Source organism: Pinus tabuliformis, chromosome 9 (genome assembly GCF_031772625.1).
Source record: "Pinus tabuliformis cultivar Carrire ecotype Pingquan chromosome 9, CPIR1, whole genome shotgun sequence".
NCBI classification, from domain to species: domain Eukaryota; kingdom Viridiplantae; phylum Streptophyta; class Pinopsida; order Pinales; family Pinaceae; genus Pinus; species Pinus tabuliformis.
The window spans coordinates 316,275,882-317,429,314 of NC_142307.1; the positions used below are offsets into that span (position 1 = coordinate 316,275,882).

Consider the following 1,153,433-nt stretch of genomic DNA (forward strand, 5'->3'; position numbering starts at 1 on the left):
ATCATTCTGAGACTTTTAACCTTGTGGTAGTTAACTATCTTACATATGATAAAAGATTGTATGCATTAGTTCAGAGTGTGAAAAAGTGGAAACATTACTTAATGGGCAGAGAAACAGTAATACATACTGATCATCGACCACTTCAATACCTACACTCCCAAGCTAGGTTGTAGCAATCAAGACATTATAGATGGATGGGTTCTCTACAACAATTTCATTTAGTCGTCAGATATAAGAAGGGAATACATAAGAAGGTTGCAGACATGTTATATAGACCCATTATAAATGCATCTACCATACTTAAGCATAATTTTGTGCTACATGAAAGCTACATAGAACAATATGCTCAAGATATGGACTTTAAAGATGTATATGCAACTTTGAGTCAAGGTAAAAGAGTAGGAGAATTGGATTATCATGTGAAGGACCGAGTCTTATACCATTGTGGGAAACTCTGCATTCCACAAACTAAGAGGGTGAAGATAATTAGGGAAGCACACACTTCTCTCATCTCAGTTCACTTTGGAGTAAGTAGAAAAGTTGCACAGCTGCAAAGGTTCTGCTATTGGCCGAAATGAATGAGATAGTTTCTAGATATGTAAGAGGGTGTGCCATGTGTACCAAAGGCAAGCCCAACAATAGAAAACTAGGGTTATACACTCCATTTCTAGTTCCTTCTCACCCTTGGGAAAGTGTTTCCATGGATTTTGTTGGAGGATTGCCCAAATCTAGGAAAGATCATGATTATCTATATGTTGTTGTGGATAGGTTCAACAAAATGTGTATTTTAATACCTTGTAGTAAACAGATTACAACTGAACAAACTGCAAAATTGTTCTTTGAACATGTATGGGTTCATTTTGTATTACCCACTTCCATTATATCTGATCGAGACACCCGATTTGTGCGGAAGTTTTGGTCGAGGCTGTGCGAACTGATGGACACCAAATTAAAGAAAAGCACATCTTTTCATCGACAAATAGATGGCCAGATAGAAGTAGTTAACAGGATAGTGATCCAGTTACTAAGAGGATATTGCAACAAACATCCTAAGCTTTGGGATGAACATTTGTGTTATGTGCAACATGCTTACAATAGAGCCAAACACTCTTCTACATAGAGATCTCCTTTTGGGACCTATTTCGGTTGCACACAAAGGTATCCTTTGGATTTTGTCTTTGGTAAAGATACCATGGTTGATGGACACAGTGATGTGGACAAGGTAACTAGGTTCATTGAAGAGATCCAGGAGATCAAACAGGCAATACAGGAACAACTGGAAGAGAGCCAGGCCAAGTGCAAGGCTAGGCATGATAAGCATCAGATGTAGCATAGTTTTCAAACTGGAGACCAAGTCTGGCTATATATCAGGAAGGACAGGATGCAAGGTGAAGGTAAAAAGCTAAAACATATTAGGTATGGACCCTTCCGGATACTTGAGAAGATTGGTGAAAATGCTTTTTGCCTTGATCTACCAGCTTACATGCACATCTACTCAGTCGTAAATGTAGATTGCTTGAGATTGCTTGAACCTTCAATGATTGAGGACCCTGAAGCATAGAGTTAATTGCCTTCTGTTGATGACCTGCTACCTGAATATCTTAATGAATTGCAAGAAGACATAGTGCTGGACAGGAAGGTAAGGACGACGCATAAGGGAGAACGTGGAATACCTCATGATTGGGCTTAGAGGTTCAAACCCGAGTAGTGCGAAGTGGATTGAGATTAGACAAGTGAGAAAGTAAGACCCTCACTTAGTCGATGCTTGAAAACCAACTTTTGGTGGTTCAAAAGCTTTTTCAGTGGGAAGGCTGTGATACGAATTGGATCCATAAAAGACTGTTAAAGAGCCATGGTTGTATCAGGTTGGGACAAATCTCTAAAGAATTTGAAAACAACGATAAAAAACACCCTTGAACTAGTGGCAATGGCAGCCAGTGTGGAGCAACGAGGACCTCTGTCAAAGCGCGCTGACCGAGGCCTATGGAGACTATGCAGGAGGTCAAAGTAGCCCCTCAGAGCCCCGAATCAGGAAAAGGAGGTTGATTTTGATGCGTGATTAGCGCTTAGCACTAATCATGCATCACTGGGAAAACATGGCCAAAATGGGGGAAGCCCGAGTGCATGGACGCATGGCGAACCAAAGGATTGCGGGCCGAAAAGGAAAAAGTGCTAATCGTACAAGGCGAGACCCGCACTCTAGAAAATTGGTGATATTGATCATGGTGCCCTTAAATGGTAAGAGGTTTTCGATGAGAGTGGAGCAATTCCATACACTGATCGATGCATGGCAGGTGGAGGTGAGAGGAAACTTTCGTTGATCACACACTATCGGTCGAGTAAGTCAATCGTAGGGGACATGCATATGACATCGGATCTGGGGGACAATGATCAAACGGATGATATCGCACACGATGGAGGGAGCAGAATCAACGAGGGAATACACCATATTTTAGAAGTGATTTACAATCCATCTGACCGCCATGGTGGAGGAAGAATGCACCCATGACGTAACAGAAGAAACAAACCAACAAGCAGGTTGGCGCTCTTCAAAGGAGGACATGTGGCCACTCCCTGAGCATTCATGCTGACACTGAACAAGTAACTCCAAGCGCAACTACAAAAGATGAATCAACAGAGGTTGAAGAGGAACCAAATAGGCATGGGGACGAATGGCTAAAAGCCATGAACAGAGATAGTTGAATCAGTGAAGTTAGACACAGAGAGAGTCGAGAGACGAAGAAGCGGAACAGTGAACCCTGAGAGGAGGACTGAACATAGAGAATAGTGAAGCAAAGCAGAAGAGACAGAGGGTCGAGCTGACCAGTAGTAGCATCGAGCACTAGAGGTTGAAGATTCAGGCCATCCCATAGAGGAATCTGTCCAGACTGAGCATCACATTTGGCTCTTTCCACTATAGACCAAAAGGTCACTGAGTTGGTAGGAAGAAGAAGAGTCTGTGCACTCTAGTGGCTTGGGGAATCGAAGGACCACCCTGCCAAGCAAAAACTGCTTCAGGTGGATTCACACTGAGTCCCTATATTGTAATTTCTCCACTTAGAGACAGAATAAAACAAGGCCACCACTGAAAGCTGGATCGGAGATGTAGCCCTCGAGAATAGGGTGAGCCCCTTATTAAAATTGCTTGTGTCTTTGTGTTACTTACTATATTTCTCTGATGTCTTTCCATTTTATTGACTGTGTATTGGAAATCTGATCGATCTATTACTTCAATAACATAGAACACACACCAGCACATGAGTCTATAATACCTTTGTTCAATAAATCTCCAAACTAATGTCACTCATAGGGTGATTATCAGATCACCTACCCAGAAGATAGTGTCTCGGCATCTTTAATGCATGTATAATAATTTCCAATTCAAGATCATGCATGGGGTAATTCTACTCGTTTTCATTTAGTTTTCACAACTCATAACACACCACCTACCCATCCTGCGTAAGGACACAACCAAGTCCTATTCTTGCAAGCATATTTCCATACCACAAATTCTTTATCTGGATCTGCGATCTAACACTAGTGCATGTGTGAATAACTGCTTAAGCTTATCAAAACTAGCCTCACACTCCTCTATCCATTTGAACTTCTTACCTTTCCTCTACAATGATGTCATAGGATAAGAAATATTTGAGAAATTCTTGATGAACCACCTATAATATCCTACCAACCCTATGAAAGATCTCACCTCATCCACATTCTTAGGAGTTACCAACTCCATGATGGCCCTTATCTTTTTTTTTATCTACTGTAATTTCCTCCTTGGAGACAAAATGCCCCAAGTAGTGTACCTCAAGTTGAAAGAAACTACACTTGATGAGCTTAGTGTACAATTGGTGCTCTCTCAAAAACCTCAACACTGATGTTAAATGCTCGTCATGCTTTTCCTCATTTTTAAAATATACCAATATATGATCAATGAACACAATAACAAATTTATCCAAGTATGGATGCAACACACTATTAATTAAGCACATAAATGTAGTAAGAGAATTAGTTAAGCCAAATGGAACTACAACAAACTCATAATGCCCGTATTTTGTCCAGAAAGTTGTTTTTTAAATGTCCTCCTTTTTTATCTATACTTGGTGATATCTGGCTCTCAAGTTGATCTTAGAGAACACTGTTGCTTCCTTCAAATGATAAAAAAAATCATCAATCCTTGGTAACAGATAATGTTTCTTGATGGTCACTGTGTTTAAATGTTTGTAGTCAATGCATAATATTGGAGTACTATCTTTCTTCTTCACAAACAATACCAATGCGCCCCATGGAAATACACTTGGCCTAATTACCCATTGTCCAACATTTCCTTCAAATATAGGTTCAATGCCACCAACTCAGGTGAGCTCATCATATAAGGTGCTTTTAATGTCGAAGCTACACCTAGCACAAACTCAATAAAAACGTCTACCTCCCTATGTGGTGGAAGCTCAGTAATTTCCTCGGGAAATACATCCTAAAACTGTTGTAGAACTGGGTACCTTCTTAACATAGTTGTAGCCTCACCTTCCTTACCTTTTTCAGTAGAAATGTTCACTACGAATATGACACACCCTTTCTTGTGGCTATGCTTTTCTTGCATAGTTGTCACCATCCTAACTGATGTGGCTTTCTTCTTTCCTTGCAAGACTCTCGGTTCCCCATTTTCACCCAAACACTCAATAGATTTGTCACAACAATCCACCTTGGCTCTATGAAGATACAACCAATCAATTCTAAATAACATATTGTATGATCACAATGGTAATACATTCAAGTGTGTTGTGGTAGGCATACAATTCAAATAAAATGCACAAGCTCTTACCTAATGTTGAACTCGCTTCTTTGTACCTATTGCCAATTGCACTAACCAATATTCTACATGCAATTCCTTACTCAAACCACACTTATCCACTAAGTTGGGACTAACATAACTGTAAATAGATTGAGGGTTAGTCAAAATAGAATTAGCTTGATCACAAATCTTACCATCCTCTCAATAATAGATGCCCAGTGCTCTACTTGTCCGTTGGCCACGGCCGCATAAATACGAGGAATAATCTGCCCCACATCCCCAATTGTATGCGCCTCCTTTGCACTATATATATTAGGCCTACAACACTGGTATCATAGAAAATCCCTCCTGTGATGATCTCTTCCACAAGTCCAACACCACACGGGCTCCTTATTTTGCTCCTCATATTGGTTTCCCTGTCCTCTATCTGATGCGTTAAACCTCCTAGGTTTTTCATAATTCTGTTTATTACATGAATCCTATGGTCTTACTCAATTCTTGTGCCATTTTCCCTTGTTCTTGGCATTACCTTTCCAATTTGGTTTAGTCTTATAATCGCGCTTTGATTGTTCATAGCAATGCTTTAGTTTTCGGACAGCCTCCTCCAACAATCTAGGCTCATCGAACTCAATCCTATCTTTGAATTCCATTACTAACCCACTAGTGAATATGTGAATCTTAGCCTTCTCCTCCTTGAGGTAAGTTACATACCTCAGTAGCTCTAAGAACTTGCTAGTGTATTCATCATATTTCATATACCCCATCTTTAGCTCATAGAATTATTTTCCCCTGTCATCAAAGTATCTCTTTGAAAAATACTTCTTCTTGAATAGCCGCTCAAACTCACTCCAAGTAAAATTTCCCTCATGTATGCCTCTGACATTCTTCATATCTTCCTACCAAATGTCTACTTTACCTTTGAGATTGAATTTAGCTACTATGGCTTTCATGTTCTCCAAATAATCATGCAACCTAAAGAACTTCTTCATTTCAAGCAACCATGCCTCTGCATCTTGCGATTTCTTCATATCTCCATGAAACGTATCTATATTTGCTAATATAAACTCATTTAGAAGTTATCCCTTATAAATCCTATTGTAAGGATGACAACAATATCGATCATCATGCATTTTAAAACTAGAAATATAATCGTACATGCTTGTATCCCTCCTCCTATCCAGAGTGTCCAAAAATATTCCATCTCTAACCGTGTCACCACCATTTGACCTTTGACCACCATGCAACCTACTACCATATGCCTCATTAGTTTTTTCCTCCCGCTCATGGTTGATCCAACATCATCCTTGTCGTTGCAAATCTGACAAACTCTAAAGTATTACTGCATTTACCTCTGCTAGTTTCTCTTATGCATGCATGATTCCATCATTGTATACCTTACAATTTATTTTCCAGATCGTAAGAGTTCCGAACACCATACTTCTCTTTCGATTCATTGGGAGAGTCTTTATCATCTATAATAAACCAACTTACCGTAGTATAGCTCGGGGAGATAACTTGTTGGAAATATCAAGAAAGCAGTGCGATAGATGTATAACATAATCATGGATGCATATAGAAACATAACACATAAGCATATACACATGAAACCATCATTCTATCTAGGTTACAGTCATCAATGCATTACCTTAACAACAACAAACAACATGATATCGTGCATGACAACAACAACTACATCCTTGTACTCGTGACCACATGCAACCATTAGCATGCATAATCAATTCGTAACCAACGACAAGCATGCACACACACACATGTAATCAAGCATAAACAAACAAGAATGTGACCAAACATACAAGAATGCAATCAAATATACAATACTTCAAGCAAACATACAAGTACCTAACCAAGTGATATATAATAACATGTAACTAGTCATACACTCATCACAATGCACTCCACCATAATAACCTCAAGTTTATCATGATGCCATCACTGCAACCATGATTCACATTATGCAAATGATACAAGAACATGGAATGCAAGTGTAAGAGACACACCTACAACTAACATGCATGCATGAACATGACAAAGCCCATCTATTCCAAGGGGTGAGCCATGCTCTGATACCACTCTGTAAATCCCTCCTTCCAAATTTAGCCAAGAAACCATCCTGATAGGCTAAACATGAGATAGGAGGCCACTATGAGATGATTCAACCTCCTAAGTCACATTAAGGAAGTGGAACTGATGGAAACACGCCATACAGATATTCATCATCAGCCTTAGCTCCCAACACCTTACGCAACTTGCCCTTTGGTCCCACTCAACTATTGGAGAACTTGACCTCTAGACGCTCTCATGATATGTGCGTGCCAGCGTCCAGGTACTTCTAGATGCTCTCACAGACCTGCAAGACAGTGTCGAGGGATTCTTTTTCTTAGTTTTGTGTTAGCTTCCCCGAGAACTAGGCCACATTTTCAGGCCCAGAGCCTAGGTCACTGCCTAGTATTGCTTGATACCTCTAGAAGAGTAAATTAACAAGGAAATAACACTGAAAAATCATTCATTTTAATGAGACCTTGACTGGACCCCTACTAGCCATGATAGGAATTTTTCCAAACATATTCGAAATATGTAATCTATAGGCGTAAACAATAGATTTGAGCATAGGGGTCTCGTACTTATCTGAGAATCACTAAGAAATATTGATGCCTCAACACATCAGCTACCATTCCATCCATTAGGTCATAGATACATTGATTATTCATTTACAAGTAAAAACATGATGAGAGGCATACATAGCTACTGTCATAAAACATATAAATAAACAACATAATAGCAGCAGAAATACTCATGAAATCACAACCATATAAACCATATATAATCTAGTATATTACTCATATAAATACAAGGAGAAATAACCTCATATTGATGATGAAAAATCCAAACCCATGATGGGACTTTTAGGTTCCATCCGACCATAGAATCGCTGAGCCAAATCTCTCTTAAACCATTCACCCCTATTCCATATTTTAAGTATGAATATCAGATCTCGTAAAACGCATCAATCCAAGAACATCCAGGGATTCTAGAAGCCATCAACCTCAACCCATCAAACAATGATTCCCCCTCAAGGTCAGCCATAGCAGAACTATCACGAGATTGGTTTCTATCCAATCCTTCCAGGTGTCGGGGACCGAAACTGGCTATCTTCTGTCCATTTTTATCATCCTTTTTTACTGTTTTTGTACTTATTTACCCATGTTGCTATGCTAAACTTATAAGCTAAATACCCCTGACTTGTCCAATTGGAATATTTTAATTAATGAAGTAAAGTCACAGAGTCTTATCTATTCGCAGCATTGAATTGAATGTTTGGCCGCAGCTTGGAGAATAGGAACCCTCGCTTCATCATTTTGCAATAGATCTGGTAATCGCTAGCCCTACGGAGGCTGCACGACTGGAGTCACGATTCCCTAGAACTATTATTGGGCCTTTTTGCTATCTTAATCATCTGGTGTTGGTGCCGTTCCATCTAATGTATATTTCTACATATCCGGTTACTATGTTTCAGGGAGATATGTTATTCTCCCGTGCTATGTATAAAAGAAAGAATGTTCTTCTAAATGGGGATTCCCCCATCACTATTATAATAACCTGTTACAGATTAATAAAATATCACATGTTTTGTTATTCTAATCTTTTCTGTGGCTAACGCAGCCCTGATCAGAGAGCTAGGCCCGCTCTTCTGATCAGGTGTTGCGTCTTTGTGTGTACATTATTTACTAGTTTATGTTTGTTGTTACAATTCTTTATTTCTTGTAATTGTTTCTGGAGTTCTGTAAATTATCTACTCTTACAGTCATGTTTTGAATCTTAGCCGTGAACCCTTTGTCGGAACTGATTATGTCCTCGCTCCTAGATATACCTTGCGCATTTCCTTGAAAGGATATGCACCCGGATTGATAAATTAATGTTGGAATACGGTGAATAAATCGTTCATACCTAGACATGAATATTTTGGTGTCGTTTCTGGGTAAGCTAACAAGGTGCAAATAATGATCCAGACCAACCATAGGGTCAATCTCTCGTCCTGGGGAGAGAACGAGTTTTCTCACTCTGCTTCAGGTGTTAAGCATAGGTGTTCTTTCTATTTGTCTATTTTTTCTCTTCTATCAATTTTGGGCCACCCTCTTCTCCTGGGGATGGAGGAGTCTTTTGATGCCCTACTCTAGGACCTGAGTTGGATTTACTTTCTTTTAACCCACTTTGTGTGATTTTTGGGAAACCCTATCTTTTACCCTAGGGAGGGAGGAGTCATTTTGGTGCCCTACTTTAGATCTGGAAGTATTAAGTCTTCTCGAGGTTTGTGTTCTTCTTGTCTCAGGAAGGGAGGAGTCCTTTGACACCTTGCTCCAGGCCTGGAACCATAGATTTTTGTTTCTCTTTTGTTGTCTTTCTTTTGTAAGTTCTTTTGTATTGGGGAAGGAATGGTCCTTTGACACCTTACTCCAAGATCGAAGCATTGTAAGTTCATACCAAGACCCTCCATCATACCAACTTTTGTATGAACAAAGAATCAAATAAGAGGGGCAGAGGGAGAGCCCCAAAGGGAGGACCAAATCTAGGAAGAAATACCTATATCTAGCAAATCATAGGGAAGGCTGAATCTAAAGCATCCTCTCACGCAGCTGTGAGACCAAGGACATGGGGAGTGAAGTCTGAGGGGAAATCAGTAGATCAACCAGTGCCTTCTACAACATTCTTTGGTGATTCAACACTACAGGTCCCTCTAACAGTTGAAGAAACAGTAAGCAGTAGACCTGACCAGGAGAATCTTACATTGGTGATAGCAGAAGAAGAGGTCGCAAGCAGAACATCAACAAGATTAGACTGCTCCAGCAAGGGAAAATAGGTTATAGTCGAGGGATTTAACCATCAGGATGAGGGAGAAGGAAATCAAGAGGTACTCACATCACCAAGGGACCGGGGAAGTGCCGCTAAAGCAACTCGAACTCCAATGGCAAGGAATCCTCAACCATCTTCAACGGAGCCTATGGAAATTCCCAGTACTTATTGGAAGATATTTATGGCTCCCACAACCACTACCATCGATTTTATGATTAGAGATCTGGGAGAGAGTGTGCCCACAAAGCCTATTCCATTGGCAGCTTTACTAACCTTTCATGGGCTTGTTTCGGAAGACCCTAACACATTTCTATTCGAGTTCAACATAGTGTGCTGGGGTTATGACTACACAACAGATGCCCAAAGGTTAAATATTTTCCCTTCTATATTAAAATGAATGGCTCTGCAATGGTTCATGGGCCTAGGAGGATATGGGAGGATATGTAGAAAGCTTTTCTGGAAAAATACCAGGATTAATGTAAATCCCAGAACATTAAGGAGGAGCTTTTTAAGTTCACAAAAAAAGAGGATGAGAGCCTGGAAGATTGTGTGGAAAGGTTTAATTACACCTTACAAAGGTTAGGTCACTCTGATTTGGATAAGGAAATTTTAAAAATTATCCTCCTACGGGCTTTTTCTGAGGACTCGATGGAACTGCTGAACATTGTAGGAAAGGTAGACATCTCTAAGGAAAGCTTCGAGACTATTTGTGAGTTATGCGTTCAATGCTCTATGGGGGCTTGCAAGAAACAGGTAAGGTATTCGTACAAGAAGGGGGTCTGGCGGGGACGTTATAAAGGTGGAAATTGGAAACCTACTAGACAACTTGAGGACAAATATCCTCAGCACTCTGTCGGCACAGATGGATACTCTACAAGTAAAGCAGAAGCAGCTAGAACTAGATAGGGCCATGGCAATATTCTGCCCAAAGTGCAGAAAGAAGAATCTAGAAAGGGAATGCTCACTAAACTCCATAGAGAATGTGTAATCTACAAGCTTAACCATGCAACAAGTTCATGCCCCTCCTTGCTAGGCCTGAAAGAAATATTTGAAGGGACGGGACAAACATGGAAAAATTGTACCTCATGGGGTCTAAGAAGCCATGGCAGCCTCGACCAGCGATGGGAAATCATTGTATGTATCTAGATCCATCTCAGTATTTGAATAATTTTAATATGAATCCTCAGACCATGCCTTATCCCCACATGTGGTGGAAATACCAGTTTCCACCTTGGTAGTAGTGGAATCCTCAACCCAATACGAGCTCTCCATGGGATCCAACCTAGCGAGGATCCTCTCCTAGAGAGTTTCCCCAGCAGATACGATAACAAAAACTTCAATTTCCCTCTAATGTGCCTCTTGGTAACCAGACTGCCCATCCTCAACTTCGAATGCAACCTAACCCTAACAAATAAGGGAGCTCATCAAGCTGACATTCTTAACATGCCTTCATATACTATCTCCACTGTAGAGTTGTATGAAATGAATCTACAATCAAGGTAGATAGTTAATGTCCAACCTCCTCCAATTGTCATTGAACAACTCGATGGTGAAGGTAAGGAGGCAGAGCCAATTAGTAAAGAGCCAAAACAAACTGATAGAAAGCATACGCCTCTTGTGAATCAGCATCAATCTGAACCACCTTACCTAGAGAGACTAATTAGGAGTAAACCAAGCCCTCAAGCTGATTTTGATTTATTAGGAAAATTGCAGAATTTATTTGTTAAAATTCCCTTGTTACAAGCTATGAAGGATGTACAAATATATGCAAAGACTCTTAGGGAATATTGTTCAAGGAAACCTGCAAATAAATCTAAAGACCCCCTCACTATTGATGTTATGGGAAAATTATCAGACTTCATTATGGGAAAATCAATGCCAGAGAAATTTGGATATCTAGGGAACCCGGTTTTGACAATAAAGATTAATGGGGTAGATATTCCAAATGTGTTGGTAGACCTAGGTTCTATCATCAATGTCATTACCACTTAAACTATGCATGCGCTAGGCCTTCAAAATTTGAAACATACACCTACAATATTAGAACTAGCAGACCGGTCTACAGTTAGACCTGTAGGGAAGTTGGAAGATGTAACAATTTTAGTGGATTCATGGCACTACCCCATATATTTCCTAGTATTAAATACGTAATCTTTAGTAGGTGGTCATCCTCTAATTTTGGGAAGACCATGGTTGGCTACTGCAGATGCTTACATTGGGTTTCATTCAGGGAACATGGTTATTTCTAATGGGCATAACACTAAGAATTTGATGTTATATCCATCAGCGGAACCAAATCCTTCCATTAAGTCAGCAAGTGGCAAGAAAAACTTAGCTAGGAAAGAACCTGAAATGGAAAATGAGGAAGTGAGACCAGTCCTTGCTATTAGACAGGCCCTTCAGTTGAAAATGGAATCAGAAGATGATGTAATCACTTCCTTCATGGATGATCATTGCTCCATTCTAGAGCCAAACCAGTAGATCCTAGATACAATAACAGCAGCTTCTGTTGCCCTCTAATGTGTCTCCTGGTAACCAGACTGCCGGTCCTCAACTTCCAATGCAACCTAACCCTAACCCTAACAAATAAGGGAGCTCATCAAGCTGACATTCTTAACATGCCTTCATATAGTATCTCCACTGTAGAGTTGTATGAAATGAATCTACAATCAAGGTAGATAGTTAATGTCCAACCTCCTCCAATTATCATTGAACAACTCGATGGTGAAGGTAAGGAGGCAGAACCAATTAGTAAAGAGACAAAACAAACTGATAGAAAGCATAAGCCTCTTGTGAATCAACATCAATCTGAATCGCCTTACCTAGAGAGACTAATTAGGAGTAAACCAAGCCCTCAAGCTGATTTTGATTTATTAGGAAAATTGCAGAATTTATTTGTTAAAATTCCCTTGTTACAAGCTATGAAGGATGTACGAATATATGTAAAGACTCTTAGGGAATATTGTTCAAGGAAACCTGCAAAGAAATCTAAAGACCCCCTCACTATTGATGTTATGGGAAAATTATAAGACTTCATTATGGGAAAATCAATGCGAGAGAAATTTGGAGATCTAGGGAACCCGGTTTTGACAGTAAAGATTAATGGGGTAGATATTCCAAATGTGCTGGTAGACCTAGGTTCTACCATCAATGTCATTACCACTGAAACTATGCATGCGCTAGGCCTTCACAATTTGAAACATACACCTACAATATTAGAACTGGCAGACCGGTCTACAGTTAAACCTATAGGGAAGTTGGAAGATGTAACAATTTTAGTGGATTCATGGCACTACCCCATATATTTCCTAGTATTAAATACGTAATCTTTAGTAGGTGGTCATCCTCTAATTTTGGGAAGACCATGGTTGGCTACTGCAGATGCTTACATTGGGTTTCATTCAGGGAACATGGTTATTTCTAATGGGCATAACACTAAGAATTTGATGTTATATCCATCAGCGGAACCAAATCCTTCCATTAAGTCAGCAAGTGGCAAGAAAAACTTAGCTAGGAAAGAACCTGAAATGGAAAATGAGGAAGTGAGACCAGTCCTTGCTATTAGACAGGCCCTTCAGTTGAAAATGGAATCAGAAGATGATGTAATCACTTCCTTCATGGATGATCATTGCTCCATTCTAGAGCCAAACCAGCAGATCCTAGAATCTATCCTAAGCTGTGAAACTCGGGAAATTATCGAAGCAGTGGGAGGACTAGAGGAACCACCTATTGATACACCTCATGAAAGCATTCAAGTAGAGATAGAACCAGGAAAAACCCTGAATATTAATCCGAATCTATTAGAATCCCAGAAGAAGCAACTGATAGATATTCTTCAGAATCATTAAGAAGCTTTCACCTAGGATTATTCAGATATGAAGGGGATACCTGCCAATCTATGTACCCATCACATATATATTAAGGAACATTTTCATCTTGTAAGACAACTACAGAGAATAATGAACCCTTCATTGAAAAATGTTGTCAAATAAGAGCTTCAGAAGCTACTGGACGTGGGTTTCATCAACCCTATCTTAGATAGCCAATGGGTCCCAACATTAGTAATGGTCCCCAAGAAAAATGGAAAATGGCAGATCTTCATAGATTATCACGAGTTAAATGAAGCAACGCAGAAGGACCATTTTCCTTTGCCATTTATTGATCAGGTTTTGGACACATTGGCTGGTAATAAGTTTTTCTCTTTTCTAGATGGGTTTAGCGGATATAACCAGATCCAGATAGCTCCAGAGGATCAGGATAAGACCACTTTCACATGCCCCTAGGGAACATTTGCATACTGGGTCCTTCTTTTTGGCCTATGTAATGCTCCTACAACGTTCCAGAGGGCAATTCTAGGAATCTTCTTTGACTTGATAGATGATAGTGTTGAAATTTATATGGATAGCTTTACTCCATATGGGGACTCATTTTTGGAAGGGCTGAAAAATTTGGAAAAAGTTCTTGAAAGATGTATAAAAGTGTGTGTCTCTCTGAATACAGTGAAATGTCATATGATGATGGAATAAGGAATCGTTATGGGGCATTTTCTCTCAGCAAAAGGAATCAGAATGGACCCAACAAACATAAAGGTAAATCTGCACTTCCCAACACCCAAAACACCCACACAGGTGCAATTTTATTAGTTGTACTGGTTATGATAGGCATTTCATAGAATTTTTTTCAAAAGTAGCACACCCACTGTTTCAATTACTAACAAAAGATTCAGAATTTGTGTGGTCAGGTGACTGTGATGTAGATTTTACAAGGATTAAAGATTGGTCTGCAGTGCCCCGATACTTAGGGGTCCAGACTGGGCATTAACTTTCCACATTCATACAGAAGCTTCTCAAACAGTAATTGGTGCAATATTGGGACAGCAAGAGGATAAAGTACCCTATGCAGTCTAATATGTTAGTAAGAATTTGGCTCCTGCTGAATTAAACTACACAGTAAATGAAGAAGAATTCCTTGCTATCATTTACACCATCAACAAATTCCAGCACTACATTACTGGGAATCCTACTTTTGTGCACATTGATCATGTAGATATGAGGTATTTAATGAACAAACCTGTTACCCCTGGTCACATTACAAGATGGTTGTTGCTACTACAGAAATTTGATATTACTATAGTAGACAAACCAGGGAAGGACAATGTGGTTGTATATTTTTTATCTAGGATAGAAAATGATGGTAAGAACACACCAATTGAGCATAATTTTCCAGATGAGCATCTTTTTGCAGTTCCTTCTAACACTTCATGGTATGTAGATATTGCTAACTATCTTGCTATAGGAAAGGTACCTTGTCATCTGTCGTATAAGGAGCAAAGGAAGATCATTCACTAGAGTACTCGATATTCGTGGATGGTAGGATATCTCCTCCATACAGGGCTTGATCAACCGATTCCGCGTTGTGTGGCAGAGGATGATATTTATGAGATCTTAAAGGCTGCAGATGATGGACCATGTGGAGGAAATTTTACAAACAAAGGAACAGGTCATAAAGTGCTGCAAATGGGATATTATTGGCCCTCTATCTTTCGTGATGCTCAGGATTATGTTTGAAGGTGTGATAGGTTTCAGCAGATTAGACAACCTGGGAAAGTAAATGAAATGCCTCTTCAACCCTAGATAGTCCTTGAGCCATTTTTGATATGGGCCATCAATTTTGTTGGAACCTTTAACCCACCTTCTCATCGGAAAGCTTACATCCTGGTCTGCACCAATTATGTAACTAAATCGGTGAAAGCCAGAACAGTCATGAGAGCAACAGAGCAAGTAGTGGAAGATATTATTTTTGAAGGAATATTTGCATGTTATGGTACTCCAAGGGAAATTGTATCAGATGGAGGATCCCAGTTCACATGTCATATGACAGGAAAGTTGATGCAAAAATATGGGGTCAAACATAGAGTGACAACTCCCTATCAGCCATAGGTGAATGAGCAAGTAGAGAGCACAAACAAGGTATTGGAAAATATCTTGACAAAGACAGTAGCAAGTCATTGCCGGGACTGGGACAAAAAATTTCAGAAGCTTTATGGGCATACAAAACAACATGGCAGAATACAATTGGGTTTTCTCCATTTGAATTAGTCTATGGGAAATCCCCCTTGTTTCTGGTGGAATTGGAAATCAGTACACTCAAAACAGCTCTAGAAGTAGGCCTAGATCTATCGGAGGCACAAAAACACTGACTGGAATAGCTGACTGAGTTAGACATGATTCGGTCAGTAGCTGTCAAGAAGACTACAGCTGTTTAACAATAGAGAATGAAATGGCTTGATAAATTTATCAAAACTAAGGTGTTTCATGTGGGAGATTGGGCATTACTGTATGACTATCGATTTAAGGATTTCAAAGGCAATCTTCATACTCATTGGATGGGACCATACCAAGTAGACGCAGTGTTCGACAATGGAACAGTCAGACTAATTACAATAGACGAGAATTAGACCTCGTTCGTAGTAAATGGGCACCACCTAAAACTATACCACCTTCCAGCCTCTAAAGATGCCTTTGTCAAATACCTTTCTAATTCATTTGATCTAATGGTTATTGGAATAGAGGACACTATCACTCTTCTAGAAATCTTAATATATATATATATATATGGTTATTAATTACTTGTTTGTATTTTGCAGGAATAATAAAGAAATATGGCTAGGAGAAAGGTAAAACTCAGTGTTGTTTCTCCACTAGTGCTGCTATAAAGATATTGTTGTCATTTCACTGATGGTGCAACTAAGTGCTCTTACTCCACTAATTTTTGTTACTCTTTAACTGTTGTTACTCCATAGTTGTTGTTACTTTGTAGCTATTGTTACTCTACAACTGTCGTTACACTGTAACTGCCATTACTCCAAAACTGCCATTACTCGATGTTGATGTTACTCACTATTGTTGTTACTCACAGTGCTGTTACTTGTTGCACTATTACTCATTGTTGTTGTTACTCCCTGTGCAGTTACTCCGTCAGATATTTTTGCTGCTACTCCACCGTAAGGTAGATTTGCAGGTACGTCTCCGTCAATTTTATAGATTTAATTAAATATTCCAAAAAGGACATTAAAATGTGCCGATGATAGCCATCATTTAGTTGGGGGAGGAAAATCGTCATAATGAATGATGACGTACCTCGAAAAAGTATTCATGGCACACGATTTTCACCTAACCGAATCTAATGATTTCGGTACTCCATAATCATATGTTTATGTGTTGGAATGCGTATTTATATGCGCATGTAGAAATTTTGAATAATTCAACACATATTCAACAGAGATTATCCTGATCATGTACTAATGCGGAATACATACACAATACATAAGCTCCTCTACGTTGATCATCAATATAGCAGCATCAATAACAATAAAACATCAAGAGCATTCAAACATTAACACAGTATGTAACCCGGGGAAAGCATCTCGCTAAAAACCCCTACTATCTGTATATTAATGATTGGGACCACGTCACATTACAAAGTACAATTCTTATCACAGGCAATCCAGTACCAGCTCCACCTGTTACACACAATACAGCTAAGATCTGATCTCCAAATCTATTCCACTGCTTGCTTGCCTCCACTGCTCAATACCTGCTCAAGAATGAATGAGAATGGTTTTACCAAACTCGTATTCACCTGCAAAGAATCACTCACACTTTATAAGACGTGAGCATAGGCTAAAATACTGCAAATACATGAGAAAACTCATTGACATACTCAATCCCTTGATTGTGCAATATCTGATGCACAACTATAGTCACAACTGATTGCAATATGATTCTCTAACACCTGTCCCTGCTGAACTGAACATGCACTGACATGCAACTGAGTTAACTGATGTATTCTATAGTTGTATTATGAGTTAATAATTAGTTTAGCAACTCATCATTAGTCTATTTGCAGTTATACTAACTACAACTAGTTTAACTAAGTCAAACTAAACACAACTCCATCAACTCCACAATCAACTCCACCAAACTCAACTGATTGAGTTCTAACTGAAGTCATGCATGCAACAACTCAACTGACCCATAAGAAAAGTGTACTTCCTTCTGACAGCTGCATGGGCCACATCTGTAGCTCAAACTGAAGTGCTCCAAGAGAATAAGATCAAGTTTATAGTCCAAATATTATTATGAGACAATAATATTTGACTTTTCTATTTTTGACAGCCAGTCTAAAAATAGACTTTGATCACTCACACTGTGGTCACCCACACTGTGGTCACCCACACTATGATCACTCACACTGTGATCACTCACACTGTGGTCACCCACACTGTGATCATCCCTGCTGGGATCAAAAATATAACTTGCACCATAATTTGCCTACAGGCCCACTTAGTGAAGGCGACTCTTTTCACTAAACTCCATCATCTTGTTGCAATCTCAACAACGCATAGTCATATCGGACACCCTCCCAACACACTACATTAAATTCTTGAAATATCTAATAGTACCACCATATTTTGTCATCATTTACGAGCGTACCAGTATTCTTTCATCCGTTGTCTCCAAAAGCGGCCATGAAGTTATTTAAGTTGCCAATGGTTTGGAGCCCTATCACTCTCCCCTGCCAGCCAATTGTAGTCGTTGTGTTGATTCCACCTCTGCAGCAATGGGTGGTCAATCTCTGTGTCATGAACCTGAGGATACAACGCGAGCTCAGAGTAATTGGGAGGTGTGGCAAGTTTTTGAGAACACGGGTTGGGATGTTTATTTCAACACGCTGAGAGGGTGGAATGAAGAAATTGCGGTGGAATTTACATTAAACTTGGGAGAAGGAGGCTCTCGAGTCCATGGAATTGAAATCCTTGTGACAGAGGAAATCACCGCGGAAGTTAGTGGGTTCCCTCAAGTCAGATAGCAATGGTTTTCGAGGAGGATTTCCCTTCAAGAATTCCCCAAGGCCTTCCTACAAGCAGGAGAAAGTATCACACAGAAGGTTCAGGGATATGACAGAACTTCGCTACCAAATCCATGGGGAGGAGTCACAGAGTTCACAAAAAATACATGACTTGTGAAGGAAGATACTCCAACATCTTCAAATACCATCTCCGCATACTAGCTCACCTGCGATTTCCACACGTAGAAGATTTTTCAATGAATGTTCCCCATTTTCTATTAAGGAGACTTCACTTAATCGTGCACTCAGCTCAGGGGTCACGATAGGTATTGGCGGTGATCACTCACCATGGATTGGTTCAGCTATTAGTAATGAATGCTATCAAAAGGATCCTGATTCCGTGGGAACTATTTTTGGACTCCACAAAGGAAGAAAGAGCGGCCGCTCTGGCTACCAGGGAAAATGAACCTGAAGCCATGGAGGAAGATGCAGAAGATGACAAGTATATTGACGAAGAGGAGCCAGAGGAGATGGAGATGGAAACTGAAGAATTTGAAGAAGAGACGGCTCCCCAAGAGTAAGACGGAATTGTGGAGTCAATGGAAGATACGAAGATTGACACAAAGATGTCCACTAGTACTACGACCGAGGTTGTCCCATAAGAGCCAGCCCCACCCATGGAACTAGCAGAGAAAATGGATAGCGTGATGACTATGGAGGCAGATGCACAACAGGCAAGAGTGGGCGAATTGGTCGATATTGTGACCGAAGGTACCCCACAAGGATCTCCTGTCACCATGGAGCCCATGGAGGAGGATAATCTGATTGGAGAAGAGGTCATGACCACTCCCACTAGAGAACCCATGGAAGCAGAGGAATGAGGACAAGAAAGGCCCAAAGCTAATGAAACCAGGGGACCCATGAAGGAAATGCTGGGAGAACTAGGGTGTGAGTTTGATGTTGACCCACAAGAACCAGCATCGACTTCGGGGCCAAATGTTCATGATTCATTCTAGTTCTCCTTCTTCTCCTCTATCCCAAGAGGAGCAAGGGTAACTTGTTCCCCTCGGTAGAAAGTAGAAGAAGATTTGGCCATTCATATGGCTTCGAATTTAGTACAGAGGCCAAAACTGTGTGGGGAGGATGTTACTTAGGTGACAGGCACTTTGGAACCTAAGAGGAGAGAAGAGACAGAGGTTCCTGAGGCTAGGGAACTAGAAGGAACTCCAATGAGCACATTTGCAAGAGAGTATCTCCGCAGGGCATCTTCGGTTGGGGAGAGTGAGCATGAAAAAGAAATAGCCATTGGAAAATAGGAGGGACCAAGCGAAGTGGTCCCAATGATTGAGCCACTGAGACCGCCAGGTGAGAAGGTGGTGAAGCATGAAATAATCGAAGAAGGGCAGGAAGTGGAGGAAATCTCGATAGTCGGCATTGTTAGCTACCTATACCAATAGGTTTCATATTTCATGATTGGCTATGAAAAGGTCCAAATATGCTCTGCTTTGATGATTCAAAGATCACATGTTTCCAAGAGAATCCAATCTGTGCTTATAGCTTGGTATGGACTTAAATTTTGATGGATGGTCTAGCAGTCTAATCTGGATCATGTCATGTTTTAAATTTTCAGTTGTAGAATAGAGAAAGGAGTCTGTCCAAACTGTTTAATCTTGGCAGACAAGTAGTTTAGGTAGAGAAAAAAGGCTCCCAACAGCTTAATCTGGGACCTTGGAAGAAATAAGGGTAGAAGTAGATAGAAAAAACAAAAGAAAAATCCAAATAAAAGAAAAGGCAAGTAAGGGTCTGCAAGTCCAAGTGCACCCTCCAAGAAGAAATAAAAAATGCTAGGCAAAGTAGCTGGGTAAGTAGATGGGGTTGCAGAAGTGGTATTCATTCCAGATTGAATCTTGCTGGTTTAAATAAGAAAAGCAAGGCAAAGGAGCATGTCTAATTCCCCAAATTCCCCTTCCACTCTTATTACTAACATCCCTTCATCCATGGAGATTGATGAGAAATTTCTAAGGTTTTATGATGGTTCTTGTTCATTTAAAAGCCACATTTCCTGTGTAAAATTATTTTCATTTTGATCTACTCCCTAAACTAAGTAAGTTTCAAATAAACTTAGTGATTTTCCCCTTCATTCTCATTTTCCCCCATACTAACTCTAACTCTACTATGTAAATCCCCTATATTACCTTTCCCCTACTAGTATTAACACCATGGTGTATAAACCCCAAATTTGGTATAAATATCCCTCCCCTTGGCATTATAGCCAATAAGTTCTCTATCAGGGATCAAATGGCATCTGGTCACTTTGATGAACCTAAATTTAACCCCCTCCCCTCTTTTGAGTTCATTTGGCCCCTACAAAGCTTCATTTTCCTAAGAAAATCTCATAAATGACCTTGTTTTACCTATACCCGCTTCATTTGCAAAATAACCCAAACACCCACTTTATTCGCTTATCCTAAGTATCGGGGCCGCATTATTGTGCATTAAAAAACCTTATAAAACCCCCTCCTACCCATAAACCCTTTCGAAATGGTGAAATAACCCAAAAGCCCACCTTTTGCCGCTTAAACCAATGTTCTGCCCGTGTTGTACCTTTCCGAAATACATTGAAAAAACATTTGGAAATACCCTATCCTAATGTTTTCCGCCTAGCGCTGATCCCGAAAATTATTATTAAATAATACTGCCCCCTTGTCATATGCGCCGATCATCCCATTAACCCGATAGCCGTCCGATCAAGCGCTCCAAATCCAACGGTCCTTATCCATATCGGACGGGCCCCGATGTCCGACAGATACCTTCCGATATCTGTCAGAAGGTGACGTCAGGCGCCCGCCACGCGCCTCCCCCACAATGCATCGGAGGCCTGACACATTCTGCCTCCGTACCTATAGCGGTGCGATATGAAACCGCTAACCGCGTATGGTTTTGGACAATCCGCCTGGCAAACGTCAGACCCACGTCATTGCCACCCTGCCGTCGCGTCAGCATCTTTGTCCGCCATTGCGCCAACGTGTCTGCCACCGCATCATCCCTGTGGACCAATCCTAGCTCGCCACGTCACCTGATGACGTCATGCTGACGTCATCCGGCCCTGACCCCACCTATGACGTCATCATAAAAATGCTCCAAATTTCCAAAAATCAATATTATAGCCAAAATTTCGCGTTTTTTGCACTTTTCTACAAAAAACGACTATTGCTCCTGCATGCAATTTCCACGTCCAACCGCGCGCCAACCTGCAGAACTCGACCTGGAGACCACCGGCGCACTATTCCCACCTGCATTCCTCTTCATTGCTCTCTGAAAACCAGGTATTTATCTTTGAGAATCCTTCCTTCACCTGGTTTGTCTGTGAATTGCCAAGAAAGCTTAAATCTGTGAAAACACATACAATTCACCGGTAATTCTACTGTGCCTGCTCTCCATCTACACCTAGAACGACGAAATTCACCAGCTAAGCCTCATTCTCACAAGAAACCACAAAAAAAAACCACACTCTGTGCGCGTAGTCGCGAACTGGTAATTCGATTTATGCCTTTTGACTGAGAGAAAGTTATTTAGGACAGATAGTTACCCTATTCACACTTCAAAGCAGTATTTCAATTGCTGTAGTTGTCTCACTCACTCTGTGCCATACAATTCACATTCCTTCCTCAAAGAAAACTTTTTGGGTTGCTCTGCATAGCAACTCCATCAATAAATCCTACAAGAAATCATGGACCCACCAGTGGCTCCCATAGCCCTTAATGTTGCCCCTTTGAACGCTCCCCACAAACAATTAGAGTGGCAGGCATTAGCGGACTTAGATTATAAAATCTCAGAAGAAATCCTAAGCCAGAGCAAGTTCCATATTCATCTGATAAATGAGTTAAAAATCAAACATGAGACTGGAACAGACATCTTGGGCATTTGGGATTCCTTCCTCCCAATTTTCAAGCTCCCTCAGGTGAATCAATTTCCTGACCTGATTCACTTATGTGCTGATAAGTATGATGCCACCCAGAGGGCTGTGCTTGACCCTTTAGGCACAGTTCTGTTCTACATTACCCCTGAGGCCATCAAAGAGATGTTGCAATTCAAAACAAACAAGAAATTGGTTCCTCTATCCCTGGTTGATTTGATAAGGCAGGGAGCCAGAATGACAGATGCCCAAATTACCAAACTCAACCAGTTGTTTGTTAATTCTGATACTGTGATATACCCTCCCATTAGTCATGTCTATCTCAACCAATTGGGCAGGGACCTTGTAGATATGATCAGTCCCATTCTGGGGTATGACTCAATTGAGTATATAGATGAAACTGTGCTGCTGTTGATGCTCATGTTCTCTCCTGGCAAAAATCCAGTCTGCTATGACTATGCCACTTAAATTTCAGAGAAAATGCATGAGTAGTTGATGAACCTGTCAAGGGAAAGGGTGTTCAAATATACCTCCTACATTTACCACTTAATCTTATACTATCAACATGAGAAATTCTCTTTTCCCATGAAAAGAGAGGATGCATAGGGCAACCTCAGATCAATAGTGTATTGGACCTTTGCTTTCCACTGCAGCTTCTATTCTCCATACACCTACTGTGAGTTCATAGATCTCTTCATCCATCCAGCCATGACTCTGCTGATGGGCTCACCTCCTCCAAGATTGACCGATGAGATGCAAAGACTCCTTCACTTGTCAAAAGCATACAGCATCGGGGATTGGTATTTTTACCAACATCACACAGTCATTAGAATTTATGGCTGTGAGCTACCCCCATACAGACTGCCCAGATATGTGCCCATGAGGCTCTTTGCCCTAGAATACTTCAGGCAGTTTGGCAATGTTGATGTGCTTCACTTTTCAGGAAAGGGCAAAAAGGCACAGTTGAAAGTCAGGAACCAACTTGGCCACCTGGTCTATAATATAAGGGAGGAAGGCTGGATAGAGGCAGATAGAATGTTACAAGACCTTGGTTTGAAGACCAGTTTCCTTTGGAAACCTTATGACCCCAACCACTTCATCTCTTTGAGGAGGCTTAAATATAAGCTATCTCGCTATGATCATCTCAAGATTCCTCACATTGAACAACATGCAAACCAAATTAAATGGAGGAGAGGAACCCTAGAAGAAGCTATTACACAAGAAGAGCTGAATGAAAGAGCACGTAGAAATCTTCTAAAGATGGCTGACTTGGAGCTTTCTGCACAGGTGCTCACTCTTCCAAACATCCAAGTGGGAACAGCTGCATCTTCCTCCACAGCAAATCAGCAAGTGGCCAGAGCTACTGAGCAAGCCTCTGCCAAAGGAAAGGAGAAAGAAATGCAATCAGAACAGCCACATCAGGAGGAGGTACAGCAACAGCAGTAGGCAGAGCAACAACAGCAACAGGGTACACAACAAAGAGAAGGGCAGCAGGAAAAGGAGCAGCCCACACAGCAAGAAGGGGCAGTTGAGGCCCAAAATCTCAGTGACCAGCAGGCTCAAAGCAAAGTGCCTCCTAGGCAAGAAGCTGCCAATGAAACCTCAGTCCTCCAAACTCCACAAAGGGAGGATGTTAACAGAAAAAGGGATAGAGAGACTCCCTTGACCACATCGGCAAGTCATGGGGAGAAGAGACAGAGAATAAATCCATTCTCTGAGGAAGAGATGCCTAGAGGGCAATCTTTGGGTATGGGCATGCCCAGTATGGAGGCATCTGCAAGTTCCTTCCAACAGGAACAAGAGAGAACAATGGGAGGGGAAGTCAGCTCCTCCGGCCAGCAGAGAGAGGGTGAACTGAGCATTAAGCAGTAGTTCATAGACATAAAGAGGAGAAGTGACCCCATTAAGATACAACTGTACAACCATTTATTGAAAATGGCTCCCTCCAACCAGCAGCGTCTAATGTCTGCCTTTGATGTAAGTGAAGGCAAGATGATCATGAGCCACTTTACACCAACCACTCTGCAGCCACAGTCCTCTTCAGATTACTTGAGGACTAATCTTGAAATCATGGCCAAGGACATCCACCCAATGGATAAGATTGAACTACACAAACAAACAGGTGAGATGGTCTATGCTTCATTAGCAGACAAGACCTTGGACAACTACAGGCTAGAGAATAGCCTAAACAATATAGCTTCTCAGCTTGAGTTGGAGAGGGCCTCCTCTCAAGCAAAGGACAACAGGATCAGGGCCCTAGAAGATATCATCATAGAGATTGGGCATGATCCCAAAGATATCAAGGGCATACAAGAGATATTAAAGCTGAGGGATGCAGATATGGCAGCTCTAAGGAGAAAGATCAAGCTCCCAGCCACAATTCACCCTCAGACAGATGAAGTGGCCCAACAACGACATGATAAAGATGCCACAGATCTGCTCATATCTCTCTACAAGCAGATCATCCAAACACAAGAACAGCTGGGAGAATCAGAGGCTGCACAGGCAGCATTACAAGCATCTCTAAAACAGAGAGAAAAAGGGCAGACCTCTCAGCCTCCTCCTCAAATCATAAACCTTGATGAAGCTGCCCCAACTACTGTTCCTCCCCCTCAACAGACTGATCAAGCTGCACCATCTACTTCAGCACCTCCACCAACAGAGCAGGCTCCTAGCTTGGACATGCAAAAGCTAAAAAATGAGATTCAAGCCCTGGAAGCTCAAATGGCAGAGCTGAATGAGACCAGGGATAAATTGGCCAAGGTGAATGATAGATATGATAAATCCAAGCAAGTTGTGGCAGAGAAGGGCAGGGAGGTGAAAGCCCTCAAAGACAGGATAAAAGAGCTAGAAAATGAGCTCAAATTAGATAAAGTTATAGCTGGGCTTAAGGCAATGCTATGGGCCAACATTGGCCAGTCTATTACTGACCAATGGCAGTATATAGAGACAATCCATGAGCAGCTAGAGCTCATCCCAAAAGCACAAGCTGAAATTCACAAGTCAAGGGCTGCTCTAGGCAACATTCCTGAAGTTGCCACCAGGATGATCAATGTGCTGAATAATAGAACAAGTACTCAGCTGGAAAACATGGGAATTGCCAATAGAACTGAGACCATTCAGTTGATCAAAAGGGTTCTCACATTGAGAAATTTGGTGCAGACATTGGAGAGAAGAACCGAGGACATGCAGACCGAGGTAAAAAGGTTTATGGATAAATTCCTGGTGCTGCAAAACAGAGGACTCCCTAGCTTACTGAACAGCGCATGGAGACTGCTCATTCATGAGTAGTATGCCAAAAGAGTGAATGCATTTGCCACAAGCGAAATCAATGCGAAGCCCAGCAGCTCAGAAGAAACAGGGCCAGCTACAGGACAGACTATCTACAACAAGGTAGAAAGTCTATTTTTTATAATGAATGAGATCAATCACCTGTTTGAGGTGGCTCCCAATTTTTACAAGTATACAGAGGTAGAGGAGACTATGGATGCAATTCTCAGGCATCAACTCCCTACACAAGACTGGTGGACATATGCAATACAGAAAATTTTATAGACAGTGAGCCATTCACCAAATTTTGTTTTTGAAAATATGAATTGTTATGCAAAGCACAGTTTAACAAAATCAGCATGCATTAAAGATTAAAGCTGAGCCAACTCAGCAAAAATTTCGCCCAACGAAGCAAAAGTAGGAAACCACAGCTGGCAGAGCCGAGAAGATACAGCGTAGCAAACTTAAAGGCACATTTTCCAGCATTAACGCAAAGCGGTTCAACCGACTCACTGACCTCCAAGGGTCAAAATATCCTCTGACAGACTTAAAGAGCAGTTATGCTGCATTCGAAGCTCTAATAACTTCTTTTCTACTTTCTGTACGAAGTAATGAAGATATTTCTCTCTCAGATGACTCAATGCCTGAGATATTTTGTATAAGCATTCCTATAAAGTCCCCTTCGCATGAGTTTGCAAAGGTTGTTGTTGATTTCTCCGGAAGAAGTTCTTATGCTGTAATCCTTTCAGAAGCTTAATAAAGAAAGTGATGGAATTTCTCGGATTTCTGAAGTGTTGAATGCGTTCTGGTGTCTGTTGAAAACTGCTGGATTCCTGTTTATTACACAATACAATAAGTCTCTGTAACTCTCTCTGTTATGTATTTTTGATTTGTTAAAATCCATATGTGTTTCTAATTTCTGAATATTTAGCAACAAGGAAAAAGAATAACTTTCAGGATTTATTCAAGAAATACCCTGAGTTCAATCTGTGTTGTTAATGAATGTTTTCTTCAGCTGTAATTTTGATAAGTGTAATTCTTAATTGCTGCACTTTCAGAATACATCTTTCACAGTGACCTTTGTCTCAGGAATTCAAGTTTGCTCCTGTGCAACGTGTTTCACTTTCACATCACCAGCTTAATAGAGAATTCTTAATTGCTTTCTGTTGGTTGACATGCCTCACCATTCAAGTTAAATTTGTTTGTCTGAGATACACAATCGGCCCTGCAGTTTGAACACCACCAATCCTGCATTTCAAAGCATTTCACAACTCCAGACTCCATTGCCCAATGATATATTACTCTCTAAACACTACATCTTAAGCCCTGAAAGAAATCCTTCAACCAAAACATAAACCAAAACCTGAGCATAATACCTAGCCTAAAACACCATCATAACAGAGACAAATCATAAAGAGAGAGCCCTCTCTGATTACAGTTTGGCTAGAAACTGTGATCCAAAGATTGGTTAGTGGTTACCCCGGCCGTATTCCCTTGGGAGTCATAGGGAACAAGCTGGGTGTTAACATAATTGGCGACTCCACTGGGGAATGCTTGAGATTTTTCAAATACTATATATCTTCCATAGCTACTATCAAGCCTGAAATCAGTCAAGAGGCCTTTAATCTATTTCTGTGTCACATTAACAACTTTAGGGAGGAGCTTTTTAGGGAATCTTCATCTTAGTTTTGAAATATATATAGCCATTCGAAAATCTTCATCCAGTCCTTGCAGATATAAAAACTTCCTGTAAAATCCTGAAAAACAGTTAGAAACTGGCTCCTAAGAAAAATCCACAGCACACTAGGGCAAATCCTGACCCTAATCCACCCATCATTGTTGATAATCCAAATACCATCCCAAGAAACATTAGGAGGCAGCAAAAGCAGGAGCAGCCTGCTGATTTAACCTCAGATTCAGATCATCCTAGCCTTATCTCTACCCCATGCAAGGTCCTTTTCCGGTCTACCCCTAATTCCCCTAGTTCACCATCCATATCTCAAATTCCTCTTCTCACATCTTCATCCACTGCAAATATCCCCTTGACCAACACTCTAGGTTCACCCCTACTTGTCACCCCTGTGGTACCCACTGTTCCTATTATCCCAGCTGCCCCTGTTAATCCTCTAAACCCTGTAAATATGGCTAACAGATATGCACCTTTGCAGATACCAGCTAATGCTGCAGCTCTACCCCAAGATTACCAAACCAAAATCTCATATTTTGACTCCAATGGTCCTCTGACAGCTGTCCAACATGCTAAGAGGATGCAAGACCATTTTGAGACCTATGAAATAGATGATGACAGTGTCAGAATGAGGATGTTTGTTCAAAGCCTAACTGGGGATGTAAGAACTTGGTTTAGATCCCTAAATGCAAATTCTATTACAACTCCTGATGAACTGTATCAAGCCTTTACTAGTAGATGGGAGAAGAAGAAAGATCCTCTGCACATACTTGGGGAATATGACACTATCAAAATAGGTCCCCAAGAGACTGTTTTGGAGTATTGTGCGAGATTTAACAATGTATATAATGCGATTCCACAAAATTTAAGACCTCCTCCTGATTTAGCCTTGTACAAATTCCCTGATGGTTTTGACCCTGACATGGCCTATCAGTGGAAGGAAAGAGATCCTCAATCCCTGGCAGAGGCCCAAAGGGTTGCTGTCACAGTGGAAGCCAACCTGATTGCCAAAAGAAACAGGGCAAGGTTGGAAAAGAGGACTGCTTTCAAAGAAGAACCCTCTGCCTTTGATCAGAAGCTGGATGCAATACTCAATGGAATGAAAAGATTAGGTGATAGAGTGGAATCGGTTGAAAGAAAGTCAGCATGGGAACCACCACAAAACAACCCTCCTAGGAATCCAAATTTTAGGAGAAATCAAAACCCAGGTATTGGCAAGCCCAGTGCTGACCAAGACATAAGACCCCCTTTCCAAGAAAATTATGCAGAAACTTCCACATCAATAGAGCCCAATGAAGATCCTGAGATTAATTTAATAGGTCTAGATGGTGAAAGTCAAGTTTTCTTAACACAAGAAGATCATGAGGATGATGAAATAAAACTGTTCCAAACTAAATCAGGTGAATCCTTTGACTTTAAACAAGGCTATGACACTGCTGTTTATGAAGTCCATAAACAATACAAGCTGAGGAGCAGAACTGTGAATGTAAACCAGCCTGAGAAGATAAAGGATAATCAGCAACCTGAAAGAGTCATAGTCACACAACCTAATGAAAAAAAAAATTCACCTACAGATGAAGTGATTATTGAAGAGATCACTGAACCCCTGTCCTTAAAACAGCAGCCTATGGCCACTTCACCTTCTCATCCTAATTTAAATGTTACTCCCCAAGAGATGAGTAAAAGAGGCAAGTCCCAAAGTCAAGACAAAAATCAAGAAGAAGATTTAATGAACAAGGAAAGGTCTGTCACCTATAACCCCAAGGCCCAATCTGAAAAACCCTTTGACTTAGAAACTGAAATTGGCAAAATAAAGATAGCTATTCCTCTCTTGGAACTAGCCAAGCATGACATCTATAAACTACAGATCAAGAAGTCCCTTCAACTCACTAGCAACAAAGATGATGTCAATGTGCTGGATGACACCCCAGAACTCCTGTTTGGCCCAGAAGTGGATGGAAAAACGGTAGTAACAGGGGTATTACCTTTCTATGTCAGCTTACATATTCATGATAAAATATTACATAATGCAATGTTTGACTCAGGTGCCTCTCACAATCTCATGCCAAAAGCAGTCATGGAAAGATTGAATTTAGACATAACAAGACCATACAAGGACCTGTTTTCCTTTGACTCTAGCCAAGTCAAGTGTCTAGGTCTCATAAAAGACTTATGTGTGTCCTTGGTTCAATACCCAAACAAGACAATCCTAATGGATGTGGTAGTTGTTGATATCCCACCTAAGTATGGGATGCTGTTATCAAGATCTTGGGGAGCTAAACTCCAAGGTTCCCTAAAATTACACATGTCATATGCCACCATCTCTGTTTTTGGGCAACCAAAAAGACTATACAGAGAAACACTCATGAAATATATGGTCAGCAGTGAAGAAAAGCCTCAAAACTTTCCCATATATGCTGTCCATTCAGACATAGACTCATACATTCTCTTCAATAGCACCACAACTCCTTTAAAAGGTAAGGTTGACACCAAGATACTCATACAAGAGGAAGACTCAAATGAAAGAATTGTCACCCATGAGACAACAGTCGAACAAATACTAGATACTGCTGTTGTTCTAAATATCAAGCATACACAATCAAATGATGAAACTGTCCTAGAAGACAAGCTAGATGAAAAACCACAACTGCTACTCACATTGCCAGCCCATGAACAGATCATTAAATCTCCTTCTCAATAGGATATTCTATGGTTCCTTGAATTTGATGGCTCAGTCAACAAATTAAGGGCAGGAGCTGGAGTTTGGGTACACAATAAAGAAAAAAGTCATGCAGAAGGCAGAGCCTACAGATTGAATTTCATATGTACTAACAACATGGCAGAATATGAAGCTCTTTTACTAGGCCTCAAGTTAGTAAAGTTCTTACAAGCTGCCAGGGTTTCAATCATGGGTGATTCAGATTTGGTTATTCAACAAGTGAAGGGAAACTTTGTCACCAATGACAAAAGACTAAGGACGTATAGATCTGCTGTTGCTGAGGTACTAAACTTTTTCTCTGAATTCCAAATCATTAAAATTCCTAGAACCCACAATCTGCATGCTCATAGTTTAGCCACCTTTGCAAGTACCTGCAAACTGCCTTTTGAGCCCCATCACTGTTTTACAGCTGAGGTAAAACACAGACCCTCCATTCCAAACAATGTTAATGATTGGCAAGTATTTGAGGATGACAAGCAAATAAACCATTTTTTAACTCTGCAGCAAGAATTTGCAGGATTAAATATTGACACTGATACAGCAAGTCAATCACAAATACTTGATACAGCAAGTCAATCACAAATACTTGATACAGCAAGTCCATCACAAATACAGTTTCAACAGATTAATCACCCAATGTCACCTAGAACAGAAAAACAAATGCTGAATCCAACTATTTTCAACAAGGAAAACATTCAGCAAATTCAATCAATCAATTGTGAGGAAGTGGCCAATGCGGAAACTGAAATCATAGAGCTGAAAGACAATTTTCTACCAACAGGCCTAACTCCACTAGAGGACATCTTTGATTCAAATGATATCCCCAAGAAACCAAAAATGCAGCCCTTAAATGCAGCCATTGAAGAATGTAACATAGGTACAATTGACAAACCCAAAATAATCAAATTATCTGCTTCTTTACCTCCTGACCAAAAGCCTAAATACATTGACCTCTTTAAAGAGTTCCAGGATGTTTTTGCATGGAGTTATGAGGACCTAAAATCCTATGACACCTCTGTTATCCAGCATACAATCCCTCTCAAACCTGATCAAAAGCCCTTTAAACAAAAATTGAGGAGAATCAATCCTATACTTCTCCCAGCAATGGAACAAGAGGTACAAAAAATGTTCAAGGCAGGCATCATAGCACCAATTAGATTCTCTGAATGGATCTCCAACTTAGTCCCTACAAGAAAGAAGACTGGTGAAATTAGGTTGTGTGTGGACTTAAGGAATCTGAATCAAGTGTCCCTCAAAGACAACTACCCCTTACCCAAGATGGACCACATTCTCCAAAGGGTGGTAGGGGCCTCAAGGATCTCATTACTGGATGGATTTTCAGGCTTCAATCAAATCCTGGTGCACCCTGATGATCAAGATAAAACAGCATTCACTACCCCATGGGGAACTTTTAAATATGTAAAGATGCCTTTTGGGTTAAAAAATGCAGGGGCAACTTTTCAAAGAGCCATGGATATTGCTTTTGCCCAGGAGATTCATGACTTTTTGGTCATTTACTTAGATGAACTTACACCTTTCTCAAAATCAGACCAGGAACATTTAAAACATTTGAGACAGATCTTCCTAAAATGCAGAAAATATGGAATTTCCTTGAATCCCAAGAAATCCCTGTTTGGTTTAGAGGAAGGTAAGTTGTTGGGCCACATCATTTCTAAAGATGGCATTAGAATTGACCCAGATAGGATACAAGTTATCCTACAAATGCCCCACCCAAGAAATATCAAAGAGTTGCAAGGATTTTTGGGAAAAATCAATTTCTTAAGACGGTTTATCCCAAACTTAGCAGAACTAATCAGATTACTAAATAACATGCTAAAAAAGGATTCAAAAGTGAAATGGACAGTTTAAGCAAACCAAGCCTTTGAAGGAATAAAACTGGCCCTCACTCAAACCCCTGTCCTAACAAATCCTAAATTTGATAGGGAGTTCATCATATTTTCTTTTGCTTCCCAGCACACAATTGCTGCTGTCCTGTTACAGAAAGATGACCAAGGAAATGAGAAGCCAATTGCTTTCTTTAGCAGAGCTCTTAGAGATGCACCTTTAAAATATCAAATCATGGAAAAACAAGCTTATGCTTTGGTCAAAGCCATTAAAGACTTTAGGATTTACATCCTTTATTCACATGTAATAGCTTATGTACCAAGCCCTATTGTGAAGGACATACTCACTCAAGAAAACTTAGAGGGCAGAAGAGGAAAGTGGATTGCCAACATCTTGGAATTTGACATTGAGATAAAACCTACAAAACTAATAAAAGGGCAGGGCTTGGCCAAATTAATGACAGAAGCAAATTTCCAAGCCTTAGACATTAACCAGCTGGACAGTGAACCGGAGCTGGCGACTCCAAAGATCAATGTAGCCTTTGAACAATCCCCTTGGTACTCTGATATATGTTATGTATTGCAAAACCTGTGTGCTCCCCCAGGATTGTCCAGAACTAAATGTAGGTTCCTAAAAATGAAAGCTTCTAAATTTTGTGTTATGGATGGGAATTTACTGTGGAAAAACCATGAAGGAATATTGCTAAACTGCCTAATTGAGAAAGAAACTGACAATGTCATAAAGGAATTTCATGCAGGTGACTGTGGTGGACACTTGTACTGGAAGTCCACTGTGGATAAAATACTAAGGGCTGGGTATTACTGGCCCACCATGTTCTCTGATGTCAAGAAATTCACCACCTCATGTCATAAATGTCAAGTGTTTGAGGGAAAGAGACAGTTGCTGCCACTTCCCTTGAGGCCTATTGCAACAGAGAGACCTTTTCAACAATGGGGCTTGGATTTCATTGGGGAAATTCATCCCTCATCTTCAGGCCAACATAGATGGATCTTAACAGCCACAGACTACTTCACCAAGTGGATTGAAGCTGTTCCATGCAGACAAGCAAATGATTCCACGATCATTCAGTTCTTGGAGAACAACATATTGGCTAGATTTGGCTGTCCTGACAAAATAATAACAGACAATGCTGCTGCTTTCAGATCCAAGAAAATGGTGAACTTCTGCCATAAATTTCACATCACCTTGGGCCATTCTACTGCATACTATCCCCAAGGAAATGGCCTTGCTGAATCATCAAACAAAAGCCTGGTAAACATCATAAAGAAGGTACTGGAAGAAAACAAGAAGAATTGGCACAAGAAGCTGGTCAATGCCTTATGGGCAGATAGACTAACAACCAAGAGATCAATTGGAACCAGCCCATATGAGTTGGTTTATGGACTAGAAGCCAAGTTTCCTTCATCACTAGGGGTGCCTGTAATGAAACTTCTTCAAGAAAGCCAAGAAGAACCAAATGATATGCAAAGAAGGATCAATCAAATAATTTGTTTACAGCAAACCAGGGACCAAGTTTTCAGCAGAGTCCAAGTTTTACAAGAGAAATTAAAGAAGGCCTTTGACAGAAGGACCAAGGCAGAAGACTTCAACATTGGTGACAAAGTCCTCAGGTGGGATTCAAGAAGAGAGGATAAGGGAAAACATGGAAGATTTGATTCCCTTTGGAGAGGACCATTTGCTATCCAAGCAGTGCAAGGAAACAATACCTATTTCCTTAAAAGTCTAACTGAAACTGACTTGGATGAAGGTCCTGTGAATGGTAGGATGCTAAAACACTATTTTGACTACCACCCATAAGTAGAGCATGAGCTTCCATTGTACATACCCAAATGTATATATTACTTTCTGGTAACATGTAAATATGAAATCTCTCAAAGTTTTCTTAAAACTGCCAGCAAAAGGTAAATAGAATCAGAGGTCCACCAAGAAGAGAAGCACACAATTTTGGCATTTCAAAGCAGCAAACTTCAAGATTGGAAAGAGCAATCAAGGAGCAAGGCAATCTGACCTGCTGTTCTTGGTCTTTCAAATGAAACACCATCCCCATGTGGAGCCACTGTTAGCTACCTATACCAATAGGTTTCATATTTCATGATTGGCTATGAAAAGGTCCAAATATGCTCTGCTTTGATGATTCAAAGATCACATATTTCCAAGAGAATCCAATCTGTGCTTATAGCTTGGTATGGACTTAAATTTTGATGGATGGTCCAGCAGTCTAATCTGGATCATGTCATGTTTTAAATTTTCAGTTGTAGAATAGAGAAAGGAGTCTGTCCAAACTGTTTAATCTTGGCAGACAAGTAGTTTAGGTAGAGAAAAAAGGCTCCCAACAGCTTAATCTGGGACCTTGGAAGAAATAAGGGTAGAAGTAGATAGAAAAAACAAAAGAAAATGCCAAATAAAAGAAAAGGCAAGTAAGGGTCTGCAAGTCCAAGTGCACCCTCCAAGAAGAAATAAAAAATGCTAGGCAAAGTAGCTGGGTAAGTAGATGGGGTTGCAGAAGTGGTATTCATTCCAGATTGAATCTTGCTGATTTAAATAAGAAAAGCAAGGCAAAGGAGCATGTCTAATTCCCCAAATTCCCCTTCCACTCTTATTACTAACATCCCATCATCCATGGAGATTGATGAGAAATTTCTAAGGTTTTATGATGGTTCTTGTTCATTTAAAAGCCACATTTCCTGTGTAAAATTCTTTTCATTTTGATCTACTCCCTAAACTAAGTAAGTTTGAAATAAACTTAGTGATTTTCCCCTTCATTCTCATTTTCCCCCATACTAACTCTAACTCTACTATGTAAATCCCCTATGTTATCTTTCCCCTACAAGTATTAACACCATGGTGTATAAACCCCAAATTTGGTATAAATATCCCTCCCCTTGGCATTATAGCCAATAAATTCTCTATCAGGGATCAAATGGCATCCGGTCACTTTGATGAACCTAAATTTAACCCCGTCCCCTCTTCTGAGTTCATTTGGCCCCTACAAAGCTTCATTTGCCTAAGAAAGTCTCATAAATGACCTTGTTTTACCTATACCCGCTTCATTTGCAAAATAACCCAAACACCCACTTTATTCGCTTATCCTAAGTATCGGGGCCGCATTATTGTGCATTGAAAAACCTTATAAAACCCCCTCCTACCCATAAACCCTTTCGAAATGGTGAAATAACCCAAAAGCGCACCTTTTGCCGCTTAAACCAATGTTCAGCCCGTGTTGTACCTTTCCGAAATACATTGAAAAAACATTTGGAAATACCCTATCCTAATGTTTTCCGCCTAGCGCTGATCCCGAAAATAATTATTAAATAATACTGCCCCCTTGTCATATCCGCCGATCATCTCATTAACCCGATAGCCGTCCGATCAAGCGCTCCAAATCCAACGGTCCTTATCCATATCGGACGGGCCCCGACGTCCGACAGATACCTTCCGATATCTGTCAGAAGGTGACGTCAGGCGCCCGCCACGCGCCTCCCCCACAATGCATCGGAGGTACGCCTGACACATTCCGCCTCCGTACCTATAGCGGTGCGATATGAAACCGCTAACCGCGTATGGTTTTGGACAATCCGCCCGACAAACGTCAGACCCACGTCATTGCCACCCTGCCGTCGCGTCAGCATCTTTGTCCGCCATTGCGCCAACGTGTCTGCCACCGCATCAAATATGTGGACCAATCCTAGCTCGCCACGTCACCTGATGACGTCATGCTGACGTCATCCGGCCTGACCCACCTATGACGTCATGCTGATGTCATCATAAAAACGCGCCAAATTTCCAAAAATCAATATTATAGCCAAAATTTCGCGTTTTTTGCACTTTTCTACAAAAAACGACTGTTGCTCCTGCATGCAATTTCCACGTCCAACCGCGCACCAACCTGCAGAACTCGACCTGGAGACCACCGGCGCACTATTCCCACCTGCATTCCTCTTCATTGCTCTTTGAAAACCAGGTATTTATCTTTGAGAATCCTTCCTTCACCTGGTTTGTCTGTGAATTGCCAAGAAAGCTTAAATCTGTGAAAACACATACAATTCACCGGTAATTCTACTGTGCCTGCTCTCCATCTACACCTAGAACGACGAAATTCACCAGCTAAGCCTCATTCTCCAAAGAAACCACAAAAAAACCGCACTCTGTGCGCATAGTCGCGAACTGGTAATTCGATTTATACCTTTTGACTGAGAGAAAGTTATTTAGGACAGATAGTTACCCTATTCACACTTCAAAGCAGTATTTCAATTGCTGCAGTTGTCTCACTCACTCTGTGCCATACAATTCACATTCCTTCCTCAAAGAAAACTTTTTGGGTTGCTCTGCATAGCAACTCCATTAATAAATCCTACAAGAAATCATGGACCCACCAGTGGCTCCCATAGCCCTTAATGTTGCCCCTTTGAACGCTCCCCACAGACAATTAGAGTGGCAGGCATTAGCGGACTTAGATTATAAAATCTCAGAAGAAATGCTAAGCCAGAGCAAGTTCCATATTCATCTGTTAAATGAGTTAAAAATCAAACATGAGACTGGAACAGACATCTTGGGCATTTGGGATTCCTTCCTCCCAATTTTCAAGCTCCCTCAGGTGAATCAATTTCCTGACCTGATTCACTTATGTGCTGATAAGTATGATGCCACCCAGAGGGCTGTGCTTGACCCTTCAGGCACAGTTCTGTTCTACATTACCCCTGAGGCCATCAAAGAGATGTTGCAATTCAAAACAAACAAGAAATTGGTTCCTCTATCCTTGGTTGATTTGATAAGGCAGGGAGCCAGAATGACAGATGCCCAAATTACCAAACTCAACCAGTTGTTTGTTAATTCTGATACTGTGATATACCCTCCCATTAGTCATGTCTATCTCAACCAATTGGGCAGGGACCTTGTAGATATGATCAGTCCCATTCTGGGGTATGACTCAATTGAGTATATAGATGAAACTGTGCTGCTGTTGATGCTCATGTTCTCTCCTGGCAAAAATCCAGTCTGCTATGACTATGCCACTTAAATTTCAGAGAAAATGCATGAGCAGTTGATGAACCTGTCAAGGGAAAGGGTGTTCAAATATACCTCCTACATTTACCACTTAATCTTATACTATGAACATGAGAAATTCTCTTTTCCCATGAAAAGAGAGGATGCACAGGGCAACCTCAGATCAATAGTGTATTGGACCTCTGCTTTCCACTGCAGCTTCTATTCTCCATACACCTACTGTGAGTTCATAGATCTCTTCATCCATCCAGCCATGACTCTGCTGATGGGCTCACCTCCTCCAAGATTGACCGATGAGATGCAAAGACTCCTTCACTTGTCAAAAGCATACAACATCGGGGATTGGTATTTTTACCAACATCACACAGTCATTAGAATTTATGGTTGTGAGCTACCCCCATACAGACTGCCCAGATATGTGCCCATGAGGCTCTTTGCCCTAGAATACTTCAGGCAGTTTGGCAATGTTGATGTGCTTCACTTTTCAGGAAAGGGCAAAAAGGCACAGTTGAAAGTCAGGAACCAACTTGGCCACCTGGTCTATAATATAAGGAAGGAAGGCTGGATAGAGGCAGATAGAATGTTACAAGACCTTGGTTTGAAGACCAGTTTCCTCTGGAAACCTTATGACCCCAACCACTTCATCTCTTTGAGGAGGCTTAAATATAAGCTATCTCGCTATGATCATCTCAAGATTCCTCACATTGAACAACATGCAAACCAAATTAAATGGAGGAGAGGAACCCTAGAAGAAGCTATTACACAAGAAGAGCTGAATGAAAGAGCACGTAGAAATCTTCTAAAGATGGCTGACTTGGAGCTTTCTGCACAGGTGCTCACTCTTCCAAACATCCAAGTGGGAACAGCTGCATCTTCCTCCACAGCAAATCAGCAAGTGGCCAGAGCTACTGAGCAAGCCTCTGCCAAAGGAAAGGAGAAAGAAATGCAATCAGAACAGCCACATCAGGAGGAGGTACAGCAACAGCAGCAGGAAGAGCAACAACAGCAACATGGTACACACCAAAGAGAAGGGCAACAAGAAAAGGAGCATCCCACACAGCAAGAAAGGGCAGTTGAGGCCCAAAATCTCAGTGACCAACAGGCTCAAAGCAAAGTGCCTCCAAGGCAAGAAGCTGCCAATGAAACCTCAGTCCTCCAAACTCCACAAAGGGAGGATGTGAACAGAAAAAGGGATAGAGAGACTCCCTTGACCACATCGGCAAGTCATGGGGAGAAGAGACAGAGAATAAATCCATTCTCTGAGGAAGAGATGCCTAGAGGGCAATCTTTGGGTATGGGCATGCCCAGTATGGAGGCATCTACAAGTTCCTTCCAACAGGAACAAGAGAGAACAATGGGAGGGGAAGTCAGCTCCTCCAGCCAGCAGAGAGAGGGTGAACTGAGCATTAAGCAGCAGTTGATAGACATAAAGAGGAGAAGTGACCCCATTAAGATACAACTGTACAACCATTTATTGAAAATGGCTCCCTCCAACCAGCAGCGTCTAATGTCTGCCTTTGATGTAAGTGAAGGCAATATGATCATGAGCCACTTTACACCAACCACTCTGCAGCCACAGTCCTCTTCAGATTACTTGAGGACTAATCTTGAAATCATGGCCAAGGACATCCACCCAATGGATAAGATTGAACTACACAAACAAACAGGTGAGATGGTCTATGCTTCATTAGCAGAAAAGACCTTGGACAACTACAGGCTAGAGAATAGCCTAAATAATACAGCTTCTCAGCTTGAGTTGGAGAGGGCCTCCTCTCAAGCAAAGGACAACAGGATCAGGGCCCTAGAAGATATCATCATAGAGATTGGGCATGATCCCAAAGATATCAAGGGCATACAAGAGATATTGAAGCTGAGGGATGCAGATATGGCAGCTCTAAGGAGAAAGATCAAGCTCCCAGCCACAATTCACCCTCAGACAGATGAAGTGGCCCAACAACGGCATGATAAAGATGCCACAGATCTGCTCATATCTCTCTACAAGCAGCTCATCCAAACGCAAGAACAGCTGGGAGAATCAGAGGCTGCACAGGCAGCATTACAAGCATCTATGAAACAGAGAGAAAAAGGGCAGACCTCTCAGCCTCCTCCTCAAATCATAAACCTTGATGAAGCTACCCCAACTACTGTTCCTCCCCCTCAACAGACTGATCAAGCTGCACCATCTACTTCAGCACCTCCACCAACAGAGCAGGCCCGTAGCTTGGACATGCAAAAGCTAAAAAATGAGATTCAAACCTTGGAAGCTCAAATGGCAGAGCTGAATGAGACCAGGGATAAATTGGCCAAGGTGAATGACAGATATGATAAATCCAAGCAAGCTGTGGCAGAGAAGGGCAGGGAGGTGAAAGCCCTCAAAGGCAGGATAAAAGAGCTAGAAAATGAGCTCAAATTAGATAAAGTTATAGCTGGGCTTAAGGCAATGCTATGGGCCAACATTGACCAGTCTATTACTGACCAATGGTAGTATATAGAGACAATCCATGAGCAGCTAGAGCTCATCCCAAAAGCACAAGCTGAAATTCACAAGTCAAGGGCTGCTCTAGGCAACATGCCTGAAGTTGCCACCAGGATGATCAATGTGCTGAATAATAGAACAAGTACTCAGCTGGCAAACATGGGAATTGCCAATAGAACTGAGACCATTCAGTTGATCAAAAGGGTTCTCACATTGAGAAATTTGGTGCAGACATTGGAGAGAAGAACCCAGGACATGCAGACCGAGGTAAAAAGGTTTATGGATAAATTCCTGGTGCTGCAAAACAGAGGACTCCCTAGCTTACTGAACAGCGCAGGGAGACTGCTCATTCATGAGCAGTATGCCAAAAGAGTGAATGCATTTGCCACAAGCGAAATCAATGCGAAGCCCAGCAGCTCAGAAGAAACAGGGCCAGCTACAGGACAGACTATCTACAACAAGGTAGAAAGTCTATTTTTTATAATGAATGAGATCAATCACCTGTTTGAGGTGGCTCCCAATTTTTACAAGTATACAGAGGCAGAGGAGACTATGGATGCAATTCTCAGGCATCAACTCCCTACACAAGACTGGTGGACAGATGCAATACAGAAAATTTTATAGACAGTGAGCCATTCACCAAATTTTGTTTTTGAAAATATGAATTGTTATGCAAAGCACAGTTTAACAAAATCAGCATGCATTAAAGATTAAAGCTGAGCCAACTCAGCAAAAATTTCGGCCAACGAAGCAAAAGTAGGAAACCACAGCTGGCAGAGCCGAGAAGATACAGCGCAGCAAACTTAAAGGCACATTTTCCAGCATTAAAGCAAAGCGGTTCAACCGACTCACTGACCTCCAAGGGTCAAAATATCCTCTGACAGACTTAAAGAGCAGTTATGCTACATTCAAAGCTGTAATAACTTCTTTTCTACTTTCTGTACGAAGTAATGAAGATATTTATCTCTCAGATGACTCAATGCCTGAGATATTTTGTATAAGCATTCCTATAAAGTCCCCTTCGCATGAGTTTGCAAAGGTTGTTGTTGATTTCTCCGGAAGAAGTTCTTATGCTGTAATCCTTTCAGAAGCTTAATAAAGAAAGTGATGGAATTTCTCGGATTTCTGAAGTGTTGAATGCGTTCTGGTGTCTGTTGAAAACTGCTGGATTCATGTGTATTACACAATACAATAAGTCTCTGTAACTCTCTCTGTTATGTATTTTTGATTTGTTAAAATCCATATGTGTTTCTAATTTCTGAATATTTAGCAACAAGGAAAAAGAATAACTTTCAGGATTTATTGAAGAAATACCTTGAGTTCAATCTGTGTTGTTAATGAATGTTTTCTTCAGCTGTAATTTTGATAAGTGTAATTCTTAATTGCTGCACTTTCAGAATACATCTTTCACAGTGACCTTTGGCTCAGGAATTCAAGTTTGCTCCTGTGAAACGTGTTTCACTTTCACATCACCAGCTTAATAGAGAATTCTTAATTGCTTTCTGTTGGCTGACATGCCTCACCATTCAAGTTAAATTTGTTTGTCTGAGATACACAATCGGCCCTGCAGTTTGAACACCACCAATCCTGCATTTCAAAGCATTTCACAACTCTAGACTCCATTGCCCAATGATATATTACTCTCTAAACACTACATCTTAAGCCCTGAAAGAAATCCTTCAACCAAAACATAAACCAAAACCTGAGCATAATACCTAGCCTAAAACACCATCATAACAGAGACAAATCATAAAGAGAGAGCCCTCTCTGATTACAGTTTGGCTAGAAACTGTGATCCAAAGATTGGTTAGTGGTTACCCCGGCCGTACTCCCTTGGGAGTCATAGGGAACAACCTGGGTTTTAACAGGCATAATGGAAGATGTCCCAAGGGATTTCCCTCCAGCTGCCGGAACAGAGGAAATATAGGTGAAGCAGGAATGGATAGAGTTGTGTGAACAATGAAGATTCCCAGTCAAAAAAATATATAGCGACAGTTTAAGGAGACAATGTGGCTCAAAATCAAAGTCAGGAAATTGAGGAAACAGGTGCACAGAAGGCAGAAACGGATAAAGAAATACAGGCGAGAAGCTAAGAAGCCCAAGGCCATAGGGGTTGAAACAAGAACTCAGGTGGACTAGATAGTCACAATCTCGGCTACCACTCAAACAGACCTGGTCGAGAGATTCTTTGAAGGTCGGGAGTATGCCTTAGCGACCGAAGTATAGAATTGGAAATCTACTGCGGCCCAGTATAAAAATGAGATCAGGAGAACTCAGGAAAGAGCCTCCACAGCTATCTTTGGATATGTGGAGTGCATAGATTTCATGAGATTAGGGCATGCGAAGTAGCAGCTCAAGATGGAGCAGTTGGATAAGCAAGTGGCATAATTAAAGGCCAATAAGGAGCAGATGTTCAATCTGGTGCAAGAGGTGATGGCATGTCATCACCCTTCTTCTTGTTATTCTCTATTCTTGCACAAACATTTTATTTTATTTTGCATGGAAAACATCAAAAACGAGATTAGTTATGAGATAGAATATGGTGCACAATTCCTCTCGATAATTAGGAGTCATGACATGCCAACTCAACACTTGATGTGTGAGTTTTACCTGGATGGGTATCTACTGTGTTTGGACAGATATTTCAACCCGGTTCTGTATGTAGGGGACATTCATTTAAGGGCCCTCACCTCTTACACTTTCAATCAGATCCATTGGCAGAAGGATTTCAACACTTTTGAATCCAATCATGTTACCAAGCCATTTATAGTAAGAGGAGAGCATGAGAGGTCAATCAAAATGTTCACTAAGAACAACACCTTTTTGGGAATCAAGGGGAACAGATATAGGATGCTGAGGACACAAAGATGGTGCCTTGATCTTTGTGTCAATCAGTTAACTGCTTTTCAAAAAGAGGCCCTTGATTTCTGTCTCAAAAGGTGGATGATGTCACCGATAGCTGTCCAGAATAGGGAATCTTTTGGGGCACCAAATTTTGCATGAGTGCTGACCAGAGCACCCAAATATGTGGCATGTGTCCAAACATGTGGGGTCTAGTGGATGGGGATCCAGTTTCAGTTTCCTATTATTTGGTTTCCTACAGAAATTTACACTCCATCGTATGATATTCCAACATATTGGTGGAAGGAAGTTCTCCTTTCGGATGGGTTTAAAGTTCCAAGAACAGAGATGGCCTTAGAATATGATCTAGCCCAGCTTCATGAAACCTACAATCTATAGAATCCAGACTTGCGAAGGCGTTGGACTACATGAGGACATACAGAAGGCTAGTTTTGGGGAGATGTTGGGCACTGAATCTGGCTATCTTTCTGTCCATTTGTATCATCCTTTTTGACTCTTTTTGTACTTATTTACCAATGTTGCTATGATAAACTTACAAGGTACATACCGCTAACTTTTCCAATTGGAATATTTTAATTAATGAAGTAAAGTCACAGAGTCTTATCTATTCGCAACACTGAATTGAATGTTTGACCGCAACTTGGAGAACAGGAACCCTCACTTTAGCATTTCGCAATAGATTAGGTAATGGCCAGCCCTAAGGAGGCCTCACAGCTGGAGTCACGATTCCTTGGAACTATTCTTGGGCCTTTTTGATATCTCTGTCATTTGGTGTTGGTGCCATTCCAACTGATGTATATTTATGCATATGCGATTACCATGTTTCAGGGAGATATGTTATTCTCTTGTGCTGTGTATAAAGGAAAGAATGTTCCTGTAAATGGGGATTCCCCCGTTTCTATTGTCACCCGTTTTTCTGTTATAATCTTTTATGTGGCTAACACAACCTTGATCAGAGAGTTGGGCCTGCTCTTCTGATCAGGTGCTGTGTCTTTGTGTGTACATTATTTACTAGTTTATGTTTGTTGTTACAGTTCTTTATTTCTTGTAATTGTTTCTGGAGTTCTATAATTTATTTACTCTTACAGTCATTTTTTGAATCTTAGCTGTGAACCCTTGGTCGGAACAGATTGTGTCCTTTACCCTGCATATACCTTGCGTGTTTCCTTGAAAGGATACGCACCTGGATTGATAAATTAATGTCAAAATAAGGTGAATAAATCATTCATACCTCGACACCAACACAAGCCTCCATAGCATTTGTCTAACCAAGAATCTAGGACTAGTAACTCAACCCACCAAGGGCTCCGAAGTGTTTGTCGAACGAATGGTACAAGGCTAGTAGCTCATCCCTAACTGTTACAGGGCTCCAGAGAATGTGTCCAACCAAGGCTCCAGGATTTATAACTCAACCCATGCTAAGGAAACATGAGAACCAACCAAAAAAACAATGAAAATAAAATATCCATGGATATCTAGGAAATGGAAAGGCTAGGAAATCCACTCTCAATCCAAACCATCCTCCATGCCCATGACAAATCACAATTAACAAAGAAGATACTTATGCCATGCACGCCCAAAATAGTAAGGAAAACAAACATGCATCTCAGTACCTGTAAGAAAAATACGATGTAGCTACTAAACCTGATGTACTCCTATGCTTTCCTACTATTCCTTTGCCTTCTTGCTCCAAAAATCCAAGCATGCCACACCCTCGAAGAGTTCTCCAGAAAAACTCTAAGTCTATGGGGATATTGGAGAGAGAGAATAATTAGAGAGCTCCAAAACTGAGTTGACAAAAGGTTACCAACCAATCTTCAGAAACATTTTTATGAATGAGGCATCTATTTTCTTCATTTTCCATTATTTTCATTCAGTTTCCTTCTCACATGCAAATAGTGACATTTCACCTCCCTTTTATCCTAATTTCCATTATTTTCATATATAATTGTGCCAAAAATCCCATTTTCCTTTCCAAATCCTTATCCATTTCCTCTGCCAATTCTATTAGACATTAATCAATCACAAGTGATCCCCATGACTAGTATTTTATCTCAATATTCACCTTGGAATAAGTGTGCCATCAACGTGGTTATTATTTTTCCTTTATTAACTTTTATTACATGGAATTTTCACCAAGGTTTCTACAATGTATTTGGGGGAGTATAAGATAGCAGTGCATCCAAGTGTTGTTGGCGATGGAAGTTTCTCACTCTCCTGTAAAATATGTTGTTTTTCAGAAGATTCAACTAGAACTCCCATTTGTGATATGAGTGAGGAAGCCTTTCATATGACATGTTGTACTAGAATAAGATCAGTATTGTTCAAGATGAATGGCATTCACAACATTAAAAAAATAAGAAGAAGAGAATAGAAAACAATTGCCTTATTGTAAGAAAGAATTCTCAAAGTAATTTTTATGAAAGCGATTCAAAATCAGAGTAATATGTTAAAGATAAAGTTGAACTCTTTTGGCATATGTTGGAAGATAATCAGCCTTACACAACTCAGGTTTGATTTGGCAAGGCACTTCAGGGAGATGTTCGAGTTGACAATGAACTTCAGGTACTGGGAAGGTTCAAGATGATTCAAAAAGATTGTTTATGGGAGAGCCCCTTGAAATGGAGCATGAGAAACAAAACTTGATGAACCAAGTATGGTCCAATGGTTGGAAAAGTATTCATTCATGTTTTCCTTTCTTAATAGAAAACAAGTCCTCACTGGTGCGAAATCTACTGGTCAACATTGGTCCCGACTGGTACTAGTAATCTACTCTCGGCACTAGCGTTGATCTTGTGGTGGTAGGTGTTGTGCACTATATACTGTTGTCACTAATATGAAATTAGTTAGATAAAAATATTTCCACTCAAAAAATTTCTAATGGAACTGATGGTATCAATTTGTTGAATTTGGTTCATTTTCTAGTGCTTGTCATAAAATATAACTTTCCAAGTGTTGCATCATCCCAAATGAGTATGGAGTCGAATCATTTTTATTTGAATGATATTATTCCCAATGTTTGATTTGTTTCATTTTCTGTAGAGTACTCTTCCCAAATATCTACATGAAGAGCAAGTTGGGAGATTGCGGGCTTGGAGTTTGAACTTTTAGCTATGCCGAGAGATCTAAATTTTCCAATGTGAGTTTTTGTTATTTGTTTACCTGTGGAATACTAATGAAAGTTTCATTTAATAGAATTTTCTTATATAAAAATTCACAAGGTATAGATGTTAGTACTAACTGGGTTCATGGACTGTAGTTTACATTTGGGTTGTGCCCTGCGTGATTTTCAAGGCTCGTCAAGGTTGAGGCAGTAAAGTAGAGTTGTACTAAGTATAGGTCAACTTTTTGCATTTTCATTTCAGGTATTTGTAAACTTTCGTAAGTGTGTATAAATCTCTAAGTATAAGTCTCCTTTGTGCATATTTATTTGAGCTATTTGCATTATTTTATAAGTGTGTACAAAGCCTTCTTTAAGGTAGGTTTGCACAAACCTCTAAAGTTGAGGTCAGGTTGGTGTGGCCCTCTGAATCATGGAGAAGTGGGTACTTAAAATAAACAAAGTTACAAATGGGGAATGGTGGATTGCTCAATCTAACATCAAAATTGTTCCAGAAGTTCTTACAAAATCATAAAGAGGGTTTGAGTTTTATCTACGAGTTATATTAATGTTGTGGTTGCAAATTCTGAATTGAGTGACTGTTTGTTGACTTAAATTTCAACTTGGCATTGCTGTTTGTAGTTTTTTAGTAGAAATACCTAGGTCAGTGGGAATTGTGATTTTATCAGGAGCAACGAAGGTTACGATGTGGTCCACTAGTAATGCATAGATTCGTTTCAAACTCACATTTATTTTTTTATTTTTATCATGGGTTGTGAAACTACACTCGTTAATTATTAGGGACTTTTATGAGCATAGTGAAGTCACAACACTGGTCAAGTGTTACTTGAATTTATCCTCATGAGTAGTGAAGGTGAAGGGTACATTGGTCATGTGCTTTTTTCTCTCATTTTCATTTTAAACTTGGATAAATTATAGGGTTTTATCATAAGTAGCGAAGGGTACAGCGGTGTCCACTGGTCATGTATAACTTCATTTCAAATTTGACTATACATAAACTTCATGAAATTATTTTCTCTATCCAAAGTACTATGTTTCTTTAAGTTCACTGCAATGAGTAGCCCATCTGTAAATGGCTATATTTTCCTAATCTAATCAACGTAATCCTTAGAAGCTTCTAATCCTACCAAGGTTTGCGGAATTTTATGAAAACCTGACCATATATTTTCCAACCCAATTGTAAGATAGATCATTACTCTTTCATTCTAGAGTTGTGCATGATTGATACCAAATCTCTCTAAATTTAAATCTCACAGAGAATTAGTCAATGGAAAATGTTGTATATAGTTGATAAAATTTACAATTCCTACAAATAGTCATTTTCGAAATTTTCATTGTTCAAAGGATATATGGAAAATTACAGTTAGTGATGAAACATGAATTAGTGTTATCTTCAATTTTAAATGTTTGAATCAATATTATCTTCCATTTTTAAGATATTTTTAAAAACATTGTTAATGCATATCATGAATGGTTTTTTGCAAATGGATTTTAGTAAATAATTTTTTAATAAAAATACTTATCCCTTTAAATATTCTTTCGATATTTGGTGCACAATATTATTTCCATTTTTCTATCTATAAACAAATAAGATCATTAAAACTTTGCTTTAAATATAAATATAATAAGATTTAAATAATAATTTGATGAATAATTGAAGAGTAATGATATGGTTATGGATACAAGGCTAGAACTTTCCAAATGTTGGTTTTAATATTCAACCAGCATAGATGCATTTTAAGCATGGATCTAACATGAGCCCAGAGGGATTAAAGCAATGTGTAGGTTTTCATTGTTTAAATTGTATTTTTGAATGCTATAGATATTATATTTTGTTATTAATATATTTTTAAGTATTCTTCAATATTAATTTATATTAAAATATTTATTCATAACCCACATTGGATATATTATTATATACAACATTAAAATATTTTCTTTTAACACTTTTTTTTTTATAGAAATATGTATGAATTTTCAAATACCATGAGAAAATAGCATCGGTTGTTAAAACGTAAACCCAAAAAACCACAAACCGTAAAAATCATATATATCTATATATAGAAAATTTGTTGAAAGGAAATATTTTAATTTTTATATAATATATATCCAATCTTGTTATGAATTAATAACAAAAAAAAAACCATTTTATTGTGTCTCGGCCTATGTTGGTTATAGCTTAAGAATATTTTAAAATACACATTTTGCTATAGAATGAGCCCCTCGGCTCAATTACAAAGAAATGCACATTTATAATTTCGACTAAAGAAATTTCCAAAGAGGAAATTATATTAAATAAATATTGTAGTTTTATCATACAATTGATCCCTTTATATAAGTTTAGGTGATCATAGTCAGTAAGTCAAAATTGGATATTTAATTTAACCATATCCATAAATATCTACTTGATAACTTTATCAATTTGTCCACATATCTTTATCCCTAAATTTTTCCATTTTTCCTCTTTTTTATTTTTCACAATATTATATTAAATAATTATTGTGTGCTCTCTTATTTTATAATTGGTCCCTTTATGTAACTTTAGGTTACATAAAAAACATGTCATAATTGGATAATTAATTCAAATATCTCCACAATATCTTAATAATTCTCTCAAGAAATAGTTATCCCAAAGTTTTCTCATTTTTCTTCATCTCTAATTCTTACATAAAATTATAGAATTACTATACAACATTACAAATTTATCATATTAATATATTATGCATCACAGTAGGAGTTTATCTTTCATACACCTCCTTAACATGTTCTTCTGAACATGTTTCTCTTTATTTTTCATTGGTCCCATTTTTATCCTCATATTCTATTCTCTTTGTGTTCAATTGCTTTTGGCTTATACGTAACCATATCTTCGGTTTTCCCTCCTTTACCTTAGACCATTACACATATGGGTTTTTATGGATGACCCTCAACCATCACACCTCCATTTTTATGCAACTTGCCCTCAATTGTCACATCTCTAGGCTTTGTGGATGACACTTACCCATTACATCTCAAATTTTTCACATCATCACACATTTAACCATTACATTCTATAGGTGGTTTTAATTTATCCCAAACATTGCACCAATAGTTTTTTCATGAGCATGAAACATAAACATCAATGGGTATAGAGTAACATGAACAATCCTTTGTCATAACAAGTGGTTTTGGCTTACCATAATCCTTGCACTAGAAAATAGTGTTTACATCACCACAAACTTTTAAATGGGGGATACTTTCCTTTTAGGTTTACATCAATATCATTTGACTTAGCTACATAAAATTCCAAAATATGAGGTTAATCTAGCCTTTTATACAAACACTCAATTAACACCATTTCTTTTCCATGTGAAAAGTATTGTTAAATTGTTGAAGGATGTGTTTCATGGATTCATCACATTTGCATCTCAAATTGAACACATGATATTATTATTCTTACCTTGCTTTGTGTCCTTCCTTTTGTCTATTTCTTCATCTTCCTTTTTCTTCTTCTTTCGCTTCTATCATATTTCTATTTCACTACTATGTTCTATTTTCTTTCTTTTATTAAGTCTAGGGGTCCACGTTTCATCTTCCTTTTTCTTTTTAAACTTGACTTCTTCCCATCTTCATTTGCTTTTGTCATCTTGCATATTTTATCCTTTGAATCTTCCATTGTCCCTACATAAATCATCTCTGGTAAGAGGGAAGTCTCCATCCAACAAGACATCCATGACACCAATTGGAAAACTTACTTGATGTAGTAATGCCATGATTTTAAATATCTTCAACATTATTTTTTTTTTAATTTTACCTTCACTTTTTTTTGGTGCATGAATTTGTATTGGTATTACTTCGAAAAATCAAGACAAAACTAACATATATCTATTGTTTTTACTCAATTCAACATAGGCAATCTCAATTTTCCACAAGGAAAACCAAATATATTGATCACCTATGGATGGGAAAGTCTAACCAAAATAAAAACAATTGTTGTAAATAATAAACCATCTGAATTTTTGACCGGAGAACCCACAGTAATGGAATTTTTACACCAACGTTTCGAATCCCAAATGGGATCCATCATCAGGGTAAGAGAAAGATGATAGAAGATGATAAAAGAAGAGCCCAGATGGAAGAAATAAATACTGATGAGGGAATAATAAAGGAACAGCACAGGTCGGCCAGAGAGACTTTTTAAAAAGAAACCTAAAATTGATTTTAATAATTATGAATTAATATTAATTATTTTTATTTATATAAATTAATATCAATTATCTAATCTTTATAAATAGATATCAAATATTTAAAATCTATAAAACAAAGACATTAAACTAAACCAATATTAAAATTAATATCTAAAAGTCTAACATATATATTAATATTAATATCATAAATCTAAATATAACCTAAACTCTATATTAAAATTAAAATCAAAAACTAAAAAACTAAAAACTAGAGAATATGCTAGGTCAAAAATCATAAAATCTATGAAACAATAATACTTATTAAACTTAATAATAAGAAACCAGATCCCACTATAAAACCTTTAATATTAATAAACCTAGATTCTATATAACCTGATATATATAATAGAATTAATAACAAAAAGACCTAAAATTAAATCAAAAACTCAAAAACTCAAAAAACTAAAATGTATATATAATATTAATATTACCTTCTCAAAACTAATAAATATTTTATAATAATAAAATATCATAAAACCTAAAACTTAAATAACATTAATATTTAAATAATCTAATGTCTAAGAAACTAAATAATTTATAAGAAATAAGATCACTATAAAGCTTAATAATAATCTAACCTAGAGACTATCTAACATATTATATATAAAAGAATTTATCTCAATAAAGCCTATTCAATACTAAAATCTAAATAAATTAGAATTAAGATAACAACACAAATTCTTTATTAAAATCTATATTTTAAATTTTTTAAACTATATTAAAAACATACATAAGGGATTATATTAAAAACATGCTAGAGATTATATTAAAACGAGTTTTAATAGAATCAATAACACAATTAATATTAAGATCAAAACTATGCTACTATCTATAATAAAAATTTTATTTTCATAGGTCGACTTCTATAGATATATATATTAATCATCTTACCTATTTGACAACTTACCTGGGGCCTGGCAGACGCTTCTTGATTTCCCTGATCAGTGGGAGCCAGCTTCCGCTAATTTCCAACCCGCTGTCTCTGTTCAGATTACAAGGATGCTTCAGGATTTCGAGGGCTTCTCTGATTTTCCGTCTCTGATGCTGCTCTTCTCTTGCGATAATTGATGCGTTTTCTAAGCAGATGTGGTGCTTAGTCTTCGAGGAGTGCTCTGCCAAGGCAGAGGTACGAGATCTTCCATTTCTGATGTCAGCGCCATGTTCTTTCAGTCTTGTCTGGAGGGAGCGACCAGTTTCACCTATGTAGCTTTTACCACATGAACAGTCTATTTTATAAACTCCTTTAAGCTGCTGCTTGTCAATATCATCCTTAACAGATTTTAGACTTTGTCTGATGGTACCGGGAGCTGAGAATTGAGTTATAATATTCTTCTTTCTTAGGATCTTTGCTATTTTATCTGTGACCCCATGGATATAAGGAAGAAAAACTTTACCGTCCTGAGGTTTATTCTACTAGATTGCAAATATAAGTGCTACTCTAATAAATAATAGAAATTCATGGGTTTGAGGAAAATCACTGGAGTAGGATCATTGGCGTTAGTCCCTGAAGGCACTGGAGGCTTTACATCACACTAGAGATGGCTCTCAAAATGGGCTCCCATAGCATCTAGGCTCTCTGGGCATGGACTTTGGTAAAACTAGGCACACATTGTATCATTCACGGAAAAGATAATATCATTCCACTCCTCATGTTTCTCATCAACATTGACATGAAATAGAAGTAATCCCAAACCTCCCCTTCAGTTCCAAGGTACTAGACAAAAACCTCATAGACATAGTTGAAATTAATATAACCAAAATCATCAAAAAGCAACCTCCAATACCTTCATGTGAAGGGCGCATACCCAAATTGACGTGGCTTTTGTTGCATTGGTCCTTTTGTCGAGAAGATAAGCATTGGACATGAGAAATATGATGACATTTATAATCATCATTTCGAATGTCAAGAATGGCACCAACCTCCCCCGTGCAATCTCTACCTAGTCACATTTTTTTCTAGATCTTTGAAGTTGTCCTCTGAGTTGTATTGACCTGATTAATGAATGCAAAGCTTTGAAAAAAGAAAAATCTCATATTGTCTTGACAAGTTTCTTGGTCTTCACAAATATTCTATTCCTTCGGTGTGACTTTGCACCTTTAGGGGAAATTTCTAGTTTACATGGCTTCAAGACTAGCCTGCCAATGATATTAACAATCTTGTACTGCAACTGTAAATTGTGTGAACATGGAAAGTGTTGAGAAATGGAAATAAGAAATTCTAGTTTAATTTTTCCTTCAATTAAACTAAGAATTAAAATCAAATTATATTCTCATAACAACTTGTAAATTAAGTAAGTTTAATTCACTTAATTTTCTGAGGATTTTCAAGTTGGAAGTCTTTCTAAAGTCATGTATATGTTCTCCCTAATTTTTAGGGGTCCAGTATCATGTTAAATTGAGTTGTAAATTAGATAACTCAATTTACTGAGTTATGCTCATTTAAATTAGTTCCAAATTGTGTGAGGAACTAATAGAGAATTAAAATTCAGTTGGTGCACTAGTGCATCCACAAGTGCCACTCTAGTTAATAGGAGATTCCCTCATTAGAAACTCATGCATGTCGATTTTGAGAAAGACCGAGTTGAGACTAGAGTGCAGGGATAGTGTACGCATGATTTACTGATTTGTAAATATCATGCATGCAATCAGGGAAGGACCTATGTTTGGATTCCATAGTTTTGGAAGTATGAATTCCCTTTAAATACAAGCTATTAATCTTAGGCATTATGCATGGAAATAGGGGCTTGGCAAGCTGCATAATTGGCTAAGTGTTGGTCAAGAGCTAGCATGTCAGCGGAAAGAGTTGAGCATACTTGTGTGGAATCTTTCTAGTGAGAACAATATTTCTATATTCGCTCATATTTCTAATTAAGGTAATATAGATAGTAGGGGTTTTGATCTATCACTTTCCCCAGACACATCTTGTTTTATGTGTCATTGATTTACCTTCTTCTTGTTCAAATTGTTTCCACCGATCTATTGGCTTTCGTTGGTTGAAATTAGAATTAGATTCTTGTCTTGTGATTTAGTAGATTTCATGAGATTGTGAATCTACAGGAAATTATACATGGTATTGGAGCTGAAGATAATACACTAGAGGAGATTTCAAAGTTTTGAGTTTTGGTTTACATGTTAAATTCGAATTGTCAATACATACTTGAGGATCAGCAAATGATGTTCTACGATTTGTGTCTTTAGTATACCTTGGAGCGAAACTCTAATTTTATAGCCTGGAGGGATAAAATGGAGGTCACGCTAGAAAATAATGGCTTGAAAGAATTCATTGATAAATCATTTCCTATGAAGGCAGCATCGGGTGCACAAAATTTGGTCGAATGGAATAAGTGTGTTGCGAAGGCGAGGCGGATATTACTTGATGGAGTTCGAGACCACATTTTCTCAAATATCCATGGCAAGGAAACATTGTATGCTATGTGGAAAAAATTGAGGGACTTGTATTAGAATAACAGTGACCAAAGGAAATTGGCACAAAAGGACAAACTTCAAAAAATAAAAATGGAGAAAGGTGAGACGATTCCAAAATACTTTGCAAAGTTCACTCAATATCGTGATGAACTTGGAATTATTGGAATCATGATTGTCAAGGATGATATGGTGGTTCTTTCTCTTCTAAGACTCCAAAAGAGTTGGCATAGTTATCACGACTCTATCAATGTGGGGAGAAGCTGTCGGATTAGGAATGACTATGGTCAGATTTGATGTAGGAGGAGATCAGGAGGAGCACCAGGGATGGCTCTTCATCAAAGACTGATGATGAAGATAATTGCACCTTAGTGATTAAGGTGAAGAAGGGGAAAGGGAAATATTCCCATTACAAAACAAATTATTATCATGGAGGTAAGAAGAAATACATGATGAAAGCTAACTTCTTTCATTATCATGAGCTAGGCCATTTTGCTACAAATTTTCCACTCAATAAATCCTTGAAGAAGTCCATAGGAGGAGTGGCGGGTGAGGCTTTGGCATCTCAATTCAAAATGGCCTTTTCCCTCATTGCATGCATGGTATCATCAATGATGGGAACTGTATGGTACTTAGACATTGGAGCTTCATTCCACATCACTAGAGACAAAGAGTTATTCAGTGACCTAGAGGAGAAATCTCTGCACATGCATATCGATATGGGTGATGAAAGGAAGTATAATGTTACTAGATTCAATACAATTACTTTTTAGAGGGAGAATGGCGCTCCATAGATCTTGAATAATGTTATGTATGTTACCGGGTTGAATAACAACTTGGTATCTATTTCCATGCTTGAGGATAGAGGCTATGGTGTGATCTTCTCTTATTTGACACATAGACACGAGTCAAGTAAAGAAGATAAGGATTAGGCTGAAGAATCTCTATAAGGTAGAGGTGGAAGAGTGTGCTTCTTTGAGAAAAAAAGTAGAAAGGGTGCAGAGCTGAGAATTTGGCGAGATGTGGCATAGGCGATTGGGCCACTTCCATCATGGGGCTTTGAAGACATTATAGTAGATCTCTACTGGTATTCCAAAAGGTATGCTTGAGCAAGCTGATGCATGCAATGAGCGTACTTTGGAAAAATACACCAAGTATTCCTTTCATGACAGAGATAGTCGAGCAGAGACTATTCTAGAGTGAGTCCATTCATATGTCTGTGGACCATTCTCGACATCATCCATGGCCAAACACAAGTATTATGTTATCTTTGTTGATGACTTTCCTGGAAAATTCCTGATTATTTTTCATGTACAAAGGATCAAACCTTCACAAAGTTTTGTGAGTTTAAATAATTGGTGGAGAAAGAGTGAGGGAAGAAGGTTAAATCTCTACAGAGTGATAACAATGGTGAGTATATCTCAAATGAGTTTAAGAACTTCTATGTAGCAGAAGGGATTAAACGAAGTTGACAACACCCAATAACCCTTAGCAAAATGGGGTGGCCGAGAGGAAGAACATAATCATAGTAGGGCCAACAAGGGTGATGTTGCATGATCAGGGCCTACCACTACACTTGTGGGCTGAGGCATGCAACACAACAGTTTGTGTTCAGAATCGTAGCTCACATCAGATACTTGAGATGAAGACACCAGGGGAGGCTTATTCTGGTAAGAGGCCACATGTTGGTCACTTCAAGATTTTTGGGTCATCATTAATTGCCATGTGACCAAAGATGTGTGGAAGAAGCATGAGCCAATAACGAAGTTTGGGATTTTCATGGGGTACACTGATACACCTCACGACTATTGGGTGTACTTGTCAACCAGTAGGATGAAAGTAGTTCGTAGGGATGTCAGATTCAATGAGTCGAAGGCAATGTAAATTTCCCTTGAGAGGGAGCTTGAGCTATATGCGGATGGGGAGCTTTTTGCTCCTAAAGTTCAGGAGCCTTAGATTGGTGTTAAACATCCACACGCAAAGGATATGGCAGTGGAGACCTCCACTCAGGAAAATTCTTACAAAGAGGGAAGAAAGTGCACCAGAGAGGCTGACATATTGTTGGATTATGCATGGGAGAATGTCGGAGGACTCATTTCTCAGCACAGGCAGAGGATGTCATGTGATAGGTACACTGGACACATGGCTCTTATGGGTGAATGTGTTATGATAGAGCCATATTCCTTGAAGGAGTGAAACAACTAGTTTGGGTTGATGACATGGTGGAGGAGTGTATGACTCCATATTTCATAACAGTGTTTGTGATTTTGTCCCAATACTAGAGGACAAGTCAATGGTGAGCTCCCATTGGATTTACAAGATAAAGAAAACTGCAGATGGTAGTATGGAGAAGCATAAGGCTATATTTATGGCCCGTCAATTTTCATAGGTAAAGAGTATTGACTATGATGAGACCTTTGCTCCTACTGTAATGTGCTCGTCAATCAGATCTATATTGGCACTATAAGAACATATGCCTTAGAAGATACACAAGATGGATGCAAAGGCAACCTCCCTTAATGGAATGATTGAGGAAGAGGTGTTCATAGAGCATCCTAATGGTTTTGAGACCTTTTACCATGAGTCGCATGTGTCTCGGCTGAAGGGAGCATTGTTTGGGCTGAAACAGGCACCCCCCTGGTTGGTACACCAAGATAGGTAGCTACTTCACCGGGTTGGGATTCATGAAAATTGAAGCAAATACAAGCCTGTACCACATAGTGGTGGAAGTTAATTTTTTTATCATTTTAGTTTATGTTGATGATCTCATACTCACAAGTAATGATAAACTAATCAAGTCTTCCAAGGATGGCCTTGCAAGAGAGTTTGAGATGAAGGACATGGGGCTCATGCATTACATTCTTGCAATGCAGGTATGACAGATAGATGGGGAGTTGTTTGTGTCTTAGGAAAAGTATGCCAACGAGATACATGGCTGAGGCTAAGGCTGAGGCTGAGTCCATAGCTACGTGTTAGGCAGCATGTGAGGCCATATAGATGAGTAAGATCCTAGTTGGTTTGTTTAGTTAGTAGATGGATATAACTATGATTTACTGCAATAATAAAAGTTGTATCAAACTCTTTGAAAATCCAGTTTTTCACGATAGTTCCAAGCACATTGATATCTGATATCATGATCTCAGATATTGTGTGCTAAGGTGGATTATATTGTTATAGTACATTCCCACAGAGGAGCAATATGCTGATATTTTGACAAATGCATTGCCAAGATGTAAATTTGAGTTTCATATAGACAAGATCGGGGTAGCCGATAATCCATTTCTTGTTGAGAGGGAGTATTGAGAAATGGCAACAATTAATTTCAGTTTAATTTGTCCTTGAGTTAAACTGGTAATTAAAATTGAATTATATTCTCATAACAACTTGTAAATAGTAAATTAAGTTTAATTAACTTAATTATCTTAGGAATTTTGACTTCGACGCCGTTCTGAAGGCATGTATATGTTAACCCTAAGTTTTAGGGGTCCAATATGAGTTTAAATTGAGTTTTAAATTAGATAACTCAGTTTACTGAGTTATGTTCACTTAAATTAGTTCCAAATTGTTTCAGGAACTAGCAGAAAGCTAATAGTCAGTTGGTGCACTAGTGCATCCATAAGTGTCACTCTCGTTAACTGAAGATTCTCTCATCAGAAAACCATGCATGTCGATTATGAGAAAGACCAATTTTAGAATATAGTGCAGGGGAAATGTATTATCAGTTGTGTGATTTACTTTGTAAATATCATGCATGAAATCAGAGCAAGACCTCTGTTTGGCTTGTGTAGTTTTGGAAGCACGAATTCCATCTAAATATGGGCTATTCATCTAAGGAATGTTGGAAATAATACTGAGAGGGGGGGGGTGAATCAGTATTACCAGATCAGATAAAACTTTTCAATTTCATACTCGGATTCATACACGCAGCTTCAGTTAAGGATATCGGCTTATATACACGACTTCGTTAAGGGCAACTAGCGTACATGCAGTAATCTTATGATTCAGTTAGCTTATCTTCAGTAAATGCATCAGAACATTATTAACCATATTAACAGTAAACAGGTGCAGTATAACAGAACAGATCATCACACATAAGGCACACGCATGAACACCATGATATAAGGTGGAAACCCAATGTGGGTGAAAACCACCTGCTGCAATTTGTTTCTATCTTCCTTTAATAAGAAACTTCTTTTACAATATACTGGTGCAATCCTTTACCAACACGCAGGCTACAACCTGCAGAGGGCTACAACCCTCTTAGCTCTTTTACTAGCCAATCCATTTACTAGTACATAGGTGCCTGCCTACAGAATGCTCCAACCTTTACTCGTTCTCCAGCTGCTCCTGGAAGGGAGCTACAACCCCCTGGCTCTTGTACTGGCTGAAATTTTTACCAGTACGTAGGCGCCAGCCTACTGAACTCTACGATCTTCCCGGGACCACGTTTCATATATTTTCATACTGGATCCATAAAACAACCTGCATCATCAATCTCTGAATCACCCAATACTGAACCAATGAAACCCTGTCAACAGCATAGACAACATAACAATAACCAGATCCAACTTCATCTTCAAATATCATACTTCACATTGTATACGCTATTTGGACAAACACAACCTGCGTGTATACGCTCTTTTGCCAAAGACAACATGCGTACAGATCTGCAAATCCTAACTTATAATTCTGCAGCTATATCAGACATCAAAACATACCAAGATCATAACAATAAACATGTGTCAATAGATCTAGTCTGTCCACAGTCAAACCATATGAAGAATAATCATTCCAAGCCTTGAGATCCTGTTCCATAGTTCATCATCCTCCCCATGGGTGAAACCATGGTTTAGATCACCAACCCATAACTGGCATTTGCATCTCACACTTCATCAGATATTCATTACTCACTCACTCACTTTGGCCTAATGATCTTCTCCTTATATAGGTTTAGGCCTTTCATAATACCACGGTCCAAAACCATAGTAACACAATACCATCAACTTCAAAACTAGGGATCAACACGTCTGTCGAGATACCTTGGTCAAAATCATAGGCTCAAGTACTGAGGACTAACTACCACGGACCAAAAGTAAGCTTTCCGACACGTACGCTCTTTTCCGTTCATGAACTTGCGTGTATACCCTACTTGGTATATAGCGAACCTGCGTATACGCGACTTGGTATATAGCGAACCAGCGTGTATATGCGACTTGGGCTTAATGAACCTGTGTATATGAATTTTCTCTTCTTCTTATAGTATGATCATCAATTCCTTGCTACTGACCTTCTACACTATGATTTGTCATCAGTGTGGTTTGCCATCAAGGACAACACTTGTCTCATAAAGCCAACAATCTCCCCCTTTGGACTTGATGGCAAAGCTAACTTGTCACACTTAGAACTTGATCTTCTTATTCCTTTGAGCTGTCATGCATCCCATGCATTTAGTCACATCTGTAGATTGATCTAGTTATATGTAAGTGAGTTGTTCTTCTATGAGAGGGTTTCCATCAAGTAAAACACATGCATCATAATGCCAACAATCTCCCCCTTTGGACTTGATGGCAACAACACAAAATCACTCTCCCCCTTTGACATCAAGGGCAAAGGGTGGACCAAAATATTTTCTTTCCTTGATAAACATTCTGCTGTCCATACTCCCCCTGAGTACCTGCTGAAATCTCCAAATTTGCTCCCCCTTTGTATATGCCAAAGTCTTCCAATCTGTCCATGCCAAGTCTCTGTACTGCTAAAGTGTGTTATTCATGCTCTTCCTGACTGAAGGCAAGATCTGCAAAAAGGTGTTCTACAAGAAAGAACACAACTCTATACATCATAAGTGACCTTCCTAGCACCAAAGACTCATACATACATCCTTCACCCAACCCAGTGGGGATCAACCTCCCAACTAAGTGGGGATACATCAGAATTTTACATATGAAAACCAATTACATTACATCTTCATCCCAGGCATAGTGGGGAAACCAATATAGGCCGTTACATGACCTTGACACCATGAAAGAGATACCACATAAAAGAGATATATAACATAGAGATGAAATGTCAAGACTATGCAAATCATCAATAACTACTATCAACAACATCTGTCAATCACTGTATATATCAGCAATCATGTTCTCCTTCGGCTCTCCATCTACCTCTGTTCCACCTGAAACTAGCAACAACTGCGAACTAGAACCAAAAGCCAACAATGCATTATTAGATGTTAATCTGCTCCCCCTGAACCTTTGCCAGATGGTCTCTGTTAGACCCATATCAGAATCTTCTCATTCTGAGTTTGACCCACTGATTTCCTTCAAATTATCATATACGCGACTGTATCTACATAAACAGGCGTATATACGCGGATAGTCCTTATCCAACTCGCGTACACAAATTTCCATATCAGCAACCTGTAAATGTCCAGTAGAGAATAAGTCATCAACCTATAACAAGGTATGTCTGCATCAATTCATCCCTTTGACCAGAATTCAGAGTCATTCACATTATATCATGTGTGAAACCACCATAGCCATTTCATCAAGCTCTACATGATCCAAGTATCATTACTTGGGAAACATCTGCATCAACCAACGTATGTAAGTATCAACCTATCATCATATAGATATGAACTCATCATCATGTCTCCAACAAAGTGACTTTGAGGAGTCATCCATGTATCAGCACTATGTATCTTGAGCTCAAAACTTCTTGATATCATCAACAACAACAACCCTTATCCCCATGAGTGCCTGCATCATAACTGTATGATCTTTATGCATATGATGACAACAACATATGAGTGACTCATCATCAAGTGAGGAAGATGTGTATTCAAGCTTTGTACTTTTCCTTATCCTTATGAAGATCACCATGTAAGCACCATAAATGCATCATCAATGAGTCAACCATAAATCTGATCTGGACATCAACTATGAAACCCCAAGAATCATATGAGATTTTATCATGGACTACTCACAACCACATCATAGCAAGATATATCATTTAGCCATATAAGTAACATCATCAAGGACTATTAATCCATAATGCCAACAATGCAATATTAAAGGCATATTCTCCCCCTCAACCTGTGCCATCTGTTTTCTGTTAGATCTGAACATGCATACATCAGTAGTAAGCATCAAGACATCATCATCATCAAGTTAGGATTAAAACACTTCTACAATCTTACAAGTATCAAGTCATTTCTAGACATTCTCAGCAGACTGTAACTGTTAACCAATAGAGCAGATACTAGATTGAATCATATCAGACCCCTTTTCTGAGCCTGTCCCCACTGCTTTTCCACAGACTGACATATACGTGACTTTGCAGTGTATAACTCGCGTATATACGCGACTTCAATTTATGAAACTTGCGTATGAGTTTCAGGACACTGAAGTTTTACACCTTCAGCTCCCTCTGAGTTTATTATGTCTGTGTTGTGCTGAACCTGAGTATTTTGTGTTGTGCCACATCTTTCTGGCTGAACTTCCTTCTTCTTCCATATCTTCAAGTGTGATGATGTTTTCTCCTTTTGGTGTGATGTCCGTCCTTTGTTCCTGCATTCCTTTGCTATATGTCCAAGATTGTTACATGCATAACATCTTACATGTTTCATATTCCTCCTGTAGCAATCAGCAGCTTTGTGACCAAACTTATTGCAAGCAAAGCAATATCCATTAAAGTACCTTGAATGTGATGATCTTTCTGCAAGATGGTCTTGAACTCTTCTTCTTCCACATCTGGCTGCAACATGTCCAAGATTATGACATACATAACATTCAACATTATTCATAGGAGAGGTAAAAGATTTTCTTTGAAGAATCTCTTTCCTTGGTTGATGATGAGATGGATCTTTCATTTCTTCATTGATCACTTTATATTTCTCTTTAGAGTTCCTTGCCTTACCTTGTGAACTAGATTCACCTTCAATAGATTCATGGAAACCAAGACCAGTATTTATAGCAGGAGATCTTTGACTACTAAGAATATCATCCAAGACTTTAGAGCTATCTTGAAATCGTAAAAGCTTATCCTTTTCTTCTATTTTACCTTTCAAGATATTTACCTCATCCTGAAGATGTTCTTCCTTTTCAAGAGATTGCTTTTTCAAATATTCTTCAGCTTTTCTTCCTTCTTCCATTTGTTCCCTTAGTTTAAGAATCTCCTTTTCTTGTTCTTCATTCAGATCCTGCTGCATTTGACGAACTTGGAAGGCACATTCCAGCTGGGATTTTAAGCTGATGACTTCATTGCCTTGTTTTTCAATTGCTTGATGCAGATCTTCATTCTTCTTCCTTGATTCTTCAAGATCTCCCTTTAGTGAGAGGATTGTAGCTTCAAGATTTTCATAGTAGCTGGATCTATCTTTGATTTTCTTGATGGTTGTGCTTCTTTCGTTGACTTCTTTTCTTAATGATGTCACTTCATGCTGCAATTTTTGACATTGGGCTTCCTTGTCCTTGAGTAGTTTTCTTACCTTGTTTCCTTCTTCAAGTTGGGCCTTTAGTTTGGTAGCTTCTTCTTTGAAGTCACATTCCCTTTTGTTCAAAAGATCCTGTTGATCTCTAATTTTGTCTGTCAGCCTTTTAAATTCTGCCTCTATTTGATATCTTTCTTGTTCACCCATAAGAGAAAGTTCAGTAGTTTCACTATGACTTCCATCTCTTTCACAAGGAAATATAGCTGGAACATCAGAGGATAACACATTCATACCTGATAATGATTCTGAATCTGATTCTGGATCTGAAGAGCTTCTTATACCTAATCCCCAATCAATTCTCCCACTGTCATAGTCCTTCTGAGATGTTTTCTTCTTCTTATGAGCTTTCTTCTTAAGCTTCTTTCCCATTGTTCCATGGATCTCCTTCATGCGATCAAGCTTCTATCAAAGGACCTGCTCTGATACGAATTGTTGGAAATAATACTGAGAGGGCGGGGGGATGAATCAATATTATTAGATCAGATAAAACTTTTCAATTTCATACTCAGATTCATACACGCAGATTCAGTTAAGGATATCGGCGTATATACGCGACTTTGTTAAGGGCAACTAGCGTACATGCAGTAATCTTATCATTCAGTTAGCTTATCTTTAGTAAATGCATCAGAACATTATTAACCATATTAACAGTAAACAGGTGCAGTATAACAGAACAGATCATCACACATAAGGCACACACATGAACACCATGATATAAGGTGGAAACCCAATGTGGGTGAAAACCACCTGCTGCAATTTGTTTCTATCTTCCTTTAATAAGAAATTTCTTTTACAATATACTGGTGCAATCCTTTACCAGCACGCATGCTACAACCTGCAGAGGGCTACAACCCTCTTAGCTCTTGTACTAGCCGATCCATTTACTAGTATGGAGGTGCCTGCCTACAAAATGCTCCAACCTTTACTCGTTCTCCAGCTGCTCCTGGAAGGGAGCTACAACCCCCTGGCTCTTGTACTGGCTGATATGTTTACCAGTACGTAGGCGCCATCCTACTGAACTCTACGATCTTCCCAGGACCACGTTTCATACATTTTCATACTGGATCCATAAAACAACCTGCATCATCAATCTCGGAATCACCCAATACTGAATCACTGAAACCCTGTCAATAGCATAGACAACATAACAATAACCAGATCCATCTTCATCTTCAAATATCATACTTCACATTGTATACGCTATTTGGACAAACCCAACCTACGTGTATACGCTCTTTTGCCAAAGACAACCTGCGTACAGATCTGCAAATCCTAACTTATAATTCCGCAGCTATATCAGACATCAAAACATACCCAGATCATAACAATAAACATGCGTCAATAAATCTAGTCTGTCCACAGTCAAACCATATGAAGAATAATCATTCCAAGCCTTGAGATCCCGTTCCATAGTTCATCATCCTCCACATGGGTGAAACGATGGTTTATATCACCAACCCATAACTAGCATTTGGATCTCACACTTCATCAGATATTCATTACTCACTCACTCACTTTGGCCTAATGATCTTCTCCTTATATAGGTTTAGGCCTTTCATAATACCACGGTCCAAAACCATAGTAACACAATACCATCAACTTCAAAACTAGGGATCAACACGTCTGTCGAGATACCTTGGTCAAAATCATAGGCTCAAGTACCGAGGACTAACTACCACGGACCAAAAGTAAGCTTTCCGACACGTACGCTCTTTTCTGTTCATGAACCTGCGTGTATACCCTACTTGGTATATAGCAAACCTGCGTATACGCGACTTGGTATATAGCGAACCAGCGTGTATACGCGACTTGGGCTTAATGAACCTGCGTATATGAATTTTCTCTTCTTCTTATAGTATGATCATCAATTCCTTGCTGCTGACCTTCTGCACTATGATTTGTCATCAGTGTGGTTTTCCATCAAGGACAACACTTGTCTCATAAAGCGAACAATCTCCCCCTTTGGACTTGATGGCAAAGCTAACCTGTCACACTTAGAACTTGATCTTCTTATTCCTTTGAGCTGTCCTGCATCCCATGCATTTAGTCACATCTGTAGATTGATCTAGTTATATGTAAGTGAGTTGTTCTTCTATGAGAGGGTTGCCATCAAGTACAACACATGCATCATAATGCAACAAGGAATTATTCAGGGAAATAGGCGATTGGAGAGCTTCAGAATTGGCTAAGTGTTGGTCAAGAGCTAGCTTGTGAGCTGAGAGAGTTGAGCATAATTGTGTAGAATTTTTCTAGTGAGAACAATCTTTGTATCTTCACTCTTATTACTGACTAATGCAATATAGATAGTAGGGGTTATGATTTATGGTTTTCCATGCACACATCTTGTGTTATTCTCCATTGGTTTCTCTTCTTCTTGTTCATATTGTTTTCATCGATCTATTGGGTTTAGTTGGTTGAAAGTAGAAGTAGATTCTTGTCGTGTGCTTTAGTACATTGCATTGGCTTGTGAATCTACTAGAAATTCTACAAAAAGATGAGGCAGAGGAGTTTCTTCAAGACAAGAGTTGCATAGATTAAATCATAATTAACATTATTTATGGTGATTTATATGGCTTAGGACCAACCCACCAATGATGTTAACGGTCTTGAACTACAATTGTATAATGTGTAAACACTAAAAGTTGAGGCACAGGAGTTTCCTCAAGATATTAGTTGTAGATATTAAACTAGAGTTTGGCTTCAGAAACTAAGACAGGGTTAAAAAATCTAAAAAATTACGCACAACAAATCTTTGGATGATAATTTTGAATGCATGAAATATATTCATATCGAAGTTATTGCGCCTTCACTAAGTAAAAACCAAGATTTTTTTCCAAATTTTTACGACCCACTAACTGTTCAGTAGTAATAGACTTTAAAACCCAGTGATTGTTTGTTTTCAAGCACCCACCATAAATTGCTCCACAATTTTCTCACCTTTACCTCTGAGACTTACATCCACCACATAACAAAAGGATTTATGCTTAGCGCCCACCAAAAGTTTCTCCACAATTTTCTCACCTTGACCGCTCAGAGTTACATCCACCACATAACAAAAGGATTTATGCTTAGTTGCATATACAAACATACAAACACATTAATTTAGGATAGGTCAAGGTATTAGAACAGCATGGGTGCTTGTATAAAAACTAGTTTTCTGAGCCTACACTTGTTGCAGAATACAAATAACAGTTGTGGAATAAAAGTCTAACCATACATTTTTACCAACCCTGGATTAAATTCACATTCTTCTTAATTACTTGATGTGTTGCGGAATGGGAAGTTTTTACTCAAGCTCAGGATGTTATTTAATTCATGTCCTTTAGCTTGCAAATAAAATCTTCTCCGTGCAAGGCAAAATGGTCTTCGAATTTTTGTTGTTATCAATATCATAACTATGGTCGTTGGGATTAATTTTCAACACTCGCCCTTAGTCACAATTGACACCATTGAGAATTCCCAAATAGTTTGTTAAATAGATAAAATTTTCATGTGTTAGTGCCCTTGTGTTGATGTCTACAAAATGTTCCTACCACCTGCAATGCTACAACATAATTTCACCATTGTTAATAAATTCTCTAATAAAATTATATTTAGTGTCATTGTGCTTGCTCCTCTTGTGAAAAATATAATTCTATGAGAGAGAAATTGGAGAATTATTTTCGCAAAAAATAGTTGTTGTTCTCGCTTGTTCATGGAATAAATCCCTCATCATTATTTTCATACTACCTTCTTCACATGTTGTTGTTTTTGCAGCAACATATTTAACTTCTACAATTGACAATAATATTATCAGTTTCTTCTTTGAGGCCCATGAAATGACTCCCGAAACTAAATGAAAAACATATCCTCATGTGCTCTCTCTCTCATCAACGCTTCCTACCCAGTTACTATCAATGTAACCAACTAACCTAAAATCATTTATTGTGGTGTATAAAATACCATACTCCTTTGTCCCATTGACATACCCTAAAATCATTTTCGCTACTTGCCAATTTGTCTCCTTGGATATGTCCATGAACCTTGACACCAGACTTACTACATACATTATATCTAGCCTAGTTTCTATCAAATACATCAAAATTCGCACCATGCCTTTCTATAATGTCAGATTGACATCGTTGTTGCAATATTATTTGCTTGACTTCAACCCCATGGCAGTTGGAGTTGGTGTGGGCTTCTTGTTTTGCATATTAAACCTCTCCAAAATCTCTACTACATACTTTGCTTCTGAAATAAAAATACCATTTTCTATTTTCTTCACTTCTATGCCACAAAAAATACCTTAACAACCCCAAGTCATTCATTTCAAACTCACTTTTCATGACTTCTTTGACATCATCAATGAGGAAATCATCACTCCCTGTAAAATTCAAATCATCTACATATAAAAAAATAATAAGAATCTTACCATTACTCTATTTGATGTAGAGAGTAGGTTGATAATCACATTTTTCAAAGCCTTTGTCCATCATGTAAATATCTATTATGATATACCATGCACGTGGTGCTCGCTTCAACCCATAAATAGCATTTTTCAACTTATACACCTTGTATTATTGGCCTTCTATATCATAACTAGGCAGTTGGGCAACATATACTTCCTCTTTCAACACTCCATTCAATAATGTTTGTTTTAGGTCCATTTGATACACTTTCCATTTATGTTGCGCGACAACTTACAACACTATACACACTGTCTCCATCCTCCCAACTAGAGAAATGGTCTCCGCATACTCTCTTCCATGTTCCTTCTCGTATCTTTTGAAAACTAGCCTTGCTTTATGCCTTTCAATATTTCTTCAATGTTTCTCTTGGTCTTATATACCTATTATCCTCTACAATGTCACATGATGAGAGGAATTGACGGAGGTAACCATAGACCAAGCTTGCAGTTTAGTAGCTAGCCCTACCAAACCAGAGAGGGCTCTCTCTATGAGATCACAACTGAAGAATTAATTGGAATATAATAGGATTTTAGGCTAGATATGCTAGGCTCGGGTGCGTTTTGAAAATTTAAGGTTTTGATGGTGGAATATGGATGAAAACTAGGTAACTAGATCAAAGGATCAAAATGATAACAATAGCAAAGATATAAAGGAGCAAGGTAGCAATATTTGCGTGATGGCTTATGGTTTTTCAACGTAGTGTACTATAGTTTTTGGAAGAAACAAGAGGTCTTAATGAGGATGTACATCATGAATTGATTAAGCAAGAAATAAAATAACACATAATGATTTTCCCATGAAAAGAGATCTTTTTGCAAAGAATTATGCTTATAAAATTTAAGGAAAACCACTCAACAACTGATGAATATAAAGAGAATATGAATATCTTTCATATAAAACTATAACAGAGAAAACACAACATCACAAACTCAGTGCACGTGAATTCCTAGATAATAGCTGCAATTGCTCCTTTGATTACTGAAAATGTTCAAGCACAACCTACGAGAGTTCTCTCCTCAGATGTCAAACCCCTCTTTGACTAAGAAAATGATACATATACAACAAAATAAATAGTTTCCCCACCCTTAGGGGTTGAATCCATGAGTGGTGGAACAATTCCCAAGAATATCTCAACCAATAATTGAGTCTGAGAAGGTTGAATACAAACTTTTCATTTAGACTTTGACTTTAGTTTTTCCGCTTTAGTGAGGCCTAAGTTTACATAAAAACAAATTAACAAGACTAATTTCCCGTTATAACATCATACTTACATTAGGATTAATCAATTACATCATTTATGTAGGTAAAAATTCTTACTAGTTCAAATTGATGAAGAAAATCGGCATCTTAGAAAAAGCATAACGAATTTGGAAAAAGTGCAACGTGGTTGAGGAAAAGCATAGTGTGAGATTGTAGGCAACTTTTGGAGGCCTTCCGAAACTCTAGATTGTGCCCATGATAGTTCATTGCAAATTTCTATATGTCTAGTTATACATAGAGCCTTCAATCACTGAAAAGGATGAATTATAGCTCCTCAAAGGTGACTTCTCCTAGGACTGGTCAAAAAGTGAAATGTGGCCTCAAAAAACAGGGCAGAAAGGTGTTTTTAAGGTGGTTTTTGGCCATTTTTACCAGGTAAAAGTTGATGACTTGGGCTGCCATGTATCCAAATTTGATTTAGGGGTCAAAATATATCCAAGCATGTAGATTTTTTTCCATTTGGAGCTCTCCAAAAAAAGCGCAGCATGGCCCACGCTATACTTTTGGTAGGGTGACTGTGCCAAATATTGCCAAATTGGAGCAAAAACTTGTCAAAGTTTGTGTATAAGGTCCTAATATTTTGTACTACACTATTATAGATGCATCAACCAGAAAATCAAGCTTACCAAGGTTCTCTGTTTGAATGATTAGGCTTTTGCTTAGCCTTGCTTTCATTTGTTTGACATTTTCTCTCAAAATTAGGTTCCTTGTGTAATAATGGGAAGCCATGTGTTTTTGTATCCTCTTTTCCATATTTTCCCTCTTGAGAAGCTTATCCAAATGGTTATTGACCTTGTCAAGACAATATTTTTTGTCTCCACTGATTTCTTTGTCAGTGAGCTTTGATGTAGGGTTGGTAGAATTGGGCATCCAACTCTTGGGTATTAAAACATTTTTCACCCATGTTCAGTATCCTTATGGCTGCTGCTATGATTTCATATGGTATAGTGAATTTCAGACCTACAATTGTGACTTGATCTTTCTTAATATGCGTGGAAAACAAACTAGTCAACCTAGCATGCCATTTGACTTTTTCAACTTGCTCACAAGTCTCAAGACACCCTACATGCTGAAAACATTGCTTGGAGAGTGGTGAGGAAATAAACTCATGTGTATTGAGGGATTCATACCTTTCAATTTCCCACCCTTGTTGTAAGGCCTCCTTTCCTTCTACATTAAATTTTTCATTAAAGTGCTTTATGTGAAAGTTTCATTCTGCATTTTATGAAAAGAAGAACATCATTCTAGTTTAATTAAATGAAAGTATTGCGTTAGTAGCATCATTAAGAAGCTAGAATTTCACCATCATAAGCATTGGAAATGAGATGGAACTTCCTTTGTTGTTAAGGAAAGATTAAGTGCATTTAGTACATGCATTAGTGAAAGTTTTCTTTCTCTGATTGTTGCATTGATTGTGTGCTCTCTATCCGTCAATTAGTGTTAACTTTCATCGAAGACAAAGATCTCTTTTCTCATATAGATGCATGTAGGAGTTTTTTCATATGGAAATGGTAGGGCCTTGTAAATGAAATCTAATTCAATGTCAACCATTAAAATTTATCTAATTAACCTAAGGAAGCATTGAAACTTAAGGCTCACATTTAGTGGTCTAGGCTATAGACGTGTTCTGGCATCTTTAAACCTAGCAGTTGTCATTCGCTTTGGTGCTAGACAATGCTAGTACAGACTTATGCTCCATGTACCATCATGTGTATACAGGGAGACCCCAATGGGTTTGCAATCCTTTATCCATTGGAAGGCAGGTCTACCACCTTGTGAATGTGATACACTGAAGACAACATTCACGGAGATTGCTTGCCCGTACTTCTCAGTTCGCTGGAAGGTATTCTGCAATTCACGGTTACCTACTAATCCTTTCTACCTAGAGTACCCTGAGTATTCATTTTGATCTTTTTGACTCCCTAAATATAAAATATCACCCAAGCACTTGTCCTTTTGAGCTCGTTTCAAATAGAAAGTGATAGAGTCACCTTTCGCTCTTTTCTCGACTCTTAAAATATGAAAAGGAAAATTTTTGTTTAGCTGCCTTAAAACTAACTACCCACGAAATATTCCTGGTTAAAGTTATCTTTCTTAGTGTTTCTTTAGAAGTCGATTCCAATGGAAACATTCCCAAAGTCTACTAGTCAAGAGTTCCCATTTGATGGGAATCCTGGTCCTTTTCCTTCTTTTAGAAATGCTCGCGCTCCTTATATGGTAATGTTGTCCTTCCCTGGGTTGACCATTGGTTTACATGTCTAGTTTTTTTTTACCTTGGTGGTCCCGAGCATCCCGACTCATGTCCAAATGTCTACTTCATTTGAATCACGTCATGATGATTCTAAGGTTGACCCCTTTCCTTCTTCCCCTGTTTCTTCACCCTCCTCTTCTCTTCACTTGTTGAAAGTTTCAAGTCTAGTAACCTAGAGGCTAAGAAGAAGAAGAAGTCAAATAAACAAGAGGCTAACCGTGTAGCTATTACTCCCAATGCACCCCCAGTCAATAAACCTTCTCATCCTTCTCAAAAGGTTATATTCCCTTGCAAGCTATGTAAGGGTGACCATCTCCTTCGAGAATGTCCTCGCATTCCTAAACTCTTAGAGGTATGGTCTCAAAATATGGATCGACCAACCCCATCGACCTTTGGAGATCATGTCGATGTTGCTCCCTCAATTAGAGATGGTAAGAAGAAAGGGAATATTAGATTCCACTGTAGGTTGTGTGAATGAGAACATCTTCTTCACCTTTTTCCTCTTATGGATAAAGCTTCCAAAGTTTTGGCAAACCTTGCAGCTCTTCAACCCCAACTTCATGTTGGTTATCAGAGGCTTTCTTCTAACCCTCGCCTAGTTGGTAAAGAGATTGACTTGGATTCAACTCTTGCCCATCCTGCTCTTGCTGAGCATGACCCTCTTATATCTATTCCTGACAAACCATTGGCCAAAAAGAGTATCGACTTGGGTACACCTTTAGTCGATCACTCTATTCCTGAAGAGAGTGGTGATCATACTGCTCATGATATTCTCGTCTCGTCAGATTGTCATGAATCAAAGAGCGACCCTCCCATCCCAGTTATTCAAGAGAGTCCTTCTCCTATTCCTATACAGTATGGGGGTAATCATATGATACCCCAACCAAGTAGTTTTGTCATCTCTTTTGATTGGGGTCCATTGACTGCATTATGTCTTCCATCTTATGTGCCTTTCTAGATCACAGTACAAATCTATAATATGGTAGTACATGCCACTATATTAGACGAAGGAGCGTCAATTAGCATCATGTCTTCTACTACTTGCCAAGCTTTGGGGTCCCCACAACTTATGCCTATCACCAGAATCTGTTGGCTTTTAACAGAGGAACCAGTCAGCCCTTGGGGATCCTTCCGAAGTTCCTTATTACTTTGGGAGGAAATACCATCTATATAGATGTTATGGTAGTCCAAGGACCCTTAGATTTCAACCTTCTCCTTGGATGTCACTATGTTTATGTCATGGGAGCTCTTGTTTCTTCACTTTTTCGTGTGGTTTGTTTTCCACACGAACGGAGAATCGTGATTATTGATCAACTGTCATTCATTGGTCATCAGGCACCTCCTTTACAACCATCATCTCCTATCTGCTATTGTTATCAAGAAGTACCTTACCCGCCACAGGTCAATTATGTGTCTACCCATTCTGTATCCGCATCTGTAGATGATCACACAGATGGTATCATACATTATGTACTGGGAGAATTGGAACCCGATCTATCTTTGGTACCAAATGACATGTATTCCTCCTAGAGCTTGGTTATTACCTCTAATGAAGACCTCTTGGGAGCCATGTTCTCGTATGGTTCATGAATAGAGGGATGAGGAGAGTTCTTGGTCTTGTGTTAACTTCATTAAAAAATGAAACAAAGGTAATGAGCATAGTTCCTTATCTTGTGCCAAGCTCATTAAAAAATGAAAGAAGGGGTCGTAGTATGGTTCCTGGTCTTATGTCAATCTCCTTAACAAATGAAACAAGGAGTCATGTGGATAGCTCTTTTACTGTATCAACCTCATTAAAAAATGAAACAACTCCCTTTTCCAACTCGAGTCTTTGATTAAGATCTCGTAAAATCCTAGTTGAGTCTTTCCTAGACCTCAAAAGTGAACTTTCATTCTATCCACCTAGTTGAATGAAATGAAGCTTGGGGGACATGTACCTTGATTTGAGTCTTTAAGTTGGGGGCATCCGACTTATAGCAAGCATATTTTTTCGTTTCAAGCTTTTGAAAACATGAAATCGAATCCAAGTAGAGTTTTCTATGGTTCAAGCTTGTGTAAAAATGAACCCACACCCGACTTACATCTCGTGATTTCCCTTTTTATCAGCTAATTTCTGATGAACCTTGGTTGTTTCGTTTCTTTGGCCAATCATATGCTTTCACTTGGTTGTTTTTCCTTTCTTGCGGGACCGCAATGATCAGTGGTTTTATTAGCTAGCCTCTTAACTAGTACATGTTTTGAGCAGTTCCTGCATTGTTGGAACCAGTTGCTACCCTTTATGCCAGTCATTCCTTCAAGATGAGTCACCTTTAATCTCTTTTCTGACTCGTAAAAAAATGAAAAGATTGTCGACTATTTTTCCCTTTTGACTCATAAAGAAGAATAAAATGGGGGGTCCTCTTTCAGCTCTTTTCTAACCCTTTAAACATGAAAACATAGTCAAGCCCTTATCATTTCGAACTTGTTAACATATGCAAAATTTTATGTGCCCAGTATAAGTTTACCCCTTTTTCGGGCTGGGAGGCACTATTTACGAAAAAGGTACTTCTTAACTGAAATGATCAAGCGGTTCTCTCAAGTATTATTTTCTACCTATTCGTGCTCAAGAGACACAAATGTATGAAGAGGGACCACGTGGAGTTTTCTTTTACGTGCCTTTTTCAAACTCTCTAAACATGAAAAAGATACTGACTTACACCTTTTTCAAACTCGTTAAACTATTAAACTACATCAGATTCATCACCATGACAAACGTGAGCTTCTACTTCCTAGGGCTCATTAAACTTACTAGGTCGAATTCATTCGAAGGGGGAACCTACAGTGAAAGCATATGCTATTCCCTTCCAGCTTGAAATTAAAAAATAATTGGGGTACTTGCCAGAAATGGTGGCGGAAATTTGGAAATCTATGAGTCGTGTCGGCAGCTCACTCTTGAACATGACACTCTTTGCTTCGTGTCAGGTTGGGACATCCTCCCTTGCATTTTTGACCTTCCTGGGTTTGGGCCATTCATTTTCTGCTTCCATTTGATCTCTGCCACATCATCATGATCACTGATCCCATGGATCCAAAGGTTTCCAAACTTCTAGTTGTGTCACAAATATGCTCAAGAGTTGTCCTTCTACAGATACACTTACATGTGATTCTTTGTATCGTCCAAAATCATTTTTACATCCTCTCGTCTCACATTGATGATGTGGGATTCACTATGGCCCTCCTTCGACATGGTCACTTTCCGTCAACTTCAACTCATTATCCTGGAAGTTGATTAAGAGATTCCCTTCCTGTAGCTTATAGCTTGCATGCCCTAATGGCAAGTTATTCGCACTCGACGACAAGTTCACATCATTGGCTTTTGATTGAGTGATTTCACTGTTGTTCAACTTCAGCTCCTCTATTCACATTCTATGGATTGTCTTGATATTACCTTGAGGACCATTGTCGTTATTGGTGGTATCTCTCGTGCTTGTTAACAGTTTACATCATTGACTGGTAATCAAGTGAATTTCTAGCATGTTCGACATCAACACATCTATTCGCATGCTAGAATCTGTACTTGGATCGGGTCATGTTGGAGCGCAAGACCATGGGCTCAGATCACAGAAGTCCAGGTTGCGAAGTGATGTGACATGGTTATGATGATATGTATGTCTCTTTCAGATGGTTGGCTACGACCATACCTTCGTTTCACTATGATCCTCTTTGAGGGATGGCTGCGCCCATACTTGGATCCATTTACATGATCATTCTCTGGATGGTTGTTTCCATGCCACAATTCATGTATCATTTGATAGAGGTCTTAGTCTATGTATATGTATCTGTACTTGCTTGCAGGTTTTCCGATGGCAGACTGGTTCCCCACACTGATTTATAAAGCATTTCATCACTTGCTCCAGCTCAGCCTTCATGCTTTAGGGGGCATCTGTTACACAGGATTTTTTCATTGTCCTTGTACTCCCCGTTCCTTGATCCTGTAGGACCTCTATATTGAACCCTGCATGTTTTTCCTTCGTGAAGAAACTCCCATTGTGTACCTCTTCATGAGCAGATAAATTCCCTTTTGCACCATTTCCCCTGAAACTTTTGTTTTTCCCAGTTTACAAGACCAGCGCTAATGTCCTTTGTCTCCCCTATGTCTATACACAGACATTATCACTACTCTTCACACCAACTGGAGCGGCTGAGTTGTTTTTCAGTCACTTCGGTCCTGTTATGGGAAGTTTTTTAAATTAGACGAGAAGCTTCCAACTCTAGAAGCTCTGTAACAGAAGTTTAGTAAATAGTTTGGCCTGATGGGATCGAGGATGACAGTTTGGGCTCCTTTCCCCTATAATGATGGAACTACCTCAAGGGATAATTCCTTCTCCCATGAGAAGAGGATCCATCTCCCATCCATATTTCCTATATAAACCTTCATTCTTTCCGAGCACAAACTAGTTGCAGAGTTTTTGGTTGAGTGTTGATGGTATTTTGGTTTGGAGTAGACAAGCAAGCTATTACTAGTTGTAGCTATCTAGTTGTGTGAGGGAGAAGTGTGTTTTGGTTTGCAGTGAGGTCTAAAGGGAAGAGCCTTAAAACTATTGTTGATTGAGGCCATCATGGAATGTTAGCAAAAGTGTGTGGGAACTTGGTCTTGTCAGAGGAAGACTGCAACATCAAGATGAATGGTTGTAATCTATCTTTGATATTAATATATGCAACTATTGGTTGATTTCCTACATGTTTTGTAATATTACATATTCATGGCTTAATGTTTCTTTACTTGTTAACTAGGTTGAACTACAATTTGTCTATTATTATGTTTGTTGTTTGTTGTTGTTTACTTGTTTCAGGAGATTTAAGAAGGAAGTGAGAGGTAGTTGGAGCAAGCAAGCAAGGGCATCATCAAACATGATAAGTGACCAAGGGGTAGGCCCTCTTGACTGATTTTAACCTAAGGAAATCTTCCATAGAATGTATCTTTTGTGGCTAGACCCATTATTGGGATAGAGGAATCCGTTCGTGTCTGCAAATATAATTTTACTTCACCACATGGTGACATGAATGAGATGATGATGATGATTTGTTAAATGATGGCACATCCAACTGAGTGATGGCAGTGAATGAAACATTAAAATCTTGAACGATCAGCAGTGGATCGAGACGCACTAGCTAGTGACCAAATTTTATTCTAAAAACCTAGTGACATGATAAAATTTGACTTGAGACCCCTAACAAAATTTGGTAAAAGAATATTTGATCACTGGTGACAGGAAGAATTGACTGGCACTAACATTGGCTCAAGTTGGGGATGGCTTCTCCTTGGAGATGTCAAGAACACTATAGACCAAGTAGCCTTATTCATTGGGCATGAAATCAAAATGAAAAGACTAAAATCAAACTGAAAATTGACTGACTAGCTGACTTTGACAAATAAAAAATAGACTGACTAAACTTACTTATGGTAGCATACCATCGGGATTTTAAGGCCTTCAACTTGGGCTTCAAATCCTGATGATAATTTCCCACCTGCTGAAGATACATATACAATCATGCGAAATTATCCCTCGAATGTAACCAATCCAACATATGGCAACTTATTTGAATTATGCTCGTACTTTCCTTGAGAAGTTAGAACAAACAAAATCTAGGCAACTCCCAATTTCATATGTATCCAACACCTGTATTAAGAATCTTGGAAAATTATTCCTCTATTGATGACTGCAATAAACGCACTAGAAGATCATGGAAACCATATAACATAAGATCTTTTGGATGATTAAAAGCAGTAAAACAAACCTTATTCTCAATTGCTGATTTGTTTATGTGCTGAAACTTATCACCTTCATCATTGAATGCTACAACATTGACGTTCATTACTGGATATAACGAATTTTCCACAGGATCTTAAAAATCATGAAAAGGTGGCTCTTGTTGATTTAAAGGAATTAAGAAACATACTTCTATTGCAGCTAGTCACTCTTCATGATGAATTTTGCAAGAGTTTTCTCTTGGTCTTTAAAAAATTCTAAACGTATAGATGGACAAGTTTCGTCTTCAAAAAAATTCAAGAAATAAAGTATTTGAAGAGAAATATGACTGACACTCCTCATCAATGTCTTGGTCTCCTAAACAATGTTGAATACCTTCATATAATTCAAGAGAATGAATGTGATTTTCATCATTTGATTTTTGATTAATATTATCTTGAGTCAAAGAAGACATTGTTTGCTGGAAATTTTCCTGAATACAATTTTCTTCTGCAAGACGCTTTAGGAAAAACTCTTATCTTTCACTTCTCGTTTCTTAATCATTGACAATCTGATCAGTTTCATTTTCAGCTACATAAATTGTTGTCTGTTGGATATTTCTTATGGATCATAAGACTGCTACAAATCAACAGATGATTCTTCAACAATATGCTCAATTAATTTTACCTTATGATTGGAAAGAGGACATTGTTTGACAACCATAGTGCTAATGTTTACACCCACATGGTATAAAATAACATGTTCTTTTCCATTATTCTCCTATTCGTGATTAGTTTTAGGCTGTTGAATTTCTTGCTTAACCTCTAGCTGATCAGTGCGTTGTGTTGTTGCTAGAATTGTTTCCTATGGGGAATCTTTATGATAATCTAGAAAATATTCATCATTCTTTTCTTCATCAATGAAAGAGGAAGCTACTGTGTGCTAAGTATGACCTTGTGTATCAAAGTGATTACCTTCTTTAGATTGTTGTTGGAAGGAAAAACCGTAGAAGGCTCCAATGATCTCTTCATCATCCATACATTTGATATCATTAATAATTTTAAGATATGAAATAAAACCTTCATAATAATCACAACAGATTTGTAAAAGAGACTTCCCATAATGCTTAGAGAACACTCTATGGAAATCTTTAAGAGAATATAAGCTACTTGGGTTTAACCCTTCATACCACGATCTTGCTTTTCCTTCTAGGGTAGCCATAAACATTTTCATCAAACAATCATCATGAAACCTAATCCCAAGGTTTTGTATATGCCAATGAAATTTTATTAGATGCATAATAGCTTCATCCTTGTTTCCATCTATGAATTTGGGCAAATTAGTTTGCCAATCTATGCAAGGAATTCAACTTGGAAAACAAGGAATGTGAGAATGATTCATAGGACCATACCTTCGAGAAGTTGAATCCATTTTGAAAATATTTTAGTCGGCAAGAAGTACTTCAAAATAGTGGTTTTGAACAATGGAGTCACCATGAAAATTATAAACCTTTGGATTCTTTGACACTGGATTCGCTAGGTGAAAGATGCACAACCTTTCTTGTGTATGACCATTGTTCACCATCAACAATCAGATCTGATCCTTGTCGTTCTTTGTAGGGGAATATATGATCTTACGTTCCCCAGCAACGACGACAAAATGTTATTCTCCACAATTTCCCACGTTGAGAGGAATCAATGGAGGTAACCACATACCAAGCTTTCAGTTTAGTAGCTAGCCCTACCAAACTAGAGAGGGCTCTCTCTATGAGATCAAAGCCAAAGAATTGAGTGGAATATAAAAGCATTTTACACTATATATTCTAGGCTCAAGTAGGCATTGAAAATTTAAGGTTTTGATGCTGGATAGGGGATGAAAACAAGGTAACTAAGTTAAAGGATCAAAAGGGTAACGACAACAAAGATTTAAAGGAGCAAGGTAGTAACAGTTTTGTGATGGCTTAGGGTTTGTCATTTTAGTTTATTGTAGTGTTTAGAAGAGACAATAGGTATTAATGAACATGTACATCATGAATTCATTAAGAAAGAAAGAAAATAACACATAATGATATTCACATCAAAACAAAGCTTTGTGCAAAGAATTCCAGTTATAAAAGTTAAGGAAAACCACTGAAGAATTGATGAATGGAATGAGAAGATGAATATCTTTCATATAAAAATATGACAGGGAAAATACAACATCACAAACTCACTGCACATGAATTCCTAGATAATATCTACAACTGCTACTTTGATTTCCTGAAAATGCTCAAGCACAATCTATAAGAGTTCTCTCCTTAGATTTCCAGCCCCTCTCTACCTGAGAAAATGATACATGTAGACCAAAATAAACAATTTCCCCACCCTCATGGGTCAAATCCATGAGTAGTGGGACAATTCCCAAGAATATCTCAACGAATAACTGAGACTAAGACTTAACAAGACTCATTACCCACTATAAAACCATATTTAGATTAGGATTAATCAATTACATTATTTATGTAGATAAAAAGTCAAACTAGGTCAAACTGATGAATAAAATCAACATCCTGGAAAAAGCGTAGCGAATCTCGAAAAAGCGCAGCATGGTTGAGGAAAAGAATAGCATGAGATTGCAGGCCATGTCTGGAGGCAGTCCTGAACTCCAAATTGAGCTCATGATAGCTCATTGGAAATCTCTTTCTACTTAGTTATCCATATAGCCTTCACAAACTAAAAATGATGACGTATAGAATCTCAAAAGTGGCTTCTCCCAAGACTGGTTGAAAAGCATAGAGTGGCCTCCAAAAACAGGGCAGAAAGGCGTTTTTTAGTTGGCTTTGGCCATTTTCACTCTGTAAAAGTTGATTTCCTGGGCTACAAGGTGTCCAAAGCTGATGTATGGGTCAAAATCTATCCAACCATGTAGAGTTTTTTCCATTTGGATCTCTCCAGAAAAAGCGCAGCGTGGCCCACGCTACACTTTTGGTAGGGTGATTATGCCAAAAATTGTAAAATTTGACTAAAAATTTTCAAATGACCAAAATGTTCACCAAAGCTTCTCAAAATTGGTTTATAAGGTCCTATGATTCTATAATACACTATGCCTGATGCATCAACTAGCAAATCAAGCTTACCTTCTACTTTTGAGTAATTAGGGTTTTGCTTATCCTTACTTTCATTTGCTTGCCCTTTGCTCTCAAAATTAGGTTCCTTGTGTAATAATGTGTAGACATGTTTTTTTATAGCGTCTTGTCCCTGTTTTCCCTCTTGAGAAGCTTTTCTAAATGGTCATTGACCATGTCAAGCCAATATTCTTTATCTCCATTGATTTCTTTGTCAACGATCTTTGATGTAGGGTTGGTAGAATTGGGCATCCAATTGTTGCGTCTTAAACCATTTTCACCCATGTTGAGTATCCCTATGGTTGCTACTATGATATCAGCTGATATATTGAATGTCACCCCTGCAATTGTGACTTGATATTTCTTAATATGTGTGGCAAACAAACTTCTCAACCTATCATGATATTTGACTTTTTTCAACTTGCTCACAAAATTCAAGACACCCTACATGATGAAAAATTTTCTTAGAGAGTGCTGAGGACATCAAATCGCATGTATTTAGGGGTTCATACCTTTCCATTTTGCCACCCTTGTTGTAAGACCTCGTTTCCTTCTCCATATTAAACTTGTGAGTGAAAACCCTAGAGGAAAAAACAAAGGAAGGGAATGAGGGAATAAGATGAAGGGTTTAGGGAGTAAGAATGGGTCTATGAAAAATTTATGGAATGGGGAGGGATGTTAGGGAATTTAGGGAAGTTGAGGGAACTGAAAATAGTGAGGGAATAGAGCTAGGGAATTTATACACAGTCCCAATTATGTCTTTTTCACTTTTTCTTTCGAAACTATATAGCTTTAGGAATATTCAATGCAGTTTTGGAATATTAGAGCTTTTTACATCATATTTGAAACAATTTTCCCTTAGAAACAAAACTTTTTGATCAAACCCTACCACTACTCCTTCATTTCTCGGTTTGTTGAATGAAATGACAATTTTGATGATTCTAACCCTAATTGCATAATGGAGACATTGAGCTGAATGAAGACCATGGTGACATGACTGGGATGATGGTGATGATTTGTTTAATGTTGGCACATCCAATTGAGTGATGGCAGTGACCCAAACATGAAAATAATGTAGTAATAGACCTAGACACACAAGCTAGTGACCAAATTTTATTCTAAAAGCTTAGTGACATGATAAAATTTGACTTGAGACCCTTAACAAAACTTGGTAAAAGCATATTTGATCACTAGTGATAGGAAAAACTAACTGACACTAACAAGACCCACTTCACTCCAATTACTTATTTACCTTACAGAAAGTCCACTAACTCCCATGTATCATTCTTTTCTATTTCCTCTATTTCTTCATCCATTGCTATGATCCATTTTTCCTCTTTGACTACATCCTCAAAATGGATTGGGTTATCTAGATGATAAAATAATGAAAATAAGGAATTGAGAACAACACCACTATGAACTTCATTTTTCTCATAAATTTCACTTAAATTTATGAATTTTTGTCTTTTTATGCTTGCGAAAGATGGGCCTGACATGTCACTTGATGTTGTGCTTGAGGTAGATGATGTTGTGAGTCTTTGTGGTGTGCTTGGAGTAGTACGTACTTGATTGCATAACCCTTTCCTATTATTTGTTGATGTTGTCTCTTGGTGACTACTTTTTCGAGCTTGAATAGGAGTAGGAGGAGTCATCATTCAGGAATTACTTGTTGCGATCAATTCCTCTTTGTCTTCATGTGGTTTGCATTTTTTCACATTGATTGTCTTGTCCAAAATTCCATCCCATGTTTCATCTTCTATGAACTGCACATATTTTCTAATTATGACCTTATTTGTATGCCTTGGATTCATCACTATATCCAACAAATATGCATTTCTCCCCCTTGTTGTCCAAATTCTTCCTTAATTCATCAAGGAAATGTGCATAATTCACACATCTTAGTGCTCTCATGTGAGTGACACTATGCTTTCTTCCATTCCATGCATCTTCGGGAACCATATTATTGACACTTTTTGTCGAACATCTATTAATGATATATGTTGTGCAAATGACCACTTCAGCCCAATATTCATTTTGCAAATGCTTTGCCTTCAACATACTCATTGACATTTCCATAATAGTCCTATTCTTCCTTTCCATGGCACCATTTTTCTAAGATGTATACCTTGTTCTAAATTTCTTGTGAATTCCATGCTCCCTTCAAAAATGAAGGAAGTCATTTGAGATGTATTCACCTCCTCTATCAGTCCTTAAAACTTTGATGTAGTGTATAGTTGGATTCTCAATAAGAGATTTGTATTGGCGGAAGTGTTCAAACACTTCACTTTTCTGTCTTAAGATGTAGACCCATGTCTTCCTTGTATAATCATCTATGAAAGTAAAAAAATAATACCACCTACCAATTGATGGTGTCTGCATTGGTCCACATAAGTCTGAATGGACAATATCCAAGGGTGCCTTTGCCCTTATTGACTTTCCTACTAGAAATGTCTCTCTATGTTGTTTTCCCAAGATGCATCCTTCACATAGGTTGCCCCATTTTTCTATGATTAGAAATCCCTTCACCATGCCTTCCCTATGTAGAAAATTCAAACCTCCAAAATTGAGATGACCAAATCTCAAATGCCATAACCAATTTTCATCTTTGACCTATACTTGAAAGTTTACTTTTGTGACAGCTACAACTTTTCTTTCATCCTCTTGTGAATTCATTGACATTTGTGCTTGCGTACCTTCTTCCTTGAAATCTCATTTTATCTTTAGGGGAAACATTATATTTCTTGTCATTTGAACTTTTGCAATAAATTGTATGGTTGGAGATTACCCAAAAATGTGCACTCACCATTTTTGAAAGAGACAATATAGCCCTTTTGCATGAGATCTCCAATTATTATGAGGTTAAGCTTCAAACTAGGGACAAAATAAAAATCTAAAATGTACTTCTTCTCCCCTTTGTTTGTTAGAATGTTGACTCTTCCTTTTCCCATGAACGAGACTTTGTTATCAGTGCCTAATGTCACTTCAAATTTAACACTTTCATCTAGATTGGTAAACATTTCTACGTTCCTTGTCATGTGATTGTTGCACCATAAATCTACAAACAATAACTCACCATTTTTTTTTCTTGTGATACATTACAAGACAAAAACATGTTATCTTGGTTCTAATTTTATTTTGTGAAATTTTCACTTGGTTTGTTACTTATATTGTATTGCTTCTTTCTACATTCACTTTCATAATGACCGTAGTTCTTACAATAATGACATTGAACTTGAAATGTATCATACCTTTGACCTTGTGCTTGATTCTAGCCCGAGCCTTGGCTTGAATTTTGAGTGTTTCCTCTTCAACATGAGTTTTAAGGGTTTCCTCTTCCACCTCTGTGTCACCTTCTTCCTATTCCTCTGGCATTTGATCTTCCTCTACCTCTACCTTGACCAAATGAAACTTATTTCTTGAAGGCATGCTCAAATGAGGATTTTTTTGCTTTGTTCAATCTATTTTCATGAGAAACCAATGATGCATGAAGCTCATCCACTGAAAACTATGAGATATCCTTTGCTTCTTGTATGGCCACAACAATGGCATCAAATCTTGCTAGAAGACTTCTCAAAATTTTCTCAAATTTTCTCCTTTCTTCAAGTGCCTCACCATGAGACCCGATTTTCCTAACTAGTCCAATTACTTGTGTAAAAATTTATTCTACATTCTTAGACTCTTTCATACAAATTGTTTCAAAATATCTTCTTAGCATTTGTAGCATTTTTTTATTTAGTTTTGGCATGCCTTGGTAGGCTATTTGGAGGGTATTCCATGTTTGTTTGGACTTTGTTGCTACTACCGTCCTTGGGAAAATAATTTCATAAACTGCTTGAAATATGTAGGAGGGATTTCAAATCCTTCTTCCTGTTGTCGTTCAACAAATAATTTTATTCTTGTGTCAAAGCATTATATGATGCTACATAAGTTGGTTCTTGGAACCCATTCTCCACCAAATCCCAAATATCTTGAGCAAAAAACAAAACCTTCATTGTGATAGCCCAATAGTCATAATTGTTTCCATTAAATTGAGGTATTTTAGGATTATTCAAGCTTGTTCTTGATGTTTCCATTTTAACTATTAAAGAAAAATTTCTCCCGCTAGTAAATATGCTCCAAAAATAATGCCTTCACAACAATTTTTTAACTCCTAGTAAAAGCACTTGCACTTAAACTAATAAAATTTTACACTTGCTTTGATGCCAAGTGAAATATGAGTTAGAGGAGTTTCCTCAAGATAATAATTAAAATATGCACAACAAAACATAGTAAATTGGAGAAATACAATAAAAATTTGAATTATAATTTAGAATACATGAATTACATTCATATGGAGGTTGTGGCTCCTTCACTAAGTAAAAACAAAATTTATTACGGAGATTTACACTCCACTACTTTTTGCATAGTAAGAAACTGTAAAACTTAGTAATAGTTTGTTTTCACATGCCCACAAAACATTGCTCAATAATTTTCTCACCTTGAATGCTCAAACTTACATCTGCCACATAACAAAAGGCCTTTTTCTTACTTGTATATTCAAAAATTCATTTTAGCACATTAATTCATGATAGGTCAAAGTATTAAACCATAGCATGGATTCTTATACAAAAAAAATTGTTTTATGATCTTACACATGTTGCGGAATACAAATAATAGTTGTAGAGTAAAATTTTGACCATAAGTTTTTACCAAAGCTACAGTAAATGGCCATTTCTTCTTAATTACTTGTTGTTTTGCGGAATGGGAAGTTTTTACTCCCCTCGTAATTTCATTTAATTCACGTACTTTACCATGCAAACAAAATCTTCTCGGTGCAACGAAAAATGTTCTATGATTTGTTGTTGTACGTTTAGAGAATGGTTTTCATCAGTATCATAACTACAGTGGTTAGGATTAATTTTTGAACAAACAACTAAATCAAAGTGATAATGGAGACATCCTACATATGGTATTAATTTTCATAAAAATGTTCTAACAATGTTTCTTTCTGGAAAGAGTAAATTGGATATGATTGCATCACACTATGGAGGTGATGATGATCTGAGAGGTGATAGGACCTCCCTTTAAGTATTCAATGAAGGGCAAGGCAATGATGTGAATCATAGAAAAAATTCCATTCGACAACTCTGCTGTAGTCAACATTATTGCTTGTCATTTTCTCTTTGTGGAAACTCCCATAAACATGGGTATCACCAAAGCAAGTGTTAATTGAACCGCGCTTCCAAAAAAAATGGAACTCCTCCACTGGCCAACTAAGAAAAGAGGTCCTTCCCACTAGCAATGTCCACCCCTGGAGTTGAGACAAATCCGAGCATGGAGAGTCTCCCATTTATCGTCTCCGGCACTGGCCCACTAAACACAAACACGTCCCTAAACTTTGTGCTAACCTGTATTAATGTGGTGGTTTTATATTCTTCTTTTCATATGAAATACTTATTGCTTATTGTTTTGAAATTGGGCACTAACTTTCTTATTTTTAAGGGTTGGGTTGGGTTGGGATGGGAGGAGGAGGTGGTAGAGGAGTCTTTTGGCTATGTATCTCCTACAGGTTAAAATTCATATAGTCATGTTTGAAGATATAATTAAATTAATAAATAATTCATATGGCCATTAATGAATAGAAAAAAAAACAACAATATTGGGTATAATGATAGTAATGAAAATAATATATTCATGAGGGGAATTACATATACTTACCTTTGCCACGCACTGCAATCGAAGGCCCCTGGAAGTTTGCAAAACATTATTTCTTAATATCACCCAACGTTGTACTAGACCTCTCTGCTGACCTCCATTGTTGGAGGGATGACCCTTTCATGGTCATTAATGATGCATTCGCAATGACCATTGCAATATAATAGTGAATATAGGGTGTGAGAACAAACCCAAATTATATGGAAAGAAGGAAGAGATGAGCAATGGTTATTGATTTGCTTAATTTGGAACTCTCTGGGTTCCATAAGGTTATATATAATGTGGTGTCATTTATCAGTGAATTTTTAGTACCAAGTCGAGGTTTTTCTTTCTAGCAATATGTTTCTATGATGTTGGATTAAAACCAATATAGATCCATCTTAAGTTCAGATCTAACATGAGCTGAGAGCCATTAAATTTCTTCACGTGCAAACTATTTTAGAGTGCAAAATACAATGTGTTATTTTTCATTGTTTAAACTATGTTTTTAATGCTAAGTAGATTATATATAGGACCAAATAAAATTTTTAACCCTGAAAACTTAATTTTTTTTTCTATATATAGATATATATAAAGTTGATATCGACATAAATTAATTAACATATAAAGTTGATATCGACATAAATTAATTAACATATAAAGTTGATATCGACATAAATTAATTAACATAAATCTTCATATAGTTTAATTAAATACCTTTTTGAAATATTTTTGAAAAATATAAGATTTAAACTATGATTCACACATTTTTTTTTATTTCTAATTATTTTAAAGCATACTTATTTTTTTAATTAGAACCGACATTATTTTTCTATTTTGAACATAATTTTTAATTTTATTTTAAAAAGGTATATTTTTTTTACAAAGCATACTTTTTTTTAATTATAACAGACATTATTTTTCTATTTAAAATTTAATGTTTAATTTTATTTTAAAAGGGCACTTACATATGAACAGGATTACACATCACTCATATTTGAGTGTAAAATGGACCTCTCAACCAAATGAAAAAATAAATACTCAAATAAATATGTGTATTTATTTACATGGTTTTTGGTTAAAGATAACTAGGTGTCTGTGTACGCCTGCGTATATTTTCAAGTCTGGTTTTATATTGTGCGTTGTTATAAAGATCACTAAAAATTTATCTTTCCCTTATCTATTTTAAAAATCCAATGGGAAAACAAATTTTTGGAATGAATATATTTACGAGTTTTGAAATTCGTGGCTTAAACTAAACCTTTTCATGTAAATGAAATACTTATTAATATTGTTCAAAGTGATTAGCACATGGATGATAGATTTTTATTTAAATACTTCATATTATTATAAATAATGTTTCAATTTTCTATTAAGAGTTTTTTAGATTTTTGTTTGAAATTTATAAAAGCCATTATAACTTTAATTTCGAGAAAGATATACCATTTTTTTAATTGTAAATGGTATTATGTGATATAACAAAAGAAATTATTCAAATAGATGAGTTCCTCAAAAATATATAACAAATTTAGGAGCTAAAAAAAATAGTATAATTAATTTAATAAAAAATAATTATGTATAGAAAAAAAATTTAAGTAAATTTATTAATTTTTATTTTATTTTTAATAAACTCGTATAATTTATTTGTTAAGTTTTATTAGTACAATTGGTTGAGGATGGGTCTCACTAGGATCGAATCTCAAGATGTTGTTGCACCCGTGATAGGGGAGGAAACACACTAGAAATCAGTCAACCTAGTGCTAGTGTGACCAGGCAAAGTGCAATCGCCAAGTGATTTGATAGCTTAGATGTCGATTGGTGTGGCCCAAGCTGGGTGTGATCACCAGGTGATTTTAATATCTTAGATGCCCCTAGGTCCAAGTTTCTACAAATCACTTCAAAAGAAAATATTGTATAATCTATATTAAAATAATATAAAAAATAAAATTACAAAATATTCCTATCTTAAACTATTAATAAGTAAATCACTTCTCAAAAAAACTAAAGTTTAAAGTAAATTCGTCACTTTAGTAATACATACATACATAAATAATTTGATATTTTCTTATATATTTGTAAATATTTTTTCTCAAATAATTAATGAAGTATTATTTTATTATTTAAGAAAATGTTATTTATTATATAAAGTGAGAATAAAGTGTTAAATAAAAATATATATAATTTTAAAAATTAAATAAATTAAAATTATATAAATAAACTATTTTTATATATGACCAATTTATATGAAAAAATGATGATGATGTGATGATGATTAATGTCCACTAAGAAAAATGTGGTCTATCAGACCTCACAAAAAGAAAATGAACGTAATTGTTGTTTGGTGTGGAGCTTCATTATCTTCTTTATTGAGAGGTATTGCCTCATTGGACCCTAGTTTGTAATGTGGCGGCAACGCTGCCCATAAAATGTACGTCGCCGAGGGGTCCAAGGGGGAGACGATGATTATTTAGAGTCCACCCCTGGCGGGGGATTGGGGGCAGTGCCCTCAAAGATAAAGATACATGTAAAATTGCTTGGTAAAATGTTATAATTTCGTAGTCAATCCAGGCCGCTCATTACGCGGAGATCTGATGGTAGAAGCTATGTTTAATTTAAGGTATTTTTCCCTAGAAGGCAACCCATCGCTATATATGAGGGACTGTATTGCATCTATGTAGCTCTATATTCTGAGTGAGAAAGAAAGAAGAGATTGAAAGTGAAAAGGGAATTATAGCAGATCTATTGTAGGTTGTATCTCTTCATGTTGGTGGATAATATAAAAGGAAGCACTCGTTGTTTCTCCATGGACGTAACCCAAATTGGGTGAACCATGTATACCCATGTCTCTCTTGCTTTTATGCGTATTTTGTATTTATATTTCTGCAATATATCTTATGTGTTCCATTGCTCTGTAATATATAATTTTCTAACAATTGTGATTCTTCAAAATCTTGTTTCTATGATCAAAAGGAAGAGAAAGAAGCACTCCAAGATTGCTATGGTTCGGTTGGCTTAATAATTCAAGAAGATTGGAAGTGTAGTAGATGTTATTGAATTGAGAGTGGATGTGAATAAGAGTTGGTTAGTATAAAAGGAATCGTTTTTCATCTCCCACCTTCTTAGTATCGCAAATCTAATAGATTTTATCATCCCAGGGAGACTTGGGAGTAGACCACCACCTTGTTTCACTCGAAGCTCATGAGAATTGGTTCTTATCCTAGTGATGTTAGTTTTTTTTCTTAGTGTTGGTCAACACAGATAGGTAATTATGGTTATCAAGGGTGGGGTTGATCACCTCCTTATAGTATCTTAGCTTCCTTTTACCCTCCAACTCCTTATCATCCCACAACCTGTCCTTAAAATTGAAGCTAATAGTATCCTTGACATTATCCTTTCTTGCCATGATGATCTCCTCCTTACTTCCCTAATGGTTAAGCCAAGACTCAGCATCCGTATGCCACCCGCACTTGAGGTGGATGTCGGGGTTTTGACTAAAGTTGGAAAAAAAAATTGGGAGCCTCTTGGGTTCCATGTTGTAAAGTTTCTTCTTATACGTTATATATCTAAACATAATTCTAATTTCAATGGGGGACATGCCAAATTTGATCAGGAGGATAGGATATGGATTATTTTCCTTGATCTTTAGGTTGTAGGTTATTAATTTCTATTGAATCACCTCAATCTTTTTCAACAAATCTTTGGATATACTAAAACCCTAAATGGCACATCTGTATAAGACAAAAGGGGTGACGAGAGTCTCAAAGAGGAATATTTTTTACTCCAAATGAAAATGTCAACTCACTTACAATTGTTTTCAAGCTCGTAATAAGATTTCCATCCTCCAATAATCCTTTTCTCAATGCTATAATTCGAGTTGAGCTGATGAGTAATGTCAATACCCAAATATTTGTAAGAAGAAACTTTCTTTAAACAATTGTTATCATAGATGAAACTACCATGGGTAGTCTTTGTTGATTTAATGATCATGTCATTAGTCTTCTTGGTATTAATTGTCATTCTCATCTTGGAGCAGCAGACATTAAGAGTCTTGAGCTGCTTATCTGGGTCATCATGGATTTTTGCAAGGGCATCGATCATCATAAAGGAGAAGAGTAGTGATTATACCACCAAGATCAATTCCCTTGCAACTTGCAGTTTCTAGGCACTCCTCAAGCTCATTGACGTACATGCCAAAAATGGTAGGGGATAGGGGACACCCTTTCTTAACCCCGATATTTCATTTAGTATCTTTAGACTGCACTTCGTTGGTATTAAGCTTGGAAATCATAGTCTCGTAGAGTCAGATCACAATAGTCATTGGTTCAGGAGGAACCATGATCTCTTCAAGTCTCTCCTAGAGCTTATCCCTAGGAACAATGTCGAAAACTTTTCTAAAGTCCACAAAACAACAAAAGAGATCAACTTTACTATTGCCATATTCCTCTACAATGATCCTGGGAATGACAAGATGGTGGATAGTCGAGTGATGTCTCCTAACACCAGCTTTCCCTTTAGCTCTTTTACCATGGTTTTCAAGCCAAAGGCTAAGATTCTTTTCCAAAATGAGCCCATATATCTTGGTTAGGATGTGGCTAATCATAATGGTCATGTAGTTAGAGATAACACTCTTGTCCCCATTTGTAAAGATAGGCACAATAAGGTTTTGTGTCCAAGGCTTAGGGAAGCCATGTTGTGTAGCCAAATTGAGAATCTTGTGGAGATGAGGAATGATGATAGATCTTCCCATTTTAAAGATCTCGGCTTGGTATCCTCCAATATATTTAACTTTCCCATTTGCGAGCTTATTAATCCCAGACTCAACGTCTTCTCGGGAAAATGCATCCTCCTCAATAGGAGTGTTTAATATGATGCTCATGGTGTTCAGAGAGTCATACAACTTCTTAAGATATTTGTTCGACACCTAATCCTCTATGGGTTAGGGTGGAAGCTGAATAGACTAAGGAAGTCCAAGAGACCTTGGGATGTGGAACCCAACAGTAAAACCATGTAATATAAATGTATATCATTTGTTAATAAAAAATGTACTCTCATGTTTTATCTCTCATACTCTTTCTGCCATGTGTGTGTTTAACATGGTATCAGAGTTGCAGGGGAATTTCTACCCTGCTCAAATTTGAGCCACTAGTTGTGACCGCTCTGTGCATGTCAGTTCTTCATTCCTACGGATAGAACTATCATTATTGTGTGCATGTTGCAAATAGTCTATCTGACCTCTCTCAGATAAATTTTTGCTGGGTTCTCTATCCAATGTCTCAAATAGAAAAAAAATGCAACTGCACTCTTGCCTATTCTACCTATTCTTCCCATGTTTTGCATTTCTACAACCTGACACATCAGCCTTCTGCGAGCACAAATTCATGACTCTGAACAATGGTGATTCTCTACACATGAATGAATGGCTCCTTCAGTGTTCGGTTATATACCATTGTTCATTGTCTAAACGCTTGTGAAGGCCGCTCTTACGCTTATTTTTAAACGCCCCTTTTCTCTCCATCCATGCACCCCTCAGAACTTGGCATTGAAGTGTTTTGCTTCGCCCATCCATCAACCAAAACAAATGTAACCATAGTTCCATAAGTTTCCTCCTTCCTTTGGAATTCCTTGTCAGTTTTAACAAATCCTAGTACTAATGTCGGAGGCAACACCTGCAACCACTCTTCTCTACGAAGAGCCAGCATAATCACACTCATTACATGACTGAGGAATTTATTCCTGGAATATATGCCTGCGACTCTTCCATTGTTCCCATTGAACTTGGGATCTGAGGTTCCCGATTCATAATTTTGTGCATATGGGTTTCATAGTTTATATTAAGGTTGCTAGATTCTTTCCACAAATGTGTATAGCTATGGTTGATGCTAGTTGATTCAATGAAAATTTCTCCTCCGCACCGAATTTGCAGCCTACTACAACTAATTCTTGGTGATGTATTACTTGCAACCTTGTTTTGGGAGACTTGAATATTTCTTACTGTCTCTTGCTGCTCAACCCTCGGCCCTCCACACTGCGTTGCTGCTCCAATTGATATGTTGTGGGGAACCATTAAAGATCTATGCAAGACCAAATGTTACATCCTTTGCTGCAATTAGATTTTTCGAGCATCAAAATTCTATCTAAGGAGTGGAAAGATGCATTTGAAGGATGCGTGAAAAGGTTGTCCAGGATTGACACAATGTGGCTCAAGCACTGAATCGACTCGTTTTATTCAAAATCTAGTTTTGCTGGTAAAAAAAATTGTTTTGTGCTAAACATTTTGAGATTTCTTGCTATATACAATATTTGGAATGGTATATATTAAGTTGAAGATTGAGAATTAAAAGTGGCATTGATTCATCTTCATTTGACTCAACTACTCTTCCAATTGAATTTTATATGTGCATTGAAACAAGTGTAATATTGGGCGTTGAATGGAGTATGTTTTTGAAACAATGAGTTCAATCTTTATGATGGCTAGAGGGTTGATATAGCATCCCAAATGCTACACAATGAGCAACCAATTTTTGTGTTTCAAATCTTATTGCGTAAAGATTTTGGTTGTGCATACACAGTCCAGTAAATAGACAAATATCAACATATTTTCTGTTGATTTTTTGAGACTTGTCTCTAAGGGCTCTGTGTTAAGATGTTGAAGAGAAGTGAGGATCTACACTGCCGTTTTAAGATTTTATGCATTCAAAACATGTGGAATTGTGTTGAATGTCCACTGCGAGAACTGGTTTTTGAGGCATTGAAAAGACTGTGCATTGAGTATACGATGGAAATCTTAACCATGTTGTGACTCTTGGTGCTTTGAGCTTGAAATGGTTGGAGTGTATGGGTCATATGTGATGGAGGGAACAACATCTTGTTTGTGTATTACTACTCTGCATCAAGCATTGAAAAGACATTAATTCTAGTCATATTTCTACTACGTTGAGGCGTACATTGCAATATGGTGCATTGAAAAGTTTGAATCAGTTGAAGAATCGACGTAGAGACCTATGAATTAAATTCCTAAGTATGCATTAGTCTTGTCATCCTATATGTTAAACTAATGGTATACTATTCTATTTATATATGTTGTGCTTTTCCTATGGTCATAAATTTAATCACTATGGATTAAAAAAAGAAAAAGAAAAGGAAGACCGTGAATACTTACAAAGACATTTGTCATTAGCCATCATCGTGAAGGCCAAGCATAGAAGATAAAGGAGGCATTTTGGGATAGATGTCTCCCCCATAATCGCCAGAAATTTGTTTCATTCCTTTTCACCTTCCCATATTTTAATTGCAAAGACATTTGTCACTAGCTGCTCCCAGTGCATACCAACATTGTTGTTAGCGAATGAAATACCGGATTGGGCTTTAGCAGATTGATGTACTGGAAGTTATTAGAGAATGTTATATCGACTTTTCATCATCTTAGATATGGTTGGTTTCTTCAATACTTTATCCAATGCTCATCAATTCAACATATATATCTCAATATTTGGAGAGTGGAGACTATTAAAAGCTTCTTTGTTTTAACATGGTATTTCTAGTGTGACATCTCTTTCTCTATATTAGTACTCCCACAATTGCAGCTGTTCCACATGCTATCATCAATTGTTACAAGAATGTATTAGCAGTCGCTATTGAACTTGTCTATTTTTTTCCACTGGCTGAGAAAGTGAAGGAGTATTTGAAGGATCCAAGCAAGTTTACAGTTGCTGCTGCCCCAGTTGTGTCATTGTATTTAAAACTCATTATGGTTTTTGTGTTCAGTGTTGAATTTCCCATAGAGTATTAAAGTATATAGAAGTTATCCCCTTATTCCAAAATTTGTATGATTTCACCATTCAGCCGAAACCTGGTGCAAACCAAAATTGGAGAAACTTCTAATATCTTTGAAAAAAAGTTAAAATAATTGTATTTAATAGAGTTTTGTTTGTTGATAAAATGGGAAGAATTTATGGAGTATTAGAGTTATTGAATACACTAATACATTCTAGTGTCTAAAACATTGTCAAAATCAACAAAGACTCTCTCTTTGAAATTCAGACATGTCTACAATATGCACAATAACAGATTGTTTTTTTGCAGCTTGAATCTCAACTACAACAAGCAGAATTACAACAATGGAGTCATCATTCTGAACCTGTTTCTATTCGGAGCAATGGAACAGGCTCGCATAAACAGCAAGACAATAATGTTATAATTGATTCATATCTAGTGCCCAATAAAGCAACAGTTGTACATGCAGATGCAAAAATTCAGTTTGCACTTCCCAAATCGGTCATCAATCCTTGGGAAGAGCTTGTCCACAACAAGCGCAGAACTGGTCTTGGATATGACAAGGACGTGTCCTTTCATATTCCAGACTACTCCAAACCAATCCAATTTCAAAGTGTTGGATTTCTTTAGGACAGTTCCTCTTCACCTGCTCCTCATGACAGTTCACCTCCAGTTGTTCCAGATTCTTCCCCTCTTCCATAGCAATAGCAACCACAATAAATTGTGAAATTCTAGGACTATGACCAAGTTGGCCATCTAAAAGATCACTATTTTGATCTTCATCCATGGAAGCACTATCATAAAACAAGTCGTTCTTCAAATAGATGCTTTAAAAACAAACCTCTTGCAAGAACAAAGATTCATCTTGGATGGATCGCTTCTTGGCAATGGGCATCAACATCCAAGAAGATATTCCAGTCACATGTCAGAACTTGCTCTAGAGTATTGAACAATCTTGCAGTTGATTTTTCTCCATCATCTCACCTTGTAGCTAACAGGGGGGGAAATGATGGTCATCTATAAGCTTCAAAGCCACATCAAGCGAGCTTGAGCCACAACCTGCCATACAAGATTCAGAGTTGTAGCTAGAGACAAAGATGCCCCTGAGCATGCCTTCAGTTGGTAATTTGGGACACTTCCTATAGCAAAAGACTTCATCTTCTTGCTAGTTTCATAAGAGCTCCAAGAATAGAATTGGGGACACTTCCTCTAAAAGAAGACTTCAACTTCTTTCCATTTTCGGAAGAGTTCCAGAAATTGCATTAAGCATTTCAGAGTTGTTGGTCATCCTTAAACCATCACAGGTTGAGACATCCCTTTTCAGGTTGAAGTTCTCCTTTTATGCGAGGTGAGACCTCCCTTTATTGGTTGAATTTTTCCCTCTTCAAAACATCAGGAGCACTTCCTCTAGCAGAAGACTTCAGCTTCTTTCCAGTTTTGGAAGAGTTCTAGGAATTGCACTAAGCATTTCAGTGTTGTTGTTCATCCTTAAACCACTGCCCTTTATACCAACATTTCAGAGAGCACATTCAGCCTAGTGCTGCCATGCATTTTTTGCATGTATTGTATTACATCTCTCTTCTTGGACTCATACATAACCCTTCAGATTAAAGGGGGGAATGTTGGACACCTAATCCTCTATGGGTTAGTGTGGAAGCCAAATAGACTAAGGAAGTCCAAGAGACCTTGGGATGTGGAAGCCAACAGTCAAACCATGTACTATAAATGTATATCATTTGTTAATAAAAAATGTACTCTCATGTTTTATCTTTCGTACTCTTTTTGCCATGTGTGTGTTTAACAATATTTGTCCCAGTTTTCTATGGGGATAGAGTGATTATCTTTAGTTTTATGAACAAGCACATTCTGCCAAAACTTTCCAGGTGCAAGTTTAGAAATGTGAACAAAATGCTCTTGTTTCTTATTAATATATGACCCTTTCTTCCTCTTCATGATATATTTGTATATACTTATATTCCAAAGCTTAATGATTTCATTAGGAGCACCTTTTATTTCTTTCCTAGCAATTTTACAGTCTTTGTCATACCAAGTATTGGAAGTTATATTTCTATGCTTATACGAAATCTCATAAGAGAACTTTCTAATGGTAGTGGAAAGGGTAGTGGTAAAATTGTAATAAATTTGATTAATGTTCTTATTATAAGTTCGGAGCCTAAATCCCTTTTTAAATCCTTTAAGAAAAGGTTGACATTACTTCTATCAAAGCGAATACATGTTTTTCTTTCACTCGCCTCCTACATGTGGGTGGTGTGAATAATAAGATTGAGGGATAAATATAGAGATTTTTGGTTAGAGTTAGGCTCATACGCATTAAGTAGCTCAAAGTTTGTAACATGGTTGAGGACATGGGTGTTATAAATCACATAATGCAGGACACTACTGCCCAACCCATGGAAACAGGTCATCTCACCAAAGAGAGGCCACTTGTTAATACCACTACAAATAATTAGGTCTTGGGATCTACAAGTTTTGAGGAGATCAATGTCGAATAAGTTCTCGATTATGTCTTCAGAGTTTCTCTTGAAACTATTGGATAAGTTACTATCTTTATCAAGCCACAAGGGGTTCGGGTTAGAGTTCTTACTTAACATAATATATTGGTTAGTAGTAGTTCTAGCATTAAATTCCCTAGCCAAAAGCATATTACCTTCATTCCTTAGGTTTTAGATTTATGTTTCTAGGGTATTGAAATGATAGTTCTTACCTAGGTTGTTTTTCTTAGAGGATGTAGAATTGATAGAATTGAAATAGCAGATTGTAAGAAAGATCCTATTAGTTGTAGAATCAAAGATTTCGATCCAAATGTACTGATTCAAAGGGTTGATTTTATGAATTTGGATGTGAGAGGAAACAATGTTCCTTATACAGCAAGCTATACCACAAAAACTGTCTGAGAGGATTTCTTATTCCAAGTTAATCAAAGACTAAATCTATCAAGGTGGGGGACCCTAGATTCGTCTTGTTCCCAAGTTTCAACTAAAAGAATAAGATCAATATCACTTGGGATCCAACTTTACATAGGAATTTACACCATGGAAAATGACAACAATTCTAGAAGAGGATCAAGAGTGAGGCAAGTCCCTATTTATCACTTGTGTTTGGGAATCTGTCTCTAATAATATCTTTCATATTCCTAATGATTGTCCATTTCCCTTCTTTTCTTTCTTCCTTGACCTTATGGACTTCTTTCCTAAGCTCGACTTGTCTTCTAGAATAAGATTTTCATTTATAAAGATTCCTATTCCTTTTCGGCATGGGGATTTCCTGAGTATATTCAATTTATGGTCATTACTTATGACCTTGACATGGATTAGTCTTTGTTTATGCACAAGTATCTTTCCTACCCTTATTTCTTTTGTGGGATAAGTTGTTTGAATTTGAGATTTTTGTTTTAATTGTTATTTAACTATTTCTAATGTGTCTTCATTCTTTTGTTCTTATATACCAGCAATTATAAGGTGTAAGTCTCTTTTTTGGCACTCATTGTTGAGTATAATTAGTTTATTAATTTCCCCTTGTATGAGTTTAATATTTAATAATTTCTCTATGTTATTTAGTGCTCAGTTATTGTGTAGTCGTACTTTTAGATTTTCAATCTTTCTTTTCAAGATCTCATTTTCTTTAACCATTGCTTGTTTGCTATGTTTTATCTCTTCAAATTTACCTTTCATTCCTTGGATCTCAATCTCGAGTTTGATTATATTATATTCTGATGATTTATGGTCATTGTCAATCATTGTAGTTAATTCTATTTTAAAATGGTTTTCTCCTTCTTCTCTTCAACTCTCTAAAGATTCACTATACTCATAAATACTCCCTAGGGTAATTTTACTTGGTCTCCCTTTGCTAGAGGGGCACTTAGAAATATGACTGGAAGTACTCATAGTGTAAATAAGAAAAACTTAATAAGATGAGGGTAAGTGGGAACGTATGCACTTGTCAGAGTTGTATTGACTGTCGCACAACCAATGCGAGGCTACTTTGCTGCTGAAGAGAGATACTACCATGGGTTTTCCACAGAAGGAAGTAAGTTTGGATTATGCCTTAAAATGATTTTGTTTGGTTAAGAGCCTGTTTTCTTTAAACTTAAGGAAATACACCAACCATCAAAGACCTAGAGGCATATAGCATGAGTGAAAACATGCCCCATTTCAGAGCACTAACACATAGTTCTAAGTGGCACTGTTTTCCTTCAATAACAATAATGGGTCAACTCACATTCACGAATAACAACCAATAATAAGTTTCCTCTCTACCAATTTTACGACTAAATTATAATAATAATTCCCACTATTTAAAAAAAACATATAAAAATATTTAATATTTAATATTAAAATAGAAATATAATAGATTTTAATTATTTTAATATTTAATGAATTTTTTCATTAAAAAATATATATAGTTGGAAATTTTAAATCTATTTAATAATATATTTGGGTTAATAGAATTCATGTTCATGAATTGTAAATATTTTATAACGTGGAATTGTCATCTAATCATCATGAATACTTAATCGTGGCATACCATGTGGTTTAGATGAATTAGACATTTAGCCATTAACATGGATTATAGTGTGTTCATGTTATATATTATGGTTTATTTTCAAAATATACATTTTTTATATTTTTAAGTCGTACTATATTATTAATTAAAAATTTATTTATTTTTAAAAATAATTACATATATTTTTAATAGTTTTTTTAAATTTATATTTTTTATATTATAATTTTGTTATATATATATATATATATATATATATATATATATATCTTTGATGTAAAATTTATATTTGAATATACATAAATATATAATCTATTATATCTTATTTTAAAAGTATATATATATATATATATATATATATAGATATATATATCATATTTTAAAAAGACCATACTATAAATAAATAAAAGAAAAAATAAATAAAAATATAATAAAACTATATATAATAACAAAAACCGTCATTTTATTTATTAGAACACATTTTATAAAACTAACATCTAATCATACCAATTTAAATTCAATATAATATTACATTAATAAAAATATTATTGTCTACTAGCCAAATAAAAACATAAAATAACGAGGTTCTAAATGAGCAAGGCTCAGTGTAAATCTTTATGAAATTGCAATATTGACATTCTTAGCTTTTTACGTTGTCAAAATTACATTGAGCTAAAGGCTTCTCTCCAAGCTTTTTGAGCATAGTAATAAAATCTTAAATCAAACTAGATAATTTCTTTCTTTAGGTTGGATAAATCAAACTTTTTGAGCATAATAATAAAATCTTAAATCAAAATAAATAATTCCATTTTTAGGTTGGATAAACCAAATTTTCGATTTCGCAGAGGAATAAAATCTTATTATGAGGAAGAGAAACCTCCACTTGGATCAGGGGGGCTGCCGTTCAATGAATAACAATATACCATTATATATCACAACAAACAGCCGGAAATATTCTATGTGTGCTTATTAGTTCTTTTGTTGAAATGCTAATTTCCCCTGCCTCGTTATCGTTTCAGAAAACCGCCATGGGTTCCCCGCACCGCCTTTCACCGAGCGGTGGTTTTTCTCAAACGGCAGTGATCACATTCACCATCTGACATGTGTCCACAGGAGATTTCCAAAACAGTTTTTTCCCCGGAGAATAAAGGTCGGTAAGTAGACCCGTGCGATATTGTCTGTCAGCCGTCGGATTAGATCAACGGTTGTGTATAGGCCTGCACCATATGGACTTGACATGAAGTAAAAGTTTCATTTTGACCGCCAGTTTTTCCTCACTAATGTAATTAATGAAATTTACAATCGTTGGTAGAACGTGGGTAAAGTTTTTAATTTTATTGTTTTTTTTCTCAGGGGAGTATAGCACAAGAAAATGCATTTGTAATGTTTTATTGTTCATTGAATATGTAATATGTGCAACAGCGCGAGGGTGATGGTTTTGTTGAGAGAACGAATTTGAAAGGTAATACGCAGCACGCAGCATCGTGAATGCAAGGAGAGTAAAATGATTTTTACACACAACAATGTAAAAATATATACAACAGAGTTTTTGTTTTGTAATGCAGCAGCGTGAATGAAAAATTTACAGCTGAGACAAAGTATTTTTTTTTGGAGAGACAGTGAAGGTTTTTGGAACTGCATCAGAAACAGTTTCTAGTTGTAATCCCTATGTTAGAGGAAGAATCTTGTAACCACAGTTTTATTAATGAATACAAAGTTTTTTTTTGTGCATATGTGAGACTTTGTTCTTCAACAAAAAAATTTCAGTTTCCTGGGTTAAAACAGAGCATCTTTCCTCTGTTCATTTTGTTTGGAATCATCAGAAATTCCCAACATGGTATTGGAGCTTGTCCAGGCTCTTTGCAGGTGTCAAAGAAGCTGAAGGAAGGATTTCTTGATGCAGCAGCTTCTCCAGCAGAGTGAACACCGAGTCAAGAAAGAAGCCAAGGTATTTCTCAAGTTAGTTTTTGTGTTACTGGTGAGGACAATCAGTTATTTTAATACACAGCCAAGTATTTTGAAGCATAGTTAAGAGTACAAGAATGGCTGGAGCCAACACCAGCATGGGTATCTGTAATACCGAGCTCTCACAATTTAATGGGAAAAACTATGATTATTGGGCAATAAACTATGAGATCTTTGCTTGCTTCCCAATACTTATGGGAATTTTTTGAGGATGGTTTTGAAGAACCAACAGATGAAAATGAGTTTAATAATTTAACTCAGGCATAGAAAGATCTGTTGAAGAGCAATAAGAAGAAGGATTCTAAAGCCCTCTAGTTTTCGTATCAAACAGTGCATGAGAGTGTGTTTCCAAGGATAGCAGCAGCTAAGACATCCAAAGAAGCGTGGGAAACTCTCAAGATAGCCTGTCAAGGCGTGGAGAAAGTGAAGACAGCAAAACTACAGTTGCTGAGGAGAGATTTTGAGAATCTTTGCATGAAGGAGTCAAATAATATTGACTCGTTCTTCACACATGTGATTGGTCTGGTCACACAGATAACGTCTCATGGAGAGATTCTTGAAGAAAGGAGGATTGTGGAAAAACTATTGAGGATCCTACCCTCAAGGTTCGATGTGATTGTCACCACCATAGAAGAGACAAAGGATCTCACAAACTTTTCAGTTGATGAACTACATGCATCACTAATAACACATGAGCAGAGATTGAGTAGGAATGAAAACTCATCTCTAGAACATGCCTTTAAGACCCAAATGTTCTTTGGAAGAAGAAGAGGTCAATGCAAAGGAAACAACAGAGGAAGAGGTAGAAGCCAAAACAGAGGTGGAAGAAACAGTCCAGCAAATGCTCAAGGAAGAGACAGCAATCCAAATCAGAACCAAGGCCGAGGGAGCAACCAACAAAGTGGACAACATCATGCTCAAGGACAAAGGTATGATGAAGCCAATGTCCAATGTCATTATTGTAAAAAATATGGGCATTATGCAAATGAATGTAGGAAGAAGTAGCATGATATGAATAATAGAAGTAGTGCAAATTTCACTAGAGAAAATATCAACTAAAATAATTTGTTTTTAGCTTGTAATATGCCTGAAGAAAAGAGTGAAGATGTATGGTTTCTAGACTCTGGTTGTAGTAACCATATGACAGGAAAGATAGCCCCATTTTCTATGTTAGATCAGACTGTGAAGTCACAAGTCGCACTAGGGACTGATAATAAAGTTTTTTTTATGGGAAAAGGAGAGGTAAATGTCTTAACAAAGAAAGGCGAAAAGAAAGTCATAGCAAATGTTTATTATGTTCCTAGAATGAAATGTAACCTCTTAAGTATTGGGCAGCCTACTCAAAAGGGGTACAATGTTTTCTTTGTGAATGATGTATGCACCATCATGGATAAAACACCCAACAAACGATGTACTGCTGAAGTGAAGATGACAAGGAACAGGATGTTCCCTCTCAGAATGAAAGAAGATTTAAAAAATGGAGAAGAAATAGAAGCAGTGACAGAAGAGGCTTTCCAAAACGAACCAAAAGATGAAAATTGGTTGTGGCACTTGAGATTTGGACATCTCAACTTTGAAGGTCTTAACTTGTTGAATATAAAAGGAATGGTAAGAGGATTACCATTGATAGAGAAACCAAATAGCCTTTGTGAAGGTTGTATCTTGGGGAAACAACACAGAGAAAGTTTTCCATCTCGGAAAAGCATAAGGGAAAAAGCACCCTTGGAGATTGTCCACTCATATTTATGTGGACCGATGCAACCTCTATCACTTGCAGGCAGCTACTATATACTAACATTTGTTGATGATTTTACTAGAAAAACTTGGGTTTATTTCTTGAAAAAGAAAAGTGAAGTGTTTGGAAGATTTTGCAATTTCAAAGCACTTGTAGAAAACCAAAGTGGGTTGCATATCAAAGTTCTAAGAACTGATAGAGGAGGTGAGTATATCTCCAAGGAATTTCTATGTTTTTGTAGAGAAAATGGAATTCATAAGCAGTTTACCACTAGGTACACTCCGTAACAAAATGGAGTTGCCGAAAGGAAGAATAGGACAATCATGGATATGTCGAGGAGTATGTTAAAGGCAAAGCATTTGCCAAATGATTATTGGGCTGAAGCTATACACTGTGCAACGTACATTTTGAATAGATGCCCTACAAAAGCAGTCATGAACAGAGTGCCAGAGGAAGCATGGAGTGGGACAAAGCAAGGACTCACCCACATGAAAGTTTTTGGATGTGTGGCTTTTGCAGACATTCCATATCAACTAAGGAAGAAGTTGGATAGCAAAAGGGAGAAATGCATTTTCATTGGATATAGTGAGGAATCCAAATCTTACAGGGTATATAACCCATCCACCAAGAAGCTTATTATGAGTAGAGATGTTCAGTTCATTGAGGAAGAAGCTTGGGATGGAATCATAGAGAACGCAATGAATGTTAAAAACTCTTTGTCACATGATGAAGATGATGAGGAGATGGCTGAAATACATCCCCAAACAGCAGCACCAACACAAGGGCAGGAAGAGACACCATTGAGGGGAAATGAAAGTGCTTCTCCAAGCACATCACAAGGAGGAAATTCAAGTGATTCTTCAAGCACTTGTACACAAAATGAAAGAGATAAGAAGTTCAGAAAGTTAAGTGACATTTATGAATAAGAGGCAACAAATGAAGGTATGAATTCTTTGTTTGCTTTATATTGTCATGTTGATGACCCTGTTCATTTTGAAGAAGCAATTAAGGATAGGAAATGGATAGAAGCTATGGACGAGGAAATCAATGCCATAGAAAGAAACAAGACATGAGATTTAGTTGAACTACCAAAAGGAAAGGAAGTCATTGGAGTTAAATGGATTTACAAGACAAAGACTAATGCTGAAGGCAAGATAGAAAGACACAAGGCAAGACTGGTTGTCAAAGGATATAAGCAGCAGTATGGGAGGGACTATGAGGAAACTTTTGCACTGGTTGCTAGAATGGAAACAGTGAGAGTAGTGTTGTCCATAGCAGCACAAAACAAGTGGAAAGGTTACCAAATGGACGTGAAGTCAACATTCATAAATAGAGTGTTAATTAAATAGGTTTATATTGAACAACCTTTAGGCTATGAAAAGAAAGGCCAAGAGCACAAAGTGTGCAGATTGGAGAAAGCTCTTTATGGGCTAAAGCAAGCACCAAGAGCGTGGTACAGTAGGATAGATTCCTATCTACTGGAAAATGGATTTGAAAAGTGTGAGGGAGAATCCACTCTCTACATAAAAAAAAAACGATGGTAAAATACTAATTGTTGTGTTATATGTTGATGATGTTATTTTCACAGGTAATGATGATTATCTTATTGAAAATTTCAAAATAGTGATGAAAGAAGAATTCGAAATGACTCACATGGGTTTGTTGAGATACTTCTTAGGAATAGAAGTAGAACAAAATGGAAATGGAATTCTTATCTCACAGGAAAAATATGATATTGAAGTGTTGGAAAGATCTGATATGCAAGAGAGCAAAGCAGCAATCACTCCCATAGTAATGGGATTAAAACTCAACAAAGAGGACAACATCGAGGATTTTGATCCTAGTTTGTATAAGAGCATAGTTGGCAGCCTCATGTGTTTGTCTGCAACTAGGCCGGATATAATGTATACTATTAGTCTGATTTCCAGATTCATAGAGAGGCCAAAAGAAGCACATTGGCAGGCAACAAAAATGATTCTGAGGTATGTTAAAGGTCCTAAAAGGTTTGGCATTTTATATACTATTTCAAAATGTTCATTATTAATTGGATACACTGATAGTGATTGGGCTAGAAGTGTAGATGATCAGAAAAGCACATCCGGTTATGTTTTTCACATGGGTTCAAGAGCCATTTCATGGGCTTCTAAAAAACAACCTATTGTAGCGTTGTCTACAGCAGAGGCAGAATATGTGGCAGCTATAGCAGCAGCGTGTCAAGAAATTTGGATGAGAAGGATGTTAAGGAGCTTATGCCAAGAGAAAGCTAAAGTAACTGTGATTTTTTGTGACAATAGCTTAGCTATTAAATTATCCAAGAATTCTGTGTTTTATAAGAGAATGAAACACATTGACACAAAGTTTCATTACATCAGGGAATTGGTAAACAATGGAGAAATTGTTTTACAACACTGCAGAACTCAGGAGCAAGTTGTTGACATTCTGGCCAAACCATTGGGGCATAAAAGTTTTAAGTTTTTGACGAAATGTCTGGGTATGACTGATAACCAAGTGGTTGAAATTACAGGGGAGTGTTGAAATGCTAATTTCCCTACCGTGTTATCATTTCAGAAAACCGCCATGGGTTCCCCACACCGCATTTCACGGAGCGGTGGTTTTTCTCAAATGGCAGCGATCACATTCACCATCTGACACATGTCCACAACAGATTTCCAAAACAGTTTTTTCCCTCGAGCATAAAGGTCGGTAGGTAGAGTCGTGCGATATTGTCTTTGAGCCATCGGATTAGATCAACAGTTGTGTAAGGCCTGCCCCAATGGACTTGACGTGAAGTAAAAGTTTCATTTTGACCGCCAGTTTTTCCTCAATAATGTAATTAATGAAAGTTACGATGATTGGTATAAAGTAGGTAAAGTTTTTAATTTTAATTTTTTTTTTTCTCAGTGCATTATGGCACAAGAAAATGTATTTGTCATGTTTTGTTTTTCATTGAATATGTAATATGCGTAGCAGCACGAGGGTAATGGTTTTGTTGAGAGAACGAATTTGAAAGGTAATACGCAGCAGCGTGAAATGCAAGGGGAGTAAAAATATTTTTACACATAGGAGTGTAAAAATATATACAATAGAGTTTTTCTTTTGTAGTGCAGTAGCGTGAATGAAAAATTTGCAGGTCACACAGAGTATTTTTTTTTTGAGAGACACTCAAGGTTTTTGGAACTTCATGAGAAACAGTTTCTCATTGTAATCCCTTTGTGAATCTCGTAACCACAGTTTTATTAATAAATGCAAAGTTTTTTTTGTGCATATGTGAAACTTTGTTCTTCTGCAAACAAATTTTAGTTTCCTGGATTAAAATAGACCATCTTTCCTCTGTTCATTTTGTTTGGAATCATCAGAAATTCCCAACATCTTCTCTTCATTATCTCGTTGTTCCTACGTGCATATAAATTGGATTTGTTCCATTAGAAGGATTCATTTAATTGGATTTGGTCTCATACATAGTATTCATTATTATTATTATATCACAATGGCAGCTGTAAATGTATCATTGATGGCTGCGAATGGAACATCCCTCCTCCAACAGAAGCAAACAGAGAGAAGTCATCAGGGTTCAGTAAAATCAGTAATTGCATTGCCTGTGTCTAGTGACCTTCGACTGAAGTGTATGGCAGAGGTAACTATAAGTAATTTATTTTCCGGTATTAATACTATTTGTTTAATTACTGACCATTACCCAATATTGTTTTGTTTATATATATATATATATATATATATATATATATATATATATATATATATATATATATATATATATATATATATATAACCCTATGCTGAAGTTTGAACAACAACTCCGTAGGTTGTGGAATTGACAATATCACCTCTATTCTTCAATTTAAATATGCAAGTAAATCCGCAGACAAAAGACTCCGTCACACCCTCCACTGGGTCTACAACCCCTATTTCTCCTCCGCTCCTCCCCCACCTAACAATGTAAGCTAGTTGGTGCTCAATTTTACATCAAATAAACCACCTAGTAGTATTCATATGATCATGCACTGAAGTAAAATAACTAAATTAGTAAAATTATTTTACGACTAAAAAATAATCATGTATTATGTAATTTCTTTTAATGGTTCATTAGAACATTTAAACACATTTAAATGAGATTTGAATTTAGGTGAAAAGACGTTAAATTTTTGGAAAATTACAGTGACACTAAGGAGCATGAAAGTAATTTGAACATAGATAAATTCATTTAATTTTTAGAAAGACTAATTCGGAAATATCACATTAGATGATGGCAATTTGTTGGTTAGATGCAGTAAAGAAAATCATTTCTTGGCCAATGCTATCAAAAGTTGAATTCTTGTTTATAACACAGTTTTTCTTAAATATGATATCGATGGATATGGGTGGAAAATATTAAATCGTCTTTTGCATAGAACGATACTTGTATTTACCGTGGCCCATGAGGGTAACGATCGATTTGGAAAACGAATCAACGCATTTTATGGTAATTTATATTGCTTCAGGACCAGCCAACCAATGATGTAAGCAGCCTTGTACTGCAATTGTATATTGGGTAATTACCTGAATAAAAGTGATAACAGAGAGACATCCTAGATATGATATTAATTGCCAGAAAAGAGTTGTAAGAGTGTTTCTCTCTGGCAATCAGAGTAAGTACAATTTGGATATGATTACATCACACTATGCGGTAGGCATGAGGTGATGATATTCAAGAGATAAAGGACCTCACTTTAAGTATTCAGTTAAGGCCAAAGCAATAAGGCCAATCATTCAGTTATGGCCAAACCAATAAGGCGAATCATGGCAGAACGCCCATTCCACATCTCTGCTCCAGTAGACATTATTGCTTGTGATTTGCTCTCTATGGACACTCCCTTGAACATGGGTATCAGAGAAGCAACTGACAGAAGAATCGCACTTCCAAGAAAAGTGGAACTCCTCCGCTGGCCAGCAGAGAAAAGAGGTCCTTCCCACTATGAATCTCCACCCCTAGAGCTGAAATGAATCCGATCATGGCGAGTCTTCCATTTATGGTCTCTGGAGCTTGCCCACTGAAGACAAACACGTCCCCAAACTTTGTGCTAACCTGAATTAATGCAGTAGTTTTATATTCTTCTTTTCATATGAAATACTTATTGCCTACTGTTGTGAAAATGGGCACTAACTTGCTTACCTTTTTAGGGCCAGGAGGAGGAAAAATGGGCGTTATAGGCTGGCTGACTGGAGGGCACGGAAGAGTCCTTTGGCCGTGTATCTCCCTGTAGGTTGAAAAGCATAGGCCATGTTCAACATAGAATTAAAATAATGAATAGAAAGAAACAACAACAATATTGGTTATTATTGTTGGGGATTTTTCTGTCAAAATCCCAAAAACAAAATATAAAATCACAGAACAAAGAACAATACTCTGTTCTTCACACACAGGATCTTTAACACGGCGGAAGTTTAAAAGATTGTTTCTGAGAACAGAGTATAACATGCATAAACAGGGATCTGTATTCATTAAAAAAAAATGAAAAGCCTGATACGATATTCTTCCTCTTCTGCGCAGAGGGATTCACCAAAAGAAAACACACACACTACATTACAGTCTACGCTGCTGCGTAAAACATTCACTTGCGCTGCTGGACTACACCTGTGTCACACACTATCACAACTAAAAAATATAATGCACACACCTAACTTACATACAAAATCTGAATAGTTTTAATGAACAAAAATGGAGTCCCATACTGGGAACTATTCGAGGATGTCCTTCTCGTCCTAGGCTGAATTGAGCATTAACTGTGGTCGCTGGAAATTCAATGTGCAGGAGCTTGAACGCAACCTGCTTCCTTCTCAGCCATGCTGTAAATTGAAAGCTTCTGCCTGCTATGCTGTACTGTTCCATGCTCACTTTAACTGCCTCCGCGCCAATTCTCTGTTTCTCCATATATTTGAAAACATACATAAAATACATTGAAAATGCTCTGAGCGCGGACTTGTAAGTTTATCAAAGACTATTTGTAATGTTGTCGGGTCCGCTCCATCGCATCGCAACATTACTCATGTTAAAAACCCCGACCCTATGACATTGCCGATAGCGAAATCGACGATCGCTCATCGCAAACACAAAAGCTTCTTTATATGTCGTCCACCGCGACTTCGCCGATGCGATATCGGCGATCGCTCGTTGGCGATATTTCATATCGCTGCCGCTGCCTGCCTCCGATGCTCCAACCCGCCGATATGTCGACTTCCCGATACGCCGACGCGATTTGGACCGCTGATCGGCCAGATCCAACGGTTGAGATTTAAAGCGGATCTTTAAGCCTGCAAATTTATTTTTGAAGTGATTTTTTTTCGATCCTTGGTGATACGCACGGTTTATTGTCCTCATGCTGCCGCATGGCTCAACTGTTGCACAGTTGAAATTATATTTTTAACACTCCCCTTTAATTTCAACTTTTGGGCATTCAATCATACCCAAACACTTCCTCAAAAATTCGAAGCTTTTTTTATCCAAAGGCTTTGTTAAAATATCTGCTACCTGTTCCTGAGTCCTGCAATGTTGCAAATTAATTTCTCCATTGCTTACCAATTCTCTGATATAATGAAACCTTGTATCAATGTGTTTCGTTCGTTTGTGAAACACAAAATTCTTGGACAGAGCAATAGCAGAGCTATTGTCACATTAAATCACTGTTGCTTCTCCCTGCTCTTGGCCTAAGCTCCTCAACATTCTTCTCATCCACACTGCTTGACATGCTGCTGTAGCTGCCACATATTCTGCTTCTGCTATAGACAATGCCACAATTGGCTGTTTCTTGGAAGCCCATGAAATGGCTCCTGAACCCATGTGAAAAAGATAATCAGATGTGCTTTTCCGATCATCCACACTTCCAGCCCAATCGCTATCAGTGTACCCAACTAAATCTGAGCTTTCTGAAAAAGTATATAAGATGCCAAATCTTTTTGTACCTTTGACATACCTTAGAATTCTCTTTGCTACCTGCCAATGTGCCTCCTTTGGCCTCTCCATGAATCTAGAAATTAAACTAACATCAAACATTATATCAGGCCTAGTTGCAGTTAAATACATAAAACTGCCAATTATGCTCTTATATAAGCTAGGATCAAAATCCTTGCTGTTGTCCTCTCTGTTGAGTTTTAATCCCATTACTGTGGGAGTGATTGCTGCTTTGCATTCTTGCATGTGGAATCTTTCCAATACTTCATTTACATATCTAACTTGTGAGATAAAAATTCATTTTCCATTTCGATCTACTTCTATTCCTAAGAAGTATCTCAACAGGCCCATGTCAGTCATCTCAAATTCTTCTTTCATGACTGATTTAAAATTTTTAATGAGGTAGCCATCATTACCTGTAAAAATTACATCATTAACATACAAGACAACTATTAAAATCTTACCATCCTTTTCTTTGATGTAGACGGTGGGTTCTCCTTCACACTTGTCGAATTCATTATCCAATAGATATGAATCTATCCTACTGTACCATGCTCTTGGCGCTTGCTTCAGCCCATAAAGAGATTTCTTCAATTTGCAAACCTTGTGTTCTTGGCCTTTCTTCTCATAGCCTAGAGGTTGCTCAATATATACCTCCTCCTTTAACACTCCGTTTAGGAATGCTGACTTCACGTCCATTTGGTAGACTTTTCATTTGTTTTGTGCTGCTATAGACAGCACTGCTCTCACGGTTTCCATTCTTGCAACCGGTGTGAAAGTATCCGCATAATCTCTCCCATACTACTGCTTGTATCCTTTGACAACCAACCTTGCCTTGTGTCTTTCAATTTTGCCTTCAGCATTGCACTTGGTCTTATAGACCCATTTGACTCCAATGACTTCTTTACCTTTTGGTAGCTCAACCAAATCCCATGTCCTGTTTCTTTCTATGGCATTAATCTCTTCATCCATAGCTTCTATCCATTTCTTATCTTTAATTGCATCTTCGAAATGAATAGGATCATCAACATGACAATACAAGGCAAATAAGGAGTTCATTCCTTCATTATAAATGTCACTTAGATTCCTAAACTTCTTACCTCTTTCACTTGGTGTGCAAGTGCTTGAAGATGCACTTGAATCTCCTCCTTGTGGTGTACTTGGAGAAGTACTTTCATTTATCCTCAAGGGTGTTCATTGCTGTCCTTTTGTTGGCGCTGTTGTTTGGGAATGTATTTCAGCCATCTCCTCCTCATCTTCATCATGAGACAAACAGTTTTTAACGTTCACTGTTTTCTCTATGCTTCCATCCCAAGCTTCCTCCTCAATGAACTGAACATCTTAGCTCACAAAGAACTTCTTGGTAGATGGGATATATAACCTGTAAGCTTTGGATTCCTCACTGTATCCAATGAAGATACATTCTCCCCTTTGCTGTCCAACTTCTTCCTTAGCTGATCTGGAATGTGTGCATAAGCCACACATCCAAAAACTCTCATGTGGGTGACTCCTTGCTTTCTTCCACTCCATGCTTCTTCCGGCACTTTGTTCAACACTGCTTTTGTAGGACACCTGTTCAAAATATACACTGCACAATTTACAGCTTCAGCCCAATAATCATTTGGCAAATGCTTTGCCTTCAACATGCTCCTCGCCATATCCATGATGGTCCTGTTCTTCCTTTCAGCAACTCCATTTTGATGTGGGGTGTACCTTGCTGTAAACTGTTTATGTATATCATTTTCTCTACAAAATCTTAGGAATTCCTTGGAGATATACTCACCTCCTCTGTCAGTTCTCAAAACTTTTATATGCAGCCCGCTTTGGTTCTCCACAAATGCCTTGAAATTTTAGAATTTCTCAAACACTTCACTTTTGTTTTTAAAGAAGTATACCCAAGTTTTTCTTGTAAAATCATCAATGAATGTTAGGAAATATTGGCTGCCTGCTAATGATGGATTTTGCATTGGTCCACATAAATCTGAGTGGATGATTTCTAAGGGTGCCTTTGCCCTTATGCTCTTCCCTGATGGAAAACTTTCTCTGTGTTGTTTTCCCAAAATGCAACCTTCACAAAGGCTGTCCGGTTTCTCTATCAATGGTAATCCTCTTACCATTCCTTTTCTACTCAACAAGTTAAGACCTCCAAAGTTGAGATGTCCAAATCTCAAGTGCCACAACCAATTTTCTTCCTTTGGCACACTTTGGAAAACCTCTTGTGTGACTGCTGCAATTTCATTTTTGTTTTTCAAATCTGCCTGATCCTGAGAGGGAACATCCTGTTTCTTGTCATCTTCACTTCAGCAATGCATCTTTTGCTGGGTGCTATATCCATGATGGTGCACACATCATTTTTAAAGAAAAAATTGTACCCCTTATGGACAAGCTGTCCGATACTCAAGAGGTTACATCTCATTCCGGGGACATAGTAGACATATGCTATGGTTTTCCTTTCTCCTTGCTTTGTAAATATTTTTACCTCCCATTTTCCCATAACAGAGATTTTGTTATCAGTTCCAAGTGTAACTTCTGATTTCACATTCTGATCTAGAGCAGAAAAGAAGGCTATGTTTCCTGTCATATGGTTGCTGCAACCTGAGTCTAAAAACCATATGTCTTCACTGTTTGTTTCAGCCATGTTGCAGGCTAACAACACATTATTTTGGCTGATGTTTTCTCTAGTGACATTTGCATTTTGTCTATTGCTCATATCATGCTGCTTCTTCCTACATTCACTGGCATAATGCCCATATTTTTTACAATAATAGCATTGGACATTGGATTTTTCATACCTTTGTCCTTGAGCATAATGTTGTCCTCCTTGTTGGCTGCTGCCTTGGCCTTGGTTCTGATTTGGATTGCTGCCTCTTCCTTGTGCATTTGCTGGGCTATTTCTTCCACCTCTGTTCTGGCTTCTGCCTCTTCCTCTTTTGTTTCCTCTGCCTTGACCTCTTCCTCTTCCAAAGGACATCTAGATCTTGAAGGCTTGCTCTAGAGATGAGTTTTCATTTCTACTCAACCTCTGCTCATGTGTGATCAGTGATGCATGAAGCTCATCAACTGAAAAGTTTGAGAGATCCTTTGTCTCTTCTATGGTGGTGACAATCACATGGAACCTTGAGGGTAGACACCTCAATAGTTTCTCCACAATCCTCCTTTCTTCAAGTATCTCTCCATGAGATCTTATTTGTGTGACGAGGCCAATTACTTGAGTGAAGAATGAGTCGATATTGTCTGACTCCTTCATGCACAGGTTCTCAAAATCTTTCCTCAGCAACTGTAGTTTTGTTGTCTTCACTCTCTCCATGCCTTGATAGGCTGTTTTAAGAGTTTTCCATGCATCTTTGGATGTCTTAGCTGCTGCTTACCTTGGAAACACGCTTCCATGCACTGCTTGATACAAGAAGAAGAGGGCTTTTGAGCCCTTCTTCTTGTGGCTCTTTAACAGATCCTTCTCTCCCTGAGTTAATGCATTAAACTCATTTTCATCTGCTGGTTGTTCAAAACCGTCTTCAACTATTTCCCATAAATCTTGAGAAGCAAACAAGGCTTTCATTGTTATTGCCCAATAGTCATAGTTTTTACCATCAAATAATGGGAGTTGCATACCCATGCTATTACTGGTGCTTGTGCCAACCATTCTTGCACTACTTGACTATGCTTCAAATACTTTACTTGGATTCTTTTGCTTGAGACTTCGCTCTGCTGGAGAAGTTGCTGCAGTAGGAATCCTTCCTTCACCTTCTTTGAACCCTTCAAAGAGCCAGAACTAGCTCTGATACCACTGTTGGGGATTTTTCTGTCAAAATCCCAAAAACACAATATAAAATCACAGAACAGAGAACAATACTCTGTTCTTCACACACAGGATCTTTAACACAGCGGAAGTTTAAAAGATTGTTTCTGAGAACAGAGTATAACATGCATAAACACGGATGTGTATTCATTAAAAAAAAAATGAAAAGCCTGATACGATATTCTTCCTCTTCTGCTCAGAGGGATTTACCAAAAGAAAACACACACTCTACGTTACAGTCTACGCTGCTGCGTAAAACATTCACTTGCGCTGCTGGACTACACCTGTGTCACACACTGTCACAACTAAAAACTATAATGCACACACCTAACTTACATACAAAATCTGAATAGTTTTTAATGAACAAAAATGGAGTTCTATACTCGGAACTATTCGAGGCTGTCCTTCTCGTCCTCGGCTGAATTGAGCATTAACTGTGGTCGTTGGAAATTCAATGTGCAGGAGCTTGAACGCAACCTGCTTCCTTCTCAGCCATGCTGTAAATTGAAAGCTTATGCCTGTACTGTTCCATGCTCACTTTAAATGCCTCCGCGCCAATTCTCTGTTTCTCCATATATTTGAAAACATACATAAAATACATTGGAAATGCTCTGAGCGCGAACTTGTAAGTTTGTCAAAGACTATTTGTAATGTTGTGGGGTCCGCTCCGTCGCATCGCAACATTACTCATGTTAAAAACCCCGACCCTATGACATTGCCGATAGCGATGTGCCGATAGCGAAATCGGGGATCGCTCATCGCTTCTTTATATGTCCTCCACCGCGACTTCGCCGATGCGATATCGGCGATCGCTCGTCCGCGATATTTCATATGCTCCAACCCGCCGATATGCCGACTTGCCGATACGCCGACGCGATCTGGACCGCTGATTGCCCAGATCCAACGGTTGAGATTTAAAGCGGATCTTTAAGCCTGCAAATTTATTTTTGAAGCGATTTTTTTTTCGATCCTTGATGATACCCACGGTTTATTGTCCTCATGTTGCCTCATGGCTCAACTCTTGCACAGTTGAAATTATATTTTTAACAATTATGTTAGGAATGGATAATATTATATTCATGATGGGAATTCCATATAGTTACCTCTGCCATGTACTTCACCCGACGGCCGCGCAACGATATCACCCGATGCTGTACTACCTTTCTGGTAACCTCCATTGTTGGAGGGATGACACTTTCATGGCCATTAATGATGCATTCACAGCAGCCATTGCAATATAATAATGAATACTACGTATGAGAACAGACCTAAATTAGATGGAAAGAAAGAAGAGATCGGCAGAGGCTATTGATCTGCTTTGAAACTCTCGGGGTTCCATAGGGTTATATATAACTGTGTGCAGGCTATAGGGAAAATTCTAGTGCCAAGTCGAGGTTTCTCTTCCTAGCAATAAGTTTCCACGTGGTTGGATTAAAATGATGTCGTAGATACTCAAATGAGTGTGCTCGCATGTTTTTTTGGTTAAGGATAACGAAGTGTCTTTGCAGCCATGCATATATTTTCATGTTTTGATTTATATTTTTCGTTGTTATGAAAATCAGTAAGGATTTATCTTATTTTGTGTCTATTAAAAAATCGTATCTATTTAAAAATCCAATGGGAAGTCGAAAATTCTGGAATGAATATATTTACGAGTTTTGAAATTCGTGGCTTAAACTAAACCTGTTCATGTAAATGTAAACACTTATTCATATTGATTAAGGCTATTAATACATAAATGATAGAATTTTATCGAAATAATTCATATTATTATAAAAACTATTTGGTGTGTGCAGGGTTATGGCCGAATTAATAGAAGTGTTCCGCTATATTAAACTATGTGTTTTACAATTTGGTATCAGAGCTTCACGCAAGGGTTGAGTTTGTCGTGTGTTTAATCGTTGTTGTTAGAGGGGCTTCAATTTGATTAATCGTGGATCTGATGTGGAGGAGTTGCTCTATGTCGTCGTTGGAGCATGTCTTTATCGTTTCGTGGATCAATTTTTTCTTCGAACATGTGATTGAATTTTTTGGATAGATCGATCCTATCGTTGATCGATCGTTCGTTTAACTTTGTGGTGATCTACCCAGCACAGTCGGACCTTGATCAAAATTTGAGACGACGAGTTGGGTGACGGGACGGGAAGCCAATTGTTGGAGTTGTGCGCTATGCAAGGCAGATTTGTTGGTGTGCTATGTTTTTTGGTATATTGAATAGTTTCTTGTGGAAAATTGCATAGCAGTGGAGCTTGGAATTGTTGTGTGGGTAGAAATTGCATTTGGTAACACTTTGTTGCCATAATCACATAGTGCGATGGCTCACAAGGATAGGCTCAATCAATTAGCTTTGTGATTGTTGTTGCCTTTGATTGGAGGTGCCAAAGAAGTTATCAGACCGATTGAAACGTGAAGTTCTTGTGGGGTATTAAATAATGTGTTGAGTATTGTGTGCGGTCAACAGAGAGACACGACCTTGTTTATTCTAGTTGGAGTGTGGAGTTGTGCGTAGTTGCTTGTGTTGTTGTTGAAGACTACCTTTCTTAAGTCATCTTTGAGTTGATTGATGTGTGTGCTGGGTGAAATCTGTTGGTGAGGCAACTCTGTTAGATCATGAAGTGTCTGCGACTATTTTGAATCATCTCTTGTCTGTGCTAGGTGAAAGAGCTTGAGGTGGAAGATTCAGGATTACTCGTTTGTTTACATTGAGTGTTCGTGGAGTTTGTCCTACAGGTGGAGCTGCAACACCCATGAGTTGAGACTGGCGCCCGCTATTGAGAAGGTCATCATCGAATTGAGACCAAGTCCTAGCAGTCAATTGAGACTGCAAGCTTCCCACCAATGTCGGCTCAAGCGGATTGGTGTAGTGAGGTGAAATTCAGTGCAAGAGTGTGCCACTTGCAGGAAAGAAATGATTAGTGAGTTGTGCATGAATTGGTAGTTGATTTTGGGGAATGAAATTGTAAAAGAGAAAAGGAGAATGCATATGAGTCAGGGTTGGCCAACGATATTTAAGCAATTCCAGAGAGAACTGATACAGTTGAGAAGAAAGAATCAATTCCGGAGAGAACTAATACAGTTGAGTATGGAATGTTTCTGGCAGAAGAACTCATACATAAATAATGGAGAACTAAACTAGATAAATGAAGAATTTGAAAAAATAAATGAAGTATTAAAACAATTAATACCAGCTCTGCCATGTTTTCCGGGTATAAATTATGAATCTTAGGCAAATGAAATGGTAAAATTACTTTGTTAAGCTAATCTATTGCATTATGTTCAAGACTACTTTGTTATCCTCCATGACTAAGGAAACGAGCAATAACATTATACGATGAAAATATTATTTTTATCATTTTGCATGAATTTGGTAAAGTAAAAATTGAAAAAGTATTTTGGCATATTCTAGAGATGAAGTATGTTGTGAGAGAGAAACATGTCTAAAGAGTCACTAAAAGAAATTATAAAGAAGGTTATAGAAAAGGAGAGGGAAGGAATTGTAGAACTTAAAGTGAAATACATTAATGAACAACTTTCAAGAGAAAGTTGGTTCCAAATGTTGCACTAAAATAAGCTCTTAGATATGTTGCTAAATGAAGGAGTATCCTAGGTTGAACATCAAATAGATGAAACTGAGCATAAAGATTTGGTAGAAGAAGATAAAGTTGTAAAGAACCAAAATTATGATGGTGTATATTTTTGCTTGTAGATTCAACAACTTATGTGATATGCTAAAACAAAAGACAAGAATCTACTCTACTCTTCAACGCAAACCAAAATTGATGGATGAAAACAATAAGTAGAAAGAAAGAATATTAATCATAGACAAAACAATATTTCTCTCCCAAAGAAACTATTAAAAACCCTCACTATCTATATTGCATTAACAAGAATATCTAAGAAGAAAATAAAATGCTTGTTCAAGGCCAACAATTCCTTAGCTAGTACAATCTAACTATGTCTCACAAGCCATCTCAAGCAAACCCTTTTCAATTCTGGTGCATTCCAAGGCCCTACTTACTTGCCCAATTACTTAAAGAATTAGCCCCGTACATTATACAACTTATAGTACATTGTTGCTGAAGTGTAATCTCCACTCTCTATTGAACTATAATCTCAACTCTGTGGACTAACATGCAAGATTTATTTATGAGTGAATCTTCAGTGAACTCGTGTGGTACTTAGGATGCACTCGTGACCCTCCCCACTCCTAAACCTCCTACTAGTTCCTCCGAAAGTTACAACTATTAGATTAGCCACGCAATACCTGAAAACATGAGAGAAAACCTACCCCTTTCAACCACAATATTAATTTTTAAAAATAATTACATATTTTCCATACTATTTCTTTTACCTAATACTTTTTTTTTTCCAGTGGAAAAATCTGTAACCTTTTATTTAAAAAATGAAAAGTTACATTTGCAGATGCGTGAAGCATTTCCGTAAGCTGCCCATTGGGCTCGAGTGCTTTCGCACCCTTCACAACGTTACATAACTAACGTGCAAAAAGATGAGAAAGAAAGAGAGAGAGATAGGGAAGAAGGGAGAAGGCAAGAAAAACTGAATTACATATGTGAGTAAAACTCATGCTTCAGGTTTTTCTTCCTTTTTTCTTTTCGACCTTGCGCCACTCTCCTTGAGTGGGCTCGATTGAAGCTATGACTAACTGTGTTTCTGCTTTCTCCGATCCTAATTCCTTGTCTGAATCTGATGTGTCTGATTGGTGATGTCGTTTGATCCCTCCCATGTTCTGGTCATTGTTTGTCTTCTCTGCCTGATTTGGATGAAGCTGTGAAGCCTTGTTGTCTGATGTGGTTTCCTTCTGATTCCACGTTTCTTGGGAAACCTCAGCATTCTCTGTGGTGGTATCATCCTCTTCTGCTTCTGATTCTTCATCCTCTGAGTTAGGAGGGGGGAATTGCCATCCTTTCCTCTGCTTCCCTTTCTGCTTTCTTTTACTGTTTACTTTATTGGCTTCTCGACATGTGCTTTGCAAGTGTCCTGTTTGTCTGTAAAGCCTGTATCTGAAGGTAGTATTTTCATAATCTAGTGCTTGCAACCAATTTTGTTGTTTATAGATCAGCCTTATGTTGTCAGGCAACCCTTTACTTAGATCCACTTCCACACAAATGCGTGCAAAAGTGAAGACCCTTTCATCAATCCTTTCCAGATCTGTTTTGATGTATTTCCCTATGCTGTTCCCGATTCCTTCCAAGACTCGTTCACTCCAGAAGTGAAGGGGAAGGTTATATAGACGTACCCAGACTGGCACTTTGGATACTGTCATTTTGTTTGGGTCGAAGTCTGTAAACCATGGAGTCATGAACAGCCCGGCCGTTCCCTAGAACCAAGGCCCAGCGCTGATGATTGTATCTCTAACTTCCTTGGATGCAAATCTAACTATGAAGAACCCTTTGGAGCATAAATGTATGTCGCATTCGATGGTTCAAGTGGTGAAAATCCAATGAAATAGATCCATTGGTTTTGGCCAGAAACTGTTGAAACAACATATTAGGGCCTGCATTTCATAGGACTTAACATAATCTTCCAGCCATGTGGAATTTAAGTTAAGGGCTGGAGTTTGCCCTAGCTGGTCTACTATGTATGGCCTGGGTGTAATCCACCTTGATCTGGAGAGGGCCCTAAATCTCTGTTACCTTGGAGAATGTTTTTGTAGGAGGAAACTCCCTTGGGTTTATGCTGAGGTGCTGTCTATTTCCCTTTGTCTCCTCCTGAGCTGCTTGGTTGTCCCTGAGGTAGGGCCCCTCCTCTTAGTCTGAGGTTCAAAACAATGGTTTCTCCTGGGCTAATCTCATAGCTTCCCACGGTTCTGTTTTCCTGGAGAGACCACCTGCCACTGACTAAATGTTGGATCTGACCAGGATATCCGGTCAATGCCCAAATTTGCTGCTTCAGCTGCAAAATAGTACTTTCTGCATGTACCCATACTAAAAAAGATTTCCTCTCTGGGGTTTTAATGAAAATCTGAAATCGAGTTTTTGTTACCTGATGTCTGCGTTTTGGCTGAGTTCCTGCTCTGCCTGAATCGGTGTCGTTGCTGATTGCCATGTGATCTGGCTGTAAGCAGTCTTCCAGATCTGAGCTCCTATTGGGACGTTCTTCCATTTGCATGTCGCGGTCTGTGAACCCTCTGCTCAATCGATGCATATTTCCACCGATCTGCTGCCTGGGTTCTGGGTAATCTTGAAAATTGCTCATATCAGATAGATCCGGCCTGGATCTGCAGGGTTTGGGCCATGCAATTGTGTGATGGGGCAGATCTGCTCCATGCAGTCCCTCATCTTTGCATGCAGGAGGCGGCTGTAGAGGGATAAGCCTGACGATCATCAGACTGGCGAATCCTGTATAAATCAAGCCAAACCCTGACGATTTTCCGCCCCCGAATTGGGTTCTGAACCCAAAGACGAATATTGTCTGCGGATCTCTGGCCTCGTGCAGCTTTGCGGGCTTCTCCTTCAGATCGGCCTTTGCTATATTTGGCCCATCAAGCAATAGGTGATTTGAACGAAAGGTGACTGTTGTGCCAAGAGCGTCCAGTGCTTTCCAGACGTTGGGCCACATGACCAAGGCTGTATCGGTAGCTTGAGGAGGGTCGGAGCGCTCCAGCGCCACGCTCTTAAGGTCGATCCTGTGGGGAGCAGTGACTGTGGCCGTCCCTGCCACGCCGCCTCCGACGACCGCAATGTCGAGGGTTTCATTTCCAGCGCAGAAGAAGCTCTCAGCGATGGCCATCTCTCCTCCTGGTTCTTTTTCTTTACCTAATACTTTTATTATTGAAAAAAAAAATCAATAATAATTTATAATAAAAAAATATTAGGTCAAAAAATAATTATTATCTTTTTTGGCCTAATAATAATATATTATTAATATGTTAAACATAAACATTTTAGGTAATATGAATTCAAATAAACATATAATTTAGTATATTTTAATTTAAAATAATATATTTGGTATTTTATATATATATATATATATATATATATATATATATATATATGTTTTCAAAAAATATATTTATGTAAGGTGTAAAATAAAGGGTAGTGTGTATTGTGTGTTAAGATATTTTGTGATATAAAAGTAATGAGTTAGAAATTTTGTGAAAAAAAATAGATAACTCACATCAGGGAACAAACCAAAAATAATTAATAAATTAAAAGATATTAATTGCATAAAGTCCATCTCATTTAAAACTGATTGACTTTATATTTTGAGTTAGCTTAAACTAAAATTTTCAAAGAAAATATTTACTACCTTTTCCCTTTTGCATGTGATAATCTGTGTTAAAACCCACTGCCCCTTTAATGCTTGCTTCCCCACAATCTACTTAATAATCTGTAATGGTTAATACTTCTCTTAGCAATCTAATCAATAATCTGTAATGCATCCACCAAGTGTCGTTATGTGAGGATCTACGTCTCTATAGTTTATCCAACCACGTGGAAACATATAACGAATCTAATCAGTAATCTGTAATGCATCCACAAAGTGCGGTTGGGTGAGGATCTACGTCTATGGTTTTGTCCAACCACGTGGAAACATATAACGAGGAGGGGAAACCCAGAATTTTCCATAGAGCTGCACGCCAATATATCACGACGAACAGCCGGAAAATCACAATACAGAGCAATAGGAGCTATTATTCTATGTCATATATCTGTTCGTTATCTTTTTGTTCTTTAAGTGCATATAAATTGGATTCATTTAATTGGGTTTGTTCTCATACATGCTAGTATTCATTGTTACATCACGATGGCCGCTGTAAATGTATCATTAATGGCCATGAAGGGAACATCCCTCCTACAATGGAAGCCAACGGAGAGGTCAACAGGGTTCGGTAAAATCAGGAATAGCGTTATGCCAGTGTTGAGAGGCCTTCGAGTGAAGTGTATGGCAGAGGTAAATATAAGTAATTTCGTTTATTGGATGAATACTTTCATTTGTAATTACTGTCCTTGTAGCCAATATTGTTGTTGTGTCTGTGTATATAAGAATTGCTAGAGTTAAGATGCACAGCAAATTAAACATATACTCAGTAAATAAAAAACAAGCACAAGAGATACAATAATTTAACGTGGTTCACTCAACCAATCTGGGCTACGTCCACAAAACATAGGCATCGACAATCTTATTAATCACACACAAGATTACATAATTAATCAAATCCTCACAAACTCTCACACCACTCAAAACCATTAGTATGGATACTTGTTTTATAGCAACGAGAATCTAAATGCCTCATAAATCCTCTCAAATTTAGGATGCATTAACTCCCTCTCAACAACTTAGAGCTAATCTAGCAACAAATTCCTATTGTTGTCATCTACTGAGATTTTTGCCTATTTTTCATAAAACAGAAAATCTCAACAATCTCCACCTTGACAACAATTAGCCTGATGCCCTGTTTGTTTATTATTTTATCTTTTCTGCAAGCCAAGAGAAGCCAAACACCAGCGTAGCTTCTCCAACAAAACTAGTTTCGTGAACATGTCTGCACAGTTTTCCTTTGTATGCACCTTTCCAAGAGAGACTCCCCTTTCAGTGATAACCCGTCTTACAAAATGGTACTTAATTAGAATATGCTTTGATTTACTATGATAGGCCGGATTCTTAGCCAAATGTATTGCACTTTGACTATCACAAAGTAACCTGATGTTGTCCTGTAACCTACCAAATTCACCAAGCAAACCTTTCAACCAAGCCGCCTCTTTGCAAGCATGCGAAGCAGAAATGTATTCTGCTTCAATAGTGGATAAAGCAACAATGTTTTGTAGCTTTGACATCCAGCTAATAGCTCCACCTGCAAGAGTAAAGACATACCCTGAAGTTGACCTTCTCTTATCCAAATCACCTGCAAAATCAGAATCAACATATCTGCAAACAAATTCACTACTCTTATTGTAAGTGATACAATAACTACTTGTGCCTCTCAAATACCGAAGCACCCATTTCATTGCTGACCAGTGCTCTTTACCCAGATTTTCCATATACCTGCTGACAACCCCAACTGCATGTGAAATATCTGGTCGTGTAGACACCATCGCATACATTAAACACCCTACTACATTAGCATATGGAATTCGAGACATAAATTCCTTTTCTTCATCTGAATTAGGACATAAACTCGAAGAAAGCTTGAAATGGGAAGCGAGAGGGACTGACACAGGCTTCACGTTATTCATACCAAACCTCAAAAGTATTTTCTCAATATACTTTTGTTGTGATAGCCATAGCTTACCATTGCTTTTGTCTCTGAAAATCTCCATGCCCAAAATCTATCTTGCTGCTCCTAGATCTTTCATATCAAATGTCCTTGCCATATGAGCCTTCAACCTGTGGATTTCTTCTATGCTTTTGCTTGCTAAAAGCATATCATCAACATACAATACCAAGATAATGAATACGCCATTATTTAACTGTTTAAAATAAACACAATGATCATATTCACTTCTAACATATTTCTGACTCAACATGAAAGAATCAAACTTCTTATACCACTGTCGAGGCGACTGTTTCAGGCCATATAATGACTTCTTGAGCCTGCAGACAAATTTCTCATTGCGATGTTGAACAAACCCTTCCGGTTGTTCCATATATATTTCCTCATCTAAGTCTCCATGTAGAAATGTAGTCTTAACATCTAATTGCTGCAACTCTAAATCAAGCAAAGCCACTAATGCTAACACAATTCTAATTGAAACAATTTTAACCACTGGTGAAAAAATCTCATGAAAGTCAATGCCGGCTTTCTAAGAAAACCCTTTTGCAACCAGCCTTGCTTTGTACCTGTCTTCCGTATCATTCACACCCTGTTTCAACTTGAAAACCCATTTACAGCCCACAGTTTTCCTGTCTTTCGGAAGCTCAACCAGATCCCATGTGCCGTTCTTACCCAAGGCCATCATTTCGTCCTTCATGGCTGCTTTCCACTTGTCACTTTTTGAACCTTCTATTGCTTCCTGATAGCACAAAGGTTCATCGTCATTAGTAGTAAATGCAACTGAAGTAACATAATCATCATACCTTCTCGGTGGCCATTTGATTCTTGTCGACCTCCTTAAGGATGTTTCTGGCGCTTCCTCGATTCGCTGACTACCATCTGTAGGAACTTCTTGACGATAAGTATCTAAGACCTGTTCATGATCTATACTTGAACCCTGTTCATGTTCTGATTCTGAAGCCTGTTCATGACTAGTATCTGAACTATGGTCATCATGACTATCATTAGAAATGCTATCAAACTGAATGTGCTGAAAGTCAGATACATCATCCTGTTTCAATCTACTATCTACATCTAACTATACAAGAGAGGATTCATTAAACTTTACATCTCTGTTGATGATGATTTTGCGGGTAGTAGGATCCCACAATCTATATCCCTTTGTTCCAGCACCATACCCAACAAAGATATACCTTTTAGAGTTTGGATCTAATTTAGTTCGTTGATGTTTAGGCACTAGAGCATATGCATCACAACCAAACACTCTGAGTTTAGAATAGTCATGAGGGTGTCCTTTTCATACCTCTTGCGGAATCTTGTAGCCTATCGCCCTCGATGGAGATCGATTTATCACATAACAAGCTGTTGTAACCGGTTCCGTCCACAACTCCTTTTGCAAACCGACGTTACTCAGCATACTCCTTGCTCTCTCTAGAAGAGTCTTGTTCATGCGTTCAACAACTCCATTTTGCTGAGGAGTATAAACCGTGGTCTTATGTCTCTCGATCCCTCCATTCTTGCAATAGCTGTCAAACTCCTTGGAAGTAAACTCACCACCATTGTCAGTTCTTAAATATTTTATTGTTCTACTAGTGTTGTTTTCTACCAATGCTCTAAACTGCTTAAAAACTGAAAAAACATCAGACTTCCTTTTCAACATGTAGACCCACACTTTCCTAGAAAAGTCATCAATGAATGATACAAAATAAGACGAGCCACCATATGAGGTTGTAGGGTCTGGTCCCCAAACATCTCAATGGATATAATTAAGTATGCCTTGACTAGTATGTTTGCCTGTTTTAAATTTTTGCTTACTTTGTTTTCCAAACAGACAATTCTTACTGAAATCTAGCTTTCCAGTCTTTAGATTTGGAAGTAATTTACGATCAGCCAAAATTTTTAACCCTCTTTCACTCATATGCCCCAATCTTTGATGCCATAAGTGAATGGAACTACTGTCATGTTCAGACACTGTAGACACATAATCTGACCCTGTACTTCCTTCTAACTGAAATAGATTTCCTACCTTCTTAACTTTCATAACTAGTAAAATACCTTTGTAAATTTTCATTACTCCACCTTGAATTACAATTTTATATCCATTTGAATCAAGTACTCCTAATGAAATCAAATTTTTCCTTAAATCTGGTACATGCCTCACATCAATTAATATTTTTGTTGTCCCATCAAACATTTGCAGTTGTATACTCCCAATTCCCACAATATTACATGTTACATCATTACCCATGTACACAACACCATCATCAATTGATTTATATGTCGTAAACCAGTCTCTATGAAGACACATGTGGTTTGATGCACCAGAATCTAACAACCAGTGTTTACCATGATTTGACACATTAACTGATAATACTTCATCACTCATACCTGAACTAGATGTCGAACCTGTATCTGTCGTATTTGCCTCCTTCTTCTCTGTCGAAGAATCTGCTTTTGAAGTTTGCTGCTGTCGCTTCCAACAATCCTTCTTTAAAAGCCCTGATTTGCCACGAAACCAACACTTTAGCTTACTCTTCTTGCCTTTCCACTTTGAACGTGAGTCGCTTGGCCTCCTGGGGTGTCTTTCTTTCGAACGACCTCTAACCATCATAGCTTCTGATGTAGAGGTTTCTGAATGCGACCTTCTCCTTGTTTCTTCCGATAATAAGGATGCAACTACATCATCAAACTCAATAGTTTCTGACGAACTAAGACTTATAGAAGTAACCAAATGATCCCATGATTCGGGCAACGAGCACAATAAAGTAATAGCTTTATCCTCGGATTGAATATTTATTTCTATACTTTGTAATTGCACAAGAAGAGTAGTAAGAGCATTTAAATGATCAACAATCGATGTACCTTCCTTCATTCGCAAACTGTACAACTGTTGCTTCAGGAGAATCCTATTGGTTAAGGATTTGATCATGTACAGTTTCTCCAGTTTTTTCCACAAACCAGCAGCTGTTGTCTCCGATACGATATTAAAAAAGACATCATCAACTAGACACAGTCAAATAGCACTGATTATTCGTTCATCCATCTCGGCCCACTCATTATCTGTGATGTTGTAAGGCTGTTTGGATTTTCCTAACAACGCCTTTGCCACACCATGTTGGACAAGCAAATCCTACATCTTCACCTTCCAGATCTCAAAAAAAATTTTGCCATTAAACTTCTCAATTTCAAACCAGGCACTCTGAGTTTTCGCCATTTTGTATCAACCAAAAAAAACAATAATCTCCAATAATCCAAAAAATAGTTAATCTGAAAACACTGCCTATGCCTTACTCCCTTTGTTTTTTTTATTTAAAAAAAAAAAGTTTTGAATGGTAAGTGCCTTCTTAATGGTCCATATGCTTAATGGTCAAAGCCAAATTTTAACCAAAAAAAAACGACTTTCTTTACTTAGCATAAGTCCATCATTTTATTTTCCTCACTAAAAGACAATCGAATTCTTTTATGTGAAAAACAATCGAATACTTTTATGTGAAAATGGTCCACATTTAACTTTTAAAATGGTCAGTTCTTGGAATTTAGGCATCAAAATTTTTATGAGAAGGACAACTCCATACAGCCAACACTTCATGCATGGTTGAGGCGCACCACAAAACTGAAAACTCAATCAAAATAATGCTAGTCTGATACCAAATCTAACACAATTTTAATTGAAACGGGATTACCAATTATTTGTATCCACGCATCAGCACTAGTGGAATACCACGCACCAGCAATGATCCATGCAAGCATTAACATGCAGGACAACCAGCGGTCCATGCAGAATTAACACGCAGAACAGCCAGCGCTCCACGTATGATGAAAACCTCCACGCAGCACCAGGAAATCAACTCCACGCAGATTGAAAAATACGCACAACAAAACCAATCAATATGCATCAGTGATCAATACGCACCAGCATCAATTGAAAGCTTCAACAATCATATACGCACCAATTCCATTTCTTCACAACTTACGGACTCTAGTTCTACGCACAAAACAACCTCCTTCCGTCGTGCTAAGATGCAGAGCAGATTAAACACCGTTTCAACGCCATTCTAGTAACACTGTTTGCAATTCAGTTATGCACCAACAGCACCCTGGAATCCACGCAGCAATCCATGATCCATGCTCCAGCAATCAACTGTAATCCACGCCGCAATCCACGATCCATGCTCCAGCAATCAACTGTAATCCACACAGCAATCATATATGCACCAATTCAACTGCACCAACACCAATTGAAGGCTCCAGCAATCATACAGCAATGAATCGTAATATGCAGGTTTATAATATCCACGCAGGCTCAATCATGCACCAGCAGTTGGTCCACGCCCAACGCATCAACAGCAGTGCACACCAACGCTCTAGCAACACCTGCGCTCCAGCACACTGCCTGATCCAATGCACCACCAACAATCAACTGTGCTCCACCTCCAACAAAGCTCTGATACCAATTGTTAGAGCTAAAATGCACAACAAATTAAACATATACTCAGCAAATAAAAAACAAGCACAATAGACACAGCAATTTAACGTGGTTCACCCAACCAATCTGGGCTACATCCACCAAACATAGGCATCAACAATCTTATTAATCAAACAGGAGATTACATAATTAATCAGATCCTCACAAACTCTCACACCACTTAAAACCATTCGTATGGATACCTGTTTTATAGCAAGGAGAATCTAACTGCCTCATAAATTGTTGTGGGGAAAAATGCCTATGCAGGACGATCCTATCCACCTAAGGTGTGACAGTGCCTTAGCAACAAACAGAGACAGCTATTCTGGTTTCTTCCTTTATGAAATGTGAAAGAAGAGAGATCAATAGACTTACCGGTGTCTTCCATTTGTCCGTCGATCCGGTCTCTCTTCTCTTTGGGAGTTCACAGCTACTTGCCTTCTCACTCGCCCAGCTTCAACGGGTTCCTGCAAGATCACAAGAGAACAGCTACTTGCGACAAGAGAACAGCTACTTGCGACAAGAGAAGAACACTACACAAAGACAGATATTCACATTCATAACTAGTTTAGGATTAGAAATAAACTAAACATATTAATACATTGATACATCAAAAATACATCAGCATATAGGAGAAACCAAGATAGCTTTATTGATGAATAACAAGGTTCAGGAAGAGATATAACCCAGAGGGCTCCAATCTAGCATCTCCTTCCCAGCAAATGGTATTCCTATCTTCACCCCCTTCAAAGCATTAAGCACCCAATGATTCCAATCTCAAACCAACAGCAATTCTTTGCAATAACAAAATTCCAGCCCCTAGATCTCATGGAGGAGAGATCCATATATAGATGTTTGGAGAGAGGATGAGTCAGCTTGAGATCTGACTAGTGTCCTCTCCCTCTATCAGTTCTTGAGTCCACTTGAAGGTTCTTGCTTCCACTTGAAGATTTGGAACCTCTTACTCATCACCAGTCGAATTCCCTGAGGCAAGTGTCATTTTGGAAGCTTCCTGGGTTTTGACACCTTGAGAAATGAGCCTGCCACATGTCCACTCTCGTTCAGCACAGGTAGCCAGTGTTCCATTTGACATTCAACACAGGTAGCCAGTGTTGGCTTTGAAATTCAGCGCAAACAGCTAGTGTAGCCACTGAAATGATCCTGAATTGACTTGTTTTTGAGCAGTTTCTGGTGGAGAACTTCTGTGAATTGCTATGGTTTGTTAGCCTTGTTCCTCTAGGGGTAGGAACAACATGTTTAGGGACTTTGGATCCCTTAGATTATGGACATTTCATGATCAATGCTGTAAGGCACAAAAATGTCTATAACAGTTGCCCCCTAAAGTATGAGGCTGTTTATCGGGTGAAATGCTTTATCAGGGGGATCCGAAGTTCATCCAATGCTAAGAGGAGACCTGTAATAAGATACAATACAATACATTATTTTTTCATTCTGCTTTCATGATCTAGCTGAGGCGGGCATTCCCATGCTCAGCTTTATAAATTCATTTTTTTGTACATAGAACAGACAATCGTCTGATGGTAGACTGATAATTTTGATGAAATTATCATCCTTTGAGTAGGATGATTATCTGTTGTAATGATGTACATGTCAATTTATTTATCTTTCCTGAATATATATTGCAGCCCGGATGGATGAAACTAGATCCGGGGTCTTCAAACTCGTTCGATCTGCACTCTAAGTACAAGTCAATGCATGTGAGAAATGTTCTAAAGTCGAACATGGAAAGACATCGCTTGATTACCGGTCAATGATGTAAATAGTTAACAAGCGCGAGTGGAATCACCGATAATGATAATGACCCTCAAGGTACTGCAGTATAATTCACGTGGTTTGAATAAAGGACTTGGCGTCGAACACCACGCAAAATCTTTCGGTCGAAGGTCATTGATGTATACCTATCGCCGGAAGTGAGAAACTTGCCATTGAGGCATGGAAGCTTCAAAGTACTGAAGGGGTTATTCCTAGATCGACTTCTTGGATAATGAGCTGATGTCGACAAGAAGCGATCCGTCAAAGGAGGGCCTTAATGAATCCCACATCAGTGACACGGAACGGAGCTAATGATTTTAATGGAGGTGAAAACGATCTGTGACATATGATTCAGGGTGGCGGTCATGAAAGGATGAAGGATAATGTATGGCAGTGGATGGGACACGGTTGACTTTTCTGAACGACTTCTCTTGAACATATGGCGACACTGATACGATGGATCGGTAGCATTACCCCAAATATGGATGGTATGGCGAGACCATGGATGTGACCGGTGAATGAAACAACCCAACCCGATTGTGGTACGGAGGAAAAGTGTCATGTTCAAGAGCGACTTGCTACCATCAAAGTTTTCTTTAGTTTCTCCCAATTTTTCCCCAGTCATTGCTGACCAGTACCTCTTTATTTTTGTCAAGCTTGAGGAGGATAACATATGCTTGTTCTATAACCTGCCCTTCAGGCAATCCCATCGCTATGTTTTAACGAGCCTAGCGATAGTGAAACTCGTTCTCGTCTAAAGACAAGTTTGTCGCTATTTAATGATTTTAACGAGTCTAACGACAAGGATAACTTGGTCCTTTTCATTTTTAGAGAGTCTGAAAAGGTACATAAAGTTAACTCCAAAATTCCTTTTTCGTCATCTAATCCCTTAAGTCCGAAAAAGTATAAAACAATACAGAAGGGATGAGTTTTCGATAGTTTTAACGAGTCGAATAAAACAAGCGCTCGATCTTTTTGTGCAATAATCCCTCAGGTCCAAAAAGATTAAAATCTAGAGGAGGGATAGCTCTTCCTGTCCCTTTAATGAGCTGGAAGGCCGAGGACTCGGCAATCTTTTCATATTTTACGAGTCAGCTGAAAAGAGCTTAAAGAAGACTCGTCTTTTGAGGAAAGAGTGATAAACAGGGTTAGCAGTTGATTCCAGGTACAGGTTGGAATTTTCCAATCACGGCAGTGTCACAAGGATGGCTAGGTGAAATCACTCTTCGCAGCTATTCCTCAAAATGGGTAAACAAACATATGGAGGTGAACGATCGGCCAATGAAAAGTGGAGGTGACGGTGCAAACACGACCAAGGATTTAATGGCTGATGATATTACATTCACAGTGGCTATTTACCGGGAGAGTTCATTTTTTAACGAGCTTAAACGCGGGTGGAAACATTTGCTCAGTCTTATGTTTATTTTTTAACGAGCATGAACTATGTGCTAAAACTGCTCGGATCTTGCGTTTATTTTTTAACGAGCATGAACTTTGTGCTAAAACTGCTCGATTACCCAGTCATATGATAAGAGTGTCTCATTGAGATTCTATTTTTTTACAGAGCTCCATCTCACAAAGCTATGCCCCGCATCCTTTCTTTATGCAAGTTAGGAAACGGCTAACCCAAAAAACAGGTAAATAACCGCTCTTTGCTTGCACTCCAAAAGGTTTGCATGCCCCCAGGTATAAAGTACGATTTCAAGGTTACCTCTACTTCTTTTCCTTCAAAACAATTGTTTTGAAGAGAGAGGCTTACCTCTTTCAGGTTACCCAAAGATTGTCTCGTTAATCTTTTAAACAAAACACTTCCTCGGCAATGTCTACCGAAATAGACAAAGGTGAGCGAGGATGCTCGCCAACTCACATAACTTTAACAAAAGAATCTTATTCTAGAACAACCCCTCTTCCTCTACGGACGGGGTACGGACTAGTCATATTCTCCTGCGGAAACCTACCCTATACCCAAAGTTTTCCTGCCGAAGCAGACCAGGACGCATGCCCCCTAGGTTCCAGTCATATCCTCCCGGATTACTCGCGCTCATCAGGAGGACGGACCGTGGGTTGAGACACTTCTTGCGTGAATAGAGCATTTAGGGATCGTAAATGACTATTTGCGATGCGTGATTCGGGAAACGAAAGTTGGTCCACGAGCTTGACCATTCTTCCTTCATGCGGAAAACACATTACTCTAAAGAGTGAGGAGACTATAGCTCCCATGCCATATATATAGTCTCGTCCAAGGAGTAGGTTATAATGCAAGGGTCCTTGAACGACCATCACATTCATTTGAACAATCTTCCCTTTCAACGTTATGGGCACATTGGGGAGGATCCCTAAAGGTCGACTGGTTCCTTTATCAAAGCCTGATAGATTTCTCATTTCAGGCAAAAGTGCAGGCGAACCAAGCGCTTTCCAAGAAATAGAGGAAAGGATACTCACAGATGCCCCTTCATCAATAATAGTGCCAGCCATAACCATTCTGTATATTTGAATGATAATTCTGAATGGTATGCTTGCTGGCAACCGGGGTCTGCCTAGTTGGTTCCAGTCGAAGGACACAACCAGGTTGCTTGGTGGTGGGACCGAATAAACGACCGGATATCGCTCTGACGAACTTCCTTCCTGCGATAAAGGAATGGGGGCATTGCCCCCTTGTTCATCAGAGTCAATGTTGATGAAGAGAATTTGGACGGTGTCGTCTTTATTCTCCTCTGTGATGGTATCATTCGAAGATAGAGCCTCTGAAGGCAAAACTGGGTCAACTGCCGTCTCAACCTTTTGACTTTCGTCAGGCATGGATCCAGACGGTTCATCTTCAATGATAGGTGCTTCGGTTGACCACCTGGGCGGGCCAGCCGGGTTCTCAACTAGTGAAGGATTTGGCAGGAGTTTTTGATATCCAGGAGGAAGTTGCGCTCGTAAAATCAGGCAATATTCTAGAAGTCTTTTAGCCTCATCTAAGAAGGGACAACGGTGGATGGCATGATCGCCTTCACACATTTTGCAGGGAAATCTAGATTTCCCTCTTTGTCCTGGGACTTCACTTTCACTAGTTGACGGTGAGCAGTCAACATGGCTATCAGAGGTTGATGCTACCGAATTGTGCAAACGGGGAGACCAGTCCCTTAGTATTCGAGGGATGCAGGGACAATCTCTGTGGAAATGGTCTCCCTTGCATATGACACATGGCGATTTAGGCCTGGTCAGTGCTGTGTGTGGATTTTGGTCAGACGACACTTGTTTGCCCCCAGTCGCCTTTGGCTCCTTCTTCTTCTTCTCTTTCTTCTTCTTTTCCTTCTTCTCCTTAGGAACTTGGTTTTTTGTTTTACCAGTTCCATCAAGCGAAGAGGAAGGAGGAGAGGAAGAGTTAGATGAGATAGAAGGCTAGTTGGCAACTCTGGTCTGGTCTAACTGTTGACTCAACTGTTCAGGAATGGTGGTGTTCTGAACGACATTGGTTGAAAAGAGCCAGACTGGCAAGCGAATTGTCAGTCCTGGAAGCGACAATGTGGCCATATGGGGCGCACCAACATCTCCCCAAGAGGAGAAGGGACTAGGATTTCCACCAAGGGGAATTCCTTGGTTGGTGTGCTCCATTTTTTCAACCTAAAAATCAACGCAGGAATAAAGGGTGATTGTTCCGTTTAAAAATAAATTTTTAACGACACTTAGACACAACTTGTTTTTTCAGTTTTAAAGAGTCGAGAAAAAGCTAAAGATGACTCTAGTCTCCTTCGATGTTTTAACGAGCCCGAAGTGACAAATGCTCGGATGGACTTTTTCCGTTACAGAGTCTGAAAAAGGCCAAAAGGAACTGCTCTGGAGTTCTAGGCAGAGCAAGGATAATTTTAGGGGCGAATGTTCACGCTTTGGCGAAATTAAGGGGTTTTAAATTTTTAGTGGGCGAATATTTTGTATCATAGTACATTTTTACAAACCACCTCAAATAGCCCACCTTATTTTAAGGGAGAGGGTAAAAAAGGTAAATTTAGCCCTTGAAATTAGGACTTACAACCTTCCATTCGCCCATTTTCAAGAATAGGTTTTATTTAAGTGAATCCATTCGCCCATTTTCAAGAATAGGTTTTATTTAAGTGAATCCTATGGGCCAAATACCATATTTATAAAAGAGGTATGGTAAATTAATAAAAATATAAATAAATGAGAGGTATGGTAAATAAATAAAACATTTTTTATATTTACTCCATAAGTCACCTTATATACATGTAAGGGTGTAAACAAATAAAAATATAAGTAAAGTGGAGGTATGGTAAATAAATAAAACATTTTTTATATTTACTCCATAAGTCACCTTATATACATGTAAGGGTGTAAACAAATAAAAATATAAGTAAAGTGGAGGTATGGTAAATAAATAAAACGTCTTTTTATACTTACTCAAAAAGTATGGTAAATAAATAGAAACATAAATAAACTAGACGTATCGTAAATAAATAAAACCTCTTTTTATATTTAGTCCATAACCCTCGTTCTATTTATGAAGGCTCAAGAAAGAGGTTTTATTTAAGTGAATCCTATGGGCCAAATACCATATTTGTAAAAGAGGTATGGTAAATTAATAAAAATATAAATAAACTAGAGGTATGGTAAACAAATAAAACATTTTTTTATATTTACTCCATAAGTCACCTTATATTTACGAACACTCAAAAAATGGGTTATATTTAGGTGAAACCTATGGCCAAAATACTATGGGACAAATACCATGGACTAGATTGTTATTAATACCATGCAAAAAACCATTATTAACCCTAATATTAGAATTAATAAAAACAAAAATGGCACATGGTATTGACCCATGGTATTCACCAAAATGGCACATGGTATTGACCCATGGTATTCACCTGGAATGTAGCCTATTTAAATGGGGGAATTAAACCAGCATGTAGCCTATGCTAAGATTCACTAGGACTTTACAAAGTTTTATTATTTAGTGAAAGACTCGCCAAGATCTTACAAGATTTTATAATTGAGTAAAATATTCGCCATGCCTGGTGAGAGATTCGCCAAAAAATTATATATACATATTATATTATTGAAAAAATCGCCTTCCATTTTTCCTATATACCATGGAGATTCACCCATTTATTATATTTATAAATTTAGGGGGGGGTTCTTAAAATTTTCCCTGAGGCAGAGGGTGTGCCAAAGTTTTCACAAAACCACAGAATACTTTTTAGGGTACGGGCGGTCGATCTTCCTGAATGCTGTGTTCAGTGCATTGTGATCAGTAGGGCGGCCGACACGGCTTCCTAAGGATAAAGGTTTTATGCCTATAGGGGTCTCCCAATATATACGCGACGGTACGTGGGAGCACAATCTATACTGGCGCTATCATCCCTCAGGAGGAATCACCCACCATCCACGAGATCGACAGTCACCAGGCTTAACGACGCCAGAACACGTCTCTAGCCTAGACCTCTATGTTGTGCATTATGTTGCAAAGCGTTGTTAAGTTCATTCAATTTATTTTAGGTTGATCTTTTTAGAAGTTTCCCTTTCAAGGTTCACCACGAGATGTATGATACAATTCCTAAATGCAGTCTAAAGATGATAAGCAAGCTTTATATCTTTTCAACTTTGAAAATCCTAGCTACTAAGGGAAAAGAAAGACACCATCTTTTCTCAAAGAGCAATCAGCACACTCTGATGCACTTTTCCTAAATCAAACTTGCAAACTATCCAGATGCAAATGCACAATGCAGGTGTTTGTTTTCCGCTTTCTTAGTATTGATGCCTACAAAAGAAAGCTTTTTGTACAACTTTGAATTTGCTTTTAAATGACAAATACAAACAAGTTTAGTTTTTCGAAATCAGAGAGGGTAGAAGAGATTACAACACTTAACAATTTCTGAAATGAACACTTGTTTCGACACTTAAAAGAGACAAACTCAAACCAATAAGCAAGAGAAAATGTATAATCAACTGCAAACAGCCAATGAACTCTCTCCTAAGATCACAATCAACAGATCTGAATCAAGGGCTACAAGATGACTATTTCACTCATGCAAAGGAAAACTGTAAATGACGCCACAAACACATAAAAACAGTCACAGTCTTTTTGTACAAAAGGAGGCGGAATCTAAGCAGAGAAAAGGAGTTATCAGACTGGTACCTATGCTGGTTACAGGCTGCAAAAATCAAAGATCAAAACAAGGCAAAACAGAGCAGAGAACCCCAGCTGCACAAGGACAAACTGGTTCAGCGCAACCTCAACACAGGGGTTTTGACATTCAGTGCAGGTAGCCTTCACGGGAACTGCGTTGAAATGCAGAATCCCTTCACTGGGTCTGCGCTGAAGGAGAAACTCTCGTTTCCCACAGGTTCTGGGTCACAGATTTCTATTTAATTCACTTTTTAGGCCAAATAAAAGCAACAAACAAGGTGTAATCAAAGGGAAGCTTTGAGGGGGTACTAAGATCTATCACAAAGGATCATCAAATCATTTGTGAGTCCATTGTTCAGATCATAGACAAGTCCAACAATTGGATCAAAGCAGCAACTGTCTACTTTGCATCCAGGAAAAGCGGATGCAGTTCGATTGTTGCTGTCAACTCTATGAAACAAACAATGATAGAAACACAAATAAAATGACTAAACAGATCTCCCCAGCGGAGTCTCCAATTTGTTGTGGGGAAAAATGCCTATGCATGACGATCCTATCCACCTAAGGTGTGACAGTGCCTTAGCAACAAACAGAGACAGCTATTCTGGTTTCTTCCTTTATGAAATGTGAAAGAAGAGAGGTCAATAGACTTACCGGTGTCTTCCATTTGTCCCTCGATCCGGTCTCTCTTCTCTTTGGGAGTTCACAACTACTTGCCTTCTCACTCGCCCAGCTTCAACGGGTTCCTGCAAGATCACAACAGAACAGCTACTTTCGACAAGAGAGGAACACTACACAAAGACAGATATTCACATTCATAACTAGTTTAGGATTAGAAATAAACTAAACATACTAATACATTCATACATCAAAAATACATCAGCATATAGGAGAAACCAAGATAGCTTTATTGATGAATAACAAGGTTCAGGAAGAGATACAACCCAGAGGGCTCCAATCCAGCATCTCCTTCCCAGCAAATGGAATTCCTATCTTCACCCCCTTCAAAGCATTAAGCACCCAATAATTCCAATCTCAAACCAACAGCAATTCTTTGCAATAACAAAATTCCAGCCCCTAGATCTCATGGAGGAGAGATCCATATATAGATGTTTGGAGAGAGGATGAGTCAGCTTGAGATCTGACTAGTGTCCTCTCCCTCTGTCAGTTCTTGAGTCCACTTGGAGGTTCTTGCTTCCACTTGGAGATTTCTATCCTCTTACTCATCACCAGTCGAATTCCCTGAGGCAAGTGTCATTTTGGAAGCTTCCTGGGCTTTGACACCTTGAGAAATGAGCCTGCCACATGTCCACTCTCGTTCAGCGCAGGTAGCCAGTGTTCCATTTGACATTCAACGCAGGTAGCCAGTGTTGGCTTTGACATTCAACGCAAACAGCTAGTGTAGCCACTGAATGATCCTGAATTGACTTGTTTTTGAGCAGTTTCTGGTGGAGAACTTCTGTGAATTGCTGTGGTTTGTTAGCCTTGTTCCTCTAGGGGTAGGAACAACATGTTTAGGGACTTTGGATCCCTTAGATTATTGACATTTCATGCTCAATGCTGTAAGGCACAAAAATGTCTATAACATAAATCCTCTCAACTCAAATTGAGGATGCATTAACTCCCTCCCAACAACCTGGAGCTAATCTAGCAACAAATTCCTATTGTTGTCATCTAATGAGATTTTTGCCTATTTTTCATAAAACAGAAAATCTCAACATGAATTTAATCTTATTCTGAGAAACACGTCCATATCTTGTGGAATTGACAATATTGCCTGTGTTTTATCAATTTAATTTGCAGGCAAATTCGTATCTCGAAGTAAAATTGCTGCAATAGTCCAAGTTCGGGGACGTTTTTTCTTTCAGTGGACTAGCACCAAAGACCATAAATGGGAGACTCGCCATGCTCGGATTCGTATCAGCTCTTCGGGTGGAAATTGCTAGTGTGAGGGATCTCTTCTCTCAGCTTGCTGATGGAGGAGTTCCATTGTTTGCTGGAAGCTCATTTCTGCTAACCCTTGCTTCCGTGATACCCATGTTCAATGGAGTTTCGACAGAGAGCAAATCACAAACAATAATGTCTTCTGGACCAGAGATGTGGAATGTGCGTCTTGCCATGATTGGCCTCATTGCGTTGGCCTTAACTGAATACTTAAAAGGAGGTGCTCTTATCTCATGATCATCATCACCTCAGTGCAAGTCCATAGTATGATGTAATCATACCCAAATTGTATTTACTCGAGGTAAACAATTTATTTTTGGCAATTAATATCATATTTGAAATGCATTTGTCCCTTTGACTCGAATGTTTTACATAATAAACATAAACATTTTTATAAAAAGAATTTATTATCTTTCCTTCTTTTTGTATGGATGGCTATTGCATAAAGGTTTACATAAAGTTTGTGACTGAACCTCTTTGGAGTGTCTTAGTAAATCACTCTAATTAAAGGTCTCTCTTTAATAGTGCATGGGAAACTTTAACAAAGTGAATATAGGTAATGTAGGCTAGACATGATTTTATATGCCTATTCTCACAATCGGCATCATTCTATATCTAAATATAGGTCCACCACCTTAAGTTTGATCATGCCATAGTAATGCCAAGGAGAGGGAAGTAATGTTCCTTTGAGAAACCCATATATTGAGCAAAACCATCAAACTTCATCAAGTCCACCTCATGAGAACAATGTTATCTGTTATTACCCATTAGTCTATTAATGTGTAGACCTAAAGAGGGTTGTGAAAGGCTACATAGTCTGAGGTTAGAAGTTTCTTCATGGTGCTACTAAATGTGTTGGGTATTCCAATGTTCTTCTCCTAGTATGGATTGAGCTAGTATACTTGAGAACATGTCAATGAACATCTTGTGAATGTTTTGAGTCAACATCTTGTGGTTTTGCACATTGTGCTAATATAACTTCTTATCAATCTTCTTATCAAAATTTACCCCCACTTTCTTAACTTATATTTCCAAGCTATTCAACATATCTAAAGTGGAATAGTTGTTCATGATGCTTTAATATGTATTGGGCGGTTTATAGTGATTATTCTTCATGGATAAGTCCACTAGAAAAAATTACTAGGTCTCAAGGACAAGGGAGAGTGAAGTGTTGTAGATCTCTAACATACATGTAGATCCAATAATAGTACTTGGACCAATATCTCAGGGCACTAACTATAGAGGCTCGATATGCCATGAGGTCTTCACTTAGCGAATATATGACATGCCACATGTAATATTAAGGAATATCCCTAAATTCACGAGATATTGATCAATATTGCTCAAAATCTTTTGATTGAATCCTTGTCCCAATACATCTTTTCCAATAATGAAAAGCTCTTACCTTTAGAATATAATCCTTTTTATATCTCGAATAACTATAAACCCCCTCTTACCTCGACCTCCCCCCAATGCCTACAATATATTAACTTCATTTTTCATAATTTTAAAACCCCTTTTAAGAGTGAACATTATAAGGCATTGGTTAACAAGGTGAAGTTGACATGAACCATGCATACAGTCATGCTACTACACTACATGGGTGCTACAAAGTGGTTTGATGAATAGTTATTCTTGGTGTACTATAGAAATAAGACATCTTGTTAGCATATAGAAGCTAAATTTTAGGTATACCAAAGGAACTTCTTATAGACCTAAAGGTACATGGAAGTGAAATTCTATATATGGGGATTGTTTGTTGTACTAATATTCAAAGGGGTACCAACAAGAGTTCCCAACAAAGTAATTCCACTTGTATTTCACGTATTTATTCTTTCTCTATCATAATGTTATTCATTGAATGACATATCACCATTTTATTTAAAGACTCTATAACATGTCTCTAATAAGAAACAAAATGAACTTTCTATCCCTACAAAAATCTCTTAAAATAACTGAAAGGTAACATGTGCAAGGTAAAGCTTAAGGCTAAAAATATATGATGATCATTAATCCTACTATTCTTCTTATAATGGATATTATGATCACAATTATGAAATTAAATGACTTCTCTAGTTCTATTAACACTAATTTGATTGAAATCTATCCACTCTCTCACAATATAACCAATGTGAAATTAACAACCTCTCTAACATAAACCCTCAAATGAATGTTATTTTAATTCAATGATATCTCTACTCATTAAATAAATTTTGAGGTATAAAATAGGTCTCGTTAGGTCTATTACAGAATAATAATGGATATAATAAATTAGGATTAGATTAACTCATCAAGTTTTGAAGCGAAAAAGGAAAAAAATCCTTTTAAACTTGTATTTTCAACTTATCTCCCTACAATTTTACTCAAATTTCAAGTAGGACCACTTGTTGGATGTCAAATTTAATTTTTCATCCAAGGAGTACCCATGTTCCATACTTTCTATGGACCCTACTACTGGAAAACTATGAAATACATGAAAAAATGTGATAGTAATCACATTTTTTGTGTGTAAGGTCCATCAAACGTATGCAACATGGCTACTCCTTTTAAGAAAAAATAATTACCACATCAAACTAGTGCTATTTATCAAAATATGATTAAAATTGTTGGGAGATATGTTGAAAAAATGAGCTGAAAAAATAGTTTTTTTAATCTTTTTACCTTTTTACTCCAAAAATGTTGAAGCATCCCCCCCGTGGTTGACATCATCATACTAAATCCTATTAATTTTTATAAAGTTGATTTTTCTTGTACATTTTTGTAGGCTCATTTTTTACATCAAAATTTCTCTAATGTCACAAACTTTTCTTTGGAAGAATTTCGTTTTGAAATCAGGTAATTTGGAAGATGGATTTACTTCTTTGATTAAGTTTTCCAAATAATACATAGAGCGTTTCATAAATTGACCTAAATATTGATATCCACTTTCTTCTTAAAAAATCAACATAAGGAAACCAAATTATATATTTCCATTAAAATTTTGTTTGTGCCCAAGAAATATCTTTTATGTCACTAGTATTATAATAAAACCCAAAAATTAAAAGTATTCACATAAATGTAGTGCAAAACCCAATAAAAGAGATAATAGATACAAAACAAACATATCATTTTGATAATAAAAAATATAAATTTATGCTCACTTTCCTTTTTAAGTGGTCAGCCTCTAAGAGTAATTCTCCAAATACAATCCCAATTATTGAAAAAAAACTCTCTCTCTCGATATATATATATCTATATATATATATATATATACTCAAAAGAAATACTCTTGGAGGAACCCTTAGACACGTCCACACATTTCACCCATTGTGCTTAGTGTAAACATGTCAATGCTAACTATGACACCGAACCTAGTAGGCATATTAACTAAGACACAAGATAGAGGTAGTTAGTTTAGGGAGTTAACATTTAGAGCTCCCATATGAATATGAGAGAACTAAACCACTTAATCTAGCCCTCTCTCTCTCTCTCTCTCTCTCTCTCTCTCTCTCTCTATATATATATATATATATATATATATATATATATATATATATATATATATATATATATATAATGTAAAGGACTTATTAAAATATAAAGTGACCTAGAAAATAAGTATCTCATGAAGATAAAAGTTTCATATTAGTCCTTTTTTTTACAACAACATGTATATTCATCCCTCATGGATATAAAGATTGGTTTCTTCGGTCTTTCTCTCACACACACACATATAGCCTTGTATGTTAGCTTAATGAGATCAAACACTGTTATAAAGCAAAGTTTACTATGAAGTCTTACATCTTAGTTCAGTTGAGGTCTAAATTTAACTTGGTCTCATTATATTTATGACATCTATTGTATCTAAAGATTGACCCACCATCAATCGAAATATTCGGAAAAAGATATAAAATATCACAAGGTTTTAATACACCCTGAAAATAACACCGTCATATGCTTCAACGAAAAATAAGAACATTAATACCTTTCTGAATGCCATTCTCACAATAGATAAAATATCTTTTATAAAAATATCAAATCAAGGATTCTTAAATTAACATATATAATGGAAAACCCAAAATAGTTAAAAAAATAATAATATACAAAGTTATGTGATAACCTTTTCCATTAGGTTATAGAAAGTGATGCCACTAGACTATTGACATGGGTTTTGTGCACCCTAGTTAATAAGGGATAAACAACCCAGACCAGAGCTCTTTAAATAGCCCTAGTTATTTGGGGTTGTCATTATCAATGGGTTTTAAGGTTCCATTAAGCTTTGGATTCATCTTCTTGTGAAGAAAAACCCAAAGGAAAAAATAATCTTAATCTAAATACACTTAATCTAGAACTAATCTAAGACTAATATATGCTAACTTTTGTTACTGTACCTAAAACTACAATTTAAATAATAAAGTATAATCTACATGTTAAAAATTACTAAAAGTGTAATAAATCTAAACTATTAATTATACAAGAAAAATATGAGTTAAAGGAATAATGTACAAAAATAAAATAATTTCTATAAAAAAGAATACATTAAGATCAGTACAAATAATAACAAAATAATGATACAACAAAGTGAAGACCAAAACTGAAGGTAACTGGTACAAAAAAGAATTGAAATATAATTTTCTATAGAGACAATAAGAATATAATTCGTAATTTTACTTTATATGTGAAATTATAAGTTAAATTAAAACCAGAAAGTAATCCTTAATGTGAAATAAAATGACAAACAACTACTAAAATGTAAGTCTCTTACTTTCTGAACGAATGCAAGTCAAACTGTATATTCTCTTATAATTAGAATAAAGAATCAATGCAGAGGAGTGTGATTAATGCACTCTACTTTCTATTACTCGAGTAAGATATAAAGGGTTATTAGAACAATCTCATAGAAGAAGTAATAATCCAATTACTTGTTTGTGAATCAAGCCAATAAGAAAATAATTGAAATGAGCATATGAACTTTGAAGTCGCTACAACATAAACATTAATTCAATTTGTATGATAATGGTGACATTATATAAGTTCTAAATTTATAGAATAAAAGCACAGGAACCTAGACTAGATATATGCCCAAATCAACTATCAATCTGAGGACACAAGTCACTAGAGAGTGATACTTATCGAATATAAACATATATAAATTGAATCAATGTAAGACAGAAAAGAAATGTGGTGAAATTGCTAACTATTTATGGAGTAAAATCACACAAATAATAGGTTGGTGTTTCTTGTAGTGTGAGAAACCAAATTACACAAAATCCAGAAGATGATAAATATCAATGACTATGGAACAATTGAATGAACAATAAATAGTTGTATGAATAAAACCAAGTCTTAAAAATCATAGCATACTACAAAAATATTCCACATTCTCATAAATATTAAACAATATTACTTTTCTCCAACATTTCCCTCTATAGTACTACAAGTACCTACACCCATATACTATAGAAAATCCATATTTTATATACAAGTCCAAAGACCTCATTTTATTAAAAAAATAATCCTAAAAGGTCTCTAATTATCTGTTACAAAAATAATTCGATTGTTTACTTGACCGCTGAGATGAATTGAAAAAGGTAAAAGAAGAAGACAAATGATTCACGAGGTATACATGCACAACTTGGAATAAGTACACACCAATCAAGCATATCCTTCTTCGTACGATCAAAAGCCAGCATTCGACAAAAATGAAGGACCTTTTGCAACAAGAAAACCACTATTAAACATTGTATCGACAATGAGATATGGTTGCTACAGAATCGAAGATACACATACATCAAAAAATTCAAAAAAATCATGCATGGATAGCAATAAAATTAGTTCTTATTAGGAAGAGACCTTCCTTATCAAAAGATATGACTAGTTTGACCTTTGATTACTTGATTAGAATATGTGTGTCTTTAGCATGAGATTTATGTTGGAATCATGAGCTGGCATTAGTCTCCGCTACAATCACCAAATTTAGGGCACATAAGAGGCGGTTAGTCCATGTTGTGAAACAAATGGGGAAAATTGAACCCATTGTCAAACAATCTCCCCCCAACATGAGTTGGGTGAGTTTTAAACTCAAGACCTATCACTTTGATACCACTTGTTTGAATTAGGATTGTCGTTATACCCAAAGTGAGAGGACTTATTCTCTGCTACAATTGTCATAGCTAGGATCTCTAAGAAGTGGTTAGTCCATATTGCAAAACCAATTGGGTGCATTGAACCCAATGTACAACAATTCAATTTTGGTGTTAGGGGATTTTTTTTCTATGTTTTCTTCCATATATTGACATAATTATCTGAGTAATTCATTTTCTTTCATTAACCAATTAAAATGACTATTCAAGCATGGCATAGTAAATAGGAATTGTTGATGCTAGTATAGGTCCAACAAACCGGGGTCAGAATTAGAAGGATTGAGGAGAGCCTTTTCAGTATTGTTATTGACATTAGTCTTGAATTTACCATAGTCTACATAATATTAAACTTGGCTTTTGGTCTTCTTTGATAAAGACACGAGAAGAACCATCAAATCAACAAACACTTCCTTTGCAGGAGTGTTCAAATGCATGTTTTGACTTGCTTGACCAATTTTACTCTAAAATTTTGTAATTTAACCTTAAATTGAGGATTTTTTTCTCATTGATTAATCTCTTCTTCATGTGCAAGTATTGTACGTACAAGTTTAGCTTGCGGACTAACCCTGGAGGATTTCTTTTTTTTGTTACCCCTATATTCCAATTTTAATTCCATGTGATGGATAGTGATACCCTCGACCATGCTTCTAGGATAGGAGTGGGTCTCAGGGTTTCATATTTATTATTGTTTGAAACATATGGATATGGTTCTTGAAATTATTCTTCATTATCATTATGTAATGAAATATGAGATGGTAATGAAGAGGACTATGCGAATAAGGGTTACGTGCATAGATACTTGAGGAACATAGTCTTAGGGGAGTTGAGGTTTATCGAAACCATTTTGATCAAGGAAATGGTCACAATCAACCCATGCCTTTACCAATTGGTGCCTAACTATAATATAGATAAGATTTTGTTGAAAGAGTGATCTTTCTGAATTATTGCAGTGTGGCTGGTATGTACGAGACATGTTAGCTAGGATTTTATACAGATAAAAGGGAAAATTAAGTTTTTCTTTGAGAAATTCCATTAACAACCTTATATGATAGATAAAAATAGACTATATCACCTTCACAAGTAAGATACCAACACAGTAAAAGCACTAAATTCTAGAATTTCAATTTGAAAGAGGAAATAGGCATACATTTCACATGATATACATAATCTTTACTCGCAAGAATTTTCTTCCATGGAATGTCACATAATTCATAGTTTTTAGACCATGGGTAGCCTTTGCAATGAAATTAACATCTATCGAAATCACCAAACCACCCACTCAGGTTTTCTTCCAATCAAAAGTAGAGGCAAAAAGTCATGACAACCCCGTTACCATAACCCTGAAACTATTAAAGGAAATCCCGCCATCTGGCCTAGTGGAATAGGTATGCACATTCATCATAGGCCTCAACCATCTAAGATCCAACATCTTCCAACAAGATGAAGCATGCCATGAGAATAATAAAAGAGGGTTTCAACTGAGAATCAAGGTGAAATAGAATTGGAAGACAAAACAAGTGGGTGACCAAACCCTAGCTCACAGAGGATTCTCAAAAGTATGAGGGAAACAATGAAATGGAAAGAAGTTGGTACCCTCAAAATCCCAAGAGATTAACTCATACATCAACAGGCGGGAGGATAGTACAAAGATAATAACGGTTAAGAGTTACAAGTAAATGTGAGTGGTAGATTTGAGATAGTTAGCACAAGTCAGAATTAGTGTCCCTAATGAGAATTAAAATCACTCATAAACCTTTATACAAATCTAACAAAAATATACCTTAGTTCAAAAACCATCATTTCTCATGATTGCAATTTAAGAACTTTTGAAATAAATATCACCATATACATGAACACACGCTCCTAATCATAAGTTGGCCATCCAACCAATAACTTATTAAACCAAATGTGATATGTTAAAGTCATAGTATGTCGCATATGGAAAATAAACCATTTATAACAACAATCAAGCACATATTCAACACATAGTTTATGATCCACAAAATGATAACCGTGGATTAAGCTAAACCAAATGTAGATATTAAGGAATATATATAATTCAACCAAGCATATGAAATGGAGTTTTAGAAAGACATTATAATATACAAATTGAAATAATATAGGGCTCCTACAAAATCAAAGATTCGGTAGTGGCCCTCTTCACTTTAACATTTTGTTGATGTTGTGGGATGTCGACAACAAGGAAAGGGGTCTCCATAATGTGAAGTCCCAATTAGACTCCACACCATTTGGAGTAAGAGCCCCAAATGGAAATACAGTTTGTTTCCATAACGATGACCTTAAAGATGTACCTTGGCTGCAACAAACACATAAGAAGACATACACATATCTTTGGTGACAACAAGTGAATAAATTTTTTGTAATCAATTGTAATTCATAAGAGGTTCTTTCATGAAAAAGGAGAAGAGAGTGAGCCCCCAGAAGAAATGTAATAGTAATATCCTAAAATAGATGCACAAACATATGAAAGAATCATTAGTTAGCCTTGAAAGTGCTTCTGAAGATAATAATGATCATGAAAATACGTATAACACACATTCAACAAGTTACATACTAAAGTTAACAGAATCGTTCATTGATATTAGCATGAGTGAAATAACATATACCATAAAATTTTAAAGAATAGTCTTATAACATTCATGATACATGCATGAAAGTGTGTTCCCTCTGAGACCTTCTGATAATTAAGTTAAAGTTCTAATTACATAATATAATGATATGACACTAGCCCCAGTAGTGGAACATGAAGTTACCACTTACTTATCCAAATAATTATACCTACTCCTATGCTAGATTAGAGAAGCCAATGCTACCAATGTCAAGTTCCAAGCACCTCTCTTGAGTTATGATAGTTTATTTATAACAAATGAGATGACCTTTCCCCTCCACTTATGACCTTTGAGTTCCCTCATAACTCTTGAGCTTCTTTTGTCTTTATTCTATCTAATGAATCTTCATATTACCTATTTGACTCTTTGACTTCCACTTCCACTTACATTTATTAATATTTTCTAAATACAAAATCATGTAAGACAAAATGAGGCTAGATCCCAATTAGACAAAACATTATATATTATTCTTGAGATTTAGGGAACTCTTGCTCAACAATTTCTACTTGTAGTTTTGACAAAACTTATTGATCAAGCCTTTTCCTACACTATTATGTCCTCAAAATTAGATGGGAGATTTGGCTTATGTCTAACTCTTGCATCATGTTGTAGCTTTTTCTAGCACCTGTAGCACAAGTGCTTCATGGGATATAGAAGCTTCCTAGAGACAACCTCTTAGTTGATGATAGACCAGTGCCGAGGACATCTTAAGAAAGGAGTGCTTTTCACGTAGTTTGAAAAAGATAATGACGGGGGGCTTGATTCAATGGTCCTTCATCAAGGTAAACTCAAGCGAATACATGGATCTAAATACTCAGGGGGTAAATCAAGCTAATCTCAAAGAGAAATATTTGGTTCTGGTGTCCAACACACAAAAAAAGGTATTTGAATATTGGAGTTGTACTAAAAGTTAAGAGGACGAAATAGATGATGGAATTCGATGCATATGGCTTCAAACAAGACAAATCCTAGGAAACAATATTCTAGCAGAAGTACGACAAACTGAAGAGGTGTAATGGTAGAAATAGTGGAGCGCTAACTAAGGTCCCAAACTATACGCATCATGGATACACTTATCGCCAAACAAAAATTAGTAAATATGTGCACATTACAAGCATTGCAATCTATCAAATAACACAAGTACATTTGTAACCATGCAGGTACTTCACACTGCTTAGAAACAAACATACAAACATGAATAACAATGAAACCGACAACGTCATTACACTATTTCAGAGGGAGAAAGAACATAGATTAAGTGATATGTATAGGAGAAAAGCATACTCTACATTATTCTGATCGGAATCAGCAAAGAGTTTCATTAATCTCAGAAATGAGTACGATTCACCAATCCATTACATTTATCAATACATAGCTCAAGTCCCTCATGAGCATGCAAATAGAACCAAAAGTGGAATCACATAATCTGGACCCCTCGTGTGCATAATTCTGGAACCTCTATTAAGTGTTTCTCCCCACTATTTATAAGGAGACGGGGAGCTTTGAATTAATAGCTGCAAAATATCTCATCTAGAGCTCTAGCTGTCTCATGGACTAGCTATCTCAACGTGTGATAGCCCTACTACCCAAATGATTACAATCAACATTTGATTGCTTTTTTTAAAATGAAAGAAATACACATTGAAAAGAATAATGAAAGTTGAATGATGGTGACGAAAATATCTCTTGGTCATCCCTATAATCACCTTTGATCAAGCCACATCTCTACCACGATGATTTGGCCAATTCAATTTCTCTTTTCTCTTTAACCACTTGAATTCCCCACCCTCTGATGCTAAGAGTGATTAAATATGGTGGATTTAGTGGTGTCTTGAAATCATAGCTTCTAACTTGTCCATCCTCTTAACTTCTTCTATCATGCTATCAGAAACTAATATGCCTTGTATTGTTGCCACAGTGTGATATCAGAGAAGTCCCATGTTGTAAAATTCATAGTGGTGAAACATTCAAATATGTCCATTTCCAACCTTTGATATTACAAACCCCTTATTCTTAGCCCTTCCCACATTTTTCTTCATAAGATTGAGGATGGTGACTAGGTTCTTAACCTTAAGGTGCTAGGGCCTTTTGTTCCTCCTCAGGGGTTTCTTTTGCTTAGTAATGTGATCTACGACCTTGGTCCTTTGAGTTCCTCTTGACTATGGGGCAACCCTTATATTGGAGCCACCTTATCAGTGATTTCCAATTAGGGTTCTAACTTGGAGTGATGTGATATTTTGTTGATCATCAATCGATGTCTAGTCCATTATGTTCAACCTTAGCCCTTGGTTTTTTAACTCTTCACAACTACGTGCAAGTCCTCATAGCATAACCCCTCGATTGGAGGATTTTAATCAGAGGTTTTACTTTCATGCAACAACATGCCTCGACCTGGGAACACCGATTTGTGATCTGACACCATCCATTGCTACATGGAACCTCATGAGTGGTGACATGTGTCACCCTTTTTTAGCCTCTTATGACCCATAAAAATGTTGAATCTTCCTACCACATGTCAACTGTATTGTCAGGCCATGATGACGTGAGTCCTCTCATGCCATATCGGAACCAATATTTGTTCACCATGCATCCCTTATCAGAACCAATCTTACGTTGTCACGCGTCCCGTTAAAGGAGAGAGAAAAGGCCCAAACCTTCTCTAGTTTTTTTCTAAAATCCTTTGTTAATTCATCCTCGGTCTTTGCGAGGTCTCCAACACTAAAGGCACAATCCCAACAATTTAACAATATTGGCATTCGCTAATCGCAACTGTGTTAAGGTTGAAACTTTGAAAACATTGATCATTGATATGCATTATGGCCTGGACCCACTAATTACCGATACTGTGGGACCTTCGATATGAGGGACCTTTGATATGCTCTTCTCCTTCATCTCAAAGGCAATAAAACCCTTAAACTTAAACAGGCCATATCTTCTAATCTAGAAGTCCATTTTTGGACTTCAATATAGGTTGGAAATATTATTCTGAGAACTATCCAATGGAGGTGGTATGATTTAGACTTTGAGTCCTTATGTGTTTTGGAATATGAATGCAAACATTTCTTCTCTTTTGTACTTTGGGAAGCTAAAAACACATTTTAGAGTAGGTGACAACATTGGCTCCAACTGGGGACAGTTCCTTGCTGGCAAGGTGCTGATAACCTCTAGACCAATAGCCTTCACCATTGGGCATGGAGTAAAAAATATAATGAATCTATAAAGCTAGAAAATCTACATGGAACCTTATTTGTAGGGTGTCCTTTCCTCATCAAACTAAAATACACAAATATAAATTCTAACAACTAGAAATTAAATGCTCACCTAGTTAGCTTATTTATATACAAATCCTACTTATGGATAGGGCATTAATTCACCTAATTGAGGTCAACCATCCAATGGTACCATGTCAGAATTTGGGTGTTGGTCCTAATGCCTCCATTCTACTGAAATTTTAAAATTAAAAAAATCATGCTCCATGAAAAATCTTCAAACAAAAAACTTCATGCTGACTCCAGAAAAAACCTCTATAGCTTACCAAAGAATGTTGTCATGTATTCAACTACATGGTCATAGAGCCAAAGAGAAGGACTTGTAACTGCCTCATATTCTTGAAAAGTCTGCAGACCAACATCCTCTTTCTTAGGGAAGCCACAAATACTATTCAACTCTTCAACTTTAGGTCATTGGGCCAACCGTCATGGAAAGCTTCAATAGAATCTTCATTTTATGAACTGTAAGAATCATAGAATAGACAATCTTCTGAGGATTCCTAGTAGGAATCGTTCTCCAATAGGAAAACACATACACTGCTTGATCCTTCAACTTTTGACTCTTCCTTAAAAATTCGTTGTTCGAATACTTATCCCAACTTGCTTGTAAGTAGATCCCTTTGAAAATATGTAATAGTCTCATCCTCCTCTGAAGCATATGAATCATATATCAAAGAATATTCATCAACTTCGTTACTCACTTCTTGAACTTTTCTCCATTTTAAGGATGTGAACTGTGAACTCAAACCTCTTTGTTAACCTCCTGTTGGGCTTCCTCTTTTTGTGAAGCTTCCCATAAGTGAGGTTGTTGTGGTTCTTCATTACTCAACTCCCCATCAAAGTCATACGAATCCTAAGAAAGAGAATCATAAAATTTACTAGAGTAATACCTCTGAGGGTTTCTCTGTAGCTTGATGCAGTTGTCTCCTTCTTCGCTTTCTTGATCATTGGGAGATGCTTCTTGATGTGAGTAGATATCTTCTTGGAATGGAGTCTCACAAACATCTTCAGCAGGATCATTAATCGCGAAAATATTTTCATTGTTGAAATATGCACATCAATCTTCAAACAAAGCATCACGTGCATATAATATTTTGCAATAATGATTTAATGCTATGTGAAAGCTCTTTAAGCAATTCTATGCCAAACTCTAGCATCCCCATCTAAAGAATACATGAAAATTTTCATTTGCACATATTCAAGAAGAATAACATATTGCTACATGCATTTAAGAAAGTACTTGAGGTGTTGGTTTGACCTTCTATCTATGTTTGCACTAGGAAAATAGTTACTCCATTCATGAAATGAAGGGATATGATTGGGCTACCAAGTAATAGAGGAAAAATATAGTGGAGATTTTTTTTTGGCTAAGAATGCAGAAACGGCCATTTTGAAAACCCCTTTAATTAAGTGATCTCAAGTTCATATATTGGGGAAGTTATTTTTTGTTTAGCATCAGAGCGAGTATGAGGCTTCTTGAATGCTGAGATGATCAAATAAAGATATAGACAATGGAGTCACTAGGATATTTACCATAAGACTTAGAAATTAGAATAACCAGGGTGTTTATAATGAAATTCAGACAATGGAGTCACCAAGGTGAGAGATATTCCACCCACACTTCCCTTTCTCACATGACAGAGGGAATGTAAAAAAATTTCATACCCAGGGAATTTTTTTTTATTCATTCCCTGGAAATGGTGCTAGAATGATGTTATCATTTTTCCTAACACCTGTAGCACAAGTGCTTCAAGCGATATAGAATATTCTTAAAGAAAACCTCTGGGTTGATTGTAGACCAGTGCCTATGATATATTAAGAGAGGAGTTATTTTGAATATTATCAATGGGGCTTTCCGCTGCACTCCAATTTTCACAGAGTTTGAAAAAGATAATGACAAGGGACTTGGTTCAATTCTCCTTCATAGAGTTAAACTCAAGAAAATACATGGATCTAAATACTCAGGGGGTAAATTGGGATAATCTCAAAGAGAAATGTCTGCCTGTGGTGGCTCACACACAAAAATAAGCAGTTTAATATTGAAGTTTTAGTGAAAGTAAAGAGGAGGAAAGAGAGGAGGGAATATGATGCAAAGGGCTTTAAATAAGACAAAATCCTAAGAAACAATATTCTGACGGAACTATGGAAGACTGAAGAGGTGGAGTGGCAACAATAGTGGAGTGATAAAGTCCCAAACTATATGCATCATGGATAAATTTATAACCAAACAATGATTAGTAAATCTGTGTGCATTACAGGTACTGCAGGCTATCAAGTAACACAAGTAAATCTATAACTACATAGATACTTCTCACTACTTAGCGGAAAACATACAACCATGAATAAGAGTGAAACCAACAACTTAATTACACTATTTAAGAGAGATAAAGGACATACATTAAGTGATATACAAAGGAGAAAATCATACTGCACATAGCTCTCATTGGAATCAACAAAGGGTTTCATTAATCCTCAAAATGAGTCCAATTCACCAGTCCATTATATTTAGCAATACATAGCTCAAGTCCACCATTAATAGGAAAATAGAACCAAAAATGGAACCATAGAATTTGGAACCCTCGGGTGCAAAATTTTGGAACCTCTATTAAGTATTTCTTCCCCCTATTTATAAGGAGAGGGGTAGATTTTAACTAATAGCTACAAAATATCTCAGCTAGAGCTCCAGTTGTCTTATCGACTAGATGTCTTGACATGTGATAGCTCTACTACCCAAATGATTACAATCATGATTTGATTCCTTTCTTCAAAATGCAATAAATATAGAATAAACAAAAATAAGGAAAGTTGAATGATGGTGAGGAAAATATCTCCCAACCATCCTTGTAATCTCCTCAAATCAAGCCACGTCTATACCATGATGATTTGGTCAATTCACCTATCACTTTCCTCTTTAACTGCTTGAATTCCCCACTCTCTCGAGTTGGGAGTGATCAACTGTGGTGGCCTTGGTGGTGTTAAGGGATCATAGTTGTGGACTCATCCATAACCCTAGCTTCTTGTATCATGCTATTGCAGCCCAATATGCCTTGTAGTGTGACCAAAATGTAATATTGGAGAAGTCACATGTCGCAAAATTTATTGTGGCAAAACATTCAAGTTTATCGATTGCCAACTTTTGATATGACAAGCCCCTTCTGCTTAGCGCTTCCTGCATTTTTATTCATAGGACCGAGGGTAGTGACTAGGTTATTAGCCTTAATGTGTTAGGGCCTCTTTTTCCTATGCCAGGGCTACTTTTCCTTAGTAAAATGATTTACGCCACTGGTCCTTTGAGTTCATCTTGATCGTGGGCCAGCCCTTATATTTGAGCCCCTTTATCGGTGATTTCCAATCAGGGTTTTAATTTGGATTGATGCGATATTTTGCAAATCATTGATTGTTGATTAGCCCTCTGTGTTCATCCTTAGTGCTTGGTTTTTAAACTATTCATGATCGTGTGTCATCCCTCATATCGTAGCCCCTCAATTAGAGGATTTCAATCAGAGGCTTGACTTTGATGCAACAACATACCATAAGTTGTGAACACCAATTTGCAATCTGACATCATCTTTTGCTACGTGGAACTAGTGAATGGCAATATGTCTCACCCTTTTTTGGCCTCTTATGACCCCTAAAAATGACGAATCCACTTGCCATGTTTCCATTGTACTGTCATGTCACCATTACATTAGCTGCCACGTGGCATATCTGAACCAATCTCTGTTCACCACTTGTCCCTTATTGGAACCAATCTTATGTTGTCATGCATCCCATTAGAGGAGACAGAAAAGGATAGAACCTGCTCTATTTTTTTTTAAATCCTCTGTTAATTCGTCTTTGGTCTTTCCTAGCACTTTAACACTAAAGGCACAATACCGGTGATTTAACACTATCGGCATTCGCCAATCACAAATTTTTTAAGGTTGACATTTTGAAAATGTTGATTGCCGATATGTGGTATGGCCTGGACTGACCAATTTTCGATATTTTGGGGCCTCTAATTTACGGGACCTCCGATATTGCGAGACCTACACTTTGTGGGACCTCCAATAGTGCGGGACCTCTAATATGCGAGACCTCCGATATGTTGCTCTCCTTCATTTCAATGGAAACAAAACCCTTAAACTTCAACATGCCACCGCCTTTCATCTAGAACTCCATTTTTGGAGTTCCACATACCATTGGAAAGCTTATTCTGAGCACTATCCAATTTAGACTTTGATTGCTTAAATAAGTTACAAGATGACTACAGAGGTTTATTCTTTTTTTCACTTTGGGTAGCTAAAAAAACATGTCTAAGTAGGTGAAAAAACCTCCATTGCATTGCAATAGATTGTCCTAGAACATGTTTGAACATTATTTCATAGTGACAACAAATTCATAATCAACCTGGTAGGTCCATCCATAAATTGTTCAATATTTTTCCTATTGATTTCTAGATATTCGTTCTCAGCGACATGCTTTAGGTTGCTCAATAATTCTTCAGTTTCTTCTATGAAAACATTTCTTCTTCTTTTTTTCTACAAATACTCCAACAGAGGGAACCTTTTTCACTCTAAGAAAGGATTATGTTGAGGGCGTTGGAAACCTATCAACCAAGTGGGTCTCCTCAATATGAAGTCCCAATTACACCTCACATTGTTTTGAGTAGGAGCCCCAACTGGGAATACAATTGATTTTCATTGTCTTTAGGGATTTTCCTTGGTTTTCATTATTAACATAATAAGTTATACAAAATTTCTTTGAAACAAGAAAGTAAGTTCACACTGTGAGGCATACAATTGCGATGCATACAATGTACTTTCAAGGTAAGGAGAAAAATAGTGATCCTCTAGAACAAAATTAATATTGCCATTCCAAAAGAGACACATAAGAGCATAATGTTGGCATTATGATTTAAGTGTTGTCCTTGATGGCAACTCACTCAGAAGTTGGTACAGGTGATGGCAACTTAATCAGAAGACAGATCTCAGTACAGCATGCCAAGGAAGCTCATACACGCCGTTTCGTTAAGCCCAAGTCGCGTGTATGGCAACTCACTCAGAAGTTGGTACAGGTGATGGCAACTTAATCAGAAGACAGATCTCAGTACAGCATGCCAAGGAAGCTCATACACGCCGTTTCGTTAAGCCCAAGTCGCGTGTACACGCTAGTTCGATTCATAAAAAAGCGCGTGTATGTGGAAAGGTTCCTTTGGTCCATGGTGGTTAGTCCTTGGAAGTTGTGCCTATGATTTCGGACCATTATGTCTCGACGGGCGTGTCGATCCCTAGTTTTAAAGTTGATGGTATTGTGTTACTATGGTTTTGGCTCTTGGTATTGAGAAAGGCCTAAGGCTATATAAGGAGAAGAAGATCATTAGGCAAGATCATCTTTCGACAAGGCTTGAATATCTAAGAGAGAAAGAGATCTGATATGCAGGGTTCGGGTTGCTTGATATGAGCTAAGGAGAAATCACATCGGCGGATGGAAGACTAGATCTAAGGACAAATCGGGATCTAATGGTTTGAAATGCTCTATTATGATATGGTTGATTATGCGTATTTCTAGATCTGCATACTGTCGCAATATTATGTTCTAGATCTAACTGATGTCTGGTACAGCTGCAAGTTGAGAGAATCTATTTTTAGATCTGTACGCAGGTTGGCTTAAGTAAAAGCGCGTGTACACGCGGGTTTCGCTCATTGAAGTAGCGTATATCTCTTAAAGCTTATTTTTGGGTTTTGCAGTTGGATCTGACTGTTATTGCAGAGTTCTGTAGACTGCTCTGGGTTCTGGTATCTGGTGATTGACAGGGTTCAGTGGTTCAGTGATTCAAAGTTTGATAATTCTAGTATTGGTTGTTTTATGCTTCATGGATCTGTTATGAAAGTTGAATGAATTGGGTTCTACAGATTGAATGATGTGCTTCAGGAATATCCAGTCTGAAAATGTATGAAAAGTGATACCTGAAAGAAAGAAGATTGTAGGCCAGCACCTACGTACTAGTATCTTGGCTAGTACAAGAGCAAAGGGGGTTGGAGCTCCCTTCCAAGGAAGTTTGGAGAACGAGAGAAGGTTGTAGCCTTCTGCAGGTTGTAGCCTGCGTACTGGTACAAGGCTGCACCAGTACAAAATATTGTAAACTGAAGTTTCTTATTAAAGAAAGATAGAGACATCTTGCAGCAGGTGGTTTTCACCCACATTGGGTTTCCACCTTATATCTTGGTGTTCATGTGTGTGGTTTTTGATCTGTTCTGTTATACTGTACCTGCTTACTGTTAATGTGGTGAATAATGTCCTGATGAACTTAACTGAAGAATAAGCTAACTAAATTATGAGTTTTCTTCTTATACGCTGTTTTACTTAACCACAGTAGCGTGTACACGCTGGTTCACCTAACTGAAGTAGCGTATATGTTTCTGAGCATTGAAAAGTTTGATTGATCTGATAATACTGATTCACCCCCCCTCTCAGTATTATTTTCAACAATTGGTATCGGAGCAGGTCCTTCCGAGAAGCTTGATCGCTTGAAGGTAGATCATTCATCATGAGCAGCTACGAGAAAGAAGCATCAATCAGGCCACCGATTTTTGATGGGACAAATTTCAATTATTGGAAGGTAAGAGTTACTGCATATCTTCAATCTCTTGGTACAGAAGTTTGGAACATTGTAGAAACAGGCTATGCTTTTCCTTCAGCTACTCCTACAGATCCAGCTGAGAAAAAGAAGTATGAAACAAATGCAAAAGCAGTCAGTACTCTATTAGGAAGTATATCTCAAACAGAATTCATGAAGGTCATGCACTTCAAATCAGCAAAAGAAATATGGGACAAAATGATCACTAGCTATGAAGGAGATGAACAGGTAAAGCAAGCTAAACTTCAAACTCTCAGGATTCAATATGAGACTCTCAAGATGTATAATGATGAAAGTGTGGCTAATTATTTTCTTCGGGTAGATGAGATTGTTAATTGTATGAAAAATTTGGGTGAAGAAATAAGAGAAACTATAGTAGTTCAAAAGATTCTAAGATCATTATCCCCCAAGTTTGAATCTAAAGTATCTGCAATAGAAGAAAAAGAAAATCTCCGTGTTCTCACTATGTCTCAGCTACATGGAATTCTAACCGCTTATGAAATGAGAAAGGGAGGTCCATCTGATAGAAGGGAAGCTGCTTTTAAGGCATCAGGAAAAGAAGATTACTATGAAGCAAGCCATGTTCCAGAAGAAGAGGAAGAAGAATCAAATTTTGTCAGAAATCTTCAAAGGGGTTCTGGAAGGTTCAGAGGTAAGCTACCTTTCAAATGCTTTGCTTGTGGGAGAGTAGGTCATTATGCTGCAAAATGTCCTTATAAGGATAAAGGAAAAGAACCTGCTAGATGGAACAAGAAACAAAGTGCAAATAAGAAAAGCTACTACACCCATGAAGATAGTGATGGCTTATCAAACAGTGATGAAGATGAACAAGGTAATAAATATAAGCTGTTAATGGCATTTGAAGATGATGATTATGAGGATGTTGTAGATGTGGATAATCTCTATAATGAAATCACTAGACTCAAGAGAGGCATAGAAGAAAAAAATGTGATCATTGATACTTTGCAATTCCAGATTGATGAAAAGGAAAAACATCTTGAAAAACTAGAAGGTGAAATTGTTGGTCTCAGAAAAGAAATTGAGAAAACAAAAGCTATTAATCTTAAATTTGTCAAAGGATCTGAAACTTTGGATGAGATTATCAGTGTGCAGCGGTCTCCTCTAAACAAGACAGGTTTGGGCTATAATGGAGAAACCTCTCAAGCATCCACCTCAAAAAGTTATCTTGATGCAGCAAGAAGAAATGAGCGGAAGAACAATGAAGATAATCAGGTAAAGCAGGGACGAATTACAAACAGAAACTATCAGGGACAATCCTCCTTAAGGATGAACAAAAGCTACAACCAACCACAGGTAAAATCTTCTCAGTTTGGCTCAAGAATAGATGAAAATAGAAATTACAATCGGTTGGCTGGTAGATTCAATAACCGCAGAAGCTTCTTCAATGGACAATGCTTTTCTTGCCACAACTTTGGTCACAGAGCAGCTCAATGTGTTGCATATAAAACAATCATGACTAGGGAAGCTCAAAAACAAAGAAGTATGACAGGGATTACAAAAAGGACCTATAACAACTTTTCGGTTCTTGAAAATGAAGTTGAATGTTCTATTTGCAATAATTTTGGTCATAAAGACTCTGAATGCAGGAGCAGGTTTCAGGAGAAAAAGGAACAAGCCACAAGCACCAAAACATGGAGAATAAAGGAACCTCAAACAGAAAGATGTGGGATAACATTTTATGCAGAAGGACAGGAAAATCTATGGTACATTGACAGTGGATGTTCGAAACATATGACAGGTGATAAAGAAAAACTTGAATCTTATTCTACTTTAGAAAAGGGAAAGAAAGTTTCTTTTGGAAATGATACTCCTGCAACTATAAAAGGAAAAGGTATTGCTCCTTTGAAAGAAAAGGTCAAGGCTGGAAATGTTTTATATGTTGATGGATTGAAGCATAATCTTCTAAGTGTCAGCCAGATGTGTGATCAAAAAACCGAGGTTATTTTTAGATCGAATGGATGTCTTGTTCGTGATCTTGATACAGGAAAAACAGTTCTCAAGGGCAAAAGAACTCCAAATAATCTGTACATATTTGAAGAAGGACAACAACAATGCTATCTTAGCAAGGATGAAGAGCACTGGTTATGGCATCGAAGGTTGGGACATCTAAGTTTCTCACAAATAAGGAAAGCATGCAAATATCAGGTAATTCGCGATCTTCCAGATATCAAAATTCCAGACAACACCATATGCAAATCTTGTCAGTTTGGAAAGCAAACCAGAACTAACTTTCCAGAGAAGGAAGGATCAGCTAGCTTGCCTCTTGAGCTAGTCCATACAGATGTATGTGGTCCATTTAGGAAAAGGACACCTCGAGGAGAAGAATATCTGATATTATTCATTGATGATTTCTCAAGGTTTGTTTGGTTAGGGCTTATGAAGCACAAAGATGAAGCATTCGAAAAATTCAAATCCTTCAAAGCATTGGCTGAAAATGAATCAGGACAAAATTAAGTGCCTCAGATCTGACAGAGGTGGGGAGTTCACATCAAATGAATTTTTCGATTTCTGCGATGAACATGGGATAAGAAGAGAATTCTCTACAGCTAGAACTCCTCAGCAAAATGGGGTTGTGGAAAGAATGAACAGAACTATCCAACAAATGGCTCGTGCTATGCTCGATGAATCAGGTACTCCTGCAACCTTCTGGGGTGAAGCTGCACATGCTGCTGTTATTATTCTTAACAAAACAAATGTCCGAGTAAACAGCACTCAAACACCTCATGAGCTTTGGAGTGGTAAAACTCCTTCCGTGAAGCACTTCAAAATCTTTGGGAGCAAATGTTATATCAAGAATACTGATGAGCAACTTGGCAAACTTGAACCTAGAGCAGATGAGGGCATTCTTCTTGGTTATTCTCCACATAGCAAAGCATACAAGTGCTACAATAAAAGACTTGGCAGAATTGTTGACAGTATTGATATAGTGGTTGATGAGAAGGGATATATTCCTAGGCAAGTTCATCATGAAGACATTGAAGAAGATGAAGGTTACTCTCAAAGGCGAAATAATGAAGAAGAAGAACCTCAAGAAGAAGAAGAAACTCAAGAAGAACCAGAGGAGCAGACAAGAACGGAAGAGAAGACTCCATCCAGATATGTCCAAAAGAATCATCCAGAAACTCAGATTGTGGGGCAGAAAGAAGCAGGAGTACAAACAAGAAGGACACTTGCAGAAGCTTCAAGCTACTTGGCACTACTCTCCTCCATTGAACCACAAAATGTGAAAGAGGCATGCAAAGATGAATGTTGGGTCAAAGCAATGGATGAAGAACTTGAGCAAATCGAAAAGAACAACACTTGGGAATTAGTTCCTAGACCAAAAGATAAGAATGTAATAGGAACAAAATGGGTCTTCAAGAATAAATTAAATGAAAATGGAGAAGTAATTAGAAACAAGGCCAGACTTGTTTGTAAAGGGTATGCACAGCAAGAAGGAATAGATTTTGAAGAGACCTTTGCTCCTGTGGCAAGACTAGAGGCCATCCGAATGTTCCTTGCTCTCTCAAGCTTTCAAAATTTCAAGGTATTTCAAATGGACGTGAAATCAGCCTTCCTGAATGGAGACTTAGAAGAAGAAGTATATATTGAGCAGCCAGATGGTTTCATTCTTGGGAATGACCCAAACCTTGTATGTAGATTGAAAAAGGCACTCTACGGACTCAAACAAGCTCCAAGGGCTTGGTACTATCGGTTGGACAAATATCTTCACCAACAAGGCTTTTCAAAAGGATCAGCAGATAGCAATCTCTATATAAAAGTTGAAAATAACAAATTGCTAATTCTTGTTGTTTATGTAGATGATATTATTTTTGGCAGCAATGAAGAGACCATGAGTCAAAACTTTGCCTTGGTTATGCAAAAAGAATTCGAAAGGTCACTTCTTGGAGAACTGACATATTTTCTTGGATTGCAAATCCAACAAAATGAAGGAGGTATCTTCTTGTCTCAAACCAAATACCTCAAGCAGATCTTGAAGAAGTATGGCATGGAAGAATCAAAGCCAGTATGTACACCCATGGTTACAGGATGCAGCCTTAGTGCAAATGATGAATCAGCAGCAGTTCACCAACCCACTTATAGATCCATGATTGGGAGTTTGCTTTATTTGACAGGTACTCGACCAGATATTACACATGCAGTAGGAATGGTTGGAAGATTTCAAGCCAACCCAAAGGAAACTCATCTTCAGGCAGTCAAAAGAATCTTCAAATATCTTCAAGGGACCCAAAACTATGGCTTATGGTATCCTAGAAATACAGATCTCACTCTTCATGCTTACACAGATGCAGATTGGGCTGGAAGTGTGGATGATAGGAAAAGCACAAGTGGAGGTGCTTTCTTCATGGGTTCCAGATTAGTATCTTGGTTCAGCAAGAAACAAAGTTCGATTGCCTTATCTACAGCTGAAGCAGAATATGTGGCTGCAGCATCTTGTTGCACACAACTTCTTTGGATGATGCAGACCTTGCAGAACTTTCAAATCACTTGCACTCCACCTGTCTCTATCTTATGTGATAATACAAGTGCAATCAGCATTTCAAAGAATCCAGTCATGCACTCAAAGACCAAGCACATACCAATCAAGTACCATTTTCTTCGGGAACAAGTGCTTGAGCAGAAGGTCAAGTTGGAGTATGTTCCTTCTAAGGAGCAAGTTGCTGATATTCTCACAAAACCACTGCCCAGGGAAACTTTTGAATATCTCAGACAAAAGCTGGGAGTAGTTGATGCTTCATCCTGTTGTTGAAGTTTGTTTGTTCTACAGAAAAGTTGGTATACGCAGGTTACGGAAGGGATATGCGCGTATACACGCGGTTTCATGATGGGTAAGTCGCGTATATGTTGGACGCTTGTTGCAGAAAGTATATCCGCGTACATACGCTGTTTTATACAGGAAAAATCGCGTATATGAAGTTCTGAACAGCAAGGGAAAAACTCTGGAGTTTTGAACAGCAATGGGAATGTCAGAATTCTTCAGGCACAGTTTCAGGGAGTGCAACAGGCACAGGTTCAGGGGGAGCAGCTTAAAAGTCTCATAAAGCATTGTTGGCATTCAGATGTTTTGGTTGTTGGTTTCAGGAGAAGGAGCTCAGAAAGAAATCCTGGTTGCTGATCTAACAAGATGTTTATCAGATGCTGCTGGTGCCTTTCCTAAGTCTTGGTCTAGATCTGTTGTCTCTATGTCATGTATCTCTCTTGTCATATTTCTTTTATGGTGTCAAGGTCATGTAACGGCCTATGTTGGTTTCCCCACTATGCCTGGGATGAATGCTGTAATATAATTGGTTGTTTCTGATATGTCCCCTCTTGGTAGGGAGTATGGATGTATGTATTGAGTCTTTTGGTGATAGGACGGTCCCCTATGGTGTATAAGTCTTGGTTCTTGTTGAAGAACATCTTTTGCAGATCTGGCCTACTGTCAGGGGGAGCACGAGTCAGCACAGCCAAGTAGAGGTATCAGCATGTCCTCAGGGGGAGCACAGCCCTTTGCCCTTGATGTCAAAGGGGGAGAGTGACTTGGTGTGGCGGTTGCCATCAAGTCCAAAGGGGGAGATTGTTGGCATTATGATTTAAGTGTTGTCCTTGATGGCAACTCACTCAGAAGTTGGTACAGGTGATGGCAACTTAATCAGAAGACAGATCTCAGTACAGCATGCCAAGGAAGCTCATACACGCCGTTTCGTTAAGCCCAAGTCGCGTGTATGGCAACTCACTCAGAAGTTGGTATAGGTGATGGCAACTTAATCAGAAGACAGATCTCAGTACAGCATGCCAAGGCAGCTCATACACGCCGTTTCGTTAAGCCCAAGTCACGTGTACACGCTAGTTCGATTCATAAAAAAGAGCGTGTATGTGGAAAGGTTCCTTTGGTCCATGGTGGTTAGTCCTTGGAAGTTGTGCCTATGATTTCGGACCATTATGTCTCGACGGGCGTGTCGATCCCTAGTTTTAAAGTTGATGGTATTGTGTTACTATGGTTTTGGCTCTTGGTATTGAGAAAGGCCTAAGGCTATATAAGGAGAAGAAGATCATTAGGCAAGATCATCTTTCGACAAGGCTTGAATATCTAAGAGAGAAAGAGATCTGATATGCAGGGTTCGGGTTGCTTGATATGAGCTAAGGAGAAATCACATCGGCGGATGGAAGACTAGATCTAAGGACAAATCGGGATCTAATGGTTTGAAATGCTCTATTATGATATGGTTGATTATGCGTATTTCTAGATCTGCATACTGTCACAATATTATGTTCTGGATCTAACTGATGTCTGGTACAGCTGCAAGTTGAGAGAATCTATTTTTAGATCTGTACGCAGGTTGGCTTAAGTAAAAGCGCGTGTACACGCGGGTTTCGCTCATTGAAGTAGCGTATATCTCTTAAATCTTATTTTTGGGTTTTGCAGTTGGATCTGACTGTTATTGCAGAGTTCTGTAGACTGTTCTGGGTTCTGGTATCTGGTGATTGACAGGGTTCAGTGGTTCAGTGATTCAAAGTTTGATAATTCTAGTATTGGTTGTTTTATGCTTCATGGATCTGTTATGAAAGTTGAATGAATTGGGTTCTACAGATTGAATGATGTGCTTCAGGAATATCCAGTCTGAAAATGTATGAAAAGTGATACCTGAAAGAAAGAAGATTGTAGGCCAGCACCTACGTACTAGTATCTTGGCTAGTACAAGAGCAAAGGGGGTTGGAGCTCCCTTCCAAGGAAGTTTGGAGAACGAGAGAAGGTTGTAGCCTTCTGCAGGTTGTAGCCTGCGTACTGGTACAAGGCTGCACCAGTACAAAATATTGTAAACTGAAGTTTCTTATTAAAGAAAGATAGAGACATCTTGCAGCAGGTGGTTTTCACCCACATTGGGTTTCCACCTTATATCTTGGTGTTCATGTGTGTGGTTTTTGATCTGTTCTGTTATACTGTACCTGCTTACTGTTAATGTGGTGAATAATGTCCTGATGAACTTAACTGAAGAATAAGCTAACTAAATTATGAGTTTTCTTCTTATACGCTGTTTTACTTAACCACAGTAGCGTGTACACGCTGGTTCACCTAACTGAAGTAGCGTATATGTTTCTGAGCATTGAAAAGTTTGATTGATCTGATAATACTGATTCACCCCCCCTCTCAGTATTATTTTCAACACATAAGAGGATTACAGGATAGACTGGAAAGTAGTTGACAAGATAATCAATATCATAAAACCCAATACAAGACACTTTCAACAAGGTAAGTACCAAATCCACCAAAATAGTTCACATTCCTTAGTACATATGAAAAAAACATATACCACAAAGATCTAATGAATAGTCCTATGATATTCATGATACATGCATGAAAATGTATTGGCTCATCAAGCTTCATATATTAAGTGGAAGTGCTAATATATACAATCACAATGTTTCCATACTAGCCCCAATTGTGGAACATTAAGTCACCACTTTCTCCTCCAAAGAAATATCTTCTCTCCTACGACAAGCTAGATTCACCAAGGTGAAAGTTCAAGTCCCAAAAGTCCTTTTTCTTGAGTTAAGATGGTATATTTATAACAAATGACATGACTCGTCACCTCCCATGTGACTCTTCACCTCCCTCATGACACCTTCACTTCTACAATTACGTTTCAAATTCTTACATGGCCTTTGTTCACTTCTCTATGACTTTAGAACTCAATAGTGATTCTTCATATTCCATGTGATAACCCAGGTCTTCCACATATTTTTATATTTTCCTATTTTGGAAAATTACTTGATTACATTCTACAAATGATGTGGCAAGACATTATGACACATGTGAATCTTGAGATGGATGTAGACAACGATGACATGGAACTTCAAGATGATGTGGCATTGCTAAGCTAATCCTTTTACTTCTTTATTTGAATATTTGTGATGAACCTTGTATCTACTTTGTATTCATCCTACAAGGGGATTATTTATTTGGACTCGTCATGCAATCCTAACCTTTTATTGTTTTTCGGAAGTTAGTGTCTCTTCATTTTCTTTCTTCATAACTTGTTTGTGGTTCCAACTTCACAAGCATCTTTGAGAATAGTATCCTTCCTTTCCTCCAAACATTATCTTTTTAGATCAATATGTAGTACCCGCAAGTGAACTCCACTCATGACAAGATGAAATCAGTCCAAAAATCTCCTAGTCTAATTTGATTCCTAAAATCCATTGGTTTACCATGAATTGGGTACTACACTAGGAGGAAAGCTTAAGGATTAAACAATGCGTAGTTCCAAAGGCTAGGAGTGAGGGAGTAAGGCTTGAGATTTCTCAATGTGTAGTTCTCTAAGATTTGGCAGGCATACTACGTAGTTGGGGAGCTCAGCGAGGAAGTCTTGGGCCTTGAGACTTCAAAATGTGGAGTTTAGGGGGGAGGGAGAGAGAGAGAGAGAGAGAGAGAGAGAGAGAGAGGATTGCATAGTTGTGCCTCTCAAGAAGGAATGAAGAGAAATTGATTCTTGTAGCTACGCAATGAGAAAAAGGAGGCTGGATGGAGGGATAAAATGCATATTTAAGGAGATTAGGAGGCTATTCTTAAGAATTGTGATTATGAAATGCATAGTCCTTTAAGGGAGAAATTATGCATTGCATAGTTTCATGAGGAAAGGGATTGTATTTCAGCTTGTTACTACCCAATGCACAGTTCAAGGAGGCTTAGTGAGGTCAAGTTGGTCACGCAAGGGATCTTCCATAACTTGGCTACGTGTGGGATCAGTGAGGTAAATATAGTACTGAGATAGGACTTGAATATGATCGAAAACTTAGAAAAATAAGTGACGCAACATTGAACACTCAACACCTAGAAACAACATGATCCCTTTGATGTCATGACAACAAAACACTTTCCTCCAAGCATGACACTAAAGATAGAGTTTGTGACGATAATGACAACACTAGTGCAAATGCATAAAACTTTTGGAATGAGTCTAATACATGTCTATATGATATATAGGACCTATTGACACCAAAATTTTCACCTAAAATGAACCATAACTCTTCTTTCTACCATGTGATACTTCTCATGCCCACAAGATGACACTTGTTACAATAAGAGAAAAGTGAAAACAACACTTTCAAATGCAAATGACATTGAAAGTGACACATGCCAAAGTGAATATAACATGAAAATGACACTTATTAAAGTGAAAGGAAGAAAAAGTGATAGTCATAGTCATGAAAGAAATACTTGTGAACGAAAAGGAGTGTCAAGGAAACAGTTGGAAAAACTCACCGAAATAGAAGTACAATTGCAATCAAAAGTGAGATATTATCAACTAAAAGTGCACAAAAAATGTTCACATAGGTTGAGGATTGCACAAGAACTGTCTTGATGGACTATGTTATGATTGTCCAACTTTTCTTAAAGGAATGTGCTCATAAAATTATTACAGACTCAAAATGTGTGAGAAATTGACTTTGATACTTAGAAACCAACAAGAATACTTAAATATTAATCTTTCGCGAAGAAAATATAAAAAATGACAGATCGTTAGATCGTTTGTAGGGTTTAAAATTCATGTGTAGGAAAACATTTGGAGGTCGTTTATTGTAGCGAAAATACTTGGAGACACACTGGTATAACTCTAGCTTCCCTAATTAGGTTTTATCCTTAAGTGAAAGGTCTCAATATTTTAGGAAGTATTCATTCACCATGTGGATTTCCCTTACTTTTCCAATTATTGCAGCTAATGAAATAGTCTCTTCTATTCTTTTCATAGGTTTAAACACTTCAACATAAGACTAGTCATGCCTCAATGTTTTCAATATGGGAGAAGGATAATAATTTTACCAAGACTTTTAAGAACATTCCCTGGTGTTTCTCTACCACCAACAAACCTGGACAATACCCCGACAGAGTCACCTCCATGAAACACAAGCATATTTTCATTGCCATCACGCATGGATAGTACCACCATGAAGTTTCTTGCTTGACCCTCTACACAGGAAGCCTTTCTCTTCTTCATGATGTTGTTTTAACTTATTTTCTTTAAGATATGTTTAAATAATTTATTTAATATTTAAAACATAGGTCGAAGAGGGATCATGACTTATTGAGATAGAAGAGGTTTCTTCTTGTTTAATGGATTTGAAAGACAAAAGAAGTTATATGCTCATTTAATTTTTTTCTCGTTTCCCTTCTCTACTTGGTTGAGATGTCACATCAAAATAATTTTCAAATACAAGGCTCAGTTAGGAATGAAGATCCTAAAAATAATATGGCTTTGTAGTTTGGCCAAAAAAATTCCATCTAGAAAAAATTGCATTTTTTGTCCAAACATCATCGATTTTAAAGAAATGTAAACTAATACAAATAAGAGGATTACATATTATCCAGGTACTTCTCAGCATCACAATTCCCCTTTTAAATTTTTTTCACAACATCTTTTGTGCTAAAAGAGAGAAGTTTACATGCAAATTCTTATTGGAGAAACATGAAAGAAAAGAGAAAACAAAACTAGAAAACAAGACAAAAATAACAAAGCGGATGGAAAGCTAAACTAAAAACATGTGCAAAAAAAATACGAAAATAAAATGAATGTGGAAACTATATGGAGAGCCTTTATGAGATGAGTTTGCAAGTGAAACTGACATATAACTAGATCTACTCCTAACCTAAGTAGCTAGGAGTTCAAGGCTAAGTGAAATGGTATTTCTAGTGTAACCATCGTAGTTTCTCCCGACCTACAAACACAAAGATATGAATAATTAAAAGAAATATATAACATTTAGGGAGAGAAAATATAACAATTTGAAGAGCCAACACAATAAATTGAAGGTATTTCTTATTAGTAGACAGGTGTACCATAATAAATAGCCTTAGCTAGTCTCGACCTTTACCTTGTCGATTGAAATGATGATCATACAAACCTTTAAGGTTGTTCGTGAATGTACATCTGTTCATGTTTTCAATTTTTGCAAACATCAATAAAGATCAAAACTTATTATTTGCGATGAATCTTGCCAAGTATGATTTCTCTAACCATTTAGTGATTGGATCTTGATATTCCAAATAATTAATTAGAAAACCTTGAAATTCTCGAGGGAAAGAACATTCAATCAATCGATTAGAATCACAAAGTGGATCATGTAGGGGAGATCTGGTCTAATCCCATCCAAAAATATTTTCAATATGGCGGGGACCTAACATAACCATCATGTCATGCTAAAGTGCCTCAACTATCTGATAATCATCCGAATCACAAAATGATAAACCATGAAAAAACATTGAGTTCAACAAAATCAATCAATTTGAAACAACTATCATATAGGATGCTAATGAGAAAATGATTAAGTGTGATATAGTTGTTTGAACCAATATCATGATCATATTGGTGACTATAAGATCATAGGTTCTGCATTGGTTCCCTTGAAGATGATTAGACACCATTGAAAAAATATGAAGTCTTAAGGCATTTAAAATAATCATTGACATTGTAAAATTGCGAAACCAATCAAGATACTAGGTATTCATATCAAAACAAGGGTTTTTATTCATCCAATGACTCAAGCATTTACTATCACTCAAGAAGAGAGATTGTGAAAAAAATATGATGAAATCCATGACATGCACAAAAGTGATAGGAAAGTGATCAACTTTGGAAGCATTTGATACGGCGGTATCTTCCAACTGAAAATGACCTTTTTCCTAACAATGAGAATGACGATCTTTCAAGTTGTGTGTATCCGTAAAATATATGGTCTCCAATCCTGCGTCCAATGCAAGGGATTCACATGATAAGAAATTAGCCAGACAATATATTTTTATCTAATTTGAGGCTCTATCTTGAGAATTAAGAAAATTAGTTTGAAACATCCTACGTTGGTGTTTTTGTAGTAATAGGGTACGAAAAGACACCTTCTTAGTAGTTGGTTTTTCCTTGCAAAGAAACCACATATGGAATTGGTTGTTTTCAGTGGACAAATACGAGAGACAAAGAATTGCAAGTGGTGATAACAATGCATATACAAATATAAACTAAAAAAAAATGTATAAACAATGCGTAATGAAGAAAACAACTCAACAAAATAATGGAATAATGATCCCCCAACAAGGAGGTTCCTTTCTTCACTCTCTTTTCAATTGATCCAGGTGGATGTTGGTGGCCACCCACCTATCCCATTTGGACCCCCACAACTGTCTCTTTCAGTCTTTTCAGTTTCCTAAATTGTAGCACAGTTTACTACTTTTAGCAGTTTTTCGGGTCCTGAACTTCCGGAGCCGTTTTGAGGCCCTAAACGACGTTTTTTTGGGAATCTGGGGCAACATGGGTCCATTTTGCCTCCCAAAGTGGTAGTACTCAGATAGATCTTTCTAACGAGCTATCGTACGCGTCAAACGGAGATCGTATGCCAAAGTTACGACCCCAGGAAATTGATGTACCAATTTACCCAAACGGGGCCCACAATTTGGCGTTTCATCTTCTAGGGTTAGATTTCGGGATGTGAAGGGTTTTCCATTGTTTCTCAACAATAAATAGGCCTTCGAGCCTCATTGTAACACAGTTCGGAATAGTTTAGAGGCATGTAGCCGCCACATCTCTTCTCAGAGATAAGCTACCATCGCCCTAGCTGGTTTCTTTCCATTTCTGTTTGTAAGCACATTTCAGTATTTTACAGTAATGAAATGAAGTATTATCTCTGCTGCATCTCAATATTTATGGTTATCTCATCTCTGTATTCATGGTTATCTCTGTAATTTGTTGCGTTCCTGTTTAAATCTGGATAAGTGGTATCAGAGCGGTCTGCTTTTTCTCTGTTTTTCTTTGCATGTCCCCAACGAGGTTGGGATATAAGGAGTTAGGGCTTGAACTGGTCGAACCTTTACAAGACCAGCCTCGCAAATCTCGACGGCCTCCCATGGCGGATGAGAAGAAAGACGAGGGGGCAGGAGATCCTATCAAAATCTTGCTCGAAGAAGCACTCGAGCGGCAAAGGAACGCGATGATGGATAGCTTTGCACAGATCCTTCAGCGGCTACCCAGAGGCGACGCATCAGCTTCCAACAGCGACTCTGGAAATGCCACACCGTTTAAGGTACAAGTTAATTTTGAAATCCCCATCTTCGAGGGTCAAATAGACGCAGATGTCGTAGATAAATGGTTAAATCTGCTAGATGGGTATTTTTGTGTTCACGAATTTTCAAGTCGGGAAAAGATTGTTTTCGCTCTTCTCAAAGCAGCCCCCCACGTCAAGGACTGGTGGGAAACCTACTGTGAGCAGAAGGATGAAAGTACAGGGTCACTATTTTCAGGCACACCCACTTGGAATGACTTCCGGGATGCCATCAAGGAGCAGTACTACCCTGTCGGAAGCTATGAGGACAAATACATCAAATGGACCACACTGCGGCAAGGACGAGACCAAGATGTGCCGAAGTTCACAAACATTTTTCATACCCTTCGCACACAGTTGGGTATCAAAGATTCTGAGCTGCATCTGATACTCAAATACCGTGGTTGCCTGCACAAATACATCCAGGAAGAGATGGGGTTCTTGAACATCTCCTCACTCGGCACAGCATACCGATACGCTGTCAAAATCGAGCAAAAGTTCAAACAGAAGAAGCGAGACTTTGGATCTGCAAATCCGAAGCCCAAAGGACAAAGCCAAGGCGGGGCAGCCCAAGACAACCCACCGAAGTTGCAAGAAAAGAACAATACCACGAAGCCGAAGAAGGACACAGGAAAGTGGTGTGAGTTTCACAAGAGTCCCACTCATAACACAAGTGAGTGTCGGACCAAGCAGTCGCTGGTGGCCGAGTTGAAGGCTTCCGAATCAGATACATGTTCTGACCCTGAGCCAGAACCTGACAAGGGTAATGGAAAAGGGAAGCAGATCATTGATGCGGATCCCAGCGCCACTGTTGCCACCGCCAAGATCCAGAAAGATGAGCCCGAAAATCCAGAGGAAGGGGAGCGTCTTTTCCACTCACAGATGTGGGTGAAGGGTTCGCCGCTGCAATTCATTGTCGATAGTGGCAGCCAAAAGAACCTCATTTCAGCAGAGGTTGTGAAGCGGTTGGGCCTACCAACTACAACACACCCACAGCCGTATAGTATCGGGTGGCTTCATGAAGGACGAGATCTTAAAGTTCGCCAGCAGTGCCGCCTTCCCTACAGCATCAAAACCTTCACAGACGAGGTATTGTGTGATGTTACACCTCTGGATGTTTGTGATGTATTATTAGGCCAGCCATACTTGTGGAAGCGACATGCTGTGTATGAGTCCAGACCTCGTGCTGTCATTATTTCTTTGAATAATTCATTATATAGGATACCGGAGGTAGCCCCACCTACTGCCACATCTTTGATCACTACCAAGAAAGGCAACAAGCTCATATCACAGACCAGGAAATTCATTTGTCTGGTTCACTCCAAAAGTAAGGGGAAGATCGTTGCTACATCCATGACCCCTGCAAAAAGTTCCTCCATGCAGCAGCAGCAACAAAGGGATACGGTCATGACAAAACACAGGAACAACTTCTCCTCACCCACAGGGGTACCACACAAGTTTCAGGTGGGCAACAAAGTCTGGTTGCATCGACAGATAGAACGCCTTACCAGAACCCATCAGAAGCTCAGACGACTCCGACATGGTCCTTACAGCAGTACCAAGGCTGTGGGGAACAATGCTTTGGAGCACATCATTCCTCCATTCCTTTGCCTGCACCAAGTGTTCAATATGGACCATCGTCGACCATGCTTCCCACCATTACTGGACACATCAGAGATTGCAGGACAAGTTCAGCAGATGGGGGAACTCAACGCAATGGGGACCATTGCTTCCTAAGGGGGGAGGAATGATCCAGGTGGATGTTGGTGGCCACCCACCTATCCCATTTAGACCCCCACAACTGTCTCTTTCAGTCTTTTCAGTTTCCTAAATTGTAGCATAGTTTACTATTTTTAGCAGTTTTTCGGGTCCTGAACTTCTGGAGCCGTTTTGAGGCCCTAAACGACGTTTTTTTGGGAATCTGGGGCAACATGGGTCCACAGATCAATGTTGCCTCCCAAAGTGGTAGTACTTGGATAGATCTTTCTAACGAGCTATCATACGCGTCAAACGGAGATCGTATGCCAAAGTTACGACCCCGGGAAATTGATGTACCAATTTATCCAAATGGGGCCCACAATTTGGTGTTTCATCTTCTAGGGTTAGATTTCGGGATGTGAAGGGTTTTCCATTGTTTCTAAACAATAAATAGGCCTTCGAGCCTCATTGTAACACAGTTCGGAACAGTTCAGAGGCATGTAGCCGCCACATCTCTTCTCAGAGATAAGCTACCATCGCCCTAGCTGGTTTCTTTCCATTTCTGTTTGTAAGCACATTTCAGTATTTTACAGTAATGAAATGAAGTATTATTTCCGCTGCATCTCAATATTTATGGTTATCTCATCTCTGTATTCATGGTTATCTCTGTAATTTGTTGCGTTCCTGTTTAAATCCGGATCATCAATATTCTCCTCTCTCTCAAAGAAGTATCAAGGCTCCCTCAATGCTGAAATCCTCTCCACACTAGAGTCTTCGATTGTTGAGAAACAATTCTGCCAACACAATAATGTTGTACTTCTTCTCCCACAATGAATGTAGGATTGTCTATGAACATTTTTTCCAGCATAACTTTACCTTCCATTTGGTTCTCCAATGGCCTATTTATATAGAATATTTTGAATCCTTATTCTCTTTATTGGTTCATGTATGAAAATGACTCATGAGTAGGACAAGAAGATTCTTTTATGGGCAGCATATCTTTAGCGTGACCTGAATTCAACTGTAATTGATTGGAACATGTCAGGGAATCTCATCTTCCAAGTGTGGGAAGTGGTCCCAAATTACTGAGTTAGGCTTTTCTTGGACCGTATGAATTTCAATGAAAAAGTTGTGCAATTGTAATTTTGGGCTTTAAATAGGTTGTGCAACTCAATTTTTTATATAATAACTTGGAGAATTTAAAAACTTGATTTTTCATAATATCTTCAGCTGGAAAACCTTCAACTAAATGCTCTACTAGACAACTTTGGGTGTCTTCTAGATTGTAGAAATGTGTGTATAATTTTCCAATATTAACAGTTTTTCCTTGATGGATGAGGTTAGGAGAAAACATATAGCTGAAATACATCAGAATTTCATTTCTCACTGAGAACCTGATCAGCTTCTTAACAGAGAGAATAACTTGCTATGGAGATGAGTGAGGAAAATAATTTACTGAGGGTAATGATAACCATGCTCTAAGAAAAATTTCTATACAATGTAGGCATGTCCCATGCTCTTTATGATGAAAATTGACAAAATGTTAAAATCGTATAAGAAATATTCTTGTCAAGTTAGCGTTCAAGTGGCTAATATGCTGATTGATGATGATGATAATTGCTTACACCCTTGAAGGAAATTCTGAAACATAGATTGAATTAGGTGCCCCCATGCCTCGAGAAAAGGTGAAGTATGGTTGGTTGAGGTGCTTATGGATCCATGGGTCTTTGCCTACAAGTACCTCCAATGCATCAAAAGGTAAGCATTATAGAATGAGGTGCTAAGCGGTTTGTGGGTCTTCGATTAAATGAGAGAACTGAAAAGGTCATGAAGTATGATAACACCCTAACATGAAAGCTTATGTTGGTTTTGAATGTCATGGAGACCAATGAAATTCATTGGGAAGTAGTGGTTCGCATTGTGCCACCTGAGGATGTTCCTTAAGGGAGGGAGGCACCCAAGGTACTACCTCGATCCTTGAAAATGGTTTTTGAATTTGACATGAAAGAAGTATCAACCGCCCGATATGGTAAATTGGCGAATCATGATGATGAGATATGACTATAATATGGGGGTTCAATAAGTTATGATAATTAAATCTAATAATATGAATGGATACAATCAACTTCCCGAGGTTGCATCTATAATCCGAGTGGTGACAATTAAATGATTCTTCTTGGGGAAGATCCCTAGAGTCTGAAAACATGTAGGGTAGGTGTGAATGTGCTCTTACTGACATGGTGAATGGTCAATGGATGGGGTGGTGATCAACGAGCTCTAAACCAGGGGTGACAATGGACTATCTTCAAGTATGAGACATCAAAACATCAATGGGAGCATTCTTCCTAAAAAATATTTGTGCACTTGACAAAAAAAATGTAAAAGTGGTTCGGGATCTACAAACACAAAGATGGTGCCCCATAAAAATGGTGCCCTGCATGATGATGAAGGTAAAACGTTTTTTAAGGAGGGAAAGGGCCCCATTGGCTAGTGTAGGCGTGGGGCTGATGAGGTCGATCAAGTGCTATAAATATGTTATGTGAATGGAGGGATGATAGGCTAAATGTAGAAGACAGTAGTGCATTTGACTTAATATGTCACAAATGAATGAGGCGGCCCAAGACTAGGGTTGGTTAGCAATAATTGAAGAAAAGAGGAATGAGGCTAGTCTTCGAGGCATGTAGGTCAAATGGCTCCCTAGGCCCGATTAGATGGTCATGGACTCCAATAGAATGTGGGAATATAGAACATGAGGGAATCCATCAGAGGGGAGGTTATATAGATCGGAATGAATGTTTACCATGTCCAAGGGGAGATCATGGTAAACGTGGTCGAGATGATGGACCCTAAGGTTCATTTTAGAGAACATTTTCGACGAAGCCTATTATGTTGAGTGGCAAATGATACATGCTCTATCGATGACCATTGAGGTACTGATTCTAATGGAAAGTTGTCTATCTACCTACAACCTCAACAGCCAATAACCCAAGTGAAAGAATCTTACTTAAACATATATAAGTTGAAATTCTCTAAATAGATGAATCAAAGAATGTGAGAAGACACACTAGGAAGGGTACTTTGAGCATGCAATGGACCCAAAAATGAGTTTCGAGGGGGAATGGAACAGATGGTACCATGATGAAGATGATGTGATCCTGATCCTTGCATCTTTGATAGTTTTGAGAAAACAAGTCTCGAGCTCCTTTACCAAGCACTAGAATATGGCAACGAGGGTGATATATAGGGAAAAGTGGGCCATATCCCAACTCATTTTCACTTTATATTTTGAGAGATCAGAGAGGTTATAAGAGCTTTTTCTATCATTGCAGTAAACTTTTGCACCTAGGACATGTGCGAGGATAGACAAGTAAGAGCACATCATCCCCCTTTTGTGATTTTGGTAGCTTAGGTTAGGTAGGTCATACATGGTGACATGTAAGGCCTATTTTCTAGGGTAAAAAACATGATCATGCAGGTGACTATGATACATATGTCTGGCCTTCATTGATAACTTAGGGATATCCACAAAAGCTCTATGGGTTTAGGCCAGGAATCCACATTGACCGTGTGACTTAGGGTAAAAAGTCACACGGTAATTGGTTTGATGACCCCATGACTTTATGGACAAAATACATAGAGTATGCGCAACTGTCAATGGAACAGTTGCACACTCTGCGCTTTTACACAAAGAAAAGACGCATGAACTTGGGGTGAATGTCCTCATAGATTTCTAGATGACAAATGTGTAGAGTGCATGCTTGTTTGAGAAACATATGCTTAGACTGTGCACCTCTTGGGAAGACATGCGTGCATATGAGTAAAAGTGATATTCTTTAGCCTATGGGGATAATTTCTAACTTTTTCCTAGTTCAAAGGATGGGTATGTTGTGGAGAGAGTAGGACTAGGAGCTTCTTCGCACAACTATTGCTAGAGATGCTCTAGCGAGTGCTACTTTACCGTAGTGGGGTTTCTTGAAGTTCACTTAGAACCCCATATTGCGGTCACATGATGCATTTTTGTGCTTTTCCATACAATATTTGGATGTGAATCACGAGGTGTTCCATATCTGATTTACGGAATTGTCGATTATTGTGGCAGTTGTCATCTACTTTGTTATAGGGATAGTGCCTCATAGAAAGGCTTTATAGGTGCCACTATTAACTGGGGATGTGGATATTCATGCATGGGTGAGGGTTCATGATGTGCCACGTTGTACCTAAAATTTTCCATCTGGAAAGAAAAAAAGTCCCTTAAGCATAAACCAGGGAATGATAAAAAACAAAACCAAAAACCAATGTGTTTCTTTTCAATTTATATGTTTCCTTGCATGTAAGAATACGATTCTCATGGGAGCTTAACTTGTGGTGTGACAAAATTTGTTTTACTTAGGGAAGATGAATTTTTAAAGAACTTGGGTATTTCATCTGATAAATTTCCCTTTGTCTGTTTTAAAAACGAACTTTCAAAAAGTCATGATAAATCATGCATAATAGATTTTGTAAACAATGAGAAAGATGCATAAATTTTTGATAAGGCTATGAAGACAGAATATGGAGAAACCTACACAAAAATATCAAAGGACATTGAATCAAATAAAATTGGTACTCAAACAGTCATGGTTCTCAACTCTAGTATTGTTGTGAGGATAAATCCCTTCTCTATAAATAAATGATCTCTCTAGTCCTATGAGAAGATCTAGCAACAAACCGAACAAACTAGTTCAAAACTCTCCTATTTTATGTTGAAAATTTCCAAGTGAGGGAGATAAACCTACCTCACTGTGATGCTAAGTGCTCAATCTTTGATGATGATCTCAATCCCTTAGCTTCCAGGCTCGCTCCTCACTATTCCTTGCATCTGAATACCTACAAGAGAGGTCAAAAGACAAAAATATATACAAGAGCATACATAGTATAATTCAAACATAAACTACATGATAGGTCAAGGAGTATCATGCTAAATGAATAATATTTGGACATTTATGGAAAGTAAACACTAGATGTATATATTAATGAATCAAAAGGGAAGCATACAACCATTTCCTTGATGTTGGAGACCTCCTCTGTAGCGGATTTCCAATTCCAAGCCAAGGCCATTCAAGCACTCCTTCTCCTTAATCAGATGGGCAACATTTGGGCATAGTTTCAAAATATGAATGCAGGAAGTCAATGACCAACCATTTTGAGATGGAGCAGACTTGATTTTACGGAAGTGAGATGGTGTCAGGGATCCAAAAAAGAGGGAGGAAGTTCCACGCCTCAAGGGGAAGACCACTACAGGTACGATAAAGGGCTCAAAATGGGAGAGCTCTTCCATATCTCTATCCAACAACATCCAGCTCATTGTTCTCGAAAAGTCTAGAAATTCAATGCTTGTCCTCCACTTTAGGAAAGACCACTAGAAGAGGTTTAGTGTGTGTTTTCATATCAAAAGTCGTGTTGGCAGCGCTAGGTCAATATGGTGCAACATGACATTAGCACGGACGAGCAGTAGCGCAAAGCATGTTGGTCCTGAAAATTAGAGTTTCACGAAAACTTCTGCATAATTCTCTCAGGGAATATTTTATTCTATTCTTCAGGGATGATTCCGTATGTGCTTCTTAGTGAACACAGTAAAAACTCTTTCCACTTTGCGACAGCTTGGGCAAAGTTCGAAAGCTTAGGGTATGAGACAGGGAGTGCAACAAATTACTATATAACAGATGCCCCCTCAAGAATGAAGTTAGAACAGAAGGTGATGGTTGAAATGCTTTAAAATTCAAGACAAGGACCCAGAAAAACACTTTCAGGAGATCTAAAAATCAAACATGACACAATATACATATCTGACATCTCTCCTATAGGCATGCCTAATGATACATCTCTGTATAGGCATCTAAGAATACATGAATCCATGGCATGGCACAACGATCCGACTAGATAGGATCATGTGTATTGATACATGGCATGGAAAAAACCATCCGACTAAAAGGGATCATGTGTATGGATCCACGACATGGACGCGACCATTCGACTAAAAGAATCATGTACACAATCATGAATACTCAATAACTTCTCATAGCCTGGACTTTGACAAATAAGATCCAGGGTCTTCATATCTATCCCGATCTGATCAATGTACAAACTCTACCATGTGAATAGACATGTCAAGGTCGAGCATGATAGAAAACCACCTGGTTACTAGTCAATGTTTTAATCATTTAACAAGCACGAGAGAAACCACTAACAATGACAATTGTTCACAAGGTACATCAGCACAATCTACAAGCGTGAATAGGTGAGTTGAAGTTGAACACTTCCAGAATCATTCAATTGAAAGCCATTGATGTATGCTTGTCATTGAACAAAAAGAACTTTCCAGTGAGGCATGCAAGATCCAAGGTATTGAAAGGGAGTTTCTAGATCATCTTCCTGGATTATGTGCTGAAGTCAACAGGAAGTGATCCGGCAAAGCAAGGCCATAATGTTTATAACATCATCGACATGAAACATAGGGTATCTCAAAATGATAGAAGTGACTAAGGATTGTTTTGAGAGAGGGTCACATAGTTATAGGATGTTTTACTTTGCAAATAAGATTTCTCTTGAACATATCAGAGACATGACTCTAGGGTTTGGGAGCATTTGACTCAAAATGGGACGAAAGGTCATGGTGACAAATGGGGTGATCAAATTATAGGAAAACAAATTTCATAAACCCGGGAAGGAAAGTGGAAAAGAGAGCATATCCCAAACTCGACACGAGAAATAGATAAGTGTCATCTTCAAGAGTGAAATTATACCTTTACACAAAATATAATAGATGTTCACTTTAATTTTTCCCTCGCTATTTCTAGTGCATGGCTCTTTATTTTTACACAATATTGAAGAGGATAGCGTATGCTTGTCGTATAAGTTCATCCTTCAGACGAATCCATCCTAGTAAGTTTAACAAGTCTTAGGAAGGAAAAACTTGGTCTTGTCTTGGTGACAAGTACACCGTTTTTTAATTTTTACGAGTTCAGCGGAGGATTAGCTCGAATTCTTTTTCATGTTTAGAGAGTTTGAAAAAGAGGCGGAAAATAAAATTCCAAAGGTCCCTTTTCGTAGATAGTTCCTCAAATCTGAAAAGGTAGAAAATAATATTCTAGAGAATGTCTTAGCTATGTTCGACTAAGGTATTCCTTTCTCATAGCTAGTCCATCAGTGTCCAAAAAAGCGTTAAACTTATACTGAGTAGAAGCATTTTCATTTACTTTTATGAGTTCCAAAAGCCAAGTTCTTGATAATATTTTCATATGTTTGGAGTGTGAAAAGAGTTGAAAAAGGACTCCACCTAGAGGAATGGGTGGTATAAAAGGATAGAAACTCGTTCTGGTCATGATGGAATTTCTCAAAATATGGAAAGGTCAAGAGGTTGGCTAAGGAGACCACTCATTGAAAGTGTTCCTCAGGCAACGGTAAAACAACCAAGTGAAAGTGTATTATTGGCCAAAGAGTTTGTGGTCGTGGAATGATAAAAGCAAGGCTCATCTAGCAATGAAGGTTGATAGAAATTGCAATCACGAGAGGTAAAGTGAGAAGGTTTCATTTTTATTTAAGGTTGAAACATGGGAAACTATGCTTGAGAATAATTGAAGATAATTTTATTTTTTTCACAAGCTTGAAACATGAGAAAAATTGTGCTTGGATTTTGTTTCATTTTTACACAGGACTAAATGGAAATAATGTATGCTTGGATTTGGTTTCAATTTTACACAACCTTGAAAAGAAGATAAACTATGCTTGAGATAAGTTTGCATGCCCCCAACATAATGACTCAATTTTAGGCACATTCCCCACAAGCTTCATTTCATTCACCTAAGTAGACTACTAGTTACTAATAGGTGGATGGAATGAAGGTTCACTTACGAGATCAAGTGAAAGAATCGACTAGGAATTCACAAGCTCTAATCAAAGAATCCAATTGGAAGGGGATTTGTTTCATTTTTTAACAATCTTGACACAGGTAAAGAACCATGCTCATAGCACCTTGTTTCCTTTTTCACTGAGCTTGACACAAGTAAGGAATTCTTCTCATAGGGACATATTTCATTTTTTTAACAAGGTTGACATAGTAAAAAAACTATCCTCATGGGGACATATTTAATTTTTTAACAAGGTTTACATAGTAAAAGAACTATCATCATGGGGACCTATTTAATTTTTTAACGAGGTTGACATAGTAAAAGGACTATCCTCATGGGGACCTATTTCATTCTTTAACGAGGTTGACATAGTAAAAGAACTATCCTCATGGGGACCTATTTAATTTCTTAACAAGTTTGACATAGTAAAAGAACCAACCTCACACCTATTTACCTTTTTAACATGGTCGGAATAGTAAAAAAATTATCGTCATGCGGAACTATTTCATTTTTTAATGAGGTTGACATGGTAAAAGAACTATCCTCATTGGGACCTATCTCATTTTTTAATGAGGTTTACATAGTAAAATAAATATACTCATGGGGACCTAGATTACGATCGATAAGAGACCATTGATTCCAATAGGTTCTAATTATATGGGAGAGTGACACTCTGGAAGGGATACATGTCAAGGGATCTGATGGAAAGATCAGGTTCCAATGCCCCTACTACATGACACACTATATCACTGACTAGATCATTAGTAGATGCAAGCACAAAGTAGGTGGCCACATAATTAACCTATGGCGGAGGTGATATCACTTGCATAAAAGAACGATTCAGGGAAGATGGTTGATTGAGAGTGAAGTTAGGACCAATGAACGAAATTTGATTAATGGACACAATTCTTCCTTCCTGTGGGAAACATATGACATGAAAGAAACACGAGATAAGAATTCCCATGACATAAACATAATTACGTCTGATGAATAAATTAAAATCGCAAGATTCCTGGACAACGATCACATCGAGGTGGACAATTTTTCCTCCCAAAGTAATAGGCAACATAGGAAGGATCCCTAATGGTTGGTTAGTTCCTCTTTTAAAAGCTAATATATTTTGGGTAATGGGCACAAGCTATGGAGAACCTAAATTTTTCGAAGTAGTGGAAGACGAAATATTAACACATGCACCTTCATCTATAACTATGCTAGGTACAACCATATTATAAGCTTGCATTGTGATCTGGAAGGGCACATAGGAAGGAAGATGATATCCTGCTAGTCGACTCCAATCAGATAAAGTGACTAAACTACTTGCATAGGGTGCCATAAGAATGGGAGAATTACCCCCTTGCACTACAGGAATAGGAGGATTTCCCCCTAGATAGTGGGATCAGGAGGATCCTCCCCATGTACCGTGGGAATTGTTAGAGTCGGTCCTTACAGCCCTCCGTCAGAGATCTTTTCGCTTTTGTATATCATTTTTAGGTGTCTCGCTTGTTCCACTTCGTTGTATTTCGCTAGGGGCATGCCATTGACTGACGAGGGGATCTGGTTGTCTTGTCTTTCCTCATGTTTGTACCTGTAGGGTTAGTCCAAATTCCTAAAAAATTACCAAAGTTCATCATCATAAATAATTGGTTTCGGTAAAGAAGAGTCTTTAGTCCTAGAGTCTAGGGTTTTCAGTCCTTTGCATATATGTAATAGAAGCCTGCAGGTCATGAGGTTGGTTTCAAAGATTTTCATTTTATATTCTTACTCAAAAAGCATTTAAAGACATTTTTAGTCCAAAACTCTGTTTTGGAACTAAAAATTGTCAAACTTCATTTTTGTAATAATTGTATTTGTTTCATCACAAGAAGATCCAGATGCAAGCCTCTGATCTTTTCCAAAGCCAAATGCCAGATCCCTGCAAAAATCAACAAAAATGATCAGTCCAAACCTCAGAAAAGCATGAGAAAATCAAAAAGCAGTGTTGTATGGAAAGACCAAAAATGAAAAGTGCCAAACCTTACAAAGTGGTTTTTGAAATAAATTTAAATCAAAATAGATATTTTGTTTACTTATAAAAAGGGAAAACAAGTTCATTTGCATACAAATTCCCAAAGCAACATCGTGTCTAAGCATTTGAAGGCGAAAACCGTGTTTACAAACCCGTGAATAGTGTTACAGGTGTTCGCTGCGCATAGGAAGTGCGCGCTGCGCGTTGGGTGGTGCGCTGCACATTGGGCAGTTTGAGCCAGTGCAAAATTACACAGGTGTTGTGCATAGGAGCGTGCACTGCGCACTGGGGTTGCGCGCTGCGCGTTGAATCTCAGCCACAAGAAACATTTGTCTATGTGCCCAGAACTCAACCAAACTCACTCCTAGCTTGAAAATAGGTATGTTATTGCTGCCTAGTAATGTTAGGGTGTTGGATATATGTTTCAAAGATGGGATTTAATGTATTGGGTTTTGGGAAAATGAAACCCTAGGTTCATAACAAAGGCATCCCTTAAATTTCTTTAAAAATATGTGGGTGGTTTAGTAAGATGTCCCTCATCCTCTATTGATGACAAACCAACTCCTTACTCATTTGTGCACCCTAGTCTAACATTCCAAAGAGCACACTTTGTATTTTGGTCATTTGTCAAAAGGGGACTGTTTTTGTCAATTTATTGAAAACAGAGCATTGTTAATTATGGCATGGTTTGTTTGATGCTGTGGAAAAATTACTAAAGTTTTGAGTATACATTGAAAATTGACTCTTCACACGTATATCACTCTATATATCATAGACATCTTGACACCAAAGCCTTGTCAGACACGGAGTCAGAGTATGAGCAGCAGTATGACAGTGATTCTACAGCAGAAGGTAATGTGCCACGAAGGTCTCGCAGAGGTGGCAAAGGTGGTAAGCCTCTCAGGGAAGAGCCTATTTCTTTGGTTCAATTGCAGGCTTGCCCGCTTGCAATGGATTGTTTTCGTCGTCACTCATGCTATCACTATTGTCGGCTAATCTCACAAATTCAGTGTCATCGTGAATTATCTCGTTTGTTCATTCTACATTTACATGATGGCCATGTAAACCTCGCCGGAGTTGATTTCATTTTGTCACCAAAGACTATTGCAGAGGCCACTAGGATACAAAATGTTGGAGAGGAATGGAATAAACGTCAGCAGTTAGAGAAATCTTACTATCAGCCATACATCAAACCTGGGTATATGAGGCACTTGAGCAGTTTTTTTCCTTTCCAATACCTCAATGATCAGTTTGCACCCTTGATGAAACTCATCATTCGGTATTTCAGTTGTGAGGGAAGGTTATCCTGTCTGTATGCATACCATGTTCGTTTGTTGATGCGTTTTACAAGGGTACGTCTGATGAACATTCCATACTTCATGTTTTGCAACATAGAGAGGATGCTTGTTTTAGTACAGAGGAAGACCCTAGCACAACAGCACAGGAGTATTTATCATTATGCATTGATCAAGATCGTAGTGGTTCATCAGTTGGCACAACAGGGTATTACTTGGGAGGATTTCATTTCTCGCGGCTTTTTCACAGTGCCACAGCCACCTCCCGAGATTGTTCTTGATGAGGGAGGGCCTTCTCATCAGTTTGACATTCCTCAGACCGAGCATGCCAGCACTCCAGCATGTGTGACATATCAGCGAGGCCACAGGGCCTTATTTGCAGCTACACGACGAGTACTATCTCCACATGGTGTGGAAGGGTCTCGCCTTCTTCTTCAGTACAGGTACATGATCAGGACAGAAGCAAGGGGCCAATTTATGAGGAGGGCCATTCAGGTGGTCATGATATTGTTGTTGCATTGAGTGATGTGGATAGGAGCTCTCCTAGATCGAAACAAAAGACCGAGACTGATAGATTGAATGAGAAGTTGCTGAAGGCAGAATGTCGGATCAAATACTTGGAGCAGCGCAATAAACAGTTAGAGGACGAGCACACACTTATAGAGCTGCAACGAATCCGTGAAGACCGTAGGTTGGCCCATAAAAGACTGGGTGATTTGACACCCATTACGCGGCAATTTGTGCTTGAGACTGTCAACCGAAATTTGGAGGGGTTGTTGGTGAAGGCCAATAGAGACAAAGACTTGCTTCGTCACATGAAGAATCATTATTGGTCTTGCATTCATGTTCGCAAGGCAAAAATGAAGATTTTGCAAAGGAGGTTGAGCAAAGCACTAAAACGGCGAAAGAGGCTAGATCCACTTCGAGGTTTGGCCGAGGCTTCGCTGGCTGAACGTAATGCATGATGGAGGATCTTCACTCCGAAATTGAGTGAATTCAGAGAAATTTTTTGTCATTTTGAAATTTTTGGTCCTAAAAACAGTTTTTTCGGCTCAACGCGCAACGCACATGTGCGCTCACTTTTGATTGGGACACTTGCTGGAGAAAAACCTTATATTTTTGGGTTTGTCATGGTGAATTATGCATGCTCAGTTATTGCCGAAGCATTTCATCAAGTTCTAGACAGTCAAAAGACACAAAAACATCATGAAAACCACCTTGTTGCCACCTTTTGCAACAGCAGGAAGTAACTCTGGGAGAATGCAGTTTGGGGGGGGGGGGGGGGGGGGGGGGGGGGGGGGGGGGGGCAAATGAGCTCCGAATTGGGAAATTCCACTTGGGTTAGAAAGTAGACATCCAGGGCTTTCCAATGAGCTATCGTGAGATCAATTTGGATGTCGGGAAGTTCCTCAAAATCAGCTTGAAAAGTGCGCTACGCGTAGAGATCAGGGCGCTGCGCATTGAAGATTTTGGCCAATTTTTCACCTTCTAGCTCAGAATTTCGTCCAGTTATGACCAATTTTACCTTTTGATGTAATTTTTGGTTTTCCTTGATATAATTTGATGTATATGATGTAATTTTAGCACTATATTACCTATTCTAGATGATTCATTCACAAAATAGAAAAAATTTAATGAATGAATCAATTTCCTAGCATATAGGGGTTAGTTGTTTGACTACCTAGTTTTCAGTTCCTTGTTTAGAATTGGTTGAAATAGCTCCTAGAAGGAGGAGCTCGACCCCTAGAGGTTAGGGAATGAGGTTAGCTTGATCTATATATGTAAATTTTCATTCAGTAGCAAGGGTTGGACTCTTGGGAAGATTTTGGACATTATTGTACATATTTTTCATATTTTGGCTAAGGAAAGTGTTAGCTACCTATACCAATAGGTTTCATTTTTCATGATTGGCAGGGGAATTGCCAATATGATCTACTTTGGTGATGCAAAGATCTCATATTTTTGTGGAAAACACCTATTTACAGTTGGTTGAGGTTGTCCTACTTCTGAATGGGTGATCCAACAGTCTAAGCTGGGTCATGCCATGTTTCAATTTCTTGTTGTAGATTAGAGAAAGAAATCTGTCCAAACTGTTCAATCCTGGAAGATAAAGTAGTTAGGTAGAGAATGAAGGTTCCCAACTGTTTAATCTGGGGCCTTGGAAGTGATAAGGCTAGCTTTAGATAGAAAACCAAAAGAAAAAGCCAAAGGAAAAGAAAAGGCACATAAGGGTTTGCAAGTCCAAATGCACCCGCCTTGAAGTAACAAAAAATGCTAGGCAATAGAGTGGGTAGGTAGATGGGGTTGTAGAAGCATGATTTATGACTGTTCACTGGCCTAAGCAAAGGAAAAACATGGTGTCAGTGTAGCTCTTCCTTTTTCAGCAATATTGTAGCAACAAGATGAAGCATGTCTAACTTCCCAATCATCCCCCATTACATTCCTTTCTAACATCCCAACACCACCTCTGTTCATGAAAGAAGTCAAACTCTTTTGTTAATTCTTGTTGCATTAAGAGCCACATTTCTTGTGTAAAATTATTTTCATTTTGATCTACCTCCTAACTAAGTTTGTTTCCTTAAAACTTAGTATCTATCACTTCCCATTCTTATTCCCCTCCAATACTAACTACTAACTCTATCTACACTTAATTCCCTATGTTTCCCTTCCCCTACTACTATAACACCATGGTGTATAAAACCCCAACAATATATATATATTCCCTCCCCCTTGGCATTATAGCCATATGTCCAAATATTGGACAATCATGCAAAATTCAAGTCTGGTTCAAGATGCTTTGTGCAAAATCAGGGATTAAACTAACCCCACGTTGGTTTAATAACCTAAGTCCTACCCATTTTTCCCTTTACAACCCTTTGAAATCATTTTCCCACTTTACTTACAAAAAGGTCTGGTAAAAACCCACTATTACCCCTAACCCGCGCTATTTGCAATAAACACTAAAAACCCATTTTTCCGCCTATCCAAAGTTTTGGGTTAAAAAGCGCATTTTGCATAAAACATTGAAAAAACCCACAAATCCGCCAAAGTTTCCAAAGTCCCGCCTGGGCGCGCATTTCAAAAAATACAATAAAATATTCCCCGCCCCGCTACCGTATCGTCCTTCCATTTTATCAACCCGTCGACCGTCGGATCTGGGCTTTCCCATCCGACAGCCATATCAATATCGGGCCGCCCCCGATGACCGGACGTTACCTCCCAAAAAGTGTCATAGGGTGACGTCAAGCCAGAGACACGCGTTGCTCCCAAATCGTATCGGGAGGCCTCGTGCCAATACCGCCGCCGTACCATAAGCGGTCTGATGGAACCGCTTACCGCCCTTCGTATACTGCCTACCAACGTCACTTCCTCGTCTCGTCCACGTCATGCCAACTCATCATCGCATCGCCGCCCCGCCCGCCATGGATCCGAGCTGTCCGCCACCTCAGCAGTCCCCGTGGACCACTCACAGACCACCATGTCACACTTCCGTACTTGACCCCACCCGATGACGTCATGCTGACGTCATCCAGAAAAAGCGCGCCAAAGCCAAAATTGCCCATATTTGTCCGAAATTCAGCATTCTTTCGCACTTTTTTACAAAACAGCACTCTGCCTTCTGCATGTATTTTACGTCCATTGCTGCCGCCAACCTACTGAAAGTCACTCCACAAGTTACTGCCGCCTCCAAATTGACTTCAGCCGAGTGCTGCTGTCACTCCACGACCAGGTACTTACCATATTCTCTGCCTGCTGATTCTGTTTCATCCTGCATTTGCTAGAAACCTGTGAATTGTGATTTTCGCTGGAGAATTCGACCTGCAACGCCTTGTAAACAAGTCAATTACTCTTACACTGGCCAATTGTGCCCAATTTCACTTCAATTATCCTTAAAAAGACCGTAAACCGGCAAGTTTACCTAAAACTATTGCGCAGAACTGCATTTGCCCGAAGTTGGTCATAAATTGTATTAAAAACACATTCTGACCATGGAAACACCAGTGGCTTTGAATGTTGCCCCTTTAAATGCCCCGCACAGGGAGCTGGAATGGCAGGCCCTAGGTGATAGGGATTACCAGATGACAGAGACACTCTCAATGAACACCAAATATAATATCCATGTACTCAATGAGATGAAGGCCCAGCACCTCAGTGGAACTGATATTCTAGGGATTTGGGACTCTGATTTGCCCATTTATAACCTCCCTCAAGTCAATGTCCTTCCGGATTTAATTCACAGATGCAGTGCCAACTATGACCCATGTCAAAGAGCTGTCCTCAATACCTCAGGTGCAGTTTTGTTCCATATTACCCCTGAGGCTATAAATCAGATGTTGAACTTTCACTCTACAAATCCATTGACTCCTCTCTCCATGATGGACTTACTAAAGAAAGGAGGCAAGCTGTCTAGTGCCCAAATCTTAAAGATAAATCAGCTATTCATTGAATCAGGCTCTGAAACTCCGAGGACCCCTCCTATAGGAAATGTATATTTTAATGAGTTGGGCAGGTTGCTTGTGGATTTGATCAGTTATGTAGTGGGTTACAGATCAGTTGAGGATGCTGATGAAACCATTCTGGCAATGATGTTTATCTTCTCCCCTGGAATGCCTCCTACTGTGCACTATGATTATGCTGCATACATTGCTAATAAGATTCATGAACAATTGATGAATCTAGAGAGGGAAAAGGTGTTCAGATACACCTTATACATCTATCATTTGTTTCTATTTTATCAACCTGATGGCTTCCCTATTCCTCTCAAGAAGTTTGATGCTCAGGGAAACCCAAGGTCTGTGGTATTTTGGACTTCAGTCTTTCACCACACCTCTTACTCACCATACAGCTACTGTGAGTTCATAGACCTCTTTATCCATCCAGCTATGTCCTTACTATTGGGTACCCCTCCTCCAAGATTGAAAGATGAGATGCAAAGGATTCTCCAGCTCTCAAAGGCCTACAGCATTTGGGATTGGTACTTTTACCAAAACCATACAGTGATCAGAATATATGGCTGTGAGTTGGCCCCATATAGGCTGCCAAGATATGTCCCTATGAGACTCTTTGCCTTAGAGTATTTCAGGCAGTTTGGAAATGCAGACCAAGTCCATTTCCACAGCAAAAACAAGAAGGTACAGCTCAAAATCAGAAACCAGCTAGGCCCTTTTCTGTATAACAAAAGGGAAGAAGGATGGAAAGAAGCAGATAACATCCTAGAGGGCCTCCAATTGCAAACAAGTTTCCTCTGGTCACCCTATGACCCCAATCACTTCATTAGTCTTAGGAGGGTCAAATATAAGATGGCTAGTTATGATCATGTCAGGTTGCCTCATATTGAAAAATATGCAAACCTGTTAAGATGGAAAGAGGGCACTCTAGAAGAGGCAAGTACTAGAGAAGAAATAGCACAAAGAGAAGCAAAGAAACTTGAGAAAGAAGCTGACTTGGAAACTTTTCCTCTTCCTATCAAAGGCAACTTGGAGCAGCTGCCTCATCCTCTACAGCCTACCAGCAAGCAGCTAAAACTACTCATCAGGCAGCCATCAAGGGTAAAGAAAAGGAGATGGAGCAGGAGTAGCCACCCCCTACAGCAGAGCAGCAAAAAGAGCAGCCAAAACAACAAGAACAAGTGGCTGAAGCTCCCATTTCTACAGAGCAGCAGGCTCAACAAAGTGTGCCTCCAAGGCAGGAAACAGTAGTGGAGACCTCAGTGCTCCAAACACCAGTAAATGAAGAAAGAGGGAAGAAGAGGGACAGAGAGCAAGAGACTCCCCTCACCGCATCCACAAACCAAGGGGAGAAAAGGCAGAGATTAAATCCCCTCTCTGAAGAAGAAATGCCTATTGGGAAATCATTGGGTATGGGTCCACCAAGCATGGAGGCATCTGCTAGTTCCTTTCAGCAGGAACAAGAAAGAACCCTTGGAGGAGAGGTCAGCTCCTCAAGTCAGCAAAGGAGAGCTGAATCAGGCATTAAGCAACAATTCATTGACATCAAGAAGAGAAATGAGCCAGTCAGGCTCCAGCTCTATAATCACTTGCTTAAGATGGCCCCTAAAAACCAGCAGAGGCTTATGTCAGCATATGACATAATAGAGGGGAAAATGACAATGAGTCATTTCATGCCCACTATGCTGCAGCCACAGTCAGCTGCAGGCTATATAAGGACCAATCTTGAGGTCCTTGCAAAAGACATCCACCCTATGGACCAGATAGAGCTTCACAAGCAAACGGGTGAGATGGTCTATTCAACGCTAGCAGACAAAACCTTCCTGGAACATAAATTGCAAAACAATCTGCATAATACAGCTGCTCAACTTGAGCTGGAGAATGCATCCTCTCAGGCGAAAGACAACAGGATTAGATCTTTGGAGGATATTATCATAGAGCTTGGGCATGACCCCAAGGATCCCAAAGCTATACAAGCGCTGCTAAAGGAAAGAGATGCAGATATTGCAGCTTTAAAAAAGATGGTGAAGCTCCCAGCAACCCTTCACCCTCAAACAGAAGAGGTTCCCCAGCAAAGAAAGGACCAGGATGTAGCAGCCATGCTGCTAACACTGCACAAGCAACTGGTATAGACAGAGGGAAAATTGGTAGAGACAGAGGCTGCATTACAGGCAGACCTACAGCAGAAAGAAGGAGGCCAAACATCTCAGCCCGCTCAACAAGTAATCAACCTTGAGGAGCCCCCTCAAATTTTCACTCCTCCCATAGTGCAGACAGTTGAGACAGCTCCATCAACATCAGCACCAGCACCAACATCAGAGCAGGCTCCAAGCCTTGATATGAAGAAGTTGATGAATGAGATTCAAGTCCTAGAAGCCCAGATGGCAGAGCTGAATCAAGCCAAAGAGAAATTAGCTACCCTTAATGAAAAATATGACAAATCTAAGCAAAGTGTAGCTGAAAAAGGAAGAGAAGTGAAGGCTCTCAAGGAGAAGATAAAGGAGCTGGAGAAAGAGCTCACCCTTGACAAAGTGGTGGCTGAGATCAAGAAAGTTCTATGGGCCAATATTGGCCAATCAATAACAGATCAATGGCAGTACATAGAGACTATTCATGAGCACATGGAGCTCATAGGCAGGGCACACAAAGAAAGCCAAAGAGCAAGGGCATCTCTAGGCACTATGCCTGATATAGCCAATAGAATGATCAATGTTCTCAATAACCGCACAGGTCCTCAGCTAGCAGCAATAGGAATCCCCAATAGAACTGAAACCATCCTGATGATAAAGAGGGTCCTCACATTGAGAAATCTGGTGCAGACCTTGGATAGAAGGTGCCAGGATATGCAAACAGAAGTAAATAAGTTCACAGCATTACACAGCAGAGGCCTTCCCAGCTTACTGAACAGCGCAGGAAAGCTACTATCACATGAGAACTATGCAGAAAGGGTAAATACATTTGCCACTAATCAGATCACTGTAAGATCAAGCACCCTAGAAGAAGCAGGGCCTGCATCTGGGCAGAGCCTCTATGAGAAAATAGAAAATTTATTTTTTATCATGAATGAAATCAGGCATCTGTTTGAAGTGCCTCCTACTTACTTCAAATACACTGAGGCAGATGAGACATTAGGCACAATTTTGAGGCATCAATTGCCTACACAGGAGTGGTGGACCAACATGATACAGTTATTACTGTAAACAAGAGGCTTTCATCAAGTTTTTTCATCAAAATATAAGTCATCATGTTCAGAAAATTTGATGCATTCAGTATGACTGGAGAAGAATGGACTGAGCCAACTCAGCAAACCAATTCAGCCACTAAAGCAACACTGACAACTACAGATGACAGGGCCGAGAAAGCTACAACACGACAAAACCATAAAGACATATCATTCAGCATTAATGCAGAAACACTCAACCGACTCAGTGGCCTCCAAAGGTCAAAAAGACTTCTGACAGAACTAAAGATTATTTATTTTGTATTTAGAGCAGCAATAACTTCCTTATCTGCTATTCTGAAAGTTGGTAAACGTATTTATTAATCAAATGACTCAGCAGTTCAAATATTTTGTAAAACTGATTGTATATATTCCCCCTCGCATAAGCTAGCAGAGGTTGTTGATTTTCTCTTCAAGACATCCTATGCTATAAATGTTCAGAATTTAATACAAAGAGCTGATGGAATTTCGAAAGTTCTGTGTTGTTTGATGCATTATGGTGTGTTTGCTGAATGCTACAGGATTCCTGTATATTTCATGACACAATAAGTTTCTTTAACCTCTTCGTTATGTATTTCATTCTTTCATAATCCATTCATGTTCTATGTTTCACAGTTTGATAGCAAAGAAAAAGAATAGCTTCAGGATTTATTCATGGAATACCCTGAACTCAATCTATGCTGTTATGAATGTTTTCCTCAGTTATAGTTATGATAGTGTAATTCTTAATTGATGCACCTTCAGATTATAATTTTCACATTGATTATTGTTCAGGAATTCAAGCCTACTCCTGGGCAATATATCTCATTCTCACACCACCAGTTTAGTGGAAAACTCTTAATTGCCTTCCACTGGCTAATCATATTTCATCATCACAATTTCAAGTTTGTTTCATGGAATATCTAAATGGCCCTGCAGTTTAAACAATCCCACTCAACATTTCAAACAACCTACAGCCACAGACTCCATCGCCCAATGGACTAAACTGTCTAAAGACCTCATCTTAGGTATTGAAAGACATCACTCAACCAAAATTTTAAACCAAAACCTCACCACATAACTAGCCTAAGATCCTCAAGAACAAAGTTAAAAAATTTAAAGAGAGAGCCCTCTCTGATTACAGGTTGGCTAGAACCTGTAATCCATAGCTTGGTTAGTGGTTACCCTGGCCGTATTCCCTCAGGAGTCAAAGGGAACAACCTGGGTGTTAACGTAAATGGCGACTCCACTGGGGAGCTGAATAAACTTTATAACCCCCTGTCTGATCCTTAATACTATACATAAAGCTTGAATGACAGCTACACAACCTTAAAAAAAACCTCTGCTTTGCATTTGCAGAAGTATATGAAAGCTGCCTCACTCAATCTCTATCCAGTCTTAAGTTCCAGACAATTGTGCTGTACCTGATCAGTCCTTGTCAAATATCATTAGCTTCCTTGAATATTCTCCTAAAAGAAATTACAAAAACTGGCTCCTAAGAAGAAAACGCGCTATACAAGGTCAAACCCAGACGTTGATCCATCACCTGAATTTCAGAATCCAAACTTAATTTCAAGAATCCTTAAGAGACACAAATCAGAAGGGACTTTATCAGATTCTAGTTCAGAAGCAGGGCTCCCAACTGACATTCCAACCCCTGCTAAGGCTTCTCTACATCTTCATACCACTGGTCCACAATCCACTAGTTCTTCATCCACTTCACAAGGCATTCTTCCAACTCCTCCATCAACTACACATACCCCTGTCATTCCCTTTCCTCCACTTGTCCCATTCATCCCTGTTATCCCTGTTGTCCCTCCAAACATGGCTAATAGATATGCTCCACTACAGTTACCGGCCAATCCAGCTCCTATGCCTCAAGAGTACCAAAGAAAGATTTCATAGTTTGATGTTACTGGCTCTTATCCAGCCCTTCAACATACTAAGAAAATGCAGGACTACTTTGAAAATTACGAGATAGATGATGATGGGGTTAGAATGAAAATTTTTGTGCAAAACCTAACAGGAGATGTAAGAACATGGTTTAGGTCACTTCCAGTAAACTCTATAGCTGACCTTGAAGCCCTGTATCAAACATTTATCAACAGATGGGAGAAGAAAAAGGACCCAACTTCATATTTTATCTGAATACAATACAATCAAAAGAGGTCCACAAGAAACTGTCTTGGACTACTGTGCTCGGTTTAACAATGTCTACAATGTTATTCCCCAAAATCTTAGACCCCCACCGGATCTAGCCCTATATACCTTTCCTGATGGGTTTGATTCAGATATGGCATATCAATTAAGAGAAAGGGCTCCACGAACTTTAGCTGAGATGCAGGACATAGCAGTCAGTGTAGAAGCCAACCTGATAGCTAAGAGAAATAGGACAAGAACTGAGAGAAAGACTACCTTTAAAGAAGAGCCTTCAGGCTGGGATCAGAAGTTAGATGCAATAATCACGGGCATGCATAGGTTAGGTGACAGAGTAGAATCAGTTGAGAGGAAGTCATCATGGGAAGCACCACAGAATAATCCTATCAGGAATCCCAATTTTAGAAGAAACCAAAATCCTAATGTTGGTAAAGCAAGCCCTGAACCAGAAATTAGACCTCCATTCCAAGAAAACTATGCAGAAACATCTACTTCTAATGAGCAGGAAGATGATACCCACATCAATTTGATGGGCCTTGACAATGGTCAGCAAATCTTTCTGAGTCAAGAAGATCATGAAGATGAAGACATCAAGCAGTTCCAAACTAAGTTTGGTGAGTCATTTGACTTTAAACAAGGCTATGACACAGCTGTTTATGAAGTTCACAAGCAATACAAGCTAAGGAGCCGAACTATAAATGTGACACAGCCTGAGAAAACAAAGGATAGCCTGCAGCCTAAGAAAACCATTGTCACAGAGCCAATTGACAAAACTGATTCAATTACAAATGAAGTAACAGTTGAAGAAATAACTGAATCATCTCCCTCAAATCAACAACCAATGGCTACATCACCCTTGCAGTCTAATCCAAGCAATACTTCTCAAAAGATGAGTAAAAAGGACAAGCCTCAAGATGAAAATGAGAGTCAAGAAGAAAACTTAATTAACAAAGAAAAGGTTGTTAAGCAAGACACCAAGACCCAATCTGAAAGACCTTTTGATTTAGAAGCTGAGATTGGAAAATTGAAGATAGCCATTCCTCTTTCAGAGCTAGCTAAGCATAACATTTACAAACAACAAATCAAGAAGTCCCTTCAACTTACTCATAATAAAGATGATGTCAATGTGTTGGATGATACCCCAGAACTGCCTTTCGGTCCAGAGGTTGATGGAAAGACAGCAGTTACAGGGATCTTACCTTTTTATGTCAGCTTGCATGTTCATGATAAGATATTACACAATGCAATGTTTGACTTAGGTGCCTCTCATAACCTGATGCCTAAATCAGTCATGGAGAGGTTGAATCTAGATATTACAAGACCATATAAGGACCTATTTTCATTTGACTCCAGTCAAGTTAAGTGTTTAGGCTTGATAAAAGACTTATGTGTGTCCCTTGTTCAGTACCCAAATAAAACAATTCTAATGGATGTGGTAGTTGTTGATATCCCACCCAAGTATGGAATGCTGTTATCAAGATCATGGGGAGCTAAACTCCAAGGTTCCCTGCAATTCGACATGTCATATGCCACTATCTCTGTCTTTGGGCAACCCAAGAGGCTATACAGAGAGTCACTCATGAAATACATGGTGAGTAGTGAAGGAAAACCTCAGAATTTCCCTATTTATGCAGTCCATTCAAATATGGACTCCTTTATTCTGTTCAATCATGATGTAAGTCCAATGGGTGATAACAAATCTATCATGCTTGAACAAGATCTACACATGAGTGAGCCATCAAGTTCCCAAGAAATCAAGATTGAGAAGCCAATTGATGAGGCAATTCCAAAGGACAAACCAGATAATAAACAAGAACTCCAACTTATAATTCCAAGTCATGAACAAGATGTGGAAAATCCCCTAAGTCAAGAGATCCTATGGTTCCTTGAGTTTGATGGATCAGTCAACAAATTAGGGGCGGGAGCTGGAGTGTGGACTCATAATAAACAAATCAATCATGCACAAGGTCGAGCCTATAGATTGAATTTCAGATGTACTAACAATATGGCAGAATATGAGGCTCTTATGCTCGGCCTCAAAATGGTAAAATCATTGCAGGCCATGGAAGTTTCAATCATGGGAGATTCAGACCTTATTATCCAACAAGTGAAAGGCAATTTTGTCACCAATGACAAAAGACTAAGGTCATACAGGTCTGCTGCTCTTGAAATGCTTAAAACCTTTAGTGAATTTGAAATAATCAAAATAGCTAGAACCCACAACCTTCATGCACACAGTTTAGCTACATTCGCTAGTACATGCAAATTGCCCTTTGAACCCAATCATTGTTTCACAGCTGAGATAAAACACAGACCTTCTGTCCCAAACAATGTTAAAGACTGGCAAGTCTTTGAGGATGACACACAGATAAATAATTTCTTAACCTTGCAGCATGAATTTTCAGGCTTGAACATTGATGTTGATTCTGTGAAAGACACACAACCGTTGAGTGAACATGACCAAATAGCAATGTCACCCAAAACAACAAATCAAATACTCTGTCCAACAAACTTTGACAAGGAAAAAATACAAGAACTTGAACAACTGCATTTGGATGAAGTAGCTGGTACAGAGGCTGAAATCATAGAGCTAAAGGATAACTTTCTACCAACAGGCCTGACTCCATTGGAGGACATTTTTGATTCGAATGATGTTCCTAGAAAACCAAAAATGCAGCCCCTTAATGCTGCCATTGAGGAATGCAACATTGGAACTACTGAACAACCCAAAATAATAAAATTGTCTGCATTTTTACCTCCTGACCAGAAGCCTAAATACATTGACCTCTTTAAAGAGTTCCAAGATGTGTTTGCATGGAGTTATGAGGATTTAAAATCCTATGACACCTCGGTTATCCAACACACCATCCCTCTCAAGCCTAATCAAAAGCCATTCAAGTAGAAATTGAGAAGGATCAATCCTATGCTTCTCCCTTCAATTGAGAAAGAAGTGCAAAAAATGTTTAAAGTCAGTATCATAGCACCAATCAGGTTTTCAGACTGGATTTCAAATTTGGTGCCCACAAGAAAGAAAACTGGTGAGATTAGGCTTTGTGTTGATCTAAGGAATTTGAACCAAGTATCCCTCAAAGACAATTATGCCTTACCTAAAATGGATCATATTCTCCAAAGAGTGGTAGGGGATTCAAGGATCTCATTACTTGATGGGTTCTCAGGCTTTAATTAGATCCTAGTCCACCCTGATGATCAAGATAAAACAGCATTCACAACCCCATGGGGAACTTTCAAATATGTCAAAATGCCTTTTGGGCTGAAAAATGCAGGAGCTACATTTCAAAGAGCAATGGATATTGCTTTTGCTAAAGAGATTCATGACCTTCTTGTCATTTACTTAGATGACCTCACACCTTTCTCAAAATCTGACCAAGAACATCTGAAACACTTGAGACAAATATTCATAACATGTAGGAAGTATGGGATCTCCTTAAATCCTAAGAAGTCTGTATTTGGTTTGGAAGAAGGTAAGCTGTTGGGTCATATCATTTCAAAGGATGGCATTAGAATTGACCCAGATAGGATACAAGCCATCTTGCAAATGCCCCATCCAAGAAACATCAAAGAATTACAAGCCTTCCTGGGAAAGATCAACTTTTTAAGGAGGATTATCCCAAATTTAGCAGAATTGATCAGATTACTAAACAACATGCTAAAGAAGGATTCAAAAGTAAAATGGATAGTAGAAGCGAATCAAGCTTTTGAAGGTATAAAATTGGCCCTTACCCAAACCCCAGTCTTAACAAATCTTCAATTTGATAGAGAATTTATCATTTTCTCTTTTGCCTCCCAGCATACCATTGTTGTTGTCTTATTACAGAAAGACGACCAAGGAAATGAAAAACCTATTGCTTTCTTTAGTAGAGCCCTTAGAGAAGCACCTCTGAAATATCAGATCATGGAGAAGCAAGCTTATGCTTTAGTCAAAGCCATCAAAGACTTTAGGATCTACATCTTATACTCCCATGTTATAGCTTATGTACCAAGCCCCATTGTGAAAGACATACTCACTCAAGAAAACTTAGAGGGCAGAAGAGGAAAATGGATTGCCAACATTTTAGAATTTGACATTGAGATAAAACCTACAAAACTGATAAAAGGGCAAGGTTTGGCTAAATTAATGTCTGAAGCAAACTTTCAAGCCTTGGACATTAACCAACTGGACAATGAATCGGAGCTGGCGACTCCAAAGATCAATGTAGCCTTTGAACAATCCGTGTGGTATTTGACATCTGTTATATATTGCAAAACTTGTGTGCTCCCCCAGGATTGTCCAGAACCAAATCTAGATTTCTAAAAATGAAAGCTTCAAGATTTTGTGTTATAAATGGTAATTTACTATGGAAAAATCATGAAGGTATACTGCTGAACTGTTTGAATATGGATGAAGCTGACAATGTTATGAAAGAATTTCATGCAGGTGATTGTGGTGGACATTTGTACTGGAAGTCCACTGTGGATAAAATATTAAGAGCAGGTTACTACTGGCCTACTCTGTTCTCTGATGTTAAAAAATTTGCCACTACATGTCACAAATGTCAAGTGTTTGAGGGAAAAAGAAAGTTACTACGACTTCCCTTAAAGCCTGTTGCAACAGAAAGACCCTTTCAGCAATGGGGCTTGGACTTCATTGGGGAAATTCATCATTCATCCTCAGGCCAACATAGATGGATTCTAACAGCCACAGATTACTTTACTAAATGGATTGAGGCTGTTCCATGTAGACAAGCAAATGACTCTACCATTATTCAGTTCCTTGAGGCCAATATCCTTTCTAGATTTGGTTGTCCTGACAAGATTATAACAGACAATGCTGCTTCTTTTAGATCCAAGAAAATGGTGAACTTTTGCCACAAATTCCACATTACTTTGGGCCATTCTACTGCATACTATCCTCAAGGAAATGGGTTAGCTGAATCATGTAACAAAAGTCTTATCAACATCATTAAGAAGGTACTAGAAGAGAATAAGAAAAATTGGCACAAGAAACTTGTAAATGCCTTATGGGCAGATAGGCTAACAACCAAGAGATCTATAGGGGTAAGCCCATATGAATTGGTTTATGGAATGGAAGCCAAATTCCCTTCATCGTTGGGGGTCCCTGTCATGAAGCTACTTCAAGAAAGCTAAGCTGAACCAAATGACATGCAAAGAAGAATAAACCAAATTATATGTTTGCAGCAAACGAGAGATCAAGTGTATAACAGAGTTCAAATCCTACAAGAGAAGCTGAAGAAAGCCTTTGATAGAAGAACCAAGGCTGAAGATTTCTTCATTGGGGATAAAGTGCTTAAATGGGATTCAAGAAGAGAAGACAAGGGTAAGCACGGAAAATTTGATTCCCTTTGGAGAGGGCCTTTTGTTATTCAACCAGTACAAGGAAATAGCACTTATTTCTTGGAAAATCTAGATGGCACTGAAGCTGAAGAGGGCCCTGTAAATGGCCGGATGTTAAAGCACTACTTTGATTACTTTCCATATGTATAGCATGGCTTCTTCCCTGTACATAATCAGTTGTATATACTATTTTCTTTCAGCATGTAAATAGCTCAGTTTAAGAAGTGTTGTATATGAGAAGGAAAAGGCCTTTATTTCAGCAAGTTCCACAAGGGTGGAAGATTCCAGTTTTGAAGTCCAAAGAGGAAGTTTTCAAGTTTTGAGAAGAAGTCAAAAGCCAAGGCAGTCTGACCTGCTGTTCTTGGTCTTTCAATAAGAAAAACCATCCCCAAGTGGAGCCATTGTTAGCTACCTATACCAATAGGTTTCATTTTTCATGATTGGCAGGGGAAGTGCCAATATGATATACTTTGGTGATGCAAAGATCTCATATTTTTGTGGAAAACACCTATTTACAGTTGGTTGAGGCTGTCCTACTTCTGAATGGGTGATCCAACAGTCTAAGCTGGGTCATGCCATGTTTCAATTTCTTGTTGTAGATTAGAGAAAGAAATCTGTCCAAACTGTTCAATCTTGGCAGATAAAGTAGTTAGGTAGAGAATGAAGGTTCCCAATTGTTTAATCTGGGGCCTTGGAAGTGATAAGGCTAGCCTTAGATAGAAAACCAAAAGAAAAAGCCAAAGGAAAAGAAAAGGCACATAAGGGTTTGCAAGTCCAAATGCACCCTCCTTGAAGTAACAAAAAATGCTAGGCAATAGAGTGGGTAGGTAGATGGGGTTGCAGAAGCATGATTTATGACTGTTCACTGGCCTAAGCAAAGGAAAAACATGGTGTCAGTGCAGCTCTTCCTTTTTCAGCAATATTGTAGCAGCAAGATGAAGCATGTCTAACTTCCCAATCATCCCCCATTACATTCCTTGCTAACATCCCAACACCACCTCTGTTCATGAAAGAAGTCAAACTCTTTTGTTAATTCTTGTTGCATTAAGAGCCACATTTCTTGTGTAAAATTCTTTTCATTTTGATCAACTTCCTAACTAAGTTTGTTTCCTTAAAACTTAGTATCTATCACTTCCCATTCTTATTCCCCTCCAATACTAACTACTAACTCTATCTACACTTAATTCCCTATGTTTCCCTTTCCCTACTACTATAACACCATGGTGTATAAAACCCCAACAATATGTATATTCCCTCCCCCTTGGCATTATAGCCATATGTCCAGATATTGGACAATCATGCAAAATTCAAGTCTGGTTCAAGATGCTTTGTGCAAAATCAGGGATTAAACTAACCCCACGTTGGTTTAATAACCTAAGTCCTACCCCTTTTTCCCTTTACAACCCTTTGAAATCATTTTCCCACTTTACTTACAAAAAGGTCTAGTAAAAACCCACTATTACCCCTAACCCGCGCTATTTGAAATAAACACTAAAAACCCATTTTTCCGCCTATCCAAAGTTTTGGGTTAAAAAGCGCATTTTGCATAAAACATTGAAAAAACCCACAAATCCGGCAAAGTTTCCAAAGTCCCGCCTTTGCGCGCATTTCAAAAAATACAATAAAATGTTCCCCGCCTCGCTGCCGTATCGTCCTTCTATTTTATCGACCCGTCGACCGTCGGATCTGGGCTTTCCCATCCGACAACCCATATAAATATCGGGCCGCCCCTGATGACCGGACGTTACCTCCCGAAAAGTGTCAGAGGGTGACATCAGGCCAGAGCCACGCGTCGCTCCCAAATCGTATCGGGAGGTCGCCTGCCAATACCGCCACCGTACCATAAGCAGTCTGATGGAACCGCTTACCACCCTCCGTATACCGCCTACCAACGTCACTTCCACGTCACGTCCACGTCATTCCAACTCATCATCGCATCGCCGCCCCGCCTGCCATGGATTCGAGCTGTCCGCCACCTCAGCAGTCCCCGTGGACCACTCACAGACTGCCACATCACCCTTCGGTACTTGACCCTACCCGATGACGTCATGCTGACGTCATCCGGAAAGATCGTGCCAAAGCCAAAATTTCCCATATTTGGCAGAAATTCATCGTTTTTTCGCACTTTTTCACAAAACAACACTCTGCCTTCTGCATATATTTTACGTCCATTGCTGCCGCCAACCTACTGAAAGTCACTCCACAAGTTGCTGCCGCCTCCAAATCGACTTCAGCCGAGTGCTGCTGTCACTCCATGACCAGGTACTTACCATATTCTCTGCCTGCTAATTTTGTTCCATCCTGCATTTGTTAGAAACCTGTGAATTGCCATTTTCGCTGGAGAATTCGACCTGCAACGCCTTGTAAACAAGTCAATTACTCTTACACCGGCCAATTGTGCCCAATTTGACTTCAATTATCCTTAAAAAGACTGTAAACCGGCAAGTTTACCTAAAACTGTTGCGTAGAACTGCATTTGCCCGAAGATGGTCATAAATTGTATTAAAAACACATTTTGACCATGGAAACACCAGTGGCTTTGAATGTTGCCCCTTTAAATGCCCCGCACAGGGAGCTGGAATGGCAGGCCCCGGGTGATAGGGATTACCAGATGACAGAGACACTCTCAATGAACACCAAATATAATATCCATGTACTCAATGAGATGAAGGCCCAGCACCTCAGTGGAACTGATATTCTAGGGATTTGGGACTCCAATTTGCCCATTTATAACCTCCCTCAAGTCAATGTCCTTCCGGATTTAATTCACAGATGCAGTGCCAACTATGACCCATGTCAAAGAGCTGTCCTCAATACCTCAGGTGCAGTTTTGTTCCATATTACCCCTGAGGCTATAAATCAGATGCTGAACTTTCACTCTACAAAGCCATTGACTCCTCTCTCCATGATGGACTTACTAAAGAAAGGATGCAAGCTGTCTAGTGCCCAAATCTTAAAGATAAATCAGCTATTCATTGAATCAGGATCTGAAACTTTGAGGATCCCTCCTATAGGAAATGTATATTTCAATGAGTTGGGCAGGTTGCTTGTGGATTTGATCAGTTATGTCCTGGGTTACAGATCAGTTGAGGATGCTGATGAAACCATTCTGGCAATGATGTCTATCTTCTCCCCTGGAATGCCTCCTGCTGTAAACTATGATTATGCTGCATACATTGCTAATAAGATTCATGAACAATTGATGAATCTAGAGAGGGAAAAGGTGTTCAGATACACCTCATACATCTATCATTTGTTTCTATTTTATCAACCTGATGGCTTCCTTATTCCTCTCAAGAAGTTTGATGCTCAGGGAAACCCAAGGTCTGTGGTATTTTGGACTTCAGTCTTTCACCACACCTCTTACTCACAATACAGCTACTGTGAGTTCATAGACCTCTTTATCCATCCAGCTATGTACTTGCTATTGGGTACCCCTCCTCTAAGATTGATAGATGAGATGCAAAGGATTCTCCAGCTCCCAAAGGCCTACAGCATTGGGGATTGGTACTTTTACCAAAACCATACAGTGATCAGAATATATGGCTGTGAGTTGGCCGCATATAGGCTGCCAAGATATGTCCCTATGAGACTCTTTGCCTTAGAGTATTTCAGGCAGTTTGGAAATGCAGACCAAGTCCATTTCCACAACAAAAACAAGAAGGTACAGCTCAAAGTCAGAAACCAGCTAGACCCTTTTCTGTATAACAAAAGGGAAGAAGGATGGAAATAAGCAGATAGCATCCTAGAGGGCCTCCAATTTCAAACCAGTTTCCTCTGGTCACCCTCTGACCCCAATCACTTCATTAGTCTTAGGAGGGTCAAATATAAGATGGCTAGTTATGATCATGTCGGGTTGCCTCATATTGAAAAATATGCAAACCTGTTAAGATGGAAAGAGGGCACTCTAGAAGAGACAAGGACTAGAGAAGAAATAGCACAAAGAGAAGTAAAGAAACTTGAGAAAGAAGTTGACTTGGAAACTTGTGGGCAGGTTTCCTCTTCCTATTAAAGGAAACTTGGAGCAGCTGCCTCATCCTCTACAGCCTACCAGCAAGCAGCTAAAACTACTCATCAGGTAGCCAGCAAGGGTAAAGAAAAGGAGATGGAGCAGGAACAGCCACCCCCTACAGCAGAGCAGCAAAAAGAGCAGCCAAAACAGCAAGAACAAGTGGCTGAAGCTCCCATTTTTACAGAGCAGCAGCTCAACAAAGTGTGCCTCCAAGGCAGGAAACAGTAGTGGAGACCTCAGTGCTCCAAACGCCTGTAAATGAAGAAAGAGGCAAGAAGAGGGACAAAGAGCAAGAGACTCCCCTCACCGCATCCACAAACCAAGGGGAGAAAAGGCAGAGATTAAATCCCCTCTTTGAAGAAGAAATGCCTATTGAGCAATCATTGGGTATGGGTCCACCAAGCATGGAGGCATCTTCCAGTTCCTTTCAGCAGGAACAAGAAAGAACCCTTGGAGGAGAGGTCAGCTCCTCAAGTCAGCAAAGGAGAGTTGAATCAAGCATTAAGCAACAATTCATTGAAATCAAGAAGAGAAATGAGCCAGACAGGCTCCAGCTCTATAATCACTTGCTTAAGATGGCCCCTACAAACTAGCAGAGGCTTATGTCAGCATATGACATAACATAGGGGAAAATGACAATGAGTCATTTCATGCCCACTATGCTGCAGCCACAGTCAGCTGCAGACTATATAAGGACCAACCTTGAGGTCCTTGCAAAATACATCCACCCTATGGACCAGATAGAGCTTCACAAGCAAACGGGTGAGATGGTCTATTCAACGCTGGCACACAAAACCTTCCTGGCACATAAATTGCAAAACAGTTTGCACAATACAACTGCTCAACTTGAGCTGGAGAAGGCATCCTCTCAGGCCAAAGACAACAGGATCAGGTCTTTGGAGGATATTATCATAGAGCTTGGGCATGACCCCAAGGATCCCAAAGCTATACAAGCGCTGCTAAAGGAAAGAGATGCAAATATTGCAGCTTTAAAAAAGATGGTGAGGCTCCCAGCAACCCTTCACCCTCAAACAGAAGAGGTTGCCCAGCAAAGAAAGGACCAGGATGTAGTAGCCATGCTGCTAACACTGCACAAGCAACTGGTACAGACAGAGGGAAAATTGGTAGAGACAGAGGCTGTATTACAGGCAGCCCTACAGCAGAAAGAAAGAGGCCAAACATCTCAGCCCCCTCAACAAGTAATCAACCTTGAGGAGCCCCCTCAAATTGTCACTCCTCCCACAGTGCAGACAGTTGAGACAACTCCATCAACATCAGCACCAGCACCAACATCAGAGCAGGCTCCAAGCCTTGATATGTAGAAGTTGATGGATGAGATTCAACTCCTAGAAGCCTAGATGGTAGAGCTGAATCAAGCCAAAGAGAAATTAGCTACCCTTAATGAAAAATATGACAAATCTAAGCAAAGTGTAGCTGAAAAAGGAAGAGAAGTGAAGGCTCTCAAGGAGAAGATAAAGGAGCTGGAGAAAGAGCTCATCCTTGACAAAGTGGTGGCTGAGATCAAGAAAGTTCTATGGGCCAATATTGGCCAATCAATAACAGATCAATGGCAGTACATAGAGACTATTCATGAGCACATGGAGCTCATAGGCAGGGCACACAAAGAAAGCCAAAGAGTAAGGGCATCTCTAGGCACTATGCCTAAGATAGCCAATAGAATGATCAATGTTCTCAATAACTGCACAGGTCCTCAGCTAGCAGCAATAGGAATCCCCAAGAGAACTGAAACCATCCTGATGATAAAGAGGGTCCTCACATTGAGAAATCTGGTGCAGACCTTGGATAGAAGGTGCCAGGAGATGCAAACAGAAGTAAATAAGTTCACAGATAAATTCACAGCATTACACAGCAGAGGCCTTCCCAGCTTACTGAACAGTGCAGGAAGGCTACTATCACATGAGAACTATGCAAAAAGCGTAAATACATTTGCCACTAATCCGATCACTGTAGGATCAAGCACCCCAGAAGAAGCAGGTCCTGCATCTGGGCAAAGCCTCTATGAGAAAATAGAAAATTTATTTTTTATCATGAATGAAATCAGGCATCTGTTTGAAGTGCCTCCTACTTACTTCAAATACACTGAGGCAGATGAGACATTAGGCACAATTTTGAGGCATCAATTGCCTACACAGGACTGGTGGACCAGCATGATACGGTTATTAGTGTAAACAAGAGGCTTTCATCAAGTTTTTTCATCAAAATATAAGTCATCATGTTCAGAAAATTTGATGCATTCAGTATGACTGGAGAAGAATGGACTGAGCCAACTCAGCAAACCAATTCGGCCACTAAAGCAACACTGACAGCTACAGATGACAGGGCCGAGAAAGCTACAGCACGACAAAGCCATAAAGACATATCATTCAGCATTAATGCAGAAACGCTCAACCGACTCAGTGGCCTCCAAAGGTCAAAAAGACTTCTGATAAAACTAAAGAGTATTTATTTTGTATTTAGAGCAGCAATAACTTCCTTATTTGCTATTCTGAAAGTTGGTAAACGTATTTATCAATCAAATGACTCAGCGGTTCAGATATTTTGTAAAACTGATTGTATATATTCCCCCTCGCATAAGCTAGCAGGGGTTGTTGATTTTCTCTTCAAGACATCCTATGCTGTAAATGTTCAGAATTTAATACAAAGAGCTGATGGAATTTCGAAAGTTCTGTGTTGTTTGATGTGTTGTGGTGTGTTTGCTGAATGCTACAGGATTCCTGTATATTTCATGACACAATAAGTTTCTTTAACCTCTTCGTTATGTATTTCATTCTTTCATAATCCATTCATGTTCTATGTTTCACAGTTTGATAGCAAAGAAAAAGAATAGCTTCAGGATTTATTCATGGAATACCCTGAACTCAATCTATGTTGTTATGAATGTTTTCCTCAGTTATAGTTATGATAGTGTAATTCTTAATTGCTGCACCTTCAGACTATAATTTTCACATTGATTATTGTTCACGAATTCAAGCCTACTCCTGGGCAATATATCTCATTCTCACACCACCAGTTTGGTGGAAAACTCTTAATTGCCTTCCACTGGCTAATCATATTTCATCATCACAATTTCAAGTTTGTTTCATGGAATATCTAAATGGTCCTGCAGTTTAAACAATCCCACTCAACATTTCAAACAACCTACAGCCACAGACTCCATCGCCCAATGGACTAAACTGTCTAAAGACCTCATCTTAGGTATTGAAAGACATCACTCAACCAAAATTTTAAACCAAACCCTCACCACATAACTAGCCTAAGATCCTCAAGAACAAAGTTAAAAAATTTAAAGAGAGAGCCCTCTCTAATTACAGGTTGGCTAGAACCTGTAATCCAAAGCTTGGTTAGTGGTTACCCCGACCGTATTCCCTCAGGAGTCAAAGGGAACAACCTGGGTGTTAACAGAAAGATCAGAGATTTTGCAGCACCTGTTGGGATCATTGTGGCTTTGTGTGTTGATGGTGTTTTTCTTTCTGTAATTTTAAGTTGTTAATGTGTATCATTTTCCTTCTTTCATCTTCTGCAATTGAACAAATGATGTGTTAAGGTAGGATCCATAGATTGTTATGCTCTACCTTTAAGTTTTGTTTGATTTTCCATGTTTTCCTCAGTTTGAAGAGGATCCATATTCTCTTTTTCGCTCTTCAACTCCTTGTCAATCTAATCCTTCCATACACCTGATCAAAAGGCATCAAGACTATTGCCTACCTCACCCCAACTCGATCTCTGCAAAAAGCTGACCTCAATCCCCACACCCAAAATTGGTTTTCCCATTTCTCCAACAAAAACTCAAAAATCTAAAACAAAACCTTCCTATCCCTTTACTAGCCTAAAATCAGTATTAAATTTAAGTCATCTCAGCCCCTTTCAAAACCTTTTGTCGAGATAGACCCGGAGAGAGCCCTCTCCTGTCCTCGTAGGGCTAGCTACGAGGCTGAGCGTGGTTTGATGTGGCCTCGAGTTTTGCCTTCCTCAGCCTGAGGCAGATTCAAATGCTAACAGGAATAACAAGATTTTCCCCTAATTCTTTGGAATCTAAAGAAACTAGAAGAATTTGAGTGGTATGAACTTCACACTCTACAAGGTGGATATGATCGAATGAAACCAAAAATGGGTCAACAATTTTCATGACGAATGGTTGGTTAGGAATAAATTCATGGGATTTAGCTTTAGAGACAGTGGGATTGACACAAGATGAGTTTTGATCAATCACTTGATAAATTAATGGAGGGTCGAGGGAAATCCTCTGATAACCAGTGGGAAGACGAGCTTGAGAAGTAGTAAGGTTATCCAACACTTTGGAGGCTTCATCCATATAAGGAAAAAGTTGAATAGGATGTTACTTTCACATAAAATACACTGAAATTTAACTTTCCCCTTTTTCCCATGGGTTTTACTTTCATTAGTTGAAGGTTTATCTCCATCATGGTCTCCAGTGGATGATGAGAAAGCTCCATGGGAACCTATGGACCACACTTATAAGACCTTGGCAATACCACGTAATCTCTAAAAATGTGATTACCTTTACAAAGCATGCAAGGGAATTTCTCTTTTCTGGGTTGTTTAGAAGGTTTTTCAACATCAGCAACATCAGTAGAAATGACCGCTTGGTTGGCGCTTTGCTTATTTTTCTTGCTATTAATCATCCTCTTCTTCTTATTCTTATCCACCTGGTTACTAGCTTGTAGGCATTCACTAGACGAAGAAGAATAAGAGGTAGAAAACTGAATAGGCAAAGAAGTCAAAGAGTCAACTTTAGGATCAACCAAAGGTTCATATTTCTGAGGCGAAGGAGAGCTCGGTTGAGGAGAAGTTTGGAAATTTTGAACCATGGCGGTTGAAAATAACCAAACCAACAAACCAATGGTTAATCGAGGAAGTGACGACGTTTCCATATAAAGAGCACCAACATTTCCAAGAGAAGGAAAAGGACTAGGATTCTTGTCAGAGGGGTTTCCTTGGTTGCTGAACTCAGGAACTGTTGCCATTAGTCTCAACCTAAGGTATACTAAGGTGTATTTCCACAAGGAGGATGTTTTATTTGCAGTCAATTAAATGACTTTAGAACTTAACAAAAGTTAAACAAAAAGGGGTAATCTAGGCAAAGTGGCTTACCATGTATTCGTGAACCGCAATATACATGTTGGTAGAACCAAGGACTTAATGTATGGTGTCCAATATCCCCTAAAGTTGTGTTCAGTGTATCACATCGATAAGGTAGCTGACTCAGTTGCCTCTGGCTAAAGGATAACAACCTAGTGGGGTCTCCCAATATATATGCAATGGCATGGGGACCACAAGTCTGTGTTAGTTCTATCTAATGAATAATTGTTCGATGAGAGCGTTCCCATATACTTGCCACAGATGGAGCGCCTCCGACAAGGATAATTTTAGGGGCGAATGTTCTCCCTTTAGCGAAATTAAGGGGTTTTAAATTTTTAGTGGGCGAATATTTTGTATCATAGTACATTTTTACAAATCACCTCAAATAGCCCACCTTATTTTAAGGGAGAGGGTAAAAAAGGTAAATTTAGCCCTTGAAATTAGGACTTACAACCTTCCATTCACCCATTTTCAACAATAGGTTTTATTTAAGTGAATCCATTCGCCCATTAGGTTTTATTTAAGTGAATCCTATATAGTTCCCAAAAGTACTCGAGAACAATCCTATATATTTCCGTACATGGAATATGATATCAACCTCGAGATACAATGCTGTCAGATAACAACAACTGCTATTTTTATAGACATCAGAACACGTCTCTAGCCTACACCTCTAAATGTATTTTTCTAATGAACAATGCTCCTTAGTTTAATAGAGGTAAATTTTAATGTTTATCTTGAATTATGTTTTAGTTTTGGGGATCAAAATGATTTCACTTGAATGCCTAAGATGCAACTATATGATAAAAGAGAAACTTTCCGTTTCGATGAAAGCTAGACTAATCAAGGGAACAAGGTTCAATAAAAATGCATCAAGCGAAATGTGTTCTACTAAGTTTCACTTTCGTCTTCCAAATGGAATGCCAAAAAGTAAAAATGATTGTTCACTTTCCACTATCCTTAATGCAGCTTTTCAATAGCAAAATTATTTTCCCTTTTACTAATATTTACTTATATGAATTATGCTTTGCTTTTTGTTTTGAATGATTTAATGCACCTAATGCACTCTTTAGCTTTCAATCACTGAAAAATGTGATCTATTTTCAATGATGAATCTCAAAAAAATAACTTTTCAATGCAATTAATCTGATGCATTTTTACGAAAATTAAATTTTGAAAGACAAGCTAAAACAAATGAAAAATTATATTTTCAATGATCTCCACAAAAAACAACACTCCATCAATTAGGAAAACCAGCATGTCAATGGCACAAACAAGTAGCAAGCGATTATCAATTGACTAGAAACTATAGACCTCAATTATATTTCACTTCAAAGAAAATGAGACAAATATTGCAAATTAATCAAGATAATCAATCAAAAACACTGACAAATCCAAGCATATGCGAAAAGAAAATATCCGAGAGGTCAAGACAGAAAATCATGCTGGAAACACGAGTGTTCTAGGAAAAAATGCATTGGACGAGAAAGATTCAGAAAAATAAAAAGAATTTCAACAAGTAGTCCAGAATTAACACTCTAAATAAGTAATCACTCAAAGTGCATACCTATACAGAATCCAAATGACTGATAATTCGATGATTGGAAAACTAATAAAAATACCAAACAATAAAAGGAGGTTGAAAGGGTTATTGATTCCCTGAGGTAATCAAAATTTTGTTGTGAATATAAATCCCTTCGATGGATAGAAGAAATCTCTCTAGTCCTATGAGAGGAATCTAGCAACAAATGGGACCAGCCAGTGAAAGACTTTCCTAGTTTGTGTTGGAAAATGCAAAGTGAGAGAGAGAGAAACCTACCTGACTTTGATGCTAACCTCTCAACCTTTGATGATGATCTCGATCCCTTATCTTCCAAGCTCACTCCTTTCTATTCATTGCTTTTGAATACCTGCAAGAGAGATAAAAAGACAAGAAGAGATACAAGATCATACATAGTATAATTCAAACATAAACTACATGACAAATCAAGGAGTCTCATGCTAAATGAATAAATATTTAGACATTTATGGAAAGTAAACATGAGATGTATATATTAATTAATCAAAAGGGAAGCATATAACCATTGCCCTGATGTTTGAGACCTCCTTTAAACTGAATTTCCGTGTCTAAGACAATATAATTCAAGAATTCCTTCTCCCTGGTTAGATTGGCAGCATTTGGGCATAGTTGCAGCATAGGAATACAAGCAAGGAATGACCAACCATTCGGGGATGTAAGGGACTTGATTTATAGGAAGAGAGAAGGAGTTAGGGATCCACAAAAGAGGGAGGAAGGTCCAAATCTCAAGGGGAATATCCCTAAAGGTATGATTAAGGACTCAAAATGGGGGAGCTCGACCATATCTCTATCAAACAACATCCAACTCATTGTCTTGAATATTCTAGTAGGTGAAGCTTCTCCTCCACTTTAGGAAAGACTCCCAGAAGAGATTCATCACAAGTTTTCATATCAAAAGTTGCATTGGAAGTGTTAGGTCGATATTCTGCAACAGGCCATCAGCACTGGCCAATAGTAGTGCAAAGCACATTGGTCCTCAAAACTAGGGTTTTAGGCAAACTTCTCTAGAATCCCTCAGGGAAGATTTTCTTCTATTCATTATTGATCCTTCTTTATGTGCTTCATATGTGACCACACTAACATCTCTTGTCACTTTGCAACATTTTTAGAAAATTTTGACAGCACGGGGTATGAGACAGGGAGTTCGACAAATTATTGTATAATAGGTATTAATGAAAGTGATGCTTCTTATAAGTACACATTCAATATCGACCTTGAAGTGTACAGTAGAACTATTCATTTTCATAACTTTGCATATGTTCTGGCTGCAATTGTAATACCCAAATCCAAATATTTTGTTTTTCTTTCCAAGGAAAATTCTTTATGGTATGTGATGGTTTCTTTTGACAGCAACAGACTCTTGTTTCATTTTTAAAATTCTTTTTTTAGCTATTTTGATTGGTTTCTTTGCATATTCTCACTAGAAGAAATAATTACAAATAGATCGGACCTATCGAAGAGCAAAGAAATTTTTTCTTATGAGAACATGAGTTCTCATTTCCACTGTAAAGTGGAAGTGATTGATTTTGTGTTGATTCTACCAGTGGAAAAAATCTATAATGAGTTTATGGAACTTGGATTGCCACATTTATTCTTCACTCTTCTTCCACGTTGTACCATTCCATATAAAAGTGGAAATATAAATAATGAAAGTACACCTGCAGTTTATTTGAGTGCTTCTAAAATGGACTTCATTGATGTTGTTGGAAGACAATTGTCATTTTCATTTTCTTCAATGAGTAATGATGAACCAAAATTTCATGGAAAGGATTCATGCATGGCGAGTGAAAAATTTCCCTTAATGGAAAGATGAGATGTTGATCTGTCCCTAGGAATTCCATGGAGTGTGAAAGGATCATCTCACTATCCATTTATACCTACAAGCATTGTATTTAATTACCAGAGCTTTGAATCAAATGCCCCAAAAAAGTGTTTTCTCAGTGGAGCGTTAGCCATAGAGGATGTTGTGTTAATACTTTCTATAGTAAACAAAATATCGAAAACTATTTGTGTCAAGTGTATCTCAGTTCAGGGAATCCATAGTGGAGTTTAAACACTCTAAAACCATTAAATCAGAGTTTTCTTTGACATATTCTATGGATGTTGAGTTTTTCATGTCAAATGTTTTACCGAAGCTCCATAGGTCTAGAGAAGAAGTTGTCAACGTCTTAGAACTAATTGGCAAGGTAGATGCATGACAACTTAAAGTGTGAGGATTTTGCAAAACTAAATCTTTTGAGGATCCAACTTTTGAGATTATTAGGCTATATGAGACCTCATGCAAACATTCAGTAACTCTCTTGAATTTCATTCAAAAATACTCATCTCATTCATATATCAATGTTCATTTATGCACATTAGATACAGGTACCAGTGAAGCCTCAAATTTTGTGGCTTGTATTGATATATGGCTACACTTATCTTCTTGGAGTGAACTTGTTATTGTTTCTATTACCTATATCCAGTCACATTCAATAACAAAATATGTTTCTTTGGGATGTTCAAAAACAAAATTTACTGATACATGGGATTTCAATGATGTAGTTCAACCATGCAGTAGAATGTTAGATGGGTCTGACATAAGACCTGCGCATTTTTGCTTGAAGTATGCAACACTTAACATATGTATTCATATTCTAGACTATTCTAGTGAGGAATATGTTGGATTTTCTTCCAATGAATATGGTAATCGATAAAGTTATATCAACATGATTCTTCTGTAGATCTTGGTGACAAGGAAAAACATATCATATGTTCTGGAAGTCCATTTTACAATTATTGTCATTTTCTCTCTATATATCTTGATGAAGTAGTGGAGGATTTTAGGTAGGATGGGATTATTTAGGCACATCCTATTGAGGTGGAGGTGGGTCATGATCATAAAATTGATGATATTTTTCATAATAAAATCTACAAAAGGGAGCATCCAGTATCTGAATGCTCACAAATTACATAGGAACTTATGTCTTCTAGAAAGGCCTCAATGCTCACCTAAAGAGATATGATTGAAAGCTAGATGTTGGACAAGCATCATTTTATCATGTACGATATGATGATGAGCTTGTAAAAAGACTAAGGTTTGTGATAACAACATAACATTTGCACATATACATTAGGCGTTTCCTATAAGAAATCATTGTCGACTTTTCTTTCTCTGATGGAGGTTTACAGAAAAGAGTTTCACTATTCCAAGCTATCATGCTTAATCAATGTCACTTAAAACGTTTCTAGTGTGTTTGGTGATGATATCCCTCAATCAGTTTCTTATTCTAAATCATTCGCCAACAATTCTGTTTCTCAATTTCTAGCTGAGAAACATGGGGGCTTCACTCAATGAAACTCTGACATAGGATGTGAATTCGTGGCATACTAAAAGATACCCTTAATTTGAATACATATTGGAAAATACCTCTAAAAATAACTTTATTTAAACCCCTAACAATACAAACACAATACACCATACCAATTTAAAAATCCCCTACTTTTCAGCTACATAAATACTAGGTAGTTGAAACTTGAAAGTTCCAATAGAAAAGAGGAAAATATAAGTTGGTTGATTTACAAATATGTATTTTGGAAAATTTCAATGGAAAATAGATATATGTGAACTCAATTGCATCTATCTATTATTGAATATTGAAAAAGATACACTATATTAGTTCAAAACAAAACCTCAATAACCAACACAATAGTGCACCTTTATGCTCACTTATAGAATAGGAAAAGGAACAAAAGTATAATGAATATGGACACATGCAAAAGCCTATTTGTTTCGACTTCGTCAAATCATAGCCCTAAACTATTCGCTTAGTACACCATATTTTCATGGTATGAGTTCCAAGTGTGTCTCCATCAAAAGATGAACTACAACATGGAAGCATGCATCCCTTCCTTGATATTTGTGTCCTCTACCTAAGATAGGAATTTCCCCTACCTAAGTATTCTAATTGACTAGGGATATGTGCATTTTTTGTAAGATTAGATCATGCATGATAAAAATAACGAAAGAAAAGTTCTAATAATAGAAAAATTCTATCCAAAACTAAAATTGTTAAATTTGAAACATCTAAACTGGAAATAACTGAATGTGTGACCTTATCATGCATGCACCCTCTTCTGTGGCATGCATATTTCATTTACCAAGAAATATTTTTTATCATTGTCTCCTTCACTTTCGTTCAAATTTTTCATCACTGATGTAAGGAGAGGGTGAAGGTGCCATATTTATTGTCTTCTCTACTAACCCATCATTGGGGGGATCACTAGCTGAGAAATAGGTAGAAAGTATAAACACATGCATTAGAAATAAATCATAAATGTATTATTAATGTGATTCATGTTTTTTTGTAGCAAGGCTGCTTTGGAGTGGGAGCAAAAGTATGTAGCACAAGTGGAAACGAGAGAGGGGAGTGACATTTTCAAAAGCTCTCGAGCTGGGAACAATTTTGAGAGTGAATTTTATATAATATATTTTTGTATATTTTGATGTATATATGTCAACAAAAGCATGTAGAATGATCAATATGTGATTAAAAAACATAAAATGATGGAGTAAACAACGTAACATCATTCATCTAGTAGTTATAATCTTCATCGACCACAAGTCTAGAAATTACAATTTCTCCTTTATATAGCATGTAAGGGTGCAGATAACCAAAATAACACCAAGTGCAATCCATCTCTGAATTGAAAATACATAAAAAAAAATAGGCTCCGAATGGCCTCTAGCATCCAAAAAACTAATGCTACAACAAATACCTACATATCATCAAAATCATTTCCTATCTTGGGATATTTGTCATTAATATCACCCTCTAAGCATTATCATAAGATAGAAAAAACATAGCATGTCAAGTGAGGATTTTGTTTGAGTGATGGGTATTTTTTTAGTAGGTTCATTATAGAGGAGTTCGACAACGAATGTAACTAACATCAAGGTACATAGAGAGATGGGTTTTCTTGATTAAATAAGAGTTCCATAGCCTATTACATGACAAAATCCAATGGAAACATTACAATTCCCCCAATCCTAAAAAAATGATAATTTGTTGGATTTTGAGTGAGATAAAAAATTCTACTTTCTCCATATGAAATCTAATCAGGTCGGAACCACTCTCAAACATCCTAAGTCATTTCATGGTAACATTAAAAATTTAATTAAAATGATGAAAATGAAATATAGAGGAGAATGTCACTTTTACATTAATAATTTAACACTACCATGAATTGCATATTAATACTAGGTCCATAGCCTTCAATTTTAGGCTACTATGTACACAATATTGCTATAGTGTTTTCTTTCTCCCTCCTACTCTTGATACACCCACAATACTCTTGAACCTATATTTCTCTAGTCTGCTTGTTTCTTGACTCCGTGTGACCAATGTAGTGTATAAATGATACCTTATCATACACATATTGCTATACAACATATTAAAACCGTTAACCCCCAATTATATCCTCAATATATCTTTTCATTTTTCCTCATCTTTTATCCCCGATATGAATGCATGTGGTATGGTATTGCTTTGTTAGTGAATCCCACGTGCTGAGAAACTAGGCTCGGATTATATCCCGGGTTAAAGTGACTTAAACGCAATATTAATCAGTAGATATTGAAAGTCTTATCTCAGTTTGGGCATCACGAAAATAAATTATAATTGAGAAGATGTGTCCTTGTTTTCTTCAATGACAGAAGCTCAAAAATTATACCTGTTGACATTAGAAAGGTTGTATACATAGTTTTCATGACGAATGTCATGACCTTCGGTAAATTTTTCTATGAATTTTCATTGAAAATATAAATTATGTGAAAGTCTACAAAGAGTTCTATGTAAAGCTTGTAAAAGTTGATGTACATGGAAAAGACAAGGAAATATACTAAAACTAAGTTACTAGGATATCCATTACATGGGGAAGTTGTTGGTAAAAGTTGTCAGTGATGTCAATATGGCATTATCAAAAATGGTTTAACCTTGGAAGCCATAGCCCAATCGATCATTGCTTACTCTAGAAAAAAACCTTAAACTTGCTAAAATATTAAAATTTTGCCTCCTAATATCCTAACCCTAAAATCCCTAAAACCTAACCATACATTATCTTAAATTACAAACTACCAAACATTATTAAAATAAATATAATCCTTGGTTGAAAATATGTTTTGAAACAATATAAAAAAATTCCTTATTAACAAAAATGAAATAACTTTTCTTAATGGCATACAAACATGGTAGACATCACCATACATGGCATTAACTTTGATTGATGGCAGACAAATATGGAATACGTGACCATATATGGAAGACATAATGTAACAACATGGTGTAATACATCACTCATGGGATATAACACTCACATGGCAGACAAGGTCTTATGTGACACATCTTCCACATGGCAGACAAGATCTTATATGATGCATCTTCCACATGGCAGGCACATGTAATGAATGTGTGATACAACACATGGAAGACTAATATTTGACAAATCCTACAGGGCTTAAATATGTGTCGGCCTATCACTAAGAACAAAACGATAATCCTTTTATAAGGAAAAAAATAAAATCATTTGAAGTCATTTAATTAGCCCCCGCAAAAACAAAGTCATGTATTTTTATGGCCTATTAAGTCGGATCCATGGAAAATTGACTTGTCCTTTCGTCAAATTTCAAATCATATATAAATATAGGGTCAAATTCATCATTTTAGAGCATCATATTTAGTGAAGATTATTACATCAGCATAGAAGAGAAAATGAGTTCACATCTGATGAATTGAGAAGGCCAAGGAGTATTTCAAAGTTTATATTTTTGGGTTATTCTTCCTCAAGGTCATAAAACATACTTCAATTTATTATTGTATTGACTCCTATGGTAAGTGATAAGGAGCTCAAACTATTTTAAAGTTTGTAGGAGATATGCAAAAGCTCTGACCTTCCTATAGTCCTATAGAAGATCAAAATTCAAACTAGTGAATAGTTCTATAGAAGATCTGTGAGCTCGGACATTGTATAATAATTACTGTAACAAAAGACCTTCACAGTAACAGCCACCTGTGACAGTCATAACCTTGTATATGTAAGAAAATTATAGATTGGGTAAGAAACCAATGATAATACAACTCAGTTATGTGGTTAATATTTAGTAAGGAGGCTCAAAACAATAATCAAGTCATCTGTAATTTTTGTTTGGGTAATTTTGGTGATTAAAATATCTTTCAAGCTCGGATTTGTGAATATAAGCTCAGACTAGAGGGGAGTGACATTTGGAGGACTCAAACCATATTAAAGACCAATGAACAGTCACCTGGATAGCTCAGATCTACCCTTATAATTGTTATTATAACTCATGACTAGTGTCTTAGTCCTATACTGACACTGCTTGCAGGCCTATGGAGACTATTTACAATTCAGAAAAAAAATGTGAGCATAGACCTGAGAATGTATTTACCTATGATACTTGAATCAATGTTTTGACATCATAAAAAAAAGAAATTTTTGTGGAGCAGCCATTGAAAAATCTTTGGAAAGTAGAACTTGAAATAAATACTTGTGGCCCTATTGAAGAGGCATTAAAAATCTACTGAAGCGCAACAGAAGAACTTTTAAAAATATTTCAAAGTAATGTTGAGTATCTGCCTGAAGCTTATTAAGGATAGATTGAAATAGGATTAAGTAGTTTCATTGAGGATTTCTTGAGCAGACCATATTGAAGATTTGTTGAATGAACTGATTATTGAAGAATATATTGAAGTAGTGAAGAAAACTTATACTATCAAATATTGAATTTTATTTTGAATGCACCCTTGGAGATCACGATGCATTGTTGGAGTCATCATGAGGTGACCTTGAGGAATTTTTTTTGGGTAAAATGAGGAGTAGTGGTGACAGTTTCTAAGAAAACAAACTTGTCATTATTGATCTAAGTTCTTTGGAGATCATATGAGGGAAGTTCTGTAGGTGTAGATATTGTGAGGGCTCATTTCAAAATATATTTGGAGTCATGAAGAATCATTAAACTTATCTTGATCAACTGAAGCTATGGGTTAGATCTTTAGAGGATAGGAGTCCTCAAGAAGAGTAGGTTGGAGCCTGTACTAGAGATAGGCTTGGAGCCCTAGAGTTTGGTTCCTCAATGTGAGAAGGTTGGAGCCTTGGGAAGATAAGGTTGGATCCCTAAAGGTTGGGTCATCGTAAAGTCCAAGTCAGTGCTTGGAAAAATATAGGTTGGTTCGTGGTGGATTGAATATTGGTGTATTCATCTAGGGTTGAAACCCTAATTATTATTGTACTTGACTCATTGTAAAGGGGATTGGAGTCCTCATCATTGATTAATAAAATTAGTATTCTATCATTGTTCATTTTGTGTTCTAATTCTAAAGGATATTAGCTGGTAAAATTAACAATTGAAAATAAATATTGATTCATCCCCACTCCCAATATTTCCATCAGAAGGAAATCTAGAAACCCAAACCCATGCAACAGTTTTTATTCATGGAGATGCAGTTCAAACCATTGACATGAATCATGACAACTACATTTACAAAATTTTGAAAGCGTGTAACCTTTTCGAAGAATTTTATAGTTATCATGGTCTTCAACCTCCTACGATCCTTTGTGTTCGTGACCATGTTTTCACTGGAAGTGTGTCATCTTTAGCTTCCTTTATGTCTAATCAAGAAGCATGTTCTGGGATGATAGGTCATTGTGTTTGGAAAATCCTCTAAAGTTTCATATGCACTTTGGTCACCCATATGTTTTTGATATAATTTTTCACATCACTAAGCGGAGGCATAAGCAAAGAATCATGTATTATTAGTATAAGTGAAGATATTTATGCAGGGTTTAAATCCACATTATGGCAAGGAAATACCACTCAGCATGAATACATTCATGTGATAAAAGGTCAAGATGTTGGACTTAATAAGATTGTGATTTTTGAGGGCAAAGTTCCAGGTGGGAATGGGGAACAAGTTCTAAGAAGAGATGTTTATCGGCTTGGGCAGATGTTTGATTTATTTAGGATGTTATAGACTATCTCCAATGCATTCTAGACGAATATTGTCAAAATGTTAGCAACTCGAGATGAAAAAATGGCTTCATATGTCGATATTTCAAACAAAATGGATATGAATAGTTCCATTGAGAGGTATGTTACTGAATGTGAGTTTTCTATAGAAAACTTGGTAACCTCCATTCAAAAACGAGCTGTTAATATTTCAAAAGTTGTCAATACTATGCTTCTTCACAACAGTCAGGGAAAAATTGTGCAAGCTCAGATAAATATATGATATTAGGAGATGTGATAAGTTCTTATCATTGTGTTTTTGAAGAGTCTTTCACTGGGGGAAATATTCCATATGGTTGGTTTAATCAAACTAGTCCTTGCATAAGATTAAGCTTGAGATTGTTGGTGCACTCAAAGATTCAGAATTATGTTGTATTTTTCCTATGTGAGTGGGCAACATGTGATTTCAAACTTTTCCGAGTCTCTCTATCTGCCTGCAAAAAAGTTACTAGAAAAGGGGACTTCTCCAATGTTTTCATGATAAATAAATGGAAAGAACTATGAGAAGATATCAAAAAAAGGTTTGGAGCTGCTCTACAATCCTAATGGACAGGTAGCCATGAGCTAAACTGAACTGAGACCCCAAAAATCTAACGACATCCGCAAAGCTAAAAACTAGGAGGCCAGTACCTAGGTCAAAATAACAAATGAGGAAGGGGGGGAGATATCCCCTCCTACTAAGGCGCGGTGGCAAGGGATTCCCACTAGAATACAAGTAAATTGAAACTAGCAGGAGATCCCAACAAAATGTCAAGACCTGTCCTCGAGGCACGATGGCAAGAAGGCAGCAGAGGAAAATGTTTTCCATGTGCGATGGAGAAACCGAGATTCATCATTCTGATGAAGAAACTGGAGCGATACAAAAGTTACATGAAAGACCACACACTAATATGTAATTTCATCGGAGTCTGGCCGATAGAGAAGGACCTCACCGAATGGATACAACAAAAATGGCAGCCCGAAGGTCATATCGAGCTCAAGCTAGGAGCTAGAGGCTTCTTCACAGTAATATTTTTGAACCTGCAAGACAAAGAAAAAGTATTTGAAAATGGTCCTTAATTTCATTATAATGCTGGTTTATTTATGAGATACGAGGAAGAGTGCCGCAACCAAGACAAGGAAAAAATTTTGGTAGCCCTAGTTTGGGTCAGGTTATTCAGTCTCCCATTGGATTTCCGAGACCCATAAATACTAGAGGGCATTGAAAATATGATTGGAAGATTAGTCAAAATAGCAGAAATGACAAGAAAAGGAAGGTACACTTCATATGTGAGAATATGTGTATACTTGAACCTATACGAGACTCAGTGGAACTAGAATATCTTGAAGAGGTATGGCAGCAAACCCTAGACTATGAACACATCTCATTCAGATGATGTAGATTTCATGAGTATGGTCACCTAGTTAAGAAGTGTCCAATGAACCTATAGGAGGGAGAGAACATGAAAAAGAAGAAAAGGAAACATAAAGAATATAAGGAATGGTTTCAAGAATTGAAAATCAACAGAAGACAAGCGAAAGAAAACCCCAATGCAGGGAAAAGAGAATATCAATCTCTACCTACCGGAACAAATAGCTTTGAAGTGCTGCAGGGAGAATAAGAAGAAAATGAGACCCAAACTATGGACTATCAGGAAAAAGGAAAGGAGAGAAGTTTGTGTCAAGGCAAGCCAAACCCCAAGAGGAAAGCCCAAAGAGAGCTGGAAGAGAAAGAGGATAAGGGAGAAAGGGAGCAGATGGAAAACACCACAATGGAAATCGACCTGAGCAAGGGAGAGGAATTAAGCATGGAAAAATAGGTGCTGAAGAAACTGTTGAATGAATGGAGACACGTAGATGAAATACTTACACCAGAAGACCAAAAAAGACTATACAAAGAAACATTCCAATAGTATGTAGCTAAATAGGGATAGAGATAGGTGGAGATGGCAATAACAATTGGGGATGCATCAGGACAACTCTCAAGAATTCTCAAATAAATGAAAGGAGGAAAGAAAAGGGTCCGGAGGAACATACAGGAATCTATACAGATTATATGTGAAATTTTGGTGAACACAAGTAGGGTGGTACTGCTATCAGCGGTATACCAACAAATAAAAAAAGTATTCCAATGATAATTAAATCCTAGAACATAAGAGGCCTCAATAGAAGAGGAAAATAGAGAGATTTAACTGAGATACTAAGAAAATAAAAACCTCAATTGATGTTGCTACAAGAAACAGAGGTTACAGGAGGGAAAATGGAAGGTATATTAAGTAAAATAAAACCAAGGTATGAATGCATGACCATATATGTGAAAGGTAGAACGAGGGGAATAGCAATAGTGTGGAACCCATCAGAGATCATAGTGGACTACTAGATAGTTATGAAGAGAATCCTCACAGGGCAGTTTCGCCTGATAGCAAATAGAGAATGGTTCCTAGTCTCTGTAGTATATGGCCCTCACATTCAAGTGTAAAAGGAAAATTTCCTCTAGAAAATAAAGAGGTTTAGCCATTTTCACAAAGAAAAAATCTGGCTGGTAGTAGGGGACTTCAACTTAATAACAACAATAGAGGAGGAAAAAGGGGGACTGTGAAGAGAAGAGCTAGAAATGGAGAAATTTAGATATTTACAAGAATAACTAAAATTGGTGGATATCCCAACAATAAATGGAAAATATACATGGAATAATAGAAGGGGAGGGAGTAGACAAATAGCCTCTCGTCTCTACAAATTCTTGGCCACAAAACACTTCGTTAGTAAAGATGCTATGATGCATCAATTCTACCATGTATAGGGTCAGACCACTGGTATATTAAGCTCAAAGTAGAAATGAAACAAGGAAACCAAAATAGACCTTTTAGGTTTTAGGCATTTTGGCTAAGAGAACCGATCCTCATAGATAAAATGAAGGAGTGGTGGAATGAGAGCGGGATAGTAGGGAGAAACCTTATGCACACTTTTCAACTAAGACTTGAAGATCTAAAGGAAAAATAAGAAAATGGAAAAAGGATGAATTTGACAACATACAGAAGGAACAAGAGTTAAGCCAAACAAAGGTGAAGGAAGTACAATAGAAAATAATCAACGAAGGCAGAAGTGAAGGGCTAGTAGAGGAGGAAGGGTAGCTGATTAATAAAATGGAGGAAAGGAGACAACAAGAAGAAATACTATGGAAACATAGATCCAGAATTCAATAGTTAAAGGATGGAGAAAGAAACAGAAGATTTTTTCACAAAGCAATGATCTATCATAGGCAGTAGAACACGATTTTCTCCCTAGTTAATTAGTAAGGAAATCGTCTTACTCAAAAGGAAGACATGGAGAAACTGTTAGTGCAGCACTTCAAAGGGCTACTAATGGAACCAAACGTAAGAAGGGAGGGGAATATAAACAAAATCATACATCGCATCCCCAACCTGGTGAGCAGAGATCAGAACATGGCTCTACTAAGAGAAATATCTAAAACAGAGGTGTAAGAAGTCATTAGGAAAATGGCAAGAAATAAAGCACCAGGGCCAGATGGATTCACAATTGAATTCTTCCAGACGACATGGCTATTCATGGGCGAAGATAATGAAATTACTGGAGGATTCTAGGTGCACCAAAAGAATGCACCAGACCCTAAATTCCACATTTCTGGCCCTCATTCTAAAGGCAAATCATTCAGAAGAACTTCAAGGGTTCATACCAATATCTCTTTGTAATCTCATATACAAAATCATGGCTACGATTATGGTTAATCGCTTAAAACCTATCCCACCTTTGTTGATATCTTAGGAACAAACAATGTTTCTAAAAGGAAGACAAATAACAGATGGCATAGTGGTGGTACAAAAGGAAATTCATTCATGAAAAACAAAAAAAACAAATGAATGCTATTTAAAGTATATTTGGAAAAAGCCTATGATCGACTAAATTGGGATTACTTACAAGGAATATTGAAGGCATTCAACTTTGATAAAAGATGGATAAGCTAGATAATGTCGATGGCATCAACTCCAGTTCTCTAAACTCTACTCAACGGATCACCCACATAGGCGTTTAAAGCAACTAGAGAGCTCAGGCAAGGCAACCCACTTTTGCCTTTTATGTTCATCCTGGAAGTGGAAGGCCTCTGCAGGTACATAAAGGAGAAAGTTCGAAGTGAACAGCACAGTAGCCTTAGAATATGGGGGAATGATCTACCATTAACTCACCAGCAATTTGTAGATGACATAATGATGTATGGACAAACATTGCTCAAGGAAGCCAGGAAAATAATGGAAATTCTCACAGGATTCACTAGTGATTCAAGGACGAAGATAAACAAAGAGAAGTCTGATATATTTTTCTTCAACACAATAGCACCATCACAAGCTTTCTTACCAAGAGCAATGGGATTCAGAATAAGAAATTTCCCCTCAAAATACTTGGGAATCCAATTAAATGAACAACAAAATAGAGTGGAAAACTGGAAACCCCTATTGGGAAAAATCCAAAGAAAGATGCAGAACTCGACATTCAAGGCAATGAATATGCCAAGTCACATAATACTACTGAGATCAGCATTATAATCTATCCTGATTTACCAACTCACTAGTCAAGTGACTCATAAAACAATGTTCCAAAAGATGATAGACATCTTCAAAAGGTTTTTATGGCAAGGACCTAGAACGGAAAAAATGGGCTCTTATATCATGGAACAGGCTCAGAAAACCCTTGAAAGAAAGAGGATTAGGACTCTGAGATCCCTAAATACTAAATCAGATCATGGGGGAATGTTATGGTGGAGATGGATCCAGAGAGGGGTAGACCTATGGAAACAATTATGGGAGAGGAAGTATGACATGTCTATATCAATAGAAGGAAAGATTAGACTCCAAGATAGCAAGAAATGTTCAGAAATATGGAACCTAGCCTTAGATAACAGAGATCTGATCAGTAACCAGAGTTTCTGGGAAATCAGAGGAGGTGACAAAGCTAATTTCTAGGAAGAAGTGTCGCAACAGAGAGAAAAACTAGATAGTAAGCTTGAGCTTGAATAAGTCCACTAATATACCATCATCCATGGGTAAAAAATAGTTAAAAAGACCAGGAGCATCAAACCTGGAGAATAATGGAGAAAGTGGAAACAAAAACAGGATTGGCGAGATGCACCAGAAACATCCTAGTGGAAGTTATAAAAAAATGAAATGGCAACTCGAAAAATACCAAAAGTATAAGGGCTAGACATACTTTGATGGGGTTACATTATTAAAGGGATGTTCAGAATTAAAGAGGGTTATCAACTACAAGCAGAACATCTCAGGCATCAAGGGACAAATATTTGGGAAAGCATATGGAAATAAAAGACATGGCCGAAGGTCACCTTCTTCATATGGAGCATATGCCACAGGCATGCAATTACATGGGATCAACTGCAAAAAAGGGGCCGCAAGAACCCTCGATATGCAACTTATGTAAAGAACAAGAAGAAACAATGGAGCACATGACCAATACATGTAGATACAATGATAGCTTGTGGAAAAAACATAATCAACTCTTCGTAGTTAGTGATAGGAATCCGAACAACATGAAGACAACAATAGATAATTGGCAGAAAAAGCCTTACGAAAACACAATCCAGAACCGAGCTTGGAGAATTTCGTTAGGGTTTGTCTCACGAGAAATATTGAAGGAAAGAAATAACCCGATATTCAAAGAAGAAAGAAGAAATGAAGTAGAAAAATGGAATTAGATAATACAGAGCATAAGAGAGACAATACTGGCAGAGAAATGGTATGAGGAAGATTGGAAAAGAAATGCAAAAGAAGAAAGAATAATAAAAGGCCTAAACTTGAAATCTAGTATGTTAAACTCATCCTCATGGAAGCACCATACCCCCATTGGAGAGTATTCAAATTACTATAAATGGCCTCAAAAATAATTTCTCAAACTTAATTTTGATGGACCTGCAAAAACAAAACCTGGTGCAGCAGGGACAGGAGAATTATTCAAAGATGACAAGGGGAAAACGCTCAGAGTTTACGCCATGGATTGCGGCAATACAACCAACAATGAAGTAGAGCTTCATGCTCTAAAAAGAGGACTGGAAATTGCGATAAGAGAACAATTCCAAAGATTGCAGGTAGAAGGAGACTGAAAAATTGCGATAGAAATGGTGAAGAAGCTACAACAAGGAACACAGTGGGAAAGAATGAGCCAAAGTTGGAGGACTGTGTGGCTGGTCCAAGAGATCAGCAGGCTAATTCGATAGATAGGATACATTATCCCAAGACATGTCTGAAGGATGTGCAACGTGGCAGTTGACACTTTGGAAAACTGGGGATGTGGCCAGGTGGGTAGAAACCTTGATATAAAAGCAGAAGAGTTATTACAAATGCAGGAAATTAAGAAAGTAGTGGAAATACTAGAAAAACACAATGAGCATGAGGAGAAACCCCGATTGGGGTGTGGCAAAGAAGAGGAGGTGGCCAACAATGATGGGAAGTGGAGATATAGATATCATCCACACGAGCACAATTACAGAGATCTCTTCGGGATGTAGAGGAAGATTACAACAGGAAGGGCAGGTGGATGGATAGGGTAGGGAGGGAGCAAGCCCTGAGAGGAGGAAGGTAGAGCCAAGAAGGGAAGAAAGAGAGGAAGGCCTAGGAGCCAGTGAGAGAGTGGAAAGAATGATGGCAGCAAGTGGTAGGATAATGGAGAAGGACTCACGGTAGGAGCAGCCATAGGCATGTGTGAGTTAATGAGAGATAGAGTGGGAAGGGACGGAGGGCCATCTGTTGTTGGGAAAAGTATCTATTCAGAATGCCCCTATCCCACTCTAAGGTGTGACAGTGCCTTAGCAACAAACAAGGAAAACACTTGTGTATTCTTCTTTATGAAATGTAAACGAAGAGGAAGGATAAACTAACCTGTGTCTTGCGCTAGTTTGTTGATCCAATCGCTCTCCTCTTCAATAGCTTCCAGCTCCCTGCTCTCTTACCAACCCAGCTTCACCAAATTCCTGTAAGATCACAGAAGAGAGAAACTACACGAAGATATAGATTTACATTCATAAAAAGCTTAGGATCAGATTAAGCTAAACATGCAAATATAACAAAACATCACTGATACACAAGCATGTAGAAGAAACTCAAATAGTTTTATTGATGCAATAAGAAGATCCAGGAGGAGATACAACCAAGTGAGTCCCGATCCAGCATCTACCTCCCAGCAAAGGAATCCCTTCCTCACCTCCAACAAAGCATAAATCACCCAATACAATAATCTCAATCTCAAAACCAACAACAATTCTCTGCAAAGTACAAAATTCCAGCCTCTGGATCTCTGGGATGAGGGATCCATATATAGATGTAAGCAGAGAGGATGAGTCAGCTTATGTTTTGACTTGTGGCTTCTCTCTGTCAGTTCTTGCTTCCACTTGGAGACTAAGAGCCTCTTACTCATCACTGGTCGAATTCAGTGAGGCAGGTGTCATTGGAGAAGATTCTGGAACCTTCCATTGTCTCTCCACCTCGTTCAATGACTCCGCCACTTGTCATTTCCCACTCAACGCACCTGGGTAGTGCATTCAAGTGCGTTGCAACGCACCTAGCCAGTGTATTTGGGTGCTTTGCAACGCAGCCAGCTAGTGGATCTTCTGAATTGATCCTGATTTGACTAGTTTTGAGCAGTTTCTGGTGGAGAACTTCTGGGAGAAGCTGTCATTGGTTGACCTTGTTCCTTTAGGGGCAGGAACAACATTTTTAGGGACTTTGGATCCCTTGGATTATGGACATTTCATGCTTAGAGCTGCAAGGCACAAAAATGTCTATAACAGTTGCCCCCTAAAGTATGAGTCCGTTTATCGGGTGAAATGCTTTATTAGGAGGATCCGAAGTTCTTTCAATGCTGGGAGGAGACCTGTAATAAGATACAATACAATACATTATTTTCATACTTTTCTCATGATCTAGCTGAGGCGGGCATTCCCATGCTCAGCTTTATAAACTCATTTTTATGTACATAGGACAGACAATCGTCTGATGGTAGACTGATGATTCTAATGAAGTCATCATCCTTTTGGCAGGATGATCATCTGTGCTGTAATGCTGTACATGTCAATGTCTTTATTTTTCCTGAATATATATCGCAGATCGGATGGATGAAACTAGATCCGGGGTCTTCAATCTCGTCCGATCTTCACTCGAAGTACAAGTCGATCCATGTGAAAAATGTTTTGAAGTTGAACATGGAAAGACATCGCTTGATTACCAGTCAATAATGTAAACTGTTAACAAGCACGAGAGGAATCACCGATAAGGATGATGACCCTCGAGGTACTGCAGTACAATTCTCGTGGTGTGAATAAAGGACTTGGTGTCGAACACCACGCAAAATCTTTCGGTCGAAGGTAATTGATGTATACCTGTCGCCGGAAGTGAGAAACTTGCCATTGAGGCATGCAAGCTTCAAAGTTCTAAATGGGGTGTTCCTAGATCAACTTCTTGGATAATGAGTTGATGTCGACAAGAAGCGATCCGTCAAAGGAGGGCCTTGATGAATCCCACATCAGTGACATGGAACAGAGCAAATGATTTTGATGGAGGTGAAAACAATCTGATGATATATGGTTCAGGGTGGCGGTCATGAAAGAGCAAAGTATAACGTATGGCAGTGGATGGGACACGGTTGACTTCTGTGGATGACTTCTCTTGAACATGTCGGCGACACTTATGTGATGGATCGGTAGCATTTACCCCAAATTTGGATGGTATGGCGAGACCATGGTGATGTGACCGGTGAATGAAACAACACAACCCGACTCAGGCACGGAGTGGAAGTGTCATGTTCAAGAGCGACTTGCTACCAATAAAGATTCTTTGAGTTTCTTCCGAATTTTTCCCCAGTCATTGCTGACCAGTACCTCTTTATTTTTGTCAAGCTTGAGGAGGATAACATATGCTTGTTCTATAATTTTCCCTTTGGGCAAACCCATCGCTATGTTTTAACGAGCCTAGCGATAGTGAAACTCATTCTCGTCTAAAGACAAGTTTGTCTCTATTAATCTTTTTAACGAGTCTAATGACAAAGATAACTCGGTCCTTTTCATTTTTAGAGAGTCTGAAAAGCTACGTAAAGTTAACTCCGGAATTCCTTTTTCGTCATCCAATCCCTTAAGTCCGAAAAATTATAAAACAATACAGAAGGGATGAATTTTCGATAGTTTTAACGAGCCGAACAAAACAAGCGCTCGATCTTTTTGTGCAATAATCCCTCAGGTCCAAAAAGATTAAAATCTAGAGGAGGGATAACACTTCAGGTCGCTTTAACGAGCTGTAAGGCCAAAACTCGGCAATCTTTTCATATTTTATGAGTCAAATGAAAAGAGCTTAAAGAAGACTCATCTTCTGAGGAACGAGTGATAAAATGGGTAGCAGCTGATCCTAGGTAGTGGTTGGAATTTTCCAATCACGGCAGTGTCACTAGGATGGCTAGTGAAATCACTCTTCGCAGCTGTTCCTCAAAATGGGTAAACAATCAAATGGAGGTGAATGATCGGCCAATGGAAAAGTGGAGGTGACGGTGCAAACACGACCAAGGCTTTAATGGCTGAAATCTTCATTCACGGTGGTTATTTACTGGAGGATAGTTCATTTTTTAACGAGCTTAAACGCGGATTGAAACACTTGCTCGGTCTTATGTTTATTTTTTAACGAGCATGAACTATGTGCTAAAACTGCTCGATAATCCAGTCATATGATAAGAATGTCTCATATAAAACGGCAACATTTAGATTTTTGCCCCACTTCCTTTCTTTATGCAAGTTAGGAAATGACTAATCCAAAAAACAGATAAATAATCGCTCTTTACTTGCACTCCAAAAGGTTTGCATGCCCCCTGGTATAAAATAGAGTTTCAAGGTTACCTCTACTTCACTTCCGCCAAAAAAATTGTTTTACTGAGAGAGGCCTACCTCTTTCAGGTCACCCAAAGATTGTTCTATTAATCCTTCAAACAAAACATTTCTTCGGCGATGTCTACCGATATAAACAAAGGTGAGCGACGATGCCCGCCAACTCACATAACTTTGACAAAAGAATCTTATTCCAGAATAACCCCTATCTCAATCATGGATGGGGTACAGACTAGTCATATTCTCCTGCGCAAACCTACCCTATACCCGAAGTTTTCCTGCCGAAGTAGACCAGGATGCATGCCCCCTGGGTTCCAGTCATATCTCTCTGAATTACTCGCGCTCATCGGGGGGACGGACCGTGGGTTGAGACATTTCTTGCGTGAAGAGACCATTTAGGGATGGTATATGATTATTTGCAATGCGTGATCTAGGAAATGAAAGCTGGTCCACGAGCTTGACCACTCTTCCTTCGTGCGGAAAACACATTACTCTAAAGAGTGAGGAGACGATGGCTCCCATGCAATAAATATAGTCTCGTCCAAGGAGCAGGTTATAATCCAAGGTTCCTTGAACGACCATCACGTTCATTTGAACGGTCTTCCCTTTCAATGTTATGGGCACATTGGGGAGGATCCCTAAATCTCGACTGGTTCCTTTATCAAAGCCTGTCAGATTTCTCATCTCAGGCAAAAGCGATGGCGAACCAAGCGCTTTCCAAGCAGTGGAGGAAAGGATGCAGAAGCCCCCCATCTATGATGGTACTAGCCATGGCCATTCTATATATTTGGATGATAATTCTGAATGGTATGCTTGCTGGTAAATGGGGTCTGCCTAGTTGATTCCAGTCGAAGGAGACAACTAGGTTGCTTGGAGGTGGGACCGAGTAGACGGCCGGGTACGGCTCTGACGAACTTCCTTCCTGCGATAAAGGAATGGGTAGGTTGCCCCCGTGTTCGTCGGAGTCTATGTTGATGAAGAGAATTTGGACGGTGTCATCCTTGTTCTCTTCAGTCACTGTGTCATTCGAAGATAAAACTTCTGAAGGCAAGACCGGGTCAACTGCCGCCTCGACCTTTTGACTTTCGTCGGGTATGGATTCAGCTGGTTCATCTTCAATGACCGGCGCTTCAGCTGACCACTTGAGCGGGCTAGCTGGATTCTCAACTAACGAAGGACTCGGCAAGAGTTTTTCATATCTAGGAGGAAATCGAAATGGTGAAATCGGACGATCATCCAGAACTCTTTTAGCTTCGTCTAAGAAGGGACAACGGTGGATGGCATGATCGCCTTCGCACAGTTTACAGGGAGATCTAGCTCTCCCTTTTTGTCCTGGGACTTCACTTTCGCTAGTTGACGGTGTGCTTTCAACATGGCTATCAGAGGTTGATGCCACCAGATTGTGCAAACGGGGGGACCAGTCCCTTAGTATCCGAGGGACGCAAGGACAATCTTTGTGAAAGTGGTCTCCCTTGCAAATGACACATGGCGATTTAGGCCTGGTCAGTGCAGTGTGTGGATTTTCGTTAGATGACACTCATTTGCCCCCAGTTGCTTTTGCCTCCTTCTTTTTCTCTTTCTTCTTCTTTTCTTTCTTCTCCTTAGGAACTTGACTTTTGGCTTTTCCAGCCCCATCAAGCGAAGAGGAAGGAGGAGAGGAAGAATTAGAGGAAGTAGAAGGTTGGTGGGTAACTCTGGACTGGTCTAACTGCTGATTCGATTGTTCAGGAATAGTGGTGTTCTGAACGACATTGGTTGAGAAGAGCCGGACTGGCAAGCCAATTGTCAGTCCTGGAAGCGACAATGTGGCCATATGGGGTGCACCAACATCTCCCCAAGATGAGAAGGGACTGGGATTTCCACCAAGGGGAATTCCTTGGTTGGTAGACTCCATTTTCTCAACCTAAGATCAACGTAGGAAAAGGGGATGAATATTCCGTTTAAAATAAATTTTACGATGCTTGGACACAACTTGTTTTTTCAATTTTAAAGAGTTGAGAAAAAACAAAAGATGACTCTAGTCTCCTTCGATTTTTAATGAGCCTAAAGTGACAAGTTCTCAAATGGACCTTTTCCATTAAGGAGTCTGAAAAGGAATGAAAGGGACTGCTCCGGAGATCTAGGTAGAGGGTGTGCCAAACCAATCACAAAACTGCAGAATACTTTTTACGGTACGACAGTCAATCTTCCTGAATGCTGTGTTCGGTGCATTGCGATCAGTAGGGCGGCCGACACGGTTTCCTATGGATAAAAGGTTTTAAGCCTATAGGGGTCTCCCAATATATACTCGACGGTATGTGGGAGCACAATCCGTACTGGCACTTATCGTCTCATAGTGGAGGAATCACCGAACCATCAGTGAGGACAACAGTTACCAGGCTTTACGACGCTGGAACACATCTCTAGCCTAGACCTCTATGTTGTGTGTTAAGTTCCAATGCGTTGTTAGATTCATTCAATTTATTTTAAGTTGATATTTCTTAGAAGTTTGCCTTTTTGGATCACCACGAGATGTAGATGTAATTCCTAAATGCAATCTCAAGATGATAAGCAAGCATTTATCTCTTTTCAACAATGAAAATCCTAGCTACAAGGGGAAAATAAAGACACAATCTTTTCTCAAAGAGCAAAGAGCACACTGTAAATGCACTTTTCCTAAATCAAACCATACAAACTATCAATATGAAAATGCACAAATGCATGTATTTGTTTTCACTTTCTTAATATTGATGCCTAAAAAGAAAGTTGATGTACAAATTTGAATTTGCTTTCAAGTGAACAACACACACAAGCTTCTTTTTTGAAATCAAAAAGGGTAGAGAAGATTACGACATTTTATTATTTTGAAGTAAACACTCGTTTCGACACTAGAAAGAGACAAATTCAAACCAAAGCAAAAGTAAAAAGTATAATCAACTGTCAACAGCAAAGAAACTTTCTCCTAAGATCAAAATCGACACTTACGACAGATCTAAATCTAAGGACGTGTTGATGCCTCGAAAATCACTACAACAACAATGGGGAAACCACCCCATCCGGACCTTAATACAACTCCTTTTCCGTTTGGAATAGTGGCTCCGACTGGGGATAATGGGACCAGTTTCCCAAAATTTATAGGTAAACGAGATGGATGAATGACTTATAGAATATGTTGGCGATAAGCGAATAACTAAAACTATCAGCAAAATATAATAACTATGATCTATCCCGGGGACTTATTGATTTTCTAAAGCGTAGCGTTTGATGATCTGTGCTTTATGACAGGCATATAGATGACTCCATCTCTAAAACATAGATATTAAATCATTCAAAATTGCTGTGCATAAATAGTTACGCAAAGCGATAACAGCAAAATTACCACACTTTATCGTTTATATCATTGTTACATGCATGATTAAAGGAAAGGCATATCGTAAAACATCCAATAGTGGAATGAGATAGAGATTTGTTGTTACAGCACATACATGTATTCAACAATAGCAAAATAATTACACAACAATTCATATAAAAGGAATGAATACAGATGCAGATAAAAGTACCATATAAGCTGCTTAGCACTCCCATATATCAATCGCTATGTCGCAGTTCTTCCTTCGACTGAGAAAACATCCCCAACAAAAGACAGTAGTGCGCAATTGCATAAAGAAACTTCCTTGTCAAATTAAGAACGATTGGTCGAGTTTCATAAAGGAATATAGGCTGAAGCATAGTAGTGCAAACTTCAGTCTTTAAGTCTATTACAAAATTTTACGACCCTTTCCAAAACAATGAAAGGGCCTATAAATACTAAGCTAATCTAAATATCTAATAAACAGAAATCCTACACAATTGGCATCAATAAATATTGATCCTATTTCCTGGAGTGATCTGGCAATCGGCGGCAATGATTCATTAGGTAGGCTCTTTGCCTTTGAACCTGAGCTGACTTATCGCTAGCATTGGCTCTACTTCAGGCGGTTTGTTGAGGCGCGAACTGAGCTGAGCAGCGTATGTGGCATCTTGAATATCAGGAATTATACACCCCAGTGCATCAGTTAAACACTTGAGGGCAGACCTTTGTGTGTGTGGCTTGATCAGAAAGAGCCAATATGCATCGAAAGTCAAAGTGTTAACCCCAGCGATTAATCTCCCCTTCTCCTCTAAGTCAGGATAACTTGTTTGCTCAATCATATTTGTTGTTGTTATGCTTCCAGGTGTACACTGGGAGATCATGTTTGCCAGGTAGATGGTGTTGTTGATCAGATCAATCATATTGCTGGCAGTTAATTTACATCTTGAAGCCACCCTTTCTGCTTTCATCACTTGAGTGTGCCATTCTGTAAAGAGTATGTCCTTGTATGTTTCTTGGATTCTAGGCAAATTCGCTGCTTTTCCCACATCAGAATCTTGCCAATCAAGATATGCGATTATGGTTTCTTCAGCTTGGTCTAACTCATTCCTGGCCTTCTCTACCTGCTGACATACTGTTGTAGTTAGCTCGCACAATAGTTCTGCCTCAGTGAGTTGATTACATAGGAGCCTAATTTGTGATATTAAGGCACTGTTTATTTGCGATGCCTCTGCTCTGAAATCCTCCACTTTTTGGGTGCCTTTTATGACTTCGAGCCGTGATGAAAATTGAGATATTTGCTCGTCCTTTGTTTTCATCATCAGCTCATTTGCTGTTCTCAACTGTGCCAATGCCTCCGATAATTCTTTTTGTTTCTGGATCGCGCTTTGGTCGATCCTCTGCCTTTCTTCTTGCAATTGCTGGTTTAATTGATCATTCATTTGTTGTTGTACCAGCAACTGCTCCTCTACTTACGCTGCCTTCTGCTTTGTCTCGGTCAATTTTTCCTGTAGTGCAAAAATTTCTTGGTCCTTAGTCTTCAGTAGAAGACTTACCTCCGATGCCTTGTCGATAGTTGCTGCAGAATATGCACCTGCATACTGTGAAAGCTTTGTTAGGTCATCGGAGGGGTCAAATTCCTCCTTCCATACTACATTACCCGTGACTGTTTGCTCTGCAAAGATAGAAGGTTGATCAATCCTTCGTCTTTTCCTTGATCGCTTTACAACTGCTCTATGCCTTGGGCTGTAGAAAACATCCAAGGGAGGAATATCTTCCACCTGGAGAACGATTTGATCGGAAGGGTCTTTAGGAATTACCTCAACATCCTTAGAAATGGGTGGGCCGCTTGTTCCGCTTAGAACCTAAGGAGAAGTGATGTCCTGTGTGTCATTTGTTTTGGAGGTGTCCGTATCTTTGGAACATTCTATTCCACTGATAATAGAGTCAAATTGCTTCCACTGTTGGAGCAATTCGGGATCAATGGTGGTTTGTTTCTGCTTTTCGGCATGGGACTCGCTCCGCTCTTTTTCCTGCTCTTTCCTCTGCTGCTCCTCTTGCTCTCCCCTCTGTTTTTCTTCTTGTTCCCTTTTCTGCCTATCTGCCAGTTCTTTTTTCTGTTTCTCCTCTTGTTCTCTCTTTTGCTGTTCCTCTACCTCTTTCTTCTTTTTCTCTTCTTGTTCCATTTGTCCTCTCTGTTGTTTTTCTGCTTGTTCTCTTGTCTGCCTTTCTGCCTATTGCTTCTTTTGCCTTTCCTCCTGTTGCTTCTTCTGATCTTTTGTTATAACAGGAGGCTGGCTTGACTGTTGACGACCAGGCTCGCTTGAAGACGTCGTTGTGGTTGTTGCCAGTAAATCTAGAGGCAGAGTTTGCAACCTCTGCTCCCTAAGTTTATTGAACTCAGTTAACCCTTCATCATTATATTTCAATCGAGCAAGTTCTTTAGCTTGACCTATTTTTTCGATTGAAGCGAATAGGTCGTCAAACCAATCTTCTTGATGGTCAAATTTTGTTAATTTGGCCTGTTCCAATGCAGCATAGGCATTTTTCTTTGGATCATATAGCCTATTTGGGATAGTGGCCAGGGTTAAGGACTGAATCTTTGTGGCTTCCTTTTCTGCATGTTTGAGATCATGCAGAGTATAGACACCAATTCTCAAGGGAAAAGAGGGCCATCCCCTCTTCTTTTCTTTCTTGAGAGTTTGTGTAGTACTCTCTGCCATAATTTGATAGGCGATTTCTCTTGCTAGCAGTTTATCTGGAATATACAAAGGGAGAACATGCGGATTGGCTTGGCTGCCGAAAACCCTAATGTAGGTAAATCTCACTTCTCCAAACCAACTTGCTACCGCCGGTATATCAAAGGAATCTAGATAGGAGATTCTGGGAATGGGCTTATCAAAAATAGAATAATGAATGGGAACCATAAAGCCATTGCAGATTTGGTATAAATGGTGCTTGTAAGAAGATTTTCACAATTTCTGGTGGTATATATGAATGGGTGAGGGGTCTTGGGCAGTCCACCTCCAACCGAGGACGGGAAACTCAGAATTGAAACATAATGTATCTAAAATATATGCATTGTAATAAAACGGGGGAATTTTCCTTTCAGTGACAACAGAATTAGCTCTAAAATCACGAACAACTACGGCTAGCTTATCAGAGAGAATAGTGGCCCAATCCATAATTATGTTGTTTACTGCTGCTTCTATTAGAGGAACCATCTCTATGGTAAAGTTAGCAGAGTCATGTAATCCCCATAGCCTACACATCATTATCCCCGCATAGAAATAGGGAGAAGCGAAAGAATCAACTGAGTACTTACCGGAAGGCTCGTGCTTTTGTTTGGCTGGATTCTGTCTCCAATCCCGGATAGGTTCGGATTCGACTTCATTATCACTTGCAAATTTCTCCAAGAACGTCTTATTATACACTTTCTCTGGCTCAGGCAAATGATACATTTGCCTTAGATGCTCTAGCTCGAACGATCCGAAAATCCTCCCGTCTCTGGTGTTAAAAGTTCTGTCGAGGATTGGAATTTCCTCAATTGCCCATCGCACGACGTCTGTGTAAGGGAGAATCTGTTCTCTGGCCGTTATCCTGTGAAGGAAAGAGTCGGCTAAGTCTTTGAGAGTGCAATCAGACTTGCGAGTAGGATCCGCAGTAGCTTCCGTCACTGTGTTTTCTGGTTGTTCGGCTTCAATCAAATTATACGTGCCTTGCCATGTAGCTCTGGTGAGACCCGTGCATGTAGTATCTGATATTAAGCCCTTCTTTTTATCTGCGGCAGTTTGTCCTGCAGCTGAGGTAGCAGCGGAAACCGCGGTCTTCTTAGATTTCTTTCCCATCATGCTTAGGCTTCTCTTGAAAGATGAATTCTGTACAAAGGCAAGAAAAACCGTAACATAGAAATATAATAATGAGGACCTATGGTGGGAGAGATATATCAATTGAAGCGTGCCGAGAGATTAACTCTCAAAAATGGCTGCGGATCCAATCAATGAGAAGATATTACAGATATATTAAATGGCTGTTTAAGGCCTGCTACGCCTTAAATGCTTATTACACCGTTATCCGGTTGAATGACTCCCTTAAGCGTGCAATGGATATTTTGGCGGTTGAACGCAGGTGATCGTTAATCGAAGGGGAAAAACTTTAAATACGAATACATCACCTTATCCCTCCATTTAACGACTTTTTCGAAATCCGCGTTCTATCGATCGGATATCAATAATACTTTAGATCTTCAAGCTATGCCTTTTGAAATTCCGATCGCCGATAGCGATATCGCATCGCTTTAGGAGAATAAGTGTTATATAATCATAAGCATAGGATCCTCCCGAACGCCGATTGCGATGTCACATCGGATTAGTGTGAAGAAATTTAACAAGGTGCATTTGGAGTGAATTGCCGATTCCCCGATCGCCGATATCGCATCGCATCGGGGGTAAGACCTGGGCACCTTATTAATGTGCATCGGATGTTGCCGACTGCCGATTGCGCAATTGCATCGGATCAGAGTAAATGACTTAAGATGCTTTGACCGCATACGAAGTATCGCCGATAGCCGATCGCCGATATCGCGTCGCGTCGGAGCTTATGTTATGTGCGTTTTTAAGATGTGTATGGAGTATTGCCGATCGCCGATTGCGATATCGCATCGGGGGTAATCAATGTGCCGCTTATTTATATTTCTTATGTCATTGCGATATGCGATCTTGCGATCGCTTTATCGCAATGACAAAGATTTGCCTTATTTCTTTAAATGGTTTTTTTTTTTTTAAAAAGGGTTTTATAAAATGATTTCATTTGATTATCGGACCTCTTTTGAACAATAAAAGCATTGATACCAATTAAACTTTAAAGGGACCCATTTCATACGTTAATATTTATAAATAAAGATGATATGAAATGGGGGGTAGTTGTAGAGCACAACAATTGGCGATTCGCTGGAAGAACCAGTTATCTCTTTCAAAAATAGAAACATTTAAGCTTTTTCAAAAATAGAGTTTTAATCAATGGGGAAAATTCTAATATAACTAGATTTCTATGTATTCTGAGAAAAATGAAACTATTTTGTTGACTTCCTCTTTTTTAAGAAAATAAAAACATTCTAAGCTTTAAAATAGGCCTTTATTGGTTTATAATGATAAAATAGAATACCTTTCCAAATCAGCCTTTATAGTAAACTCATCTGTCATAGGTAGAGCCTCCGCTGCCAGCAAACATCTATAGTTTCGACAGGGATACCTTTTAACCATGTGATTGTCCATTGTCCCATCCAATTAAGAGTGTGATTAACAGAATGAATTCAAAATATTTTTTCATATTTTGTACTTCATTTCCTTTTTCTTCTTTGTTATTGATAAGATAAAAATCCATTGTCCTGGTTTGGTGGCCAGCTGTTGACAATGCCACTCACTGATAGTAGTCTAACTGAACAAGCTGGCTCGTGATGAGACCCCTTGTCTTGTAATTTCAAGCCATTACCCTGTTTTGGTTTGCAGTATTGGTAATGTCAGATAAACTTTTTCTCTATGAACATGGTAAGCAGGCTTGTAATAAGACCTCTTATCTTTAATACCTTATATTTTAGAATTACACTCTGAATAATCATAAACTTTAGTGAATGGGGTGAACAAGTTTATCCTTAAGAGTAATTGGATGACAGGGTAAGAGTTGAAGATGCTGAGATTGGATTGATTTCTATCTTGATATTGATAACCTTTTGAGACCAATTTGAAAACAGAAAATGATTTACAATATTTCTATGCTTTGAGAGGAGTCGACAAAACTTGAATTGTAATTTCAGAATATAATGATATCTAATTTCCTAGAAATTTATCCTTTTTGGTTAAAAGTTCTATCATTTTAAAAGAAAATGTTCATACTAGTTCTGTGGGACAACTTTTCAAACACAGCAAAAGGTCAATGGGAGACATCTCACAACCTTATTTCCTAAAAATCCTACAAACTATAAAATCCTACTGAAATGAAAGGAGAAGGGGTTACCTCCTCAGTTAAAAAATTTCTTCAAGACAAGGCCATTAACAGGGAGAGAGTCTCTCAAACCTGATAAATCTTGCAATATAAAGGTTGAATGGCCTATCTTCTCACAGATCTGAAATGGTCCAAGCCACAACTTCTGGAACTTGGAGTGTTTACCCTTGTCTTCATGGGCTTTGTCCCATTTCAGAACTAAATCACCGACTTGGAATTGTTTTGAACCGGATGAGACTGAATCAAAAGCTGCTTTGATGACTTGCTGATGTTTGGCATGGATAACCTTGGATTTTTCTCTTTCCTCCTCTAATTTTAGAATCTGGTCATGTCTAAACTGAATAGAAGAGGAAGGAGTTTCCTCAATAAACTGCACTAGGGCTAAAGAAGGAAAAACAAGATTTGTGGGTAGGATTGCTTCTTTTCCATATAAAAGATTAAATGGAGAAGTTCCAATAGAAGCTTTCTGTGTTATCCTATCAGCCCATAATGCAAACACTAAGGATTTGTGCCAATTTCTCTGATTTTGTTCGATAGTTCGCTTAATGATTTTACTCAGATTCTTATTAGTAGATTCCGCTAAACCATTTCCTTGGGGATAGTAATTAGCAGAATATTTTAACTTAAATCCTCTTTTAATAGCGAAATCAAACATAGCATTGCCTGAAAAGTAAGATGTATTATAAAAAACAAGAGCATTTGGGACACCAAACCTGGTAATAATGAATTGGTCTATGAATTCAATGATTGCTTCAGAATTTGTTGTCTTTAAAGGGATTGCCTCAACCCACTTAGTAAAATAATCGGTAGCAGTAAGGATATACTTATGCTGTTTGGAAGATGGTGGAGTAATCTCCCCAATGATGTCCAATCCCCATTGCTCAAATGGTTGTTCAATGTTGACTGGTTGCAGAGGGAAAGCTGGTTTACGTTGTCTTCCACTAGCAGTTTGACAATTGAGACATTTCCTTACATACTCATGGGCATCTTTAAACAGAGTAGGCCAATAGTAACCAGCATGAATAATTTTGTGAGCTGTTGTGTCAGCTCCGAAATGTCCTCCTGCTGGTCCATCATGTAATTCCTGCAAAACCTTTTGGGCTTCAGGTTTCTCAAGGCACCTTAACAAGATAGAATCATAATTCTGCCTAAAAAGCACGTCATCAATGAATGTAAAATTCTTCGCTTTTAATCTAATGGCCCTTTTGTTTTTGTAAGACAAATTCGGAGGTGCATAACCTTTCTTTAAATAAAAGATTAAATCTGCATATTGAGATCCAGAATCAGTAACACTTATCTGATTAATTTCTTGAGTTTGATCTGTATCGCTTGATTCTAGAATGTTGGATGCTCCCGCCAATATCCTGCAAAAACCTTGGCCCCTAAAAATCTTTGCTGGCCTAATTTCTAAGTCATACTCTTGAAGCGTTGTGACCCAATTTGCCCTTTTTTCACCCGGCTCTTTTAGGATTAATAGTTGCCTAACTGCCGGGAAAGGAACTATTACTTTTGTATGGGTTTTCAAAAGGAAGGGTCTATAATGTTTGACCGCTTTAAATAAAACAAAGGCTTGTTTTTCTACATCGGAGTAATTTAATTCGGCACCCTGAAGATTTAAGCTGAAGAATGATATGGGTGCTTCCAAATTGTGAGCATTTGGCTGCGTGAGAACTGCAACATAAGACACATCGGATGCAATTGTATACAATGTAAAATGATTAGAAAAATTTGGAGTATTCAAGGCTAGGGCATTGATTATTGATTGCTTGATTACATCAAAAGCTTGCTTTTCTGCTGATCCCCACTTGAAGACTGAATTCTTCTTGATCATTGTCTGAAGTGGTAATATAATTTGAGAAAAATCTGAAACAAATCGTTTAACAAAATTGATCTGGCCTAAAAATGACTGCATCGACTTTTTATTGTGTGGGAAAGGGATTTCAGAAATTTCCTTGATCCGATCAGGATCGATATAAATGCCATCTTTGGATACAATAAAGCCTAAGAGTTTTCCTTGATCAAGAGCAAAGAAAGACTTTTTTGGGTTCAGAGAAATACCATATCTTTTGCATCGCTGAAAGATTTGATTTAAATCATGCAAATGATTATACCTCTTCTTAGAAAATACAGTAATATCGTCCAAATAGACGACTACTGTTCGATTAATCAACCCTCTAAAGGCTATATCCATAGCTCTCTGGAATGTCGCTCCTGCATTTATAAGTCCGAAAGGCATTTTCTGATACGCATATGTTCCCCATTTTGTTCTGAATGTGGTTTTAAGTTGGTCATCAGGATGAACCAGAACTTGGTTATATCCTGAGAATCCATCAAGAAAGGACATCAATTCAGAGCCTGCTACTGATTGGAGTATTTGCTCCATAGTAGGTAATGGGAAGTTGTCTTTCAAGCTTGCTTTGTTTAAATTTCTGAAATCAATACAAATTCGAATGTCGCCATTTTTCTTTCTGACTGGCACCATATTAGAGACCCAGTTTGAGTGTCGGATAGGAAAAATAATCTTGGCTTTCAAAAGCTTGTTAAGTTCCGACTTTATCTAGCTCTCTAAATTTGGATGTATTTTTCTTAACTTCTGCTGAATCGGTTTCTGATCAGGAAGCATAGGAATGGTATGCTGGATAATAGATGTATCATATGTCTTCAAATCATCATACTTCCAAGCAAAGACCTGTTTGTTTTTTCTTAACAGTTTGATGAATGCCTCCTTCTCTTCCAAGGAAAGTCCTAATCCTAAATTGATGTTTTGAGGAGCATGGTCAGTACCTAGATTTATCAATTCAAACCTAAGGGTAGAACTTTGAAGCTTTGCATTAATTACAGGTTTAAACCTGTCTTTGATATCATAAAGATCTTCGAGCTTTACCACTGGTTTAGGAATTGAATTTTCCTGAGGTGTTTCTTTCATCTGTAGATCATGGTCATTTTCCTCAATAATTTGATTGTCATAGGACCTTTCGGAAGCTAGAAATTGCAAGATATCTTCGTCATGGTTAAATACTCTCCAATTAGTGACATTGTCTGGAATTGAAGGCCTAAAAAGCAATTCTACGGAAAATCTATCAAGGCTGTAGTCTTCAGAAGGTAGAATCTTGGAAGCTACATTGGCTAGTAGGTCGGCTGCCGAGTTTTGCGACCTAGGAATGGAGGAAATGTTAAATGTTGAAAAGTGTGAGGTAAGATCCTGTACTAGCGATTGATAATGCTTGAGGTGACTTGAAAGACAATGAATTGCATTCCTCACCTGTTTAACAATAATTTCCGAATCGCCGAATACTTTTAGATATTGCACTTTAAGGCTAATTGCTTTATATAATCCCTGGACTAAAGCTTCATATTCGGCTGTGTTGTTAGTGCATTCAAATTCTAACCTACAAGACAACATTGTCTTTTCTCCTTGTGGACTAACCAAAATGCAACCTGCTCCTGAGCCCTTGCTGGACTTAGAGCCATCAAAATATAAAGACCAAAATAAAGAAGTATTAACAAAAATATTTACATTTTCCTCAGCATCATTAAAACATCTAGACTTATCAGTTTGTGAAAAATTTTCAATCTGAGATGTAGAATGATTAACTGAAAAAGGAGATGGTAGGGCAACAAAGTTGCCAAAGAATGACTCTGACGAATAATTCCCCAAAATGTTGTTGTTGAACGCTACAGGTTGGTTTTCTTGCTCAAATTCAGTAACTGTGTGGGTCATGTGCTTCTCTCGATCGATCCTTATTTGATTTGGCTTCCCCTTGTAGGGAAGCCACATATGTGACCAATCTGTGGAAATATACCCATGCAATTTTTCGGACCAATCCCTACTCAAAATTAAACCGTAAAATTCAGGTATGTCAGCTATTAAGATGTCAATCCTCTGTACAATTCTGGGATCGGCAGACAACCTGATAGTTACGGAATTAATTTCTCCCACAACCTGCACTTTGGTCCTGTCCAACTGTACAATATGAATAGCGGATTTCTGGGGTTCAATGTTCAGTTTAGAACAAACTGAAGCTGGCATTATGTTAGATGATGCCCCTGAGTCAATTAAACAGTTGTGCAGGTTTCTGTTATAAATCTCATAGGTCAGCAGGAAGGGTGGAGTATGAGAATTCGATCTATCTCCAATTAGAACTGAATCGGTAGCTTCAACCATACCTGGAGGAGGTTGGCCTGAATCATTAGCAGCTTTTGCACTGGGAAGGGGTGTAGAGGGAACAACATTCAATTCTTTAAGAAGTAATTTTTGCTGATGCTTTAATTTACTAAGTTCAAACATTGTTATGTTTGCTTTAGTTTTCTTCATGTCATCAACAATGTTATTCCATTGAATCGGATACCACTAATGTTTTGGATGTTGAAGGAGAATTAGAAGTTGAAGGCTGGTTTTGGGGAACTATTACAGGCGATTTCTTTGGGGGAACTTTTTCCTTTGTTGTGGTAGCACCTGCACTCCTTTTCTTTGAAGTTGCCTGGGTAGGTTCAGAAGTACTTTTACTTCTTGTAGTAACCGGGAAGGCTTCTTCTTCGTTGTCGGTATCATAGTTGGGGAGTATAAAATCCCACATTCCGTGGCATTCAGCTACTTCTTCTTCATCATCAGTTTGTGAGGTTGTTTCCTCTTCCTCTTCTTCTTACTCTGAATCTGCGTTAGATATGACATTAGGTGGCTTTGTTTCAGTTTTCTTATAAGTCCTAAATGGTCTTTTGTTTGAGGTTTCGTCCACCTGTTTCTTTATTTCAACCATTTCGTTAGACAAAGTTTTCAGGACCTTTTGCAAACCCTCCATGTCGTATGGGTCTTTTGGGGTTTTCTTCTTGGAATCCTCTTTAAATGAGACTTTTTTAGCTTTTCTGTCTTCCAAAGCAGCTTTCTTCTCTAGAGCATTGATGCGCTTTTCCACAGCAAGTGCTTCTCTCATGTTTTCAGCTAAGGTAGGTTTCCTAGCCCTGTCCACAAAAATGGCTATGTTGGCAGGTAGGGTGGTAATATACCATTCGCTTCGAATTTTTTCACTTGGTTTGGAAGCTGTGGGGATTTTATTCAGGAGTTTATTAAATCTAGCGTTAAATTCCTTTATTGGTTCCCTATGCTCTATTCTCAGATTGGAGAGGTCGTTTATTAAAGTGGCTAAGGACCTATCATCTCCATATTTGGTAAGAAACTGCTCTTGGCAAGTGTTCCAACTGGTAATTGAACCAGAGGGTAAGGAAAAATACCAAGATCCTGCTGATCCTTGCAAGGTGTAAGGGAAGAGTCTTACAACAACATCTTGTTCTGTCACTCCTTTCAAGTTAACTGCTAACATAAAATTATTAATGTGTTCTTCAGCCTGGGTCCCGTCATCTGGGTTAAATTTAAGTAGCCATTTTTCAGGAGCATCTGGTAAAGGATGCAATGGTGCAGGCATGTTGACTGCACCTGGCCTAGTCCATGGGTCTGCCATTGTAATAGCAACAGTGGTTGATACTACTGTTGGAATTCCAGATGTATGGGAAGGAATTAATGATGAGGAGTGAACATGTTGGGATGTTGAGGCTTCTAATCCTTGGTGAACGACAATATGTAATGGGGAAGTGGGTGTTTGACTTTGCAGAGGGGAAGATGCAATGGAGGATGTGGATGAAAGCTCTTCACTATCAGATCCTTCAGTAATTTTCTTTGCCTTTTTCCTTTTGGGTAAAGGGAACTCAGTGGGTTCAATACCGAGTTTTTCGCTCTGAAGTCTGGTGAGAGGATGAGTTAAATTGAAATGCGAAGTCACACTGCTTTGTGATACCTCAGGTTTCTGTGGTGAAATCGTGAAGCTCTGAAGTTTATGGATTAGAGACTGGACTTCAGGTGATTCAAGACTTAATTGTTCTGGAGTATGATGGGTTTGAGCAGTGGTAGTTGATTCCCTTTCTCCTTGTTTGGATACCGGCGAACCAGTATGCAAATGGGAAGATCGAGGGGATTCAGAGGGAGAATTACTCTTAGAATGGCTTATAGGTTTTGACTTATGTGCCATTCACAGTTCATGGCCCTCCTTCTAGCGCCATTAATGTTGATGCCTCGAAAATCGCTGCAACAACATTGCGGAAACCACCCGGTCCGGACCTTAATACAACTCCTTTTCCGTTTGGAATAGTGGCTCCGACTGGGGATAATGGGACCAGTTTCCCAAAAATTATAGGTAAACGAGATGGATGAATGACTTATAGAATATGCTGGCGATAAGCGAATAACTAAAACTATCAGCAAAATATAATAACTATGATCTATCCCGGGGACTTATTGATTTTCTAAAGCGTAGCGTTTGATGATCTGTGCTTTAAGATAGGCATATAGATGACTCCATCTCTAAAACATAGATATTAAATCATTCAAAACTGCTGTGCATAAATAGTTACGCAAAGCGATAACAACGAAATTACCACACTTTATCATTTATATCATTGTTACATGCATGATTAAAGGAAAGGCATATCGCAAAACATCCGATAGTGGAATGAGATAGAGATTTGCTGTTACAGCACATACATGTATTCAACAATAGCAAGAATAATTACACAACAATTCATATAAAAGGAATGAATACAAATGCAGATAAAAGTACCATATAAGCTGCTTAGCACTCCCATATATCAATCGCTATGTCGCAGTTCTTCCTTCGACTCAGAAAACATCCCCAACAAAAGACAGTAGTGCGCAATTGCATAAAGAAACTTCCTTGTCAAATTAAGAACGATTGGTCGAGTTTCATAAAAGAATATAGGCTGAAGCAAAGTAGTGCAAACTTCAGTCTTTAAGTCTATTACAAAATTTTACGACCCTTTCCAAAACAATGAAAGGGTCTATAAATACTAAGCTAATCTAAATATCTAATAAACAGAAATCCTACATAATTGGCATCAATAGATATTGATCCTATTTCCTGGAGTGATCTGGCAATCGGCGGCAATGATTCATCAGGTAGGCTCTTTGCCTTTGAACCTGAGCTAACGTATCGCTAGCATTGGCTCTACTTCAGGCGGTTTGTTGAGGCGCGAACTGAGCTGAGCAGGGTATGTGGCATCTTGAATATCGGGAATTATACACCCGAGTGCATCAGTTAAACACTTGAGGGCAGACCTTTGTGTGTGTGGCTTGATCTGAAAGAGCCAATATGCATCGAAAGTCAAAGTGTTAACCCTAGCGATTAATCTCCCCTTCTCCTCTAAGTCAGGATAACTTGTTTGCTCAATCATATTTGCTGTTGTTATGCTTCCAGGTGTACACTGGGAGATCATGTTTGCCAGGTAGAGGGTGTTGTTGATCAGATCAATCATATTGTTGGCAGTTAATTTACATCTTGAAGCCACCCTTTCTACTTTCATCACTTGAGTGTGCCATTCTGTAAAGAGTATGTCCTTGTATGTTTCTTGGATTCTAGGCAAATTCGCTGCTTTTCCCACATCAGAATCTTGCCAATCAAGATATGCGATTATGGTTTCTTCAGCTTGGTCTAACTCATTCCTGGCCTTCTCTACCTGCTGACATACTAATGTAGTTAGCTCGCACAATGGTTCTGCCTCAGTGAGTTGATTACATAGGAGCCTAATCTGCGATATTAACGCACTGTTTATTTGCGATGCCTCTGCTCTGAAATCCTCCACTTTTTGGGTGCCTTTTATGACTTCGAGCCGTGATGACAATTGAGATATTTGCTCGTCCTTTGTTTTCATCATCAGCTCATTTGCTGTCCTCAACAGTGCCAATGCCTCCGATAATTCTTTTTGTATCTGGATCGCGCTTTGGTCGATCCTCTGCCTTTCTTCTTGCAATTGCTGGGTTAATTGATCATTCATTTGCTGTTGTACCAGCAACTGCTCCTCTGCTTGCGCTGCCTTCTGCTTTGTCTCGGTCAATTCTGCCTATAGTGCAAAAATTTCTTGGTCCTTAGTCTTCAGTAGAAGACTTACCTCCGATGCCTTGTCGATAGTTGCTGCAGAATATGCACCTGCATACTGTGACAGCTTTGTTAGGTCATCGGAGGGGTCCAATTCCTCCTTCCATACTACATTACCCGTGACTGTTTGCTCTGCAAAGATAGAAGGTTGATCAATCCTTCGTCTTTTCCTTGATCGCTTTACAACTGCTCTATGCCTTGGGCTGTAGAAAACATCCAAGGGTGGAATATCTTCCACCTGGAGAACGATTTCATCGGAAGGGTCTTTAGGAATTACCTCAACATCCTTAGAAATGGGTGGGCCGCTGGTTCTGCTTAGAACCTGAGGAGAAGTGATGTCCTGTGTGTCATTTGTTTTGGAGGTGTCCGTATCTTTGGAACATTCTATTCCACTGATAATAGAGTCAAATTGCTTCCACTGTTGGAGCAATTCGGGATCAATGGTGGTCTGTTTCTGCTTTTCTGCTTGGGACTCGCTCCGCTCTTTTTCCTGCTCTTTCCTCTGCTGCTCCTCTTGCTCTCCCCTCTGTTTTTCTTCTTGTTCCCTTTTCTGCCTATCTGCGAGTTCTTTTTTCTGTTTCTCCTCTTGTTCTCTACCTCTTTCTTCTTTTTCTCTTCTTGTTCCATTTGTGCTCTCTATTGTTTTTCTGCTTGTTCTCTTCTCTGCCTTTCTGCCTATTGCTTCTTTTGCCTTTCCTCCTGTTGCTTCTTCTGATCTTTTGTTATAACAGGAGGCTGGCTTGACTGTTGTCGACCAGGCTCGCTTGAAGACGTTGCTGGGGTTGTTGCCAGTAAATCTAGAGGCAGAGTTTGCAACCTTTGCTCCCTAAGTTTATTGAACTCAGTTAACCCTTCATCATTATATTTCAATCGAGCAAGTTCTTTAGCTTGACCTATTGTTTCGATTGAAACGAATAGGTCGTCAAACCAATCTTCTTGATGGTCAAATTTTGTTAATTTGGCCTGTTCCAATGCAGCATAGGCATTTTTCTTTGGATCATATAGCCTATTTGGGATAGTGGCCAGGGTTAAGGACTGAATCTTTGTGGCTTCCTTTTCTGCATGTTTGAGATCATGCAGAGTATAGACACCAATTCTCAAGGGAAAAGAGGGCCATCCCCTCTTCTTTTCTTTCTTGAGAGTCTGTGTAGTACTCTCTGCCATAATTTGATAGGCGATTTCTCTTGCTAGCAGTTTATCTGGAATATACAAAGGGAGAACATGCGGATTGGCTTGGCTGCCGAAAACCCTAATGTAGGTAAATCTCTCTTCTCCAAACCAACTTGCTACCGCCGGTATATCAAAGGAAGCTAGATAGGAGATTCTGGGAATGGGCTTATCAAAAATAGAATAATGAATGGGAACCATAAAGCCATTGCAGATTTGGTATAAATGGTGCTTGTAAGAAGATTTCCACAATTTCTGGTGGTATATATGAATGGGTGAGGGGTCTTGGGCAGTCCACCTCCAACCGAGGACAGGAAACTCAGAATTGAAACATAATGTATCTAAAATATATGCACTGTAATAAAACAGGGGAATTTTCCTTTCAGTGACAACAGAATTAGCTCTAAAATCACGAACAACTATGGCTAGCTTATCAGAGAGAATAGTGGCCCAATCCATAATTATGCTGTTTACTGCTGCTTCTATTAGAGGAACCATCTCTATGGTAAAGTTAGCAGAGTCATGTAATCCCCATAGCCTACACATCATTATCCCCACATAGAAATAGGGAGAAGCCAAAGAATCAACTGAGTACTTACCGGAAGGCTCGTGCTTGTGTTTGGCTGGATTTTGTCTCCAATCCCGGATAGGTTCGGATTCGACTTCATTATCACTTGCAAATTTCTCCAGGAACGTCTTATTATACACTTTCTCTGGCTCAGGCAAATGATACATTTGCCTTAGATGCTCTGGCTCGAACGATCCGAAAATCCTCCCATCTCTGGTATTAAAAGTTCTGTCGAGTATTGGAATTTCCTCAATTGCCCATCGCACGACGTCTGTGTAAGGGAGAATCTGTTCTCTGGCCGCTATCCTGTGAAGGAAAGAGTCGGCTAAGTCTTTGAGAGTGCAATCAGACTTGCGAGTAGGATCCGCAGTAGCTTCCGTCACTGTGTTTTCTGGTTGTTCGGCTTCAATCAAATTATACGTGCCTTGCCATGTAGCTCTGGTGAGACCCATGCATGTAGTATCTGATATTAAGCCCTTCTTTTTATCTGCGGCAGTTTGTCCTGCAACTGAGGTAGCAGCGGAACCCGCGGTCTTCTTAGATTTCTTTCCCATCATGCTTAGGCTTCTCTTGAAAGATGAATTCTGCACAAAGGCAAGAAAAACCATAACATAGAAATATAATAATGAGGACCTATGGTGGGAGAGATATATCAATTGAAGCGTGCCGAGAGATTAACTCTCAAAAATGGCTGCGGATCCAATCAATGAGAAGATATTACAGATATATTAAATGGTTGTTTAAGGCCTGCTACTCCTTAAATGCTTATTACACCTTTATCCGGTTGAATGACTCCCTTAAGCGTGCAATGGATATTTTGGCGGTTGAACGCAGGTGATCGTTAATCGAAGGGGCAAAACTTTAAATACGAATACATCACCTTATCCCTCCATTTAACGGCCTTTTCGAAATCCGCGTTCTATCGATCGGATATCAATAATACTTTAGATCTTCAAGCTATGCCTTTTGAAATTCCGATCGCCGATAGCGATATCGCATCGCTTTAGGAGAATAAGTGTTATATAATCATAAGCATAGGATCCTCCCGAACGCCGATTGCAACGTCACATCGGATTAGTGTGAAGAAATATAACAAGGTGCATTTGGAGTGAATTTCTGATTCCCCGATCGCCGATATCGCATCGCATCGGGGGTAAGACCTGGGCGCCTTATTAATGTGCATGGGATGTTGCCAACTTCCGATTGCGCAATTGCATCGAATCGGAGTAAATGACTTAAGATGCTTTGACCGCATACGAAGTATCGCCGATAGCCGATCGCCGATATCGCGTCGCGTCGGAGCTTATGTTATGTGCGTTTTTAAGATGTGTATGGAGTATTGCCGATCGCCGATTGCGATATCGGATCGGGGGTAATCAATGTGCCGCTTATTTATATTTCTTATGTCATTGCGATATGCGATCTTGCGATCGCTTTATCGCAATGACAAAGATTTGCCTTATTTCTTTAAATGTTTTTTTTTTTTTAAAGGGTTTTATAAAATGAATTCATTTGATTATCCGACCTCTTTTGAACAATAAAAGCATTGATACCAATTAAACTTTAAAGGGACCCATTTCATACGTTAATATTTATAAATAAAGATGATATGAAATGGGGGGTAGTTGTAGAGCACAACAGGACGACAGTATGATTATTCTACTTTTCAATGGAAAACTGTAAATGATGTAACAAACACACAAAGAACACCTACAGTCTTTTTGTACAAAGGAGGCTGAATGAAGGCAGAGAAAAGGTGTTTTCAGATAGGTACACACACTGATAACAGGCTGCAAAAAACAAAGATAAAAATGAACAAAATGAAGCAAAGAACCTCAGTTGCACAGGGCAAGGGCTGATCAGCGCACCTGTTGCACAGAGAAACTGAATTGCAGCGCAGGTAGCCCTCTCGGGACCTGCGTTGAAATGCAGAACCTCTTCACAGAGCCTGCGCTGGGGCAGAAACGAGACTTCTATCCGGGTTCTGGGTCACGGTTTGCAGTTTAATCTATGGATTTTGGCCGAGTAAAGCTATCAGTAAGGTACGATTAGAGGGATGATTTAAAGGAGGACTAAGGGCTATCACAAAGGGCAATTAGAGCATTTGTGGATCAGATGTTCAAATCATAAACAAATCCAATGGGTGGATTGAAGTAGCAGCTACTTTTCATTTGATAATGGCAAATGCAGTTCGATTGCTACTTCTGTGTTTATGAAGCAAACAACAAAAGAAACACAAACAAACTAACTAGACACGATCCCTAGTGGAGTTGCCATTTTGTTGTTGGGAAAAGTATCTATTCAGAACGCCCCTATCCCACTCTAAGGTGTGACAGTGCCTTAGCAACAAACAAGGAAAACTACTTGTGTATTCTTCTTTATGAAATGTAAACGAAGAGGAAGGATAAACTAACCTGTGTCTTGCGCTAGTTTGTTGATCCAAATGCTCTCCTCTTCAATAGCTTCCAGCTCCCTACTCTCTTACCGGCCCAGCTTCACCAAATTCCTGCAAGATCACAGAAGAGAGAAACTACACGAAGATATAGATTTACATTCATAAAAAGATTAGGATCAGATTAAGCTAAACATGCAAATATAACAAAACATCACTGATACATAAGCATGTAGAAGAAACTCAAATAGTTTTATTGATGCAATAAGAAGATCCAGGAGGAGATACAACCAAGTGAGTCCCGATCCAGAATCTACCTCCCAGCAAAGGAATCCCTTTCTCACCTCCAACAAAGCATAAGTCACCCAATACACTAATCTCAATCTCAAAACCAACAACAATTCTCCGCAAAGTACAAAATTCCAGCCTCTGGATCTCTGGGATGAGGGATCCATATATATATGTAAGCAGAGAGGATGAGTCAGCTTATGTTTTGACTTGTGGCTTCTCTCGGTCAGTTGTTGCTTCAACTTGGAGACTGAGAGCCTCTTACTCATCACTGGTCGAATTCAGTGAGGCAAGTGTCATTGGAGAAGATTCTGGAAGCTTCCATTGTCTCTCCACCTCGTTGAATGACTCTGCCACTTGTCATTTCCCGCTCAACGCACCTGGGTAGTGCATTCAAGTGCGTTGCAACGCACCTAGCCAGTGTATTTGGGTGCTTTGCAACGCAGCCAGCTAGTGGAGCTTCTGAATTGATCCTGATTTGACTAGCTTTGAGCAGTTTCTGGTGGAGAACTTCTGGGAGAAGCTGTCATTGGTTGACCTTGTTCCTTTAGGGGCAGGAACAACACTTTTAGGGACTTTGGATCCCTTGGATTATGGACATTTCATGCTTAGAGCTGTAAGGCACAAAAATGTCTATAACACCATCATTCTGAGGTGATGGAATGAGGAAAAGGGCAGCGAGTAAATTCGATGGACAAGTGGTAGGTACATCGAAAGGCAGAAGGGAAAGGGAGGTAAAACAAAAGGGCAGGGAGATAGAGGTTAGTTACACGCAGAAGGTGGGAGCGAGAGTAGTAGCAGAGAAAGGTGGTGGACACCGCATGATGACGCAGACCGGGGAAGAAAGTGGCACCAATTTTCGTAGACGGTTTAATGATAATCTACATCCAGTACAGTGTGAAGGCAAGAAAGAACACAGAGGAAAGCGAACGGGGAGAAAGCAATGGCAACTATTACAACAACAAAATGGGAAGAGATGGAAAAGAAATGACTAAGAAGGGAAATAGAGGTACAGGTAAATAGAGAGTCAGGGAGGTGGGAAGCTCTAGCAGAGAACAACACAAGAGAGGGAGAATGACGCGATGGGATCATATGAAGACCCTCATTGATGTTCCAATGGCAGGGAACCCACCTAAGATCAGAACCCAAATAGCGGGTTCGGAGCAATAATTAAACGATAGTATTACCAACCAAGACATTCCATCGAAGAATGGGAAGACATGGTTCAAGACCCCGACAACACTGGCAACCGACACACCTTCTCTAGACAAATGATCTAGAAATTTACTAGGTCATGAAGAATGTAGTGGTCTAGGCCATGACTCTCAAAAAAGAAAAGATAGAAAACAAAGGTCAGGAGGCACATGAGGACACCAAAGAGAAAGATCCCATTAGATCAGAGCTACTCACGGAGATAGCAGCAATCCAGATACAAACATATTGAAATGACCTGGCACTGGGAAGGATTGAACAAAATCTACAGGATATGAATAGAAGTGAGATGCCAAGTTCCAGTGCTAAAGCCCCAGCCCCCATGATTTCCTTGAATGAGGACTAAAACAGTGATCGAGATAAATTTTGTTTATGTTTCATGATGATTAGTTTTTATTTTCCAAAGTTGATTTGCAGTATAGATAAAGTAGACAATGTTGTTTTGTTGATAGGGAAAGACTTATACAAATTTTGATAGTTTTTAGTGCTAACAGGTGGCCAACCTGGTTTCCTACAGGCAGGTTGAGGCCACCTGGAACAAATGGAAAAACCTGATTTTGGCAAGTTAATAGAAATAGTGAAAGTAATACCAAGTTTACAAAAAAAACTATGAGAAGATATCCACAGTCTAGAGAATTCATCTCTAAGATCCACAAAGTTCTGACAACATAAATTGCATTAAAGTCACCATAATAAGTGCTACCGAGAGTGGTTTGGACCAAACATCCCATTAAGGAGATCAGTGCTTAATGTCGATCCCAACATCACAACTTGTACTTGCTAGAAACCACTATGCACACTCCACAATTTCAACAACACTATTAATTATTCAAGTAGAATCCATTACATTTTTTGTGTTATGTGAATTTTGTGATCACTTTCTATATTTCTTTTTGTGTCCTTAATTAACACGATACAAGACTACTTGCAATAGACAAGCCTATAGGATAAAAACAATCCATTGTCAAAAAGGATTGAACATTAGTATTTGCAAGATGCAATATATCAACAAAGGTAAATTTACTAGGCTTGATGTTGATACTAGATACCAATCATGGTCAAATATGTTTTGTAAAATCAATCATGGTCAACCATGCTCCAACATTGCATTTTGACAAGCATTTTCTCAATATGAAACCTAGCCATGCTCAACCATGCTTCAATCCCGCATTGTGGTAAATATTGTCTCATAAAACCAATCATGCTTAAGCATAGTCAAGCATGGTCCAACATTGCATTGTGACATTGATTGTCTCAATATGAAAATCAACCATTGCCAACCATGGTAAACCATGTTTATTTTAGGTTTTATAATATTTGGGGTTTATATACCTTGGGTTTATAATTTTAATCCTTTGTGTTTAATATTGCTCCCTTGGGTGCATAACCCCTTGCGGTTTTAGTATTAATCTCTTGGGCTTATTATTCTCGTAGGTTTATAATATAAAACACTTGGATTTATTAATCTAAGGTCTCAACCATGGTCAAACATGGTCCCATGTCGCATTGCGAGAAAGATTGTGTCAATATGAAAATCAAGCATGGTCAACCGAAGTCAATCATGGTCACTTGCGGTCAACCATGGTTAATAACGGTGAATATAAAAATCAACTATGGTTAATCATGGTCACATTGTGAGAAACATTGTCTCAATATGAAAATCAACCATGGTCCAACATCGCATGGTGACACATATTTTCTCAATATGAAAATCAATGATTCTCAAGCATGCTCAAACATGGTCCAATGTTGCATTGCGGCATTGATTGTATCAATATGAAAAACAACCACAATCAACCATGTTTATTTTAGGGTAAATCATGCTCAACCATGGTTGAACGTCGCATTTTGACAAAGATTATCTCAATATGAAAATCAACCTTGGTCAACCATGGTCCAGAGTCACATTGTGACAAAGATTATCTCGGTATGAAAATCAGTCACACTCAACCATGGTCCAACGTTGCATTGTGAAAAGGATATTCTCTATGAAAATTAACCATGGTCAACTATGCTCAACATTATTTATTTTAGGGCTTAATCCATTGGGGTTTTAGTATTAATCCCTTGGGTTGATTATTTCCTTGGGTTTATTAATGTACAGTTCCATATTCTCTTAGGTGTAATATTATTACCTTGGCTTCAATATTATTTCCTTGGATTTATAATCCCTTGGATTTTTCGTATTAATCCCTTAGTTTTATTAATGACTTGGTTTTATAATATTAGTCATGGTTAACTATGGTAAACCATGATTTGTAAAATCAATCATGGTCAACCATGGTCTGGCATTGCATTGTGACAAACATTGTCTCAATATTGAAACCAACCATGGTCAGTCCTAGATCAATGACACATTGTGACAAATATTGTCTCGATATGAAAAGCAAAGATGCTCAAGCATGTCCAAATATGGTCTAGTGTTGCATTGTCACATTGATTGCCTCAATATAAAAAACAACCAGTATTAACCATGTTTATTTTAGGGTCAATCATGGTCAACCATGGTGCAATGTCACATTCTCACAAAGATTGTCTCAATATGAAAATTAGCCTTGGTCAACAATGGTCCAACGTTACATTGTGACAAAGATTGTATCAACGTGAAAATGAATCACGGTCAAGCATGGTCCAATGTCACATCGTGACAAGGTTTTCCTCCATGAAAATCAACCATGGTCAACTATGGTAAACATTTTTTTTAGGGTTTATAATATTTATTTTAGGGTTTATATACCTTGGGTTTATAATACTAATCCCTTGGGTTTAATATTATTCCTATGGGTTCATAATCCATTGGGGTTTTAGTATTAATTCCTTGGGTTTATTAATTTAAGGTTCTAAATCCCTAAGGTTTAATATTATTCCATTGGGTTTAATATTATTTCCTTGAGTTTATAATCCATCGGGTTATTAGTATTAATCCCTTGGTTTATTAATCACTTGGGTTTATAATATCAATCATGGTCAACTATGGTCAACCAAGTTTTGTAAAATCAATCATTGTCAATCATGGCCACATTGTAATAGACATTGTCTCAATATGAAAATCAACCATGGTCAACGATGGTCCTACTTCGCATTGTGACAAAAATTGTCTCGATGTGAAAACCAATGATGCTCAAGCATGGTCAAACATTTTCCAATGTTGCATTGTGACATTGATTGTCTCAATATAAAAAAACAACCATGGTCAAACTATGTTTATTTTAGGGTCAATCATGGTCAACCATGGTGCAACGTCACATTGTGACAAAGATTGTCTCAATATGAAAATCGACCTTTGTCAACCATGGTCCAATGTCAAATTGTGACAAAAATTGTCTCAATATGAAAATCAAACATGGTCAACCATGGTACAGCGTCGCATTGTGACAATGATTATCTCTATGGAAATCAAACATGGTCAACTATCATTAACATTATTTATTTTTGGGCTTATAATATTTATTTTAGGGTTTATATACCTTGGGTTTATAACATTAACCCCTTAGGTTTAATATTATTCCCATGTGTTCATAATCTGTCGGGGTTTTAGTATTAATCCCTTGGGTTTATTAATGTAAGGGTCTATATTCCTAGGGTTTAATATTATTTCCTTACATTTAAAATCCCTTGGGTTTTTAGTATTAATCCCTTGGTTTTATTAATCACTTGGATTTATAACAACAATCGTGGTCAACCATGTTGTGTAAAGTCAAGCATGGTCAACCATGATCTGACGTTGCATTGTGAAAAAAATTGCCTCAATATGGAAACGAATGATGGTCAACTATGGTTCAATGTCACATTGTGAAAAATATCATCTCTATATGAAAATCAATCATGCTTAAGCATGGTCCAATGTTGCATTGTGACATTGATTTTCTCAATATGAAAATCATCTATGGTCAACGATGTTTATTTTAGGGTTTATAATATTTATCTTGGGGCTTATATACCTTGGGTTTATAATATTAATCCCTTGGGTTTAATATTATTCCCTTGGCTTCATAATCCCTTGTGGTTTTAGTATTAATACCTTGGGTTTATTATTCTCTTGGATTTATAATATCAAACACCTGGATTTATTAAGATAAGTTTTCAACCATGGTTGAGCATGGTCCAACATCATTTTGTAACAAAGATTATCTAAATATAAAAATCAGCCACGGTCAACCACGGTCAATCATGGTTATTTATGGTCAAGCATGTTCAATGACAGTCAATACGAAAATCAACCACGGTTGATCATGGTCAAATTGTAACAAACATTATCTCAATATGAAAATAAACCATGGTCAACTATAGGCCAATGTCACATTGTGACAAAGATTGTCTCAATATGAAAATTATCCATGGTCAACCATGCTTATTTTAGGGTTTATAATATTTACCTTGAGGATTATATACCTTGCATTTATAATATTATTCCCTTGGGTTCATAATCCCTTGTGGTTTTATTATTAATCCCATAAGTTTATTATTCTCTTGGGTTTATTATTATTAAAAATAAGGGCTTGATATTACAAACCCAAGGGTTAATACTAAAATCCCATGTTATTATAAACCCAAGGGAGTAATATTATTAAACCCAAGGGACTAATTTTATAAATGGAAGGTATATAAACACTTATATGATCATGATTTAAATTGAACCTAAAGGATTAACATTACAAACCTATGAATAATATTATACCCTCCGAATATGAATCTTAGATTAATATACACAAGGGATTGATATTACTATCCCTTGAGTTTATAATATTAAATAATAATTATTATTGATGATTAAAATTAATAATTGATCATAATAATTAATAATAATAATTAACCATTGATAATAATAATATTTTTAATGCAATAGTTTTTTTTGTATTATTATATATATTGTTACATATTTATCAATGGTAGATACAAATGAAGCCTTAAGCTATATCAACCACAATAATATTTTTAATGTGCTTGTGCTAGTTTTAAGATTTGGTCTAGTGTATGAACCTGGCTTTAAGTTAGTCGCTTTAAGTTATTTTAAGGATTTAATTTTTACTTGTGTCTAAGAATTTCAAAAGATTTATTTATATATATTCTAGTATAACAAAATTAGTACATGAATAAGACTAGTATGTGAATAAGTGAGTTACTAAAGAAATTAAGTTAAGGTGCATACGGGTATGTGGGAAACAAATGGGGTTTGGATATCCCTATGATACATAGTGAAAATGGGTATGTGGGGAATAAATTGCGTTAGTTATCTAATTTTCTCCCCATTTGAATATTTTTTTTGGTTATGTAAAGTTTATTTAATACTAATTTAATATATTAGTATTTTTTTTTTCTTCGCAAGTTTGGTGTATATAATCAAGAATGTTATCATAGAGGAATCCGCCTAATGGGTGATGCATGTGGGTTTATTTGATTTGGAATTAGTTTGAAAATTGTATTATTAATCGTATTCTAAATTCAAGTTCCTTATCCAATAGTAAAGGACATGGGTGTGGGATTTTTTGGCTAGAGTTGGGGTTATGTCTAGGTTATTTATGTTTGTTCTAAAATTTATCCTCTAGTGCAAGTGATAAATAAAGTATGGTGGTTTGGTGTTTACATGATAGTGAAGTGATGTTTAAAGGAGATAATAAAGGCATAATGCATTACGACGAATCTTACAAGTTATCGGGATAATTAGAAGCAATAGTTCAAAAAACATTTTAAAGATAAGCATTACACTAGGTGTCCTTATGTAATGGATATAGTGAAGCACATGTTGAAAAATTAGGAATGGAAAAAATAGGTTGAATAATTCATGGGGTTTTATTTCAAGACACACTTGGAGTTCAAAATATGGTTAAGGTGTTTGTCATAGGTGGTGAGAAAAATTATGATCCATTTTAGCCTACATCTAGAAGTCATTTCATCTACCCCTCCTATTGACTGAAGTCCATTTGAGGAACTAATATGGATTGTATCACTACATTATTTATCATCCATCTCAATGTATTTACAAAGGAAGAACTTACAAGGATTAGCTTTTAGGGTCATTTTCATCATACGTCCCAAATTGGAAAATTGTGGTTTGAAACCTTCGAGAGCCATTGTGAGGCATAAAAAAAAATTAGGGTTCAAAACATTTACCACTTACACCAATATCTTCTAACAGTAATCGATAAATAGTCATATGAGTAATTTTATAGAATGAGATAAAGTTCGTCTAAAATTGAATTACAAATCTAAAATGTTAAAAATAATTAGTATTAATATTTTTCTTACATATCTATAAATAATAATTAAAAATAAAAAATAATAATTCTAATTTTATAATAATCTAATATTATTATAATAAACAAGTGATGAACAATTAATTATTATTATTAATAATAAACTATATAAAAACTGATCTAAAAATGAAATATTAGCTAAAAAAACAGTAGATTATTCCCATCAATCCTTTTATTAAATATAGATTATTATTTATAATAATATAACTTTCATTGTAGACAATTAATATTTTAATATTCTTAATAGTTAATTCTTTGAAATAGCAATAATAATTATTGTATTGAGGCTTCTATGATCCATATCAAGTTTATTGAGAATTGTGTTTGGCGAAAATCACATCAAAATCCATTTGTCGATGTGTTTTGAACCAACAAGTGTGGTTCATCGTCATCGTGTCATGATAACGAACCACACTTTCTAGTTTGAAATGGGTCAAAAAATAAATTTTGATGTGATTTTCAGTGGAAACACATTTAACTAAAGCAATAATAATATTATTATAAATAATTACTTGATTAGTAATTAAGAAAATTAATTCATAAAATAAATACTTAAAAATATAATTATTATTGTTTATAAATTTAAGATAAATTAATTAATATTATTAATAAAGTAACTATAAAAATGAACTAATTAATAATTAATAATTTCAATTTATTTGAAAAATGAAATAATTAATTAATTCATTAATTAATAAATATTATAAATAACTAAATAAATATAAATAATTATTAATAATTATTATTATTATTTTCTGTATTGAAGATTCTATGATCCATAATCTTACCCCTAGAATCTATGGTCTGCCAAAGATTCATAAGGAAGGGGTTCTTCTGAGACCCATTGTCAACACGATAGGGTGGCCAACTTATCTTCTTGCTAAATATTTAGCCTAGAATCTTAAGCCCCTTGTTGACCATACAAAATCCTTCATCAAGGACTCGACATCATTTGTTAATGAGTTATAGAGTTTCAAGATTGATCCACATGACAAACTTGTGAGGTTTAATGTGGTCTCCCTCTACACTAATATCCCTCTCAATGAGGTCATCGATGTCATCAAGCACATCACAGATCCCAATATGACTTATTTAGTTCGTATTTGTCTTACTTCTATTTTCTTTTCATTTGATGGGGAATTATGTGAGAAAACTTGTTGTGTCGCCATGAGTTTCCCCCTCTCCCCTGTGGTAGCTAATATATTCATGGAGGATTTTGAATGAAAGGCCTTAGTTTCTTCTCGTCTTCTGCGTAAGAGGTGGAAGAGGCTTGTGGATGACAGTTGTGTCATCTCGTCACGTGGTAAAGAAAAGTTGGAATTATTTTTCCTCCATGTTAATAGTCAATCTCGTTCTATAAACTTCACCATGGAATTTGAATGTAATCGTAGTCTACCCTTCCATGATGTCCTCCTCTCCATGAATGATGATGCATCTTTTTCTCATCAGGTATTTCGTAAGAGAACTCATACAGAACAATATCTTCATGCTAATTCTCATCATTTCCAAGCTCAAAATCTTGGTGTTGTCAACACCTTAGTGACTCAAGCTTTAAGAGTTTCTAATGACAACCATATCAATGAAGAGAAAGCAAATCTCTTAAGTGTTTTCTTTAATAATGCGTATAGTACACTCCAATGTACTAAGGCTTTTCTTAGAGCTGAAAAGGTCCTAATGCTAAGAAAGATACCAAGGATCGATTTTTTTAGTGTTCATCCTCCCTCTATCTAGGGGAGCACTTACAAGACTATGAGGATCCTAAGGAAGCATAAGATGGCTTCAACCTTTAGGCCTTTAAATACCATCCAGAGCTCCCTTAGATCTGTAAAAGACTGAGTGGACCCCAAGAATATGAAGGGTTTTTACGTTATCCCATGCTATTGTGGGATTCCCTACATTGGTAAGATTGGTCACTTGATTAATCAAAGGATTTGTGAACATGTTGTTGACATCAGGCATGGCAGGACCTGCTCCTCTTCTTTGGCGGAGCATGCATATAAATCTAAGCATCATATGTGCATTGAGGAGGACCAAGTCATTGCTAGGGTTAGTCATTTCCATCATCGTAAATTGAGGGAGGCCTTAGAAATTGAAAAAAGATCCAATAATTTGAATAGAGATGATGGTTGAAATATTAGTAGAAGTTGGGTCCCTCTGGTGTCCTCATATTCTTTTAGGCTTCTTTTTGGGATTTATTTTGTTTGTTTGTTTACCTATGTAGGTATTGACGTCCTTTGTATAGTATTTTTTGTTGATTTATTCTTCATTGGATTTTATTTTCTTGATCTTTCGTTTTTTTGTGTATTTTATCATTGTATTCATTCTTAACTCTTTTTAGTATTTTTGTTATTTGTTTAATGGGCCTCAACCCCATATTTTATTGTTGACTCTATTTTATTTATTGACTACTTTTCTTTCGAAATATATATATATATATATATATATATATATATATATATATATATATACATATACATATACATATACATATACATATATATATATATACATATACATATATATATATATATATATATATATATATATATATATATATATAAATTTATTTATTTTTCCATTATTTATTTCATTTCCATTAATTAATATATTTATCAAACTATCTTGTCTCTATTAGGGATTAGGGTCTTGACTCGTTTTTGTAATTTTTGACTTCCCTCTTTTAGAGTTTGACTTTGATTATTTTTTAATAAACTAATTTAAATATTATTTTTCAAAAATTAGTAATATTTGGTTTTAATAAATTAATTTAAATATTATATTTCAAAAACTCTTAGTCTAGTATACAAGTTAATTAATAATATTTGTTTTTAATATTCTCTTTGCCATGGTCTCCCTCTTTATTTGCATCCTCATGATGAAGCACACTTCTTGGTTCCAAAAGGGTCGGCCAAAAAATTCTCTTATGTGAATCATTATTATTATATAATTTATTTATAATATAAGATTTAGATAGCTGAATTATAAATTCATATTTACATTGAATGACATTTTCTCCCCTTAATCATTCTCAAGTTAAAAATAAGCATAAAAGAAGCATGTCAAGTCTTGCAGTACCAGCATAAAAACTGGTAGCTAAATTGTGTGCCCATCTAACTAATATGTAAGACTTAACATTTTCCAAGAGTACAACAACTCCTAACAAACTAAAAAAAATTATACACAAATGCATAACCACTTGAGATTGGCAACTACACACTAAATCAACCAGTTATTACCCTTAACTAATAGAAGCAGATTTGTTAGTCCATGATTTTAAGCATATCTGATTTCGTTTTATTGTGTTTTATTTGTATTATTCTATTCTAGTTAAAAAAAATAATTTTTGGTAGGGGTAATTTAATGGCTTTTTTATTCCTTAAATTTTGCACACTATGCTTTTATCTTTTACTTTGGGTATTTTTTGAGTGGTGCATGAAATCTGTTTTTTCAATTGGCATTATATATGAAATTAAAAATCACAATTTATCATTTCTATATAAATTAAAATACATTGTAAATAGATTTTAATTATTTTTTAGAAAAAAATAGTATTAATTAATTTAGATACTGGATTTTATAATCCATTCATTTTAATTGAGTTTAAATGGTGGTTTCCAATATTGGTTATTCTATATTCTTTTATATATTGTCATAAGTATATCAATTTAAGTTACAGAAATAATACATATATATATATAAAACTTATTATGTATAATAAAGATCCATAAAGAAAAATATCATTTTTTATAATATATATTTTAATTTAAATAAGTCAATACATACAATATATGGCATACATATGTACTAATGAATTCCTCATACAATTTTTCCAATATAGAAAATTTGTTTTGAATAATCACTGGTATTTAGTTAGTTTGGAGTTTAGAAATTTACAACTAACAAATGAATAAACGTTTTTTTAGATATCTTTATCCTCGTTTTTATCCTTAAAAGTTACATCAATGGGTTAGCACTTGGTATAGTTCGTTTCAATTAAGATCCATTCAAGAGTTCCAGCCAAAGATATACTTAGACATATATAAATATATGGTTGATTCTGTAGATATTTTAATCAAAATGACATAGATGGCGGATGAACCTGTCAAATATAGCATAAACTGTCAAAACAATTTGTTACATTGTCCTTTGGTGTACATATATTTATATGGTTGATTCTGTAGATATTTTAATCAAAATGACATAGATGGCGGATGAACCTGTCAAATATAGCATAAACTGTCAAAACAATTTGTTACATTGTCCTTTGGTAGACATATATTTATATGGTTGATTCTGTAGATATTTTAATCAAAATGACACGGATGGTGGATGAACCTGTCAAATATAGCATAAACTGTCAAAACAATTTGTTACAATGTTCTTTAGTAGCAAAGTCCATATAAATTGGGTTGGATTACATCTTTCAATCTAAATAACTTTGTAAATTAAACAAGCTAAACTTATGACTCTTAAAAATCTCTTAAAAATTTGAAACAAAATTTAAAAGATTTGAAAAATCTCCTAAAATTTTGAGACAAAATTTAAAAGATTTGAAAAAAATCCAGTTTAACAACTCTATAGCTATCTTTATAGTTGTTTTTATCCTTCAAAGTTAGCTCTGCCTATTTTTATCCTTCAAAGTTAGCTCTGCCTACTAGAAACGTAGTATGGTTGGTGTCAATTAATATCTGTTCAAGATTAGCGTGCCAAATCGTAATCAGAGTTTCTGCCAAAGATGTACTGATCAGAAATATATTTATATGATTGATTGTGAATGAACTTGTCAAATATATCATAAACTGCGAAAACAATTTGTTACAGTGCCATCTCGTGATAGCAGAGTGAATACAAGTTGGGTTCGATTACAACCTACACTAAGAGGGGTATGAAGTTTGGTACAGAGCTGATGATGATCATGAGATGAGAGGACCTCCCTTGAGGTATTCAGTCAAGGCCAGCGCAACGAGGCCAATCATGGCAAAACGCCCATTCAACATCTCTGCCCCAGAAGACATTATTTCCTGTGATTTGCTCTCTTTGGACACTCCCTTGAACATGGGTATCACAGAAGCAAGCGTGATGAGAAGGGAACTTCCAATAAACAATGGAACTCCTCCGCTGGCCAGTTGAGAGATGAGGTCTCTCCCGCTCGCTATCTCCACCCCGACAGCTGAGACGAATCCTAGCATGGCCAGTCTCCCATTTATGGTCTCTGGGGCTGGCCCACTGAAAGCAAAGACGTCCTTAAAGTTTGTGCTCACCTGCAATATTATTTATGTCAATTCAATTTATTTCAGTGCATGGGCAGTGCAGGGCATGTCAACGCAGAAATTGGCGCTTGCATAATCGCTTACCGTCTCAGGAGGGTTAGAAGCTGATTGCCATGACTCCTTCGGCTGTGGATCCACATGAGTCAAATTAAGTTATAAATAGAATAGCATAAAACCTTCTCTTCGTGGATACGAAAACAGCGACAGAATTACTAACCCCTGCCATGCATTTTACTCGAAGCTGCCTGCTGGTTGTTGACCTCTCAGCTGGCCTCCGTTGCAGGAGCGACGCCCCATTCATCGCCATGAGTGATGCATTTACAGCGGCCATAATCGCAATATAATAATGAACACTATGTATGAGAACGAACAACAAGATAATGAACAGATGAAATAACTAAAGAAGAATAGTCACTATTGATCTGTTATGAGACTCCAGGGCTGGTTATTGTGATATATATAAGGGTGTGGAGGCCATATGGAAAAATCGAGGGGCATTCATCGAACGGTAAACGCTTAGCCAAGTCGAGGTTTCTCTTCCTCGGACTATGTTTCCACGTGGTTGGATAAAAATTGAGACGTAGATCCTCGAACAACCGCTCTTGTGTAACGCGTAGAGTTCATTCAACTTCGTCATTTTCAATCATCAAATAATAAGAGGGCATCACCATCACTATTGGAGGCGGTAGAGTTCATTCAAATAATAAGAGGGCATCACCATCACTATTGGAGGCGGTAGAGTTCATTCAACATCGTGCTGGAACTTATGAGTTGGTGTAAATCAAGTTCTGAATAATTTCCAGCCTCGTGTATCCTTTTCGCATAAGGGCTACGATAACGCGTGATAGGTGGGCTTATTTTCTATCTTTAAAGACTAAAGAAGGTTTTGAATGTCCATAGGGAGTGGGCATTTTAATTAGTTAATAAAGGTTTAAAAGGGCGTTGTCTAACCAGCCAAACATTTAAGGATTTCGTTTTTACATACGTCTAAGAATTTTAAAAGTTTATTTTTTATTTATTCTCTTATAACAAAATTAGTACGTGAATACGACTAGTAAGTGAATAAGTAATTTACCAAAGGAATTAGGTTGAGGTGCATATGGGTAGCTGGGAAACCAATGGGTTTTGGATATCCCTATGATACGTGGTGCAAATGAGTATTTGGGAATAAATTGAGTTATTTATCTAAGTTACTCCTCATTTGAATAGTTTTAGGTTATGTAGAGTTTATTTAATAGTAATTTAATATATTAGTATTTTTTTTGTTTTTTCTTCACATCTTTCATTTATATGATCAAGGTTGTTATGATAGAGGAATCATTAGCATAATGGGCATGGATAGAGGTTTGTTTGATTTGGAATTAGGATGAAAATTATATTATTAACCTTTTTCTAAATTCAAGTTTTTTATCCAATAGTAAATGACATGGGGTGTGATTCTTTAGCTAGAGTTGCGGTTATGTCTAGGATATTTATGTTTGTTCCAAACTTTAGCCTCTAGCACAAGTGATAAATAAGTTATCGTTGTTTGGTGTTTACTTGATAGTGAAGTGATGTTCAAAGGAGATAATAAAGGCACAATGTATCACCATGAATCTTAACATTTGTGGCGATAAGTCGAAGGAATACTTCAAAAAACATTTTAAAGATAAGGATTGAACTAGGTATCATTCTGTAATGGATATAGTGAAGCACATGTTGAAAATTTAGGAATGGAAAAAAGAGGGTGAAGAATTCATGGGGTTTTAGTGCAAGCACTTGGAGTTCAAAATATGTTTGACTGGTTTGTCATAGCTGGTTGGAAAAATGATGACCCATTTTAGCCTACCTTTAGAAGTCATTTCATCTACCCCTCCTATTGATTGAAGTCCATTTGAGGAACTAATATGGACTTTATCACTACATTATTCATCATCCATCTCAATGTATTTAGAGAGGAAGAACTTACAAGGATTAGCTTTTAGCGTCATTTTCATGATACGTCCCAAATTGAAAAATTGTGGTTTGAAACCTTCTAGATCCATTTTGAGGCATCAAATAAGATTTTTAGGGGTCAAAAAATTTACCACTTACACCAAGATCCTTTAACACTAATCAACCCTGAAACACCTTTCCATTGGTGCAAGAATCACATCAGTCAAAGCTCGTATGCAAAGGTTATTCCTTGCACATGTTGACCACCATGGTAAGAGATGATGTGATATTAGTACCATCACTCATGTATTTGGTGCTAGCTACATGTGGGATATCAATCACATTCAATAAGATCTAAAATGGTAACACTAATTAAGGGTTGAAGAGGTCAAACTCTTACCCCTACATGGCTATCATGCAATGTAGCATGACACTAGGAGAAGAAAGGGTTGCATTCTATGTTATTATATTTGTTCCATAAATGAGGAGAGAAACTGAGAGTGACAATTTAGTGATAAAAAATATGGGGTTAGGATTCTATAACAACCTTATAAGGCACATGTACTAGGTAACTCCACAGAGCATATATATTTCTTTGTATTTACATGTTTACATACTAGAAAATAGAGAACATAGTAGCCTCATCTTCTGGATTGATTTTCATGTAAGGATTTCCCAAGGTAAGATATTTTGTCTATTGGTCAATGGTATGTGTGTATTTATCTAGTTTATATTTCTCACATTTTAGATATTACATAGATTTAACCAAAAAAAAGTAACTAAAAGAATATGGGATCTAAAGGAGATTAAGATTCACAATAAATATTTGAGTACTTCCATCATATCTATTGTGACGAAATATTCTGGTGGATTATCCATAGTAGTTTACAAATCAGGAACCCTCCCTTTATAGCATATGTTTGACCTTGGAGGGTGATAAGGACATACGCCAACTCTTAAAATTTTGAACTGAGTGAAGTCATCGGTAAGTTCATTCTTATTTCCATATATGAGGAAGGCAATTTATAGTATCTTGTTATAGATATATGTTTCCATGTCCTCTCAAAAGAATGAAACCATAGTTATTTCATAGCTTTTCTAAAAAATAAAATGACTTGTTGTTGTTCATGAATGTAGCTACTATAAGAACCATTGTTATGCGATCAAGTATTGTGCTAAAACATTTTTCCCTTTATAGTACAATATATATTATTTCCATGCCATGACTTTTAGGTGGGTTGGGATCTATCTAAAGTTGTTTGATGAGCTACCTTAAAGTACTTTTTTCATAGCTATTTCCTATAGGATTCCTGGAGCCATACTAACCTTGGTAGTGATAAGGAAATAAGTGATGTATCCTCCTCAAATTTTCTAGATAAAGCATCAACCACATCATTGTCTTTACCCTTCTTATATATTATCTCGTTATCATACCCCAACATTTTATTGATACATTTATATTTTTATGCCGAATTTAATAATCGTTCAAAAAATACTTTAGAATATAATGCCCAATTATGATATGAAAAAAGCCCCTTGAGATATGGTCACGAAGTATCCACTGCATCAAGGATAACCATCATTTCCTCCTTGTATGTGAATTTTTCCAAATTTCAGTCACAAAATGGATTATTATCTAATAACAAGGGGAGCCCTTCTTGCATCAATGCTACTGTATTCCTCTACTTGAGGTCTTACATTCAAAGGAAAAAATTTATTTAAAGTTAAGCACTACAAATACTATAGTAGTCTACATGGCATCCTTTCAAGGAGTGAGTGCCTATCTCGCTTCTTCACTCGAGAAATATGAATCCTTTTTAAGGTTTGAGGTTATTGTTTTAATTACAACAAAACCCATATATGTTAGTAAAAATATGCATCATGAGAGTTAATAGATTCTCAGGAGGGTGTGAAGCACATGTCGTGAAACATACAAGGAGAACAGCTAAGACCAATAACACCCCCCTCACCACCTACCATGAGCTAGGGGTGTTTCGAACTCAAGACCCTTAGCTCCAATACCAATTATTGGGAATCATAAATTACTAAGTGGGGGCGAATTAATATTTAACAACTTTTCCTTTTTATTTTTTATGTTGATCACTTCAACATTTAATTGCATACAATCAAGAAACATATGAGATACCACCATTCGCATACATTTAAATAAAATGATTAACTTGTAAACCCCTCTAGGATAAAAACCACCAAATATTGTTTTGTATTATGATGATAATAAAGTAAACAACTTTGATTACATCATATGTTTGTGAGAACCTACTCACAAGAGCACCCAACCCGCATCATAACATCAACCCACAACTTTCCTAGAGGCTCCAAACTCTTATAATTGCAGGCCCCTATGTGCTTTAGTCAAGTGTTCTACTTTTGACACAATTTTCAAACTAAGAAAAATAACCTAGCTCAGTATTAGAAAATCAAATTTTGACATTGAATTTTTGCCTTTCTACAACTCCCTCTCATTTTATGTGCACACACATCTAGTGGTCCCTATGACAACTACTTCTACTCTCTTGAACTCTCAGTGCTTCACTAAGAATATATATAATTGGCGCACAACCATACAGATTATTTTGTGTAGATCACTTTGATGTTTCACTCTATTTCATCTCATCCATTTCTCACACACCTAGCAGACACACACCATACTTTCCTCACTATACAAAATTTTCACTATGACATTATACATAGGGTTTCCTCCGAGTCTCTCACATAGTTCGATAACCACATTAAATGAATTAGAGGTTCCAAGATAGTAAATACCCCAGCATGAAACAAAGATTGATAATCATATAGATAATTTTATTACATGGTACTATTGATTATTAATTTCTCAGTATGCGAACCAATGTCAATTGAATAACCATAATTCCTTATCAAAGTCTTTCAATAGAAAATACATTCTTAATATTAAATGTCTGAAATTTTTCCTATAATATCATCTATCCAAGGCTAGGGGAACATATTAGTGAAACAAATTTTCTAAATCAAAATTAGCATGTCTAAGAATTTTAAAAGTTTGATTTTTATATATTTTATTATTACAAAATTAGAACATGAATAAGACTAGTTAATGAATAAGTAACTTACTAAAGGAATTAGGTTGAGGTGCATATGGGTATGTGGGAAATGAATGGGTTTGGATATGCCTATGGTACATGGTGAAAATGAGTATTTGGGAAATAAATTGAGTTATTTATCTAATTTTCTCCTCATTTGAATATTTTTTAGGTTATGTAGAGTTTATTTAATAGTAATTTATTATATTAGTATTATTATTTTTTCTCTTCACATCTTGATTTATATGATCAAGAATGTTATGATAGATGAATTAGCTTAATGGGTGATGCATATGGGTTTATTTGATTTGGAATTAGGATGAAAAATTATATTATTAACCATATTCTAAATTCAAGTTTCTTATCCAATAGTAAAGGACATGGACATGTGATTCTTTTGCTAGAGTTGTGGTTATGTCTAGGATATTTATGTTTTCTCCAAACTTTAGCCTCTAGTGCATGTGATAAATAAATTATCCTGGTTTGGTGTTTACTTGATAGTGAAGTGATGTTCAAAGCAGATAATAAAGGCACAATGTATTGCCATGAATCTTACCATTTGTCGGGATAAGTGGAAGGAACAGTTCAAAAAACATTTTCAAGGTAGGCATTGCACTAGGTGTCATTATGTAATGGATATGGTGAAGCACATGTTGAAAATTTAGGAATGGAAAAAAGAGGTTGAAGAATTCATGGGGTTTTAGTGCAAGAAGCACTTGGAATTAAAAATATGGTTGAGTTGTTTGTCATAGCTGGTTGGAAAAATGATGACCCATTTTAGCCTACCTCTAGAAGTCATTTCATCTACCCCTCCTATTGATTGAAGTCCTTTTGAGGAACTAATATGGATTCTATCACTACATTATTTATCATCCATCTCAATGTATTTAGAGAGGAACAACTTAAACGGATTAGCTTTTAGTGTCATTTTCATGATACATCCCAAATTGAAAAATTGTGGTCTGAAACCTTCTAGAGCCATTGTGAGGCATCAAATAACCTCTTTAGGGGTCAAAAAATTTACCACTTACACCAAGATCCTCTAACACTAATCGACCCTCAAATACATTTCCATTGGTCCAAGAATCACATCACTCAAAGCTTGTATGCAAAGTTTATTCCTTCCACATGATAACCTATCATGTTGACCTCCATGATAATAGAGGATGTGATCTTAGTATCCATACTCATGTATATGGTGCTAGCTACATGTGGGATATCAAGACGATTCAGTAATATCTAAAATGGTAACACTAATTAAGGGTTGAAGAGGTCAAACTCCTACCCCTATATGACTATCAAGCGATGTAGGATGAGATTAGGAGAAGAAAGGGTTGCATTCTATGTTTTTATATTTGTTCCATACATGAGAAGAGCACTAAGAGTGAGAATTTAGAGATATAAGAAAATGGGGTTAGGATTCTATAACAACCTTATAATACACATGTAGTAGGTAACTCCATGGAGAGTGTATATTTCTTTGTATTTACGCATTTCCATACTAGAAAATAGAGAACATAGTAGCCTTATCTTCTAGTTTGGTTTTCATGTAAGGGTTTCCCAAGGTAAGACATTGTGTCTATTGGTCAATGATATGTGTGTATTTATCTCATTTATATCTTTCACATTTTGGCTATTACATAGATTTAACCACAAAATAGTAACTAAAAGAATATGGGATCTGAAGGAGATTAAGCTTCACAATAAATATTTGAGTACTTCCATCATATCTATTGTGATGAACAATTCCGGTGGAATATCCACAGTAGTTTACAGATTGGAACCCTCCCTTTGTAGCATATATTTGACCTTGAAGGGCGATAGGGACATATGCCAACTCTTAAAATTTGGAATTGAATGAAGTTATCGGTAAGTTCATTCTTATTTCCATATATGAGGAAGGGAATTTATAGTATGTTTTCATACATATATGTTTCATGTCCTCTCAAAAGAATGAAACCATAGTTATTTGATAGTTTTTCTAAAAATTAAAATGACTCGTTGTTGGTCATGTATGTAAGTCCTATAAGAACCATTTCTATGGGATCAAGTATTGTGCTAAAATAATGTTCGCTTTATACTAAAATATATATTGTTTGCATGCCATAAAATTTTGGTGTGTTTGGATCTATCTAAGGTTGATTGCTGATCTACCTTAAATTACTTTTTTCATGGCCATTTCCTATAGGATTCCTAGAGCCATACTAAGCTTGGGAATGCTAAGGAACGAAGTGACCTATCCTCCTCAAATTTCCTAGATAAAACATGAACCAAAACATTCTCTATACCCTTCTTATATATCATCTCATTATCATACCCCAAAATCTTATTGACCCATTTATATTTTGGTGGTGAAATTAAAAATCGTTCAAAAAAATGCTTTAGACTATGATGACGAATTATGATATGAAAACAACCCTTATGAGATATGGTCACCAAGTATTCATTGCATCAAGGATAGCCATCATTTCCTCAAATTTTTCCAAATTTTTTTCACAAAATGGATTATTATTGAATAACAAGGGGAACCCTTCTTCCATCAATGCTACCATATACCTCTACTTGAGGTATCACATTCAAAGACAAAAAATTATTTAAAGTTAAGCACTACTGATACTATAGTAGTATGCATGGCATCATTTAAAGGACTGAGTGCTTATCTTACTTCTTCACTCCAGAAGATGAATCCTTTTCGAGGATTGACGTTAGGGTTTTCATTACACAAAAACCCATATATGTTAGTAAAAATATGCATCATCAGAGTTATCAGATCCTCGAGAGGGTGTTAAGCACATGTCGTGAAACATACAAGGAGAACTGCTAATACCAGTAACCCCCTGTCGGTCCGGAAACATGAGCTAGGTTTGTTTCAAGCCCAAGACCCTTAGCTCTGATACCAATTATTAAGAATCATGAATTACTAAGGGGGGGGGGGGGTGAATCAATATTTAACAACCTTTCCTTTTTATTTTTTTATCTTGAACACTTAAACATTTAATTGCATACAATCAAGAAACATATGAGATACCACCATTCACATACATTTAAATAAAATAATTAACGTGCAAACCCCTCTCGGAGAAAAACGAGCAAATCATGTTTTGCATTATGATGATAATAAAGGAAACAACTTTGATTACATCATCTGTTTGTGAGAACCTACTCACGAGAGGTCCCAAGCCCCATCATAGCATCAACCCACAACTTGCCTAGAGGCTCCAAATTCTTATAATTGCAGGCCCCTACCTGCTACAGTCAAGTGTTCTACTTTTGATACAATTTTAAAAATAAGAAAAATAACCTACCTCAGTATTAGAAAATCAAATTTTGACTTTCAATTGTTGTCTTTCTACAACTCCCTCTCCTTCGATCTACACACACATCTAGTTGTCCCTGCCACAACTACTTCTACTCTCCTGCACTTTCAGTGCTTCACTAAGTATATATATAATTGGTGCACAACCATCGAGATTATTTTGTGTAACTCACGTTTATGTTTCACTCTATTTCATGTCATCCATTTCTCACACACCTAGCACGCACACACCATACTTTCCTCACTATACAAAATTTTCACTGTGACATTATACATAGGGTTGCCTTCCACTCTGTGACATAGTTCGATAACCACATTAAATGAATTAGAGGTTTGAAGAAAGTAAATACTGGAGCATGAAACAAATACTAATAATCATATAGAAAAAGTTATTACATGTTACTATTGATTATTAATTTATCAATATGCCTTCCTTTGTAAATTAAATTACCATAATAACTTATCAAAGTCTTTCAATAGAAACTACATTCCTAATATGCAATGTCTGAAAATTTTCCTGCAATATCATCCGTCCAAGTCTGCGTAACCTATTCGTGAAACAAATGTTCTACATCAATTGCATTAATTTTGATTTTCTAGCTTCAATATGTGTAGTTCAATTATGTGTTATGTTTTTTGTTATGGAATCGAATTATAATTAACCTACTTTGTTTAGAAATTTTGGTGTATAGATTGTTTCTAACAATGTATATAGCTATATATCCAAAATTGGCTACCTTCTAGATTCAACGAATGTTGCCAAACATGACATTGTGTGATCCTTAAAGATTTGGCATCATATACCGAAAGGGCTAGAACCAATGGCATGGTTGGAGAGTGCTTAAAACCTTAACTTGGGGGTGAGGAGATAGTTTAGTCGGAAGATAGATAGATTTCTAGATTTTCTATTGGCCAACTTAATACACATTTTGAGTCATTCCCCGACTAGTATGAATATTCGGACTATAGGCCTTTTCCTTTGATTTTGGGAGTGCTACTTGTTCAATGTCGAATTTCAAGAAAAATAAAATACAAATGAAAACTCAACAAAATGACCTCATAGCATGATCTTCAAGTTTTTTCCACATTATCATGTTGACATCGTCTATGGAACATGTCCCTTGTTCATAGTGCCTGTGTTACCTGAAACTAGGTCATTTTAGCACCTGAAAAATCCAAATTTGCATGCTTTGTGCCCCAAGTCTTTGGTACCATGTGAGACTATGTTGACATCATTTTTCTGCTGTAGTTTCACTTCATTAACTTTCTCATCATCACTGGTCAATGTAAGTGTACAATGTGTCATACCCTCATTGGTCCACACTGTCACATGTCATGTTCTAGTAGTTACCTCAGTAAGACTACCTCCTAACTAGGCCAAGGGCCTCATTGGCCTGACATTCTCATAAATCCTCCTATGTTAGAAACTTCTTTAACAAAAAAAATTCTTGCAGAACACAAGGTCTATGCAGAACCTTGACATCTAGAACTCTACAAAAAACTTCAACCAGTCATAAATCCATCATCCATTGGAGTTTTTTAGGTAGCCTTATACCATTGGAAAGGTCTCTCCAAGGTTTATCAATCTGAGTACATTGTAAAGGAAAATTAGTAGAACCCCTAAGAGAGGAGTTCCTTCCAATACTCTGCCACCCCACCATCATACTTATAACATTTTGAGCTTCCTCATTTATCGTGCTACTATGAAGGGTATCTACTAACCATTGCATCTACTAGAGGACTCAAACTCAACATAATTTCTTGAGGTAGGTTCCATGGAAACACCACTTTTGACATCATTGATAACATTTGGCCCAACAATCTCCCCCTTTGGTATTGATAGCAATACTGGAAAACATTATAATAACATTGATGGATCTAATAAATATTAATACTCCCCTAGACATTTTTCAGAGTCTTCTCCTTAAAAAACCACTCCCCCTAAACTATCATACTTTCATATGTACTTTAGCGATAGCTCACCCTTGGGTGTTGTCATGTGACAATGTTTGGGAAAATACCCCAAAACATTCATATGCCCCTTTGGCACCAATCATAAAGGGTAACATCATCTCCCCCTCAAGCCATGTCCATATTTAATTCCCATCTCCTACGACGCATTTATTAAATTAATCACTATCTATGTAGATACGTAGCATTTCATCAATTTTCCATGAAAGATACTACTTCAAGTTTTTTCTTGAAATATTCAAATGGTTTGTGTTGGCTCATGCAATAGGGCCTTTGTCAATATGTCTATAAGATACTCACCAGTGGCCACATAATCAAGACAGACAATTTTAGAAACCAACCTTTATCTCAAGAAATGATATTTAATCAAAATATGTTTTGTATTTGAATGCATACCATGTTTCTTGGAGATGTTTATAGAATTAGTGTTGTCACACAAGATTTGAATAGGTGCATTTAAGTCAAAATTGATGTTTTTGAGAGTCTACTTCATCTAGAGAATTTGAGTGCAATAAGTGGCTATAATTATGTCTTCATCTTCTACTATGGATAGACAGATTGAATCCTTATTTTTCTCACCCGTGATATAAGAAAGTTCCCTAATAAATATTCTTCTGTTGAGGTGCTTTTCACATCATCAATGCTACTAACCTAATGAGCAACAACAAAATATTTTAAATTGAAATATTTTCCTATAGTATACCACAGGCCATGGTCTACTGTGACTTGGAAATATTTTGAAATTCTCTTCATTTCATTGAAATGAATCTTTTTTGGAATTGCTTAAGATATGGATACCAAGTCCATTGCTTACATTATGTTTCGCCATGAAATAGTTCAATACAACAAGATTACAATCATTTATGTGTAAGAATTTTTATTCATAAGAGGATATTCATCCTCTTTACTTAGTTTATATCTAGTCACCATGGGGGTACAAACTGTCTTCCATTATTCCATCCGAAATTGCTTCAATATTTCATTTAGATAATTGTATTAAGAGATGAATATACCATTTTTAGATTGGGTAATTTTAAATCCAATGTAGAAGCACAAATCTCTATCGCTAAAAATTCAAATTCCTTTTGCATTACCTCAACAAAATATTATCACATTTGTTCCAAATCACTGCCAAAGCTAATATCATCTACATAAGCCACGATAATTAGTAATTAATAAATATTTCTATGAGCGGTTCGTCTTTTAAAACATTGTAGCTGGATATATTTATTTAATATGGAATATCATGATATTGGAGCTCATTTCATCCCATACATAACCTTTCTGAATTTACAAACATAATCGTCATCCTCGAGGACCCAGAAACCTTCTAGCTATTCTATATATACATCTTCTTATAAGTCTCCGTTTCACATCCATTTTATATAATTTTATGTTCTTATAACTATAAAATGCTAGAAACATTCTAATGTCTTTTAGTTTCACTATTGGTGCAATTTTTTCTTCAAATTATATTCCTTTTATGTCAACAAGAGAGAAGCATGTATATTCTTTTGCGAAAAGAAAGTAAGTGTGTTTGTGAATGTTCCGTTGAAGGTGTATCAAGGTTTTTCTACTTTGGAGGGAGGAAAGGCCCACCACTAAGAGAAAGGTAATAGTACTACCCTAGTAGACATAGACACAAGCAAAAAGATAATTGCTTAGCATCAAGTAGAAGAGTCCAAATAAATGTGGCTATTGTTACAACCATTACAACACGTTTCAATTCGATAGGCACTAAAATAACCGAAATGATGCAACTACTTTAGTACTTGTAGTTAGATGATCCAAAATAAATATTATCATAGGTTATAAAATTATAATAAAATAATTATTAATTTAAGATATTAAATTAATAATTATTAATCTATAATATTTAATTATTTAATGCATACATTTAGAATTAGTATATTGTTGTAAAAAAGGTATCCTATCTTGGAGAATTGTTAGTAAGTTGTTTGAATAACTTTTATTGTAAGTGGACACATGTTATGTTATTTTATAAGTGATCCATAATTAGACGTAGTTAGGACATTGAGCTTATAAATAGCTCATTGCAAGAGTGTTTTCTTGTTCCAGTGTAAACTCTTCCAAAATTCTAGATGTAATTGTTTTCTTGTTAACACACTTCTGCCATTATTGTACTATCAGAGCTCCAGTAATGCAGTTGATGTGAGGAGGAGATTCCAGCTGTACAAGTTTTTGGAAAACTCCATTGAATTGATCAGCAAATAATTGGTATTGTCTAGTTCTTTTTCAAAAGAAAAGAAATTTTATTATTTTATTGATTTTAGATTTTTAAATGTGAAAAACAATTTTTTGTATTATTATCAAAAATTGATGTGTCTTAAATTTCTATTATTTTCTCCAGTTCAACTTCTGTCAAACTTCTGCTATTCTTTGTTCAATCATGTTGGTATCTGATATGGATGTAGAAGGCCTGGCGTGTCATACAATTGTGCCTTGTCAAGCAAAATCCCTTCGATCCTAATAATCACCTGTAGTGCCTAGAACTGGAGCTTCGGTGAGTTGAGTAACCTTTCCTCCAACGTACTTCCCAATCACATTAATCAAAGTTGATTTGCCCACATTCTGCTCTCCAATTACCGACACATTTCCTCGGGGACTAGCCAGCTACTTGATATGCTCGACCAAGTTCTTAATTGCTGAGCTTTGGCCTTCTTTTTCTTTCTCGGAACTCTTTCTTCAGAAATGATCTATGGATAGAATCTACAGGCCTGTTCAGCTTCTTCGTCCTTGTTGTTGCAAGCACAACTCCCATATCATCCCATGAATGAATGAATTCAACTTTTGGTTATTTTTGTTTTTTGTTTGGAATGTTAGTATTGTTCAGGATCGCACTGGTATGCCGCAATTCCTATAGGTATTATGCGGTCAGATCAGACTATTGGTTTCTGCGCATCGTTGTGCAGTAAGATTTAATGGGGATGAAAGAATCAGCCAATTCACTCTAGAAAATGGAGAAAAACATGACTTCGACTTCATATCATTCAAGAGAACCTTGGCACTCCTTTTGTCGTTCTGTCTCATGAGGAAATCGTTGTTATTCTTCATGATCCCCCATAACAATTGCCCTGTTATCCAACATGAAGCCAGCTGATGCCAACAGAAGCCAGCGTGAAGCCAGCTAGGAAAAGCCAGTGTGAAGAGAACCAGAGGAGGATCTGGTTGAACTCACGTACCTTTGTGAAAAATGTTTTGTGAGGATAATCAGAGACAACCCTGATTTTTAGGACGGTTGAAATACAGATGCAATAAAAACTCCATTGTAGCGAATAGATCCAAGCCCAGGGTGACTGGTTCACATACTGAAAAGCCAAGCTCGTATAAGTCCCTTCAACATTTTCTGATTCCACTGAGGCCTGCGACATCATGTGTGATTTTTCGTTGCAGGAATGATTGAATTCATTTGTTTTTTCAGTATAATTCTCGTCAAATGCCAATAACATCTCATAATCGTTCTCATTAAAGTGCCATCAGATTCTAGCAAGATTCCCATTAGCTATATGGCCTTCAACAGCACGTTCCAACGCCTTCCAGCACTTCCAGGAAAGTTGTAATGCGGACGAAGAGAGTACAACTGAAAGAAAAAATGAATAAAAAATATTCACAGAACAATCTTGTAAATATTCATAATCCATGAATGGAAACGTGTCGGTCATTATGCTTCGACTATTAAGTAAAATCGCCAAGATTCATGAATACAACGAGCATCACTAACTTCAACCGTGGAGCATTAGAGCCATGAATTTCTTCCCAATAGTACTAATGTTTTTTCTTTGATCCCTTATGGGAGAAGCTACGGTGAAAATTCCTATACTCATACGATTAGAGTGTATATATAACCAATGGGGTGATGTTTCATCTCTCTTATGATTTTTTGACTACCCTCATGACTATTTGACTTCTTATGAGTTTTCAAATTTACATGAATATTCATATTCTATACATGTCCATGGAATTTCACTTTACAATACATTTTTGAATAAGAAATTACATAATCCATAAGAATAATGTGACATATGATGACTCATGACATGACATGATAGGACACCACTAACATGCAATCCTTGAGAACATGGCAATGTCAAACCATTCTTGCTACTCCTTGCTATGTGTCTTCTTGGGAATGTTCTTCTATCCACCTCCATATGGTTTAGAGTTAAGGATTCTTCAGTGTTATCAGGTCTTGAGCTGCGGTCACAAAATTGTGTCCCTTTTCTTTCTATTGATTGATTGGCTCTCATTTTCAACTACAAAGATGTCTTCCAGCAAGTTTCCCTTCTCCATATCCCTCATCATCATCCTCTCATGGTATTATGGAGTACTTTCATCTAAAATTCCCTCATGACAAGATGAAATCAGTCCAATAAACCCAAGTCTAAGATGTTGCATGTTGATGCACTGACTGAGTCAAAATTACTGAGCGAGAGGCTCAGTTACCTATTTTTGACCTTATCTTTTGCGGTATTATTATCCTTTTGCAGTCATAAGTTGAAAGCTTTTATTTTACAATGACATAATGACCCCAAGGTATGAAGTAACCGCCCGCATATCTATGTTTAATTGTTTATTTCATATTCATGAATATCTTTATACTTATCCTTGGAAACACTGACTAAATTGTCAAGTAATTGCCTTAAGCTTGCAGGAATTATAATGTATAGTTGTTGTAATACCAAAAACAACAACTACGCAGTTGCTGTAATACCAGAAACAGCAACTACGCAGTTGCTGCAATACCAGAAGCAGCAACTCCGTAGTTGCTACAGTGAGCAACAGCAATCACCTAAAGCAAGCTATTTTGTAACAGCGGCGAATAACAGATGGCAACTATTTAAAGAACCTTGACGTGGCATAATCAAGCGGAGATCTAAAGCAAGAAGAACACAGTCAGCATGGCCTAAATCAGGAACAGCATGGGGAAATGGCAAAGGAATATGAAGATCCCGAGAAGAAGGTCGAAGTCAGTTACCCGCTGTGTAACAGCTAGAACTCAAGAAAGAATGTATTATCATACTGTTGTAATAGCGTTCTGAATTGCTTATTTTTGATAAGATGGGTTAACTGAATGGGCTGTAATACTTTATTGTAATAGATGTCTCCTCTATAAAGAGGAGACATCTACATGAAAAAGGGATTAGTCAGTGTCTATGGTCAGTTTGTAAGAAGAGATTCTGAGAACATCAACAAGTCTGGACTCTATTGTATTTAATCTTTTTGGCAGATGAATATAAAACTATTTTGAGCACTTAATCCAGTCTTCGTTTTCCTGGGGAATCTTGTGAGAGGGACTGGGCCCACCTTCCTCACAAGATTCGCCCATTTACTTTCTTGTCAAGTGTGTAAGTGTGCAATAGTTTCTTTCTGGTACTCTGCTTGGATTTGATAGCATTACCTCTGGTATTCTTTGTTTTGCTAGTACTCTGTTTCATTAATCACTTGAGTTTGTTCCTCACCGGTGAATGAGAGTGCAGTGTGCATTAGTAAATCTGATTACAGGGGCAGGTGTTGAACGTCCCCACTTGGAGGATAGGGTCCTGATCCTCTGCCAACAGAGCGTCCATCATTCCGCTTTCCAGATTTGTAGTTTTAATTAATTGCTTTTACTTTAACAAGTACTGTAATGACATAGCGTAAGAATCACGTATACTACAGCTTTTCAATGCTTTTAGATTTCGAGTACATACAGTACACAGTAGCCTTTGGAATAAAAAGACTTTCCCTGGTTGACAATTAATGTGATACTTGAATGTTTAATTCATAAACAATTCAACTAGCCAACATTTTGGCGCCGTTGCCGGGGAAGGCAACTAAAGAATTCTAAAAGCATTAATGGTTTCTTTGTGAAAATAACAGGTGTATGAGAGGACGCAAGAAACCTAATTTTATAGGCGGCAAAGGAGGAAGGAAGACTTACATTGACGAAATCATCTCTAAGGCCGAAGCATCACAGAGGACGAGTTCCCGGAGACCCCAGATCCAATACTCCTCACAAACAGACCAACAGACGGAGGAAGTAATAGGACCTGAAAGGAAGCTGGAAGCACCAGAATACACTGAGGAACCGGTAGAAGAACCTGAAGAAACAGAAGACACAGAAGATAAAGCGAGTGATTCAGGGAAAAGACCGATGGAGGATAACAGAACAGAAGGGAGAGGGGAAAACTCGCTCTCTACCCTGGAGTTCCCTATTGGGGAGCTCCCGAGAGGAACAACCCCCATGAAAAATATTCCACTCTCGGCATTACCCAATTTTCATGGGTTATCCTCCGAAGATCCGGATGAATTCCTCTTTGAATTCGACATACTGTGTAGAAGCTATGATTACATAAGTCCTAATCAGAAGTTGAAATTGTTTCCAGCAACACTAAAAGGGAATGCATTGAGGTGGTTTATGAGCTTAGGAGCTCAGGCAATCACCACCTGGGACCAGATGAAAGAGGGATTTCTGGCTAAGTATCAAGACTACTGCCGGACAAGAGAAAGAAAGGAAGAATTGTTTAAAATGGTCCAGAAAGAGGACGAAAATTTGGAAGATTTCGTGGAAATATTACAATATAATCTGCAGCGGTCTGATCATCCTAATATGAGCAAAGACATTTTGAAGACCATACTGCTGAAAGGGGTAAGAGATGATTGCCTAGACATGCTGAACATGCTTAGAAAAGGGGACATTTCTAAAGAACCCTTTGACGAAATTATTAGGCTCTGTATGCGGTGTTCAAGGTGAGCGGCAGGCAGATCAAAAAGCAGAGATAATGTGTATTCAAGGGTTCAGAAGTCAGCCAGTGGAGGAGCAACAAGAGCTGAGATAGGTAACTTATTAGAAGAATTTAAGACTGAAATGCTAAGTTCCTTTGCTTCACAAATTGATGCTCTGCAGATCAATAAGAAACAGGCAGAAGCAGAAGCTGCTCTGGCAATTTTCTGTTCAAAATGCAGAGAAAAACATCCACTTAGAGAATGCCCACTGGATAGGATGCCTATATGCACAATCTGCGAGAAGGATCATGAAACACAGCAATGCCCCTCTCTGCCTGGAATCAAAGCAGCACTGCAGACAACTGAAGAAGAAGCTGAAGCAGTGTACCTAATGACACAGAAGAGGCAATGGCCGCAAAGACAAGGTACGAGCTCTAATACAACATTCAATCGTTGGAATAATGATTCTCCTTTTTACCCACCCATGAATCAAATGCAATACCCACCTTTCAACACAATGAACTTTCCACTTATGCAGCAACCAAATATTTCTTTTCCTGACCCTACTATGTGGAATCCTTGGGCTCCCCAGCAACCATACTTTAATCAATGGAACCCAAACTGGGCAGCTCAACAGATACCCTTCCCTCAACAACAACAATCTCTTTCCTTACCATCTAACAATCCTCCAAATAATCAGGCAATGAGACCACAACTGTCTGTACAACCTAACCCCAATCCAAATAATAATAAAGCCCTGCAAGTTATTGACATTCAAAATCAGCCTATCTCTCCCCTGCAATGTAATGATATTCACATTCGCTCAGGGAGAATAGTCGAACCTATTATAGATGATATTACGGACTCTGACAAAGAAGAGGCTAGAAAAGAGAAACCAGCTAACCATAGTGCTGAAACAGCAGAATCAACACCTAACAATAATGACCAAACAGTAGATCCACCATTCCCTGAAAGGTTGACTCTCACTAAAACACCTGAACAACCTACCTTCAATCTTTTAGGAGAGTTACAGAACTTGTATGTCAAAATCCCATTATTGCAAGCACTAAGGGATGTTCCTATATATGCTAGAACTATTAGAGACATTTGTGTAAAGAAACCTGGAAGGAAGGCTAAAGACCCCCTCACAGTTCATGTGATGGGGGAATTAACTGCCTTAATGATTGAAAAAGATTATCCTATGAAGTATGGTGACCCTGGTCACCCTACAGTAACAGTACAGGTCGGAAAAACCTTTATCTCTAAAGTCTTAGTAGACTTAGGAGCTGCAATAAATATCATGACACTCGAAACAGCTCAATTGCTCCAGCTAAAAAACTTTATCAGGGAAACTCCTACTATCTTAGAATTAGTTGACCGTTCTACGATCAAACCTGAAGGGGTCATTGAAGACCTTATAATCTCTGTAGAATCCTGGAACTACCCGGTTGACTTTGTGGTCTTACAAACTAAAACAAAGTTGGGGGGTCATCCGTTGATTCTAGGGAGACCTTGGTTGGCTACAGCAGATGCTTTCATCAGCTGTAGATCTGGATCAATGACCATCTCCAATGGACAAGAGACTAAACAGCTGACCCTCTATCCTCATGCCACTCCCACGATTAACAGTGACAATTCCATATGGGTAGACTATGAGGATGAGGAAACCCAACCGATATTAACTATTGGGCAAGCTTTGACTTTTAAAAACTCCATCGAAGATGAACTAATTAGCAGTTTTATTTCTGAACCCTCTTCGGTTAATCCAGAAACATTTAATCACTTCGCTGCAATCCTAGAACCTGAATCCCAGCAGAATATGAAAGATGAAAACTTATGCGAGACAGCATTAGGCAACTCTTCCAAGAGCACAACAGTTGAAATTGAACCTGGTAAAACGCTGAATATAAATCCTGATTTGACTGATGATGAAAAACAGAAATTAATAAAGTTACTCCAAGCAAACAAAGAGGCATTTGCATGGGACTACACAGACATGAAAGGGATCTCCCCTGAATTATGTACTCACAGTATATACATTAAGGAGGGATCCCGGCCAGTCTGTCAACCCCAGCGAAGAATGAACCCTAACCTCAGAGAAATTGTGAAGGAGGAACTCCAAAAACTTTTAAATGCAGGATTCATATATCCAATATCTGACAGTGAGTGGGTTTCTCCACTCGTAATTGTACCAAAGAAGAATGGGAAATGGCGAGTATGTGTAGACTATAGATCATTAAATAAAGCAACCCAGAAAGATCATTTCCCTTTACCTTTTATTGATCAAGTATTGGATAATTTAGCAAGTAAGAAATTCTTCTCATTCTTGGATGGGTTTAGTGGATGCAACCAAATCAGGATTGCACCCGAGGATCAGGACAAAACCACATTTACCAGCCCATGGGGAACCTTTGCCTATAGAGTACTTCCATTTGGGTTGTGTAATGCTCCAGCGACATTTCAGAGAGCGGTGATAGGAATCTTTTCTGATATGTTAAACGATTCATTAGAAATATTCATGGACGACTTTACTCCTTATGGAGTGACCTTTGAAAATGCTCTGCAAAACCTTGAAAAAGTGCTTAAGCGGTGCATAGAAGCACACCTCGCTTTAAGCACTGAAAAGTGCCACATGATGATGAATCAGGGCATTGTATTAGGTCATTTCATTTCATTTTTAGGAATCCAAGTCGACCCAGCTAAGATTCAGGTGATTCAGAACCTTCCTATCCCCAAAACACAAACGGAGGTGAGAAGTTTTTTAGGACATGCCGGATACTACAGAAGATTTATTAAGGATTTTTCTAAAATAGCTTCTCCTTTGTTTGTGTTATCAATGAAAAATGCTGAATTCAAGTGGACTGATGACTATGAGAATGCATTCAATAAACTTAAGCATAAGTTGTCCACAACTCCTATTTTGAGAGGACCTGATTGGGCATTACCCTTTCATATTTCCTCTGATGCCTCAGATACGACAATTGGAGCTGTCCTGGGACAGGAAGAAAACAATCTCCCCTATGCTATCTATTTCATTAGCAAAAACATGACACCAGCTGAGTTAAATTATACAGTAACTGAGAAAGAATTTTTAGCAGTTATTTATGCTATTAATAAATTTTGGCATTATATTACTGGCTATACTACCTTTGTGCATACTGACCACTCGGCCATCAAGTATTTAATGAACAAATCAATTACAAATGCTCGAGTCACCAGGTGGTTATTACTATTACAGGAATTTGATATCACAATTGTAGATAGGTCGGGAAAAGAAAATGTAGTTGCTGATTTTCTTTCTCGTTTAAAAACTGATGAAAATGTTCCAGTAGATGATTCTTTTCCTGATGAGTATCTATTTGCAGTATCTGCTCACTCACCTTGGTATGCAGACATTGCCAATTATCTATTTGCAGGAAAATTACCATCACACCTATCACATAGGGAAAGAAGGAAGATCATCCAGCAAAGTGCTAGGTACAGCTGGATAAGCGGGTGTCTGTTCCACACAGGAATAGATCAAGAAATCAGGAGATGCGTTGGGGAAGACGAGATTTATGACATACTGAAAGCTTGTCACGATGGTCCTTGTGGAGGACATTTTGCAGATAAAAGAACAACTCACAAGGTACTTAGAATGGGTTATTACTGGCCATCACTTTTTAAAGATGCTAGAAAATATGTGAAGGCTTGTGACAGCTGTCAGAGAATGGGCCAGCCCAACCATAGGGATGAAATGCTACTCAACCCCCAGGTAACTCTCGAACCCTTTGAGAAATGGGCATTAGATTTCGGAGGTCCCATTAATCCTCCATCTAATCAAAGAGTTTATATTTTAGTATGCACAGATTACATGACTAAATAGGTAGAGGCCAAAGCACTCATTAAAGCTAATGAAGAAGCAGTACTAACATTTTTATTTGAGGAAATCTTTGTTAGATTTGGACTACCCGGAGAATTAGTCACTGATGGAGGACCTCCTTTCAATTCTCACGGTTTCAAAGATACGCTTCAAAAATATCATATCAAGCATAAGATGACCACACCTTACCACCCCCAAGCAAATGGGCAGGTGGAAAGCACAAATAAGGTCATAGAAGCTATCTTAACAAAGACAATAAAGGAGAATAGAAGGGACTGGTTCCAACGCTTGCTCGAGGCTCTTTGGGCCTACAGAACCACTTGGAGAAACACAACAGGATTTTCACCCTATGAATTGGTTTTTCGAAAGAATGTTATTTTTCCTGTAGAGTTTGAAATTAAAACCTTAAGAACTGCCTTAGCTGTTAACCTTGATTTAACTGATGCACAGACAACCAGGTTGCAGCAGTTGCAGGAATTGGACGAGAAAAGACTGGATGTCGTCCATCAAACAACTATGATACAGCAACAAAAGAGCAGATGGCATGACAGAACCATTAAGCAAAAGCAGTTCTAGAAAGGTAACTGGGCTCTACTTTATGATTCACGTTTCGAGAACTTTCAAGGGAAGCTGAGAACAAGATGGCTAGGGCCGTACGAAGTGGATACTGTTTTCTCGAATGGAACGGTTAGACTATTAACAATTGATGGAAGCAGAACACCACTGTTAGTGAATGGCTACCGACTTCGGTTATATCAGCGGCCGGTTTCCAAAGAGGACTTTAAAGCCACTTGCATGGCAATAAAACAGTATTCTTTTCCTGGGGAACTTGTTGTCCCTCAAAACACTTGAATTTCTATTATTTATGTAATTTTTAGGATTAGACATTTTTTTTAGAAACTAATAAATCCTGCCAAGGATTGTGATATTACATTTCGGTATTTTGCAGATGTTAGCATGGGGAAGTAGCTGAGAACAAAAGTCTCGAAAGGAATTACTGTGTGGACTCTGAATTCTTGTTGCTGCAACACCATTCCCCGTTGCTGCAACACCATATCCCGTTGTCACAACACTATTCCTGTTGCTGTAACACTAGTTCCATTATTCCAGCACATTCCCCGTTTTCACAAACGTTTTCCCTTAATCCCTATTGCCCCAACGGTAATTTTCTGTTGCTGCAACACCAGTCCCGGTGCCACGATATTGCTTCCCGATCACGAAATATCATTCCCTCACAAAATATACCACCTCTCGCGATGATTACAGCACCTTACTGTCACTTCCCTTCATTATCATTACAAATCACCCATATTCCCGTGCTTTCAGATCCGCGGTAATCATTATAATTTGACAGCGGACGAGAAAAGACTTTTTGACGCAGCGATCAAAAAGGTAAAGTACGAAGGTACGCACGTTTATGAATGAGCATTAAATAATAGATAAGCGGAAAAAGGTTGATAGGTCCATCAAATGATTGCATTCCCAATCATATCATTTACACGTAGGAAGGGGGGGGATTACCGAAGCAATTCCCATAATGACAAACCACGCCAACCACTGCCACCCTTAATGCTCCCGGTTGTATGTAAAAACTATGGCATGTTACCATTTGTGATGTATACTCTGAGTTGAAATCGGTAGCTCGGCTCTAAATTCTGAAGATTTACCGAGACAACAGCCATGGGAGGAACCCTCATTACTCATGAACCAGGCACGACAGCAGTCCTGGAACTCTTTCCGGAAATTTACCAAATTTTCTTGCACGCTGGATGGATAGAGTATTTCAGGAGACTTCCGGACTTTGATGAGCAGCAAGTCCTGGAATTCACATGCAATTTGACAGAAGGATTCTCTGTCGTCCAAGGAATTCATGTTCCGGTCACGGAAGAAATCATAGCTGAAGTCACCGGACTCCCAGCCACTGGTACATGGTGGTTCAGCAGAAAGCACCTGATTCTGAATGCACAGCAAGACTTTCTCCGACCAGGCGAGGAAGTAGAAACCAAGAGCAGAGGTGTAGCATTGTGGTCGTTACCTCAACCATGGCCAAAAGTCGCTGAATTCGTCAAGCAATATCTGACATGCGAAGGTCGTTACCAGGTAATCTACCAGCACGACTTCGTCCTGTTAAATCATTTAAGAAATGGTCAATTATTGAACATGCCATATTATTTGCTGGGTTGTCTTAAAAATATGGCACGATATGCTATGAAAGCGAAGCATCCAGTTCTCTCCCTAAAACACCATCGCTTAATCCAATTGCTGATTAACAGAGCTCTTGCTCTAAACATCCCTCCACCCCCCATCAATCCCCATCCGGAGGAAAGAATTCCACAGCCTGTGCAGGAAAGTCCTCATCAAGAAGAGGAAACTTCTCGTCAAGCTGAGGACACACCTCAGCGAGACCAAGAGCCTCCTCAACAAACGGACGACATCCCCGAACAAACCCCTTTGGAAAACCCTCAGCAAACAGAGCATATTCCTGAACAACCCCAGCAAATACCCCTGCATGTTACAGAGAATGAACAAGCAGCAGCGGAATTAACCACGTCTCCCAAAAGAACCAATTCTCCCGCTCCCATACTCAGTATTTCTACTGATGATTCCGACGATAATATCCCAATTACGCAGCTTAAACGAAAAATGCAGCAGGCAAAGAAAACCCCAGCAAAAAGAAGAAGAACGAGGGTTTCAACCAAAGCACCTACCACCCCGACTACTGTTCCGACCTTAAGGGCTAGCAGGAAGAGAAAAACACCTCAATTCCCTGCCTCTCTACCAAAACGAAAATCGGCAGTAGTTGGATCCCCTAATTCCTCCAGCTCACCACCCATTGCTTTAAAAATCCGCACTCCAGCCACTCCTCGAAACCCCTCCCCCTCACCCACAGAGGCTGATATGCAGAGCATTCATAGCTTCGTGGCATCATATCTTAAGACAACTGATACACAAGAACCAGCTGCCGACACCCAGAATGATAGTGAGCAAGTGGCTGCAACACAAGAAACAGCCACTACCCCAAGTGACACACAAGAACCACCTGTGGGGAATATTGATCAAATTGACGTAGCAGAACCTCTGCCCCCACTGGAATCTACTGTCCCACAGGATCAGCCTACTATACCCGCCCTGCAAGAAGAAATTGATTTTCTGAAATCTCAGATTCAGGATTACCAGGAAGAGATAATAAGGGTCAAGGAAGCATATCAGAAAGAATTCAGCCTACATGTTTTAGCAAGAGTAGCGTCTGCAGCAGAGAAAAGCAAAGATAACGAATATATGTGTACAAATTGTGGTGAGATATATGCTCAGGCAGGATATAAGGTAGTACAAGAACCAATAAAGGAAGCCTCCGATGCTGAAAATGAAACAAGGGAGTCTGCTGATGCTGAAGTAGAAATCCCACAATTCTCTGCTGAAATAGAGAGACCTGTTGCTACACAAGAACCAACAGGATCTGCAGAAGAAATGCAGGCAGAAAGACCTGTTGCTACACAAGAACCAACAGGATCTTCAGAAAAAGTGCAGTCGGAAAGACCTGTTGATACACAAGAACCAACAGGATCTTCAGAAGAAGCGTAGTCAGTGAAACCTGTTGCTACACAAGAACCAACAGGTCATCCAGAGAACATGCAGGACCAAGATCAAGAACTTATTGACACACAAGAACCAGTAAGTTCATCTGAAACTGCACAAGATCAAGAACTTACTGACACACAAGAACCAGTAAGTTCATCTGAAACTGCACAAGACCAGGAGCTTACTGACACACAAGAACCAGTAAGTTCCTCAGAGACTGCATAGGAACAAACAGAGGAGCTTCCCGACACTATGCAGGAAGAAAAGAAAGAAGAAAATAAGGACTCACCTCGGCCTACCCAATCTGCTATGCAAGAAGAAGCTACACAAGAACCAGGAAATGAAGAAAGAAACACTGAAAGTGTTAGGGAACAAGAAAAAGATATAGAAGAAAATGAGGATAAAGGTACAGATTCACCTCGGCATACCCAGAACATTATGGAGGAGGAAGAAAAAGACACAGACTCATCACGGCCTGCCCAAACTATTATGGAGGAGGAAGAAAAAGACAAAGATTCATCACGGCCTGCCCAGACTATTATAGAAGAAGAGCAAATAGTTTCAGAAGGGAATACAGAAGAATTGAATTCGCCTAGCAAGAAGCAAGGAGCAGATGAAGAAAAAGAAACAGATTCACCCCGGTCCACCAAAACCAATTTGGAGCGAAATGGATTAGTCCAACAGGAGGAAGAAACTCTGGTCAGAAATGAAGAGAGAGATGCTGGATCATCCCAGCCCACTTCAACAGAGCAGATGACCATGATTGATGCCTGTATGCAAACAGAGCTCCCCACTGTTAGTGATGCATGTATAGAAACAGAAAGTTTTCAGGAATTAAAAGGTAGATGGTGGAGAGAATATCAGCAGTCTCAAGGCAAAGCATTTGAACAACAAAAGGGGACATGGTTTGATCATGCTTATAAGAACTGGGAAGCACTGGAACAGTGTAGGGCCCAGTATAAAGAAATCAAGGAACTGAAACACAGAATGTCCCAGATGTTTGAGTTATGTCAAAGAATGCTTGCCACAAGGAAACCCTCTTTTAACTATGCTACATTTTTAAGGGAAAGACTTGCATTCATTCAGCTGAAGGCTATCAAAGAGGGGAGGCCTCATCAAGTGGTCACAGCAGATCAGTTTATGCAGACCTTTGTAGAGGCACCCAAAAGCGACCAAAACCTGCTATGTGAATTGTACCTCCATAATGAGGCCATGTCTGAAGAAACGAACATGAATATGATACCTGTAGTTGGTGACATACAATTGAGAGCCTTCATCTCCTTTTTGGCTAATCAACTTACCTGGCAGAATGCCTATGTCTCAGGCCTCCAAAACGAACAGAATTGTCTTCTGTGGATTCGAGCTGAACCACAGAACGCTGCCACTTTCATTTCACAACACTTAAAAATGATAAGCAATTATGATATGAAGGATCATGTTATGAGACTGCAAACAGAGGTCCTAACAGACTATCAGCAGTATGTAAAGACCAAAGCATCCTTGGTTGTTAAAGCAAATAAACTGTTTTGGGATAACTGCCCCGCAGAAAGGAAGGAATATCACCCGTATAACCCATCAAATCTGCGGGTAGCACTTTCAAGGGTACCTCAGTATGTTGAATGCATGCAGCGTTGTGCTGAAAATTGGATGGGTTATAAATTTAAGTTCCCACTTTTATGGTTGTCTGGTGATCAGTATAAGGGCCAGTTTGGACTTTCTAACAGAGAAGAGGCAGCAGCATGGAAGCATATACGAACTGTTTGTGGTTTCAGAGACAAGTTTGATGTTACTCCCTACAGCTATTGTCTTAGTAATCTGCATTGTTCGTCCCAGTTCTCCGACTCAGACTCAGAGTAGCCATTGCATGGGGACATGCAATCTCTTCAGTTGGGGGGGATGTTGGGACTCACAATTGACCTATTTTTGACCTTATCTTTTGACGTATTATTATCCTTTTGCAGTCATAAGTTGAAAGCTTTTATTTTACAATGACATAATGACCCCAAGGTATGAAGTAACCGCCCACATATCTATGTTTAATTGTTTATTTCATATTCGTGAATATCTTTATACTTATCCTTGGAAACGCTGACTAAATTGTCAAGTAATTGCCTTAAGCTTGCAGGAATTATAATGTATAGTTGCTGTAACACCAAAAACAGCAACTACGCAGTTGCTGTAACACCAAAAACAACAACTACGCAGTTGCTGCAACACCAGAAGCAGCAACTCCGTAGTTGCTACAGTCAGCAACAGCAATCACCTAAAGCAAGCTATTTTGTAACAGCCGCGAATAACAGATGGCAACTATTTAAAGAACCTTGACGTGGCATAATCAAGCGGAGATCTAAAGCAAGAAGAACACAGTCAGCATGGCCTAAATCAGGAACAGCATGGGGAAATGGCAAAGGAATATGAAGATCCCGAGAAGACGGTCGAAGTCAGTTACCCGCTGTGTAACAGCTAGAACTCAAGAAAGAATGTATTATCATACTGTTGTAACAACGTTCTGAATTGCTTATTTTTTATAAGATGGGTTAACTGAATGGGTTGTAATACTTTATTGTAATAGATGTCTCCTCTATAAAGAGGAGACATCTACATGAAAAAGGGATTAGTCAGTGTCTATGGTCAGTTTGTAAGAAGAGATTCTGAGAACATCAGCAAGTCTGTACTCTATTGTATTTAATCTTTTTGGCAGATGAATATAAAACTGTTTTGAGCACTTAATCCAGTCTTCGTTTTCCTGGGGAATCTTGTGAGAGGGACTGGGCCCACCTTCCTCACAAGATTCGCCCATTTACTTTCTTGTCAAGTGTGTAAGTGTGCAATAGTTTCTTTCTGATACTCTGCTTGGATTTGATAGCATTACCTCTAGTATTCTTTGTTTTGCTAGTACTCTGTTTCATTAATCACTTGAGTTTGTTCCTCACCGGTGAATGAGAGTGCAGTGTGCATTAGTAAATCTGTTTACAGGGGTAGGTGCTAAACGTCCCCACTTGGAGGATAGGGTCCTGATCCTCTGCCAACAGAGCGTCCATCATTCCGCTTTCCAGATTTGTAGTTTTAATTAATTGCTTTTACTTTAACAAGTACTGTAATGACATAGCGTAAGAATCACGTATACTACAACTTTTCAATGCTTTTAGATTTCGAGTACATACAGTACGCAGTAGCCTTTGGAATAAAAAGACTTTCCCTGGTTGACAATTAATGTGGTACTTGAATGTTTAATTCATAAACAATTCAACTAGCCAACACTATGTAATGTGCATTTCAGGCTCGACTCAGGAAGAATATTGCACAATTTTGGAACTCAATGAGCGAGGATGAAGGGTTAAGCATTGATTCTACCTACTTCACAGTTATGGAACGTAGAGCAGGTTATGTGGTTTCATAATTTCACAGCTCAAGAGATCAAGGTCTAGGTTTGAGGTGAGAGACTATGGAATGTGTAGTTGAGTCTAGGTTGGAGGGTTGAATTGTGTGATTTTTGAGTTCAAGGTCCAGGCTTGAGCACTAAATCTACAGAGTGCGTAGTCTCAAGAGACAGGAAGTACACATTCCATAGTTTCAGGAGCCAGGGTTGCAACTAGAGGACTCAGACTATGCAATGCATAGTTTAGGATGGCTGGATGAGGTAAAGTTGTTGGAAAATTTTCTAAATTAAACTAAGTTTGGCATTGATAAAGAAGATGTGAATAGTGATATGACTTGACTATGATCATACACTTAGAACACTTGATGACATAACAAAATAGATCATCCAAGACACATGAACAACATATTTCCCTCTCTGTGGCAAGTTTACGATGACCTACGTACAAGTGCGACACCAAAAATACACTTTGCAACAACCGTGATGATACTGGTGAGGTTGTGCTAAAAACTTAGGAAATGAGTGTGATATATGTTTACATGGTAGGATCAACTCATTTGCACAAATATAACCCGTTGAAACTACCAAAAAAATCATATAGACATTGTGTGCCACTTAACATGTGAAAATATGATATTTGTCTTTTCTTGGAAAAGGGACCAAAGCACTTAGAGAAAACACATACAATGGATTTCGATGTTTGCGAGAAAAATATACGAGATCAAGGTAGGCTCCAAAATTTGGTGTAGGCCAAAATTTTGGAGAATATTGTAGCAACAAAAACACTTGGAAACACATTGATAGAATTACAACTTCTCTATCTTGGTTGACTCTTATGTGCACGGTCTCAGTTCCTAAGGGAGTATTGATTGATCATGCATATTACTCTATCTTCCCCACTTACCCCATGAATAAACATGCTTCCCTTTTTGCCTTCTTAGTTTAACATAATCACAACATTCAATAATATCACAATGTTTCAAATTGGAAAGGCTAGTGTAGTTTCCGAGCTTTATATTTTCAGAGGATAACTTTTTATCTCTGTTGTTTCTCCACTACCAACAAGCTTAGACAGTGCCCTCACAGAGTCACTATAGGAACAAAAACATATATCCATTATTAGCGAGCCCGAAAAATACCTCGGTGTAGTTGCTTTCTTAACCTCCCAACACTGGAAGCCTTTCTCTTCGTTCGCCTTTTATTATATATTTGAACAGGATTGTGCATAGGATCTTATTCATTTTATGGGAAGTAGAGGGATCCCAACTTATTGAGAGAAAAAGGGGTTGCTCCTTCAGAAAAGAATATAGAGACCTATGATTTAGGTTTGCTAACTTGAGTTTTTCTCCTTTTTCTCTTCTACTCATTAGATAAGCGTGAAAACACTGAAACATAAGGAACCACATGGGCATAAGGTTTCTAGAATAGACAAGTATCATGGTTCAAAAAAAAACTCTCCTTACGGATGAATTTTATTCCTTTCATAACATCATTAGCCAAAACATATAGCCAACACAAAGAAGGAGGACCCAAGATTAACCAAATGGTGTAGTTTCCCAAAGTTCTTTTCCATTTTTCCACATTGCCTTTTGAGTCGAAATGGGACACCATTCATGAAAATTCTCAATACAGGAAAAGAAAATAAAAAAATGACACAACTAGAAAAGTAAAACCAAAGAAGAAGCAAAAGGAAGCTAAATCAAGCATGATGCAAGATAGAAGTAGGATAGCGCAAGAAATATTAAGGAGAACATTGTAAGACGAGTGCAAGCAAGGGGAAATTAGAATGTAGCTAATCCTACTCCTCACCTTTAGAAGGTTAGGGTCATGTCTAATGAAATTTCTAGTGAATCACCTATTGTTGCTCATGACCTACATACACAAATGTGCAAGAAATTAAAACAAATACAAAATATTGTGCCATAGAATATATAATACCTTAAATAATTTGCACAAGAAATAGAAGGTATTTACTATCAGCGGAAAGATAGGCCATGGCCACTACTTCTAACAAGCTCACATTATTAACTCTTCAATGACCATTATAAGCAGACAAACCATTAAATATTCTTGTGAATGCACCTTCATCTATCTCATCCTTCTTAACAAGCATGAGAAAATACCGAAACTTACTATTATCTAAAGGGCAATCATAGATTGGATCATGAAATTTGAAATGTTCCTCTTGAAAACCCCACAGTCCTTGAAAAGATGATTTCCAATTAGAAGTAGAGGGTCTGGATGAGAATCTTATGAGAGACAATTCATCTCATCATATTCAGCCACTTTGTCAAGACAATGAGGACCCAACATGACCATAAACGAAGGTTGAAGTGGTTCAATTGTTTGGATAGTACTCAAAGGATGAGATGTTAAACCATGAAGATCAAATGATGTAAACAATTGTCATTGGATGTGTTGAGGGGGAAATCATAAGTTGAATGACAGTCATCGGAGACAAAATCATGATCAGAGGGACTGATTGAAGCATCAAATTTTCAGTTAGTAATTAACCAAGATAAATCAATTTGAATAGATCAGAGCTCTAAAGAATAGAATGAACTTCCTCACATGGTGAATGTGACAAACCATTTTTTGAATGGTGACAAATTGTACAAGCATTGAAATCGTCGAAAGAATTGGAAAGGAATGCTAGTATGGAAAATATGTGAAACTAGTACAATTTTAATTGGTGAAAAAGAGTAACTTGATTCAACAAATATCTCAAGCAATTGCTAACACCCAAGAGTGTTTCTGGTGACGTAAATACATTCACAAGAAAATGTAGGAGTTGATTATTCATAGTAGCACTCAACATATATGGAATTTTTGGCCAAAGGTGATCTCCAAATTGATTAGTTGTGTGATTCTGCACTTTTATGAAAGATATACATTCCAAACATGAATTCAATGCAATATATTTCATGAAAATGAATTTAATACAATAGTATGATCAAAACATTGATCTTGAGAAATAGTAAAATTATAATGAGAAATTCCAAAATCCATGAACGATGAGATTGCATCCAGTGAAACAATACAACTGAAACAATTGTGCATGAAATTATAGATCTGACATCATTCAATAATTTCACTAGGATTGCGAAAACCTGACATAACCATCAAAGATAGTTGAAGTTCCTCAACTTCCTCACAAGTTCCAGAACTTTGCAAAGAAAGACAAGAACATTTTATAAACTGAGCCATATCTAAAATTGCATGTGGACAACTGTTATCTATTAATTTAATGGGATCTTCGTTATCTAGATGGCAGTTATGTACACCATTGGTTTGATCATATTTTCCAACTTAAAAAAATAGATTACTCAAGCCATGATATTCCTATGATTGCAAAGTTGAGGATTTATGAATCATAAAAGTCTTGTGATCACATTGATTTGAAGATTTTCCCCCATACAAAACAAGAGATGATAAGGAATGTAAAGGATGCTCTATACTTTAATTGTGTTCTTCTTATTCATGGATATTCTCACCATCCTATGTCATTTCAACATTCAATTCATAAGATACAGAGAATCTCTATTCAGAATCTCCATTGTAAGTTGATGCGATGTAAATAGTAGAGAACAAAGGATAAGGAGGTGAAGATGTAGAATCACTCATAAGGGAATCTTCTCTGATTAAAACAAATTTAAGATCTACATCTTTCCAAACATAAGGTTCTTGAGAAACTAAAAGATAAAATGGTGGACTTGGGTATTTGTGATCACATAAATCAATAGAGTCATTATCATCACAATGATTATTACCCAAGGTTATGGATTGATTGGAAGAGTTGGTTGCATTTTATTCGCTGTCTATATTATCATATGAAAATCATCCAGGAATGGAAGTGCATCATCTTGACATGGGGGACTTTGAAAAAGGGAAGGAGGACAAGGAACAAAATGAGTAGTAGGTTCCTCCTTTGAAATTTGAGGCATCTCATGATTTAGAAGAGTCAGAGAGTTAAAACCATGAGGGGGCTCAGATTCATTATGAAAAGAGATATGAACCAAATTCTTAAACTTTTGTTTAAGGAAATCCCAATCCGTGTCTTCTCTAGGAAAACCATAACAAAGCTAAATTAATCGATTGGAAAAATCCTCAAATGATTCATTAGGCTTCATTTCTAGTTGATTAATTATTTTAAGAATGTTATGGTAATCATACTTCTCAAACGATTTATGAAGCTCTTTCGCAATATTCTTGAATGATTGGATACAAGCAACGGCTAATGTATGACACCATCGATTAACATGACCTTCAAATGTGAGGGCGAGTAATCTATCCATGAAATCCTTGCAATGCATTCCATTAGAAAACAAAAAATGGACAACTTGAAACATATGTTCACGGTGAGTTAATTCACCCTCGCCATCAAATTTAAATTAGGACAGGTTATGGACAAATTATGTAGGAATGGTAAGATTAAAATCTTTAGAAAAACATCCTGAGATTATGATTTTGGGAAGAGTCATCTTGAATAAGAGTGTTGAAGTAGAATCAATGTGCACAACCTATCATTTGGCCCTCGTTCTTGCACCATTTGTTGATGGTGTTGGAAATTCATCAACCAAGGCAGTCTCCCTAATGTGCAGTCCTAATTAGACCATACATCATTTGGAATAGTAGCCCCATCCAAAGTATCGACCTGATTTCCATGTATTCTTATATATTTTCCTTGGCATTAGATGTCGGAAAGAGAGAAAAGCGTGTATGTTCCTTTGCAAAAAGAAAGTAAGTTTTCTTGGTGAATGTTTAGTTGTTGGTGTATCAAGGTTCTTCTGCTATGGAGGGAGGAAAGGCAGGCCTCTAAGAGAAATAAAATAGTACCACCCTAGTAGGGGCACACAAAAGTGAAAAGATAACTGCCTAACATCAAGTAGAATAGTCCACATAGATGCAAATATTTGTATTGCCATTACAACACATTTTCAATTAGATAAGCACAAAAATAACTAAAATAGTACAACTACTTTAGTAAAGGTGATAGAAAACATGAATTACAAATAGTCGCAGAACAATATTACAAATATTCACAATCCATGCATGAGAATGTGTTGGCCAGTAGGCTTCAAGTATTAAGTAAAAGTCCCAATATACATGAATACAATGAGAATCACTAGCTGTAATAGTGTAGCATTGGAGCCATGACTTGCTCCCAAAAATTACTAACTCTATCTCTATGTTTCCTTATGGTAGAAGCCAAGGTAAGAAGTCCTCTACTCATACAAAGAGGGTGTCTATATAACTAATGGGGTGTTGCTTCACCTCGCTTATGACCCTTTGAATACCCTCATTATTTTTTTACTTTATATGAATTTTAAACTTTACATGATCTTTCATATCTTGTAAATATCCTTTGGACTTCCACTTTACAATACATTTTCGAATAAGAAATTACATAATCCACAAGAATGATGTGGCATAAGATGACTCATGACATTACATGACATGGCACCATTTACATGGACTTCTTAATGACATGGAAATGTCAATCCATTCTTCCTACACCTTGCTATGTGACTTCCTAGGAATTATCTTCTATCCAGCTCCATATGGCTTAGAGGTAACGAGTGTTTAGTGACATAGGGTGTTGAGTTGTGGTCACAAACTACTGTCCATTTTCTTTCTCTTGATTGATTAGCTTGCATAATGAGCTACAAATATGTCTTCCAACATGTTTTCCTTCTCCATATCCTTCTTCATCATCATGTCATGGTATGATGGAGTATGTAATTCAATTTAGTCATGACAAGATGACATGAGTCCAATAAATCCCTATCTAAGATGTTGCATATTGATCCACTAGATAAGTTGTAACTATGTGGAAGTCTACAAGAGAGGCCCAGTGACTCCACAATTTCACAACTCAAGTAGTCAAGAGTGAACCTTGAGACTTGAATACAACTATGTGGAAAGCTACAACAAAGGCTCAGTGACTCCACAATTTCACAAATGAAGTAGTCAAGAGTGAATCTTGAGCCTTGAAACTGCACAATGCATAGTTTAGGTTGGATCAAACAAGCATATTAAACAACTTTGGAGATGAGTGAGCCAAGCTAAAGTGTTGAGCACTAATTCTTCCTATTGTGTAGCTCTAGAAGGTAGAGCAGGCTGAGTGATTGCACAATTCCATAACTCAAGAGATCAAGGGCTGGGATTGAGGTCAAAGACTATGCAACGTGAAGTTGAGGTTAGGTTGGAGGGCTCAATTGCATATATGTGGAGGCAATGGTCTAGGCTTGAGCATTGAAAATTCGCAGTGCGCGGTCCTGGGAGGCAGGAACTATGCATTATGTAGTGTCAAGAATCAAGGTTGTAGCTAGAGGGATGAGACTATGCAATTCACAGTTTATGATGCCCATATAAGGCTAAGTTGTTGGATTCTTTTCTGAACTTGGCCAAGTGTGGGATCAATAAAGCAGATGTGAATAGTGATGTGACCTTACTGTGATCACACACTTAGAAAATTTGATTACACTACAACGTAGATCATCCAGGACACATGATCAACATATTTCTCTCAATATCACAAATTTACAATGACATATGACAAGTGCAACACCAAAGTGTTGTGGGGAAAAATTCCTATGCAGGACGATCCTATCCACCTAAGGTGTGACAGCGCCTTAGCAACAAACGAATACAACTATTATGATTTCTTCCTTTATGAAATGTGAAAGAGGGGAGATTGGTAGACTTACCGTTGTCTTCCGGTTGTCCCTCGATCTAGATCCTCTTTTCTTTGTGTGTCCACAGCTACTTGTCTCCTCGCTTGCTCAAGAGAACAGCTACCTGTGACAAGAGAACAGCTACTTGCGACAAGAGAAGAACACAATACAAAGGCAAATATACATATTCATAAATGATTCCAGATTAGAAGTAAATCAAATACACTAATGCAATCATACAAAATACACCAGCATATAGGAAAGAATCAAGATAGCTTTATTGATAAGTAATGGGGTCCAGGAAGAGATACAACCCATAGGGCTCCAATCAGCATCTCCTTCCTAGAAGAATGGAATTCCTTCTTCAGCTCCCTTCAAAGCATTAAGCACCCAATGTTTCCAGCCACAAACCAACAGCAATTCTTTGCAATCACAAAATTCCAGCCCCCTAGATCCCATGGAGGAGAGATCTATATATAGTTATTTTGGAGAGAGGATGAGTCAGCTTGAGATCTGACTAGTGTCCTCTCCCTCTCTCAGTTCTTGAGTCCACTTGGAGGTTCTTGCTTCCACTTGGAGATTTGGAACCTCTTACTCATCACTAGTCGAATTCCTTGATGCAAGTGTCACTTTGGAAGCTTCCTGGGCATTGACACCTTGAGGAATGACTCTACCACATGTCCAAACTCGCTCAGCGCAGGTAGCTAGTGTTGGAGTTGACATTCAACGCAGGTAGCCAATGTAGCAGTTGATATTCAGCGCAGATGCTCAGTGGAGCAGTTGACATGATCCAGAATTGGCTTGTTTTTGAGTGTTTTTCAGGTGGAGAACTTCTGTGAATTGTTGTGGTTAGTTTGCCTTGTTCCTCTAGGGGTAGGAACAACATGTTTAGGGACTTTGGATCCCTTAGTTTATGGACATTTCATGCTCAATGCTGTATGGCACAAAAATGTCTATAACAGTTGCCCCCTAAAGTATGAGGTCGTTTATCGGGTGAAATGCTTTATCCAGGAGGGTCCGAAGTTCATCCATCTGCTGGGAGGAGACCTGTAATAAAATACAATACAATACATTATGATTCATACTACTTTCATGATCTAGCTGAGGCGGGCATTCGCATGCTCAGCTTTATAAATTCATTTTTGTACATAGAACAGACGATCGTCTGATGGTAGACTGATAATTTTGGCGAAATTATCATCGTTTGAGTAGGATGATCATCTGCTGCAATGATGTACATGTCAAATGTCTTTATTTTTCCTGAATATATATCGCAGCCCGGATGGATGAAACTAGATCCAGGGTCTTCAAACTCGTTCGATCTTCACTCTAAGTACAAGTCGATCCATGTGAGAATTGCGCTGAAGTCGAACATGGAAAGACATCGCTTGATTACCGGTCAACGATGTAAACCGTTAACAAGCGCGAGAGGAACCACCGATAATGATAATGACCCTCAAGGTACTGCAGTACAATTCACGTGGTGTGAATAAAGGACTTGGCGTCGAACACCACGCAAAATCTTCTGGTCGAAGGTCATTGATATATACCTGTCGCCGGAAGTGAGAAACTTGCCATTGAGGCATGCAAGCTTCAAAGTACTGAAGGGGTTGTTCCTAGATCAACTTCTTGGATAATGAGCTGATGTCGACAAGAAGCGATCCATCAAAGGAGGGCCTTGATGAATCCCACATCAGTGACACGGAATGGAGCTAATGATTTTAATGGAGGTGAAAACGATCTGTGACATATGATTCAGGGTGGCGGTCATGAATGGATGAAGGATAATGTATGGCAGTGGATGGGACCCGGTTGACTCTTTCTGAACGACTTCTCTTGAACATATGGCGACACTGATGCGATGGATTGGTAGCATTACCCCAAATATGGATGGTATGGCGAGACCATGGTGATGTGACCGGTGAATGAAACAACCCAACCCGAATGTGGTATGGAGGAAAAGTGTCATGTTCAAGAGCGACCTGCTACCATCAAAGTTTTCTTGATTTTTCCCAATTTTTCCCCAGTCATTGCTGACCAGTACCTCTTTATTTTTGTCAAGATTGAGGAGGATAACATATGCTTGTTCTATAACCTACCCTTCGGGCAAGCCCATCGCTATGTTTTAACGAGCCTAGCGATAGTGAAACTCGTTCTCGTCTAAAGACAAGTTTGTCGCTATTTAATAATTTTAATGAGTCTAATGACAAGGATAACTCGGTCCTTTTCATTTTTAGAGAGTCTGAAAAGGTACATAAAGTTAACTCCAAAACTCCTTTTTCGTCATCTAATCCCTTAAGTCCGCAAAATTATAAAACAATACAGAAGGGATGAGTTTTCGATAGCTTTAACAAGCCGAACAAAACAAGCGCTCGATCTTTTTGTGCAATAATCCCTCAGGTCCAAAAAGATTAAAATCTAGAGGAGGGATAGCTCTTCCTGTCTTTTAATGAGCTGGAAGGCCAAAACTCGGCAATCTTTTCATATTTTACAAGTCAGTTGAAAAGAGCTTAAAGAAGACTCGTCTTTTGAGGAACGAGTGATAAACAGGGATAGCAGCTGATTCCAGGTACAGGTTGGAATTTTCCAATCACGGCAGTGTCACAAGGATGGCAAGGTGAAATCACTCTTCGCAGCTGTTCCTCAAAATGGGTAAACAATCATATGGAGGTGAACGATCGACCAAATGAAAAGTGGAGGTGGCAGGTGCAAACACGACCAAGGCTTTAATGGCTGATGATATTACATTCACAGTGGTTATTTACCAGGATAGTTCATTTTTTAATTAGCTTAAACGCGGGTGGAAACATTTGCTCAATCTTATGTTTATTTTTTAACGAGCATGAACTATGTGCTAAAACCGCTCGGATCTTGCGTTTATTTTTTAACGAGCATGAACTTTATGCTAAAACTGTTCGATATAAGTTTGCATGCCCCCAGCATAATAACGCAAATCGAGGTGCATGCCCCCCAAGCTTCATTTCATTCAACTTGGTGGTTGGAATGAAGGTTTACCTTTTAGATTTGGAAAGGGGATTGTTTTCATTTTCTAATGAGGTTGACACAATAAAAGAACTATCCTCATGACTCCTTGTTTCATTTTTTAACGAGGTCGACACAGGGTAAGAACCGTCCTCGGAGTCCAAATCCATTAGATGTAGAAGGTTTCATATTCCACTGTGGCCATTTCCGCCAAATTACTCGGAGGCGGTAAGGCAAAAGTACCCATTAAGGCAGGGTCTTTTAGGAGACCTACTCCGATATTTTGGAGCGAATGATTACTTCCATGGATGATCAGGGGCTCAGGACCAAGTGTCGTAAAATGGTCAAAAAGGAAAGTGCTCAGAACTGATTGGAACCTGAACGACTGGAAAGTGCTCATCCTTCCGATTCCGGTGCCGCAAACGGTTCGAAAAACGGTCGCCGTATGAGGAAGATACGGCCAAAACAAAATTTGCCCAATAACCCTTAGTTTTTGGGATTTTAAAAAAAAAAAATTAAAAAAAGAATATTCCACGGAATATTCCTTAGAATATTCTGGGGAATATTCCTTTTGGCTAGTGAATCAAAGACTGCCACGTGGCAGGCCCGGAGGGTGCCACGTGGCCCTGGGTGACGTCATCAAAGTTTGTTGGGCGCATGTTAAACGTTTGTTTGGTGGCGGAGAGGTTTGAACCCGCGACCTCCCGCGGAGCATGCCACCGTCTTACCAACGCAGCACAGGTTCAAGTGTTGTTTCATGGGCGGACAGAACTTTATTTAAAGGTTTAAATTTCATTGGCGGGAAAATTAAGGGGGCCAGCCCCTAAAGGCCAGCCCCCCACACCATACCATGTGACCAGCGCCGGGAACCAGGGGCTTAAGCCCTAACCGCCAGCACGGAATCCGATGCAAACAGCCAGCGGATTTTTTGGTCACATGCATTTATTAAACTGCAGTTACAGTTGGCGGATCAGTTGGCGGTGGCGCCAAATTTGGCGGCCGCTCCACATTTGGCGGGCCTATCTGGCCGTAACTAAAGTTAACTTGAGTTTTTTTAGGCCAAGCTGGCAGTTGGGAGTAAATGGCCATAACTTTGGCTAGGAAAGTCCGTTTTGGACGAATTTTTTTTTATTTTGGGTCTCTTCAACCTTCTGAAGCCATTGGCATAGGTTTCACAACCATCTGAGGTCATTTGCAGGTGTTTTAGCTTCGTGGAAGTTCCAGGAGCCACTAGGGCCAAATCAGTTTGGGAGTTGCATTGGGAATTGTGCAGCCATTGAATGTGGAACGAAGGTCATTCCTGAAGTTTTCCAGCCTTCTGAATCCATTTCTACAGCTCGTTTTTCCTTCTGAGGAATTCTTCTCACTATTTAGCTTCAGGGAAGCTTTCAGGGCCACGAGGGCCATTTCAGTGCATGAGCTGTTTGGGGGCTATTTTCATCCGTTTTTGGTGATTCAAAAGCCTAGGTCTGCTATTTTCGACCTTCTGAGTCTAATGGCAGAGGTTTCAGAACCAATTGAGGTCATCTTCACCTCGAAATTCTCCATTCAAGTGTAAAGAGCCATCAGGGCCAATTGGGGAAAGTATTGTATGAATGTACAATTTCACTGTTTAGTGTTTGGGAAAGAGCATGTTTAGCTAATTCCTATCTTCTGATTCTGTATTTACAGTCAGATCTGTCCTTTGAGACACCCATATTCTTGTATTAGCCTTTGTAGCAATTTTAATACAAGAGGACAAGCCTAGTTGGAGAGGCTTGGTCCAGCAGATGTAGCCCAGGAGGGGGTGAACTGCTTTATCATTTTGATGTCTTTATTTGCTGAAGACAATATGGTAAAGAAAACTGAAATAAAGTTTTAAACAGCAAATATACATAACTTACATACCCACATAAACACCTGTTCAGCTACAGAAAGTTAGTTGTCTTATTCCGCAAGGACATTAAACTTCAAGTTTTTGTATGTCAAAGACTTCTAAGTGTTTACTTGTTTATTTCTTTAGGCAGAGCCTGTAGAGGGCCACGTAGCCTCTGGAACTCATCCTCTTTTTAAAGGTGACATGTCCGGTGAATGTCCCTAGAGTCTATATCTGTATAAGAAATAAGAAGTTTATACATTTTTAGAGGTCATTTGGAGTGTCTAGCTCACAGTTGAAATTATTGGAAATGGATACCTTGCACCCTTAAACAAGTACATTCCATTTTCAGATCAGATGGTATCAGAGCACTAGGTTGCTTGACTGACATCACTAGCTTGATTGTGTAGCTTGAAAGGTGTCTTAAGCAGTGTTGAAGATTGACTGCTTTACTACTGGCTGTTTGAGTTGTTGAAGCTCTTTTGTTCATTTTTACAATGACAACTTCCCTAAGTGAGTTCTCAAAATCGTCCTCCTTCACAAGATCCTTTGATGCAGGCTTGAAGTAAGAATTTTTCATCATGATGAATATGGTGAAAGAAATGTATGAGGATGAAAGAAAGAGCTCTAGACTCCAAGAGCAGTTGAATTCCATGAGGGAAGAGAAGCAGTTGCTTTCTAACCAATTGCAGGAAATGGAAGGCCAACATCATATTGCAAACATGAAGCTGGAAAGGATGCATGAGTTGGAGACTCAACTCCTTGTTGCCAAAGAAGCCTTAGTCAAGTATCAGCTTGAAGAAGAGGTAAACAATTCTAGTTTGTCTTCAAATTCTGATAAGAATGTTTATGTTGGTTCTTTTGAGAAACATACCAGAGGCATAGGGTCCAAGTTGATGTCCAAAATGGGATATGAAGGACAAGGATTGGGCAAACATGCACAGGGTATAGTTGAGCCAATAATGGTTGAGGTAAGGCCTAAGAATTTGGGACTTGGTTATGGACAATCTTATGGAGAATGTTCCAAAGCAGCCATGAAGGCAATTGAAACTGTTCCTAGAAGGAGTTTCATTTCAAGTTCTTTATCTCAAGGTTGTAAAGGTTGTATTCTTGAGGAATGCAATAGTTTGAAACATGCTTTGCAAGAAGAATGTGTGCATAAGCATGCACTTGAACAAGGGAGTGGTGAAAGCTCTAAAACCATTGAAGGGCTTGATGGTGTTCCAAAAGGAGCTTCTTCTTCGTTTGATTCACCTCCTCATGAAGGTAATGAAGGTGAAAGACAAAGGTATAAATTTGATTTCAATCATATTTCCTTTGATCATGTAAAGCATGGAAAATTTCCACACAAGCATTGGAAAAGAATTGCATGTTCTTTTTGTGGTTTGTTTAACCATAGTGTTTCTAGATGTTGGAAAAGAATGGAAACATGCAGGAAACTTTTGAACGAAAGGAGGCAAGAAGCCAAAGTTCCAATGAACAATGCAAATCATGCTGTCAAGAAGATGAACATGTGTTGCACTTATTGCCATAAGCATGGACATACTGCTGAAAGGTGTTGGACTCTAAATCCAACAATGCTTCCATGAAAGTTAAAGAAATTGGAGCAAGAGTATGGCAAAAATGGGAAGGAAGTTTCCATCATTGATATGTGTCAGGATGATACACATGTTGATATCGATGTGCAGTTAAAGGAAGTGCCTTTGAAATGGATTGGTAAGAAATGGTTAGAATTCTTATCCAATTAAAGTTGCATGTCTTTTGATTGAATGCATTTCTTGGGTAAGGGAATGCAAGTTGCAGGATGGAAAGCTGAGTATGAGACTCACTCTATCACAGCGAAAGTTATATTCATTTCAGATTTGAAAGTACATGTACATGTGATCGAGGATCTTGTACTTATGATTGTACTTAAGAGAAAGTTGAAGGATAAACTGCATGCATGAGAATGATATGCATGTGCACAGGGATCATGATGATTTCCTTGTTTTTTTTAAACATGTATGTGTGATTAACTTGAAGGGTTGATTACTTTGTTTTTAACCATGCATGTAATGTAATCTTGACTTGGAAAAAGTTAATTTGATCTCCAAGATTGTAAAGAGGAGAAATGATGAAGTGTTTCATCTTTGTAAGAGCCTTCTCATTTGGGAGGCAGTTCTTCTTCTGGAGCAGAGGTGCCATGGATGGGCATCGTGACAGTGGCAAACCCACATGTTTAGAGAAAGATTTCAGCTCATATATCAGTAAGTTCATTGCTGGTTTATGTAAACTTTCAGCTTGTCTGGCGAACAAGCTTGGTCGAGATTCGACAAGAGTTTGGCTTATGCAGCGAAAATTTGCCATGACGACAGTTGATAAGGCAGGACATTTTGGCATCAGTATGCTCTTTTGGCTGAAAGGAAGAGGATATTTCTGTTCCTCAAGTGCTGTACAGTTCAGATCAAAGATTCAGTAAGCTTTTGGGGACCAAAAGCCTTCTCATTTGGGAGGTGTGATCAGGGGCTCAGGAACAAGTGTCGTAAAATGGTAAAAAATTAAAGTGCTCAGAACTGATTGGAACCTAAACGACTGGAAAGTGCTCTTCCTCCCGATTCCGGCGCCGCAAACGGTTCGAAAAACGGTCGGCGTATGAGGAAGATACGGCCAAAACAAAATTTGCCCAATAACCCTTAGTTTTTGGGATTTAAAAACAAAAAAATTAAAAAAAGAATATTCCACAGAATATTCCTTGGAATATTCCGGGGAATATTCCTTTCAGCTAGCGAATCAGAGACTGCCACGTGGCAGGCCCGGAGGGCGCCACGTGGCCCTGGGTGACGTCATCAAAGTTTGTTGGGCGCATGTTAAACGTTTGTTTGGTGGCGGAGAGGTTTGAACCCGCGACCTCCCACGGAGCATGCCACCGTCTTACCAACACACCACAGGGTCAAGTGTTGTTTCATGGGCGGACAAAACTTTATTTAAAGGTTTAAATTTCATTGGCGGGAAAATTAAGGGGGCCAGCCCCCCACACCATACCATGTGACCAGCGCCGGGAACCAGGGGCTTAAGCCCTAACCGCCAGCACGGAATCCGATGCAAACAGCCAGCGGATTTTTTGGTCACATGCATTTATTAAACTGCAGTTATAGTTGGCGGATCAGTTGGCGGTGGCGCCAAATTTGGCGGCCGCTCCACATTTGGCGGGCCTATCTGGCCGTAACTAAAGTTAACTTGAGTTTTTTTAGGCCAAGCTGGCAGTTGGGAGTAAATGGCCATAACTTTGGCTAGGAAAGTCCGTTTTGGACGAATTTGTTTTTGATTTTGGGTCTCTTCGACCTTATGAAGCCATTGGCATAGGTTTCACAGCAATCTGAGGTCACTTGCAGGTGTTTTAGCTTCGTGGAAGTTCCAGGAGCCACTAGGGCCAAATCAGTTTGGGAGCTGCATTGGGAATTGTGCAGCCATTGAATGTCGAACGAAGGTCATTCCTGAAGTTTTCCAGCCTTCTGAATCCATTTCTACAGCTGGTTTTTCCTTCTGAGGAATTCTTCTCACTGTTTAGCTTCAGGGAAGCTTTCAGGGCCACGAGGGCCATTTCAGTGCATGAGCTGTTTGGGGGCTATTTTCATCCGTTTTTGGTGATTCAAAAGCCTAGGTCTACTATTTTCGACCTTCTGAGTCTAATGGCAGAGGTTTCAGAACCAATTGAGGTCATCTTCACCTCAAAATTCTCCATTCAAGTGTAAAGAGCCATCAGGGCCAATTGGGGAAAGTATTGTATGAAGGTACAATTTCACTGTTTAGTGTTTGGGATAGAGCATGTTTAGCTAATTCCTATCTTCTGATTCTGTATTTACAGTTAGATCTGTCCTTTGAGACACCCATATTCTTGTATTAGCCTTTGTAGCAATTTTAATACAAGAGGACAAGCCTAGTTGGAGAGGCTTGGTCCAGCAGATGTAGCCCAGGAGGGGGTGAACTGCTTTATCATTTTGATGTCTTTATTTGCTGAAGACAATATGGTAAACAAAACTGAAATAAAGTTTTAAACAACAAATATACATAACTTACATACCCACATAAACACCTGTTTAGCTACAGAAAGTTAGTTGTCTTATTCCGCAAGGACATTAAACTTCAAGTTTGTGTATGTCAAAGACTTCTAAGTGTTTACTTGTTTATTTCTTTAGGCAGAGCCTGTAGAGGGCCAGGTAGCCTCTGGAACTCATCCTCCTTTTAGAGGTGACATGTCCGGTGAATGTCCCTAGAGTCTATCTCTGTATAAGAAATAAGAAGTTTATACATTTTTAGAGGTCATTTGGAGTGTCTAGCTCACAGTTGAAATTATTGGAAATGGATACCTTGCACCCTTAAACAAGTACATTCCATTTTCAGATCAATGGATCATTGGAATGCTTCCCGTAACTTGTGAACTGTTGGGGAGAAATGTTTGTTGGTCGACGATTGTAATTCCTCCTTGGAAGGGAAACACAATCTTCCTGAAGTAGGTCGACACAACTACGGCCATGGCATATATCCAGGGTCTTCCCAATAGGATGTTGTAATCAAGATTCCCATCGATGACTTCAACATCTATTTCTATTGTTTTCCCTCCTAGTTCAACTTTCAAGTTACTTAAGATACCATATGGGGTATATGTCCTTCCGTCGAATGCTTTTAATGTGGTCGAAGATCGCGACAAGGTTGGAGATCCTAAAGTTTTCCAGCAACTCATCAACATCATGCATGTAGATGCCCCCTCATCAATAATTGTTCGATGAACAGTTTTGTTGAGGGCTTTCACTTGAATAAGGAAAGCTAGTTGAGCTGGTAACTGAGGGTCATATCCTTTATGTTGTGGGGAAAAGTATACGACTCGGAATGACCCTATCCCTACTCTAAGGGTGATAGTTCCTTAGCAACAACTGAAAGTAAAGCTTTGATATTTTTCCTTTATGAAAGTACAGAGAAGGAAGAAAAGATTGACCAACCGATGTCTTTCGCTTTTGTCGATCTTGTCTTCTCTCTTTGCCTCTTGTTCCCAGCTCCTTGCTCCTTTTGCCGGCCCAGCTACACAAAGATCCTGCAAAAACAAGAGAGGGAAACTACAAGAAACATGTACTCATAACTGATGCATGGATTAGAATGAATCAAATATACAGATAAAAACAATACATCATTGCAATACAAGTATATAGGAGAACATCAAAGCTTTATTGATAGAAGAAAAAGGTTCTGAGAAGGTTACAACCATAAATGGCTCCAATCCAGCAGCACCTCCCCAGCAGCAAGAAATCTCCTCTTCCCCTCTACAAAAGCAATCACCCAATAGCTCTAACTGTAAACCAACAGCACTTCCTTGCTTTGCACAAAATTCCAGCCTCCTGAGCTCATAGGAGAGAGCTCAATATATAGATGAATTGAGAAAGGATGAGTCAGCTTGCAACTGATGTGTAGCTGCCTTGTGTCCTCTCTCTCTTCAGTTAATCTTTAGTTGATCTTCAGTTCTTGAGTCCACTTGGTGAACCTTGCTTCCACTTGGAGAAACAAAGCCTCTGACTCATCACAAGGCGAAATACCTGATCCAAGTGTCATTTTTGGAAGATTCCAAAGCAATGACTCACTGTGCCACTTGTCCTTTCTCGCTCAGCGCAGGTGGCCTTCATTGGTTTTGACTTTCAGCGCAGGTACAAGGAGGAGCAGTTGACATTCAGCGCAGATGCTCAGTGGAGCAGCTGACATGATCCAAAAATAGCCTGTTTTTGAGTGTTTTCAGGTGGAGAACTGATAGGAAGTGCTGTGGTTTGCTGACCTTGTTCCTCTAGGGGTAAGAACAACATGTTTAGGGACTTTGGATCCCTGTAATTATCGACATTTCATGCTTCATGCTGCGAGGCACAAAAATGTCTATAACAGTTGCCCCCTAAAGTATGAGGCCGTTTATCGGGTGAAATGCTTTATCCAGAGGATCCGAAGTTCATTCAAGTGCTGAGAGGTGCCCTGTAATACAATACAATACAATACATTATTTTTCATTCTGTTTTCATGATCTAGCTGAGGCGGGCATTCCCATGCTCAGCTTTATAAATACATTTTGGTACATAGAACAGACGATCGTCTGATGGTAGACTGATAATTCTCTGCTGAAATTATCATCCTTTGAGTAGGATGATCATCTGCTGCAATGATGTACATGACAAATGCTTTTATATTTCCTGAATATGTATCGCAGCCCGGATGGATGAAACTAGATCCGGGGTCTTCAAACTCGTTCGATCTTCACTCTAAGTACAAGTCGATCCATGTGAGAATTTCGCTGAAGTCGAACATGGAAAGACATCGCTTGATTACCGGTCAATGATGAAAACCGTTAACAAGCGCGAGAGGAATCACCGATAATGATAATGACCCTCAAGGTACTGCAGTACAATTCACGTGGCGTGAATAAAGGACTTGGCGTCGAACGCCACGCAAAATCTTCTGGTCGAAGGTCATTGATGTATACCTGTCGCCGGAAGTGAGAAACTTGCCATTGAGGCATGCAAGCTTCAAAGTACTGATGGGGTTGTTCCTAGATCAACTTCTTGGATAATGAGCTGAAGTCGACAAGAAGCGATCCGTCAAAGGAGGGCCTTAATGAATCCCACATCAATGACACGGAACGGAGCTAATGATTTTAGTGGAGGTGAAAACAAACTGTGACATATGATTCAGGGTGGCGATCATGAATGGATGAAGGATAATGTATGGCAGTGGATGGGACACGGTTGACACTTTCAGAATGACCTCTCTTGAACATATAACGGCACTGATGCGATGGATCGGTAGCATTACCCCAAAATGTGGATGGTTTGGCGAAGACCATGGTGATGAGACCGGTGAATGAAACAACCCAACCCGATGTGGTACGGAAGAAAAGTGTCATGTTCAAGAGCGACTTGCTACCATTAAGCTTTGATGTTCTCCCAATTTTTCCCCAGTCATTTCTGACCAGTACCTCTTTATTTTTGTCAAGCTTGAGGAGGATAACATATGCTTGTTCTATAACCTGCCCTTCGGGCAAGCCCATCGCTATGATTTAACGAGCTTAGCGATAGGGAAACTCGTTCTCGTCTAAAGACAAGTTTGTCGCTATTTAATCATTTTAACGAGTCTAACGACAAGGAAAACTCGGTCCTTTTCGTTTTTAGAGAGTCTGAAAAGATACAGAAAGTTAACTCCATAATTCCTTTTTCGTCATCTAATCCCTTAAGTCCGAAAAAGTATAAAACAATACAGAAGGGATGGGTGTTCGGTACTTTTAACGAGCCGAACAAGACAAGCGCTCGATCTTTTTGTGTAATAATCCCTCAGGTCCAAAAAGATTAAAGTCTAAAAGAGGGATAGCTCTTCCGGTCCCTTTAACGAGCTGGAAGGCCAGAACTCGGCAAACTTTTCATATTTTACGAGTCAGAAAAGAGCTCAAAGATGACTCGTCTTTTGAGGAACGAGTGATAAACAGGGATAGCAACTGATTCCAGGTACAAATTGGAATTTTCCAATCACGGTAGTGTCACAAGGATGGCTAGGTGAAATCACTCTTCGCAGCTGTTCCTCAAAATGGGTAAACAATCATATGGGGGTGAACGACCAGCCAAATGACGGTGGAGGTGATGGATGAAAACACGACCAAGGCTTTTAAGGCTGATAAATTTACGATCGCAATGGTTATTTACCGGGATAGGTTCATTTTCTAATGAGCTTGAACTCTGGTGGAAACTTTTGCTCACGCTTTTCTATTTTTTAACGAGCATAAATTCCGCGGTAAAACTGCTCGATTCATGGTCAAATTTGATTTTTTACTTTTACTAGCTTTTCTCTTTTCAAATGTAGTACTTCACCTTCAATTGCTGCAGCAAACTTTGTTAGAAATGGACAATATTTGCATGAAAATGAGATTATAACCCTAATATTTAACTTTAAACTGTGTAAAAAGTCATAAAAAGGTGTTTTTACCTCTCATTTACCATTTCATTTGCATTTTGCTTGTTGGAGCTCTGGAGGTGCCTCTTCTTCCTTGATTTTCACCAGCTGATTCCGGGAGATTCTGTGGACGATTTCCGGCGCCGTTTGGACCAGGTAGGAGCTAAACCTTAGCCCTTCACTTTCATGGTTTCCTTTTTCAGTTTCATGCACATTTTTCAGGGTTTCTGAGCCTCAGGGGTTTCATCAAGGCGCCCTGGCATCAGCGCAGGTTCTCCTTTCGAAACCTGCGCTGCATGTCAGGTTGTCTTAAGGCAGACTGCGCCTCAGCGCAAGGGAGAGACTCTCTGCCTGCGCTGGGCCTAGAAAAACTGATCCTGCATGTGATTTTCGATGATTTTTCGCCAGTTTTTCATCAAAATTAGGAACTTACTCCTTCTCTTGTTTGCTTGCAGGGAACTTTGAACAAAATGTCCCTTACATGGCGAGAATGAGAACATGAAGCAGAGGACATGGTTGCACTCCATGACCCGGTCACGGTGAACGCGCTTCGGAACTGTGGCCTACTGAAGTTCTTCCGTATCTCTAGCATGAGAGCACAGATTTCTTTACTGCAGTATATGCTTGATGCTTGGGATCCTGTTAACCAAGTATTCCAAATTAGGGGGAAAACCATCCCCTTGACCATAGAGGACATGTACTTCTTGACTGGGTTGTCAAGGCGGGGTGCCCCCATTTCTTTGTCAGGTACGGCTCGAGGGACTAATTCCACCAGAGACTATATCCGTCAGTATTGCCGGGAAGGTTCACAGCCGAGCAAAGACGGCAAGATCAATATCCGTGACATCACTGACAGGTCTCTTAGGTCCATTCTGTTTACCATTGGTAGGATGGCCGGTAGCGCAGCTTTACATGTTGCCAACAGATCTTACATGCAGCATGCCTTGGAGTGTCTCCAACCGAAAGTGTTTAACTGGTGTGATGCAGTACTTGTTCAGATGAAAAGTCAATTGACCAAGGTAAAGGACGGGAGGCTGAAGAACTTTGGATTTGGTTCTATTCTGACTGCCTTCGCCTTGGAGAAAATCCCATTGATGCAGCCTCAGTACATCATACTTGACTTGCCTTCTCCGACCGAGCCACGCATGCAGAGGTGGGTTGACCACATGTCCCGACATGCTGGTCAACCTCAGATTACTTTCACTGAGGCCTTCTTTAGGTGGTTCGAGCGTTAGGAGATGGTGTTTTCTGAGTATCCATATGTGGGTATGGACTACCGAGGTGATCCGGACTTGCTGCTACCGGATGGCGAGCAATGGGGTGCTATTGGTAAAATCTCTGACCATATCACTGTTTATTGTTTTTACTCATGATGTTACTGTGCAAAACTAATCAAACTCTTGGGTGCATGCAGATGTTGGTCCTGTTCGTCCAGCAGCCCGTCCACGATCGCCAGCTGCTGCCCCAGCAGCAGAGCCTGCTAGGAGAGTTGTTATTCGCGACCTTGGTGATACTGAGACACTTACAGCTGTGCAGGAGCAGGTTGAGAGCCTTACTCGTGGTCTTCCGGATGTACAGATTGACGAGTTACCTTTACAGTTGCAGTGGCACACTATTGGCGTGCCTAGACGATGGACTCGTCTCTTGCGCATGATTGCACAGACCGTGACGTACTATCATGAGCACCACTAGGCTAGGGTGCCCCCTAGCATCTTTTTGAGTTCTAGGTCATACGACCAATTTTGTTTTGATTACAGCACATCATGTACAAACTATAAACAGCTTTACATATTTTGATTTTCGGGGTTTATTCTGGTTTATTTGTGATCCACTTGCATTAGCACCGATGCATCTCTTTTTATATATGTCGTAAATGTCTATCTAATACATAGTTTGCTAATGAATCTGTTAATGTGTTCAAGTTTCTGGAAATATGTTGGTATTGAATTGAATCAAACTCTCTTTCCAAAATCTTAACCCTTAGAAACATTCGATAAATAGCTGGATTGCGGACTGAATATATACCAGTGAGTTGTAGTATCACAAGCTGTGAGTCTAGCCTAACAATTAGTCGGCGTATACCATGAGCGATGGTATCAGAGAGGAGTTCAATCAACGCGCTATACTCAGCGATGTTGTTCGTTGACTGCCCAATACACACACCTCTGAAACTCACTAACTCGCCGCTTGGATCAAAAATGGCCCAGGCTGCGGAGGACAAATTCCGCGTACTACGACTCGCTCCGTCGGCATATCCTACATATGTCTCAGAAAAATTCGACATCTGCAACAAACGAGAAGGGTGGATTACTAAACCGAAACAAACACTTTAGCGAAAACAAAACACAACAAAAGCACTCAGGTTACTATTCAGGCATAGTAACGCTTGAGGTACAACCCGTTGCGGGGTTGCGCCAGTGGTATCCCGTCATAATCCATTAACTCGTAGGCTCCTTTTGCTAACACCCTTTTAACAATATAGGGACCCATCCATAAGGACTTAAATTTTCCTGCTCCTAATTTGTCGGATTCTTGGTCGTAAAGCAAACCAAGTCACCCTCAGAGAAGATACGAGGTTTGACATTCTTGTCGAACTGTGCCTTGACTCGTTTCTTATGGGCTTCGTTCGCCAAAGCGGCGTCACGACGGTTTTCATCCAACTGGATCAATTCCAAGAAACGAGCCTCTTCTTCTGAGGTTCCGGGGAGGAGGTCAATTGCGAGTTTAAGAGACGAAATTTCGCACTGGATCGGTAAGACTGCCTCCAGGCCATACACCAATTGGAATGGTGTGAACCCAGTGGCGTTCTTTACCGAGGTTCGGTAAGCCCACAATGCTGAGTACAGGAGTAGGTGCCATCTTCTTTTGTGAACCCCGATCATCCTTTGCAACATACGCTTCAGGACCTTGTTGATTTCCTCAACTTGTCCGTTGGCTTGTGGATAATATGGGGTAGAGCTTTCGTGAGATAGCCCTAGTTTGGCAGCTAATTCAACCATCATGTGATTGCGAAAATGCGATCCATGATCTGTCACTATAGCCTGCGGAACGCCGAACCTGGCGACTACATGATTAAAAAAGAAAAGGGCAGTTGTTTCACCAGTGTTATCCAATGTAGGCATCGCCTCGGCCCATTTGGTAAAATAGTCAACAGCGACTATAATATACCCATGCCCCCCGGTCGAGGTGGGGTTACATTGCATGAAATCGATGCCCCACTTGGCGAAAGGCCCAACAGCAACTATAGGCTGCAAAGGTGCGGGCGGTCTCCTGGTTTTGCTATCAAAGATCTGACACGCATGGCAACTTCTGACAGCTATTATGCAATCTTTAAACATAGTTGGCCAGAAATATCCTGCTCGTAAGATTCTTTGTGCTGTTGCATATCCAGATTGATGCCCCCCGCACGCGCCTGAATGACAATCATTCAGGGCTTTCTCGGCCTCCTCATGGGTAAGGCACCTCCTCAGAACCGTATCGACACCACGACGGTAAAGTGTATCACCGACGATCATGTAGTCTTTAGATTGGTATCGTATACGCTTCTGTTCCGAGTGTGAGGTATTAGGCCTAAATTTTTGGGTTTGGAGATAAACAATGATGTCTCCATACCACTCATCGCTTACTGATATCAGAAACAAATTTTCATCCACGATTGACTCTTCTGATGTTTCATCATTGGACGACGATGGGAGATCGCATAATAATTCCGCGAAAACTAGAGCTTTCTTCGATTTGGATTTTACAAAATCCAAATCAAACTCTTGAAGGATCGCTATCCATTTTGAATATTTGCCCCCAAGCAACTGTCGCGACAGTATATATGTCATGGGGTTGCAATCTGACAGAATGGTAGTTTTCCTAAAGAGAACATAATGTCGAAACCTTTGAATCGCTTGAACAGCAGCAAGCGCTAGTTTTTCAACATAGGAATATTTACTTTCTGTGTCATTTAAGTTTTTACTTAAATAATAAATAGGATGTTCAATTCCATCGACTTCTTGCACTAAGACCATCGCAATGGTCGTATCTGCTGCAGCTAGATACAGGTTAAAATCTCTTTGATAGTCCGGGGCGTACATTAATGACGCTCTTACTAGGGAATCTTTCAGAGCGTCAAAGGAAGCTTGCGCAGTCTGGTCCCAGACAAAAGGTACATCTTTTTTCAAAAGACGAGTATAACCTTTGGCAAGTTCTGCGTAATTTGGAATGAACCTCCTCAGAAAGTTTGCTTTCCCTTGGAGTTTCTGAATCTGAAGCAAATTTGAAGGTGGAGGCAAATTAATGATTGCCTGAACCTTACAGGGGTCGAGACGAATCCCATCCTTAGAGACTACAAAGCCAAGTAAACGACCAGAACCGACGCAAAACACACACTTGTGCGGATTGAGTCTTATCTTGTAGTGTCGGCAACGTAGAAATATTGCTCTCAAATGCCGTGGATGATCAGTCCGCTTCCGCGAATGAGCCGGAAGATCGTCGAGGTAAAGTTGAACGATGTTCTTGATGTCATGGAAGGCATAATTCATTGCCCTCTGAAACGTCGCCCCTGCGTTCTTTAAACCAAAGGGTAATTTTCGATAAGCGAATGTGCCCCACGGACAAATAAATGCAGTCTTAGACTGGTCCTGTGGGAGGATATTTATTTGATTATACCCGGAAAATCCATCCATAAATGAAAAGATTTCACATCCGGCGCATTCATCAATTATCTGGTCGATGAAGGGTGTAGGGTAGTTGTCCTTTGGACAAGCTTGGTTTACATCCCTATAGTCGACGCACACTCTTATCGTCCCTTGTTTTTTCATAACAGGGACAATATTCGATACCCAATCGGTTAGAGGAACCGGGTAGATGAATCCAGCGTGGAGAAGTTTTTCAACCTCTGCCTTAATGGCAGCGGCTTTCTTGGGGTGCACCTGCCGAAGCCGTTGTCTTACTGGTTTGACATCAGGATACATTTTAATCTCATGTTCAACTATGCTCGAGTCAATGCCTGGCATTTCATCATATGACCATGCAAAGACATCTCTAAATTCGCGAAAGAGAGCACCATATATTTCCAGTTCTGAAGGGGAACAACTTTTGCCGACATGAATATTCTCTACAACATCAGGTTTTGTCGAGATGTTTATGGCTACGGTCTCTTCAATATTGGATAGGTTTCGCTCTGAATCCACCGTATTTACAGTATTTGTTAGGAATTCAAACACTGAAGGGTGATATAGGTCGTGTTGAGTTTCTTCTTCACACTCTGGAAGAAGGGAACGATGGTGGTGATCATTCCATGGTGCCCCCTCAATCATCATTGATTGTAAGATTCCTTCGTCAGTCCCATGAACTTTTGACCATGGATCTAATGGGGTACCATATTCTCCAGACCTATCTACCCAAACGCTTGACGAGCGTTGATTTGGGCTCACCTCCCATGCCTGAAACATTGATTGCTACAATATTTCTAAAGGGCTAGGTGGCAAAACCACTTGATAATCCATGACGACTTTGTCTCCTGTGACCTTCGAAGAAGATACCATGTTGCATGTTGCTACAAACGGGATATCCCCTACATGGAAAGGAGGTGGCAACGCGAAAGTTCCCATCATTGTGGGATCTTTTAGCAAGCCTACTCCGATATCTTGCACTGAACGGTCGCTCCCATGGATCATGGGAATGCTTCCAGTAACTTGTGAACCATTAGGGAGGAAATTCTGTTGGTCGACGATCGTAATCCTTCCTTCAAACGGGAATGCGATCTTCCTAAAATATGTCGACACTACCGCTGCCATGGCATATATCCTTGGTCTTCCCAGTAGGATGTTATAGTCAAGATTGCCATCAATGACTTCAACATCAATTTCCACTGTTTTTCCTCCTAGTTCAACCTTAAAGTTATTTAGGATACCGTACGGAGTGTACGTCCTACCGTCAAATGCTTTCAATGTCGTCGAAGATCGCGACAAGGTTGGAGATCCAAGAGTTTTCCAGCAACTCATCGACATGATACATGTCGATGCTCCCTCATCAATAATCGTTCTATGAACAGTCTTGTTGAGTGCTTTCACTTGAATAAGGAAAGCTAGTTGTGCTGGTAACTGAGGATCATATCCTCTGTGATCAAAGGATACAAGATTGGAATCTTTAGGATCCACTCCACCAATTGCTGATAACAATGCCTGCCTTTGGGATGGACAATTTTGCAGTACCTCAAGAGTCGACATAGCAGATGGCGATTGGGCCAAATCTTCCACTATGTTATAATGCTGCGCCGCTCTGGCGCGAGGATTAAATGTCGACTTGTGTACTACTCCCTTAGGTGGCTTTATTGTTAATTCATGCGTGAGGGGGGGTACAGCTTCTGCCGAAGTTGTTGTCGAACTACTGGGTTGATCTTTCCCTTTGTCGTTCGACACCGGCGGATTCCCATAATCTTTATTCCTGGTCGAGATCAAAGCATCATTTTGCTTAGAAACCGACAACATAAGCACTTGTGACGGGGAAGCATTTCCACTATCAACCATATTTTGACCTGGGGTGGAAAATGGATCAGTCAACACAGCTGAAGTTTGGGAACTTTTAAAGAACCTCTTTAACTCAGCTTTGAACGGACAGTTCTTTGTCGAATGATCCTTTTCATCGCATATCTGACATGGATAAATTTGTTTCCCTTGCCCAGGAGGGTTTGAAGGAGTTTTTTGAGGGGATGACTCGCCCTGTTTCTTCTTCTTCCCTTTGTTTTGTTTCTTCTTGCTTCCTGGTTGGTTGGAGTTTTTGCCTTTATCCGTAGATACAGCATTTACCTCCGAAGCAAGAATCTCTTGATTTGCTTTTTGATTCGAAGTCTTACGGGCTTTCTTATTTGAATCCTTTGTCGACTTAGCGTTTGCAGTTCCAATCACGCCATCACCGGCATGAGAGTCACTATTCGATCCGGGAGGAGGAGGGATTGAAAATTCCGGTCTGGGGGCGTCAGGTATCTTATCATAGAGCGTGCCCGACTGAGTATATATTAAGTCCAAATATTGAGCACGAGCAATAACCTGCTCCTCTGTTACGACGCCTCCCTTGGCCACATCTTCTGTTATAGCAGGAAGAAGCGACTTTATAAACCACTCAGCTAATAGCTGATCTGGAACATAGGTCTTTACCATTCTGCGACGACGACGCCACTCATGTATATGATCTGATATATGTGTGGCCGTTGTCTGCTTGAAATTGGTCAAGATCTCTGTTCCAGTTTCGTACCTTATAGGTAACTGAAAGTGTGTTAAGAAAGTCGTGGCTAGGGAACTAAAATTGTCGAAAGAGGCTCTAGGTAATTCAATATACCATTTAGCCGCCGGACCAGTCAATGTCCTCTGGAAAAGGCGAAGCCTTATCGAATCATCATTCAAGGTATTCGACGAACACCACAGATGGAATGTCATCACATGATTCGACGGGTCTTCGCCAGGATTTCCATTGAATTTAGGAATGTCCGAAGGAAGTTTGTGAGGAATCGCTGGCCACCAATGGGCATAGGCGATTGGATCGTTCGTCAATCGATGTAAATCTGGTAATTCTAGAGTTGCCACGAATGGCAACTGTTGATTCAGGTTTGGCGAGGCGTACCCAGGATACGATGGAATCGCCTGAGCAGTAGGCCTTTGCATACCAGCATAATGCAACTGATGTTGATATGACTGATATGGCTGGTGGGCTTGGCCACTGTAAAGTGGTTGATTTAACCCGTTCTGAATATAGGGTTGCCCACTATTCGCAAAGATCTGTTGTTCAGATCCCTGGTACACCTGTTGAAACTGAGGTTGTTGGTATTGCACCATCCATGGTTGCGAAGCCATGTTTTGCTGTGCGATACTAACCGACGGACCAAGATGCGGGGTTATGGTTCCCGTTTGTGTCTGTGTCGTCCCGGCAGTTGGCGATTGTGGTTGTGTTGCAGGTTCAATGGGCTGTTGCATTACAACTTGGGGTTGACATACAACAGGCATCGATTGAACTTGCGACACGGTTACAATTGCTGGCGTCGTCGGGATACTAGACATAGGTACACACTGTTGCATGGAATATACAACTCTTGGTTGTTGGGGTAACATAGGTACCCAACCACTCGTCGTTACTTCAGTCAAACCTGAATGTTGTTGAAAACTGCCGTATGGGTATCCCCCCGGAAGGGGAAGTGAAAGGGCATATTGCCCCCCATATGGTAACAATCCGGAACTCAAGGGTATAGATTGCCTTTGAGGACTGGATGGCCCAAACTGATTTCCAAAGGGATCAATTTGTCTAGTTTCAACATAAGAATTACCGGGTATTATACTGGAAGAACAAACTGGAACAGACCAAGTTGTCGTAATAGTCCCTAGGTGGACTCCTTCTAGCTGATGAGAGCTAGTCGGGACAGCTGGTATGCCGGCAAACATCGTTGGAGTGACAACAGGAGTTTCTGCTGTCGCTGTGTCATTTGGCACAGTCCTAGATGTCGACGGTTGCTCAGACATTTTAAGTCTATCCAATAAACTGCCTAACGATTCTACAGGAACTTCCAGTGGCGATGGACAAACTTCTGATGCAGAAGGAAAAAGAGTGGCGCCTACTCCAAAATGAGTTGGAGTATTTGCTTGCTGGTCCTCTACGATTTCCTCTATTGCAATCAGACTAGGAGGAAGAGGAAGACCGTCAGGTCCGTAAAAGATTTATGGTGCCGAAGAAGGGGTTGCTTCGATAGCGACAGTTGTTTGAGCAACAAGACTCTGTGGACCGGTTTCAGATGGAACTGGTTCAGTTATGCAAGTACTTGTCCTCAAACTAGGATCAGTACAACTGTCCCTCTGTTGCTGTTGAACTTCTTCAATAGAGGCAGGGATTCCAGAAATATTAGGAGTGACCAGAATCTCAGATGTTGTCGGAACTGTTGTTCTAACTTTAATGGGAGATTTTGACCCGGTCAAGCGAGTTCGCTTCGTCCGTACTACTCTCGATTCCGGAGACAAAGACGGTTGACTCGCGAGTCTCCTCGAACGACGGAGTTTTAATTGACTTTCCTCCACGGTTGCGGATTACTTGATCAACTAAAATACAAAAAGGGGAATTATGTTTCCGTATTGAATGAATTTTATTAGACGCTTTTAGACGCAACTTTTCTTTTTCATGTTTTAAGAGTCGAGAAAAAGCTAAAGATGACTCTAGTCGCCTTCGATGTATTAACGAGCCCGAAGTGACAAATGCTCGGTTGGACTTTTTCAGTTATAGAGTTTGAAAAAGGCCAAAAGAAACTGCTCTGGAGATCTAGGCAGAGGGTGTGCCAAACCTTTCGCGAAACCACAGAATACGTTTTACGGTACGGGTGGTCGATCTTCGTGAATGCTGTGTTCACTGCATCGCGATCAGTAGGGCGGCCGACACGGCTTCCTAAGGATAAAGGATAAATGCCTATAGGGGTCTCCCAATATACGCGACGGTACGCGGGAGCACAAGTCCGTATTAGTGCTATCGTCCCTCAGGAGGAATCACCCACCTTCGTAGAGATCGACAGTCACTACGTTTAACGACGCCGGAACACGTCTCTACCTAGACCTCTATTGTGAGCGTTATGTTACAAAGCGTTTTTAGATTCATTCAATATATTTTAAGTTGATCTTGTTTAGCAGTTTGTCTTTCAGGATCACCACGAGATGTATTGGTACAAATTCCTAAATGCAGCTAAAATGATAAGCAAGCTTTACAATCTTTTTAGCTTTGAAAATCCTAACTACTGAGGGGAGAGAAAAACATTATCTTTCCACACAGAGCACAAAGCACAAACTAATGCACTTTCCCCTAGATCAATCACGCAAACTTATCAAAAAATGCAAATGCAAGATGCATGTATTTCTTTTCTTTTCCCTTAATGTTGATGTAGACAAAAGGAAACTGTCGTATAATTTTCGAATTCAATTTGAAGCGTAAACAAACAAGTTTTGTCTAAAATCAAAAGACGCCTTACAGGTACTTGTTTCGACACTAAAAATGTATGAATTCAAACCATAAAATGAAAAACAAACAAACTCAAACAGCCATGAACAGTAATAAAACTAGCTCTTAAGATCACAAAGACACTTTTACAGTTCAGGATCTAAGAGGCCACAGCTATACTGGTTTGCTTTTCACAATGGGAAACTGTAACTGAAACAAGAAATACTGAAAGAACAATCACAGTTTCATCACACAACTGAGGCGGAATAATGTCAAGGAAAGTTGGTTTACAGCAAGTACAGATGACAATCAATCAGCAGCAAAATAACAGTGAAAACAGGGCCAAGACTCAGTGGGAAACCTCAGGAAGACATAGCCTAACTGGTTCAGCGCAGGCTCTGGTCTGTCAAACTGACTCTCAGCGCAGTTCCCGAAGGGAGTACCTGCGCTGAAATGCAGACTGCCTTTGGACAGCCTGCACTGAGACACGAGAGTTGCGTTTACAAGGGTTTCCGGGTCATAAAAAGCTCAAAAATTCACTGTTTTTGCTGAAATAAAAAGCTATAGGTCAAGTACAAGCTAAGGGATGATCAAGAGGATGAAAAGCTATCACAAAGATCACAAGAGTCCTTGTGGATCAGCTCTTCAAATCATAAACTTGCTCAGAAACTGAGCCAGAGCAGCTGCCCTCTACTTTGCAATTGAAGGACTCAATTGCAGTTCGATTTGGTGCTCTCCTTGTTTATGAGATGAATAGCAAGAAACACAATAAACCAACAAGATACTAGCTTCCCCAGCGGAGTCGCCAGTTTGTTGTGGGGAAAAGTATCCGACTCGGAATGACCCTATCCCTACTCTAAGGGTGATAGTTCCTTAGCAACAACTGAAAGTAAAGCTTTGATATTTTTCCTTTATGAAAGTACAGAGAAGGAAGAAAAGATTGACCAACCGATGTCTTTCGCTTTTGTCGATCCTGTCTTCTCTCTTTGCCTCTTGTTCCCAGCTCCTTGCTCCTTTTGCCGGCCCAGCTACACAAAGATCCTGCAAAAACAAGAGAGGGAAACTACAAGAAACATGTACTCATAACTGATGCATGGATTAGAATGAATCAAATATACAGATAAAAACAATACATCATTGCAATACAAGTATATAGGAGAACATCAAAGCTTTATTGATAGAAGAAAAAGGTTCTGAGAAGGTTACAACCATAAATGGCTCCAATCCAGCAGCACCTCCCCAGCAGCAAGAAATCTCCTCTTCCCCTCTACAAAAGCAATCACCCAATAGCTCTAACTGTAAACCAACAGCACTTCCTTGCTTTGCACAAAATTCCAGCCTCCTGAGCTCATAGGAGAGAGCTCAATATATAGATGAATTGAGAAAGGATGAGTCAGCTTGCAACTGATGTGTAGCTGCCTTGTGTCCTCTCTCTCTTCAGTTAATCTTTAGTTGATCTTCATTTCTTGAGTCCACTTGGTGAACCTTGCTTCCACTTGGAGAAACAAAGCCTCTGACTCATCACAGGGTGAAATACCTGATCCAAGTGTCATTTTTGGAAGATTCCAAAGCAATGACTCACTGTGCCACTTGTCCTTTCTCGCTCAGCGCAGGTGGCCTTCATTGGTTTTGACTTTTAGCGCAGGTACAAGGAGGAGCAGTTGACATTCAGCGCAGATGCTCAGTGGAGCAGCTGACATGATCCAAAAATAGCCTGTTTTTGAGTGTTTTCAGGTGGAGAACTGATAGGAAGTGCTGTGGTTTGCTGACCTTGTTCCTCTAGGGGTAAGAACAACATGTTTAGGGACTTTGGATCCCTGTAATTATCGACATTTCATGCTTCATGCTGCGAGGCACAAAAATGTCTATAACACTTTATGATCAAAGGCCACAAGATTGGAATCCATTGGGTCAATCCCACCTATTGCTGATAATAAAGATTCCTCTTGGGAGAAGCAATTTTATGGTACCTCAAGTGTCGACATAGCGGACGGCGAATGGGCCAGGTCCTTTATCTGTTCTATTTTCACACAAGGATTAAATGTCTATTTGTGTACTGCTCCCTTTTGCGACTTTATCATTGGCTCAGGAACGATGGGTGGCACAACTTTGGTCAAAGTTGTTGTCGAACTACTAGGTTTTTCATTAGCCTTGTTGTTCGACAGCTTTGGATTCCTGTAATATTTATTCCTCGTCAAAGCATTATTTTGTTGTTTTGATACAGACAAGATAAGCACTTGGGATCGGGAAGCATTTTGATTAGCAACCAGTTCGGTTCTCGAACTTGGAAACGGATCAGTCAACACAGCTGAGGTTTTCGAACTCTTAAAGAATCTTTTAAGCTCAGCTTTGTATGGACAATCTGTTGTCCAATGATCCTCATCGCATATATGACACCCCGTAGGGGGTTTCATTTTTCTCCCTTTATTTTTCTTCTTGCCCCCTGGTTGCTTCAGTTGTTTGCCCTTTTGAATTCATGACCGGAGAATCCACAGTTTTAACATTTTTGAACCAACGTTTCAAATCCCAAATGGGATCCATCATCAGGATATGAGAATGATGATGAACAGAAGAGAAACAAAGAATTGATAAATAGCATAGATAAAGGACCTGGCCCAATTTCCTTTTTCGTCTGACACGACACTTACTTCCGAGGCAAGAAGTTCCTCATTCGCATTTTGACTGGAAATCTTACGGGCCATTTTAGATATAGCCTTTGTCGATTTCATGTCTGTTGCGCCAATCATGCCATCGTCGGCATGAGAGTCATTGTTTGATTTAGGAGGAGGAGGAATTGCGAATTCCGGTCTAGGGGCATTAGGTATTTTGTCGTAGAGCGTGCCGGACTGAGTGTAAACCAAGTCCAGATATTGCGCACGAGCGATAACTTGCTCTTCCGTTACGACTGCCCCCTTTGCCACATCTTCCGTTATGGCAGGAAGTAATGACTTGATAAACCATTTAGCTAATAGTTGATCGGGAACGTACGTTTTTACCATCCTACGACGACGTCGCCACTCATGTATATGATCAGATATGTGAGTGGCCGTTGTCTGTTTGAAATTGGTTAGGAGTTCCGTTCTCGTTTCATACCTTATCGGTAATTGAAAATGGGTTAAGAAAGTCTTGGCTAAGGTACTGAAATTGTCGAACGAAGCTCTAGGAAATTCAATATACCATTTTTCCGCTGGACCCGTTAACGTCCTCTGAAAAAGGCGAAGTCTTGTCGAATCATCATTTAGGGTGTTTGATGAACACCACAGATGAAATGTCATCACATGATTCGATGGATCTTCACTCGGATTTTCATTAAATTTAGGAATATCTGACGGAAGTTTATGCGGAATCGCTGGCCACCAAGGGGCGTAAGCAATTGGATCGTTCGTCAGCCGGTTTAGATCTGGTAGTTCTAGAGTTGCTACAAAGGGCAACTGTTGATTCAGGTTAGGCGAAGCATACCCAGGATAAGATGGAATCGCCTGAGCAGTGGGTCTTTGCATACCAGCATAATGCTGGCAACTTTGACAAGGTTGATGGGCATAACCACTATAATATGGTTTCCCATTGCTTACAAAGACTTGTTGCTCAGGTCCTTGATATGATTGCTGGAATGGCGGTTGTTGAGATTGAACCAGCCCTAGTTGTTGGACCATTTGCTGTTGTCCAATACTGGATGATTGACCAAGATGAGGAGTCATATTACTTGTTTGACCCTGAGTCGCTCCAGATAAGGAGTCACTAACCTGAGGTTGTGATTGAGTCATTGAGACAAGAGACTGTTGTATTGCAACCTGAGAAACTTGGGGTTGACATACAATAGGTAGCGCTTGTACTTGCGACGCAATCACCATACCAGGTATAGTGGCAACATTCGACATAGGGTGGACTGGTTGCATTGAATATGCAACCCTTGGTTGCTGAGGCAGTATTGGTACCCATTCGCTTGATGTAATTCCAGTTTGACCTGAACTTTGTTGTAAACTCCCATATGGTTGTTCTCTGGGGGGGAACCATGAAAAAGCATACTGCCCTCCATATGGTGGCAATCCAGTACTTAAAGGGTATATTGGCCTTTGAAGACACATTGGATCAACTTGTTGAGTTTCAACATAAGAAATACCAGATGATAATCCGGATGAAGAAATAGGAACTAACCATGTCGTCGAAACAGTCTCTGATTGGACTCCAGCTTGTTGTTGACAATTTGCCGGGACAGATGGTATACCAGCGAACATCATTGGAGTAGCAGCAGGAGGCTCTGCCGCTGCTGTGTCAGATGACATATTCCTGGATGTCGACGGTTGTTCAGACATATTTAGTCTATCCAAAAGATTTCCTAGCGATTCTACAATAACTTGCGATGAAAAGAGACTAAATTCAAAGATCAACGAGGGAAAGGTGATGATTATTCCGTTTAAAATAAATTTTAACGACGCTTGGACACAACTTGCTTTTTCAATTTTAAAGAGTCGAGAAAAAGCTAAAGATGACTCTAGTCTCCTTCGATGTTTTAACGAGCCCGAAGTGACAAATGCTCGGATGGACTTTTTCTGTTATAGAGTCTGAAAAAGGCCAAAAGAAACTGCTCTGGAGTTCTAGGCAGAGGGTGTGCCAAACTTTTCGCAAAACCGTAGAATACGTTTTAGGGTACGGGCGGTCAATCTTCCTGAATGCTGTGTTCAGTGCATTGCAATTAGTAGGGCGGCCGACACGGCTTCCTAAGGATAAAGGTTTTATGCCTATAGGGGTCTCCCAATATATACGCGACGGTACGTGGGAGCACAATCCGTACTGGCGCTATCGTCCCTCAGGAGGAATCACCCACCATCAACGAGATCGACAGTCACCAGGCTTTACGACGCCGGAACACGTCTCTAGCCTAGACCTCTATGTTGTGCGTTATGTTGCAAAGCGTTGTTAAGTTCATTCAATTTATTTTAGGTTGATCTTTTTAGAAGTTTGCCTTTTGAGGTTCACCACGAGATGTATGATACAAATTCCTAAATGCAGTCTAAAGATGATAAGCAAGCTTTATATCTTTTCAACTTTGAAAATCCTAGCTACTAAGGGAAAAGAAAGACACCATCTTTTCTCAAAGAGCAATCAGCACACTCTAATGCACTTTTCCTAAATCAAGCATGCAAACTATCAAATGCAAAATGCACAATGCAGGTGTTTGTTTTTCGCTTTCTTAGTTTTGATGCCTACAAAGAAAGCTTTTTGTACAACTTTGAATTTGCTTTTAAATGATCAATACAAACAAGTTTACTTTTTCGAAATCAGAGAAGATAGAAGAGATTACAACACTTAACGATTTTCGAAATAAAGATTTGTTTTGACACTTAAAAGAGACAAATTCAAACCAATAAGCAAAATTAAATGTATAATCAATCTGCAAACAGCCAATGAACTCTCTTCTAATATCACAATCAATCAGATCTGAATCAAACACTACAGGATGACTATTTTACTCATGCAAAGGAAAACTGTAAATGACGCCACAAACACATAAAAACACTCATAGTCTTTTTGTACAAAAAGAGGCGGAATCTAAGCAAAGAAAATAAGTTATCTGACTGGTACCCATGTTGGTTAAAGGCTGCAAAAAACAGAGATCAAAACAGGGCAATAGACAGCAGAGAACCCCAGCTGCACAAGGCTAAACTGGTTCAGTGCAAGTCTAACACTGTGGAGTTGACATTCAGCGCAGGTAGCCTTCACGGGACTTGCGTTGAAATGCAGACTGCCTTCACAGTGCCTGCGTTGAAGGAGAAACTCTCGTTTCCCTTGGGTTCTGGGTCATAAAATGCTCAAAAATCAATTGTTTCAGGCCAAATCAGAAACACAAGCAAGGTATAAATAGAGGGATGCTTTGATAGGGTACTAAAGACTATCACAAGGATCATCAAATCATTTGTGGATCTAGTTTAGATCATAGACAAGTCCAATAACTGGATCAAAGCAGTAACTTTCTACTTTGCATCTGGGAAAGATGCAGTTCAATAGTTGCTGTCAAGTCTATGAAGTAAACAAATGACGGAAACACAAACGAAATGAATAAACAAATTCTTCCCCAGCGGAGTCGCTAATTTGTTGTGGGGAAAAATGCCTATGCAGGACGATCCTATCCACCTAAGGTGTGACAACGCCTTAGCAACAAACGAATACAGCTATTATGATTTCTTCCTTTATGAAATGTGAAAGAGGGGAGATTGACAGACTTACCGTTGTCTTCCGGTTGTCCCTCGATCTAGATCCTCTTCTCTTTGTGTGTCCACAGCTACTTGTCTCCTCGCTTGCTCAAGAGAACAGCTACTTGAATCCCACGAGATCACAAGGGAACAGCTACCTGTGACAAGAGAACAGCTACTTGCGACAAGAGAAGAACACAATACAAAGGCAAATATACATATTCATAAATGATTCCAGATTAGAAGTAAATCAAATACACTAATGCAATCATACAAAATACACCAACATATAGGAAAGAATCAAGATAGCTTTATTGATAAGTAACGGGGTTCAGGAAGAGATACAACCCATAGGGCTCCAATCTACCATCTCCTTCCCAGCAGAATGGAATTCCTTCTTCAGCTCCCTTCAAAGCATTAAGCACCCAATGTTTCCAGCCACAAACCAACAGTAATTCTTTGCAATCACAAAATTCTAGCCCACTAGATCCCATGGAGGAGAGATCTATATATAGTTATTTTGGAGAGAGGATGAGTCAGCTTGAGATCTGACTAGTGTCCTCTCCCTCTCTCAGTTCTTGAGTCCACTTGGAGGTTCTTGCTTCCACTTGGAGATTTGGAACCTCTTACTCATCACCAGTCGAATTCCTTGATGCAAGTGTCATTTTGGAAGCTTCCTGGGCATTGACACCTTGAGGAATGACTCTGCCACATGTCCAAACTCGCTCAGCGCAGGTAGCTAGTGTTGGAGTTGACATTCAATGCACGTAGCCAGTGTAGCAGTTGACATTCAGCGCAGATGCTCAGTGGAGCAGTTGACATGATCTAGAATTGGCTTGTTTTTGAGTGTTTTTCAGGTGGAGAACTTCTGTGAATTGCTGTGGTTAGTTTGCCTTGTTCCTCTAGGGGTAGGAACAACATGTTTAGGGACTTTGGATCCCTTAGTTTATGGACATTTCATGCTCAATGTTGTAAGGCACAAAAATGTCTATAACACAAAGATACACTTGGTGATGGTTGTGATGACACTTGTGTGATAGTGCTCAAAATTGTGGAATGAGTACGAAAAATGTTTAAATGGTAGGCTAAAATGATTAGCACAAAGGCAACCCCTTGAAATGACCAAAACAATCTTATACACATCGTCTGATACTTAACACGCAAAAATATGAAATTTTTATTTTCTTGCAAAAGGGACCAAAACACTTAGAGAAAACACATACAATGGATTTCAACGTTTGCGATGACAATATACAAGACCAAGATAGGCTCTGAAATTTAGTGTAGGAAAAAATTTTCGACGGTGTTGTAGCAATGACTACAGAAGGTGAATGGTCACAGGTTAAATTTGAGGAGGAAACTGAAGGAAAATAATGGAAAATAAAGAAAATAGAGGCCTCAATGATAAAAAGGCTTCTACGGACCAGTTTGTGCCTCCTTTTTCAGTTCAACCTTTTATTAGTGTTAGCTTCAAGCTCTCTCTTTTATTCTCTCTCTCTCTCTAATAATCTTGGACACTTAGAGTTTTCTTGGAGCACTCTTGGAGGAGAATGGAATACTTGGGCTTTGTAACAAGGAGGAAAATAAAAAAGGAGGAATGCATAAGAATATAGTGGGATTAGTGGCTACAATGATTTTTTCTTGCAGGTACCAAATTTCATGTACGATTTCCTTACTAGTTTTGGCATACATGGCACATGCATGAGGTTTCTTGGTAATGGTTTTTCATTGGCATGGAGGATGTATTTTATTTATAGTGGCTTTTCCTATCCTTTCCATTTCCTATATAGCCATAATGTTGTGGGTTTTATCTTTTTTCCTTTGGTTGTGGGTTGAGTAAGTAGTTCCTAAAGCCTTGGTTGGACAAACGATCTGGAATACATGGTAACAACTTGGGTTGAGTTACTAGTCGTGGAAGACCTTGTTAGACAAACACTCTAGATCTCGACAATGGATGTGGGTCGAGTTACTAGTCCTTGAAGCCTTGGTTTGAACACATGGTCTAGAGGCTTGAGAAACTTGGGTAGAGACCGATATGGTTATGGTTAGTGATATCTAACCATGAGATGGAATCATTGGTTTATGGTTGAGGTGTTTTATCGTCTAGAAGCACTAGTTTGGTGTTCTTTGTTTATCATGTGATAGAACTAGCAGGCGTAATTGGTTGAAAAAGAGATTTGGTTCAACCCAATCTATGGTCAAGTGGTACCTGGAAGTCCTAACTTGGTTGTACTTGTATATTTTAATAACAGCTCTTTCCCCTTTGGTATTTCATGAGTAAATGTGCTTGTCATTATGTTGCTTTAATGGTTGTTTCATCATTGACATATCTATGGCTCTTTGCTGGTTATACGTATGTTTCATTACAATCTTGATGAATGGCTCTCATCATTTTTTGGCTGGTAGATAAAATATTAATGAATGAATTACCTAATAGTTAACAATGCAACTATTGGGAGGAGACATCAGTCCCCCTTGACAATTCTCAGATAAGTATGATATCCCTATGTTCAGATCTATTTTTATGACATGTAGATTAGATGTTTATAATATGTTTTAGGAAATGTCTGTCATGGATACTAGGGTCTTGGTTAATTCCTTCCTCAAGTGCTTTCATTAGTACCCTTATTGCATTGTTATTTATCAATTATGGAAGGTTCATGAAGTTTTAGGTAGAATCCTTATTGCTATCCCTAAAAATGTGGCTTAGAATTCACGGTTGTTAGAAGAGAATTTCGTGAAAGAGGACACAGTCGCATGGATGCCTCGTTTTGAGAGTGAATCAAGGGTCTCACTTGCATGGAGGGCTTTTCATGGGGGTGATAGGGGGTTTAATTCAACAAAACATCAAGTTGTAATAGGGGTTGGGTAACTGCAAGGGTTGGTTATCGTCTGAAGGTTCTATATCTCCTGAGGAAGTTCATATTGGTCTTGTCTTGTCAGTTACACTTCCTTAACTGTACGTGGGGAGTTGTATCATATCATAGTAACTCTTTGTCACATGTTTACCATAGTTTCCTAGTTAACTTGGGCAAATGTGGGAGGAGGGTGTTACACAATGGTCCAAAGTTTCCTAGTTAACTTGGGCAAATGTGGGAGGAGGGTGTTACACAATGGTCCAAACACATTGTTGGCACTTTTGAATATGGGTTGATAAATTTTTTCTTGATTCTTAGCATGAGAGCTCAATTACAATTACTAGAACATTTAGTAAGGATGTGGGATGCATATGAAAAACTATTTCAATTTGATGACCATACTCTTACCATTGATGTGGAAGATATATAATTTTTGATTGGGCTCTCAAGACGAGGAGCTTGAGTTTCAATAGTCTATTCAAGGGGAGGAAATGAATGCACTAAAGAGTATGCCATCTGATACTCTTATTCAAAGACAAGAGAAATAGAAAAAATATTCTAATTAAGAATGTAATGGATATTCCATTGAGAATGTTTTATTCACTATCATCCATATAACAGGAGATGTACCTCCACATTTGGCTACCAAAGCATAAATTAAATATGCCTTAGAGTGCATGGAGCCTAGTATTTTCAACTTGTGTGAAGGGATAACAATAAAAATGAAATATCAATTGACTAAGTGCAAGCTTGGTCGACTAAAAAAGTTTCGTTCTTGGTCCATTTTTGTCTCCTTTTTACTCAAAAGGGTGGCTTTGATGCATTTGTAAGGGGTAGAGGTGGATGATCTAACACTAATAATAACTTGTATGATGAGATGGGTTGACTTCATGGCACGCCATGGAGGTAGTCATCATTCTTCATCTGGTCTAGCGCTCTTGAAATGGTTGTAGAAAAAACTGATCATACTCAAGGACTATCCATATGTAGGCACCGATTTCTGAGGAGATCCATATTTATATCTTCCGAATGGAGATCAATCGGATGGATTAGTGAAAAAGAAATATTGACATATTTTGTTCTTTTATGTAATTTTTTTGTTTCAATTGTTTTTGTTGTGATAAGAATAATACCATTTTTGACATGAAGAAATTGGACCAATTTGACCAGTCGGAATGTCACCAATATACAAGCATGGTCAACAAACTAGATTAGATGATTATGACTGTGAAGCAACAAAGGAAAAGTGTGCTACAATAGGCATCGTGGGCTTGGGGATTTATCAGACATACCTCAACTAGATTTTTGTTTTATCAACATGTATTTGATATATAAAGGTAGTGGGCCTTGTATTTTCTCAACACATTTTATAAAAGCATTTTGCAAAACTAATGATTCATATTGATTTCTATTTGGCCATTATCTAACAAAATGTGTTATGTTTGGAATTTAATTTTTTTTCAAATGTATATCTAATACATAAATTGATAGAGTGGTTGCTAATTATTAATATTTCTTGGAATGTTTTGATATTCTAGCTAGTTAAATTCTTGTTCCAAGAGACAAACCCTTAAATTTACATGTAGAAGAGTAGGACTTATTACGGAATAAACATTACTTGACTATAGCACTATGAGTTGAGAAATAAGTTGAACAAATAAATGACTAATACCAACAAAAATGGCATCGACTAATAATTGAATGGCTACACTATACTCCATGATGTGAGTAGTTTTACAACAAATACATAGACCATGTAAACTCTCCTATTCACCAATAGGCATATAAATTTCCAAAGTGGAAGATGCAAGGTTTTGAGTGTTGTAGCTAGAACCATTAGCAAAGCCAACATAAGGTAAAGGGAGTTTCCACATCTGCAAACCAAGGAAACTGAAAGAGAAGCAATGAAGGATATCAATTGTTTACAAAAAGAAAAAATGTAACAGACCAAAATATGGTACATAAATGTATAGAGTTCCCATGTAAAAAGATTCTAAGCATAATACTTTTTAATGTAAAGCCTATTTTTGGGCTCTCCCAAAGGAATTCCATCGTAAGTGACTAGCTCGTCAGAAATTTTTTCTAATACTTCTTTGATGATATAAGGACCATGCAATACTGGCTCAAACTTAAATACTCCTAACTTATCATGTTCTTGATCATACAGAAGGACCAAGCCACCTTTAACAAAGGCTCAAGGTTTAACATTTTTATCATAATAATATTTAACATGTTTCTTGTGTGCTTCATTAGCCAAAGTAGCATCATGACAAGCTTCATCTAAACATGCTAAATACAAATATGTTCTTCCTCGATAGAATTAATATGGATTAGTTTGAAGGCTAGTTTCAAAGATGGAATGTCGCATTCAATCGATAAAACAACCTCTATGCCATATACTAGATTGAAAGCTATAAAACAAATCATTTTTTTGGTAGAGGTTCGATATGCCAATAATGCTAAGAAAAGCATCAGTGCCAATTTTTTTGTGAATCCCTTTAATCTGTTGAAGTATCGTTGTGAGAAGTTTGTTTATTTCTTCCACCTAGCCATTATGTTGTGGATAGTAAGGTGATGAGTTTTCGTGGTGTAAACCCAACTTGGCAGATAATTTGGACATCGTATAATTTTAAAAAATGAGAGACATGATTAGTGACAATGGCTTGAGCACACCAAATCTAGCAATAATATGGTTGAATACAAAAAGGGTTGCATTTGACCGATTATTGGAAAATGTAGGCATCACCTTTGCGTATTTAGTGAAATAATGCATGGCAACGATGATGTACCCATGTCCAGTGTCCAAGTGATTGTTACATATCATGAAGTTAATGCCCCATTTAGAAAAAGGGTCAACAATAAAAGTAGGGTAATGTGGGGAACAAGTTTCACGCATTTTACGATTATATATTTGACACGAATGACATTTTTGGACCACCAATATGCAATATTTAAAGGGAGATAGCCCATTAGAGAAATTTTGAGGTATAAAATGGGCCTCAAAAAAAAATGTAGAACCAAAATAAACTTTATAAGAACCAATAGATTCAATATGATGATGTCAAACATGGGGGATGATTCAACATTTTTGGAGTAAAAAATTAAACATATTAAAAAATAAATTAAATATTTTTTCAACTCATATTTTCAACTTATCTCCCGATGGTTTTACTTAAAGTTGGAGTGGGAGCACTCATCGGATGGGATATTTAATTCCTCATCGAAGGAGTACTCATGTTGCATACTTTCGATGGACCCTACTACACAAAAGATGAGAAATACATGAATAACTTGAATGGAATCACCTCTTGTTTTATGTATTTCTCATTTTTTGTTTTACAATATCCATCGAAAGTATGCAACATGGATACTCCTTGGATGAGGAATTAACTTTTTCATTCAATGAATGCTCCCGCTCAAAATTTGAGTTAAAAAGTAAGGAGATACGTTGAAAATATGAGTTGAAAAAATATTTTTCTCTTTTTTCCCTCTAAAATTTGATCATGAAATCTAATATTTTATTATTTCCATTATTATTTTATAATCTTCCTTAAGATTCCCATTTTAGACCTACAAATTTATCTATTGTAAAAATATACTGCATCCTAAATTTTTTGAAATGTAGCATAGCGAGACATATGAATAGCACATGCTCTAGATTAATAATCATTAATAACACTTTCATCTTCCTCATCTCCTAAACAACATTGAAAAACATTGTTGACACCATGTCAATAAAGGGTATCACCAAAAATAATGTATTATTGAGCTTGGTATCAAATTTCATGACGTTCAACACGTGATAAGTCTCGAAATTGCTTTTTGGCTTTGGAGATAGATAATGATATATCCATACCATGCATTAGAGTAAATGGTCAGAAAAAAAATATTTTCCAAGTATCAAATATTTGGCCACTAATTTTTTTTCTTTTTAGGTGTTCACACCAAAAAATCATACACATGTTAATACAATCCAGAAGGAACTAAGAGTGCCCAACAGAATTCACAAGTGGACATTTTCCAGTTGAATACATTATGAAGTTTAAAAAAATCAATGTTCTCCTAAGGTCCAAATTTTACAAACGAAAAACAATTAAGGCCACACGTTTATTTCTTTTATAAAATCACAGGTGCAGGATAACCTCCAAAATCCAGATTGTTGGAGAAAATGATGGCTCAACAATCTGGGACCACTTTACACACATGGGATTGATTCTCTCACATGAGTTCAATCTAGTACAACTGAATTTGAGTCACCTTGGAGATATGTAGCTCTAAATGCAATAATCATGTCCTACTCAAGTGTCTTTATCATACACGTACCAAGAGAGGGAAGAAGGATTCAGAATGTTTCTATATAAACAGTCCATGGGTGAACCAAAACACGAGACATTGTTATGCTGGCCAAACTGTTGTTTGGGAAAACCACCATTTCATTGTTGATGACAAGGAAGTGAATACCACTAGCATGTTGATCATATTTCTTCTAAGAAGCCCAACATCTTAGTGAGAGAAGAGGAATCCACCATTGGAGAGTCTTTGCACTTATTGGAGAGAGAGGAGAAACTTGCAACGAGATTGGGTAAGGAAACCCCCTTGTTGAGGACTTTTTAGCTCCATATCTCAAAGAAGTCTCTTCAAGTATCTGAGATTCATCTATTGTATTCAACCTCTACCACCAAAAATCAATAAATGGACATTTTTCCATATATTATTGATGTGTTGCCTCCATTTGAGTATTGTTTTGTTTATGTACATGTTTGTTTATTTTGTGTTAATATATTCATTATTTCCACTATTTACAATGTTGTGTTTATTTAAGTTTGGCTACTAACAACACCAATTTTGACTGTCATACTTCGTAGGGAACAATCCACTACTAAGGGGGTTTCTTTTGGTACACTTGTTCTCCAAAATCACTACTATAGGAATGGTGAACCTACTACTCTCCTTTCATTAATATAGAGATTGTTTTTGCAAGACCTCCTCTCTGCACAACCATCCTACAAGGCATTCTTCACCACCCTATATTTTTTATAGTTTACTAAGATGTGTTTTGAGACCATGGAAGTGAAAAAAATTATGTTTTTGATCATTCCCACATGTGTGTCTATACAAACTGCATCGTCAATATAAATAACCAAAAGACTTGTATTTTTTCTCTTTTCTCGAGTGATTGGTAGCCTTTAATGAATTTCCTTCACCTCTACATTCAATATTTTCTATTTAATACCTCTGGTTGCTTTACAAACCATAATTGGTGAAGCAATTAGAGTATTTCTCATTATGTATTTTCAAATATCCACATGGAGAAAAGTAAGTGGCCAAATACCACATATGTTTTTCAAATTATTTTGGTTAAATTTATGCAAATGACATATCTTAATTAGTGAAGAAGTAAGTGGCCCATTATCCATGAAACCAAAGCATTCTTTGGGATTAGGAGAAAATGTTACTACAGAAAGTAAGTAATCCCTACTTCCATTGCTTCTTTTAGATGAACCTGGGATTGCATATGAAAACATTTACAAAAACATTTGAATTTCCATCTCTCTTATTAAACTCCACATAGTTTAATAGGACAAAAGTAAGTGGCCCATAATCCAAAAATATATTGCTTTTTTCCATGCAAGGAATAATCAACACTTAGCATAATTAGAAGGATATTGAAAACGATCATCGTATATCCACATCTTATAACACTTTGTATGTTTACTTGCATCACACATTAAGCCTTCATATTCTTCTCACTTAGAAGCCTCCATGTTTTTGGAGCTTTGTGTACTATGTCTATTTTCTCTTGCAAAATCACTCCATAAGTGAATTAAGACTCCTTAAAAATAACCATAACTTGAACTAATTAAATTTCCCCATAAGGGCCATCAAAAAAATTATAGTTAAGGGTAGGACCATTGGGGGTAGGCTTCCCATAAAACACCATGGTCATGTTACACCATTGAAACATATTGTTTCCTTTTTAGGGAGCTCAAAATCCTTCAATCATGCCACCGAAAATAATACCCATGCATGGCAAAGACCCAATTGAAAAGGGGTTCGAGTTACGTATAGTGCGTGCAATACTCATTGGGGCAATTTCATCCATCTAGTGCTCAGTACTGGTAACTGACTACTAAGAAGCTAAAGACTCGAATGGTCACATTGGACGAAGGTACTTAGTGACCAAATCTACAACATCCTTTCCCTATAGGTGATGGTGAAGGAATCACTTGTGCCTTAGTACCCTTAACTTGGTTGACTCTTCAGCTGCTGGAAGGCATGAACAATTATTTTTGGATGTTGCCCCAGGACCCATAAGAAGATATCTCTGTAAGGTCTAGTTACTTTGAGAGTGGACAAGTTAGTTAATTCTACATATGGATTTTTATCATACGCAACAAACAAAAACCTTTTTTTCGTTTGCTTGATCACATAGTTTAAATTGATGGAAAATAAACCATTTATATTTTCTCTTTGTTTTATGTATGCGATCCAAATTGCATTGATATTTATCTTCTTTCCTCACCATACACAAAATAAAGCACACTTTTAAATCGATACACTTTTAAATCGACACAATAGGATAGCCCATGTCTCCCTGTTGATCTAGATGTTTTTTGAACCTCCCCCCATTACCAGGATGTGTGCTAGGACTCCCACCATTTAGGTGAAAAGGACATTAGTCAGCCACCATTATTGTATCTTCCTTTATTGGTGCATATTTTCTCAAAAATCATCCTTGGAAAAGCACACCCTTCACCACTCTATAAGGATCTCCACACACTACCCACTTTTGTACCATACACACCTTTCCTCTAGATAGTCCCTGAGATATCCATTGAGGTAATTCCCTTGTGACATGCCCACAAAGGACTCTGTTGCATAAATATGTCCATAATCATTTCACAATGGTAGGTAATTCACATATCCCATCCTTAGTGTTACAGATCCATTTGGGCACATCAACCCCAACCTATAGATTAGTACTATTAGGGCCCATCAAACCCTAATTCAATTCTTACATGCCCTAAATAAGTCAACCATCAGAATGCCTAGCTTCCCAAGAAGTTCCATAACCAAAATCATCCTGAAAATGCCTCTAAGAAGATTAGCGCAGGTGGGCCTTCATTAGGGTGCACTGCAATGCAAACCGTACATTGATAGGGCGCTATGCAGTGCACTTGGTCCCTCTTTGGCTTGCGCTAGGTGAATTTGAGTAAATTTCCATGAGGGTTTGAAATATTCCTTATCCATTGGATGCCTCTTGAACTTTCTCAAACCTATGTACTCCTTTGAGCTCGTATTTTCATGAGGAAGGGAGTTAAGGAGCATCAATCCCTTATCAATTCCTCCATGGAAATAAATTCTAAGTCTGGGAAGGCATTCATTATCACCATTTATGGCATAACTTCCTTCATTCACCTATAAAAAGACCACTCATTTAAGTGTTTACGGTCTGGAAATTATTGAATTATAGGGAGATGTTGTTAGTATGAGACTTGAGTTGATTTCAAGTTTTGTAATGATGTCAAAATTTCTTGCTTGTTATGAGGAGAGGACGAGATTCAACTAGAGGAGCGATGCTGAATTAAGAAATGGGTTGTAACTCTTCCTTTTACTAATAAAGTGTTTAAAGCTTTTTCCATATGCTTGTGTTACTCATTTATGCTTTCATATGTGTATCATGTACTTGATTCCATGCTATGTTTAATCAATATATCATTATCATATGCTTTGATCGGTTGTTGACTTCTGTCTGTGTGCAGGTACTCTTTAAGTGGATTAAGTATGGAGAGGACTGACAGAGTTGGTCAAGGGAGATAAGGAGCAAGTGAAAGCTACAGGGAGGCTTCTTTGCCTCTTATTTTATCTATTGGTCATTGGAAAAGTAAAGAACGCTTTGCACTATTGTTCTAGACTTAGCTACTAGTCTAGGGGTTTAAGCGTTTATCTGTAGACACTAAAACTTCCCAAAACAAATTGGCAATATATTATAGTCGTCGTTGACTATTTTACCAAATGGGCTAAGGTGATGCCAACATTGAACAACAGTGGAGAAACGGCTGCTTTATTTTTCTTCAACCATGTGGTTTCTAGGTTTGGTGTACTACAAGCCATAGTTACAGATCATGGATTGCATTTTTGCAATCACATGATGGTTGAGTTGACCACCATGTTAGGACTGTCACATGATAGTCCTACTCCATACTACCCGCAAGCTAATGGACAAGTTGAGGTTATCAACAAAGTGCTTAAGCACATGTTGCAAAGAATGATTGGAGTTCATAAAAGGAATTGGCATTTAATCCTGTACTCGGCTCTGTTGGCATATCGAACCTTGGTGAGAAATGCGACATGATTTACACCCTTTCAGTTGGTGTAAGGTTTGGAAGAAGACTTACCAATCCAATGTGAAATCTCATCTCTCAAACTCGCGACTGACTTGTTACCTGATACTTCTGAATAAGAAGTGTATTTCTTGGAGTTAATCCTTCTGGATGAAACCCGTCATGATGCCGCATTAGCTAACAAAGCACACAAGAAACATATTAAGGTGCAATATGATAAAAATGTCAAGCCTCGTGTCTTCTCAGAAGGTGACCTGGTCTTGCTTTACAATCAGGAGTCTGATAAACTTGGCGCAAGAAAATTTGAACCGCTTTGGATGGGCCCTTATATTGTTAAGCGTGTTTTGATGAAAGGTGCCTACGAGTTAGTGGACTATGATGAGATTCGATTGTCGCAGCCCCGAAATGGGTTGTACCTTAAACGTTACTATGCTTAGTTAAGTATAGTAAAACTCACTGTATATATGCTTTGATTGCATGTTTGTGTGTGTTTCTTTTAGAGTTCTTATTTGGTTAAGTAATCCACTTTGCATTTGTTGCAGATGTCAAACTTTTCAGAACCATTTGCTAGTTACGTCTATGCGTCTAGTCGTAGTACACAGAATTTGTCCTCTGCAGCAAGGATCATTTTCGCTCCAAGAGGCGAGTTAATGAGTTTTATAGGGATATGTATTGGATGATCGCAAACAATATCGCTGAGTATAGCGCATTGATTGAACTCCTCTCTGATGCGATTTCACTTGGCATTTGTCGAATCATCACTAGGCTAAGCTCACAACTCATTGTACTACAACTTACTGGCATTTATACTGTTCAAAACCCAACAATTCATCGCATGTTCCTTAGACTTAGTATTTTGGAAAGGTAATTTGAGTTTATTAAATATCATCATATTTCCAGAATTCTAAACACATTAACTAATTCTCTAGCAAATTATGTGTTAAATAGACATTTGTGACATATGTAAAGTAAATATTTTCAATTGACATCATCACTTGAATAGGATTCCATCACTTAACCGTAACAAAACTCTAAGAGTAAAATAGATGATTGTGTTAAAATTTTTACAAATAGTCCGCGTCCAAGACAAAAATTGGTCATGTGACCCAAAAACTCAAAATGTATGAAAAAACATCTAAGTAGACTAGTGTTGCTCATGATAATAGGTCACAGCCTATGCTATCATACGTAAGAGTCTCATCCAATGACTTGACACACCGATGGTGTCGTGCTACAGTCGCATAGGCAAATCCTCGATCCGGACATCCAAATTGCCTAAGGTCAACCCTCTATGTGATCCTTTAGCTCAGCTAATGTCATAGCTAAAGTCTATATCTCAGAGAAATTCTCTCACGACAAGTCTCTGTGCTAACCCACATGCCTCTCGTTGGTGCCCCACAAGTCGAACGGGTCCAACATCTGCATACATTAAAAAATGTTTTGTTTAGTCTTGGAAATAATCAAAAAACACAAAAAAGGTAGAAACTTTAAAATCAAAAACAATTTGGTCAAACAATTTACCTATAGCACTCCACTATGCTCCAACTAGTAACATCAAATCTAGATCACCACAGAAATCCAATCCTGAATATGGATATTCTACGAAGGCCATATTCTGTCGATCAAACCACTCAAAGAATGCAGGGATAAATGAGATCAATGACTGACCAACATGTCTAGCCATAAGATCTACCCAAATCTACATTTCTGGATCTCTAGGTCCAGATACTCCCAGTGAAATAAGTTGTGGCTGCATAAGTTGAATTCTCTACAAAGTGAAAGAGATCAGGATCGAACCATATCCAAACCTTTTTGTATTTCCATTTTTGGCTCTAAACACTCTAAAGCATATTGCATATATGATGTATTTGCCAAGTGTAGTGTTGCACTGCCAGCTAGTTTGGAAAGGGTAAAGAGGATTGTCCTCAACCGTAAATTACTAACATCCGTGATGTTAATATTTCTATCTCTACTAGGTTGAGCTCCTTCCCGACAGAACTGTCGTATATAGTCTCTCACTAATTCACCTCCTCTGGCAAATCCTGACAGTGAGATGGGGGAACCCTGCCTCGACAGTCCAGTCAGAAAGTATATATCATCGATGGTAAAAGGGATGACTTTGTCCCTGATGTGAAAGGTCTGATCAGTAGGATCCCAAGAACGAACAAGTAACTGTAAAAGCTCAATTTGTTGCCGCATGCTAGATAATAGAAAATACTTGAGTAACCCACAATTCTTTAGGGCCTCAACCATAACTTGATTATTTAGGGAAATCATATATTTTTCTTCATACTCTCATTATCTCCATATAATCACCATTTTGATCTGATGAATGTCTGAAATGCAACCATTAGACAAATTAGGATACATTTTTTGCAAAAAGCAGTAGAAAATTTGGGAGAAAAAAGCTTTGTAAATTTGTTTTTTGTGCCTAGTGTACCCCTCCCTTAGAGACATGTGCTTCCATGCACGCAACCTTCTCGGTGTATGCAATGAAGTGCAACTTTTGATACTGAAAGGGTGCACTACTCCATAGTTAAAAAAATGAAACCCTAGGGGCCTAAAACACTCAAAACTTTTCCTTAAAACTAAAAATAAATGGAATGAAATGAAAGAGAACAGAGATAGCTCCTACCTGGTCTGGACGGCATGAGGAATTTTCCACTGAATCCTCTGCAATTAGCTAGTGAACTTCGAGGTAAAAACTACTCCAGAGCACCAAAATCAAATGTTAAAAATGAATGGTAAAACTTGTTTTAATTTTTATTTCTTGCACATTGATCGAGTAAACATTAGATTTTATTCATTTTTATCCATGGAACAGATATTTTTAATTTATTTTGATGGTGTTTCAAGCAGGTTTAACAATTGAAATGTAGAATTTCACATGATCAAATGTAAATTGAACATCTTTGACCACAAAGCAAACCTCTATCTCATTTTCTATCTTTGTTAAAAATGAAAGAGGAACCCCCTTGGAGTCGTCTTTAAGCTCTTTTTAGACTCTGTAAATATGTAAAGATTGTCAAGCACTTGTCCATTCTAGCTCATTAAAGGATTGGAAATGATATCTCTTGTATTATTTTACGCTTTTTCGATTTCGAGAGATTATTTTACAAAAAATAACTTGTGGAGTTTCCTTTTCGTCCGTTTTCAAACTCCCTAAACATGAAAAGGATTGAGTTATCTTTTTCGTTAAACTCGTTAAACACATCAAATAGTGACAAACTTGTCCATCTAGACAAGACCGAGTTTCACTTTCTCTAGACTCGTTAAAGCATCAAATAGTGATGGATTCGCCCGAAGTGTGAAATTATACAACAAGCGTATGCTATCCTCCTCATGCTCGATAAAAATAAAGAGGTATTGGTCAGCAATGACTGGGGAAATGGGAAAAAGCCGATAAAACTTTATGGGAGCAAGTCACTCTTGAACATGACACTTTCACCTCATCACTGTGACTATGTGAGTTGGGTCATTCAACTTGATGGTTATCACACTGTTGGTCTATTATACCATCCATTACTTTGTTTTGGGTCAATGATACCAATTCATCTTAGTGTCACCAACATGTTCAAGAGAACTCATTCAGTTCAAACTTCATCCTTTGCAATACCGTAAACCTTCATTTTCATGACCGCCATTCCTAAACCTTGTGTCGTAAGTCAGTTTTTCATCTCCAAAATCATTTACCTAATTTCATGTCATTGATGTGGGATACATCAAGGCCCTCCTACGGCGGTTCGCTTCTTGTTGACATCAGCACATCATCCAAGAAGTTGACTTAGAAACACCCCTTCAGTACCTTGAGCCTTGCATACATCAATGGTAGATTTCTCGCTTCCGGCGATAGGTTGACATCATTGGCCTTTGACCGAAAGACTTTGTATGGTTTTCGTTGTCAAATAATTTATTCACACCATGTGAAATGTACTGTAGTACCTTGAGGGCCATCATCATTATCAGTAATTCCTCTCGCGTCTGTTAACACCTTACATCATTGGCTGGTAATGAGATGATGTCTTCCCATGTTCGACTTTAGAACATCTATTCACATGGTTAGACTTGTACTTGAGTGAAAGATTGAACGCGATTGAAGACCCCTAATCTAGTTTCATCCATTTGGGCTACAATATTTTCAGGAGTATTAAATCAAATGTATAATGGCCTTACATTCATGGTCAACCATTCATGGGTCAATATCTGTAGACTATTGTATTTGTACATGTAATGAAAGTTTATAAGTTGAGCATGGGTATGCCTTTCGGCAGCATGTTCACGAGAAAATTCAAATTATCATGATATATGTATTGTAATTGATGCAGGTAAAATTCCACTTCAGAACCTCCTCTCCACATGATAAAGCATTTCACTCGACACACATATTTAGGACTTCATGCTTTAGGGGGAAACTGTTACAAATCCATTTGGTAACATCAATCCCAACCTACAGATTAGTGCTATTAGGGCCCATCAAACCCTAATTCAATTGTTACATGCCCTAAAGAAGTCAAACATTAGAATGCCTAGCTTCCCAAGAAGTTCCATAACCAAAATCATCCAAAAACTGCCTCTAAGAAGATCAGCACAAGTAGGTCTTCATTAGGGTGCGCTGCAATGCAAACCATACACTGATAGGCCGTTGTGCAGTGCACTTGGTCCCTCTTTGGCTTGCGCTGGGTGAATTTGAGCGAATTTCCATGAGGGTTTGAAAAACTCCTTATCCATTGGATGCCTCTAGAAGTTTCTCAAACCTACCTACTCCTTTGAGCATATTTGGATGAGGAAGGGAGTTGAGGAGCATCAATCCCTTATCGCTTCCTCCATGGAACTAAATTCTAAGTTTGAGAAGGAATTCATTATCACCATTTATGGCATAACTTCCTTCATTCACCTATAAAACGACCACTCATATAAGTGATTAGGGGCTGGAAATTATTGAATTATAGGGAGATGCTAGTAGTATGAGACTTGAGTTGATTTCAAGTTTTGTAATGATGTCAAAATGTCTTGCTTGTTATGAGGAGAGGATGGGATTGAACTAGAGGAGTGATGCTGAATTAAGAAATGGGTTGTGACTCTTCCTTTTACTAATAAAGTGCTCAAAGCTTTTTCCATATGCTTGTGTTACTCATTTATGCTTTCATATGTGTATCATGTACTCGATTCCATGCTATGTTTAATCAATAGATCATTATCATATGCTTTGATTGGTTTTTGTCTTCTATCTGTATGTAGGTACTCTTCAAGCAGATTAAGTACGAAGAGGAGCAACAGAGTTGGTCAAGGGAGATAATGAGCAAGAAAAAGCTACAAGTAGGCTTCTTTGCCTCTTATTTTATTTATTGGTCATAGGAAAAGTAGAGAATGCTTTGCACTATCGTTCTAAACTTAGCTACTAGTCTAGGGGTTTAAGGGTTTATTTGTAGACACTAAAACTTCCCAAAACACTTAGGTTTGCTAAACTTACTATATTTAAGCAATCTGACCAATCACCCGATCACCCATGGCCAAAATTGGCCATCTATGCCCACCAAGATCCCTTTGAACATTCAAAAATTTGAGGGAAAATAGGGCAAAGATTGAGGAAACCATGAAATGAAATTTCACTTATGGTGTTCATATAATAGTATCATAGAACATACAATATATTGTGACTATTTTAACGCGCCTTTGGTGGGCCCACGCAAAATGGTATATGGATGATCCCTTTGCATCACATGGGAACTTTAGCTCATTAGCTATTGCTTTTCTCACCTTCTTCCCACTCTTTTTCTACCATGATTTGGTTCTGGAAATCCTAACCAACTTCCAAAAAACAACTGCTACTCACATCTCGGACCATCTCCATGAACGAAAAAAACACCATAGCCTATGAAAAACCCAATTTGAAGATAAATTGCTCTTGGACATTTTCTTACAATCCCTCACATTTGAAATATGTAAGAACATGGAAAATTCATCCTTGCAAGCCGAGGAATAAACCATTAGTAAATCCCAACAACTAGAGCTTATCTATACCCATTTTGGGTACATTTATCATGTGCTTCCAGATGCCCTGCGCCTGTAGAATTATAAAGAGATCCCATGCACATCCACCACTACTGATAGATTAACTGGGTCCCTATTCCAAAATGACCACAACAACAACTACCAAAATGTTGCGTATTTATTCAATGACCAAGCATATGATGCTACCCACAAAGCACCACCATTGAAACATTCAAGGCACTGTAATGGTCAACCCGCACCTATGTAGAACATAGTCAATAGGGTTAACCAATACCAACCTTTGTAAGGAGGCTCATACCTCCCCCTCAGAGGAATCGATAGTCCTCGAGTCATTACATTAACCATGGATAAACAAACTAGTATTCTTATCTCCTAGCACAACAACAAAACTCACACCAACACAAAATAATGCATGGGTGAATCTAGTGCAACCTTCTCTCACTTGACACCAACAATGAAAGGAGAAACCGAATTGAGTTAATCCTTCCAACACTGTTAAGAAGAAACTAAAAATTAAGCCAAAGGGAGAACTCGAGCGATGGGGGGGGCAGTAATTAACAACAACCCCCAAGGGCACTAGGAAGGGACAATGCCAACCAGAATCAAGATCATGGAACGACCAACAATAACCCACAGAAACAAGGCAAGAGAAAAATCAGGGAACAACCAACAATAACCCATAGAAACAATAAGAGAATAAGTATTCAGACTAATCATACATGCGCTATCTGTGGAGAGCATGATCATTATACACACCACTATCCTCAACTTCCTAATTTATAAAGGATACAAGATAGTAGGAGACAAGATGATCAACAATTTTCAGTGATGTTGGACCCCTTCGCCCATCAAGGAGTTGTTAACACCCGACAAGAAAATCCTCAAACTCATCCATTTAGAGAGAACCTCCATGACAATCCTAATCATGATATTTTTATGACAGGGGATGATATCCTTTTATAAACAAGGAATCAAAGTTATGAAGCTGCCCTAGATCCCAATCCATCCACTCCAACAACAAGAATACCTACAGGGTAATTGACCATCAGATATGCCGTGCAGGACACAACTCAAAAGAATGTCATAGCTACCGTATAGTCAATGTCTTCACACAACCGCCATCATTTATTTCACCACTAGAGGTCATGTAAACATGCCCAACCCAACAAAAAGCCTTACTTTCTGCTCTAGACACAGTCGACCCATATGATTCCCACCTAATGGTCTTTGCATTTGACAAAGCTACTCCATGGCATCCCTCAACCGTTGCTTTCCAGATATCGATCTCATTCCAAAATATCAACATCCATCACTGCATTATTAATGAAGGGGCCTCCACATGTATCATGTCTAAATTGGTTTGGCTGAAATTAGGATCCCATGAACTTAAGACTTCTAACATAATGCTCAAAGCATACGATGGATTCCATTTAGCCCCCGTCAATTTATAGAATAGCATGCTAGTTAAGTTGGATGGAAAAGCATTTTTAATACACATTAAAGTACTAGTCGCCCAGGCAGATTACAACATCCTACTAAGATGAGGCTATATGTACTAATTTCTCATAGTCACCTCATCGGTGTTCTGAATAATGATGTTCCCCCATGAAGGAAAGATCATTACCATTGGTCAACTTCCATAATACGAGAAGGAAACCTTACCCACACCAGATGGCATATTTCACATAGTCTCAGCCTCCAATGAGGTGATCACTACTTACATTGAGCTCAACTTGGTCCAGTTTAAGTCATCAACTCTCCTAGGAACATTCCGAGAAGTCCCTCCAATAACGTAGGAGCTTGTCCCAAATACTGGAGCACTGGTGTGCATGATGACTTCATCAAACACCACCCAAAATAAAGAACCCAATTTGACAATAACAACGACGTTGTTACCAATTCAAATCTCTTTCCTAACTCTATCACCAATACACCCTTCTTATATCCACCACTGGGCTTTTTCTCATGCCAAGTCATCGCAACGCTCACATTTCTGACATAGCACTCGTAATACTGGTGTGGTATTTGGCCCCCAAGGCCACGCAATCTAGCACAAGTTACATTGCAACAGGGCCATCCCTATTCCTCCTGAGGACAATATGACACCCCCTATATCGCATACCCAGGTAGCCCCTACACCACAAGTAGTATTGATACCAACGCCAGCTGAGGAAAAACCAAAGGAAAACAAAAAAGGTGTAAACGCAGAAGCCCCAAATGCTCCCTCCTATATGGTCCCTCAACCCTGTGCCTTGTGTGAAATCACAGGTCACCCCATTAATAGGTGCCGTAAATGAAAAGAGCTTAAAGCTCTACTACATTCCCCCAAGGAGCATGTAAACCCTCCAATACCTATCGAGAGGATGAACATACCCACACATCTTAAACAAGTATGAAGTAATCATGCATGTTCCATTTGCGCAGAGTATGGGCATTATACCCATCATTTCCCTGAAGTTCCTTGATACTGGGATGCATTAGTTGCTCTCACCTAATCCAATTCCCCATTACTCTTCTCAGAGGATGGGTCAAAAAATATTTTTTACGTCATAAGACTATAATCTTCTTGATCCTCCCCTTTTCTAGGTCCGTAAACCTCGACCCACGATCGGAGGCAATCTCAACAGACACATACCACACCATCATCTACTTGTTCTCTCTTTGATACATTAGAACATTTAATCTATCAATGCCTTGCATTATGGGCATTCCATCGATTATATCCAGTTCCCCACTTCAACCAACCATTGAGATCAAGGTACAAGAGTCACACATGCCAAATTTGTGTCAAAAACCATCACGTGTGACACTGTCACCATCTTTCTCACTTTTGACCATTATTAGGATTCATGTGGCAATTTATAGTGATGAATTATGATTTGGTAAGAGTCTAGACTAAATCATAAACTCACTCGCCACCCACTAGAAATGAAGCATCTAAGTCCATTTTGTGTGTGCTTGAGGAGAAACGACAACAAACAAAAATGTAGGGTTCATGCGATCACATCAAACTTCACCACCACCAATACAAATCAGAATCTCCATATTGTATCCAGGAATCAACATCGCATACTATGAGGTGGGGATGCAAAATCTATACTAATACTACTCATAACAATGAGGCATGCCCCATGTCATATACATTTAGGTATCCTAGGATTCAAAATTAGTATCCTATGTGAGAAGCCATCCTTGCTCAGTGTACACAAATAAGACAGCAAGAGCTTCCTCCTAGACAATCGTAGTTACCCATAACTTATATTCTACCACCACCCAATGCTAATCATACGCAATGCCATATATGATTTATTTCCACATCCGTAGGAACCATGATCTAAACTGTCTGCTCATAATTTTTTGCTACCCATAACTTATATTCTACCACCACCCAATGCTAATCATATGCAATGCCATATATGATTTATTTCCACATCCGTAGGAACTGGTGAGCTCCAATATTGTAGCAATAATGCTACAACTCCTGGGGCTTCCTGTCTCTTAATTTTATCAACCCGGTAGTTCGTACAAACTTGGAAGTGACGGTGCTGTATGCACAAGTACTAGCTCTTGTCGCAGCTGTCACTTGGTCAGCTGGCACAAGTCCGCTAGGGCTCAAGCCAACTTCTATAGGCTCTCAGAAGAAGCTTGTTAAATGATGGACGAAAGCTAGCTCAAAGAAGACTAATCTACTTGGCAAAAATGAACTGAAAGCAAATCAAAACATGGAAACCCTAGGAAACCCTAATTTAACTAGTCTAACCTCTATGATGCAGAGAATGTGAAGGAAACTTCTACCAATGATGCCATTACTTCTAATAAGTGAAAATGCATGAATCTAATCTACTTGCAGCTTAAAAGACATGTTTTTGTATTTTTTCTTTAAGTGGATGGAGTGATTGCGATTTTGTGCTTATTAGGGTTTGGTTGTGCAGATGTGATGCGGAAGGAAGGAAAGCTTGGGAAGGTTGGGGAGGCTAGGAGAGGTTCCCAGAGATCCTTAGCATCAGTCCACAGAGGTTCCTCACATTCAGAGGCTCAACAACCGAGTGAGTGGCCTCCTACAGGATGTCTGCAGGGGATTCTACAGGAAACGCAGGGGTTTCTACAGGAAGTCTACAAATTGCTACAGGATGACCTACCGTGGGTGGTTGAAGTGATGGTGGAGTGATGGGATGGTAGGGGGAGATGTGCAAGGTAGGAATAAAGCTGGTGATGGCTCAGGAGTGGAGAAGTAGGATGGAGAACGATTGTATGAAGTGGGTTGATGGATGGAAGGTTATAACAACGAAATGTCTAAAGAATGAAGTTACGTGAGGAGTGGAGGAGTTTGGGAGATAACAGAGCGGAGCGGAGGTCAAGGGGGTGGTTGTATGCGTGATCAAGACGAAGAAGAAGGTAATAGAACGGTGAAAAGCAGTGTAAATGAAACAAATGGCTTATGACTGTCACCAAGATGAAAATTCATTAACCTAAGCTACCTGAACTCAATGAACAGCAATATAAATCGTGTAGAGGAATGTGCATGAAGCGGTGATGAATGTGTATGGTGCAAGAGTGAAGTGCATGGAAATATCTATCATAAACGAGACTATGTTGCAGCATGTATAAAGTGAAGAACTGCGTATTTTTGTGGCTGGTATAGGCTGCACTCCAATCTCCAAGCAGAGATGGCAGTGGTGACTTTCTCAACCTTTTTTGCTGGAGCTCCAAGAGATTATATCTATCCTCCTATCAAACTTAAGCAACTGAAAGCAAATCACCATAAACTAGTCCTGCCTATGCTCATGAAAACGACTAAATTACCAAACTGTGAATTCGAATTGCATGTGAAAATAAACAAACTCAAAGTGCTGGAACGAAATGCAAACACATTACAACACTGAGGAGATCTATTGCTCTCAGGTTGGGCCCTAACTTGAGAGCTATAGCTCCTTGAGAAAACTCAGAACTAGATCAAAATCTGCCTTCTTTATTCATAATCTGATGCCATGCCAAATTGGCTTACAAAAAGAACTACACCGAGCTGTGCTCAAAAATTACAATAGTAATGTGAAAGTTTCAACAACCTATCAAAGGCTACGGCCTCCATACTTATGCAAAAACGATCATCCAACAGGTGTCCTTGATTTTAGGAGCTCGGCTGTCCAACTGAAGTTTAACTGTTGATCCTGTAGGACAGTCATAACTACTGTTCCTGTAGAACAGTTATAACTGCTGTTCCTGTAGAACAGCTGGCTGCTTCTAAGCTCGGTGGGGAGATGGATTGGAGCTCGGAGTTCTTGGTGGGAATCACGAGGAAGGTCCCCAAGACCGTGGACATCCTCTCCTAAAAACCAGCAGTGCCACCTCATTGTCTCCTTGTCTCCTTTTTCGTTGTCTTTTTCTCCCTTTTAATGCCAAAAACCTGAAATCATAATGCATTAGTCACGTAGATAAAGTGCCTACCCTTCTTCCTACAAACAACACGAATAAACTAAGAAATGCATGCATAAGCAGTAAAAAGTGAATGGTTTGAGCAAAGCAAGTAGGCCAATTGAGCCCAAATTATACCAAAAATTGGGGCTCATCATCACCCCCCAGCTAAGCTATTTGCTCATCCTTGAGCAACTTTTCCCTGGCTCCTTGTCTTTGGCCGAGAACTAGAGCCCAAAGCACGCTTTTCCTCCCCTGATTTTGGTGGTTCTGCCTTTTCTGCCGAGGGTGGCGCTTCTTCCTTTCCCGTTTTTGGCGGCCCTGCCTTTGCTGCCCCTAGTGGTGACGAAGGTGATGCTTCCTTCCCCTTTCCTCTTTCCTTGAGTCGGGCTTCGGAAGGCGACTAGCCTATTTTTCATGTCCAGGAAGTTATTTTTGGGCTCCCCTTTTCTGGGGTGGTTGATGTTTTAGAGGGGGTTCTTGCACTGGGTGAAGTAGGGACGTCCCCTGAAGTGGTTTGGCTGTTGGGTGGAGGCTGTGGCTTGCCCGTGGTCATCCTCTTGCTTCTCCTGGCTTCAGATGGTAGAGGGGTCTCCCTCTCCCTTTTCTCCTTCGGTTTTGGAGGTGTATTGAGGGCAGCCAGTACCGCTGCTGCCTCCTTTTCGAGAATGCCAGCCTTCTCTTTCTTGCGTTTTGCTCTCTCAGAGCTCCTTCTAGAGGGCCCCTCCTTTTCAGATTTCAGGCTTGCTATGGAAGACCCTGCTTTGCCCACTTCCGGGCCTCCGGTAGAAGATTCTTTCTTTCCCGCCGTTGGGCTTCCTGAAGAAGGCCCTTTCTCTGCCTTCAGACTCGTTGTAGGAGGCTGTTCCTTAATGACTTTCGGGCCTCTTGTAGAAGCCCCTTTTTCCAATTGTGGGCTTCCTATAGAAGCCTGTGGTTGCACTTTCGGGCTTCCTGTAGAAGCCTTGGTCTTTGCCTTTGGGCTTCCTGTAGAAGCCTATTTCTCACTGATCTTCGGGCTTCCTGTAGAAGCCTTTGTCTTTGTTTTCGGGCTTCCTGTAGAAGCCTGAGTTTGTGTTTTCGGGCTTCCTGTAGAAGCCTGTTTTTGCTTTCCTGTAGACACAGGTGTCTCCACTTCCGCTTGCTTGCCTAATTGATTTTTTCTTTTTGCTTTGGTTGCAGGTGCTGTTGATGTACTTGGGCTGACATGGACTACCTCAGCTTTGTCCATTCTGCCTTTCATCCTCTTTTCCCTTGCTGATAGGATAGGTGTGCCACCCTTTTCTTTGTCCTTCTTTTCCTCAGCCACTGCTTCCTTGTCTTCACTGCTGGAGGAGCCACTATCTTCGACTAGCATTTTTATGTCCCCATCTCGTGTTAGATTCCTAAATGACTCCCAGGAGAGGGGAACTTTATATGAGTGCAGTGCATCCTCCACAAGCAATTTGATCAGCCCATGGTGTGCCACCTGATCGGGGATGCCATCTTTCATCTTTGTAGCACATTCCATTAAGGATTGCAACAGGAAATAAGGAATGCTTAATTTCTTTTCTACAGGAAGCTCACTCCGGTGCCTCAATTTGGTAAGCAACCGGAAATGATACCCGTAGACGATGCTATAGCGGCCCTCATAGGTTATATATTTCATTATCTGGAGGCTGACTTCGTTCCAAGGTGGTAACAAACCGGTCCTTTGTACTCCATTCTTATCCTCCGAGAATTCTTCCTCAGGTGGAAAGAATTCTTTCTTTGCTTGCTGGCTCTGCTTTCGTTCTTCCTTGTCCCACGGCAAACCCATAGGGAGTTCTGTAATCCGACTGATGTACTGTGGGGTAATCTTGAGGCTTAGGCCCCTGAAGGTTACTGTAGCTAGTGTCTTAGATTTCACCCTTAAAGCCTGCAGAAATTCTTCAGCTACTTCATCATCGTAACCCTGCAACTTATCACAAAAAGAAATCCATTGAACCCTTGTGAATAGTTCTACCACCTCCTGATTTTCTCTTAATTTGGTGGAATCTGTGGGTTCCCGCCTGATAAACCCACCCGGCATGATGAACACGGGGGTTTTGACTAAAGGTGATAAATGCAAAGGAGATTCGGTCTATTTTAGGCAGAGCATGCATACAATTCACAAAACACAGTCTAATTATACTGCTATCCTGTAGAAGCGATAGTATAGGCAAAACAATCCGATATTTTTATGACGAGACTGTGAATAATGATCTTGCCACCTTTGAAAGCCAATTGCGGAAGGAGTTTCAGGGTTACCTTTTTTCTGCCACCTTTTCTTACGTGAGGAATTCACCTTCCTGTAGAACTGCATTCCTGTAGAGACTGCTTCCTGTAGGACTACGTTCCTGTAGAAACTGTTCCTCTAGGAGCAGTGTGCAAACTTCGGGGAGGACTGTAATTGGCCAGCGGTCGAGATGTGCTTCACCGGCGTTCTGGTAGCCGAAAGCTCGGCGTATCAACGTGCAGAGGAAATCAGAAGAGCCACTTGAGTTTTGAAGTGGAGGTTGATGAATACATGCGCATAATCTAGCCGATTAGATTTTGAATCGACGCAGCTCGTGGCGTGGGTGGTGAGCTGTCCCCACCGGACCGTTGGGCGATGTCACCCATCATTCGCCTGCATATTCACTCGCTGCCGCATTCATTCCCACAGATCCGCCGCCGCCTTTTTTGGTTAAACTCGTTTCTCGGTTCACGGGACTATCTTCACGTGCGTGCTGCGTATTTTCTTTGTCATGGTTGCCACCCAAGCATCCGACTATACCATAACTAGCCGACGTGGCCAGTCAACTGGCCATACGGCCGCTCAACCATTCATTTCTACGCCATGCAAACAAATCAAAGTAATACTCATGCGATTTGGTGGAAGGAAGGGTTGAGACACTTACCTGCGCGCGGTTGCACACGATTTTTCGGTTTTTGGACGACGGGGAGCGGATCTACCTGCTGCATGCGGCTTACACAGTCCTGGAGGCTCATGGTTACAGGATGCTGGCGATGGAGTGGATGCTCTGGTTGCCTGCGCCCGTGTGTTGTTTGCAGAGGGCGGTGCTGTGCATGGTATCCACTCATGCAGGTTTGACTATTACAGGATTCCCGCGGGGTGCCTTGTAACAGTCTCGCCTCCTTGGGTGCATGCTACACGACAATGGATAGAATCTTCTGATCACGCTCTCGGAGCTTCTGATGCTCGAAATGGATGTGGTATGAGCTCTCGGTGCTTGTTTTTTATTTGACAAATGGCTTTACCACGAGAACTCATGGATCTGGTTTGCTGGTGCAGGGATCTTGGTTGCATGGCGACGAGGATGGTGGAGCAAGGTAACAGCAATGTTCAGGGGTGCCAACAGTGGCATGCATGCATCCAACCCATTCCTTAGCCGCTAGATCTCTGTTTGAAACAAATTTTTGGCTGTCCCAAACTTCTACAGGAAGTTTCCTGTAGAACACAGAGCTTCCTGTAGAAATCTTGCACTTTCCTGTAGAAAATCCGCGACTTCCTGTAGAAAGACTGCATTTCCCTGTAGAAAAACTGCATCTTCCTGTAGAAGATTCAAACCATGATAAAATTGCACATACCTTGAAAAAACATTGGGATTCTTGGAGGAGGTGCTGGTGAGGTCCCTTGATAGCATGATGAGGGCCCTTGGCTCGGATTGGAGAGGCTTCTTCTCCTCCATAGAACATCTGCAACCTGCATGCAATTTTCATATTGTGCTTATTATTTTTTCTTTTTTTTTTTTTTTTTTTTGGAAAGATAACAAGGGCGCCCCAAAGAGGTTTTCACCCGTGCCATCTGCCTTGAGCGCCTCAGAGAGGTTTTCACTCAAGGATCTTTTTCAACCTTTTCTCTTTTTTTTTTTTTTTTTTTTGAAAAGCAATAGGAGCGCCTCAATGAGGTTTTCACCCCTACTACCTGCCTCGGGCACCTCAGAGAGGTTTTCACCCAAGGATCTTTATTTCTTTTTCTTTTCTTTTTTCTTTTTTCTTTTTTCTTTTTTCTTTCTTTTTTTTCAGATATCTTTTCAGGGTGTGCCAGAGGCAGAGGCAGAACCCTTCTCTATGACCAATACAGATTTCTCCATAGTTTTGATAAACTCTTGTCTTGAGAGAGGTCTCCTGTAGATCTTCAATCGATGCCCATTGACAAGCATGGGAATGGCCTCCTCATCAATGGTTCGAATGAGGACAGATCCATTGTCATGGCATTTCTCCACTGTATATGGTCCTAGCCATCTGGTTCTCAGCTTCCCCTTGAAATCTTTGTATCTGGAATCATACAACAAAGCCCAATCTCCCGGCTGAAATTGCTTGTCATGGAGATGTTGGTCATGCCACACCTTCCTCTGAAGTTGAACCACCTCCGAGTGAAGGAGGGCCTGCATTCGGTGCTCATCCAGTCCATTCAGCTGCAATAACCTTTCTTGTTGTGCATGGCTGAGATCTAGGTCCAGCTGAGCTGCCATCCTCAAAGTGTTATACTCAAACTCAATGGACAGCAAAGCGTTCTTCCCATAGACCAGCTCATAATGTGTGAAGCTGGTGGTGGTCTTCCAAGTGGTGTTGTAAGCCCATGTGGCCTCAACCAGGCGATCTGCCCAATCGTTTCTGCTGCTGCTCACCACTTTGGTCAAGATCCCTTCTAATGCTCTATTGGTGACTTCCACCTGCCCATTTGCTTGAGGATGATAGGGAGTGGAAGTCCTATGCTTGATCTTGTGATGAGCCAGTAAGTCTTCAACCAAGTTGGATGTGAACTGGCTCCCTTGATCGGTCACCAGCTCTCTTGGGTAGCCAAACTTATAGAAGATGTTCTCTCTTAAGAACTCGACCACCTTCTCTTCTATTGCTGCTTTGATTGCCTTAGTCTCTGCCCACTTTGTCAAGTAGTCAGTACACACAATGATGTAGGATCTTTGCCTTGAAGAGGGATTGATTGGGCCCACAAAGTCCATGCCCCACTTCTCAAATGGCTCAAGAGTCACTTGAGGTTGGAGAGGCATCTCATCCCTCTCGGTCGGTTTCCCCATTCTTTGGCATTGGTCACACTGACTGACATATCTTCTGACATCTTGATGAAGTGTGGGCCAATAGTAGCCTGCCTGCAGGATCTTGAAGGCAGTTCTCTTTGCTGCAAAATGCCCTCCACAAGGCCCATCATGACAAGTGAGGAGGATATCAAAGACTTCCTCCTCCCTTACACAACGCCTTAAGATCTGATCGGGGCCAAGCTTGAACAGATTGCCCCCGATCCAAGTGAATGAGGCACTTTTTCTGATGATTCTGCTCTTCTCTCTGGAAGATAGGTGTGGAGGGAACTGTGCTGAAACAAGATAGTTTGCTATATCAGCAAACCATGGAGAGAGTACTGAAATAGCAAACAGATGTTCATCAGGCATCTGATCGTCCACTGTTCCATCCTCATCTGCAGACAAATCCAATCTAGATAAAAAGTCAGCAACAACATTTTCTCTACCTGGTTTATCAACAATGGTTAGATCAAACTGCTGCAATAAAAGTAACCATCTAATAATACGAGCATTCACATCTGGTTTATTCATCAAATATCTAATAGCAACATGGTCAGTATGTACAAAGGTCTGGTAACCAGTAATATAATGTCGGAACTTGTTCAATGCATGGACCACAGCCAAGAATTCCTTCTCGGTTACAGTGTAATTCAGCTCAGCTTTGGACAAGTTTTTGCTAACAAAGTAAATGGAATATGGAAGTTTCTGCTCAACTTGTCCTAAAGCTGCACCTATGGCTTTGTTCGAGGCATCAGTGTGGATGTGGAAAGGTAGGGCCCAGTTTGGACCTCTCAAGATTGGTGCTGACACCAACTTGTCCTTTAACTCATTCAAACTCTTCTGACAATCGTCAGTCCACTTAAACTCCACATCTTTTGCCAACAGACCAAACAATGGCGAGGCTAGCTTGCTGAAATCTTTAATGAATCTCCGTTAGTATCTTGCTAATCCCAAGAAACTCCGGACATCCCTTACCTTTTGAGGAGGTGGAACCCTCTTGATGAGAGCAATTTTGTTAGGATCCACCTACAATCCTTGCGAAGAAATGGTATGGCCTAGCACGGTCCCTTCAGTCATCAGGAATTCACATTTTTCAGGACTGAGGGACAGGTTCATCTCAATGCATTTGGCTAGGACTTTTCCCAGATTGGACAATGCTTCCTGGAAGTTGGCCCCATAAGGAGTAAAGTCATCCATGTATATTTCCACTGCATCATGGACCAGCTCCGAGAAGATGCTCAAGACAGCTCTCTAAAAGGTAGTAGGAGCATTGCATAGCCCAAAGGGAAGGACTCGATAGGCAAAGGTACCCCAAGGACAAGTGAAGGTGGTCTTATCTTGGTCTTCCGGGCTGATTTGGATTTGATTGTACCCGCTAAACCCATCCAGGAAAGAGAAGAACTTCTTTCCTGCCAGTCCATCCAACACTTGATCTATGAAAGGTAGAGGGAAATGGTCCTTCTTGGTAGCTTTGTTCAGTTCTCGGTAGTCCACACAAATTATCCATTTCCCATTTTTCTTGGGAACCAACACTAGATGGGACACCCATTCACTATCTGAGATGGGGTAGATGAATCCGGCATCCAACAGTTTGTGCAATTCTTCCTTGACAATGTCTTTAAGGGCTGGATTCATTCTCCTCTGAGGTTGCCTAACCGGTTTACAATCCTCTTTGATGTATATATGATGGGTACAGACCGAAGGATGGACTCCTTTCATTTCCTTATAGCTCCAAGCAAAAGCATCTAAGTGGTTGGCCAACAGACTACACAGCTCCTTTTCCTGTGAAGGAGATAGGGAGGAGCTGATCTTCAATGCTTTCTCAGGGCCGAACTCCACATTCTTGACTCTGGGAGTAACAGGGTTGGTTGTACAGAGATCCGCTAAGGTGCTAGCTTGGGCATCCTCCACCAATTCCTCTAAGGGTAGTGCACTGGAAGGTGGATTTTGGATCAAGGCCTTGATCAAGTCATCCTCGGTTGGGGGGTCTTTCCTAGTGGTATCTAAGGTGCACAGAGGTGCTGAGTACACCTCGTCTTCTTCTCCTTCTTCCAACCAGAGTGGTAAATCATGCTCTAAAGAAGGTTGGGCAGGAGGGTATAGAACTAGCTGCTTGGACATGGGACCATTTTTGATGGTCATGTTTCCTGCCCGACAACTTATGTAAGCATCTGCAGTAGCTAACCAAGGCCTTCCCAAAATGAGAGGATATCCAGTAAGCTTGGCCTTTGGTTGCGGAACCAGGAAGTCTGCAGGGTATTCCCAAGAATCAATGGAGACCATGACATCCTCCACAATCACTTCGGGAGTCACGGTGGAGCGATCTGCTAATTGCAGTACTGTCGAGGTCTTCCTCAAGGAACCCTGAAGATTGAGTTTAAGCATGGTATCCCTGGTCATCACATTGATGGCCGCCCCCAGATCAATCAAGGTGTGGGGGATAATGGTGCCATTGATGTGAACATCTACTATAGGACTTCCAGGATCTAGGTACTTTGGGCAGATGACTTGTCCTAGCATAAGGTCAGACAGTTGTCCTATGACATTGATAGTTGAGGCATCTTTCTTCCGTCTGCCTGGGTGTTTGAAACACTTCTCCTTAATCAGCTTGTTGTATATTGGCACATCCTTGATGGCTTGGAGAAGTGGGATTTTTACACACAACTGCTTGAGCTCACCCAAAAGCTCATCTTCTTCTGGGTTAGGTTGTGTGGTGGCTGTTAGTCTCTCAAGAAAGGGTGGAATAGCCTTTGTTTCACTTTCCTGTTTATCTTCCTCATCCTCTGGGGGAGGAGGTTGGCGATCTGGTAGAGTCTTTCCAGATTGAAGGTTGATCTCCTGGATCTCCACAGCATATGTAGGGCATGAGGTTTCCCCAGTGTATACCTGCTGGGCCTGTCGATTGTTGGGGTTCGGGTTCGGTTGAGTAGGCATTTGAGGTTGCCTTGGAGGAGCAGGAGGTAATGGTTGAGGTTGAACTGGTGGTGGAGGCAAAATGGCAAGAGGAGTATTGTATTGGGGCCTCCACCCTGACTGAGGTGCATTCCATTGAGGCTGTGGCTGGGTATGTGAGTGATATGGATTAGAAGTAGGTTGAGTGGGGTACTGAGGTGGATAAGACCATGGAGGAGGCATGGACCATGAAGGATGAGCAGGGGGACCCCAGGAAGGCATAGGAGTTGACTGGTTGGGGTTGTAATAAGCTTGAGATGCCCCTTGCATCCCCTGCTAATAAGTTCTAGATCCTTGTGGCCTCCTTTGGTTGAGGTAATAGAGAGGCTCTGTGGGAGCTTCGGTCCCTTGGTACATGGCTTTAAACCCAGGTAAGGTTGGACACTGATTTGTGGGATGGTCCTCCTCACAAACGAAACACACTTCAACCGAATGCAATGGACATTCGTTCTTAGGGTGCCTCCTTGTGCACCTAGGACAGAAGACAGCCAAGGCTCTCTCAGCCTCTTCTTTCTTTTGCTGAATCCTAAATGTATCAAGCTGCATGGCAATGGTTTGTCTCACCTCACTCTTAAGATCTTCTAATTGGTTTGCAAGCTCATGTTTGGAGAAAGGGACACTATTTGAGAGGTGGTTTCCTCTACCTTGTTTCCGAGCTGCCCTGGAGTGGTTTCTAAACACAGTCTTGATGTCCTCATAAGGCAGTTGGTAAATGTCCCCCCCAGCTAACATGTGAAGGGTATCTAAGAGGTCTTCAGGGACTCCTCGGAGTAGGACCAACTTGAGGGATTCAGGGTCAAGTGTGCACCTGGCCCGCTTATAGCTTAGTTGGAACCTCTCCTCATAATCCTCTAAGGACTCATCATTTCCCATGGACATCCGAAAGATCTCCCCCTTTGTTTCCTTGGACCTACAATAATCCTGGTACTTGGTGTTGAAAGCTTGCTGCATCTGAGCCCACGTAGTGATACTATTCCCAGGTAAACCCATGAACCAGCGTAGTGCTGCATCCTTGAGAGTGGAAGGGAAAAGTTTCAACTTTTGCTCATCTTCAGTATAGTCATAGGTTCTACAAAGGACAGCAAACTCAAACAGGAAGGTATCTGGATCTTCAGTGGTCAACCCATGGAAGTGAGGTAAGGCGGAGGGGCTAATGTTTTTCATTTTCATCTCTCCATTGGTCTCTCGGACGGGGAAGGCACCTTCTATTCTCTCATCTTCTCTTCTATTATCAGCCATAGCTTCAAATGGAGTAGTCTCTAACTCTTCTTCTACTATAGGATCTTTGGATATCCCAGGATGTTCACCTATAGGCTCTTCTGGGTCACTGTCACCAAAGAGGAGAGAAGGGTGACTCAGTGATGTGGTGGGGGTGTTTGGTAGGAATTTGCCTGATCTATCTCGGTTCCTACGAGGCATGAAATGGAAAAGACTTTCTTTTTTTCTCTTTTTGCTTGCTCTTGCTTTGCTTTTCTTTTGGTACCTGCAAAACTGAGATAGATTGATCTACAACTATCTATGAAAGATGCAAAATTAACTGAAAGCAGGAAAGAACTAATCTACTTTGCTCAATGAAATTGCAGGAATGGAAATGCTAGTCTACGCTTGCAGAAAGGAAATGTTAATCTATGAAAGTAGGAAATGCTAATCTATGAAAGCAGGAAATGTCTATGCTACTTTTGCAGAATGGAAATGAAGTAAACTACTAGCAGAAGGTAAGAGTAAGAAAGTAGAAGAAAAGCAACAATTGCTAATACTCTGACGCTTCCCCGACAACGGCGCCAAAAAGATGGTGAGCTCCAGTATTGTAGCAATAATGCTACAACTCCTGGGGCTTCCTGTCTCTTAATTTTATCAACCCGGTAGTTCGTACAAACTTGGAAGCGACGGTGCTATATGCACAAGTACTAGCTCTTGTCGCAGCTGTCACTTGGTCAGCTGGCACAAGTCCGCTAGGGCTCAAGCCAACTTCTATAGGCTCTCATAAGAAGCTTGTTAAATGATGGACGAAAGCTAGCTCAAAGAAGACTAATCTACTTGGCAAAAATGAACTGAAAGCAAATCAAAACATGGAAACCCTAGGAAACCCTAATTTAACTAGTCTAACCTCTATGATGCAGAGAATGTGAAGGAAACTTCTACCAATGATGCCATTACTTCTAATAAGTGAAAATGCATGAATCTAATCTACTTGCAGCTTAAAAGACATGTTTTTGTATTTTTTCTTTAAGTGGATGGAGTGATTGCGATTTTGTGCTTATTAGGGTTTGGTTGTGCAGATGTGATGCGAAAGGAAGGAAAGCTTGGGAAGGTTGGGGAGGCTAGGAGAGGTTCCCAGAGATCCTTAGCATCAGTCCACAGAGGTTCCTCACATTCAGAGGCTTAGCAACCAAGTGAGTGGCCTCCTATAGGATGTCTGCAGGGGATTCTACAGGAAACGCAGGGGTTTCTACAGGAAGTCTACAAATTGCTACAGGATGACCTACCGTGGGTGGTTGAAGTGATGGTGGAGTGATGCGATGGTAGGGGGAGATGTGCAAGGTAGGAATAAAGCTGGTGATGGCTCAGGAGTGGAGAAGTAGGATGGAGAACGAGTGTATGAAGTGGGTTGATGGATGGAAGGTTATAACAACGAAATGTCTAAAGAATGAAGTTACATGAGGAGTGGAGGAGTTTGGGAGATAACAGAGCGGAGCAGAGGTCAAGGGGGTGGTTGTATGCGTGATCAAGATGAAGAAGAAGGTAATAGAACGGTGAAAAGCAGTGTAAATGAAACAAATGGCTTATGACTGTCACCAAGATGAAAATTCATTAACCTAAGCTACCTGAACTCAATGAACAGCAATATAAAGCGTGTAGAGGAATGTGCATGAAGCGGTGATGAAGGTGTATGGTGCAAGAGTGAAGTGCATGGAAAGATCTATCATAAACGAGACTATGTTGCAGCATGTATAAAGTGAAGAACTGCGTATTTTTGTGGCTGGTATAGGCTGCACTCCAATCTCCAAGCAGAGATGGCAGTGGTGACTTTCTCAACCTTTTTTGCTGGAGCTCCAAGAGATTATATATATCCTCCTATCAAAATTAAGCAACTGAAAGCAAATCACCATAAACTAGTCCTGCCTATGCTCATGAAAACGACTAAATTACCAAACTGTGAATTCGAATTGCATGTGAAAATAAACAAACTCAAAGTGCTGGAAAAAAATGCAAACACATTACAACACTGAGGAGATCTATTGCTCTTAGGTTGGGCCCTAACCTAAGAGCTATAGCTCCTTGAGAAAACTCAGAACTAGATCAAAATCTGCCTTCTTTATTCATAATCTGATGTCATGCCAAATTGGCTTACAAAAAGAACTACACCGAGCTATGCTAAAAAATTACAGTAGTAATGTGAAAGTTTCAACAAACTATCAAAGGCTACGGCCTCCATACTTATGAAAAAACGATCATCCAACAGGTGTCCTTGATTTTAGGAGCTCGGCTGTCCAACTGAAGTTTAACTGCTGATCCTGTAGGACAGTCATAACTACTGTTCCTGTAGAACAGTTATAACTGCTGTTCCTTTAGAACAGCTGGCTGCTTCTAAGCTCGGTGGGGAGATGGATTGGAGCTCGGAGTTCTTGGTGGGAATCATGAGGAAGGTCCCCAAGACCGTGGACATCCTCTCCTAAAAACCTGCAGTGCCACCTCATTGTCTCCTTGTCTCCTTTTTCGTTGTCTTTTTCTCCCTTTTAATGCCAAAAACCTGAAATCATAATGCATTAGTCACGTAGATAAAGTGCCTACCCTTCTTCCTACAAACAACACGAATAAACTAAGAAATGCATGCATAAGCAGTAAAAAGTGAATGGTTTGAGCAAAGAAAGTAGGCCAATTGAGCTCAAATTATACCAAAAATTGGGGCTCATCAGGAACCATGATCTAAACTGTCTGCTCATCATTTTTTACTGTCAAGACCACAAAATACACCATAAAATTGGTACCAACTCTGATGTTGTAGAACCACCAAATCTGCACTTTATCAACCTCTCTGGGTTATATGGCCTCAAGCGACAAATCATATTATTTCTTATATACTAGCACAACCAAGACCACATTTCAGTTTCAAGATCTAGCACACCCAAAATCAACTCTAGATAATCTTTTTCATTCAGATGAGGATATTCTTGAAGCCATGGTATAAATTGAATGCTTTTATCTCATCCACATCCAATGCTTACAATTCATGACCTATTCCTAGCAACAGTCTCATGTACCCTTTGGTTGCATCTTACATCTCACCATCAAAACACATCACATTTTTTGCACGCCTGTCAAAAGTTTCTCACCCCCTTCCTGGTACTCCCATTGAATCTTGGACCATCACCATTAGTAAACTTATTCTGACCACAGCCTTTGGCACATCAAGATCCAACCTTAGGATATCCATCCATAGCCTCTGACTATCATACATATCCGACTCATGTTATTAAAACCTATTTATATCTCACATTGATTTCCTGACTCACCATGTTAGGTAGTTCATCCCCCTTTTCCTGTCGACTTCAACAAATGTATTCTAGGACAGAGGTAGTACCTTGGATACTCCCCCCCATCAAAGGGGATATCCCTAGGTGGCACAATGGGAATCATTATCACCCACTGATGTCATCGGTCCCCTTTACATTCGACACCAACTCAAGCATTCATGTCAAGGTGGTTTCGTACATAGTTAGTGTTATAGTTTCATCCATTTCGTCGAAGACCCCTGCATCAATAACAACCTCATTCAATGGTGATTACATTATGATACAGGGGAGGTACCCACAACCAAAGACGTGTGCATACCACAACATCTAAGTCAACAATTCTTCACCTTGGTTATGCATAAGGGAGCCATATTACGCCTATTGGACCAGAAAGCACCCTTGAGGGTGTCGGTGATTATCATTGTCAGATTCAACACATCAACAACCATGATGTTGAGTATACCAAAATTAGTCTTTTTCCATATTGTAATCAATTCTGATTAGCCATCATAACAAGCCTGGGATATGACCTCCTTGTATAGACACATTTTCTATTATTGGTTTTCAACAGAGCATGGCGACCATTGATACTTAGTGAAGGGGTTATTCTCTACTCATCTCCACAACAAGCTATCCTCTCTCCCAAAAATTCAATCAGACAAACCATCATAAAATAAAAGGTAATGTATTTCGGTTATAAGGTTCCTCCTAACCTCATACATAAGGTGGAAACTATTAACACTAAAAAATCGTACACCTGTTAGTACAATCCAGAAGGCAATAAAAGTGTGTAGCAAAATGCATAGCTGGACATTTTCTTGTTGAATACATTATGAAGTAAAAAAAAAAAAAGTTCTCCTAAGGTCCAAAGATTGCAAAGGAAAAGTAATTAAGGTCGCACATTTATTTCTTTGATAAATGTGTGTATGCAGGATAAACTCCAAAAGCCACACAGTTGCATAAAATGATGACTCGGCAATCCAGGACCATTTTACACACTTCGCGTTGACTCTCTGACATGATTTCAGTCCAGTAGAGTCGAATTTGATTCTCCTTGGAGATATGCAACTTTCAATGGAATCACCTTCTCCTACTCATGTGACTTTATCATACATGTAGCAAGAGAGGGAAGAAAGATTCAAAACTTTTCTATATAAGCAAGCCTAGGAGAATCAAAACATGATGCATTGTTATGCTGGCCAAATTGGATTTTGAGCAAACAACCATTGCATTGTTGAAGCCAAGGAAGTGAAGAGCACTAGCATGTTGGTCATATTTCTTCTAAGAAGCCAAACATCATGATGAGCCTCATCATTGGGTAATTATATGGGCCTTAATACACCTCCTAGCTTAGTCAAACCAACTATTGTCATAACTTATTACATACTTTTGATTATATTTTGTTTATGAGATGATTTAGAGTTGGATGTTTTTCTTTGTGGTATAATGTGCATTTAATGCAGGATTAAAGGATAAAAATAAGGAATTTGGGCAAAGACCATGGTCAAAACTTGAATTGGACAAGAGAGAGGAATTATAGGAGGTAAATCCTCCTCATTTACAAACCCTCCATTTCAATATTCCTCCATCAGCTCGGAGTGCAATCAACCAAATCATGAGGACTAGAAGGTAGCCGAGCAAGTGAAATACAAAGCACCAATTTATCTTGAGTTTGGGAGCCGAGCCTCCCTAGTTTTAAGGAAGTTGTTGGAGACTTTAGATGTATAAATAGAGAGGCCTAGGACCTTAGTAGGATCTAAATTTTTTATTCTACTCTACTCTATTTTGGAGCTACAAGATTTCTTACAGTTTTTTATGTAATCCATTATTTTGGTAAAAAGAATGATTTTTTTTTTGAGCCAGCACTAAGTTAACTGGGAGGGTTGAAGCTCCTGGGTTGGGGCCCAACCCTAGCATCCAAGGCTCTTCTTTATTGTACGTGTATGCTAGTATAGATTCATAGTTTAATTTTTCATTTTCTTAGTATATGCATTTCCATTACAGCAGTGTAGATTAGATTGATTGCATGATATTTTGCTTCCATTTGTGTCTTATTTCAAGTAGAAATTTAGGAAGGAGAAAAAGGATCACCATAAGGTTTTCAACAAGTGTCTCAGCCTCACTTCCTCCATCTGGGACCATGACTTGAGGAAGGGACCCTTCAGCAGCCCCAAAAATATGGATTTCTAGTTCTTGCATGAGCTTTGGAGTTTGTTGTCTTTGATTCAATGTTTGGTTCATGTTGCAAGGTAGATTTCATTGCCATCTTTTTCCATCTCCATTTCTGCATTAAGATCTCACTCATGCTTTCATTTCCTTCAACAACTTTCTTCATGCATAATAGATGCAATTGATTCATGCTTTTCTAGTTCATGAAAATGTATCTTGTTGCATAATTCTTGGAAGACACACATGTTTCAAGAAAAGAAGGTAGTTCAGGAGGAGAACTAGACTTCATCACCAGCAGCCACCTTCCACTTCATCCACCTTAGCCATCTCTTACCATCACCCTTACTAGTTTTTTTTATCATTTATCATTTAAATTCCCCTAGTTACATGAACAAATCTAGCCATCTCTTATATTTGATATTGACTCCTGAGTTCGCCTAGACCTTCTAACACCCCATTCCACTCATCATACACCTTTCCCAAGCTTCCCAACACCTTTAACACCTGACAATTAGCTCCCAGCTGTATCCTATAGGCTTCATGCAGTTCGTACAGGATCATCTTGTAGGATTCTAGTACATCTTGTAGGTTTTCCTGAAATGGCCTATTTTGAGGCCAAATTGATGGGAAACCTCTAGGATGTAACACAAGGCCTCCTAGGACCCTTCCACACCATCCAACGACTCCATAAACCTTCTAGCCATCCTCCATCACCTTCCATTCATCTGTTACATCCACAAGAACAATTAATTTGCATACTTGATTTTGCCTAAAAAACCAAAAAAGTGAAGACAAATTTAGTTTAGCATTTTTCTTACATCCTAGTATTGTTTGATGCTCCTTATTTCTGCAACTTAGACAGTAGCATTTGTTTAGTGTTGATTTAGCAATTTTTCATGATATAGCTGTTTAATTGCTTAATTAAGGTATGGTGTAATTTAGAATTACAGGTTGTTTTCTTCATTACTACAGTAGAGTAGCTATCTTAGAGTAGATTTTCTCTTCTTCCATCAAAGAATCAAGCTTCTTCTGACTCTATAGAAGTTTGGCTTGGAACCCCTGGGATCTCTCCTTGAACGGATAGTGACAATAGGCAGGAACTAACTTTTAATTGTCCATACAACACTGTCACCTCCAAGTTTGTATGAACCCCGGGTTGATAAGTAAAGTTGGTAGCCCAAAAGTGGCAGCATCCTTGCTGCAATACTGGTGCTCATCACCTTTTGGTGTCGTTACCAGGGAGGTGTTTGACTGGAATTTGATTACTGCTTTCTTTTCTTCTATTTCTTGTCTTCAATATTATGTTGTTAGTTTATTTCTACAAAAGTAATCTAGTTTCTTATTTTCTTTCATTGTCCATTCTCTGCTTTCCTTTCAGTTTTGCAAGTAGAATTTCAATTTAGCAAGTATCTTTTTTATGATGTCAGTGATTCTCATTCAATTAACAATTTCACTTCTACAAATACTTTCCAATTTAAAAAAAAATATACAAAACCAACCCAAAAACATTTCCGTTCATGCCTCGTAGGAATAGGGACAACCTAGGAAAAAAATTTCTAAATACCCCCACTGCATCCAACAATCAACCTTCTCTCCTATTTGGTGGCTGTGAACTGGAGGAACCTTTAGGTGAGAAACCTGACATATTTGAAGAACCTACAGGGGAAGACGAAGAAGAAGAACCCATTCCTACTGATCCAATGGCTGAAAACTGAAATGACAGAGGGAATAGAGATAGAGTTGAGGGTGCATTCCCCATCAGGAAAACCAACTGGGACACTAAGATGAAAAATACAAGCCCCTTTGCCTTACCTCATTTCCATGGCCTAACCACAGAGGACCCTGACACTTTCCTATTAGAGTTTCTTGTTATATACCAAACCTAGGACTACACAGATGCTGAACAAAAGTTAAAACTATCTCCATCTACCCTCAAGGATGCAACAATGCGCTGTTTCATGGGCTTATGTACAGATAGCATCACAACTTGGGCTCAGATGCAGCAGGCTTCTAACAACAAATATCGGTACTAGTGTAGGTCAATGCATACCAAAGAAGAAATTTTCAGGATGAATCCTTAGAAGACTAGAAAGAAAGATTCTAGTTCACTTACAAAAGGGCCAGGTGCACACTTGACCCTGAGTCACTGAAGCTGGTCCTACTCATGGGAGTAAGAGAAGATCTTCTGGATACCTTACATTTGTTAGGAGGAGGAGATATCTACCAATTACCCTATGAGGATATCAAGACTGTCTTCAGAAACCATTCTGGGGTAGCTAGGAAAAAGGGTAGGGGTAGTCAACCTATGGCCAATACACCATCTTCCAACTCATCCATCAAGGGTGAAATTGGAAATATGCTAGAAGATTTCAAAAGTGAGATGTTGCAAACCCTTGCCTTGCAAATGGACACCATGAACATTGAAAGGAAGCAAGAGGAAGCAGAGAGAGCCTTGGTCATCTTTTGTCCTAGATGCACCATGAGGCATCCCATGAATGAATGCCCATTGAACTGTATTGAAATTTGCTCGGTCTGTGAAGAAAACCACTCCACAGATAAGTGCCCTTCTTTACCCGGACTCAAAGTTGTATATCAAGGAGCTGAAGGGGTCACTGAGTAGCTTTGCTACATTAACCAAAGGAGACCTCCTGCGCGTAGATCATACCAACAGGGCATGCAAGGGTCATCCCATGCATATTACAACCCCAACCAACCCTTAGCTATACCTTCTTGGGGACCCCCTGCTCATCCTTCCTCGTCTACACCCCCTCCTTGGTTCTATGCATCGCAGTATTATTCCTAGCTAGCCAGCCAGTCATTTCAACCTTACGCTCCACCACAACCTCAGTGGAATACACCACTCCAACAGTGGACTCCCTAATACAACAATTCCCTAGCTCTATTGCCTACACCACCTGCACATTCACAACTCCTACACTCTGCTCCACCCAAGCAAGCCCAGATGCATACCCAGCCAAATCTGAACCCGAGCAATAGGGAGGCTCAGTAGGTATAGAATGGACAAACATCATATTCAGCTTATGCTATGGAAATCCAGGAGATTAACCTAAAATCTCTGAGAGTTCTCCTAGGTAGCCAACCTCCCGCTCTACCTAGGGAGGCTGAGGAAGAAAGAGAGGAAAGCAACCTTAATATAAATCCACCCTTTCCTGAGAGTTTAGCCCAACTACTCCAGCCTACCCCAGAAGAAACTGAACTTCTGGGAGAATTGAAAAATATATGTGTAAATATCCCCCTTCTCAAGGAAATAAAAGATGTTCCAATTTACAACAAGTTGATTAAGCAGAAATGCTTCAAGCATCTAGGGAGGCGATAAATGGATGCCCCTACCATTAATGGCATTGGGCATCTCTCCGAGTTAATGCTAGGGTAGGTAATATGTCAAAAATATTTGGACCCTAGAAGCCCTGTAGTAGATGTGCACATCAATGGCACCATTTCCCCACACACTATGATCAATATTTGGGCTGCCATTAATGTGATGACCAACGACACTGATGAGCCCCAAATTTGGTAACATTTTGGGCTCATTTTGCCTAACTCCCTTTGCTCAATCCTTCATTTTTCATAACTTATGCATCATTTTTTAGTATGTTTATGTCATTTGTACGAATAAGGGCAGTCACTATTCCTAGGTGGCTAACACGTGCTTGTTTCAGGTTTTTTGACACATGATTGGAACAAAACTGAGCAGATAAGGACAGGAAACAGCCAAGATGGGGTTGAGGATTCGTAGGAGGGTTGTCCACAGCATTAAATGGCCTTCCTCGGGATCTTCACCCCCAATTTCGAGCTCCAGCAGCCACCACAACCGGATTAAAAGACATCCAAACGGATTTTGAGGAAGCAGCAGTTCACTCCTAGTTTGGTCAGCCAAGCCCTACTGATTTAGGAGGCCAGCTTGGGGCCTCGAGATGTATAAATGATAGGGCTTTAGCCTTCGAAAAGGACTTTTGAAACATTGTTGCACATCCTGCACTACGAGCTGCTAGCTTAGTTTTTCTCTTTTGTAGCCCTTATTGGCATGCTATTTGACTTATGATTATTATTTTTTAATGGAAAGCAGTCGGATTTGATCTCAGCTCTGAGCTTTTAAAGGAGCCATAGCTCTCGAGGTTGGGCCCAACCTGATAGCCTAAGGCCTCCTTCTTCTGTATTGTTATCCTTTCCTTCAGCATTATGGTTTTTATTTACATGCATTTGAAACGCAGTTTGTTGAGTTAGATTTCTTGGTGTGGTTAAGTAGGTCATTGTTAGAAGATAGAGTTGCTTCAGCTATTTAGAATAAATTGAAGAGATTGGAGTTGATAAAAGTTCCAGAAAAGGGTTGCTTGCACACTCATTTTCACCTCTTTCTAGGGGCTGGAATTGCAGACAGTGCTACCCACCAAAAACATTGGTTTACGAATACATGCAATCCGTTGTGCAATATTTTTGTTTGTAGAAGTTGTCCATGTGTTCAAACCTCTTGGAATGTTTCTTTGCTTGAGTACCATACATGGTTTTCCTTAAGAATAACGTTGTTGTTCATTGGTTCCATTAAACGGTTAGGAATGTTTTGATTATATGCAGGACGTGGGGGAATTTGATTCAGTTTACACTGTGGAGTGCTACTCCCTCACCTTCTCATCCTTCTAAGCCTTGCCCAGGCAAACTACTCATCTCCCAATTAGACCTCTTGTCTCTCAGCTACTCTACTACCCATGTTATCCCACCTTTTCGACCTTCCATTCCCTCTACCCTCCTTTAGACAAACTAGCTTAGCACACCCCCTCATCACCTCATCTCTCTGTCACGAAGTCATTACAAACCCCTCTCCTACCTCCCTATCCACCCATGCAACCTCTTCCACTCACCCATCACCCAAAAATCCGATTGTAGAACATCCTGTAGGAATTACTGAACATCCTGTAGAAGTTCTGAAACATCCTGTAGAACCCCTGCAGACTTCCTGTAGAAGCTCATAAACGCGGCCTCTTGGTAGCCAAACTTTGTGAAACTCTTTGGAAGGGTGTTAGGGACCCCTTAGACCCTCTCTGAACTTCCCCAACCTTTTTCAAGCCTTCCTCCTCCTTGATCCACCTCTGCACAGTAAAAGGCTAGTTAAAAGCACATGCATGATAATTCTAATAATTGAAACAAAAATACAAAAGATGTTTTCTTCAGATAGAGATAGTCTAGACACATGCATTTCACCTTCATAGAAGTAATGGCATCTCTTTCAGTAGTTTGCATCCCCATCTCTGCGTCAATAAGACTAGATGGTAGAATTAGGGTGTGCTAGGGTTTGCGTTTCTTGTTGGCTTTCAGTTCCTTTTTGCAAGTAGATTAGCTTCTTTTGAGATTAGCTTTCGTCCATCAGTTCAAAAGCTTCTTCTAAGAGCTCATAGAAGTTGGCCTGAGCCCCTAACGGACTTGTGCCAGCTGACCAAGTGACAGCTGCGACAAGAGCTAGTACTTGTGCATACAACACCGTCGCTTCCAAGTTTGTTACAAACTACCGGGTTGATAAAACTAAAGAAGGAAGCTCCAGGAGTTGTAGCATTATTGCTACAATACTGGAGCCCACCATCTTTTTGGCGTCATTGCCGGGGAAGCGTCAGAGTATTGGTGATTGTTGCTTTTCTTCTACTTTCCTACTCTCGCCTTCTGCTAAGTAGTATTTCATTTCCATTCTGCAATTTCCTTTCTGCAAGAGTAGCATAGACATTTCCTGCTTTCATAGATTAACATTTCAATTCCGCAATTTCCTTTCTGCAAGCGTAGACTAGCATTTCAATTCTGCAAGCATAGCTTATCATTTCATTTCTGCAATTTCATTTGAGCAAAGTAGATTAGTTCTTTCATGCTTTCATTTCAATTCCACATTTCCATTTCAGCAAGATAGTTAGTTGCAGTTCAATCTGTTTTAGTTTTGCAGGTACCAGAAAAAACAAAAGCAATCAGAAGTCTTTTCATTTCATGCCTCGTAGAAACCGAGATAAAACAGGAAAATTCTTACCCAACACCCCCACCACATCACTAAGTCACCCTTCTCTCTTCTTTGGTGACAGTGATCCAAAAGAACCTATAGGCAAACCTCCTGAGATATACGAAGATCCTATAGCGGAAGAAGAGTTAGAGAACACTCCATTTGAAGCTATGGCTGACAATAGGGGAGAAAATGAGAGAATTGAAGGTGCCTTCCCCATCTGAGAGACCAATGGAGACATGAAAATGAAGAACATCAGCCCCTCCGCTTTACCTCACTTCCATGGACTGACTACTGAAGACCCTGATACCTTCCTATTTGAGTTTGCCGTCCTGTGCCGAACCTATGACTATACCGAAGATGAGCAAAAACTGAAACTCTTCCCCTCTACCCTTAAGGATGCAGCATTACGCTGGTTCATGGGCTTACCTGGGAGCAGTATCACCACTTGGGCCCAGATGCAGCAAGCTTTCAATACCAAACACCGAGACTACTGTAGGTCCAAGGAAACCAAGGGAGAAATCTTTCGGATGACCATGGGGAATGATGAGTCTTTAGAAGATTACGAGGAAAGGTTCCAACTTAGCTATAAACGGGCCAGGTGCACACTTGACCCTGAATCTCTTAAGTTGGTCTTGCTCCGAGGAGTCCCGGAAGACCTCTTAGATACCCTTCACATGCTAGCTGGAGGAGATATTTACCAATTGTCTTACGAGGACATAAAGACTCTATTTAGAAAACACTCTAGTGCAGCCCGGAAAAGAGGTAGAGGAAACCCCCTCTCAGCTGGTATTCCTTTCTCCAAACATGAGTTTGCAAATCAATTAGAGGACCTCAAGAGTGAGGTGAGACAGACCATCACCATGCAACTTGATACATTCCAAATCCAGCAGAAGAAAGAGGAAGCTGAGAGGGCTTTGGCTATCTTCTGCCCTAGGTGTACAAGGAAACACCCTAAGAATGAGTGCCCATTACATTCGGTTGAGGTATGTTTTGTCTGTGAGGAGGACCACCCCACAAACTAATGTCCAACCTTACCTGGGCTTAAAGCCATGTATCAAGGGACAGAAGCACCCACTGAAACTCTCTATTTCCTCAACCAAAGAAGGCCACATGGACCTAGACCTTACCAACAAGGGATGCAAGGGACACCCCAAGCCTATTACAGCCCCAACCAATCCGCTCCTATGCCTTCCTGGGGACCCCCTGTTCATCCTTCCTGGTCTATACCTCCTCCATGGTCTTACCCGCCTCAGTACCATACTCAGCCTACTACTCCTTCGTTTCACTCACATGCCCAGCCACAGCCTCAGTGGAATGCACCTCAATCGGGGTGGAGGCCCCAGTACAATACTCCTCCTGCCATTTTGCCTCCACCACCGGCTCAACCACAACCATTACCTCCTGCTCCTCCAAGGCAACCCCAAATGCCTGCTCAACCGAACCCGAACCCCAACAACAGACAGGCCCAGCAGGTATATACTGGGGAAACATCATGTCGTACCTATGTTGTGGAGATCTAGGAGATCAATCTGCGATCTAGAAAGACTCTTCCGGATCGCCAACCTCCTCCCCCAAAGGACGAGGAAGATAAATAGGAAAGTGAACCAAAGGCCATTCCACCCTTTCCTGAGAGACTAACGGCCACCACACGACCCAACCCAGAGGAGGATGAGCTTCTGGGAGAACTCAAACAGTTGTGTGTGAGAATACCACTTCTCCAATCCATCAAATATGTACCGATATACAACAAACTGGTTAAGGAAAAGTGTTTCAGACACCCAGGCAAGCGAAAAAGAGATGCTTCAACCATCAATGTCATAGGACAACTGTCTGATCTTATGTTGGGGCAGGCCATCTGCCCAAAGTATCTGGATCCTGGGAGTCTTGTAGTGGATGTCCACATCAATGGCACCATCATACCTCACACATTGATTGATCTGGGGCCTGCCATTAATGTGATGACCAGAGATACCATGCTCAAACTCAACCTTTAGGGTTCCCTGAGAAAGACCTCGACAGTCCTACAACTAGCAGATCGCTCCACTGCGACTCCCAAAGGGATCGTAGAGGTTGTCTTGGTCTCTGTTGACTCTTGGGAGTACCCTGCAGACTTCTTGGTTCTGCAACCAAAGGCAAAGCTTACTGGATACCCTCTCATTTTGGGAAGGCCTTGGTTAGCCACTGCAAATGCTTACATAAGCTGCCGTGCAGGAAACATGACCATAAAAATTGGTCCTATGTCCAAGCAGCTAGTCCTGTACCCTCTTGCCCAACCCTTATTAGAGCATGACTTACTACTTTGGTTGGAGGAAGGAGAAGAGGATGAGGTGTACTCAACACCTTTGTGCACCCTAGACACCACTAGGGGAGGCCTCCCAACAGAGGATGATTTGATTGAGACCTTCATCCAGACTCCACCTCCCAGTGCATTGTCCTTAGAGGAATTGGTGGAGGATGCCCAAGCCAGCACCTTAGTGGACCTTTGTGTGACCGACTGTTGTAGGGAAAAGTATCCGATTCGGATGACCCTATCCCACTCTAAGGGTGATAGTACCTCAGCAACAACTGTAAAGAAAACTACTTAAGGTTTACTTCTTTATGAAAGCAAGAGAGAATGAAGAGATGCACTAACCGTTGTCTTGCGCTTAATGTCGAATCCAAACTCTTCTCTTTGCTTGCTTGCTCCCAGCTCCTTGCTCTTTTGCTGGCCCAGCTACAATGAGATCCTGTAAAATAACAAAGAAGGAAACTACAAGAAGCATGCAATCATAACTGATTCAAGGATTAGCATAAATCAAATATACAATTATCACAATACATCATTGAAACAAGTGCATATAGAAGAACCTCAATAGCTTTTATTAATGGAAGAAGTAAAGTTCTGAGAGTGTTACAACCATTGAAGGCCCCAATCCAGCAACACCTCCCAGCAGAAAGAATTTCTCCTCTTCACCTCCTTCAAGCAATCACCCAATAGTTCTATAGTGAAACCAACAGCATATCATTACTTTGCACAAAATTCCAACCTCCTGAGCTCATAGGAGAGAGCTCAATATATAGATGAATTGAGAAAGGATGAGTCAGCTTGCAACTGATGTGTAGCTGCCTTGTGTCCTCTCTCTCTTCAGTTGATCTTCAGTTCTTGAGTCCACTTGGAGAACCTTGCTTCCACTTGGAGAAACAGAGCCTCTGACTCATCACAAGGCGAAATCCCTGATCCAAGTGTCATTTTTGGAAGATTCCAGAGCAATGACTCAGTGTGCCACTTGTTCCATCTCGCTCAGCGCAGGTGGCCTTTGTTCTACCTGCTTTGCAACGCAGGTACACCATGGAGGAGTTGAGTTTCAGCGCAGAAGCCTAGTGGAGCACCTGCTTTGATTTCAGGATTGCTTGTTTTTGAGTGTTTTCAGGTGGAGAACTGATCTGAGAGATGTTGGTTTCCTGACCTTGTTCCTCTAGGGGTAGGAACATCATGTTTAGGGACTTTGGATCCCTTGGATTATTGACAATTCATGCCTGATGCTGCAAGGCACAAAATTGTCTATAACAGATGCCCCCTAAAGTATGAGGTCGTTTATCGGGTGAAATGCTTTATTAGGAGGATCCGAAGTTCATTCAATCTGCTGAGAAGTGTCCTGTAATAAGATACAATACAATACATTATTTTTCATACTTTTTCATGATCTAGCTGAGGCGGGCATTCCCATGCTCAGCTTTATAAATTCATTTTGGTACATAGAACAGACGATCGTCTGATGGTAGACTGATAATTCTCTGCTGAAATTATCATCCTTTGAGAAGGATGATCATCTGCTGCAATGATGTACACATCAAATGTCTTTATATCCTGAATATATATCGCAGCTCGGATGGATGAAACTAGATCCGGGGTCTTCAATCTCTTCCGATCTTCACTCGATGTACAAGTCGATCCATGTGAGAATTTCTTGAAGTCGAACATGGAAAGACATCGCTTGATTACCGGTCAACGATGTAAACCGTTAACAAGCGCGAGAGGAATCACTGATAAGGATGATGACCCTCAAGGTACGGCAGTACAATTCACATGGTGGGAATAAAGGACTTGGCGTCGACCACCATGCAAAATCTTCTGGTCGAAGGTCATTGATGTATACCTGTCGTCGAAAGTGAGAAACTTGCCATTGAGGCATGCAAGCTTCAAAGTACTGAAGGGGTTGTTCCTAGATCAACTCCTTGGATAATGAGCTGATGTCGACAAGGAGCGATCCGTCAAAGGAGGGCCTTAATGAATCCCACATCATTGACACGGAACAGAGCTAGTGATTGTGATGAGGTGAAAAAAAACTGTGATGTATGATTCAGGGTGGCGGTCATGAAATGGATGAAGGACAATGTATGGCAGTGGATGGGACACGGTTGACTCTTTGCAGAACGACATCTCTTGAACATATAACGACACTGATGTGATGGATCGGTAGCATTACCCCAACTATGGATGGTGTGGCGAGGACCATGGTGATGAGACCGGTGAATGAAACAACCCAACCCGATGTGATACGGAGGACAAAGTTTCATGTTCAAGAGCGACTTGCTACCATTAAAGCTGTGAGGTTCTCCCAATTTTTTCCCCAGTCATTGCTGACCAGTACCTCTTTATTTTTATCAAGCTTGAGGAGGATAACATATGCTTGTTCTATAACTTGCCCTTCGGGCAAGCCCATCGCTATGTTTTAACGAGCCTAGCGATAGGGAAACTCGTTCTCGTCTAAAGACAAGTTTGTCACTATTTAATGAATTTAACGAGTCTAACGACAAGGATAACTCGGTCCTTTTCATTTTTAGAGAGTCTGAAAAGGTACATAAAGTCAACTCCTGAATTCATTTTTTGTCATCTAATCCCTTAAGTCCGAAAAAGTATAAAACAATACAGAAGGGATGAATTTTCGATTGCTTTAATGAGCCGAACAAAACAAGCGCTCGATCTTTTTGTGCAATAATCCCTCAGGTCCAAAAAGATTAAAATCTAGAGGAGGGATAGCTCTTCCGGTCGTTTAACGAGCTGGAAGGCCAAAACTCGGCAAACTTTTCATATTTTACGAGTCAGGAGAAAAGAGCTCAAAGAAGACTCGTCTTTTGAGGAACGAGTGATAAACAGGGATAGCAGCAGATTCCAGGTACAGGTTGGAATATTCCAATCACGGCAGTGTCACAAGGATGGCTAAGTGAAATCACTCTTCGCAGCTGTTCCTCAAAATGGGTAAACAAACATATGGAGATGAACGATTGCCAAATGAACGAATGGAGGTGAGACTGCAAGAACACGACCAAGGGCTTTAATATGGCTGTCAAAGGTTACATTTACCAAGGTTATTTACCGGGCTGGGTTCGTTTTTTAACGAGCTTGAACACTGCTCAACCTTATGTTTATATTTTAACGAGCATGAACTATGTGCTAAAACTGCTCGGATCTTGCATTTATTTTTTAACGAGCATGAACTGTGTGCTAAAACTGCTCGAATATACCAGTCATAATACAAGGAACGCCTCAGGTGAGGTATTCTTATTTAAGGAGCTATACCTCACTAGCTACTCCAATTTGGCAAGTTTTAACTTTTGCCCCACATCCTTTCTTTATGCAAGCTGGAAACGGCTAATCCTACGAGTTTAACGGGTTAGACCTACAGGTTTAAAGGGAGGACCTAAAAATTTAAAAAATAAATAGTCGTCCCGTGCTTGCATTCCAAAAGGTTTGCATGCCCCCAGGTATAAAGTATAATTTCGAGGTGCTGCCTCTTTCTTATTATCCAAAAAATGGTTTTATTTGCTGCCGCAAACTGAACTCTCTTTTCGGCGATGTCTATCATTAGGTTGCTAAGGATGGTGACTACTTGTTGCAGCAATTTCATCTCTTTCTTTGGAGGCTGCCCCTACTTATCCTTCAAAACATATGTTTTAATGGGTGAGGCTTGCCTTCAAAGATGGTGGCTACTTGCTGCCACAAATGGATCTCCTTCCTCAGGAGAGCCTACTTACCTAGACAAGGGGAGCGAGAAGCTGATTATCTCACTCACATAACTTTGACAAAAGAATCTTATTCTAGAACAACCCTCTCTTCCTTCCTTCGGACGGGGTACGGACTAGTCATATTCTTCTACGGAAATCAACTTTATACCCAAGGTTTCCTCTGCCCAAGGCAGGCCAGGGTGCATGCCCCCTGGGTCCCAGTTACATCTTTCCGAATCACTCGCATTCATCGGGAAGTAGAACCGGGGGTGGAGGCATTCCTTGAGTGAATAAACCGTTAAGGGATGGTATTTGACTATTTGCGATGCGTGATCCTGGAAATGAAAGTTGGTCTACGAGCTTGACCATCCTTCCTTCATGCGGAAAACACATAACTCTGAAGAGTGAGGACACTATTGCCTCCATGCAATATATATAGTCTCGTCCAAGGAGTAAGTTATACACCAAGGGTCCTTGGACGACCATGACGTTCATATGAACTGTCTTCCCCTTCAATGTAACGGGAACATTGGGGAGAATCCCTAACGGGCGACTGGTTCCTTTATCAAAACCTGATAGATTTCTCATCTCAGGTAAAAGCGCCGGGGAATCCAGTGCTTTCCAAGCAATAGAGGAAAGGATACTCACAGAAGCCCCTTCATCAATGATAGTTCCAGCCATCACCATTCTGTAGATTGGGATGATGATTCTGAATGGGATACTGGCTGGTAACCGGGGTCTGCCAAGTTGATTCCAATCAAAGGACACAACCAGGTTGCTTGGTGGTGGGACCGAATACACGGCCGGATACGACCTTGACGATGTTCCTTCCTGCGATAAAGGAATGGGCGCGTTGCCCTGATGCTCATCAGAGTCTGTGTTGATGAAAAGAATCTGGATGGTGTCATCCTTATTCTCTTCAGTGAGGGTGTCATTCGAAGATGAATCTTCAACGACGGTGTCATTTGAGGATGAAACCTCTGAAGGAAGAACCGGGTCAACTGCCGTTTCGACCTTTAGACTTTCGTCTGGTCTGGATTCAGTAGGTTCATTCTCAATGACGGACACTTTAGCTGACCACTTGAGCGGGCCAGCTAGATTTTCAACTATCGAGGGATTAGGCACGAGTTTTTGGTATCCAGGAGGAAGTCGTAACGGTGATACCGGACGATCTTCCAAAACTCTCTTCGCCTCATCTAAGAATGGACATCGGTGGATGGCGTGATCGCCTTCACACAGTCTGCAGGGTGATCTTGGTCTCCCTCTTTGTCCTTCACTCTTGCTAGTTGACGGGATGCAATCAACATGACTACCAGAGGTTGATGCTACCGGATTGTGCAACCTGGGGGACCAGTCCCTTAGTATCCGGGGAATACAAGGACAATCACGATGGAAGTGGGTCCCTTTGCAAATGACACATGGTGATTTAGGCCCGGTCGGTGCAGTGTGTGGATTTTTGTCAGATGTCTTTTGCTTGCTCCCAGTCGCCTTCGCCATAGGCCCCTTCTGCTTCTTTTCTCTCTTCTTCTTTTCCTTCTTCTCCATGGGAGGCTGACTTCTGCCGGCTCTACCCTGCGAAGATGAAGGATCAGAGGAAGAATTGTAAGAGGTGGAAGGCTGGTGGGTAGCTCGAGACTGGTCTGACTGTTGATTCGACTGCTCAGGATTAGTGGCGATTTGAACTACATTAGTTGAAAAGAGCCATACAGGTAGGCCAATTTTCAATCCTGGAAGTGACAATGTGGCCATATGAGGCGCACCAACATCTCCCCAAGAGGAGAAGGGATTGGGACTTCCACCAAGGTGACTTCCTTGGTTGGTGGGCTCCATACTTTTCAACTGAAAGATCAATGTGGGAATAACAGGTGATTATGTTCCGATTAAAATAAATTTTATTAACGACGCTTTAGACACAACTTTGCTTTTTCATGTTTTAAGAGTCGAGAAAAAGCTAAAGATGACTCTAGTCTCCTTCGATGTTTTAACGAGCCCGAAGTGACAAATGCTCGGATGGAATTTTTCAGTTATAGAGTTTGAAAAAGGCCAAAAGAAACTACTCTGGAGTTCTAGGCAGAGGGTGTGCCAAACTTTTCGTGAAACCACAGAATACGTTTTACGGTACGGGTGGTCGATCTTCGTGAATGCTGTGTTCACTGCATCGCGATCAGTAGGGCGGCCGACACGGCTTCCTATGGATAAAGGCTTTGTTCCTATAGGGGTCTCCCAATATATACGCGACGGTACGTGGGAGCACAAGTCCGTATTAGTGCCACCGACTCTCAGGAGGAATCACCCACCTTCGTAGAGATCGACAGTCACTACGTTTAACGACGCCGGAACACGTCTCTACCTAGACCTCTATGTGTTTGCGTTATGTTTCAAAGCGTTGTTATGTAAATTGGATTTATTTTAATGTTGATCTTGCTTAGCAGTTTGCCTTTAAGGATCACCACGAGATGTATATGACAAATTCCTGATGCAGTCTAAGATGAGAAGCAAACTTTTCAATCTTTCAACTTTGAAAATCTTAACTACTGAGGGAGAAGAAAGGCAAATCTTTTCACACAGATCATAGAGCACACACTAATGCAAAATTTCCTAAATCGTCATGCAAGCAATCAAATGCAAAATGCATAATGCATGTATTTTCTTTTCCCTTTCTTAATGTTGATGTATTACAAAAAGAAAGTTGTTATATAACTTTGATTTCGATTTAAAGCGAAAACAAACAAGCTTGTCCAAAATCAAAAGACACCTTAAGATTTACTTGTTTAATCACTGGAAATACATGAAATCAAACCATAATGACGAAAGTAAAAAGACTAATCAGCTATGGACAACAAACAAGCTAACTCTTTAGACCAGCAAAATGCCTAACACAGGTTCAGATCTAAGAGGCCAAAGCAAGACTAGTTTACTTTCGTTATGGGAAATTGTAAATGATGTAAGAAATACAAAAGAACAAGTACAATTTCGTTATATAACAGAGGTGGAATGATGGCAAGTAAGGTTGGTTTCAGAACAGGTACAAGACTGGTAACTGGCTGCAAAATCTATAGTGAAAACAGGCAAGAAAAAGGGAGGAAACCCCAAATGCACAAGGCAAATTTGGGCCAATGCAGGTGCTGCACAGCCAGTATGGCTCTCAGTGCAGGTAGCCCCTTCGGGACCTGCGTTGCAAAGCAGGTAGCCTGTGTACTACCTGCTTTGGAAAACGAAAGTTTCGTTTTCCCAGTTTCCGGGTCACAATTTTCTAAAAAATTCACAGTTTTTGCTCAAATCAGAAGCTATCAGTCACACACACTAAGGGATGACAAGAAAGATGAAAAGCTATCACTAAGAGCTTACAAGGATCCTTGTAGATCAGCTCTTCAAATCATGAACATGCTCATAAATGAGCTAGAGTAGCTGCCCTCTACTTCGCTTTTGATATAGTCAAAAGCTTTTCGATTTGGTACTCTTTTGTTCAGGAAATGAATAGCAAAATACTACAAACAATCAAACAGATACGATCCCCAGTAGAGTCGCCAGTTTGTTGTAGGGAAAAGTATTCGATTCGGATGACCCTATCCCACTCTAAGGGTGATAGTACCTCAGCAACAACTGTAAAGAAAACTACTTAAGGTTTACTTCTTTATGAAAGCAAGAGAGAATGAAGAGATGCACTAACCGTTGTCTTGCGCTTAATGTCGAATCCAAACTCTTCTCTTTGCTTGCTTGCTCCCAGCTCCTTGCTCTTTTGTTGGCCCAGCTACAATGAGATCCTGCAAAATAACAAAGAAGGAAACTACAAGAAGCATGCAATCATAACTGATTCAAGGATTAGCATAAATCAAATATACAATTATCACAATACATCATTGAAACAAGTGCATATAGAAGAACCTCAATAGCTTTTATTAATGGAAGAAGTAAAGTTCTGAGAGTGTTACAACCATTGAAGGCCCCAATCCAGCAACACCTCCCAGCAGAAAGAATTTCTCCTCTTCACCTCCTTCAAGCAATCACCCAATAGTTCTATAGTGAAACCAACAGCATATCATTACTTTGCACAAAATTCCAGCCTCCTGAGCTCATAGGAGAGAGCTCAATATATAGATGAATTGAGAAAGGATGAGTCAGCTTGCAACTGATGTGTAGCTGCCTTGTGTCCTCTCTCTCTTCAGTTGATCTTCAGTTCTTGAGTCCACTTGGAGAACCTTGCTTCCACTTAGAGAAACAGAGCCTATGACTCATCACAAGGCGAAATCCCTGATCCAAGTGTCATTTTTGGAAGATTCCAGAGCAATGACTCAGTGTGCCACTTGTCCCATCTCGGTCAGCGCAGGTGGCCTTTGTTCTACCTGCTTTGCAACGCAGGTACACCATGGAGGAGTTGAGTTTCAGCGCAGAAGCCTAGTGGAGCACCTGCTTTGATTTCAGGATTGCTTGTTTTTGAGTGTTTTCAGGTGGAGAACTGATCTGAGAGCTGTTGGTTTGCTGACCTTGTTCCTCTAGGGGTAGGAACATCATGTTTAGGGACTTTGGATCCCTTAGATTATTGACAATTCATGCCTGATGCTGCAAGGCACAAAATTGTCTATAACACTGACCCTGTCACTCCCAGAGTCAAAAATGTGGAGTTCGGTCCTGGGAGAACGTTAAAGATCAACTCCTCCCTATCTCCTTCCCAGGAAAAGGAGCTGTGTAGTCTGTTGGCTAGTCATCTAGATGCTTTTTCTTGGAACTATAAGGAGATGAAAGGAGTCCATCCTTCGGTCTGTACCCATCACATCTACATCAAAGAATATTGTAAACCGGTTAGGCAACCCCAAAGGAGAATGAATCCAGCCCTTAAGGACATCGTCAAGGAGGAATTACAAAAACTGTTGGATGCCAGATTCATTTACCCCATCTCGGATAGCGAATGGGTGTCCCCTTTGGTGTTGGTTCCCAAGAAAAACTGGAAGTGGAGAATCTGTGTGGACTACCGAGAACTGAACAAGGCCACCAAGAAAGACCATTTTCCTCTACCCTTCATAGACCAAGTGTTGGATGGACTGGCAGGAAAGAAGTTTTTCTCTTTCCTGGATGGGTTTAGCCGGTATAACCAGATCCAAATCAGCCTGGAAGACCAAGATAAGACCACCTTCACTTGTCCTTGGGGTACCTTTACTTACCAAGTTCTTCCCTTTGGACTATGCAATGCTCCTGCCACCTTCCAGAGAGCCGTCTTGAGCATCTTTTCTGAGCTGGTCCATGATTCAGTGGAAATCTATATGGATGACTTCACTCCTTATGGGTCCAACTTCCAGGAAGCATTGTCTAATCTGGGAAAAGTCCTAACCAAGTGCATTGAGATGAACCTATCCCTTAGCCCTGAAAAGTGTGAATTCTTGATGACTGAAGGGACTGTGCTAGGCCATACCATTTCTTGCCAAGGGTTACAGGTGGATCCTAACAAAATTTCTCTCATTAAAAGGTTCCACCTCCTCAGAAGGTAAGAGATGTTCAAATTTTCTTAGGATTAGCAGGGTATTATAGGAGATTCATTAAAGACTTCAGCAAGCTAGCCTCGCCATTGTTTAGCCTCTTGGAAAAAGATGTTGAGTTTAAATGGACTGACGATTGTCAGAAGGCTCTGAATGAATTAAAGGAAAAGTTGGTGTCTACCCCAATCTTGAGAGGTCCAAACTAGGCCCTACCTTTCCACATCCACACGGATGCCTCGAACAAATCCATAGGGGCAGCCTTAGGACAAGTTGAACAAAAACTTCCATATGCCATCTACTTTGTCAGCAAAAACTTATCCAAGGCAGAACTGAATTACACTGTAACTGAGAAAGAATTCTTGGCCGTGGTCCATGCACTGAACAAATTCCGACATTATATCACTGGATATCAAACATTTGTACATACTGATCATGCCGCAATTAGATATTTAATGAATAAACCAGATGTGAATGCTCGTATTATTAGATGGTTGCTTTTGTTGGAGCAGTTTGATCTAACTATCGTTGACAAACCAGGTAAAGAAAATGTTGTTGCTAACTTTTTGTCTAGATTGGATTTACCTGCAGGAGAGGATGGAACAATGGATGACCAGATGCCAGATGAACATCTGTTTGCTATCTCAATACTCTCTCCATGGTTTGCTGATATAGCAAATTACCTTGTCTCAGCACAGTTTCCTCCACACCTATCCTCGAGAGAGAAGAGCAGGATCATACGGAAGAGTGCCTCATTCACTCGGATCGGGGGCAACCTGTTCAAGCTTGGCCCTGATTAGATCTTAAGGCGTTGTGTAAGGGAGGAGAAAGTCTTTGATATCCTCCTACCCTGTCATGACGGGCCTCGTGGAGGACATTTTGCAGCCAAAAGGACTGCCTTCAAAATCCTGCAGGCAGGCTACTATTGGCCCATGCTTCATCAAGATGTCAGAAGATATATCAGCCAATGTGACTGATGCCAAAGGATGGGGAAACCGACTCCAAGGGATGAAATGCCTCTCCAACCTCAAGTGACTCTTGAGCCATTTAAGAAGTGGGGTATGGATTTTGTGGGTCCAATCAATCCTCCTTCGAGGCAAAGGTCTTACATCATTGTGTGCACTGACTACCTGAAAACGTGGGTAGAAACTAAGGCAATCAAAGCAGCGACAGAAGAAAAGGTGGTCGAGTTCTTAAGAGAAAACATCTTCTACAAATTTGGCTACCCAAGAGAGTTGGTCACCGATCAAGGAAGCCAGTTCACCTCCAACTTAATTGAATACCTACTCGCTCATCACAAAATCAAGCATAGGACTTCCACCCCCTATCATCCTCAAGCAAATGGGCAAGTGGAAGTCACCAATAGAGCATTGGAAGGGATCTTGACTAAGGTGGTGAGCAGCAGCAGGAAAGATTGGGCAGATCGCCTGGTTGAGGCCACATGGGGTTACAACACCACTTGGAAGACCACAACCGGCTTCACACCGTATGAGCTGGTCTATGGGAAGAAAGCTTTGCTGTCAATTGAGTTTGAATACAACACCTTGAGGATGGTAGCTCAGCTGGACCTGGATCTCAGCCATGCCCAACAAGAAAGGTTATCGCAACTGAATGGATTGGACAAGCACCGAATGGAGGCCCTTCTCCACTCAGAAGTGGTTCAACTTCAGAGGAAGGTGTGGCATGACCAACACCTCAATGACAAGCAATTTCAGCCGAGAGATTGGGCGCTGTTGTACGATTCTAGGCATAAGGATTTCAAGGGGAAACTGAGAACCAGATGGCTGGGACCATATGCAGTGGAAAAATGTAATGACAATGGATCTGTTCTTATTCGGACCATTGATGAGGAAGCCATCCCTATGCTTGTCAATGGGCATCGACTAAAGATCTACAGAAAACCTCTCTCAAGACAAGAATTCATCAAAACTGTGGAAAAATCAGTGCTGGTCATATATCAGGGTTCTGCCTCTGTTTTGGGCATACCCTGAAGATCTTAAAAAAAAAATAAAAAAAAAATCAAAATAAAAATAAAGATCCTTGGGTGAAAATCTTTTTGAGGCTCCCAAGGCAGATGGTAGGGGTGAAAACCTCATTGAGGCGTCCCTACTGTCTTTCTGAAAATGTTTGAAAAAATACCCTTGAGTGAAAACCTCTTTGAGGCGGTCAAGGCAGATGGTAAGGGTGAAAACCTCATGGAGGCGCCCCTGCTGTCTTTCAAAAAAAAAAAAAAAGAGAGAAGAAGAAAAAACAAACAAAAAATAGGGAAAGCAAGTTCACAATGTGGCAATGCATGCAGGTTGCAGGTATTCTATGCAGGAAAAGAGGCCCCTCAACTCAAAGACAAGGGTCCCTACTATGCTACCAGGTGACCTCACCAGCACCCCCTCCGGAAACACTCATCTTCTCCAAGCTCTAGGCACGATTTGATCACAGTTTAGCCTTCTACAGGAAGCTACAGGACTTTCTACAGGAAGTTCTGTATTTCTACAGGAAACTTCCTGTAGAAGTTTTGGACAGTCCAGAACTAATTGTGTGGGGAGATCTAATGCTCGAGGTCTGACACGGAGGCATGCAAGCTAATATTTTCTCCATTACCCACTGTTGTCACCTCCTTCTACCACCCCAGTTGCCATGCAATGGAAATACCTGCACAGTCAAAACAAAACATTGAATTATCAGAGGAAGCGCTTCTCAAATGAAAAAAGATGCAGGGACACCATGCACTACTTATCAAAGCCATCCGAGGGCCCTGCGATCGTGACTGTGATGCCACCGTCTCCACTGTCTCAGCATGCACCCGAGGAGGAAAAACTGGTACAGGACATCCTACAGGAATCCCGTAGCAGTTCATCCAGCTAGAGTGTACACCATCAAGGCACCTGCAACACATAGAGCGGGCACATGCACCACCCGCAGCCAAGTCACGAGCTTCGTCATCAGCAGCAGTCTGCAAGGAAGGACCCCCGGGCCTGTGCAAATAGTAGCAATAAGCAAATCCAATCACCCTCGTCCCGAAACCTGGAAACAACGTCGCGGCTGCACAGGTAAGTGCCTCGCCATTGTTTTCGTCAAGTTACATGAATAATACTCTAGAATGTTTGCAAGTGTGGAAATCAACGGGTTGAGCAGTCGGGTAGCCATTCAACTGGCCACCATGACCAGTCAGATGGTCTAGTCAGATTTGGAAAGTGGTGGTCGTGGCAAGCAAAACGGGTAATGGACACGTGAGAAGCGTCTAGTCGGGAAGAAGCGGTGATTTAACGGAAATGGCGGCGACAAATCTGCAGGGAATGATGCGGCAGTCAGGGAGATTTGCAGTGAAATGAGTAGGTGACGTCGTCCAATGATCCGGCAGGGACAGTTCACCCCCACGCCACGAGTTCGGCCGGGATTCAAATCCACCGGTTAGATCGTCACTCCACTCATTTATCACTAGCCATTTTGCAGTCGAGTAGCGTCCGAATTTCTCTGAAGCTCGTTACTCCAAGTCCTCGGCTCGTTTAGACGTTTGGTGGTGGCACAAAAGGAGCAGAACCACTGACGTGCTCTCCGGAACCTGTGCGCGACTTCTACAGGAAGCTGTGCTACAGGAAGCTCACCGCTACGAAGAAAAGTTGGTCTATTCACGTCAAAGGTGGCGAATTGGAAAAGGTAAGCCTGAACCTGTTCCTCCCATGCAATTGGTTTAAAGGGTGGCGAAGGCGACGTCCTCAAAAATGTAAAACTACAGTCTTCCTTTTGCATGAAAGTTGTCGTCGAAAGATATGCGGGGTTTTCTACAGGATGTAGTTTGTAATCAAGCCCCTATCAAGGCTCATCTGTAGATAGCCCAGAATTCATGAATTGTGTGCGTGACAGAGGCGTAGTTCTACGCTCTGTCCCAAAGAAATCCGAAAGGCCATATTTTGATACGCACCCGCCACCTCCGGCTAACATAGCAGGCTTTCACCATGCTGGGTGGATTCATCAAAAAAGAACCGACAGACTCAAAGAAACTACGGGAGAACCCGGAGGTGGTAGAATTATTCACTCGGGCACGATGGATGTCGTTCTACGACAAACTTAAAGGCTATGATGATGAGGTGGCAGAGGAGTTCCTGCGATCTTTGAAACCAAAATCAAAAATGCTGGCCTTTGTTAATTTCAGGGGTTTGAATCTCAGACTCACCCAACAGTTCATCAGCAGAGTCACTGACCTCCCAATGGGGGTACCGTGGGACAAGGAGGAGAGGAAATTAGGCCAAAAGGCTAAAAAGAAGTTCTTCCCACCAGAGGAGCAATTCTTAGAGGATAAGAACGGGGTTCGCAGAGCTAGCTTACAGTCAATTTGGAGTGAGGTCAGCCTCCAAATTATGAAATACATCACGTGCGAAGGACGATTCAGCATTGTATATGGGTATCGTTTTCATCTAATCACAGAATTGAGGCACCAAATGGACCTACCTTCATAAAACAAGCTAAGTATTCCTTACTTCCTCCTGCAGTCTATGACTGAATGTGCCACCAAGTTAAAATAGGGCACGCCAGACCAGGTAGCCTATCATGGGTTCATTAAGCTCCTCGTGGAGGATGCACTCCACACCTACACTGTCCCGCTCTTGTGGGAAGCCTTCCGAAATCTGACTAAGGATGGCGATATCAAGATGTTGACCGAGGAGCTCACCACTTCCAGCAGCGAGGAAAAGGAGCCAATACACACAGAGAAGAAAGGGAAAGGCCAAGAACCCGCGGCCAAGGCACCGAAGAAAGAACAAAAGGGGAGGCAAGAGAAACCCCAGGTTGCCGAAAAGGAGGGTGACAAATCCACATTAACACCCAGAGAGAAAAGGCTACAGAATAGGATGGAAAGAACTGAACCCGTCCACGTCAGTAAAGGCACCTCGGAAGCAGCCTCAACCAAGTCAAAAGGAAAAGCACCCTCAGTCAAACAAGCTAAAACAGTGCCACCTGTTTCTACAGGAAAACCAAAAATGGCTTCTACAAGAAGCCAGAAATCAGCTGATACAGGGCCTTCTACAGGAAGCCCTGAGAAAGGAAAACCAAAGGAAAAGAGAGCCAAAATTCTTGCAAGGGAGGCAGCAACCGTGCTGGCCGCCCTTAGTACACCACCTAAGCCGAAGGAAAAACGAAAGAGGGAGATCCCTTTGTATTTCAAAGCCAGGAGAAGTGCGAGAATCAAAACAGGGAGGCCACAACCTCCATCCAGCAGCCCAATTACTATAGAAGATACTCCTACCTCGCCAAGGGAGAGGTCCCCCTCAAAAATATCAGTCACTTATGAGCGGGGGAGCTCGAAGACAATTACTTGGAAGGAAAGAATGGACAGGTTGGCTTCAAAAGACCAGCTACAGGATGCTGAGGCCGCTCTATAGGAAACCTTGGCCCGGCTTAAGGAGACAGAGAGGATGGAGGGAGAGGCACCCTCATCACCACTTAGGGAAGACGAAGTAGAGCCACCAAGGGAAGAAGAGAAAGAGCATATTCCTGAACCGAGTCCCCAGCCAAGCTTGAGCTCGTACTATAACTTTTTGGAGGCTGGGAAAATTATCCCACAAAAATTCACAGTGCCACTTTTCTTTGCACTGGAGGAAGAAAGGGTGAGAACACACACATGGATGAAAATAGCTAAATCAAAAGGTGTGGCAGATATAGGCCCCTTGGAGGAACAACTCAAGGAGGCAAGAAGGGAATTAGCTATGGCTAAACATGTGGCAAACTTCCAGCGGGTATTCCTACAGGAAGAGAACGAGAAACTTAAACTGCAGCTACAGGAACTGAAGAAGGAAAAGGGCACATCCTCAGGGGACATTACAACAGAACATCAAGGCAGAGAAGGACTACAAGTTGGTCTTGGGGAGCCAACCTCGCATATAAAGGAAAGGGAACTGCAAGCACAAATCGAGATACAAGCTCTCAAAGAACAGTTGCAGCAAAAAGAGGCACAACTGGCTTGCATGGCTAATTGGGCCATGGATGCTCTACAATGCAGACAACCGGCCAAATCCTATGGCCTGTACCTACGAGACCAGTGGTTGGAATATCAAATTAATGCATTGGCAGAGAGGGGTATCTCCCAACTCTAAGACCCCCAACATTTCACAGCGTTAGGCAATAACAGTTCATCAGAGGATAAGTCCAAACTCTCGGAGTTTGATATCCATAATTTGGCCCTTCCTAATGTGACTACATGGGATCCCAACACAGTTGTAGGGGATATGCAGTTGATGGCATTTGCCTCATGGTTGAACCATGAAGAAAAGAGGGCAGCAGAAGTCAAAGAGATCATGGACCGAGAATTACATGAGCCACTGCTGATCAGAGAAGAGCCAGGGGATCCCACTGCATTAATATCGGCCCACCAACACTTAGCCACCAACCCTCAAACTTTATTGAAATACATGGATCAGCAGGCACACGCCATAGCACATTTCGAGGATATGGAGCGACTATTAGGGGACAACTGTGTTCATGATTGCACCCGCCGATGGAACACATTGTCCCACAGCCTTAAAATCAGAGAATATCATACTCCAACTCGAATGAGGGAAGCTCTAGCACGGGTGCCCCTCTACAAGAAGGCCATACAGAACCTCCAAGCCAACTGGATTGGCCTCAAGCTAAGCCCACCTCTTCTGTTAGGATTGATGGAAGGCAACACAGAAAAAGAAGAGCATAAGCAGTGGGAAGAGGTGGAAAGGAAGGCTGGGTTGCATGCCAGTGAGGAGGAGACCACTTCAGAAGCCTCGGATGTGAGGGTGGCGGTGAAAGAAATGAAGGACGAGGAGCTGGATTAGTTGCTCAGGGATGAGCAATCATTTTAGCTGGGGGGTGATGATGAGCCCCAAATTTGGTAACATTTTGGGCTCATTTGGCCTAACTACCTTTGCTCAATCCTTCATTTTTCATAACTTATGCATCATTTTTTAGTATGTTTATGTCATTTGTACGAATAAGGGCAGTCAATATTCCTAGGTGGCTAACACGTGCTCATTTCAGGTTTTTTGACACATGATTGGAACAAAACTGAGCAGATAAGGACAGGAAACAGCCAAGATGGGGTTGAGGATTCGTAGGAGGGTTGTCCACAACATTAAATGGCCTTCCTCGGGATCTTCACCCCCAACTCCGAGCTCCAGCAGCCACCACAACCGGATTAAAAGACAACCAAACGGATTTTGAGGAAGCAGCAGTTCACTCCTAGTTTGGTCAGCCAAGCCCCACTGATTTAGGAGGCCAGCTTGGGCCCTCGAGATGTATAAATGATAGGGCTTTAGCCTTCGAAAAGGACTTTTGAAACATTGTTGCACATCCTGCACTACGAGCTGCTAGCTTAGTTTTGCTCTTTTGTATCCCTTATTGGCATGCTATTTGACTTATGATTATTATTTTTTAATGGAAAGCAGTCGGATTTGATCTCAGTTCTGAGCTTTTAAAGGAGCCATAGCTCTCGGGGTTGGGCCCAACCTGAGAGCCTAAGGCCTCCTTCTTCTGTATTTTTATCCTTTCTTTCAGCATTATGGTTTTTATTTACATGCATTTGAAACGCAGTTTGTTGAGTTAGATTTCTTGGTGTGGTTAAGTAGGTCATTGTTAGAAGATAGATTTGCTTCAGCTATTTAGAATAAATTGAAGAGATTGGACTTGATAAAAGTTCCAGAAAAGGGTTGCTTGCACACTCATTTTCACCTCTTTCTAGGGGCTGGAATTGCAGACAGTGCTACCCACCAAAAACATTGGTTTATGAATACATGCAATCTGTTGTGCAATATTTTTGTTTGTAGAAGTTGTCCATGCGCTCAGAACTCTTGGAATGTTTCTTTGCTTCAGTACCATACATGGTTTTCCTTAAGAATAACGTTGTTGTTCATTGGTTCCATTAAACGGTTAGGAATGTTTTGATTATATGCAGGACGTGGGAGAATTGGATTCAGTTTACACTGTGCAGTGCTACTCCCTCACCTTCTCATCCTTCTAAGCCTTGCCCAGGCCAACTACTCATCTCCCAATTAGACCCCTTGTCTCTCAGCTACTCTACTACCCACGTTATCCCACCTTTTCAGCCTTCCATTCCCTCTACCCTCCTTTAGACAAACTAGCTTAGCACACCCCCTCATCACCTCATCTCTCTGTCACTAAGTCATTACAAACCCCTCTCCTACCTCCCTATCCACCCATGTAGCCTCTTCCACTCACCCATCACCCAAAAATCCGATTGTAGAACATCCTGTAGGAATTACTGAACATCCTGTAGAAGTTCTGAAACATCCTGTAGAACCCCTGCAGACTTCCTGTAGAAGCTCATAAACGCAACCTCTTGGTAGCCAAACTTTGTGAAACTCTCTGGAAGGGTGTTAGGGAGCCCTTAGACCCTCTCTGAACTTTCCCAACCTTTTTCAAGCCTTCCTCCTCCTTGATCCACCTCTGCACAGTAAAAAGCTAGTTAAAAGCACATGCATGATAATTCTAATAATTGAAACAAAAATACAAAAGATGTTTTCTTCAAATAGAGATAGTCTAGACACATGCATTTCACCTTCATAGAAGTAATGGCATCTCTTTCACTAGTTTGCATCCCCATCTCTGCATTAGTAAGACTAGCTGGTAGAATTAGGTTTTGCTAGGGTTTGCATTTCTTGTTGGCTTTCAGTTCCTTTTTGCAAATAGATTAGCTTATTTTGAGATCAGCTTTCGTCCATCAGTTCAAAAGCTTCTTCTAAGAGCTCATAGAAGTTGGCTTGAGCCCCTAACGGACTTGTGCCAGCTGACCAAGTGACAGCTGTGACAAGAGATAGTACTTGTGCATACAACTCCTTTCGCTTCCAAGTTTGTTACGAACTACCGGGTTGATAAAACTAAAGAAGGAAGCTCCAGGAGTTGTAGCATTATTGCTACAATACTGGAGCCCACCAGACACCATGCTGAAGCTCAACCTCCAAGGGTCATTGAGGAAGACCACAATAGTTTTGCAACTTGCAGATCATTCCACAGTAACCCCTGAGGGAATTATGGAGGATGTGATGGTCTCCATTGACTCCTAGGAGTACCCTGTAGATTTCCAACCTAAGGCTAAGCTGACTGGTTATCCTCTCATCCTTGGGAGGCCATGGTTAGCCACAACTAATGCTTACATCAGCTGTAAAGCTAGGAATATGACCATCAAGAATGGGCATATGTCCAAGAAGTTTGTCCTATACCCTCCTACTCAACCTTATCTAGAGCATGATTTACCTTTATGGATGGAGGAGGAGGAAGAAGATGAGGTTTATTTTTCCCAACTTTATGCTTTAGAAGTGACCATGACAGGAGGACAACAAAATGAGGATCACTTGATTGAACACCTTCTCCAAATTCCAACTCTGAATTCATTATCATTAGAAGAGGAAGTAAGGGAAACCTAGAACAACCATCCAATTGACTTATGCTTGGTCAATTCCAACCCACTCTGTGTCAAAACCATATAATTCAGTCCAGCTAAAACCTTGAAAATTAATCCATCTCTTTCTACTTGCAAAGAGGAGAAGCTATGCAACATGTTAAAGGAAAACCTAGAAGCCTTCACTTGGAGTTACAAGGAAATGAAGGGAGTATGCCCCTTAGTGTGCACTGACCACATATACATCAAAGAAGGTTGCAAGCCAGCCTAACAACTACAAAGGAGGATGAATCCAGCTCTTAAAGATATATTCAAAGAAGAACTGCAAAAAATGCTAGATGGAGGATTCATTTACCCTATCTCTAACAGTGAGTGGGTATCCTCTTTAGTGTTAGATCCCAAGAAAAATGCTATTTGTGTCAATTACAAGGAGTTGAACAAAGCCACAAAGAAGGATAATTTTCCTCTACCCTTCATTGACCAAGTGCTAGATGGCTTGGCAAGGAATTTTTTTTTTTCTTTTCTAGATGGATTAAGTGGGTATAACCAAATCCAAATCTTCCCAGAAGACCAGGATAAGACCACATTCACCTGTCCTTGGGGTAATTTTGCCTATAGGGTCCTTCCTTTTGGCTTACAAAATGCTCCTGCCACTTTCTAGAGAGCAGTTTGAGCATTTCACCGAGTTAGTCCATGATGCGGTGCAAATTTATATGGATGATTTTACACCTTATGGCTATGATTTTTAAGAACCCTTGACTAACCTAGGAAAAGTACTACAAAAATTCATTGAAATGAACCTGTCACTCAGTCTTGAAAAATGTGAATTCTTAATGACTGAAGGGACCGTGTTAGGCCATTCAATATCTCAGCAAGGACTGTAGGTGGAGCCAAACAAAATAACCATCATCCAAAGGCTCCCACCTCCTAAAAATTAGAGAGATGTCAGGAGTTTCATAGGGTTAGCTGGATACTACAGAAGGTTCATAAAGGACCTCAACAAATTGGCCTCCCCTTTATTTGTGTTTCTGACCAAATATTCTGAGTTTATACGAGATAAAAGCTGTCAAGAGGCCTTAGACATTTTGAAGGGTAAGTTAACCACTGCACCAACTCTTCGAGGCCCAATCTAGGCCCTTACCTTTCATATCCATGTTGATGCCTCACACAGAACCGTTGGAGCAGCCCTACGTTAGGTAGAGGAAAAACTACCTTATGCCATCTATTTTATCAGTAAGAACTTGTCAAAGGCTGAGCTAAATTATACAGTGACTGAAAAGGAACTCCTGGCTATTGTGCATTCATTACATAGATTCAGGCATTGCATTATAGGCTATCAAACATTTGTGCATACTGACCATGCTGCAATCAAATATTTAATGAACAAACTATATGTGAATGCTCGAATAATAAGATGGTTGCTTTTATTATAGCAGTTTGATCTAACCACTGTTGATAAGCATGGTAAGGAAAATGTGTTTCCAGACTTTTTATCTAAGGTAAATGCGCCTACAGGTGAAGAAGGAATGGTGGATGACCAATTACCAGATGAGCATTTGTTTGCTATTTCAGTTCTCTCTCCATGGTTTGTTGATATATCAACCTATTTGGTATCAGCACAATTCCCACCAAACTTTCCCTCCAAAGAAAAGAGAAAGATAGTTCGAAAAATCACCCACTTCACCTGGATTGGGGGAAATCTTTTCAAACTTTGCCAAGATCAATTCTTGAGAAGGTGTGTCAGGGAAGAGGAATTTTTTGACATCCTTCTGACCTGTCATGATGGGCCTTGAGGAGGTCACTTTGCAAGAAAGAGGACAACATTCAAAGTGTTACAAGCAGGCTATTATTGGCCCACTCTTCATCAAGATGTGAAAAAGTAGACTAGTTAGTGTGATCGGTGCCAGAGGATGGGAAATCCTACCACAAGAGATGAAGTTCCCCTGCAGCCTTAAGTGACTTTCGAGCCATTTGACAAATGGGGCATGGAATTCATTGGGCCTATCAACCTTCCTTCAAAGAAAAAATAATACATTATTGTGTGCATTAACTATTTGACTAAGTGGGCTAAAACCAAACCAATTAAGGAAGAAATAGAAGGGAAGGTGGCTGAGTTCATAAGGGAGAACGTATTCTACAAATTTGGGTACCTTAGAGAGCTAGTCATAGACCAGGGCATCCAGTTTAACTCAAACATGATTGAATACCTACTTAGCCATCACAAGATCAAGCATAGGATCTCCATTTGCTATCATCCAAAAGCTAATGGGCAAGTGGAGGTGACCAATAGGGCACTGCAAGGCATCTTAACCAAGGTAGTGAACAACAGCAAGAAGGATTGGGCATAAAGACTAGCTAAGGCCACCTGGGCCTATAATACCACATCGAAGACTAGCACTAGATTTACACCCTATGAGTTGGTCTATGGGAAAAAGGCCTTGCTATCGATTGGGTTTGAATATAACACATTCAGGATGGTAGCCCAACTAGATTTGGATCTCATTCATGCACAGAAAGAGAGATTGTTCCAATTGAATGTTGGGTGTGGAGCCTGATTATCTTTTGTATTCAAAGGTATTGCCACATTGGACCCCATTTCCTAATGGAGCGGCAATGTTGCCCGTAAAATATTCACTACATATGGGGTCCAAAGGAGATCTGACGGTAGAAGTTATGTTTAATTTAGGGTTTTTTTCCCTAGAAGGCAACCCCTCCCTATATATGAGGGAAGTGTATTACGTCTATGTAGATTTGTATTCTGAGTGAGGAAGAGACGGGAGATTGAGAGCGAAGAGGGAATTAGAGTAGATTTACTGTAGGTTGTATCTCTTCAATTTGTTGGATAATATAAAAGGAAGGATTGGATGTTTCTCTATGGACGTACCCCAAACTGGGTGAACCACGTATATCTGTGTCTCTCTTGTCTTACGAAATTTTTAAGTTTATATTTCTGCAATATTTTATGTGTTCCATTGCTCTGTAATATATAATTTTCTAACAATAGGTATCACAACCAAAGGTCTATTTGGCTGATAAACTCGCAGGAGAGAAGGGTTCCTCACTCGAGTGGGAGCAATGGCAAAATATGGTAGGTTTAGGGTCAAAAAATTTAACTCCCAAAACTACCAGGTGTGGAAGATGCAGATGGAATATTATTTGTATCAGAGAGATCTGTACCAACCATTGAGTAGAAAGGAAAAGAAGCCGATGAGTATGACAGACATATAGTGGGATATTATCGACAGAAAGGCACTTGGAACAATACGACTGTGCCTAGCGGTGTTGGTAGCGTTTAATATTTCAAAGGAAATGAAAATAGAGGGTTTAATGTCGACATTGCCCAAACTATACGAAAAACCCTTTGCCTCAAATAAGGTATTTCTTATGAAGTGCTTATTTAATATTGAAATGTCAGAAGGTGGATCTGTTGTTGAACATTTAAATGCGTTTAATATAGTTACGAGCCAGTTAAGTTCTGTAGAGGTAACTTTTGATGATGAAGTTAGGGCTCTGTTATTTCTATGCTCATTGCTAGAAAGTTGAAATGGTTTTGTTATGGCCATTAGTAACTCTATCTCTAGATCTAGTACTTTAAAGTTTGATGATGTTTTTGGTGCAATCCTTAGCGAGGAAATGCATTGGAAAATCTCCGGTGAGACATCAGGTAATTCTTTGACTACAGAAACTAGGGGAAGAAGAATGGAAAGAGGAAAGAGCCCAGGATATTGCAGTAAGTCAGGAAAAGGAAGAACCAAGTCCAGATCGGGGATAGTGTGTTGGAAATGTGGGAAGAAAGGACACCTGATGAAAGACTGCAAGTCTCTGAAGGGAAAAGAAGGAGACAAACAACAAGAAATAATCATGAAGCAAATGTAATAGGTGATGTGTTGGAAGATGCCTTGATTCTTTCTTTAGAAAATATTATTGATGCCTGGGTGGTAGATTTAAGGGACTCATTCCATGCCACACCTGATAGGAAACATGTTCATGATTATGTTCAAGGAGATTTTGGACAGGTTTGATTGGGTGATGATAAACCCTGTAAAATCATTGGAATGGGTATAGTTTTCATAAAACAATAGAATGGAAATCAATGGCTATTGAAGGAGGTAAGGCATGTTCCAGATCAAAAGCAAAATCTTATTTCAACAAGGCAGTTTGGAGGTGAAGTGTGTGTGACTTCTTTTACAAATAAAACCTGGAGGGTCACTAAAGGATCTCTGATAATAGCAAAAGGAGAAAAGGTTCGTACATTGTATTTATGCAATGGTGTTTCTAATTTTGTTAATGCTTTAACCTCTACATGAGAAGATATGACATTGTGGCATCATAAGCTCGAGCACATCAGTGAGAAGGTGATGCAGATTCTTCACTCAAGAAATTTGTTGCAAGGTTTGAAGCATGTTGATTTAAAATTTTGTGAGAATTGTGTTTATGGAAAATACAAGAGAGTAAGATTCCTCATAGTTGGGAAAGAAAAGAAGAGCGAAATCTTAGATCTTGTGCATGTAGATGTATGGGGACGTGCTCAGGTATCATCTCTTGGTGGCTCTCATTATTATGTTACTTTTATTGATGATGCAACTAGAAAAACTTAGATTTATTATATTCGAAATAAATCTGATGTATTTGATACTTTAAGAAATGGAAATCTTTGGTTGAAAATGAGACAGGAAAAATGTTGAAGTGTCACAGATCAGACAACGGGGGTGAATATTGCGGCAAAGTGTTTGATACGTACTATTTAGAGAATGGAATTCGCAGAGGGAAGATAGTTCCAGGAACACCACAAGAAAATGGTGTGTCAGAAAGGATGAGTCAGACAATCATGGAGCATGCAAGGTACATGGGATTGCATCAAGATTGCCTTTACAATTTTGGTCAGATGCTATAGATATTGCTATTTATCTAATAAATAGAGGGCCTCCAAGTTCCTTGGATGGTGGTATTCCAGAGGAGGCATGGACAGGTAAAAAGGTAAACTACTTTTTTTTTAAATACTTTTGGTTGTGAATCCCTTGTCCACATTAATAAAGAAAATAGAGCAAATCTTGAGACAAAATCAAATAAATGTACCTTTATTGGATATGGTGTAAATCATTTTGGTTATCGCTTTTATGATTATAAAAAACAAAAAATCATTAGGAGAAGAGATGTCATATTCAATGAAAAGGTTTTGTATAAGGATCAGCTGCAAGAAGATAAATAGGAAGAAGAAAACAGAGAATACAGAGTGCTTGACAAGATCACAGAAAAAGTGATGGTGTTTGAAAATCATAATGATCAACATCTAGAACAGAAACCGAAACAGCAACAAGCACCTCAAACACCTAAAAGTGGTGTTAGAAGATCTACCAGGATAAGTAGACCCCCTGAATGATCCTCTCCTTGATTATATTATGTATTGTTGACTCGCTCTAGTGAACTAGAATGTTATGAAGAAGTAGTAGAGGTAGAAGCTAGGAAGAAGTGGGAGCAAGCCATGAAAGAAGAGATGGAATCCTTAGCACATAACCATACTTGGGACTTAGTCACATTTCCTGCAGGTAAAACAACATTGCAGAATAAATGGGTTTACAAGTTGAAGGAACAAGATGGAGGTAGAAAAAGGTAAAAAGATAGACTTTTGGTGAAAGGGTTTGCACAGAAAAAGGGTATATACTTTGATGAGATATTTCCTCCTGTTGTTAAAATGACTAAAATTAGAACTATTTTATGTCTAGTAGCAGCTGAAGATTTGCATCTTGAGCAGTTAGATGTAAAGACAACCTTTCTCCATAGGGATTTGGAGGAGAAAAGGGAAGGAGAAACTAGTGTGCAGGTTGAAGAAGAGCTTATATGGCTTAAAACAGGCTACAAGGAAATGGTATCTAAAATTTGACAAGTTTATGTCTAAACAAGGGTATACTAGATGTCACTCTGATCATTGTGTTCATCTCAAAAAGAAAAATGATGGAAGCTATATTATATTTTTATTGTATTTAGATGACATTCTTGTTGCAGGTTTTAACATGTAGAAAATAAATGTGCTCCAAATAAAATTGGCAAACTCATTTGCAATGAAGGATTTGGTTGCTGCAAAACAAATCGTTGGTATGAGAATAACAAGAGATAGGAAGAATCACAAATTAACATTGCCTCAAAATGAGTACATAGAAAAGTTGTTGAAAAGGTCTAATATGCAGAATGCAAAACCAGTTAGTATACCTTTGGCTAGCCATTCAAATTAAGTAAGGACGAGTGTCCCAAGACTCAAGAAGGAAAGGTTGGTATGTCTAAAGTTCCATATGCATCAGAAGTTGAAAGGTTAATGTATGAAATGGTCTGCACACGGCCTGATATTGCACATGTAGTGGGTGTTGTAATTATGTACATGAAAAATCCAAGAAAAGAACATTGGATGGTGGTGAAGTGGATTCTCAAGTAGTTGAGAGGTACCACAAATCAAGCATTATACTTTGGTGGTTCAAACATTTCTCTATAGGGATATGTTGATGCATATATGGCGGGTGATAGAGATAACAAGAGGAGCACAACAGGGTATGTGTTTACTGTAGGTGGAACAACTGTCAAGTGGGTCTCAAAGCTGCAAAGTGTTGTTTCACTCTCAACAACAGAAGTAGAGTTTGTTGTTGTTACGGAGGCTAGTAAAGAAATGATTTGGTTACAAAGGTTTCTGGATGAATTGGGTAAGATGCAGGAGTTGGGCGGGTTATACAGTGATAACTAGAGTGCCATACATCTTGCAAAGAACTATGCATTTCATTTCAAGACTAAACATATACAACTCAAGTGCCATTTGATACTGTCAGTGTCGGGAGATGCACAATTGAAGCTAGAAAAGATACACACTAGCCAGAATCCTGCAGATATGTTAACAAAAGTTGTAACCAGGGAGAAACTAAGAATTTGCTCAGTTTCAAATGGTCTTCAAGAATGATGAAGAAGATGATAAAAAACTAGGTCCAAACTGGAGTCATTGTGCAACAAATGAAGCACCGGTGGAGTTGTTATAATCAGTCTCCAAGTGGGAGATTGTTGGGTTTAGAGCCTGATTATCTTCTATATTCAAAGGTATTGATGCATTGGACCCCAATTTGTAATGGGGCGGGAACGTTGCCTGTAAAATATTCGCTGCAGGGGGAGTCCAAGCGGGGGGGGTTGCAGGGGGTCCAGTGGGGCAGCGCCCCCAAAGCTAAAAATAGATGTAAAGTCGCGTTGTAAAATGTGGTAATTTCGTAGTCAATCTAGGTCATCCATTAGGCTAAGATATGATGGTAGAAGTTATGTTTAATTTGCAGAGATCTGATGGTAGAAGTTATGTTTAATTTAGGTTCTTTTTCCTTATAAGGAAACCCCTCGCTATATATGAGGGAATTGTATTGCATCTATGTAGATCTATATTCTGAGTGAGGAAGAGAGAGGAGATTCAAAGTGAAGAGGGAATTACAGTGGATCTGATGTAGGTTGTATCTCTCTAGTTTGTTGGATAATATAAAAGGAAGGACTAGTTTTTTCTCCGTGGATGTAGCCCAAACTGGTTGAACCACGTATATATGTGTCTCTCTCGTTTTATGCATTTTCTGTGTTTAAATTCCTGCAATATTTTATGTGTTCCATTGCTCTGTAATATATAATTTTCTAACATTGAATGGCTTGGATGAATTCAGAATGTAGGCCCTCCTACATATAAAGATATTTCAACTTCATAGGAAGGTATGGCATGATAAACATATTAAGGAGAAGTAATTTCAGGAGGGCTATTGGGGATTGTTATATGATTCTAGGTATAAAGACTTCACGGGCAAGTTAAGGATAAGATGGGTTGGACCTTATGTTGTGGAAAGATGCCATGATAATGGTTTAGTGCAAATCAGAACTATAGATGAATAATCCATTCATTTGCTTTTTAATGGCCACTGATTGAAAATGTACAACAGACCTTTATCAAAATAAGAGTTCATTGATAATATCAATAAAACAATGATGAAATGATGAGGAAAAAAAGAGAGAAGGGGAAAAAAGACAAAAAAATAAGAGGATCCCTGGGTGAAAATTCCCTTGAGGTGCTCAGGGAAAATTGCCAGGGTGAAAACCTCTTTGAGGCAGCCTAGTTGTTTTTCAAAAGAAGAAAAAACAAAAAAAGGAGAGAAAAATATATAAGTGTTATTTGCAAGTGGGCGAGAAAGACAACCAAGGAGCAAAAAGAGGATCCAAAGGGAACCCTGCCTCACACATATTCATCTCCTCCACTCCTTACCATGCATCACTCCATCATTTCTATCATTTTTCCACTCCATTGGTTCGCTTTATGTGAACACTGTGTTTTCTACAGGATCCCCTGTATTCCTATAGATCCCCTGAAAACCTATAGGATGATCCTGTAGGAATTACAGTGGCCTAGAAAACCTACAGGAAGCAATCTGAGGGCACATGATAGGTTCGTTAGGTTGCTAAAATTCATCGTATGCATGATCTAACACCTCACCTCATCCACCATCATCATCCTGCACTCACCACTCAAAACAAAAAAATCAGTTTGAACAGTTTCTACCAGTCTTTTAAAAAAAAGAAAAAAAATGGGAGAAAATAGAGAGGAGTAAGAGCATTACCTGAGTATCCTTTTCTATACACAAACTCCTACTCCTTCCTTCCATTCATTACACCATCCTCACAACCCCATCCAGCAACATGATTAAAGAATTCTGAGGGAGAAGCAGCTAAGGGACATCCTGTAGGAAATCTGGTAGTAGCCTATCCCATAGAATGCCAATCACCAGCAATAGGTCTTCACTAGGATGATCTAGCAGCTCCATAGTAGCAACCGCATCAGATATTTAGCCAAAGATACCTACAAAAGCCAAGAAACCATTAGTAGATAGTAAGAGGAGGAAAAAGAATGGAATGTAGTCAATAAACAATGCAACACCTTTGATCTTCGACAACTACATCATGGCATCGAAACCACAGGTAAGTATCCCACTCTCTCACTCATATGCATCACGTAGTCAAAATTTGTAAGGGTTGCGAGATAGTTGGTTTATAAGTGAAAAGGTGGACAGTTAACTTGACCACCTTCATTCAGATATCACATGAAGAACTAGGTGTCCTATCACACGTGGCTGCAGTCAACTCAAATATAGAGGAGGATTAGCACAAAAGGTGGTTTAAATTATATATCTACGAGGTGGGAGCTGATTACAAGGAGTGGGAAATGATGAGGTGGTAGCGGGGACCAATGGTCCAAAAATGGGAATGTACCTTTGCTGCCAACACACCACCTCACCTCGAAACACCATAAAGGGAAATAAAACATCATTACCATCCATTCATGCATTTCACCTCCTCAAAGCTCCCTCACTCAAGTCGCTCTCATAACCCAGGTCACCAACCAGAAGCAAAGATCCATTTTCTGTGCAAAAATTCCTATAGGAGCATGCATAGGAATTCCTACAGGATATAATCTACAAGAAAGGCAGATAAGGATTCAAAAGGGGATATCATGGGAATTGTCCACTACAACAATTCTAAAGATGTAGGCTCTAAAATTTCACTCCCATTTCCAAGAAAATGAACCATAGATACTATTAAATCTAGTGAATTTAGCAACTGTGGCTAGTGAAATACATACACAATAAACTCTATTTTTCTCCCACATTTAAAAAAATTATGTCAAACCTCTCATTTTCTCCTCAAGTTTCACCAGCAATATGATAGGAGGTTTTAATAGGACAGAGCCCACAAACATTGTGAGAATACAACAACACCCCCACGTACTTGAAATCTTTACAAGGCACAACTGGATGGGGTTTTTCGAAAAATTCACAGGATATGATGCTGAGGTGGCTCAAGAATTTTCTCACTCCCTCTCTCCACACAGCAAAATCCATGCCATTGTTTTAATAAGATGCCTCACTATAGATCTCACCCCACATCTCATCAGCAAGGTCACCACACCTCCCCTAGGAATTCCATGGAGAAAAGAAGACAAAGGAGACAGTCAAGTGGAAAAAAGAAAATTCTTTTTAGAAGGTGAAGAACTGACTCAGGACAAAAATGGAGTAAGGAGGGACATATTGCCATACCGATGGAGTGAGGTACGCTACCAACTCATCAAATATATCTCATGTGAGGGTAGATATAGTGTTGTTTATGGCTATCATTTCAGGATCCTTGAAGAATTAAGATTTCGGGTAGAAACACCAGTACACGAAAGACTCAGCATAACCTATTTCTTACTGCAATCGATCATAGACCCCAACAAAAAATTGAGGGAAGGGAATTCCCAACAATTGGATCATCATGGGTTGATTAGGATCCTCATTGGAGATGCCCTCCAAAACCTTAGAATCCCTATAACATGGTCAGTCTTCAGGGACTTGCCAACAGAGGATGAGATCAAAACCCTCACTTATGATGTTAGTCCTACTATTAGTGAAGAGGAGGTAAAATAGGAAGAGGAACATACAGAGAAAGATAAGGATGAGATGAATGAAGAAGAAGCTGACACAGAGGAACATCATGAAGCAGAAGAAGAAGAGGGATAAGAGAAGGAGTATGATGATGAAACAGAGGAGGAAACTAAGGAAGAAACTGATAGAGATGATGAAGATCCAAAAGAGGAAGAAGACGGGAAAAACAAAGAGGAAGAATGCACTGAAACAAAGGGGAAAGAACAGAAGGAGGAGTCACCTAGGGTGTCTCCAGAGGCCACTGAGAGATAGACATCAACTTCCCTCACTACTCGCAGCATCCCATTCAAGCAAAAAGGAAAAATAATGAGGCAAACCCCAATATATTTTAGAATAAGAAAGAGCACAAGAATAAAACAAGGGAAGCCAAAAACATCAACAAAAATTCCTATTGAGATTGAAGATTCCCCTACACAAAGAGATAAATTTCCTTCCTCTAAATCACCAATCACCTTTGTAAGGAGGCCTAATACTAGATCAACTTCCTCAAAGGGTAAGGCAATCTTATAGGATCCATAACAAAACATACAAGAAGCAAAAACAGTCCTACAAGATACTCTGTTGAAACTACAGGAGGCACAAAAATTGGAGAGAAAGGTAGGGCAGTAGCAAGAAATAAAATAAGAAGACCCAGAGACAAAGGAACCAAGCCCTCAACCTAGCTTGGACTCCTATTACCAGTTATTGAAGGAGGCAGGGTAATACCTCAAAAATTTTCAATCCCATTGTTTTTCAAACTTGAGAAGGAGAGGGCCAGAACGCACCGATGGATGCAGATCGCAAAATAAAAGGTGGTGGAAGACATTGGGCACATGGAAGAGAAACAAAAATAAATGAGCAAAGACATACGTGGCTTAAGGGACAGAGAAGCAATAATGAAAAGCCAACTTGAGGGAGAAAATGCATGGCTGAGGGGGTAGCTGCAGGAAAGATAGAACCAACTAGCTTGTATGGCCAGGCTCTCATTGGAGGCCATTTAGTGTACGATGCAAACTAAATCCTATGCTCTTTACCTCAAAGAACAATGCTTGCTGTTTTAGATTAAGACACTAGCATAGAGGGGAATCATGCCGTCTTAGGAGTATAGGCACTTTATTGGTCTTTATGATCAAAGTACACTAGAGGATAGGGCCAAAATGGCTGAGTTTTTTTGCACAACATGGCCCTCACAAACATAAATGTTTGAGACCCTAGTGCAAACCTAGGAGATCTACAATTAATGGCTTTGGCATCACGGATGAACCATGAAGATTCAAGAGCTACAGAGATGAAAAGAATATTGGCCAAAGAAAAAAATGAACCTCTTTTGATCAGAGCTGAATAATCAAATCCCGTGGCCCTCATCACTACCCCTAATTTGATTGCAAATGATCCTTAGCTGGCACCTAGATATCTTGCTTCCTGGGAGCAAGAAATTTCACATTTTGAGGATATGTTTAGGCTGCTACGAGATTATAGTATACATGCTTGCCTAAGGAGATAGAACACACTACCACATACCCTGAAGATAAGAGAATACCATTCTCCTCAAAGGTTGAGAGAGGCACTCAACAAGACACCTATGTATAAGAAATCTATGTAAAGGTTGAAGATCAATTGGATAGGCCTAGAACTTAGTCCACCACTACTCAAGGATGCTAGAAGGGAGAAAAGAAGAAGAAGAGAAGAGGCAGTGGGAGGAAATAGAAAAGAAAGCAGGCTTCTATGAACAAGAGGAAGAGACCACAGTAGAGGCATGGGATGTCAGAGAGGCTACCAGAGCCATGAAGGATATGGATATTGACTAAGTTTCTCAGAGGATGAGAAAAACTTTCAGTAGGGGGGTGATGATGAGTCGCATCATAGGGTAACTATATGGGCCTTAATTCACCTCATAGCTTAGTCAAACCAACTATTCTCATAACTTATTGCATACTTTTGGTTATATTTTTTTTATGAGATGAGTTAGAGTTGAATATTTTTCTTTGTTGTCTAATGTGCATTTAATGCAATATTAAAGGATAAAAGCAAGGAATTTTGGCAAATACCATGGTCAAAATTCAAATGGGACAAGGGATAGGAATTATAGGAGGTAAATCCTCCTCACTTACTACCCCTCTACTCGAATATTCCTCCATCAGCTCGGAGTGAAAACAACCAAATCATGAGGACTAGAAGGCAACCGAGCAACTGAAAGACAAAGCACCAGTTTATCTCGAGTTTGGGAGCCAAGCCTCCCTAATTTTACGGAAGTCATTGGAGACATTAGATGTATAAGTAGAGAGGCCTAGGAACATAGTAGGGTTCATAATTTTTATTGTGAAAATGTACTCTATTTTCAAGCTACAAGACTTGTGACAATTTTTTATGTAATCCATTGTTTTGGTAATAAGAATGAGTTTTGTTTTGAGCCAAAACTGAGTTAACTCTTTGGGCTAGAGCTCTTGGGTTGGGACCCATCTCTAGCAACCAAGGCTCCTCTTTATTTTACATGTATGCTAGTATAGATTCACAGTTTAATTGTTCATTTTCTTAATATATGCATTTCCATTACAACGGTGTAGATTATATTGGTTGTGTGATAATTTGCTTCCATTTGTGCCTTCTTTCAAGTAGTAGGTTATCAAGGAGAAAAAGGATCACCATAAGGTTTTAAATAGGTGTCTTGTCCTCACTTCCTCCCTCTAGGACCATGACTAGAGGAAGGGACCCTTCAGCAACCCCAAAACACAAATTTCTAGTTCTTGCATGAGCTTCGGAGTTTGTTGTCTTTGATTCAATATTTGGTTCATGTTGCAAGGAAGATTTCATTGTCATCTTTTTCCATCTCCATTTCTGCAATAATATCTCACTCATGCTTTCATTCCCTTCAGCAACTTTCTTCATGCGTAATACAAGCATTTGAATCATTTTTTCTAGTTTATGAAAATGTATGTTGTTGCATAATTCTTGGAAGACACACATGTTTCAAGAAAAATAGGTACGTCAGGAGGACACCCAGATTTCATCACCAGCAACCACCTTCCACTTCATCCACCTTAGCCATCTCTTGTTACACCATCACCCTCACTAGTTTTTTTTTTCCATTTTGATTGAGATTTCCCGAGTTACATTGAGCAAATCTAGCCATCTCTTATCTTGGATATTGACTCTTGAGTGCTCCTAGACCTTCTAACACCCCATTCCACTCATCATACACCTTTCCCAAGCTGCCCAACACCTCCCAACACCTCACAATTAGCACTCGATTATATCCTGTAGGTTTCATGTAATTCCTACATGATCTTCCTATAGGTTTCTAGTACATCATGTACTTTTCCTAAAATGGTCTGTTTGGAGGCTGAAATTATGGGAAGCCTCCAGGAAGTCACACAAGGCCTCTTAGGACCCTTCCACGCCATCCAAACACTCCATAAACCTTCTAGCCATCCTCCATCACCTTCCATTCATCTGCCACATCCCTAAGAATAATTATTTTGCATACTTCATTTAGCCTAAAAAACCAAAAAAGGGAAAACAGATTTAGTTTATCTTTTTGCTTACCTCCTAGTATGGTTTGATGGCCTTTGTTTCTACATCTTAGAAAGTAGCATTTGTTTAGTGTTTATTTATCAGTTCTTCTTAGCATAGTTGTTTAATTGGTTAATTAAGGTATGGTGTGATTTAGCATTACAGGTCATTTTCTTCATTACTACAGTAGAGTAGATTTTCTCTTCCTCCATCAAAGAATGAAGCTTCTTCTAACTCTATAGAAGTCTGGCTTGGAACCTCTGATGTCTCTCACCGGACATAGAATGACAAGAGGCAAGACCTTCACTTTTACTTGTGCATACATCACTGTCACCTCCAAGTTTGTACGAACCCTGAGTTGATAAGTAAAGCTGGTAGCCCAGGAGTTGCAGCATCCTTGCTACAATAGTGGTGCTCATCACATCTTAGTGAAAGAAGAGGAATCCACCATCGAAGAGTCTTCACATTTCTTTGAGAGAGAGGAGAAACTTGCGAAGAGATTGACGAAAGAAACTCCCTTGCTGAGGATTTCTGAGCTCCATAGCTCAAAACATTATCTTCAAGTTTCTAAGATTCATATATTATATTCAACCTCTACCACTGACAATCAATACCAGGATATTTTTCCATATATTATTGATGTGTTTTATCCATTTGAGCATTTTTATGTTTATGTACATCTTTGTTTAGTTTATGTCTATGTATGCATTTCTTCTACTATTTACAACGTTCTGTTTATTTAAGTATTTCCACTAACATCACCAATTTTTACTGTGATCCTTTCCAAGGAGAAATCCACTCATAAGGGGGTGCATTTTGGTAAACTTTTTCTCCTAAAATACTACTACAATAAGTAAGGTCGCAAATTAGGTCAATAAAAAATAATTATTTCATATATTTGGATTTTTCAAATTCCAAATAAAACTCTTGAACGATGATAATCCATTTGGAGTATTTTTCCCCTAGCACTTTTTGAGTAAGACTGTGTTGCACGGGGTTGCAATTAGAAATGAGAGTGGTTTTGTGCAATAGAATATACTGATGAAAATGTTTGACAACTTGTACAATTGCCAATGCTAATTACTCCACGTGTGAATATTTAATTTTGGAAGTGGTGAGGTTCCTATTAAGATAATAATAACATGTGAATCATGTGAATCATCCTCTTAGACACGTACCATGGAAATGGTACCATTTGAAGCATAGAAGTAGAAAAAGTAGTCTTGACCATAATCTAGGGGTGCAGCAAAATTATGTGAATTAACACATTTTTCAAATAATCAAATCCTTTTTGTGTTATATCTGTTATCACTCCGGTTGTCCTTAAGCTCGTGAAAGGATACGGCCGAGGTAACCACAAACCAATCTTTGGACTGTAGATTCTAGCTCACCTACAATCAGAGAGGGCTCTCTCTTTCTGATTTAGCTTTGTTGAAGATGATTTTAGGCTAGTTATTGAGTTCAAGGGGTTTTGTTCTGATTTTGGTGGGAACATTGATGCTTTCAAGTAGAGAGGCAAAACATAGTGTGGTAAGTTTCAAACCATTGGGCATGGAGTCATGGAGTAAGACTGTTGGTGCATTTTCTTGGTCACAAGAGAGGAAAATGGAGCAAGACAGCTGCATATGAAAAAATCATTCAAGGTAAAGAGATGGATTGAAAGGCTAAGGAATGAGAGGCAATTAAGAATCTCTCATTCAGGTTAGCAGGGGGAAGATAAATGAGCCCTATCTAGGAGCAGCTAAGAATTCCTAGATAACAGTCATTCATATGTGAAATAGATCAAACATGAACCATAAAAGAATTCATATTTATGCCTAAATCAAGAGGAAAAACATTAAGAAGCCACATAAATTAAGCATAGAGTGCAGCTAAGAAAATTCTAAACCAATCCTTCGTTCTGTAACTTGAGCATATATGAAATTGAAATAACAGAGGTGAGGAACACTTATTGATTCATATTGCAGCACAAGAATTCAAAATTCATCCTTCAGAAACCATTAACAACACATCAAACAGTCCATTCTCCAAGCTTTCAGCAATCTTTGATTAAGAGAAACATATCAGATATACAGTGCGAGTCTCTCATGAAGATTATCAACCAACCAACCCTTTAAACAATACAGAGGGTCGGTATAAATAGGGAAAATTATCCAAAATTAATCTATTACAACCGACCTAAATAGGTCTGAAAGAAAATGATTACTTTAACCTAATCTTATCCATAAATAAATGCATGAAAATATCTTTGAGCTGCGCTGAGGGCAGCTGTATCAAATTGAGTTAATGTCTGTCCTGGGTGGCTCGGTGCAGTCTTTCTGTAATAACTGTGATTTTTCTTTTATCTCCACCTCTAACTTGGTTCTTCTACTGTTCGGTGGCATTAATGTGCACTAATCTTGACCAGATAAGTTTTTAAATGGCCTTAACTATTTTGCTGACTTTGATGGAGGTTTTTAATTTTCACCTGCTTTGATGTTGCTGAACTGATACTCTTTGACGCTGAACCTGGCCTCTTTAATGTCTTTTGAGTGGTTTAGACTGTCCCATCGACCTTTCATGGCAGCTGTTCGGCCCTCTGTTGCTTTAAAAACTATGTTTTCCCCTTTCTGAATGCTTCGCGAAGAAATTCTGGTCATTTTGCGCCTTTCGGGCTTGCTGGAGGCCGAGTCACGAAGGGGCTTTCCATTTTGGCCTATTTCCCGTAGCCATGCACGATTAGCACTAGGCACTAATCGCGCATGAAAACCTACCTCAGATTCTGATTCCGGGCTTCCTAGGCTACAATTTGCACCTTTCGCACTTTTTGACGGTGACGTTAGCATGACGTCAGCGGTGGGTCCCAGTACGGCGATGACGTGGTACGGTGACGTCAGCAGTACGACAGTGACATGGCAAAGTGACATCAACAGGGTGACGTCAGTAGTACGGTGGTGACGTGGCAGTACGGTGGAGGAGGTGACGTGGCAGTGATATGGCAAGGACACGGTGGTAGGAGGCTGACGCGGGATGGTGATGTCAGCATGACGTGGTCCTGACGCAGGAGGGGGAAAGCGGTGTCCGGTTTCGGGCACACCGCCTTTGATCAGAAGTGGTTTCGGCAGAGGGGGATCCGCCACAGTCGAGAGGGTGACACATGGCGAGAGTACGACGGGAAAACCTCCCGTCTCCCAGGTGCTAACCATCGACGGCTTCGGAGATGACAAGAACCACCCATCGTAGATCTGTGCCGCGAGCGATCGGACGACTGGCGAAACAGATGAGGCAGCGGAGGGATAATGGACAGGGCCCGCGGCACATTTGATTAATTTATTATATGGCGTGGGGGGGTTTAAACATTAGGAAAGTGGGTTTACGGGGTTATGAGCGAGCGGGGTAGATATTTACAGGGAAAACTTTAGGACAAGGGCGGAACATGGGTATTTTTAGGGTTAGGAATAAAGGGGGGATGGTTATTAGTCTGACCAGATGTCAGACTAACTCCAGCTAGGACGTGGATGGTTAGTAGTAGCCCCAGATGGACTACTATTTCCCGGACTTGAAACATATGGCTATAGTGCCAAGGGGAAGGGGATATATACATAGGGAAGTTATTAACATAGTTTTAGTAGGGGAAGGGGAGACAGATAGGGAGCTACATAGTAAAATTAGTAGTTAATATGATAAGTGATAAGAAAACACTAAGTGTCTGAATCTTAGGTTATTTTGGGGAAAATGATTTATAGAGGAAGTGTGAACACTCCTTGAGTAAAGCAGATATTTACCAAGGCAAATGATATGGAAAATGATGAAACTAAGAGGTATCAAGGAGATCTTGACCTCTTCAGGGAAACTAGTGAGTGATTTGGGGAATGAGAAGAAAGGGGAGTTAGCCATGCCTCGCTTGAGCTCCTCCAAATGAAAACTTCCTTGTCCCTGTGGTTTGAAGTACAATATCACTTTGAAACACAAAATTGATCACAGATCAACATTCTGCAACCTCAAAACTACTTACCCAGCCTACTTACCTAGAATTTTTTCTTCTTTTTGGTTTGGGTGCACTTAGACTTGTAGACCCTGCTTTACAATTTTTCTTTTGACTTCCTTCCTATCTAAATCTACACTTATTTCTGCCAAGGGCCCATATTAAGCAGTTGGGCTCCTTTGATTCTCTACATATCTACAAATCTGCCAAGATTGAACTGTTTGGACAGATATTCATTCTCTATATTCTAAAACAAGAAATTGAAACCTAGGGAAACCAAAATTAGGTTGTTTGGAGTTCCCTTAATAGAAAATTCTTCAAAAATGGTTAACTCATCAAAATTTGTTATACAACAATGGCATTTAGACTGGCACACTTTCATGGTCTCTTTTTGACCTCTTTCTGGAAATATGGAGCATTGCACCATGAAAAGTATGACATATTTGGCATGTAAAACTGTCAATCATGAAAGATGAACACCTGTTGCAATAAGAGGCTAACAATATCATCCCAAATAAAGGGAACCCATTTCTTTAAAATTTGAGTGAAACCATTAGTAAGCTTAGTACAATTGGGAAAGAAACGATGTAAAAAGTTTGCCTTCCCTTGTAAACTTTGGAGTTGGCATAAAGTGGTAGGAGGAGGTAAATTTATAATGGACTTAACCTTCAAGGGATCAACTTGGATCCCTTGCTTGGATATAGTGAAACCTAAAATAAATCTAGATTCCATGAAAAAACACATTTATTTGGATTTAAGTGAATTTTGTAATGTCATCATAGGAAAATAACTCGTAAATGTCTTAGGTGATCTTGATGGTGGATAGAATGTACGATAGATCATCAAGATATGTTATACAATATGATTATTTTCAAGGAAGGAATAATACATATCTCGTTGAAAAGTAGCCCTAGAATTTCCAAGTCCAAATTTGAAGCTTTCAATAGGCAAAGGTCCCCCATTAAAAGATAGAAGCATCTTTATGTTCATCCAGTGCTAGTATATTTTTTATCATAACTAAAAAATCCATCCCTGAAGGAAAAATTTCATTGCTTACAGGATCATAAAAAAATTGGTGGATAGAATGGGTTGGATAATCATCTTTAGGACAAGCCTTATTGATATCCCTATAATAAATACATATGTGGATTGTAAACAATATTGAAAACCCAATTGGTTAGAGGGACAAGATAAATAAAACCTACTTGTAGATTCTTTTCAACTTTAGCTTTGATTGTAGTAGCTTTTAGTGGGTGAACAAGATGAAGATTTGTAAAAATAGGCTCAATATCAATATATGTCTTAATTTCGTGATCGACAATCCATCGGCTGATTGTATGAATTTATTTGTAGGAACAAGAAAAAATACCACAAAATTATATAAATAGGGTCACATGGATTCAAAATTCTTTACAAGAATATGAGGCACCTATATGAAGATTATCCATGATCCCATATTTTATCGAGATATCAATTGCGATGGTTGTGGACATGTTCCTTAAATTCCCTTCAAGTGAAACATCATGGATGAAAATTGGAGTTTTAGGGTTATTGATTATCTTTGGTAACTTCTTTGTTTCAACTTGACTCTCAAATTTCTAAAGCTTAGGGATAAAATAATAACAATTATGACTATCATCCGATGGAATTTATCATAAAGACATAATCTCCTTGATGCTTTCATTAGTAGGAAAAGTATCATCACATGGATTAATAGATGTAGTGCAAATGAGCAAAGAGGATTGAGAGTATTGACATAAGACCATACTCATTTGCTCATTGGCATTAGAGGTAGCTGCAGAGGAAGATTGTATTTCTTCCTAAGAGAATTCAATCTAACTAAGTGACATTTTGTCGCTATAGTTTTCATATTGTGATGGACTAGACACTACCCAAGGATCATATGATTTGAGGGGCCCACTAGTGTGAGTCGAAGCGATGTTGATATGATTGACAAAACTATTGTTGAGTTGTGGAAGTGGAAATTTTTAAATGAATAATGAATATTTCCAAAGACCAACACCAACATTCTCACAAGGAAATGAGGATTTACCCATGAAAGTTACATTACCATTCGTGCATGAATAAGAAGAAAATTAAGTGAGATACTCTACCATGACTATTTTTCCTTGATCAGGGAAGCAAATAACATGAAAACGAGTAGAAAATATAGCATATATATTGTAGGTAAAACTATGACCATGTAAAAGTTTATAACCAAGAGGTATGTCAACAACCTCTACTTCAATTGTTACCATTTTACCTTCTAATTCGATAGGTAATGCATTATGAATTCCATAGGGTTTAAATCCTCTAACATCAAACAATTTTAAATTTTTTGGTGATTGATTTATTGAATGAGACCTAATACCTTTCCAACACCTTGAAGACATTATGTGAGTTGAGGCTCCTTTGTCAATGATGCTACAAAACACATTTTTTTCATGCACAAAAAGCTAAATTTGAAATGCAAGTTGGTGAGGGAGCCTTGGTACATGATTTTCTAGGTTAAAGAGTATCAAGCTAAAATAAGATGGATCAACTCCATTAATAGATGACAATAGCCCTTTTCGCTGCATTGATAAACTTTGAAGGAATTTGAGGGCTGACATCATAGAAGAAGCTTGAGCTAAATATTCTACAATATTATAGTTTTGAGTAGCTTGAGTATGTGGACAAAAGGACCACCTACAAATAACACCCATTTGAGGGTCTCAAATAACTGTATAAAAATTTTGTCGCTTGATCTATAAAAGACTAGAGGTAGGTGGAGTAGATGTGGAAGGTTGATGAGGAACACTTACAGTATGAGGATTATAATTTTTGGCTCATCGTGCCACTGAAATAGTCTCTTAACACATGAGTATGTGAGAAGTGCTTTGAGGGGTAGAGGGTTAATTTTGTGCAACCATTTGGGTCTTTTTAGTAGAAAATGATTTGTTAAAATAGCATGTGCAGTTGAAGCGCCTTTGACAAAATGAGTAACATTGGAATGATGCAGAAAATCCTTAGTGTAATGACCATTGCCAAAAATAAGACAAAGATAATGAGATTTACACTTCTCTTCTTTCTTACTGGGTTGAGTTTTGGTTTTTTCCTATTGTGGCATATTTTGTTAAGCTTTACTTTTTCCCTTTTTCTTACTTCTAGGATGCTGAGATTCACCAGTTGATGTGAATTAGACTGTGTTATTCTCAGTGGTTTTAACATGAATGTTAGAAATTAAATAACATAGCAATGAAACAAAATATTAGAAACAATCAAAAGAATAAAAAAATAGAGACAAAAATATATGTGGTTCATCCAATGTGGGCTATTTCCATAGAGAAACAACCAGTCCTTCCTTTTATATTGTCCAACAAAATAAAGGGATACAACCTAGAACACATCTGCTATAACTTCCTCTTCACTCTCACACAATCTCCTCTCTTTCCTCTTTACAGAATAATACAATGTTGTAATATAATTCCCTCATATAAGATAAGGTTGTCCTTCTCGGAGAAAAAAAATAAATTAACATAATTTCTATGATCATATCTTTCACTGAATGGATGATCTAGATTGATTGTGAAATTATACTATTTTACAAGGCAATTTTGTAAAATAAAAATAAAAATTGGAGGCATGATCCAGATTTAGATAGGAATGCAATAAAATATAGAGCTAACCATAAAGACAGATATGCAGCAGAGATAATACTTCATTTCATTAATGGAAAATACTGATATATGCTTACAAATAGAAATAGAAATAACCCAGCTAGGGCGATGGTAGCTTATCTCTGAGAAGAGATGTGTCGGCTACATACCTCTGAACTGTTCCGAACTGTGTTTACAATGAGGCTCGAAGGCCTATTTATTATTGAGAAACAATGGAAAACCCTTCACATTCCAAAACCTAACCCTAGAAGATGAAACGCCAAATTGTGGGCCTCGTTTTGGGGTGAGTTGGACAGCCAACTTCCCGGGATCGCGAATTGGTCGTATTATCTCCGTTTGACGCACATGATAGCCCGTTGGAAAGATAAATCCAAGGACTACGACGAAAAAGATGATTTTTATCAAAAAAATTGCTGGTGGTAGATTTCCGAAAAAACATCATTTAGGGCCTCAAAACGGTTCCAGAAGTTCAGGACTCGAAAAACTACTAAAAATAGTAAGTTGTGCTATAATTAAGGAAACTGAAAATGCCGAGAGAAACAATGGTGGGGGTCCAGGTGGACTTGGCAGGTGGCCACCAAGATCCACCTGAATCAAGGCACTACCCCCGAACACATGCCAGTGGGGGCTTCCCTAAACATTATTTCCCCCCTCAACGCCCCTACAACAATAGTTGCATGGATCGACACCCCACAACCCCTTGTTATGGACTACAATCCTAACATTGTTATGTAGAGTTCTTCTCGAAGGTGTACGAAAAGAAACCATTTTAGACTATGGATGAAAAACAACTTTAATAGTAAAAATGGTTATGAAATTGTGTGGATCTGCAGCAATCAGAAACAAAACCTACCAAAGTCCTGATCTATGCAACATAAATAGTTAAACAACAAAATTGAATAAGAAAATAAGCGAAAATAACTCCAATAATCCAATGGAAACCATATATAAATAATATTTTTTATTAGAAGACACCTATGAAGGGAACAAATAATGTTACTAGTCCCCCTCTGTGGGATGGGTTCTTAAATATCCTCAATGTATATAGCTTTGTAGAGTCTCTCTCTCCTCTACAATGTGTAAACCAAAGAAACCAAATGTTTGAGCTGAATGGGAACTCAAATGAAAAAGACAAATGGTGAGCGACAATGATAATAACCAGAGCAACAACAATGATTGCATCAATTAAAATAACCAAAAGAGAACACTAGATGTAAAACCCTCCAATTTATAACAAAATATTAAGTTATTCTCGAATAATGGAAAATAATAAAATATTATTAACCAAATTCTAGAATTAACCATTTGGAATATTTTAGTATATTTGGTTGGAGGGAAAAAGTATTTAAATTGGTTAAATACTTTTATTTAGAAATAATAAATAAATAAATGATTTATTTATCATCTCAAGGAATGCGGTTAAGGAATAATAAAAAATAATGATTTGTTTAGGTTTTCCTAGAGGATTTAGTCAAACTTGACAAGGAATAATAAGTAAATAACGATTAATTAATTATTCCTAGAGAAAAATGAGAAAAATAATGATTTATCTAATTATTTCTCAACGTTTGGGCCAAATATGACAAGGAATATTAGTTAAACAATGGTTTAATTAATTATTCCTAGGAGATAATTAAATAATTAATTATTTATTTAATTATTCTTCATGGATTTAACCAGAAATAACTTAACAAATGTGTTTTATTAAGTAATTTCTTATAGTGAAAGCAATTTTAGTATGGTAAAATTGGCCCTACATGGTGTACTTTGCTCCATCTAGAAGGTTATGTCTAGATGATCAATTTTTGGTTATAACAAACAAAACTGAAACAAGACCTCTGAATCAAGAAGATAATAAAGCTCCACACCCAACAATGACTATGTAGTAGGAGTGGTAGAGTTTTGAACCACAACACCGAAAGTATATTTAGAATTAATGACAATATGTTTTACTCACAAACTATTGACTAATACAACCAATCACACCATCAACAACATGATATTTTGTAGAAGGTAATGTAGTATGGTTAGTTGATGGAAAAGGAGAATGAGGAATAATATTGTACAATTTTCCATACAATGAATATACAATATCTAGCTATTAATCATTAGCGATAACTTTATCTCCATTAAAAACACCACCCGTGGTGATATCGTAGGCTATAAGAGTAATTAATGACATTGTAAACCAATCTTCTAGTGATTTGTCGGAGATAGAGGCTTTAATCAATCAACAAAATTGTCTCCATTCATGAATATAATCAAAAGTATATGTAGATCTAGAATGTCATAATGAAGTTAAAAACTCAGTGCTAGTTTCGTAACAAATTGGTAGCTCGAAGTGGGTCAAAAATTCCATATCCAACATATTAAAATCAACAAAGATGCTGCTGGTAACTCAATGTATGCCTTAGCTACACTACTAGTAAGAGTGCACTAAAAAATACATAAAGAAATGAAATCACCATTTAAATTGTTTGAGGAACATCACAAATTATAATTCATAACCTGTTTGATGAGCCTTCACTAGGTTTACCATCGAATTTAAGAATGTCACTTGTGAATTTAGTAGCAATTATTGACCATAATGGATAATGAATAATTGGATCATTCATAAGACATGATAAGTCTGGTAAGTCTAGCATCAAAATGAATGGTAACTTCCTATTAAAAGTAGGTTATTGGTAAGCGAGGCATTGGTAACCAGCCATGGGACCATAAGGTCAATGTACTAGATGAAGATGTCTTCTAAAAGGTTGTGCCATGAGAATTTGAATTCCATTGATATAGGCCAGAGGAGGAAATCCTTGAAAAGGTTGACTTATGGGAATTTGAGTTCCAAAAGGATAAGCTTGAGGAGGACGTCCTTGATAAGGTTGGCCTATAGGCCCTTGAGATTCAAAAACATAAAATTGAAGAGGAAATAATTGAAAATTTTGGCTTTCAGGTATTTGGGCTCCACTAATGTAAGCTAAATTCCATGGGGTACGTACCATTCTTCAAGAATGGAGCACCACTAACAATTTGACTACTAGTGTATGGTTGGGTGAAACCTATTTGAGATGGCCCAATAGTTGAGGGAATGGATGCAAAGGGAGGTTATTGTTCAGTGGGAGGAAAATTCCTATGGGAGGTTTTTGTTCAATGGGAGGAAAATTCCTATGCAAGGTTGTTGTCCAGTAGGAGGAAAATATCCTAGGGGAGGTTGTTTTCCAATAGGAGTGGATCCTATGGGAGGTTCACCCCCTCAATTAAAAATAAGTTCTTATGGAGGTTTCCTCCCACCAAGTAGAAGAGATCCTATAAGAAGTTTCCCCTAGTAAAAAGAAGAGATCTTATAGGAGGCTTTTGTGACAAACATTCCCTACTAGACACCAAACTACGTTGATGAATAATTGTTGGTTGCACATCAGACATAGAAGTTTCAGAAGGAGCCACAGTTTGAGGGGTTTTTAGCATAGCTGGAATAGATAAACTAGATGTAGTTTTAGTATGCCAAGGAGGATAATGAAAAAATTAGGGACTAAAAGCACTAGAGAAATTTCATCGAGTGATTGGTACCTCAGAGGTACAAAAGGTCCACGGAAAATATAAGATTGACCAGATCCATAAGGATCATAATAACTACTAGGTAAAGAATATCTAGTAAACATCGAAAATGTGCTAGATTCAGAAGATAGACATACAATAGAAGGTACAGTTTGCATTTGAGTACTTTTAGTTGTAGATTATATGGATGTTGACTGAGACATGGTTGGATTAGTAAGGAAAGACAAAGGAGTAAGTAAGAGTGGACTTCTCCTAGATGTAGACTGTGTGTTTCAAAGAGGACTACCAACAAGAGATTGATATCAAGGATTATCTCACCATGGAGATTCAATAGGAAGTTAAAAAATAATAGGGGCTCTTATATCATTTATTAGATAATTAAATGGAGAGTGGTACTCCTAAGATATATTTTTTATGTTTAGTAGACAAAGTGGAAGATAAGTTACAACTTTGTCTCCTGAAGAAACGGATTCTTGAGGACTAATTAGTAAAGGTGTAGACACTAAAGTTATTGAAGGAGGAATGTCAATTTCAGAAGTTTTAGTTTCAGTAATTCGTAATTCCAAAGTTTCATATGGGACAACCTCTAGTTCCAAAGTTTCACGTTCCATAATCTCTGGCTCTAATGTTTTGGCTTCAATATTTTCAGGTATGGAAATTTTAGGTTGTACAACTTCAAGTTATCTTGTAATTTTTGGTTCTACAACTTTAAGAAGATCATACAGTATGCCCTATATCCTACGTAATTGAAGTGGTTGATATTATACCATGGTGAATTTATATAATCAATTAAAAGAACATCTATGGTCCCCTAAAAAGGAAAACAAATAATACAAGCTAGTGAATCTAAAGTAGTAATCATATGATCCAGAAAGATCAGAGGGTTGGTTCAACCAGTTATGTTGGAAACTTTCCTAATAGTCAAATCCCGATGCAAGTACCATCACATATGGTGGAGCACCATCGAAGAAGGCTCGACTAAATTTGACCAACATCTATCCCAAGTACATCAAATATTTTCCCCTTCATCATTTACTTTTGTATGAGCCCTAGGATTATAGCCACTGGGGTTACCACATACAACAACCCAACCTTAGAGGATGTTCGATAGTTGGATATATGTGTAAGGGTAGTGAAGCTAAACCCGAAATCCCCTTCAGAGATTCCTCAAAACCAAGTTTACTCCTCTTAGGTGATCTCCAAATGTTATAAAATATTGTTTGTAATACACTTAGATCAATGCCACAAAGAACAATGAAATGGGGTTAATAACATTTTTGGACCAAATGTGACCTCATTCTTAACCCTCGTGTGATAAGGGCTACCCATAAATGGCGAAGTTGCAAATGGATTTTCACTCCCTAACTCAAGATTCTTAGTATGTTTTCTATCCTTAGAGGGTTAAACACACCACATATTCCAAGGTCATAATCTTAAGCTAATGTAGATGTGCTACGAAGTAAATACAAAAATATTTAATTAATTTTATTAAGTGTTAATTTTAATTGATTTTTTTTTACACACATAGGCATATGGAGTACGCAAGATGGTATTTTGACATGAATCTAAATCTTAATGCAACGAAATAAAATAATTTTTTTTGTTTAAATGAAATATATATTTTGAGAAGCAGGAAGAGTTTTAATATTCCCAAATGAAAAAAAGTCCCAAATTAAAGAAAATACACAAAACCAAATTTCTTTCACTATTTAAAAAAGCTTCATTTAAAAAAAATGACTTCCTACAAATTTATATATATCTATATATATATATATATATATATATATATATATATATATATATAAAGATTTTCTAAGAAGAAATTAACGCACAAAATGAATGAAGAATATTCATTCGAATAAACAAAAACCATTTCTAGAAATGTAATTTCCTTTTTTTTCTTTTTAAAAATCAAATTACTTAATGAAAAACAAGAAATTTTCCATTATTGTAAAGCAATTCAAAAAACAAACTTTGAGATAAGTGATAAAATGCATAAAAAAAGACACTATAAGATCTAAACAAAATATCCAAGCCTAAGATATTATAATACTTTGAATAGCAAGTTAAGACCAACTAACTCAAAGAGGAAAATAATGAAAATTTCATACAAAAATAAAAAATGGAAAATGGAATCCAAAAGGAGACCTAATTTATAATGTATCACCATAAAGAAAAAACAAACAAACTCAAAAACCAAAAGAAATGTAGATCAAGATTAATTTTGAAAAAATCCTACGGAAACCTAATTTTTCATGAAGTGTCACAATCTGGAAGTACAACATAGTACAACAGGTAAGCAGTCTGATATATTTTAATCTTCCCAATTGTGACAATGTTGCGTAGGTTCTTAAAGGAAGATGTGACATGCACAAACAACAAGAAAAAAATATTCCAATATATAAATATATTTTATGTTGAAGAGTCATATATGGATGGCTAGTGACTCACAAATAAGAATGCCAGACAAAAACAAGGATTCAAGATATGAATCTTGGAGAACATATCCTAAATATTGTTCCTCAGTGGAGGTGGAAATTTTGTTTCAATAAAAATAAATCTTGTAGACAAGAGATATCTTTCATCAAAGGTTTTCTAGGCTAGTATGAAATTTTGTAGTTTCCATCTTTCTCGTCAATGTTTCTGAGGCAAATACCTACAGACAACACAAACAAACAACAAAAAAATCACATATAATCCAGAAATTATTTGATAAACTTATATATATGATGAAGGACATAGATACCAAAACATTCCAAATAGATAGTCAATAATTGTGGGAAAGAAAATATATCTATATTATGAGAAAGAAAAGGTTATAGCCTAATGTTGCATTGGTGTTGTAGGTACCCTTCCAACTATTCCTCATCTCAAAACCTTCCCTTCAAAACCCTTAATACCATAGGTTAGATACTCTAGCAGTATTTCACCAAAGTGAAATCCTATCCATGATCAACTTGTTGGAAATGTGTTTTCAATGATGGTGAAGGAAATGGAAAACATTGGAAAAGAAAACTATATTCTTAAGCTTGCTTTCATTGATTGCAAATGAAAATTAAAGGCAAAGACAAGCATGCCAATCATTAGTGGAAAAGATATGGAAGAGATGCTTTGGAGTTAGCTTTGGAGTAGAAGATCATCTCTAGTGTAGAGGAAGCTCACCCAAAGAGATAAATCTTTGAAAGATTTTTTGAATGGTATAAAAAAGCTCCAAAATGACCTACTCAATCATGAGATAGAGCTGGTCAACGCTATATGAACCCAAGTCAAAGTTTGCAGAGCTAAAAGGTGTTTAGAGAAACCTTTGGTGCATAGAAAAAATTGTCACAAGTGCCAAACACAATGATGAAGCATCTACATGAAGCTACAACCTTAAGTGGAGACCACAAAAACAATGGAGAAGTTTTTCATTAGCCAAAGGTGGAGCGTGCTTGATAGGTTTGACTAGTTGGTTCACCCAAGTGAAATAATTTTAGAACCTAAGTCTAAGCGACTAGGATGATGTAATCCTAGAAGTCACACCTCGGAGGTTGTAGTTACAGTTAAATTTTGTAAGGTTTGGGAAGAACCCAATGGGTGGATCCCACCCATTGGTGATAGCCCAATGACATTACCCTCATGCAAAACCCTTTAGCACATAATGGAATGAACTGGAACAAAAATAGCAAACCACAGGGTGGATTTCCAAGGGGGACTAGACATAGTCCATTAGATGGGCTATGTGGTCCAAAAACGGTTTCCCACGTAGTTGATTGCATAAATCAATGGTGGAGATCTACTCTGGGGGCATCCCTCCCAAAACCACAATCCGCTCAAGAGTGGTGTCAAATACTAAAGGCTTGAGCCCAAAGAAAATGGTTGGTAAGTTTAAACATGAATTAACAAACGAAAAACCTAGAAAGAAATACTTCAGAGCACATCCCCTCTCCCCTCTGATAACAAGACAGGTGGTGTGTCATGATTGGCCTGAATGATAGAAAATGATGACATCAAAATCAGACATGCTGCAGGTGGATTTAGTGTTTTTTGGCACCCAAGTGGCCTTTTGTTTTGGTCACACAAGTCACCACTTAAAGGTTGACATGTAGTGTGGGTGACGTCATCCCGGAGGTTGGAGCCTAATGGTTTATTTTTTATGTGTAGAGAAGTGTTGGCTGACTGAAATTGGGCCATGATGGCATGTTCAAAAAGAAACAACCAATTAGAGAAGTGTCAGGAGGACTGCACAAGATAGTTCATCCCACAAGATTTACCTTAACAACATTGGTAGATGAAAATGGAGACAACGCCAAGCAAAGAGATTTTGGCCATGGTAGAAAAAGCAACAACCAATAGAGAGAGTGTCGAGCAATGCTCACGGACACGTAAACTTGATGACAAGACCTTGGTGGGTTAAAGGGGGATCTAGCCTTAGCACCAGGAAAAAGCTCCATACAATAGTTGAGACTAGGGGTGCAGTGACTATAGAGTGTGGGGACAACCCCGGATTTGAGAATCTCGTTATTGTTAAAAAAATGAAATTAATAGGAAGAATTAGGATAAGAGGTTATGGGCCTACTACGGACCTTAGCATCTATGTGGAGGTACAACCTTAAGTGGAGGCCATAATAGCAGCAGAGAAGTTTTTCATTGGTGAAAGGTGGAGCCCACATGACAAGATGGCTTGGAGGGTTCACTCTAATGAAATAATTTAGAACCCAAGTCTAAGCGACTGGGATGACACAATCTCGGAAGTCATACCATGGAGGTTACAGTTACAATGCAAAGTTCTAAGCTTTCGAAAGAACCCAGCTGGTGTATCCCACTCGCTTGTGTTATCGACATATTTTGGCACTGCAACCCCAATCAAATATGTCCATAAACCAAGGGCTTCTAAGTCCCTAAAATTGTTGTTTCATAACCTAAAGGAGCAAGGTCAGATGAGTACATCATCTCCCAGAAGTGCTCCATGAAAAGCTACCTAGAATTGGTCAAAGCAGGACCATACAAACTGCCCAGTGCTAAAGGTGTGATGCATCTCACCTGCCACATGCAAAAAGTGCGATGAATACTGGAAATCCCTTCTATAGGGTGCGATGAGTGCGAGCAGAGAAATGGCACAAGCAGTTTGCTAAGTGGAAACCCAGAGAATCTTCTAGAAACTGCTCATTTGACACTTGCCTCTCTGAGTTCACCCAGGGATGAGTAAGAGATATAAAATCTCCATGTGGAACTAGGAACTATCAGAGAGATGAAACTAATCAAAATCCGAGAAGCTGACTCACCCCCCTGCAAATATTTATAGATGGATCCCTCATCCCAGAGATCCAGGGGTTCGAATATGGTAATTTGCAAAGAGGTGCTACTAGTTTCTCTTTGAAGACATTGTTGGGTGCTCTTGTTTTGTGTGAGGTGAAAAGGGCTTTCAAGCTGGGAGGATGGTGCTAGGTTAGACCAAGTAGTTTTAATCCTCTCTTCTACTACTTTTACTAATAAATCTATTTGAGTTTTCCTCTGTATTCTTGTGTATCTCTGAATATTGTGTTCGTATATGCATTTGTATGGTCAATATATATCTGATCCTATATTGTTTACAGTGAAAGATCTCTATGCTTTGATGGTATTATGCTACTGTGAATCTACAGGTTCTCTTTGAAGCGGGACAAGTAAGGAAGTAGTGGCGAGATTCTGTCAAAGGGGAAAGAAAACAAGCAAGGAGCCAAGCGGAAGACTGAGGCTAGTACTCTCTGCTTCCTTCCCATCTTTCTCTCGTAAAGGAAAAACAAGTAACTTTAATCTGTTTGTTTCTAAGATAGCTACCTGTCTTAGTGGGACTAGTAGCTCTAAACAGACACTAGATTTCCCAATAACAAAATGGCGACTCCGTTGGGGAGTGATTAGTTTGATTACTTGTCTCTATTTGTTTGATTCATAAACCACAAACGGAGCCTGAAGTCAAGCCAGCTAGCCTTCGAACTGCATTTGCTATGCAGGTGCAAAGTAGATCAACGTTGCTTCAGTCAATCTCCAAGTTGTTTTATGAACTGAACAATTGACTTGCAAACATCCTAAGTGCCCTAGAGGTAGCTTGAGTAACCTCATTAGATTAGACCCTGTACTTTGTAGTTACTGACTATCATTTTCTCGGCCTAAATGCCTGAACTAAATTGAAAACTATGACCAAAACCCAAGTTGAAGTCTCATCCCTTGACCATCGCACCTTGTCTTCTTAGAAATTTGGATGCATCACACCTCCTATGTGCAGTAGGTGGGATGCATCCTTGTTTCCCTGTGTTACAGGTGCGATGATCAGACAAGACTAGATCTGCCTCTAGATTTTGGTCTTTTCTTCACTGTCTTCAGTTTTATTCAGGAGATTTGTTGTCTATGATTAGTAGACCACTGTTGAAATCCCCTTCTTTGCATCATCCAACCTCCATTGTGCAAAGATTTGTGAATTTTTTTATGTATTTTTTGCCATTCACATTTCTCATTTACAAAATAGTAGCTTAATCGAACTGTCGTCTTTTGATTCGAAAGTGTCGCAAGTTTCGTTTTCAGTCAAAGAAAAGAATACTTCTCTTTTTGATAGTCGATTACACTGGTACTCTCATATTTGATCTGAATTTATAAGTATTTCAAGTGTCGAAAGCAATTTTCAATTCAAAATTGCAAAGTGTCGTCTTGCCTTCCTGTTGTTTTTTGAAAAGAAAATCGTTAGTACTGTTGCTTTGAAAGAAGAGATAATTTAGATTTGTATTTATCATTCTTTTTGTCATTCACACATTAAGAAAGTGGAAAACAAATACATTCATGTGCATTTGCATTTAGACCTTGTTGATTGTGATTTAGGACAGTGCATCTAGTGTGTGCTCTCTGCTCTATGTTGAAAGGATTTCACTTCTCTTTCCTTAGTAGCTAGGATTTTCATTGCAAAAAGAAGATTAAACGACTGTTTATCATCTTAGATTTCATTTTAGGAATTGTATATCTACATCATGTGGTGAACCTGAAAGGAAAATTTCTTAAGAAACATCAACTGTAAAATAAATTCAATGAACATAAAAACACTTTGGAACCTAACACACAACATCTAGAAGTCTAGGCTAGAGACGTATTCCAGCATCGTAAAGCCTGGTAACTGTCACTTACATCGTAGGTTGGGTGATTCCTCCTCTTTGAGACGACAAGTGCCAGTACAGACTTTTGCTCCGACATACCATTGAGCATATATTGGGAGACCACAATAGGCTATATCCTTTATACTTAGGAAGTCGTGTCTGCCACCCTATCGATCGCAATGCACTGAACACAACATTTGGGAAGATTGACCGCCGTACCGTAAAAAGTATTCTGCAGTTTTGTGATTGGTTTGGTAGTCCCTCTGTCTAGATTTTGATAGTAGTCTCTTTCATTCCTTTTCAGACTCCTTAAAGGAAAAGTTCCATCAGAGCACTTGTCACTTCAGGCTCATTAAAAATCGAAGGCAACTAGAGTCATCTTTAGCTTTTTCTCGACTCTTAAAAAGTGCAAAAGTAAGTTGTGTCAAAGCATCTAAAATTCATTTAATACGGAATAACATTTTCCCCTATTATTTTGGGTTGATCAAATAATCCGCAATCGTGGAAGAAAGTCAATCAAACACCATCTTTCACCGAGACTGATGAGTCAACCATCTTTGACTCTGGAAACCAAACCATTCCCGACAAACGAACTCGTTTCACTGGGTCAAAGTCTCCTAGTTTTTTTGGAACTCGTGTTTCAACATCCTCTGAGACTCTAGTTACTCCAACCATTTCTGGTATCCCTGCCTCAACAGAAGAAGTTCCATAGTTACAAGAGTACATTAGAACTAATCCTAGTGTAATAGTAAACACTTCTATTCCTGAACCAGCTCCATCCAAGGTTGATTCGAAAGGTGTTACCTCTCCAACATCTATCACTACAGAATCTATACCTTCTTCAGCACTAGAAATATTTTACGGACCTGACGGTCTACCTATTCCACCAGGATTAATTGCTATAGAAGAGATTATGGAGGATCTTCCATCTAGTATTCCATCTCATTTTGGGACTGAGATCCACCTATATCCTTCTACTTTAGAAGTTAACACCCCTTCATCGCAAGTTCCTGTAGAAGTGTTGGGAAGTCTTTTGGATAGACTCGATATGTCTGGACAACCATCGACATCTAGGACTGTCTCATCCAATACAACAGTAGTAGAACCTCCTGCCACCACTTTGACAATGTTTGCTGGTATACCATCTGTCCCAACTAGCTCTCAACCGCTAGGAGTCCACCCACGGACTGTTTCGACAGTATGGTCTGTTCCTGTTTGTTCATCCAGAATAGTATCTAGAATCTCTTATGTTGAATCTCAACAAATTGATCCTTCACAACACTATCAATTTGGTTAGTCTAGTCTCCAAAGGGCAATCATTCGCTTGAGCATTAGGTTGCCACCATATGGAGGGCACTACACCCTTTCATTGTTCCCTCCCTGAGAACAACCATATGAGAGTTCACAACCGAATTCAGGTCAAATTGGAATCACATCCAGCGGTTGGGTGCCAATACTACCTCAACAACAAAGAGTTGTCTACTCAATGCAACCGAGTCTCCCTGTGTCGAACATCTCCACTACACCAGCTATTGTGATAGTTGGTGTGCCCCAGTATTGTAGCAATAATGCTACAACTCCTAGAACTTCCTTCTTTAATTTTATCAACCCGGTAGTTCGTAACAAACTTGGAAGCGACGGTGCTGTATGCACAAGTACTAGCTCTTGCCGCAGCTGTCACTTGGTCAGCTGGCACAAGTCCGCTAGGAGCTTAAGCCAACTTCTATGAGCTCTTAGAAGAAGCTTTTTAATTTATGGATGAAAGCTAACTCGAAGGAAGCTAATCTAATTGCGAAAAGAAATTGAAAGCCAAAAAGGAACGCAAACCCTAGCAAACCCTAATTCTACCAGCTAGTCCTACTGACGCAAAGGAGAGCATGAAAACTACTGAAAGAGATGCCATTGCTTCTAGGAAGGTAAAATTCATGTGTCTAAGTTATCACTATCTGAAGAAAACATCTTTTGTATTTTTGATTAAGTTATTAGAATTATCATGCATGTGCTTTTAACTAGCTTTTCATTGTGCAGAGGTGGATCAATGAGGAGAAGTGCTTGGGAAAGGTTGGGAAGGTTCAGAGACGGTCTAAAGGGTCCCTAACACCCTTCCAGAGAGTCTCACAAAGTTTGGTTGCCAAGAAACCGTGTTTATGAGCTTCTACAGGAAGTCTGCAGGGGTTCTACAGGATGTTCAGGATTTCTACAGGATGTTCTGTAATTCTTCTACAGGATGTTTCGAAATGGGATTTTGGAGCATGGATGGAGGGAAAAAGATGGAGGAATGAGTATGGAGGTGAAATAGGGGTGTGAAGAGGTCTAGGACTTGGTGGATGAGGCTAAGCAGCGATTGGATTTGTTCAAGGATGGAGGAAGCGATGATGCACAAGAATGTAGGAATTAGGGCAAGGTGGGGAAAGTATGGCAAATGAAGGGTACGAATCATGGACTAAGGGTTGGAGTAGATTATCTGATGGATTATGGGTAGATAGAGAAGGATAACAGGTGCTCTGCAAGTTATTTTTCGAATTTAACAAATGAAGACTTGGAAAATCAAGAACCTAATTACCTTGACCTAATCTGACATAGCTAATAGCAAAAGAAATGGAACAGAAGTTTATGTGCACAAAATCAGATGAAATAACTATGCAACTAAGCAATCATAACCCTAATCATGCATTCAAAACTGATATCAAGTTTGAAAACTAAGAATCCAACACTAATACTTGCATGGTGAAGCAAAACAGTGTTTTTGTGGGCAGCAAGGTCACCTTTGTCCCAACTCATGATCCCACTGAGGGAGAGGTAAGATCAGAGGTGCTTGAGCCCCTTTTTCCAAGGATCCTTTATGTTATTAATCTATCCAAATCAATCTGAACATGAAAATCTACTTTAATCATCAGAAGAAACCTAAATAACACAACAAGTTTTAAATTGAAATCGCAGATTTTACTCTAAGAATGCAACAAAGACACATAAAGGTAAACAAAGGAGGTATTGGGTGCTTGAGATGGGCCCAACCCCAAGGGCTAAAGCCTCCTAAGAGAGATTTAGAGCTGGTACAAATCTGGATTCATCTTTATTGATCAAGAAATGAAGAGTTACATCAAAACTGTCCACAAGGAGAACTTGAAAATGAGCTGATAGCAAAACTAATCTATTTCCTAGAAATCGAACTACAAAATGACTACAACAAGACTATGAAATGACTAACTACCAGCTACAAAATGACTAACCACTAGCTAACCAAAATGAGGCCCTAAGCCTTCTTATTTATACAAATTGAGGACCCCAACAGTCCTCCTAAACTTTAGGGACTTGGCTGCCCAAGACTTGTAGTTAACAATAATCCTACTTGACTTGCTTGGCTGCCCTTGTGCTAATTGATTTGGTGGCCTTTGAAATCTGAGCTGATGGTGGAGAATTCGAGGTAAGGGCCCATAAATGAAGGGGACACCTTCGTACAAATCCTCTCCCTTGTTCTCCCACGAATTTGGTTGCCAAGTGCTCATTAAAACCTTCAATTTTGTCTCCAAGTTGACCAAAAAGGCTACACAAAGCACCCATTAGACTTGTTGGCATAATGAATAACCAAATTCACTCTATTAGCATAAATATAATAAAAAACATGCAATAAACTAATGAGAATGGTGGATTAAGTCAAATTAGGAGGTTGAATGAGCCCAATTAATTATCCATTTTTGGGGCTCATCATCACCGCCCTACTGAAAGTGTTGCTCATTCTCTGAGCAACCAATCTATCTCCTTATCTGTGATGGCCCTGGTGGCCTCCTTGTCATGCCTAGATTCTGAGGTGATTTCCTCTTCTCTGTCATGAAACCATGCTTCTTTGCTTCTCCCACTACTTGCTCCTTTTCCTAAAGAATTCTCAACTTTGGTATGATTGTGCAAGTATATTCAATCTGATGGCGGCAATGGTGGTGAAAGGAGATGAAACCAGTGGAGGATGGAAGAAAAGAGTGGTTGCATGTCTCCTCAACAGTCTTCAAGCTTCAAATCCCTCTCCATAATTGATTCTAGCCTACCCAAAGGCTTCTACAGGATGTTTCTGGTAAAAATACAGAACTTCCTGTAGAAAGTCCTGTAGCTGAGTTCTGGCTTCCTGTAGAAGCCATTTTTATACTTCCTGTAGGAACAGACAACACCACTGTATCATGCTTGGCTGTGGGTGATTTTCCTTTCAACTTGGTTGTGGCTACCTTAGAGGTGCCCTCACTGATGTGGGATTTTTCAGTCCTTTCCATCCTGCTCTGTAGTCTTTTCTCCCTGGGTGTTAGTGCCTTCATTCCTCCCACAGTTTTGGCCTCAACAATTCGGCCCTTTTTCTTGCTTTTCCTTTTGTTGTTCTTGTGGCTTTTCCTGTGATGGCCTATCCTGGGTCTTCTTACCACTGCCTTTCTCTCTTGCCTCCGCGTGTTTCCTTTCTTCAATTTTGCCTCAAATTTTGTAAAAAAACTTTTTACGCTTCTCAGCTCTCTCATTACATCTAAAGCTGAAAACAACTCCAGAAGGAGCACTGCCAGACTTGCCCTTAGATTCTCTGATTGATTTTGCAGTTGCAGTTCAGGAAAAAGTGGAATGAGCATCTTCCTCTAGCTTCATATTCACTTGCTTGGAAGGATTCACATTCTGGTCATGTAGATGTAGATCTTCAGAGAGCAAAGGATTGCAAGCAACTTGTGTATCCAATTTCACTGACATCTTGTCCTTTTTAGGAACTGAAGAAGATGGGGTACCTATTGCACCCATATTCTTGTTCATGTCATTAGCTGCTACATCAACATGCCGTAATCCTGTGGAAGCCCTTTTGTCAGTTGCAAGAGCAAATGGTTGTGGAACAATATACTTCAACCTTGCAGTTCCATTTTTTGTTGGCCGATGAACTGAACCTTCTATAGCTGACACTGTGACTTCCATATGTTCCAATTGAGACTTTTCTCCCGTATTTCCATGTGAACTCAAGTCAATGCTACCTCTTGTTCCAACCTTTACAACCCCTTTGATAGAATTACTTGGATGAAATGGCCTTGACTTCTGCATTTGAGAATTTCCACCTTCACCAAGAACACTTGAACCAGGCCTATGTGATTTCAACTCTATCAAATGCTGGTTAGACATATTTCCATTACCCTTAGAAACTCCATTATTTTTATCGTCAGTCACATTAGATTGGCCTGCAGTTGAATCACGTACTTCAAACTGACGTTTGTGGTCATCGTATGCTTCACCATCTGTCTCAGTACTGTCTTGAACAATTGCTTTCTCTTCTGCTTGTTTTCTTTTTGTGGCCTCTTCAGATTCAATCTCCTCCGCTAGCATTAGAAGTTTTTGTAGGCCAGTTGTAGCTGTCAATATTGTATTTGCATCGACTGCCCCTTTTTCATTCTCAAACTCCCCAGGGCAGAAAGAGAACTGAGGGCCCAGACTATTGGACAGGGGACAAATTTCAATGTTACCATCGACAACCTGTGAGCTCAAATTCTTCTCCATGGCTCTGACTAATCCACCTTCATCCACCATGATATGGGAAACATCTGCAGTCCTTACCATAACATGATCTATTCTAGCTTCATCCACCACTCATTTGGAGCTTGAATTTCGATGAAAATCCCATATTTTCTTTCTGCATGGTTGTTTTCTGCGTTTCCTGTAGAAGACTTCCTGTAGAAACGCCTGTAGAGTGCGACAGGCGGGAATTTTTTAAGAAATGGTAGAAATATCGAGGAAAAAGGCAGGAAGCTTACAGAGGACCACTGGTTAACTGATCTGGAAGTGGTGGACATGTGCTTCAATTGTGACAGCAGTTAAACAAAGAGTGGTGAGAGTTTCAGCCGAGCGTCCCTTAAATTATTGCGTGATTTGTGGTGAGGTGGCAGAGACGTGCGCTGGCCCATGCAAACTGTAGTGCTACCATGAACTGCGTGTTCTACTTATTAACTGTATGTTTTCTTCTTGATTAGTTGCACTGGAGTTCAACAGATCTACCACTAACTGTGTTTTTCAACTTCCACGTAAATGACTTATCCATGCATGCTGCGTGATTTTTGCCTTGATGAGTGCAATTGAATATGGCTAGCTTCTTGGCTGAATCCCCCCATCTCATTCGTTCATGCAATGCTTAGATTAGACTCATGCAATAGAGGAACAAGGTTTAGTCACGTACCTGAAGTCAAATGGCTATTGTGAAGCGCCTTTTGCTGCTGCATGCTCATATTCTGCTGCTGCATGCTTGGATCCTTTGGTTGCATGAGGGCTTGGCTGATGATTTTTGGTTGTTTTTTTCTTGTGCAGGTGTCCTCTGGCTGGATGCATGCTTCAGGAGTTCATTTCCACGCTCAGATCTGCACCTTCAGGCTGCTGCTGCTGCATTTTCACAGAACCAGAACTTGTTTTTGCCATTTCTCCCAAACGGTAGATCGGATCAATCTGAAAATTGCTGAGCATGTTCCTATCATCATTATGCACCTCCCATAGAAAAATCGTGATCAATGGATGCACGAATTTCGAGAAAAATGGAAAATGGATGAAGATTTCAGAGATCGATTTCTCGGAAACTGTGCATCAGAATCGGCTGAAGCTGCTTGGGTAGGCTACTATCACCCATATGCATATCCCCATGAAACAGGTTTTGAAACGGATCCACGGATATGGAGAAAATGCAAAAATGGCTGATGGTGATGGAGGCTGATTTCTTGGAAACCGTGCACCGGAATTGGCTAAAACTGCTCAGGAATGTTGCCATCTCCCTTGTACAATTCCCCATAAAACGGTTTTTCAAATCGATGCATGGTTTTCAAGTTAGGGCAAAAACAAATTCTGCTCTAGGTATTTTCTCTTCAAAGCGTTTTTCAAATTCTTGCATGGAAAGGAAAACTGAGCTTGGGCTGTGATGTAGGTATGGAGATGATGGAGGAGGAGTTTGAAGATTGCAGGAGGACTTTTGAACCCTTGAGGAAGCTACCATGTTCACCAAACCGCCTTTTTGAAATCCATGTCTAGTTTCCCACAATTTCTACAGGAACTTCCTGTAGAAGCACAATGAAGAAGCAGAACGAAGTGGAGAAGATGATGGAAAAGGGTGAGGAATGGGAACATGGATGCTTGCAGGCATAACCAATGGATTCCAAGCTTTAGATCCCCTTCCAAAATCGAATTTGGCTCGCTTGAAGGTTCTACAGGATGTTTCCTATAGAAATATAGAACTCCCTCTAGAAGGCACAAAAACTCCTTTGTCTTTGTTTTGAGTGATCCTCCTGACCTGCAATGTCATTGCTGCAACATGAAATTATTCAATGGAGATTAGCTTTATTTTTCTTTTTCTTTTTCTCTTCTTTTTTTTTTGAAAAACAACTAGGGCGCCTCATGGAGGTTTTCACCCTAATTGCCTGCCTTGGGTGCCTCCAAGGGAGGTTTTCACCCAAGGATCTTATTCCCTTTTATTTTCTCTTCTTTCCAACCCATTGACCACCTCATGGAGGTTTTCAATCAATGAGCCAATCTAAGGCGCCTCTGAGGAGGTTTTCACCTTAGATTTTTATTTTCTTCTTATTTTCATTTTTTTCTCTTTTTTTTTCTTCTACCCTACCCTACTTGAAAAACAAAATCATTTTCAAGTATAAGAATACTTCCAATGGAGCCATGTGCACATCGAGATTAGAGAAAAAATGATGTGAAGGCTCGAAATGCATGCTTGGACAACTATCCGGACTTTAGAGACCAAATGATCTGACTTTGAAGGGATCAAACATAGCTGAGGAAGAGAGTACCGCTGCAACTTAGTCACCTTCTGAAACCATATCTCAATATAGCTTTGATATCCTTGGTCCTTTTGCTGATCTGGATCATTCTTCATGTCACCTTCTATCATGACCTTCTCATCTTCCTCTTTTTGCTGATCTTTCTCTTGAGTACATGGAGGATTTGATGGTAACCATGAAGGAACTCTCTCAATCTCTGATTCTGATCTCTTCTCTTCATCAAGTGTAGCCCATGGTTCTTTGATCTCCTCTTTGGAATCTTCTTTTTCCTTTGGTCCTTCAATGTTGTCAATATAATCTCTATTTTGCAACACTCTTCCTGAGCTTTGGTGAACATCATTGAGCTCAAAAGGAGTCATTTGCACATGTTGTGCCTCAGCTTTGCAATTGGGTTGAGCTACTCCATGGTATGGCTTTGGAAATGGTACGGGTAGTTGAGTGGAGGTGTGAAATTGAGATTGAGATGGATGGCATTGTGGTTGGGTAGGCATTTGGGGTTGCCTTGGTGGAGGAGGAGGCGATGGTTGTGGATGAGCAGGTGGTGAAGGAAAATGAGTGGGATGAGAGTTGTACTGGGGCCTCCACTCCTGATAAGATGCATTCCACTGAGGCTGTGGCTGAGCATAAGAGTGAAATGAATGAGCAACTGGTAGGGCATAATATGGATCTGTGAAGGAACAAGGAGAATATGACCAAGGAGGAGGTGTAGACCAGGAAGGATGAGCAGGGGGACCCCAAGAAGGCATGAAAGTGGCTTGATAGGGGTCATAATAGGTCTCGGATGTCCCTTGCACTTCCTGCTGATAAGATCTAGGTTCATGTGGCCTCCTTTGGTTCATATAATAGAGTGATTCAGTGGCTCCTTTAACTCTTTGATATGCAACTTTAAGTCCAGGCAAGGAAGGGCACTGATTTGTAGGATGGTATTCTTCACAGACAAAACACACTTCTAGGGAGTGCATTGGACATTCGTTCCTAGGATGCTTTCTAGTGCACCTAGGACAAAAGATGACCAAAGCCCTCTTGGCTTCCTCTTGCTTCTTTTGGATCCATAGGGTATCCAATTGCATGGCAAGAAACTGCCTCATATCACTCTTGAAATCTTCTATCTGATCTTCAAATTCGTCTTTGGACAAGGGACTGCTCCCAACATTTCTGCTTGTAGCCATTTGCTCCAAAGGAATGGTTTCTTCTTCTTCTCCCCTAGAGGTTCTTCAGATATGTCTTGATGTCCACCCAGGGGTTCTTGTTAGTCACAGCCATCGAAGAAGAGAGAAGGTTGGCTGTGTGAAGCACAGGGGGGTGTTGTGCAATCATTTTTCTAACTTATCTCTACTCCTACAAGGCATGAAATGAAATCTTTTTGGTTGATTTTTTCTTTTTTCTACTTCTACTTGCAAAACTGAAATAGATTGAACTGCAACTAACTATCTTGCTAAAATGAAAATGCGGAATTGAAATGAAAGCAGGAAAGGACTAATCTATTTTGCTCAAATGAAATTGCAGGAATGAAATGCTAGTCTACGCTTGCGGAATTGAAATGCTAATCTATGCTTGCAGAAATGAAATTGAAGAATTGAAATGCTAATCTATGAAAGCGGGAAATGCTAATCTACTTTTGCATAAACGAAATTTCATAATGGAAATGAAATAAACTACTTAGCAGAAGATTGTAGTGGAAAATAGAAGAAAAGCGACAATCACCAATACTCTGACGCTTCCCCGGCAACAGCGCCAAAAAGATGGTGGGCCTCAGTATTGTAGCAATAATGCTACAACTCCTGGAACTCCCTTCTTTAATTTTATCAACCCGGTAGTTCGTAACAAACTTGGAAGCGACGGTGCTGTATGCACAAGTACTAGCTCTTGCCGCAGCTGTCACTTGGTCAGCTGGCACAAGTCCGCTAGGAGCCTAAGCCAACTTCTATGAGCTCTTAGAAGAAGCTTTTTAATTGATGGATGAAAGCTAACTCGAAGGAATCTAATCTAATTGCGAAAAGAAATTGAAAGCCAAAAAGGAACGCAAACCCTAGCAAACCCTAATTCTACCAGCTAGTCCTACTGACGCAAATGAGAGCATGCAAACTATTGAAAGAGATGTCATTGCTTCTAGGAAGGTAAAATGCATGTGTCTAAGTTATCACTATCTCAAGAAAACATCTTTTGTATTTTTGATTAAGTTATTAGAATTATCATGCATGTGCTTTTAACTAGCTTTTCACTGTGCAGAGGTGGATCAAGGAGGAGAAGCACTTGGGAAAGTTTGGGAAGGTTCAGAGAGGGTCTAAAGGGTCCCTAACACCCTTCCAGAGAGTCTCACAAATTTTGGCTGCCAAGAAACTGTGTTTATGAGCTTCTACAGGAAGTCTGCAAGGGTTCTACAGGGTGTTCATGATTTCTACAAGATGTTTTGTAATTCTTCTACAGGATGTTTCGAAATGGGATTTTGGAGCATGGATGGAGGGAAAAAGATGGAGGAATGAGTATGGAGGTGAAATAGGGGTGTGAAGAGGTCTAGGACTTGGTGGATGAGGCTAAGGAGCGATTGGATTTGTTCAAGGATGGAGGAAGCGATGATGCACAAGAATGTAGGAATTAGGGCAAGGTGGGGAAAGTATGGCAAATGAAGGGTACGAATCATGGACTAAGGGTTGGAGCAGATTATCTAATGGATTATGGGTAGATAGAGAAGGATAATAGGTGCTCTGCAAGTTATTTTTCTAATTTAATAAATGAAGACTTGGAAAATCAAGAACCTAATTACCTTGACCTAATCTGACCTAGCTAATAGCAAAAGAAATGGAACAGAAGTTTATGTGCACAAAATCAGATGAACTAACTATGCAACTAAGCAATCATAACCCTAAGCATGTAGTCAAAACTGATATCAAGTTTGACAACTAAGAATCCAACACTAATACTTGCATGGTGAAGCAAAACAGTGTTTTTGTGGGCAGCAATGTCACCTTTGTCCCAACTCATGATCCCACTGAGGGAGAGGTAAGATCAGAGGTGCTTGAGCCCCTTTTTCCAAGGATCCTTTATGTTATTAATCTATCCAAATCAATATGAACATGAAAATCTACTTTAATCATCAAAAGCAACCTAAATAACACAACAAGTTTTAAATCGAAATAGCAGATTTTACTCTAAGAATGCAGCAAAGACACATAAAGGTAAACAAAGGAGATATTGGGCGCTTGAGATGGGCCCAAACCCAAGAGCTACAGCCTCCTAAGAGAGATTTAGAGCTGGTGCAAAGCTGGATTCATCTTTATTGATCAAGAAATGAAGGTTTACATCAAAACTGTCCACAAGGAGAACTTGAAAATGAGCTGATAGCAAAACTAATCTATTGCCTAGAAATCGAACTACAAAATGACTACAACAAGACTATGAAATGACTAAATACTAGCTACAAAATGACTAACCACTATCTAACCAAAATGACGCCCTAAGCCTTCTTATTTATACAAATTGAGGACCCCAACAGTCCTCCTAAACTTTAGGGACTTGGCTGCCCAAGACTTGTAGTTAACAACAGTCCTACTTGACTTGGTTGGCTGCCCTTGTGCTAATTGATTTGGTGGCCTTTGAAATCCGAGCTGATGGTGGAGAATTCAAGGTAAGGGCACATAAATGAAGGGGACACCTTCCTACAAATCCTCTCCCTTGTTCTCCCACGAATTTGGCTGCCAAGTGCTCATTAAAACCTTCAATTTTGTCTCCAAGTTGACCAAAAAGGCTACACAAAGCACCCATTAGACTTGTTGGCATAATGACTAACCAAATTCACTCTATTAGAATAAATATAATCAAAAACATGCAATAAAATAATGAGAATGGTGGATTAAGTCAAATTAGGAGGTTGAATGAGCCCAAATAATTATCCATTTTTGGGGCTCATCAATAGTGTCGCAAGTACAAGCATTTTCTGTTGTATTCCAACCTCAAGCTTCTTAGGTCGTTGTACAACAGCCTCTCGTCTCCGCGACACAACCGCAATCACCAGTTAGTGGCTCCTTAACTCGAGTGACTTAGGCTCGAATGGGTACTATTACCCCTCATCTTGGTCAAATGTCAAGTATTGGGCAACATCAACAACCGCAATTCCAACAAGCTTACTAAGGACCCGATCAGCAAAACTTTGTACATAATGGGCAGCCGTATATTCAAAACGGTTATCACCAATCGTCTCAAATTGGTTATGTCCAACCACCTTATCAAAGTTATCAACATCAAATATGTTATCTCAAAATCAGACCCTGGAAGGCTGCTGACCAGGAAGATTTCAGGTAACTGTTTCAAACCAATCTTTTGACTAAGGTTTAGCCTCCTTAGCCTGAGAGGGCTCTCTCAAAAAGGTTATTGATTTTGATTTAAAAATAAGAGGGCTAACTCTTGTGAAATAACAGTGGCAAATATGAAGGTTGGACAAACATTACACAAGTTTCCATTGGGCCTATGGAGTCAATAAAACTTCAGCAAATAATGATACAACCTTTACATAGAAGTCAGGGCATGTGGCATTTAAATGTCCAAAACACAACTCTTATAAACCACAGTTCATGAATGTGTACAGGAAATCAGAGCAGCATAAGTGAATTCTGAGTGATTACACATTTATGCAACTGTAAAATAGATCAGGGATAAGCAAAACCATACATCTTGAACATAAAAACACTTTATGAATCCTGAGAAGAAAAGCAGTTTTATTATATTACTGAACTCTGTCTTTCTACATAAGCCAAAACAGTACTCTGTTTTTATAAAATCTCCAACCCTCATTACATCACTCTCTTAGCTATATATAGAATTCTTATTCTACCTAATTCGAGATTCCTCCTCCAGCATGAGGGGAATTCGATAACTGCTTTTGATGACACCTATCTGCTATTCAACTAACTATTAAATACAATAAAGTGCTTAACTGGAGTTTTAAAGAGTTCTGATTTGACTATGACTCTAACTCTATCTTCCATGTATAATGATTCCTCCTCGTTCTTTGACACCTGGTCTTCTTTCAGTTTGGCTGAGATGGCTGAGATGGGTAATCAATGCTCCATGTTGACCTTGGATGCTGACCCCTTTAACTGCTTCAGTGGTGTTAGGAGGTGTCCCTTGCTTTTCGGTTCCAGTTTTCCACAACTTGTTCGAATATACAGTAGCATGTCTTCTAGCCCTTTAATATCCCAAAAATATAGAACACTACCATGTTCCTGATGTGTTGGAGGCTTCATCGATGGACAAGTGTGCAGGCCAAAATTCCTTGTATGCAATTCATTTAATACCCCATGAACGGTGATAAAGTGGCTTTATAACAGAAACTTTAAACTTGAGTTAAAATATTCCACCTTTTTAAAGGTACACCTGTCTTGATCTGAATGGCTTTGATAGCTTCATTTGGTTTCTTACATATCCTTTAGGTGTTTCCTTTTGAAAATTCCCGCCCATATTACCAAACTGTTTGTCTGCGTTAAAGCCAACACCTACAGCAGTTTCGTAGCGCGCTACGAAACTGCTGAATTGTTTAAACAGCTTGCCTTTGTCCTGAGATATTTACCACCCAGACATTTGATTGCAAAAACTCCCTTTGACCTTTGATATATATAGCAGGGATGTACATGTCCTCAAAACAATAAAACTAAGAAAAATTTGACAAAATTTGGAACAAACCTTTCTTTGAAAAGAAACTTCATTTAGCAGCTAACTAGTCTAGTTGTGCCTTCAGGTCTTTGATTTTCTTCTTCATATCTTTATTCTCAGCTCTTAGGTGCATATTTATCTTTCTGACGAATTTGGCCTCTTTGATTGCTGGTACTGTCCATGTGTAAACATCAACTACTGAATCCAACTGGTTTTCTAGGGATTCACTTTCTTTCCATACAGCCTTACGATAATTTGCATACCTGACTGCAGAATCCCTAGTGGCATTCTTCACCTTAGCAATCTCATGTTTAGCTGCTTCTAACTGGTTCCTTATAGCTATAATATTACCTCCTTGAGAGATGATGACTGTTCTGCTTGTGTCTTTTTGCTTAATTTTCTCGGCTTCCTCTGTTCTGGGAAATTTCTCAGCCTCCTCTGTTCTGGGCAGAGCTTCCTTTACTTGCTTCCTTGTAATAGGTCTTCTAGGTTTGAAAATGAATTCTTCACCTGGCTCATCGAACTTCAGCCTTTTTGAGGCCTTAGACTTCTTGGTACTTTCTGGTGATGACTGTGTCAAATCAATATGCACTGGTTCAATTTGCTCAAACTCAATGGCCTGTAATAAATCATTCAGGCTTGCCTTAGACACTGGGCTCTCTTCAACAGCTATTTCTTTACCTTTTTCTTTATTTATTTGGCTCCTTGTCCTTACCCTTGAGACTGCTTCAGATCTGCTTGTTTCAGGTACAGTCTTCTTATCCTGAGCTTTTTCTTTTGTTGATTGCTGAGGTTGTTCTTTAATGATCAGTGGCTTCACTAGTTCTCTTAGCTGTGACTTGGTTTGTTTTTTAGCTCTGGCCTCTTTTTGGAGCTCAGCTATTGTGAGTTCTCTGGCTGGTTGTTCTTTAACTGGTTGTGGAGTAAGACCAGTTTTGCTTTGGAATCCAGCCATGAAAATGAACAAATTCCAGTCTCTGCCTAGCTTCTGGAGGCCATCTAAAACTAGCAACTTAATCAAACCATGATGAAATAAGGAGGTTTCACAGTCCTCTTTCCTCAGCTGCACCTTATCACACATTTTACTCAAACTGCGAAATAAGTAAAAACGAATGTCTATAGAAACTTTCCCAGTGAAATGCAAGAGCAGTTTGAAATGATAAGAATAGACCTTATTGTATCTTCCTTCACAGGTCAAGTATTTTTGAATGTAAGTGAGAAGAAGGGCATAATGCTCCTTAACATAGTTTTCGGGCACTGCTTTTGTTAGGTCTTCATTCACATATGCCTCTTTTAAAAACTCCTTACATGGATTCATATCAAACTTAAAATTCTTAAACCATTCTTGCCGTCCTCTTGGGATCTCTGTTATAGCAGATATTGCTTCTGGAGACACTTGAACTTCCAACATAGCTATTTTTGAATTTAAACCAGTGAAGTTTAGCGCAAATTCTTTGGTTACCTGCGCATGTCCTCCTTGCAGCTTTTTACAAAAGTTCCAGCACCCGGCATCTTTGAATGCTTTCTTCACGCCTTCATCCCTCAATGCTATGTCTAGACCTTCAGGTTCAGTCCTCTGGCATTTACCGGATCTGTGTTCTTTTCTCTTCATTTTTCTCTTTGAAATCTTCACACACAAAATGACCAACAGCTTCAGTTGAAATGGCGGTTCAGTTCCTTTTTAACTCGGCCTCGCTTGTAATCAGGCTCGCTTGAAAACAGCCTCGCTTGAAATTTCAAATACATCATCAGACAGACTTGACACTCATGCAACACTTACGATTATCATAAAGGTCCATGCACGGTAAAATCCATTGGGAATGATATTTCTGTGCATTTCAACAGATCTATTGGTGGAGTAGTGATTAATGAGTGCTCAAACATGATACGAGAAGTACACAAACTGACATGAGAGGACACAATTGGTGACTCATCAACAGACTTGACATTTTGGGAAAGATTCGCTGCGAAATGTACGAATCCCCGATTTCGCAGCGCGGTTAGTTTAAAATTCTAATGATGCGCTGGGAAACGGCCTAATCATAACGCGCTGCGAAATTGTTAAACCATAATTGCGCTGTGAAACTGGGCAATAGGATTACGCTGCGAAATCACTAAAATACTCGGTGACTAGGACAAGACAAGACATGGCTTATAAAACAATGATGGTGGAGGAGAACCAATAGGATTCGAGTATAGTTTGAATCAAAAACTTTTTAAAACTCCAAATCCTAAGTAAGAAATATAAAACGAAATCAACTTGACACAGACCTTTGTCATTGGACTAAGACAAACAACTATATGCATAGAGTTTTTAGTTCTAAGTGATAACAAAATACATTATGCTGGTATGCAAAGACCCACTGCTTAGGCGATCCCATCTTATCTTCGGTATGCTTTTCCAAACCTGAATCAACAGTTTCCCTTCATCGCGAATCTAGAGCTACCAGATCTAAATCGGCTAACGAATGATCCAATCGCTTATGCCCCTTGGTCGACGATGATTCCTCATAAACTTCCGTCAGATATTCCTAAATTTAATGGAAATCCAGGTGAAGACTCGTCGAATCACGTGATGACCTTTCATCTGTGGTGTTCATCCAACACTCTCAATTTTGATTGGATTCGACTTTCACCTTTTTCAGCGAATGTTAACTCGTCCGGCATAAAAATGGTACATCGAATTGCCTAGAGCTTCATTTGATAACTTCAGCGCCCTTGCCACAACCTTTTTAACCCATTTTCAATTACCAATAAGGTATGAAACAGGAACAAAGCTTCTTACCAATTTCACGAAAATGACCGCCACTCACATATTTGATCATGTTCATGAATGGTGACATCGTCGTAGAATGGTAAGAACATATGTCCCTGATCAGCTACTAGCTGAATGGTTTATTAAGTCTTTTTTACCTTGTATAACAGAAGATGTGGTGAAGGGAGGGGATATCACTGAAGAGCAGGTAATTGCTCGTGCACAATATCTAGACTTGATCTATACTCAATCTAAAACACTCTATGATAAAATCCCTGACACTCCAAGACCAGAATTTTTCATTTCTCCTCCTCCTAAATCAAACAAATACTCTCATGTTAGCAATGGCGTGATAGGTAAGATGAGCATGAAATCAACAAAGGCTACATCTAAGAAAGCCCGTAAGATTTCTAATCAAAATGCAATTGAAGAAATTCTAGCCTCAGAGGTTAATACCGTGTCAACTGACAAAGGCAAAGAACCAAAGCAACAAGGTGGCAAGAAGAAAGGGAAGATCAAAAAGAAGAAACAAGATGATTTGTCTCCTGCAAAATCTTCTGCAAACTCTTCTGGGCAAAAGAAACCTACTCAACCATGCCTCATATGTGATGAGGATCATTGGACGAGAGATTGTCCATGTAAAGCTAAAGTTAAGAAATTCTTTAAGAATTCAAAAACCTCAGTAGTATTGACTGATCCGTTTCCAAACCCAGGAACCAATCTGGTTGCTAGTGACAATGATTCCCCATCACAATTCCTTATGTTGTCCATTTCAAAATAGCAAAATGATGCTTTGATATCGATAAGGAATAAAGATTATGGGAATCCATAGCTGTCAAACAACAAGGCTATTGATCAACCTAGTAGTTCAACAACAACTTCGACGGAAGTTGTGCTACCCATCATTCATGAGATAACGATAAAGCTGCCAAAGGGAGTTGTACACAAATCGACATTTAATCCTTGTGCCAGAGCGACACAAAATTCTAATATAGTAGAGGACCTGGCCCAATCGTCGTCCGCTATGTCGACACTTGGGGTACTGCAAAATTTCCCCTCACAAAAGCAAGATTTATCATAAGCAATAGGTGGGATTGACCCAGTGGATTCCAATCTTGTGGCCTTTAATCATAAAGGATATGACCCATAGTTACTAGCTCAACTCGCTTTCCTCATTCAAGTGAAAGCCCTCAACAAAACTGTTCATCGAACAATTATTGATGAGGGGGCATCTACATGTATTATGTCAATGATTTGCTAGAAAACCTTAGGCTCACCACCCTTGTCGTGATCGTCAACGACATTAAAAACATTTGATGGACCAACATACACTCCATACGGGATTTTAGGTAACTTGCAAGTCTAACTGGGGGGAAAAATAGTAGAAACTGATGTGGAAGTTTTCGACAGAAACCTCAATTACAACATCCTACTGGGAAGGCCCTGGATTTATGCTATGGCTGCCTTTGTGTCTACATACTTTAGGAAGATTGAATTTTCCTTCGAAGGGGGAATTACAATCGTTGACCAACAGACATTCTTCCCCAATAGTTCGCAAGTTACAGGAAGCATCTCGATGATCCACGGAAGCTCTCAGTCGCTTCAAAATATCAAAGTAGGCCTACTAAAAGACCCTACATGGATGGGTACTTTTGCCCTACTGCCTCCAAATGACTTGGCAGAAGTTGCAATGGTGGGAACCTGCAATATGGTATCTTCCATTCAGAAGATGTCCGAAAAAAATATTAGCATGGATCGTCACCAGGTGTTGCCTCCAAGCCCAATAGAAATATTGTAGTAATCAATGTTCTCGGCATGGGAGGCAAACCCCAATGAACACTCATCAAGCATTTGGGTAGATAGATCTAAGGAGTATGGTACCTCTTTGGATCCTTGGTCTCATGTACATTCTATAGACGAAGCAATTGTTCAGTCAATGAACATACAGTGGGCACCGTGGGAAGATTACCACCATCGTTCCCATCTTCCGGATTACAACGAAGATTACTCCCACGACCTTAATCATCCATCAGTTTTTGATTTTATATCAAATACTATAAACACGATGGATTCCAAGTGAAATCTGTCCAATATGGAAGAAACTATTGCCATATATATCTCGACTAAACTACATGTTGTAGAAAATATTCATGTTGGAAAATTGTGTTCTTCTTTAAAAATTGAAATATATTACACTCTCTTTCACTATTTCAGAGATGTCTTTGCATGGTCATATGAAGAAATGAAAGGCATCAACTCAAGCATAGTTGAACATGAAATTAAGATGTATCCATATGTCAAACCAGTAAGACAATGGCTTCGGCAAGTGCACCCAAAAAAAGCCGCTGCCATCAAGGCAGAATTTGAAATACTTCCTCATGCTGGTTTCTTTTACCCAGTTCCTCTAACCGATTGGGTATCGGATATTGTTCCTGTGATGAAAAAGCAAGGAACAATTAGAGTGTGGGTCGATTAAAAGGATGTAAAATAGGCTTGTCTGAAGGACAACTACCCTACACCCTTCATCGACCAGATAATTGATGAATGCGCTAGGTGCAAAATCTTTTCGTTTATCGATGGATTTTTTGGGAATAATCAAATAAATATCCACCCACAAGACCTGTCAAAGACTACATTTATATGTCCGTGGGGCACATTCGCGTAGCATAAGATACCTTTTGGTTTAAAGAATGTAGGGTAAACTTTTCAGAGGGCAATGAATTACGCCTTCCATGACATCAAGAACATCGTTCAACCATACCTCAACGATCTTGCAGCTCACTCGTGAAAGTGGACCGATCATCCGCAGCATTTGAGAGCAATATTTCTACATTGTCGACACTACAAATAAGACTCAATCTACACAAGTGTGTGTTTTGCATCAGTTCTAGCGTTTACTTGGCTTTGTAGTTTCTAAAGACGGAATTTGTATCAACCCATGTAAGGTTCAGGAAATCATCAATTTTCCTCCACCTTCAAATTTGCTTCAGATTCAGAAAATACAAGGGAAAGCAAACTTTCTGAGGAGGTTCATTCCAAATTATGCTGAACTTGCTAAAGGTTATACCCATCTTTTGAAAAAAGAAGTACCCTTAAACAGGGATCAGGTCCCGCAAGCTTCCTTTGATGCTCTAAAGGAATCCCTAATAAAAGCATCATTAATGTATGCTCCTGATTATCAAAGAGACTTTAATCTGTATCTGGCTGTAGTAGATATGAACATCGCAATGGTTTTAGTTCAAGAAGACAATGGAATCAAACATCCTGTTTATTATTTAAGTCGAAACTTAAATGATACAGAAAGCAAGTACTCATATGTTGAAAAACTAGCTCTCGCTGTCGTTCAAGCAATACAAAGATTTCGACTCTATGTTCTCTTTCGAAAACTACCGTTTTGTCAGATTGCAACCCCATGACTTATATCTTGTCGCGACAGCTTCTTGGGGGAAAAAATTCAAAATAGATAGAAATTTTGCAAGAATTTGATCTGGAATTCGTAAAATCCAAATCCAAGAAAGCTCTAGTTTTCGCAGAGTTACTATGCGATTTCCCATCGTCGTCCAACAATTCAACATCCAAAACAAAAATCGTGGATGAATCTTTGTTTCTAATATCTTCAAGCGATCCATGGTACAGATATATAATCATTTATCTCCAGACCCAAACGTATAGGTCTAATACCTCTCACTCAGAACAACGATATACTCGATACCAAGAAAAATACTACATGATCGTTGGTGATACACTTTATGTTGCCATTATGATGCATGTGTTGTACTTGATGGCAACCCTCTCATAGAAGAATATCTCACTTATGTATAACTGGGTGAATCTTCAGAAGAGATATCAGATGTGACTGATGGAGGACAACTCAAAGGAATCAGATGATGAATCTTCAGAAGAGATATCAGATGTGACTGATGGAGGACAGCTCAAAGGAATCAGATGATAGTTCTAAGTGTGACAAGTTAGCTTTGCCATCAAGTCCAAAGGGGGAGATTGTTGGCATTATGAGATAAGTGTTGTCCTTGATGGCAAACCTCACTGATGACAAATCATAGTACAGAAGGTCAGCAGCAAGGAATTGATGATCAGACTATAAGAAGAAGAGAAAGTTCATACACGCAGGTTCGTTAAGCCCAAGTCGCGTGTACACGCTGGTTGGCTTCAGCAAAAGCGCGTGTATGTGGAAAAGTACCTTTGGTCCATGGCGGTTATTCCTTGGAAGTTGTGCCTATGGTTTTGGACCTTGGCGTCTCGGCGGACGTGTTGATCCCTAGTTTTGAAGTTGATGGTATTGGATTTCTATGGTTTTGGCTCTTGGTATTGAACAAGGCCTAAGGCTATATAAAGGGAAGGAAATCATTAGGCAAGTGCATCTGAAATGTCTTGAATATCTGATGAAGCATTAGATCCAGTATGCAGGGTTATGGGTTGATGATGCATTGCTTGATCTGAGCTAAGGAGAGATCTCACCGGTTGATGGAAAACAAGATCTAAGGAGAGATCGGGATCAAATGGTTTGAAATGAACTATCTTTATGATGCTTATTCTAGATCTACATACTGACGCATGTATTGTTCTATAAGTGTTATGAGTATGACTGATGTCTGGTACAGCTGCAAGTTATGAGAAATTATTTTTAGATCTGTACGCGGGTTGTCTTTGGCAAAAGTGCGTATACACGCGGGTTTGATTCATCGAAGTAGCGTATACATTGTAAAGCTTGATATTTGAAGTTGCAGATGGATCTGATGGTTATTGCAGAGTTTTGTGTCTGCTCTGTGTTCTGGTGACAGTGTTGTTAACAGGGTTTCAGTGATTCAGAGTTTGATGATTGTTTTGAGCTTCAATGATAGTTATGGGTCCAGTATGAAAATTGGATGAAATGTGGCCTTTCAGATTATGTGTTGTGCTTCAGTGTATCCAGTCTGAAAATTGATGAAACGTGGTACCTGGAGGTGAGAAGATTGTAGGCAAGCACCTACGTACTAGTATCTAAGCTAGTACAAAAGCTAAAGGAGATCTTTGGAGCATTGTAGCAGGTAGCAGCCTGCGTACTAGTAAATGGATCGGCTAGTACAAGAGCAAAGGGGGTTGTAGCTCCCGTACTGGTATAAGACTGCACCAGTACAAATATTGTAAAAGGATTTTCTTATTAAGAAGAAGATTGAGATGACTTGCAGCAGGTGGTTTTCACCCACATTGGGTTTCCACCTTATATCTTTGTGTTCATGTGTGTGGCTCTTGTGTGATGTTCTGTTCTGTTATTCTGCACCTGTTTACTGTTAATATGCTTAATAATGATCTGATGCATTTACTGAAGATTAAGCTAACTGAATTATAAGATCTCTGGATATACGCGAGTTTCATTAGACACAGTAGCGTGTACACGCGGGTTCACTTAATTGAAGTAGCGTATATGTTTCTGAGTATGAAATTGAAAAAGTTTGATTGATCTGATAATACTGATTCACCCCCCCCCTCTCAGTATTATTTCCAACAATTGGTATCAGAGCAGGTCCTTTGGTAGAAGCTTGATCGCTTGAAGGAGATCCGTGGAACAATGGGAAAGAAGCTTAAGAAGAAAGCTCATAAGAAGAAGAAGACATCTCAGAAGGACTATGACAGTGGGAGAGTCGATTGGGGATTAGGTATAAGAAGCTCTTCAGATTCAGAATCAGATTCAGAATCATTATCAGGTATGAATGTGTTATCCTCTGATGTTCCTGCTATATTTCCTTGTGAAAGTGATGGAAGTGATAGTGAAACTACTGAACATGCTTTTATGGGTGAGCAAGAAAAGTGTCAAATAGAGGCAGTGTTTAGAAGGCTTGCAGACAAAGTTAAAGATCAACAAGATCTATTGAACAAAAGGGAATGTGCTTTCAAAGAAGAAGTTACCAAACTAAAGGCCCAAATAGAAGAAGGAAACAAGGTAAGAAAGCTACTCAAGGACAAGGAAGACCAATGTCAAAAATTGCAGCATGAAGTGACATCATTAAGAAAAGAAGTCAACGAAAGAAGCACAACCATCAAGAAACTCAAAGATAGATCCAGCTACTATGAAAATCTTGAAGCTACAATCCCCTCACTAAAAGGAGATCTTGAAGAATCAAAGAAGCAGAATACAGATCTACTCCAAGCTATTGCAAAACAAGAAAACGAAGTCACCAGCTTAAAATCTCAACTAGAATGTGCCTTCCGAGTTCGTCAAATGCAGCAGGATCTGAATGAAGAACAAGAAAAGGAAATTCTCAAACTAAGGCATCAGTTGGAAGAAGGAAGGAAAGATGGAGAAGACATGAAGAAGCAATGTCTAGAAAAGGAGGAACAACTTCAAGTTGAGGTAAATATCTTGAAAGGTAAAATAGAAGAAAAGGATAAGCTTTTACGATTTCAAGATAGTTCTAAAGTCTTGGATGATATTCTTAGTAGTCAAAGGTCTCCTGCTATCAAGACTGGTCTTGGTTTCCATGAATCTGTTGAAGGTGAATCTAGTTCACAAGGTGAGGCAAGGAACTCTAAAGAGAAATCTAAAATGATCAACAAGGAGATGAAAGGTCAACCCCATCAACAATCAAGGAAAGAGACTCCTCAAAGAAAATCTGTTACTCCTCCTATGAATAATGTTGAATGTTATGTATGTCATAATCTTGGACATGTTGCAGCTAGATGTAGAAGAAGAAGGGTTCAAGACCATCATGCAGAAAGATCATCACACTCAAGGTACTTTAATGGATATTGCTTTGCTTGCAATATGTTTGGTCACAAAGCTGCTGATTGCTACAGGAGGAATATGAAATATGTAAGATGTTATGCATGTAACACGCTTGGACATATAGCAAAGGAATGCAGGAACAAAGGATGGACATCACACCAAAAGGAGAAAACCTCATCACACTTGAAGATATGGAGGAAGAAGGAAGTACAGTCAGCACAATGTACTGAGACACAGCACAGCACAGACATATCAGACTCAGAGGGAGCTGAAAGTGTAAAACTTCAGTGTTCTGAATCTCATACGCAAGTTCCTTGAAGGGAAGTCGCGTATATACGCGAGTTAGACACTGCAAAGTCGCGTATATGTCAGTCTGAGGAAAAGCAGTGGGAACAGGATCAGAAAAAGGATCTGATGTGATTCAGTCTGTTATTTGCTCTATTGGTTACAGTCTGCTGAGGATGTGTGGAAATGTTTTGTTACTTGTATGATGTCTAGAAGTGTCTTTGATCCTAACTTGGGGATGATGATGTTTTGATGCTTATTGTTGATATATGCTGATCAGATCTAACATATGGCACAGGTTGAGGGGGAGCATATGCCTTTAATAATTCATTGTTGGCATTATGGTTAATAGTCCTTGGTGATGATTCTTATATGGCTAAATGATATATCTTGCTATGATGTGGTTGTATCACATATGATTCTTGGGGTTACATAATTGATGATCAGATCAGATTTATGGTTGATTCCTTGATGATGCATATATGGTGCTTACATGGTGACCTTCATAAGGACAAGGAGAAGTACAAAGTTTGAATACACATCTTCCTCACTTGATATCATATGCATAAAGGTCATACAGTTATGATGCAGGCACTCTTGTGGATAAGGATTGTTGCTGTTGATGATATCAAGAAGTTTGACAAATGAGCTTGAGCTCAAGATACATAATGTTGATACATGGATGACTACTCAAAATTGCTTTGTTGGAGACATGATGATGAGTTCTTATCTATATGATGATAGGTTTATACTTACATATGTTAATTGATGCAGATGTTCCCAAGTAATGATACTTGGATCATGTAGAGCTTGATGAAATGGCTATGGTGGTTTCACACATGATACAATGTGAATGACTCTGAATTCTGTTCAAAGGGATGAATTGATGCAGACATACCTTGTTATAGGTTGATGACCTATTCTCTACAGGACATTTACAGGTTGCTGATATGGAAATTTGTGTACGCGTGTTGTTTAAAGGATACCCGCGTGCATACGCAGTTTTACAAGGGGATAGTCGCGTATATGGTGTACGCGTGTTGCGTAAGGGATATCTGCGTATATACGCCTGTTTATGTGTATACAGACGCGTATATAGAGATTTGAAGGAAATCAGCAGGGACAGATGTTGGTTGCAGAAAGTCTAATATAGGTCTGACAGAGATCATCTGGCACAGGTTCAGGGGGAGCAGATAATCTTCCAATGATGCATTGTTGGCATTATCTTAAAGCTTTTGGTTCTAGTTCACATTTGGTGTTGATTTCAAGAGGAACAAAGGCGAAATGAGAACAGAAGGATCTCTTGGTTGCTGATCTGAATGGTGATTATCAGATGCTGCTAGTGACTTTCGTAAGTCTTGGTCTAGTTCTTTCGTCTCTATGTCATATATCTCTTTTGTGGTATCTCTTTCATGGTGTCAAGGTCATGTAACGGCCTATTTTGGTTTCCCCACTATGCCTGGGATGATTGATGCAATATGATTGGTTGTCATATGTAAATTTTTGATGTATCCCCACTTGGTTGGGTGGATGAGTCACTTTCTTGTTTATCCTCACTTAGTTGAGAGATGGATGTATGTATGAGTCCTAAGAGATAGGAAGGTCTTTTATGATGTATATAGTCATGTTCTTCTTGAAGAACATCTTTTGTAGACCTTGCTTACAGTCAGAGAGAGCATGATCAGCACACTTCAGCAAGAACAGAGATTCAGCATGTACTCAGAGGAAGCATGGACAGATTGGTACACCTTGGCATATACAAAGGGGGAGACTATTCAGAGATTTCAGCAGGTACTCAGGGGGAGTATGGACAGTGGAATGATTCAGCAAAGGAAGAGAATATCTTGGTCCACCCTTTGCCCTTGATGTCAAAGGGGGAGAGTGATTTGGTGTTGTTGCCATCAAGTCCAAAGGGGGAGATTGTTGGCATTATGATGCATGTGTTGTACTTGATGGCAACCCTCTCATAGAAGAATATCTCACTTATGTATAACTGGGTGAATCTTCAGAAGAGATATCAGATGTGACTGATGGAGGACAACTCAAAGGAATCAGATGATGAATCTTCAGAAGAGATATCAGATGTGACTGATGGAGGACAGCTCAAAGGAATCAGATGATAGTTCTAAGTGTGACAAGTTAGCTTTGCCATCAAGTCCAAAGGGGGAGATTGTTGGCATTATGAGATAAGTGTTGTCCTTGATGGCAAACCTCACTGATGACAAATCATAGTACAGAAGGTCAGCAGCAAGGAATTGATGATCAGACTATAAGAAGAAGAGAAAGTTCATACACACAGGTTCGTTAAGCCCAAGTCGCGTGTACACGCTGGTTGGCTTCAGCAAAAGCGCGTGTATGTGGAAAAGTACCTTTGGTCCATGGCGGTTATTCCTTGGAAGTTGTGCCTATGGTTTTGGACCTTGGCGTCTCGGCGGACGTGTTGATCCCTAGTTTTGAAGTTGATGGTATTGGATTTCTATGGTTTTGGCTCTTGGTATTGAACAAGGCCTAAGGCTATATAAAGGGAAGGAAATCATTAGGCATGTGCATCTGAAATGTCTTGAATATCTGATGAAGCATTAGATCCAGTATGCAGGGTTATGGGTTGATGATGCATTGCTTGATCTGAGCTAAGGAGAGATCTCACCGGTTGATGGAAAACAAGATCTAAGGAGAGATCGGGATCAAATGGTTTGAAATGAACTATCTTTATGATGCTTATTCTAGATCTACATACTGACGCATGTATTGTTCTATAAGTGTTATGAGTATGACTGATGTCTGGTACAGCTGCAAGTTATGAGAAATTATTTTTAGATCTGTACGCGGGTTGTCTTTGGCAAAAGTGCGTATACACGCGGGTTTGATTCATCGAAGTAGCATATACATTGTAAAGCTTGATATTTGAAGTTGCAGATGGATCTGATGGTTATTGCAGAGTTTTGTGTCTGCTCTGTGTTCTGGTGACAGTGTTGTTAACAGGGTTTCAGTGATTCAGAGTTTGATGATTGTTTTGAGCTTCAATGATAGTTATGGGTCCAGTATGAAAATTGGATGAAATGTGGCCTTTCAGATTATGTGTTGTGCTTCAGTGTATCCAGTCTGAAAATTGATGAAACGAGGTACCTGGAGGTGAGAAGATTGTAGGCAAGCACCTACGTACTAGTATCTAAGCTAGTACAAAAGCTAAAGGAGATCTTTGGAGCATTGTAGCAGGTAGCAGCCTGCGTACTAGTAAATGGATCGGCTAGTACAAGAGCAAAGGGGGTTGTAGCTCCCGTACTGGTATAAGACTGCACCAGTACAAATATTGTAAAAGGATTTTCTTATTAAGAAGAAGATTGAGATGACTTGCAGCAGGTGGTTTTCACCCACATTGGGTTTCCACCTTATATCTTTGTGTTCATGTGTGTGGCTCTTGTGTGATGTTCTGTTCTGTTATTCTGCACCTGTTTACTGTTAATATGCTTAATAATGATCTGATGCATTTACTGAAGATTAAGCTAACTGAATTATAAGATCTCTGGATATACGCGAGTTTCATTAGACACAGTAGCGTGTACACGCGGGTTCACTTAATTGAAGTAGCGTATATGTTTCTGAGTATGAAATTGAAAAAGTTTGATTGATCTGATAATACTGATTCACCCCCCCCTCTCAGTATTATTTCCAACACTTTACCGTCGTGGTGTTGACACTGTTCTGTGAAGTTGCCTCACCCATGAGGAGGCCGAAAAAGTCCTGAATGATTGTCATTCAGGCGCATGTGGGGGCAACCAATCTGGTTATGCTATGACACAAAAGATTTTGAGAACAAGATACTTCTGGCCAACAATGTTCAAAGATTGCATAACCGCAGTCAGAAGTTGCCATGCTTGTCAAATATTCGACCACAAAACCAGAATACCACCTGCGCCTCTGAAGCCAGTAGTTGCTATTGGGCTATTTTACAAATGGGGCATAGATTTCATGCAATGTAACCCCACCTCGGGCGGGGGGCATGGGTATATCATAGTTGCAGTTGACTATTTTACAAAATGGGCTGAGGCACTACCTACATTAAACAACATCGGTGAAATGGCCGCTCTTTTCATTTTCAATCATGTAGTCGCCAAAAATGCTCATTAAAAATTAAACCTAGCAATGAGCATATGTTCCACTAGAGTTTAAGCTCATTAAAAAATGAACCCACCTCCGATAAATAACCATTTTGAATGATTATCATCAGCTTTTGAGCCTTGGTCATGTTCTTACCATCACCCCCAATCTGTTTTAGCCGATCATTCACCTCCATTTGATTGTTTACCCCTTTTGAGGAACAACTGTGACAAGTGATCCTATTAGCCACCTTCTTTACACTACCATGATTGGAAAGTTCCAAACCTTACCTGGAACCAGCTGCTATCCGAAAACATCACTCATTCCTCAAAAAACGAGTCTCCTTTCAGCTCTTTTCATCTGACTTGTAAAATATGAAAATATTTCCGAGCAGTTGGCTTCTCCATCTCGTTAAAGTGATTGGAAGTGCCATCACTACTCTAGATTTTAATATTTTTGGACTAGAGGGATTATTACACAAGAAGATTGAGTGTTTTTCTTGTTCGGCTCGTTAAAACTATCGAAAAGTCATCCCTTTCGCATTTTTTTATACTTTTTCGGACTTAAGGGATTATATTACGAAAAGGGAATATTGAAGTTTTCTTTCCGTCTCTTTTTAGACTCTCTAAAATTGAAAATGACCGAGTTATCCTTGTCGTTAAACTCATTAAAATAATAGTGACAAACTTGTCCATTCAGACAAGAGCGATTTTCACTATTGCTAGGTTCATTAAAACATAGCGACAGGTTTTCCCGAAGGGCAAATTATAGAACAAGCATATGTTATCCTCCTCAAGCTTGACAAAAATAAAGAGGTACTGGTCAGAAATGACTAGGGAAAATTGGGAAGAAAACTTGAAGAAACTTTATTGGTAGCAGGTCGCTCTTGAACATGGCACTTTCACTCCATCACCATGATTGAGTCGGGTTGGGTTATTCCGTTCACCGGTCATACCACCATTGGTCCATCGTGCCATCCACTTTTGGGGTTAATGCTACCAATCAATTTCAGTGTCACCGATATGTTCAAGAGAAGTCGCTTAGAGAATTCATCTACCCAGCTTGTGTCTCATCTGCTATAATACCTTCACGCTTCATTCTTTCATGGCTGCCACCCTGAACATTGTACCATAAGATCGTTTTCACCTCTATAAAATCATTTGCTCCATTCCATGTCGTAGATGTGGGATCTATTATCACCCCAAGAAAATCACCTAGGTTTCATATCGGTGATGCTCGGGAACATTACAAATTCAACAAAATAGTTGGATAAATGGTGGATGAATGAAACAAATGCTGCATATTGAAGCCAAATAACCACTTCTACTATGATTGACCCCAGACATGGGTGAACACCCCCAGACTACAAGGATTTTAACCACCAATTACTCATAGTTTGAGGATAAGGTGATAATGGAGAATACTGACCACACCAGCAAATGCACAGGACCCTGTGATGGCTGGCTGCAACCAGTTAAAAGGCCTGTAAATCTACTTTCTAATACACAGACAGGATGACAGCTCTCTATGCATTAAACAACGGAAACCTGCATACACGTTTAATGATACATGCTAAATCCTAACACAGAGGTGGGATGACAGCCCCTCTAATGCTAAACATTAACAAAACATGAATCAATGGAAATAGGCATAACCTTGAACAAGAAAGAGAAGTGGAAAGTGAGAAATTAACAACAAAATAAGCTTGTATTAGCTGGAAATGAAGACCAGATGCTGCAGGTTACAAAGTAGTTACAGTTTCCAAAAGTTGAACCCTACAAACGAGTCACCTTCATCTAACACTCATCAATGCCACTACATCGGTCTTTTCAGTATATATGGTGTCTCATTACACAATCTCTCTGTTAGCTATGCGTGGAGGAGCCCATAAATGGTCACCAACCACATTTAAATTCAGGAGTAGGCCTCTGGTACAAATCTGGCAGTGCTGTAAATGGATTTAACCCCTCTGTTTCTCTGCAATCCTCCTTTGAGCAGGTGGCATGAAATACCAAAGGAGCCATAACCATTGAATGCAGTGATCTAATAAACGGTGTCCTGCTTCCTCCTCGGCCATACTTTTGATTAATGGCAGCTGCTGAATAATTAAAACAGCTCAATCATGATTGTTTGGCTTTAAAATAGTGAAACGCTGCTACACTATTCATTCCTGCCCATCACTGTTTTAACTTTGGCTTTAAAGGTGTCCGTCAACTGTTGATCTGCCCTCAAGAAATCGAACGGTTGAGGTGAATATCGAAAGCCCTTTCCTGACTGTCCTTTATGTCCCGATAGAATGGATGTTTTGGAAACGCACAGAGGACGTGTGGCATAGTTCTATTGCATCGGGCTCGTTTGTACGAAAACCACTTGCTGGGCAAAAGTGGTCCGATAAGGTTGGTGGTTTTCTTTATATTTGAAAACACATAAAACTGCTGCAAAACATGGGAAATTTGCTTTCACCGGACCTGAAACATATATATATATATATATATATATATATATATATATATATATATATATATATATATATATATATATATATATATATATATATATATATATATATATATATATATATATATATATATATATATATATATATATATATATATATATATATTATGTTTTAGAACCCTTTCGGATCCGTAAACCCATCGCAATTGCACCCGCCAGGCATCCTTTGCATTCCTTTATATTTCATAATACATAGGAAATGCACCCAAAACCAATGAAAATGGCTTAGCGCGGACTTGAAATTTTAATAAAAACCATTTATAGTCCCGTCGGGTCCGGCCCATCTGGTTGCAACATAACTCACGTTAAAGCCCACCCCTTTGTTATCGCCAATAGCGATATTAGCGATCACTCATCGGTGATATATCATGTCGCTGCCGCTACCTCCCCCGACATACGATATGTCGACACGATCTGGACCATTGATCGGCCAGATCCAACGGTTGAGATTGATGCGGATCCTTAAGCCTGCGCTTTTGATTTTTACATGGTTATGGAGTGTTTTTGCCTCCCAATAATGTATTTCCACCCTCCCAAGGGCCTTTCATTTATAACCATTTTGATCGGTTTTAGGCACTTTGTATCCATTTTTGGGCATCCTTCTGTGCACAAACAACCCAATCGGGACTACAATTGATCCTCAAATGTTGGATTATGTAGTAGAGGTAACACTGGCTCCTTCTAGGGATGAGATCCTCCCTGTGAGGTCTCAAGAATGTGTAGACCAATGCCTTCATACAAAAACAGCTAGAAAAACACTTGCCTAGTGTCCATTGGGCATGGAGTCAACTAAGCATACAACATAAAACTGTAAAAGAACTTAATTACAAACATAAAAGCCTGAAAACTTAAACTTCAAAATTTGCCCTTTGCAGGGCAACCAAACTGTTTCTCCTGCTATTAGCCTGGTTCATCGTAGATCAATAGGACTGGATTGATTTGATCCTCTACCTCAAATAGTTTAGGACATCTGAGCTTGACTAGTAGGTAGGGATCAAATTTCACTCCCTTTCTGTGTATTTTCCTCCTCGGATGTTCTTCATGAGAGCCTTTGTATACCAGCTGAATATTCGTTTCTGGTGTATACTTGTCTGTGTTACTTGTGGTCTGCATAACTAATATGAATGGTGAACCACAATGTTCTTGTGTAGGGGACACAAAGACATCATCTGCTCCAGCATCTTTCATAGAACAATCCTCATCCAAGGAGGAGTCCCATGACTGCGCATTTTCTTTCTTTGTTAACCGATAAGCTGCCTCTTCAGTCTGTGTGGAGGCCATCTGAGCAGGTTTCATAATATCAAGACTGAGATGATCAACTTCAGCCTCGATCATTGAACTATTTCCTGCCTCAGTGTTTAAGGGGCAACTGAGAGGGATTTTCACTTGAGCGGACAGAGAAGCAAAAGATGATGGGAAGATTTCCTCCCCCCTTTTAATCACTCAACTGGGGACAATAGCAGGCTGGAAAATTTGTAGATCTGCATAGCCATGGAGAGGTGTGTTGATTTCAGGCTCAGATTACTGGAAGGCGCAGGTGCTTGGTGCAAGCTGCAACTACTGGTCAACTTGTTGTTCTACAGCTACAACAAATTGTCGAGCAACGCTCTTGGCCAATTCCTCTTCATAGGCAGCTCTGGTTAGGAAAGGAGCACCTTCCAAACCAGAGACCTCCTCCTGCTCAGGATACGCTTCCTTCATGACTATATTATATAAAAGGGGCCTCTCCCCTTTATCTTCATTTGTATCTCTTTTTCTCTGCAAGATCTGCATATGCTCATTGGCTTCTCTATACTGATTTGGAGCTGAAAAAGAAATGGAACAATGAGCTCCTGCTTCTACAAAATGCTGCTCAGCTTTTAACTTGGAAACTTCAGAGGCCAAAAACTCAATCATCCTGGCTAACTCTTCAATCTCATGCTCTGAGGATGATGAGAGACCACCCTTTTGAAAGTTCCCAGACTCAGTATGATCATAGAGCAGATCTTCCTTATCTCCCCAGTGCTTTAAAAACACATCATCTAGGGCCTCAATGTCTACAATAGTCTTAGGGGGTAATTCATTGGACCATTTTATAGCATCCCCATCTAGGCTTTGGACAAAAACCCTCATCCATACATCCTCTTCATAGATATCCAGGTTATCAGCAAAGTTATAAAAGGATTCGAGGTGCTCCTCAACTGATACTCCTTCTGTACCAGTAAACTTTGGCATGTATTCCTGATAATCTCCTGCAGGCATTTCATTTAGAGGAACAAGAAAGACCAGAGGTCTATACCTAGCAGCAATGATTCTTTCTATTTTTGTGGGAGCTTGCTAGCTTACCATGACTGAGGTATATGAAAGAATACTGGTAGATTGAGATGAATTAATCAATGAGAAGCATGACAGAAATAGAGGAATACAAACGACAACATAGAAATTTTCTTTTGACTGAGGTCTGAAAGGCAACTGAATGGGTAAGGAGCTGAATGAATCTTTGAAGGTGACATTCACTAATAGAGACACATGGAACTTTTAAGGCTTACCTGACCCTAATGCTCCCTACTGCGAAATTTTCTTCTACTGAACGATCTTCTCAGGATCAGGCAATGATTCAGTTGATATTATGAAGACATCTTCATGCATGGTTCAGCAGCTGTGCCAGAACTTCAATGTGTAGTCGCCAAAGGATGGTCTTCCACCAATGGAGTCGCCAGACAGATGATTACAACCAAAATTTGTGCTCAAACTTTGTCTGTCATCAAAGCTTGAAGTTGTGTCGTCTCCCAAGGAAGCTGAGCTTCGATTCTCTTCTCCCCGACAACGGCGCCATTTAATGTTATCACCCCAAGAAACTCACTTAGGTTGCATACCGGTGATGCTCGGGAACATTACAAATTCAACAAAATAGTTGGATAAATGGTGGACGAATGAAACAAATGATGCATATTCAAGCCAGATAACCAATTCTACTATGATTGACCCCATACATGGGTGAACACCCCCAGACTACAAGGCTTTTAACCACCAATTACTCACAGTTTGAGGATAAGGTGATAATGGAGAAGACTGACCACACCAGCAGATGCACAGGACCCTGTGATGGCCGGCTGCAACCAGTTAAAAGGTCTGTAAATATAATTTCTAATACACAGAGAAGATGACAACTCTCTATGCATTAAACAATAGAAACTTGCATACACGTTCAATGATACATGCTAAATCCTAACATAGAGGTGGGATGATAGCCCCTCTAATGCTAAACATTAACAGACCATGAATCAATGGAAACAGGCACAACCTGGAACAAGAAAGAGAAGTGGAAAGTGAGCAATTAACAACAAAAGAAGCTTTTATTAGCTGGAAATGAAGACGAGATGCTGCAGATTACAAAGTAGTTACAGTCTCCAGAAGTTGAACCTTACAACAGAGTCACCTTCATCTAACACTCATCAATGCCACTACATCGGTTTTTTCCATATATATGGTGTCTCATAACACAATCTCTCTGTTAGCTATGCCTGGAGGAGCCCATAAATGGTAACCAACCACATTTACATTCAGGAGTGGGCCTCTGGTACAAATATGGTTGTGTTGTAAATGGATTTGACCCCTCTGTTGCTCTGCAGTCCTCCTTTGAGTAGGTGGCGTGAAATACCAAAGGAGCCATAACCATTGAATGCACTGATCTGATAAAGGGTGTCCTGCTTCCTCCTAGGACATACTTTTGATTAATGGCAGCTGCTGAATCATTAAAATGGCTCAATCATGATTGTTTGGCTTTAAAACAGTGAAACACTGTTACACTATTCATTCCCGCCCATCACTGTTTTAACTTTGGCTTTAAAAGGTGTTTGTCAACCTTTGATCTGCCCTCAAGAAATCGAACGGTTGAGGTGAATATCAGAAGCCCTTTCCTTACTGTCCTTTACGTCCCGATAGAATGGTTGTTTTGGAAACGTACAGAGGACACGTGGCATAGTTCTATTGCATCGGGCTCATTTGTACGAAAACCACTTGCTGGGCAAAAGCGGTCCGATAAAGTTGGCAGTTTTCTTTATATTTGAAATCACATAAAACTGCTGCAAAACATGGGAAATTTGCTTTTGGCAGACCTGGAACACACACACACACACACAGATATATATATATATATATATATATATATATATATATATATATATATATATATATATATATATATATATATATATTGTGTTTTAGAACCCTTTCAGATCTGTAAACCCATCGCAATCGCATCCGCCAGGCATCCTTTGCATTCCTTTATATTTCATAATAGATAGAAAATGTGCCCAAAACCAATGAAAATGGCTTAGCGCGGACTTGAAATTTTAATAAAAATCATTTATAGTCCCATCGGTTCCGGCCCATCGGGTCGCAACATAACTCATGTTAAAGCCCGCCCCTTTGTTATCGCCGATAGCGATATTGCTGATTGCTCATCGGCGATATATCATGTCGCTGCCACTGCCTCCCCGGACTTGCGATATGCCGACGCGATCTGGACCGTTGATCCGCCGTTCCAACAGTTGAGATTGATGCGGATCCTTAAGCCTGCGCTTTTTATTTTTACATGGTTATCGAGTGTTTTTTCCTCCCGATAATGTATTTCCGCCCTCCCAAGGGCTTTTCCTTTGCAACCATTTCGATCGGTGGAGGCCTTAAGAGGATTTTGAAGGCTTTTGGGGCATTTTGTATCCGTTTTTGGGCATCCTTCTGTGCACAAACAACCCAATCAGGACTACATTTGATCCTCAAATGTTGGATTATGTAGCAGAGCTAACAGGATCCATTAATTCCCTCCTACGATGGGTCACTTCTTCTCAACATCAGCTCATTATCCAAGAAGCCAACCTAGGGAGAACCCTTCCAGTACTTTGAAGCTTGCATGCCTCAATGGCAAGTTTCTCACTTCCGGCGACATGTTTACACTAATGGCCTTCGACCGAAATATTTTGTGTGGTGTTCAACATCAATTCATGTATTTGCACCATGTGAATTGTACTTCAGTACCTTGAGGGTCATCATCATTATCGATGATTCCTCTCGCGCCTATTAACATCTCACATCATGGGTTGGTAATCAGGTGATGTCCTTCCATGTTCGACATCAGAACATCTTTTCACATGGATCGACTTGTACTTTCGGGCAAAGATTGGACAAGTTTTGAAGACCCCGGATCTAGTTTCATCCATCTGTGCTACGATATATTCAAGAAAATAAAAACATCAAATGTACACCATTGATGCACAGATAACCATCCAAACTAAGGGATGATAGCTCTACTAGAATCATTAGTCTGCACACAGACGATTGTCTGTCCTATGTACATGAAAATGAATTTATCAAAACCGAGCATGGGAATGCCCGCCTCAGCTAGATCATGAAAATATTATGAAGATAGTGTATTGTATTGTATCTTATTACAGGTCACCTTCCAGTGTGAAAAACTTCGGATCCTCATTATAAAGAATTTCACCCGACATCAAAAGATTTACAACCTCATGCTTTAGGGGGCATCTGTTATAACATATTTGGGCACTTCAACCCCAATCACATATGTCCATAAAACAAGAGCTTCTAAGTCCCTAAAAGTGTCATTTCATACCCTAAAGGAACAAGGTCAGCTGATTACATCATCTCTTAGAAATTCTCCATGAAAAACTACTCAGAACTAGTCAAAGCAAGACCATACAGACTGCTCAGTGCTAAAGGTGTGATGCATCTCACCTGCCACATGAAAAAAGTGCGATGCATACTTGAAAGCCCTTCTATAGCGATGAGTGAGAGCAGAAAAATGGCACAAGCAATTTGCTAGGTGGAAACCCAGAGAATCTTCTAGAAACTGCTCATTTGACACTTGCCTCTCTGAGTTTGCCCAGGGATGAGTAAGAGATCTAAAATGTCCATGTGGAACCAGGAACTATCAGAGTGATGACACTAATCAAAATCCCAGAAGCTGACTCACCTCCCTGCAAATATCTATAAATGGATCCCTCATCCTAGAGATCCAGGGGTTGGAATAGGGTAATTTGCAAAGAGGTGTTGTTGGTTTCTCTTTGAAGACATTGTTGGGTGATCTTGCTTTGTCTGAGGTGAAGACGACTTTCAAGATGGGAGGATGGCACTCAGTTAGACCAAGTGGTTGTAATACTCTCTGTTAGATGATCCAAAAATACAATTTTTATCATAGGTTATAAAATTAGAATAAAATAATTATTAATTTAAGATATTAAATTAATAATTATTATTCTAGAATGTTTAATTATTTAATGGAGATTTTTAGAATTAGCATATTGTTGTAACTAGATATGACTCTCCAAATGTGTCGTATCTTAGGCTCTATTATAGGAGATTAGTTAGCTAGTTGGTTTGAATAGAATTTATTGTAAATGGACACTTGTTATTTAATAAGTGATCCATAATTAGAGGTAGTTAGGACATGGAGCTTATAAATAGCTCATTGGAAGAGTGTTTGGTTGTTCGGGTGTAAACTCTTGCAAATCAATTATGTAATTGGTTTTTTCTGATTAATAAAATTACGTGTCTGAGGACACTTCTGCCATTATTGTGGTATCGGAGCTATGGTAATGCTGCAGTTGATTTGAGGAAGAGATTCCAGCAGTTGATTTGAGGAGGAGATTCCAGCTCTATCAGATCGTGGAAAAAGAAGTGATCAGCAAAAATTGGTATGAAATTTGCAACAAATTTTTTTATTATTGATTTTAGATCTGCCAATTCTAAAATCATTTTTAAATTTTTTTTAAAAAAAACTGCAAATGCAAATCTGTATGATAGCGCTGTATATTTGAAGTTTCTGCAAATTGAGAGAACGACTATAAACGTGGGGTGTTCAAATGCTGAGAGCCTGTATGCGAAGAGCAGGTCAATGCGCGTGAGAGCAGATCGTATTTGTGTTCTTTTTTTAATTATCCAATTTTTATAATAAGCTGCCGACTGTCTCTTAGAATCAAAACGATTCCAGTAGCTGCGCCTGGTGCATGGTCTTCCTCTACAAGATCCTTGAAGTCTTCATCATCGTCAAGAAGAGTGATAATTACGGTTCTCTGTGCTGGACAATGTTCAAAACGCTGTGATAATTCCGGACACTTCTGCTGGGCATGCTGATGTTGCAGAGGAAAACCAAAATTGGGGCTCTCCCGCAGCAGTAGTATCACGTAAAGCATCAACAGGAAAGGTTTGTTATATCAAGACTGTCGTGCGCTCTGATGAAGGCGGGTCTTGCCAGCGTTGAATGGTGAATCTGCAGCGGTCAAAGGTGAGTTGCACGGTGTTTTTTTTTACAATGATTATTAAGATGCCAAACCATTGAAAAATCGATTATTAACATGCCGTGGGATTGTTGGAATAAGTTGAAACATTTTTGTCTTGAAAGTGGTTTTTTAAAGGGACAAAAACGTTTATACATGGGTCGCCGTTCAAGATTACAACAAACGTCAATTTGAAATTTTTGCTACAGCTATCATGAAATGTTTTTGTTTTTATGTTTAAAACAAACAAAACAAAAAGGGGTGAGTGTTGTAAAAAGCAAAAATTGGAGAAATACGGTGATTGTCTCTTCTACTACTTTTACTAATAAAGCTATTTGAGTTTTCCTCCATATTCTTGTGTATCTCTGAATATTTTGTTGGTATATGCATTTGTATGGTCAATATATATCTGATACTATATTGTTTACAGTGAAAGATCTCTATGCTCTGATGGCATTATGTTGTTGTGAATCTATAGGTGCTCTTTGAAGTGGGACAAGTAAGGAAGCAGTGGCGAGATTCTGTCAAAGGGGAAAGGAAACAAGCAAAGAGCCAAGCAGACGACTAAGGTTGGTACTCTCTACTTCTTTCCCATCTCTCTCTTGTAAAGGAAAAACAAGTAACTTTAATTTGTTTGTTTCTAAGATAGCTACGCATCTTAGTGGGACTAGCAACTCTGAATAGACACTAGATTTCCCGGTAACAGCTTGGGATATCCTGACAACATTAACCCAATGCAAAACCCTTTGAAGGAATGAACTAGAACAAAAATATTGGGCCACGTGGTGGATTTTTGGGGGTTATTGGAGACAATATATTAGATGGGCTTTGTGGTCCCAAAAGTGGTTTCCAACACAGTTGATTTCATAGATCAATGGTGGAGAGCTACTCTGGGGGAACACCCCAAAAAAGGACAATCCACTGAGGAGTGGTGTCAATGGAGAAAGGCTCAAACCTAGAGACAATGGTTCATAATTTGAAACATGCATTAAGAAAGGAAAAGGTTGCGAAAGAAGACTTTAGAACACATCCTCTCTCTTCTCTAACAATAGGACAGGTGGCATATCATGATAGCCATGAATGGTAGAAAATGATGACATCAACATGAGACACGTTACAGGCGGATTTAGCTTTTTTGGGGACCCAAGTAGCCTATTCTTTTGGTGACACAAGTCACCACTTAGAGATTGACATGTGGTGCAGGTGAAGTCATCCCGAAGGTTAAAGCCCATTGGTTTATTTTTTTATGTGCAGAGAAGTTTTGGGTGATTGAAGTTGGGCCATGCTTGCATGTTAAAAAAGAAAAAACCAATTAGAGAAGTGTCATGAGTACCCCACAGGATAGTTCATTCCACAATATTTACCTGAACAACATTGGTAAATGAAAATGGAAACAATGCCAAGTAGAGAGATTTGGGCAATGGTAGCAGAAGCGACAACCAATAGAGGGAGCATCGGGTGGTCCCCAGAGATAGATCAACCCTATGTTAAGACCTTGGTGAGTTAAAGTGGGATCTGATCTCAGCACTAGGCATAGGCTCTATAGAAAAATTGAGACCAGGGTCGCAGTGGCTATAGAGTGTGGGGACAACCCTAGATCCTAGAATCTTATTATTGTTAAATAAATTTAATTAATAGGAAGTGTTGGGATAAGCGGTACTCGGCTATCTGCATAAACCCAAACCTAGTTTGTTTCACTTAGAAACAAATGGTGTGGACGAAATAAAAGAGTCACAGAGGCTCTTGGCTGATCCACGTGGATATTGGTAGCCACCTGCCTATTCCACCTAGACATTCATTCGGTTTCATCAGTTTCCTTTTTTATTGTATCATTTACTATTTTTAGCAAATTTTTCCTGTCTCAACCTTTCGGAGTAGTTTCGACCCCCTAAACAATGTTTTTTAAGGCCGATAGTAGGCCCATAACCATTGGAATGAGCCTGTCATAAATATTGTAGTAGTTCGAGAGACCTTTCCAACAAGGTATCATACATGCCAAACATAAATAATATGACCAAGTTACGACCGCTGGAAGTTGGCCTCCCAACTAACCCCAATGGGGCCCACAAAATATTTGTTTTCCATCTCCTCGGGTTATGATTTTTCTTTTTTAGGGATTTCCCTCATTTTTCAATAATACATAGGCCCTTGAGCCTCATTGTAGCATAGCTCAGAGGCACGTAGCTACCACAACTCTTCTTAAATATAAGCTACCATGGCTAGAGCTAGTTTATTTCCATTGTGTTTTTAAGCATATTTCAGTATTTGATATCAATGAAATAAAGTGTTATTTCTACTACATCTCTATGTATATGGTTATATCAGTGATTTGTTGAGTTCATGTTTAATTTTGAATCAGTGGTATCAAAGCGGCCTGCTCTTTCTCTTTTTTTCTTTGCATGACACCTATGAGGTTAGGATATAAGGTGTTAGGGCTTGATTTCGTTGAACCTTTGCAATCCTAGCCTCACAAATCCCAAAGGCCTACCATCGTAGAAGAGAAGAGAGAATAGGGGGCAAGAGATCCTTTCAAAATATTCTGTGAAGAAACCCTCAAGCGACATAGGAACACGATGATGGAAAAATGTACTGAGATCCTTTAACAGTTACCCAAAGGTGACACACCTTCTTCTGACAACCCCTCTCGAAGTGTCATACCCTTTAAGGTACAAGTTAGCTTTGACATCGCCATATTTGAAGGTCAAATAGATGCAAGAACCATAGGTAAATGGTTAACTCTAACTAGAAGGATATTTTTCTATTCATGATTTTTCTAGCTATGAAAATATTGCTTTCAAACTTCTCAAATCCGCCCCCCACATTAAGGACTGGTGGGAAACCTACTATGAGAAGAAGAAGGGCGAATGTACAACCTCACTATTTTCAGTTGTATGAATTTGGAATTTGTTTTTTGATGTCATCAGGGAGAAGTATTACCCTATCGAGAGCTATGAGAATAAATACATAAAGTGGACCATGCTGCGGTAGGGAAGGGACCAAGAAGTGCCAAACTTTACCAATGTTTTTCATACCCTTCGCACAAAATTGGGTATCAAGGATTCTAAGCAAAATTTGGTACCCAAGTACCACAGTTGTATACACATCTACATCTTGGATGCGATGGAGTTCTTGAACAGTTCCTTGCTCAGCATGGCATACCATTATGCTATCAATATTGAGCAGAAGTTTAAACAGAACAAGTGAGACTTTTGATATAGGAATCTGAAGTAAGGGAAATGCACCCCCAAACCCCAGAGAAAAGGAAAAATCTAAGGTAAAGCAACCAAGGGTGAATTGTTGAATCCACAAGAAAATAAGAACACCATGAAGAACAACATGGAAGTGGCATGAGTTCCATAAGAGCTCCACTCAAAACACAAGTTAGTGTCAGGTCAACCAGTTACTGGTAGTCGAGTTGAAGGCTTCTAAATCAGATGCATGTTTTGACTCTGAGTCATAACCTGACAAGGAAAATGAGAAAGGGAGGTGGACCATTGACAAAGAGCCCAGTTCCACTGTGGCCCACCAAGATCTGAAAGAATGAACTTAAAACTCCATAGGAAGGTGAACGCCTCTGCCACTCACATATGTGGGTGAAGGGTTCTGTGTTGCAGTTCATTGTCGACAGTGGAAGAAAAATTAACCTCGTTTCCATCTATGGCATGAAGCAGCTGGGCCTAATGAGTATAGCACATGCTCATCCATACACCATTGGCTCACTTCACCAAGAAAGAGATCTTTGCGTCAACTAGAAATTCTGCCTTCCCTACAATGTCAAGCCCTTCACAAATGAAGTATTATGTGATGTTGCTCCTCTTGAATTTTGTGATGTATTATTAGGACAACCATACTTGTGGAAGAGACATGTTGTATATGAGTCTAGACCTTGCTCTCTGATTATTACTTTGGGAAATAAGTTGTAAAGGATACCGAAAGTAGACCCGCTACCACCATTTCTTTGATCTCTACAACGCAATGCAGTAACATCATTTCACAGAGAAAGATTTTTTTTCCTTATAAGCTGCCATCGGGACAAGAAGATGATTGTGGCCATGACTTCTAGACATGGCTCCTTCATAGAATAGACGGAGATGGAAAAGGTCATGGAGGAATACAGGGACATTTTCACCTCACCTACTAGGGTACCTCTCAATTATCAAGTCAAGAACTCCATCAATAAGACCCCAGGAATGATGCCACCGAATGGACCGATCTATTGATGCTTTGTTCTAGAGAATGATGAGATCAAGATGAACATTCATGATCTATTTCAAAAACGGAACAACAGGCCAATCTCACCCCCCTATGGGAGCCTGATTGTATTGGAACAAAAGATGGAAGGGACCTCAAGAATCTATATTGACTATCGAGGGCTAAACAAGATCACTGTCTGGAATAGGTACCCAATCCCATGGATTGGTGACCTTCTTGACAAGCTCAAGGGGGCCAAATACTTCAGCAATATTAACTTGAAGTTTGGTTATCCCTATGTTTCTATCAAACTCTCCGATGTGTGGAAGATTGGATTCGAATCCAAGGAGGGCCTTTTCAAATGGTTGGTCATGTGTTTCGGTTGACGAATTCCCCTACAACCAATGCATTTGTGGTTGTGTGTTTAGATGTCATCTTAATCTTTAGCTAGAGTTGGGAAGTGCACCTCCACCATTTTCAATAGGTCCTCGAAACTTCTATGTGCCAATTTCGAGAAAAGTACCTTTGGCGTGACCTAGGTTTAATATCTGGGGTACATCATTGATGAGAAATTTGTGCATGTGGACCCATCCAAGATACAAGTCATTCGGAATTGTCCAGCCCCAACCACTCTAACAAATCTCTACATATTTCTGAGTCTTTGCAATTTCTACTGCAGGTTCGTGTTGGGGTTATCTCATATCACTGGGCCTTTAAGTCAAGTCACCCAGGGTATAGCGAAAACAAAGTTCTTTTGGCCTGAAACCCAATAGAAGGTGTTTTTCGAGTTGAAGCATTGTCTCAGCTTGGAACCAGTGCTCACACTAAAAAACCTGCAACAACCATTTGAGATTGAGATAGATGCCTCTAACTATGCCATTGGTGCATTTATAACTCAGTGGGGGCATCTGATGGCTTACCACAGTGAGAACTTTCGGACATAGTCCGAAAGTATACCGCCTATGACAAGTAAATGTATTCCATTATGCAAGCCTACCTTCAATGGAAGCATTACATTAAAGAAGGTTTTGAATTTACATATAGAGTACGGATTTTAATTAGCTAATAAAGGTTTAAAAGGGCATTTGAAGGCCAAACTTTTGTAGGGAAGTTCTATTTTTGGTTGGAATTGGTCAGAAAATTTTGAAGAAATTTTATTCTTGGATTTTTTAAATCATTTTTTTGATCGAAGAAATGGACTAGTACCATTAATCACAAATGAATCAACACCACCAAAATTTTGGGACACCCAAAATCTTAAAATTTTATCACTGTAATTTAGATTTATAAAAAAAAATTACACATTTTTTTCAAAATGATAGTTAAATTTCTATTATTTTGAAAGCAAAAACATGACGTGTTTAGACTAAGCAATTTAAAAGACATAAGGATTCTCCATAAATATAATGGGGGATTTTTTAAATAATTTTAAGATTTAGTGTAGTGTATGAACTTCACTTTAATTTATTGTACAAACTTCGCTTTAAGTTAGTTTAAGGATTTTTACTAACATCTAAGAATTCGAAAAAATTGATTTTTATATATTTTATTATAACAAAACTAGTAAGTGAATAAGTTAATAAAGAAACTGGGTTGAGGTTCATATGAGTATGTGGGAAACAAATCGGGTTTGTATATCCTTATGATATATTGCAAATGGTATGGGTAGGTGGGGAATAATGGTATGGGTATGTGAGGAATAAATTGGGTTAGTTATAATTATTTAATAGTAATTAATATATTAGTATTACTTTTCTTTTTTTTCTTCACATCTTTGATGCATATGATTCAGAATGTTATGATAGAGGAATTGGTTTCATGGGTGATCCATGTGGGTTTATTTGGTTTAGAATTAGTATGAAAATTACATTATTAACCATTTTCTAAATTCAATTTTTTTATCCAATAACAAAGCACATGGGTGTGGGATTATTTGGTTAGAGTTGGGGTTGTGTCTGGGTTATCTATCTTTGTTCCAAAATTTAGCCTCTAGACCAAGTGATAGATAAAGTATGGTGGTTTGGTGTTCACTTGATAGTGAAGTGATGTTCAAAGGATATAATAAAGGCATAATGTATTGTGACGAATCTTACCATTTTTCAGGATAATGAGAAGGAATAGTTCAAAAGACATGTTAAAGATAAGCATTTCACTAGGTGTTCTTATGTAGTGCATATAGTGAAGCATATGTTGAAAATTTAGGATTACAAAAGATAGGTTGAAGCATTCATGGGTCTTTAGTGCAAGAAGTACTTGGAGTCCAAAATATGGTTAAGATGTTTGTCATAGCTAGTTGGAAAAATTATGACCCATTTCAACCTAGCTCTAGAAGTTATTTCATCTACCCTTCCTATTGACTGAAGTTCAGCTGAGGATCTAATATGGATTGTATCACTACATTATTTATCATCCATATCAATGTATTTAAAGATGAATAACTTGCATGCATTAGATTTTAGGGTCATTTTCATGATAGGTCCCAAATTGAAAATTTGCGGTTTGGAACCTTCCAAAGTCATTACAATGCATCAAATAGAATTTTTAGGTGTCAAAACGTTTACCACTTACACCAATATCCTCTAACACTAATAAAACCTCAAATACCTTTCCATTGGTGCAAGAATCACATAAATCAAATCTAGTATGCAAAGGTTATTCTTACCACATGTTAACCTATCATGTTGACCAACATGCTAAGAGAGGAAGTGATCTTATTACCCATCACTCATGTATATAGTGCTACCTACATGTGGGATATCAAGAAGGTTAAATAATATCTAAAATGATAACACTAATTAAGGGTTGAAGAGGTCAAACTCTTACCCCTATATGCCTATCAGGAAATGTAGCATGAAACTAGGAGGAGAAAGGGTTGCATTCTATGTTGTCATATTTGTTCCACACATGAGTAGAGCAACTAAGAGTGGTAATTTAGAGATAAAAAAGCATGTGGTTTGGATGCTATAAAAACCTTATAAGACACATGCCTTAGGTAACTCCATAGAGAGTATATCATTCTTTGTATTTACATGTTTCCATAGTAGAAAATAGAGAACATAGTAGCCTCATTTTCTAGTTTGGTTTTCTCATGTAAGGGTATCCTAAGGTAAGATATTATGTCTATTGGTGGATGGTGTGTGTGTGTGTATTTATCTCTTTTATATTTTTTACACTTTAGATATTTCATAGATTTAACCAAAAAATTGTAAATAAAATAATATGATATCTAAAGGACATTAACCTTCACAATAAAAATTTGAGTACTTTAATCATATCTATTGTGGTGAACTATTCGATTGGAATATCCATCGAAATTTATACATGAGGAACCCTCCCCTTTTAGTATATCTTTGATCTTGAAAGGTGATAAGAAAATATTCAAACTCTTAAAACTTGGAATTGTATGAAGTCATCGGTAAGTTCATTCTTATTGCCATGTACGAGGAAGGGAAGTACTAGTATGTTGTTATAGATATATGTTTCCATGTCCTCTCAAAAGAATGAAACCATAGTTATTTCAATTTTTTTCTAAAAGCTAAAATGACTTGTTGTTGGTCATGAATTTGGCTCCTATGATAACCATTGTTAATCAATCAAGTATTGTGCTAAATCAATGTTCCCTTTATACTACAGTATATATTGTTTTCATGCCATAACTTTTAGGTGGTTTTGGATCTATCTAAAGTTTTTTTATGAGATACCTTAAAGTACTTTTTTCATAGCTATTTCCTATAGTATTGTTGGAGATATACTAAGCTTTGTAATGATAAGGAAGGAAATGGCATATTCTCCCCAAATTTTGTAGATAAAGCATCAACCGCAACATTTTCTTTACCCTTCTGATATGTGATCTCATTATCATACCCCAACATCTTATCGACCCATCTTTTCTTTTTGTGGTGAATTTAACAATCGTTAAAAAAAATTCTTTAGACTATGATGGCCAATACTGATATAAAAAGAACCCCTATGAGATATGGTCACCAAGTTGGCACTGCATGAAGTATAGCCATTGTTTCCTCCTCAAATGTGGACTTTTCCAAATTGCAGTCACAAAATGGATTATTGGAGAATAATAGGGGCAATCCTTCTTGCATCAATTCTACCTTATACCTCTACCTGAGGGGTCACATTCAAAGAGAAAAATATTTTTAATTCAAGCACTACTAATACTAGAGTAGTCTACATGAAATCCTTTAAAGGAGTGAGTTCCTATATTGCTTTTTCACTATGAAAATATGAATCATTATTAAGGATTGAGGTTAGGGTGGTCCTTACACAAAATCCCATAGGTGTTAGTAAAAAAATGCATCATCAAAGTTAATATATATTGAAGAGGTTTTTAAGCACATGCCGTGAAACATACAGGGTGCACTGCTAATCCCAATAACCCATCCCCCCCCTGTCTTCAACTCAAGACCTTTAGCTCTGATACCAATTACTGGGAATCATAAATTATGAAGAGGGGGGATTGAATAAATATTTAAAATTTTTTCCTTTTTCTTTTTTATGTTCAACACTTAAACGTGTCATTACATACAATCAGGCAACACATGAGATACCACCATTCACATACATTTTAAGAAAATGATTAACGTGAAAACCCCTATGGGAGAAAAAGGAACAAAGGTTGTTTTGTATTATGATGATAATAAAGGAACCATCTTTGATTACATCGTATGTTTGTGAGCACCTACTAACAAGAGAACGCAACCCCCATCATAGTAGGAATCCATAACTTTCCTAGATGCTACAATGTCTTATAATTGGAGGCCGCTACCTACCTCAGCCAGGTGTTCTACCTTTCATGCAATTTTCAAGGTAAGAAAGATAAATTACCTCAATATTAGAAAATTAACTTATGACTTTTAACTATTTTCTTTCTACAACTCCCTCTCCTTTTCTCTGCACACACATTCAGTTGTCCCTACCACAACTACTTCTAATCTCCTGCACTATCAATGCTTAACTAATAATATATAGTATTGGTGCACAACCATACATATTATTCTCTGTAACTCACTCTAATGTTTCACTCTATTTCATCCCATCCATTTCTTACACACCATACTTACCTCACTTTACCAATTTTCACTATGAAACTATACATCAGGTTTCCTCGCACTCTATCACATAGTCAAAGAACCACAATAAATGAATTAGCACTTGCAAGAAAGTAAATATTGGAGTATGATACCAATATTGATAATAATATAGAGAATGTTATTACCTATTACTATTGATTATTAATTTCCTGGTATGGCTTCCTTTGCCAATTAAATTTCCAAAATACCTCGTCAAATTCTTTCAATAGAAACCACATTCTTAATATGAAATGTATGAAACTTGTCCTCGAATACCAGAGGAATCCCATTACTGAAACAAATGTGCTCCATCAATTAAATTAATTATGATTTTACAACTTGAATCAGTGTAGTTAAATTATGTGTCATCTATTTTGTTATGGCATTGAATTATAATTAAGGTACTTAGTTTAGAAATTATGGTGTATCAGAGGTTTCTATCGATATCTATAGGTATATCTCCAAAATTGGCTAACTTCTAGATTCAACGAATGCTACCAAACATTCCATTATGTTATCCTTAAATATTTGGCATCATATGCATAAAGGGCTAGAACTGATGGCTTGATTGTAAAGTTCTTAAAACCATAACTCAGGGGTGAAGAGATCTTTTAGTGGGATGATAGTTTGATTGCCAGATTTCCTTCTAGCCAACTTAACACACATTTTGACTCATTTTGTGTTGTGTTCCACACAAGTCAGGAGTTAGGGAGGTAGATACTAACACTTTTTCCCCTGACTAGATCAAAATCGCTAACTAGCATGGAATACGAGACTACATGCCTTTTCCTTTGGTTTTGGGCATGCAACTTTTTCAATGTTGAATTTCAAAAAAAATTGAATACAGAGGAAAACTTCAGAAAATGACCTCATAGAATGATCTTCAAGGTTTCTACCAGATCATCATGTTGAATTCATCTATGAAACATGTCCCTTGCTGATAGTTCTGTTATCACCAGAAACTATAGTCCATGTATATGACAATTGTCCATAAATTTTGAAGAGTCTTGTGGTCTTGTAAATAGCTTTGTTAACTTGTGTTAATTTCAAATTTTGAAATTGCAAGAGTTATGAATGAAATTCGTGTAAAGACAAGGGCATTGGTCATCTTTCATCATAGTTAGTTATGTCATGTCTTGTCAAAAGTACTTGCGCAGTTTCGCAGCGCGGGTGTCATGTCTTAGGTACTTGCGCAGTTTCGCAGCGCGGGTATGATTGGTCAAGTCTGTTGCTCAAATCTGTTTGCGCGGTTTCGTAGCGGCTTGTTTGTTAGCGATTTCGTAGCGCATTCCCTTAAATTTGAACTGCCCGCGCTACGAAATCGGGGTTTCGGGTTTTTATGCAGCGTTTTTCCCTAACTGTCTAATCCGAGAGGGGATGAGTTACGTGTCCGGTCATGATTGTTTCCTCACACCATTTGTCTGTCATGATTCGCCATTACTTTGCCATCAGATTTGATCTCATTGAGTTAGGTGTCGGTTTGGGGAACGTTATGGAAAGTGGTCGTGTCATAATATGTTTTTCATAACAAATGAATGTCTTCTGCTTGATGAAAGCTTGAGCTTCATCCTAAATAGACTTCTGCAAGCGAGCCTGATTTCTACAGCGTAAAATCTGCTATTGTGCTGCAAACCATTGTCATTCCCTCGTGAAGAATTGTGTTAAGAAGTATGGAGAAAAAAGAGCATCGTTCAGGGAGGTGTGTGAGAACAGAACCGGAGGGATTAGATGTAACCCTCAGGGATGAGGAAATAGCAAAGGCATTCAGAGCTACTGGTTGTTGGCGGTTTTGTGAAAAGCTAAAAGGTGGACATGCAGAAGTTACCAAGGCATTTGCAGTGAATTTTACGCGATTAAATTCAAAAGTGGCCATGCTGGAGTTCCCGGTTTCACCTGAAGTTATTTCTAAAGTCACAGAAATCCCAAGAGGTGGTCAAGAGTGGTTCAAGAATTTCAAGTTTGATATGGGTCCGTGTAAGGAGTTCTTAAAGGCACCGTATGTGAATGAAGATCTCTCCAGAGCTGTCCCAAGGAGTTATCTTAAGGAGAATTATGCTGCATTATTGTCATGCATTCAGAAGTATTTGACGTGTGAAGGCCGATACAACAAAGTTTACTCATATCATTTCAAGCTGTTGCTACACTTTACTGGTAAGAGCTCCATAGACATACCCTTTTACTTATTCAGGAGTATTTCTAAGATGTGTGATAAAATTCAGTTGAAGAAGGAAGCCTATGAAACTTCTCTTTTCCATCATGGTCTGGTTAAATTACTGGTGTTGGATAGCCTACATAAAATTGGTAAGGACTAGGACTCGTTTGTATTCATGGCCGGTTTCCCAAGTAAAACGAGCCTAACTCCTTTACCTGTAAGAGAAAAAGAAGATAGGAGTGACGGTACTACTTTGGCTGAGTTAAGAAAAGAAATAACAGACCATAGCAAGTCCAAAGCTAAAACAAAGAAGACTCCTAAGTCAGCAGTTGAAAAAGCTCCTGAAGCATCGACAATCAAAACTTCAAAGTCATCCAAAGTATCTGAAAAGGAAGCTTCTAAGTCATCTCTTAAAGAAACACCAGAATCATCTAAACAGAAGACTCACAAAGGAAAAGATGAATTTGAGTCCAATAAAGTGGAAAGGGTTTCAAGAGTAAGAACTAGAGGACAGCTAAATAAAGAAAAGGGAAAATTGGCTCCTGTGGAAGAAAGTCCTGTGTCTAGGGGTAGTTTAAATGATTTGTTGGAAGCTATTGAATTAGAACAAGAGCACCCAATTCAAGTTGAACCCCTTGAAATTGAACAAGATCAATTGGTATCGCCAATGCATATTGATTTAACACTGTCTTCTCCTGAAAGTTCAAAGAAGTCAAAGGCTTCTAAAAAATTAAAGTTTGAAGAACCAGGGGTAGAGTATGCTTTTAAACCCCGCAGACCAATGACTAGGAGGCAAGTGAAGGAAGCAGAAAAGGTTCAAAAAGGGAAAGTCTCTTCAGACTTGCCTAGGACAGAGGCACTGGAAATTTTCTCTGAAATGGTCCAAGCAGCTAAAAATAAGAGTAAGGACAAAAAGGTGGTTATGAGTCCAAGTGGCAATATGGTGGCCATCAAAAAACAAGCTGGAGTAAGTAAGGAGATACCTCAGGTCTCAAATGTTTTTAAAGAGAAGGCAGTCAGGTATACCAATTATAGGAAAGCTGTGTTGAAAGGTAAAGCAAGAATGATCAGTCAAGCTAGTTCGGTGTCTGATGCCTATGTATGGACAGTACCAGCTTTAAAACAAGCAAAAACTATGAAACAAGTGAACATAAGTCTGAAAGCAGAGAATAAGAAGTTGAAGAAGGAGGTCATCAGTCTGAGAGAAAAGCTAGACAGGCTAGCTAAATGATTCAAGAAGGATTGTGTATTCTCAAAATTTTGATATATTTTGGGTCATTATCTTGTCAAAAGTTTTTGAGACTTTTTGTGTTTTTTTGCTGGTATGGAATGATTGAAGAATTATAAATTTGAAGTGATACTGTTTTGAGGCTCATAAAATTGATTTTAATGACCTACAGCAGTTTCGTAGCGCGCTACGAAACTGCTGTAGATGACTGATTATGATTAAAGCTTGGAATGGAATGCTGAGGTCAGCATATATTTTAACAAATGGTCAAATATTAAGCCTGGGGAATTTAGAAGATCAATCAGATACTTTGTTAAAGAGGCCAAGGGTAAATATTAAAAAAAGGGGCGAAGTTTTGTTTTTTGCTAAAAAGTCACTTTATCTCCGAGAATTTAGGGTTTGGATAGAGCTGCTGAGGTGTAAGATAATCCACTTGTCTAGCTCTGGGATGGCTGGTTCATGAATTCTTTTTAATCAGACGAGGTTATCCGAGGTGTAAGAGGTTCAAATATGGATCATTAATATGTGGACACCGAGGGGGACAATAACCAAGAATATAGGCTTCGTTTTCTTTTCGGTTATGTGAATCATCTCTGCATCAGGAACCCGAAGCTGTATATACATTGAACATGCTTCTAGTTTGGATATGGTTGTTATGGCAATGATACAGGTGGTGAGCTTTGAAGAACATAGCAGGGTATACAAGGAAGGAGACTTAAAGGGCCAGTATGATGGAATCCCCTGTTTTCGTATCATCATAACTTTTGTAATTAATCAGTTGGTTTGTGTCATGGTTAAGGTCATTTATGTAAAAACACGAGCTCCCTTCATGCTGGTTGAGGAGCCTCGTACAGTAGTTTTTGATAGGCTATATATAGGAAGACTTGATATGTAAAAAAGGTTGGATACTTAATAGAAAAAGTGTGTTGTTTTGGGCCACTGTAAGATCTTTTTTGACAGTAATAGTAAAACAGAGTTATACTCTTCTCAAGATTCTCGAAGGATTGCCATGGTCAAATGAAGTGATGATGTGTTATACCTTATGTTATTTTATGGTTTTGTTGTATGCAATCACTCAGAATTCATACTTGTATGCTCTGACTTCCTGTGTATACAGCAAGCTATGTGTGGTGGAATATGTTTGACTTGTAATGCTAAGAGCCTTGATTTCTATGAGTTCACTGTGTTTTCTTGTTTGCTTGATATTATAGACTCCATAGCCCAATGAGATATCTTTTGGTGTGTTTCCAACCAGTTATGCTTACATTAAATCTATTGTACAAGAGTTAGCCCTCTTACCAACATTCAAAATCAATAACCTTTTCTTGAGAGAGCCCTCTCAGGCTAGGGAGGCCAATCCTTAGTCAAAAGCTTGGTCTGAAATAGTTACACAGAGTCTGCCTGATCAGCAGCCCTTCAGTTGTGATTTTGTGATAACAAGTTCCATGCATCACCCAAAAGTAGGCCACTTTAGCACATAAAAATCCAAATTTTCATGCTATGAGTGTTATGAAACCAGCTCAAGAAAAGATAGAAAAGATAGATCAATGCCTTAGAATTCAACCTCTTCGAGGGGGGAACCTCCTTTACATTACATAAATGAACAATTCTTGGATGATACAAATGACAAAACCTCCTTTCTATATATAGGAGTCTAAGGAGTCACAATATAACCCAACCGACCTAACAATAACAATATAAAGCCAAAAAAATAACAATAGAGGGATTCTATGGGGCACAATAATAAAAATATGGGGACAATAGGGGCATAACAATATTAATAATGGATACAACTACAATAGTAATAAGGTAATCACTAGTTTTATAGGGACCCAACATGCCCATCTGCTTCAAAAAAGTGTTTTCCTCAACGCTTGAGTAGTTCTGGATGCTTCTGTATAAAATTCTCATCCTCCCATGTGGAATCTTCAGCAGATAAGTTCTTCCACTTGATAAGATACTCCGAAATTGATCGATTTCGTAACTATCGAGTTCTAGTTTCTGTGACTACTTTTGGTCCCAATATAATTTTTCCTTCCTCGTCAAGTTCTGGCAATATTGTTTGAACTGGGAGCTTCTCACCTATAACCTTCTTTAAAGATGAAACATGGAAAACTGGGTGCAATCGAGAAGCTGCAGGAAGCTCCAATTTGTATGCCATAGTACCAATATTTTGTAACACCTTATATGGACCATAATACTTTGGTGATGATTTATTATCCTTATTAGCTTGCTTTAGGGACATTTGCTTATATGGTTGTAGCCGTAGGAATACGCAATCACCTACATCAAAACTTCTTTCACTGCGATGTTGATATGCCTGTTGTTTCATTCTATTTTGTGCCAACACGAGGTTATCCTTTAAGAGTTGGAGGACTTGTTGTTGATGTTCGATGTGATGTTCCACTGCTTGAACCTTAGAATTTTCTCTTAAATATGATGTGATGGATGGTGGCTGATATCCATAAAGTGCCATAAATGGGGTCATTTTTGTTGCTGTATGGAAGGAAGTGTTATACCACCATTCAGCCAAAGGCAACCATTTGACCCATTGTGTATGTTTATCACATACAAAGAAAAAAAGATATCCTTCCAAACATTTGTTTACTATCTCAATTTGCCCATGAGATTGAGGATGATAAGATGAGCTATGAACTAACTGAGTACCAAGAAAAGAAAATAATTCTGTCCAAAAATTTCCAGTGAAAATGGGATCTCTGTCACTTACATAATCTTTGGCTTTCCATGTAGCTTTTGAATTGTTTCCATAAATGCAGTAGAAACTGTACTAGCTTTAAATGGATGTGATAATGCACAAAAGTGTGCATAGTTGGTAAGTCTGTCAACTACCACCATGATGACACTCTTTCCCTCAGACTTGGGTAAACCTGTGATAAAATCCATTGAAACCTCCTCCCAACGTTGGCTTGGAATGGATAAAGGTTGTAATAGACCCACTGTCTTAATTGTTTCAACTTTATTTTGTTGGCAAACCAAACATTCCGCCACAAACTTTTGAATATCTGATTTAAGGCCATCCCAAAAAATTCCTTCTTAACCCTGTGCTAAGTTTTTAAAAGTCCTGAGTGCCCTCCTAAGGGAGAAGTGTGCAATTCGATAAGAATATTTTGTTTTAGCTGGGAATTCTTACAGAGGTATAAGTGATCTTTGTACCATAACAAATCATTTTTCCAGCTAAATGAATCAGATGTACTGGAGTCTTGTTGCAACTTTCGAATAATTTCCCACACTTCTTCATCATTCTTCCATTCCTCCCTTGCTTCATGTATCCAATCTGATTGGATAATATAAATGGCGCACAACACTGCTTCCACATCCTCATCCTTTCTTGAGAGTGCATCTGCCACCACATTTTGCTTCCTTTTCTTGTAGATGATTTCAAAGTCATAACCCAACATCTTTGTGACCCACTTTTATTGCTATTCAGAAGATAATCTTTGTTCTAAAAAGTATTTAAGGCTATCATGATCCGTTTTTACCTTGAAGTGTCTTCCCATTAGGTAGGGTCGCCATTTCTTAAGTGCATGGAGTATTGCCAACATTTCCTTCTCATAAATAGCATTGTGTAAAAACTTTCCCTTGGTTGGACGACTTTCAAAAGAAATGGGTCTTTCATCTTGCATTAAAACAGCACCAATTCCATTTCCTAAAGCATCACATTCCACAATAAAGGTTTTTGTGAAGTCTGGTGTAGCTAAGACCGGTGCTTGGCACATTGCCTATTTAAGATGCTCGAATGCCTTTGTTTCTTTTGGAGTCCATGAAAATGCATCTTTCTTCAATAATGTTGTTAGAGATGTTTCTATTCTCCCATAATTCTTAACAAACTTGCAATAATACCCTGTCAACCCGAGAAATCCTCGCAGATGCTTTATGGATGTGGGGATTTTCCATTCCTTAATGGCTTTAATTTTGCTAGGGTCTACCTTAACTCCTTCACGAGATACAATATGACCCAGATATTCCACCTCTTGTACTCCAAAGAAACATTTGGATCCTTTTTCATATAATTGTTTCTCCTCCAATAGTTGTAGCACCTTGTCAACATGTTCAACATGATCCTTCCAAGACTTGTTGTAGATTAGTATATCATCAAAAATTACTAACACAAATTTTCTAAGGAATGGTTTGAAAATGGAATTCATCAAACCTTGAAATGTTGAAGGTGCATTGGTAAGGCCAAAAGGCATGACCAAAAATTCATAATGACCCTCATGAGTTCTAAATGTTGTTTTCGGAATGTCTTCAGTATTCATTTTGATTTGATGATATCCTGAACGAAGATCCAACTTGGTGAAGTAAATTGATGCATGCAATTCATCCAGTAATTCATCAATGACAGGAATGGGAAACTTATCTTTAATAGTGAGTTTGTTGAGCTCCCTATAATCCGGACACATGCGCCATGATCCATCCTTCTTGTGCACCAATACTACTGGAGCAGAGAAAGAACTTTGACTCGGTTGAATTATACCAGCCTCTAGCATTTCTGCAACCATACGTTCAATTTCACTCTTTTGGGCATAGGGATATCTGTATGGCCTTATGTTTGGAGGAACACTTCCTGGAATCAGATGAATAGCATGAGCATGATCATGAATAGGTGGGAGACCTTTGGGAGTCTCAAATACCTTGGAATGATTGTCCAAGACTTTTTGGAGATCTATAGAAATAGATGATTCCAATGTGGAAACATCTACTAAACAAAATTGTGCAATTACACCTCTTTGTTCCTTTTTTAAAAGCTTTGTCATACCGTTAGAGCTGATTATCTTTCCCGGTTTCCCTACAATACCCCTTAATTCAACTTCCTTTCCTTCCATAGAGAATTTCGTGAAAATTTCTTGAAAATTAAAAGCTATTGTACCCAAGGATTGTAGCCATTGGACTCCTAGTACAACATCAACACCTCCCATGAGAATGGAAAGCATTGGGCTAGTCAATACATATTCTCCCATGGATAGCTTGATGTTATGGCACTTTCCAGAGCAATTTATTGTTCCTCCATTTGCAACCATCACTTGACACTCTGGTGCTGGATATAAGAAGCAATTCAATTCTTTTGCTACCTTACAATGAATAAAATTGTGGCTACTTTCTGAATCAATCAAAACTATTACCTTTTTCTTCTTGATTTGTCCTTCTATCTTGATGGTTTGAGGAGTGGTAATTCCCGCCAATTCATTACAAGATATGGTCGGATTCATTTCTTATTTATCTAGGCTTTTTTCCTGCAGTATATCCTCTTCTTTTGACCTTTCTTGCTCCTTTTCTTCCTCCTCTTCACAATCTACATAGAATAATCTCTTCTCAGCACACTTATGACCTTTAGTGTATTTTCTATGAGAACTGTAACAAAACCATTTTGCTCTTTTTTCTTCCAATTGTTGTGGTGTCAACCTTATAGGTTGTGGAAGACTATGGGAAACAACACTTCCATCTTTATAGTTGTGAGTGGTATGCTTCCTGGTTTCCATAATTTTGCTTTCCATTTTTCTTGCTAACCTGAATGCCTTCTCTAATGAATCAGGTTCCCAAAGGTGAACATCATGTTGGATATTATCCTTTAAAGTGCCTATGAACACATCAATCCTAAGCTCCTCTGGAATATTTTTTACCCTTATGTACAATTTTTGGAACTCCTCAATGTGCTCCATTATTGAACCCTTTTGTTTGAGACTTATCAATTGGATAAAAAAAGTGTTGCATTTTGTATCCTCATAATGTGCTGTCAATTCTTCCGTAAAAATTGCCCAAGTGATAATTTGTTTATGAAAGCAAAGCCATTGATACCATATAAACTTATTTGGTTCCAAATATAAAGTTGCAATACGTACCTTTTGTGTGTTTTGCACATTATTGAGATTGAAAAATTGCTCCATCTATAATATCCATGTTGCGGGATCCTTGCCATCAAACTTCCTCATATCGATTTTTGGAATATGGTGGGTATTTGATCCCACATTAGAGTCTATGGAATCATGATTAACATTTCTTTTGTTCTCATCATGAGTTTCCTTTACCACCCTTTCACCATTGGTGACCATTTCTTGTAGCAACTTATTCATATTTATCTTCAATTCTTCCATCTTATCATCCATGCCATCAATTTTAGCGTCCATGCCATTCATCTTAGCTTCCATGCCATCAATCTTAGCTTCTAAACCTCTCTTTAAACAATCCATCTTAGCTTCTACACCTTTCTTTAAACCATCCATCTTAGCTTCTACATCTTTCCTTAAACCATTCATCTTAGATTCTGTTGCTTTCTGTGCAAGTGACACTTGTTGCACTTGATCTCGTAATTTTGATATATCATGTTGCATTTCTTCCTCTTCTTCATGAGTCATGCTAGATCTTTTAGGTTGCTTACTAGTTGTTTGCATTTTTTTTCCTCAGGGCATCAATTACAGATTCAAACTAATTTTTCAAACCAAGCTTATGCAAAAATTTAAAAAAAGCTACACACCTTTTTTCACTTTGTAGAAGCTTTATATTGAATCTGATGTATCTCTACAATTTCAGATCACCTAGTTCTGAAATTGCGATTTGTAGTAGCCCTCTGTGTCCTCTTTCCAATGCCACCAGTATGATCCAAATTGGATTCTCCAATGAAGAGTTATGCACAATCTCCCAAGATGACCTGATTATAGACTAGTTTAGTAGAGCGAACTTGTACGACGTGCCACGAGTCACTGTTTCGACATTTGGCTCTGAAAAATATAAAAAAGAAACTACAGTTTGTCCTCTTTCTGTACCCATTTATGAAATTTCAATCCAATGCTTAGAGAGAAAGTTATGAAGATTTTCTCCTGGTCACCTGTTTGGAATGTAATTCAGGAGTTTGCAAAAAGACCAACTTCCTCAGATCATATCTCCGCAAATATAGTGCAAAGAGTTCTAAAATTTGGACCCAAGATTCAGCGTGATTTCTTCTCAAATGGGTTTTTTTTAGCTTTTGAAACGTCGCAGAAAAAAAGTTATAGCGAAAATTCCACGATGACCTATTTGGAGCAGCAAAACCCTAGAATCCAAAGCTCTCATACCAAATGTTATGAAACTAGCTCAAGAAAAGATAGAAAAGATAGATCAATGCCTTAGAATTCAGCCTCTTCGAGGGGGAAACCTCCTTTACATTAGATAAATGAACAATTCTTGGATGATGCAAAAGACAAAAACCTCCTTTCTAGATATAGGAGTCTAAGGAGTCACAATATAACCCAGCCGACCTAACAATAATAATATAAAGCCACACAAATAACAATAGAGAGATTCTATTTGGCACAATACTAAAAATATGGGGACAATAGTGGCAGAAAAATATTAATAAGGGATACAACTACAATAGTAATGGGGTAATCACTAGTATTATAGGGACCCAGCAATGAGTCTGAAGTCTTGGGTACCATGTCAGACTATGTTGACATCATCTTGCCACCATGGTTGTCACTTCATTATCTTGCTCATCATAATCATTCGATGGAAGTGTACAATGTGTCATACTATCATTGGTCCATGTTTTCCTATGACATGTTTTAGTAGTTACCTCAATAAAACTGCCTCCTAACTAGGCCAAAGGCTTGACTAGCATGACTTCTTCATGAATCCTCCTAAGTCTAAAACTTATTTAACAAAGAAATTTCTTGTAAAACATAATGTCTATATAGAACCTTGAGGCTTGGAACTCTGTTAAAAGCTTTAATTAGTCATAAATCCATCATCCTTTGGAGTTTTTTAGGTAGCCTTATACCATTGCAAATGTCTTTCCAAGTTTTATCCATCTAAGCACATTGTAAAGGAAAATTAGTATAACCCCTAAGATAGAAGTTCCTTCAAATACTAGGCCACCCAACCATCATAGTTATAATATTTTTGGCTTTCTCACTTATCCTGCTACTATGACGGGTCTCTCCTAAATGTTGCATCTACGAGAGGAATCCCCCTCAACTTGAAGTTTATTGGTAGGCTCCATGGAACCACAACTTTTTAAATCAATGACAATATTTGGGCCATCAATCTCCTCTTTTGTCATTGAGAGAAACATTGGAAAACATTGTTATAACATTGATGGCTCTAACAAATATAAAGACTCCCCTTGACATTTTTCAAACTCCTCTCCTTTAAAGCCCCCCCCAAAAACTGTGAGACCTACATATGTTCTTCAGCGATAGCTCCCCCTTGGATGTTTTCAATTCACAATGTTTGGGGCACTACCGGAAACAATTCATCTCCCCCTTTGACATCAATGGTAAACGGCAGCATCATATCCCCCTGAAGCCATGTCCAAATATAATACCCATTTTGTACAACCTACGGGTGAAAATGTGAAGTTGGGTTACACTGTTTTCCGCATTTTGAGAAGAATAATATCATTTTAAGAAGTTCTTCAACTTTCTATAAGCCAAAGCAATTTTTTTTTGTTTAGAATTTCACCTTAGAATAAAAAGGCAACTTGTGAGAACTTTTATTGGATTTATATTACTTATTTTTTAGAATATTTTTATTCACATTGTATATGTAAACTTAGCAATTGATTGATTGTGGGTTCTTTAAAAATCAAGGGAATCATAACGTGCCATGTTTTATAGCACTAGTTTATTTTTTATTAACTTCATGTTTTTGGAAAGCAAAATGCGTTGTAGCAATGTAGAGAGACTCTACTTCAATATCATTATATTTACAAAACCAACTAATGCACATCATAATTCCTAGAATTTTTTGAATTGGCCCAATATGAAAAAACTATAGATTTTGAAGATATTTAGCTAGGCATCCAATTTCTAAACATATTAGTTGTAACTAAAACTTAGAAAATAACCCATTAGAAAAGACGAACCAATGTAATGAACAATAAAATTTTCATATTTTTTTATAGCATATTTGGAAGATACAAATTTTATTTCACTGAATCATAATGACCTTCAAAAAAATTTTGCATACAAATTTTTAGAAAATTAATTAAAATTAGCAAATTTCTACAAAATTCCATAAAATATATAGCTAGTGAAAGTAGATTCAATTCTACAAATTCTGGTTTTTGTTCCGACATCAATTTCATCATATTTTATGGAGCTTAGGCATTCCAAAATTGGAAAAACATGACTAGAGCCAAGTTATTGCAAAGTTGCAGGTTAAAACAGTTTGACCAAATTAAAAGTACATTCGGGCCAACATATGTTTGTCATCAATGCTCTTTAAAATAAATGAAAAAATAATTCGACTGAGTTATTTTAAAGTTCTGCCGAAATAATTTTTAAAGTTTGGCTAAAAATGTGTCGACATTTTCTGTTGGCCGCAAAAATGAAATGATGCAACCCTCCAAGAAAGAGTTTCGCTCGAAACAATATAAACATGTGGAGCCGAAACTTTATTTTTGTACACCTTCTTGATTTGGAGTAAAATTTTAAGGTAAATATGTTTTTTGGGCTGAAGCCTTTGGAGGAAGTTTTTCGGGCTGAACTTTTTGGAGGAAATCCTTTGGCCTTAATTTTTAAGGTAAGTATTTTAAGTTGAATTATTTAAGTGGGATTTTTTTACCTTAATTGTTAAAGTAAGTTCTTTGGGCTGAATTTTTTAAGTGAGATATTTTAGCCTAATTTTTAAAGTAATTCTTTTGGGCTAAATTTTTAAATGAGATTTTTTAGCTTATTTTTTAAATTAAGTTTTTTGGGCTTAATTTTTAAAGTAAGTCTTTTAGGTTGAATTTTTAAAGTGAGTTTTTCTGAAAGTAATTTTTTTTGGCTGAATTTTTAAAGTGAATTTTCTTTAAAGTAACTCTTTTGTGCCAAATTTTTAAAGTGAGATTTTTGGTTTAAATTTTGAAAGTGAATTTTTTTTGTAGGATTATTTTTAAAATGATTTTTTTGGTTTGGATTTTAAAAATTGACATAGATTAAATTTTCATGGGGAATCAAAGAATTTGCAAGATAAAATATGATCGAAAAAGAGACATTTAGAAGCAGAGAGAATATAGCAGAAAATATTACAAAAGAATGAAAGAAGAACACATAAATATTGAAAGGACAAATCAATCTCAACTAGAAGTTGAAGTAGGTATGTAAATGCAAATATTATAAATGATATTTAAAATTTAACTAGTGTATTTGGAAATTCAATTTTTATTTGATGAACTAATCTGAAAAATATTTTGCAATGTAAACAGAGAGATATATTCCTCATAACAACGATGATGAGATTCAAAATGTTGAAAGACAAAGTGAAAAAGATAATGAACCAATGATTAATGATGTTGTTGAAAATGTTGAAAGAGATTCAAATGAAGAAGTTGAATCACCATCATGTGTGTATATATATATATATATATATATATATATATATATATATATATATATATATATATCATGTGTATTATTGAAGTTGTATATATTTATTAATTTCAATTTCATTTTAATTCGATTTTTTAATTTTCTTCTTTAATGAATATTTATACCCATTTACATTTAATTTTCATATGTATAGATGAAATCAATATCGATGATGAGATGTTGGATAATTTTGACACTCACATATATGGAGCTAAAAAAGTTGACCATATTGTACGCTATCATGTTAAGGTCATTATTGGTAAGTTCATCAAAGATGAAAGTGTGACATTTCAAACTCAAATTTTGAGACGTCCCTTAACATCAAAGAAATTAAAAGATGCTATAACTCTATTGGGTATTTGAAAATCAATGAAAAATAAAAAGGTAAAGGAAAATGTGATTCAAAATATAAATAGTGCTTTAAAATCAATTGGAAGTTCTAGAAAGACAAGCAATATAAATGCACTTAGAGAAATACAAATGGTAATGGTTTCATCACGTACTAAAGAAAATCGTTTGGGAAAATCTATGGAAAAAATATTAGGGACCTCATGGAAAGCATTACACAAACACAGGAAATTTCAATTACAAAATGATGTAATTGATGCGATTGCTTGTTGGACAGTTATTTGTAGGCAACCATATAAAGATAAACTTTGAGAAGATGGTAAAAACATAATATATCAATATTGGATGGAAAATTCATGCGTTTCACCAAAATAAAGGGATGTGATGCGGAGAAGAATAACACAAAATTAGTACAAAGAACATGAAAAACATATCTTGGACACCACTCAGATAGAGTTTCTCAATAAGTTCATAGAAAAGAATTGTGTAATTAATGTCTCTATCAATAATTTTGTCCAACGAAAACGATGGTATGATAAACCTATCACTATATGCGACACTTGTTGTTGTCGTTATGATGTGGAATTTCAATTATATTATGACACCTTCCTTAATTTTGGTAAAACATTTTGGAAAAATTCACCTCCTCCTTCTGTTATCCATGGTTTCATATCCAAAACTGTATGTGAAAGGGAAAGTCATAAATTATTTTACCAAAATAAATGTGTTGGTGGTAAAAAAACGTAATCATTGTGGAAATTTGACTTTATCTCACAACAAATATTCTATTGATAGAAATTATCAATCATTGTCTAACCTAAAAGTGAAATGGAAGAGATATGAATATATCCATAAATTGTTTAGTTCAAATAATGGTACAAGTTCTAAAAGGATTGAATTACAAGAAGAAGAAATTCCTGTGATAGACATTTTGAAGAATTTTTAGAGATAAATTTATAAGTACACCAAGAATTCATATAGAGCTCGATGGCGGGACCTGCAATCCAAAAAATACCATGAAATGTTTCTAGCATGGACCATTTTGTCAACAATTGATTTTGTAGAGAATTACACATTTGTTGCACAAAATGAAATACATAGTGAATATTATGATTCTTACCAAGTCTCTATGCTTGTCCATATTCTATATAGACATGTTCAAAAAAATGTTGATGATATGGAAATCACTAGTGAGAATCAACATGTTATTAAAGTATATCATTTTTATATCAGTGATGATTGTACACATGATACACATTTTGTACAACATTGTTTTGATAAGATTTATGAGTCATTGAAAGGTCATGGAATAAAAGTAGATAAACATTGGATATGGTCATATGGATGCATAGGTCAATTCAAATATTCACAATCATTCTTTTGGTTGTGTTGTCTTCATAAGAAAAACCACATTAAACATTGTTGGAATTTCTTTGAGATTTGGCATGGAAAAGGAAATCATGATGGTGCAGGGGCATGTATAAAATTAGGACTTCAAAGATATCAAATGGACCACTCTACAAATAGACTTTTTTTTAGCTAAACAACTTGTTCAATGGTGCAATGCTACACTAGGCTATCAGACCAACCCATGAAGGGAGGTATGCAGATATGTACAAATTAACTTGTTTATAGTTTTAATATATGATCATTTTTATTATTTTTTTTAATTTTAAATGTTTATAAATTAGATACTTTAAATAGTATGACAATGATTATCTTCAACATATATAAATTGTATTTTAAATAACATATTTGAATTGCTGTTTGAATTTACTAAAGATTTTTTTGGCATATTGCAGTCGAAGATGTATATAGATAGATTACATATGGAGTTGAAATAATAAAGGGACTCAAAGATTGCATTCAATTAAAACAAAGGATTACTGAAATGCATTTACATTTGATAGAAGAAAATATTTTTTTTTCTTGTTTGTATAGAGGATACACAATCCAATGATGTTTGTGAAAACAATATGTATGTAAACCCTTAGCAACATACATAAATAAATACAAAGGGGAAAATGCTAGTTTCAAGGTTTGAAGAGATGTAATCAGAGGAGACTATAGTATCATCTGAAGGTGATCGAGTTTCTGATCTTGTTAGAGAAGGTAACATTTCAATTGATTTCAATATATATATATATATATATATGTGTGTGTGTGTGTGTGTTTTATGTTTTTAAAATAAATGTGTATAAGTATCTAGATGATAGTTAAAATATAGAGCTCTAGAAATAGATATTAATATTCAGTCCATATTAATAAAGTTAATTTCATATAAATTATGATCTGAATTTACACTTCTTTTATTGTGTAGGAGATGTTTTTTCTATAGTTGCACCCACTAACAACATAGAAAATGTCAAGTATTATTTGAAGCGATGCACTAAACAAAAGATGTTGGAAGACTATGATGATAACAATTTTATATATGAAAGAGGGTCTATTATACTGAAAGGTTATTTTTTTCAAGAAACTCACCAAAATGAGAGTAATGTTTACTTTCAAGACTATCAACCCAATGTCATAAGTTGTCAATATAGTCACTTGGTGTGCGCAGTGCGCATAAACGTGATGGAAGTTCAATAAAAAATCAATTGAAAGTTAAGAAATATAGAATGTCAAAAATTTACCATGAATGGATCATTTAAGATGGCATTCCATTAGAATTTTTTTAATTGAACAACCCAAGAATTTCTTAGATACTTGGATTCATGTTTGAGAAATAGAGTCAGGTAAATTGTCAGTATCTATTTTTGTGCACTCTTATTTTGTACATTATTAAGAATATGATGATGTGAAAGTGATATTTATTGGGTCTTGTATTGAGTTATAAAGTTATATGTTTAATGCTTGTTATGTAGATATGTATAGGGGATTTACGGCTCTGTTAATTTGTGATGTATATTTCGTTGTTACTACTCTATTAATTTTTTATTGTATTTGGTTGAGTCGAGCTATGTTACTTCTTTGTTAATTTGTGATTATGGTTGGTTGAGTCTTTTACTAGGAATCATTTAGCAACATTATAGGAATGATTAAATGAAAAATGTAGCAACTAAATGTTAATTTCATTTCATTTCTACTTATTCATGAACTTAAACTATATGTAAAATCTTTAAAAGAATCACACCATGCACATGCATCATGGAAATTGTTATCATTCTTTGAAATCTACATCAAATTATACTTGGTTCATTCAAATGAAAAATGCAGACAACATTTTTCTAATTTGCAATTTTAATAGATTCGTTTGAAATAAGTCTTAAAGACAAAAAAACTTTAAACAAAACCTAAGAATCACCTACTAACATTATAGGAATGATTGAATGCAAAATGTACAAACTAAATTCAAATATGTAAAACATTTAAAAGCATCAGGCCATGCAAGCATCATGAAAATTGGGAGCCATGTTTTATATTGTAATTCTATCTAACTTATGTAAATGTGAATTCATAACTTTATATTAAAATTTAACTATCAACCCACATCTATGGTAGCCTTTATATACATGAATGCAAAATTTACATGTACCATATTTTATAATGAAATTTTAAGTTATCATTGTTTTATACATATACATCGAATTATACTTGATTCATTCAAATGCAAAATGCAGACCACATTTTGTTTTCAATTTTAATAGATTCATTTTAAATAATTCAAGACAAAACAACTTTAAACAAAACCTAAGAATCGTCTACTAACATTATTGGAATTATTGAATGCAAAATGTACCAACTAAATGGAAATATGTAAAACATTTAAAAACATCAAGCCATGCATGCATCATAAAAATTGTGGGCCATGTTTTATATTGCAATTCTATCTAACTTACGTAAATGTGCATTCAAAGAAATTTATATTAAAAGTTAACTATCAACTGACATCCATAGTAGTCTTTCTATACGTGAATGCAAAATTTACAGGTATCATATTTTATAATGCAATTTTAAGTTATAATTGTTTTATACATCTACATCGAATTATACTTCATTCATTCAAATGCAAAATGCAAACAACATTTTGTAATTTGCAATTTTAATAGATTCAGTTTAAATAAGTCAAGACAAAACAACTTTTAACAAATTCTAAAAATTGTCGACTAACATTATAGGAATTATTGAATCCAAAATGTACCAACTAAATGTAAATTTACTTTCGTTGCACTACACAATGAACATAAATATGTAAAACCAAGTTCTAGGCATCAAACCATACATCAATTATACCATGCAAAATGTACACAAACTCCAAAATTAGCATGTATTAAATGCAAATTTACTTTCAATGCACTACATATTCATGAACTTAAATATGTAAAACCAAGTTTTAAGCATCAAACCATACATCAATTGTACCATGCAAAATGTAAATAAAACCCAAAATTAGCATGTATTGAATTCAATTTACTCTCATTGCACTACATATTCATGAACTTAAATATGTAAAAGCAAGTTGTAAGCATCAAACCATAAATCAATTGTATCATGCAAAATCTACATAAACTCCAAAATTAGCATGTATTAAATCATAATAAAGAGTTCAACATTTGAAATATGTCCAAAATTTTAAAATATATAACAAAAATTTGTCAAATAATAAGTTGCATCAATTCATAAGAAACAATTTTACTTTAAATATCTCCAAAAATTATATCATGATAAAAGTCAATATAACGTTAAAAAATTGTGAAATAAAAAGTTGCATCAATTTAGACAATCTCAGTTTAATGTATGATCTATCAACCCCCTGGTTCTCTCCTCTGAATAATGGATGCCCTAGACAACATGTGTAATTGCATATATATATATATATAAGATTATGTACTTTAAAATTAGATTTTAATGTTTTAAAATTAAATGAGAATGTAAGATCATCGAAACAAAATTATAAAAAACCTTAAATTCCATGCAATACATCATGGTGTTTTCCCTCCATTACGCTCTTTTTGCGTTCATCTTGCATTGTTCCCTACTGGATGCCCTTAACAATACATGTACATGTATATATTAGAAATTTTAAATAACATGTATAAAAATCCATAAAATCACAATATCAAAAAAATTGCTACACAACTTTTTCAAATTGTTTGGATGATCCTATCCCCATTGTCAACTCCATTGCTAAAGCCCCTCGACAATGGAAATCTCCCCAAACCTAAAATTCCAAAATTTTAAAATTATAAGATAAATCTATAAATCATGTTTTAATGAAACTTTCACTTCAATTTATAATAAAGCATAAGTGAAATATTCAATACTTGTGGCACATATCCTAATAGGGAGGAAGAGGGTGGCACTATGTCCAAAAGATCAGTCGAAATCAAACTCTCTTAACATTTAATTATATCTACATTTAATTATTTATTTCAAAATATGTCAGGTCACAATATACCGATATAATAAAGGGAGAATAATAATTCTATCAACATGAACTCTTAAAAATGAAGTTTTCCTAGATGGGTTATGGTCAAAGAGTGAGCTAGGGTTTTCTTCAACAAAAAATTGCGCACTAGGGTTGTGCGAGCTCCGCGCTCTCAAGTCGGGGCCTCTAGCCTTGCCTTTGGGGTTCTGTCTACCATGGAAGATCCTATGCAACTTCTTGGCTCCTGCTCCATCAAGGATATGGTCTTTGGTTTGCTGCTAGACCAAGCCTCATTTTTCAGGAAGTTTTCCTCCATCTCTACCTTCGGCACTCCAATAGGAGGGAGCTTGGACAAAAAGGATACCATTTACCAACAGAAAATGGGATGCCTAAAAGGAATAAAGACACAATGAAAAGATCAACCAAGGACATTCGCTCAGACAAGGGCAAGGACGCAAACCCTCCCTTTTCTGACAAATTCAACCCTTCACAATCTCAGGAGCAACCACAAGAATATGGGGAAAAGGCCAGGAACAACTGTAATCCAAAAGCCAAGAAAATCCTAGAATAGAAAATCCTAGAATAGAAAATCCAAGATCCCTGGGTAGCTGAATACAGATAATATATGTAGAAACACACAGTAATATGTAAGTTGATGGGAATATGGCCTACAGAAAGAGCCTTGAACAGGCGGATTCAAAGAAAATGGACACCCAAAGGGGAGATCTAACTTCAACTGGGCTCCAAAGGTTTTTTCATAGTCACCTTTGATTTCTTAGAAGACAGAGACAAAAATTTTGAAGGAGGACCCTATTTCTCCAACTCAGCTAGATTATACATGAGATTCTAGAGAGAGAACTTCACACCATAAGAATAGGATTTCACTAGGGTTCCAGTATGGGTACACCTCTACTCCTTACCAACGTATTATTGGGCTCCTTTGGTCCTAAATGGTATAGGAGACCAGTTGGGGGAGTATATCAAAATGTTTGAGGGCACCAGAATGGGTCACTATGTATCCTACGCTAGAATTTGTGCTTACATAGATGTCTCTAGGGATTAACAGAAGAGGAGGATACCATCAAATAGCCTCCTGTCTAGACCGATTCCTTTTATCGGAGGCTTCCTATCTCACTTGCTGTGAATCATAGGTGAGAATACTCCCACAAGTAGGCTCTGATCACTGGTCAATCTTTCTTAAGTTTCAAGTTTCCTTGTCTCCGAGGAATAAGCCTTCAATGTTTGAGGCCTTCTGGTTGAACCACCTAGATTTCATGGAAAAAATGAAACAATTGTGGACCTACTCTCCCTCCAGAACTGGAAACAAAATGTATTCTTTCCAACAAAAATTAAAATATCTCAAAGAGGAAATCAAAAAATGGAACAAAGATACTTTTGTTAATATCATTACGGACAAAAAACAATTGGAACAACAATTGGAACTTCTTAAACAAAATATAATTGAAGAAGGGCTGTCAGAGACTAGTAAGCAAGAGGAACAGTTACTACAACAAATATGGGATGAAAGAGCCATTCAGGAAGAAATGTTGTCGTAACAAAAATCATGAATTAATTGGCTAAAATGTGGTGAAAGGAACAATTCTTTTTTCCACAAAATATTGATACAACATAGGAGGAACAACATAATTCTATCTCTAGAGAACCAAGAGGGTCATGTCATTCGCTATGAAGAGGACTTGGAAACTAAGGTCACCAACTATTTCAGCTCTCTTCTCAAAGAGCCAAGGAATGATCAGGACCAAGACATCAAAAACATTACGAAGAACATTCCAAAAATCCTCACAGAGGAACGCAATAAATTTCTCCTAAGGAAAGTATCCCTCCAGGAAATGTAGGATGTTGTCATGGGAATTCCCAATGGAAAATCTCCACGTCCTGATGGGTTTACCATTGATTTCCACAAAGCCCGTTGGTCTATCACAAAGATGGATGTCATAACCTGGTGGAGGAATATCATACCCAGAAGTTTGTCCTTCAAGCCCTCAAGTCCACCTTTCTCACTCTTATACCTAAAGGAATCTTTGTTGATTCCCCAAATTAATTCAGACCCATAGCCCTTTGCAATTTCATATACAAATTCATCTCAAAAATCTTGGCCAATCACATTAAAGTCGTCCTCCCTTTCCTCATCTCCCACCAAAAGTCTAGTTATGTGGAAGGAAGACAAATCATGGACATCATCATCCTATCTAATGGGATTATTCATCCTCTCAAATCCCAAAATAAACTTGAGATGATGATTTAGCGAGATATGTCCAAGGCTTTTGACAAAATAAGTTGGAATTATATGATACGTATCTTGGGTGCATTCAGTTTCCACAAGGAAAGCATCATGTGCGTCATGGCCATGGTGTCAAGAACTTTCTTCTCCATCCTTGTGAATGGCTCACCTTCACAACCCTTCCATCCTTCAAGGGGAATCAGGCAAGGGGATCCTATATCTCCCTTCCTATTTGTTATAATGGCGAAAGGTTTAAGCTACTCCATCATTGCTTCCCTACATTAAAATAATCTCGTTGATCTCCAACCTGATGACATCGCCCCCTCTACAACTCACCAGAAATTTATGGATGATACTCTTCTCATCGGCCTCCCCTCCATAAAATAGGTTTCTTCCTTCCTATCCATCCTCTTAGACTTCTCTACTACTTCGGGCACCTCCATCAACCCCCTCAAATCCAAGTTGTTTTTCTTTAAGACTCTGCTACATATTTGTAGGAATATTGTCAGATTCCTAGCGATCCCTATTAGCTCTCTCCCCTCCACCTACCTTGGCATTCCCCTTATGGATAGGCCTCTCTCCCGGGACACTTAGGAGAACCTGCTAAACGAATTTGAAAAAAATATTGGCCAATTTGGACTTCAGATCCCTTAATTTGTTTGGTCGTCTTATCCTAGTCAAATAGATGCTACAGGTTATCCCTCTTTACATGTATACGGCTATGGAAGCCCCAAAATTGATTTCAAAAAAAAATAGGAACCTTCAGAGAAGCTTCCTTTGGAGAGGGGCTAAGGACAAACATAAATGGGCTCTATTAACATGGGATAAAATCTGTAAACCTAAAAAAGATGGTGGCCTTGATATCAGAGATATAAACCTACTAGGAAAGGCCCTAGGAGCCAAAAACCTTTGGAGATGGTTTGCTAAACCCAAATCCCCTTGGGGTTCGCTTTGGAAAGAAAATTACACTCCCTCCTTAACACAAGAGAAGATCATCAGGCTTAATGGAAACATCAAAGGTTCTGTTACCCAAAATGAAGCCAGGGAAAGTAGGGACACCATCCAAAAACATACCTTCTCGGAAATTGGAAGCGAAAACAAGGACTTTTTCAGGGAGGATTTGTGGCAACAAAGGAAGGATCTAGACCAAGATCACTTCCAATATATCAAGGTTGATATGAAAAATAGAGGCAAGATCAAAGTCAACCAGTACTAAAGGAAAAATGAAGAAAATGACAGATGGAGAAATTGGATAAATCAATAGGATTGGACTCTGCAAATGAACCTTGAAACCTGGTCGGACCTCTCCTCAGAGTTACAAAATAGAAAAATCCTCCATGACCTTGTTGAGGATAAGCTCAAATGGCTGAAAAACTCAATAGGACACTTCATATTAAGTGAAGCCTACAGATACATAGCTAGGCATGACCAACTCCATCTAGATCCAAAATGTAATGCAATATGGGAAAGAAAGCACTAGCCAAAAATATCCATCCTCCTTTGGTTAATCATGCACATAAAAGTCCTAACATGGAACAATCTAAGAAGAAATGGATTTACCGGCCCCTCGAGATGCCCCCTCTACCAACAAGATTAAGAAACCCCCAATCCTCTATTAAATGTCTTCCCTTTCACGTTCAATGTTTGGAATTGGCTTTCCTTGGTCTTCCAAATCTCTAATCGAGACCCCTCCTCCATTCAAGCTACAATCGTAAAGTGGAGATCAGTCTTTTGCCCCATAGTTTGGTTAACCGCTCTTGGAATGTAATTCCTAGTTTGATATGTTGGGCTCCTTGGAAGGAGCACAATGTGGGAATCTTTCGTGACCTCTACATCAAGGAGGAACTCATCATTATGAAGATCAAAGGCGCAATCTGAGAAATGGTAACATCTCAACCTACTTAGACTGTCAAAACCCCTCCTACTCTTGGCGAAATGAGAATCCTCTAAACAATGGATCTCCTTCATATCAAGGTTCACGCAGTCACTCCCCTCCCTAGGGTTGTTAATAATAAAAGCACATGGCAATCGCTGTTGGGCCTCTGTTTTGCCTTGCTTTATATCACCTTTTACTTGAAATCACTCATGCTTTTGTTTAGCTTGAATATTCATTGTCATAGTTTTGTGCATTCTCAGAGATTATAAGTAAGTATTTGCTATTCCTTTGTTTTAATGAGATTTAAACATTAAAGGCATATTTAATAATAGTTTGTGCGTTTGTAGGTTTACAAAGTTGGTTATATGCCTATTCTGATAGAGGTGAAGTTCCTACACCACAAATTCTTGCAATAATACTAGCAGGATTCCTGCAGAACACATTCCTGCACCAGCATTGCAAATTAATAAGTCCGCTCAAAATCTGCATAATTTCTAAATGCCCAAGTTTGACCTCAATTTTTATGCAAATGGAGGTGAATTATGGAAATCCAAGCAAATGGGTTTTTCAAAAATATAACCAATTACCCATAAACGAAACTGTTTCCTGAGACTCAAAGTATTCCAAAGGTTACGAACAGGTCTTTGAAGCACTTTTATAAAAAAATATATTTTTTTCCAGAATTCTAGAAAACACAGTCAACAAGTTTTGAGACTTCCAACTTCCGCCTTGGTTTTTATGTAGATTAAGGTAAATAAAAAAATTCCGCGACATGGGATTTTTTCCTAGTATAGGAAATTGAGTAATACACAAGTTGTTTTCCAAAATAAGTAATGGTTGAGGAGATACGAAGAGGTCTTTAGAGGTAGTTTGTTAAAATTACCAAATTTTCCAGGATTCTAGAAAAATCCCAGAATTGGGAAATTCGTATTAAATATTCATTCTTTTAATAGGGGTGTCACACAGAATGAGTTGTTCTTGCGGACAAGACCGACCTCCCTAGTATCTAATGATATCTAGCGACAAGCAAACCAATCAAATTCTATCTTTCTCTAAATATGCAGTTTATAAATAAAGGTAAACAAGTGTTTTAGGCCTACCTTGGGTCCAATGCAAGTTTGTAGAAGCCTCGCTCCATTGATCCAATTGAGCTCCCTTGTAGAGAATCTGCAAACACAAACAAGCACACAAGTTAAATAGCACCTGAAAAGCCAACATAATAAAGCATACTTATCATGATGATCAAGGAATTCATGAAACAAATCGCATAAGACAATTTGTTGAGAAAAATGAATCTCATTGTATTAATTCAAATCAAAGAAGAACTTTACAACATGTGCCTTGATGCTGTACAAGCTCCTCCTAGGGTCCATCAAGAAGTCTCCTCTACTTTGACAAGTTTCAGGTATGTGATCTCTCCTCTCAAGCTTAACTGGGAAGTCCCAATTCCAGCAACATTTACGCTAAAAAATGTTCAGCTTCTAACCTCCCTAGCAACTAGCCCAATGCCTTAATTTATAGTGCAATGGAGGGAAGTTACTAGGTCCACCTTCAAAGGGATAAAGCCCTCCTTCAAAGGGATAGCTCCTCTCATCAAGGGATTATCTCCTTCACTTTTGGGATGCATGAACCACCTAGGAGCAAACCAGACACGTCAAGATTCCTTCTAGAATCATCTAGAATTAACCCAAAGTGATTTTTTAAGAATAAACTTGCGCCTTTTTGACTTTCACAGGGGTCTGCACCCACTCCTTTAGAGATAGAGCGGGCAGGTCCACAGGTAACATGAACAGAGGGTGTGGGACCGCAGGAAACAGTGAGAGAAAGTGCTGAACCAGAGCTTTGATGATTTTTAACGTCTTTCTCTTATTTTCAAAGCTTGACATGAAGAGCTGAGGTTTGAGACTTGCTTAGGAGGACAATATGAATGATGATAGACCCATACTGACTGCAAATAATCATGGTGACAATATTTTGTGTAACAGATTGCCCCCTAAAGTGAGAAGTCTGTAGTAGATGAGGATTTCATTTATCATCTAGGAAGAGTGAAGTACTTTATCATTTCGAGGATCATCTTGTGGAGAGCCCAGTTACAACCTATAAAAGCATTCAATGCAAAATATATATATGAGATCATATCATCGCTGAGGTAGGTATTCCCATACTCAGATCAAAACTGACTAAAAGACTAACTACTGCTTTGATATAGGAACTATCTTGTAATAAATCACAAGTATAGACACATGTAGACACAGTATGGATGTAGCCATTTGTTTATGAATAGTCCACTGTATAATGAATACAAAATTCCTCGCAACATGGATGGTGGAAACTAGATCCAGGGTCTTGATTTCTACTTCCCGAAATAGTACAATTCTATCCATGCGAATGAATTTTTCAAAGTCAAACATGGTAGAAACCACTTGATTACCAGTCAATGATGTAAAATGTTAACAAGTGTGAGAGAAACTACCAGTAATGTCAATGGCTCTCAAGGTAATCAGTACAATCCATGAGATGTGAATAGATGTGTTGATGTCGAACATGTCACAGAATCCTTTGATCGAAGGTCAATGATGCAACCTATCGTCGAAGGTGAGAAACCTGCCATTGAGGCATGCAGATCCCAAGGTACTAACGATTTCTAGATCATATTTCTAGATAATGAGCTGAAGTCGATAGACAGCGATCCGTCATAGGCAAGCCCACAACACGAAATCATAGATCAAGTTTGAAGAAATTTAATTGCAAGGACTGACTCAGGGATGGTCAAGATGGATGACAGATATTTTGCAGATGAATGGTTTATTTGCACTGACCTCTTGAACACATAACGACACAACAGATGGTTTGGTGACAATGGACCCAAAGTTAAGTGACAGCAGATGGTTTGATGAACTGTTAGGCAAAGGATTTCCCAACCCAGGTGAATACAAGTGTCGTGTTCAAGAGTGGTTACAAAGTATGACAAATAGGCTCATTTTTCTCTCTTTTCCCCCACCATTTCTGGCAAGTACCTCTTTATTTTTGACAAGCTTGAGGAGGATAACATTTGCTTGATTATAAGCTCATCCTTCGGATGAGTCCAACTTAGCTTAAATTAGAACCCTAAGAAGGAGTGGTCCATCCCTGTTTGTAATTGAACAAGTCCTTTACTGTTAAATTTTAACGAGTCCAGTATAGGAGAAACTCAGCGTTTTTCAATTTTAGAGAGTCTGAAAAAACTTAAGAAAACTCCATGGTTGTCCTTTTTCGTAAATTTGTGTCTCCGAAGCCTGAAAAAAGTATAAAATAATACTTGAGAGAACCGCTTTATCATTACGACCAAGGAGTACTTTTCATAATTAGTGCCTCTGATCTGAAAAGGTAAAAAAGTGATCAATGACACGTCATTTTATAACCAAGATCGAATTTGAAATGACAAAAATCCGACAATCTTTTCATGTTTTTACGGTCAGAAAAAGAGCTGTAAGTGGACCGTCTTTTTATTTTTGTTTTAACGAGCTTAAAAAGAAAAACTCAGCAATGTTTTCATGTTTTAGGATTCAGAAAAGTGCTTAAAGGTAACTCTAATGTTTTTTTGTTGAAAATGACCGATTTCGCCTGAAAAATCCATTATCCTAAAGAAAAACTCAAACATTACTCATATCTATTTAAAATAGATAAAAATGGTACAAAAGTTACCTCTTTAAAGTGAAACATAAACAAATTGAAAACTCATTTATTCAGAAAACTTATAAAAAGCGCTTTTGTAAATTCATTTTTACCGTTTGAGTTTTGGGTGAGAAAATAGATCTTTTGGTCAGAAACTTCCCGTGAAGATTGCGGAAAATCCATCCATTGGAATCGAACGTCGTCTCCTCCGGGTAATCTAAATCATCCTACTCTTTAATTTCATCCATTTCAAATTTGTTTTTAGGCTTTAATTTCATTTTTTAAGGGATTTTTAGGTTAGAAACCCTTGCGCGGGGGTTCACAAGCATAGCACAGGTAACCTGTGGACCTCGACTTTTTCGTAATGAGAAAAAAGTCAGGGGTCCGTACCTACCGTGAAGGCAAAGTGCAGACCCATGCACTGTCTCTAACAAAGAGGGTGCGGTCCCCACAGCAAGGGTTTTTAAACCTAAATTTCTCAAAATTCATCCAAAAATTTTGCTTTTAGATATTCTAATTTGCCTTTTTGTTGAATGTAGAGTATACATCATGCTTTATTGGTGAGAATGGGAGCATGAGGAGGTATATCTCGCTGAAATAAATCATCAACCTTCGATTGATGCATTGAAGGCATGCGGCTTATATAGATTCTGGGCCATACCTGGCATGAGGGCCCAGGTGGACTTTTTTTAGTGACTGGTAGACAGGTGGAGCATACAGGACAAGTTCTTCTTCATTGGTGGTCATCAGCTCGAAATGGAGCTGGCATACATTTACTTTTTGACTGGTTTGCCTAAGAGAGGTGAACACTTGACTCTATTCGGGAATAGGCCAGGTGGCTAGTCTGTCGATAGCCTCTGGCTAGAGTTCTGTAACAACCAGACTAGAGACAAAGGGATAGATATCAAAACCACATCCCTTCCTGAACTCAAGGTAATTGCATTTACTATTACCAGGCTCTGCGGGAGCACAGCACTACATGTAGCCACTGGATCCCAGATGCCGATGGCAGTAGACTGCTTTCGAGGCACCATCTTCAACTGGTGTGATGCTGTGTTGGCTAATATAAAAGGCCAACTGACTAGAGAAAAGAATGGACAACTGAATACCTTTGGATATGGTGCTTTAGTCGTGAGCTTTGGTCTGGAGAGGGTTCCAATGTTGGTCCCACAACACCTCACTGTTGGAGCTGGACTTCCTCAAGAGCGCAAACTGATGCGATGGGTTGCAGTTATGGCCCGTCATCCTGAGGAGGGGATAGAAGTCATTCGATTCACTCCTGAGTATTTCCATTGGTTGGAGAACCAAATTTCTTCTATTTAGGACTTTCCTTACGTTGGGGTAGATTTTCATGGTGACCCAGACATGGCTCTTCCACCAGGAGAGCAATGGGATGACTCAGGTAAAATCATTTTCAACATTTTCTAATTCATTATTTGTTTTTTTGTTTTTATCTCATCCCAAAATTGATAGTAAAAGTTTCAAATGCAGATGTAGGTCCACAGCGACCAGCCGCTCTCCGGCCCTATGAGAGGAAACAACTAGCTGCAGCAGCACCAGTCCCACAGGATGAATCAGCAGAGACCTTGGCCGAATTGGAGAGTCATCTAGAGCGGTTGATAGAAAACATTCCAGAGACCAGCATAGATGACATTCTTATTAGGCTACAACGCTATGTGATTGGGGTCCCAGGACCTTTCAGGAGGTTCCTTTGCAGGGTGGCTCGTACAATGGTTTCTTATCGAGATCATCACCAGTGATAGGATGATTGCGTGTTGTAGACACATATGACATTTTTGCTTTTTGTACTATAATTTTTGTCATCATAAGGTGTTTTTCAACCTATGATCGAAGACGATGTATATTTCACACACTCCTATATTATACTATCTCACTATTACTGGCTTATCTTGTAAAACATGTTATGGAATGTTTTTAAATTTACTTGTATGATTATTGCAAATGTCTATTTAACATTCGAGAAGCAATTGCATCTGATAATGTATTTAAATATCTTGGAATATGCTGATACTCAATATAATCAAATTCACGTTCCAAGAGACGAACTCTCAAAAATAATCTCAATAACACTGGATTTCTAATGGCATATACTCTATTAAGCTATAATACAACGAGTTTAGAATCTAACCTCACTATCAAACTACGAATCCCAAATGAAATAAATTCAGATAATAACTCAATCACTGCACTATACTTGGCAATGTTGTTCGTTGTTTGACCAATGCTTACCCCATGCATAGATACCAACTCGTCAGAGGGCAAATAGATAACCCAAGCTGTGGAAGAAATGTTCCGTGTATTACGACAAGCACCATCAGCAAAACCAATGTATGTTTGGAGAGGCGTTGACATCTGCAATATCAAGAGTAAATCCAAGATAAGCAGGAATAATGACGAAAAATACTCTCTAAGATAAGCACACTTTTTAATCTAGAACGCACCAGCTAGAAAGAAAACTAACCTAACTAAAAATCTCCACACCCAAATTTAAGCATAATACCTCTTCAGATAAAGACCATTCCTGGGTTTACCTAAAGAGACCCCGTCAAAGTCTACCAATTCATAAGCCTCTTTTGCTAGCTTTCGCTTAACAACATAAGGACCATGCCACATGGGGACAAATTTCCCAGCACCTAATTTATAATTTGCTTGATCGTACAATAAGACTAGGTCTCCTTCCGAAAAATTTTGAGGGGTAACATTTTGATCATACTGAGCTTTAATACATTTGGCATGAGTTTCGATTGCTAATGCAGCATCACGTCGATTCTCATCTAGCTGAGCCAAGTATAAAAACCATTTTTCCTCTTCAGAAGTGGCTTGAAGTAACTCGACGGCCATTTGCAATGACGGGATTTCGCCTTCAATGGGTAACATAGCTTCCATACCATAAACTAGTTGGAAAGGAGTGAACCCGGTTGATGTTTTTACTGAGGTTCGATACGCCCAAAGCAGTGAAAATAGCATGTTATGCCAATTCGACCTATGAATCCCAATGATTCTTTACCTCATGATGACTAAAACATTGTTGATGGCTTCAACCAGACCATTAGCCTGTGGATAATATGGAGTTGAACTATCGTGACGCAAGCCAAGTTGTCCTGTAAGTTCAGTCATCATAATGTTTCGAAAATGATGCCCATGATCAGTGATAATCGCTTGTGGAACACCAAACCTAGAAATTATATGATTGAACACGAAAATCGCAGCAGTTTTGTCATTTGCCTCAAATGTAGGCATCGCTTCGGCCCACTTGGTAAAATAATCTACCCTAACGATGATATTGGCATGCCCCCTGGCCGAGTGAGGGTTACAAATTGATACCCCATTTCACAAAAGGACTGACAGAAATTATAGGGTGGAGAGGAGCAGGTGGAGTGCGCATCTTTCGATCAAAAATTTGGTAGTTGTGTCATTTTTGGACCGCGTTAATACAATATTTAAACAAAGACGACCAGAAATAGCCAGCGCACAATATCTTTTGGGCTGTGGCAAACCCAGACATATGACTGCCACACACTCCAGAGTGAGAGTCATTTAGAACCCTTTCATCTTCCTCATGAGTTAAACAACGTCGAAAAATAGAGTCTGCCCCACGACGATAAAGTGTATCTCCAATAATTTTGAATTGTTGGGACTGGAATCGTATTTTTCAACATTCTGACTTTGTAATTTCTAGCCGAAAGGATTGGGTCTGGAGATAAACGGTGATATCTACATACCATGGATCTAAAGTGCTGATTAGAAACAAGGATTTGTCAGCAATGGGCTCCTCCGCCATAGTTTCCGTGTCAGCACGTGGGAAGTCACACATTAACTCCACAAAAACTAAAGATTTCTTCGACTTAGACTTTTCAAATTCCAAGTCGAACTCCTGCAAGATCACAATCCATTTGGAGTACTTGCCCCTAGCAATTGTTTGGTCAAAATATAGATCATAGGGTTGCAATTAGAAATTACTGTAGTTTTGTGTAGTAAAATGTAATGACGAAAACGTTGGACAGCTTGAACAGCTGCCAATGCCAATTTCTCCACATGTGAGTATTTTAGCTCAGTTGGATTTGAAGTTCGATTAAGGTAATATATCACATGTTTAGTACCGAATTCATCTTCCTGAACTAACACCATTCCGATGGTGGAATGGGAGGCGGAAAGATACAAGAAGTAGTCCTCGTTGTAGTTGGGAGGATGCAATAACAATGCATGGGTCAATGCGTGTTTTAGTGCATCAAAATATTTGTTAGCTATCTCATCCCAAAAGAATGGAGTATTTTGTTTCAAAAACCAGGTAAAACCCTTTGTGATCTCGGCGTAGTTAGGAATGAATCGACGTGAAAAGTTTGCTTTCCCTTGCAAACTTTGTAGTTGGTGAAGACTCGAAGGAGGAGGCAATTTGATAATAGCTTCAACCTTCGAGCGATCGACGAGGATGCCAACTTTTGAAACAACAAACCCCAGTAACCGACCCGTTTCTATATAGAAAACACACTTGTGTGGATTCAACCTAATCCGATAATGCCTACACCTCATCAACATTGCTCGTAAATGGATGAGATGATCAGCTCGATGTAATGAATGAGCACGTAAATCATCGAGATAGGGTTGCACAATGTGCTTGATGTCATGAAATGCATAAGACATGGCTCATTGAAACGTTTCCCCGGCGTTATTGAGCCCAAAAGGTAATTTGCAATAAGCAAATGTCCCCCATGGACAAATGAAAGCCGTTTTTAGTTGATCAGCAGGTAGAATATTGATTTGATTGTATTCGGAAAAAACATCCATGAAGGAAAATATTTCACTACCGACACAATCATCAATGATTTGATCGATATAGGGAGTTGGGTAATTGTCTTTTGGACAGGCTCCATTAATGTCCCTATAATCGATACATATTATTATTGTCCCTTTCTTTTTGTTAACATGAATAATATTCGATACCCAATCCGTTAACGGAATCGGATAAATGAAACTTTCTTTGAGTAATTTTTCAACTTCTACTTTAATGGCAACAACTTTTCGCGGGTGGATCTGACGCAAATGTTTCTGGACGGGTTTAGCATCCGGGTAAGTTATGATTTCATGAACAACAATTGCTAGGTTAATTCCTGGCGTTTCCTCATATGACCAGGCAAACACGCATGAAATTCTTGAAATAGGGCCTTATATGTTTGAATTTCATCTTCTGTACAAGAGGCACCTATATGAATGTTTTCAACAATTCTAGGCTTAACCAAAATATCAATAGGAATAGTTCGAGTAATGTTTCCCAAATTTAACTCTGAATCAGGATTTTTCATTGGATTCTGAGGTTCCTTGACATATTCAATCATAAAAATAGATGAAAAATCATTTTCAAGACGATCAACCTCAGGTAAAAACGAAGATCTATGATGAAGTTCTTCCCATGGTAAATCATTGACACATAGGATTTCACGAATTTTCTCATCAGTGTGAACAATTTCAGAAAACATTGTTGGATCCGAGTTTGATGTTGAAAGTGATTCCTCATGGACCACATTCATTAACTCAATTTTGGTTGAAGAAGGGTCGAAAAACGATTGTACAGCCTGATACGCAATTTCATATGGACTCAAAGGCATAACATCACCAAATGAGTCTATCCCATATTCGGAAGGTACGATCCAAGGATCATCATAAACAATAGTGTCTGACAAAATCATATGAATCATTGCAGTAGAAGACGATGTGTTGATAGGAGGAAAAGGAAAAGTTCCTAGTAAACCAGAATCTTTAACTAGTCCTACTCCAACATCCTTATATGGGATAGTTGTTTTCCCGACATGCTGAATACTTTCAAAAGAGGTTGGGTCGGATGAAAAGTAAGTCAGATGGTCTATAGTTATGATCTTTCCATTATGAGGGAACTTTATAAGCCAAAAGACTGACAAAACGACAGCTGTCATAGTGTAAGACCAACTACGACCCAAGAGAAGGTTGTAATCTAGAGGGGCATCAACCACCTCCACATCTAGATTAACAATTTTTCCTTCAACCCCTATATGTAAATCCTATAGAATGCCAAAAGGATGAAACCCACGGCCATCAAAGGCCTTTAGAATCTTCAGGGATTGATTTAGTCTAGGAGAACCAAGCGATCTCCAACACTGTATCGACATAGTACATGTTGAGGCTCCCTCATCAATCACAGTCCTATAACAAGGTCTGTTTTTGACTAACACTGGGAACTGGAGAGCCATTTCATGAGGTAAGCGTGGTGTACTATTTTCTAGATCGAAAATTATAAGGTTCGAGTCCTGAATGTCAACAGCTCCTATAGACCACAATAGAAATTTACGCTGTGCTGGGCATGATTGTAGCACTTCCAAAGCCGACATTGCTGAAGGTGAAACAACCAAATCTTCAACAATGTTATAGTTCTGAGCCGCTCTCACATGTGGATTGAAAGCTACTTTTGAAGTATACCCTTGGCGGGCGGTTTGATTACTAAGTCTGGGTTAGGTTTCTCGATCAGTAGTGGATCAGAACTGGGACTTGAAGTTGATGGGTTTGAATGAGAAGATTTTTCTTCTTTACCATCAACAGGACTTTTACTACCATAATCATGCGATCAAGTCACAATCCTAACATGGGACATCATCATTATCGGTACTTCATAGGCATTTGAGGAAGAACCTATCATCTTACTGTCTTGACTAGGAAAAGGATCCTTCAAAATAGCAGGCATTTGGGAACCTTTGACAATTTTTGCAACCTCTACACGATGAGGGCAGTCTCTTGTAAAATGATCTTCATCACAAATGAGACAAGGATAACGAGGTTTGTGTTTCTCATCAATTGATTCCATTTTTTCTGGTTTCTCTTTCGAATTTTTATCTATTTTATTTTTCTTCTTCCCTTTCTTCTTACCGCCAGATTTTGATTTGGCTGTAGATGACTCTACAACATGAATATCGGCAGAAATTTCACCGCACCCCATTGTCGACCAGGCCCTCCCCCCCCCTATGAAATAAGTAAAGCGATGGCCCTGGCTTTCAATACGTTACGCTTCATATTTATTCCCCTAAAAGCTAAGCCAAGGAGATAAGTCAAATAGTTATGCCTAGCTTTCAATATACCTATGTGTAGCCTAGCTTGAAATACGTTACGCCTAACTTGAAATATGCTACGCCTCACCTTCACACGCTCCCTCACCTGGTACTTCTCTCCCCGGCTTTTCATGGCTCTTCCTTGACGAAGTATTACTTCTTTTATAACGTATTTACTCATATCATTTTGGTAACTATAGATACCGGAAGAATCTCCTGTCAGGGAATATGGTAAAGTTATGATAGGAGAAGAATTCTTGGAAGATTTCTTCCTACTTTTGGTATTAACCATACCAATCATACCATCAACGGCATGAGACCCTAAAGGAGTTGCAGTTATTTGATTTTGTTTAGGAAGGTCGGGGATTTTCTCGTGTAACGTATCTGACTGCGTACAAACTAAGTCAAGGTACTGAGCTTGAGCAATTACTTGCTCTTCAACAACGACTCCGACCTTAGCTACATCTTCAGTGATCTTTGGAAATAAAGATTTTACAAACCATTCAGCTAAGATCTGATCCGGAATAAAACTTTCACTAAACGCCATCGACATCTCCGTTCATGAATGTGATCTGAAATGTAGTTGGACATTGACTGTTTTAATGAAGTTAATAATTTTGTGCCATTGTCATATCTGACTGGAAACTGAAAATGAGTTAAAAACGAAGTAGCTAACTGACTAAAGTTATAAAAAGTGGCTCGCGGTAACTCAATGTACCACTTGGCCGCAAGACCAATTAGAGTGCGCTGGAAAAGCCTTAAACAGATTGAATCATCTAAAATGGAATTAGATGCACACTAGAGGTGATAAGTCATCACATGGTTTGACGGGTCCTCTCCCGATTTTCTTTCAAACTTAGGAATATCACTTGGCAACTTATTCGACATTGGCGGCCAAAATGAAAGATAGTTAATTGGATCATTCGTAAGGCATGACAAGTCAGGCAAGTCCAAAGTTGTAATAAACGGTAACTGACAATTAGGGTCCCTGAAACCCTGGGTTATGAGACTAGCCCCAGGAGGAGGATATCCAGGATAACTAGGAATTGGAATTGCATTTGGGATATTATATCCTCCCGGAAAACCAGAGTTAACGGGACCGTACTGGGGTTATTGAGGTTGCTATTAAGTATACCCAGGGTACGGTTGATACTGATAGACTGGCTGTTGCACAGTGGGACTGAATTGGTATTGTCCCTTGTACGGTTGATAAGTAAATTGACGTTGACTTGTGACAACCATACTTGGAGTAGGTTGTCCTACACGCATTTGAACTGAAGTCCGAATTGTGGATCGAGACTGAGGTAAATATGTCTGAGGAGTGGATATAGGAACAATAGAAATCGGAGCTGTCAGTACTCCAGAAGTAGGTGGGGTAGATTGAAAAGATGTTGTAGCAGTTGTAGCAGTCGTTTGAGGTGGAGTACTAGGCCCAGACTGAGAAACTACAGAAGGTGCAAAAGTTTGAATAGTAGACTAGACAGGTTGCTAGGGTGAACCAGAAACCAAGGGCTGTCCAGTTTCAGATGACAACTGCACATTCGGTTGCAAGATCTGTTGATACTAAGATGGATCCCACACTAAATTAATTCCAGGGTACGGACCCATAACAGGTTCAGAATATTGAGGACCATAACCGGGTTGAGGGTAGGGTTGATAATTCAAAGGTACATTTCAGGCTCCTTGGACATATGATTGACTGGAAGGTGGTTGGAAACCTTGGGTTGGGTACTGACCTTGAGGTTGAGAACCTTGAGGCACGTACTGATAATGGGGTTGACCTTGAGGTACATACTGCTACTGGGGTTGACCTTGAGGTACATATTGTGTCTGGGGTTGACCTTGAGGAACGTACTATCCCATAGGTATGTATTTTCCTTGAGGTTGCCCCCAGGCGGAAATTGGGTACCTTGAGGTTGCCCCCCGAGCGATAATTGAGGACTTTGAGGCTGCCCCCAGGTGCTAATTGGCAACCTTGAGGTTGAGGATTAGGAATAGTACCTGACATCATAAGAATATCTTCTACACTCAATGGCTTAGTTCCATTATTTCCAGTTAATAACCCTTGTTCAATAGGTTGAGGAGATGCTCCCGAAAAAGTACCAGTAAGTGACTGATACCCATAGGGAACAGAAGGACCGCTGTGCAAAAAGGTTTCTGGAGATTGAGAAAACATGGACGATTGTCTTGACATATTTAACAGAGGATAGTAACCCCTAGGTGTTGGGTGAAAAGGAATGCAAGGTGGTGAAAAACTTAGTCCCGGGTTTTCCAAAAAATTGGTCAATGAAAGATACCAAGCGTTGCTCCTAGGTGGACTGTAAAAAATTGATTCATGCTCCCTAAGTTCTATAACTGGTTGATTTTCAGGGATAGGGATACCTTCTTCTTCTGGAGTAGCAAGTTCTTCAATAGCTTTTAGTCCAAAAGGAAGAATTTGGGTAATTATTCTTTCTACCCTGGGTGAACCAGGACCACTAGAAGTTGTAGAGGCAAATCCCGATGTTGGCGTAGTGGCAAATTCAGTTTTAGGTTCAGATATATTAGGTTCCTCACCTAAATCACTAGTAGATGAAAAACTACCAGTAACTTCGGAAACATAAACAGATTGTGGATTATAATCTGCTACTAGAGCTTGATAATCAGGATGTACGACTAAAGAAGACTCTCCTTCTTCAGGTGACCCAACTCTACTATCTCTAGGAGTTACAAGGGCTCGTAACCCTTCAGGCTGGCTCAGTGAAAACTCAGGAGGTTGGCCCCGAAGTCTACGGGACTTCCTCGGTAATTCAACCACTATTAAATATTTTAACTACTTCACACGCAAAAAAAGGAAAATCTCAATGAAAACCACTTAAAGCCTCTAAAGAACCAAACAATTTTGAATCACACGCCTAAAGAATATAGGAGATCAAACCACATACAAACAGTAACTTTCCGTACTGAAAACACTAGTTAGTGATGAAATCCAACGTCGCAGAGTTCAATACAGAAATGGCGATTGGAATAGTTACCCCGGAAACTTGCTTATTGAATAGACTGGCACAAGTTTCTCCACTAAACCGTCTCGAGTGAAGAGAACTCCATAGAAAATCCAAGTGAGTCTAGCCAATGTCTACTCCAGGTACAGTGGGATCTTCCCTCCACCGTCACCTTAAGAAAGAATCCTATAGAATATGGTCAGTATGGTTACCAACAGAAACAAATATACCTAGGGGAATAGTCTACGATCCGATACGCACGCAAGGGCAGAGTAACAAGCTCAATCCCCTTGAAGGCGCCTTGACATAATCCAAGGTTTACCAACAAGTGACCCTAGGCTCCTCGATAATGGTTAATCTGAGGTTTACCATTTTTAATACGTGAATATATTCTATCGTTCCCAATGAGGAAGGGTTGATTCCCACAATGGTTCAGATATGATCTCGTGATTCTCCTTTAAGAGGAGCTTTCCCAGAGCATAGATGTAACAATTGGATTTTATCTCCTAGTGCAAGATACAGCTACTTGTTTTTTTTACTATCTTGGAGAGTTAATTACTCCCTACTCCAAGATACTAGCCTAATCTATGTTGGTGATATAGAGCCCTAGAAATAAAAAGATTACTAGATAGATTTTACTTTAAGCGTTATTTTTATTGTTTTTTCTTTAAGTCAAGAGGTGTGGAGATGAAACTTTTGGTATGAAGAGTCGACCCCAAATCACTAAAAAAAATGCACTTAAGATGATAAGCAATCTTTTCCCTTCAATGAATTTCTAGCTAGGAAAGAGTTGAGAATGAAAATGCTTGTAAAAGCAAATCTTTTCCTTAACAAACAAATCAAAAGAAGAGATTTTTGTCTTTTCCAATACACTAAAAAATGAGACAACTAGTTATGCTCACGAAAATTTCCCTTTTATTTCAAACACTCAAATACTACAAAAACAAACTTTTTCCAAAAGATATATATATATATTTTTTTATAAAACACTCAAAACTATGGAAAAATCTAATCTTGAGATCTATAAATTCTAAGAACTATTTGATGTAAAATCTTACAAGATTTCTTTTCAAGGATGTTTTACTTAGCTATAAGAAAACTAAGGACTAATTTGTCCAGAATCACAAATCAGTCAAAAAACAACCAATTTTTGTTTTCTTTTCTAAAAATGAAATCCAAAACATTTAACACAAGTCTTTTCGAAGTTTCGCAAAGAGAAAACACAAGATGGATTCCTCAACAAAGGTAGATTTTGCAAATGGTCAGACTCATAAGAAGGCCAGTAAAAACCAAGGTGATCTGAGGCTTCTAAGGCTTCTAAGCTCTGAGCTAGTACAAGACCAAAATGAAAATCAAGCTCGGTAATAAAAAATTCTAGGAATTTCACCTAAAACCCTAATGCCAATGGAATTAACCTAAGAAAAGTTCCTAACAAGTCACATGCAGGTCTGGGCAAAGGATAACAACACCTAAACAAATCCTAAGCTAACTGAAAGAGAAAATCTTAAGTTTTTCAAAATTTTGACAGGGTCCGTAGGCCCATAGTCCACACAGGTGCGGTAGCACTCTGTGTGTAAAGCAAAACTGCGGATAGGTCCGCACTGTGTTACAAGCAGAGGGTGTGGTCCTCTCCCAAAAGTATGAAAAACAAAAAATAATTCAAGATCTACTAAACCTACCCAATTCCACACACAACAAGCCAAAAACAGAAACAAAAACACAGTTTCTCAAGTCAAAGTAAAGCAAATCGAAAAATCAAGTCCCCAGTATGGTCACCATTTTGTCACATGGAATGAGTCGTTCTTGCGGACAAGACCGACCTCCCTAGTATCTAATGATATCTAGCGACAAGCAAACCAATCAAATTCTATCTTTCTCTAAATATGCAGTTTATAAATAAAGGCAAACAAGTGTTTTAGGCCTACCTTGGGTCCAATGCAAGTTTGTGGAAGCTTTGCTCCGTTGATCCAAATGAGCTCCCTTGTAGAGAATTTGGAAACACAAACAAGGACACAAATTAAATAGCACCTGAAAAGCCAATATAATAAAGCATACTTATCATGATGATCAAGGAATTCATGAAACAAATCACATAAAACAATCTGTTGAGAAAAATGAATCTCATTGTATTAATTCAAATCAAAGAAGAAATTTACAACCTGTGCCCTGATGTTGTACAAGCTCCTCCCAGGGTCCATCAAGAAGTCTCCTCTACTTTGACAAGTTTCACTCTCTTCCCAATGAAGCCAAAAGGTATGTGATCTCTCCTCTCAAGCTTAACTAGGAAGTCCCAATTCCACCAGCATTTACCCTCAAAAATGTTCAACTTCTAACCTCCCTATCGACCAGCCCAATGCCTTAATTTATAGTGCAATGGAGGGAACTTACTAGGTCCACCTTCAAAGGGATAAAGCCCTCCTTCAAAGGGATAGCTCCTCTCATCAAGGGATTAGCTCCTTCACTTTTGGGATGCGTGAACCACCTAGGAGCGAACCATCCACGTCAAGATTCCTTCTAGAATCATCTATAATTAACCCAAAGTGAGTTTTTAAGAATAAACTTGCGCCTTTTTTACTTTGATAGGGGTCCGCACCCACTCATTTAGAGACAGAGCAAGCAGGTCCATAGGCAGCATGAACAAAGGGTGCGGGACCGCAGGAAACAGTGAGAGAAAGTGTGGAACCAGAGATTTAATGATTTTTAAGGTCTTTCTCTTATTTTCAAAGCTTGACATGAAGAGTTGAGGTTTGAGACTTGCTTAGGAGGACAATATGAATGATGATAGACCCATACTGACTGCAAATGGTCATGGTGACAATATTTTGTGTAACAAGGGGAATAGTTTTTTTTTCCGGAGAAAAAAGCGAACTTTTTATATATAAAATAGATAAAAAGTTACAAGCAGATGCAAAGCATTCAGTTGCAGTGAGGGAAAATGCGGAGCATTCCCTTACTGCCGAGTAAGCAGCCACATGGGCACGAGTGCTTTCGCACCCCACGCAACGTTAGAAGACTAACGTGCACAAAGAATAAGAAAAGAGAAAAGAGGGGAGAGAGAAAGAAAGGGCAAATCAAGATTTTCTCCCCTTTTTCTTTTCAACCTTGCGCCACTCTCCTTGAGTGGGCTCGATCGAAGCAATGACTAACTGTGAATCTGTGTTCTGTGGACCTGTTTCTTTGTCTGAGTCTGAAGTATCAGAGAGGTGATGCCGTTTGATGCCTCCCATGCTTGGATCCACGCTGGTCATCTCTGCCTGATTTTGCTGAATCTTTGAGTTCTTGTTTGTTGGTGCAGTAAATTTACCGGAAACTGTGGACAAATGTTCCTGATTGATTGCCGTTGGTGTGGCAGCCGCGGCATTCTCCCCATTAGGATCATTTTCCCCAAAAGGATCATCCTGTTGTTCATGTGTGGAGTTAAGCTCCCCCTCATCCTCTATTTCTTCTTCTGGATTCACTGTGCATTGCCAGCCTCTTGGTTTATGAACTTGTTTCTTGTTCCTTCTGTTTTCTCTTTTGTTTTGCAGACAATTGTTGTGAAGATGTCCTGTTTGTTGACAGCCTCGACATCTGAAGGCCGTGTTTTCATAATCAAAAGGCTGCTTCCACTGAGAATTGTTATGGATCAGAATTATGTTATCCGGAAGTCCTTGGCTAAGATCAACCTCCACACAGATTCTGGCAAAGGTATGAATGCATCTTTCGATTCTTTCCACATCTTGCTTGATGAATGTACCTATGGCATTTCCTATTGCTGCAAAAACATTAGGAAACCAGAAATGTAATGGAATGTTTTGGAGCCTGACCCAAACCGGCATTTTGGAAACCACCATTGTGGAAGGGTCAAAACCCGGGAACCAGGGGGTCATGAAGAGACCAGCATTGCCCCAGAACCATGGCCCCTCATGGAGGGCAAAATCTTTTTCCTTTTCCGAGTCGAATTTTACAATAAAAAAACCATTGGAGCACAAATGGATGTCACAGTTTGTGGTCCATGTGGAGAAGATCCATTGTACCCGTTGAATCTGCATATGACAGCCATTGAAGAAAGATCAGAATGAAAATTTTTTACCTCAGGCAAGTCGATTTGCAGAACAGGGTTCTGTGGTCTTTGCTCCACAATGTAGGGACCAGGCAGATCTGGAGCTGTTGTTGGCTTGTTTTTGACTTCCCCCTTCCCTTTGACAGCATCTTTAAAAGAGCCAATGCCTTTTGGGCCTGGGCCAGGGCTTCCTCCTCTCAGCCTTGTGCTTACAATAATAGTTGAGTCTCGACCAATGCCATAGTGCTGGACTGTGAGATTATCCTGCAGGATTTTACCTGCATGTATCAAGCTTAGCAGATATGATGGGATGCCTATAGCTACTTGAATTTCATCCTTTATGTTTTTTATCTCTGTTCCTGTCCAGATTTGCTTGCAGATAGATTTCCCTGACAAAGTTCTGATGAAAATTTGCATTCGATCCTGTTCTGGGTCCTTGAGGGCTGGCTTAGATGATTTTCCCCCTGAAACAATAGCTGTATGGATCACAGATGCGAAAAGGGGGGCAGGATCCTCAAGGCTATTTCTCCTGTATTCAAGAAAAAAATCCACAGGTCCTGTGCGTAACAGGGGACTCCTGTTCTCTAGACATGAATCGCTTTTGGTGGGGATGACCCATAACCTGGAAGTCTTCTCCACCTGGGGAACTTGCTCACGCATCTGTTTGGATGAGAACAGGGGAGCAGCGTAACACAAGAACCACAAAGCATAGCCCATGCCCCAACCTTGAATACTAGTCTTTCTCTTGAAAAAATGCCAGAGAACACCAGATCGATTTTCCCTCCCCAAAACAAAACTTAAAAATGCATCTAAGTGAGAAAAAACCCCACGAGTATGCTGCAGAAGGAAGAAAACTTCGTATTGTCCCACTACTAAGAGTAGACACATTCGGGGAAATCTAAAAAATAGACAACGACAAAGGACAAAACGCGGAAGGAAGGTTACCCACGCATCTGCGGCTTCATCGTTCGTCGCCCCCAACAGCAGATGAAAAAGACCTTTCACAATTATTGGCTCGCATCTTTGAGCAGAAGCACAAAAGCCCTTCTCGGATTTTTGACAGGCCGCAAAACAGGGTTCATCCAGACGCTCCCCTCCTTCAGGAGAAAAACTCGAAGCCGAATGCCCTATATCCAAAAATCCTTCCGTCAGGGAGCTCGTTCTGAGGCCGCAACGGCAGCTGTTCTTAGATGAGAATTCGAAGCCCAGGAATCCCCGGCCGCCAAAGGCCGAGACAGAGGAAGGAGCCCAGGCGATGGAGCCGAGCTGCCGGGGGAAGGAGTGCGAAACCCTAGCAGGAGCGAGCGCCATTTTCCTTATCACCATGAGTCTTCAAATTCCTGTGCTGGGTAACTTAAATGCCATTACTCTAACAAGGGGAATAGTTGTACTATTATACTATGTAATTAGAATTGGTTAGGATTAAATCCCCATATTCCTTGCAAATGAACAATTTTTTTTAATCATTATGAAGGATTATAAAAGGAGGAATGATGCACGTAGAAAAAGGACGGTGGAGCGACGCTATAGTAGTGTTGTTGTAATTTTTTTTTTTATGGTATCATCCAAATCTGGTCTGGACTCTTTATTTCATGATGTACTTTGCCTTTGTGAATGAATAGGAAGAAGGAGATCCACCTCATGCTTTTCAAATCTTATTTGTTCCTTTAAACAAATGAGTCTAATCTGAGTTATTGAGCCGTGTTTTTCTTTAAAAGGGAAACATGCTGAACCAACCCAGCACATTTACCGTATTTTCTATTCTTGCAATTTATGTTTATATTGCCAAGTGTGATTTACTTTACAGCACATGAATTCTTGTTTGATTGAAAGCGGATCCACAACGTGAAGTAGTTAAATTTATTTTTCCTGCATTTGATTTTGGATTGGTTTCCCCGCCTGGTCCATGGAGGAGAAATAACCCTGCACCAGTGCATGTTGGTGTGCTATTCATTTCCTTTACCTGATTTCGGATTGGTTTTACCACCTGTTCTAAGCAGGAGAAATAACCCTGCACTAGTGCACATTGGTGTGCTATTCACTTTCTGCAGTTTTTTTTTATTTGGTTTCCCCGCCTGGTCCAAGCAGGGGAAATAAACCTGCACCAATGCATGTTCGTGTGCTATTCATTTCGGAAAGCCTTTCTAGTTTACTTCCCGCAATTTTCTTGCTTTCATTAAATAATTTATGACAAGATAAATTATATGGATGGTTTCTTTATTTCTGCACTCTGTCAAAATCAGAAACATTCATTTTTATGTGTGCAATTTGATTTCACAATATAATAACACTTGCAGTAATTAAACACTTATTTCAAGAATTAAATGCTAAGTGCAAGAAGCTCTGATCTGATGCAAGAACTAGTTTCTTGTCGCGGGATCTGAGTGCTTTGAACCTAGAAAAGTTCAAGCCCTTGCATGAAGTAGAAAGCCTTAGGTAAAGACACCATTTATACCTCCTGCATAAACCTTTGTTCCTACACTACTGCAAGCATACTGCGATAGTGCAAGAAGGAAATATCTAGAGAAGTAGGTTTAAGGACCCATTCTACGAGACTGCCAAGTTTCACTGCTAAAGAAAAACATAACACATCCTCAGTAACTAAAAATTGATTAGTTGGAGTGATTTCCTTTTTATTTTGATTCCTTTGCAAATGCATTCTTTCTTGTTCTAGCACTAGATTACTTTGATGATTCAATTATTTTTTATTCTTTCGATTCTGCAAGCTTTTCTTTAAAGTAGGAATTTCTATCAGTAAAATTCGTACAATCTCTGGCATTGCCTATGCTTCTTCTCTAAGTGTATGAATCCCCCGGATTGATAATTAAATGTTGAGGAGTTTGCCTAAGTGCAATTCCTGCACCCAAAATTTTGGCGTCGTTGCCGGGGAGGCAATTTGATTTGGTAAGAATTTTTTGTTGATGCAATAGGGGTAAGACTACCTTTATGTTTTTGTATTTCTATGCAAGTGTGGTGAGTTTTACTTCAGTCAATATAGCTTTTAAATTCATCTTCAGATCTTTAACGTTATATCATTTTGGGGTGATGTAAGAACCCTGTTACTAATATGTGTGCGGAGACAGGGACTATCAATCAAACAGATGAACTTAAATATGATAAATATGAAGGACCTATCATAATCCCTAGTAGCTACTACGATATTGACCTCTACCTCTCAGGAAGAGAACTTCTTGATAATATTCAAGAACTTGTCCATTCCTCCACCACTACAAGAGGATTTAGAAGTCTCTTTTGATTTCCCTAACTAGCTATCTAAGGAGACAAATGAATCATGCAATATAATCAATGGAGAACATCCATTGGAACCTAAGATCGAGGATTTCTTGACATGTCTATTAGTAGATCCAGAATGTGATCAAGAGACTACTCGCCCTACGGAGAACAATCAACATCACATGGAAGAAGAGGATGAGCAGCATGGGACAAATCAAGAAATGGACCAAGAATACCATGAACATATCGAACATTGGTTCTGAATAATGACTCAAGCGAGGGAGTATTCTTCTCTTTTATAACTCTTGTTGTCATATCAAGTACATTGGTTGGTTCTTCATGCTCATGTACACTTTCAAGTTTGTATGATAAATTTCAGCATGAATATATATTTTACCCTGATCCGCCATGGCTTCATTGGAAGTACTCCTATACATAAAAGGAAGTCTTCTACCTCTTAGGTAAAGTAGGGTAGGTGAATAAAATGCTATTAGTGCTTTTGATTTTTAAAGTGTAGTCAGTAAAATTAATTTTAATCCGCATTGATTGTTAACACACACAACTGTGACACATCTTGTTGAGTATGATTCACTCTAATACCTCATGATTTCTCAAAGTAACCATGACTAATCACTTTAATAAGTTGTCATCTGGTATATATAATTTCAGTTTCCCTTAGAAGGTACAATGGAAACCCCCTGTGGAGGACCACTCTTGTTAAGATCATAATAAGCTATTCATGAGAAAACTAACATTCTTAATTCAAGGAGTCTTTTAGTCATTATCTGGGATATATTTAATAAGTCTTTGGGGTAGAGGAACTAGTTACTAATGATTAGTCATTAAGAACTTCTCACGCCATCCCGTACTCTTAAGGAGTAGATCTATCTCCCCACTTACTAAGTAACCTTTTAGGTTAATCATAATCAGAGTATACAAAAGATTTAGGGGAGGATAGGAGGTCTCGTGATGAGCTGACCTACCATGATCATGAGACCTAGCATGCATGACATTACTACTTCTAGTCACCAAGCTAGAGTAATGGCTTTTAATCGAAACGTTGGAAGACAGGAGGTCTCATCATGAGATGACCAGTTCATCCATGTTACTACTTGTGAGTGGCACTACATTAGTTGGTTTCCAAGCTAGAATAGTGGCCTTCAACTAAAATTAAAATAAGATAACTCTGAATCCATGCCTAGTAAGAGGGACACAGACATTTTGATGGGTCAAAAGACACCCCTGCCAAGGTTATGGACACCTGCGGGCAGCAGGGCTATGTCTATGGTATTAAAGTTAATTGCATACTATGATTTCTTGGCTATATTTCTCTTCCCCTAAACTTATCACTTTTTTCTTAGACAATGGTTTAAAGATTATTTTAACATGATGCTTTGATTTATATCTTTCAAAAATCAAGAATATTTAAGGATGTGGTACCCTTAGTAGAGGTTATTCTTTGTGCTATATTAAGAGGATATTTATTTTGAATCCGGATGACAACGGAATTTAGAGTGTTCAATAAAGAGGTTGCTAATTGGTATCAGAACTCATTTTGACTTTCATGGTATTTAGAGTGATGAATTACTCAATGATGACTGCTCACAAGATGTTGGCTGGAAACAATGTGTATTGATGGTGGTTGCCTCTAAATATGCACTGCATAATCTAAATACAAGATTTCTATAGTAGGTGCATGAAATTGTGGTAGTTATTTTGAGATTGCACCTTTTCAACAAATTTTTATTTTCATTATAAGACATTGGGCAAAAACAAAACAAGGAATTCATTTGGGACAAGGTAACAAGTATGTACCATACTCTTTTGTCTATAATTTCTACTTTTTGTACCTAATCTTGTTACATTCCTACAATTGATGTTTTCATTAGAACTGTAACGTGGTTAGCAAGCAGACCTTCCAGAAAATTTTCTACCTTTCTTCATATCCCATTTTCATAATTCCCCATTAGTTTTCTTCTTCAATCCTAGAATGATTACCTTCCCATCCATTTCGTAAATCCCACTTTACCCCTTGAATTTTTTTTCCTATCCCACTTATGTTTACGCCCTCTTCATGGTACTGTTCCTAGAATCCTTGTAATAAACTTCCTTCCCATTCTGAATTTTTCCCTTTTCCCACTTCTTTGTTCCCCCATGAACTTATTGGAGGATCTAATAGAGAAAGAACAAAAGGATATGCTCAGAAGCATCAAAGAAATGGCGAAGAAAACCTTATGTATGATTGAGGAAGTCATGTTAAAGTCCAACCCATGTTTTACTAAAATTCCCAGTTTTTTTTAGTAGATTTTATGCTTGCACCTATGAAATCACGTTGTAATATACAGTAGTGCAAGTAGAAAAGTGCCAGCAAAGTAGCATAGTTTAGGCAGTGTAAGAAGATCAGTGCAAGCACGCACCATCCTTGCAATTTGGTATTTTTATTGTGAGAGATTTTTTTTTGAAATTAGTATAAATAATCAAATAGTCCAGAAAACACTCTATTCTTGAAACAAGATTTATCTAGCATAGGAAATGTGATCACATAGAATTGCAGGAAATGTCATTACGAATGCCCATAAATGTTTTTAATCTTTCTTTTTGCACGGGAGCAACAACGCAACAAATGATTTCCTTGCATGAGGACATGGAAGAAGGTCAACATTGGGGGAATGTTGGGCCTCTATTTTTCCTTGCTTTATATCACGTTTACTCGAAATCACTCATGCTTTTGTTTAGCTTGAATAGTCATTATCATAGTTTTGTGCATTCTTGGAGATAATAAGCAAGTATTTGCTATTCCTTTGTTTTAATGAGATTTAAACATTAAAGGAATATTTAATAATAGTTTGTGTGTTTGTAAGTTTACAAAGTTAGTTATATGCCTATTCTAATAGAGGCGAAGTTCTTGCACCACACATTCGTGCACTAGTACTAGCAGGATTTCTGCAGAACACATTCCTGCAACAACATTGCAAATTAATAAGTCTGCTCAAAATCTGCATAATTTCTAAATGGCCATGGTTGACCTCAGTTTTTATGCAAATGGAGGTGAGTTATGGAAATCCGAGAAAATGGGTTTTTCACAAATGTAACCAATTACCGATAACTGAAACTGTTTCCTGAGATTCAAAGTATTCCAACAGTTACGAACAGGTCTTTGAAGCACTTTTATAAAAAAGACTGGTTTTTCCAGAATTCTAGAAAACACAGTTAACAAGTTTCCAGACTACCAACTTTTGCCTCGGTTTTTATCCGGATGAAGGTAAACAAAGAAATTCTGTGACATCGGTTGTTTTCGTAGTATAGGAAATTGAGCAACTTGCGGGCCATTTTCCAAATTGTTTAATGGTTGAGGAGATATGAAGAGGTCTTTGGAGGAAGTTTTTTAAAATTACCAAATTTTCCAGAATTCTAGAAAAATCCCAGAATTGGAATTGTCGCACGGAATGAGTCGATCTTGCGGACAAGATAGACCTTCCTAGAATATAAAGAAGACCTAATGACAAGAAAACCAACCAGACACTATCTTTCCCTAAATATGATTTAATAAACAATAGCAAACAAGTGTTTTTAGGGCCTACCTTTGGTCCAACGCAAGCTTGTGGATGCCCTTGCTCCTTTGATCCAAATGAGCTCCTTTTCGCGAATCTGCAAACACAAACAAGACAAACAAATTAAATAGCACCTGAAAAACCAATTGCATAAAACATATTTAACATGAAAGTCAAGGAGTCCATGAAACAAATAACATAAGATACTTGTTGAGAAAAATGAGTTTGATCGTATTAATTCAAAAGAAGAAGAACTTTACAACCTTTGCCTTGACGCTGTACAAGCTCCTCCCAGGGTCCAACAAGAAGTCTCCTCTACTTTGACAAGTTTCACTCACTCCCGATGAAGCCAAAAAGGTATTTGATCTCTCCTCTTAAGCTCAACTAGGAAGTCTTAATTTCACCAACATTTACCCTCAAAATGTTCAACTTCTAACCTCCCTAGTCCTCACCCCAATGCCTGTATTTATAGTTCAATGGAGGGAAGTTACTAGGTCCTCCTTCAAAGGGATAAAGCCCTCCTTCAAAGGGATAGATCCTTTAGTCAAGGGATTAGCCCCTTCTCTTTTGGGATGCATGAACCACCTCAGAGCGAACAATCCACGTCAAAATTCCTTCTAGAAAACTCTAGAATTAACCCAAAGTGAGTTTTTTAGGATAAAACGTGCGCCTTTTGACTTTCACAGGGGTCCGCACCTATACCGTTAGGGACAGAGCGGGTAGGTACGCAGCTTTTGTACACAGAAGGTGTGGGACCGCAGGTGACCATGAGAGAAAGTGCGGAACCAGAGTTACATTGATTTTTAATGTATTTCTCCCATTTCCAAAGCTTGATTTGAAGAGTTGAGGTCTTAGACTTGCTTAGGAGGACAGTACAAGTGATGATAGACCCATACTGACTGTAAATAATCATAGTGACGATATTTTTGTGTAACAGATTGCCCCCTAAAGTGCGAAGTCTGTAGTAGATGAGGATTTCATTTATCATATAGGAAGAGTGAAGTACTTTATCATTTCGAGGATCATCTTGTGGAGAGCCCGGTCGGAGCCTGTAAAGACATTTAATGCAAGATATATATATGAGATCATATCATCGTTGAGGTAGGCATTCCCATACTCAGATCAAGACTAACTAGAATACTATCTACTGCTCTGATATAGGAATGATCTTGTAAAACATCACAAGTATAGACTCATGTGAACACAGTATGGACGCAACCATCTGTTTATGAATAGTCCACAATATAATGAATACAAAATTCCTTGCAGCCAGGATGGTGGAAACTAGATCCAGGGTCTTCATTTCTACTTCCCGAAACAGTACGATTCTATCCATGCGAATAAATGTGTTGATGTCGAACATGGTAGAAACCACTTGATTACCAGTCAATGATGTAATCTATTAACAAGTGTGAGAGAAACCACCAGTGATGTCAATGGCTCTCAAAGTACCCAGTACAATCCATGATATGTGAATAAATGTGTTGATGTCGAACATATCACGGAATCCTTCGATCGAAAGTCAATGATGTAAACTATCGTCAAAGGCGAGAAACCTGCCATTGAGGCATGAAGATCTCAAGGTACTGACGATTCCTAGATCATCTTTCTATATAATGAGCTGATGTCGATAGAAAGCGATCCGTCGTAGGCAAGCCCACAACACGAAATCATAGATCAAGTTGAAGAAATTTAGTTTCAAGGACTGACTCAGGGATGGTCAATATGGATGACAAATATTTTACATATGAATGGCTTATTGGCAGTGACCTCTTGAACACATAATGACACGACAGATGGCTTGGTGACAATTGACCGAAAGTTAATACCCAGAAACCGGCTGAAGACTTTCAATGTGGTTTGATCAACTGTTAGGCAAAGGATTTCCCAACCCAGGTGAATAAAATTGTCATGTTCAGGAGTCGTTACAAAGTATGACAAACAGACTCATTTTTCTCTCTTTTCCCCTACCATTTCTGGCAAGTACCTCTTTATTTTTGACAAGCTTGAGGAGGATAACATTTGCTTGATTATAAGCTCATCCTTCGGATGAGTCCAACTTAGTTTAAATTCGAACCCTAAGAAGGAGTGGTTCGTTCCTGTTTGTAATTGAACAGGTCCTTTACTGTGAAATTTTAGCGAGTCCAGTATAGGAGAAACTTGGCGTTTTTCAATTTTAGAGAGTCTGAAAAAACTTAAGAAGACTCCAGGGTTGACCTTTTTCCTAAATTTATGTCTCCCAAGCCCGAAAAAGTATAAAATAATACTTGAGAGAACTGCTTGATCTTCTACGACCAAGGAGTACTTTTCTTTATTAGTGCCCTTGACCCGAAAAAGTAAAAAAGCGATCAATGGCACGTCGTTTTATAACCAATATCAAATTCGAAACGACAAAAATCCTACAATCTTTTCATGTTTTTACGGTCGGAAAAGAGCTGTAAGTGGACTGTCTTTTAATTCCGTTTTAACGAGTTTAAAAGAAACACTCGGCAATCTTTTCATGTTTTAGGAGTCAGAAAAGAGCTTAAAGATGACTCTACATGTTTTTCTGTCGAAAATGATAGATTTCGCCTGAATAATCCTTTATTTTGCACAAAAACACAAACATTACTCATACCTGTTTGAAATAGATAAAAGCGTCGCAAAATACCTTTTCAAAGTGAAACATAAACAAATTTTCGATTTATTTACTCGAAAAACTTATAAAAAGGGCCTTTGTCGATTCACTTTTACCGTTTGAGTTTAGGTGAGAAAATGGTGCTTTTGCTTAGAAAACTTCCCGTGAAGATTGTGGAAAATCCAATCGTCGGAATCGAGCGCCGTCTTCTCTAGGTAATCCACATCATCCTACTCTTCATTTTCAACCATTTAGTTTTTTGATTTAGTCCTTCATTTCATTTCTTGGGAGGGTTTTTAGGCGCAAAACACACGCGCGGGGGTCCGCAGGTTTACCATTGCGGACCCACAGACCCCGACTTTTTCCCCTTTGGGAAAAAGCTCGGGGTCTGCACCTTCCGTGTAGACAAAGTGCGGACCCCTGCACTGTGTCTAACTCGGAGGGTGCGTACCCTGCCGCAAGGGTTTTGAACCGAAAGATTCTAAAAAATGGGCCAATCAAAATATTTTCTAGCAATTTAATTAATCTTTATACTTGATGCAAAGAGTACATCATGCTAGATTGGCGCGAACGAGAGCATGAGGACGTGGATGTTGCCGCATGGAATCATCAGCCTTCACTTGATGCTTTGAGGGCATGCGGACTGTACAAATTCTAGACCATTCCTGGCATGAGGGCTCAGGTGGTTTTCTTACAGTGGCTGGTTGACAGATGGAGCATACAGGAACAGTGTTTTTTCATTGGCGGTCAGCGGCTCGAAATCGAGCCGGCGGACATTTATTTCTTGACTGGTTTGCCTAAGAGAGGCAAAGACTTGACTCTGCACGGGACTAGGCCAGGTGGCCGGTCTGTCAATAACCTCCGGCTAGAGTACTGCAACAGCCAAGCTAGAGACAAAGGGATAGACATAAAGACCATATCCCGTCTTGAGCTCATGGTGATTGCGTTTACTGTCACCAGACTTTGCGGAGCTGCCACATTACATATTGCCACCGGATCCTAGATGCGTATGGCAGTTGATTGCTTTCGAGGCACCATCTTCAACTGGTGCAATGCTGTGCTGGCCAATGTGAAAGGCCAACTGACCAGGGCCAAGAGCGGACGACTAATGACCTTTGGTTATGGGGCTTTGGTCATGAGTTTTGGCCTGGAGAGGGTTCCTATGCTGATCCCACAACACCTTACTATTATAGCTGGGCTTCCTCGAGAGCCCAAACTGATGCGATGGGTCGCAGTCATGGCCCGTCACCCGGACGATAGGACAGAAGTTGCTCAGTTCAAACCTGAGTATTTCCAATGGTTGGAAAACCAGGTATTTTCCATTCAGGACTTCCCTTATGCTGGGATAGATTTCTGTGGTGACCCAGACATGGCTCTTCCACCAGGAGAGCAGTGGGATGAGTCAGGTAAAATCCTTTTCAACTTTTCCTATTTTAATTTTTTTATTTTATTTTTCCATCGTCTCAAAACTGATAGTAAAAATATCAAATGCAGATGTGGGTCCACAGCGACCAGCCACTCTTCGCCTTTCGAGAGGAGGCAACCAGTTGCACCCGTGCCAGCCCCACAGGACGAATCGACAGAGGTTTTGGTTGAGTTGGAGGGTCATCTCGAGCGCTTAATAGGCGATATTCCTGAGACCACTATAGACGACATTCCTCGTCGACTTCAGCGCTATGTGATTGGAGTCCCGGGACCTTTTAGGAGGTTCCTTTGCAAGGTGGCCCGTGCAGTGGTTTCTTATAGAGATCATCACCAGTGATAGGATGATCGCCTATTGTGGGCACATGTGACATTTTGCTTTTTGTACTTATCATTTTTGCGGATCATAAGGTGTTTTTCAACCTATGATCGAAGATGATGTATTTTTTGACACACTCCTATATATATATCACTATTACCGGCTTATCTTGTAAATCATGTTATGGAATGGTTTTAAATTTACATGTATGATTATTGCAAATGTCTATTTAACATTCGAGAAGAAATTGCATCTGCTAATGTATTTAAAGACCTTGGAATATGTTGATATTCAATGTAATCAAACTCACGTTCCAAGAGACGCACTCTCAAAAATAATCTTAATAACACTGGATTTCTAATGGCATACACTCTATTAAGCTGTAATACAACGAGTTCAGAATCTAACCTCACTATCAAACTCCGAATCCCAAATGAAATAGATTCAGACAATAACTCAATCGCTGCACTGTACTCTGCAATGTTGTTTGTTGTTTGACCGAGGCTTACCTCATGCATAGAAACTAACTTGTCAGAGGGCGAATAGATAACCCAAGCTGCGGAAGAGATGTTCCGTGTATTACGACAAGTACCATCAGCAAATCTAATGTATGTTTGGAGAGGCATGGAAATTTGCAATATCAAGAGTAAAACCAAGATAAGCAGGAATAATGACAGAAAAACACTCTCTAAGCTAAGCACAGTTTTTAAATTAAAACACACCAGCTAGAATGAAAAACTATCCTAACTAAAAATCTCCATACCCCATTCTTTTAAGCATAATACCTCTTCAAATAAAGGCCATTTCTGGGTTTACCCAAATAGTCCCCATCAAAGTCTACCAATTCATAAGCCCCTTTGGCTAGCTTTCGCTTGACAACATAGGGACCATGCCACATAGGAACGAATTTTCCAGCGCCTAATTTATCATTAGCTTGATCATAAACTAAGACTAGATCCCCTTCCGAAAAATTTCGAGGGGTCACATTTCGATCATACTGATCTTTCATTCGTTTTGCATGAGTCTCGATCGCCAATGCAGCATCACGTCGATTCTCATCTAATTAAGCCAAGTATAACAAACGCTTTTCCTCTTTGAAAGTGGCTGGAAGTAACTCGATGGCCATTTGCAGTGACGGCATTTCGCATTCAATGGGTAACACGGCTTCCAAACCATAGACTAGTTGGAAAGGAGTGAACCCTGTTGATGTTTTTACTGAGGTTCGGTACGCCCAAAGCACTGAAAATAGCATGTTGTGCCAATTCGACCGATGAATCCCAATGATTTGTTGGATCATGATAACTAAAACTTTGTTGATGGATTCAACCAGACCATTCGCTTGTGGATAATATGGGGTTGAACTATTGTCACGTAAACCAAGCTGGCCTGTAAGTTCGGTCATCATAACGTTTCGAAAATGACGCCCATGATCAGTGATTATCACTTGTGGGACACCAAACCTAGCAATTATATAATTGAACACGAAAATTGCAGTTGTTTTGCTGTCTGCCTCGAATGTAGGCATTGCCTCGACCCACTTAGTAAAATAATCTACCACAAGGATGATATACGCATGCCCCTCGGCCGAGTGAGGGTTACATGTAATAAAATCGATACCCCATTTGGCAAAAGGACCAATGGCAATTATAGGGTGGAGAGGAGCAGGTGGAGCGCGCATCTTACGATCAAAAATCTGGCAGTTGTGTCATTTTCGGACTGCGGTAATACAATCTTTAAACAAGGATGGCCAGAAATAGCCAGCGCAATATCTTTTGGGTTGTGGCATACCCAGACATATGACCGCCACATGCTCCAGAGTGACAGTCATTTAGAACCCTTTCAGCCTCTTCATGAGTTAAGCAACGTCGAAAAATAGAGTCCGCCCCACGGCGATAAAGAGTATCTCCAATAATTTTGAATTGTTGGGACTGGAATCGAATTTTCCGAAGTTCCGACCTTGAAATTTCTGGCCGAAAGGATTGGGTCTGGAGATAGACGATGATATCCCCATACCACGGATCTAAACTGCTGATTAGAAACAAAGATTCGTCCGCAATGGGCTCCTCTGCCACAGTTTCCGTGTCAGCACGCGGGAAGTCACACATTAACTCTGCTAAAACTAAAGATTTATTAGACTTAGATTTCTCAAACTCCAAGTCGAACTCCTGCAGGATAACGATCCATTTAGAGTACTTGCCCCCTAGAAATTGTTTGGTCAAAATGTAGATCATAGGGTTGCAATCCGAAATTACCATAGTGTTACGTAGTAAAATGTAGTGACGAAAACATTGGACAGCTTGAACAGCTGCCAATGCCAATTTCTCCACATGTGAGTATTTTAGCTCTGTTGGATTTAACGTTCGACTAAGGTAATATATCACATGTTCCATTCCGAATTCATCTTCCTAAACTAAGACCATTCCAATGGTGGAATGGGAGGCAGCAAGATACAAGAAGTAATCCTGGTTGTAGTTGGGAGGATGCAACAACAGTGCATGGGTCAATGCGTCTTTGAGTGCATCAAAAGATTTCTGAGCTATCTCATCCCAAGAGAATTGAGTGTTTTGTTTCAACAACCGGGTAAAACCCTTTGTAACCTTGGCGTAGTTAGGAATGAATCGTCATAAAAAGTTTGCTTTCCCCTGCAAACTTTGGAGTTGGCGAAGACTCGAAGGAGGAGGCAATTTGATGATAGCTTCGACCTTTGAGGGATCAACGCGAATGCCGGCTTTCAGAACTAAAAATCCCAACAATCGACCCGTTTCTATACAGAAGACACATTTGTGTGGGTTCAACCGAATACGATAATCCCTACACCTCATAAAGATTGCTCGTAAATGGATGAGGTGATCAACTTGATGTAATGAATGAGCAGGCAAATCATCGAGATACGGTTGCACAATGTGTTTGATGTCATGAAACGCATAAGACATCACCCTTTGAAAAGTTTCTCCGACATTCTTAAGCCCAAAAGGCAATTTTCAATAAGAAAATGTCCCCCATGGACAAATGAAAGCCGTTTTTGGTTGATCGGCAGGTAGAATGTTGATTTGATTGTATCCGGAAAAACCGTCCATAAAGGAAAATATTTCGCTGTCGGCACAATCATCAATGATTTGATCGATATAGGGAGTTGGGTAATTGTCCTTTGGACAGGCTCGATTAATGTCCCTATAATCGATGCATATTCTTATTGTTCCCTGTTTTTTGTTAACCGGAACAATATTCGATACCCAATTTGTTAACGGGATCGGATAAATGAAACCTACTTTCAACAATTTTTCAACTTCTGCTTTAATTGCAGCAGCTTTTCGTGGGTGAATATGACGCAAACGTTGCCAGATGGGTTTAGCGTCTGGGTAAGTCTTGATCTCATGAACAACAATCGCGGGATCAATTCCTAGCATTTCCTCATAGGACCAGGCAAACACGTCGCGGAATTCTTGAAATAGGGTCTTATATAATTGAATTTCGTCATCTGTACACGAGGCACCTATATGAATGTTTTCAACAATTCCGGGCTTAACCGAAATGTCAATAGGAATAGTTCGAGAGATGTTTCCCAAATTTAACTCTGAATCGGGATGTTTCATTGGATTCTGAGGTTCCTTGACATATTCAGTTGTAAAAATTGATGAGAAATCATTTTGAAAACGACCATTCTCGGGTAAAAACGAAGATTTGTGATGGAGATCTTCCCATGGTAAATCATTTACACATAGGATTTCATGAATTTGCTCATCAGAGTGAACAAGTTCAGAAAACGTAGTTAAATCCGAGGTTGATGTGAAAAGTGATTCCTCACGGACCACATTCATTAAGTTAATTTTGGTTGAACACAGGTCGGCAAAAGACTGCACAGCTTCATAGGCAATTTCATATGGACTCAAAGGAATGGAATTACCAAATGAGTCTATCTCAGATTCAGAAGGGATGATCCAAGGATCATCATAAATAATGGTGTCTGATGTAATATATGAATAGTTGCAAATGAAGATGATGCGTTGATTTGAGGAAAAGGAAAAGTTCCCAGTAAACCGACATCTTTAACCAATCCTACTCCAACATCCTTATATGGGATAGTCGTTTTACCAACATGCTGAATACTCTCCAAAGAGGCTGGGTCGGATGAAAAGTAAGCCAGCTGGTCCATTGTTACGATCTTTCCATTATGTGGAAACTTTATTACTCGAAAGACCGATGAAACGACCGCTGTCATAGCGTAAGACCAACTTCGACCCAAGAGAATGTTGTAGTCTAGAGGGGCATCAACCACCTCGACATCTAGACTAACGGTTTTTCCTTCAACCCCTATAGGAAAATCCTGTAGAATGCCAAAAGGATGAAACCCACGGCCATCAAAGGCCTTAAGAATTGTCGGGGATTGATTTAGTGAAGGAGAACCAAGCGATCTCCAACACTGTATCGACATAATGCACGTTGAGGCTCCCTCATCAATTACAGTCCGATGAATAGGCCTGTTTTTTACTATCACTGGGATCTGGAAAGCCATTTGATGAGGGAGACACGGTGTACTATTTTCTAGATCGAAAATTATTAGGTTCGGGTCCTGAACGTCAACAGCTCCTATAGCCGACAAAAGTAATTTACGTTGTGTTGGACATGATTGCAGCACTTCCAAAGCCGACATTGTTGAGGGTGAAATAGCCAAATCCTCAACAATGTTATAGTTCTGAGCTGCTCTTGCATGTGGATTGAAAGCTGACTTTCGAAGTATACCCTTAGTGAGCGGTTTGATTACCAAGTCTGGATTAGGTTTCTCGATCTGTGGTGGATCGGAACCGGGAGCTGAGGTTGATGGATTAGAATGAGAAGATTCTGCTTCTTTACCATCAACAGGACTTTTACTGCCATAATCTTGTGATCGAGTCGCAATCCTTACATGGTACATCATCAATATGGGTTCTTCATTGGCACTCGAGGAAGAACCTATCATCTTGCGGTCTTGACTTGGAAATGGATCCTTCAAAACAACAGGAGTTTGGGAACCTTTGACGATCTTCGCAACCTCTGCACAATGAGGGCAGTCACTTGTAAAATGTTCTTCGTCACAAATGAGACATGGATAACGAGGTTTGCGCTTTTCATCATTGGATTCCACCTTTTCATATTTCTCCTTTGAACTTTTGTCCGTTTTATTCTTCTTCTTTCCTTTCTTCTTCCCACCGGATTTTGATTTAGTTGTAGATGACTCTACAACGTGAATATCGGCGGAAATCTCTGCAGAAGAATCTCCTGTTGGGGAATCAGCCAAGGTTATAATAGGAGAAGAATTCTTGAAGGATTTCTTCTTACCTTTAGTGTTAACCGTGCCAATCATACTGTCAGCGGCATGAGATCCCGAAGGAGCTGCAGCGATTTGATTTGACTTGGGAAGATCGGGGATCTTTTCGTGTAGCGTACCTGACTGAGTATAAACCAAGTCAAGGTAATGTGCTTGAGCAATGACTTGCTCCTCAGTAACCACTCTGGCTTTAGCAACATCTTCAGTGATCTTTGGCAACAAAGATTTTACAAACCACTCGGCCAAGATTTGATCCGGAATAAATACCTTCACTAAACGACGTCGACGCCTCCACTCATGAATATGATCTGAAATGTACGTGGATGTTGACTGTTTTAGCGAAGTTAACAATTCCGTGCCATTGTCATATCGGACTGGCAACTGGAAATGAGTTAAAAACGAGGTAGCTAACTGACTAAAATTATAAAAAGTGCCTCGCGGTAACTCAATGTACCACTTGGCCACGAGACCAATTAGAGTGCGCTGGAAAAGTCTAAGACGGATCGAATCATCTGTGATGGAGTTAGACGCACACCAGAGGTGGTAAGTCATCACATGGTTGGACGGGTCCTCTCCTGATTTACCTTCGAACTTGGGAATGTCACTGGGCAACTTATTCGGCATTGGCAGCCAAAAGGGAATATAATTAATCAGATCATTTGTTAGGCGTGACAAGTCTGGTAAGTATAAAGTTGCGATAAACGGTAACTGCCGATTAGGATCCCTAAAACTCTGGGTCATGAGACCAGCCCCAGGAGGAGGATATCCGGGATAACTAGGAATAGGAATCGCGTTCAGGATATTGTATCCTCCCGAAAAACCAGGATTAACCGGACCATACCGGGGTTGTTGAGGTTGTTGATAAGTGTATCCAGGATACGGTTGATACTGATAAACTGGCTGCTGGACAACAGGACCGAATTGGTACTGTCCCTGGTATGGTTGATAGGTGAATTGTGGTTGACTTGTGACAACCGTACTTAAACCAGGTTGTCCTACAGGCATCTGAACTGTAGTTTGAATCGTGGATCCAGACAGTGGTAAAGATGTCTGAGGAGTAGATACAGGAACAGTAGAAACCGGAGCTATCGATACTCTAGAAGTAGGTGGGGTAGATTGAATAGATGTCGCGGCAGTTGCAGCAGTCGTTTGAGATGGAGTACGAGGCGTAGTAGGCCCAGACTGAGAATCTACCGAAGGTACATAAGTTTGAATATTAGACTAGACTGGTTGCTGGGGTGTACCAGAAACTAAGGGTTGTCCAGTTTGAGATGACAACTGTACACTTGGCTGCAACACCTGTTGGGTTTGCGATGGATCCCACACTATGTTCATTCCGGGGTACTGACCCATACAGGTTGAGAATATTGAGGACCATAACCGGGTTGAGGGTAGGATTGATAATTGAAAGGTACATTTCCCGTTCCTTGAACATAAGATTGACCTTGGGGTGGTTGGAAACCTTGGTTCAAGTACTCACCTTGGGGTAGATACCCTTGAGGCATGTACTAATACTGGGGTTGACCTTGAGGTATAAATGGATATTGGGGTTGACCTTGGGATACATATTGAGTCTGGGGTTGACCTTGAGGAACGTACCGTCCTTGAGGTTGCCCCCCAGGCGTTAATTGAGGCTGCCCCCCAGGTGGTAACTAGCCACCTTGAGGTTGAGAATTGGGAATAGAACCTGACATCATAAGAATGTCTTCTACGCTCAATGGCTTTATACTATTGTTTCCAGTTAATAACCCTTGCTCAATGGGTTGAGGAGATGCTCCCGAAAAAGTACCATAAAGTGACTGATACCCAGAGGGAACAGAAGGACCGCTGTACAAAAAATATTCAGGCGATTAAGTAAACATGGACGACTGACCTAACATATTTATGGGAGTATAAAAACCTCTAGGATGATAAGGAGCACGAGGTGGTGAAAAACTTAACCCTAGGTTTTCCAAATAATTAGTCAAAGAAAGATACCAAGTAGTACTCCTAGGTGGACTGTAAAAAATTGATTCACGCTCCCTTAGATCAAGAACAGGTTGATTTTCAGGGATAGGGATGCCTACTTCTTCTTCCGGAGCAAGTTCTTCAATAGCAATAAGTCCGGAAGGAAGATCTTGGGTAATTACTCTTTCTACCCTAGGTGAATCAGGACCACTAGAAGTTGGAGAGACAAACCCCGATGTTGGAGTAACAGGTTCAGATATCTCAGGTTCTTCACCTATATCACTAGTAGATGAAATGCTACCAGCAAGTTCGGAAACTGAAATCGATTGCGGATCGTAACCTGTTACTAGAGTTTGGTAATCAGGATGTACAACCAATGAAGACTCTCCTTCTTCAGGTGACCCAACCTTACTACCACTAGGAGTTACGAGGACTTTCAAGCCTTCAAGCTGGCTTGGGACTTCTTCAGGAGGTTAGCCCCGAAGTCTACGGGACTTCCTCAATAAATCAGCCATGGTTACAAACTCCGGAGACTGGCCCCGAAGTCTACGGGACTATCTTGGTAATTCAGCCACAGTAAAAAACTTTTAACTACTTCACATGCAAACAAAGTAAAATCTCAATGAAAAACACCTAAAGTCTCTAAAGAACCAAACAAATTTGAATCACATGCCTAAAGAATCTATAGATGAAACACATACAAACAGTAACTTTCCGGACCGAAAACACTAGTTGGTGATGAAATCCAACGTCGCAGAATTCAGTACAGAAATGGCGGTTGGAACAGTTACGTCGGCAACCTGCTTAATGAATAGACTGGACCAAGTTCCTCCACTTAACCGTCTCAAGTGAAGTGAACCCCCCAGAAAATCCAAGTGAGTCTAGCCGACGTCTGCTCCAGGTACAGTGGGATCTTCCCACCACTGTCACCTTAGGAAGAATCCTAAAGAATATGGCCACTAAGGTTACCAACTGAGACAGATACACCTGGGGGAATAGTCTACGATCCGATACGCACGCAAGGGCAAAGTAGCAAGCTCAATCCCCTTGAAGGCTCCTTGACATAATCCAAGGTTTACCAACAAGTGACCCCAGGCTCCTCGACAATGGTTAATCCGAGGTTTACCGTTTTTAATACGTGAATATCTGGCGTCGTTCCCAATGAGGAAGGATTGATTCCCACACTGGTTCGGACACGATCTCGTGCTTCTCCTTTAAGAGGAGCATTCCTAGAGCATAAATGCAACAATTGGATTTCTTCCTACCACAAGATACAACTACTTGTTTGTTTTTACTGTCTTGGAGAGTTAATTACTCTCCTACTCCAAGACACTAGCCTAAGCTAAGTTGGTGTATCAGAGCCCTAGAAATAAAATGTTACTAGGTGAATTTTACTTTAAGTGTTAATTTTGGTGGTTGTTGTTTAAGTCAAGAGGTGGTAGAGATGAAACTCGTGGTGTAAAGACTCGACTCGAAATCACTAAAAGGATGCACCTAAGATGATTTAAACAATCTTTTCTCTTTGATGAACTTCTACACTATGAAAGAGTTTGAGAATGCAAATACTTTGTAAACACAAATCTTTCTCAATTAAACAAATTTAAAGAAGAGCTTTTTCCTTTCCAAAGCACTCAAAACGAGACAACTAGTTATTTCACAAAAATTTCCCTTTTCTTTTCAAAGCACTCAACCACTACAAAAACAAACTTTTTCCAAAAGAGATTTTTTTTATATTTTGTAAATAAAACACTCAAAACTAATGAAAATGACTAACTTTGAGAGCTACAAACTATAAAAAGCTACTTGAAGTCAAAGCCTAGTAAAAGTCTTTTTGAGGATGTTTTACTTAGCTAAATGTGAGCTAAGGACTAATTTATGCAGAATCACAATTAGTCAAAAAACAAACAATCTTTTGTTTTCTTTTTTTAAAAATGAAAATTCCAACTTTCAAATACAAGTTTTTCGAAATTTTGAAATGAGAAAACACAAATCGGATTCCTCAAGAAGGGGAGATTTCATAAATGGCCAGACTCATAAGAAGATTGGTAGACACCAAGGTAATCTGAGGTCCCTACGGCTTCTAAGCTCAGAGCCACTACACAACCAAAAACGAAAAACAAACCCAACAAGCAAAATTCCTAGGAATTCCACCTAAAACCCTAACACTAATGAAATTAAACCAAGGAAGGTTTTTGACAGGGAACAAGCAGGTCTGGGCAATGGCTAAAACCTATAAACAAATTCTAAACTGATAAAAAAAAGAAAAATTTACAATTTCTCAAATATTTGACAGGGTATACAGGAAACCTGTTTAGACAGGTGCGTTCACGCTCTGTGTACAAAGGAAAAGTGCGTATAGGTACACACTGTGCTTAACTCAGAGGGTGCGTACCTCTCCCAAAACTATGAAAAATAAAAACTGACTCAAAATTAACTAAATTCACCCAATCCTACAATCATCAAGTCAAAAACAGAAACAGAAAATACAGTTTCTCAGGTCAAAGTATAAACAAGGAAAACAATCAATTCCCCAGCGGAGTCACCATTTTGTCGCACGGAATGAGTCGATATTGCGGACAAGATAGACCTTCCTAGAATCTAAAGAAGACCTAATGACAAGCAAACCAACCAGACACCATCTTTCCCTAAATATGCTTTAATAAACAATAGCAAACAAGTGTTTTTAGGGCCTACCTTTGGTCCAAAGCAAGCTTGTGGATGCCTTCGCTCCTTTGATCCAAATGAACTCCTTTTCGCGAATCTGCAAACACAAACAAGGCAAACAAATTAAATAGCACCTGAAAAACCAATTGCATAAAACATATTTAACATGAAAGTCAAGGAGTCCATGAAACAAATAACATAAGATACTTGTTGAGAAAAATGAGTTTGATTGTATTAATTCAAAAGAAGAAGAACTTTACAACCTTTGCCTTGATGCTGTACAAGCTCCTCCCAGGGTCCAACAAGAAGTCTCCTCTACTTTGACAAGTTTCACTCACTCCCCAATGAAGCCAAAAAGGTATGTGATCTCTCCTCTTAAGCTCAACTAGGAAGTCTTAATTTCACCAGCATTTACCCTCAAAATGTTCAGCTTCTAACCTCCCTAGTCCTCACCCCAATGCCTGTATTTATCGTGCGATGGAGGGAAGTTACTAGGTCCTCCTTCAAAGGGATAAAGTCCTCCTTCAAAGGGATAACTCCTTTACTCAAGGGATTAGCTCCTTCTCTTTTGGGATGCATGAACCACCTCAGAGCGAACAATCCACGTCAAAATTCCTTGTAAAAAACTCTAGAATTAACCCAAAGTGAGTTTTTTAAGATAAAACTTGTGCCTTTTGACTTTCACAGGGGTCCGCACCTACACCGTTAGGGACAAAGCGGGTAGGTACGCAGCTTTTGTACACAGAAGGTGCGGGACTGCAGGTGACCATGAGAGAAAGTGCAAAACCAGAGTTACATTGATTTTTAATGTCTTCCTCCCATTTCCAAAGCTTGATTTGAAGAGCCGAGGTCTTAGACTTGCTTAGGAGGACAGTACAAGTGATGATAGACCCATACTGACTGTAAATAATCATAGTGACGATATTTTTGTGTAATAGGAATATTTGTATTAAATATTCATTCTTTTAATAGGGGAATGGTTATACTATTATACACCATTTATACATCCTGCATAAACCTTTGTTCCTGCACTAGTGCAAGAAGACTGTGATAGTGCAGGACAGGTTAGTGCAAGAAGGAAATCTCTAAAGAAGCAGGTTTAAGGGCCGATTCTATGAGACTGCTAAGTCTCTCTGCTAAAGAAAATCACAACACATACTCAGTAATTAAAAATTGATTAGTTGGAGTGATTGTCTTTTTATTTTGATTCCTTTGCAAATGCATTCTTTCTTGTTCCAGCACTAGATTACTTTGATGATTTAGTTATCTTTTACTCTTTCGATTCTACAAGCTTTTATTTAAAGTAGGAATTTCTATCAGGAAAATTTGTACCATCTCTGGCATCGCTTGTGCTTCGTCTCTAAGTTTACGAATCCCCCGAATTGACAATTAAGTGTTGAGGAGTTTGCTTAAGTGCAATTCCTACACCCAACATTTTGTAGAGCAAGGGACCTTCAAGCTCAACTACGATGGTGTAGATAAAGGAAATTCAGAGCCAACAGGTTTTGGAGGGGTTTAAAAGGCAAGATAATTTTGATTTATGAGGGAAATATCGGCTCAGATACCAACAATGCCGCAGAAATTCATGCCTTGGAAAATGGCATATCCATTGCACACTACCTCAACCTCAATTCTCTTATTGTTGGAGGAGATTCCACATTGACTACATAAATTGGTAAAAAACTCCAACAGGGCATTGAGATGGTTAAGTTCTCTCAAAATTGGCACCTAAACAAAATCGTACAAGACATCAAGTAGGGAATTAACAGCATGGCAGGCCTTCACTTTCAAGCAATCGGAAGGAAAGGAAATAAACTCTCAGACAGAATGGGAAGTGAGGGTACGGCTGGTATCCTACGCCTAAAGTCCCAAGCGTGGTAGGATTCATAGGACGAGGAACTTCATCATCAATGTGCTTCTATCAATGAGAAGACAACAAATTTAATGAACAATAATTATTCAAGTACTTTTCATCATCATAATATGGATTCTCTGCTCAATGAGAAGGACAGATGGTGGATGTCTACGTACAACCCATTCTTTGCCTCGCCTACCTCTAGAGCTTGTGACACCACCTCCCCTTCCCCTTGTGTGACCTCTTTCTCCCAGTCTCATCCTCCCTGCTCTGCCATTATTCTCCCACCATTCCCCAGTTCTCTGCATGCATCCCCTACCTACCCCCCTTCCCTAATCAAGGTCTCTCTCCTCCTCCAGCTTCTATAAATTCACCTTCATCCCTTCTCCCCCTCATTCTCCTCACAACTTTTCTCCCACTTTGTTTGGCCCTCGTTCTCTAGTTTCCCCTGCATCCTAGCCCCTCTGTTATATGGAATTTATACCTACAGATAAGTACATCTTCCCTATGTGGGTAGTTACACTTAGAATAATAGAAGTAAAGATGTCTAACCTTTTCCTACTATAGATAGATAAGATAAAGGAACCTACTTGTGATCCTTCACTTCCTTTGATCTCCTTTGAATTGCTCTCATCGCTCCTGCTCAAACTAAATTCACTCAATTGGTACCTGCCAACATAAAAATAAGACGAAAACAATCAAAGCATATGATCTATCTACTATAAACAAATGGAATTAACAACATTTGAACATACATTCATCATAGGTATAGACAAAAGTATTGGAAAAGGAACAAACATCTAGGAGAAGTTACACCCAATGTGGTTTGATCCTGTGTCACTCATCGAGCTTAGTCCAAACCCTCATCACACCAATAGCACATCAATCTAGCAGCATAACGTTACTTGACAATGATTTCAAGTGTCAAACCAACAATATTTCTCTATAATAACCAAGTTCTAGCCCCCTAATCACTATGAGGAGTGGTCAATTTATAGGGAAATGTAAGTGATTTTGTCATAAATGGGGCATTGAATGGTTTTCCTTAATTGGATAGTTATTTTACATAGAGAAAGGGATTAGAGGATAGAGGTTTGAATGATTAATAGCCTATCCAAAATCGAGCACATAAGATGAGATAAGAGTTGGGCATCCTTCGAGAATGTTCTAGAATCAAGGAATATTTCGAGAATCCTATGTCAATATCGCTCATCCTCACCCTGCATAGGCTAATGTGGGTCTAGGTGCTCTGTAACATAGGGTTAAATGATCCTACCTGCTATGTAGAGTAGTTGCCCCTGAGCAAGGTTGCGTTGGTGTCCCAAAGAGGCATTTCAGCAGGGTTTCAGACTAGGAAGTTTTCATGGATGAAAACATTCAATATGATGACTTGTGTAGGGCATGTAGCAACTAAATTAGGGTTTGATGAGCCCTATTTGTACTGATCTGATCGCCAGGAGTGATATGCCCAAATAGATCTATAATAGCTCTCCCCTAAAGCATGAAGTCGAAAATGATAATGTTGAGTGATATGCTTTATCATGTGATGAGGAGGACCTGAAGTGGATGATGACCTGCATTAATTACAATACATAATATCATGATATATTTGAACTTTTCATGAATTTCTCAGGGAAGGCATACCCTTACTCAACATATAAACTTTTCATTACACGTACACAAATCAGATAGTTGTTTACAGATATAGACCCATGATAGGATGACCATCTGTGTAAAGCCATCGTAGAGATGATTTAGTACTCTTCTGAAATCGTCGCCCACATGGATGAAACTAGATATGATGTATTCTATATCATCGAATCATTTTCTCAATTACGAGTCTAACCATTTGAAAGTGTGATCTCAAGTTGAACATGGGAAGACACCGTCTAATTACCAGCCAATTATGTGAGCTGTTTACAGACACGAGAGAAACCACCGATAATGATAATTATTGTCAAGGTACTACAATACATTTTGTTTGGTGTGAATATATGTTTTGATGTTGAACACCATACAAATTCTTTTGGTTGAAGGCCTGTGATGTCAACCTGTCGTCGGAAGTGAGAAACTTGCCATTGATGTATGCAAGCCTCAAGGTACTCGAAGGGTGTTTCTAAGTCAACTCCCTGGATAATGTGTTGATGTTGACAAGAAGAAACTCATCGCATGAGGGATTTGATGTATCCCTAATCAACAACATGAAACGACTGTAATGATTTTGAAGATAGAATGTGACTAACGACACAATGTTCAGGAATGGCGGTCACGAAAATGAAGGTTTATGAGTATTGCAAAGGATGAAGTTTACTGAGTGACTTCTCTTGAACATTTCAGCGTCACTGAATGAATGGGCAGCATTGACCCAAAACCAAAGTGAAGGATGGTGTGATAGACCATAGTTATTGTAACCATCAAGCAAATAACCCAACCCAAATAGTGACAGAGATGAAGTGAAAGTGTCATGTTCAATAGCGACTTGCTACCATAAAGTGATTTATCCCTTTTCCCATTTTCCTGAGTACCTCTTTATTTTTTAACAATCTTGAGGAGTATAACATATTCTTGAAGTATAATTCCACTCTTTGGGTCAATCCATCATTATGTGATGTTTTAACAATTCTAGCAAAGGTGAAACTTGGTCTTGTCATGATGGACAAGTTTGTCGCTATTTGATGTTTTAACGAGTTTAACGACAATGAGAACTCGGTCCTTGTCATGTTTAGAGAGTTTGGAAAGGGACAAAAAAAAAACTCCACAAGTTCTTTTTCATAAATTTGTCTCTCAAGTCTAAAAAATCGTAAAATAATACAAGAGAGAACCTATTGACCATGTTCGATCAATGTATTCCTTTTTCGTAAGTAATCTATCTCAATCCGGAAAAGGGTTAAACTTATAATAAGTAGATGTCATTTCCAATCCGTTTACGAGCTAAAAAGGACAAGTGCCTGACAATATTTTCATGTTTAAAGAGTCAGAAAAGAGCTTCAAAGTAGATGCCCTATTTTCATTTTCTTTTAATGAGTCAAAAAGGAAAATACTCAGCGATGTTTTCATTTTTTACGAGTAAAAAAAGAGCTTAAAGGTGACTCATCCTGGAGGAACGAGTGGTATAAAGGATAGAAACTTATTCTGGTGATGTTGGAACTTCTCAAAACATGTTGATTTATGTGAAGAGGATGGCTAATAATACCACTCATTGCAACTATTGCTAAAAGAGGGTAAAACAATCAAGTGAAACCATATGATCGGTCAACCAGATAGTGACGATGGAAGGAGAATAACCAAGGGTCATCTGACAAAAGAGGCTGATAAAATGGAAATCACAAGGGTTAAAATGGAGATGGGTTCATTTTTACACAGCTTTAACCATAGGGAACTATGCTTGGATTCATTTTCATGTTTACACAAGCTTGAAAAGAAAAACTATGCTTGATATTGGTTTACATGCCCCTAGCATGATGACTCGATTATAGGTGCATGCCCCCAAGCTTCATTACATTCAACTAAGTAGACTACTTGTGGCTATCAGGTGGATGGAATGAAGGTTCATTGATGAGATCAAGCCAAAGACTCAGTTGGGATTTTACGAGATCTAATAAAAAACATGAATTGGAGCTTTGCTCCAGGGGACCTAGTTTCATTTTTTAATGAGCTTGACACAAGACATGGAACTCTATTTAGATTCCTTATTTCATTTTTTAACTAGCTTGACATTAGATAAGGAACTATGCTCTGAGACCTGTTTCATTTTTTAATGAGGTTGACATAGTAAAAGAACTATCATCATATTCCTTGTTCCATTTTTTAACGAGCTTGACACAAGATAAGGAACTATCCTCGTACCCTTTGTTTCATTTTTTAACTAGGCTGACATAAGACCACGAAGTATCCTCATGATTTCTTGATCATGACCCATAAAATATCATGAATTCCAAGAGGTTCTCATAATATGGGAGAATAATTCTCTAGATAGGATACGTAGCAAGCAATCCATTCCAGAGATCTGGTTCCAATGCCCCCAATACATAATGCACAACATCACGGAATTGGTCGTTAGTTGATGTAGGCATGGAATAGGTTGCCACATAATTGACCCATGTCAGGGAAGATACCATTGGGACAAAAGGAACGTTTAGGGAAGATGGTTGATTGGACGCCATATTTGGGTCAAGAGATGAAAGTTGGTCAATGGTGAGAATTTTTCCTTCATGTAGGAAACACATCACTCGAAAGAGTGTTGAAAAAATAGCTCCCATGTCGTACACATAGTCACGCCCAAGAAGTAAATTGTAATCTAAAGGGCTTGGGACTACCATCACAGTGAGAGAAACATTTTTTCCTCCTAAAGTAATAGGCAAATGAGGAAGGATCCCTAATGGTTGATTGGTTCCTCTATTAAAAGCCAACGTATATTGGATAATAGGCACAAGTGGCAGGGAACTGAGTGCCTTCCAAGCAGTGGACGAAAGGATACTCAAATATGCACCTTCATCTATAATAGTGCCAAATAAAATCATATTATAAACTTGTACTATCATTTGGAAAGGCACATAAGAAGGAAGATAGTATCCTGCCAGTCGATTCCAATCAAAATAAGTGACCAAATTACTTGGACGGGGTACCATAAGAACGAGAGAATTACTCCCTTGAGTTATGAGAACGAGAGGATTTTCCTCCTATCTTGATGGAAGAAGAGGGTTGCCTCCAAGATCATTAGAATCTGAAGAAATGAAAAGAACCTGAGTGGTATCATACTCACTCTCTATGGGAAAGGTACGATTGAATGAAGGTGAAATCGGGTCAATTGTTTCCTCAACCTATGATGGGTCACGTATAGAGTCATGGGATTCACATTCAAAGAGAGTGGGTTTGACTGATAGTTGATTCGGGTTAGTCACATCATCAACTAGTGAAGGATTAAGGGAGAATCTCCTGTAACCATATGGAAGTTGTTGTGGAGAAGCAGGATGGTTATCCAACACTTTTTGGGCTTCATCTAGATAGGGACAATGCTGAATGGGGTGATTCCGTTCATATAACCTACAGGGAAAATTAACTTTACCCTTCTTTCCATGAACTTTACTACCACTAGTTTATGGTGTGTCAAAAGCATGATCTCCAAAAGTTGATGACACAGGATGATCTGAACAAGAAGACCATTCCTCTAAGATCTGAGGAATACCAGAACAATTTCGAAGAATATGGTGTCACGTATGGTCTTCACCTCCCTTTTCTCCTAATTTCAATTATTTTTCATATGTAAATGTGCCAAAATTTTCATTTTCCTTTCCAAAGCCTTAGCCATTGCCTTTGCAAATTTCCTTAGCCATTAATCAATCACAAGTGATCCCCATCAATAGGATTTTTTCCCAACATTCTGCTTGGAATAAGTGTTCCATCAACTTGGGTATTATATTCTTTGTTAACTTTTATTACATGGAATTTTCACCAGGGATGTTACAGATGCCTCTGCCTTGCGGGAGCACAATCCTCGGTGATCAATAACACTTATAACCAAAAAAATCCTATAAGAAAAATATAATGTCAATGGAGCTTTATAACTTTGCTTGATGCAGTATTTATAATGATCAGCCCGCTGAGAAGAAAACCAACATGAAAACATAACAAACATAACATCATAATGACATGACACCCTTACCTCTTATTGTATCTTTATAACATATCTCATAGCGGTATTTACATCCATATACATAAACCAACATCACCAAGCCATATACCGAAGCATATACGAAGACATATACCAAAACACCATGCCAAAACTGCTTTACCTCAACTAGCGAGAAAGGAAGGATACATAGCCCACATTTGACACATCATCTCTCATGTATCTTCATGGGGCCCAAAGTGCTTCCATTTCACTTTAACTTGCTTGAATCCTCGGTTCTAGAGCATGAGCAAATTTTTTTGCAATATACACTAAGGCTCCAACTGAAATTCTCTATCTAGTTCCACCTGCAATACAGACTAGTCAATCACATGATCATTATCTCTAACATACTTATTATGAAATTAAACATGGAAAGCATCATGGACTTTAAATTTCAGACACAGTGTAAGTCAATAGGCTACTCACCCAATCCTCTCAACAATACTAGAGGGTCTACAAAACCGCGGTGCCAACTTCACACATGATCCAATCCGTAAGGAGATTTTCTTTAGTTCAATACCCAAGTACAGATGTTCCCCAACCTGGAATTCCTTGAACAAACTTTTATGATTTTCATAACTCTTCTTCCTATCTTGCGTTGCATTTAGATTCTTCTTGATCATCTACATTTCATGCTCCATGTCTGCCAACATGTTTGGTCCAATCAACAACATGTTAACTAGATCAGTTTAACTTATGGGAGTATTGTAACTCCACCCATACAATGCCTCAAACAAACGCATCTTCAAATATTCCTGATACCCATTGTTGTAAGTGAAATGTACGAGTGGAAGATAATATTCCTACTTTCAATGTTGATGCATCACATACATCCTCAACATGTCATCCAATATTCTATTGACCCTCTCTTTTTGTCCATTAGTCTGCAGATGATAATTTGTATTGTAGGCCAAATTTGTGCCCAAACCTGCAAATAATACCTTCAAAAACTTGTAAATGAACCTTTCATCCCTATCTGACAAAATCTTCTTTGGAACACCATGCAATCTGACCACATCTCTATGGAATACCTGTGCTAGATCGCTTGATGGGAATGTTGACTTCAACGGAATGAAGTGTGTAACCTTCGTTAACCTTTCCACAATAACCATGATGGAATCGTGTTGTCTCACCATCCTTGGAAACCCTATGATGAAGTCCATGGAAATGACATCCCATTTCCACTCTAGAATCGCAATCGGTTGTAGCAGTCCACCTAGGTGCTTACACTACACCTTCACACGCTCACAGTCAAAACACCTAGCCGCAAACTCTCCTACATCCCTCTTCAGGTTCGACCAATAATAAAACTTATTTATTGCAGTCAATTTCTTCTGATAACCTCAATGACCTGAATATGGTTTGGTATGAAACTCACTCAAGATCATAGTCTTGAGCTCACTACTATCTCGCACATATATCCTATCTCTAAATTTAACAAATCCATGTTGTAAAGAAATAGTCCACATCCTATTTACCTACACCTGTACCTATACCTATACTATCATTTGTACCTCTACCAGTACTTTGCTGCAACCTTTGCATAATCTCCATATATCTGACATACTGCTAACCTACTTATAGGATCCTATCCTATAAGTCTATCCCATAGGAGCTCATAACAAATAAGTGGTTTACATGTATCCACCTACTAAGAGCATATACCACATTGATCTCTTTACCTTTGATATATTTGATCTCAAAATTAAACTCACAGATCATACCCAACCACCAAGCCTACCTACCATGTAGATTTGGTTGCTCAAATAGGTACCACAAACCACTATGATCAATCATCAATGTAAACCTCCTTCCTAGAAGATAGTGCCTCTACATATTCAACACATGTATGATCGGTGCCCACTCAAGATCATGCATGGGATATTTTTTCTCATGCTAATTCACTTTCCTTGACTCATAGCATGCCACCTTTCCATCATGCATAAGGACTGCACCAAGTCCCTTCCTGCAAGACTCTATGCATATTACAAACTCTTTTTTCTGGATCTACAATCTTTAACACTGGTTCATGTGTCAGCAAATCCTTAAGCTACTCAAACCTAGCCTCACACTCCGCTATCTATTCGAACTTTTTACCCTTCCTCTGAAAATGATGTGGTAGGATAATAAATCTATGAGAAGTTCATGATGAACCTCCTATAATATCCTTCCAACCCCATGAAAGATCTCACCTCATCCACATTCTTAGGAGCTACCCACTCCATGATGGCCCTTATCTTTTCTAGATCTATTGCAATTCCCTCCTTGGAGACAACATGCCCCAAGTAGTGTACCTTAGTCTGAAAGAAGCTACAATTGCTAAGCTTAGCATACAACTAATTCTCTTTCAACAACTTCAAAACTAATGATAAATGCTCTGTATGCTCTTGCTCATTTTTAGAATATGTCATCAATGAACACAATAACAAATTTATCCAAACACAGACACAACATATTGTTCATCAATCACATAAATGTAGTTGGATAATTAGTTAAGCCAAATGGAACTACAACAAACTCATAATGCCCATACCTAGTCTAGAAAGTTGTCTTGTAAATGTCCCCCTCTCTGATGTGCACCTGATTATATCCAAATATCATATCAATCTTAGAGAACATTGCTTCTCCCTTCAACTAATCAAAAAAATCATCAATCCTCAATAGCGGGTACCTATTCTTGATGGTCACTTTGTTCAACTTCCAATAGTCAATGCATAATCTGAGAGTTCCATATTTCTTCTTCACAAACAATGCTTATGCACCCAATGGCGATACGCTTGGACTAATGTACCCCGTGTCCAAAATTTCCTTCAACTGCAACTTTATCTCCACCAAGTCAAGTGTAGTCATCCTGTAAGGTGCTTTTGATGTTGGATTTTCCCCTAGAACCAACTCAATGGAAAAGTCTACCTCCCTATGAGGTGGAAACTCTATAATGTCCTAAGGAAATACATCCTTGAACTGTTGTAAAATTGCATACCTGCTCAACACATTTGCATCGTAAACTTCCTTACCCTTGACACTAGAAATGTGCACTGCAAATAACTTACACCATGTCATGTGGCTATGCTTGGGTTACATAGTTGTCACCATCCTAATTGATGTGGATTTCTTCTTTCCTTGCAAAAATCTTGGTTCCCCATTGTTATCCAAGAACTCAATTGCTTTGTCATAATAATCTACCCTGGTTCTTTGAAGGTGCAACCAATCCATGCCTAGCAACATACTATATTATCCCAATAGTAATAAATTGAAATTTGTTATGGTAGGCATACCATTCAAATCACATTCTCCAGATCTTACCCAATGATGAATTCACTTGATTTTAATTGTAACCAACTGCACTAACCAACATTCCACATGCAATTACTTACTCAAACCATACTTATCCACTATGTTAGGACTAACAAAGCTATAACTAGATCCAGGGTCAATCCGAATAGAAATTACTTAATCACAAGCTTACCATCCATCTCAAAGATAGATGCATGATGGCCTGCATGTTTTTATCCAATGCTGTATAAATACGAGGAATGCTCTGACCAATGTCCCCAACATTTTGTGCCCCCTGTGCACTTTATATCTGAGGCCTACTACCCTGATTCTACAGACAATCTCTCTTATGATGATCTTTGCCACAAGTCCAACACTCTATAGGCTTTTAGCCTGCATCCTTGTTCTTCTCCTCCAATCGATGTCCCTATCATTTTTTAAATGAATTGAGATTCTTACGTGGTGCATAATTCTCTTTATTACCTCAATCTTGTGCTCTTACTCACTTCTTGTCCCATTTTCCTTTGTACTTGGCATTACCTTTCCAATCTAGTTTAGTCTCAGAATTTCACTTTGATTGTTCATAGAAAACATTAGTTTTCATATGGACTCCTCCAATGATCTTGGATAATCAAAATCAATCCTATCTTTGAATTCCATTGGTAACCTACTAGTGAATCTTTGAATCTTGGCCTTCTCCTCCTTGAGGTAAGGTACATACCTCAGTAGCTCTACAACTTTCCTAGTGTATTGATCATCTTCCATAAACCCCCTCATTATTTAATAGAATTCGTTTTCCCTATCATTAAAGTATTTCTTCGATAAATACTTCTTCTTGAATAGCCACTCAAAGTCACTCCATGTCAAATATACCTCATGAATGCCTATGTCATTCTTCACATCTTCCCACCAAAGGTTTTCTTTACCTTTGAGACTAAATGCAACTACTTTAGGTTTCATGTTCTTGAAATAATCATGTGACCTAAAGAACATCTTCATTCCAAGAACCCATGCCTCTACATCTTGCAATTTCCTCATCTCTCCATCAAAATTAGTGCCTTTTCTTTCTAAAAATCGTCTTGCAAGTATCCCTTGTCTCTCCTCCTCTACGTATGATAACAATATTGATCATCATGTTTGTCAGAACCATAACTAGAATGGTACATATGTCTATTCCTCCTCCTGTCTGGAGTGCCCAACAATCTTCCATCTCTGACTATGTCACCACCATCTGACCTGTGACCATCATGCAAACTGCTACCATATGTCCCATTCGTTTTTTCCTCATGCTCATGGCTGATTCGACATGGTCCTTGTCGCTGGAAATCTGACAAAATCTGAAGAATCAATGCATTTACCTTTGTAGCTTTTCTTGTGCCTGTATGATTGTGTCATTCTATACCTTACAACTCCTTCTTTATTCCTTTATGCTTATCAATGTATATACCAAATTGGAACATCTCCCAACACCATACTATTCTCTTTATTCATAGAGAGAGTCTTTGTAGTCTACCATCTTGCTAGCCATTTGATATTTCTTCCTACGAGGTATATCATGTCAGCTAAACCAAATCACAATAATCCAACGTACCTTAGTATAGCTCGAGGAGGATACCTTGTCTACAAGATCAACAAATCATCATGATACACATATAACATAGTCATGACATCATATAGAAACATAACACATAAGAATATAACCATGAAACCATCATTGTTGATAGGGTACAGTCATGAATGCATGACCTTAACAACAACCCACACCACAACCTCATGCATGACAACAACCACTACATCACTATACACCTAACCCCATGCAAACATTAACATGCATAGTAATTCGTAACCAACCACATGCATCCATAAACACATGTAATCAAGCATAAATGAATAATACTTGTAATCAAACATACAAGAATGGTACATGTAACCGAACATACAAGAATGCAACCAAACATACAAGAATATAACCAAGTGACATATAACAACATGTAACCATTCATATAATCCTAACGATGCAATCCACCATAACAACATCAAGTTTCTCATGAAGAAAACAATACAACAATGGTCAACATTATGAAAATGCAATAATCACATGCAATGCAAGTGTAAGAGACACAAATTCAACTGACATGCATGCATGACCAACACGTCGCCTTTCCAGTCTGAGGGGTGAACCACACTCTGATACCACACTAGTATTTGGAGGAGGCTTGTGTATTCATGGTAATATACACTGGCAGAGCATTGGTCCGCTCTTTAACACCCTCCTCCTGCATCTACCCAAGATTATGTGCCTCCTGTGCACTATATATCCAAGGCCTCCCACAATGGTACTATGGACAATCCCTCCTACGATAATCTCCTTCACAAGTCCAAGACCGCACAAGCTCCTTATTCTTCTCCTCAAATCAATGTCCCTATCCTCTATGCAATGCATTGAACATCTTAGGTGGTGCATCATTCTCTTTATTACCTGGATCCTATGGTCTTACTCGCTTCTTGTCCCATCTCCCTTTCTTCTTGGCATTAACTTTCCAATTTGGTTTAGTCTCAGACTTGCGCTTTTAGTGTTCATAGAAATGCTTTAATTTTTACATGGACTCTTCCAATGATCTAGATTGATCGAACTCAATCATACCTTTGAATGTCATTGGTAACCAAATAGTGAATCTCTGAATCTCGAGCTACTCCTCCTTGAGATAAGATACATACCTTCGTAGCTTTAAGAAATTTCTAGTGTTTTCATCATGTCATAGACCAAAATATTTAGGTCATAGAATTCTTTTACCCTATCATCAAAGTATCTCTCTAACAAATACTTCTTCTTGAATATCCACTCAAACTCACTCCAAGTCAATTCTTCATCATGTATGCCTCTAACATTCTTCACATATTCCCACCAAATTCTGCTTTACCTTTGAGACTGAATGTAGCTACTCTAGCTTTCATGTTTTTCAAATAATCATGCAACCTAGAAAATTTCTTCATTCCAAGAAACCATTCCTATGAATCATGAAATTTCTTCATCTCTCCATCAAAAGTAGGTGGATTTTCTTTCTTAAAATCATCTCGCAATTATCCCTTATCACTCCTCCTATAAGGATGATAAAGATATCGATCATCATGCTTGTTAGAACCAAAACTAGAATGGTACATGTGTCTATCCCTCCTCCTATCTAGAGTGTCCAAAAATCTACCATCTCTAATAGTGTCACCGCCATATGACTTGTGACCACCATGTGATTTTCTACCATATACCCATTAGTTTTTTCTCCTGCACATGGCTCATACAATGTGTTCCCTATCACTAAAAATCTGACAAACTCTAAAGTATCACTGCAATTACCTCTGCTAGCTTCTCTTATGCCTGTATGATTATGTTAATGTCTGACATAGAACTCCTTATTTCTTTGTTTAAGCTTCTCAGTGTATCTTCCAAATCGGAAGAGTTCCCAACACTATACTTATCTTCTAATTCATAGGGAGAGTCCTTCTTGTTTACCATCTTGCTAGCCTTTTGATATTTCTTCCTGCAAGGTATATCATGTCAGCTACACCAAATCACAATAAACAAACGTACCTTACTATAGATCGAGGAGGAAACCTTGTCTACAAAATCAGAAAATCAATGTGATACATGTATAACATAATCATGACATCATAGAAAAACATAACACATAAGCGTATAACCATGCAAACATTATTCTTGCTAGGTTCCAGTCATCAATCTAGCACCTTAACAACAACATACACCATGGCCTCATGCATGACAACAACCACTACATCATTGTACATGTGACCACATTCAAACATTCACATGCATAAGCAATCCGTAACCAACCATATGCATGCACAAACACATGTAATCAAGCATAAACGAATCATACATGTAACTAAACATATAAGGATGATACATGTAGCCAAACATACAAGAATGTAAGCAAGAGACATATAACAACATGTAACCAGTCACACACTCCTGACAATGCACTCCAACATAACAACATCAAGTTTCTCATGACAATATCACTACAACCATGATCAACATTATGCAAATGAAACAATCACATGGAATGTAAGTGTAAGAGACACAAATGCAATTGACCTACATTGATTGTTTGGTTTTGTTATATTCTTTCCATGACTAGCCCACGTAGTTAATCAGGGGGTTAGAGGGGGGAGCGAAGCCCCCCCCCCCCCCCTTCATTGCACTGATTGCGTAGCGGGGGCAGGCACAGGGGGTTTGAGGGGTATAGGTAACCCAACTCTATGAGGTCTGGGACAACGCCGCAATTTTTTTTTGTTTTGGAGCCTATGCTAGGTTGGGCGGACCTACCTATGGTTTTGTGCATGATTTTTGCACATGGCTTTTGACGCAATGGTTTTCGGCCCATGGTTTTGGACGCGATGGTTTCAGTCCATGGTATTTGATGCTTCAGAATGTGTAAATATGTATTGTAACATTGAAAGGAATATAATGAAAAATCAAGCTGGCAGTCCCGATTTTGGGATCTGGGGAAAAATATCTGTGTATATGTGTTTTATGTGTTATGCTCTTGTATTGTTTACTTTCTGTGTTTTAGAATTCATATGCAAGTAATTTCTATATAGGGTTAAAACCTACATTTGGTACGAGAGTTATTTTTTCTTTAAGGGGACACCTCCGTTGCTAAGGGGTTTCGATTGGGCCTGTGGTAGACCATATTTAGTGGGAGATCTGTGAGATTGATTCTAGTGGTGAAAGAAGATAGCGAGCAGTGGAAAGATAGAGATCGAGAAATTTAATGTTCAGGGTTTTGAGCTGTGGAAACTCAAGATGGAGGATCTGTTGGTGGAAAAACATCAGTGGATAATGGTAGATCTGGGTACTAAACCAACAAGAGTGTTTGATGAAGAATGAAAGAAGTTGGATCGGAAGGCAAAAAGTGCAATATTATTGTGTGTCTTAGATTAAATATTGTTAAATGTATCAGGGGAAGCTACAACGAAGGCTTTGTGGGACAAGTTAGGGACTTTGTACCAATCTAGGTCTCTAGTGAATAAACTATTCCAACGAAAAAAGATATATAACCTGAGGATGAAAGATGGAGACTTGGTGACATAGCATCTAAATTCGTTTAATACTGTGGTAAGTTAGTTATTCTATGTTGATATCAAAATTTCAAATCAAGATAAGTGCATTAGTTTGTTGTGTTCTCTACGAGATTCATCGGATAGTCTAGATATTGCAATAGGTAGCACTGCAAATGCATTGTAGTTTGATGAAATAGTCTCATCCTTGTTGATGGAGGAGATGAGATGGAAAAATATGGAGAGCCAGAATGATGATGCCTTGTCTATACGAGGATGGTCCCTGAACATAAACAAAAATAACTCATCGAGTGGGAGATATAAATCTATAGGGAGATCTAAATCTCCAAGAAAACCTGTAAAGGTGGTGTGCCGTGTTAGGTGTGGAGCCTGATTATCTTCTGTATTCAAAGGTCTCAGCCAGATGTATACCCCAAGAAGATTGTACACCCCTCCATGCGAGGGGGTGCGGGGGGGACTTGTCCCCCACTCGGGGGGGTTCGGGGGGGGGGATCGCCCCTAGCTAGGGGATTCGGGGGCCAGCGGTCCCCCGGCGGGGGTTCGGGAGTAGTGCCCCGAAGCTAAAAATAGATGTAAAATTGCCTTGTAAAAGTCTAGGAATTTCTAGTCAATCTGGGTCATTCATTAGGTGGATGATATGATTGTAGAAGTTATGTTAGGTTTAGGGTTTTTTCCCTAGAAGGCAACCCCTCACTATATATGACGAAATTGTATTGCGTCTATGTATCTCGGTATTCTGAGTGAGGAAGAGAGAGGAGACTGAGAGCAAAGAGGGTGTTACAGTGGATCTGTTGTAGGATGTATCTCTTTAAAGTTTTCTAGATAATATAAAAGGAAGGACTGGTTGTTTCTCCATGGACATACCCCAAATTGGGTGAACCACGTATATCTGTGTCTCTCTTGTTTTATGTGTTTTCTGTGTTTATATTTCTGCAATATTTTATGTGTTCCATTTCTCTGTAATATATAATTTTCAACATACTGGAAATGTGGAAAGGAAGGGCACTACAAAAGGGACTGTAGATCTAAAGCTCCTGACAAAGGAAAGGGATCTGATGATGCTTCTTCTACAGAGGTGAAAACCAGCTCAGATGAAGGTGGGGATGTGCACTTGGCTTCTTCAAGGACACACGAAGATCATGAGGCATGGTTGATTGACTTAGGTGCATCCTTTCACTTCACTCCTCATAGAGACTGGTTCTGTGAGTATGAGAATTAAGATGGTGGTGATATCTTCTTAGGGGATGATAGGAAGGCTAGAATAGTTGGTTGCGGAAAAGTAAAGTTGAAGTTGCAAGGTGGAAGGGTTAGAACACTTCCTGGTGTTCTACATATTCCTACATTGGCCAGAAATCTGCTTTCTGTAAGAAAGATGGATGATGCAGGTGTAAAAATAATGTTTGAGAAGGATACCTGCAAGATGGTTCAGGGAGCACTGGTATTAATATAGGGAGTTCGGATTACAACTATGTACAAGCTGCAAGGTAGCACTGTTGTTGATGGGTGCAATGATTCTGTGGTTCCTGAATGTGGAGCAGAAAATCTAGTGGTCTCTTGAGAGAAGACCATGTTGTGGCATCAAAGGCTTGGACATATTGGAGAGAAGGGCCTTCAAATACTTCATGGTAAAGGTATGGTAGAAGGTATCAGTAATAACTCTTTGGATTTTGATTTCTATGAAAATTGTGTATGTGGGAAGTAGAATCAGGTGAGTTTCCCCTCTGGTGGTAAGAGGGCGAAACAAATATTAGAGCTTGTGCATAGTGATGTGTTTGGACCTGTGAAGGTTCCGTCACTCGGTAATTTTGTGTACTATGTATCATTTATAGATGACTTCGCAAGGAATACATGGATATATTTCCTTGAGAATAAATCTAAAGTCTTTGATAGGTTTAAATAATTTAAGGCTCTGGTGGAAAACTATACAAAGAAGAAGATAAAGGTGTTGAGGACAGATAACAGTGGAGTATTTTGTAGCAAGGAATTTGAAGAATTCTGTAAGAAGTGTGGTATAGCACGACAGAAGACTACTCCATATAAACCTTAGCAAAATGGAGTTGCATAAATAATGAACAAGATTTTGATGGAAAGGGCAAGAAGCATGCTTAGTGGTGTCAGGTTAGGACAAGAATTCTGGGCAGAGGTGGTGGAGACAACATGTTTCCTGGTAAATAGATCACCTTCATCAGCATTGGAGGATAAGACTCCACAAGATGTATGGACTGGTAAAAAATCCTCTCTTTCACATCTGATGGTATTTGGATGTGATCCATATGTACATGTTCCATAAGAGAAATGAGCCAAGTTGGATAGTAAATCTGAAAAGTGCATATTTATTGGGTATAATGATGATTTAAAGGGCTATAAGCTTTGGAACCCAGTAACAAGGAAGGTTGTGTACAGTCCAGATGTAGTGTTCAGAGAGGTGAAAGATGTTATTAAAAATGAATTCCAACCAAAGAAACTTGAGAAGATAGAGTTTGAGCTAAAGGAGGAAGAATCAGACTCTACAATAGAGGAGGAATCAGAATATGAAGAGCCACAAACTACCGGTGTGAGAAGATCAGTTGGAGAAAGAAGGCAGGCAGAAAGGTATATTCCATCTACTTTTTGTTCAAATTTTCTTGGTCTATTACGGATGATGATCCCATAACTGTGAAGGAAGCAGTACACGCAGAGGATGCAAAACTCTGGAAAGAGGCCATGGTTGATGAAATGTCATCTTTGCATAAAAATGAGGCTTTGGATTTGGTGGAGTTGCCGTCTCGAAGGAAACCCATTGGTAGAAAATGGGTTCCCTTCCAGCCAGAAACTCCACTAGATCCCAAGCCTCATTTTTTTTCAAAGATGCCATTTCATCAACCATGGCCTCTTTTCCAGATTTTTCCATCCTCTGAATCTACTGCTTCCTTCATAGTTATGGGATCATCATCAGTAATAGATAAAGCAAAATTTGAATAGAAAGTAGATGGACTATACCTTTATGGCTTCCTTCTTTCTCGAACTGGTCTTCTCGCACCATATAGAAACATAACACATAAGCGTATAACCATGCAAACATTATTCTAGCTAGGTTCTAGTCATCAATGTAGGACCTTAACAACAACACACCACAACCTCATGCACGACAACATCCACTACATCATTGTACATGTGACCACATACAAACATTAACATGCATAAGCAATCCGTAAAGAACCACATGCATGCACAAAGACATGTAATCAATCATAAACGAATAATACATGTAACTAAACCTACGAGTATGATACATGTACACAAACATACAAGAATGCAGCCAAACATACAAGAATGTAAAAAAGAAACATATAAAAACATGTAAGGGACACATAAAAACATGTAACCAGTCATACACACTTGATGATGCACTCCAACATAAAAACATCAAGTTTCTCATGATGACATCACTACAACCATGATTAGCATTATGCAAATGAAGGAAGCACATGGAATACAAGTGTAAGAGACACAAATGCAATTGACCTACATGGATGACCAACACATGGCCCATCCAACTTGAGGGGTGAACCATGTTCTGATACCACTCTAGTATTTGGAGGAGGTTTTTGTATTCATGGGAGTATATAGTAACATATCATTGGTCTACTCTATAACACCCTCCTCCCACATATACCCAATAGTTTATGCCTCTTTTGCACTATATATCTTAGGCCTACCATGGTGGTGCTGTGGACAATCCCTCCTGTGATGATCTCGTCCATAATTCCAACACCACATGGGCTTCTTATTCTGCTCCTCAGATCGACGTCCCTGTTGTCTATCTAATGCATTGGACCTCAAGGTGGTGCATCATTCCCTTTATTGCCTGAACCATATGGTATTACTTACTTCTTGTCTCATTTTCCTTTGTTCTTGGCATTACCTTTCCAATTTGGTTTAGTCTCAGACTTGTGCTTCGATTATTCATAGAAATTATTTAGTTTTTAGGTGGCGTGCTCTAATGATCCAGGCTCATCAAAATCAATCATAACTTTCAATGTCATTGGTAACCCACTAATGAATCTCTAAATCTTTGAATTCTCTTCCTTGAGGTAGGATACATACCTTGGTGGGTTGTGTTATATTCTTTCCATGACTAACCTACGTAGTGAACTAGTGTGTTAGAGAAGGGGTAGAGCCCCACCTTCGTTGCACCGATTTCACAGTGGGGGGGTCACAGGGGGGGCGGCAGCCCCGATTGTCTAGGGGGTTTGAGGGGGCCAAGTAGCCCCACTCTACGGGGTCTGGGGAAGTGCCCTAAGAAATTTTTATTTGGACCCTATATTAGGTTGGGAAAACCTACCTATGGTTTTCGGTCCATGGTATTGGATGCTTCATCATGTATACATATTGTTATAGACATTTTTGTGCCTTATAGCTATGAGCATGAAATGTCTATAATTCAAGTGATCCAAAGTCCCTAAAGATGTTGTTACAGCTCCTAAAGGAACAAGGTCAACCAATGACAGCTTCTCCCAGAAGTTCTCCACTAAAAACCACTCAGAACTAGTCAAATTAGGATGAATTCAGAAGCTCCACTAGCCGCCTGCATTGCAAAGCACCCAAATACACTGGCTAGGTGCGTTGAAACGCACTTGAATGCACTACCCAGGTGCGTTGAGCGGGAAATGACAAGTGGCAGAGTCATTCAACGAGGTGGAAAGACCATGGAAGCTTCCAGAATCTTCTCCAATGACACTTGCCTCACTGAATTCGACCAAGTGATGAGTAAGAGGCTCTTAGTCTCCAAGTGGAAGCAAGAACTGACAGAGAGAAGCCACAAGTAAAAGCATAAGCTGACTCATCCTCTCTGCTTACATCTATATATCGATCCCTCATCCCAGAGATCCAGAGGCTGGAATTTTGTACTTTGCAGAGAATTGTTGTTGGTTTGAGATTGAGATTAGTACATTGGGTGATTTATGCTTTGTTGGAGGAGAGGAAGGGATTCCTTTGCTGGGAGGTAGATGCTGGATCGGGACTCACTTGGTTGTATCTCCTCTTGTACTTTATTATCATATCAATAAACTATTTGAGTTTCTCCTACATGCTGTGTATCAATGATGTTTTGTTATATTTGCATGTTTAGCTTAATCTGATCCTGAGCTTTTTATGAATGTATATCTATGTCTTCGTGTAGTTTCTCTCTCTTGTGATCTTGCAGGAATTCAGTGAAGCTGGGCCGGTAAGGGAGCTGGGAGCTGAGAGCTATTGAAGAGAGGAGGGATTGGATCAACAAACTAGCGAAAGACACAGGTTAGTTACATCCTTTCTCCTCATTTACATTTCATAAAGAAGAATACTCAAGTAGTTTTCCTTATTTGTTGCTAAGGCACTATCACACCTTAGAGTGGGATAGGGGCGTTCTGAATAGATACTTTTCCCAACAACAAATTGGCGACTCCGTTGGGGATCGTATCTAGTTAGTTTATTTGTGTTTCTATTATTGTTCTTCTCATAAACTTAGGAGTGGAGAATCGAACTGCATTTGCCATTTACAAATGCAAAGTAGAGATCTGCAACTCTAGTCCACTCACTGGGCCTGTTTATGATCTGAACAAGCTGATCCACAAATGCTCTAACTGCCCTTTGTGATAGCTCTTAGTCCTCCTTTAAATCATCCTTCTAATTGTACCTTATTGATAGCTTTTATCCGGCCAAAATCCATAGATTAAACTGCAAACCGTGACCCAGAACCTGGAGACAATTCTTGTTTCTGCTTCAGCGCAGGCTCTGCGAAGAGACTCTGCATTTCAACGCAGGTCCCGAGAGGGTTACCTGCGCTGCAATTCAGTTTCTCTGTGCAACAGGTACGCTGATCAGCCTTTGCCCTGCGCAGCTGTGGTTCTTTGCATCCTTGTGTTCAGTTTTATCTCTGTCTTTTGCAGCCTGTTATCAGTGTGTGTACCTATCTGAAAACCCCTTTTCTCTACCTTAATTCCGCCTAAGTTGTATAAAAGAAACTGTATTTGTTTTTGTGTATTTGTTACATCATTTGCAGTTTCCCATTACAAAAGTAAACTAGTCATACTGTCGCTCTTAGATCTAGACCTGTCGTAAGTGTCGTTTTGATATTAGGAGTAAATTTGTTTGCTGTTGACAGTTGATTTTGCTTTTACTTTTGTCTTTTGGTTTGAATTTATGAATTTCTAGTGTCGAAACAAGTGTTTACTTCAAAATCATAAAGTGTCGTAATCGTCTTTTTGATTTCAAAAAGAAACTTGTTTGTGTTTCCACTTGAAATCGAATTCAATTTTGTACAACAGCTTTCTTTTTAGGCATCAATATTAAGAAAGTGAAAACAAATACATGCATTTGTGCATTTGCATTTTGACAGTTTGTATGGTTTGATTTAGGAAAAGTGAATTTACAGTGTGCTCTATGCTCTTTGAGAAAAGATTGTGTCTTTCTTTTCCCCTTGCAGCTAGGATTTTCATTGTTGAAAAGAGATAAAAGCATGCTTATCATCTTTAGACTGCATTTAGGAATTGTATCTACATCTCGTGGTGATCCAAAAAGGCAAACTTTTAAAAAAGATCAACTTAAAATAAATTGAATGAACTTAACAACGCTTTGTAACTTAACGCACAACATAGAGGTCTAGGCTAGAGACGTGTTCCGGCGTCGTAAAACCTGGTTACTGTCGGCCTCACTGATGGTTGGGTGATTCCTCCTGAGAGACGATAAGCGCCAGTACGGATTGTGCTCCCACGTACCGACGAGTATATACTGGGAGACCCCTATAGGTATAAAACCTTTATCCATAGGAAGCTGTGTCGGCCGCCCTACTGATCGCAATGCACTGAACACAGCATTCGGGAAGATTGACCGCCCGTACCTTAAAAAGTATTCTGCGGTTTTGCGATTGGTTTGGCACACCCTCTACCTAGAACTCCAAAGCAGTCCCTTTCGTTCCTTTTCAGACTCCTTAACGGAAAAGGTCCATCTAAGCACTTGTCACTTCAGGCTCATTAAAAATCGAAGGAGACTAGAGTCATCTTTTGCTTTTTCTCGACTCTTTAAAATTGAAAAAGCAAGTTGTGTCCAAGCGTCGTTAAAATTTATTTTAAACGGAATATTCATACCCTTTTTCCTGCGTTGATCTTTAGGTTGAGAAAATGGAGCCTACCAACCAAGGAATTCCCCTTGGTGGAAATCGTAGTCCCTTCTCCTCTTGGGGAGATGTTGGTACGCCCCATATGGCCACATTGTCGCTTCTAGGACTGACAATTGGCTTGCCGGTCTGGCTCTTCTCAACCAATGTCGTTCAAAACACCACTATTCCTGAACAGTCGAATCAGCAGTTAGACCAGTCCAGAGTTACCCACCAGCCTTCTACTTCCTCTAATTCTTCCTCTCTCCCTTCCTCTTCGCTTGACGAAACTGGTAAAACTAAAAACCAAGTTCCTAAGGAGAAGAAGGAAAAGAAGAAGAAAGAGAAGAAGAAGAAGGAGCCAAAAGCGACTGGGGGCAAACGAGTGCCGTCTAACGAAAATCCACACACAGCACTGACTAGGCCTAAATCGCCATGTGTCATTTGCAAGGGAGACCACTTTCACAGAGATTGTCCCTGCATCCCTCGGATACTAAGGGACTGGTCTCCCCGTTTGCACAATCCAGTGGCGTCAACCTCTGATAGCCATGTTGAAAGCACACCGTCAACCAGCGAAAGTGAAGTCCCGGGACAAAAAGGGAGAGCTAGATCTCCCTGTAGACTGTGCGAAGGCAATCATGCCATCCACCGTTGTCCCTTCTTAGAAGAGGCTAAAAGAGTCTTGGATGATCGTCCGGTTTCACCGTTACGACTTCCTCCTGGATATAAAAAACTCTTGCCGAGTCCTTCGTTAGTTGAGAATCCAGCTGACCCGCTCAAGTGGTCAGCTGAAGCGCCAGTCACTAAAGATGAACCAGCTGAATCCATACCCGACGAAAGTCAAAAGGTCGAGGTGGCAGTTGACCCGGTCTTGCCTTCAGAGGATTTATCTTCGAATGACACAATCACTGAAGAGGATAAAGATGACACCATCCAAATTCTCTTCATCAACACAGACTCCGACGAGCACGGGGGCAATCCACCCATTCCTTTATCGCAGGAAGGAAGTTCGTCAGAGCGATACCTGACCGTTTACTCGGTCCCACCACCAAGCAACCTAGTTGTATCCTTCGACTGGAACCAACTAGGCAGACCCCGTTTGCCAGCAAGCATACCGTTCAGAATTATCGTCCAAATATACAGAATGGTCATGGCTGGCACCATCATTGATGAGGGGGCATCTGTGAGTATCCTTTCCTCTATTGCTTGGAAAGCGCTTGGTTCGCCATCACTTTTGCCTGAAATGAGAAATCTGACAGGCTTCGATAAAGGAACCAGTCGACCTTTAGGGATCCTCCCCAATGTGCCCATAACATTGAAAGGGAAGACCGTTCAAATGGATGTGATGGTCGTTCAAGGACCCTTGGATTATAACCTACTCCTTGGATGAGACTATATATATTGCATGGGAGCCATCGTCTCCTCACTCTTTAGAGTAATGTGTTTTCCGCACGAAGGAAGAGTGGTCAAGCTCGTGGACCAGCTTTCATTTCCCAGATCACGCATCGCAAATAGTCATATACCATCCCTAAATGGTCTCTTCACGCAAGAAATGTCTCAACCTACGGTCCGTCCTCCCGATGAGCACGAGTAATTCGAAGGGATATGACTGGAACCCAGGGGGCATGCGCCCTGGTCTGCTTCGGTAGGAAAACTTCGGGTATAGGGTAGGTTTCCGCGGGAGAATATGACTAGTCTGTACCCCGTCCGTCTTGGAAGAGGGGTTATTCCAGAATAAGATTCTCTTTTCAAAGTTATGTGTTTGGTGCTCGTTGTCACTCACCTTTGTTTATCTCGGTAGACATCGCCGAAGAAGTGTTTTGTTTGCTGCGCAAATGAGACAATCTTTGGTAACTTGAAAGAGGTAGGCCTTTCCTGGTAGAACAAATGTTTTATCTGCAAATTGAGGGGTAACCTTGAAATCGTACTTTATACCTGGGCACATGAAAACCTTTTGGAGTGCAAGCAAGGGGCGGCTATTTATTTTTTAAATTTTTAGGACCTCTAACCCTTTAAACTCGTAGGATTAGTCGTTTCCAAACTTGCATAAATAAAGGATTCCAGAGCAAAGCTTTGTAAGGCACAAGCTCCGTAAAAAATGGCATCTTACATGAGACATTCTTATCATATGACTGGATTAATCGAGCAGTTCTAGCACATAGTTCATTCTCGTTAAAAAATAAACATAAGATCGAGCAGTTTTAGCACATAGTTCATGCTCGTTAAAAAATAAACATAAGATCAAGAAAGTGTTTCAACCTGCATTTAAGCTCGTTAAAAAATGAACTATCCTCCGGTAAATAACCACCGTGAATGTAACATTATCAGCCATTAAAGCCTTGGTCGTGTTTGCACCATCACCTCCACTTTTCCATTGGCCGATCATTCACCTCCATATGATTGTTTACCCATTTTGAGGAACAGCTGCGAAGAGTGATTTCACTAGCCATCCTTGTGACACTGCCGTGCTTGGAAAATTCCAACCCTTACCTGGAATCAGCTGCTACCCATTTTATCACTCGTTCCTCAAAACACGAGTCTTCTTTAAGCTCTTTTCATTTGACTCGTAAAATATGAAAAGATTGTCGAGTTTTGGCCTTCCAGCTCGTTAAAGCGATAGGAAGAGCTATCCCTCCTCTAGATTTTAATCTTTTTGGACCTGAGGGATTATTGCACAAAAAGATCGAGCACTTGTTTTGTTCGGCTCATTAAAACTATCGAAAATTCATCCCTTCTGTATTGTTTTATACTTTTTCGGACTTAAGGGATTAGATGACGAAAAAGGAACTCCGAAGTTAACTTTACGTACCTTTTCAAACTCTCTAAAAATGAAAAGGACCGAGTTATCTTTGTCGTTAGACTCGTTAAAAAGATTAATAGCGACAAACTTGTCTTTAGACGAGAACGAGTTTCACTATCGCTAGGCTCGTTAAAACATAGCGATGGGTTTGCCCGAAGGGAAAATTATAGAACAAGCATATGTTATCCTCCTCATGCTTGACAAAAATAAAGAGGTACTGGTCAGCAATGACTGGGGAAAAATTGGGAAGAAACTCAAAGAACCTTTATTGGTAGCAAGTCGCTCTTGAACATGACACTTCCACTCTGTGCCTGAGTCGGGTTGGGTTGTTTCATTCACCGGTCACATCACCATGGTCTCGCCATACCATCCACCTTTGGGGTAAATGCTACCAATCCATCATATAAGTGTCGCCGATATGTTCAAGAGAAGTCATCCAGAGAAGTCAACCGTGTCCCATCCACTACCATACATTATACTTCATTCTTTCATGACCGCCACCCTGAACCATATATCATCAGATCGTTTTCACCTCCATCAAAATCATTTGCTCCATTCTATGTCATTGATGTGGGATTCATTAAGGCCCTCCTTTGACGGATCGCTTCTTGTCGACATCAGCTCATTATCTAAGAAGTTGATCTAGGAACACCCCCTTCAGTACTTTGAAGCTTGCATGCCTCAATGGCAAGTTTCTCACTTCCGGCGACAGGTATACATCAATGACCTTTGACCGAAAGATTTTGCGTGGTGTTCGACACCAAGTCCTTTATTCACACCACGTGAATTGTACTGCAGTACCTTGAGGGTCATTATCATTATCGTTGATTCCTCTCACGCTTGTTAACAGTTTACATCATTGACTGGTAATCAAGCGATGTCTTTCCATGTTCGACTTCAAAACATTACTCACATGGATCGACTTGTACTTAGAGTGAAGATCGGACGAGATTGAAGACTCCGGATCTAGTTTCATCCATCCGGGCTGCGATATATATTCAGGAAAAATAAAGACATTGACATGTACAGCACTGCAGAACAAATAATCATCCTACCAAAAGGATGATGATTTCATCAGAATCATCAGTCTACCATCAGACGATTGTCTATCCTATGTACATAAAAAATGAATTTATAAAGCTGAGCATGGGAATGCCCGCCTCAGCTAGATCATGGAAACAGTATGAAAAATAATTTATTGTATTGTATCTTATTACAGGTCTCCTCCCAGCATTGAATGAACTTCGGATCCTCCTAATAAAGCATTTCACCCGATAAACGGCCTCATACTTTAGGGAGCAACTGTTATAGACATTTGTGTGCCTTACAGCTATGAGCATGAAATGTCCATAATTCAAGGGATCCAAAGTCCCTAAATATGTTGTTATAGTTCCTAAAGGAACAAGGTCAACCAATGACAGCTTCTCCCAGAAGTTCTCCACCAAAAACCACTCAGAACTAGTCAAATCAGGATCAATTCAGAAGCTCCACTAGCTGCCTGCGTTGCAAAGCACCCAAATACACTGGCTAGGTGCGTTGCAACACACTTGAATGCACTACCCAGGTGCGTTGAGTGGGAAATGACAAGTGGCAGAGTCATTCAACGAGGTGGAAAGACCATGGAAGCTTCCAGAATCTTCTCCAATGACACTTGCCTCACTGAATTCGACCAAGTGATGACTAAGAGGCTCTTAGTCTCCATGTGGAAGAAAGAACTAACAGAGAGAAGCCACAATTCAAAACATCAGCTGACTCATCCTCTCTTCCTACATATATATATGGATCCCTCATCCCAGAGATCCAGAGGCTGGAATTTTGTACTTTGCAGAGAATTGTTGTTGGTTTGAGATTGAGATTAGTACATTAGGTGATTTATGCTTTGTTGGAGGAGAGGAAGGGATTCCTTTGCTAGGAGGTAGATGCTGGATCGGGACTCACTTGGTTGTATCTCCTCTTTGACTTTATTATCATATCAATAAACTATTTGAGTTTCTCCTACATGCTGTGTATCAATGATGTTTTGTTATATTTGCATGTTTAGCTTAATCTGATCCTGAGCTTTTTATGAATGTATATCTATATCTTCGAGTAGTTTCTCTCTCTTGTGATCTTGCAGGAATTCGGTGAAGTTGGGCCGGTAAGGGAGCTGGGAGCTGAGAGCTATTGAAGAGAGGAGTGATTGGATCAACAAACTAGCGAAAGACACAGGTTAGTTACATCCTTTCTCCTCATTTACATTTCATAAAGAAGAATACTCAAGTAGTTTTCCTTGTTTGTTGCTAAGGCACTATCACACCTTAGAGTGGGATAGGGGCGTTCTGAATAGATACTTTTCCCAACAACACATATCTACTATAACATTGAAAGGAACATAATGAAAGATCAAGCTGGTAGTCTCAGTTTTGGGATCCTAGGGAAAATCTCTATGTACATGTGTTTTATGTGTTATGCTCTCACATTGTTTATTTTCTGTGTTTTAGAATTCGTATGCAGGTAATTTCTGTATGGGGTTAAAACCTACATTTGGTATCAGAGTTGTTTTGGTTTCAAGGGAACACCTTTGTTGTTGAGGGGTTTCGCTCGGGCCTGTGGTAGACCCTGTTCAGTGGGAGATCTGTGAGATAAATTCTAGTGGTGAAAGAATATGGTGAGCAGTGGAAAGATAGAGATCGAGAAATTTAATGATCAAAGTTTTGAGTTGTGGAAACTCGAGATGGAGAATCTGTTGGTGGATAAAGATCAGTGGATCGCAGTAGATCTGGGTATTAAACCAACGGGAGTGTCTGATGAAGAATGGAAGAATTTGGATTGGAAGGCAAAGAGCACAATACGATTGTGTGTCTTAGATTTAGTATTGTTGAACGTATCAGGGGAAGCTACGGTGAAGGCTTTGTGGGATAAGTTAGGGACTTTGTACCAATCTAAGTCTCTGGTGAATAAATTGTTCCTGCTAAAAAAGCTGTATAAGCTAAGGATGAAAGATGGAGACTCAGTGACAAAACATCTAAATGAATTTAACATTGCTGTAAGTCAGTTAGCATATGTTGATATTAAAATTTCAGGTGAAGATAAGTGCATCAATTTTTTGTGTTCTCTACCAGATTCGTGGGATAGTCTAGTTATTACAATAGGTCACAATGCAACTGCCTTGAATTTTGATGAAATAGTCTCATCCTTACTGACAGAGGAGATGAGACATAAAAATATGGAGAGCCAGAATGGTGATGATTTATATGTATGAGGACGGTCCCAAAACAGAAACTAAAATAAGTCATCGAGTGGGAGATCTGAATCTAGAGGGAGATCTAAATCTCCAAGAAAACTTGTAAAGATGGTGTGCTAGAAATGCAGAAAGGAAGGACACTACAAAAGGGATAGTAAGTCTAAATCTCTTAATAAAGGAAGGGGATCTGATGATCCTCCTTCTGCAGAGGCAAAAACCACCTCAGATGAAGGTGGGGATGTGTACTTGGCCTCTTCAAGTACACATGTAGATCATGAGGCATGGTTGATTGACTCAGGTGCACCCTTTCACTTCACTCCCCATAGAGAGTGGTTCTACGAGTATGAGAAATATGATGGTGGTGATGTACTCTTAGGGGATGATAGGAAAGCTAGAATCGTTGTTCACAGAAAAGTAAAGTTGAGGTTGTAAGGTGGAAGGCTTAGAACACCTCTGGGTGTTCTACATATTCCTTCATTGGCCAAAAATCTGATTTCTGTAAGCAAGTTGGATGATGCAAGTGTAAAAATAGTGTTCGAGAAGGATACCTGCAAGATGGTTTGGGGAGAACTGGTATTGATGCGGGGAGTTTGAATTGGAACTCTAACATGCTTCAAGGTAGCACTCTTGTTGATGGGTGCAATAGTTCTATGGTTCCTGAAAGTGGAGCAGAAAATCTAGTGGTCTCTAGAGAGAAGACCATGTTGTGGCATCAAACGCTTGGAAATATTGGAGAGAAGGGCCTACGAATACTTTATGGTAAAGGTATGATAGAAGGTATGGGTAATAACTCCCTAGATATTAATTTCTATGAAAATTGTGTATATGGGAAGCAGAATTCGGTGAGTTTCCCCTCTGGTGGTAAGAGGGCGAAACAAATATTAGAGCTTGTGCACAGTGATGTGTTTGGACCTGTGAAGGTTCCATCACTAGGTAAGTCTATGTACTATGTATAATTTATAGATGAATTCTCAAGGAATACATTGATATATTTCCTTAAGAATAAATCTGAAGTCTTTGATAGGTTTAAAGAATTTAAGGCTCTGGTAGAAAACCAGACAGAGAAGAAGATAAAGGCGCTGAGGACACATAATGGTGGAGAGATTTGGAGTAAGGAATTTGAATAATTCTATAAGATGTTTGGTATAGCACGATAGAAGACTACTCCATATACACCTCAGAAAAATGGAGTTGTAGAAAGAATTACCAAGACGTTGATGGAAAGGGCAAGAAGCATGGTCAGTGGTGCCAGGTTAGAACAAGAATTCTGGGCAGAGGTGGTGAAGACAGGATGTTACCTGGTCAACAGATCACCTTCATCAACGTTGGAGGATAAAACTCTGCAAGAGGTGTGGACTGGTAAGAAACCCTCTCTTTCACATCTTAGGGTATTTAAATGTGATGCATATGTACATGTTCCAAAGGAGAAACAAACCAAGTTGGATAGTAAATCTGAAAAGTGCATCTTTGTTGGGTATAAGGATGGCTTAAAGGGTTATAAGCTTTGGAAGCCAATAATAAGGAAGGTTGTGTACAGCAAAGATGTAGTGTTCAGAGAGGTGAAAGATGTTATTAAACATGAATTCCAACCAAAGGAACCTGAGAAGATAGAGTTTGAGCTAAAGGAGAAAGAATTGGACTCTATAATAGAGAAGGAATCAGAAGATGAAGAGCTACAAACTTTGGGTGTAAGAAGATCAGTTCGAGAAAGAAGGTAGCTAGAATGGTATAGTCCATCTGCTTTCTATTCAAATTTTGCTTTATCTATTACTGATGATGATCCTAGAACCATGAAGGAAGTAGGAGATTCAGAGGATGGAAAACTCCGGAAAGAGGCCATGGTCGATGAAATGGCACCTTTGCAAAAAAATGAGGCTTGGGATCTAGTGGAGTTTCTAGCTGGAAGGAAACCCATTGGCAGCAAATGTGTGTTCAAGAAGAAGACAAATGCAGAAGGAAAGGTGGAGAAATACAAAGATCGGTTGGTAGAAAAAGGTTATTCCCAGGTGCTGGGAATTGATTTTGGTGATATTTTTTCTACTTTTGCCAAGGTAACTTCTATTATATTCCTTTTATCTTGATACTGCTTTTGATTTTGAGGTATAACAGATGGATGTGAAGACAATGTTTCTTCATGGGGATCTGGAAGAGGAAATCTACATGAAGCAACCTGAAGGCTTTGCAGTGAAGGGTAATAAAGAACTAGTATGCAAGTTAAAGAAGTCTCTATATGGGTTAAAACAATCAGCAAGGATGTGGTATCAAAAGTTTGATACATTTATACCGGGACTTGGCTTCACCAGAAGCAAAGCAGATCACTATGTGTATTTTAAATTAATTGGTGACCGTCTTATTTATCTGGTCTTGTATGTGGATGATATGTTACTGGTTGGGAATGACAAAGAAATTATTCAGGATTTGACGACCCAATCGTCCTCCAAATTTGACTTGAAAGATCTTGGTGCTGCAAACTATATTTTGGGCATGCAAATTAAAATAGATCAGGCCGAGAGGAAGCTTTGGTAAAACCAGAGGAAGTATGTTGAGACAATACTATAGAGGTTTAATATGTAGGATAGTAAACCGGTGAAGGTTCCTATTCCTGTAGGTGTAAAGTTATCATGCTGAACAGTGTCCCAAGACACAACAAGAGGAAGAGGATATGTCCCATGTTGCATATTCAAGTGTAACCGGTAGCCTGATGTGTGCAATGGTTTATAATAGACCAGACATTGCACATGCAGTGGGAGTACTGAGCAGGTTTATGTCAAAACTAGGGAAGGAGCATTGGACAGTAGTGAAGCGGGTTTTCAGGTATTTGCGTGGCACTAGCGATTATGGTTTGTGCTACCAAGGAAGACTAGGATTGGATAGAGTTTTGGATATCCATGGCTTTTTTTATGTAGGCTGGCTAGAGATTTGGATCAGAGAAGATCTACAAGTGGGTATGTGTTTAACCTATTTGGAGGTGCAGTCAGTTGGATGAGTGAGAAACAATCTGTAGTGGCACTATCAACTACAGAGGCAGAATACATGGCAGCCACTCATGCAAGCAAGGAAGTAGTTTGGTTTCAGAGATTGTGTTTAAGTATGGGGTTAGTATAGGGAGCTATAAGAATACACTGTGATGGCCAAAGTGCAATTTTCTTGGAAGAGAACCCTGCTTACCATTCAAAGACAAAGCACATTGATGTTCAGTATCACTTTGTGAGGGATATGATAGAAGACAAAAAGGTGTTGCTAGTAAAGGTGGACACTTGGAAGAATACTGCAGATGCATTAACAAAATCTATGAGCTCTAAGAAGTTCTCTCGGTGTAGAGAAACAATGGGCATTTCAGAGCTGAAAAAATGATTAAGATCTCTTGTCGCCCCATGTGGAAAGAAAGCAGCAAGTGGGAGAATGTTGGGTTGTGTTATATTGCGTTATATTAGGTTAGGCAAACCTACCTATGATTTTCGGTCCATGGTATTAGAAGCGATGGTTTTCGGTCAATGGTATTGGATGCTTCAGCATCTATAAATATGTATTATAACATTGAAATGAAAATAATTAAAAATCAAGCCGGTAGTCCCGATTTTTGGATCCAGGGGAAAATCTCTGTGTATATGTGTTTTATGTGTTATGCTCTCGCACTGTTTATTTTCTATGTTTTAGAATTTGTATGCAGGTAATTTATGTACGGGGTTAAAACCTACATACCTTAGTAGCTCCAAGACATTTCTAGTGTATTCATCATTTCATAAATCCCATATTTGGGTCATATAATTATTTTTCCTCGTCATCAAAGTATCTCTCTAATAAATTCTTCTTATTGAATAGCCACTAAAAGTCACTCCAAGTCAACTTTTCCTCATGTATGCCTCTGACATTCCTCACATCTTCCCATAAAATGTCTGCTTTACCTTTGGGACCAAACATAGCGACTTTGGATTTCATTTCTTAGAATAATCATGCTAGATAGATAACTTCGTCATGCCAAGCAACCATTCATATGCATCTCGCAATCTCGTCACCACTCCATCAAAAGTGGGTGTCTTTTCTTTCTTAAACTCATCTGGCAAGTATCTCTTATCCCTTGTCATATATGGATGATAAAAATATCAATCATCATGCTTGTTAGAACCAAAACTAGACTGGTACCTATGTCTATTCCTCCTCCTATTTGGAGTGTGCAATAATCTTCCATATCCAACAGTGTCACCAGTATTTCACTTGTGAACACCATGCGACTTACTACCATATGCCACATTAGTTTTTTCTCATGCTCATGATTGATATGATGTGGTCTGTGTCACTCCAAATCTGACAAACTCTAAAGTATCACTACAATTTCCTTTGCTAGCTTCTCTTATGTCTATATGATTATGTCATTGTCTGCCTTACAACTCCTTATTTCTTTGTTTAATCTTCTGAGTTTATTTTCCATATAGGAAGAGCTCCAAACACTATACTTCTCAGATTCATTAGGAGTGTCTTTGTAGTCTACGATCTTGCTATCCATTTGATATTTCTTCCAGCAAGGTATATCATGCCATCTAAGTTGAATCACAATAAACTAATGTACCTTAGTATATATTGGGGAGGATACCTTGTCTGCAAAATCAACAAATAGGTGTGAAACTTGTATAAAATAATCATGACATCATATGCAAACATAACACATAAGCATATAACCATGCAACCATCATTCTAGCTAGGGTTAAGTCATCAATGTAGGACCTTAACAACAACACACACCACAACCTCATGCATGACAAAAACCATTACATCATTGTGCACACGACCACATGCAAACATTAACATGCATAACCAATGTGTAACCAATCACATGCATACACAAACACATGTAATTAACAAAACTGAACAATACTTGCAACCAAACATATAAGAATGTTACGAAGTGACATATAACAACATGAAAGTGACATATAACAACATGTAACCAGTCGTACAATCCTCACAATGCACTTCACCATAACAACATCAAGTTTCTCATGATGACATCACTAAAACCATGATCAACATTATGAAAATGCAACAAGCACATGGAATGCAAGTGTAAGAGACACACATGGAACTGAGATGCAAACATGACCAACACACAACCCATCTAGTCGAAGGGGTGAACCATGCTCTGCTATCACTCTGTAACACCCTCCTCCCACATGTACTAGAGCAACCAGCCAGTGGGGGCAAGCATGCAATGAGAGCCCATTATGATATGATTTGACCTCCTAACTCACTTTAAGGAAGTGGAACCAACGAAAACACACCATACAGACATTCAACATCATCCTTAGGACCCTCAAGAACCAATTCAACACTTTAGGTAGCTTACGCTTGGGTCCCACTAAAATTTTGGAGAACTTGACCTCTATACCCTCTCATGATATGGCCATGCCAGAGTCGAGGGACCTCTCAATGCTCTCATAGGCCCGCAAGCCAGTGTCCAAGGGCTCTTTTGGTTAGTTTTGTGCCAATATCCCTGGTAATTAAGCCACATTTTTAGGCCCAAACCCCAGATCACTGCCTAGAATTGCATGATACCTCTAGAAAAATAAATTAACAACGAAATGACAATGCAAAATCAATCATTTTAATGAGAACTTGATTGGACCCCTACTAGCCATGTTAGGGCTTTTGTCCAACATAACACGAGTATGTAATCTATAGGTGCAAACAATACATTTGAGCATAGGCATCTTGTACTTAGCTAAGAATCACTAAGAAACATTGATGCCTGAACACATGAGCTGCCATTTCATCCATTACGTCATAGATACATTGATCATTCATTTACATGCAAAAATATGATGAGAGCCATATATAGCTACTCTCATAAAACTATTAAATAATCAACATAATAGTAGCATAAATACTCATGAAATCATAGCCATATAAACCACATATAATCAAGTATATTACTCATATAAATACAAGGATAAATATCGTGATATTGATGATGCAAAATCCAAACCCAGGATGGGACTCCCACGTTCCACCTGACCATATAATGGTTAAGCCAAATCTCTCTTTAGTCATTCACCTCTGTATCATATTCCAAGCATGAATGCGGGATGTCATAAAACATATCAATCCAAAACCATCTAGGGCTTCCAGAGGCCATCCACCTCAATCCATTAAATAGTGATTCCACGTAACACTCGAACATCACAAAACCATCACCACATTCATCTCTATACAAGCCTTCTAGGGCTCCAGAGCATTTCTCCAAACAAAGCTTTGGGACTAGTATCTTGACCCACAACATTTACTGGGATCTAGATTTTTTGACAAACCAAGGCTCTAGGACTAGTAACTCAACCCACCAGGGGCTCTATAGTTTTTTTCTAACCAAGGCTATAGGACTAGTAACTCAACCCAAGTTGTTACAAGGCTCCATAGAATTTTTCCAACCAAGGATCCAAGACTAATAGTTCAACCTAAGCTAAAGAAAAATGAGAACAAACCGAAACAAAACAATGAAAATAAACCCATAATCAACATGGGTATCTAGGAAATGGCAAGGCTAGGAAATCCAATGTCAATCGCGATCATCCTCCATGCCCATGACATATCACAATAAAAAAAACCACATGCATATGTCATGCATGCCCAAATCAATGAGGAAAACATACATGCAACTCAGTACCTCCAAGAAAAATCTGATGTAGTTGTTGATCCTAATGTCCTCCTAGGATTTCTTACTCTTCCTTTTCCTTCTTTCTCCAAAAATGTAAGTATGCCACACCTTCCATGTTGGTTTGTGTTATATTCTTTCCACGACTAGCCTACCTAGTAAAGCATGGGGTTAGAGGGGGGAAGGAGCGCCCCCCTTCGTTATGTTGATTACACATTGGGGGGGTCACAAGGCGTTTGAGGCAGGCAGTTAGCCCCCCTCTATTGGGTCCGGGGCAATGACCTGGGGAATTTTCTTTTTCTGGACCCTATATTAGGTTGGGCAGACCTACCTATGGTTTTGTGCATGGTCTTTTCACATGTTCTTGGGCACAATGGTTTTCGGTCCATGGTATTGGATGCTTCAAGATGTATAAATATGCATTGTAACACTAAAAGGAAAATAATGAAAAATCAAGCTAGTAGTCCTGGTTTTGGGGTCCGGTGGAAAATCTCTATGTATATGTGTTTTATGTGTTATTATCTCACACTGTTTATTTTCTGTGTTCTAGAATTTGTATGAAGGTAATTTTGGTACGGGGTTAAAACCTACATTTGGTATTGGAGTTGTTTTGGCTTCAAGGGGATGCCCTTGTTGCTGAGGGATTTTGCTCAGGCCTGTGGTAGACCCTATTCAGTGGGAGATCTGCGGCATTGATTTTGGTGGTGAAAGAAGATGGCGTACAGTGGAAAGATAGAGATCGAAAAATTTAATGGTCAGAGTTTTGAGTTATGGAAACTCAAGATGGATGATCTGTTGGTTGATAAAAATCAGTGGATCATGGTAGATCCGAGTACTAAACCAACATGAATGTCTGATGTTGAAGAAGATGGATTGGAAGCCAAAGATACAAATACGATTATGTGTCTTAGATTTAGTATTGCTGAATATATCAAGGGAAGCTACGACAAAGGCTTTGTGGGACAAGTTAGGGACTTTGTACCAATCTAATTTTCTGGTGAATAAACTATTCCCACAGAAAAAGTTGTATAATGTGAGGATGAAAGATGGAGACTTAGTGACAAAGCATCTGTACGCATTTAATAATGTGGTAAGTTAGTTATTATCTGTTGATATTAAAATTTCAGATGAAGATAAGTGCATTATTTTTTTTGTTCTCTACTAGATTCATGGATAGTCTGCTTATTGCAATAGCTAGCAATGCAACTACCTTGCAGTTTGCTGAAATAGTCTCATCCTTGTTGACGGAGGAGATGAGATGAAAAACTATGGAGAGCCATAATGGTGATGCCTTGTCTGTATGAGGACGGTCCCAGTGGTGAGCTCCAGTATTGCAACAATAGCGCTGCAACTCCTGGGGCTTACTTCTTTACTTTTATCAACCCGGTAGTTCGTAACAAACTTGGAAGTGACGGTGCTGTATGCACAAGTACTAGCTCTTACTGCAAGCTATCACTTGATCAACTGGCAAAAGTTCGCTAGGAGCTTAAGACAACTTCTATGAGTTCTCAAAAGAAGCTTTCACTATGATGGTAGAAGACTACTTCTACATGGGCTATTCTAGTTGCAGAAAGAGAATGAAAACTGAAATGGAATTCAAACCCTAGCAATCCCTAGCAAAATCTATTCGTGAAAGAAAAGAGATGGAAGCTACTGAAATGGGTGCCATTGATTACTGAAAATCTAAATTGCATTTATTCAAGCTACTTCTGAAGAGAAATTGAAGGAAATCATCTTTTTGTAATTTTGGGTATTTTTATGTGGATTTATTATGCTTCAGATTTGACTAATTGTGACTGTCCAGTGGTTTGTTGGCAAAGGAAGATGGAGTTGGCTTTTAAAGATGATGAGGAAGGTGAGGGGAGGTCCTAATATGTCCCTAGCACCCTTCTAGAGACTTCCATTGTGATAAAACTTTGAAAAATCACTCGCATTAACTTCTACAGGAGGCTACAGGGGATCTACAGGAGATTTTATAGCAAGATCTACAAGAGGAGGCTGAAAGTGGTTTTTTGGAGGTTTGAAGGAGGAAAATCGATGGAAAAATGGAAATGATGGTTGGATGAAGGTGTTGAAGGGTCTAGGACTCTGTTGATGGAGATCAAGAATGAAAGAGATGGTTGGATTTGTTCAAAGGGTAAGAAAGCAATTTTATGAAAAATGCAGAAATTAGGACAACTTGGCGAAATGTGGCGAATGAGTGAAGGAATCTGTGAAAGACGAGCTGGTACAGGTTGTGCTATGGAGGGATTACAAGTTGGAACGTTTTTCAAGTGAGTTGCACACCTATTTCTTAAAAACTGACCCAAGCAAGAACCAAAAAATAGAGTTTGTCTAACTTGACCTAAAATCGGAACTAAAAATAGAGTACTGCTGAACAGAACTTTATGAATAGAAAATTATGTGAGAAATCCATGGCAAATGAACATGAAATGGTCTAAGCATGTGAATCCAAGAAAATAGTAATTTCTCCATCTCAAAACATCACACTAGCAATTGTATGAAAGGAAAAAACATGTTTTTGATGGCAGCAGTAGTGCCTTGTCCTCAATTCATGGTCCCAAGGAGGGAGAAAGGGGATCAAGGCCTGCTGGTAGCCTTTTGGATCTTTCTCTGTTACTACAGAAAACTACTTAAACAACTTGAAGCAAGAACAACTAATTTAATCATCAAAAGCAACCTATTTTACCAAAGCAAGATTAATCATAAACAACAGAAATCAGCTTATGAACGCAAGGAAAAAGACATATAAATACACAAATGAGGTGTTGGACACTTGGGTTGGGCACTAACCCAAGAGCTTCAACCCTCTAGAAAAGATCAGTGCTGGTTCAAAGTTGGATTCATCTTCATCGATCAAAAAAATAATAGTTACATCACAAAATTGTCTGCAAAAGGAGCTCAAAAGTGAGCTGAGTACAAGAATGCACAAAAGTGCGAAAATAGACTATGAAATGTCTAACCTACTGAGGCCTGAAGCCTTCTTATTTATATAAGTGAGAACTCCCAACAGTCCTCCTAAACTTAAGGAAGTCGGCTGCCTAAACTGAAGATAATAGTAACTTCTACTAAACTTGTTCAGCTCCCCCTTTGGATCATCATTGTGGGCCTTTGAACTCCAAGCTGTTGGTGGATGTTGTTGGGAAAAGTATCCAATACGGAATGACCCTATCCCACTCTAAGGGTGATAGTACCTCAGCAACAACCGAATGCAAAGATATTCAAGATTACTTCTTTATGAGATGTAAGAGAGGGGAGAAATAGATCCACTAACCGTTGTCTTCCGCTAATGATTGATCCAATCTTCTCTCTTTGCTGCTTGCTCCCAGCTCCTTGATCTTTCACCGGCCCAGCTACACCAAGATCCTGCAAAATCACAAGAAAGGGAAACTACAAGAAGCATACATTCATAATTGATTCAAGGATTAGAATAAATCAAATATACAAGTATCAATACGCCATTGAGACACATGCATATAGAAGAACCTCAAATGCTTTATTAATGGAAGAAGTAAAGTTCTGAGAGTGTTACAACCATAAAAGGGCCAATCCAGCAACACCTCCCAGTAGAAAGAAATCTCTTCTTCACCTCCTTCAAGAAAATCACCCAATAGTTCTATACTCAAACCAACAGCACTTCCTTACATTCACAAGATTCCAGCCCCCATAGACCTCATGAGAGAGCTCTATATATAGGAGTTTTGGAGAAAGGATGATTCAGCTTGAGCTTGGCATGGAGCTGACTAGTGTCCTCTCCCACTTTAGTTATTCTTCAGTTCTTGAGTCCACTTTGAGGTTCTTGCTTCCACTTGGAGATCTAGATCCTCGTACTCATCACTAGGCGAATTCCCTGATCCAAGTGTCATTTTGGAAGCTTCCTGGGCATTGACACCTTGAGGAATGACTGTGCCACTTGGCCAAACTCGCCCAGCGCAGGTAGCCTTCATTAAAGTTGACATTCAGCATAGGTACAGAGTGGAGCAGTTGACATTCAGCGCAGATGCTCAGTGGAGCAGTTGACATGATCTAGAATTAGCTTGTTTTTGAGTGTTTTCAGGTGGAGAACTGATATTTAGTGCTGTGGTTTGCTGACCTTGTTCCTCTAGGGGTAGGAACAACATGTTTAGGGACTTTGGATCCCTTATATTATTGACATTTCATGCTTCATGCTGTAAGGCACAAAAATGTCTATAACAGTTGCCCCCTAAAGTATGAGGTCGTTTATCGGGTGAAATGCTTTATCAGGAGGATCCGAAGTTCATTCAATCGCTGAGAGGTGACCTGTAATAAAATACAATACAATACATTATTTTTCATTCTTCTTTCATGATCTAGCTGAGGCGGGCATTCCCATGCTCAGCTTTATAAATTCATTTTGGTACATAGAACAGACGACCGTCTGATGGTAGACTGATAATTCTCTGCTGAAATTATCATCCTTTGAGTAGGATGATCATCTGCTGCAATGATGTACATATCAAATGTCTTTATATTTCCTGAATATATATCGCAGCCCGGATGGATGAAACTAGATCCGGGGTCTTCAAACTCGTTCGATCTTCACTCTAAGTACAAGTCGATCCATGTGAGAATTGCGCTGAAGTCGAACATGGAAAGACATCGCTTGATTACCGGTAAATTATGTAAACCATTAACAAGCGCGAGAGGAATCACCGATAATGATGATGACCCTCAAGGTACTGCAGTACAATTCACGTGGTGTGAATATAGGACTTGGCATCAAACACCACGCAAAATCTTCTAGTCGAAGGTCATTGATGTGTACCTGTCGCCGGAAGTGAGAAACTTGCCATTGGGGCATGCAAGCTTCAAAGTACTGAGGGGGGTGTTCCTAGATCAACTTCTTGGATAATAAGCTGAAGTCGACAAGAAGCGATCTGTCAAAGGAGGGCCTTAATGAATCCCACATCAGTGACACGGAACGGAGCTAATGACTTTAGTGGAGGTGAAAACAATCTGTGAAATATGATTCAGGGTGGTGATCATGGGTGGATGAAGGATAATGTATGGCAGTGGATGGGACACGATTGACTCTTTCTGAACAACATCTCTTGAACATATAACGACACTGATGTGATGGATCGGTAGCATTACCCCAAATGTGGATGGTTTGGCGAAGACCATGGTGATGAGACCGGTGAATGAAACAACCCAACCCGATGTGATACGGAGGACAAAGTGTCATGTTCAAGAGCGACTTGCTACCATTAAAGCTTTGAGGTTCTCCCAATTTTTCCCCAGTCATTTCTGACCAGTACCTCTTTATTTTTGTCAAGCTTGAGGAGGATAACATATGCTTGTTCTATAACCTGCCCTTCGGGCAAGCCCATCGCTATGTTTTAACGAGCCTAGCGATAGGGAAACTCGTTCTCGTCTAAAGACAAGTTTGTCGCTATTTAATCATTTTAACGAGTCTAACGACAAGGAAAACTCGGTCCTTTTCATTTTTAGAGAGTCTGAAAAGGTACAGAAAGTCAACTCCAAAATTCCTTTTTCGTCATCTAATCCCTTAAGTCCGAAAAAGTATAAAACAATACAGAAGGGATGAGTTTTCGATAATTTTAATGAGCCGAATAAAACAAGCGCTCGACCTTTTTGTGCAATAATCCCTCAGGTCCAAAAAGATTAAAATCTAGAGGAGGGATATCTCTTCCGGTCCTTTTAACGAGCTGGAAGGCCAAAACTCGGCAAACTTTTCATATTTTACGAGTCAGATGAAAAGAGCTCAAAGAAGACTCGTCTTTTGAGGAACGAGTGATAAACGGGGATAGCAGCAGATTCCAGGTACAGGTTGGAATTTTCCAATCACGGCAGTGTCACAAGGATGGCTAGGTGAAATCACTCTTCGCAGTTGTTCCTCAAAATAGGTAAACAATCATATGGAGGTGAACGATTGGCCAAATGGAATGGAGGTGGCGGGTGCAAACACGACCAAGGCTTTTATGGCTAATAAATTTAGGATCACAATGGTTATTTACCGGAATAGGTTCATTTTTTAATGAGCTTGAACTCTGGAGGAAACTCTTGCTCATGCTTTTCTATTTTTTAACGAGCATAAATTCCACGGTAAAACTGCTCGAATCTCTCTTTTCTATTTTTTAACGAGCATAAATTCCGTGGTAAAACTGCTCGATATACCAGTCATAAGATAAGAAATGTCTCCTGTGAGATAGCTATTTTTTATGGAGCTTTATCTCACGAAGCTATGCTCCTAATTTGGCAAATTTTGACCTTTGCCCCACATCCTTTCTTTATGCAAGTTAGGAAACGACTAATCCAAAAAGCAGATAAATAACCGCTCTTGGCTTGCACTCCAAAAGGTTTGCATGCCCCCAAGTATAAAATACAATTTCAAGGCTACCCCTCCTCTCCCCCACCTTTGTTTTTCTTTGGGTGTTCACAGCTACTTGTCGTCTTGCCAGTCTAATGTTAACGATACTTGTCTTCTCGTTCTTTTTAACAGGTCTTATGTGGTACTTGTCTTCCCGTCAGCCTAACTTTTAACAGATCTTTTGCAAGATCGCAAGAGAACAGCTACTTGCGACAAGAGAGCAGCTACTTGCGACAAGAGAAGAACACTACTCAAAGACAAAACATTAATGTTATTGAGGGAGGCTTGCCTCTTTCTGGTTACCCAAAGATTGTTTTGTTAACACCATCAAATGAAAACATCTCCTTGGCACTGTCTACCGAAGTAGACAATGGTGAATGACCTTTGTCAAACAAGTAACCTTAACAAAAAAATCTTGTTCCAGAACAACCCCTCTTCCTTCTTTCGGACGGGGTACGGACTAGTCATATTCTTTCGTGGAAATTCTACCTTATACCCAGGGTTTCCTCTGCCCGAAGCAGACCAGGATGCATGCCCCCTGGGTTCCAGTCCCATCTTTCTGAATCACTCGCATTCATCGGGAAGGAGGACTGGGGGTGGAGACATTTCTTGGGTGAATAGACCATTCAGGGTTGGTATTTGACTATTTGCGATGCGTGATCCCGGAAATGAAAGTTGGTCTACGAGCTTGACCATTCTTCCTTCGTGTGGAAAACACATTACTCTAAAGAGTGAGGAGACTATAACTCCCATGCAACATATATAGTCTCGTCCAAGGAGTAGGTTATAATCCAAGGGTCCTTGAACGACCATCACGTTCATTTGAACGGTCTTCCCTTTCAATGTAACAGGCACATTGGGGAGGATCCCTAATGGTCGACTGGTTCCTTTATCAAAACCTGAGAGATTTCTTATCTCAGGCAAAAACGTCGGGGAACCCAGTGCTTTCCAAGCAATAGAGGAAAGGATACTCACAGATGCCCCTTCATCAATGATAGTTCCAGCCATTACCATTCTATAAATTTGGACTATGATTCTGAATGGTATACTGGTTGGTAACCGGGGTCTGCCTAGTTGGTTCCAATCAAAGGACACAACCAGGTTGCTTGGCGGTGGGACCGAATACACGGCCGGATATGACCCTGACGATGTTCCTTCCTGCGATAAAGGAATGGGCGCATTGCCCTGATGCTCATCAAAGTCGGTGTTGATGAAAAGAATCTGGATGGTGTCATCCTTATTCTCTTCAGTGAGGGTGTCATTTGAAGATGAATCTTCAGTGACGGAGTCATTTGAGGATGAAACCTCTGAAGGAAGAACCGGGTCAACTGCCGTATCGACCTTTAGACTTTCGTCTGGTCTGGATTCAGTAGGTTCATTTTCAATGACTGACGCTTCAGCTGACCACTTGAGTGGGCCGGCTGTATTTTCAACCAACGAAGGACTTGGCACGAGTTTTTTGTATCCAAGAGGAAGTCTCAACGGTGAAACCGGGCGATCTTCCAAAACTCTCTTCGCTTCGTCTAAGAAGGGACAATGGTGGATGGCGTGATCGCCTTCACACAATCTGCAGGGGGATCTTGCTCCCCCTCTTTATCTTGAACCTTCACTTTCGCTGGCTGACGGTAAGCATTCAACATGGCTATCAGAGGTTGATGCTCCCGAATTGTGCAAACGAGGGGACCAGTCCCTTAGTATCCGGGGAATACAGGGACAATCTCTATGGAAGTGGTCTCCTTTACATATGACACATGGCGACTTAGGCCCGGTCTGTGCTGTGTGTGGATTTTTGTCAGATGTCTTTTGCTTGCCCCCAGTCACCTTAGGCTCCTTCTTCTTCTTCTCCCTCTTCTTCTTCTCCTTCTTCTCCATGGGAGCTTGGTTTTTGCTGGCTCTACCTTGCGAAGATGAAGGATTGGAGGAAGAGTTATAGGAAGTAGAAGGCTGGTGGGCAGTTCTAGACTCATCTAACTGTTGACTCGACTGTTCAGGAACCATGGTGTTCTGAACTACATTGGTTGAGAATAGCCAAATTGGAAGGCCAATTGTCAGTCCTGGAAGCGACAATGTGGCCATGTGGGGCGCACCAACTTCTCCCCAAGAGGAGAAAGGACTAGGATTTCCATCATGTGGAATTCCTTGGTTGGGGCGTTCCATGTTCTCAACCTACAGATCAACGCAGGAATAGGAGGTGATTATGTTCCATTTAAAATAAATTTTATAACGACGCTTTAGACACAACTTGCTTTTTCACTTTTTAAGAGTCGAGAAAAAGCTAAAGATGACTCTAGTCTCCTTCGATGTTTTAACGAGCCCAAAGTGACAAATGCTCGGATGGACTTTTTCAGTTATAGAGTTTGAAAAAGGCCAAAAGAAACTGCTCTGGAGTTCTAGGCAGAGGGTGTGCCAAACTTTTCGCAAAACCACAGAATACGTTTTACGGTACGAGTGGTCGATCTTTGTGAATGCTGTGTTCACTAAATTGCGATCAGTAGGGCGGCCGACACGGTTTCCTACGGATAAAGGCTTTGTTCCTATAGGGGTCTCCCAATATATACGCGACGGTACGTGGGAGCACAAGTCCGTATTGATACTTATCGCTTCACCGTGGAGGAATCACCCAACCACTCACCGCTAAGATATCACGTTTAACGATGCCGGAACACGTCTCTAGCTTAGACCTCTATGTGTTTGCGTTATGTTTCAATGCGTTGTTATGTAAATTCAATTTATTTTAAGGTTGATCTTGTTTAGCAGTTTGCCTTTATGGATCACCACGAGATGTATAGTAACACTCCTAAATGCAGTCTAAGATGATAAGCAAGCTTTTCAATCTTTCAACTTTGAAAATCTTAACTACTGAGGGAAAAGAAAGACAACATCTTTTCACACAGATCATAGAGCACACACTAATGCACTTTTTCCTAAATCAACATGCAAACTGTCATAATGCACATGCACAATGCAGATATTTCTTTTCTCTTTCTTAATGTTTGTGCGATACAAAAAGAAAGCTGTTGTATAACTTTGAATTCAATTTCAAGCGAAAGCAAACAAGCTTGTCCAAAATCAAAAGACACCTTAAGATTTACTTGTTTCGACACTAGAAATGTATGAATTCAAACCATATGATGAAAGCAAAAGCTCAATCAGCTATGAACAACAAACAAACTAACTCTTAAGATCAAAACGACACTTTATCACAGGTCTAGATCTAAGAGGCCACAGCAAGACTAGTTCACTTTCGTTATGGGAAACTGCAAATGATATAAGAAATACACAAAGAACAAATACAGTTTCTTTATACAACCGAGGCGAAATAGTGGCAAGGAAAGTTGGTTTCAGATAGGTACATTGACTGGTAACAGGCTGCAAAAACAAGGGTGAAAACAGGGCAAGAAACAGCAGGAAACCCCAGTAGCACAAGGCAAGACTGGTTCAGCGCAGGTAGTACACTGTCAGTTTGACATTCAGCGCAGGTAGCCCCTTCGGGAACTGCGCTGAAATGCAGACAGCCTTCACACAGCCTGCACTGAAGAACGAAACTTTCGTTTCTCTTGGTTTCCGGGTCACAGATTGCTCAAAAATTCACGGTTTTTGGCCAAATCAGAAGCTATCAGTCAAGTACACACTAAGGGATGAAAAGGAGGATGAAAAGATATCACTAAGAGCTTATTAGAGTCCTTGTGGATCAGCTCTTCAAATCATAAACTTGCCCAGAAACTGAGCTAGAGTAGCTGCCCTCTACTTTGCATTTGCAAGATCCAAATGCAGTTCGATTCGGTACTACCTTTCTTTATGAAATGAATAGAAAAAACACAAACAACCAACAAGATACGATCCCCAGTGGAGTCGCCAATTTGTTGTTGGGAAAAGTATCCAATACGGAATGACCCTATCCCACTCTAAGGGTGATAGTACCTCAGCAACAACCGAATGCAAAGCTATTCAAGGTTACTTCTTTATGAGATGTAAGAGAGGGGAGAAAGAGATCCACTAACCGTTGTCTTCCGCTAATGATTGATCCAATCTTCTCTCTTTGCTGCTTGCTCCCAGCTCCTTGCTCTTTCATTGGCCCAGCTACACCAAGATCCTGCAAAATCACAAGAAAGGGAAACTACAAGAAGCAGACATTCATAATTGATTCAAGGATTAGAATAAATCAAATATACAAGTATCAATACGCCATTGAGACACATGCATATAGAAGAACCTCAAATGCTTTATTAATGGAAGAAGTAAAGTTCTGAGAGTGTTACAACCATAAAAGGCCCAATCCAGCAACACCTCCCAGCACAAAGAAATCTCTTCTTCACCTCCTTCAAGCAAATCACCCAATAGTTCTATACTCAAACCAACAACACTTCCTTACATTCACAAGATTCCAGCCCCCATAGACCTCATGAGAGAGCTCTATATATAGGAGTTTTGGAGAAAGGATGAGTCAGCTTGAGCTTGGCATGGAGTTGACTAGTGTCCTCTCCCACTTCAGTTATTCTTCAGTTCTTGAGTCCACTTGGAGGTTCTTGCTTCCACTTGGAGATCTAGATCCTCTTACTCATCACTAGGCGAATTCCCTGATCCAAGTGTCATTTTGGAAGCTTCCTGGGCATTGAAACCTTGAGGAATGACTGTGCCACTTGGCCAAACTCGCCCAGCGTAGGTAGCCTTCATTAAAGTTGACATTCAGCGCAGGTACAGAGTGGAGCAGTTGACATTCAGCGCAAATGCTCAGTGGAGCAGTTGACATGATCCAGAATTAGCTTGTTTTTTAGTGTTTTCAGGTGGAGAACTGATATTCAGTGTTGTGGTTTGCTGACCTTGTTCCTCTAGGGGTAGGAACAACATGTTTAGGGACTTTGGATCCCTTAGATTATTGACATTTCATGCTTCATGCTATAAGGCACAAAAATGTCTATAACAATGGAGAACTCAAGGAAGGGGTCAATAATGCAGGAGACACCCCTCCTATATGTCCTCAACCCTGTTTCCTGGATTTTGGCTACCAATATGCTCATAAATGCCTGGTCCTTGTCCAAAAATTGTCCAAAAATCTGCAATAAACACTCATTAGACTATGTGGCAAAGTGACTATCCCCATTCACTCAATTGACATAAATATATTCAAAACATGCACAAAACTATGCTGAATGGTGGATTAAATGGAAATAATAGGCAAAATGAGCCCATATAGTTACCCATTTCTGGGGCTCATCATCACCCCCCTGCTGAATGGGTTGCTCATCCTCTGAGCAACTAATCCAGTTCTTCATCCATCATAGCTTTAATAGCTTCCATGACATCCCAAGCCTTTGAGGTGATGGCGTCTTCCCTGTCATGAAATCCTGCCTTTCTGTCCACTTCCTCCCATTGCTTTGTTCTTCTTCTTCCTTAACCCCTTCCAACAGTCCTAAGAGTAGTGGAGGACTGAACTTAAGGCCAATCCAACTGGCTTTCAAGTTTTGCATTGATTGTTTATATAGGGAAACTCTCACCAAAGCCTCCCTCGTTCTAGTTTGGGAGTGATACTCCTTGATATTTAAGCTATATGACAATTTATTCCACCTTCTCATGCAAGCATGAAGGCAGTCATCGCCAAATAATATTTCCATATCTTCAAAATGAGCGATAGCTTGTGCTTGCCTTTCAACATAATCAAGGAGAACTTGAGGATTGCTTGCAAGGTGTTGATGAGCATATATGAGATCTGAGGAGTCTTTTGGTTCGGCCATTATTAGCAAGGGCTCACTTAGCTCTTTTGCCATGATCTGTTGAATTTCCACTGCTCTTTTTCCCTCATGGCTCATTTTTGAAGCCATAGCCATGATCTGTAGGTCTCCCGATGCAGCATTCGGAGCTCAAAAATTCATATGCCATATTGTGTAAGTAAAATTTTGTTAATTTGGCTTTATCCTCAGCTAAACTAGAGCACATAGATGCATAAACTGACCATAATTTTGGAATGGGATTGTGCCCCTTTAGCCCAATGTTTTAATCTAGAACTAAAGCCATTGGTCTTTGAGATATAGTGCATAGGATCTAGCTGGTTGCCTGCACTGCAAGGCCTCCATTGCCCAGCTGGCCATGTAGGCCATCTGGGCTTCCCTTTCCTGCAACTGTTGCTTCAACATCAACACTTCAGTTGTTGCCTAAGATTCTCTTTCTTACTGTTGCTTTATCATTATTTCAACATTAGGTTGTGGCTCTTCCTCTTGTTGATGTTTCTCTGTTGCTTCCTTATCTTCTAAGGGACCTTCCTGTAGTTTTTTTTCTTCAAGAATTTGCGATTTGTCTCCCCATTGAGTTTCCTATTGTTGTAACTGCTTTTTCAGCAATTCAGTTTCCTCCTGTAGCTGGGCTCTTCTAATTCCATCGGTCTGTCTCACCATGCCCAACTCCCTTCTCAACTCTTTCAACTATTCTTCCATGTGTCCTATATCTGCAATTCCTTTGGATTTAGCAATTTTCATCCAGGTGTGGGTTCTAACCCTTTCTTGTTCTAATTCAAAGAGAAGGGGCACAACGAATTTTTGTGGGATGATCTTCCCACCTTCTAGCAAATTTTAATATAAGCCTAAATTAGGTTGAGGGCTTGGTTCAGGCATCTCTTTGGGCTTGCCTTCCTCTTGTGACTATTCTGCTGCCTTCTCTTCTAATTTTTCAGTCTCTTTTAATTTGGCCAATGTTTCCTGTAGAGAGGTTTGAGCTTCCTGTAGAGCTGCTTTGGAGTCCATGTCTAATGCTTTCCTTCCAGGTGGAAGTTTTGGGATTCCCTCTCTCATAGGTGATAGAGATTTTAGAGCGGGATTCCTCCTTTTTCTCAGTAGGTGCATCCTCAATTATTATAGGTTCTTTGATGGTGGCTGGGGCTTTCCCACCTTAATCCTGGTGCTCCTTCTAGATTTGAAATACATGGATGTTTCTCTTTCTCCTTTTCCCTTTTGTTTTGCTAGAGTGCTCAATGCAGCAAGCACAACTACTGCTTCTTTTGTCAATGTTTTAGGGGATGTTTCTTTCTGTTGTTCTTCCCCTTCATCTTCTGGAGTCTTTTCTATGTTGGCTATTTTTCTTGTGTCTCTGCTATCTCTAGTAATGTCTTCTCTTTTTCTTGCTAGGTCCCTGCCTCTCCTGTTGTTATAGACATTTTTGGGCAATGCAACCCCAATCAAACATGTCCATAAACCAAGGGCTCCTATGTCCCTAAAAGTGTTGTTTCATACCCTAAAGGAACAAGGTCAACTGATTACATCATCTCTCAGAAGTTCTCCATAGGAAACTGCTCAGAACTGGTCAAAACTGGACCATATAGGTTGCTCAGTGCTAAGGGTGCGATGCATCCCACCTGACCAGTGTAAAGGGTTCAATGCATACTGAAAATCCCTTTTCTAGGGTGCGATGAGCAAAAGTGGACCAATGGCAGAGACAATTTGCGAGGTGGATGATCATAGAATCTTCCAAAAACTTCTCCTATGACACTTGCCTCTCTGAATTCGCATAGGGATGAGTAAGAGATCATCAATCTCCAAGTGGAATCAAGAACTATCAGAGAGAGGACACTAATCGAAATCCTAGAAGCTAACTCACCCCCCTGCAATCATCTATATATGGATCCCTCATCCCAGAGATCCAAAGGTTGGAATTTTGTATCTTGTAAGGAAGTGTTGTTGGTTTCTTGTTGGAATATCATAGTTTTGGGTGATCTAAGCTTTTCATGAGGTGAAAGAAGGGCTTTTATGCTGGAGGATGACGCTGGGTCAGAACAATTGGTTGTAATCCTCTTTGCTATTCTTGATATTAATGAAGCTAGTCAAGTTTTCCTCCACATTCTTGTATGTTTGATGATATATGCATTTGTGTGGTAAATATATATCTGGTCCTATATTTCTTATGATTGTAGATCTATGTTCTTCGATAGTATTATGCTGCTTTGATTCCACAGGTGCTCTTTGAAGCTGGGTAGACGAAGGAGAAGCAGAAAGGATCTGCCAAAAGGCAGAGGAACCGAGCAAGGAACCAAGCGCAAGACTGAGGTTGGTGTCCTTCATTCCCCTCTTATCTACTTCTCATGAAGGAAAACGAAAGTGGTTTTAGTTTATTTGTTCCTAAGATAGCTACCAGTCTTAGTGGGACTAGTAGATCCGAGTGGACACTAGATTTCTCGATAACAAAATGGCGACTCCACTGGGGAGCGAAAAGATTGTTTGCTTGTCTATATTTGTTTGTTTTATAAACTTATAGATGGAGCGTGAAGTCAAGCCAGCTAGCCTTCGAATTGTATTTGCTATGAAAATGCAAAGTAGATCAATGTTTCTTCAGTATATCTCCGGGTTTTTTTTATAAACTAAACAATCAATTTGCAAACCTTCTAATTTCCCTAGTGATGGCTCTAGTAACCTCATTAGATCAGCCCCTGTGATTTATATTTACTGAACATCACCTGCTCAGCCTAAATCCCTGAACTGAGCTGCAAAGTGTGACCCAGAACCCAGTTGAAGTGACATCCCTAGCCCATCGCACCTCTCGAGTGTAGTAGGTGCACTGCATCACACTTTCCCTGTGTTGCAGGTGCGCTGATCAGACAAGACCTCTTATGCCCTTAGTTTTTGCTTTCTGTGTTCACTCTCTTCAGCTCTATTCAGGAGTTTTGCTGTCTATGATCAGTATACCACTGTGGAAACCCCCTTCCTTTCCATCATTCTACCTCAATTGTGCAAATGACTGTGAATTTTTTTATGTATTGTGCGCCATAATCAGTTCTGTTTTGCAAAGAAGTAGCATAATCAAAGTGTCGCAAGTTTCGTTTTCAGTCAAAGAAAAGAATTCTATTGTTCTTGATGGTCGATTATATAGTTACTATTGTATTTGATTTGAATTAGTAGTTTTTCAAGTGTCGAAAGCAATTTTCAATTCAAAATAGCAAAGTTTCATCATTATCTTCCTTTCATTTTTGAAGAGAAATTTGTTAGTACTGTCACTTTGAAAAGATAATTCAGATTTGTACTTAGCATTCTTCTTGTCATTCACACATTAAGAAAGCTGAAAACAAATACATGCATGTGCATTTGCATTTAGACTGCTTGTTGGTTTGATTTAGGACAGTGCATCTAGTGTGTGCTCTCTACTCTATGTTGAAAGAATATTGTGTCTCTTTCTTTAGTAGCTAGGATTTTCATTGCAAAAATAAGATTAAACGATTGTTTATCATCTTAGATTGCATTTTAGGAGTTGTATATCTACATCACATGGTGAACCTGAAAGGAAAATTTCTTAAGAAAGAACAGCTGTAAAATAAATTTAATGAACCTAAAAACGCTTTGGAACCTAACGCACAACATTTAGAATTCTAGGCTAGAGACGTATTCCGGTGTCGTAAAGCCTAGTAATTGCCGCTTTCGCTATTGGTTGGGTGATTCCTCCTCATTGAGATGACAAGTGCCAGTACGAGCTTGTGCTCCCACGTACCATTGAGTATATATTGGGAGACCACAATAGGCTATATCCTTTATCCATAGGAAGTCGTGTCTGCCGCCCTATCGATCACAATGCACTGAACACAGCATTCGAGAAGATTGGCTGTCGTACCGTAAAAAGTATTCTGTAGTTTTGCGATTGGTTTGGTAATCCCTCTGTCTAGATTTCCTTAGTAGTCTCTTTCATTCCTTTTCAGACTCCTTAAAGGAAAATGTCCATCTGAGCACTTGCCACTTCAGGCTCATTAAAAATCGAAGGCGACTAGAGTCATCTTTTGTTTTTTCTCAACTCTTAAAAACTGAAAAAACAAGTTGTGTCGAAGCATCTAAAATTTATTTTAATCGAAATAACATCACCATTCGCGCATTGGTCTTAGGTTAAGAAAAATGGAGTCCACCAACCAAGGATTTCCCCTTGGAGGAAAGCATAGTCCTTTCTCCTCTTGGGGAGATGTTGGTGCACCTCATATGGACACATTGTCACTTCTAGGTTGACTATTGGCTTGCCGATATGGCTCTTCTTGACCTCCGTCATTCAGAACACCGTGATTCTTGAGCAATCAAGTGAACAACTGAATGATACTAAAGTTACCCCCAACCTTCTACTTCATCTGATTCTCCTGCTCCTCCTTCCTCTTCGCTTGATAAAGCTGGTAAGGCCAAAATGCAAGTAACTAAGAAGGAGAAGAAGAGGAAGGAGAAGAAAGAGAAGAAGAAGGAGCCAAAGGTGAAAAGGGGTAACCAGGCATCGTCTAGTGAAAATCCACACACTACACCATCCAAGCCTAAATCTCCATGTGTCATTCGCAAAGGAGACCACTATCATCAAGATTGTCCTTGCATCCCTCGGATCTTAAGGGACCAGTCTCCTCGTTTGCACAATCCAGTGTCATCAACCTCTGAAGATCATGTTGAGAGTACACCATCAACTAGTGAAAGCGAAGCATTTGGACAAAAAAGGAAATGCAAATTTCCTTGTAAACTATGTGAAGGCGATCACGTCATCCACCGTTGTCCCTTCCTAGACAAAGCTAAAAGAGTTTTGGATAACCGTCCTGCTTCGCTGCTACAGCTTCCTCCTGGATACAAGAAGCTCTTACCAAGTCCGTCGCTAGTTGAAAATCTGACTGACACGCCATTGTGGTCGGTCAAAGCATCTTTCATTGAAGATAAACCTGCTAAATCCATACCAGACGAAAGTCAAAAGGTCGAGATGGCAGTCGACCCGGTCTTGTCTTCGGAAGGTCCATCTTCAGATGACACAATCACCGAAGAGAATGAGAACGACACTATTCAAATTCTTTTTGTAAACACAGACTCCGATGAACATGGGGGCAGTCTACCCATTCCTTTACCGCAGGAAGGAAGTTCGTCAGAGTCATATCCAGCCATCTATTCGGTCCCACCTCCAAGCAACCTAGTCGTTTCCTTCGATTGGAATCTACTAGGCAGACCCCGGGTATTGGCTAATGTACCATTATGAATCATTGTACAAGCTTACAAAATGAGCATGGTCGGTACCATCATAGATGAAGGGGCTTCTGTGAGTATCCTTTCCTTAACTACTTGGGAAGCACTTGGATCACCATCGCTTCTGCGTGAGATGAGAAATCTGGTAGGCTTCGACAAAGGAACCAGTTGACCGTTAGGTATCCTTCCCAATGTGCCCATAACATTGAGAAGGAAAACCGTTTATGTGAATGTAATGGTAGTTCGACGACCTCTAGATTATAATCTACTCCTTGGACGCAACTATATTTATAGCATGGGAGCCATTGTCTCCTCACTCTTTAGAGTAATGTGTTTTCCACATGAAGGCCAAGTGGTCAAGCATGTAGACGAGCTTTCGTTCCCCGGCTCACAAATAGCTAATAGTCAAATGCCATCCCTAAATGGTCTTTTCACGCAAGGAATGTCTCATCAATATCCAGTCCGTCCACCTGAAGAGCACGAGTGATTTGGAAGGACATGACTGAAACCAGGGGGCATGTAGCCTAGTCTGTTTTAGTAGGAAAACCTTAGGTATAGGGTAGGTTTCTGCGGAGGACATATGACTAGTCTGACACACCCATCCGTTTAGGAAAATGGGATTAGACTGGAATAAGATTCCCTCGACAAAGTTATGTGAGTGGAGGCGACCGCGCTACTCACCTTTGTCTATTTCGGTAGACATCACCAAGGATGCATTTTGTTTGCAATGCGGATGGAGAGCTTTCATATGGTAGCCTGGAAACTTTTCGCTATACCTGGGGGCATGAAAACCTTTTTGCATGCAATCGAAGAGCGACCATTTATTTTCTTAGTTTGTAGTTTCTCAACCCTTTAAACTCATAGGATTGGTCGTTCCTAACTTGCATAAAGAAAGGATCCGGGGCAAAGCTTTGGAAGGTGCAAGCTCCATAAAAAATGGCATCTTAGATGAGATATCCTTATTATATGACTGGCATGAGCAGTTTTTATGTGGAGTTCAAGCTCGTTAAAAATTAATCCTAAGCAATGAGCAAATGTTTCCGCCAGAGTTTAATCTCATTAAAAAATGAACCAATTTCCGGTAAATAACCATTGTGAATGCATTATCATCAGCTTTTGAGCCCTGGTCATGTTCTCATCATCACCTCCACTCTGTTTTAGCTGATCATTCACTTCCATTTGATTGTTTATCCCTTTTGAGGAACGTCTGCGAAGAGTGATCCTGTTAGCCATCCTTGTGACACTGCCATGATTGGAAAATTCCAAACCTTACTTGGAATCAGCTGCTACCCAAAATTATCACTTGTTCCTCAAAAACGAGTCTCCTTTAATATCTTTTCACCTAACTCATAAAATATGAAAAGATTGTCGAGCGATTGGCCTCTCCAACTCGTTAAAGCGACCGGAAGTGCTATCCTCCTCTAGATTTTAATCTTTTTGGACCTGAAGGATTATTACACAAAAAGATCGAGCGCTTGTTTTGTTCGGCTTGTTAAAATTAGCAAAAATTCATCCCTTTCGTATTATTTTATACTTTTTCGGACTTAATGATTATATGAAAAAAAAGGATTATTGAAGTTTCCTTTACGTACCTTTCAGAGTCTCTAAAATTGAAAAGGACCGAGTTATCTTTGTCGTTAAACTCGTTAAAACCGAATAGCGACAAACTTGTCCATACAGACAAGAATGAGTTTCACTATCGCTAGGCTCGTTAAAACATAGTGATGGGTTTTCCTGAAGGGAAAATTATAGAACAAGCATATGTTATCCTCCTCAAGCTTGACAAAAATAAAGAGGTATTGGTCAGCAATGACTGGGGAAAATTGGGAAGAAATATTGAAGAAACTTTATTGGTAGCAAGTCGCTCTTGAACATGAAACTTTCACTCCACATCCGAGTCAGGTTGGGTTGTTCCATTCACCGATCATATCACCATTGGTCCACCACACCATCCATATTTGGTGTTAATGCTACCAATCCATGTCAGTATCTCTAGTATGTTCAAGAGAATTCGCTCAGAGAATTCACCTATGTCTCATCCACTGCAATACATTCATGCTCCATTCTTTCATGACCGCCACCCTCAACCCTGTATCACTAGATCGTTTTCACCTCCAAAATCATTTACTCCGTTCCGTGTTGTAGATGTGGGACTCACTAAGGCCCTCCTATGACGGGTCACTTCTTGTCGACATCAGATCATTATCCAAGAAGTCGACTTAGGAACAACCTTTTCAGTACTTTGAAGCTTGCATGCCTCAATGTCAAGTTTCTCACTTCCAGTGATAGGTTTACATCATTGGCCTTCAACTGAAAGATTTTGCATGGTGTTCGACACCAAGTCCCTTTTCACACCACGTGAATTGTACTGTAGTACCTTGAGGGTCATCATCATTATTGGTGAATCCTCTCTTGCATGTTAACAACTTACATCATTGGCTGGTAATCAGGCGATGTCTTTCCTTGTTCGACTCTAGAACATCTTTCACATGGATCGACTTGTACTTTGAGTGAATATTGGACGAGAACTCCCCGAAACTAGTTTCATCCATCTGGGCTGTGATATATTCAGGGAAATAAAGACATCAAATGTACATTGTTGCTGCACAGATGATCTGTTGGGTCCCTATAATACTAGTGATTACCCCATTACTATTTTAGTTATACCTCTTATTTATATTGTTGTGCCCCTATTACCCCCATGTTGTTATTTCTGTGCCCCATAGAATCCCTCTATTGTTATTTTTGTGGCTTTATATTATTATTGTTAGGTCGGCTGGATTATATTGTGACTCCTTGGACTCCAATATATAGAAAGGAGGTTTTGTCATTTGAATCATCCAAGAATTGTTCATTTATGTAATGTAAAGGAGGTTGCCCCCTCGAAGAGGCTGAATTCTAAGGCGTTGATCTATCTTTTCTATCTTTTCTTGAGCTGGTTTCATAACATTTGGTATCAGAGCTTTGGATTCTAGGGTTTCGCTGCTCCAAACAGGTCATCATGGCATTTTCGCTATAACGTTTTTTTTATGAAGTTTCAGAAGTCACAAAAAAACCCATTTGAGAAGAAATCACGCTGAACCTTGGGTCCAAATTTCAGAGCGTTTAGCGCGATATTTGTGGAGATATGATCTGAGGAATTTGGTCTTTTTGCAAACTCCTGAATTACATTCAAAACAGATGACCTGGAGAAAATCATCATAACGTTCTCTCCAGGGATCGGATTGAAATTTCGTAAGAAGTTACATAAAGAGGATGGACTGTAGTTTCCTGTGTACATGTTTCAGATCCAAAGGTTGAAACAGTGACTCGTGGAATGTTGTACAACTTCGCTCTACTGAACTAGTCTAGAAGAAAGTCACTGTGGGAGATTTCACATAACTCTTCCTTGGAGAATCCAATTCGGGTCAGACTTGTGGCATTGGAAAGAGGACATAGAAGGATACTACAGATCACAATTTCAGAATTGGATGATCCGAAATTACAGAGATACATCAGATTCAATATCAGGCTTCTACAAAGTGAAAAAAGGTGTGTAGTTTTTTTTAAATTTTTGCATAAGCTTGGTTTAACGGAATTCAAAGGGCATAGTAAAGAATTATTATCGGTAACTAATGCCCTAAGGAAAGAAAATGCAAACACCTAGTAAGGAACCTGAAAGCTCTAGCATGACTCATGAAGAAGAGGAAGAAATGCTACATGATATATCAAAATTACAAGAACAAGTGCAACAAATGTCACGCTCACAAAAGCTAACAGAAGCTAAGATAAATGGCGTGGAATCTAAGATAAATGGCCTGGAATATAAGATAAATGGCATGGAATCTAAGATAAATGGCATGGAAGCTAAGATGGATGATTCGAAGACAGATTTGAAGGGAGACATGGCAGATTTGAAGACAGATTTGAAGACAGACATGGCAGATTTGAAGAAAGATTGGACAAATTTTCTACAAGAAATACTTACTAATGGTGAAAAGGTTGTAAATGAAACTCATGATGTGAACAAAATTAATGTTAATCATGATTCCATAGACTCTAATGTTGGATCGAAGACCCACCATATTCCAAAAATCAATATGAGGAAGTTTGATGGCAAGGATCCTGCCACATGAATATTACAGATGGAGCATTTCTTCGATCTCAATAATGTGCAAAACACACAAAAGGTACGTATGGAAACTGTATATTTGGAACCAAATCAGTTTGTATGGTATCAATGGCTTTGCTCTCGTAAAAAATTTATCACTTGGGCAATTTTTACGGAAGAATTGATAGCACGTTATGAAGACAAAAAACAACACTTTTTTTAGCCAATTGATAAGTCTCAAACAAAAGGGTTCAATAATGGAGCACATTGAGGAGTTCCAAAAATTGAACATAAGGATAAAACATATTCCAGAGGAGCATAGGATTGATGTGTTCATAGGGTCTTTAAAGGATAATATCCAACATGATGTTCACCTTTGGGAACCTGATTCATTAGAGAAGGCATTCAGGTTAGCAAGAAAAATGGAAAGCAAAATTATGGCAACCAGGAAGCATACCACTCACAACTATAAAGATGGAAGTGTTGTTGCCCCTAGTCTTCCACAACATATAAGGTTGACACCACAACAATTGGAAGAAAAAAGAGCAAAAGGGCTTTGTTACAGTTGTGATAGCAAATACACTAAAGGTCATAAGTGTGCTGAGAAGAAATTATTCTACATAGATTATGAAGAGGAAGAAGAAAAGGAACAAGAAAGGTCAAAAGAAGAAGATATACTCCAGGAACAATGTCTAGATGAAGAAAAAATAAATCCAACCATATCTTGTAATGCATTGGTAGGAATTACCACTCCTCAAACCATCAAGATAGAAGGACAAATCAAGAAGAAAAAGGTAATAGTGTTGATTTATTCAGGAAGCACCCACAATTTTATTCATTGTAGGGTATCAAAAGAATTTAATTGCTTCCTATATCCAACACCAGAGTGTCAAGTGATGATTACAAACGGAGGAACAATAAATTGCTCTGGAAGGTGCCCTAATATCAAGCTATCCATGGGAGAATATGTATTGACTAGCCCGATGTTTTCCATTCCAATGGGAGGTGATGATGTTGTACTAGGAGTCCAATGGCTACAATCCTTGGGTACAATAGCTTTTAATTTTCAATAACTTTTCATCAAATTTTGTATCGAAGGAAGGGAAGTTGAATTAAGGGGTATTGCAAGGAAACCAAGAAAGATAATAAGCTCTAATGGTATGACAAAGCTTCTAAAAAAGGAGCAAGGAGGTGTAATTGCAAAATTATGTTCGCTACATGTTTCCACATTGGAATCATCTATTTCTCCAGATCTCCAAAAATTCCTGGACAATCATTCCAAGGTATTTGAGACTCCCAACGGTCTCCCACCTATGCGTGATCATGATCATGCTATTCATCTGATTCCAGGAAGTGCTCCTCCAAACATCAGGCCGTATAGATATCCCTATGTCCAAAAAAGTGAAATTGAACGTATGGTTGCAGAAATGTTAGAGGCTGGTATAATTCAACTAAGTCAAATTTCTTTCTCTGCTCCAATAGCATTGGTGCACAATAAGGATGGATCATGGCACATGTGTCCGGATTATAGGGAGCTCAACAAGCTCACTGTTAAAGATAAGTTCCCCATTCTTGTCATTGATGAATTACTGGATGAATTGCATGGATCAATTTACTTCACAAAGTTGGATCTTCGTTCGGGATATCATCAAATCAGAATGAAGATTGAAGACATTCTGAAAATTCCAGTTAGAACTCATGAGGGTCATTATGAATTTTTGGTCATGCGTTTTGGCCTTACAAATGCACCTTCAACATTTCAAGGTTTGATGAATTCAATTTTCAAACCATTCCTTAGAAAATTTGTGTTAGCATTTTTTGATGATATGCTAATCTACAACAAGTCTTGGAAGGATCATGTTGAACATGTTGACAAGGTGCTACAACTATTGGAGGAGAAACAATTATATGCAAAAAGATCCAAATGTTTCTTTGGAGTCCAGGAGGTGGAATATTTGGGTCATATTGTATCTCATGAAGGAGTTAAGGTAGACCCTAGCAAAATTAAAGCCATTAAGGAATGGAAAATCCCCACATCCATAAAGCATCTCCGAGGATTTCTTGGGTTGACAGGGTATTATCGCAAATTTGTTAAGAATTATGGGAGAATAGCAGCACCTCTAACAACATTATTGAAGAAAGATGCATTTTCATGGAATCCAGAAGCAACAAAGGCCTTTGAACATCTTAAAGAGGCAATGTGCCAAGCACCGGTCTTAGCTACACCGGACTTCACAAAAACCTTTATTGTGGAATGTGATGCTTCAGGAAATGGAATTGGTGCTGTTCTAATGCAAGATGAAAGACCCATTGCTTTTGAAAGTCGTCCAATCAAGGGAAAGTTTTTAAGAAAAGCTATTTATGAGAAGGAAATGTTGGCAATACTCCATGCACTTAAGAAATGGCGACCCTACCTAATGGGAAGACACTTCAAGGTAAAAACGGATCATGATAGCCTTAAATAATTTTTAGAACAAAGATTATCCTCTGAAGAGCAACAAAAGTGGGTCACAAAGATGTTGGGTTATGACTTTGAAATCATCTACAAAAAATGGAAGCAAAATGTGGTGGCAGATGCACTCTGAAGAAAGGATGAGGATGTGGAAGCATTGTTGTGCTTCATTTCTATTATCCAACCAGATTGGATAAACGAAGCAAGGGAGGAATGGAAGAATGATGAAGAAGTGTGGGCACTTATTCGAAAGCTACAACAAGATTCCAGTACGTCTGATACATTTAGCTGGCAAAATGATTCGTTATGGTACAAAGATCGCTTATACCTCTGTAAGACTTCCCAGCTAAAACATAAGATTCTTATGGAATTGCACACTTCTCCCTTAGGAGGGAACTCAGGATTTTTGAAAACTTACCATAGGGTTAAGAAGGATTTTTTTTGGGATGGCCTTAAATCAGATATTCAAAAGTTTGTGGCGGAATGTTTGGTTTGCCAACAAAATAAAGTTGAAACAATTAAGACACCGGGTCTATTACAACCTTTATCCATTCCAAGCCAACGTTGGGAGGAGTTTTCAATGGATTTTATCACAGGTTTACCCAAGTATGAGGGAAAGAGTGTAATCGTGGTGGTAGTTGACAAGTATGCACACTTTTGTGCATTATCACGTCCATTTAAAGCCTGTACAGTTTCTACTGCATTTATGGAAACAATTCAAAAGCTACATGGAAACCCAAAGATTATTGTAAGTGACAGACATCCAATTTTCACTGGAAATTTTTGGACAGAATTATTTTCTTGTCTTAGTACTCAGTTAGCTCATAGATCATCTTATCATCCTCAATCTAATGGGAAAATTGAGATAGTAAACAAATGTTTGGAAGGATATCTTCGTTGCTTTGTATCTGATAAACAGACACAATGGGTCAAATGGTTGCCTCTGGCTGAATGGTGGTATAACACTTCCTTCCATATAGCAACAAAAATGACCCCATTTATGGCACTTTATGGGTATCAACCACCATCCATCACATCATATTTAAGAGAAAATTCTAAGGTTCAGGCAGTGGAACATCACATAGAACATCAACAACAAGTCCTCCAACTCTTAAAGGATAACCTCGTGTTGGCACAAAATAGAATGAAACAACAGGCAGATCAACATCACAGTGAAATAAGTTTTGATGTAGGTGATTGGGTATTCCTACGGCTACAACTATATAAGAAAATGTCCCTAAAGCAAGCTAAGAAGGATAATAAATTATTACCAAAGTATTATGGTCCGTACAAGGTGTTGCAAAATATTGGTACTATGGCATGCAAGTTGGAGCTTCCTGCAGCGTCTCGATTGCACCCAGTTTTCCATGTTTCATGTTTAAAGAAGGTTATAGGCGACAAGCTCCTAGTTCAAACAATATTGCCAGAACTTGATGAGGAAGGAAAAACTATATTGGAACCGAAAGCGGTCACAGAAATAAGAACTCGACAGCTACGAAATCGATCAATTTCAGAGTGTCTTATCAAGTGGAAGAAGTTATCTGCTGAAGATTCCACATGGGAGGATGAGAATTTTATGCAAAAGTATTCAGAACTACTCAAGCGTTGAGGACAACACTTTTTTGAAGGAGAGGGGCATGTTGGGTCCCTATAATACTAGTGACTACCCCATTACTATTGTAGTTATACCCCTTATTTATATTTTTGTGCCCCTATTACCCCCATGTTGTTATTTCTGTGCCCCATAGAATCCCTCTATTGTTATTTTTGTCGCTTTATATTATTATTGTTAGGTCGGCTAGATTATATTGTGACTCCTTAGACTCCTATATATAGAAAATGAGGTTTTGTTATTTGAAGCATCCAAGAATTGTTCATTTATGTAATGTAAAGGAGGTTGCCCCCTCGAAGAGGCTGAATTCTAAGGCGTTGATCTATATTTTCTATCTTTTCTTGAGCTAGTTTCATAACATGATCATCCGAATCAAAGTATGATTACTCTATCAGAATCATCAGTCTCCTACACAGACAGTTGTCTGTCTTATGAACATGAAAATGAATTTCTAAAGCTGAGCATGGGAATGCCTACCTTAGCTAGATCATGAAAAATATTATGAAGATAATCTATTGTATTTTATCTTATTACAGGTCGCCTTCCAGCTCGAAAAAACTTTAGATCCTCACGATAAATCATTTCACCCGACATCAAAAGATTAACGACCTCATGCTTTAGGGGGCAACTGTTATAGACATTTTTGGGCACTGCAACCCCAATCAAACATGTCCATAAACCAAGGGCTCCTAAGTCCCTAAAAGTGTTGTTTCATACCCTAAAGGAACAAGGTCAGCTAATTACATCATCTCCCAGAAGTTCTCCACTGGAAACTGCTCAGAACTGGACCATGCAGGTTGCTCAGTGCTAAGGGTGTGATGCATCCCACCTGCCCAGTGTAAAGGGTGCGATGCATACTGAAAAACCCTTCTATAGGGTGCGATGGGTGAGAGTGGAAAAATGGCAGAGACAGTTTGTGAGGTGGATGATCATAAAATCTTCCAGAAACATCTCCTATGACACTTGCCTCTTTGAATTCGCCCAGGGATGAGTAAGAGATCATCAATCTCCAAGTGGAATCAAGAACTATCAGAGAGAGGACACTAATCAAAATCCCAAAAGCTGACTCAACCCCCTGCAATCATCTATATATGGATCCCTCATCCTAGAGATCCAGAGGCTGGAATTTTGTATCTTGTAAGGAAGTGTTGTTGGTTTCTTGTTGGAATATCATAGTGTTGGGTGATCTAAGCTTTCCATGAGGTGAAATAAGGGCTTTCATGCTAGAGGATGACGCTGGGTCAAAACAATTGGTTGTAATCCTCTTTGCTATTCTTGATATTAATGAAGCTATTCAAGTTTTCCTCCACATTCCTGTGTGTTTGATGATATATACGTTTGTGTGGTCAATATATATCTAGTCCTATATTGTTTATGACTGTAGATCTTTGTTCTTTGATAGTATTATGCTGCTTTGATTCCACAGGTGCTCTTTGAAGCTGGGTAGACGAAGGAGAGGCAACAAGGATCTGTCACAAGGGAGAGGAACCGAGCAAGGAACCAAGCGCAAGACTGAGGTTGGTGTCCTTCATTCCCCTCTTATCTACTTCTCATAAAGGAAAACAAAAGTGGTTTTATTTTGTTTGTTTCTAAGATAGCTACCAGTCTTAGTGGGACTAGTATATCCGAGTGGACACTAGATTTCCTGATAACACCTGTGGTCGTCTTTTTCTGGGCTTTCCCGGGCTTTTTCTTCTCAATTTTTGTTCTTTTCCTCTTCTTTTTCTTTGAGGTTGTTTTCTTTTCTGCCTTAGGTATTACAATGGGTTTGTCAAGTTTCTCCTCTTCTTTTTGCTCCTCCTCTGTTTCATGTTCTTCCTCTATTTGAATATTTTGTGTCTCCTCATGCATTTCTTTCTCAATTTCCTCTTTCTCTTCACCCTCCTCACTGCCAGATGAGCTATTGTCCTCAATCAAAGTTTTGATGTCATATTCTCTGGACATATTCCTTAAAATTTCCCAATCTATGGGGATGGTGTATGTGTGTAGGGCATCTTCCACTAATAATTTAATGAGACCATGGTGGGCCAACTGGTCTAGGACCCCTTCATTAAGCTTGGTGCCACATTCTATCAAACACTGGAGGAGGAAATATGGGAGACTGAGTTTTTTAATTGGAGGTAGGTCCATCCCATACCTCAATTCATGTAATAACCTGAAGTGATAACCATAAATTATACTGAACCTTCCTTCACAAGTGATATATTTCATTATTTGGTAGCTGAATTCACTCCATGGAGGAGGTAAGCTTGTCCTTCTGACCCCATTCTAATCCTCTAGAGGATTCTCCCCAGGTTGAAAAAATGTCTTCTTGGCAACCTGTCCCAATGTTTTTTCCTCCTTGCTCCAAGGGAGCCCAAGTGGAAGACCTATGATTCGACTGATAAAATTAGGTGTAAGCTCTAGGGTCAGACCCTTGAAACTGACTGCAGCATGTGTTTTTGAATGGGGTCTTAAGGAAATAAAAAATTCTTTAGTCACCTCATCATCATATCCATGAATCCTTTTAAAGAAAATCATTCAATTTTCCCTAGTGAAGAGCGCCACCACCTCAGGCTGCTCATGCAATTGGTTGGAGTTCAAAGGCTCCTTTCTCATAAAACCTCCTGGCATGGTGTTTAGTGGTTTCTGAAGTGCTTAGATGTGGAAAAAAACAACAATTTCCAAAACCAGAAGCAAGGGAATAGCTGAGTTTTGTGTTTTTTTCTTTGAATTGTAGGAGGAATTTCCCGTGTGGTCCTTCTTCACAGCACCAATTTGAAATTCTCCCTTTCTCCAAACTGTTCTCAACCTAAATTTTCTTCTTGGTTCTTGGAAGAAATCAATATGTTGATAGAACAGGGACTATATAAAACAGTGGTTTTTCATAGAGTAAACAGACTTGCAATTTTCGTTTCTTCCCCAGGTTTGATTTCTATCCCCTTTTTTCAACAGAATGTGAGGATGAGAAAGGAAAATTTTGAACACAGAGAAGGAGATTGAGATACTGTGTAGGAATTCAGAAAAGACACAACAGAATTTTGAATTTCTCTTTCCTCGTTTTTCTTCACCCACTACTATAGTCTTAAGCCACCACCTTATCTAAACATATCTTATGCAGAGTAGGTTTTAGAGCCTACCTCATTCCCAGCTCGAATTTGACAAGAATTCCAACTTTTTCGGCTGCAAAGCTGCTCTCTGTTTTCCCTGTAGAAATCTTCCTGTAGAAGGTGTTCCTGCTCTCGTAGAATGAATTAGTGCTCCTTTAGAACCTGATAGGCAGGAGTGTTTTGAAAAACTGGCAGAAACTACTAGTTCGATGCTCTGAAGGTGGTAGATGAGCACTACAGTCGAGAGTTTCATAGCATGATAATGAACCAAAGGGTGGTGGAGGCTTAAACCGCACTGTACTTAACTGTTGGCATAATCCGTAGTGAGGAGATGAGGTGGCTGGATGGGTACGTTATCCCCATCGGTATCGTTGGTCCTACGTCAGTGTAATTATGGTTCTTCATTGCACCTGACTACCATCACCTCCCTTACTCCCATTATACGCCTCCACCACTACGAGTTTCAAATGTTTCCTTCTCGAGTTGACATGCCACACGTGCTGACTATGCATCTAATCGGCAGTTTGAATTGGACGTGGCTCAACTGAATTCAACGAGGGTGTGTGAACTGAATGAGGGTGGCCAGTTAGCTAGCCACCGAGTCCTCTTAATCATGACCATTTCTGTAGTTCATGCAGTTTCAAAATAGTATTCATGCAATCAAGGAATAGGTTTAGCCACTTACCTGCTTAGTTCTTGTTGTGATATGCATACTTTGGGCTATGGCACCTCATTTCCTTCTTACTGTTGTTGTTGGTGCTTTGCATGCTCATCCTTTGTCTTATGCTAATGATTCCTTGATCAAGATCTGCTCCTTACATGCTACATACATCCTGTTGCATTGATCCTATCTCCGGAGTTTGTTTTTCAGAGGGATAGCTGCTACAGGAATCCTACGAGATTTCCTATAGCAGCTTCTCCTTATGAAATTCAGGCTGACGGTTGAGCAGGTTTAAAAAGACATCTAACAAAGGTTCTGAATGGAAGGCATAGCTTCTAGAAGGTATTAGGTAAGGATAAGCAAGAAGAACGCTGCTACTTTATTTGTCATCTTCTTTTGTGTTTTCAAAGTGGAAAAGAAATAGAATTTCTATATTTTTCCTATGGAGGGAAAGGAAAAGCGACTGGAAATGCGGGTGCATAGATATGACATGGAGAGTTAGGTGGATGGATGGTGGTAGGGAGGTTCACAGGCCTTCTAGACAAATTTCCAGCCCTTGGGTTATTTTCTAAAATTAATTTTGGCCTTTCTGTAATTTCTACACGATCCTCCTGTAGAATAGACAGAGTTTCCTGTAGGATGTAAAAATTTCAGAACATATGAGACTGAGGCCTAAAAAATCATAACAGTGATGGAGGGATGGAATATGAAGGGTGCATGCAGCCTGGTCCTATCTTTCTCTCTTGTGTGACTGTTATAGACATTTTTGTGCCTTGCAGCTATAAGCATGAAATGTCCATAATCTAAGGGATCCAAAGTCCCTAAACATGTTGTTTCTACCCCTAGAGGAACAAGGCTAACAAACCACAGTAATTCACAGAAGTTCTCCACCAGAAACCGCTCAAAAACAAGTCAATTCAGGATCAATTCAGAGGCTCCACTAGCTGTCTACGCTGAAATGCAAAGTCTGCACTGGCTACCTGCACTGTAACGCAGGTAGAAGCACTACCAGGGTGCGCTGAGCGATATTTGACAAATGGCAAGTTCATTCAACAAGGTGTCAAGACCCAGGAAGCTTCCAGAATCTTCCTCAATGACACTTGCCTCAGTGAATTCGACTAGTGATGAGTAAGAGGTTCTCGATCTCCAAGTGGAAGCAAGAACCTCCAAGTGGAAGCAAGAACTGACAGAGGGAGAGGACACTAGTCAGATCTCAAGCTGACTCATCCTCTCTCCAAACATCTATATATGGATCTCTCCTCCATGAGATCTAGAGGCTGGAATTTTGTTATTGCAAAGAATTGCTGTTGGTTTGAGACTGGAATCATTGGGTGCTTAATGCTTTGAGGGAAAGTGAAGATAGGAATTTCATTTGCTGGGAAGGAGATGCTGGATTGGAGCCCTCTGGGTTGTATCTCTTCCTGAACCTTGTTATTCATCAATAAAACTATCTTGGTTTCTCCTATATACTGGTGTATCTTTGATGTATGATTGCATTAGTATATTTAGTTTATTTCTAATCCTGAACTAGTTATGAATATGAATCTATGTCTTTGTGTAGTGTTCTCTTCTTGTGATCTTGCAGAAACCTCTTGAAGCTGGGCGAGCGAGAAGGCAAGTAGCTGGGAACTCCCAAAGAGAAGAGGAACTGGATCGAGGGACAAATGGAAGACATCGGTTAGTCCATCCATCTCTCTTCATTCTTAATTCATAAAGGAAGAATACTAGAATAGCTGTCTCTGTTTGTTGCTAAGGCACTGTCACACCTTAGGTGGATAGGATCGTCCTGCATAGGCATTTTTCCCCTCAACAAATTGGCGACTCCACTGGGGAGATCTGTTTATTCATTTTATTTGTGTCTCTATCATTGTTTGTTTCATAGACTCAACAGCAACAATCGAACTGCATCTACTATTCTCAGATGCAAAGTAGATAGCTGCTGCCTTGATCCAATCACTGGATTTGTCTATGATCTTAACAATGGACTCACAAATGATTTGATGATCTTTTGTGATAGATCTTAGCCCTTCCTCAAAGCATCCCTTTGATTGTACCTTGCTTGTTGCTTTGATTTGGCCTGAAACTGTAGATTAAATAGCAAACTGTGACCCAGAACCCAGTGAGAAACTCTCGTTTCTCCTTCAGCGCAGACCCTGTGAAGAGGTTCTGCATTTCAACGCAGGTCCCGTGAAGGCTACCTGCGCTGAATGTCAAAACCTCTGTGTTGAGGGTGCGCTGATCCAGTTAGGCCTTGTGCAGCTGGGGTTCTCTGCTCTGTTTTGCCCTGTTTTGATCTCTGTTTTTTGCAGCCTGTAACCAGCATAGGTACCTGTCTGATAACTCCTTTTCTCTGCTTAAATTCCACCTCCTTTTGTAGAAAAAGACTGTGAGTGTTTTTATGTGTTTGTGGCGTCATTTACAGTTTTCCTTTGCAAGAGTGAAATAGTCATCCTGTAGCCCTTGATTCAGATCCGTTGATTGTGATCTTAGGAGAGAGTTCATTGGCTGTTTACAGTTGATTATACATTTACTTTTTCTTTTGGTTTGAGTTTGTCTCTTTTAAGTGTCGAAACAAGTATTCATTTCGGAAATCGTTAAGTGTTGTAATCTCTTCTACCCTCTCTGATTTTGAAAAGGTAAACTTGTTTGTATTTGTCATTTAAAAGCAAATTCAAAGTTGTACAAAAAGCTTTCTTTGTAGGCATCAATACTAAGAAAGCGGAAAACAAACACCTGCATTGTGCATTTTCATCTTGATAGTTTGCATGTTTGATTTAGGAAAAGTGCATTAGAGTGTGTTGATTGCTCTTTGAGAAAAGATGGTGTCTTTATTTTCCCTTTGTAGCTAGGATTTTCATAAATTGAAAAGATATAAAGCTTGCTTACCATCTTTAGACTGCATTTAGGAATTGTATCATACATCTCGTGGTGAACCTCAAAAGGCAAACTTCTAAAAATATCAACCTAAAATAAATTGAATGAACTTAACAACGCTTTGTGACTTAACGCACAACATAGAGGTCTAGGCTAGAGACGTGTTCCAGCGTCGTAAAGCCTGGTGACTGTCGATCTCGCTGATGGTGGGTGATTCCTCCTAAGGGACGATAGCGCTAGTACGGATTGTGCTCCCACGTACCGTCACGTATATATTGGGAGACCCCTATAGGCATAAATCCTTTATCCTTAGGAAGTCGTGTCAGCTGCCCTACTGATCGCAATGCACTGAACACAGTATTCAGGAAGATCGACCGCCCGTACCTTAAAAAGTATTCTGCGGTTTTGCGAAAAGTTTGGCACACCCTCTACCTAGAACTCCACAGCAGTTCCTTTTGGCCTTTTTCAGACTCTATAATGGAAAAAGTCCATCTGAGCATTTGTCACTTCGGGCTCGTTAAAACATCGAAGGAGACTAGAGTCATCTTTAGCTTTTTCTCGACTCTTTAAAATTGAAAAAGCAAGTTGTGTCTAAAGCGTCGTTAAAATTTATTTTAAACGGAACAATCACCCCTATTCCTGCGTTGATCTTTAGGTTGAGAAAATGGAGCACACCAACCAAGGAATTCCCCTTGGTGGAAATCCTAGTCCCTTATCCTCTTGGGGAGATGTTGGTGCGCCTCATATGGCCACATTGTTGCTTCGAGGACTGACAATTGGCCTGCCGGTCTGGCTCTTTTCAACCAATGTCGTTCAGAACACCACTATTCCTGAACAGTCGAATCAACAGTTAGACCAAACCAGAGTTGCCCACCAGCCTTCTACTTCATATAATTCTTCCTCTCCTCCTTCCTCTTCGCTTGACGGAACTAGTAAAACAAAAAACCAAGTTCCTAAGGAGAAGAAGGAAAAGAAGAAGAAAGAGAAGAAGAAGAAAGAGCCAAAAGCGACTGGGGGCAAACAAGTGTCGTCTGACAGAAATCCACACACAACACTGACTAGGCCTAAATCACCATGTGTCATATGCAAGGGAGACCACTTCCACAGAGATTGTCCCTGCATCGCTCGGATACTAAGGGACTGGTCTCCCCGTTTGCACAATTCGGTGGCGTCAACGTCCGATAGCCATGTTGACAGCTCACCGTCAACTAGTGAAAGTGAAGTCACGGGACAGAGAGGGAAAGCTAGATTTCCCTGCAAACTGTGTGAAGGCGACCATGCCATCCACCGTTGTCCCTTCTTAGACGAGGCTAAAAGAGTTTTGGAAGATCGCCTGGTTTTACCAGTGCAACTTCCTCCTGGATATCAAAAACTCCTGCCAAGTCCTTCACCAGTTGAGAACCCGGCTGGCCCGCTCAGGTGGTCAGCCGAAGCACCTATCATTGAGGATGAACCGTCTGAATCCATACCTGACGAAAGTCAAAAGGTTGAGGCGGCAGTTGACCCGGTTTTGCCTTCAGAGGCTCTATCTTCGAATGATACCATCACAGAGGAGAATAAAGACGACACCGTCCAAATTCTCTTCATCAACACAGACTCCGACGAACAAGGGGGCAGTTTGCCCATTCCTTTATCGCAGGAAGGAACTTCGTCAGAGTCATACCCGGCCGTCTATTCGGTCCCACCACCAAGCAACCTAGTTGTCTCGTTCGACTGGAACCAACTAGGCAGACCCCGTTTGCCAGCAAGCATACCATTCAGAATTATTGTTCAAATATATAGAATGGTAATGGCTAGCACCATCATTGATGATGGGGCATCTATGAGTATCCTGTTTAGTCAATTTAGTGTTTCTAAATTGATGTCATTAATTGTCAACCAGGAGCTCATAAGCTGATGAAGTGAAGGTGTACTATATGTACTTAAGCAACCTCTTAGATCTTTTTGTCGTTTGGGGGTGTTGTTTGTGGTCAATTTATCTTCCTAAGATGGAATGGAGATTTTATAAACAGATGAGTGAGTGTGTGTGTAAGGTGATTTCTAAATGAGTGAGTGTGTGTTACAGGTGATTTCTAACTACCTTTTAAACTTGCAAAGAAAAAGCTTGAAAGAAATAAATAACTTGAAATGAACTGAAAGCAAAGAACCACTTTCTAATGGCACTAGACACTATTCATGCTGCTGCAAATAAAAAGGTAAGAAAAACTACTTTAAAGACCAGTTATAATATTCAACTCTTCCTAACTCTCTGCTTTCAACATATGGAATTATGAGAAACACGATTAAGAAGTAGTGAGAGATAAGTCTAAAAAGTAATCAAAAATGAGAAAAATCTACTTTAAAGACTAGTTATAATGTTAAGCTCTTCCTAACTCTCTGCTTTCAGCATATGGAATTATGTGAAGCACGATTAGGAAGTAGTTAAAGATTAGTCTAAAAAGTACTCAAAGCCAGCTGTAATTTATTAGTATTCTAATCTCTAAAAGATAAACAACTTATGATAAAGAGACCATCAATATGTTAACATACAACTTTGAGAAACTAAACTAGAAATCAGCTATGAAAATAGAGTAAAGGCAACAACTTTGAATATGTCAACTGAAAATACCATCAGATATAAAGCAAATACACAAAGACAAAACAATCCCGGGTTAAAAACCTGCAAAAGAACAATACTGATCAGTTTAAAATAAATGTTGGAAATGAAATGACATGAGATCAAATGGTACACTATTATACATGATGAAAGAAATAGAAATTGCTGAAAGCATGAAAATGAAATAAAACACTATGTACACGGGCTGTCATAGATGGGGGCCCTCCATCCACGCAACCAACTTAAAAGATCAGCTACGAAAAGGTGAACAAAATAGTCTTCTTTTTATAAAACCAGCATGTCAAAATACAGTGAAAAGTGTTGTAGGAACAGCCTTCTAAAACAGAGTTTTTATAACAGAATCAGCGCAGCAATTACAATATTCAAAAAGCTAATCTAGAAGCGTTGGCACACGCTTTATTTATAAGCACAGAGGCAACTACCCTCTGCGTGAACTAAGCAACTACAGCCTAACTTATTAACTACGCAACAACACGCAGTCTTAGCTAATTAACTTGTGCAGCAAACACGTAGGCAACTCCGTGCACTTTTGAGGGAAACGGTCATCATGGGAGACAAATCTATGTTTGGATCTTGTCTTTAGCTGTCTTCGTGGCGTGGAGGAGGTGCCAGCTATAGTTCCGTGTCCCAACTGCTCACGGCTCCCTTGCCACCGTTTAGAACTTGACCGTTTGACCGAGGGAATACCTGCATTGACCACGAGCATACGTGACTGGTTTGGCTCAACCAATAGCATACGATCCATGTGTACATCCAACCCAACATGCCCATGTGGCTCGTTCCTTGAGAAGACACGTGGAGCATATCAAACAACAAAAAGGCTGTGGAATCTCTGAACAGCTGCGGAATTGCTGAACAGCTACGGAAACTCTGTTTATATGTCAAAAATCTAAACCAACAGTAAAACATAAGCAAAGTTAACCAATTATGCTTAAAGACATCAAATGTAATGATCTGGGTAAGTTTATGCGGAAAATAGAGCAAAAGAGAGGGATAAGTGAGGAAAAGCTGTAGGTAATGATGGATAATCAAGTGCAAGTTAGAGGCTCTACATACCCCCACTACGAGGGTGTTACATGTCCTCATGCAACGAAAACATTGTTTAATACACCTGCTGAGATGCCTCTGCTAAGACATCTAGTCTTCTCCTCTTCCTCTGTGTGGCCACATTGACTCTTGGTCTTTTCATCAAACATCTGAATTTTAAATTGATCAAAGCTCTGCTTAACTTCCTGCATTTCTTCTTGAGCTTTTTGTTTTCCTTTTGCCAAAGGCCCATATGAAGCATGGTATTATCTTGGACCATCTTGTCCACATTGCTCTGTTCCTTCAGTTTTTCATTTTCTTGTTTAATGTGGCGATTTAGTACCTCTAGCTCAAATACTTCTTGCTTCAGTGATTGAACTTGTTGTTCAAGAGGTAGAACAGTGCTTGGACCAGCAACAGCTTGTTCTAATGTTTCCAAGTAGTTATATACTCTCTGCTGGTCTGGGTCAATCTCTGGTGACCTCTTTGGACTAGGCTCATGCTCAAATTCAGGTTCATGTTCAAATTCAGGCTCATGCTCAAAAGGACTTTCCTCACGTGGAGGGCTAGTCTCAACCTGCTCAACATGTGGAGAGCTTTTCTCAAAGTCAAGTCTTGTAGCAACCTTTTTAGGTGTGCTCAAGTCAATAAAGAATGACTCTTTGTTCTTTGTGGCCCCCATTTTGCTTTGTAACCTGCTGCTCCTTCTCATGGTGGTGATGCTCTGTTTTTCTTTTTGTTGCTTCTGTTTTTTTTTTTGCATCTTCTTGGAAAGGGTAGCCTCATGAAGTTGGGCCAACCTATGTGCCAATGGCTGAGTGTCCTCTTCACTGGAATTCTCAGGAGTAAGGTAGGATTCTTGGGCTATGGCTTTTCCTTTATCTTTCTTTTGTTTCTTCCTACTCTCCTTTTTCTTTTGAGCAACTTCTTGTACAATTTCTTGCAGGGTTTCTGTAATGATTCCTTGGGCTGTTTGATCAATGTCTACAGCAGGTTCAGGGTCAATTTCATGTTCAGAATGATGGGCAACATTTTCTTCTTCAACAAGGTCCAGGACAGTTTCTTCTTGGACAGCAGTTTCTGGGGTAACCTCTTCTCTTTTTCTTCTACTCTTTCTAGGCACAGAGGCTTCTCCTGCCTCTTCGAAGTGGTTTCTCACAAGAAATCTTTCCCAGGTATCCCTTTTGTTCTTCAACTAGTATTTTGACAAGCCCATGATGGTATAAATGTGGCTCAATGTTTCTTGGGTTTCTTTGGACTATTGAGCACATTTTTCTAAGGCTTGAGAGTAAAAAGTATGGCAGGTTCATGTCATGCTCTCCTAATAAATGCATCATAATTTTGGCATGATAAACATATAGAACTCCAAACCTTCCCTCACATGTAAAGAATTTTTGTACTAGTAGAAGCAGAGCTGTCCATTCTTCTTTGACAAGATTAACAGGGATTCCTTTTGTAAAGATGCTAGTGTCCATACCTGGATTCTTCAGAATTTTCTTCCATTGCTGGTCTTGTACTGATCGGTTTTTGAACCATCTCTCTCCAGTTTGTGGTAGTGAAGTGGCCTGTGCCAAACTGCTTTCGGTGACTGTGAATTTCAGATCTCCTATCTCCACTTGGTTGTCTTTCTCTTTGAAAGAACGTGCAAAAGTCTTTGTGACCTCTTTATGATAACCCTTGAATTTTTGAATGCACTGGAGCCAATTTGCCTTTTGCAAAGGGTCTTTGACTTGGGGATATCCTTCCAGAAATTTGGAACCCTCTGGCTCTGCCCTCAGAAGTTTACCCATCGATTCTCTGGCTCTGTTTTAATACTCTTGAGGAAGGGTTATACGGTTTCAACAGTGGCTTTAACTCAACAGCTTTACGGCTTCAACAGTGGTTTCCACACAGTAGACTTACGGCTTCAACACAACAGCCGTAATACATTCACAACAGTGGTCAAAGTTTAGCAGAGGAGAGAAACGAAACAGAGTATGGTTACGATGACAGAGTGGTGAATAAGGCAGAGCAGTGGAAAGCAAGGAAAATGTGGAAGTGAAACAACTGCATGAATGAGATAATACATGTGTAGGAGGGTTATAAATGATGGGAAGAAACGGTTAAGTCCTTAGACTTCGGTCATGAGTGTACATTTGGCTGCGGAATCATAACACAGAGAGCCGTAGTACAATTGTCTACGTCACTTAGGTACGAAAATTTAAATGGAAACGCAGCCGTGTGTGGGCTTTTAAATCGTGATGAATGGTGGCTGTTAAGGTTGAGAGATATGGGGATTTCAGTCGAGTAATGGAGAGAATTGGCAATCATTACATTGAATGGCAAAAAACACAACCCGTAAACTATGAAAAATGTTATAACCATAGGTTTAGAAATTAGATCATACCTTAGGTGTCCGCGTTTTGATTCCTTTTGCTTATCTGACATTAACCTTTCATTGTTTGTTGCTGCTACATGACCTTTCAATTTTTGCTGATGACCTTTGGACTGCAGATTCCTTCTTTAAACAGACTGTGTTTTTTTTTATATATGCAGGTGCAGAAAGTGTATTGGCTGCGGAATTGGGATATTGGCTGCGGAATTGCTCCTCAGCTGCAGAAACTGCAGAAATACCCTTCTGACTGCACAAAACAACTTTAGCTATGTAAAAATAAATCTGACAATGACTTTATTGGTGGAATGGAACGTAATGGATGGATGAATGGAAAGAAATGAGGTGGAGTGAGAGTGGTTGAATGAATAAGATGGTGAATGAAGTGGATGAAATGGCGAAATGAGATGGAAGAGAGAGAGATTTTTTTTTGGAAAACATGAGGTGTCAGGTGACCCTAATTTTCACCTCAGGTTTTCTGCATAAGACTGCCAATCAGAGATTGGTTTTCAGGCTTATACACTTATTCTTTTTTCTTTTTTTTCTTTTTTTTTTTCTTCGTTTTTTTTTTTTTTTCAAAAACCAAAGATTAGGCTGATGGAGGAGAAGAATCCTTCTCCACCAACCTGATTGCAGAATCTTCTTTAAACAACTTGACAAATTCCTCTTTTGAGAGTGGCCTTTGGTAGACTTTCAATCTATGGCCATTCACAATAAGAGGTGTTTGAAGCTCATCAATGGTGTTCACTCGAACTGCTCCATTTTTAAAGACTTCATCAATCTCATATGGCCCAAGCCAATGAGTTTGAAATTTTCCTTTGAAGTCCTTAAACTTTGAATCAAACAATAGAGCCCAATCTCCTTTCTGAAACTTTCTTTCTTTGATATGACGATCATGCCATTTAGATCTTTGGTGCTGAGCTAGATCGGTCCTTAGAATTGCATCTTGTCTTATTTCATCTAGCTCATTTAGCTGGTCCATTCTGTGTTTTTGGGCTTCAGTGAGGCTCATCCCCAATTGGACTGCCATCTTGAAGGTCTTGATTTGGAACTCAATGGGGAACAGGACTTCCTTCCCATAAACAAGTTCATAGGGAGAATGTCCTGTTGTGTTCCTCCATGTAGTTCTATAGGCCCATAAGGCTTCAGGAAGCCTTTCCGCCCAATCTCTTCTATGAAGATGAGCAGTCTTAGTGATAATGCCTTCAAGAACTTTATTGGTAGATTCCACTTGGCCATTGGATTGCGGATGGTAGGGAGTAGATGTTCTGTGCTTGATCTTATATTCCTCCATCAGCTTCTCCATCAATTTAGATGTAAATTGGCTGCCCTGATCTGTTACAATTTCCCTTGGGACACCAAAACGAGTGAAAATATCCTCAAAAAGAAATTGAACAACTGAATTTTTAGTGGCAGAAGGCAATGCCTTGGCTTCTACCCACTTAGTAACATAATCAGTACAAACCAGTATATACTTCTTTTGCTTTGATGGTGGATTAATTGGTCCAACGAAATCTAGAGCCCATTTCTCAAAGGGTTCGATGCATACCTGAGGCTGGAGTGGCATTTCATTTGAAGGAGTTGGTCTCCCAACTCTTTGGAAGCTGTCACACCTTCTAACATACTGCTTTGCATCTTTAAAGAGAGAAGGCCAATAATATCCTAGAGAAAGGATTTTATAGGCTGTCCTCTTGTCAGCAAAGTGCCCGCCACATGGTTCATCATGACATGCCTTAAGGATGTCAGGCATTTCGTCTTCCCGAACACACCTTCTGATTATACAATCTGGCCCTGTTTTGAACAATTCATTAGAAATCCAAGAATAATGTGAACTCTCCTGAATGATTTTCCTTTTCTCATTAGGAAATAAGTGTAGAGGTAGCTTCCCTGTAACTAGATAATTAGCCATATCTGCATACCAAGGAGTCTTGGTAGTTACTGCAAACAAGTATTCATCTGGAAACTTATCTTCTACTGGAGAATCTTCATTAGTGTTTCGGATTCTAGACAAGAAATCAGCTACTGTGTTTTGTTTTCTAGGTCTATCTAACACAGTAATGTTGAATTCTTGTAAGAGTAAAAGCCATCTTGTAACTCTACCATTAGTAACAGGTTTATTCATTAAATATCTTATGGCAGAGTGATCAGTATGGACAAAGATTTCATAGCCGGTTATGTAGTGTCTAAACTTATTGATCGCATGTACCACAGCTAAGAACTCTTTTTCTGTAACAGTATAATTTAACTCAGTGGGAGTCAAATTTTTACTGGTGTAATAAATGGCATAAGGGATCAAATCCTTTTGTCCCAAAACAGCTCCTAGAGCTGTATCTGAAGCATCAGTAGAAATGTGGAAAGGGAGTTTCCAATTTGGCCCCCTTAAGATGGGTGCTTCAGATATTCTAGTCTTTAAAGCTTCAAAGTCAGATTGACACTCAGGATCCCATTTGAACTCACAGTCTTTGGTAACAAATTTGAAAAGAGGAGATGCTATCTTAGTGAAGTTTTCAATAAATCTTCTGTAATATCCAGTAAACCCAAGAAAACTTCTAACATCTTTCTGGCAATTTGGAACAGGTAACTTAGAGATGACTTCAACTTTGGATCTATCAACCTTAATCCCATCTCCTGAAATATGCTGTCCTAAAACAATCCCTTCAGTAAACATCATAAAACACTTTTCATGACTTAAAGAAAGATTTGTTTCCTTACATCTTATCAGTACTTTTTCCAAATTTTCCAAAGCTTCTTCAAATGTATTACCATAAACTGTGAAATCATCCATGTATACCTCTACACAATCATGAATCAGATCTGAAAAGATTCCTAGTACAGCCCTTTGAAATGTAGCGGGTGCATTGTACAATCCAAAAGGGAGTACTCGGTAAGCAAAAGTTCCCCAAGGACAAGTAAATGTGGTTTTGTCTTGATCTTCAGGTGCTACCTGAATTTGATTATACCCACTAAAACCATCCAGGAATGAGAAATACTTTTTACCTGCTAAAGTGTCTAGTACCTTATCAATAAAAGGTAGAGGGAAATGATCCTTTAAGGTTGCCTTGTTCAATTCTCGATAATCAATGCAAACTCTCCATTTACCATTCTTTTTGGGCACTATAACCAAGGGAGAAACCCATTGGCTATCTGAAATGGGGTAAATGAAGTTTACCTTGAGCAATTTCTGGAGTTCTTCTTTCACGATTTCCCTAAGGTTTGGATTCATCCTTCTTTGTGGTTGCCTAATAGGTCTGCTGTTTTCTTCAATATAGATGTGATGAATAGAAGTCTTAGGATCGATTCCTTTCATGTCAGTGTATTCCCATGAAAATGCAGTGGAATGTTTTTGCAACAGTTTAGTTAATTCTTCTTGTTGTGGTCTTTCCAAGTTTTTGTTAATGTTCAATGTTTTTCCTGGAAGGATTTCAACTGTAGAACTACCAAACTCTTCCATTGAGAAGAGAGACATCTGTCTAGAGGAGAGATATTCAATGTCTGCATCTAACTGAAACTGTGTAGAGTCATATTCTAAAGGTATTTCAAAATTTTCTAATGTATATAGAATTTGACTATCCTCACTGATCTCAGAGATGGTTAGAACAGGTTGAATAGTATCCTCATCATCAACCCACTCATCTTCTCCTATTTCTGTTATTGCCTTTGCTGGAGATACAAGTTGAATTTCTTGGTGGAATTACCATCTGATATATACATGTCCCCAGACCTACAACTGATAAAAGCATCAGCTGTTGCTAACCAAGGTCTTCCTAAGATAAGAGGATGTCCTCCTAGATTGTTCTTGGGAGTTAAAATCATAAAATCAACTGGATATTCCCAAGAGTCTAGGGAGACTGGAATGTCTTCCAATACACCATCAGGTTTAATGATTGATCTATCTGCAAGTTGCAGTAAAGTAGGTGTAAAGAGAAGGTTAGGAAGCTTTAACTGATCAATGGTCTGTCTACTCATGATGTTGATAGCGGCTCCTAAATCAATCAAAGTATTTGGGATTTCAACCCCATTAATATGAGTCTTGACAATAGGGCTACCGGGATCCACATACTTTTGCATGGTAATCTTACCCATCATAATGTCTGCAATTTTTCCAACTAGATGTATCCTTTTGGTATCTCTGGTTCTCTTTCCTGTTTTCTTCAAACTCAACTCCTTTATTGTCTTCGCTAGAATGGGAATTTCCTTAATGGCTTGTAACAAGGGAATCTTGATACAGACATTCTTCAATTCATCTAGAAAACTATAGTCAGGCACCCATATTTTCTTTTCCACTCCTTTGTCAATTTGTAATCTTCCAGGAAAAGGAGGTGTAGCTAAAGGTGTAGGTTGCTCAACTATGGGAGTTGTAGAGGTTGATTCTTTTTCTTTTTCTTTTTGGATATTTTGGTTTTGAAGTGATACTTCAGAACCTTTATTGACTTTGAGAGATTCTTCCTCAGAAATGCTTGGTTGTTGAATACTTGTAGAAGGTTGATCTAAGATTCTACCTGATCTGAGTTGTACTTCATTGAGAGGAACAACCATATAGGTAGGGAATGGTTGACCTTCCATCATGTAAGCATTTTGAGGGTTCCTATTATTTGGATTTGGTAATGGCTGAGAGGGAAGTTGATTTGATTTCTGTTGGGATTGAAGCGAGAGTTGAGAATTTTGATTTTGTGGAGGAGGTTGTTGTTGTTGAGGGTATGGCAATGATAGTTGTTGACCTTGATTTGGAAGTTGTGGAGCCTTCTGATTCTGAAATGATGGAGGATATTGATAGAATTGAGCAAATCTCCCATAAGGATTTTGCATGCTTTGCATGCATGCTTGAAAAGCATTTTGAGGTTGAGGCCAAGGTTGTTGCCAAGGATTCCAATTTGGTTGGGATTGAGAATTCATAGAGTTGTTAAACCCTTGATTCTGTTGCCCTTGCCAAGGTCTCCTTGCAATAAAACAGAGAGATTCAAGTGTATTTGGATCCTCTTGAAAGACAGCTTTGAGGCCAGGTATTGAAGGACAATCCTTAGTCTCATGAGTTTCTGAGCAAATTACACATGTTTCTACAACGTGTGTGTCCAAGGGACATTCCCTTAAAGCATGTTTTTTTCTACATTTCGGGCAAAAAATGGCCAAAGCCTCAGCTTCTTCTTTTTGTTTATTGTGAATCTTAAGGGTATCTAGTTGTTCACTAAGACTCCCTAAGATGTCAGTTTTGAATTCATCAAGCATATTGCCGATTTCAGCCTTACTTACTGATCCTGTTGCAGATTTATTTGCTCTAAGGAGAGAAGGATCTCTAGGCCGTTTTTGAGTTTTTGATTTGCCTCTTGAGAGATGGATACAAAGTTCTGCTATATCATTGAGTGAAAGTTGAGAAATATCCCCTTTCCCCATCATGTTTAAGATATCTATCCATTCATCCCTAATGGCTTTTAATAAGAGGGCTTTTAAGGTCTCTTCATCCAACCTACTCATTTTTGCTCTTTTCAAGTTATATTGAAATCTTTCAAGTAAATCTTCTAAGCTCTCATCTTCTCTTTGTATCATTTTAAAAACCTCGTCCTTGTGATTAGTAGGCATACAATAGTCCAAATACCTATCCAAAAATGTCTGTTTCATTTCATCCCAAGACCTAATGGATTGAGTGAGTAACCCCATGAACCATTTCAAGGCTTGATCCTTCAGTGTTGAAGGGAACAATTTGAGTTTCTGAGAGTCATCCAGGTAGTCATAAGCCCGACACACCACTTCAAACTCAAATAAAAATGTTTCAGGGTCCTCAGTTCTTAACCCATGGAAATTTGGGAGGACAGATGGTGATATGTTTTTCATAGTGGCTCGGGAATCCTCATTAACAATGGGAAACCCAAATGAATTATCCCCATCTCTATTTCCTCCTCCAAGGGGACCTCTACCTCCTCCATTATTGTTGTTGTTTCCTCCTCCCCCTCTACCTCTACCTCTACCACCTCCTTCTTCCTCTGCCATGATGGTTCTCCTAGGGATTTCAAAATCTTCTGGTTCCTCTACAAAGGGTGAATGAGAAGAGATTTCTCCTTCTTCTTCAGATGATTCCACTTCCTCAATTACAATTGGTCTTTCTGTAGGAGAAAGGGAAGAGTCTCTTCCTGGTTCAAATTCAATAGAAGGTGTAGAAGAGTCAACTCTTGGCTCTTGAATTCCAGGAATTCTAGGACTAGGAGTGTCGGTTGGAGATAAGGGAGGTGTCTCTTGTCTATCCCTTGAAGCAGATGGACTTGTAAAAATTGAACTTCGAGCTCTAGCTAAAAACCTTCCCCTAGAATCTCGAGCTCTATGCATGTCACTTTTTTTTATTATTTTTCTTCAAGTCAAGTTAATAGTTCTTTTTCTGATCTTCCAGGTCACTCTAGGTGCAAGAAGAGAGCATACTCAAGAAACTACCAAATCAATAACTTTCTCTTTTCTGATCCTCCAGATCACCTTGAAGTGCAAGAGGAGAGCATACTTTGATAGGTTATCAACTTCCTTCCTTGAAATTTTTATGTTTTTTTTTTCTAAGAATATGGCTACTTAATTTCACTTCCCCGGCAACGGCGCCAAAATGTTTAGTCAATTTAGTGTTTCTAAATTGATGTCATTAATTGTCAACTAGGAGCTCGTAAGCTGATGAAGTGAAGGTGTACTATATGTACTTAAGCAACCTCTTAGATCTTTTTGTCGTTTGGGGGTGTTGTTTGTGGTCAATTTATCTTTGTAAGATGGAATGGAGATTTATAAACAGATGAGTGAGTGTGTGTGTAAGGTGATTTCTAAATGAGTGAGTGTGTGTTACAGGTGATTTCTAACTACCTTTTAAACTTGCAAAGAAAAAGCTTGAAAGAAATAAATAACTTGAAATGAACTGAAAGCAAAGAACCACTTTCTAATGGCACTAGACACTATTCATGCTGCTGCAAATAAAAAGGTAAGAAAAACTACTTTAAAGACCAGTTATAATATTCAACTCTTCCTAACTCTCTGCTTTCAACATATGGAATTATGAGAAACATGATTAAGAAGTAGTGAGAGATAAGTCTAAAAAGTAATCAAAAATGAGAAAAATCTACTTTAAAGACTAGTTATAATGTTCAGCTCTTCCTAACTCTCTGCTTTCAGCACATGGAATTATGTGAAGCACGATTAGGAAGTAGTTAAAGATTAGTCTAAAAAGTACTCAAAGCCAGCTGTAATTTATTAGTATTCTGATCTCTAAAAGATGAACAACTTATGATAAAGAGACCATCAATATGTTAACATACAACTTTGAGAAACTAAACTAGAAATCAGCTATGAAAATAGAGTAAAGGCAGCAACTTTGAATATGTCAACTGAAAATACCATCAGATATAAAGCAAATACACAAAGACAAAACAATCCCGGGTTAAAAACCTGCAAAAGAACAATACTGATCAGTTTAAAATAAATGCTGGAAATGAAATGACATGAGATCAAATGGTACACTATTATACATGATGAAAGAAATAGAAATTGCTGAAAGCATGAAAATGAAATCAAACACTATGTACACGGGCTGTCATAGATGGGGGCCCTCCATCCACGCAACCAACTTAAAAGATCAGCTACGAAAAGGTGAATATAACAGTCTTCTTTTTATAAAACCAGCATGTCAAAATACAGTGAAAAGTGCTGTAGGAACAGCCTTCTAAAACAGAGTTTTTATAACAGAATCAGCGCAGCAATTACAATATTCAAAAAGCTAATCTATAAGCGTTGGCACACGATTTATTTATAAGCACAGAGGCAACTACCCTCAGCGTGAACTAAGCAACTACAACCTAACTTATTAACTACGCAGCAACACCCAGTCTTAGCTAATTAACTTGTGCAGCAAACACGTAGGCAACTCTGTGCACTTTTGAGGGAAACGGTCATCATGGGAGACAAATCTATGTTTGGATCCTGTCTTTAGCTGTCTTCGTGGCATGGAGGAGGTGCCAGCTATAGTTCCGTGTCCCAACTGCTCACGACTCCCATGCCACCGTTTAGAACTTGACCGTTTGACCGAGGGAATACCTGCGTTGACCACAGGCATACGTGACTGGTTTGGCTCAACCAATAGCATACGATCCATGTGTACATCCAACCCAACATGCCCATGTGGCTCGTTCCTTGAGAAGACACGTGGAGCATATCAAACAACAAAAAGGCTGCGGAATCTCTGAGCAGCTGCGGAATTGCTGAACAGCTGCAGAATTGCTGAACAGCTGCGGAAACTCTGTTTATATGTCAAAAATCTAAACCAACAGTAAAACATAAGCAAAGTTAACCAATTATGCTTAAAGACATCAAATGTAATGATCTGGGTAAGTTTATGCGGAAAATAGAGCAAAAGAGAGGGATAAGTGAGGAAAAGTTGTAGGTAATGATGGATAATCAAGTGCAAGTTAGAGGCTCTACATATCCTTTCCTCTATTGCTTGGAAAGCACTTGGTTTGCCAGCGCTTTTGCCTGAAATGAGAAATCTGACAGGCTTTGATAAAGGAACCAGTCGACCTTTAGGGATCCTCCCCAATGTGCCCATAACATTGAAAGGGAAGACCGTTCAAATGAACGTGATGGTCGTTCAAGGACCCTTGGATTATAACCTACTCCTTGGACGAGACTATATATATTGCATGGGAGCCATCGTCTCCTCACTCTTTAGAGTAATGTGTTTTCCGCACAGAGGAGAGTGGTCAAGCTCGTGGACCAGCTTTCATTTCCCGGATCACGCATCGCAAATAGTCATAAACCATCCCTAAATGGTCTCTTCACGCAAGAAATGTCTCAACCCACGGTTCGTCCTCCTGATGAGCGCGAGTAATCCGGGAGGATATGGCTGGAACCCAGGGGGCATGCGTCCTGGTCTGCTTCGGCAGAAAACTTTGGGTATAAGGTAGGTTTCCGCGGGATAATATGACTAGTCTGTACCCCGTCCGTCTAGAAAGAGGGGTTATTCTAGAATAAGATTCTTTTGTCAAAGTTATGTGAGTTAGCGGGCATCGTTGCTCACTGTTGTCTATTTCGATAGACATCGCCGAGGAAGTGTTTTATTCGTGGCCGTGAATGGAGCAATCTTTGGGTAACCTGAAAGAGGTAGGCCTCTCCCGGTAAAACAAATGTTTTATTGGACTAAAGAAGGGGTAACCTTGAAATCGTACTTTATGCCTGGGGGCATGCAAACCTTTTGGACTGCAAGCAAGGGGCGGCTATTTATTTTTTAAATTTTTAGGTCCTTCCCTTTAAACCTGTAGGTCTAACCCTTTAAACTCGTAGGATTAGTCATTTCCGAACTTGCATAACGAAAGGATCCGGAGCAAAGCTTTGTAAGATCTAAGCTCCATAAAAAATAGCATCTTCAATGAGACATTCTTATCATATGACTGGATTAATTGAGCATTTTTAGCACACAGTTCATGCTCGTTAAAAAATAAACGCAAGATCTGAGCAGTTTTAGCACATAGTTCATGCTCGTTAAAAAATAAACATAAGATCGAGCAAATGTTCCCACCCGCATTTAAGCTCGTTAAAAAATGAACTATCCCGGTAAATAACCACAGTGAATGTAATATCATCAGTTGTTAAAGCCTTGGTCGTGTTTGCACCGTCACCTCCACTTTTCCATTGGCCGATCGTTCACCTCCATATGATTGTTTACCCATTTTGAGGAACAACTGCGAAGAGTGATTTCACTAGCCATCCTTGTAACACTGCCATGACTGGAAAATTCCAACCTATACCTGGAATCAACTACTAACCCTTTTTATCACTCGTTCCTCAAAAGACGAGTCTTCTTTAAGCTCTTTTCATCTGACTCGTAAAATATGAAAAGATTGCCGAGTTTTGGCCTTCCAGCTCGTTAAAGCGACCGTAAGTGCTATCCCTCCTCTAGATTTTAATCTTCTTGGACCTGAGGGATTATTGCACAAAAAGATCGAGCGCTTGTTTTTTTCGGCTCGTTAAAACTATCGAAAACTCTTCCCTTCTGTATTGTTTTATACTTTTTCGGACTTAAGGGATTAGATAACGAAAAAGGACTTTTGGAGTTAACTTTATGTACCTTTTTAGACTCTCTAAAAATGAAAAGGACCGAGTTATCTTTGTCGTTAGACTCGTTAAAAGCATTAAATAGCGACAAACTTGTCTTTAAACGAGAACGAGTTTCACTATCGCTAGGCTCGTTAAAACATAGCAATGGGCTTGCCCGAAGGGCAAGTTATAGAAAAATCATATGTTATCCTCCTCAAGCTTGACAAAAATAAAGAGGTACTGGTCAGCAATGACTGGGGAAAATTTGGGAGAAACTCAAGAAAACTTTGATGGTAGCAAGTCGCTTTTGAACATGACACTTTTCCTCCGTACCACAATCGGGTTGGGTTGTTTCATTCACCGGTCACATCACCATGGTCTTGCCATACCATCCATATTTGGGGTAATGCTACCGATCCATCGGATAAGTGTCGCCATATGTTCAAGAGAAGTCATTCAGAGAAGTCAACCGTGTCCCATCCACTGCCATACATTATCCTTCATCCTTTCATGACCGCCACCCTGAATCATATGTCATCAGATCGTTTTCACCTCCATCAAAATCATTTGCTCCGTTCCGTGTCATTGATGTGGGATTCATTAAGGCCCTCCTTTGATGGATCGCTTCTTGTCGACATCAGCTCATTATCTAAGAAGTTGATCTAGGAACAACCCTTTCAGTACTTTGAAGCTTGCATGCCTCAATGGCAAGTTTCTCACTTCCGGCGATAGGTATACATCAATGACCTTCGACCGAAAGACCGAAAGATTTTGCGTGGTGTTCGATGCCAAGTCCTTTATTCACACCACGTGAATTGTACTGCAGTACCTTGAGGGTCATTATCATTATCGGTGATTCCTCTCGCGCTTGTTAACGATTTACGTCATTGACCGGTAATCAAGCGATGTCTTTCCATGTTCGACTTCAGAACATTTCTCACATGGATCGACTTGTACTTAGAGTGAAGATCAAATGAGTTTGAAGACCCCGGATCTAGTTTCATCCATCCGGGCTACGATATATATTTAGGAAAGATAAAGACATTGACATGTACATCATTGCAGCAGATAATCATCCTATCCAAAGGATGATAATTTCATCAAAATTATCAGTCTACCATCAGACGATTGTCTGTTCTATGTATAGAAAAATGAATTTATAAAGCTGAGCATGGGAATGCCCGCCTCAGCTAGATCATGAAAGCAGCATGAAAAATAATGTATTGTATTGTATTGTATTACAGGTCTCCTCCCAGCAATGAATGAACTTCGGATCCTCCTGATAAAGCATTTCACCCGATAAACGGCCTCATACTTTAGGGGGAAACTGTTATAGACATTTTTGTGCCTTGCAGCTATAAGCATGAAATGTCCATAATCTAAGGGATCCAAAGTCCCTAAACATGTTGTTCCTACCCCTAGAGGAACAAGGCTAACAAACCACAACAATTCACAGAAGTTCTCCACCAGAAACCGCTCAAAAGCAAGTCAATTCAGGATCAATTCAGAGGCTCCACTAGCTGTCTGTGCTGAAATGCAAAGTCGGCACTGGCTACTTGCACTGCAATGCAGGTAGAAGCACTACCAGGGTGCGTTGAGCGAGATTTGACAAATGCCAAGTTCATTCAACAAGGTGTCAAGACCCTGGAAGCTTCCAGAATCTTCCTCAATGTCACTTGCCTCAGTGAATTCGACTAGTGATGAGTAAGAGGTTCTCGATCTCCAAGTGGAAGCAAGAACCTCCAAGTGGAAGCAAGAACTGACAGAGGGAGAGGACACTAGTCAGATCTCAAGCTGACTCATCCTCTCTCCAAACATCTATATATGGATCTCTCCTCCATGAGATCTAGAGGCTGGAATTTTGTTATTGCAAAGAATTGCTGTTGGTTTGAGACTGGAATCATTGGGTGCTTAATGCTTTGAGGGAAGGTGAAGATAGGAATTTCATTTGCTGGGAAGGAGATGCTGGATTGGAGCCCTCTGGGTTGTATCTCTTCCTGAACCTTGTTATTCATCAATAAAGCTATCTTGGTTTCTCCTATATATTGGTGTATCTTTGATGTATGACTGCATTAGTATATTTAGTTTATTTCTAATCCTGAACTAGTTATGAATATGAATCTATGTCTTTGTGTAGTGTTCTCTTCTTGTGATCTTGCAGAAACCTCTTGAAGTTGGGCGAGCGAGAAGGCAAGTAGCTGGGAACTCCCAAAGAGAAGAGGAACTGGATCGAGGGACAAACGGAAGACATCGGTTAGTCCATCCATCTCTCTTCATTCTTAATTCATAAAGGAAGAATACTAGAATAGTTGTCTCTGTTTGTTGCTAAGGCACTGTCACACCTTAGGTGGATAGGATTGTCCTGCATAGGCATTTTTCCCCACAACAGTGACCCTCCTACAACTTGCAATTCATCCAAAAGAAGTTAGGTTTTTTTTTTCTTTGTTTTTTGTTTTTTTTTTTTTTTTGAGATAGCTGGGGTGCCTCCAAGAGGTTTTCACCCTCACTGCCTACCCTGGGTGCCTCCAAGAGGTTTTCGCCCAGGGATCTTTTATTCCTCTTTTTGTTTTTTCTCTATTTTTCCTGTTTTTTCTCTTCTTCTTTTTTTGGTTCAGGGTGTGGGTGGAATGGAGACAGGAACCTGCTCCACTACCAACACTATTTTCCCCAAATTCTCAATGAACTCCTACTTGGAAATGGGCTTCCTATATATCTTCAATCTATGCCCATTAACAAGTATAGGGATGGCTTCTTCATCTATGGTCCAAATAAGGACTGAACCATTTTCATTGCTTTTTTCCATTATAGAGGGTCCCATCCATCTTGTCCTCAGTTTACCCTTGAAATCCTTATATCTTGAATCATACAACAGTGCCCAGTCTCTTTCATAGAATTGATTTTCTTTGAGGTGTCCGTCATGCCATTATTTTCTCTAAAAATGGACTACCTCTGAGAGGAGTAGGGCCTTCATTCTCTGTTCATCCAATCCATTTAGCTGAAGCAATCTTTCCTTTTGTGCATAGCTGAGATCTAGGTCCAGCTGAGCTGCCATCCTTAATGTGTTATATTCAAATTCTATTGACAACAGATCCTTCTTTCCATAGACCAGCTCATAAGGTGTAAACCCTGTGCTGGTTTTCCAGGTGGTGTTATAGGCCCAAGTGGTCTCAACCAATCGATCTTCCCAATATTTTCTATTGATGCTCACTACCTTAGCCAAAATCCCTTTCAAAGCTCTGTTGGTGACTTCCACCTGTCCATTTTCTTGTGGATAATAAGGGGTGGAAGTTTTGTGCTTAATCTTGTTGTGTGTGAGCAGGTCTTCAACCAAATTGGAGGTAAACTGACTCCCTTGATCTGTAACTAACTCTCTTGGGTAGCCGAACTTGTAGAAGATATTTTCCCTTAAAAACTCAGCTACTTTTTCTTCTGTTGTTGCTTTGATCTCCTTTGTTTCTACCCATTTTGTCAGATAATCAGTACACACAATGATGTAAGATTTCTGTTTTGAAGTAGGGTTGACAGGACCTACAAAGTCCATGCCCCACTTCTCAAATGGCTCGAAAGTCAATTGAGGTTGCAGGGGCATCTCATCCCTTGGAGTCAGTTTCCCCATCCTTTGACATCTGTCACATTGACTGATGTATCTCCTCACATCATGATGAAAAGTCGGCCAATAGTAACCTGCTTGCAAAATTTTGAAAGCAGTCCTCTTTGCTGCAAAGTGGCCCGCACAAGGTCCATCTCGACATGTTAAGAGGAGGTCAAAGAATTCCTCTTCCCTGACACATCGCCTCAAAATCTGATCTAGGCCAAGTTTGAAAAGATTTCCCCCAATCCAAGTGAAAGGGGCACTTTTCCTCACGATCTTGCTCTTCTCTTTCGAGGACAGGTGTAGCGGAAACTATGTCGAAACCAAGTAATTTTCTATAACAGAAAACCATGGAGAGAGTACTGAAATAGCAAATAAGTGTTCATCTGGCATTTGATCATCCACCATTCCTTCTTCACCTGCAGGCAAACCTAGCCTAGACAGAAAATGAGCAACAACATTTTCCTTAGCTGGCTTATCAACAATATTCAAATCAAATTGTCGCAATAAAAGTAACCATCTAATGATACGAGCATTTACATCTAGTTTATTCATCAAATACCTAATTTCAACATGATCAGTGTGTACAAATGGTTGATAGCCAGTGATGTAGTGTCTGAACTTGTTTAGGGAATGGACTACAGCTAGGAGCTCATTTTTAGTTACAGTGTAGTTAAATTTTGCCTTAGACAAGCTTTTACTGACAAAATATATGGCATAAGGCAGCTTCTCTTTGACTTGACCTAAGGCTACTCGTATCGCTTTGTTCGAGGCATCTGCGTGAATGTGGAAAGGTAGGGCCCAATTTGGACCTCTCAAGATTGGGGCAGTCACCAGCTTACCTTTCAAGGCATCCAGAGCCTCCTGACAGTTGTCAGTCCATATAAACTCAACATCTTTCCCCAAAATACCAAACAGTGGAGAGCCTAGCTTACTAAAATCCTTAATTAATCTTCTTTAATACCCTGCTAAGCCTAGAAAACTCTGAAAATCTCTTACCTTTTGAGGAAGTGGGACCCTCTAGATGATAGAAATCTTGTTGGGATCCACCTGTAATCCTTGCTGAGAAATTGTATGACCTAGCACGTCCCTTCAGTCATTAGGAATTCCCATTTTTCAGGACTGAGGGACAAGTTCATTTCAATACACTTGGCTAAAACTTTTCCCAGGTTATTCAAAGCTTCCTAGAAGTTAGAACCATAAGGGGTAATGTCATCCATATAGATATCCACTGAATCATGAACCAGTTCAGCAAATATGCTCAGTGCTGCTCTCTGCAATGTGGCGCAAGCATTGCACAACTCAAAAGGAAGGACCCAGTATGCAAAAGTACCCCATGGACAAGTGAAAGTGGTCTTATCCTGGTCTTTCGGACTGATTTAGATCTGGTTGTACCTGCTAAACCCATCTAGGAAGGAGAAGAACTTCTTCCCTGCCAGGCCATCTAACACTTGATCAATGAAAGATGTTAGCGCTTGAATCTGCCTTAGGCTGAAGGAAGGCTAGATTCAAGGCAACGTCAAACCAAGCTCAGCCTCGTAGCTAGCCCTACGAGGATAGGAGAGGGCTCTCTCCAGGTCTATCTCGATAAAATGATCAATAGAGTCCAAGATGACATAAATGATAACTGATTTAGGCTAGTAAAATGAATTTGAAAGAGAGATATTTGATTTAATGACTAAGTTGTTGGGCTGCATGGGACAAGGAACAACTTGAACAGAGAAATAGAATCAAAGACATAGATTATCTCCTGAGGCAAGATAGGAAAGAGATTTAACATCAAATTTTAAACACTGTGGAGTGGGTGAATTTTTGAGAGGTTGACAAGGGCATAGAAGATGAATCCTTGTCAAACAGAAGAAAACATTAAATATGAACACTTTCCCAATACAGAGCAATAAATCGGATTCTACCTTTCTCACTTAAAAGTATTCGTTTAGAAATGATTGAGATGAAATGGAAACATAACCAAGCTACATATGAAACAAAGGAAGAGACAAATGCTAAATTCACACCACAAGAATCTCAGGGGTCAGAGCTGTATCTTTTCATTAAGTCCCTGTCAAAACTATACAGTGAAGTTTTCCTTCACAGCTCTCCCATTGTTTGCCAAAACTCAGAACCCCTCACAAATGATTTGTCATACAATAAATAAACTTCATCTGTGGGAAAACAAATCGATAAAAATAGGGAGCTAGAAAACCAATCGAAGAAGATGGGAAAAGAGTTGTCCATCTGTGTTGGCGACAGAACAACGTTACATTTTTACTCGGATCTGAAAAGGTGACATCTATAGGTGTGAATCCTTTGAAATTGTAACTGAAGACAAAAATATGCCCCGTGTTTTATTTCTCTGCTACGGTTGATTGTCATACGTTTTAAATTTGGGCATTAAATCAGTGACTGTTCGCTTTCCCTTTACCTGGGCCTTTTGAATAATTTTTTTTATAATAAAAATAGCCTTTAAGATAAAATTCTGCCTTGAATAAAGGGAACCGCCATTTCCAGCTGCAATGTATATCGAATAATATGCGATCAAAAGTAACTCTGTCATATTTTCTGCATGGTAGTTGTTCTTTATTTAATTTCGAGTTTGACTGTCACCATATCGTGAGCCAGCGGTAGTTAACCCATCACCGGCTCCAGCATTTTATTTCTTTTGCTATATGGGATCTGTGGAATCCATGTGGTGCTCAGACATCCATGCAACAATATCTTGGATCTAAGCCTTAGTAGGAGTTACCCCAAGAAGCCAAAAGCTTTTTTCATAGTAAAGGGCAGCACCATCGCATCTGACAAGATCCATGATGTTGGGCTCTCTAAGTGACAATTTCTAAGGGTGTGTCGTGAAGTAGCATGTCGTAGAGTAATGTTTGAGTGCGCAGGATTCACTTCTCTCTCATATGAGCAGCCAATTCAACTTCCATGTTTAGCTGAATTCCAAAAACTTGCATTAAGAACTCACAGGCATACCTCAAAGGAAATGGAACATAGTGTGGACTAGTGTGATGACAAACCATCTGTCCCCAAAGCCTTCTTCCTTTCTGCCGCATCTGCCCCTTGCTATCTCCGTCCAATTCCTCCTCATTGATTACTACAGCCATTACTAGAGATACTATAGAACCCATGTTGGCCATGTATTGAGCATGACAACCATGAGGTGCTCTCAATGTAGATCCACAGAAACTTAGGTCTCTAGGCAACTCTCATCCTAATTCACCGCTACAGGTTGTGCATACCAGTCACAAATCATTCTTACTCTATTCCTCAAAAACAAAAATCTTGAAGCCTGAGGGATATCAGTTATAGGGTAATGAAGACCTAGATAAGGTTCTAGATCATATCTTCTCATCTCGGATATCACCTCACCATGATCATCATCATAAAATTTATAAGCCATAACACGGTCATAGCCCATAAGGTCATGCACCTCTTGTACAATCATGTCACACAATAGCTCAATATTTCCACTAGGGATTGATTGCAACCGTGATATTGCCTTTGTAGTAAGCTTATAGGATTTTAATGCTCCCATTGCTGAGGTGGAAACATCTGAAGTCCCAATAGGCTCAAAATATATCACCAACGCCACATCAATTCTATGGAGTATATCATAGAAGGGCTTACCTAAACTCTTGGAATGGACTAAAATAGGATTCAGAAGATTCAACTCTTCAAACTTGCTAGCCTTCTGCAATGCCATGGTGCTTGAAGGAGTGAAGAAGGTCCTTGCATCACTGCCAATAGAAAGAATCTGTTGGTCCTCCACACTGGGAACTGCATGAGCTGACACTTGAAGCATATCTGGGGCATTTTCACTGTAAGCAATCACTTGAAAAGTCTTCTCATTCACTAGAACCACGCACCCAAATGGCTGAAGTAGTTTGCTCCTCTGTATCTGCTGCAGATATGCACTAACTGCAATTGAATGAACAATCTCCAAATCCATGTTATTAACTATGGATTTCATGTAATCAAAATGCTGCTGGATTCTTCAAAGTTTGCATGAATCGTGGCATCCATTGTCATTTGGGCCATTGCTCTGGCATTGTAGCTTTTTCTACCAGAACTTCCCTGGGAATAGGCGGCCTTCGAGGATTCCATGAGACTCAAAATACCAATCCAATGCAAGAGGATTAGAAATGCAAATAGAGCTTATGAAATTTCTAACCACAATGCCTATAGATCATCCGTTGTACTAGTTTTTCTGGCAACCTCGAGCCTGGATGAGTAATTCTAAATTCTATACATATGACATATACACCGCCACCAAAATGCCTTTTAGTTGAACTGACTTTTATTCGAACCCATTTTTCTGTTGGTGTGAACTGTATCACAGTTACTAGGAAATTATCCAAAATTTGCTGAAGCCTCGACTGATCCCCATAGAGGCCTGTTGTTGTTATTTCTCTTGACAAGTCATAACCTATCTCGAATTCATTTTCTTCACTCTATATCATTCCCTTACTTTTGACAGCATCAAGCAATGCTCCCAAGGTAAATTCCACTGTATCCAAGTCAAGATAACCATCTTCGATGCTTTCTAGGCTCATATCATTGCGAATTTTTTAAGATCTATTTTTGGCAAAGTGCGCTGGTTTCCACTAGTTGTCTTTGGTCCTCTCTCAAATATGTGCGTTCCATCATTTTTTGCATAAACATGATTCCATAAAGTGGATTTTTAATTTCCAGCCAAAGGTATGTTAATGCCTTGAGTCTCTTCATAGCAGCTTGTTCTAACATGTACATGTGTTGCACATACAATTCTTGTTGAAGCTCTGGGCTAGCAGTGTGAAAAAAGCAAAAAACTCTTGTGATTTTTCCCTTTTCATCTAATTTCTTGTTTGCAGAAAGTAAGGTCTCTACACATTTACCCTGATGGTCAAAGAATCCAAAAGGAAACTTCTCTGTCTCTTGGCCAACCATGGAGCTATTTAGTATAATTTTGAGTTGTGTCAAGGCATTTTGGCCTTTAAGACAACAACATGCTGTGCAGGTACCAAAAACCTCTCCCAATAGCATTTTATCAATTACCTCTTCTGTTTTCCACCCAAACAACTTTTCCATAGCTGAATTCCACTCAGAACACCATCCACATTCATCTATTCCAAATATGGGAGGAATCAAGGGACTTGGATCCTGAACTATTGCCCTGTAGTCACCTTGAATGCGAGTGAACTTATCCATAACGATATTCTGCCCGGTCACATCTTGGAGAAGGATTGAGCTGAAACAAATTGAGTTTCTGATGAATCAATGATGAATTTCGGCCTTCGGGCACTGTGCGCTGCGCACTCTGAGTGCGTCGTGCCAGTGGTATTTTTGCACTGTGGCTGGGCTCCCAGTGTGCCGCGCACACCCAGTGCATCGCGCCAGTCATCCTATGCACCACGTTGCCAATATCATCCTTGTTTCCTTTGTGGATCACCAACATTGAATCCCCCATCATAAGACCTTAAGTCCTCAAGGCAAATCACACGGAACATTCCATTAAATTTTTCTTTTTGGGCACTTGCTAGCCCATGAAGACCTCTTTCTATCCTTATGCTACCACAGCAATCATACTGTTCAAGTGCTTCAACCCCTCCATGAGACTTGCAGACAATTGTGAGCATATTCTCCTAAATTGTCTTTTACAATATTGACACAATTTTGATCTTGCTTAACCTTTGGAATTGTGATGATTATCAACTCTAAATATTCATCAATTTCCAACTGTACCAAATATAGTCGTTCTAGTTATCTACGATCATTATGAAATTTTCCCTCTATTTGGAGAATAATGTTCTCAAAATAAGCAAGTGAAATTAACGAGTATGCTATTAGGCAGTCCTATGTGTGATATCGAATCATGTCTAAAAGACCGATAGTACCCTAGAAAAGATGATGTTTCACAATGCTACGCCAGGGGCTTCTAATACCTTCAAAGTGCAAGATTTTGAAACAAATATTTCCCTCTAAAAGTGAAGTTTCTTTCTATGGAAATATTTTAGATATTCCAAGTTTCTTTATCTCCGGATGTATCTGCTCTTCAAGTTTTCTCCAAGCAACATACAGTAGCTATGCCATCCTCCGTTGAATAAGCCACATGGTACATTCTCTGTCTTCATATAAAGGAAACACTATATTCTAATAGGTGGAGTTCATCTTAGTTCTGTCCTTCCAACATCTAACATGGCTGCAGCATTATCCTGTAGATCTCCAGCTTCAACAAAATCAAGAATATGCTATCTTATTTATGGAACTTCCAATACTTATGATAAATCCTCATGTTTACATAGACTGATGGAGCTATTGAACCTAGCAAGATGACCAGGGCCTGTATTCGAAGTACTCCATGATGGAAGACATTAAAATGGAGATTTATTACAAAAAAAAATTTGACGATTTCTTCTCCAAAACAGAGTTTTGGAGAAGGATCATTTTCGAGCATTACTGATGATGAAACTTTTGAAGTAAAAGACTTATTCAACGTCCCTCTGGCCTGCAAGCGTTATTTCAAACTTCTGGAGACAAAACCCTGGACTCAAGAAGTAAAATGACTCTTTTTGACCAAAATGGCATTTGATGACGACAAATGCCGAGAAATGAACCTTGATGAATTTGACTCTGACAGAGGATTGAAAAGATTGAGTCTAACATTGGCTCCAATTGGGATGGAAGCTACCACTTCATGGAGGTGCTAAGAACTGCAGATCTCTGGGAGAGCTAGACAGTGCCTTCGTCCATTGGGCTATGGAGTCCCTTATTCCGACAAACCATCACGACTCAATTTATTGACTGAAACTTGGCTGAAACTGAGTCAATGCAAACTGAAATGACTGAAAAAATTGACTCTAACAAACTAACTCAAAATGGCAAAGACCAGGACTTAAAACTTAAAGCTGGGTGGCAGTACATGGCCACCTGTGTTTCTTACAAGACAATATATCCTCAAACTATATCAAAATGACAATGCAACCAATCAAGAAGATGTCTTCTTGACTGATTCTTCCTATCAGATATGCTGGTCAACAATACAAACTGATCTCTGGGCATCCAAAAACATAGTTTACCATGATATCCTTCATCACTGAACACTGCAATAAACACTGTCACTGCTGGCTGCAACAAGCATGCCAAAGGATCTTGAAAAACATGAAGATTTGCCATTGCCACCTCCTGCTAAAATAACAAGGTGTCCTTTTCACCTGCTTCTAATCCTTCTTCAAAATGTACTTCAGTAAAAATCTGCTCCTAGTCCCCAAAGAATTCTGAACAAATATATGAGAAAATCTCTTCTTGGAAAAACATTTCAGCACATGAAACATATGAAGAAGAATCTGAATGGAAATCCTGAATGCTTTGATCTTCTGTCGTGTAAATGTACTGTAGGTTATCTTCATAGGCTATGATAGCCAGGTTTTTCATGTTCCTTATTACATTCATTAATCATAACAAAAGCATCTTCGGATGATTCTTGAAACTCAAGCATGGCGTCTCTATCCTCTATCATAAATTCATCAAGAGAAACTTTTTCATCTACCTGAACAAAGATATCCTCTTGTTGTTCATGAAATGGTTGGATTACCTTGGTAGGAAGGCTGTGTTCTGATGAGATGAGGGCAATTAGGCCTGTAACTCTGCCTTCTTCATTTGAGGCAACCTCAACAATGCAATTCTCTTCTATGAGATCCGGAACAACATGCTTTTCCTTATCACAATCCATCTCTCGGTCTGGTTTATCATCATCATTTTCGGAGATTGGAACATCATTTTCCTGCGTATCCTAATTTATTTCAACCAGATCTGAAATAGTACTTCTTCTTTCCTCATTTTCAGCCATATAGAACTTTTCAACCTGCTGATTCTGATCCTGCTGCAAAGTTTCCTCTAAGAGTTCTATAGACTGCTGAAACGGATTTTCATACAATGCTTCCATGATTTTTTCGTCCATAAAATTATCATCCTCATAGTATTTCTCAAGGCTTTGAATAAAACCATGAGCATGCTTGCAACAATCCTGAACTAAATTTAATGATGGATAAGATTCTTTATACTCCTCAAGGAATATTGAATGAAAATCCTTTAGACAATAAATGGAAGCAGGTGGCAAACTTTCATACCAAGATCAGGCTTCGCCTTCCAGGGTAGCCATAAATATTTTCATCAAACAGTCTTCAGGAAAATTGACATCAATCTACAAGTAACATCTTCCCCAGCGGAGTCACCACTATGTCAGCGCTTGAATTTGCCTTAGGCTGAAGGAAGGAGAGATTCAAGGCAACGTCAAACCAAGCTCAGCCTCGTAGCTAGCCCTACGAGGACAGGAGAGGGCTCTCTCTGGGTCTATCTCGATAAAATGATCAATAGACTTCGAGATGACTTAAATGGTAACTGATTTAGGCTAGTAAAATGAATTTGAAAGAGAGATATTTGATTTAATGACTAAGTTGCTGGGCTGCATGGGACAAGGAACAGCTTGAACAGAGAAATAGAATCAAAGACACAGATTATCTCCTGAGGCAAGATAAGCAAGAGATTTAACATCAAATTTGAAACAATGTGGAGTGGGTGAACTGTTGAGAGGTTGACAAGGGCATAGAAGATGAATCCTTGTCAAACAGAAGAAAACATGAAATATGAACACTTTCCCAACACAGAGCAATAAATTGGATTCTTCCTTTCTCACTTAAAAGTATTCGTTTAGAAATGATTGTGAGATGAAATGGAAACATAACCAAGCTACATATGAAACAAAGGAAGAGACAAATGCTAAATTCACACCACAAGAATCTCAGGGTCAGCACTGTATCTTTTCATTAAGTCCCTGTCAAAACTGTACAGTGAAGTTTTCCTTCACAGCTCTCCCACTACTTGCCAGAACTCAGAACCCCTCACAAATGATTTGTCATACAATAAATAAAATTAATTTGTGGGAAAACAAATCGATAAAAATAGGGAGCTAGAACACCAATCGAAGAAGATGGGAAAAGAGCTGTCCATCTGTGCTGGCGACAGAACAACGTTACATTTTTACTCGGATCTAAAAATGTGACATCTATAGGTGTGAATCCTTTGAAATTGTAACTGAAGACAAAAATATGCCCCGTGTTTTATTTCTCTGCTACGGTTGATTGTCATACGTTTTACATTTGGGCGTCAAATCTGTGACTGTTTGCTTTCCCTTTACCTGGGCCTTTTGAGTAATTTTTTTTTTAATAAAAATAGCCTTTAAGCTAAAATTCCGCCTTGAATAAAGGGAACCGCCATTTCCAGCTGCAATGTATATTCCATAATATGCGATCAAAAGTAACTCTATCATATTTTCTGCATGGTAGTTGTTCTTTATTTAATTTCGAGTTTGACTGTCACCATATCGTGAGCCAGGGTAGTTAACCCATCACCACCTCCAGCATTTGATTTCTTTTGCTGTATGGGATCTGTGGAATCCATGTGGTGCTCAGACAGCCATGCAACAATATCTTGGATCTAAGCCTCAGTAGGAGTTACCCCAAGAAGCTAAAAGTTTTCTTCATAGTAAAGGGCAGCACCATCGCATCTGACAAGATCCATGATGTTAGGCTTTCTGAGTGACAATTCCCAAGGGTGTGTCATGAAGCAACATGTCGCAGAGCAATGTTTGAGTGCGCAGGATTCGCTTCTCTCTCATATGAGCAGCCAATTCAACTTCCTTGTTTAGCTGAATTCCAGAAACTTGCATTAAGAACTCACAGCCATACCTCAAAGGAATTGGAACATAGAGTGGACTAGTGTGATGACAAACCACTAGTCCCCAAAGCCTTCTCCCTTTCTGCTGCATCTGCCCCTCGTTATCTCCATCCAATTCCTTCTCATTGATTACTACAACCATTACTAGAGATACTATAGAACCCATGTTGGCCATGTATTGAGCATGACAACCATGAGGTGCTCTCGATGTAGATCCACAAAAACATAGGTCTCTAGGCAACCTCTCATCCTAATTCACTGCTACAGGCTATGCATAATAGTCACAAATCATTCTTACTCTGTTCCTCATAAACAAAAATCTTGAAGCCTGAGGGATATCAGTTGCAGGGTAATGAAGACCCAGATAAGGTTCTAAATCATATCTTCTCATCTCGGATATCACCTCACCATGATCATTATCATAAAAGTTATAAGCCATAACACGGTCATAGCCCATAAGGTCACGCACCTCTTGTACAATCATGTCACACAATAGCTCAATATTTCCACTAGGGATTGATTGCAACCGTGATATTGCCTTTGCAGCAAGCTTATAGGATTTTAATGCTCCCATTGCAGAGGTGGAAACATCCGAAGTCCCAATAGGATCAAAATCTATCACCAACGCCACATCAATTCTATGGAGTATAGCATAGAAGGGCTTACCTGAACTCTTTGAATGGACTAAAATAGGATTCAGAAGATTCAACTCTTCAAACTTCGCAACCTTCTGCAATGCCATGGTGCTCAAAGGAGTGAATAAGGTCCTTGCATCACTGCCAATACAAAGAATCTGTTGGTCCTCCACACTGGGAACTACATGAGTTGACACTTGAAACATATCTGTGGCATTTTCACTGTAAGCAATCACTTGAAAAGTATTCTCATTCACTGAAACAATGCACCCATATGGCTGAAGCAGTTTGCTCCTCTGTATCTGCTGCAGATATGCACTAACTGCAATTGATGGAACAATCTCCAAATCCATGTTATTAACTATGGATTTCATGTAATCAAAATGCTTCCCGGATTCTTCAAAGTTTGCGTGAATCTTAGCTTCCATTGTCATTTGGGCCATTGCTCTGGCATTGTAGCTTTGTCTACCAGAACTTCCCTGGGAACAGGCGGCCTTCGAGGATTCCATGAGACTCAAAATACCAATCCAATGCAAGAGGATCAGAAACGCAAACAGAGATTATGAAATTTCTAACCACAATGCCTATAGAGCATCTGTTGTACCAGTTTTTCTGGCAACCCCGGGCCTGGATGAGTAATTCTGAATTTTATACGTATGGCATATACACCACCACGCAAATTCCTTTTAGTTGGACTGACTTTTATTCGAACCCATTTTTCTATTGGTCTGAACTGTATCACAGTTACTAGGAAATTAGCCAAAATTTGTTGAAGCCTCGACTGATCCCCATAGAGGCCTGTTGTTGTTATTTCTCTTTGCAAGTCATAACCTATCTCCAATTCCTTTTCTTCACTCTGTATCACTCCCTGACTTATGACAACATCAAGCAATGCTCCCAAGGTAAATTCCACCGTATCCAAGTCAATATAACCATCTTCGATGCTTTCTAGGCTCATATCATTGAGAATTTTTTAAGATCTATTTTTGGCAAAGTGCGCTGGTTTCCACTAGTTGTCTCTGGTCCTCCCTCAAATCTGTGCGTTCCATCAATTTTTGCACAAACATGATTCCATAAAGTGGATTTTTAATTTCCATTCAAAGGTATGTTAATGCCTTGAGTCTCTTCATAGCAGCTTGTTCTAACATGTGCTGCACATACAATGCTTGTTGAAGCTCTGGGCTAGCAATGTGCAAAAATCAAAATAATCCTGTGATTTTTACCTCTTCATCTAATTTCCTGTCTGCAGAAAGTAAGGTCTCTACACATTTACCCTAATGGTCAAAGAATCCAAAAGGAAACTTCTCTGTCTCTTGGCCAGCCATGGATCTATTTAGTATAATTCTGAGATGTGTCAAGGCATTTTGTCCTTTAAGATGACAGCATGCTGTGCGGGTACCAAAAACCTCTCCCAATAGAATTTTATCAATTATCTCTTCTCTTTTCCACCCAGACAAGTTTTCCATAGCTGAATTCCACTCAGAACACCATCCACATTCATCTGTTCCAAATATGGGAGGAATGAAGGGACTTGGATTCTCAACTATTTCCCTGTAGTCACATTGAATGCGAGTGAACTTATCCATAATGATATTTTGCCCGATCACATCTTGGAGAAGGGTTGAGCTAAAACAAATTGAGTTTTTGATGAATCAATGATGAATTTCGGCCTTGGGGATCTATGCGCCGCACCCTTCTGTCTGTGCGTCGCGTGCTCTGAGTGCACCGCGCGCTCTGAGTGCACCGCGCCAGTGGTATTTTTGCACTGTGGCCGGGCTCCCAGTGTGCTGCGCGCACCCAGTGCGTCGCGCCAGTCATCCTATGCACCGCGCTGCCAATTTCATCCTTGTTTCCTTTGTGGATCACCAACATTGAATCCCCCCCATAAGACCTTAAGTCCTCAAGGAAAATCACACGGAACCTTCCATTATTTTTTTCTTTTTGGGCACTTGCTAGCCCATGAAGACCTCTTTCTGTCCTTATTCTACCACAGCAATCATACCATTCAAGTGCTTCAACCACTCCATGAGACTTGCATACGATTGTGAGCATATTCTCCTAAATTGTCTTTTAGAATATTGACAAAATTTTGATCTTGCTTAACCTTTGGAATTGTGATGATTATCAACTCTAAATATTCATCAATTTATGACTGTACCAAATATAGTCGTTCTAGTTATCTACAACATTATGACATTTTCCCTCTATTTGGAGAATAATGTTCTCAAAGTAAACAATTGAAATTAACGAGTATGCTATCAGGAAGTCCAATATGTGATTTCGAATCATGTCTAAAAGATCGATAGTACCCTAGAAAAGAAGATGTTTCACAATGCTACGCCAGGAGCTTCTAATACCTTCAAAGTGGATTTTGAAACAAATATTTCCCTCTAAAAGTGAAGTTTCTTTCTATGGAAATATTTTAGATATTCCAAGTTTCTTTATCTCCAGATGTATCTGCTCTTCAAGTTTTCTCCAAGCAACATACAGTAGCTATGTCATCCTCCGTTGAATAAGCCACATGGTACATTCTCTGTCTTCATATAAAGGAAACACTATATTCTAATCGGTGGAGTTAATCTTAGTTCTATCCTTCCAACATCTAACATGGCTGCAGCATTATCCTGTAGATCTCCAGCTTCAACAGAATCATGAATATGCTATCTTATTTCTTGAACTCTCAATACTTATGATAAGTCCTCCTGTTTACATAGACTGATGGAGTTATTGAACCTAGCAAGATGACCAGGGCCTGTATTCGAAGTACTCCATGATGGAAGACTTTAAAATGCAGATTTATTACAAAATCAAATTTGTCGATTTCTTCTCCAAAACAGAGTTTTGGAGAACGATCATTTTCGAGCATTATTGATGACGAAACTTTTGAAGTAAAAGACTTATTCAACCTCCCTCTAGCCTGCAAGCGTTATTTCACACTTCTGGAGACAAAACCATGGACTCAAGAAGTAAAATGACTCTTTTTTACCAAAATGGAATTTGATGACGGCAAATGACGAAAAATGAACCTTGATGAATTTGACTTTGACAGAGGTTTGACAAGACTGAGTCTAACAAAAGGCAAAGGGAAATGCTCCCTCTTGGTAGCCTTGTTCAGTTCCTGATAATCTACACAGATTCTACACTTCCTGTTTTTCCTTCGCACTAGCACCAAAGGAGATACCCATTCACTATCAGAGATGGGGTAGATGAATCCTGCATCCAGCAACTTTTGTAGTTCTTCTTTGACAATGTCCTTAAGGGTTGGATTCATCCTCCTTTGAGGCTGCCTAACTGGTTTACAATATTCCATAATGTAAATGTGATGAGTATATATGGAAGGGTGGACTCCCTTCATCTCCTTATAACTCCAAGCAAAAGCATCCAAGTGATTCTTCAATACGCTACATAGTTCTTTCTCTTGAGAGGTGGACAGGGATGAGTTGATCTTCAAAGTTTTTTCTGGGCCAAATTATACGTTCTTGACTCGATGGGAGGTCGGATCAATCACACAGAGATCAACTAGAGGATTAGCCTGGGTTTCTTCCACCAGCTCCTCTAAGGGTAACAAAATGGCGGGTGGATTCTGGATCAAGTTCTCAATAAGATCATCCTCGGTTTGTGGACCCCCCATGGTAGTTTCTAATGTACACAATGGTGCGGAATAGACTTCGTCCTCATCTTCCTCCTCCAACTAGAGGGCTAAATCATGTCCCAGAAGAGGTTGGGCAAGAGGATAGAGGACTAGCTAATTAGACAAAAGGCTGTTCTTGATTTTCATGTTCCTAGCTGGGCAGCTAATGTAGGCATCTGTAGTAGCCAACCAAGGTCTTCCCGGGATGAGATGATACCCAGTGAGCTTTGCCTTTGGTTGGAGAACCAGGAAATTAGCAGGGTACTCCTAGGAATCAATAGAGACCATGACATCTTCCACAATCCCCTTAGGGGTCACAGTGGAGCGGTCTGCTAACTGCAGTACTGTTGAGGTATTTCTTAGGGAACCCTCAAGGTTGAGTTTGAGAATAGTGTCCCTGGTCATCACATTAATGGCAGCCCCTAGATCAATCAAGCTATGGGGGATTATGGTGCCATTGATGTGGACATTGACTACAGGACTCCCAGGGTCTAGATATTTCGGAAAAATTACCTGCCCCAACATCAGATCGGACAGTTGTCCTATGACATTGATAGTTGGGGCATCTCTCTTTCGCCTGCCTGGGTGTTTGAAGTAGTTCTCCTTGATCATCTTATTGTATATAGGAACATCCTTTATGGCTTGGAGAAGGGGTATTTTTACACATAATTGTTTCAGTTCTCATAGAAGTTCAGTTTCTTCTCGAGTCGGTTGGGTGATTCCAGTTAGTCTCTCAGGAAAGGGTGGAATGACTTTGGGTTCACTTTCCTATTTTTCTTCCTCATCCTCCTTAGGAGGAGGTTGTCTATTTGGGAGAGCCTTCCCAAATCGTAGGTTAATCTCCTGAATCTCCACATCGTAGGTTGGGCATGATGTTTCCCCACTATCTACCTGTTGGGCCTATTTTTTGTTGGGGTTCGGGCTCGGTTGAGTAGGTATCTGGGGTTATCCTAGAGGAGCAGGAGGTAATGGTTGTGGTTGAGCAGATGGTGGAGGCAAAAGAGTAGGGGGAGAGTTATACTGGGGCCTCCACCCCTGATGAAGTGCACTCCACTGAGGTTGTGGCTGAGCATAAGTATGAAATGTATGAGCGGCTGGAGGAGCATGGTATTGAGATGGATACGACCAAGGAGGGGGTGTGGACCAGGAAGGATGAGCATGGGGACCACAAGAAGGCATGGAAGTGGCTTGATTGGGGTTGTAATAGGTCTGGGATGTCCCTTGCATTCCCTGCTGGTAAGGTCTGGGTCCATGTGGCCTCCTTTGGTTCATGAAATAGAGTCGTTCAGTGGCTCCTTTGGCCCTATGATATGTAGCTTTAATTTCAGGCAAGGAAGGGCACTAATTCGTAGGATGGTCTTCTTCACAGAATAAACACACTTCTATAGAGTGCAATGGACATTTTTTCCTAGAATTCTTTCTAGTGCACTTGGGACAAAATATGGCCAAAGCCCTCCCTGCTTCCTCTTGTTTTCTTTTGATATGCATGGCAAGAATCTACCTCATCTCGCTCTTGAAATCTTCCAGCTGATTCTCAAATTCACTTCTAAGAGATGAGTTGGAAGACAAGGTACTGCTCCCAACATTTATGTTTTCTGCCATTGGCTCTAGAGGAATGGGTTTCTTCTTCTTCTTCCCCTACAGGTTCTTCAAATATGTCTAGCTGTTACCTAAGGGTATTTCTTGATTGTAGCCACCAAAGAAGAGAGAAGGTTGGCTGTGTGAAGCAGTGGGGGTGTTGGGCAAATATTTTTCTGAATTATCTCTACTCCTACAAGGCATGAAAGGAAATCTTTTTTTGGGTGATTTTTGTTTTTTTTTCTTGTACCCGCAAAACTGAAATGGATTGAACAACAAATTGGAACTAACTGAAATGAACTTGTTGAAGTGAAATTGCAAAATTGAAATGAAAGCAAGAAAATGACTAATCTACTTTGCTGGAATGGAAATTGCATAATTGAAATGAAAGCAGGAAATGACTAATCTATGTTTTCTGAAATGGAAATTGCAGAATTGAAATGAAGGCAGGAAATGTCTAATCTACGCTTGCTGAAATGAAATTGCAAAATTGAAATGAAAGTAGGAAACGGCTTATCTACTTTTGCAAAAATGAAATTGCAAAATTGAAATAAAACAACTACTCTATTGTTGCTGAAATAAACTACTTAGTAGAATGTTGCAGTAGAAAATAGAAGAAAAACAGTAATCACAAATACTCTAACGCTTCCCTGGCAATGGTGCCAAAGGGAGTGGTGAGCTCTAGTATTGTAGAAATAGTGTTGCAACTCCTGGGGCTTGCTTCTTTACTTTTATCAACCCGGTAGTTCATAACTAACTTGGAAGTGACAGTGTTGTATGCACAAGTACTAGCTCTTAGTGCAGGCTATCACTTGATCAACTGGCACAAGTTTGCTAGGTGCTTAAGCCAACGTCTATGAGTTATCAGAAAAAGCTTTAACTGTGATGGCAAAAGACTAATTCTAGAGGGGCTATTGTACTTGTAAAAAGAGAATGAAAACTGAAATGGAACTCAAACCCTAGAAAACCTTATAAAACTCTAATCGTGCAAGAAAAGAGATGGAAGCTATTCAAATGGGTGCCATTGATTACTGAAAATGTAAATTGCATGTATTCAAGCTACTTCTAATGAGAAATGGAAAGAAATCATCTTTTTGCAATTTTGAGTATTTTTATGCAAATTTATTATGCTTGTGATTTGACTAATTGTGACTATGTAGTGGTTTGGTGGCAAAGGAAGATGGAGTTGGCTTTTGCAGATGATGAGGAAGGTGCAGGGAGGTCCTAAGATGTCCCTAGCACCCTTCTGGAGACTTCCATTGCGATCAGACTTTGAAAAATCACTCGCATGAACTTCTACAGGAGGCTGCAGAGGATCTACATGAGATTCTACAGGAAGATCTACAGGAGGAGGTCGAAAGTGGTTTTTTAGAGGTTTGAAGGTGGAAAATCGATAGAAAAAGGGAAATGATGGTTGGATGAAGGTGTTCAAGGGTCTAGGAATCTATTGATGGAGATCCGGAATGAAAGAGATGGTTGGATTTGTTCAAAGGGTAAGAAAGCGATTTTGTGAAAAATGCAGAAATTAGGACAGTTTGGCGAAATGTGGTGAATGAGTGAAGGAATCTGTGAAAGACGAGCTCGTACAGGTTTTGCTATGGAGGGATGATAAGCTGGAACATTTTCAAGTGAGTTTCACACCTACTTCTTAAAAACTAACCCAAGCAAGAACCAAAAAATAGAGTTTGTCTAATTTGACCTAAAATCTAACCTAAAAATAGAGTACTGCTGAACAAAACTTTATGAACAGAAAATTATGTGAGAAATCCATGGAAAATTAACATGAAATGGTCTACACATGTGAATCTAAGCAAATAGCAACTTCTCTAACTCAAAATATCACACTAGCAACTGTATGAAAGGAAAAAACGTGTTTTTGGTGGCAACAGTAGTGCCTTGTCCTGAATTCATGGTTCCAAGGAGGGAGAAAGGGGATCAAGGCCTACTGGTAGCCCTTTTGGATCTTCCTATATTACTACAACAAAATACTTAAACAACTTGAGGCAAGAACAAGTAATTTAATCATCAAAAGCAACCTATTTTACCAAAGAAAGATCAATCCTAAACAACATAAATCAGCTTATGAATGCAAGGAAAAAAACATATAAATACACAAAGGAGGTGTTGGGCACTTGGGTTTGGCCCTAACCCAAGAGCTTCAACCGTCTAGAAAATATCAGTGCTGGTTCAAAGAGGGATTCACCTTCATTGATCAAAAAAATAATAGTTACATCACAAAACTGTCTGCAAAAGGAGCTTGAAAATGAGTTGAGTACAAGACTGCACAAAAGTGCGAAAATAGACTATGAAATAGCTAACCTACTAAGGCTTCAAGCCTTCTTATTTATGCAAGTGGGGACTCCCAATAGTCCTCCTAAACTTACGAAACTCGGTTGCTTAAACTGAAGATAACAACAGCTTGTACAAGACTTGCTTGGCTGCCCCTTTGGATCATCATTGTGGGCCTTTGAACTCCAAGCTACTAGTGGAGAACTTGAGAAAGGGGTCATTAATGTAGGAAAAACCCCTCCTATAAATCTTCAGCCCTATTTCCTCTAGTTTGGCTGCCAATCTGCTCATAAATGCCTGGTCCTTGTCCAAAATTGTCCAAAAATCTTGAATAAACACTCATTAGACTATGTGGAAAAGTGACTATCCTCATTCACTCAATTGACATAAATATATTCAAAACATGCAGAAAACTATGGAGAATGGTGGATTAAATGGAAATAATAGGCAAAATGAGCCCATATATTACCTATTTCTGTGGCACATCACCCAGAACGAAAAGAAAAATAAGTCATTGAGTGGGAGATCTAAATCTAGAGGGAGATGTAAATATCTAGGAAAACATGTAAAGGTGTGCTGGAAATGTGGAAAGGAAGGGAACTACAAAAGGGGCTATAAATCTAAATCTCTTGAAAAGGGAAAGGGATCTGATGATTCTCCTTCTGCACAGGTGAAAACCACCTCAGATGAAGGTGGGGATGTGTACCTAGTTTTTTCACGTACACATGTAGATCATGAGGCATTGTTGATTGACTTAGGTGCATCCTAACACTTCACTCCACATAGAGAGTGGTTCTACAAGTATGAGAAATATGATGGTGGCGATGTATTCTTGGGGGATATTAGGAAGGCTAAAATCGTTGGTCATGGAAACGTTAAGGTTAATTTGCAAGGTGGAAGGATTAGAACACTTTCGGGTGTTGTACATATTCCTGCATTGCCCAGAAATCTGATTTTTGTAAGCAAGCTGGATGATGCAGGTGTAAAACAAGTGTTTGAGAAGGATACCTGCAATATGGTGTGATGAGAATTGTTATTGATGCAGGGAGTTTGGATTGGAACTCTGTAGAAGATGTAAGGTATCACTGTTGTTGATGGGTGCAACAGTTCCATGGTTCCAGAAAGTGGAGCAGAAAATCTAGAGGTCTCTGGAGAAAAGACCATGTTGTGGCATGAAAGGATTGGACATATTTGAGAGAAGGGCCTTCGATTACTTCATAGTAAAGGTATGGTAGAAGGTATTACTAATAGCTCCTTGGATTTTGATTTTTGTGTAAATTGTGTATATGGGAAGCAGAATCGGGCGAGTTTCCCCTCTGGTGGTAAGAGGGCGAAACAAATATTAGAGCTTGTGCACAGTTATGTGTTTGGACCTATGAAGGTTCCATCATTGGGTAAGTCTGTGTATTGTGTATCATTTATAGATGAATTCTCAAGGAATACATGGATATATTTCCTCAAGAAGAAATCTGATGTCTTTTATAGGCTTAAAGAATTTAAGGCTCTGGTGGAAAATGAGACATAGAAGAAGATAAAGGTGTTGAGGAAAGATAATGGTAGACAGTTTTGCAAGAAACAATTTGAAGAATTCTGTAAGAAGTGTGATATAGCACAGCATAAGAATACTCCATACAAACCTGAGCAAAATGGAGTTGCAGAAAGAATGAACAAGATGTTGATGGAAAGGGTAAGAAACATGCTCAGTGGTGTTGGGTTATGACAAGAATTTTGAGTAGAGGTGGTGGAGATTGCATGTTACCTAGTCAAGGGATCACCTTCACCAGCGTTGGAGGATAAGACTCCACAAGAGGTATGGAATGGTAAGAAACCCTCTCTTTCACATCTGAGGGTATTTGGATGTGATGCATATGTTGTATAGTAAATCTAAAAAGTGAATCTTTATTGGGTATAAGGATGGTTTAAAGGGTTATAAGATTTGGAACCCAATAACAAGTAAGGTTTGTACAACCGAGATGTGATTTTCAGAGAGGTGAAAGATGTTATTAAACATGAATTCTCTTCAAAGTAACCTAAGAAGATATAGTTTGAGCTAAAGGAGGAAGAAGCAAACTCTACAACAGAAGAGAATCAAAAGATGAAGCGGCACAAACTCCGGTTGTGATAAGATCAGTTCAAGAAAGAAGGCAGCTAGAAAGGTATAGTCCATCAAATTTTTGTTCAAAATTTTCTTTATATATTATTGACGATGATCCTAGAATTGTGAAGGAAGTAGTAGATTTAGAGGATGGCAAACTCTAAAAAGAGGCCATGGTTGATGAAATGGCATCTTTGCACAAAAATGAGGCTTGGGATCTGGTGGAATTATTGGCTGGAAAGAAACTGATTGGCAGCAAATGGGTGTTCAAGAAGAAGACGAATGCAAAAGGAAAGGTGGAGGAATACAAAGCTCGGTTGGTAGAAAATGGTTATTCCTAGGTGTCGGGAATTGATTTTGGTGATATTTTTTCTCCTATTGCAAAGGTAGCTTCTATTAGATTACTTTTATCTATTGTTGTTTCCTTTTGAGGTAGAACAAATGGATGTGAAGAACACATTTCTTCATAGGGATCTGGAAGAAGAGATCTACATTAAGCAACCCAGCGGCTTTGCAGTGAAGGGTAAGAAATAACTAGTATGCAACTTAAAGACGTCTTTGTATGGGTTTAAAAAGTCACCAAGAATGTGGTATAAAAAAGTTGATACATTTATACAAGGACTTGGCTTCACCGGAAGCAAGGAAAATCACTATGTGTATTTTAAATTAATTGGTGACAGTGTTATTTATCTAGTATTGTATGTGGATAATATGTTACGGGTTCGAAATGGAAAAGGAATTATCCAAGATTTGAAGACCCAATTGTCCTCGAAATTCGACATGAAAGATATTGGTGTTGCAAATGATATTTTTGGCATGAAAATTAGAAGATATCGGGAAAATAGGAAGCTACAGTTAAAATAGAGGAAGTGTGTCAAGACTACTGCAAAGGCTTAATATGCAGAATAGTAAACCAATGAAAGTTCCTATTCCTATAGGTGTGAATTTATTTGTTGAACAGTGTCCCAAGACACAAGAAGAGGAAGAGGACATGTCCCGTGTTCCATATGCAAGTGTAGTTGGGAGCCTGATGTATGCAATGGTCTATAATAGACCAGACATTGCACATGTAGTGTGAGTATTGAGCAGGTTTATGTCAAAACCAGGGAAGGAGCATTGGACAACAGTGAAGCAGGATTTCAGGTATTTGTGTGGCACTAGTGATTATGCTTTGTGCTACCAAGGAAGATTAGGATTAGACAGAGTGTTGGATGTTTGTGGCTTTGTTGATGCAAATCGGACTAGAGATCTATATCAGAGAAGATCTACAAGTGGATATGTGTTTAACCTATTTGGAGGTGCAGTCAGTTGGATAAGTAAGAAACAATCTCTAGTGCCACTATCAACTACAAAGGCAGAATAAATGGCAACCACTCATGCAAGCAAGGAATCAGTTTGGTTGCAAAGATTGTGTTCAACTATGGGGTTAGTACAGGGAGATATAAGGATAGACTGTGACAGCCAAAGTGAAACTTTCTTGGCGAAGAACCCTGCTTACCATTCAAAGACAAAGTACATTGATGTTCAGTATCACTTTGTGAGGGATATGATAGAAGACAAAAAGGTGTTGTTGGTAAAGGTGGACACTTTGAAGAATATTGTAGATGCATTGAAAAAATCTATGAGCTCTGAGAAGTTCTCTTGGTGTAGAGAAACAATGGGTAATGGTATTGCAAAGTTGGATAAATGACTAAGCTCTCCGGTGGCCCCTTCTGGAAAGAAAACAAAAAGTGGGAGAATGTTGGGTGTGTTGTATTCTTTCCATGACTAACCTACCTAGTTAACCAAGGGGAGTCCCCCCTTCGTTGCACAACAAGGGGGTCACAAGGATTTGAGGGCGATGGTTAGCCCCCCTATACGGGGTCAAGGGCAACGCCCTGAGGATTTTTTTTTTTGGACCCTATATTATGTTGGGCAGGTCTACCTATGGTTTTGTGCATGGTTTTCACACGTGGTTTTGGGCACAATGGATTTCAATCCATGGTATTGGATGCTTCGGCATGTATAATTAAGTATTGTAACATTGACAGGAAAATAATTAAAAATCAAGAACGGTAGTCCCGATTTTGGGATCCAGGGGAAAATCTCTATGTATATGTGTTTTATGTGTTATGCTCTCGCATTTTTTATTTTCTATGTTTTAGAATTTTTATGTAGGTAATTTTTGTACGGGGTTAAAACCTACACTCCAAGAGTGCTCCAAGAAAACTCTAAGCCTCCAAGAATATGGGAGAGAGAGAGAGAGAATAATGAGAGAGATCCAAAACTAAACTGACAAAAGGTTACCAGCTGATTCTCAGAAGCCGTTTTATGAATGAGGCCTCTATTTTCTTCATTTTTCATTATTTTCCTTCAATTTCCTCATCACATGCAACCTATGATTTTTCACCTCCCTTTTCCCCTAATTTCCATTATTTTCATATATAAATGTTCCAAAAATGCCATTTTCCTTTGCAAAGCCTTAGCCATTTCCGTTTCCAATTTCCTTAGCCATTAATCAATCACAAGTGATCCCCATCACTAGGATGTTTTCCCAACATTCAGCTTGAAATAAGTCTACCATCAACCCTGGTTATTATTTTTCCTTTATTAACTTTTATTACATGGAATTTTAACCATGGTTGTTATAGAACCTGACAGCTTGGGGGAACACCTTCCTCAATGTTCAGTAACAACAAAACTTCTATAAGAAAAACATATTATTGATGGATCTTTATAACTTATCTCGATGCAACATTTTCCATGATCAACTTGCTGAGAATAAAACCAACATGAAAACATAACAGCATAACATCATAATCACATGACATTAATATTTCTTATTGGAGCTTTATAACATAGCTCATGGAGTTATTTACATCCATATACATATGTACATAAACCAACATCAGAAAAACATATACCAAAGCATATACCAAGACCTATACCAAAACACCATACCAAACCACCATGCCAAAACTTTTTTGCCTCATCTAGCAAACAAGGAAGGATAAATAGCCTGCATCTGATCTGAAATCTCCCATGTAGCTTCATCAGGCACAAAGTGCTTCCATTTGACTTTAACTTGCTCAATTGATCAGTTTTAGAGCATGACCACCTTTTTCTACAATATACATTGAGGCTCCGGCTGGAATTCTCCATCTGGTTGAACCTGAAATAAAAACATACTTCTTAAGTAATGACACATGGAAAACATAATGCACTTTCACTATTGAAGGTGTGCAAGTTGATAGGCTATTGGCCCAATCCTCTCAACAATACTGAAGAGTCCACAAGGCCGCCATGCCATCTTGGCACATGATCCAATCCATAAGGAGATCTTCTTCGGTTTTATACACAGGTACACCTTTTCCCCAACTTGGAACTCCTTGAACAACCTATTCTGATCTTGATAACTCTTTTGCTGATCTCTTGTTTCCTTTAGATTCTTCTTGATTACCTGAATTTTCTATTTCATGTCTACCAACATGTCTCATCCAATAACTACCATGTTCATTGATTCACTCCAACTTATGGGAGTATTGCAACTCCTCCCATAGAATGCCTCAAACAGACTCATCCTCAATGATTCTTAATACACAGTGTTGTAAGTGAACTCTACTGGTGAAAAGATACTCTTCCCACTTTCGATATTGATGCAGCACATGCATCCTCAACATGTCCTCCAATATCCTATTGACCCTCTCTATCTGTCCATCTATTTGCACATGATAAGTTGTACCGGAGGCCAACTTTGTTCCCGTACCTACAAACAACTCCTTCCAAAATATGGGAGTGAACTTTGCATCCCCGTCTAACATAATCTTCTTTCGAACACCATGTAATCTAACCACATCTCTGATGTGTAACTGTGGTACATAGCTATCTGAGAATGTAGAATTCATTGGAATGAAGTGTGTAACCTTTGTCAACCTGTCCAAAATAACCTTGATGAAATCATATTATCTCACCATCCTCGGCAACCCTGTGATGAAGTCCATGGAAATGACCTACCATTTACACATTGGAATTGTAATCAGTTGTAGAAGTCCACCTTGGTGCTTACACTTTTCCTTCATAAGCTGAGAATTAAAACACCTAGCCTCAAACTTTGCTACATCCCTCTTCAGGTATGGCCAATAATAAAACTTCTTTACTAAATTCAATGTCTTATGATAATGTCGGTCACCTGAATATGGCTTCGCATGAAACTGCCTCAAGATCATCTTCTTGAGCTCACTATTTTCCATCACATATATCTTGTCTTTGAATCTAACCAATCCATCTAATGTAAGGCAATAGTCCACATCTTGTGTACCTTCACCTATACATGTACCTATACTATCATTTGTACTTGTACCAGTACTTCGCTACAACTTGTGCATAATCTCCATATATCTAACATCCTCGTGACCCGCTGACAAGGTCCTATCCCATAAGTCTGTCACATAGGAGCTCATAGCTGCTAAGTGATTTACAAGTATCCTCCTAGTAAGAGCATCTGCCACTCTTTTCTCTTTACCTTTGATGTACCCGATCTCAAAATTAAACTCTCTAATCATAGACAACCACAAAGCTTGCCTAACATTCTGATTTGGTTGGTAAAATAGGTACCACAAACCACTGTGACCACTCATCAAGGTAAACCTCCTACCCAGAAGATAGTGTCTCCACATCTATAACACATGTATAATCGCTGCCAATTCAAGATCATGCATGGGGTAATTCTACTCATCTTCATTTAGTTTTCATGACTCATAACACACCACCTACCCATCCTGCATAAGGACTCCACCAAGTCCTCTTCTTGCAAGCATCTTTTCTTATTACAAACTCTTTATCTAGATCTGCAATCTAACAATAGTGCATGTGTGAATAGGTGCTTAAGCTTATCAAAAGTAGCCTCACACTCCTCTATCCATTTGAACTTCTTACCTTTCCTCTACAATGATGTCATAGGATAAGAAATATTTGAGAAGTTCCTAATGAACCTCCTATAATATCCTACCAACCCTATGAAAGATCTCACCTCATCCACATTCTTAGGAGCTACCAACTCCATGTTGGACCTTATCATTTATTTGTCTACTGTAATTCCCTCCTTCGAGACAACATGCCCCAAGTAGTGTACCTTAGTCTGAAAGAAACTACACTTGATGAGATTAACATATATCTGATGCTCTCTCAACAACCTCAACACTGATGTTAAATGCTCGTCATTCTCTTCCTCATTTTTAAAATATACCAATATATGATCAATGAACAAAATAACAAATTTATCCAATTATGGATGTAGCACACTATTCATCAAGAATATAAATGTATATAGAGAATTAGTTAAGCCAAATAGAACTACAATGAACTCATAATTCCCATATCTGGTCTAGAAAGTTGTCTTGTAAATGTTCTCCTTTCTGATCCATACCTGGTGATATCTGACACTCAAGTTGGTCTTATAGAACATTGTTGTTCCCTTCAACTAATCAAAAAAATCATCAATCCTCGGTAACGAATACCTTTTCTTGATGGTCACTTTGTTCAACTATTTGTATTCAATGCATAATATGGGAGTACTATCTTTCTTCTTCACAAACAATACCAGTGCGTCCCATGGAGATACACTTGGCCTAATTAACCCTTGTCCAACATTTCCTTCAACTATAGATTCAACTCCACCAACTCAGGTGAGCTCATCCTGTAAGGTTCTTTTAATGTTGGAGCTAACCGTGGCACAAACGCAATAGAAACATCTACCTCCCTGTGTGGTGGAAACTAAATAATGTCCTCAGGAAATACATCCTAAAACTGTTGTAGAACTGGGTACCTACTCAATATAGTTGCAACCTCACCTTCCTTACCTTTTTCAGTAGAAATGTTCACTGTGAATAACACACACGCTTTCCTTGGGATAGGCTTTTCTTGCATAGATGTCACCATCTGACTGATGTGGCTTTCTTCTTTCCTTGAAAGACTCTTGGTTCCCCATTTCCACCCAAACACTTAGTAGCTTTGTCATAACAATCCACCTTGGTTCTATGAAGATACAACCAATCGATTCACAATAACATATTGTATGATCGTAATGGTAATACATTCAAGTGTGTTGCGGTAGGAATACCATTCAAATAAAATGCACAAGCTCTTACCGAATGTTGAACTCACTTCTTTGTACCTATAGCCAATTGCACTAACCAATATTCTACATGAAATTCCTTACTCAAACCACACTTAACTACTAAGTCAAGAATAACATAACTATAAATGGATCGAGGGTCAATCAAAATAGAATTAGCTTGATCAAAAATCTTACCGTCCTCTCAATAATAGATGCCTAGTGCTCTGCTTGTCTATTGTCCACGGATGCAAAAGAATGAGGAATAATATGCCCCACATCTCCAACTGTATGCACCTCTTGTGCATTATATATATTAGGCCTACCACACTGGTATCATGGAAAATCTCTCCTGCGATGATCTCTTCCACAAGTCCAACACCACATCGTCTCCTTATTCTACTCCTCAAATCGATTTCCCCGTCCTCTATCCGATGCATTGAACCTCCTAGGTGGTGCATGATTATGTTTATTGCATGAATCCTATCATCTTATTCACTTCTTGTCCCATTTTCCCTTGTTCTTGACATTACCTTTCCAATCTGGTTTAGTCACAGACTCACACTTCGATTGTTCATAGCAATGCTTTAGTTTTCGTATGGCCTCCTTGAACAATCTATGCTCATCGAACTCAATCCTACCTTTGAATTCCATTGCTAACCCACTAGTGAATATGTGAATCTTAGCCTTCTCCTCCTTGAGGTAAGGTACATACCTTAGTAGCTCCAAGAACTTTCTAGTGTATTCATCATCTTCCATAGACCACATCTTTAGCTCATAGAATTCTTTTCCCCTGTCATCAAAGTATCTCTCTGAAAAATACTTCTTCATGAATAGCTCCTCAAACTCACTCCAAGTAAAATATTCCTCATGTATGCCTCTGAAATTATTCATATCTTCCTACCAAATGTCTACTTTACCTTTGAGATTGAATTTAGTTACTATGACTTTCATGTTCTGCAAATAATCATTGAATCTGAAGAACTTCTTCATTTCAAGCAACCATGTCTCTGCATCGTGTGATTTCTTCATATATCCATTAAAAGTAGATGTATTTTCTTACTTAAAATCATATAGAAGTTATCCCTTATCACTCCTATTGTACTGATGACAACGATATCGATCATCATGCATTTCAGAACTAGAAATATAATGGTACATGTTTATATCCCTCCTCCTATCCAGAGTGTCCAACAATATTCCATCTCTAACCGTGTCACCACCATCTGACCTGTGACCACCATGCGACCTACTACCATATGCCCCATTAGTTTTTTCCTCCTTCTCCTGGTTGATCCAACATCGTCCTTGTCACTGCAAATCTGACAAACTCTGAAGTATCACTGCATTTACCTATGGTAGTTTCTCTTGTGCATACATGATTCTATCATTGTCTAGCTTACAAGGTATTTGCCAAATCGTAAGAAGTTCCATATTTAAGCTTGAATGTAAAAAATTACAGAGATAACCATAAACACAGAGATGTAGTACAAATAATACTTTATTTCATTAATGTAAAATACTAAAATATGCTTACAAATAGAAATGGAAATAAACTAGCTAGGGGGACGGTAGCTTATCTCTGAGAAGAGATGTGGCGACTACATGCCTCTAAACTGTGTTACAATGAGGCTCAAACACCTATTTATTGTTGATAAATAATGGAAAATCCTAAACATCCAAAAACTTAACCCTAGAAGATGAAACACCAAACTGTGGACCCTGTTTGGGTAAATTGGTACTTCAACTTCCCAAGGTTGTAACTTTTTCATATGATCTCTATTTTTCATGCACAATATATCATTAGAAAGATATATCTAAGAAATACAACTTTTGGAAGAGCAAGATCAATCCAAGAACCCATGTTTCTCCCAATTTTCCCAAAAAACGTTGTTTAGTGCCTCAAAATGACTCTGGAAGTTCAAGACCCGAAAACCTGCTAAAAATAGTAAATTGTACTACAATTAAGGAAACTGAAAAGTCGAAAGAAACAATGGTGGGGGTCCAAGTGGACTTTCCGGGTGGCCACAAATATCCACCTAGATCATTCCTTCCCCCCTTAGGAAGTAATGGTCCCCATTGCGTTGAGTTCCTCCATGAGATAAGCAAACTTCTACTGAACTTGGTCCCTGGTGAGCCACTTTCCCTCATGAAGGAGTTGGCCTGCTTTGACAACTCGATAGAATTGGATATTTTGTTAGCGAGTGTGCTTGATTTGTGTGTCCATGATCTGATTAGTTGCAACTTGTTCCATGCAATATGGATTTAACTATGTGGGTGTGATCTATTCTGCAAAGTTGGATGTGGCTAGTAATGGTGGAAAGTATGGCCGAAGGCATTCCACATTCAAAACTTGGTGCAGGCCAAGGAATGGGGGATTTCTGAGCTCAAATGCATCTCTCCCACAACCTTGGTAATGGTGTAGGGACCAAATTGGAGTGGTTTGAGTTTACGATAGGCTCCGGTAGGCGTTCCTTTTGCAAATGCAACCATACTTTGTCACGCACCTGAAACTTGTGTGGCACCCGATGTTGATCATGTTGTTGCTTCTACTTGGAATTTGATTTCTCCAGAATGTCATGGACCTGCTAGAGAATATGTTGGATGTGCTCAATGAAGTTTTTTTCCTTATCTGCTTCGGATTGGACATGAGCTGAATCTGCCTGACTAGCTGCAAATTTCGTGGCCACATCAATGGGACATAGTGGCTAGAATCCCAAGCCCACTTGAAAACGGTTATGGCTAGTTGAGCTATGGAGAACCTGGTTGTAGCTATGCTGGACATAGGGGAGGCTCTCATCCCATTTTTTTGGATGCTTTGAGTTGTACATTCGCAGAAAGTATACGATCATCCTGTTGACAACCTCTGTCTAGCCATCAGTTTGAGGATGGAAGGCTACAGAATTAGTGAGTTTGGTGTCCAGCATTGACCAGAGACTGGACCAAAATGTACTGAGGAACCTATTGTACCAATCTGAGATAATAGACTGTGGGATCTGAAAGTGTACCCACACTCGTTCAAAGAAGAGTTTAGCAGTGGCTTCTGCTATGATATTCTTCTTGCAGGCTGCCATAATGGCCATCTTCGAGAACCCGTTGACGAGCACAAAAACACAGTCATTTACATGCTTAGTGGAAGGAAGGCCTGACATGTAATCCATGGAGATGGATTACCAAGGTTGACCAGGGGTAGGCAGCGAGGTATAGAGGCCTTGCTTCATGATGGTTGGTTTGGCAATGACACAGGTAGTGCATGATCTGATGTACTTCCTCACATCCTCTTGTAGATTTAGCCAATGGAAATACTTCTGTAGTACTGCCACCATTTTCTCGAGCCTGAAATACCTAGCAGCCCGACTGTAATGTGTTTCCCTAATAATCTTGGAACGCTCACTTGAAGGAACACAAAGGTGCCCCAGGTGGTATAATAGGGCATCCTAGAGGTGAAAATCTGGAACATGTTGACCCTCCAAGATTGTCTAGTATGTGTGGCGAAATTATGGGTTGCTTTTGTAGAGAAGTGGCCAATCAGAAGTCTCGTGCCCACAAGAGTTGAGAACGGTGGTTAATTCCATGATCGGTGGTCGACTGAGGCAATCTGCAACATTATTGGTGCTCCCCTTCTTATACTTGATATTCAAATGAAACTTTTGCAAGTATGTTGACTACTTTTGATGTCGATCATTCTGAAATTTCCCTTGGGTTTGTATGAACTACAGGGGTCAGTGGTCTTTGTGGATGACCATTTCCTTCCCCAAAATGTAATGCTTCCATTATCGGCAGGCCTGCACAATGGAATACATATCTTTGTCATAAGTGCGATACTTCCTGACTGTGTCTAAAAGTGTCTCACTATGATATGCCACTAGATGCCCATGTTGACTAAGGACTGCCCCAATAGCATAGTCAAAGGAATCTATCTCGACCTCAAATGGTTGTTGCAAGTTTGGTAATGTGAGCACTGGTGGCAAATAGACGCGATATTTCAACTCTGTGAATTCCTTCTATTGAGATTCAGACCAAAATAATTTTTCTTTTTCTCCGCCCCTGGTGACTTGACTCAAGGGCCAAGTGATATGAGAAAATCCCAACACGAACCTACAGTAGAAGTTGGCAAGACATAGAAAGCTACGGAGCTCTGTCAAAGTGGTCGAAGATGGTCAATCCCAAATGAATTGGATCTTGGCTAGATCCACATGAAACCTCTATTCATCAATAATGTATCCTAGATACTGAACCTGGGTAATGCCAAAAGTGCATTTGTCCAAATTGGCACATAACTTGTGTTGCTGCAGTGTTTGGAGAACCTGTCAGATGTGGTGGAGGTGCTCTTCCCAACTGTAGCTGAGGATCAGTATGTCCACGTATACCACTACAAATGAGTTGGTGAATGGGTACAAGATGTCATCCATTAGCCTCATTAAGGTAGCAGGAGCATTCGTTAATTCAAAAGGCATAAAAAACCATTCGAAAAGGCCCTCCTTGGCTTTGAAGGTAGTCTTCCAAACATCGAAGGGTTCGATTGGTACCTAGTGATATCCTAACTTCAAAACGATCTTGCTAAAATATTTTTCCCCTTTAGTTGGTCCAGGAGGTCATCAATCTGTGAGATTAGTTACCTATTATGGACATTGATCTTTTTCAGTGCCTGATAGTCAATATAGAGTCTCCAAGTCCCATCCTTCTTTTGTACCAACACGATCGGGCTCCCACAGGGCAATGAACTCGGATAGATGTGACCTTTCTGTAGTAGCTTTTGAATATCCCTCTTGATTTCATTGTTCTCCAGAATGGAGAACCGATCGATTGGTTCATTGGGCAACGGTGTACCTGGGGTCAGATCGATGGAGTGCTTGACCTGACAGTGCAGAGGAACCCTTGAGGGGGAAGTGAAGATGTCCTTGTACTCTTCCACGACCTTGTCCATCTGTAGTTGTTATGTGGAGGGGCCCTGTTGTTGTAGGGAAAAGTATCCGACTCGGATGACCCTATCCCACTCTAAGGGTGACAGTTCCTTAGCAACAACTGTAAAACAAACTACTTAAGGTTTACTTCTTTATGAAAGCAAAAGAGAATGGAGAAAGCACTAACCGTTGCCTTGCGCTTAATGTCGAATCCAAACTCTTCTCTTTGGCCGCTTGCTCCTAGCTCTTTGTTCTTCTGCTCGCCCAGCTACGATGAGATCCTGCAAAATAACAAAGAAGGAAACTACAAGAGGCGTGCAATCATAACTGGTTCATGGATTAGTGTAAACCAAACATGCAATCATCACAATATACAATTGAAACAAGAGCACATAGAAGAACCTCAATAGCTTTTATTAATGAAGAAATAAAGGTTCTGAGAGTATTACAACCATTGAAGGCTCCAACCTAGCAACACCTCCCAGCAGAAAGAATTGCTCTCCTTCACCTCTCTCAAACAATCACCCAATAACTCAATAGTGAAACCAACAGCATATCATTACTTTGCACAAAATTCCAGCCTCCTGAGCTCATAGGAGAGAGCTCAATATATAGATGAATTGAGAAAGGATGAGTCAGCTTGCAACTGATGTGTAGCTGCCTTGTGTCCTCTCTCTCTTCAGTTAATCTTTAGTTGATCTTCAGTTCTTGAGTCCACTTGGTGAACTTTGCTTCCACTTGGAGAAACAGAGCCTCTGACTCATCACAAGGCGAAATACCTGATCCAAGTGTCATTTTTGGAAGATTCCAAAGCAATGACTCACTGTGCCACTTGTCCCTTTTCGCTCAGCGCAGGTGGCCTTTTTCCTACTTGCTTTGCAACGCAGGTACACCATGGAGCAACTGAGTTTCAGCGCAGAAACCTAGTGGAGCACCTGCTTTGATTTCAGGATTGCTTGTTTTTTAGTGTTTTCAGGTGGAGAACTGATCTGAGAGCTGTTGGTTTGCTGACCTTGTTCCTCTAGGGGTAGGAACATCATGTTTAGGGAACTTTGGATCCCTTGGATTATTGACAATTCATGCTTGTTGCTGTAAGGCACAAAATTGTCTATAACAGATTCCCCCTAAAGTATGAGGTCGTTTATCGGGTGAAATGCTTTATTGAGAGGATCCGAAGTTCATTCAATCTGCTGAGAAGTGTCCTGTAATAAGATACAATACAATACATTATTTTTCATACATTTTTCATGATATAGCTGAGGCGGGCATTCCCATGCTCAGCTTTATAAATACATTTTGGTACATAGAACAGACGATCGTCTGATTGTAGACTGATAATTCTCTGCTGAAATTATCATCCTTTGAGAAGGATGATCATCTGTTGTAATGGTGTACATATCAAATTTCTTTATGTCCTGAATATATATCGCAGCCCGGATGGATGAAACTAGATCCGGGGTCTTCAATCTCTTCCGATCTTCACTCGATGTACAAGTCGATCCATGTGAGAATTTCTTGAAGTCGAACATGGAAAGACATCGCTTGATTACCGGTCAATGATGTAAACCGTTAACAAGCGCGAGAGGAGTCACCGATAAGGATGATGACCCTCAAGGTATGGCAGTACAATCCACATGGTGGGAATAAAGGACTTGGCGTCGACCACCATGCAAAATCTTCTGGTCGAAGGTCATTGATGTATACCTGTCACCGGAAGTGAGAAACTTGCCATTGAGGCATGCAAGCTTCAAAGTACTGAGGGGGGTGTTCCTAGATCAACTCCTTGGATAATGAGCTGATGTCGACAAGGAGCGATCCGTCAAAGGAGGGCCTTAATGAATCCCACATCAGTGACACGGAACGGAGCTAGTGATTGTGATGAGGTGAAAACAAACTGTGATGTATGATTCAGGGTGGCGGTCATGAAGTGGATGAAGGATAATGTATGGCAGTGGGTGGAACACGGTTGACTCTTTACAGAACCACATCTCTTGAACATATAACGACACTAATGTGATGGATTGGTAGCATTACCCCAATTGTGGATGGTGTGGCGAAGACCATGGTTATGAGACCGGTGAATGAAACAACCCAACCCGATGTGATACGGAGGACAAAGTGTCATGTTCAAGAGCGACTTGCTACCATTAATGCTATGAGGTTCTCCCAATTTTTCCCCAGTCATTGCTGACCAGTACCTCTTTATTTTTGTCAAGCTTGAGGAGGATAACATATGCTTGTTCTATAACCTGCCCTTCGGGCAAGCCCATCGCTATGTTTTAACGAGCCTAGCGATAGGGAAACTCGTTCTCGTCTAAAGACAAGTTTGTCGCTATTTAATGAATTTAACGAGTCTAACGACAAGGATAACTCGGTCCTTTTCATTTTTTGAGAGTCTGAAAAGGTACATAAAGTCAACTCCAAAATTCCTTTTTCGTCATCTAATCCCTTAAGTCCGAAAAAGTATAAAACAATACAGAAGGGATGAATTTTCGAGTCTACGAAACCAGAGATTCTGGGTTCGATCCCTAGTGGAGTCGCGAGTTTGTTGTAGGGAAAAGTATCCGACTCGGATGACCCTATCCCACTCTAAGGGTGACAGTTCCTTAGCAACAACTGTAAAACAAACTACTTAAGGTTTACTTCTTTATGAAAGCAAAAGAGAATGGAGAAAGCACTAACCGTTGCCTTGCGCTTAATGTCGAATCCAAACTCTTCTCTTTGGCCGCTTGCTCCTAGCTCTTTGTTCTTCTGCTCGCCCAGCTACGATGAGATCCTGCAAAATAACAAAGAAGGAAACTACAAGAGGCGTGCAATCATAACTGGTTCATCGATTAGTGTAAACCAAACATGCAATCATCACAATATACAATTGAAACAAGAGCACATAGAAGAACCTCAATAGCTTTTATTAATGAAGAAATAAAGGTTCTGAGAGTATTACAACCATTGAAGGCTCCATCCCAGCAACACCTCCCAACAGAAAGAATTGCTCTTCTTCACCTCTCTCAAACAATCACCCAATCACTCAATAGTGAAACCAACAGCATATCATTACTTTGCACAAAATTCCAGCCTCCTGAGCTCATAGGAGAGAGCTCAATATATAGATGAATTGAGAAAGGATGAGTCAGCTTGCAACTGACGTGTAGCTGCCTTGTGTCCTCTCTCTCTTCAATTAATCTTTAGTTGATCTTCAGTTCTTGAGTCCACTTGGTGAACTTTGCTTCCACTTGGAGAAACAGAGCCTCTGACTCATCACAAGGCGAAATACCTGATCCAAGTGTCATTTTTGGAAGATTCCAAAGCAATGACTCACTGTGCCACTTGTCCCTTTTCACTCAGCGCAGGTGGCCTTTGTCCTACTTGCTTTGCAACGTAGGTACACCATGGAGCAACTGAGTTTCAGCGCAGAAACCTAGTGGAGCACCTGCTTTGATTTCAGGATTGCTTGTTTTTGAGTGTTTTCAGGTGGAGAACTGATCTAAGAGCTGTTGGTTTGCTGACCTTGTTCCTCTAGGGGTAGGAACATCATGTTTAGGGAACTTTGGATCCCTTGGATTATTGACAATTCATGCTTGTTGCTGTAAGGCACAAAATTGTCTATAACACCTGTGTGGAGGTCGTAGCCACTGTCTTCTTCTTTTCTTGAGGGTGTATCATCAAGAAAACAAATTTCCCTGTTTTCAAAATGAGCTTACTGCATTATTTTGCAGTAAACAAAGAGATGGTGGTAGGTGGTGCTACCTCTAGTATCCTGTACAACTTATTTCCCAAAGTAACAGTAACAACACGGGGCCTTGAAACATACAACCCATGTTTCTTCGACAAGTATGGTTGTCCTAATAATACATCAAAAACTTCAAGGTATGTAATGTCACACAATACCTCATCCATGAAGGGCTTGATGTTGTATGGAAGGTGACACTGTTGGCTCATGCGAAGATCCCGTCCTTGGTGAAGCCACCCGATGGTGTATAGATGTGGATGTGTTGTGTTCGGTAAACCCAGCCACTTCATGACCTTCGCCAAAATGAGGTTCTTTTGGCTCGCAATGTCAACAATGAACTATAGCAGGGAGCCCTTTACCCACATCTGGGAGTGGAAGAGATGCTCCTCCTCCTCTAGATCTTCGAGTTCCTCCTTCTGGATCTTCATGGTGGCAATGGTGGCGTTCGCTTCGGCATCGATAATTTTCTTCCCTTTGTCATTCCACTTGTCGGGTTCTGACTCAAAGTCAGAACATGCATCTCATTCTGAAACCTTTAGCTCGGCTACCAGCGACTGCTTGGCCCAACACTCGCTTGCTTTTTCCTTTGTTCTATGGTTTGGGGGCACCTTTCCCTTGCTTCAAATTCGCAGATCCAAAGTCTCGCTTCTTCTGTTAAAACTTTTTCTCAACCTTGACAGCATCTCTGTATGTCATGATGAGTGAGTAGATGTTCAGGAATTCTATTTCTTCTTGGATGTACTTGTGTAGGCAGTCACAGTATTTGAGTACCAAATGCTGCTCTGAATCCTTGATACCCAACTTTGTGTGAAGGGTATGGAAAATAGTGGTAAACTCTGGCACGTCTTGGTCCCTTCCCTACCGCAGCGTGGTCCACTTTATCTATTGGTCCTCATAGCTTTCGACAGGGTAGTACTACTGCTTGATGGCATCCTGGAATGCATCCCAAGTGGGTGCAGCTGAAAATACTGAGCGTGTACTTTCATCCTTATGCTTGTAGTCGGTTTTGTACAAGTCCTTGACGTGGGGGGATGCTTTGAGAAGAGAGAAAATAATCTTTTCTTGACTAGAAAAATCATGAATAGAAAAATAAACCTCTAGCAGATTTAACCATTTATCGATGACATTTGCATCTATAAGACCCTAAAATATGGGGATTTCAAAATTAACTTTTACCTTAAACAATGTCGCATTTCCATAGTAGATGTTGCAAGCTGATGCGTCACCCCTGGGTAGCCACTGAAGGATTTGGGAAAAGTTGTCCATCATCATGTTCATTTGTTGCTCGAGGGCTTCTTTGAGCAAGATTTTGATAGGATCTCTTACACCCTCATCTTTCTTTTCATCTTCCATTGGAGGCCGTTGGGATTTGTAAGGCTGGTCTTGCAAAGGTTCGACCAGTTCAAGCCCTAACTCCTTATATCCTGACCTCGTTGGGGACATGCAAAGAAAAACAAGTAAAAAGAAGGCTACTCTAATACCACTGATCCGGATTTAAACAACAACTCAACAAATTACAAAGATAACCATAAACATAGAGATGCAATGGAAAAATACTTTATTTCATTAATTAAAATACTAAAATATGCTTATAAATAGAAATGGAAATAAATTAGTTAGGGCGATGTTAGCTTATCTCTCAGAAGAGGTGTGGTGGCTACATGCCTCTGAACTATGTCACAATGAGGCTCGATGGCCTATTTATTGTTGAGAAACAATGGAAAACCCTAAACATCCAAAAGCCTAACCTTAGAATATGAAATGCGAAACTGTGGGCCCCGTTTGGGTAAATTCGTACAACAACTTCTCGGAGTCGTAACTTTGGCATACGATCTTCGTTTGATGCTCACAGTATCTCGTTAGAAAGATGTATATGAGAACTACAACTTTGGGAGGAGAAAAGTTGGACCATGGAACCATGGTGCTCCCAATTTCCACAAAAAAAATGTCGTTTAGGGCCTCAAAAAGACTCTGGAAGTTCACGACCTGAAAACTACTAAAAATAGTAAACTATGCTATAGATAGGGAAATTGAAAATCTAAAAGAAAGAGTAGTGAGGGTCCAACTAGACTTGGTAGGTGACTCCCAATATCCACCTGTTCATAAGAGTTCCAAACACCATACTTATCTTCTGATTCATAGGGAGAGTCTTTATCGTCTACAATAAACCAACGTACCTTAGTATAGCTTGGGGAGATACCTTATTGGCAAGATGAACAAAGCAGCATGATACATGTATAACATAATCATGGCAGCATATAGAAACACAATACTTAAGCATATACACATGGAACCATCATTCTATCTAGGTTCTAGTCATCAATGCATTACCTTAATAACAACACACACCACAATATCATGCATGACAACAACAACTACATCACTGTACTTGTGACCACATGCAACCATTAGCATGCATAAGCAATGCATAACCAACCACAAGCATGCATACACACATGTAATCAAGCATAAACAAACAATAATGCAACCAAACATACAAGAATACAATCAAACATAGAATAATTCAACTAAACATACAAGAATGTAACCAAGCGACATATAGCAACATGTAACCATTCATACACTCATGACGATGCAGTCCACCATAACAACCTCAAGTTTCTCATGACGCCATCACTACAACCTTGATCCACATTATGAAAATAAAACAAGAACATGGAATGCAATTGTAAGAGACACACATGAAACTAAAATGCATGCATGAACATCACAAAGCCCATCTATTTTGAGGGTTGAGCCATGCTCTGATACCACTCTGTAAAACCCTCCTTCCCAATTTACTAAAGAAACCATCCAGCCGGGCTAAACATGCGATGAGAGGCCACTATGATATGATTGAACCTCCTAAGTCACATTAAGGAAGTGCAACTGACGGAAACACACCATACAGATATTCAACATCAGCCTTAGGTCCCTAAGGAACCAATCCAACAATTTATGCAACTTACCCTTCGGTCCCACTGAAATTTTGGAGAACTTGACCTATAGACACTCTCATGATATGGGCATGCCAGTGTCCAGGTACTTTTGGATGCTCTCACAGGCCTACAAGACAATGTCGAGGGATTCTTTTGCTTAGTTTTGTGTTAGTGTCCCTGGGAATTAAGATACATTTTGAGGCCTAGAGCCGAGGTCACTGCCTAGTATTGCCTGATACCTCCAAAAGAGTAAATTAACAAGGAAATGACAATGAAAAATCAATCATTTTAATGAGACCTTAACTGGACCCCTACTAGCCATGATAGGAATTTCGTCAAACATATCACGAATATGTAATCTATAGGCATAAACAATAGATCTAAGCATAGGGGTCTCATACTTATCTAAGAATGACTAGGAAACATTGATGCCTCAACGCATCAGCTACCATTCCATCCATAAGGTCATAGAAAAATTGATCATTCATTTACAAGTAAAAATATGATGTGAGGCATACATAGCTACTATCATAAAACATATAAATAAACAACATAATAACTACATAAATACTCATGAAATCACAACCATATAAACCACATATAATCTAGTATATTACTCATATAAATACAAATATAAATAACCTCACATTGATGATGAAAAATCCAAACCCATGATGGGAGTCTCAGGTTCCATCCGACCATAGAATCATTAAGCCAAATCTCTCTTCAATCATTCACCCCTATGCCATATTTTAAGTATGAATATCGGATCTCATAAAATGCATCGATCCGAAACCATCTAGGAATTCTAAAGGCCATCCACCTCAACCCATCAAAATTGATTCCACTTCACGGTCATCTAGAGCAAAACCATCAAGAGATTTGTTTCTATTAAATCCTTCCAGGGCTCCTAAGAATTTGTCCAACCAAAAACCTAGGACTAGTAACTCAACCTGCCAAGGGCTCTAGAGTGTTTGTCCAACGAATTCTACAAGACTAGTAAGTCATCCCTAACTGTTACAGGGCTCGAGAGCATGTGTCCAACTAAGGCTCCAAGATTAATAACTCAACCAAAGCTAAGGAAACATGAGAACCAACCAAAACAAAACAATGAAAATAAACCCACAATCTCCATGGATATCTAGGAAATGGAAAGGGTAGGCAATCCACTCTCAATTCCAACCATCCTCCATGCCCATGAAAAATCACAATTAGCAAACCATATGCATATGCCATGCATGCCCAAACTAGTGAGGAAAAAAAACATGTAAGTCGGTACCTTTAAGCAAAATACATTATAGCTAGTGATCATAATGTCATCCAATGCTTTCCTGCTCTTCCTTTCCCTTATTGCTCCAAAAATTCAAGTATTCCACACCCTCGAAGAGTTCTCCATGAAAACTCTAAGTCTATGGGAATATTGGAGAGAGAGAGAGAATAATGAGAGAGCTCTGAAAATGAACTGACAAAAGGTTACGAACCGATCTTCAGAAACATTTTCATGAATGAGGCATCTATTTTCATCATTTTCTATTATTTTCCTTCAATTTCCTCCTCACATGCAAACAATGACCTTTCATCTCACTTTTCTCCTAATTTCCATTATTTTCGTATATAAATGTAACAAAAATCCCATTTTCCTTTCCAAATCCTTATCCATTTCCTTTGCCAATTCCGTTAGCCATTAATCAATCACAAGTGATCCCCATGACTAGTATTTTTTCTCAATATTATCCTTGGAATAAGTGTCCCATCAACGTCGTTATTATTTTTCCCTTATTAACTTTTATTACATGGAATGTTCATCAAGGTTGTTACAATGTATTCGGGGGAGTATACAATAGTAGTGCATCCAAGTGTTGTTGGTGATGGAAGTTTCTCACTATCCTATAGAATATGTTGTTTTTTAGAAGAATCAACCAAAACTCCCATTTGTGATATGTGGGAGGAAGCCTTTCATGTGACATGTTGTACTAGAATAAAATCAGTATTGTTCAAGATGAATGACATTGCCAACATTTAAAAAATAAGAAGAAGAGAATAGAAAACAATTGCCTTATTGTAACAAAAAATTCTCAAAGTATTTTTGATGAAAGAAATTGAAAATCAGAGTAATATGTTGAATATAAATCTAAACTTTTTGGCATATGTTGGAAGATAATCAGCCTTACACAACTTAGGTTCGATTTGGCAAGGCACTTCAGGTAGATGTTCAAATTGGCAATGCACTTCAGGTACTGGGAAGGTTCAAGATGATTCAAAGAGCTTGTTTATGGGAGAGCCCCTTGAAATGGAGCATGCAAAAAAAAAAAATTATGAACCAAGTATGGTCCAATGGTTGGAAAACTATTCATTCATGTTTTCCTTCCTTAATAGAAAACCGGTCCTCACTGGTACAAAATCTACTGGTCAACATTGGTCCCGACTGGTACTAGTAATCTACTTTGGGGATTACTGTTGATCTTGTGGTGGTAGGTGTTGTGAACTATATCATGTTATCACTAATATGAAATTATTCAGACAAAAATATATCCACTGAGAAAATTTATAATGGAACTGATGGTATCGCTTTGTTTAATTTGGTTCATTTTCCAGTGCTTATCATAAGATATAACTTTCCAAGTGTTGCATCATTCCAAATGAGTATGGAGTCGAATCATTTTTATTTGAATGATATTATTCCCAATGTTTGATTTGTTTCATTTTCTGTAGAGTACTCTTCACAAATATCTACATGAAAAGCAAGTCGGGAGATTGTGGGCTTGGAGTTTGAACTTTTAGCTATGCCGAGAGATCTAAATTTTCTAATGCGAGTTTTTGTTATTTGTTTACCTATAGAATCCTAATGAAAGTTTCAATTTAATATAATTTTCTTATTTAAAAATTCAGAAGGTATAAATGTTAGTCGTAATTGGGTTCATGGACTGTAGTTTGCATTTGGGTCATGCCCTATGAGATTTTCAAGGCTCGTCAAGGTTGAGGTAGTAAGCTAGAGTTTTACTATGTATAGGTCTACTTTGTAACTATTTATTTGAGGTATTTGCATACTTTTGTAAGTGTGTATAAATCTCTAAGTATCAGTCACATCTGTGAATATTTATTTGAGGTATTTGCATAATTCTATAAGTGTGTACAAAGCCTTCTTTGATGCAGGAGCATGTGACTCAGAGGGAAAAAGTCTTCCAACTTATTCCAAAAATCCAAAAAAATCTACAGGCAAGGGAGTGGGGTCCTTTAGCCTGCAATTTCCATGTTTTTTTAGTTAAAGATAGAATAAAATCTAGAAATAAAACATGCTAATATTATCACAGATGGATAGGATGTAGTAAAGCTTTTACGCTTTAAATCATTCTTGTAAAGCATGCTTTTGTAATGGATAAGGACCGAGAAGGCCTATCCTTTAATTATAAATAAAGAGGCAGCGATACTCTCAACAGAGAAGAGAGGAGTGAGTGCCAAAGCATTATTATTTAAACTTTTCTCTCGGCGTTTCTAATCCAATGGTTTCTGATAATATGTATGCATAGCTTATTACTCTGTGTGTTGACAGTGTTGAATTGTCTTACTGTTCCCCGCGTGATGCATCTGCTGTGTAATTAGGCATTTGAGTCATTTTTCCCTTTCATTTATGCATCCACAAGCCTTTAATTACATTTTATGAGATTCGCATATATTTCTGTTTACACTAAGGGTTCATGCAATTTTCCATTAAGCGGCATAGCAGCGGACGTGAAATATTATTAATATTGGTTCTTACCCTTATCGGGTCCGAACCAATATCGCATCGCATTGGGAGGGCCCTTTAAACTCTTAACTGTGTAAGCTCTGACATATTGGAGCCGAAGTATTATAAAGTGCAGCGTATAAAGATTTCGGGTCCGAAAGGAGCCTTTGGTACGGCTAAATGGGAGAGCTCCGATATCCTAGAGCCGAATTATTATAGAGATCAGCCTAAAGGAGTGTCGGGTCCGCAGACCCATTACATTGCAAACCCGCCGATAAGGGACCGCCGATAGACCGGACCTGAAATCCATATTGTCAGGAGTATAAAGTATGTTGGGTCCGCGGGGTATCACATATCGGAGGCATTGAAGTTTGGAGATCCGCCGATAGCGATTGCGATATCGCATCGGGGAATAGGGAAAGGGAATCATAAGGCTGCAATAGTATTTTAAAGTAATTCCTTTGGAATTGTTGCCCGATGGAAGAGTAAAGCACTGTTTGTCAATTAAACAAGGTTTGTGGGTTCGAAGAGAAAATGAGGATATCAGTTTAATGACTGATACGCCTGAAGAAGTAGCAAGGGAAATTGAGGATGATATAGAAGAACTTGCTGCCACATTGGGGAAGTTATCCCTAATGCCTGCACCCACGCCATCATTGGTGGTATCAAAGCCATCAAATCACATTGAATTGAATCTCAGGAGCAGGAGAAGGATGGCTTTTAGATTTGGAAGAGGACGAGGATGTGGTGGAAGAGGACGACCTATTGCAAATGCTGAAATAATGGAAACAGTAGAAGAGCTGCGAGCTAGATTGGATGCATTAACTTCAGATAGAAACATAGATGATGGAGATGTCAGTGAACCCGAGCTTGAAGCTACAGAAGAGGAGGAAGTTGTACAGGTTACTCCTGAGATGAGGTTCTTTCATTCAGCATTGAAATCCATAGCCAGGCCAAAGACCGAGGTACTGGTATACCAAGGAGGACTGAATTTAGAAGAATTGATAGACTGGATTAATAGCATGGAGAAATTCTTCGATTACGAAGAAATAGAAGATGAGAAGAAAGTGAAGTTTGCTGTCACCAAGTTAAAAGGCCATGCAGCACTTTGGTGGGATGGTGTGCAGGCAGAAAGGAAGAGACTTGGTAAGCATCCAATCAAGAATTGGAGCAGGATGGTAACAATGTTAAGAGGTAAGTTTCTGCCAAGTAATTATTAGCAAACATTGTTTAGACAAATGCAAAATCTTAGACAGAGATGTTTGACAGTAAAAGAATACATGGAAGAGTTCTATAAGGTGAGCATAAGAGCTGGAGAAGCTCAAGATACAGATGAGAAGGTGGCCAGATATATGAATGGCCTGAGGATGGACATTCAGGATGAGATAAGTCTGCTGTCTCCAAAAACCGTAGAGGAAGCTTATCAGATAGCACTAAAAGATGAAGAAAAACTAATGAGGAAGCAGTCTGCCAGAGGGAGAGGGAATTTCAGAGGAAAACGAAGTCAAGGTGGTAGAGGAAGGTCTACAACACCTAAATATGGAGCTAGCAGTAGCTCAACCCAGCATGCACCCACAGGAGGTGATGCAAGAGGCAGAGGGAGTTCTTCTAGAGTAAGAGGAGGCAGAGGAAGAGGCAGAGAAATATGATGTTACAGATGTAACAAGCTGGGACACAGAGCTTTTGAGTGCCCAGAGAATGCAAAAACAAAGCAGAGGAATGCAATTGTTGCTCGAGCTGAGGGAGAAGCACCAGTGGCAGCAGTAGCAGAAGAAGAAAAAACACCAGAAAGAGGAGAATCTCTGGTAGTTAACAAAGTCCTACTTAAGCCAGCAAAGGAGATGGCTGAACCACCACAAAGGAAGAGTTTATTCAGGAAAATGTGTAAAGTCCAAGGGAAATGTTGCCAGATGATCATTGATAGTGGCAAGACTGATAATTTGGTCTCTACAGAAGTAGTGGAGAAATTGAAGCTGAAGACAATGAAGCATCCAACACCTTATAAAGTGTCATGGTTGCAAAAGGGACATCAACTGTTAGTAAATGAACAGTGTGAAGTGGAATTTCAAGTGGGCAAGTATAAAGATAAAATTTTTTGTGATGTGATGCCAATGGACGTGTGTCACATATTGCTTGGAAGACCTTGGCAATATGACAGAGGAGCCATACATGATGGGAAAAGAAACACCTACAAGTTTGGAAAGGATGGTGTCAATCATACATTGCTGCCTCTGCAAGAAGGAGATGTACCGGGATAGAAGACTGATCCAAAAACTCTGTTACTTGGAGGAAAGGAATACCTGAAGCAGATTGAATAAAATGAGGTAAATTTTGCTGTAATTTGCAAGCCCAAGGTAATAATGACTTCTACTAAAGTTTCTGATTTACCCATTGAAATTCAAGAAATGCTGGAGAAATATTGTGATATTATTGTTGATGATTTTCCTAATGAATTACCACCCATTTGAAGAATCAGTCATCAAGATTTGATTCCTGGAGCAAGTCTACCTAATAAAGCAGCATATAGAATGACTCCTGTAGAAAATGAAGAAGTTAAGAAACGGGTGCAAGAATTTCTTGATAAGGGGCTGATCAGAGAAAGATTGAGTCCTTGCACAGTGCCAATAGTGCTGAGCCCAAAGAAGGATGGAGGCTGGAGAATGCGTAGATTTGAGGGCCATCAATAAAATCACAATGAGGTACAGATTTCCATTACCCAGAATTGAAGATTTAATGGATTGCTTGACTGGAGCAAAGTATTTTTCAAAACTAGATCTTGAAAGTGGATATCATCAGATAAGGATAAGAGAGGGGGATGAGTGGAAAACCGCTTTTAAGACCAATGAAGGACTATATGAATGGAGAGCAATGCCTTTTGGGCTGTCAAATGCACCAAGTACATTCATGAGGCTCATGAATGAAGTTCTTAAAGATTTCATTGGCAAATTTGTAATAGTATATTTGGACGATATATTAGTCTATAGCATGTCCAAGGAGGAGCACTTGAGGCATTTAAATTATGTCTTACAGAAGTTACAGCAAGAAAAACTATTGCTGAATTTGAAGAAGTGTTTATTCATGAAGGAGGAGCTAGTGTACTTGGGATTTGTTATTTCGGCTAAAGGGTTGAAGATGGATCCAGAGAAGATCAAAGCAATTATGGAGTGGCCTTCACCTAAGAGTGTTTTTGAGGTAAGGAGTTTTCACGGTCTTGCTAGTTTTTACAGAAAATTCATTAAGAATTTTAGTAAGATTAATGCACCTATTACTGAGACCATAAAGAAGAATAAACAACCATTTAAATGGACTGCTGAAGCAGAGAAAAATTTTCAGCTGTTAAAGAAGAAAATAACTAAAAAGCCTGTTTTGGTTCTTCCTGATTTTAACAAAACTTTTCAAGTTAAGTGTGATGCCAGCGCAGAAGCAATTGGAGGAGTTTTAAGCCAAGAAGATAGACCAATAGCTTATTTTAGTGAAAAGCTAAATGATGCAAAAAAGAAGTATTCTTCTTATGATAAGGAGTTTTACGCAGTTGTGCAGGCATTAAAGAAATGGAGGCATTATTTAATGTCAAAAGAATTCATTCTTTATACAGATAACCATGCATTGTAGTTTATAATGCAGCAGCCAAAACTTAGCCAGAGACATGCTAAATGGGTAGAATATCTTCAAGGCTTTCATTTTGTGTTGAAGCATATAACTGGGCAGTCAAACAAAGTTGCAGATGCCTTAAGTAGGAGAAATGTATTGCTTCAAGAAAGTCAAATCCAAGTGTTGGGTTTTGATTTTCTTAAAGAATTGTATGAGACAGATTCAGATTTTAAAGAGGCATTTGAGGTTTGTAAAAATCCTATTTTGACAGACAGGAGCAAGTGGTTGGATTATTTCCTACAAGATGGAATGTTATTTAAGAAAAATCAGCTGTGCATACCAAACTGTTCAATGAGAGAAAATTTAATCAAAGAGAAACATAGTGGAGGACTTGCAGGACATTTCGGTGCACATAAGACTTCTGAACAGCTCAACAGATTTTATTTATGGCCGAAAATGAAATCTGAAGTGGAGAAGTATGTAAGAAATTGTAAATTATGCCAATATGCAAAAGGAAGGAGTCAGAACAAAGGGTTGTATATTCCATTACCAATTCCAGATAGGCCTTGGGATATGGTAAGTATGGATTTTGTGATGGGATTACAAAAGACTCAAAGAGGTTATGACTCAATTTTTGTTGTAGTGGATAGATTTTCAAAAATGGCACACTTTATTCCATGTTATAAAGCTAGTGATGCTTTTCACATTGCTAATTTGTTTTTTAAAGAAATTGTAAGATTGCATGGATTGCCCAAAAGTATTGTTTCAGACAGGGATTCAAAGTTCGTTGGACATTTCTGGAGAACACTATGGAAGAAGCTGGGAACTAAATTAATTTTAGTTCTGCCTATCATCCACAAACTAATGGACAGACTAAAGTTGTGAATAGAAGTTTAGGCAATCTTTTGAGGAGCGTTACTGCAGAACATCCAAAGCAGTGGGATCAAGTGTTACCACAAGTTGAGTATGCATATAATGACTCACCAAAACAGGAGCACAAGACAAAGCCCATTCCATATTGTTTATGGAATGCATCCTAGAGGAATATCTGAATTAAGAAATTTGGGAAAAGAAGAAATGAGAAGTGCAGAAGGTGAAGACTTTGCTTCAAGAATGCAGACGATACATGAACAAGTGAAACAACAGTTGTAGGATAGCAACATCAAGTACAAAACTAGAGTAGATATGAGGAGAAGAGAGGTAAACTTTCAAGCTGGGGATTTAGTTTTAGCACATCTCAGAAAGGAGAGATTTCCAAAGGGGGAGTATAATAAGTTAATATCCAAGAAAATTGGACCGTTCAAAATACTGAGGAAATTCTATGCAAATGCTTATGAGATTGAACTACCACATGATGTGGGAATATCACCAATTTTTAATGTTGCAGACTTATATAAGTATGAGAATGAAACTGCAGATGATACAACACAGGATCAGGAGACTCCAGAGATAAACTGGGTAAAATAGTTACCCACAGCAAAGAATTTTGGACAAGAAAGTGCATAAGAAGACAAGGGGACGAGAATACTTTCAGTATTTGGTAAAATGGGAGGGATAGCCAACTGTTGAAGCCACTTGGGTTACAGAAGACGTTCTACATAATCTGGGCAAATTTGTAGACGAGCTCATGGACAGGAGCCCATGAAGAATTTTGTCCTCAGGAGTCTGATGTAGGAGCATGTGACTCAGAGGGAAAAAGTCTTCCAACTTATTCCAAAAATCCAAAAAAAAAAATCTATGGGCATGGGAGTGGGGTCCTTTACCATGCAATTTCCATGTTTTTTTAGTTAAAGATAGAATAAAATCTAGAAATAAAACATGCTAATATTATCATAGATGGATAAGATGTAGTAAAGTTTTTACGCTTTAAATCATTCTTGTAAAGCATGCTTTTGTAACGGATAAGGACTGAGAAGGCCTATCGTTTAATTATAAATAAAGAGGCAACGATACTTTCAACAGAGAAGAGAGGAGCGAGTGCCAAAGCATTATTATTTAAGCTTTTCTCTCGGCATTTCTAATTGAATGGTTTCTGATAATATGTATGCATAGCTTATTACTCTGTGTGTTGACAATGTTGAATTGTCTTATTATTCCCCGCGTGATGTATCTGCTGTGTAATGAGGCATTTGAGTCATTTTTCCCTTTCATTTATGCGTCCACAGGCCTTTAATTACATTTTATGAGATTCATGTATATTTCTGTTTACACTAAGGGTTCATGCAACTTTCCATTAAACGGCATAGCAGTGGACATGAAATATTATTAATATTGGTTCTTACCCTTATCGGGTCTGAACCAATATCGCATCGCATTGGGAGGGCCCTTTAAACTCTTAACTATGTAAGCTCCGACATATCGGAGCCGAAGTATTATAAAGTGCAGCGTATAAAGATTTCGGGTCTGAAAGGAGCCTTTGGTACGGCTAAATGGGAGAGCTCCGATATCCCGGAGCCGAATTATTATAGAGAGCAGCCTAAAGGAGTGTCGAGTCCACAGACCCATTACATTGCAAACTCGCCGATAAGGGATCGCCGATAGGTCGGACCCGAAATCCATATAGACGGGTGTATAAAGTACGTCGGGTCTATGGGGTATCACATATCGGAGGCATTGAAGTTTGGAGATCCATCGATATCGATTGCGATATCGCATCGGGGAATAGGGAAAGGGAGGCATAAGGCCGCAATAGTATTTAAAGTAATTCCTTTGGAATTATTGCCCCATGGAAGAGTAAAGCACTGTTTGTCAAATAAATAAGGTTTGTGGGTTCGGAGAGCAAATGAGGATATGAGTTTAATGACTGATACACCTGAAGAAGTAGCAAGGGAAATTGAGGATGATATAGAAGAACTTGCTGCCAGATTGGGGAAGTTATCCCTAACGCCTGCACCCACGCCATCATTCTTTAAGGTAGGCTTCCACAATCCTATAAAGTTGAGGTTAGGTTAGTGCGGACCTCTTAATCATGGAGAAGTGGGTACTTAAAATAAACAAAGTTACACATGGTGAATGGTGGATTGTTCAATATAACATCAAAATCGTTCTAGAAGTTCTTAAAAAATCATGAAGTGGCTTTGAGTTTTATCTACTAGTTATATTAATGTTGCGGTTGCAAAGTGTGAATTGAGTGATTGTTTGTTGACTTAAATTTCAATTTGGCCCTGTTGTTTGTAGATTTTTAGTAGCAATACCTACGCCAGTGGGAATTGTGATTTTATCAGGAGAAATGAAGCTTACAATGTGGTCCACTGGTAATGCATAGATTCATTTCAAACTGACATTTATTCTGTGATTTTTATCATGGGTTGTGAAACTACACTCGTTCATTATTAGGGATTTTTATGAGCGCAGTGAAGTCACGTACACTAGTCAAGTGTTACTTGATTTTATCCTCATGAGTAGTGAAGTTAAATTAGTCATGTGCTTTTTTCTCTCATTGTCATTTTAAACTTGGATTAATTATTGGGTTTTATCATAAGTAATGAAAGGTACAGTGGTGTCCACTGGTCATGTATAACTTCATTTCAAATTTGACTATACATAGACTTCATGAATTTATTTCTCTATCCAAAGTACTATGTTTCTTTTAGTTCACTACAATGAGTAGCCCATCAGTAAATGACTACATTTTCCCAATCTAATCTACCTAATCCACAGAAGCATCTAATCCTATCAAGGTTTGTGGAATTTTATGAAAACCTGACCATATCTTTTCTAACCCAATTGTAAGATAGATCATTACTCTTTCATTCTAGGGTTGTGCATGATCAATACCAAATCTCTCTAGATTTAAGTCTCACGGAGAATTCATCAATGGAAAATGTTTTATATAGTTGTTAAGATTTACAATTCCTACAAATAGTTCTTTTCGAAATTTTCATTGTTCAAAGGATTTATGGCAAATTACAGTTAGTGATGAAACATGAATTAGTGTTATCTTCAATTTGAAATGTTTGAATCAATATTATCTTCCATTTTTAAGATATTTTTAAAAACATTGTTAATGTATATGATGAATGGTTTTTTGCATATAGATTTTAGTAAATAATTTTTTAATAAAAATAGTTATCCCTTTAAATATCCTTTTGATATTTGGTGAACAATATTATTTCCATTTTTCTATCGATAAACAAATAAGATCATTAAAACTTCGCTTTAAATATAAAGATAATAAGAGTTAAATAAAAATTTGATGAATAATTGAAGAGTAATGAGATGGTTTTGGATACAAAGCTAGAACTTTCAAAATGTTGGTTTTAATATTCAACCAGCATACATCTATTTTAACCATGGATCTAACATGAGCCGAGAGGGATTAAAAAAATATGTAGGTTTTCATTGTTTAAATTGTATTTTTGAATGCTATAGAGATTATATTTTGTTATTAATATATTTTTAAGTATTCTTTAATATTAATTTATATTAAAATATTTATTCATAACCCACATTCCATATTTTATTATATACAACATTAAAATATTTTCTTTTAACATTTTTTTATAAAGATATGTATGAGTTTTCAAATACCATGGGAAAATACCATGGGTTGTTAAAACCTAAACCCAAAAAACCACAAACAGTAAAACTTCATATATATCTATATATAGAAAATTTGTTAAAAGAAAATATTTTAATTTTGTATATAATAAATATCCAATCTTGTTATGAATTAATAATGAAAAAACCATTTTAATTTGTGTCAACCTATGTTGGTTATAGCATAAGAATATTTTATTTGTATTTTTAAAATGACATGTGTCAACTCAAAATTGAGCACAAACATACTTACATATCGGTACATTAGGCTGTAGAATGAGCCCCTCAGCTCAATTACAAAGAAATGCACATTCATAATTTCAACTAAAGAAATTTCCAAAGAGGAAATTATATTAAATAAAAATGCACATTCATAATTTCAACTAAAGAAATTTCCAAAGAGGAAATTATATTAAATAAATATTGTAGTTTTATCGTACAATTGATCCCTTTATATAATTTTAGGTGATCATAATCACTAAGTCAAAATTGGATATTTAATTTAACCACATCCATAAATATCTACATGATAACTTTATGAATTTGTCCATAGGTCTTGATCCCCAACTTTTTCCATTTTTCCTCTTTTTTACTTTTCACAATATTATATTAAATAATTATTGTGTGCTCTCTTACTTTATAATTGGTCCGTTTATGTAACTTTAGGTGACATAACAAGCATGTCATAATTGGATAATTAATTCAAATATCTCCACAATATCTTCATAATTCTCTCAAGAAATAGTTATCCCAAATTTCTCTCATTTTTCTTGATATCTAATTCTTACATAGAATTATAGAATTACTTTACAACATTACAAATTTATGATATTAATTTATTATACATCACAGTAGGAGTTTATCTTTCGTACACACCCTTAACGTGTTCTTCTAACCATGTTTCTCTTTATTTTCCACTAGTCCCATTTTTATCCTCATATTCTATGCTCTTTGTGTTCAATGCCTTTTGGCTTATATGTAACCATATCTTGGGTTTTCTCTCATTTACCTTCAACCATTACACCTATGGGTTTTTATGGATGACCCTCAACCATCACACCTCCATGTTTATGTGGCTTACCCTCAATTGTCACATCTCTAGGCTTTGTGGATGACTCTCACCCATTACATCCCAAATGTTTTACATCATCACACATTTAACCATTACAATCTTTACGTGGTTTTAATTTATCCCAAACATTGCACCAATAGGTTTTTCATGACCATGAACCATAAACATCAATGGGTACAGAGTAACATGAACAATCCTTTGTCATAACAAGTGGTTTTGGCATAGCACAATCCTTACAGTATAAAATAGTGTTTACATCACCACAAACATTTAAATTGGGGATAATTGCCTTTTAGGTTTACATCAATATTGTTTGAGTTAGCTAGATAAAATTCCAAAATATGAGGTTAATCTAGCCTTTTATACAAACACTAAATTAACAACATTTCTTTTTGATGTGAATAGTATTTTAAAATTTTTGAAGGATGTGTTTCGTGGATTCATCACATTTGCATCTCAAATTAAACACATGATATTATTATTCTTACCTTGCTTTGTTTCCTTCCTTTTCTCTATTTCTTCATCTTCCTTTTTCTTCTCCTTTCACTTATATCATATTTATATTTCACTATTATGTTCTATATTAAGTGTAGAGGTCCACGTTTCGTCTTCCTTTTTCTTTTATATTATTTCTTCATGTTGTGTATGCTTCTGTTGTCCTGTCTTGCTTTTTAAACTCTGCTTCTTCCCATACTCATTTGCTTTTGTCATATTGCATATTTTATGCTTTGAATCTTCCATTGTCCCTACATAAATCGTCTCTAGTAGGAGGGAAGTCTTCATCCAACAAGATATCCATGACACCAATTGGAAAACTTACTCGACGTAGTAATGCCATGATTTTAAATATCTTCAACATTATTTTCTTATAATTTTACCTTCACTTATTTTTTCTGATCCATGAATTTGTATTGGCATTACTTCAAAAAATCAAGAAACAACTACCATATCGCCATACTTTTTACTCAGTTCAATGTAGGCGATATCAATTTTCCACAAGGAAAACCAAATATATTGATCACCTGTGGATGGGAAAGTCTAACCAAAATAAAAACAACTATTGTAAATAATCACTCTTATCAACTAATGGACTGCAAATATAAGTCCTACTCTAACAAAGAATAGAAATTCATGGGTTTGAGGAAAATCACTAGAGTAGGATCCTTGGCATTAGTCCCTGGAGGCTCTGGAGGCTTTACATCACACTAGAGATGGATCTCAAAATGGGTTATCATAGAATCTAGGATGTCCAGGCATCGACTTTAGTATCGTTAGGCACACATTGTATCATTCAAAGCAAAGATAATATCATTCGACTCCTCATGTTTCTCGTCAACATTGACATGAAATAAAAGTAATCCCAAACCTCCCCTTTAGTTCTGAGGTACTAGACAAAAACCTCGTAGACATCCTTGAATTACTATAACCAAAATCATCAAAAAACAACCTCCAATACCTTCGTGTGAAGGGCACATACCCAAATTGAACCGGCTTTTGTTGCATTCGTCCTTTTGTCGAGAACATAAGAATTCGACATGAGCACACCGATGACATTTATAATCAGCATTTTGAAAGTTAAGAATGGCTCCAACCTCCCCGGTGCAATCTCTACCTGGTTAATTTTTTTTCTCTCTTTGAAGTTGTCCTCTAAGTTGTATTGACCCGATTAGTGAATGCAAGCGTTTGAAAAAAGAAAAAGCTCATATTGTCTTGACAAGTTCCTTGGTCTTCACAAATCTTCTATTCCTTCAGTGTGTTTTTACACCTTTAGGGGAAATTTCTAGTTTATATGGCTTCAGGACCAACCTGACAATGGTGTTAAGAGTCTTGTATTGCAATTGTAAATTGTGTAAACATGGAAAGTGTTGAGAAATGCAAATAAGAAATTCTAGTTTAATTTTTCCTTCAATTAAACTAAGAATTAAAATTGAATTATATTCTCATAACAACTTGTAAATTAATTAAGTTTAATTAACTTAATTATCTTAGGAATTTCGAGTTGGAAGTCTTTATGAAGTCATGTATATGTTCTCCCTAATTTTTAGGGGTCCAGTATGATGTTAAATGAGTTGTAAATTAGATAACTCAGTTTACTGAGTTATTCTCATTTAAATTAGTTCCAAATTGTTTGAGGAACTAATAGAGAGTTAACAGTCAGTTGGTGCACTAGTGCATCCACAAGTTTCACTCCAGTTAACAAAAGATTCCCTCATTAGAAACTCATGCATGTCGATTTTGAGAAAGACCCATTTGAGACTAGAGTGGAGGGACAATGTACGCATGATTTACTGTTTTGTAAATATCATGCATGCAATCAAAGAAGGACCTATGTTTTGATTGCATAGTTTTGGAAGCATGAATTCCCTATAAATACAAGCTATTCATCCTAGGTATTACGCAAATAAATAGGGCTTGGTGAGCTACATAATTGGCTAAGTGTTGACCAAGAGCTAGCTTGTGAGCTGAAAGAGTTGAGCATACTTGTGTGGAATTTTTCTAGTGAGAACAATCTTTGTGTCTTCTCTCATATTGCTAATTAATGCAATATAGATAGTAGGGGTTTTGAGCTATCGCTTTCCCCAGATGCATATTGTGTTATGTTTCATTGATTTATCTTCTTCCTTTTCAAATTTTTTCCATCGATCTATTGGCTTATGTTGGATGAAAGTAGAAGTAGATTCTTTTCTTGTGCTTTAGTAGATTTCATGAGCTTGTGAATCTACAGGAAATTATACATGGTATCGGAGCTGAAGAAAATACACTAGAGCAGATTTCAAAGTTTTTAGTTTTGGGTGACATGTGAAATTCGAATTTTCAATACATACTTCAGGATCGGGAGATGACGTTCTATGATTTGCGGCTCGAGTATATATTGGAAGGAATCTCCAATTTTATAGCCTGGAGGAACAGAATGGAGGTTGTGATAGAAAATAATGGCTAGAAGGAATTTGTAGATCAAGAAATTGCTAAGCAAGTAGTATCAGATGCACAAAATTTGGTGGAATGGAAGAAGTATGTTGCGAAGGTGAGGCAGAGATTACTTGATGGAGTTTGAGATCTTGAATCTCCATGGCAAGGAAACTCTGTATGTTATGTGGAAAAAATTGACGGACTTGTATCGGAATAATAGTGACCAAAGGAAATTGGCACGGAAGGATAAACTTCAAAAAATAAAAGTGGAGAAAGGGGAGATGATTTCATACTACTTTACCAAGTTCACTCAATATCTTGATGAACTCGGAATTGTTGGAATCATGATTATCGAGGATGATATGGTGGTTCTTGCTCTTCTAAGACTCCTAAAGACTTGGCATAGTTATCAGGACTCTATCAATGGTTGGGAGAAGCTGCATCATTAGGATCAACTATGGTCAGATTTGATGGAAGAGGAGATCACGAGGAGGACCAGGGATGGCTCTTCATCAAAGACTGATGATGAAGAGAATTGTGCCTTAGTGATTAAGGTGAAGAATGGGAAAGGGAAATATTCCCATTCCAAATCAGATTCTTATCATGGTGGTAAGAAGAAAGACATGATGAAAAATAAGTGCTTTCATTATCATGATTTGGGCCATTTTGCTACAAATTTTCCACTCAAGAAGTCCAAGAAGAAGTCCTTGGGAGGAGTGGCAGGTGAGGCTTTGGCCTCTCATTTGAATTGTCCTTTTCCTTGATTGCATGCATGGTATCATCAATGATGGGAAGAGAATGGTACTTAGACATTGGAGCTTCATGCCACATCACTTGAGACAAAGAGTTATTTAGTGATCTAGAGGAGAAATATCTCCAGATGCATATTGAGATGAGTGATGACGGGAAGTATAGTGTTACTAGATTCGACACGATTACTTTTTAGAGGGAGCATGGGGCTCCACTGAACTTAAATAATGTTATGTATGTGACTTGGTTGAATAAGAACTTAGTATGTGTTTCCATGCTTGAAGATAGACACTATGATGTGATCTTCTCAAAAGGAAACGCATTCCTTTCACACATAGACACGGGTCAAGTAAAGAAGATAAGGATTCAGGTGAATAATCTCTATAAGCTATAGGTAGAAGAGTGTGTTTCTTCGAGAAAAAGAGTAGAAAGGGTGTAGAGTCGATAGGTTGGTGAGTTGTGGAATAGGAAATTGGGCCACTTGCATCATGGGGCTTTGAAGATATTCTAGCAGATCTCTACTAGTCTTCCTAAAGGTATGCTTGAGAAAGTTGATGCGTGCAAAGAGTGTAATTTGGAAAAATACACCAAGTATTCCTTTCAGTACAGAGACAGTCGAGTAGAGGCTATTCTAGAGTGAGTCCATTCATATGTGTGTGGACCATTCTTGACAATGTCCACGACCAAACACAAGTATTATGTTATATTTGTTAATGAATTTCCTAGAAAATTCCTGATTATTTTTCATGTAGAAAGGATCAAACCTTCACAAAGTTTTCTGAGTTTAAAGCATTGGTTGAGAAAGAGTCAGTAAAGAAGGTTAAATCTCTATGGAGTTATAACAATGGTGAGTATATCTCAAATGAGTTTACGAACTTTTGTCCAGCAGAAGGGATTAAACGGAGTTGATGACACCTAATAACCCTCAGGAGAATGGGGTGGCCAAGAGGAGGAACATAATCATAGTAGGGCAAACGAGGGTGATCTTAAATGATCAGGGCCTTCCACTATAGTTGTGGGATGAGGCATGCAACACAACAGTTTATGTTCAAAACCATATCCCACATCAGATACTTGAGATGAAGACATGACGCGAGGCTTATTCTGGTAAGAGGCCACATGTTGGCTGCTTCGGGATTTTTGGGTCATCAGTATATTTCCATGTGACCAAATATGCATGGAAGAAGCTTGAGCCAATAATAGAGTTATGGATTTTTGTGGGGTACACTGGTACACCTCACAACTATTGGGTGTACTTGTCAAGAAGCAGGATGATAGTGGTTCGCAGGGATGTCAAATTCGATGAGTCCAAGGCCATGTGAATTTCCCTTGAGAGGGAGCTTGAGCTACATGCGGATGGGGAGCTTTTTGATCCTAAGGTTGAGGAGCCTCAGATTGGTGTTGAGCATCCACATGTAGAGGATCTAGGAGTGGAGACCTCTACTCACTAAGAGTCTTCCAGAGAGGGAAGAAAGTGCACCAGAGAGGCTAATAGATTGTTGGATTATGCACACGAGAATGTTGGAGGACTCAATTCTCAGTGCAGGCAGAGGATGCCACCTAATAGGTACATTGGACACATGGCTCTTATGGGCGAATGTGTTATGACAGAGCCATATTGCTTTAAGGAAGGAGTGCAGCAACTGGTTTGGGTTGATGACATGGTGGAGGAGTATGACTCCATAGTTTGTAACAATGTTTGAGATTTTTCCCAATACCAAAGGACAAGTCAATGGTGAGCTCCCATTGGATTTAAAAGATAAAGAAAACTGTAGATGGTAGTATGGAGAAGCATAAGGCTATATTCGTGGCCCATAAATTTTCAAAGGTAGAGAGGATTGACTATGATGAGACCTTTGCTCCTATTGCAATGTGCTCGTCAATCAGATCTATATTGGCACTATCAGAATAGATGGGTTGGAAGATACACAAGATGGATGTAAATACAACCTCGCTTATTGGAATGATTAAGGAAGAGGTGTTCATAGAGCAACCTAAAGGTTTTGAGACCTTTGACCATGAGTCACATGTGTCCCATTGTTATAGACATTTTTGTGCCTTACAACTTTGAGCATGAAATGTCCATAATCCAAGGGATCCAAAGTCCCTAAAGGTGTTGTTCATGCCACTAAAGGAACAAGGTCAACCAATGACAGCTTCTCCCAGAAGTTCTCCACCAAAAACCACTCAGAACTAGTCAAATCAGGATCAATTCAGAAGCTCCACTAGCTGCCTACGTTGCAAAGCACCCAAATACACTGGCTAGGTGCGTTGCAATGCACTTGAATGCACTACCCAGGTGCGTTGAGCGGGAAATGACAAGTGGAAGAGTCATTCAACGAGGTGGAGAGACAATGGAAGCTTCCAAAATCTTCTCCAATGACACTTGCCTCACTGAATTCGACCAGTGATGAGTAAGAGGCTCTCAGTCTCCAAGTGGAAGCAAGAACCGACAGAAAGAAGCCACAAGTCAAAACATAAGCTGACTCATCCTCTCTTCTTACATCTATATATGGATCCCTCATCCCAGAGATCCAGAGGCTGGAATTTTGTACTTTGCAAAGAATTGTTGTTGGTTTGAGATTGATATTAGTACATTGGGTGATTTATGCTTTGTTGGAGGTGAGGAAGGGATTCCTTTGCTGGGAGGTAGATGTTGGATCGGGACTCACTTGGTTGTATCTCCTCTTGGACTTTCTTATCATATCAATAAAATTATTTGAGTTTCTCCTACATGCTGTGTATCAATGATGCTTTGTTATATTTGCATGTTTAGCTTAATCTGATCCTAAGCTTTTTATGAATGTAAATCTATATCTTTGTGTAGTTTCTCTCTTCTGTGATCTTGCAGGAATTCGGTGAAGCTGGGCCGGTAAGGGAGTAGGGAGCTGGGAGCTATTGAAGGGAGGAGCGATTGGATCAACAAACAAGCGAAAGACACAGGTTAGTTAGATCCTTCCTCTTCATTTACATTTCATAAAGAAGAATACTCAAGTAGTTTTCCTTGTTTGTTGCTAAGGCACTATCACACCTTAGAGTGGGATAGGGGCGTTCTGAATAGATACTTTTCCCAACAACAAATTGGCGACTCCACTGGGGAACGTATCTAGTTAGTTTATTTGTGTTTATATTGTTGTTCTTCTCATAAACTTAGGAGTGGTGAATCGAACTGCATTTGCCATTTACAAATGCAAAGTAGAGATATGCTACTCTAGTCCATTCACTGGGCCTGTTTATGATCTGAACAAGCTGATCCACAAATGCTCTAACTGCCCTTTGTGATAGCTCTTAGTCCTCCTTTAAATCATCCCTCTAATTGTACCTTACTAATAGCTTTTATCCGGCCAAAAACCATAGATTTAACTGCAAACCGTGACCCAGAACCCAGAGAAAATTCTCGTCTCTGCTTCAGCGCAGGCCCTGTGAAGAGGTTATGCATTTCAACGTAGGTCCTGAGAGGGCTACCTGCGCTGCAATTCAGTTTCTCTGTGCAACAGGTGCGCTGATCAGCCTTTGCCCTGTGCAGCTGTGGTTCTTTGCTTCATTTTGTTCAGTTTTATGTCTCATTTTTGCAGCCTGTTATCAGTGTGTGTACCTATCTGAAAACCCCTTTTCTTTGCCTTAATTCCACCTCAGTTGTATAAAAGAAACTGTATTTGTTTTTGTGTATTTGTTACATCATTTGCAGTTTCCCATTACAAAAGTAAACTAGTCATACTGTCGCCCTTAGATCTAGACCTGTCGTAAGTGTCGTTTTGATCTTAGGAGAAAGTTTGTTTTCTGTTGACAGTTGATTGCGCTTTTACTTTTGTCTTTTGGTTTGAATTTGTGAATTTCTAGTGTCGAAACAAGTGTTTACTTCAAAATCACAAAGTGTCGTAATCGTCATTTTGATTTCAAAAAGAAACTTGTTTGTGTTTTCACTTGAAATCGAATTCAAATTTGTACAACAACTTTCTTTTTAGGCATCAATATTAAGAAAGTGAAAACAAATACATGCACAAGTGCATTTGCATTTTGACAGTTTGTATGGTTTGATTTAGGAAAAGTGCATTTACAGTGTGCTCTATGCTCTTTGAGAAAATATTGTGTCTTTCTTTTCCCCTTATAGCTAGGATTTTCATTGTTGAAAAGAGATAAAAGCTTGCTTATCATCTTTAGACTGCATTTAGGAATTGTATCTACATCTCGTGGTGATCCAAAAAGGCAAACTTCTAAGAAAGATCAACCTAAAATAAATTGAATGAACTTAACAACGCATTGGAACTTAATGCACAACATAGAGGTCTAGGCTAGAGACGTGTTCCGGCGTCGTAAAACCTGGTGACTGTCGGCCTCACTGATGGTTAGGTGATTCCTCCTGAGAGACGATAACTGCCAGTACGGATTGCGCTCCCACGTACCATCGAGTATATATTGGGAGACCCCTATAGGCATAAAACCTTTATCCATAGGAAGCCGTGTCGGCTGCCCTACTGATCGCAATGCACTGAACACAGCATTCGGGAAGATTGACCGCCCGTACCCTAAAAAGTATTCTACGGTTTTGCGATTGGTTTGGCACACCCTCTACCTAGAACTCCAGAGCAGTCCCTTTCGTTCCTTTTTAGACTCCAGGGAAAATTTTAAGAACCCCCCCTAAATTTATAAATATAATAAATGGGCGAATCTCCATGGTATATAGGAAAAATGGAAGGCGATTTTATCAATAATATAATATGTATATATAATTTTTTGGCGAATCTCTCACAAAGCATGGCGAATATTTCACTCAATTATAAAATCTTGTAAGATCTTGGCGAGTCTTTCACTAAATAATAAAACTTTGTAAAGTCCTAGTGAATCTTAGCATTGTGAACTCTTAGAGGAGTAAAAATGGATCTATTCTGGTTTAATCCCCCCATTTAAATAGGCCACATTCCAGGTGAATACCATGGGTCAATACCATGTGCCATTTTGGTGAATACCATGGGTCAATACCATGTGCCATTTTTATTTTTAATAATTCTAATATTAGGGTTAATAATTGTTTTTTGCATGGTATTAATAGCAATCTAGTCCATGGTATTTGTCCCATAGTATTTTTCCCATAGGTTTCACCTAAATATAACCCATTTCTTGAGTGTTCGTAAATATAAGGTGAATTATGGAGTAAATATAAAAAAATGTTTTATTTGTTTACCATACCTCTAGTTTATTTATATTTTTATTAATTTACCATACCTCTGTTACAAATATGGTATTTGGCCCATAGGATTCACTTAAATAAAACCTCTTTCTTGAGCCTTCATAAATAGAACGAGGGTTATGGACTAAATATAAAAAGAGGTTTTATTTATTTACCATACGTCTAGTTTATTTATATTTTTATTTATTTACCATACCTTTTGAGTAAGTATAAAAAGACGTTTTATTTATTTACCATACCTCCACTTTACTTATATTTTTATTTGTTTACACCAGGTGACTTATGGAGTAAATATAAAAAATGTTTTATTTATTTACCATACCTCTCATTTATTTATATTTTTATTAATTTACCATACCTATTTTATAAATATGGTATTTGGCCCATAGGATTCAATTAAATAAAACCTATTCTTGAAAATGGGCGAATGGAAGGTTGTAACTCCTAATTTCAAGGGCTAAATTTACCTTTTTTACCCTCTCCCTTAAAATAAGGTGGGCTATTTGAGGTGATTTGTAAAAATGTACTATGATACAAAAAATTCGCCCACTAAAAATTTAAAACCCCTTAATTTCGCCAAAGGGCGAACATTCGCCCCTAAAATTATCCTTGTCAGACTCCTTAACGGAAAAGGTCCATCTGAGCACTTGTCACTTCAGGCTCATTAAAAATCGAAGGAGACTAGAGTCATCTTTTGCTTTTTCTCGACTCTTTAAAATTGAAAAAGAAAGTTGTGTCCAAGCGTCGTTAAAATTTATTTTAAACGGAATATTCATACCCTTTTTCCTGCGTTGATCTTTAGGTTGAGAAAATGGATCCTACCAACCAAGGAGTTCCCCTTGGTGGAAATCCTAGTCGCTTCTCCTCTTGGGGAGATGTTGGTGCACCCCATATGGCCACATTGTCGCTTCCAGGACTGACAATTAGCTTGCCAGTCTGGCTCTTCTCAACCAATGTCATTCAGAACACCACTATTCCTGAACAGACGAATCAACAGTTAGACCAGTCCAGAGTTACCCACCAACCTTCCACTTCCTCTAATTCTTCCTCTCCTCCTTCCTCTTCGCTTGATGGGGCTGGCAAAGCCAAAAGTCAAGTTCCGAAGGAGAAGAAGGAAAAGAAGAAGAAGGAGAAGAAGAAGGAGCCAAAAGTGACTCGGGGCAAACGAGTGTCGTCTAATGCGAATCCACGCACTGCACTAACCAGGCCTAAATCGCCATGTGTCATTTGCAAGGGAGACCACTTTCACAGAGATTGTCCCTGCATCCCTCGGATACTAAGGGACTGGTCTCCCTGTTTGCACAATCCGGTGGCATCAACCTCTGATAGCCATGTTGAAAGCACACCGTCAACTAGCGAAAGTGAAGTCCCAGGACAAAAAGGGAGAGCTAGATCTCCTTGTAAACTGTGCGAAGGCAATCACGCCATCCACCATTGTCCCTTCTTAGACGAAGCTAAAAGAGTTTTGGATGATCGTCCGGTTTCACCGTTACGACTTCCTCCTGGATATAAAAAACTCTTGCCGAGTCCTTCGTTAGTTGAAAATCCAGCTAGCCCGCTCAAGTGGTCAGCTGAAGCGCCTGTCATTGAAGATGAACCAGCTGAATCCATACCCGATGAAAGTCAAAAGGTCGAGGCGGCAGTTGACCCGGTCTTGCCTTCAGAGGATTTATCTTCGAATGACACAGTCACTGAAGAGAACAAGGATGACACCATCCAAATTATCTTCATCAACACAGACTCTGACGAACACGGGGGCAACCTACCCATTCCTTTATCGCAGGAAGGAAGTTCGTCAGAGTCGTACTCGGTCGTCTACTCGGTCCCACCTCCAAACAACCTAGTTGTCTCTTTCGACTCGAATCAACTAGGCAGACCCCGTTTACCAGCAAGCATACCATTCAGAATTATCGTGCAAATATACAGAATGGTCATGGCTGGCACCATCATTGATGAGGGGGCATCTGTGAGTATCCTTTCCTCTACTTCTTGGAAAGCGCTTGGTTCGCCATCGCTTTTGCCTGAGATGAGAAATCTGACAGGATTCGATAAAGGAACCAGTCGACCTTTAGGGATCCTCCCCAATGTGCCCATAACATTGAAAGGGAAGACCGTTCAAATGAACGTGATGGTCGTTCAAGGACCCTTGGATTATAACCTACTCCTTGGACGAGACTATATATATTGCATGGGAGCCATCGTCTCCTCACTCTTTAGAGTAATGTGTTTTCCGCACGAAGGAAGAGTGGTCAAGCTCGTAGACCAATTTTCATTTCCCAGATCACGCATCGCAAATAGTCATATACCATCCCTAAATGGTCTCTTCACGGAAGAAATGTCTCAACCCACGGTCCGTCCTCCCGATGAGCACGAGTAATTCAGAGGGATATGACTGGACCCCAGGGGGCATGCGTCCTGGTCTGCATCGGCAGGAAAACTTTGGGTATAGGGTAGGTTTCCATGGGAGAATAGGACTAGTCGTACCCCGTCGGTGATTGGAAGAGGGGTTGTTCTAGAACAAGATTCTTTTGTCAAAGTTATGTGAATCGGCGGGCGTCGTCATTCACCTTTGTTTATCTCGGTAGACATCGCCGAAGAAGTGTTTTGTTTGAAAGATTAATGGAACAATCTTTGGGTGACCTGTAAGAGGTAGGCCTCTCTCGGTAAAACAATTGTTTTGGCGGAAGTAAAGTAGAGGTAACCTTGAAACTCTGTTTTATACCTTGGGGCATGCAAACCTTTTGGAGTGCAAGCAAGGGGCGGCTATTTATTTTTTAAATTTTTAGGACCTCTAACCCTTTAAACTCGTAGGATTAGTCGTTTCTGAACTTGCATAACGAAAGGATGCGGGGCATAGCTTTGTAAGGCGCAAGCTCCATAAAAAATGGCATCTTACATGAGGCATTCTTATCATATGACTGGATTATCGAGCAGTTTTAGCACATAGTTCCTGCTTGTTAAAAAATAAACATAAGATCGAGCAGTTTTAGCACATAGTTCATGCTCGTTAAAAAATAAACATAAGATCGAGCAGTTTTAGCGCATAGTTCATGCTCGTTAAAAAATAAACATAAGATCGAGCAAGTGTTTCAACCTGCGTTTAAGCTCGTTAAAAAATGAACTATCTTCTGGTAAATGACCATCGTGAATGTAACATTATCAGCCATTAAAGCCTTGGTCGTGTTTGCACCGTCACCTCTACTTTTTCATTTGGCCGATCATTCACCTCCATTTGATTGTTTACCCATTTTGAGGAACAGCTGCGAAGAGTGATTTCACTAGCCTTCCTTGTGACACTGCCGTGATTGGAAAATTCCAACCCTTACCTGGAATCAACTACTACCCATTTTATCACTCGTTCCTCAAAAGACGAGTCTTCTTTAAGCTCTTTTCATCTGACTCGTAAAATATGAAAAGATTGCCGAGTTTTGGCCTTCCAGCTCGTTAAAGCGACCGGAAGAGCTATCCCTCCTCTAGATTTTAATCTTTTTGGACCTGAGGGATTATTGCACAAAACGATCGAGCGCTTGTTTTGTTCGGCTCGTTAAAACTATCGAAAATTCATCCCTTCTGTATTGTTTTATACTTTTTCGAACTTAAGGGATTAGATGACGAAAAAGGAATTCCGGAGTTAACTTTACGTACCTTTTCAGACTCTCTAAAAATGAAAAGGACCGAGTTATCTTTGTCGTTAGACTCGTTAAAAAGATTAATAGCGACAAACTTGTCTTTAGACGAGAACGAGTTTCACTATCACTAGGCTCGTTAAAACATAGCGATGGGTTTGCCCGAAGGGCAAATTATAGAACAAGCATATTTTATCCTCCTCAAGCTTGACAAAAATAAAGAGGTACTGGTCAGCAATGACTGGGGAAAAATTGGGAAGAAACTCAAAGAACCTTTATTGGTAGCAAGTCGCTCTTGAACATGATACTTCCACTCCATGCCTGAGTCGGGTTGGGTTGTTTCATTCACCGGTCACATCACCATGGTCTCACCATACCATCCACCTTTGGGGTAAATGCTACCAATCCATCACATAAGTGTCGCCGATATGTTCAAGAGAAGTCATCCAGAGAAGTCACTCATGTCCCATCCACTACCATACATTATACTTCATTCTTTCATGACCGCCACCCTGAACCATATATCATCAGATCGTTTTCACCTCCATCAAAATCATTTGCTCCATTCCGTGTCATTGATATGGGATTCATTAAGGCCCTCCTTTGACGGATCGCTTCTTGTCGACATCAGCTCATTATCCAAGAAGTTGATCTAGGAAAACCCCCTTCAGTACTTTGAAGCTTGCATGACTCAATGGCAAGTTTCTCACTTCCGGCGACAGGTATACATCAATGACCTTCGACCGAAAGATTTTGCGTGGTGTTTGACGCCAAGTCCTTTATTCACACCACGTGAATTGTACTGCAGTACCTTGAGGGTCATTATCATTATCGGTGATTCCTCTCGCGCTTGTTAACAATTTACATCATTGACTGGTAATCAAGCGATGTCTTTCCATGTTCGACTTCAAAACATTTCTCACATGGATCGACTTGTACTTATGATGAATATCGGATGAGATTGAAGACCACAGATCTGGTTTCATCCATCCGGGCTGCGATATATATTCAGGAAAAATAAAGACATTGACATGTACAGCATTGTAGAACAGATAATCATCCTACCAAAAGGATGTTGATTTCACCAGAATCATCAGTCTACGATCAGACGATTGTCTGTCCTATGTACATAAAAATGAATTTATAAAGCTAAGCATGGGAATGCCTGCCTCAGCTAGATCATGAAAACAATATGAAAAACAATGTATTGTATTGTATCTTATTACAGGTCTCCTCCCAGCATTGAAAGAACTTCGGATCCTCCTAATAAAGCATTTCACCCGATAAACGGCCTCATACTTTAGGGGGCAACTTTTATAGACATTTTTGTGCCTTACAACTTTGAGCATGAAATGTCCATAATCCAAGGGATCCAAAGTCCATAAAAGTGGTGTTCCTGCTCCTAAAGGAACAAGGTCAACCAATGACAGATTCTCCCAGAAGTTCTCCACCAAAAACCACTCAGAACTAGTCAAATCAGGATCAATTTAGAAGCTCCACTAGCTGCCTGCGTTGCAAAGCACCCAAATACACTATCTAGGTGCATTGCAATGCACTTGAATGCACTACCCAGGTGCGTTGAGCGGGAAATGACAAGTGGCAGAGTCATTCAACGAGGTGGAGAGACAATGGAAGCTTCCAAAATCTTCTCCAATGACACTTGCCTCACTGAATTCGACCAGTGATGAGTAAGAGGCTCTCAGTCTCCAAGTGGAAGCAAGAACTGAGAGAGAGAAGCCACAAGTCAAAACATAAGCTGACTCATCCTCTCTTCTTACATCTATATATGGATCCCTCATCCCAGAGATCCAGAGGCTGGAATTTTGTACTTTGCAAAGAATTGCTGTTGGTTTGAGATTGAGATTAGTACATTGGGTGATTTATGCTTTGTTGGAGGTGAGGAAGGGATTCCTTTGCTGGGAGGTAGATGCTGGATTGGGACTCACTTGGTTGTATCTCCTCTTGGAATTTCTTATCATATCAATAAAATTATTTGAGTTTCTCCTACATGCTGTGTATCAATGATGCTTTGTTATATTTGCATGTTTAGCTTAATCTGATCCTAAGCTTTTTATGAATGTGAATCTATATCTTCGTGTAGTTTCTCTCTTCTGTGATCTTGCAGGAATTTGGTGAAGCTTGGCCGGTAAGGGAGCAGGGAGCTGGGAGCTATTGAAGAGAGGAGCGATTGGATCAACAAACTAGCGAAAGAAACAGGTTAGTTACATCCTTCCTCTTCATTTACATTTCATAAAGAAGAATACTCAAGTAGTTTTCCTTGTTTGTTGCTAAGGCACTATCACAACTTAGAGTGGGATAGGGGCGTTCTGAATAGATACTTTTCCCAACAACACCCATCTCAAGAGAGCGTTGTTTGGGCTAAAACAAGCACCCCCTGCTTGGTACGCCAGGATAGGTAGCTACCTCACTGAGTTGGGCTTCATAAAAAGTGAAGTGAATGCAAACTTGTACCACATAGTGGTGGAAGGTAAATTGTTGATCATTTTACTTTATGTTGATGATCTCATACTGACAGGTGATGATCAACTAATCAAGTCTTGCAAGGGTGGCCTTTCAAGGGAATCTAAGATGAAGGACAGGGGGCTCATGCATTACGTTCTTGGCATGCAGGTAGGGCTAATAGATGGGGAGTTGTTTGTGTCTTAGGGATAGTATGCCAACAAGATACATTGCTAAGGAAGAGACAGAGGCAGAGCACATGGCTATGCATTAGGCATCATGTGAGGCCATCTAGATGAATAAGATCCTAGTTGGTTTGTTTAGTTAACAGATGGATCCAACTATGATTTACTGTGATAATCAGAGTTGTATCAAACTCTCTAAAAATACAGTTTTTAACAATAGGCCCAAGCACATTGATACTTGATATCATCATCTCAGATATTGTGTTTTGAGGCGGATTATGTTGTTAGAGTAAATTCCCACGGAGGAGCAATATGATGATATTTTGACAAATGCATTGCCAAGATGTAAATTTTAGTTTCGTAGAGACAAGATTGGGGTAGCTGATAATCCCTTTCTTGTTGAGAGGGAGTTTTGAGAAATCAAAACAATAAATTTCTGTTTAATTTGTCCTTGAATTAAACTGATAATTAAAATAGAATTATATTCTCATAACAACTTGTAAATAGTTAATTAAGTTTAATTAAGTTAATTATCTTAGGAATTTCGACTTGGAAGTCTTTCTGAAGGCATGTATATGTTATCCCTAAGTTTTAGAGGTCCAATATGAGTTTAAATTGAGTTTTAAATTAGGTAACTCAGTTTACTGAGTTATGTTCAGTTAAATTAGTTCCAAACTATTTGAAGAACTAATAGAGAGTTAACAGTCAGTTGGTGCACTAGTGCATCCACAAGTGTCGCTCTAGTTAACTGAAGATTCTCTCATCAAAAAATCATGCATGTAGATTATGAGAATGAACCAATTGAGACTGTAGTGCAAGGACAATGTATTATTAGCTTTGTGATTTACTTTGTAAATATCATGCATGAAATCAGAGAAGGACTTATGTTTGGATTGCATAGTTCTGGAAGCATGAATTCCCTTCAAATATGGGCTATTCATCTAAGGAATTATGCAAGGAAATAGGGGACTGAAGAGCTTCAGAGTTGGCTAAGTGTTGGCCGAGAGCTAGCTTGTGAGCTGAGAGAGTTGAGCATAATTGTGTAGAATTTTTCTAGTGAGAACAATCTTTGTATCTTCACTCTTATTTCTGATTAATGCAATAGAGCTAGTAGGGATTTTGAGTTCTAGTTTTCCCCCACACATGTTTTGTTATGTTCCATTGATTTATCTTCTTCTTGTTCATATTGTTTTCATCGATCTATTGGCTTCCGCTCGTTGAAAGTAGAAGTAGATTCTTGTCCCATGCTTTAGTACACTACATGAGCTTGTGAATCTACTAGAAATTCTATAGAAATAGGAGATAGAGGAGTTTCTTCAAGACAATATTTACATAGATTAAAACATAATTAACATTATTTATGGTGATTTATATGGCTTAGGACCAACCCACCAATGATGTTAACACTCTTGAAATGCAATTGTATAATGTGGAAACACTGAAAGTTGAGGCACAAGAGTTTCCTCAACACATTAGTTGCATATATTAAATCAGAGTTTGGCTTCCGAAACTAAGACAGGGTTAAAAAATAAAAAAAAATTACGCAAAACAAAACTTTGGATGATAATTTTGAATACATGAAATATATTCATAAAGAAATTGATTCTCCATCACTAAGTAAAAACAAGATTTTTTTCCAAATATTTACTCTCGACTAATTTTTGAGTAGTAATACACTGTAAAACCTAGTGATTGTTTGTTTTCTAGTGCCCACCATAAATTTCTCAACAATTTTCTCACCTTGACCTCTCAGACTTAAACATCCACCACATAACAAAAGGCTTTATGCTTAGCACCCACCAAAAATTTCTCCACAATTTTCTGACCTTGACCTCTCAGAGTTACATCCACCACATAACAAAAGGATTTATGCTTACTTGTATATACAAACATACAAATACATTAATTCATGATAGGTAAAAATATAAAACATTACATGGGTGCTTGTACAAAAATTATTTTTCTAAGCCTACATGTGTTGCAGAATACAAATAACAATGGCGGAGTAAAAGTCTAACCATACATTTTTACCAACCCTAGATTAAATTTCCATTGTTCTTAATTACTTGATGTGTTGCGGAATGGGAAGTATTTTCTCTATCTTAGAATTTTATTTAATTCATGTCCTTTAGCTTGCAAACAAAGCCTTCTCCATGCAAGAAAAAATGGTCTTTGAATTGTTGGTCGTTATCAGTATCATAACTGTGGTGGTTAGGATTAATTTTCAACACTCTCGCTTAATCACAACTGTCACCATTGACAATTCCCAAACATGGAAGTAATTGTAGAATTGAGGCTTCTATGATCCATAACAAGTATACGATATGGGTTTGAGCGTACATCACATTATTAATCAATTGTCGACGCGTTTTGAACCAACAAGTGTGGTTCATCGTGAGGACAAATTGAAGAAGTAGATCATGGCTGCATGTTAAGTAGGGAGAGAGAAGATCATCCAACAACTATATTTGACTAGAAATAGCTATAATAGAGAAGGAAACGACCATATTTGACTAGACTGGACCAAAGGATAGGGACAATGGCTATATTTGACTTGACTCGACCAAGGGATAGGGATAGTGAGAATTAGTTTAGATAATTTATAAGTTAGTTATTTAATTATTAATAATATCAATGAATTGTATTTAATTATTAATTGAAAAGCTTTATTATAACTTAAATCCTTTCAATAATTAACCCTTTGGAGAAAGAATATATTACTGTTTAAGATAATATTTATAATTAGTTTTATTCAAAGGCTCAAATATTAAAATTATATTATTTTAAGATATGGAATGAATCAATTAATTTTTTGTTAGAAGAATAACCAACTTATTTAGTTAAGTTAATAGTTATAATTAATTTATATTTGAGGGTTGAAATATCAATATAGTATCAAAAGTATATGTAATAAATAATTTGTTAGAAGAATGACTAACTTATTTAGTTAATTAACCCAATTTATTTAATAATAACCCTTCATATTATATAAGTAAATGTTTATTAAAAGAAAAAGTAATTTTAGATTTTTAATGATCTGAAAATGGGGAACTTAGGCTTCTTGTCTAATTTACAAGGACCTCTCCCATTTCCAAAGCTTAAATATTCCCAAGTCTTATTGATTAACCAATACAAAATTGATAATATGTGCTTGAAAATAAATGTGTATGCTTATGTCTATTTTAGAACTATTTATGTGCTTTTAATATTTTGTTGTTATGCTGATACACCATGTATATATATATATATATATATATATATATATATATATATATATATATATATATATATATATATATATATATATAAAAATAAACAATGCAGCAATAAAACAAAACACACTAAACAATTCAATTAGTAGTTCACCCAAAAATCTTGGGCTACGTCTCTATGAGCTCTAGTCGACTCAACTAGGCTCTCTAGGATTATAGCAAAGTTCTTTTTACAAGATATTGGCTCAACTCCACTGCTTTACAGAGAAACAATGGGTTTAGACACCATTTTATCCCTCGCTCTTGAAGCTCTCAGCTTTCTGGCTCTCGGCTCTCACTCTGGCTCTCCACTCTGGCTCTTGGCTCTGGCTCTTGGCTCTTCATTCTCTATGTCTTATTTACCTCTGCTTCCTACTTTGGCTTAGCTTTCTGCACCCCTATCTCAGCACTACCTTCTCTGTCTCTATCATTCTATGACTTTTAAGCCAATCAACGTTGTTTGTTCGTTTTCCTCTTCTGACCTCTCTAGCTCTCAACCTCTATCTGCTCAAATCCACCTCTAAGCGTTAGTAATCATTGTTGAAATCCTTCAGGGATGGTAGCCACCTTTTCTATAACAGAAGGACCATAGGCGCCTTTGAAATCCTCAGAATAGTCATTCTCTATTTACACAGAGAAATACACTAAAACACAGGAAAATCTGCCCAAACGTAGTCTATGGGACTTCAAAAATCATTAATTCCACCCTATATTCCCTTCGGATCCGTCTTTGGGTGTGATCTCAACTGATTGTTAATCAACGATTATTATTAATTTTGGGTGGCTAACGCGCATGGAGATTACCTGCTCGAAAATGGTGGTTTTCTCTATCTAGCGCCTAGCCATGTGGCAGCCAGTGTATGGGCTCGGGCGGAGCCCAGTCAATACCACTTACCACCTATGGCCCATCAAAAATCCCACTTGTTACGGAACTTAAAACACATCTCGCTGCATATAATAACCCGAATAAAAACCCTTTCAGGTCCATTATATCGCCGAGTTCGCATTTCCTTTGTATTTGTAAAAATACATTAAAACACTGAAAATACCATTGAATGGCTTTATGGCGGACTTCAAAAAATATACATTTGCATTTATAAACCCTTTCGGGTCCAGATTTATCGCATCGGGCACATTCCCTTTGTATTTCATTTATTTAACGAAACACAATTTTACATTGACAAACTCCTTTTTACGAAACTCAAAATATTTTTACCCATAAGGCCCATCGGCTCTCGCTTTATCGCAAGTCACATATATATATGGCCCCGCTCCTCTGTATTGTCATGATGAGACTTATCGCAATCGCATATCGCATAGTCCCAGGGTCTTTCCATATGGAATGGCCTATGCCAACATCGATCCGCTGACGCCAATATCAGCGATCACAATATCGCTCAACCAAGAGTCCCGCCTTAAGTTCCCTACCCTCACTGATGTCAATGTGCCAATTGATGATTGCATTGTCGCATCGACCCGGGTCTTCTGTTGTATCACATGTCTACCTCCAACCTGATATGTCGGGGATCGGCGATCGGGGGTTTCTCCTCTTTCTACTTAAGTCCGCTCTTTTTCCCTGGTCCAATGCAATTTCCCTTTATAAGGTTTTTTTTTTGCCCATTTTAGAGGATGTTTCCTCTTTTTCTAAAGAACATAGGGCATCTTCTTTCTGCGATAAGTTCTGCATCCTAAGTCCATTTTTTCCCATTCAAGTTCAAGTAGATTCAGAATAAAAATATCTCTGGAATGGGGCTACTTCTAGGAACTTCCTTGGAATTTCATTTTCTTCAGCGAGGAACACTTAGAGTTAGGATTCTATCCAAAATCCATTTTGGATCACGCCTTCCCAATAAAGGAACTTTTGGTCTCCAAAAGACTAATATACTAATTTGAATCATACCTCAGAGTAATAAGACCCTCCTCTTCCATCCTACATACACTTGCCTTGCATAGTGCCTCTGAACCAAAGCCTTTGACCACTTTCCTTCCTGGATATGCTGGTCCTCATGGGAAGAGTTTCCTTCTTCTTTTCCTTCCTACAGAACTCTTGCTTATATGGTCACATAAGGTAGTTGTAACTTCTCTACCTTGATCATTGATGCAAGGTGGCTCAAACAAATGTGAAGTACACCTGCTCCACAACACGTTCATTTGTACATGTTTGAAAACTTGTCAACAACAACTATTAACAACAACAAGAATACATGCAACAACTAGATGGACTAAACTCCTGTTCAACAAAAGAGACAAATTTCACATCTTGTGAACACCTCCATGTCTTACATCTACATACAAATTATGGACTAGACAACAAGACCACAAAACATGCCTCTAAAACAAATGACCCTTCAAATCAAGCATGTAGAAAAGGACCATTAGGGCTCTTTTCAAAAGATGAAACATTTCATCGCTATCTCCATCTTGGAGACCACGTCAACTTTTCCCAAGTCAATATTACATGCATGTTTACAACAAAGCAGTCAACCCTTTAGGTTAATTACACATACATGTTCAAATACAAGGTAAACATCGACATCCCTGTGTTCATGCACATCATGCTTATGCATGCATTTCATCCTTCAACTTTCAATTAAGAACATTGTACTTTCGAAGTTGAAATGAAATATAATGTTGCAGCAATAAAGTGAGTCTCCTATTGAACCTTTGTCCATTCACCATCTTGGTAGAAACCTACAACTTGCATCTCATCAACAAATAAATGCAAATAGATGCATCAATAGACATGCAACCTTAATTTGATAAGAACTCTAGCCATTTCTCACCAATACCTTTCAAAGGTACTACCTTTGTCCGCACATCAGCATCAACATGTTAATCATCCTAAGACACGTTAGTCATGGAATCTTCCTTTCCATTTATGTCATCTTCTCTTTCCATTTTCTTCAGCTTTTGTGGAAGCATTGCTGGATTTAGAGTCCAACATCTTTCAGCAAGATGCCCTTGCTTATGGCAGTAAGTGCAATAGATGTGCATCCTCTTGATAGCATGATTTTCCTTGTCCAATGGACCTTTGGCTTTTTGCTTATTTTCCTTCAAAAGTGTCTTGTATGTGGCCATTCTCTTCCAACATCTAGAAACATTATGGTTATCCAAGCCACAAAAGGAACATGCAATTATTTTCCCATGCTTATCTGGGAATATATCATGCTCTACAAAATCAAAAGGAATGTGTTTACAACTAGATTTATCCCTTCCTCTTTCAACTTTATTGCCTTCATGAGGAGGTGAAGAAAATGAAGAAGTGGCTCCATTTGGAACACCATCAATCTCTTCAAGGCTGTTAGAGTTTCCACAACTCTCTGGTTCAAGTGTGTGCTTCTGAACACTTGTGTCCTACAAATGATGTTTCAAGCTATTGCATTCCTTCTAAACACAATCTTCATACTCTGCAATTCAACTCCTTCTTGGAGCTATTTCAATGGCCTTCATGGTAGCTTTGGAACTTTCTCCATAAGAATCTCCATAGCCAAGACCCAAATACTTAAGCCTTTCCTCAACCATTATTGGTTCAACAATACCTTGTGCATGATTTTCTAAGCCCTCTCCTTCATAACCCATCTTGGACATTAGCTTGGAACCAATGCCTGTAGTATGTTTTTCAAAAGAACCAATATAAGCATTCTTAGAAGAATTTGAAGAAAAATGGGAATGGTTTATCTCTTCTTCAAGCTGATACTTGACCAAGGATTCTTTGGCAACAAAGAGCTGTGACTCCAACTCATGCATTCTCTTCAGGTTCATATTTTCAATATGAAGTTGCCTCTCCATTTCTTGTAGTCTGTTAGAAATCAGCTGCTTCTCTTCCTTCATGGAATTCAACTGCTCTCTAATTATGCTTCTCTTTCTTCCATCCTCATACATTTCTCTCACCTTGTCCATCATGATGAACAAGTCTTGCTTCATGTGTCCATTAAAGAGTCTTGTGATGGAGGAGGAATTTGAGGATACACTTGTAGAATTTGTCATTATGCCAATGAACAAAAGAACTTCAAACAAGATTAATAAAGAACTTATTTAAGAAACCTTTCGCAACAATCCCCTTGTGCTTCAAGGATTTCTTTGAGGTCCTTTGGGATAGAAGAATGTCTTCAGCCCTTCTTCCTTATTGTCCTTCCTAGACTGAGCTATAAATAGCTTTCCCTTCACCTCTACAAACTCAAACAATAATCAGTCTGCAAACAAGCATACATCAATCAGAAAATCAATCCTTGACAGCCCAAACACCTTTTAGACAAGCAATCTTTGCTCTGTGAATCAATCATTCAGATATAACCTTATTTGAAGGTGAGGTTAAACAAACCTGGCTCTGATACCACCTGATATGAAAACATGGCACTTAGGCTTCTTATCTAATTTACAAGGACCTCTCCCACTTCCAAAGCTTAAATATTCCCAAGCCTATAATATGTGCTTCAAAATAAAGATGTATGCTTATTTTTGTTTTATAACTGTTTATGTGCTTTTAATATTATGTTGTTATGTTGATACAACATATATATATAACAATAAATAATGCAGCAATAAAACAAAACAGACAGAACAAAAATTTAATTAGGAGTTCACCCAAAACACTTGTCCTACATCTCTGTGAGCTCTAGTCAACTCAAATAGGCTCTCTAGCATTATGGAAAAGTCCTTTTTACAAGCTCTTGGCTCATCTCCACTATTTTACATAGAAAAATTGGGTTTAGATACCATTTTATGCCTGGCTCTTGAAGCTCTTGGTTTTCTGGCTCTTGGCTCTTGCTCTGACTCTCGACTTTCGCTCTTGGCTTTAAATCTTGGCTCTGGCTCTTAGCTCTTTGTTACCTCTACTTTCTTTGCCTCTGCTTCCTGCTTTGGCTTAGCTTTCTTTGCCCCTGTCTCAGCACAACCTTTTCAGTCTCTATCATTCTGTGGCTTTTAAGCCAATTGGGTTGTCTATTCATTTTCCTCTTCTGGGCTCTCTGGCTCCCAACTTTTGTCCACTCAAATCCCCCTCTTAGCGTTAGCAATGATTTCTAAACACCTTCAGGGATGGTGGCCACCTGCTCTCTAACAGAAGGACCATTGGAGACTTTGAAATCCTCAGAATAGTCATTCTCTATTTACATAGAGAAATAAACTAAAACATAGGAATATCTGCCCAAACACAGTCTATGGGACTTCAAAAATCATTAATTCCACCCTATATTCCCTTCGGATCAATCTTTGTGCACAATCATAAGTCATTGTTGATCAACGACTATTATTGATTTCAGGTAGCTAACAGGCACGGAGATTACCTGCCCTAAAAGGGTGGTTTTCTCTCTCCGGTACCTAGCCATGTGGTGGCCAGTGTATGCGCTTGAGAAAAGCCTGGCCAATACAACTTACCGCCTACGGCCCGCCCGAAATCCCACTTGTTACGGAACTTAAAACACATCTCGCTGCGTACAAAAACCATTTCGGGTCTTTTATATCACCCAATTCGCATTTCATTTGTATTTGTAAAAATACATTAAAAGACTGAAAATACAATCGAATGGCTTTATGGCAGACTTCAAACAATATGCATTTGCATTTATAAACCCTTTCGGGTCTGGATTCATCGCATCGGGCGCATTTCCTTTGTATTTCATTTATTTAATGAAACACGATTTTACATTGACAAACTCCTTTTTACGGAACTGAAAATATATCTATTTTTACCCATAAGACCCGTCGGGGCCGGCTTTATCGCAAGTCGCATATATATGTGTCCCCGCTCCTCTGTATTGTCGTGATGCGATTTAGTGATGTGATGTATTCCAATCCCATATCGCATAGTCCCAGGGTCTTTCCATATGGCATGGCCTATGACGACACCAATCTTCCGACATCGATATCAGCGATCGCAATATTTCTCGGCCCCGGGTCCCACCTTAAGTCCCCTACCCTCACCAATGCTGATCTGCCGATTGGTGATCGCAATGTCACATCAGCCCGGGTCTTCTCTTATATCTCATGTCTTCCTCCGACCCAATATGTAGCGGATCAGTGATCGGGTGTTTCTCCCCTTTCTGGTTAAGTCCGCTTTTTTTCCCTGGTCCAATGCAATTTCCCTTTATAAGGTTTTTTTTTGCCCATTTTAGAGGATTTTTCCTCCTTTTCTAAAGAACATAGGGCATATCCTTTCTACGATAACTTCTGCATCCTAAGTCCATTTTTTCCCATTCCAAACATGCCATTATGTGATCCTTAAAGATTTGGCATCATATACCCAAAGGGCTAGAACCAACGACATGATTTCAAAGTTCTTAAAACCATAGCTTGGGGGTGAGAAAATCTTTTAGTCGGAGGATAGATTGATTTCCAGATTGTCTATTGGCCAACTTAACACACATTTTGAGTCATGCCCCGACAAGTATGAATTGTCAAACTATAGGACTTTTCCTTTGATTTTGGGCATGCAACTTGTTCAGTGTCGAATTTCAAGAAAAATCAAATACAAACGAAAACTCTACAAAATGACCTCATAGCATGATCTTCAAGGTCTTTTCCTCATCATCATGTTGACATCATCTATGCAACATGTCCCTTGTTGATAGTGCCATGTGTTGCCTAAAGCTAGGCCATTTTAGCACCTGAAAAATCCAAATTTGCATGCTTTGTGTCCCAAGTCTTCGGTACCATGTCACACTATGTTGACATGATTTTGCCACCGTGGTTTCAATTCATTAAATTTCTCATCATCACTCATCAATGGAAGCCTATAATGTTTCATACCATCATTGGTCCACATTGTCCTATGTCGTGTTCTAGTAGTTACCTTGATAAGACTACTTCCTAACTAGGCCAAAGGCCTGACTAGCATGCTTTTTTCATAAATCCTCCTAAGTCAAAAACTTCTTTAACAAAGAAATTTCTTGCAAAACACGAGGTCTATGGAGAACCTTGAGGTCTAGAACTTTGTAAGAAACTTCAACTAGTCATAACTCCTACATCCATTGGAGTTTTTAAGGTAGCCTCATAACATTGGAAAGGCATTTCCAATGTTTATCAATCTGAGCACATTGTAAAGCAAAATAAGTAGAACCCCTAAGGTAGAAGTGCCTTCAAATAGTATGCCACCCAACCATCATATTCATAATATTTTTAGCTTCCTCACTTATCTTGCTACTATGATGGATATCTACTAAAAACTGTAGCTACTAGAGGACTCCCCCTCAACTTAATTTTCTGAGGTAGGTTCCATGGAACCACCACTTTTGACATCATTGAAAACATTTGGCCCAACAATTTCCCCCTTTAGTATTGATAGCAACATTGGAAAACATTGCTTTAACATTTATGGCTCTAATAAATATCATACTTTCATATGTTCTTTAGCAATAGCTCCCCCTTGGGTGTTGTCATGTCACAATGTTCGAGCAACTACCCCCAAAAATGCATCTCCCCCTTTGACATCAATTGTCAAGGGTAGTTTCATCTCCCCTTGAAGCCATGTCCAAATCTAATGCCCATCTCCTACAACATATTTATTAAATTAATCACTATCTAAGTAGCTACGAACCATTTCATAAATTTTCTGTCGAAGATACTACTTAAAGTTTTTTCTTGAAATATTGAAATGGCTTGTGTTGGTTTGTTAAATAGGGGCTTTATAGATATGTCTATAGGATACTCACTAGTGGCCGCATAATCAAGATAGACAAGCTTAGAAACAAACCATTATCTCAAGAAATGATATTTGATCAAAATATGTTTTGTCTTTCAATGCATACCATGTTCCTTGGAGATGTTGATAGAATTAGTGTTGTCACACAAGATTGGAATAGGTGCATTTAAGTCAAAATTGATTTCTTTGAGGGTGTACTTGATCTAGAGAATTCGAGCTCAATAATGTGGCTATAATTAGGTCTTCATCTTCTACTATGGATAGAGAGATTGAGTCCTTCCTTTTTCTCACCCGTGATATAGGAAAGTTCCTTCTTGTCAGGCCAGGGTAACTCCAGAATGAGCGGAAGAAAAACGGATTGCATAATTCATTAGCTAACTATCATTTATATACATAAATGGGACAGATCAGTTCATCTTCTTGATGACGGTTCGCTTTCCAGTTCACCCATCCGTTGAGGATTAGGTGTCAACATCCCCCCCCCTAATCTGAAGGGATGTTGGTCAGTCCAAGAACCGTTCTGAATCTTTCAAGCTTTTCTCTTCCAAGCGCTTTGGTGAAGATGTCTGCAATTTGCTCGTTTGTGGAACAATGACAGAGATGGATTGTTTTGGCCTCAACATGATGTCGGATCAGATGGTATTTAGTATTGATGTGCTTAGTACGATCATGGAACTTTGGGTTCTTGGCCTACTTTATTGCAGAGGTGTTATCAATCATGAGTGGAGTTGATTGTATTTGTTTTACCTGCAAATCTTCAAGAATTTTCGTGAGCCACACAATTTCTTTCGTTGCTTTAGCTGCTGCCACATATTCTGCTTCTGTTGTGGAATCTGCTGGTACTGATTGTTTGCATGATCTCCAGGAGACAGCTCCTGATCGAAGACTCATAGCATATCCTGAAGTAGATACCCCAGATTCTTTGTCTCCGTCGAAGTCTGAATCAGAGTATCCAATCAAGTTGAAGTCGTCCACCTGTGTATACTTGATTCCAAGGTCTTGAGTTCCCTTCAAGTACCTTAGAACTCTTTTTGCAGTAGACCAATGTCCCTCACAAGGTTTTTGCATAAACCTGGAGAGGATTCAAACAGCAAATGAAATGTCTGGTCTGGTAGTAGTGACGTAGATGAGACTTCCTACAAGTTGTCTATACTTTGTTGCATCCTCAAATTCCTTTCCTTCAATAGATGTGAGCTTCAAGTTTTGTTCCATTGGAATAGAAAGAGGATTGCACTCTGTCATGCCAAATCTGTTTAACAAATCTCCAATGTATTTCTTTTGAGAAAGAAATATGGACTTTGGATGTTGGGTTACTTCAATGCCAAGATAGTAATGAACATAGCCCAAATCAGTCATTTCAAAAAAATTTCCTAATTCTTTCTTTATGGATGCAATATAGCTTTCATTGTTCCATGTCATTAAAAGATCATCTACATATACCACAAGATATACAACTGTTTTTCCAGCTTTCTTGACAAATAAAGTTGCATCATCAACATCAAAATGATTGAAGTTGAGTTTCATAAGATGCTCAGTTAGTTTTTCATACCAGGCTCGTGGTGCTTGTTTGAGGCCATACAAGGACTTCACAAGTTTTCATATTTTATTTTCATGTCCTTTCACAGCAAATACTTCAGGCTAGGACATAAAAACATTCTCTTTTAGATCTCCATCCAAGAATAGAGTTTTTACATCCATTTGATGGACTTTCCAACCGTTCTGAGCAGCTAGTGCAAAGAGTGTCCAGATGGTGGCCCATTTTGCTGTGGGGGCAAAAGTTTCTTCATAATCGACCCCTTCCTTCTGTGCAAAACCTTTTGCCACAAGCCTAGCTTTGTGCTTGTCAAGTGAGCCATCAGCTTTGTCTTTGTTCTTGTAGACCCACTTGCAGCCAATTGGTTTGGTTCCAAATGGAGGATCAACCAGCTTCCAAGTGCCATTCTTTATGAGGGCATCATACTACTTCTGCATCTCTTCTTTCCATTCATCATGAGAAGTAGCTTCTTTGAAGGAAGTTGGTTCAAAATCTATAGAAAAGTTCAATTCACAATCATAAGTAACATCCATATCAACAGGTGAATTAGAGTTATCTACATCACCTCATCTTGTCGGTTTGTATTTTTGGTTCCTGTTTTTCCAATTTCATCGGGATGAACACTTTCAAGTGTCTTTGTTAGCCACTTTGGGGGACCTTTCTAAGATGGTCCAGGCTGCTCTGTTGATTGAGTTGGGTCTGAATCAAGATTGAGTCTCCCAATTCTATCAATTACATCACTTAAAGCATCATCCGTTGTTGGAGTGTCATGCAGGGGAGATTGTTCTTCAAAAGAAGATTTCACATGTTGATCTAGTATAGGAATTCCCCGTTCAAGATGTGGAATTTGATTATCAAACTGTTGGAATGATTTCGGTTTTGTGAATCTATCCAAGCGATCAAGTTGCCGCTCAACAACACTGTCAGATTTGGATGATTCAAGAAAAATGACATCTCTAGATACAACAAACTTTTTATTTACTTCATCATAGAGACGGTATGCTTTAGATGTGTTCGAATACCCCAGGAAGATACACTTACGACTTCTAGCACCAAGTTTGTTTCTATGTACCTTTGGTATTAAAGCATAACAGGTGGAACCAAAGATCCTAAGATGTTTTACCAAAGGAACATGTCCATACCACAATTCATAAGGAGTTTTGTTTCTTATAGCACTAGATGGACATCTATTCTTTATATATGCAGCACATAGAATAGCATCAGCCCAAAACATTATCTTTACATTTTTGAAGAAAAGCATGGATCGTACCATATTCAAAATTGTTCTGTTCATTCTTTCAGCTACACCATTTTGTTGAGGATTATAAGGCACAGTTGTTTGATCTTTGATCCCATGTTGGCGAAGATAGTTTTCAAATTCATTTGATGTATATTCTTTTCCATTATCAGTGCGAATAGACCCAATATGAGATTGTGCATCATTTTCAATCCACTTATGAAAATTCTTGAATGTTTGAAAAGCATCAGATTTGTTCTTCAATAAATAAACCCAACACATTCTGGTGTAATCATCAATAAATGTCATGATATATTTATTTCCATTTGCAGAAGGAACAGGCATTGGACCACAGAAATCTGAATGAATGAGTTCAAGCTTCCTATGTGCTCTTGAATGTGAATCATGAAAAGACTGATTGCTATGCTTTCCTAGAATGCAAGCATCACATTGCTTATGTTTTCTAGGAATTGTAGGCAAACCAGCAACACCATTTTTCTTCAACAAGCGGAGACTATCATAGTTTAAATGTCCAAATCTAGAATGCCATAATAAACTTGACGGAAGTGTACCTTCTTCATGATGAGAAATATATGAGAAATGTTGTGCATGAGCAGAGGTTCCTTGCAGTTTAAGTAGTCTTTCTTCTTCTATACCCCTCATGACAAGTGATTGGTCAGATGCCTTTCTTACCTCAAGCTTTCCATCAAACATATGAATGGAGTGACCTTGCTGGCAGATGTGGACCAAGGACAACAAGTTTCTCTTCAGCTGTGGGAGATATAGAACATGATCCAGAAGAAAGTCGGGAAGACCAAGCAGTTTAAGCCTGATTGTGCCAAGCCCTGATGGCTTGATTTTTGACTGATCTGCAAAGTATACTGCTCCATCAACATTGTCAGTGAAATCTTAAAAAAATCTTTCCTATGAGTCATATGAAAAGTTGCTCCTGAATCAAGCAACCAATCATTTTTCGAAGAAGCAAGTGAAGCATTAAACAAATCTTCATATACTCCAATGTTACATTGTGCCTCAATATAGTGAGTGGATTCAGGTGCTTTACCTTTGTCTGTGTCATCAGTTTTACCTTTCTGCTGATTTCTTCTCTGCTCAATTTTGTCCCATGGTAGCTTGCATGTAGAAGCATCATGTGATCCATTTCGTTTGCAGCGAATGCAATGCAGATTTGCCTTTTCTGCTTGAGAATGTCTGCCCCCCCTGCCTCTGAAGTATCTTCCTCTTCCTCTTCGTCCACCTCTTCCTCTTGTAGAATCTTGAGCAGGATTCTTTTCTTTATGAGCAAGGCAAACAGTCTCTTCAGAAGATTCAGGGACTATTTTCTTTCCAAAGGCTTTCTCTCTTTCAGCAAACTTTTTCACAAGAGACTCAAAGGTTATGTCTTTAAGATTTCCATTTGCTTGTAAAGACTCAAGATAATTAAAGTAGGTAGGATAGAGTGCTTTGAGAAATGCAATAAGAGAGATATCCAGCTCAACCTTAGTGGATTTAATATCATGCATTATAGACTTTATTTCAAATGCAAGAGCAAGGGGATCATTATTTTTCAGTTCAAGAGTGAAGAGTTTAATCATGAGCTGAACAACTTCAAGTGCAGAATGTGTGTTATAGACATTTTTGTGCCTTACAGCTATAAGCATGAAATGTCCATAATCCAAGGGATCCAAAGTCCCTGAAGATGTTGTTACAGCTCCTAAAGGAACAAGGTCCACCAATGACAGCTCCTCCCAGAAGTTCTCCACCAGAAACTGCTCAAAACTAGTCAAATCAGGATCAATTCAGAAGCTCCATTAGCTGCCTGCGTTGCAAAGCACCCAAGTACACTAGCTAGGTGCGTTGCAACACACTTGAATGCACTACCGAAGTGCATAGTGCACTAGACTATGTATTTCTCTATTTACATAGAGAAATACACTAAAACACTGGAAAATCTGCCCAAACACAGTCTATGGGACTTCAAAAATCATTAATTCCACCCTATATTCCCTTCGGATCAATCTTTGTGCACAATCATAATTCATTGTTGATCGATGACTATTATTGATTTCAGGTAGCTAACACACACGGAGATTACCCGCCCGAAAAGGGTGGTTTTCTCTCTCTGGCACCTAGCCATGTGGTGGCCAGTGTATGCGCTTGAGCAAAGCTTGGCCAATACGAATTACCGCCTACGTCCCGCCCGAAATCCCACTTGTTATGGAACTTAAAACACATTTCGCTGCGTACAAAAACCCTTTCGGGTCTGTTATATCACCCAATTCACATTTCCTTTGTATTTGTAAAAATACATTAAAAGACTGAAAATACAATCAAATGGCTTTATGGCAGACTTCAAACAATATGCATTTGCATTTATAAACCCTTTCGAGTCTGGATTCATCGCATCGGGCGCATTCCCTTTGTATTTCATTTATTTAATGAAACATGATTTTACATTGACAAACTCCTTTTTACGGAACTGAAAATATATCTATTTTTACCCATAAGACCCGTCGGGTCCGGCTTTATCGCAAGTCGCATATATATGTGCCCCCGCTCCTCTGTATTGTCGTGATGCGATTTAGTGATGTGATGTATTCCAATCCCATATCACATAGTCCCAGGGTCTTTCCATATGGCATGGCCTATGACGACACCAATCTTCCGACATCGATATCAGCAATCGCAATATTTCTCGGCCCCGGGTCTCGCCTTAAGTCCCCTACCCTCACCAATGCTGATCTGCCGATCGGTGATCGCAATGTCACATCAGCCTGGGTCTTCTCTTATATCTCATGTCTACCTCCGACCCAATATGTAGGGGATTAGTGATCGGGTGTTTCTCCCCTTTCTGGTTAAGTCCACTTTTTTTCCCTGGTCCAATGCAATTTCCCTTTATAATGGTTTTTTTTGCCCATTTTAGAGGATTTTTCCTCCTTTTCTAAAGAACATACGGAATATCCTTTCTGCGATAACTTCTACATCCTAAGTCCATTTTTTCCCATTCCAAACATGCCATTATGTGATCCTTAAAGATTTGGCATCATATACCCAAAGGGCTAGAACCAATGGCATGATTGCAAAGTTCTTAAAACCATAGCTTGGGGGTGAGAAAATCTTTTAGTCGGAGGATAGATTGATTTCCAGATTGTCTATTGGCCAACTTAACACACATTTTGAGTCATGCCCCGACAAGTATGAATTTTCAAACTATAGGACTTTTCCTTTGATTTTGGGCATGCAACTTGTTCAGTGTCGAATTTCAAGAAAAATCAAATACAAAGGAAAACTCTACAAAATGACCTCATAGCGTGATCTTCAAGGTTTTTTACTCATCATCATGTTGACATCATCTATGCAACATGTCCCTTGTTGATAGTGCCATGTGTTGCCTAAAGTTAGGCCATTTTAGCACCTGAAAAATCCAAATTTGTATGCTTTGTGTCCCAAGTCTTCGGTACCATGTCACACTATGTTGAAATGATTTCGCCACCGTGGTTTCAATTCATTAAATTTCTCATCATCACTCGTCAATGGAAGTCTACAATGTGTCATACCATCATTGGTCCACATTGTCATATGTCGTGTTCTAGTAGTTACCTTGATAAGACGACCTCCTAACTAGGCCAAAGGCCTGACTAGCATGATTTTTTCATAAATCCTCCTAAGTCAGAAACTTCTTTAACAAAGAAATTTCTTGCAAAACACGAGGTCTATGGAGAACCTTGAGGTCTAGAACTTTGTAAGAAACTTCAACTGGTCATAACTCCATCATCCATTGGAGTTTTTAAGGTAGCCTTATACCATTGGAAAGGCATTTCCAATGTTTATCAATCTGAGCACATTGTAAAGAAAAATAAGTAGAACCCCTAAGGTAGAAGTGCCTTCAAATAGTATGCCACCCAGCCATCATATTCATAATATTTTTATCTTCCTCACTTATCTTGCTACTATGATGGATATCTACTAAAAACTGCAGCTACTAGAGGACTCCCCCTCAACTTAATTTTCCGAGGTAGTTTCCATGGAACCACCACTTTTGACATCATTGAAAACATTTGGCCCAACAATTTCCCACTTTGGTATTGATAGCAACACTGGAAAACATTGCTTTAACATTGATGGCTCTAATAAATATCATACTTTCATATGTTCTTTAGCAATAGCTCCCCCTTGGGCGTTGTCATGTCACAATGTTCGGGCAACTACCCCCAAAAATGCATCTCCCCCTTTGACATCAATCGTCAAGGGTAGTTTCATCTCCCCTTGAAGCCATGTCCAAATCTAATGCCCATCTCCTACAACATATTTATTAAATTAATCACTATCTAAGTAGCTACGAACCATTTCATCAATTTTATGTTGAAGATACTACTTAAAGTTTTTTCTTGAAATATTGAAATGGCTTGTGTTGGTTTGTTAAATAGGGGCTTTGTAGATATGTCTATAGGATACTCACTAGTGGCCACATAATCAAGATAGACAAGCTTAGAAACAAACCATTATCTCAAGAAATGATATTTGATCAAAATATGTTTTGTCTTTCAATGCATACCATGTTCCTTGGAGATGTTGATAGAATTAGTGTTGTCACACAAGATTGGAATAGGTGCATTTAAGTCAAAATTGATTTCTTTGAGGGTGTACTTGATCTAGAGAATTCGAGCTCAATAATGTGGCTATAATTAGGTCTTCATCTTCTACTACAGATAGAGAGATTGAGTCCTTCCTTTTTCTCACCCATGATATAAGAAAGTTCCTTCTTGTCAGGCCAGGGTAACTCTAGAATGAGCGGAAGAAAAGCTGATTTCATAATTCATTAGCTAACTATCATTTATATACATAAATGGGACGGATCAGTTCATCTTCTTGATGACTGTTCACGTTCCAGTTCACCCATCCGTTGAGGATTAGGTGTCAACATTCCCCCCCTTAATCTGAAGGGATGTTGGTGAGTCCAAGCATCGTTCTGAATCTTTCAAGCTTTTCTCTTCCAAGAGCTTTGGTGAAGATGTCTGCAATTTGCTCGTTTGTGGAACAACGACGGAGATGGATTGTTTTGGCCTCAACATGATGTCGGATCAGATGATATTTAGTATTGATGTGCTTAGTACGATCATGGAACTTTGGGTTCTTGGCCAACTTTATTGCAGAGGTGTTATTAATCATGAGTGGAGTTGATTGTATTTGTTTTACGTGCAAATCTTTAAGAATTTTCCTGAGCCACACAATTTCTTTCGTTGCTTCAGCTGCTGCCACATATTCTGCTTCTGTTGTGGAATCTGCTGGTACTGATTGTTTGCGTGATCTCCAGGAGACAGCTCCTGATCCAAGACTCATAGCATATCCTGAAGTAGATACCCCAGTTTCTTTGTCTCCATCGAAATCTGAATCAGAGTATCCAATCAAGTTGAAGTCGTCCACCTGTGTATACTTGATTCCAAGGTCTTGAGTTCCCGTCAAGTACCTTAGAACTCTTTTTGCAGCAGACCAATGTCCCTCACAAGGATTTTGCGTAAACCTGGAGAGGATTTCAACAGCAAATGAAATGTCTGGTCTAGTAGTAGTGAGGTAGATGAGACTTCCTACAAGCTGTCTATACTTTGTTGCATCCTCAAATTCCTTTCCTTCAATAGATGTGAGCTTCAAGTTTTGTTCCATTGGAGTAGAAAGAGGATTGCACTCTGTCATGCCAAATCTGTTTAACAAATCTCCAATGTATTTCTTTTTGAGAAAGAAATATGGACTTTGGATGTTGGGTTACTTCAATGCCAAGATAGTAATGAACATAGCCCAAATCACTCATTTCAAAAATTTTTCCTAATTCTTTCTTTATGGATGCAATATAGCTTTCATTGTTCCATGTCATTAAAAGATCATCTACATATACCACAATATATACAACTGTTTAGCCAACTTTCTTGACAAATAAAGTTGCATCATCAAGATCAAAATGATTGAAGTTGAGTTTCAGAAGATGCTCAGTTAGTTTTTCATACCAGGCTCGTGGTGCTTGTTTGAGGCCATACAAGGACTTCACAAGTTTGCATATTTTATGTTCATGTCCTTTCACAGCAAATCCTTTAGGCTGGGACATAAAAACATTCTCTTTTAGATCTCCATTCAAGAATGCAGTTTTTACATCCATTTGATGGACTTTCCAACCGTTCTGAGCAGCTAGTGCAAAGAGTGTCCGGATGGTGGCCCATTTTGCTGTGGGGGCAAAAGTTTCCTCATAATCGACCCCTTCCTTCTGTGCAAAACCTTTTGCCACAAGCCTAGCTTTGTGCTTGTCAAGTGAGCCATCAGCTTTGTATTTGTTCTTGTAGACCCACTTGCAGCCAATTGGTTTGGTTCCAAATGGAGGATCAACCAGCTTCCAAGTGCCATTCTTTATGAGGGCATCATACTCCTTCTGCATCTCTTCTTTCCATTCATCATGAGAAGCAGCTTCTTTGAAGGAAGTTGGTTCAAAATCTGTAGACAAGTTCAATTCACAATCATAAGTAACATCGATATCAACAGGTGAATTAGAGTTATCTACATCACCTCCATCTTGTCGGTTTGTATTTCTGGTTCCTGTTTTTCCAATTTCATTAGGATGAACACTTTCAAGTGTGTTTGTCAGCCACTTTGGGGGACCTTTTTGAGATGGTCCAGGCTGCTCTGTTGATTGAGTTGGGTCTGAATCAAGATTGAGTCTCCCAATTCTATCAATTACATCACTTAAAGCATCATCCGTTGTTGGAGTGTCATGCAGGGGAGATTGTTCTTCAGAAGAAGATTTCACATGTTGATCTAGTATAGGAATACCCCCTTCAAGATGTGGAATCTAATTATCAAACTCTTGGAATGATTTCAGTTTTGTGAATCTATCCAAGCGATCAAGTTGCCGCTCAACAACACTGTCAGATTTGGATGATTCAAGAAAAATGACATCTCTAGATACAACAAACTTTTTATTTACTTCATCATAGAGACGGTATGCTTTACATGTGTTCGAATACCCCAGGAAGATACACTTACGACTTCTAGCACCAAGTTTGTTTCTATGTACCTTTGGTATTAAAGCATAACAGGTGGAACCAAAGATCCTGAGATGTTTTACCGAAGGAACATGTCCATACCACAATTCATAAGGAGTTTTGTTTCTTATAGCACTAGATGGACATCTATTCTTTATATATGCAGCACATAGAATAGCATCAGCCCAAAACATTATCTTTACATTTTTGAAGAAAAGCATGGATCGTACCATATTCAAAATTGTTCTGTTCATTCTTTCAGCTACACCATTCTGTTGAGGATTATAAGGCACAGTTGTTTGATGTTTGATCCCATGTTGGCAAAGATAGTTTTCAAATTCATTTGATGTATATTCTTTTCCATTATCAGTGCGAATAGACCCAATATGAGATTGTGCATCATTTTCAATCCACTTATGAAAATTCTTGAATGTTTGAAAAGCATCAGATTTGTTCTTCAATAAATAAACCCAACACATTCTGGTGTAATCATCAATAAATGTCATGATATATTTATTTCCATTTGCAGAAGGAACATGCATTGGACCACATAAATCTGAATGAATGAGTTCAAGCTTCCTATGTGCTCTTGAATGTGAATCATGAAAAGACTGTTTGCTATGATTTCCTAGAATGCAAGCATCACATTGCTTATGTTTTCTAGGAATTGTAGGCAAACCAGCAACACAATTTTTCTTCAACAAGCGGAGACTATCATAGTTTAAATGTCCAAATCTAGCATGCCATAATAAACTTGACGGAAGTGTACCTTCTTCATGATGAGAAATATATGAGAAATGTTGTGCATGAGTAGAGGTTCCTTGCAGTTTAAGAAGTCTTTCTTCTTCTTTACCCCTCATGAAAAGTGAGTGGTCAGATGCCTTTCTTACCTCAAGCTTTCCATCAAACATATGAATGGAGTTACCTTGCTGGCGGATGTGGACCAAGGAAAACAAGTTTCTGTCGAGCTGTGGGAGATATAGAACATGATCCAGAAGAAAGTCTGGAAGACCAGGCAGTTTAAGCCTGATTGTGCCAAGCCCTGATGGCTTGATTTTTGACTGATCTGCAAAGTATACTGCTCCATCAACATTGTCAATGAAATCTTCAAAAACATCTTTCCTATGAGTCATATGACAGGTTGCTCCTGAATCAAGCAACCAATCATTTTTCGAAGAAGCAAGTGAAGCATTAAACAAATCTTCATATACTCTAATGTTACATTGTGCCTCAATATAGTCAGCGGATTCAGGTGCTTTACCTTTGTCTGTGTCATCAGTTTTACCTTTCTGCTGATTTCTTCTCTGCTCAATTTTTTCCCATGGTAGCTTGCATGTAGAAGCATCATGTGATCCATTTCGTTTGCAGTGAATGCAATGCAGATCTGCCTTTTCTGCTTGAGAATGTCTGCCCCCCCTGCCTCTGAAGTATCTTCCTCTTCCTCTTCGTCCACCTCTTCCTCTTGCAGAATCTTGAGCAGGATGATTTTCTTTATGAGCAAGGCAAACAGTCTCTTCAGAAGATTCAGTGACTCTTTTCTTTCCAAAGGCTTTCTCTCTTTCAGTAAACTTTTTCACAAGAGACTCAAAGGTTATGTCTTTAAGATTTCGATTTGCTTGTAAAGACTCAAGACAATTGGAGTAGGTAGGATAGAGTGCTTTGAGAAAGGCAATAAGAGAGATATCCAGCTCAACCTTAGTGTATTTAATATCATGCATTATAGACTTTATTTCAGATGCAAGAGCAAGGGGATCATTATTTTTCAGTTCAAGAGTGAAGAGTTTAATCATGAGCTGAACAACTTCAAGTGCAGAATGTGTGTTATAGACATTTTTGTGCCTTACAGCTATAAGCATGAAATGTCCATAATCTAAGGGATCCAAAGTCCCTAAAGATTTTGTTACAGCTCCTAAAGGAACAAGGTCCACCAATGACAGCTCCTCCCAGAAGTTCTCCACCAGAAACTGCTCAAAACTAGTCAAATCAGGATCAATTCAGAAGCTCCACTAGCTGCCTGTGTTGCAAAGCACCCAAGTACACTAGCTAGGTGCGTTGCAACGCACTTGAATGCACTACCCAGGTGTGTAGTGCACTAGACTATGTATTTGTCTCTTTACATAGAGAAATACACTAAAACACGGGAAAATCTGCCCAAACACAGTCTATGGGACTTCAAAAATCATTAATTCCACCCTATATTCCCTTCGGATCAATCTTTGTGCACAATCATAATTCATTGTTGATCAATGACTATTATTGATTTCAGGTAGCTAACACGCACGTAGATTACCCGCCCGAAAAGGGTGGTTTTCTCTCTCCGGCACCTAGCCATGTGGTGGCCAGTATATCCGCTTCAGCAAAGCCTGGCCAATACGACTTACCGCCTACTGCCCGCCAGAAATCCCACTTGTTACGGAACTTAAAACACATCTCGCTGCGTACAAATACCCTTTCGCGTCTGTTATATCACCCAATTCGCATTTCCTTTGTATTTGTAAAAATACATTAAAAGACTAAAAATACAGTCGAATGGCTTTATGGCAGACTTCAAACAATATGCATTTACATTTATAAACCCTTTCGGGTCTGGATTCATCGCATTGGGCGCATTCCCTTTGTATTTCCTTTATTTAATGAAACACGATTTTACATTGACAAACTCCTTTTTACGGAACTGAAAATATATCTATTTTTACCCATAGGACCCGTCGAGTCCGGCTTTATCGCAAGTCGCATATATATGTGCCCCCGCTCCTCTGTATTGTCGTGATGCGATTTAGTGATGTGATGTATTCCAATCCCATATCGCATAGTCCCAGGGTCTTTCCATATGGCATGGCCTATGACGACACCAATCTTCTGACATCGATATCAGCGATCGCAATATTTCTCGGCCCCGGGTCCCGCCTTAAGTCCTCTACCCTCACCAATGCTGATCTACCGATCGGTGATCGCAATGTCAGATCAGCCCGGGTCTTCTCTTATATCTCATGTCTACCTACGACCCAATATGTAGGGGATCAGTGATTGGGTGTTTCTCCCCTTTCTGGTTAAGTCCGCTTTTTTTCCCTGGTCCAATGCAATTTCCCTTTATAAGGGTTTTTTTTGCCCATTTTAGAGGATTTTTCCTCCTTTTCTAAAGAACATAGGGCATATCCTTTCTGCGATAACTTCTGCATCCTAAGTCCATTTTTTCCCATTCCAAACATGCCATTATGTGATCCTTAAAGATTTGGCATCATATACCCAAAGGGCTAGAACCAATGGCATGATTCCAAATTTCTTAAAACCATAGCTTGGGGGTGAGAAAATCTTTTAGTCGGAGGATAGATTGATTTCCAGATTGTCTATCGGCCAACTTAATACACATTTTGAGTCATGCTCCGACAAGTATGAATTGTCAAACTATAGGACTTTTCCTTTGATTTTGGGCATGCAACTTGTTCAGTGTCGAATTTCAAGAAAAATCAAATACAAAGGAAAACTCTACAAAATGACCTCATAGCATGATCTTCAAGGTTTTTTCCTCATCATCATGTTGACATCATCTATGCAACATGTCCCTTGTTGAGAGTGCCATGTGCTACCTAAAGCTAGGCCATTTTAGCACCTGAAAAATCCAAATTTGCATGCTTTGTGTCCCAAGTCTTCGGTACCATGTCACACTATGTTGACATGATTTTGCCACCGTGGTTTCAAATCATTAAATTTCTCATCATCACTCGTCAATGGAAGTCTATAATGTGTCATACCATCATTGTTCCACATTGTCCTATGTCGTGTTCTAGTAGATACCTTGATAAGACTACCTCCTAACTAGGCCAAAGGCCTGACTAGCATGATTTTTTCATAAATCCTCCTAAGTCAAAAAATTCTTTAACAAAGAAATTTCTTGCAAAACACGAGGTCTATGGAGAACCTTGAGGTCTAGAACTTTGTAAGAAACTTCAACTAGTCATAACTCCATCATCCATTGGAGTTTTTAAGGTAGCCTTATACCATTGGAAAGGCATTTCCAATGTTTATCAATCTGAGCACATTGTAAAGCAAAATAAGTAGAACCCATAAGGTCGAAGTGCCTTCAAATAGTATGCCACCCAACCATCATATTCATAATATTTTTAGCTTCCTCACTTATCTTGCTACTATGATGGATATCTACTAAAAACTGTAGCTACTAGAGGACTCCCCCTCAACTTAATTTTCTGAGGTAGGTTCCATGGAACCACCACTTTTGACATCATTGAAAACATTTGGCCCAACAATTTCCCCCTTTGGTATTGATAGCAACACTGGAAAACATTGCTTTAACATTGATGGCTCTAATAAATATCATACTTTCATATGTTCTTTAGCAATACCTCCCCCTTGGGTGTTGTCATGTCACAATGTTCGGGCAACTACCCCCAAAAATGCATCTCCCCCTTTGACATCAATTGTCAAGGGTAGTTTCATTTCCCCTTGAAGCCATGTCAAAATCTAATGCCCATCTCCTACAACATATTTATTAAATTAATCACTATCTAAGTAGCTACGAACCATTTCATCAATTTTCTGTCGAAGATACTACTTAAAGTTTTTTCTTGAAATATTGAAATGGCTTGTGTTGGTTTGTTAAATAGGGGCTTTGTAGATATGTCTATAGGATACTCACTAGTGGCCGCATAATCAAGATAGACAAGCTTAGAAACAAACCATTATCTCAAGAAATGATATTTGATCAAAATATGTTTTGCCTTTCAATGCATACCATGTTCCTTGGAGATGTTGATAGAATTAGTGTTGTCACACATGATTGGAATAGGTGCATTTAAGTCAAAATTGATTTCTTTGAGGGTGTACTTGATCTAGAGAATTCGAGCTCAATAATGTGGCTATAATTAGGTCTTCATCTTCTACTATGGATAGAGAGATTGAGTCCTTCCTTTTTCTCACCCGTGATATAAGAAAGTTCCTTCTTGTAAGGCCAGGGTAACTCCAGAATGAGCGGATGAAAAACTGATTTCATAATTCATTAGCTAACTATCATTTATATACATAAATGGGACGGATCATTTCATCTTCTTGATGACTGTTCGCGTTCTAGTTCACCCATCCGTTGAGGGTTAGGTGTCAACGTTCCCCCCCTTAATCTGAAGGGATGTTGGTGAGTCCAAGCATCGTTCTGAATATTTCAAGCTTTTCTCTTCCAAGCGCTTTGGTGAAGATGTCTGCAATTTGCTCGTTTGTGGAACAATGATGGAGATGGATTGTTTTGGCCTCAACATGATGTCGGATCAGATGATATTTAGTATTGATGTGCTTAGTACGATCATGGAACTTTGGGTTCTTGGCCAACTTTATTGCAGAGGTGTTATCAATCATGAGTGGAGTTGATTGTATTTGTTGTACCTGCAAATCTTCAAGAATTTTCCTGAGCCACACAATTTCTTTCGTTGCTTCAGCTGCTGCCACATATTCTGCTTCTGTTGTGGAATCTGCTGGTACTGATTGTTTGCATGATCTCCAGGAGACAGCTCCTGATCCAAGACTCATAGCATATCCTGAAGTAGATACCCCAGTTTCTTTGTCTCCATCGAAGTCTGAATCAGAGTATCCAATCAAGTTGAAGTCATCCACCTGTGTATACTTGATTCCGAGGTCTTGAGTTCCCTTCAAGTACCTTAGAACTCTTTTTGCAGTAGACCAATTTCCCTCACAAGGCTTTTGCATAAACCTGGAGAGGATTCCAACAGCAAATGAAATGTCTGGTCTGGTAGTAGTGAGGTAGATGAGACTTCCTACCAGCTGTCTATACTTTGTTGCATCCTCAAATTCCTTTCCTTCAATAGATGTGAGCTTCAAGTTTTGTTCCATTGGAGTAGAAAGAGGATTGCACTCTGTCATGCCAAATCTGTTTAACAAATCTCCAATGTATTTCTTTTGAGAAAGAAATATGGACTTTGGATGTTGGGTTACTTCAATGCCAAGATAGTAATGAACATAGCCCAAATCAGTCATTTCAAAAAAATTTCCTAATTCTTTCTTTATGGATGCAATATAGCTTTCATTGTTCCATGTCATTAAAAGATCATCTCCATATACCACAAGATATACAACTTTTTTGCCAACTTTCTTGACAAATAAAGTTGCATCATCAAGATCAAAATGATTGAAGTTGAGTTTCAGAAGATGCTCAGTTAGTTTTTCATACCAGGCTCGCGGTGCTTGTTTGAGGCCATACAAGGACTTCACAAGTTTGCATATTTTATTTTCATGTTCTTTCATAGCAAATCCTTCAGGCTGGGACATAAAAACATTCTCTTTTAGATCTCCATTCAAGAATGCAGTTTTTACATCCATTTGATGGACTTTCCAACTGTTCTGAGCAGCTAGTGCAAAGAGTGTCCGGATGGTGGCCCATTTTGCTGTGGGGGCAAAAGTTTCCTCATAATCGACCCCTTCCTTCTGTGCAAAACCTTTTGCCACAAGCCTAGCTTTGTGCTTGTCAAGTGAGCCATCATCTTTGTATTTGTTCTTGTATACCCACTTGCAGCCAATTGGTTTGGTTCCAAATGGAGGATCAACCAGCTTCCAAGTGCCATTCTTTATGAGGGCATCATACTCCTTCTGCATCTCTTCTTTCCATTCATCATGAGATGCAGCTTCTTTGAAGGAAGTTAGTTCAAAATCTGTAGACAAGTTCAATTCACAATCATAAGTAACATCCATATCAACAGGTGAATTAGAGTTATCTACATCACCTCCATCTTGTCGGTTTGTATTTCTGGTTCCTGTTTTTCCAATTTCATCAGGATGAACACTTTCAAGTGTCTTTGTTAGCCACTTTGGGGGACCTTTCTGAGATGGTCCAGGCTGCTCTGTTGATTGAGTTGGGTCTGAATCAAGATTGAGTCTCCCAATTCTATCAATTACATCACTTAAAGCATCATCCGTTGTTGGAGTGTCATGCAGGGGAGATTGTTCTTCAGAAGAAGATTTCACATGTTGATCTAGTATAGGAATCCCCCCTTCAAGATGTGGAATCTGATTATCAAACTCTTGGAATGATTTTGGTTTTGTGAATCTATCCAAGCGATCAAGTTGCCACTCAACAACACTGTCAGATTTGGATGATTCAAGAAAAATGACATCTCTAGATACAACAAACTTTTTATTTACTTCATCATAGAGACGGTATGCTTTAGATGTGTTTGAATACCCTGGGAAGATACACTTACGACTTCTAGCACCAAGTTTGTTTCTATGTACCTTTCGTATTAAAGCATAACAGGTGGAACCAAAGATCCTGAGATGTTTTACCGAAGGAACATGTCCATACCACAATTCATAAGGAGTTTTGTTTCTTATAGCACTAGATGGACATCTATTCTTTATATATGCAGCACATAGAACAGCATCAGCCCAAAACATTATCTTTACATTTTTGAAGAAAAGCATGGATCGTACCATATTCAAAATTGTTCTGTTCATTCTTTCAGCTACACCATTCCGTTGAGGATTATAAGGCACAGTTGTTTGATGTTTGATCCCATGTTGGCGAAGATAGTTTTCAAATTCATTTGATGTATATTCTTTTCCATTATCAGTGCGAATAGACCCAATATGAGATTGTGCATCATTTTCAATCCACTTATGAAAATTCTTGAATGTTTGAAAAGCATCAGATTTGTTCTTCAATAAATAAACCCAACACATTCTGGTGTAATCATCAATAAATGTCATGATATATTTATTTCCATTTGCAAAAGGAATAGGCATTGGACCACATAAATCTGAATGAATGAGTTCAAGCTTCCTATGTGCTCTTGAATGTGAATCATGAAAAGACAGCTTGTTATGCTTTCCTAGAATGCAAGCATCACATTGCTTATGTTTTCTAGGAATTGTAGGCAAACCAACAACACCATTTTTCTTCAACAAGTGGAGACTATCATAGTATAAATGTCCAAATCTAGCATGCCATAATAAACTTGACTGAAGTGTACCTTCTTCATGATGAGAAATATATGATAAATGTTGTGCATGAGCAGAGGTTCCTTGTAGTTTAAGAAGTCTTTCTTCTTCTATACCCCTCATGACAAGTGAGTGGTCAGATGCCTTTCTTACCTCAAGCTTTCCATCAAACATATGAATGGAGTGACCTTGCTGGCGGATGTGGACCAAGGACAACAAGTTTCTCTTGAGCTGTGGGAGATATAGAACATGATCCAGAAGAAAGTCTGGAAGACCAGGCAGTTTAAGCCTGATTGTGCCAAGCCCTGATGGCTTGATTTTTGTCTGATCTGCAAAGTATACTGCTCCATCAACATTGTCAGTGAAATCTTTAAAAAAATCTTTCCTATGAGTCATATGACAGGTTGCTCCTGAATCAAGCAACCAATCATTTTTCGAAGAAGCAAGTGAAGCATTAAACAAATCTTCATATACTCCAATGTTACATTGTGCCTCAATATATTGAGCGGATTCAGGTGCTTTACCTTTGTCTATGTCATCAGTTTTACCTTTCTGCTGATTTCTTCTCTGCTCAATTTTGTCCCATGGTAGCTTGCATGTAGAAGCATCATGTGATCCATTTCGTTTGCATCGAATGCAATGCAGATCTGCCTTTTTTGCTTGAGAATGTCTGCCCCCCCTGCCTCTGAAGTATCTTCCTCTTCCTCTTCATCCACCTCTTCCTCTTGTAGAATCTTGAGCAGGATGCTTTTCTTTATGAGCAAGGCAAACAGTCTCTTCAGAAGATTCAGGGACTGTTTTCTTTCCAAAGGCTTTCTCTCTTTCAGCAAACGTTTTCACAAGAGACTCAAAGGTTATGTCTTTAAGATTTCCATTTGCTTGTAAAGACTCAAGATAATTGGAGTAGGTAGGATAGAGTGCTTTGAGAAAGGCAATAAGAGAGATATCCAGCTCAACCTTAGTGGATTTAATATCATGCATTATAGACTTTATTTCAGATGCAAGAGCAAGGGGATCATTATTTTTTAGTTCAAGAGTGAAGAGTTTAATCATGAGCTGAACAACTTCAAGTGCAGAATGTGTGTTATAGACATTTTTGTGCCTTACAGCTATAAGCATGAAATGTCCATAATCCAAGGGATCCAAAGTCCCTAAAGATGTTGTAACAGCTCCTAAAGCAACAAGGTCCACCAATGACAGCTCCTCCCAGAAGTTCTCCACCAAAAACTGCTCAAAACTAGTCAAATTAGGATCAATTCAGAAGCTCCACTAGCTGCCTGCGTTGCAAAGCACCCAAGTACACTAGCTAGGTGCGTTGCAACGCACTTGAATGAACTACCCAAGTGCGTAGTGCACTAGACTGTGTACTTCTCTATTTACATAGAGAAATACACTAAAACACGGGAAAATCTGCCCAAACACAGTCTATGGGACTTCAAAAATCATTAATTCCACCCTATATTCCCTTCGGATCAATCTTTGTGCACAATCGTAATTCATTTTTGATCAACGACTATTATTGATTTCAGGTAGCTAACACGCACGGAGATTACCCGCCCGAAAAGGGTGGTTTTCTCTCTCGGGCACCTAGCCATGTGGTGGCCAGTGTATGCACTTGAGCAAAGCCTGGCCAATACGACTTACCGCCTACGGCCCGCCCGAAATCCCACTTGTTACGGAACTTAAAACACATCTCGCTGCGTACAAAAACCCTTTCGGGTCTGTTATATGACCCAATTCGCATTTCCTTTGTATTTGTAAAAATACATTAAAAAACTGAAAATACAATCGAATGGCTTTATGGTAGACTTCAAACAATATGCATTTGCATTTATAAACCCTTTCGGGTCTGGATTCATCGCATCGGGCACATTCCCTTTTATTTCATTTATTTAATGAAACACAATTTTACATTGACAAACTCCTTTTTACGGAACTGAAAATATATCTATTTTTACCCATAAGACCCGTCGGGTCCGGCTTTATCGCAAGTCGCATATATATGTGCCCCCGCTCCTCTGTATTGGCGTGATGCGATTTAGTGATGTGATGTATACCAATCCCATATCGCATAGTCCCAGGGTCTTTCCATATGGCATGGCCTATGACGACACCAATATTCCGACATCGATATCAGCAATCGCAATATTTCTCGGCCCCGGGTCCCGCCTTAAGTCCCCTACCCTCACCAATGCTGATCTGCCGATCGGTGATCGCAATGTCACATCAACCCGAGTCTTCTCTTATATCTCATGTCTACCTCTGACCCAATATGTAGGGGATCAGTGATCGGGTGTTTCTCCCCTTTCTGGTTAAGTCTGCTTTTTTTCCCTGTTCAGTTGCAATTTCCCTTTATAAGGGTTTTTTTTGCCCATTTTAGAGGATTTTTCCTCCTTTTCTAAAGAACATAGGGCATATCCTTTCTGCGATAACTTCTGCATCCTAAGTCCATTTTTTCCCATTCCAAACATGCCATTATGTGATCCTTAAAGATTTGGCATCATATACCCAAAGGGATAGAACCAATGGCATGATTGCAAAGTTCTTAAAACCATAGCTTGGGGGTGAGAAAATCTTTTAGTCGGAGGATAGATTGATTTCCAGATTGTCTATTGGCCAACTTAACACAAATTTTGAGTCATGCCCCGACAAGTATGAATTGTCAAACTATAGGACTTTTCCTTTGATTTTGGGCATGCAACTTGTTCAGTGTCGAGTTTCAAGAAAAATCAAATACAAAGGAAAACTCTACAAAATGACCTCATAGCGTGATCTTCAAGGTTTTTTCCTCATCATCATGTTGACATCATCTATGCAACATGTCCCTTGTTGATAGTGCCATGTGTTGCCTAAAGCTAGGCCATTTTAGCACCTGAAAAAGCCAAATTTGCATGCTTTGTGTCCCAAGTCTTCGGTACCATGTCACACAATGTTGACATGATTTTGCCACCGTGGTTTCAATTCATTAAATTTCTCATCATCACTCGTCAATGGAAGTCTATAATGTGTCATACCATCATTGGTCCACATTGTCCTATGTCGTGTTCTAGTAGTTACCTTGATAAGACTACCTCCTAACTAGGCCAAAGGCCTGACTAGAATGATTTTTTCATAAATCCTCCTAAGTCAGAAACTTCTTTAACAAAGAAATTTCTTGCAAAAAACGAGGTCTATGGAGAACCTTGAGGTCTAGAACTTTGTAAGAAACTTCAACTAGTCATAACTCCATCATCCATTGGAGTTCTTAAGGTAGCCTTATACCATTGGTAAGGCATTTCCAATGTTTATCAATCTGAGCACATTGTAAAGCAAAATAAGTAGAACCCCCAAGGTAGAAGTGCCTTCAAATGGTATGCCATCCAACCATCATATTCATAATATTTTTAGCTTCCTCACTTATCTTGCTACTATGATGGATATCTACTAAAAACTGCAACTACTAGAGGACTCCCCCTCAACTTAATTTTCCGAGGTAGGTTCCATGGAACCACCACTTTTGACATCATTGAAAACATTTGGCCCAACAATTTCCCCGTTTGGTATTGATAGCAACACTGGAAAACATTGCTTTAACATTGATGGCTCTAATAAATATCATACTTTCATATGTTCTTTAGCAATAGCTCCCCCTTGGGTGTTGTCATGTCACATTGTTCGGGCAACTACCCCCAAAAATGCATCTCCCCCTTTGACATCAATCGTCAAGGGTAGTTTCATCTCCCCTTGAAGCCATGTCCAAATCTAATGCCCATCTCCTACAACATATTTATTAAATTAATCACTATCTAAGTAGCTACGAACCATTTCATCATTTTTCTGTCGAAGATACTACTTAAAGTTTTTTCTTGAAATATTGAAATGGCTTGTGTTGGTTTGTTAAATAGGAGCTTTGTAGATATGTCTATAGGATACTCACTAGTGGCTGCATAATCAAGATAGACAAGCTTAGAAACAAACCATTATCTCAAGAAATGATATTTGATCAAAATATGTTTTGTCTTTCAATGCATACCATGTTCCTTGGAGATGTTGATAGAATTAGTGTTGTCACACAAGATTGGAATAGGTGCATTTAATTCAAAATTGATTTCTTTGAGGGTGTACTTGATCTAGAGAATTCGAGCTCAATAATGTGGCTATAATTAGGTCTTCATCTTCTACTATGGATAGAGAGATTGAGTCCTTCCTTTTTCTCACCCGTGATATAAGAAAGTTCCTTCTTGTAAGGCCAGGGTAACTCCAGAATGAGCGGAAGAAAAACTGATTGCATAATTCATTAGCTAACTATCATTTATATACATAAATGGGACGGATTAGTTCATCTTCTTGATGACTGTTCGCGTTCCAGTTCACCCATCCGTTGAGGATTAGGTGTCAACATTCCCCCCCTTAATCTGAAGGGATGTTGGTGAGTCCAAGCATCGTTCTGAATCTTTCAAGCTTCTCTCTTCCAAGCGCTTTGGTGAAGATGTCTGCAATTTGCTCGTTTGTGCAACAATGACGGAGATGGATTGTTTTGGCCTCAACATGATGTCGGATCAGATGATATTTAGTATTGATGTGCTTAGTACGATCATGGAACTTTGTGTTCTTGGCTAACTTTATTGCAGAGGTGTTATCAATCATGAGTGGAGTTGATTGTATTTGTTTTACCTACAAATCTTCAAGAATTTTCCTGAGCCACACAATTTCTTTCGTTGCTTCAGCTACTGCCACATATTCTTCTTCTATTGTGGAATCTGCTGGTACTGATTGTTTGCGTGATCTCCAGGAGATAGCTCCTGATCCAAGACTCATAGCATATCCTGAAGTAGATACCCCAGTTTCTTTGTCTCCATCGAAGTCTGAATCAGATTATCCAATCAAGTTGAAGTCATCCACCTGTGTATACTTGATTCCAAGGTCTTCAGTTCCCTTCAAGTACCTTAGAACTCTTTTTGCAGCAGACCAATGTCCCTCACAAGGCTTTTGCATAAACCTGGAGAGGATTCCAACAACAAATGAAATGTCTGGTCTGGTAGTAGTGAGGTAGATGAGACTTCCTACAAGCTGTCTATACTTTGTTGCATCCTCAAATTCCTTTCCTTCAATAGATGTGAGCTTCAAGTTTTGTTCCATTGGAGTAGAAAGAGGATTGCACTCTGTCATGCCAAATCTGTTTAACAAATCTCCAATGTATTTCTTTTGAGAAAGAAATATGGACTTTGGATGTTGGGTTACTTCAATGCCAAGATAGTAATGAACATAGCCCAAATCAGTCATTTCAAAAATTTTTCCTAATTCTTTCTTTATGGATGCAATATAGCTTTCATTATTCCATGTCATTAAAAGATCATCTACATATACCACAAGATATACAACTGTTTTGCCAACTTTCTTGACAAATAAAGTTGCATCATCAAGATCAAAATGATTGAAGTTGAGTTTCAGAAGATGCTCAGTTAGTTTTTCATACCAGGCTCGTGGTGCTTGTTTGAGGCCATACAAGGACTTCACAAGTTTGCATATTTTATGTTCATGTCCTTTCACAGCAAATCCTTCAGGCTGGGACATAAAAACATTCTCTTTTAGATCTCCATTCAAGAATGCAGTTTTTACATCCATTTGATGGACTTTCCAACCCTTCTGAGCAGCTAGTGCAAAGAGTGTTCGGATGGTGGCCCATTTTGCTGTGGGGGCAAAAGTTTCCTCATAATCGACCCCTTACTTCTGTGCAAAACCTTTTTCCACAAGCCTATCTTTGTGCTTGTCAAGTGAGCCATCAGCTTTGTATTTGTTCTTGTAGACCCACTTGCAGCCAATTGGTTTGGTTCCAAATGGAGGATCAACCAGCTTCCAAGTGCCATTCTTTATGAGGGCATCATACTCCTTCTGCATCTCTTCTTTCCATTCATCATGAGAAGCAGCTTCTTTGAAGGAAGTTGGTTCAAAATCTGTAGACAATTTCAATTCACAATCATAAGTAACATCCATATCAACAGGTGAATTAGAGTTATCTACATCACCTCCATCTTGTCGGTTTGAATTTCTGGTTCCTGTTTTTCCAATTTCATCAGGATGAACACTTTCAAGTGTCTTTGTCAGCCACTTTGGGGGACCTTTCTGAGATGGTCCAGGCTGCTCTGTTGATTGAGTTGGGTCTGAATCAAGATTGAGTCTCCCAATTTTATCAATTACATCACTTAAAGCATCATCCGTTGTTGGAGTGTCATGCAGGGGAGATTGTTCTTTAGAAGAAGATTTCACATGTTGATCTAGTATAGGAATCCCCCCTTCAATATGTGGAATCTGATTATCAAACTCTTGGAATGATTTCGGCTTTGCGAATCTATCCAAGCGATCAAGTTGCCACTCAACAACACTGTCAGATTTGGATGATTCAAGAAAAATGACATCTCTAGATACAACAAACTTTTTATTTACTTCATCATAGAGACAGTATGCTTTAGATGTGTTTGAATGCCCCAGGAAGATACACTTACGACTTCTAGCACCAAGTTTGTTTCTATGTACCTTTGGTATTAAAGCATAGCAGGTGGAACCAAAGATCCTGAGATGTTTTACCGAAGGAACATGTCCATACCACAATTCATAAGGAGTTTTGTTTCTTATAGCACTAGATGGACATCTATTCTTTATATATGCAGCACATAGAACAACATCAACCCAAAACATTATCTTTACATTTTTTAATAAAAGCATGGATCGTACCATATTCAAAATTGTTCTGTTCATTCTTTCAGCTACACCATTCTGTTGAGGATTATAAGGCACGGTTGTTTGATGTTTGATCCCATGTTGGCGAAGATAGTTTTCAAATTCATTTGATGTACGTTCTTTTCCATTATCAGTGCGAATAGACCCAATATGAGATTGTGCATCATTTCCAATCCACTTATGAAAAATATTGAATGTTTGAAAAGCATCAGATTTGTTCTTCAATAAATAAACGCCAACACATTATGGTGTAATCATCAATAAATGTCATGATATATTTATTTCCATTTGCAGAAGGAACATGCATTGGACCACATAAATCTGAATGAATGAGTTCAAGCTTCCTATGTGCTCTTGAATGTGAATCATGAAAAGACTGTTCGCTATGCTTTCCTAGAATGCAAGCATCACATTGCTTATGTTTTCTAGGAATTGTAGGCAAACCAGCAACACCATTTTTCTTCAACAAGCGGAGACTATCATAGTTTAGATGTCCAAATCTAGCATGCCATAATAAACTTGACGGAAGTGTACCTTCTTCATGATGAGAAATATATGAGAAATGTTGTGCATGAGCAGAGGTTCCTTGCAGTTTAAGAAGTCTTTCTTCTTCTATACGCCTCATGACAAGTGAGTGGTCAGATGCCTTTCTTACCTCAAGCTTTCCATCAAACATATGAATGGATTGACCTTGCTGGTGGATGTGGACCAAGGAAAGCAAATTTCTCTTGAGCTGTTGGAGGTATAGAACATGATCCAGAAGAAAGTCTGGAAGACCAGGCAGTTTAAGCCTGATTGTGCCAAGCCCTGATGGCTTGATTTTTGACTGATCTGCAAAGTATACTGCTCCATCAACATTGTCAGTGAAATCTTCAAAAAAATCTTTGCTATGAGTCATATGATAGGTTGCTCCTGAATCAACGAACCAATCATTTTTCGAAGAAGCAATTGAAGCATTAAACAAATCTTCATATACTCCAATTTTACATTGTGCCTCAATATAGTGAGCGGATCCAGGTGCTTTACCTTTGTCTGTGTCATCAGTTTTACCTTTCTTCTGATTTCTTCTCTGCTCAATTTTGTCCCATGGTAGCTTGCATGTAGAAGCATCATGTGATCCATTTCGTTTGCAGCGAATGCAATGCAGATCTGCCTTTTCTGCTTGAGAATGTCTGCCCCCCCTGCCTCTGAAGTATCTTCCTCTTCCTCTTCGTCCACCTCTTCCTCTTGTAGAATCCTGAGCAGGATGCTTTTCTTTATGAGCAAGGAAAACAGTATCTTCAGAAGATTCAGGGACTGTTTTCTTTCCAAAGGCTTTCTCTCTTTCAGCAAACTTTTTCATAAGAGACTCAAAGGTTATGTCTTTAAGATTTCCATTTGCTTGTAAAGACTCAAGATAATTAGAGTAGGTAGGATAGAGTGCTTTGAGAAAGGCAATGAGAGAGATATCCAGCTCAACCTTAGTGGATTTAATATCATGCATTATAGACTTTATTTCAGATGCAAGAGCAAGGGGATCAATATTTTTCAGTTCAAGGGTGAAGAATTTAATCATGAGTTGAACAACTTCAAGTGCAGAATGTGTGTTATAGACATTTTTGTGCCTTACAGATATAAGCATGAAATGTCCATAATCCAAGGGATCCAAAGTCCCTAAAGATGTTGTTACAACTCCTAAAGGAACAAGGTCCAACAATGACAGCTCCTCCCAGAAGTTCTCCACCAGAAACGGCTCAAAACTAGTCAAATCAGGATCAATTCAGAAGCTCCACTAGTTGCCTGCGTTGCAAAGCACCCAAGTACACTAGCTAGGTGCGTTGAAACGCACTTGAATGCACTACCCAGGTGCGTTGAGTGGGAAATGACAAGTGGCAGAGTCATCCAACGAGGTGGAAAGACCATGGAAGCTTCCAGAATCTTCTCCAATGACACTTGCCTCACTGAATTCGACCAAGTGATGAGTAAGAGGCTCTCAGTCTCCAAGTGGAAGCAAGAACTGATAGAGAGAAGTCATAAGTCAAAAAATAAGCTGACTCATCCTCTCTGCTTACATCTATATATGGATCCCTCATCCCAGAGATCCAGAGGCTGGAATTTTGTACTTTGCAGAGAATTGTTGTTGGTTTGAGATTGAGATTAGTACATTGGGCGATTTATGCTTTGTTGGAGGAGAGGAAGGGATTATTTTGCTGGGAGGTAGATGCTGGATCGGAACTCACTTGGTTGTATCTCCTCTTGGACTTTCTTATCATATCAATAAAATTATTTAAGTTTCTCCTACATGTTGTGTATCAATGATGTTTTGTTATATTTGCATGTTTAGCTTAATCTGATCCTGAGCTTTTTATGAATGTATATCTATATCTTCGTGTAGTTTCTCTCTCTTGTGATCTTGCAGGAATTCGGTGAAGCTGGGCCAGTAAGGGAGCAGGGAGCTGGGAGCTATTGAAGAGAGGAGCGATTGGATCAACAAACTAGCGAAAGACACAGGTTAGTTACATCCTTTCTCCTCATTTACATTTCATAAAGAAGAATACTCAAGTAGTTTTCCTTGTTTGTTGCTAAGGCACTATCACACCTTAGAGTGGGATAGGGGCGTTCTGAATAGATACTTTTCCCAACAACAAATTGGCGACTCCACTGGGGATCGTATCTAGTTAGTTTATTTTTGTTTCTATTGTTGTTCTTCTCATAAACTTAGGAGTGGCGAATCGAACTGCATTTTCCATTTACAAATGCAAAGTAGAGATCTGCTACTCTAGTCCATTCACTAGGCCTGTTTATGATCTGAACAGCTGATCCACAAATGCTCTAACTGACCTTTGTGATAGCTCTTAGTCCTCCTTTAAATCATCCCTCTAATTGTACCTTATTGATAGCTTTTATCCGGCCAAAAACCATAGATTAAACTGCAAACCGTGACCCAGAACCTAGAGAAAATTCTCGTTTCTGCTTCAGCGCAGGCTCTGTGAAGAGGTTCTGCATTTCAACGCAGGTCCCGAGAGGGCTACCTGTGCTGCAATTCAATTTCTCTGTGCAACAGGCGCGCTGATCAGCCTTTGCCCTATGCAGCTGTGGTTCTTTGCTTCATTTTGTTCAGTTTTATCTCTGATTTTTGCAGCCTGTTATCAGTGTGTGTACCTATCTGAAAACCCCTTTTCTTCGCCTTAATTCCACCTCAGTTGTATAAAAGAAACTGTACTTGTTTTTGTGTATTTGTTACATCATTTGCCGTTTCCCATTACAAAAGTAAACTAGTCATGCTGTCGCCCTTAGATCTAGACCTGTCGTAAGTGTCGTTTTGATCTTAGGAGCAAGTTTGTTTGCTGTTGATAGTTGATTACGCTTTTACTTTTGTCTTTTGGTTTTAATTTATGAATTTCTAGTGTCGAAACAAGTGTTTATTTCAAAATCATAAAGTGTCGTAATCGTCTCTACTTTGTTGATTTCGAAAAGAACCTCGTTTGTGTTTTCACTTGAAATCGAATTCAAATTTGTACAACAACTTTCTTTTTAGGCATCAATATTAAGAAAGTGAAAACAAATACATGCATATGTGCATTTGCATTTTGACAGTTTGTATGGTTTGATTTAGGAAAAGTGCATTTACAGTGTGCTCTATGCTCTTTGAGAAAAGATTGTGTCTTTCTTTTCCCCTTGTAGCTAGGATTTTCATTGTTGAAAAGAGATAAAAGCTTGCTTATCATCTTTAGACTGCATTTAGGAATTGTATCTACATCACATGGTGATCCAAAAAGGCAAACTTCTAAGAAAGATCAACCTAAAATAAATTGAATGAACTTAACAACGCATTGGAACTTAACGCACAACATAGAGGTCTAGGCTAGAGACGTGTTCCGGCGTCGTAAAACCTGGTTACTGTCGGCCTCACTGATGGTTGGGTGATTCCTCCTGAGAGACGATAAGTGCCAGTATGGATTGTGCTCCCACGTACCGTCGAGTATATATTCGGAGACCCCTATAGGCATAAAACCTTTATCCATAGGAAGCCGTGTCGGCCGCCCTACTGATTGCAATGCACTGAACACAGCATTCGGGAAGATTCATCGCCTGTACCTTAAAAAGTATTCTGCGGTTTTGCGAAAGGTTTGGCACACCCTCTACCTAGAACTCCAGAGCAGTCCCTTTCGTTCCTTTTCAGAATCCTTAACGGAAAAGGTCCGTCTGAGCACTTGTCACTTCAGGCTCATTAAAAATCGAAGGAGACTAGAGTCATCTTTTGCTTTTTCTCGACTCTTTAAAATTGAAAAAGCAAGTTGTGTCCAAGCGTCGTTAAAATTTATTTTAAACGAAATATTCATACCCCTTTTCCTGCGTTGATCTTTAGGTTGAGAAAATGGAGCCTACCAACCAAGGAATTCCCCTTGGTGGAAATCCTAGTCCCTTCTCCTCTTGGGGAGATGTTGGTGCGCCCCATATGGCCACATTGTCGCTTCCAGGACTGACAATTGGCTTGCCAGTCTGGCTCTTCTCAACCAATGTCGTTCAGAACACCACTATTCCTGAACAGTCGAATCAACAGTTAGACCGATCCAGAGTTACCCACCAACCTTCTACCTCTTCTAATTCTTCCTCTCTTCCTTCCTCTTCGCTTGATGGGGCTGGCAAAGCCAAAAGTCAAGTTCCTAAGGAGAAGAAGGAAAAGAAGAAGAAAGAGAAGAAGAAGAAGGAGCCAAAGGCGACTGGGGGCAAATGAGTGTCGTCTAACGAAAATCCACACACTGCACTGACCAGGCCTAAATCGCCATGTGTCACTTGCAAGGAGGACCACATTCACAGAGATTGTCCCTGCATCCCTCGGATACTAAGGGACTGGTCTCCCCGTTTGCACAATCCGGTGGCGTCAACCTCTGATAGCCATGTTGAAAGCACACCGTCAACTAGCGAAAGTGAAGTCCCAGGACGAAAAGGGAGAGCTAGATCTCCCTGTAGACTGTGCGAAGGCGATCAAGCCATCCACCATTGTCCCTTCTTAGACGAAGCTAAAAGATTTTTGGATGATCGTCTGGTTTCACCGTTACGACTCCCTTCTGGATATAAAAAACTCTTGCCGAGTTCTTAGTTAGTTGAAAATCCAGTTGGCCCGCTCAAGTGGTCAGCTGAAGCGCCGGTCATTGAAGATGAACCAGCTGAATCCATACCCGACGAAAGTCAAAAGGTCAAGGCGACAGTTGACCTGGTCTTGCCTTCAGAGGTTTTATCTTCGAATGATACAGTCACTAAAGAGAACAAGGATGACACCGTCCAAATTCTCTTCATCAGCACAGACTCTGATGAACACGGGGGAAATCCACCCATTCCTTTATCGTAGGAAGGAAGTTCGTCAGAGCGATACCCGGCCGTCTATTCGGTCCCACCTCCAAGAAACCTAGTTGTCTCCTTCGACTGGAACCAACTAGGCAGACCCCGTTTGCCAGCAAGCATACCATTCCGAATTATCGTCCAAATATACAGAATGGTCATGGATGGAACCATCATTGATGAGGGGGCATCTGTGAGTATCCTTTCCTCTACTGCTTGGAAAGCGCTTGGTTCACCATCGCTTGTGCCTGATATGAGAAATCTGACAGGCTTTAATAAAGGAACCAGTCGACCTTTAGGGATCCTCCCCAATGTGCCCATAACATTGAAAGGGAAGACCGTTCAAATGAACGTGATGGTCGTTCAAGTACCCTTGGATTATAACCTACTCCTTGGACGAGATTATATATATTGCATAGGAGCCATCATCTCCTCACTCTTTAGAGTAATGTGTTTTCCGCACGAAGGAAGAGTGGTCAAGCTCGTGGACCATCTTTCATCTCCCTGATCACGCATCGCAAATAGTCATATACCATCCCTAAATGGTCTATTCACGCAAGAAATGTCTCAACCCATGGCCCGTCCTCCCGATGAGCACGAGTAATTCGGAGGGATATGACTGGAACCCAGGGGGCATGCGTCCTGGTCTGCTTCGGCAGGAAAACTTTGGGTATAGGGTAGGTTTCCGCGGGAGAATATGACTAGTCCGTACCCCATCCGTGATTGGAAGAGGGGTTGTTCTAGAATAAGATTCTCTTGTCAAAGTTATGTGTGTGGTGCTCGTTGTCACTCACCTTTGTTTATCTCGGTAGACATCGCCGAAGAAGTGTTTTGTTTGAAAGATTAATAGAACAATCTTTGGGTGACCTGAAAGAGGTAGGCCTCTCCCGGTTAAACAAATGTTTTTCCTACAAATTGAGGGGTAACCTTGAAACTCTATTTTATACCTGGGGGCATGCAAACCTTTTGGAATGCAAGCAAGGGGCGGCTATTTATTTTTTAAATTTTTAGGACCTCTAACCCTTTAAACTCGTAGGATTAGTCGTTTCCGAACTTGCATAACGAAAGGATGCGGGGCATAGCTTTGTAAGGCGCAAGCTCCATAAAAAATGGCATCTTACATGAGACATTATTATCATATGACTGGATTATCGAGCAGTTTTAGCACATAGTTCATGCTCGTTAAAAAATAAACATAAAATCGAGCAAATGTTTCAACCCGTGTTTAAGCTCGTTAAAAAATGAAATATCCTCCGGTAAATAACCACCGTGAATGTAACATTATCAGCCATTAAAGCCTTGGTCGTGTTTGCACCGTCACCTCCACTTTTCCATTGGCCGATCATTCACCTCCACATGATTGTTTACCCATTTTGAGGAACAGCTGCGAAGAGTGATTTCACTAGCCATCCTTGTGACACTGCCGTGCTTGGAAAATTCCAACCCTTACTTGGAATCAGCTGCTACCCATTTTATCACTCGTTCCTCAAAAGACGAGTCTTCTTTAAGCTCTTTTCATCTGACTCGTAAAATATGAAAAGATTGCCGAGTTTTGGCCTTCCAGCTCGTTAAAGCGACGGGAAGAGCTATCCCTCCTCTAGATTTTAATCTTTTTGGACCTGAGGGATTATTGCACAAAAAGATCGAGCGCTTGTTTTGTTTGGCTCGTTAAAACTATCGAAAATTCATCCCTTCTGTATTATTTTATACTTTTTCGGACCTAAGGGATTAGATGATGAAAAAGGACTTTTGGAGTTAACTTTACGTACCTTTTCAGACTCTCTAAAAATGAAAAGGACCGAGTTATCTTTGTCATTAGACTCGTTAAAAACATTAATAGCGACAAACTTGTCTTTAGACGAGAACGAGTTTCACTATCGCTAGGCTCGTTAAAACATAGCGATGGGTTTGCCCGAAGGGAAAATTATAGAGCAAGCATATGTTATCCTCCTCAAGCTTGACAAAAATAAAGAGGTACTGGTCAGCAATGACTGGGGAAAAATTGGGAAGAAACTCAAAGAACCTTTACTGGTAGCAAGTCGCTCTTGAACATGACACTTCCACTCCATGCCTGAGTCGGGTTGGGTTGTTTCATTCACCGGTCACATCACCATGGTGTCGCCATACCATCCACCTTTGGGGTAAATGCTACCAATCCATCATATAAGTGTCACCGATATGTTCAAGAGAAGTCATCCAGAGAAGTCAACCGTGTCCCATCCACTACCATACATTATACTTCATTCTTTCATGACCGCTACCCTGAACCATATATCATCAGATCGTTTTCACCTCCATCAAAATCATTTGCTCCGTTCCATGTCACTGATGTGGGATACATCAAGGCCCTCCTTTGATGGATCGCTTCTTGTCGACATCAGCTCATTATCCAAGAAGTTGATCTAGGAAAACACCCCCTTCAGTACTTTGAAGCTTGCATGCCTCAATGGCAAGTTTCTCACTTCCGGTGACAGGTATACATCAATGACCTTCGACCGAAAGATTTTGCGTGATGTTCGACGCCAAGTCCTTTATTCACACCACGTGAATTGTACTGCAGTACCTTGAGGGTCATTATCATTATCGGTGATTCCTCTCGCGCTTGTTAACAATTTACATCATTGACTGGTAATCAAGCGATGTCTTTCCGTGTTCGACTTCAAAACATTTCTCACATGGATTGACTTGTACTTAGAGTGAAGATCGGACGAGATTGAAGACCTCGCATCTAGTTTCATCCATCCGGGCTGCGATATATATTCAGGAAAAATAAAGACATTGACATGTGCAGCATTGCATAACAGATAATCATCCTACCAAAAGGATGATGATTTCATCAGAATCATCAGTCTACCATCAGACGATTGTCTGTCCTATGTACATAAAAATGAATTTATAAAGCTGAGCATGGGAATGCCCGCCTCAGCTAGATCATGAAAACAGTATGAACAATAATGTATTGTATTGTATCTTATTACAGGTCTCCTCCCAGCATTGAAAGAACTTCGGATCCTCCTAATAAAGCATTTCACCCGATAAAGGGCCTCATACTTTAGGGGGCAACTGTTATAGACATTTTTGTGCCTTACAGCTATAACCATGAAATGTCCATAATCCAAGGGATCCAAAGTACCTAAAGATGTTGTTACAGCTGCTAAAGGAACAAGGTCCACCAATGACAGCTCCTCGCAGAAGTTCTCCACCAGAAACTGCTCAAAACTAGTCAAATCAGGATCAATTCAGAAGCTCCACTAGTTGCCTGCGTTGCAAAGCACCCAAGTACACTAGCTAGGTGCGTTGCAACGCACTTGAATGCACTACCCAGGTGCGTTGAGAGGGAAATGACAAGTGGCAGAGTCATCCAACGAGGTGGAAAGACCATGGAAGCTTCCAGAATCTTCTCCAATGACACTTGCCTCACTGAATTCGACCAAGTGATGAGTAAGAGGGTCTCAGTCTCCAAGTGGAAGCAAGAACTTATAGAGAGAAGCCACAAGTCAAAACATAAGCTGACTCATCCTCTCTGCTTACATCTATATATGGATCCCTCATCCCAAAGATCCAAAGGCTGGAATTTTGTACTTTGCAGAGAATTGCTGTTGGTTTGAGATTGAGATTACTACATTGGGTGATTTATGCTTTGTCGGAGGAGAGGAAGCGATTCCTTTGCTAGGAGGTAGATGCTGGATTGGAACTCACTTGGTTGTATCTCCTCTTGGACTTTCTTATCATATCAATAAAATTATTTGAGTTTCTCCTACATGCTGTGTATCAATGATGTTTTGTTATATTTGCATGTTTAGCTTAATCTGATCCTGAGCTTTTTATGAATGTATATCTATATCTTCGTGTAGTTTCTCTCTCTTGTGATCTTGCAGGAATTCGGTGAAGCTGGGCCGGTAAGGGAGCAGGGAGCTGGGAGCTATTGAAGAGAGGAGCGATTGGATCAACAAACTAGCGAAAGACACAGGTTAGTTACATCCTTTCTCCTCATTTACATTTCATAAAGAAGAATACTCAAGTAGTTTTCCTTGTTTGTTGCTAAGGCACTATCACACCTTAGAGTGAGATAGGGCATTTTGAATAGATACTTTTCCCAACAAAAATGTGAATCATAGAGTTCTTTCAGCTTTTGTAAAGCTTCAAAGGCAGTGGAATAGGATGAAATATGACGACTTACTTCTTCATTTACAGATGCTGGGATCAATGCATAGGCTTTGCTGTTCTTGTTTTCCCAAATGACAAGTTCTTTATCTGATGTAGGCTGCACAGGGTCTTTGTCTTCTTCTCCGACACACACTCCTTTCCACAACTCATTGTAGATGAGGGTGTGTTTTACCATCCGAGACCATTCAGAATAGTTCTCCTTGCCAGTGAGAACTATTCCGACCATAGAGATGATTGAATGCATTCTGTAAAAATTTCTTCTGCTGATAAAAATCCTTACGTTACAGCTTTCAAATCCTTCTGATATTTGCTAAAAGCATCAGCATTTCATTGTACATATCACTGCAATACTTCTATGTTTTGAAAAAAATGCGCAAGGGATCACTTCAATATATCACTTCAATGTATTAATATATCACTTCAATATATCAATTTATCATGCAACACTACAAATGTTTTGATATATAAAACACTATGACTGATATAACTTGAATGCTTTGAAAACTGCCTTGAATGATATATATATGAACACTTTAAAAACAGCGCAATACACTGAATGCCTTGAAAAACTGTTTATATAGATGGCGAAATACTACAGCATTACCATTCAAATGGTAAAGAATTGTGCAATATTATAGGCATTCAAATCAAAATCCAAGACCTACGCGGACAAAAGCAAATTCGGAGATCTGCTCTTCTTATCGTAGATGCCAAACAATTCTTGGCGTTTTCTGGACAAACGATTCTGCTCTGCGCTAAATCATTACAGTCCCCAGCTCTCTTGAAAGTCGTTCCATCACGTACAGGGATCTATTCGAAAGGTGAACCACCATCATCACATTTCGATTTTAATTCTCCGTTGTGTATTTGTCGGTGGCAGCACTATCGAGTTGTTGGATTTGATGTAACCGGTTTGCTCTCTGAAACTTCAACGAATAATAGTCTTAATTCTTCATGCCGCTACGATCTTCTTTTGCCGAAACTGTCTCAATGAGAGGAGATATATCCGAGCTAGTTTTCATCCACTCGCCGAGCTCCTCAACATCCCTGAGTGTGAAGAGTCCTTCCACTGTCAATGCATACCCGCTTTCTGCAAGCAACTAAACTCTGATAATCTTGTGGCAGTGACTCTTGGTGTAGAGTTTCTCAGCGAAACTGCGAGGATCTCTAAGAGTTTCAGGACTCCCACACTTATAGATAAGAGAGGAGAAATACACAATCAATGAAGTTTGTACATCGCGTGCCAAAAGGAAATCAACCCAATTAAGACAAGCAATGCCGCAAGTAAGTACATAGCGTTTTAATACCGCTGAAAAAAATGGTGTTGAGAAGGCTGAAGATTCGCGTTAAATCTCTAGCGTGAGCAAGCTCACGGTATTGAGCCCACCCTAGAAAAATAATGTGTTGGACTGGACTATGGGGATTCTAGATGCAGCGCTCAGGAGAATGCAATCGTTCAGGCATATGCGCAGAGAGACTAACGTTCAGGCAGACAATCAATGTGATAACGTTCAGGCAGACAATCAATGCGCTAACATTCAGGCAGAAAATCAATGCGCTAACGCTCAGGCAGACAATCAATGCGCTAACGTTCAGGTAGACAATCAATGTGCTAACGTTCAGGTTAGTTAGAGAGCGCAGAGATATCTGTTAGAGGAATATCAGACAGAGGCAGAGCAGTGTAGGACAGAGGCATTATGGCCAGAGGAGTTACAAGGGTTCTGGGACCCGTGCTCTGATACCATGTCAGGCTAGGGTAACTCCAGAATGAGCGGAAGAAAAACTGATTGCATAATTCATTAGCTAACTATCATTTATATACATAAATGGGACGGATCAGTTCATCTTCTTGATGACTGTTCGCGTTCCAGTTCACCCATCCGTTGAGGATTAGGTGTCAACACTTCTATTGAGGTACTTTTCATGTCATCAATGCTACCATCCTAATCAACATCAACATAATATTTTAAATTTAAATATTTGCCTCTAGCATACCACAAGCCATGGTCTATTGTGACGTGGAAATATTTGGAAATACTCTTCATTTCATTGAAATGAATTTCTCTGGGACTTTCTTGAGATATGGATACCAAGCCCATCTCTTAAATTATGTTTGGCCATGAAATAGTTGGATACAATAAGCTTACAATCATTTATCTGTAATATTTTTTATTCATAAGAGGATATTCATCCTTTATACTTAGTTTACAACTAGTCACCATTGGGGTACAAATTGGCTTCCATTATTCCATCCCAAATTTCTTCAATGTTTCATTTAGATAATTAGATTAAGACATGAATATACCCCTTATAGATTGGGTAATTTTCAATCGAATGTAGAAGTACAAATCTCTATCACTAAAATTTCAAATTCCTTTTGTATTACCTCAAAAAAATATTATCACATTTGTTCAAAATCACTGCCAAAGCTAATATCATCTACATAAGACACAATAATTAGCAAGTGATCATCATCAGTAATGTAAATATTTCTATCAACAGTCCCTCTTTTAAAACATTGTAGTTCGATATATTTATTTTATATGGAATATCATGATATTAGAGCTCATTTCATCCCATAGATAACCTTTCTCAATATATGAACATAATCTTCATTCTTCGGGACCAAAAAACCTTCTGGCTATTCTATATATACATCTTCTTCTAAGTTTCCATTTCACATCCATTTGATATAATTTTATGTTCTTATATTGTAAAATGCTAGAAACATTCTAATGTCTTCTAGTCTTACTATTGGTGCAAATGTTTCTTGAAATTATATTCCTTCTATGTCAACAAGAGAGAGAAGTGTGTATATGCCTTTCTGAAAAGAAAGTAAGTGTGTTTGGTGAATGTTCGGTTGAAGTTGTATCAAGGTTCTTCTACTTTGGAGGGACGAAAGGCTCACCTCTAAGAGAAAGGTAATAATAACAGCCTAGTAGACACGGACATAAGCAAAAACATAACCACTTAGCATCAAGCAGAATAGTCCACATAAATGCAGCAATTGTTACAACCATTACAGTAAGTTTTCAATTAGATAAGCACTAAAACAACTGAAATGGTCCAACTACTTTAGTACAGGTGAAAAAAAGAATGAATAAAAAAAATTAACAATCCATGAATGAAAACATGTTGGTCATCATGCTTCAAGTATTAAGTAAGAGTCCCAATATTCATGAATACAACGAGCATCACTAACTTCAATAGTTGAGCATTAGAGCCATGAATTTCTCCCCAATAGTACTAATGTTTTCTCTCTAATGCCTTATGGGGGAAGCCAAGCTAAAATTTCCTATACTCATACAATTAGAGTGTATATATAACCAATGAGGTGATGCTTCACCTCCCTTATGACTCTTTGACTACCCTCATGACTATTTGATTTCCTATTCCTTTTCAAATTTACATGAATCTTCATATTCTATACATGTACTTGGACTTCCACTTTACAATGCATTTTCGAATAAGAAATTACATAACCCATAATAATAATTTGGCATACGACAACTCATGACATGACATGACAAGACACCGCTAACATGGACTTCTTGATAACATGGCAATGTCAAACCATTCTTGCTACTCCTTGTTATTTTTCTTGTTGGGAATGTTCTTCTATCCACCTCAATATGGTTTAGAGGTAAGGATTCTTCAATGTTATCAGGTCTTGAGTAGCGGTCACAAAATGGTGTCCCTTTACTTTCTCTTGATTGATCGGATTACATTTTCAACTACAAAGATGTCTTCCACCAAGTTTCCCTTCTCCACCTTCTTCTTCGTCCTCTTATCATGGTATGATGGAGTACTTTCATGTAAAATTCACTCATGGCACGATGACATGAGTCCAATAAACCCCTAGTCTAAGATGTCGCATGTTTATCCATTGACTGAGCCAAAACTGGGTGGCCGGCCAAGGGAGAGGCTTAGTTACTACATAATTGTATAGCTCAAGCAGTCATGGGTGAAGCTTGAGGCTTGTTACTGTGCAATGTGCAGTTCAGGCTAGACTAAGAAAGTAGATTGCACAATTTTGGAACTCAATGAGCGAGGATGAAGGGTTAAGCATTGATTCTACCTACTTGATAATTATGGAAGGTAGATAAGGTTAGATGATTGCACAATTTCATAGCTCAAGAGATCAAGGGCTAGGCTTGAGGTCAGAGACTATGGAATGTGTAGTTGAGTCTAGGTTGGAGGGCTAAATTGCGCAATTATTGAGGTGAAGGTCCAGGCTTGAGCACTAAATATTCATAGTGCATAGTTTTAAGAGCCCTATCCCAGGTTCTACTAACTTCTAATTTCTCCTGAAATTAAATGCGAGAAGAAGCGATAACTTACCTACTTACATGGCTTTTAAACAAATAAAATTTTATCATTTACATTATAATCAACATAAATTAAGGTGAATATTTCATTCTAATTAACTTTACAAGAGTAGTCTATGGAGGAATTCCTGTACCGGTGGCTGATGGAGATACCTTTGTCCTGCTGCTCCTGCTGAACACTCCTCTTTATAGACCCATCCAGATTTACCTCCCAGCCAACTAGGAAATAATCCCTAGCCCAGGAAACCTCCACATGTTCCCTGGCCCTCCAAGCCCAAGTCCAACCAATCACAACCATCCCCCACAATCATAAGCAAGACCCCACATCCCCTTTTCTCCCTTCCCCTTTCCCTTTTTATACCCTCCTTCCCTTCTCCATCTCAACCACCTCTCTTTAGTGTCATTAACTTCTCACCCATCCTTACAGTTGACTTCTCTTCTCCCAATTAAGCTGGGAGTACATTTGGCAATGTCACATGAATATAAAATTGGGAATTTAATGGGAAATGACCATGTCTTCTCCCAAGTAAATATGAAAAGTACATTTGGGAATGTGGGGTGAATATATATATTGATAGTTAAATGGAGAGGACTATGTCTTCTCCCAAGTAACTATGAGGGTACATTGGGGAATGTGAGATGTAATTACATGGAGAGGACCATGTCTTCTCCTTAGTAAATGTGAGGTACATTGGGTAATGTCAAATGAATATATATATATTGATAATGAGATGGAGAGGACTATGTCTTCTCCCAAGTAAATGTGAGGGTACATTGGGGAATGTGATATGTAATTACATGGAGAGGACCATGTCTTCTCCTCAGTAAATGTGAGGTTACATCGGGTAATGTGAAATGAATATATATAAATATAAATATATATATATATATATATATATATATATATATATATATATATATATATATATATATATATATACATATACATATATATATATATACATATACATATACATATATATACATATACATATATATATATATTCAATTTGAGAAGGTAAGTGGTGAATTTGAATAATGGAAATCATGAATTTTATATTAGACAAATATTTCTCAATATTTTCATATAATGTACATATTAACAAAATTTGTAGGATAAGATTTAAGTGGGGCATTACATACACCCCTTCTTCAGAAAACTTCATCCCGAAGTTAGAATGAAAAGATGTAGGGAGTTTGAATGCATAGCAACGAGAGAGAGTTATAGCAATAAAATCTAATAATTTCATGTTGGGTCCCTATAATACTAGTGATTACCCCATTACTATTGTAGTTATACCCCTTATTTATATTGTTGTGCCCCTATTACCCCCATGTTGTTATTTTTGTGGCTTTATATTACTATTGTTAGGTCGGCTGGATTATATTGTGACTCCTTAGAATCCTATATATAGAAAGGAGGTTTTGTCATTTGTATCATCCAAGAATTTTTCATTTATGTAACATAAAGGAGGTTTCCCCCTCGAAGAGGCTAAATTCTAAGGCGTTGGTCTATCTTTTCTATCTTTTCTTGAGCTGGTTTCATAACATTTGTTCTAGGGTTTCGCTGCTCCAAACAGGTCATCGTGGAATTTTTTCTATAACTTTTTTTCTGTGACGTTTCAAAAGTCATAAAAATAACCCATTTGAGAAGAAATCACGCTGAACCTTGGGTCCAAATTTCAGAGTTTTTCGCGTAATATTTGCGGAGATATGATCTGAGGAAGTTCGTCTTTTTGCAGACTCCTGAATTACATTCAAAACAGGTGACCTAGGGAAAATTGTCATAACTTTCTCTCTAGGGATCGGATTGAAATTTCGTAAGAGGGTACAAAAAGAGGATGGACAATAGTTTTGTGTATGTGTGTTTCATATTCAGAGGTTGAAACAGTGACTCGTGGCACATCTTACAAGTTTTCTCTACTGAACTAGTCTAAAAGAAAGTCACTTTGGGAGATTTCACATAAGTCTTCCTTGGAGAATCCAATTTGGGTCAGACTTGTGGCATTGGAAAGAGGACGCAGAAGGCTACTACAGGTCACAATTTCAGAACTAGATGATCTGAAATTACAAAGATAAATCAAATTCAATATCAGGCTTCTATAAAGTGAAAAAAGGTGTGTATTTTTTTTTTTAATTTTTGTGTAAGCTTGGTTTAACGGAATTCAAAAGTCATAGTAAAGCATTATTATCAGTAACTGATGCCTCGAGGAAAGAAAATGCAAACACCTAGTAAGGAACCTAAAAGCTCTAGCATGACTCATGAAGAAGAGGAAGAAATGCTACATGATATATCAAAATTACAAGAACAAGCGCAACAAATGTCACGCTCACAAAAGCTAACAGAAGCTAAGATAAATGGCGTGGAATCTAAGATAAATAGCGTGGAATCTAAGATAAATGGTGTGGAATCCGAGATAAAGGTCATGGAAGCTAAGATGGATGATTTGAAGATAGATTTGAGGACAGATTTGAAGACAGACATGGCAGATTTGAAGACATATTTGACAAATTTTCTACAAGAAATACTTACTAATGGTTAAAAGGTTGTAAAGGAAACTCATGATGTGAACAAAAGTAATGTTAATCATGATTCCATAGATGCTAACATTGGATCGAAGACCCACCATATTCCAAAAATCGATATGAGGAAGTTTGATGGCAAGGATCCCACCACATGGATATTACAGATGGAGCAGTTATTCGATCTCAATAATGTGCAAAACACACAAAAGGTACGTATGGCAACTATATATTTGGAACCAAATCAGTTTGTATGGTATCAATGGCTTTGCTCTCGTAAAAAATTTATCACTTGGCAATTTTTATGGAAGAATTGATAGCACATTATGAAGATACAAAAAGCAACACTTTTTTTTAGCCAACTGATAAGTCTCAAACAAAAGGGTTCAGTAATGGAGCACATTGAGGAGTTCCAAAAATTGAACATAAGGGTAAAAGATATTCTAGAGGAGCATAGGATTGATGTGTTCATAGGGTCTTTAAAGGATAATATCCAACATGATGTTCGCCTTTGGGAACCTGATTCATTAGAGAAGGCATTCATGTTAGCAAGAAAAATGGAAAGCAAAATTATGGCAACCAGGAAGCATACCACTCACAACTATAAAGACGGAAGTGTTGTTGCCCCTAGTCTTCCACCACCTATAAGGTTGACACCACAAAAATTGGAAGAAAAAAGAGCAAAAGGGCTTTGTTACAGTTGTGATAGCAAATACACTAAAGGTCATAAGTGTGCTGAGAAGAAATTATTCTACATAGATTGTGAAGAGGAAGGAGAAAAGGAGCATAAAAGGTCAAAAGAAGAAGATATACTCCAGGAAAAAAGCCTAGATGAAGAACAAATAAATCCGACCATATCTTGTAATGCATTGGCGGGAATTACCACTCCTCAAACCATCAAGATAGAAGGACAAATCAAGAAGAAAAAGGTAATAGTGTTGATTGATCCAGGAAGCACCCACAATTTTATTCATTGTAGGGTAGAAAAAGAATTGAATTGCTTCCTATATCCAGCACCAGAGTGTCAAGTGATGATTGCAAATGGAGGAACAATAAATTTCTCTGGAAGGTGTCGTAATGGCAAGATATCCATGGGAGAATATGTATTGACTAGCCCAATGCTTTCCATTCCAATGGGAGGTGCTGATGTTGTACTAGGAGTCCAATGGCTACAATCCTTGGGTACAACAGCTTTTAATTTTCAAGAACTTTTCATCAAATTTTCTACAGAAGGAAAGGAAGTTGAATTAAGGGGTATTGTAGGGAAACTAGGAAAGATAATCAACTCTAATGGTATGACAAAGCTTCTAAAAAAGGAGCAAAGAGGTGTAATTGCACAATTATGTTCGCTAGATGTTTCCACATCGGAATCATCTATTTCTCTAGATCTCCAAAAAGTCCTGGACAATCATTCCAAGGTATTTGAGACTCCCAAAGGTCTCCCACCTATGCGTGATCATGATCATGCTATTCATCTGACTCCAGGAAGTGTTCCTCCAAACATTAGGCCATACAGATATCCCTATGTCCAAAAAAGTGAAATTGAACGTATGGTTGCAGAAATGCTAGAGGCTGGTATAATTCAACCAAGTCAAAGTTCTTTTACTACTCCAGTAGTATTGGTGCACAAGAAGGATGGATCATGGCGCATGTGTCCGGATTATAGGGAGCTCAACAAGCTCACTATTAAAGATAAGTTTCCCATTCCTGTCATTGATGAATTATTGGATGAATTGCATGGATCAATTTAGTTTACCAAGTTGGATCTTCGTTCGGGATATCATCAAATTAGAATGAAGATTGAAGACATTCCAAAAACGACATTTAGAACTCATGAGGGTCATTATGAATTTTTGGTCATGCCTTTTGGCCTTACTAATGCACCTTCAACATTTCAAGGTTTGATGAATTCAATTTTCAAACCATTCCTTAGAAAATTTGTGTTAGTATTTTTTGATGATATACTAATCTACAACAAGTCTTGGAAGGATCATGTCGAACATGTTCACAGGGTGCTACAACTATTGGAGGAGAAACAATTATATGCAAAAAGATCTAAATGTTTCTTTGGAGTCCAGGAGGTGGAATATCTGGGTCATATTGTATCTCATGAAGGAGTTAAGGTAGACCCTAGCAAAATTAAAGCCATTAAGGAATGGAAAATCCCCACATCCATAAAGCATCTGCGAGGATTTCTTGGGTTGACAGGGTATTATCGCAAGTTTGTTAAGAATTATGGGAGAATAGCAGCACCTCTAACAACATTATTGAAGAAAGATGCATTTTCATGGACTCTGGAAGCAACAAAGGCCTTTGAACATCTTGAAGAGGCAATGTGCCAAGCACCGGTCTTAGCTACACTGGACTTCACAAAAACCTTTATTGTGGAATGTGATGCTTCAGGAAATGGAATTGGTGTTGTTTTAATGCAAGATGAAAGACCCATTGCTTTTGAAAGTCGTCCAATCAAGGGAAAGTTTTTAAGCAAAGCTATTTATGAGAAGGAAATGTTGGCAATACTCCATGCACTTAAGAAATGGCGACCCTACCTAATGGGAAGACACTTCAAGGTAAAAACGGATCATGATAGCCTTAAATACTTTTTAGAACAAAGATTATCCTCTGAAGAGCAACAAAAGTGGGTCACAAAGATGTTGGGTTATGACTTTGAAATCATCTACAAAAAAGGGAAGCAAAATGTGGTGGCAGATGCACTCCAAGAAAGGATGAGGATGTGGAAGCATTGTTGTGCGCCATTTCTATTATCCAACCAGATTGGATAAACGAAGCAAGGGATGAATGGAAGAATGATGAAGAAGTGTGGGCACTTATTCGAAAGCTACAACAAGATTCTAGTACGTCTGATACATTTAGCTGGAAAAATGATTCATTATGGTACAAATATTGCTTATACCTCTGTAAGAATTCCCAGCTAAAACAAAAGATTCTTATGGAATTGCACACTTCTCCCTTAGGAGGGCACTCGGGATTTTTAAAAACTTACCACAGGGTTAAGAAGGAATTTTTTTGGGATGGCCTTAAATCAGCTATTCAAAAGTTTGTGGTGGAATGTTTGGTTTGCCAACAAAATAAAGTTGAAACAATTAAGACACCTGTTCTATTACAACCTTTATCCATTCCAAGCCAACGTTGGGAGGAGGTTTCAATGGATTTTATCACGGGTTTAACCAAGTCTGAGGGAAAGAGTGTCATCATGGTGGTAGTTGATAGACTTACCAAGTATGCACATTTTTGTGCATTATCACATCCATTTAAAGCCAGTACAGTTTCTACTGCATTTATGGAAACAATTCAAAAGCTACATGGAAAACCAAAGATTATTGTAAGTGACAGAGATCCCATTTTCACTGGAAATTTTTGGACAGAATTATTTTCTTGTCTTGGTACTCAGTTAGCTCATAGCTCATCTTATCATCCTCAATCTGATGGGCAAACTGAGATAGTAAACAAATGTTTGGAAGGATATCTTCGTTGCTTTGTATATGATAAACAGACACAATGGGTAAAATGGTTGCCTCTGACTGAATGGTGATATAACACTTCCTTCCATACAACAACAAAAATGACCCCATTTATGGCACTTTATAGGTATCAACCACCATCCATCACATCATATTTAAGAGAAAATGCAAAGGTTTAGACAGTGGAACATCACATCGAACATCAACAACAAGTCCTCCAACTCTTAAAGGATAACCTCGTGTTGGCACAAAATAGAATGAAACAACAGGCAGATCAACATCGCAGTGAAAGAAGTTTTGATGTAGGTGATTTGGTATTCCTACGACTACAACCATATAAGCAAATTTCCCTAAAGAAAGCTAAGAAGGATAATAAATTATCACCAAAGTATTATGGTTTGTACAAGGTGTTGCAAAAGATTCGTACTATGGCATACAAATTGGAGCTTCCTGCAGCTTCTCGATTGCATCCAATTTTCCATGTTTCATGTTTAAAGAAGGTTATAGGCGACAAGCTCCCAATGCAAACAATATTGCCAGAACTTGATGAGGAAGGAAAAATTATATTGGAACCCGAAGCGGTCACAGAAACAAGAACTCGACAGCTACGAAATCGAGCAATTTCAAAGTATCTTATCAAGTGGAAGAACTTATCCGCTGAAAATTCCACATGGGAGGATGAGAATTTTATGTGGAAGTATCCAAAACTACTCAAGCATTGAGGACAACACTTTTTTGAAGGAGAGGGGCATGTTGGGTCCCTATAATGCTAGTGATTACCCCATTACTATTGTAGTTATACCCCTTATTTATATTGTTGTGCCCCTATTACCCCCATGTTGTTGTTTCTGTGCCCCATAGAATCCCTCTAGTGTTATTTTTGTGGCTTTATATATATATATATATATATATTTTTTACTAGAGGAATCGGCAACATCAATGGTATCGTACTCGCGTTACACGGGGTCGAATCCCATCGGCTACCTCTATAACCTCTAGGAGGGTCCGCCCAGGCCGCCTTGAACGTCCCTCGGGTTTTCTTGGGGTTTGAACTCGTGACCTGCATAGCTGCACGAACGACTTAACAAATCGTTCGCTTGCCACTAGACCAAACCCCCACGGCCCTTTTTGTGGCTTTATATTACTATTGTTAGGTCGGTTGGATTATATTGTGACACCTTAGACTCCTATATATAGAAAGGAGGTTTTGTCATTTGTATCATCCAAGAATTGTTCATTTATGTAATGTAAAGGAGGTTGCCCCCTCGAAGAGGCTGAATTCTAAGGCGTTGATCTATATTTTCTATCTTTTCTTGAGCTGGTTTCATAACAGTTCAACAATGACATTTCTTCCAATCAAGAATCTCCAACTGATCTGTATTCTCTTATCCACCCTGGCCTACTTCTGTCCCCACCCTATCCATCCTCTGCTACTTTATCAGTGGCAACAGCCATACTAACCACTGATAAAACCGACATGGTGGAAGCATCGAATACCTCAACCTAACTTCCCCAGCAGGCAACTGGAAATTGTCATCACACGTCCAGGGGAACATGTCCACCACTGCCCTCCCACGATTCCAGGTTTCAGAGGATACACAGTGGCAAATGCCTCCACCCCTCCTACAGAACTAGGGTTAATACCCGAATACAGACCACACTATAGAGCTAGTTGGACTTGTCATCGAATAATCCAGCCAGATCGTCTTGCCACCTGTCATTTGCACTTTACTCGTGTCATAAGAGTGCATATCAAGTAGATACCAAATGTAGTAAAATAATGTACATTATACCTTCCTCGTGAGATGTCTCGTCCTTCTCTCTTGGATATCATATAGTTCTTTTTCCCTACGGGTTAGCTCTTATTCATGCATTTATATAACAACAAGACATATAATCATCACATTATTAAGTCTACTATCCATGTGTCAATCTGGGAATTCTCACTAAGTCATTCATTTAAATAAATCATATCCACTTTGAGCTATATATGATTAATTCTGATAAGTTACACACTAGATAATCCATCACTAAGTGAGTCATACATGTAGTCCATATATCAACCATTTCTATCATCATTATCAAATTTATCAACTGAGTCATATGAGTAGTTTTATGTGTCAAACCAGATGCATCAATATTGCATAATGTTCATAAATGAATAACATGGAAACAAAATCTTAACATAGGTAGCTATCTAAGTCAAAATAGGCATCACAGATGCTCAAAAAGTGAGGGGTAGTCATGACACATAGTCTCTGCATCCTCCTAGGTAACATGTCCTGGGCTATACTTGTCCCACTAGACCTTAACTTGGTCCATCGTGCGATGTCTGAGCTGTCGAACCCTATGGTCCAATATGCGTAATGGTTCTACCATTACGGTTCCCACGTCTGAGACCTGCAAGTCCTGCCAATCCAGTTTGTGAGATTCATCAGAAGCATAATGTCGTTAAATAGACACATGAAAAAAAAATCATGGGTTTTATGTAAATTGGGCGACAGTACAAGATGATAGGCAACTGGTCCAATATTCTCTTTGATCCTAAAAGACCCTACAAACCGAGGTGACAATTTCATCTCGTTCCCAAACCGAATGGTGCTTTTGTTGGGCCGGATACGAATTAAAACTTGGTCCCCTAATTCATAATTGTGATCAATCCTATGTGAATCAGCATAACTCTTATGTCTATCCTGTGCTTCCTTTAACCTTTGCCGAACGTACTTTACCTGTTCCTCCATTTCTTGAACTAATTCTGGGCCAACTATCACTCGGTCCTCCAACTTTTCCCAACTCAATGGCGTCCTGCAAGGTCTTCCATATAGAACTTGATAAGGAGGCATCCCGATTGAATTTTGATAATTGTTATTATTGGCAAACTCTACCAATGCTAAGTACCTTTCCCACTGAGTCTGATTATCCATGATGTACATCCCAAGCATGTCCTCCAGAACTTGATTTACTCTTTCATTCAACCCATCTGTTTCTGGATGACATGCAGTTCTTAGGTTTAATTTACGTCCCAGTGCTAACTGCAAACTTGTCCAAAACCTAGATGTAAATCGGGAGTCTCTATCAGAAATGATCTTTGTGGGCAATCCATGCAGTCGAATAACTTCATTGACAAACACTCGTGCCACATCCGTAACATCGTAAGTGTCCCTTACTGGGATGAAATGGGCACTTTTGGTCAATTTATCAACTATAACCAATATAGAATTGTGCCTCTGGGAAGTGACTGGCAAACCCACCACAAAATCCATGGAAATTACTTCCCGTTTAGATGTAGGGATGTCATGAGGTTGTAGGAGTCCTGCTGGATGGCGATGATCAACCTTCACTCGCTAACATTTAAGACATTTGGCGACAAACTGGACTATGTCATGCTTCATACCTGCCCAAAAGAAGAGTTTCCTTGTGTCTGCGTACATCTTCTTTACCACAGGATGTGCACAATAGAGTGCTCTATGAGACTCTCTGAGGATGGTTTCTCTTATACCCCCTTCCTTAGGTACATACATTCTCCCTTGGAACTTCAATAGCCCATCTGGTTCAAGGACATATCCTTCAAACTTTGGTTCTATCTGTTTCCCATTCTGGATAGCTAAGATGACTTTTAGATACAAACTATCTTCAAAGAGTTTCTCCAATATCTGCTCCCTTAAATTTACCTTTAAGGCTACCAGGGAGAAAGTTCGTGGCCTCCTGCTTAGTGCATCTGCCACTACATTCTCCTTTCCCTTGATGTATGAGATTTCAAAATCATACTCACTCATGAATTCGCTCCATTGCCTTTGTCTGGCATTCAAATCCCTTTGAGTTAAGAGATGCTTTAGGCTTTGATGATCTATTCTTAACTCAAATCTTCTCCCAATGAGGTAGTGTCTCCATAGCTTCAAGGCTAACATTACTACTGCCAATTCTAAGTCGTGGGTAGCATATAACTCATCATGCTTCTTTAATTTTCTAGAAGCGTAAGCTATTACCCCGTCTTCTTGCATCAATACTGCACCCAATCCCTACACCGAAGCATCAGTGCAGACAGTGAAGTCTTTTCTCATGTCTGGTACTTGAAGGATCGGTGCACTAGTTAGGAACCTCTTCAGCTCTGTGAATGCAGTGTCACATTCATTTGTCCAGCCATACCTGACCCCCTTTCGCTGTAATGTGGTGATGGGTTTTGCAATCCTTGAAAACCCTTCCACAAACTTGCTATAATACCCAACTAGCCCCATAAAGCTACGTACCTCATGGGCATTTTTTGGTACTGGCCAATCCATTATGGCCTTCACCTTTTCCGGGTCAACTGAAATACCTTCTCCTGAAATGATGTGCCCAAGGTAATGGACTTTCTTTTGAAAGAAGGAACACTTTGACAATTTCCCATACAATTGATTTTCCCTTAAACATGTCAATACTACCCTTAGGTGCTTTTCATGCTCCTTTTCATTCTTGGAATATATAAGAATGTCATCAAGGAAGACTTGCATGAATTGGTCCAAATACTTCTTGAACACACCATTCATGAGGCTCATGAATACTACTGGTGCATTGGTTAAACCAAATGGAACAACTACGAACTCATAGTGCCCAAACTGAGTTCGAAATGAAATTTTTGAGATGTCTTCCTCCTTTATCCTCAATTGGTGGTACCCAGATCGTAGATTGATTTTTGAGAAGACCGTTGCCCCTTTCATTTGATCAATAGGTCATCTATTCGGGGTATTGGGTACCTATTCTTTATCATGGCTCTATTTAAGTCTTTATAATATATGCATAGCTGCAAGGAACCATCCTCCTTCTTGACAAAAATTACTGGTGCACCCCAAGGGGAAATACTAGGTTTGATCAATCCCAAGTCTAAGAGCTCCTTTAACTGCATCTGCAACTCACAAAGCTCTGGAGTTTTCATCCTATAGGGTGTCTTAGATATTGGTTCTCCACCTGGTTTCCGATCAATGGTGAAATAAATCTCTCTTATAGGAGGTAATCCAGGCAATTCCTCTGGAAAAACATCCTTGAATTCTGCCAAGACTGGATGTTGATCCAGGGAAGGTCCCTTCAGGTCACTTACAGTCTTGACCAAATACAATTTGCAACCTTGTCTGAGACAACGTTTTACCTTCATCATGGATATGAATCATAGGGACACTCCCCTCTTGATTCCACAAATCTCAATTGGCCTACCTTCATCATCTAAATAGATCACCTTCTTCTTGAAATAGTCTACCAAAGCTCGATGAGCTTCTAGCTAGTCCATTCCAACAATTACATAATACGTTCCCAATTCTATGACATATGCCTTCAACTTAGTCATACACACCCCAAGGTTTACCTGACATTGGTCAACACTAGGCCCTACTGCTTGTTTTATTCCAGAAGCCATCTCAACTTGTTTAAAGTCATCATGCTCATAAGCTGCCAAACCACATTTTTCTAATGCAATTGGTGAAATGAAATTATCTGTAGCACCAAAGTCAAACAACATTTTAACTTTTACTTTGTTTATCATACCTGAGGTTTCTACCACGACAGACTGGTGTTCAACTTGCTGATTGTCAACTGCAGCATAGATTCGATGGTGGCTATCTTCTCTACCCATTGGTTATTTTCCCTCTCTTCTGTTGTTACCGGTTCGAAACTCAGGGCGGTCCTGTTGGTAATGAGGTCCTTTGCATCCCCAACAAGTGATGCGTGGTGGACCTTGAACCGAATGTTGTGGAATTCTTTGGAAAGAGTTTCTTCCCCTGGAACCCCTACCCCCACTTGTTGTTCCTCGCCTATGAGTTTGATTTTTACGCGCCCTTGAAACTGTGGGTGAAGTTGGACTAGAAACCATTGAAATTCCTACTGTTGGTGTTCTAGGTATAACCCTGTTTCCATATGGTGGTGGCCTCTGACTGCCCCCCCTTGGGAAGGTACGAGGGGCCTTCCCCATAAACCCTGTTTGACGTGGAAAGATGGCTCTGCCTTCACCCTTTAAGTCTAGGTGTTCTTCAACATAACGAGCCTGCTCTACAGCTTCTGCAATTGAGAATGGTTTCCATATCCGCACCATTTTCCTAATCTTAGGTCTCAATCCATACATAAAATGATTCGCTTGGCACTGGTCAGTATCCATGTAGGAGACATACTTGACCAATTCCATAAATCGAATTTCATATTCTTCTACAGTACGACCTCACTGTATCAGGGCATGGAAGGCTCCTACCTGTTGTTCTTCATAATATGCTGGCAGGTACTTCTTCCTGAACCTCTCCTCAAACAATTCCCAAGTAACTGTGTCTGGAGTGAGGTGTAGTTGACGCTCCAAGTTACCCCACCAATTCAGAGCACTATCTTTGAGTTGGAATATTTCTATTTTGGCTTTGGAATTGGAATTGTAATCCCTTAGTGCGAAACACCTTCCCATACCCTCTAACCAGGCTTCTGCACGCTTGCTGGCACGACCTCCTGCAAATTCTGGGAGTTTAATCTTCTGGAGCTCCCTAGTAATGTCCTCAATTGGAGGTCTTCTATCATAATCTCTAGATCCCTCGGGGTTCCCTAACCCTGATGAAGGGTGTTCCCCTTCTATTTCATTTGTTTGGCACCCTCTTAAGGTTTCATTAATTGCCTCCAGGGAACGCCGGATGAGAGTCAATTCTAGTGAAGGTAATGGGTTATTTGAAGGAGGTCCTATTGAAGACTCTCCAGGCCCTTGGTTCCTTCGCATTCTCACCATTTTTATTTCTTCAAAATCTGCACGATATCTAAGACTTATCAACACTGATTCCTAGCATTTTCTTCCACACTCTAGATAGTCCATAGAGACCCTAAGTAATAGATCAATTCAAGTTATGCCACTATGTATGTGACCACTGTAGCTCACCTATGAATCACTATTCACCTATGAATCACTATTTTCAAGCCAAATCTTTTGTTAAGAACAATGAACCATTTATACCGCACTGTGACTTGTTGCCATGTATAACCTTGTTGCTTAAAGTTGTGGATGTTATGATCTAAGTTGTCCATAATATATATCTAATATTTGATATACATGCCGTGTTCATAAATGTTTTCTATGTTTCATTTTCATTTTGTCTTAATTGGGTTGATATAGGCTAATATGAACAAACAACAAACAACGACAAGAAAAGCATGTGCATGACATTGTAGTTCCAATTTTTATATGATGTGAGGTTCGGTTCTACATAATGGCTTCATGAAAATTCTTATATTTAATAGCTCATTTATTTTTAATTTATTTTTTATGTTTTATTTTTTTTTAAACACTTAAAACATGATTAACATCAATATTAAAGGAACATTACTTCTTATCTTAAAGCCTAATAAATAATTAATATTGATATATAAAAAGAATATTACTCTGATTTTTTGGCTGAGTTTGCAAAAAGAGGTGAAAAAATTAAAACACTGAAGCAACAAATCGCCAGAAATAATATTTATAGCCTCTTCTAAACACTCTTAAGCCCTTACTAAATTGCTCATGTGCTAGATAAATCTTATAGGTATAAAATGCTCATTTTTCATCATTGTGCCAGAAATATAGCAAGAGGAAGAATGCATTAACAGGAGAAAAAACAAGTGAGAGTGTAAGAGAAGTAAATCCAATGCAAATTATACATCAAATTTATTCTTCATTAGTATAAAACAGGTGTTAATTTTTACAACCAGCAACAAGTTAAAATCTACGCAGAAGTTAAAATCTATGCAGAAGTTGACTATTGGTCATTCAACTAATTCAATTAGGTATGTCCAGATACAAAGGAAATAATTTCATTGTGGATTTTTCAACATTATTATTGCATTTTATCCACAAATTTGATCTGCCTAGAATCTTAGGAAGGTTTAAACTATACCATGTTTCCAAATCAGAGGTGAAACAAAGAGCTAAAAAGAAGCAACATGGTGGTCTTTGTGTGGTTAGTGGTACCTATCTGTCTTGTTGTAGCTTGTAATTAATTAACTGAATGAATTGTTACGAGATTTTCATAGTTTCGATGAAAGAGAGTTGTTTTTCTTCGTTTTACGAGATGAGAGGTGCTAGCTAGAATAATCATGGCCGACCTAATCGGATTACGGCTTCTGGCTACTGGAAGGCCATGGGATTTGACCGGTCTGTTCGCGAAGATAATTGTAAATGTATTGGGCTGAAGAAGACCCTGGTTTTCTACAGAGGGAGAGCTCCCCGGGGACAGAAAACAGACTGGATTATGAACGAGTATAGACTGCTTGACTACATTGATAAGCCCAAGGTGAGCTAGTTTGGTTTGTGATGTTGATAGTCATTTTTTTTAATTTTTTTTTTATTTTTTAGTCGTTTGTGTAATCATTTACTAAAAGATTTTTGCATCTTGAGTTTTTTATTTTTTATTTATTTATTTATTTATTTAAATCATGGATTCAGAAAATAGCAGCTCGAAAGGCTTTAGAATAGGAGGCCCAGCTAGAAGCCCATGCAGAGACTGAGAATTAAGTCTATTCAGAGACTGAAAATGAAGTCCATTCAGAGACAGGTAATGATGTGCTTTTTAGTGATGGTCACAGTCATGAAGACTCAAGGGTTCTGCAAGATGCTACTGAACGGAATGGTTTGGAAAGTGAAGAGAATGCTTATACGCAGTTAATTGAATATGACAATACACATCACAATTCAAATATGGAGAAAGGGATTGTTAGCATGTATATAGGAGAAACAGAGGCAATCCAACCTTTACCTTCGATGAGATGGCTACAAAGGTCATTTCTTCTAGCAATAAGATGATTGAAGAGAATTAAAAACAACACAGATTTAGAAGATTTGGATCTGGGAGAACTTGAAAAATCATTGTCATTCAAACAAGAACTAGAACATGGGTATAACCATAAAGAACCACATGGTGTGGAAACAAACATGGAAGAAGCAGAGGAGGAAGTGACATCTAACCATGCCCTATCAGATTCTCAAAAGCAAGATCAAAAGAGAAAACCTAGTTGTAAGGTGAGATTTCTGATTCTGATTCTATTGCTATGGCATAGGTGATATTCTATTCCTTTACACTGATGCCATTATTTTGTTATCACTGTTATCATTGGGATTATTTCATGCTCGTTCGAACCAATTTCAGGATATTTCTTCTTCAAAAGAGAAGATAGCTCAAGAAAATCGCAACAAATCAGCAATTTCAACAAAATCATTATCAAATGCTACATCTAGGGCATCAAAGCCTTTGGTTTCTTTTGAGCCTAACAAACCTGCCAACGGGCTTCTGAAGGCTTTAAGAAAATTGGAGAATGGTCTCAGAATGGGGAAGGAGGTGAGTAGTGGAGAGATAACCAAGAGTAAAACCTCACTTTCTATGTTTTTAAACAAGTCAGTGAGTCTAGTAGGAGAAAAAGGAACTTCCACTAGACAGAGCTCTGTAAACAAGAAACAACCTTCAAAACCTCTTCGAAATGGCTCAACATCGTTGATTGCTTCAAAAGCATAGGTATATGTTTATTGCATAAATATTATGTGGAATAATGTCCCTTGAGATTAACAGAGACAATCAATTGATTTTACGCCAAAGATATTATTATTGGCTAGCGTAGGCAGGTTTATGCTGAAATTTAATATTAAAGAATTCATAGTAATGACAGGGTTGTAATCGATATGATGTTAATCTCTTAATGACAAAAGGAGATATGTGCAGAGATTACCACTGCTGAAGCGACCACGAACTACCCATTTTGCTGGCTGAGTGAACCGCATGGTATTTACAGTCAATCTGAAGGTAGAGTATGAAAGAGGGGGGTCGATTTGCTGTTAGTTTAAAGGCTGGTATAGTCAGTCTTTACATGGGCTGATATTTCTATATGAAAGGGGAATGAGTTACAGTCATCTTGGAGTCTATTTCTCTTAATTTTGTATGGCTGGAACCTCATCCAAAGCACTTAATGTATTGAAGTCCACACCGCTGAATTATTACCAGATTTGCTGATTATGAGAGGGTCGTGTTCCCTGTCTTAGTGGGCAGAGTTAAAGTGTTGTGTGTGGGATTATTATTTGTACCTGTTGTAGCCTCTGTTGGAGAGATATAATCTTGCTGGTACATTTTGGGCATTGTAACAGCCATATAATTGGGCAACAATCAACTGGTATTTTATTTTATTCCTCTTTTCATTGCTGAAACACATTGTACAGTGGTATGTAACTCTTCGTGGCCTAATATAAATTACATATTGCTGGGTTAAGGCTTTATTCATGGCGGTATCATGCTACTCTGTTTGCCTTATTTGAATCGAATTATAAAAGTGCACCTACAGCCATGTTCTCACCAAATGTTTGACAAAACTCCTCACCGAAAAACCCAATAAAACTCAGAAAAATTGTGGGAGGTTTCGAGGTATCCCAAGGGGTATCTTATATCTGGTGCATAATCATCCTAATTCACAGTACACCATTTAAGATTGAGACAATTTAATTGGCTTCATATTATACAGCAGTCGTATATACTCTAAGAGAAGCTCAAAAATATATACACCAAACCGAAAACCAGTGTGTTCAAAAATGGTATCTCAAAAAGAAAAAATAAATAAATATAATCATTTCCCAACTCATATATCTTATATAGAGGGAAGCTAAAATTTTCTAGTTGGAGTAGTTCCGAGCCAACATATTGCATCTGTGCCAAGTTGCTAAATGAATAGAAAATTCAAAAAATATAATCTCAAATCGTTGTAAATTAGGAATGTGTTTATGTAACTAACATAGATGAAATCTTAGAATGGGACAAGGAGCCAATGCTCTGGGATATCGAAAACCAGAAACCCTTAGCAAATATAGCTGACTCCCCTATATGCATTGTTGAGTGAAGCAAAAAAATGTTGACAATAACTTGTCCACTAATTTGACAAAGCATATGTGCATATAAGTGCCGAGAAGGATTTGCATCATATGCCTCAAACCGATTAGCATGATACAAGGTGAATCATAGCATGTTCATTCAAGGAACTCTTTGCATGGGTTGATACAACTCACATAAAAATAGATAAGGCATCTGCTACTAAAATGGAAAGTTTAAATGAATGTAATTGCTATAAAAGATCAAATGACCGGGTATTATATGGGTACAACTGCAAGTAAGGACCACAGAAGGAAAATTGACAACCACAATAACTGACATCCATAATCCGTAAAATCTTCAGTTACAAAAATGTCAAAGACTGAAACAACATTTACCATAACACAATCCAAACCTCATAAAGATCACAATGTCAAACCAGTTACAGTCAAGGAGTAAATAATGTAAACTTTGTTCAAAGAGAACTGGGTTTAATAACCCCGAAAAAGATGACACAGTAGTAATGCAATCAGTTGTTGTGACCTTGTGATATTTTAAAGTTCTATGAAACTAGACGGTTTAATAGAGATGTGTATATAGAATGTGTAGAATTGTTTTTTTTTATTATTGTGATTAGAAGAATCAGCGATTAGTCTGGTTCATCCTTAGTGCTGTACTGAGATAAGGACCTGTAGCAGCTCTAAAGAGTCCAATAGGTTCACTAAAAAACCCTCAAAGCAAAACCCCTGATTTCAAAATCCTCTCAAAAAGCAAAGGAGGCAGCGATTTTGAACTTATCAAGTAAAACAGGCACTCCAACCTTCTTTGGCAAAGTGTTTATGTACTAGGGGACTATTGGAAGGCTTAGTAGATGTATGATTTTTTTTTGAACCTAATTTGTTAGTTATCCATTATTATGGTACCATTATGTTTTTGTTGGAACCTTGGTCCCTTGGGCTACCCCTTGTTCACGAGTGATTATTAGAGATTTTCATGCTTCCGAATACTTCAATTAATTTTTTTTTTATAACTAAAATCCAACATCAACCTAAAACTTTACAAAAGTGGATTGGTCCATAGGTCTCAGTGTTTGAACTTGGCTCTGATACCATGTGTAAGAGCCCTATCCTAGGGTCTACTAACTTCTATTTTCTTCTGAAATTAAATGCGATAAGAGGCGATAACTTACCTACTTACATGGCTTTTAAGCAAATAAAATTTTATCATTTACATTATAATCAACATAAATTAAGGTGAATATTTCATTCTAATTAACTTTACAAGAGTAGACTATGGAGGAATACCTGTACTGGTGGCTGATAGAGATACCTTTGTCCTGTTTCTCCTGCTGAACGCTCCTCTTTACAGACCCAACCAGATGTACCACCCAGCCAACTAGGAAATAATCCCTAGCCCAGGAAACCTCCACAGGTTCCCTAGCCCTTCGAGCCCAAGTCCAACCAATCACAACCAACCCCCACAATCATAAGCAAGACCCCACATCCCCTTTCCTCCCTTCCCCCTTCCCTTTTTATACCCTCCTTCCCTTATCCATCTCAACCACCTCTCATTAGTGCCATTAACTTCGCATCCATCCTTACAATTGACTTCTCTTCTCCCAATTAAGCTGGGAGTACATTTGGACATGTGACATGAATATAAAATTGGGAATTTAATGGGAAAGGACCATGTCTTCTCCCAAGTAAATCTGAAGAGTACATTTGGGAATGTGGGGTGAATATATATATTGATAGTTAAATGGAGAGGACTATGTCTTCTCCCAAGTAACTGTGAGGGTACATTGGGGAATGTCAGATGTAATTACATATATATAAATGTATACATTGGGTAATGTGAAATGATATATATATATATATATATATATATATATATATATATATATATATATATTGATAATGAGATGGAGAGGAATATGTCTTATCCCAAGTAAGTTTGAGGGTGCATTGGGGAATGTGAGATGTAATTACATGGAGAGGACCATGTATTCTCCTTAGTAAATGTGAGGGTGCATTGGGTAATGTGAAATGAATATATATATTGATAATGAGTTGGAGAGGACTATGTCTTCTCCCAAGTAAATGTGAGGGTATATTGGTGAATGTGAGATGAATACATATATTTTGAAATAATGGAAGGAGACCATATCGTACCTAATATTCAATTTGAGAAGGTAAGTGGGGAATTGGAATAATGGAAATCATGAATTTTATATTAGACCAATATTTCTCGATATTTTCAGATAATGTACACATTAACAAAATTTCTAGGATAAGATTTAAGTGGGGCATTACAATAGTCCTAAGAGGCGGGAACTACACATTACATAGTTTCAAGAGCCATGGTTGTAGCTAGAGGACTAAGACTATGCAATTCATAGTTTAGGATGGCTAGATGAGGCAAAGTTGCTGAAATTTTTTTGAATTAAGCTAGGTGTGGGATTCATAATGCAGATGTCAATAGTGATATGAGTTGACTGTGATCATACACTTAGAACACTTGATGAAATAACAAAAAAAATAATCTAAGACACATGAACAACATGTTTCCCTCAGTGCGACAAGTTTATGATGACTTATGACATGTGAGACACCAAATATACACTTTGCAACATCTGTGATGACACTTGTGCGGTTGTGCTCAAAACTATGGAAATTAGTGCGACATATGCTTACATGGTAGGATCAACTCATTCACACAAATATAACTCATTGAAACCACCAAAAAACGCATACAGACATTGTATGACACTTAACATGTGAAAATATGATATTTGTCTTTTCTTGGAAAGGGACCAAAGAACTTAGAGAAAAAACATACAATACATTTCGATGTCTGTGACAAAAATATACAAGATCAAGGTAGGCTTTGAAATTTTGTGTAAGAAATTTTTTTGGAGAATACTATATTAAAGAAAACACTTGGAAACACTTTGGGAGAAATAAAACTTCTCTCTCTTGGTTGACTCTTACGTGCTCGGTCTCAGTTCCTTGAGGAGTATTGATTCATCATGTAGATTACTTTGGCTTCCCCACTTACCCCATGAATAAACATGGTCCCTTTTGTGTATTATTAGTTAGACATAATCACAACATTGAATAATATCATAATGATTCAAATTGGAAAGGGTAGTGTAGCTTGCAAGCTTTATATTTTCAGAGTATAGTTTTTTTTATCTCTGGTGTTGTTCCACTGCTAGAAAGCTTGTGCAGTACCCTGGTGTAGTCACTATAGGAACAAAAACATTTATTTTTTGTTAGCGATCCCGAGAAATACCTTGGCGTAGTTGCTTGCTTTACCTCCCAACACATGAAGCCTTTCTCTTCATTCGCCTTTATTTATATATTTTCTTAAACACACACTAAACATATACATTTATAGTACATGGTTTGACTGTTGGGTTTCACATCCCAAGGTCTCTTGGACTTCCTTTTGTCTATTCGATGTCTAGACTAACACATTGAGGATTAGGTGTCCAACATTCCCCCCTTAATCTGAAGGGTTATGTATGAGTCCAAGAAGTGAACTGTAATACAAAAGGTGAAAAAAATGCATGGAAGAACTAGGCCGAGTGTGCTCTTTGAAATGTTGGTATAAAGGGCAGTCATCTAAGGATGACCATCAAAACTGGAATGCTTAGTGCAATTCCCAGAACTCCTCCAAAACTGGTGAGAAGCTTGAGTCTTCTGCTAGAGGAAGTGCTCCTATTGTTTTGAAGAGGGAAACTTTCAACCATGAAAGGGAGGTCTCACCCCACATAAAATGGAGAACTTCAACCTGAAAAGGGAAGTGTCAACCTGTGATGGTTTAAGGATGACCAACAACTTTGGAATGCTTAATGCAATTCCTGGAACTCTTCCGAAACTGGCAAGAAGCTAGAGTCTTTTGCTAGAGGAAGTGTCCCCAATTTTGTTCGTGTAATTCTTCCAAAACTGGTAGGAAGCTGAAGTCTTCTGCTAGAGGAAGTGTCCCAGATTCTTTGAAGAGGCATTACCAAATGAAGGCATTCTCAAGGGCATCTTTGTTTCTAGCTACAACTCTAAAACTGGTGTGGAAGGCTGTGGCTCAGGCTCGCTTGATGTGAATTTGAAGCTTGTAGATGACCATCATTTCCCCACCTGTTAGATACGAGGTGAGATGATGGAGAAAACTCAATTGCAAGACTGTTCAATACTCTAGAACAAGTTCTGACATGTGATTGGAATATCTTCTTGGCTGTTGATGTCCATTGCCAAGAAGTGATCCATCCAAGATGAATATTTGTTCTTGCAGGATGTTTGTTTTTGAAGAATCTGTGTGAATAACGAGTGGTTTTATGACAGTGCCTACATAGATGAAGATCAAAACAATGATCTTTAAGATGGCCAACTCGATCACAGTGTTGGAATTTCATAATCTATATTTGTTGTCTTTGCTATGGAAGAGAGGCAGAATCTGGAACAACTTGAGGTGAACTGTAATGAATGAATCTAGCAATTTGAAACTAAATGGGCTTTGAGTAGTCTAGAATATGAAAGGACAAGTCCTTCTCATATCTGAGACCAGTTATGTGTTTGTTGTGGACAAGCTCTTCCCAAGGTCTGATGATGGGCTTGGGAAGTGCAAGTTGAACTTATGCATCTGCATGTAGCCTTGCTACTTTATGCGAGTCTGTTTCAATCTTCTGAATAGAAACAGGTTCAGAATGACTCCTTTGTTTTAATTATTCTTGCTGTAGCTGAGATTCGAGCTGCAAAAAATCAATTTTCTCTTGTGCATTTTGTAGACAGACCTGAATGTCTATGAGAGAAACTTTGCTGACTTTTAATGTATCATGAGTAATAGACAATATCCGAGTTTTGATGAACTCTAATAATTCATTGATTCGAGCCATTTTCTCCAATGTTAAACTTACTCTTTAAACCAACTATGAACCAATGTCACTACGAGGTATTCTCAAAGTTTGTTCTCCCAGAAAACTACAACAATCAAGTGATATTATTCCTTGAGGAATGAACCAAAAGCAAGATTTTAACTCTATAATTATTCTCCAAATCCACACACAATGATGGTTGGTTGCATTCATATACAAGGAAAGTGCATTCCCAAACGATGAGACTCAAATGATACAACAAATAAAATACTTGTTTCTCCATTATGAATACTCAAAAATATATATCAGCAAGGATGCAAGCTTTACACTGTCATCTATTCAAGCAATACAGTGCGCAAATTGAAAAGGAACTTGGCCCAGCCACTTGTATAACAAATTCAACTTCTAGATAGTCTGCTACAGCCCTAGATGTCCCTGTTATGCCAAGCGAATGATAGTAAACTTCATAGAATTGTCCACTATTAAGTCTACACCAGAAATTGATAAATTTCATCCCAGTGATTTGAAGTTTAATAATAGTAATCAGCATCGCATTCATCTAAGAATTATCTGCATGAAAAAATTGTCCTCGCATTAGAGTTGAACTCGCCCCTTTTTTATTTTATATATATAGGAGACAATCTGGGTGCTCTTCTTTTCACAGTAACTTCTCTGGAATCACAACTTAAAGCTATTACCTCCACTCATGTGAAAGTTGAGGATTTGAAAAAGAGGCCTTTCACGTGGCCATCAATTCTTTTTGATCCACTGAAGTAGCAGACATTAGTTTGGAAAGCATTTATGATATTTCTCTTGGAGGGCTTGATGAACTCTCAAGAATTGAGAGATCCTTTGCTACATTTAAGAAGACTTTGTTCAATTTAGAAAGCCTACAGATAAACTGGGAGCTTCAGAATAGAGAATACACTACAAAACTAGATAAATCTATTGCCACATTCTTGCGTTTACTGTCCAGATATCTGCTTCTTTGTAAGCTTTCTCACAAGATGTTGGAGTACTTGATTTGGTGATACAAGATATATGCATACAATGTAGATGATGAAGTGCTCACTCTTGAAAACCTTAACCATTCAACACATTCAAATTAGTTGCATTGTATTGTTGGATGCTCATCACAAAACCATGTTATCACAGGTTCAGAGGATGGGACAGTTTGCTCCCAATCTGCAGGTGTTCATGCTGTTGTGGGGACACCAGGTAGAGTCTATGACATGCTACGGCATCATGCCTTGCGTCCTGATTCAATCATAATGTTTGTGCTCGATGAAGGAGATTAAATGCTATCACGTGGGTTTAAGGGCCATATATATGATATCTTTCAATTGCTACCTTCAAATATCCAAGTCGGTGTTTTCTCAAGTACCATGCCTCCTAAAGCTTTGAAGATTACTAGGAAGTTCATGAATAATCCAGTCAAGATTCTTGTCAAAAGAGATGAGCTGACTAGATCAAATGCAAGCTCCAGAACTGAGACCAGGATACATCTAGTACCATGTTGAAAACATCAATGACCATATATATGCATCCCTGGTACTCAAAAATGGCTAATGCACAGTCAATTTTAACAATACCAAATGTTGCCCTTTAAAATTTCAATGCAAAATACCAGGAGTCATGCATGGAGATCACACATTGTTTTGTATTCCTTCGACCTTTAAATATTTAAATAATAATTGATGGATTTCTGTCAATGACACATATGAATGAATCCCTTGCAAATATTATGCGGAAAGAAAAGGACCTTTTGGGGAAAACAATAAATGTCTTGAACTCTATGAAAAATGTTATGGATCAGACTACAATTATCACATTCGACTTTGAACTCACCAAATTCCAGCGTGAGATAGAGAGAGTTAGAGAACAATGACTGAAATAAATCAAGCAACATGAAGATCTGAATGTTCGCAGAATAAAAATGGCAAAAGAGATCCTTGAAACTGTCACGGTGGCAAGAGAGGTTGAGGATAAGTTCAATCATCAACACAGAAATGTGATGAATGAACTTCAAGCCGCATGAATGAAATGAGAAGATGTCTAACGAAAGTTGAACGCCGTACTCCTTCAACCCGATAACTTTTAACTTTTAATGGATACATTATACACTAATGACAAGAAAACACAAATTTCTTCATCCACGTTGTTTCTTTAGAGAGGGTTATTGGCCTTCTTGAGTTCCTTTCATGGGCAACAGCTTCTAAAACCACACATCTTTTTCCAGTGTTCAATTTAATGTAGTCAGCATTCATCGCAGTTCTAAGAGTGACCAACACGAGTTCATCGTTCATATTCAACTCCTTTGATCTCAGTGAATATTAAGAGCCCACATGAATTTTCTATTTGCCTACAACGAGCCTCCACCATTGTATCAATTGCTGCCTTGTAATGTTGCTTTGGTGAATATAAATAGTCCTCAACACAGAAAATAGAGAATGGTGAAACACATAAAATGGCGAACGATGAGGAGATAGAGCACTCAATGCACAGTTCATGGAATCAAAGACATATTTTCAAAGTTCAAATAAGAAAGCTTCTAATACAGACAATATCCGCACACAACCACAGAGTTAGTCGCTCCAGTGTTCGAATCTCATAGCGAAACGCCTCCCTCAGATGTTCTTCTTCTTGATGATTTCCATCAGCTTTTGTTGCATTCTTCCCAAAGCCAGCTTCTACTCTGGCTGAGAAGACCAGTAAATTTTGGTCTAGCGTACTGCCTGGATGGGGGAGATTATACATGCTACAAACAAGCTACAATGGAACGTTATGCCAGAGGTCAATCAACTTATGCAATATCACCAAATATGCACTCATCGCACCATACTATGTCAGTGATGTCAGTTTCTACAATATGGGCAGAACATAGGCAGAATAGGCAAATAGGTAGAAAATGGAGTTACAAGGGTAGGAATGCTAAAAATGGGGCTGGAGAAATGAGAGAGGTTGCAGCTAGAATTTAGCTGAGAAAATATTCATGAGATGCATAAGTGATGGCAAAACTGACTTGCACATAAAGGCCATAAAACAAATGGCTCAAAGTAATTATGTAGAGTAGGAATACGCCTGCTCTGATACCATGTTAAACACACAGATGGCAAAGGCAAATAGGAAAGATAAAACATGAGAGTCCAATTTTATTAACTAATGATATACATTTATAGTACACAGTTTGACCATCAGGTTTCACATCGCAAGGTCTCTTGGACTTCCTTTTGTCTATTTGGCTTCCACACTAACCCACTGAGGATTAGGTGTCCAACATATTTGAACATGAATGTGAATAGGATCTTATTCATTTTATGGGAACTAGAGGGATCCCAACTTATTGAGAGAAGAAGAGGTTTCTCCTTTAGAAAAGAATATAGAGACCTATGATTTAGGTTTACTCATTTGATTTTTTCTCCTTTTCCTCCTCTACTGATTGGATAAGCGTGAAAACTTCAAAACATAAGGAACCACATGGGCATAAGGTTTCTAGAATGGACAAGTATCATGGCTTGACGAAAAACTCTCCTTACAAATGATTTTTTTGTAACGTCATCAGCCAAAAGATACAACCAACACAAAGAAGGAGGACGAACGATTAACCAAATGTTACAGTGTCCCAAAGTCCTTTTGAATTATTTCACATTTCCTTTTGAGCCGAAATGGGACACCCTTGATGAAAATTATCTATAAAAGAAAAGAAAAGAAAAATAACATAACCAGAAACTAATAGCAAAGAACAGGAAAAAGGAGGCTAAATCAAACATGATGCAAGACAGAAGTAGTGTAACAAAAGAAATATTAAGCAGGACATGTGTAGGATGAGTGCAAGAGAGGGGAAATTAGAATGTAGCTAAACCTACTCCTAACCTAAACTACTAGAAGGTCAGGGTCAAGTGTAATGAGATTTCCAGTGAAGTGCCCATTCTTTCTTGTGACCTACATACACAAAGATGCAATAAATTAAACAAATACAAAATATTGTGCCATAGAAAATATAAGAGCTTAAATAATTTACACAAAAAATAGGTCTTTCTGATGAGTGGAATGATAGGTCATGGCCACTACTTCTAACAAGCTCACATTATTACCTCTTCAATGACCATTATAAGCAAACAAACCATGAAATATTCTTGTGAATGCACCTTCATCTGTCTCATTCTTCTTAGCAAGCATGAGAAAAGACTGAAACTTACTATTATCCAAAGGGCTTGCTAAGAAAGATGCTTCCATGCAATCATAGATTGGATCGTGAAATTTGAAACATTCCTCTTCAAAACCCCACAATCCTTGAAAAGATCAATTTTCAATTACAAGCACAGGGTCTAGATGAGAATCTTGTGAGAGACAATTGATCTCGTCATATTCAGCCAACTTGTTAAGACAATGAGGACCCAACATCACCATAAGCGAAGGTTGAAGTGCCTCAATTATTTGAAAAGTACTCAAAGGATGAGATTCTAAACCATGAATATCAAATTATGTAAAATAATTATCATTAGATATGTTGAGGGGAAAATGGTAAGTTGAATGACAGTCATGAGAGAAGAAATCATGATCAGATGGACTGGTTGAAGCATCGAATTCCCAATTAGTAATTAACCAAGATAAATCAATTTCAATAGATCGGTGAAAACTCTAAAGAATAGAACCAACTTCCTCACATGACGAATGTGACAAAACATTATATGACTCATGACAAATTACACAAGCATCGAAAGCATCGAAATAATTGAAAATGAATGCTAGTATGGAAAATATACGAAACCAATCCGGTTGTAATTGATGAAAAAGAGGAACTTGATTCAAAAAATATCTCAACAACTTGCCAACACTCAAGAGTATTTCTTGTGACGTAAATACATTCACAAGAAAAGGTAGGAGTTAATTATTCACTGCATAACTCAACATGTATGGAATTTTTAGCTGAAGGTGATCTCCAAATTGATCAGATTCGTGATTCCGCACATTTACAAAAGGTATACATGCGAAACCCGAATTCAATACAATATATTTTCATGAAGATGAATTTAATACAATAGTATGATCAGAGCACCAATATTGAGAAATAGGAAAATTGTAATGAGAAATTCCAAAATCCATCAAGGATGAGTTTCCATCCAGTGAAACATTAAAAGTGAAACAATTGTGTGCAAAAATATAGATCTGACATGGTTCAAGAATTTTACTAGGATTGCAAGAACCTGACATAACCATCAATGAGAGTTGAAGTGCCTTAACTTCCTGAGAAGTTTCAAAACTTTTCAAAGACAAATAAGAACATTTTATAAACTAAGCCATATCAAAAATTGCATGTCGACAAGTTTGTTAATGGGATCTTCATTATCTAGATGGAAATTATCTACATCAGTGGTTTGATCATATTTTACAACTTAAAAAATTAGATTACTCAAGTCATGATATTCCTATGATTGCAAAGTTAAGGATTTATGAATCATAAAAGTCTTGTGATCACACCGATTCGAAGATTTTCCCCATACAAAATAAGAGATGATAAGGGATGGAAAGGATGCTCTGTACTTTAATCATTTTCTTCTTATTCATGGATATTGTGACCAACATGTGTCATTTCAATATTCAATTCATGAGATAAGAAACTTGAAGAGAATTGAGAATCTCCATTGTAAGTTGATGCAATGTAAATAGTATAGCAAAAAGGATAGAGAGGTCAAGAGGCAAAATCACTCATAATCTAATCTTCTCTCACTAAAATAAATTTAAGATCTATATATTTCAAAACATAAGATTCTTGATAAATTGAAAGATCAATTGGTGGACATGGGTATTTGTGATCACATAAATCAATAGAGTCATCATCATTAGAAAGATTATTACCCAAGGCTATGGACTGATTGGAAGAGTTCGTTACATTTGATTCACTACCGATAATAGAATATTGAAAATCATCAAAGGATGGAAGTGCGTCATCTTGAAATTGGGGACTTTGAAAAGGGAAGGAGGAGGACAAGGAACAAAAGGAGTAGTAGGTTCCTCCATCGAAATTCGAGGCATATCATGATTTACAAGAGTCAGAGAGTTAAAATCATCCGGAGGTTCAAATACATTATGCAAAGAGATATGAACTGAATTCTTAAAATTTTTCTTAAGGAAATCCCAATCCATGTCTTCTCGAAGAAATTAATAACAAAGGTGAATTAATTGATTCGAAAAATCCTCAACTATTTCAGTAGGCTTCATTGCTAGTTGATTAATTATTTTAAGAACATTATAGTAATCATACCTGTCAAATGCTTTATGAAGCTCCTTCACAAGCTGGTTGAATGATTGGATAGAAGAAAAGGGTAGTGTATGAAACCATCAATTTTTAACATGATCTTCAAATGTGAGTGTGAGTAATCTAGCCATGAAATCCTTGCAATGTATTCCATTAGAAAAGAAAAAATGGACAACTTGAAACATATGTTCACGAAGGGTTAATTCGCCCTTGCCATCAAATTTCAGTTAGGAAAACTTATCAAAAAATTATGTAGGAATGGTAAGATTAAAATCTTTAGAAAAACATCCCAAGATGATGTTTTTGGGAAGAGTAATTTTGAATAAGAGATTCGAAGTAGAATCAATGGGTACAACTTGTCGTTTGGTGCTCCTTCTAGCTCCATTTATTGATAGTGTTGGAAATTCATCAACCATGGGTGTCTCCCTGATGTGAAATCCTAATTAGACCTCACACGATTTGGAATAGGAGCCCCATACAGAGTATCAAACTAATTTCCATGCATTCTTATAGATTTTCCTTGGATTTAGATGTTGGCAAGAGAGAGAAGCATGTATGTTGCTTTGCGAAAAGAAAGTAAGTTTGCCTAGTGAATGTTCAGTTGTTGGTGTATCAAGGTTCTTCTACTATGGGGGGATGAAAGGTGAGCCTCTAAGAGAAAGGAAATAGTACCACCATAGTAGGGGAACACATGCGAAAATGTAACTGCCTAACATCAAGTAGAATAGTCCACATAGATGCAATGATTTTTATAGCCATTAGAACATGTTTTCAATTAGACAAGCACGAAAATAACCAAAATAGTCGAACTACTTTAGTAAAGGCGAGAGAAAACATGAATCATAAATAGTCACAGAACAATCCTAAAAATATTCACAATCCATGCATGAGAATGAGTAGGCCAGGAGGCTTCAAGTATTAAGTGAAATTCCCAATATACATGAAAACAATGAGCATCACTAGCTCCAATAGTGTATTATTGGCGCCACGAATTGCTCCAAAAAAGTACTAACTCTATCTCTATGATTCCTTATGGCAGAAGCCAAGGTGAAAAGTCCTCTGCTCATACAAAGAGGGTTTCTATATAACTAATAGGGTGATGCTTCACCTCCATTATGACTCTTTGACTACCCTCATTATTTTTTTACTTTATATAAATTTTAAAATTTACAAGACTCTTCATATTTTGTAGATTTCCTTTGGACTTCCACTTTTCAATGCATTTTCAAATAAGAAATTACATAATACATAAGGATGATGTGGCATATGACGACTCATGACATGACATGCAATGGAACCACTGACCTAGACTTCTTAACGACATGGAGATGTCAATCCGTTCTTACTACGCCTTGCTATGTGTCTTCCAGGGAATTCTCTTCTTTCCACCTCCTTATGGATTAGAGGTAAGGATTCTTTAGTGGCATTAGGTCTTGAGTTGTGGTCACAAACTAGTGTCCATTTTATTTCTCTTGATTGATTGAATTGCATAATGAGCTACAAATATGTCTTCCAACATGTTTCCCTTCTCCATCTCCTTTTTCATCATCCTATCATGGTATGATGGAGTACCTGCTTCAATTCAGTCATGACAAGATGACATTAGTGTGATAAATCCCTAGTCTAAGAGGTTGCATGTTGATCCACTAACTAAGTTGTAACTGGGTGGAAGGCTGCGGGAGAGGCTCAGTGACTGCACAATTTCACAACTCAAGTAGTATGGAGTGAAGATTACGCCTTCAAACTACACAATGCACAATTCAGGTTGGAATGAGCAAGTTAATTAAACAACTTTAGAGCTGAGTGAGCCAGGCTGAAGTGTTGAGAACTGATTCTGCCTACTATGCAGTTCTGGAAAGTAGAGCAAGCCGAGTGATTTTAAAATTGCATAGCTCGAGAGATCAAAGGTTGGGATTGAGGTAAGATACTATGCAATGTGAAGTTGAGGTCAGGTTGAAGGGCTAAATTGCATAGTTTTGGAGGCAATAGTCTAGGCTTGAGCACTGAAAATTCATAGCGTGCAGTCCTGCGAGGTAGGAATTGTGCATTGCGTAGTGTCAAGATGCAAGGTTGTAGCTAGAGGGATGACACTATGAAATGCACATTGTAGGATGGCCATATAAGGCTAACTTACTGGAAATGTTTCTAAATTTGGCCAAGTGTGGGATCAATAAAGCTGATCTGAACAGTGCTATGACTTTACTATGATAACACACTTAGAATAGTTGATGACACTACATCATAGATCATCCATGACACATGAACAAAATATTTCCCTCAGTGTCACAACTTTGCAATGACATATGAAAAGTGCGACACCAAAGATACACTTTGCGGCCATTGTGATGACACTTATGCGATAGTGATCAAAATTGTGGAAATGAGTGTGACATATGTTTAAATCATGGCATGAAATCATTCACACAAAGAGAACCCCTTGAAGCGGCCAAAACAAGCTTATACACATCATCTAACAATTAACATGCAAAAAGATGAGATTTTAATTTTCTTGCAAAAGGGACCAAAATACTTAGAGAAGCATGGATTTCAATGTTTGTGATGACAATATACAAGACCAAGATAGGCTCTAAAATTTAGTCTAGAGGAAAATTTTGGAGGGTGTTGTAGCAATGAAAATGGAAGGTGAAAGTCACATGTTACATTTGAGGAGGAAAATGCAGGAAAATAATGGAAAATGAAGAAAATAGAGGCCTCAATGATGAAAAGGCTTCTAAAGATCACTTTATGCCTCTTTTTCAGTTCAACGTTTTATTAGTTATAGCTTCAAGCTCTCTCTCATACTATTGGACACTTGGAATTTTCTTGGATAACTTTTGGAGGAGCATGGAATACTTGGGATTCAGAACAAGAAGGAAAATAAAAAGGTGGAATGCATAAGAAGACAGCGGGATTAGTGGCTATAATGTGTTTTGTTTGCAGGTACCGAATTTCAAGTATCATTTCCTTACTAGTTTTAGCATACATGGCACATGCATGTAGTTTATTGGTCATGATTTTGCATTGGCATGGAGGATTTATTTGATTTATAGTGGCTTTTCCTATGCTTTCCATTTCCTAGATAGCCATAGTGTTGTGGGTTTCATATTTGTTTTATGGTTGGTTCTCATGTTCCTCTAGCTATGGGTTGAGTTATGAGTCATTGGAGCCTTCAGTAGTAGAAAATGAGAAATTAGTGACTAGGTGATGAAAAACGTTAGTCACCACATCTTTTCCAAGTGAAATACTACCAAAACTAAGTAATCTTAAGTGACCAAACTAAAAACGACTAACATAAATCACTAATTTAGTCATGAGTTAAAATATCTAACTAGATAATAAGTAATACAACTAAAAATGACTAACATGAATGACTAATTTAGTCTTAAAAAAAAAGTACAACTACCTAACAATCACTACAATAATATGAATTATTTTTTAATGTTCGTCATCTTAATTGTGTCAAGAAATCTAAACTTACAAGTGATAGGGGATTGAAAGGTTGTTAAAGATTGGTTGAAAGGTTATCCTTCATTAAACATGTCTTCATCCACATATGGTATATAGGTGAGCCAACTTTGCATTATTTATCTCTAATAATTTGGAATTTTAAAAATATATTTTTTAATTAAAAAAATGTTTTATGTATTTTTTAAAAATCTATTCATTGAATCTAATTGGATCTAGTTCTAATTTGAAATTAATTTGAAGAGCAATTTTAATTTTTAAGACCATAATATCAAATAAAAACTACTTTAATTTCATATTAACTAACATAGATACATCTTAACTCTGGATCTATCAAGCACTGAGTCGGATCCAATCTCTCGAGGTGCAAACTGTTCTTCTAGTGAAAAGCATGAGGAAATGTTTGCACCTTGAGAGATTGGATCCCTCATGGCAATTGATAGTTGTAGGGTTAATATGGATCTAAGTTGGTTCTATAATACTTTATAATATCTATATTGGTATTTGTGTCTCTTTGTTACTCCCTCTCTCTATCTCACACCCCAAACATACACACACTCTCTATTCCCTCTCTCTCTCCTCTCTCCCTCACTCTCTCTCCATGGATCCCTTGTCACCTGCTCTCTCCCTCCACCTTTCTCCCTCTATGTTTTTCTTGTTCCCTCCCTCTCTTGCCCCCTCCAATTCCATCTCTCTTTCCTAATATCTATCTTCCTTCCTCTCTATCCCTTATCTCCCACCTCCCTCTATCTCTCCCCCGCAAATCTCCCTCCCTCTCTCTCTCTCTCTCTCTCTCTCTCTCTCTCTCATCCAACTCTATTACTACCTCCCCCCTCCCTGTCCATCTCCATCTCTATGTATCCATCTCTCTATGTATCATCTCCTCTTCTTTCTCTTCCCTCCTCTCTTCTCTCCCTCACTCTGTCTCCATCTCTCTCTTCTCGCTCCTCTCTCTCTCCACCTCTATCTCTCTATGTCTTTGTTCTTTCATCCTCTCTCCCACTCCAACTCCATCTCTCTCTCTCCCACCCTCTTCATTCATCTTTCTCCCTCTCTCCCACTTCACTCTCTCCCCCACTATCACTCTCTCTTTCTCTCTCTCTACCCTCCAACTTTTTCTCTATCTCCCTCCCTCTCTCCACCCCATCCCCAAATATCTCTTAAATTTGATCACATTATATTGTGTTTAAGAAATTATCTAGATTAACAAAACTTAATTGTTTTTAAAATATTAAACCTATGTTTTGGATCAATCATGTCAAAAAGAAAAAAATGAAATAATGAAAAACTTCTAAAAATCATGCACTCTATTTAATCTATTATAATTAGTTAATTTGCTTCATGGGGGATTCACTCAATGAACCTATGCGTTTGTGGCATATTAAAACATACCCTTAATTTGACTACACATTGGAAAATACCCTTAAAAATCACATTCTTTAAACCCTACCAATGCGAACCCAATACACCTTCCCAAATTAAAAAACCCCCTACTTCCACTAGATGTTGCTGTTATCCATTTTTTCATTAACAAATTTTATACCCCTTTATATCTTTTCATTGACATTGAGTTCCATTTTTTATACCTACCAATATGGAAGCCCTTTACACCCTATATATCCCCCAATATATTATTCCATTCTTTTCCTCAATATATATCCCCCAATATGAACCCATGTGGTATGGTATTTCTCCCTAGTGAAGCCACTGTGATTTGCTTCCTCTCATCCCTTATATCCTTATCTAAGATGGATCTATGCTGCATATATATATATATATATATATATATATATATATATATATATATATATATATATATATATATATATATATATATATAAAGAACCAACACTAATCCATATTAGCTTAATTTTATTAAAACTTTAATTTAATTTCTATGAGAATATTGTTAGTAGTTGAGCGGATATTGGCCCATGATATTGTAACAAAGCTGATTTACAGGTTAATATCCAAGGTAAAGTGAGGGTGAATATCCATGGTTAACAATCTTGTCATATTTCTATAAAATATTTTTATTGTGAAATAATTTATGTTTTGTTGGCATGTGGTATTGATAATCCATGGTATTGACCCATGCTATTGAAACAAAGACTATTTTTTACAAATTAATAATATCTACTGTAATGTCGGGGTGAATATCCACAGTTAATAATCTTATCATATTGTTATAAAATATTTTGGTTGTGAAATAAGTTATATTTTTTGGAGTTATAGTATTGATAAGCCATGGTATTGGACCATGGTATTGGCCCATGGTATCGTAGCAAAGCCTATTAACAATTTAATAATAAAATCAAAATATAACAAATTGAATTTTATTATTTTTATTAATTTAACTTTTTATTATTAATTGAGACCATATTTAAATGTTTACACTCATCCCAATATCATTTTTAACTTCTTCTTATTCTTTTTAATTTAGAGTCTTACAAAAAAATAACAAATTCTTATTAAAAATAAATCATTTAACCCAATTGCAATTTATATATTTTATTTATATTACAAATATTTCTTTTATTTTTTCCATTATAAATATTTCTCTTCTTTTTCATTTCCAGTTTGGGCTCAAATAAAATATTCTCAGATTACAACATCATATTATAGCACTGCATTTTTCTTTGCCTTGTCTATATCTATGGGGAAATTCCACAAGGAAGACCATCAATTTGTTCTATGGATTTCATGGGATTCGAAGCCCAGATGGAGTTTGTATGGAAAATACCTTAGGAGAGCATCAACGATTAGATAGAGGAAGGGCAAGGTCATTGGGCATGGAGATTTTGGCCATTTGTACATGGGTATGAATTTGGACTTTGGAGAGTTCTTCCTTTTTACCAAAGATGATTTTTTTTCTTACAGGTAAATAATTTAGACGGTTTATATGATCAAAGCATCTTCCTTTTTATAAAAGATGATTTCTTTTTCTTACAGTTGAATAAATTCGAGGGTTTATATGAACAAAGCATAAATTGTATCTAGAGTTGAGGGTTTAATTATTATGATAATGGAGATCTTGATTGCGGACAACATTTCATGAAAAGACAATACACAAGTAAGCATTTTGCACATCCTTATTTGAAAAAGCGTTTAATGATTATGATAATCTAGATCTTTATTGCGGCCAAGAATTCATCAAAAGACAACAGACAAGTAAGCATTTTGCATGTCCTTATTGTATAGATCAGTTCCCTCCTCCCTAACTTTTCTAGGGTCAAAATGCATGAAATTTTATATTTTCTTTTCACCATTTTCTTACTACTTGATTGTTTCTGTAATGGACTCTACCATGCCCAAATTCAAAGGGCTTGAGTGATGCAAGAAAATTTTATAGTAGGATGCAAATAGTAGACCTTCCTCAAACTTCGTTACATGAAATTAAAATTTCTTGTAATCATCAACATAAAATATTATTTGGTTCATCCTTAGATTCTAATCTCAACTCCTACATTTTTAAACCATATTACTATATTTTCAATATAATATACTTAGATACATTAAACCTTACACCTCTCCAAAGTTTAGGTTAATTTCAGCTAAAAAGAACGAACCTGGATGACTTTTGTAATTTAGACTCATTGCTTATAGAAAATGATTAAAAATGGTAGAACCAAAATGGTTTGATAACTTTTAAGCACCCATCAATTTCTAATACCTTTGATATTATTCTGAACCTAAATAGAGATAGTAGAAGAAGAAGAGGAGCCTGGGTGAGTGGACCCTAACTTGCTTGATACTTTTCAAAAGTTGGCCACTCCCTTGAATAGAAGAAGAGATTGACCAACATTGTTGTAGATATTGTTTTGATAACGTTTCCATTGCTACCATGCATAGGTAGTCTCTAAACGAAGTTGAGGTTATCTTTTGTTCCTTATAAGAGGTAATTCAGGAGTATCTTGATCTAGTTAGGAAGTAGCCTAGGAGGATTGTTTCTCATGCTAATACTCGTTATGTCGCATTGTATTTTTTTTAGTGATAAATCCTTTTATTAAATCCCCAAGCACACTTTGTCACCGATGGAAATATCTATTTATTTTAGGATGGATGAGATGGAGACTAGGTAGTTTTAGAGGAATCTTATTGTTGTAAATGAGAGGAGTTATGTGAGGTTAGAGGAGTTATGTGACATATATTGGAGGATTCACTACACCATTTTATGATACAAATCATCTCCATGCCATAGTAGTGGATCTCTATTACACTGAGGGAGAAACGATAAAGTATTCCACTGTAAAGAATTGTTATTTCCGAGATGAGGAATGGAAACATTGGATTTACAATTTTATTACGGAAAGAGGTTTGTGCGATGGAGACAAATCAAGGATTTCGTGGACCTAAGGAGAGATCGGTTAAATAATCACCTCGAAATACTCAAGCATTGTTTTCAAAGGTGATGATGCAATTGGAGAGTTCTATTTTGTTGCATTGAAAAATAACTATCAATAGGGGGGACAAAGATCATCCATATAGGGAAGAATTGCAGGAGTAGGGTTTTTCCTAAAATTATATCTATATGAAAGTCAAGAAACTACTATAGAGGATTAGTGCAAGGGAAACCAAATTCTCATAATGAAAGGAATTTTTCACAACGTGATTTGATGCACATCAGTGACCTGGTAGTAGAAAATACTTATCGTTACATTTAGGTACAATTTGAGTTGCATTCTAAAGTCTCTAATTTCATTTATTGATAGTCCTTCTTGTGTCCTTGACTCTCTTAATTTCATTGTGGTAGGATTGGAATGGGTTAAAAGTCAAGCATATCATCGAGTAAAATAGACACCTACATGTCACTACATGTCATTATGCATACTCTTTGTTTTTTATACAATTAGAAGTGAGTAATATGATGCGTGGACAACTAAAAATCCTAGCAGGCATGATGAATCCAGTCTTAGCATGGAAATCGAAACCAAGAATCATAAAATATCAATAAATTTATGACACACAGTAAAAAGCACAATAAAAGATTCTATGCCAACATTGTCTATTTAGTGCAAGATACTACTAATATTTCATAATTTTTAGAGATCGTGGATTTCATGAAGATGCCCTCAAGAAAAGTTATTGACTTGAGTATAAGATGGTCAATGCAACTATTTGCTTTAAATAGGATAAATTTAGGTAATTAAAACAAGTTTGAACATCAGTAGAAACACCATGAGTGTTTATTTTTATTTTTTTGTTAATCTTGGCAGGATCATTTTAGTTTCTATTCAAACATAGGCAAATTTACACCACATAAATTCGTTAGGTGGCATCAACTTTCTCGGGAGGGAAGATGAGTTTGTTGGCCACCTATCCACATTGTAAGCCATCAAAAAACAATAGATTTTTAATCTCTCTAGTCAATATATATGTCTCTATTTCATGTCGGAGTTTCATGTGCATACTCTAGATTTCTAGCTATAGATATACTTGCATGATGAAAATTAAAAGTTGTCCACATATAAAACAAAAGTAAACGTAGAGAAGTGATTAGCCCTTCTACTACTCTAAGGTATATTCCATCGGTGTCAGGTCCTTTACTGTTGATCCAGGCATCTCAGACAGTTATAGGATGCATGGAATGTGTCTTTCAATTCTTTCCAACATGATGCCTTGCTTATGGAGCTGGAATTGGATTTTTTTTCAATTCTTGCTTTTAACTCGAGATAACTTGGCATGAAACCCCCATGCATATCTACATTTGTTCCATTATTTGGTTGAAACGCTCTTCATAAACCAATAGAGATATAGGGTCTATTTGAACAACGTAATTCTTTCTCTGGTGTTTCCTGGATCTGGGACTAAGGTCCTCCAATTTTCCATATCCTCCTTTGTCTCACTTCCCTGCTTGATTTCCTCTTCCCACTCTTCTAACATCTTTCAAATTCCCTCATCAGTACCATCATGGTAAGCCTTAATAGTTTCAATGATAAGGTGTTCTATTGACTTTCTTCCCTTGCAGGGCTCTGACGTACTTGAATCCTTATCATTCCTGGGGGCATGTCCCCACCTTCCTCATCCACGACCTCTCATATGCCGATCCATATCAGAAATTCTTGAGAGTTGTTCACATGATTTTTTTTACCTAAAACAATTTAATATAATTTGGTTCCTTCCCTAAATAGAATTTCTAGTGAGGTAACCCATGCCATGCTCCTCCTCAATCCTTTCACTATCAGAGGCAAATCAAGGATGGCTAGAAAACCAGTCTCCATATGGGGTCTACCTCCAGCAACCCTCTGTCCCTCCCCTACTCATTACCCAATACCTTACAATCATAGTCAGGTAAGCCATCCCTTGCCAAAGCCAAATGCCTAAGCCCACCCTCAATATAACAAAATTCCAAGCAGTAACTGGTCACCCTTCCCCCTCTGCCTAGGAAATTTTAGCATTTCCTCTTTATTTTTCATACTCAACTTTCTATTGTAACTCCCTGGCATTTCCATATTCCAAGTGGGAATTTGCTTAGAGCAATAAGTTCTTTGGCTATGGCAGTATGGCCTGCCTCCCATGCACCATGTTGAATGCTTCCCCCTTCCCCCATCATCCATCTCATTTCCACCACACACATGCCTTCTACGGCCAAGCCCACACCAACCCTAGTTTACAGTACCTCGGTTTTTCAAACTAGACGACACAAGGTCAACACAGTAGAGGCCATAGGCGATACCCGACATGTGCAAGACAAAGACATAGAACTAGGAAAGTCCAACTAGTTTCCTACCCCATTGCCACCAATAGTTCTCAATGCCCTAATTGATCTTCCTATTTTCCCCCCTCTCCCACCAGAAAAACCCCAAACATGACGTCATTGTAATTGAGGTTAAACTGGAAAAAAAAATACTTTTATACAGTTGCAGGTTGCCTCCAAGCTTGGAGTCGAAGAAGCGTTCGCATTCCCATTCCTCTGTAGCACCTCCTTCTTCTGCAAGCCAAAACTCCAACTACACTGTCTTGCCTGTCATGCTCTCCTTTCTTACCTCGCCACCTTCCTTGCCACCTTTCCCACCAGCCTTGCATGCACACATGCAAAGGGTCATTTCACCCATCGCCTTGACCATGTGGGGGGTGGTACTACATGTCTCAGAGGTATGTATCATTACTATACCTAGGTTGTCCCAACCACCAGATCGCACCCTCATCGAGATCTTGTGTTTCTGGGAGGGTGTTATCCTCACTTTGCCTATGATCTTGATCTAGTATTTCCACCAAGATTTTAAATCTCTCATCCCAAGGTCTAACTGGGCATAGTTTTTCTAGTGATTAATTTTGATGATTTCATCCCCAATTGGCAAGAAAATTGACCCCTTTATTCGCTTCTCTTCTAACATGTCAGACCAGAATGTAATCAAAATTTTGAATTACTTCTCCTATCCCTTGGATAAGTCAGGTTGTCCTCCAAATTTGGCTGAGATTGTCCCATTTTGTTCTGTTTTTCAACTTTTCGAACATGTTTATGGCCAGGGTTGAGTCTCCTTCCACCACTAGGGTTCCATACACCATTATGACAGCGATTACAAGTCCATGTCTTGCAGCTGCAAACCCCACCTCATTATTACTTGCTATCACACATGAGTCAATGTAGATTAGTCGATTGTTGGCTTGGGGTTCTCGGAAGAGGCCACCTAGACCTTCCACCTTCAGATTCCATTTTCATGCCCCATTGAAATTTAGTTTTATGAATCCTTCTCAAAGAGGAGTAAAGTGAGCCCAGGGTATCGAGCCTACCATATTTTTTTCCAGGACGATGGAGCTATCATTTCCGGTGATAGGTTTAGTTTTTGGAGGATTTGAGCTTCTTGGCGGGGAACTTTCCAGTATTCTTAGTGCTATTTCTCAGCTAATATTATTTCCCTAATGTTATAGACTATTCCTTCCCACACCTTCTCATGAGTGGTGGATTTATTTTTAAAGACTATGTGTTTTCACTCTTTTGATATAGCCCATAGATTAAATCCTAAGGCTAGGCACCATGCTCAATTTAATACCAGGCTTGAGATTATATGGCTCCTCTGGGGGAGTATTGTTTCCTTAATGCTATGTTGTTCTCGATTTTCCTCCATTTTTGTTCAGCGAATAAGCATGTGTTGAGCATGTGCTGGAGATATTATATGTGTTGATGACAGAGCCCGCAAAAGGAAGGACCCCGGAAACCCCTTTTTGAAATTGATCCCAGGTTAGGATTCATCGTTTATAGAATAGCCAAAGGAAATGGGAAACCTTAGGCCACCATCCTCTCTTCCATACTTTTTTCCATATGATGTCTTGCTTGTCTTGACCTTGTCCTGCTTGAATGTCATATGCTTCTTTTATGGTGAAGCTTCCCTTTGTAGTATGCCCCCGTCTCAGGATATCAGAATCATTTCGAATTGTTAATTGTCTCCATCTTAGCTCTTTGTCTAGCATTTTCCATTGGTCAGTCTCAATGACCTAGCCCCAATCTTCCTTCTTCTTCCATCTCCTCTAGCTTCCCATTCCTTGGTCCTCTTTCCAGAATCGCTCCACTAAGTGTATATTCTTGTCCTTGGTATATAGATATATGTCCCTGATTTCTTTATTTTTGATCATTTGTTCCCTTTTTTGCCAAGGGTCGAGCCAAAATCTTGATGTTCTATCATTACGGTTCTCCCAAAAGTCATGATGGTTTATGAGGTGTCTGTTATGGGCTGTCAAGTTCCACATTGTTGAGCCCTTTGGAGGATCTCTGTATCTCATAATATCCTCAATTCCCTCTGGTATATTGTATTTTATTGTCCATATTTGTTTCCATAGTACCTTCCACTTCTAATCCATCTCCACCATAGTTTTTCTCCCATTATTTGATTCAAAATATAAGGGTATTTGAGGCCTATCCCGCCATCCATTTTATTTGTTTCCAACCCTTGCTAGGATACGAGTGCCCATTTTATCATTTTTTGATCCCCACCCCACAAGAATTTCTTGAATATATCAACCATTTTGGAGCACACCCCTTTGGGGACTTCCATGCCTCAGAGTTGGTAAATGGGTATCGATTGCCGCACAACTTTAAGAAGGACAGTCTTGCCAGCTAGACTGAGGAATCTAAAGGCCAAAAGTCTTAGCTATCCCTACATATTTTGGAGGATTTGTTGCCAGCAGGATAATTTTAGAGGATTATCCGATAGGGGCATACCTAGGTATTTACATGGGAGATTTCCAGTACTAAACTTCAGGATCCTAGCTAGATGGGTATTGACATTCCCTTGAGGATTAAAGAAGAAAATAATTGATTTTTCATTGCTTACCTTTATCCCAGAAGCCTCGATAAAAGTGCTAAGAATATCTTTTATTGGATGAGCTTCCCTTAGGGATACCTCACAGAATAACATGATACCACCCACAAATTGTTTATGGGCAATAGATAAGTTGTTACCCTAGATCCTTAGGCCTCTAAGCCTAGATTCTTTGACTTAATTTTTAATATAATTGTGCAACCCTTCTGCAACAATAATAAAAAAAAAATGAGATGTTGGGTCACCTTTCCTCAAGCCCCGAGTTAGATTAAAAGTGGGGGTAGGAGTCCCATTCAATAGAATATAAATGACAAGGGAGGAGATCATGGAAAGGATCCAATTTATCCATCTTTGGGAAAAACCATAGGCTTTAAGAATACCAGACAGATAGTCCCAACTAAGCCTATCATAAGCCTTGGAGAGGTCCAACTTAATCATCATACCTGGAAGCCTTTTTTCCTTGAGAGAGTGTACAACTTCTTGAGAAGTGATGAACCCATCTAGGATTTGCCTACCTTCTACAAATATTGTTTTCTCCAGAGAGATGAGGCTTGGAAAGAGGGGTTTTAGCCATTTTACAATAAGAGTAGTAATGATTTTATAAATAACTTTACATAAGGCAATAGGACGAAATCCTTGAGGATCTTCAGATTTCAAAGTTTTGGGAATGAGAGTAATAAAAGTAGAGTTCAATCTAGGGCATACCTTTTGGTTATGGCGACATTCCTCTACTACCTCTAGGATATCTTGACCCATGAATTTCTAGGTGGCTTGGTAGAATCTCACTATGAACCCATCTGGTCTTGGGGCTTTATTTTTCTGCATTCCATTGACAATCTCTTCCACTTCATCCAAAGTAGTAGCTCACATTAGGGCTAGGTTCTGATCTCAAGTTACTAGTTGGGGGATATTCTGTGTTATTCTTTGTTAGGTCACTACACTACTTGTGTAACCCCTTATTGTTATTAGTGTAAGCCACTTATTATATTGTTGTGCCCATATAGTACCTATATTTTTATTATTGTACCCCATAGAAGCCCACTATTTTTATTATTGCGCCCTTACATCATTATTGTTATGTTGGCTCTAATTGTATTATGACCCCTTAGACTCCTATATATAGAGAGGATGTCTTTTCATTTGTATCATCGAAGAATTTTTCATTTGTTTAATGTAAAGGAGGTTTCCCCCTCAAAGAGGCTTATTTTTAAGTCATTGATCTATCTTTTCTATCTTTTTGTGACCTAGTTTTATAACATTTGGCATCAGAGCTTTGGATTCTAGGGTTTTGCTGCTCCAAACAAGTCATCATGGAATTTTTGCTATAACTCTTTTTCTGTGACATTTCAGAAGCTAAAAAAAACCCCTTTTAGAAGAAATCGGTCTAAACCTCGAGTCCAAATTTTAGATCTTGTCTCACTATATTTTCGGATATATGATCTGAGGAAGTTAGGATTTTTGTAAACTCCCGAATTACATTCTAAACATGTGACCTTGGGAAAATCGTCATAACTATCTCGCTAAGCATTAGATTGCAATTTCATTAGAAGTAGGAAAAGAGGACAAACCGTAGTTTTCTATGTATAATTTTTAGATCAAAAGGTCGAAACAGTGACACGTGGCGTGTCATACAATTTCTCTCTACTGAAAACATATAAAATTAGGTCATCTTGGGAGATTGGGCATAACTCTTTCTTGGCAGATCCAATTTCTATCAGACTAGTGGCATTGGAAATAGGACACAGAATGCCACTGTAGGTCGCAATTTTAGACCTTGGAGATCCGAAATTAGAGAGATACAAAACATTCAAAATCGAGTTTCTAAAATAAAGAAAAAGAGAGATGAGGAAGTTTGATGGCAAGGATCCAGCAAATTGGATACTACAGATGGAGAAATATTTTGATCTACATGGTGTACCACTATTACAAAAGGTACATATTGCATCTAATTATTTAGAACCAAATCAATTTTTATGGTATAAAGGGATTTGTTCTCATAAACCACTTGTCACCTGGTCAATTTTCATGGAGGAAATGATAGCACGTTAGGAGGATACAAAGGACAATACATTCTTTAGCCAATTGATAAATCTCAAACAATAGGGTTCAATGGTAGAGCACATTGAGGACTTTCAAAAATTGAATATAAGGGTAAATGATATTCTAAAGAAGCAAAAGATAAATAGTCTTATCTATCCCATGGAAGATGATATCAATGGTATGAAAGCATATTGGAAGAAAGGCATGGAAGATTTAAAGAAAGACGTGGAAGTTTTGAAGGAAGGTGGGACAAAGGTGCTACAAGAAAGGCCTCCTAATGATGAAAAGGAGCAAGAAATGTCAAAAGAAGAGGATATACACTGGGAGCCAACCCTAGAGAAAGAAAAAATGAATCCAAACATATCTTGTACTACAATGGCAGGAATTACCACTCCTCAAACTCTCAAGATAGAAGGACATATTAAGAGGAAGAAGGTTAAGCAGTGAAATATCAAGAAGAAAAGTAGCAAGAAACATCAAAAGAAAAGTATACTCACCAAGAACCAGCCCCAGAGAAAGAATAAATGAATCCAACCATATCTTGTAATGCATTGGTTGGAATTACCACTCCTCAAACTATAAAGATAGAAGGACATATCAATAAGAAAAAGGTAATAGTGTTGATTGATTCAAGTAGTACCCATAATTTTATTCATTGTAAGATAGCCAAGGAATTGAATTTATTCCTATATCTAGAACCAGAGTGTCAAGTGACGGCTGTAAGTAGAGGAACCATAAATTTCTCTGGAAAGTTCAATAATATCAAGCTATCCATGGGAGAATATTTATTGAATAGCCCAATGCTTTCCATTCCAATCGGTGGTGTGGATTTTGTATTAGGAGTCCAATGGCTACAATCCTTGGGTACAATAGCTTTTAATTTTCAAGAAATTTTCATGAGATTTTCTTCAGAAAGAAAATAAGTTGAATTAAGGGGTATCACAGGGAAACTAGGAAAGATAATCAGTTGCAACGGAATGACAAAGATTCTAAAGAAGGAACAACAAGGTGTAGTTGCATAACTATGTTCGCTAAAGGTTCCCACATCAAAATCATCTATTTCTCTAGATCTCCAAAAATTATTGGACAATCATTCCAAGGTATTTGAGACTCTCAAATGTATCCCACGTATTCGTGATCATGATCATGCTATTAATTTGATTCCAAGAAGAATTCCTACAAACATAAGGCCTTATAGATATCCATATTCCCAAAGGAGAGAAATTGAACATATCGTTGTAGAAATGGTAGAGGCTGATATAATTATCCAACCAAATTTGATAAAGAAAGCAAGGGATGAATGGAATAATGGTTAAGAAGGGTGGGAACTCATTCAAAAGTTATCGAAGATCCCAGTTCCAACAATATTGCCAGAACTTGACCAAGAAGAAAAAATCATATTGGAACCTGAAGCATTCACAGAACCGAGAAGTCAACAGCTATGAAATCGATAAATTTCATAGTATCTCATCAAGTGGAAGAATCTACCTGCTGAAGATTCTACATGAAAGGATGATAGTTTTATACAAAGGCATCTAGAACTATTGAAGCATTGAGGACAACACTTTTTCAAGGAGAGGGGCATGCTAGGTCCATATACTACTAGTGTAACCCCTTAGTGTAATTAGTGCAACCCCCTTATTATATTTTTGTGTCCATGTAGTCCCCATATTTTCATTATTGTGCCCCATAGACGCCCACTCTTTTTATTGTGATGCCCTTGTGCCCTTACATTATTATTGTTATGTCGGCTATAGTTTTATTATGACCCCTTAGAATCCTATATATAGAAAGGATGCCTTGTGATTTGTATCATCCAAGAATTGTTGATTTGTGTAATTTAAGGAAGGTTTCCCCCTCGAAGAGGCTTATTTTCAAGTTGTTGATCTATCTTTTCTATCTTTTCGTGACCTGGTTTCATAACATTCTTTGGATTTCTTCCATTCTATTCTATGGAGGTTTTGAGAGAAGATCTTTGAAGTGGTTTACAAGGATCTCCTTTGTTTCCTCATGTTGGACTTGATGGTGCCCACCCTCATCTTTCAAGGAGTAGGTTATGTTGTGATGCCTGTGATGAACCATGGGTTTATGAAAGAATCTTGTGTTTCATTTGCCTTCCTCCAACCAGTTAACCTGATATTTCTGTTTCCAGTGGATCTCTTCTTGTTTTCTTCTTCCCTCCAGCTGGTTTATTAGTTTTCCTTCTTCTTTGAAAAGCTCTTTAGATCTCCCATCCTGTATGATTTATTGTTGCACCTCCATCATGTGCTTGTTTATCTCATTTTGGCCATTCATAATATGTCCAAATTCTTCTTTCTTCCATTTCCTAAGTTTCGTCTTTAATTCTTTGAGTTTCATCTCGAAAGTATGCATACAGTTCCTCCCTCGTTGTTCGCCCATTTTCCACCATTCCTAAAGTCTTTTAAGGAGGCATGAGTATCTTAGCCAAAAGGCTTCAAACATGAAAGGTAGGTTCTTACGTCTTTCTTTTAGGTCCACTTCCAATCGTATTAGCCAATGATCCAAACCCATACACGGGAGGATCGAGGTTTCCATGAATCTATCTCTACATATAGCTTCTTACAAGATTAGGAACCTATCCAATCATGAAGCAATTTGATATATCCCTCCCATTATATTATTCCAGGTATGAACAATATTAATTGTTGGCATGTCCATAAGGTGCAGTTATGATATGATATTGCCAAAGGCTTCCATCTCCGCGTCCATTCTTCACATTCCTCCATTAGTCTATGCTAAGGAGGTGATCATATTAAAATCCTCTCCGACTATCAAAAGGTCTTCCGGGTATAGATTTCTCATGTTTGCAAGATTTTGTAGGAAAAAGCCCCTTTCTCCTAGGATATGAACCCTATAAATTACTATAAGCAGCACCCATTATTTGGATCCAATATTTCGAATTTTAACTGACAATATTCTTGGGAGGCTAATCCACTCTTTGCACCAAAGCTCTTTAGGGTTCCATATAATCACCAGTCCCTAGTGTTGCCCCTCGTGTCCTAGGACATGACTTGGTACTGAGATTTAAAGTTTTCTAGAACCCCTTTCAATTTTCTTTCACTAATTTTAGTTTCATGTATTATCATGATACTTGGCTTATCTTTCTCCAGTCTCTCTTTAAGGTACCTCTATTTGCCTCTTTTGTTGAGGCCTCTTATGTTCCATGATGTAATAATCATTTCAACAATTTCAAGGGTTGTTGAAAGACCTATGACAATGGAACTACTCTTCCAGAATTTACTAGTATCTCCCCAACCATATGGATGAATTCATTCATTTTTCTTCCAGCCCACCCCTGGTTATTTTAAATAGGCTGAATTTAGGTAATTAAAACAAGTTTGAAAATCATTAGAAACACCACCCCCAAATCATTTTATTTGCAATTGTACAATATAATACTGAATAAAATTATGGGCACTTCCATTTAAATTGACCGTACATAAAATAGCAACCAAGGTTTATGATTTTAAAAGCTATATCCATTGTTAAATATAAGATATGAGAAGGATGACACATAATTTTAAAGGCTATAACCATCAACAACTATAAGATAAGAGTTAATGAGATGAGAAAAAGTTTTTCTTGATATAACATGTAAACGTCATATTACATATAAATCATGCATATTGTATCTTATTGTGTATATGTTAATTGTATAACTTCAATCTGGATAAAGTTTTACATTTAAATTGTCAAATATGTAGAAATTACACTACACTAGCTTAAATACGCACATAAATAAAATATCAGACATATGGCAGGGGAATGAGTAAGAATTTTCACACTGGTTTAAAATTTCCTCTTGATTGGTGAAGAACTAATTCAATGCTATTTTTTGTGGAGTATTAAGTTATTAATTGAAGATAAAAAAATGTTAGTCTCTTAAATGACTGAAAATGGATATTTATAATGCTATATAGAAGTTACATTTCACATCGCTATATCTACCGTGACGTAACTATAATATTCCAACTCCATTTTTTTATATAGAAGTTACATTTGATGTAGCTATACAAGTTACATTTTACATACCTATATTTTCCATGAGGTAGCTATAATATTCAAACTCCATTGTTTTCACACTTTTCTACATTTTAAGGATTTGTCTATTTTAGTGTGATTATACAATTAAATAGTTGATATTGTTTAAGACCTCCTATTTGAAACATTTTAAATTCTTAATTGGGATCTTGGGTAGGTTTTTGTTACTACCATATATCATATTTTAAGTAGATGGTGTTTTATAATTCCCCCAGGAGACGTTAATAGCAACCTTAAATTGCATGCTTGTTTCCATTATACATCTAATATTCGCAACCTTTTCCACTTGAAGAACCCAATAGCCCATGTTGAAAATGAAGCAAGTACATAAAAAATTGGGGATTATCAGTTATTATATTCCTATAGGGGGATATATCCATAGAAGGTAACGAAAACTAAAATAAATGTCTTTTGTTAGGTTGTATTTAATGAAATCCCACTAGAATTTGCTACTAAAGTAAATCAATTGATGAATTTGAAGCTTGAAGGTAGTGTTGAATAGGTGTTGCGAGGTATTTCTATAACACTATCTATCTACATGATCCTAGTTCCATGAGATGGTGTCTCAATAACACTATTGTCCAGTGATGGGTGCTAGATGTTGATAGATTTCTCATGTCCTACATGTAAATCAGATCATTGTATTTCTATGAAATCTTGGAAAGTGTTCAAAGTTTGTATTAGATAAGGAAATATGTATGTACTCTTGAATTTATCTCTGTTATAATAAGATCAGGGATAAAGTTGTCATTTCAAATAATTGTGATCTACCATGTAATTTTACTTTACTACATGGAATTCTTGATTTTTTAGATCCCAACTAGTTAGGGTTTAATTTATTTTTGTTGTAATGAGATTAAGAATAAAGTTGTCATTTTAATCACTGAAATATACCATATAAGATCTATTCACTACATGAAATTCTCTATTTGTTAGAGCCAAACTTATTATGATTATCAAAAATCCTCTTTCATAAAAATATATATGAATGCTCTATTCTTTCTCAAAGAATTACATATTACAGAATGGTGGAAAATACATGAGATGTAGCTGAATGGTTTCTATTTTAAAATGTGTGGAGGGAGTGTAAAATAATTTTTAGTTTCGTTCAAATAATTTGGAGCACCCACTAAAGTGCTTCATTTTCCTCCAAGTTAATTTCATTTCTACTATCCTAATGCTTCTAGAAGTCCTTCTCCAAAGTGATCTCTTAACTATCTTGGAGGTAAATTGATTACTTCATTGGAACCCATGGATTACAATTTGATTAGGAGCAAGGGATGAGAAAGCTTCATATTATTCAATATATTGCGCAAGTTAAAATCATATGGAATGATTTCCTTTCTCTTTAATTGATAAGACAATCGCTCGAGCATTTGTTAGGATTGTGAGATCTTTTTCAATGATTATTTATTTATTTATTTATTTTATTTTTTCTGAAAGTTATGTTCTCAATTAAAGAATTTAAAAAAAAGGTGAAAATGATGTAGTGGAATAATTTTCTATTTTAGTGCCTAATAATGCCTTGCTAATGTGAAGTGTTTGGTATTTTCTTTACTCTAGATTAATCACATTTGACTTCCTAGCATTTCTTATAAATTCATTTTTGTTGTGTTTATATTTCTATCCTTGAAGTTGGTGATCTAGTATGTGTGTAATAGGATGTATTAGGTACTAAGCACACTCAAAGGTGGTATTGATGGATGACTAACTTTAAATGTCTCTAGTTGACACTTTAGTATTACATGATCATGCAAATAAATTATTAATCAATATTAAAGGGAAGATGATTAACCTGTAGTGTTTCTTGGCTTGTCATATAATTACTCCATTTTGGCCCCCAATAATATATTTGAGCCTACTTTTTGGCTGTTACTTGTGGAGCTTCCCTTTGGCTTAGAGAAACATCGAGGATAAATTTCCATTGAATTGGCATTCGGCATTATCAAAGAGGAATTCACCAAAAGCAGTAGAGGACATGGGATCAATTTGTATAATGAGCGGATAACCACTAGAGAAACACCGAGGCACCATAATTTCTTGTGTATTTAGATTCACTCAAATGTAACTAGTAAAAAAAAGTACCTTCTTTTTCTGAATATTTTCATGTATACAGAAATATTTAAAATGCAATTTCAGACTAATTATTCAAACTAATAATTATCTGATAGTCATAATTTATAATTAAATAGTATAATATGATTAATATTATAGGACAAAACTATAGGGTATGACTGTGAGGGGCATTGTGACAATATATGTACACTTCTCATTGTATCAGACAATCATCTCTCAGAGTGTGATATCCATCCAACGAAATGTACTGCCAGAGGCCATTGTGGGATTGAAATTTTTTCTTTTAGTGCACAAGTGGTGATATATTTTCTTAGGTCTTAGTGTTCTTCTTCCCTAATTTTTTGACACTACTCACAACTAGCACCTTCATTCAACCAAGTGCGGTACTCATCTTGGAAAGTTGAATCATTTTGTCTCCACCATCCAATATGATGTTGGATAAATCTCATGATCCTAAAAACACAAGTCATAATAACAAGGAACTTTTACTGTGGGAAAAATAATATCCAAATTTAAGGAACATGACACTTTTAGAACAAGCAATAAGGATATGTTTTACAATAATCTTTTTTTTTTCAATTTTTTTCACAAGTTATCTATTTCCTAGTATTTTTAACATGTAACTTAGTTGGTATGATTGTGCCTAACATTTTGTTGAAGATTGAATACTAAATTCCTAAGGTGTTACGTTTTATGGCGAATTTTTTATTTGCTTTGTTTATATAGGTCATCTAGCTGCATAGTGGCTGGTGGGCTCCAGTATTGTAGCAATAATGCTACAACTCCTGGAGCTTCCTTCTCTAATTTTATCAACCTAGTAGTTCGTAACAAACTTGGAAGCGACGGTGCTGTATGCACAAGTACTAGCTCTTGTCGCAGCTGTCACTTGGTCAGCTGGCACAAGTCCACTAGGGCTCAAGACAACTTCTATATGTTCTCAGAAGAAGCTTTTTAAGTGATGAACGAAAGCTATCTCAAAGGAAATCAACCTCATTTGCAAGAATGAACTGAAAGCCAACAAAGCATGGAAACCCTAGTAAACCCTAATCTGACTAGCTTAATCCTTATGATGCAATGGTGGGAATGCAACTTCTAAAAATGATGCCATTACTTCTAGTGAGATGAGATGCATGAGTTTAAACTACTTTCATCTGAAGAGAACATGTTTCTGTATTTTTGCTCAAATGGTTGGAGTTATTATGACTGTGCTTCTTACTGGGTCTTGACTGTGCAAGGGTGGTTCAAGGGGAGGAAGGCTTGGGAAAGGTCAGGAGGACTCTGAGAGGTTCTAGGGGATCCCTAACATCATTCCACAGAAGTTCACAACGTTCAGGTGCCTGGAAACCATGTTTGCAAGCTTCTACAGGATGTCTGCAGGGGATCCTACAGGAAACTCGGGATTTCTACAGGAAGTCTGCTAACTTCTAGAGGATGTTCTGCAGTCGGGGTTTTGGGTGATGGAGGAGTGAATGAGATGTATGGGTGGATATGTAGGATGAGAGAGGAGCTTGTGATGGCCTATGGATAGAGAAATGATATGGAGAAGGGGTGTGTCAAGCTGGTTGGTCAATAGAAGGGTAGAGGCAAATGGAAGGCCGAAAAGATAAAACAACGTGGATAACAGAAGAGATGGTGGCCAAATGATCTAACTGGGAGGTAAGGAGATGGCTTAGGCACGGCTGAGAAGGATAAGGATGTGATAGAGTGGTGCTGCGCAGTGTAAATGGAACAAATCACCTCTGTCTTGCACAAAACCGAGAATTCATCAACCTATTCTAATTGTTGTATTAAAAACCAAAGAACAACGATGGAAGTTAAGATAGAAATCGTGCATGGTGCTGAAACAAGGAGTTATTGCTCAAGATATAAATGCATGGACACTTCTACTAATGGAAATATGACTTTAAAGCATGCATGAACATGTAAAACTGCGTTTTTTGGTGGTTGGCACGGTCTACACTCCCAATCTCTAAACAGAGGTGGAAGTGAGTGTACGATCAACTTTTTCTTGGAACTCTGATGAATTCTAATCCTCCTATTCTAATCTAAACTGCTGAAAGCATTTTATCCCTAAGACTAACCTACTTAATCACTTCAAGAAATTCAAATCAGCAGACTGTGTTTTCCAAATGCATGTCAAAGCAAAGAAACGAAATGCTGAAAGGAAAGGCAAGTAACAATACAAAGAAAGGAGGCCTATTGCTCTCAGGTTGGGCCCAAAACTGAGAGCTATAGCTCCTCTAAGAAATCAGGATTGAACTCAAATCTTCCTGCCTTTTATTAAAAGATCATAATCATAAGTCTAACATCATGCCAAAAATGGCTTACAAAGAGAAAAACAGAGCTATAGCTCGTGATTCAAAATCTGCAACAAAGGTTCAAAAGTTCCCATCGAAGGCTACAGCCTCAATACTTATACATTATGAGTGCCAAGCTGGCCTCCTAAATTAGTGGGGCTTGGCTGTCCAATTAAAAGTAAACTGTTGTTCCTGTAGAATCCGTTGGCTGCCTTCTAGCTCGGTGGTGATAGTTGTTGGAGCTCGGAGTTGGGGTGGAGATCACGAGGAAGGTCATTCAAGACTGTGGACAACCTTCCTATAAACCCGCAATGCCACCTTGGTTGTCTCCTTACCTGCATCTGCGTGGTCTTTGCTCCATTTAATGTCAAAAAACCTGAAATAAACGTGTATTAGCTACATAGGCATAATGACTGCCTTCCTTCCTACAAATAACATGAATATACTAAGAAATGATGCATAAGTGATAAAAAATGAAGGGTTGAGCAAGGTGAGTAGGCCAAATGAGCCCAAAATGTTACCAAAATTTGTGGCTCATCATCACCCCCCAGCTAAAATATTTGCTCATCCTTGAGCAACTAGTCCAACTTTTCATCCTTCATTGCCTTTACTGCTACCCTTACATCCCAAGCCTCTGTAGTAGTGTCCTCCTTGCTGATATGAAACCCAGCCCTTCTGTTTACCTCTTCCCACTGTTCATTATCATCTGTCTCTGTGCTGCCTTCCATCAATCCTAGCAGCAGTGGTGGGCTGAGTTTAAGGCCAATCCAGCTGGCTTGGAGGTTTTTCATGGACTTCTTATAGAGGGCCACCCATACGAGAGCTTCCCTCATCCGATTTGGGGTATGGTACTCTCGGATTTTCAGACTGTGAGCCAATGTATTCCATCTACGGGTGCATGCTTGGACATCGTTGTCTCCTAACAATCTTTCCATGTCCTCAAAATGAGCTATGGCTTGGGCCTGTTGATCCATATATCTTAATGAAGCTTGAGGGTCAGTGGACAAATGCTGGTGTGCCGAGATTAGTGAAACTAGATCCCCTGGTTCTGGTCTGATGAGCAATGGCTCGTTCAGCTCTCAGTTCATGATCGCTTTGGCTTCTACATCTCTTTTGTCCTCATGGTTCAGCCATGAGGCAAATGCCATTAATTGCATATCTCCCAAGGCCGTATTGGGATCCCATGAAACTACATTAGGCAGGGCCAGATTATGGAGGTAGAACTTCGCTAATTTGGCCCTATCGTCTGATGGAATAGTGCTGCATACTTCAGTGAATTGTTGCGGGTCTTGGAGCTAAGAGATACCTCTTTGCACCAAGGTATTGATTTGAAATTGCAGCCATTGGTCTTTCAAGTACAAGCCATAGGATTTGGCTGGCTGTCTTCATTGGATAGCATCCATGGCCCAGCTGGCCATGCAGGCCAATTCTGCCTCTTTCTGCTGCAACTGTTTCTGAGAGCTTGCACCTCAATTTGTGCTTGTTGTTCTGCTTCCTGTAGATGTGTAGTGGGCTCCCCAAGACCGGTGTTCAGTTCCTCTTTGCCTTGCTATTCTGTTGTGGTGTCCTTGGAGGATGTGCCTGTCCCTACCCTCAGCTCCTATAGCTGCAATCTCAGCTTTTGGTTTTCTTCCTGTAGGAACACTCGTTGGAAATTTGCCATGTGTTTAGCCATGGACAATTCACTTCTGGCTTCCTTGAGCTGCTTCTGCAAGGCACCTATGTCCGCCACACCTTTTGACTTTGCTATTTTCATCCACGTGTGCGTACAGACTCTTTCTTCCTCCAATGCGAAAAACAGTGGCACCGTAAATTTCTGAGGTATAATTTTGCCAGCCTCTAAAAAGTTTTAATATGAACTCAGACTTGGCTGAGGGCTGGGCTCTGGTATATGCTCTGTCTCCACTTCTTTTGGTGGCTCTACCTCTTCCTCCCTTGGTGGTGATAAGGGCGCTTCTCCCTCCATTCTCTCAGTTTCTTTAAGTCTGGCTAAGGTTTCCTGTAGAGCATCTTCAGCATCCTGTAGCCAAGATTTTGTAGTAAATTTGTCTAACTTTTCTTGCCACGTAGTTTTCTTCGGGCTCCCCCTCTCATAGGTGACTGATATCCTCGAGGGGGACCTTTCCTTGGGCGAAGTAGGGGCATCTTCAATAATGATTGGGCTACTGGACGGAGGCTGTGGCTTGCCCGTCTTTATTCTCACACTTCTTCTAGCTTTAAAATATAGAGGGGTCTCCCTCTTTCTCTTCTCCTTTGGCTTAGGAGGTGTGCTGAGGGCGGCGAGCACAGCTACTGCCTCCCTTGCAAGAATGTCAGCTTTCTTCTCCTTGGGTTTCACTTTTTCAGGGCTTCCTGTAGAAGACCCTGTTTTAGTTAATTTCGGGCTTCCTGTAGAAGACCCTTTTTCAGTTAATTTCGGGCTTCCTGTAGAAGCCTGTTTCGGTTTTCCTGTAGAAACAGGTGTCACCGCTTTGGTTTGTTTTGCTGCATGGGTTTTGCTTTTTGATTTGGTTGTAGTTGTTGTCGAGGCAATTTTGCTGATGTGGACCTTCTCAGTCTTGTCCACTCTGCTTTGCAATCTTTTCTCTCTTGCCATCAAAACGGGTGTGTCCTCTTTCTCCTTGTCACCCTTTTTCTCTTGTTTGTTCTCTTGCTTTTTCTTCTGCTCTGTGGTCGGGGTCTTCTGGCCGTTTTCTTTCTTCACTGCGGGCACTGACTCTTTCTCCTCACTGCTAGATGAACCGAGCTCTTCGGTCAGCATCTTTATATCACCATCCTTGGTCAAATTCCTGAAGGCTTCCCATGAGAGAGGAACCTTGTATGTGTGGAGCGCATCCTCCACGAGGAGTTTGATGAGTCCATCGTGGGCTACCTGGTCTGGTGTGCCTTCTTTCAACTTGGTTGCACACTCAATCAGAGACTGTAGTAGAAAGTAAGGGAGACTGATTTTTTTTTCTACAAGTAGATCCATCTGGTGCCGTAATTTAGTGAGTAACCGAAAATGATACCCATATACAATGCTAAAACGGCCTTCGCAGGTGATGTACTTCATTATCTGCAGGCTAACTTCATTCCACGGTGGCAGTAAACTGGTTCTACGAACCCCATTTTTATCTTCTAAGAATTCCTCCTCTGGTGGAAAGAATTCTTTCTTAGCTTGTTGGCCCAATTTCCTTTCTTCTTTATCCCATGGTAATCCCATTGGGAGCTCAGTAACTCGGCTGATGAATTGTGGGGTGAGTCTGAGACTCAATCCCCTGAAGTTAACGGTGGCCAATGTTTTGGATTTCGGCCTCAGAGCTTGCAGAAACTCCTCTGCTACCTCGTCCTCATAGCCCTGCAATTTATCACAGAAGGATATCCATTGCGCTCGCGTGACGAGCTCCACCACCTCAGGATTTTCTCTTAACTTTGTTGAATCAGTTGCTTCCCTTCTGATGAACCCACCCGGCATGGTGAAAAACTGCTGTGTTAGCTGGAGGTGGCGAATGCGGAAGAAATTTGGTCTACTGGGACAGAGCGTAGGATTACGCCTCTGTCATGTACATAATTCACAAAGCTTATCCCCTGAGAACCTTAACACAACTTAATTACACTGACATCCTGTAGGACGACAATCCATGCAACAGTAGACAGCATTTGCAAAAATTTTCTACGACCGGACTGTAGACGTCGATTCTGCCACCCTCAAAACCAATTGCATGGAGAGTTCAGGCTTACCTTTTTAATCTGCCACCTTCTGACGTGAGGAAACCGGTTTCCTGTAGAGACAACTTTCCTGTAGGAGCAGCGCGCGGATTCCGGAGGATACTGCAGTGGGTCTGCGCTCTTGGTGTTGCTTCACAGGCGTTCTAATGGCCAAAGACTTGGAGTGTCGAGCTGCAGAGGGATCCGGATAATCACTCGAGTTTCAAATGGTGAATGATAAATGCATGGGGTGGCAATCTAGCCGATTAGATTTGAATTCGGAGAAATCCGTGGCGCGTGGGTGAGCTGTCCCTACTGGACCGTTGGACGACGTCATTCAATCATTCGTCTGCGAGTTCCCTTACTGCTGCATCATTCCCCGCAGATCCGCCGCCGTCTCTTCTGTTTAAAACTCATTTTTTCCCGACGGGATGGCTCTCACGTGTGCACTGCCCATTCCTTTTTGCCACGACCACCGCCCAAACATCCGACTAGACCACTAACTGGTCGACGTGGCCAGTCGAATGGCCATACAACCACTCAACCCATTCACTTCACACTTGCAAACATTTTCAAAGTAAAATTCATGCAATTCGATGGAAGAAAGGGTCGAGGCACTTACCTGTGCGGCCGCAACACGATTTTTCAGTTCTTGGACGACGATGAGTGGATTCATTTGCTGCTGGTGGATTTGCACAGGTCTGGCGGTTCATATTCACAGGCCGCTGACGATGAATTGGATGCTTCGGCTGCACGCGCCCGCGTTTTTATTGCATGTGGCAAGCGCTGTGAATGGCGTATACTCTAGCGGGCTTAACTGTTACGAGACTCCTGCAGGATGTCCTGTAACAGTTTTTCCTCCTCGAGTGCATGCTGCACGACGAAGGCAGTGGCCTCACGATCATGCTCACAGAGCTCCTGGATGGCTGGGATGGATATGGTATGACATCTCAACATTTTTTTCATCTTAAGAATTGCTTTCTCTTGATAACTCAATGATCTGCTTTGATGGTGCAGGTATCTTCATTGCATGTCGACAGGGGTGGTAGAAAGAGGTGACAGAAATGTGTAGGGGTGACAATAGTAGCTTGCATGCGTCCAAACCGATCCTTGGTCGTTAGATCTCCTCATACAATGAATTCTGGGCTGTCCCGAACTTCTACAGGAAGTTTCCTGTAGAAATACAGAACTTCCTGTAGAAAGTTTGCACCTTCCTGTAGAAAGTCTACACCTTCCTGTAGAAGATTTAAGCTGTGATGCAATCGTGCCCATACCTTGGAGAAGATGAGTACTCTTGGAGGAGGTGCTGGTGAGGTCTCCTGGCAGCATGATAAGGATCCTTCGCTTTGAGTTGAGAGGCCTCCTCTCCTCCATAGAACACCTGCAACCTGCATGCATTTTCACATTATAGACTTGATGTCCCTGTCTTTTTTGCTTATTGTTTTCTCTTTTTTCTTTTCTCTTTTTTTTTTTTTTTTTTTTGAAAGATAGCAGGGGTGCCTCAATGAGGTTTTCACCCTTTCCATCTGCCTTAAGCGCCTCATAGAGGTTTTCACTCAAGGATCTTTTTCAAATCTCTCTTTTTTTTTTTTTTTTTTTTTTGAAAGACAACAGGGGCGCCTCAATGAGGTTTTCACCCCTACCACCTGCCTTGGGAGCCTCAGAAAGGTTTTCACCCAAGGATATTTATATATATATATATATATATATATATATATATATATATATATATATATATATACATATATATATATATATATATACATATATATATATATATATATATGATCTTTCAGGGTATGCCCAAAGCAGAGACATAACCCTTCTCTATGACCAACACTAATTTCTCCATAGTTTTGATGAACTCTTGTCTTGAGAGAGGTTTCATGTAGATCTTCAATCGATGCCCATTGACAAGCATGGGGATGGCTTCCTCATCAATGGTTCGAATAAGAACAGATCCATTGTCATGGCATTTTTCCACTGCATATGGTCCTAGCCATCTGGTTCTCAGCTTCCCCTTGAAATCTTTGTACCTGGAGTCATACAACAATGCCCAATCTCCTGGCTGGAATTGCTTGTCATGGATTTGTTGGTCATGCCACACCTTTCTCTGAAGTTGAACAACTTCTGAGTGAAGGAGGGCCTGCATCCGGTGCTCGTCCAGTCCATTCAGCTGCAATAACCTTTCTTGTTGTGCATGGATGAGATCTAGGTCTAGCTGAGCTGCCATCCTCAAAGTGTTGTATTCAAATTCAATGGACAGCAAAGCTTTCTTCCCACAGACCAGCTCATAAGGTGTGAAGCCGGTGGTCGTCTTCCAGGTGGTGTTGTAAGCCCATGTGGCCTCAACTAGGTGATCTGCCCAATCTTTCCTACTGCTGCTCACCACCTTAGTCAAAATCCCTTCCAATGCTCTATTGGTGACTTCCACTTGCCCATTTTCCTGTGGATGATAGGGGGTGGAAGTCCTATGCTTGATTTTGTGGCGAGCTAGTAGGTCTTCAATCAAGTTGGATGTGAACTGGCTCCCTTGATCGGTGACCAGCTCTCTTGGGTAGCCAAATTTGTAGAAGATGTTCTCCCTTAAGAACTCAGCCACCTTTTCTTCTGTTGCTGCCTTGATTGCTTTAGTCTCTGCGCACTTTGTCAGGTAGCCGGTGCACACAATGATGTAAGACCTTTGCCTCGAAGGAGGGTTGATTGGACCCACAAAATCCATACCCCACTTCTCAAATGGCTCAAGAGTCACTTGAGGTTGGAGAGGCATCTCATCCCTTTGAGTCGGTTTCCCCATTCTTTGGCATCGGTCACATTGGCTGATATATCTTCTGACATCTTGATGAAGTGTGGGCCAATAGTAGCCTGCCTGCAGGATTTTGAAGGCAGTCCTCTTTGCTGCAAAATGTCCTCCACAAGGCCCATCATGACAGGTGAGGAGGATATCAAGGACTTCCTCCTCCCTTACACAATGCCTTAAGATCTGATCAGGGCCAAGCTTGAACAAATTTCCCCCGATCCAAGTAAATGAGGCACTTTTTCTAATGATTCTGCTCTTCTCTCTTGAGGATAGGTGCGGAGGGAACTGTGCTGAAACAAGGTAGTTTGCTATATCAGCAAACCATGGAGAGAGTACCGAGATAGCAACTAGAAGTTCATCGGGCATCTGGTCATCCACTGTTCCATCCTGATCTGCAGACAAATCCAATCTAGATAAAAAGTCAGCAACAACATTTTCTTTACCTGGTTTGTCAACAATGGTCAAATCAAGCTGCTGCAACAAAAGTAACCATCTAATAATACGAGCATTCACATCTGGTTTATTCATTAAATATCTAATTGCAGCATGATCCGTATGTACAAAGGTTTGATAGGCAGTGATATAATGTTGGAACTTGTTCAGTGCATGGACCACAACCAAGAATTCTTTCTCGGTTACAGTGTAATTCAGTTCAGCTTTGGACAAGTTTTTGCTAACAAAGTAAATGGCATATGGAATTTTTTGTTCAACTTGTCCTAAAGCTACCCCTATGGCTTTGTTCGAGGCATCAGTGTGGATGTGGAAAGGTAGGGCCCAGTTTGGACCTCTCAAGATTGGGGCTGACACCAACTTGTCCTTTAATTCATTCAAAGCCCTTTGACAATCGTCAGTCCATTTGAACTCCACATCTTTTGCCAACAGGCCAAACAATGGCGAGGCTAGCTTGCTGAAGTCTTTAATGAATCTCTGGTAATACCCTGCTAATCCTAAGAAACTCCGGACATCCCTTACCTTTTGGGGAGGTGGAACCTTCTTGATGAGAGCAATTTTGTTAGGATCCACTTGTAACCCTTGGCAAGAAATGGTATGGCCTAGCATGGTCCCTTCAGTCATCAGGAATTCACGTTTTTCAGGACTAAGGGACAGGTTCATCTCAATGCATTTAGTTAGGACCTTTCCCAGATTGGACAATGCTTCCTGGAAGTTGGACCCATAAGGAGTGAAGTCATCCATATAGATTTCCACCGCATCATGGACCAGCTCCGAGAAGATGCTCAAGACAGCTCTCTGGAAGGTAGCAGGAGCATTGCATAGCCCAAAGGGAAGGACTCGGTAGGCAAAGGTACCCCAAGGACAAGTGAAGGTGGTCTTATCTTGGTCTTCCAGGCTGATTTGGATTTGGTTGTACCCGCTAAACCCATCCAGGAAAGAGAAGAACTTCTTTCCTGCCAGTCCATCCAACACTTGATCTATGAAAGGTAGAGGGAAATGGTCTTTCTTGGTAGCTTTGTTCAATTCTCGGTAGTCTACACAGATTCTCCACTTCCCATTTTTCTTGGGAACCAACACCAGAGGGGACACCCATTCACTATCTGAGATGGGGTAAATGAATCCGGCATCCAACAGTTTTTGCAATTCTTCCTTGACAATGTCCTTAAGGGCTGGATTCATTCTCCTCTAAGGCTGCCTAACCAGTTTACAATCCTCTTTGATGTATATGTAATGGGTACAGACCGAAGGATGGACCCCTTTCATCTCCTTATAGCTCCAAGCAAAAGCATCTAGGTGACTGGCCAACAGGCTACACAACTCCTTTTCCTGGGAAGGGGATAGGGAGGAGCTGATCTTTAACGTTCTCTCAGGGCCGAACTCCACATTCTTGACTCTGGGAGTGACAGGGTTGGTGGCACAAAGGTCCACTAAGGTGCTGGCTTGGGCATCCTCCACCAATTTCTCTAAGGATAGTGTACTGGAAGGTGGATTCTAGATCAAGGTCTCAATAAAGTCATCCTCGGTTGGGGGGTCTCTTCTAGTGGTGTCTAGGGTGCAAAAAGGTGTTGAGTGCACCTCATCCTCTTCACCTTCCTCCAACCATAGTGGTAATTCATGCTCTAAGGAGGGTTGGGGAGGAGGGTATAGGACTAGCTGCTTGGACATAGGACCATTTTTTATGGTCATGTTTCCTGCACGGCAACTTATGTAAGCATCTGCAGTGGCTAACCAAGGCCTTCCCAAAATAAGAGGATATCCAGTAAGCTTTGCCTTGGGTTGCAGAACCAAGAAATCTGCAGGGTATTCCCAAGAGTCAACAGAGACCAAGACATCCTCCACAATCCCTTCGGGAGTCACGGTGGAGCGATCTGCTAGTTGCAGGACTGTTGAGGTCTTCCTCAAGGAACCCTGAAGATTGAGTTTGAGCATGGTATCCCTGGTCATCACATTAATGGCAGCCCCCAAATCAATCAAGGTGTGAGGTATGATGGTGCCATTGATGTGGACATCTACTACAGGACTCCCAGGATCTAGGTACTTTGGGCAGATGACTTGTCCTAACATAAGGTCAGACAGTTGTCCTAAGACATTGATGGTTGAAGCATCTCTCTTTCGCCTGCTTGGGTGTTTGAAACACTTTTCCTTAACCAATTTGTTGTATATTGGCACATCCTTGATGGCCCGGAGAAGTGGTATTTTCACATACAACTGCTTGAGCTCTCCCAGAAGCTCATCCTCCTCTGGGTTGGGTTGTGTGGTGGCTGTTAGTCTCTCAGGAAAGGGTGGAATAGCCTTTGGTTCACTTTCCTGTTTGTCTTCCTCGTCCTCTGGGGGAGGAGGTTGGTGATCCGGAAGAGTCTTTCCAGATCGAAGATTGATCTCCTGGATCTCCACAACATAGGTAGGGCATGATGTTTCCCCAGTGTATACCTACTAGGCCTGTCTATTGTTGGGGTTCGGGTTCGGTTGAGCAGGCATTTGAGGTTGCCTTGGAGGAGCAGGAGGTAATGGTTCAGGTTGAACTGGTGGTGGAGGCAAAATGGTGAGAGGAGTGTTGTACTGGGGCCTCCACCCCGACTGAGGTGCATTCCACTGAGGTTGTGGCTGGGCATGTGAGTGATATGAATGAGTAGTGGGCTGAGTAGGGTACTGAGGTGGATAAGACCATGGAGGAGGCATGGACCAGGAAGGATGAGCAGGGGGGGCCCAGGAAGGCATAGGAGTCGATTGGTTGGGGCTGTAATAAGCTTGGGGTGCCCCTTGCATCCCCTGCTAGTAAGGTCTAGGTCCTTGTGGCCTCCTTTGGTTGAGGAAATAGAGAGGTTCAGTGGGGGCTTCTGTCCCTTGGTACATGGCTTTAAGTCTAGGTAAGGTTGGGCATTGATTTGTGGGATGGTCCTCCTCACAAACGAAGCACACTTCAACCGAATGCAATGGGCATTCGTTCTTAGGGTGTCTCCTTGTACATCTAGGGCAGAAGATAGCCAAGGCCCTCTCAGCTTCTTCCTTCTTCTGCTGGATCCTGAATGTGTCAAGTTGCATGGCAATGGTCTGTCTCACCTCACTCTTAAGATCTTCTAATTGATTTGCAAACTCATGCTTGGAGAAAGGAATGCCAGTTGAGAGAAGGTTTCCTCTACCTCATTTCCGGGCTGCCCTAGAGTGGTTTATAAACACAGTCTCGATGTCCTCATAAGGCAGTTGGTAAATATCTCCCCCAGCTAACGTGTGAAGGGTATCTAAGAGGTCTTCAGGGACTCCTCGGAGCAGGACCAACTTGAGGGATTCAGGGTCAAGTGTGCACCTGGCCCGTTTATAGCTAAGTTGGAACCTCTCCTCATAATCCTCTAAGGACTCATCATTTCCCATGGTCATCCGAAAGATTTCCCCCTTGGTTTCCTTGGACCTACAGTAGTCCCGATACTTGGTATTGAAAGCTTGCTGCATCTGAGCCCACGTGGTGATACTATTCCTAGGTAAGCCCATGAACCAGCGTAATGCTGCATCCTTAAGAGTTGAAGGAAAGAGTTTCAGCTTCTGCTCATCTTCAGTATAGTCATAGGTTCGACAAAGGACAGCAAACTCAAACAGGAAGGTATCAGGATCTTCAGTAGTCAATCCATGGAAGTGAGGTAGAGCGGAGGGACTAATGTTTTTCATTTTCATATCTCCATTGGTTTCTCAGATGGGGAAGGCACCTTCTATTCTCTCATCTTCTCCTCTATTGTCAGCCATAGCTTCAGATGGGATGGTCTCTAATTCTTCTTCTGCTATAGGATCTTCGTATATCTCAGGAGGTTCACTTATAGGTTCTTCTGGATCACTGTCACCAAAGAAGAGAGAAGGGTGACTCAGTGATGTGGTGGGGGTGTTGGGTAAGAATTTGCCTGTTTTATCTCGATTCCTACGAGGCCTGAAATGGAAAGACCTTTTTGATTGCTTTTGTTTTTTTTTTCTTTGGTACCTGCAAAACTGAAACCGATTGATCTACAACTAACTATCTTGCTGAAATAAAAATGCAGAATTGAAATGAAAGCAGGAAAGAACTAATCTACTTTGCTCAAATGGAATTGCAGGAATGGAAATGCTAGTCTACGCTTGCAGAATTGAAATGCTAATCTATGCTTGCAAAATTGAAATTGCGGAATTGAAATGCTAATCTATGAAAGGAGGAAATGTCTATGCTACTTTTGCAGAATGGAAATGAAATAAAATACTTGGCAGAAGGCGAGAGTAGGAAAATAGAAGAAAAGCAACAATTACTAATACTCTGACGCTTCCCCGGCAACGGCGCCAAAAAGATGGTGGGCTCCAGTATTGTAGCAATAATGCTACAACTCCTGGAGCTTCCTTCTCTAATTTTATCAACCCGGTAGTTCGTAACAAACTTGGAAGTGACGGTGCTGTATGCACAAGTACTAGCTCTTGTCGCAGCTGTCACTTGGTCAGCTGGCACAAGTCCGCTAGGGCTCAAGCCAACTTCTATATGTTCTCAGAAGAAGCTTTTTAAGTGATGAACGAAATCTATCTCAAAGGAAATCAACCTACTTTGCAAGAATGAACTGAAAGACAACAAAGCATGGAAACCCTAGTAAACCCTAATCTGACTAGCTTAATCCTTATGATGCAATGGTGGGATTGCAACTTCTAAAAATGATTCCATTACTTCTAGTGAGATGAGATGCATGAGTTTAAACTACTTTCATCTGAAGAGAACATGTTTTTGTATTTTTGCTCAAATGGTTGGAGTTATTATGACTGTGCTTCTTATTGGGTCTTGACTGTGCAGGGGTGGTTCAAGGGGAGGAAGGCTTGGGAAAGGTCAGGAGGACTCTGAGAGGTTCCAGGGGATCCCTAACATCATTCCACAGAAGTTCACAACGTTCAGGTGCCTGGCAACTGTGTTTGCAAGCTTCTACATGATGTCTGCAAGGGATCCTACAGGAAGCTCAGGATTTCTACAGGAAGTCTGCTAACTTCTAGAGGATGTTCTGCAGTCGGGGTTTTGGGTGATGGAGGAGTGAATGAGCTGTATGGGTGGATAGGTGGGATGAGAGAGCAGCTTGTGATGGCCTATGGACAGAAAAATGATATGGAGAAGGGTTGTGTCAAGCTGGTTGGTCGATAGAAGGGTAGAGGCAAATGGAAGGCCGAAAAGATAAAACAACGTGGATAACAGAAGAGATGGTGGCCAAATTATCTAACTAAGAGGTAAGGAGATGGCTTAGGCACGACTGAGAAGGATAACGACGTGATAGAGTGGTGTTGCGCAGTGTAAATGGAACAAATCACCTCTGTCTTGCACAAAACTGAGAATTCATCAACCTATTCTAACTGTTGTATTAAAACCAAAGAACAACGATGGAAGTTAAGATAGAAATCGTGCATGGTGCTGAAACAATGAGTTATTGCTCAAGATCTAAATGCATGGACACTTCTACCAATGGAAATATGACTTTAAAGCATGCATGAACATGTAAAACTGCGTTTTTTGGTGGTTGGCACAATCTACACTCCCAATCTCTAAACAGAGGTGAAAGTGAGTGTACGATCAACTTTTTCTTCGAAATCTGATGAATTCTAATCCTCCTATTCTAATCTAAACTGCTGAAAGCATTTTATCCCTAAGACTAACCTACTTAATCACTTCAAGAAATTCAAATCAGCAGACTGTGTTTTCCAAATGCATGTCAAAGCAAAGAAACGAAATGCTGAAAGGAAAGACAAGTAACAATACAAAGAAAGGAGGCCTATTGCTCTCAGGTTGGGCCCAAACCTGAGAGCTATAGCTCCTCTAAGAACTCCGGATTGAACTCAAATCTGCCTGCCTTTTATTAAAAGATCATAATCTTAAGTCTAACATCATGCCAAAAATGGCTTACAAAGAGCAAAACAGAGCTATAGCTCGTGATTCAAAATCTGCAACAAAGGTTCAAAAGTTCCCATCAAAGGCTACAGCCTCAATACTTATACATTATGAGGGCCAAGCTGGCCTCCTAAATTAGTGGGGCTTGGCTGTCCAGCTAAAAGTAAACTGTTGTTCCTGTAGAATCCGTTGGCTGCCTTCTAGCTCGGTGGTGATAGTTGTTGGAGCTCGGAGTTGGGGTGGAGATCACGAGGAAGGTCATTCAAGACTGTGGACAACCTTCCTATAAACCCGCAATGCCACCTTGGCTATCTCCTTGCCTCAATCTGCGTGGTCTTTGCTCCATTTAATGTCAAAAAACCTAAAATAAACGTGTATTAGCCACATAGGCATAATGACTGCCTTCCTTCCTACAAATAACATGAATATACTAAGAAATGATGCATAAGTGATAAAAAATGAAGGGTTGAGCAAGGTGAGTAGGCCAAATGAGCCCAAAATGTTACCAAAATTTGGGGCTCATCAGTGGCCACTATCAAATGTTGAGGTGTGTCGTATAAATATTTTATAGTCTACTTTATTTTATATTCAACTATTTATCACCTTTCATGTCTGATACTCTGAATTGTATCTTATTTCATTTTCAGGAGAGGAACTCAATATTTTTGGTAAGAAGCAACAATTGAAGAAAGAGGAGAACAATAACACTAGAGAAACAAATGAAAAATTAGAGAGAGAAGAGAATATGTCCAGTGATACCCTTAGAGCCAATATATTGCATAAGACACACTCATAGAGACTAATGTTCAAGCCTTTAGAGTTAGTGAATTCAATTGCAATGCTTTGGCAACACAACGATAGTGTTTTGAAATGATGAAACAATATTTCATGTGTAAATTGCAGTCCAACCGATATTATGTTGGAAACTAATATTGTAATAGTTGATATTCTATATAATAGAATTTATATGGTTGAAATTATTTTTATTTACACTTGATATTATTTAATCTTGTAGTTAACATATGTAACTTTGTGTTATCATATTAGATAAACATACACATTTTATGTCATTTTTTAAAAATTTAATCACAAAATCATACTAATTAATTTATGTTGATTAATAATGAAAAAATGAAATCAATCTAACTACTAAATTAGTAGCTTATATTAATTAATGATGAACACGAATAAAATGAATATATGACTCAATTAGTCGTTTATAATGATTATGAATGAAATTAAATGAAATAATTAGGAACTACTAAATTAGTTGTTTATACAATGAATATGAAAATACCAAGAAAATATAAAAAACTACTGCAAATGATAAATTTTTTATTAAAATGATGACTAAATTTTTCATACATATGACTATTAGTAGCTAATTTACAATATCTTATAACAGGACTAAGATGTAGTCATGCTTCTTCGGTCATTAATTAATTTCAAATGATGACTAAAATTGCATATATATGACTATTAGTAGCTAATTTACAGTATCTTATAACATGACAAACATTTTCATCATATTTCTTTGGTCATTAATTGGTTTTCTAGAGGATTCATATAGTAATATATTTTGTTGTATATTTGGTCATTAATTGCGACAATTATTGACTAAACCAATGAAAAATTAATGACTAAATATACTACTAGATGGTAAAATTAAGAAAACCAGTTAATGACTAAGCTAAAAATGACTAAAAGTTGGTCGTGTTATATGATACTGTAAATTAGCTATTATTGATCACTGACTAAAAAATGGTCATTTATATGCAAATTTTAGTTGCTTTTTTAGTAACTAATTAATCATTTTGTACTAGTTCTTCGTTGGAAAAACAATATGGAATACTTATAACAACTTGGGTTGAGTTACTAGTCATGGAAGCGCTAGTTGGACAAACCCTCCAGATCCCGACATTGGTTGTGGGTTAAGTTACTAGTCCTGGAAGCCTTGGTTTGGACACAGGCTCTAGAGGCCTGAGAAACTTGGATAGAGACTAATTTGGTGATCATTACTGATGTCTGACCATGAGGTGGAATCACTGGTTTAGGGTTGAGGTGTTTTATCCTCTCGAAGAACTAGTTTGGTGTTCTTTGTTTTTCCATGAGATCCCACATTCAGGCTTGAAATATCGAGCGAGCGTGATTGGCTGAAATAGAGATTTGGTTCAGCCCAATTCACCATTGGGTGGTATGTAGAAGTCCTAACTTGGTTGTGCTCGCATATGTTGAGAAGATCTCTTTGTCCTTTGGTATTTCATGAGTAAATTTGCTTGTCATTATGTGGATTTAATGGTTATTTCATCATTGATATATCTCTGGTTATTTGCTGGTTATAAGTATGTTTTATTAAAATCTTGATGAATGGCTCTCATCATGTTTTGGTTAGCATATGAAATATTAATGAATGAATGACCTAATAGTTAACAATGCAACTCTTTGGAGGAGACATCAATCCTCCTTGACAATTTTTAAATAAGTATGATATCTGTATGTTCAGATCTGTTTTATGACATGTAGATTACATGTTTATAATATGTTTGACGAAATGTCTATCATTTCTAGTAGGGTTTAGGTTAATTCCTTGTTTAATTTCTTGAATCAGTAGCCTTATTTCATTTTTATTTATCAATTATTGAAGGTTTATGAAGTTCTGGGTAGAGTCCTGATTCCTAACCCTAAAAAAGTGGCTTAGAATTCAGGGTTGTTGGAAAAGAATTGCATGAAAAAGGCCACAGTCGCATGGATTCCTTCTTTTAGAGTGAATCGAGGGTGTTAACCGCATGGAGGGCTTGTAATGGGAGTGATAGCGGGTTTAACTCAAGAAAATGTCAAGTTTTCACAGGGTTAGGTAACTCGAAGGGTTGGTTATCCTTTCAATGTTCTATAACTCCCGAGGAAGGCCAGATTGGTCTTGTCTTGTCAGTTCCACTTCCTTAACTATACGTGGGGAGTTGAATCATATCATAATAACAATATGTCACATTTTTACCGTAGTTTCCAAGTTAACATGGGTGAATGTGCGAGCAAGGTGTTACATGATGCTTTGAAGACAATGTTGGCACTTAGTGAATATGGGTTGATAAACATCTTCTTGATTCCTAGCATGAGGGCTCAATTACAATTACTAGAACATTTAGTAAGGATGTGGGATGCATATGAACCACTCTTTCAATTTGGTGACCATACTATTACCATTGATCTGGAAGATATATACCTTTTGATTGGGCTCTCAAGACAAGGAGCCTGAGTTTCAATAGTCTATTCAATGGGAGGAAATGAATCTACTAATGAGTATGCCATCCAATACTCCTCTACGAAGACAAGAAAAATAGCATAAAGATTCTAATTAAGAATGTAATAGATATTCCAATGAGAGATATTTTATTCACTATCACCCATATAACAGGAAATGTACCTCCACATTGGGATACCAAAGCACACATGCAATATGCCTTGGAGTGCATGGAGCCTACTATTTTCAACTGGTGTGAAGGGATAACAATCACCATGAAAGATCAATTAACACATATTTTATTAAAATTGGAAATATTTTATTACAAGGACATCAACAAAATTGAGCTTTTTGGTTATTTTGAAATTCTAGATCCACTATTTAATTCCAAATTTAATGAAATATGTGTTAATTTACTAAGTGCAAGATAGGTCGACTGAAAAGGTTTGGTTATGGGTCCGCTTTTGTGTCTTTTTTCCCCAAAAGGGTGGCATTGATGCATTTGTAAGTGGTAGAGGTGGATGATATAACACCGATAATACCTTTTATGATGAGATGGGTTGACTTCATGGCACGCCATGGAGGTAGTCGTTAGTGTTCATTTGGTCTTGCGTTCTTCAAATGGTTGTAGAGAAAACTGATCATGCTCGAGGACTATCCATATGTAGGCACTGATTTCTAAGGAGATCCATATTTATCTCTTCCTAATGGAGATCATTGGGATGCATTAGGTAAAAAGGAATATTGACACATTTTGTTTTTTATGTAATTTTGTTGTATTAATTTCTTTTTTTGTGTTAAGAATAATACCATTTCAACATGAAGATATTGGACCAATTTGACCAGTCAGAATGTCACCGATGTACAAGCATGGTCAACAAAGTAGATTAGATGATTATGACTGTGAAGCAACAAAGGAGCTCCAAGAGGTGGATAAAACCTTGAGGGTCTTGCTAAATATATAATGGATACACATATAGAGGATGTACCTTGGTAATATCAACACCATTTGGTTGGAGTGTTATAGGTCACAAGTCATCTACTTCAGTGAGTGGCTGAGGAAAAGTGTGCTACAATAGGCATCATGGGCCTGGGGATTTATCAAACATAGTTTAACTAGATTTTTGTTTCATCGACATGTATTTGATATATAAAGGTAGTGGGCCTTGTATTTTCTCAACACATTTTATAAAAACGTTTTGAAAAACTAATAATTCAAATTAATTTCTATTTGGCTATTATCTTATAAACTGTGTTATGTTTGGAATTTAATTTTTTTTCAAATGTCTATCTAATACATAAATTGACAGAGTGTTTGCTAATTATTAATATTTCTTGGAATGTTTTTATATTCTAGATAGTTAAATTCTCATTCCAAGAGACAAACCCTTAAATTTACTTGTAGAAGAGTAGGACCTATTACAGAATAAATATTACTTGATTATAGCACTATGAGTTGAGAAATAGGTTGAACAACTAAATGAATAATACCAACAAAAATGGCATCGGAGAATAATTCGATGGCTACACTATACTCCATGATATTAGTGGTTGTACAACCAAGACATAGACCATGTAAACTATCCTACTCACCAATAGGCATATAGATTTCCAAATTGGAAGATGCAAGTGTTTGAGTGTTGTAGCTAGAACCATTAGCAAAGCTGACATAAGGTAAAGGGAGTGTTGACATCTGCAAACCAAGGAAACTACAAGATAAGAAACAAAAGATATAAACTATTTACAAAAATAAAAAATGTAGCACACCAAAATATGGTACATAAATGTATATAGTTCCCAATTAAAAATATTCTAAGTAGAATTCCTTTTAAGGTACAACCCAATTTGGGATATCCTAAAGGAATTCCATCATAATCAACTAGCTCGTAGGAACTTTTTTCTAATACTTGTTTGATGATATAAGGACCATGCCACATGGGCTCAACCTTACAGAATCCTAACTTATCATGTCCTTGATCATACATAAGGACCAAGTCACCCTTAACAAAGGCTCAAGGTTTAATATTTTTATCATAATAAGCTTTAACACTTGTGTGCTTCATTAGCCAAAGTGGCATCACAAAAAGATTCATCTAAACATGATAAATACAAATAATGTTCTTCCTCGATAGATGATCCGAATTGGATCCTCAAACAATTCCATGATTGTTAAGAATGAATGACAGACTTTAAGAAATCTTATAGCTATTAGAAATAGCCTCTGAATAATGGTAATTTATAGCCAGCATGGAGCAATGAGGACCTTCGGTCAAAGTGCACTGACTGTTGGCCCATGGAGACTGTGCATGGTGCAAAAATGGCAGTTGGGAAGCTCAAACCCAGAAACGAGGGTTGTTTCTGATATGTGATTAAGGTTGGGAAAAACCCCTCGAGAAGGAAAAGCCCTGAGCGCTTGGTCACAAGCGAAACTAGAAAATCATGGGAAAGTGCTAAAATTGACAGGAGGGTTCTGCGCTCAAAACCAGTGGAATATTGGAGGCATTTCAGGTGGTAAGTGGGTTTGGCTGAAGACCCAACGATTCCATATACTGAGTGATGCATGTACAATAGGGAGAGAGAAAAATCGCTTACATTGTGGACTAACAGTCGAGCAACTCAACCGTGCGATATAAGTGAAGACTATAGGATCTGGAGGCTCCAGATCAAATGGCGGAGGTTCAACCCTATGGATGACCAAACTCGAGGGAGAAATAAGTGATGGCACATAAATATTTGAAGTCTGGTTTGACCGATGAATCGACAGAAGGATCTGTTTCACAGGCATCTGGGAAATAACGAAAAAAAAATGATGGTTCAGGAAGAAATGACACTCATTTCGCAAGGATACAAGTGGCCACCTCTCTGCGAAGCATTACACAGCAACAATGATGTAGGGTAGAGGAGTCCCAGTGGACAAAGGTAGGTGATCGAGAGAACTGGGAAGACGAAGAGAACAGTTGAAGAAATGAACTGGCATTATAGCCACGAGCTGACACATACAAGACAGAGAGACAGTGAGGCGGAGAAGTAGTGAAGAAGCCGAAGGCCAAGAGACATAGAAAGAAAGGAAAAATTGCAGAGAACAAAGAAGCCAAGCTGACCATCAGAGTAAGGGTAGAACTAAGCGGACAGAGAGCAATTGCGGTCAAAATTCAGTAAGGGGAGTCTGTGAACTCTAAGTACTTGGGAGTTCCAAGTGCCATCCTACTGACCATCTTCTATCAAGTGAGACTCATATTGAGCTCCTTATTGTAAGACTCTGTTTTTAAAGAACATAATAAAAAGGCCACCACTAAAGGCTAGACCAGGAGACATAGCCTAGGACAATTGGTTGAACTCGTTATTAAATTTTGTTGTGTTTGTGTTTTGCTTACTATGATCTCTTATTGTTTCAAGTGTCTGTGTATTTTGCAACCTTATCAATCTGTTGCACAAGATAACATAGACACACACACCAGCACATGAGTCTGTAATACCTTCATTTATTTCCTAAGGTCACCTAGGGGTGATTTCAGATCAAGCGGTATAAGACCTATAGGTTGTTAAGGTTAGACAAGCTTGTGTTGGATTTAGCTGTTGAATGCTAACTAGATCAAAGCTCAAATTAGGAGAAGGAGAGTTGGTAAAAACTAATCCTGAAATTGGAAGAGTCTATACTCAGAGGACAATGTCAGAGGAAGGTTTTGTGGGTCTAGACCCTCAATTTATGGATAGTTTCCTGGCCATGAGATCCATGGTCGAGGAAATGTATAAGGACTTTAGAAAACATAAAGATGAATATTCATCGGGCTCTAAACAAGATAAAGGATATGAAGAGTCTCTCCTCCATGACCACTTAAAAGTCAAGGGAAAAGAAGAAAACTTTCTCGCACCTCCTAATAGCCCTGAACATAAAAGGAAGACATCTTTGATTAAACTAGATGTTAAATTTGATTTACCAATATATGATGTAGAGTTGAATTTCAAAAAGCTGGACAGTTGGATCAGACAAATTGATGTTTATTACAGAGTGAAAAGTATCGATTCAGACAAGAGCAAGATTCAGCTCACCACCCTACACCTTGGAGGCACTGCCTTGGTTTGGTGGGAAGGAAGGACCCAGGCTAACATGAAGAGACATGGTAAGACTCTTTTTGTCTGGAGTGAATTTTTTTCTGCAATCAAAAAACAGTTCTATCCACTGGCCTACATGCAGCAAGCCATGATGAACTCGCAAACTCTTTGACAATTGAAAGGGAAAAGTGTACAAGGTTACACCCGAGAATTTAGGAAGAGAGCTTTGATTATGGGAATCTCAATAGGCACACTATCCTCAGGTATCTGAGACACTATAGCTAGAGGAGGTATCTGTTCAAGCTATGCATCTAGAAGCTAGAGGAAAGAATGGGAACCCAGAAGTTGGGGGATCATCCCAACCCACTACAAGAAAGAATAAGGAGAAAAGAAAATAGAAATGGAAAGCAAGGAAGGCCGACACTGCACAGAAAAGCAAGTCTTCATGCACTCACTGTAAGAAGGATGGGCATGATGATGAGCACTGTTGTGGATTTTACATCTGGAGCTGAGACCTAAGAAGTTCGAGGGCAAGAAGAAGAAGACTGTTGTAGCCGTTCAAAAATATTTGGGGTCGGACTCAGGAGATGAAACAACCATTACAACCATAGGTATAAAAGGTAAGAATTCTGAAGCATCTACTAGTAATTCTGCACAATCTACTATTGCTGAAGAAAATGAGAGAAAATGGCATGAGCTTTTCCATATTTTAGTTATTTCCAAACAACAAAAGATTGATACTTTGTTTGATAGTGGCTCACAAGTAAATTTAATTTCTAAAGCAATTGTAAAGAAGTTGGGATTACTGACTACACCTCACAAGAAACCATATCCATTAGGTTGGTTAAGTGATAAAGCACAACTACAAGTGACTAGACAATTAAAACTTAAGTTTTCCTTTGGGTCAGCATTTGTAGATGAGGTTGAGTTAGATATAATTCCTTTGGATATATGTGGAATTGTTTTAGAAAGTCCTTACTTGTATGACAAAAAAGCTATTTTCTATAGAGCTGATAACAAGTATCTACTTGTTAAATATGTGATCAAATACTTTGTAAGAGCTCATAAGCTCAAGAATAATTATACTCTCATAAACTTAGTGCAGATGAAACGAATTGTAAATTCATGCAAACAATTTTTACTGATGGTTGTAAAGGAAAATAAACTTGATAAAACCAATGTATTTGAGGGTTGCGATGCTGAACAACAAGCTGATTTAGAAAAATTTGTTTCAGAGTATGATATCTTGTTTCACGAACCTAAAGGTCTACCCCAAAAAGGAAATAGTGCATGATATTAATTTGCAGCAAGATGCTCCATTGCCTAACATTGGGATGTACAGGTTGTCCGCTTTAGGGAATGCAAAAATCAAGAAGCAGGTGTAGGAGTTGCTTGAGAAGGGGTTCATCAGACCTAGCACATCACCATGTGGGTCACCAATCATTTTGGTGAAAAAGAAAGATGGCTCATGGAGAATGTGCATTGATTACCAAGCACTGAATAAGATATCAATAAAAAATTGTTATCCCCTTCCTCGCATATATGATCTACTAGAGCAATTGAAAGAATCTATTTATTTTTCCGAGTTGGACTTACATAGTGGATATTATCAGGTCAGAGTTACAGAACAAGATGCATGGAAGACTTCTTTCAAAACAAAGCAAGGATTGTATGAGTGGCTGGTTATGCCTTTTGGCTTAACTAATGCTCCTGCTACTTTCATGAGAATAATGAATGATGTAGTCAGACCTTTTCTTGATGATTTTGTTATTGTATATCTGGATGACATTCTGATATTTAGCAAAACATGGGAAGAAAATTTAAAGCATGTTAAGAAGACACTAGATGTTTTGAAAAGAGAAAAACTTTATGTTAAACTTTCAAAATGTGAATTTCGCAAAACATCTTTGAATTATTTGGGAGATATAGTAGGCGGTGTTTAATTGAAGATAGATACCTCTAAGATGGAAGTCATTATAAACTCGCCTAAACCAAAATTTACTGCAGATGTTAGGAGCTTCTTAGGAGCAGCTCAATATTGGAGAAAGTTCATTGCTAACTTTTCCTTAATTGCAACTCCCTTACATGCTTTAACAAGATTGAACAAGGTGTTTCATTGGGGAGGCAGACAGCAGAAAGCCTTCAACACCTTGAAAGAAGATATTAGTACAGCATGAGTACTAGCACTACCAGATATTCAAAGACGGTTTGAGATCCAAACAGATGCCAGTGACTATGCTATGGGAGTAGTGTTGATACAACACGGTAAACCCATATGTTATCATTCTGAGACATTTAATTCTGCAGTAGTTAACTATCCCACATATGATAAAGAATTGTATGCATTAGTATAGATTGTGAAAAAGTGGAAACATTACTTAATGGGCAAAGAAACAGTTATACATACTGATCATCGACCACTTCAATATCTCCACTCCCAAACTAAGTTGCAGCAATCAAGACATTATAGATGGATGGGTTTCCTACAACAATTTCATTTAGTAAACAGATATAAAAAGGGAATACACAATAAAGTTGCAGATATGCTATCTAGACCCATTATAAATGCATCTACTATACTTAAGCATAATTTTGTGTTACATGAGAGCTACATTGAACAATATGCTCAAGATATAGAATTTAAAGATGTATATGCAACTTTAAGTCAATGAAAATTAGTAGAAGAATTGGATTATCATATTAAGGACCGACTCCTATATCATTGTGGGAATCTATGCATTCTACAAACTAAAAGAGAAAAGATAATTCAAGAAACACACAATTGTCTAATATCAAGTCACTTTGGGGTAAGTAAAACAGTTGCACAACTGGAAATATTTTGTTATTGGCCAAAAATGAATGAGATAGTTTCTACATATGTAAGAGGGCGTAAGTTATGTGTGCTAAAAGTAAGCCTAGAAATAGAAAACTAGGCTTGTACACTCCATTGCTAGTTCCTTCTCATCCTTGGGAAAGTGTTTCCATGGACTTTGTTGGAGGACTGCCTAAATCTAGGAAAGGTCATAATTATCTATATGTTGTTGTGGATAGGTTCAACAAAATGTGTATTTTGACACCTTGTAATAAATAGATTACAGCTGAACAAACTGCAAAACTGTTCTTTCAACATGTATGGGTTCATTTTGGATTACCCACTTCCATTATATCTGATCAAGACACCCAATTTGTGGGAAAGTTTTGGTCAAGTCTATGGGAACTAATGGACACCAAACTGAAGAAAAGCACAACTTTCCATCCACAAACCGATGGCCAGAGAGAAGTAGTCAACAGGACAATGATCCAGTTGCTCAGGGGATATTGTAGCAAGTATCCCAAGCTTTTGGATGAACATTTGTGTTATGTGCAACATGCTCACAACCAAGCCAAACATTATTCCACACAGAGATCTCCTTTTGAGACCTATTTTGGTTTCACACCAAGGACTCCCTTGGATTTTGTATTTGGTAAGGACACAACAGTTGAGGGACACATCGATGTGGACAGTGCAACTAGGTTCATTTAACAAATCCAAGAGATCCATCAGGTAGTATAGGAATAGCTGGAAAAGAGCCAGGCCAAATACAAGGCATGACAAGCATTAGATGGAGCATATTTTCCAAGTTGGTGATCAAGTCTAGCTGTATATCAGCAAGGATAGGATGCAAGGTGAAGATAAAATGCTGAAACCAATAAGGTATGGTCCTTTTAGGATCCTTGAGAAAGTTGGTGGGAATGCTTTTCGCCTTGATTTTCCAGCTTATATGCACATTTACTCAGTTGTCAATGCAGATAGCTTGAGACTATTTGAACCTTCGTTAATTGAAGATCCTGAAGAATAGAGTCAATTTCTGTCCATCGATGACCTGCTACCTGAATATCTTAATGAACTGTAGGAAGACACAATTCTCGACAGGAAGGTGAGAATGATGCACAAAGGAGACGTTGAGTACCTCAGAATTGGGCTTAGCGGTTCAAAGCCAAGCAGTGCAAAATGGATGGAGATTGGACCAGTGAGAAAGTTGTATCCTCACTTAATCGATTCTTGAAAACCAACTTTTGGTGGTCAAAAAGCTTTTTTAGTGGGAAGGCGATGATCCGAATTGGATCCTCAAACAATTCCATGATTGTTAAGAATGAATGACAAACTTCAATAAATCCTATATCTATCATAAATAACCTCTGAATAATGGTAATTTGCAGCCACCACGGAGCAACGAGGACCTTCGGTCAAAGCACACTGACCGTTGGCCCATGGAGACTGTGCATGGCGCAAAAATGGCAGTTGGGAAGCTCAAACCCAGAAACAGAGGCTATTTCTAATATGCGATAAGTGAAAATCACGTATTGCTGGGCAAAACCCCTCGAGAAGGAAAAGCCCTGAGTGCTCGGTCAGAAGGGAAACTAGAAAACCATGGGAAAGCGCTATAACTGACAGGCGGGTCCCGCGCTCAAAACCGACAGAATATCGGAGGTATTTTAGGTGGTAAGTGGGTTTGGTCAAAGACCCAATGATTCTATACACCAAGTGATGCGTGTCTGGAGGGGAGAGAGAAAAGCCACTTACACCGTGGACTAACGGTCAAGCAACTCAACCGTGGGATATAAACAAAGATCATAGGATCTGGGTGCTCCAGATCAAACGACGGAGGTTCAACCCAATCGATGACCTGACCCGAGGGAGAAATAAGCTACGACACATAAATATTTGAAGTCCAATTTGACTGATGAATTGATAGAATGATCCGTTTCGCAGGCATCTAGGAAATAATGGAAAAAAATGATTGTTCAGGAAGAACTGACACTTAGTTTACAAGGAGACAGGTGGGCAGAGGAGTCCTAGCGGACAGAGGTAGGCAATCCAAATAGTTGGGAAGATGAAGCAAATATTCAAAGAAACAGACTGGCTTTAAAGCCATGAGCTGATAGAGGCAAGACAGAGAGACAGTGAGGCAAAGAAGTAGTGAAGAAGTTGAAGGCCAAGAGACGCAGAAAGAAAGGCAAAATTGCAGAGAACAGAGAAGTCGAGCTGACCATCAGAGTAAGGGCAGCATTGAGCAGACAGAGAAAAATTGAGGTTGAGCTTCAGTAAGGGGAGTCTATGAACTCTAAGGACATGGGATTCCAAGTGCCATCCTATTGATCATCTTTTGTCAAGTGAGACTTAGATTGATCTCCTTATGGTAAGATTCTATTTTTAAAGAACATAATAAAAAGGCCACCACTGAAGGCTGGACCAGGAGACATAGCCGAGGAGGATTGGGTGAAATCCTTATTAAAATTTGTTGTGTTTATGTCTTGCTTACTGTGATCTCTTACTGTTTCAAGTGTCTGTGTATTTTGAAATCTTATTGATCCATTGCACAGGATAACATATACACACACACCAGCGCATGAGTCTGTAATACCTTCATTAATTTCCTGAGGTCACCTAGGGGTGATTTCAGATCAGTAGAAGTAGTATGGATTAGTTTGATGACTAGTTTCAAAGATGGGGTCTCACATTCAATTGATAAAACAACCTCTACGCCACATACTAGCTTGAAAGTTGTAAAACGAATTGGTGTTTTGGTAGGGGTTCAATATTCTAGTAATTCTAAGAAAAGCATCAACTGCCAATTTTTTTTGTGAATCCCTATAATCTACTGAAGTATGGTTGTGACAAATTTGTTTATTTCTTCCACCTAGCCATTATCTTGTGGATAGTAAGGTGATGAGTTTCCATGGTGTAAACCAAACTTGGCAGATAATCTGGACATCGTATAATTTAAAAATGAGAGACATGATTAGTGACAATGGCTTCAGCGCACCAAATTTATAAATAACATGGTTGAATACAAAAAGGGTTGCAGCTGTCCCATACTAGAAAATGTAGGGATCAACTTTGCCTATTTAGTGAAATAATCCATGGCAACGATGATGTACCTATGTCCATTGTCCAAGTGAGTGTTACATGTCATGAAGTCAATGCCCCATTTAGCCAAATGGTCAACAATAACTATAGATTAATGTGGAGCAGGAGTTTCACACATTTTACGATTATATATTTGACACAGATGACATTTTTGGACCACCAATATGCAATATTTAAAGAGAGATAGCCCATTAGAGAAATTTTGAGGTATAAAATGGGATTCAAAAGAAAAATGTACAACCAAAATAAAAATTATTAGAACCAATAGATTCAAGATGATGATGTCAAACATGGGCAATGATTCACCATTTTTGGAGTTAAAAATTAAACATGTTAAAAAAAAAAAAAAAACTACATTTTCAACTCATATTTTCAACTTATCTCCCTATGTTTTTACTTAAATTTGGAGTGGGAGCACTCATTAGATGTGAAATTTAATTCCTTATCCAAGGAGTACCCATGTTGCATACTTTTGATGGACCCTGCTAAACAAAATATGAGAAATAAATGAATAACATGAATGCAATCACCTTTTTTTTAATGTATTTCTCATTTTTTGAGTAACAATATCCATACAAAGTATGCAACATGGATACTCCTTGGATAAGGAACTACATTTTGCATCCAATGAGCGCTCCTGCTCAAAACTTAACTAAAACAGTAAGGAGATAGGTTGAAAATATGAGTTCAAAAAATAATTTTCTATTTTTTCCCTCTAAAATTTGATGATGAAATATACTATTTTATTGTTTCCATTATTATTTTATAATATTCCTTAAGAGACCCACTTTAGACCTAAAAATTTCTCTAATGTAAAAATATCTTGCATACTAAGTTTTTTGAAATGTAACATAGCCGGAGATATGAATAGCACATGCTCTAGATTGGTAATTATTAATAACACTCTCATCTTCCTCATGTGTTAAAAAACATAGGAAAACATTGCTCACACCATGTCAATAAATGGAATCACCAACAATAATGTATTGCCAAGCTTGGTATCGAATTTGACGACGTTCAACGCATGATAAGTCTAGAAATTGTTTTTTGGCTTTGGAGCTAGACAATGATATATCCATACCATGGATTGCAATAACTGATAAAAAAAATATATTTTCCAGGTATCAAATATTTGACCACTAATTTTTTTTCTATATAGGTGTTAACACAAAAAAATCATACACCTATTAGCACAATCAAGAAGGCACTAAGAGTGCCCAGCAGAATGCACAGGTGGACATTTTCCAGTCAAATACATTATGAAATTTAAAAAAATCAAAGTTCTTCTAAGCTCAAAAGTTTACAAAGGAAAAAAAATTGACGTTGCACGTTTATTTCTTTAGTAAATGAACGTGCGTGGGATAACCTCCAAAATCTGCATTGTTGTAGAAAAGGATGGCTCAGCTATCCGAGACCACTTTACACACTTGGGGTTGATTCTCTCACATGAGTTCAATCTAGTACAACCGAGTTTGAGTCACCTTGGAGATATCTAGCGGCAATACCTACATTGGTGAAACCGATCGTTCTATATTATCTAGGATTCAAGAACACGTTGCAGACATTAAACATAACCTCTCCAAAACCTCAGCTTTGGCTAAGCACTCTAGTAAAACCAATCATCACATTTGCATTGAAAACTCTTGTGTTGTGGCCAAAATTGAGCATTACCACCATAGAAAATTTAGAGAAGCTATCAAAATAGGGAAACACCCCAATAACTTAAACCGTGATGACAGATGGAAAATTAGTGATAATTGGATTCCCATGCTAACAAGGGATTCTACCATCTCCTAGACAACCCTGACCCCATTGCCTCTTGGTCCTCCTCTTTCACTCCTTAAAAACTTTAGGTATATTAAACTCATTTAATCCATTAGTTAACCTAAGTATAGTACTAAAATCAAATGAAATTAAATGAAGTGAAATTAAATTAAATTAAATTAAATTAAATTAAAGTTAAAATTAAAATTAAAATTAAAATAAATTAAATTAAATTAAATTAAATTAAATTAAACTAAATTAAACTAAATTAAAATTAAAATTAAAATCAAAATTAAATTAAAATTAAATAAATTAACTGAAATTAAAATAAATTAAATTAAAATTAAATCACTTAGTTAATTTCATTAACCTAACTCTAGCACTAAAAATAAATTAAATTAAATTAAATTAAAAATTAACTTAAATTAAAACTAAGTTAGATTAAATAGAACTATATTAAATTAAATTAAATTATATTAAATTAAAATTAAATTAAACTAAATTAAAATTAAAATGAAATAAATTAAATTAATTAAATCAAATTATATTAAATTAAATTAAATTTAAATTGTATTAAATTAAATTATATTAAAATTAAATCAAATCAAATCAAATCAAATTAAAGTAAATTAAAATTAAATTAAATTAAATGAAAATAAATTAAATTCTAATTAAAATTAAAATTAAAATTAAAATTAAAATTAAAATTAAAATTAAAATTAAAATTAAAATTAAAATTAAAATTAAAATTAAAATTAAAATTAAAATTAAAATTAAAATTAAATTAAATTAAATTAAATTAAATGAAAATTAAAAATAAAATTATATTAAAATCAAAATTAAATTAAAATAATAAATAAATAAGTTAATTAGAATTAGAATTAAAATAAATAAATTTATTATAAATTAATTAAAACCACACCATTTTCACTGTCGGCTCTTTACACTACCGTCCCTACCATATCCTTTATTTATTACACATCATTCTCTGACTTCTTCACATATCTAATCCTGATGATGAACCACAGAGGTTGGTTTGAAACGTCGATACATAAAATAATAAAATGCGATGAATCCGGAAGAGAGAACCACACAAGATATCTAGCTCTCAATGGAATCATCATGTCCTACTCAAGTGTATTTATCATACATGTACCAAGAGAGGGAAGAAGGATTCTTAATGTTTCTATATAAACATACCATGTGAGAACCAAAACATGAGACATTGTTTTGCTAGCCAAATTGTTCTTTGAGAAAACCACCATTTCATTGTTGAGGCCAAGGAAGTGGAGAGCACTGGCATGTTGATCATATTTCTTCTAAGCAACCCAACATCTTAGTGAGATAAGAGGAACTAAACCCCCTTGCTGAGGATTTTTTAGCTCCATATCTCAAAGAATTCTCTTCAAGTATTTGAGATTCATTTATTGTATTCAACCTATACCACCAGAAATCAATAAATGGATATATTTCCATATATTATTGATGTGTTTCCTCCATTTGAGAAGTATTTTGTTTATGTAAATGTTTGTTTATTTTATGTTAATGTATGCATTGTTTCCACTATTTACAACCAAATGTGTTTATTTAAGTCTATCTACTAGCAACACCAATTTTGATTGTGATCCTCTACATGGAACAATCCATTGCTAAGTGGGTGTCTTTTGTTACACTTTTTCTCGAAAAACACTACTACAGGAATGGTGAACCTACAACTCTCTTTTCATTAATCTATAAATTGTTTTTGCAAGACCTCCTCTCTGCACAACCATCCTACAAGGCACTGTTCACCTCTCTATATTTTTTACAGTTTCCCAAGACGTGTTTTGAGACCATGGAAGTGAAGAAAATTATGCTTTTGTTCATTCGTGTGCCTGTGTCTAATAGAAAGCACAAAAAGCCTTTTACGTTTTCTCTTTTCTCAAGTGATTGGTCGACTTTAATGAATTCCCTTAACCTATACATTCAATATTTTCTATTTAATACCTTTGGTTTCCTTACAAACCATACTTGGTGAAATGGTATGTGGACCAGCCCTCTGTGTCACATGGGAGATTTAGCTCATTAGCTGTTGATTTCCTCACCTTCTTCCAGCTCTTAGTTTGCCACGATTCAGGTCTGGAAATCCTAACCAACTTCAAACAAACAACTGCTACTCACATCTCAAACCATCTCCATGAATGATGAAAATGGCATAGCCTGTGCAAAACCCAATTTGAAGATAAATTCCTCCTAGAAATATTCTTGCAATCGCTCACATCTGAAATCTATAAGAATGTGGAAAATTCATCCTTGCAAACCGAGGAAGAAGCCATTAGTAAATCAAAACAACCGGAGCTTATCTATACCCATTATGGGTACATTTATCATGTTTTTCCAAATGCGATACGCCTGGAGAATTATAAGGAGATCCCAGGTGCATCCAACAGTGTTGAAATATTAATTGGGTCCCTATCACAAAATTTCCACACCAACAACTACCAAAACCATGGGTATTTTTTCAATGAGCAACCATATAATGCTACCCATAATGCACCACCATTGCAACATTCAAGGTACTATAATGGTCAACCCACACCTATGTAGAACATAGTCAACAGGGTTAACCAATACCAAACCCCATAAGGAGGCTTGTACCTCCCCCCCAGAGGAATAAATAGTCCTCGAGTCATTACATTAACTAGGGACAAAGAAACTAGTATTCTCCTCTCATAGCACAACAACAAAACATCCCACCAACACAAAATAATGCATGGATCAATATAGTGAAACCTTCCCTCAAAGATTGGTGTGGGAACCTGAGGAGTGGGGGGGTAGTAATTAGAAGCAACCCCGAAGCACAATAGGAAGGGACAATGCCAACAAGAATCAAAATCAGGGCATGGCCAACAATAACCCATAGAAACAAGGCAAGAGAACAAGTCTTCGGACTAATCATGCATCCACTATCTGTTGATAGTACGATCATTATACCCACCACTCTCCTCAACTTCCCAATTTAAAAAGGGTACAAGGTAGTAGGGGACAAGGTGATCGACAAGTTTCAGTGATGTTGGAGCCCTTCCCCCATCAGGGAATTTTTATTGCCAAAAACGAAAATCCCCAAACTCATCCATTTAGAGGGAACCTCCATAACAATAATAATCATGATATTTTTATGACACGGGAAGATATCCTTTCACAAACAAGGAATCAAATTTATGAAGCTCCCCCAGAGTGTAATCCATCCACTCGAGCCACAAAAATACCTACAGGGTAATTGACCATCCCTCAACCTCATATCGAAGCCATGCCTAAAATGGTAAAGGGACGCTTACGACATGCAGGACACAACTCAAAATAATTGCATAGCTACAGTATAGTGGATGACTTTCCACAATCACCATCATATATGTCAGCACTAGAGGTCTTGCAAACATGCCCAACCAAGCAGAAAGCCTTACTTTTGGCTCTAGGCGCATTCGATCCATTTGATTCCCACCTAGTGGTCTTTGAATTGGACAAAGCTACTCCATAACTACCCTCAACTCTTGCTTTCCAAATATCAGTCTCATTCCAAAATATCAACATCCATCGTTGCATCGTCGATGAAGGGGCTTCCATATGTACCATGTCTAAATTAATTTTGCTAAAATTAGGATTGGATGGACTTAAGATTTCTAACATAATGCTCAGAGCATATGATAGATACCCTTCAACCCCCGTTGATTTATACCCTAGCATGCCACTTAAGTTGGCTGAAAAAACTTTGTTAGTAGACATTAAAGTGCTAGTCTCACAGTTGGATTACAACATCTTACTAGGACAAAGTTATATGTACTAATTTCTCATAGTCACCTCATCTGAGTTTAGAATAATGATGTTCCCCCATGATGGAAAGATCATTACCATTGATCAAACTACATAATACGAGAAGGAAACCTTACCCACACAATATGGCATATTTTCCCTAGTCTCATCCTCCGATGAGGTGATCACTACTTACACTAAGCTCATCTTGGTCTACTTTAAGCCATCAACTCTCCTAGGAACACTCTAAGGAGACCCTCTGATAAGATGGGAGCTTCTCCCAAATACTAAAGCATCTGTGTGCATGATCACTTCATCAAACACAACCGAAAAGAAAGAACCATTTTTTGACAATAACAATAATGTTGTTACCAATGCAAATCTCTTTCCTAACTGTTATCGGGAAAAGTGTCTATTCAGAACGACTCTATCCCACTAAGGTGTGACAGTTACCTTAGAAACAAACAGAGAAAACTACTTTTGTATTTCCTTTATGAATTAAATATAGAGGGGGATAGGAAGAACCGACCTGTGTCTTGCGCTATTCCTTTGATCCAATCCCTCTCTTCTTTGACAGCTTCCAGCTATCTGCTTCCTTACTTGCCCAGCTTCACCAAGTTCCTGTAAGATCACAGAAGAAGAAAACTATACAAAGACATGGATCTATATTCATAAAAATCTTAGGATCAGATTTAAGCTAAACATACAAATGTAACAAGCATCAATGATACACAAGCATGTAGGAGAAACTCAAATAGTTTTATTGATATAACAAGAAGATCCAGGAGGAGTTACAACCGATGATTCATGATCCAGCATCAACCTCCCAGCAAAGAAGCCCCTCTTCACCTCCAACAAAGCATAAATCACCCAATACTCTGATATCTATCTCAAAACCAACAACAATTCTTTGCAATGTACAAAATTTCAGCCTCTGGATCTCTGGGATGAGGGATCCATATATAGATGTATGCAAGGAGGATGAGTCAGCTTATGATTTGACTAGTGTCTTCTCTCTGTCAGTTCTTGCTTCCACTTGGAGACTGAGAGCCTCTTACTCATCCTTGGTCGAATTCAGTGAGGCAAGTGTCATTGGAGAAGATTCTGGAAGCTTCCATTGTCTTTCACCTCGCGAAATGGCACTGCCATTTGTCATTTCCCGCTCAACGCACCCTGGTAGTGCATTTAGGTGCGTTGCAATGCACCTAGCTAGTGTATTTGGGTGCTATGCAACGAAGCTAGCCAGTGAAGCAGCTGAAATGATCCTGATTTGACTGATTCTGAGCATTTTCTGGTGGAGAACTTCTGGGAGAAGCTGTAATTTGTTGACCTTGTTCCTTTAGGGGCCGGAACAACACTTTTAGGGACTTAGGATCCCTTGGTTTAGGGACATTTCATGCTTGGAGCTGCAAGGCACAAAAATGTCTATAACAGTTGCCTCCTAAAGTATGAGGCCGTTAATCGGGTGAAATGCTTTATTATGAGGATCCGAAGTTCTTTCATTGCTGGGAGGAGACCTGTAATAAGATACAATACAATACATTGTCTTCATACTATTTTTCATGATCTAGCTGAGGCGGGCATTCCCATGCTCAACTTTATAAATTCATTCTCATGTACATAGGACAAACAATCGTCTGATGGTAGATCGATGATTCTGATAGAGCCATCGTCCTTTTGGTAGGATGATCATCTGTGCTGCAATGTTGTACATTTCAATGTCTTTATTTTCCTGAATATATATCGCAGCCCAGATGGATGAAACTAGATCTGGGGTCTTCAATCTCATCCGATCTTCACTCGAAGTACAAGTCGATCCATGTGAGAAATGTTCTGAAGTCGAACATGGAAAGCCATCGCTTGATTACCAGTCAATGATGCAAACTGTTAACAAGCGCGAGAGGAATCACCGATAATGATAATGACCCTCAAGGTACTACAGTACAATTCACGTGGTGTGAATAAAGGACTTGGCGTCAAACACCACGTAAAATCTTTCGGTCAAAGGCCATTGATGTAAACCTGTCGCCGGAAGTGAGAAACATGCCATTAAGGCATGCAAGCTTCAAAGTACTGAATGTGGTGTTCCTAGATCAACTTCTTGGATAATGAGCTGATGTCGACAAGAAGCGATCCATTAAAGGAGGGCCTTAATGAATCCCACATCAATGACACAGAACAGAGCAAATGATTTTGATGGAGGTGAAAACAATCTGATGATATATGGTTCAGGATGGCGGTCATGAAAGAATGAAGTATAACGTATGGTAGTGGATGGGACACAGGTGACATCTCTGGATGACTTCTCTTGAACATGTCGGCGACACTTATGTGATGGATTGGTAGCATTAACCCCAAATGTGGATGGTATGGCGTGACCATGGTGATGTGACCGGTGAATGAAACAACCCAACCCGACTCGGACACGAAGTGGAAGTGTCATGTTCAAGAGCGACTTGCTACCAATAAAGATTCTTTGAGTTTTCTTCCCAATTTTTCCCGAGTCATTGCTGACGAGTACCTCTTTATTTTTGTCAAGCTTGAGGAGGATAACATATGCTTGTTCTATAATTTTCCCTTCGGGCAAACCCATCGCTATGTTTTAACAAGCCTAGCGATAGTGAAACTCGTTCTCGTCTAAAGACAAGTTTGTCGCTATTAATCTTTTTAACGAGTTTAACGACAAAGATAACTCGGTCCTTTTCATTTTTAGAGAGTCTGAAAAGGTACGTAAAGGTAATTCCAAAATTCCTTTTTCGTCATCTAATCCCTTAAGTCCGAAAAAGTATAAAACAATATAGAAGGGATGAATTTTCGATAGTTTTAACGAGCCGAACAAAATAAGCGCTCGATCTTTTTGCGCAATAATCCCTCAGGTCCAAAAAGATTAAAATCTAAAGGAGGGATAGCACTTCTTGTCCCTTTAATGAGCTGGAAGGCCAAGGACTCGGCAATCTTTTCATATTTTACGAGTCAATTGAAAAGAGCTTAAAGAAGACTCGTCTTTTGAGGAACGAGTGATAAAACGGGTAGCAGCTGATTCCAGGTAAGGTTTGGAATTTTCCAATCACAGCAGTGTCACAAGGATGGCTAGTGAAATCACTCTTCGCAGCTGTTCCTCAAAATGGGTAAACAATCAAATGGAGGTGAATGATCGGCCAATGGAAAAGTGGAGGTGACGGTGCAAACACGACCAAGGCTTTAATGGCTGAAGTGCTACATTCACAGTGGTTATTTACCAGGGAATAGTTCATTTTTTAACGAGCTTAAACGCGGGTGGAAACATTTGCTCTGTCCGGGTTTATTTTTTAACGAGCTTGAACCTCACGGTAAACACTGCTCGATTAATCCAGTCATATGATAAGAATGTCTCATATAAAAATGGCAATTTTTAGAGTTTTGCCCCACATCCTTTCTTTATGCAAGTTAGGAAACGACCAATCCTACAAGTTTAAAGGGTTAGAGGTCCTATAAATTTAAAAAATAAATAGTCACTCTTCTCTTGCACTCCAAAAGGTTTGCATGCCCCCAGGTATAAAACAGAGTTTCAAGGTTGCCCCTTCTTTAGTCCGTTAAAACATTTGTTTTACTGAGAGAGGCCTACCTCTTACAAGTTACCCAAAGATTGCTCTATTCACACAACAAACAAAACAATTCTTCGACGATGACTACCGAGATAAACAAAGGTGAGCGACGATGCCCACCAACTCACATAACTTTGACAAAAGAATCTTACTCTAGAATAACCCCTCTTCCAATCACGGACGGGGTACAGACTAGTCATATTCTCCCGCGGAAACCTACTCTATACCCGAAGTCTTCCTGCCGAAGCAGACCAGGATGCATGCCCCCTGGGTTTCAGTCATATCCCTCCGAATTACTCGAGCTCATCGGGAGGACGGACTAGGGATTGAGACATTTCTTGCGTGAAAATACCATTTAGGGATGGTATATGACTATTTGCTATGCGTGATCGAGGAAATGAAAGCTGGTCCACGAGCTTGACCACTCTTCATTCGTGCGGAAAACACATTACTCTAAAGAGTGAGGAGACAATGGCGACCATGCAATAAATATAGTCTCGTCCGAGGAGTAGGTTATAATCCAAGGGTCCTTGAACAACCATTACGTTCATGTGAACTGTCTTCCTTCTCAATGTTATGGGCACATCGGGAAGGATCCCTAAAGGTCTACTGGTTCCTTTATCAAAGCCTGTCAGATTTCTCATTTCAGGCAAAAGTGATGGTGAACCAAGCGCTTTCCAAGCAGTCAAGGAAAGGATACTCACAGAAGCCCCCTCATCTATGATGGTACCAGCCATAACCATTCTATATATTTGAACGATAATTCGGAATGGTACACTTGCTGGTAAACGGGGTCTGCCTAGTTGATTCCAGTCGAAGGAAACAACTAGGTTGCTTGGCGGTGGGACCGAATAGATGGCCGGGTACGGCTCTGACGAACTTCCTTCCTGTAGTAAAGGAACGGGTAAATTGCCCCCTTGTTCGTCGGAGTCTGTGTTTATGAAGAGAATTTGGATGGTGTCATCCTTGTTCTCTTCAGTGATGGTATCATCTGAAGATGAAACCTCTGAAGGCAAGACCGGGTCAACTACCGCCTCGACCTTTTGACTTTCGTCTGGTATGGATCCAGATGGTTTATCTTCAATGATAGGCGCTTCAGCCGACCACTTGAGCGGGCCAGCTGGATTCTCAACTAGCGATGGACTCGACAAGAGTTTTTTATATCCAGGAGGAAGTCGTAACGGTGAAACCGAATGATCATCCAAAACTCTTTTAGCTTCGTCCAAGAAGGGACAACGGTGGATGGCATGATTGCCTTCGCACAGTTTACAAGGAAATCTAGCTTTCCCTTTTTGTCCTGGGGCTTCACTTTCGCTAGTTGACGGTGTGCTTTCAACATGATCATCAGAAGTTGATGACACCGGATTGTGCAAATGAGGAGACCAGTCCCTTAGTATCTGAGGGATGCAAGGACAATCTCTGTGAAGGTGGTCTCCTTTGCAAATGACACATGGCGATTTAGGCCTGGTCGGTGCAGTGTGTGGATTTTCGTTAGACGACACTCGTTTTCCCCCATTCACTTTTGGCTCCTTTTTCTTCTTCTCTTTCTTCTTCTTTTCATTCTTCTCCTTAGGAACTTGGCTTTTAGCTTTACCAGCTCCATCAAGCAAAGAGGAAGGAGGAGAGGAAGAATTAGAGGAAGTAGAAGGCTGGTGGGCAACTCTGCACTCGTCTAATTTCTGATTCGATTGTTCAGGAATAGTGGTGTTCTGAACGACATTGGTTGAGAAGATCCATACTGGCAAGCCAATTGTTAGTCCTGGAAGCAACAATGTGGCCATATGGGGTGCACCAACATCTCCCCAAGAGGAGAAGGGACTAGGATTTCCACCAAGGGGAATTCCTTGGTTGGTGGACTCCATTTTCTCAACCTAAGATCAATGTAGGAAAGGGGTAATGAATATTCCGCTTAAAATAAATTTTTAGACGCTTTGACACAACTTGGTTTTTCAGTTTTTAAGAGTCGAGAAAAAACAAAAGATGACTCTAGTCTCCTTCGATTTTTAATGAACCTGAAGTGACAAGTGTTCAGATGGACCTTTTTCGTTAAGGAGTCTGAAAAGGAACGAAAGGGACTGCTCTGGAGATCTAGCTAGAGGGAGTACCAAACCAATCGCAAAACTGCAGAATACGTTTTACAACATGGTAGTCAATCTTCCCGAATGCTGTGTTCAGTGCATTGCGATCGATAGGGCGGCAGACACGGCTTCCTATGGATAAAGGATTTAAGCCTATAGGGGTCTCCCAATATATACTCGAGGGTACGTGGGAGCACAAGTCCGTACTGGCACTTATAATCTTAAAGTGGAGGAATCACCCAACCATCAGTGAGGACAACAGTTACCAGGCTTTACGACACCAGAATACATCTCTAGCCTAGACCTCTAAATGTTGTGCGTTAAGTTCCAAAGTGTTGTTAGATTCATTGAATTTATTTTAAGTTGATCTTTCTTATGAAGTTTGCCTTTTGGGTTCACCACGAGATGTAGATGTAATTCCTAAAATGCAATCTAAAGATGATAAGCAAACTTTTATCTCTTTTCAGCAATGAAAATCCTAGCTACAAGGGGAAAAGAAAGACACAATCTTTTCACAAATAGCAAAGAGCACACTGTAAATGCACTTTCCTAAATCAAGCCAAATAGACTGCCAATATGCAAATTCACATGTGCATGTATTTGTTTTTCACTTTCTTAATATTGATGCCTAAAAAGAAAGTTGATGTACAAATCTAAATTCGCTTTCAAGTGACAAACACAAACAAGCTTCTTTTCGAAATCAAAAGGTAGAGACGATTACGACACTTTATGATTTTGAAATAAATACTCGTTTCGACACTAGAAAGTCTCAAATTCAAACCAAAGGCAAAAGTAAAAGCATAATCGACTGTCAACAGCAAATAAACTTTCTCCTATGATCAAAATCGACCCTTGCGACAGATCTAAATCAAAGGACGACAGTATGACTATTCTAATTTTGCAATGGAAAACTGCAAATGACGCAAAAAACACACAAAAACATCTACAGTTCTTTTGTACAAAGGAGGCAGAATTATAGCAAGGAAAAGGGGTTTTTAAACAGACACATACACTGATCACAGGCTGCAAAAATCAGAGACAAAACTGGAAAGTATGAAGCACAAGAACCTCAGCTGCACAAGGCTAGTCTTATGAGCACACCTGTAACATAGAGAAACTGGATTGCAGTGCAGGTTGCCCTCTCGGGAACTGCGCTGAAATGCAGGAACTCTTCACAGTACCTGCGCTGGGGCAGAAATGAGAATTTTATCCGGGTTCTGGGTCACGGTTTACAGTTTAGTCTTTGGTTTTTGGCCGAGTAAAAGCAATCAATAATGCACAATCGGAGGGTAGATCTAAGGGGGGTCTAAGAGCTATCACAAAGGGCAATCAGATCATTTGTGAATCAGCTGTTCAGATCATAAACAGATCCAGTGAATGGATTGAAGTAGCAGATTTCTACTTTGCATTTGTTAATGGCAAATGCAGTTCGATTTACTACTTCTAAGTTTATGAAACAAACAACAAGAGAAACACAAACAAACTAACTAGACACGGTCCCCAGTGGAGTCGCCATTTTGTTACTGGGAAAAGTGTCTATTTAGAACGACTCTATCCCACTAAAGTGTGACAGTTACCTTAGAAACAAATAGAGAAAACTACTTTTGTATTTCCTTTATGAATTAAAGATAGAGGGGATAGGAAGAACCGACCTGTGTATTGCGCTATTCATTTGATCCAATCCCTTTGTTCTTTGACAACTTCCAGTTACCTGCTTCCTTACCTGCCCAGCTTCACCAAGTTCCTGTAAGATCACAGAAGAAGAAAACTATACAAAGACATGGATCTATATTCATAAAACGCTTAGGATCAGATTTAAGCTAAACATACAAATGTAACAAGCATCAATGATACACAAGCATGTAGGAGAAACTCAAATAGTTTTATTGATATAACAAGAAGATCCAGGAGGAGTTACAACCGATGATTCCTGATCCAGCATCAACCTCCCAGCAAAGAAGCCCCTCTTCACCTCCAACAAAGCATAAATCACCCAATACTCTTATATCTATCTCAAAACCAACAACAATTCTTTGCAATGTACAAAATTCCAGCCTCTGGATCTCTGGGATGAGGGATCCATATATAGATGTATGCAAGGAGGATGAGTCAGCTTATGATTTGACTAGTGTCTTCTCTCTGTCAGTTCTTGCTTCCACTTGGAGACTGAGAGCCTCTTACTCATCCTTGGTCGAATTCAGTGAGGCAAGTGTCATTGGAGAAGATTCTGGAAGCTTCCGTTGTCTTTCACCTCGCGGAATGGCACTGCCATTTGTCATTTCCCGCTCAACGAACCCTGGTAGTGCATTTAGGTGCATTGCAATGCACCTAGCTAGTGTATTTGGGTGCTATGCAACGCAACTAGCCAGTGGAGCAGCTGAAATTATCCTGATTTGACTGATTCTGAGCATTTTCTGGTGGAGAACCTCTGGGAGAAGTTGTAATTTGTTGACCTTGTTCCTTTAGGGGTCGGAACAACGCTCTTAGGGAGTTAGGATCCCTTGGTTTATGGACATTTCATGCTTGGAGCTGCAAGGCACAAAAATGTCTATAACACTAACTCTATCAATATACCCTTCTTACATCCACCATTGGGTTTTGTCTCACGCAAAGTCATTTCAAACTCACATTTCCTAACATATCGCTCATAATACTGGTGTGGTATTTAGTCCCTGGGCCCACGCAAGCTAGCACAAGTTACATTGCAATGGGGTAGCCCTATTCCTCCTAAGGAAAATATGATGCCCCCTATATAACATGCCCAGGTAGCCCCTACAGCACAAGTAGTATCGGTACCAACGCCAGCTAAGGAAAAACCAAAGGAAAATAAAAAAGGCGCAAAGGCGGAAGCCCCAAATGCTCCTTCCTATAGGGTCCCTCAACCCTGTGCCTTGTGTGTAATCACAGGGCACCCATCAACAAGTGACCTAATTTAAAAGAGCTCAAAGCACTACTACATGCCCCAGAGGAGCCTGTAAACCCTCCAATCCCTATCAAGAGGAAGAAAATACCAACACACCTTAAACAATTATGCATTAATCATGCATGTTCCATTTCACAGAGTAGGAGAATTATATCCATCATTTTGCCGAACTTCCTCGATACTCGGATGCATTAGTTGCACTCACCCAATCCAATTCCCCATTACTCTACTCAGAGGATGGGTCTAAAAATATTTGTTACATCATAAGAGAGGAATCTTCTTGCTCCTCCCCTTCACCAAGTCTATCAACCTCCACCCACGATCGAAGGTGATCTCAACAGACACATACCACAATGTCATCTACTTGTTCTCTATGTGATGCATTAGAGTATTTAATCAATAAATGCTTTGCATTATGGGTCTCGAACAAATTATATCTAGTTCCCCACATCACCCAAACATTGAGATCAAGATACAAGCATCACACTTGCCAAATTTGTGTTGGAAATGATCATATGTGACACTGTCACCATATTTCTCTCTTCCGTCCATTATTAGGATTCATGCAACAATTTATAGTGATGAATTATGATTTGGCTAGAGTCCATACTGAACCATCAAACCATTCACCACCCACCGGGAATGAAGCATCTAAGTCCATTCTATGTTTGTTTGAGGAGAAATTACAACCAACAACAAAGTAGGGTCCATGTCACCACATCCAACTTCACCACCACCAAAACAGATCGGAATCTCCATATTGTAGCTAGGCATCAACACCCCGTACTATGAGGTAGGGAAGTAAAATCTATACTAACACTACTCATAGCAATGAGGCATGCCCCATGTTATATACAGTTAGGCATCTTAGGATTCAAAACCAGTATCATATGGGAGAAGTCATCCTTTCTCCTTGTACACCAATAAGATAGCAAGAGCTTCCTCCTAGTCAATCGTAGTTACACATAACTTAGATTCTACCACCACCAAATGCTGGCGATATGCAACAACATATATGATTTATTTCCTCATCTGTAGGAACCATGATCTAAATTGTTTTCTCGTAATTGTTTGGTGTGAGGACCACAAAATCCACCTCAAGAGTGGTACCAACTCCGATGATGCAGAACCACCCAATATGCACCTTATCAACCTCTCTGGGTTATACGATCTCAAGTGACAAATCATATTATTTCTTATCTACTAGCACAACCAAGACCACATTTCAGTTTCAAGAGCTAGCACACCCAAAATCAACTCTGGATAATCATTTTCATTTAGATGAGGATATTCATGAAGCCATGACATAACTTGAATATCCTTAAGATGGTATGCACCATCGGGTATAGCCACGACATTACCTCCCTTGGATGCACCATCGGGTATAGCCACGACATTACCTCCCTTAGATGCACCATATCCACGTCTGAATATGCACTTTTCCCGTGGTAGCTAAGAAAAACCCAAAGGATTGCATGGAAACTATGAAACTCTTGACATGTCTCCCACATGGTCATCATAGTTTACCTTAAAGGGTCGTACATGGGACCCCTCTATAGCCTACCTAACCTAGAAACTACAAAATTCACAAATGTTAGGGAAAAAGATCTTAGTTGTCTCTTCATGTGTGAATTCGGGGTACTAAGGAAGACCACAATGGTGAGAAAATATCCAAGGATTCTCTCTACCTCTACAGCTCAACAATGCAAATGAGTGATGTTTGGGCCCCTTAGCCCTATCTATCACCATTTTTTCCATCTCTTCGGGTCCATTACATAAGCTTGGGGAACCCACTAGGAAAATCAAAAGAGATGCAAAGACCAGTACCATGACATCTTCATCATGGGACTCTTCATTCCAGTAAATGCAAAAACATTTTTTTTGGCATGTCGCACACTCAGAAACTCATGTTAGGTACTTCTCTAGCTCTTTAGATCTATAACATTTAGTATATATGTATGTCTTGAACAATGCCTTCCCTTGGGGTATTGGTTTTATCCATTGCAGGAACATCACACATGATCCACTTCAACCAACAACTCATTAAGCAAATAATACAGCAGATATCATTATCCACTTAGCGTGACTGACTCATATAGAAACATTTTCTATTGTCAGTTTTCACCAGAGCATGGTTATCATTGATACTTAGTGAAGGGGTTTTTATCTACTCATCTCTGCAACAAGCTATCCTCTCTCCCAAAAAGTTGATCAAACTCTCCATGAGAAAAGAAAAGGTAATGTATTTCAGTTATAAGTTTCCTCCTAACATCATACATAATGGGGCAATTATTAACACCAAAAAATCATACACCTGTTAGTACAATCCAGAAGGCAATAATAGTGTACAACAGAATGCACAGGTTGACGTTTCCTAACCAAAAACATTATGAAGGTAAAAAAAAAAACAAAGTTCTCATAAGGTCCAAAATTTACAAAGGAAAAAAAATTAAGGTTATGCATTTATTTCTTTGATATATGTGTGTATGCAAGATAAACTCCAAAAGCCACGGAGTTGTAGAAAACGATGACTCAACAATCCAAGACCACTTTACACACTTGGCACTGATTTTATGACATTATTTCAGTCCAGTAGAGTCGAGTTCGATTCACCTTGGAGATATGTAGCCTTCAGTGGAATCATCTTGTCCTACTCATGTGACTTTATCATACATGTGGCAAGAGAGGGAAGAAGGATTCAAAATTTTTCTATATAAACAAGCCATGGGAGAACCAAAACATGAGACATTATAATGCTGGTCAAATTTTTTTTCGAGCAAACAACCATTGCATTGTTGAAGCCAAGGAAGTGAAGAGCACTAGCATTTTGGTCATATTTCTTCTAAGCAACCCAAAATCTTAGTGAGAGAAGAGGAATCAACCATTGGAGAGTCTTCACATTTCTTTTAGAGAGAGGATAAACTTGCAAAGAGATTGATGAAAGAAACCCCCCTGATGAGGATTTTTGAGCTCCATAGCTCAAAAAATTCTCTTGAAGAGTATGAGATTCATCTATTTTATTAAAGCTATACCACCAACAATCAATACAAGTATATTTTTCCATATATTATTGATGTGTTTTATCCATTTGAGCATTGTTTTGTTTATGTACCTCTTCATTTAGTTTATGATTATGTATGCATTTCTTCTACAATTTAAAATGTTGTGTTTATTTAAGTCTCTCCAGTAACATCACAAATTTTGAGAGTGATCCTTCACAGGGAACAATCCACTGTTAAGCAGGTGCCTTTTAGTACACTTTTTCTCCTAAAACATTACTACAATAAGGAAGGTCGCAAGTTAATTCAATAAAAAATAATGATTTCGCATATTTGGATTTTTCAAATTCCAAATCAAACACTTGAAGCATGATAATCCATTTGTAGTATTTCCCCCCTAACACATTTTGAGTAAGAATGTGTTGCAAGGGGTTCCAATGAGAAACGAGAGTGGTTTTGTGCAATAGAATATACTGATGAAAATGTTTCACAACTTGTACAATTTCCAATGCCAATTGCTCCACGTGTGAATATTTAATATTGGAAGTGGCGAGGTTCTTACTAAGATAGTAAATAACATGTGAATCATGTGAATCATCCTATTAGATAGATACCATGTAAATGGTACCATTTGAAGCATATAAGTAGAAAACGTAGTGTCGAACATAATCTGGGGGTGCAACAACAAAGTAAATTAACACATTTTTAAAATAATCTAATGTTTTTTGTGCGATATCATCCCAAATAAATGGAGCCCCTTTCTTTAAAATTTGAGTGAAACCTTTAGTAAGCTTAGTGCAATTGGGAAAGAAACGATGTGAAAAGTGTGCCTTCTCTTGTAAACATTGGAGTTGGCATAAAATGGTAGGAGGTAAATTTAGAATGGACTTAACCTTCAAGAGATCAACTTGGATCCCTTGCTTGGATATGATGAAACCTAAAATAAATCTAGATTTCACACAAAAAACACATTTATTTGGATTTAAGTGAATATTGTAATGTCATCATAGGAAAATAACTTGTAAAGGTCTCAAGTGATCTTGATGGTGGATAGAATGTATGGGTAGATCATCAAGACAGGTTGTACAATATGCTTAATGTCATTGAAGGCATAATAAATAACTCGTTGAAAAGTAGCACTAGCATTTTCAAGTCCAAAATTGAAGCTTTCAATAGGAAAAGGTCCCCCGACAAAAAATAAAAGAATCTTTATGCTGATCCAATGGTAGCATATATGTTTTATTATAACCAGAAAATCCATCACTAAAGGAGAAAAATTCACTGCTTGCAGGATCATAAAAAAAATTGTCGATAGAATGGGTTCGATAATTATCTTTAGTACAAGCCTTATTTATATCCCTATAATAAATACATATGTGGATCATAACCTATTTATCATTGTCAAAACAATATTAGAAACCCAATTGGTTAGAGGTACAAGATAAATAAAACCTACTTGTAGAGTTTTTTCAACTTTATCTTTGAATTGCGGTGGCTTTTAGTGGGTGAAAAAGATGAAGTTTTGTCAAAATAGGCTCACTATCAAGATATGTCTTAGTTTTTTGATTGACAATCCGTCGGTAGATACTATGAATTTATTTGTAGCACCAAGAAAAAATACGACAAAATTCTTTAAATAGGGTCGCATAGATTCATAATTCTTTAGGAGAATATGAGGCAACTATATGAACATTATCCATGATCCCATATTTTATCAAGATATCAATTGTGATGGTTGTGGATATGTTCCTTAAATTCCCTTCCAATGAAACATCATGGATCAAAAATGGAGTTTTAGGGTTATTGATTATCTTAGGTAAATTCTTTGTTTCAACTTGACTTTCAAATTTCTCAAGATTAGGGAGAAAGTGATAACAATGATGACTATCATCCCATGGAATTTATCATAAAGAAATAATCTCAATGATACTTTCATCAGTAGGAAAAATATCATCACATGGATTAAGAGATGTAGTGGAAATGAGCTAAGAGTATTGGGAGTATTGTTATAATACCATACTCATTTGGTCATTGGCATTAGAGGTAGGTGCATAGGAAGAATGTATTTCTTCCTAATCGAATTCAATCTGAATAAGCGACATTTGGTTGCTATAGTTTTCATATTGTGATGGACTAGAGATTGCCCAAGGATCATATGATTTGGGGGGTCCACTAGTGCTAGTCAAAGGAATGTTGATATGAGCGACACAAGTAGTGTTGGATGGTGGAAGTGGAAAATTTTGAATTCATAATGAATATTTCCGAAGACCAAAACCAACATCCTCATAAGGAAATGAGGATTTACCCAGGAGAGTTACATTACCATTCGTGCGTGAATAAGAAGAAAATTAAGTGAGATTCTCTACCATGACTATTTTTCCTTGATCAGGGAAGCAAATAACATGAAAATGAGTAGAAAATATAGCATATATATTTTAGGTCAAACTATGAGAAAGTAAAAATTTATAACCGAGAGGTATGTCAACAACTTCTACTTTGATTGTTACTATTTTAACTTCTAATTCAATAGGTAATTAATTACAAATTCCATAGGTTTTAAATCCTATACCATTAAATGATTTTAATTTTTTTGTGATTGATTTATTGAAGGAGATCCAATGCCTTTCCAACACCTTAAGGACATTATGCGAGTTGAGGCTTCTTTGCCAATGATGGTACGAAACACATTTTTTCCATGCCCAAAAACGTAAATTTGAAATGCAAGTTGGTGAGGGAGCCTTGGTACATGATTTTCTAAGTTAAAGAGTATCAAGCCAAAATAATATGGATCAAATCCATTTATAGCCAACAATAGTCCTCTTCACTGCATTGGGAAACTTTGATGGAATTTGAGGGCTTACATCACAGAAGAAGCTTGAGCTAAATATTCTACAATATTATAGTTTTGAGTAGCTCAAGTATGTTGACAAAAGGACTACCTACCAATAACACCCTTTTGAGGGGGTGAAATAACTGTATCAAAATTTTTTCACTTGATCTGTAGATGACCAAAGGTAGGTGGAGTAGATGTGGAAGGTTGATGAGGAACACTTCCAGTATGAGGATTATCATTTTTGGCTCATGTTTCCACTGAAATAGTCTCTTAACACATGAGTATGTTAGAAGTTCTTTGAGGGGTTGAGGGTTAATTTTGTTCAACCATTTGAGTTTGTTGAGTAGAAAATTGGTTTGTCAACATAGCATGTGTTGTCGAAGCGCCTTTGACAAAATCAGTAATGTTGGCATGATGGAGAAAATCCTTAGTGTAATGATCATTGTCAAAAATAAGACAACGATAATGAGGTTTACACTTCTATACTTTCTTATTGGGTTTTGTTTTGGTTTTTTCTTGTTGTGGCAAATTTTGTTTAGCTTTACTTTTTCCCTTTTTCTTACTTCTAGGTTGCTAAGATTTACTAGTTGATGTGAATTAGATTGTGTTAATCTCAGCAGTTTTAACATGACTATTAGAAATTAAATAACATAGCAATGCAACAAAAATACTAGAAACAATGAAAAGAATAAAACAAGAGAGACAAAAATATATGTGGTTCATCCAATGTGGGCTATGTCCACAGAGAAACAACCAGTCCTTCATTTTATATTGTCCCGAAAACTAAAGGGATACAAGCTACAACACATCTGCTATAACTTACTCTTCACTCTCACAAAATCTCCTCTCTTTTCTCTTTACATAATAATACAAAGTTTCAATATAATTCCATCATATAAGATAAGGGTTTCCTTCTCGTAGAAAAAAACTAAATTAACATAATTTCTATGATCAGATATTTCACTGAATGAATGGTCTAGATTGATTATGAAAGTATAATATTTTACAAGGCAATTTTCTAAAAAAAGCTTATTTTGGATGCACTACCATTGAACACATGCGAGGGGGGGCTCCCCTGCATATTATTTCCTCCCTCAACCCCCCTACAACAATAGCTGGTTGGAAAGACACCCGACATTCCCTTGTTAGGGACAACTATCCTAACATTATTATATAGAGTTCTTCTCAAAGGTGTACAGAAAAAAACCACCTTAGACTGTGGATGACAAACAACCTTAATAATAAAAATGGCTCTAAAATTGTGTGGATCTGTAGAAAATGATAGAAATAAAACATGCCAAAGTCCTGATCTACGCAACATAAATAGTTAAACAACAAAATGGAATGAGAAAATTGGAGAAAATAACTCCAATAATCCAATGGAAACCATATATCAAGAATATGTTTTATTAGATGACATCTGTGAAGGGAACAAATAATGTTAACCATCCCCTTTGTGAGATGGGTTCTTGGATATCTTCAATGTCTTTAACTTTGTAGAGTCTCTCTCTCCTCTACAATGTGTAAACCCAACAAACAAAATGTTTGAGCTCAAGGAGAACTCAAATGAAAAAGACAAATGGTGATCGACAATGATAATAATCAGAGCTGCAACAGTGAGTGCATCAATTAAAATAATCAAAAGTGAACACTAGATGTAAAACCCTCCAATTTATAACAAAATATTATATTATTCTTGAATAATGTAAAATAATAAAATATTATTAACCAAATTCTAGAATTAACCATTTGGAATATTTTAGTTTATTTGGTAGGAGGGAAAAAGTATTTAAATTTGTTAAATACTTTTATTTAGAAATAATAATAAATAAATGATTTATTTATCATCTCAAGGAATGTGGTTAAGGAATAATAAACAAATAATGATTAGTTAATTATTCCTATAGAAAAATAAGAAAAATAATGATTTATCTAATTATTTCTCATGATTAGGTCAATTATGACAAGGGATATTAGTTAAAAAATGGTTTAATAAATTATTCCTAGGAGATAAATAAGTAATGACTTATTTAATTATTCTTCATGGATTTAACCAGAAATAATTTAACAAATGTCATTTATTATGTAATTTGTTATAGTGAAAGAAATTTTATTATGTTAAAATTTTCCCTACATGGTGTACTTCAATCCATCTAGTAGGTTATGGCTAGATGATCAATTTTTGTTGATAACAAAGAAAACTGAAACAAGATCTCTGAATCAAGAAGGTAATCAAGATCCACACCCAATAATGACTAAGTAGTAGAAGTGGGAGAGTTTTCAACCACAACACCCAAAGTATATTTGGAATTAATGATGATATGCTTTACTCACAAACTATTGACTAATAGAACCAATCATGCCATCAACAACATGATATTCTGTAGACGGTAATGTAGTGTGGTTATTTAATGGAAAAGGAGAATGAGGAATAATATTGTACAATTTTCCATACTGTGAATATACAAGATCTAGATATTGAGCACGAGAAATAACTTTATCTCCATTAGAAACACAACCCATGGTGACATCATGTGCTATAAGGGGAATTAATGACTTTATAAACCAATCTGCTAATGATTCGTCGGAGATAGAGGATTTAATCAATCAACAACATTGTCTCCATTCATGAATATGATCATAAATATATGTATATTTAGAACGTCATAATGAAGTTAAAAGCTCATTTCTAGTTTCATAACAAATTGGTAGCACGAAGTGGGTCAAAAATGCCATATCCAAGGTATTAAAATCAACAAAGATGCTTATGGTAACTTAATTTATGACTTAGTTCCAGTACTAGTAAGAGTGCACTAGAAAAGACAAAATGAAAAGAAATCACTATTTAAAGTTTTCGAGGAACACCTAAAATATTTCTTAACATGTTTGATGACTCTTCACTAGGTTGACCATCAAATTTAACAATGTCACTTGAGAATTTAGTAGACATTTTCGACCACAATGGATAATGAATAATTGGATCATTCATAACCCATGATAGAAATGGTAAGTCTAGCATCAAAATGAATGGTAACTTCCTATTAAAAGTAGGTTGTTGATAAGCGAGACATTGGTAAGTAGCCATGGGACCATAAGGTCTAGCTACTAGATGAAGATGTCTTTGAAAGGGTTGTGAAATGGGAATTTGAAATCAATTGGTATAGGATGGAGGGGGAAATCCTTGAAAAGGTGGACCTATGGGAAATTGAGCTCCAAAATTATAAGCTTGAGGAGGACATCGTTGAGAGGGTTGGCATACAGGCCTTTGAGGTTCACGAACATAAAATTGAAGAGGAAATCATTGAAAATTTTGGCCTATAAGTATTTGGGCTCCACCAGTGTAAGATAAATTCCATGGGGCACCTGCCATTTTTCAAGGATGGAGCACCACTAAAATTTTTACTACTAGTGGATACTTGAGTAAAACCTATTTGAGATGCCACAACAGTAGTAAGAATGGATCCAAAGGGAGGTTTTTTCAATGGGAGGAAATTCCTATGGGAGGTTGTTGTTCAGTGGGAGTAAAATTACTATGCAAGTTTGTTGTCCAATAGGAGGAAAAGATCCTAGGGGAGGCTTTTTTCTAGTAGGATGAGATCCTATTGGAGGTTCGCTCCCCCAATAAACAAAATAGTCCTTATGGAGGTTTCCTCCCACTAAGAAGAAGAGATCCTATAAGAAGTTTCCACAATAAATGGAAGAGATCCTATAGAAGGTTTCTGTGAAAAACATACCCTACTAGACACCAAACTACGTTGTTGAATAAATGTTGGTTTTACATCAGACATAGAAGTTTGAGAAGAAATCACAGTTTGAGGGGTTTCTTCCATACCTGGAATAGATAAACTAGATGGAGCTTTAGTACCCCAAGGAGGAGAATGAAAAAATGAGGGACTAAAATTAGTAGAGAAAGTTTCACTGAGTGATTGATACTTGGCAGGTACAAAAGGTCCACAATAAATAAAAGATTGACAAGATCCACAAGGATCATAATAACTACTAGGTAAAGAATATCTAGTAATCACGGAAATGTACTAGGCTCAGAAGATACACATACAATAGAAGGTAAACTTTTCATTTGAGTAATTTTAGTTGTAGATTATATTGATGTTGACTAGGACATGGTTGGATTGGTAAGGAAAGACAAAGGAGTATGTAAAACTAGAATTCTCCTAGATGTAGAGTGTGCGTTTCAAAGAGGGCTACCAATAGGAGATTGATACCAAGTATTAAGTCACCATGGAGATGCAATAGGAGGTTCAAAAATAATAGGGGCTCTTATATAATTTATTAGAAAATTAAATGGAGAGTGGTATTGCTAAGATATTTTTTCTACGTTTAATAGAGAAAGTGGAAGACAAGTTACAACTTTGTCTCCTGAAGAGATGGATTATTGAGGACTTATTGGTAAATTAGTAGACACTAAAGTTATTGAAAGAGGAATGTCGATTTTAGAAGTTTTAGTTTCAATAATTTGTAATTCCAAAGTTTCATATGGGACAAACTCTAGTCCTAAAGTTTCATGTTCCATAATCTCTGGTTCTAATGTTTTGGCCTCAATACTTTCAGGTATGGCAATTTCAGGTTTTACAAGTTCAAGTTATTTTGTAATTTATGGTTCTACAACTTTAAGAGGATGATACGGTATAACCTACTTCCTTCGTGATTGAAGTGGTTGATATTATACCATGGTGAATTTATATAATCAATTAAAAAAACATCTATGGTCCCCTAAAAAGGAAAAAAACAATACAAGCTAGTGAATCTAAAGTAGTAATCATATGATCCACAAAGATGAGAGGGTGGGTGCAACTAGTTATGTTGTAAAATTTCCTAATAGTCAAGGCCCAATGGAAGTAACGTCACATATAGTGGAGCACCATCCAAGAAGTCTCAAGTGAATTTGAACAACATCTATCGCAAGTACAAAAAATATTTCCCCCTTCATCATCACCTTTTGTCTAAGCCCTAGGATTTTAGCCACTAGGGTTACCACCTACAATAACCCGAACTCAAAGGACATTCGATAGTTGGATATACATGTAATGGTTCTTAAACTAAACCTGAAATCCCCTTGAACAATTCCTCAAAACCAAATGTACTCCTCTCGGGTGATCTCCAAGTGTTATAAAACATCGTTTGTAATACAGTAGATCAATGCCAAGAACAATGAAGTGGGCTTAATAACTCTTTTGGACCAAATGTGACCTTGTCATTAACCCTCATCTGATAAGGGCTACCCATAAATGGTGAAGTTACAAATGGATTTTCACTCCCTAGCTCAAGATTCTTAGTATGTTTTGTATCCTTAGAGGGTTAAAGACACCACATATTCCAAGGTCTTAATCTTAAGCTAATGTATATGTGCTACCAAATAAATGCAAAAATATTTAATTAATTCTATTAAGTGTTAATTTTAATTGATTTTGTTTACACAAAAAGGCATATGGAGTACGCGAGATGGTATTTTGACATGAATCTAAATATTAATGCAACAAAATGACATGAATTTTTTTTGTTTCAATGAAATATATATTTTGAGGAAGAGTTTTAATATTCCCAAATGAAAAAATGTCCTAGATTAAGTAAAATACACAAAACCAATTTTCTTTCAAAATTGAAAAAAGCTTCATTTAAAAACGAAAAAATATGACTTCCTACAAATTTAAAAAAAAAAAAAATCATTTTCTAAAAAGAAATTAATGCAGACAATGAATGAAGAATATTCACTCAAATAAACAAAAATCATTTCTAGAAATGTAATTTCTTTTTCTTTTTCTTTTTAAAAAACAAATTACTTAAGAAAAAAGAAGAACTTTTCCATTATTGCAAAGAAATTCAAAAAACAAACTTTGAGATAAGTGATCAAATGAATAAAAAAGACACTCTAAGATCTACACAAAATATCCAATCCTAAGAGATTACAAGACTTTGAATAGCATGTGAAGACCAACTAGATCAAAGAGGAAAATAATGGAAATTTCATACAAAAACAAAAAATGGAAGATGGAATCCAAAAGGAGACCTCATTTATAATGTATCACCATAAAGAAACAACAAACAAACTCAAAAGCCAAAAAAAAAGTAGATCAAGATCAATTTGGAAAAATTCATATGGAAACCTAATTTTTCACAAAATGTCACAAGCTGGAAGTACAACACAGTATGACAAATAAGCAGTTTGATATATTTCAATCTTTCCAAGTGTGACAATGTTGCGTAGGTTCATAAAGGAAGACGTAACAAGCACAAAAAGAAAGGAAAAAATATTCCAAGATAAAAATAGATTTGAGGTTTAAGAGTCATATATGGACGGCTAATGACCCACAAAGAAGAAAGCCAAGCAAAAACAAGGATTGAAGAAATGAATCTTGGAGAACATATCCTGAATATCGTTCCTCAGTGGAGGTGGAAATTTTGTTTCAAGAAAAATAAAACTTGTGGACAAGAGATATCTTTCATTGAAGGCTTTCCTAACTAGTATGAAATGTTGCAGCTTCCATCTCTCTCGTCAATGTTTCTGATGCAAATATCTGCAGACAACAAAAACAAACAAACATCAAATAACATATAATCCTGAAATTATTTGATGAACCTATATATATGATGAAGGAAATATATACCAAAATTTTCCAAATAGATAGTGAATAATTGTGGGAAAGGAACATATATCTATATTATGAGAAAGAAGAGGTTACAACCTAATGTCACATTGATGTTGTAGGTACCCTTCCAACTGTTCCCCATCTCAGCACCTTCTCTTCAAAACCCTTAATACCATTGTGGAGCGATAAAAAGGTCTCTTTTTAACTCCTAATTACCTTCACATTAATTATCAACCCAGGGACAACTTTTTATTTCAAGAGTGTACTCAGTCTGAGGCGGCTATTTACTCAAGAGTAATGTTTTGTAGTATGGTGCTTAAAATGCAAAAGTAAATGAAAGCTGGAAACAAAATCTAATTGGAACATCAAGAAACTGAAATGTTCTAAACTAAATCATTCACTCAAACAACCATCAATCGAGGATACAATAGCAATAACTCATTCCTCTGGATATTGATGCAATTGAAATCAAACCATAACAAGACAATCAATCTGGGAACGAGGAAGCAATAACCAATGTTCTCTACAGTTGACAGTCCTGCTTTAAAGCAATTAAAAGGAAATTGAAATTGAACTAAAGCTGCCATTGAAAGTAAACTAGGAAAACTCTCTAAAAGCAAACTATTGCAATTAATCAACAGAAATGAAAAACAAAGTAAACGGGTAGAAAACTGTAATTAAAGGAATCTTAACAACAAACTCTAACTAATGGAAGTCAACAACAAAATACCTTGAAGCCTAAATCATTCATTCGGAAAAATAAGCAATGTATCAGTCAAGGGTCCGGTAACAATAACTCATCCCTTTGGAAACTGATGTAACCAAAAGTAATCAAGGAACAGATCATCAGCCTGGGGACTAGACAACAAATGCCAATGCCCACTACAGTTTCGGATCGTGCTTCACACCAAAGCAAAGATAATGCGAATAACAGGAAATGGAATAGCAGATTAAATATGAATGTACAACAATCCAAATCAAGCACGCAACACACTTATCATTAAAAGGGACAGTAATCCGAGCTTCGATACAATATGCATGAATCACAACTATAAAGTAACAACAAGTGTAACGGAACAACAATCCCGAATAAACAACAATCACAATTTAAGAATACATCATACAGTTATACTGATTTAGGAACATACAATGCGGTTAATCTGTAATCGAATATCAATCTGTAAGGAACAACAATGTTATATCAATTATCAAAAGGAATAGCAATGCGATACAAAGTTAAAATGATAACATAGCATTCTTGTTGCAGATAACGATAGTATCCAATCAAGTATATCTAATAGTGCTGATATGTAAAACAGTAAAGTGTGTCAGATTACTGAACAGAGTAAAAGAAAGAAATCAAACCACACATGAAGCATAAAGATATGATACAGCAGCAGCATACTCCACTAGAGGATGGGCCCTTAGCCGCCAGCGGATGCTGCTGGGTTACTTCAGGATCAAAGATGGAATGGCAACTAGATTTATATTAAAATATCAAAGCAGAGTTACAGTGGATTAGAACAACAAATCTCTCAATCTCTCAGCCATTATCCTTTCTCTCTTCCATCCTCAATTCTCAGTTTCTAATTCATCCTCAATTTCATCATTCGAATCCCTCCCATCTATGATCTTTGTTTTCATTTAAATAGAGAGAGATCAAAGAGTAGTTACAATAGAGATAACTACAACATGATTTATATTAAAAAATTGGATTATTTCCAACCAATTGATAAACAAGAAGATATATTTCCATCCAGCTTTCAAGAAGAGCAAGACGAATTTGGCTTTGCAGCTGAGATTTGGAGGATGGTCTCAACAACAAATCTGAGAACATTATGCTCAAAGAACCTTGCGTTTCTCTCAGTACGAGCTGATTTTGGGCAAACCGTTCTTCGCAAAAGTTAATTGGGTCCGTTCAGGACAAAACCCATGTTCCATATTTTCCAGATTCTGCTTCATTTTCTCAGAATCTCAACCGCAAAACCGTCACTTCTTATTCCAACGAATTTCTGAGTTGGCACTTTTAATGATCAAATCTTCAATCTGGAAATTATCTTGGAGGCTAAAAATGGTGAATAATGTTACAACTGATTTATTAAAACTATCATTGATAAAATCATGCATAATAATCAATTTATTATAAATAAATGAGAATAAATAATATTCATTCATAGAAGCATAAATCATCATAAAATGGATTTACATAATAAACTATAACAAACGACATGATGAAGAATAGTAGAAATGGGTGGAATAAGTATTCAAAAGTGATAATAATAATGGCATATTAATGACCCAACATACCCCCATACTCAATATGTTGCATGTCCTCATGCAACGAAAAATGAATATATTGCATGTCCTCATGCAATCCAAAGACAAAAACCCATGTGTTAACCAAGCAATAAAAAATATGTTCATCTCAGCTCATGAAATGGATAGAACAAATGAATTCTTCCTTAATTAATGAATATTCACTTTTAGTAATCTTGATGAACGCATAACAATATTTACATTGACATTCAACTATATGTATATATGAAGTTGCAACAAAATATGATATAAGTAACAGCAAACTTCATTAACAATTTTCTCAAAAACTACAAACCAACTTTTGTTGAAATTTGGCAAGTAAATTTATAATATATGAATGCCTTTATGATCCAAAAATCAGACTGTTTTGATCCACAAATCATGAGATATAAACAAAATGGTTGTAGGTGAGAGTGCATGATTTCTGAAATTTTATGAACCAATTTATCTTGAAATTATCTAGGTATGTGTATTTTAATAGTACGTCTGTGTTTCCTAGAGATCACAAGAATTGAGTTCATAGTTTTAAAAATATTATTAAAATCAATTTCTACACTGAAATTGTATGCCTTAAATGAGAAAGAAAATAGAAAACATCCATCATGCGTTGCAATTCCTCCACTCTCTGAAAAATTAGCATGCCATAATGCGATGCTAGAGAACAAATAGAGGTGGTTGCTACCAGCTGTTGAATTCTATGCTTGGTGTAAAACAACATGGAAGAAGGGAGGTGTTGAGAAGGAATAGGAATAGCAATGGATGATAAAGAATATGAATAACATGGTTATAAGAAAGAAATGAATGAAAGCAACACTCCCCCAAACTGAAAGATGATATGTCATTGAAAAATGGGAAGTGGTACAGATGTGGAGTGAAGGATGATAAATAATGCTCAAAATGGATTTCATTAAATTCTTTTAAATGCATAATAAATCAGAAAATTATGTTATTTTACCTCAAGTTTTACCTCCATATATGTACTGGCAGTTATTGAAACTGATGTAGGCAGAGTTGGCACTGAAAGTGATGCAAAAGGTGGAATCCAAGTAAGCACATCATGTCTGAAGAATCATTCACATTCACGAGTTGCTAGAGCCTCTTTTGTTAGTTGCAATAGTGTGGTCATGCTGTGAATAGAATTCTGTCCATACTTATTGTTCTCCTGTAAACAAAGCACTATTTTGCATAGAATGTTCTTGAATCCATAGTGTTAGCTTTGAATAGAAATAGATAACATGCATGCAAAACTTTCAGTCATAAAAACTTTTGTCAAATCAAAAAGTTATGGCAAGGTGTAGTAATCATAGCGCATGCAATCCCATAATGCATACATTCCCCTCTCCAATTGAAAAAGGGATTTCATGACCATAAAGCCTATGAAAGGTGTTACGCTGATGGCAAGGCAAGGGAATTTACAATACAGCAGTAGAGTACACATATCAATGATAGGACAGCGAGAGTTATGGTTATAATGAGAGCAGAGTGTGTAAAGATAGCTATGAATAAGATATAAGACGCTTTGGATTGATGATAAGTTATGAAAAAGATAAAAGGAACAACAATATGCCAAAAAGATGCTTTATTGATAGTATGCTAGCTGAAAATGATGCGATTGATCATAAAACAATTTGTCATGCATAAAGGTTCAAAACAGGGAAAAAGTTAAGGAAATAACTTCTCTGATAAAAAGAAAAAAATAAGAAAAGGGTATTATAATAATAATTGACGATAAGATATAACTTCAATACCATAAGCAGAGCCGTTGTTGCCAGCAGGCATCCATAGCCTCGGCAGGGTTGCTTTTTAACCCATATGAGCCAAAATCCTCAATTTATAAATGGAGAGTTACAATGTTGTTCTACAGAAGAGATTAGTGTGCTGGCGTGGTAACCAGATAACAACATTACCATTCACTGGGATGTAGCAAAAGTGATCAGGCCGGCTCGTGATGAGACCTCCTGTTCCAAGGATAATTTGGTTATCCAATGGATCATAACCTGGTGTGGTGGCCATAATGGGAATGTCACTTTCTTACAACCTTATGAACATGGTAGGCTGGCTCGTAATGAGACCCCCTATCCTCCATCTGCGAACAAAATTTTGTTGTTATTACACATTTTTATGATAAAAAGAGGGAGGCTCAGTATTCCTTGAGAGCACGAATGGTGGAAGAAGTTTGAACATGTCAATAGAAAAAAATATACCCATAATCCCATTTATTACAGACAGAGAAGATTATAACCAGGGAGGATGGAACCAACATGGCATTAAGATGATCAATCAGTATCATGTATAGCAGAAAACAATGCAGTAAAGTAATATATAAATAATTGTGTCCCTTTTGAAAATAAGCTATCATCAAGGAGTTGTCCTCTTAAAGATCATAACATGAATGATATTAACTCGTTTCAAAAGAATCCATAATTCTTGTCCCCATAAAAGTAGTGTACTTCATACCATAAAATGGAATCAGTTAAAATGTGGTTGAAATGAATTAGGAATAATCCCACAAGAAGAAAGAAGGGTTGCTCTCGAAAATATTCCCAAAATGTTGTTTTTTTTTAAGGAACAACAAAAACACTCAAAAAGAAAGTGGCGTTCTGTGTAGGGAACATCAAAGAAAATGCATGGGAAAAAGTGTTGTTCCTTAAGAGGAACAAAAAAATGCGAAAATGTTGTTCCTTTCAAAAGGAACAACAAAAATGTGAAAGTGTTGTTCCTTCGGAAAGGAACAGAAAAAATGTGAAAATGCAGAAGTGTTGTTCCATTCAGAAAGGAACAACAAAAAGTAAAAGTGCAGAAGTGTTGTTCCATCCGGAAAGGAACAACAAAAAGTGAAAGTGCAGAAGTGTTTTTCCATTCAGAAAGGAAAATCAAAATGTAAAAGTGTAGAAGTGTTGTTCCATTCGTAAAGGAACAACAAAAAGTGAAAGTGCAGAAGTGTTGTTCCATTCGGAAAGGAACATCAAAACATGAAAGTTCAGAAGTGTTGTTCCATTCGGAAAGGAACGGCAAAACATGAAAGTGCAGAAGTGTTGTTCCATTCGGAAAGGAACAACAAAATATGAAAGTGCAGAAGTGTTGTTCCATTCGGAAAGGAATGGCAAAAAGTGAAAAAGGAACAACAAAATGAGTCGTGGAAAAGGAACAACAAAATGAACCGTGAAAAAGGAACAACAAAATGAATTGCTGACCAAAAAGGTGTTGTTCCTTTGGAAAAGGAAAATTAAAAATAAATTGTTGTCCCTTTGAAAAAGGAACAACAGAAATGACAAAAGTGCACACAAACGCTGTCCCTTCAGAAAAGGAACAACAAAATACACAAGCATGAAATGCAAGCACGCAAAGAATGAATTAGTTGTTCACTGTATTGATGCTGAGGATGGGTCACAGTTTGAATGAAGCAACACATGAAACACAAAATATAAGAGAAATTAGAAAAGAAACAACATTTTATTTAAAAACAATATGTAAATAACTAAATTAAGTTACAACAACTATGATGTTATGTCAAAAAAAATGATCTCTTTGAAAAATGTTTTGGCAGCAGTGATAAGACATGAATCTTCAAATCGAAAGCAATTCTTCATTTTCTCTATTATGAATCCGTTGGGTAACGAGTTGGATGAAATTCCTTTGTTTTATAAAATTTCTTTGAAAAATCACTCGTCCATAAATTGACCTTCTTTATTTTCCCAGGACCTGCAAAAAACGAGTGTCTACCCGCAATAAAACATTAAATCATGGAGAAAGAGAGGTGATCGGGCTCCCATAATCCAAGAATTATGCAAAAGACAACAAGTAGTTACCATTTATAACAAATCCATTGAGAAAATAACAAAATAAAATTTATTTGTCACTTGCGGGAGAGCAGTGGCCAATCATGCTAACCTGCAGTGTTTTAATCACAACTTCTTTTTTTTTCATCGAAATTGAGTGATTCCAAAGCAAAATGAGAGCTAATTCAAAGGGATATCTCCAGTTGGAACAAGTTTTAAAAATTCAATGCTATGATATGTCAAATTTGTTTTGAACAACCTGCATAATAGAGTCATTTTCGATTACCCAATCTAGACCAACGATTGATATTTCAAGCATAGATTCTTCGTTTGATGTCAGATTCAAATGACTCAAATTGGAAATGAAATTAGATTCATTTATTTATCTCCAATAGAAACAAGTTTTGAAGAAAAGAATAATTGATAAGTCAAATACTGTAAGGAACAGCCAGAAAGACATAGTTTTAAGGGTGCTGATTTACTATAGACAGCCAGTATTTTGATGATAAATTCCCCATACGATATAAAAAATGAGTGATTCCAATTACGTTGTAAACAAGATTAATAGGGGAATCTACCATAGTAACATGTTTTAAAAATTCAAACATTTATGCCTCCAAAAACTGCCCGTCCCAACTCTGTTCCTGAGCTGCCCACTAGACACCTTATCAATGTTTTGTTTCTAACTTTTTCGTTTCAAATCCAAATTGAGTGGTTTAAATTGGGTTAGAAAGTAGACATCAAGGGCCACCTAGGGTAGAAATAGGTTTTAAAAATATTCACTTTTGGTCCCTCAAAACATGACTGTCCCGACTGTTTTCCCAGAAATCGCATCCAGCCCAAAAGCCAAAAAAATGATATTCAACCATTTTTTCATATTGATGATAAAAGTTAATATAAGTGTTTGTAGAACTATTATTTCCATTGTAATTCATCTACATACACAAATTAATTAAAAAATTATCACCGATGTTGATTTCCATAGCATGTTGCAACAAAAAACAACTAGCTTTACAAAAAAAAAAATAAAAAAGATGTGTTTGTTTTATTTGTTTATTTATTTTATTTTCTCCACTATCCTACTCTTCTTTGAGAATCAGCTATTTTTATGTATAAGAGTATTTCCAGTGGAATCATTTTAGAATTAAGGCTTTATGTATGCACATACCCAAATTTGAGAAATTCATGTTAATAAAAATTAGGGTATGAGAAGCCAACTTCCCTTGAAAAGATGGTATCAAAAATTGTTGAAGTATGGAGTGATGATGCAAACACGTGATGGAGTGAAACCAATCTTCAATATATCCGTTACTTTCTTGATTTCCCATCATACCATGAAGTTCTTGAGCTTTTAAAATGGTTTGTTGGTGCAACCTAAAGAAACCTCATTTTCTTCCATAGCTTCTATAATTTTTGAATTTGAAACATTCTGAATCTCATTGTAAGTTTTCTCTAATGGCACAAGTGAGATAGAATGGGTGGGAAGGTTGGGTAAATTTGGTAGTCCAACACTGTAACCATGTTGTACTGATTTATTGTGGTGAGGGTGTGGAATTAGTTGAGGAGGAAATTCAAAAGTAGAAATGTTGGGCAGTTTCTTACCATAACAGAAGATGTTCTTCATGTGTTCCTTCGAAGCTCCTTCTTCCAATGTTCCTGTCAATTAGTTAGTGAAATGGGTGGTGCTTACATCACCACTTGAGTGAAATCATGTGATTCATTTTTCAAAATTTCTATTTTTTCCCTAGTCATTCACACAAAAATTCAAACATCTATTTCTACCCAAAAAAAATTAACAAATCTGCTGGAAAGCGGGCGAGGGAGCAGGGTTGTTACATGCTCCATACGCAGGTTCTTACCTTTCATTTTTAATACCCAATTCTCTCCTAGCAGGCACTCATCAGATTCACACTACTCTTTAGAAATGGCTACACTCTCCCTGGCAACAGAGCCAAAATGTGGAGCAATAAAAAGGTGTCTTTTTAACTCCTAATTACCTTCACATTAATTATCAACCACGGACGACTTTTTATTTCAACAGTGTACTCAGTCTGAGGCGGCTATTTACTCAAGAGTAATGTTTTGTAGTATAGTGCTTAAAATGCAAAAGTAAATGAAAGCTGGAAACAAAATCTAATTGGAACAACAAGAAACCGAAATGTTCTAAACTAAATCATTCACTCAAACAACCATCAATCGAGGATACAATAGCAATAACTCATTCCTTTGGATATTGATGCAATTGAAATCAAACTGGAACAAGACAATCAATCTGGGAACGAGGAAGCAATAATCAATTTTCTCTACAGTTGACAGTCCTGCTTTAAAGCAATTAAAAGGAAATCAAAATTGAACTAAAGCTGCCATTCAAAGTAAACTAGGAAAACTCTTTAAAAGCAAACTATTGCAATTAATCAACACAAATGAACAACAAAGTAAATGGGTAGCAAACTGTAATTAAAGGAATCTGAACAACAAACTCTAATTAATGGAAATCAACAACAAAATACCTTGAAGCCGAAATCATTCATTCGGAAAAATAAGCAATGTATCAGTCAAGGGTCCAGTAATAATAACTCATCCCTTTGGAAACTGATGTAACCAAAAGTAATCAAGGAACATATCATCAGCCTAGGGACTAGACAACAAATACCAATGCCCACTACAGTTTCAGATCGTTCTTCACACCAAAGCAAAGATAATGCGAATAACAGGAAATGGAACAACGGATTAAATATGAATGTACAACAATCCAAATCAAGCACGCAACACACTTATCATTAAAAGGGACAGTAATCCGAGCTTTGATACAATATGCATGAATCACAGCTATAAAGTAACAGCAAGTGTAACGGAACAGCAATCCTGAATAATCAACAGTCACAATTTAAGAGTACATCATACAGTTATACCGATTTAGGAACAGACAACGTGGTTAATCTGTAATCGAATATCAATCTATAAGGAACAACAATGTTATATCAATTCTCAAAAGGAACAACAATGTGATACAAAGTTAAAATGATAACATAGCATTCCTGTTGCAGATAACGATAGTATCCAATCAAGTATATCTAATAGCGCTGATATGTAAAACAGTAAAGTGCGTCAGATTACTGAACAGAGTAAAAGAAAGAAATCAAACCACACATGAAGCATAAAGATATGATACAACAGCAACGTACTCCACCAGAGGATGGGCCCTTAGCCGCTAGCGGATGCTGCTGGGTTACTTCAGGATCAAAGATGGAATGACAACTAGATTTATATTAAAATATCAAAGCAGAGTTACAGTGGATTAGAACAAGTAATCTCTCAGCCATCCTCAATTCTGAATCTCTAATTCATCCTCAATTCCATCATTCAAATCCCTCCCATCTCTGATCTCTGTTTTCATTTAAATAGAGAGAGATCAGAGAGCAGTTAGAATAGAGATAATACAACATGATTTCTATTACAAAATTCGATTGTTCCAACAAACTGATAAACAAGAAGATATATTTCCATCCAGCTTTCAACAAGAGCAAGACGAATTTGGCTTTGCAGTTGAGATTTGGAGACGGACGCAACAACAAATTTGAGAAAGTTGTGTTCAAAGAACACAGTGTTTCTCTCAGTACAAGATGAATTTGGGCAAATTGTTCTCCATTAAAGTTAATTGGGTCCGTTCTGGACAAAACCCATGTTTCAGATTTTCCAGATTCTACTTCATTTGCTCAAAATCTCAACCGAAAAACCATCACTTCTTATTCCAACGAATTTCTGAGTTGGCACTTTTAATGATCAAATCTTCAATCTGGAAATTATCTTGGAGGCTAAAAATGGTGAATAATGTTACAACTGATTTATTAAAACTATGATTGATAAAATCATGCATAATCATCAATTTATTAGAAATAAAGGAGAATAAATAATATTCATTCATAGAAGCATAAATCATCATAAAATGGATTTATATAATAAATTATAATAAACGACATGATGAAGAATAGTAGAAATGGGTGGAATAAGTGTTCAAAAGTGATAATAATAATGGCATATTAACGACCCAACAACCATATGCTCGATACTCTAGCAGTATTTCGCCAAAGTGAAATCCTATCTGAGATGAACTTGTTGGAAATGTGTTATCATTGATGGCAAAGGAAATGGAAAAGATTGGAAAAGAAAACTGCATTGGTAAGTTTGTTGTCATTGATGGCATAGGAAAAGTAAGTGAAAATGAAAGCATGAAAATCGTTGGTGGAAAAGGTATGGAAGAGATGCTTTGGAGTTATTTTTGGAGTAGAAGATCATCTCTGGTGCAGAGGAAACTCACCCAAATAGATAAAGATCTGAAATAGTTTTCCAATGGTATATAAAAGCCCAAAAATATCCTCCCTGATCGTGAAATAGAGGTGGTCAAAGGTATATGAACCCAATTCAAAGTTTGTAGAGCAAAAAGGTGTTTAGAGAAACATTTGGTGCATAGTCAAAATTGGCATAAGTGTCAAACCCAATGACGAAGCATCTATGTGAAGCTAAGGCCTTAAGTGGAGGCCACAACAACAACGAAGAATTTTTTCATTAGCCAAAGTTGGAGCTCACCTAATAGTCTGGCCTGGTCGGTTCACCCAAGTCAAATAATTTTAGAACCCAAGTCTACGCGACTAGGATGATGCAACCCCCAAAGTCACACCTCAGATGTTGTAGCTACAGTGCAAAGTTATAAGATTTGGGAAGAACCCAGCGGGTCGATCCAACCAATTAGGAATAGCTCGATGACAATACCCTGATGCGAAACCCTTTGGCACACAAGGGAATGAACTAGAAAAAAAATATCAGGCCACATGGTGGCTTTCCATGGGGGAATGGACACAGTCCATTAGATGGGCTATGTGGTCCCAAAAGTGGTTTCCCACATAGTGGAATGCATAGATCAATGGTGGAGAGCTACTTTGTGGGAACCCCTACCAAAACCACAATTCTCTTAGGAGTGGTGTCGAAGACTAAAGGCTCGAACCCAAAGAAAATGGTTGGTAATTTGAAACATGAACTAAGAAAGGAAAAGCTTGGAAAGCAAGATTTCTGAGCACATCCTCTCTCCTCTCTGACAACAAGACAGGTGGCATATCATTATTGGCATCAATGATAGGAAATGATGACATCAACATCAGACACATTGCAGGTGGATTTAGCATTTTGGGCACCCAAGTGCCCTTTTTTTGGTGACACAAGTCACCACTTAAAGGTTGACATGTAGTGTGGGTGACGTCATCCCCGAGGTTGAAGCCCAATGGTCTATTTTTTTATGTGTAGAAAAGTGTTGGCTGACTGAAATTGCGCCATGCTGGCATGTTGAAAAAGAAATAAGAATTTAGAGAAGTGTCGAGAGGACCTCGCAAGATATTTTATCCCACAATATTTACCTCAACAACATTGGTAGATGAAAATGGCGACAACACTAAGCAAAGAGATTTGGATCATGGTAGCAGAAGTGAAAACCAATAGAGAGAGCATCAGGCGATTCCTATAGACATGTAAACCTACCGACAAGACATTGGTGAGTTAAAGGGGGTTTCTGCCTTAGCACTAGGCAAAGGCTCCATACAATAGTTGAGACAAGGGGTGCAATGGCTATAGAGTGTGGGGACAACCCAAATATCAAAATCTTGTTATTGTCAAAAAAATGAAATGAATAGGAAGCATTCGGGTAAGGGGTTATGGGCCTACTATGGACATCAAGATCTACATGAAGATATGACCTTATGTGGAGGCCATAATAGCAACGGGTAATTTTTCTCATTGGCCAAAGGTGGAGCCTACCTGAGAGGCTGGCCCAAAGGGTTCACTCTAGTGAAATAATTTTAGAACCTAAGTCTAAGTGACTGGGATGATGCAATCCCAAAAGTCATACCTTGGAGGTTGCAGTTACCACACAAAGTTGTAAACTTTTGGAAGAACCTAGTGGGTTGATCCCACCCACTGGGGATAGCCCAACAACATTACCCCGATGCAAAACCCTTTTGCACAGGAAACAATGAACTGGAATAGAAATATTGGGCCACATGGCAGATTTCTAGGGGGGACTAGAGACAGTCCATTAGATGGGCTTTGTGGTCCCAAAAATGGTTTCCCACATAGTTTATTTCATAGATAATTAGTCGACATCTACTCTGGGGGAACCCATCCCAAAATGATAATCCACTCAGGAGTGGTGTCAATGACCAAAGGCTCAAACCCAGAGAAAATGATTGGTAAGTTGAGACATGAATGAACAAAGGAAAAGGCTGTAAAACAAGACTTCAGAACACATCCTCTGTCCTCTCTGATAATAGGACAGGTGGCGTATCATGATGGCCCTGAATGATAGCAATTGATGACATCAACATTAGACACATTACATGTGGATTTAGAGTTTTGGCCACCCAAGTAACATTTTCTTTGGTCACACAAGTGACCACTTAAAGGTTGACATGTGGTGCGGGTAAAGTCATCCCGGAGGTTAAATCCAAACGGTTTATTTTTTTTATGTGTTGAGAAGTCTTGCATGACTGAAGTTGGGCCACGCTCGCACGTTGAAAAAGAAACAACGAACTAGAGAAGTGTCGGTAGGACCCTGTAGGATAGCTCATCCCACAATCTTTACCTCAACAACATTGGTAAATGAAAATGACAACAACACCAAGAATAGAGATTTGGGCCATGGTAGTAGAAGCGACAACCAATAGAGGGATTAGCAGGCCATCCCCATGGACACATCAACCCGATGTTAAGACCTTGGTGAGTTAAAGGGGGATCTAATCTTAGCACTAAGCACAGGCTCCATAGAAACATTAATACCGGGGTCAGAATGGCTATAGAGTGTGGGGACAACCCCATATCCTAGAATCTTATTATTGTTAAAAAACTACAACTAATAGGAAGCGTTGGGATACGTAGTACGGGGCTATCTACCTAGACCCATCCTTGGTTTGTTTCACATAGAAAAAAATGGCGTGGAGGAAATAAAAGATTCATAGAGGATCTTGGCTAATCCACGTGGAGAATGGTGGTCACCTGTCTATTCCACCTAGACCTCCATTCAGTTTCATCAGTTTCCTTTTTTATTGCAACAATCACTATTTTTAGCATTTTTTTCTAGTCTCAACCTTTTGGAGTGGTTTTGACCCCCTCAAAAATGTTTTTTTAAGGCCTGTAGTAGGCCCATAACCATTGGAATGAGTCCATCATAAATATTGTCATACATTACGAAACCTTTCCAGCAAGGTATCATACATGCCAAACATAAATAATATGACCAAGTTATGACCCCGAGAAGTTGGCTTCCCAACTAACCCCAATGCGGCGCAAAAAATCTTTGTGTTCCATCTCGTCGGGTTATGGTTTTGGTTTTTTATGGTTTTCCCTTGTTTTTAAAAAATACATAGGCCCTTGAGCCTCATTGTAACACAGTTCAAGGGCACGTAGCTACCACATCTCTTCTTAGAGATAAGCTACCATCGCTAGAGCTAGTTTATTTCCATTATATTTTTAAGCATATTTCAGTATTTGATATCAAAGAAATGAAGTGTTATTTCTATTGCATCAATGTATTTGTAGTTATATTGGTAATTCTTTGAGTTCATATTTAATTTCGAATCAATGGTATCAAAGCAGACTTCTCTTCCTCTTCTTTTCTTTGCATGTCACCAATGAGCTCAGGATATAAGGCGTTAGGGCTCGAACTTGTCAAACCTTTGCAAGCCCAGCCTGAAAAATCCTGAAGGCCTCCCATGGTGGAAGAGAAGAGAGAATAGTGGGCAAGAGGTTCTTTCAAAATCTTGTGCAAAGAAACCCTCGAGCGATAGAGGAACACGATGATGGAAAACTTTACACAAATCCTTTAGAAGTTACCCAAAGGTGATGCACCTTCTTCCAACAACCGCTCTCGAAGTGTCACACCCTTTAAGGTACAAGTTGGCTTCGACATCCCCATATTTGAAGGTCAAATAGATGCAAGCACTATAGAAAAATGGTTAAATCTACTAGAAGGATATCTTTCTATTCATTATTTTTCTAGCCATGAAAATATTACTTCCACACTTCTCAAATCTGCCCCCCACATTAAGGACTGGTGAGAAACCTACTATGAGAAGAAGGAAGAAAGTACACCCTCACTATTTTTAGTTGCATGAATTTGGAATTCATTCTGTGATGCCATCAATGAGAAGTATTACCCTATCGGGTGCTAGGAGAATAAATACATAAAGTGCACCATGCGGAGGTAGATAAGGGACCAAGAAGTGCTGAAGTTTATAAATGTTTTTCATACCCTTCGCACAAAGTTAGGTATCAAGGATTCTGAGCGACATTTAGTACTCAAGTATCACAATTTTCTACACATGTACATCCAGGATGAAATGGCATTCCTAGACATCTCCTCACTCAGCATGGCATACCGATATGGTATCAAGATTGAGCATAAGTTTAAACAGAACAAGTGAGACTTTGGATCTACAAATCTGAGGTAAGGGAAATACACCCCCAAACCACAGAGAAAAGGAAAAATCCAAGGCAGAGCGAGCCACAATGAGTCACCGAAGCCGAAAGCAAATAATAGTACCATGAAGGACAACACGAAAGTGGTGTGAGTTCCATAAGAGCTCCACTCACAACACAAGTGAGTGTCAGGCCAAGCAATTACTCATGGTCGAGATGAAGGCTTCTAAATTACAAGCATGTTCTGACTCTGAGTCATAACTTGACAAGGGGAATGACAAAGGGAAGTAGATCATTGATGGAGAGCCTAGTGCCACTATGGCCACCACCAAGATCCAAAAGAATGAACTTAAAGATCCATAGGAGGGGGAACACCTCTTCCACTCACATATGTGGGTGAAGGGTTCTTTGTTGTAGTTCATTGTCGATAGTGGAGGAAAAAGTTAACCTCATTTCCATATAGGTCGTGAAGCAATTAGGCCTACGAATCAGAGCACATACACATCCATACACCATTGGGTGGCTTCACCAAGAAGGATATCTCTCCTTCAGCTAGCAATTCTGCCTTCCCTACAACATCAAGCCCTTCATGGATGAAGTATTGTGTGATGCTTCTTATCTTGAAGTTTGTTATATATTATTAGGACAATCATAGTTGTGGAAGCGACATGTTGTATATGAGTCCAGACCTCACACTATGATTATTACTTTGGGAAATAAGTTTTAGAGAATACCGAAGGTAGCCCCGCCTACCACCATCTCTTTGATCTATGTGATGCAATGCAGTAAGATCATTTAACAGATGAAGATTTTCTTTCCTTATGAGATGCACTCAGGGCAAGAAGGTGATTGTGGCCACGAATTCTAGATAGGGCTCCTTCGTACAATAGAAGGATATGGATAAGGTCCTGGAAGAATATAGGGACATTTTCACCTCACCTACCTGGGTACCTATACACTATCAAGTCAAGAACTCGATAAATCAGACCCCATGAATGTTGCTACCCAATGCCCTGATCTATTGATGCTCTATTATAGAGAACGATGAGATGAAGAGGAGTGTTTAGGATGTATTGCAGAAAGGGAACATTAGGCCAAGCTGATCCACCAATGGGAGCCCGAATGTATTGAAACAGAAGAAGGAAGGGACCTCCACACTCTATATTGAATATCGAAGGCTAAACAAGATCATTGTCTGGAGTAGGTACCCAATCCCATGGATTGTTGACCTTCACAACCAGCTCAAGGGAGCGAAAAACTTCAAAAATATTGACTTCAAGTTTGGTTATCCCTATGTACCTATCAAACCCTCTCATGTGTGGAATACCTCCTTCAAATTCTTTGGGGTTGATGAATTACCTTGCAACCTTCATGAGATTGATGGATGAGATCTTGCGACCCTTCACCAATGCATTCATGGTGGTGTATTCATATGACATCTTAATCTTTAGCTAGAGTTGGGAAGAGCACCTCCACCATTTTTGGTAGGTCCTCCAAACTTCTATGTGCCAATTTGGAGAAAAGTACTTTTTGCATGATCCAGGTTCAATATCTGGAGTACATCATTGATGAGAAAGTTGTGCATGTGGACCCATCCAAGATACAACTCATTCGTAACTGGCCAACCCCAACCACTCTAACAAAGCTCTGCATCTTTCTAGGTCTTTTCAATTTCTATCGCAAGTTCGTGTTGGGGTTATCTCATATCACTGGAAGTCAAGTCACAAGGGTATAATGAAAACAAATTTGTTTTGGTCTGAAACCCAATAGAAGGCATTTTCTGAGTTGAAGTATCACCTTAGCTTTGCACCATTGCTCACATTACCAAACTTGCAATAACCATTTGAGATTGAGAAGGATGTGTCCAACTATGCTATTGGTTCATTTTTAACTCAGCAAGGGCATTTGATAGCTTACCATAGTGAGACACTTTTGGATATAGTCCAAAAGTATCCCACCTATGACAAATAAATGTATTCCATTGTGCATGCCTTCCTTCAATGGAAGCATTACATTAAAGAAGGTTTTGAATTTCCATATAGAGTAGGGATTTTGATTAGCTAATAAAGGTTTAAAAGAGCATTAGAAAGCCAAAATTTTGTAGGGACGTATTGGAATTTGTCAGAAAATTTTGAAGAAATTTTATTATAGGAGTTTTTAAATCATTTTTTTGATGGAAGAAATGGATCAACACCATTAAACAAAAATAAATCAACACCACCAAAGTTCTGGGACGCCCAAAATCTTAAAATTTGATCACTATAATTTATATTTTAAAAAATTTAATTTACACTTTTTTTTCAAAACAATAGTAAATTTATATTATTTTGAAAGCAACAACATGACGTCTTTAGACAACACAATTTAAAATATATAAGGATTCTCCATAATTATATTGGGGGATTTTTTTAAGAATTTTAAGATTTAATCTAGTGTACAAACTTCACTTCAAGTTAGTGTATGGACTCTGCTTTAACTTAGTTTAAGGATTTTTACTAACGTCTAAGAATTCAAAAATGTTGCTTTTTATATATTTTATTATAACAAAACTAGTATGTGAATAAGTTAATAAAGAAATTGGGTTTAGGTGCATATGGGTATGTGGGAAACAAATGGTGTTTGGATATCCTTATGACATAGTGAAAATAGTATGGGTCGGTGGGGAATAATGGTATTGGTCTGTGGGGAATAAACTGGGTTACTTATATTTATTTAATAGTATTTTTATATATTAGTATTATTTTTCTTTTTTTTCTTCACATTTTTGATGCATATCATTAAGAATGTTATGATAGAGGAATGGCTTAATGGGTGATGAATGTGGGTTTATTTAATTTAGAATTAGGATGAAAACTGCATTATTAATAGTTTTCTAACTTCAAGTTCTTTATCCAATAACAAAGCACATGGGTGTGGGATTATTTGGTTAGAGTTGGGGTTGTGTCTGGGCTATCTATCTTTTTTCAAAACTTTAGCCTCTATACCAAGTGATAGATAAAATATGGTGGTTTGGTGTTCACTTGATACTGAAGTGATGTTCAAAGGGGATAATAAAGGCATAATATATTGTGATGAATATTACCATTTTCCATGATAAGTGGAGGGAATAGTTCAAAAGACATGCTAAAGATAAGCATTGCACTAGATTTCCTTACGTAATGGATATAGTGAAGCATACGTTGAAAATTTATGATTTCAAAAGATAGATTGAAGCATTCATGGGTATTTAGTGCAAGAAGCACTTGGAGTTCAAAATATGGTTAAGGTGTTTGTGATAGCTAGTTGTAGAAATTATGACCCGTTTTAGCCTACCTCTAGAAGTCATTTCATCTACCCTTCCTATTGAATGAAATCCGTTTGAGGAACTAATATGGATTGTATCACTACATTATTTATCATCCATCTCAATGTATTTAAATATGAATAACTTGCATGTATTATATTTTAGGGTCCTTTTCATGGTAGGTCCCAAATTGAAAAATTGGGGTTTGGAACCTTATAGAGTCATTATGACACATCAAATAGCATTTTTAGGGGTTAAATTTTTTACCACTTACACCAATATCCCCTAACACTAATCGACCCTTAAATACCTTTCAATTGGTGCAAGAATCACATCAATCAAATCTCGCATGCAAAGGTTATTCCTTCCACATGTTGACCGATATGGTAAGAGAGGATGCGATCTTATTATTCATCACTCATGTATATAGTGCTAGCTACATGTGGGATATCAATAAGGTTCAATAAGATCTAAAATGATAACACTATTTAGGGGTTGAAGAGGTCAAACTCCTACCCCTATATGGCTATCAAGAAATGTAGCATGAGACTAGGAGGAGAAAGGGTTGCATTCTATGTTATTATATTTGTTCCATACAAGAGTAGAGAAACTAAGAGTGATAATTTAAAGATAAAAATGTATCTGGTTTGGATTCTATAAAAACCTTATAAGACACATGATTTATGTAACTCCATAGAGATTATATATTTCTTTATATTTACATGTTTCCATACTAGAAAATAGGGAACAGAGCATCCTCATTTTCTAGTTTGGTTTTCTCATGTAAGGGTTTCCCAAGGTAATATATTATGTCTATTGGTGGATGTAGTGTGTGTGTGTGTATTTATATCTTTTATATTTTTTACATTTTAGCTATTTCATATATTTAACCCAAAATAGTAAATAAATGAATATGATATCTAAAGGAGATTAACGTTCACAATAAATATTTCAATACTTTCAACACATCTATTGTGGAGAACTATTCCATTGGAATATCCATGGAAATTTACAAATGAGGAAACCTCCCTTTTTAGTATATCTTTGACCTTGAAGGGTGATAAGAAAATCTGAAAACTCTTAAAATTTGGAATTGAATGAAGTCATCGGAAAGTGCATTCTTATTTCCATGTATGAGGAAGGGAAGTTCTAGTATGTTGTTATAGATATATGTTTCCATGTCCTCTCAAAAGAATGAAACCATAGTTATTTCATATCTTTTCTAAAATTTAAAATGACTTGTTGTTTTTCATGAATTTAGCTCCTATGATAACCATTATTAAATGATCAAGTATTGTTCTAAATCAATGTGCCCTTTATACTACAATATATATTGTTTCCGTGCCATAACTTTTAGGTGGGTTTAGATCTATCTAAAGTTGCTTTATGGGATACCTTAAAGTAACTTTTTCATAGCCATTTTCTATAGGATTGTTGGATCCATACTAAGATTTTTAATGATAAGGAAAGAAGTGGCATATCCTCATCAAATTTTCTAGATAAAGCATCAACCACAACATTTTCTTTACCCTTCTTATATATGATCTCATTATCATACCCCAACATCTTATTGACCCATTTTTTATTTTTGTGGTGGATTTAACAATCGTTGGAAAAAATGCTTTAGACTATGATGGCCAATACTAATATGAAAACAACCCCTATGATATATGGTCACCAAATATGCACTGCGTGAATGGTAGCCATTGTTTCCTCCTCAAATGTGGACTTTTCCAAATTGCAGTCACAAAATGGATTATTGGAGAATACGAATGGGAAACCTTCTTGCATCAATGCTACCATATACCTCTACCTGAGGGGTCACATTCAAAGAGAACAATATGTTTAAAGTCAAACACTACTAATACTAGAGTAGTCTATATGGCATCTTTTGAAGGAGTGAGTTCCTATATTGCTTCTTCACTACGAAAATATGGATCATAATTAAGGATTTAGGTAATAAACAAATGCATCATCAAAGTTAATAGATCCTTGAGAGGTTTTTAAGCACATGTTGTGAAACATACAAGGTGCACTGGTAATCCCAATAACAACCCCCGCCCCCATCATAAGCTAGAGGTGTCTCAAACACAAGACCCTTAGCTCTAATAACAATTCTTGGGAATCCAAGATTATTAAGAGGGGGGATTGAATCAATATTTAACAATTTTTCCTTTTTCTTTTTTATGGTCAACACTTAAACATTTAATTTCATACAAACAAGCAACACATGATATACCACCATTCACATACATTTTAACAAAATGATTAATGTGAAAACCCCTCTGGGAGAAAAAGGACCAAATCTTGTTTTGTATTATGATGATAATAAAGGAACCACCTTTGATTACATCATATTTTTGTGAGCACCTACTAAGAAGAGGACCCAACCCCCATCATAGTAGGAACCCATAACTTTCCTAGATGCTACAACTTCTTATAGTTGCAGGCCCCTACCTGCTTCAGTCAAGTGTTCTACTTTCCATGCAATTTTCAAACTAAGAAGAATAAATTACCTCAGTATTTAAAACTTATGAATTTTAACTATTTTCTTTCTATAACTCCCTCTCTGTTTCTCTGCACAGACATTCAGTTGTCCCTACAACAACTACTTCTAGTCTCCTGCACTCTCATCACTTCACTAATAATTTATAGTATTAGTGCACAACCATGCATATTCTTCTCTGTAGCTCACTGTAATGTTTCACTCTATTTAATCCCATCCATTTCTCACACACCATACTTTCCTCACTTTATCAATTTTCACTACGACACTATACATAGGGTTTCCTCACACTCTATCACATAGTTAGAGAACTATAATAAATGAATTATCACTTGCAAGAAAGTAAATATTGGAGTATGATACCAATACTGATAATCATATAGAGAATGTTATTACATCTTAATATTGATCATTAATTTCCCATTATGGCTTCCTTTCTCAATTAAATTGCCAAAATGCCTGATCAAATTCTTCCAATAGAAATTACATTCTTAATATGAAATGTCTAAAGTTTGTCCTCCAAGACAGAGGAAGCCCATTACTGAAACAAATGTTCTACATCAATTGCATTAATTATGATTTTATACCTTCAACTAATTTAGTCAAATTATGTGTCATGTATTTTGTTATGGCATCGAAATATAATTAACCCACTTAGTTTAACAATTTTGGTGTATGAGAGGTTTCTAGCAATGTCTATAGCTATATCTAAAAAATTGGCTGATTTCTAGATTCAACAAATTCTGCCAAACATTACATTATGTGATCCTTAAATATTTGGCATCATATTCATAATGGTCTAGAACCAATGGCTTGATTGTAAAGTGCCTAAAACCATAACTCGGGGGTGAAGATATCTTTTAGTGGGAGGATAGTTTGATTGGCAGATTTCCTTCTACCCAACTTAACACACTTTTTCACTCATTTTGTGCTACGTCCCACACAATTCATGAGGTAGGGAGGTCGATCCTAACACTTTTTCCCCTGACTGGATCAAAATCCATGACTGGTATTGACTACCGGACTACTGGCCTTTTCCTTTGGTTTTGGGCATGCAACTTGTTCAATGTTGAATTTAAAAAAAAATTGAATACAAACAAAGACTTCAACAAAATGACCCCATAGAATGGTCTTCAAGGTTTCTGCTAGATCATAATGTTGAATTCATCTATGAAACATGTCTCTTGCAGATAGTGCCATGCATCACCAGAAATTAGGCCACTTTAGCACATAAAAATCCAAATTTTCATGCTATGAGTGTCAAGTCTTGGGTACCGTGTCAAACTATGTTAACATCATCTTGCCACCATGGTTGTCACTTCATTATCTTTCTCATCATCATCGTTCAATGGAAGTGTATAATCTATCATATAGTCATTGGCCCAGGTTATCCTATGACATGTTCTAGTAGTTACCTAAATAAAGCTACCTCATAACTTATTCATAAAACATCCTAACTCTGAAAGTTATTTAACAAAGAAATTTTGTGTAAAACACAAAGTCTATGCAGAACCCTGAGGCCTAGAACTCTGTTAAAAGCTTTAATTGGTCATAAATCCATCATCCTTTGGATCTTTTTAGGTAGCCTTATACCATTGGAAATGTCTTTCCAAGGTTTATTCATCTGAGCACATTGTAAAGGAAAATGAGTAGAACCCCTACGCTAAAAGTTCCTTCAAATACTAGACAACCCAACCATCATAGTTATAATATTTTTGGCTTTCTCACTTATCCTATTACTATGATGTGTCTCTCCTAAAAGTTGTACCGACGAGAGGACTCCCCCTCAACTTGAATTTTATTGGTAGGTTCCATTGAACCACAACTTTTGACATCAATGACAATATTTGGCCCATCAATATCCTCTTTTGTCATTGATAGAAACATTGGAAAACATTGTTGTAACATTGATGGCTCTAATAAATATCAAGACTCCCCTTCACATTTTTCAAACTCTTCTCCTTTAAAGCGCACCCCCCACCCGAAACTATGAGACCTACATATATTCTTCAGCGATAGCTCCCCCTCGAATGTTGTCAAGTCACAATGTTTGGGTCACTGCCCCTAACAATTCATATCCCCCTTTGACATCAATGGTAAAGGGTAGCATCATCTCCCCCTGAAGCCATGTCCAAATATAATACCCATTTCGTACAATGTACGGGTGAAAATGTGAAGTTGGGTTACACTTTTTCCCCCTTTTTGAGAAAAAGAATATCATTTTAATAAGTTCTTCAACTTTTAGAAAGCCAAATCAATTTTTCTATTTAGAATTTCATGTTAGCATAAAACGGAAACTTGTTAGAAATTTTATATGTAAACTTAGCAATTGTTTGATTGTTGGTTCTTTAAAAATCAAGGGAATCATAACATGCCATGTTTTTGAGCATTAGTGTATTTTTTATTAACTTGGCATTTTTGAAAAACAAAATGTGTTGCAACAATCCAGACGGACTCTACTTCGATATCATTATATTTAAAAAATCAACTAATTCACATGATAATTACTAGAATTTTTTGAATTGGCCCAATATGAAAAAACAATAGATTTTGAAGATATTTAGCTAAGCGTCCAATTTCTCAACATACTAGTTGTAACTAAAAATCAAAAAACTACCCATTACAAAAGACGAAGCAATGTAATGAACCCTAATTTTTTCATATTGTTTTATAGTGTATTTTGGAAGATACAAATTTTTATTTCACTGAATCATAATGACCTTCAGAAATTTTTTGAACACAAATTTTTAGAAAATTAATTAAAATTCGAAAATTTCTACGAAATTCGATAAAATCTATATCTAGTGAAAGTAGATTGAATTCTGCAAATTCTGATTTTTGTTCTGACAACAAATTCATCATATTTGATGGAGTTTAAGCATTCCAAAATTGGGAAAACATGACTAGGGCTGAGTTGTTGTAGAGTTGCAGGTTAAAACCATTCGACCAAATTAAAATTACATTCAGCCCAATTTGTGTTTGTCATCATCGCTCTTTAAAATAAATGAAAAAATAATTTCACTGAATTATTTTAAAGTTCTACCGAATTAATTTTGAAGTTCGGCCAAAAATGTGTCGATATTTTCCATTGGCCACAAAAATGAAGTGATGCAACCCTCCAAAAAAGAGTTTCAATCAAAGCAATATAAGTACATGTAGCTGTTACTTCATTTTTGCACACCTTCCAAATTTGGAGTAAAATTTTAAGGTAAATAATTTTTTTTGGCTGAACCTTTTGGAGAATGTTTTTTGGGCTGAACATTTTGTAGAAATATTTTCGGCCTTAATTTTTAAAGTAAGTATTTTAAGCTGAATTTCTTAAGTGGGATTTTTTAGCTTAATTGTTAAAGTACGTTCTTTGGGCTAAATTTTTGAAGTGAGATTTTTTAACTCAATTTTTAAAGTAATTCTTTGGGGCTGAATTTTTAAATGAGATTTTTTAGCTTAATTTTAAAATTAATTTTTTTGGGATTAATTTTTAAAGTAAGTCCTTTAGGCTAAATTTTTAAACTGACTTATTTTGTGTTGAAATTTTAAGTTGATTTTTTTAGAATGTAAAATTTTTTCGCTGAATTTTTAAAGTGAATTTTCTTTAAAGTAACTCTTTTGTGCCGAATTTTTAAAGTGATATTTTTGGTGTAAATTTTGAAAGTGAATTTTTTTTGTAGGATTTTCTCAAAATGACTTTTTTGGGTTGGATTTCAAAAATCTACATAGATTGAATTATCGTGGGAAATAAAAGAATTTGTAAGAGAAAATTTGATCGAACAAGAGACATTGAGGAGCGTAGAGAATATGGGATAAAACATTTCAAAAGAAAGAATGAAGAACACAAAAATATTGAAATGACAAATCACTATGAACTACAAGTTGAAGCAGGTATGTAAATGCAAATATTATAAATGATATTTAAAATTTAATCAGTGTATTTTGAAATTCAAAATTTATTTGATGAACTATTATGAAAAATATTTTGCAATGTAAACAGAGAGAGATATTCCTCATAACATGGATGATGATATTGAAAATGTTGAAAGAGATTCAAATGGAGAAGTTGAAACACCATCAATTATATATATATATATATATATATATATATATATATATATATATATATATATATATATATATATATCATGGGTATTATTGAAGTTATACATATTTATTAATTTCAATTTCATTCAAACTCAATTTTTTTATTTTATTATTTAATGAATATTTATACCCATTTACATTTAATTTTCATATGTACACATGAAATGAATATTGATGATGAGATGTTGGAAAATGTTGACACTGACATATATGGAGATAGAAAAAGTTGACCATATTGTACGATATTGTGTTAAGGTCATTATTGAGAAGTTCATCAAAGATGAAAGTGTGACATTTCAAACTCAAATTTTGAGACAACTCTTAACATCAAAGAAATGAAGATATGTTATAACTCTATTGGGTATTCGAAAATCAATGAAAGATAAAAAGGTGAAGGAAAATGTGATTCAAAAGATCAATAGTGCTTTAAAATCAATTGCTAGATCTAGAAAGACAAGTAGTGCACATAGAGGAATAAATGGAAGTGGTTTCATCAAGTACTAGAGAAAATGGTTTGGTAAAATCTATGGAAAAAATATTAGGGACCTCATGGAAAACATTGCACAAACATAGAAAATTTCGATTACAAATAGATGTAAATGATGAGATTGCTTGTTGGACAGTTACTTGTAGGAAACCATACAAAGATATACCTTGAGAAGATCGTAAGAAAATAATATATCAATATTGGATGAAAAATTCACATGTTTGACCAAAAGAAAGGGATGTGATGCAGTGAAGAACAATACAAAATTAGTATAAAGAACATGAAAAACATATCTTGGACACCACTCAAATAGAGTTGTTCAATAAGTTCATAGAAGGGAATCATGTAATTAATGTCTCTATCAATACTTTTGTCCAACAAAACCATGGTATGATAAACCTATCACTATACACGACACTCGGTGTTGTCATTATCATGTGGAATTTCAATTATATTATCACACCTTCCTTAATTTTGGTAAAATATTTTGGAAAAATTCCCCTCCTCCTTCCGTTATCCATGGTTTCATATCGAAAATTCCATGTGAAAGGGAAAGTCATAAATTATTTTACCAAAAGAAATGTGCTGGTCCTAAAAAACGTAATCATTGTGGAAATTTGACTTTATTTCACAAAAAATATTCTATTGATATAAATGATCAATCATTTTCTAACCTCAAAGTGAAATGGAAGAGATATGAATATATCCATATATTTATTACTTCAAATAATAGTACAAGTGCTAAAAGGATTGAATTAAAAGAAGAAGAAATTTCGGTGATAGAGATTTTGAAGAAATTTGAGACATAATTTATAATTACATGAAGAATTCATATAGATCTCGAAGGTGGGACCTACAATCTAAAAAATACCGTGAAATGTTTCCACCGGGGACAATTTTATCAATAGCTGATTTTGCAGAGAATTACACATTTGTTGCACAAAATAAAATACAGAGTGAATATTATCTTATAACCAAGTCTCTATGATTTTCCATATTCTATATAGACATGTTGAAGAAAATTTTGATGATATGGAAAGCACTAGTGAGAATCAAAATGTTATTAAAGAATATCATTTTTATATCAGCGATGATCGTACACATGATACACATTTTGTACAACATTGTTTTGAGAAGATTTATGACTCACTGAAAGTTTGTGGAATAAAAGTAAATAAACATTGGATATGGCCAGATGGATGTGCAGGTCACTTCAAGTATTCATGATCATTCTTTTGGTTCTGTCGTCTTCATAAGAAAACCCATGTTAAACATCATTGGAATTTCTTTGAGACTGGGCATGGAAAAGGATATCATGATGATGCAGGGGCATGTATAAAATAAGTAATTGGAAGATATCAAATTGAAAAATCTACAAAAATACGTGTTTCAACTAAACAAGTTGTTCAATGGTGTGATGCTACACTAAGTTATCATACCAGCCCATCAAGGGACGTATGAAGGTATGTAAATGTACGTACAAATTAACTTGTATATAGTTTTAAATTAAATGATCATTTTTATTCATTTTTTTAATTTTAAACATTTATAAATTATATAGTTTAAATAGTATAAAAATGATTATCTTTAGCATATATAAATTTTATTTTATATAACATATTTAAACTGTTGTTTGAATTTACTGTAGGTTTTTTTGGCATATTGCAGTCGAAGATGTAGATAGATAGATTACATATGAATTTGAAACAGTAAAAGGGACTCAAAAATTTCATTCAATTAAAACAAAGGATTACTGAAATGCATATTAATTTTATTACCAAAATGCATATGCAACATACATAACTAAATAAAAAGGGGAAAATGTTAGATGCAAGATTCGAAGAGATGGAATCAAACGCGTTTCTAATCTTGTTAGAGAAGGTAACATTTCAATTGATTTCAATATATATATATATATATATATATATATATATATATATATATATATATATATATATATATATATATATCTGTGTGTGTGTGTGTGTGTGTGTGTGTGTTTTATGTTTTTAAAATAAATGTGTATAAGTATCTAGATAATAGTTAAAATATAGAGCTTAGAAATAGATAAAAAAATAAGTCCATATTGATAAAGTTAATTTCACGTAAATTATGATCTAAATTTACACTTCTTTTATCATGTAAGAGATGTTTTTGTTATAGTTGCATCTACTAACAACATAGAAAATGTCAAGCATTATTTGAAGCGGTGCACTAAATGAAAGATGAAGTTATTACAAGACTATGATGATAAAAAATTTATATATGAAAGAGGGTCTATTATACTGAAAGGTTATTTTTTTGAAGAAACTCACCAATATGAGAGTAATGTTTAATTTCAAGACTATCAACCCAATGGCATAAGTTGTCAATATAGTCACTTGGTGTGTAGCGCACATAAAGTTGTTATAAGTTCAATAAAAAAAACAATTGAAAGTTAAAAAATAGAGAATGTCAAAAGTTGACCATGAATGGATCATTTTTTTTTCCATGTAAAGGCTATTCTATTAGATTAAAATGAGAAAAAATATGTACAAATAGGTTTGAACCTCTGAGGGGACCGTAGCCAGCCCTCTGTCAAAAAACCTGTGCAGATATTGTTGTTCCTTCTGCTTACAAAAATGGTAGTCATAACTTTAAACCCTAAACAAACCTATATAGAGATGAAGCTAAACAGTGCATAACTCTTCACAGAGAGCTACCATACTACTGAATACTATCCTATTACAAAAAGGAAATCCAAAATAAAGTCCATGAGGTACCATGCGCACTGAGAATAACCACAAGATCCTGAAACCCAAAACTGATAAACCGTCCTGAAGCTGAAGGCAAATGGAATTAGACCTGCTTATGCTCACCTGCATCATTATCCTTGACCTGGTCCGGTAAGCGCTCCCAGGTAACCATCACCTCGTCTTCGACTTCCATCAACTTGCCATCCGGCGGAGGCACCAGGTACAGGACACTTTCGTAAAGGTGCCCTGACTCACAAGCAATGGTTTGCTCCTGAGGAGAGTTCAGTTGAGTGTCAGCCTCTTCCTGATTATCCTCTTCGTGCACCTCAGCAGAAACATTAAGGACAACATCCGCCAAACTGCTCTGAGAGGCATTGGCATTCTGAGAAGACGACTGTTCCTTGGGGTCTTCGTCTAAGCGGGCAACCTCGTCTTCTTCCTCCGAGAAGATGACCGTGATTATGGCAGAGATGAGCGGTCTGTTGAGCCTGCTTTTGAAATTGAACCTGGATGTATGAAGAGAGTTGTTAAGGGAGGGACCAGAATCATCTGAGGGCGGAGAGGAAGGCGAGGCAGTGGCTAATGGTGTAATACAACGAGGTGCAGAGCTCCCATGCCCCCGCGGCCCTCCCCTGGACCCCGAATTTCTCCCGCGCCTGGGAATGCCCCGACGACGGGCCATAATCGAGTATGACAACAGAATGATGAGACCGAGGGACGAAGGGTAAGGGAAAAACAACTGACAGACTGATAGGCCCCAAAGTGAGAACCAGATTGAAATATGAAAGACACAGACTCTAAGCTCACGTGAAATAGACCCAGCTACCAGGCCCTTCCCATCCCCGACTGAGTAAACCCAATTCCCTAACCAGACACCTGAGACAGAGACCAAAGGCCTTATAGAGATAATTCCAAAGACAGACCTGAAACACCAGACACAAAAGGCAGAAATTGACGAAGAGCACCCAAGACTTTCGAAGAGATTCATGGTTGTATTCCTGAGACTAACCAACTGAGAAATGTTAAGAGACCAAGAAGATTTCCTAATTCTCTGGATTACACTGAGACTTTGAAACCCAGACCACCAGAGAAGACCTCTACTTGCAAAGATCGGACATACAGCGATGCTTCCGGCAAGAACCAGAACAAATGAAGCCTGGAGAATGCGCGCCATCTTGTTAACCTCCAGCTGCGTACATCGAGCTTGTGGCTGCATTTATGACGATTAATTACCTGCCTTCAACCGACTTGCCTTGCGTGTGTGCTTGCCAGTTGCCGGCTGCGCATGCATAGGCTTTAACAACTATTAAAGACACCCGCATCCGGGTGACCATGAATGGATCATTGAAGATGGCATTCCATTAGAATTTTCTTAATTGAGAAACCCAGTGATTTCTTAGATACTTGTATTCATCTTTGAGAAATATTGTCAAGTAAATTGTCAGTATTTATTTTTGTGCACTCTTCAGTTGTACATTGCTAAGAATGTGATGATGTGAAAGCGATATTTATTGGGCCTTGTATTCAGTTATAAACTTATATGTATATTGCTCATTATGTAGACCTGTATAGGGGATTTACTGCTCTATTAATTTTTTATGTATCTTGCATTGTTACTGCTCTATTAATTTGCGATTGTAGTTGGTTGAGTCGAGCGTTCTTACTTCTCTGTTAGTTTGTAATTGTGGTTGGTTGAGTAATTTACTAAGAATCATTTACTAACATTATAGGAATGATTAAATGCAAAATGTACCAATTAAATGCTAATTTAATTTCATTTGTACATATTCATGAAATTAAACTATATTTAAAACCTTTTAAAAGAATCATACCATGCATATGCATCATGAAAATTGTTATCATTCCTTGACATCTACATCAAATTATACTTGGTTCATTCAAATGAAAAATGTTGGCCACATTTTTGTAATTTGCAATTTAAGTAGATTCATTTGAAATAAGCCTTCAAGACAAAACAACTTGAAACAAAACCTAAGAATCACCTATTAACATTATAGGAATGATTGAATGCAAAATGTACCAACTAAATGGAAATATGTAAAACATTTAAAAGCATTAGGCCATGCATGCATCATGAAAATTGTGGGCCATGTTTTAACATATATAAATGTGCATTCAAAGAACTTTATATTAAAATTTAACTATCAACCCACATCTATAGTAGCCTTTATATAAATGAATGCATAATGTACATCTACCATATTTTATAATGAAATTTTAATTTATCATTTTTTTAGACATATACATCAAATTATACTTGATTCATTCAAATGCAAAATGCAGACCACATTTCCTTTACAATTTTAATAGACTCACTTTAAATAAGTCAAGACAAAACAACTTGAAGCAATACCTAAGAATCATCTACTAACATTATCGGAATGATTGAATGCAAAATGTAGCAACTAAATGGAAATATGTAAAAAATTTAAAAACATCAAGCCATGCATGCATCATGTAAATTGTGGGGCATGTTTTATATTGCAATTTTATCTAACTTATGTAAATGTGCATTCAAAGAAATTTATATTAAAAGTTAACTATCAACCAACATCCATAGTATTCTTTCTATACAGGAATGCAACATTTACATGTACTATATTTTATAATGCAATTTTAAGTTATCATTGTTTTATACATCTACATCTAATTATACTTGATTCATTCAAAGGCAAAATGTATATAACATTTCGTAATTTGAAATTTTAATAGATCCATTTTAAATAAGTCAAGACAAAACAAATTTAAACAAAACCTAAGAATCATCAAATAACATTATAGTAATGTTTGAATGAAAAACGTAACAATTAAATGCAAATTTACTTTCCTTGCACTACATAATAAACTTAAATATGTAAAACCGAGTTTTAAGCATCAAACCATACATCAATTGTATCATGCAAAATGTACATAAACTACAAAATTAGCATGTATTACATGCTAATTTACTTTCAATGCACTACATATTCGTGAACCTAAATATGTAAAACCGAGTTCTAAGCATCAAACCGTACATCAATTGTAAATACGTCCAAAACTTTAAAATATATAATAAAATGTTGTCAAATAAAAGGTGCATCAATTTAGACAATCTCGCTTTAATGTACGATGTATCAACCTCCTGGTGCTCTCCTCTGAGTCATGGATTTCTTGCACAACATGTGTAATATATAAGATTATGTACTTTAAAATTAGATTTTAATGTGTTAAAATTAACTGAGAATGTAATATCATTGAAACAAAATTATAAAACATTTCAAATTCCATGCAATACCTCATGGTGTTAGCCCTCCGTTGTGCCCTCCTAGATGCCATGAACAATACATGTACATGAATATATTAGAAATTTTAAATAACATGTATAAAAATGTATAAAATCACAATATTGAAAAAATTGTTAGACAAATTTTTCAAATTGTTTAGATGATCCTATCCCCATTGTCGACTCCATTGCTAAAGAACCTCAACAATGGAAATCTCCCCAAACCTAAAATTCCAAAATTTTAAAATGATAAGATAAATCTATAAATCATTTTTTCGTGAAACTTGCACTTCAATTTATATTAAAACATAAGTGAGATATTCAATAATTGTGGAACTTATCCTAATAGGGAGGAAGAGGGTGACAATATGTCCAAAAGATTCGTAAAAATCAAAATATGTTAACATTTAATCATACATGCGTTTCATTATTTCTTTTAAAAACATGTTAGGTCACAATATACCAATATAATAAAAGTAGAATAATAATTGTATTAACATGAACACTTAAAAATGAAGTTTTCGTGGATGGGCTATGACTCGAGAGTGCAATAGGGTTTATTGTGATATAAAACTATGCACTAGGGTTGTGCAAGCTCCGCACTCTCCCCTCAGGGCCTTTGGTCCTTTCCCTTGGGGTTCTGCTTGCCATGGTGGATTCGATGCAACTTCCTGGCACCCTCTCCTTCAAGGATATGGTCTCTGGTCGACTACTAGACCAACCCTCATTTTTCACAAAGTTTTCCTCCAACTCTACCTTCTACACTCCACTAGTAGGTAGCTTGGACAAAGAAGACAACATTTACCCACAAAAAAATGAGATGCCAAAAAGGAATGAAGACACATTGAAAATCTCAACCAAGGACATTCATGCAGAGAAGGGAAAGGCCGCAAACTCGCCCCTTTCTTAAAAAGTCAACCCTTCACAATCTCAGGAGAAGCTGCAAGAATAGGGGAAAAACACATCTTAAAAAGTAGAGTCATGTCCGATCATAAAGAAATCATGCTCATTCAAGAAAGGAAACTGGATTCGTCTCACCCTCCCCTCCTACTCAAATCATGCTTCAGGTCATACAACTTCCTAGCTAATATGGTCAGAGGCTCAGCCGGAGGCATAATGACTCTTTGGAAAAACTCCAAATTTGATCTTTTATTTTCTATGGCCACTCACCATTCCTTAACTGTGATCCTGAGAATATTAGGCACTAACGAGACCATTAGTATAACCAATGTTTATGCCCCACAGAAGGTGATCGACTACATAAAAATGCTCCAAATCTTATCCAATCTCCTTAACCCTTTGCACCATCCCATAAAAATCATAGCTACAAATTTCAATATGATAATTGAACTATTTGAAAAAAACGAGGAATCAAGAAGTGAGATAAGGACTCTGAGGCTTTCCTTACAACCATTAAAAACCTCAACCTCATTGACATTTCCACCAGCAATGGCTTATTCACCTGGAATAACAGAAGAGGAGGAGACCATCAAATAGCCTCCCGTCTGGACTGATTCCTGGGTTTGATCACTAGACAATCCCTCTCAAGTTTCAACTTTCCATGTCTTCGAAGAATAATCCTTTCAGGTTTGGTGCCTTCTGGTTGAACAACCCAGATTTCATGGAAAAAATGAAACAATGGTGGAGCTACTCTCCTCCCAGAACTAGAAACAAAATTTATGCTTTCCAAAAAAAATTAAAATATCTCAAAGAGGAAACCAAAAAATGGAATCGAGATAATTTTGGAAATATCATTACAGACAAAAAAACACTTGGAAACAAAACTGGAACTTCTTCAACAAAATATAATTGAATAAGGGCTATTAGAGACAAGTAAGAAAGAGGAACTACTACAACAAAGATGGGATGAAAGAGCCATTATGGATGAAAATTTGTGGCAACAAAAATCGTGAATTAATTGGTTGAAATGTGGTGAAAGGAACAATGTTTTTTTCCACAAAAAAAATCAGACAACACAGATGGAACAAAATAATTCTATCTCTGAAGAACCAATAGGGTTATCTGATTCACTCTTAAGAGGAGCTGGAAACTGGGCTCGCCAACCATTTCATCTCTCTTCTCAAAGAGCCAACGAATGATCAAGATGAGGACATCAAAAAGATTACCAAGAACATTCCCAAAATCCTCATGGAGGAACATAATAAATTGCTCCTAAGGAAAGTATCCCTCCAGGAAGTGGAGGATGTTGTCATGGGGATGCCCAATGGAAAAGCGATAGGTTCTGATGGGTTTACAATTGATTTCTACAAGGATTTTTGGTCTATCATAAAGCTGGATGTTCATAACCTCGTGGAGGAATCTCATATCCAAAAGTCTATCCTTCAAGCCCTCAACTCCACCTTTGTAACTCTAATACCCAAAGGAATCTCTGCAGATTCCCCAGATGAATTCAGACCCATAGCCCTTTGAAATGTCATATACAAAATCATCTCCAAAATTCTGGACAATCACATTAAAAGCATCCTCCCTCTCCTCACCTCTCACAAATAATCTAGTTATGTGGAAGGAAGACAAATCATGGAAAAAATCATCCTCTCTCAGGAGCTTATTCATTCTCTCAAATCCCAAAAGAAGCTTGCGATGATGACTCAACTATATATGTCCAAGGCTTTTGAAAAAATAAGTTGAAACTATATGAGAGAGATCTTGGGTGTGTTCGGTTTCCACAAGGAAAGCATCAAGTCAATCATGGCTATGGTGTCAGGAGATCTCTTCTGCATCCTTGTGAATGGCTCACCTTTTCAACCCTTTCATCATTCAAGGGTAATCAGGAAAGGGGATCCTATATCTCCCTTCCTCTTTCTTATAATGGTTGAAGGTTTAAGCCACTCCATCACTACTACCCTGCATGAAAATAATCTCGTTGGTCTCCAACCCCAAGCCTCCACCCCCTCTAAACCTCAGCAGCAATTGATAGATGATACTATTCTCATAGGCCTCCCCTCCATCAAAGAGGTTGCTTCCTTCCTGTCCATCCTTTTGGACTTCTCTGTTGCTTCAAGCACCTCCGTCAACCCCCACAAATCCAAGTTATTTTTCTTTAACACTCTGCTACCTATCTACATGAATATTGCCAGATTTCTCGCCATTCGTATTAGTTCTCTCCCCTCCACATACCTTGGTGTTCCCCTTATGGATAGGCCTCTCTCCAAGGCAACTTGGGAGAACCTGCTAAGCAAATTGGAGAGAATATTGGCCAATAGCACCTTCACATCTCTTAATTTGGTTGGTCATCTTATCCTAGTCAAATTGGTGCTACATGCTATCCCACTTTACATGTATATGACTTTGGCAGCCCCAAAATTGATTTCAAATAAAATCGGTAACCTTCAGAGAAAATTCCTTTGGAGAGGGGTTGAAGACAAATAGAATTGGGCTATTGTAGCATGGGATAAAATCTTTAAACCTAAAAAAGATGGTTGCCTCAATCTCTGAGATATAAACCGACTAGGAGAAGCCGAGGGAGCCAAAAAAATTTGGAGATGGATTTCTAACCCCAACTCCCCTTAGGGTGCCCTCTGGAAAGAAAAGTACACTCCCTCTTTAATGCAAGAGCAAATCATTAGTATTAATGGCAACATCAAAGGTTTTGTTATCCGAATCAAGCCTGGGAAAATAGGGACATCATCCAAAAACATAACTTCTCGAAAATTCGTAGCGGAAACAAGGCTCTCTTTTGGGAGGATGTGTTGCAACAAATCTAGCATCTAGACCAAGATCACTTCGAATATATCAAGGCTGATATGCAAAACAAAGGCAAGGTCAAAGTGAACCAATACTAGAGGAAGACTGAAGAAAATGATAGATAGAGAAATTGTATCAATAAAGAGGATTGGAATCCCAAAATTAACCTCCAAACATGGTCAGACCTCTCCTCCAAGTTATAAAATAGGCAAATCCTCCATGACCTTGCTTAAGATGACAAAATAGACCAATCCTCGAACCTCTTTTAAGTGAAGCCTACAAATACATAGTCAAGCTGACCAACTCCATCCAGATCCGAAATGGAATGCAATATGGGACAAAGAGTACTGGCCGAAAATATCCACCTTCCTTTGGTTAGTCATCCATAGAAAATTCCTAACATGAGAAAATATAGGAAGAAAAGGATATACTGGCCCCTCGAGATGCCCCCTCTGCCAGCAAGATGAACAAACTCCCAATGATCTGTTAAATGTCTTCCCTAATTGGCTTTCCTCTTTCAAAGATCCATTCGAGACCCCTCCTTGATTCAAGCTATAATCGTGAACTGGAGATTGGTCTTCCCCCCCATCCTCTAGTTAACCGCACTTGAAATTTAATTCTTGGTTTAATATGTTGGGTTCTCTGGAATGAGCACAAGGTGAGAATCTTTCGTGACCTCTACATCTAGGAGGAACTCATCATCACAAAGATAAAACAGTAACATTAGTACCTACTCAGACTATCAAAACCCCTCCTACTCTCCGTGAAGTGAGAATCCTTCCAATGCTGCATCTCCTTCATATCAAGGTTTGCACAGTCACTCCCATCCATAGGTTCACTAATAATGAAAACATGTGGCAGCCACAAGAGCAGGGGACCTTCAAGCTCAACTATGATGGCGCCACTAAAGGAAATCTGGGGCCAACAGGTTTTGGAGGGGTTTTTCAGAAACTCAAAAGGTGAGACAATTTGGATTTATGAGCGAAATATCGGCTCAGATACCAACAATGCCACCGAAATTCATTCCTTGGAACATGGCATAGCCATTGTGCAACAACTCAACCTCAGTCCTCTGATTGTTGAAGGAGATTCCATGTTGGCTACTCAAATTTGTAAAAACCTCCAACAGGGCATCGAGGTGGATATGTTCTTGTAAAATTGGCACCTAAACAAAATCATATAACAGATCAAGCAGGGAATTGACAACATGTTAGGTCTTCACCTTCAAGAAATCAAAAGTAAAGGAAATAAACTCATGGACAGACTGGAAAATGAGGGTATGGCTAGTACCCTAAGCCTGAAGTCCCTAGCGTGGCAGGGTTTGGACCATGGGAACTTCGTCAGCAATGCACTTCTATCAATGAAGAAGTCAACAAATTTAACGAACAATAATTGTTCTAGTACTTTTCATCTTTATAAGATGGATTCCATGCTCAATAAGAAGGACAGATTGTAGGTGTCTAGGTATGGCCCCTTCCTTTCCTGGCTTGTCTCCAGAGCCTGTGATGCCACCTCCCCTTCCCCTTATGTGACCTCCATCTCCTAGTCTCATCTTCCTTGCTCTTCCATTACTCTCCCACCCCTCCCTAGTTCTCTGCATGCGTCCCCTACCCAGCCCCCTTCCCTAATCCAAGTCTCCATCCTCCTCCTGGCTTCTATAAATTCACCTTCCTCCCTTCTCCCCCTCATTCTCCTCGTGACTTTTCCCTCCTCTATTTTCCCCTCATTCTCTGGTTTCGCCTGCATTCCATCCCCTCTATTTTTCTCATGGCTCTGAGGATTGGCTCTACCTTTGGTCCTAGTAGGGGAGGTGCGCGCGATTGCGCTGCATCCCACTGGTAGTCCCTGGGATTACTCGGTGGGGGTTAATCCAAAGAGAAGGTAGTGAATATCTTTTGGAAAATACCAGACCAATACTCTCCATAGAGAGGTTTCCACTGAGGAGGTTGATGCATAATTTGCTTGAATTCTTGACCCTACTATCATCGGGGCGCGGGAAAACCTCTACGCACACACCATAGAAACTTGGTGGAAAATGAAGACCATCATGGGGCTTGCTATGGAGGAACAAAAGGAGCGTTCCAAGGTTATAGAAACTAATATTGACTGGCTTACAAAAAAATTTGTAGTGTATGTTGAAGCCATCCATCACTACAAATTTATCATTCACAATGCTCCAAATTACATTGTCATTAGGAAGAAGTCTACTGTGAAGGATCACTCAACCACTAATGGCACCCCAATCATAAACAAAGAGGACACCTAGGCCTCCATGAGTTATAGGGCCATCACCGTGCAGCAGGAGGGAAGCTTACAAGAGACTCTAATTCGCTTGAATGAGGAACATGTAACCACCAACCAATAAGGTTGCAGTCAGTTTCCTTCCAGTTTTTCTTCCTATCTGTTGTCTACATGTCGGTCTGTAGCGGAGGTTCACTCATTATGTCTGTCATGGATAAGGAACTCCTCTACCTTCTCTGCATCTAACTTCTCAATTTTTCATTCTATTAATGGGAGCGCCTCTCCGCTCCTCTTTTGTACTTTGTTCCCTCCTTTGTTTGGTTTGCACTGTAAAAACAACCTGTGTTATGGACATCATTGTCATTTTAACAGGGTCTTGTGTCGGGTTCCTTCCCACACAACCCTTTTTTGTAATCTGTCAGTTCATCAAGTAATATACTATCTTATTTATAAAAAAGAAACATGAACTCTTAAAAAAAACTAACATATCTCAAAATATCTTCATTACAACCTAAACCTGGCACCGTGACATTATCAAAATTTTCATTCAACAAATGAGTTCACTAAAGATGGTGAAACTATGATACATTTTTGTTAGATTATATCTAAAAAGGTAACAAAATGTATGTGAATCAAAATTAACACATACATTACAAATGACGTTAAAATATCAACCTTGAGGACTAACACATACCAATCCCACACCCTCTTCTTCATGAACAATTACGTATTGCCAACCATTACAACAAACCTTTTCATATGCTTTAAGTTATTCAGCATTCATATTATCTATCTCCTTATGTGTTTTACATACAAAAATTGCACATGCATTAGCTTGTGCTCTTTGTCGATTTAGACCGATATTAATACCACGCAATGCACTTTGTATGTTATCTATAATGGCATCCCTTTCTTCTCGACTAATTTGAGAAGTGCCATCCATCTCTGATGGAAAAGATACCAGATGAGGAGGTTGGTGTAGCAAGGGTAGCTCAGGGTGAGGCCACTCAGCATCACATAATGCACCCTTACGATTATATAATTGACCTTTCCAAGTACCGTAATATTCGGATGGAAGCTTATTATAATCGGGTTCCATACCAATTTTTTTTTTCATAAAATAATTTTGCAAAAAAAACTGGAACCTCATCATTCCAAGGCATATTTCCATACGATGCAAGGAACCTATCATACAAATGTAATGCTATATCTGTGTTCTTGAAATATTGCGCCTTCAACACTTTTCTTTTCAGCCTTCTTTGAAATTAAACATAGATATTACATCTTCTGTTGTAACCCTTCTATTAACCTCGACCCATTTATAGGGAGCCATCATTCGTTCCTTTCTATGCCTCATCATATTTATAAATGAATCTGTGATTATCGCAAGCTTCTCGTAAACTTCAAGAAATTAGGTTAGAGAGCGTGTAACTATTTCTAAGCTTTCTCTACTCTTTGTAGGGAGATCCAAACTCCCAAGATCTTTCCTCAATTTAGAATAATGAGGTTTTATCTATTGCAATTTGTATTGTAAGAGTTTTGTCTCCCAAGTAAGGTCATTCAGAATATCATATATATTTAAATATATCGTGTATCTTCCCCATGATTCTTCGAGGCAAACATCAATAGGGTCTCATGAATCTAATAGAGTGGGAGGTTGAGGTCGTGGATCAAAGAGAATATCAAATGAATCGGGGGAGGTACATCGTTCACATCGTGTTATGTGTTATGTGTTATATATATATATATATATATATATATATATATATATATATATATATATATATATATATATATATATATATATCGATATATATCGTGTATTTTCCCCATGATTCTTCAAGGCAAACATCAATAGGGTCTCATGAATCTAATAGAGTGGAAGGTTGAGGTCATGGATCAAAGAGAATATCAAATGAATCGGGGGAGGTACATCATTCACATTGTGTTATATATATATATATATATATATATATATATATATATATATATATATATAAAGTAACACGATGTGAACGATGGACCTCCCTCGATTCATTTGATATTCTTTTTTATTCATGACCTCGACCTCTGTCTCTGGTAGATGCACGATACTGTATTGATGTTTGCATCGAAGAATCATGTGGAAAATGCACGATACTTAAAAATTTACCTTCTTGATTTACATTTTTTTTTTAAATGTTATTTAAAATGATCATGAATTCAAAAAATTGTTGTAACTCTTCATGTTACAACGTGCATTTTAAAATATTGAAATTTCTATTTAAAAAGACTGAAATTTTAGAAAATTGAGATAACCCTTGAAATTATCTCATGCATTTAATTGATTTAACCCTTGAAATTACATCGTGCATTTTAAGATCTTAAAATTGATATTTAAAAACATTGAAAGACTAAAAACACAAGTGTTGAAGCATGCACATTTTGAAAATTAAATAAAAACATTTCTAAAACATGTCAATTTCATCAAGTTGTGTTTACATAGTGGGGGCACACTTGCTGTAGAAATGAAAAAAACACATGGTCATTAAAAATGACACATTGATTACTAAAATCCAAGATATCTTACAATGTCCATCAATAGATATCGATGGAGAACTTCTTAACGGTAATTCATATTTCACACACAAATATTGGGTTAGGATTTCCCCATACAATAGATCATTGGACATCCTATTAACATTTGCACAATGTCTTATGCTAAATGATTGAAATTGACTAACAAATTTTTTTTCTTCTCCATGCAATTGTTTTAATCTCTTCTTTTTAACTTGGTATATGCCTTTCGTCTAGTTGCACTCAAATTCAGAATTGGTGAAGACTACAATTCCATTGGATCCATACTCCCTAGCTTTTCCTAACCCTTCTATCCACGCAATATAATATGCTTAATTATTGGTTGTTGTTCGAGGTACATTCCTTTTCCTTTGGAGGAATGTTTTCATCACAATATTGCATAGAACATAAGTAATCATTCTTTCCCTAGTTTGGAATAACAAGAATATTCTATGCATAATGTCCATTTTTCAACCATGTTTAATGGGTTTTCTAATCCCTATAAAAAATCAAATTCAATAAAATGAATTTAATATATTTATACATGTACTGTTAGGTTATGTAAAAGATTATCGTTTACAAAAATCTATTGGAAGGCTAGGTAGAAAGAAAAGTTGTTTCTATTTGGTTGGATGGTTGGAGAATTGCAGGAAGAAGACAACTAGATATCTCTAATTTAGCTCAACTACAAATCTCTAATTCATTCGACTTAGGCTCAACTCAACTAAAGCTTGAAAGTATTTATTGATTTATTTTTATGTTCAGTCCACATATACAAATCAATCTAACTCAACTTAGCTTCAAATCATTCAAATTTGAAAGTATTCTTAATTTATTTATCTTTTCATTCTTGGAAATTTGACCCTTATTCATGCCTAGTCTGCAAGTATTTCTTAATTTATTTTTATTTTCATTATTGGAATTTAACACTTATTTGTGTTGTGTTATAAAATTTGTTTATTAAATCTATAATACATGTTCATTTATATGCCATATGTTGTTCTATTTATATCATTTTTTTAGAACTATAGTTAAAGAGGAAGAAAAAAATAAAATGAAAAATCATAGACCCAGTTTTATTCGAGTAAATTTAATATCTAGACATTGCCTTCTTAAAAATAAAACATTATAATTAAAACTAAAACACCAAAAGAACATGGCAAAGCAATATCAACACTCTAATTAGCTTCAATCTCATGCACCCTATAGAATATAAATGAAAAAATATGTATGTATCTCAAAGAGAAACTATTACGTGAAGAGAGAAAGTACAAGAACCTTCAATTCAGGGTATTCTAGCTCATCTTAAGAAGCTCCACATTCTAAGAAAATAGGGAAGCAAAGTGAATTACACATAATGAAAAAGTTAACATAAATGATCATATATTTAGCAACCCAATAACAAGAAAATTTAAACACAAAAAATAGATGACAAATAAATTCCAACACTATAATTAGCTACCCAATAACACTCTAATTAGCTTCAATCTCATGCACCCAATAAAATAAAAATGAAAAATATGTATCTAAAAAAAAAAACTATTACTTGAAAAGAGAAAGTACAAGAACCTTCAATTGAGGAAACATAAATGAACAGATAACAACATAAGCAAGACAACTATGTTACCAAGAACCATCAAGGTTGTTCTATGAGATAAGGAAACATAAATGAACATATAACAATAGAAACAAGGAATGTATGTTACCAATAAACATCAAGGTTCTTCTATCCGATAAGGAAACATAAATGAATATATAACAACAGAAACAAGGAAAGTATGTACCAAGAAACATGAAGGTTATTCTACGAGATAAATCAAGGTAGAACAAGTCAACCCAATAACATTAAAATTAAAACAGCAAAAATAAATGACAAATCAATGCTAACACTCTAATTAGCTTCAATCTCACGCACCGAACAAATTAGAAATTAAAAGATGCATCTCAAAAAGAAACTACTACTTCAAAAGAGAAAGTATGAGAACCTTCAATTAAGTGTATTTTGCCTCATCTTAGGAAGATGATATGACCCATGTTGCAATTAAATAGAGAAGAAAATGAAGGTGGAACAAGTCGACCCACTAACATTAAAATTAAAACACCAAAAATCGATGACAAAGAAATGTCAGCATTCTAGCTACCAACCTAATAATATTAAAATTCAAACAAAAAAAATAGATGGCAAAGAAATTCCAACACTCTAATTAGCTTCAATCTCATGCACCCAACAAAATTCAAATTTAAAATATGTATCTCAAAAAGAAATTGTTACTTGAAAAGAACAAGTACAATAACCTTCAATTAAGTGTATTATGCTCCATCTTAAGAAAGTAGTAGGACACATTTTCCAAGAAAATAGGGAAGCAATGTGAATTACACATATTTAAAAATGAAACATAAATGAGCATATGACAACAGAAGCATGGAAATTATGTTACCAAGAAGCATGAAGGTTGTTGAATGGCCATGATATCATCTACTTCTTCATTAGCGTCCTCTTCATTGACCAAATTTTTCATTTTGTCCATTAAATTGTTATGTGTTGAGAAGATGTGGATATGATACTAGCAGTATTGATAGGTGCATCATTTCTCGTTCTTTAGAACTGCATCCTATGCCCATATTCTCAGCATAAATCATTTTGCTTGAGTAGGGGCTCCTAATAATTGTAGAGCTTATATTTGGAGCATTTTGGAGCATTTGAAAATAGTTGTAGTTGATAAATCAGGGTAGAAAAGTCAACACAATAACATTAAAATTAAAACACCAAAAATAGCATGAAAAAATAATGTCAACACTCTAATTAGCAACCCAATGACATGAAAATTAAAACACCAAAAAATTATGGCAAAGCAATACCAACACTATAATTACTCATTAATGATTTCCTTCACCATTCAAACAAGTAATCAAATTAATTCATCGAGGAAAGTAAATGTAATTGCAAGATGTAAGTCAATGATGGTGACCAAGCCACCATTTCAACTCAAGTGAAAAATATCCATTTTTGAAAAGCGCTTTTTAAATCTTTGTCCATTTTTTCATTTGGCTAATTTTATTTCAGTTAATTCTAGTAGAGGATTTGTAAATTACTTTATCCATTATAAGCATGTAATGTGGAATCATACATTTCTTTTTTAGTATATATGATATCCAGATTGTATTGTTGCTATAGATAATCTTTCTTAATTTAGATTTCTTACTTGTGCTAGGACTTGATGTGGTAGTTAAATCTTTTATCAGAAGTATGTAGATGCATTAATAGTCTAGTGATTTTATTTCTTAGGAGGATGGAGATCAAACTCTATTCTTCTTATCACATCGTGGAAATTATTTTGTGCAACGTTTTCACCTAGGCATTAGAAACTGAAAGACATTTTGTTTGTCCTTGGTAGCGTGCATTCTCAAGCATCAAGTCCGTCCATTCAATAATTTTCATTCCTATTTCAATCTTTTCAATTCATTAATGTGTTAATTTTTATTAAATGAACACAAACTTTTAGTAGTTTCAGAATGAAAAATAAACCTGCAATTAGAATTTTCTAAGGTAATATTGGGAGGGATTTTTCGGTAAAATTGAGAGCGTATTTTATGGTTTATTTGTGATTTTTCATCTAAAGAAATTGTGCATGGAGAACCCCCGAAGCATGCATAGTAGTTTATCCAGACGAACAGATTGTTCATTTAATAAAAGAGGATATGAGCAACAGTAGTATGGAATCCACACATAAGGAAAAATCAGAAGGCCAATACCAATAATCAATGACCAATGTTTTTATTATGATCAACATAAATTTTTATATCGGTCCATATTCCATATGTCAAATTATCAATTGAACTTAAGGTCAATTTGTAATAATAATCTCTCTGTGATTTTATTGCAGTGACTATTTAGGATAAATAGCAAGGCCCTATATGACGCACTTGAAAATGTGCAGGTAGGATTGAGGTGCTAGATAGTTCTGTCACCCATGAAGCCCTTCAAAGGACATGCAAATGGTTATAGCTAAATTTGATTGTTTTCTAGATTTGTATTATAAGTTCAATGGTTATAAGTTTTAACGACATATTGAGATTTCTTTTCTATTTTTTTTAAACAAAGATTTCCCACTTCAAGAGAACTCAAAATAAGTGCAGATTCAATTTTCCGAAATTCGAGCGAAGGACTGAGCCAACTACTGAATCTTTTTCACCAAATGGAAAAGGAAAGATATGGACATGGATTAGAATTTAAAATCCTAGTAGAGCCTATTGGGTCTTGGTTTTGTCTTATTTTTATTCATTTCTCTAATACTGTTAATTGACTAAATGATTATTTTATAGGAGTATTTGTTACTTCTTTGTTATAACAAGGATAAAATAGCATTAATCAGAGTTTAATTAGGGCTTGTATGTTGTAGGATTAAAAATGGTTTTATTATACTTTGCGACATGCCTGCACCAGTGCATTCACATGCATGCACCATTGCACTTACCTACCTGCACCCTGCATTGGGATTTATGCACCATTCTAAAGATTCCTAGTCTGAACTCACATTCTTTGTGCCTGTACTCAAACCATCCATTCATGGAGATCAAATTGTGCTTTAATATTGTAGCAGTAATTGACAATGCTAGGCCAAAACCAAACACGATGAACGATTAACAAGATCAATCATAAATATGATGATAAATACCGAGCTTCACTCGAGCAGAAGATAGAGGATTTGTTTGGCAAATTACCCCAGGATATCCCCAAGACAGTAGTAGAATTTATAGACACACTGAATTTTTCTGCGTTGATGTCAAAAGTGGGTACGCTTATATGGATCAAAGCATCCTAGGAATCAAACAACTATCCGAGCTTCATGAATTATTGAGTGATTATTTGAGAAGAAAGTGTGGGCTCCAACATGTGGGCGAAGTTAGATCAAAGGTTCAATTCCACGAGCATTATGTCAAGCCTAAGAGTTATATTCAGGGAGCACCATTTGGCTCTGCTCAACTGCACCTTGTGGGTGTTATACGGCATGCCTGTTCATCCAAACAACATTCTTTAGTTATAGTTAACAAAGCAGGTTTTTGTTCCTAGTTTTCTGTAAGAATTAAAAGGATAAGATGAGAGTTGTGGGATTGTTGGCAATAATAAGCATATTATTCGCAGCGATGGCAGGTTTGACATTTAGAGCATACTCATAAGTGATAGACGTTTGACATTTAGAGCATACTCATAAGTGATAGACCTTAGTATTAGGACAATCTGCATTCTATGCATCATGAGATAGCAGTGATACAGAGATCTGGTGCTCGATAACTCTGGGTCAATATGAATCTAATCGAAGTAGATATGGGTAGATGCCAATGTGTGAGCAGCTCACACAAGGAGAAAATCAATCAGTCAAATCGCACCTTGCAACAAAAACTACTCTAGGAAAAGAGGAACTATTCACCAGAATGGTTCCCTCTTTCGACACTCGGCTCAAACTAATTCTTAATTCCACAGATTGTTAAAACTAATAATATTCCCTCCTGTATTTTAATTGGCTGTTGAAAATCCCCAATTTGTAAATCGATGGCTATATAAGTTCCAGAAAGTGGGAGTGAGTCAGTTAGTTAATTAATTAGATAGCGATCCAGCCAGGGACAGTGGGCAAGGAAGGAAGACGCAGAAGGGCAGGGGTACTCTCCCAATGTAGCCTCACGCAGTTCATAATTGGTGGATAGCTCCTCGTCTTTCTGGGGCTAAGCAATGTTTGCTTGATGTAGAGATTGTTTTTTTGGAATTAATTAAGTAATTTTTATCCATGAACTATCTACTTATTTTTTTGCATCTAATGATTCTGATTTCTTTGTGAACCAGGCACTCAAAGAGGGTGTGAGCTGGCTAGGTTTGCCTCCAGACCAACTCCACAGTGCTCTCATATTTTAAGCTAGATAGCATTTCAATTATTATTTGACGTGTGAATTTTATTTATTTATTTACAGTTTCTTTCTCCCTTCAACTTCTAGTTATAGAATTAATTCGATTTGCTGCAATCTTTTATTCTGGGTTTTTAAAGTTAATTTGATTTGCTGCAAATTGTTCCTATTTCATTTTCTTCATCAAGGGTTGTGCTTGGAGATTTCTTTTTATCAATTTGCATCTAGATCAGCTTTGCCTTTATGAGCTCCAACATGTATCTTGAATTCTGTAAATTAATTGAGATTTATTAATTTATATATATGAGATCAATTAAATGTTTATGGTTCTAAGGTCTTAATGTATTTATTTGTGTGAAGTTACAGAGCCCATGGATCCATAGGAAGCATCTATCACATATATTATTTAAAGTTGTGTTTTTTATGCTTACAAAACCAACATTTATAAATAAGGAAACTACACTATGTTGATATCGATAAATGTTTAATTACCATTATAGTTTCATTTAACTTTTGGAAAAATTCATAAGATTTATTTTTAGGAAAATGAAGGCACCATATTCATATTAATCTAATTTCTTTCATGAGTTAATTTACACAGTAAATTTCCTTGTTATGTTGTTGATGTTTTTATATTAACTTTACACCGAATTAGTAAAGGAAGAATTAGTGCAGATAGAACTAGTGCAAGGAGAATGGTTTTGAATTAGTTCTAGCATTTATAATCTTTTTGTTATTATGTCAGCACTGCTTTATTTCTAGTTCATATTTCTCTTCTATTTGCTTGTAATTAGAATTTCCTTTCGCATTATTAATTGCCTTTTATTTCCTGCACGATTTAATTGTTTTGATTGGTGTTTTCTTGAATTCTCTTTAGTGTAGGATTCCATTCATTGATAAGATTAATATGCAAGAAAGACTAGCATTTGTTTTGTAGGTTGCCATGAGATTTCTCTGAAATTTCCAGTGCTGCATCTCAAAGTTCACTAACTTTGTGGATTAACAAATTAGATGTTGGTACATTTATAAGCCCTATATTGCACCCAACAGAGCTAGAGAGTGTATTACAAGCTTCTACATGAATGTATTGTTCTTGTTATGCGGATCTAAGCTTGTAACTCTAAGAAAAAATGACTTACTTACAACTTATTAACCCATATATATTCTGTAAATTAATCAACACTGTTCCCATATTCAATACATGGGACATATATCATAGCAAAGCTTATACCTTTGTGTAATATGAGTTATTTGCCTAATCTATGTAACAGTGGTAATGGTTATCTTTTTTCTGTATGATTAAGTTTATTGGTTCTGTTGTAACACTAGTAGTTATATACGATGTTTCCATAATCAGTTACATGTACTCATCACACTTCTACATAAGATTGCACATTACCTGTATAGAAATGGACATGGGTTTCAAGCTTCCCTAATCAGTTAGATTAGATTAAGATTACATTTTGGTAGATCTTTATCTTCAACAAGACAAAAGAATAGGACCCTTTTCTTACTGTTATATGGAGAATGAAAACATTATCCGCTTGCATATATTCTCCATTGATGTATTTTGGGTTATATCCATGAGAAGTGCAGATGTTATAATGAGAAGGCCCACCCTAAAAATGAATGATGTTCCTATGATTCTAGAAAAAGGTTGGGTGCATATGGTTCGTAGAGGAGAAGAATTTGAGATTGATTAAATTTGCAGTGCTTTTCTTGCAAACACCAAGAATTTTGTTCTATATTGTTATTTATTCAATGGAATAAATTGGAGGAACAGGGAATGTCCATTATCATTAAAATAAAGGAAAATACAATATTCCATTCCCATTAGAAAAATGGTATAAAAGAAAAGAAAAATAGGAGATATGAAGAGAGCCAATGACGGTGGTCATCGAAGCAACCTCTACGGGTTGGCCTCATTACTTACTCGATACAGGTTCTCCACTAAAAGATGTTGAGATTTTCTGTTTGTAGCAAAATAGGAAAAATCTCAGCTGATGACAACAATAGAATTCAGGTCCTAGATTAACTCCAGGTTGTTGGGAGGGAGTTAATGCCTCCTATATTTGATGTGAGGGATTTAATGAGGCTGTTAGATTCTCTATGCTATATAACAGGAAACCATTCGGATGGTTTGCTAAGAGGGTGAGAGTTTTATGAGGTTTTCATTATGTAATCTCCAATTTGATTAATAAATTCCTCATGCCTATGTTTGGTGGACGTAGCCCAGATTGGTTGGGTGAACCACGTTAAAAACTGTCTCTGATGTGCTTGATTGTTCTGCTATGTGTGTTTATTTTTGTTTGCTGTGCCTCTGGATTCCAACAATTGGTATCAAAGAAGTTGGAGGCAAGTTGAAATGCGTGCTGGAGGTGGAGCGCTCGTGCGTGCTGGAGATTGCGTGGAGTTTACTGCTGCGCGAATCGTCTGCCTGGTACGCTGGTAAACTGCGTTGACAGAGGTACATCTTGAACATGCGTGGATATATGGTATAACACCTGCGTTAATATATTGAAAAACAGCGTTGATATATATTTGAATGCGTGGTTATATATATAGTTTAGAACCGGCGTGAAATTGTTATCAAACGGTGCGGATTCACATTAAGAAAACCTGCATTAATATATATTATACCAACAGCACGGATATATGTGACAAAACAACGTGGATAGATTGTTTCAAAATGGCGAACAACATGGTTTTTTGTTTTTCACTGTTGCGTGGGTGTATATCACTGCTGCGTGGGTGTATATCACTGCTGTGTGCGTGCTCGAGGCGCATCTGACTAAATGTGCTTGGTGTATATTGTGCACTGGATGCGTGTATATCACTGCTGCATTTGGAATATTTTTTTTTGTTGTTGCCAGCGTTTAAAACAGCGTCGGTATGTTTTTCAAACAATGTGAATATATATTAACACGGTGATATAACACACGGTGATATAAACAGCCGGGATTTGTTTTTTGGTGCTGCGTGGGTATATATATTTGCAAAACAGCGTGAATATCCATTGAAAAAATGGCGGGGATTTTCTGTTTTACCAACGGCGTGGATATATGTTTATTTAAAACAGCGTGGATATATATGTTTTAAAAGTCGGCATAGTTATATGTTAAAAGAAATTTATATGCGCTGTGTTTTTTAAATTTATGTGCTGTGTATCCTTGGAGTAGTAACACTCAAAACAGGCCAGGAAATTAAAGACTTAACAGATGAAATGTACAGCTGGTGCGTTTGGGTGATATACCTGGTGTGTGTATATTTATGTGCTGGGATATTGAGTTTTTTTTTTTTAAAGGACGTATATCACATTTTTTTTTTTTTGAAGTGCATATGGCAGAAAGTTTTTTTTTTAATATAAGTGCAAAGGGCAGTTTTTTGTTTTAAAGGCAAAGGCAGAAAGGCATAGGCAGTTTTTTTTTGTTGCTGGTTAGTTTTGGAGATTACTGTGTTTTTTGCTGATATCAAATGGCGAAAACTCAAAGTGCCCGTTTTGAAATTGAGAAGTTTAATGGCAAGAATAATTTTGAGATCTGGAAGGTGAAGATGCACGATCTGCTGGTTCAACAAGCTGTGGCGAAAGCACTGTTGGGGAAAAACAAAAGGCCTCCTTCCATGACGGAGGATGAATGGGATGAGATGGACAATAGAGCTGTGAGCGCAATTCGGTTATGTCTGGCGGACGATGTTCTGTTCAACATTGTGTTAGAGAAAACCGCCGCAGGCTTGTGGTCGAAGCTTGAGAAGCTCTATATGACGAAATCTTTGACAAATCGGATTCTCCTGAAATGGCAGCGTTACGGTTTGCGGATGAAAGAAGGTACCTCAATTGCTGATCACCTGAATGTTTTTAATACCTTACTGGTGCAATTAGACAGTCTAGATGAGAAATTTGATTCAGAGGATAAGGCAATAACTCTATTATGTTCTTTGCCTGAATCCTGGGATCACTTTGTTACTTCCATAAGCTTTAGTACATCAGAAATCCTTGAGTTTGGCGATGTTGTTGGAGCCTTGTTGGCTGAAGAGACGAGGAAGAGGTCGAATGCAGACACCTCTACATCAGAGGTAATGATGGCCAGAGGTTGCTCAAGAGAGAGACATTCTGGGGGAAAGCATAGTGACTCTCGCTCAAAGTCCAAAGGAAAGAAGCCAAAGGTGAAGTGCTGGCATTGTGGCAAGGCTGGACATCTGAAAAAGGATTGCTAGAAGCGAAAGCAGGCTGCTAAAGAAGACTCTTCGACAGAAAAGAAGGAAGCCAACACCACAGATACAGGTTCAGTATCTAGTTCAGGTATGAGTGATGAGGTATTGTTTGTTAATGTTTCAAAACATGATCAACATTGGTTGTTAGATTCTGGGGCATCTAACCACATGTGTATACATACAGATTGGTTTAAAACATATAGATCAGTTGATGATGGAGTCGTGTCCATGGGTAATGATGTCACGTGCAGTATTGTTCGAATAGGAAGTGTACAACTACAAATGTTTGATGGCACAACCAAAATGTTAACTGATGTGAGGCATGTACCAGATTTAAGGAAAAATTTGATTTCATTAGGGAGCACTTGATTCAAATGGATATAAAACTGTAATTCAAGGTGGAGTAATGAAAATTTACAGAGGCATATTACTAGTGATGAAAGCTAAGAAAGTAGGAAATCTATTTCAGTTAGAAGGTAGAACTGGGTCAGATCATGTGTCTGTGTCTGAACATGACAGTAGTTCCATTCACTTATGGCATCAAAGATTGGGGCATATGAGTGAAAGAGGATTGAAAATTTTGGCTGACCAAAAGTTACTTCCTAATCTAAGATCTGGAAAATTGGATTTCTGTAAACATTGTTTGTTTGGTAAACAAAGTAAACAAAAGTTTAAAACAGGCAAACATACTAGTAAAGGCATACTTGATTATATCCATTCAGATGTTTGGGGTCCAGCCCCTACAGCGTCATATGGTGGTTCGTCTTATTTTGTATCATTCATTGATGACTTTTCTCGGAAAGTATGGGTCTACATGTTGAAAAAGAAGTCTGATGTTTTTACAGTTTTCAAGCAGTTTAGAGCATTGGTAGAAAACAACACTGGTAGAACTATAAAATGTTTAAGAACTGACAATGGTGGTGAGTTTTCATCCAAGGAGTTTGACAGATATTGCAAGGATGCAGGGATCGAGAGACATAAGACCACGGTTTATACTCCTCAGCAAAATGGTGTTGTTGAACGCATGAACAGGACTCTTCTAGAGAGAGCAAGGTGTATGCTGAGTAACGCCGGGTTGCAAAAGGAGTTGTGGATGGAAGCAGTGGAAACAGCTTGTTATGTGATAAACCGATCTCCATCAACGGCGATAGGCTGCAAGGTTCCGCAAGAGGTATGGAAAGGACACCCTTGTGACTATTCTAAACTCAGAGTGTTTGGCTGTGATGCATATGCTCTAGTGCCTAAACATCAACGAACTAAATTAGATCCAAAGTCTAAAAGGTATATCTTTGTTGGGTATGGTGATGGAACAAAGGGATATAGATTGTGGGATCCTACTACCCGCAAAATCATCATCAACAGAGATGTAAAGTTTGATGAATCCTCTCTTGTACAGTTAGATGTAAATAGTAGATTGAAACAGGATGATGTATCTGATTTCCAACATATTCAGTTTGACAGCATTTCTAATGATAGTCATAACGACCATAGTTCAGATTCTAGTCATGAACAGGTTTCAGAATCAGATTATGAACAGGGTTCAGATAGAGGTCATGAACAGGTCTCAGATGGAGATCATGAAGAAGTTCCTATAGATGATAGACAGCCAATTGTGGAAGCACCAGAAACATTCTTAAGGAGGTCTACAAGGATCAAACGTCGTCCAAGAAGGTATGATGATCATGTTACTTCAGTTGCTTTGATCGCTAATGATGATGAACCTTTGTGTTATCAGGAAGTTGTAGAAGGTTCAAATAGTGACAAATGGAAAGCAGCCATGAAGGAAGAAATGATGGCCTTAGGTAAGAATGGCACGTGGGATCTGGTTGAACTTCCTAAAGGCAGGAAAACTATGGGATGCAAGTGGGTGTTCAAGGTGAAACGGGGTGTGAATGATATGGAAGACAGGTACAAAGCGAGGCTGGTTGCAAAAGGGTTTTCACCAGTGGTTAAAATTGTTTCAATTAGAATTGTGTTAGCATTAGTGGCTTTGTTTGATTTAGAGTTGCAGCAATTAGATGTTAAGACTGCATTTCTACATGGTGACTTGGATGAGGAAATATATATGGAACAACCAGAAGGGTTTGTTCACCATCGCAATGAGAAATTTGTCTGCAGGCTCAAGAAGTCATTATATGGCCTCAAGCAGTCGACTCAGCAGTGGTATAAGAAGTTTGATTCTTTCATGTTGAGTCAGAAATATGAAAGAAGTGAATATGATCATTGTGTTTATTTTAAGCAGTTAAATAATGGCATGTTCATTATCTTAGTGTTATATGTTGATGATATGCTTTTAGCAAGCAAAAGCATTGAAGAAATCAACAGGTTGAAGACTCAGATGGCAAGGACGTTTGATATGAAAGATCTAGGAGCAACAAGACAGATTTTGGGCATGGAGATTTTCAGAGACAGGGGCAGTGGTAAGCTGTGGCTATCACAACAAAAGTATATTGAGAAAATACTTTTGAGGTTTGGTATGGATAATGTGAAGCCTATTTCAGTCCCTTTAGCTTCCCATTTTAAGCTTTCTTCGAGTTTATGTCCTAATACAAATGAAGAAAAGGATTATATGTCTCGAATTCCATATGCCAATGTAGTAGGGTGTTTAATGTATGCGATGGTTTGTACTCGACAAGATATTTCACATGGAGTTGGGGTTGTCAGTAGGTACATGGCAAATCCGGGTAAAGAACACTGGTCAGTAGTGAAATGGGTGCTTCGGTACTTGAGAGGCACAAGTAGTTATTGTATTTCTTACAATAAGAGTAGTGAATTTGTTTGCGGATATGTTGATTCCGATTTTGCAGGTGATTTGGATAAGAGAAGATCAACTTCATGGTACGTCTTTAATCTTGCAGGTGGAGCTATAAGCTGGATGTCAAAGCTACAGAATATTGTTTCTTTATCCACTACTGAAGCAGAATACATTGCTGCTTCTCATGCTTGCAAAGAGGCGGTTTGGTTGAAAGGTTTGCTTGGTGAGTTTGGTAAGTTACACAACAACATTAGGTTACTTTGTGATAGTCAAAGTGCAATACATTTGGCTAAGAATCTGGCCTATCATAGCAAATCAAAGCATATTCCAATTAAGTACCATTTTGTAAGACAGGTTATCACTGAAAGGGGAGTTTCTCTTGAAAAGGTGCATACAAAGGAGAACAGTGCAGACATGTTCACGAAACCAGTTTTGTTGGAGAAGCTACGCTGGTATTTGGCTTCTCTTGGCTTGCAGAAAAGATAAAATAATAATAACAGGGCATCAGGCGAATTGTTGTCAAGGTGGAGATTGTTGAGATTTTCTGTTTGTAGCAAAATAGGAAAAATCTCAGCTAATGACAACAATAGAATTCAGGTCCTAGATTAACTCCAGGTTGTTGGGAGGGAGTTAATGCCTCCTATATTTGATGTGAGGGAGTTAATGAGGCTGTTAGATTCTCTATGCTATATAACAGGCAACCATTCGGATGGTTTGCTAAGAGGGTGAGAGTTTTATAAGGTTTTCATTATGTAATCTCCAATTTGATTAATAAATTCCTGATGCCTATGTTTGGTGGATGTAGCCCAGATTGGTTGGGTGAACCACGTTAAAAATTGTCTCTTATGTGCTTGATTGTTCTGCTGTGTGTGTTTATTTTTGTTTGTTGTGCCTCTGGATTCCAACAAAAGAATTTACTGGTGATGACAACTTACCTGGTCCGGACAAGGAGCTCCAAGTGACAAGGAGCTTCCAGCTATGAGTGTGGATGAGGAGAGAAATATTCCAATGACAATGGTGGACTACTCGGCTGAGAAAGTTTCCACACTGCAACAAAAAAACAAAAAAAATCACACAAATATCATAAAAAATATTTCACTAAATTAAAAAATTCATAAAAAAACAGTGTCAATCACCTAGTTGGTTTGAGCGCTCGACAATAGACCACACAATAACACTCAGCAACAAACCACACAACACAACAACTCTCGACAATAGACCACACAACACAACGCAATAGTGCTAGACATTAACACAAGATACAAATCAACAAAGCCTAAAATTTTGCAACATCATATGGCCCGACATATATATAAACATTTTTTAGGCTAGAAAACCTAGTTCAAATGAACAATATTTTTAACCTAATTATTTATTACACTGACCTATTTTTTTAGGACTTTTTCAACCTCGGTAAAAATTCTGTTTAATGATCAACATTAGTCTAAATGACCAAAATTTCAACCGAACATTTGTAGAATAGTTTAGCCAAATAAATATAGGAATTTTGCCAAAAAAATATTTTTTCCCCCTAAAAAGTGTAACCCAACTTAACATTTTCACCCATTAATCACTATGTAAGTAGCTATAGACCATTTGTTGATTTGAGTCAGTTTTCTGTCAAAGATAATACTTCAATTTTTTGCTTGAGATATTCAAATGGTTCCTACAATAGGGGCTTTGTAAATATGCCTATAAGCTACTCACTGGTGGCCACATAATCAAGATAGTCAACCTTAAAAACAATCGATTCCATCACTAAATGATATTTGATCAAAATGTGTTTTGTCTTTGAATGCTTAACATTATTCGTGGAGATGTTGATAGAACTAGTGTTAGCACACAAGATTGGGATAGGTGCATTTAAGTCAACCTTGATGTATTTGAGGGCCTACTTCATCTACAGAATTTGAGTGAGGTAAGTGGCTACAATTATGTCTTCAACTTCTACTGTGGATAGAGAGATTGAATCCTTCTTTTTTCTCACCCGCGATATAAGAAAGTACCCTAAGAAAAATTCTTCTCTAGAGGTACTTTTCATGTCATCAATGATACCAGCCCAATCAACATCAACATAATATTTTAAATTGAAATATTTACCTCTAGAATACCACAAGCGATAGTCTATTGTTCCTTGGAAATATTTGAAAATTCTCTTCATTTCATTGACCCAAATTTCTTAAGGACTTGCTTGAAATCTAAATACCTAGCCCATTGCTTACATTACGGGTGGGTATGAAATAGTTAGGTACATCAAGCTTCCAATCATTGATATGTATTATTTTTTATTCATAAGAGAGATTCATCCTCTTTACTTAGTTTACATCTAGTCACCACGGGGGTACAAACTGGCTTCTATTCTTTCATCCCAAATTTCTTACATTTTTCATTTAGATAATTAGATTAAGAGATGAATATACCATTTTTATAGTAGGTAATTTTCAATCCAATGAAGAGGGAAAACTCTCTATCACTGACATTTCAAATTCCTTTTGCATTACCTCAATGAACTATTATCACATTTGTTCCAAATCATTTCCAAATATAATATCATTTACATACACCATAATAATTAGCAACTGATCATCTTCAAATTTAATGTAAATATTGATATCAACAGTCCCTCTCTTAAGACCTTATAGTTGGGTATATTTGTTTAATATCGAATACCATGATCTTGGAGCTTGTTTCATCCCATACAGAACCTTATTCAATCTGCAGATATATTCTTCATTCTCTGGGACCAAAAAGACTTCTCGCAATTCTATATACACTTCTTCATCTATGTCTCCCTTTCATATCTATTTGACATAATTTTATGTTCTTATAAATAGAAAATGCTAGAAACATTCTAATGGATTTTAGCCTTGCTATTGGTGAAAATGTTTCTTCAAAGTATATTCCTTCTATTTGTGCATAATCCTTGCTGACCAATCTTCGTCTATTTCTTAAAACGTCTCCTTTCTCATTTAGCTTATTCTTGAAAACACATTTGATGCCTATAACCTTTTTACACTTGGGTCGCGGGACAAGCTCCCAAGTTTCATTTTTTCTCAATTTGTTCCGATTCTTCATTCAATGCTTTTTCCCAAAACTTGTCTTCACTAGTGTGACTAAGCTTTTTGGGCTCAATTTGTTAGAGAAAGGTAATATTTGCATGACTCAAACTGCCAATAAATTTCCTTCTAGTTTGGAGACTCAACCTTTGATCACAAAGTATTTTAATTTTTGAGTTTTATTGTTGCAGATATTTGGATAGGGACTTGTTCCTTTGCGTTGGATCTTCTTCCTCATCATCTTCTACAACTCCGTCTTCTTCTTGATCTACATATCTGAGTGAAGAATCATCCTCATCATTTGACTTACCATTTTCTTTAGACTTCATCAGATGAGGTAGCATTTATCAACTATGAGATTTATGTAATCTTCAACCCTTTTTGTCCTCTTGTTGAATCACTTGTAGCCTTTGTTGTTGACTAAATATCTAAGTAATATACCCTCATATTATCTAGAGTTAAAATTTCCAAGGTATTTATCGTTTCCCTTAATATAATATTTACTCTTAAATACCTTGAAATGTTTTACATATGTTGGTATTCCTTTCCACAATGCATGAGGGGTTTTGTCATTGTTATGCCTGAGTTATGTTCTTTTTTCTAAGTAAAAAATTGCTTGAGTTTGTTCTCGCTAGAAGATGTGTGAAACATGTCCTTCCTCCATCATTACTCTGGCCATCTCCTGAATGGTTTTTTTTTCCTCTAAACTACCACATTCTACTTCGGTGTTCTTACTACTGAGTACTACCTATTTATGCTATTTTCTTCACAGAAATGTTCAAACTCTTTTGATATGAATTCTCCTCCTCTTTCATATATGAAGAATTTAATCTTGATTTCCTTCTCACTCTCAACTCGGGCCTTAAATATTTTCAACTTACTCAAGGCTGCTAACTTTTCTTTCAGTAACATTATCCAAGTAACCCTAGTAAAATCATTAGTAAATAAAATGAAGCATCTTTCTCCTCTTGGACTATTTGTTCTTATGAGTCCATACATATTCATGTGAACCAACTCCACAGGCTTAGAAGATGGAAACTCCTTTATTTTGAATTGTGTCCTTATCTATTTTCCAAACTAACAAGACTTGCAGATTGGACTATCGGGCTTTAATAGTCTTGTTAAGCCTTTGACTACCCTTAAATTACTAATTTTGACTAGATTGTGGAAATTTACATGCCCCAACCTTTTGTGCCACAACCATGTTTGATATGTTTTTCTTAAGTAGAAATTCACTGTGGAATCATCAAACACATACACATTGTTGTGAGTTTTGATTTCCTTTCCTACCAACTTTTCATTCTTATATTTTTATATCTCATAGTCCTTTGAGTGAAAAGTCACATCATATCCATTTTCACATATTTTACTTACACAAAGTAGGTTGTCCTTGAGACCACGAGATATAGGACATTTTTTTCTTGGTATTTTCTTCTAGACTAACTATTCCCTTTCCTTTAATTTGTGTTAGAGCATTATTTCCAAATGTGAGATTGCCTTTGCTTTTCTATTTTAGAAATGAGAATTTACTCTTGTATCCAATCATATGGTTACAGAAACCACTATATAGATACCATTTTCCTTTCTGTTCATGTGCATATAAAGCAATACCATACTCCTCATCTTTCTGAGTCTTATGTTTCCACCTCTTCATGTCTCTACTGATTATTCATATATTTGTTGTCTATCTGGAGAATCAAAATCAGGGAAAATTTTAAGAACCACCCCTAAATTTATAAATATAATAAATGGGCGAATCTCCATGGTATATAGGAAAAATGGAAGGCGATTTTATCAATAATATAATATGTATATATAATTTTTTGGCGAATCTCTCACGAGGCATGGCGAATATTTTACTCAATTATAAAATCTTGTAAGATCTTGGTGAGTCTTTCACTAAATAATAAAACTTTGTAAAGTCCTAGTGAATCTTAGCATAGGCTAAATGCTGGTTTAATTCCCCCATTTAAATAGGCTACATTCCAGGTGAATACCATGGGTCAATACCATGTGCCATTTTGGTGAATACCATGGGTCAATACCATGTGCCATTTTTATTTTTATTAATTCTAATATTAGGGTTAATAATGGTTTTTTGCATGGTATTAATAACAATCTAGTCCATGGTATTTGTCCCATAGTATTTTGGCCATAGGTTTCACCTAAATATAACCCATTTTTTGAGTGTTCGTAAATATAAGGTGACTTATGGAGTAAATATAAAAAAAATGTTTTATTTGTTTACCATACCTCTTTTTTATTTATATTTTTATTAATTTACCATACCTTTTTTATAAATATGGCATTTGGTCCATAGGATTCACTTAAATAAAACCTCTTTCTTGAGCCTTCATAAATAGAATGAGGGTTATCGACTAAATATAAAAAGAGGTTTTATTTATTTATGATACGTCTAGTTTATTTATATTTTTATTTATTTACCATACCTCCACTTTACTTATATTTTTATTTTTTTACACCCTTATATGTATATAAGGTGACTTATGGAGTAAATATAAAAGATGTTATATTTATTTACCATACCTCTCATTTATTCATATTTTTATTAATTTACCATACCTCTTTTATAAATATGGTATTTGGCCCATAGGATTCACTTAAATAAAACTTATTCTTGAAAATGGGCGAGTGGATGCACTTAAATAAAACATATTCTTGAAAATGGGCGAATGGAAGGTTGTAAGTCCTAATTTCAAGGGCTAAATTTACCTTTTTTACCCTCTCCCTTAAAATAAGGTGGGCTATTTGAGGTGATTTGTAAAAATGTACTATGATACAAAATATTCGCCCACTAAAAATTTAAAACCCCTTAATTCCCCCAAAGGGCGAACATTCGCCCCTAAAATTATCCTTGATCAAAATTTATGTTTCATTCATTTTCCTTCTGTACAAAGTTATTACATTTTAAAAAATCAATTTCATTCAGAAAGGAGGGGAGGGGGAGAGGATTTTTCATGGCCATCAAATGAATTTATAGATATAGTATTTTGATAGTATCTAGATATGAAATTTTCATCTATTTCAACTTTGACACTTATATTGTTAATGGATTTATGTCCAAAAATGTGACATGAATAAAAATGTCAATAGAATAATTTTGGGTACCTGATACCTTTTTGTATCCTTCATTTATCATCACTAGTTCTTCCTTTTAACTCCATTTAAAATCTATTCATGGAGGATTTTGAATCAAAGTACTTAGCTTCTTCTCGTCTTCTACCTAAGAGGTGGAAGAGGTTTGTTGATGGCAGTTGTGTCAACTAGTCCCGTGGTAAAGAAAGATTGGAACTGTTTTTCCTCCATCTTAATAATCAATCTAGTTCTATAAAGTTCATTATGGAATTTGAACGTAATGGTAGTCTACCCTTCCATGACATCCTCCTCTCAATGAATGATTATGGCTTTTTTTCTCATTAGGTATTTCATAAGAAAACTCATACGGAACAATATCTGCATGCTAATTCTCATCATTTCTGAGCTCAAAAGTTTGGTGTTCTTAACACCTTAGCGACTAGAGCTTTAAGAGTTTCATATGAAAACCATATCAATGAAGAGAAAGAACATCTCGTAAGTGTTTCTCTAATAATTGGTATAGTAGATGCCAATGTACTAAGGCTTTCCTCATAGGTGAAAAAGGCCCTAATGCTAAGAAAGATACGAGGGATCGATTTTTTGGTGTTCATTTTCCTTTCATCCAAGGGACCACTCACAAGATTGTGAAGATCCTAAGGAAGCATAAGGTAGCTTCAACCTTTAGGCCTTTAAATACCATTGAGAGCTCCCTTAAATCTGTAAAAGACCTAGTGGACGCGAAGAATATGAAAGGCTTTTAAATTATGCCATGCTCTTGTGGGACTCCCTACGTTGTTGAGAATGGTCACTTGATTAATCAAAGGATTCATGAACATGCTGCTAGCATCAAGCATGGCACAACCCACTCGTCTTCTTTGGTGGAGCATGCAGCTAAATCTAAGAATCATGTTTGCATTGAGGAGGCCCAAGTCGTTGCTAGGGTTAGTCATTTCCATCATCGTAAATTGAGGGAGGCCCTAGAAATTGAAAAAAGACCCAATAATTTGAATAGAGATGCTAGTTGGAATATTAATAATTGAGGGAGACCCTAGAAATTGAAAAAACACCGAATAATTTGGAAAAAGATGATGGTTGGAATAATAGTAAAAGTTGGGTCTCTGTCCTATCGTCCATGTTTTTAAAGCTTCTTTTTGGCATTTATTTTGTTTGTTTGTTTATCTATGTAGGTATTGGTGTCCTTTGTATAGTATTTTTTGTTGATCTATTCTTCATTAGAGTTTATTTTCTTGATCTTTCATGTTTTTTTATGTATTTTATCATTATATTCATTCTTATCTCCTTTTAGTATTTTTCTTATTTGTTTAATGGGCCTCAACCCTGTATTTTATTGTTGACACCGTTTTATTTATTGATTACTTTTCTTTCAATATATATATATATATATATATATATATATATATATATATATATATATAGTTTTCCATTATTATTTTTAATTTAGTTTATTTTATATGCATTAATTTATTTATTTATCAAATGATCTTATCTCATTTAGTGTTTTGACTCATTTTTATAATTTTTGACTTCCCTCCTTTAGAGTTTGACTTTGACTTTTTTTTAACAAATTAATTTAAATATTATATACTTATTAATATTTTTTAATAAATTAATAAACTAATATCCTTACTTAAATATTAGTTTTAAAAAACTAGTAGTTTAATATAGAAGTTACTTCATAATATTTGTTGTTAATATTCTCTTTTCAAGCCTTTGCCATGGTCTCCCTCTTAATATGGGTCCTAGTTGTTGGTTAGAAAAGGGTCAGCCAAAAAATTCTCTTATGCGAATAATTATTATTACTTAATTTATTTATAATATAAGATTTAGATACTCCCTCTTGATATCGGTCCTCATTATGAAACACACTTGTTGGTTAGAAAAGGGTTCACCAGAAAATTTTGTTATGTGAATAATTATTATTATTTAATTTATTTATAATATAAGATTTAGATAGTTCCGCTGAATTATAAATTCATATTTACATTGAATGACATTTTCTCACCTTAATCATTCTCAACTTTCAATGCACTCGCTAACATAGCCTTGGACTATAGGGATAAAAATAACCATAAAAGAGGCCCATTACTAAATTGTCTCGCCATCGAAATCTGTAAGACTTACTATTTTCCAACCCTACAACAACTCCTAACAAACTAAAAAAAAATTATACACAAATTCATAACCATTCGACATTAGCAACTATAGACACTAAATAGACCAGTTATTACCCTTAACTAATAGAAGTACATTTATTTAGGTCCATGATTTTAAGCACATCTGATTTTGTTTTATGTGTATTATTCTATTCTAGTTAAAAAGTTAATTTTTGGTAGGGGTATTTTCAAAGTGGTGTATGAGATTATATACGAAATTAAAAATCAGCACTTATCATTTCTATATCAATTAAAATACCATGTAAATAGATTTTAATTATTTTTTTGAAAAAGTAATATTAACTAATAATATAATTTAAACATTAGGTTTTATAATCTATTAATTTTAATTGAGTTTAAATGGTGGTTTCTAACATTGGTTATTTTATTATTTTGTATTTTGTTAGAAGTATATCAAATTAATGTTCTTAGTTTAAGTTATAGAAATTTACAACTATCAAATCAATAAAAGTTTTTTTTTGTTACAGATCTTTATGCTTGTTTTTATCCTTCAAAATTAGATCAACTGGTTAGCAACTTGGTGTAGTTGGTTTCAATGGTGTGGTTGGTTTCAATTAAGATCTATTCAAGAGTTCCTACCAAAATGTAATCAGAGTTCCTGCCAAAGATGTACTCATAAATATATTTATATGGTTTATTTTGTAGATATTCTAATCAAAATGACACAATTGTCAATGGACCTGTGAAATATAGCATAAACTCTCAAAACAATTTGTTACAATGTCATGTTACAATGTCATTTCCTGATAGCAAAGTCAATACAAGTTGGGTTGGATTACATTTTCCATTCTAAACAACTTTACAAATTAAACAACCTAAACTTATGATTCTTAAAAATCTCTTACAAATTTGAAACAAAATTGAAAAGAATTGGAAAATACCTATTAAACAACTTTACTTTAGATTTTGTTACCTATCTAAATACTTGTTTTTATTTTTCAAAGTTAGCTCTACCTATTAGAAACATGGTATGGTTAGTGTCAATTAAGATCCATTCAATATTAGCATGCTAAATTATAATCAGAGTTCCTGCCAAAGATGTAATCATAAATATATTTATATGGTCGATTCTATAAATACTCTAATCAAAATGACACGGATTGTAAATGAACATGTCAAATATAGCATAAACTGCGAAAACAATTTGTTACAGTGCCATCTCGTGATAGCAGAGTGAATACAAGTTGGGTTGGATTACATCCTACACTAATAGGCGTATGAAGTTTGGAATAGAGCTGATGATGATCATGAGATTAGAGGACCTCCCTTGAGGTATTCAGTCAAGGCCAGCGCAACGAGGCCAATCATGGCAAAACGCCCATTCAACATCTCTGCCCCAGAAGACATTATTTCCTGTGATTTGCTCTCTTTGGACACTCCCTTGAACATGGGTATCACAGAAGCAAGCGTGAAGAGAAGGGAACTTCCAATAAACAATGGAACTCCTCCGCTGGCCAGTTGGGAGATGAGGTCTCTCCCGCTCGCTATCTCCACCCCGACAGCTGAGACGAATCCGAGCATGGCGAGTCTCCCATTTATGGTTTCTGGGGCTGGCCCACTGAAAGCAAACACGTCCTTAAAGTTTGTGCTCACCTGCATTATTATTTATGTCAATTCAATTTAGTTCAGTGCATGGCAGTGCAGTGCATGTTAATGTAAAAATTGGTGCTTGCATAATCGCTTACCGTCTCAGGAGGGGTAGATGCTGATTGCCATGACTCCGTTTGCCATGACGCCTTCGATTGCCATGACTCCTTCGGCTGTGGATCCACATGAGTCAAATTAAGTTATATATAGAATAGCATAAAACCTTCTCTTCGTGGGTACGAAAACAGCGACAGAATTACTAACCCCTGCCATGCATTTTACTCGAAGCTGCCTGCTGGTTGTTGACCTCTCAGCTGGCCTCCGTTGCAGGAGCGACGCCCCATTCATCGCCATGAGTGATGCATTTACAGCGGCCATAATCGCAATATAATAATGAACACTATGTATGAGAACGAACGACAAGATAATGAACAGATGAAATAACTAAAGAAGAATAGTCACTATTGATCTGTTATGAGACTCCAGGGCTGGTTATTGTGATATATATGAGGGTGTTGAGGCCATATGGAAAACTCGAGGGGCATTCATCGAACGGTAAACGCTTAGCCAAGTCGAGGTTTCTCTTCCTCGGACAATGCTGCCACGTGGTTGGATAAAAATTGAGACGTACAACCGCACATGTATAACGTGTAGGGGTCGTTCAACGTCGTGACTTGTATAACGTGTTTCCATCTTTTTTAGATTTTTAATCATCAAATAATAAGAGGGCATCACCATCACTATTGGAGGCGGTAGAGTTCATTCAAATAATAAAAGGGCATCACCATCACTATGGGAGGCGGTAGAGTTCATTCAAATAATAAGAGGACATCACTATCACTATTGGAGGCGGTAGAGTTCATTCAACGTCGTGCTGGAACTTATGAGTTGGTGTAAATCAAGTTCTGAATAATTTCCAGCCTCGTGTATCCTTTCCGCATAAGGGCTACGATAACGATCGATTTCAACAAGTCGCACACCCATATTCCAAAAATCTTTAGAGAAAAGTAATTACACGATCAAACTATTGGAACAAGATAAGCTAAAAACTCAAAGCCACTATTTGGTCTGGGTTTGAATCGTGATAGGTGGGCTTATTTTCTATCTTAAAAGACTAAAGAAGGTTTGGAATGTCCATAGAGAGTATGGGTTTTCAAAGGGCGTTGTCTAACCAGCCAAAAATTTAGGATTTCGTTTTTACATAGGTCTAAGAATTTTAAAAGTTTGATTTTTATATATTCTATTATAACCAAATTAGTACGTGAGAATAAGACTGGTAAGTAAATAAGTAATTTATTAAAGGAATTAGGTTGAGGTGCATATGGATATGGGTATGTGGGAAACCAATGGGGTTTGGATATACCTATGTGCAAATGAGTATTTGGGGAATAAATTGACTTATCTATTTAATTTTCTCCCTATTTGAATATTTTTTAGGTTATGTAGAGCTTATTTAATGGTAATTTAATATATTAGTATTTTTTGTTTTTTCTTCACATCTTTCATTTATATGATCAAGAATCTTATGATAAAGGAATTTGTGATGCATAATGGGCGATGCATATAGGTTTATTTGATTTGGAGTTATGGTGAAAATTATATTATTAACCTTCTTTTAAATTCAAGTTTCTTATCCAATAGTAAATGACATGGGCGTGTGTTATAGACATATTTGGGCAATGCAACCCCAAACTCATATGTCCATAAACTAAGGACTCCTTAAGTCCCTAAAAGTGTTGCTTCATCCCGTAAAGGATCATGGTCAGCTCATTACATCATTTCCCAGAAGTTCCACCTGAAAAACTACTAAGAACTCGCGAAAACTCAACCATACAGACTCCTCTATGGGTAAGGTGTGATGCATACTGACTGCCTAACTTGCAAGGTGCGATGCATACTGAAATGGCCTTTTGTGGGGTACGATGAACGAAAATAGACAAACGGCAGAGACAGTTTGCAAGGTGGATGATCATGGAATCTTCCAAAAACTTCTCTTGTGACACTTGCCTCTCTGAATTCGCCGAGGGATGAGTAAGAGATCATTGAAATCTCCAAGTGAAACCAAGAACTATCACTCGAATGACACTAATCAAAAACCCAGAGCTGACTCACACCCTTGTAAGACATCTATAAATGGATCCCTCATCTAAGAGATATAGAGGTTGGAATTTGGTATTTTGTAGGAAAATGTTCTTGGTTTGTTGGTGAGAAGAGACATTGTATTGTTGGGTGATTTGCTTGGTCATGAGGCGAAGAGGGCTTCTACGACTAGTAGGATGATGCTGGATCAAATAGGTGGGTTGTAATCCTCTCTTACATTACTATCAATAAATTTCTTTGAGTTTTCCTCCATATAATCATGTATTTGTGAATCTTATTGTTTATGAATGAAATTGTATGGTCAATGTGTTTCTGATTCCGCATTGTTTATGATGTTTTAGATAGAGATGCTTTGATAATTTGTTGCTACCTTGATTCTACAAGTACTCTTTGAAGGGGGACAACTAGAAGAGGAGTGGAAAATTCTATCAAGAGAAGGAGAAATCAAGCTAGGATCAAAGCTAAAGATCAAGGTTGGTCCTCTTTTCTTCTCTTCCATCTATCACACTTAAAGGAACTCTTGAAAAGCTTTCATTGTTTGTTTCTAAGATACCTACCCGTCTTAGTGGGACTAGCAGTTCGAATTGACAATAGTTTTCCCTGAAACAAAATGGTGACTCCGCTAGGGAATGAATAGTTTGTCTTGTTTTTTTATTGTTTGCTTTATAAACTACAGACGGAGCCTGAAGTTAGTCAGCTAGCCTTCGAAATGCCTTTGCTATGGAATTGCGAAGTAGATAAATGCTGCTTTAGTCAATCTCCGGGTTGGTTTATGAACTGAACATCTGACTTACAAAGAATTCTAAGTGCCCTTGTGGTAGCTCAGAACCTCGTTAGATCTTACCCTTATTCTTTGTGTTTACTGTCCATCATTACTCAGCCTAAATCACTGAAATTAGCTGCAAATTTTGAGCAAAAACCAAGCCCAGTTTCGCTCCCTGGCCCCTCGCACTATCTGTAACTGTGTAGCCTCGATGCATCGCACCTCCCATGTGTTGCAGGTGATATACATCCCTGCTTCCCTGTGTTGCAGGTGCGATGATTGAGTGATACTTTTTTCTTCTCTGAAATTTGGTTTTTTCTCCTTGTTTTCAACTTTATTCAGTAGTTTTGTTGTTCATGATCAGTACCTTCTTGCTGAAACTATCTTCCTTCACATTATTTCAGCCTCCATCAGTTGGGAATTGTAAATGTTTTTGTGTATTTGTCAATCGTTTACAATCTTCCTTTGTCGAAAGTAGCCAAATCGAACTATCGTTTTTGATGCAAGTGTCGTAATCGTCATTTTAGATCAAAAGAAGAGCATTGTAAAGTCTTCCTCTTCTATATAGTTGATTGTACTTTGGTCACTATACTTGATTTTGAAATTATTAGTATTTGAAGTGTCGAAAATAGTTTTTAATTCGAAATCGAAAAGTTTCGTATTAGTCTTCCTTTCGTTTTGAAAAGAAAATTGTTAGTATGTCTCTTTGAAAGAAAATAGTTTAGATCTGTACTTAGCTTTCTTTTTTGCCATTCACACATTAAGAAAATGGAAAACAAATACAAGCATGTACATCTGCATTTTGACTGCATGCGAAATTTGATTGAGGAAAGTGCATTTATTATATGCTCTATGCTCTCTGCTGAAAGAAAATCATCATATTCTTTCCTTTATAGCTAGGATTTTCATTGCTAAAAGAACATAAACGACTGTTTATCATTTTAGATTGCATATTTAGGAATTTCACATCTACATCACGTGGTGAACCTTGAAGGGCAAACTTCTAAGCAATATCAACTCTAAAATAAACCTCAATGAACATGGAAACACTTTGGAACCTAATGCAACACATCTAGAAGTCTTGGCGAGAGACGTGTTTTGGCATTGTAAAACCTGGTAACTATCATTTTCATCCTCTTTGATACGACAAGTGCCAGTACGGACTTGTGCTCCCCATACCGTCGAGTATATATTGGGAGACCACAATAGGCTGATATCCTTTATCATTAGGAAGTAGTGTTTGCCACCCTATCGATCGTAATGCACTAAACACAAAATTTGGGAAGATTGACTGTCGTACATAAGTCCTTGGTAATTTCTCTATCATTTATCACCAAGGTGTATTTTGTAGTTTTACGATCGGTTTGGTAAACCCTCTGTCTAGACTTCCAGAGCAATCAGTTTCGTTCCTTTTCGACTCGTTAAAAGAAAAGGTCCATCTGAGCACTTGTCACTTCAGGCTCATTAAAAATGGAAGGCGATTAGAGTCACCTTTAGCTTTTTCTCAACTCTTAAAAATTGAAAAAGAAAGTTGTGACAAAATGTCTTAAAATTCATTTAAATCGGAATAACATTTTTCCAATTTAATTTTTTAGTCAATCAAGTAATCTACAATCATGGAAGAAAGTCAATCAAAACCCCGTCGTTCACGGATACTAGCGAGTCAACTGTCTTTGACACCGGAAATGAAACCATCATGGGCAAAGCGTTCTTATTTAACTGAGTCAAATTCACCTGATTTGTTTGAAACTTGTGTTCCAACATCGTCAGAGACTATAGTTACTCCAATTATCTCTAGTACATCTACCTTTACAAAGAAAGTTTCACAGTTGTAAGAGGACATTAGAACTGATCCTAGTGTAACAGTTGACACCTCCATTCCTGAAGCAGCTCCACCTAGGATTGATCCAGAAACTAAAGTTCACTTACCTGAACATCTGGAAGTTGAATTCCAAAATTCAGAAGGTGTCACCCCTCCAGTATCTGTTACTAAAGAAGCTACACTTTCTTTGGCTCCAGAAATATTTTACGGGCTCATCGGTCTACCTCTTCCACCTTGATTGATTACTATAGAAGAGATAGTAGAGGATCTTCCACCCAGTACTCCAGTGCATTTTGGAACTGGGATCCACTTACATCCTTCTACTACGGAAGTTAGTTCTTTTTCATCACAAGTTCCTGTCAAATCGCTAGGAAATCTTTTGGATAGACTAAATATGTCTGAACAACCATCAACATCTAATACTGTGTCAACTGACATAGCTACGGCAGAGCTACTTGCAACCGTTCCTACAAGGATTACTGGTATACCATCTATCCCCCCTAGTTATCAACAATAAGCTGAAGTCCAATGAGGGACTGTTTTGACGACATGGTTTGTTCCTATTTCTTCATTCAGAATCTCATCTGGTATTTCTTATGTTGAAGCTTAACAAGTTGATCCAATGTGTCTTCAAAGGCCAATCTATCCTTTAAGTACTAGATTGCCGCCATATGGGGGCAGTATGCCTTTTCATTGTTCCCTCCTGGAGAACAACCATATGAGAGTTTACAACAAAATTCAAGTCAAACTGGAATTACATCCAGCGGTTGAGTACCAATACTGCCTCAACAACCAAGGGCTGTATATTCAATGCAACCAGTCCATCCTGTATCGAATATTCCCACTACACCTGCTATTGTGACTGTATTGCAAGTAGAAGTGCTACCTGTTGTATGTCAACCTCAAGTCTCTCAGGTTGCAATATAACAGCCTCTCATATCAGCAATTCAATCACAACCTTAGGTCAGTGACTCCTTATTTTGAGCGACTCATGCTCAAACATGTACTATCACTTCACATCTTGGTCAATCATCTAGTATTGGACAATAGAAAATGGTCCAACAACCATGGCTGGTTCAATATCAACAACCACAATTCCAACAATCATACCAAGGACCTGAGCAACAAGTCTTTGTAAGTAATGGGAAACCACATTTCCAAAGCGGTTATCAACAAGCATACTATAATGGTTATGCCCATCAACCTTATCCAAGTTACCAACATAAAATACATTATGCTGGTATGCAAAAACCTGTTGCTCGGGCGATTCCATCTTATCTTGGGTATGCTTCGCCTAACCTGAATCAATAGTTGCCCTTTGTACAAACTTTAGGATTACCAGATCTAAACCATTTGACGAATGATCCAACTACTTACACCCCTTGGTGGCTTGCGATTCCTCATAAACTTCCCTCTGATATTCCTAAATTCAATGGAAATCCAAGTGAAGATCCATCGAATCACGTAATGACATTCCATTTGTGGTGTTCATCCAACACCCTGAATGATGATTCGATTAGGCTTCACCTATTTCAGCGAACATTAACTGGTCTGGCAGCTAAATGGTATATATAATTGCCTAGATCTTCATTTCATAACTTCAACAACCTTGCCACTACCTTTTTAACCGATTTTCAGTTACCCGTAAGTTACGAAATAGGGACATAACTCCTTACCAACTTTAAATAGACGACAGCCACTCACATGTCTAATCATATTCATGAGTGGCGGCGTCATCGAAGAATGGTGAAGATGTATGTTCCTGATCAGCTTTTAGTTGAATGGTTTATAAAGTCATTGTTACCCTCTATTACAAAGGATGTGGCTAAGGGAGGAGTTGTCACTGAAGAGCAATTCATTGCTCATGCGCAATATTTAGACTTGATCTATACTCAGTCTGGCATGCTCTATGACAAAACTCCTAATGCTCCTAGACTAGAATTTTCTGTTCCTCCCCCTCCTAAATCAAATAAAGACTCTCATGCCGGTGATGGAGTGATAGGTATGACAAGCACGAAAAACACAAAGGCTACATCTAAGAAAGACCGTACGGTTTCTAGTCAAAAAGAAAATGAGGAACCTCTCACCTTGGAGGTTAATGTTGTGTCAAATGACAAAGGCAAAAATACTAAGCAACCAGGGGGCAAGAAGAAAGGGACAAACAAAAAGAAGAAACAAGAGGATTCGACTCCTAAGAAACCTTCTAGAAACCCTACTAGAAAGAAGAAACCTAATCAGCGATGTTTCATATGTGATGAGGACCATTACACAAAAAATTGTCCACATCAAGTTGAAGTCAAGAAGTTTTTCAAAAAGACTTCAAATACCTCACTAGTATTGACTGATCCATTTCCAAATATAGAAACCAACATGGTTGCTAGTGATCGTGCTTCCCCATCCCAAGTGCTTATTCTATCCATCTCAAAATAGCAAAATGACGCTTTTATATCTACAAGGAATAAATATTATGGAAATTCACAATCATCAAAAGGCAAGGCTATAGATCAACCCAGCAGTTCGACAACAACTTCATCAAAAGTTGTTCCACTAATCATTCATGAATTAACAATAAAACCGCCTAAGGGAGTAGTACATAAATCGACATTTAATCCTCGTGCTCGAGTAGCACAAAATTGTAGTATAGTGGAAGATCTCGCTCAATCGCCATCCGCCATGTCGACACTTGAAGTACTGAAGAATTGCCCCTCCCAAAAATAGGCTTTGTTATGAGCGATAGGTGGGATTGATCCAGCGGATTCTAATATAGTGGCCTTTAATCATAAAGGATATGAACCTCAGTTACCAGCATGGCTCTCTTTCCTCATCCAAGTAAAAGCCCTCAACAAAACTGTTCATTGAATAATCATTGATGAGGGAGAATCTACCTGTATTATGTTGATGAGTTGTTGGAAAACTTTAGGCTCTCCACCCTTGTCACGATCATCAATGACATTAAAAGCGTTCGATGGAAGACATACACGCCATATGGGATATTAAGCAACCTGCAAATCGACCTGGGGGGCAAAACAGTAGAAATTGAAGTCAAGGTCATTGATGGAAATCTTGACTACAACATCCTAGTACTGGGCCGGCCCTGGATTTACGCTATGGCTGTTATTGTGTCAACATATTTTAGAAATATTGCATTCCCCTTTCAAGGCAGAATCACAATCATTGACCAGCTCACCTTCCTCGCCAATAGTTCTCAAGTTACCAGAAGCATTCCTATGATCCATGGAAGCTCTCAGTTTCTTCAAAGTATCGGAGTAGGTCTCCTAAAATACCCTTCCTTAATGGGTACTTTTGCCCTTCCACCTCCGAGTAATCTGGCAGAAGTGGCCACAGTGGAAACCTGTCACATGATATCTTCTATATTGTCAAAGATTAAGAAAAATTCCGAACATTTTGTTAGCATGGATCATCACCTAGTGTTACCCGCAAGCCCCATAGAATTGTTGTAGCAATCAATATTTTGGGCATGAGTGCAAACCCAAATCAACGCTCCGCAAGAATTTCGATAGATATGTCTCTAGAGTATGGTACCTCTTCTGATCCTTGGTCACATGTACATTCTATAGACGAAGGAATCATTCAGTAAATGATGATAGGAGAGACACCATGGGAAGATCACCACCATCGTTCCTGACCTTAAGATAACAACGAGGATTACTCTAATGACCTTAATCATCCTTCAGTTTTTTATTTTCTATCAAATACTGTAAATACAGTGGATTCAGAGTGAAATATGTCCAATATTGAAGAAACTATTGCCATTAATATCTCGACAAAACCAGATGTTGTAGAGAATATACATGTTGGCAAATGTTGTTCTCCTTCAGAATTGGAAATATATTGCGCTATCTTTCGCAAATTCAGAGATGTATTTGCTTGTTCATACGAAGAAATGCTAGGCATTGACTTGAGCATCGTTGAACACAAAATTAAGATGTATCCAGATGTCAAACTAGTACGACAACGGCTTCGACCGGTTCACCCGAAGAAAGCCACTGCCATTAAGGCAGAATTTGAAGAACTTTTACATGTTGGTTTCATTTACCCCATTCCTCTCACTGATTGGGTATCAAATATTGTTCCTATGTTGAAAAAAAAAGGAACGATTAGAGTGTGCATCGATTACAGGGATGTAAATCAAGCTTGTCCAAAAGACAAACACCCTACACCCTTCATCAACCAGATAATTGATGAATGTGGCAAATGCAAAGTATCTTCATTTATGGACGGATTTTTCGGATACAATCAAATCAATATCCACCCACAAGACGAGTCGAAGACTGCATTTATATGTCCATGGGGCACATTCACATACCGAAAACTACCTTTCGGTTTGAAGAATTTAGGGGCAACATTTCATAGGGCAATGAACCATGCCTTCCATGACATCAAAGACATCATTCAACCGTATCTTGACGATTTACCAGCTCATTCGCAAAAGAAGACTGATCATCCACAACATTTGAAAGCTATATTTTTACGTTGCAGACACTACAAAGTACCAATCAATCTACACAACTGTGTGTTTTGTATTCATTCTGGTTGGTTACCTGGTTTTGTAGTGTATAAGGACGGAATTTGACTCGACCCATGTAAGGTTCAGGCAATCATCAATATGCCTCCACCTTCAAATTTGCTTCAGATTCAGAAAATCCAAGGGAAAGTAAAATTTCTAAGGAGGTTCATTCCAAATTACACCGAGCTTGCTAAAGGTTATACATATCTTTTGAAAAAGAAGTACCCTTCAATTTGGATCAGGTTGCGCAAGCTTCCTTTGATGCTCTGAAAAGTTCCTTAGTAAAAGCATCATTAATGTATGCCCCTAATTATCAAAAACACTTTAACCTATATCTTGCTGCAACAGATACAACCATAGCAATGGTTTTAGTACAAGAAGACAATGGAATATAACATCCTATGTATTATTTAAGCTGTAACTTAAATGATACGACAAGCAGGTACTCCTATGTTGAAAAGCTGGCTTTAGCAGTTGTTCAAGCCGAATAGTGATTTCGACACTATTTACTCTTTCACTAAACTACCATCTTGTGAGATTGCAACCCTATGACCTACATCCTATTACGTCAATTGCTAGGGGGAAGTATTCAAAATGGATAGCCATTGTGGAAGAGTTTGATCTAGAATTCACCAAATCCAAATCAAAGAAATCTCTAATCTTCGTGGAGTTACTTTGTGACCTCCCATTGTCATCCAACGATTTAACATCTAAAGCATCGATCATGGATGAAACATTGTTTCTAATATCATCAAGTGACTAGTGGTACGTAGATATACTAATCTATCTCCAAACCCAAACCTTTAGGCCCAACACCTCTCGCTCCGAACAACGACATACTCGATACGAAGTAGAGGACTACATGATCGTCGATGATACACTTTATTGTCATGGTGTCGATACAGTTCTGCGAAGGTGCCTCATGCATGAGGAGGTCGAAAAAGTCCTGAATGACTGTCATTTAGACACATATGGGGGGCATCTATGTGGTTATGCTATTGCACAGAAAATATTGTGAGCTGGCTACTTCTAGCCTACAATCTTTGATCACAAAACCAGATTACCACCTCCACCATTGCATCCAATAGTTGTTGTTGGGCCATTCGCCAAATGGGGCATAGATTTCATGACATGCAACCCCACCTAGGCCGAGGGGCATGGGTATATCATAGTCCCTGTCGACTATTTTACAAAATGTGCCGAGGTGATGCCTACATTAAACAATAGCGGTGAAATGACTGCTCTTTTCTTTTTCAATCATGTAGTCTCTAGGTTCAGTGTTCCACAGGCTCCAGATCATGGATCGCATTTTCGCAATCACATGATGGTTGAATTTACTGCCAAATTAGGACTGTCCCATTACAGTTCTACTCAATATTATCCACAGGCTTGTTATCACTGACAAAATTTTAATGCTAAATGTTTTACATTTAGTTTGATGGTAAAACACCTAAATCTTTTAGCAGTTTCGCAGCGTAACCTGTTTTAATGATTTCGTAGCGAAAAGCACCGACTTTGCGCTGGTTGCGCTACGAAATTGGTGGAGCTATCCAGGATACTGTAGAATTAGAAACAAAACAAAATGATAAAAGCTACTAAAGCAATGCAAGACACGATGAAACTGTTGTTTGGCCACAATGTTAAGTTGAGGAGCAAGGACAGTGGAAATGTCATCAACAAAGAAAATATTTTAATTGCTAAGAATGATGAGAAAGGCAATGTAAGGAATGCAGTTGAAGCTACTTCAATGTTTGCTGGCTTTAAGATTGTCCCGAAAACTAACTATGACACACAAAATCTGGGTGAAACAGAGACTGCTTGTATTTCAAATAATGGACCTGTTGATGTCATTAGTATGAATGGTGGATTTGTTTCTTTCTTGAGTAAGTGGGAGCAGGTTCATGAATCTTGTTTTGATCTGCATTTCAGTAATGCAAGTGAGCGGGATTCATCACCAATGTTTGAAGTCCAAGGTTGGCTTTTTGCTGGGAAAATTCTCCGAAGCTATAGATATTTGTATTGTAGCATGGCTGTTTTGGCCAGATGAACGCTGGAGCAAAAAGTAAGCAGTCATCACGTGCTAGAAAAGGTTTTTAGTTAAAATCATCAAAAAATACAAATGTAAATGAGAACAGTGCAAATGGGGAAATTACAAAGGGAATGTGGATCAAATTGCATGCAGGTCTAGGAGGTCACAGTACTGCTGCTTCCTGTATGGCGTTCTCAAGGTTTGGTGAGGCAGGCAAGTTTATTATTTCTGGCAACAATGATGCATCTGTCAAGCTATGGAATTGGACAAGTCGGGTTGGAAGTAGCAGCAGGAGTGAAGGTCCTCTAAGTTTCAGCATCAACAACTTCTAAACAAAATTCTAATAGTCAACAAATAATCGATCATTTATCTCCGTCAGTGCCTTCTATAACATTGTCTGACACATCAAAAGTTTCAAATGCGAAATCTGCTGTTGGAGTTTCTCAGGTTCCCACCGAAACATTGAATGTAGACTTGTCAGTTATATCTCCAACTAAGAAGCGTGGCAAATAGAAACAACATGAAACTCTGAAGTTGATTGAAATGCGTGGGAATATGGAAAATAGGTTTAAAACAGAGAAGGAAAAGGTAATCTGGGAAGAGATTTCGGCATCTTTGTTCGAGCGTGGAGAATGCACGTAAACTGTTTGACAATATCAGCATTAGAATTTTCTCTTACGGAATGCAAGGATTAAATGCCATGTGTCAAGTGGTCTTTATAAGGATTTGATTGCCACAAGGCCGCCACTATTAGTGACACCGGGATAGAGATGTGGCACTTCTGATGGCCACCTGCATTAGTGAAATCACCAGAATCACAACGCCAGAGGCTACTTATAATGATGATGTGTTGAGCGATGTCTTTCGTTTGATTGTTACAGCTTTCCGCGGTTTAGATAATGTAAATAGTCCCCTTGCAAACTGCTTACTATGCGATTATTTATGATATATATCAGTGTGCACCCCGGATGCTGCAGGGTGTTATTCCAAATAAGACACGGGAGGTGCGCCTACCACTGAAAATACATCTCCATGGATGCTCATCCACCGGCTATGGAGCAGCACAAGAATTGGGTCCGTTTCTGGTGAAACGAATGGGACAGGCTTTTCCCTGAACAGATATTCCTGGAACAGAGAAGCGGATTTGTTCTTTTTAGAATCTCCAGTTGGTGTGGGATTTTCATATACCAATACTACTTCTGATTTGCTGGCGCCGGATGATCAATTTACTGCTGAGGATTCATACGAATTCCTTCTGAGATGGTTACAGAGATTCCCACAGTATAAAACCCATGATTTCTACATAGGAGGAGAAAGCTATGCAGGCCATTATGTACCTCAGCTTGCAGAGCTTATTCATGACCGAAGCCACAAGCACTCAAAATACACTTCCATCAATTTGAAAGGCTTCATTGTGGGCAATCCTGAAACGGATGAGTTTCATGACTGAGAAGGAATAGTAGCTTATGCTTGGACCCATGCTAGTATTTCTGATCAAAAGTATAATCTGATCAAGAGCATTTGCAATTTCAAAGGGTACAACTGGACAGATGAAAGCCTGGGCATGGTTGAAGAACCCATGGCAATTGATGAGAGTGTTTCTACGGTTGACACTCCTGTGAGACTTGATTTGAAAGAGTGTCTCTAAGGTTGATGCCCCAGTAACTGGTAATGAGAGCGCTTGCAATGTAAAAGACACCGTAGCAATTAGTTTGGGTGTTTGTATGGTTGATTGTCATGTGGTTGTTGAACAGAGTGTCTGCAAGCTGGATGCTCTTGCAGCTGTTGATGCATGCACCAACATTGGGAAGTCTAAAGGTCAGGAGGAGGCATTGGATGAATGTTCTGTAGAAATGGTCTCAGAAGTCGCCAGTGATGATGTTTATGAAGAAGATGATGAACCTGTTTCTTATACCTGAAGGATGATGGATGGGCAAGCAGATGATGATTCCCAATATGAAGATGGAGAATACAGAGATCTAATTCTTGTTATTGGGATGAAGATATAATAGAAGAACTGGAATGCCCTCTGTTCCTCGTGATAAACTTGAAGTGAAATTATCAAGCTCTGTTAGCCCTTCAAGTTCTGGAGTTTTTCTCTTTGCTCGAATATATTAAAAGAAACTTGGAATGTGGCAGTGGGCATTAAACCCTGAACTGGATGAGGCATTACAATTTCTTCAATCATTGAGATCTGTGTTGCATGCCTTCAACAAAGATATTGCCAAGGCAGAGGATATTATTGCTGAGATGTTTTGTTTGACTATAGAGAGCAGATTACATTATTATCTGGTGTTTGTTTCCGGCACTTTGGTGGTCTGTGCAAGTCTTATTTCAAAGCTGTGTTTTGTGATTGCACAGCAGTTTCGTAGCGCGCTACGAAACCGCTGTAGGTGGTGATTTTAAACGCACAGCAGCTATTGTGATACTGTGAGCGGGAGTTGAGGAAGAGAAACACCTGTATATCAATACCACTTACAGCACATCAGAAACATGGTAGCATTCCATACTTGGGGTTATTAAAAGAGCTGGGACATGTTGCTGAATTTTCGAAGGATGGTAGGAGACAGGGACCTTAAAAATAGGTGTTTTGATTCTGATGATAAATGAGCCATCAGCGCTAACAGGTATCCAAAGTCAGCGTTCCTTGCATCTTTAGCTCAGCCATCTCAGCCTAACTGAAGGAGGGCAGCTGTCAAGGATCCAAGAAGAATCAAGCATACGAGGAGAATGGAATTAGTGTTTTAGTTTGATTAGGATTTTGTGTAATTACAGCTCAGCATGTTTGTAATTAATGAATTAGTTAAATAGCATGTAGGAGTAGTTAATAGGGCCTTCGAGCCCATTCTAGAGGGGAAGGAATAGATTCCTATAAAGGGATAGATTAGGATGTAATAGGGGTTGGGAAATTTATAAAAAAACAGAGTTTTCATATTGGCTTTTGTAAAAAAGGACTTTGACAGTAATACAAGCAGTACTTTTTCTTCCCAAGATTCATCATGTGTTAAAATGCTCAGAGTATATGTTGTTTGGTCTTTATTCTTCTTGTTTTACAGCTCACTAAATATGCAATCACTCTGAATTCACCTAGTGCTCAGACTTCCTGTGTATGTTTATGAGTTGAGTTCTTCTTGAGAAATGTTCTGAGGATTTAGACATAGTATGCCTTGGCTTCCATGAATGAGTAATTGATTATTTACTGCAGAAGTATTTGACTCCATGAGCCCAATGGAAGGGATGTTATTTAGTTGTTCCAACCAACTTTATTTTCATGAACTGTATGAAGAGTTAGCCTTCTTTTCTTATCATTAATCCATATCAAAAATCTGTGAGAGAGCCCTCTCTGACTAAGGAGGCTAAGCCTTAGTCTAAAGCCTCGTTTGAAATAGTTGCATGAAATCTTGCTAAGTAGCAGCCCTTAGTACACGATTTTGTGATAACATTTTGGTGCGTCTGCCGGGAGCCTGATGATTACTCATTCCCAAAGTTTTAAGATTGAATTTCTGAAGGTAGCAGGAGTTCAAAGTGGTTTTTGAGGCTGCAAAACTACCTTGGCGACTCCACACATCAAAGAAAAAATTAGAAGGTGACTCCACTGCTAGAAGATCAGTAGCTTGATGAAGTTTCAAGATGGATTCCACTGCAAGAATGAATGCCAGGTATGCTCCTATGAATCGGTCTCATATCCCTGGTTTTCCAAATCCTATGCCAAAGGTTGATTGGTTAGATGATCTTCCAATATTCAAAGATGAAAAGAAGGATGATGCCGCTCTCCATTTGGTTAGGTTTCACATGCATGTACACAGTCTTAAGGTTCATTTCCCTGAAGATTGTCTCATGAGGATGTTTATGGCCACTTTAGAAGGAGAAGCATGGTCTTGGTATAAAAGTTTGGAAAATGGTTCATTATCTTCTCTTGCTGATTTCCATGATGTGTTCTGTGAAATGTATAAAGAATGTTATCCTTCTTTGTTGCTGCTCAAAGATTGCTGTAGGCATTCTTTAAATCTTATTCAGTAATTGGAGGATTGTTATGGTGATGATGAATTTACAGATGAAGAAATTTTAGAGGCTCTTCATAACAATGTTTTTCAGCACCAAGGAGAAGGTATAACATTCCATGAAGCACAGCATGAAGAGCAGCAAGAGTTTACCTGTGAAAACCATGTTTTATCCTTAGATTTTGATGTAGAGATGCAGCAGATTTGTCAGGTTTCAGATCATGATGGAGATGAAATTGATTGCACTCAGCAAGAAGAAATATTGAAGGAAATTTTCTATGACCCTCAGGCAGAGGAAAAGCTTGCTCAATTTTGTAATTCCTTGCAGTAGCTTACTCCAAATAATAATCATAATAGTGAGGAAAATTCCATTGTTTGTTGGAATGATTCAGAAAAGCAGCTGGATAGCTTGTCAAATAGAAAAGTGGATAGCACATCAGAGGGGTCTTGTGTGGTTGAGAATCAGTGGCCTGAAAATGAAGAGTGTTATCATGATCATTATTTTCAGCAGCTTTCTATGACAGAACACAAGGAGAGAGTGCCACTTCCTTTCTCTTTCACGTTTAAGGAGCTATACATGGTTGTTGAAGATCAGTTTGCACAACCTGAAGGTTACAAGAAGAATCAAGCTGTTCATGTGTTCTGGGATCCTATAGCTGATTACATGGAGGAGTTTTACTCTCCAGTGTTTCAGTTTACTTACAAAGATCAGAGGCAATTTCAGTGGCAGTGGTCATCACAATATCATTGTGGCTCTGAACTCCGATGCAGTCAAAAAATTCAAATATCAGATAAAACAGAGGATTGGCTATATTGGAAATTTCATATTGATTGAGCAGAAAGAAGTTGAAATTGTTAGGGTAGGTAGGTAGGTAAATATAAATAAGCTCAAGGTCAACTGAGCATTTTTCAGTAGATGTAGCTTCCTTTCTCCTACAGTCATGCTTGTCAAGCAAATTTTTGTTTGTCACAAATGGATAAGGCACTGGAGCTACATGTTCTTAGTGTACCACAAGGGCGCACTATCCCAAGTGGAGCCACTGTTATCACTGACAAAATTTTAATGCTAAATGTTTTACATTTAGTTTGATGGTAAGACACCTAAATCTTTTAGCAGTTTCGCAGCGTAACCTGTTTTAATGATTTCGTAGCGAAAAGCACCAACTTTGCGCTGGTTGCGCTACGAAATTGGTGGAGCTATCCAGGATACTGTAGAATTAGAAACAAAACAAAATGATAAAAGCTACTAAAGCAATGCAAGACACGATGAAACTGCTGTTTGGCCACAATGTTAAGTTGAGGAGCAAGGACAGTGGAAATGTCATCAACAAAGAAAATATTTTAATTGCTAAGAATGATGAGAAAGGCAATGTAAGGAATGCAGTTGAAGCTACTTCAATGCTTGCTGGCTTTAAGATTGTCCCGGAAACTAACTATGACACACAAAATCTGGGTGAAACAGAGACTGCTTGTATTTCAAATAATGGACCTGTTGATGTCATTAGTATGAGTGGTGGATTTGTTTCTTTCTTGAGTAAGTGGGAGCAGGTTCATGAATCTTGTTTTGATCTGCATTTCAGTAATGCAAGTGAACGGGATTCATCACCAATGTTTGAAGTCCAAGGTTGGCTTTTTGCTGGGAAAATTCTCCGAAGCTATAGATATTTGTATTGTAGCATGGCTGTTTTGGCCAGATGAACGCTGGAGCAAAAAGTAAGCAGTCGTCACGTGCTAGAAAAGGTTTTTAGTTAAAATCATCAAAAAAGACAAATGTAAATGAGAACAGTGCAAATGGGGAAATTACAAAGGGAATGAGGATCAAATTGCATGCAGGTCTAGGAGGTCACAGTACTGCTGCTTCCTGTATGGCGTTCTCAAGGTTTGGTGAGGCAGGCAAGTTTATTATTTCTGGCAGCAATGATGCATCTGTCAAGCTATGGAATTGGACAAGTCGGGATGGAAGTAGCAGCAGGAGTGAAGGTCCTTTAAGTTTCAGCATCAACAACTTCTAAACAAAATTCTAATAGTCAACAAATAATCGATCATTTATCTCCGTCAGTGCCTTCTATAACATTGTCTGACACATCAAAAGTTTCAAATGCGAAATCTGCTGTTGGAGTTTCTCAGGTTCCCACCGAAACATTGAATGTAGACTTGTCAGTTATATCTCCAACTAAGAAGCGTGGCAAATAGAAACAACATGAGACTCTGAAGTTGATTGAAATGCGTGGGAATATGGAAAATAGGTTTAAAACAGAGAAGGAAAAGGTAATCTGGGAAGAGATTTCGGCATCTTTGTTCGAGCGTGGAGAATGCACGTAAACTGTTTGACAATATCAGCATTAGAATTTTCTCTTACGGAATGCAAGGATTAAATGCCATGTGTCAAGTGGTCTTTATAAGGATTTGATTGCCACAAGGCCGCCACTATTAGTGACACCGGGATAGAGATGTGGCACTTCTGATGGCCACCTGCATTAGTGAAATCACCAGAATCACAACGCCAGAGGCTACTTATACTGATGATGTGTTGAGCGATGTCTTTCATTTGATTGTTACAGCTTTCCGCGGTTTAGATAATGTAAATAGTCCCCTTGCAAACTACTTAATATGCGATTATTTATGATATATATCAGTGTGCACCCTGGATGCTGTAGGGTGTTATTCCAAATAAGACACGGGAGGTGCGCCTACCACTGAAAATACATCTCCATGGATGCTCATCCACCGGCTATGGAGCAGCACAGGAATTGGGTCCGTTTCTGGTGAAACGAATGGGACAGGATTTTCCCTGAACAGATATTCCTGGAACAGAGAAGCGGATTTGTTCTTTTTAGAATCTCCAGTTGGTGTGGGATTTTCATATACCAAGATTACTTCTGATTTGCTGGCGCCGGATGATCAATTTACTGCTGAGGGTTCATACGAATTCCTTCTGAGATGGTTACAGAGTTTCCCACAGTATAAAACCCGTGATTTCTACATAGGAGGAGAAAGTTATGCAGGCCATTGTGTACTTCAACTTGCAGAGCTTATTCAGGACCGAAGCCACAAACACTCAAAATACACTTCCATCAATTTGAAAGGCTTCATTGCGGGCAATCCTGAAACGGATGAGTTCATGACTGAGAAGGAATAGTAGCTTATGCTTGTACCCATGCTAGTATAATCTGATCAAGAACATTTGCAATTTCAAAGGGTAAAACTGGACAGATGAAAGCCTGGGCATGGTTGAGGAACACATGTAAATTGATGAGAGTGTTTCTACGGTTGATGCTCCTGTGAGACTTGATTTGAAAGAATGTTTCTAAGATTGATGCCCCAGTAACTGGTAATGGGAGCGCTGGCAATGTAAAAGACATCGTAGCAATTAGTTGGGGTGTTTGTATGGTTAATGGTCATGTGATTGTTTGAACAGAGTGTCTGCAAGCTGGATGCTCTTGCAGCTGTTGATGCATGCACCAACATTGGGAAGTTTAAAGGTCAGAAGTCACCAGTGATGATGTTTATGAAGAAGATGATGAACCTGTTTCTTATACCTGAAGGATGATAGATGAGCAAGTAGATGATGATTCACAATATAAAGATGGGGAATACAGAAATCTAATTCTTGTTATTGGGATGAAGATATAATAGAAGAACTGGAATGCCCTCTGTTCCTCGTGATAAACTTGAAGTGAAATTTTCAAGCTCTGTTAGCCCTTCAAGTTCTGGAGTTTTTCTCTTTGCTCGAATATATTAAAAGAAACTTGGAATGTGGCAGTGGGCATTAAACCCTGAACTGGATGAGGCATTACAATTTCTTCAATCATTGAGATCTGTGTTGCATGCCTTCAACAAAGATATTGCCAAGGCAGAGGATATTATTGCTGAGATGTTTTGTTTGACTATAGAGAGCAGATTACATTATTATCTGGTGTTTGTTTCCGGTACTTTGGTGGTCTGTGCAAGTCTTATTTCAAAGCTGTGTTTTGTGATTGCATAGCAGTTTCGTAGCGCGCTACGAAACTGCTGTAGGTGGTGATTTTAAACGCACAGCAGCTATTGTGATACTGTGAGCGGGAGTTGAGGAAGAGAAACACCTGTATATCAATACCACTTACAGCACATCAGAAACATGGCAGCATTCCATACTTGGGGTTATTAAAAGAGCTGGGACATGTTGCTGAATTTTCGAAGGATGGTAGGAGACAGGGACCTTAAAAATAGGTGTGTTGATTCTGATGATAAATGAGCCATCAGCGCTAACAGGTATCCAAAGTCAGCATTCCTTGCATCTTTAGCTCAGCCATCTCAGCCTAACTGAAGGAGGACAGCTGTCAAGGATCCAAGAAGAATCAAGCATACGAGGAGAATGGAATTAGTGTTTTAGTTTGATTAGGATTTTGTGTAATTACAGCTCAGCATGTTTGTAATTAATGAATTAGTTAAATAGCATGTAGGAGTAGTTAATAGGGCCTTCGAGCCCATTCTAGAGGGGAAGGAATAGATTCCTATAAAGGGATCAGATTAGGATGTAATAGGGGTTGGGAAATTTATAAAAAAACAGAGTTTTCATATTGGCTTTTGTAAAAAAGGACTTTGACAGTAATACAAGCAGTACTTTTTCTTCCCAAGATTCATCATGTGTTAAAATGCTCAGAGTATATGTTGTTTGGTCTTTATTCTTCTTGTTTTACAGCTCACTAAATATGCAATCACTCTGAATTCATCTAGTGCTCAGACTTCCTGTGTATGTTTATGAGTTGAGTTCTTCTTGAGAAATGTTCTGAGGATTTAGACATAGTATGCCTTGGCTTCCATGAATGAGTAATTGATTATTTACTGCAGAAGTATTTGACTCGATGAGCCCAATGGAAGAGATGTTATTTTGTTGTTCCAACCAGCTTTATTTTCATGAAATGTATGAAGAGTTAGCCATCTTTTCTTATCATTAATCCATATCAAAAATCTGTGAGAGAGCCCTCTCTGACTAAGGAGGCTAAGCCTTAGTCTAAAGCCTGGTTTGAAATAGTTGCATGAAATCTTGCTAAGTAGCAGCCCTTGGTACACGATTTTGTGATAACAAGGCTAATGGAAAGGTTGAAGCGATCAACAAAGTCCTTAAGTGCATCCTACAGAGAGTGATTGGAGCCCACAAACGGGATTGGCATTTAATCCTATACTCAGTTCTATGGGAATATAGAACCTCAGAGAGAAATGCGGCTGGATTTATGCCTTTTCAGTTGGTGTATGGCCTGGAAGCTGTCTTACCGATTCAGTGTGGGATTTCATCTCTCAATCTCACAATCGATCTACTTCCCAACACTTCAGAGGAAGAGGCTCATTTCTTGGAACTAATCCACTTACATGAAACCCGTCATGACACCGCGCTGGCTAACGAAGCACATAAGAAACATGTCGAAGTGCAATTTGACAAAAATGTCAAGCCTCGTTTCTTCTCAAAAGGTGACCTGGTCTTACTCTACGATCAGGACTCTGACAAATTGGGAGTAGGTAAGTTCCAATAGTTATGGATGGGCCCCTACATTTTTAAATGGGTATTAGAAAAAGGAGCCTACGAGCTAGTAAATTATGATGGAGTTCCACTGTCACAACCCCGAAACAGGTTGTATCTTAAGTGATACTATGCTTGATCAAGTGTAGTAATCTCCTTATATGCTTTTGTTTCATTTTTGTTTTCATCAAGAGTTGTCATTTTGGTCAAGTAATTCACTTTGCATTTATTGCAGATGTTGAACTTTATGGAAACATTTGTTGGGTACACTGACAGAGCTAGTCATAGAATGCAGAACCTATCTTCTATAGTCTAGGCCATCTTTGATCCAAGCAGTGAGTTAGTGAGTTTCAGAGGGACATGTATCAATCAATGGACAAACAACATCGTTGAGTACAACGCATTGATGGAACTTCTCTATGATGCCATTTCGCATGGCATACACCAACTTGTTGTCAGGGTAGATTCACAACTCGTCATTCTATAGCTTACTTGCATCTATTTAGTTGGGAACCCAGCTGTTATAGACATTTTTGTGCCTTACAGCATAGAGCATGAAATGTCAATAATCTAAGGGATCCAAAGTCCCTAAACATGTTGTTATTACCCTTAGAGGAACAAGGTCAGCAAACCACAGCACTGCAAATCAGTTCTCCACTGAAAAACACTAAAAAACAGGTCAGTTTTGGATCAAAGCAGCTGCTCCACTAAGCATCTGCGCTGAATGTCAAAAGCTCTATGGTGTACCTATGCTGCATAGCAAGTGCAACAAAGGCTACCTGCGCTGGGCGTACTTTGACATGTGGAAGAATCTTTTTCTCAATGTGCCAGTGCCCAGGAAGCTTCCAAAAAGACACTTGATCAAAAGATTCGCCTAATGATGAGTTAAGAGCTTCTAAAACTCCAAGTGGAAGGTAGAAACTCCGAGTGAAGAGCTGAAGAACAACTGGAGTTGAAGAGGACAACAAGTCACACATCAAGCTGACTTATCTTCACTCCAAAACTCTATATAAGGATCTCATCCCATGGGATCAGGAGGTCGGAATTTAGTGCAAAGGATTGCTGTTGGTTTACAGTTGTGAGCATTGGGTGATTGCTTGAGGGAGGTGAAGAAGAGATTTCTCTCCGTCGGGAAGGTGATGCTGGATTGGACCTCTCATGGTTGTATCACCGCCTGAACCTTACTTCCATATATTAATAAAGCATTTGAGGTTCTTCTATTCGCATGTGTTTCAATGGTGTATTGTCTTACTTGCGTCTTTGATTTATGCTAATCCTTGAATCGATTATGAATGCATGCCTCTTGTAGTTTCCTTTTCTTGTCTTATTTGCAGGATCTCGTGTAGCTGGGTCCGTGAAAAGACTTGGATCTGGGAGCAAGCGGCAAACAAAGGAGATTGGATCGACCATTTGCGCAAGACATCGGTAAGTGCATCTCTTCCTTCTATCTCTTGCATGTCATAAAGAAGAAACTTTAGATAGCTTTGCTTTCAGCTGTTGCTAAGGAACTGTCACCCTTAGAGTGGGTTAGGGTCATTCCGAGTTGGATACTTTCCCCCACAATAGACTGGCGACTCCGCTGGGGATCGTGTCTTGTTGGTAGCTTGTGTTTCTTGCTATTCATTTCTTAAACAAAGGGAGTACCGAATCGAACTGCATTCGAGTCCTTCGAATGCAAAGTAGAGGGCAGCTACTCTAGCCCAGTGCTGGGCATGCTTATGATCTGAAGAGCTGGTCCACAAGGACTCTTTGTAGCTCTTTGTGATAGTGTTCATCTTCCTTTAATCACCCTCTAGTGTATACTTGACTGATAGCCTCTGGTTTGGCCAAAAACCATTGATCTTTGAGCAAACTGTGACCCGGAATCTGAGAGAGACGAGAGTTGTCTCATCAGTGCAGCTGCAACAAAGGCTACCTGCACTGCAACGCAGGTCCCGAAGGGGCTACCTGCGCTGCATCTCAGATTGACAGTACAGCACCTACGCTGATCCAGTTTTGCCTTGTGCAACTGGGGTTCCCCACTGTCTGTTGCCCAGTTTTCAGTATTGTTTTGCAGCCTGTTGTCAACCTGTATACCCAGCTGAAACCACTTCTCTTTGCCTTCATTCCGCCTCAGTTGTATGAAGAAACCGTGATTGTTCTTATTGTATTTCTTGTTGTCATTCACAGTTTCCCATAGCGAAAGTGAACTAGTCTTGCTATGACCTCTTGGATCTAGACCTATGAGAAAGTGTCGTTGTGATTCTAAGAGTTAGTTTATTGTTGTTCATAGCTGCTTGAGCATTTGCTTTCGTTATATGGTTCGAATTTCAGTATTTCTTGTGTTGAAACGAGTGAATCTTAAGGTGTTCTTTTTATTATTGGACAAAACTTGTTTGCTTTCGCTCGAAATTGAATTCGAAATTATACAACAGCTTTCTTTTTGTAATACATCAACATTAAGGAAGAAGAAAAGAAATACTTGCATTGTGCATGTGCATTTTGACAGTTTGCATGTCGATTTAGGAAAAGTGCATCAGTGTGTGCTCTATGATCTGTTTGAAAAGATGATGTCTTTCTTTTCCTTCAGTAGTTAAGGTTTTCATAAGTTGAAAGAATTGAAAAAGCTTGCTTATCATTCTTAGACTGCATTTAGGAGTTGTATCTTACATCACGTGGTGATCCATAAAGGCAAACTGCTAAGCAAGATCAACCTAAAAAGAAATGAATTTATCTAACAACGCTTTGAAACATAACGAAACACAGTAGAGGTCTAGGTAAAGACGTGAACCGGCGTCGTTAAACATAGTGACTGTCGATCTCTACGAAGGTGGGTGATTCCTCCTGAGGGACGATAGCACTAATACGGACTTGTGCCCCCGCGTACCGTCGCGTATATTGGGGGACCCCTATAGGAATAAAGCCTTTATCCATAGGAAGCCGTGTCGGCCGCCCTACTGATCGCGATGCAGTGAACACAGCATTCACGAAGATCGACCACTCGTACCGTAAAACGTATTCTGTGGTTTCGCGAAAGGTTTGGCACACCCTCTGCCTAGAACTCCAGAGTAGTTTCTTTTGGCCTTTTTCAAACTCTATAACTGAAAAAGTCCATCCGAGCATTTGTCACTTCGGGCTCGTTAATACATCGAAGGAGACTAGAGTCATCTTTAGCTTTTTCTCGACTCTTAAAAAGTGAAAAAGCAAGTTGTGTCTTAAAAAGCGTCTAAAATTAATTCAATTCGAAAACACATTTTACCCTGTGCATTGTTGGTTGATCAAGTAATCCGCAACCGTGGAAGAAAGTCAATCGATGAACCGTCATTCGCGGAGGCATACGAGTCAACCGTCTTTGTCTCTGGAATCGAAAACAACCCAGGCAAAGCGATCTCGTTCAACTGGTTCCAAATCTCCTGTCAAAGTTAGAACAAGTGTTCCGACGACATCTGAGGTTCCGGTTACTCCAAACATTTCTGGAAACCCTGCCCCTATTGAAGAAGTTCAACAGCCCCAGAAGGACAGTAACACTGATCCTAGTCTGAGAGCAAATACTTGTTCTACTGAATCAGTTCCATCAGTGATCGGTTCAGAGAGTCTTGCCCCTCAAACAACTGTCGCTGTCGAAACAACCCCTTCTTCGGCACCAGAAATATTCTACGGACCTGACGGTCTTCCTCTTCCACCCGGTCTGATCGCAATAGAAGAAATTGTAGAAGATCCGCAAGCAACTACTCCAACACATTTTGGAGCAGGGATCACTCTACTTCCTACTGCATCAGAAGCTAGCCTATCACCCAGAGAAGTTCCTGAAGAATCACTAGGCAATCTGCTGGATAGACTCAAAATGTCTGAACAACCGTCAACATCTAGGACTATGCCAAATGACACAGCGACGGCAGAACTCCCTGCAGTCATTCCGACAATGTTCGCCGACATACCATCTGTCCCTAACTCTCAACAACTGGAGGGGGTCCCTTCGGGGGCCATGACGACAGTATGGTCTGTTCCTGTTTGTTCTCCCGGGATAATACCCGGTAACTCCTATGTTGGAACTCAACAAACTGATCCTTTCGGAAATCAGTTTGGGCAATCCGGTCCTCGAGGTGTAATAAATCCCCTCGGTTCCGGACCACCGCCGTATGGGGGGAAATATGCTTTTTCGTTACCCCCTCCGGGAGGTTACCCATACGGGAGTTCACAACCATATTCAGGTTATACTGGAATAACTACAAGTGGTTGGATACCTATGCTACCCCAGCAACCAAGAGTTGTGTATTCTATGCAACAACAAATGCCTATGACGAACATCCCGACGACACCAGCGATTGTAACCGTGTCGCAAGTTCAAACGGTGCCTGTTGTATGTCAACCTCAGTTTTCTCAGGTTGTAATGCAACAACCCTTTGACCCTGCAACCCAACCGCAATCGCCGACTGGCGGGACGACACAAGCACAAACGGGTACCCTTACCCCTCATCTTGGCCCAGTGGTAAGAATCGCACAACAACCAATGGTATCACAACCATGGTTGGTGCAGTATCAACAACCGCAGTTCCAGCAAGTGTACCAAGGTACCGAGCAGCAGATTTTTGCGAACAATGGACAACCGTACCTACAATACGGTCAAAACCAACCACTTTACAGTGGGGTAGTCCACCAACCGTATCAATCATACCAGCATCAAATACATTATGCCGGTATGCAAAGACCAACTGCTCAGGCGATCCCTTCGTATCTTGGGTACGCTTCGCCTAATCTGAGTCAACAGCTGCCATTCGTGGCAACTCTAGAGTTACCCGATTTACATCGGTTGACGAACGATCCGATTGCTTATGCCCCTTGGTGGCCGGCAATTCCTCACAAACTTCCCTCCAACATTCCTAAATTCAATGGAAATCCGGGCGAAGACCCGTCAAATCACGTCATGACCTTTCATCTATGGTGTTCATCGAACACTCTGAATGATGATTCGATAAGACTTCGCCTCTTCCAGAGGACATTGACAGGTCCGGCGGCCAAATGGTATATAGAATTTCCAAGAGCCTCTTTCGACAATTTCAGCTCCTTAGCCACGACTTTCTTAACCCATTTTCAATTACCAATTAGGTATGAAACAGGAACCGAAATACTGACCAACTTCAAACAAACGACAGCTACTCACATATCAGATCATATACATGAGTGGCGTCGCCGTCATAGGATGGTGAAAACATACGTTCCTGATCAGCTATTAGCCGAATGGTTTATAAAGTCATTACTTCCAGCTATAACGGAAGATGTGGCCAAAGGGGGGGTCGTAACAGAGGAGCAAGTCATTGCTCGTGCTCAATATCTAGACTTGGTATATACTCAGTCTGGCACGCTCTATGACAAAATACCTGATGCCCCCAGACCTGAATTTTCAATTCCTCCCCCTCCTAAATCGAATATTGACTCTCATGCCGGAGATGGCGTGATTGGCACTGCAAGCGCGAAGACGAAAAAGGCTTCACCTCAGAAAGCCCGTAAGACTTCAGATCGAAATGCCCATGAAGAGATTCTTGCTTCGGAAGTAAATGCCATATCAGCAGATAAAGGCAAAGAAACCAATCAACCAGGAAGCAAGAAGAAGCAAAACAAAGGGAAGAAGAAGCAACAGGATGATCCGTCACCTGAAAGAACTTCTTCGAACTCTCCTGAGAAAGGGAAAAAGAAATGGCCCTGTATGATATGTGACGAAGATCACAAGACATCAGATTGTCCATACAAAGCTGAGCTCAAGAGATTCTTTAAAAGTCCAAAGAACCCAGCTGTGTTGACTGATCCATTTCCCAATCCAGGTCAAAATATGGTTGATAGTGGAAATGCTTCCCCGTCGCAAGTGCTGATGTTGTCGATCTCTAAGCAGCAAAATGATGCTTTGATTTCGACAAGGAACAAAGATTATGGGAATCCGCAACTGTCAAACGAAAAAGGTAAAGATCCACCTAGTAGTTCGACAACAACTTCAACAGAAGTTGTCCCACCCATAATGCCAGAATTAACAATAAAACCACCTAAGGGTGTAGTACACAAGTCGACGTTTAATCCTCGTGCCAGAGCGGCGCAGCATTATAACATAGTAGAAGATTTGGCTCAATCGCCATCCGCTATGTCGACTCTAGAAGTACTACAAAATTGTCCATCCCAAAGGCAGGCATTGTTATCGGCAATAGGGGGGGTTGATCCTAAGGATTCCAATCATGTGTCCTTTGATCACAAAGGGTATGACCCTCAGTTACCAGCTCAACTAGCCTTCCTTATTCAAGTGAAGGCCCTCAACAAAACTGTTCACAGAACAATTATTGACGAGGGGGCATCGACATGTATTATGTCAATGAGCTGCTGGAAAACGCTAGGGTCACCAACCTTGTCGAGATCTTCGACAACACTAAAGGCTTTCGACGGTAGGACATATACCCCTTACGGTATCCTAAGTAACTTAAAAGTTGAACTAGGTGGAAAAACAGTAGAGATTGATGTTGAGGTCATAGTTGGAAATCTGGATTACAACATCCTACTGGGAAGACCATGGATTTATGCCATGGCTGCTGTCATGTCGACTTATTTTAGGAAGATCGCATTCTCGTTTGAAGGAGGGATTACGGTCTTCGACCAACAGAACTTCCTCCTTAATGGTTCACAAGTTACGAGAAGCATTCCCATGATCCATGAAAGTGACCATTCAATTAAAGATATAGGAGTAGGCCTGTTGAAAGACCCCACAATGATGGGGACTTTCTCGCTGCCAAATCATATGTACATAGGAAGTGTACCATTGGTGGCCACCTGCAACATGATATCTTCCACGAAGGTCGCAAAAGATAAAGTCATCATGGATCGGGCAAGGGTTTTGCACCCGAGCCCAATCGAAATATTGTAGCAATCAATGTTTCAGGCATGGGAGGCGAGCCCAAATCAACGCTCGTCAAGCATTTGGGTAGATAGGTCAGGAGAATGTGGAACCCCTTTGGATCCTTGGTCACGAGTGCATGCAAGTGACGAAGGAATCCTGCAATCAATGATGATTGAAGGGGCACCATGGGATGATAAGCACCATCGTTCCCTTCCAAAGGAAGATACTCAAGGCGACCTGTATCACCCTTCAGTATTTGAATTCCTAACAAATACTGTAAATACGGTGGATTCCGAGAGAAACCTATCCAATATAGAATAGACTATAGCCATAAATATCTCGACCAAAACAGACAGTGTAGAGAATATTTATGTCGGCAAAGGTTGTTCCCCTTCAGAACAAGAAATATATAAAGCTCTTTTCCGCGAATTTAGAGATGTCTTTGCTTGGTCATATGATGAAATGCCAGGCATTGACTCGAGTATCGTTGAACATGAAATTAAGATGTATCCTGATGTCAAACCAGTAAGACAACAGCTTCGGCAGGTACACCCCAAGAAAGCCGCTGCCATTAAAGCGGAAGTTGAGAAGCTTCTCCATGCTGGTTTCATCTACCCGGTTCCTCTAACCGATTGGGTATCGAATATTGTCCCTGTTATGAAAAAACAAGGAACAATACGAGTGTGCGTCGATTATAGGGATGTAAATCAAGCCTGTCCAAAGGACAACTACCCTACACCCTTCATCGACCAGATAATTGATGAATGCGCCGGATGTGAAATCTTTTCGTTTATGGACGGATTTTCCGGGTATAATCAAATTAATATCCGCCCACAGGACCAGTTAAAGACTGCATTTATTTGTCCGTGGGGCACATTCACTTATCGAAAATTACCCTTTGGTTTAAAGAACGCAGGGGTGACGTTTCAGAGAGCAATGAATTATGCTTTCCACGACATCAAGAATGTCGTTCAACCTTATCTCGACGATCTTCCGGCTCATTCGCAAAAGCGGACTGATCATTCGCATCATTTAAGAGCGATATTTCTACGTTGCCGACACTACAAGATAAGACTCAATCCGCACAAATGTGTGTTTTGCGTCGGTTCTGGTCGTTTACTTGGCTTTATAGTCTCCAAGGATGGGATTCGTCTCGACCCTTGCAAGGTGCAGGCAATCATTAATTTGCCTCCACCTTCGAACTTGCTTCAGATTTAGAAACTCCAAGGGAAAGCAAACTTTCTGAGGAGGTTCATTCCAAATTACGCAGAACTTGCTAAAGGTTATACCCGTCTCCTGAAAAAGGATGTACCTTTCGTCTGGGACCAGGTTGCACAAGCTTCCTTTGATGCTTTGAAAGAAGCGCTAGTCAAAGCATCATTAATGTACGCCCCAGACTATCTAAGGGATTTTAACCTGTATCTGGCTGCAGCAGATACGACCATTGCGATGGTTTTAGTTCAAGAAGTCGACGGAATTGAACACCCTATATATTATTTAAGTAAAAACTTAAATGATACGGAAAGTAAATATTCTCATGTTGAAAAGCTAGCATTGGCGGCTGTTCAAGCGATACAAAGATTTCGGCACTATGTCCTCTTTAGGAAGACCACCGTATTGTCAGATTGCAACCCCATGACTTATATACTGTCGCGACAGTTGCTTGGGGGCAAATATTCAAAGTGGATAGCTATCCTTCAAGAGTTTGATCTGGAATTTGTGAAATCCAAATCAAAGAAAGCTTTAGTTTTCGCAGAATTATTATGCGATCTCCCATCATCGTCCAACGATGAAATGTCCAAAGAATCGATCGTGGACGAAAGTCTGTTTCTGATATCAGCAAGTGATGAGTGGTATGGAGATATAATAGTTTATCTCCAAACCCAAAAGTTTTGGCCAGACACCTCTCACTCAGAACAAAAACGCATTCGATACCAAGCAAAAGACTACATGATCGTCGGTGATACGCTTTACCGTCGTGGTGTCGATACGGTCCTGAGAAGGTGTCTAACCAATGAGGAAGCCGAAAAAGCCCTGAATGAATGTCATTCAGGCACCTGTGGGGGGCATCAATCTGGATATGCTACAGCACAAAGAATCTTACGAGCAGGATACTTCTGGCCAACCATGTTCAAAGATTGCATAACCGCAGTTAGAAGTTGCCATGCATGTCAGATTTTTGATAGCAAAACCAGAAGACCCCCCGCTCCTTTACAGCCCATAATAGTTGTGGGGCCTTTCGCCAAGTGGGGCATCGATTTCATGCAATGTAACCCCACCTCGACCGGGGGGCATGGGTATATTATAGTCGCAGTTGGCTATTTTACCAAATGGGCTGAGGCGATGCCTACATTGGATAACACTGGTGAAACAACAGCCCTATTCTTTTTTAATCATGTGGTCGCCAGATTCGGCGTGCCACAGGCCATAGTAACAGATCATGGATCACATTTTCGCAATCACATGATGGTTGAATTAACTGCCAAACTAGGATTGTCTCACGACAGCTCTACTCCGTACTATCCGCAAGCTAACGGACAAGTTGAAGCGATCAACAAAGTCCTGAAGCGCATGCTGCAAAGGATGGTGGGGGTTCACAAAAGAAGATGGCATTTGATCCTGTACTCGGCTTTGTGGGCCTACCGAACATCGGTAAGGAATGCCACTGGGTTCACACCGTTTCAACTGGTGTATGGCCTGGAAGCAATCCTACCAATCCAGTGCGAAATTCCGTCCCTTAAACTCGCAATTGATCTCCTCCCCGGAACCTCAGAAGAAGAAGCTCGTTTCTTGGAATTAATCCAGTTGGATGAAACCCGTCGTGATGCCGCCTTGGCCAACGAAGCCCACAAGAAACGAGTCAAAGCGCAGTTCGACAAAAATGTCAAACCCCATGTCTTCTCGAAAGGTGATTTGGTCTTGCTTTATGACCAAGAATCCGATAAATTGGGAGCTAGGAAATTCAAGTCCTTATGGATGGGCCCTTATATTGTTAAAAGGGTGTTAGCAAAAGGTGCCTACAAGTTGGTAGATTATGACGGACTTCCACTGGCGCAACCCCGCAACGGGTTGTACCTTAAGCGTTACTATGCCTAATAGTAACTTGTATGCTTTTGTTACATTTTTGTTTTCGCTAAAGCATTTGTTCCGGTTTAAGTAATCCGCTTTTTACACTTATTGCAGATGTCAAATCCATTGGAACCATGGGTTGGATATGCTGACGGAGCGAGTCGTAGTTCGAGGAACCTATCCTCAGCAGCATGGGCCATTTTTAACCCAAGCGGCGAGTTAATGAGTTTCAGGGGGGTATGTATTGGTCAATCAACAAATAATATCGCTGAGTATAGCACGTTGATAGAGCTCCTCTCTGATGCCATCACACGTGGCATACGCCGACTAGTCGTCAGGCTAGACTCACAGCTCATGGTACTACAGCTCAATGGTACCTACTCTGTCTGAAATCCAGCTATTTATCGCAAGTTCCTAAGAGTTAAAATCTTGGAAAGACAGTTTGATTTTATCCAATATCAACACATTTCCAGAAACTTAAACACATTAACCGACTCATTAGCAAACTATGTGTTAGATAGACATTTGCAAAATTGATAAAAAGAGAAGCATCATCGATGTTTCATACATGGATCACATAAAAACTGGAATAAACCCCGAAAATCAAAAATATATATAACTGTTTACGGTCTACATATAATGTTCTGTAACCAAGACAAAATCGGTCATACGACCCCAAAACTCAAAAATGGCTGGGGGGCACCCTAGCCTAGTGATGCTCATGATAACATGCCACGGCCTGTGCGATCATGCGCAGAAGACGAGACCATCGTCTAGGAACACCAGCAGTATGTCGCTGCAATCGTAGAGGCAACTCGTCGATCCGTACATCCGGAATCCCAAGGGTAAGACCCTCGACCTGTTCCTGCACAGCTGCAAGAGTCTCGGCCAAGTCAAGGTCACGGAGAATAGCTCTCCCTGGAGCCTCCCCTGCTGGGGCAGCGGCCAGAGCTCTCGGACGAACTGCTGGACGGACGGGACCAACATCTGCATGCACACATGAGTTTGATTAGAGTCTTGATAGAGTAAAGCACAAGGACATTATAAATAAAAAACAGTAAACAGTGATAAAGTCAAAATATTTACCAAGATCACCCCACTGCTCGCCATCCGGTAGTACCAAATCCGGATCACCCCGGAAATCCATGCCAATATATGGATACTCGAAAAAAGCCATATCCTGCCGCTCGAACCACCTAAAGAAGGCATCAGTAAAAGTAATCTGAGATTGGCCTGCATGTCTAGCCATGTGGTCAACCCGCCTCTGCATGCGTGGCTCAGTAGGAGATGGCAAGTCGAGGACAATGTACTGAGGTTGCATCAAGGGTATCTTCTCCAAAGCGAAGGCAGTCAAAACTGAACCAAAGCCAAAATTCTTCAGTCTCCTGTCCTTTACTTTGGTCAACTGGTTTTTCATCTGAACCAGTACTGCATCACACCAGTTAAAAACTTTCGGCTGAAGACACTCCAAGGCGTGCTGCACATATGACCTGTTGGCAACATGAGGGGATGCACTACCGGCCATCCTACAAATCGTGTACAGAATAGACCTGAGAGACCTGTCAGTAACATCACAGATAGAAATCTTGCCGTCTCTGCTCGGCTGGGATCCCTCCCTGCAATACTGACGGATATAATCTTTCACGGAATCACTCCCTCGGGCCGAACCGGACAAGGAAATGGGGGCACCCCGCCTTGACAACCCAGTCAAGAAGTAAATATTCACTATGGTCAAAGGGATGGACTTGCCCCTAATCTGGAACACTTGGTTAACAGGATCCCAAGCATCAAGCAGGTACTGCAGTAAACGTATCTGTGCCCTCATGCTAGATATGCGGAAGAATTTTAGCAAGCCACAGTTCCGCAACGCGCTCACGGTAATAGGATCATGGAGGGCAATCATGTCCTCCTCTTCATGCTCTCGTTCTCGCCACGTAAGAGTCATTCTGCTCCAATAAACTCTGCAAAACCAACAAGAGGAGGAGTAAGATCCCTGACTGAGTAAAAAAAATGGCAAAAATCTCATGAAAAATTGTGCAACAAAGATGTTTTCTGCGCCCAACGCAGGTAGGGAAGGGCATCACCTACATTGGGAGACAAACTGCCTTTGAAAATGAGAACCCCCAACGCAGGTTTCGATATAGGGCACCTGCGCTGATGGCAGGGCGCCCTAGAGAAACCCTAGGAGCTCATGGGGGCAGGAAAACAAGCATAAAACTGAGAAATAAGACCATGAAAAGATAGAGCTAGGGTTTAGCTCCTACCTGGTGGAAACGGCGTTGAAAATCGTCCACAGAATCTCCCGAAATCAGCTGGTGAAAAATCGAGAGGAAGAGGCACCTCCAAAGCTCCAACAAACCAAATGCACATGAAATGGTAAAATGAGAGGTAAAAACATCTTTTAATTGCTTTTACATAGTTCAAAGTGAAATATTAGTATTTTTACTTCATGTTATCCATTTCTAACAAGTTTGTTGCAGCAATTGATGAAAACAGTACTATCTCTGGAAAAGAAAAACTAGTCATGGTAAAATATGAATCTGACCTTATCAAACGAGCAGTTTTGGGAAAGTTCATGCTCATTAAAAAATAAACGCAAGATCCGAGCAGTTTTAATGCGGAAATTCATGCTCGTTAAAAAATAAACATAAGCTTGTGAGCAGGCTTTCCCTAGAGTTCAAGCTCATCCAGAAAAAATGAACCGGTAAATGACCATTTGAGACCGTAAATTCATCAGCCATAAAAGCCTTGGTCGTGTTTGTGCACCGTCACCTCCACTTTTCATTTGGTCGATCATTCACATCCACTTGATTGTTTACCTATTTTGAGGAACAGCTGCGAAGAGTGATCCCACCTAGCCATCCTTGTAATACTGCCATGATTGGAAAATTCCAACCTGTACCTGGAATCTGCTGCTATCCCTGTTTATCACTCGTTCCTCAAAATACGAGTCTTCTTTGAGCTCTTTTCACTGACTCGTAAAAAATGAAAAGTTTGCCAAGTTTTGGCCTTCCAGCTCGTTAAAAGGACCGGAAGAGCTATCCCTCCTCTAGATTTTAATCTTTTTGGACCTGAGGGATTATTGCACAAAAAGATCGAGTGCTTGTCTAGTTCGGCTCGATAAAGATATCGAACATTCATCCCTTCTGTATTGTTTTATACTTTTTCGGACTTAAGGGATTAAATGACGAAAAAGGACCCCTGGAGTCCACTTTATGTACCCTTTTCAGACTCTCTAAAAATGAAAAGGACCGAGTTGTCTTTGTCGCTGGGCTCGTTAAAAATATTAGATAGCGACAAACTTGTCTTTAGACGAGAACGAGTTTCCCTATCGCTAGGCTCGTTAAAACATAGCGATGGGCTTGCCCGAAGGGCAGGTTATAGAACAAGCATATGTTATCCTCGTCAAGCTTGACAAAAATAAAGAGGTACTGGTCAGAAATGAATGGGGAAAAATTGGGAGAACCTCAAAGCTTAATGGTAGCAAGTCGCTCTTGAACATGACACTTTTGCTCCGTAAATATCGGGTTGGGTTATTATCATTCACCGGTCCCTTCACCATGGTCTCGCCATACCATCCATACATGGGGTAATGCTACCGATCCATCACATCAGTGTCGTTATATGTTCAAGAGATGTCATTCAGAAAGTGTCAACCGGGTCCCATCCACTACCGTACATCATCTTTCATCCTTCCATGACCGCCACCCTGAATCATATTTCACAGATCGTTTCCACCATCATCACTAGCTCCGTTCCGTGTCACTGATGTGGGATTCATTAAGGCCCTCCTTTGACGGATCACTTCTTGTCGACATCAGCTCATTATCCAAGAAGTTGATCTAGGAACACCCCCTCAGTACTTTGAAGCTTGCATGCCTCAATGGCAAGTTTCTCACTCCCGGCGATAGGTATACATTAATGACCTTCGACCAGGAGACTTTGCGTGGTGGTCGACGTCAGATCCTATATTCACACCACGTGAATTGTGCTGCAGTACCTTGAGGGTCATCATCATTATCGGTGACTCCTCTCGCGCTTGTTAACAGTTTACATTATTGACTGGTAATCAAGCAATGTCTTTCCATGTTCGACTTCAAGAAATTCTCACATGGATCGACTTGTACTAGAGTGAAGACCGGACAAGTTTGAAGACCCCGGGTCTAGTTTCATCCATCCGGGCTGCGATATATATTCAGGAGATAAAAACATAGACATGTGCAGCAGATGATCATCCTACTAAAAGGATGATAATTAAAAGCAGAGAATTATCAGTCTATTATGAGACGATCGTCTGTTTATGTACAACAAATGTATTTATAAAGCTGAGCATGGGAAATGCCCGCATCAGCTAGATCATGAAAAGAAAGTATGAAAAGATAATGTATTGTATTGTATTTTGTTACAGGTCACCTCCCGACGATTGAATGAACTTCGGATCCTCCTAATAAAGCATTTCACCCGATAAACGACCTCATACTTTAGGGGGCAACTGTTATAGACATTTTTGTGCCTTACAGCATAGAGCATGAAATGTCAATAATCTAAGGGATCCAAAGTCCCTAAACATGTTGTTATTACCCTTAGAGGAACAAGGTCAGCAAACCACAGCACTGCAAATCAGTTCTCCACTGAAAAACACTCAAAAACAGGTCAGTTTTGGATCAAAGCAGCTGCTCCACTAAGCATCTGCGCTGAATGTCAAAAGCTCTATGGTGTACCTGTGCTGCATAGCAAGTGCAACAAAGGCTACCTGCGCTGGGCGTACTTTGACATGTGGAAGAATCTTTTTCTCAATGTGCCAGTGCCCAGGAAGCTTCCAAAAAGACACTTGATCAAAAGATTCGCCTAATGATGAGTTGAGAGCTTCTAAAACTCCAAGTGGAAGGTAGAAACTCCGAGTGAAGAGCTGAAGAACAACTGGAGTTGAAGAGGACAACAAGTCACACATCAAGCTAACTTATCTTCACTCCAAAACTCTATATAAGGATCTCATCCCATGGGATCAGGAGGCCGAAATTTAGTGCAAAGGATTGCTGTTGGTTTATAGTTGTGAGCATTGGGTGATTGCTTGAGGGAGGTGAAGAAGAGATTTCTCTCCGTCGGGAAGGTGATGCTGGATTGGACCTCTCATGGTTGTATCACCGCCTGAACCTTACTTCCATATATTAATAAAGCATTTGAGGTTCTTCTATTCGCATGTGTTTCAATGGTGTATTGTCTTACTTGCGTCTTTGATTTATGCTAATCCTTGAATCGATTATGAATGCATGCCTCTTGTAGTTTCCTTTTCTTGTCTTATTTGCAGGATCTCGTGTAGCTGGGCCCGTGAAAAGACTTGGATCTGGGAGCAAGCGGCAAACAAAGGAGATTGGATCGACCATTTGCGCAAGACATCGGTAAGTGGATCTCTTCCTTCTATCTCTTGCATGTCATAAAGAAGAAACTTTAGATAGCTTTGCTTTCAGCTGTTGCTAAGGAACTGTCACCCTTAGAGTGGGTTAGGGTCATTCCGAGTTGGATACTTTCCCCCACAACACCAGCCATCTATCATATGTTCCTAACAGTCAAGATTTTGGAAAGGCAGTTTGATTCCATTCAATATCAACACATTTCCATAAACTAAAACACTTTAACTGATTCATTAGAAAATTATGTGTTAGACATACATTTGCAACATTAGTAAAGAAAATAATTTTACATCAACATTTTCATCTGGATCACATAACTTAACCAAAATAAACTCCGCAAATAAAAAATATATAACTGTTTATATTTTCCCATAATGTTTTGTGTACAAGGAAAAATTGGTCACGCGACTAAGAAACTCAAAAGTAAATGTAGGAAATCATCCTATGCTAATGATGTTGGTGATAACATGTCACCGCCTGTTCGATCATACGTAGGAGCCTAGTACATTGAATTGGAACACGAGTAGTATGGCGCTGTAGCCTCGAAGGTAACTCATCGGTCCTCACATCCTGAATACCAAAGGTAAGACCCTTGACCTGATCCTATAATACTGCCAGGATCTTTGCTATGTCTAGATTGAGAAGGACAACCCTCCCTACAACCTCTCCTGTTGGAATGCCAGCTGTCGCCCTTGGGCATGCCTCTGGTCACATTGGCCCAACGTCTTCACAAGTAAATGAGTTCAATTAGTCTTGAGAAATCACAAAAATATTCTAAAATTGATAAACAAAGATATGGTCATGTCATCTTTACCTATCACACCCCACTGCTCGCCATCCGGTAATGCCAAATCTAGGTCACCTCGGAAGTCCATCTCGACATATGGATACTCTGAGGAGACCATCTCCTGATGGTCAAACCACTCAAAGAAGGCATTAGAGAAAGTAACATGTGGCTAACTAGCATGTCTGGCCATGAGATCAACCCATCTCTACATCTTGGGTTTCCCTGGTGCTAGAAATCCTAGTGAAATATGTTGCATCTGCATCAGTGGGATCCTCTCTAAGGAAAAAGTAGTCAAAATGGAACTGTATCCAAAGTTCTTGGATCTTCCATTCTTTACCTTAGAGAGTTATTTTATCACCAGAAGCACTGCCTCACAATAGTTGAATACCTTTGGTTCCAGGCATTCTAAAGCATATTGCACATAAGATCTGTTCACCAAATGAAGAGTTGCACTACCAGCCAATCTAGAAAAGGTGAATAAAATGGTGCTCAGTGGCCGATCAGTGATGTCCCAAATATTGATCTTGCCATCTCTACTAGGTTGAGATCCATCTCTACAAAGCTGGCGGATATAATCTCTCACCGATTTTCCCTCATGGGCGGATCCCAATAGTGAAAGAGGGGCACCACGCATCGATAACCCTGTCAAAAAATAGATGTCCTCAACTGCCAATGGGATAGATTTACCTCTAACCTAGAATACTAGGTTGATCAGATGCCATGCATCGAGGAAATACTGCAACAAACTGATTTGTTGTCTCATGCTATATATACGAAAGAATTTGAGCAAACCACAGTTTCACAATGTAGTAACAGTACCCTGATCATGTAAGGCAATCATGTCTTCTTCATCATGCTCGCATTCACACCATGTGATGACCATCTTGATCCAACAAATATCTGAGTCACAGACAAAAGATGAATTAGGATCCAAATTTGAGCAAAACAAGAAAAAATTTCATGAGAAATCATTGTGCAAAGTTTCACTTCTACCCCCATTGCACCCTGCCTTAGGACTAGGTGAGATGCATACTGACTGGCTAGTGTATAGCTCAGTATGTGTCACACCTTTCGATATAGGGCAAGTGCGATGATGGGAGAACAATTTCTCCAAACCCCAGGGGCTCAGAAAAAGCAGTAAACTTGCTCAAAATCATAAAAACATGGAATGAGAATGAAGAGCTCATGGTTAGTTCCTACCTAGTCCTAATGGCATGGAGAATAGTCCACCAAATCTCCCAAAATCACCTGATGAAGTTTGAGGTGGAAAACCACTCTAGAGCTCCAAATCCCAAATTTGAAATGAAATGGTAAAAATGAGAGGTAAAACTACCTTTTATGTTACTATTCACGTACTTCAAGTAAAATGTTAGTTTTAATTCATTTTTTAGGCATATATATGTGTATTTCTAGTCAATTTGATGGAGAAATTGAGTAGGTTGAACAACCGAAGAAATAATCTAATGTGTTCAATGGTAAATTGAATATCATTGACCAATATCAAGCGCAATGTTCTCGCAAGGTTCAAGGTTGTTAAGAAATCAACCTGCATTGAGCACATGTTGGCACAAGGTTCAAGCTCACTAAAAAATAAACCTGCCTTTGGTAAATAAGCTTTTGTGATCGCTTTTCTATCTACTCTTTTGAAATTTGGTTGTGTTCCATCCGTCACCTCCATTCGTTTTGCCAACCATATGCTTCCACTTGATTGTTTACCATTTTTAGGAACATTTGAGAGGAGTGATTATGATTGCCACCCTTTTCACACTGCCATGTTTTGAGAAGTTCCAAATTTACCAGGAACCAGCCGCTACCCAAAAATACCACTCGTTCCTAAAAAACAAGCCTCTTTTAAACTCTTTTTAAACTCATTAAATATAAAAAGATTGTTGATCTATTGACCTTTCCTACTCGTTAAAGTAAAGGGAATGCCATCCCTCTCATATATTTTAATATTTTTGGACTTGAGGGATTATTAAACAAAAATATCGAGCGCTTGTCTTTGTCGGCTCGTTAAAACTATCGAAAAGTCACCCCTTTCGTATTATTTTACACTTTTTCGGACTTAAGGGATTATGCCACGAAAAAGGACTGTTGGAGTCTCCTTTTTGTCCATTTTCAAACTATCTAAACATGAAAATGACTGATTTACCTTTGTCATTAAACTTGTTAAAGCAATAGCGACAAACTTGTCCACCCAGACAAGAACGATTCTCGTTGACGCTAATCCCGCTAAACACAAAGTGACAGGTTTTGCCGGAAGGGAAAATTATAGACCAATCATATGTTATCCCCCTCAAGCTTATCAAAAATAAAGAGGTGCTGGTCAGCAATGACTGGGTAAGATTGGGAAGAAAACTTGAAGAACTCTATTGGTAACAGGTCGCTTTTGAACATGACACTTTCACTCCATCGTCGTGATTGAGTTGGGTTTGGTTTTTCCGTTCACCGTGACCATTGATCCGTCATGCCATCCATGGGGTTAATGCTACCAGTCCATACGAGTGTCGCCAATATGTTCAACTAAAGTCATTCAGAGAATTTACCATCTAGCAAATGCCTCATCCACTACATTACATATACCCTTCATTTTCATGACCACCATTCCTGAACCTTATATCATAAGATCATTTTCACCTCCACAAAAATCATTTTCTCCATTTTGCGTCATAGATGTGGGATACATCAAGGCCCTCCTACGACAAGTCACTTCTTTTCGACATCATCTCATTATCCAAGAAGTTGACTTAGAAACAACCCTTTTAGTACTTTGAAGCTTGCATGCCTCAATGGCAAGTTTTTCACTTCCAGCGACAGGTTTACATCAATGACCTTCGATCTAAAGACTTTGCATGGTGTTCGACACTGGCTCATATATTCACACCACGTGAATTGTACTATAGTACCTTGAGGGTCATCATCATTATCAGTGATTCCTCTCGCATCTGTTAACAACTCACACTATTGGCTGGTAATCAGACGATGTATTTCCATGTTCAACTTCAGAACATCTTTTCACATGGATCGACTTGTACATCGGGCGAAGATTGGACGAGTATTGAAGACCCCAGATCTAGTTTCATCCATGTGGGCTGCGATATATTCAAGAAAATAAACACATCAATTGTACATAGAAGATACACAGATAGTCATCTAAGCCAGGGAAGATGACTCTTCATGTGAAGAATCACTAGTCTACAACAACAGACATTTTTTTGTCCTATTGTTATAGACATTTTTTGTGCCCTACAACACCAAGCATGAAATGTCCATAAACCAAGGGCTTCTAAGTCCATAAAATTGTTGTTCTAACCCCTAAAGGAACAAGGTCAACAGATTACAGCTTCTCCCAGAAGTTCTCCACCATAAACTCCTCAGAATTGGTCAAAACAGGATCATTGCAGCTGCTCCATTGGCTAGGTGTGTTGCATCTCACCTAAATGCACTACGAGGGTGCGTTGCATTTCAAAACTCCCTTCTGTAGGGTGCGATGGGCGAGAAATGACAAATGGCAGTGTCATTCCGCGAGGTGGAGAGGCAATGGAAGCTTCCAGAATCTTCTCCTGCGACACTTGCCTCACTGAATTCGACCAAGGATGAGTAAGAGGCCCTTAGTCTCCAAGTGGAAGCAAGAACTGATAGAGAGAAGACACTAATAAAATCACAAGCTGACTCATCCTCCTTACAGATATCTATATATGGATCCCTCATCCCAGAGATCCGGAGGCTGGAATTTTGCATATTGTAAGGAATTGTTGTTGGTTTCTAGAGACAAACATCAAATTGTTGGGTGATTTATGCTTTGTTTGAGGTGAAGAGGGGCTTCTTTTCTGGGAGGTTGATGCTGGGTTGGAACCACTGGTTGTAACTCCTCCTGGATCTTTTCTTGTTTATCAATAAAAACTATTTGAGTTCTCCTCCATGCTTTTGTATCATTGATGCTTATTACATTTGTATGGTTAACTTAGATCTGATCCTAAGTTGTTTATGAATATAGATCCATGTATTTGTATAGTGCTCTTCTTCTGTGATCTTACAGGTACTTTATGAAGCTGGGCATGCAAGGGATCAGGTAGCTGGAGACTATCAAAGAAGAGAGGGATTGGATCAAAGGATTAGCGCAAGACATAGGTTGGTTCTTTCTATTCCTCTCTATCTATAATTCATAAAGGAAATACAAAAGTTGTTTTTCTCTATTTGTTTCTAAGGCAGTTGTCACACCTTAGTGGGACAGAGCAGTTCTAAATAGACACTTTTCCCTGTAACAAAATGGAAACTCCACTGGGGAGGATGTCTAATTAGTTTGTTTGTGTATCATTCTTTGTTGTTTGTTTCATAAACTTATAAGTAGCTTTCGAACTGCATTTGCCATAACAAATGCAAAGTAGATAATTGTTGCTTCAATCCATTCACTGGATCTGTTTATGATTTAAACAGCTGATTCACAAACTATCTGATTGCCCTTGTGATAGCTCTTAGATCCTCCTTAGATCTAACCCTAATTGTTGCATTACTGATTTCTTTTTACTCGGCCAAAAACCAAGGACTGAATTACAAACTATAACCTGGAACCCGGACAGAGTCTCGTTTCTCACCCAGCACAGGTACTGTTCAAAGATCCTGAATTTCAGCGCACTTCCAGAAGGGGCAACCTGCGCTGCAATTCAGATTCTCTATGTTACAGGTGCGCCGATTAGACTAGCTCTGTGCAGTTGTGGTTCTTGTGCTTCATTCTTTCCAGTTCTATCCCTAAATTTTGCTGCCTGTGATTAGTATATTTCTATTTGAAACCTCTTTTCCTTGCTGTTATTCTGCCTCCTTTGTACAAAAGAACTGTAGATGTTTTTGTGTGTTTTTTGAGTTGTTTACAGTTTTCCTTTGCAAGAGTAGAATATTCGTACTGTCGTCCTTTTATTTGAATCTGTCACAAGTGTAGATTTCGATCATAGGAGAAAATTTGATAGCTGTTGATGGTCGATTATACTGTTACTATTGCCTTTGGTCTGAATTTGTAATTTTCTAGTGTCAAGAATGAGTTTTCATTTCAAAATCGTAAGGTGTCGTAATCATATCTATTTTTGATTTCGAAAAAGAGCTTGTTTATATTTGTCGCTTGAAAAGAAATTCAGATTTGTAATTCAACTTTCTTTTTAGCATCAATACTAAGAAAGTCGAAAACAAATACATGCATGTGCATTTGCATATAGCCAGTCTGTTTGGCTTGATTTAGGAAAGTGCATTTACAGTGTGCTCTTTGCTTTTTGTGAAAAGATTCTTTCCTTTCCCCTAGTAGCTAGGATTTTCATTGCACAAAAGAGATAAAAGTTTGTTTATCATCTTTAGATTGTATTTTAGGAATTACATCTACATCTCATGGTGAACCCAAAAGGAAAACTTCATAAACAAGATCAACTTAAAATAAATTCAATGAATCTAACAACGCTTTGGAACTTAACACACAACATTTAGAGGTCTAGGCTAGAGACGTATTCCGGCGTCGTAAAACCTGGTAACTGTTGTCCTCACTGATGGTTGGGTGATTCCTCCACTTTGAGACGATAAGTGCCAGTACGGACTTGTGCTCCCACGTACCGTCGAGTATATTTTGGGAGACCCCTATAGGCTTAAATCCTTTATCCTTAGGAAGTCGTGTCTGCCACCCTATCGATCGCAATGCACTGAACACAACATTCGGGAAGATTGACTGTCGTACCGTAAAAAGTATTCTGCAGTTTTGCGATTGGTTTGGTACTCCCTCTACCTATATCTCTAGAGTAGTCCCTTTAATTCCTTTTCAGACTCCTTAACGGAAAAGGTCCATCTGAGCACTTGTCACTTCAGGCTCATTAAAAATCGAAGGCGACCAGAGTCATCTTTTGTTTTTTCTCGACTCTTAAAAACTGAAAAAACAAGTTGTGTCAAAGCGTCTAAAATTAATTTAATTTAGAAACATACTTCCCCTTTATTTTAGTTGATCGAGTAATCCGCAATCGTGGAAGAAAGTCAATTGAAGCCCCGTCGTTCGCGGAGGCTTACGAGTGAACCGTCTTTGTCTCCGGAATTGAAACCAGTACGGACAAAGCGAAATCGTTTAACTGGTTCCAAATCTCCTATTAAAGTTAGAACAAGTGTTCCAACGACATCAGAGACTCCGGTTACTCCAAACATTTATGGAATCCCTGCCTCTATAGAAGAAGTTCAGCAGCTACAGAAGGACAGTGATACTGATCCTAGTCTGAGAGTAAACACTTTTGTTACTGAACCAGTTCCATCTACAACATGTTCGGAGAGTCTTACTCTTCAAACATCTATCGCTGCCGATTTCACACCTTCTTCAGCACCAAAAATATTTTACGGACCTGACGGTCTTCCCCTTCCACCTGGTCTAATTGCCATAGAAGAAATTGTAGAAGATCCTCAAACAGGTACTCCAACGCAATTTGGAGTCGGGATCACTCTATATCCTTCTTCTTCAGAAGTTAGTCTACCACCAGCAGAAGCTCCTGTAGAATCGCTAGGTAATCTTTTGGATAGACTACAAATGTCTGAACAACCGTCAACATCTAGGACTGTGTCATCTGACACAGCGATGGCAGAACTCCCTGCTATCACTCCGACAATGTTCGCTGGTATACCATCTGTCCCGACTAGCTCTCAGCAGCTAGAAGGAGCCCACTCAGGGGCTATTTCGACAGTATGGTCTGTTCCTGTTTGTTCTCCGAAATAATATTCGGAAACTCTTATGTTGAGTCTCAACAGATTGATCCATTTGGAAGTCAATTTGGGCAGTCTGGCCACCAAGGGAAAAACATTCCGTTGAGTTCTGGATTACCACCATATGGGGGGGAGTATGCCCTTTCATTATCCCCTCCGGGAGGATATCCATACGTGAGTTCACAACAACATTCAGGTTATACTGGAATTACCTCAAGCAGTTGGGTACCTATACTACCTCAACAACCAAGAGTTGTATATCCGATGCAACAATGCTTACCTATGTCAAACATACCGACTACGCCAGCTATTGTGACGGTTTCACAAGTTCAAATGCTGCGTGTCGTATGCCAACCTCAAGTTTCTCAGGTTGTAATGCAACAGCCCCTTGACCCTGTGACTCAACCACAATCACCGACTAGTGGAACGCCACAGATTCAGATGGGTACAATTACCCCTCATCTTGGTCAAACTGTTAGTATCGGGAAACAACACGTGGTTTCACAACCATGGCTGGTGTAATACCAACAACCATAATTCCAACAAGTATACCAAGGTTCTGAGCAACAAATCTTTGCTAACAGTGGATAGCCATACATTCAAAACAGTCAAAATCAACCATTTTACAATGGTCATGTCCACCAACCTTAACAAACATACCAGCATCAAATGCATTATGCCGGTATGCAAAGACCAACTGTTCAGGCTATCCCATCTTACCCTGGGTATGCTTCACCTAACCTGAATCAGCAGTTACCATTTGTGGCAACTTTGGAGTTACCTGATTTAAACCGGTTAACCAACGATCCAATTGCTTACGCCCCTTGGTGGCCAGCGATTCTGCATAAACTTTCATCAGATATTCCTAAATTTAATGCAAATCTAGGTGAAGATCCATCGAATCACGTGATGAATTTTCATCTATGGTGTTTGTCAAACACCCGAAATGATGATTCGATAAGACTTCGCCTCTTTCAGAGGACGTTAACGGGTCCGACGGCAAAATGGTACATCGAATTGCCTAGAGCTTCGTTCGACAATTTCAGCACCTTAGCCATAACCGTTTTAACCCATTTTCAGTTACCAATAAGGTATGAAACAGGAACAGAACTTCTTACCAATTTCATACAGACGACAGCCACTCACATATTTGATCATATACATGAATGGCGACGTCGTCGTAGAATGGTAAAAACGTATGTCCTCGATCAGCTCTTAGCTGAATGGTTTATCAAGTCATTACTACCTTCCATCATGGAAGATGTGGCAAAAGGGGGAGTCATAAGAGAAGAGCAAGCTATCGCTCGAGCATAATACCTGGATTTGATTTATACTCAGTACGACACACTCTACGATAAAATACCTGACGCCCCTAGACCGGAATTCTCAATTCCTCCTCCTCCTAAATCGAACAATGACTCTCATGCCGGCGATGGCGTGATTGGTAAAACAGACATGAAATCAAAAAAGGCTACATCCAAAAAGGCCCGTAAGATTTTAGGTCAAAATTCAAAAGACGAACTTCTTGCTTCGGAAGTAAATGCCGTATCGACAGATAAAGGCAAAGAAACCAAACAACCAGGGAGCAAGAAAAAAGGCAAAGGGAAGAAGAAGAAACAGGAGGAATCATCACCTGAAAATTCTTCTTCAAGCCCTCCTGGAGATAGGAAACCAAAAAATCCATGCTTTATATGCGATGAGGATCATTCGACCGCAAGTTGTCCACACAGAGCTGAGGTTAAAAAATTCTTTAAGAATTCGAAAACCTTCGCAGTGTTAACTGATCCATTTCCAAATCCAGGAACAAATTTGGTTGAAAGGGAAAATTCTTCCCCGTCTCAAGTGCTAATGTTGTTGGTTTCAAAACAGCAAAATGATGCTCTGATATCGACAAGGAACAAGGATTATGGGAATCCACAGCTATCGAACAACAAGGATAAAGATCAACCAAGTAGTTCGACAACAACTTCGACAGAAGTTGTGCCACCCACCATTCCTGAATTGACGATAAAACCGCTAAAGGGAGTAGTACACAAGTCGACATTTAATCCCCACGCTAAAGCGGCATAGCATTATAACATAGTGGAAGATTTGGCCCAATCGCCATTTGCTATGTCAACTCTTGAAGTACTACAAAATTTCCCATCCCAAAGGCGGGCTTTATTATCAGCCATTGGTGGGATTGACTCAAAGGATTCCAATCTTGTATCCTTCGATCATAAAGAATACGATCCTCAATTACTAGCTCAACTAGATTTCCTTGTTCAAGTGAAAGCCCTCAACAAAACCATTCATCGAACGATTATTGATGAGGGGGCATCTACATGCATTATGTCGATGAGTTGCTGGAAGACTTTAGGATCTCCAACCTTGTCGCAATCTTCGACGACATTAAAAGGATTCGACGGAAGGACATATACCCCATATGGTATCCTAAGTAACTTGAAAGTCGAACTAGGACGGAAAACAGTAGAAGTAGATGTTGAAGTCATCGATGGGAATCTTGATTACAACATACTACTAGGAAGACCATGGATATATGCCATGGTAGCTATTGTGTCGACCTATTTTAGAAAGATTGCATTTCCCTTTCAAGGAGGGATTACAATCGTCGATCAACAAAACTTCCTCCCGAATGGTTCTCAACTTACTGGAAGCATTCCCATGATCCATAGAAGCCCCCATTCGCTTCAGAATATCGGAGAAGGCCTACTAAAAGATCCTATACTAATGGGAACTTTCGCTCTTCCACCTCCAATCAATTTGGCGGAAGTAGCGTCGATAGGAACCTGCAACATGATATCTTATAAAAAGATCTCAGAAAACGATATCGACATGGATCATGCAATGGTTTTGCCCCCATGCCCAATGGAAATATTGTAGCAATCAATGTTCCTAGCATGGGAGGCAAACCCAAATCAACGCTCATAAAGCGTTTGGATAGATAGGTCTAGAGAATATGGTACCCCTTCAGATCCTTGGTCGCAAGTGCATGTCACCGACGAAGAAATTGTCAAATCTATGGTAATTGAAGGGACACCATGGAATGATTCCCACCATCGTTCCCTTCTTCCAGATTGCGGAGAAGATAATCAAGATGACCTGTATCATCCTTCAGTTTTCGAATTCCTATCAAATACTGTAAACATGGTGGATTCCAAGCGAAACTTGTCCAATATTGAAGAGACTATCACCATAAATATCTCGACTAAAATAGATGTTGTAGAGAATATTCATGTCGGCAAATGTTTTTCTCCTTCAGAACTAGAGATATATAACGCTCTTTTTCACAAATTTAGAGATGTCTTTGCTTGGTCATATGATGAAATGCCAGGCATTGACTCGAGTATCGTGGAACACGAAATTAAGATGTATCCAGATGTCAAACCAGTACAACAACGGCTACGGCAGGTGCACCCTAAGAAAGCCGCTGCCATTAAGGCAGAAGTTGAAAAACTTCTCCATGTTGGTTTCATCTACCTGGTTCCTCTAACCGATTGGGTATCGAATATTGTCCCTGTTATGAAAAAACAAGGAACAATTAGAGTGTGCGTCGATTATAGGGATGTAAATCAAGCTTGTCCAAAGGACAACTACCCTACACCCTTCATTGACCAGATAATTGATGAATGCGCCAGATGCGAAATCTTTTCATTCATGGATGGATTCTCCGGGTATAATCAAATAAATATCCGCCCACAAGACCAGTCAAAGACTGCATTTATTTTTCCGTGGGGCACATTCACATATTGAAAATTACCCTTTCGTTTAAAGAACATAGGGGCGACATTTCAGAGGGCAATGAATTATGCCTTCCATGACATCAAAAACATCGTTCAACCATACCTCGACGACCTTCTGGCTCATTCGCAAAAGCGGACTGATCACCCGCAACATTTAAGAGCGATATTTCTACGTTGTCGACACTACAAGATACGACTCAATCCACACAAATGTGTATTTTGCGTCAGTTCTGGTCGTTTACTTGGCTTTGTAGTCTCGAATGACGGGATTCATCTCGACCCATGTAAGGTCAAGGAAATCATAAATTTGCCTCCACCTTCGAATTTTCTTCTGATTCAGAAACTCCAAGGGAAAGCGAACTTTCTAAGGAGGTTTATTCCAAATTACGCCAAACTTGCTAAAGGTTATACACGTCTTTTGAAAAAGGAGGTACCCTTTGTCTGGGATCAGGTTGCACAAGCTTCCTTTGATGCTTTAAAAGATTCCCTAATGAAAGCATCATTAATGTACGCCCCTGATTATCAAAAAGATTTTAACATGTATCTCGCTGCAGCGGATACGACCATCGGAATGGTTTTAGTTCAAGAAGTCGATGGAACTGAACATCCTATATATTATTTAAGTAAAAACTTAAATGATACAGAAAGCAAATATTCTTACGTTGAAAAGCTAGCATTCGCAACTGCTCAAGCGATACAGAGATTTCGACACTATATCCTCTTTCGGAAAACTACCATTCTGTCAGATTGTAACCCCATGACTTATATATTGTCGTGACAGTTTCTCAGGGGAAAATATTCAAAATGGATAGCAATCCTACAAGAGTTTGATTTGGAATTTGTAAAATCCATGTCAAAGAAAGCTTTAGTTTTCACAGAATTATTGTGCGATCTCCCATCGTCATCCAACGATGACACATCAGAAGAAACAATCGTGGATGAAAGTTTGTTTCTGATATCTACAAGCAATGAGTGGTATGGAGATATAATCATTTATCTCCAAGCTCAAAAATACAGGCCAAACACCTCCCACTCCGAACAAAAACATATTTGATACCAAGCAAAAGAATACATGATCGTCGGTGATACAATCTACCATAGTGGTATCGATACAGTTTTGAGAAGGTGCCTCACCCATGAGGAGGCCGAAAAAGTCCTGAATGATTGTCATTCAGGCGCATGTGGGGGACACAATCTAGATATGCTACGGCACAAAAAATCTTACGAGCATGGTACTTCTGGCCAACAATGTTCAAAGATTGCATAACCGCAGTCAGAAGTTGCCATGCTTGTCAAATTTTCGATAGCAAAACTAGAAGACCACCCACACCTTTGCAACCAATAGTTGATGTTGGGCCATTCACCAAATGGGGCATCGATTTCATGACATGTAACCCCACCTTGACCGGGGGGTATGGGTACATCATAGTCACAATTGACTATTTTACCAAATGGGTCGAGGCGATGCCTACATTAGATAATACTGGTGAAACAACTGCCCTCTTCTTTTTTAATCATGTAGTCGCCAGATTCGGCGTGCCGCAGGCTATAGTCACATATCATGGATCGCATTTTCGCAATCACATGATGGTCGAATTAGCTGCCAAACTAGGGTTGTCTCACGATAGCTCTACTCCATATTATCCGCAAGCCAACGGACAAGTTGAAGCAATCAACAAGGTCCTCAAACGCATGCTGCAAAGGATGATTGGAGTTCACAAAAGAAGATGGCACCTAATCCTATACTCAGCTTTGTGGGCTTACCGAAAATCGGTAAGGAATGCAACCGGGTTCACACCTTTCCAACTGGTATATGGCCTGGAAGTAGTATTACCAATCCAGTGTGAAATCTCGTCTCTCAAACTCGCAATTGATCTCCTCCCCGGAACTTCAGAAGAAGAAGCTCGTTTCTTGGAATTAATCCAATTGGATGAAACCCGTCGTGACGCCGCTTTGGCTAACGAAGCCCATAAGAAACGAGTCAAGACGTAGTTCGACAAAAATGTCAAACCTCGTGTCTTCTCAGAAGGTGACTTAGTCTTGCTTTACGACCAAGAATCCGATAAATTGGGAGCAGGTAAATTTAAGTCTCTATGGATTGGCCCCTATATTGTTAAACGAGTGTTAGCGAAAGGAGCCTATGAGTTAATGTATTATGACGCAATTCCGCTGGCACAACCTCGTAATGGGTTGTACCTCAAGCGTTACTATGCGTAATGGTAACCTGTGTGCTTTTGTTATATTTTTGTTTTCGCTAAATTGTTTATTTTGGTCAAGTAATCCACTTTTTACATTTGTTACAGATGTCAAACCTATTGGAGTCATGTGTTGGATATACCGACGGAGCGAGTCATAGTTCCCGGAACCTATCCTTCGCAGCTTGGGCCATTTTTGATCCAAGCGGCGAGTTAGTAAGTTTCAGAGGTGTATGTATTGGTTGATCAACGAATAAAATCGCTGAATATAGCGTGTTGATAGAACTTCTCTTTGATGCCATCACACATGGTATACGCCGACTAATTGTCAGGCTAGACTCACAACTCGTAATACTACAACTCAATGGTATATATTCCGTCTGAAACCCAGCTATTTATCGCATGTTCCTAAGGGTTAAGATTTTGGAAAGACAATTTGATCTTATTCAATATCAACATATTTCCAGAAACTTAAACACATTAATTGACTCATTAGCAAACTATGTTTTAGATAGACATTTGCAACATTTATAAAAAGAAACACATCATCAATGTTTTACATGTGGATCACGTAGCTCAACCAAAATAAAACTCCGAAAATAAAAAATATTTTTAACTGTTTATGGTTTACACATAATGTCCTGTAACCAAGACAAAATCGGTCAAATGACCCAAAAACTCAAAATACTAGGGGGCACCCTAGTCTAATGATGCTCGTGATAGCAAGTCACAGCCTGTGCGATCATGCATAAGAGACGATTCCATCGTCTGGGCACACCAGTAGTATGTCGCTGTAACCGCAAAGGTAGCTCGTCAGTCCTAACATCTAGAATATCGAGAGTGAGGCCCTCAACCTGCTCCTGTAATGCTGTGAGAGTCTCGGCCACATCGAGGTCATGAAGAATAGCCCTTCCGACGGCCTCTCCTACTGGGGCAGCAGCTGGTACTCTCAGGAAAACTACTGGACGAACGGGACCAACATCTGCATGTACACATGAGTTTGATTAAAGTCTTGATAGAATAAAGCACAAGGACATTATAAACAAAAGAAAAATGATAAACAGGAATATGGTCAAAGATTTTACCAATGGCGCCCCACTGCTCGCCATCCGGCAGTACTAAATCTGGATCACCCCGGAAGTCCATGCCAGCGTATGGATACTCAGAATAAACCATCTCCTGACGATCAAACCACCTGAAGAGGGTATCAGAAAATGAAATCTGAGACTGGCCAGCATGCCTAGACATATGGTCAACCCATCTCTGCATACGTGGTTCAGTAGGAGAAGGTAAATTGAGTGCGATGTACTGCGGTTGCATCAGTGTTATCTTCTCCAAGGCAAAGGCAGTCAAAATAGAACCATACCCAAAGTTCTTCAACCTCCCGCTCTTTATCTTGGTCAACTATTCTTTCATCACAACAAGTACTGCGTCGCACCAGTTGAACACCTTCGGTTGGAGGCATTCCAAGGCATGTTGCATGTAAGATCAGTTGGCTACATGAAGAGCCGCACCACCGGCCATCCTACCAAAAGTAAACAGAATAGTCCTGAGGGATCTGTCAGTGACATCACGGATAATGATCTTGCCATCTTTACTCGGCTCAGATCCTTCTCTGCAGTACCGGCGGACATAATCCCTCACAGAATCCCCTCCTTGAGCCAAACCTGACAAAGAGATGGGGGCACCCCGCCTCGACAAGCCATTCAAGAAATAGATGTCTACTATAGTCAAGGGGATAGATTTTCCCGTGATCTGGAAAACCTGATTGGTAGGATCCCAAGCATCGAGCAAATACTGCGGTAAGTTGATCTGCTGTCTCATGCTAGAAATGCGGAAGAACTTCAGCAAGCCACAGTTCCACAGCGCGTTCACTGTAACTGGATCATTTAGGGCAAGCATGTCCTCTTCTTCATGCTCGCGTTCTCGCCATGTAATGGTCATCTTACTCCAAAGATCTCTGAAAAACAAACAAGAGAAGAGTTAGATCCTGATTTTGGTGAGAAATAGGCAAAATCTCCATAAACATTTGTGCATCAAATTCCCTTTTTACGCCCAACGCACCTGCAACAGTGTTCTAGGTGCGTTGCATGTCAGAAAGCCTTTAGACAGGCCAACATTCAACGCATTTTTTGATACACTGAGGGTGCGCTGATGGCAGAACGAGTTCTTTAAACCCCAGGGACTTAGAAAAGCTAGGAATCAAGCTCAAATACAAAATGGAAGCCATAAAATGAAAGAGCTCAGGTTTAGCTCCTACCTGGTCCAGACGGCGCCGAGAATCATCCACAAAATCTCCCGAAATCATCTGATGAAAATCAAGGGGGTAAAGCACCTCCAAAGCTCCAACAAACCAAGTTCAAATGAAATGGTAAAATGAGAGGTAAAAAACACTTTTTCATTACTTTTACGTAGTTCAAAGTAAAATATTAGTGTTCTAACTCGTTTCCAAGCAGTGTTCTAACTCGTTTCCACAACTTACTGAAGTAGACACACCTCTGCAACCAATAGTTGCTATTGGGCCATTAGCCAAATGGGGCATCGATTTCATGACATGTGACCCCACCTCGACCGGGGGGCATGGGTACATCATAGTCGCAGTTGACTATTCTACCAAATGGGCCGAGGCGATGCCTACATTAGATAATACTGGTGAAACAACTGCCCTCTTCTTTTTTAATCATGTAGTCACCAAATTCGGTGTGCTGCAGGCTATAGTCACAGATCATGGATCGCATTTTCATAATCACATGATGGTCAAATTAGCTGCCAAACTAGGGTTGTCTCACGACAGCTCTACTCCATATTATCCGCAAGCCAACGGACAAGTTGAAGAAATCAACAAGGTCCTCAAACACATGCTACAAAGGATGATTGGAGTTCACAAAAGAAGATGGCACCTAATCCTGTATTCAGCTTTGTGGACTTACCGAACATCGGTAAGGAATGCAACCGAGTTCACACCTTTCCAACTGGTATATGGCCTGGAAGCAGTCTTACCAATCCATTGTGAAATCTCGTCTCTCAAACTCGCAATTGATCTCCTCCCCAGAACTTCAGAAGAAGAAGCTCGTTTCTCGGAATTAATCCAATTGGATGAAACCCGTCGTGATGCCGCTTTGGCTAACGAAGCCCATAAGAAACGAGTCAAGGCGCAGTTCGACAAAAATTTCAAACCCGTGTATTCTCAGAAGGTGACTTAGTCTTGCTTTACGACCAAGAATCCGATAAATTAGGAGCAAGTAAATTTAAGTCTCTATGGATGGGCCCCTATATTGTTAAACGAGTGTTAGAAAAAGGAGCCTACAAGTTAATGGATTATGACAGAATTCCGCTTGCACAACCTCGTAATGGGTTGTACCTCAAGCGTTACTATGCGTAATGGTAACATGTGTGCTTTTGTTATATTTTTGTTTTCACTAAAGTGTTTATTTTGGTGAAGTAATCCACTTTTTACATTTGTTGCAGCTGTCAAACTTATTGAGTCATGTGTTGGATATGCCGACGGAGTGATTCCTAGTTCGCGGAACCTATCCTCCGCAGCCTGGGCCATTTTTGATCCAAGCGGTGAGTTAGTAAGTTTCAGAGGTGTATGTATTGGTCGATCAACGAATAACATCGCTGGATATAGCGCATTGATAGAACTTCTCTCTGATGCCATCACACATGGTATACACTGACTAATTGTCAGGCTAGACTCACAACTCATAATACTACAACTCAATGGTATATATTCCGTCTAAAACCCAGCTATTTATCGCATGTTCCTAAGGGTTAAGTTTTTGGAAAGACAATTTGATCTTATTAAATATCAACATATTTCCAGAAACTTAAACACATTAACTGACTCATTAGCAAACTATGTGTTAGATGGACATTTGCAACATTTATAAAAAGAAACACATCATCAATGTTTTACATGTGGATCATGTAGCTCAACCAAAATAAAACTCTGAAAATCAAAAATATATATAACTGTTTATGGTTTACACATAATGTTCTGTAACCAAGAAAAAATCCGTCAAATGACCCAAAAACTCAAAATACTAGGGGGTACCCTAGTGTAATGATGCTCGTGATAGCAAGTCACAGCCTGTGCAATCATGCGTAAGAGACGATTCCATCGTCTGGGCACACCAGTAGTACGTCACTGTAACCGCAAAGGTAGCTCATCAGTCCTCACATCTGGAATACCGAGAGTGAGGCCCTCAACCTACTCATGTAATGCTGTGAGAGTCTCGGCCACATTGAGGTCACGAAGAATATCCCTTCCGACGGCCTCTCCTGTTGGGGCAACAACTGGTAATCTCAAGCGCACTACTGGACGAACAGGACCAACATCTACATGTACACATGAGTTTGATTAAAGTCTTGATAGAATAAAGCACAAGGACATTATAAACAAAAAAAAAAAGACAAACAGGAATATGGTCAAAGATTTTACCAATGGCGCCCCACTGCTCGCCATCTGGCAGTACTAAATCTGGATCACCCCAGAAGTCCATGCCAGCGTATGGATACTCAGAATAAACCATCTCCTGACGATCAAACCACCTGAAGAAGGTATCAGAAAATGAAATCTGAGACTGGCCAGCATGCCTAGACATATGGTCAACCCATCTCTGCATATGTGGTTCAGTAGGAGAAGGTAAATCGAGTGTGATGTACTGCGGCTGCATCAGTGGTATCTTCTCCAAGGCAAAGGCGGTCAAAATAGAACCATACCCAAAGTTCTTCAACCTTGCGCTCTTTATCTTGGTCAACCGTTCTTTCATCACAAGAAGTACTGCATCGCACCAGTTGAACACCTTCGGTTGGAGGCATTCCAAGGCATGCTGCATGTAAGATCGGTTGGCTACATGAAGAGCCGCACCACCGGCCATCCTACCAAAAGTAAACAGAATAGTCCTGAGGGACTTGTCAGTGACATCACTGATAATGATCTTGCCATCTTTACTAGGTTGAGATCCTTCTCTGCAGTACCGGCAGACATAATCTCTCACAAAATCGCCTCCTCGAGCCGAACCTCACAAAGAGATGGGGGCACCTTGCCTTGACAAGCCAGTCAAGTAATAGATGTCTACTATAGTCAAGGGGATAGATTTTCCCCTGATCTGGAAAACCTGCTTGGTAGGATCCCAAGCATCGAGCAAATACTACAGTAAGCTGATCTGCTTTCTCATGCTAGAAATGCGGAAGAACTTCAACAAGCCACAGTTCCGCAGCGCGTTCACTGTAACTGGATCATGTAGGGCAAGCATGTCCTCTTCTTCATGCTCATGTTCTCGCCATGTAGTGGTCATCTTACTCCAAAGATCTCTGAAAAACAAATAACAGAAGAGTTAGATCCTGATTTTGGTGAGAAACAGGCAAAATTTCCATAAAAAATTGTCCATCAAATTCCCTTTTTATGCCCAACGCACCTGCAGCAGTGTTCTAGGTGCGTTGAATATCAGATAGCCTTTAGACAGGCCAACATTCAACGCAGTTTTCGATACACTGAGGGTGCGCTGATGGCAGAACGAGTTATTTAAACCCCAGGGACTCAGAAAAGCTAGGAATCAAGCTCAAAATACAAAATGGAAACCATGAAATGAAAGAGCTCAGGTTTAGCTCCTACCTGGTCCAGATGGTGCCGAGAATCGTCCACAGAATCTCCCAAAATTAGCTGATGAAAATCAAGGGGGAAAAGCACCTCCAAAGCTCCAACAAACCAAGTTCAAATGAAATGGTAAAATGAGAGGTAAAAAACACTTTTTCATTACTTTTACGTAATTCAAAGTAAAATATTAGTGTTCTAACTCATTTTCAAGCAAATATTGTTCATTTCTGACTAGTTTCATGAAGCTGTTGAAAATACAGTACGATCTTTGAAGGGACAAAGCTATTTATGGTAAAATCAAAACAAGACCATCTAATCGAGTAGTTTTAGCACATAGTTCAAGCTCGTTAAAAAATAAACATAAGACATGAGCAAATGTTTCCACCTGCGTTTAAGCTCATTAAAAAGATGAACTATTCCCCGGTAAATAACCATCGTGAATGTAGTACTTCAGCCGTTAAAGCCTTGGTCGTGTTTGCACTGTCACCTCCACTTTTCATTGGCCGATCATTCACCTCCATTTGAATGTTTACCCATTCTGAGGACCAACTGCGAAGAGTGATTTCACTAGCCATCCTTATGACACTGTCATGATTGGAAAATTCCATACCTTACCTGGAATCAGCTGCTACCCGTTTGATCACTCGTTCCTCAAAAAACGAGTCTCCTTTAAGCTCTTTTCAACTGACTCGTAAAATATGAAAAGATTGCCGAGCCATTGGCCTCTCCAGCTCGTTAAAGGTACAGGAAGTGCTATCCCTCCTCTAGATTTTAATCTTTTTGGACCTAAGGGATTATTACACAAAAAGATCGAGTGCTTGTTTTGTTCGACTCGTTAAAACTATTGAAAATTCATCCCTTCTGTATTGTTTTATACTTTTTCGGACTTAAGGGATTAGATGACGAAAAAGGAATTTTGGAGTTACCTTTATGTTCCTTTTCAGACTCTCTAAAATTGAAAAGGACTGAGTTATCTTTGTCGTTAAACTCGTTAAAAAGATTAATAGCGACAAACTTGTCTTTAGACGAGAACGAGTTTCACTATCGCTAGGCTCATTAAAACATAGAGATGGGTTTGCCCGAAGGGAAAATTATAGAATAAGCATATGTTATCCTCCTCAAGCTTGACAAAAATAAAGAGGTACTGGTCAACAATGACTGGGGAAAAATTGGGAAGAAAACTCAAAGAAACTTTGTTGGTAGCAAGTCGCTCTTGAACATGACACTTCCACTCCGTGTCCGAGTCAGGTTGGGTTGTTTCATTCACCGGTCACATCACCATGGTCACGACATACCATCCACATTTTGGGTTAATGCTACCAATCCATCACATCAGTGTCGCCGATATGTTCAAGAGAAGTCATCCAAAGAAGTCACTTGTGTCTCACCCACTGCCATACATTATACTCCATTCTTTCATGACCGTCACCCTGAACCTTATATCACCAGATCGTTTTCACCTCCATCAAAATCATTTTCTCCGTTCCGTGTCATCGATGTGGGATTCATTAAGGCCCTCCTGTGACGGATCACTTCTTGTCGACATCAGCTCATTATCCAAGAAGTTGATCTAGGAACACCCCATTCAGTACTAAAGCTTGCATTCCTCAATGACAAGTTTCTCACTTCTGGCGACAGGTTTACATCAATGGCCTTTGACCGAAAGATTTTGCGTGGTGTTCGATGCCAAGTCCTTTATTCACACCATGTGAATTGTACTGCAGTACCTTGAGGATCATTATCATTATCGGTGATTCCTCTCGCGCTTGTTAACAGTTTACATCATTGACTGGTAATCAAGCAGTGTCTTTCCATGTTCGACTTCAGAACATTTCTCACATGGATCGACTTGTACTTCGAGTGAAGATCGGACGAGATTGAAGACCCCAGGTCTAGTTTCATCCATCCAGGATGCGATATATATTCAGGGAAATGAAGACATTAAATGTACAACATTGCAGCACAGATAATCATCCTACCAAAAGGATGATGGCTCTATCAGAATCATCAGTCTACACTCAGACGATTGTCTGTCCTATGTACATGAAAATGAATTTATAAAGCTGAGCATGGGAATGCCCGCCTAAACTAGATCATGAAAATAGTATGAAGATAATGTATTGTATTGTATCTTATTACAGGTCTCCTCCCAGCATTGAAATAACTTTGGATCCTCATAATAAAGCATTTCACCTAACACCAAAAGGTTAACAGCCTCATACTTTAGGGGGCAACTGTTATAGACATTTTTGTGCCCTACAACACCAAGCATGAAATGTCCATAAACCAAGGGCTCCTAAGTCCATAAAATTGTTTTTCTAACCCCTAAAGGAACAAGGTCAACAGATTACAGCTTCTCCCAGAAGTTCTCCACCATAAACTACTCAGAATTGGTCAAAACAGGATCATTGCAGCTGCTCCAATGGCTAGGTGTGTTGCATCTCACCTAAATGCACTGTGAGGGTGCGTTGCATTTCAAAACTCCCTTCTGTAGGGTGCGATGGGCGAGAAATGACAAATGGCAGTGTCATTCCGCGAGGTGGAGAGGCAATGGAAGCTTCCAGAATCTTCTCCTGTGACACTTGCCTCACTGAATTCGACCAAGGATGAGTAAGAGGCCCTCAGTCTCCAAGTGGAAGCAAGAACTGACAGAGAGAAGACACTAATCAAATCACAAGCTGACTCATCCTCCTTACAGATATCTATATATGGATCCCTCATCCCAGAGATCCGGAGGCTGGAGTTTTGCATATTGTAAGGAATTGTTGTTGGTTTCTAGAGACAAACATCAGATTGTTGGGTGATTTATGCTTTGTTTGAGGTGAAGAGGGGCTTCTTTGCTGGGAGGTTGATGCTGGGTCGGAACCACTGGTTGTAACTCCTCCTGGATCTTTTCTTATTTATCAATAAAAACTATTTGAGTTCTCCTCCATGCTTTTGTATCATTGATGCTTGTTACATTTGTATGGTTAACTTAAATCTGACCCTACGTTGTTTATGAATATAGATCCATGTCTTTGTATAGTGCTATTCTTCTGTGATCTTACAGGTACTTTGTGAAGCTCGGCATGCAAGGGAGTAGGTAGCTGAAGACTATCAAAGAAGAGAGGGATTGGATCAAAGGATTAGCGCAAGACACAGGTTGGTTCGTTCTATTCCTCTCTATCTATAATTCATAAAGGAAATACAAAAGTAGTTTTTCTCTGTTTGTTTCTAAGGCAGTTGTCACACCTTAGTGGGATAGAGAAGTTCTAAATAGACACTTTTCCCTGTAACACCTATGTACATGAAAATGAATTTATAAAGCTGGGCATGGGAATGCTCGCCTCAGCTACATCATGAAAATAATATGATGATGATGTATTATATTGTATCTTATATAGGTCACCTTCTAGTTCGAATACCTAGGACACTCATGAATAAAGAATTTCACCCAAAAAGTGTTGCTTCATACCCTAAAGGATCATGGTTGGCTGATTACATCATTTCCCAGAAGTTCCACCTAAAAAAATACTCAGAACTGGCCAAAACTGGACCATACAGACTGCTCCATGGGCAAGGTACGATGCATACTGACTGCCTAACTGGCCAGGTGAAATGCATACTAAAATGGCCTTTTGTGGGGTGCGATGAACATGAGTAGACAAATGGCAGAGACAGTTTGCAAGGTGGATGATCATGGAATCTTCTAGAAACTTCTCTTGTGACACTTGCCTCTCTGCATTCGGCCAGGGATGAGTAAGAGATCATTGGAATCTCCAAGTGGAACCAAGAACTATCAGTGGAATGAGACTAATAAAAAACCTAGAGCTGACTCACACCCTTGCAAGACATCTATAAATGGATCCCTCATATAAGAGATCAAGAGGCTGGAATTTTGGATTTTGTGAGGAAGTGGTGTTGGTTTGTTGGTGCGAAGAGACATTGCATTGTTGGGTGATTTTCTTGTTCATGAGGTGAATAGGGCTTCTACAACTGGGAGGATGATGCTGGATTAGGCAGCTGGGTTGTAATCCTCTCTTACATTACTATTAATAAAGTTCTTTGAGTTTTCCTCCATATAATCATGTATTTGTGAATATTATTATTTATGAATGCAATTGTATGGTCAATGTGTTTATTATTCCCATTATTTATGATGTTTTAGATAGAGATTCTTTGATAGTTTGTTGTTACTTTGATTCTACAAGTACTCTTTGAAGCAGGACAAGTAGAAGAGGAGTCGAAAATTATATCAAGAGAAGGAGAAATCAAGCTAGTATTAAAGCAAAAGATCCATGTTGGTCCTCTTTTCTTCTCTTCCATCTATCACACTTAAAGGAACTATTGAAAAGCTTCCATTGTTTGTTTCTAAGATAGATACCCATCTTAGTGGGACTAGCAATTTGAATCAACGCTAGTTTTCCCTGAAACATCGTGTGATTCTTTGGCTAGAGTTGGGGTTATGTCTAGGATATTTATGTTTGTTCCAAACTTTAGCCTCTAGTTTAAGTGATAAATAAATTATCGTTGTTTGTTGTTTACTTGATAGTGAAGTGACCTTCAAAGGAGATAATAAAGACACAATGTATCACCATGAATCTAACCATTTGTCATGGTAAGTGGAAGGAATATTAAAAAAAAAAAATTAAAGATAAGAGTTGCACTAGGTGTCATTATTTAATGGATATAGTGAAGCACATGTTGAAAATTAGGAATGTAAAAAAGGTTTTGAAGAATTCATGGGGTTTTACTGCAAGAAGCACTTGGAGTTCAAAATATGGTTGAGTTGTTTGTCATAGCTGGTTGGAAAAATGATGACCAATTTTAGCCTACCTCTAGAAGTCATTTCATCTACCCCTCCTATTATTTGAAGTTCGTTTGAGGAACTAATATGGATTCTATCACTACATTATTTATCATCCATCTCAATGTATTTAGAGAGGAAGAACTTACAAGGATTAGCTTTTAGGGTCATTTTCATGATACGTCCCAAATTGAAAAATTGTGGTTTGAAACCTTCTTGAGCCACTGTGAGGCATCAAATAACATTTTTAGGGGTCAAAAAAATTACCACTTACACCAATATCCTCTAACACTAATCGTCCTTGAAATACCTTTCCATTGGTGCAAGAATCACATCAATCAAACCTCGTATGCAAAGGTTATTCCTTCCACATGTTGACCACCATGGTAAGAGAGGTTGTGATCTTAGTACCATCACTCATGTATTTGGTGCTAGGTACATGTGGGATATCAATCAGGTTCAATAAGATCTAAAATGGTAACACTAGTTAACGGTTGAAGAGGTCAAACTCTTACACCTATATGGCTATCACGCAATGTAGCATGACACTAGGAGAATAAAGGAATTTATTCTATGTTATTATATTTGTTCGATAATTGAGCAGAGAAACTAAGAGTGAAAATTTAGAGATAAAAAGTATGGGGTTAGGATTCTATAAAATTTTTATAAGGCACTTGGTATTAGGTAACTCCAGAGAGCATATATATTTCTTTGTATTTACATGTTTCCATACTAGAAAATAGAGAACATAGTAGCCTCATGTTCTGGTTTGGTTTTCATGTAAGGGTTTCCCAAGGTAAGATATTGTGTCTATTGGTCGATGGTATGTGTGTGTTTATCTCTTTTATGTTTCTCACATTTTAGATATTACATAGATTTAACCAAAAAAAGTAACTAAAAGAATAATGGATCTAAAGGAGATTAAGCTTCACAATAAATATTTGAGTACTTCCATCATATCTATTGTGACGAAATATTCCGGTAGAATATGCATAGTAGTTTAGAAATTAGGAACCGTCCCTTTGTAGCATACGTTGGACCTTGGAGGTTCATATGTACATACGCCAACTCTTAAAATTTGGAATTGAATGAAGTCATCGGTAAGTTCATTCTTATTTCCATATATGAGGAAGGCAATTTATAGTATTTTGTTATAAATATATGTTTCCATGTCCTCTCAAAATATGAAACCATAGTTATTTCATAGCTTTTCTAAAAATTAAAATCACTTGTTCGTCATGAATGTAGCTCCTATAAGAACCATTGTTATGCGGTCAAGTATTGTGCTAAAACAATGTTCCATTTATACTACAATAAATATTGTTTCCATGCCATGACTTTTAGGTGGGTTGGGATCTATCTAAAGTTGTTTGATGACCTACCTTAAAGTACTTTTTTCATATCCATTTCCTGTAGGATTCCTAGAGCCATACTAACCTTGGTAGTGATAAGGAAATAAGTGATGTATCCTCCTCAAATTTTCTAGATAAAGCATCAACCACAACATTCTCTTTACCCTTCTTATATATGATCTCATTATCATACCCAAACATATTATTGACCCATTTATATTTTTATGTTGAATTTAATAATCGTTCAAAAAAATGCTTTAGACTATGATGCCCAATTATGATATGAAAAAAACACCTATGAGATATCGTCACTAAGTATCCACTGCATCAAGGATAGCCATCATTTCCTCCTCGTACGTAAATTTTCCCAAATTGCAGTCACAAATTGGATTATTATTGAATAACATAGGGATTGCTTCTTGCATCAATGCTACCATGTACCTCTACTTGAGGTATCACATTCAAAGGCAAAAATTTATCTAAAGTTAAGCACTACTAATACTCTAGTAGTCTACATGGCATCCTTTAAAGGAGTGAGTGCCTATCTTGCTTCTTTACTCCAGAAAGATGAATCCTTTTTAAGGATTGAAGTTATGGTTTTAATTACACCAAAACAAATATATGTTACTAAAAATATGCATCATGTCGTGAAATATACAAGGAGAACTACTAAGACCAATAACCCCCCTTGCCACCCAGCATGAACTACGGGTGTTTCGAACTCAAGAATCTTAGCTCTGATACCAATTAGTGGGAATCGTGAATTACTAAGTGGGTGGTGAAACAATATTTAACAACTTTTCCTCTTTCTTTTTTATTTTGATCACTTAAACATTTAATTGCATACAATCAAGAAACATATGAGATACCACCATTCACATACATTTAAATAAAATGATTAACATGTAAACCCGTTTCGAAGAAAAACCACCAAATCTCGTTTTGTATTATGATGATGATAAAGTAAACAACTTTGATTACATCATATGTTTGTGAGCACCTACTCACAAGAGCACCCAACCCCCATCATAACATCAACCCACAACTTGCCTAGGGGCTCCAAACTCTTATAATTGCAAGCCTCTACTTGCTTGAATCAAGTGTTCTACTTTTGATACAATTTTCAAACTAAGAACAATAACCTACCTCCGTATAAGAAAATCAAATTTTGACTTTGAATTGTTTCCTTTCTACAACTCCCTCTCCTTTTATCTGCACACACATCTAGTTGTCCCTGCAACAAATCCTTCTAATCTCCTGAACTCTCACTTCCTCAATAAGAATATATATAATTGGCGCACAACCATACAGATTATTTTGTGTAGCTCACTTTGATGTTTCACTCTATTTCATCTCATCCATTTCTCACACACCTAGCACACACACACCATACTTTCCTCACTATACAAAATTTGCACAGTGACATTATACATAGGGTTTCCTCCCACTTTGTGACATAGTTCGATAACCACATTAAATGAATTAGAGGTTCCAAGAAAGTAAATACTCGAGCATGAAACAAATACTGATAATCATATAGATAATTTTATTACATGTTACTATTGATTATGAATTTCTCACTATGCCTCACTTTGTCAATTAAATAACAATAATGCCTTATCAAAGTCTTTCAATAGAAACTACATTCTTAATATGAAATTTCTGAAAATTTTCCTCCAATATCATCTATCCAAGGCTGAGGGAACCTATTAGTGAAGCAATTTTTCTACATCAATTGAATTAATTTTGATTTTCTACCTTCAATATGTGTAGCTCAATTATGTGTTTTGATTTTTGGTCCTGGCATTGAATTATAATTAACCTTCTTAGTTTAACAATTTTGGTGTATCAATCATTTCTATTAATATCTATAGCTATATCTCAAAAATTGGCTAACTTCTAGATTCAACGAATGTTTCCAAACATGACATTATGTGATCCTTAAAGATTTGGCATCATATACCCAAAGGGCTAGAACCAATGGCATGATTGCAAAGTGCTTAAAACCATAACTTGTGGCTGAGAAAATCTTTTAGTGGGAGGATAGATTGATTTCTAGATTGTCTGTTAGCGGCTTAACGCACATTTTGAGTCATTCCATGACTAGTATGAATTGTTAGACTATAGGACCTTTCCTTTGATTTTGGGCGTGCAACTTGTTCAATGTCGAATTTCAAGAAAAATCAAATACAAAGGAAAAATCAACAAGATGACCTCATAGCATGATCTTCAAGGTTTTTTCCACATCATCATGTTGACATCATCTATGAGACATGTCCCTTGTTGATAGTGCCATGTGTTACCTGAAGCTAGGCCGTTTTATCACTTGCAAAATATAAATTTGCATGCTTTGTGTCCCAAGTCTTTGGTACCATGTGAGACAATGTTGACATTATTTTTCCGCCGTGGTTTTACTTCATTAACTTTCTCATCATCACTCATTAATGGAAGTCTACAATGTGTCATACCATCATTGGTTGACACTGTCCTATGTGATGTTCTAGTAGTTACCTCGATAAGACTAACTCCTAACAAGGCCAAAGGCGAGACTGGCATGATTTTTTCATAAATCCTCCTAAGTCAGAAACTTCCTTAACATAGAAATTTCTTGTGAAACACAAGGTATATGCACAACCTTGAGGTCTGGAACTTTGTAAAAGACTTCAACTAGTCATAACTCCATCATCCATTGAATTTTTTAAGGTAGCCTTATACCATTGGAAAGGTATTTCCAACATTTATCAATATGAGCACATTGCAAAGGAAATGAGTAGAACCCCTAAGACAGAAGTTCCTTCAAATAGTATGCCACCCAACCATCATATTTATAATATTTTTATCTTCCTCACTTATCTTGCTACTATGATCGGTATCTACTAAAAACTGCAGCTACTAGAGGACTCCCCCTCAACTTAATTTTCTGAGGTAGGTTCCATGGAACCATCACTTTTGACATCATTGAGAGAATTCGGCCCAACAATTTCCCCCTTTGGTACTGATAGTAGCACTGGAAAATATTGCTGTAAAATTTATGACTCTAATAAATATCAAACTTTCATATGTTCTTTAGTGATAGCTCCCCCTTGGGTGTTGTCATGTCACAATGTTTGGGCAACTACCCCCAAAAATGCATCTCGCCCTTTGACATCAATCATAAAGGGAAGTGTCATCTCCCCTTGAATCCATGTCCAAATCTAATGCCCATATCCTACAACATATTTATTAAATTAATCACTATCTAAGTAGCTATGAACCATTTCATCAACTTTATGTCGAAGATACTACTTCAAGTATTTTCTTGAAATATTGAAATGGCTTGTGTTGGTTTGTGCAATAGGAGCTTTGTAGATATGTCTATAGGCTACTAACCAGTGGCCACATAATCAACATAGAGAAGGTTAGAAACAAACCATTATCTCAACAAATGATATTTGATAAAAATATGTTTTGTCTTTCAATGCATACCATGTTTCTTGGAGATGTTGATAGAATTAGTGTTGTCCCACAAGATTGGAATATGTGCCTTTAAGTCAAAATTGATTTCTTTGAGGGTGTACTTCATCTAGAGAATTCAAGTGCAATAAGTGGCTATAATTAGGTCTTCAACTTCTACTATGGACAGACAGATTGAGTCCTTCTTTTTTCTCACCCGTGATATAAGAAAATTCCTTCTATTGAGGTACTTTTCATGTCCGCAATGCTACCATCCTAATCAACATGAACATAGTATTTTAAATTGAAATATTTATCTCCAACATACCACAAGCCATGGTCTATTGTGACTTGGAAATATGTGGAAATTATCTTCATTTCATTGAAATGAATTTCCTTGGAACTTTCTTGAGATATGGATACGAGGCCCATTTCTTACATTATGTTTGGCAATGAAATAGTTAGATACAATAAGCTTACAATCATTTTTTGTAATATTTCTGACTCATAAGAGGATATTCATCCTTTATATTTAGTTTACAACTAGTCACCATGGGGGTACACACTGGCTTCGATTATTCCATCCCAAATTTCTTCAATGTTTCATTTTGATAATTAGATTAAGAAATGAATATACCCCTTTTAGATTGGGTAATTTTCAATCCAATGCAGAAGTACAAATCTCTATCGCTTAAATTTCAAATTCCTTTCCCATTATCTCAACAAAATATTATCACACTTGTTCCAAATCACTACCAAATCTAATATCACCTACATAAGCCATGATAATTAGCAAGTGATCATCATCAGTAATATAAATATTACTATCAACAGTCCCTCTTTTAAAACATTGTAGCTTGATATATTTATTTAATATTGAATGTCATGATATTGGAGCTCGTTTCATCCCATAGATAACATTTCTTAATATACAAACATAATCTTCATTCTCCGAGACCAAACAACCTTCTGGCTATTCTATATATACATATTCTTCTAAGTTTCCATTTCACATCCATTTGATATAATTTTCTGTTCTTATAATTGTAAAATGCTAGAAACATTCTAATGTCTTCTACTCTTAGTATTGGTGCAAATGTTTCTTCAAATTCTATTCCTTCTATGTCAGCAAGAGAGAGAAGTGTGTATATATGCCTCTGCGAAAAGAAAGTAAGTGTCTTTGGTGAATGCTCAGTTGAAGTTGTATCAAGGTTCTTCTAATTTGGAGGGAGGAAAGGCTCACCTCTAAGAGAAAGGTAATAGTACCACCCTAGTAGACACAGACATAAGCAAAAACATAACCGCTTAGGATCAAGTAGAATAGTCCACATAAATGCGGCTATTTTTACAACCATTACAACAAGTTTTCAATTAGATAAGCACTAAAATAACCGAAATGGTCCAACTACTTTAGTACAGGTGAAAGAAAACATGAATAAAAAATATTCACTGAACAATCTTACAAATATTCACAATCCATGAATGAAAACATGTCGGTCATCATGCTTCAACTATTAAGTAAGAGTCCCAATATTCATGAATGCAACGAGCATCACTAACTTCAATAGTGGAGGATTAGAGCTATGGATTTCTCCCCAATAGTACTAACATTTTCTCTCTGATGCCTTATGGGGGAAGCCAAGCTGAAAATTCCTGTACTCATACAATTAGAGTGTATATATAACCAATGGGGTGATGCTTCACCTCCCTTATGACTCTTTGACTACCCTCATGACTGTTTGAATTCCTATTCCTTTTCAAATTTCCATGAATCTTCATATTCTATACATGTCCTTGGACTTCCACTTTACAATACATTTTCTAATATGAAATTACATAATCCATAAGAATAATGTGGCATATGACAACTCATGACATGACATGATAGGAGACCGCTGACATGGACTTCTTCATAACATGGCAATGTCAAGCCATTCTTGCTACTCCTTGCTATGTGTTTTCTTGGGAATTTTATTATATCCACCTCGATATGGTTTAGAGTTAAGGATTCTTCAATGTTATCAGGTCTTGAGTAGCGGTCGCAAAATGGTGTCCCTTTGCTTTCTCTTGATTGATTGAATTACATTTTGAACTACAAAGATGTTTTCCAGCAAGTTTCCCTTCTCCATCTCCTTCTTCATCATCCTATCATGGTACAGTGGAGTACTTTCATATAAAATTCCCTCATGGCAAGATGACATGAGTCCAATTAACCGCTAGTCTAAGATGTTGCATGTTGATCAACTGACTAAACCAAAACTGGGTGGTAGGTCGAGGGAAAGGCTCAGTTACTGCATACTTGTATAGCTCAAGTAGTAATCGATGAAGCTTGAGGCTTGCTACTATGCAATGTGCAGTTCAGGCTCGACTAAGAAAGAAGATTACACAATTGTTGAACTCAATGAGCAAGGATGAACGGTTAAGCATTTATTCTACCTACTTGACAGTTATGGAAGGAAGAGCAGGTTAGATGATTTCACAATTTCATAGCTCAAGAGATCTAGGGCTAGGCTTGAGGTTGGAGATTATGGAATGTGTAGTTGAGTCTAAGTTGGAGGGCTGAATTGTGCAATTGTTGAGGCCAAGGTCTGGGATTGAGCACTTAAACTACATAGTGTGTGGTCCTAAGAGGTAGGAACTACACATTGCATACTTTCAACAGACAATGTTGTAGCTAGAGGACTGAGACTACACAATGCATAGTTTAGGATGCTTGGATGAGGCAAAGTTGCTGAAAATTTTACGAATTAAGATAGGTGTGGGATTGATAAAGTAGACGTGAATAATTATATGAGCTGAATGTGATCATACACTTAGAACACTTGATGAAATAACAAAATAGATCATCCAATACACATGAACAATAAGTTCCCTCAGTGCGACAAGTTTATGATGACTTATGATAATTGCGGCACCAAAGATACACTTTGTAATGTCCGTGATGACACTTGTGCGGTTGTGCTGAAAACTTTGGAAATGACTGTGACATATGCTTACATGGTAGGATCAACTCATTCACACAAATCTAACCCATTGAAACCACCAAAAAAACCATATCGACATTGTGTGACACTTAACATGTGAAAATATGATATTTGTCATTTCTCAGAAAAGGGACCAAAGAACTTAGAGAAAACACATATAATGGATTTCGATGTTTGCGACAAAAATATACAAGATAAAGGTAGGCTCTGAAATTTTGTGCGGGAAATTTTTTTGGAGAATAATATATTAAAGAAAACACTTGGAAACACATTGGTATAAATACAACTTCTCTGCATAGAAAACTTTAGGGGCGAATGTTCGCCCTTTGGGGGAATTAAGGGGTTTTAAATTTTTAGTGGGCGAATATTTTGTATCATAGTACATTTTTACAAATCACCTCAAATAGCCCACCTTATTTTAAGGGAGAGGGTAAAAAAGGTAAATTTAGCCCTTGAAATTAGGAGTTACAACCTTCCATTCACCCATTTTCAAGAATAGATTTTATTTAAGTGAATCCATTTGCCCATTTTCAAGAATAGGTTTTATCTAAGTGAATCCTATGGGCCAAATAGCATATTTATAAAAGAGGTATGGTAAATTAATAAAAATATAAACAAATGAGAGGTATGGTAAATAAATAAAACATTTTTTATATTTACTCCATAAGTCACCTTATATACATGCAAGGGCGTAAACAAATAAAAATATAAGTAAAGTGGAGGTATGGTAAATAAATAAAAATAGAAATAAACTAGATGTATGGTAAATAAATAAAACCTCTTTTTATATTTAGTCTATAACCCTCATCCTATTTAGGAAGGCTCAAGAAACAGGTTTTATTTAAGTGAATCCTATGGGCCAAATACCATATTTGTAAAAGAGGTATGGTAAACTAATAAAAATACAAATAAATGAGAGGTATGGTAAACAAATAAAACATTTTTTTATATTTACTCCATAAGTCACCTTATATTTATGAACACTCAAAAAATGCGTTATATTTAGGTGAAACCTATGGACAAAATACTATGGGACAAATACCATGGACTAGATTGTTATTAATATCATGCAAAAAAACATTATTAACCCTAATATTTTAAATGGGGGAATTAAACCAGCATAGATCCATATTTACTCTGGATCTACTAACCCCGAGATGTATCAAATATCCTGATATAAATATTTGATCCATCTCGGGGGTGGATCAAGAGTAAAAATGTATGTTGCAATTTAATGTATGTTAAACATTTTAGCTTGGTTAAAATAAAAAATAAAATAAAAATCAAGTATTAATTTTATTAATTTTTATAAATTACTAATAGTAACTTTTAAGCTCCAGGTTTATAATAACCCATGGTATTGACCCATGGTAATACCAAGATCTTACAAGATTTTATAATTGAGTAAAATATTCGCCATGCTTGGTGAGAGATTCGCCAAAAAATTATATATACATATTATATTATTGAAAAAATCGCCTTCCATTTTTTCCTACATACCATGGAGATTCACCCATTTATTATTTATATAAATTTAGGGGGGGTTCTTAAAATTTTCCCTACTTCCCTATCTTGGTTGACTCTTATCTGCACAGTCTTAGTTCCTCATGGAGTATTGATTCATTGTGTAGATTACTTTGGCTTCCCCATTTACCCCAGGAATAAACATGGTCCCTTTTGTGTCTTATTAGCTTAACATAATCACAACATTGAATAATATCATAATGTTTCAAATTGGAAAGGGTAGTGTACTTTGCAAGCTTTATATTTTTAGAGTATAGTTTTTTATCTTTGGTGTTGCTCCACTGCCAACAAGCTTGGGTAGTACCCTGGCGTAGTCACTATAGGAACAAAAAAATTTATCTGTTGTTTGCTAGCCCGAAAAATACCCTAGCGTAGTTGCTTGCTTAACCTCCCAACACATGAAGCCTTTCTCTTCATTTGCCTTTATTTATATATTTGAACATTAATGTGCGTAGGATCTTATTCATTTTAGGGGAAGTAGAGGGATCCCAACTTGTTGAGAGAAGAAGAGGGTTCTCCTTTAGAAAAGAATATAGAGACCTATGATTTAGGTTTGCTCATTCTATTTTTTCTCCTTTTCCTCCTTTATTGATTGGATAAGCGTGAAAACATTGAAACATAAGGAACGACACGTGCATAAGGTTTCTAGAATAGACAGTGATGAGCACCATGAATGGGTAATTATATCGGCTCATTTTGCCTCTTAAATTAGTTTAATCCACCATTATCTTAGCTTATTGCATTTTTTTTATTATATTTATGCTTCTAGAGTGAGTTGGGTTGGTTATTATGCTATGGAGTCTAATATGTGTTTAATGCAGATTTTTGTTGAATGTTAGAGAGAAAGTCAAATATTTAATAGACAATTGGCAGATATTATTCGAGGAAGACAAGGGAGAGAATTTATAGGTGGCTATCGCACTAATTTATGACTCCCCACTTCGAATTCTCCATCATCCAGCTTTGAGCACAAACAACCACATGAATGCACTAGGAGGCAGCCGAGCAAGTGGAGGATAACTTCTGTTTATCTCAAGTTTTGGGAGCCAAGCCTCCCTGATTTTAAGGAAGCTGTTGGGGGCTTCAATTGTATAAGTGGAAAAGCCTAGGGCCTCATTTCTGAAGTTACTCAAATTTTTGAATTTTTGTTGCAGCTTTGCTCTGCTCAACTTCAGTCTTACTTTTGTTAACAGTTTCATGTAATCCTATTATTATTTTGATAATAAAGATGAAGTCATTTTCGAGCTAGCACTGAGTTACCTCAGAGGCCTCAAGCTCTTGGGTTAGGGCCAAATCTAATCTACCAAGCTCCTCTTTTTTGTATTTATATGCTTTGTTTCAGTTTATGAATTAGTTACTGTTAGATGAATTTCTTTCTTGGTGAAGAATTAGTTGCTTTTGGTCATTAGAAGGTTGCTTCCATTTGAGTTTTCCATAGCAAGTTGAATAGTGATAGAGAGGAGATACAAAAAGGCCATCAATAAAGCCTTGGCCTCCTCTCCTCTCTTTGGGACCATGAACTGAGGCCAAGATCCTCTTGCTGCCACGAAAAACACAGATTTGCATTTTCCATAGGATTTCTAGTGTTGTAGTTTGTTAGAAGGTTAATGGTTTGATTTAGAAATCTTTCACCATGCCCATTTATTTCTTGCAATAAGTTTATTTCCATGATTTCTCTCATTGTAGCAGTTCTCACCATTTACTTTCCTAGATCAGAGTTTAGACTAGCTTGATGCAAAATTTTGTTTTTTTTAATGTATCTAGTTTCCTTGCTTGCTTAATCTCATTGTTTGATTTTAAGTTCTTTTGCAACAATTCTTTTCTGACAATAAGTTAGCCAAGTAGCATCACCATCTCTCTTTCATCTATGTTCCATAGGTCACCGAAGGTTCCTCACAAATCTGCCTTAGTTTTCTGCACTTTTCCCATAGATTTTCCTCTCTTTCCTTGAACAAGTCGAACCATATTTCTTTTTCTTAATCATCCTTCATGGACCCTAGGCACCTTATGACACCATCCTCACCTTTAGATACCCTTTCCACCCACTTTCCTTTCATCAAAACCCTCAAAATTTCTCTCAGCATCCTCCTGTAGACCTCTTGTAGATCCCGTGTAGCCTCCTGTAGATTTTCCTGTAAGCTTCTTTTTGAAGTCCAATTGCTAGAAAAGCCTTCAAGAGGACACTTGAGCCATCCTAGGACCCATCCACATCCTCCTACACCTTTGCAAACCCAAAATCCACCCTCCATCACCACCTAATCACTGCCACATTCACAATCAAATAAATTACATGCGTGACAATTTCACATAAAAATACATAAAAATCCAAAAAGATGTTTTTTGCTCATTTACTTTTAGAAATATATTGAGTAGATGTTGTTTACTTCCTGAGTAGGTAATGACATTCATTTCATGGTTTTTCATCTCTCTTTTTGAAAAAGTAGGATTAGTTGTTTAAGTAGGGTTTGCTAGGTTTACTTTACATTTCAATCTTCTTTTCCTTTCTGCAAGTAGAATAGCCTTTGTAGAGTAAGCTTTCCTTTCTTTTATCACATATAGAGCTTCTTCTAGAATCCGTAGAAGCTGGCTTGAGCTCCTAGTGATCTTGTGCCAGCTGACCAAGTGACAGCCTACAGTAAGAACTAGTACTTGTGCATACAACACTATCGCTTCCAAGTTTGTTACGAACTACCGGGTTGATAAAAGTAAAGTAGGAAGCCCAGGAGTTGTAGCATTATTGCTACAATGCTGGTGCTCACCATATTTTTGGTGTCGTTGCAGGGGAATCGTCAGAGTATTTTTTGATTACTGGTTTCTTCTATTTTCTAATAAAACATTCTTCTAAGTAGTTTATTTCAGCAAGAGTAGAGTAATTGTTCCTTTCAGTTTCTGCATTTCCTTTTCAATTCTGCAATTTCCATTTCAGCAAAAGTAGATTAGTCATTTCCTTGCTTTCCTTTCAATTCTGGAATTTCCATTTTAGCAAAAGTATATCAGTCATTCCCTTGCTTTCCTTTTAATTCTGCAATTTCCATTTCAATAAAAGAAGATTAGTCATTTCCTTGCTTTCAGTTTTGAATTTCATTCGCTTTCCTCTTCAGCTCTAGAATTTCATTTCAACAAGTTCATTTCAGTTAGTTGCAATTTGTTTGTTCAATCAATTTCAGTTTTGTAGATATAAGCATAAAAAAGAAAAAACTAACCAAAATATTTCTTTTCATGCCTCATAGGAACACAGATAATTCAGGAAAATTCTTGTCCAACACCCCCACCACATCATATAGCCAGCCTTGTCTCTTCTTCGGTGGCAGTGATCAAGAAGAACCTTTAAGTGAACAACTGGAGATATTTGAAAAAACTATAGGGGAAGAAGAAGAAGGAAACATCCCTCCTGAGACAATGGCTGAAAACATAAATTCTAGGGGGAATCGCGAAAGAGTAGAGGGTACCTTTCCTATCCGAGAGACCAATGGGGACACCAAAATGAAAAACATAAGCCCTTCAACCCTACCTCACTTCAATGGGTTGACTACAAAATATCCTGACACCTTTGTTTTTGAGTTTTTTGTTATCTGTCAAACCTATGACTACACAGAAGATGAGCAACATTTGAAACTATTTCCTTCTACTCTCAAGGATGCAACGTTGCACTAGTTCATGGGGTTACCTAGCAATAGCATCACAACTTGAGCCCAAATGCAACAGGCATTTAATAACAAAAATCGAGACTACTGTAGGTCAAAAGACACCAAGGAAGAAATCTTCTGAATTACCATGGGAAGTGATGAATCTTTGGAAGATTATGAAGAGAGGTTCCCTCTTAGTTACAAAAGGGCCAGGTGCACATTTGACCCAAAATCTCTGAAGTTGGTCCTGCTCAGAGGAATTCCGGAAGACCTTCTAGACACCCTCCATTTACTAGCCGGTGGAGACATTTGCCAACTACCTTATGAGGACATAAAGAATGTCTTTAGAAATCATTCTAGAGCAGCAAGAAAGAGAGGTAGGGGGAGTCAACTAGTAGCCAGTACCTCCTCATCCAATTCATCCATCAAATGTGAACTTGGAAACATGTTGGAAGACTTTAAGAATGAGATGTTGCAGACCCTTGCCATGCTAATGGATACCTTGCATATCCAAAGGAAACAATAGGAAGTAGAGAGGGCTTTCGTCATTTTTTGTCCTAGGTGCACTAGGAGGCATCCTAGGAATGAATGCCCATTGAACTCTATAGAGGTTTGTTCAGTCTGTGAAGAAGATCACTCTACAGATAAGTGCCCCTCGTTTCCCAGACTTAAAGTTGTATACCAGGGGGCCAAAGGAGCCATTGAACCACTCTATTTCATGAAGCAGAGGAGACCGCATGGACCTAGACCATACCAACAGGGGATGCAAGGGACATCCTAGGAATACCACAACCCCAACCAAGTCACTCCCATACCTTCTTGGGGCCCTCCTGCTCATCCTTCCTGGTCCATGCCTCCTCCGTGGTCATATACATCTCAGCATCATGCCCAACTAGCCGCTCATTCATTTCGATCCTATGCTCAGCCACAACCTCAGTACAATGCAAATCATCAGTGGTGGAGGCCCCAATACAACTATCCTCTGGCTCTTTTGCCTCCACCACCTGCTGAACCACAACCATTTCCTCCTACTGCACCAAGGCAACCCCAAATGGCTGCCCAGCCGAACCCGAACCCGAACAACAAATAGGCTCAACAAGTATATAGTGTGGAACCATCATGCCCAACTTATTTTGTTAAGACTCAGGAGATTAACCTATGATTTGGGAATGTTCTGCCAGATAGCTAGCCTCCCCCTAAGGAGGTTGAGGAAGATAAAGAGGAAAGTGAACCTAAAGCAATTCCACCCTTTCCTGGGAGACTATCCGGGACAACACAGCCTACCCTAGAAGAAAGTAAACTTCTGGGAGAATTGAAACAGTCATGTGTGAAATACCACTTCTCCAAGCCATAAAAGATGTGCCTATCTACAATGGGTTGATCAAAGAGAAGTGCTTTATGCATCCAGGAAGGCACAAGATAGATGCCCCAACAATCAATGTCATAGGACAATTGTCCGACTTGATGATGGGGCAGGTAATTTGTCTAAAATATCTGGACCCTAGAAGCCCAGTAGTTGATGTCCACATCAATGCCACCATGATCCCACATACCCTGATTCATCTAGGAGCTGCCATTAATGTGATGACAAAGAACACCATGCTCAAACTTAACCTCCAGGGCTCCTTGAGGAAGACCAAGACAATACTGCAGCTAGCAGACTACTCCATCATGACCACTGAGGGGATTTTGGGAAATGTGATGGTCTCCATTAATTCTTGGTAGTACCCTCCTGATTTCTTGGTTCTCAAGTCGAAGGCAAAGCTCACGGTGTATCCTCTCATCCTGGGGAGACTCTGGTTGGCTACTGTCGATGCCTACATTAGTTGTCGAGCTGGGAACATGACCATCAAGAACGGGCATATGTCCAAGTAGTTAATCCTATACCCTCCTATCCAACGCTTGCTAGAACATGATATAACTCTATGGTTGGAGGAGGAAGATGAGGATGAAGTCTATTCTGCATTGCTTTTTGCATTAGAAAATGCCATGGGGGGGAAGCACAAGATGAGGATGATATCATTAAAAATTTAATTCAGAATCCACCCCCCAATACCTTTCCATTAGAGGATATAGTGAAAGAAACCCAAAACAATCCCTTAATTGATCTCTGGGGCTAAGCAATGTTTGCTTGATGTAGAGATTTTTTTTGGAATTAATTAAGTAATTTTTATCCATGAACTGTCTACTTATTTTTTGCATCTAAGGATTCTGATTTCTTTGTTAACCAGGCACTCAAAGAGGGTGTGGGCTAGCTGGGTTGGCCTCTAGACCAACTCGACACTGCTCTCATATTCTGAGCTATATAGCATTTCAATTCTTATTTGTTGTGCGAATTTTATTTATTTATTTAGAATTTCTTTCTGCCTTCAACTTCTAGTTCTAGAATTAATTTGATTTGCTGCAATCTTTTATTCTCAGTTTTTAAAGTTAATTTTATTTGCTACAAATTGTTCCTATTTCATTTGCTTCATCATGGGTTGTGCTTGGAGATTTTGTTTTATCAATTTGCATCTAGATCAGCTCTGCCTTTATGAGCTCCAACATGTATCTCGAATTCTATAAATTAATCGAGATCTATTAATTTATATTTCATAATATGAGATCAATTAAATGTTTATGGTTCTAAGGTCTTAATGTATTTATTTATGTGAATTTACAGAACCCATGCATCCATAGCAAGCACCAATCACATATATTATCTAAAGATATGATTTTTACGCTTGTAGAACCAACATTTATAAATAAGGAAACTACGTTGTGTTGATATCGATAAATGTTTAATTACCATTATAGTTTCCTTTAACTTTTGGACAAATTCAAAATATTTATTTTCAGGAAAAGGAAGGAAAGACATTCATATTAATCTAATTTCTTTCATGAGTTCATTTATACAGTAAATTTCCTTGTTACGTTGCTAATTATTTCATGTTAACTTTACACCGAATTAGTGCGGGTAGAACTAGTGCAAGTAGAATGGTTTGAATTAATTCCATCATTTACAGTCTTTTTGTTATTATGTCGGCATTGCTTTATTTCTAGTTCAGATTTCACATCTATTTTCTTGTAATTAGAATTTCCTTTCGCATTGTTAATTGCCTTTTATTTCCCGCATGATTTAATTGTTTGGATTGGTGTTTTACTCAATTCTCTTTAGTGCAGGTTTTCATTCATTGATAAGATTAATACGCAAGATAGACTAACATTTGTTTTCCAAGTTGCCATGGGATTTCTTTGGCATTTCCAATGCTGCCTCTCAAAGTTCACGAACTTTATGGATTGACAAATTAAATGTTGGTAAATTTATAAGCCCTATACTGCACCCAACAGAGCTAGAGAGTGTATTATGAGCTTCTACATGAATGTATTGTTCTTGTTATAACGATCTAAGCTTCTAACTCTAAGAAAACACAACTTACTTACAACTTACTAACCCATATATATTTTGTACATTAATCATCAGTGTTCCCATATTCAATACATGGGACATATATCATAACTAAGCTTATACCTTTGTGTAATATGAGTTATTTACCTAATCTATGTAACACTGGTAATGGTTCTATTTTTTTTGTATGATTAAGTTTATTGGTTTTGTTATAACACTAGTTATATACAATGTTTCCATAATCAATTACATCTACTCATCACACTTCTACATAAGATTGCACATTACCTGTATAGAAATGGGCATGGGTTTCAAGTTTCCCTAATTACTTAGATCAGATTAAGATTACATTATGGTATATCTTTATCTTCAACAAGACAAAAGCACAAGACCCTTTTCTTACTATTATATGGAGAATGAAAACATTATCCGCTTGCATATATTCTCCGTTAATGTATTTTTGGTGAGATCCATGAGAAGTGGAGATGTTATAATGAGAAGGCTCAACCTAAAAATGAATGATGTTCCTATGATTCTAGAAAAAGGTTGGGCACATATGGTTCACAGAGGAGAAGAATTTGATATTGATTACATTTGCAGTGCTTTTCTCGCAAACACCAAGAATTTTGTTTTATATTGTTATTTTTTCAATGTTATAAATGGGAGCAACAGGGGATCTCCATTATCATTAAAACAAAGGAAAAATACAATATTCCATTTCCATTAGAAAAATGATATAAAAGAAAAGAAGAATGGGAGATATGAACAGATCCAATGATGGTGGTCATAGAAGCAACCTCTACTGCTTGGCCTCATTACCTACTGGATACAAGGAGCTTATTCTCCACTAAAAGAATTTACTTGTGATGACGACTTACCTGGTCCAGACAAGGAGCTCCAAGTGACAAGGAGCTTCCAGCGATGAGTGTGGATGAGGAGAGAAGTATTCCAATGATGACGATGGACGACTAGGCTAAGTACTTTTCAACGCTGCAACAAGAAAACAAAAAACATCACACAAATATCATAACAAATATTTCACTAAATTAAAAAATTCATAAAAAAACTGTGTGAATCACCTGGTTGGTTTGAGCACTCGACAATAGACCAAACAACAATAATCAACAACAAATCACACAACACAACAACTCTTGACAATAGAGCACACAACACAACACAATAGTGCTCGACATTAACACAAGATACAAATCAACAAAGCAAAAAATTTTGCAACATCATATGGCCCGACATAAATATAAACATTTTTTAGGCTGGAAAACCTAGTTCAAATGAACAATATTTTCAGCAGAATTATTTATTACACCAAACTATTTTTTTAGGACTTTTTCAACCTCGGTGAAAGTTATGTTGAACAATCGACGTTATTCTAAATGACCAAAAGTTCAGCTGAACATTTGTAGAACAGTTTAGCCAAATAAATATAGGACTTGTGACAAAAAAATATTTTGTTCGGTAGAAAAAATGAGGTTAGGAATTTTGCGAAGGCGTTTCTCACAAAAGTGTAACCCAACTTCACATTTTCACCCATTAATCACTATGTAAGTAGCTATGGACCATTTCTTGATTTGAGTCTGTTTTCTATCAGAGGTAATACTTCAATTTTTTGCTTGAGATATTCAAATGGTTCCTACAATAGGCGCTTTGTAAATATGCCTATAAGCTACTCAGTAGTGGCCACATAATCAAGACACACAACCTTAAAAAACAATCGATTCCATCAATAAATGATATTTGATCGAAATGCGTTTTTTCTTTGAATGCATAACATTATTCTTGGAGATGTTGATAGAACTAGTGTTAGCACACAAGATTGGCATATGTGAATTTAAGTCAACCTTGATGTATTTGAGGGCCTACTTCATCTAGAGAATTTGAGTGCATTGAGTGGCTACAATTATGTCTTCAAATTCTACTGTGGATAGAGAGATTGAATCCGTCTTTTTTCTCACCTACGATATAAGAAAGTTCCCTTAGAGAAATGCTTCTCTAGAGGTACTTTTCATGTCATTAATGCTACCTACCCAATCAACATCAAGATAATATTTTGAATTGAAATATTTACCTCTAGAATACCACAAGCCATAGTCTATTGTGCCTTGGAAATTTTTGAAAATTCTCTTCATTGCATTGACCCAAATTTCTTAGGGACTTGCTTGAAATCTAAATACCTAGCCCATTTCTTACATTATGGCTAGGTATGAAATAGTTAGATACATCAAGCTTCCAATCATTGATATGTAATATTTTTTATTCATAACAGCGATTCATCCTTTTTACTTAGTTTACATCTAGTCACCACAGGGGTACAAACTAGCTTCCGTTCTTTCATCCCAAATTTCTTCAATGTTTCATTTAGATAATTATATTAAGAGATGAATATACCCTCTTTAGATTGAGTAATTTTCAAACCAGCTCAAGAAAAGATAGAAAAGAAAGATCAACGCCTTAGAATTCAGCCTCTTCGAGGGGGCAACCTCCTTTACATTACATAAATGAACAATTCTTGGATGATACAAATGACAAAACCTCCTTTCTATATATAGGATTCTAAGGAGTCACAATATAATCCAGCCGACCTAACAATAATAATATAAAACCACAAAAATAACAATAGAGGGATTCTATGGGGCACAGAAATAACAATATGGGGGTAATAGGGGCACAACAATATAAATAAGGGGTATAACTACAATAGTAATGGGGCAATCACTAGTATTATAGGGACCCAACATGCCCCTCTCCTTCAAAAAAGTGTTGTCCTCAACGCTTGAGGAGTTCTGGATACTTCTGCATAAAATTCTCATCCTCCCATGTGGAATCTTCAGTGGATAAGTTCTTCCACTTGATAAGATACTCTGAAATTGATCGATTTCGTAGCTGTCGAGTTCTTGTTTCTATGACTGCTTCCGGTTCCAATATAATTTTTCCTTCCTCGTCAAGTTCTGGCAATATTGTTTGAACTGGGAGCTTGTCGCCTATAACCTTCTTTAAACATGAAACATGGAAAACTGGGTGCAATCGAGAAGCTGCAGGAAGCTCCAATTTGTATGCCATAGTACCAATCTTTTCCAACACCTTGTACGGATCATAATACTTTGGTGATAATTTATTATCCTTCTTAGCTTGCTTTAGGGACATTTGCTTATATGGTTGTAGCCGTAGGAATACCCAATCACCTACATCAAAACTTCTTTCACTGCGATGTTGATCTGCCTGTTGTTTCATTCTATTTTGTGCCAACACGAGGTTATCCTTTAAGAGTTGGAGGACTTGTTGTTGATGTTCGATGTGATGTTCCATTGCCTGAACCTTAGAATTTTCTCTTAAATATGATGTGATTGATGGTGGTTGGTACCCATAAAGTGCCATAAATGGGGTCATTTTTGTTGCTGTATGGAAGGAAGTGTTATACCACCATTCAGCTAGAGGCAACCATTTGACCCATTGTGTTTGTTTATCAGATACAAAGCAACGAAGATATCCTTCCAAACATTTGTTTACTATCTCAGTTTGCCCATCAGATTGAGGATGATAAGATGAGCTATGAGCTAACTGAGTACCAAGACAAGAAAATAATTATGTCCAAAAATTTCCAGTGAAAATGGGATCTCTGTCACTTACAATAATCTCTGGGTCTCCATGTAGCTTTTGAACTGTTTCCATAAATGCAGTAGAAACTGTACTAGCTTTAAATGGATGTGATAATGCACAAAAGTGTGCATACTTGGTAAGTTTGTCAACTACCACCATGATGACACTCTTTCCCTCAGACTTGGGTAAACCTGTGATAAAATCCATTGAAACCTACTCCCAACGTTGGCTTGGAATGGATAAAGGTTGTAATAGACCCTGTGTCTTAATTGTTTCAACTTTATTTTGTTGGAAAACCAAACATTCTGCCACAAACTTTTGAATATCTGATTTAAGGCCATCCCAAAAAAATTCCTTCTTAACCCTGTGGTAAGTTTTTAAAAATCCCGAGTGCCCTCCTAAGGGAGAAGTGTGCAATTCCATAAGAATATTTTGTTTTAACTGGGAATTCTTATAGAGGTATAAGCAATCTTTGTACCATAACGAATCATTTTGCCAGCTAAATGTATCAGAAGTACTGGAATCTTGTTGTAGCTTTCGAATAAGTGCCCACACTTCTTCGTCATTCTTCCATTCCTCCTTTGCTTTGCTTATCCAATCTGGTTGGATAATAGAAATGGCACACAACAATGCTTCCATATCCTCATCCTTTCTTGAGAGTGCATCTTCCACCACATTTTGCTTCCCTTTTTTGTAGATGATTTCAAAGTCATAACCCAACATCTTTGTGACCCACTTTTGTTGCTCTTCAGAGGATAATATTTGTTCTAAAAAGTACTTAAGGCTATCATGATCCGTTTTTACCTTGAAGTGTGTTCCCATTAGGTAGGGTCGCCATTTCTTAAGTGCATGGAGTATTGCCAACATTTCCTTCTCATAAATAGCTTTGCTTAAAAACCTTCCCTTGATTGGAAGACTTTCAAAAGCAATGGGTCTTTCATCTTACATTAGAACAACACCAATTCCATTTCCTGAAGCATCACATTCCACAATAAAGGTTTTTGTGAAGTCCGGTGTAGCTAAGACCGGTGCTTGGCACATTGCCTCTTTAAGATGTTTAAAGGCCTTTGTTGCTTCCAGAGTCCATGAAAATGAATCTTTCTTCAATAATGTTGTTAGAGGTGCTGCTATTCTCCCATAATTCTTAACGAACTTGCGATAACACCCTGCCAACCCAAGAAATCCTCGCAGATGCTTTATGGATGTGGGAATTTTCCATTCCTTAATGGCTTTAATTTTGCTAGGGTCTACCTTAACTCCTTCATGAGATACAATATGACCCAAATATTCCACCTCCTGGACTCCAAAGAAACATTTGGATCTTTTTGCATATAATTGTTTCTCCTCCAATAGTTGTAGCACCTTGTCAACATGTTCAACATGATCCTTCCAAGACTTGCTGTAGATTAGTATATCATCAAAAAATACTAACACAAATTTTCTAAGGAATGGTTTGAAAATTGAATTCATCAAACCTTGAAATGTTGAAGGTGCATTGGTAAGGCCAAAAGGCATGACCAAAAATTCATAATGACCCTCATGAGTTCTAAATGTCGTTTTCGGAATGTCTTCAATCTTCATTCTGATTTGATGATATCCCGAACGAAGATCCAACTTGTTGAAGTAAATTGATCCATGCAATTCATCCAGTAATTCATCAATGACAGGAATGGGGAACTTATCTTTAATAGTGAGCTTGTTGAGCTCCCTATAATCTGGACACATGCACCATGATCCATCCTTCTTGTGCACCAATACTACTGGAGCTGAGAAAGAACTTTGACTCAGTTGAATTATACCAGCCTCTAGCATTTCTGCAACCATACGTTCAATTTCACTTTTTTGGACATATGGATATCTGTACGGCCTGATGTTTGGAGGAACACTTCCTGGAATCAGATGAATAGCATGATCATGATCACACATAGGTGGGATACCTTTGGGAGTCTCAAATACCTTGGAATGATTGTCCAGGACTTTTTGGAAATCTGGAGAAATAGATGATTCCAATGTGGAAACATCTAGCGAACATAATTGTGCAATTACACCTCTTTGCTCCTTTTTTAGAAGCTTTTTCATGCCATTAGAGCTGATTATCTTTCCTAGTTTCCCTGCAATACCCCTTAATTCAACTTCCTTTCCTTCCACAAAAAATTTCATGAAAAGTTCTTGAAAATTAAAAGCTATTGTACCCAAGGATTGTAGCCATTGGACTCCTAGTACAACATCAGCACCTCCCATTGGAATGGAAAGCATTGGGCTAGTCAATACATATTCTCCCATGGATATCTTGATATTATGGAACTTTCCAGAACAATTTATTGTTCCTCCATTTGCAATCATCACTTGACACTCTGGTGCTAGATATAGGAAGCAATTCAATTCTTTTGCTACCCTACAATGAATAAAATTGTGGGTGCTTCCTGAATCAATCAACACTATTACCTTTTTCTTCTTGATTTGTCCTTCTATCTTGATGGTTTGAGGAGTGGTAATTCCCGCCAATGCATTACAAGATATGGTCGGATTTATTTGTTCTTCATCTAGGCTTTGTTCCTGGAATATATCCTCTTCTTTTGACCTTTCTTGCTCCTTTTCTTCTTCCTCTTCACAATCTATGTAGAATAATTTCTTCTCAGCACACTTATGACCTTTTATGTATTTTCTATCTTAATTGTAACAAAGCCCTTTTGCTCTTTTTTCTTCCAATTGTTGTGGTGTCAACCTTGTAGGTTGTGGAAGACTATGGGCAACAACACTTCCGTCTTTATAGTTGTGAATGGTATGCTTCCTAGTTGCCATAATTTTGCTTTCCATTTTTCTTGCTAACCTGAATGCCTTCTCTAATGAATCAGGTTCCCAAAGGCGCACATCATGTTTGATATTATCCTTTAAAGACCCTATGAACACATCAATCCTATGCTCCTTTGGAATATCTTTTACCCTTATGTTCAATTTTTGGAACTCCTCAATGTGCTCCATTATTGAACCCTTTTGTTTGAGACTTATCAATTGAGTAAAAAAAGTGTTGCTTTTTGTATCCTCATAATGTGCTATCAATTCTTCCGTAAAAATTGCCCAAGTGATAAACTGTTTACGAGAACAAAGCCATTGATACCATACAAACTGATTTGGTTCCAAATATAAAGTTGCCATACATACCTTTTGTGTGTTTTGCACATTATTGAGATCGAAGAATTGCTCCATCTGTAATATCCATGTGGCGGGATCCTTGCCATCAAACTTTCTCATATCGATTTTTGGAACATGGTGAGTCTTCTATCCAACATTAGAGTCTATGGAATCATGATCAACATTTCTTTTGTTCTCATCATGAGTTTCCTTCAGTACTCTTTCACCCTTAGTGACCATTTCTTGTAGCAACTTATTCATATTTATCTTCAATTCTTCCATCTTATCATGCATGCCATCAATTTGAGCATCCATGCCATTCACCTTTGCTTCCATGCCATCCATCTTAGCTTCTACACCTTTCTTTAAACCATCCATCTTAGATTCTGTTCCTTTTTGTGCAAGGGACAGTTGTTGCACTTGGTCTTGTAATTTTGATATATCATGTTGCATTTCTTGCTCTTCTTCATGAGTCATGCTAGAGCTTTCAGGTTCCTTACTAGGTGTTTGCATTTTCTTTCCTCGGGACATCAGTTACCGATAATAATGCTCTACTATGCCCTTTGAATTCCTTGAAAATAAATTTTCAAACAAAGCTTAAGCAAAAATTTAAAAAAATCTACACACCTTTTTTCACTTTGTAGGAGCTTGATGTTGCCTCTGATGTATCTCTGTACTTTCCAATCATCTAGTTCTGAAATTGTGACCTGTAGTATCTCTCTGTGTCCTCTTTCCAATGCCACCAGTCGGATCCAAATTGGATTCTCTAAGAAAGAGTTATGCACAATCTCCCAAGATGATCTGATTATAGACCTTTCCAGAAGAGTGAACTTGTATGAAGTGCTACGTGTACAATTTTTGACCTTTTGTTCTGAAAAAGATATACAAAAAACTAAAGTCCACCCTCTTTCTGTACCTTCTTACGAGATTTCAATCTGATCCTCAGAGAGAAAGTTATGATGATTTTCCCTAGGTCACCTGTTTTGAATGTAATTCAGGAGTCTGTAAAAAGACCAAATTCCTCAGAGCATATCTCCGCAAATATTGTGTGAAAAGATCTGAAATTCGGACCCAAGCTTCATCGCGATTTCTTCTCAAATGGGTTTTTCTTGCGACTTCTGAAACATCACAGAAAAAAAGTTATAGCGAAAATTCCATGCTGACCTGTTTGGAGCAGCGAAACCCTAGAATCCAAAGCTCTGATACCAAATGTTATGAAACCAGCTCAAGAAAAGATAGAAAAGAAAGATCAACGCCTTAGAATTCAACCTCTTCGAGGGGGCAACCTCCTTTACATTACATAAATGAACAATTCTTGGATGATACAAATGACAAAACCTCCTTTCTATATATAGGAGTCTAAGGAGTCACAATATAATCCATCCAACCTAACAATAATAATATAAAACCACAAAAATAACAATAGAGGGATTCTATGGGGCACAAAAATAACAATATGGGGGTAATAGGGGCACAACAATATAAATAAGGGGTATAACTACAATAGTAATGGGGTAATCACTAGTATTATAGGGACCCAACAGACTTGCTTGAAATCTAAATACCTAGCCCATTTCTTACATTATGGCTGGGTATGAAATAGTTAGATACATCAAGCTTCCAATGATTGATATGTAATATTTTTTATTCATAACAGAGATTCATCCTCTTTACTTAGTTTACATCTAGTCACCACGGGGGTACAAACTGGCTTCTGTTCCTTCATCCCAAATTTCTTCAATGTTTCATTTAGATAATTATATTAAGAGATGAATATACCCTCTTTAGATTGGGTAATTTTCAATCCAATGAAGAAGGAAAACTTTCTATCAATAAAATTTCAAATTCCTTTTGCATTACCTCAATAAACTATTATCACAATTGTTCCAAATCATTGCCAAATATAATACCATTTAAATACACCACAATAATTAGCAACTGAGCATCTTCAAATTTAATGTAAATATTGATATCAACAGTCCCTCTTTTAAAAACTTATAGTTGGGTATATTTGTTTAATATGGAATACCATGATCTTAGAGCTTGTTTCATCCCATACAGAAGCTTTTTCAATCTGCAAACATATTCTTCATTCTCTCGGACCAAAAAGACTTCTCGCTATTGTATATACACTTCTTCATCTAAGTCTCCATTTCATGTCTATTCGGTATACTTTTATGTTCTTATAAAAAGAAAATGCTAGAAACATTCTAATGGATTTTAGCCTTGGTATTGGTGAAAATTTTTCTTCAAAGTATATTCCTTCTATTTGTGCATAATCCCTTCTGACCAATCTTGCTTTGTTTCTTAAAATGTCTCCTATCTCATTTAGCTTATTCTTGAAAACATATTTGGTGCCTATAACGTTTTTACCTTTGGGTCGCAGAACAAGCTCCCAAGTTTCATTTTTTCTCAATTTGTTCCAATTCTTCATTCAATGCTTTCACCCAAAACTTGTCTTCACTAGTGTGACTAAGCTTTTTGGGTTCGATTTGTTAGAGAAAGGTAATATTCGCATGACTGAAACTGCCAATGAATTTCCTTCTATTTTGGAGACTCAACCTTTGATCACAAAGTATTTTACGTTTTGGGTTTTATTTTTGCAGATATTTTGATAGGGACTTGTTCCTTCATGTTGGATCTTCTTCCTCATCATCTTCTACAACTTCCTCTTCTTCTCGATCTACATATCTGAGTGAAGAATCATCCTCATAATTTGACTTACCATTTTATTTAGACTTCATCAGATGAGGTAGCATTTATCAACTATGAGATTTATGTAATCTTCAACCCTTTTGGTCCTATTGTTAAATCACTTGTACCCTTCGTTGTTGACTGAATATCTAAGTAATATACCCTCATATTATCTAGAGTCAAAATTTCCAAGGTATTTATCGTTTCCCTTAATATAATATTTACTCTTAAATACCTTGAAATGTTTTACATATGTTGGTATTCCTTTCCACAATGCATGAAGGGCTTTGTCATTGTTATGCCCGAGTTATGTTCTCTTTTCTAAGATAAAATTTGCTTGAGTTTCTTCTCGCTAGAAGATGTGTGAAACATTTCCTTCCTCCATCATTACTCTGGCCATCTCCTGAATGGTTTTTTTTCCTTTAAACTACCCCATTCTATTTTGGTGTTCTTACTACTGAGTACTACCTATTTATGCTATGTTTTTCATAGAAATGTTCAAACTCTTTCGATATGAATTCTCCTCCTCTTTCATATATGAAGCATTTCATCTTGATTTCCTTCTCATTCTCAACATGAGCCTTAAATATTTTCAACTTACTCAGGGCTGCTAACTTGTCTTTCAGCAACATTATCCAAGTAAACCTAGTAAAATCATTAGTAAATACAATAAAGTATCTTTCTCCTCTTGGACTATTTGTTCTTGTGGGACCATACATATTCATGTGAGCCAACTCCAAAGGTTTAGAAGATGGTAACTCCTTTATTTTGAATTGTTTCCTTCTCTATTTTCCAAATTAAGAAGACTTGCATATTGGATTATAGGGGTTTAATAGTCTTGGTAAGCCTTTGACTACCCTTAAATTACTAATTTTGACTAGACTGTGGAAATTTACATGCCCCAACCTTTTGTGCCACAACCATGTTTGATATGTTTTTCTTAAGTAGAAATTCACTATGGAATCATCAAACACATACACATTGTTCTTAGTTTTTATTTCCTCTCCTACCAACTTTTCATTCTTATATTTTTATATCTCATAGTCCTTTGAGTGAAAAGTCACATCATAGTCATTTTCACACATTTTACTTACACACAGTAGGTTGTGCTTGAGACCATCCACATATAGGAATTTTTTTTCTTGGTATTTTCATCTAGACTAACTATTCCCTTTCCTTTAATTTGTGCTAGACCATTATTTCTGAATGCGAGATTGCCTTTGCTTTTCTATTTTAGAAATGAGAATTTACTCTTGTATCCAATCATATGCAGTTAAAGCAGTTCCATACTCAGCTTTCTGAGTCTTATGTTTCCACCTCTTCATGTCTCTACTGGTTATTCATATATTTGTTGTCTAGCTAGACAAGAAAAAAATATTTTTCATTCATTTTCCTTGTGTCCAAAGTTATTACATTTAAAAAAATAAATTTCATTCAGAAATGGGGGGAGGGGGAGAGGATTTTTCATGGCCATCAAATGAATTTATAGACATAGTATTTTGATAGTATCTAGATATGAAATTTTCATCTATTTCATCTTTGACACTTATACGGTTAATGGATTTATGTCCAAAAATGTGACATGAATAAAAATGTCAATAGAATAATTTTGGGTACCTAATACCTTTTTGGATCCTTCATTTATCATCACTAGTTATTCCTTTTAACTCCATTGAAAATCTATTCATGGAGGATTTTGAATCAAAGGACTTAGCTTGTTCTCTTCTTCTGCCTAAGAGGTGGAAGAGGTTTGTGTATGGCACTTGTGTCATCTAGTCCCATGGTAAAGAAAAGTTGGAACTGTTTTTCCTCCACCTTAATAATCAATCTAGTTTTGTAAAGTTCACCATGGAATTTGAATGTAATGGTAGTCTACACTTCCATGACATCCTCCTCTCAATGAATTATTTTGGCTCTTTTTCTCATCAGGTATTTCATATGAAAATTCATACAAAACAATATCTGCATGCTAATTCTCATCCTTTCTCAGCTCGAAAGCTTGGTGTTCTCAACGCCTTAGCGGCTAGAGCTTTAAGAATTTCATATGAAAACCATATCAATGAAGAGAAAGAACATCTCCTAAGTGTTTTCTCTAATAATTGGTATAGTAGACTTCAATGTACTAAGACCTTCCTCAAAGGTGAAAAAGGCCCTAATGCTAAGAAAGATACCAGGGATAGCTTTTTTGGTGTTCATCTTCCTTTTATCCAAGGGACCACTCACAAGATTGTGAAGATCCTAAGGAAGCATAAGGTGGCTTCAACCTTTAGGCCTTTAAATACCTTTTAAAGCTCGCTTAAATCTGTAAAAGACCTAGTGGACCCCAAGAATATGAAAGGTTTTTACGTTATGCCATTCTCTTGTGGGACTCCCTACATTGTTGAGATTGGTCACTTGATTAATCAAAGAATTGATGAACATGTTGCTAACATCAAGCAGGCAGGACCCACTCTTCTTCTTTGGCAGAGCATGCAGCTAAATCTAAGCATCACGTTTACATTGAGGAGGCCCAAGTCATTGCTAGGGTTAGTCATTTCCATCATCATAAATTGAGGGGGGCCCTAGAAATTGAAAAAAAACCTAATAATTTGAATAGAGATGCCAGTTGGAATATTAATAATTGAGGGAGGCCCTAGAAATTGAAAAAAGACCCAATAATTTGAAAAAAAATGATGGTTGGAATATTAGTAGAAGTTGGGTCTATGTTGTGTCCTCCTACTTTTTAAAGCTTCTTTTTGGGATCTATTTTGTTTGTTTGTTTATCTATGTAGGTATTAGCATGTTTTGTATAGTAATTTTTGTTGATTTATTCTTCATTAGAGTTTATTTTCTTGATCTTTCGTGCTTTTTATGTATTTTATCATCATATTCATTCTTAACTCCTTTTAGTATTTTTGTTATCTGTTTAATGGGCCTCAACCCCGTATTTTATTTTTGACCCTATTCTATTTATTGATTTTATATATATATATATATATATATATATATATATATATATAGATATATACACACACACACATTATTTATTTACTTTTCCGTTATTATTTTTAATTGAGTTTATTTTATATGCACTAATTAATTTATTTATCAAATGATCTTGTCTCAATTAGTGTTTTGACTAGTTTTTATAGTTTTTGGCTTCCCTCCTTTAGAGTTTTTTTTTTTTTTTTTTTTTTTTTTTTTAAGTAAATTAATTTAAATATTATATACTTATTAATATTTTTTAATAAATTAATAAACTAATATCATTATTTAGATATTATTTTTCAAAAACTCATAGTTCAATATAGAATTTACTTAATAATATTTGTTTTGAATATTCTCTTTTCAAGTCTTTGCCATGGTGTTAAGCCCCTATACTACTATTGTAACCCCTTATTGTTATTAGTACAACCCACTTATTATATTGATGTACCCATGTAGTGCCCATATTGTTACTATTGTTCCCCATAGAAGCCCACTATTGTTATTATTGTGCCCTTACATTATTATTGTTACATCGGCTCTCTTAGGCTCCTATATATAGAAAGGAGGTCTTTTCATTTGTATCATCCAGGAATTTCTCATTTGTGTAATTTAAAGGAGGTTGCCCCCTCAAAGAGGCTAAATTCTAAGGCGTTGATCTCTCTTTTCTATCTTTTGTGAGCTAGTTTCATAACATTTGGTATGAGAGCTTTGGATTCTAGGGTTTCACTGCTCCAAACAGGTCATCGTGGAATTTTCACTATAACTTTCTTTTCTGCGATGTTTCAGAAGCTAAAAAAAAAACCTATTTGAGAAGACATTGCGCTGAATCTTGGGTCTGAATTTCAAAGCTTTTCACTCTATATTTGCGGAGATATGATTTGAAGAAGTTGGTCTTTTTGCAAACTCCTAAATTACATTCCAAACAGGTGACCTCGTGAAAATCATCATAACTTTCTCTCTGAGAATCGAATTGAAATTTCGTAAGAAGGTACAGAAAGAGGACGAACTGTATCTTCTTATATATATTTTTCAGATCCAAAGGTCGAAACAGTGACACGTGGCACTTCATACAAGTTCGCTCTTCTGGAAAGGCCTATAATCAGGTCATCTTGGGAGATTGTGCATAACTCTTTCTTGGAGAATCCAATTTGGATCAGACTGGTGGCATTGGAAAGAGGACACAAAGGGCTACTACAAGTCGCAATTTTAGAACTTAAAAGTCCGAATGTACAAAGTTACAGGCGTTTCAATATCGAGCTCCTAAAATCAAGAAAAAGCAAGATGAGGAAGTTTGATGGCAAGGATCCAATAAATTGGATACTTCAGATGGAGCAATATTTTGATCTAGATGGCGTACCACCGTTACAAAAAGTATGTATTTCATCTTAACATTTAGAACCAGATCAATTTTTATGGTATGAAGGACTTTGTTCTCCTAAACAACTTGTTACGTGGTCAATTTTCACCGAGGAAATGATAGCACATTATAGGATACAAAGAGCAACGCCTTTTTTAGAGCAACACCACAACAATTTGAAAGAGTAAAAAGGCTTTGTGACATAGTGGGAAACAAAATTATGGAAACCAAGAAGCATACCCCTCACAACTATAGAGATGGAAGTGTTGTTTCTCCTAGCCTTCCAAACCTACAAGGGTTACACCACCACAATTGGAAGAAAAAAGAGAAAAAGGGCTTTGTTACAATTGTGATAGCAAATGCACTAAAGGTAATAAGTGTGCTGAGAAGAAATTATTTTACATAGAATATGGAGAGGAGGAAGAAAAGGATCAAGAAACATCAAAAGAAGAAGATATATGCGAGGACCCCACCCCAGAGAAAGAAGAAATAAATCAGACCATATGTTGTAAAGCATTGGCAAGAATTACCACTCCTCAAAATCTCAAGTTAAAAGGACATATCAAGAATTAAAAGGTGCAAGAAGTGAAAGATCACATCAAGAATGAAGAAATGAATCTAACCATATCTTGTAATTCATTGATCGAAATTACCATTCCTCAAACTATCAAGATAGAAGGAAATATCAAGAAGGAAAATGTTCAAGAAGTGAAAGATCACATGAAGCATCAAGAAATGAACCCGACCATATCTTGTAAATGATTGGAGGAAATTACCATTCCTCAAACTCTAGAGATTGAAGGACATATCAAGAAGAAAAAGGTTCAAGCAGTGAAAGATCACATCGAGCATCAACAACATGTTCTCCAACTTTTAAACGATAACACCACTTCAGTGCAAAATCAAATGAAACAACAGGTTGATCAACATCGTAGTGAAAAATGTTTTGATGTATGTGATTGGGTATTTTACTGGTACATCTCAAGCAAGCTATTTATGAGAAGGAAATATTGGCAATACTACATGCACTTAAAAAATGGTGACCTTACCGAATGGGAAGACTCTTCAAGGATGACGATGTGGAAGCATTGTTTTGTGCTATTTCTATTATCCAACCAGATTGGATAAACGAAGCAAGGTATGAATGGAAGAAGGACGAAGAAGCATGGCCACTTATTCAAAAGTTGCAAAAGATCCCAATTCAAACAATATTGCCAGCAATTGAAGAGGAGTGAAAAATGATATTGGAACTTAGAGAAGTCACAGAAACAAGAGCCTGAAAGCTACGAAATTGATCAATTTCAGAGTATCTCATCAAGTGGAAGAACTTACCCATTGAATATTCCACATGGGAGGACAAGAATTTTATACAGAAGCATCAAGAACTACTCAAGCGTTGAGGACAAGGCTTTTTGAAGGAGAGGGGCATGTTAGGCCCCTATACTACTAGTGTAACCCCTTATTGTTATTAGTACAACCCACTTATTATATTGATGTACCCATGTAGTGCCCATATTGTTACTATTGTTCCCCATAGAAGCCCACTATTGTTATTATTGTGCCCTTACATTATTATTGTTACGTCAACTCTGATTATGTTATGACCCCTTAGACTAATCTATATAGAAAGGCGGTTTTTTCATTTGTATCATCCAAGAATTTCTCATTTGCGTAATGTAAAGGAGGTTTCCCCCTCAAAGAGGCTGAATTCTAAGGTGTTGATCTCTCTTTTCTATCTTTTTATGAGCTGGTTTCATAACATTTGGTATGAGAGCTTTGGATTCTAGGGTTTCACTGCTCCAAACAGGGCATCGTGGCATTTGCGCTATAACATTTTTTCTGTGACGTTTCAGAAGCTAAAAAAAACCCATTTGAGAAGAGATTGCGCTGAATCTTGGGTCTGAATGTCAAAGCATTTTGCGCTATATTTGTGGAGATATGATCTAAGGAAGTTTTTCCTTTTGCAGACTCCTGAATTACATTCCAAACAAGTGACCCGGTGAAAATCGTCATAACCTTCTCTCTAACCGTCGAATTGAAATTTCGTAAAAAGGTATAGAAAGAGGATGGACTGTATTATCTTGTATATATTTTTCAGAGCCAAAGGTCAAAACAGTGACACCTAGCACTTCATACAAGTTCGCTCTTCTGGAAAGGCCTATAATCAGGTCATCTTTGGAGATTGTGCATAACTCTTTCTTGGAGAATCCAATCTGGATCATACTGGTGGCATTGGAAAGAGGACACAAAGGGCTACTACAAGTCGTAATTTCAAGATCAAGCTCCAAAAATCAAGAAAAAGCAAGATTAGGAAGTTTGATGGCAACAATCCGGTAAATTGGATACTTTAGATGGAGCAATATTTTGATCTACATGGTGTACCACTGTTACAAAAGGTACCTATTACATCTTCATATTTAGAACCGGATCAATTTTTATGGTATGAAGGACTTTGTTCTCCTAAACAAAATGTTATGTGGTCAATTTTAACGGAGGAAATGATAGCACATTATGAGGATACAAAGAGCAACACCTTCTTTAGAGCAACACCACAACAATTGGAAAGAGAAAAAAGGCTTTGTGACATAGTGGGAAGCAAAATTATGGAAATCACGAAGCATACCCCTCACAACTATAAAGATGAAAGTGTTGTTTCTCCTAGCCTTCCACAACCTACAAGGGTTACACCACAACAATTGGAAGAAAGAAGAGAAAAAGGGCTTTGTTAAAATTGTCATATCAAATGCACTAAAGGTCATAATTGTGCTGAGAAGAAATTATTTTACATATAATATGAAGAGGAGGAATAAAAGGATCAAGAAACATCAAAAGAAGAAGATATACACCAGGATCCCACCATGGATAAAGAATAAATAAATCATACCATATCTTGTAAAGCATTGGCAAGAATTACCACTCGTCAAAATCTCAAGGTAAAAGGACATATCAAGAAGAAAAAGGTGCAAGAAGTGAAAGATCGCATCGAGAATCAAGAAATGAATCCAACCATATCTTGTAATTCATTGATCGAAATTACCACTCCTCAAACTATCAAGATAGAAGGACATATCAAGAAGAAAAATGTTCAAGAAGTGAAAGATCACATCGAGCATCAAGAAATGAATCCAACCATATATTGTAAAGGATTGGAAGAAATTACCAAGCCTCAAACTCTAGAGGTAGAAGGACATATCAAGAAGAAAAAGGTTCAAGCAGTGAAAGATCACATCGAGCATCAACAACAAGTTCTCCAACTTTTAAAGGATAGTGCCACTTCAGTGCAAAACCAAACAAAACAACGGGTAGATCAACATTGTAGTGAAAAATGTTTTGATGTAGGTGATGGGGTATTTTTACTGGTACATCTCAAGCAAGCTATTTATGAGAAGGAAATGTTGGCAATACTTCACGCACTTAAAAAATGGCGACCTTACCGAATGGGAAGACACTTCGAGGATGAGGATGTGGAAGCATTGTTTTGTGCTATTTCTATTATCCAACTAGATTGGATAAATGAAGCAAGGGATGAATGGAAGAAGGATGAAGAAGCATGGCCACTTATTCAAAAGTTGCAAAAGACCCCAATTCAAACAATATTGCCAGAAATTGAAGAGGAAGGAAAAATCATATTGGAACCTGGAGCAGTCACAGAAACAAGAACCCGATAGCTATGCAATTGATCAATTTCATAGTATCTCATCAAGTGGAAGAACTTACCCGTTGAAGATTCCACATGGGAGGACAAGAATTTTATACAGAAGCATGAAGAACTACTCAATCGTTGGGGACAACACTTTTTGAAGGAGAGGGGCATGTTAGGCCCCTATACTACTAGTGTAACCCCTTATTGTTATTAGTACAACCCACTTATTATATTGATGTACCCATGTAGTGCCCATATTGTTACTATTATGCCCCATAGAAGCCCACTATTATAATTATTGTGCCCTTACATTATTATTGTTATGTCGGCTCTGATTATGTTATGACCCCTTAGACTCCTATATATAGAAAAGAGGTATTTTCATTTGTATCATCCAAGAATTGCTCATTTGTGTAATGTAAAGGAGGTTGCCCCCTCGAAGAGGCTGAATTCTAAGGCGTTGATCTCTCTTTTCTATATTTTTGTGAGTTGGTTACATAACACATGGTCTCCGTCTCCATATGGGTCCTTATGGTAAACCACACTTTTTGGTTAGAAAAGGGTCAACCAAAAAATTCTCTTATGCGAATAATTATTATTATTTAATTTATTTATAATATATGATCTACAGGGACTTCATGTGGGTCCTACTGATGAAACACACTTCTTGGTTAGAAAAGGGTTAGCGAGAAAGTTCTCTTATGTGAATAATTATTATTATTTAATTTATTTATAATATAAGATTTAGATAGTCCGGCTGAATTATAAATTCATATTTACATTGAATGACAATTTCTCACCTCAATCATTCTCAAGTTTCAATGCACTCGCTAACATAGCCATGGATTATAGGGATAAAAATAATCATAAAAGACGCGTGTCAAGTCTTGCAGTACCACCATAAAAGCCCATAGATAAATTGTGTGGCCATCTAAATTGGTAAGACTTACTATTTTCCAGCACTACAACAACTCCTAACATACTAAAAAAAATTATACACAAATGCATAACCATTTGACATTGGCAACTATAGACACTGAATCAACCAGTTATTAATAGAACTACATTTGTTCAAGTCCATGATTTTAAGCACATCTGATTTTGTTTTGTGTATTATTCTATTCTCCTTAAAAAATTAATTTTTGGTAGGGGTATTTTCTGAGTGGTGTATGTTTTTTAATTGAGATTATATATGAAATTAAAAATCACCACTTATCATTCATATATAAATTAAAATACTATGTAAATAGATTTTAAATATATTTTTAGAAAAAAATAGTATTAATTAATAATATAATTTAAACATTAGATTTTATAATCCATTCATTTTAATTGAGTTTAAATGGTGGTTTCGTTCTATATTTTTGTATTTTGTTAGAAGTATATCAAATTAATGTTCTTAGTTTAAATTATATATATATATATATATATATATATATATATATATATATATATATATATATAATTTGTACAATTTAATATATATATATATATATATATATATATATATATATTAAATGATAATATATATAAATATGTACAACTTAATGTATAATAAAAATTCATAAAACTAAAATATCGTTTTTTATAATATCTGTTTAAATTTAAATATGTATATGGCACGTACTAATGCGTTCCTCATACAATTTTTCCAATTTAGAAAGTTTGTCTAGTTGCATTTTTTGAATAATCACTAGTATTTAGTTAGTATGGAGTTCAGAAATTTACAACTATCAAATGAATAAAAAAAATAAAAATTGTTACAGATCTTTATGCTTGTTTTTATCCTTCAAAGTTAGATCAAAGGGTTAGCAACTTGGTGTGGTTGGTTTCAATGGTGTGGTTGGTTTCAATTAAGATCCATTGAAGAGTTCCTACCGAATTGTAATCAGAGTTCTTGCCAAAGATGTACTTATAATATATTTATATGGTTGATTCTTTAGATATTCTACTCAAAATGACACGGAATGTGGATGAACCTCTGAAATATAGCATAAACTCTCAAAACAATTTGTTACAATGCCATGTTACAATGTCATTTCCTGATAGCAAATTCAATACAAGTTCGGATGGATTACATTTTCCAATCTAAACAGCTTTACAAATTAAACAACCTAAACATATGATTCTTAAAAATGTCTTGAAAAAAATTGAAAAAAAACCTTTTAGACAACTTGAGTTTATATTTTGTTACCTGTATTTATACTTAATTTTATTCTTCAAAGTTAGCTCTGCCCATTAGAAACATGGTATGGATAGTGTCAATTAAGATCCATTCAATATTAGCATGCCAAATTGTAATCAGAGTTAGTGTAAATCAAGTTCTAAATAATTTCCAGCCTCGTGTATCATTTTCGAATAAGGGCTACGATAACGCGTGATAGGTGGGCTTATTTTCTATCTTAAAAGACTAAAGAAGGTTTTGAATGTGCATAGAGAGTATGGGTTTTAATTACCTAATAAAGGTTTGAAAGGGCGTCGTCAAAAATTTAAGGATTTCGTTTTGACCTAGGTCTAAGAATTTTAAAAGTTTGATTTTTATATATTCTATTATAACAAAATTAGTACGTGAATAAGACTAGTAAGTGAATAAGTAATTTATTAAAGGAATTAGGTTGAGGTGCATATGGGTATGTGGGAAACCAATGTGGTTTGGATATACCTATGATACATGGTGCAAATGAGTTTTCTATTTAATTTTCTTAGTATTTGAATATTTTTTAGGTTATGTAGAGTTTATTTAATAGTAATTTAATATATTAGTATTTTTTGTTTTTTTTTCACATCTTTCATTTATATGATCAAGACTATTATGATAGAGGAATTTGCGATGCATATAGGTTTATTTGATTTGGAATTAGGATGAAAATTATATAATTAACTTTTTTCTAATTTCAAGTTTCTTATCCAATAGTAAATCATATGGGCATGTGATTCTTTGGCTAGATTTGGGGTTATGTCTAGGATATTTATGTTTGTTCCAAACTTTAGCTTGTAGTGCAAGTGATAAATAAATTATCGTGGTTTGGTGTTTACTTGATACTGAAGTGACCTTCAAAGGAGATAATAAAGGCACAATGTACAGCCATGAATCTTACCATTTGTCGTGATAAGTGGAAGGTATAGTTCAAAAAACATTTCAAAGCTAAGCATTGCACTACGTGTGATTATGTAATGGATATAGTGAAGCACATGCTGAAAATCTAGGAATGGAAAAAAGAGGTTGAAGAATTCATGGGATTTTAGTGCAAGAAGCACTTGGAGTTCAAAATATGGTTGAGTTGTTTGTCATAGCTGGCTGGAAAAATGATGACCCATTTTAGCCTACCTCTACAAGTCATTTCATCTACCCCTCCTATTGATTGAAGTCCATTTGAGGAGAAAATATGGATTCTGTCACTACATTATTTATCATCCATCTCAATGTATTTAGAGAGGAAGAACTTACAAGGATTAGCTTTTAGGGTCATTTTCATGATACGTCCCAAATTGAAAAATTATGGTTGGAAACCTTCTAGAGCCATTTTGAGGCATCAAATAACATTTTTAGGGGTCAAAATATTTACCACTTACACCAAGATCCTCTAACACTAATCGATCCTGAAATGCCTTACCATTGGTGCAAGAATCACATCAATCAAAACTCGTATGCAAAGGTTATTCCTTCCACATGTTGACCACCATCGTAAGAGAGGATGTGTCTTAGTACCATCACTCTTGTATTTGGTGCTAGCTACATGTGGGAAATCAATCAAATTCAATAATATGTAAAATGGTAACATTAATTAAGTGTTGAAGAGGTGAAACTCTTACCCCTATATGGCTATCACGCAATGTAGCATGACACTAGGAGAAGAAAGGGTTGCATTCTATGTTATTATATTTGTTCCATAAATGAGCAGAGAAACTAAGAGTGAGAATTTACAGATAAAAAATATGGCATTAGGAGTCTATAAAAGCATTATAAGGCACATGTATTATGTAACTCCAGAGAGCATATATATTTCTTTGTATTTACATGTTTCCATACTAGAAAATAGAGAACATAGTAGCCTCATGTTCTGGTTTGGTTTCACATAAGGGTTTCCCAAGGTAAGATATTGTGTGTATTGGTCGCTGGTATGTGTGTATTTATCTCTTTTATATCTCTCACATTTTATATATTACATAGATTTAACCAAAGAAAAGTAACTAAAATAATATGGGATCTAAAGGAGATTAACCTTCACAATAAATATTTGAGTACTTCCATCATATCTATCGTGATGAAATATTTCGGTGGAATATCCATAGTAGTTTACAAATCAGGAACCCTCCCTTTGTAGCATATGTTTGACCTTGGAGGGAGATAAGGACATACGCCAACTCTTAAAATTTGGAATTGAATGAAGTCATCGATAAGTTCATTCTTATTTCCATATATGAGGAAGGCAATTTATAGTATTTTTTTATAGATATATGTTTCCATGCCCTCTCAAAAGAATGAAACCATAGTTATTTCATATTTTTTCTAAAAATCAAAATGACTTGTTGTTGGTCATGAATGTAGCTCCTATAAGAACCATTGTTATGCGATCAAGTATTGTTGCTAAAACAATGTTCCATTTATACTACAATATATATTGTTTCCATGCCATGACTTTTAGGTGGGTTGGGATCTATCTAAAGTTGTTTGATGAGCTACCTTAAAGTACCTTTTTCATATCCATTTCCTATAGGATTCCTGGAGCCATACTAACCTTGGTAGTGATAAGGAAATAAGTGACGTATCCTCCTCAAATTTTGTAGATAAAGCATCAACCACAGTATTCTCTTTACCCTTCTTATATATGATCTCATTATCATACCCCAACATCCTATTGACCCATTTATATTTTTATGTTGAATTTAATAATCGTTCAAAAAAATTCTTTATACTATGATGCCCAATTATGATATGAAAAAAACGGTATGAGATATGGTCACCAAGTATCCACTGCATTAAGGATAACCATCATTTCCTCCTCGTATCTGAATTTTTCCAAACTGTAGTCACAAAATGGATTATTATTGAATAACACGGGGAACCCTTCTTCCATCAATGCTACCATGTACCTCTACTTGAGGTATCACATTCAAAGGAAAAAATTTATTTAAAGTTAAGCACTACTAATACTATAGTAGTCTACATGGCATCTTTTAAAGGAGTGAGTGCCTATCTTGCTTGTTCACTCCAGAAAGATGAATCATTTTTAGGGATTGAGGTTATGGTTTTAATTACACCAAAACCCATATATGTTAGTAAAAATATGCATCATCAGAGTTAATCAATCCTTGAGAGGGTGTTAAGCACATGTCGTGAAACATACAAGGAGAACTTCTAAGACCAATAACCCCCCCTGCCACCTAGCATGATCTACGGGTGTTTCGAACTCAAGACCCTTAGCTCTGATACCAATTATTGGGAATCATGAATTACTAACTGGGGAGTGAATCAATATTTAACAACCTTTCCTTTTCCTTTTTTATGTTTATCACTTAAACATTTAATTGCATACAATCAAGAAACATATGAGATACCACCATTCGCATACATTTAAATAAAATGATTAATGTGTAAACCTGTCTCGGAGAAAAACCACCAAATCTTGTTTTGTATTGTGATGATGATAGAGTAAACAACTTTGATTACATCATATGTTTGTGAGAACCTACTCACAAGAGGACCCAACCCCCATCATAACATCAACCCACAACTTGCTTAGGGGCTCCAAACTCTTATAATTGCAGGCCCTGTTATAGACATTTTTGTGCCTTACAGCTATAAGAATGAAATGTCCATAATTCAAGGGATCCAAAGTCCCTAAAGATGTTGTTACAACTCCTAAAGGAACAAGGTCAACCAATGACTGCTTCTCCCAGAAGTTCTCCACCAAAAACCACTCAGAAATAGTCAATTCAGGATCAATTCAGAGGCTCCACTAGCTGCCTGCATTGAAATGCAGAGACTACACTGGCTAGGTGCACTGCAACGCAGGTGGAAGCACTACCAGGGTGCGCTGAGCGGGAAATGACAAATGGCAAGCTCATTCAACGAGGTGGAAAGACTTTGGAAGCTTACAAAATCTTCTCCAATGACACTTGCCTCAATGAATTCGACTAGTGATGAGTAAGAGGCTCTCAACCTCCAAGTGGAAGCAAGAACTGACAGAGAGAAGCCACACGTCAAAACATAAGTTGACTCATCCTCTCTGCTTACATCTATATATGGATCTCTCACCCAGAGGTTCAGGAGGTTGGAATTTTGTACTTTGCAAAGAATTGTTGTTGGTTTGAGATTGAGATTAGTACATTGGGTGATTTATGATTTGTTGGAGGAGAGGAAGGGATTCCTTTGCTGGGAGGTAGATGCTGGATCGGAACTCACTTGGTTGTATCTCCTCTTGGACTTTCTTATTCTATCAACAAACTATTTGAGTTTCTCCTACATGTTGTGTACCAATGATGTTTTGTTATGCTTACATGTTTAGCTTAATCTGATCTTGAGCTTTTTATGAATGTATGTCTGTATCTTCGTGTAGTTTCTCTCTCTTGTGATCTTGTAGGAATTCGGTGAAGCTGGGCCGGTGAAGGAGCAAGGAGCTGAGAGCCACTGAAGAGAGGAGTGATTGGATCGACAAACTAGCGGAAGACACAGGTTAGTTACATCCTTCTTCCTCATTTACATTCCATAAAGAAGAATACTCAATTAGTTTACCTTGTTTGTTGCTAAGGCACTATCACACCTTAGAGTGGGATAGGGGCATTCCAAATTGGATACTTTTCCCAACAACAAATTGGCGACTCCACTGGGGAATGTATCTTGTTAGTTTATTTGTGTTTCTATTGTTGTTCTTCTCATAAACTCAGGAGTGTCGAATCGAAATGCATTTGCCATTTTCAAATGCAAAGTAGAGATCTGCCACTCTAGTCCACTCACTGGGCCTGTTTTTATGATCTGAACAAACTGATCCACAAGTGCTCTAACAGCCCTTTGTGATAGATCTTAGTCCTCCTTTAAATCATCCTCCTAATTGTACCTAATTGATAGCTTTTATCCGGCCAAAAACTGTAGATTAAACTGCAAACCGTGACCCAGAACCCAGAGACAACTCTCGTTTCTGCTTCAGCGCAGACTCTGTGAAGAGGTTCTGCATTTCAACGCAGGTCCCGTGAAGGCTACCTGCGCTGAAGTTCAGTTTCTCTGTGCTGAGGGTGCGCTGATCAGCCCTTGCCTCGTGCAGCTGTGGTTCCCTTCTTCCTTTTGCTCAGTTTTATCTCTATGTTTTGCAGCCTGTTATCAGTCAGTGTACCTATCTGAAACCCCTTTTCTCTGCCTCAGTTGTATAAAGAAACTATATTTGTTCTTTGTGTATTTGTTACATCATTTGCAGTTTCCCATTATAAAAGTAAACTAGTCATACTATCGCCCTTAGATCTAGACCTGTCGTAAGTGTCGTTTTGATCTTAGGAGTGAGTTTGTTTGCTGTTCACAGTTGATTAAGCTTTTACTTTTGTCATTTGGTTTGAATTTATGCATTTCTATTGTCGAAACAAGTAAATCATAAAGTGGCGTAATCGTCTTTTTGATTTCGAAAAAGGAACTTGTTTATGTTTTCACTTGAAATCGAATTCAAATTTGTACAAAAGCTTTCTTTTTAGGCATCAATATTAAGAAAGCGAAAACAAATACATGCATATGTGCATTTGCATTTTGATAGTTTGCATGCTTTGATTTAGGAAAAGTGCATTTACAGTGTGCTCTATGCTCTTTGAGAAAAGATTGTGTCTTTCTTTTCCCCTTGTAGCTGGGATTTTCATTGTTGAAAAGATATCAAAGCTTGCTTATCATCTTTAGACTGCATTTAGGAATTGTATCATACATCTCGTGGTGATCCAAAAAGGCAAACTTCTAAGAAACATCAACCTAAAATAAATTGAATGAACTTAACAACGCTTTGTAACTTAACGCACAACATAGAGGTCTAGGCTAGAGATGTGTTCCGGCGTCGTAAAACCTGGTGACTGTCGATCTCGCTGATGGTTGGGTGATTCCTCCTGAGAGACGATAGCGCCAGTACGGATTGTGCTCCCATGTACCGTTGAGTATATATTGGTAGACCCCTATAGGCATAAAACCTTTATCCTTAGGAAACCGTGTCGGCCGCCCTACTGATCGCAATGCACTGAACACAGCATTCGGGAAGATTGACCGCCCGTACCTTAAAAAAGTATTCTGCGGTTTTGCGAAAAGTTTGGCACACCCTCTACCTAGAACTCGAGAGCAGTTCCTTTTGGCCTTTTTCAGACTCTATAACGGAAAATTTCCATCCGAGCATTTGCCACTTCGGGCTCGTTAAAACATCGAAGGCGACTAGAGTCATCTTTAGTTTTTTCTCGACTCTTTAAAATTGAAAAAGCAAGTTGTGTCTAAGCGTCGTTAAAATTTATTTTAAACGGAACAATCACCCCTTTTTCCTGCGTTGATCTTTAGGTTGAGAAAATGGAACCCACCAACCAGGGAATTCCTCTTGGTGGAAATCCTAGTCCCTTCTCCTCTTGGGGAGATGTTGGTGCGCCCCATATGGCCACATTGTCGCTTCCAGGATTGACAATTGGCTTGCCGGTCTGGCTCTTCTCAACCAATGTCATTCAGAACACCACTATTCCTGAACAGTCGAATCAACAGTTAGACCAGTCCAGAGTTACCCACCAGCCTTCTACTTCCTCTAATTCTTCCTCTCCTCCTTCCTCTTCGCTTGATGGAACTGGTAAAACAAAAAACCAAGTTCCTAAGGAGAAGAAGGAAAATAAGAAGAAAGAGAAGAAGAAGAAGGATCCAAAAGCTACTGGGGGCAAACAAGTGTCGTCTAACAAAAATCCACACACAGCACTGACTAGGCCTAAATCGCCATGTGTCATATGCAAGGGAGACCACTTCCACAGAGATTGTCCCTGCATCCCTCGGATACTAAGGGACTGGTCTCCTCGTTTGCACAATCCGGTGGCATCAACCTCTGATAGCCATGTTGAATGCATACCGTCAACTAGCGAAAGTGAAGTCCTTGGACAAAAAGGGAGAGCTAGATCCCCCTGTAGACTGTGCGAAGGCAATCATGCCATCCACCGTTGTCCCTTCTTAGAGGAAGCGAAAAGAATTTTAGATGATCGTCCGGTTTCACCGTTACGACTTCCTCCTGGATATAAAAAACTCTTGCCGAGTCCTTCGTTAGTTGAAAATCCAGCTGGCCCGCTCAAGTGGTCAGCTGAAGCGCTGGTCATTGAAGATGAACCAGCTGAATCCATACCCGACGAAAGTCAAAAGGTCGAGGTGGCAGTTGACCCAGTCTTGCCTTTAGAGGATTTATCTGCGAATGATACAGTCACTGAAGAGGATAAAGATGACACCATCCAAATTCTCTTCACCAACACAGACTCCGATGAGCACGGGGGCAATTCCCCCATTCCTTTATCGCAGGAAGGAAGTTCGTCAGAGCGATACCCGGCCGTCTACTCGGTCCCACCACCAAGCAACCTAGTTGTCTCCTTCGACTGGAACCAACTAGGCAAACCCCGTTTGCCAGCAAGCATACCATTGAGAATTATCGTCCAAATATACAGAATGGTCATGGCTAGCACCATCATTGATGAGGGGGCATCTATGAGTATCCTTTCCTCTACTGCTTGGAAAGCGCTTGGTTCGCCAGCGCTTTTTCCTGAAATGAGAAATCTGACAGGCTTTAATAAAGGAACCAGTCGACCTTTAGGGATCCTCCCCAATGTGCCCATAACATTGAAAGGGAAGATCGTTCAAATGAACGTGATGGTTGTTCAAGGACCCTTGGATTATAACCTACTCCTTGGACGAGACTATATATATTGCATGGGAGCCATCGTCTCCTCACTCTTTAGAGTAATGTGTTTTCCGCACGAAGGAAGAGTGGTCAAGCTCGTGGACCAGGTTTCATTTCTCGGATCACGCATCGCAAATAGTCATATACCATCCATAAATGGTCTCTTCACGCAAGAAATGTCTCAACCCACGGTCTGTCCTCCCGATGAGCGCGATTAATTCGGAGGGATATGACTGGAACCTAGGGGGCATGCGTCCTGGTCTACTTCGGCAGGAAAACTTTGGGTATAAGGTAGGTTTCCGCGGGAGAATATGACTAGTCTGTACCCCGTCCGTGATTGAGATAGGGGTTATTCTAGAATAAGATTCTTTTGTCAAAGTTATGTGTTTGGCGCTCGTTGTCACTCACCTTTGTTTATCTCGGTAGACATCGTTGAAGAAGTGTTTTGTTTGAAAGATTAACAGGACAATCTTTGGGTAACCTGAAAGAGGTAGGCCTCTCTCGGTAAAACAATTGTTTTGGTGGAAGTGAAGTAGAGGTAACCTTGAAACTCTGTTTTATACCTGGGGGCATGCAAACCTTTTGGAGTGCAAGGAAAGAGCGGTTATTTATCTGTTTTTTGGGTTAATCGTTTCCTAACTTGCATAAAGAAAGGATGCGGGGCATAGCTTTGTAAGGCGCAAGCTCCATAAAAAATGGAATCTTACATGAGATATTCTTATCATATGACTAGATTATTGAGCAGTTTTAGCGCATAGTTCATGCTCGTTAAAAAATAAACATAAGATCGAGAAAGTGTTTCAACCCGCGTTTAAGCTCGTTAAAAAATGAACTATCCTCCGGTAAATAACCACCGTGAATGTAACATTATCAGCCATTAAAGCCTTGGTCATGTTTGCACTGTCACCTCCACTTTTCCATTGGCCGATCATTCACCTCCATTTGATTGTTTACCCATTTTGAGGAACAGCTGCGAAGAGTGATTTCACTAGCCATCCTTGTGACACTGTCGTGCTTGGAAAATTCCAACCCTTACCTGGAATCAGCTGCTACCCGTTTTATCACTCGTTCCTCAAAATACGAGTCATCTTTAAGCTCTTTCCATCTGACTTGTAAAATATGAAAAGATTGCCGAGTTTTGGCCTTCCAGCTCGTTAAAGTGACCGGAAGTGCTATCCCTCCTCTAGATTTTAATCTTTTTGGACTTGACGGATTATTGCACAAAAAGATCGAGCGCTTGTTTTGTTCGGCTCGTTAAAACTATCGAAAATTCATCCCTTATATATTGTTTTATACTTTTTCGGACTTAAGGGATTAGATGACGAAAAAGGACTTTCGGAGTTGACTTTACGTACCTTTTCAGACTCTCTAAAAATGAAAAGGACCGAGTTATCTTTGTCGTTAGACTCGTTAAAAACATTAAATAGCGACAAACTTGTCTTTAGACAAGAATGAGTTTCACTATCGCTAGGCTCGTTAAAACATAGCGATGGGTTTGCCCGAAGGGAAAATTATAGAACAAGCATATGTTATCCTCCTCAAGCTTGACAAAAATAAAGAGGTACTGGTCAGCAATGACTGGGGAAAAATTGGGAAGAAACTCAAAGAACTTTATTGGTAGCAAGTCGCTCTTGAACATGACACTTCCGCTCCGTGCCTGAGTCGGGTTGGGTTGTTTCATTCACCGGTCACATCACCATGGTCTCGCCATACCATCCACCTTTGGGGTAAATGCTACCAATCCATCACACCAGTGTCACCGATATGTTCAAGAGAATTCATCCAGAGAAGTCAATCGTGTCCCATCCACTACCATACATTATCCTTCATTCTTTCATGACCGCCACCCTGAACCATATATCATCAGATCGTTTTCACCTCCATCAAAATCATTTGCTCCGTTCTGTGTCACTGATGTGGGATATATTAAGGCCCTCCTTTGACGGATCGCTTCTTGTCGACATCAGCTCATTATCCAAGAAGTTGATCTAGGGACACCCCCTTCAGTACTTTGAAGCTTGCATGCCTCAATGGCAAGTTTCTCACTTCCGGTGACAAGTTTATGTCAATGACCTTTGACTGAAAGATTTTGCGTGGTGTTCGACGCCAAGTCCTTTATTCACACCACGTGAATTGTACTGCAGTACCTTGAGGGTCATTATCATTATCGGTGATTCCTCTCGCGCTTGTTAACGGTTTACCTCATTGACTGGTAATCAAGCGATGTCTTTCCATGTTCGACGTCAGAACATCTCTCACATGGATCGACTTGTACTTAGAGTGAAGATCGAATGAGTTTGAAGACCCCGGATCTAGTTTCATCCATCCGGGCTGCGATATATATTCAGGAAAAATAAATACATTGACATGTACAGCATTGCAGCACAGACAATCATCCTACCAAAGGATGATGATTTCAGCAGGATCATCAGTCTATCATGAGACAATTGTCTGTCCTATGTACACAAAAATGAATTTATAAAGCTGATCATGGGAATGCCTACCTCAGCTAGATCATGAAAATGGTATGAAAAATAATGTATTGTATTGTATCTTATTACAGGTCTCCTCCCAGCATTGAATGAACCTCGAATCCTCCTAATAAAGCATTTCACCCGATAAACGACCTCATACTTTAGGGGGCAACTGTTATAGACATTTTTGTGCATTATAGCTATAAGCATGAAATGTCCATAATTCAAGGGATCCAAAGTCCCTAAAGATGTTGTTACAACTCCTAAAGGAACAAGGTCAACCAATGACAGCTTCTCCCAGAAGTTCTCCACCAAAAACCACTCAGAAATAGTCAATTCAGGATCAATTCAGAGGCTCCACTAGCTGCCTACGTTGAAATGAAGAGACTACACTTGTTAGGTGCACTGCAACGCAGGTGGAAGCACTACCAGGGTGCGCTGAGCAGGAAATGACAAACGGCAAGCTCATTCAACGAGGTGGAAAGACTCTGGAAGCTTCCAGAATCTTCTCCAATGACACTTGCCTCAATGAATTCGACTAGTGATGAGTAAGAGGCTCTCAACCTCCAAGTGGAAGCAAGAACTGACAGAGAGAAGCCACAAGTCAAAACATAAGCTGACTCATCCTCTCTGCTTACATCTATATATGGATCTCTCACCCAGAGGTTCAGGAGGCTGGAATTTTGTACTTTGTAGAGAATTGTTGTTGGTCTGAGATTGAGATTAGTACATTGGGTGATTTATGCTTTGTTGGAGGAGAGGAAGGGATTCCTTTGCTGGGAGGTAGATGTTGGATCGGAACTCACTTGGTTGTATCTCCTCTTGGAATTTCTTATTCTATCAACAAACTATTTGAGTTTCTCCTACATGCTGTGTACCAATGATGTTTTGTTATGCTTACATGTTTAGCTTAATCTGATCTTGAGCTTTTTATGAATGTATGTCTGTATCTTCGTGTAGTTTCTCTCTCTTGTGATCTTGCAGGAATTCGGTGAAGTTGGGCCGGTGAAGGAGCAAGGAGCTGAGAGCCACTGAAGAGAGGAGTGATTGGATCGACAAACTAGCGGAAGAAACAAGTTAGTTACATCCTTCTTCCTCATTTACCTTCCATAAAGAAGAACACTCAATTAGTTTAGCTTTTTTGTTGCTAAGGCACTATCACACCTTAGAGTGGGATATGGGCATTCCGAATTGGATACTTTTCCCAACAACAGGCCCCTACCTGCTTCAGTCAAGTGTTCTATTTTTGAAACAATTTTCAAACTAAGAACAATAACCTACCTCACTATAAGAAAATCAAATTTTGAATTTGAATTGTTTCCTTTCTACAACTCCCTCTCATTTTATGTGCACACACATGGCATGATTGTAGAGTTTTTAAAACCATAACTTGGGGGTGAGAAAATCTTTTAGTGGAAGGATATATTGATTTCCAGATTTTCTATTGGCCAAATTAAAACACATTTTGAGTCATGCCCTGACTAGTATGAATTGTCATACTATAGGACTTTTCCTTTGATTTTGGGGGTGCAACTTATTCAATGTCGAATTTCAAGAAAAATCAAATACAAAGGAAAACTCAACAAAATCATCTCATAGCATTATCTTCAAGGTTTTTTCCACATCATCATGTTGACATCATCTATGCAACACGTCCTTGTTGATAGTGCCACGTGTCACCTGAAACTAGGCCATTTTAGCACCTGAAAATCCAAATTTGCATGCTTTGTGTCCTAAGTCTTCGGTACCATGTCAGACTATGTTGACATGATTTTTCCACCATGGTTTTACTTCATTAACTTTCTCATAATCACTTGTCAATGTGAGTCTACAATGTGTCATACCATCATTGTTCCACACTGTCCTATGTTGTTTTCTAGTAGTTACCTTGATAAGGCTACCTCCTAACTAGGCCAAAGGCCTGACTGGCATGATGTTTCATAAATCCTCCTAAGTCAGAAACTTCTTTAACAAAGAAATTTCTTGCAAAACACAAGGTCTATGTAGAAACTTGAGGTTTATAACTCTGTAAAAAGCTTCAACTAGTCATAACTCCATCATCCATTGGAGTTTCTACGGTAGCCTTATACCATTGGAAAGGTATTTCCAACGTTTATCAATCTGAGCACATTGTAAAGGAAAATGAGTAGAACCCCTACGATACAAGTGCCTTCAAATATTATGCCACCCAACGATCATATTTATAGTATTTTTAGCTTGCTCATTTATCTTTCTACTATGATGGGTATCTACTAAAAACTACAGCTACTAGAGGACTCCGGCTCAACTTAATTTTCCGAGGTAGGTTCAATGGAACCACCACTTTTGACATAATTGGGAATATTTGGCCCAACAATTCCCCCCTTTGGTATTGATAACGACACTGGAAAACATTTCTTTAACATTGATGGCTCTAATAAATATCAGACTTTCATATGTTCTTTAGTGATAGCTCCCCCTTGGGTGTTGTCATGCCACAATGTTTGGGTAACTAACCCAAAAAATGCATCTCGCCCTTTGACATCAATCATAAAGGGCAGCACCATATCCCCTTGAAGCCATGTCCAAATCTAATACCCATCTCCTAAAACATATTTATTAAATTAATCACTATCTAAGTAGCTACGAACCATTTCATCAATTTTCTGTCGAAGATACTACTACAAGTTTTTTCTTGAAATATTGAAATGGCTTGTGTTGGTTTGTGCAATAGGGGCTTTGTAGATATGTCTACAGACTACTCACTAGTGGCCACATAATCAAGATAGACAAGTTTAGAAACAAACCATTATCTCAAAAAATGATATTTGATCAAAATATGTTTTGTCTTTCAATGCATACCATGTTTCTTGGAGATGTTGATAGAATTAGTGTTGTCACACAAGATTAGAATAGGTGCATTTAAGTCAAAATTGATTTCTTTGACGTTGTACTTCATCTAGAGAATTCGAGTGCAATAAGTGGCTATAATTAGGTCTTCAACTTCTACTATGGATAGATAGATTGAGTCCTTCTTTTTTCTCACCCATGATACAAGAAAGTTCCTTCAATTGAGGTACCTTTCATGTAATCAATGCTACCATCCTAATCAACATCAACATAATATTTTGAATTGAAATATTTACCTCTAGCATACGACAAGCCATGGTCTATTGTGACTTGGAAATATTTGGAAATTCTCTTCATTTCATTGAAATGAATTTCTTTGGGACTTTATTGAGATATGGATACCAAGCGCATTGCTCACATTATTTTTTGCCATGAAATAGTTAGATACAATAAGCTTAAAATAATTTATGTGTAATATTTTTTATTCATAAGAGGATATTCATCCTTTATACTTAGTTTACAACTAGTCACCATGGGGGTACAAACTAGCTTACGTTATTCCATCCCAAATTTCTTCAATGTTTCATTTAGATAATTAGATTAAGACATGAATATACCCCTTTTGGATTGGGTAATTTTCAATCCAATGCAGAAGTACAAATCTCTATCCCTGAAATTTCAAATTCCTTTTGCATTACCTCAACAAAATATTATCACATTTGTTCGAAATGACTCCCAAAGCTAATATCATCTACATAAGCCACGATAATTAGCAAGTGATCATCATCAGTAATGTAAATGTTTCTATGAACAGCCCCTCTTTTAAAACATTGTAGTTTGATATATTTATTTAATATGGAATATCATGATATTGGACCTCGTTTCATCCCATAGATAACCTTTCTCAATATACAAACATAATGTTCATTCTCCGGGACCAAAAAACCTTCTGGCTATTCTATATACATCTTCTTCTAAGTTTTCGTTTCACATCCATTTGATATAATTCTAATGTCTTCTAGTCTTACTATTGGTGCAAATGTTTCTTCAAATTCTTTTCCTTCTATGTCAGCAAGGGAGAGAAATGTGAATATGCCTTTGGGAAAAGAAAGTAAGTGTGTTTGGTGAATGTTCGGTTGAAGTTGTATCAAGGTTCTTCTACTTTTAAGGGAGGCAAGGCTCGCCTCTAAGAGAAATGTAATAGTACCATCCTAGTAGACATAGACATAAGTAAAAACATAACCGCTTAGCATCAAGCAGAATACTCCACATAAATGTAGCGATTGTTACAACCATTACAACAGGTTTTCAATTAGATAAGCACTAAAATAACCAAAATGGTCCAACTACTTTAGTACAGGTGAAAGGAAACATGAATAAAAAATACTCACAAAACAATCTTACAGATATTCACAATCCATGAATGAAAACATGTCGGTCATCATGCTTCAAGCATTAATTAAGAGTCCCAATATTCATGAATACAACGAGCATCACTGTTGGTTGCTCTAATCGTTTATTAATTTAAACAGTCGAGTACCACATTAAATTGTCAACCCGGGAAAGTCCTTTTATCTCAAAGGTGACTTTGTACTGTATGCACTCAATTATAAAAGAATTAAAGGTTGTAGTATAAAAAAATCTATTCTCTGTCAAACCCTTACTCTGTGTTATAGCAATTATAATCTATTGCGGGAATGGAATGAAACAGATGACTAATTAAAGGTAGCAAATCTGCAAAAGGAAATGATGGTTGTCTTGTAACAGAGGATCAGAACCCTATCCTCGGAGTAAGAACATTCAGCACCTGCCCCTGTTATTCAGTTTGCCAATACACTCTATAATTCTTAATCACCGGTGAGACACTCTTTTACCACATCAATTGATTAAGTAAACAGAATAGCACAAAGGTAAAATATCAGAAGCAATGCTCATGGACTAGAGATACACAGAAAGCACACACACACACACTTAATAGAAAAAGGAATGGGTGAATGTTGTGATGAAGGTGGGCCCTGTCCTTCTCACAAGATTCCCCAGGACATAGATGCTAAGTTAAAATACTCAGAACAGTGCTTTATTCATCTGCCAATATGCCAAATTACAATAGAGATTCAATCTTGTTCCTTTACTACAATTTCCTTTGTTACAACTTGTTCTCCCCCTATTCTAACATAGATGTCTCCCCTTTATATAGGAGACATCTATTATAATAGATTGTCATTTTTCATTTCAGTTTGACCCTTTTGTACAAAAATAGTAAATCAATTCCTGTTACAACATGTTGTTACAATAGTGTGTAACTGTGTATTCCTTCATTGATCGGATCCCTTTTCTGTCTCAACCGTCTCCTTGAAATTCACGTGCTATCCTTTGTTGTTTCACCATCTACGACTGAGGTCTTGCCTGTTTAGACGGTTGCTGATCCTGTTGTTCTAGTGACTGCAAAATATGGTTTTACCAGGTTTAGACAGTTGTTGTTTCTGCTGTTTCGGCAACTGGTTTTGCCAACATTAGACAGTTGTTGTTTCTGCTGTTTCGGCAACTGGTTTTGCCAACTTTAGATAGTTGTTGTTTCGGCAACTGGTTTTGCCAACTTTAGACAGTTGTTGTTTCTGTTGTTTCAGCAACTGCAAAATATAATTATTTAGACTTTGAACAGTTTCAACAATTACTCAACAACTTAGTCAACTTCAAAGATTAACTATAAAGATAACATGATTATGTGTTGAATGATTAAACATATAGCAATGAGGAGAGTTACTTCATACCTTTGGACTAATTAGGACAAAATGCTAGCAAAGGCTTTCAACTATGGGTTGAAGAGGGTAACATTATGACAAAATATAAGGTCAAAAATAGACAATATGGGAACCTAACATCCCCCCCAACTGAAAATGTTGCATGTCCACATGCAACGTCTACTCTGAATCGGAATCAGAATACTAGGCTGAACAATGTAAATTGCTTATCAGTAAGTGTAGAAGGTGCTGTCAACCATGTCTCTAAACCCTTGGACATTCTGAAGTCTCTTCCATGCTGCCAACTCTTCCTTTTTAGTCAATGTAAATTGAGCCTTGTATTGTTCTCCAGGAAGCCATAAGAGAGGGAAATGAAAATGGTAACCAATCCACCATTCAACACATTGCCTCATGCATTTTACATAATCAGGTATCCGTGAAATTTCCGCCTGAAGATTGAGGGGATTATAGGGATGATATTCCCGTCTTTCTTTAGGACAGTGTTCCCAGAATAATTTATTTGCTTTTATGGCCAGAGGTCCTTTAGTTTTGACATAATGTTGGCAGTCTTCCAAGATTGCTGCTTGCAGATTCCTAATCTGATCGGTCATCCCTGGTTACCATAGGTTCCATTGATGTTCCATAAGGAAGATGGTTGCATTCTGCGGTTCCAGACGAATCCAGAGAAGACAGTTCTCCTCATTGTGTTTTGCAGACATAAAATCATTCTGCCAAGTAAGTTGGTGGGCCAAAAAGAAATAAAAGCTCTTATTTGAATATCACCACAAATAGGAAGTAAATTAATCTTTCTATCTTCAGGCATAGCCTCATTGTGAAGATAGAGTTCACAGAGCAAGTTCTGGTCGTTATTTGGTGCTTCTGTGAAAGTCTCAATAAATTGCTTTGGTGTAGCAACCTGGTGGGGTCTTCCATCTCTGATTTCCTTTATTTGTAAGAACGCTAAGCATTCTCTCAAGAATACTGCATAATTAAAAGAAGGTTTCCTTGTAGCAAGTACCCTCTAGACCAAGTCAAAGATATAGGACAACCTAGCTTTTAATTTCCTATTCTCTTTGTGTTCAGCTCGAGATTGTTCGAGGGCTTCCCAATTTTTGTATGCATAGCTGAACCAGGTTGACTTTTGTTGCTGAAATGCCCTCCCTTGTGAGAGCTCACATTTTGTCTTCCATGTATCCTTTAGTTCTTGAAAACTAGAGGTCTCAGTGTAAGCAGTGCTGACACAGGGAGGTTCGGTCTGTGTATAGGCATGTGTAACAAATTTCTGCTCTGTGATAGTTTGGGTAGGCTGGGGCGGTTCTGTGTCTTCTTCTGCAATTCTTAAAGAGCCTGCTGGTTCTTGGGTAGCAGCAGGTTTTTTTGTTTTGATTACAACAGGAGAAGTCTGTGGGCTGGCTCCAGTCATTGGAACTTCAACTATCTTGTATCATGCTTGAGTGTAAAGCTCACCACACTCACTGCACATATATTCATTGTACTGACTCTTTTCGGTTGCAGATGATACCCGTGCTAGGATGTGTAGATTGAATTCGTTTTGATAGGATTCTTTAACCATTATTATCTCCTATTGATAATTCTTAATTTGAGTCTTTAAAAACTCAATTTCTTCCTGCAGGGAGGCTAAGGTAGCTGGGGCTTGTGTAGCTGCAGATCCCAGTGGAGGAAGGGATCATTGTTCGGCATCAGTTTGATCATTTGCATCTACAACAAGTGGTTCTTGTGTATCACCTGGTGTAACAGCCACATGCAGGTCATTGTCTTGTTGTTTCCCAACAGGTGGTTCTTGTGTAACACCTATTGGGTCAGTGGCTGGTTCTTGTGTAACATCCACATGCCCAATATCATCTTGGGTGTCTACTTTAGATGTTTCGGCAGCTGGTTCTTGTGTAATAGCTGCCTCTTTTAAAGAAAATAGTGTCACAAAATTGTCAACGCTCTGCATTTCAACACTAGAGGGTGAGGCAGGTGAATACTCAGAGCTAGTTGGAATACAAGGTCTTAGCATGATGGGTGGTGAATTGGGGATAATGGGGATAATGGGTTCAGTTGCTGCAGACGACCTTGTTCGTCGGCTTGGTAAGGAAGTAGGCAAATCAGTGATGTTTCTCTTAGGGCTGCTTTTCGTTAGAATAGGGGAACTATCAGGAACAGCGGCTTCCTTAACTAAAGCCCTGGTTCTTCTTCTTATTGGTGGGGTTACATCTTTCTGCTGCTTTTTCCTTTTGCGTAAGACAATGGGGGTATTATCATCGAAGTCATCAGTGGAAATGTCAACTATGGGAGTGGATGGTTCAACTTCATTGGGGGATGGGGTTCTCTGTAGATTTTCAATGCTTACTTGGGGTGTTTCTGCTGCTAATTGTTGATTTTCAGCAGCTTGCTGGGAATTTTCTTCATTTTGCTGAGGATTTTCCTCAGCTTGCTGGGGAGAGTTATTGAGGAGAGGTGGGTGGTTCACGGTAAAGCCTCTATTTATTAAGAGTTGACTAAACGATGGTGTTTGAGGGAAAGGAGCTGATGCTTTGCATTGACAGTATAACGTGACATATTTTTTAGGCAACCCAATAGATAATAGGGCATGTTTATTAAATGACCATGCCTTAAATGATTTAGTAAAACGAAGTCGTGTTGGTAGATTACCTAATAACGACCTTCACAAGTGAAATACTACTTAACGAATTCCGCAACCTTTGACCATGGTGGGGGCAGTGACAGAAGTGTGACCCCTCTGCCTTTGGTTTCCACATGCTCACCTGGTAGCAGAAAGCCTTGTTGTGCATCAAGAATAAGATGTTTCCTGTTGAACCAGTGAGTACCATTGGTTGGTAATTCGTAAACTTGCGCTATGTCTTTTTTTGTCACTAGAATTTGCACCCCTTGGACAATGGAGAATCCTTCCCTTAAGTTGCATGAAAATTCTAGAACCTGTTGTGTATTAAAATTCGGCAGTCTTCTGAAATACTCTACCCATCCTGCTTGAAGAAAGATTTGGTAAGCCTCTGGGTAAAGTTCCAGTAGTGTTGTTGAGCCAGGTTCATGTGTAATCAGATTTTCCCCCATAGTTGCTGGTTCAGACAAAATACACAGTGCAGAGCCGAGTAGTCGAGGTCGAGACGCAATAAACCGTTACAAATGAGGTTATGACACGATAAGGTACAGTCGTGGTGACTTAGATACTACCGGGAGAACTAGGGATGGTGGTGATTGACGTGTTATGTCATAATTACGATGTTTTGGTAATCCCCCCAAAGCTACGGTTGAATGATCTGATTGGTAGTACGATGGTTTGGGCAATCATATCAAACATCTCCACATTAACTATAATTTAATATTCACACTTAAACATGCGTACCTTTATATTTACCTTTAGTTGATGTGCCAAAAAGTATTATCTTGTCTTCGATGGATCAATAATGATTAAAAAGGGCCTAAAAGTATGAAAATACAGGCATTTTTCATTAATGATAGGAAGTAGTAGTGAAGAAATGTAATTATCAGGACACATGGCTAGTTCCTTTAATGAAGAATGATATGTTCCATCAGAACAATGGTTCACTTTCGGGAACAAAAATGGGGAAATTGGTACTCTTTAGTAAAAATGAAAAATATTGGTGTTAAGCACTAGAATGTGGTGTTTTAGCAACGGGAAATGGTGTTGCAGCAACGGGAAATGGTGTTGCAACAACAGGAAATGGTGTTGCAGCAACGGGGAATGGTGTTTCAGCAACGGGGAATGGTGTTGCAGCAACATGGAATGGTGTTGCAGCAATGGGGAATGGTGTTGGAGCAACGGGGAATGGTGTAAGGAATGATTTATGGTCTGAAAGAGGTTCCCAAGCTGCAAATTGATTCTTTTGGAATTTTTGTTCTCAGCCATCCTCTGAAACTAAGATCTGCAAAATAATTAATTGTAACATGGCAACCCTTGACAGGGATTATTAGTTAAGAAATCTAATCTAAAATAAATAAACAAACAGAAATTTAAGTGCATTGAGGGACATCAGATCCCCCCAAAAAAACATAATGTATGTCTGCCATGCAAGTAGCTTTGAAATCCTCTTTAGAAACAGGCTGTTGATACAAGCGGAGTTGATACCCATTCACTAATAATGGTGTTCTACTATCATCAATCGTTAGAATTCTGACTGTTCCATTTGGAAAAACAACATCTACTTCATAAGGTCCTAGCCACCTTGCTCTTAATTTACCTTGAAAATTTTCAAAACGGGAGTCATATAGTAGAGCCCAATTACCTTTTTGAAACTGCTTTTGCTTAATGGTTTTGTCATGCCACCTTATTCTTTGTTGTTGTATCATGGTTGTTTGATGGATGGCATCCAGCCTCTTTTCATCCAATTCCTGAAGCTGCTGCAACCTGGCTGTTTGTGCATCAGTCAAGTCAAGGTTAACAGCTAAAGCAGTCCATAAGGTTTTGATTTCAAACTCCACAGGGAAAACAACATTTTTACCAAAAACTAATTCATAAGGTGAAAAGGCCGTAGTGTTCCTCCAAGTGGTTCTATAAGCCCATAGTGCTTCAGGAAACCTTTGAAACCAGTCCCTTCTATTCTCCTTTATCGTTTTTGTCAAAAATGGCTTCTATGACTTTATTGGTGCTTTCCACCTACCCATTTGCTTGGGGGTGATAGGGTGTAGTCATTTTATGCTTAATATGATATTTCTGAAGTGTATCTTTGAAGCCATGAGAATTAAAAGGAGGTCCTCCATCTGTGACTAGTTCTCTAGGCAAACCAAACCTAACAAAGATTTCTTCAAATAAAAACGTTAATACTAATCCTTCATTAGCTTTGAGGAGTGCCTTAGCTTCTACCCACTTAGTCATATAATCTGTGCAAACTAGTATATAAACTTTTTGATTGGATGGAGGATTAATGGGACCTATAAAATCTAGTGCCCATCTTTCAAAAGGCTCAAGAATTACCTGGGGATTGAGTGGAATTTCATCCCTGTGATTAGGTTGGCCCATTCTTTGACAACTATCGCAGGCCCTTACATATTTCCTTGCATCCTTGAAGAGTGAGGGCCAATAGTAACCCATTCTGAGTACCTTGTGTGATGTTCTTTTATCTACAAAATGCCCTCCACAAGGGCCATCATGACAAGCTTTCAATACATCATAAATTTCATCTTCACTGATGCATCTCCGAATTTCCTGATCAAGTCCTGTGTGAAAAAGACACTCGCTTATCCAGCTCTACCTAGCACTTTGCTGAATGATCTTTCTTTTTTCTCTGTGCGATAGGTGTGATGGTAGTTTCCCTGCAACTAAGTAGTTGGAAATGTCTACATACCGAGGTGAGTGAGCAGATACTGCAAATAAATACTTTTCAGGAAAAGAATCATCTACTGGAATATTCTCATCAGTTTTTAACCGAGAAAGGAAATCAGCAACAACATTCTCTTTACCTGGTCGATCTATAATTGTGATATAAAATTCTTGTAATAATAATAACCATCTGGTAACTCGAGCATTTGTAACTGATTTTTTCATTAAATATTTAATGGCCGAGTGATCAGTATGCACAAAAGTAGTGTAACCAGTAATATAATGTCAAAACTTATTGATAGCATAAATAACTGCTAGGAATTCCTTCTCAGTAACTGTATAATTAAGTTCAGCCGGGGTCATATTTTTACTAATAAAATAAATAGCATAGGGAAGACTTTTTTCTTCTTGACCCAAGATAGTTCCAATTGTAGTATCTGAGGCATCAGAGGATATATGAAAGGGTTGCGCCCAGTCAAGTCCTCTTAAAATGGGAGCTGTGGACAACTGATGTTTAAGTTCACTAAATGCTTTTTCACAATCATCAGCCCACTTAAATTCAACATTTTTCGTAAGTAACACAAACAGAGGAGAAGCTATTTTAGAAAAATCCTTGATAAATCTTCTATGATATCCAGCATGTCCTAAAAAGCTTCTTACATCAGTTTCTGTTTTTGGGATAGGGAGAGTCTGAATTACCTATACTTTAGCTGGATCAACTTGAATTCCTAGGAATGAGATGAAGTGTCCCAATACAATACCTTGATTCATCATCATATTTCATTTTTCAGTACTTAGGGAAAGATGTGCTTCTATACATCGCTTAAGTACTTTTTCAAGGTTCTGTAATGCATCTTCAAAAGTCACGCCATAAGGAGTAAAGTCGTCCATAAATATTTCTAAGGAATCATTAAGCATATCAGAAAAAATCCCTATCACTGCTCTTTGAAATGTTGCTGGGGCATTACATAGCCCAAATGGAAGAACTCTATAGCCAAAGGTCCCCCATGGGCTAGTGAAAGTGGTCTTGTCCTGATCTTGGGCTTCAATCTTGATCTGATTATATTCACTAAATCCATCCAAAAACAAAAATAATTTCTTCCCTGCCAAATTATCAAGTACTTGATTAATGAATGGTAAAGGGAAATGGTCTTTCTGGGTGGCTTTATTTAGAGCTCTGTAATCCACACATACTCTCCATTTCCCATTTTCCTTAGGTACAATTACTAGTGGAGAAACCCATTCACTATCAGATATAGGATATATAAATCCTGCATTCAACAGTTTTTGAAGTTCTTCCTTCACAATTTCCCTTCAATTGGGATTCATTCGTCGTTGGGGTTGACAGACTGGGCAGGATCCTTCTTTAATATAAATTCGATGAGTGCATAGTTCAGGAGAGATCCCCTTCATATCTGTGTAATCCCATGCGAATGCATCTTTATTTTCATGGAGTAGCTTCATTAACTGCTATTTTTCATCATCTGTTAGGTTAGGATTTATATTTAATGTCTTGCCAGGCTCAATTTCTATTGTTATACTTTTGGAGGAGCTGCCAGCTGATGTCTGAGATAGATTTTCAGTTCTAAGGTTCTACTGAGATTCAGATTCCAAGATTGCAGTCAAGTGATCATGTATTTTAGGGCTAACTGAAGAAGGTTCAGAAATAAAATTGTTGATTAATTCATCTTCGGTTGTATCTTTAAAAGTTAAGGCTTGTCCGACAGTAAAGATGGGTTGGGTTTCCTCATCCTCATAATCTAACCATACAGAATTATCATTATTAATCATGGGTGTAGCATGAGGATAAAGAGTAAGCTGCTTAGTTTCCTGCCCATTAGAGATTGTCATTGATCCTAACCTACAGCTGATGAAGACATCTGCTGTAGCCAGCCAAGGTCTTCCTAAAATCAGCGGATGACCCCCCAACTTTGTTTTAGTTTGTAACACAACAAAATCGGCTGCGTAATTCCAAGATTCTACTTAAATTATCAGGTCTTCAATGGCTCCTTCAGGCTTGATTATGGAGCGGTGAGCCAGTTCTAGAATGGTTGGGGTTTCCCTAATTAAATTTTTTAACTGCATTAACTATGTTGTTTCAAGTGTCATGATGTTTATTGCAACACCCAGATCTACTAGAACTCTAGAAACAAAGGTTTTACCAACCTGAACTGTGACTGTAGGGTGACCAGGGTCACCATATTTCACAGGGGGTTTTTTTTCTATCATTAAAGCAGTTAGTTCTCCCATCACATGAACTGTGAGGGGATCTTTAGCTTTTCTTCCAGGTTTCTTAATGCAAATATCCCTAACAGTTCTAGCATTGATTGGTACATCTCTCAGTGCTTGTAAAAGTGGAATTTTGACATATAAATTCTGCAGTTCTCCTAAAAGGTTAAAAGCAGGTGGCTCAAGTGTTTTGGTAAGAACCAAACGCTCAGGGAATGGTGGCTCTGCTGTTTCAGCAGTCTTATTAGAGGATGATTCAACTGTTTCAGCATTATTGTTAGATGACTTTTCTTTTCTAGTTTCTTCTTTATCAAAGTCAGTAATGTTATTAATAATGGGTTCAACTATTCTCCCAGAGCATAAATGAATATCGTTGCATCGCATAGGGGAAATAGGTTGGTTTTGAATATCAATTACCTACAGAGCTTTATTTTTATTTGGGGTTGGGGTTAGGTTGTACAGGCAGCTGGGGTCTGATTGTTTGGTTATTTGGTGGAGTGTTAGATGGTAAGGAAAGAGATTGTTGATGCTGGGGAAATGGAATCTGTTCGGCTGTCCAGTTTGTATTCCATTGACTAAAATAGGATTGTTGTGGAGCCCAAGGATTCCACACGGTAGGATCAACAAAAGGAGGATTTGGCTGCTGCATGGGTGGGAAATGCATTGGATTAAAGGGTGGGTATTGCATTTGATTCAAGGGTGGGTAATTTGCTTGAAAAGGAAGGTGATTATTCCAATGACTAAATGATGTGTTAGAATTCATACCTTGTCTTTGTGGTTGCCATTGCCTCCTCTGTGTCATCAGATACACTGCTTCAGCTTCTTCTTCAGTTGACTGCAGTGCTGCTTTATTCCTGGAAAAGAAGGGCATTATTGAGTCTCATGGTCCTTTTCACAGATAGTACAAATTAGTACCTTGTCTAGTGGGCATTCCCTCAATGGGTGCTTTTCTCTGCATTTAGAACAGAAAATAGCCAGAGCAGCTTCTGCTTCTACCTGCTTCTTTTTAACCTGTAAAGCATCAATTTGTGAAGCAAAAGAGCTTAACATTTCAGTTTTAAATTCTTCAAGTAAATTACCTATTTCTGCCCGTGTTGTTCCTCCACTTGCTGATTTCTGGACTCTTGAGTATATACTATCCCTGCCTTTTGGTCTGCTTGCTGCCCCTCTTGAACATCTCTTACAGAGGTTGACAATCTCATCAAATGATTCTTTGGAAATATCCCCTTTTCCAAGCATATTCAGCATGTCCAAGCAATCATCTCGTACCCCTTTTAGCAGTATTGTCTTAAGAATATCCTTACTCATATCCAGATGATCAGATCGCTGTGGATTATACTGTAGTCTTTCCACGAAGTCGTCCAGATTCTCATCCTCCTTCTGAACCATCTTAAATAGTTCTTCATTCCTTTCTCTTGTTTGACAATAATCCTGATATTTGGCCAGAAAACATTCTTTCTTATGATCCCATGTAGTTATTACATGGGCTCCTAAGCTCATAAACCATCTTAATGCGTTCCCTTTCAATGTTGCTGGAAACAATTTTAATTTCTGAGTAGGGTTTACATAATCATAGCTCCTACACAGTATATCAAATTCAAAGCGAAATTCATCAGGGTCTTCAGAGGATAACCCATGAAAGTTGGGTAGTGCTGAGAGTGGAATGTGCTTCATAGGGGTTGCTCCTCTTGGGAGCTCCCCAATAGGGAACTCCAGGGTGGAGAGAGAACTTTCTCCCCTTCCTTTTGCTCTGTGACCTCCACTGAAAAGTCCATCATTGTTTTCCTCCATTGGTCTTTTTCCTGAATCGCTTGCCTGGTCTTCAGTATCTTCTATTTCTTCAGGTTATTCTACTGGTTCCTTAATGTGCTCTGGTGTTTCCAGCTTCCTTTCAGGTCCTAGTACTTCCTCCGTCTGGTGATCTGTTTGTGAGGAATAATGGATCTGAGGCCTTCGGAAACTTGTCCTCTGGGATGTCTCGGCTTTTGAAATGATCTCGTCAATGAAAGTTTTTCTTCCTCCTCCTCTGCCTTTGCCACCTGTAAAGTTAGCTTTCATGTGTCCTCTCATGCATCCTGTTATTCTAAAAGAAAATCATTAATTCCTTTAAAATCTCTAGTCGCCTTCCCCGGCAATGGTGCCAAAATGTTGGTTGCTCTAATTTATTAATTTAAACAGTCGAGTACCACATTAAATTTTCAACCTGGGAAAGTCATTTTATCTCAAAGGTGACCTTGTACTGTATGCACTCAATTCTAAAAGCATTAAAGGCTGTAGTATAAACAATCTATTCTCTGTCAAACCCTTACTCTGTGTTACAGCAGTTATAATCTATTGCAGGAATCGAATGAAACAGATGACTAATTAAAGGTAGCAAATATGCAAAAAGAAATGATGGTTGTCTTGTAATAGAGGATTAGGACCCTATCCTCAGATTAAGAACATTCAGCACCTGCCCCTGTTATCCAGTTTACCAATACACTCTGTAATTCCTAATCACCGGTGAGACACTCTTTTACAGCATCAATTGATTAAGAAAACAAAATAGCAGCAAAGGTAAAATATCAGAAGCAATGCTCATGGACTAGAGATACACAGAAATCACACACACACACACTTAACAGAAAAAGGAATTGGTGAATCTTGTGATGAAGGTGGGCCTTGTCCTTCTCACAAGATTCCCCAGCACACAGATGCTAAGTTAAAATACTCATAACAGTGCTCTATTCATCTGCCAATATGCCAAATTACAATAGAGATTCAATCTTGTTCCTTTACTACAATTTCCTCTGTTACAACTTGTTATCCCACTGTTCTAATGTAGATGTCTCCCCTTTATAGAGGAGACATCTATTACAATAGATTGTCATTTTTCATTTCAGTTTGACCCTTTTGTACAAAAATAGTAAATCAATTCCTGTTACAGCATGCTGTTACAATAGTGTGTAACTGTGTATTCCTTCATTGATCGGATCCCTTTTCTGTCTCAACTGTTTCCTTGAAATTCACGTGCTATCCTTTGTTGTTTCACCATCTACGACTGAGGTCTTGCCGGTTTAGACGGTTGTTGATCCTGCTGTTCCAACGACTGCAAAATATGGTTTTACCAACTTTAGACAGTTGCTGTTTCTGCTGTTTCGGCAACTGGTTTTGCCAACTTTAGACAGTTACTGTTTCGGAAACTGGTTTTTCCAACTTTAGACAGTTGTTGTTTCTGATGTTTCGGCAACTGCAAAATATAATTCTGCAGACTTTGAACATTTTCAACAATTACTCAACAACTTAGTCAACTTCAAAGATTAATTATAAAGATAACATGATTATGTGTGAATGATTAAACATATAGCAATGAGGAGAGTTACTTCATACCTTTGGACTAATTAGGACAAAATGCTAGCAAAGGCTTTCAACTATGGGTTGAAGAGGGTAACATTATGACAAAAGATAAGGTCAAAAATAGACAGTATGGGAACCTAACAATCACTAAATTCAATAGTGGAGCATTAGAGCCATGAATTTCTCCCCAATAGTACTATCGTTTTCTCTCTAATGCCTTATGGGTGAAGCCAAGCTAAAAATTCTTGTACTCATACAATTAGTATATATATAACCAATGGAGTGATGCTTCACCTCCGTTATGACTCTTTGACTACCCTCATGACCGTTTCACTTCCTATTCCTTTTCAAATTTACATGAATATTCATATTCTATACATGTTCTTGGACTTCCACTTTACAATACATTTTCGAATAAGAAATTACTTAATACATAAGAATAATGTGGTATACGACGCCTCATGACATGACATGACAAGACACTGCTGACATGGACTTCTTGATAACATGGAAATGTCAAGCCATTCTTGCTACTCCTTTCTATGTGTCTTCTTGGGAATGTTCTTCTATCTACCTCCATATGGTTTAGAGGTAAGGATTCTTCAATGTTCTCAGGTCTGGAGTAGCGGTTGCAAAATGGTGTCCATTTACTTTCTCTTGATTGATCGGATTGAATTTTCAACTACAAATATGTCTTCCAGCAAGTTTCCCTTCTCCATATCCTTCTTCATCATCTTATCATGGTATGATGGAGTAATTTCATCTAAAATTCCCTCATGACAAGATGACATGAGTCCAATAAACCCCTGGTCGAAGATGTTGCATGTTGATCCACTGGCTGAGCCAAAATGGGGTGGTAGGCCGAGGGAGAGGCTCAGTTACTGCATAATTGTATAGCTTAAGTAGTCATGGGTGAAGCTTGAGGCTTGTTACTATGCAATGTGTAGTTCAGGCTCGACTAAGAAAGCAGATTACAAAATTTTGGAACTCAATGAGCGAGGATGAAGGGTTAAGCATTGATTCTACCTAGTTGATAGTTATGGAAGGCAAATCAGGTTAGATGATTGCACAATATCATAGCTCAAGAGATCAAGGGCTAAGATTGAGGTCAAAGACTATGGAATTTGTAGTTGAGTCCAGGTTGGAGGGCTGAATTGTGCAATTGTTGAGGCCAAGTTCTGGGCTTGAGCACTAAATCTGCATAGTGCATAGTCATAAGAGGTAGAAACTACACATTGCATAGTTTCAAGAGCCAAGGCTATAGCTAGAGGACAGAGACTACGAAATGCATAGTTTAGGATGGTTGGATGAGGCAAAGTTGCTGAAAATTTTCTGAATTAAGTTAGGTGTGGGATTGATAAAGCATATGTGAATTGTGATATGAGATGATTGTGATCATACACTTAGCACACTTGACGAAATAACAAAATAAATCATCCAAGACACATGAAAAACATGTTTCCCTCAGTGCAAAAAGTTTGTGATGACTTACGACAAGTGCAACGCCAAAGATACACTTTGTGACGTTCGTGATGACACTTGCGTAGTTGTGCTCAAAACTTTGGAAATGAGTGTGACATATGCTTACATCGTAGGATCAACTCATTCACACAAATATAACCAGTTGAAACCACCAAAAAAAGCATATAGACATTGTGTGACACTTAACGCATGAAAATATGATATTTGTCTTTTCTCGGAAAATCGACCAAAGAGCTTAGAGAAAACACATACAATGGATTTTGATGTTTGCGAAAAAAATATACAATATCAAGGTAGGCTCTGAAATTTTGTGCAGGAAATTTTTTTGGAGAATACTATATTAAAGAAAACACTTGGAAACACATTGGTAGAAATACAACATCTTTGTCTTGGTTGACTCTTATGTGCACGATCTCAGTTCCTCAAGGAGTATTGATTCATCGTGTAGATTACTTTGGCTTCGCCACTTACCCATTGAATAAACATGGTCCCCTTTGTGTCTCATTAGTTTAACGTAATCACAACATTCAATAATATCATAATGTTTCAAATTGGAAAGGGTAGTGTAGTTTGCAAGCTTTATATTTTCAGAGTATATTTTTTTATCTCTGGTGTTGCTCCACTGCTAGCAAGCTTGGGCGGTACCTTGGCATAGTCACTATAGGAACAAAAGCATTTATCCATTGTTAGTGAGCCCAAAAAATACCTTGGCGTAGTTGCTTGCTTAACCTCCCAACACATGAAGCCTTTCTCTTCATTCACCTTTATTTATATATTTGAACATGAATGTGCATAGGATCTTATTCATTTTATGGGAAGTAGAGGGATCCCAACTTATTGAGGGAAGAAGAGGTTTCTCCTCCAGAAAAGAATATAGAGAACTATGATATAGGTTTGCTCATTTGATTTTTTCTCCTTCTCCTCCTCTACTGATTGGATAAGCGTGAAAACATTGAAGCACAAGGAACCACACAGGCATAAGGTTTCTAGAATAGACAGGTATCATGGCTTAACACAAAACTCTCCTTATAGATGAATTTATTTCTTTGCATAACATCATCGGCCAAAATATATAGCCAACACAAAGAAGGAGGACCCAGGGTAACCAAATGTTGCAGTGTCCCAAAGTCCTTTTCTATTCTTCCACATTTCCTTTTGAGATGAAATGAGACACCCTTGATTCAAATTCTCTATAAAAGAAAAGAAAATAAAAAAACAACATAACCAGAAACTAAAACCAAAGAATAACCAAAAGGAGGCTAAATCAAACATGATGCAAGATAGAAGTAGGATAACAAAAGAAATATTAAGGACAACATGTGTAGGATTAGTGCAAGAAAGGGGAAACTAGAATGTAGCTAAACCTACTCGTAACCTAAACTATTATAAGGTCATGGTCAACTGTAATGAAATTTCTAGTGAAGTGCCTGTTGTTTCTCGTGACCTACATACACAATGATGAAAGAAATTAAACAAATACAAAATATTGTGGCATAGAAAATATAAGAGCTTAAATAATTTTCACAAAAAATAGAATATCTTTCCAGTCAATGAAAATATAGGCCATGGCCACTACTTCTAAAAAGCTCAAATTATTACCTCTTCATTGACCATTATAAGAAAACAAACCATGAAATATTCTTGTGAATTCACCTTCATCCATCTCATTCTTCTTAGCAAGCATGAGAAAAGACTGAAACTTACTATTATCTAAAGGGCTTGCTAAGAAAGATGCTTCCATGCAATCATAGATTGGATCGTGAAATTTGAAACATTCCTCTTGAAAACCCCGTAATCCTTGAAAAGATCAATTTTCAATTAGAATCACAATGTCTCGATGAGAATCTTGTGAGAGACAACTGATCTCATCATATTCAGCCAGCTTGTCAAGACAATGAGGACCCAACATCACCATAAGCGAACCTTGATGTGCCTCAATTATTTGGAAAGTACTCAAAGAATGAGATGTTAAACCATGAATATCAAATTATGTAAAATAATTGGCATTAGATATGTTGAGGGGAAAATGGTAAGTTGAATGACAGTCATGAGAGAAAAAATCATGATCAGATGGATTGATTGAAGTATCAAATTCCCAGTTAGTAATTAACGAAGATAAATCGAATAGCTCGGAGAGTGCTCTAAAAAATTGAACCAATTTCCTCACATGGAAAATGTGAAAAACCATTATGTGACTGGTGACAAATTACACAAGCATCGAAACCATCGAAAGAATTGAAAAGGAATGCTAGTATGGAAAATATACGAAACCAATCCGGTTGTAATTGGTGAAAAAGAGGAACTTAATTCAATAAATATCTCAAGAACTTGGCAGCACTCAAGAGTATTTCTGGTGACGTAAAGACATTCACAAGAAAATGTAGGAGTTGATTATTCACTGTATAACTCAACATATATGGAATTTTTGGCCGAAGGCGATCTCCAAATTGATCAGATTCGTGATTCCGCACGTTTACAAAAGGTATACATGCCAAACCTAAATTAAATACAATATATTTTCATGAAGATGAATTTAATACAATAGTATGATCAGAGCATCGATCTTGAGAAATAGGAAAATTGTGATGAGGAATTCCAAAATCCATCAAGGATGAGTTTGCATCTAGTGAAACAATAAAAATGAAACATTTGTGCACAAAAATATAGATTTGACATGGTTCAAGATTTTTACAAGGATTGCAAGAACCAGACATAACCATCAACGAGGGTTGAGGTGCCTTAACTTCTCGAGAAGTTATAGAACTTTGCAAAGACAAATAAGAACATTTTATAAACTGAGCCATATCAAAAATTGCATGTGGACAAGTTTTATCTATTAGGTTAATGGGATCTTCATTATCTAGATGGAAATTATCTACATCAGTGGTTTGATCATATTTTCCAACTTAAAAAAATAGATTACTCAAGTCATGATATTCCTATGATTACTAAGTTGAGGATTTATGAATTATAAAAGTCTTGTGATCACACCAACTCAAAGATTTTCCCCATACAAAACAAGAGATGATAAGGGATGTAAAGGATGCTCTATAATTTAATAGATTTCTTCTTATTCATGGATATTTTCACTAGCATGTGTCATTTCAAGATTCAATTCATGAGATAACAAACTTGAAGAGAATTGACAATATCCATTGTAAGTTGATGCGATGTAAATAATAGAGCACAAAGGATAGGGAGGTGAAGAGGCAGAATCACTCATAAGCGAATCTTCTCTCACTAAAACAAGTATAAGATCTACATCTTTCAAAACATAAGATTCTTGAGAAACTGAAAGATCAATTGGTTGACTTGGGTATTTTTGATCACATAAATCAATAGAGTCATCATCATCAGAATTATTATTACCCAAGGCTATGGATTGATTGGAAGAGTTGGTTTCATTTGATTCACTACCGATATTAGAATATTGAAAATCATCGAAGAATGGAAGTGCATCATCTTGACATTGGGGACTTTGATAAAGGGAAGGAGGAGGACAAGGAACAAAAGGAGTAGTAAGTTCCTCCTTTGAAATTCAAGGCATCTCATGATTTACAAGAGTCAGAGAGTTAAAATCATCAGGAGGTTCAGATACATTATGCAAAGAGATATGAACCAAATTCTTAAACTTTTTCTTAAGGAAATCCCAATCCATGTCTTCTCAAGTAAATTCATAACAAAGGTGAATTAATCGATTGGAAAAATCCTCAACTATTTCATTAGGCTTCATTCCTAGTTGATTAATTATTTTAAGAACATTCTGGTAATTGTACCTGTCAAATGCTTTATGAAGCTCCTTCGCAAGCTAGTTGAATGGTTGGATAGAAGAAACATGGGTAGTGTATGAAACCATCAATTAACATGATCTTCAAATGTGAGGGTGAGTAATCTAGCCATGAAATCCTTGCAATGTATTCCATTAGAAAAGAAAGCTGGACAACTTGAAACATATGTTCACGAAGAGTTAATTCACCCTCGCTATCAAATTTCAGTTAGGATAGGTTATCAAAACATTATGTAGGAATGGTAAGATTAAAATCTTTAGAAAAACAACCCTGAATTATGATTCTGGGAAGAGTAATTTTGAATAAGAGATTCGAAGTGGAATCAATGGGCACAACCTGTTGTTTGGCCCCCCTTCTAGCGCCATTTGTTGATGGTGTTGGAAACTCATCAACCAAGGGGGTCTCCCTGATGCACAATCCTAAATAGACGTCACACCATTTGAAATATGACCCCCATAAGGAGTATCGACCCGATTTTGATGTAATCTTATAGATTTTCCTTGGACTTAGATGTTGGCAAGAGAGCGAAGCGTGTATGTTCCTTTGCAAAAAGAAAGTAAGTTTGCCTAGTGAATGTTTAGTTGTTGGTGTATCAAGGTTCTTTTAATATGGAGTGAGGAAATGTGAGCCTCTAAGAGAAAGGAAATAATACTACCCTAGTAGGGGCACACACAAGCGAAAAGGTAATAGCCTAACATCAGGTATATAGTCCACATAGATGCAATGATTTTTATAGCCATTACAACACGTTTTAAATTAGATAAGCATGAAAATAACCGAAATAGTCAACCTACTTTAGTAAAGGTGAAAGCAAACATGAATGATAAATAGTGTTAGAACAATCTTAAAAATATTCACAATCCATGCATGAGAATGTGTAGGCCAATAGGCTTCAATTATTAAGTGAAATTCCTAATATACATGAATACAATGAGCATCACTAGCTCCAATAGTGTATCACTGGAGCCACGAATTTCTCCCAAAAAGTACTAATTCTGTCTCTATGATTCCTTATGGCAGAAGCCAAGGTGAAAATTCCTCTACTCATACAAAGAGGGTGTCTATATAACTAATGGGGTGATGCTTCACCTCCATTATGATTCTTCGAATACCCTCATTATATTTTGACTTTATATGAATTTTAAAATTTACAAGACTGTTCATATTTTGTACATATCCTTTGGACTTCAACTTCTCAATACATTTTCGAATAAGAAATTATATAATCCATCAGAATGATGTGGCAAATGATGACCCATGACATGACATGACATGGAACCACTGACTTAGACTTCTTAATGACATGGAAATGTCAATCCATTCTTGCTATGCCTTGCTATGTGTCTTCCTAGGAATTCTCTTCTATCCACCTCCATATGGCTTAGACGTAAGGAGTCTTCAGTGGCATTAGATCTTGAGTTGCAATCGCAAATTGGTGTCCATTTTATTTCTCTTGATTGATTGAATTCGATAATAAGCTACACAGATGTCTTGCAGCATGTTTCCCTTCTCCATCTCCTTCTTCATCATCCTATCATGGTATGATGGAGTACCTGCCTCAATTCAGTCATGACAAGATGACAACAATATGATAAATCCCTAGTCTAAGAGGTTGCATGTTGATCGACTGACTAAGTTGTAACTGGGTGGAAGGCTGTGGGAGAGGCTCAGTGACTGCAAAATTTCACAACTTAAGTAGTATGGCGTGAAGCCTAAGCCTCGAAACTACACAATGCAGAATTCAGGTTGGAATGGGCAAGCTGATTAAACAACTTTGGAGCTGAGTGAGCCAGGCTGAATTGTTGAGAACTGATTCTGCCTACTATGTAGTTCTGAAAGGTAGAGCAAGTCGAGTGATTGGAAAATTACATAGCTCCAGAGATCAAAGGCTGGGCTTGAGGTCAGATACTGTGCAATATGCAACTGAGGTCAGGTTGGAGGGCTCAACTGCATAGTTGTGGAGGCAATAGTCCAGGCTTGAGCACTGAAAATTTGCAGTGCGTAGTCCTAGGGGGCAGGAATTTTGCGTTGCGTAGTGTCAAGAGGAAAGGTTATAGCTAGAGGGATGAGACTACGAAATGCATAGTTTAGGATGGCCATATAAGGCTAAGTTGCTGGAAATGTTTCTAAATATGGCCAAGTGTGGGATCAGTAAAGCTGGTGTGAACAATGCTATGACCTTACTATGATCACACACTTAGAACAGTTGATGACAATATGTCATAGATCATCCAGGACACAAGAACAACATATTTTCCTTGGTGTCACAACTTTGGAATGAAATATGAAAAATGCGACACCAAAGATACACTTTGTGACGGTCGTGATGAAACTTGTACAATAGTGATCAAAATTGTGGAAATGAGTGTGACAGATGTTTAAATCGTGGCGTCAAATCATTCGCACAAAGACAACCCCTTGAGACGACCAAAACAAGCTTATACACATCGTCTAGCAATTAACATGAAAAAAGATGACATTTTTCTTTTCTTGCAAAAGGGATCAAAACACTTAGAGAAACATGGATTTCAATGTTTGTGATGACAATATACAAGATGAATATAGGCTCTAAAATTTAACGTAGGGGAAAATTTTCGAGGGTGTTGTAGAAATGAAAATAGAAGGTCAAAGGTCACATGTTACATTTCAGGAGGGAAATGTAGGAAAATAATGGAAAATGAAGAAAATAGAGGCCTCAATGATGAAAAGGCTTCTAAAGATCAGCTCATGCCTTTTTGTCAGTTCAACCTTTTATTAGTTTTAGCTTCGAGCTCTCTCTTTTATTCTCTCACTCTCTCTCGTACTCTTGGACACTTAGAATTTTCTTGGATAACTCTTCGAGGAGCATGGAATACTTGGGATTTGGAACAAGGAGGAAAATAAAAAGGAGGAATGCATAAGAAGACAGTGGTATTAGTAGCTACAATGTGTTTTTCTTATAGGTACCGAATTTCATGTATCATTTCCTTACTAGTTTTGGCATACATGGCACATGCATGTGGTTTCTTGGTCATGATTTTGCATTGGCATGGAGTATTTATTTGATTTATAGTTGTTTTCCTATCCTTTCCATTTCCTACATAGCTATAGTGTTGTGGATTTTATATTTTTTTTATGGTTCATTCTCATGCTCCTTTAGCTGTGGGTTGAGTTACTAGTTCCTGGATCTGTCACTAGTAGAAAATGAGAAATTAGTGACTAGGTGACTAAAAACATTAGTCACCACATCCTTTCCAAGTGAAATACTATGAAAACTGAGCAATCTTAAGTGACCAAACTAAAAATGACTAACATAAATCACTAATTTAGTCACGAGTTAAAATATGTGACTATGTAATAAGTAATACAACTAAAAATTACTAACATGAACGACTAATTTAGTCGAAGGAAAAAAAAATACAACTACCTCACAAGCACTACAATAATATGAATTAGTTTTTTATGTTAGTAATCTTAATTGTGTCAAGAAATCTAAACTTACAAGTGATAGGGGATTGAAAGGTTGTTAAAGATTGGTTGAAAGGTTATCCTTCCTTAAACACATCTTCATCTACACATGGTGTATAGGTGAGCCAACTTTTCATTTTTTATCTCTAATAATTTGGAATTTTAAAAATATATTTTTTAATAAAAAAAAATATTTTATGTATTTTTTAAAAATCTATTCATTGAATCTAATTGGATGTAGTTCCAATTTGAAATTAATTTGAAGAGAAATTTTAATGTTTAAGACTATAATATCAAATAAAAACTACTTTAATTTCATATTAACTGACATAGATACATCTTAACCTCAGATATATCAAGCACTGAGTGGGATCCAATCTCTCAAGGTGCAAACTTTTTTTTCTAGTGAAAAACTTGAGGAAATGTTTGCACCTTGAGAGATTGGATCCCTCTCGGCACTTGATATTTGTAGGGTTAATATGGATGTAGGTTGGTTCTATAATAATTTATAATATCTATATTTGTATTTGTGTATCTTTGTTATTACCTCTCTCTATCTCACACCAAAAACATACACACACTCTCTCTCCCTCTCTTCCCCTTCTCTATCTATCTCTATCTTCCCCTTCTCTCCCTCTCTATCTATATCGTTATTTCTATTCCTTCTCTCTCTCCTCTCTCCCTCACTCTCTCTCCATGGCTCCCTTGTCACCCCCTCTCTCCCTCCACCTTTCTCCCTCTATGTTTTTCTTGTTCCCTCCCTCTCCTGCCTCCTCCAATTCCATCTCTCTCCCCTAATATCTATCTTGCTTCCTCTCTGTCCCTTATATCCCACCTCCCTCTATCTCTCCCCCCCAAATCACTCTCTCTCTCTCTCTCTATCTCTCTCTCTTCCATCCAACTCTATCACTACCTCCCCCCTCCTTTTCCATCTCCATCTCTAGGTATCCATATCTTTGCCTTTCCCTTATCTCCTTATCTCTATCATATCGTCTTCTTTCTCTTCCCTCCTCTCCTCTCTCCCACACTCTCTCTCCATCTCTCTCTTATCACTCCTCTCTCTCTCCACCTCTAACTCTCTATGTCTTTGCCATTTCCTCCTTCTCTCTCCCACTCCAATTCCATCTCTCTCTCTCTCCCTCTCTTCATTCCTCTCGCTCCCTCTCTCCTACTTCACTCTCTCCCCGCCCATCACTCTCTCTTTCTCTCTCTCTACCCTCCAACTTTTCCACTATCTCCCTCCCTCTCTCCACCCCCTCCCCAACTCTCTCTTAAATTTCATCACATTGTATTTTGTTTAACAAATTTTCTAGATTAAAAAAACTTAATTGGTTTTAAAATATCAAACCTATATTTTTTATCAATCATGTCAAAAACAATAAATAATGAAAAACTTCTAAAAGTCATGCACTATATTTAATCTATTATAATTAGTTAATTTACTTCGCGGGGGCTTCACTCAATGAACCTGTTCGTTCATGGCATAATAAAAAATTCCCTTAATTTGACTTCACATTGGAAAATAGCCTTAAAATCACATTATTTAACCCCCTACCAATACGAACCCAATACATCTTCCCAAATCAAAAAAGCCCCTACTTCCACTAGATATTGCGGGTATCCATTTTTTCATTAACAATTTTTATACCCATTTATATTTCTTCATTGACTTTGAGTTCCATTTTTTATACATACCAATATAAAAGACCTTTACCCCCTATATATCCCCCAATATGAACCCACGTGGTATGGTATTTCTCCCTAGTGAAGCCCCGTGATTTGCTTGCTCTCATCCCTTAGATCCTTAGCTAAGATGGATCTATCCCGAATATATATATATATATATATATATATATATATATATATATATATATATATATATAGAACCAACACAAATCCATCTTAGCGTAATTTTATTAAAACTTTAATCTAATTTTAATGGGAATATCATTAGTAGTTGACAGGATACTGGCCCATGATATTGTAACAAAGCCAATTTAGAAGTTAATATGCATGGTAATGTGACGCTGAATATCCATGGTTAACAATCTTGTCATATTGCTATAAAATATTTTGATTGTGAAATAATTTATGTTTTGTGGGCATGTGGTATTGATAATCCATGGTATTGACCCATGCTATTGAAACAAAGACTATTTTTTACAAGTTAATAATATCTACTATAATGTGGGGGTGGATATCCACGGTTAATAATATTTTCATATTGTTATAAAATATTTTGGTTATGAAATAAGTTATATTTTTTGGACTTATAGTATTGATAAGCCATGGTATTGGACCATGGTATTGGCCAATGGTATTGTAACGAAGCCTATTCACAAGTTAATAACAAAATCAAAATATAAGAAATTGAATTTTATTATTTTTATTAATTTAAATTTTTATTATTAATTGATACCATATTTAAATGTTTACACTCATCCCAATATCATTTTTAACTTCTTCTTCTTCTTTTTAATTTAGAGTCTTACACAAAAATAACAAATTCCTATTAAAAATAAATCATTTAACCCAATTGAAATTTATATATTTTATTTTATATAATAAATATTTCTTCTATTTTTTCCATTATAAATATCTCTTTTCTTTTTCATTTCCAGTTTGGGCTCAAATAAAATATTCTCAGATTACAACATCATATTATAGCACTGAATTTTTCTCTACCTTGTCTATATCTGTGTGGAAATTCTAGAAGAAGGAAAACCATCAACATGATCTATGGATTTCATGGGATTCAAACCCCAGATGATGTTTCTATGGGAAACACCTTAGGAGAGCATCAAAGATTAGATGGAGGAAGGGAAAGGACGTTAGGGTTGGAGATTTTGGCCATTTGTACATGGGTATGAATTTGGACTCTGGAGAGTTCTTCCTTTTTACCACAAACAATTTTTTTCCTACAAGTAAATAATTTAGAGGGTTTATATGATCAAAGCAACTTCCTTTTTACAAAGTATGATTTTTTTTCTTACAGTTAAATAAATTCGAGGGTTTATATGAACAAAGAAAAAATTGTAACTAGAGTTGAGTGTTTAATTATTATGATAATGTAGATCTTGATTGCTGACAACAATTCATCAAAAAACAATTCACAAGTAAGTATTTTGCCTGTCCTTATTTGAAAAAGGGTTTAATGATTATGATAATCCAGATCATGATTGCAGCGAACAATTCATCAAAATACAATAGACAAGTAAGCATTTTTCATGTCTTTGTTGTATAGATCAGTTTGTTCCTCCCTGACGTTTCTAGGGTCAGAATGCATGAAATTTTATATTTTCTTTTCACCTTTTTTTTACTAGTTTATTGTTTGTGTAATGGACTCTACCATGCCCAAATTCAGAGGGCTTGAGTGATGCAAGAAAATTTTATATTAGGATGCAAATACTAGACCTTCCTCAAACTTTATTACATGAAATTAAAATTTCTTATAATCATGAGCATAAAATAATTTTTGGTTCATCCTTAGATTCTGATCTCAACTCCTACAGTGTTAAACCATGTTACTATATTTTCAATATAATATACTTAGATCCATTAAACATTACAACTCTCCAAATCTTAGGTTAATTTCAGCTAAAAAGAAGGAACCTGGATGGCTTTTGAAATTTAGACTCAATTCTTACAGAAAATGATTAAAAATGGAATAACCCAAATGGTCTGATAACTTTTAAACACCCATCAATTTCTAAGACCTTTGATATTATTCTGAACCTAAACATAGATAGTAGAAGAAGAAGCAGAGCCTGGATGAGAGGACCTTGACTTGCTTGATACTTTTAAAAAGTTGGGCATGCCCTTGAATAGAAGAAGAGATTCACCAACATTGTTGTAGATGTTGTTTTTGATAGTGTTTTCATTGCTACCATTCATAGGTAGTCTCTATAGGAAGTAGAAGTTATCTTTTGTTTGTTATAAGAGATAATTCAGGAGTATCTTGATCTAGTTAGGAAGTAGCCTAGCAGGATTGTTCCTCCTGCTGATAATTGTTATGTTGCATTGTATTCTTTTCTTAGTGATAAATCCTTTTATTAAATCCCTAAGCACACTTTTTCACCCATGGAAATATCCATTTATTTTAGGATGAATGAGATGGAGACTAGGAAGTTTCAGAGGACTCTTATTGTTGTAAATGAGAGGAGTTATGTGAGGTGAGAGGAGTTATGTGACATATACTGAAGGATGCACTACTCCATTTTATGATACCAATCATCTCCATGCCATAGTAGTGGATCTCTATTGCACTGAGGGAGCAACGATAAAGTATTCCATTGTAAAGAATTGGTATATTGGAGATGAGGAATGCAGACGTGGGATTTGTTATCACTCAGATTTCCCCAGAAGTTGTAAGAAGGGGAAAGGGGTCTGAGGTAACCACAAACCAATATTTTAGATACAGAATCTAGCCAATATGTATCCAGAGAGGGCTCTCTCTTTAAGGTTTAGCTTTGTTTTGGAAAGGTTTTAGGCTAGTTGTGAAGTTTAGGAGTTTTGTTTGAATTTGGGTGGTGAGATTCAATAGTAGAAGGGTAGGACTGAGTACTTTAGGCCATTGGGCTAATGGAGTCAAAGAAGATGGCTTAACTGGATTCAGTTTCTTAACAAAGGATGGCTTCACAGGGCAAGATGGTCAAACACGGAACAAATAAAGATTCAGAATAAGTGGAATGGGTTCAAAATGGTTGAAGAGCAGTTAAGAATCCTTCAGCCTATTTATAGAGGGAACGTGAACGATTACTAATAAAGAGCAGTTAAGAATTCTTTACTAAATAATCAAAATGGACGAATTAAAAAACATGAGCAATTAAGATTTCATTGTTTATCCTAATTCAGAAGAAAACATGGAGAATAATAATTATTGAAAACAGAGTGCAATCAAGAATATTCTGAATTATTGTTTTTCATTTATCATTCAGATGTGAAACATAGATGATATAATAAACAAGGAAAACTTTAAAACATAAAGTATAGAGGACTTATTGATCCGATGTTTGATTCAATAAATCTGTGAAAAGTCCTTTGCTTCAATTCTTTATCCAGCAAGCCATACAAAAGTTGGTCCAATCAGCACTTTATTCCAAAATAATCAATATTACAACAATGTCTAAGAATCCACCCTTAATACTCCAATTGAGGGAGTATTTATACAAATAAATTTACAAAAAATATCTCATAACAGAGATATATTCTAGGATGACTAAGAATAAGTTACGAGAAAATAGAGACAAGTAGTCTCAAAGATAGGAGAACGGTAAACTGATGTTGTGTTGTTCCTATTCTTGACGAGTGTGCTGGAGGCAAACCCTATGATTTGGCTTGTTGCTGTCCTCTTTAGTAACTCTGTAATGGATGCCCTGTTTTGATTGATACTATTTACCTGTTCTGATACACTTCGACCTGTTTGATCCCTGTTCATCTTTGTTCATTCCTTACTACAGTAAATAACCCGAAATTTACATTTTACCAGGGATAAATTTACAAAATTTCCAACATGTCTTCCCTCCATTTTGGCTCTGGAAATCTATGTTTCTGAAGTTTCCTCATGGTCTCATCAGTTACTGTATATTTGAAAAAGGTAGGCTGAATTGGGAACAAGTGTTTCAGTTCATGCTCGACATAGAATATGTTCTCTAAGCTGTCATAGAGAACTCGACCTGTGGGGAGTACTTTTATTCCTGATGTACTTGCTGATGAACTAGCTTGATTTCCAGCATATTTATTCAATTTAACTACATAATCTCTATGCTTCATTAATCTATCATTAATCACTAAAGGACTCGGTAGCCATTTATTCTGCAAAATGGAAAACTTTTCTATGAAATCATTAATCTTTACCTGCATATCATGACATCTTCTCTGTAAATTCTGCATCAAAGTTTTCTTGGTCAGCACCCTTTCTATTTCCAAAATGGTTTCTACTCTATCTGTGATGCCAAGTGTTTCCAGTTGTTCACTATTCTTGGTATTCAAAAAATGTATGAGCTTGTTGGCTTCATCAGGCATTTGTCCCAATTGTGCTTTTGTCCTTTGAATTTCTTCTTGTGCTGCATTCACTAGATCAACCTGCTCAAAAATCACTTGAATAGATGGCCAAACGTCATTTATGGATTGGGTGATGTTGGTCCAAAGAATTTTCTTCATTTTTGTTAGAGGCTTGTCAAAAGTGAGATCTTTTTCTAATGTTTTCACTTTATCTTCTAATGCTGTAATCTCCCTTGTTTTTTCCACAACATTTATTTTTGAGAAATCATAATTTCCTTCCATCTTAGCAAACTGTTATTTTACCTGTTTTAATCCTAAAACTTGTAGTTTCATGTCTTCCATTGACTTTATTAGCTCTTCTGTGCTCAAATTGGCATTGTTTCCCTGTGCTGCTCCTGCTGTTGATGTACCTGTGACCACCTCTGCTATGGCTACTGGGATGTTTGGTGCTAATGTTGTCCCAAGTGTAGAGGGGACTGTTGTTGAGACTATTGGTATTACATCAGGAGGCTGAGAGGTCGACTGTCCCTGCTTGTCCTTTAGCACTTTTTCTAATGCCCTCCCTATTTCATTCAATCTTTCATTGAGCTTTAAGAGTAGATCCATCATCTCTTCTTCATATTTTTGTTCTATAACCTCAGCAGTCTGTGGATGCCTTGAAGGAGGTAGCTTTAGCTGCTTCCTCAAGGCAACAATATCTTCATCTTTCTTTTTGATTAATGTTTATATACCCTTTAAATATTTGGGATCATGTCCTAATCCAATGATGATTTCTTCTAATGACTTTATTCTGTTATCCTTAGCCTGAGAGGAGGCTTTTTCCAAGTTTAGCTGGGCAGTTGTATTATCCAAAGAATTTTCTAGCTTGTGGGCCATCATTTCTTTAACAGTCAATGTTGAATAGACCATTTCTCCAGTTTGCTTGTGCAGTTCAATTTGATCCATAGGGTGAATATCTTTTGCCAAGACTTCCAAATTTGTTCTGAGGTAATTTACTATTGACTGAGGTTGTTGTACCTTTGGCTTGAAGTAGCTCATTATCATCTTGCCCTCTTTAATTTCATAGGCTGACAATAGTCATTGCTGATTTGCATGGGCCATTTTCAAATATTGATTGTAAATTTGAAGTCTTAATGGATCATTAATGGCCTTTATTTCTGTGAATGTTTTCTTGATATTTGAGGCCTCTTTGCCTGGAAATCTAAGGGATGATACCTCTAGACTATGTTGTCTTTCTAGCTCTTGCCTCTGTGAGCTAGTGGATGTCCCTCCCAATGGGGAAGTTTACTGGCTGATTACCCTTTCTTCTCTTTGACTATCTGTTGTTCCTTCACCAATTTCCTCCTCTGAAAAAGGATTCAGTATTTGCCTTTTTTTCCCAGGCTATCCTGTAGGTCCACTGGTAGGGGTAGTAGTTTCCTTGTCTCTCTTTTTCTTCCTTTCCTCATTTAGAGGAGTTTTCAAAATTGGAGTTTCTTCTATACTGGTTTGAGTTGGAGGAGTTGGCATTTGGACATGTTCTCTGGAAGTTTCAGGGTTCTTTGACATTGTGGACTATTCTGTGGTCTTTACATCCTTTCCTTTAGATGTTCCTGCGGCTGGTATGCCAATTTCCTATGAAGGCTGCTGAGAGGTTCCAACAATGGATGTACCAATTCCTGACCTTTGAGATAGCTCGAATGATACTTGCCTAAAATAATCTAGGTCAAGGGTTTTCTCACGATCTCTCATAGCATTTTCTATATTGACTTGTTCACTAACATCTTCTACTAGGGTACCTTCCCTCCATTCATCCATGTTTGCAAATTGTTCAATTTCTAGGATCTTATGATGTATGTATGGCGATAGCCTTTTCTTCATTCTTCTATCATATATAAAGCTATTAGGATCATATGGCCTCCACCCAAAACTCCTCCGTAACTTAAGATGCTCTTCTAAAATATTTTCTGCTTCTCTCCATGCTTTTCTATCATTGCAAATATGAGGGCCTAAATAATTCTTGATTGTAATCTGAGCTTTCTTTTTGGCATTACAAAAATGTATTAAGTCTGTATGCAGCATTTTTCTGAAGTATTCCAATGTAAATAGTCTCACCGGAACACATTTCGGTATCTTAAAGGGGCAGAGCTCACACCCATAGATTCTGATTTCTGTATGGTTCTTGTATAGGTACCAATCACCTATTCTATATTGCTTGGAAAGCTGGAGGATCTTCTCTATATCACCACTGATCCTACGAGGGAAACTCCTGTTAACAAAGTGGTTGCTGGATGGACAAACAAGTCAATAAACTCACTATAGGTGTATGGGGACACAATGGTATTATGAAAGATTGGACTCCCAAAGATAACAGACCTTGTGTTTCCTTTGGTGTCAAGTTTATTTACAACGAAAGGGAAGTTCTCTGACTTATAATACAACATAAGATGGTAGATGAAAGTGGTATATTTGAAGCCTCCTTCATTGTCATGTCTTAGGAATTGATCATGAATTTTATTGGCAATGTAGGAAGCATAGTCATATTTAATAGCAAGAGGTTGTCCAGGAGTAAAAATTGACAAAACACTAGGGTTACATCATTAACAAACTCACTAGTGTTGAATCCCATGATTGAGCATATCATATCAACAATAATTTTTCCTGTATTTGTAAAGAAATCCTACAGATAAGGAGATGGACCTTTGGGCTAGTGCTTTGGTAACATGAAGGTCCGACCGATGCTGTTTACTTCTGATTGGGTCAACTAAGATTCTTTATCAAGTAAATATTCTATAGAAAGGGGAGTGAGGGCTTGATCAGTGGAAAATTGTAACATTCCATTGATGGATGCAGTTGTTATGGGGAATAAGATTGTTTTGCTTGGGGACATAACAACTCTCAGGTTAGGATCATAATTGGCACAACATTGGTGAATTATATTAGGAAAGACATGGACTGAGGGAAGAAAGTACCTGGGAAGGTTGGATTCCCACAGTCACATGATGTCTGATCCATTTAAGTGGTTGTTTCTAACTTGGAAAAAGGCTTTCAAGTGTTTATTGTCCGTGGTTATGTCCTTTATTTGGAAATCTTTATCTTATAGAGGCAGATAGTCTTGGTCCTTATGTGGGGCATTAAGAGGTGTGATATTCAAAACAACGGGGGTTTCCATTTTTGGCTCTTGTGGATTCAAAAATGGAATTGGTGTTTTCTGCGAGAAAACAGGCCAAACAGTAGGTTTGGAAACTTTTATGGCAAACACAGACTAGACTAGAACTGAATTTTGCCCTTACTTGTAGAATTTTCAGTAGAAAACCAAAATTACAAGGTTTCAGTGATAATCGGACAAATACCTGTATCAAGGAAGTGAACAGAGCAATGATAGGGAGGATAATGGGTTCCAGACTACGTCGCTGCAAGTTTATTTATCAGGTGGTGGTTTGAAATCTTGAATAGTTGACTTGGACGTTGCTTTGCATTGCAGCACAATCGTAGCATATAACAGAGAAAATGATGTTTTGTTCATTTTTATTAACAAAGTCAAGGTTGGAGGGGTTTCTTGGATTATCAGGTGGATGACGTAAGTTGAGAAAAGACATTTTGTCATTAATGGAGGGTGGTAAATGGTACGAGATCTCACCGCTTTTGGAGGCGAGTGATTTTCAACCAAGGGCGAGAGATCACATAGACTATCTGACGCGTGGCGGGAGTACGGGGGAAAAACCACCTGGTGATCGCACGTTAAAGTGCGGTCACAAAGGGGGTTGCAATATTAGCGTCAACTGTTGGATGATGGGGCAGTGATCGGATGACAGAAGGTCAGTGCAGTACGGCGGTACTTTAACTGTGGTGAGCCCGATTCAATTAACAAGTTAATAAATCGTATCGGGGTGCTTGTGAATGGCGGGGAGGTTCTTTATTAGCCTTAGGGGTTAATTAATCCCATTTTATCGAGCAGGGAGATTACGTTATTAATGAATATCAGATTAATCCATTAATCCCTTTTCAACTGCATTTATGGTTTGTAATTAACCGCAGCGGGGTATATAAGAATTTGGGGATTTCTATGTATATTTACATATTACGGGAAAGGGTGAAGTTGTGTAGGATTTATATAATAGTAGTTAAGTGTTAATATGAAACAATATGATAAATTTCTAAGTAAGACATTCGAGTATACATTTGAACTTAGGCTTAAAGCAGAAAAGGTATTTTTATGTAATATTTCCCATTTTTCCTAAGTAAAATAGGATTTTTTTAGGAAAAGACTTATGAGAGTGAATGAATGATTTATGAATGGTTTTGAGTACTTAGCGAATTTAAATTATTGGGCCTAGCGTCCGGTCGCTCCAAAAGTTAGAGAAATGCTCTAAGCCCCTTTAATTTTCAAAGACCTTAATACTTCAGGGGGAATTAGTGAAATCTTTAGGGAAAAATGTGAAGGGAAGTTAATTATTTGACCTTGTTTTGCTTGAACTACATCAAGTGAAATGCCTGCCTTGCACTTGTGATAAAAGTGAAAATTAACTCATTTAGATACATTATCCATCACAATTAATTCTGCAACAACATCTACCTACCCTACCTACTTTAACCTAGAATTTTTACCCTCTTTATTTTGGTGCACTTAGACTGGCAAACCCTTATCAATCTTCTTTTTCTTTTACATGGCAAGCCTACCTAAGTCTACACTTATTACATCCAAGGGCTCAGATTAAACTGTTGAGATCCCTTTATTCACTCTACCTATCTACTTATTTTCCAAGATTAAACAGTTTGGTCAGATTTTATTCTCTATCTCTAAAACATAAAATTGAAAATTTGAACTAGCCAAGTTTAAACTATTTGACTCTTCACCAATTGTGGCACAATTTACAAGTTTCACACAATTTGTTTATTACATAAGAGTAAAAAGTAGTGTCATTCAGACTTGCACACTTCCCTTGGTCTTTCTTTTGGTGGGGTTCATTTTCCTTCACCTTTTTTTTACCATTTTATTCTTTTTCACCCTTTGATCTTTCTTTTAGGGTATACCCTCTTTACATTTTTAAAATTTTTTGATTTTTTGACAATATGGAAAACCTTTGCAACAAGGAAGGGTATGAACATATTCATAGCTCATCAAGTCAATCATGAAATATGACACCTACTGGTTGTTACACTAAAAAATGTCACCATGACTACTTACAGTTAGTATGGCTCAAATCAACAGTCATGCTACCCTCTTAGGCAAGTCTTATGCCTCTGCTATCCATCTCAAACTCAAAGAAGAGAGAAAGTCTTGTAAAAAATATGTTTATCTCTGGGGTCGCAGGTTCTCTCTAGCCTTACCTGCGGGGACGCTCACCATGTTCACAAAAGTTGCGTCCATGGACGCTCTGTATGTTAAGGGACAGGTGCGTCCTTCTGTAAAAGGCAAAATGCGCGAGTTTCATCTTAAAAAAGTTACTTGTGGTTACTTCTAGAACCTTCTAGAGGTCGGTTTGATGAAATGGATGCGCCTCCAGTTGGTTCATGTATCTCTATTAAGGGGGAACTTATCCCATCAATAAGGGAGCTATCCCACCCAAAGAGGGGGATTATCCCATTGATGGTGGACTTGAATAACCTCTTTACAGCACTATAAATAAAGACCTTGAGCCAGAAGGAGGGGAGGTTGGAGCTATACATTTTCTTTGGGTAAATGCTGCAGGATTTAGGACTCCCATTTAGAACCTTGTGAGGAGAGATTGTCTTTGCTTGATTCTACTTGGAAGTGGGTGAGCTTTGTCAAAGTAGAGGAAAACCCTTGATGGACCCTGGGAGGAACTTGCACAACACCAAGGCCAGGTTGTAAGAGTTTCTTTGTTTCGTTATTAATACAAACTGGTTTATTTTTCTCAATAGCTTGTGTTAATGAGTTATTTCATGTGTTCCTTGGTCTGCATGTTGAATATATGTTTTATTATATGAAATGCAAGTGCTTGGTAATTGTTTGATTGTTTGTGGTTGCAGGAATTGATGTGAAGGAGGAGCTCATCTGGATCGGCAAGAACGGACTACAACAATAGCGTTTTGGAATAAGGTAAGCCTAAACACTTGTAGTTTTCATGTTGTAAAAGGTATATTTAGAGAAAGATCACTCCATTTTGTTTTGTTTGTCATTAGAATGTCTTAGACTTCTAGGAAGGTCAGCTGTGTCCGCACCCTTGACTGATTCCGTGTGACAAATTGGCGACTCTACTGGGGATTCCATTAATGAGAGAGTCTTTTCCTTTGTGTGAACTTTGCTCTGAGAAAATCATTTTTATTTTCTGGTTTTTGACTGTGAGAATTAGTATTTGGGTGGCTTAGCTTTAGATTTAGTTAGATTTGGTTTTTCTTAAATTTTCCAGAAGGACGCACCCTCTGAGTACTGCACAGTGCGTCTTTGGACGCGTTGTTGCCGTTTGCACAGAGCGGGCCCGCGCCTGTTCTAACGGGTGGCCTGCGTCTTCCTGTAAAAATTTAGGAAAACTCCATTTTTGCTTTAATTGCTTTTAGATTTTGGTTTTTCTTAGTGTTTTCTGCCCAGATCCTTTAGTACCCTGTCAAAAATTTTCACCTGAACTTGTTTCATTAGCATTCATGCTTTTAGCTTCATCAATTGGGTGTTTTGAGTCTCTTTTTTGAGAAATTCTTAATTTGATTTCCTTTGGTCATTACTTGGAGGTTTCTCTCAGTCTTTTCACAATTTTGCATCTTTTTGCTTCTGTTTTTGCAAAAAAATTTCCCCCTCATTCGCCGGGGGGGGGGCTAAATTGTGTATGAGTGTTAATCGCCTTTGAGTGTTTTTATGTTTGATCTTTGGAACTCTCACCCAATTTTCTCGACTTGCACTTGATTGGTTCTTAGATTACATTAGAATCATCTTGTGTTTGAGAATTCTCTTGCATAGATCACATTTGCATAATTAGAATTCTCATTTTCAGAATATTAATGAAAAATGTGCATAGATTACATTTGCATACTTTTCAAGTGAATTGTGCATAGATTACAATTGCATAGTTTACATTCTGAAAAAATCAATTGTAGATTTAGATCAGCTTTCTTTGATTTGAATTTACACAAAAATAAAATAAAAAATGGTTTGGAATTGATTTGCATTAGTTCTTCTTGATGAAATTAGTGCATTAGAGAATTTGTTATATTTTCTCTTAGTGATCAATTTTTTGCATTGTTGGAAGTGAATGGAAACTCTCTCCTTACTTTAGTTAGGATTCATCGAATTGAAACGATTACATTATCATATTCGATTGCATTCAGTTGAGTCGGGTCATAACACCATTGGTTTCATCTCCATTTATCCATTTGAGTAATAACAGCCTTAATAACACAGCGCTTAATTAAAATTCATCTAGTAATTTTTATATTTCTAGGGCTCTGAAACACCAACATAGCTTAGGCTAGGGTCTTGGAGTAGGTGAGTACTTAACTCTCCAAGACTACAAAACCAAACAGATAGTTTATCTTGAGTAGAATAAATCCAATTGTTTCAATTACATTCTGGGAAAGCTCCTCTTAAAGGAGAAGCACGAGCTCGTGTCCGAACCAGTGAGGGGATCATTCCCCCCTCGTTGGGAACGACGCCAGACAGTACGTATTACAAACGGTAAACCTCGGATTAACCATTGTTGAGGAGCCAGGGGTCACTTATCGGTAAACCTTGGATTACTGTCAAGGAGCCGGTAAGGGGATTGAGCTTGCTACTCTGCCCTTGCGTGCTGTCGGAGTTTAGACTGTTCCCCCAGGTGTACTTGTGGCCGTTGGTAACCTTAGTGACCATAATCTCTAGGATTCTACCCAAGGTGACGGTGGAGGGAAGGTCCCACTGTACCTGGAGCAGACGTCGGCTATACTCACTTGGATTTTCTGGGGGGTTCACTTCACTCGAGACGGTTAAAGTGGAGGAACTTGGTCCAGTCTATTCATTAAGCAGGTTGTCGGGGTAACTGTTCCACCCACTATTTCTGTACTGGATTCTGCGAGGTTGGGCTTAATCACCAACTAGTGTTTTCGGTCCGGAAGGCTACTGTTTGTGTGTGGTTTGACTCCTAGATTTGATAGCGCGTGTTAATTTGTTTGTTTTTACTTTTAGAGACCATAGGTGTAAATTGTGAATTTTAATTGTTAGGTGTGAATTGTTAATTGTTAATTTTAGTTTTAAATTGTTAATAAAATTCACTGAAGTTGAATATAATGGCAAATGTTCCGGAATTTATCAACCTAGGAACCCCTCCTAATGAGAATCCTAGTACTTTTCCTTACTTTGGAAATGTTGGTCCTCCTTATATGGCTACTTTGTCATTACCTGGATTTACAATAGGATTACCGATATGGTTGTTTTCAACTTCGTTGGCCCAAAGTACTCCAATTGTTCCACCTCAACCGGATGCTTCACCTCAACAGAGTTCACCATCTCAACATCACCAACCTTCTGTTGACCCTTTACCTTCTTCGCCTAATTTTTCTTCCTCCATTTCTTCCTCTTCGCCTGGTAAAAGCCTTGATGCTAGTAACCAGGAGGCTAAGAAGAAGAAGAAAGGGAAGAAGAACAAGAAGAAGAAGAAGAAGCAAGATCAGAAGGAAGTCAACCAACCAACCATGGCTGTAAGTGTTAGTTGTGTTGAGGAAAATTCCGACATGCACCGTAAACCCAAATACCCTTGCAGGCTTTGTAAGGGAGACCACTTCCTTGTCAATTGTCCTGGTATTCCAAAGGTCTTGGAAGTATGGTCGAAAAAATCTCATCAACTTTCCGTTGATCCATCAACCAGTGATATTAAGGTTCCTGGGAAAAAGGGTAAAGTTAGGTTTCCTTGTAAGTTATGCAAAGGGAGTCATCAAACTCACATTTGCCCTCACATGGATGAAGCCTCAACATTGTTTGAAAAACTTACTGTTCCACAGCAAGAATTTCCAACTGGTTACCGTAAACTTTCTCCCAACCTACCGTCAACTGACGGAGTGATTGATCTAAATTCAAGTACAGTCGATCACACTCTCCCATTGGAGAGTGAAACTCGTGTCACTCAGGTTGATGATCCTTTAGTTGATCAAGTGGTCGATTCAATTTCACATTTGGTCGATCCCACTTTCCATTTAGAGAGTGAACTTCATACCGCTCAGGTTCTTCTTGTTACATCAGATTCTTCTATGCCAGGGGGCATTTCACCTGTTTCTACAGAACCCCCTCCAAGTACTGAGGTCTTTTCCTTTGATTGGAATAGACTGACAGAACCTCGTCTTCCTTCCTCCATCCCTTTCCAAATCATTGTCAAGGCTGGTGGTAGGGACATACATCGTACTCAGGTAGATGAAGGTGCTTCTGTTAGTATTTTATCCTCAACTGTTTGGAAAGCTTTGGGTTCCCCTCAGCTTGCGCCTATTACGCAGAATCTGAAAGCTTTTAACAGAACCATTAGTGAACCTTTAGGGATCCTTCCTAAGTTTTCTATTACCTTGGAAGGTAAAACTGTCTGTATTGATCTTATGGTAGTTCGAGGTCCCTTGGATTTCAATTTACTCCTTGGGCGAGACTATGTCTATGAAATGAAGGCTGTCGTATCGACACTCTTTCGCATGATGTCTTTCCCTCACAATGGAAATATTGTGACTGTAGACCAGCTTTCGTTCCCTAGTCTTGTTTCAACTACCAATAATATGACACCCCTAAATGTTCCTGATTCTAAAGTGGTATCTACCCTGCCACGGGTTAATTATGTGGCAACCGGTCCCATGTTTTCAGTTACCGATGTAAGTGAGCCTCTCACTGTTGATTTAGATCCGGTAATTGACATGGAAAGCTCTATGGGATTATTTGAACACGATGTTCTTATCCCTTTAGAGTCCCTTGACATGTGTTCCTTCCAGAGAAGTATTCTTCCTTCTGATGAAGACCTTTTGGAAGCCATGATCAGGGTGTGTCCATTGACATGTCTTTCTTCCAGTTGGAAGCCATGATCAATAGGACGAGGATAGTTTTTTCCTGTATCAACCTCGTTAAAAAATGAAACAGGCTAGCGCGAGGATAGTTCCTTTTACTGTGTCAACCTCGTTAAAAAATGAATCAGTGTTTGCAAGGATAGTTCCTTTTACTGTGTCAACCTCGTTAAAAAATGAATCAGTGTGTGCGAGGAAAGTTCCTTTTACTGTGTCAACCTCGTTAAAAAATGAATCAGTGAGCGCGAGCATGAGCATAGTTCCTTGTCTTGTGTCAAGCTCATTAAAAAATGAAACAAGGAGCATGAGGATAGTTCTTTTACTGAGTCAACCTCATTAAAAAATGAATCAGGTAGATTTTAGGTTATGTAGGTAGATTGTAGAAAATAGGATTTTGAGGACAGTTCCTGTTACTGAGTCAACCTCGTTAAAAAATGAATCAGGTTTGAGGATAGTTCCTGTTACTGAGTCAACCTCGTTAAAAAATGAATCAGGTATGAGGATAGTTCTTGTTACTGAGTCAACCTCGTTAAAAAATGAATCAGGTTTGAGGATAGTTCCTGTTACTGAGTCAACCTCGTTAAAAAATGAATCAGGTATGAGGATAGTTCTTGTTACTGAGTCAACCTCGTTAAAAAATGAATCAGGTATGAGGATAGTTCTTGTTACTGAGTCAACCTCGTTAAAAAATGAATCAGGTTTGAGGATAGTTCTTTTCTTGTGTCAACCTCCTTAAAAATGAAACAACTCCCTTTTCAAGTTAAATATTGAAAGTAAACCTTCATTTCATCCAGCCGGTTGAATGCAATGAAGCCTGGGGGGCATGTACCTTGATTTGCATCATTATGCTGGGGGCATGCGAACTTTTTGAGCATAGTTCCTTGTCTTGTGTCAAGCTCGTTAAAAAATGAAACAAGGGTAGGTTAAGTAGGTAGATTGTAGATAGTAGTCATGAGCATAGTTCCTTGTCTTGTGTCAAGCTCATTAAAAAATGAATCAAGGATTTTAGAGCATAGTTCCTTGTCTTGTGTCAAGCTCGTTAAAAAATGAATCAAGGTTTTTAGAGTAGAGTTTTTGTTACGTAGATTGTAGCGTCGTTGTGAGCATAGTTCCTTATCTTGTGTCAAACTCGTTTAAAAAATGAAACAAGGGTTTTGAGGATAGTTCTTTTCCTGTGTCAACCTCACTAAAAAATGAAACAGCTCCCACAAGTCTTTCCAAGATCTTGAAAGTAAAGCTTCATTCCATCCACCTCATTGAATGCCATAAAGCTTGGGGGGCATGTACCTTGATTTGCGTCATTATGCTGGGGGCATGCGAACTTATAACAAGCATAGTTTTTCGTTTCAAGCTTGCGTAAACATGAAACAAAATCCGAGCATAGTTCTTTTCCTGTGTCAAGCTCGTTAAAAAATGAAACAAATCCTCCTCTACTTGAGTCGAGAGATTGACGAGACCTTATAAATGTTAAGTTTTTAGGTTAGTTATTTCAGTTTTTTGCATAATTTTCTTACAGTTTTAGGTCGAGTCTTTCAAACGATCTCGTAACTCAACCTTCATTTCATCCAACTGGTTGAATGAAATGAAGCTGGGGGGGCATGCGCTCTAGCAGTTATCGCTAAGGGGGCATCAAGCACAGTTTTATCTCTGTTTCAAGCTTGTGAAAAAATGAAACTACTTTGAAGCATAGTTTTTCTCTGTTTCAAGCTTTTGTAAAAATGAAACCTATCTTGAGTCAATTTCGGTTATTTTCAAGACTCGTTAAACTCATGAAGATCCCGAGATTATTTTGCTATCTTTCATTCTCGTAAAACAAATGAAAATGCCGAGTTCTTTCCGTCTTTTCCTACTCGTAAATTAAATTGAAAGTCGGCCATATGAGTACATTTTTATCATTTTTTCGAACTCATTAAAACTTACGAAAAAGTGAAGACCATGAGTACATTTTTATCCCTTTTTCGAACTCATTAAAACTTACGAAAAAGTGAAACTTCAGAGTCATCTTTTAAGCCCTTTTCTGACTCCTAAAACATGAAAAGATCGCCGAGCGTTTCTTTTACACTCGTTAAAACGAAATTAAAAGACGGTCCCCTTTTAGCTCTTTTCTGACCGCAAAATCAGGAAAAGATTGCCGGGTTTTTGTCATTTCAAACTCGATAAGGAAATAAAACGACGTGTCCTTGATCGCTTTTTACTTTTCAGGTCAACGACACTATTATGAAAGTACTCCTTGGTCGCAAGATCAAGCGGTTCCCCCAGGTATTATTTTATACTTTTTCGGGCTTGAGGGACACAAATATACGAAAAAGTTCAACATGGAGTCTCCTTTTGTTTTTTCAGACTCTCTAAAATTGAAAAACGCCGAGTTTCTCCTATACTGGGCTCGTTAAACTTTTACAGTAAAGGACCTGTTCAATTACAAACAGGAACGAACCACTCCTTCCTAGGGTTCGAATTTAAATTAGGTTAGACTCATCCGAAGGATGAGCTTATAATCAAGCATATGTTATCCTCCTCAAGCTTGTTAAAAATAAAGAGGTACTTGCCAGAAATGGTGGGGGAAAAGAGAGAAGAATGAGCCTGTTTGTTACCTTTTGTCTCAAAAGAAACTTTATTACCGCTCTTGAACACGACACTTTTCATTCACCTGGGTTGGGAAATCTTTTACCTCACAGTTGACCAAACCACTTTGAAAGTCTTTAACCGGGTTCCGGGGATTAACTTTGAGTTATTCGTCACCAAGCCATCTGTCGTGTCATTATGTGTTCAAGAGGTCTGCAAGCAAAACTTTCATCTGCAAAATACTTGTCATCCATTTGACCATCCCTGAGTCAGTCCTTACAGCAACATTTCTTCAACTTGAACAATGATTTCGTGTTGCAGGCTTGCCTGCAACGGGTCACTTTCTATCGACATCGACACATTATCTAGAAAGATGACTTAGGAATCGACAGTACCTTGAAGTCTGCATGCATCAATGGCAGGTTTCTCGCCTTTGACGTCAGTTTACATCATTGACTTTCGATCAAAGGATTCTGTGAAGTGTTCGACATCAAAACATCTATTCACATTTCACGGGTTGTGCTTGGTACTTTGAGAACCATTGACATTACTGGTGGTCTCTCTCACGCTTGTTAACAGTTTACATCATCAACTGGTAATCAAGTGGTTTCTAACATGTTCGACATCAAATCATTTAATCACATGGTTAGAATCGTACTCATTCGGGAAGTAGAAGTGAAGACCCTGGATCTAGTTTCTACAATCCAGGCTGCGAGGAGTTTTGTATTCATTATCTATGTAGACTAATCATAAACAGATGGCTGCGTCCATACTGTGTCTACGAAAGTCTATAAAAAATGATGTACTGCAAGATCATTCCTGTATCAGAATAGTTAGTCCATTAGTTAAAGTTTTGAATCTGAGTATGGGAATGCCTACCTCAGTGATGATATAATCTCATACATGTATTTTGTGTTGAAAATTGCAGGTTCCAACCAGGTCATCCACAAGACAATCCTTGAAATGATAAAGCACTTCACCCTTCCTAGAATTACAAAACCCTAATCTATTCCAGGCTTTGCACTTTAGGGGGCAATCTGTTACACTAAAAAATGTCACCATGACTACTTACAGTTAGTATGGCTCAAATCAACAGTCATGCTACCCTCTTAGGCAAGTCTTATGCCTCTGCTATCCATCTCAAACTCAAAGAAGAGAGAAAGTCTTGTAAAAAATATGTTTATCTCTGGGGTCGCAGGTTCTCTCTAGCCTTACCTGCGGGGACGCTCACCATGTTCACAAAAGTTGCGTCCATGGACGCTCTGTATGTTAAGGGACAGGTGCGTCCTTCTGTAAAAGGCAAAATGCGCGAGTTTCATCTTAAAAAAGTTACTTGTGGTTACTTCTAGAACCTTCTAGAGGTCGGTTTGATGAAATGGATGCGCCTCCAGTTGGTTCATGTATCTCTATTAAGGGGGAACTTATCCCATCAATAAGGGAGCTATCCCACCCAAAGAGGGGGATTATCCCATTGATGGTGGACCTGAATAACCTCTTTACAGCACTATAAATAAAGACCTTGAGCCAGAAGGAGGGGAGGTTGGAGCTATACATTTTCTTTGGGTAAATGCTGCAGGATTTAGGACTCCCATTTAGAACCTTGTGAGGAGAGATTGTCTTTGCTTGATTCTACTTGGAAGTGGGTGAGCTTTGTCAAAGTAGAGGAAAACCCTTGATGGACCCTGGGAGGAACTTGCACAACACCAAGGCCAGGTTGTAAGAGTTTCTTTGTTTCGTTATTAATACAAACTGGTTTATTTTTCTCAATAGCTTGTGTTAATGAGTTATTTCATGTGTTCCTTGGTCTGCATGTTGAATATATGTTTTATTATATGAAATGCAAGTGCTTGGTAATTGTTTGATTGTTTGTGGTTGCAGGAATTGATGTGAAGGAGGAGCTCATCCGGATCGGCAAGAACGGACTACAACAACAGCGTTTTGGAATAAGGTAAGCCTAAACACTTGTAGTTTTCATGTTGTAAAAGGTATATTTAGAGAAAGATCACTCCATTTTGTTTTGTTTGTCATTAGAATGTCTTAGACTTCTAGGAAGGTAAGCTGTGTCCGCACCCTTGACTGATTCCGTGTGACACTGGTATAGGAGCATAACACTGGCTCCACTTGGGGATGGCTTTTCCTGGTGGAAAGTCAAGAACAGTAGGTCATATGGCCTCTGAATGACTTTCACTGTGCTCTAAAATTTCCTTCTTCTTGTTGCATTATTATATGTATGATAGTAACACTTCTGAAGCTTATGGCCTTCTCTCTGGGCTTCAACTCGAGCAAGTTACTATCCAATCCAAATTATGACATTACCAAGGATATAGTATGTACATGTTAAAATCAGATTACATTAAAAGTTGGATCCCAGTAATGTTCCAACATCTAACCATTAATTGGCCCTTCTTATGTTTCTATGCCATCCAAGTTTTTGAGATAGTAAGTATTGTTCCCTTGTAAGACATGGATAACAAAAGGTCCTTTCCATAGGAAGTAAAACTTTCCATGTTTTCCCTTATTCTCTCCCCTGGAATCCCATCTTAAAATCTCGTCTCCAAGGTAGAAATATTCTGCCTTGGTTCTTTTATCAAATATTTTCCTGAGCTTCTCATGCAACACTTGGGATCTCTGATACACTTCCTCTTTGGTCTACTGCAGATGGATGGTCGATTTATCCTCCTTTGAACATCATCGGGTTCCACTTGAGCTTCTTGAAGTAATTTCATTACAGGAACTCCTAAAGATGAAGGAAATACAACCTCCATGCCATAGACTAATTCATAAGGACTAGTTCCAATAGATTTCTTGGTGGTGAGTCTGTCTGCCCATAGTGCGTTAGTAAGTTTCTTGTGCAAATTCTTCTTGTTCTCTTCCAATAATTTCTTAGTAATATTAATTATATTTTTATTGTAAGACTCAGCTAGACCATTACCTTGAGGGTAATAGGTTGTGGAATGGCCTAAGGTAATATGTTACTTATTACATAAACTTATCATTTTCTTGGATTTGAAGGAAGTGGCATTATCAGTTATGATCTTATCAGGACAGCCAAATCTAGACAATATGTTGGTCTCTAGGAATCCTATAATCACTATGTCATTGGCTTCTCTCAAAGGAATGGCTTCTATCCATTTGGTGAAATAATCTATGGCAGTGAGAATCCATCTATGTTGGCTAGAAAAGGAAGGATGGATTTCTCCAATGAAGTCTAGGCCCCATTGTTGGAAGGTCTTTTCAGTGGAAATTGGTCTCAGGCATAAAGGTAATAGTTTTCTCTTGGCTTCGAAAATTTGACATTTATGGCAAGAAGTGACAAATTTCTTTACATTAGTGAACAAGGTTGGCATTTAAAAACCAGCCCTTAGGATATTGTCTGCAGTTGATTTCCAGTGGAGGTGTCCACCACAATCTCCTGCATGAAATTCTTGGAGAACCTTGTCAGCTTCTTGTTTTAATAGACAATTCAATAGAATACCTTCATGATTTTTCCAAAAAGGAACACTGTTTAAAATACAAAACTTTGAAGTTGTCATCTTTAAAAACCTTTTCTTTGTTCTGGATAACCCTCAAGGAGCTTGCAGGTTTAATAATACATAAGTTCTATCAGCATAGCAAGGTGAATCTAAGAAGGCCTTGCTGATTTGTGGAGTCACCATCTCTTGTTCATTATCCAGTTCATTAATGTCTAGGGCTTGACAATTTGTTTCAGTCATGAGTTTGGCCAATCCCTATCCTTTTATAAGCTTTGTAGGTTTTATTTCAATATCATACTCTAACATAGTAGCTATTCATCTACCTCCTTTTCCCTCAATTCCATCCTGGGTTAAGATGTCTTTGAAAAAAACATTTGGTACATAGGCTATTGCATTAGAGTATAATATCTAGACTCTAAAGTCTTTAATAGCTTTCACAAGTGCAAAAGCTTGTTTTTCCATGATTTTGTATTTTAGCGGTGCATCCCTAACTGCTTTACTAAAAAAGGCTATGGGTTTCTCACATCCTTGATCATCCTTTTGTAGTAGAACAACTGCTATGGTGCGCTCTAATGCAAATGAAAATATTATGAAGTTTCTATCAATCTTTGGGCTTGTAAGGATCGGTGTTCTGGTCAAAGCCATTTTAATTTCTTCAAGGGCTTGTTTGGCTTCAACTGTCCATTTAATACTTGCATCCTTTTTCAACATATTATTAAGCAATATAATTAATTCAGCTAAATTAGATATGAATCTTCTCAAAAATTTAATCTTTCGTAGGAAAGATTGCAGTTCTTTGACATTTCTAGGGTGGGGTATTTACAGAATAGCTTCTATTCTAGTAGGATCAATTCTGATGCCATCTTTGGAAATGATCTGGCCCAAGAGTTTGCCTTCCAAGACCCAATAAGGACTTCTTAGGATTTAAAGAAATACAATGTTTTCTGAATTTTACGAATACTTGTCTCAGATGATCCAAATGTTGCTGATCTGATTTAGAAAAAACATTCAAGTCATCTAGATATATAACCAGAAAATCATGAATTTCCTTTGCAAATGCTATGTCCATCGCTCTTTGGAAAGTTTCCCCTACATTTTTAAGTATAAATGGCTTTTTGACATACTTAAATGTGCCCCAAGGTGTTGTAAAAGCAATTTTTTCCTGGTCATTAGGATGAACCAGAATCTGGTTATAACCTGAGAACCCATCCAATGAAATCATAAAAGTGTGTACTACCCTTTTTAAAATGTGATCCATCTTAGGTAAATGGTAATTTTCCTTCAAGGAAACCTTATTTACATTTCTTACATCAACACATAATTTGATTTCTCCAGTTTTCTTCCTAGTAGGTACTAGATTAGACACCCACAATGAAAACCCCATAGGAGCAATTATCCCTGCTTCATACATCTGTTTGATTTCTTTTTCAATTAAGGGAAGCAATATAGGGTTAATTCTTCTGAGTTTTTGTTTGAATGGTTTTTTTATTTTCCTTCAAAGGTATTGTATGTTGAATTATGGAGGTGTCATAAGATTTCAAGTATTCATAACTCCAGGCAAAGACATCATGGAATTCTCTCATTAGTTCAACATATTTTAGTTTTTGATCAAGGGGCAATGATTTAGATAACTTTATCATTTTCGGATTTTCTTCAGTTCCCAAGTTATAGTCCTCAATGTCTGCTTTTAAGGATTCCATGTTAGGTTTCTTTGGAATATCATTGAAATCAAAGAGATCTTCCAAAGGAGTTAATCCTTTAGGCAACTAATTGTCTTTTCAATTGATTACCTCAGATTCTCCTTCAATAATTTCATCAATATCCACTTCTTTAAGGTCTTGCATTTATTTATTGGTAAATTTTTTTGGATGAAGCATTTGAATTGCACTTTTTGCTGAAATGTTCGTTTCTATCTTAGTTTTTGATAAAACTCACTAATTGTATCTACATATATGTTAAGGCTAGAGAATTCTTCCTATAAGGTTAAGAAATTGTTAATCTACTTATCATTATCAAACACTTGCCAATTCTTCAAATTGTTAGGTATAGATGGCCTATGTCTAATCTCAGCTGTGAACTGATGATTAGGTTCGAATGGTAATTTGTAGGTGCTAGCAAATATTTCCAGGCTATGAGCTTGCAAGTTATGTTTTCTTGGGATTTTGGCAAGCTTAGTTTCCAAAAATGTATTGAGAATCTCTATCACTATATCTTTGTAATACTTCAGTTTGGGATCATTTGTTGAAAACTTTCCTTCGATCTATTGAATTATTAGCTCAGAATCTCCAAGGACAGACACCCTAATTGCTCCTAATTTCTTAATCAATTTAAGACCTAGCAACAGAGCTTCATACTCTACCATATCATTAGTGCATCTAAAGTTTAATCTGTAGGGATGGCATTCAGCATGATCTTTTTCAAGATTGTGCACCCAAAATCCTATTCCCGATCCTAATTTGTTAATTGAACCATCAAATTCTAAGTGCCAAAGAATCTCATGTTCATAATTAGTATCAGGAGTCTCAGGGATCTGTTTAATAGGGAGATCTGGTTTTTTTCTTTCTTCTGTTTTCTCTTGGATATCTGATGTTTCATTGTCCTTAGAAATTTCTTGGATCTGAACACTAGAATTTTCATTTATAATTTCCTTTGATTCTGCTGCTAAAACTTCCAATTCATTTGAGGGATCACTTTCAACAGTGTAAAGAATGAAAGAATCCATATCAGAGTGTACTGAGTAGATAGGGAAATTTTGAGGTTTCTCCTAACTACTTACTATGTATTTCGTTAAGCTTTCTCTTTATAGCTTCTTAGGTTGACTGAATACTGAAATAGTAGCATAAGACATGTCTAATTGTAGAGATCCTTGAAACTTTGCACCGCAGGATTTGGATAATAACATGCCATACTTTCGTCGAATATTTGCTACTACTATATCCATTAAGATTGTTTTGGTAGAATAATGAACAAGTGATACACACAAGTCTTCAATTAATCCTAAACATATAACCTGACTAGAATCAAAAGAAAATAGGTCTTTGTATGGCCTGGTGATGTCTAGGCCTAATTTCTCCATTACAGATTTAGGCATTAAGCTATGAGATGCACCAGAGCCAGACATGGCATTATGAAGTATTTTATCATATATGTTCAAGCTTACATAGAAAGGAGGAATTCCTCCATCTACTGGTTTCCCATTCACTTCAGGGCCAAAGATCAATTCAGGCTAGTCGTCAAAAACATTTACTGAATCTTCGTTCATAGAAATTGTGAGTAACGTGTTGATTTGGCTTCTATAGACATCATGTTTAGCTAATCTAGACAATGGAACAACTATTTTTAATTTTCCTACTTCAGCTTCCATATTAAAAGGTTTTTCAGTTTGAGTTCTTGTTTTTCAGACAGCTGGATTCTCTTTATCTTCTATGTTTTCTGTGTTTTTCTCCTTTTCAGGAGCAGGGTTATGAGGTGAAGTTGTTTCCAAATCAACTTCTGGAGGCTCTTCCACATTTTATTTGTTGGGAATAGAAGTGGAAAGTTGTCTATTATTGGGTTTATTATTGTATACATCCTCAATAATTAGATTAGCAGGGTTAGGGTCTGTTCTAGAAAGAATATGTACAGGGGTGGTATTGGTCTTACCTTTGTTGGGTTGTTTTGTATATCAGGTTGGCTTTGACACTGACAGTTATACTTTGCATATTTTCCAAAGTTCGAGGAGCTCTTTCCCTAAGTTGGTATGCCATATCAGAATCAAATCCATCAGGGAATTTGATCAATGCTAAATCAGGAGGAGGTCTAAGATTTTCTCGAATAGAATTGCAAACGTTATTGAACCTAGTGCAGTAATCTTGCACGGTTTCTTGTGTACCCGTCTGTCGTGGCGGAAAAAGTCGTTTGTGCGGACACAACTGACCTCCCTAGGAGTCTAAACTCTCTAGCGACAAACAAGACAAAATGGAGTGATCTTTCTCTAAATATACCTTTTAAAACATGAAAACTACAAGTGTTTAGGCTTACCTTATTCCAAAACGCTGTTGTTGTAGTCCGTCCTTGCCGATCCGGATGAGCTCCTCCTTCATGTCAATTCCTGCAACCACAAACAATCAAACAATTACCAAGCACTTGCATTTCATATAATAAAACATATATTCAACATGCAGACCAAGGAACACATGAAATAACTCATTAACACAAGCTATTGAGAAAAATAAACCAGTTTGTATTAATAACGAAACAAAGAAACTCTTACAACCTGGCCTTGGTGTTGTGCAAGTTCCTCCCAGGGTCCATCAAGGGTTTTCCTCTACTTTGACAAAGCTCACCCACTTCCAAGTAGAATCAAGCAAAGACAATCTCTCCTCACAAGGTTCTAAATGGGAGTCCTAATTCCTGCAGCATTTACCCAAAGAAAATGTATAGCTCCAACCTCCCCTCCCTCTGGCTCAATGCCTTTATTTATAGTGCTATAAAGAGGTTATTCAGGTCCACCATCAATGGGATAATCCCCCTCTTTGGGTGGGATAGCTCGCTTATTGATGGGATAAGTTCCTCCTTAATAGGGATACATGAACCAACTGGAGGCGCATCCATTTTATCAAACCGACCTCTAGAAAGTTCTAGAAGTAACCACAAGTAACTTTTTTTAAGATGAAACTCGCGCATTTTGCCTTTTACAGAAGGACGCACCTGTCCCTTAACATACAGAGCGTCCATGGACGCAACTTTTGTGAAAATTGTGAGCGTCCCCGCAGGTAAGGCTAGAGAGAACCTGCGACCCCAGAGATAAACACATTTTTTACAAGACTTTCTCTCTTCTTTGAGTTTGAGATGAATAGCAGAGGCATAAGACTTGCCTAAGAGGGTAGCATGACTATTGATTTGAGCCATACTAACTGTAAGTAGTCATGGTGACATTTTTTAGTGTAACAGATTGCCCCCTAAAGTGCGAAGCCTGGAATAGATTAGGGTTTTGTAATTCTAGGAAGGGTGAAGCGCTTTATCATTTCAAGGATTGTCTTGTGGATGACCTGGTTGGAACCTGCAATTTTCAACACAAAATACATGTATAAGATTATATCATCACTGAGGTAGGCATTCCCATACTCAGATTCAAAACTTTAACTAATGGACTAATATTCTGATACAGGAATGATCTTGCAGTACATCATTTTTTATAGACTTTTGTAGACACAGTATGGACGCAGCCATCTGTTTATGATTAGTCTACATAGATAATGAATACAAAACTCCTCGCAGCCTAGATGGTAGAAACTAGATCCAGGGTCTTCACTTCTACTTCCCGAATTGGTACGATTCTAGCCATGTGATTAAATGATTTGATGTCGAACATGTTAGAAACCACTTGATTACCAGTCGATGATGTAAACTGTTAACAAGCGTGAGAGAGACCACCAGTAATGTCAATGGTTCTCAAAGTACCAAGCACAACCCGTGAAATGTGAATAGATGTTTTGATGTCGAACACTTCACGGAATCCTTTGATCGAAAGTCAATGATGTAAACTGACGTCAAAGGCGAGAAACCTGCCATTGATGCATGCAGACTTCAAGGTACTGTCGATTCCTAAGTCATCTTTCTAGATAATGTGTCGATGTCGATAGAAAGCGACCCGTTGCAGGCAAGCCTGCAACACGAAATCATTGTTCAATTTGAAGAAATGTTGCTGTAAGGACTGACTCAGGGATGGTCAAATGGATGACAAGTATTTTGCAGATGAAAGTTTTGCTTGCAGACCTCTTGAACACATAACGACACGACAGATGGCTTGGTGACGAATAACTCAAAGTTAATCCCCGGAACCTGGTTAAAGACTTTCAAAGTGGTTTGGTCAACTGTGAGGTAAAAGATTTCCCAACCCAGGTGAATGAAAAGTGTCGTGTTCAAGAGTGGTAATAAAGTTTCTTTTGAGACAAAAGGTAACAAACAGGTTCATTCTTCTCTCTTTTCCCCCACCATTTCTGGCAAGTACCTCTTTATTTTTAACAAGCTTGAGGAGGATAACATATGCTTGATTATAAGCTCATCCTTCGGACGAGTCCAACCTAGTTTAAATTCGAACCCTAGGAAGGAGTGGTTCGTTCCTGTTTGTAATTGAACAGGTCCTTTACTGTAAAAGTTTAACGAGCCCAGTATAGGAGAAACTCGGCGTTTTTCATTTTTAGAGAGTCTGAAAAAACAAAAGGAGACTCCACGTTGAACTTTTTCGTATATTTGTGTCCCTCAAGCCCGAAAAAGTATAAAATAATACCTGGGGGAACCGCTTGATCTTGCGACCAAGGAGTACTTTCATAATAGTGTCGTTGACCTGAAAAGTAAAAAGCGATCAAGGACACGTCGTTTTATTTCCTTATCGAGTTTGAAACGACAAAAACCCGGCAATCTTTTCCTGATTTTGCGGTCAGAAAAGAGCTAAAAGGGGATCGTCTTTTAATTCCGTTTTAACGAGTGTAAAAGAAACGCTCGACGATATTTTCATGTTTTAGGAGTCAGAAAAGGGCTTAAAAGATGACTCTGATATTTTTATTTGTGAAAAATGACAATTTCCCTCGAAATCCCTTTGTCCTGCACAAAAGCAACACATTACTCATACCTGTTTAAAATAGGCAAAAATACATCGAAAAATATCTTTTCATGGTAAAAAATGAACTAATTCATCCAAAAAACCTATAAAAAGACCTTTTACCATGTCATTTTTACCGTTTGACTGTTGAGGTTGAAAAAGGAGCTTTTGACAAGAAACTTCCCGTGGTCGCTGCGGAAAATCCGACCGTCGGAATCGAACGCCGTCTTATCCAGGTATTTTCCACATCCTACTCTGCATTTCTATCCGTTTAGAATTAATTTTTAGGTCTTAGTTTCATTTTTTGGGGGGGTTTTGGTTTTGGAATGCGCCTCTCGGCGGACGCGGGTGCCCTTCGGGTGACCCGCGTCCCCCGACTTTTTCCTATACAGGAAAACGGTCGGAAGACGCAGCCCGCCTTCAGGGCATCCACGTCCGGGTGCCCTGTGCTGTAAAGTCGGGGTGCGTCTTCCGTGAAACGCGCATTTCAAAACCCCAACCCCCTCAAAAAACTATCTAAAAATTCCCAAATCAATTTCTAATGACTATTTCTGATGTGCAGGGCATTAACCATGTTAGATTGGAGAGAAAGAGAGCATGTAGAGGATGATGAAGCTGCAATAAATCATCAACCTTCCCTGGATGCCCTAAGAGCATGCAGATTATACAAATATTGGACCATACCGGGCATGAGGGGCCAGGTAAGATTCTTGGAATGGCTGGTTGAGCGATGGAACGTTCAAGAACAATGCTTTTACATAGGAGGGCACCAGCTCGAGATAGAGCCCTCGGATGTATACTTTCTCACTGGCTTGCCGAACAGAGGTGAGCAACTCAGTCTTGCGGGGACTAGGCCGGGTGGCCAATCCCTTGATAGTCTCCGCGACGAGTGGTGCACACCTGGGGCTTGCCATTCGAAAGGCATAGAGATAAAACACATCACTCTGCCTGAACTCAAAGTCATAGCGTTCACGGTTACCAGAATTTGCGGCGCGGCCGCTTTACACATTGCTTCCGGATCCCAAATGCGGATGGCAATTGACTGTTACCAAGGCACCATTTTCAACTGGTGTGAAGCTGTGTCGGCTCATATGAAGAGCCAACTGACCAAGGCAAAGAACGGACGACTAAAGACTTTTGGATATGGGCCTCTAGTCGTGAGCTTTGCCTTGGAGAGAGTTCCAATGCTGATCCCTCAGCAACTCACTGTTGATATCTTGGGTCCTCGGGAGCCAAAGCTGATACGATGGGTTGCGGTGATGGCCCGGCATCCTGACGAGGGTGCGACAGTGGTTCGATTCTCAGATAGTTACTTTCACTGGTTGGAGGACCAGGTTTTTTCGATACAGGACTTTCCGTATGCCGGAGTGGATTTTAGAGGTGATCCGGACATGGTTCTTCCACCGGGAGAACAATGGGATGACAGAGGTACTTTTATTTTCACAAGTTCTCTAATTATGTATTTTTTTTATTTTTCATATATATCGTCTCAAAACTAATAGTAAAATTTTCAAAATGCAGATGTTGGTCCACAGCGTCCAGCCAACCTCCGGCCTTTTGATAGACTACATCCAGCTGCACCGGTACCGGCCCCACAGGACGCGGCTGCAGAAGTACTAGCTGAGTTGGAGCATGATCTAGAGCGTCTCACGGCAGATATACCTGAGACTACTATGGATGACATTCCTACCCGGCTTCAGCGCTTCGTAGTCGCGGTCCCTGGACCGTTTAGGAGATTTTTGCGTAAGGTAGCCCGCGCAGTGGTGTCATACAGAGAGCACCACCAGTGATTGACTAGTCACTTTTGTAGTCACATGTGACATTTTGACTTTTTGTACTATCATTTTGCCGATCATAAGGTGTTTTCAACCTATGATCGAAGACGATGTATATATTTTTTGACACACTTCTATCTATATATATCACTATTACCGGCTTATCTTGTTTAACATATGTGATGAAATGTTTTTTAAATTTACTTGCATGATTATCGTAAATGTCTGTCCAACATTCGAGAAGCAATTGCATCTGCTAATGTATTCAAAGACCTTGGAATATGTTGATATTCAATGTAATCAAATTCACGTTCCAAGAGACGCACTCTCAAAAACAACCTTAATAACACAGGATTCCTAATGGCATAAACTCTATTAAGCTGTAATACAACAAGTTCAGAATCTAACCTCACTATCAAACGTCGAATTCCAAATGAAATAGATTCGGATAATAATTCAATCACTGCACTGTATTCTGCAATGTTGTTCGTTGTTTGACCGAGGCTTACCCCATGCATAGAAACTAACTCGTCAGAGGGCGAATAGATAACCCAAGCTGCGGAAGAGATGTTCCGTGTACTACGACAAGCACCATCAGCAAATCCAATGTATGTTTGGAGAGGCGTCGACATCTGCAATATCAAGAGTAAAACCAAGATAAGCCAGAATAACGACGAAAAACCACACTCTCTAAGCTAAGCACACTGACTAAACTAACACACTTGCTAGCTAGAAAGAAAATCTAACCTATCTAAAAATTTCTCCATACCCATCATTTAAGCATAATACCTCTTTAGGTAAAGTCCATTTCTGGGTTTACCCAAAGAGTCCCCATCAAAGTCAACTAGCTCATAAGCCCCTTTTGCTAGCTTTCGCTTTACAATGTAGGGCCCATGCCACATGGGAACGAATTTTCCAGCACCTAGCTTATCGTTAGCTTGATCATATAATAGTACTAGGTCTCCTTCCGAAAAACTTCGAGGGGTTACATTTTTATCATACTGAGCTTTCATTCGTTTCGCGTGAGTCTCGATTGCTAATGTAGCGTCACGTCGAGTCTCATCTAATTTAGCCAAGTACAATAAACGTTTCTCCTCTTCGGAAGTAGCTGGAAGTAATTCGACAGCCATTTGAAGTGATGGGATTTCGCATTCAATGGGTAACACAGCTTCTAAGCCATAAACTAGCTGGAAAGGAGTGAACCCTGTTGAATTTTTCACTGAGGTTCGGTATGCCCATAGCGCTGAAAATAACATGTTGTGCCAATTCGACCGATGAACACCAATGGTTCGTCGGATCATGATAACTAGAACTTTGTTGATAGACTCAACCAAACCGTTGGCTTGCGGATAATAAGGAGTAGAGCTATCGTGGCGCAAACCAAGCTGGCTTGTAAGCTCAGTCATCATGATGTTTCGAAAATGGCTCCCATGGTCAGTAATGATTGCTTGTGGGACACCAAACCTAGTTATGATATGATTGAATACGAAAACTGCAGCTGTTTTGCCGCTTGCGTCGAATGTAGGCATCGCCTCGGCCCACTTAGTAAAATAATCAACCGCAAGGATGATATACGCATGCCCCCCGGCCGAGTGAGGGTTACAAGTAATAAAGTCGATACCCCATTTGGCGAATGGACCAACGGCAATTATAGGGTGGAGAGGAGCAGGTGGAGCGCGCATCTTGCGATCAAACACTTGACAGTTGTGGCACTTTCTGACTGCAATGATACAATCCTTAAACATAGACGGCCAGAAATAGCCAACGCGCAACACCTTCTGAGCTGTGGCATACCCAGACATATGACCGCCACATGCTCCAGAGTGACAATCATTCAAAACCCTCTCAGCCTCTTCGTGAGTTAAACAATGTCGAAAAACTAAGTCTGCCCCTCGGCGATAAAGTGTATCTCCAATAATTTTGTATGGCTGGGATTGAAACCGAATTTTTCGACGTTCCGCTTTGGAAGCTTCAGGCCGAAAGGTTTGGGTTTGGAGATAAATGATTATATCCCCGTACCACGGATCTACAGTACTGATAAGAAACAAAGATTCGTCCGCAATGGACTCCTCTGCCACAGTCTCTGTGTCAGCACTCGGGAAATCACACATCAATTCCGCAAAAACTAAGGATTTCTTAGACTTGGACTTCTCGAACTCCAAGTCGAACTCTTGCAGGATGACAATCCATTTAGAGTACTTTCCCCCTAGCAGTTGTTTTGTCAAAATATAAATCATAGGGTTGCAATCCGAAATAACTGTAGTTTTGCGGAGAAGAATGTAGTGACGGAAACGCTGGACAGCTTGAACGGCTGCCAGGGCCAATTTCTCCACATGCGAATATTTTAGCTCAGTGGGATTCAAGGTCCTACTAAGATAATATATCACATGCTCCGCTCCGAATTCATCTTCTTGAACTAACACCATTCCAATGGTGGAATGCGAAGCTGCGAGGTATAAGAAGTAGTCCTGGTTGTAGTTGGGAGGATGCAACAACGGTGCATGGGTCAACGCGTGTTTAAGTGCATCAAAAGATTGTTGGGCAATCTCGTCCCAAAAGAATTGTGTGTTCTGTTTCAACAACCGTGTAAAACCTTTAGTGACCTCGGCGTAGTTTGGGATGAATCGGCGTAAAAAGTTCGCTTTCCCTTGCAAACTTTGGAGTTGGCGCAAACTCGAAGGAGGAGGCAATTTGATGATAGCCTCGACTTTCGAGGGATCGACGCGAATGCCGGCTTTTGAAACAACAAATCCCAGCAATCGACCTGTTTCTATACAGAAAACACACTTGTGGGGATTCAACCGAATTCGATAATGCCTACACCTCATAAAGATTGCTCGTAGGTGGACAAGGTGATCAGCTCGATGTAAAGAATGAGCAGGCAAATCATCGAGATAGGGTTGCACAATGTGCTTGATGTCATGAAATGCATAAGACATCGCCCGTTGAAAAGTAGCGCCGGCATTCTTAAGCCCAAAAGGTAATTTGCAATAAGCAAATGTCCCCCATGGACAAATGAATGCCGTTTTTGGTTGGTCGGCAGGTAGAATATTGATTTGATTATAGCCCGAGAAACCATCCATGAAGGAAAACATTTCACTTCCGGCACAATCATCAATAATTTGATCGATATAAGGCGTAGGATAGTTGTCTTTTGGACAAGCTCGATTTATATCCCTATAGTCGATACAGATTCTTATTGTTCCTTGTTTTTTATTGACTGGAACAATATTCGATACCCAATCCGTTAACGGGATCGGATAAATGAAACCTGCTTTCAACAGCTTTTCGACTTCTGCTTTAATCGCAGCCGCTTTTCGAGGGTGAATTTGACGCAACCGTTGCCGGACGGGTTTAGCATCCGGGTAGGTCTTTATTTCATGAACAACAATGGCAGGATCAATTCCCGGCATTTCCTCGTAAGACCAGGCAAACACGTCGCGGAATTCTTGGAATAGGGCCTTGTAAGTTTGGATTTCTTCTTCAGTACATGCGGCACCTATATGAATGTTTTCCTCGATTCCGGGCTTCACTGAAATATCAATGGGAATAGTACGAGAAATATTCCCTAAATTCAACTCTGAATCAGAATGTTTCGTTGGATCCTGAGCGTCTTTGACATATTCAGCGGTAAAGATAGATGAAAAATCATTTTCAAATGCATCATCCTTAGGTAAAAACGAAGATCTGTGATGGAGATCCTCCCATGGTAGATCATCTACACTTAGGATTTCGCGAAGTTGTTCGTCAGATGACACGACTTCGGGAAACGTTATCCGTTCTAAGGGTGAGGTGAAAAGTGACTCTTCACTGACCACATTCATTTGGTCGACTTCGGTTGAATGAAAGTCGGTAAAAGACATGAGAGCTTCATAAGCAATTTCATATGGACTCAAAGGCATAGCATTACCGAGTGAGTCTATCTCAGAGTCAGATGGGACGAACCAAGGATCATCATAAATAATGTTTTCTGATGTAATCATATGAATGGTTGCAAACGAAGGATCTGCGCTGAGTGGAGGGAGAGGAAAAGTTCCCAGTAAACCGGAATCCTTAACTAAACCTACACCAATGTCCCTATAAGGGATTGTCGTCTTACCAACATGTTGGATACTCTCTGAAGAGGCTGGGTCGGATGAAAAGTATGTCAGCTGATCAATAGTCACGATCTTACCGTTATGTGGAAACTTAATTACTCTGAAGACCGATGAAACGACCGCTGTCATAGCATATGACCAACTTCGACCCAAAAGAAGGTTGTAGTCTAGAGGGGCATCAACCACTTCCACATCCAGACTAACGGTTTTACCTTCAACCCCTATAGGCAATTCTTGTAGAATACCAAACGGACGGAACCCACGGCCATCAAAGGCCTTAAGGATGGTGGGGGATTGGTTCAACGAAGGAGAACCAAGCGATCTCCAACATTGAATCGACATAATACACGTAGAAGCTCCCTCATCAATCACAGTCCGATGAATAGGCCTGTTTTTGACTATCACTGGAATTTGGAAAGCCATTTGATGGGGGAGACGTGGCGTACTATTTTCTAGATCAAAGATCATTAGGTTCGGGTCCTGAACATCGACAGCTCCGATAGCCGACAAAAGCAATTTCCGTTGTGCTGGGCATGATTGCAGCACTTCGAGTGCCGACATTGCTGAAGGTGAAACAGCTAAGTCCTCAACAATGTTGTAATTTTGGGCTGCTCTCGCATGTGGATTGAAAGCAGACCTTCGAAGTACACCCTTGGCGGGCGGCTTAATCACTAAGTCTGGGTTAGGTTTTTCGATCTGTAGTGGATCGGAACCAGGAGCTGAGGTTGATGGGTTAGAGTGAGAAGATTCTGCTTCCTTGCCATCAACAGGAGCCTTACTACCATAATCTTGCGATCGAGTCGCAATCCTCACATGAGACATCATCAAAATGGGTTCTTCACTGGCATTCGAAGAAGAACCTATCATCTTATTCTCCTGCTCTGGAAATGGATTCTTTAACACAGCAGGAGTGGGAGAACCTTTGACTATTTTTACAACCTCGGCCCGATGAGGGCAATCTCTCGTAAAATGATCCTCTTCACAAATAAGACAAGGATATCGAGGTTTGCGTTTTTCGTCATTGGTTTCCGACTTTTCAGTTTTCTCCTTTGGAGCCTTGTCTGCTTTAGCCTTCTTCTTTCCTTTCTTCTTTCCACCATTTTTTGGTTTGGCCGTAGATGACTCTACAGCGTGAATGTCGGCGGTGAGTTCAGGAGAAGACTCTCCTGTCGGAGAATCAGGCAAAGTGATAATTGGAGTAGTTGAAGCCTTGGAAGACTTCTTCTTGCTCTTCGTAGTCACGATACCAATCATACCATCAGCGGCATGAGATCCCGAAGGAGCAGCAGCGATTTGATTCGACTTTGGAAGATCCGGAATCTTCTCGTGTAACGTACCCGACTGAGTGTAAACTAAGTCAAGGTATTGTGCCTGAGCAATGACTTGCTCCTCAGTAACTACTCCGGCCTTAGCTACATCTTCAGTAATCTTCGGTAATAATGATTTGACAAACCATTCAGCTAAGATTTGGTCCGGGATAAAAACTTTCACTAATCTCCTTCGACGTCTCCACTCATGAATGTGATCAGAAATATACGTGGACGTCGATTGTTTTAGTGAAGTTAATAACTCCGTGCCGTTATCGTATCTGACCGGCAACTGAAAGTGAGTTAAGAACGAGGTAGCTAACTGGCTAAAGTTGTAAAAAGAGGCCCGTGGTAACTCAATGTACCACTTGGCCGCGAGACCAATGAGTGTACGCTGAAAAAGACGTAAGCGGATGGAATCATCTGAGATAGAATTCGAAGCACACCAGAGGTGGTAAGTCATCACATGATTGGACGGATCCTCTCCAGACTTACCTTCGAACTTGGGTATATCGCTGGGCAACTTATTTGGCATTGGCGGCCAGAACTGAAGATATTGAATTGGATCGTTCGTTAGGCGCGTCAAGTCGGGTAAATCCAAAGTTGCAATAAACGGTAACTGCCGGTTAGGATCTCTAAAACTCTGGGTCACAATACCAGCCCCAGGAGGAGGATATCCAGGATAACTAGGAACAGGAGTCGCATTTGGGATATTATATCCTCCTGGAAAACCAGGATTAACCGGACCGTACTGGGGTTGTTGAGGTTGTTGATAAGTGTACCCAGGATACGGTTGATACTGGTAAACAGGTTGTTGGACAGCTTGCCCATGTTGGTACTGTCCCTGGTACGGAGGTTGAACAAATTGAGGTTGAGTAGTGACAACCGTACTTATACCAGGCTGACCTACAGGCATCTGGACCGTGGTTTGAATCGTAGATCCAGACAACGGTAAAGATGTCTGAGGTGTGGTAACAGGGACAGTAGAAACTGGAGCCGTCGATACTCCAGAAGTAAGTATGGTAGATGTAGCGGTAGTTGCAGCAGCCGTTTGAGATGGAGTACTAGGTGCAATTGACGGCTGAGTAACTACCGAAGCTACAGAAGTTTGAACATTTGGCTGGACAGGTTGCGGTTGCTGGGTTGGACCAGAAACTACGGGTTGTCCAGCTTGAGGAATCATCTGTACACTTGGCTGCAACACCTGTTGACCCTGTGATGGATCCCACACTAACATTCCAGGGTACTGACCCGTAACAGGTTGAGGATACTGAGATCCATAACCAGATTGAGGGTAGGATTGATAATTGTAAGGTGCAGTTCCCATACTCGGAACATATGACTGACCTTGAGGCGGTTGATAACCTTGACTTGAGTATTGACCTTGAGGTTGATAACCTTGAGGTAAATACTGATACTGGGGTTGACCTTGACCTTGAGGTTGGTACCCTTGAGGTTGATAACCTTGGGGTTGATACCCTTGAGGTTGCCATCCTTGGGGTTGCCATCCTTGAGGTTGATATTGATACTGAGGTTGACCTTGGGGTACATATTGAGGCTGAGGTTGACCTTGAGGCACGTATTGCACCATAGGTACATACTGACTTTGAGGTTGCCCCCCAGACACGATTTGTGTACCTTGAGGTTGCCCCCCAGGCGTTAACTGCGGTTGCCCCCCAGGCGGTAATTGGCCACCTTGAGGTTGGGAAACGGGAACTGAACCTGACATCATGTAAATGTCTCCTACACCCAATGGTATATTACCACTGTTTCCAGCAAATAACCCATGATCAACGGGTTGAGGAGATGCCCCCGCAAAGGTACCAGAAAGTGACTGATACCCAGTGGGAACAGAAGGACCGCCATGTAAAAAAGATTCAGGACTTTGAGTAAACACGGACGACTGACCAGACATATTTACAGGAGTATAAATACCTCCAGGTGGAAAAGGAGTACGAGGTGTAGAAAAACCTACTGAGTTGTCTAAAAAATTGGTTAACGCAAGGTACCAAGAAGTACTTCTAGGAGGACTGTAAAAGATGGATTCACGCTCCCTTAGATCAATAGTAAGTTGACCTTCAAGGTGAGAGACACCTATATCTTCTTCTGGAGCAAGTTCTTCTATAGCAATCAAACCAGAAGGTAGATTTTCGGTGATAATTCTTTCTATTCTCGGTGAATCAGGGACACTAGAAGTTGGAGTAACAGGTTCGGAAATTTCAGGTTCTTCGCCTGTTTCACTGGCAGATGAAAAACTACCAGCAAGCTCGGAAACTGTAACAGTTTTGGGATTGTAACCTGTTTCTAAACTTTGGTAATCTGGATGGACTACCAAGGAAGATTCTCCTTCTTCAGGTGAACCTACTCTACTGTCACTAGGAGGAGTTACAAGGACCTTTAACCCTTCGTACTGACCCGGAATGTCTTCAGGAGATTCACCCCGCGATTTACGGAGTTTTCTTAACAAATCTATTCCGGTAACAATCTCAGGAGACTTGCCCCTAAGTCGACGGGACTGTCTCGATAATTCCGCCACAATTAAAGATTTTTAACTACAACACACGAAAACAAAGTAAAAATTTCAAATCAAACCACCTAAAGTCTTCTAAAGAAGCAAACAAATTTGAAGCACACGCCTAAAGAATCTAGAGCGTCAAACCAAACACAAACAGTAGTCTTCCGGACCAAAAGCGCTAGTTGGTGATTAGGCCCAACCTCGCAGGATTCAGTACAGAAATGGCGGGTGGAACAGTTACCCCGACAACCTGCTTAATGAATAGACCGGCACAAGTTCCTCCACTTTAACCGTCTCGAAGTGAAGTGAACCCCCCGGAAAATCCAAGTGAGTATAACCGACGTCTGCTCCAGGTACAGTGGGACCTTCCCTCCACCGTCACCTCGGTAGAACCCTAAAGATTATGGTCACTAAAGTTACCAATCACAACAATTACACCTGGGGGAACAGTCTAAACTCCGACAGCACGCAAGGGCAGAGTAACAAGCTCAATCCCCTTACCGGCTCCTTGACAATAATCCAAGGTTTACCGATAAGTGACCCCTGGCTCCTCGACAATGGTTAATCCGAGGTTTACCGTTTGTAATACGTACTGTCTGGCGTCGTTCCCAACGAGGGGGGAATGATCCCCTCACTGGTTCGGACACGAGCTCGTGCTTCTCCTTTAAGAGGAGCTTTCCCAGAGTATAACTGAAACAATTGGATTTAATCTACTCAAGATAAACTATCTGTTTGGTTTTGTAGTCTTGGAGAGTTAAGTACTCACCTACTCCAAGACCCTAGCCTAAGCTATGTTGGTGTTTCAGAGCCCTAGAAAAATAAAAATTACTAGATTGATTTTAATTTAAGCGTTACTTTTAAGGTTGTTTCTTAAGTCAAAAGGTGATGGAAGTGAAACGAGTGGTGTGTTGACTCGACTCGAAACCACTACAAAATGCACCTAGGATGATTTACCCACTACTTTACTTTTTCGATGAATTGCTTAACTAAAAAGTTGAGAGAATGCAATCTTTATAAAAGAAACTTCTTAATTGAAGACAATCAAAGAAACAATTCGTTTGTCTTTTCCAAGCATAAAAACATGACCGCTCTTTACATGCACGAAAAAACTCTTTTCCTCTTTCAAAAACAAAAAGCTACTTGAAACAAGACTTTTAAAGAAGATGTTTTTGTATTTTTCTTTTAATAAAGCAAATAAATCTAATATAACCAAAAATCAATCTTAACAACTATTAAAATCTACGAAAATTCACTCATAAGCAAACTAAAAGGTAAATTTACTCTGAGCAATCTTAACGAGGCCAAAACCAACAATGATTATTCTAAGGTGTTTTACTTGATCACAATCAAATCAAGGACTAGCTTATTGCAGAACCAAAAACTAGTCAAAACAAAACTCTAATCTTTTTGTTCTTTTGTAAAATGGAAATCAACACTTTATAAACAAGTAATTCGAAATTTGACCCAAAACAACTTAAATGGCAAGCTGCTCACACAAGGAGACTTTACGACAGGCCCGACTTCTAAGAAGGCTGACTAACCAGAGAGATCTAAGGCTGGACAACTTTCTACCGTCAAAGTCACTACAGGACCTATCCAAAAATCAAACCCTAGGCCTAAACTTCGTTGAAATCCACTAAAACACTCAAAGCCCACAAAACAAGTTCAGGTGAAAATTTTTGACAGGGTACTAAAGGATCTGGGCAGAAAACACTAAGAAAAATCAAAATCTAAAAGCAATTAAAGCAAAAAATGGAATTTTCCTAAATTTTACAGGAAGACGCAGGCAACCCGTTATAACAGGTGCGGGCCCGCTCTGTGCAAACGGCAACAGCGCGTCCAAAGACGCACTGTGCAGTACTCAGAGGGTGCGTCCTTCTGGAAAAGTTAAGAAAAACCAAATCTAACTAAATCTAAAGCTAAGCCACCCAAATACTAATTCTCACAGTCAAAAACCAGAAAATAAAAATGATTTTCTCATAGCAAAGTTCACACAAAGGAAAAGACTTTCTCATTAATGGATTCCCCAGCGGAGTCGCCAATTTGTCGTGGCGGAAAAAGTCGTTTGTGCGGACACAACTGACTTCCCTAGGAGTCTAAACTCTCTAGCGACAAACAAGACAAAATGGAGTGATCTTTCTCTAAATATACCTTTTAAAACATGAAAACTACAAGTGTTTAGGCTTACCTTATTCCAAAACGCTGTTGTTGTAGTCCGTCCTTGCCGATCCGGATGAGCTCCTCCTTCATGTCAATTCCTGCAACCACAAACAATCAAACAATTACCAAGCACTTGCATTTCATATAATAAAACATATATTCAACATGCAGACCAAGGAACACATGAAATAACTCATTAACACAAGCTATTGAGAAAAATAAACCAGTTTGTATTGATAACGAAACAAAGAAACTCTTACAACATGGCCTTGGTGTTGTGCAAGTTCCTCCCAGTGTCCATCAAGGGTTTTCCTCTACTTTGACAAAGCTCACCCACTTCCAAGTAGAATCAAGCAAAGACAATCTCTCCTCACAAGGTTCTAAATGGGAGTCCTAATTCCTGCAGCATTTACCCAAAGAAAATGTATAGCTCCAACCTCCCCTCCCTATGGCTCAATGCCTTTATTTATAGTGCTGTAAAGAGGTTATTCAGGTCCACCATCAATGGGATAATCCCCCTCTTTGGGTGGGATAGCTCCCTTATTGATGGGATAAGTTCCTCCTTAATAGGGATACATGAACCAACTGGAGGCGCATCCATTTCATCAAACCGACCTCTAGAAAGTTCTAGAAGTAACCACAAGTAACTTTTTTTAAGATGAAACTCGCGCATTTTGCCTTTTACAGAAGGACGCACCTGTCCCTTAACATACAGAGCGTCCATGGACGCAACTTTTGTGAAAATTGTGAGCGTCCCCGCAGGTAAGGCTAGAGAGAACCTGCGACCCCAGAGATAAACACATTTTTTACAAGACTTTCTCTCTTCTTTGAGTTTGAGATGGATAGCAGAGGCATAAGACTTACCTAAGAGGGTAGCATGACTGTTGATTTGAGCCATACTAACTGTAAGTAGTCATGGTGACATTTTTTAGTGTAACACGTCCTCATGTTTTCATATTCTGATAAGATTTGGAGAGGATCTTTCTTCTTTTCCCATCTGTTCAAGAATGTTGTATAAAGAACTTGTAGATTATTGATATTGCTTACAGGGAGGGCTTTAAACCATGTTCTAACATCGCCAGTCCGACTTTGAACAAATACCCTCATTCTAACATCATCAACATCAACCTCATATATTTCGAAATAATCAATCATTTTTTTGGTATGTTGCTAAGCTATGTAAGTACTAGAACCGTCAAAAGGAGTGATTTTACTTTGATAGTATTGGGGCATAGCACTTGGATTGGAAGGCAAATGGAGAGGAGTGTATATGTTTGCCATTGCAGTAGATAGGGTTGAAACAACAGTTGGGGTTGGTCTTGGAGTGGTGGGTGGAGGGGTGGAAGGGGTGGTTTGAAGTTGAGATGTCTGAGGTGTGGTTGATGAACTTGGAGAGTCTGAAGTGATCACAGAAAGGTTTGACGTTCCTACAGAGGTAAGCTCAGATTGAATGGAATTCTACAAATGTCTATCAAGATATGAAGTGACAACCTCAAGTTGTAAATCTTCAATAAATAATGGGTGATGAACTGTGTGGGCTAACCCATACTCAGAAAAGGTTACAAATAAAGAAGTTTAAAAAAACTCATCAAAGGGTTCATCCTCAAGGTAATCCACTTCACAGGATAGGATTTTGATCTATATAGAGGCCGACAAGTAGCAGAACTCTCTTAGCTTTCTTGTCTCCTAAGAATCCTGGGGATCAGATTAGGGTTTTCAAACACAGGTGGTGGATTTGGATCATGATTAGCTCTGGTGTAATGAGTCCTTTCTGAAGCTAGGTTTCTAAGGGTATTTTTTATTTTTCTCTAAATGGGTTGGACAATACAACTTCAACAGTTTCTTTAAGAGGCTTTTGGATATGGGATTTGAAATTTCTTAAAGATTTATTTGACAAGAGGAACTGATCAAGTATTTGAAACCATATGTTCAATCCATAAACTAGACTATAGATAGACAGAAGCAGCATTCATTTACTTAAGCAATTGCAAAGCAAGAGCAATTCAAAGTCTACCTGGATAACTTCAGGCTCCGTCTATAGCTTATAAAGCAAACAATAGTAACAAACAAATTATTCAGGTCCCCAGTCGATTCACCACGATGTTATCGCTCAGATTTTCCCAGAAGTTGTAAGAAGTGGAAAGGGATCCGAGGTAACCATAAACTAATCTTTTAGATACAGAATCTAGCCAATCTATATCCAGAGAGGGCTCTCTCTTTAAGGTTTAGCTTTGTTTTGGAAAGGTTTTCGCTAGTTGTGAAGTTTAGGAGAATTGTTTGAATTTGGGTGGTGATATTTAATATCAGAAGGGTAGGATTGAGTAATTTAGGCCATTGGGCTAATGGAGTCAAAGAAGATGGCTTAACTGGATTCAGTTTCTTAACAAAGGATGGCTTCATAGGGCAATATAGTCAAACAGGGAACAAATAAAGATTTAGAATAAATGGAATGGGTTCAAAATGGTTGAAGCGCAGTTAAGAATCCTTCAGCCTATTTAAAGAGGGAACGTAAATGATTACTAATAAAGAGTAGTTAAGAATTCTTTACTAAATAATCAAAATGAACGAACTAGAAAATAGGAGCAATTAAGATTTCATTGTTTATCCTAATTCGGAAGAAAACATGGACAATAATAACAATTGAAAACACAGTGTAATCAAACATATTCTAAATTATTCTTTTTTGTTTATCATTCATATGTGAAACATAGATGATATACTAAAAAAGGAAAACTTTAAAACATAAGGTATAGAGGACTTATTGATCTGGTGTTTGATTGAAGAAACCTGTGAAAAGTCCTTTGCTTCAATTCTTTATCCAGAAAGCCATACAAAAGTTGGTCCAATCAGCACTTTATTCCAAAATAATCAATATTACAGCAATGTCTAAGAATCCACCCTCAATACTCCAATTGATGGACTATTTATACAAAAAAAATTACAAAAATATCTCATAACAAAGTGAGATATATTCTAGGATGACTAAGAAGAAGTTACAAGAAAATAGAGACAAGTAGTCTCGAATATAGGAGAAAGGTAAACTGATGTTGTGATGTTCCTATTCTTGCTAAGTGTGTTGGAGGCAAGCCCTATGATTTGGCTTGCTATTGTCCTCTTTAGTGACTCTATGATGGATTCCCTGTTTTAACCGATACTCCTTACCTGTTCGGATACACTTCGACCTATTTGATCCCTGTTCATTTGTGTTCATTCGTTACTACAGTAAATAACCCAAAATTTACATTTTACCAGGGATAAATTTACAAAATTTCCAACATGTCTTCCCACCATTTTGGCTCTAGCAATTTGAGTTTTTGAAGTTTCCTCGGGGTCTCATTAGTTTCTATATATTTGAGAAAGGTAGGCTAAATTGGGAACAAGTGTTTCAGTTCATGCTTGACATAGAATAAGTTCTCTAAGCTGTCATAGAGAACTTGGCTTGTGGGGAGTGCTTTTATTCCTGATGCACTTGTTGATGAACGAGCTTGATTGCCAGCATATTTATTCAATTTATGTACATAATCTCTATGCTTCATTAATCTGTCATTAATCACTAAAGAACTTGATAGCCCTTTATTCTGCAAAATGGAAAACTTTACTGTGAAAGCATTAATCTCTACTTGCATATCATGACATCTTCTCTCTAAATTCTGCATCAAAGTTTTCTTGGTCAGCACCGTTTTGATTTCCAAAATGGTTTCCATTCTATCTGTGATGCCAAGTGTTTCTAGCTGTTCACTATTCTTGGTATTCAAAAAATGTATGAGCCTATTGGCTTCATCAGGCATTTGTCCTAATTGTTCTTTTGTCTTTTGAATTTCTTCCTGTGCTGCCTTCACTAGATCAATCTGCTCAAAAATCAATTGAAAAGATGGCCAAACATAATTTATGGATTGGGTGATGTTGGTCCAAAGAATTTTCTTGATTTTTGCTAGAGGCTTGTCAAAAGTGAGATATGTTTCTAATGTTTTCACTTTATCTTCTAATGATTTAATCTCCCTTGTTTTTCCCACAAGGTTTATTTTTGAGAGATCATAATTTCTTTCCATCTTAGAAAACTTTTATTTTACCTGTTTTAATATTGAAACTTGTAGTTTCATGCCTTCCATTGACTTTATTAGCTCTTCTATGCTCAAATTCGCGTTGTTGCCTTGTGTTGCTCCTGCTTTTGTTGTACCTGTGAGCACCTTTGCTGTGGTTGCTGGGATGTTTGGTGCTAATATTGTCCCAAGTGTAGAGGGGACTGCTGTTGAGACTATTGGTATTACATCAAGAGGCTGAGAGGTCGACTCTCCCTGCTTTTACTTTAGTTCTTTTTCCAATGCTTGCTCCATTTCATTCAATCTTTCATTGAGTTTTAAGAGTAGATCCATCATCTCTTCTTCAGATTTTTTTTGTATAACCCCAGTAGTTTGTGGATGCCTTGAATGAGGCAGATTTAGCTGCTTCCTCAAGGCAGGAGTATCTTCATATTTCTTTTTTATTAATGCTTCTATACCCTTTACATCTTTGGGATCAGGTCCCACTCCAATGATGATTTCTTCGAATGAAATTATTCTATTATCCTTAGCCTGAGGAGGCTTTTTCCAAGTTTAGCTCGGTAGTTGTATTATCCAAAGAATTTTGTAGCCTGTGGGCCATCATTTCTTTACCAATAATTATTGAATAGACCATTTCTCCAGTTTGCTTGTGCAGTTCAATTTGATCCATAGGGTGAATATCTTTGGCCAAGACTTCCAAATTTTTTCTGAGGTAATCTGTTGTTGATTGAGGTTGTTGTACCTTTGGCTTAAGTAGCTCATTATCATCTTGCCTTCTTTAATGTCATAGGCTCACATTAGTCATTTCTTATTTGTAGCGGCCATTTTCAAATATCGATTGTCAATTTGAAGTCTCAATGGATCATTCCTGGCCTTAATTTCTGTGAATGTTTTCTTCATATCTGAGGCCTCTTTACCTGGCGGTCTGAGGGATGATACCTCTGGACTATGTTGTCTTTATAGCTCTTGCCTCTCTGAGCTAGTGGATGTCCCTTCCAATGCAAAAGTTTGCTGGTTGATTACCCTTTCTTCTCTTTGACTATCTGTTGTCTCTTCATCAATTTCCTGCTCTGAAAAAGGATTCATTCTTTTCCTTTTTATCCCAGGTTGTCATGTAGGTCCACTGGTAGGGGTAGTAGCTTCATTGTCTCTATTTTTATTTCTTTCCTCATTTAGAGGAGTTTGCAAAATTGGAGTTTCTTCTATACTGGTTTGAGTTGGAGGAGCTGGCATTTGGACCTGTTCTCTGGAAGTTTCAGGCTGCTTTGACATTGTGAGCTGTTCTGGTCTCTACGTCCTTGCCTTTAGATGTTCCTGTGGCTAGTAGTTTCATTTCCTGTGAAGGCTACTGAGAGGTTGCAGCAATGGATGTACCAATTCAGGACCTTTGAGATAGCTCAAATGATACCTGCCCAAAAGAATCCAGGTCAAGGGCTTTCTCAAGATCTCTCATAGAGTTTTCTATATTGACCTGTTCACTAACATCTTCTACTAGGGTCCCCTCCCTCCATTCATCCATGTGTGTAAATTTTTCAATTTCTGGGATCCAATATTGTATGTATGGCGATAGCCTATTCTTCATTTTTCTATCATATATAAAGCTATTAGGGTCATATGGCCTCCACCCAAAACTCCTCTGTAACTTAAGATGCTCTTCTAAACTTTTTTCTACTTCTCTCCATGCTTTTCTATCATTGCAAATATCAGGGCCTAACTGATTCTTGATTCTAAGTTGAGCTTTCTTTTTGACATTACAAAAATGTACTAAGTCTGTATGCAGCATTTGTCTAAAGTATTCCAATGAAAATAGGCTCATTGGAACATATTTCGGTAGCTTACAGGGGCAGAGCTCACACCCATAGATCCCGATTTCTATATGGTTCTTGTATAGGCACCTATTCTGTATTGCTTGGAAAGCTGGAGGATATTCTTTATATCACCACTGATCCTAGGAGGGGAAACTCCTGTTAACAAAGTGGTTGCTGGATGGACAAACATGTCAATAAACTCACTGGATGGACAAACAGACCTTGGGTTTCCTTTGGTGTCAAGTTTCTTTACAAGGAAAGGAAGGTTCTTTGACTGATAATACAACATAAGATGGTAGATGAAAGTGGTATATTTGAAGACTCCTTCATTGTCAAGTCTTAGGAATTGATCATGAATTCTATTGGCAATGTAGGAAGCATAGTCATATTTAACAACAAGAGACTGACCAAGAGTAAAAATTGACAACAACAATATGGTTACATCATCAACAAACTCACTAGTGTTGAATCCCATGATTGAGGCTATCATATCAACAATAATTTCTTCTGTATATGTAAAGAAAACCTACAGATAAGGAGGTGGACCTTTGGGCTGGTGCTTTGGTAACATGTTGGTCTGACCGATGCAACTTACTTCTGATTGGGACAACTAAGATGCTTTATCAAGTAAATATTCCATAGAAAGTGGAGTGAGGGCTTGATCAGGGGAAAATTGCAACATTTCATTGATGGATGCAGTTGTTATGGGGAATAAGACTGTTTGGCTTGGGGACATAACAACTCTCAGGTTAGGATCATAATTGGCACAACATTGGTGAATTATATCATTAAAGACATGGACTGAGGGAAGAAAGTACCTGGGAAGGTTGGATTCCCATAGTCCCAGGATGTCTGAGCCATTTAAGTAGTTGTTTCTAGCTTAGAAAAAGGCTTTGAAGTGATTATGGTCAGTGGTTATGTCATTTATTTGGAAATATTTATTTGCCAGAGGCAAATAGGTTTGGTCCTTACGTGGGGCATTGAGAGGTGTGATATTCAAAACAGCGGGGGTTTCCATTTTTTTCTCTTGTGGATTCAAAAATGGAATTTGAGTTTTCTGTGAGAAAACAGGCCAAAGAACAAGTTTGGAAACTTTTATGGCAAACATAGACTAGACTACTACTGAATTACAGGGTTTCAGTAGAAAACCAAAATTACAGGGTTTGAGTGAAAATCAAATAAATACCTGTATCAAGGAAGTGAACAGAGCAATGATAGGGAGGATAATGGGTTTCGGACTACGTCGCTACAAGTTTCTTTACTAGGTGGTGGCTTGAAAGCTCAAGTAGTTGACTTGGACATTGTTTTGCATGGGAGCACAGTCGTAGCATATAACAACCAAAATGGTGTTTTGTTCCTTTTTATTAACAAATTCAAGGTTGGCGGGGTTTTTTGGATTATCAGGCGGATGACGTAAGCGGAGAAAAGACGTTTTTTCATTTATGGATGGTGGTAAGTGGTACGGGATCTCACCGCTTTTGGAGGCGGGCAGTTTTCGGCTGAGGGCGAGTGATCACATAGACTATCTGACAAGTGGCAGGAGTACGAGGGAAAGACCGCCTGGTGATCATGCGTTAAAGTGCGGTCACCAAGTGGGTTGTGATATTAGCGTCAAATGTTGGATGATGGGGGAATGATCGGATGGCGGACGGGTAGTGCAGAATGGAGGGACTTTAACTGCGGTGGGCCCAATTCAATTAACAAGATAATAAATCGTATCGAGGTGATTGTGAATGGCAGGGAGGTTCTTTATTAGCCTTAGGGGTTAATTAATCCGATTTTTTGGAGCGAAGAGATTAGGTTATTAATGAATCTCAGATTAATCCATTAATCCTTTTTTAACTACATTTATGGTTTATAATTAACCGCGGCGGGGTATATAAGAATTTGGGGATTTCTATGTATATTTACATATTACGGGAAAGGGTGAAGTTGTGTAGGATTTATATAATAGTAGTTAAATTTTAATATGAAACAATATGATAAAGAGCTAAGTAAGACATTCAAGTATACATTTAAACTTAGGCTTAAAAAAGAAAACGTATTTTTATGTAATATTGCACATTTTTCCTAAGTTGAATAGGACTTTGGTTAGGAAAAGACTTATGAGAGTGAATGAATGATTTACGAATGGTTTTGAGTACTTAGGCCATTTACATTATTGGGCAAGGGTCCGGTCCCTCCAAAAGTCAGAGAAATGCTCTGAGTCGCTTTAATTTTCAAAGACCTTAATACTTCAGGGGAATTAGCGAAATCTTTATGGAAAAATGTGAAGGGAAGTTAATTATTTGACCTTGTTTTGCTTGAACTGCATAAAGTGAAATGTATGCCTTGCACTTGTGATAAAAGTGAAAATTAACACATTTAGATACATTATCGATCACAAGTAATTCTGCAACACCATCTACCAACCCTACCTACTTTAACCTAGCATTTTTACCTTCTTTATTGCGGTGCACTTAGATTGGCAAACCCTTATCAATCTTCTCTTTTTACATGGAAAGCCTACCTCAGTCTACACTTATTAGATCCAAGGGCTCAGATTAAACTTTTGAGCTCCTTTTATTCACTCTACATATCTACTTATCTGCCAAGATTAAATAGTTTGGTCAGATTTTATTCTCTATCTCTAAAACATAAAATTGAAAGCCAAGTTTAAATTATTTGACTGTTCACCAATTGTGGCACAAGTTACAAGTTGCACACAAATTTTTTATTACATAAGAGTAAAAAGTAGTGGCATTTAGACTTGCACACTTCCCTTGGTCTTTATTTTGGTGGGGTTCATTTTCCTTCACTTTTTTTTGACCATTTTATTCTTTTTCACCCTTGGATCTTTCTTTTAGGGTATACCCTCTTTACATTTTTAAAACTTTTTGATCTTTTGACAATATGGAAAACCTTTGCAACAAGGATAGGTATCAACATATTTATAGCTCATCAAGTCAATCATGAAATATGACACCTATTGGTATAGGAGCATAACATTGGCTCCACTTGGGGATGGCTTTTCCTGGTGGAAAGTTAAGAACAGTAGGTCAGATGGCCTTTGAATGACTTTGAATATGCTCTAAAATTTCCTTCTACTTGTTGCTTTATTGTATGTATGATAGTAACACTTCTGAAGCTTAGGGCCTTCTCTCCATGCTTCAACTCGAGCAAGTTACTATCCAATCCAAATTATGACATTACCAAGGATATAGTATGTACATGTTAAAATCAGATTCCATTAAAAGTTGGATCCAAGTAATGTTTCAACATCTGACCATTAACTGGCCCTTCTTCTATTTCTGTTCCATCCAAGTTTTTGAGATAGTAAGTATTGTTCCCTTGTAAGGCATGGATAACAAAAGGTCCTTTCCACAGGAAGTCAAACTTTCCATGTTTTCCCTTATCCTCTCCCTTGGAATCCCATCTTAAGACCTTGTCTCCAAGGTAGAAATATTCTGCCTTGGTTCTTTTATCAAATATTTTCTTGAGCTTCTCATGCAACACTTGGCATCTCTGATACACTTCCTCTTTGGTCTGCTATAGATGGATGGTCTGGTTTATCCTCCTTTGAATATCATTGGGCTCCACTTGAGCTTCTTGAAGTAATTTCATTACAGGAATTCCTAAAGATGAAGGAAATAAATCCTCCATGCCATAGACTAATTCATAAGGACTAGTTCCAATAGATTTCTTGGTGGTGAGTCTCTCGTCCCATAGTGCATTAGTAAGTTTCTTGTGCCAATTTTTCTTGTTCTCTTCCAATAATTTCTTAATAATATTAATTAGACTTTTATTGGAAGACTCAGCTAGACCATTACCTTGAGGGTAACAGGTTGTGGATGGGCTATGGTAATATGATACTTATTATAGAAACTTATCATTTTCTTGGATTTGAAGGTAGCATCATTATCAGCTATGATCTTATCAGGACAGCCAAATCTACACAATATGTTGGTTTCAAGGAATCCCATAATCACTGTGTCATTAGCTTGTCTCAAAGGAATGGCTTCTATCCATTTGGTCAAATAATCTGTAGCAGTGAGAATCCATCTATGTTGGCCAAAAGAGGGAGGATGGATTTCTCCAATGAAGTCTAGGCCCCATTGTTGGAATGGCTTTTCAGTGGAAATTAGTCTCAGGGGTAAAGGTAATAGTTTTCTCTTGGCTTCGAAAATTTGAAATTTATGCAAACCAATGACAAATTTCTTTACATTAGTGAACAAGGTTGGCCAATAAAATCCAGCCCTTAGGATTTTGTCTGCAGTTGATTCCTAGTAAATGTGTCCACCACAATCTCTTGCATGAAATTCTTGGAGAACCTTGTCAGCTTCTTCTTTTAATAAATAATTCAATAGAATACCTTCATGAATTTTCCAAAAAAGAACACTGTCTAAAATACAAACCTTTGAAGCTTTCATCTTTAAAAATCTTTTCTTTGTTCTAGATAACCCTAGAGGAGCTTGCAGGTTTAATAATGCATAAGTTATATCAGCATACTGAGGTGAATCTAAAAAGGCCTGGCTGATTTGTGGAGTCACCATTTCTTGTTCATTATCCAGTTCATTAATGTCTAGGTCTTGACAATTTGTTTCAGTCATGAGCTTGGCCAATCCCTGTCCTTTTATAAGCTTTGTAGGTTTTATTTCAATATCATACTCTAATATAGTAGCTATCCATCTACCTCTTTTGCCCTCAATTCCATCTTGGGTTAAGATGTCTTTGACAATAGCATTTGGTACATAGGCTATTACATGAGAGTATAATATGTAGACTCTAAAGTCTTTAATAGCTTTCACAAATGCAAAAGCTTATTTCTCCATGATTTTGTATTTTAGCGGTGCATCCGTAAGTGATTTACTAAAAAAGGCTATGGGTTTCTCACATCCTTGAATGTCCTTTTGTAGTAGAAAAACTGTTATGGTGTGTTCTGATGCAAATGAAAATATTATGAAGTTTCTATCAAACTTTGGGCTTGTAAGGACCGATGTTCTAGTCAAAGCCATTTTAATTTCTTCAAAGGCTTGTTTGGCTTCAACTGTCCATTTAGTAATTGCATCCTTTTTCAACATACTATTAAGCAATCTAATCAATTTAGCTACATTAGATATGAATCTTCTCAAAAAGTTAATCTTTCGTAGGAAAGCTTGAAGTTCTTTGACATTTCTAGGGTGGGGTATTTACAGAATAGATTCTATTCTAGCAGGATCAATTTTAATGCCATCTTTGGAAATGATATGGCCCAATATTTTACCTTCCTCTAGACCAAATAAGGACTTCTTAGGATTTAAATAAATAATATATTTTCTAAATTTTAAGAATACTTGTCTCAGATGATCCAAATGTTGCTGATCTGATTTAAAAAAAACAGTCAAGTCATCTAGATATATAGCCAGAAAATCATGAATTTCTTTTGCAAATGCTATGTCCATCACTCTTTGGAAATTTGCCCCTGCATTTTTAAGTCCAAATGGCATTTTGACATACTTGAATGTGACCCAAGGTGTTGTAAAAGTAGTTTTTTCCTGGTCGTCAGGATGAACCAGAATCTGGTTATAACCTGAGAACCAATCCAAAAGTGAAATCCTAGAAGTGCCTACTACCCTTTGTAAAATGTGATCCATCTTAGGTAAAGGGTAATTTTCCTTCAAGGAAACCTTATTTACATTTCTCAAATCAACACATAATCTGATTTCTCCAGTTTTCTTCCTAGTAGGTACTAGATTAGACATCCATTGTGAAAACCCGATAGGAGCAGTTATCCCTGCTTCATACATCCATTTGATTTATTTTTCAATTAAGGGAAGCAATATAGGGTTAATTCTTCTGAGTTTTTGTTTGAATGGTCTTTGATTTTCCTTCGAAGGTATTGTATGTTGAATTATGCAGGTGCCATAAGATTTCAGGTCTTCATAACTCCTGGCAAAGACATCCTGGAATTCTCTCATTATTTCAACATATTTGAGTTTTTTATCAAGGGGCAAAGATTTAGATAACTTTATCACTTCAAATTTTCTTCATTTCACAAGCTATAGTCCTCAATCTTTTCTTTTAAGGATTCCATCTTAGGTTTCTTTGGAATATCATTGAAATCAAAGAGGTCTTCCAAAGGAGTAATCCTTTAGGCAACTAATTATCTTTTAAATTGATTACTTCAGATTCTCCTTCAATAATTTCATCAATATCCATTTGTTATAGACATTTTTGGGCACTGCAACCCCAACCAAACATGTCCATAAACCAAGGGCTCCTAAGTCCCTAAAATTTTTGTTTCATACCCTAAAGGAACAACGCCAACTGATTACATCATCTCCTAGAAGTTCTCCACAGTAAACTGTTGGGACTCACAATTGACCTATTTTTGACCTTATCTTTTGCCGTGTAATTACCCTTTTTGCAGTCATAAGTGAAAGCTTTTATTTTATAATGACATATTAACCCCAAGGTATGAAGTAACCTTCCGCATGTCTATGTTTAATTGTTTATTTCATATTCGTGAATATCTTTATACTTATCCTTGGAAAACGCTGACTAAATTGTCAAATAATTGTCTTAAGCTTGCAGGAGTTATAATGAATAGTTGCTGTAACACTAAAAACAGCAACTACGCAGTTGCTGCAACACCAGAAACAGCAACTACGCAGTTGCTGCAACACCAGAAACAGCAACTACGCAGTTGCTGCAACACCAGCAACAGCAATTACCTAAAGCAAGCCATTTTGTAACAGCCACGAACAACAGATGGCAGCTATCTAGAGAATTGTGACGTGGCATAATCAAGCGGAAAGTCTAAAGAAAGAAGAACATAGTTAGCATGAACAACATGGGGAAATGGCGAAGGAATATGAAGATCCCGAGAAGACAGTCAAAGTCAGTACCCGCCGTGTAACAGCTAAAGCTCAAGAAAAGAATGTATTATCATACTGTTGTAACAGCACTCTGAATTGCTTATTTTTGACAAAATGGGTTAACTGAACAGGCTGTAATATTCTATTGTAATAGATGTCTCCTCTATAAAGAGGAGACATCTACATGAAACGGGAGTTAGTCGGTGTCTATGGTCAGTCTGTAACTGAGATTCTGAGAACATCAGCAAGTCCGAACTCTATTTGTATTTAATCCTTTTGGCAGATGAATATAAAACTGTTTTGAGCACTTAATCCCGTCTTCGTTTTTCGGGGGAATCTTGTGAGAGGGACTGGGCCCACCTTCCTCACAAGATTCACCCATTTACTTTCCTGTTAAGTGTGTAAGTGTGCAGTAATTTCTCTTTGGTACTCTGTTTGGATTTGATAGCATTACCTCTGGTATTCTTTGTTTTACTAGTACTCTGTTTCATTGATCTTTGAGTTTGTTTCTCACTGGTGAATGAGAGTGCAGTGTGCATCAGTAATTCTGGTTACAGGGGCAGGTGCTGAACGTCCCCATCTGGAGGATAGGGTCCTGATCCTCTGCCAACAGAGCGTCCATTATTTTGCTTTCCAGATTCGTAGTTTTAATTAATTGCTTTCATTTTAACAAGTACTGTAATGATATAGCGTAAGAATTACGTATACTACAGCTTTCGATGCTTTTAGACTTTAAGTACATACAGTACGCAGTGCCTTTGAAATAAAAAGACTTTCCCTGGTCGACAATTAATGTGGTACTTGAATGTTTAATTCATAAACAATTCAACTAGCCAACATTTTGGCGCCGTTGCCGGGGAAGGCAACTAAAGAATTCTAAAAGCATTAATGGTTTCTTTGTGAAAATAACAGGTGTATGAGAGGACGCAAGAAACCTAATTTTACAGGCGGCAAAGGAGGAAGGAAGACTTACATTGAAGAAATCATCTCTAAGGCCGAAGCATCACAAAGGACGAGTTCCCGGAGACCCCAGATCCAATACTCCTCACAAACAGACCAGCAGACGGAGGAAGTGATAGGACCTGAGAGGAAGCTGGAAGCACCAGAGTACACCGAGGAACCTGAAGAGGAACCTGAAGAAACAGAAGACACAGAAGACAAGGCAAGTGATTCAGGGAAAATCCCGATGGAGGATAACAGAACAGAAGGGAGAGGGGAAAACTCGCTCTCTACCCTGGAATTCCCTATTGGGGAACTTCCAAGAGGAACGACTCCCATGAAAAATATTCCACTCTCGGCATTACCCAATTTCCATGGGTTGTCCTCCGAAGATCCGGATGAATTCCTCTTCGAATTCGACATACTGTGTAGAAGCTATGATTACATAAGTCCTAATCAGAAGCTGAAATTGTTTCCAGCAACACTAAAAGGGAACGCATTGAGGTGGTTTATGAGCTTGGGAGCTCAGGCAATCACCACCTGGGACCAAATGAAAGAGGGATTTCTGGCTAAGTATCAAGACTACTGTCGGGCAAGAGAGAGAAAGGAAGAATTGTTTAAAATGGTCCAGAAAGAGGACGAGAATTTAGAAGATTTCGTGGAAAGATTACAATATAATCTGCAGCGGTCTGATCATCCTAATATGAGCAAAGATATTTTGAAGACCATACTGCTAAAAGGGGTAAGAGATGATTGCCTGGACATGCTGAACATGCTTGGAAAAGGGGACATTTCTAAAGAACCCTTTGATGAAATTATTAAGCTCTGTATGCGGTGTTCAAGGGGAGCGGCAGGCAGATCGAAAGGCAGAGATAATGTGTATTCAAGGGTTCAAAAGTCAACCAGTGGAGGAGCAACAAGAGCAGAGATAGGTAACTTATTAGAAGAATTTAAAACTGAAATGCTAAGTTCTTTTGCTTCACAGATTGACTCTCTGCAGGTCAAGAAGAAATAGGCAGAAGTAGAAGCTGCGCTGGCGATTTTCTGTTCAAAATGCAGAGAGAAACATCCACTTAGAGAATGCCCACTGGACAGGATGCCTATATGCACAATCTGCGAGAAGGATCATGAAACACAGCAATGCCCCTCTTTGCCCGGAATCAAAGCAGCACTGCAAACAACTGAAGAAGAAGCTGAAGCGGTGTATCTAATGACTCAGAGGAGGCAATGGCCGCAAAGACAAGGTACGAGCTCTAATACAACATTCAATCGTTGGAATAATAGTTCTCCTTTTTACCCACCCATGAATCAAATGCAATACCCACCCTTCAACACAATGAACTTTCCACTTATGCAGCAACCTTTTCCTGACCCTACTATGTGGAATCCTTGGGCCCCCCAGCAACCATACTTTAATCAATGGAACCCAAACTGGGCAGCCCAAAAGATACCTTTTCCTCAACAACAACAATCTCTTTCCTTACCACCTAATAATCCTCCGAACAATCAGGCAATGAGACCACAGCTGCCTGTACAACCTAACCCTAACCCGAATAATAAAGCCTTGCAAGTTATTGACATTCAGAGTCAGTCTATTCCTCCCCTGCAATGTAATGACATTCATCTCCGCTCAATCCCACTATTGCAAGCACTGAGGGATGTTCCTATATACGCTAGAACTATTAGAGACATCTGTGTAAAGAAGCCTGGAAGGAAGGCTAAAGACCCCCTCAGAGTTCATGTGATGGGGGAATTAACTGCTTTAATGACTGAAAAAGATTATCCTGTCAAGTATGGTGACCCTGGTCATCCTACGGTAATAGTCCAGGTCGGAAAAACCTTCATCTCTAAAGTTTTAGTAGACTTAGGAGCTGCAATAAACATCAGGACTCTCGAAACAGCTCAATTGCTCCAACTGAAAAATTTTATCAGGGAAACTCCTACTATCTTAGAACTAGCTGACCGTTCTACAATCAAACCTGAAGGGGTCATTGAAGACCTTATAATCTCTGTAGAATCATGGAACTACCCAGTTGACTTTGTGGTCTTACAAACCAAAACAAAGTTGGGGGGTCATCCGTTGATTCTAGGGAGACCTTGGTTGGCTACAGCAGATGCTTTCATCAGCTGTAGATCTGGATCGATGACCATCTCCAATGGACAAGAAACTAAACAACTGACCCTCTATCCCCATGCCACTCCCATGATTAACAGTGATAATTCTATATGGGTAGACTATGAGGATGAGGAAACCCAACCAATATTAACTGTTGGACAAGCTTTGACCTTTAAAGACTCCACCGAAGATGAGCTAATTAGTAGTTTTATTTCTGAACCCTCTTCGGTTAACCCAGAAACATCTAATCACTTCGCTGCAATCCTAGAACCGAAATCCCAGCAGAATATGAATGATGAAAACTTATGCCAAACAGCACTAGGTAACTCTTCCAAGAGCACAACAGTTGAAATCGAACCTCGTAAAACGCTGAATATAAATCCTGATTTGACTGAGGATGAAAAACAGAAAGTAATAAAGTTACTCCAAGCAAACAAAGAGGCATTCGCATGGGACTACACAGACATGAAAGGAATCTCCCCTGAATTATGTACTCATCGTATATATATTAAAGAGGGATCCCGACCAGTCTGCCAACCCCAACGAAGAATGAACCCTAACCTCAGAGAAATTGTGAAGGAGGAACTCCAAAAACTCCTAAATGCAGGATTTATATACCCAATATCTGACAGCGAGTGGGTTTCTCCACTCGTAATTGTACCAAAAAAGAATGGGAAATGGCGAGTATGTGTAGACTATAGATCATTAAATAAATCAACGCTAAAAGATCATTTCCCTTTACCTTTTATTGATCAAGTATTGGATAATTTAGCAGGTAAGAAATTTTTCTCGTTCTTGGATGGGTTTAGTGGTTACAACCAAATCAGGATTGCACCCCAGGATCAGGACAAAACCACATTTACCAGCCCATGGGGAACCTTTGCCTATAGAGTACTGCCATTTGGGTTGTGTAATGCTCCAGCGACATTTCAGAGAGCGGTGATAGGAATCTTTTCTGATATGTTAAACGATTCATTAGAAATATTCATGGACGACTTTACTCCTTATGGAGTGACCTTTGAAGATGCCCTGCAAAACCTTGAAAAAGTACTCAAGAGGTGTATTGAAGCACACCTCGCTTTGAGCACTGAAAAGTGCCACATGATGATGAATCAGGGCGTTGTATTAGGTCATTTGATTTCATTTTTAGGAATCCAAGTCGACCCAGCTAAGATTCAGGTGATTCAGAACCTTCCTATCCCCAAAACACAAACAGAGGTGAGAAGTTTTTTAGGACATGCCGGTTATTACAGAAGATTTATTAAAGATTTTTCTAAAATAGCCTCCCCTTTGTTTGTGTTATTAATGAAAAATGCTGAATTCAAGTGGACTGATGACTGTGAGACTGCATTCAATAAACTTAAGCATCAGTTGTCCACAGCTCCTATTTTGAGAGGACCCGATTGGGCATTGCCCTTTCACATTTCCTCTGATGCCTCAGACACGGCAATTGGAGCTGTCCTGGGTCAGGAAGAAAACAACCTCCCCTATGCTATCTATTTCATTAGCAAAAACATGACACCAGCTGAGTTAAATTATACAGTAACCGAGAAAGAATTTTTAGCAGTTATTTATGCTATTAATAAATTTCGGCACTATATCACTGGCTATACTACCTTTGTGCATACAGACCACTCGGCCATCAAGTATTTAATGAATAAATCAATTACTAATGCTCGAGTCACCAGGTGGTTATTACTATTACAGGAATTTGATATCACAATAGTAGATAGGCCAGGAAAAGAAAATGTAGTTGCTGATTTTCTTTCTCGGTTAAAAACCAATGAAAATATTCCAGTAGATGACTCTTTTCCTGATGAGTATCTATTTGCAGTATCTGCTCACTCACCTTGGTATGCAGACATTGCTAATTATTTAGTTGCAGGAAAATTGCCATCCCACCTATCACACAGAGAAAGAAGAAAGATCATCCAGCAAAGTGCTAGGTACAGCTGGATAAGCGGGTGTCTGTTCCATACAGGGATAGATCAAGAAATCAGGAGATGCGTTGGGGAAGATGAGATTTATGACATATTGAAAGCTTGTCACGATGGTCCTTGTGGAGGACATTTTGCAGATAAAAGAACAACTCACAAGGTACTTAGAATGGGATATTACTGGCCATCACTTTTTAAAGATGCAAAAAAATATGTGAAGGCTTGTGACAGCTGCCAAAGAATGGGCCAGCCCAACCATAGGGATGAAATGCCACTCAACCCTCAGGTAACTCTCGAACCCTTTGAGAAATGGGCATTAGATTTTGTAGGTCCCATTAACCCTCCATCCAATCAAAGAGTTTACATTTTAGTATGCACAGATTACATGACTAAATGGGTAGAGGCCAAAGCACTCATCAAAGCTAATGAAGAAGCAGTATTAACATTCCTATTTGAAGAAATCTTCGTTAGATTTGGACTACCCAGAGAATTAGTCACTGATGGAGGACCTCCTTTTAATTCCCACGGTTTCAAAGATACGCTTCAGAAATATCATATCAAACATAAGATGACCACACCTTACCACCCCCAAGCAAATGGGCAGGTGGAAAGCACAAACAAGGTCATAGAAGCTATCCTAACAAAAACAATAAAGGAGAATAGAAGGGACTGGTTTCAGCGTTTGCCCGAGGCTCTTTGGGCCTACAGAACTACCTGGAGAAACACGACAGGATTCTCACCCTATGAATTGGTTTATGGAAAGAATGTTATTTTTCCCGTAGAATTTGAAATTAAAACCTTAAGAACTGCTTTAGCTGTTAACCTTGATTTAACTGATGCACAGACAGCCAGGTTGCAGCAGTTGCAGGAACTGGACGAGAAAAGACTGGATGCCGTCCACCAAACAACTATGATACAGCAACAAAGGAGCAGATGGCATGACAGAACCATTAAGCAAAAGCAGTTCCAGAAAGGTGACTGGGCTCTTCTTTACGACTCACGTTTCGAGAACTTTCAAGGGAAGCTGAGAACAAGATGGCTGGGACCGTATGAAGTGGATACTGTTTTCCCAAATGGAACAGTTAGACTAGTAACAATCGATGGAAGCAGAACACCACTGTTGGTGAATGGCTACCGACTTCGGTTGTATCAGCGGCCGGTTTCCAAAGAGGACTTTAAAGCCACTTGCATGGCAATAAAACAATATTCTTTTCCAGGGGAACTTGCCATCCCTCAGAACACTTGAATTTCTATTATTTATGTAATTATTAGGATTAGAATTTTTTTTTTAGGAACTAATAAATCCTGCCAAGGATTGCAATATTATATTTCCAGATTTTGCAGATGTAGCATGGAAAGTAGCTGAGAGCAAGGTTTCAAAAGAAACTACAGGGCGGACTCCGAATTCCTGTTGCTGCAACACCATTTCCTGTTGCTGCAACACCATTTCCTGTTGCTGCAACACCATTTCTTGTTGCTGCAACACCATTTCCTGTTGCTGCAACACCACTTCCCGTTGTCCCAACATTATTCCTGTTGCTGTAACACTAGTTCCATTATTCCACCACTTCCCGTTGCCCAACGGTAATTCTCTGCGGCTGCAACACCAATCTCGGTGCCACGACAGTGCTCCCTGATCCGAAATATCCTTTCCACACGAAACATATCACCTTTCGTGATGATTACAGAACCTCACCGTCACTTCCCGTCATTATCATATTCCCGTGCTTTCAGATCCGCAGTAATGATTATAATTTGACAGCAGACGAGAAAAGACTTTTTGACGCAGCGATCCAAAAAGGTAAAGGACAAAGGTACGCACGTTTATGAATAAGCATTAAATAATGGATAAGCGGAAAAAGGGTGATAGGTCCATCAAATGATTACATTCCCCAATCATATCATTCACACGTAGGAAAGGGGGGGTTACCAAAGCAATTTCCATAATGGATAACCACGCCAACCACTGCCACCCTTAATTCTCCCGGTTGTATGTAAAAACTACAGCATGTTACCAATTGTGATGTATACTCTGAGTTAAAAATTGGTAGCTCGGCTCTGAATTCTGAAGATTTACCGAAACAATAGCCATGGGAGGAACCCTTATCACTCATGAACCAGGCACGACAGCAGTTCTGGAGCTTTTCCCGGAAATTTACCAAATTTTCTTGCAAGCTGGATGGATAGAATATTTCAGGGGACTTCTGGACTTTGACGAGCAGCAAGTCCTGGAATTCACATGCAATTTGACAGAAGGATTCTCTGTCGTCCAAGGAATTCAAGTTCCGGTTACGGAAGAATTCATAGCCGAAGTCACCGGACTCCCAACCACTGGTACGAGATGGTTCAGCAGGAAGCACTTGATTCTGAACGCGCAGCAAGACTTTCTCCGTCCGGGCGAGGAAGTAGAAACCAAGGGCAGAGGTGTAGCATTGCGGTCGCTACCTCAACCATGGCCAAGAGTCGCCGAATTCGTCAAGCAGTATCTAACATGCGAAGGTCGTTACCAGGTAATCTACCAGCACGACTTCGTTCTGTTAAATCACTTAAGAAATGGTAAATTATTGAATATGCCATATTATTTGCTGGGTTGTCTTAAAAAGATGGCACGATATGCTATGAAAGCGAAGAATCCAGCCCTCTCCCTAAAACACCATCGCCTAGTTCAACTGCTGATTAACAGAGCTCTTCCTCTGAACATCCCTCCACCCCCCATTAATCCCCATCCGGAGGAACGAAGTCCACAGCCTGCGCAGGGTAGTCCTCATCAAGAAGAGGAAACTCCTCGTCAAGCTGAGGATATACCTCAGCAAGACCAGGAGCCTCCTCAACAAACGGACGACACCCCTGAGCAAACCCCTTCGGAAAACCCTCAGCAGACAGAACATACCCCCGAACAATCCCAGCAAATACCTCTGCATGTTACAGAAAATGAACAAGAAGCAGTGGAATTAACTGTGTCGCCCAAAAGAACCAATTCTCCCGCCCCCATACTCAGTATCTCCACTGATGATTCTGAAGATAATATCCCAATTATGCAGCTTAAACGAAAAAAGCAGCAGGCAAAGAAAACCTCAGTAAAAAGAAGAAGAACGAGGGTTTCGACTAAAGCACCCACCACCCCGACTACTGTTCCGGTCACAAGAGCCAGTAGGAAGAGAAAAACACCTCAATTCCCTGCCTTTTTACCAAAATGAAAATCGGCAGTAGTTGGATCCCCTGATCCCTCCAGCCCACCATCCATTGTTTTAAAACCCCGTACTCCGGCCACTTCCCGAAACCCTTCTCCCTCACCCACAGAGGCTGAGATGCAAAGCGTTCATAGCTTCGTGGCATCATATCTTAAGACAGCTGATACACAAGAACCAGCTGCCGACACCCAGAATGATAGTGAGCAAGTGGCTGCAACACAAGAACCAGCCACTACCCCAGGTGACACACAAGAACCACCTGTGGGAAATATTGACCAAATGGACGTAGCAGAACCTCTGCCTCCACTGGAATCTACTATCTCAAAGGATCGGCCTACTATACCCGCCCTGCAAGAGGAAATCGAGTTTCTGAAAGCTCAGATTCAGGATTACCAGGAAGAGATAATAAGAATCAAGGAGGCATATCAAGAAGAATTCAGTCTGCATGTTTTAGCAAGAGCAGCCTCGGCAGCAGAGAAAAGCAAAGATATTGAATATCTGTGTACAAGCTGTGGTGAGATATATGCTCAGGCAGGGTATAGGTTAGTGCAGGAACCAATAGAGGAAGCCCCCGAGGCTGAAAATGAAACAAAGGAGTCTGTTGATGCTGAAGTAAAAATCTCACAATTCTCTGCTGAAACAGAAAGACCTGTTGTTACACAAGAACCAACAGGATCTGTAGAAAAAGCGCAGCCAGCAAGCCCTGTTGACACACAAGAACCAACAGGAGCTTCAGAAAAATTACAGTCAGAAAACCCTGAGCATGTGCGGATAGAAGAACCAGCTTCAGAGGAAGTGCAGAAAGAGAACCTTGTTGTTACACAAGAACCAACAGGATCCTTAGAAGAAATGCAGTCAGTGAGATCTACTGATACACAAGAACCAGTAAGTTCCTCAGCGGCTGCACAAGAACAAACAAAGGAGCTTCCCGATGCTATGCAGGAGAAAAAGGAAGAAGATACAGATTCACCCCGGCCTACCCAGACTACTATGGAAAAAGAGCAAACAGTCTCAGAAGGAAACAAGGAAGAATTGAAGCAAGGAGCAGAAGAAGAAAAACAAACAGATTCACCCCGGACCACCAAAATCAATCTGGAGAACAATGAATTAGACCAGCAAGAGGAAGAAGTTCTGGTGGAAGATGAAGAAAAAGATGCTGGATCATCCCAGCCCACTTCGACAGAACAGATGATTTTGGTTGACGCCTGTATGCAAACAGAGCCTCCCACTGTTAAAGATGCATGTGTAGAAACAGAAAGTTTTCTGGAAGTGAAACGCATATGGTGGAGAGAATATCATCAATCCCAAGGGAAAGCATTTGAACAACAGAAAGGGACCTGGTTTGATCATGCCTATAGGAACTGGGAAGCACTGGAACAGTGCAGGGCCCAGTATAAAGAAATTAAGGAGCTGAAACACAGGATGTCCCTGATGTTTGAGTTATGCCAAAGGATGCTCGCCGCAAGGAAACCCTCCTTCAACTATGCCACATTCTTAAGGGAAAGGCTTGCATTTATTCAGCTGAAGGCCATCAAGGAGGGGAGGCCTTATCAAGTGGTCACAGCAGATTAGTTTATGAAAAATTTTGCAGAAGCACCTAAAAGTGACCAAAACCTGCTATGTGAATTATACCTCCATAATGAGGCAGTATCTGAAGAAAGAAACATGAATATGACACCTGTAGCAGGTGATATACAACTGAGAGCTTTCATTTCCTTTTTGGCAAATCAGCTCACCTGGCAAAATGCCTATGTCTCAGGCGTCCAGAACGAACAGAATTGCCTTTTGTGGATTCGGGCTGAACCACAGAACGCTGCCACTTTCATTTTGCAACATTTAAAAATGATAGAAAATGATAAGATGAAGGATCATGTTATGAGATTGCGAACAGAGGTCCTAACAGACTGTCAGCAGTATATAGAAACCAAAGCATCATTGGCTGTGAAAGCAAATAAATTATTTTGGGATAACTGCCCCGCAGAAAGGAAAGAATATCACCCGTATAACCCAGCAAATCTGCAAGTAGCATTATCAAGGGTACCTCGGTATGTTGAAAGCATGCAAATTTGTGCAGAAAACTGGATAGGTTACAAATTCAAGTTCCCACTTTTATGGTTGCCGGGTGATCAGTATAAGGGTCAGTTTGGACTTTCTAACAGAGAAGAGGCAGCAGTATGGAAACAGTTGCGAACTGTTTGTGGTTACAGAGACAAGTTTGATGTTACTCCCTACAGCTATTGTCTTAGTAATCTTCATTGTTCGTCCCAGTTCTCTGACTCAGACTCAGAGTAGACATTGCATGGGGACATGCAATCTCTTCAGTTGGGGGGGATGTTGGGACTCACAATTGACCTATTTTTGACCTTATCTTTTGCCGTGTAATTACCCTTTTTGCAGTCATAAGTGAAAGCTTTTATTTTATAATGACATATTAACCCCAAGGTATGAAGTAACCTTCCGCATGTCTATGTTTAATTGTTTATTTCATATTCGTGAATATCTTTATACTTATCCTTGGAAAACGCTAACTAAATTGTCAAATAATTGTCTTAAGCTTGCAGGAGTTATAATGAATAGTTGTTGTAACACTGAAAACAACAACTACGCAGTTGTTGCAACACCAGAAACAGCAACTACGCAGTTGCTGCAACACCAGAAACAACAACTACGCAGTTGCTACAACACCAGCAACAACAATTATCTAAAGCAAGCCATTTTGTAACAGCCACGAACAACAGATGGCATCTATCTGGAGAATTGTGACGTGGCATAATCAAGAGGAAAGTCTAAAGAAAGAAGAACACAGTTAGCATGAACAGCATGGGGAAATGGCGAAGGAATATGAAGATCCCGAGAAGACAGTCAAAGTCAGTACCCGCCGTGTAACAGCTAAAGCTCAAGAAAAGAATGTATTATCATACTATTGTAACAGCACTCTGAATTGCTTATTTTTGACAAAATGGGTTAACTGAACAGGCTGTAATATTCTATCGTAATAGACGTCTCCTCTATAAAGAGGAGACATCTACATGAAACGGGAGTTAGTCGGTGTCTATGGTCAGTCTGTAACTGAGATTCTGAGAACATCAGCAAGTCCGAACTCTATTTGTATTTAATCCTTTTGGCAGATGAATATAAAACTGTTTTGAGCACTTAATCCCATCTTCGTTTTTCTGGGGAATCTTGTGAGAGGGACTGGGCCCACCTTCCTCACAAGATTCACCCATTTACTTTCCTGTTAAGTGTGTAAGTGTGCAGTAATTTCTCTTTGGTACTCTATTTGGATTTGATAGCATTACCTCTGGTATTCTTTGTTTTACTAGTACTCTGTTTCATTGATCTTTGAGTTTGTTTCTCACCAGTGAATGAGAGTGCAGTGTGCATCAGTAATTCTGGTTACAGGGGCAGGTGCTGAACGTCCCCATCTGGAGGATAGGGTCCTGATCCTCTGCCAACAGAGCGTCCATTATTTTTCTTTCCAGATTCGTAGTTTTAATTAATTGCTTTCATTTTAACAAGTACTGTAATGATATAGCGTAAGAATTACGTATACTACAGCTTTCGATGCTTTTAGACTTTAAGTACATACATTACGCAGTGCCTTTGAAATAAAAATACTTTCCCTGGTCGACAATTAATGTGGTACTTGAATGTTTAATTCATAAACAATTCAACTAGCCATCATAAACTGCTTAGAACTGGTCAAAACTAGACCATACAGGTTGCTCAGTGCTAAGGGTGCGATGCATCCCACCTACCTAGTGTAAAGGGTGCAATGCATACTGAAAAAACCTTATGTAGGGTGCAATGGGCGAGAGTGGAAAAATGGCAGAGACAGTTTGCGAGGTGGATGATCATAGAATCTTCCATAAACTTCTCCTATGACACTTGCCTCTCTAAGTTCGCCCGGGGATGAGTAAGAGATCATCAATCTCCAAGTGGAATCAAGAACTATCAGAGAGAGGACACTAATCAAAATCCTAGAAGCCGACTCACCCCCCTGCAATCATCTATATAAGGATTCCTCATCCTAGAGATCTGGAGGCTGGAATTTTGTATCTTGTAAGGAAGTGTTGTTGGTTTCTTGTTTGAATATCATAGTTTCGGGTGATCTATGCTTTTCATGAGGTGAAAGAAGGGCTTTCATGCTAGAGGATGAAACTGGGTTAGCACAGTTGGTTGTAATCCTCTTTGCTATTCTTGATATTAATGAAGCTATTCAATTTTTCCTCCACATTCATGTATGTTTGATGATATATGCATTTGTGTGGTCATTATATATCTGATCCTATATTGTTTATGATTGTAGATCTTTGTTCTTCGATAGTATTATGCTGCTTTGATTCCACAGGTGCTCTTTGAAGTTGGGTAGACGAAGGAGAAGCGGCAAGGATCTGTTAGAAGGGAGAAGAACCAAGCAAGGAACCAAGCGCAAGACTGAGGTTGGTGTCCTTCATTCCCCTCTTATCTACTTCTCATAAAGGAAAACGAAAGTGGTTTTAGTTTGTTTGTTTCTAAGATAGCTACCATTCTTAGTGGGACTAGCAAATCCGAGTGGACACTAGATGTCCCGATAAAAAAATGGAGACTCCACTAGGGAAGGAATAGATTATTTTCTTGTCTATATTTTTTTGTTTTATAAAATTACATATGGAGCCTTAAGTCAAGCCAGCTAGCCTTCGAATTGCATTTTCTATGCAAGTGCAAAGTAGATCAATGCTTCTTCAGTCTATCTTCGGGTTTTGTTTATAAAGTGAACAATTGATTTTCAAACCTTCTAATTGCCCTAGTGGTGGCTCTAGTAACCTCATTAGATCAACCCCTGTGATTTCTATTTACTGTACATCACTTGCTCGACTTAAATCCTTGAACTGAGCTACAAACTGTGGCTCAGAACCCAGTTGAAGTCTCGTCCCTAGACCATCTCACCTTCTCCTCTTGGGAATTTGGATGCATCGCACCTCCCATGTGTAGTAGGTGCACTGCATCGCACTTTCCCTGTGTTAAAGGTGCGTTGATCAGACAAGACCTCTTTTGCTCTCAGTTTTTGGTTTCTGTGTTGACTTTCTTCAGCTCTATTCAGGAGTTTTGTTGTCTATGATCAGTACACCACTGTGGAAACCCCCTTCCTTTCCATCTTTCTGCCACCATTGTGCAAAGAAATATGAATGCTTTTATGTATTTTGCGCCATTTTTAGTTCTCTTTTACAAAGTAGTAGCATAGTGAGCCGTCGTTTCTTGATTTGGAAGTGTTGCAACTGTCGTTTTTAGTCAAAGAAAAGAATTCTATTGTTCTTGATGGTCAATTATACAATTACTCTTGTACTTGATTTGAATTAGTAGTTTTTCAAGTGTCAAAAGTAGTTTTCAATTCAAAATAGCAAAGTGTCATCATTATCTTTCCTTCATTTTTGAAGAGAAATTTGTTAGTACTGTCACTTTGAAAAGATATTAGATTTGTACTTAGCATTCTTCTTGTTATTCACACATTAAGAAAGCTGAAAACAAACACATGCATGTGCATTTGTATTTATATTGCTTGTTGGTTTTATTTAGGATAGTTCATCTAGTGTGTGCTCTCCACTCTATGTCGAAAGAGTACCGTCCCTCTTTCTTTAGTAGCTAGGACTTTCATTGCAAAAAGAAGATTAAACGATTTTTTGTCATCTTAGATTGCATTTTAGGAATTATATATACATCATGTGGTGAACCTGAAAGGAAAATTTCTTAAGAAAGATCAACTGTAAAATAAATTTAATGAACCTAAAAATGCTTTGGAACCTAACACACAACATTTAGAAGTCTAGGCTAGATACGTATTCCGGCGTCGTAAAGCCTGGTAACTGTCGATTTCACTGTTGGTTGGGTGATTCCTCCTCTTTGAGACAACAAGTGCTAGTACGGACTTGTGCTCCCATGTACCGTCGAGTATATATTGGGAGACCACAATAGGCTATATCCTTTATCCATAGGAGGCTGTGTCTGCCGCCCTATCGATTGCAATGCACTGAACACAACATTCGGGAAAATTGACTATTGTACGATAAAAAGTATTCTGCAGTTTTGTGATTAGTTTGGTAATCCCTCTATCTAGATTTCCAGAGTAGTCTCTTTCATTCCTTTTTAGACTCCTTAAAGGAAAAGGTCCATCTGAGCACTTGTCACTTCAGGCTCATTAAAAATAGAAGGAAACTAGAGTCATATTTTGTTTTTTCTTGACTCTTAAAAATTGAAAAAACAAGTTGTGTCAAAGCATGTAAAATTCATTTAATTCGGAAACATTTTCCCCTTTATTTTTAGTTGATCGAGTAATCTGAAATTGTGGAAGAAATTCAATTGAAACCCCATCATTCGTGGAGGCTTATGAGTCAACCGTATTTGTCTCCGGAATCAAAACTATTTCGGACAAAGTGAACTCGTTTAACTGGCTCAAAGTCCCCTGGTCGGGTTGGAACAAGTGTTCCGACACCCTCGGAGACTCCAGTTACTCCAAACATTTTTGGTACCCCTGCTTTTACAGAAGAAGTTCCGCAACCACTAGAGGACAGTAGAATTGATCCTAGTGTACCTGAACTGGCTCAATCTACAGCTGATTCAGAAGGTGTTATTCCCAAAACATCAATCACTGCAAAATGTATACCTTCTTCGGCACCAGAAATATTTTACAGACCTGACGGTCTACCTGTTCCACCCGGTTTGATTGCCATAGAAGAGATTGTGGAGGATCCACCATCTACTACTCCATCACAATTTGGAGTTGGGGTCACTCTATATCCCTCTTCATTAGAAATTAGTCTACCGTTATCAGAAGTTCCTGTAGAATCACTAGGAAACCTTTTCGATAGACTAGATATGTCTGAACAACCGTCAACATCTAGGACTATGCAATCTGACATGGAAGTGGTAGAACTTCCCGCTGCTACTCCAAAAAAGTTCACTGGCATAACATCTATCGCAAATAACTCTCAATTGATGGATGGAATCCGTCCAGAGGTTGTTTCGATAGTATGGTCTATTCCCGTTTGTTCGTCCAGAATAATATCTAGAATCTCTTATGTTGAGTCCCAACAAATTGATCCTTTGCAGTGTGAATTTGGGCAGTCCGGTCTTCAAAGGAAAATCATTCCATTAAGCGCCGGACTACCATCATATGGGGGGCAATATGCCCTTTCATTGTCTCCTCTGGGAGGTCAAACATACAAGGGTTCGCAACAGAATTCAGGTTATGCTGGAATTACATCCAGTGATTGGATACTAATACTGCCTCAACAACCAAGAGTTGTATACTCAATGAAACAAAGTATGCCTATGTCAAATATCTCAACTACACCAGCTATTGTGATGGTGTCCCAAGTACAAGCGTTACCTGTTGTATGCCAACCTCAAGTCTCTCAGGTCGCAACCCAACAGCTCCTTGTCCCTATGATGCCACCACAATCATCAGTTAGTAGCTCCGGAGTGACCCAGGCTCAAACGGATACCATAACCCCTCATCTCGGTCAAACGGCCAGTATTGGACAACAACACATGGTCTCACAACCATGTCTGGTGCAATATCAACAACCACAATTCCAACAAGTTTACCAAGGATCTGAGCACCAGGTCTTTGCAAGTAATGGAAAGTCATATATTCAAAATGGTCAACATCAACCATTTCATAATGGTTATGCCCATCAACCTTACCAAAGCTATAAACATCAAATGCACTATGCTGGTATGCAAAGACCCACTACTCAGGCAATCCCATCTTATCCTGGGTATGCTTCGCCGAACCTGAATCACAGTTGCCCTTCGTGGCAACTTTAGAATTACCAGATCTAAACCACCTAACAAACAATCCAATCACTTACGCCCCTTGGTGGCCAGCGATTCCTCATAAACTTCCATCAGATATTCCTAAATTTAATGTAAATCCGGGTGAAGATCCATCGAATCATGTGATGACCTTTCATCTATGGTTTTCATCTAACATTCTAAACAATGATTCGATCAAGCTTTGCCTTTTTCAGCGAACGTTAACTGGTCCGAAACAAAGTGGTATATCAAATTGCCTAGAGCTTCGTTTGATAACTTCAATACCTTAGCCACATCCTTTTTAACCCATTGCCAGTTAGCCATAAGGTATGGAACGAGAAAAGAGCTTCTTACCAATTTCAAACAAACAATGGCCACTCACATATCTGATCATGTTCATCAGTGGTGATGTCGTCGTAGAATGGTAAAAACATATGTTCCTGATCAGCTGTTGGCTGAATGGTTTATTAAGTCGTTGTTACTTTTTATTACGGAAGATGTGGCAAAGGGAGGAGTCGTCACTGAACAGCAAGTAATTGCTCATGCGCAATATTTAGACTTGATTTATACTTAGTTTGGCATGCTCTACGATAAAATCCCTGATGCTGCTAGACCAGAATTTTCCATTCCTCCCTCTCCTAAATCAGACAAATACTCTCATGCCAGGGACGGTGTGATAGGAATGACCAGCATGAAAACTGTAAAGGCTAAGTTGAAGAAGGCCATACGGTTTCAAGTCAAAATGAAAAAGAACAACTTCTTGCCTTGGAAGTAAATGCCATATCGACTGACAAAGGAAAAGAAACCAAGCAACCAGGAGGCAAGAAGAGAAGGAAAGGGAAGAAGAAAAAACATGAAGAATTGTCTCCTGAAAAATCTTATGCAAACCCTTCTGGAGATAGGAAACCAAATCGTCCATGTCTAATATGTGATGAGGATCATTGGACAAGAGAGTGTCCGTATAAAGCTGAGCTTAGAAAATTCTTCGAGAATACAAAAACCTCAGCAGTATTGACTGATCCATTTCCAAATCCAGGAACAAATCTAGTTGCTAGTGAAAATGCTTCCCCATCCCAAGTGCTAATGCTGTCAGTTTCGAAGCAGCAAAATGATGCTTTGGTATCGAGAAGGAACAAAGATTACAGGAATCCACAGCTGTCAGACAACAAGGCCAATGATCAACCCAGTAGTTCAACAACAACTTCGATCGAAGTTGTGCCACCCATCCTTCCTGAATTAATGATAAAGCAACCAAAGGGAGTATTACACAAATGGACATTTAATCCTCGTGCCAGAGTAGCACAACATTATAATATAGTGGAGGGTCTGGCCCAATCGCCATCCACTATGTCGACACTTGAGGTACTGCAAAGTTGGCCCTCTCAAAAGTAGGCTTTATTATCAGCGATAGGTTGGATTGACCCAACGGATTCCAATCTTGTGTCCTTTAATCACAAAGGTTATGACCCTCAGTTGCCAGCTCAACTTGCTTTCCTCATTCAAGTGAAAGCCCTCAACGAAACTGTTCATCAAACAATTATTGATGATGGGGCATCTACATGTATTATGTTGATGAGTTGCTGGAAAAATTTAGGATCTCCACCCTTGTTGCAATCTTCGACGACATTAAAAGCATTTGATGGACGAAAATACACCCCATACGGGATTTTAAGTAACTTGCAAGTCGGACTGGGGGGAAAACAGTGGAAATAGATGTTGAAGTAATTGACAAAAACCTCGATTACAACATTCTACTGGGAACGCCTTAGATATATGCTATGGCCACCGTTGTGTCAACCTATTTTAGGGAGATTGCATTTCCCTTTCAAGGAGGAATTACAATCGTCGACCAACAAACATTTCTCCCCAATAGTTCACAAGTTATGGGAAGCATCCCGATGATCCATGGAAGCCCTCATTTGCTTCAAAGTATCAGAGTAGGCCTACTAAAAGACACTATATTAATGAGGACTTTTGCCCTACCGCCTCCAATCAATCTGGCGGAAGTGGCAATGGTGGGAACCTGCAATATGATATATTCTATTCAAAAGATCTCTGAAAATGATATTAACATGGATCATCTGCAGGCATTACCTCCAAGCCCAATATAAATCTTGTAGCAATCAATGTTTTCGGCATGGGAGCAAACCAAAATAAACGCTCATCAAGCATTTGGATAGACAGGTCTAAAGAATATGGTACCCCTTCAGATCCCTGGTCACAAGTACATTATACAGACGAAGGAATTATTCAGTCAATGATGATTGACAGGGCACCATGGGAAGATTACCACTATCTCTCCCATCTTCTGGATTACAAAGAAGATACTCCTAGTGACCTTCATCATCCCTCAGTTTTTGATTTTCTATCAAACACTGTAAACACGGTGGATTCCAAGCAAACTTTTTCCAATATTGAAGAGGCTATCACCATAAATATCTCGACCAAAACAGATGCTGTAGAGAATATTCATGTCGGCAAATCTTTTTCTCCTTCAGAACTGGAAATATATAACGATCTTTTTCGTGAATTCAGAGATGTTTTTGCTTGGTCATATGATGAAATTCCAGGCATTTACTCGAGCATAATTGAACACGAAATCAAGATGTATCTAGATGTCAAACCGGTATGACAACGGCTACGGCAGGTGCACCCCAAGAAAGCCGTTGTCATTAAGGCAGAAGTTGAAAAATTGCTCCATGCTAGTTTTATTTATCCAGTTCCTCTAACCGATTAGGTATCGAATATTGTTCTTGTAATCAAAAAAAGGAACGATTAGAGGGTGCGTCGATTATAGGGATGTAAATCAAGCTTGTTCGAAGGACAACTACCCTACACCCTTCATTGACCAGATAATTGATGAATGCACCGGATGTGAAATCTTCTCATTTATATATGGATTTTCCGGGTATAATCAAATAAATATCCGCCCATAGGACCAGTCAAAGACTGCATGTATTTGTTTGTGGGAACATTTGCATATCGCAAGCTACCCTTTGGTTTAAAGAATGCAAGAGAAACTTTTCAGAGGGCAATGAATTATGCTTTCCATGACATCAAAAACATCATTCAACCATATCTCGACGATCATCCAGCTCATTCGTGAAAGCGGACCGATCATCCGCAGCATTCAAGAGCGATATTTCTACGTTGTCGACAGTACAAGATGCGACTCAATCCACACAAATGTGTGTTCTGTGTCAATTATGGTCGTTTACTTGGCTTTGTGGTCTTAAAGGACGGGATTCGTCTCGACCCATGTAAGGTTCAGGCAATCATTAATTTTCCTCCACCTTCAAATTTGCTGCAGATTCAGAAACTCCAAGGGAAAGCAAACTTTCTGAGGAGGTTCATTCCAAATTACGCCAAACTTGCTAAAGGTTATACTCCTCCATTGAAAAAGGAAGTACCCTTCGTCTGGGATTAGGTTGCGTAAGCCTCCTTTGATGCTTTAAAATAATCCCTAATAAAATCTTCATTAATGTACGCTCTTGATTATCAAAAAGACTTTAACTTGTATCTGGCTATAGTAGATACAACCATCGCAATGGTTTTAATTCAAGAAGACAATGGAATTGAACATCCTATATATTATTTAAGTAGAAACTTAAATGATACAAAAAGAAAGTACTCCTACGTTGAAAATATAGCTCTCGCAGCTGTTCAAGCGATACAGAGATTTCGACACTATATCCCCTTTCGAAAAACTACCATTCTATCAGATTGCAACCCCATGACTTATATATTGTCGCGACAGTTGCTGGGGGGAAATATTCAAAATGGATAGCAATTTTACAAGAGTTTGATCTGGAATTTATAAAATCCAAATCAAATAAATCCCTGGTTTTCACGGAGTTACTATGCGATCACCCATTGTTGTCCAACGATGTCACATCAGAAGAAGTAATCGTGGACAAATCTTTGTTTCTGATATATTTAAGCAATCGTGGTATGGAGACATAATAATCTATCTCCAAACCCAAACATATAGGTCTAATACCTCCCGCTTGGAACAACGACACATTCAATACCAAGCAAAAGACTACATGATCGTCGGTGATACACTTTACCACCGCAGTGTCGATAAATTTTTGAGGAGGTGCCTCACCCACAAGGAGGCTGAAAAAGTCCTGAATGATTGCCATTCAGGCACATGTGGGGGGTATCAATCTAGTTACACTACGGCACAAAAGATTTTACTAGCAGGATACTTCTCACCAACAATGTTCAAAGATTTCATAACTGCAGTCAGAAGTTGCCATGCATGTCAAATCTTTGATCGAAAAGCTAGAATACCACCCGCACCTCTACAACCAGTAGTCTTTGTTGGGCCATTTTCCAAATGTGGCATATATTTCATGACATGTAACCCCAACTCGGACGGGGGGAATGGGTATATCATAGTCGTAGTAGACTATTTTACCAAATGGGCCGAGGCGATGCATACATTAAATAACAACGGTGAAACAACTGCCCTCTTCTTTTTCAATCATGTAGTCTCCAGATTCAGTGTTCCAAAAGCCATAGTCATAGGTCATGGATCGCATTTTCGCAATCACATGATGGTTGAATTGGCTGCCAAATTAGGAATGTCCCACAATAACTCTACTCCATATTATCCGCAGGCCAACAGACAATTTGAAGCAATCAACAAGGTCCTAAAGCAGATGTTGAAAAGGACGATTGGAGTCCACAAAAGGAGTTGGAACCTGATCCTGTACTCAGCCTTGTGGGCATACTGGACATCAGTTAGGAATGCAATCAAGTTTACACCATTTCAATTGATGTATGGCCTGGAAGCAATCTTACCAGTTTAGTGTGAAATCTCGTCCCTCAAATTCGCAATCGACCTTCTCCTCGGAACTTCAGAAGAGGAGGCTCGTTTCTTGGAACTAATCCAATTGGATGAAACCTGTCATGATGCCACTTTGGCTAATGAAGCCCATAAGAAATGAGTCAAGGCGCCGTTCGACAAGAATGTCAAACCCCGTGTCTTCTCAGAAGGTGACCTGGTCTTACTTTATGACCATGAATCCGACAAATTGAGAGAAGGTAAGTTCAAATCCTTATGGATGGGCCCCTATATTGTTAAATGTGTATTAGCAAAAGGAGCCTATGAGTTAGTAGATTATGATGGGATTCCACCGGCGCAACCTCGCAATGGGTTGTACCTTAAGCGTTACTATGCTTGATAGTAACCCCTATGCTTTTGTTACATTTTTGTTTTCACTAAGGGTAATTGTTTTGGTTAAGTGATCCACTTTTACGTTTGTTGCAGATGTTAGACCTAATGGAATCATTTGTTGGACATGCCAAAGGAGCGAGTCATAGTTCGTAGAACCTATCTTCTATAGCTTAGGCCATCTTCGATCCAAGCGGTGAGTTAGTGAGTTTCAAGGGGATATGTATTGCTCCATCAATGAACAATATTGCTGAATACAGTGCACTCATAGAGCTCCTCTCTGATGCCATTACACGTGGCATATGTTGACTTGTCGTCAGGCTAGACTCACAACTCGTCATCCTACAGCTCACAAGTATCCACTCTGTCCGGAATCCAACTGTCTATCACATGTTCCTAAGGGTCAAGACTTTGGAAGGAAAGTTTCATTCTATTCACTATCATCATATTTCCAGAAACTTTAACACATTAACAGACTCATTGGCAAATTATGTGTTAGATAGACATTTGCAACATTTATAAAAGAAGAATTTCATCAATATCTCCATCAAGATCATGTAACTCAACCAAAATAAAACTCCGAAAATAAAAAATATATATATGACTATTTATGGTTCATACATAATGTTCTGTAACCTGGACAAAATCGATCAAATGACCTAGAACTCAAAATTCTAGGGGGCACCCTAGTCTAGTCCATCAACTCAGCACGCTAGTAGTATGTCGCTGCAACCTCAGAGGCAGCTCGTCGATCCTCATGTCTGGAATACCAAGAGTGAGGCCCTCAACCTGATCTTGCAATGCTGAAAGAGTCTCGTCCATATCAAGGTCAAAAAGGATAGCCCTTCTGACGTACTACTGGCTGAACTGGTCCAATATCTGCATGAGCACATGAGTTTTGATTAGTCCTGATAGAAGAAAGCACAAAAACATTGTAAAAAGAAATGATGAGGTCAGAGAATTTACTGATAGCACCCCACTGCTCAACAACGGGCAACACCAAATCTGGGTCACCTCGGATATCCATACCAACATATGGATATTAGAAAGAACCATCCCCTGATGATTGAACCACTTGAATAAAGTATCAGAAAGGGAAACCTACGACTGACCATCATGTCGGGCCATAGGGTCAACCCATCTCTATGTTATCGGGAAATCTAGTGTCTATGCAGAGCTGCTAGTCCCACTAAGACTGGTAGCTATCTTAGAAACAAACAAACTAAAACTACTTTTGTTTTCCTTTATGAGAAGTAGATAAGAGGGGAAAAAAGAAGACCAACCTATGTCTTGCGCTTGGCTCCTTGCTTGATTCCTCTCCCTTCTGATAGATCTTTGCCACTCGCTTCCTCGTCTACCCAGCTTCAAAGAGCACCTGTGGAATAAAAGCATCATAACACTATCCAAGAACATAGATCTACTATCATAAACAATATAGGACTAGATATATATTGACCATACAAATGAATATATCATCAATCATACAAGAATGTGGAAGGAAAAATTGAATAGCTTTATTAATATCAAGAGTAGCAAAGAGGATTACAACCAATTGTTCTAACCTAGCATCATCCTCTTAGCGAGAAAGCCCTTATTCACCTCATGAAAAGCTTAGATCACCCAACACTGTGATGTTACACCAAGAAACCAGCAGCACTTCCTTACAAGATACAAAATTCCAGCCTCTGGATCTATGGGATGAGGGATCCATATATAGATGATTGCAGGGAGGTGAGTCAGCTTCTGAGATTTGATTAGTGTCCTCTTTCTGATAGTTCTTGATTCCACTTGGAGATTGATGATATCTTACTCATCCCTGGGTGAATGCAGAGAGGCAAGTGTTACAGGAGATGTTTCTGGAAGATTCGATGATCATCCACCTCGCAAATTGACTCTGTCATTTGTCCACTCTCGCCCATTGCACCCCATAGAAGGGCTTTTCAGTATCCATCCCACCTCCTGTGTGCATTTAGGTGGGATGCAATGCACTTTGACCATGGAGTAAATGAGATGGTCTAGCTTTGACCAGTTCTGAGTAGTTTTTCAAGGAGAACTTCTGGGAGATGATGTAATCAGCTGACCTTGTTCTTTTAGGGGATGGGACAATAATTTTAGGGACATAGGAGTCATTGGTTTATGGACATGTTTGATTGGGGTTGCAGTGCCCAAAAAAGTCTACAACAGTTGCCCCCTAAAGCATGAGGTCGTTAATCTTTTGATGTCGAGTGAAATGCTTTATCATGAGGATCCAAAGTTTTTTCAAGCTGGAAGGTGACCTGTAATAAGATACAATACAATACATTATCTTCATAATATTTTCATGATCTAGCTGAGGCGGGAATTCCCATGCTCAGCTTTATAAATTCATTTTCATGTACATAAGACAGACAATCGTCTGAGTGCAGACTGATGATTCTGGTAGAGCCATCATCCATTAGATTGGATGATTATCTATGTAGCAATGATGTACATTTCATGTCTTTATTTTCCTAAATATATATCGCAACCTGGATGGATGAAACTAGATCTGGGGTCTTCAATCTCGTTCGATCTTCACTCAAAGTACAAGTCGATCCATGTGAGAGATGTTCTGGAGTCGAACATGGAAAGACATCACTTGATTACCAGCCAGTGATGTAAGTTGTTAACAGGCGCGAGAGGAATCATCGATAATGATGATGACCCTCAAGGTACGACAGTACAATTCACGTGGTGTGAAAAAGGGACTTGGTGTCGAACACCACGCAAAATATTTCGGTCGAAGGCCATTGATGTAAACCTGTCGCCGGAAGTGAGAAACATGCCATTGAGTCATGCAAGCTTCAAAGTACTAAAAGTGTTGTTCATATATTGACTTCCTGGATAATGAGTTGATGTCGACAAGAAGCAATCCATCATAGGAGGGCCTTAATGAATCCCACATCTATGACACGGAACGGAGCAAATGATTTTAATGGAGGTGAAAACAATCTGATGATATAAGGTTCAGGGTGGCAGTCATGAAAGAATGGAGCATAAATGTGTTGCAGTGGATGAGACACAGGTGAATTCTCTGAGTGACTTCTCTTGAACATATCAGTGAAACTGACATGATGGATTGGTAGCTTTAACCCCAAATGTGGATGGTGTGATGGACCAATGGTGATATGACCGGTGAACGGAACAACCCAACCTGACTCGGATGCAGAGCGAAAGTGTCATGTTCAAGAGCGACTTGCTACCAATAAAGTTTCTTCAAGTTTTCTTCCCAATTTTTCCCCAGTCATTGCTAACCAATACCTCTTTATTTTTATCAAGCTTGATGAAGATAACATATGCCTGTTCTATAATTTGCCATTCGAGCAAACCCATCGCTATGTTTTAACGAGCCTAGCAATAGTGAAACTCGTTCTTGTCTGTATGGACAAGTTTGTCGCTATTCGGTTTTAACGAGTTTAACGACAAAGATAACTCGGTCCTTTTCAATTATAGAGAGTCTGAAAGGGACGTAAAGAAAAATCCAACAATCATTTTTCATCATATAATCCCTTAAGTCCGAAAAAGTATAAAATAATACAAAAGGGATGAATTTTTGGTAATTTTAATGAGCCGAACAAAACAAGCGCTCGATCTGTTTGTGTAATAATCCCTTGGGTCCAAAAAGATTAAAATCTAAAGGAGGGATAGCACTTCTGGTCACTTTAACGAGCTGGAGAGGCCAATTACTCGACAATCTTTTCATATTTTATGAGTCAGATGAAAATAGCTTAAAGGAGACTTTTTTTTCAAGGAACGAGTGATAAATTTAGGTAGCAGCTAATTCCAGGTAAGGTTTGGAATTTTCCAATCACGACAGTGTCACAAGGATGGCTAACAGGATCACTCTTCACAACTGTTCCTCAAAAAGGGTAAAAAATCAAATGGAGTTGAATGATCGGTCAAAATAGAGTGGAGGTGATGACAAGAACACTACCAAGGATTCAAAGGTTGATGATAATGCATTCACGATGGTTATTTACCAGAAATTGGTACATTTTTTTTAATGAATGAGCTTAAACTCTGGGGGAAACATTTGCTTATTGCTTATGTTTATTTTTTAACGAGCTTGAACTCCACATAAAACTACTCGATATAATGGTCATTGATTACCTCGATTTTACCATTGACAACTTTGTTCCTTCAAAGGTTGTACTTCCTACTCAATTGCTTCATCAAACTAGTTAGAAACGAATAATATATGCTTGAAAAATGAGTCAAAACACTAATATTTTACTTGAATTACGTGAAAATTAATTTAAAAATGGTTTTTTACCTCTCATTTTACCATTTCATTTGAACTTTGGTTTGTTGGAGCTTTGGAGGTGTTTTCCCCCTTGATTTTCATTAGCTAATTCCGGGAGATTCTCTGGATGATTCTTGGCGTTGTCTAGACCAGGTAAGAGCTAAACCTGAGCTCTTCAGTTTCATTCTTTCCTTTTTGAATTTTGAGCATGTTTCCCAGTTTTTCTGAGCCCCTGGGGTTTGAAGAATTTTCCCTGGCTACATCGCACCTTTCCTATATCAAAAGGTGCGATGCATGCTAGCTTGGCCATTGGCCAGTCAGCATGCATCCCACCCAGTACACTACTGGGGCTGCGATGGGCGCACGGAGGGAAACTTGTGTATAGTTTTCCATGGAATATTTTGCCTGTTTTTCACGAAATCAGGATCCTGACTCTTCTCTTGTTTTTTTTTCAGAGATTCATCAGAGAAAAATGCCTGTAACATGGCAAGAACACGAGCGTGAAGAAGAGGACATGCTTGCTTTACATGACCTGGGTATGGCAACTGCACTGCAGAACTGTGGCCTACTGAAGTTTTTCCGAATTTCTAGCATGAGGCAACAAATCAACTTGTTGCAATATTTTCTCGATGCATGGGATCCTACCGACCAGGTGTTCTAGATTAGGGGCCAATCCATCCCCTTGACTATCGTGGACATCTATTTTTTGACTGGTTTATCGAGGCGTGGTGCCCCTATCTCATTATCATGTTCGGCTCGTGGGGGTGAATCTGTGAGAGATTACATTCGCCGGTATTGCAGAGAGGGATCTCAGCCGAGTAAGCACGGAAATATCAATATCCGAGATGTCATTGACAGGCCCTTGAGGACCATTCTGTTCACTTTTTCTAGACTGGCTGGTAGAGCAGCTCTTCATGTGGCCAACAGGTCTTATATGCAGTACGCCTTGGAATGCCTTGAACCAAAGGTGTTCAACTGGTGTGATGCAGTACTCTCTGTGATGAAAGAACAAATGACCAAGGTAAAAAGTGGAAGATTGAAGAACTTTGGTTATGGTTCTATTTTGACCACTTTTTCCTTGGAAAAGATCCCACTGATGCAGTCACAGTATATCCCACTTGGTTTACCTCCACTGACTGAGCCACGGATGCGGAGATGGGTTGACTTCATGGCCCGACATGCGGGTCAGTCCCAAATTTCTTTATCTGATACCTTCTTTGAGTGGTTCAACCATCAGCAGATGGTTTTTTCTGAGTGTCCATATGCTTGTATGGATTTTCGGGGTGATCCGGATTTGGTACTGCTCGCTGCTGAGCAGTGAAGTGTCATAGGTAAATTCTCTGACCATATTCATGTTTATTGCTTTTCATAATGTTCTTATATTTTCTTTACTCAAGACTAATCAAAGACAGGTGAGGCTGTGGGGAGGGCTATCCTTCGCGACCTTGATGTGGCCGAGACTCTTTCAGCATTGCAGGATCAGGTCGAGGGTCTCACTCTTGGTATTCCGGACGTGAGGACCAATGAGCTGCCTCTTAGGCTACAGCAACATACTACTGGCGTGCCAAGTCGATGGCCTCGGCTTTAACGCATGATTGCACAGGCGGTGACTTGTTATAGTTAGCACCATTAGACTAGGGTGCCTCCTAGCATTTTGAGTTTTGGGTCATCTGACCAATTTTTTCTTGGTCACAGAACATTATGTGTAAACCACAAATAGTTATATAGATATTTTTTATTTTTGGAGCTCTATTTTGGTTAAGTTACATGATCCTGATGCAAATATGGATGAAATGATTCTTTTTATGAATGTTGCAGATGTCTATCCAACACATCATTTTCCAATGAGTCTATTAATGTGTTTAATTTTCTGGAAATATGCTGATATTGAATAGAATTAAAGTCCCTTTCCAAAATCTTGACCCTTAGGAACATGCGATAGATAGCTGGATTTCGGACGGAGTAGATACCAGTGAGTTGTAGGATGACGAGTTGTGAGTCTAGCCTGACAACAAGTCAGCGTATGCCATGTGTGATGACACCAGAGAGGAGTTATATCAACGCGCTATATTCAGCGATGTTTTTTGTTGATCGACCAATACATACCCCTCTGAAACTTACTAACTCGCCACTTGGATCAAAAATGGCCTAGGTCACAGAAGATAGGTTCCGCAAACTACGACTCACTCCATCGGCATACCCAACAAATGATTCCAATAGGTTTGACATCTACAACAAATGTAAAAAATCGATTACTTGACCAAAACAATTATCCTTAGCGAAAACAAAAATTTAACAAAAGCACAAGGGTTACTACACTGAATCATGCGTAGTAACATTTAAGATACAACCCGTTACGGGGTTGCGCCAGTGGAATCCCATCATAATCCACTAACTCGTAGGATCCTTTTGTTAATAAACGTTTAACAGTATAGGAGCACATCCATAAGGATTTGAATTTACCTACTCCCAATTTATCGGATTCCTAGTCATAAAGTAAGACCAACTCACCTTCTGAGAAGACACGGGGTTTGAAATTGTTGTTGAACTGCGCCTTGACTCATTTCTTATGGGCTTCGTTAGCCAAAGCAGCATCACGATGGGTTTCATCCAATTGTATTAGTTCCAAGAAACGAGCCTCCTCTACTGAAGTTCTGGGGAGAAGGTCGACTGCGAGTTTGAGGGACGATATCTCGCACTGAACTGGTAAGATTGGTTCTAGGCCATACACTAGTTGAAAGGGTGTAAACCCAATTCCATTCCTTACCAATGTTCGGTATGCCCACAAGGCTGAGTACAGGATCAAGTGCCCACTCCTTTTGTGGACTCCAATCATCCTTTGCAGCATCCGCTTCAGGACCTTGTTGATTGCCTCAACTTGTCCATTGACCTGTGAGTAATATGGAGTAGAGCTGTCATGGGACAACCCCAATTTGGCAGCCAATTCAACCATCATGTGATTACGAAAATGCTATCCATGATCTGTGACTATGTCCTGTGGAATGTTGAATCTGGCGACTACATGATTGAAAAAGAAAAGGATAGCCGTTTCGCCGGTGCTGTTTAATGTAGGCATCGCCTCGGCCCATTTGGTAAAATAGTCCACTGCGACTATGGTATACCCATTCCCCATGGTCGAGGTGGGGTTACATGTCATGAAATCTATGCCCCATTTGGTGAATGGCCCAATAGCAACTACTAGTTGCAGGGGTGTGGGTGGTCTTCTGGTTTTGCTATTGCAAATTTGACACGCATGGAATCTTCTGACTGCGGTTATGCAATCTTTGAACATTGTTGGCGAGAAGTATCCTACTCGTAAAAAAATTTGCATCGTAGCATAACCAGATTGATGTCCCCCACACGCGCCTAAATGGCAATCATTCAGGACTTTTTCAGCCTCCTCATGGGTGAGGGATCTCCTCAGAATTGTATCGACTCCACGACGGTAAAGCGTATCACCGAAAATCATGTAGTATTTTGATTGGTATCGAATACGTCTTTGTTCCAAGCGAGAGGTATTAGACCTATATTTTTGGGTTTGGAAGAAGGCTTTGCTGTCAATAGAATTTGAATTCAATACCCGAAGGATGCCAGCTCAGCTACACCTAGACCTCAGCCATGCACAAAAAGAGAGATTACTTTAGCTCTATGGATTGGATGAATATAGATTGCAAGCCCTTCTCTATACATAGGTAGTTCAGCTTTAGAGAAAGATATGGCATGCCAGAAATATCAGGGAGAACCAATTCCAAGAGGGAGATTGGGCACTACTCTATGATTCCAGATACAAGGATTTCAAAGGAAAGTTAAGGACAAGATGGTTGGGATCCTACACTGTGGAGAAGTGCAATGAAAATGGCTTAGTTATGATCAAAAACATTGATGATGAAGCCATCCCCATGCTTATCAAGGGACATCGGTTGAAAGTCTACAAGAAACCCCTATCCAGGCGAGAGTTTATTGAAGATTTGAATAAAATAGTGATGGTAGTGCAGCATGTCTTAGCTTCCACTTCACCCACTCACTAAAGAAAAAAAAGAGAGAAATAAGGACTTAAGTGAAAACCTCCATGAGGCGATTGAGTGCCATCATTGGGTTGAAAACCTCTTTTGTGGCACCCTAGTTGTTTTCGAAAAAAAATAAAAAATAAAATAAAATGAATTTCTATTGCACTACAGGTTTGCAAGAGGACTACAACAAGCACGAGAAGGTGCCAAGGGTACCCTGACATTCCCATCAGCATCCATTTCATCATCTCCACACTTTCCTCAATCATTTTTGGTATCTCTTTCACCCCACTGTACCGCTTTTTCCAAAACTATATTCTCTACAGGAGGCTCTTGTAGGAATTACAGAGAGCCAAAAATGTCTAGAAAAGGTAGTTTGAGGGACAAGAAAAGCTTCATGAGGAACGTATAATCCCTCTTACCATCTCCAAACCTCTTTTCCATCATTTCCAAGCCTGCATTACACTCCAAGCATCATTATTTTTTCTTCCTTTCCAAGAAAAAAACACAGAAAAACAGTTTTTCAGTTTTGAGAAAAAAACAAAAATAAAAGGAGGAAATGGCACCATAAACTTCACCTAAAATCTTACCTACTATCCCCCGATCATGTATTTCCACCTCTGGCATCATTCTCGAGCTCTAGGAACAAGGACATAACTAAATTTTCAAGGGGAGAAGCAGCTACAAGAGCTCCTGTAGGAATTCCTGTAGTAGCTAATCCCATAGAAGTCCAGCGCCAACAGCAAAGAAGAGTGCACATCTACAGCTTGAAAAGTCACATGCAGCTTAGCTCTAGCAAAAGAAGAACCTACAAAAGTACAAAGCCACACATTAGCTAGCAGAGACAGCATGCATCAAGGAAAATGAAGGCATGCAGCAGAGATAGCCACAACCCCTCACAACTAATACACTCGGATCACAGGTAAGTAACTAAATCACTCCTCTATCTGCATTTGTGTAATTAGGAGTCCTATGAAGGCAACAAGATGGTTGAGATCGAACGAGGGAAAGGTGGCCACTTAACTCGGCCACCTTGATTTAGTTGACTCCACTTATCAGATATGTCACCCACACGTGCACATAGTCAACTCAAACACAAGATGCCAAGGATAGGTAGTGGTAGGAAGAGTTAACTCTGATGTAATGATGAGTGATGATTATGAGGAGAGGCCACGATGACCAAGTAGGTGGGGACCAATGGTCTGAATATGGGCAACATGCACCTTGCCAGCTCAGCAGTCATAACCAAAAATATCCATAAAGGGTAATGAGCACTCCTCCCCGAGCATTCTCACCACCTTTTCTTTATCTTCTCCTCGTAACTCAGATATACAATAGTCTTGTTGTTCCCCCACAGCCTCATAACCACCATCCTCCATCTATTTCTTCCATATTTTCACTCCCGGCATCTCTTACTCGAGACCTACACGTTTTCTACATGAGCACCTACAGGAAATCTACAGGAGGGAGAACGAGCTTCTACAATAGAGGCAATGAGTCATTTTGAAGGGAGAAAACACAATTTTTGGCACGAATTTCAGCCTGAAGAGCTAGGGTTCATGAATTCCCTTTGATTAAATATCAATATATGAAAGAAGTGGTCTCAATTTGAGAATGAAATAATTCTTTAGGAGGGTAGAAATACATACAAATAATTTCTGTTTTTTTTTTCTTTCTAAAACACAGTCTCCTCTGTTTTTCTATTTCATCTGAAATTCTTTGTCTTCACATCCATAGTTGGTTTTCAAAAGAAGTATAGGTAGTATGATAGGGGGGTTTATGAGAAAGGAGCCCACTGACTCCACTAGGCTCCAGGCACATCCTCAAGTGGTGGACATATTCACAAGGGAAAACTGGATGAATTTCTGTGAGAAATTTAGAGGGTTTGATGATGAAATTGCCCAAGAATTTTCTCTCTCTGGTCCCTCACACAAGAACTCATGCTAATGTAACCATTAGAGGCCTCTCCATTGAAATAACCCCTGAATTCATCAGTAGGGTCACTACCCTTCCTCTTGGGTTGCCTTCGAGTAAATATGAGAAATCAATCGGCCAGGCTGCCAAGAAGAATTTTTTCCAAAATAATGAAACCCCTATTGAAGATAAAAATGGAATTAGAAGGGCTAGTATGCCATATCCCTAGGATGAGGTTAGCTAAAAAATAATCAAATACATTTCTTGTGAGGGGAGGTACAACATTGTTTATGGATACCATTTTAGAATCCTCCAAGACTTGACATATGGCATGGATACCCCAACACATCAAAAGCTCAGCATCCCTTACTTTCTCCTTCAATCCCTCATTGACTCCAGCACCAATGTGCAAGAATGAAATTCACAGCAGCTAGCTCACCATGGCCTAATCAAGATCCTAGTAGAAGAGGCCCTCCATACCCTTACACTCCCTATAGCATGGGAAGTTTTCAAAACATGACAACTAATCATGAAATCAAGGCATTAACCTATGATGTCAGTCTTGCTATCAGTGAGGAGGAAGAAAAATGAGGAGAAGATGAGGCTAGTGGTGACATAGCAGAAAAAGAGACAGAAGAAGTAGAAAAAGTGACAGATCAGGAGGAAGAAAAAGTGACAGAAGAGGGAGAAAAGGAGGAAGATAAGGAATAGCAAAGAGAAGGGTCCCCTGAGACTTTGGAGATAGAATTAGCAGCTACCCTCACTACGCTCAGTACACTAGTCAAGCCAAGGCAGAAGAGGAAAAGAAAAACCTCCCCATATTTCAGGGCAAGGAAGAGTACAAGAATTAAAACAAGCAAACCTCAACCCTCCTCAAATACTCCTATTACCATTGAAGATTCACCATCTACCAAGGTGAAAGAATCTCCTTCCAAGACACCCATAACCTATGAAAGAGACAAGACCTTCTACATGGAAGGGGAAGGAAATTCTACAAGACCAAAAACTAGACCTATAGGAGGTTGAAACAGTCCTATAGGAGACACTGTCCAAACTACATGAGACTCAAAACCTTGAGGAAAGGATAGGAGGATAGAAAGAGGTGAAAGAAGCACAAGAGCTACAAGAGCCTGACCCCCAGCCTAATCTTGACTCCTATTACAAAATAATTGATGGAGGCAAGATAATCCCATAGAAATTTGCAATTTCACTGCTTGTCGAATCAGAGAAAGAAAGGGTAAGAACACATAGGTGGATGCAAATAGCCAAATCCAAAGGAGTTGAGGATATTGGCCACATGGGGAACAAACTCAGGGTAATGGGCAAGGAATTGAGTGCTCTCAGAGATAGAGAATCCATCACAAAGAGCCACCTTGAGAAGGAGAATGAAGTACTAAGGAGGCAGCTGCAGGAGAAAGGGACTCATTTGCCATACATGGCCAAGTTATCCATGGAGGAATTACAATGCAGAACACCAGCCAAATCTTATGGCCTCTATCCGAAGGAACAATGGCTTCAATTCAAAATAAAAACTTTGGCACAAAGAGGCACAATGCCTTTCCAAGACTACAGGTAGTTCATGGATCTGTGTGACCAAAGCACCTTAAAGGATAAAGCAAAGATGGAAAATTCCTACCTACACAACATGGCCCTCACAGACATGAATGTGCGGGACCCCAACACTAAGCTAGGGGATCTGCAATTAATGGCCATGGCGTCATGGATGAACCATGAAGAACTGAGGGCAGCAGAAATGAAAATATTGATGATGAAAGAGAAGAATGAACCATTAATGATAAGAGCTGAGCCATCATATCTTATGGTACTCATCAGCACACACAACCTGCTTTCCAATGACCTTCATATTGCCCCTGGATATCTACCCAGTTAGGCACAAGCCATTACACACTTCGAAGATATGCAAAGGCAACTTGGGGATGACTATGTGTATGCATGCATGAGAAGATGGAACACCCCACCACACAGCTTGCAGATCAGAGAATACCATTCCCTACTGAGGATGAGGGATGCATTGAAAAGAGTGCCAATGTACAAGCACTCTAGGCAAAGGCTGAGGGTCAACTGGATTGTCCTCAAACTGAGTCCTCCACTCCTATTAAGCATGCTAGAAGGTAGAAGAGAAGAAGAAGAGAAAGAGCATTGCAAGGACATACATAGAACAACATGATTTTATGGAGAACATGACCAGACCACATCAGAAGCCTGGAATGCTAGGGAGGGCACCAGGGCCATAAAAGATGAAGAGATTGACTAGGTTTCTCAGAGGATGAGCAACACCTTCAGTAGGGGGGTGATGATGAGCCTCATAAATGGCTAATTATATAGGCTCATTTTACCACCTAACCTAGTCAAATCACCATTCTCTTAGCTTATTGTATGATTTTCTGATTATATTTATGCTTATAGGGTAAGTTAAGTTAGTTATTATGCCATGTGATATAACATGTATTTAATGCAGATTATTGATGGATTTCGAGGTCAAAGTCAAGGATATAGTGGAAAAACTACAGCAACAACTCAAAGTGGACAAAGGAGAGGACTTATAGGAGGGTCTCTCCCTCATTTATTGCTCCTCACCTCGAATACCCCTTCATTCTGCTTGGAGTACAAGCAGCCGAATCACGCATTAGAAGGCATCCGAGAAAGTGGAAGACGATTGAGATTTATCTCAAGTTTTGGGAGCCAAGCCTCCCTGATTTTAAGGAAGTTGCTGGTAGCTTCATATGTATAAGTAGAGAGGCCTAGGGCCTCACTAGCATCGACCTTTTTATTATGTAAAGTTTGCCCAAATTTTGAGCTTACTATTTTATGGCAGTTTTATGTAATCTTGCTATTTTTTGATAATGAAGATGGAATCCTTTTTGAGCTAGCACTGAGTTACCTCAAAGCACTGAAGCTCTTGGGTTAGGGCCCAATACAAGCAGCCAAGCTCCTTTTCACTTGTATTTGTATGCTTTTCTTCAGTTGTAGATTAGTTTGTTGTTGGATGTATTACTTTTATGGTTAATAATAGGTTGCTTTTGATGACTTAGTAGTTCGGTTCCATTTGTGCTTTTTGTAGCAAGTTAAGTACTGATTAGAAAGGATTCAAAAGGCTAGCAACAGTGACTTGGCCTCTCTTCCTCCCTCTCGGAGCATGATTTGAGGCAAATAATTTCTCGCTGCCCCAAAAGCACAAATTTTCCTCATTCCTAGGACTTATAGTGTTTGCAGCTCTCTAGTAGGCTGATAGTCCAGTTTTGCTTTCATTTAGATCTTCTTCATCAAGTTCACTACTTGATTTATAATAGTCCTTTTGCATTCTTTCCTTTCTTGCATCATTTCCCAACATTTCCTTCTATGCATCATAGTTTAGGCCATTTTAATGAAAAACTCTGTTTTTCCTAGAATGCATTCATTTCAATGGTTTCTTGATGTTATTGGTTTCTATGCAGTGGATCTCGTCTAGTAGTAGGCTAACCTACCAGAAATCACACCCTCCATCTAATTCATGTCCTGTAGGTCTCCCAAACCTCACCTCAATTCTGCCCTAGTTTCCTTCATTTTTCATAGAACTTCTTCATCTCTCCTTGAGCAAACCCAATCATCTTTCTCTCTCTTTGTGACTCATGGTAGACCTTAGGCACCCTAACACCTCATTCCTACATTCATCCACCTTTTCCACCCACTCTCACACCCTCAAAATAGTGAAAACTTCTATGGGCCTCCTCCTGTAGGCCTCCTGTAGTTTCCTTGTTTTCCTCCTATAGTTTTCCTGTGTCCTCCTGTAGTTTTTCCTGTAGGATTTCTTTTGAAGGCCGAGTGTAGGAAAAGCCTCCAGAAGTCCACCTAAGACCTCCTAGGACCCATCTACACCATCCTACATCATCGCAAGCTCCAAAACTACCCTCTAATGCCACTTGTGCGCCACACACAATAAATTAGATTTATGTTAAATTCGCATAAAAACACATAAAATCAAAAAATATGCTTTTTTCTTATTTACTTCCTGAAATAGCATGGTTAGATGTTTTTTAATTCCTTGAGTAGGTAATGGAATTTATTTCATGGTTTCCATAGCGTTCTTGGCAAAATTAGAATTAGCTTGTTAATTAGGGATTTCTAGGTTTTGCTTTATATTCCTGTCTTTCTCCTTTCTACAGTTAGAATAGAATTTGCAGAGTATTTTTTCTTTCATTTCATCATATATGGAGCTTATTTTGAAATCTATAGAAGTTAGCTTCAGCTCCTGGTGATCTTGTGCCGGCTGACCAAGTGACAACCTGCAGTGAGAGCTAGTACTTATGCATATAGCACCGACGCTTCCAAGTTTGTTACAAACTACTGGGTTGATAAAAGTAGAGTTGGCAGCCCAAGAGTTGCAGAATTCTTGCTGCAATACTGGCGCTCACCACATTTTGGCGCTATAGCCGGGGACGCATCATAGTATTATATTATTACTGCTTTCTTCTATTTCCTATTGCAACATTCTGCTAATAGTTTATTTTAGAAAAAGTAGACTAGTCATTTCTTTTCTTTATGTTCTGCATCTCCTTTCTTTCCTTTTCAATTCTGTAAATTTCCATTCAACAAGTTTATCTCAGCTAGTTGTAGTTTTTTTTGTTCAATCACAATTTTAGTTTCTGCAGGTGCTTTCAGGGTGGGGAAAAGGAAACAAAAACCAACCCAAAAATATTTCCTTTCATGCCTCGTAGGAATAGAGATAACTTAGGAAAAAATTTTCCCAACACCCTGACTGCTTCACACAGCCAGCCTTCCCTCTTCTTCAGTGGCTGCACTCAATAAGAACCCTTAGGTGAACAACTAGAAATATTTGAAGAACCTATAGGGCAAGAAGAAGAAGAAAAAATTCCTCCTAAGCCAATGGATGAAAATAGAAATGCTAAGAGAAATGGAGAGAGAATAGAGGGTACCTTCCCCATTCAGGAGACCAATCGGGACACCAAAATGAAGAATATAAGTCCTTCAACCCTACCTTGCTTCCATGGTCTGACTACAAAAGATCCTAACACCTTCTTGTTCAAGTTTGCTATCATCTGTCAAACTTATGACTATGTAGAAGACGAGAAACATTTGAAACTGTTGCCTTCTACTCTCAAGCATGCAACACTACACTGGTTCATGGGATTACCTGACAATAACATCACAACTTGGGCTCAGATGCAGCAGGACTTTAATGACAAGTATCGAGACTATTGCAGGTCAAGAGACACTAAAGAAGAAATCTTTCGAATGACAATGGGAATTGATGAGTCCCTGGAAGACTATGAAGAGAGGTTCCGACTGAGTTACAAAAGGGCTAGGTGTACACTTGACCCTGAGTCTCTAAAGTTGGTCCTACTTAGGGGAATTCAGGAAGATCTTTTAGACACCCTTCATCTACTAGCTGGGGGAGACATCTACCAACTATCCTATGAGCACATGATTGTTTTTAGAAACCATTCTAGAGAAGCCAGAAATAAAGGTAAGGGGGGTCAACACATAGCCAATACCTCTTCCTCGAATTCATCCATTAAAGGTGAGATTGGAAACATGCTGGAAGAATTCAAGAGTGAGATGTTGCAGACTCTTTCCATGAAAATGGATACTTTACATATCAAAATAAAATAAGAGGAAGTAGAGAGGGATTTGGCCATTTTTTGCCCTAGATGCACCAGGAGGCATCCTAGGAATGAATGCCCATTGAACTCTATAGTGTTTTTTTTAGTCTGTGAGAAGATCATTGTACAAATAAGTGCCCTTCCTTGCTTAGACTTAAAGTTGTATACCAAGAGGCTGAAGGATTCACTGAACATATCTATTACATAAACCAAAGGAGACCGCATGGACCTAGACCATACTAGCAGGTGATGCAAGGGACATCTCAGGCATACTACAACCCCAACCAAGTCACCTCCATACCTTCTTGGGGCCCCCCTACTCATCCTTCCTAGTCCACACCTCCTCCTTGGTCTTTCCCATCTCAATATCATGCCCAACCAACCACCCATTCATTTCAATCCTATGTGCAACCACAACCTCAGTGGAATGCATCTCATCAGGGGTGGAGGCTGCAATACAACTCTCTTCCCACTCTTCTGCCTGCACCACCTACCCAACCACAACCGTTACCTTCTGCTCCACGAAGGCAACCCCAAATGCCTGCCCAGCCAAATCTGAACCCGAACAACAGACGGGCTCAATAAGTGTATAGTGGGGAACCGTCATGCTCAACTTGTGCTGTGTAGATTCAAGAAATTAACTTGCAATCCAAGAAAGTTATCCTAGATAGCCAGCCTCCACCCAGGAATGTTGTAGAAGATAAAGCGGAAAGAGAACCTAAAGCAACTCCACCCTTTCCTGAGAGACTATCCATGACAATCCAGCCTACCCCAGAAGAGATTGAACTCGTGGGAGAATTGAAACATTTATGTGTAAAGATACCAATTCTCCAAGCCATAAAAGATGTGCCTATCTATAGTAGGTTGATCAAAGATAAGTGCTTTAGGAATCCAGGAAGGCGTAAGAGAGATGCCCCAACCATCAATGTCATAGGACAACTGTCTAACCTGATGTTGGGGTAGATAATCTGTCCAAAATATCTGGACCATGGAAGCCCAGTAGTCGATGTCCACATCAATGTATCAATGATCCCACATACCTTGATTGATCTGGGAGCTGCCATTAATGTGATGACAAAGGACAAAATGTTGAAACTTAACCTCCAGGGCTCCTTGAGGAAGACCATGACATGGCTACAGCTAGCAGACCGCTCCACAGTGACCCCTAAGGGGATTGTGGAGGATGTGATGGTTTGCATTGATTCTTGGGAGTACCCTATTAATTTCTTCGTTCTCCAGCCAAAGGCAAAGCTCACTGGGTACTCTCTCATTCTTGGAAGATCCTGGTTGGCTACAGCCAATGACTACATCAACTGCTGAGCTGGGAACATGACCATAAAGAACAGGCACATGTCCAAGTAGTTAATCCTATATCCTCCTACCCAACCGTTGCTATAAGGTGATCTACCTCTCTGGTTGGAAGAGGAAGATGAGGATGAAGTTTATTATGCACCACTTTGTGCATTAGAAATCCCTATGGGGGGGAAACCGCAAGATGAGGATGATATGATTGAAAATTTGATTCAGAATCCACCTCCTAGTGTATCACCATTAGAAGATATAGTAAGAGAAACCCCTCAACCGATCTCTGTGTGGCCAACCCTACTTCTCTCCATGTAAAAAATATAGAGTTTGGCCCAGAAAGAACATTGAAATTCAATACATTCCAATCTACTTCCCAAGAGAAGGAGCTATGTACGCTACTGAGAAAACATCTAGATTCCTTCTCCTGGAGTTATAAGGAGATGAAGGGAGTGCACCCTTCAGTATGTACTCATCATATATACATCAAGGAAGATTTGAAGACAATCAGGTAGCCTCAAAGGGGGATGAATCCAACACTTAAAAATATTGTTAAGGAAGAACTGCAGAAATTGCTTGATGCAGGGTTCATTTATCCCATCTCTAACAGTGAATGGGTCTCTCGTTTGGTGCTAGTGCCAAAGAGAAATGGTAACTGTAGAATCTATGTCGACTATCGGGAATTGAACAAAGCCACTAAAAAGGACCATTTTCCTTTACCTTTCATAGATCAAGTGTTAGACGGTCTGGTAGGGAAAAAGATTTTCTCGTTCCTAGATGGGTTTAACAGGTACAATCAAATTCAAATCAGCCCGAAAGACCAAGATAAGACCACTTTCACATTTCCTTGGGGTACCTTTGTTTACCGGGTCCTTCCTTTTGGTTTGTGCAACACTCCAGCAACTTTCCAAAGAGTGGTATTGATAATATTTTCTGAACTGGTTCATGATGCAGTAGATATATACATGGATGATTTTACTCCTTATGGCTCTGACTTTCAGGAAGCTTTATCTAACCTAGGAAAAGTTCTAGATAAGTGTATTGAGATGAACCTGTCCCTTAGTATAGAAAAATGTGATTTTTTGATGATTGAAGGGACCTTTCTAGGTCATGCAATATCCCAACAAGAACTACAGGTGGACCCCAACAAAATTGGCATCATCCAAAGGGTCCCACCCCCTCAAAAGGTGAGAGATGTCAGAAGCTTCCTAGGCTTAGCTGGATATTATAGCAGATTCATTAAAGACTTCAACAAGATAGCCTCTCCTTTGTTTGGCCTCATAGGTAAAGATTTTGAGTTCATATGGTCAGAAGACTGTCAAGGAGCCCTAGATACCTTGAAGAGAAAGCTAGTGACTGCACCATTTCTTAGATGCCCAAACTAGGCCCTACCCTTTCACATTCACACAGATGCCTGGAACAAAGCAATGGGAGCAGCCTTAGGACAAGTCGATGAAAAGTTACCTTATGCCATATACTTTATAGGCAAAAAATTTTCAAAGGCAGAGTTAAACTATACAGCGACCAAGAAGGAACTCCTAACTGTCGTGTATTCCTTTAAAAAAATCAGAGATTACCTCACAAGCTATCAAACCTTTACGCACACTAATCATGCTGCAATTAGATATTTAACGAACAAACCAAATGTAAATGCTCGCATTATTAGATGGTTTCTTTTACTGTAACAGTTTGATCTGACCATTATTGATAATCCTGGTAAAGAGAATGTTGTTGCTAACTTTTTGTCTAGAGTAAATTTGCCTGCAGGTGAAGAAGGAATGGTGGATGACCAAATGTTAGATGAACATCTATTTGATATATTAGTACTCTCTCCATGGTTTGGTGATATAGAAAAAAACTTGGTTCCAGCATAGTTTCCACCACACCTATCCTCAAAAGAGAAGAGCAAGATAGTAAGGAAAAGCACCCCTTTCACCTGGATTGGAGGAAATCTCTTCAAACTTGACCCAGATCAGATCTTTAGAACATGTGTCAAGGAGGAGGAAGTCTTTGACATCCTCCTAAATTGTCATGATGGGCCTCGTGAAGGTCATTCTGCAGCAAAAAGAACCACATTCAAGATATTGCAAGCAGGCCACTACTGTCCCACTCTTCATCAGGATGTGAGGAGATATACGAGCCAGTGTGATCGGTGTCAGAGGATGGGGAAACCCACTCCAAAGGATGAAATGCCTATGCAACATCAAGTGACATTTCAGCCATTTGAGAAGTGGGGCATGGACTTTGTGGGGCCTATCAACCCCCTTCAAAGCAGAAGCAGTATATCATTGTGTGCACCGACTACATGAAAAAGTAGGCAGAGAAAAAAGCAATCAAAGCAGTGACAGAGGAAAAAGTAGCTGATTTTTTGAGGGAAAGCATATTCTACAGGTTTGGGTATCCAAGAGAATTGGTCATATACCAAGGTAGCCAGTTCACTTTCAACCTGATTGAAAATGTGCTTGCACATCATAAGATCAAGCACAGGACTTCTACCCCTTACCATCCACAAGCCAATGGGAAAGTGGAGGTCACTAACAGATCATTGGAAGGGATCCTAACCAAGGTAGTCGGAAACAACAGAAAAGATTGGGTGGACAAATTAGTTGAGGCCACTTGGGCCTACAACACAACATGGAAGACCACCACCGAGTTCACACACTATGAACTGGTCTATGGGAAGAAGGATTTGATGTCAATAGAATTCGAATTCAATACCCTAAGGATGGCAGGTCAACTAGACCTAGACGTCAGCCATGTGCAAAAAGAGAGATTACTTCAGCTCTATGGATTGGACGAATATAGATTGCAAGCCCTTCTCTATACAGAGGTAGTTCAGCTTCATAGAAAGGTATGGCATGCCAGAAATATCAGGGAAAACCAGTTCTAAGAGGGAGATTGGGCACTACTCTATGATTCAGGATACAAGGATTTCAACGGAAAGATAATGACAAGATGGATGGGATCCTACACTGTGGAGAAATGCAATGACAATGGCTCAGTTCTGATCAGAAACAATGAGGATGAAGCCATCCCCATGCTTATCAATGGACATCGGTTGAAAGTCTAAAAGAAACCCCTCTCCAGGCGAGTGTTTATTAACGATTTGAATAAAATAGTGATGGTAGTGCAGCATGTCTTAGCTTCCACTTCACCCACTCACTAAAGAAAAAAAAAAGAGTAATAATGACTCAAGTGAAAACCTCCAAGAGGCGATTGAGTTCCATCATTGGGTTGAAATCCTCTTTTGAGGCACCCTAGTTGTTTTCCAAGAAAAAACAAATGAATTTCTATTGCACTTCAAGTTTGTAAGAGGACTACAGAGAGCACGAGAAGGTGCCATGGATACCCTGACATTCCCATCAGCATCCATTTCATCTTCTCCACACCTTCCTGCATCATTTTTGGTATCTCTTTCACCCCACTGTACCTCTTTTTCGAAAACTATATTTTCTACAAGAGGCTCTGTGTTTTCTACAGGAGGCTCCTGTAGGAATTACAGAGAGCCAAAAATGTCTACAGAAGGCAGCTTGAGGGACAAGAAGAGCTTCATGAGGAACATATAATCCTTCTTACCATCTTCAAACCTCTTTTCCATCATTTCCAACCTTGCATCACACTCCAAGCATCATTATTTTTTCTTCCTTTCCAAGAAGAAAACACAGAAAAATAGTTTTTCAGTTTTGAAAAAAAAACAAAATAAAAGGAGGAAATGGCACGATAAACTTCACCTGAAAGCTTACCTACTATCCCTCCATTATGTATTTCCACCTCTGGCATCATTCTTGAGCTCCATGCATAAGGAAATAGCTGAAGTTTCAAGGGGAGAAGCAGCTACAGGAGCTCCCGTAGGAATTCCTGCACAAAAAGAGTGAACATCTACAGCTTGAAAATGCACATGCAGCTTAGCTCTAGCAAAAGAAGAACCTACAAAAGTACACAACCACATATTAGCTAGCAGAGACAGCATGCATGAAGGAAAATGAAGGCATGCATCAGAGAGAGTCACAACACCTCACAGCCAATACACTCGGATCACAGGTAAGTAACTAAATCACTCCTCTATCTGCATTTGTGTAATTAGGAGTCCTACGAAGGCAACAAGATGGTTGAGATCGAAAAAGGGAAATGTGGCCACTTAACTCGACCACCTTCATTTAGTTGACTCCACTTATCCAAGATGTCACCCACACGTGCACATAGTCAAATCAAACACAAGATGCCAAGGAAAAGTAGTGGGAGGAAGAGTTAACTCTGATGTAATGATGAGTGATGATTACGAGGAGGGACAATGATGACCAAGTAGGTGGGGACCAATGGTTTGAATATGGGCAACATGCACCTTTCCAGCTCAGCACTCATAATCGAAAATATCCATAAAGGGAGATGAGCACTCCTCCCCGAGCATTCTCACCACCTTTTCTTTAGCTTCTCCTCGTAACTCAGCTATACAACAGACTTCTTGCGCCCCCACAGCCTTGTAACCACCATCCTCCATCTATTTCTTCCATATTTTCACTCTTGGCATCTTTTACTCGAGACCTACAGGTTTTCTACATGAGCACCTACAGGAAATCTACAGGAGGGAGAACGAGCTTCTACAGGAGAGGCAGTGAGTCATTTTGAAGGGAGAAAACACAATTTTTGGCACGAATTTCAGCCTGAAGAGCTAGGGTTCATGAACTCCCTCTGATTACATATCAATATATGAAAGAAGTGGTCTCAATTTGAGGATGAAATATGTCTTTAGGATGGTAGAAATACATACAAATAATTTCTGGTTTTTTTGTTTTAAAAACACAGTCTCCTCTGTTTTTCTATTTCATTTGAAATTCTTTGTCTCAACCTCCATATTTGGTTTTCAAAAGAAGTACAGGCAGTATGACAGGGGGGTTTATGAGAAAGGAGCTCACTAACTCTAATAGGCTCGAGGCACATCCTCAAGTGGTGGACATATTCACAAGGGCAAACTAGATGAATTTCTTTGAGAAATTTAGAGGGTTTGATGATGAAATTGCCCAATAATTTTCTCTCTCTGGTCCGTCACACAAGAACTCATGCTATTGTAACGATTAGAGGCCTCTCCATTGAAATAACCCCTGAATTCATTAGTAGGGTCACTACCCTTCTTATTGGGTTGCCTTGGAGTAAATATGAGAAATCAATCGGCCAGGTTGCCAAGAAGAAATTTTTCCAAAATAATGAAACCACTGTTGAAGATAAAAATGGAATTAGAATGTCTAGTATGCCATATCCCTGGGATGATGTTAGCTAACAAATAATCAAATACATTTCTTGTGAGGGGAGGTACAACATTGTTTATGGATACCATTTCAGAATCCTCCAAGACTTGAGATATGGCATGGATACCCCAACACACCAAAAGCGCAATATCCCTTATTTTCTCCTTCAATCCCTCATTGACTCCAGCACCAATGTGCAAGAAGGAAATTCACAACAACTAGCTCACCATGGCCTAATCAAGATCCTAGTATAATAGGCCCTCCATAACCTTACACTCCCTATAGCATGGGAAGTTTTAAAAAACATGACATCTAAGGATGAAATCAAGGCATTAGCCTATGATGTCAGTCCTGCTATCAATGAGGAGGAAGAAAAATGAGGAGAAGATGAAGCTGGTGGTGACATAGCAGAAAAAGAGACAGAAGAAGTAGAAAAAGAGACAGAGCAGGAGGAAGAAAAAGTGATAGAAGAGGGAGAAAAGGAGGAAGAGAAGGCAGAGCAAAGAGAAGAGTCCCCTGAGACTTTGGAGAGAGAAGCAGCAGCTACCCACACTGCCCTCAGTACACCAGTCAAGCCAAAGCATAAGAGGAAAAGGAAAACCTCCATGTATTTCAGGGCAAGGAAGAGTACAAGAATTAAAATGGGCAAACCTAAGCCCTCCTCAAAGACTCTTATTACCATTGAAGATTCATGATCTGCCAAGGTCAAAGAATCTCCTTCCAAGACACCCATAACCTATGAAAGATGGACTACAAGACTTTCTACATGGAAGCGAAGGAAATTCTACATGACCAAAATCCAGACCTACAGGAGGCTGAAAGAGTCCTACAGGAGACACTGTCCAAACTACAGGAGACTCAAAACCTTGAGGAAAGGATAGGAGGACAGACAGAGGTGAAAGAAGAAGCACAAGAGCTACAAGAGCCTAACCGCCAGCCTAATGTTGACTCCTATTACAAAATACTTGAGAGAGGCAAGATAATCCCATAGAAATTTGCAATTCCACTACCTTTAGAATCGGAAAAATAAAGGGTAACACCACATAGGTGGATGCGGATAGCCGAATCCAAAGGAGTTGAGGATATTGGCCACATGGGGAACAAACTTAGGGTAATGGGTAGGGAATTGAGTGCTCTCAGAGATAGAGAAGCCATCATGAAAATCCACCTTCAGAAGGAGAATGAAATACTAGGGAGGCAGCTGCAGGAGAAAGAGACTCATTTTGCATACGTGGCCAACTTATCCATGGAGGCATTACAATTCAGAACACCAGCCAAACCTTATGGCCTCTATCTGAGGGATCAATGGCTTCAATTCCAAATAAAAACTTTGGCACAAAGAGGCACAATGCCTTTCCAAGACTATAGGCAGTTCATGGATCTGTGTGACCAAAGCACCTCAAAGGATAAAGCAAAGATCGTAGAGTTCTACCTACACAACATGGCCATCATAGACATGAATGTGTGGGACCCCAATGCCAAGCTAGGGGATCTGCGATTAATGGCCATGGCCTCATGGATGAACCATGAAGAATCGAGGGCAACATAAATGAAAAGATTGATGATGAAAGAGAAGAATTAACCATTAATGATAAGAGCTGAGCCATCAGATCCTATGGTACTCATCAGCACACACAACCTGCTTTCCAATGACCCTCAGATCGCCCATAGATATCTACCTAATCAGGCACAAGCCATTACACACTTCAAAGATAGGCAAAGGAAACTTGGGGATGACTATGTGCATGCATGTATGAGAAGATTGAACACCCCACCGCACAACTTGTAGATCACAGAATACCATTCCCTAATGAGGATGAGGGAGGCACTGAAAAGAGTGCCAATGTACAAGCACTCCATGCAAAGGCTGAAGGTCAACTAGATTGTCCTCAAACTGAGCCATCCACTCCTATTAAGGATGCTGGAAGGTAGAAGAGAAGAAGAAGAGAAGGAGAAGTGGAAGGACATAGATAGAACAACATGATTTTATGGAGAACATGACTAGACCACATCAGAAGCTTGGAATGCTAGTGAGGGCACCAGGGCCATAAAAGATGAAGAGATTGACCAGGTTTCTCAAAGGATGAGCAACACCTTCAGTAGGGTGGTGATGATGAGCCTCATAAATGGGTAATTATATAGGCTCGTTTTACCTCCTAACCTAGTCAAATCGACCATTCTCTTAGCTCATTGTATGATTTTCTAATTATATTTATGCTTATAGGGTGAGTTAAGTTAGTTATTATGCCATGTGGTATAACATGTATTTAATGTAGATTATTGATGCATTTCGAGGTCAAAGTCAAGGATCTAGTGGAAAAAGTACAACAATAACTCAAAGAGGATAAAGGAGACGACTTATAGGAGGTAATCTCCCTCATTTATTGCTCCTCACCTCGAATACCCCTTCATTCAGCTTGGAGTACAAGCAGCCGAATCATGCATTAGAAGGCATTCGAGCAAGTGGAAGATGATTGAGAGTTATCTCGAGTTTTGGGAGCCAAGCCTCCCTGATTTTAAGGAAGTTGCTGGTAGCTTCAGACGTATAAGTAGAGAGGCCTAGGGCCTCACCAGGGTTCACTGTTTTCTTTTGTAAACTTTGCTCAAATTTTGAGCTTACTATTTTATGACAGTTTTATGTAATCTTGCTATTTTCTTATAATGAAGATGGAATCCTTTTTGAGCTAGCACTGAGTTACCTCAAAGCACTGAAGTTCTTGGGTTAGGGCCCAATACAAGTAGCCAAGCTTCTCTTTACTTGTATATGTATGCTTTGCTTCAGTTGTAGATTAGTTTGTTGTTGGATGTATTTCTTTTATGGTTAAGAATAGGTTGCTTTTGATGACTTAGTAGTTCGGTTCCATTTGTGCTTTTTGTAGCAGGTTAAGTACTGATCAGAAAATATTCAAAAGTCTGGCAATAGTGACTTGGCCTCTCTTCCTCCCTTTGGGACCATGATTTGAGGCAAATACTCTCTCGCTGCCCCAAAAACACAAATTTTCCTCATTCCTAGAACTTGTAGTGTTTGCAACTCTCTAGTAGGTTGATAGTCGAATTTTGCTTTCCTTTAGATCTTCTTCATCAAGTTCACTTCTTGATTTACAATAGTCCTTTTGCATGCTTTCCTTTCTTGCTGCATTTCCCAGAATTTCCTTCTATGCATCATAGTTTAGGCCATTTTAAAGCAAAACTCTGTTTTTCCTAGAATGCATTCATTTCAATGGTTTCTTGATGTTATTGGTTTCTATGCAGTGGATCTCTTCTCATAGTAGGCTAACTTACCCGAAATCATACCCTCCATTTGATTCATGCCCTATAGGTCTCCCAAACCTCACCTCATTTCTGCCCTAGTTTCCTTCATTCTTCATAGAACTTCTTCATCTCTCCTTGAGCAAACCCAATCATCTTTCTCTCTCTTCATGATTCATGGTAGACCTTAGGCACCCTAACACCTTATTCCTACTTTCATTCACCTTTTCCACCCACTCTCACACCCTCAAAATAGCGAAAATTGCTCTCGGCCTCCTCCTGTAGGCCTCTTGTAGTTTCCCTGTGTCTTCTTATAGTTTTTCCTGTAGGTTTTCTTTTGAAGTCAAAGTGTGGGAAAAGCCTCCAGAAGGCCACCTAAGACCTTAGAGGACCCATCCACACCATCCTACATTATCCGAAGCTCCAAAATCACCCTCTAATGCCACCTGTTTTCCACACACAATATATTAGATGTATGTTAAATTCACATAAAAACACATAAAAATCCAATAATATGTTTTTTGCTTATTTACTTCCAGAAATAGCATAGTTAGATGTTGCTTACTTCCTTGAGTAAGTAATGGCATTTATTTCATGGTTCTCATAGCCTTTTTGGTAAAAGTAGAATTATCTTGTTAATTAGGGTTTACTAGGTTTTGCTTTATATTCCAGTCTTTCTCCTTTCTGCAGTTAGAATAACATCTGTAGAGTAATTTTTCTTTCCTTTCATCATACATAGAGCTTCTTCTGAAATCTATAGAGGTTGGCTTGAGCTCCTAGCGATCTTGCACCGGCTTACCAAGTGACAACCTGCAGTGAGAACTAGTACTTGTGCATATAGTACCGACGCTTCCAAGTTTGTTACGAACTACCGAGTTGATAAAAGTAAAGTTGGCAGCCCAGGAGTTGCAACATTCTTGGTGCAATACTGGCACTCACCAATTTTAAATATAAGTTCGTAAGTATACTTATTGCTTTCTTTATTTTCCGGAGTTATTCATTTGTTGCTTCAAATTTTCATCTGTATTACCTAAAGGACAATGTCTTGGTTTGGTGACTAATATTGACAATGCCATTCACTTGATTCGTAACTTAACTGAACAAGCTGGCTCGTGATGAGACCCGTTGTATTTTGATTATTATAATCATAAGCCATTACCCTATTTTCATATGCATTTTTGGTAATGTCAGTTTAGTTACAATATTATGATCATGGTAAGTTGGCTCTTGATGATACCTCTTATACCTATTACACTCTAAGAATGAAAAATGACAAAGTGGAGAGGAACATTGGCCCCTTAAGAGGTTCTAGACGATAGTTGTGGAGTTTTTAGAGATGCCTTCTTGGAGAGAGACTTGTTAGCTACCTATACCAATAGGTTTCATATTTCATGATTGGCAAATAAAAGTTCCAAATATGCTCTGCTTTGGTGATTCAAAGATCCCATATTTCCATGAGAAGACAAGGTGTGTACATAAGCTTGATGTTGAATCAATTTTGGATGGATGGTCCAACATCCTAATCTGGATCATGCCATGTTTCAATTTTCTGTTGTAGAATAGAGAAAGAAGTCTGTCCAAACTGTTTAATCTTGGCAGACCAGTAGTTAGGTAGAGAATTAAGGTTCCCAACTGCTTAATCTGGGACCTTGGAAGCAATAAGGGTAGCCTTAGATAGAAAATCAAAAGAAAAAGCCAAAAGAAAAGAAAAGGCACATAAGGGTCTGCAAGTCTAAGTGCACCCTCCATGAAGAAACAAAAAATGCTAGACAAGTAGATGGTTAGGTAGATGGGGTTGCAGAAATGTCATTCATTTCAACTGAATCTTCTGGTCTAACATAGAGGAAGCATCAATGGATAGAAAAGCTCCTCTTCTCTATCATTTTGTAGCAACACAATGGAGAATGTCTAACTTCCCATTTCCCCCCTCTGCATTCATTGTTAACACCCCTACACCAGTTGTGTTCATGAAAGAAGTCAAGGTCTTGTGTTGGTTCTTGGTTCTTTAAGAGCCACATTTATTGTCTAAAATTCTTTTCATTTTGATCTACTTCCTAAACTAAGTTAATTCCATACAAAACTCAATGTTATCCCTTCTCATTCACTTCTCCCAGTCATATTAACCCCTAACTTCTTATTATCTAAATCCCCTATGTTACCCATTTCCCTCACTATTATAAACACTATGGTGTATAAACCCCAAGCATTCTATAAATATCCCTTCCCCTTTGGCATTATAGCCATACATTCATAGTCAGGGATTAAAGTGACGTCTGGTCAGTTTAAGAACCCAAACCCTACCCTCTTCCCCCTTCAGAAGTCATTTAAACCATTTAACCTTTCACTTGCAAAAGAACCTTGTTAAAAAACCCATTTTCACCCCTAACCCGCTTTATTCGCAAAAATACATAAAAAACCCACTTTTCCGTCTTACCCAAAGTATGGGCGCAATACATATTTTCATAAAAATACAGTGAGAAACCATATAAATTCGCCAAACTCCAAAGGTCCCCGCCGGGCGCGTATTCCAAAGAAAATATTATTTTATTCCCCGCCCCCTTCCGTATTGTCCTGGCACCTTGGCGATCCGTCGACCGTCAGATCTGGCTCTTCTCATCGAACGGCCCACATGCATATCGGGTCAGGCACGATGTCCGTAGGTTAGCTTCCGAAATTTGTCAGAGGGTGACGTCAGGCCTCTGCCATGCGTCACCCCGAAATTGTATCGGGCCGCCCTCTGACAATCCCGCTTCCGTATAAAGAGCGGTGCGATATCATACCGCTTACCGTTTCTGGTTTTGTGTGAACCTGCCATGCCAACGTCACTACCACGTCAGGCCCACGTCATTGCTACATCACCTCCACGGCAGCGCCCCCGTCCGCCACTGCTCCAACCTGCCCACCACCTCACCACCCCCGCGGACCACTCACAGGCCGCCACGCCAGCCAATGACGTCATGCTGATTTCATCCGACCTTGACCCCACCTGATGATGTCATGCTGACGTCATCCAAAAAAAATAGCGCCAAATAACCCAAAAGTCCATATTTTTGCCTAAAATTGTCGTTTTTGTCACTTTTGCAAAAAACGACTGTTGCTCACCTCTACATGTATTTTATGACCAATCTGTTGTGAACCTGCAAGAATCGACCTGAAGACTGTTGGCACGGCAAATGCACCTACATTTGTCACCATTGCCGACAATTCACGAGGTATTTATCCGAATTATTCCTCCTCTGCCTGGTTTTGTCCATAAATCTCCAAAGATAGTTTAAAAGAGTGAAAAAACACAACATTTACCCACAAATCCCGGTGTTTAGCCTCCATTTTCAACTGTTGAATCGAAATTCACCTGCAGAGCCTTGTTTATCCAAGTTTTCTCCAAACCTGCAATCTGTCCGCGCATTCGGGGACTTAAAACCCAAGCTGCTATAATTCACCGTGAAGAGAGTTTTTAAGGCCAAGCATTTACTCTAGCATTGCTTTGTGCACTGTTTCAATTGCTGCCACTGCCATTCTACCCTCTGTTCCTCAGAAAGTCACTTCTCTGGTCCTAAAAATACTCCTCTGTGTCGCTCTGTTCAGTAACACCAGTTCACATACAAACATAGTCCTAAAGTAACCATGGATGCACCGGTAGCACCTGTGGCCTTGAATATTGCTCCATTAAATGCCCCTCAAAGATAATTGGAGTGGAAACCATTAGCAGACCTAGATTATCAAATATCAGAGGAAATGCTAATGCATAGCAAGTACCACATCCACTTGCTAAATGAATTGAAGATTAAGCATGAGAGTGGAATAGATGTATTGGGCATTTGGGACTCTTTCCTCCCTTTCTTCAAGCTCCCTCAAGTCAACCAGTTTCCTGACCTAATCCACCGATGTGCTGACTGCTATGACCCCACTCAGAGGGCTGTGCTTGACCCTTCAGGTTCAGCTGTCTTTTATATCACCCCTGAAGCCATCAGAGAGATGCTGCACTTCAATACTGATAAGAAACTAGTTCCTTTATCACTGGTAGATCTGATAAAGCAAGGAGCTAAGCTGACAGATGCTCAGGTCACCAAGCTGAATCAATTGTACATTGACTCTGACACCGTGCACTACCCTCCCATTTCTCATGTATACCTCAACCAATTGGGCAGAGACCTTGTAGACATGATTAGTCCCATATTGGGCTATAATTCAATAGAATTTGTTGATGAAACTGTGCTGGTGATGATGCTCATGTTTTCCCCTGGTAAGTCCCCAATTTTTTATGACTATGCCACTTACATATCCGATAAAATACATGAGTAATTGATGAACTTAGCAAGGGAAAGGGTGTTAAGATACACCTCCTATATCTACCACTTAATTTTATATTATCAGCATGAAAATTTTCCTTTTCCTGTGAAAAGAGTGGATGCACAAGGTAATCCAAGGTCAGTGGTTTATTGGTCCTCTGCCCTCCACTGCAGATCTTGTTCTCCATACACTTATTGTGAGTTTATAGACCTCTTCATCCACCCAGCCATGTCTCTGCTTCTGAGCTCACCTCCTCCAAGACTAACAGATGAGATGCAGAGGATTCTTCAGTTGTCTAAGGTTTACAACATTGGGGATTGGTATTATTACCAAAATCACACATTCATCAGAATATATGGGTGTGAGTTGCCCCCATACAGATTACCCAAATATGTGCCTATGAGATTGTTTTCCCTCAAGTACTTCAGGCAATTTGGGAATGCTGATGTACTCCATTTTTCAAGCAAGGGCAAGAAAGCACAACTCAATGTCAGAAACCAATTAGGCCACTTCATTTACAATAAAAGGGAGGAAGGTTGGCAAGAGGCAGATAGAATGCTAGAAGCCCTTGGCTTGCAGACCAGCTTCCTTTGGAAACCATATGACCCCAATCATTTCATAAGTTTAAGAAGGGTCAGATATAGGCTGGCCAGTTATGACCACATAAGGTTGCCTCACATAGAGAAATATGCAAACCAACTAAAGTGGAGGAAGGCACCTTAGAGGAGGCTGCCACACAAGAAGAACTAAGTCAAAGAGCAGTAAAAAATCTCCAAAAGTTGGCTGACTTAGAGCTTTGTTCATAGGTATTTGCTCTTCCAGGCACTCAAGTGGGAGCAGCTGCCTCATCCTCTACAACACATCAGCAAGCAGCCAAAGTTACTGATCAAACTTCCAGCAAAGGCAAAGAGAAAGAGATGGAGCCAGAGCAGCCACCTCATGAGGAGGTACAGCAGCAGGAAGTGCAGCAATAGCAACAGGTACAACAGCAACAAGGGGGGCAGCAAGGAAAAGAGCAGCCAGTGCAACAAGAGCATACATCAGAGGCCCCAATGTCCACCGGGCAGCAGGCTCAGGACACTCTGCCTCCTAGGCAGGAGACAACAGTGGAGGCCTCAGTCCTCCAAACCCCACAAAAAGAAGACATAAATAGAAAGAGGGACAGAGAGCTGGAGACTCCCCTCACTACCTCCACAACTCAACGGGAGAAAAGACAAAGGTTAAATCCCCTCTCAAAAGAAGAAATGCCTATAGGGCAATCTTTGGGCATGGGCCCACCAAGCATGGAAGCCTCGGCAAGTTCCTTCCAACAGGAACAAGAAAGGACAGTGGGAGGAGAAGTCAGCTCCTCAAGCCAGCAAAGGGGAGGTGAACTAGGCATCAAACAACAGTTTATTGATATAAAGAAGAGGAATGAGCCAATAAGAATACAACTGTACAATCATTTGTTAAATATGGCTCCCACTAACCAGTAGAGATTAATGTCTGCATATGATGTCCAGGAGGGAAAAATGATCATGAGCCACTTTATGCCAACCGCGTTGCAGCCACAGTCACCTGCAGACTACTTAAGGACCAATCTTGAGGTCCTTGCCAAGGACATCCACCCGATGGATCAGATTGAATTGCACAAGCAAACGGGTGAGATGGTGTATGCCTCCTTGGCAGACAAAACATTAGTGAACTACAGGCTGGAAAATAGCCTAAACAACACAACTCCCCAACTTGAGTTGGAGAGAGCATCCTCCCAAGCAAAAGACAACCGAATCAAAGCATTGGAGGATATCATCATAGAACTTGGGCATGATCCGAAGGACATCAAGGCCGTACAAGCACTGTTGAAATTGAGGGATGCAGATATGGCAGCATTGAAGAAAATGATTAAGATCCCAGCAACCATTCACCCACAAACTGAAGAAGTTGCCCATCTGAGGCATGATCAAGATGCAGCAGCTATGCTGGTATCATTATATAAACAGCTGATCCAGACACAAGAAAAATTGGGAGAATTAGAGGCTGCACTGCAGGCAGCACTACAACAGAAGGAAGGAGGCCAAACTTCTCAGCCCCCTCCAGAAATAATCAATCTGGAGGAACCCCCTCAGACTACTGCTCCTCCTACTGAACAGATAGCACCATCTACATTAGCAACTGCACCAACAACAGAGCAGTTTCCAAGCCTGGATATGCAGAAGCTCAAGAATGAAATTCAGGCCTTAGAAGCCCAAATGGCAGAACTAAATGAGGCCAGGGAGAGTCTAGCTAAGCTCAATGAAAGATATGACAAATCCAAGCAGAATGTAGCACAAAAAGGAAGGGAAATAAAAGCCCTCAAGGAGAAGATAAAGGATCTGGAGAAGGAGCTCACCCTTGACAAAGTGGTGGCTGAGCTTAAGACAGTTTTATGGGCCAACATTGGCCAATCAATCACAGATCAGTGGCAATATATTGAGACTATTCATGAGCAAATAGAGCTCATAGGAAAAGCACACAGAGAAGTCCAGAGATCAAGGGCATCTCTAGGCAACATGCCTGAGGTAGCCAATAGAATGCTTAATGTACTCAACAACCGTACAGGTCCTCAGCTGGCAGCAATGGGAATTCCCAACAGAACTGAAACCATTTTGCTGATAAAGAGGGTCCTGACACTAAGAAGCCTGGTACAAACACTGGAAAGAAGAAGCCAGGACATGCAGACAGAGGTTAATAAGTTCATGGACAAATTTGCAGTACTACAAGGCAGAGGTCTTCCTGGCTTACTAAACAGCGCAGGTAGGCTACTTTCGCATGAGAACTATGCAAAGAGGGTCAACACATTTGCTTCAAATCAGATCACTGTAACACCAACTACTTCAGAAGAAACAGGGCCAGCATCTGGGCAAAATCCCTATGATAGAGTAGAGAATTTATTTTTTATTATGAATGAGATCAAGCATTTGTTTGAAGTGCCTCCAAACTTCTACAAATATACAGAGGCAGATGAGACCCTGGATGCAATTTTGAGACATCAACTGCCCACACAGGAATGGTGGACCAAAATGATACAGATGATATTGTAATCATAAGCCTTTCATCAAGTTTTTTTTTATCAAAAAACATAAGTCATCACCTTCAGAAAAAGTGATGAACACGGTATGATTATAGAATAGTGGACTGAGCCAACTCAACAGAGAGATTCGGCAACCAAAGAAATACTGACAGCTGCAAATGACTGGGCCGAGAAAGCTACAGGATGACAGAGCATAAAGACACATCATTCAGCATTTAAAAGAACGTTCAAACCGACTCAGTGGCCTCCAAAGGTCAAAAAAGTCTTCTGACAGAATTAAAGAGCATTTATTTTGTATTCAAAGCTGTAATAACTTTCTTATCTGCTGTTCTGTAATAGTTGGTGAACGTATTTATTTCTGAGATGACTCAACGGTTCAGATATTTTGTATGACCAATTGTATATATTCCCCCTCGCATAAGCTTGCAGGGGGTTGTTGATTTCTCTTCTAGAGTTTCTTATGCTGTAAATTTCCAGAGTATTAATACAAAAGCTGATGGAATTTCCAAAGCTCTGAGTTATCTGAGGCATTGTGGTGTTTTGCTGAATATTACAGGATTCCTGCGTACTTCATGGCACAATAAGTTCTCCTTAAAAACTCTTCGTAATGTGTTTTTTTTATCTTTTCATAGCTCATTCATGTTTCTGTGTTTCATAGTTAATGGCAAAGAAAAAGAATAGCTCCAGGATTTATTCACAGAATACCCTGAACTCAATCTATGTTGCTATATAAATGTTTTTCTTCAGTTATAGTCGTAAGGTGTAATTCTTAACTACTGCACCTCCAAACTATATCTTTCACAGTGATTGTTGTTTCAGGAATTCAAGTTTGCTCCTGTGCAATATATCTCTTTCTTACACCCCAGCTTAGTGGAAAATTCTTAATTGCTTTTCATGGGTTAAACAAACTTTATATTCACAATTTCAATTTTGTTTCATGATGCATTTAAATGGCCCTGCAGTTTCAGCAACTCAACTAAATATTTCAGACAACCTGTAGCCTTCAGACTCCATTGCCCAATGAACTAATACTGCCTGAAGACTTCCACCTTAGGTACAAAGAGACATCTCTCAACCAAAACATAAAACCAAAACCCTGAACTAACAGCTAGCCTAAAACCTTCACAAAACAGAGACAAACCTTAAAGAGAGAGCCCTCTCTGTTTACTGTTTGGCTAGAAACTGTAATCCAAAGATTGGTTAGTGGTTACCCCGGCCGTATTCCCTTGGGAGTCAAAGGGAACAACCTGGGTGTTAACATAATTGGCGACTCCACTGGGGAGTTCCTCAGGATTTTCTAATTTCTGTATATTTCTTAAAGCTGCTTCAGTCAATTTTCATGCTAGCTTTAAGATATACACAGTCACTCCAAAATCTTGTCTGGCCCTTGTAGACACAAAAATATTCCAAAAACATACTCAAAAACAAGTTCAGAAGCTGGCTCCCAAGAAGAATCCGCGATATACAAGGTCAAATCCTGACCCCAATCCACCAACTGTTTTTGAAAATCCTAATACAATCCCTAAAATCATTAGGAAGCAGCAAGGACAGGAAACTCTTGCTGATTTGAGTCCTGAGACAGCTTACCCAAACCCTGTTCCAACTCCAATCAAGGTTCTATTTCGGTCTACCCCTGATTCCCCCAGTGCACCATCCACATCCCAAAGCCCTCCTTTCACACCTCCATCCACTGCACATATTCCCTTGACCAACACTCTAGTTTCTACTGTTCCCATTACCCCTGTTGTACCACTCGTTCATGTTATCCCAATTATCCCTGTCAATCCTATAAATCCTGCAAATATGGCTAATAGATATGCACCCCTGCAGTTGCCTGCTAATGCTGCAGCTCTACCTCAAGACTACCAATCCAAGATCTCATATTTTGACTCCACTGGCCCTTTCACAGCAATTCAGCATGCCAGAAGGATGCAAGACCATTTTGAGAACTATGAAATAGATGATGACAGTGTGAGAATGAGGATCTTTGTTCAGAGCCTGACAGGGGATGTAAGAACTTGGTTTAGATCACTGGCTGTAAATACCATCACAACTCCTGATCAGCTTTATCAAGCCTTTACTAACAGATGGGAGAAAAAGAAAGATCCCCTGCACATACTTGGTGAATATGATACAATCAAATGAGGTCCTCAAGAGACCGTTTTGGAGTATTGTGCAAGATTCAACAACGTATATAACGCAATACCACAGAATTTAAGACCTCCTCCTGATTTAGCCTTGTACAAATTTCCTGATGGTTTTGACCCTGATATGGCATATCAGTTGAAGGAAAGAGCCCCTGAAACCCTTGAAGATGCCCAGAAGGTTGCTGTCACAGTAGAGGCTAACCTGATTGCCAAAAGAAACAGGGCAAGATTGGAAAAGAGAACCACCTTCAAAGAAGAACCCTCAGCCTTTGATCAAAAACTGGATGCAATACTCACTGGTATGAAGAGATTGGGTGATAGAGTAGAATCAGTTGAGAGAAATTCATCATGGGAAGCAGCACAAAATAACCCTATCAGGAATCCCAATTTTAGGAGAAATCAAAACCCAAACGTTGGCAAGGCCGGTTGTGATCTAGACATAAGACCTCCTTTCCAGGAAAACTATACTGAGGCATCCACTTCGAATGGACAAACAGGTGACACCCACATTAACCTGATGGGCCTGAATGATGAGCAACAAGTTTTTCTAAGTCAAGAAGATCATAAGGATGATGACATTCAACAATTTCAAACCAGGTCAGGTGAGTCATTTGACTTTAAACAAGGATATGACACAGCTGTTTATGAAGTTCATAAGCAATACAAGCTAAGAAGCAGAACTATAAATGTAACACAGCCTGAAAAAACAAAGGATAGCCAGCAGCCCAAAAGAGCCATAGTCACAGAGCCAAATGACACAACTGATTCAGTTACAAATGAAGTAACCGTTCAAGAAATCACTGAACCATTGCCCTCAAAACAACAGCCTATGGCTACATCACCCTTGCACCCTAATCCAAGTAACACTCCTCAAGAGATGAGTAAGAAGGACAAGCCTCAAGATCAAGAAAAGAATCAAGAAGAAGACTTAGTGAACAAGGAAAAGGCTGTCACCCACAACACCAGGATCCCATCTAAAAGACCCTTTGACTTAGAAGCTGAAATTGGCAAATTGAAGGTAGCTATTCCTCTTTCAGAACTAGCCAAGCATGGCATTTATAGACAACAAATCAAGAAGTCCCTTGAACTTACTCGTAATAAAGATAATGTCAATGTGTTGGATGACACCCCAGAATTTCTTTTCGGTCCAGAGGTTGATGGAAAGACAGCAGTTACAGGGATCTTACCTTTCTATGTCAGCCTGCATGTTCATGATAAGATACTACACAATGCAATGTTTGACTCAGGTGCCTCTCACAACTTGATGCCTAAATCAGTCATGGAAAGATTGAATCTAGATATTACAAGACCATATAAGGACCTATTCTCATTTGACTCCAGCCAAGTTAAGTGTTTATGCTTAATAAAAGACTTATGTGTGTCCCTTGTTCAGTACCCAAACAAAACAATTCTAATGGATGTTGTAGTTGCTGATATCCCACCCAAATATGGGATGCTGTTATCAAGATCATGGGGGGATAAACTCCAAGGTTCCCTACAATTAGACATGTCATATGCCACCATCTCAGTCTTTGGTCAACCCAAGAGGCTATATAGAGAGTCACTTATGAAATACATGGTCAGCAGTGAAGAAAAACCTCAAAACTTTCCCATATATGTTGTCCATTCTGACATAGACTCATATATTCTCTTCAATGACAATACAGGTCTTACAAATAATGATGAAACCAAGACACTCAAACAAGATCAGGACATTAATGAACAAGCTGCTGCTCTAGAAATCAAGCTGATCCAATCAAGTGATGAGACTGTCCTAGAAGATAAACTTAGTGAAAAACCAGAACTTCAGCTCACAATTCCAGATTACAGAGAAGTTATTAAACCTCCCCTAAAACAAGAGATCCTATGGTTTCTTGAATTTGATGGGTCAGTCAACAAATTAGGGGCAGGAGCAGGAGTTTGGATACATAATAAACAAAACAGTCATGCAGAAGGCAGAGCCTATAGGTTAAACTTCAGGTGCACCAACAATATGGCAGAATACGAAGCTCTCTTACTAGGCCTCAAACTAGTAAAATCCTTACAAGCCATAAAAGTTTCAATACTAGGAGACTCAAACCTAGTTGTCCAACAAGTAAAGGGTAATTTTGTCACCAATGACAAAAGACTGAGATCTTATAGATCTGCTGCTGCTGAACATCTAAAGTCCTTCACTGAATTTCAAATTACCAAAATTCCTAGAACCCATAACCTGCATGCTCATAGTTTGGCCACATTTGCAAGCACCTGTAAACTACCCTTTGAACCTAGCCATTGCTTCACAGCTGAGATAAAATACAGACCCTCTATCCCAAACAATGTTAAAGACTGGCAAGTGTTTGAAGATGATACACAAATAAATAATTTCTTGACCTTGCAACAAGAATTTGCAGGACTAAACATTGACACTGAGGGAGCAAGTCAATCACAAATACTAAGTGAACAGAACCATAAGGCAATATCACCCAAAACAGCTAACCAAATGCTATATCCAACAATTTTTAACAAAGACAACATACAAGAAATTCAACAAATCAGTTGTGAAGAAATAACTGGTACAGAGGCTGAAATCATAGAGCTGAAAGACAATTTTCTTCCAACAGGCCTAACTCCATTGGAGGACATTTTTGATTCAAATGATATCCCTAGAAAACCAAAAATGCAGCCCCTTAATGCTGCCATTGAAGAATGCAACATTGGAACTGTTGAAAAGCCCAAGATAATAAAATTATCTGCATCCTTACCTCCTGATCAAAAGCCTAAATACATTGACCTCTTCAAAGAGTTTCAAGATGTCTTTGCATGGGGTTATGAGGATTTAAAATCCTATGACACCTCTGTTATCCAACATACTATCCCTCTCAAGCCTAATCAAAAGGCATTTAAGCAGAAATTGAGAAGGATCAATCCCATGCTTCTCCCTTCAATTGAAAAAGAGCTGAAAAAAATGTTTAAAGCAGGTATCATAGCACCTATCAGGTTTTCATATTGGATTTCAAATTTGGTGCCCACAAGAAAGAAAACTGGTGAGATAAGACTTTGTGTTGATCTAAGGAACTTGAATCAAGTGTCCTTGAAAGATAATAACCCCTTACCCAAGATGGATCACATCTTGCAAAGAGTAGTGGGGGCCTCAAGAATTTCTTTACTTGATGGATTCTCAGGTTTCAACCAGATCCTAGTTCACCCTGATGATCAGGACAAAACAACATTTACAACCCCATGGGGAACCTTCAAATATGTCAAAATTCCTTTTGGGTTAAAAAATGAAGGGGCTACATTTCAAAGAGCAATGGATATTGCTTTTGCCAAAGAGATTCATGACTTCCTTGTCATTTATTTAGATGACCTCACACCATTCTCAAAATCTGACCAAGAACACTTGAGGCATTTGAGACAAATATTCATAACCTGTAGGAAATATGGCATTTCCTTAAATCCCAAAAAGTCTCTATTTGGCTTGGAAGAAGGTAAGCTGTTAGGTCATATCATTTCAAAGGATGGCTTTAGAATTGACCCAGACAGGATACAAGCTATCTTACAAATGCCCCACCCAAGAAACATCAAAGAATTACAAGCATTCTTGGGGAAGATCAACTTCTTAAGGAGGTTTATCCCAAACCTAGCAGAATTGATCAGATTAATCAATAACATGCTAAAGAAGGATTCAAAATTGAAATGGACAGTAGAAGTAAATCAAGCTTTTGAAGGCATAAAGCTGGCCCTTACCCAAACACCAGTCCTAACAAATCCTCAATTTGACAGAGAATTTATCATTTTCTCCTTTTCTTCCCAGCATACCATTGCTGCTGTCTTATTACAGAAAGATGACCAAGGAAATGAAAAACCCATTGCTTTCTTTAGTAGAGCTCTTAGAGATGCACCTCTGAAATATCAAATCATGGAGAAACAAGCTTATGCTTTGGTCAAGGCCATTAAAGGCTTTAGGATTTACATCCTGTACTCCCATGTTATAGCTTATGTGCCAAATCCCATTATGAAAGACATACTCACCCAAGAAAACCTAGAGGGCAGAAGAGGCAAATGGATTGCCAACATCTTGGAATTTGATATTGAAATAAAACCTACAAAACTGATAAAAGGGCAAGGTTTGGCCAAATTAATGACAGAGGCAAACTTTCAAGCTTTAGACATCAACAAACTGGACAGTGAACCGGAGCTGGCGACTCCAAAGATCAATGTAGCCTTTGAACAATCTCCATGGTATTCCGACATCTGTTATATATTGCAAAACCTGTGTGCTCCCACAGGATTGTCTAGAACTAAATGTAGGTTCTTAAAAATGAAAGCTTCAAGATTTTGTGTCATGGATGGCAATTTACTTTGTAAAAACCATGAGGGTATATTGTTAAACTGCTTGATTGAGAATGAGACTAACAATGTTATGAAGGAATTTCATGCAGGTGACTGTGGTGGACACTTGTATTGGAAGTCCACTATGGATAAGATACTGAGGGCTGGTTACTATTGGCCCACTGTCTTCTCTGATGTTAAAAAATTTACTACCTCATGTCATAAATGCCAAGTGTTCGAGGGAAAGAGAAAGTTACTGCCACTTCCCTTGAGGCCTATTACTACAGAGAGACCTTTTCAACAATGGGGCTTGGATTTCATTGGGGAAATTCATCCCTCATCTTCAGGCCAACATAGATGGATCCTCACAGCCACAGACTACTTCACCAAATGGATTGAGGCCATCCCATGTAGACAAGAAAATGATTCCACTATCATTCAGTTCCTTGAGACCAATATCCTTTCAAGATTTGGTTGTCCTGATAAGATAATAACAGACAATGCTGCTGCTTTCAGATCTAAGAAGATGGTGAATTTCTGCCACAAATTTCACATTACCTTGGGCCATTCTACTGCATACTATCCCCAAGGAAATGGCCTAGCTGAATCATCAAATAAAAGCCTTGTGAACATCATAAAGAAGGTGTTGGAAGAAAATAAGAAGAATTGGCATAAGAAGCTTGTCAATGCCCTATGGGTAGATAGACTAAGAACCAAGAGATCAATTGGGGTTAGCCCATATGAGTTAGTTTATGGATTAGAAGCCAAATTTCCTTCATCACTAGGGATCCCTGTCATGAAAATTCTTCAAGAAAGCCAGGCTGAACCAAATGATGTACAAAGAAGGGTAAATCAAATTATATGTTTGCAGCAAACTAGAGACCAAGTCTATCACAGAGTTCAAGTTTTACAAGAAAAGTTAAAGAAAGCTTTTGATAGAAGGACTAAGGCTGAATATTTCAACATTGGTGATAAAGTCCTCAAGTGGGATTCAAGAAGGGAAGATAAAGGAAAACATGGAAAATTTGATTCCCTTTGGAGAGGACCATTTGCTGTTCAAGCAGTGCAAGGAAATAATACTTACTTCCTTAGGAATCTTGATGAAACTGATTTGGATGAAGGTCCTGTGAATGGCAGGATGTTGAAGCACTATTTTGACTACTATCCATGAGTGTAGCCTAATTCTCCCTTGTACATACTCAGGTGTATATATTACTTTCTTTCAGGTGTATATATTAATTTCTGTTAACATGTAAAAGAATGGAGTTTTTCGAGTTTTGTGAATTATCAGCAAAAGGCAAATAAGTTCAGAGATGCACCAAGAGGGGAAGAGCACAATTTTGAGATTTCAAAAAGAAGTACTCCAAGTTTGGTAAGAGAACTCATGGACCAAGGCATTCTGACCTGCTGTTCTTGGTCTTTCAAATGGAAAAACCATCCCCATGTGGAGCCACTGTTAGCTACCTATACCAATAGGTTTCATATTTCATGATTGGAAAATAAAAGTTCCAAATATGCTCTGCTTTGGTGATTCAAAGATCCCATATTTCCATGAGAAGACAAGGTGTGTACATAAGCTTGATGCTGACTCAATTTTGGATGGATGGTCCAATAGCCTAATCTGGATCATGCCATGTTTCAATTTTCTGTTGTAGAATAGAGAAAGAAGTCTGTCCAAACTGTTTAATCTTGGCAGACCAGTAGTTAGGTAGAGAATTAAGGTTCCCAACTACTTAATCTGGGACCTTGGAAGCAATAAGGGTATCCTTAGATAGAAAATCAAAAGAAAAAGCCAAAAGAAAAGAAAAGGCACATAAGGGTCTGCAAGTCTAAGTGCACCCTCCATGAAGAAACAAAAAATGCTAGACAAGTAGATGGGTAGGTAGATGGGGTTGCAGAAATGGCATTCATTTCAACTGAATCTTACTGGTCTAACATAAAGGAAGCATCAATGGATAGAAAAGCTCCTCTTCTCTATCATTTTGCAGCAACACAATGGAGCATGTCTAACTTCCCATTTTCCCCCTCCACATTCATTGTTAACACCCCTACACCAGTTGTGTTCATGAAAGAAGTCAAGGTCTTGTGTTGGTTCTTGGTTCTTTAAGAGCCACATCTCTTGTCTAAAATTCTTTTCATTTTGATCTACTTCCTAAACTAAGTTAATTCCATACAAAACTCAGTGTTATCCCTTCCCATTCACTTCTCCCAGTCATATTAACCCCTAACTTCTTATTATCTAAATCCCCTATGTTACCCTTTTCCCTCACTATTATAAACACTATGGTGTATAAACCCCAAGCATTCTATAAATATCCCTTCCCCTTTGGCATTATAGCCATGCGTTCACAGTCAGGGATTAAAGTGACATCTGGTCAGTTTAAGAACCCAAGGCCTACCCCTCTTCCCCCTTTAGAAGTCATTTAAACCATTTAACCTTTCACTTGCAAAAGAACCTTGTTAAAAAACCCATTTTCACCCCTAACCCGCTTTATTCGCAAAAATACATAAAAAACCCACTTTTCTGTCTTACCCAAAGTATGGGCGCAATACATATTTTCATAAAAATACAGTGAGAAACCATATAAATTCGCCAAAATCCAAAGGTCCCCGCCAGGCGCGTATTACAAAGAAAATATTATTTTATTCCCCGCCCCCTTCCGTATTGTCCTGGCACCTTGGCGATCCATCGACCGTCAGATCTGGCTCTTTTCATCGAACGGCCCACATGCATATCAGGTCGGGCCCGACGTCCGTAAGTTAGCTTCCGAAATTTGTCAGAGGGTGACGTCAGGCCTCTGCCACGCGTCACCCCCAAATTGTATCGGGCCGCCCTCTGACAATCCCGCTTCCGTATAAAGAGCAGTGCGATATCATACCGCTTACCGTTTCTGGTTTTGTGTGAACCCGCCATGCCAACGTCACTACCACGTCAGGCCCACGTCATTGCTACATCACCTCCGCGGCAGCGCCCCCGTCCGCCACTGCTCCAACCTGCCCGCCACCTCACCACCCCCGTGGACCACTCACAGGCCGCCACGCCAGCCAATGACGTCATGCTGACGTCATCCGACCTTGACCCCACCTGATGACATCATGCTGACGTCATCCAAAAAAAAGAGCGCCAAATAACCCAAAAGTCCATATTTTTGCCTAAAATTGTCGTTTTTGTCACTTTTGCAAAAAACGACTGTTGCTCACCTCTGCATGTATTTTATGACCAATATGTTGCCAACCTGCAAGAATCGACCTGAAGATCGTTGGCACGCCAAATCCACCTGCATTTGTCACCATTGCCGACAATTCACGAGGTATTTATCCGAATTATTCCTCCTGCGCCTGGTTTTGTCCATAAATCTCCAAAGATAGTTTAAAAGAGTGAAAAAACACAGCATTTACCAGCAAATCCCGGTGTTTAGCCTCCATTTTCAACTGTTGAATCGAAATTCACCTGCAGAGCCTTGTTTATCCAAGTTTTCACCAAACCTGCAATCTGTCCGTGCATTCGGGGACTTAAAACCCAAGCTGCTATAATTCACCGTGAAGAGAGTTTTTAAGGCCAAGCATTTACTCTAGCAGTGCTTTGTGCACTGTTTCAATCGCTGCCACTGCCATTCTACCCTCTGTTCCTCAGTAAGTCACTTCTCTGGTCCAAAAGATACTCCTCTGTGTCGCTCTGTTCAGTAACACCAGTTCACATACAAACAGAGTCCTAAAGTAACCATGGATGCACCTGTAGCACCTGTGGCCTTGAATATTGCTCCATTAAATGCCCCTCAAAGAGAATTGGAGTGGAAACCATTAGCAGACCTAGATTATCAAATATCAGAGGAAATGCTAATGCATAGCAAGTACCACATCCACTTGCTAAATGAATTGAAGATTAAGCATGAGAGTGGAATGGATGTATTGGGCATTTGGGACTCTTTCCTCCCTATCTTCAAGCTCCCTCAGGTCAACCAGTTTCCTGACCTAATCCACCGATGTGCTGACTGCTATGACCCCACTCAGAGGGCTGTGCTTGACCCTTCAGGTTCAGTTGTCTTTTATATCACCCCTGAAGCCATCAGAGAGATGCTGCACTTCAATACTGATAAGAAACTAGTTCCTTTATCACTGGTAGATCTGATAAAGCAAGGAGCTAAGCTGACAGATGCTCAGGTCACCAAGCTGAATCAATTGTACATTGACTCTGACACCGTGCACTACCCTCCCATTTCTCATGTATACCTCAACCAATTGGGCAGAGACCTTGTAGACATGATTAGTCCCATATTGGGCTATAATTCAATAGAATTTGTTGATGAAACTGTGCTGGTGATGATGCTCATGTTTTCCCCTGGCAAGTCCCCAATCTGTTATGACTATGCCACTTACATATCCGATAAAATACATGAGCAATTGATGAACTTAGCAAGGGAAAGGGTGTTCAGATACACCTCCTATATCTACCACTTAATTTTATATTATCAGCATGAAAAATTTCCTTTTCCTGTGAAAAGAGTGGATGCACAAGGTAATCCAAGGTCAGTGGTTTATTGGTCCTCTGCCCTCCACTGCAGATCTTGTTCTCCATACACTTATTGTGAGTTTATAGACCTCTTCATCCACCCAGCCATGTCTTTGCTTCTGAGCTCACCTCCTCCAAGACTAACTGATGAGATGCAGAGGATTCTTCAGTTCTCTAAGGTTTACAGCATTGGGGATTGGTATTATTACCAAAACCACACAGTCATCAGAATGTATGGGTGTGAGTTTCCCCCATACAGATTACCCAAATATGTGCCTATGAGATTGTTTGCCCTCGAGTACTTCAGGCAATTTGGGAATACTGATGTACTCCATTTTTCAGGCAAGGGCAAGAAAGCACAACTCAAAGTCAGAAACCAATTAGGCCACTTCATTTACAATAAAAGGGAGGAAGTTTGGCAAGAGGCAGATAAAATGCTAGAAGCCCTTGGCTTGCAGACCAGCTTCCTTTGGAAACCATATGACCCCAATCATTTCATAAGTTTAAGAAGGGTCAGATATAGGCTGGCCAGTTATGACCACATAAGGTTGCCTCACATAGAAAAATATGCAAATCAACTAAAGTGGAGGGAAGGCACCTTAGAGGAGGCTGCCACACAAGAAGAACTAAGTCAAAGAGCAGTAAAAAATCTCCAAAAGTTGGCTGACTTAGAGCTTTGTTCACAGGTATTTTCTCTTCCAGGCACTCAAGTGGGAGCAGCTGCCTCATCCTCTACAGCACATCAGCAAGCAGCCAAAGCTACTAATCAAACTTCCAGCAAAGGCAAAGAGAAAGAGATGGAGCCAGAGCAACAACCTCATGAGGAGGTACAGCAGTAGGAAGTGCAGCAACAGCAACAGGTACAACAACAACAGGTACAACAGCAACAAGGGGGGCAGCAAGGAAAAGAGCAGCCAGTGCAACAAGAGCATACATTAGAGGCCCCAATGTCCACAGGGCAGCAGGCTCAAGACACTCTTCCTCCTAGGCAGGAGACAACAGTGGAGGCCTCAGTCCTCCAAACCCCACAAAAAGAAGACATAAATAGAAAGAGGGACAGAGAGCTGGAGACTCCCCTCACTACCTCCACAACTCAAGGGGAGAAAAGACAAAGGTTAAATCCCCTCTCAGAAGAAGAAATGCCTATAGGGCAATCTTTGGGCATGGGCCCACCAAGCATGGAAGCCTCGGCAAGTTCCTTCCAGCAGGAACAAGAAAGGACAGTGGGAGGAGAAGTCAACTCCTCAAGCCAACAAAGGGGAGGTGAACTAGGCATCAAGCAACAGTTTATTGATATAAAGAAGAGGAATGAGCCAATAAGAATATAGCTGTACAATCATTTGTTAAAGATGGCTCCCACTAACCAACAGAGATTAATGTCTGCATATGATGTCCAGGAGGGAAAAATGATCATGAGCCACTTTATGCCAACCGCGTTGCAGCCACAGTCACCTGCAGACTACTTAAGGACCAATCTTGAGGTCCTTGCCAAGGACATCCACCCGATGGATCAGATTGAATTGCATAAGCAAACGGGTGAGATGGTGTATGCCTCCTTGGCAGACAAAACATTAGTGAACTACAGGCTGGAAAATAGCCTAAACAACACAACTGCCCAACTTGAGTTGGAGAGAGCATCCTCCTAGGCAAGAGACAACCAAATCAAAGCATTGGAGGATATCATCGTAGAACTTGGGCATGACCCCAAGGACATCAAGGCCGTACAAGCACTGTTGAAATTGAGGGATGCAGATATGGCAGCGTTGAAGAAAATGATTAAGATCCCAGCAACCATTCACCCACAAACTGAAGAAGTTGCCCAGCTGAGGCATGATCAAGATGCAGCAGCTATGCTAGTATTATTATATTAACCGCTGATCCACACACAAGAAAAATTGGGAGAATCAGAGGCTGCACTGCAGGCAGCACTACAACAGAAGGAAGGAGGCCAAACTTCTCAGCCCCCTCCAGAAATAATCAATCTGGAGGAACCTCCTCAGACTACTGCTCCTCCTACTGAACAGACAGCACCATCTACATCAGCAACTGCACCAACAACAGAGCAGGCTCCAAGCCTGGATATGCAGAAGCTCAAGAATGAAATTCAGGCCTTAGAAGCCCAAATGGCAGAACTAAATGAGGCCAGGGAGAGTCTAGCTAAGCTCAATGAAAGATATGACAAATCCAAGCAGAATGTAGCAGAAAAAGGAAGGGAAATAAAAGCCCTTAAGGAGAAGATAAAGGAGCTGGAGAAGGAGCTCACCCTTGACAAAGTGGTGGCTGAGCTTAAGACAGTTTTATGGGCCAACATTGGCCAATCAATCACAGATTAGTGGCAATATATTGAGACTATTCATGAGCAAATAGAGCTCATAGGAAAGGCACACAGAGAAGTCCAGAGATCAAGGGCATCTCTAGGCAACATGCCTGAGGTAGCAAATAGAATGATTAATGTACTCAACAACCGTACAAGTCCTCAGCTGGCAGCAATGGGAATTCCCAACAGAACTGAAACCATTTTGCTGATAAAGAGGGTCTTGACACTAAGAAGCCTGGTATAAACACTAGAAAGAAGAAGCCAGGACATGCAGACAGAGGTTAATAAGTTCATGGACAAATTTGCAGTACTACAAGGCAGAGGTCTTCCTGGCTTACTGAACAGTGCAGGTAGGCTACTTTCGCATGAGAACTATGCTAAGAGGGTCAACACATTTGCTTCAAATCAGATCACTGTAACACCAAGTACTTCAGAAGAAACAGGGCCAGCATCTGGGCAAAATCTCTATGATAGAGTAGAGAATTTATTTTTTATTATGAATGAGATCAAGCATTTGTTTGAAGTGCCTCCAAACTTCTACAAATATACAGAGGCAGCTGAGACCCTGGATGCAATTTTGAGACATCAACTGCCCACACAGGAATGGTGGACCAAAATGATACAGACGATATTGTAATCATAAGCCTTTCATCAAGTTTTTTTTTATCAAAAAACATAAGTCATCACCTTCAGAAAAAGTGATGCACACAGTATGATTATAGAATAGTGGACTGAGCCAACTCAGCAGAGAGATTCGGCCAGCAAATCAATACTGACAGCTGTAAATGACAGGGCCGAGAAAGCTACAGGATGACAGAGCATAAAGACAAATCATTCAACATTTAAAAGAACGTTCAAACCGACTCAGTGGCCTCCAAAGGTCAAAAAAGTCTTCTGACAGAATTAAAGAGCATTTATTTTGTATTCAAAGTTGTAATAACTTTCTTATCTACTGTTCTGTAATAGTTGGTGAACGTATTTGTTTCTGAGATGACTCAACGGTTCAGATATTTTGTATGACCAATTGTATATATTCCCCCTCGCATAAGCTTGCAGGGGGTTGTTGATTTCTCTTCTAGAGTTTCTTATGTTGTAAATTTCCAGAGTATTAATACAAAAGCTGATGGAATTTCCAAAGCTCTGAGTTATCTGAGGCATTGTGGTGTTTTGCTGAATATTACAGGATTCCTGCGTACTTCATGGCACAATAAGTTCTCCTTAAAAACTCTTCGTAATGTGTTTTTGTTATCTTTTCATAGCTCATTCATGTTTCTGTGTTTCATAGTTAATGGCAAAGAAAAAGAATAGTTCCAGGATTTATTCACAGAATACCTTGAACTCAATCTATGTTGTTATATAAATGTTTTTCTTCAGTTATAGTCATAAGGTGTAATTCCTAACTGCTGCACCTCCAAACTATATCTTTCACAGTGATTGTTGTTTCAGGAATTCAAGTTTGCTCCTGTGCAATATATCTCTTTCTTACACCCCAGCTTAGTGGAAAATTCTTAATTGCTTTTCACGGGTTAAACAAACTTCATATTCACAATTTCAATTTTGTTTCATGATGTATTTTAATGGCCCTGCAGTTTCAGCAACTCAACTCAATATTTTAGACAACCTGTAGCCTTCAGACTCCATTGCCCAATGAACTAATACTGCCTGAAGACTTCCACCTTAGGTACAGAGAGACATCTCTCAACCAAAACATAAAACCAAAACCCTGAACTAACAGCTAGCCTAAAACCTTCACAAAACAGAGACAAACCTTAAAGAGAGAGCCCTCTCTGTTTACAGTTTGGCTAGAAACTGTAATCCAAAGATTGGTTAGTGGTTACCCCGGCCGTATTCCCTTGGGAGTCAAAGGGAACAACCTGGGTGTTAACAAGACTTTGCTTTGTATAGATACTTTTCTAGACCAATATAAAGGAGTAGTTTCTCTTTCAAAGTTAAGTTTCATCAAAATCAGATAATTTAAGGAGGAAGATAGTTAATTTTAAAATCAATCAAACTTAACTATACATTTCATATGTGAACATTACTTTCATAAATACCTTTACTTATATAAGCGGAAAGTCAAAATTAAGAAGAGAAATTTGTTCTTTGTAAAACCAAAACTAAATGTTTTCAACTTGTATTATTTTTTTTAAAGAAAGTTAACTAAATACTATAAGATACAGTGAACAAAAAATATCATCTTCTATGGAAATTATTTCATTAGGACCTTCCCATTAACAGGTAGAGATTCTCTCTTACCTAATAAATCCTGTAGCAGAAAATTTGATGGGCCTATTAACTCGACAATCTGGAGTGGGCCATGTCACATTCGCTGGAACTTGATATGCTTTCCTTTCTCTTCATGGGATTTATCATATTTTAATAGTATGTCTCTGAGTTGGAAATTTTTTGAAGATACAGAATTTGAATCAAAGGAGGATTTGACTAACTGCTGATGATGTGCATGGTTAATTCTAGACTTGTGTTGTTCCTCTTCAAGTTTAAGGATTTGTAATTTTCTAACTTGCATAGATGAGGGAGGAGTTTCTTCGATGAAATGAACCAAGGAAAATGAGGGAATAACTACGTTTGTTGGTAAGACAACTTCTTTCCCATAAACCAGATTAAAAGGAGAAGTGCAAATGGAGGTTTTCTGAGTTATTCGATCTGCCCATAGAGCAAACACTAAATATTTATGCCAATTCATTTGACTTTGATCAACAATTCGTTTAATAATCCTGACAAGGTTCTTATTTGTGGATTCGGCTAACCCATTTCCCTGCGGATAATACATAGCAGAATATTTAAGTTTAAATGCTCTTTTAAGAGAAAACTTTGTCATAGCATTGCCTGAAAAATAAGATGCCTTATCAAACATTAAGGTAGAAGGTAAGCCAAACCTGGTGATGATAAATAGATCTATAAATTCAATAATTTTCTTGGAGTTGGCTACCTTGAGTGGAATCGCTTCTACCCATTTGGTGAAATAGTCGGTGGCTGTAAGGATATATTTATGTTGCTTAGAAGAATGAGGAATGATCTCACCTACTATGTCCAATCCCCATTGTTCAAACGGTTGATCAATGTTGACTGGCTGCAACTATAATACTAGTTTCTTCTGTCTTCCGACAACTGTCTAAAAAATCTTATATTTCCTTACATAACTGTGTGCATATTTAAATAGAGTTGGCTAGTAATAGCCAGCACACAAGATTTTATGCACTGTAGCATCTCCTCCAAAGTGCCTGTCGACTGGTCCATCGTGAAGTTCCTGCAATACTTTCTCTGCTTTATAATTTTCAATACATCTAAGCAAAACAGAATCATAATTCATTCTAAATAGCACGTTATTGACAATTTGATACTATTTAGTTTTCAGTCTTAAGGCCCTTTTCTTAGTGTAATTCAAATGTGGAGGGGCATATCCATTTTTTAAGTAGAATATAATATCAGCATATCTTGATTCAGTGTCATTAAGGCTTACCTCATAGACTTGTACCTCGTCACCTAAATGTTGTAATTCTGATATATTTAATGCTCCTGACAACATCCTGGAAAAACCTTGACCTTTTACAATGTTTGCTGGTTTGATTTCGATGTCATATTCTTGCAGAGTGGTAACCCAATTTGCTCTCTTTTCACCCACATACCTTTGTATTATAAGGTTTCTTACTACTGGGAATGGTACTATCACCTTGGTGTGGGTTTTAAGAAGAAAAGTTCTGAAGTGTTTTATTGATTTGAGTAAGCTTGTTTTTCAACATCTAAGTAGTTCAATTCAGCTCCCTGTAAATTTTAGCTAAAGAAAGAGATCGAGGCTTCATATTTTTCTTGATTTACTTGTGTCAATATGATTGTGTATCATTTCTCGAAAGTGAAAGTGTACAAAATGTAATGATTGGAAAAATTCGGCATTACTAAAGATGGGGCGTTTATGATTTCTTGTTTTATCAAGCTAAAAGCTTCATGTTCCAAATGACCCCATTTAAATAGAGAATTTTTCTTTATCATGGCTTGAAGGGGGAATACAATTCTTGAGAAGTCAGGGGCAAATCTTTTGACAAAATTTATTTGACCAAGGAAAGATTGCATTGATTTCTTGTTATGGGGTAAAGATATTTTAGAAATTTCTCTAATTCTATCTAGGTCAGTATGAATTCCTATTTTGGACACAATAAATCCAAGGAGCTTTCCTTCACTTAACATGAAAAAAGACTTCCTGGGGTTAAGATAAATTCCATACATTTGACAACGTTCAAAGATTTGTTTAAGATCTCTTAGATGATTACTACGTTTTTTGGAATACATAGTTATATCATCTAAGTAGATTACCAATGACCTGTTTACTAAACCTTTGAAGAAAATGTCCATGGCTCCTTCAAAAGTGGCACCAACATTGATTAGTCCAAAATGCATATTTTGATATGCATAAGTGCCCCATTTTGTTTTGAATGTACTTTTCAGCTGATCATCTGGATGGACAAAGACTTGATTGTAACCTAAGAATCCATCTAGAAGGGACATTAGTTCTGATCCTACAACTAATTGCAATATCTGTTCCATAGGAGGAAATGGAAAATTGTCCTTTTGGTAAGCTTTGTTGAGATTGCGAAAGTCTATACAAATTCAAATATCACCGTTCTTCTTTCTGACTGGGACGATATTGGAGACCCACTTGGAATGCCTGACAGGAAAAATAATTTTGGCTTTCAGTAGTTTATTTAACTCATACTTAATCTAGCTTTCCAAATTAGGATGATTTTTTGTCAATTTCTGTTGAACATGTTTTTCATCAAATGTCAAGGGAATAGTATGTTGAATAATAGAAGTGTCGTAGGTTTTAAGATCATCATAATTCCAAGCAAATATATTCTTATATTGTCTCAACATACGTATAAAAGATAATTTCCTTTTCGATGTAAATCCGAGACCTAGATTAATGTTTTGGGGTTTTGTGTCAGTTCCAAGATTGATCAATTCATTCCTCAGAGTTGAACTCTGAAGTTTTGAATTAGTATATTGTTTAAATCTATCTTTGAGGTCATATAAATATTCTAACTTAACTACAGATTTTGATATAGCCTTGTTGGTAGTTTCTTGTTTCAGTTTGTCATCATGTTGGTCTTCATCCACTATCTAGTCATCATAAGAGCCTTCCGGAGTAAGGAAACTTATGATATTAAGTTCGTTATTAAAGACTCTCCAGTTGGTGATATTATCAGGAATAGAAGGCCTAAAAATTAATTCAATGAAAAATCAATCTGGGTTGTAATATTCTGGTTGAATTAGCTTGGAAGCCACATTAGATAGGAGATTGGCACTAACATTTTGGAGTCTTGGAACGGGGGAAATATTAAATGTTGTAAAATGTGAGGTCAGGTTTTGTACTAATGATTGATAGTGTTTCAAATGTCCTGACAAACAGTGTATAGTATTTCTTACTTGCCTAATGACAATTTCAAAATCTCCAAACACTTGCAGGTATTTGATATTAAGACTAATTGCTTTCTACAAACCTTGAACCAATGCTTCATATTTAGCAGTGTTGTTCGTGCAATCAAATTCAAGCCTACATGCTAACATAGTATTTTCTCCCTCTGGGCTAACTAATATGCATCCTGCCCCTACTCCATCATTGTATCGAGATCCATCAAAAAATAATGTCCAATAAAATATTCATTTACAAGTTTATCTACAAAATTCACACATTTAGAAGAGTCCGTTTGGGAATAATTTTTGAGTTGGGATACAACAAAGTTTTCTAAGAAAGGTGAAGTATGGGCATTGAAATTCCCTAGGAATGACTCAATAGAATAGTTTCTGACTATATTGTTGCTATATGATACTAGCTCATTTTCTCCTTCCAGCTCTGTTAATATATAATTTTGATGTTTCTCTCGGTAAACCCTTATTTGACTTGGCTTGCCGTTATAGGGAAGCCACATGTGAGACTAGTTAGTTGCGAAGTAACCATGAAGCTTTTCTGAGCAGTCCTTACTAAGGATTAAGCCATAGAATTCAAGAATATCAGCTACAAGTATATCAATGATTTGACAAACTTTTGGGTTTGATGAAATTCTAATGGTTAGTTGATTGAGTTCCCCAACAACTTCAACTTGATACCGATCTAATTGTACTATTCGTACTGCAAATTTCTGAGGCCAAACATTTAACTTATCACAGACTGTTCTAGGAAAAATGTTGTATGAAGCATCATAATCAACTAAACAGTTATGTAAGTTCTTATTAAAGACTTCAAAGGTAAGGAGAAACAACATAGTATGGTATTTAGATCTTCCATCAATTAGAGCGATGTTAATTGGATCAATTTTTCTTGAAGAAGTGCTGGGTGTCTTCCCATTCCTTAAGCAGCCTGTGATATTACTACGGCGGGAAGTGGTGTAGTGAGCACTACATTGAGTTCTTTCAGAAGTAGCTTATGCTGATGTTTTAATTTACTAAGCTCATGAAAGGTGATGTTTGCCATAGTTTTCTTCATATCATCAATAATATTGTATCCTGTTTCATCAAAAACTATCAGAGTTTTAGATGAAGGTGAAGAATCCAATTAGGTAAGGTTTTTTTGAGTGGATTTCAGTGAATATTTCTTTCCTACGACTTTATCTCTCGGAGGTGGCATTGAAGTTTTTTGTTTTTAATTTGAATGGGGTAGGTCAAACTGATTTTTACTTCTATTGGAAACAGGAAGTGCTTCTTGATTTTCCGTGTTGGGAAGGATAAAATCCCACATCCCTTGTAATTCTGCTTCTTCTTCATCATCTGTTTGTTCTTCATTTCAAAGTTCTTCCTCATCTCCATCTGATTCAGCATTTGATATAGCATTCGAAGATTTAGGATCAGTTGGGGAATTCATTTTAAATGGTCTAAACAGTTTTTTCGAGGAAGTTTCTGCTACTTGTTTTTTTATGTCAACCATTTTGTTAGACATGGTCTTAAGGACTTTCTGTAATCCTTCGAGATCAAAAGG

General features: G+C 38.6%; 2 protein-coding genes and 3 pseudogenes across 2 annotated transcripts; all 5 read right to left on the reverse strand.

The window, feature by feature from the left end:
- Positions 1 to 257,694: 257,694 nt before the first annotated feature.
- On the reverse strand, positions 257,695 to 258,569 carry LOC149148490 (early light-induced protein, chloroplastic-like). Its single transcript, XM_089439935.1, has 3 exons — positions 258,357 to 258,569; positions 258,224 to 258,265; positions 257,695 to 258,130 (listed from the first exon to the last, which is right to left on the reverse strand). The coding sequence occupies exons 1-3, from the start codon at positions 258,468 to 258,470 to the stop codon at positions 257,783 to 257,785; spliced, it is 504 nt and encodes a 167-aa protein (XP_089296061.1). The 5' UTR covers positions 258,471 to 258,569; the 3' UTR covers positions 257,695 to 257,782.
- Positions 258,570 to 616,721: 358,152 nt separating this feature from the next.
- LOC149148491 (phytochrome C pseudogene) lies at positions 616,722 to 618,170 on the reverse strand (annotated as a pseudogene).
- Positions 618,171 to 618,225: 55 nt separating this feature from the next.
- LOC149148492 (phytochrome pseudogene) lies at positions 618,226 to 624,937 on the reverse strand (annotated as a pseudogene).
- A 39-nt stretch (positions 624,938 to 624,976) lies between these two features.
- LOC149148493 (phytochrome pseudogene) lies at positions 624,977 to 625,363 on the reverse strand (annotated as a pseudogene).
- Positions 625,364 to 894,324: 268,961 nt separating this feature from the next.
- Positions 894,325 to 895,312, reverse strand: LOC149148494 (early light-induced protein, chloroplastic-like). The gene is made up of 3 exons (XM_089439888.1): positions 895,118 to 895,312; positions 894,952 to 895,026; positions 894,325 to 894,859 (listed from the first exon to the last, which is right to left on the reverse strand). Exons 1-3 carry the CDS (start codon positions 895,229 to 895,231, stop codon positions 894,512 to 894,514), a joined length of 537 nt encoding a protein of 178 aa, XP_089296014.1. The 5' UTR covers positions 895,232 to 895,312; the 3' UTR covers positions 894,325 to 894,511.
- Positions 895,313 to 1,153,433: the final 258,121 nt, after the last annotated feature.

Coding starts and splice junctions, on each gene's coding strand:
- LOC149148490 (XM_089439935.1), bottom strand. CDS start 258,470: ATGGCCGCTGTAAATGCATCACTCATGGCGATGAATGGGGCGTCGCTC. Junction 258,266..258,356: donor GAGTAAAATGCATGGCAGGG/GTTAGTAATTCT, acceptor GTGGATCCACAG/CCGAAGGAGTCATGGCAATC. Junction 258,131..258,223: donor CTTCTAACCCTCCTGAGACG/GTAAGCGATTAT, acceptor ATAATATTGCAG/GTGAGCACAAACTTTAAGGA.
- LOC149148494 (XM_089439888.1), bottom strand. CDS start 895,231: ATGGCCGCTGTAAATGCATCACTCATGGCGATGAATGGGGCGTCGCTC. Junction 895,027..895,117: donor GAGTAAAATGCATGGCAGGG/GTTAGTAATTCT, acceptor GTGGATCCACAG/CCGAAGGAGTCATGGCAATC. Junction 894,860..894,951: donor CATCTACCCCTCCTGAGACG/GTAAGCGATTAT, acceptor ATAATAATGCAG/GTGAGCACAAACTTTAAGGA.